Source organism: Schistocerca americana, chromosome 3 (assembly GCF_021461395.2).
Source record: "Schistocerca americana isolate TAMUIC-IGC-003095 chromosome 3, iqSchAmer2.1, whole genome shotgun sequence".
In the NCBI taxonomy this organism is placed as follows: Eukaryota; Metazoa; Arthropoda; class Insecta; order Orthoptera; family Acrididae; genus Schistocerca; species Schistocerca americana.
Genome location: NC_060121.1, coordinates 345,879,536 through 347,005,561, shown reverse-complemented (window position 1 = coordinate 347,005,561; position 1,126,026 = coordinate 345,879,536). Strand labels below are relative to the sequence as shown.

Sequence of the window (1,126,026 nt, the reverse complement as noted above, 5' to 3'; positions counted from 1 at the left end):
TTGCCCTTCAATATATCCTCTCTTCCCGTTACCCACCAGGCCTCAATGTCCGCTAATTTCAAGTTGCCACCACTCATACCTCACCTGTCATTCAACAACATCTTTGCCTCTGCACTTCCTCCTTGACTGACATCTCTGCCCAAACTCTTTGTCTTTAAATATGCCTGCTTGTGTCTGCATATGTGTGGATGGATATGTATGTGTGTGTGAGTGTATACCCGTCCTTTTTTTCCCCCTAAGGTAAGTCTTTCCGCTCCCGGGATTGGAATGACTCCTTACCCTCTCCCTTAAAACCCACATCCTTTCGTCTTTCCCTCCCCTTCCCTCTTTCCTGATGAGGCAACAGTTTGTTGCGAAAGCTTGAATTTTGTGTGTATGTTTGTGTTTGTTTGTGTGTCTATTGACCTGCCAGCGCTTTCGTATATATATATATATATAGAAAATGCTGTAGAAATAGCACCAGTGATCAGAATGATGTCAAATTGTAATGGAATATTGTCAGAGAAGGGGGAAAACGTATGGCAGGAGAAGGAAAAATTCATGAAAATTGATCAATAGATGGCGCTGTATGTGTCAGAATATGTAAATGAAAACACCTGTCATACGCACGACCCACTGAAGTTGCTATAAACACTCTGGATACACGGCTTTTCCTCCTTTTGCGTCTGTGATGTTCACCTTGATTGCCTCAATGCAGGATTGTGCTTTGCTTGTGAAGTGGTATTACAAGAATAATGACTGTGCACACGTCACTCTGCAGAAGTTCTGGACACTGAAGGGTTTGGAAAAAAAGCCTTGGTCTGATGAGTGCCGTGGGTCTGGAGAAAAGGATTCAGAAATTCTAAAAGACGGTTTCCTTGGTGTGCAACCTGGTAGTGGGAGGAAACAAATTGATTCAACATCGGTGGAAGCAGTAGCCACAGCAATTCAGGAGGAGATGAATGATAGTGGGCAAATGTATAGAGCATGGAGAATTGCCCGAACATTGGACATACCAGTGAGCATGGTGCGTAAAATCCTACGAAACATCCTTCTTTGCTATCCATCCAAAATTACCCATGTGGGTGAGTTGCTTCATGTTGAACTGCCAGCAAGAGAGACGTTTGCTTTAGAATTTCTTGCTTGCATGGAAGTGGGCAATGATTGGCCGTAGAAGATTGTTTGGACAGACGAAGCCCACTTCCATCTGACAGGATATGTCAATACACAGAATTGTAGAATTTGGGCAACAGAAAATCCACGTGCAAATCAATCAGTACCACTTCATCCTGAAAATGTCACTGTGTGGTGTGGGTTTACGGGATCATTTATCATAGGGTCATATTTTTTCGAAGAGACAGGTGCTTCCAGTCCTGTTACCTGTGCCGTCACTGGTAACTGCTACGAGTGTCTTTTGCACAACCACATCATGCCAGCTCTCCAGCAGCATGGATGTGTGGATGGGATCATTTTTATGCAAGATGGCACAGCTCCGCACATTGCAAATCCAGTTAAGCTTAAGCAGCTGCTGAAGTGCCATTTCGTAAATGCTAGATTTATCAGTCGCCATTTCCCCACAGCCTGGCCGTCCTGATCACCTGATCTTAATCCATGTGACTTCTGGCTGTAGGGCTATCTGAAAGATGTGTTCAGTGTTCTGACTGCAGTGAAGGGATGCATTGCCCAACACATACTGAACGTGACCCTGGTAACACTTCGATCAGTTGTGGAACATACTGTTTTGCCATTTCAACTTGTTGCAGAAAATGGTGGACAGCATATTGAATATGTTTTGCGCCAGTCACACGGAAATTAATAATCCAATTTGATTTTGACTGGTGCTTTTTATCTGGTTTTTGGCATCAGGACAATTAAAAACTTATTTTTCCCATCTGATGCAATATGACCTTGCCCTGGTGGATGGGTTTACGCAACTAACAGTATCACACCTGTACACCCATGCACAGTGAGTAGTACAGTTTGTTTAATGCCAAACATACACCTTAATCATTGCTGTGTGCTTTCTCATTTGTAGTTGACCAGTATTAAATTATGATAAGCCAAGTGATTGATAGTGTAATTCATTTCTCCTTCTGCTATTATATTTATGAATGTTGATGTTGTTGTTTTCAAGCTGTGATTGATTGTTGACAACAAACATCATTAGGGATTAATTTTATTGTGAGGCTGTTTTGTCAGCATGCCCAACCATTTAAAGAGCTTTCTACAAGAGGCTTGTAGTCTACACCCTTCTTCCTACTTGAAACTTTTATCCACATTAGTCTTTTATGAAGGTTTGAGAGGAGCAGTATTACAATGAACTTGTTAGTTTATTTAGCTTTTCATGTAGAATTGGCTCCAGTTCTTCTTGTCTAGTGGTCTGTTTCTTGAAGCTGAAAATGTGACACTTTAGGTCCTCATGGCTGAATTGATCTAAATAAATTTGAAGATTGTTGTTTGTTGTTACATTAATACATTTTGTCACATTTTAGTATATCATACAATCTTCTGATTTTTCACATTAACAAAGCTGAAATTACATTGTTTGCACAGAATACAAAAAATACGTCCAATCACAACAGAGGCCTGCATACTACTGTCTCACTCAGCAGAAATAACAATATTCCAAAGGGTTGACAATTTTTCTTCACAAATGAATTTCTAGTAGTTTCTGTTACATTATTACTTTTGATTATTATTTTATAAATGAATCCAGAAATAAAAATATTAAGCAGTGCACTATTGTGTAATTAATAACACAAATTTTAAGTGTGCCAATAGTTCTTAATTTCAAATGTTTCAAAAAAAATAATTTTAAGTGTACATTCAGAGCTAGTACTTACCGATTATAACATCAAAAATAAAGTAATTCCTTTTCATAAATTTTAGCTTGAAATGTAATGTACTGTGTATAAAATTATATGAAAGTGAAAGTGTTCAGAAAAGTAACTGAGATAATACTGATGTGTCCAAAATTCAAAAAATAATATTGGTATCGACAACTACTGTTGAGGAAAAGCAATGCTAGAGGACGCTGTCCCATTACAGGCTCTAAAGTGGACCCCCACACATTATTCTCATTGCACACTACTATGCAACAAACACCTTTATCACCCAGTGATGAGTTACACCAGAAAATGATCTGATAAAACATTAGAAAAGGAAATTGGGAAAAGTAAGTAACCTTTTTTGACACTTTCAGCTCCAAAACCTGATATTATCACTAACACAGAAGTTGCAGAACTTAGAAGCTTAAGATGATCTGTAATAAATGACTTCCATTTCCAGTTCTTATCAATATAAACACCTGAGACTTTAGAATATTCTCTTTCAATTATTGATTTACCCTCGTGCATTATTTGTAATTATGTGGTAAGGCTTTCTGCAGAATTGAATTGCATATATTTGTTTAGTGTACTATCTGAATCCAGTGACAGTTCATTTGGAGAAGATTGCTTATTAGTTTTTCAAGAAAATATTATTTAAAACATAAAGTATACCAGATTAACATTTAAAGCAATAAAATTTAATTCAGAATTGGAGAACATTAAATATGACCTTGTACAATATTTTGTGTAGTTCCTTTCTATGTTTGTCTTTCACAAGTGACTCCAGGTCATTAGGGGTGGCTAAAAAAAAACAGCAACATTTGCTGAAGACCCGTATTGAGTATTCCAGGCACAGCAAAGCTAGTAGCTGGTTTTCTGTAAATAATGTAAGTTGTGTTTTTTTAATAAGCATAAAATTTCATAAAATATACTATCTTTTGGAACTATTAGTTCAGGTTGGTGAAGGTTTAAAAGAAAGGACAGGCCACTTAGATCCTAGAATGAGATGGATTCACCTGTTGTGCTTCATTGTTGTCTCCCCTGTGTCCTCACAGCAGGTAGATCTCTCTTATTCTGGGGTGTGAGCGATTTGCGTATACTTTTTAATCTTCTCTGACAAAACCACCTCACCTTTGCAAGGAAGGAAGTAATAGCACCAAAAGCTAGGAGAGTTTAGCACACTTTTATGTTTTATCAACATTATAAAAATTTCACTTCCTGAAGATAAGCACTAGTGAGGCATCTATATTATAATTTCATAGTTTCCAAATTTCCTTGTAATGTAAAGATTGTAGTTTAATTGGATAGATAAATAAAATCTACTCACCAAGCAGCACCATGAGAAACATGTAGAGGTCAGAGAAATGTGCAAGCTTCCAGAGCCAGTGACTCCTCCTTCTGGCAGAAGGGCTGAAAGGGAAGGAAGTGGGATGAAGCAAAAGAACTAGCAGGCTTTAGGAAATAGAAAGAGTTTAGAAAAGTCAGCCAGAACCCCAGGAGACTTATCTCAGAGGATGAGAAGGAAAGACATTGTTGGGGACCGCCCTGGATGAGACTTTAAATCTGACAGCTTAAAAGTGGAAGATAGGGTAATATGCAAGATGGAGAATACAAAGCATTGTCCACATGATAACAAGAGTGGAAAGCTGAGTGCATTATACACTCCTGGAAATTGAAATAAGAACACCGTGAATTCATTGTCCCAGGAAGGGGAAACTTTATTGACACATTCCTGGGGTCAGATACATCACATGATCACACTGACAGAACCACAGGCACATAGACACAGGCAACAGAGCATGCACAATGTCGGCACTAGTACAGTGTATATCCACCTTTCGCAGCAATGCAGGCTGCTATTCTCCCATGGAGACGATCGTAGAGATGCTGGATGTAGTCCTGTGGAATGGCTTGCCATGCCATTTCCACCTGGCGCCTCAGTTGGACCAGCGTTCGTGCTGGACGTGCAGACCGCGTGAGACGACGCTTCATCCAGTCCCAAACATGCTCAATGGGGGACAGATCCGGAGATCTTGCTGGCCAGGGTAGTTGACTTACACCTTCTAGAGCACGTTGGGTGGCACGGGATACATGCGGACGTGCATTGTCCTGTTGGAACAGCAAGTTCCCTTGCCGGTCTAGGAATGGTAGAACGATGGGTTCGATGACGGTTTGGATGTACCGTGCACTATTCAGTGTCCCCTCGATGATCACCAGTGGTGTACGGCCAGTGTAGGAGATTGCTCCCCACACCATGATGCCGAGTGTTGGCCCTGTGTGCCTCGGTCGTATGCAGTCCTGATTGTGGCGCTCACCTGCACGGCGCCAAACACGCATACGACCATCATTGGCACCAAGGCAGAAGCGACTCTCATCGCTGAAGACGACACGTCTCCATTCGTCCCTCCATTCACGCCTGTCGCGACACCACTGGAGGCGGGCTGCACGATGTTGGGGCGTGAGCGGAAGACGGCCTAACGGTGTGCGGGACCGTAGCCCAGCTTCATGGAGACGGTTGCGAATGGTCCTCGCCGATACCCCAGGAGCAACAGAGTCCCTAATTTGCTGGGAAGTGGCGGTGCGGTCCCCTACGGCACTGCGTAGGATCCTAGGGTCTTGGCGTGCATCCGTGCGTCGTTGCGGTCTGGTCCCAGGTCGACGGGCACGTGCACCTTCCGCCGACCACTGGCGACAACATCGATGTACTGTGGAGACCTCACGCCCCACGAGTTGAGCAATTCGGCGGTACGTCTACCCAGCCTCCCGCATGCCCACTATACGCCCTCGCTCAAAGTCCGTCAACTGCACATACGATTCACGTCCACACTGTCGCGGCATGCTACCAGTGTTAAAGACTGCGATGGAGCTCCGTATGCCACGGCAAACTGGCTGACACTGACGGCGGCGGTGCACAAATGCTGCGCAGCTAGCGCCATTCGACGGCCAACACCGCGGTTCCTGGTGTGTACGCTGTGCCGTGCGTGTGATCATTGCTTGTACAGCCCTCTCGCAGTGTCCGGAGCAAGTATGGTGGGTCTGACACACCGGTGTGAATGTGTTCTTTTTTCCATTTCCAGGAGTGTATGTGGGAGAGATAGAGGGTGGAGAAAATAAAAGGTCAGAAAATTAAAGATGTAGAAAACTAAAAAGGAATAAGGAAAGGAATGGTTACTGAGAAGAAATACTGAGACTGAAGAAATTAAAGAAAATAATAAATGTGCATTAAGGCCAGTTGGGTAGTGAGAACCGAGGACATATTATAATGCCAGTTCCACCTGCAGAGTTCTGAGAAACGTCTGGGAGAACAATCTAGGTGACACTTGTGGTGAAACGGGTGCCAAGGCAACAATAGTCATGTTGGAGAGCATGCTCTACAGCATGATATTGTGTGTTGCCAGTATACATACTATGTTGCCCGTTCATCCTAACTGATGACTTGGTAGCAGCCATACCAGTTCTACAGCTGAACAGTTTATACATAACAGCTGGTACACAAAACATGTTGTTTTGCGGATGATTCTCCATGAAATAGTATTTTTTACCATTTACAGGACTGATGTACATTATGGCGAAGTGTACGTAGGGCAAGTCTTTCAGTGGGGACAATCACAGGGATGGAAGTCATAGGGTAACGAAATGAGAGCAGAAGGTGCATAGGGACTGACCAGAACACTGCAGAGATAGAAGGGGGACTGATGAAAAGTTATTCTGGATGTAATGGGTGAAATGTTGGACAGAATGGAGCTCATTTCAAGGCATGATTTTAGGAAGTTGTAGCCTTGTTGAAGATACTGATTAATACATTCAAGACCAGCATAGTACTGCGTGACAAGAGGTGTACTCCTGAGTTGTTTTTTTTGTAGGGAACAGCAGTACCAGGATTGGACATGAGGGCCTGGGAATCTGCTTTTGAACTAGGCTGATGGGGTAATTATGTCCTGCGAAGCAAGGCTGAGGTGAGAGTGATGGTGATGAATTGCTGTAAAGTGTCTGCATCTGAAGAAATATGTTTGCCTCAAATGCAAAGGCTCTGTGAGGGGGAATGTTTGACATGGAAAGGATAGCTATTGTGAAAGTGTAAAGGTTATTGTTTGTTAGTAGGTTTAATGTGAAACAAGTTGTGTAACTAACCCTCAGTGAGGATGAGGTTAACATCAAGGAAAGTGGCATGTGATTCAAAATAGTACCATGTGAAATTTAATTGAGAGAATGTGTTAAGAGACTACAAAAATTTTAATGGGTCAGCCTCACCATGAGTCCATATGGCAAAGATGTCATCAGTGTATCTAAATCAAACTAGGTGTGGAAGTCGGATTCCAGCAAAGCCCCTCCAACTGAGCAATGAAAAGGTTGGCATAGAAAGGACCCATTATGGTTCCCATTGCCAAGTCTCTGACCTATGTGTTTGTCTGCCCCTCAAAGGTAAACCAGTTGCTGGTACACACAAATTTGATTAAAGTGAGCAGGAAGATCATCATAGGTTTAGTAGCATGTGGGTGCTAGTTGAGGTAAGATGCAGCAACAGACGGATCACATACATGGGGAATGCTGGTATGCAGGGAGGTGGTATCAAAAGTGACAAGTAAGGTGTGTGGTGGGACTGGGACAGGCACAGATTTCTGATGATCTAGCAAATGTTTGATGTCTTTAATATAGGAGAGGTGTCTTTGTACAGTAGGTTGCAAGTGTTGATCAACTAAGGCAGATATATGTTCGGTGGGTGCTTTGAAGTCAGCAACTATGGGGCAGCCAGGTTGATTGGATTTGTGGGTCATAGGAAGAAGGAGAAAGGTGGGCGTGCATGATTTGGGTGGGGTAAGATGATCTATGTATTGGGGTGTTAGTCCTTGTGATGGGCCTGAGGTTTTAATGAGTGACTGTAGGTCAGTTTTTATTACAGGATTGGGATGGCAGATTCTGTACCTTTGTGTGTCAGAAGCTGACATAGACGCTCACTTAAGTGCCTCACCCCCCGTAAACGGTCAAATGTGTTTGACAAAACCACTCTTATCTAACGATGGATTTACCAAGCAAGTCTGTACATATTCGAACTATGTTTGTCAGTTTAACCTCATTCTAAAGTGGATGCTGTTCATACTCATGAGTATTTTGACAGTAGTGACAACAGCCATAAACTCAAACAGAGCAGTCTTGGCACTGACTTTATCACTGTGTTTGAAGGCAAAGGGAATGGCTTAAAATAAAAATATACATGAAAATCTGCTGAAGGAAATATTGCTCTCAGAACCAGATGATTACCTCAACTTTCTTCAAATTGACAACGAAACTCTTAAAGCCTGTTAAGGCCCTCCTAAAAGGGCAGACTTGTCTGTCAAGTTTGCTCTTATCTGCCAACAGATGTGTCAATACAAGCCCATACACGTACCAAGAAAGCTTGTCAATTTAACCTTACTTTTGAAGCAGATGCTTTTTGTGTATGCTGTAATTTGGCACTAGTGGGAATGGCTACAAATCCAGATAATGCATTTATAACATTGATTCTGGCACTGTGTTTAAAGAGGAAGGAGGAAACCAGATGCTGGTCCTGGGAATGGTTTAAAATGAGCGAGAAATACAGACATGAAAACCTGTTAGAGGAAATGTTACAGTCAACTTTCTGCTGATGGACAGTTAAATGTTTAATAACTTGTTTAGCATTACTTTGCCCTCACACTGATAAAGAAGACACAAGTGTATCAAAATTTATTCTTTTTTACTTGGTCCTCTAATGACAGTTCATCAGAATACCACAACATGGGAGCTTATAGCCCACATTGTTCATGGAAGAACTAGAGAACTACAGTTTCTTTTGTTTCATTCCACTCCAGATTGTATGTTACTGTATGTGTAAAATATTGATTTTGTTCCTAATCTCATCATGCATAATATATGACTGCGAAAGATGTGATTTCTCTAATAGTCAGTGTTGTATTGTTTTTATACTTGATCATAGATTCCATAGTTGTGTAAACTCACACTACATTGACATAAATTGTAATAAAACACACATGCAGTGAAACGATGACGCGAACAACGTCTGTCATCTTGTCAAACTTTCCATCAATCAACATTTCTCGCAAACATGTCAAACACAATCTGTGCTTGTCAGTTTGTCAAACAGCACCATACAAGGTCAAATATTTGACAAGCATAGTTACATTTGACAAAATATTTGATGTTTAAGGGGGTCCTTACATATTCCTGTCAATTCTGTACCAAAGTGATAGATCCCTTGTCCACTGGGACAGTAATGATGGAGTTATCAGTCTGTAGGGAATGAAGAGCCTGAAGTTCTGCAGAAGACAGGTTAGGGTGATGTTTTAGGGACCTGAAACAGGGTTGTGAAGCAATGCCGTATGTTAGGAATTCTTGAAAGGTTTGTTAGGGGTGACTTTGAGGTATTGGTGGTAGATCAAGATGGGATCGTGGTCAGGAACTGTTCAAGGCAGGATTCAGTGACAGGTTCACTCTTGGAGAGCTTTTGGGATTGGGTTACAAAGTGATATTTACAAATTGACATTACATTTGAAGGAAAGTAGGTCCTTTGCCAAAAAAGCATGATTAAATGTAGGTTTAAGGCTGAATATTACAGATAATTCAGGAGTGTTGAGTGCCTTGGATGAGAGGTTGAGAACATTGTACTGTTGTGGCTGTTACTTGCAATAGTGAGCTGTTATAGCTCTGGGAGGCAGTGGGGGTTGCTAAGAAGTTTGGCCAAGGTTGGGTTGCATGAAAGGAGTGATGGTTGATGTTGGGACTGTTTAGGAAACTGGACAGGTACAGGATGCAAAATATCACTGTTGAGAAAATTTAGGATTAGGTAGGTTAGCTTTCTGAGGTGAAGTCTGGCCTGTTGCTGCAATTTGAAGTTGGCTTGGCAGGTGATATCATCCAAGCACACATGAGGGGCAGATTACTGCAGAATCATGTAGGAGGAGCAAAGTCTGCTAGAGTAGAAATTGGCAGATGAGAGAGATATAAGGGGCATTTAAAAAAAAAAATAGCCAGAGGCATAATTACAGAAACCAGTACCTGTATGTTAGAAGTATTGATTCTGGCTGTTGAGACACTTGTCCCACTGTGACACAAGGAGGTGAATGGCTGCCTCATAAAATTCCTGGGGCTGCAATGTTAATCAGTTCCGCACATACAGCTGGACGTTGTCGTCCAAGGTGAATCGTTTGCCCATCAGAGCCTTTTTACGGGGACCAAAAATGACGTAATCACAGGGAGAGAGGTTTGGACTGTATGGAGGGTGGCCAAGAACCTCCCATTTGAATTTTTGCAGGAGTGCTGTGACTGTGTTGGATGTATGAGGCTTTGCATTGTCATGGAGCAGAATGACCTCATGAATGAGATTGCCTGGTCATTTTGATTTGATCGCTTGGCGAATGGTTTTGAAGGTTTGCGAGTAACGCTGGGCATTCACTGTTGTCCCGTGCTGCAGGAAGTGAATCAGAAGGTTGCCATCTTGGTCCCCTTGAAAAGGCTCTGAGGGGCAAACAATTCACCTCGGACGACGATGTCCAGCTGTATGTGCAGAACTGGTTAACATCACAGCCCCGGGAATTTTATAAGACAGCCATTCACTGCCTTGTGTCACAGTGGGACAAGTGTCTCAACAGCCAGAGTCAGTACTTCTAACATACAGGTACTGGTTTCTGTAATTATGCCTCTGGCTCATTTCTTTTTGAATGCCCCTTATAGATCACACATTAGCTGGGTGAGTGCAAGAGATTGTTATATTTGAAACTGTAAAAGGGTCTGGTGTAGAGAAGGATGATGTCTGGGAACACAAACTTTCAATGTTAGATCTTCGGGAGGTAACTCCCAGCGAGAAGCAGGTTTCAAGAAACAGAACGTGAGACCTTGGTTTTGGTAGTACAATAGCATATTTTCAAAAGGAAAATGTGTATCTGCCTTAGTTGATCAACACCTGCAACCTATAGTACAAACACACCCCTCCTACATTAAAGACACTTAACTGTTTCCTAGATCAGGGGTCGGCAGTAATTTTATATGGGGTCCGGAAAATTTTTATCGAGGTCCAGAAGAATAACCTCTAATTCCTTACTAATTTTTTATTTTAATTTTCACCCACAAAATAATATGAAACACAATAGACAGGCATATTTGTATTAAAAAATCGAGGAAAAAGCTCATATTCCTTACTAATATTTTTTTTTAAATTTTTGCTGTCCAACTAATATGAAATACAATAAATAGCCATATTTGTATTAAAAGACCCAGAAAAAACTTATATTCTTCACTATTTTTATTTTCACTCAGAAAAAATATGAAATACAATAGACAAGTATGTTTGTATTGCAAAAATCCAGAAAAAAAAACAATATTAAGTACTATTTTTTATTTTAATTTTTACTCACAAAGTATGAAATACAAATGTATTAAAAATCAATGTGAGAAATTACATTTGTGTTCACGAGCTAGTTTCTGAAAGTTAGTTTCACGTGTGGAGCAGCTTATGTGAATAGTGTCATCAAGGTGGGCAGCCATTAATCCTGAATGATACTTTTTCCTCTAATAATTAATTTTTAACAATGAAATTTCACAAATATATATGGAACAAAACATAGCAGCCAGGTACATGGCTACTTTTTGCACTTTTCATATTTTTCTGGGCTGTTTATTCCAAAATTTTTCAGCAGGTGCAGTTTATAAGTTTGTTATGAAATCTCTTCCTGCAAGTGTATTATCTCCATTTGGAGTAACGGCTTTCAAAAGGAAGAACAACTTCGCAGCCACATCTGTCCATTCTGAAGCTGGAGAAGCTACACAACAGCCTCTCTATCAGTGAAAAAGTAGGAATCTTGCTGCAGATTCCTTCCTAAGAACTGACATAAAATTTGAGAGTACTGAAATGAAATGTATGTTTCAGTATTATTTTTCTATCCAAATATTGTTGGAAGTGAAAAAAAAATCTTGATTTGCAATGTCTGTTTCCAAGGTATCCAGCTTGCGACGGAAAGGAGACACACTTTGTATCTGATAACATATTAATTTTCCATTTCCTTGTAGCTTAGTTTTGAGCACTTTAAATGTTTAATAATGTCTTTCAAGAAAGCCGCAGCTAGCATACTGTGTTCATTTTCTAGTAACTCCAAATGGTTTCCTACTTCTTGTGAATCCAAGTTTTCTAAGAAAGATATTACTTCTACCTTTATTTGTGAAAAGTGTTTAATCAGTTGACCTTTTCTTAGCCAACAACCATTGTTGTACTGCACTATGTCAGAATGCACTGAATCACACTCAGAAAGGAACTGTTTGAACTGTCTGTATGCAGAACGAGACCTTATAAAGTTAATCAGTTTGATCAACCTGCCCATTACTTCTTTCAGAGCCACACTAGGTTTTGCAAAAATGGCTGCCTGGTGAATTATGCACTGATAAGACAGCAGCCCAGAATTCTTACCTTTGATTCTCTTTACTAGTCCTTTTTTGTTGCCGATCATCACTGGGGCCCTGTCAGTTGAAAGAGACACCATTTTATCATAACTAGGGTTTGATTTTGCCATGAAGTCATCAAAAGTCTTGAATAAATCTTTTCCGTGCGCCTTACCTTATAATGGCAATATTGTTAGCAATTTGTCCCTAAATTCTTTACTTTCAATATCCAAAAATCGCATGAAAGTGGACATTTGTTCTTCATCAGCAATGTTGTATGATTCATCTAGTGCTATGGCATAGCAAGGCACCTTTTGCAAGAGTTTGAGCAAACTACTTTTATTGTCAACAACCAAAATTTCAGTTCTTGTATTACTTCTTGCCAACAAAGAAATACCTTGAATAGCAGAAACATATTCCTTTTTCTCTTCAAAAAGTGTTTATGAAGCATCCAAAACATATGCATCACTGCCTTTGCAGATTTTTCGTGCGCACTTGTAGAGTGAACTAAGGAGGTCATGCTTTTTTGTTAGAAGCTAGATATGTCTGGAGTTTTTCTTGATGAGCTTCAGTAGCCAGAGGAAAATTTTGATGCAACTGCTAATGAGCTGTTTTGTAGTGTTATTTTAAATTGGCACTTTTAACCAGAGTGACAGTTCTTTTGCTTATGAGGCAAACTGGAACAGTTCCAGGCCTATCAGGCAGCGTAAAATGATATTGTTCAGTTCACTGAATGAAGGACTTCTGTTTTCACCATCAACGTTTCACTATCAGCTTTTTAGGACCCATGTTGATGCAAAAGAAACATTACAAGCCTCGATAATAACAAAATGCTCCATATGAGATTGCAACAACTAATGATGAAGAGGTGGTAAAATGTGTGTACTTTAGAGTTGTTTCTTGTAAAAATACCAGCACCTGACACACAACACATGCTGACACACTGTAAAGGAGCTACTTCCATGTCAAAGTGTGTGCTGCCACACACCATAGGAGCTGCACCACAAAGGAGCCGCTTTGTTGTCAAAGAGCGCTGCTGCTAAGTGAACTCACCCAAAGTTTCATGAAGTATTTTAAACTATCTTTCAAGTTATGAGCACAAGAAATGGTGTTTAGATGAATATGCCTTCTCCAATGTAATAGAGGTTTCAGAGGTTGCCAGAGTCTGAAATCAATTTATACAATTTCCTTGTTCAGTAAATAAAATTCTTGTGTTGCAATTCATGTGTGCAAAGCTTTTATGTGGGTCGACATAACATGCTGCGCCAGTTGGCCATCTTACTTCCTTGCACCCTCCTCAATACAGTGCACTCTCCTTCGCAGCACAGTATAGTAACTGTGTATTTAATCTACCTATAACTAATCATTAAGAATCCTAATTATTTGGCAGTACCCTACTAGAAAAAGTTAAAATGGTGGTGCTCAAACAAATTGTCATCTACAGAAAAATATGGTTTTAAATAATTGGAGTACATACTGACAGTTGCAAATCTCTGTCCTAGATCATCTGATATCTGTGCCTATCACAATCCTGTCACTCACCTCGCTTGTCAGCATTGATTCCACCTCACTCTATACCAACATCCCACATGTATGTGGTCTGTCTGTTGCTGAATGTTACCTCAGCCATCTCCCATCTGATTCCAAACCTATGACATTCTTCTTCCCCATGTTAATCAAATTTATACGTACCAGCAACTACTTTACCTTTGAGGGGCTGATATACAGAAAGATCAGTGGCACAGCCATGGGAACCACGATGACTTCTTCCTGTGCCAACCTTTTCACAGGTCACTTGGAGGGGTTTTGCTGGGACCCATAACCCATCAGCCACTGGTTTGGTTTAGATCCATTGATGACAACTTTGCCATATGGACTGAGGTGAAGCTGACCTGTTAGAATTGTGGTATCTCTTTATATATTCCCCCAATTTAATTTCACATGATAGTATGTGAATCACATACCATTTTCCTTGATGCTGACCTTATCCTCACTGGGGTTCAGCTACACAATTATTTTCACATTAAACCCACCAACAAAGAACAGTACTTACATTTTGACAGTTGCCATGTCAAATAGTCCCTTCCGTACAGCCTTGGCATTCAAGGCAAACCCATTTGTTCAGATGCAGATTCCTTACAGCAGTGCATCACCATTCTCACCTCAGTCTTCACTGGATGTGGTTACCCTACCACCCTGGTTCAAAAGCAGATTTCCCGGGCCATCATGTCCAATCCTGGTACTGCTAATCCATCCGAGAAACAATTTAGGAGTACACCTCTTGTCACTTGGTTCTATCCTGCTCTTGAATGTATTAATTAGCTACTTCGATAAGATGATGACTTCTAAAATCATACCCTGAAACAAGGTCCATTGTGTCCCAACATTTTGGCCACCACACCAAGAATAACTTTTTGCCCCCCCCCCCCCCTCCAGTTTTTGCATTATCCTACTTATGCATCCATTTCCCCACCCTATGGCTTCTACCCCTATGACTGTCCCTGCCGAAAGACTTGGCTGGTGTACCCTCCCGTCATCACATATACCAGCCTTGTAACCAGCAAAATATACACTATCAAATGGAGAGCTACCTGTGAAACAACATCTCATATACTAGCTGTTACGTAAACACTGTACAACATTCCACATTGGTATGATTACCATCAAATTATCAGTTCCCCCAGAAACCAGATTCGCAGAACTCCATGGTTGGAAACTGGCATTATATGATGTCCTTGATTCTTGCCTTAATTTACATTAATTATTTTCTCTTAATTTCTTCATGCAAGGCATTTCTTCTCAGTGACCATTTCTTTCTTCCTTCCCTTTTAATTATCTATATCTTTTATTTTCTGACATGTCTCTTTTTCCTTGTCTTCGCCTCTCCTACATACAGGGTGTTCATAATTCCAGTTTCAAAATGCCACAGAAACAGAACCACTGTACATAATGATGTGAAATTTGAACAGCATGTTGTTAATACAGGAGGAAACTTTATGGAAACAAACAAAAAAACCGAAAATTTGACCAACAGATGGTGCTGTAAGCATCAGAGTATGCATACTAACAGACCTGCAGCACACAGCTGTTCCTCAGTTTTCATCCAATATGCCCAACATGACTGTCTCCGTGAAGGATCACGCTGGTAAAGTTCTTTTACAGGAATGGTATGTCCACCATTAGTCATGCAGAAGTTCCAGCCACTTAAGGTTGTGAAAAAAGGCATTGGTCCAATGTACACTAAGGGTATGGTAAATTCAAAAAGACAGGTTCTTGTGAAGTTTTATGTCTCAGAGGGCAGAAATCAGTTGATCCGACATCTGTCAAAGATGTGGCAATAGCATTGCCGAAGGAACTTAGCAGTGGTGGGTAAACATGCAATGCCCAGGGAATTGCCCAAACATTGGGCATGCTTGTGAGCACAGTGCGTAAAATCCTGCTAAACATCCTGCATTTCAATCAATACAAAATCGCCCATGTTTAGGAGTTGCTTCCTACTGACCTGCCAGCAAGACAAAGGTTCCTTCTGGAAATTTTTGCTCGTATGAAAGTTGATAATAAATAGCCACGGAACATTCTGTGAACAGATCAAGCTCACTTCCATGTCCAAGGACATGTCAGTATGCAGAATTTGGGCAATGGAAAATCCTTATGCACATCAATTGCTATCACTTCATTCTGCAAAGGTAACTGTGTGGTGCTGGTTGACAGCATCATTTATCACAGGGCCAAATTTTTTCAAGGATACGAGTCCTGTGGGTCCTGTTACCTACACTGTCATGAAAAACACTGTGATAGATTTTGCACACTAACGTCATTCCAACCCTTCAACAGTGTGGATGTGTGAGTGGGGCCATTTTTATACAAGATGATACTCCTGTGCACAATTCACAGCCAGTTAAGCAGCTGCTGCAGAGGCATTTCGGAAATGCTATAATTGTTAGCCGTCATTTCCTTACAGCCTGGCCGTCCATATCAGCTGTTCTTAATCCATCTGACCTTTGGCTGTGATGTTATCTGAAAGATGATTTGCTCGGTGCTCCAGCTATGACCATAGCTGAATTGAAGGCACACACTGCGCAATACATACTGAATGTGATGCGTGAGACACTCCGATGTGTTGTTGAACGTGATTTTTCTTGATTTCAACTTGGGGCAGAAAATGGACAGCATATTGAACATGCCCTGCAGCAGTCTCACAACAATTAGAAATCAGTGTCATTCTGCTTTTTTGCAGTCTTTGTCCCCAGGACAATTAAAACCCCTTTGTCACTTGGCTCTTTATGCAGTTTTTGGCATCGGGTCAATTAAAAACCGATTTTTCCCATCTGCTGTGGTATAATCTCGAATGGGCTCACCTAATTAACAGTGCCACAACTGTAGACTGCTGAACTTTTGCAGTCATGCCCATTGAACAATATGGCTGGTGCAATGTGCAACTCAGTTCATCTGTCATTGATATGCTATTCAGATCTGATGTTGTTATGATCAATGGTTCTCTTTTTACAGAGTGTTGAAACTGAACTTTATTATGGACATCCTCCAAAATGCACTTAGCTCTCTGCTCTTATTAACTCTTGCATGATGTTTTGTCAGTAATCTGTGTCTTGCTCATTACCCTGTGTTCCATCTTTAAGCTCTCAGGTTTTCAAATCTTATCCAGTATAATCTCCAACAATCAGTCTTTCCTTCTCATCCCATATGGTAAGCCTCCCGTGATGAACAGTGTTCTGGATGACTTTCTGGACTTTCCCCATTTCCTAAACCTCAGCATTCCTTTTCCTTCATCCCTGTTTCTTCCCCTTAAACCCTTCCGTCAGAAGGAGTCACTGGCGCTGAAGGCTCGTACATTTCTTTAACCTTTATGTGTTTTCCCCCCCGACGCTGCTAGGCAAGTTGATTTTTTTGTCTATCCAAGTATATTATATTTTCAAAAAACGATCATTTTTGTTAAAAAATTGTAGTGTGCTGTTTCAAATAAACTGTTAATTGTACACACTAAATTAAACTGCAATTGCCGAATTTCTTGATGTTTGGATAGTTAACAAAATAAAATTTGAATTAAACATTGAGAAACTAACCAGTCAGTCATTTCAGCATGCTTTGTATTTACATGTGTACGTGAAAACAGAAATGCCTTACAGAACTATCTGTAGGGATAGTGCAGCTGTAGTCAGTAGAGGACGTATTCGACAAAAACGAACAGTAATAATATTGTGTAAAGTGATAATCATGTCTTCCATCTTCAGAGATCTTGAAATTCTTAGATTTGCAAACGTCATACAAACAATGCAGCTGAAAATGAAAAAAAAATTACTACCATTTCTGCTAATTGTGCAAGATACTTATTTGACGTATTCACACAATGGAAAGTCCAGGATGGAATAACAATAACATGAAAAGGATAGATTGCTACTTGCCACATAGAGGAGGCTCTAATAGTCATTCAGGCATAAAGAAAGATCACTAAACATTTTGGCTTTTGGACAAAAAGTCCTTCTTCTAAAACAGGACAAGCACTATTTTGAAACAAGGACTCTTTGTCCAGAAGCTAAAATGTTTACCAATCTTTTCTTTATGCCTGCCTGCATGGCAACGCCCCCTCTGTGTGGTGAGTAGAAATCTATTTTCTTCATATTGTTGTTGTTTGTAGTATTCTTTAACATGAACAGAATAGAACAGCTTACCTTCATTTTATTTATTTATCAATATTATGAAAAGGAAAGTTGCCACTCACCATATAGTGGAGATGCTGAGTCACAGATAGGCACAACAAAATGACTCTCACAACTAAAGTTTTGACCATTAAAGGCTTTGTCAACAATAGGCAACACATGCATATACACACAGAAATGCAACCCACACACATGAGTGCAGTCTCAGGCAACTGAAACCACACTGTGAGCAGCAGCAACATTGCATGTGGGAGTGGCGAATGGTTGGGGGTAAGGAGGAGGCTGGGGCAGGGAGGGGGAGGGATAGTGTGGTGGGGGTGGCAGACAGCGAAGTGCTGCAGGTTAGATGGAGGGCAGGAGAGAAGGTGCAGAGGGGGGAGGGGGTAAGTAGCAGAAAGGAGAGAAATAGAAAGAAAGAAATTGAAATACTGGGTGTGGCAGTGAAATTATGGCTGTATAGTGCTGGAATGGGAACAGGGAGGGGGCTGAATGGGTAAGGACAGTGACTAACGAATGTTGAGGCCAGGAGGATTATGGGAATGTAGGATGTATTGCAGAGAAAGTTCCCACCTGCGCAACTCAGAAAAGCTGGTGTTGGTGAGAAGGATCCATATGGCATAGGCTGTGAAGCAGTAACTGAAATGAAGGATATCATGTTTGGCAGCGTGTTCAGCTACAGGGTGGTCCACTTGTTTTTTGGCCACAGTTTGTTGGTGGCCTTCCATGCGGACAGACAGCTTGTTGGTTGTCATGCCTACATAGAATGCAGAACCATGGTTACAGCTTAGCTTGTACATCACATGACTGGTTTCACAGGTAGCTCTGCCTTTGATGTGATAGGTAATGTTGGTGACCGGACTGGAATAGTTGGTGGTAGCAGGACGTATGGGACAGATCTTGCATCCAGGTCTACTACAGGGGTATGAGCCATGAGGTAAGGGATTGGGAGCAGGGGTTGTGTAAGTATGGATGAGTATATTGTGTAGGTTTGGTGGATGGCGGAATACCATGGCAGGAGGGGTGGGAAGGATAGTGGGTAGGACATTTCTCATTTCAGGTCACGACAAGAGGTAATCGTGACCCTGGCGGAGAATGTAATTCAGTTGCTCCAGTCCCGTATGGTACTGAGTTATGGGGGGAATGCTCCTCTGTGGCCGGACTGTGGGACTTTGGGAGGTGGTGGGAGACTAGAAAGATAACGCATGGGAGATTTGTTTTTGTACAAGGATAATTACGGTCAGTGAAGGGTTCAGTGAGACCCTCAGTATATTTAGAGAGGGACTGCTTGTCACTGCAGATGCGACGACCATGGGTGGCTAGGTTGTACAGAAGGGACTTCTTGGTATGAAACGGGGGACAGCTGTCGAAGTGGAGGTATTGCTGGTGGTTTGTAGGTTTGATATGGACAGAGGTACTGATGTAGCCATCTCTGAGGCAGAGGTCAACATCTAGGAAGGTGGCTTGTTGGGTTGAGTAGGACCAGGTGAAGCAAATGGGGGAGAAGTAGTTGAGATTCTGGAGGAATGTGAATAAGATGTCCTCATCTTCAATCCAGATAGCAAGGATGAATCTGGGTTTAGGATTCTGGGTTTTTAGGAAGGATTCCTCTAGATGGCCCATGAATAGGTTAGCATAGGATGGTTCCACATGGGTGCCCATAGCCGTACTGCAGATTTGTTTGTAGGTAATGCCTTCAAAGGAGAAGTAATTGTGCGTGAGGATATAGTTGGGCATGGAGACTAGGAAGGAGGTTGTTGGTTTGGAACCCATAGGGCGTCTGGGTGGGGGGGAATAGCGGAAAAGGAGAGAAATAAAAAGACTGGTGTGGTGGTGGAATGACAGCTGTGTAGTGCTGGAATGAGAACAGGGAAGGGGGTGGATGAGTGAGGACAGTGATGAACGAGAGTTGCAGAAACGTAGGATGTATTGCAGGGAAAGTTCCCACCTGCACAATTTAGAAACGCTTGTGTTGTTGGGAAGGATCCATAAGGCACAAGTTTTGAAGCAGTCATTGAAATGAAGGATATCATGTTTGGCAGCATGTACAGTAACAGGGTGGTCCACTTGTTTCTTGGTCACAGTTTGGTGGTGGCCATTCATGCAGACAGACAGCTTGTTGGTTGTCATGCCTACACAGAATGCAGCACTGTGGTTGCCGCTTAGCTTGTAGACCACATGCCTTGTTTCACAGGTAGCCCTGCCTTTGATGGGATAGGTGATGTTAGTGACTGGACTGGAGTAGGTGGTGGTGGTGGTGGTGGTGGTGGTGGTGGCAGGATGTATGGGACAGGTCTTGCATCTTGGTCTATTACAGGGGAATGAACCATGAGGTAAGGGACTGGGAGCAGGGGTTGTGTAAGGAGGGACGAGAGTGTTGCCCAGGTTTGGTGGATGGCGGAATACCGCTGTGGGAGGGGTGGGAAGGATAGTGGGCAGGATATTTCTCATATCAGGGCACGATGAGAGGTAATCAAAACCCTGGCATAATGTAATTCAGTTGCTCGTCCTGTGTGGTACTGAGTAATGAGGGGAATGCTCCTCTGTGGCCAGATAGTAGGACTTTGGGAGGTTGTGGGAGACTGGAAAGATAAGGCACGGGAGATTTGTTTTTGTACAAGGTTGGGATGATAATTACGGTCAGTGAAGGCTTCAGTAAGACCCTTGGTATATTTCGAGAGAGACTGCTTGTCACTGCAGATGCGACGACCACGGGTGGCTAGGCTGTACAGAAGGGACTTCTTGGTATGAAACTGGTGGCAGCTGTCGAAGTGGAGGTATTGCTGGTGGTTTACAGGTTTGATATGGACAGAGGTACTGATGTAGGCATTTCTGAGGCAGAGACCAACATCTAGGAAGGTGGCTTGTTGGGTTGAGTAGGACCAGGTGAAGAAAATGGGGGAGAAGTTGTTGAGATTCTGGAGGAATGGGATTAGGGTGTCCTCACCTTTGACCCAGATAGCAAAGATGTCATCAATGAATCTGAACCAGGTGAGGGGTTTAGGAACCTGGGTTTTTAGGAAGGATTCCTCCAGATGGCCTATGAATAGGTTGGCATAGGATGGTGCCATGCGGTTGCCCATAGCCATACCCCAGATTTGTTTCAACCCATAATCTATGTAGTCTATGTAGGCATGAAAAACACCAAACTGTCTGTCCGCAAGAATGGCCACCGACAAACTGTGGCCAAGAAACAAGTGGACCACCCTGTTTCTGAACATGCTGTCAAACATGATATCCTTCATTTCAGTTTCTGTTTCACAGACTGTGCCTTATGGATCCCTCCCACCAACACCAGCTTTTCTGAATGGCACAGGTGGGAACTTTCTCTGCAATACATCCTATGTTCTCACAGCCCTCTTGGCTTCAAAATGCATTAGTCACTGTCCTCACCCATCCAGCCCCTACCCTGTTCCCATTCCAGCACTACACCACCATCATTCCACCACCACCACCACCACCACCATCACCACACACACACACACACACACACACACACACACACACACACAGCCCTTCACTGTCCACCATCCCCATCATACTGTCCCTCCCCCTCTCTGCCCCAGCCTTCTCCTTAACCCCACATAGTCACCACTTCCATCATGCACTGATACTGCTGTTCACAGTGTGGTTTTAGCTGCCTGAGACTGCACTCGTGTGTGAGAGTTGCGTTTGCGTACGTGCGTGCGTGCATGTGTGTGTGGGTCGTCTATTGTTGATGAAGGCCTTAATCGCCGTAAGCTTTACTTGTGAGAGTCTTTTTGTTGTGCCTATCTGTGACTCAGCATCTCTACTATATGGTGAGTGCCAACTTTCCTTTTCATAATATTGTTACATTCCATCCTGAATTTTCCATTGTTTTATTTATTTATTTTACATGTTTAGTTCTGTAGGACAAAATTGAGGAGCAAATCTCCTAGATCATGGAAAGTGTAAGTACATGAAATTACAACATAAAAATAATAACAGATAAAATAAAATGTTCATGAAGCAAAAAAAAAAAAAAAGACAAGCCATAAGTTTATGTAAATGCAATCAACAATTAACAGAGGAATCAGCCTAATTTTTAAAGGAACTCCTTTACAGAATAGAAGGAGCGACCCATGAGGAAACTCTTCAGCTTCAATTTGAAAACGCATGAATTGCTGCTAAGATTTTTGAATTCTTGTGGTTGCTTACTGAAAATGGATGCACACATTTCCGCACAAGAGTCAAGGAAGAGCAATACAAATGCAGATTGGTTTTCTGCCTACTTAAAGCTGTTAATTCTTGGGAATAAGCTGATATTATTAACAACAAATAACAGTAAAGAATATATAAAGGCATTGAAAGGCCAATGCCAGAATACCCAGACTGGTGAACAGGGGTGGACAAAAAGATTGCAGACTTACATCACTTACTGCCCAAAGTGCCCCAAAATATGATACCATACATCATAAGCAAATGAAAATAAGCAAAATAGGCTACTTTTTATGTCAAACTATCACTTACTTCAGATCCTGCCCTAGTAGTAAAAATGGCAGCATTAAGTCTTTGAACAAAATCCTGATTGTGGGCTGTCCATAACAGTTTACTATCTACCTGAACACCAAGAAATTTGAACTGTCCAGTTTCACAAATCAGATGCCCATTCTCTGATATTAAAACATCAAGTTTTGTTCAATTGTGTGTTAGAAAATACAAAGACTGAGTCATGCTGTGATTTAGCATTAATTTATTTTCGACAAACCATAATCTTATCTCATGAACTGCACTATTTGAAATAGGGCCAATTTTGCACACAACATCCATTACTACGAAGCTAGTGTCATCAGCAAACAGAAATATTTTAAAATCACCTGTAATACTAGAGGGTATATCATTTGTATAAATAAGGAACAGGAGAGGACCCAGCACTGATCCATGGGTAACCCCCCACCCTCCCCCCCCCCCCCCCCCATTTGACCATGCCCCATTCTCAACAATGTGGATAAAGATCTTTTGCTGTCTATTGTTAAAGTAAGAGGTGAACCAGTTGTGCGCTACTCCCCATATTCCGTAATGGTGCAACCTCTGCAGCAATGTTTATGATCAACAGAATCAAACATCTTAGTTAAATAAAAAAAGATGCTTAGCATTCAAAAACTTTTGTTTAATCCATCCAGTACCTCACAGTGAAAACAGAATATAGCATTTTCAGTTGTTAAACCACTTCTAAAACTGAACTTTACATTTGATAGCAGATTGTGTGAAATAAAATGATCAATTATACATACATACACAGCCTTTTCGATAACTTTATCAAACATTGATGCATAGAAATAGGTCTAAAATAGTCTCCCTTTTTACAAAGCAGCTTTACTACTGAGTACTTTAATCATTCAGGAAACTGAGGATTCTTCAAGGAAAAATTACAAATATGGATAAGTATAGGACTAACATGTGCAGCATAAATTATTGACAAGTCCTATGTCATTTCGATGATGTACTACAAGGACGCTAATGAATTGAATTGAATTGAAATACTTTAATATTTGATGGTACTCCATCATATCCATGAGTGTCCTTAGTCTTCAGTGATTTAATTGTTGACTTAATATCCCCCTTCTCAGTATCACAGAGGAGTATTTCACACATCAGTCTCAGAAAGGCATTTTCCAAGAGAGTTATATGCGTCCCTGTAGAAACTAAGTTTCTGTTTAATTCACCAGCAATTCTCAGAAAGCAATTGTTAAACTCTTGTTGATTCTGTCATTCCCTCATTCCATTTCTGATTCTCTCTTTCATGATGGAAACTACAAGAGATAACATATGAGTGGATGAATAACTATCCAAATGAATGCTTGTTTATTTAGTTAATGGTTAGCATCACACCATAAACAAAAAAAAAACAGTAATAAGATATTACAATTATAATTTTTAGATATGGCTTTACAAAATATTATGAACAGGCATCCAAATTTTTAATATATTCAATGGAAACTTCTTCCACTACCATAAATGCCTCCATATTCCCAATAGTGTTCTATGTGGGCATTTCTTAATATTGTTCTTCAGCACAAGAGCAGTACTCTCCATTCACAACACAAGATTTGGCCACTATTCTTATGAATAAGCAATTGGAATTTTTAGTTACAGGAACTGTAAAACCAGGGGCTCCCCTCCAGGAAATAGTTAAAGACTGCAACCCACACCCAAATGATGTCGGTGTAGTTATTGCTGGAGCTAATGATGTATATAAAAACGAGTCAAAAAATGCAGTCAGAGCATTGCGCCAAACGTTGGAAAGAATTGGACAACAAAAAACGATCGTCATTAGCATTCTACACAGACATGACTTCATAAAAAGTTCATATGTAAATACCGAAATAAGTTTCACAAACAGAAAATTTTGGAAAATCTGTAAAGCATTCAAACATGTCAAGTTCTTAGACATTAGCTCTGAAGAAAGAAGCTTCTTTACTCGCCATGGAATGGACAGAAACTGCCGAGGAAAACATGTACTTGCTAACACATTATTAACAGAAACGTCCAAAATATATGAAAACACCACACTACCAATCGTACTAAAAGCACCCATGCCTAATGAAAGTGTACTATTGGAAGATAAAGAAACAGCTGCATCAAAAAATTCCCTTGCAATTAATGAAGATGCAGATCAGGAAACTTCACCTACAAAATCACAAGAAACTAGCAGCGAATTATTACACAGTCCAAAATTTGGATGCTGCTATTCAAACAACAGCTCAACAAGGAAAGTCTACGAGATCACAACATACTCCCACTGCATCATATTCGTCATTGGAGAGTCACGTTTCTTCTGGGAGTACAGCTTCAAGCAGCAAGATCTCAACATCTCTGAGAAGATCGTCAAGAAAAACAAAAAAAAGTGTCAGCTAATAACGAAGATTTTTTATGGTCAAGTCACATCTTTCGCAAGAGGACACAGCAGACATAAATCTTCTTCACATAGAACAATGTGACAACCTTAACATATACTGTCACAATGTACAAGGATTGAGAAATAAAGTAAATGAACTTGAAATTCTTACAAGTGATACTAATGTTTTGTCAGACATGCACTTACTGTGTATTAGTGAACACTGGCTAAAAGAGTCAGAATTACCTTATCAGTATATTCAAAACATCAGATTAGTCCACCACTATTCTAGGAAAAATTACGAAGGTGGTGGAACTTGTATATACATAAGAAATAGCATTAGCTGTGAACCTTTCCATCCCTGTGAAGTGTATTCCTTAGACAAAGATATTGAAATAGCTGGGGTAGTACTTGCCGACCTAAATATGTATATAATGTGTGTATATAGATCACCGAGTGGTAACTTTTCAGTCTTCCTCAGAAACTTTGCACTATTGCTAGAAAAAGCTTGTCACAACAACACAAAAAATATAATAATATGTGGTAATCTCAACATTGATTTCCTTGAAGAATCTGCTCGAAAGTCCCAATTAGTAAATTTAATGATGTCATTCAACTTAAATATGAAAGTTATATGTCCTATGAAATTAAACAGCTGTCTTGATCAGGTTGCTACTAACACTGATTGCACTGTAAAAATTATAGATGTTGGTTTTTCAGATCACAGTGCACTAACAATATATTTTAATCCACCACTCATTGTACTCCCAACAGGAGAAACAGTTATTAAATGTAGAAGTTATAGTGATAGCAACATAAACAACCGTGTACTTAGTTTAGAGAAAGAAGACTGGCAAAGCGAATTTACTTCCTCAACAACAAATGAAAAATATGACAATTTTCTGCAGGTATTTGAATATTACTTTAATTGCCATTTCCCAGAGAAAACAAAGACTATCAGTAACAAAAAAAAAAAAAAGAATGCTTGGGTCACAAAAGGTATTAAAACTTCATCAGAAAAGATGAGGCTGCTACACAGACTTAGCAAACTGGACAGTGGCAAATCCAGAGATTTCAAGGTATACTATATAAATTACAAAAACACATACAGGAGAGTTATCAAATGGGCTAAAAAAGCTCATAATGATAAAACAATTAGGTGCTCTTCCAACAAATTTAAGACCATCTGGGGTATAGTAAATGAACAGACTGGTAGAAAGTTAAGGATAGAGGATAAAACCACACTAAATACAGAAGGACAAAAGACTGAAAATGCACATAAAATTGCCAATATATTCAACAGCTATTTTTCAGAAATTTCCACAAATCTCCTAACCAACTCTTCAAATACTGTTCACTCTCCTCCCACAAATCTCCTGACGAACTCTCCAAACACTGCACACTCTTGTCTCAAAAATAATACTCCTCTGAACTCCTTTTTCCTATCTCCTACAACACCATACGAAATTGAAGATATTATTAAAAAAAAGAGTCAAAAAGATTTACTCTGCTGGGCATGATCTGATACCCTGCTTCTTACTTCATAAGTGTTCAAATTACATCAGTGGACCCCTGTCAAATATCATAAATACCTCATTTCTAGAGGGAACATTTCCAAACCAGCTAAAACTTGCTAAAATTATACCTCTCTACAAGAAGGGAGAGAATATTTGAATACTGTATGTTAACTAGATTGGAAATGTGTCTAAATTCTAACAACATAATCACATCTTCCCAATATGGATTTCGGAAAAATAGGTCCACCACACATGCTCTGTATGCATTTCTAGAAAAATGCTCAAGTTTTGTTGACCATAAACAACCTGCTGTCGGTATATTTCTTGATCAATCCAAGGCCTTTGACATGGTCGACCACAAGCTGCTGCTTATGAAACTCTATAAGTATGGGATTAGAGGTGTAGCCCACAATTGGTTCCATAGCTACCTTAGTCAAAGAAAGCAATATGTAGAAATAAGAAAACCAGAGACATTCAGGCACTGCAGGTCAGATATACTACATACAACAAATGGCGTCCCTCAGGGATCTGTCCTTGGCCCTGTCCTTTTCACATAGTTCAGAAATGATCTCCCAGAACACATACCAAATGCCAGTTCCTTTCTGTATGCGGACAACACAAATATCCTGATAACCAGTAGAGGTGACACATTGCAAGGTGCAGTTAATGAAACTACTTGTCATTTACAATTGTGGTTTGTAGCAAATAGGCTACTCATAAATACTCAAAAAACTGTAAGCATGAACTTCCATACTAGACAAACTCTAACCCCCTGCAATGCAGTTATAGTTATCGGCAAAGATGACATTACGTACAAGCAGGACACCAAATTTCTTGGACTTACCATCAGTAACACATTAAATTGAAAACCACATATTGAGGCATTGTCACAAAAGCGTAGTAAAACCTGCTATCTATTACGATCATTAAAAGACACAGCCAGTGTAGATACCTTGAAGCTGGTGTACCACGCCCTGTTTGAGTCTGTCTTGAGCTATGGCCTAATCTTCTGGGGAAAGAGCTCTGATTCTCTTACAATTTTCAAGTTACAAAAACAAGTAGTAAGAATAATGAAATGTAAAAAAAGAACTGAACACTGTAAACCACTATTTCAACAGTTAAAAATCCTGCCACTGCCATGCCTCTATATATTGGAACTAGCTTGTTTTACAGTACAGCACTTGGACACCCTCGACAGAAATGCAGACCGCCACATACATGACACCAGAAACAAAACATAGTTACAAATTATAGCCCACAACACAAAATTATATGCAAATGGGGTTAAATGTATGGGCAGTAAAATATACAACCACCTCCCAACAGACATAAAAACAAGCAAAAACCCAAAAATAATGAGAACTAAATTAAAGGAATTGCTACTAAATCACTGTTTCTATTCCATACATGAATTTCTTGAAACAAAATTTTAATTACTTGCAATAAGCTGTTTATTCAATTGTAGATGTTTCTACTTAGTAAGATAGTTTAATTATTGTATCTTATCTATATTCTGTCGATACAGGCCTATGTATTCTGCTATGTGAACTGTGTACAACAATATTTTAATTACTTGTAATAAGCTGTATATTCACTTGTAGATATTTCTACTTAGTAAGATAATTTAACTATTGTTTGTTACTCATATTCTGTCTGTATCTCATATATGCATTCTGCTATGTGAACTATGTACCACAATATTTTAATTACTTGTAATAAGCTGTATATTCACTGGTAGATATTTCTACTTAGTAAGATAATTTAATTATTGTTTGTTACTCCTATTCTGTCTGTATCTCTTATATGTATTCTGCTATGTGCAGTACACACCACTGTCATCTCTCATCACACACCACCTTTTTTATATTTTGTCTATATATCCTGTATGTATTCTGCTATGTGAGTTATGTACCACTACTGTCATCTCTCATCATATACCATCTTAACATAATTTTCAAATTGACTTGTCCTATATCATGATGTGCTTTGCTGTACAAATTGTATGATCTAAAGAACCAATAATAAATCAAATCAAATCAAATCAAGTCTTTTCATCTCCCTTAATTTGTCACTACTGTGTTCACTGCCCACCAGGCCTTGCAGTGTTCTTTGAACCCTGGAGGGCTGGTTAGTCTTAGTCTATGATAGAGGAGTTCATCACTATCAAAACCTGTTTTGTTATTGGTATAGATATAATTATAAACAGAAAATATTTGTGTTCTGTCGTCCGGGTTTGAGGTGTTTATGATAAGTAACTGGAAAATTGTGTGTTACTAACAATTCTTTTGATAATCCAAATGATGTGATTTAGCTGTGTCAATAAATCCGATGTGAGCTCTGTTGACCTATACTGGAAGCAGTATTCTACCACAAGTTACGTTGACATAAGGGCAGTATCTCTCAGTGCTGGTGCTAATGGACGCCATGTTGTTCTGCAGAGTTTCAGTAAAATATCCCTTGTTCTGAGTTTGGCAGCCAGTATTGATGAGCTCTTAAAGCTCAGTAACTACGAAGTGTAATCTCCAAAATATTTTGGATATTTGTGTGTATGTGTGTGTTATAGATTTTTAGTTAGAATACATTCCATGGTTTCTAGGTTCGTTTAGATTGTTGCAAGTGCCCAGTTATCAGCATACCCAAACTTCATTCGTGTAGTTCTGGGCACGTTTGCTACTGGTACCTATAAGTTTGAAAGAAGAGGAGTCAGCAGATATCGTTGTGGAACGTTGTTGTTGAGCAACATGTGTGCTAATCTTGTTGCTCAAGAATACTTTGGAAGAATCTCTTGCTGAGCATTATATGGCTCACATTTGTAAGTTTTAAACATGGGAGACACTTAGTAGCTTATATACTATGCATGAAATATATTCACAATTGTGAATAAGGACAATGAATATTTCACCTCACTAGCAGAAGATCTCATTCAGGCAAACTGCAAGGTATCGTTCTTCAATTCCACCAATACGTCAAACAGCACTAATGCTACAATGTTTGTTTATAAAACAAACCCTGATGAAATTAGGAACATAATAAAATTGTTACCCAATAAAATCTCTAGTGGCTATGATGAAGTACCTAACCTCATATTAAAGGTGTGTGCTCCCCATATAGTAAAGCCATTATCAACCATCTACAACAAATCATTAAAAACTGGCATTTTTCCAGATGCTCTCAAAATAGCTAAAGTCTCACCATTACTAAAGAAAGGTTCCCCTGATTTAGTATCCAATTATAGACCATTATCCATATTAAGCATCTTTTCAAAAATCCTGGAAAAACTTTTTTATTACAGGCTTATAAATTTCATAAAAAACCACGCACCAATCAGCATTCAACAACATGATTTTAGTAAATCTTTATCCACCCAGACAGCAATTTTTGAACTGTTGGACCACATACTGAAATCAATTGACCAACATAAAATAGCTTCAGGTATCTTCTTAGATCTCTCTAAAGCCTTTGACGTACTAGATCATAAAATACTGCTTGCTAAATTGGAAAGAAGAGGAATAAGAGGTGTGGCTCACAACTGGCTATGCTCTTACCTACAAAACCGCAGACAGAAGGTATCACTTCAATATGATATTAATGTACAGAATAAAATAAATAATACAGTTTTCCTCTCGGAGGAAAGAACAATAAGATATGGTGTTCCCCAGGGTTCTGTTCTAGGGCCATTACTTTTCCTCATTTACATAGATGGTCTTGTTGAACATATGAGCCCACAAAAAACTATCCTGTTTGCTGATGATACAAGCATAGTGTTGACTGGATCTAGCCCTGAATCCCTTCAGACAATATCTGATAACTCCATGAAAAAACTTTCTGAGTGGTTTAACAAAAATGGCCTAATTGTTAATAGTGAGAAAACTGTATGTATCAACTTCCATCTAATTTCCACATCCAATCAAAAAACTATCCAAGTAAAGTTAAATAATGATAAAATTGAAAATGTAAATGCAACAAAATTTTTGGGTCTATGGGTCCAACAAAATTTAAAATGGGACACACATATAAACAACTTATCAAAGAAACTCTCACCATTGTGCTATGGACTAAGAATACTAAAATCTACTACAAGTAAATCCACAATAATGCAAGCATACCATGCGCAGTTCCACTCATTGCTCCGCTATGGTATCATCTTTTGGGGAAATTCAACTCACAGCACAAATATATTTAAACTACAAAAAAGAGCACTGAGGATAATCTGTGGCCTCAAAAAGCTGGAATCTTGTAAATGTCAATTTATAAAACTTAATGTTCTAAGCATCCCATCCCTATTCATTCAAGAAACAATCCTATTCACCAGGGAATACCTCTCAAGAACAGGCAAATTAATCCAAAACAATGATATACATGCTCATTATACCAGAGGGCAATCTAATATCCATCAAATTTTTTCAAGGACATCATCATACCAAAAATATATAACTCATCTGGGCGTCGTATTACACAATAAAATTCCAGAACAAATAAAAACTGCTCCAGATCCAATATTTAAAAATAAACTAAAGGCATTTCTGACAAAGCACTTTTTCTATTCAGTACAAGAATTCCTAGAAATGAAAAATTATAAAGTTCCTTTGTAAATACTGTGATTAGAGTAAAACATTCTGTAGGCAAAATAATAACCTAATTTCTACTATACAATTATGTTTCAGTTTCACTTCCCCAAATTTTTTAACTCGCTTTTTGAATGTACAAGTACACATTCTATTAGTATTAAAACTTAATTGTCTGTGAAATCTCAATGTTAATTTCATGTTTAATGTAGTTTTTAGATGACATTGTTCTTCTGTTGTGTTTCCAGTTGACATTTTCATTATTCTGTAATCTCAGTGATTATTTGTGTAAATTTAAAGTAGCACTACATTGCCTACATGTTTCTGTTGTGTTTCCAGTTGACATTTTCACTATTCTGTAATCTCAGTGATTATTTGTATAAATTTAAAGTAGCACTACATTGCCTACATGTTTCTTAGTTCCCCATGGAAATTGTTTGTATTCCCTGTATGTGAAGTTACCATATTCATCAATGAACAATTTTGTGTACATTTTTTTAAATGGCAGTCCGTTGCCTATTTTTTTCTCCAAACTACATATTTGTTAAGAAAAATGACTTGTCCTATATCATGTGTACTTTGTACAATATGTGATCCACAGGATAAATAAATAAATACAAATACAAATACCATCAGCTGTATATTGGAGTGACGAAAATGAAAATTTGTGTTGGATCTGAATTTCCCACTTTACACAAGTGGTCGCCTTAACCGCTTTGGATATCTGCTCATGACTCATGGCCAGACCCAGACTTCTGTAAGTCATTGTTCATGCATGTCTGCAGGAACATTGCATCATTCTTGTTAACAGTGCAGGCACTGCAATATTGTGTGTACTATGCCTTCCTGTCATACTGTATTTTAAGCTACTATCAAACTGATGCATGCCATTTCCTCTATTGCTTCTCGAATCCAGATTTTATGCAGATAAACAAACACAGGATGTGAGCTGTATATCTGTGGTTAGATCAGGATCCTGCTTGCTCTGGGGTACTTTTCTGAAGATCTTTTTCCTGATTCTGCTGAACAGTAATCTTCCCAAGAGCTTATATGCCACACTAAATGAAGGAATATGCCATAACCTGATTGAATTTTCTGGTTTTAAGAGGGCTTCGATTGAAGCTCATTTCATTTGGGTTAGTTTCCTTACAAATTGAAGAATGTTTGATTTGGATGTTGCTTGCCATTTTTTTCCCACTTTTCCACTGTGCATCTAGAATTCTTAAGTTACCACCACCAAAACTAAATGATTTCCCAGCTTTAATTGTTTTTAGAGTTACTGCTCCTCACCAGTATTGAATGATTTATAGTAGACTGTTCCATCTTGGATTTACATGCTGATGTAAGAACTGTTCATTCTTTCCTATTTTAGCTGTTTGCACTCTGCCTTGAGATGCTAAGAGACTGAAACATTATGAGCTGGTCTTAACAGTTTCACTGTACAGTTGGAGTCTCCTTTGCAAGGACAAAACTTTTCTACTTGAAATATGAAATTCTAAAGATTTGACTGTCTTGATTTTGTTTGCATGTCTCTCTCTGTTGATGATACACAACAACACATCAACTATTCATGTTCATTACTCTCAGGATCTTGGAGTATTCAGACCAACCAGGCATATATTCTTTGCAGAAGGCCAAGAGGATTCACTTTTTTGCTGTGGATATTATTCTTCAAACAAACTGATTACACTTCATTTCTACAGGTCAATCCATCCTGCACATTTGCCCAAGTTTTCAGAAAAGGCAGACCAGTCAGATATTTTAAAATTGCATCTAGACTAAGGAAATAACCCTGTGTAATGATACTGGGAGAGGTTGGCCATTTTTAGCAGTCAATGCAAAACGTAAGTTGGACAACAAGTGACATTGAATCCATGTTCTGTGCACCACTGTGAAATGCATGGTAGGGGTACTTTTCATTGTACCAGTTATTAAGGCTTTTTCCCATACCATTTACATATAGAGCTAGGGAAGAACAACTGTTCAAATGCCTCTGTGCACACTGTCATTAATCTAACCTTGTCTTGTCCCCACGATCCCTATGGAAGCGATATGTGGTGTCACCATTTGAAGCTAGTTCTTGAAACTTTTTAAGTAGGCTATCTTGGGATAGTTTGCATCTCTCTTCAGGTATCTGCCAGTGACACACTAACACTATCAAACAAACTTGTGCTCATGTGTGCTGCCCTTCTCTGTTTATGTTCAATATCCCCTGTTAGAACTATTTGGTATGGGTCCCACAATCATGAGCAATATTTGAGGATGGGTCATGTGAGTTATTTGTAAGTGGTCTCTTTAGTAGACTGCATTTCCCTAATATTCTACCAATAAACTGATGTCTGCTTTAACTTTACCTACATGTGAGCCTATGTGATTATCCAATTTCATGTCCCTACAAGCTGTTACATTCAGGTTGTTTTGTTGTTGTGGTCTTCAGTCCTGAGACTGGTTTGATGCAGTTTTCCATGCTACTCTATTCTGTGCAACCTTCTTCATCTCCCAGTACTTACTGCAACCTATGTCCTTCTGAATCTGCTTAGTGTATTCATCTCTTGGTCTCCCTCTATGATTTTTACCCTCCACACTGCCCTCCAATGATAATTTGTGATCCTTGATGCCTCAGAACATGTCCTACTAACCAGTCCCTTCTTCTTGTGCCACAAACTCCTCTTCTCCCCAATTCTATTCAATACCTCCTCATTAGTTATGTGATCTACCCATCTAACCTTCAGCATTCTTCTGTAGCTTCTATTCTCTTCTCGTCCACACTATTTATCGTCCATGTTTCACTTTTGTACATGGCTACACTCCATACAAATACTTTCAGAAACGACTTCCTGACACTTAAAGCTATACTCGATGTTAACAAGTTTCTCTTCTTCAGAAACGCTTTTCTTGCCATTGCCAGTCTACATTTTATATCCTCTCTACTTTGACCATCATCAGTTATTTTGCTCCCCAAATAGCAAAACTCCGTTACTACTTTAAGTGTCTCATTTCCTAATCTAATTCCCTCAACATCACCCGACTTAATTCGACTACATTCCATTATCCTCGTTTTCCTTTTGTTGATGTTCATCTTATATCCTCCTTTCAAGACTCTGTCCATTCCATTCAACTGCAATTCCAAGTCCTTTGCTGTCTCTGACAGAATTACGTCATCGGCGAACCTCAAAGTTTTTATTTCTTCTCCATGGATTATAATACCTACTCTGAATTTTTCTTTTGTTTCCTTTACTGCTTGCTCAATATACAGATTGAATAACATCGGGGCGAGGTTACAACCCTGTCACACTCCCTTCCCAACCGCTGCTTCCATTTCATGTCCCTCGACTCTTATTACTGCCATCTGGTTTCTGTACAAATTGTAAATAGCCTTTCGCTCCCTGTATTTTACCCCTGCCACCTTTAGAATTTGAAAGAGAGTATTCCAGTCAACATTGTCAAAAGCTTTCTCTAAGTCTACAAATGCTAGAAATGTAGGTTTGCCTTTCCTTAATCTTTCTTCTAAGATAAGTCGTAAGGTCAGTATTGCCTCACGTGTTCCAATATTTCTACGGAATCCAAACTGATCTTCCCCAAGGTCGGCTTCTACTAGTTTTTTCATTCGTCTGTAAAGAATTCGTGTTAGTATTTTGCAGCTGTGGCTTATTAAACTGATTGTTCGGTAATTTTCACATCTGTCAATAGCTGCTTTCTTTGGGATTGGAATTATTATATTTGTCTTGAACTCTGAGGGTATTTCACCTGTCTCATCCATCTTGCTCACCAGATGGTAGAATTTTGTCAGGACTGGCTCTCCCAATACTGTCAATAGCTCTAATGGAATGTTGTCTACTCCTGGGGCCTTGTTTTTAGTCAGGCCTTTCACTGCTCTGTCAAACTCTTCACGCAGTATTGTATCTCCTATTTCATCTTCATCTACATTCTCTTCCATTTCCAGAATATTGTCCTCAAGTATGTCACCCTTGTATAGACCCTATAAATACTCCTTCCACCTTTCTGCTTTCCCTTCTTTCCGTAGAACTGGGTTTCCATCTGAGCTCTTGATATTCATACAAGTTGTTCTCTTTTCTCCAAAAGTCTCTTTAATTTTCCTGTAGGCAGTATCTATCTTACCCCTAGTGAGATAAGCCTCTATATCCTTACATTTGTCCTCTAGCCATCCCTGCTTAGCCATTTTGCACTTCCTGTCGATCTCATTTTTGAGACGTTTGTATTCCTTTTGGCCTGCTTCATTTACTGCATTTTTATATTTTCTCTTTCATCAATTAAATTCAATATTTCTTCTGTTACCCAAGGATTTGTACTAGCCCTCATCTTTTTACCTACTTGATCCTCCGCTGCCTTCACTACTTCATCCCTCAGAGCTACCCATTCTTCTTCTACTGTATTTCTTTCCCCCATTTGTGACAATTGTTCCCTTATGCTCCCCTGAGACTCTGTACAACCTCTGGTTTAATCAGTTTGTCCAGACCCCATCTCCTTAAATTCCCACCTTTTTGCAGTTTCTTCAGTTTTAATCTACAGCTCATAACCAATAGATTGTGGTCAGAATCCACATCTGCCCCTGGAAATGTCTTACAATTTAAAACCTGGTTCCTAAATCTCTGTCTTATCATTATATAATCTATCTGATACATTCTAGTATTTCCAGGATTCTTCCATGTGTACAACCTTATTTTATGATTCTTGAACCAAGTGTTAGCTACGATTAAGTTATGCTCTATGCAAAATTCTACCAGACTGCTTCCTCTTTCATTTCTTTCCCCCAATCCATATTCACCTACTATGTTTCCTTCTCTCCCTTTTCCTACTCTCGAATTCCAGTCACCCATGACTACTAAATTTTCATCTCCCTTCACTACCTGAATAATTTCTTTTATCTCATCATACATTTCATCAATTTCTTCATCATCTGCAGAGCTAGTTGGCATATAAACCTCCGGAATATTTTACCCAAGAGGACGCCATCATCATTTAACCATACAGTAAAGCTGCATGCCCTCGGGAAAAATTACGGCTGTAGTTTCCCCTTGGTTTCAGCCGTTCGCAGTACCAGCACAGCAAGGCCATTTTGGTTAGTGTTACAAGGCCAGATCAGTCAATCATCCAGACTGTTGCCCCTTCAACTACTGAAAAGGCTGCTGCCCCTCTTCAGGAACCACACGTTTGTCTGGCCTCTCAACAGATACCCCTCCGTTGTGGTTGCACCTATGGTACGGCTATCTGTATCGCTGAGGCACGCAAGCCTCCCCACCAACGGCAAGGTCCATGGTTCATGGGGGGGACATTAAGGTATTTGTTAACAAATTCCAGGTGTGACTGTAATGCACCACTTTGAAAACCGACTGAATGATAGTGCAGCTTTCTTGAGGCAGTGCTTCATAATAGATAACTGCAGTGTCTGTGAAAAGTTTAAGGTTACTATTAATATTGTATGCAAGGCCAATAACATACAACATGAACAGCAAGGATCATGCACACCTGAAGTTACTTCTACATCTGTCAATGATTCTCCATACAAGATAACATGCAGCATCCTCCCTGCCAAAAAAAAAATCTCAATCCAGTCACATACAGGGCTATTACAAATGATTGAAGCGATTTCATAAATTCACTGTAGCTCCATTCATTGACATATGCTCACGACACACTACAGATACATAGAAAAACTCATAAAGTTTTGTTCAGCTGAAGCCGCACTTCAGGTTTCTGCCACCAGAGCGCTCGAGAGCGCAGTGAGACAAAATGGCAACAGGAGCCGAGAAAGCGTATGTCGTGCTTGAAATGCACTCACATCAGTCAGTCATAACAGTGCAATGACACTTCAGGACGAAGTTCAACAAAGATCCACCAACTGCTAACTCCATTCGACGATGGTATGCGCAGTTTAAAGCTTCTGGATGCCTCTGTAAGGGGAAATCAACGGTTTGGCCTGCAGTGAGAGAAGAAATGGTTGAACGCGTGCGGGAAAGTTTCACGCGTAGCCCGCGGAAGTCGACGAATAAAGCAAGCAGGGAGCTAAATGTACCACAGCCGACAGTTTGGAAAATCTTACGAAAAAGGCTAAAGCAGAAGCCTTACCGTTTACAATTGCTACAAGCCCTGACACCCGATGACAAAGTCAAACACTTTGAATTTTCGGTGCGGTTGCAACAGCTCATGGAAGAGGATGCGTTCAGTGCAAAACTTGTTTTTAGTGATGAACCAACATTTTTTCTTAATGGTGAAGTGAACAGCCACAATGTGCAAACCTGGGTGGTAGAGAATCCTCACGCATTCGTGCAGTAAATTCGCAATTCACCAAAAGTTAACGTGTTTTGTGCAATCTCACGGTTTAAAGTTTACGGCCCCTTTTTCTTCTGCGAAAAAAACGTTACAGGACACGTGTATCTGGACATGCTGGAAAATTGGCTCATGCCACAACTGGAGACCGACAGTGCCAACTTCATCTTTCAACAGGATGGTGCTCCACCTCACTTCCATCATGATGTTCGGCATTTCTTAAACAGGAGATTGGAAAACCGATGGATCGGTCATGGTGGAGATCATGATCAGCAATTCATGTCATGACCTCCACGCTATCCCGACTTAACCCCATGTGATTTCTTTCTGTGGGGTTATGTGAAAGATTCAGTGTTTCAACCTCCTCTACCAAGAAACGTGCCAGAACTGCGAGCTCGCATCAACAATGCTTTCGAACTCATTGATGGGGACATGCTGCGCCGAGTGTGGGAGGAACTTGATTATCGGCTTGATGTCTGCCGAATCACTAAAGGGGCACATATCGACCATTTGTGAATGCCTAAAAAAACTTTTTGAGTTTTTGTATGTGTGTGCAAAGCATTGTGAAAATATCTCAAATAATAAAGTTATTGTAGAGCTATGAAATCGCTTCAATCATTTGTTATAACCCTGTATTTCACTTGATTCACCATATGATCATACTTTTTGTGATAAATGTAGTGTGATACTGAGTCAAATTCAAAAATTGATAAAGACTGTGTCTTCCTTATTGCTGTGATACATGGCATTCAGGATGTCTAGTGAGAATTGGATTTCACATGACCATTGTTTTCAAAATCCATGTTGACTCACATGAGAAGATCATTCTGTTCAAAATGTATCATTACATTGGAGCTTAGAATATGTTATAAGGTTGTACAGCTATTGGACATCAAGGAAATTAGAAAAATTTGCGATAAGTCAAAATAGTGACTAGCCACTATTTATAATGCTATTTATGAAGAACAAATAGTGATGGTACTGTTTTTGAACTGACAAGTTCTTGTTTAAAATTACATCCAGCTTATGCTGTACATTTGATTTTGGCTGATTTTTGTTCAATGAAAATTTCATGGTGTGTGGTGCCCTACAGCAAGAAATGTCAATTTTCAACAAAATAGCATAAGTTAAAGTTATGATTTGTCTTCCAAATACCTTATTAGATTATTCTCCAGTCTCTCAAATCAAGTGCAAGATGGAAGTTAGAAACATTAGACTAGTTGATCACAATGTTTCCATTTTCATCATTGTGCCACTATTTTCAGAGCACATGATAACCATTGAAATCTCTCACATATACCACCTATCCACTCAGACCATCTGACAGTCAGTTGGTTGTATACAAGACACTGATGTCTGTAGTTCCACCAGTGTTGACAACAACCTTGTGTACTGTTATGAGAAGATACGGTATGCATGTTCGAGTTAATGTATGTTGCCACCCCAGAAGGTTTACTGTAGGTAAATAAATTATTTGTTCTACTGATGGATTCTGCTGCAATTAGATGTTTGCAGCCGTTATTATTGGAGTTTTCACAGTACACAGTATATTAAGCTATTGCAAAAGTTTCAAGCATTTTCAGGATAATCTTTTATAGAGTAAAGAAATTAATTATTAATGTGTTACAATGCTCTTGCAGTGCTCTGATACTTGATCCAACGTCTGAAGAAATCGGTGGTTGTGGTTTGGAGTTGAAAACGTCATGGAGCTAAGTTCGGAAATTATCCCCATTGCTAAAGGGGATCCCTAGGAGTAAAAAATTTGCTGAGTTTAAGCCGCGACAAAGATTTTTGTATGTATAAAAATACTTGGTTCCAGTTGGCTTGGAGTTCATGTTAAACTGCAACTCCCCTATAACTGGCTTTGCAAACCAGTTCAATGGTTTCAGAATGAGATTATCACTCTGCAGCAGAGTGTGTGCTGATATGAAACTTCCTGGCAGATTGAAACTGTGTGCTGGACTGAGACTCGAACTCTGGACCTTTGCCTTTCGTGGGCAAGTGCTCTACCATCTGAGCTACCCAAGCATGACTCACACCCCATCCTCACAGCTTTACTTCTGCCAGTATCTCGTCTCCTACCTTCCAAACTTTACAGAAGCTCTCCTGCGAATCTTGCAGAACTAGCACTCCTGAAAGAAAGGATATTGCGGAGACATGGCTTAGCCACAGCCTGGGGATGTTTCTGTAAAGTTTGGAAGGTAGGAGGGGGTGCATGGAAATGCTCCTTAATGATGTACGTCCTATGGAAAAAGTCACAATGCGTTAGGTCAGGTGACCTTATGGGCCAAGGGAATAGAGTCACATCATCTTCACTCACCATTGTGCCCAAACCAGCAATGTGGGAGTTCATTGATTAGGTGGTCACAAACATTGATGCTGTAATGAGGGAGTGCCTCATCTTGTTGGAAGATGAAATTCTCAGAATAAGCAGTCAGTTGTGGAAACACAACTGCAACATATCAAGGTAGAAGGTACCCATCACAGCCTCCTCTCAGAAGAAAAATATCCCATATAGCTTCGGCTGTGACACTGTACAGAAAACATTAACCTTTATTGAATCTCGTTCGTACATCATAATTTCATGAGGATTTTCAGTGCTCCACACCCTCAAATTATGGTGATTAACATTTCCAGGTAAATGGGAGATTGCTTTGTTACTGAGTATCAGCTTGGAGGCGAAATGTTCATCCTCTAATGCTTCTTTGATTGTGATGCAAAATTGAAATCACCAGCCATAACCTCCTGGTTTTAACTGTTGCATGAGCTGCAGATGGTAAAGTCTGAAATGTAACCACCATCACAAAATCTTCTGCACAGGTGGTATTCCAAATTTGTGGCTTGTGCGAGCCATTGATATTTTTGGATTGCATACAACACTTCCTATCACCTTCTTCATGGTGGCATGTGGCAACTTGGTCGACCAGTACTTTTCTCTTTCAGGGACAATGAGTGTCCCTAAATTTTGTCAGTACCAATGTACATTTTTCTGTTTACATGGTGGTTCTTTTCCGCAATTCATTCTGAATGCACACTGCACTGTTTTAACAGATAAACAGAACGTAAACCTGCTTATTATGAAAACTGCAACCTTTATGGCATGTAATTATATTTTATTGTAGATAAATATTGACACTATCATGTTGATATTAAATCAGCAATAGGAGATAAATGGTACTTACTTACTATAACTGAGGAGAAGGAGATTTTTACAAAGTAGCAGATTTCATATTAATTTCACTGTGTTCAGTGAACTTGTGTACCCACAAATAATTTATGGCAGTTTAGTCATACTTAATTGTTAATACACATTCTGCAAACTACTTCAATGATAATATCCACTGTGACTTGATCCACATTTGTAAAGATCCTTCTTAATAATGGGATCCATGGAATAGGATGAGGGATAAATAAACGAAAAAGAATATTGTGGTGTCTCTGTTGTGTTGGACATGATTTAACTAATAAAAAGTAATATTATTTCTTCTTTACCATTTAGTCATATTCCCATGGCCTCATATGCAGCTGTGCCATACTTAATAGTTATTGATGGAAGGAAATGTAATACCTCTAATCTACTTCTCTTGAAGAACATATGAACACCTTCTATATATATAATCCATATATTACCCACCCATAAGCATATTCAACATCAGTTGGACAACATCAAACTTCTATAAAACAATTATGCCCAACTCGAAGCATCTACATAGAATATTGATATGTGATGTCTGTTCCATTGGACATGGACGTTACTTGCACATGACAGATTGAGAATTTGGGTTGGACAGGAAGCATGTCCAAATGGCCAAGGTAGTTAAGACAACTGTTGCAGAAAGTAGAGCATCTGAGTTCAAGTCCCAGTCTTGCACAAATTTTCCACCTTCACCATTGACGATTTGTTTCAATGTCTGTAGATGGCTGAAGTCCTGATTTCTTGTATTATGATTCTTTATAGATGATGTACCACCACACACACACACACACACACACACACACACACACACACACACATGTTAGCTCTAGTTACTTTAGGCAATGAAGCACCATATCTTCTGAACTCCTGCAGACTTAGCGAATGCTATGAGCAGTGGAGCTAAGCGCAAATTTTCAAATTGCACCATTGTTTTATTTCAAAGCCTATGCAAGGCTGAAATCCTGATTTATTATAATAAAGTTTCTCAATGTAGAAGTCTAGCCAAATAACTTTCTTATAATTTTTATCTCTTGATGTCTTTTAGACATCTATTATTTTTCTTATACAAACTCGGACACTCTTTATACCTTTAATATTTCCCTATTCACATATATTTCTCAATTTTCCAGAACACAGGTTAGTTTTTTTCTGCACAACATTGGATTGGAATAAGTATCAAAATATGAAATGTTCCATTTCCACAGAAATTATCTTTCACACATCTTTCTCAGATGTGTTTCCTGCATCACAACAACATATATACCTCTTTCCTCAGAGACAGTAATTCTCCTCTTTCATCACACTTTCCTCCTTTGTTCCACTGAGATGGTGTCTCTATAGATAACCATAACAAAAAAACTGTGCATAGGTCACACCCATTTACAGGAAAGGTGGTAGGCGGTATCAACAAAACTGCCATCTAGTATCCCTGACATTGATTTGTTGTAGAATCCTGAGCTCAAACATAACAAGATATCTCAAACAGAATAACCTCCTCCATGCCATCTATCATGCATTTTGAAAACATTGATCATCTGAAATTTCAACTTGCACTTTTCTCACGGGATATACTGAAAGCTTTGGATCATGGCAGTCAGGTTGATGCAGTATGTCTGAAAAGCATTTCACTCAGTACCACACCTATTATTATTGTCAAAAATATGATCATATGGGGTATCAAGTGAAAGTTTACTGGTGGACCGAAGGACGAAGGTGTTCATCGATCCTACAGAATAGACACCAGCAGCTTCATTCACACAGACCCTGAAAAGTGGCCTCAGCACCTTGCTATTGCAGTACAGTGTGCATTACATATTCCCTAATAGAAAATGACCTATGCCTGATTATAGTTTCCAATCACAATAGTTAGAGAGTATGCAATTGAAGTATACTGGATAGTGGGAGAGGAGGACTGTCGTACGGAAAACTAAATGAAAAGTTACAGCAATTGACTTAGGGCTTTGTTGGTGTTAGACTACAGAATTCACAAAGAATGTGAATCTCTTGAGAGCTTGGCACGTAACTATAACCACGTCATGCCAGTGGTGTCACAAAGTGTATCTGAATGCACATCTCTGGATACACCTATCTACCTTTCTTATTTTACTTAATATAAGCCTCCCTTCTACTTCAAATTTTCTTTTACTTTCTTCTTTGTTTTCCCAAAATATTTTCCTTTTGTTTGTACTATAAAGTCTAAACTTAAATGAAAGTTGAATTTTCGCTCTTCCCCTCTCATCAGTAGTTTTCTCTGTTGTTACTAATTTTAAGCTATGATTACATGCTTTAATGCCAAAATCAAACATGTCAGATAAATCAAAAACTGTGGCAGAAGAAGCTGAGCAACACTGTGGTGTAGTGGTTATGATACTAAACTGTTACATGGAGGATCAAAACTCACCTGAACTGTACAATTTTAATTTCTATATTCGGTTTGAGTACATTCTAGAAACATCCAAAAATGTCAAGTATCATTCTACTGTTGCATGGAGGATCAAAACTCACCTGAACTGTACAATTTTAATTTCTATATTTGGTTTGAGTACATTCTAGAAACATCCAAAAATGTCAAGAATCATTCTACTGGAATGTTCAGTAGCTGTATATATACTGTATGTGTTCTGGCGAGAGGCAGTTCGCTCCACGATCTTGTATGTGCAAGTGCTGAATAAACCTTCGTTAAATGAAGTTAGTGCTCGTCATTCATCTAATTACACCTTCTTCTACATGACATAATTCTGGAGGGGCCGCTGGATATTGGAACTTTTGATAGCGAACATTATCGACAACACAGTGGCTCCCATCAGGCCACAACATAGCCGCCATGTTTGAGCCATATTCAACAGGTCGCAATCTATCAGAGGCAGAAGAAGAAGACGTTACAATGACAGCAACTGTATGCCACCAAATGAGACATCCTTCCAGGTTCTCTGGTGATGATGGCCAAGATCCAAACAAGTGGCTGAAGGTATATGAGTGTATAGCCAAGCTTAATAAATGGTATGACACCGTGTGTTTGGCTAACATATTTTTCTACTTGGAGGGCACTGCCAAGCAATGGTATGAGAACAATGAGGAGAAGTTCACAAGCTGGAAAGTATTCCAGGTGAAAGTGCGCAAGTATTTCAGCGACACACAGTGACAGAAATGCAAGGCTGAAATAAGTTAAAGTGCAGGCCACAGCACCCAGGAGAAACTACAACATCCTACATTCAAGATGTCTTGGAGCTGTGTAAAATTGTGGATGTTACAATAAAGGGTGTTGCTGAGGACATGTATCAAGTCCCACTCCCGAAGGAGGTTTCGACAGCTGACGACTTCATAAAATGGTGCCAGTGCATCAAGACAATGCATCAAAAAAGATTACACGCAAGAAGTTTGAATGGCTTCCAAACATCGTATTGATGCCTGTGATGGAGGAAGCAACTGATTTCACAAGTGTTCTTTGTCAGATAGTGAGAGAGGAAGTTCAAAAGGTATTTGGATTGCACGGTGAGCAAGAAAACCGAGACACATCAAGAGGTCATAAAGGAGGAAATGGAACAGACATTGAACCCAGTCTCTCATCCTTCATTTCCCTTTATAACGGTGAAAAAGTTGAGACCCAGGCGGAGTTACATTCCTACAATGCCGCATGAGGAACCTGTTTGGGCACCAAGGAAGACTGATGTCTGGAGGACCCAGGATAACCAACCAGTATGTTTCCACAGCAGATGACCGGGACATGTAGTGCACTATTTTCAAGAAATGCGGTGGATATTTGATGATGTCAGTGCCAGAAGACAGTAGACCAATCTTAGCTGATGCGAACTCTGAGACGACGAAGATGAACAAGATGATGTGGGTGCAGGATGACGTAGGTCACCGTCGCCGCAAGCTAGCCGCTGGAGAGGACACTTCCCAACACACCGATCAAGGTCTCCATTAATGTTTACAAGTTCCAGCTGATTACCTAGCCAACACAACCTCGAAAACTAAAGAGTGTGACCTTCCTTGGAGGTGAGGCCACCGAAGAGAAAAATCCTCCACCATCGATCACTACAAAAATGATAGGAAACTACGTCAATATCCTCACAGATGGCCGACCAGCCCAAGCTCTTGCGGATTCTGGAGCATTATATTCAGTCATTTCGGAGAAGTACCATATTCGTTGACAACAAAACATCTCTGCTGAAGGTGGCTAATGGGAAATATGTAAAACCTACAGAAAAATGTACCATTCATGTGGGTATAAGTGGCCACACACAACCCTTAGAATTCATTGTCTTACAAGAGTGTAGTCATGACGTTATTCTCAGATGGGACTTTTTGAAAGTTTCTCAGGTAATTATAGATTGTGGTCGCTCAAAGATTAAGCTAGATGAGATGAGAGAATGTGGTGTACAGGAAGATGTACATCCAAGTGTGTGGAGACTGTGTGCTGGATGAAGTGATCATTCCTGCAGTCAGCACTAGAAAGGTAACTGTCATGTGTCATGCCATGCATCAACCCATGGATCTTGTAGTGGAATGTAAGAGAAGCATACCACTAAAGAATAACTTGGTCATCCCAGCCTTTGTCATCTCATTTAAGAATGGATTCAGTGAATTGTGGATAGTTAACTGTGGCCAAGAACCGCAGATCCTTCCAAGACACCTGTGCATAGAAAACGCTGAGCCGTTAATTGAAGAACAGCTGAGCATCATAGAAACCACCCATGCCAAGTCTGTGGGCGAATTTTGCGCTACCACTACAAGACAAGATCTTCCAGCTCTACTATCACCAGATCTCACTATGGAACAACAGAAGAAGCTACTTGCCACTCTTCAAGAGTTCTCTGAATACTTCAGTCCACAGGTGAAGAGCAAATTAAACAAAATTGATGGTGATGTGCCGGATTAGCACTGGAGATCATCAGCCAATAAGCCAGAGGGCATATCATGTGTCAGCAACAGAACGTCGAATAATTCATGACAAGGTAGAAAAAATGATGAAGAATGACATCACTCAGCCTTCGCAGAGCCCATGGTCATCACCAGTGGTCCTCATCAGGAACAAGGATGGCAGTTTGCACTTTTGTGTTGATTACAGGAAGCTTAATAAGATAACTAAAAAGGATTTTTACCCTCTTCCACGAATTGACGATACACTAGATTGTCTAAAGGGGGCTAAGTTTTTCTCAACCATGGAGATGTAATCAGGATACTGCCAAATCGAAGTAGATGAGGCTGATTATGAGAAAACAGCTTTCATCAACCCTGAGGGCCTGCATGAGTTTAAGGTAATGCCATTTGGTTTGTGTAATGCACCAGCAACTTTTGAATGGATGATGGATAATCTTCTAGGGCACCTGAAGTGGACAATGTGTCTTTGTTATTTAGATGACATTATAGTGTTCTCAGAGACATTTGATGATCATCTAAAAAGACTGAGGGCCATTCTTAAGTGTGCCCAACAAGGTGGACTGAAACTTAATCCAAGGAATTGTCTCTTTGGAGCAAAAGAAATCAAAATACTTGGACACCTCGTGTCAAACGAAGGTGTGCTGCCGGACCCAGAAGAGGTGAGAGTTATAATGGAATTTCCTATTCCTAAAAGTATTTGAGATGTGAAAAGCTTCCTCGGATTATGTTCTTATTACTGTCGTTTTATCAAAGACTTTTGTATCAAATCTAGGCCACCTCAAGAGTTGTTAAAAGTGAGGCTAAATTTATCTGGGGTGGTGCTCAATAAGATTCTTTCGATGTGCTGTGAAAAGCTCTGATGACTGACCCTGCACTTGGTCTGTATGATGAGAGAGCACCTACAGAACTACACACAGATGCCTGCGGGTATGGAATCCGTGCTGTTCTGGTGCAAATTTAGGATGGAAAAGAGAAGGTTATAGCCTATTGTTATATCCTAGCCAGTAATGCCACCCGAGCCCGCTGCCAAAAGGTTGGCAGCATCAAAGTCCGGACGCCGTTCGCATAAGCAGCGCCAGCGAAACAGGAAATCGCCGCAAGTCTGCGCGCGCCACCGCTGGCTTCTGGCTTCTTAAGCGCTGGAGTCGCGAGCGCTAGGACAGTTCTGTATTCGCCGCTCAGTTGTATACTCGCCACCGAATTGTGTACTTGCTAGTCAGTTGTGTGTTCATCGCAGCAGAGTTGTTGTTTGTCGTCAGCCGACGCTGACCTAGCCACTCCGACTCGAACTAGACAGATTTCTGTAGACACGGAGTTCACTACTGTGTTGCTGTATCTTCGTTAATAAAGATAAGTATCGACTTTATTTTAATCAGAGTGTTTGGGTTTTCATCTTTCTGTTCACTGTTCCAGCGGACCGGTCGGCCCGCTATTAAAAGTGTGGCGGTGACTTCGTAAGCCGTCTCTACAGCGAATTGTTTGATGCTACGAACGCCGCCACAAAACCTATGCTTCTAGGGCACTTACAAAAGCCAAGAGAAACTACTCAACTACAGAAAGAGAATGTCTTGCTGTGATCTGGGCCATGTGCAAATTTCAGAAGTATCTCTATGGAAGACCATTCACAGTTGTTACAGACCATCGTTCACTGTGTTGGTTGACAGGTCTTAAGAATCCAACAGGATGACTCACCAGGTGGGCACTACGTCTTAAGAGTATGACATTTCCATAGAGTACAGAAGTGGAAGAGAACACTAAGATGCCGACTGTCTCTCAAGAAACCCTGTTCAAGACCATCAAGACTTTGATGAAGATAGTGACTGTCCCACTGCATTCCAGGACCTCTCTGCTGAGCAGAAGGACGCCAAGATATCTCAAATTTTGATTGACTTAAATCAGTCAGAGGATGTGAAGGAACAATTTAAGGTAGTTAATGGATTACTTTGCAAGAAAAACTTTGATCCATTTGGAAAGAGGTGACACACCTGGTGACACACCTGGTGACACACCTGAGGCTGGACATTTAAGATTTATTAAGGCATACGATAGAATCTGCAAGAGATTTTTCTGGCCAGGTTTATTTAGAAGTGTCTGTCACTATGTGTCACACTGTTGAGAGTGCCAGAGGAGAAAGGCAGTTCCTCAGAAACCACCTGGCTGACTCATACCAATTCCACCAGCTGAAATGCCTTTCCAGTATCGATTTCCGACGTCTGCTAGTGGCAGTAGATGGATTATTGTTTGTACTTATTATCTGCCATGCTATGCCATTACAAAAGCTGTGAAAACAGCTGAAGCATTTGAGGTAGCCAAATTCATCATGGAAGACATTGTATTAAAACACGGTACCCCAAGGTCATTAATTATGGATCGAGGGAAAGTTTTTCAATCTCAGGTTGTGACAGAGATAAACTGTCAGTGCAATGTTACTCACCACATGATGACTGCCTACCATCCGTAAACTAACAGGCTTACTGAATGCCTTAATAAAATCTTGGCCGACATGCTATCAATGTTCGTCAATGTTAAGCAGAGCAACTGGGATGAGGTGCTACCTTTCGTGACATTTGCCTACAACACCGCCAAACAAGACACCACAGGATTTACGCCATTCTTCCTGGTGCATGGGCGTGAGGCAACCAAGACAATGGACAGTGTTTCCGTTACATCTTGATGACATGGACGACGACTAAGTTGACCAGGTGTTAACCAGAACTGAGGAAGCTTGGCAGGTAGCTTGACTCCACACACTGCAGGCTCAAGAAAATGATGGCTGACACGAGCCACTGCACTGTTTGTTGTCTAACAGCCTGGTGACATTATCTGGATCTTCACTCCTGTTCGGAAAGTTGGTGTCTCTGAGAAGCTCCTCAGGTGCTACTTTGGACCATATAAGGTTGTAAGACAGTTGTCTGATGTTATTTATGAAGTTGAAGATTTCGGATTTCAACCCCAACAAAAGATCAGAGATACAGTTTACATCCTTCGAATGAAGCCCTATAAGGATCCTTCAACCCAGTGTAAATTCGAAGCTCCAAAGGCAGGCAACAAGCATAAAGGTGACGAAGAGCACAACGGCAAAAGAATTTCTAAGAAGATCACAGCCAGGGCAAGAATTGGTCATGGGAGTTGGAGTATGCAGGACCGATGACACGTTCCCGGACTAGGAGGAGATAACACTGAGACACTGTTCTCTTAAGGAGGGAGCAGTGTCACAGAAGAAGCTGAGCTGTGCCGTGGTTAGCAGTTATGATACTTAACTGTTGCATGGAGGGTCATGAGTTCAAAACTCACCTGGACTGCACAATTTTAATTTCTATATTCGGTTCGAGTACATTCTAGAAATATCCACAAATGTCAAGAATCATTCTACTGGAATGTTCTGTAGCTGTATATATACTGTATGTGTTCTGGCCGGAGGTAATTCGCTCCGCGCTCTTGTACATGCAAGTGCTGAATAAACCTTCGTTAAGTGAAGTTAGTATTCGTCATTCATCTAATCACACCTTCTTCTACATGACAATATTATTGTACAAACAATGCTATTGCAATCAGTTCTAATTTGTCCACAAAAATCAGTTTTATATTTTTATCAACAGTTCAGCTGTAACTGTTTACTAAATTTAAACAATTTCTTCCAAACAGACTGATCATAGACAATACCTGATGAAGAAAGTGAATTAGCAGACAACTCAGTATTTTGCTGAACCTTTCATTCAATGAAATTGTCAACACACTCTCCAATGTTGCTACAGTGAAACATTCCGTTTCTATTTCATCTGAATCTATATCTTGTTTAGTAATATTATGTCTGATGCTTGTGTCTGAAATTTGATCAGAGCCATTTTTAATTTCCTAAATGTTCATTTACTTCATTTAAAACTAAATGAGACTGCCCATTTGTGCTAGAATGTAGTTCACCTTTTAAATGTAATATTGTTGTTTCTAATTCAAATAAATTTCTATTTTTCTTTACCTTTTCCTCGTGGAATTCAGCAATATTTTCATCTAACATATCAGTTTGTTGACTTATTTTAACATTTGTAGTATCTAATTTGACATTTAGTTTATTCGTTAACTGTCCTACCACCCGGTTTGTTTCAGTAAGAGCTTTCCCAAATCTGACACCTTGAGCCTGTAAATCAGCATTGGTTTGTCCTGTTTTATTAGCTTCATCTAATTTAGCATTTATTTCAGTAGTTAATTGTCCTTGAACCTCTAAGTTAAAATTAATTTGCCCTAGTGATGCTTTTGGATCAGCATTGTATTCTACATCTACATATATCTACAGGTATACTCTGCAACCACCATGAAGTGCATGGCAGACGGTATGTCCCACTGCACCAGTTATTAGGGTTTCTTGCCAATCTATTCACATAAGGAGTATGGGATGATTGATTGTTTGGATGCCTCTGTGCATACAGTAACTATTCTAATCTTTTCCTCATGACCACTATGTTGGCGATATGTAGGGGTTTGTAGTATATTCCCGGAGTAAACATTTAAAGCTGGTGCTTGAAACTTTGTTAATAGACTTTTTATGATATTTTACATCTATCTTTAAGAGTCTTCTAGCTCAGTACCTCCGTGACACACTATTCCTTTTTAGTGTTTAGCTCAAACACTGTTTTTAAAATTTCTTCCATCCTTCTAGTTAATATTGAATTACAGTTCAATTAACAAACAGTCATTGCTACTTTAACAGCACTGCCAACAGTTAGAAACCAGCAAGAAACACATTGCATTACAGCATCACTGAAACAATAATATATGAGATGCGTGTACATGCAAGACTTGCCCCCAGCGCGGCCTATACACTAGGTTGTCATTGTCATCACTGGACATCAATTGTAATGCAAAGTGACACCACCCCTAGTTTGGAAGTATTTTACAAAGGGGCACAACAACATTGTGAGAAAGTTTTATTGATATACCTTAATTTTATTGATGTGCTACAAGCTTTGTACTGTAACTGAACAACCCTTAATTTCAAAGTGAAAAATTGATACTACCCAAAAGTGATGATGTAGGAGAGTCATCAACTTGTGAGTTTCTGCCCTTGCCATTGCCGCATTCATTACCTTTATCTTTGCAATATTTACTGGAGACAATGAGACCAATGTCTGTCACAGCCTCAACTTCATATTGATGTAGGTGTCCTCCTCCTTCACCTTCAGTAGAATTTTTCAATGTTTTTTGAAGTTTACATTTATTGTTGGACACAATAGAATTAAAAAACAAAAAATTGGTCACTTCAGAAACTTATTATTTTGAGCAGTTATAAGTCGGGTTAAACTGGAGATGAAAAAACCAGTATAATGGAAAACCAATTGTTTCAGCTATAACTGCTGTCCCTACAGCTCATCACTTTCTCTCTTGCAGCATCATAATATAAAATGTACTGTGCCACCACAATTTGGTGACACCATGAAGTTGTTGAGCAACTGCCACTTTTACTGTTAACTGTTGCAGAGTCGTCAGTTGTCCGTTGCAAACAGTCAATGTTCCTAAAAGCTACCAGCTTCCAGTCTCTTGACTTGCTGCAATAGCAATCATCTGTGATGTATATAATACCTTTAATTTTAACTGTATTCCTCTGGCAATATATTTCTTCATAATATCTAGTTTTTAGTGTTTGTATTGACATGCACACCTGTTTTCATTAATTCAGTATTTATCTGGTTGCCAGGAACAACAACACCAAATCACAATAATTCTTCAGTTAAAATTTTTGTTCTTTTCGATAATTGCATTTAATAATCATTTTTAACAGTGTTTGACTTTCTGTATTTCCTTCAGCAGTAATCAGATCGTGTCCTGCACTATGGTGCCAAAAGGTTGTGTTTATATACTTGAACAGGATATAATTACTGAAGATTTAACATTGATTTTTAATTACCATTTAGTCACTTGACCATGGCCTTGTATGTGACTATGACAAATTTCATCTCTCTTTGCATAGTTATTGCTGTAAGGAAATGTAATATAGCTACTTTACATCTCTTGAAGAGAAATACATGAACATCTTTCACTTTCATAATCTGCATACTGTATATATTGCATATGTATACAATATTGTGTATTGTCCATAATTGGGATAACATCAGATTTCTGTCAAATCAAAACATCCAACTTGCAAGCTCTACATCGAAATCTATCCAAATGATGTGTGAATAAGAATGACATTTCACTTGTGTAAGTAAACAATATAACTATTATCAAAAATTTATATATATATTTTTCAAGGACTTTGTGCTTCTTCAAAGCAGGCAGGCAATGTTAGGAGCACTTATGATTTGCATCTGTGCACAAATTTTCCTGCACAAAGTTATTGCGATCACTGTCCCATCTCTAAGACAAGCTTCATCCTTCAGCTTGATTCTCCACATGAAACAAAAATGACAAATCTGCACAATATTTGTGCTATCCTCTACCATGAGTTCTCTTATGGTTTTTATGTGTATCATTTATTGGTAATAATATATAAGGATACACATTACTCCTTTGGAGTTGTACATAACACCTTAATTTACTAATGAATTTATGTTAGCATTTAACTCAAGTTATTGAATGCATGTAATCAGACACTTTGTGGGTGGAGTGGCTGATATATTAGGACTTAATGATTATTTTTCTTAACAATTTGTAGGAATTCTTAGTTTATTGTTTTATGTTCAATGATAGCTTCATGCAGACAGTGATGCCAGAATAAAGGTTCCCACCTTTCCACCCTAGGCAGCCTAGGGAAACATAAATGAATTTTCATATTCAGCTGTGTTAATATTGTTCAACTGGGACCGATTTTTAATATTAGCAACAATTTCAATTAATTATGTGAAAAGAAAATTCAATCACGAAAACTAGTATATTATGAGACAGAACTCCTGACCAATACTTACTTTCTAGAGCCAAAATGGGTAGTATTGCCAATGGACACATATAAAAGTGACACATTTTCTAGCTTTTGGAACTAAAAATTCCTTCTTCAGGAAGGAGAGAGGCATAGAGTGGGAAAGGTTGTTTGGGAAGGGCAGATCACCCACATCCCAGGAAAAGAAGGTGCCACCAGAAGTGAGGACAAAGATAAGCATAGATGAAGGGCAAGATGTCACACAGAGTAGATGAGAGATTATACAGTGGTAAGCACTGAGCCAGCTTCAGTTCAGGGATTATAAGGACCAAGTGATCAGTAAAGAAGACAGTCTGGGAGAAGGTAAGTGTATAATGCAATTAGAATTACAAAACAAAAGAGTGTTACTCTGTGTGTGTGTGTGTGTGTGTGTGTGTGTGTGTGTGTGTGTGTTTGTAATAATGTGATTAGAATTAGGAAACAAAAGAGTGCTATTTTGTGTGTATGTGTGTGAGTGTTTTTAACAGATATCATGTCCAGCAGGGTGCCAGGATCCAAGGATGTGTTGCAGGACAAGTTTCCATCTCTGGAATTCAGGGTATCTGGTTGGAGGATCTAAATAAATGCTATAGAACAGCTAGGTACTGGCTGCCCCCAACAGTCCTGACCATCCCATAGTAGATGCCTTTAAAGACCACATCGAATACATGTCAGTCTTTACTGAGCAGCGTCTCCAACACATCCTACAGAACCTCCTGTTAACATAAAAACACCAACCAGTTCCTACAATTGCCTTAGCCATTCTCCCCATCCCCACCCACCCATAATCCTCATTGTCATCATCAATGTGACCTCACTTTACACAAACATGTGGTCTCTCAGCCCTAGAACACTACCTTTCCCTGTAACTGCCTGAAGATTTCCCTAAAACTTCTTTTATCATCACCCTAGCTAACTTTATCCTTACCCATAACTACTTCACTTTTGACGGTCTAACCTAGAAACAAATCTGAAGGAATGGTAGGGGAACCAGGAAAGGCCTGTCTAATGCCAACATGCCAACCTTCTCATGAGTTATATGGAAGAGATATTCCTTAAGAATCAGAAGCTGGCCTCCCTGACTTGGTACACATCTATTAATGACATCTTTGTGGTCTGGACTAATGGTGAAGAAGAACAAATACAATTATGCTTACAGAGTGTTATGTTCTACATATCAATGTGAGGGAAAAGCAACATGTGATGCCATCCCTAATAAGAGTTTTGCACATCAGTGGTAGGTACAGGTACAACTGTCCCATACTATGTGAAGTCTGTATGTAAAACCAGATGGGATGCATGTCAACAAATATGGTAGCATAACTGTAGTGTAAAAGGTACAGTAGTGCAGATGAACTCTTCAACATGCATTCTATTTGATTTTAAGACATTGGCAGTCTCATTCAAAGATACAGTTGTGCTACTAAGTTCTGTGACAAGAAGAGAGGAAACACATGTATCACCTTGTGAATTTGTTATATGACTTCTTTCTTTGACACAACCTGCCATACAAATCACCTATCCTGTCCTTATCTGCACTAAGAGCATCTCTAATTTTTAATTGGTAATTTTCTACACATTCAAGATTATTTAATTTTTCTATATTCCAGTTTATCCTTGTTTCCATTCCAGTTTTATTTATTATTGCCATCTTGTCTCTTATTGTAGCTTACACAATATAATGATCAGTATCATGGTTTGGACACCTGCAGCTTCATGCATCTGTGACTGATGAAACATGATATACTTTTAGTGCTGCATGATTCATTTGGTTAACTACTCCATTAACATGCAATTTCCTTATTCCAAGAGGTGTCCTTTTATGTGCAAAATTACATGTACTCTTCAGGAGCAAATTATTTCTAAAAGGAAATGGAGATAGTTTCATTCTCATGCCTCTTTTCATAGAATTTTTGTCTTCCTGATTCGCACCCAGCCTGAGGGAGTCAGACTGGAAACAAATTCCTACAAAGCCAGCCCCACACCCAGTCTCTGTGCTGAATCTGGGGAGAAACTACATATCTGACAGCAGCTCCTTTTGGTGCATCTTGTTGTTGTGGTCTTAAGTCAAAGATCAAAGACTGGTTTAAAGCAGCTCTCTACTCTGTACAAGCCTCATCATCTCTGAATAATTACTGCATCCTCCATCCATATGAACATGCTGACTGTTTTCAAACTTTGGCCTCCTTATACACTTTTTACCCCCCACCCCATCCCCCACCACCACCCCACACACACACTTCCACACACACACACACACACACACACACACACACACACACACACACACACACACACTTCCTTTAATTGCAAAATAGATGAGATTCCTTCATGCCTCATGTGTCCTATGAGTCAATTCGTTCAATCCGTTCTTTTAGGAAAGTTGTGGCATAAATTTCTTTTATTCTCAATTTGATTCTGTACCTCCTCACTACTTACTTGATATACCTGTCTAAACTACAGCATTCTTCCATAGCACCACATTTCAAAAGTTCCTAGTCTCTTCTTTTCTGAACTGCTTATCATCCTTCTTTCACTTCAACACTAAGCTACACTCGAAACCAATACATTCAGGAAAGACTTTGTAACACTTAAATTTATGTTAGATGCTAACAAATTCCTCTTTTTCAGAATTACTAGCTCCATAAATGGTGAGAAGATTGAAACAATGTATGATGAGATGAAAGAAATTATTCAGATATCTAAGACAGATGAAAAGTTAATGAATGATAGGGAATGAAATTCAATAGAAGGAAATGTAAGACAAGGAAAAACAGCAGTGGAACATGGATTGAGGGGAACAAAATCAAAGAGGGAGCCACCTTGTGGAATTTTGCATAGAGCATAATTTAATCATCCTTAGCACTTGGTCTGTGAATCATGAAAGAAGAGTAGTAGGCACAGAAGGGACATGGAGAGACATATTGGTTGCAAATAGATTGCTTAATGGTAAGACAGAGATTCTGAAACCAGATTTTAAACTGCAAAACATTTCCAGGGGCAGATGTGGACTTTGATCGTAATTTATTGGTTATGAACTTCAGATTAGAACAAGAAATTGCAGAAAGTTAAGATGTTAAAGAGATGAGCCCTGGATAAGTTGCGAGAACCATTGAGAGCTTCAAAGGGAGCATTAGGCAACAATTGACTGGAATGGAAGTAAAGCATAGAGTAGAAGATGAATGGCTAGTCTTGTTGTTGTTGTTGTGGTCTTCAGTCCTGAGACTGGTTTGATGCAGCTCTCCATGCTACTCTATCCTGTGCAAGCTTCTTCATCTTCCAGTTCCTACTGCAACCTACATCCTTCTGAATCTGCTTAGTGTATTCATCTCTTGGTCTCCCTCTACAATTTTTACCCTCTACGCTGCCCTCCAATACTAAATTGGAGATCCCTTGATGCCTCAGATCATGTCCTACCAACCGATCCCTTCTTCTGGTCAAGTTGTGCCACAAACTTCTCTTCTCCCCAATCCTATTCAATATTTCCTCATTAGTTATGTGATCTACCCATCTAATCTTCAGCATTCTTCTGTAGCACCACATTTCAAAAGCTTCTATTCTCTTCTTGTCCAAACTATTTATCATCCATGTTTCACTTCCATACATGGCTACACTCCATACAAATACTTTCAGAAATAACTTCCTGACACTTAAATCTATACTCGGTGTAAACAAATTTCTCTTCTTCAGAAACACTTTTCTTGCCATTGCCAGTCTACATTTTATATCCTCTCTACTTTGACCATCATCAGTTATTTTGCTCCCCAAATAGCAAAACTCCTTTACTACTTTAAGTGTCTCATTTCCTAATCTAATTCCCTCAGCATCACCCGACTTAATTCGACTACATTCCATTATCCTCGTTTTGCTTTTGTTGATATTCATCTTATATCCTCCATTCCGTTCAACTGCTCCTCCAAGTCCTTTGCTGCCTCTGATAGAATTACAACGTCATTGGCAAACCTCAAAGCTTTTATTTCTTCTCCACGGATTTTAGCACCTACTCCAAATTTTTCTTTTGTTTCCTTTACTGCTTGCTCAATATACAGATTGAATAACATCAGGGAGAGGTTACAACCCTGTCTTACTCCCTTCCCAACCACTGCTGCCCTTTCATGTCCCTCAACTCTTATAACTGCCATCTGGTTTCTGTACAAATTGTAAATAACCTTTCGCTCCCTGTATTTTACCCCTGCCACCTTTAGAATTTGAAAGAGAGTATTCCAGTCAACATTGTCAAAAGCTTTCTCTAAATCTACAAATGCTAGAAATGTAGGTTTGCCTTTCCTTAATCTTTCTTCTAAGACAAGTCGTAAGGTCAGTATTGCCTCACGTGTTCCAATATTTCTACGGAATCCAAACTGATCTTCCCCGAGGTCGGCTTCTACTAGTTTTTCCATTCGTCTGTAAAGAATTCGTGTTAGTATTTTGCAGCTGTGGCTTATTAAACTGATTGTTCGGTAATTTTCACATCTGTCAACAACTGCTTTCTTTTGGATTGGAATTATTATGTTCTTCTTGAAGTCTGAGGGTATTTCACCTGTTTCATACATCTTGCTCACGAGATGGTAGAGTTTTGTCAGGACTGGCTCTCCCAAGGCCATCAGTAGTTCCAATGGAATGTTGTCTACTCCGGGGGCCTTGTTTCGACTCAGGTCTTTCAGTGCTCTGTCAAACTCTTCACGCAATATCGTATCTCTCATTTCATCTTCATCTACATCCTCTTCCATTTCCATAATATTGTCCTCAAGTACATCACCCTTGTATAGACCCTCTATATACTCCTTCCACCTTTCTGCTTTCCCTTCTTTGCTTAGAACTGGGTTTCCATCTGAGCCCTTAATGTTCATGCAAGTGGTTCTCTTATCTCCAAAGGTCTCTTTAATTTTCCTGCAGGCAGTATCTATCTTACCCCTAGTGAGATAAGCCTCTACATCCTTACATTTGTCCTCTAGCCATCCCTGCTTAGCCATTTTGCACTTCCTGTCAATCTCATTTTTGAGAAGTTTGTATTCCTTTTTGCCTGCTTCATTTACTGCATTTTTATATTTTCTCTTTCATCAATTAAATTCAATATTTCTTCTGTTACCCAAGGATTTGTACTAGCCCTCATCGTTTTACCTACTTGATCCTCTGCTGCCTTCACTACTTCATCCCTCAAAGCTACCCATTCTTCTTCTACTGTATTTCTTTCCCCAATTCCTGTCAATTGTTCCCTTATGCTCTCCCTGAGACTCTGTACAACCTCTGGTCCTTTCAGTTTATCCAGGTCCCATCTCCAGAAGTTCCCACCTTTTTGCAGTTTTTTCAGTTTTAATCTACAGGTAATAACCAATAGATTGTGGTCAGAGTCCACATCTGCCCCTGGAAATGTCTTACAATTTAAAACCTGGTTCCTAAATCTCTGTCTTACCATTATATAATCTATCTGATACCTTTTAGTATCTCCAGGGTTCTTCCATGTATACAACCTTCTTTCATGATTCTTAAACCAAGTGTTAGCTATGATTAAGTTGTGCTCTGTGCAAAATTCTACCAGACGGCTTCCTCTTTCATTTCTTAGCCCCAATCCATATTCACCTACTACGTTTACTTCTCTCCCTTTTCCTACTACCGAGTTCCAGTCACCCATGACAATTAAATTTTCATCACCCTTCACTATCTGAATAATTTCTTTTATTTCATCATACATTTCTTCAATTTCTTTGTCATCTGCAGAGCTAGTTTGAATATAAACTTGTACTACTGTAGTAGGTGTGGGCTTCATATCTATCTTGGCCACAATAATGCATTCAGTATGCTGTTTGTAGTAGCTTACCTGCATTCCTATTTTCCTATTCATTATTAAACCTACTCCTGCATGACCCCTATTTGATTTTGTGTTTATAACCCTGTAGTCACCTGACCTGAAGTCTTGTTCCTCCTGCCACCGAACTTCACTGTTTTCCCACTATATCTAACTTTAACCTATCCATTTCCCTTTTTAAATTTTCTAACCTACCTGCCCGATTAAGGGATCTGACATTCCAAGCTCCGATCCGTAGAACGCCAGTTTTCTTTCTCCCGATATCGACGTCCTCTTGAGTAGTCCCCACCCGGAGATCCGAATGGGGGACTATTTTACCTCCAGAATATTTTACCCAAGAGGATGCCATCATCATTTAATCATACAGTAAAGCTGCATGCCCTCGGGAAAAATTGCGGCCATAGTTTCCCCTTGCTTTCAGCCGTTCGCAGTACCAGCATAGCAAGGCCGTTTTGGTTATTGTTATAAGGCCAAATCAGTCAATCATCCAGACTGTTGCCCTTGCAACTACTGAAAAGGCTGCTGCCCCTCTTCAGGAACCACATGTTTGTCTGGCCTCTCAACAGATATCCCTCTGTTGTGGTTGCACCTACGGTACGGCTATCTGTATCGCTGAGGCACGCAAGCCTCCCCACCAACGGCAAGGTCCATGGTTCATGGGGGGGATGGCTAGCCTTGAGGGATCCCTCATGGCTAGCCTTGAGGGATGAAATATTGAAGGTAGCAGAGGATCAAATGGACAGAAAGACAAATACAAGTAAAAATCCTTGGATAAGACACAAGATCAGATAGTTACTGCTCCAAAATTGTCCAGATACAGACCTCCTACACCCTATTTCCAGATGCCTTGAACACTGCTCCCCACAATCCATTTCACTCAATACCATCCAATACCAGAACAAGTAAATCAAGTTCACTGTACCAAAACTTCAGCTACTTCTCAGTATGCCCTGAAATGAGGAATACAATCCTCAAGCTCATGGCGCCAAGACAGTCTGAGCATTACTGACACCATAAAATATCAAGACGATGTTTCAGGATGGTAGGCTGGGTGGTAGGTTCGAGAAGCCAGTTACCCAGCTGCCATGGAATCATAAACACAACATATTTTATTCAGCAGAATTGATACAGCTGCTGTAGTTGGCATCCCAATGATGGGCGTTGGGTGTCCACCACCTGGTGTGTTGTCCTGGATGTGGAACCCCACATCTGCTGTTGTTGGTTCTTAGGATGATAAAGGTAGGCTGCACCTACCAGTGTGGCAGATTTGGAGGCAGAGCTTGTCTCAAACAGCACAAAGAGTTGGTTCCACTGTCAGCAAAGGATGCTTCATGGTCTGGGCACCAGAATAGTGATGGAGCCATATATCCACCAAGGCTTATGTCCAAACATCCACACCTACACAGGAATGCCCACCTTAAAACATGTTTGTTCTTCATAGACTGATAGAGATTGCAAGCCAGCTGGTGTGGTCGAGCAGTTCTAGGCACTTCAGTCTGGAACCGTGCGACCGCTATGGTCGCAGGTTCAAATCCTGCCTCGGGAATGGATGTGTGTGATGTCCTTAGGTTAGTTAGGTTTAAGCAGTTTTAAGTTCTAGGGCACTGATGACCTTAGATGTTAAGTCCCATAGTGCTCAGAGCCATTTGAACCATTTTTAGAGATGGCAGCAGATTTAACAAGGAATTATGAGGGCATTCATGCATGAGTTCTGCTGAGCTTTGAATGTGGATCAGCACAGCCTGGTAAGAAAATAAAAAGTAAAACAGTGCAGAATCGATAGACATAGATATTAATAGCATTTCAATCTGTGTTTTAGCACAAAACTTTGAGCCACACCATTAGAGACAGGGTAAAACAGAGGTTCAACAATATGCTTGAGTCCATTCCAGGCGCAAAACCATTGAAAAGTAGTGGTAGCAAACTGCAATCCATTGTCTGTGGTCAGTCTGTGGGGCTCCTTCAGTAGAAAAAAAACAGTGACCAGCACCTGAAGGGTATTCTCTGTCAAGGTCAGTTGCATTTTGGTGATTTATAGGAAATGAGAATATACATGTATTAAAATTAATCTTATAAATAATGGAATGGTCCCACAAAGTCTGCATACATCTGATCCCAGGTTGGGTAGGCAAAGGCCATGACTGGTAGGTTTGGGGTGGTGCAGGTTGCTTTGTCTGGCAGGGTTGGCATTGTAGAGCCAAGCATACAATATTCTCATCAACCCGTTATCAACACATGTCACTGGGCCAGATTCTTCATTCCAAAAAGGCCCCAGTGGGACTGATGCAGAACTCAGAGTATACTTGATTGCAGAACCTCCAGAATCACCACTCAACACCGATTGGTATCTTGTTTCAGTGGTAGGACACCTATCCATACAGGAAAATGTGGAACTTCTGGATACCAAAGATAACTGCCATTGCCTCCTTCTCTCTCCGGGAACAATTTTCTTGTATGGGGATTGTCTTGGAGGCAAATGGAATAGGTTGTTCTGAACCATTCAGGTACTTATGCGATATAATGGCCCCAATGTTGTTGAGTGACAGATTTGTGGGCAAAATTAGAAGTAAATGAAGCTTAATACAAGGTCAGACATGGAGCAATTTGGAGATATTTCTTCAGCTTATGAAGATTTTGGTAACACTCTGCAGACTGCTGGAAATTGATTCCTTTTCTATGCAGTTGATCAATTGGGCTAGGATTGCAATTTGAGGAATGAACTGGGCACAATATTTAGCGCTGCCTATAAAAGCCAGCAGGTCCTTTATGATCTTTGGTACTGGAAAATGGGAAATAGCTGCTATGCTCTCTGAAGGCAGATTAACCCCTTCCCTGCTAAGGGTACATCCCGTACACTTACATGAAGATGATGGAAGGAGCTTTTTGACAAGTTATACTTTAACCTGCTTTCATGAGGACTGAAAATACTTACCAGAAATTTGATATATGATCCTCCATAGTTCTTCCTGTTGCAAGTATATCATCCAGATAATTACATAAAATAAGGGAAAGGCAAGTATTCACCTACAGCAGATTGATGCATGGAGCATTGTAACGTATAATGGAAAACAGCATTCATCCTAGCTGTAGAGCACTAGCTCTTTTTCTGGCATTAGTACAGACAAACATCCAGATGCACACTCCCTTTGCCACAAGTGTGTGAATTTCTGTTCTATGGCTAGGAAAAGAGTTAGTGCTCAATAGCTAGTATGAATGCTGTTTACTGTTACATGTTACAGTGCTCCATGCATAGATGTGCTATTGATGAGTGATTGCCTTTCCAAGATTTTAGGTATTGCTCCATCTGGGAACTTCCATTATTGTCATCCAGATAATTGATGCATTGCAGAATATTGACAATAGATTGTTCTAGAATTTTCTGAAAGATTGCTGGTGCACTAGCAATGTCAAAAGGTAACCTGTTGTATCAACAGAGGGCAAAAGGAGTATGGCTTTGGAAGCCTTTTTGAGAGGAAGTTGAAAATAATTTTCTGAAAGATAGATGTTAGTAAAATGCTGACCCCCTGTCAGTTTTTAAAATAATCCATCAGGATGTGGAATGAATATGCGTCCACGATCTTCTGAGCCTTTACCATATGTTAAAAATCCCCACAAAGGCATAATGCACCAACTGATTTGTAAACAGTGACTGAAGGTGATGGCCACCTGCTATAAGGAGGTGGAGCAATACTTTTAACTCTTCTAAGTGATCCATTTCTACTTTAAACTCATCCCACAAGGTTTCAGGTATTTTATGGGCTTCGAAAAATTTCAGTACTGCCTACTTTTTTAATGTAGTGTGGGAAAAAATTGGAAGTTGTCCCTAGTCATGTAGAAAATGAGAATAATAATTGCGGGTTAAAGTTTAACGTGTTAAATGCTCCTCCCTTCATCCTCCTTTAAGTATACGGGATCTATCCTCAGGTGGAAAGGCCTTAATGTGGCATCAGAAAACATGGCAGCCATTTCACGTATTCCAATGCCAAAGATTTGGTTTTTATGGATAATGTTCATATTACACCCAATTTATTCTACAAATGGCAATGATACTGGAGACACAAACAATTCACTTCTGTGCATGGAACAACATTCTGGATGGCCTGGACTGAATGTTGGATAGAAAACCCAGAAGCTCATTTTCCACTGATGGTTCTGCTACTACAAAGAAAAGTTTCTGTTTACTAGCTTATTCATTAATTCCAGAATACCTGGCCTAAGCTTTCAGCCATTAAGGTCTTCATCAACAATCAGACACACACACGCACACACACACACACACACACACACACACACACACACACAAACACACACACACACAAATAAAATAAAATAAAATGGCTCTGAGAACTATGGGACTTAACAGCTGAGGTCATCAGTCCCCTAGAACTTAGAACTACTTAAACCTAACTAACCTAAGGACATCACACACATCCATGCCCGAGGCAGGATTCGAACCTGCGACCATAGCGGTTGCGCAGTTCCAGACTGAAGTGCCTAGAACCGCTCGGCCACTCCGGCTGGCTCACCACACACACATACGCACACACACACACATACATACAAACTCACTCTTGCCTCATACATTTCACACGAAATACAATATTTTACATTATGTACCAGGGTATTCGTAATCTCTCAATTCTTACAGGCCCATCTGAATATTTGTTACTTTTCTTAAACTGAAATTTGATTTCACAGAACTTGCAACTTGGTGTCCCACATGCCAATTTACCTTAGGATCTAACAAATGGCTCTGAGCACTATGGGACTCAACCTAGGATCTAACAATTTCATCTAAAACTTGGTGAGATTCTTCCTTCTGTTGTTCAAATAATAAGACAAATCTGAATGCACTACCAATATTGTTCTCTTTTACATCTTCTCTTGTCACATTTTCTCAGTGCTATTTATCTTTTCTCATGCTTATAACTTGTATAATTGAAATTTCACAATTTGAAGGAATGCTTTGCACTGGAATGTTATCACTCCCAAAACTATGACAAAAACACAGTCAAAATTCTCTAATTTTGGAATTTTTTCAGCTGTCAAATTGAGCAGTTAAATTAAAAAATATATATAGATCTCAACTATCAATCATTTTCTATCATTTTTAATAACTGTGTAGAATTTGGTATTTTTCTTGATTCATTCGAAATGCCTTAAGTTATACCAACTTTCAAGCAGGGAGATAAGCATCTGCCCCAAAACTATGGACCAATTTCTGTTGGCCCTTTCTTCTCCATAGGCTCTGAGTCTCTCAAGTACAGTCAACTAAAGAACTATTTCAAGAAGCACGATCTCCTCTACAACACACAATTCTGATTCCAACAAGATAAAAATACTACTACTGCTATTGCTGAAGTTGTTAATCAGAATGCTACCTGCATTTGAAAATAACAGTCTAGTATCTGCTATATTTCATGATCTTGGTGCAACCTTTGACTGTGTTTGCTTTAGCATCCTACTTGCGAAAATTGAATTTTAAGGCATATACAACTCATCTTTAGCTGTGACCAAGTCCTTCTTAAACAACAGGAGACAGATGTTTAACTGAAGAAAGATGGGACTGAACTGATGTGTTGCAGGACTTGGGTCCATTTCTTTTCATCATTGCAACTGATGATTTACTTTCCCTTGTATAAGCTTATTCAGTAGTATGTTGTGCAGATGATGTAACACAACTTAATACATCCCACAAAATGACATCAGGCAACTCAGAAAAATTAGAACTAGCAATGAACTGATTTTATTGCAATGAACTCATCTGTAATTTTGATAAAATAAAGGAACTAATTCCGGGAGTAACTAAAGATGTATAGAATAAATTGGTGAAGCTGTTAGGAGCTTTCACATTGATTCCCAATAAAACTGGGGGGAAGATACTAGCCATGTCTGCAAGTGAATAGCCTCAACTTTGTTTTTACCTACTGACATTGTTTGGCTGAATTTTCTTGCACTCTATCACACCTGTTAACATGACTGAACCATAAAATTACATTTATGTATCAAATAAGTGTTTCATAAATGCTTGTAGGCTATGAGCAAAATTTAACTTAGAGTGAAACATAATAGTTGCTTCTCTTGCTGCAGGCAATGCAACTGCTGTCTCATACTACAGTAGTATGACTGTCAGGAATGCCTCCTGTGAAGAACCACTACATCCAGAAGTATTACAGAACTTGAACTGCCAGATAAATGAAGAATATCAAGCATTTTATACATACTTGTCAATGGTAAGTTGAAAAGAATATGAAGTATTCAGTTTGATGTTATTGGTAACAAAATGGATGAATATTTGAGATAACATATTAACAGAGGATTCTTTGATAATGACAATAATAACATCAGAGTAACATTAATTGCACTTATCTCTATAATTTAGAACTGAATTAACAATGTTTTCTTCATTGTACTTCATAGATGGTAATGTATTCCACTGGAATCAAAAGAAGTTAAGTAAATACTGTAATTATTTAGAGTGGTACATCATCACTAACAGAATTTTGCATTGATTTAGGTTCAAGTGAAATATATCACTATTATATTGTGAAAGTGATAGAGTGCTACTTGCAATATAGCAAAGATGCTGAGTGGCAGATAGGCATAACAAAAAAGACTGTCAAACAAGTAAGCTTTTGGCAAAAAAGGCCTTCATCAAAATTATGTATGTTGTGTAATTCTGTTGAAGGCCTTTTGGCAAAAACCTTACTTGTTTGACAGTCATTTTGTTGTGCCCATCTGCAACTCAGCATCTCTGCTACATAGTGAGTAACAGTCTATCCTTTTCATAATATTATATTATATGATCCTGGATTTTCCACTGTTTGATATCCCCTATTGCATACCTCCTATAATACTAGGGAATTATATTGGTAGTGTAGGCTACACTACCCAATTCACTTTATAGTGACCACAGTCACTGAAAGTTTATTTATTGGATTACAGTTTTGGAAGATTCACTTTTATTTTCAAGTGTTGCTACATGTTATGTGTCTGTATTGGTGTGTATGTCCCTTGTCCTGCAGAGATGAAAGACTGAGAATCAACTGATTTGTTGCCTTCTTCAGGTGGTCCTGATGACTGATTGTCTTCTGTTGCACATCATCTTAGCCACATTATGCCAGACTTGTGCTAGTGCTGGAGTGGACAGACTTCAACATGCTGTGGTCCCAGCTCTTCAGTTGTTGCAGCATTAATGGTTCTTCCCACAGGTTACCATTGTGCTTTGAGCATATTCAGGACTGGATTACTTGGTTGGAAACCACTGACTTTATTTATTAGTTCATAATGTAATTGTATCTCTACAGATTCTTTTAAAACATAGTCCCAGAATCTGTGGCCTGTTTTAACAACTTGGTACTATACAATGAGCCCCCAGGCTCCAAATGCTTGAAATTTTTTCTATGTAAATTTTACAAAAAGACTGCCTTTTTCATCCATCAGCTTACCACTGATGTGACAAAATTGACTGATTCATTCTGAAATAGGCTGAATCATCATCAGCAAAGTCACCCTTCTAATCTAAGGGCTTTCCGGGCTGTGGCTGAAAAACAGTGTTCTCATCTGTTCCAAGTCACTGCCATAGCAAATGCTATCTTTTCACTCACTTTCTCCTCTGAGATAGGTCTGGGGATACTAAAGTTGCCTTCTGTCCCACCCATCCCCTTCCCACAATCTACAATCCTCGCCACATAATCTCCATAAGAAAATAAATCTATGTGGTTTCTTTTTTCTGACCATTAGTGTATTATTTACAAATGCACACCAGTTTTAAACTATGACTACACCCATGATGCTGGTGTAGTGTGCTATTGTAATTCGTGTATGACCTTTTGGTGAGATGGTGTGCTCCACAACAGCAGACTTTAAGATTCTTCTTTATCTGTGTGATACCTATATTCTGTGCATCTTTATTTCATGGTCCAGGTAATGGGGTTAATGTGCATTTTCCATTATTGGCATAATATGCAGTAGACTCCTTGTTTTTGGTGTCCTAGATCACCCTTAACAGAGCTCAATAAGCCTTTTGTCTTGGGTGGCATGAGAAGTACACACTTGATGTTATATTTCCAGAAAATTTGCCCAGTTTTTGTAAATGTATTACAAATGTGTGGAATAAACACTGATGCAACATGTTTCTCTTCTCCCTATGCTTCTTGTGGCACAAGATCCTTTGCTTTTCTAACATGTTGGATGTGGTGATATTTGTAACCATTCTTCCAAAAAACTATCTGTAAGTGTTGGAACTCCACTGCTAAACTGGAAATTTGTAAGCCCCATGCACTAGTACGCTGAGGACACCTTTTCATTGTGAGGGGTTGTGACAGCTGAAAGAATGCCATATATAAATGCAGCATGAAATGTGCCCTTCACTCACAAGAGCCATTCCACCAAAACAAAGACATCCACCAGGAGGAGAGGAAATCACTCAAATGTCTCCAAGAAGATACTGAGACAGTCATCCACCCAGCAGAAAAAAGAAATTCTACAGTTCTGCTGCCACTTCAGGTGTAGGTGCACTCTTCAGAATACATTCCAAGCTAAGACAATCAAAAGACTTCATCCATGGGTGACCACACTTTCTAGGCTTCACAAATTACCTGAAATCCATGGCGAAGGGACAACACTCTGTCCAATCATAAACAACATTGGTGCACCAATGTATGAGCTGGCAAATCATCTGACAGTGACACTCAATCCGAATGTTGCCACATGTGATCACCACATTTGAAATTCGGTACACTATTCCAGCAGCTTCAGAAATTCTGACTAGACCAGGATGACCTCTTGGTGAGTTGTGACATGTTTTTCCTCTTCACTAGGGCACTTCAGAGACTCTCTTAACTTGATGGAGAGAAGTTCAGGCCAACACTAACAAAACTCCTTGAATTCATTCTCACATCTACCTACTTCCAGCTTGACAGTAATTATTATAATTATTATGAAAAGACTGATGGAGTGGTGATGGGGTGCTCCTATCACCAGTGGCAGCCAACACATCCATGGTGGCATTTTAAGAAGAATCCCTTGATTCAGTGGTAAGCAAACCATCATGTTTTCTCATGTATGTGGATGATATATACATACAATGGCCACATCGATGACAGAATCAACAAGAGTTTTAGAATCACCGGAATTCACTGCACCAAAACATTGTAGTCACAATGGAGATAGAAGAAAACATCCAACATCTGTTCATGGAGTTGCTAGTCAAGCGAAAATGAGATAGCACACAAAGACACAGCATGTACTGTAAATCAACACACACAATTTTATACTTGCATACCTCTAGTTGTTATACCTCCTCACATGGAGCAGGTGTCCTCAGAACATTAGTGCACAGGCCTCATGAAATTTTCAACCAAGACTGTTTAGGAGTGGAGTTGTAGCACTAAAGACAGTTTTCTGGAAGAATGGATACAACTACTGGTAGATCCAGTTCCCCACAAACCTGAAGGGGTCTGTGCCACAATGTGCAGAAAAAGAAGAGACACCTGTTACATCAGTGTTTATCTTGTATGTCAGTAACACATCTACAAAATTTGAAAGAATACTCTGGAAATATAATGTCAAGTGGGTATTTCATCCACTACCAAAGACAAAAGCCTTGTTCAGATCTGTTAAGTATGATCTAGAATTCCAAAACCAGGAGTCTACCACACCCTGTGGCATTGTATGAAAATGTATGTAGATCATATGGTCTAGATCACAGAGGAAAGATGTACAGATCACTGTTGTCACACAAATAAGGAAAAACTGACAAAATTAGCTGTCATAGAGCACTGCATCTGCAAGGGCTATAGTATGAATTACAATGGCACAATGTTTATAAACTGGCTAACAGACTCTGGCATTGCATTTTGAAAGACTCTGAAGAGATATGATTACATGATGAACTAAGACCACAATTTCCAACTAAGTAAGGTCTGAGACCCAGTCTTGAGCATTCTCATGGCACAACAGCAGCATGTGAGAAGACTCATTCATGCCACACTACTTGAAGAACTGGGACCACACCATGCAAAAGCCCTTCCATTCCAGCAGGGACATGAGCCCAGTGGTATCAGTGCATGGACTGGGGACCACAGTTTGTGTCCCAGCAGTGCACTACCCTTGCCACCTCAGCAGCAGAACTGTGCCTTGGCATGAACGGTCCTTTACTGACAGCAGCAGGGAGAGGAGAGCATATATGAGACAGCATTTAGCTGAAGACAGTCTCTCATTAGCACTGCCTGAAGATGCCAACAAGTCAGTTTGCCAAAAATCACACCTTGTGGGTGATACCATCCTGAAGAGTGACCAGAAACGTTTACAAAAATTTATTTTTGCTGGTAGCAGAACTTTTTTGTTTGTTGAAAATCATGTAACATGAGTCTTTGTGAGATCCAGACTGAAAATATTAGCTGTAAACCACTTGTAGGCTTATTCAGCTGTCATCTGAGCTCTCTGTAGTAAGGCTGAGTTTGGACCCTTGATTGGTATGCTCATGTCACTAGCAATGTTACAATTTTTGAGCCACTCTTTGAAGTCAGTGGAAAATTATTTATGCTGGTTAAGAGCAAAAGTGGCCACAGTACCAACTCTAGTATGACCCCAATTATCATGTTCTCCCATTCTGAGTTTAGTTTAATGTCTGTGACACAGCCTGTAAAAGAGGCCTTCACTTTATGTTGTGAAAGCAAGCCTATCTATGTAAGGGTGATGCCACATCACTATAAGCCATGGAAAAGTCATAAAATATACTACAAGGGGACTTTAAACAGTATTATGGCAGACTAAGTAACTTTTATTGAATGCTGCACTACATTTCAAAGTGATATAGATACACAAGCCTGTTTTTCAATGTAGTCAACTAAGTCCCTGAAAACAACAGTTGAAATGTTTTAACAATTGTTCAATTCCTTGACAATGAAAATCCATTCCTTGCTCTTGGAGCCACTTGAGAACCATAGTATGAATGTCCTTACCATTGCAAATTCTCTTTTCCTCAGATGTTCTTTCAGCTTGCTGAAAAGATTGCCTGTACAGTGTCATCTGTGGTTGATGGCCTTCCTTGCCATTCAGCATCACACATGTCAATCTGCCTCAGTCAAATCGTTGTCACCATTTCACTACTTCTAGCCATGACACTGCACTTAGTCCATATACTGCCAGAATTTCACAGTGAATCTTTGCACAATTGAGAGTGTTGGCCACAAGAATCATACTGTCAACTTTGGATTATGTTTCCAGTGCCCATGCAATTTTACTCTCACATTGTGATACACCAGCTATATGTACCACAGCAGAAGTCTCACTGCAAGAAGCCCAGAACAGTAAATTGTTTGACATTTTAATCTCCAAAACCTGGTATCACTTTTAACACAGAAGTTTCAGAACTTAGACATTTAAGAAGATTCACAACATGTGTCTTGTAGTTCAGGTTCATATCAGTATACACACCTAAGAATTTAAAATATTCTGTTTTAGTTATTGATTTACCCTCCTACATTATTCCTAATGGTGTGGTCATTCCATGTTCAGAAGAGAACTGTGTGTATTGTGTTTTATCAAAGTCCAATGACAGTCCTTTTGAACAGAATATTATTTTCATTTTCAAGTATTGAAGTTCATCCATTAGTCTTGATTATAATCTTGCATAATCAGCAAAGAGAAGTATTTCTATCTTTTAGATTACGTATATGACTGTGGGTCATTTATATGTATCAAGAACAAGAGCAGACCCAATATCAATCCCTGTGGCATACCTTGTAGTGTTTTACTTCATTGGATGTGTTATTCCACAGAGATTCTTTATTACTTCTTTATATTTTTCAACTGTATCCCTTCTTGAAAGGTTGTGATGGGCATCTTCACCAACTGCTTTGTAATTTCTGTAGAGGATCTCAGTGCTATTTCTCTAGCTGTTATTGAATAATGTATGAAGACCATACATATTTATAACCCGAACTGCCCAAACTCTGACACACCATTACAAATTTGCATGAGGGTGCTGCTTCACTGTGTCCACCAATTCAGTACCTCTTGCTGGCTGAGCAGCCACTATCTATACATGCCAGGGTCAGTCATGTTAACATTCAGGTGCCCCAGGCATCATGTAGCTCTCTTATCACAATACCGCATAAACGTCCTTGATTTAGTAACACCACTGGTTGCAAACCGATTCATAGCGATGTACAAAGGGCAGCTGCAATTTCAAAATGCTCTGTCAGCTGATTACTGCAAGCAGCATGATTACACAGCAGTCATTATGCCCACCAATTCTGCTACACTACCTTTCTTGTGAAGGGATCTGACAAAAGAATATTTCAGTCTGACTAGAATTGTCCACTGTGATAGTGTTGTCTTGTGTATGTGACTGAATAGATTGTACATGTGTGAAGAAGATTTTTTAGTACTTTATTTAAGACATTGTCAACTCTGTGAGAGATTTTGGTTTTGAGGGAGTAAATTACATTCTTAATTTCCTTTACAGATCATGATGTAATTTTCAATCTGAATGTATATATGAGACACTACTTCTCACATATATTCTATTGCCTTACCTCTTGAACTGCCGATGCTATTCTTCTGAGGTACTTGAAGGTACTTGTTTACCTGACTGTTTCAAGTATTATTTGGCAGTTTTATTTAATAATCAAGTCCTCACATTTCTTAACTGATTTCTCTTTCAGCTGTTGCTCATATAGAGATAAATTAATTATCTGGATTATTGATTTTACACTTCACGGTATATAGTGGTTTTGTGATTTTTTAAATCACTTTCCTTAAGAAAGCACGATATTTATTGTAATGTGTAATCAGTTCTGCTTCTCTGTGTCCTAACCATTTCAACCCATAATCCAGAGCTTTTTATGTCATATTATTACCGGACTTTATTATTTTCTTAGGAAAATAGCTATTAAAGATTGACAGAAAACCATCTATTAATACGTTGCTGCTAACTTTCTGTATAGGCTAGACCTGTCTCACCCCCTTCTCATCTATTGTTTTCTATTTGTGCCCTTTAAATTAGGACTGCAGTCTGATTTCCTTTCACTTTCTGTATTATATCCCTGATAATTTCAGTATTTGGAAGGCTACATTCCCGTAAATTTACAAATTCTATAAATGTGGGTTTACCTTCTTGCGGTCTACCTTCTGAGATAAGTCATAGTGTCAGTATTGCCTCATATCTTTCTACATTCCTCCAGAATCCCTAAGGTCAGCTTCCACCACTAGCTCCATTTTTACACAGATCATTTTTAGTAGTATTTTGCTGCTTTGACTTATTAAACTGATGGTATGGTATTGTATTTTTTTTATTGGTCCTGTTGTCTACATAGCAGCTTATGCATAAGACATTGGACAAGTCAAGTTATAAACATACAGGCTGAAAGTCATTACAAGGCATACATATTTAAGGTTACAATAATACACTTTACACCTAAATATTTATATAACACATTTCATAAATTTAAATATTCTTCAATGGAGTAAAAGCAGTGATACTCTAAATATGACTTTAGAGATTTTCCAAATGTATTGACCTCAGTGATAGCTTTTATGTTTTCAGGAAGTTTGTTATAAAGCTTAACTCCCATGTGAAAAGTTCCTTTTTGGCACAGCGCTGTGCTGATTTGAGTCATATGTAAGTTTCTGTTTTGTCTGGTAAAGTGCTCATGTATATCAGTCTCTGGTCCTTGCCTATTACATTTAATTTAAAGAACAAAAGGGTTTCCATAATGTATACACATGGTAATAGAGGAATACCAGATTTCTTAAACAGGGGTTTACAAGAGTCTCTAGGCTTGCACCCAAACAAGATTCTAATGGCCCTTTTTTGTAGTTTAAAAGTGCTATTAGCTGTTTTAGAGTTTCCCCAGCAGGTGATCCCATATCTAAGACGAGAATGAAAGTATGCGTGATATGCATTCAATACTGTTTTCTCACTACAGCATGATTTTAATGAACAAAGAAGGTAACATGTTTTGCTCAGTTCTGCATTGAGATATTCAATATGCTTATTCCATCTGATCTTACTCAGCAGCCAAAGTCCTAAGAATTTGGTTTCAGTATTGTTACCAACTGGTTCGTCGTTGATAAGAGACTGATGGGATAAACATGTCCTTGTTAGGAACATTGTGGAATTTTAGAGCAATGGTTTTCTTACTGTTTATTACAAGCTGATTACTCTGTGCCCAGCTGCTAAGTTGTTCACACCTGTCAGCACGTGCCTGCTTTGATATTAGGGTCATTAATTTTTTCTTGAAGTCTGACAGTATTTCATGTGTCTGAAATATCCTTGACCAGAGAGAATAGTTCTGTCCTGGTTGTTTCTCCCAAGGATACTAATAATTCTGTTGGAGTCTTAAATGCTCAAGGCGCCTTGTTTTGAATTATGTATCTCTGTGTACTGCCTTCTCACAGTATCACAACCCCACCTATTCATTCATTTCCTCTTCCCTTTCAATAACACTGCCCCAAAGTTTCTTCCTTTTATTTTATTCTTTCTACCTTTCCCTTCTTTATGTACTTCTGGCTTCCCATCTGAGCTTTTTATGTTCATACAATTGCTTCTTTGTTCTCTAAAGGTTTCTTCAGTTTTCATGTGTGAGGTTCCCACATTTCCTACAGTTATGCATGCTTCTACAGTTTGGCATTTACCCATTCCTGCTTTGCCATTTTGCACCTTCTCTCTGTCTGACTTTTATGGATCTGCATTCATTTTTGACAGGTTCATTTGCTTCATTTTCACATATTATCCATCCATCAATTAAAGTTGCTCACCGATGCATATAAAAGAACATGACACAATCCTAGCTTTCAGAAAGTGTGTTCCTTTCTCAAGGAGGAAGGATAGGTTGTGGAATGTTAGAAAGGAAAGCAAGGAAGGCCAGGTTACTCAAACACCAGGAAGAAATGGAACCACCTGCTGTGAGGACAAGAAGAGACAATAAACTTTCATCTCCCCTCATCTTCACAACAGGTGAGTCCCTCTCATCAGGAGCTCCAAGTGCCCTGTCCTTCCTCAAACTGCACCTCTCTCCTTTCTAAGGAAGGAAATTACAGTTATGAAAGCTTGGTCAGTATTATATTCTTTTATATGTATCTATCAGCATTGCTAATTTTTTTAAATCTTGAAGTTACATACTAGTCAGCAGTACTGTCCTTGAATTTCATACTTTTCTTAGATGAACATTTCTTTTGATGGTAATTTAATGTCTTATGTATCACCCAATGATTTATTCTTGAATTTTTCTTTATGCCTAGTTGTTCCTCCGCTGCCTCCACTATTTCATTTATCAACATTACCCATTAATCTTCCATTGTATTTCTTTCAACTATTTCAATCAGTCATTCCAAGACAATGACCTCATGGAAAGCAGGTAGATGAAATACACAAGATCGTGGTGTATGTATGTAGCTGAAGACTGCAGTGCGTGAAAAAGTTTAGGGTAGAGTTTTATAAAGTAGTTGGTGTCAAATGGAGCATGATAATTATAATGAATGTAATATATTACTGAACAAACAGGAAAACTTATTTACAAAAATTAGTTCTACATGTGACTGTGAACAAACAAGGACTTTGTAAACATGCTGAACCATATAAAATAAAATTTAAACTACCTTCTATAAATATATTTAGGTAATAAGCTGCAAGTAGTTATGCTGGAATGGAAAGTGTTAAACTGCACTGTTTGTTATGTTGAAAACTTCTGTTTAGAACACATCTTTACATCAGTTTTTCGTGTACTATGTAAACAGATATGAGACATCCAAGGAAAGCCAAAACTAAACACTAATTCACATATTTCCTATGTAATTCTCAATAATACATCTATTCTCAATAATATATCTATTCTCAATAATATATCTATTATTGCAAGTTATCTTATATGTATGAAAGCAGACTATCACTTATCTTAGCTGCATGGGAAGACCCAGTTTAAAATTAAAAATAAATAGTCCCAGATACTTCTAATTTCTCATCAGAAGTTTTTGTTGATCTGTGATTTACAAAGTGGCAACCAGATTTCAAGATGTAAAAATAATTTCCATGTAGAACTTTCAGAATTGTCCAACCTGAATGAGACTCACTATTCTGGAGTAGTCTCTTCTGACATTAAGTAAGAATTTGAGAATCTGTATAAGTTTAAAAGGAAGTTAAAGACATAACTTATTAGTCACTCCTTATGCAAATTATCTGATTACATAGATTTGAGAATAATAGAACACTTTATGCTGCATGACAAGTAGCAATGCCCTTTGTAAATGTCACTCTTCGATACAAGGTGTACAACTTTGCTTCTGCCATTTGCAGATAGGTCACTTCAGCAGTAAGCAGCGCCTGAAAGAAACAGATCACAGATGTCAGGCAGTTAGCTTGGACCTCAGTCAACATAACCTCATTCAAGCATTAGTCAATTTGTGTCTAGATCATAAAGTTGTTCTTGATTTAAAATGTCAGTTTACGAGACTAATTCTCATCATTTGCGGGAGGTGTTTATGTTTTGTTTCATTATGAAAAAAAAAACAGCAGCTGAGTCTTATTGAATGCTCTCAAGTACATATGGTAAGGACGCTATTAGTGAAAGAACATGTCATGAGTGGTTTCAATGCTTCAAGAGCCATGATTTTAATGTCATAAACTGGTATAGTGGCAGAAAAGAGAATGTTTTCGGAGATGCAGAATTGGAGACATTGCATCAAACTCAAGAAGAATTGGCATGATTAGTGGGAGTGAGACAGCAAGCCATTTCAAAACTTCTCAAGGTTATGGGCATGATTCAGAAAGAAGGAACTTGGATCCCATGTGAGCTGAAACCAATAGATAAACGGCATTTGTGTGTTTGTGAACAGTTGCTTCAGAGGAAAAAAAGGAAGGGATTTCTGCATTGCATTGTGACTGGGACAAAAACAACCCAGAATGCAAAAAATCATGGGGATATCCCAGTCATGCTTCCACGTAGATGGCCAAACCGAATACTCAAGGCTCCAAGATCATGCTCTACGTTTGGTAGGACCAGCTCGGCATCATGTACTATGAGGTGTTAAAACCAAGTGAAACAATCACAGGTGCTCATTATCAAATGCAATTAATGTGTTTGAGCAGAGCATTAAAAGAAAAATGGCTACAATACAGCAAGAGGACAATAAAGTGATTTTGCAGCATGTCAACACTCAACTCCACATGGCAAAAGAGGTCAAAACATACTTGGATTCATTAAAATGGGAAGTCCTACCCCACCCACCATGTTCTCCAGACATTTCTCCCCCTGACTATCACCTGTGTAGATCAATGGCACATGACCTGGCTGAACAACATTTCTGATCTCATTAAGAAGTCACAAATTGGATCGATTCATGGATCTATTTAAAAGATGAACAAATTTTTTGACAGAGGATACGTACACTGCCTGAAAGATGGGAGAAAGTAGCGGCCAGTGATGGAAAATACTTTGAATGATACATGTGTAAACAAATTATTTCATTAAAGCCTCAACTGTTGGGAGAAAAACAGCAGAGGCAAAGTTGTACACCTTGTAGATACCACTGTGATCATGTTGATATTAAACTGATAATGGGAGATAAGTAGCAGCTTTTAAAATGACCAATAAAGTAACAGCTCACAGAAGTTCTTTGAATTTTACTATGTTAAACAAAGCTTGAGTAAGAACAGTTAGGTTACAGTAGCTTAATGCATATATCACATTTCACAATCCTGAAAGTTCTTCCTCACGCTTTTATCTATGTGACTGAATGAATGAAAAATTTATTAATTTGTGTTTATGTAGGGGCAGGGAAGGAGGCAAGTATGTGCGTGTATATGTAACTGCTTACACATAGCATTCAGACACGGGTGTTTTGTGCACAACAGGTACTATTTTATTTGTTTATAGGCATGTTATTTTGGCCGCAGTTCCATTGAGCTTCCAGGATGCAGAAAATTTTTCCTAAAACAAGTGAGAGAGGAAGAAGAACATGCTACTTTGTTAATTGATTATGCTAACTGCAGAGGAGGTATTGTTGAGCTTCAAGATATTAGAGCTCCAAAAGTCATTGACTGGTGCTCCCCACTGAATGCATTGCAGAATGCTCTAGAGCTTGAGATGTCAGTTACAAAGGTGACAAATTATTTACATACAAATAAACATAAATTTGTTTAACTTATATTTCTAAGTAAAATTTGCCTTCTTTTTTATGATTCTGAATGAAAAACCTTTGAAATTTAATAATCCAAGAAATTGGAAAAAATTAGCAAAAATTTTACTTTATTAAAGTTACTGTACATTTATGCCTTCAGAAAGTGTCCATATATTTTTATTTAAAGATCAAACTGATGTAACAGCAGAAGTTCCTCTCTTTTTGTATGTGCTGATCAGTAAATGGTGTAGCACAGAGATATTAATTAGTAAATGCTGTAGCAAAGAAAGGCAGTTTATCACAGCTGCTTATTACTCTTAATACATTCTTTGGCTTATCCCACATTGATGATAATTTTCCTTTGAGCTTGAATGTTGAAACATTATGAATGAGTGACTGTAGGAGATTCAAGAGGAGTAACATTTAACAATTCTAAAATTGGGACAGCTGAAAAGGTCTGACAGAAACATAAACAAAACTATAAAAAGTGTAATTTTTAGAATTGTTTCTTAATTCATTAGAATAAAACATTAAATATGGAGCAGAAAAGACAGAGAGAGTAAATGCTCTTGTTACCTCATTGTCAATGATGGTTCTACAACACAACCATTTGTAGATACTTACATTTTTCCTTATTTATTGTAATGAATTTTAGTCTTGCTAATGTGTATGCCACTCCTGAAAGTTAAATGATCTATATCTACATCTACATCTACATCCACACTCCGCAAGCCACCTGATGGTGTGTGGCAGAGGGTACCTTGAGTACCTCTATCGGTTCTCCCTTCTATTCCAGTCTCATATTGTTCGTGGAAAGAAGGATTGTCGGTATGCTTCTGTGTGGGCTCTAATCTCTCTGATTTTATCCTCATGGTCTCTTCATGAGATATACGTAGGAGGGAGCAATATACTGCTTGACTCTTCAGTGAAGATATGTTCTCGAAACTTCAACAAAAGCCGGTACCGAGCTGCTGAGCGTCTCTCCTGCAGAGTCTTCCGCTGGAGTTTATCTATAATCTCCGTAATGCTTTCACGATTACTAAATGATCCTGTAACAAAATGCGCTGCTCTCCGTTGGATCTTCTCTATCTCTTCTATCAACCCTATCTGGTACGGATCCCACACTGCTGAGCAGTATTCAAGCAGTGGGCGAACAAGCGTACTGTAACCTACTTCCTTTGTTATCGGATTGCATCTGCTTAGGATTCTTCCAACGAATCTCAGTCTGGCATCTGCTTTACCGATGATCAACTTTATATGATCATTCCATTTTAAATCACTCCTAATGCGTACTCCCAGATAATTTATGGAATTAACTGCTTCCAGTTTCTGACCTGCTATTTTGTAGCTAAATGATAAGGGACCTATCTTTCTATGTATTTGCAGCACATTACACTTGTCTACATTGAGATTCAATTGCCATTCCCTGCACCATGCGTCAATTCGCTGCAGATCCTCCTGCATTTCAGTACAATTTTCCATTGTTACAACCTCTCGATATACCACAGCATCATCCACAAAAAGCCTCAGTGAACTTCCGATGTCATTGACAAGGTCATTTATGTATATTGTGTATAGCAATGGTCCTACAACACTCCCCTGCGGCACACCTGAAATCACTCTTACTGTGAAAGACTTCTCTCCATTGAGAATGACATGCTGCATTCTGTTATCTAGGAACTCTTCAATCCAATCACACAATTGGTCTGATAGTCCATATGCTCTTACTTTGTTCATTAAACGACTGTGAGGAACTCTATCGAACGCCTTGCGGAAGTCAAGAAACACGGCATCTACCTGTGAACCCGTGTCTATGGCCCTCCGAGTCTCGTGGATGAATAGAGCGAGCTGGGTTTCACACGACTGTCTTTTTCGAAACCCATGCTGATTCCTACAGAGTAGATTTCTAGTCTCCAGAAAAGTCATTATACTCTAACATAATACGTGTTCCAAAATTCTACAACTGATCGACGTTAGAGATCATGACATACTTCCACCACGCACTTGGACAAAATGAAATCATTCAATGCTATCCTGCATATAAGACATTGCCCTCTAACCTATAATTTCCTCCTTCATCTTAAAGAGTCTTCTGAATGAAACACTTGTGGTATCATCATAATATTGTGCCCTATTTTAAAACCACCACCATCATCAATAAATGATAAATATTTCTAGTTGCATTCTGTTTTTTGGCAAATGGCAAATAGACACTCTTCTTCAATTTTATTTATTATTACATACAGAACATATTTTAATTTTGAATGTAATAATTTTCTTGTGGGTAGAGAATTTTTTACCCACAAATCAACCTGTCTCTTCTTGCACAATGTCCTCTAATCACGGAAGAAGAGCAACAAGCAAATTCCATGATCCTAAATTTTTGAAAGCTTTTGACATAGTGCTACACTCCAAACTGTTAACAAAGGTCCAAGCTAATGGAATAGGTTTTCAGATATGAGGGTGGTTTGAGAAGTTCTCAGGATCACCATGAGAGGTCAGTGTTGTTCACATGATATTCATTGGACTGTTCCCTGTAAAAATGTGCAACGTCAGTGCTCTTGGAAGAGAGCTGTGGTGGAGACATGGCTCTGTTGTTGTCCCTGTGTTGTGATTTGCGAAGATGGAAAAAATCGAGATTCAAGCAGTGATTAAGTACTTCATAAAAAAAGGTATGAAAGCAAAAGACATTCATGCTGATTTCCAGAATGCACTGGAGGACTCTGCTCCTTCATATTCAACTGTTGCCAAGTGGACAAATGAATTTAAATTTGGTCGGGAGACATTAGATGATGGCCCATGCACTAGTCGGCCAAGTTGTGTCACTACTCCAGGAATCATTGCAAAAGTGCACAAAATGGTGATGGAGGATCACCAATTGAAATTGCGTAAAATTGCTCATGCTTGCCAGATGTCATCTGAAAGGATATCACATTTTAACTGAAGGATTAGAAAAGAAAAAATTATCTGCAAGATGGATGCTGCGACTCTTGACACTGGATCAAAAACACATGAGAATGGACATATCGGAACAATGTTGGCCCATTTGAGGAGAAACAGACAAGATTTTTTTGCATTGGTTTGTGACCACAGATGAAACTTGGGTGCACTACCATAACCCAGAGACAAAACAACATTCAAAGCATTGGAAACATGCTGCTTCTCTGTCACCAAAGAAAGCAAAGACAATTCCTTCGACATGAAAGGTCTGGGATGCGACGGGGATTCTGTTTGTAGATTATCTCCCTACTGGGTAAAAAATTACTGGAGAATACTATGCTAATGTTCTGGACAAATTTCAACAAAAGATACGTGAATAAAAGCCAGGTTTAGCAAAGAAGAAAGTCATCTTCCATCAAGACAATGCACGCCCACACACATGTGCTGTCGCCCTGGCAAAATTACACGAACTAAGGTCTGAGTTGTTGCCTTACTGGCCTTATTCGCCTGATATGGCTCCATCACACTTCCATATCTTCCTAAAACTGAACATTTTTCTTGGTGGATGAAGATTCACTTCAAATGAAGAATTGACAGTCAAAGTTGACAACTATTCAGCAGGCCTGGAGGAAACTCATATTCGAGATGGGATCTATGAACTGGAAAATTGTTTGACCAAGTGCATTAGTCTACAAGGAGACTACACTGAAAAATAAAAAAGTTTCAGTGATGTAAGTACTTTTTTCTATTCTGTTCCAAGAACTTTTCAAACCACCCTTGTATGTGAATGACTCAAAGACTTTTTAAGTAATAGAACTCAGTATGTTGTCCTGGATGGAGAGCATTCATTGGATATAGGGTATCATCAGGAATGCACCAGGGAATTGTGATGCGACCACTCTTGTCCTCTGCATACATTAGCATTCTGAGAGAGAGGGGGTGAGCAGCAATCTGCAACTGTTTTGTATGGGATGTATGATTCTGCTGCCACCAACACACATCTCTAATAATGACCATGAAGACAAGAGAAGATAAATCAGGGCTTTTATGGAAGCTATAGGTAGAAGCTATATAGTAGTTTTTCATTTGCCTCATTTGTGCATGGAGCAGAAAAAGGAATGACCCGCAGTGGTATAAGGTATCCTCCACCACACACTGTATGTGGAGTATTTGTGTGGCTGTAGATGTTAATCTTTATTTTTCATTCTTGCACTTTGAGTTCTTGTTAATTTCAACATACATTAGTATTTAGAAATTACTAGACAACAGTATTTGTTAATGAACTAAAGAGCCTCATAGTGGGGAAATTATATTTTTAAATGTGCTCTTTTCAATACATCATTGTTGGTTAGTAATATATTTAAATGTGAAAACCATTCAAAAACAGGGCTGCTCACAATAACTTACCCAGAATTATTAGTTTCATGCTGAATGGTAAAATAGATTCAAGATTTCATGACAAATTGTTCTGGGCACACTTGCTATCACTCAATATTTTTTACATATTCCAGCTTTCTTCAGACTGATTATGAATTGATTCATTTATCTATGTGGCTGGGCAGGATGCGAGTTCAGTTTGTGCACATCATTTATTTGTGGGGGGCAGCAGCTGCTGTTGCCCTGCAACATTACCTATGATTAGTGGTAACTACTGCTGCTAGCAGTGACGAAGAGGACGAGTGCACAACCTGTTAAAATGGCTTGTCTGCATAGGTGTTTCATTGCACACTGTTCCTTTGTTTCCTTACATAAGCAAATAGAAATTATTAAGATGGCCTATGAGATCAGTCAGTGAAATACTGATGCCCAAGACAAGAGTAAATTAAGTAATGAAACAAGGGATTAATGATATGATTTCTCTGGGTATTAATGTATGTTTAGCACATGTTTGGATTGTACTGTTGCTTTATTCATAGAAAGTGGCTTTGCTATGAATAATGGTTTTACATATACCATACACAATGGTCCAATTAGAATCAGAAATAGTTCTAGCAAAGCAATTGCAGGCAAATAAACAGGTACCTACATCACATGATCAACTAACATGTGGTCCCTGGCTGTTCTAGCCCAGCTTACCCTCATGACTCCCTCCAAACAGTCCAAGATGCTGCTCCAGGCGGGTGTAAAAATGAATGTGCACAACGGAAAATAATAAATGTTAAAATGATGATTTGGCACTGTCTGACTACCCCCTGAAGCAGATCTTAGGATCTCTTAATGCACTTTTTAACATATAAATTACAATCTAAACATAAATGAATGATGAAGGCAACTAATACTACTAAATGATAAACATTGTTGTTCAGTATACATTTCTTACAGATTAAAATCAACCCTTTAAGTACAGTTGTCTATATTTTCTAACTAAAACTGTTAATCAATTGCCCAACTCTGCCCCTTATTATGACTGCTTGTTCTAATATCACTAATGCGAAATGACTAACATCATCTATGTACCAGACACTAGAAGACACTACTTTCAAAGATGATCTACTGTGGTGTGGAACCTCAGTGGAAATAAACTAACATGATCAACTAACATGATCACAGCTGTTTAGCTTTATAGCCCTAATAAGCCAAAGCAATTTGTGATATCACCATATGTACTGCATCCGGTGCATTGAAGTGATGGTTCTCGTACTCATCTGCGATGATGGAAAAACCCCAGACACAAATAAACACTTTCAAACACTAGGATGGCAGAAGGCGGTCCTCTGACTAATATACTCTAATACTGTCTTCTCCTCTCCCAGCCACAAGAACGGAGTTCAGGTAATGTCTCAACATAAGTATAGGCAGAAGTAGTGCTCTCAATTAATGCACACTGCATATTCAAAGATGACTTCCACTCCGGAGGTGAACTCCAGAATTGTATAGGTTTGCAACAGTACAGTGCCTAACTGTTCAAACTATAAACTCCCCTGAGAGCAAAGACAGTAAGTCCATCTGTACCACTAAAGCTGATACTGAGTGACCATCACACACGGGCGCTCACAACGGAAGCCCTCATCTCTTCACCGCTGGCTTCCCAGCAAGGCCTGGCTCCCAACCCTCATAATTGTGAAAATGAATCAAATTCCCAAAACCATGGAATATTCTCCCTCTCTACAGATTCTTTCGAATGCTGACCAACCATATTTTAGTCTTTTGTCATCCAGCGTGGAAAGTTTGTGAGGAAAAACCTATACTTGTACAATGGTACACTTCTGAGGAAAAATCCTTGGAAATAACCCAGCCTGCATGGTTTCCAAGGTGCTGCTTCTTTGTTCCTCTCACCTGTATCCAAGATTTGTAGAGTTCCCGGTTATCCTTCCAGTCTTGCTACAATACTGGCTGGCTGTCTCCCTATTGTGCTCCAGAGCTCAGGTGCCACAACGTCCATCTAGCTACTTCCTGTTTTTAAGTAGGACCAACACCTGTGGGGGCCTTCCACCCAGAGCTTGAGTTCTGCCTGCTGTTTCATCTCCACTGGTGTTCCAACCTCTACTTGTATAAGCAATCATTCATTATGCCATTCTGTTAATAAAGACACTCCATCACCTTTCATGCAATATGCATTAACAATTATTTACAAGGCATATAAGACAATGTCAGTCTCCTTTAAATATTCATATATACGATGAACAACCTATCAAATGATACCTAATTGTGGTTATAGTTCATGGCAAAGTATGTGGATGAGTGCTTGTAAGGTGTGAAATTATAGCCACCTTACAACAGAACACCATGATCTCTGTCTTGCATCTCCGTCCTGCATTTCATCATATGACACAATAACCATTGAATTTAATATCCATATACCTTATGCGCCTCTGTCTTGCATTTCATCACATGACACAATACACCATTCAATTTAATATCCATATACCTTACCATCATTCATTTACAAACACTTTTCATAATATTCAAATACTTCAACCAAATGCTTTACCCAATTTTGTAGCAATTATTCCTATACGCACTATTATAGTTCTTTGTTACAATTATTTTTATTTTCACACATTCCATGAACTGGAACAGCAGTCACTCATCAAAACAATTACTTTATTCTTTCTTGCCCATCCCGCATTAAGTTACTCAAATTTCACTACACTTTTTAATACATAAATTTATTATGAAATAAACGTAGAACATTTAATATTCATACAAATTACCCCAGCAGAGACTAATAGCTATAAGTATTTATGGATGACTACATTTTAGGTACACAGCTTCACCTATTGTGTAACAGTCCCTGCCCCATGCTGTGTACACCAGGGCTGCTGAACAAGACAGGGAGAGTGGGATTTTGGGGCTTACTAAGAGAGACAGAGAAACACCAAAGTAACTGGGAATTAACTGAAGTGGAGGATGTAATTATGGTCATAATGAAAATAAAACAGAGTTTTGTAGGGGATGTTGTAAGGTGAATGGATGGTAGATGGACTGGAGAAGTTGCAAGAGGTACAGTAGTGCTCAGAAGTGTCTTGCAATTGTAGTGTTATGAGGTCAGTACTGTTTCCATGCAGTCACAACAGGACAACTGTATCACTCCATCAAGAGCTTCATGCCTTGTGGTGACATATCTAGCAAATGAGCATGATCATACAGCAACAATGTAATTATATATACCTTTAGCTCAAACATATTTTGTAATTTGCTGTGGTGGTACAGTATTCATTAACTATATTTAGTTAGGCATTCAGGCAATGTTTGTTTATATGTAGAGATAACTAGAAGCATTCCAAAACACATTTTTTTACAGTGACATAGTAGAAAAGAATAGGGTTCCACATGAGAGACAGAATATGCCACATAATTGGATATTTCAGCAGGACAGTGATTCAAAACACAGCTCCAACCACTTAAGAAAATTCTTTTCACAAAAAAAAATCAAACTTTAGGAGTGGCCAAGCCAGAGCCTGGATCTGAATCCAACTGAACACCTCTGGGATGCACTGGATTGATATGTTAATCATAAAAGCCACTCAAATTAGAATCAATTTGCTGTGCCTTATTGCATAAATGGTCAAATTCTCGCTTGACCTATTACAAAAGCTTGTGGATTCAATTCCAAACAGATGTCCATCTGTGATCAAATCCCATGGGTATGCAACTAAATACAGATGTGTTCTTTAGATTCCAAAATTATTTTGTTTTACTGGAACTATGAGCCAGTAGAATTGCTATTTCTGTTTTGATGAAAGACAACTTTGTTTAAACTAAATGTAGTTTTGCACTAAATGGATTATAATTACATACTTTTTATCAATCCACTGGCAGTTTTTTTTCTATGACACACTTATATTTATGTAGTTTTAACTAATGCTTTCTACAAAATACTTTTGAGTGCTACTGTCTGAAAAGACTAGGTGATGATTTAATGGGAAGCATATATTTGAAGAGCACAATGCTTATTAAAATCTAGAGGAGGTCCTTATGTAGCAGTGAATATAAAACTGATTCTGATATTAGTGAACTACTCTTTTCAAGATTTATTGTGTGATGGCATGAAGCACAATCTTTCACTTTAAAAATTACAGTTGGTTTATATCTTGTTAAATAAAAGCATTTTGATTGTTAATCATATAGAAAAGTAGTCTGCTATTTACATATTGAATTATTATTTACATTTTGATACCTGCAAATGTTGTGGAAATTTTAGGGTGTACACATTAAGATATATTTCTGCATATTGTTGTCATATTACATGTGGTTACTTCATTTCCGCAGACTGTAAGGTAAAGATATACAAAATGAGACTTATATTTAAGAATTAATATGCTAATCCAATTTTAGCAAATGTTGAAACTTCATTTTCCTGTTTACTCATTTTACAACAACTGGTTGCTGAAACACAGCCTTCTATGTTCAGCAAGTACATATAATGTTCAATGATGGCACATTTATTTTACGTCCATCTTTCATATCTCTACTGTATTTTGTGACTTTCCTTTCTGTCTTTTATTTCCTTTACTTAATCATTTACTCTCCATTACTTGCTTAATCTTCTCTTTTCTAATTTTATTCCCATCACTGTATCATGTATTACTTTTTTCTGTCAGTGCTTGTGATGCCTTTGATTCATTCACTTTCCCCCCAATCAATATGAGTGTTGAAGTAGCTTTTCTTTATTGAGGATAAACCTCTGAGTCATTCTCCAGCTTATCTTCCAGTACCCTTATTTCCTGCAGTCCTTTCCTTTCTTTCAAAAGACCTCCCTTTCATATGATTCTGATAGCAATTATTCATGTCACCTTTGACTTGCACTTGTTTGAAGCTGCCTCATATGTAGGATTCTTTCTGTGGTTATTTGATATTAAGTTTTTTTCTGGTCCATCCATGGATGGTACATTGATTGATTGATTGATTGATTTCTTTATTAATCCATGTAACAATTTACATTGTGTGGATTTCGTCAGCAAAATCATATACAATACAATATACCTACAATTATACACATAAAATTAGTATTTACACACATTTTTGAGGTATCTTAAATTAGTTTTATATCCTTGTGTAATTTGTAATTTTCTTATAGTACTGTGCAATTTTTGATTACATATCATAATTATTTCCTCATGTATTACAATGCAGGCTACTTTAATTACACTACATGTTTTAATTCAGATAGTCCGTTACTGCGTAATAACTTTTATTTAATAAAAAAAATTTTAGTTTTGTTTTGAACTGTCCGATTGTGTCAATATCTCTTATTTCTTGGGGTAATTTATCATATAATTTAACAGCATTGTACAACAAGCTCTGCTGAGTTTTAACTTTATTTTTCCTCTCTAGATGCAGATTGAATTGGTTTCTAGTTTCATAGCTGTGTACTAATGAATTTTTCATATAGCAGTCAATATTTTTTTTTACATACATAACACTTTGAAAAATGTATTCACAGGGGACAGTTAGGATTTCCAGCTTTTGGAAATGTTCAAGGCAGTGAGCCCTACTGCCACTCTTGGTTATTATACGAATTGCTCTTTTTTGTAATTTGAAAACTATTTGAATATTTTTACTGTTGACTCCCCAAAATATTATTCCATAGGTAATAACAGAGTGGATATAAGAAAAATATACAGATCTGACACATGTAGTATCACAAACTGCAGTCAGAATTCTCAGAGCATAGCATGCTGTAGCGATTCTGTTACTAAGTATTTTAATATGTTCTTCCCACTTTAACTGACTGTCAACATGCATACCAAGAAATTTTGTGTAGACTACACATTATATAGTTTCATTGTTTAACTTAAATTTGTTAAAGTGTGGTTTTTTGCAGACATAGAAGTTAACAGCATTTGTTTTTTTAAGATTTAGTGTTAGTTTATTATTGGATGCCCACTCACGTACACTGTTTAGTGTTTGTTCGGCTTTTTCTTTTAGTGCATCTGGTGATTTGTCACTGATTAGAACATTTGAGTCATCTGCAAACAATATTGTTTGTCCATGCTTGATGCTCTGTGGGAAGTCGTTTATGTAAATGAGGAATAGTACTGGGCCAAGGACACTACCCTGTGGGACACCTATATTTACATAATTTGGGTCTGAAGTATACTTTACAATATAGTTTGAGCAACTTGAAATATGTGAGATTTCAGTTATCTGTCTTCTATTTTTTAGATATGACTGGAACCACTTTTTCACAAGTCCCCTAATTCCAAGTTCATCTAACTTATTTAACAATATGTTGTGGTCTACTGTATCAAACGCTTTAGTTAGATCAAGAAATATACCTGTTGTGTAGTTCCCTTTATCTAATGCTTCTAAAATGTGTTTTGTGAGGTGTGCTGTTGCTGATTCTGTGCTTTTCCCTGATCGAAATCCAAACTGGTCAACAGACAGTAAGTTGTATTTATTTAAATAATTGATTAGCCTATCTTTCATAATAGTTTCTAATATTTTTGCAAAGCATGATAGTAGAGAAATTGGCCTATAATGGAACGAATAACTGTCAGTTAGTCCTCTGATGTTACCATATGGACATTTTTTGAGATTTATGTGGAAGGAAGTAATATGTTGCTTGACTCTCTCAGAATTTTAAACAGTGAACCTCTGTGTGATACACAACACCATCTTGTAGCATCTGCCACTGAAATTGGATGAGCACATCCATTATGCTTTCATGCTTACTAAATGAACTAATGATGGAAACCTTGATTCTTCTTTAGCTTTTCTTTGTCTTCTCCATTAATCCTACCTCATAAGGTTTCCAGACAAAGTCAGTAAAATGAGAATTATGAAAGATACATTTATGACATTTTACGAATGAATTACATGTCCTTTAAATTCTTCTGTTGAATCTTAGTGTGGTGTCTATTTTCATACAACTAGTTTTATGTGGCCACTTTAAATCAATGTGTGTGTATATCTCTATAATAGAGGGAAACATTCCACATGGGAAAAATATATCTAAAAACAAATATGATGTAACTTACCAAACGAAAGCATTGGTATGTTGATAGACACACAAACAAACAAACACAAACACACATACAAAATTCTAGCTTTCACAACCCATGGTTGCTTCATCAGGAAAGAGGGAAGGAGAGGGAAAGACGAAAGGATGTGGGTTTTAAGGGAGAGGGTAAGGAGTCATTCCAATCCCGGGAGCGGAAAGACTTACCTTAGGGGGAAAAAGGAACAGGTATACACTCGCACACACACACACACATATCCATCCGCACATATACAGACACAAGCAGACATATGTAAAAGCAAAGAGTTTTGGCAGAGATCCCTGGATATAGGGATATGTGTGTGTGTGCGAGCAGTGGGTGGGGGGTCGTTCCGGTCCCGGGAGCAGAGGGACTTGCCTTGGGGGGGGGGGGGGGGGGGGGAGGGAACAGGTGTCTCGCACACACACACATATCCCTATATCCAGAGATCTCTGCCAAAACTCTTTGCCTTTACATATGTCTACTTGTGTCTGTATATGTGCGGATGGATATGTGTGTGTGTGCAAGTGTATACCTGTCCCTTTTTCCCCCTAAGGTAAGTCTTTCTACTCCCGGGATTGGAATGACTCCTTACCCTCTCCCTTAAAACCCACATCCTTTCGTCTTTCCCTCTCCTCCCCTCTTTCCTGATGAAGCAACCGTGGGTTGCGAAAGCTTGAATTTTGTATGTATGTTTGTGTTTGTTTGTGTGTCTATCAACATACCAATGCTTTCGTTTGGTAAGTTACACAATCTTTGTTGTTAGATATATTTTTCCCATGTGTGTGTATGTCTCTGTATATCTAATTATTGTGACTGTTCTCAGTGACCTTTAACCAATTGTGTAACCGAAAATACTGTGTGCTTCTGCTGCAGCTCTTCCCCCATTTTGCTACAGTTTTCTGATGTTACATCTTCCATATACACAACATCATCCTCATCCACGAGGAGTATGACAAAACTTCCATGGTTATCCACTACATGATTTATACATGCTGTATATAGTGAAAGCCTTTGTAGCACTTTCCTGAGGTACATGGAAAACTACATTCACATAAGTTGATTACTTCCCATGAAGAATAGTATCTATGTGCTAAGAGGTCCTCAGTCCAATCACAAAGTTGGGCTGGTATTCTCTAAGCACATAATTTGTGCCCAAGGCAACAGTGCAGAGCTGTACTGAACATCTTTTGAAAGTAAGGAATATGACATCAACTTGTCTGACATTTTCTGCTGCCTTTTGGATTTCTTGCACTTAAAAGATAAGACAAAGTTAACAACTTTGCTGTTTATGGAATCCATTTTGATTACTACAGTGGAGGTTTCTAGTCTCCAAAAATATTGTAACAGATGAGCATAAAATATGTTCTATAACATGACAGACTGACACCAGCAATATACATCTACAGTTTGGAAGGTCTCCCCTCCTGATAACAGTCCCTTCCTGATAACTGGTGCCTTTCTCTGTTTTAACTGATTCAAGCAAGTCATGTCTATTAATTACTATGAGTTTAAGACATTATCCTCATCAGTTAGTTCTCTAAACAACTCCTCAAGATACCTTTCAGAAAACTCTCTGTAATCTGTTCTAATTATGAAAATCTCCCACTCTACAGCAACTAAGTTGAAATCTCCCCCTATTATCATAACATGATTAGGAAATATACATGCAATATTTCCATATGGTAACAGAGCAAGGTGGAACAATCCTGTTTGCAGTGTTCCACATCCACAATGGATAAAAGTTTTACATAGGACAGTTATACAAAATAGATACTTTCATATTCAAGCAGGAATTCATACAATGTTATCATTCACAGTGTAATTTTCTAACTGCTGATGACAAAAGGCTAGTTAACTTACCTGGAAGTAATTTTTGCAAAGAGATATCCACAATTTAAGATTTGTAAGGAACACATGGAGTTGAAATTTCAATGAAGAAATAGGTGTTGATTTCTAAATTGATATACTTCATTGGACAACCCTCATTTTCCTCTTTTAAAAACACAATTAACTTTTTCCAAAACTCCCTATTTCAAAAATTACCCAAAATCAAAGTGCACATCTTCCAGAATGTTCGAATCTTAAATACTAGTCATGTTCAAAATTCATTACCATTATTTTGTAGCCCAGATGTTTTTTTTTTTTTTCAAAAATGTTTGCTTTTATTAGAAGAACTTGTTAGTATGCTAATTATTCAATTTAGAAAATTTCATTTATTAGCCTTTTTTGCCAAGCTCTGCATATCCTTGCAGAAGCAGAAATTACTTTCACAGTGTAGATTCTATAATTTTGTCATTTTTTCCTATTATCCATTTCATAGTGAAACAGATTTGCTGTTTTAATTACTGTAATTTCATGTCCACTGATTTTGCTCCCTTTCATGTTATGTTAAAGCTATAATAACAAATTTTGATTTTTATTCTTATGTATGTCTGTAAGTAGATATGTGAGATAATGCTTTAGTCAGTCAGCACCTGATAGCTAAACAGCCAACATCACTTTGTTGATAGTTGAAGAATAGTTTTCATTACATCAGTACCATGTTGTTTGTTTCCTGTTAAAGCATATATAGTCAGCCTTAGTGAGATATCAAAATACACTGATTACCTGAACACTATGATCACCTATGTAATAGCCAGTTTGTCCACCTTTGGCATGGATAACAGTGGTGACTCATTGTGGCATGGAAGTAAGGAGGCCTTGGTCTTTTGCTGGAGGGAGTTGGCACCACGTCTGCAGATAGAAGTCACTTCATTCCCCTACATTCTGGGAGGGGAGCCGATGAGCTCTAATGCTATGTTCAATCACATCTCAGATGTGTCTGATTGGGTTCAGATCTGGGGAGTTGGGGGGACAGCACATCAATTGGAACATGCCACTGTGTTCCATGAACCACTCCATCACACTTCTGGCTGTGTGGCATGGCACACATTATCTTGTTGAAAAATGCCACTGCCATTGGGAAATGTGATTGTCATGAAGGGGTGTACATGGTCTGCAACCAGTGTACAATATTCCTTTGTCATCATGGTGCCTTGAAAGAGCTCCACCGGACCCAGGGATGCCCATGTGAATGTTTGCCATAGCATAATGGAGCTGCTGCCAGCTTGTCTCTGTACCACAGTACAGGTATCAAGGAGCTACTCCCCTGGAAGACGATGGATCCATGCCCTCCCATTGGCACAGTGAAGAAGTTATCGGTATTCATCAGACCATGCAGTGCTCTGCCACTGCACCAATGTCCAGTGCTGATATCATGTGCCCCCTTTTCAGTCATAATTGCTGAAGTTGTGGTGTTAACATTGGCACATGCATGGGTTGTCATCTGTAGAGGCCCATTGGTGCAATTTGTGTTCAGACACACTTGTACTCTGCGCAGCATTAAAGTCTGGTGTTAGTTCTGCCACAATATGCTGCCTGTCCAGTTTTACCATTCTGCACAGCCTATGACACATAACATCTGTAATGAGGGGTGGCCGCCGATCCCCATAACATCTGGATGTGGTTTCACCATGTGTTGAAGAGACTCACCACAACAGCACACTTCGAAGACCTGACAAGTCAGGCATCCGGTCATCACAATCTGCTCTCAGTCAAACTCATATAGATCGTGCACCTTCTCCATTCTACACATGGTCAGCATGCTCACAGATACTTCATGCACCGTATGTGTTGTTGACTAGCAGCCATTCCTCACAAAGTGATGCTGCTATCACCTGAATGGATTTTTATCAGTAGCAGGTTGGTGGTCATAATATTCTGGCTGAAAATTGTATACAGGAAGTCTGTGTGATTTATCAAATAGAAAATTTCATGTAATTAGTTATTTTGTATCCACATATGCAAACTAAACAGTTATTATATGAAAGTGTATTGTAATCTGTTGCCACTCTGCCAAATTAGTCATAGTGTAGGTGATGTGCTGATCTGTTATAAGTGATCTATATAAACATAAGTACAAGCTGATGATTGTAATGTTGATGATGTCAATAAATATTTGAAGTCAATCTCTATTGCATTGTGTTCAGCATTTAACACAGTAGCAAATACATTGCCACTGTTGAGGTCTAGCTTATCCTTGCAATATATATTTTTTGAGGTCCAGCTTATCCATGCAGTATTTATTCTAATAAGAATTTAAGATTTTATAGCTGTTCAGTTTTGGTTTCAACAAAATTGCTCCTAGCACTACTTGGGCATTATTGCTGTTAATAATTAATACTAATAGTAGGACCTTTCAGTGAATGCCCCTGTAGTTCACAGATACTGTACTGGCTTTTCCACTTTCTGGTTAATGCAGCTGATCTACCCCTCTCCCTGAATACAGCATTTAATAGTTCACCAGGCCTGTGGAGGGGCTGTTCTCATATAAAAAAAATTAATAAAATAAAAAATAGCTGAGTAGCCACTTTCTATGTCAAACACATGCTTGACTTTTTAAGGAGGACACTATGCTTGTCCACCTGATAGTGGAGGTCAAGGAATAAGCATCAATGATCACTGCGTAATCACTTGAGACTCTTAGTTAAACTATTCATCCACCTCAAAATCAAACAACTGCGTTCATTTCAGGAAGCAATGCTGCAAACTCAGTTTCTTTTTGCCTCTAACTATGTTTGACACTTTCAGTCTGAGTTACATATTTAAAGAACAATTAATTATACTGAGTACATTATATTACATTTTGTATTTGTAATTTATACAGCCAAAGATTGCACTTGTGCAGAAAGAACAAATATGTATTGCTTTGTCCTTTTGCAGAAATTAAAGCAACTGCATCAAGTTGGGGATAAGCACAACGATTACCATCTCTGTGATTTTATTGATGGAACATTTTTGACCCAGCAGGTTGGTATGCAACTTTCATTTATATGTCAACTGATTACAATTTTCATCACAGAACAGTATCTCACTAAAGTAAAAAACTTGAATAGTACAGTTTTCTGAAAGCTACACATTCATTTACATTTAACTCCATTACCAGTTTTTTTTTCTTTTTCTGGAAAAAAAGTTTTGCCATGTTACATTTTAAAATGTGAGTTTTGAAAGCAGTTAAGAAACTCACAATTCAGTAACAATATTTACTTATTTAATCAAAATGATTAGTGTTCCTGGAGAATTGGTATTAAATAATGAATGTTGTGCTTCTGTCTGTACAGGAATTTGTCAAATGGCTTCAAAAAACTCTCTCTTCTTCTCTCTCTCCCTCTCTCATGCATCCATTTGCTTACTGCCTTTGCTACATTATTGGTGCATGCAATAATGCACCTCGAATGTTTTATTTTCTTTGTTTGTGCACCTTTGGAGTCCAAAGATACTGTATAAATAGTTGATTAATTCAGGCTTATACTGCACAACTAATTAAATTCATTTCATAATCACCACTAGTCAAACTACAGATGATACTTCTACTTGCTGAAATGGCATGCATATGATAATGAAAGGCTGCAGGGGGTAGGTCAATTAACAGTTGGGGGAGAGAACTTATTTACATATTAGTGATGATTGTGGGAGCCAACCAGGATAGATCCCAATGCCCAATACAAACATTCATTCTATATTATAAATACCTATAAGGTAATAAATTTGATGGATTGTCTTATCGGGAACAAACATGGATGGGAAATTTATCAGTCTGAAATGCAGAAAGTATGGTGAATCAAAATCTGCCACACTGAGAACTAAATATATTACATGTGATACAAAGAGAGACTCATTACTAAATGAATATATTTCCTGTAGACTTGAGAGCTCTGCTGGCGTATGATCAACATTGAAGCTGTTGATGTTGATCCCTGACTCTGTGATTCACAAGTACTAAAATAATGTAACACGAACACATTAAAAGCAAACTGCACACATAACATTGTAATTATAAAAGCAGTTAATGATTTTTTGTATTTAGGACAATTGAATACAATGAGCAGATGGACTGCAAAAGAAATAAATAGAAGAATAAAAGTAGCCTTGAGGGCTTTTGGTAAACTAAATAGGCTTTAAGATTCCAGTGTGCATGAAAGAGGAAGTTTAGTCAGTGAGTATTATCAGCTTACACTTACAGGAGTGAGACATAAGCTGAAGGTTCTTCACTGAGCAATGGAAAAGGCATATTGAGAATTATTCAGAGGGGCAAGAAAACAGACTTCTTGATCAGAGAACAGACTGGACTGGAAGATATAATTATAATCACAGTGAAAATAAAATAATTGGAAAACTCTAGAGAAAGCCTCTTCTGGACATGGATGTGAAATGCGTGTCAACAACAAAAACAATAGCAATGGTAGCTGCTACTACTACTGCTGCTGCTGCTGCTGCTGCTACCACTACTACTACTACTACTACTACTACTACTACAGTTCATCTGTAAAGCAGCAGAAAATCTGATTCCTGTAAAACACAATTTGCTCTGAATTCACACAAAATAATGGGTTTTATGAAAAGATACTCTTTAAGTTGATTCCATACTGGTAGACTGCTTCTGCCACTGTTTTTCAAAACTGGCTTCTAGTCAAACTGAAAGCATATAGAATATCATCTCAGCTGTGTTGTGCTATTTATGATTTCCTTTTGGAAAGATCACACTACATGATAATTAACAGGAGCTCATCTACTGAAACAGAAATTTTATATGGCATTCCCCAAGGAAGTAAAGTAAATGCTATGTTGTTCTTGATGTGCACATATTATTTAGGAGATTATCTGAGGAGCCCTCTCACATTGTTTATTGAAGCCATTGTTTACCCTGTCATAGAAATGAAGACAAATTACAAAATAATTTAGAAAAGCTAATTACATTGTACAGGAAGTTGCAACTGATTCTGAATAATAAAAAAGTTAAAGCCTTCCACATGAGTATTAAGTGAAGTTCATTGAATTTCTTTCACATGGTAAATGACATAAATTTTGAGGTTGTTAAATGTAAGCATAGGTTTCTGCAGCCATTGCCACTGCCAATAAAAATCTTCAAGGTTTGTGACTGCATTGTCAATCTGTAAAATTATCTGATGTTTTGACTACTGTTGCAAATGGTCTGTAGGGATCACAGTTAGGAACAACTTCAACTGGAATATAATTAGCATGTTGGAATGGCAGCCATTAAAAGTGTTGTGTTTTTCATTGTGATGAAATATTTTCATGAAACTTCCGTGGACAACTTTCTCATCTGAAAACCAAAAAATTTTGTTCTCACCCACATAGGGTGACATGATCATCATGATAAAATAAGAGAAACTTAAGTTTGCATGGAATGATATAGGTAATAGCTTTCTCACACACTACTCATGAGTGAAACATTAGTTATATTGAAAGTGGTGTCTTATGCTTTTTAACAAGCACTTGTGAGTGAATTCAAAGCTAATCTTGTGTATAGAAAATTGCACACATACTTTAATGGAGACAAGTGTTTATATGTGAGCTAGAAATGTAAGCTTAAGTGACATGGTTTGACTGTCTTTCCATTGCATCCCTGGATTTCTACCACTTCAAAAGTTTCAAAAAGTGATTTATATTTTTGACAGATAAACTTGAAGATGCATCTGCACCAATATGAAACCTGTCGTTGCGAATAAATCACTTTCATGCAGGAAAGTGGCTTTTGGAAACACCTCTTCATTCTTGACTTTTTAATTGTTGTAATTTTTATGATAATTGGTATGGTTATTAAGTGTTGGTTGTTGTTGTTATTCATCATTTCTGTGTGTTGAATGATTATTTTTTCCTTTCTTCCCTTGTTCTAACAACTCGTAGGTCCCTCATGCTTTTCAGCTTAGTGATCTATTCTCCCCCCTCCCTTTCTAATCTTTCTTAAGATATCACTCTTTTCTCCCTAAGGAGGAATTAACAGTTTTGAAAGACAGTGTTTTTTTTTCTACTTGTACAAGTGTCTGTAAGCTGTACGTAGCATTATGACTCCTGAAGACAAGTGTTGGCCAGCCGTTCTATTGCCTTGTATGAGGGCATGCTGAAAAGTAATTCCTACAAATATTTTATGGGAAAATTTTTAATTTTTAAAAAATAAAACAAATGTTATCAACATTCTTCATCATTTTTCTTCATATCTACATATCTGCAGCCCCCTGCCACTAGAGGGCATCAAATTGTAGCAGGTAATAAGGTGATATGTAACATATCTATGTCAGTGTGTGGGAAACAGTATGCTGTAATTGTGTTTCAAATTCATAGAGTTCCTCTAAATATGGAGCACTCTCTGCTTCAGCGTGAGAATTTCAGATCACGCGAGTGCTGCAACATTCTGATGCCTTGAGTTCACTGTCATCGGTTGTCCTCCATACATTTTTTGGCCACATCTGATTTTGATGGTTTCAAAACTTGAAGAACACCTTGATGGGCTTCAGTGTGATAGTGGTGAAGCAGTGCAAGCAGAGGTGAGGTTGTGGTTTCATCAGCAAAGTCAAAAATTGTACAGCAATGGTATCAACAAACTGGTCTCTCATAGGGGGAAATGGTTCATCACCAAGATAATTATGTTGAGAAATAAATACATAGTCATGGAGAATGAAGGTGAAGGATGTTAATAACATTTATTTCACTTAAAAAGATTTAAGAGTTTTTGCATTAAAAATAGAAGTATTAATTTCAGTGTGCCTCTATAATTTTATATTTTTCTTAAGTGCATTTTGCTTTTCGTATGGTATGTCTTATGTAGAATGGCTCCTTTTATTCAGTATACTCACAGCTTACTTAATAAACTGCATTTTCTGAATGTGATAATGATTTCTGTGAAACCTAGTACGTCTGAGATTTTCATTAGAATGCTGCACAAGTAATCTATAATGTATCACCATAACACCCATAATATATACATGGAAGCAAAGCAGTTTGGGATGCCGTTAATCAGAAAACAGAGAGAGTCAAGCAAAAGTATAACAACATAATGATTAGATAGTGGAATATAGCAATAAATGATTCACACCACCTAGCAAACTGCAAGAATGACAATTTTTGAAATATTTATATAAATTACAACAAAAATTCCTGGAAACAAACATAATACCTGTAAATAATTATGCAATAAGTACAATGGTGTTAATATCAACCACAGAACATGAAGCCAAGAATTCTGCACAAAACCTAAGAAATAAAAAGTTAGCAGGCTTATACCAAGTACCAATCTGTGTGCTGAAACAATGCACACCGAACATACACTCTCTCTTAACGTAAACAATGAATGAGTCATTCATAGCAGGTAACTTCCCAGAAAATTGAAAACAGGAGAGGGTCATGTGTCTTTTAAAGAAAGATATTACTGAATACTTAGAAAACTACCACCCCACTTCACTTCACTGTCATCATTCTCAGAAATAATAGAATTGTTTATGAAAGACAGATTAATGGACTACTTGAATAAAAACAACCTTACAAATGAATCAGAGTTTCAGTCCCAAAGTGTTGTAAGTGCAGGATCAGCCATGGTAGAATTCACAAGAATAGTACTTGACGCTCTTGAGAAGGATGAATATGTTACAGGCGTATTACAAGATCTTTCTAAGGCTTTTGATATTGTTCCCAATCAATCATGTTTGAACTATACATCCTCATAACAATAACCTCTAATTAATTATCTGCACTATCATTGCAACTCAAGTATTTCAATATGTTAATATGACTAGGTTTTGGAACTTGTACATTCCTTCTACATGGAGGGAAGAAGAGTAGGTTGGAAAGGAAGGCAGGTAGTTCAGATCCTGGGTTGAGAGGGACCTACCCGTTGTGATAACGATGTGAGACATTGTTGAAGGAGAAGGCCAAATTTTTCACAGCTTTTCGTAATGCACCTGTTCCTTCTCCTTCTCAATAAATTTGTTACCTTTTTCACACCTCTTCTTATTTTTTGATTCATACACCTTTACAAGTAACTGTACTGGTGGAATGTTCTTGCTATCAAAGAGCTGGTCTTTAGAATTTTCTGTTGAGAACTGCTGTTTGCAGATCTCTGATTTTGCTGTATTTGGGTCTGGTAAGTTATAAAGTTATACTGAATGCATATTCACTCCAGAGTAATTATACATAAAAACACACTTGGGGAAATTCCTAGAACATGAAATGTCTTGCCATTTAAGATCACTCATTGCATAGTTTTGGTAGCTGTAAGGTAATAAATTTTACAAAAGAAATTTTACTCATTTTAGTTTCTAGATCCATTCACCATTTTATTAATTTTTTACTATTTTAATATACAACTGTCTTGGAGGAAATTTCTGAAAAATGTAAAGTGCTGTAGCCTGTACAAAACACAGAAAAGATAGGTTTCTTAATTATTGTTTTATACAGAAATGCAATTGAAAATTAAAAAGTATATATTCATTTCTTGTTTAGTTTGTGGCAGATCTGGCTCTGCATTGCAGGGTACAGCCCTGAGAATCAGTAACAAAGTACATAAATGTTTCACAACAAATAGCATAAACATGAATTTTTCAAAAATTAACATTATACAGTTTCAGACAGTAAGCAAAAGCTCCAAGTCCCTGAAATGGAGATCAACAAACAAAAATGTTATGAAACCACTTTTACAAAATTCCTATTCATTCAGATAGACAGCCAGCTAAGATAGAAAGAGCAAATTGATCAACTGGTCAAGAAACTCAGCACAGAATGTTTTGCCCTGAGAGCTATTTCTCATGTTGTTGACAGAGAAATAGTCCTTTTGTCATATTTTGCATATTTCCACTCTGTACTCTCCTATATTATCTCGGGGAAATGCTATAGGAACTGAAGAGGTCTTCAAACTACAAAAATGAGTGGTGAGGTACTCTCCTATATTATCTTCTGGGGAAATGCTGTAAGAGTTGAGAAAGTCTTCAGACTACAAAAACGAATAGTGCGGTTAATATGTGGGGTCTCTAACAAAACATCCTTCAGAGGTCTCTTTAAGGCTCTCAGAATAGTTACTATTACAAATCATTATATGTACTCACTGACTGTTGTAGCCAGCAACAAGGAACTATTCCACAAAAACAGTGACATTCACAAACGTAACACAACACAGGGGAAAAATTTCCACCAAGGCTCTGCAACTCTCACGGAAGTCCATAGGGGCATAACTGAATCAAGAATAAAAGTATACAGCAAGCTTTCCATCAGTATAAAAAAGGAAATTAATAACATACAATTATTCGAAAGAAAATTAGAAACATTCCTCAGAGAACAAATTTTATAAAATGAATTGAATTCCTGGAGTAACAAGGCATCCTTTTGAGTAAAAGTAGAGGAAACCACTTGGATTTAAAAAAAACATATTTAAAAGAAAATCTTTACTTATGTCACGAAGACAAAATTGTGTATTCTTAATGTAAGTTATTATGATAAAATGTAAATTTATTTATATCATAAGTTAAAATGTGTATTAACATTTTTTTACTCTATTAAGTATCCACTTGTACTTACTTGTGTGATCAAGATAAAATTTTTGTACTTTAATTGAAATCATAATGACAAAGTACAAATTTATTTATTTATTTGTGGCAATGGGATAAAAATGTGTACTTCCATTCATTCTACTATTTGTAACATTCACTTGAACACATGCCAATAAAATGCAGGTTGTAATATTGTTCACAACCAATTGTTCATAGAAAATAAATATTTGTATGATATATAAAATCTTTACATAATTTTATATTTTTTCACTTGACTTGTCTTATATTACTAATACACACTTTGTACAACATGTAATCAACAGGCCCAAATAAAAAATTAGATCAAATCAACTGAGTGAAGACATTAGAGTCAACTGATGAACCACTTTGATGCAATGCACAAGATAATTGTAACACTATGAGAACCCAACATATAAATGCATGGCAGTCAAATTATTTGTTTCATAGAAGAGCTGCACTGAAGGAAAAACTGGATACAAAGTTGCACTATCTGTTATTGACTGGGAACAGAAAATTACAGAAACAGTACATAGTTCATGAGACCCAGAAAATATTAGATACAGGCTCCCAGGTAGATGCTATTTTTCTTGACTTCCGGAAGGCGTTCGATACAGTTCCGCACTGTCGCCTGATAAGCAAAGTAAGAGCCTACGGAATATCAGACCAGCTGTGTGGCTGGATTGAGGAGTTTTTGGCAAACAGAACACAGCATGTTGTTATCAATGGAGAGACGTCTACAGACGTTAAAGTAACCTCTGGCGTGCCACAGGGGAGTGTTATGGGACCATTGCTTTTCACAATATATATAAATGACTTAGTAGATAGTGTCGGAAGTTCCATGCGTCTTTTCGCGGATGATGCTGTAGTATACAGAGAAGTTGCTGCATTAGAAAATTGTAGCGAAATACAGGAAGATCTGCAGCGGATAGGCACTTGGTGCAGGGAGTGGCAACTGACCCTTAACATAGACAAATGTAATGTATTGCGAATACATAGAAAGAAGGATCCTTTATTGTATGATTATATGATAGTGGAACAAACACTGGTAGCAGTTACTTCTGTAAAATATCTGGGAGTATGCGTACGGAACGATTTGAAGTGGAATGATCATATAAAACTAATTGTTGGTAAGGCGGGTACCAGGTTGAGATTCATTGGGAGAGTGCTTAGAAAATGTAGTCCATCAACAAAGGAGGTGGCTTACAAAACACTCGTTCGACCTATACTTGAGTATTGCTCATCAGTGTGGGATCCGTACCAGGTCGGGTTGACGGAGGAGATAGAGAAGATCCAAAGAAGAGCGGCGCGTTTCGTCACTGGGTTATTTGGTAACCGTGATAGCGTTACGGAGATGTTTAATAAACTCAAGTGGCAGACTCTGCAAGAGAGGCGCTCTGCATCGCGGTGTAGCTTGCTCGCCAGGTTTCGAGAGGGTGCGTTTCTGGATGAGGTATCGAATATATTGCTTCCCCCTACTTATACTTCCCGAGGAGATCACGAATGTAAAATTAGAGAGATTAGAGCGCGCACGGAGGCTTTCAGACAGTCGTTCTTCCCGCGAACCATACGCGACTGGAACAGGAAAGGGAGGTAATGACAGTGGCACGTAAAGTGCCCTCCGCCACACACTGTTGGGTGGCTTGCGGAGTATCAATGTAGATGTAGATGTAGATGTAAAGCCTTAAATTGTCTTTTCCAAATGCTGGAAACCAAAGTTGATGAAATGTTCCCATTGATATGTAAGAAAAGTCACATCAGGAAATCACAAGAAAAACACAAAATGGTCAAAGAAAAGAGATGGTACATCCCTGAACTGGTCAGTCTGAAAAGTATTATCCCAACCTTGAATGACCATTGCAAACAGTTAACAGACTTTGGAAATAAACATATGCTTTACAGTAATTATTCAAAGGCCAAGAAGCTATGCAGGAAAGATGTTTGGTAAGACAAGAGGAAAAACAATGACAGACTGACAAGAGAAGCCTATAATCCATTCAAAGCAGCATGAGATCTGGTGAATGAACACAGGGAAAAATCTACCTACTCCTTAAGTATTTGCAGCCTGATAATGTTAATGAATCCCTTATTAAAGTTATTGAAAACACTGTAGCTGAAATCTCAGACTTGGGTGGGCTCCTGTTGTTTCCTTAAAAATTACAGTGCACTTCAAAATGGAAAACTGGAAGAAAATATAACCAAATGATACAGTGCAAATAGAGAAAGTCTACAAACCTTTGGAGATTGTATACATTTATGGAATATACTGTAGCACCCTGAAGAAAATTATCACTGAAATAGCTCAGCCATTAACCACAGCAATAAACAATTGCTTATTCACAGGAGCCTTCCCAGACTTCTTGAAACTGGCACTGACAGCTCCACTTTACAAAAAGGGAGACCCAGATCAATTACCAGGCTATAGGCCAATTTTAATCATTTCGATCTTAGCTAAAGTGATTGACTCTATTATGAAAAAACCAGCTTTGGGGTTATTTTGAGGAAAACTATCTCTTCCATGATGCACACAATGGTTTTCAAAAGGGAAGATCCATAACTACTGCTGCCTTGGACTCATTAAAAAATATAAAGCTGACATTTGGAGATAGAGAGTCTAATCTCACCCAGGATGCATGACGTGGTTTTTGGAAGGGAAATCCACAACTGCAGCTGCATTAGACCTATTAAAAAATACAAAACTGACATTGAAGAGAGAGAGAGAGAGAGAGAGAGAGAGAGAGAGAGGGAGGGAGAGTCTGTGGCACTCTCACTGTGCAATCTGGACAAAGCATTCAACTGTATTCCCTGTATGACTTTACTCAAAAAATTAAAATTCTAAGGTGTGGAAGGTGCTGTTGCAGCTATCCTCCAGTACTACATAGAAAACAGATAGCCAATTGTTATACTTCATGGTGCAGCAACACAGGAACAGAAGTTAGAACATGTTGTACCACAAGATTTGCTACGGCCCCTCTCCTCTTTCTCATTTGTGTAAATGATGAAAGCCAAAATGGTAACACACTACAATTTGCCAATGAAACTACTTTTATTGGAAAGGGGAAAAATCCAACTCAAGTAGTCCTGGAATCAGATGTGCTATTCAGAAAAGCCAGGGAATGGTTTACCGCAAATAATATGAAAATAAATGCAGACAAAACTCAGTGTATGGTATGCAGCCTCAGCAAAAATACATATCTGGAAAATACAGAAACTGTAAAATTGTTGGGTTTTGTAGTAGGCCACAAATTGACCTGGAACAGACACACTGAGCATGTATGCGAGACACTGTCAGGTGTAGTACATCTTCTAATGAGATAAAAAAGCATGATTACAGAGGAGATTGAAAAACACAATTATAGACAAATATTTGCTAACTGCAAATCGTGCCCTATTCTGCAGCCATATTACCTATGGACTACAACCCTGGGGTCATTCATCAGGCTGCAAGAATGTACGATTTCTGCAAAAGAAAACAGCAGACATCATTAAATCAAATAGGAGACAGGAGCACTGCATGCCATTATTCACAAAATTGAGAATAATGTCTGTTTACGATGACACTGTATTTCTGTGCCTCCTTCATGTTAAGGATAATCTAGATTTCTTCAACAAGAGCCATGAGATACACAACCACAACACCTGCATCAAAGAGAACATAAACATACCAACCTGTTGGCTATCCAAACCAACAGACAGTTTTCTGATACTGACCCTGAGAATGTTCAAATCACTACCCATGGAAGAGCAGGTCCTGCCACTGGAGAGGATAAAAACAAACATTTCAGGAGACTTAAAACTTTGTCCACTATACTCCATCCAGGAATTTTTTGACTAAGACAAAAATGAAGGTATTTACTGAACTTTCACCAAAACTAGTGAATCTGTCAAAGAACTAAAATATCAATGGTAAATGAAATACATCTATAGTAAATTGCTTAAATTATTAAAGTTTTTTGTAGTGTAACATATTATTTGTATTGTAAAATATCAGTTTTGTAATTTTTTTATACAGTCTATCCTGCCATGTCTGGTGAATGACACAGGTTAGGTAATAAATGGTAATATTAATTGTGTGGTGGGGACGGGGGGGCGAGTGTAGAGGGAGACCTAGGTGTAAACAACAGTAAGCAGATTCAAATGCATGTAGGTTGCCATAGTCATCAGAGATGAAGAGACTAATATAGACTAGACTAACATAGAGAGCTGCATCAAACCAGAATTCAGACTGAAGACACAACAGCATCATCATCATCATAATACTGTTTACTTTTATTTAGGTTAAGCAGATGTACCTTGTACTAAACTCTAAATTACTAATTTACAGGTAAAATCAGAACATGAACTAAGAAAATTGATCACTGTAATGAAACGTCTGGGAGACAGTGGCATTGGGATTCATTTGTTTGATTTGTACAATTATTGTAAAAATGATGCCTTTAAACTGGATGAAGATTAAAAAACTTTTAATTCAAAGTATGTATTTATTTATTGCTGCCTTTTTACAATGGATGTACATATGAAAACTCATTTCTATTTCAGTCAAGTAACCAGCATTTTTAAGATTCAACAATTTTGTAGGTGATATAGGCTCCTCAAAGAAACATCTTGTTAGAAAAAAAGAGAGCAACTGTGTACAGTTAATAACTTACTAGTAAATAGTCTGTAATTATGCATCACAGCTCAAATGACACTACATTTAATAGGATTTTTAAAAAGAAAAATATCCGGTAAAGCAACCCACCCCGCTGTGCACACGTAGCCCTAAATATGTATAGCTGGATGACTTGTCTGGTCTAGCAGTAATAAATTACATACAGTGAACTTCCTAATGAATCAGTCTATTAGTGATAACCCCACCTGTAGTTCCTGAGATTAGCTTGCATATACAGACTGAAATATGTGGTGGGGGACATAATAAATTATACCACAGAGCCATTGTGAAATGACTTTATGAGGTGCCAAATTGAAATTGTCCCAGAAATATTGAATTTGTTGCTGTGGGTAGTTCTGAATGAGAAATCGCATGTTTACAACTAAATCATAGACATAATACTAAGCCAATATTGGTAATTTAGTTGAAAAGAAAATAAATAAAATCTCCTTGCAAAATTTTGTCAATTATACCCACACTATTACAGTGTGGCTGTCACATTTGCCGGTACAGCACCAAGACAAATGGATGTAAATATCTACATTGTTAGTACAGCTTTTGTGTGAAGGAATTTACATTCATGTACAAGAAAGGCGCCACTTACAGGTGATTCACTAAAAATGAACTTCGAGAGTACCATAACTTATGACTGTTATGATATCTTTACAGTCCTCAGAGTGAATTTTATATCTTTGCAGCCCTCTGAGTGAAAAGGTACATTTCGCAGTCATATGGTATGTATGTCCTGTACAAATTTAGAAAATCAGTCACAACACAAAACTTATTGAGTGATTCCTTTTTATAAATACGTACACATTTAATGCAAATAGTGGACACATACTGACCACAATAGCTCTGTGGTGCCGATGAGGTCAACACCAGCATCGATCTGAGTATCGTCTTTGAACTAAGCTAAGATTATCTTTGCTCTCTTCCGCCATGTCCAGTTCTTTGTAAGCCTTGCTTGTGTAAAGATGTGAATAAATGAACTGCTGTTGAGAAGGTGTTGTTTGGTGTAACTGACCCAAACATCTACCTCAGCTTCATAGACATAGCATTACAATACTTCTTCTGACTCGTACTAATGTGACTAAGCTACTGGGGGACAAGGAACATTAAGTTAGAATCAAAGTCCAAGATCCAGACTTTAGTAAAAGCAGAGCAAACAATATTGTCAGTGCAATAATCAATGGATTTTTTTAAAATGGTACTACATGGTTGTACTTTCGACCAAAAGTTGATAACAGTTTGATGTTCTCACTAATTAGTATACTCTGCTACAGTGCATTTATGGTGTATCAGGTTCTTCCATGGTATGTTTCCATTTTCAATTTGTTTCCATTGGTCATAGCCAATAGGGTGATTGTGTATGGTAGCTAATGAGAATTGCTGTAGTTAATATCATCTGGCAGACTATGCAAATTGATTTGTTTTTCATATTGAGACTGGGAAGGAAACTAGATGTACTGACAGACTGACCTGCAGCATAGACCAAGATCTAAATTAAGTTGCAATTTGACTGTTTGGTTGTGAGTTAGCAAAATCAACAAATCTTAACACAAAAATATGATTTCTGTCGGGCTGGTGTGTAGCATTGCCCAAGATGTACCTTCAACACTCTAGTAACTGTCATAATTTAGATTTCACTAAAACTTCCAAAGATGTGGTTAAATAGAACAAAATACCAGCTAACTTTATTTGCAAACCATAAGAAATTACAAATGAGCATGCTGATTGGCTACCAATAGCAGACTCACAATCTGTTGTGATTATGTTCCATCATTCATCATGTCAACAGCATGCAATGGAAAAGCCAGATACACTGTAAGTGTGCTGTTACCAAACTGAAGAAATATATTTCCATCACAAAAAGTAGTGCTAACAATAAGAAAGAAATTCTAGTTCCAGAGGAAGTGTCTCGGCCCACATAATCTGGGCACTCATGGAGGATTGCATTCTGGTGGTTGGGAGCTCTAGTGTCCAATATGTAATGAGGACCCTTAGGGATATAGCAGCCAGTGTGGGGAAAACATCAAGTGTGCATTCTGTGTGCATATTAGGAGTCATTCCAGATGTGGACTAAGTGCTTCTGGAAACCATTAAGAGCACAGGTGGCAGCGAATTGTAGGTAATGGCTCGTGTCAGTACTAACAATATATGTCGTTTTGTATTTGAAGAGGTTCTCCCTGGTTTTGGGCACCTAGCTAAAATAGTAAAGAGTACCAGTCTTGCTTCTGAGATGAAGGTGGAGCACACCATCTGTAGCATCATTGACAGTACCAATTGTGGACCTTTGGCGTGGAGCTGAGTGGAGGATATGAATCAGAGACTCAAGTGGTTCTACGATCATGTACATTGTGATTTCCTGACTAGCACAGCAGGGTGATTGAGTTTCATGATCTGCTTAGTAGGTCAGTCATCCACTACACACATCAGGTGGCTACATGGGAAGTGGAGGCTATGTGATATGGACTGGGTGGTTTTTTGGTTTGATGGACTCATGAAAGAGAAAGGGCTTCAGTCTCAAAGGATGCAGGCTGACCACAGGAAGAAGGCAGACACAGCAGCAATCTGTATTGTAGTTGCAAATATTATCATAGCTGTGTTGGGATAGTACCAGGGCTTCAGGCACTAATAGAAAGCACTGAATCTCAAACCATTATAGGTATAGAAATCTGGCTAAAGCTGGGGATAAGTTCAGTCAAAATTTTTACAAAGAACCTGATGGTGTTCAGAAGGTATAGATTAAATACAGTTGGTGGTGGCTCATTTGTTGCTGTTAGAGTAGTCTGTATTGTAGTGGAATTGAAGTAAGTAGTTCGTATGAGTTAATATTGGTAGAGGTTATACTTGACAACTCAAATAAATTAATAATTTGCTCCTTTTCTGACTTCCTGACTCAGATGATACAGTTGCTGAAGAGTTCAAAGAAGACTTGAGTCTCATCTCAAACAGGTACCCCTCTCATACAACTATATTTGGTGGTGCTTCATTCTGCCCTTGATATGTAGATGAAAACATATTCTGAGTTGATCGTAGGTATAAAAAATTGTCAGAAATTATACTAAATACTTTCTTCAAAAATTGTTTAGAGTAATTATTTCAGAACCCACTTGAAGTATAAATGGTTGTGAATACATACTTGACCTCTTAGGAACAAATAATTCTAAGCAAATCAGGAATGTCATGATGGATACAGAGATTAGTGAGCACTAGGTCGTAGTAGTGAGACTGACTGCTGCAACATTCAAATCCACCAAAAGTAAATGAAAAATATACCAAGCTAAAAAAAAAGAACAGAGAAAAAATTGACTTGACCCCTTCCTAAGAAACAATATCTTAGCAGACCAGATGTAGGTTAAATTCTGTACAGGATGGGCGGTTGGGAAGGCGGTGGGCGTTATGGAATGAATAGGATAATATTTAGACAAAGGCCATTTATTGGCGAAAGCATGTTGAAAAGGGGTCACATAGCCAGGCCCAGGGAGGCGAGAGTGAGCCAGAGTGCAGAGTCTGGTGAAACATAGTTCGCGAAGCTAACGAAAGTTGGCGTCGGCCAATCGGGCCAGTCCAAGCGGCATGCTGGCTGCGAAAACTAAGTGTGACAGAGAGTGAGAAGACAAGAGAGGAGGCCCAGCAACGGGTGGCTGGATATATTCGACTCACCACGTGGCTTCCTCTGCCCCAATTGGTCAGGACCGAGAAACCCGCAGGGGTGGCAATGGAATTTTCCAGATTGTTGCCTTGTAAGTGACGCCTTGGGTGGCATTACCTCATCAGCACAAGAGGGCAGCACGTGATCGAGGTGCCCTTCCTTGGTGCTGACTTCCTGTTACTAGACCGTGGGATGAAAAAATTTACATACAGCTAACACTGCCGGCCGTGGCTTGGCCATAATGGAAAAATTAAGTTACTGTTTGAAAGCTTATATAATAAAGCAAAATACCCTACTGTCTCACTCATCCTTTACGCTCTTCCCCCTTCCATGGGAGCAGAGAACATATGTGAATTTGCTCAATGTAATTATTATTTAAATGTAAACTATTTTAGTTTGCAAAACAAAGTAAACATCACTTGATTAAGAACGGCGCTCACGGAAAATGGCAGAGGTCTTAACCTATGAGAGGGTGTAGAGACTCTAAGGACCTCCTAGGAGTCGCAAGGGGACTTACACATGTCAACAATATTATGTGTATCCAAGAATCATCATAAAACATCAAAACATCATAAAACATCAAAACAAAATTACATTAATGCATCACATGAATGAAACACATTAGAACGAAACATGATGGCTTGGACGAGGCAAACATGCCAAGTGCTCTTGTTGTTAGGATGAAGTAAAAGTGACTTTTTTGCTTAAATAAGTTGGAAATGTAAAAACATCACCACTGATGAGTCACTGCAGGGGCGAGTGGCGCGAGGTGTGTTGTCCTCAGCGGGCAGCGCGCAAGCTACCAGCAGAAAGGGGGCGTGGCCATGGCCAAGCCCGTGCACTGGAACTCAGCGCAGGGAGGTATGAGGGGAGATTCACATGTTTCAAACACATTTAGAAAGAGAGTCATCACTTCAGCATGCTTCACTAGTTTTTCCACATGAGTTGATATCACGATTGCACTCTTAAAACTAAGGGAGGGCACATGCCTCATAGTTTTTTTTCTTTTACGTTATGGGCGATATTCGCTCTGAGACTGAGGTTCTGGAACCATGGGAGGGGGCGGCTGTAACTGTCTACAGAATCCCTTCTTATATAAAGTCCGTATTGGTGCAGTAATAAGAATGACAGTGGCTGGAGTTATTGTAGCGCATGGTATAGTGGTGTTATGGAGTGTGGTGGCTTTTTACCACTCATTTAAGTGTGCTAACAGGCAATCATAAGAAATTTGTCCTTTTTCATGTTTTAACAGGTCATCAATTGATGTTAAGAGATTATCATTTGATATATTAGGTATAGCAGGCAAATCAGTAGACAAGGGAGTCATGAATGAGCTTCCAGGTATAAAAAACACAAGTAAAGAGGCGCGAATACTAAGTGAGTAAGCTATAGTGGCATGAAAGGTTATGTCTGTGACTGGAAATTGTGTTCATAGGAATGAAGCATTAATATCGTGGTAGCACTAGTAATGTGGCAGGTGTCAGCATGGAAGCTACGATAGAGCGGAGCGCTACAGATGACTTCAAGGCTACACCATGTCAGGGTGGCAGCTGGCTGCAAGGCCGAATCTCACGCTAAGTAAGAAAGGCACACTGCAGATAACTTCAGGGCTACTTTACATCAGAGTAGCATGTGGTAGATGAGGTGTCTGTGACTGTCAAATGCAGCATGCAGTGTACACGTGTGCAGCGCAGGAAGCAAGTGTCAGGTTTAAGAGCGAGAGAGAGATGAAGCTTACCGACGCTGTTCACTGTGCTGTTTGTACTTTACACTTTCTCCACATGTTCTTGGGCTCCTGCGCCAGATGAGCATATTTATGTGCTTCAAACTGAGAAGTGATGAATATTAATGTCACAAAAGGGATATAATGTTCCTGAATGAGAAAAATCAATGAGCACAATACAACGCTATACAAAAACTTCTGGATTGGAGTAGAGATTTATGGGATTCAGAACGAGCAGTGATGAATGTAAATGTCATCAAAAAGGATATACATTACTGAATAAAGGGGAATAGATGTGCTTAATTGACATGGTTTATTCAATGATGACCAACAAAACAATAATTATGGTGCTACATCAGAGCGGCGGATGACAGAAGTGGGATTACGCAACATCACACTAGATGCATGGTTACAGGGGTTGCTGTTTAAAATAACATTATGCATTAGTAAATGGGTTCATAAGTGACAGATACATCACAATCCCGTAACAAAGTTCCTATGAACTCCATTTTAGCTTAAACATAATACAAAAATGAGGGGGACAAGTATCATATTAAATTGCTGCATATGCTACATTAATAAGTAAACAAAGTTAAGTGTCTCTTTGAGCTAACCACCCAATTGTGAGAAAAAGTTTCTTGTACATCAACATATTCGTTAAACTTCATAAAGTGAGATTGACAAAGAAAAGTAACACCAATTTCTTGCAGGTGGGGCTTAGATTGTGTCATTTGATGTCAATGCTGTTGCTATCAAGAGGAGGAAAACAAAACTCAATGGGAATCTAGAGGCTTCCATAGTGGAAACAGAAAGCATAAGGAATTGGATTAGAAAAGACCAATTTGAGCGTAATTTCTGAAGGATTTCTCCTTTATGAAGGTATAGTGCATGGCACATCGTTGACACGATGGTACCAACTACTTAACTGTGTATATGACAATGCTGTGACTCCAAGATAGCTCCTACGTACTTCTTCCTAAGACTCGACATCTCTCACATAAAAAAACTTCGGCGCATGACCAAATTCACTGTCTTTATCCTTTCAACATTTTGTGACTAAAATCACTGTCTCTATAGCTTCATAGTGCTGGCCTCATTGTGCACAGTTAGTTGTTTAAAACTCCATCTATCCTTGGACATATCACAGTGTCCAGAGACATGTCATGCAATGAAATGCTACTACTTCAGTAGTTGGTGTTCCTTTGGAAAATACTACAGAAAAACAGTGTCAAAGAAGGCTCAAGTTTTGAATGGAGATTTCCACTTACTGGAAGTTTAGCTGTGGGCTAGATGTGGTTCATGTCTGATGGTGCCTGATCAGCTGTTGTCAGAGAGCACGGAACACTGTTCTCGTGAACTCTTCTTCAACAGGAAAGATTAAAGTCTAACTGTGTTAGTATACATGGGCTGAGTAGTTTTGTGTTAGGATATGCTGGGATAATAAACTCCAAAAGGTGGTGTTCTGTTGAAAGTTGACAGATGAAAGTGGTTAGGATGGTCTATGCCACGAAATTGAAAAGTGAATAAATGGCACTGATGCTAGGGTTCCGTGCGTATGCCAACCACGTCACGTAAGGTACATGCCTTCGTGGATGGTGCATGACACTTCATATGTTGTTCCTTTGTGATAGGAAAGATGAAAGTGGGTAGCATGGACTATGCCGTGAAATTGAAAAGTGAAGAAATGGCACAGATGGCTAGGGTTCTGCGCGATCGCCATTCGTGTCATATAAGGTATATGCCCCTGCGGGTGTGGTTCTCTTGTTCATCCAACAGACTAGGTACATGGCCAAAGCTTGCTCATTCTGTGGGCATAATACACTGTGTTTACATTACCTATCATGGGGGTAGGCATGTGGTATGTCCCTCCAGGTAAACATTCAAACATACATGAAATAAAAAAGGTTACATCCTAAATTACCCTACCAAAATAATTTCTTACCTAAGACATCGTTATTACCAAACACTTAAATAATTGGCTATACTCATGAACTTATTCTAGCATTCTTTAAATCCCACAAAAATAATTTCCTCATCATTCTAGTAACACAGTGACACATGGAAACACTCGGTTGATACAAAAACTAAATTACTGGTGCTGGCAAAACTTTCGTAAAATTCTCTAAACATTTGATAATAGCATAAATGAGACATGGAGAAAATGAACATTAGTAAAAAAAAATGCATCAACATAAGTAATTGGACACAAGTAATTAGACATAAGTAATTGGACACAAGTAATTAGTCATAAGTATTTGGCAACTCATCAGTGAAGCAAGTGGTGGTAAAACCACGACAGAAACAAAAGTACAAAATATCATTTCCTATACACAAAATTCCCTTATTTTCCAGTTACATTTTGTAGCAAAATGAATGTAAGTATTGTGGTGTCACCGCCAGACACCACACTTGCTAGGTGGTAGCCTTTAAATCGGCCGCGGTCCATTAGTATACGCCCGACCCGCGTGTCGCCGCTGTCAGTGATTGCAGACTGAGCGCCGCCACACAGCAGGTCTAGAGAGACTTCCTAGCACTCGCCCCAGTTGTACAGCAGACTTTGCTAGCGATGATATACTGACAAATACGCTCTCATTTGCCGAGACGATAGTTAGCATAGCCTTCAGCTACGTCATTTGCTACGACCTAGCAAGGCGCCATTACCAATTTATATTGAGATTGTTATTAATGTATCATCAAGAGCGATGTTCTCCAATTATGGATTAAAGTTAAGTATTCAAAGAGCTTCATACTTTATTTATTAGACTCAACTCCTTTAATTGTTCCAGACCTCACGCCAGTCTGCGTGAGCTTAAACGCATGCATTTCGGCCTCCTCTAGCAACACGGTGTTGGCTCTTCTGCCAACACATCAAGTATCCCCTGGTATTCTTTTATGCTCCTGTTTATATTTTCATACCAATTGATACTCTTTGGTACTTCTACCTACAAGAAGACTGTCGTTAAGTCATGGCAATGTTATGAGTAATGCTGTGGAATAGTGTTATGTCATGTTAATACTTCCTGCATCAATATTCTGATGAAAAGTGGTTTTATGTCTCCTTCAATGGCAGACCAATAATTATTGAACATGTCATACACTGTTTCCTGTGTTGATTTTTATTTGCCAATATTGGTGATTATCAGTCTCCCAACTAATCATTCAAGGGTATGATTGCTGTTCCTTTTGTTAATTCTGTCACCTACCTGCTTCCATATAATCATTATTGGTGGCTTGATGAAGCTAGTTGGATTTTGAAGCTGTCAATATGACTTACCTGTCGGCGCCTTTGTTTTCCATAAAATTAGAGTCCAACTGTCATGTTTAAAGTGTATAGGAAGGAAAGTAATTTCTTTAGTATTGAAAATGTGCATAAAGTTATTCAAAGGGTTTGTTATATAATGGTTAAGAATTCTGTGTTGAGATCCAGTGCTGCTTGGAGCGGTAAGAGGCGACAGGCACCACGCTCATGAGATTGTAAGTTGCTGACAGCACAGCTAACATTATGGCTGTGTCCTGTTTCAACTGGCTTAGTGGTAGTACTGGCGTTCACGCTGGGTTCATCCTCTTGGTATGTGTGGAGTTTAGTTCCTTGGTGCGGTCACAAAAGTCCTTCCAGAGTTAGCTTATGTTGTTCATGACACTTACACATGGAGGATGTTTTCAAGGAACTCAGATAACTCAATCATTAAAATTCCCAAAATGATCATGACTCATTTATTTATTTAGATACCCTGTCATTCTAAGATTTAGGTAACTTGTAGGTTTTATGCTTCTAAATAAACTGTATTTTACGATGGCATTCCAAACCCAACTCCTTGGCTAACGCATTTCCCACACAGCGGTCGTTTACAGGACAAATACGACGGCAAGGGCCGGCTTCCTTGACCCCATATAGATCCATTTGTTAACCATGGTGGTAATACAACATAGTTGGAGATCGATCTGAAATTCCAATGTTTTCTAATCCTGATGGTTTGACAATGTGTATAAGAAAAAACTTCTTCTCTCTCATGATTTTGTTCCTTACTGAAACCTCAAATAGACAACACAAATAGATTCCCATCTTTAGATAAGACTAATAAAATCTGTAGGGCAATATTAAGCCATTGAATTTATTTCTCTAACTATCCCTTTAGGTTTACTGTTTGAACTGCAACGTACAAATGTACCAAGGTGTAGCATGGCTGAGGCACATGGCCTACAGGGCGTAGGGAGGGGGGTGAGGAGGGGCAAGGGGAAAGGTGCAGATACTGCCAGTGCCAACGGCTGAGGTGGGGGCCAGGGAAATGGGAACTGTAAGGATGCTCACTCGGTGGGCAGGAGGGATGGAAGGGAAGGGGGCTGTGTTGCTAGCTGACAGGGAGGGGCGGGACCCGCCACGTGTGAACAGCTACAGAAAACAGCAGCGGTATTTATGCGACTCCTTCCATGGCATTTAATATACAGAAATACATGGTCTCAAAACAAAAAAAAATAAAAATAAAAAAAATTACCTTGTTGTCTGTTCAGCATTGCATTATGAAAGCAATAAGATAGCACTTGAGGAAGACTCCTTTTAATTTAGAGTAACATATTTATTGTTAACTTGGATGTATGTATTCTTGTTATTATCAGTGTGTGAATATTTAGCAAAAACATACATGTAATCGGGCGTATTTCAAATGAAAGGTGGATGGCAGCATGTAGTCACTGATCTGCTGGCAATTATAAAGTTGTGTTACTATCATGTTCGTATAGTAAAGCTTTAACAGCAGTGTTTGTGCACCATTCACTAAATCAACAGGTGAAGTGTGAAGCCTTTTGACATATACAAGATTAACTGATTCTTAATTTCAGTGTATTCTATTGGCAAGGACTACTTTCCCCTTAATTCCATGATTAAAGAACCTTTCTGTTTTTAATTTTCAACTGCTATGATAACATTATTGGATACGTTAGATGACAAAAGACAAAATGATTACTAAACTTCAGTCACTTCCTTTAACATGTGACATCATAAATTCTATTACCAGTGGTTGCCAATTCTTACGCCTACTTACAACTAACTTACACAACTTAAAATAAATGTATAGTAACAACGGTGTTTTCCGTAAATTAATTCTCTTGCTGCATGCAGGACTTTTCCAACTGTTTAAATGTCGTATTGGACTTAGCGGCGGTGGCTGCGCATTTGTTGATAAAATAGTGACTTTGTAGGGAAAACATTATTGGTATGGCCTACAGTCTGCCTACATTGACCAATAGATCATCCAGCCAGGCACAAGTGTGACCCACATCATGAACATTCTGTAGGAACAAAGCCACATTTTCGTGGGACTTCCCGGAAAAGGTGGGAATGAAATCAGCCACAGGAAAATTGCTTACAGTCACCATGTTAGCAGCAATTGTGGCATTTGCATTAGAGACAGAATCAGTGTTATTTGCCACAGTTTGAGAATTTGTTACAGGAATGGAGCTAGCCACAGGTACGGAAGTTCGCCCACTAGCTTCCAGCGTCTGTTTCAAGACACAGTTTTGTTCAAGAAGCTCCTGATTTTGTGTGAATAACTGGCCCATTTGTGCATTTATGACCTCAAGCGGGTCTTAGTGAGGCAGATGCCTCTGCGGAAGTATCCCATTCCGTTGCTTGTGTTCCCATTGGCATAGTTACAAATTTAAGGAATGCTAGTGACCAAAAATAATAATCGTTACAAAGAAGGATGGCCACAAAGTTTCCTAACCAGCGGCAGACAATCAACGAAGTTAATGTTGGAAGCATCACGGCGACTTACATAGTGGTGAAGTCGGCACGACGCATTGGTGGTGGCAGTGACGGCGTGGTGGAGTGGGGCCGGCAGGTGGCAGCGGGTGACGGCAGCATCCAGGCCTTCGGACTGCAGCAAATGTGTTGGCAACAGATTGTGCTGGCTTGGCTGGTTCGTGATGGCCGCAGGCCCCTGGCACATCGGTGACAGTGGCGGGCGATGGTGGGCGGTGTGGCGGCATGCTGGAGGTGGCTGGCGCGACGGCGTGGCAATGGCTGGTGCAGCGGCAGATGAAAGCAGGCCAGCCGGTCACGCAGCACAGGCTCCTTGAACTCAGGCAATGGGCAGCGCAGTGGCATCCAGCTCATGTGGCTGACTAGCGTGGGCTGCCTCACTGCAGCGCACACCCTGTACCTGTTACTGGCGCAGCCACGGCCCGCATGGAGCAAAGGGGCGTGAAATGCATGGCATCTTGCCAGAAAAAAATTAATCTAGTGGCAGAGTCGTTACGGGAATGGATCTGCACTTCTGACACCAGTTGTACAGGATGGGCATATGGGCAGGTGGTGCTCATTAAGGAATGAATAGGATAATATTTAGACAAAGGCCATTTATTGACAAAAGCATGTTAAAAGGGGGTCACATAGCCAGGCCTAGGGAGACGAGGGTGAGCCAGAGTGCAGAGTTTGGTGAAACATAGTTCACAAACCTAACAAAAGTTGGTATCGGCCAATCGGGCCAGTCCGAGTGGTATGCTGGCTGCGAAAACTAAATCCCCAGTGCCGCAGTTACCGGGAGAAGTGGGAGATGTTCACTGCTATGGGGCGTGTGACAAAGAGAGCAAGAAGACAAGAGAGTGGGCCCAGTGACAGGCTGACTTCCTGTTACTAGACTGTGGGATGAAAGAATTTACAGGCAGCTAACACTGCCGGTCGTGGCTTGGCCATAATGGAAAAATGAAGTTAACGTTTGAAAGCTCATATAATAAAGTAAAATCCCCTACTGTCTGGCTCACACTCTATAATTCAATATATCTGTGGCAGTTGAGTGATTTATACTGAATAAACTAGGAACAGATGATACTTATCCATGATGGTACACAAATCAGTTCGTAATGCTGTTGCAGAAGTAATGAAAAAAGCATGCCAAGTATAAAAGAACACAAAATCTCCAAGATTAGTGATGTTTTACTGAAGCTCAAAACTCAGAGCAGACTTCAGTGGAAGATGCTTTCAATAGCTTTGATAACAAAACTCTGTCTTGAAATCTGACAGAAAATCCAGAGAGATTCTGGTCTATATAAAGTACAACAGTGGCATGACAATCAGTACCTTCACTGCACAATATCAATGGTAATATTATCAATGACAGCACCACTAAAGTGGACTTACTAAACACAGTTTTCAAAAATCCCTTCACCAAAGAATTTGAATCAATAACAGCTGCCATAAAGAGAAACTTAGAAGTAGATATCCTCGCTATAGCAATGCAGCTTAAATCATTTAATGAAAGCAAGTCTTCTGATCCAGATAGTACACAAATTACTGATACAATAGGCCACATACTTAGCAATCATATACAACCACTTGCTCAACAAAAGGTCCATACCAAAAAGCTGGAAAGTTGCATGGGTCACACCAATACTCAAGAAAGGAAATAGAAGTAATTTGATGATTTACAAACTCATGTCACTGATGCTGATTTGCAATTGAATTCTGCTACACATACTGTGTTTGAAAATTATGAATTACCTCAAAAGTAATGATTGATTGACACATGGTCATCATGGGTTCAGAAAAATATGGTTCTTGTGAAACACAACTAACTCTTTATTCTCACAAAGAAATGAGTGCTATCAACAAAGATCTCAAATTGATTCCCTATTCCTCACAAGAGACTTCTATTTTAATTTTGTGCATGTATATTATTGCTTCAGTAGTGTGATGAATTATGATTTCAGGTCAGAAAGGTCACAGTACATAGTAATCGATGGAAAATCATTGAGTAAAATGGAAGTGATTCCCCAAGGAACTGTTGCAGGCCTTCTGCTGTTCCTAATGTATGTAAATGATTTTGGAGACAATCTGAGCAGCCCTCTTAGACTGTTTGCTGATGATGCTACCATTTACCATCTAGTAAGTCATAAGAACATCAAAACCACTTGCAAAATGATTTAGAAGTGATATCCGTAGGATGCGAAAAGTGGCACTTGTCTCAAAATAAGAAAAGTGTGAGGTCATCCAAATGAGTATAAAAAGAAATCCATTAAATCTCAGTTACACAATAAATCACACAAATTTAGTGTGTCAATACAACTAAACACCTAGGAAATACAAGTACAAAAACTTAAATTGGAATGATCACATAGATAATGTTGCAGGAAAGGCAAACTAAAGACTGTGTTTCATTTTCATAACACTTAAAAGGTGCAACAGGTCTACTAAAGAGATTATCTACACTATGCTTGTCTGTCCTCTGCTAGGGTATTGCTATGTGGCATGGGATCCTTACCAGATAGGATCAATGGACAACACTGAAAAAGTCCACAGAAAGGCAGCTTGTTTTGTATTATCGCAATATAGGTGAGAGAGTATCATGATTATATTAAGCAAGTTGGGGTGCTGATAATTAAAGCAAAGGCATTTTTCATTGTGGAGAGACATTTTCATGAATTTCCAATCATCAACTTTCTGCTCTGACTGTGTAAATATTTTACTGTCACCAACATACATAGTGAGAAAAGATCATTATAATAAAATGAGAAATCAGCACTTGTACAGAAAGATTTAAATGTTCACTGGTTTATTCACTTTCACAACCATAGTTGCAATAATTACATTATGATCACTAAACCCCATCTTTATACTGACGCTGTTGATAAGGTCCAGCCTGTTTGTAACTACAAGGTCACAGGTGTCCCAGCATATAATCAGTAGGTTAAAGGCACTTCAAACTAGTATTGTGTGATCTGGGTATTTATGTGCTACTGACTTTATGAATTTCTTTGAATACCAGTACAACTGCACAGCAGAAATGGGTGGCCATTAAAAACATGCAACAATTAACTTAGTTTCACATATACTTGTTGTACGTGACCAGATAATTTCACTGTCACACTCAATTTCGACCTCAATACAGACAGTATTTTTGTCAACTGCAATGAACACTCCCCCTACTCTGGCTTCTAATTGTCTTTCTGATATACGTTCCATGACTCACTAAATATCTCACAGCTTTCTACTTTGGGTTTCAGCCAGCTCTCAGTTCCTAGAATAATTTGAACACAGGAAATTTCCAGGAAGGTAGTAAATTTGTGACCTTTTGTTACAAATACTTTGACAACTTACTGATTAAATTGACAATCAAAATGTCTTTACTCTAACACTGTATGACTCTCCTTTGTGCGTATCCATTTATTACCATGTCTATGTCATTCACCAGCCATGGCTGGACAGACTGCGTCAAAGTTACAATCGAGTGATTTACAAGATAATGAACTACAGAATAACATCTAAGCTTTATACAGGTAATATAGCCTATGTCATGTTCACTGCGTCCATTCGCTTTCTTCACAGTCAAAGAATTCTTGGACCGAGTATGGTTGTTTTAGGCCTTCAGCAATTTGTTTCTTGAAGTTGTCCAGCGGCAGGGTCTGCAATTTAACAGGTAGTTTGTTGAACATCTTCACAGCAATCACTGGAAAACTGTCTCTTGTTTTGGACAGTCGGCAGGTTGGTAGATTTATGTCTTCTTTGCTGCGGGTATTATGTTTATGGACCTTATGCCTCTTGCTGCGGGTGTCTAGGTTTTCCCCTATGTGGATGAGGCATACTAATATGTAGTGGCTATAAACAGTCATTATTCCCAATGTTCTGAATAACAATCTGCAGTGTTCCTGGCTGCTGCTCGATGTAATAATTCTTATTGCCTTCTTTTGCAGTAGTAGCACGTCCTTGCAGTCTGCCAAATGGCCCCATAGTTGTAATCCATACAAAATGTGGCTATGGAACAAAGCATAGTAGACAGTTGTCATAAACTGGTCTGTAATCACTTTTTTTGGATCTTCGTAGGAGGTATATTACATGAGAGAGTTTCTTGCATACATGCACAGTGTGTCCATTCCATGAGAGTTGGCGATCTATGGTGAAGCCTAACAGTTTCGCAGATTCTATATGGTCAGAGTATGTGTTTCTACCAAGGCTGCATACCATACACTGGGTTTTTTTCTTCATTTACTTTCATCTTATTGGTGATGAACCATTTTTTAGCATTTTTGAACTGTACATCAGACTTCATGACTGCTTGGGCAGAATTTCCCCTTTGGCAAAAGAGTGGTGTCGTCTGAAAATTGTAGTGTCTCACCAACTTCACCTAGATCATTTACAAAAATGGGGAAGAGAAGTGTGACTATGGCCGAACATTGTGGCATGCCGTGTTCTACCTTCTGTTCCTGGGATGTCGCTCCTTGGATTAAAACCACCTCCCACACCATAGCATTTTAGTTTTTTGAGCAAGATCTTGTGGGGGATGCAGTCAAAAGCTTTGCTTAGATCGCACAGTGTGAGTGCCACAAACTCTCTCCTCAAAGGCCTGCATTACTTTTCTTAATAAGTTTAATGCTGCACTGGTGCAGGACTTTCCCTTCCGGAACCCACGTTGTGCACCTTTGAAGAGATTGTTTTCTTCAAAGTAAGTTAGGATCTGATCTTTCATGATGGATTCAATCACTTTTGCTAGTATAGGAATGATTGATACTGGCCTAAGACTTGACACATTATCTGAGTTCCCTTTTTTGTACCCTGGTATTGTCCCTGCAAGTTTCAAGAAATCTGGGGAAACTCCTGCAGATAGGCTGTTGTTTATAGCTGTTGCTATTTCTTCAATAATTTTCTTTAGGACAGTACAGGCCATCCCGTAGATTTCTTGACTCTCCGAAGTTTTGTAAGATTTTACTATTTTCACTAAGTCATTTGCATGTACATTTTTCCATCTTTCAAATTTACTGTGAGTTTTATTTGGAAAGTTAACAGCAGGATCTATAACCAAGTCTGGGATTTCAGCAACAGTGTTTTCTATAAGTTGGATAAAGTAGTCATTGAAGTCATCAGGACTGCAAGCATTAGAAGAGGAAGTAGGCTTCTTCCCATGTTCATTTACTAGACTCCATGCTGCTTTGCATGGATTATAGGCTTCTCTTATGAATCTATAATTTCCCCTCCTTTTAGCTCCTTCTACTTTTTTTCTGTAAAATCTCTTGGCCTCTAAGTAATTGCTGTGTAACAATTGTTTACTATTTGGATCTGTGGCTGCTTTGGCACAGCCATTCCACATTAGAACAATGTTTTTAGATTGGCTAGCTCAGGTGTGTACCATGTTTTTGCGTTTACTATTTTCTGTTTTCCTTGTGCTTTACTTGTGTGGATTTTCTTTTGTATCAGTGGGAAAATCTCATGAAATTTCGTTTTTAGTGTCTGGAAAATAACATTTAAGGCATCACTGGGTTTTGCTTCTGTAATTAATTGCTTCCAGTTTACACTGGACAGTGAGGCATTGAAAGTGTCTAGTTTTTCTTTTGGCACTATTCTTCTGTGAAACACATAATTTGATTGCCATGTACTTGTCTCTTGGTTACCCAGAGTCTTCGCTTGTAGTTTCATGAGTAATGCACTGTGATCTGCTATCATTGCATCAACTACATTTATTTTGTAACTCCCGGTATCTATATATGTAATAATGGTGTCGAGGCAGGCATCACCTCTATTTGGAAGTCTGTTTGCTATAACTACTTACTAAAGTCAAGAATGCTCTCTCTTTTGTACTATTTTCACCTATGTGTACATTAAGATCGCCACACAATGCAACTTTTGGTTTAAGGCGTGTTATGTGATGAAAACAATCTTCCAAGTTTGAAATAAAGTTTTCAAAATTTCCGTTTGGTGAATGGTACACTGAAACAATAATCATATTCATATCTACCAGTTCTAACCCAGCAAGTTCTAAATCCATATCTGAGCAGTAATTTCTCAGGTCCACATACCTAACATTGAGATTTTTATTGGCATGCACAGACATGCCTCCATGAGTGGTAGTTTCTCGATAGCATGAGCTCACCATCTCTAGGTATTCAATGCATCTGTAATTTTCACCCTCTTCTTTGTCGAGCCAGTGCTCACATACACATATCACATCTGGCTTTGCATCTTCTATAAATGTAGATAACAGATCACATTTTGTTTGTAGACATTGAACATTTACACTAGCTAAAACTATGGGTACATTATCTTGATTCCAGTTTTGTTGACCTGCAGTGGCAATAGTAGGCTCTATCGTACTGCTGCCTTGAATATTCTGCAGAATAAAAAACACTGTAATACTACATTCGTAGGCCATATAGAACTGTTCATTACTTTTTCCTTTGGTTCGAAGTCAACACCAATTTTGAAACTCCTGTTTAGACCTTTTGCAGTTAGTTTTTCTACTTCAAAATTATTGAACTCAGGGAAGGTTTTAAACAGGAAATGACTACATTTTCAGTTGTTGTGCTGTTTCTACCTTTGCTCAGGTGAAACCAAGGCTTTTTTTCACCGACTGCTGGTGTTAATCAGAGTACATCAAACTACTGCCTAGCATTAAAAAAAGCCTGTGTGCTCTCTGAAAATACTCTGCTATGCAAATAGTGCAGCCCTGGCCTATCAAGGGGAGTCCTACAAATCCTCAGGCGATAATGCAGGTCTACAGATCCACAACCAAGACTGTCATGAAGCTGATCAAGACTTTTGTTGAGACTCTTCACTCGGCTCCAGACCAGAGGACCTCATCAGCTCTGGGAACTATGATGCAAATTACCAGCTCTGCTTGCACCCTGTGTTCAAGGCCAGCTGGTTTCACCCCCTCCACCTGCCACCTGTATGAACTGAGGATGACTTCACAACCCATGGGATTGGCATCATTGAACCATGCTGAAGGAACAGCCACCTGATGACTCACTGGGCAAACAGGCAAGGCCAGATGGCCAGCCTCCACATTGGTCCTCCACCCTGAGCGATGCAAATGTGTTACTGCCCTCTGCTTACCCCACTGTGAGGGCAGATTCACTGTGTTGGGTACACTAGGAATGCCTCAGCAGCAAAGCTCTTTGGCAAAACAAGCAACACTTGAGCCATTCGTGCAATGCCCCGGGCTTTCCATCACTACTACACCCAGAAGCAGCAGCCTGAAGATGGCTGACCCTAGCCAAAAGCACATTCAGCTGTTCGCAAACTGTGGCCAGCTCCTCCTGTGTCTGCACACAGTCCTTGGATCTAATTTTTTGAAAAATAAGATTGTCTTTCTTCAGCTGGTTTCTACATCATTCATTGCTTTCTGTTTTTAACAGTAACCTCACAACCTGATTCTTTAAAGAATCGAACTAACATGTATAAAACACTGTCATTTTAAGAAAAGCTTGTTTTTCACCTATTTCAATGTATGTGACAGTTTCTTCACCTCTGTCAATGTTTATGACATCATATCTCCTAAACTATATATGTGTCGTACTATGATATAGTTCTGTAGGTACATTCATTAGTATGTATGGATACTATTAGCAAAATATATTGCAGTATAATTACTAATAAAAAAATTATAAACTTAAATGTCATGTTTGATGCTTAAGTTTTAATGCATGAACAGCAATAATGTAGTAAGTGATATACTTTTAGGTCTGAAGTTATGTGTAAAGTTTTCTGGCAGTCGCTAAATGCTCGTATTGTCAAACAGGGGATAATTTTATTCTGGGCAGCTTGCATGCATTAGTTACATTGCTTTAAGTCATATACTTAGTTTCTAACTTTAATACTTGGCTTATTGTGTTGAACTTTTAATGTATGGGTGCTGAGAGAGAGAGAGTGTGTGAAAGGATGAGATGGACAGAGAGCAGGGAGGTGCAGACAGACTGAGAGAGGGGGTAGGAGGAGATGGGTAGAGGGGGATTAAGGGGTTGGGCAAGGAGAGGGTGGAGGAGGAGATGTGAGCAATGAGCAATATATGTGATATACACATATGTGAGTGAACCTGCGGGAAAAAGGCTGGTACATATACATATATAAAGCAGTGTGTGTGTGTGTGTGTGTGTGTGTGTGTGTGTGTGTGTGTGTGTCCAGCATCTCCTCACTAACTGCTGGACCAATTTCAATAAAATATGGCATACAAACATCACACTTCAGCAGTATCAGCACTGTGGGGTTGAAACCACCTAGTTCTTAAAGGAGCAGAGATAACGGGCAAAAACAAAAAACGATTTTTCAGTCTCTACCATACAGGCTGCCCTATTTTACAGGTGTGTTGTATGTAGATAGTATCATCCTCTAACATTGATCCACTCTGAACGGCAGTCACATGTCAGGGGTAAGAAATCGTTTTCCAACTCCCAACATGTAGGCTGCCATGCACAAGAAGATTAGTTTATGGGAGTAGTATTGGCCTGCTTTATCGACTTGATTTGCATGGAAGCCTCTACACTAGTGGCAAAAGATGATTTTCAAGCTACTGATATGTAGGCTTCCCTGTACAACAGGTGTGTTGCAGGAGTAGCACTGGTCTGCTGTATTGGTTTTGCAGCAGCTAAAAATGTCGAAGGACATGGCTGAGTGGAGAGAGAGGGGGAGAAGATGGATAGTGTGACAGGGGGATAATGTGTTGGAGAGAGGAAGGGGAGAGGAGGAGATGGGGGAGGTGGAGAACACAGAGAGAGGGAGAAAGTGATAGATGGAGAGAAAGGTGAGGAGGTATGTTGTGTAGATAGTATCAGCATGCCTTGCAGTTGCTATACATGCAAATAGGTGCAACTGAGAAGAGAAAGAGAGAGAGGAGATATATAGTAAGAGAGAGGAGAAGATGAGGTGGATAGAGATAGGAAAGCAGAAGAAGGAGAGGCAGAGAGGGGGAAGAAGGTGATGGACAGAGAGAGGCAAAGAGGGGACTGACAGACAGAGGGAGTAGATGTATAGAGAGTAGGTGAATATGCAGGAGGCAAGCGGAGGGTGTAGAGGGGTAGTGGGCAGAAGAGGGATAGGGGGATAGGAAGGGATGGTAAGGGAGGGGGAGGTACATAAGGTTGAATGACGGACAAGACAACCTGCATGTCAGGTGGAGAAATGTTTGCCTTGCCCCCACTGTATAGGATTCCCTGCATGAGAGGTTGTTGTGTAGCAACAGTATCAACCAGCCTTATTGATCTGATATGCAAAGCAACCTATACATCAAGAGCAAAAAACTGTTTTGAAGCCCCAGACATGTAGGCTGCCCTGCATGACAGAAATGTTGTGAGAGTACTGTTGGCCTGCTTTATCTACCAGTTTTGCTGGGACCACACAACTGGATGTGCTCAGTTGGGGGAAGATTGAGATGGATAGAGCCAGGGATGGACAGAAAGAGGGTTTAGGAGGGGCTGAATAGGGAGAGAGGGGTCACAAGAGGATGGGTAAGGAGAAGGTGGAAGGGGGTGGTGGTAGAGAGAAGGGCATGAGGGGACAGATAGGGAGGGGAGGGAGGAGGAGACATTTAAGGAGAGGGGGAAGGAGGAGATTAATAGGGATATGCGAGATGGAGAAGATGGAGAGAGAGGGGAGGGCACGTGCAGAAAGATGTGAAGAGGGGACAAAAGGAGATGGATGGAGAGGGGATGGAGGAGATGGACAAAGAGAGAGTGGGAGGGAAAAGAGAGAGAAGGAGAGGAGAAAGTGGACAGGAAAAGAAGGAGGAAGTAATGGACAGAGAAACAGGGAGGACGAGATGGGCACTGGGAGCAAAAGGGACAAAATATAGTCCCTAAATAATGTATACTCTCTTTGAAACAGAATATCTCTTTAACTAAAGGAGACAGAAATACAATTTTTATGGGTAATAATTTAGAAGGCAGTGAAAAACATAACAATGCTTTTTTTTGTTTCAGGATTGTCAGCAAACATGGCGTTATTGTTTGAACAATGGAAATGGGTGCTAAAGTGTTACTGGAAAATAGAGAATGTGAGTGCAGTATGTTGACGTTGGAGAGTTGAATTTGGAACACCACCACCAACAAGAGTAACAATTATAAGAATCAGAGATAAGTTTGAAGTTGAAGGAATGGTGCACGATATGAAGAAGGGACATAGCGGACGAAAGAGAAGTTCAACAGACAATGAGAGAGTTGATATAGTGATCCAGGCACACACAATACCCAAAGAAATGATCTGCAGAAGCAATGTTCATAGAATTTTGTGGTCTCAGAACTTTAAGCCTTACATTCCAACACTTCTCCATGCTCTTAATGAGGATGATACTGATAGGCGAATTGAATTTTATGAGTGGCTCGTTAAAGGATGTGGAGAAGAGCAACGTTTCCAAGATCAAATTCATTGGTCAGATGAAGTGACGTTTAAAGTTGATTGAACAATTAACCACTATAATTGCGTGTACTGGGCCAGGGAGAATCCATAAATAATTGAGCAAAGGCATGTTAATCTACCAGGAGTAACAGTCTGGTGTGGTCTGTCTTCTAGAGGGTTAATCATGCCTTACTTCTTTGACAATATTGTCATGGGTGACTCATACTTGGAAATGTTGCAAATGATAACTCCTGGTCTCAGTGTTGTGTTTGGAAATGAAGATTATTACTTTCAACAGGATGGGCCGCCACCTCACTTTCACCTGGATGTGAGGGCATTTCTCAATCGTATATTCCCTGTCAGATGGATAGGATGAAGAGGGAGTGTGGAGTATCCCACCCAGTCTCCAGATTTAACTCCTTTAGACTTATTTCTGTGGGGTACTCTCAAGTACACAGTTGACACTGTGAGACCACAGACATTGGATAATCTTAGAGAGCAAATTGAGCAAGCCTGTGATGCTATTCCATTGGGAACAATAAAGTTGACATGTCACTCAGTTGTAAGTTGTTATTGATGGTGTATTGTGCTGGACAGACACCGGTTTGAACATTTACCACCTTAAGTTGAACCATGAGGCACTTAACACCACTAAAATTGTATTTCTAACCCCTTTCATTAAAGAGATGTTCAATTTCTAAAAATGTATACATTAGTTTGGGACAATCCGCTCCCAGGATTGGGATGACTCCTTACCCTCCCCCTTAAAACCCACATCCTTTCGTCTTTCCCTCTCCTTCCCTCTTTCCTGATGAAGCAACCGTTGGTTGCGAAAGCTAGAATTTTGTGTGTTTATATATGTATATATATATGGTGGAGTGGGGAGGATTTCATGAAGGATGGATCTCATTTCAGGGCAGGATTTGAGGATGTCCTGTAACATATATATATATATATATATATATATATATATATATATATATATATATATATATATATAACCAACGGTTGCTTCATCAGGAAAGAGGGAAGGAGAGGGAAAGACGAAAGGATGAGGGTTTTAAGGGGGAGGGTAAGGAGTCATCCCAATCCCGGGAGCGGAAAGACTTACCTTAGGGGGAAAAAAAGACAGGTATACACTCGCACACACACACACACACACACACACATATCCATCCGCACATACACAGACACAAGCAGAAATTTGTAAAGGCAAAGAGTTTGGGCAGAGATGTCAGTCGAGGCAGAAGTAAAGAGGCAAAGATGTTGTTGAAAGACAGGTGAGGTATGAGCAGCGGCAACTTGAAATTAGTGGAGGTTGAGGCCTGGCGGATAACGAGAAGAGAGGATATACTGGAGGGCAAGTTCCCATATCCGGAGTTCTGACAGGTTGGTGTTAGTGGGAAGTATCCAGATAACCCGGACGGTGTAACACTGTGCCAAGATGTGCTGGCCGTGCACCGAGGCATGTTTAGCCACAGGGTGATCCTCATTACCAACAAACACTGTCTGCCTGTGTCCATTCATGCAAATGGACAGTTTGTTGCTGGTCATTTGCATGAATGGACACAGACAGACATCACACTGTAGGCAGGTCAGTTGGTAAATCACGTGGGTGCTTTCACACGTGGCTCTGCCTTTGATCGTGTACACCCTCCAGGTTACAGGACTGGAGTAGGTGGTGGTGGAGGGTGCATTGGACAGGTTTTACACCAGGGGCGGTTACAAGGGTAGGAGCCAGAGGGTAAGGAAGGTGGTTTGGGGATTTCATAGGGATGAACTAAGAGGTTACGAAGGTTAGGTGGATGGCGGAAAGACACTCTTGGTGGAGTGGGGAGGATTTCATGAAGGATGGATCTCATTTCAGGGCAGGATTTGAGGATGTCCTGTAACATGCTCGGACAAGTTCCAGACGGTTGCGTAACTGCTAGCCGGGTAGGGTATAAGAGGCATAGTGAAACATTTCTCATCACAGTTGATTCTTTCTCCGTTGGCGGTAAACAACATTTTATCAATACAGTGTTGGCTATTTGGAACCTTATTGAATATTGTGTATCCGAGGAACCTTTTGCAATAAGTAATGCATCACATGCTCAGAATTTGGCTTTGGCGGTTACGACCCTCGTGTGCATAATGTCATTGTGTTGGAGGAATTTGAGTGGTTATGATGGCATCCTTATGTGTCTATTTTGAAACGTATTGTCAAAGGACGTCCAGTAACTGTCAATGTTAAAAATAAGCCGGGAATGGTTATAAAACACAGAGGGTTGGTTATATTTGTGTCTAATGAATTTACTATTGGTGATGAGGCATTAATATCACGGTTAAACCCTGTGCAAGCAGACATATTGAAATATGTCTGCTTGTGTCTGTATATGTGTGGATGGATATGTGTGTGTGTGCGAGTGTATACCCGTCCTTTTTTCCCCCTAAGGTAAGTCTTTCCGCTCCCGGGATTGGAATGACTCCTTACCCTCTCCCTTAAAACCCACATCCTTTCGTCTTTCCCTCTCCTTCCCTCTTTCCTGATGAGGCAACAGTTTGTTGCGAAAGCTTGAATTTTGTGTGTATGTTTGTGTTTGTTTGTGTGTCTATCGACCTGCCAGTGCTTTTGTTCGGTAAGTCACCTCATCTTTGTTTTTATATATAATTTTTCCCACGTGGAATGTTTCCTTCCATTATGTTGATATATATATATATATATATATATATATATATATATATATATATATATATATATATATATAGAGAGAGAGAGAGAGAGAGAGAGAGAGAGAGAGAGAGAGAGAGAGAGAGAGGGGGGGGGGGGTGAAGAAGCATGTCATGCAACATGCCTAGTTACACATACCAATGGGCACAGCTGAGCAGGGAGGGGAGAGAGTGATAGTAAGAGAGGGGATGTATGAGGTGGACAGGGAAAGGAGGGACTGTGAGATGGGCAGAGAGAGAGAGAGAAGGCAGAGGAAATAGAGAGATGGGCGCAGCAAGGACGGACAGAGAGAGGAGAGAAGAGAGGTACAAAAAGAGGGGAGAAGAGGAGATTTTCAGAGAGAGGAGAAGGCTGACAGTGAGATGGAGAATGGGGACATGCAGGAGTCAGGCAGAATTGTAGAGGGAGAGTGGCAGGTGGAAAAGGAAGAGGGGGTGGAAGAGATGAACAGAGAGGGGGAGAAGGGGATATGAGAGGGGAGGAATATACTGTATCGAGGTGTAATGGTAATGGTGAAAACATGAAGTGCATGGAGAATTGCCCAAATGTTCGATGCCTGTGAGTAAGGAAGTTCTTGTAATAATTGGCAAAGAGAATAATCCATGGTTTAAAGCTAATATGTTGCAGAGTATGAAGACACAAAAAGAAGTTAAAGAACACGTTATATACAATAATTTAGGGCTGGACAATTTACACACCCTTTTAATATGCATCCGCATACTGTTTTTATTAATAAATCAGGCTTACACTTATTTAGTTTTGGATTTAAAATGGCAATAGCTATGGATTTTACAGATTGGGTAGTGGAGGAAATATTGTCTTCAATTCAAAAGCATGGTCAATACAAACTACAAGCAACAATTGAAAATATGCAAGAACAAATTGGAGATTTACAAATTGATAAAGAATTGGCTATGTGTGTACTGAAGAAAAGAAGAGACGGAATTCAAAACTTAAAAAGATGAGAAGAATTGCTTCAATTCCTAGTTGTCGGAATTTAGAAAAATTAAATAAATAAAATGAGAAATGCGGAAATACTGTTCTTGTTATTCAAAATAATAAATTAATATTTACAATAAAGGAATTTGTGTGCTGATTGATAATGAAAATAACCCTAGGTTTAAAGGAAAAGATGGTGCTGAAATTATAAAATACAAAAATCCACAAAGAGCCATAAGAAACAATGTATAAGAAAAACAAAGAAAAGTACATAATAATATAGCAGTGATCAAATTGGTCCCCCTTTAAAATAACAACCACAAACTGTGTTCATTAATGAATCTGGTATATATGCACTAATTCTCAAATCTAAAAAGTAATAGCCAAACAGTTTACAAAATATGTAATCTTTACTAGCCCAACTATTATGTAAATTATCAAATCCCAACCATTTAACATATACTTCATCTCCCTTCTTTCTTAAAATTTTCTCAGCAAGATATGCATCTGGATATTTTGTCTTCAGTAGTTCACACTCGCAAAATATCGTTTTATTTTTTATCCATCCAATGCCTTTAATTTAAATGTGGTTGCTTTAGAATGAATAACATCTTCAATTTCAAAAATTTGTGTTGACCAATTAGTGGTACAACCTTTTTCAAAAATTCCTTTAACTTTACTAATTCTAACTTTATTGCCTACTTTATGTTTAGCATACAATGACATCTGACTCATGATTTTTATCATATACTTCTATTGGCTTCAGTTTTATTGTTGAATGTTTTGTATTATTATAGTCATTGACAAATTTTTCAATTCATTTATAATTTTCTTGTAAGTCAAACTTCTTCCACATCTTTTCTTTAAGTGTTCTGCTAAAGCTTTCTACAACAGATGTTTTCAATTCAGGAACAGTTGAATAATGAGTAATATTAATTTTTTCATAAATTCTTGAAAATCTTTGTTATGAAATTCTTTACCATATTCTGTTTATAAATTTCTTGGGGTTCTGTCTCTAAATATTTTTTCAAAAGCATCAACTATATTTTTACTAGCTTTACCTTCATCTGAAATAGTTCAAGAAAATTGTGAAAAAAATGTCAGTTATAGTTAAAAAATTATGCATACTTTATTTATTTTTGATATTTCTTTTAAATTACCTGAATCCATTTCTAGTAAATCCACTTGCCATAAATCATTTAAACCCAAAAGAAATTTAAAATTTTTCTCATTTGTTAATGTAATTTATTACTAATTTCTTCATGAATATTTGAATCACCCACCCCTATATCTACAAAAAAAATTTGACAAATTTACTTCTTTTAGTTTTACATACTGTACTAATTCCTTCCATTTTTAGTTGTTACTCTTTGAGCATTATGTGTATAAGTAAATTTTCTGCACTGAAGTTCCAGATGTAATCACCCATTTATGCAGATTAAAAATTTAATGAGAATTAAATTTATTGAGGTATTCTATTTATCATCATTTGATTCTAAACACAATTCATGAAACAAGAGTAATGCACCTCAAACAGGTAGAGTTATAACAGATTGATTTAGAGATAAAAATTTTTATCTTTCATATTCATTTCAAGTGATGGATTGTTGAATTGTATTGGATACAAAATTCACAGTTCATCGACATTTTATCTTTTTATCTCTATTTTAAAATCTCTAGGTGCCACATCACCATTTACATTTGCTCCAAATAAAATAATTATCTTGATTTTCATATCATACTCAAATGTATATTTTAATACTTCATCACCTGTAACAAAACTAAATTTCAGTTTATGTTTGTCACACAGTTTAGCTTGAAGCTTACTAAACTGGGTTAAGTAAGGTGTCAAATATAACTTTCAGAAATAATCTAAAAAAGCTTCTTCTCCTTCCTGTTTTGTAAACTGTGTAGTGTAGTGTGATAGTTATTACTATGCACTTGAGTAATTTCTTCATATATTGTATGACATACTTATCAATTTATGTTAGAATACTTGTATATTCAAATTTTTTAACATATTCTTTTTCTAAGTATTGTGTCGTAACTGAATCATAACAACTTATTTGATCTTTTACATCCACTAACCATCAACCTTTGAAATTAATTTAGTTACTTTAAAGATGTTACATAATTCTTTATGAAACAGTTTAATTAAATTTTATATTTTTGGATCTATTTCATATTTAATTTTTTCTAATACTCCAGTTTTTATATTTCCTGTGTGTTCCTTATTTATCTTATCAACAAAAATGTCCATTTACTATATTCAAAATTTCATTAAACTTATTATTATCTGTCATCAGTTTTAAACCAAATATACACAAATGGCCACAAATTACTTAATTAAAATTATGTATTTGTTGTCTGTACGACTCATTCGAGCCAAGATATTGAACTGCTTCTATAGGAATATTTCCTCCGGATGAATTAAACATAAATTTTTATCTTTATTCATATAATAACAGGCCACTGTGAGCCAGTGTGATCAGCTGTATCTAAATTAACTATCCCAGATTCATATTCTCTAGCACGATTAGATATTACATTAACCATAAAAACACCACGAAAGTATTTCATTTCTAATTGTTTAGCAAGTATTTCTGTATCCGAATTACTTAATGCGTTAGGATACATTTGGATTATTTTTTTATTCCAGCCCCAGCTTTTGTCTCCATTACAAATTATGTCTTTTTTTCTTCTCATTCTTTACCACCTTTTTTCCTGTCCATTACTGTTTTTACAGTAACCCCCACCTATCAGCTATTGAACCAATAGTTGTTAGATATGGTAATATTGCCAATAATAAAGGGAGAAATCCTGAACTTCTTTCTTTCTTTGTTAGGTATTTGGTAACTTTATTCACAACAAGTGTAACTAATGTTAAGAGTAAATTATGGCCAGCTTACTATATATTTTTCTTTTTTGTCTGTTAGTTAAAAAATTACCAGGACTATTTAACTTTCATTATTGAGTTTAATTGTAATTGATTGTAGTACAGTTTTCCCACTAGGTAGCAAAGTATAGTCAATGCTGAAGTTATTCACTTCTATAGACAACATTTTTTTAAAAGTATTTATGTTTTTTATAATTCCCAGACATTACCACCAAGATTCAAGGCCATACATAATTTTAACTTTCCATACATTATTCCTCTAACTGCTGTAGCAGCCAATTTTTCTCCAATTAATGCATCAGAAGCATACATTCTTTCTTTTTCAGTTAACTTACGTTTACTATTGCTTCATATCTTTTCCCTAAATCTTTATTATCTCTATATGCAACATCATCTTTTTTGCAAGCTTCATGTAGTGGATTTATTCCTTGATCTCCTCTAGCTAATCTTTCACTGAATTCAGTCCCCAGACCACAAAATATAAAGCCACATAGATCTATTTCAAAAGATAATTTACAAGTATTAATTAATGTGTTACCTAATCCTTTTCCTTAATTTCCACTTTGCTAGAATACGTGTGCTGAGTTATTCAAAAATCTAATCAAATATGGAATTCCTTTTGGACTGTTGGTAATAAGTCACTACATTTATTTGTTAATATTTGAGTTACTCCTGCTAATTTGTCATTAACTCTGTAACATCATTTGTCCAAATCATTCAGCTGGATTTCCTATATATGTATCTTTATTAATTGTTCACCTTTTTTGCATCTGAAAAAAAATGAGTTTGAAAGTGGTTGTCTAAGTTTTGGAAAATAATCTTCCAAAATTTCATTTGTCAGACATTTACATTTCTTATCTCTAATTTTCTTATTTTATTTGGATTATTATCATAATATAATGATCCTGAATTGAATAACATATCTGCATGATTTGATAAATCAACAGTATCAAATTTTTCACCCATATCACTTATATTAATCTGTTTTTTATTTAATAGATTCATTAATCCATCCTTACCTTCATATTCTTTTCCTGCAGTACTTAATTTATCTAACTCAAATTTTACTGGTAAATTGTCAACATATTTAAACATACCATCATGTTTCAATCCAAAAACTTTATCTTTACTCTGATTAATATGCTTTAATATTCTTTCATTTATATTTATTTACATATCCTGGTACATCTCCATATTCTTCTATATGTCTATGGTGATATGGAACCATTTGTTTTTCAACCTCTATAGCTTTCAGTACATTATCACCTAAATCTTTGTATCCTTCTCTAACTTTTTCTACTGCATCCATGAAAGGTTGGTCTCTTTAATATTTTTCTTATTCTGTTCTTCATTGGTTTTTTTTTTCAAACCTTGAATCCTTCTTTCAGTTCTTCATTTTTCTTCCTATTTCGAATACTACAAGTGATATTTCGAAAACATTTACTAAGAATAAAAAGAAGTTAATGAATTATGTTTTTATGTGTGGATTTATACAAATTGCTAAGGAAATGCATTCCACTATTACACTTATCAAAAAAATAGCAACTATATGTATCTGTCCCACATATTGTTTTTTTTCACTAACTCATGAACAATTAGTACAATTTTCCTAATTTTTTGTATTGCATTATATAGTCAAGAGGTTATTTAAATCATTTAAATATTCATGTAAAACACGGTCAGCATGGTACTCTACTAGATGTGCAATATCATCTTTTAATGTACTCATTTAACATGGAAGTCTTTTGTACTATATCTGTGTTTCCCTTCATGACACTTTCTAGTCACATCTACTGTGAAAATGCAAATTGATGATTCTAACATTTACTACACATTTCATTAAAATCAGGAAATTTTAAATCACCATCAACAGATTCATGATAACTGTGATTTAAATTTGAATCATTTTGTCCAAAAACATTAAAAAATCATATTAACCCTACTAATTATTTTCATATTTTTCAATATGTCTGAGCTAAATAAAAAAATCTATTCCTTTATATCTTCCTCTAGCAGAATATTCTCTAACTATATCTTGATTTTCAAGAACGGAATCATCGAATCTACAAGTGAATTATCTTGGCATCTAGTGGTATAATTTCTCATTGTTTCCAATAAATGTAGCAATCTTATTATTGTTGTCTTCAACTTTTTTACATATTTTTATAAATTCCTGATATTTCGATTGAACTTTTTGAATAAACATTCAACTCATTTATCTTATTCAAATTTAACCACCCTGGAGCTATAATATACTTGTCAATCATTAATGTTGTTTGCCACATTCATTTGGCTCTATTATAGCACTGAAGGAAAGACTTTCCGTCTCATCCTGTTTGGTAAGTCTCCCCTGTCCCGACTTCTGGTGACTTTTCTGATCTGTAACCCTTTTCCTAAACCTCTCCAATCCTTTTCCTTCACCCCTCTTCCTTCCTCTTCAACCATTCTGCTAGAAGATGGAGCCACTGACTCTGAAAGCTTGTAAAAGTTAAACCATTTTATGTGTGTGTTCCCCTCCCAACACTTGGTGAGTAGAATTTTTATCTATCCTTTTACATTATATTAACAATAATTGAATTTTTACGTAGATGGGCCACAGACTAAAGCGGTAAATTTGTCTTTGAACTGTGCTGCTCGGATTCTGCCAGAAGTACTTAATGTGCACTGATGTTTCCATTTGTTCTTCTTTAGGTCATTCCATATCTTTTGTAAGTTTTAAGCAACATTGAATCAGATTTGATGTATTACACTAATGTTGTTTAAATCTGTTATAGATGGATTTAAATCTTGAAGGTCTGCAACCTTGATCTATATAAAAATGCTAAGCCTAAAGTTTGTGCCAGCCAGGTAAGCTTATATCTGTTATTCTGTAGTTTGAAAGGAGCATTCAAAGTATGTTGGTAAATGAGCTATTGGTTATCACAAGTGTCTTATCCTTTAATATTGGCAGTTTTAGTACAGTAATTGGAATTTCTACTTATAATTAAAAGGTGTAAGCCTTATTCACTTACATTAGTGTCAAGTAATTGCTTAGCAAGCATTACGCTACTTTAAGAGCTTTATTAAGTCTTGAAAGACCTGAAGACCTTACTGCCAGATCTCTTGACTTTAGTGTCATAATGTGTATGCTGTTTGTTGACAGCCTTTGCTTCTGAGCCATGACATTTTAATTGCTGCAGCACTTGCCCGCATCTACATACTTGTGTATTTCGGCCTGTGCATGTACGCGGGCGGTGTCTCTGGTGGCCATTTGTTCTCGCTGGAGTTTTGATTCCAACCGCAGCTGCTAAACAAGTTCATTTTTCTGGATGTTCTAATTGATGGGTGATTATATGAAACTGCCTTTTCGAGCTTGCCCTGTCTTGTGGTCTAACATGACGAACCTAAGAATCTATTTTCCATACTTGAGTTTATGAACATGTCTGTATCAACATGTCTGTATCAACATCTCACAAAAACATATGGATAACGGCAGGTATTAAGAAGTCCTTCCAAACATGTAAACACCTCAGTTCGCAATGATCCAGAATTCTTAAATTTCTATCATAGATACAAAAAGATCTATAGGATGATGCTGATTGTTGCAAAAAAGTCGTAAAAGGAAAGCAGTCTGGGATGTCATAAAATAGGAAAAGGGGAGAGGCAAACAAATGCAGATTAACATACTGCTAATGGAGGGGGATAAGGTAATAAATGATCCACAACATTTAGCCAACTATGTAAACGAGCATTTTTCGAGTATTGCAGAGAAGCTACAGCAAAAATTTCCCAAAACAAATATAACACCTGTAAATAATGCTGCACTAAATACAATGATGTTTGTGACTATTCAAGCTCTCCTGGTGGATGTGTTGTAAATAGTCTTCACGGGTTTGCCGCCGGGTCACATTGTGCAAATTCCACAATATTTTCTCGGAGCAGCTGTCCGGGATCTTCAGGTGGTTCAACCTTGCTAGTGGCTAGGTACTACTGACGATATACGCACACCGATGCCCCGTTTCTAGAACACACGCGCGAAGAATGCGCAGCCGTGGAAATCGCGCATGCGCAATGATTTGCCATATTCAAACTCCCTCTGCCGAAAATCTTAGAGCGGCTCTCCCACGCATGCTCTGTACGCTGCGTTTGTCAACATTGTGGCCGAACGTTACCCACCAACGGTCATACTAGGCCAGTGTTATTTTATTTTATTTTATTTTGCGTATGGCAATACAGCGACAATATTTTATATAACTTCAACAATATGTAAACGAAATGTATAAAACAAAACAATGTGTGAATAGTACACATGTAAAAAACAAGCAATAGCACAAAAGGATAAAGTACAAACACTCAAGACAAAATAACTACACGTTTAAAGCTTGGCAAGCCTGACTAGAAACTCATTCATATATTTAAAGCTCAATATCTAGATTGCACAGCCAATCCAAAGCAGAGGGATTCACGTCTGGTGAGTTGCATAGATCCCACTTGTTCTTATACGCATTGCATCTTGCATGGCCCGTTCTGATATGGTTTAATTTAGTCCAGGTACATCTCTTCAGGTCAAATCCCGGTAATATCAGAGAAGGATCTTGGATATCTTGTTTATTAATTCCAGAATCATTCCAAAAGTGCCGCCATTGCTCCTTGATGTCAGGTTGATGTTCTTGTGTATTAACCCATATAGGCTTCCGTGACTTCAAGCGGGTTGATGGTATTTCGTTCAAAACATCATGGATTGGTAGATTCTGTGGGTAATCTGAGTTGTGAATTGTTGACCACTCTCTTGCTGCTGCTTCTTGCCTTCTCAATTGTGGAGGTGGGATATTGCTTAGAGTATGCAGCCAAGGGACTGGGGTGGATTTAATAGTACCCGTTATTATCCTCATACACTCGTTTAACTGGATGTCGATTTTCTTAGTATGAGTGCTCGAATGCCAGACAGCAGAGCAATATTCGGCAACAGGATATATCAGCGCTATTGCGGCAGTATGTAAGGTGGATGCTTGAGCTCCCCAAGTCGAGCCAGCCTATTTTCTCAGGATGTTGTTGCGACTCTTTAGCTTTTGGCTCACGTTTTCTAGATGTTTTTGTAAGTCGGGGAGCGGTCTAGTGTTATGCCAAGGTATTTGGGGTTGAAGTTGTGTTTGACTCTTTGTTCACAGAAGTTCACATTCAGTTCCTGGTGGGCCATTTTATTGTTCAAGTGGAAAGCACACACCTCAGTCTTGGTTGGATTAGGGCAGAGTCGCCATTTTTTATAATAGGAATTCAAGGACTCCAGATCTTTTGTGAGTACATTCGCCCCTTCCCCAAGTGTTTTAGTTTGTACAACTGGTGCCAAATCATTGGCGTAGCAAAATTTCCTGCTGGCTGTATTTGGCAAGTCGCTAATATACAAATTAAAAAGGGTTGGAGCCAACACAGATCCTTGAGGAAGGCAATTTTTTATTTTATACGATCTATTGGTGTTGTGGCCGATGCTCACTTTGAAAGACCTATTCGTCAGCATGTTATTCATAAAGGTTGCCAGTTTCAAACTAATTATGTGTCTCTTGAACTTAAGCATAAGACCCTGGAGCCACACAGTGACATATGCTGACAACAGATCAACAAAAGCTACACTTGACTTCATCCTGTTCTGTAATCCGCTTTCTATATATGATGTTAGGGCTAAAACTTGTTCACAACAGCTGCGCTTGTTTCTGAAACCTGCCTGATACAGAGGGGATATTTCATCCATGATGTCCTGAATTCTATTAAGTATTAGGCAACTTAAAGCATACACTCAAGAGGGCGATGGGGCGGTAGCTAGTTGGATCTTCTGGTAGCTTTCCAGGTTTAAGGATTGCTAGCGTGTGGGCTATTTTAAATTGTGGTGGGACTATTCCAGTGTTTAAAATGTTGGTGTAAAAGTTTCTTAGCCACGCTTTTCCATTAGGTCCAAGGTGTTTTATAAATTCTGGGAATATACCGTCCAATCCCGCCGCTTTGCGTATTTCTAAGGTTTTTATCGCACCCTTGATTTCATCTTCACTAAATGGTGGCGATGTATCGTCATTCAGAGTTTTATCAAGTTCTTGTACTTCTTCTTTAGTTTCTGCTTCAGTTGTTGTATCAAGAGGGGTTTTCTCAGCACGTGCCTTTATGTGCTATGCCATCTCTGACGGTTTTATTTTAGGTTCCTGGTGGCGTGCGGAAGAGGAGTTACCAAGTTTCCTCAATAATGACCAGGTTTTTCTGGTGGAATGTGTAAAATTCAGCTGGGACATGAGTTCCTGCCACTTGTGTTTTCTGTGTGTGTTTAGTCCCTCTAATATTTGTCCACCGATTTTAGGGTTTCCTGTTTGTTGGTATTTATCATAAAGTTTGTTAATATTACTGTCCCAGCAAGGAATATACTATTGCCTAACTCCGCATGTTATATTCCTTTTGGCTGCAGCGGTGACGACTCCAGTGAATCATTTATAGTTTTCGTGCTTTGGGGTAATCCGGCGCAAATTTTGATCAACTTCTTGAGCATATTTTGCCCCAATTAGCTTTCTTATAGTTCCATCGTGGTTTATTGGCAGATTTTACTACTGGGATCTGGAGGCCTCTGTTAAGTATGGTAGGACGATGTTGGCTCTTTGGAAAGTGTTTCATGACTCTTTTTGTATGGTATAGTGGGACTCTAGTCTGATCAGTGGACACAATGCAGAGATCAGGATTGGTTTCTGTTTGCCATCTGGCCGCTTGTAATGTCTTAGGGTGCTTCAGTCCACTCAGACAGAGTTTCTCCATTTTCGTCGACGTTGCCATACCCCCAGAGAGTGTGACGGTTATTAAAATCCCCCACATACACGCAGGGGTTGGGCAGTACTGGTAAAGCTGGTGTTGGCTATTTACTTTTTGGGGGCTTATAAACGGCTGCTATGTTCATTCCATTAAGTTCAATAACAATTATTTCTATGTCATTAATTTCTTGGCATATCACTTCTTTGTACCCAGCAATGTTGTTACCAACATACAGTGCGGATCCATGAATGTGCGATGACAGTGCTGCGACCATCCTGTAGCCTGGAATGGTAAATGCTGTTATGCGCTCCTGCACTTGATGAGTTTCTTGGAGTGCTATGATGTCGATTTAATGATCGTTAGACAGCTTGCTTATGTAGTCACATTTATCCCTTGCCAGGCCTTCTACATTAATTTGCATAACATGGACGATGGGTCCAATATCTTTAGTCTGTTGGCTCTCAGAAGAGCCTTTCTCGATGATAGCATTCCTCTTTTTCTTGTTTTGTCGCTGTGTGTGGCCGTGAGAGATCAATGATCTAGTTCGGCCGCCATTTGTGTAGACTTTCTGCCGTCCTGCTATCGCAGTCCGTTGCCCAGGGTGCACCATCTTGGAGGTTGTCTACATGTCGCACCCCGCAGTGTTATGATGGGCCTGTTACTGAAGAATCTTGATTTTCGTGTCGTGATTTAATAGTAGCCAATGCAGGGTTCCAGGCTGTGCTCAGTTGAAACCCTGTATCCTTGTTGATGAGATTATCGGCTGTACGTATATGTATGCTGGGGATAGAACTTCCGTCTTTGCATAAATTATACAATGTCCTGTATTAAGATAGTGTTCCGCAATTGCCAACTTTTCCTGTTGACGAAGGCGTGTATGAACCTGATGTTAATCGCAGCGTTCTTGTACTGTGCGGCATGTCTGGCCAATATACGCTGCCCCAGACTGACAAGGAATCTTGTACACACCACATTTCCTCAACCCAAGGTCATTCTTAACCAAACCCAATAGGTTTCTCAGTTTTGCAAATGGTTGAAAAACACACTTAATTCCATATCTTCCAAGGACTCTTCCGATGCTTGACGACATGGCACCAAAATATGGCAAAAAGGCCAGAGTGGTGGGTGTCTTCGTGTCTTCCTTCTGCTTCATTGACTGAACTCGCCTGGGCCCGAATGCATCACGTATCTGTCTCTCAGAATAACCGTTTTGTCGGAACACTGTCTTCAAATGTATTTCACTCGACAGGCTATCAGGATCAGATACCATATGTGCTCTATGAACTAACTTACGTAATGCACTACTGCATTTTGCAGGATGATGGCAGATTGTGGCCTGCAGATATAAATCTGTATGCGTTGGCTTGCGGTAGACGTTGTGTCCCAAGGTTCCATCTGCTTTCCTTTGTACCAAGACATCAAGAAAAGGTAAAGTACCATCTTTTTCCACTTCCATAGTGAAGTATATATTCGGATGGAGCTAATTCAGATGCTGAAGAAAAGTAGGTAGAGTATCAAGTCCGTGTGGCCACACCACAAATGTATCATCCACATATCGCACAAAACAAGAGGGTTTGAGAGTGGCTGCTGTAGTGCTTTTTCTTCAAAGTCCTCCATAAAATAATTGACCACGACAGGAGACAGAGGGCTTCCCATGGCGATGCCGTCCACTTGTTCAAAATATTGGTCTTGAAATAAGAAGTATGTTGAAGTAAGCACGTGTTTGAATAATGCTACTATGTCCTCCTCAAACTTGTTGCTAATGAGCTCCAAAGAGTCCTGCAAGGGCACGTTTGTAAATAAAGGTACAACATTGAAACTTACTAACAGATCCGAACATAGGAGCATCCACTTATTTTGTTGCCAAATACCTGACATCACTATTGTGACCTCTCGTAGGCAAGTGCGATCATCACATTCGAAACTCTGAATATTTCATAGGTCGCCTAAAAACGGGCGGCAAATCCATGAAGACTATTTACTACAATGACGTTACTTCCAACCACAGAGAATGAAGTCAATAAAACTGTTCAATAACTAAAAAATAAAAATTCAGTAGGGTTAGATGAAGTAGGGATTATCCAAGGCCCCTGAACAAATATAATAAATTAATTCTTCATATCAGGGACATTTTCAGAGCAGTTAAAACAGGCAAGAGTTGTACATTAGCTTAAGAAAGGTAATGCAGAAGACACAGAAAATTATCGGCCCATTTCCCTGCTGTCAGCATTCTCAAAAATAATAGAAGCAATTATGAAAAACAGATTAATGGATTACCTGAATAAATACTATCTTTTAAGCGAATCACAGTTTGGTTTCCAAAGGGGCAAAAATACGGAGTTAGCCATAGTAGAATTCCTGAAAGTTGTACTTGAGGCTCTTAATAAAGATGAGTATGTCACAGGCCTATTTTTGGATCTTTCTAAGTCTTTTGATAGAGTCGACCACAAGATTGTATTAAATAAATTAGAAGCAATAGGAATAAGAGGGGTAGCTAATGATTGGTTTCGATCATACCTAGATAGGGTACAAAGAGTAGAGATAACACATACTTCAGATAAATCGAAACATTTAGTAAAACACTTATCAGAAACAAAATACAATAATATAGGGATTCCACAAGGTAGCATATTAGGACCAATACTATTCCTGATATACATCAATGACTTTCCCAGTAGTGTTACTCATGCTAAAAAAGTTGTCTTCACTGATGAGAGCAATATTACAGTCACTGAAAAAACAAGAGAACTCCTTGCCGAGAAACCAAATAAAACTCTCAAGGAAGTTTATGATTGGTCAATAAACAATAAAGTAACATTGAACATAAAGAAAACTAATGTCATGAATTTCAGTTTGAAGAGGAAAAATGAGAATGTTAAATTTAATGTAGATGCCACCTCTATAGACTGTGTAACAAATACAAAATTTCTAGGAATGAATATTGATTCACAGTTGATGTGGTGTGAACACACAAAGGTATTTGCAAACAGAAGTTCATCAGCATGTTATGCCCTTATAATTCTAACACCAGTGTGTAACATGCAGTGTCTTTTAGTTACATATTATTCATATGTACACTCAATTCTTAGCTATGGCATTCTTTTATGGTGATCAAACGCACAAAATGTGAACACAATTTTCATTCTCCAAAAAAGAGCCGTAAGAATAATAACCAAAAATACTAGTCAAGCTCATTGTAAAGATCTGGTCAAAACACTGGGGATTTTAACTGCACCATGTGAATACATTTACCAGTCAGTTGTCCACATCAAAAATAGCTTTCGCAGGTACTGCACAAACAGCTCTGTCCATGACCATGCAACAAGAGATAGACTCAATTTACATTTACCAGGAAAAAATAAACATAAAACTCAAAACACCATCTTCTACCAACGAATAAAACTGTACAATAAATTACCAAAAGAAATTAAAGAAAATGCAAAAATACATTTATTTAAAAAGGCAATAAAAAAGTACCTGTTATGCAATACATTTTATACATTAAAGGATTACTTAGATAAAACAGTGTAGGGGTTTGATAAAAATGTTATACAAATAAGTAATAATAATGATTATTATAAAACATCCAACATTCCACATAACACCTTCACTTTATGTTTTTTCCTTCTTTTTTGCTTTCTAGAAATGCCCACAAGCTATGCAATGCACAGTACTAACACCTCTTCCTCTTTCTGATCTCAAAAGCTCACTCATTATGGAGGAATGCTGACTCAGTTTTTCAGGGTAGCAAATGCGAATTTTCAGTACACAAAATGGTCCAGAGATCACCAGTTTGTGTGTGTGTGTGTGTGTGTGTGTGTGTGTGTGTGTGTGTGTGTGTGTATATAGTGAGTGAAGTGTTATGAAACAATGTGTGTATAGTGTGTGCAGTGACTGATAGTGAGATATGAGTGAACAGTGTGGCATTACATTATTTAATTAGTTATTTGTAAAAAAAGTATTGTATGCCAGAAGTATATCTAGTGATTGTTTCTAACTAGAATTCTGTAAATATATGTGTACATGAATTAGCTGATTTTAAATTGGTCTAAATTTGTAAATACTTTGACACATCCTATATCCTTGTGAAAAGAGATCTACAGTTGAATAAAGCTACTACTACTACTACAACAAAAAGGATGTCGTCTTCCCTCCAGGGATTCCCATTTTAGTCCATGAAGCATCAATGTAATGGTCATGTATTGATTAAACCTGTTGGTGACAAACCCAGCAGCCTGCCTCTGAATTGCTTCAATTTCTTCTTTTAATCTGACCTTGTGGCGATGCCAAACATACTAGCAGTTCTCAAGAATGGATTGCAGTAGTGTTCTATATGCAGTCACCTTTAAAAATGAACAACACTTTCCTAAAATTCTCCCAATAAACTGAAGTCTTCCATTCACCTTTCCTACTACTGTCCTTACCTGTTTGTTCCATTTAGATTGCTTTGCAACATTATGCCTAGATATTTAATCGATGTGATTGTGTAAAGCAGAAAATTACTAATGCTGAATACAAACATTATGGGATTGTTTCTCCTACTCATCTGCATTAACCTAATTTTCTTCTTTTTTTGTTCTACATGCAGTGCAGGCTACAATTCATTGCACCAACTAGAAATTTTTTCTAAGTCAGGTTGTATCCTCTACAGTCAGACAATGACGACACACTCCAATTCACTACAGCCACAGATTGCTGCTTACCATGTCTGTCACATCATTTATGTCCATCCCCTCCTACCCCCTCTCTCTGTCCCTCCCTCTTCCCCTCTCTTCCACTACTCATCATCTCCTGTTCCCTACCTCTGTCCATACTCTCCTACAAACCTACTTCTCATAGTTCAGGGGATATGACATTATAAACAATGAGATGCTTGAAAACTTCCATATTGTACACGATGATTAAATTTATTGCTTCTTCACTACTAACTCTACTTGCAACAAATTTTTCAGACACTATCTCTCCTCCCCCCCTCTTTGTCCAATTCCTTCTTCCCCTCCCTCTGTCCATCACCTCCTCCCCCTCACTGTGCCCATATCTTTCTCCCCCTCTTTCCCTGTCGACCCCATCCTCCAATTTCTACCTCTATATCTCCTTCCCTCTCTGACCGTTTCTCTCTCTCTCTCTCTCTCTCTCTCTCTCTCTCTCTCTCTCTTTCTCTCACTTTCTCTGTCCATCTCCCCTCACTCTCTCTTTCCATCTTCTCCTCACGAATGTATTTGCCTACCTCCTCCTCCCCAGTCACTCAGGTCAACTACTCCCCCCCCCCCTCCTCCCTGTCCATCTCAACCTATGTCCCTCTATCTGTCCACCTCCTCCTCCTCCTCCTCCTCCTCCTCTCTCTCTCTCTCTCTCTCTCTCTTTCCATCTCCTCCTGCCCCCTCTCTGTTTGTCCACCTCCTCCTTCCCCTCTTTCTGCCAGTTTCTTTCTACCCCCTCTCTACCTGTCCTCCTCCTCCTCCTACTCTGTTCCTCTCTGTCCATCACCCCTTACCTCTGCTCTGTCTGTCCATTTCCTCTTACCCCTCCTCTCTCTCAATCCAGCTTGTCTTCCTCCCTCTCCACCTGTTCAGCTATGTCTCTCTCTCTCTCTGTGTCTGTCTCCTCTCCCTTTTCCTGTCTACTTCATCCTCCTCCCTCTCTTACTGTCCATTTCCTCACCCCTTTCTCTACTCAGCAGCACCCATCTGAATGTGTAGCACTGTAAGGCATGCCAATACTACTCTCACTACATGCCTGTTGTGCAGGGAAGTCTAAACATCTAGGAATGCAATCAAGATGATCAATGTAAACTGAACCTGATTGTAATTCGAGGTAGTTCAGTCACCTGTATGGTCATAATGGCTTTTCAAATTCTCAAACTACTTTTGGAAACACATTGAATTATTAATGATTTAAGGGGGGTCAAGTGACCACAGGTTCAACAGTTTGTCTATTTATTTATTTATTTATTTATTTATTTTATCCATCTTTCAGCACCTACATGCAATCGATGTCGTCAGAAGAGTTACAGCTATTTGTACATTATGTTTTACATACCAAAATATTACATAGTAAAAATATGGCAATGTTGTAAACTAATTAGCTTACAACAGCCTCTACACCTAGATCCATACATAACAGTAAGCCATAATTTATCAGCATTAACATGCAATCAATGTTGTCAGAAGTATTATAGCTATTTGTACATTATGTTTCATATAGCAAAAATATTACATGAAAAAAAAAAAGATAGTGTTGTACCCTATTAGCTTATAGCTAGCTGCCTCTACATCCATAACTATACATAATAGTAAGCCTTAGTTTATCAATAAATTAGATCATCTTTACAACTATTCTGAAATTCTTCTACACTGTAGAAAGTATTTTTCTTCATCCACACTTTGGTTTTAGTTTTGAAAATATCCATTGAAACCAATTGAGCCTGTACGGGTAAAGTGTTGAATAATTTTATGCCTATGTATTCATAGCTAGATTGGGTTTTCTTAAGCCTGGTTGTGGGTATATCAATCATATTTGTTTGTCGAGTATTGTGTTGATGAACCGATTTCCTTATAGTGTAGTTGTTTAAGTTTTCTTTTATGTTTAATAGGCAACAATATACGTAAAGAGATGGGACTGTGAGAATTTTTAAGTCTCTAAAATAAGGTCTACATGAGGTCTTGTTGTCTGTGATTCCGTACAAACGTCTAATTGCTTTCTTCTGCCAAGTGAAAATTTTTTTGGCTCCTGGAGAGTTACCCCATAAAAGAATGCCATATTGTAGATGGCAATGAAAGAAGGCATAGTATGACTGAAGCAATAAATCTTGTGTAACACATGTGTGTAGTTTGGCTAGTAGGTAGATAACTCGTGATAGCTTTCGACATACATAATCTGTATGTGTGTCCCAAATTAATTTTGAGTCAATGTGTATTCCTAGTAGTTTAACAGATGATAACTCCATGTTACTGTTTGATAAACTGAAGATTATCTTGACAGTCTTTTCATGGTTCATAGATAAGTCATTAGCTTTAAACCACATATTAGATATTTTGAGACACTCTTCACTTTCCTCCTTCAATATGTTTATATCCTTTCCAGAATTAGCTAATGTTGTGTCATCAGCATAGAGGATAGATTTACAGGGTAAGTTGTTCGGAAAGTCATTTACAAACAATATAAATAGTAGAGGGCCAAGCACTGAGCCCTGAGGAACACCTCGTTTTATACTTAAAGTCTGTGACTGTTGGTCATTATGCTTTACTATTTGTTTTCTATTGCTGAGGTATGATTCAATTAGTGAGAGTTCCAGGTGTTTGATTCCATAGCAACACAGTTTATCTAATAATAATTTGTGGTTAACTGAGTCGAAAGCCTTACTCAAGTCAATTAGAATGGCTTCAGCAGATAATTCTGACTCAAATGCACTTAGTACAAAAGAGATAAGGTTTTCAACTGCTTTGACTGTTGATAAGTTTGACCTGAATCCATACTGAGAATCATTTAATATATTATTGTCTGATAGGTGTATGCATATTTGCTGCATTATGCAATGTTCTATTATTTTTGAAAGAATAGGCACAAGTGAAATTGGTCTATAATTATTGATACAGGACTTGTCACCCTTTTTGTATAATGGTATGACAACTGTTTTTTTGAGACATTCTGGAAAGTGTCCACTCGAGAGCATCCAGTTTATCAGTATGCAAAGGGGGTATGTTATGAGATCTACAACTTTTTTAATTACATAGTTTGACAGGCCATACACATCTTCAGATCTAGAGTATCCTAATTTAGAGGTTGCTTTAATTATATCAGTTACTTGTACTTCTCTCCATTTACAAGCTGACACTATGTTTGTAATGTTTTGTTGAAAATTTCTGCCAGATATGGGGTGAGAAATAGGTGTATGTGTTGAATTGGAATTCTGGTTGCTATGGGTTGGAAGGCTAAGATTGGCAGAGTTGACAAAAAAGTGATTGAAATCATCAGCAGTGACGTTAGCAGCATTTGTGTTGTCTTTGTAGTTTATATCCATACCTAGCTCTGCTTTTATTACTTTCCATGCAGCCTTACATTTATTGTGTGATTTTTTAATGAAATCACCATTTGCCTTATACTTGGCTATTTTAATTTCAGATCTATATTTTCTTTTCAGGTTTTTGTAAGTTTCTTTATCTACTGCTCCCTTTTTGACCTTATCGTGACAAGTAATTACCAATAGTCTCAGTTTTTGTAATTGGGGTGAAAACCACTTCTGTAAAGTCGAGTGGCTAGGTTTCCTAACATTTTTGTTTTTTTGTTTTTTAACCAGTGGACAGCATGTGTGGAAGATTTCAGAAATGATTTTGAGGAATGTGCTGAAGGCTTCATCAACATTTCTGGAGGAATGTATAACAGTATTCCAATCTATAGACTTAAGTTCTTCTCTATACTTGCTAATATTTGTATCTGTAGATAGTCTGACACACTGAGTTTGTTCCTCATCTTCTTTTGGTTTTTTAGTAATTAGTTTCACCCATATACCTCTATGGTCTGACAGGTAATCGACATTAAGTAAGCCTAGCTCAAAATCACATTTGTATACATTTGTTATTAGATTGTCAAGACAGGAGGAGTGCCTTGTAGGACTTTCATTAGCACAAAAGAGATTATAGGATCTTAACATATTTACTAAATTAACATTTCTGGCTGTCATTTTCCTAATGTCTATGTTTAGATCCCCAAAGATTAAAATTTTGTATTTAGTATATTTTTGTATACTGATCACAAGTTTTTCTAAACGTTCTATAAATTGTTCTACATTACTTTCAGGAGTGTGATATAAAGACACAGTTATGAGCTGTATACTAGGTATAATAAAAGCAGCTGCTTCAAAAACACCTTTAGTGCATAGGTCACTAACTTCAAGAACAGAAAACTTTAGGTCTAGATCATTGCTAATATATATGGATGAACCCCCATAGGATTCACTGGGTCTGCAGAAGTATGTAGCTAATCTGAAACCTGATGGTACATACAATTTTATATCCTCTTCCTTTAACCAATGTTCGTTTATACATAAAATCATTCTTTTGTTACTTTTTAATAGTATACCAAGCTCATCAGCTTTATTTTTCAGAGACCTGACATTTAAGTGCAGAAATAAGATAGAGTTACTGTCACAGGAGGGGAGGAGTACAGTATTATGGGGCAATGGAGAACATTTAATTGTTTTTTCAGCCCTGGAATCTACGTTAGGTGGCGGTTGGACTTCCTTGGGATAAACCATAAAAAATCTTCATTTCTCTTAGGTAATTTTTTGGGTCTGCTGAGTATGTGAATCACAACTTGAAGAGTTCTTGTTGGTCCTTATTCTGCCTACTGTCACTCTTAAAATTTTCGTTTGCAAACTACACTGGACTCCTAGGAAAAATTAAAAATCTGCATTCACATACATACTCTCCAAACTACCATGAATTCCAAGGCACAAGTATTTCCCATAGTACCATTTATTAGGATTTCTTACAGTTCTATTTACATTTCAAATGCATGAAAAATGTTTAAATTCCTCTGTGGACACTGTAATTAGTCACATTGTGCCTTTGCAGCCAACACAGGGGCAGTTCATTGCAATATACTCCCAGATGCTTTACTTAATATGGTTCCATAAAATTAATTAGTGGGCTTTGTCAGGGAAGTTGGTGACTATTTCCAAGTGATGGCTGACTCAGCTTTTTCAACTTCAATAAAAATAATTGTATACAACAACAGTAATAATGGAAATAGAGTTCAGACAATTACCTGGAAAGTGAGTTATTGTCCTTATTTATGATGTAATGTATCAATGATGGATTTGAAAGCAGTAAAAATGATAGCTGGGACAAATTGTACAGAGTGCTATGGAAATTTGGTTCTGAATTTAAATAGACAAAGTGGTTGAAAACAGTACATATAATTGATGTGGCTATGTACTGCATATAAGTAAAAATAGACTACCCAGGATAAGGAACAATTCAGCATTAGAAGCTAACAGAAATTTTTTTTTTTATTCGTGTCAGAAGCACTGTGGATACAGAAATATAAAAAAATGAATAGCACACAGAAAAAAAATTAATTACAGGCATATGAAAATATATATAAATATATATACAAATATGTGTGCACAGAAACAGAAATAAGAGTAGATAAAAAATGAGGTTACTGAAACATTTGTTATACTTATTTAGTTTACTTTTAGCAATGTGTGTGATGATGAATCAGAGTGTATGGAAGAGTGAGGTGCTGTAAAAGAACAGAGTGAATGCTTGAAGATAAAATATTCCTTTCAAACTGTTTACGTTGATGAAAATTTATATCAGCTAAAACATAGCTCACATATACTTTCATATGGTATGAAGCCAATTTTGCACTTCTTGTCACAATCACCCTTCACATCCAAGTAAAAGAGCAGAAAGTTGACAAATATCTTGTTATTTTTGTGCATTAATTTTATATAGATTTACATTCTGGGATAGCTCATATTTTCAAAATAATATTCTCAGTATATAAATGTGAGGTCTATGTACAACAATTTGCTTTACCTGTGATCTTCAAGTAGGCAATAGTTTAAAGAGATAGGTATTTTATATTCAGTCACAGTATACATATTCTCTGATAAAATTGGCTGTGTATAATTCATTTAAGTTCCAATGTCATAAATATGGTACTTTGACAGAATACTAGATGTAAAGTGGTTACTCTTGATCTAAAAAGTGAATTTAGCATAGAAAAGGCTGAATCAAGTGGCTGTTAAAGTCTTTTATCATTCTTCTGTTTACATGAACTATCTGAAAAATGGAAAATTTCAAATTTAAAGAGGAAGAAAAAGTGTCTTCTGTGTTATCTGCCTATTCTATGACGAATTTTTATTTAGAACCTTATTTGTTCGAAAATAGATCTTACTTTTATTATCATACTAAAATTTCTGTTGTTATAATTATATGAAATCAACTGTTAATTGCCACAGTGCTATTTATTTAATAATCTGCAAACTTAATTATTCTAAAACATAACAGTATACTGCACAGGTGAAGATGCATGTAACAAAAATAAAGTAATGAAAAACACCCTTTTAGGAGACTCAGAACAGCAACCAAAAAGCACACGAAAGGGAAGGAACAGTACTACTTGATGTTTGGGAAGAGTGGATCTGCATTAATATCTAGATGACCATCATGATCACAGGTCAAACTGAGATAGACAAAGGTTGTATTTGGCACTCATTTTTACAAAATGGTACATTTTGGTGGAATGCTGCTGTTCAGAATCACACTTACTGAATGAGTAATCTCTGAGTGATAAAATCTCTGTGAACTAGCAGAAATTTCTTTTCATTGGAGCACTAAAGAATTCCAATACTAATTAACATTCATATGATATTTTTAAATTCGATCGTATTGATAATTGAAAGAAATGACAGAAATATCCATGAATATTTGTTTATTGTGTTAAAAGTTGCTACTTATGTCACTTATTTCTTTAATACACATTCAAAGGAAAATTCTGGCACTGGCAGTTAAGCATTTTGAGTTTTCTTATTGGGTGAGAAGGATAAAATATAACAGGTTATCAGTATGGAATAGCAGTAGGCTTGGTTAAGGACAATAATGAAAGTCCTTATGAATAACTAATTATAGTTTGGTGATTCTTTGTGCATGTTATAGTATGTGAGAAACTACTTGTAAGGGCTAAAACACATTCTACACATGTAAGATGACTGCACATAACATCCCAGTGAGTAAACTGCTGCTGTAAGTCTTCACAACATAGAATGCATAAATAAATACCTAAAAGAATATAAATGGGTGACAATAAATAAACAAGAAAGTTTCATGCTGAGGTCCTTTAAAATTTATTTTTGATAAGATGGCCTGTCACCTGCACAAAAACAATGATGGTGAATATAACAGCATTGTTTTGGATTGTACATGAATATAATCAGTGCTGAGTATTCTTTCTGCTTTATTTGCCATTCTTTACATGTGAATGATAATTCAGGAAACAACTTTCAAGCCTGTTGACCTTGTGATTGAATTCATTTGTCTTCAAACTGTCGCAGCAATGTGTAGTATGAATATGATGCCTTGACCAGCTGAAACAGACAGAAATATGTATTAAGTTTCCTCATATTTGATTAAGTATTATGAATTTCATAGAAGCTTCTTATGCATGATTTATCTGGTTTCATGATACAGTATCTTCAAATCATTCCCTACACAAGATATAAAAATTGACAGCTTTCTTGTGGCCCATATCAACACAAAATAAAATAAAGTACAAAACACTTTTGTGCTTTAGCATTGTGAGGAATTTAAAGGTTATTGTAATGATATATCGAAAATAATATTGGAAAAAACTGTAAGATCACTTAAACATGAAAGTATAGAGGATCAGATACATCTAAAGAAACAGTAATGGATTAATACAGTTTGTCGTTCACACAGGCCACAAAAATTATGGCTGCTTTGTAACTGACTTTGTCAACCCTACAGTATTTGAGCAAGGCCACATGCACTGTGGAGCAGGACAGGTTATGTGCAGCTTCATGTGTAATCAAGACATATCGTTAGTTGGAAAGATGTACTGTGTGCATGTAATGCCTACTGAAGAACAAATGGACATGTAAGGGGAACAGAAAACTGTTTGTAGCTGATGATGTCTTATTTGAAGATAGCGATTAGTGATACACACATGAAATATAGTTATGAATATGCAACAAAAAATAGTTATAAAAATGCTCACTATGTCATAAATTTAATGTATTTTGTGATAAGACATGCATTGATGTTATGTATCACTTTTGAGTTGGCAAGAGCAATGTTTTTTGCTTTATTTCGATCTGTTTTAAGGTATGCACTAATGCTCTGGGGAAAAAGTAACAAAGTTAATAAAATTCTTGTAATTTATAAGAAGGAATAAGAGTAATGGCAAGTGTAGATAGTAGAACACATTGTAAACCTTTGGTCATTAAGTATAAGACTTTAACAATAATTAATTAATATATTCTTTACAGTGTTAATTACATATATGCCTCCCACCTATTTAAATGTGACAAATCAAAGAATGATAATAATGCAAGAATCTGTACATCTCTACCCTACCAGAAAATCAATTAGCAAAAAATAATAAGATGGCAATTGAAATATGTAGCAAGTTCTCCAGACATGCTCCAGGAACACCAATCAAATTACTTAAGCCACCTTTATATCTATTTAAAATGCTCACCGAGACAAAGGCATTCTTATTGATTGGATAGATCTGCCCCGCAGTCAGGAGCAACGGTCGCTGCGCTCTGCACATAGTAATCGCCAAGTTCTTCCTAAAATCCTGATTACTATCAGGCCAAGCACATCTATAGGCTGCCCAAGAGACCTCCTCACCCTGTGGGAGATAACAAGTCTATCAGTAGATAACATTCCATATTCTTTTGTAACATGCTGTAAAACTAATGACTACTACATAACAGAATTAGGGATTAGTGTATCTTCGGTCTGTGACTTCTGTTTTAGCATTGTTCTTCTGTAACCATCACTATAAGAAGATTTCAAAAAAGTTGCTATCATTGGGATAATCAGAAACTATAGTAGTCATTATTATTTTGGAATCACATAGATGCCGTTGATGACGAGATCTTCTGTTTGGATATACTTATTTATCCTTAGGAGAAACCAGTTAACCATATTACTATTTTATGTCCAACTGGTCAGTATCTAAATGTAGCGCCTTTTTCAGAAAAAGCAACTTGGGAAGACAACTTACATTGGAGCATAATGTGACACTTCCTGATGCATGAATAGAATCAGTTTTTGAAATTGCAAAGACATGTAAATTATAAAAATATGTCAGCAAGAAGGAGGAATAAGGGACAGAAGGGTACGGAAAGAAAATTATTGAAAGTAAAGAATATGTGTTCCAAAAGTAATAAAATATGTTAAAACCAAAGTGCTAAAAGTTACAACAGAGGTTAGTGAGTATTTATCAGACACTGATGCAGGCACTCAGATTCATATCAAACATAAATAAAAACACACATGAACGGAGAAAATACCAAAAATGGTTCCATAAATCTGGCATTAGTATTAACAGAATAACTGTATTTCTCGAACTCTCACTACAGTATTCAGAAATAAGTACTGGAAACACAACAGACATGCTTCTGTACTACGTGAGAGTTATCGAACAGTATCAATATTGTTTTTCCATGTCAGTGCAGCATGGTTCCTTAAGGGAAAAATGTGAGCCTGTTACCAAATATCTACCCTTAAAATCAACATAACTAACGGAAAATCATGGATATCATAGACCAAAAATTGATAATGATACTTTGTTTGTACCTTGGAGCCAATATGTAATTATATATTTAGTACTGATTTGGCTTCTCTATCGATGTGTAATGATTTACACAATAAAATTTTTTTGACAGGTCCATCACAGTACCATAAGTTTTGTGAGTCCTGTCAAGTGAACTCAGAGTATAAAAAAATCTGTTGTTGCAATTTTGATTATCCTTTCTTTTCTGAATCTATGTTCTGATGGAGATAAGTGGGATAGTCATGTACTCTCTGACACACTCAGCGAATTCAGGTGACCTCTGCTTGGTAGTGCTGCAATTCCAGAATCCACGATGGTGGTGGTTGTGTGAAACTCAAAAATACAAGGTGGTGGAACTAGGCCAGCTGTGCTTTGTAATCCCTTTGCTCTCACAATCCAAGCTGGCGCCATGTTCAAAGTATCCAAACAAGCTAAATTGCATAAGTTGGCACTATGTTGAAAAGCAACCAGATGAGCTCAGCTGCATAATTGAAGTATCCAAATGACCTGAATGATCCATTAAAATATGTGAAGATACTGAGAATGCTGGTGTTTGTAATTGTTACTTATATATCTAAAATACATAACGATTTTGACAGTACTGGTGTAACCGACAGTATTTCCATTTCTGTATCAATTATCAAAAATACATAGGCTAAGTCCACACAAAATTGTGATGCCAATGTTATTCTTATGTCTAAAATGTAACTAAAGAATATGTAAAAATAATCACAATACCAGTGTAACTTACAGTATTTACACATCTAAAATGTTGTCAAAATACAAGTGACACTACTGATTTAACTTACAGCCTAAGCTTCACTGGACAATGAGCAACATTCAACCATTGTACCACATTTGGAGTGAAGAACAAAGAAGCCATAAATTAAATGAGGATGTCAATAATTAAAGCTTCACTCTCAAAACGCTGTGGACAGCTCAGAATGGCATCAAATTTTAACAGCATATTATTGACCCAGGGGATACATCAAGGAACAAAAGAACAATTAACGAACATTTTATTTATAGATTGCCCTGTAAGCATGAGGATACACACACCAACAAACGAGCAGCACGTGACTGTTCCTCAGTTTGTGTCCGAGATATCTGACATGGCTCTCCATGAAGCATTGCGTGCTACTGGTAAAACTTTACAAGAACAGTGACTGTGCACCAGTAGACCTGCAGAAGTTCCAGACACTCAAGGGTAGGAATAAAGACAATTGTCTGATATCTGCTATGGGTATGGACAAAAGAATACAAAATTAGAAAAAACAGGTTTTTTGAAGTCCAATGTGGTAGAGAGAGGATAGTAGTCGATCCAATATCTGTCGAAGATTTGGCCACAGTATTGCAGGAGGAGTGAAATGGTGATGTGCAAACATGCAGTGCAGGGGGAATTACCTGAATGCTGGCCAGACCTGTGAGCATGGTGCAAAAAATTCTATGAAACATACTGCATTGCTATCTATACAAAAGCACCCATGTTCAGGAGTTGATTTCTACTGACCTGCCAGCTAGACAAACATTCACTCTGGGATTTCTTGCTTGCATGGAAGTGGACAATGAATGGCCATGGAACATTCAGTGGATAGATGAAGATTTTCATTCAAAATTAGAGATATGTAATACATGCAAATTATGAGGAGCAGTGTGTGTGTGTGTGTGTGTGTGTGTGTGTGTGTGTGTGTGTGTGTGTGTGTGTGTGTGTGTGTGTGTTTACTCTAAATTGTTACTTATTTTTACAAATAATTTTAATTTTGTGTCAAAGATTGTATTTTTGAGATAGCGACCTTTGATCTCTGTCTTGTTGCACCATTGTCTTTGACCATATTTCATCTGTGACTTGTTCCACGTGATTTTGTCCAGGTTCTATGTGAACATAACATATTGTGAAATTCTCTTTGTGTATTGCTAATACATCCAGTTTATGTGCAATAAAGAGCTCGTCAATACACCTTGTTTCTTCCTTTTTGAAATTGATGTTCACAGGTGCTGCTTAGCCAGTAAGTTCATGGCTTAAACATTTTGTGTGTGTGTTTGTGTGTGTGTGTGTTTATGACTTATTTAATATGTCGAAATACAGCAAGTTCCAAACTTTAAGAATTTTTTGGATTAAAATTTTGAATATGACGCAGAAATTCACGTAATACAAATACCTCTGAGCACAGCCAAGGTTGCTGCTCTGGACTGCATTGTTATTGGGTGTTTCATTTAAATGGTCACTAAAATATTACGCTTTTATTGGCTGCTTTGTGGTAATCTACTGCACTGTGATTGGAAGAGAGTGGGGCGGCTTGCTGGTATCTTGACTTGTGACTTCATCGAAATAGGGACCAGGCTTGAGGGTCCCAGTTGGTAATGTTTACACTGCAATACTTGTGCCTAGGAGTTGCTAGCCATACTCCTGTGCACTTTGAACCAAATCAAACTATGATACGGGTGGCTACTGATGTACTATCATGTGAAATCGGAGCAGTATTGTCTCAGAAAAGCCCATCGCCTTTGTTTCCAAGAACTTAATTGTGCACCCTACAAATACCAGCCACATTGAAAAGGAAGAGCTATCCGTAATTTATTGAATGAAGGAATTACACCAATACCTGTAGGGATGAAGATTTGAAGTAGTAAAAGATCTGAAACTCTGGTTTCAATATCCCATCCAACAGTTGCCAGCAGTGACAGTATAAAGGCTACAAATATGTGCAACCACGTTCTTGGGACACAGTTATGAAATTGAATATAGACCCAAGGAATAACATGAAACTGCTGATGCCTAATAAGGCTTCCGGCTGGTCAAGTTGAAAAATTCGACATGACTGAAGAATTTTTGAATGTTGGACTCCGTAAGGTTCCCTTTCTGTGCAGCGACTGTGGAATATAAAATTATGAAGAATGTAGCGTACAGTTGTGGAAACATTATTTATCTTGTTGCAAATCGATTTCGACTGATATCAGGACAAGGACAGTACTTCTACTTATGGCATGTATCGGTTAGAAAAACGCACCGATGATGACTGATATCAGTCGAAATCGATTTGTAACAAGATAAATAATGTTTCCGTGACTGGTTGCTACATTCTTTATAATTTTATATCTGAAAAATATGTGGCCAAAATCCAAGCTCCATAACACATCACAGTGCAATCTTAGGCAGCTGCCGGATGATGTCACAAACAGGCTTCTGCAGATACGTGTAAACAATTTGGCTTGATGATCTAGTTTGGGACTAAGTGCTTATTGAGTCGTTATGGCGTCTGATGATTTCTCTGGCACTGGAAGACGAAAAGTTAGGCAGAAAAATAGGCCTTGGACCACAGTCTAATGCCCATACAACAAAAAAATAACCAAGGGCGATGGGCAAACATTTTTCTGAAGGACAAATAATTTTTGCAGCCATATTTCAACAAAAACTGCCATCAACACCAGCCCTGGCTTCTCACTTCTTCAAGCAGATTTCATAAGCGTTATTACACCGAAAATGAGTCAAAAGAAAATTTTGAAGACACTCCATTGAGGACACTGAGGCATCGACAGAATGAAGCAAGTGGCTAGAAGATATTGCTGGTGGTCATAAATGCTCAAAGGAATCGAAAGGATGGTTTTACAATGTGAGCCAGCTCAAATGGCAAAACCAAACTCCAAAAATGATTTCCAAACCACGTTCCAAGCAACAGAACCATGGGAAAGGACTGACATTGATAATGCTGGCTCATTATGGAAAGTATCCCGCTTCATACTCATAGTTCCAAAATACTTTTGTCATGACAACAACTACAGAAGCCACAATAAAGACACTCCAAAAAATCTTTGTTGTGGAAGGATTTTCCAAGACCATAGTTTCTAACAATAGGACACAATTTGTATCAAAGCAATTCGAAGATTTCTGTGGCAGGAATGGCATTGAACAACTAACGGCAGCTCCATTTGAGACTGATTCAAATGGTGAAGCAAGAATATTTGTCAGAACATTCAAAGAATCCATGAAAAATGTTAACTGGGTGGCGACAAACAAGCAACATTCTCTCCAGAAAATGGTGATACCTTATCGCACAACACCAAATCTCGTACCTGGAAAATCACATGGTGATCTACTTCATGGACGTCAGGCAACGATCACATTGTAACAAATGCATCAAAAGAGGGTGCAAATCCAAAGATGAGTTCAGTTCGAAATTGGTGATAAAGTATCCAAATTAGTATCAAATGTATACCAAAAATTTCTCAAACAGCTTGTCAATCGGATCACCATGGATCATAGGCAGTGTAATGAAACAACTGGGAATATACACTGCACATTGTGAAAATGCCTTATGGAATTGTCAAAAGACATCAAATCCAATTCAGAAAATACAGCATCTTGGAGAATAGTGGGCAAATCAGAACTGAAGAACAGCATTTAATCGACTGACCCTTGTATCAGCTTTAGCACAGGATGATAATCAGCGCCAGGGTAATACTTCAGGAACTGAACAAAAAAATACACATACTACAGGAGACATAACGGAACTTATAATATCAACGTGGATTTGCTAAAATGTGGTGTGCTACAGCCTATCGTCGAATTAACTCAGGAGCAGATGTTATATTGCACAATTTTCTACACCTCAATAGAATTTCTGTACAGATACAGCAGTGACCAGATTGTTGGTTTTGTATTCAGTTTTTATTTAGTAACAGTCACATATTATAATATGATTTTATAGACTTACTGTTTGACATTCTGTGATAAATAAAGATGTATATTACTACACCAACTGTATTAAGAATTACCACTGACATGGCCGCTAAACCAAAAAACATGTCAAATTACAAAAAGTATAAAGTTATTTGGGCCTACCTGTTCCTTTACACTGTGAGCGGCCCAACAGTAGAAAAAGATTTTCATTGTAGGGAACGGTAGATAAAGTATGTATTTTAGCGCTGAAGACAAATCCGGAATCTGTTCAAGAAGTAAAATGACTTTCTTAGTAAACAAAGATGAACAATTATAAAATTCGTCGTCTGGCTAATCATTATCGCTAAAACTACTGTAATAGAGGCCGCTCGATATCACAGAAAGGTCAAACTTGTGTGTTTCTAGCTTTCATAAATGTCTCAGAACGTAACATAATACATGAAACTACTTACAACATGCCACTTTCATTCTTTTGATTTTTTGTTCGTTGGCAAAACTAGTTGCTTAAGGTTTCGAGAATCATATATCAATATGATATAATCCTTGCATTATTAATTGATAGAGTGGCACTCGACAGCAATGTCTGCACTTTGCCGTATGTTTTACTTTACTCTGAATTCAAAAGAAAATTAAAATATTCATCAGCCTCAGTTTCTACAGATTATCTAAGAACAGGGTTGTTACAAATGATTGAAGCGATTTCACAGCTCTACAATAACTTTATTATTTGAGATATTTTCACAATGCTTTGCACACACATACAAAAACTCAAAAAGTTTTTTTAGGCATTCACAAATGTTCGATATGTGCCCCTTTAGTGATTCGGCAGACATCAAGCCGATAATCAAGTTCCTCCCACACTCGGCGCAGCATGTCCCCATCAATGAGTTCGAAAGCATTGTTGATGCGAGCTCACAGTTCTGGCACGTTTCTTGGTAGAGGAGGTTTAAACACTGAATCTTTCACATCACTATGCGTGAAACTTGCTCGCATGCGTTCAACCGTTTCTTCGTTCACTGCAGGCCGACCCGTTGATTTCCCCTTACAGAGGCATCCAGAAGCTTTAAACTGTGCATACCATCGCCGAATGGAGTTAGCAGTTGGTGGATCTTTGTTGAACTTCGTCCTGAAGTGTCGTTGCACTGTTATGACTGACTGATGTGAGTCATAACAGCTTTCTCGGCTCCTGTCGCCATTTTGTCTCACTGCACTCTCGAGCGCTCTGGTGGCAGAAATCTGAAGTGCGGCTTCAGCTGAACAAAGCTTTATGAGTTTTTCTACGTATCTGTAGTGTGTCGTGACCATATGTCAATGAATGGAGCTGCAGTGAATTTATGAAATCGCTTCAATCATTTGTAATAGCCCTGTATTTCGATTAGACGATCGGTAAGTTCTATTGGTTACAGGGGCAAGTAGCATACTCATTGTAAAGGTGCATTACAAATAACCTGTATTTCTTTGAAAGATATAGCCGGCCGAAGTGGCCTTGCGGTTAAAGGCGCTGCAGTCTGGAACCGCAAGACCGCTACGGTCGCAGGTTCGAATCCTGCCTCGGGCATGGATGTTTGTGATGTCCTTAGGTTAGTTAGGTTTAACTAGTTCTAAGTTCTAGGGGACTAATGACCTCAGCAGTTGAGTCCCATAGTGCTCAGAGCCATTTGAACCATTTCTTTGAAAGATACCAACTTAACCATGTAAATATTAAGCTAAAACAATGGTAGTTTGGTGTAACCGAGAAAGCAGCGACATTTCTTGAAGTAGCAGCTTTCTTTCTACACAATCCAGTCACATTAATGAGACCACTGCCTGTGTTTCACGTCAGTGTGCAACAACCACTCACAGACAGCAGGTGACAGTGCTAGCAGTATTAAAGCTTATTGAGGGGATCAGTACAGTTCTTGTTGTAATGCGTAAGTGGAGTGGTTTTTCTAAAGCCCAAAAGGGCTTTTGAACCAAGGGTGGAAGCATTTTCGAAGCGGCTAAGTTCGTAAACTGTTCGCATGCCGCCGTGGCTAAAGTATAGCGTGCATGGCAAAATGGTGGAAGGAAATAAGACTGAGTTTAACGTTCTGTCAACAACAACGTCATTAGAGACGAATCACAAGCTCGGATTGTGTTAAAGATGGGGAAGGAAATCGGCCATGTCCTTGGCAAAAAGGTGCTACCCAAAAACGGCACTGATGCAACTGTGGTGCAAAATGGACCATAAATGACAGGGCTGAACAATGGCTGTGGAGAGGTGACAGGCAAATAGTCGAGAAGCTGTTAAGCAGCGGACTGTCCAAATGAACCAAAGGACTATCAACTGTATCTCCTCAATGCCCACATGGGCCTCCGCAGCAGGCACCTGGTTCATGCACCCATGCTGACTACCATTCATCAGCGACAAAAACTGAATGTCCATTGAGTGGCGACAGGTGGTCTTTTCAGATGAACCATATTTTATGCTCCATGAGACAGATGGCCATTGGCGTATATGGCGTGAAACGTCTGAAAGCAAACACCCTTCAACAATCGAGGGACCATTCTAATGTGGGGAATGTTTTCGTTGCATTTCCTGGGTGATCTCGTCATTCTGGAAGGTATGAAGGATAAACACATCTACGCATCTGTCCTTGGGGACCATATCCGCCCCTACATACAGTTTGTTTTTCCTCAGCTTGGTGGCATGCACCAACAGAAGAAACAATGTGTCACACAGCTTGCAGTGTTAAGTGCATGGTTCGAAGAGCACCGGGATGAGTTTAACGTGATCCCATGTCTGATTTAGACCCAATCGAGAGTTGTGGGACAACTTTCATCTGGCTTTTGGCGCCATGGATCCTCAACCGAGAAACCTAACACAGCTGTCCATGGTATTAGGGTCAGTATGGCTCCAATTTCTTATTGGTACCTTCCCAGAACCTCACTTGACTCTCTTCCTTCACATCTCGCAGCAGTCCAGGCTCCAAAAGGTGCTTATCCAGGCTTTTGACTGGTTGTCCCAGTAATGTGAGTGGACAGTGTAATTTACTTGGTTAAATTTAGCTGACGTATGAAACAGCAGAGGATAAAAAAAATACAAAAATAAGGCCTAGTAGAAATCCTTGAACATCACAGGAGATATTGAATTTAATCGACAAAAGACGAAAATTAAAAAAAAAAGAAAATGTAGCAAATGAAGCAAGCGAAAGGGAATGCAACCATCTGGAAAATGAGATTGACAGAAAGTTCAAAATGGCTAGAAGACAAATATGTCTATAGAACAATGTTTAGCCAGCCGGAGTGGGTGAGCGGTTCTAGGCACTTCAGTCTGGAACCACGGGACCTCTACGGTCGCAGGTTCGAATCCTGCCTTGGGCATGGATGTGAGTGATGTCCTTAGGTTAGTTAGGTTTAAGTAGTTCTAAGTTCTAAGGGACTGATGACTTTAGATGTTAAGTCCCATAGTGCTCAGAGCCACTTGAACCATTTTTGAACAATGTTTAACAAGGGGAGGCCTACAGGAAAATTAAAGATGTGTTTGGAGAAAAGGGAAGCAGATTTATGAATATCAAGAGCTCAGATGGAAAACCAGTACTAAGCAAGGTCCAAAGTTGGAAGGAATACATAGAGTCGCTATACAAGGGACGCAAACCTAAAGGCAATATTATAGAAAAGGAAAGAAGCAGATGATAATGGGATGGGGGATATGACACTTCGAGATTTTGACAAAGCACCGAAAGACCTAAGCTGAAACAAAGCCCTGGAGTAGATGACATTTCCTCATAAATGCTGATACTCTTAGGAGTGCCAGGCACTACAAAACTATCCTATTTGGTGTGCAAGATACACTTTCCAGTCATGTTAATGTGAGCACCTATCAAAAGCCTGAATATAGTCCCCAGTGATAGATGTATACTTGTGTTAATCCATTGCGCCTTCCAGAATGACGAGATTACTTGGGAAATGCCAAGAAAACATTGCCCAGACCATAATACTCCCTCCCTCATTTTGGATCCTTCTGACAATGGTTGCAGGGTGTATGCTTTCAGTTGTTTCAGGTCATATATGCCAACAGCCATCTGTCAGATGGACCACAAAACGCGATTCATTTAAAAAGGCCACCTGTCACCACGCAGTGGACATCCAGTAGCGGTACAGACGTGCAAATTCCAGCCTTTATCGCCACTGAACAACAGTCAACATGAGTGCATGTAGGACGTGCCTGCTGCAGAAACGATTCCTGAACCGTCTTTCAGGAGACACTGTTGGTAACCACTTGGTTCACCTGGCAGGTCAATTTCTCAACAATTGCAAGTCTATTTGGCCATACACGTCTCCACAGCCTTCATCCACCCCAGTCATGTGTGGCCTGTAATGTGTTGATAGTGTCATTTTGCCATTAATGGTATACTTTAACCAAAGTGGCTCTGAAACAGTTTAAAAATTTAGCTATTTCGGAAATGCTTCCACTCATGGCTCAAAAGCCAATGATGAAACCCTTTTGGACGTCAGATAAATCACTACGTTTCAGCATTATGAGAATGACTGTACTGTCTTCTGAACCCCCTCACATGCTTCATACACCCTCCATTGCTTGTGCTGCCACCTGCCATCTGTGAGTGGTTATTGCACACTGGTGTCGAACATGGGTGTTGGTCATATTAATGTGACTGGACGTTGTATTTGAGAATGGGGAAATACCCTCAGACTTCAACAGGAGCATAATAATTCCAACTCTAAAGAAAATGGGTACCAACAAGTACGAATATTACCGACCTATTAGTTTAATAAATGCCGGTTTCAAAATGATGACACAAATTAGTTACGGAAGAATGGAAAAACTGATAAAAGCCGATCTCAGGGATGATGAGTTTCTTCCATCAACTCCCCCTCCCGTATGTTGCCCTCTCTCCTTCCATTTATCCCTCCTATCAACTCTGATGCTCACCTCCCCCTCCTTCCCTCTATCCTTTTCCCAGGCTCCCTCCCACCCCTTTACATCCTGCTTCCTGCTTTTTCCCCGCTCTCTTTGCCTCCATTTTCTCCTCCGAGTGCTTTTACTTTCCCCTCCACTGCCTTCCTCACTCCTTCTCAAGTCTGCCCTGCCCCCCTTATCTGTGTCCTCTCCCACCATCGACCTTTTTTTCGCTTTTACTCTCCTCCCTCCTTTCTCCCCCTCATTTGTCTGGGTCCTCCCCACGCCCCCCCCCCCCTCCACCCACCCCCATCTGCCTTCGGGTCTACTCTATAGTGCAGTGTTTATGTGAGATGCGAGCGTACAGTGTTGTACGTCTCCTTTTTACGTGTTGCGAACAGACACCATAGTGTCGCTAGGTGTGTTTTTTAACTCTAGCGAACAGAAAGCAGACTGTCGTCGTGTTTTTAAATTGTGCCTATCTAATTGGTTCAAATGGTTCAAATGGCTCTGAGCACTATGGGACTTAACATCTGAGGTCATCAGTCCCCTAGAACATAGAACTACTTAAACCTAAGTAACCTAAGGATATCACACACATCCATGCACGAGGCAGGATTTGAACCTACAACCGCCTATTTAATTACTATGTGTTTTAATCAGCATCACCTACCCACTATTTTTATATTTTCAGTTCACAACTTTGCGCCATGTCACAGTTTTAAACAGTAACCGTTTGATGGCCTGTTTTATTGTTTCGTTATCGCCTCATTATGTTTTTAACTCTTCTGTAGACTCCAGAACGCCATATTATGCTGCTGCCAGCCCGCCCCCCCCCCTCCCCCCTCTCCCTCTGGGGAGAATAGAAATTCAATAAAGAAAAAAAATGATAAATTTGGGTTTCAGAGAAATGTTGGAACACAGGAGTCAATACTGACCCTACATCTTCTCTTAGATCATAGGTTAAAGAGGGCCAACATAACGTTTTATTTATTTATTTAGTGGAATAGGAAAGGGAATGCCTACTAGTGGCACGGGGTACCTTCTGCCACACACCGTACGATGGTTTCTGGAGTAAACATATAGATGTAAATGTAAATTTAGTCTACCTATTAATAAGACAAAAGACAGAACTCCTGCTGCTGATTTTCTCTCAGTAAAAATCTTCATACTAGCTCCTAATTTTTTCATTACTGTCACTTCGAGAGATGACTGTAATAGTAGAACAAGGGCGGCGTCCTCCCACTCTCCATTGTTTCCAAATGTATTCAAGATGGCGGATCCAAGATGGCGTCGATAGATATGGCAATGTCACAATGACATCATGGCGGGAAATTCAAATTTTGACAGGAAGATAGTCTAATTGGGCTACCTCCACTAACCTAACGCCCTCCCATCCCCTCCCTTCCCCTCCCGCAGAAAATGGTGGGAACTTCAAATTCCAGCAGGACAATGCAACACACCTCCACTAACCTAAGAAAATGGAGGGAAATTAGGTCACTTGGGCTACCTCTACAAATCTAAGTCATCCAACCACCACCTCTTCCTAGGAATTAGCTGGGAAAGGACTCAGCCTGTGCTGGGCTGCTGGACAGGATGGACATAAGTCTTTATTTTGCATGCAGTGTTTATTTAAACAATTTCAGGCAGTAGCTCCATCCAGTGTGTTCACCATGAGGTCTGGAGTCCAACTGAACTAGTACACAGTACCGCCTCCGGAGTGCACTGCCGTCCCTCCCGTAACATAATCCAAGATGGCGGTCTGGGGTGGGAGGGAAATGGCAGGAAAATGACTCAGCCTGTGCTGGGCTGCTGGAGAGAGGAAGGGGTGTACTTTATTTATTTTGGAACAATTAATTTGGGGACGCATTTCACATAGTTTATTTGATATAATGATACTAAACGCTCACCCTAGGGTCCTTAGGGTCTCAGTAAATAGTCTACAGACCTGCACACTACTCGTAAATCACCGAAACAATGAAGTACATTGATGTACAGACATGCAAACAACTCGTAAATTACCGAAATAGTGCATGTAAAACGCTCTGCAGACACGCTTGCTAATTGTAAACTGTCGAAATAATGCATCGCACAGCCTACAGACCTTAAAACTACTGGTAAATCACTGAAATAATGCAGTACACTGATGTACAGATCCGAAAATAACTCTTAAACTGTCGAAATAATGCATTGCACAGTCTGCACCCCTGCTCACAAAATAATGCAACAGACACGAAAACAACTCATAAATTCTCAAAAAATAATGCATGTTTAATACTATGCAAACACGGTCACAACACTCAAGTAGCCGAAAATAATGCAGTACAAATACACTCATTGCAAGTAAAATCACCTTACAAGGGAGCCTCCACACCGCACCCCCCTCAGATTTAGTTATAAGTTGGCACAGTGGATAGGCCTTGAGAAACTGAACACAGATCAATCGAGAAAACAGGAAGAAGTTGTGTGGAACTATGAAAAAATAAGTAAAATATACAAACTGAGTAGTCCATGCGCAAGATAGGCAACATCAAGGACAATGTGAGCTAAGGAGCGCTGTGGTCCTGTGGTTAGCGTGAGCAGCTGGGGAACGAGAGGTCCTTGGTTCAAGTCTTCCCTAAAGTGAAAAGTTTACTTTCTTTATTTTTCGCAAAGTTATGATCTGTACGTTCGTTCATTGACGTCTCTGTTCACTGTAATAAGTTTAGTGTCTGTGTTTTGCGACCGCATCGCAAAACCGTGCGATTGTTATTGAAGTCGCAAGCTATATTTGCTGGATTCATATTGCCCACGGAATACATCTCACGTATTTAATTCACTCTCGTCCAAAGTAGCGAACAGTCAACTGCCAGCCAGGGAGCCTCGTAACGGAACATGCAAGCTGCGTCTAGCCATGCACGCATTCATACCTGCTCAGCGTGGCGGACACATCACAACAGCGGTACCGACTGGCCGCCATGTCAACCTCAGCCCACAGGCATCACTGGACGCAGATATGGTGGGGCATACAGTCAGCACACCGCTCTCCCAGCCGTATGTCAGTTTCCGAGACTGGAGCCGCTACTTCTCAATCAAGTAGCTCCTCAGTTTTGCCTCACAAGGGCTGAGAGCATCCCGCTTGCCAACAGCACTCAGCAGAAAGAATGGACACCTATCCAAGTGCTAGCCCAGCCCAACAGTGCTTAACTTCGGTGATCTGACGGAAACTGGTGTTACCACTGTAGCAAGGCCGTTGGCTATGCATCAGACTGCTTATGGGAAAAAAAAAAAAACCACACAAGAAGCCTCTCTTGTGAGTGATAGTCTGTGGGATATGGTCCTCCTACAGTACAGGGACAAAACTTCAAAGGTCTGTTAAGCAGCTTTGATCACTGAGCACCTGCTCCAATGGATCAGTATGTGTATATTTAATGGGATCACCACATATTCTCGATGCCAACACACAGACGATATTTTTGTCGATATATTGGAAGAGAGAGATGCAATAAAATCTTATAAATTTCTCTAACACATGACAGTTAAGTTTTTATAGTTCATAGTTTTACTCCATTGGATGTCATAAAGATAATGAGGAGAGAGAGAGGAAAAGACTCTGTGCAGTCAATGAAGACAATGACACCATTACACTGTCGTATTTATAGCGTAGTAATCATTGGAATACGATAAAGGAGATTAGGGCACTCACAGGGAGCAAATTTATTAGACAGTCATTCGATATCAGTGAACTGTATCGTTATACTTCTGAATTTCTTTGTGCAGTCCACATATACTCTACATGGTTGTGAATTTCCTCCTGTATGTTAGTGTGCTATTCTCTATACCTAGTCAGTGACAGGAAGACGACTAGACAGCCTTCTAACTATGGAACACTGTTGGGGGGAATTGATGGAATTTTGAGAGAATTTGCAAGTGTCTGCCACTTGGTGAGGGATATCTCTTACTCATCGAAGTCAGGTGGGTTCTAACTACATGTCGAAGACTGGTTCAAAATGGTTCAAACGGCTCTGAGCACTATGGGACTTAACATCTATGGTCATCTGTCCCCTAGAACTTAGAACTACTTAAACCTAACTAACCTAAGGACATCACACAACACCCAGCCATCACGAGGCAGAGAAAATCCCTGACCCCGCCGGGAATCGAACCCGGGAGCCCGGGCGGGGGAAGCGAGAACGCTACCGCAAGACCACGAGATGCGGGCTTGAAGACTGGAAGATACGTGAGCATGAAGCAGGTAAGTGATACTCTGACAAAAGGTGGGTTGAGGGGAGACCTCTAAACCGCTTCTTCTAAGTGTTGCGGCAGACATATTACACCTCCTCACATATGTCTCATGAAGAGGCTGCAAAAACAAAATAAGGGGCTACTATAAAGATTTTTATTGAGAGACAATCAGCAGCAGAAGGTCCGTCTTTTCTTTCTCGATAATAAGAGACAGCATTATTCAGTGAGTTTTGTGTGCCTATAAATGGATAGAGCCACATACTAATAGGCAGACTAAATTTACATTTACATCTATATCCGTACTTCGCAAGCCATCATACAGTGTATTTCCTATTCCACTCGCAAATATAGCAAGGGAAAAAGAGTGCCTGTATGCCTCCCTATGAGTGCTAATATCTCGTATCTCTATCTTCATGGCGCTTATGCGAAATGTATGTGGGTGGCGATCGGATCTTTCTGTGGACAGCATTAAATATCTGTTCTCTTAATTTTATCCTAGTGTTCCTAGAAAAGGACATCGTCTTCCCTCCAAAGATTTCCATTTGGACTACCTGGCGAGTGTAATCCGACTGCTGGGAAAAAATTACACACCATGCAAAGAGACTGTCATGATCAATTTAATTAATTAGCCTATCAAATTGATATCAATGACGTGCCGCCGAGTAGGTGGAAGTATGGGCTATAGTACCACAGATACCTATAATTCAGGAGTTGGAGTGGTAACCAGACGTTTTCTCGTTGCAACTAGATCTTTTAACGAAGCTTCTGTCTCCCACCTACACAGGGAGAAATGACCATCGTAATAAAATCACCTATATTACCGAATTTATAATGTGATATGTAGTATAAACCCGATATTTACAACTTCTCTCTCCTGTTACTTTCAGAGACTTCATATGTGATGAAGCATTTGGTTTCGAAAGTGAGGAAACATCCTGTGTGAGAGATAGAGCATGCTCTTAGCACTCCGCCATGAGACAAAAATGAGTTAAATATTCTACATTTTGTGTAGGAAATTCGAGGTATATGGATGACAACATCCCTACCTCAGATTGGGTAATGTGGGGGGAATCTATGTTGGGGTGGAAGTGCAATTAGAATTACATGTCCAAGCCATGTCTGCTCGTCTCGCATTGCACTGCGACCGGTGGCATGAGTGGGCGTGTGCATTCAGTCAACCAGAAGCCAGTGATAGCCAGTTAATTACAAAGAATGCTCCGACCTGTCGACTCTTGCCTGCAGTTATGGGGACATGTACAGACGGCGGTATCGTTTAGGTAGGTGAATAGCAAACTAGTCAGTATGCTGGGTGAGCGGAGACAGAAGTACACGCTTGTGCTGTATCAGAAGATTCAATATGACGTGTGTTTGCACTGAATGATTATTCTCCTCATGTACATTGATTGGTTCACTGGATGCTGGTCGTGGTGATAATATGAGCGTTCAGTATGGTGGGTGCATGTATGCCAGGAGACAGGTGTCCAGCTGCTGGTGTGGCCAGCACAGATGCAGGTCTCTCCTGGCCAACGTGGGGGTGGCTACCCAGCACTTGGCAGATGGCACATACTTCATAATGTTGAGTATGTGCGATCACAAGGATTTTTTCACCAGTGTAAGGTAGAAACATTGTGATGGAGGAGGGTGCTTGTGTTGTCAAATGTCGGTGCATGCACGACCTAGGATATATTTAGCGCTATGTTCCATTATTTGTGGCGAAAATTTCATTACTTGATTTGCAAGATATTTGCATGTGATTCTCAAACGTTGAAAGCACGTTTTATTACGAAAAAGGTGGTAAGGTGGTGGTGGGATTTTTAAGTGAGCTATTTGACACCTGTAAACTTTTAAACAATTAAATTGATACGGTAGTGCAAATGGACTATTTCCTGCTATTTTTTATATCGAAATTGCGTTAGCACTCCCTTTGTCCCCACATTAGCCAATAGGAACACAGTATTCTGAGGAGAAAGCATTGGGAGACGTTGGTTCACACGCAAACAGGAAGTAGCCACTTGAGAGAGACAGGAAGTGAGTCTGGAATTTCCCGATCAACAGTATGCCGCAACCTGATGCTTTGTTCGGAACTGCTAGATCAAAGGAGGCCAACATTCAGTCTGTAATCTGTGGTATTTAGTATTGAGATCTGTAATTAGGAGAGTGAGCCGTTTTTGACCTCTGTGGCGTCGCTTGGACACCAGGCACACGTGTGGATGTCCCAAATGGCGGCTAATCTACCGCACTTCATTGCATTCCTCAATGCTAATGGTTATTACATCATGGGAAATGGAGGCAGGCGTGAGCTCTACCAGAGTGGGAGAGCCCTGTCTCCCATAAAATAATTAAATAAAGTGTATACATCAACGCATTATTATTGTTGAAACTGATTTTAATTTTTTGTCATGAGATCCTTCCCTTCCAGCACAGATTGAGTTTTTTTCTGGCCAATTTCCATATAGGGGAGGGGAAGGTGGAAGTGGTGGAGTTGAGGGGAGGAAGGGGGGATTTCCCAGAGGAGGATGGGATAATAAATTGATCGACTTAATTAATCTGCATATCAGTTTGAGATCAAAACTGTACTCTTATCTGTGAGAGGGAGGTTTGGAGGATTGGGGAATTCCCAGAGGGGATGGGGGAGGAGGAGGAGCAGAGGATAGGGTGGTTTTCTTTTCAGTAGGACATATTATCCCCAGGGAGTCGTAAATCAATTAGCATAACGATAGGTTAACAGGAGGGGAAGGGGTACATGAAAAACCACTTAGCAGAACAATAGGTTGAGGTCATAAATCAATCAGCCATCGCAATTTAATTAATTTGCATATCAGTTTGATATAAAAAGTGTGCCAGAACATACATTACCTTACCAGTAATTGTGTGATAGTTCTATTTATCTGTCTTTGCTATATCTGGGATTGTGTGAATGCTTTTCTTCCAAAATTCCAATGGTATGCCTCCAGACTCACAGAACTAATGCATTGACTTGAACGACTGTTGGGTTGCTATTCCCCCAATTATTCTACAAATTCTGCAGGAATGTCACCTATCCTTTGTGCCTCGCTTGGTGATAAATCTTCTCAATAAAACTTTGTCAAACCCTGACTCTAATACTGGATCCATTATGTCTTCCAGATCGACAGCCATTTCTTTCTTTATTATGCCAGCAGACAGTTCCTCCCCTTCATAGAAGCCCTCAATGTACTCTACTCTGTCCAACCATCAGCTCTCTGCTCTGCATTTAACAGCGAAATTACTTCTACTCTCTTAATCTTGACATTTTTCTTTTAAATTCTTCTAATGTTATTTTAACTTTTCTGCGTGCTAAAAATGTCTCGCCAAGGATCTGCAGCTATTTCGATTTTTTTTTACACAGCCTTCTGATTTCATCACCTAGTGACTTTTATTGCTCTGTTTCTTTTTGTCCTAAACATTTTTACATTTCCGTCTTTCGACTGTCTTGCCTCACCTACAGTTTCACCGCAGTTCCCTTTCTTGTGCTTACAGTTTTTTGTCCTGCTTCTATTTTAACACTTTTTAAGGATGCCCGTTCCTTCTCAATTGCACTACCTAAGGTGATATTCATTTTTCGCACGATCTACAGCCACAGAGAACTTCGATTACACACGACCATTTCTCAATAAGTCAGTATCGGTCTGCCATTTTCTTGTACGTTGATTGTACCTGGCGATTTCTTTAAACTTGAGCCTACTCATCATAATTACAATTGGTTTGATTGCAAAAGTCCGTAGCGCTATTCCATAATATTAATAAACACAACAAATACACGTAGGAGGGAATTTAGTCGTCAACATTATATTCTCCTTCACTATTTACAACAGTCTGCCATCGCTAGGGTAACTTTTCGACTCCACGACTGCAGAAATCATATGGTTTTGAGGCAGGGAAATCGTCAAGTCACATTCAATGCGCATTTTCATCCGGAAAGGAAGTCCCATGAAGGTTTTTCACTGGAGCGTGGAAAAGGTGAAAATCTAAGGGAGGAGATAAGGTGAATAAAGTGGGTGCGGAATGACTTCCCAACCCAACTCCTGTACAGTGTTTTTTGTCAGTTTATCAGAATGTAGCGGTGCGTTATTATGGAGTAGCACCACTATACGCAGTGTTTCTGATCGTATTTCTTGGATTGCATCTACATGACGTCACAGTTGTTTACAATAAATGTCAACAGTGATTGCTACACCTTGGGGAAGCAATTCGCAGTACACCACACCGTCGCTGTCCCACAACATCCAAAACATTATCTGTTGTGGACGCGCACAATGCTTTGTACGGGGAGTTGCTGCCTTTCTTGAGCTCAACCATCCCTTTTTCACCTTGTTATCATAAAGACACAATTTTTCGGCAACAGTAATGATACAGGATATGAATGATTGGTGCTGTTTATTCGCCAATTGATGATGACGAAACAGAGATGGACATATGGCCACCCGCCGATTTTTGTAATTTTGGCTTACGTTAGAGCTTGCGGTGCTCATACACCTGATTTTTCATCCTTTCCCACTGCATGCAAATGCACCACGATGGTGGAATGATCATAGGTCATCACATTTGCCAATTATCGGGTACCGTGACGTGGATCATTGTGGATTAATGTGTTTAAACGACCTTCATCAAACACCGAAAGTCTTCCTGAATGTGAGAGTCACCAATGTCTAAACGATCCTCCTTAAAACGTGAAACCATTTTGTTCCCATGCTCTGTTCAATAAGATTATCCTCATACACGGCGCAAATGTTTCTGGCTACCACCGCTGATCTCGGCCCTCTATTGATCTCAAACAGATGAATATACCGGAAATGTTCCCATGTCTCCACTTGGCACTCCGTTTTCTTGAGTCCACAGCTGCACTCGCCTGTCTCCAAATGACAAAATGAGAATATGCAAACTCAAAAAGCAACAGTCAACTACAAATAAAAAAAGACAATCGAGAAAAAAAGCATAGCACACCGGAATACCAACATGCAAAACAGAAACGCTACGACCTCATGCACCAACCTAACAAAATGTGATCTGTTTTTGGGTTCGCCCTAAAATCCAATATCTGATGTCGGAATGCTGTTCTCGTGGTGACGTGCCCGTAGCTGACCTCTCCCGTAAATCTGGATGGTGACTAATCCTGGGTCTTTTGCCAATGGAGAGATTATCATAACACTTTCTCAGTTACAGACCACAGCATCTTTGGATATACATTAAGTGTCTTGCGGTAGTTTTCTTTACATTCTAAGTCCTCATGTTGTTGATCGTTGCTGATTTTTCTGCCTTTAGGGACAGTTTACAAACTGAAGAGTAAGAAACTTCTTCCGATCCTTCACCCACTTTTGACAAGCTTATTGAAGGAATGAGGATGACACGATATGCCGGAAATCTTCGGTCTCCACTGTCGATGATTTTGTTATTCAAAACCGAAACAATATGTGTGATCGAAAACTGGTGCCAGCACCTTTTCGATTAGTATTGAAAGATTCTAGCCCTCGACCATTGTGCATATACTATTTGAAAAATACTCGAAAATCTGTGAATCTATATTAATTTAAATTTTCCCCAGTTCCTCCTGCAGATAGATTTTCTTCCACTTTCAGAAATGTCGCTGGTCTCTAAACTTTAGTAAAGCATGTTTCATTACTTAGTAGGAAGTAATTATGCGTTATTGTGTACCTCTTTTGTATTTCCTTTTTAATGTTACGGGATTATAGCTAAAATAATTGAGCTTACTTTAGTCTGCTGGTACAATGCCATACAAAGATTGAGCATTGAGAAGGAAAGCTGTATAAGCACCATGATGTTCATAGCCTTCTCCAGTCTTTGTAGAAACCTGAAATCAAAGAGCATTGGCTAGTTTTCCAATTCGCCAAAATATGAAGCACTGATATCGGAATTTAAAAAATTGGAACTTTATTAAAATGCCAAGCAGATACTTTTGGAAAAGGAGAACTTTGGGAAAATAGTTAAATGAATGAATGAGTGTTCCATTGCAACATATTCTAATAAATAATTCTTGAGATAAGCTTCGCTCATAATAATTAGACTTTGCACTAACGTACTTGTGATCTCCAGGGACAGAGACAATGATGTGTGAGAGGGTACCCAAAACAAACCGAGCTGTTTTTTTAAACTTACTTATTCACTTTTTAAGCACAAACTCCCTCAATGTTCTTTCCACTTGCACTAACACACTTGTCCAATCTTTTATTCCATTTTTCAAAATATTGTTTAAATTCATCTCTCGTGATGCTTGACAGCGTCTCCGTCGTTTTTTTCTTCACCTCAACAACGTCAGCAAAATGCTTTCCTTTCACGTTCCTTTTCATTCTATGAGCAACAAAAAGTTGCGTGGTGCAACGTCTGGTGAGTATAGGAGGTGACAAACAGAGGTCATACCATTTTTGGTCAAGAAATGTTGTGCAGACAAGACTGTGTGAGCAAGGGCATTGTCATGATGAAAAAAAATCAATCCTCAATTGCAACAAATCAGGTCGCTTCTACCGTACATGTTTGCGAAATCTTTTCAAAACTTCCAAATAGAAAGCCAGGTTAACTGTCTGACCTGCGGAACAAATCCTGAACAGGCGCCTACTCTCACATCGAAAAAACAAATCAAAATTTTTAAACGTTTGATATCACCTGACAAGCTATCTTGGGGCGAGGCGAACTTGAAGTCTTCCATTGGCTTGGTTGTTGCTTTGATTCAGGATCGTAAGCATAGCACCAAGTTTCGTCACCTGTGATAGTTTTTGAGAAAAAGTTTGGATTACTTCAGGAGTCTTCTTTCAAAGCATAGCATAGCATACTTCCACACGACTTTATTTTTGTTCAACTGTCAGCAGTCATGGCACGAATTGGCAGCTACCCTTTTCATTCCAAAACCTTCTGTCCCCAATCGCTGCGCTGAACTCCAAGTTCCTGCTGACAACTCCAGAATTTCTTGAATGGTCCGTTGTCGATCTTCCTTGATAACTGCGCTAAAGTTTGTAAAATTTGCATGTGTTCGGGCTATGGTAGGACAACCAGAAAGAGGTGTGTCAGCAACTAACATTTCACCATTTCTGAAGCGGGAAAGCCACTCAGACACTTGAGTTTTCCCCATAGCATCGTCCTCGTACGCCGTTTTTAACTTTTATAAGAGTTTCTGCTCCACCTTTTCGGAGCAAAAAGCAGAATTTCATCGTCACACATTGTTCCTGAAAATCAGCCATTGCAAAAACGACAATCAGACAAAACAGTTGTCACTATGAACTGTGCCGAAACTCGTCCTGACCTTCAGCGGTGGCACTCGGCTTACCGCTTCTGGAATGTTTGCTCTATACACTCTTAGTGACAAAATTCAGCACTGCATCCAAAAGCCCTGCCCACAAAAAAATAGTTCGGTGTCTTTTCGGTACCCCCTCGAATATATGGTGCTGACATGTTTCACCAAACCTCATCCAGTGACCTTTTTCACTTTTAAAGTAAAATAAATTAACGCAGTCACGAAATCATTTTGCACTGATGTGTCAGTGTGTAAGTTATCACCAAACTCTTCTTTGTACTGTCAGTTCACTATCTGGGATAGTCTTTGTATCAGTTACACTTCTCTTGTTTTACCTAATTATATACTTAATTTACCTCATACAGATACAAACGCGTTGTCAAACTGTTTAAGCGTGCTGCGCGCTAAAATTATGTTCTTGCCCGTATCTTATATGGTTGTTGAGGGACTATCTACGCAAACCAGTAGGCACTCGGCGTGGTGGCTGAGGGGAGCGACCATAAGTGTGTCAGTTTGGTTTGGGCTGGTGTTTTAAAAAGGTGCATCCAGTTTTGCAATACTATATCTGCCACATATTTGACAACAGAACCTTCGTGTGCATTCTAACATATATAGAGGGCTACAAAATTTTTATTCCCAATACAACCATCGGAATTACAATAGTATATTGTTTGCGTGCCTCACGTACAACCTTGGGGTACTTTCTACAATTACGTTTAGGATCACCGTTTTCATTTACCTTTGACAAATATTGACTCTGCCCACCACAGGACGCACGACAAACACCAAATCGATGGTCAAACTCATGAGCATGACTGAAGTTAACCGCATTCGTTACTGTTGCTATGATTCGTCGCATTTAAACCATACTTTGGCTGCGGAGGCACATAGGTGGAGCTTTTCAAACACCCTCTCCCCTTCCTTTCCAAAGAAAAAGTCTCCTACCTTCATAGAATGTTGAGTCGATAACTATTAACGTTTGAAATAAGATAAGTTTTGTGTTTTTGTGTACATCCTTTCAAATTCTTGAAGCACTATATATTTTCTCAAACTTAACGTATCAGTTACGTAAAAAATGACAGTTTTAGAATCTTCCCTTGTCTTTGGCAAATTTCTGCGTATGCTCATGGACACTGTACATTTCTAAACACCGCTTGTTCCACAGAACTTCAATTGCTACTAAGAGAAGTGCCTTGCAACGTCAATGCCACAAGTGTCTGTGGTAGAGCCATGTTCCTTTGCATGTGACTCAACAGTGCAGTCATCTCCCATGCTACTCACTTATGTACCCTATACATGTATGTGAGTAAAACACATTAACATGCTACACGAAGAAGCATCTCGACTTACACAATAATGTATTATGTCAACATCACCTAATTACTGCAACACAGTTTACTGCCACCTTCAGACCTGCCGAAATCGTTAAACCGGATATTTGAAGTAATCAGGGAATCTTGACATAACAAATTATTGTATACACATTTATAAGGTCGCCTACTTTCGTCTGTCGTTACGTCAGTTTTTGAAAAAAGCGTCTCGACATTCACGAATACGTATTTCCATCGCTTTGAGACATTAAAGCACTTCACTCCGCCCCAAGCTGGTGCACAGACCTCTCGATCCGAACAGACCCAAAGGGCACCGACCGACCGCCGTGTCATCTTCATGATAGGTGTCACTGGATGCGGATACGAGGGGCTTGTGGTCAGCACACCGCTCTCCTGGCCGTTGTCAGCTTTCGTGACCGCAGCTGTTACGTCTCTAGCAAATGGCTTCTCAATTGGCCTCACAACGGCTGAGGGCATCCGCTTGGCAACAGCGCTCGCCAGACCCGAATGACCCATCCAAGTGCTAGCCCAGCCCGACAGGGCTTAACTTCGGTCATCTGACGGGAACCGTTGTTACTACTGCGGCAAGACCGTTGCTTGGTGCACAGGTGACAAAGCTTTACTCCGAAATGTGCATTAACCTTAAAAAAAAAAAAAAACATTGACTTGTTGCGCCATAATTTCGATAACGTGTTACACAACTGTGTGAAATCGCCATGTGATGGTCCAAGAATTATGTAAACTATAAGCATCAGAAGGTTTTGTATTATGGCATTTACAGATACCTAAGGCGCATTGCTCAATGGAGCAAAATAGCTAGTACATGTATTAATGCGTCTTTATTCTTACAAGGGCTGAATATTAGTAAACGACAAAGAAATGTAGGTGAATTAACTGAAACTCATAAAAAGTAGAACCATAGCAGAGACTATTTCTCATACCTAAGGAATGAAACGGTTACGTTCGCATTTCCTAAAGGGAAAGGAAGAACAGCCTCTGAACTAGGCGAAGTGTCGCAGTTCTGAAGAAGATTCATTATTTGGATGCATGGAGGCCAATCCCCATTTTCATTTTTGTCCCCCTCAGGTATTGGTTCCCACTAGTTTGTGAGCGTCCTCTCCCTCTTCCAGGCTAATGATGTTAATCTTCTCTACGCTATATAGCTAGGTATTGTACTTAAAATCTAAGACAATAAGTCTGCCCTTATAATCAGCATCCTTAACAATCCTTCTTATATACCGCAAATTTTCTTTGTCCCAAGAACTTTTTCTCCTCTGCTGCTCCTTTCAGTTTTAAGTTACCTACTGTTGAATATCTTAATAGGTCCCATTCATCTATTGTAACGTTACAGAGCGAGTGGTCAGCACACTGGAGTCACATTAGGGAGCATGATGGATCAAATCCGTGTCCGTCCATCAGGATTTAGATTTTCAGTGATTTCCCTAAGTCCCTGAAGGCGAACGCCAGGATTATTCCTTTGAAAAGGGTACGACCAATTGCCTTCCGAATCCTTTCGTCATCTGAGTTTGTGTTCCATCTCTAATGGCCACAATGTCGACGGGACGTTAAACTCTAATCATCATTTTTGCTCTGTTGATAAGGGTTTTTCCCTCTCCTATTCTTTCTATAATCTCTGTATTTCATACTTTATCTATTCACTAATCTGTCAACATTGTTTGGCCAGACCACATTTCACATACGTCTCATTTATTCTTCTCCGTTTTTCGCACAGTCAGTGTTTATTTCGCGTACATATCTGCGATGCAAATCCTTAGTTTCGGCACTCCTTTCTCAATTGAATTTCAGTAACTGCATTTCAATACTGACAACAGTAGATCTCTTTCATTGAAGAAAACTTTCTTCACTTGTGTCAGTATCCTTCTGATGTCTCCCTAGCTTCGATCGATATAAAGCCTTTTCTTGATCCCTCTCCCTACTACTAAACGCGTGTTCACAATTGTTCCCGCGGTACTTTAACGGCCTCTGAAACGTACTGATCATCAGTAAAAAGCCTGTTCACAGTGACTTAGGAAAACGGCCTTCAATTATGCCACCTTTTCTGCTACATAAATCTCAGGCCGCCATTGCTTTTTCTGGAGAATATTTGATTTATTTGTGCAATAAATAATAATTTTGCCATGTGATGCAATAACAGTGCGCTTTTAGAAGGTGCAAATGCAATTTCTTATCAAGTCTCAACAAAAAGTAAATCTTCTTCTTTAGAATTTTAAAATATTATCGTTGCTTTCTGTCTTTACATATGCGAAACCAAAAACTGTTGCCAATTTTTAAGATGCTTTAGTATCTGCTCTCAAAATGAGAAATAAATTATGCTACTTCAATTTATTAGTTTGATTGTCTCCAGACAGGTAATACACAGCTGTCTTTTATTTTAATCAGAGACTCATATGTATAATTTTCAACAGGTAACGATTACTGTGAATACTGCCGAATTATCAGTTGAATGATTCATTATTGCAAAATACTGACACAAATTATTTACAGAAGACGGAAAAATCTGGTATAAGCCGACCTCGGGGAAGGGCACGATGCTTCCCAGAGAAATGTAGGAGCAGCGAAGCACTACTAACCCTACGACTTATCTTCGAAGACAGTTCGAAGAAAGGTAACCTGCGTTTATAGCATTTGTAGATTTGTAGAAAGCTTTTGATAATGTTCCGAGGAATACTCTATTTCAGATTCTGAAGGAAGCAACCATAAAATACAGGGAGCCAAATGTAATCTACAAAACTTATATAGAAACCGGTCTGCAGTTATAAGGGTCGAAGGACATGAAAGGACAACAGTAGCTGCGAAGAGAGTAAGACAGGGTTTTAGCCTGTCTCCAGTTTTATTCGGTCTTCCACGGTTTTATTCATTCTGTATGTTGAGCAACAAGTAAAGGAAAACAGGGAGAAACCCGGGTTCCCGGGTTCGATTCCCGGCGGGGTCAGGGATTTTCTCTGCCTCGTGATGACTAGGTGTTGTGTGCTGTCCTTAGGTTAGTTAGGTTTAAGTAGTTCTAAGTTCTAGGGGACTGATGACCATAGATGTTAAGTCCCATAGTGCTCAGAGCCAAAACAAGGAGAAACTTGAAAGGTTTGAGGTTTGCCGACGACATTCTAATTTGTCGGAAATGGAAAAAGAACTTGGAACGGCACTTGAATAGGATGAATAGGAGTTTTAAAAGAGACTAAGATTAGTAATAATAAATGTAAAACAACGTTAATAGAATATAGTCAGATCAAATAAATCTATTCTGAGAGTATCAGGTTAGGAAGTCATACAGTAAAAGTAACTGACAAGTTTTACTGTTTGGGTAGCTAAATAAGATTATAGCAGAAGTGGAGGGGACATATAACTCAGACTGGCAACAGCAAGAAAAACGTTTCTGAAAAAGAGGTAATTATTAACATCGAATTTCAACTGAAATGTTAGGAAGTATTTTCGGTGGTTTTTTTTATCTGTAGCACAGCGTTGACCAAAAGTGAAACGTGGACAATAACAGTTCAGAAAAAGAAAAGACGGAAGCTTCTGAAATGTGCTGTTACAGGAGAATGTTGAAGATCAGATGGTTAAATCGAACAGCTAAGGAGGAGCCACTGAGACGAACTGGGGAAGGAAGAAATTAACAGCACACCTCGAATAAAAGAAGAGATTGTTTGATTTTGTTAATTTTGTGCACTATACGTTATAACAGATACACCATAATGATGATGATGACGTAATCATCAAAGAGCTCAGTGGATGAAATAGAAAGAAATATGCATGGTGTTCGTTTTAACTTGAGACAAATAAATATCTCGGAAACGACACATGTACGAAAAGAATGTTCTAGGTTAGATGTTAATGTCAAAAAAGGGGACATCTGTCCGTGCTACAACTGGCCACCCCTGATCGCCGCTTCTGCGTGGGCGGGGTCAGCTTTGTATTATCGATAGGAGGAGGAATTCCGTCTTATGCAAGACTGTCAGAACATAAAATAACTCACTGAAGATAGCACAAAAAGTGCTCAAACATGTCTGGCTAAAACGAAACTGAAAAGGTGTCTTGCATAAGACGGAATTCCTCGTCCTATTTTCATAGCAAGCACGGACATAAGAAGAACTGCAACACCATAAGATGATTATTTGTATTTTCAACAGGGAACCTCTATTGTTATTGCATATTCGGATCCTACGCAAAAAAAAAAAAAAAAAAAAAAAATATGCGCGCACGGTTTACTCAAACCATTGTTTTCCATTCGTCGTAGATAGCGCTGTACTCGACAAATATCAAACTTGCCTGTTTTTGCAATTAAAAACAGACGCATTTGATTTGACATTTCATTTACGCTTTAAATGTAAACCTTTGTGTCCGGCACATTCTCCACAAGAGCCAGGGAAGAACTGAATCGCGATTTCAGTGGTCACTGGATCGGTAGAGACGGTCCGCTAACGTGGCCTATCATATCACCTAACTTGATGTCGACGGATTTGTTCTTGTAGAGTCATCTGAAGGACATAGACTATGTGGAAGTACCAGCCTCTTGACAGAAAATGGAAGAATGTGTCGTAAATGCTTGCACAAACATTCTACCAGGCATGCTTTAGGTTGTATACATGCATTCTACGCACAAGTTAATAGCTGTATCGAAATGGAAGGTCGTGAGTTTGAGCATTTTTTGTGAATCACAATTAAAGCGAGAGGAAATGGCACTCACCGATATTAAGCACTCCAGTGGTGAGACGCACCCAATGGTGGGAACACGTTGAAGATGAACCTCGCTCAGGGAGACCTTCAACTTCAAAACCCGACAAAACCGTCAAACGTGCGCGCGCTCTTGTGAGATCGGACCGACGTTTAACAATAAGGATATGGGTGACCTGTTAAACGCTTTCACCGTACATCAAATTTTGACCGAAATTCTGCACATGCGAGAGGTTTGTGCCAAATGGTGCCGAAAAACATCACAACTGACCAAGACGCTCGAATAAACGTGTGCATTGATGTTCTTGAGAGGACTGACAATGACCCAGTTGTTTGATCACAGGTGAAGAATCCTGGGTTTTTGAGGACTATCCAGAGACAAAGCGACAATGTGAGGAGTAGCACACTGAGACAACAACTAGACCGAAAAAAGTTCGAATGAGCAAATCAAATATCAAAACAATGCTGATTTGCTTTTTTGACACTAGTAATATCGCGCATAAGGAACTTGATCCTCCAGAACAAACTGGCAACCAAAGTGTTTTACAAAGAGGTATTTGAAAGTCTCAGGAAAAGCATTAATTGGGTGAGACTGGACTTGACAGACAAGTGGATGCTGCATCATGACAACGCCCCATGTCTCACGCCGACACCCATCAAGGAATTTTTTTTTACCTCAAAAGGCAAGCCTGTCGTTCCACAGCCCCCCTCCCCCTATTCATCTGATATGAGTCCTTGTGACCTTTTTCTTTTCCTAAAACTGAAATATATCTTAAAAGGACGTCATTTTGGGACTCTGAAGAACACTCAAAAGAATGTGGCCGAGTTTCATCCTTGCAGTGCTGCTACCAAGACGGGGAACTACTACTCCGCCGGAGTTTAGCTGCCCAAGGGAACTGCTTTGAAGGGTACAGTATTGTTAGTTGAAGAAAATAAAAACTGTGGTGATTGTTATCTGCCAGAGTCTCAGTTCTTTTCTCATACACTTCGTAATTTATTCAACATCCCATACGTGGCAATCGCCGTAGGGTGCAAGGGCAGCTGCATTGGAACGAGCCCAGCGAAATTTATTTGTCTGTTCCACTCTCACGGCTCCTGAAATCCACAAACGTCAAGAGATATTGTGTTGTCAAACACACAAAAAATACCAGAAATACCAGAAAATTTTATGCTTAATTTTCATCACCCATTTTATTTTCTCACAGAATCTGCAAGTTATCTCTCGTAATTTTGTTATGTGTCATACGCAAGCCTGCCTTACATGCTGAAAGTGCGAGCTAAATATGTGACACATAAATGACTACGATCCGTATCTCAATACATATTACGGATTTTGACCAGATTTCAACAACATATTTTATTTGATACAATCAGAGTAAACTGCACAAATTAGTTTTCACGCATCAGTATGTGATGATACATTGAAATGTAAACTAAATGGAAAGGTAATTTTCTACGCTAACGACACAACTCAGTAGCGTGTAGTGACTCGATAAGGGCCCGGGAAAGGAGTGCCAGTGACGAAACGCTAATAGCTGAAGGATGTTTCACAGAAAATAACCCATAGCTAAAAAGGAAAACAACATGCAGAAAATTTCGAAAAAGCAGCACTAACAACACAAATAATTTTATTCTTAATGTTATGGATGCAGTGAACTGAAATAAGTTCTCAAGAACAGCTGTTTACAAACTTCCGACATGAGAAAACGGTAGTGACGATATCAGTTCAAAGATAATTTCAAAGATATTTTTGATGAAGAAAATGTCCTATACAGCGGACGTAGCAATCCTGCTTAAATGTACGTGAGCTTATCCTCGTACATACACTGAGGTGACAAAAGGCACGGGATAGCGATATTAACGTTTAAGGATGTCGGTAGTATCGCGTACACAAGGTATAAAAGGGCAGTTCATTGCTTGAGCTCTCACCTGAATTTAGGTGATTCATGTGAAAAGATTCCGACGTGGTTGTGGCCACAAGACGGGAGTTATCAGACTTTGAAAGCGGAATGGTAGTTGGAGCTGCACGCATGGAACATTCCATTTCGGAAATCGTTCGGAAATTCAATATTCCGAGATCCACAGTGTTAAGAGTGTATCGAGAATAACAAATATCAGACATTACCTCACACCAAGGACAACGCAGCGTCCGACGGCCTTTACTTAACAACCGAGAGCAGCGGCGTTTGCATAGAGTTATCAGTGCTAACAGACAAGCCACACTGCGTGAAATAACGTACGGCGAACTTATCCGTTAGGATAGTACGGCGAAATTTGGCATTAATGGGCCATGGTAGTAGACGACGGAGGCCAGTACCTTTGGTAACAGTACGACATTGCCGGGACCCCCTTTCGTGGGCTCTTGACCATATCGGTTGGACCCCACACGACTGGAAAACCCTTGCCTGGTCAGACGAGTTCCCATTTCAGTTGGTGCGAACTGATAGTAGGGTTCGAGTGTGACGCAGACCCCACGAAGCCATGGGGCAAAGTTGTCAACAATCGTGTGATAGCTCTCGTAGCAGCAGCAGATCATCAGAGGATTATGAGTAGACAAAGTTTCTCCGTTTTCTTTAGCTTCAACCCATATATTTTGGGTGTTCCTATGTATTTATCAGGCCTTCTTTAGTATGGACAGGAACTGTGATTGCTGTGTTCAGAGGCGAGTGAAGCTGGTGACCCTTCGTTCACAATTCCAGGCAGTGTTGGGTTGGGTCATGCAGCTTGAGGCGCCACTGTGGGGGAGCCTGACAAGGCGATCTGAGGGATGTCCAGCATGACCCACGTGTCCCCCAATCCACTATTACGACTGCCGTGGGTACTTCCCACACTGAGATTGATCTCACACCCTTGCTCGAGTAGGAGGTTATTCCAAGGTATGGCCAGCAACAAAAGATTTCCCAAGGGGCCGATTGAAGGACCTCCCTGGTTCGTCTGACGAACAGGTTTCGGGTGCTATTTGTGGCTAACAAAGTCTTTGAGCCAGATGAAGTCGCTCGCCTTGTGCCAGAGGAATCCTCTCAGCCTTCAAGAGTTGAGCATTCACAGAGAGTGAGCTTACTGCAGTTGGGGGCCCCAACGTTAGGAGCATAATCGGGCCCCTTAGGGACATGACTGCAAAGGTGGGAAAGTAATCCAGTGTGCACTCTGTGTGCTTACCAGGAGGAGTCATTCGAGATATAGCACGGGTGCCCCTGACTACCACGAAGAGCACAAGGTATAGCCAGCTGCAGATGTTGGCTCATGTTGGTACTGACAACGTGTGTTGCTTTAAATTGTAAGAGATTCTCGCTGTTTTCGGGTGGCTATGTGAAGTAGTGAAGACTGCCAGTCTTGCTTGTAAGATGAAGGCAGAGCTCACAACCTGTAGCATCGTTGACATAGCCTAGTGGAAGGTCTGAATCGGTCACTCAGACGGTTCTGCAGTCGTATAGAATGCTGATTCGTCAACTTCTGTCATAGGGTGGACGTTTCCGGAATCCGCTAAATAGATGAAGAGTCCACTACACGCAGGAAGCGGCTACGGGGGTCATGGGGGCTGTGTGGGGGGATTGGGCGGTTTTCTTTCAATTTAGAGGGCCTCTGGAAAGTGCAGAGAGGGCTTCAGTTTCAGAGCGTGCAGGACAAACACAGGAAGAGGGTAGACGTAGGAATAATCAATATTAAAAAAAGGCGTCCAAAAAGTTTTGCACAGTCGTCTCTAATTTTTTTAATTTTTTGCAGAAGGAGAATTAAATGGTTTGTGAACATACTTGGAACATTTAGCTATAAGTTGGTATATAAAAGTATTTTCTTTTGCTTACAGGTGAGCCTTAATGGAACGTGAAGTAGATGTCAGGTTGCAACAACGGTCGGTGATGGAGTTCATCTTCAAGACCGGTGATGACTCTGCCACATCTATTCACAGGAAGTTGCTACCTGTTTATGGGGAGTACACAGTGGATCGCAGCAGTATCCAGCGATGGTTGCAGAGGTTTAAAGAAGGTGATTTCTCTCTACTGGACTATCCACGATGCGGTAGACCACCGACGGCAGTGAGCGGTGTGAATAAGGAGACCATTGATCAAATCATCCAAAATGACAGACATGTGACGAGACGACAGCTTGCTGAAATGACTCGTTTGTCATTGGGTAGTGTGGTATCGCTGGTACAGTTACTAGGGTACAGAAAAATCTGTGCACGTTGGGTGCCTTAATTACTGTCAAGAGAAATGAAAACAATGAGGAAGACTGTGTGCGAGAGTCTCATGAAGACCTTTACTGAAGAGTGGAAACAGTGTTTTGATGGCGTCATTACCCAGGATGAAACATGGTTGTTTTTGTCTGAACCTAAAAGCAAAACCCAATTCATGGAGTGGCGTCATCCGGGTTCCCCTCGGAAGAAGAAACCAAGACTTTCACGAACAGCAGGCCGAAAGGTGATGGCCTCCTTCTTCTGGGATCAGTGTGGTATCATTTTCATTGATTTTTTGGGACCTGGTTCCACAATTAACAGGGACCATTACTGTTTGTCCTTGGACAAGCTGCTACGTGCTATCAAGACCCACTGACCACAGCTTCAGGGTCAGCTCATCAGACTACACCATGACAATGCCAAACCCCATACAGCCCTTATGACGCAGGAGAAAATCAGGAATATGGGTTGGAAAACTGTTCCTCATCCTCCTTACAGTCCGGACTTTGCTCCGTCTGAGTTTTGCCTATTTGATCGTCTGAAGGCCCACTTGCTCGGTAAGGCATTTAATAGTGAGAAAGACTTTATTTACTGCGTCAAGCGATGGTGTAAAAAGCAATGGCCAGAATTTTACCAAATTGCATTTATATCATGGAAAGAGCTTTGGGCCAGATGCGTCACGCCTGATGGAAGCTACATTGAGTAGGCTCAATATATAGCTAAATGTTCCAAGTATGTTCACAAAAAATTTCATTCTCCTCCTCAAAAAAATTAAAAAACTAGAGACGACTGAGCAAAACTTTTTGAACGCCCTTTGTAGTTGTCAAATGCCGTAGCCGTGTTGAAAAGAACCAGGGCTCCAAGCACTAGTAGAAAGCACTGCATCTCAAATCGTTACAGGTGCATAAAGCTGGCCAAAATCGGAAGTAAGTTCAGCCGAAAATTTTGCAAACGACCTAACCATGTTCAGAAAGGGTAGATTAAATGCAGTTGGTGATAGAGTTTTTGCTGTCAGAAGCAGTTTACCCTGTAGTGAAATTGAAGTACTGTAGATTGTTTCTGTGAGTTTGTATGGGCAGATATTATATTTGACAACCGACATAAATTAATGATTGGTTCCTTTTACCGACGCCGACCCCTACTCCGATGGTATAGTTGCTGAACAGTTCAAAGAAAACTTGAGTGTCATTTCAGATAGGTACCCTACTCATAAAATTATAACTAGCGGTGAGTTCAAACTACCCTTGGTATGTTGGCGAGGATTCAAGTTTAAATTCAGTGGTAAGCATGAAACGTCGTCCAAAATGGTACTGCATAGCTTCTCAAAAAATTATTTTGAACAACTAGTTCAGGAGCCCACTCGAAGTGTAAATGATTTCGAAAACATGCTTGACTTCTTAGCAACAAATAATCCTAACCAAATCGGGAGCACTGTGACAGCTGCAGGGATTAGTGACCTCCACGTTGTTGTAGCTAGACTAAATACCGTAACATCCAACTCCACCAAAAAACGCAAACTACATCTATTTAAAAAATCAGACAAAACTTCGCTTGACACCCTTCTAAGAGACAACCTGCACTCCTTCCATTATGACTACGTAAGCATAGTCCAGATGTGGTTTAAATTCAAAGAAATGATGGTAAACAGATGGCAGTTGAGACATATATACCAAATAAATTAATAATAAATGCTACTGAATCCCCGCGGTACACAAAACAGGTCAGAATACTATTGCAGAAGCAATGAATAAAGCATGTCAAATTTAAGAGAACGCAGAATCTCCAACAATGGCGAAATTTTACAGAAGCTCGAAATTTACCGCGAACTTCAGTGCGAGATGCTTTTAATAGTTTCCACAACGAAACTCTGCCTTGGAATCTGGCAGAAAAACGAGAGTTTTGGTCGTATGTAAAGTACACCCCAATGGCAAAACACAGCCTGTATCTTCACTGCGCGACAACAACAATGATGTTATTGATGACGCTGTCACTAAAGCAGAGTTACTGAACACGGTTTTCCTAAATTCCTTCACAAAGAAGACAAAGTAAAATACAAGGGGAGGTTTTTATAGTCCAACGCCTGGGAACAAGTATCACGAAATGGCGAAGGAATTGGATGTTCGCGTGCTACTTTCGTGACGTCGTCTATGGAATGTGACTGAAGTGCGCTGCAACCGAGAGTAGGAGACAGGGTATTGGACGTCCGTGGCTAATCATAGATTGTCGTGCTCGGGTGCTTGCCTGAACTGTAAAGCAGGATAGGCGGCGATCTATGGCAGATCTGACGATAGAGTACGACGCTGGTGCAGACACAAGCGATTCGGAGCACTCCGTTCAGCACACATAGTTGAACATGGCGACCCCTGCTTACGTTCTCATTTTGACTCAGCGACGTCACCAATTACAGTTTCAGTGGATATGATAGTGAGATAACAGCTCTCATTGAAAAAGTGAAATTAATTTTTATTAAATTAATGAAAGGTATTTCACCGTTAAGACCAAATTATAAAAGAATATTACTATTATCAATGCAATAATGTAGCTACGTAGGTGATTGTACCGTCTCTCTTCGTAGCTTTATTTGTACTGGGCAATATTTATGCATTACTTTTCGATAAGTTATGTGTTTGGTACATGCTGGGAGTGTATTTATATAAGAAGCGAACTTTCGCAAAGCATTAATTCAGTCTGTTTTTACTTACGTAGAGCATTTCATTGCAAACGGCATATAAAACTAGCCGTTCATATGAAAGTGCGAAAACCCATACGAAAAATAATCGACACGCTAAATTAAGGAGAGAGGGACGACATAATATCTAATACTACTCTGCATGTAATGTACTTGCTGTAACTTCCCCCCATGAACCATGGACCTTGCCGTTGGTGGGGAGGCTTGCGTGCCTCAGCGATACAGATGGCCGTACCGTAGGTGCAACCACAACGGAGGGGTATCTGTTGAGAGGCCAGACAAACATGTGGTTCCTGAAGAGGGGCAGCAGCCTTTTCAGTAGTTGCAGGGGCAACAGTCTGGATGATTGACTGATCTGGCCTTGTAACATTAACCAAAACGGCCTTGCTGTGCTGGTACTGCGAACGGCTGAAAGCAAGGGGAAACTACAGCCGTAATTTTTCCCGAGGACATGCAGCTTTACTGTATGATTAAATGATGATGGCGTCCTCTTGGGTAAAATATTCCGGAGGTAAAATAGTCCCCCATTCGGATCTCCGGGTGGGGACTACTCAAGAGGACGTCGTTATCAGGAGAAAGAAAACTGGCATTCTACGGATCGGAGCGTGGAATGTCAGATCCCTTAATCGGGCAGGTAGGTTAGAAAATTTAAAAAGGGAAATGGATAGGTTAAAGTTAGATATAGTGGGAATTAGTGAAGTTCGGTGGCAGGAGGAACAAGACTTTTGGTCAGGTGATTACGGGGTTATAAATACAAAATCAAATAAGGGTAATGCAGGAGTAGGTTTAATAATGAATAAAAAAATAGGAGTGCGGGGTAGCTACTACAAACAGCATAGTGAACGCATTATTGTGGCCAAGATAGACACAAAGCCCATGCCTACTACAGTAGTACAAGTTTATATGCCAACTAGCTCTGCAGATGATAAGGAATTGATGAAATTTATGACGAGATAAAAGAAATTATTCAGGTAGTGGAGGGAGACGAAAATTTAATAGTCATGGGTGACTGGAATTCGTCAGTAGGAAAAGGGAGAGAAGGAAACATAGTAGGTGAATATGGATTGGGGGGAAGAAATGAAAGAGGAAGCCGCATTGTAGAATTTTGCACAGAGCATAACTTAATCATAGCTAACACTTGGTTCAAGAATCATGAAAGAAGGTTGTATACCTGGAAGAATCCTGGAGATACTAAAAGGTATCAGATAGATTACATAATGGTAAGACAGAGACTTAGGAACCAGGTTTCAAATTGTAAGACATTTCCAGGGGCAGATGTGGATTCTGACCACAATCTATTGGTTATGAACTGCAGATTGAAACTGAAGAAACTGCAAAAAGGCGGGAATTTAAGGAGATGGGACTTGGATAAACTGAAAGAACCAGAGATTGTACACAGTTTCAGGGAGAGCATAAGGGAACAATTGACAGGAATGGGGGAAAGAAATACAGTAGAAGAAGAATGGGTAGCTCTGAGGGATGAAGTAGTGAAGGCAGCAGAGGATCAAGTAGGTAAAAAGATGAGGGCTAATTGAAATCAGTGGGTAACAGAAGAAATATTGAATTTAATTGATGAAAGGAGAAAATATAAAAATGCAGTAAATGAAGCAGGCAAAAAGGAATACAAACGTCTCAAAAATGAGAGTGACAGGAAGTGCAGAATGGCTAAGCAGGGATGGCTAGAGTACAAATGTAAGGATGTAGAGGCTTGTCTCACTAGGGGTAAGATAGATACTGCCTACAGGAAAATTAAAGAGGCCTTTGGAGAGAAGAGAACCACTTGTATGAATATCAAGAGCTCAGATGGCAACCCAGTTCTAAGCAAAGAAAGGAAGGCAGAAAGGTGGAAGGAGTATATAGAGGGTTTATACAAGGGCGATGTACTTGAGGACAATATTATGGAAATGGAAGAGGATGTAGATGAAGATGAAATGGGAGATAAGATACTGCGTGAAGAGTTTGACAGAGCACTGAAAGACCTGAGTCGAAACAAGGCCCCGGGAGTAGACAACATTCCATTAGAACTACTGATGGCCTTGGGAGAGCCAGTCATGACAAAACTCTACCATCTGATGAGCAAGATGTATGACACAGGCGAAATACCCTCAGACTTCAAGAAGAATATAATAATTCCAATCCCAAAGAAAGCAGGTGTTGACAGATGTGAAAATTACAAAACTATCAGTTTAATAAGTCACAGCTGCAAAATACTAACGCGAATTCTTTACAGACGAATGGAAAAACTGGTAGAAGCGGACCTCGGGGAGGATCAGTTTGGATTCCGTAGAAATGTTGGAACACGTGAGGCAATACTAACCATACGACTTATCTTAGAAGAAAGATTAAGAAAAGACAAACCTACGTTTCTAGCATTTGTAGACTTAGAGAAAGCTTTTGACAACGTTAACTGGAATACTCTCTTTCAAATTCTGAAGGTGGCAGGGGTAAAATACAGGGAGCGAAAGGCTATTTACAATTTGTACAGAAACCAGATGGCAGTTATAAGAGTCGAGGGGCATGAAAGGGAAACAGTGGTTGGGAAAGGTGTGAGACAGGGTTGTAGCCTTTCCCCGATGTTATTCAATCTGTATATTGAGCAAGCAGTAAAGGAAACAAAAGAAAAATTCGGAGTAAGTATTAAAATTCATGGAGAAGAAGTAGAAACTTTGAGGTTTGCCGATGACATTGTAATTCTGTCAGAGACAGCAAAGGACTTGGAAGAGCAGTTGAACGGAATGGACAGTGTCTTGAAAGGAGGATATAAGATGAACATCAACAAAAGCAAAACGAGGATAATGGAATGTAGTCAAATTAAATCGGGTGATGCTGAGGGGATTAGATTAGGAAATGAGACACTTAAAGTAGTAAAGGAGTTTTGCTATTTGGGGAGCAAAATAACTGATGATGATCGAAGTAGAGAGGATATAAAATGTAGACTGGCAATGGCAAGGAAATCGTTTCTGAAGAAGAGAAATTTGTTAACATCGAGTATAGATTTAAGTGTCAGGAAGTCGTTTCTGAAAGTATTTGTATGGAGTGTAGCAATGTATGGAAGTGAAACATGGACGATAACCAGTTTGGACAAGAAGAGAATAGAAGCTTTCGAAATGTTGTGCTACAGAAGAATGCTGAAGATAAGGTAGGTAGATCACGTAACTAATGAGGAGGTATTGAATAGGATTGGGGAGAAGAGAAGTTTGTGGCACAACTTGACTAGAAGAAGGGATCGGTTGGTAGGACATGTTTTGAGGCATCAAGGGATCACAAATTTAGCATTGGAGGGCAGCGTGGAGGGTAAAAATCGTAGAGGGAGACCAAGAGATGAATACACTAAGCAGATTCAGATGGATGTAGGTTGCAGTAGGTACTGGGAGATCAAGAAGCTTGCACAGGATAGAGTAGCATGGAGAGCTGCATCAAACCAGTCTCAGGACTGAAGACCACAACAACAACAACCATATGATTATTATGTCCAAATAGAGAAATATGTTCTTGTTTCTACGGGATGTTCAAAAAGTCTCTCCGCAGTGCCGTATGATGGTTAGCCGCTCGTGCCGTATGATTGTTCGCCTGCCTGGGTTACTTCACTTCAAGTGGATTCTCCCAACATTCCACTGATTCGTTTATCTCAGCCAGCGTCAGTAGTATCGTTGGTGTGTGTCATAGAGTAATATTTACTCTATGGTGTGTGTAGTTAGGTGTTGACGTGAAGGTTTAAGTTTAGTTCCTTTGTTCGTTTGTTTCATTTTTGTCACTGTTAAAATGCTAACCATTGAATAACGGGTGTTTTTTGTCAAACAAGTGTTCAAAGCTGACGGTAAATACACAGTTTCAGTTCGTCAAACAGTTAATTCAGTTTTCCCGGAGACAACACTCCCACTTTGCGGTCCTGTGCGAGATTTGATTAACAAATTTCGAAGTACGGGTTCAGTGACAGATGCACCGAGAAGTGGTCGTCCTAGCGTTTTGTCTGAGGATAAACTACTCGATATTTCCGATAAAATGTCCATGAGTCCGGACAAGTCAGTAAGAAAACTCGTCCAGGAAATCGATGTTAGTGTCGGAACGGCCCACACAGCTGTAAGGAAAAAATTAGAACTGTTCCCATACAAAGCGACAGTCGTGCAAAAGCTGAAAAATACTAATCATGGCAAGAGACTGCATTATTGTCAATGGTTCAAAAATTTCGTTCAACATAGTGGAAGGTATATTCTTAATGAAACGTTTGAGGCGTGGTTTCATTTATCCGGGTACATGAACTCGCAAAATTATCGTATGTGGAGTACTGCAAATCCATTGTGTATTCATGAGGAACCACTTCATTCTGTGAAAATAGGAGTTCGGATTGCAATTTCTAGACTTCGGATTGTGGGTCCCATATTTTTCAACGAAACAGTAAATGCACAACGACACTGCAGTGATATTCTGTACTCATTCATAGGAGAACTTGTGTTAAGTGAAATACTGAACGGTTATTTTCAACAAGATGGTGTAACCGCGCATACAGCTCGCGTTTCAATGTCACTGCTTGCTGATGTTTTTGGTGATCGCATAATTTCACAGGGACTTTGGCCTCCACGATCTCCTGACCCAACACCACCTGACTTTTTCTTCTGGGGTGCAGCGAAAGCGACTGTCTATAAAAAACCGTCCAAATTCCATCGATGAATTGAAAACTGCAATATACACTTTCACTGCTTCTGTTACAGAAGAAATGTTACAGCTTGTGTTTGGAAACATGATTAGACGAATTGAATTGTGTATTCAACAACAGGGGGGACACTTTCAACATTTAATGTGAAAATTTGTAAGTAAAAATGAATTTCAATAAATTAATAACTAGTATTTCACTGAGTTTCATTTCGGTATATTCACTGCGGCATACGGCATGCGCGGCTAAGAATCATACGGCACTGTGGAGAGACTTTTAGAACACCCCGTACCTTTGTACATCACGAAAAATGTAGCTCTTGTATATACAATGGAAGACATTCATACAATCTAAATTGTGCACGAATGAATAAATGAAATGAATTAAATAAACTGAAAAATTTCAGGGGAAAACTGAGGGAACAAGCAAAATCAAAGAGACTTGGTACTTACTCTATGATTTTTTGATAGCACACAATGCACGAACGCAACTCTGCTGTCCAATCTGAGTTGTTTCCAACATCCATTCTGCGTGTTTCCTGCTCCAGACCAGAAAATCGCTGCACCGTGAAGTCTGTATAGGGAAGGTGCCCAAGAGATGCGATGCGCTCCGACACAACTTTGAGGAGAGCTTCGGTGTGTACCATCGAAGACACAAAGAAGCAGTCGAGACCGTCCACGACCATAATCAGTGAAAGCGGAACGAAACTCTGAATGGCGTACACGGCGATGTAGAGTAAGAGAGGCTCCTTATAATATTTTCCTGGTAGCGGTATCAAGGGCAGTAACCTTTCGGAAGGGCAAAGTATCAAAGGGAATGGCAACCACACGAAAACTAGCCCATAAATGTACCCTGTAAGCACGAGCGTCAAGAAATTGGCTTTCTTGTGTGCTGCTTCCAGCATCACCAACAGATCTTGGTCTTTGCTTACAGTTAAGTACTGACGTTGGGCGGACATGAGTTCGTCCAAGCTGCGTACGATCTCGTAATATTCGTGCCGTTTCAGGTAGAAGATGGCCGCTTTGAGGACGCCACAGACCACCTCGAAGGTGTGCAGCAAGGTGAGCGTAACGTCGTTGATGTCGCCCTCCGCAGAGAATATGCTGACCATGCACATGGCGATGTAGGCGAAGCTGCTCAGCTGGATGAAGGCGCTGTAAGCCAGGTAGAGTGGACCCCTGGACTTGGACCAGAGGCCCCCCAGGAACAGGCAGCGCACATTCAGCTTGAGAGCGCTGCTCGTTGTCTCCGGGTCCTTCCACACCGTCAGCCAACCACCTTCAGGCTCTCGAGCGACGTCTTCATTGCGTTTCTGGAACACCAGAAACGTACAGTGCATACCACATGTTATCTCAGGGGCGGATTCAAAGGAGGGTGCGGGTGTCGTGATCCATCCCAAACTTATCTAAGAGCGTTATACACTGCCTGACAAAAGAAGTAAAGCACCAATCAAACATGGTGAGATGTCAATTTAATTTCATACAGCTGTATATAATTGTCGAGTATGTAAATAACTGGAGTCTCAGTGCACTGCAACAGACAGAATTTCCACGAGAGTGGAGTACTTGTTGTTACTGTTGTTATGAGGCCTGGTGGGGAATATAAGTGGTGCGAATAGCGTCAGATGATGAGTGACCACTGTGAAGGACACAGAGATTATATATATATATATATATATATATATATATATATATATATATATATATATACCCTAGCCGAGCCTCAGGTACAGGGCGGGTCGCAGGTGGCGGATAGCGAACGATCCATCAGATATGGTGGACAGCTGCGAATAAGGGGAAACCCAAATAAGCAGTCCCGGACCGAGGCGGCAGCATCACGAGGGTGTGGGAGGATGACTTTTGGCAAGGGTCACACTCATTCAAAAACCACAGAACCCGAAGACGTTGCTGTGTCATGGCGAGTAAGTGCCGCCATTACAATAAGCACTGTCAACACCCAAATCCAGGACGCGTCTGAAGTGGGAACCATCGGCATCCTGGTCAGCGTCTGTTCACACAATGTGTGGCTGGTCATAATGCGCCAGGAACTAACAATCCCTGGTTCTAAACACCCAGTGGAAACACTGGACCAACTTGATTACAAGCAAGTATGACTCGTGCAAGTAATAACAACATTACCCCAGGTGGTAACCAATCCACCCATCAACAGATGGCAACCAGGAATTCGGATTCTGGGGAACCTGGACTTACACGATTACACCAGAGAAAGTCGGAGCTCTCTGGCAAACTTCCACTTAAAACACCTACATACATTGGAACCTTTAACATAAATACATTAATCCAACCAGGAAAACTTCTAAACCTTACAACAGAACTTGAAAAGCAAAAGATAGTAATACTAGCTTTACAGGAGACACGTTTTACAGATGAAGAAACATCAGATTATGGCAACTATCGCATCTTTAAGAGCAAGACGGATAAACGAATCGGAAGAGGAGCCCCCCATCTCGGGATGGCGTTTATCATACACAAGAGCGTGCTCAGCTCCATCAAGGAAGTTACTCCCGTAAATAATAGGATAATGACGATGCGCTTACAATGTGCCAACAAAACATACACAATGGTTAATGTTCATGCTCCCACAAACGGAGACAACAAGAAAAACCCCATAGAAACAGAAAAGTTCTGGGAAAATTTGGAGAATATAATGGCCAAGATTCCAAAAGATGATACAAAAGTTCTACTCGGCGATTTTAATGCCCAAATTGGTAGAGAGAAAATCCACCAAAAAACCGTAGGCAAATATCCTGCACATAAATTTACCAATAAAAATGGTACAAGGCTCGTCGAACTATGTAAGCAGAATAACCTGAAGATAATGTCAACATCTCTAAGAAAATGTCCAAGAAAACAAAAGACATGGAGATCTCCTATACAACAAATTAGCGAGTTTCAAATAGATCATGTGGCGATTTCATACCCAGTACAAAAAGAAATTTACGACGTCCAAGTACGCAGAGGAGCAAACATTGATTCAGACCATTACCTAACTAGAATTAAAATCAAGTTTACAGCACGAAGAAGTCATCAGAAGAAAACAGAAATACAGAAATATGACACCAAGAAGATTAAAGAATCTAAAGTAAAAGAAGAATGGGAGAAGGAAAAGGCAAACACATGGGAAGAATTTCATTCTAAAATCACGCGAATAGCTAAGGAAACTATTCCCTTGAAAAAGATATTCAAACACCCTTGGTGGGATTCAGACTGTGAAAATGCATTGGAAAGGAGAAAAAAGGCATTTCAAGAATATAACAGTAAAAAATCACAAGAAAGTCTACATTTATTTAACGAGGTTAGAAAACAGGTTTCAAAATCCATTAGGCAAGCAAAAAGGAAGTACACAAAGGCACAACTGGATGCCATAGAAGAAAATTTCCAAAACTATAATACAAGAGACTTCTACAGAACTTTCGCAGATAAAATACGAGGATATATCCCTCAAAATTTATGTTTCAGAAAACCTGATGGTAAATTAGCCCTAACAAACCAGGAAAACTGTCAAGTATTGGCTCAATATTTTTCTAACCTACTAAATTGCCCAGAACCTAGTTTAAGGTTTCCCAAAGAAATCAGTGCCAACGCTCAACCGGATTCATTACCACCAACACAGGAAGAAATCAAATGTCACATTAAAAACTTAAAAAATAATAGAACATCTGGCGAAGATGGCATTGTTGCAGAGCTATTAAAAAACCTAGGACCAAAGACGTTGCAAGAGCTCACAAAAATAATAACAAAAATATGGGAAACAGAAAAATTACCAGAGGATTGGAAATGTGCCCTTATTCACCCGCTACATAAAAAAGGAGACAGAACAAATGTCAATAACTACAGGGGAATCTCACTTTTACAAGTCACCTACAAAATTCTCTCAACATGCCTGCTGAAAAGAACACAAGAGCAGCTGGAACGCCAAATTGGTGATTATCAAGCAGGCTTCCGCCCCGGTCGCTCATGCATAGAACAAATATTTAATTTAAAGACAATATTAAAACACAAAGCAATTAGAAATGCCCCCATAATTTGTACATTTGTAGATTTTAAGAAAGCCTATGACTCAATTGACCGGCAATCTTTGTTTAACATTTTAGAGGAACTTGGACTTGACTCCAAAACACTAAGGCTTATCAAAGAATCACTGACAGACACTGTATCTAAAGTTAAATTCAGGGGAGAAATCTCTGAACCTTTTCTCATAAAAACTGGAGTACGTCAAGGTGACGGGCTATCGCCACTTCCGTTTAATATAGTCCTGGATAAAGTCATTAAGGAATGGGAAAAAGAATTAAAAAATCAATCCTACTGGAAACCAATCCATCTTGGTAGAACCAAAGACAACGTGGAGATATCTTGCTTAGCATTCGCGGACGACTTGGCCATACTTGCAGATGATGAAGAAATCGCCACCAAACAAATAGAGATCCTTAAGGAATGCGCGGATAAAGTAGGTTTACAAATTTCGTTTCAAAAGACAGAATTTTTCTGTACGAAATTCCATATACACAGTTTGAACACAAAATATGGAAAAATAAATAGAGTAAAACATTTTAAATACCTAGGTGAAATTTTGGAGCCAACCGGAGGAGAGAAAGTTGCACAGAAGATCAGACAACAGAAAATGAAGAGAGCATATGGTATGACACATGAAATATACAATAAAAAATGCATCTCCTCGAACACAAAAATCAGACACTACTGCGCAGTAATTAAGCCAGCAGCACTATATGCTAGTGAAACGCTCACACTCCACACAAAATGTGATTTAGAAAAAATACTAAAAGAAGAACGCAAAATTATGAGAAAGATTTTAGGTCCAAAATTAACAGAAGAAGGATACCGGATACCATCAAGAAGAACCACAGAAACTACATCAAACCTGGCAGCAGACATAAGAAGGCGAAGATTAAAATTTTATGGACATGTCACTAGACTTCCCCCCACACGACTCACCAACAGAATTCTCACTTACATAGAAAAAGTCAAATCAACAACACCATGGATTAGCCAAGTAAAATTAGATTTACAAAAAGCAAATATTGAACTTAAAGATGTCAAAGATAGAAAAACTTTTAGAAATAAGGTGGAAAAGTGGATTGTATTGTCGGAGAAGGAAGCACTAAAGAGACCAGGAACAAAATGGACAGAAGAAAGAAAAAGAAAACATGGAGAACGAATGAAAGAAGTATGGAAGAAACGACGTCAGAAAGCTTTGCGTGATCCTTCTGGGTCCATTCGCGATAAGTAAGTATATATATATATATATATATATATATATATATATAAGGGTTATTAGTACCCAACAGAGTTTGAGAAGGGCTTCATTATGAATCTCCTTTTGATCAGCTGGTTGATCTTGTAACATCCAGATTTGTTGGGTATTCAGATGTGACAGTGCCCTGATGTTGGACCACATGGGAAAGAGAGGATACACATACTCATCAAGGCTCCGGTCGACCGTGTCTGAATACCACAAAGGAGCATCACCATATTAGGCACCAAATACACCACAAACTCTTCACATCTGCATCTGCCATCCAGGAACAAGCAATGGACTGCTCGCAACATTCTCTGCCAACCTGAATCATAGGTTGGAGGCTACCAGCAAGCAGACTGGGGAATCACCCTACTTGTGTAGACTGCCGTTAACGCCGCAAACACAAACAGCTGCATTTGGAGTTGTGTCGTGGCTCGGAAACATGGACTGCTGATGAATGGCATTTCATTGTTTTCAACGACGAATCGCTTTTCAGCTCTAACCCAGATAATCGAGTATGGTGGCAACATGGGGAGAGGTCCTACTCTTCCAATGTTTTGGCACAGCAGAGCAGTTTACTCCATACTCCATGATACACAGAGCCATCAGATATGATTTCAAGTCACGGTTTGTAGTGACTGACGGTTCAAATGGCTCTAAGCACTATCGGACTTAACATCTGAGGTCATCGTCCCCTAGACTTAGAACTACTTAAACCTAAGTAACCTAAGGACATCACACACATCCATGCCCGAGCCAGGCTTCGAACCTGCGACCATAGCAGCAGCGCGCTTCCGGACTGAAACGCCTAGAACCGCTCGGCCACAGCAGCCGGCTTGTAGTGACTGAGGGAACGCTGATGGCGCAATAGTACATCACGGACATCCTGCAACCTAATGTGTTATTTCTCATGCAAGGGTATCGTAATGCCATTTTTCAACAGGACAATGCTTGTCCACACACGAAACGTGTTTCTGTGAACTGTCTGTGTGATGTTGAGGTACTCCTGTGTCCAGCAAGATCATCAGATCTGTCACTGATAGAACATGTCGGACCAGCTGGGAAGTCGTCTCCAGTGTTAGTATCCGGATATCAAGGACCAGTTACAACAGTTGTGGACCAGCTTGCCTCAGCAGAGGATACAAAGGCTTGATGACACCATTCCAACCGAATCAGGGCGTGTACCCATGCCGAGTGGGTGCAAAGTCATACTAACAATTAGGCTCATACTGCCAAGTACTTGGTAAATTTGACTCGATTGTGTAATTACCGAAATAACATCACATACCCTCCCACCCCGTTGAAGTTCCATTTCTTTTCCTCCTCTCCTCCTGGCTGCTTAACATCTTTTGTCAGGCAGAATATTTGTAGATATATCAATTTTCAAATTTTTCTAGCTTTAGGAGAATAAAGTACCATGAAGAGTTTCGAAAGTGGCAAGAAATTCTAAAAAAAATTTACAGTTTTCTTTCGCATTCGCTACTTTTTAGTTGCGTGAACTGGTCTGCGGCCTGACTGGCTGCGGAAAACATTCCAGCCAGGGAAATGGGCACCTTCACAACAAAAAAAAAAAAAAAAAAAAAAAAAGTGTGTGAAATCTTATGGGACTTAACTGCTAAGCTCATAAGTCCCTAAGCTTACACACCACTTAACCTAAACTATCCTAAAGACAAACACACACACCCATGCCCGAAAGTGGACTCGAACCTCTGCCGGGATCAGTCGCACAGTCCACGACTGCAGCGTCCGAGACCGCTCGGCTAATCCCGCGCGGTTCGCACCCTCACAGGCTGGCCATAGGTGCTGCCAACAATAAATCTGACACGGTTCACGAGTCCATAGGCCGTACCAGCAATCCAGAGGAACCTGAAGGAAGGCAAGACAGGAGGACGAGGATGTTCCACAGAGAAAACAAATAAAAGGAAGAATGCCTTTTCTGAACGAGGGTGCAGACGGCAGAAAGATACAGCATTCCCCCCGTTTATATGTTCGCATAGCGGCAGTCTGTAGAGCTGGTTCACAATCTTAGAGATAAGTGAAGAACTGATAATGGTGAGTGTACATTTCGATTTTATACCGTATACGTTATAAAACTGTAAAAGTGGGACATTTTGTTCTTATTATCGTTCTTAAAACAATTCTATGACACAGGTTCTTCTCAAATGTTTGGATGATTCGTTTCACCTGATGTATCTATCTGAATCGAAATTTCTTGTAAGTTACATTGAAGCAATGTACTTAGCACTGATGTAAACAAATTACACTGACAGCATAGAAAAGATTCCAACACCAAGAATGGGTTCTACAAGATAAACAAAAGTTGGTTCAAATGGTTGAAATGGCTCTGAGCACTATGGGACTCAACTGCTGTGGTCATAAGTCCCCTAGAACTACTTAAACCTAACTAACGTAAGGACAGCACACAACACCCAGCCATCACGAGGCAGAGAAAATCCCTGACCCCGCCGGGAATCGAACCCGGGAACCCGGGCGTGGGAAGCGAGAACGCTACCGCACGACCACGAGATGCGGGCAAACAAAAGTTGGCAGGCGTGTCTCTACATCTGAAAGATGACGACCATTTAGGTTTCGCTCCACTGATATAAGAGTGGTGTTAGTAGCGCCACGATGAGGATCCAAATCAGGTATGCTTTAAATAAGTGCTGTAAAGGTCGTGAGCGTTAATTACCTTTGAGACTGGACGTAGTGAGAAGATGTTGGTCAGGAATGCCTTTAAGACGACGAATACGCCCCACCCAACAGCTCACTTAGTTCGAACTAGGTCATGTAATAAGACTACGAGAGATTGAATGTTCCTTCCGCGATACCGCAGAAAGATTTGGCTGGAATGTAGGCACTATACAGAATTGCCGACAGCTGTGGTCACAGGAAGGTACAGTCGCAAGAATACCCGGCTCCAGACGGACACCATCTTGTTCGACGTATGTCTGTGGCGCGTCGTCCTGCGCCTGTAGCAGCAATTCGAGCGGCAGTTGGCACCTCAGTGACACAACGAACTGTTACAAATCGGTTTCTTCAAGGATAGCTCCGAGCAAGATGCCCCGTTAGGTGCATTCCACCGACCCCAAACCACCTCCGTTTGTGACTTATTGGAGGGCAGAGTGGAGGTCTGCTGTGTTTTCTGATAAAGACGGTTCGGCGTTGGTATCAATGATGGCCGTGTGTCGGTAATAAGGAGGCCAGGTGAGCGCCTGCAAACAACCTGTCTGGCGCTTAGACGCACTGGACCAACACCTGCAGTTACGTTCTAGGGTGCGATTTTGTATAATACCAGGAGTACCTTCGTGGTTATTCCACGCAACCTGACTGCATATCTGTGCGTTATTCTGGTGATTCGACGTGTTGTGCTGCCATTCAAGAACAGCACTGCAGGGGATGTCTTACAACAGGATAACGCTTACCCAAATACGCTGTTGTAATCCAACATGCTCTACAGGGTGCCGGCACGTTTCCTTGGCACGTTCGGTCTCAAGCTCTGTCCCCAATCTAGGACACGTGGGGCATAATCGGACGGCGACTCCAGCGTCATCCACAACCAGCATTAACCGTCCCTGTATGTACCGACCAAGTGCAACAGGTATGGAACTCCATCACACAAACTCGTATCCGACACCCACACGATGTGATCATGCAAGTTTGCATGCTTGCATTCAACATTCTGGCAGTTACACCAGATATTAATGTACCAACATTTGACGTTTGCAATGGCTTTCCTCGCGTTCACATTTACCTGTGAACTTGCAACGTTAACCACTTGAATATGTTACCTAGACAGGTTTATTGCTGAAATTTCATTATTCTACATTAATTATTTCTTGGTGTTAGGATCTTTTCCATCAGGGCATATAAGAACTTTTAATTCAATAATTATAATATGCTGTTGTTATTTGTAAAATCACAGGCTCATGGAGCTCATTAAATGTGAGGATAACGGTAAGTTACAGTGGAGGGTGGGGATGTAACGAACTGTAATCTCCCTGCATACCCCCCCCCCCCCCCCCACACACACACACACACTCTCTCTCTCTCTCTCTCTCTCTCTCTCTCTCTCTCTCTCTCTCTTGGGTCGGACCCTAGATCATCGCCTTACTTCTGCTTCCTTACTTGGACAACATTAGCAAAACACATCAAACTCAAAATTTAGAGTTAAGTTGTCAATGTTCTACTAAATACACTGCCTGACAAACAGAGTGAGAAGCGCCCAGAATACATAGTCGGATGATGTTAATGTAATTTCGTATACCTACACATCAGGGCGTATCTAAATGAATATAGCTGCAATACTCTGTGACTGATGGGACTGCCACCAGAGTGCATTAGTGTTGTTCGTGTTTAGTGCTGTTACCTGGCCTGTTATATAAGGGTCGTGAACAGCGTCAGATGTTGAGTGATCACTGTGAAAACACAGAGATGCTGCGGATTCGTGTGAGACAGCGTTATCAGCTCCTGACAGGGTCTGAAAGAGGCGTTATTGTTGACCTTTATTTCGCCAGTGGGTCGAATCGGGCAGTATTCAGATTTGTGAGGCATTCGAACGTGACAGCGGCCCGATGAGAGACTGTGTAAGAACATGAGGGCAGGCGTATTCGTCGTCACGGTTCTGACCACCACAAGGGAGGATCACCATACTGCGCATCAGGCACACCGTACCTCCTTCATATCTGTGTAATGAACTCCCTGCAACATTCTTTCATCCCACACCAATTGTCGGAGACTAGCAACAGCTGGACAAGAGAATTACCGTCCCACACCTTGGCTGCTCTTTACACCACAACACAAATGGCTGCGTTTGGAGTTGTTACGTGGCCGAGAAGTATGGCCTGCTGACGAATGACGTTGCATTGTATTCAGCAATGAATCGCAATGCAGCACTACTCCGGAAATCCGCTTCGGTAGCTGTGCGGTCAGTGCAGGAGATTGCTAAGTGAAGGTGCCTGGATTCAATTCCCAGCTGGGTCTGAGATTTTCTCCGCTCCGGGAGTGGATGGTGTGTTGTGCTTACGTTTGTATCGTTATAATTGACATTACACTATTGAGATGGCTGGACATGCATGGCTCGAGAGCCAAAAAATTGAAAAACAAAAACTACACCACTCCGGGTTGTCGTTGGCGAGTATCTCTCCGACATGGAGAGAGGTCTCATTCTTCCCATGTTTTGAAGAGGAGGCACAAAAATGTTACTCTTGGCATCACGGTGTGGTGAGCCATCGAGTATAATTTCAGGTTACAGCTGGTAGTGATTGAGGGAACAGGATGGTAGGCCACGGACTTCCTGATTCCTCGTGAGTCACTTCTCATGTGAACAGTACCGTGATGCCATTTTTCAACAGGATGATGTTCGTCCACACATGAAACGTATCTCTAAGATCTGTCTGTATGATATGGAGATATTCCTGTATCCAGCAAAATCCCCAGGTCTGTCCCTGAGAGAACATGTGTAGGGACAGCACGGACTTCAGCTCCCTGCCAGTACCAACATCCAGGATATCAAGGCCAGTTACAACATTTGTGGGCTTGTTCGCCTCAGGAGAGGATACAACCACTTCATAATGCCTTTCCTACCAGTCTTCAAGAAGGGTCGTCGAGCAGATGCGCAAAACTATAGACCTATATCTCTGACGTCGATCTGTTGTAGAATTTTAGAACATGTTTTTTGCTCACGTATCATGTCGTTTTTGGAAACCCAGAATCTACTCTGTAGGAATCAACATGGATTCCGGAAACAGTGATCGTGTGAGACCCAACTCGCTTTATTTGTTCATGAGACCCAGAAAATATTAGACACAGGCTCCCAGGTAGATGCTATTTTCCTTGTCTTCCGGAAGGCGTTCGATGCAGTTCCGCGCTGTCGCCTGATAAACAAAGTAAGAGCCTACGGAATATCAGACCAGCTGTGTGGCTGGATTGAAGAGCTTTTAGAAAACAGAACAAAGCATGTTGTTATCAATGGAGAGACGTCTACAGACGTTAAAGTAACCTCTGGCGTGCCACAGGGGAGTGTTATGGGACCATTGCTTTTCACAATGTATATAAATGACCTAGTAAATAGTGTCGGAAGTTCCATGCGGCTTTTCGCGGATGATGCTGTAGTATACAGAGAAGTTGCAGCATTAGAAAATTGTAGCGAAATGCAGGAAGATCTGCAACGGATAGGCACTTGGTGCAGGGAGTGGCAACTGACCCTTAACATCGACAAATGTAATGTATTGCGAATACATAGAAAGAAGGATCCTTTATTGTATGATTATATGATAGCGAAACAAACACTGGTAGCAGTTACTTCTGTAAAATATCTGGGAGTATGCGTGCGGGACGATTTGAAGTGGAATGATCATATAAAATTAATTGTTGGTAAGGCGGGTACCAGGTTGAGATTCATTGGGACAGTCCTTAGAAAATGTAGCCCATCAGCAAAGGAGGTGGCTTACAAAACACTCGTTCGACCTATACTTGAGTATTGCTCATCAGTGTGGGATCCGTATCAGATCGGGTTGACGGAGGAGATAGAGATGATCCAAAGAAGAGCGGCGCGTTTCGTCACAGGGTTATTTGGTAACCGTGATAGCGTTACGGAGATGTTTAATAAACTCAAGTGGCAGACTCTGCAAGAGAGGCGCTCTGCATCGCGGTGAAGCTTGCTCGCCAGGTTTCGAGAGGGTGCGTTTCTGGACGAGGTATCGAATATATTGCTTCCCCCTACTTATGCCTCCCGAGGAGATCACGAATGTAAAATTAGAGAGATTCGAGCGCGCACGGAGGCTTTCAGACAGTCGTTCTTCCCGTGAACCATACGTGACTGGAATAGAAAAGGGAGGTAATGACAGTGGCACGTAATGTGCCCTCCGGCACACACCGTTGGGTGGCTTGCGGAGTATAAATGTAGATGTAGATTTGAACATCCCCGTATTTAGCCCAAAGGGGGTGCAACGCCATACTGATAAGCGGATTCACACAGCCAAGTTCTCTGTACATTTGACTCGATTTTGTAATCACTGAAATAATATCCCACACATTCTCGACCCATCATGTTTCATTTCAGTTCCTCCTCTCCTTGTGGGTGCCTATTTTTTCAGGCAGTGTACATTATGAAAGTGTACCTTGAACCAAGGTAAATTTATTTCAAACTAGGCGTTAGTTGTTGTTATACATACTGATACACCACTACCTATCTACAAATTTGGCGTTTAATAGTGTCACTCAAATGGCTTCAAGATGACCATACTCAACACCATGCAGGATGACAATGGCTCCTCGCGACTATCGCACAAGAGTACAGACGTACTGATCACTCGGCCAAGTAGGATAGTACAACCGCGTCACATACCTTGTGACAGGAAACAGGCTTGCTCTTAACAAGTATCGAGACGGACAGTGGGATGACGCCAGGAGCATCACGAACTGTCTGTGGTGTCAGCGCCAGACACCACACTTGCTAGGTGGTAGCCTTTAAATCGGCCGCGGTCCGTTGGTATACGTCGGACCCACGTGTCGCCATTATCAGTGATTGCAGACCGAGCGCCGCCACACGGCAGGTCTAGAGAGACGTCCTAGCACTCGCCCCAGTTTTACAGCCGACTTTGCTAGCGATGGTTCACTGACAAATACGCTCTCATTTGCCGAGACGATAGTTAGCGTAGCCTTCAGCTACGTCATTTGCTACGACCTAGCAAGGCGCCATTATCATTTGCTATTTATCTTGTGATGCATGTACCGTCAGACCGATGTTCACCAATTATGGATTAAAGTTAAGTATTCCAGAAGCTACGTACTTTTTTTACTAGACTCAACTCCTTTAACTGTTCCAGACCTCACGCCAGCCTGTGTGAGCTTAAACGCGTGCCTTTCGGCTACCTCATAGTGGCTTGGCTGTCTTGCCAAGTCACAACAGTAATTATCGCATGTCAACGAAGCTTCGTAGGTATGCTAACGCGTTAATGAGGAGCGGATTTATGCTAAAAAAGAAAGTGGTTCCAATTTTGGCCACCACGTGGAAATTTGGCGCTGTTTGTATGACGGTACGACATTCACGCTGCCATTTTACAAGCCACAACGCGAGTAAACAGTATGGTTATCGAGAAGAGAGACAGCGCGCTGTTAAAGAAACTGTTTTATGTGAACGTCAGCAGTTACAGTGATGTATCCAGAAAGAATCGTCTACCGAAAGGTCTGAGGAGAGGTCCGATTTCATTAAATGGTTTAAAGACGATGATAATGAAATTCGAAAACACGGGTAAGCCTGATGTGGAACATGGAAGAGGAAGGCGTCATATCCGGGTGGAAGCTATTAACGAGGTAACTGATCATGCAGCATTTCTCCAGGTGCTAACGCAGTGTCGCGAGAACTGTCCATCCCATGATCAACACTACGGAAAGTTTAGCGGTCTATATTACACTGTTACCCGTACAAGATACGGAAGTGTAGTGACTGAAAACTCATGATCTGCAGGAACGTTCTATATTTGCTCTTCGGTTTCTGGCATGGATCGAAGTTGATGACATGTGGCCAGGCAATATTCTATGGAGCGACGAGGCACATTTTACAGTAGAGGGTGCAGTGAATACACAGAAATGCCGAATTTGGAGTAATGTTAAACAACGTGTTGTAGTCAAAGAGCCATCGCACTCGCCATATGTGACTCTGTGGTGTGGATTCTCCAGTACCTTTACTCTCGGTCTGTTCTTCTTTGAAGAGAATACACGCAGAGGGCCTGTCAGTTGTACCGTGACAACTGCACGTTATCGAGACCTCCTTGTAAAACGTGATTCGAGCATTGGAAGAGCATAGTTGTGTAGAACCACTGTTTTCAAGCAAGATAGTTAATAATAAATTCAACATTATCCCTTTATGACTTGTTTGACTTTTTCTGCTCATGTCCCGTTCCTAATCCGTTACATACGGAAACATTTCTATACGCCTTTTTTGCAGTCACAACGCCAGATTTGTGGTCGGTGGCCAGAACTGACACTAATTGTTTTCCGGCATAAATCGATTCCGCAATAATGGATTAGCATATCTACTAAGTCTGACTGCCATAGGATAATTACAGCCCACACAAACACCCGGCACGTTGTCAACAATAAGAAACGGTACAAGAATTACCGTCCATGTTAAGTAAAATTTAAGTGTCTAGGAAGAAAGAGAGACTAGGGTTTGACGCCTCATCAATAACGGCGTGATTAGAGTCGAAGCATAAGCTCTCAGCAGACAACGACAGGAAGGCAAATCGGTTGTGTCGTTAACAAAGGAATAATCGGTTTTGAGAAAACTGCGGAGAAACTAAATCAGGAGGAGTGGACGGGTATTTGAAACCTGGCACTCCTAATTAAATGAAACATCTTTGAAGTCGTAGCTTTTTTTACAAGAATGCTAAATTTATAGGATGGCTGCAATTAAACTTCTGTTACTTGACCCAGTGTAGAAGGAAAACTATTTGCTGTTTAGTTACCCAGCTTTATAGGAATCATGTCCAGGCTATGCACTATAGGATTTGCGTCTTTAGTAGTGTTAGTGCCCTGCCTTGCCGTTAGGCGCCGGTTCTGGTGCGGCGGCGTAGGGTCGAAACACAAGCATCAGCGTGCATTTTCCAACTGGTAAAGACGTTTTATAATAACAGCAGCAACAGTGTTGCTCTTCGCTAGTATCGACGCTTTAGAAGCATACAGTTATGTCTTCTTTCTGCGCAGGAGTAGAAGAACGTAATTTGGAATATCGAATTTACTGGTTATTTCGGAATTGTTCTTGGGAGAGGCCAACAACCAACTACACCACAAATTGGTGAAGAAGTTACTGTTGCCACCAGTCGCTCCTTCCGGCTCCTTGATTTCTGCCTTACCATCTGCGCCCGTCCTGTCCTCCTCTCCCCCACCCTCACCTACTCGGCCTCATCATTAACCGTCACCTCACCTGGATCCCTCTATCCAATCCAAAGCCCAAACTCACCTCCGACTCCTCAAACTCCTCTCTGGCTGGACATGAGGGTTGAATCCCACTACCATCCTCCACACCTACAAATCCTTTATCCGTCCTATCCTCTGTTATGCCAGTCCCGCCTGGATTCCCCCCCCCCCCCCCAAATTCTATAAGTCCCTCCAGATCTTCGAGCTCCATGCACTCCGCCTCGCCTTCCACATATGCCTCCCGTCCCCCACGCGGATCCTATATGACCTGATTCGTTTCCCCCATCTGCTCCTTTTCCTCAAACATATCCACGTCCTCTACACCTCCTGCCGCCTTGATCCCCGTCATCCCCTGGTTTCTCCTCTCCTCTCCAACTCCCACCCTCTGCCGCACCTTCACCATTGTGGCCCCCCTACCCTCCACCTCTACACCCTTCATCTCCTTTCCCAAGGTGGCTTCCATTGATTCCCTCTCCCAGATGATGCCCTCTCTCCCTCCATTTATCCCTTCTATCAACTCTGATCCCCATCTCCCTCTCCCTTCCTCTGTCCTTTTCCCACACTCCCTCTCCCCCCCTTCCATCCTGGTTTTCCCTGCCTACCCTCTCTCTCTGCCTCCCTTCTCCCCCCCCCCCCCCCCCCCGAGTCCTTTTTGCTCTCCCCTCCACTGCCTTTCCCATCATTCCTTCTGGCATCCACCCACCCCCTTTTTCTACGTCCCCTCCCTCCATCAGCTCCCCTCTTCTCTCCTTTCCTTTCCTCCCCCCTTTTTTCCCTTATCGGTCCAGGTCCTCAACCCCCCCCCCCCCCCCCAACTGCCACCGTATAGTGCTGTTTTAAGTGAGTGTTCAGTGTATTGCATCCCCTGTCAGTGTTGCGAACAGCCACCATACTGTCGCTAGTTGTGGTTTTTTTTAATCTCGTGCAAACAGAAACGAGACTCTCGCCGTGTTTTTTAATTGTGCCTGTCTATTTACTATGTGTTTTAATCTGCATCGCCGACCTTTTTTTTATATTTTTCTTCGTATCTTTTTCTGCATGTTTCAGTTTTTAACAGTCACCGTTCTATCGCTTGCTTTTGTTTTGTTTTTCGTGTCTCCTAATTCTGCTTTTTAACTTTTCTGTAGGCTGCAGAGCGACGTATTGTGCTGCTGCCAGCCCGACCCCTCTTGGGGGAAGGGGGGGGGGGGGATCGAGATCCAATAAAGAAAAAAAAAAACAACTGTTGCCATGCCTGAGAATGCTGGACGCAATGTGCGATTTTCAAGTAGCGCACGAGCTGTATTACGATAGCTGAAAATTCCGTGGTGCACCTTTGTTTCGGGCAACAGCAGAGCAATCTGTAGCGAGGTTCCAGGCTGTCGTGGAGACAGATAGTCTCCACACTGAGCAATGTTTGTAACCTGGAACGTAAACGTGGTGCGCAGTTAACAAATATTACCCCCTTGTGTGGAAATTAAAACGCGTTTCTTTCAACTCTATATTCGGTATTTCTCTTCACATCCCTACAAATGTTTTCACAAAGCTTCCTTGTCCGACGATAACTCGTTTTTCACGGGGAACCTCTCATGAATCGAAAGCTTAGTCTGTGCGGCTAACGGTCGGTCGACAGGGCTTAATTTTCCCACTGACGTGCCCGTCGACGAATGTACTCAGAAAAATCACAAATAGATTGTCTTGACGATGCTTAATATACATCGTCTGTCACAACCTCAAGCGCAAAACAATTATTTAAACAACAAAACACTTCTGTTTGCAATTGTTTTGTGTAAAAGCCATGTGATCCAACGGCGTATGTCCGAAGTACAGTTGTTTTACTGTTGATTTAGAGTTTTTATCAATTTTTGTCGTTTGTTACACAATGATCAGTTACTGTTTGTCGACTGGAAACTGTCAGAGAACAATACGGAGCCACGGCAACCTTAGAACGTAACGTTTCATGGACATGGCTATTATTAGAGACGTAACACTAGTTCGGCCGGTGTGGCCGAGCGGTTCTAGGCGCTTCAGTCCGGAACCGCGCGACCACTACTGTCGCAGGTTCGAATCCTGCCTCGGGGATGGATGTGTGTGATGTCCTTAGGTTAGAAGGTTTAAGTAGTTCTAAGTTCTAGGGGACTGATGACCTCAGATGTTAAGTCCCATAGTGCTCAAAGCCATTTGAACCATTTTTTTAAACGAAACACTAGCTCAGTTGGATAAAGATGAAGAAGCAACTCGCCCGTGACCTTCTGAAAAGAATTGTCTCGTCATTTACCTAAAGATCTGAAGTGTTTTCGGAAAACAGCACCTAAATCTGGATCTCCTGCCGTGCAAGAGCTCATTATCTTAGCCGTAGTCCCATTTCGCCTGGTTTCAATGAACAATGAATAATCGTAGCATGTATCGACAATAGAGGTTACCTGCACACATGTCATCGTTTAAAAGAAAGTGATTTCACGATTAAAAAATTGCATCCTTTGTGGACTGTTCTTCTCAGTGTTCTGATCTGCCTGTTATTTTCGATTTTGTTAGTGATATACCATACCACTTTTGACTAGCAGAAATCTGTTGTTAACAGATGATACTAAGCTTTTTTCTTATTAATGGACGCAATAAAGCTAGGTTACATTTAAATATCTTTAAAAGCAGAAGAAGCAGACAGATCACTTAGAAACATCTGATAAACGAGGAAAAAAATGTTCATGAGTCACAGGGTTATAACAACAAGATACAGAGGCAATATAATATATGAAATGTATTCGCAGTTGCGAATTTGGACAAATATCATGTGCACAATGGAGTGACGGCAATGAAATTTGTGGCGGACCGGGACTCGAACCTGGATTTCCCGCTTTTCGAGAGCGGTCGCCTTACCATACTTTTTTTTTAATCTCATTTTGTTCGTTTTTGGTCATTACATTTGCTCTGGGCGGGCGTCCCATGACGCTTGTTAACTTTCATAGTTGATCCATTCTCTCAGTTTTTTTTTTTTTTTTTATTACAGAGAGCAATTTTGCTTCTGACCGAACACGCTGAGCCACCGTGCCGGCAGCCTTTAGTCTATCCAGCCACTGCTCGGACCCGAGCCAAACTTCCACATGCCATCAATCATGTGACTACGACCTGTACTCGTATATCCATTGTGTATACTCCTGTACAGGGGAAATGTCCAAAGCAACATCGCATCGTTATTCGGAACAATACAGGCACTGCGATATCGAAGGAATATAATGTTTGAAAGAGGAAGCATCAGCACTGAAATAAACACCTTATGTACGAGTAAAATTTCAAGGACTATGGTGAGGCGATAATAAGATGGAAAATATATGTTGAACTATTGAAAGTTGAAGCGATCTGTCGTATTAAAGTAGTGCGCTGGACCGAGCCTTCAACGCAGAACTTTGCCTTTTATGTGGTTTTTTTTTATCTTTCTAACCTTTCACACGTTAATCATGTAGCTAAATGGACTTTGAGTGCATGAAAGTTTCTAAATATATTCCATGCCATGGCAATGCTTGTGTGCACATGCTTCCGACACTGAAGGCATGTTGTTTCCAAACGCTTAAAATTAGTGCTTTTGAATTGTGCATGGCTGAGAGTACATGACAGCTTTCGCGTTGGGTACAGGTACGACCTCTCATCTATCCATGAATAAATTTAAAGATTAGTTGCCTTGCCTCTCAACTGAATTTAGTATTGCGTTTTCTCTCAACAATTAAGACCATCAACATCTCCTATCTGCATGAACCCCTTGCAGTTTCTGAACTGCATATAGCGAGTTATTTCGAATTATAATGACGGTCAGTTAGCTGGAAACCATTCATTAACATGAAAACATTCTCCATAACTCTACAAAAGACTGACGCCAGCGATATAGGTCTTTATTTCATTGCTAGAAACTGGAATGTCGCGTGCCTTATTCCGCTCTCCCACTGCCTTTTTAGTAACGACCATGACTGCAACATACAGTGTGGGAACACATAGTGTAAATTACACAGAAATCATTCTCGCACAGATCTCGTTCTCCTCCGTACCAATAGTTCATCAAACAGTATGACGTAATATCTGGTAATATTCAAAATATCGAATGAGAGTAAAGTAAATACTATACACACGTAGCGCTCTAGCAATAGGCTGTGTTACTAAAATAATTATGACGAGATAAAGAAAGTTTTTTGAAGCGTTTTTGGCTAGTTAGGAATTCTGACAACTATCATTAATTGGGTAACAACCAAGGTGGTAAAAGACATTACTCTTCACGGACAAAGTAACTTCATAAGATGGAAGTTAGACCAGAATTCCTTCGATTCCGAGGAATAAAGGCTGTACCCGGCTGCTGAACAGCAAATGTAGGCAAATGCACTACACACCGTCGGGCTTTCCATTCTTCCTGATGTCGTCTTCTCGTTCTCTGGTCGAGCTGTTAGACACTAGTGTCGTGGAAGGTACGTTCTCAGCACTTCTCCCAACGAATCAGCATTTGTCGTAATCTCTGCGTGTCATTAACGTCGCTGTGTAAGTCCTCAGATGCCAGAAATCACGCGCAGCTGAAATGAATTATTAATCCCACGCAGTTGAAAGCGACAAATAGAACTCTAATAACAACTAAGAATCGACACGAGGCAATTAGCGGACGCTAGTACAAAAAATCCACAGAAGGAGCTTCTCATTTTTCATTTAACATTAAATAAGGGAGACGTACATGGGCAGGACACCGCTTTAAACGCGACCTAGATTTTCAGGGCATCACCTCTTTGCATGGAGGTAATAGTGAATAATTGATGTTTAATCAATAGCAGTTACGGCAATGTCTACGAAATATGCGGACAACTATCATCAAAAGGCAAGTGACTTCAAAGACTGTATGTACTTCCTCGGAAACTATTACGAAATGAAGCATGAACTGTCACCTGTATATTCACTCTGCACCAACATGAAAAGCGTTGCTCCTTTCCTCATAACTTGAAAGAAACGAAATATTTAACAGAATATCGGGTGATCTGTTTGGGGTACAGTTTCATCTAGTTTAACATTTTTGAAGTTGTAGAGCCACTACGTGTGAATTCATTCTCCTGCACTGCATTTGACGTCCATCTTTTCTGCAGTCCTGAAACTCATATGGTGGTCATGCAGAAGTAAGCCATCTCTAAGACGGTTCATAAAAGTAAGTTATTTCATATTCAAACGCCATATTAACTGATGTGCGCAATGATTTTCTCAGAAATTAACTCTGAAGCTGACGCAAGGGATGGAAATGATGTTAATTTTTTAAATACGTACCAGGGATCAATAAACACGTAATTACCAGTAGTAGTCGTGATTTCAGTGTCGTATTTATTGTTCCTTCACACCATATTCGAAGCCTGTGCCACACTTACTACTGAACTGCTGCTACTCCCGTGCAATGTACATCATCCAACAAGATACGTGACGCTCACGACACTTGTCCGCCCTAATCGATGGCCAACCGCGAATGGTCGTTGCACTCTCTGACAACACCCAGCAATTAGCTGTTTACATTGTTTAACACAGCCACAGTATATTAATTGTTAGGTTCAACTGCCTCACGTTTAATTTGCAACAACCAGTGTATTATTTTAGAGAGGAGGTGACAACGGGACCACAAAAACTTAAGCAAAATACCACGCAGCACTCCTGGCACCCCTCATTCAAAACTGGAGTTTCCATTAATGTACTTTCAGCTAGGGATGACGGTTACATCTACATCATACTCCGCAAGCCATCTAATAGTGTGTGGCGGAGGCTACTTTTATACCATTAACTGAGCCTTATAAGCCTGTTCCACTCGTGAATAGAGCGTGGGCGGAATGATTGTCGGTAAGCCTCGGTACTGGCTCTAATTTCTTGAATTTTCTCCTCGTGGCCGTTACGCAAGACGTATGTATGTGTGTGTATTTGGGGGGGGGGGGGGGGGGGGGGGGGGGAGAGGGGAGGGGGGAAGTAATATGTTGTCCGACTCTTCCCGGAAAATGCTCACTCGAAATTTCAGTAGTAAATCCCTCCGTGATGCACAACGCCATTCCTGTAACCTCTGCCAATGGAGTTTGTTGAGCATCTCCGTAACGCTCTCGCGGTGGGTAAACGATTCCGTGACGAAACGCCCCGCTCTTCGTTGGATCTTCTCTATCTCTTCTATGAGTCCTACCTGGTAAGGATCACAGACAGAGGAACAGTACTCAAGAATCGGTCGAACGAGCACCTTATAAGCTACTTACTTCGTGAATGAATTACATTTCTTTAAGATTCTTCCTATGAATCTGAGTCAGGCATCTGCTTTTGCCACTATTTGTATTATGTGGTCATTCCACTTAAGGTCATTCTACATAGTTACTCCTAGACATTTTGCGGTAGATTCCGGTTTCCAGCAGTTTGTCATCAACAGTGTAGCCGCACAGTAGTGGATTTCTTTTCCAATGTATGCGTAATATATTACATTTATTTACTTTCCGGATCGACTACCAGAACCTGCACCATCCATCAATTCTCTGACGGTCATTCTGCAAATCGCACTATCTTTTGGTTTTGCTTCTTTGTTATACGCAGCCGCACCATTTGTGACCAGCCTTAAAGAGCATATGACACTTTTTAGTAGATCATTTATACATATTGCAAACAATAACGGCACTATCACACTTCCTTGGAGTATTCTGGAAGTTATCTTTACATCTGTCGAGTTTGTTCCGTTAAGAGAGACGTGTTGAGTTCTGTTTGCAAGGAAGTCATGAATCCAGTGGCAAATCTGTTCTGATACTAGATAAGCTCGTTTTTTTTCTGATACTAGATAAGCTCCTTTTTTTGTTTTTTTTATTACTAAACGCCAGTGCGGGACGGTGTCAAATGCCTACATGATGTCAGTGTAACAACCTGAGCGCCGTTGTCTACGGCACTGTTAAAATGGCTCAAATGGCTCTGAGCACTATGGAACTTAACATCTGAGGTCATCAGTCCCATAGACTTAGAACTACGTAAACCTAACTAACCTAAGGACATCAGACACATCCATGCCCGAGGCAGGATTCGAACTTGCGACCGTAGCAACAGCGCGGTTCCGGATTAAAGCTCCCAGAACCGCTCGGCCACAGCGGCCGGCTCTCTACGGCGCTGTGGATCACATGGAGGAGCAGAGTGAGATGAGTTCCACAGGATCTCTGTTTGCGGAATCCATGTTGATTTTCATAGAGGAGATTTTCGCTCTCGAAAAACGTCATAATTCTTGAGCATAAAATATGTTCCATAATTCTACAACTGATTGACGTCAACGATATAGATCTACAATTGTGTACATCTGTCCTAAGGCCCTTCTTAAGAAAGGGAATGACCTGCGCTTTCTTCGAGTCGCTAGGCATCCTTCGTTGCTCCAGCGATCAACGAGAAGTTACTGCTAGAAGATGAGAAAATTCTTTCGCATAATCTTTGTAGAATATTACCGGTATCCCATCTGGTCCTGACGCCTTTCCTCTACTAAGCGATTGTAGTATTTCTATTCTGCAATCGGTTATCTCAATATCTGACATACAGTAGCGGGGACTTATGACCTCAGATGTTAAGTTCCATAGTGCCCAGAGCCATTTGAACCATTTGGTAGCGGGGACCCATTCCTAGTGCCTTCCAAACTTTCATGCCCATATCTAATCTCCCTTGCATGAGCCGTTTCGCTATGACGGATGCTGCTGGTTTCTGTTGCAGGCTTGGAAAGTGGAGAATAGTTGTAGGTTGCATGCAGTGCAGTTGTTCCTCCAGGTTCTTGTCTAAGGCAGTGTGGGATCTATAAGGAAATCGATTACATCGTCCTTTCTGGAAGAAGTCCTTAAAAGTGTGCACCACCTGCTCCACCTCGACATTTAATTGAGGATGAAATGAAACTTTGGAGAGATGGTGTATGGTGTGTTGAGTGCAAAAGTGCACAAAGGGTACAGAGGTGAAATGGGGGTCTGTTATCAGCCACGTTTGCCTTTGGGTGACCTTTAGTCGTGAACAACTGCGCAAGCGCTTAAACGTCACTTGTGTCAATATGGAATGAATGAGTCTTGGTGACATATGAAATCGTTGAGAAAGAGGCCACGGCGATTACCCTAATAGAGCTGCGCAAAGTACCCACAAAGTCTACAAGAACTTGGTCCCAAGTGAGGCGTGGCGCTCGATTCTGTCGCCAGTGGTCCGGTTTGCGACTCTTGCATGCAGAACTGGCTGGCTGGTGGTATGCGGAAAGTCGGAGAGAGGGCGCGAGTGGTACGTCGGCAACGAGTGAGGCCACAGGATATAGAGGGGGTGCCGCTCTGTGAGAAGGAGAGGCAGGGAGGAGCGACAACCTTCAGGTGCTGATTTCCGTCCAGAACTTCTCGGCAACCCATGTGGTCAATTCCACGCGCATGTTTATATGTAAAGGACAACGTCCTGCACTGCTATTGGAGCTTATGGACAAGAATTCTACCATTTGTTGATGCATAATAAGCCGCCCCTTAAGACAGTCAATGTTTTATTTTTTATTTGGCCTTTGAGTGTGTACTCAATTTAGCCATCGGCAACACATAGTGACAATGTACACATAATTGAATAAACAAATACAGAAATGCATATTTACAAGAATAAAAAGCTTAACTGTTACAGTTTTGTACATAATGTTTTAAAAATTGAATTGAAATGAATTGGAAAATAATTAAAAGTGTCTTGGCTTACAATTCACACCACTTCTGAAATATCTTCATCAGCAAGACATATTTATAATTTATGTACACCGTTAAAACCTACAGATTGTAACCAGTACTCTTGATGAAGTTAACTATCACTTTATATAGACGAACGTCTTTAGTACACAAAAGAGAAGAAGCTGATTGAGGAAGATGGTAGCCCATACTCAGCAATGTCTTCAGAAAGACCAACCGTTCACGGTCAAATTTGGGGCACATAAATAAGATGTGGTTGACATCAGCTTCCGACTCAGGATCACACTCACATGCTGGTGAACTGTAAACGTTGATCCGATGTAGATGTTGTGGGAAAGAGGCATGATTGAAGCGGAGTCTTATGATGGTAGAAATCGTGGATCGGTCCAGATGTGTCCTCGTGAACCACGGCTGTGAAGGAATCCAAGGTTGTAGCACTGCGTAATAACCGCCTTTTGTCTGTTGAGAAACGTTCCACATTTCCTGCCATTGTTGTCTTGCGTGATCCTTGACTTCATGTAAGTAGTCTGTATAAGGAAGGTGCAGATCCAGGACGGTGCCTAAGGTCGCCGCTTGTTTGTCTAATGCACCAACTTCATCATTATAGAGGATACCAGAGTGGGAAGGTACCCACAACAAATGGATCGTCCGGCCCGTGCGTGTGCTGCGAATATATTCAGATATCACATCCAAGATATAACTGTTGGTTGTTTTGTTCCATCGACTATACTGAATGTTTTTAAGAACGCTTTGCGAGTCAGATACTATCAATATCTTGGGGAAGGAAGTGCTAGAGACAAACTTAAGTGCTTCCAAAACTGCCACTGTCTCCGCCGTAAAAATAGAAGTGCTCGTAGGCAGTTTGAAGGTTTTGCGGATCTGGATCTGAGGGCAGAAAAAAGCGCATCCTGTACACTCTTCTTGCGGAATTTTGGAGCCATCGGTATACACACAGAGAAAACCCGGCCATTGTGCTTGAACAAGACGATTGAAGCCAACGTTGACATTAGTACTGTCCAGCCAGGTCGTACTTAAATAATGGACTGGGATCTGGGAACAGAGCATTTGAAAATCATATTCAAAAACAGGTAGATGCGATGAACGCCGTATAGAATGTATGACAGGTGACCAAGTCTCAAAGCTGGCACAAACGGCTGGCACTTTATTCCTTCTGTGGGATGCAATCCACAGTCGATAAATGCAGTCTCTACTTTGATAGACGGAACTGTCCATAATGGCCATGCCTTGAATGTAGAATTTGTCCGATAACATTTGGCGCCTAATGCTCAAGGGCATCTCCCCTGCTTCTATTAAAAGGGCGTTGGTGGGCGTCGATCGCATGGCTGCAAGACAGGTACGAATGGCTCTATATTGAAGAGTATCTAATTTGGAGAGATGAATCTTTGCCGCAGTGTGGTAGAATTGACAGCCATAGTCTAATCGAGATCGAATTATCCCTCGGTACATGGTGAGTAAAACACTCTGGTGCGCTCCCCACCAGACACGAGTGAGTGATCTGATTACATTTAAACCTTCTTCACACTTGGTAACGGTGGATCGGATGTGGGGCGCCCAGCTTAACCGAGAGTCAAAAATCATCCCCAGAAATCGAGCGTGAGATTTTATTTGGAAGGTGTACTTGCCACAGGTAATGTGATCTTCAGTGCGAGCTGTCGTCGACTTGGAGAAGGGAACGACTGCTGATTTCTCAGCCGACATCTCCAGCCCATTGATAGAGAGCCACTCATCGATGTGTGCGATGGTTGTGGTTAATGCCGTTTTGGCCTGAAGATATGAAGCAGCAGTAGAATAAACACATATATCATCAACATACTGTAGGATTTCTGTGGGGGGATTAAGTATGCGTTCTAGGTCGTGCGTATATAGAGTATACAGGAGAGGACTTAAAACTGCACCTTGCGGCAAGCCCTGGGAGACATAAAAAGGTCCGATCATGGTGCCTTTGAAACGGACGTAGATCGTTCTTTGAGTAATCAGGGTCTGATACCGTAGATCATCCTTGAAGGAATTCCGAATCCTGCCAGCTTGTCCAAGAGTATCGGTATTTGTACGTGATCATATGCACCCTTAACGTCAAGAAAAGCTGCCACTACTGTCTCTTTCGTTTGAAAGGCTGACGTGATATCCATATTAAGCAAAAACAGGTTATCCATGGTCCCTTTGCCTTTTCTGAAGCCGTATTGGCTCCGAGGCAACAAATTACTTTTTTGAAGCCACCATTCTAGTCTCCTTTTTACCATTCGTTCCAGTGTTTTTGCAACAAACGACGACAAGGCAATAGGTCTATAATTAGTACCGATATTTGGATCTTTACCACTTTTGAGAATTGGAATTATTACTTGCGTCTACCATGTTGATATGAGGTCTGTCTTCATCCAGTACTGATTAAAAATGTTCAAGAGAAAGTCTTTCGCTTCTATAGGCAGGTGTGCAAGCATAGAGTAGTGTATATGATCAATGCCAGGGCAACTGTCGCTCGATACTTTAATAGCTTCGTTGAGTCCTTCTTTAGAGAAAGGACGAAGGAGAACATGATAGCGGTCTTCTTCAGCAGGGAACCGTGGGAGGAGCGATTGTATCTATGAATTCCTCTAACCAGGCCGTGGTAGCAGGAGGGGAGGAAGACAGTCTTCTTGTTCTAATAGCTTTTATTTTATGCCAGATGCTTGCCATACTGGTTTCATTATTTATGGACAGGCAAAATTGTTTCCAACTGTCCTTCTTGGTTTTCTTCAGGAATTTGTTAACTCGCGCGTTCACTTTTTGCACAGCCAAGAAGTTGTCCAATGAAGGATTCTGACGATAGGTTTTCAAGGCGAGCCGTCGCTTCGCAACTTCCCGAGAGCATTCAGAATTCCACCAAGGAGGAGAACGGTGCTTCATTACTGTAAACTCTTTTTTCTTAGGGATGCTGATGCCAGCTGCGATGTTCATAGCATTGAGTAAAACTGGGTAGGCATCTTCGTCCCGTAAGTCACGTCTCGTATTTGCGAGTGCCCGACGAACCGTTTCCTTATAAGAGGCCCAATTGGCTTCCTTGATTTTCCACGTACTATTAGAGTAACAGGTGTGCGAAGTATCGACGTTGATGTTAATGTGAAACTCTATTGGGAGATAATCCAAAACAGTGTCATATGTGATTGTCAAAATGTTATATAGTTGTGACTGTTAGACAGATTGTTGTGCCCTAATAAGCCTAATACTCTACCTTGAGTTTGGTGGCCGTTATTGATGTTCCGGGAACAACAGTAAAAGCCTGAGTTGTGGCTGAGTTCTCAGTTTCTTGTAGCTTAATTTCAAAGCCATACCTAATATGTATAGACAATGGTTGTGCGGATCAATGTAGGAATATCACTCTCAGTTCCCTTAAGTGGAACTGGTTTGTTCCCCATTTGTAGTCGTTCATCCTTGTGTTTAAGATTGGTTGGTTGGTTGTTTTGGGGAAGGAGACCAGACAGCGAGGTCATCGGTCTCTTCGGATTAGGGAAGGATGGGGAAGACAGTCGGCCGTGCCCTTTGAAAGGAACTATCCCGGCATTTGCCTGGAGCGATTTAGGGAAATCACGGAAAACCTAAATCAGGATGGCCGGACGCGGGATTGAACCGTCGCCCTCCCGAATGCGAGCCCAGTGTCTATGTGTTTAAGAATTTTAGTCTGTTGCAATTCAGTCAAACCGTGGGACTGTGTCAACTCCCCAGTTGTGCAAGAACTTAGGGCAGGTTTCTGCTGCCCTGGTCGGCCATGGGTCTGGCGCCGCTCTCTTAGCGATCGACCGACCGACCGACGTGCCGGTGTTAGAAAAGGCCGAACCATCTCATGTCGGTCTGCTGACGTTTCGAGGCCGGTGCCGTCAGACAATAACAATTTTATTGTATGTATCTCAATTTATTAAACGCACCTAGCTTTATTCTGATGGCTGTTAACATTCAAGTTCGGAGCTTAATTCGTACTGACCTGTTATTTAATTACTCATTAGTTGAGCGCTGTGGTGCGTTTTGACCTTAAATACCTTGTAACCTGAACTGCTATCAATTAAAGACTCAGTGAGCGCGATGACGCATACTTCTTAGCTACAGTTGTTAACCGGGAGGTTATTAACAAAGTTTGGTAACCGCCATGCGAGCATTTTTCTAAAACTGGAGATATTATTCAAGTTGTTTTTAAAAGATAAATTATTATTGACAGATGGTTTAGTAAGCGCTAGGTGCATGTTTTCTTAGATCTAAAATTTAATGAAATTGTCAAGAGCATCTGTCTCATTGAGTGTTGTGATTTATTTTTTTAACTACAAATTGTTTACAGTGTAATCAGTATTTCATTCGAGTATTGGATACAGGAAGAAATTTGCTTAATTGTGTCCATGCACTCACTGATTAAACTTGTAAAAATGAACTGTCACCATGCAAACTGTGAATTACCTCGGTGCTGCTGGGCTAACCCTCCCACTCCGCAGCCTTGTGACCTGTCCCTGTGATCGTCATTTCGCGAAGTACCAGCAGGTTGGGGCTAGGAAAAAAATCTTTTCGAAGCAACGGCTGCTGGGGCCACAATCGGGAAATGAGCAGGCGAGTACCTCGAACTGTTTTCAATGGCCAGCAAGTAAGCATGACGACGGGCCAAGGTTTTCATTTGCCTCCCCCCCCCAGTGACCCACGTAAAGCAGGACGAAAATGCAAGGACGGAGTGAGGGTGGGATTGCCACTCGGAGAAACTCATTCTCCTTAGTGAGTAGGAAGACACCATTCTGAGCTGAAAACCAAGGTTTCAATGGAAAGTAACATCGTAATGTTAGATCCGATCTTGTAGGGAAATTGTCTGGTCAATCTGACTTCACCCACTTCAAATCTTGGTGCATCATGTTGTCCTTTCGCGATTCTCTTACAATATTGAATGCCATGACTGGAAAATCATTTAAAGGGCAATGATCCTCTGAGAGGACGAGGAAGCACACGACCTCCTGCATCAAGGTCAACTGGAAGATGGGAAAGAGTGCAGAGGTTCGTATGCTGACCTGTTGGTTTTGCATGCACTGGAAGGCCACCACTGCGAGTGTTCTTCCGTTTTGTCAGGAAACTATGAGTGAGGGCCGAATAAACAGCGCAAAGACTTCTGATCGGTCAATAAGTGGAATTACATACCACAGAAGTGCGTGTGAAATTTGCACAGGACCTCTTTCTCTATCTGGATATATTATTTGGAGCATTATTTAACCTATCAGTGATGAAAGCTATTTTCCCCTACCCATTGCGAAAGGCTGGCGCTGGTACCACGCTAGGAAGCGTCTGTGGCAAGAGTCAAGGGTACCCATATGAATATGGCATTAAACAAGGTGCTACTTGCAGAAACTTTGAAATAAGGGTCCGTTCAGTAATTCGTCGACATTTTAGTTTTTCTTTGAACTATATATAAAGGATCAGGATATGTAATTACCTAAAACCCAGGCTCTGCTGATTAAGTATATGTGCATATCATATTCATGTGCTAATATTTCGTTCTTACAGACTTCCATTAACGAATCAGAAATATATGTCTATTTTGTATATAATTAACCACAGATTAATTTCTTCCAGAATGATATAGAATCTAAAATGTTTCTTAAGAAGTTATTATTCAGTAAATATAATTGTTCCGTCTAGGAGAAATTCGTTTCAAAGCTTTTGAGCATATTAGTTCAGACTGCCCTGATAAGTCACATTTTGAGGTTTATTTAATTCACTCCATTGATGGGTAGTTTTATTTTGGGATAGGTAATTCGGAATCTTGTGTGGCGCACACTTGCTATAAGCTAAGCTACCTGGTACTAGAGCGTGAGAGACGGTTCAAGTTCTTGTATGATATCTTCTACTCCAATTACCAAACTTTCCTTGTTTCTATTGAAAAATTGAAAGTCTTGGTGAACTTGTGCTGCACTGAATTCACTAATTCATCTGCATTAATCCTTTCACCTACATAATATGTTAACTCGAATAATTCTATGTGAAAGAAATGTAATTGAGAGGGGTTAATGTAGTGGAAGTGATGGTTACTGTATAACACAATGAACTTCACATGGAGGTGTTGTTGATATGTAAAGAGACAGTGAGAAAGTCAATAAAACAATAGCTGCCTGGGAACTGTTGTGAAAATAATATCTGTTTTGAGAGGAATGACAAACCAATCTCCAGTGTACTGTGCAGGAATCCAGCTTGACCATGAACTGCATAGACAATATGGTTGCCACGCCAGTGAACATTTGTGCACCTAACATACTACTTACAGGGATGAATCTGTGTATGTATGGGGACTATATATGACTGTGAAGTGTACATCATGCAGTTCATCATCTCGCACGACTTGAAAGTGCAGTACCATAAAATTCCCTAGAAGCAATATCAGCTTTCAGATTCAGTTTACTATATCGTAAATTACGCAGTTAAAATCAGTCGAACTCATTACAGTTGTGCCATGATTTATTTAGATAATTGGTTTGTACCAACCATTTTCATTTCAGTATTAATTTTTTTGCCTCAGAGAGTTTACATGAAAATGTTTCATATTTTCACCATCTGCACAGGCATGGCAATGTACCAAGTTCTTTGTACCATTAATCCCAATGACCATCCTTGTGCCAGTTATCCCACTCCTTGGCTAGGATCCTTTGGATGGCAATGGCCAGCGCCCCAAGATTCATGACCTCCATCCTCTGGCATGTAGCACTCATCGTGCCAATGTCAGCAGCATTTACATCCACGAGATTTCATATTGTAAACTATTTTAAATAAAGTCCAGCTCTACTATGAACAACATCCAATATATTTATCAATGACTCTTAGCAGTCAGCATAATCAAATTTACCGAGTGGAAAACCTTACTTACATATGCAGCCAGTACTCAAAAAACATTTAGTTCCAATTAACACTTTTTGTCAGTTATCAATCTCGTCCAATGGCTACAATTTCGATTTTTAAAACAAAGAACATTAATCTCTGAACACTTGAATAGTGTTTACTATGTGCAAATCCCATAAGTTGAGCTGAACAAATATTATTATGTATTGAGTTCCACAAATTAGACGGAATAGATGCATACTTACTAATCAATCTAATCAAACAACCATTTACTGCTGTCTACATAAACTTGATACGTCATTCACTAACAAATTTCTTTCAAAAGCCAAACCAAACGATGATAACAGTAACAAATATGTGATAATGTAATTTCAATTGATGGTTTATCAACGTTTTAACTTCTTTCCTGAAACTATGTCTCTGGAAATCTTGGTTGTAGCAGTTTCGTCACATGCTTCCATGGTTTCTGAATGGAACTTCACCCAGATGGGGAAACTCAACAATAATGTACTAGCGGTCTGATGGAAAGGATAGTATGTTAATCAAGGTAGCCATTAATAATTATAACCAAAAGCCAGAATCCCAATAAATCACCTGCAAGCTTCTACTTGAGCAACAAAATAGAGTCTTTAAATTATTTTGTAAGAACTAAACTTTGAGCCTGAGTTGCTTGTTATATAATTCTACAAGGTCTTCATGAATTTTCAGAGGTTGTAGAAATGAACATTAATCTTTGAGTACCAATTGTGATGAAACTTTTTATTTGTGATTAATCTCAAGTTGATATGCAGATGTACTTCCGATCTTTATGAGAAAAAACTTTAGCTGAGTTTTGTGCATATGTTTAAGAATTAATAGTGTTCCAATGAAAACTTATCACTACAGGTGCTGAAAGTAGTTAAATTAACTGCATCAGATTTTTGCCTCCAGGAGGCCATTGTGCTGCCCCATTCCCTCCCATCAGCGGATTTCAAACTGTCAAATGTCGATTGTCTACAGCGTCAAAGATTAACAGTGTAGTGCAGTAAATCAGGTGGGGAGTTCTCCTTGGAATAGCAACAATTATTATTCTTAGGAAATGTGTATACATGCAGAAAGCAATGACTGTATCTACTTTGTAACTAGCTTTACAATTGATCGTTGTAGAAGCGCCATATTGTAAACGTGACTTACGTTATGCAAAAACAGAACGAGGTGGCGCAGTAGTTAGCACACTGGACTCACATTCAAGAGGACGACAGTATAAATGAATTAGGTCCTGTGACTCTGCCATGCCTGCTACAGAAATGATGCCTACACCAGAATACGTTAAACTAAACTATGGAACTTTATTTTTGCGTGCGGCGCTAAAATACAGAGCTCACGATTCTAGTAATGTGCAACAGTCTAGTCAGTGTCAGTGAGATCCTCATTGCTAGCATTACTAAACACATATCAAAGGAAGAGACACACTAGAGAAAGAGAGATAAAAAGCATAGAATAATTAACATACAAAAGGTAACAAAAACAAGGAATAAATGATCCGCACTTCGCGCGAATAAACCCAGCGCCTCTGGCGGCGCGCACGGAACTACTGATACAACTGCGCACACGGAACTACTGCTGCAATCGCGCACACACACACACACACACACACACACACACACACACACATGGTAGGTGGCTGCGGGTCGCTACATCAGCCTCTCGGTGAGAGCGGAGCGCCATCCAGAAAATGCGCCGGGACGTACATCTCGTGGAGCGGTGTAATGCAGGAGCTGCTGGCGTAGTCGGTGCGAGTGACCAGGTCGTGTCTGTTGCTTGGGTCGGCGCTGTAACAGGCAGTGGTTCAGACATTAGTTGTCTGTTCGATGGGGCGGCTCGTGAAAACATAGGCCAGCTTTACTCTGTCGATAGTGATAGTGGTATGTTTCCCGTTCAGGAGAATGTCCAGTGTGCAGTCTCCTCTACTGACAGCCTGGTGTGGACCCATGTAGGGCGGTTGGAGAGCCGGTCTGGTGCCATCACTATATTGCATAACGTGAGAACACAAACTGAGGTCCTTGTGCACGAACGTTGGGGCCGGTGCCAGGCCTGGATGGCTGTGGGGGGTGTATCTTCTGGATGTACTCTCTGAGACGCCCAACGAGCATAGAAGGATCCACTTCTTGTCTTGGAGATGTTTCTATGGAATCACAGGGTAGTCTCAGCGTTTTCCCATATACCAGCTCGGCCAAGGAACCACCCAGGTCGGGTCTGCATGTGTTTCGGAGTCTGCTTAGGACAATTGGTAAAGCCTCAGTCCACCCAGTCGCATGGCACATCAGGGCTGCTTTTAGGGTGGGATACCATCTTTCCACCATTCCATTGATTTCCAGGTGGTAACTGGTTGTCTGAAGTGGTTCTTGCTCCAAATTACTGACAGTTTTGCAAAAAATTAGGACTCGAATTGTCTGCCTATGTTATGGTAAAGTGGACCAGGCAGCCAAACGGCGATATCCAATGTGACACGAAGGCATGCGCCAATATTTCGGCTGAAGATGCTATTTATTGGTACTGCTTCCGGGCAACGAATGAATCTGTCGACGATGGTGAGCAGATAGTATTGGCTGTTTGAAGGGGGCAGTGGACCAACAATGTCAACATGAACATGTGTGAATCGCACTGTGATGTCAGGGAAATTACCTACTGGTGCATGTGCGTGTCTGCCGACTTTACTGCGTTGGCATTGGAGGAAACACTTAGTCCACTCTCTACAATCCTTCTTTGCTCCCAGCCACACGAAGCGATCTAGAACAAGACGGAGCATATATCTCTTACATGGGTGGCTCAGGCCGTGTAGGAATTGGATTGCTTGCCATCGGAAATTCGCAACCAGGTATGGACGTGGCTTGGCCATGGACACATCACAATACAGTTGCACGCTGGCGCCAGGAATGTCTACGGTTTGTAGTTGTAATGAAGTCCGCACATCTTATAACAGGTCTTGCAACTCTTGGTCTGACGTCTGTGCTTCTGCGAGTGCTGTGTAGTCCAGTGTAGAGAAGCTGCCAACGCAAGAGAGACAGTTTGGCACGATGTTGTCGATCCAGGAAATGTGTTGAATGTCTGTGGTGAATTGGGCAACGTATAGCAGTTGTCCTGTTGACAGAACATCCGCAACTGAGCATTATAGCAGAGGTTGAAAATACCGCTTCAGTTGTAAATTACTTTATTTTCACACGACCGGTTTTGGACTGTTATAAGCCCATCCTCACGTGTTGTAGCTGTGCTGTGGTCCCCGAGCGTCGCATGCACCATGCGCTCGAGGCCCACAGCACAGCTATGACACTTGAGGATGAACTTATAACAGTCTGATGTGATGATGATGTTGGGGTTGTGGGGCGCTCAACGGCGTGGTTATCAGCGCCCGTACAATTATCCAATCTTTGCTCAGTCCAATTTCGCCACTTTCCTGGATGATGATGAAATGATGAGGACAACACAAACACCCAGTCATCTCGAGGCAGGTGAAAATCCCTGACCCCGCCGGGAATCGAACCCGGGACCCCGCGCTCGGGAAGCGAGAACGCTGCCACGAGACCACGAGCGGCGGACTAACAGTCCGAAATCGGTCGTGTGAAAATAAAGTAATTTACTACTGAAGCGGTATTTTCAACCTCTGTATAGCAGTTGATTGCGCTGTCTTGGCGAGCAGTTCAGATTATTTTCCCGGAAGGCGAATTTCAGCGGTTTTTGGGCCGTAAATATTGTGAAGACGCGAGCCTTGACATGGAGATGAAAGTATTTGACAGCCTCGTACATCACCAGCAGTTCACAGTCGTACATAGTCCATTTCTTTAGCGAGGTGGTCAGCCTTTGAGAGCAGAGAGCTAGTGGCTGCCAGACCTCATCAACGCGTCGTTGAAGCACGCTGACTGTCGCTGTCTGGCTCGCATCTATACCACAGCCAACAGTACATTCGGTTCAGAATGTGCCAACAATGCTGCATCCACCTTCGTTTGCTTTGTTTTCCCAAATGCCGCGATCATGTCGTCCGTCCAGGTAATTATTGAATTGTCTTTAGCCTTCGGGCCCGCCAGTGCGGCTGTCAGCGACTCTTGAACTTAAGCTGCATGCGGCAGATGCTGCCGATAAAAGTTCAGCATGCCTAGGTAGCGTCTTAATTCCTTGCATGTGGCCGGCCAGGGCAGCTGGCAGATAAATTCTATTTTGTCCGGCAATGGTGGGGAGTCTGAAGGAGTAATGAGATGGCCTATGAAGTCAACTTGCGACTGTCCGTAGATACACTTTGCCACGTTCAGCACAGTTCCATAATCAGTCGTTGAAAAACCTCGACGAGATGCTGGCGACGTTCTTCTGGAGAGACTGAGAAGAACAATACATCGTCCAGGCAAGCGAAACAGAATGACAGGCCTCGCAGCACTGAACCGACGAACCTTTGCAACATTTGCACCGCATTCTGGACGCCGAAAGTCATAAATTTGTTTTCAAATAAGCCAAATGGCGTAATAATGGCTCTCTTCGGTATATCTTCGTCAGTAGCCGGAATCTGTGTGTAGGCGTTGGCGCAATCTATACTCCGCACGTCGAGAAAAGACCTCTAACGGCTGGCAGCGCAGTTGCCAGCATTCGACACGAACGGGCAGCGAACCAGCGGCGGGGGGAGCAGGGTGACAGACCTTCCCGACCAACCCTTCGGCCCACGGCAACACTCGGCTCCTTCAGAACCTAACAATGCTCCGTCATTCATTGGAGCATTCCTGTAGAGGCAGCATTCTGCTGATCGATATATTCCTTGATGGAATATTTTTTCACATGCGCTACCAGTGTTTGTCACCTTACACAAACACACACATGAATATTTTCTTTAATGATGTTGCAACCATTTGACTGCAACACCTTTAATTTTATTGTTATACGGTTCAGATTTCGCTGTATTTCATACCAGTCTTATATCTTTTGACATATAAATAAATTACTGTACTTGAAAATGGCCTATGACCGAGCTCTGGATCGTAAAACAATAACATAACAATTAATTACCGTCAAACAACGGTAACATCATTAAAAAAATTACCATGACTATAGCTCCAGCCCAAATAAAAATTACACACAATCAGACTTTCAACATTAACAAGGTAAAGCAAATTGCACAAATGTTACAAGTAAAATACCGAATAAGGACGTTACCTCTATTTTTCGTGCGGGAGAATGGAAACCCCAAGATCATCGTCAACTGATTGGTCATCTCTCTTCACGACCACATAGTCTTTGGTATCTTCACTGCTGCTGTCCTAAGCGTCTGATAAAGAAAGTACACTATTATGAACGGATTCTTCTCTTACACGTACTTCTGTGTTTGACTTTGTAATCTCTTCACACATGTTGTTCACGACGTTCTTCCAATTTCCTGGCGTTATTCGTGTGACAGTCTCATTTACCAGTCTCTCTGTGTCTCACAGAATAAAAGTTTTGTTTCGCTCCGCAACATCTACTTTTATTTGAGCCCAGATGAGCTCAGTTGCGTTTTAATAGCAGTGGTACGGCTTTCCTAATGTATCAATCACATAATGCGTCTCCTGTGGCTTGTATCGTTTCGCTAATTCCAGAAGTTCCGCTTTCCGCACATTCTGTTCAAAGCCTATTTTATAATCTTTCAACCAGCTTACTATTTCGTCTCTCCTTGCAGTAGCCGTTGGTGCCTTACTGAATTCTACAGAATGGTATGGCGCATTGTCCATTACAAAAACACTACCAGAACTGACGTTTGGTAGTAAACGAGTAACGAACCAGTCTTTGAATGCATCTGCATTCATCTCCTCGTGGTAGTCAACAGTTTTTTTTTCTTTTTACTGAAACATCATCATAGCACCGGAGCACAAAACCGTTCATAGAGCCAGCAAGGACTACAAGTAATCGCCCTCGCTTACCAGTTGGCACACTCATAGTTACGCGGGGCGTGTCGTCTGTTCATGCGACGGAACGTGCATAACGCACATTGACCTATGTTTCGTCAATCCATATTACTTTTTCTGGGTTCACTGCTGGTAACTCGCGCAGGAAACGACATCTCCATGCTTACCTTTCCATTAATACCTTTCGTCCTGAAAACTTTTTACAACGGAAGCCAATTTTTTTCAAAACAATGGAGAGACATGTCGTTCTGCCTGTGAACAAACCACTGTCCGACAATGATGCCATCAACTTTTTAAGTGTCGGATACTCCTTCCTACTGTAGTACTCGTATTATGCGTTTCCTGACAGCAGTTTCCTCAAAGTTGTCTGTTTCAGTCACACGAGACGATCTCTTCCTTGACTTTCAAGGCATCACAATAACAGGACTCGCAGCTGAATTGGCAGCCTCTTTATCCTTTGTGACTCTCTCCACTGTCGCTGTAGAGATGTTCAATGCTTCTGCCACTTTGTCAACCACGGTACTCACAGATATCAAAGTCTCTTTCCCTTTCAAAGTAAACAAGCAGTCTGTATACAATTTCGCTTGCTTGGGATTTCAGCATAATTACTTTCCCGAAAGCCCTCTTCTCTGCACTACTGGCAGTCATTTTCCACTTATACACACTTTTCCACTTACACGCATGACTTGAAACTCACAGAAGTAGCGGGATGCACACGTATACACACAAACCTGAACGTAGCATGTGGCGCAACTGACAGAAAGGAGTGGTCGCCCGGCACTACAGCAACACGGGGACCTTGCCACGGTAACGTAAACGAAAGCTCACGATCTGATTGGCCGTCATGGATGCGCGAAGCACATGCGCTAAAGCCACGTCAACTGTCAGAGCTCTTCTCTCGCCGTATGGAGTATAGTACAGTACACACACAAGCGTCGCTCAACGGAACAGAAGTATTGGGTACCTGTCAGATAGTGTATGGGCATACAGTGCTCTGTGATGCCCGCAAGGCCGCCACGCTCCACTCTTTTTGGGTACGAGGTATGACAATAAAGACCAGTGGCTGTCACACGGACACATGATGCCCTCTTTGGTAATTTCCAAGAATGATTACCAATCGAAGTCGCGGGGACAAAACGACACATAGCGAACGAGCGATTGTAAATCGATCGTGTTAGTCTCATGGCGGGCGTTATGAGTATGTTTACGGTGGTTACTACAGGAACGACAAAAGAAGAGTGTTAAAAAAATACTTGTAATTGCAAAGGACACGACACCTTATTCGTCGTCTGTGTTATCGTCATGTGAAAGTCCATGTGATGTGTACGCTACAGGGACAATTCCCTTTCTCCTATAGCCTGGGTAAACTCTGTCAATATCACGCAAGAATATCGGCAGAGTGTCACATGCGTTAACTTTTCCCTGCAAACCCAAGTTTTGGAAATAGAGGTACTGAAACAAGTACATTTCGTCTCTTTGTCCAGGGCGCCCTTCTCTTTTAATGGAAGACTTCACAGATTTCCGTAGCCGCTCAATATTCTGTATGTGGACACTGGAACCATCCGAAGGCACGAACTCCACAGAGTGGTTCACGAATTCGTGGTCGAATCCTTCAACTTTCAGAGTCTTGTACGACTGAAACCCTTCTGTAATGACTTTAGTACCAGGCAGTATGAAGTGCTTTATCAGATCCACTAAAGTGACGTTGTCTCTGGACAATACTCTCACAACGAAACACTTCTGGAACTCTCTTTCTATTCCACCGAATACCCAAATGTGACCAATTTCACTTTTTGAAGGTCTTCCTCTCTGGTTCTTCCGTCTAGCTATATGAGATTCGTCCACTTCCACAACTTTACTCGCTCCACCAATTCGTACACCGCCGCTTGTCACTACCACATAACAGACTTCTCGACAAAACCCGAAATAGTCACACACGTTATTTGCAGATAACTCAGTTTCTGATGTTGTTGCTTGCAACGTGTAGTCTCTAATCTAGCACGGTAGAAGAATTACGATTGTCTGGATGGATAACTTGGAAGAGTCGAACCACGTTTTCTTCCTGATACTCGTTCGTTTTCCGGACTGTCCGCAATGAAACTGAAACGATATTTCAGCATCGAAACCCCTCTTACGAAGTTTTACGCACTTTACAGCACCACAGTCAACACAGTCCCTCCTTTCGTCGTCCGGTAGAGCTCCATATTTGCGGTAAAAGTCAAACAACTTTCTACGCTGGATATGCATGGAATTAGATTTTTACATGTGAGAGAATCCGCCGAAGAAACGCCAGGAATACCAAACATCACACTCACTATCCACAGAAATCGTCTGAGTTTCCCAGGCAAGTCACAAGTAATTAGCGGAGAAAAGAGCAAGTAAACGAACGACGGAAAACAGATAAAAATGACGATCACAAATAACTGATCATAACGCCCGCCATGAGCCTCTCATGATCGATTTACAATCGCACACTCGATATGTATCGTTTGGACCCCGCGACTTCGATAGGTAATCATTCTTGGAAATTATGCCCCCTTTGATCATGTTATCAAACTCGGTCTTGGCTGTCTTCAAACGGTTCGGCGTCAGTCGTCACGATCGGCAGGAGATCGGCGGCCTCTCAGTTGTAATAATATAGTGCACAGTGTTGTGCCTGACCTCCTTCGGTGTGCCTGGTGGCTTTGTTAATGCTGGGAAGTGCTTCAGTAACGCGGGTTACCCATCGTCAGAGGCGGTAATCAGCGGGACAGACTGAGTGGATGTCTGGCGCCGGGAACCCGCGGCAGTGGTCTGGTCTACAAGGTGGGTGTCGGTCGTAACTGGCACGAAGTTATAGCGCGCCAATAAATCCGCTCCTGTTATTGACTCTGCCACATCTGCCACAGTAAAATTCCAAAGGAACGCGCATCGGAGGCGAAGATCCATCTCTATTCTGTGCAAGCCGTACATTGCAATAGACGAGTTATTCGCGGCCGCCAGGCAGAACGACGTAAGCAGTTGGCACTGATGTAGCAGCGTACCTGGGTAAATACAGAAGTCGGAGCCAGTATAAATCAAGTCCTCACAGCCGTTGTGTCGATCGCTGACGAATAGGCGCTGTGATGTTGGCCGGCAATAGGACGAAGGGGCTATGTTCAGTTGCCGCTGGCATTTGGGAACGTGCACGGTTTGGTGCAGCAGTGCGCATGCTCCTCGAAACGCCGGCGGTACCTGCACGCATCCTTCTGTGAAACAGGTGACGATGCAGGCGAGCGGGATGCGGCCCTGCTGCAGGAGCATCTCGTGTATCTTGGCCGGCTACGATCTCCACCGACGCTGCAACGTGCTACCAGCTGGCTTATCTGTTGCGTCAGTTGATCGACCTTCGCCGCTAATGCATTGTACTCAACTCACGCTACTGTGGTGGCTGAACTCGCACACTGTGCGGCTGACACCATAATAGATGCGGGTGAGACGGCATCCAGCACCTTCCAGAATGAGATTTTCACTCTGCAGCGGAGTGTGCGCTGATATGAAACTTCCTGGCAGATTAAAACTGTGTGCCCGACCGAGATTCGAACTCGGGACCTTTGCCTTTCGCGGGCAAGTGCTCTACCATCTGAGCTACCGAAGCACGACTCACGCCCGGCCTCACAGCTTTACTTCTGCCAGTATCTCGTCTCCTACCTTCCAAATTTTACAGAAGCTCTCCTGCGAACCTTGCAGAACTAGCACTCCTGAAAGAAAGGATATTGCGGAGACATGGCTTAGCCACAGCCTGGGGGATGTTTCCAGAATGAGATTTTCACTCTGCAGCGGAGTGTGCGCTTCCTGGCAGATTAAAACTTTGCGCCCGACCGAGACTCGAACTCGGGACCTTTGCCTTTCGCGGGCAAGTGCTCTACCATCTGAGCTACCGAAGCACGACTCACGCCCGGCCTCACAGCTTTACTTCTGGAAACATCCCCCAGGCTGTGGCTAAGCCATGTCTCCGCAATATCCTTTCTTTCAGGAGTGCTAGTTCTGCAAGGTTCGCAGGAGAGCTTCTGTAAAGTTTGGAAGGTAGGAGACGAGATACTGGCAGAAGTAAAGCTGTGAGGCCGGGCGTGAGTCGTGCTTCGGTAGCTCAGATGGTAGAGCACTTGCCCGCGAAAGGCAAAGGTCCCGATTTCGAGTCTCGGTCGGGCACACAGTTTTAATCTGCCAGGAAGTTTCATCCAGCACCTTGTTGGCCAATTCTGCCATGGCGTGTAACTACATCTCTGACTGCTTTGCGATAATCGCCTTGATAGATTGAGGTATGTGACTGCTCCAGATTGTATGCAGCAGATGATGAGATACAGTACCAGCATCAATTTCACTCCTATGATGCCTCAGATACTGTGACGGTCTTCGGTCTCCAATATCTTCTTGAGTTAGTACCTGATGGAAGCGCTCTTCTTGTGATGCAGAAACACGGCGGATCAGTTCCGTCTTTAGGACAATGATATCTTGCACTTCTGTCGCATATTGCTTCTCCAATTGGCTCACCACCAATGCAAAATTACATGGGTCTGCAATAACGCCTGCATAAAAAAAAATTTGCCTCTACCTGGGCAAACCACAGCACCGGATTTCGTGGCCAGAAAGGCAGTAGCCTCACGGCTAGTCTACAGCCGGGTTAACAGCTGCTTGATTCTCATTCATTCTTTACTGGTGTTACATATGTGCAGGCAGGCCAGATCACATTGGGGTCACCACTTTAGCTGCAGTGTAAATGAATTAGGTCCTGGAATACACCATCAGTGTAGCCAAGAGCCCTAATGCGCTACTTCCTGGACTCGGGTAGGTGCGCTGGCCTCGGATCGAATCAGCCTGGCGGATTAACGACGAGGGCCGGTCTGCCGGCCAGCCTGGATGTGGTTTTTAGGCGGTCTTCTGCATCCCGCTAGGTGAATACTGGGTTTGTCTTAATGTTCTGCCTCAACTACATGGTTCACAGATATTTACAGCCATTCGCACTATTTCATTGTTTACACTAGACGCAAACAGCTGGGGTACACTACTTACGTCGTGGGGGGTTTGGGGTGGGGGCAGGAAGGGCATCCAGCCACCTTCTGCAACTGATACTGCCAAATCAGTAAAAACACAGCCGACCCTGTGTGGCGTGGGACAAGGCCCAAAGAAAGAAAGTAAGAAAGAAAATTCTGTCACGCCTGCTACAGAAATGATGTGTAGACCGGAATATGTTAAACTAAACGATGGAACTTCATTTTTGCGTGCGGCCCTATAACACAGAGATCACGATTCTAGTAACGTACAATAGTCTAGTCGAGGTCAGTGCGATCCTCATTGCTAGCATTACTAAACATATATGAAAGAAACACATACACTAGAGAAAGAGAGATAAAAAACATAGAATAATAAACATATGAAAGGTAACAAAAACAGGGAATAGATGATCTGTGCTTCCCACAATTAAACTCAGCACCTCTGGTGGTGCGCACAGAACTACTGGCGCACGTGCGAAAATTTGACACTCACACACTAACACACACACACTTCAGGCAGCTGTGGGTCACTACACCGTATCCGCCCGCCCTGATTTATGCTTTCCATGATTTCCCTATATCGCTTCAGGAAACGTCAGGATGGTTCCTTTGAAAGGGCACAGCCGATATCCTTACCCATCCTTCCCCAATCTGATCGACTGATGACCTCACTGTTTGGTCCTTCCCCTCAAATCAAATAACCAACCAACCATTACACGAAAAAGAATTAAGGGACTAATGAAAGCAATGTCAGGGATCTGTGCTTGAATTATTGAAGAATATGACAATACATATTAGAAAAATGAGTGAATGTGTCCATGCATGTGAGTGTGTGTGTGTGTGTGTGTGTGTGTGTGTGTGTTATATGTTCTGCATCTCCTAAGCCACTGGACTGATTTCACACAAACTTCATACACATGTACCTTACTGTCAGGTAACAATTTCTGTGGGGGTAAGAACCACCTTCCTATCAAAGTGGGTGGGAAGGGGGGGGGGGGGAAGAAGTGTAGCTCATCAGACATCAGTTCCCAGATTTTATTGGTCCAATATTTGAGAGTAAGAGAACATAGCCACTTGCAACAAATTTCAAACATAATTTCAGACCTTTACCATTTTTTTCTCGCAGACAACCCCTACAAATGATGAAGGCAAGAGCGTTTATCACTTACTACTTTTCTGCTGTTCATGCAGTAAAAGTAACACGAGACATAACGTTATAATTTATTACTTCTTTACTACTAACTGTATTCGTGGCGCATTTTACAAATAGTTTGAAGATACACCACTAAATGTAAGTGCAAAATTATATCATTGTATGATACATAGATCAGGAGATAAACAGGGAGATGTGTGAAAAACTACCGCATTGTGCATGGCATTCAAATTTATTACTTCTTTGCTGCTAACTCCATTCACAACACAGTTTGCAGGGAGTATCCACATATGCCGCAGAATGTACCTACAAAATTATACCATTGTGCGACATATAGTTAAATAGATATGACACAATAAACATTAAGCACAAGGCCAGACACTGCGTCGTACAGCCACAGACGCACAGCTACAAATAAATACTTGGGCAACGTGGGGTTTCCCCTATAGATGTTATTACAAAAGGTATATGCCTATGTTAATTAACAACACTCTGTATCCCTGAATATTTCACAGTAGCTTATGTTAAGACTGCAAGGTTCGAAGGATGGTGGATGTAGGTAGAACCTTCAGCATTTTATTAATTCCATTTGGAAGCATAATTCTTTCATTCAGATCTTCTTTTCATTACAATACTACAACGATCGACAGCTTTCATCCACCTTCTGTTGAATATTGTACACTCAATGCAGATATTGATTGTTATCTTAAGTACAAGAAAAGCGCCTTTCGTCATTGCACAGATGTACAAGATTAATTTTAGGAAAGCATTTTTTAGCAACCATAAAAATGGAACTGGAGAACTTAGGTAAGAACTAAATGCATACAAGGACTGCTCATTGAAAACACATGAGCTTAGCTTTCAGAGATCACAAATTCATACATGGTTCTTGTTAAGGTACACTCAACAGATTTGTTTTGATGTGTGCTAGTCCCTCTTAATTGATTTTTAATGTATTCATTTCAATAAATACATATTAGTTCTAAATTAAGCTTCTTATACCTACTTAGTATATAACAGTAGGTTACGAACTCACTTAACTCCTGCTTGGTGTGTGGAAATAAAATAAACAGTATCTAATCTCCTACCTTTCAAACTTCACAAAAGTTCACCTGCAAAGCTTGTGGAACTAGCACTCCTGGAAGAAGGGATGTTGTGGAGAAATGGCTTAGCTGCAGCCTGGGGGATCTTCCCAGAATGAATTTTTCGCTCTGCAGCGGAGTGTGTGCTGATATGAAACTTACTGGAAGATTAAAACTGTGTGCAAGATCGATGCTCTAGCTTGAGACACTTGCCTTTCATGGATAAATGCTCTACTGACTGAGTTACACAAACCCAACTCCCAGCACGTCCTCACAGTTTTATTTCTACCCATACAAGATAGGCTACCTTCTAAACTCCACCTAAGATCTTTTGCGTAACGTTTGGGACTAGCACTTCTGGAAGAAATGATATTGTGGAGACGTGACTTAGCCACAGTCTGAAGGATGTTTCCAGGATGAGCATTTCACTCTCTAGCAGAGTGTGCACTGATATGTTTGGGCCACGAGTTGTGCTTGGGCAACTCAGTCGTTAGAGTACTAGCCCAACAAAGACAAACATCCTGTGTACGGTTCTTGATCCGGCATACAGTTTAGATCTGCCAGGAAGTTTCATATCAGCACATTCACTGTGGAAACATCCCCCAAAATTGTGGCTGGGCTATGACTCCACAATACCCTTTGTTCCAGAAGTGGTAGTCCTGTAAGTTACATGGATTGAACTTCTGTGAAGTTTAGAGGGTAGAAGATGAGTTAATGGTGGAAGTAAAGCTGGAGGATGGGGTCATGGGTCAAGCTTGAGTAGCTCAGTAAGTAGAGCACTTGCCTGTGAAAGGCAGAGCTCTCGAATTCAAGTCTCGATCCAGCACTCAGTTTTCATCTTCCAGAAAGTTTTATATGAGTATGCACTCTACAGCAGCGCGAAAAATTCATTCTGGAATTATTCTTTAAGTTCATTTTAGGAATCACAAGTATGGTCTCTTATCTTATTCCCATGGCCTCTATGTGAGATATGTCAGGGTGGCAGTAGAATTATCACACGATCTACCTCAAATGCTCATCCCCTAAAAAAAAACCAAAAGAGTTTTGTGACAACTACAGTGTCTTTTTCCCATGAAATCCCATTTACTGCAGACGTGTGAAACCATATGCATATGCATATGTCCAAACAATTGTCACACTGAATTGTTACCAGATAAATGGTCGCAAATCCTGGCTTTTTTTGTCACCTGTAATTATTTCTGATTTTATATGTGGTGTGTGATTCAACTGGTGACACCCCTCATATTAATGTTCACTGGTACGTATTTTATAATCAGATAGTGTACACAGATTGTAGATCCCACATTGCACTACAAGCAACTAGTAGTAAAGCAGGTTCATGCACACACTGCCTAAGTTTTGTGATTATAGATGATTTTGTTAAGTGTTATATAATTGTTGAAGTATCAGAGTCCTTTTAGATGCTGTCTCTGGTAGGAGGCCCACGGTCTGGAAAGACACCTCTTATCCGCTCCTGGGTGTAAAGTGGTGAGAAATTTGTTCATGCACATATACAGTATGTGATCAAAAATATCCGGACACCAGACTCCTTACATCAAGCGATGCATCGTTTGACATTTACCAGCGTGATGTGTGGCTTACGAGCAGCTGGTCAATCATGAAATCCAAGTTTTCTCACCTACCACCTAACTGTAATAGTACTTGCAGTAGATCCTGATGCAGTTTGGTATTCCTGTGTGATTGTCTGGATAGATATCTGCCTATTACATATTATGACCCTCTTCAACTGTCAGCAGTCTCTGTCAGTGAACAAACGAGGTCGGCCTGTACGCTTTTGTGCTGTACGTGTCCCTTCACGTTTCCACTTCACTATCACATCGGAAACAGTGGACCTAGGGATGTTTAGGAGTGTGGAAACATCGCGTACAGACGTATGACACAAGTGACACCCAATAACCTGAAACTTCCTGGCAGATTAAAACTGTGTGCCGGACCGAGACTCGAACTCGGGACCTTTGCCTTTCGCAGGCAAGTGCTCTACCAACTGAGCTACCCAAGCACGACTCATGCCTCGTCCTCACAGCTTTACTTCTGCCAGTACCTCGTCTCCTACCTTCCAAACTTTACAGAAGCTCTCCTGCGAAGCTTGCAAAACTAGGACTCCTGAAAGAAAGGGTATTGCGGAGACATGGCTTTGCCACAGCCTGGGGGATGTTTCCAGAATGAGATTTTCACTCTGCAGCGGAGTGTGCGCTGATATGAAACTTCCTGGCTGATTAAAACCGTGTGCCAGACCGAGCCTTTAGCGGGCAAGTGCTCTACGAACTGAGCTACCCAAGCACGACTCACGCGCCGTCCTCACAGCTTTACTTCTGCCAGTACCTCGTCTCCTACCTTCCAAACTTCTTCCTTTCAGGAGTGCTAGTTCTGCAAGGTTGCAGGAGAGCTCCTATAAAGTTTCGAAGGTAGGAGACGAGGTACTGGCAGAAGTAAAGCTGTGAGGACGGGGCGTGAGTCGTGCTTGGTAGCTCAGTTGGTAGAGCACTTGCCCGCGAAAGGTAAAGGTCCGAGTTCGAGTCTCGGTCCTCCCTTTGGGGAGGGTGAGGAGGGGGAGGAGAGGGCTTGGAACTGCTCTAACTAGGCATCTTAATAACTTACTAAAATTCATCTCGTTGATGGCGGGATAACAGTGGCTTCATCGACAAACAGCAGCCAAAAGCAAGCTTTATTATGTGTGCTTGTTCGAATATTTTTGTCGGTCTGGAGTTCTGATCTTCCACAGTCTATGATTGCTTGTGATGCCTAGAAGAAGTACCATCCAAAAATAACATCATGACTACTTTCTGTAAACGCGACAAACGATGTATTTGTGACCTTCAGCACAGTTGCTTTCGTATTAGAGAACATGGTCGCCTTTAGCAGGAGGTTATAAGCGTTTCACTTCACAGAAAAAGAAGCCCAGGCTGACTGTCCATCAATAGTGCCATCGATAAGATTTCTTGCCATCTCAGTAAGTATTGTCCATAGAGGATTTTCATCTGTGGCAGCATCAACTCGATAGATGGCCTTCTTGCTCCATTTTCCCAAATTCGGAAGTTAGGTAAGTGGCTGGTAACTCTGAATGCCGGTAGGAGATGACTACAGAGTGCTGGCGAGTGACCTCATGCAGGGTATGGAGATAACCTTTTGCCCAGAGGTCGACTATAATCGTCTGCAGTTGACTGATGTGAATGGGACGTATTACCTTGGACACAAAAGCCTCCAATGGGTCTGTCATCAAGTTTGGCTTAGTTAATTTAATCTTGCCTTAGTCACTAGAAATTCTCTTATTTTTACATCTGACAATTTTTCCTGTACAGAATCCTCAAATCTGTGATACGAGAAATAACGTAAAAGGCTTGGAAAACAGATTCTGTAGAGTAACAAGACGTAGTGTAAGTTTTCAGGACACTTTAACTCGAATTACTTACGTTTTGGAATGGATACACAGTATCTAGTCAAATTTGAACATCCTAATGGGACTGTTGTGACTGATGACGTCTTGTGGCGTTAACGGTAGTCGAATACCCATCTATTTTCTCTGTAGTGGCACTCGTTGTGTCCAGGATGTCCAAAATGTTAACAGATTGGCGCACTGTCCTCCATCTCTTCAAGATGGATTCGACAGGTGTTGTACATTGGTGCCAAAGGTCGATACACCTGTTCCTCAACATTTTTTATTATCTCCTTGCACTCCATCTGGCTGCCAGTTATCATGATTGATGTACTCAAGATGTGGCTGCCACAATACTTACCTGGTAAGTTTCTTTTTGCAGATATTGGTAGTCGGCATTTAGGTTGCTTGCAACAGCAACTTTGCATTGATGTTGGTTTCATTACTTCCATGCCACATCCTGACCGTTTGTAGTAGGTCGACAGATTGAATTATTTTTGTCTATGTGCACATAGTTGTTTATGGATTTAGTCCTGTTTTTCGGTCAGGCCCTGTGGTACCCCAACTGGTACAGTTGAAAATCCGACCTGTAAACAATCCTTTGGGTTTTAGTGTTTGCAGAGGCAATGTCTGCATAAACTTATTTGACATTCGATGTGGTGGCTGATGATAGCAATTGTAGTGGGAAATACCTTTACAACCACTCCCATTAGCCACTGTACTAAGTGTCAACTTAGTTTCCATGGACAGTAATTTCTATTACCTGTCTGCTGTTATGGAGATATCAATAAATCAATTTTTTTTCACCATGTCTCCTTTACCAGTAGCTTCAAATTTGTCTAGTAAGATGTCATGTTGGACAGTATCAAATGCTTTGATAAGTCCAAGTTTATTTTTATTATGCTGTTGTTTCTGGTAATCCCATTATGATACTTTCAATGGACTGGGTAACAGCCGACTCTCTACGCCCTCCTTTGTGGAAACCATGTCAGTTTACAGACAAGAGATTGGATTTTTCAAGGTTTTTTATAATTCAATATTTCATGACTGTCACTGTTACTTTTGAAAAATACAGATGCCAAAGCTATTGCTCTAAAGTTTACCACTTCTTATATACTGCCCCTGTTATACGATGGTTTTTATTTGCTAAGTTTTTAATCTTTGTGGAAACTCTACTTCTGATAACGATGTATTTATCATATATGAGAGAAGTTCTCATGACACTACACATTTGCTTACCATTGTTTTTATTATCCTTAAAATTTCTAATTTATTTGTGGGACATAGCAATCTTGAATTAACATCTTGTTCTTGTGGAACTGAGTTTCTACTGATCCTAAAGCAGTTTTTACTTAGGTTGACTGTAGTATTTATGAAGTAGTCATTTAAGTAATTTTCTAGAGTGAGATTTCTGAGTAAGAGACTGTGATCATCTTTTAAAAAAGATTTGTCACAAAAAGAAAGGAGATAAATAATGAAAGAAAGATTAAGATGGCATAGAATCACAAAATCCACTACAATAACATGAGTTAGCTTTGCGAAGATAGGTCTCCCGAAAAAGCTTCCCAGCGGCGTTATGTGATAGTCCATTGACAGGCAGTGTAAATGCCCCCATAAGAAGTCGAATATTTTGACATGACGTGTCGTCACAGCACATGTGAATTGGCCTTAATATTCTTAAGGCCTCACCACACGCAACGATCTGTCTGCAGAGATATCTGCACAAATGCCTGTGCACACCATAAATTGCTGCAAATCTGGTGCATTCACAGAGAAAAAGTTTTCGCCTACTGCCCACCCACCGTCTGTCGAACTAGGGCCCAGTTGTACAGTCTCTGGATAAATCCAGGGATATCTAACTGAGGAATAGGCTAACCACAGGTTAACTTGGAGTGCACGTTGTATGACGCCACTTTATCGTCCAGTTAGTTATTCACAGAATGGCGTTCCCGTCCAGTTAAGTTAGTAACAACTGAAAAGCATACTGGGTATTTTCGCATACATCTTTTCTTATTTACTTAGTCATCTTCTGCAGAAATAGTGTGTCTGATATGAGCGATGAGCGTTCCAAATACCAAAACTATTCCCTTGAGGATATTTTGAGAGTGGCAAATACTGTAAATGTGTTCAAGAGTGTAGTAGAAAATCCGAAAACAGCTGGGACTTCATTCAATGAAAATCTTACTGCAAAACATTTAACTGATTTTGTAGGCTTCGTCTACATGTTACAATATGATGATCTGTCTTGAAATTAGATAAACGATCAGATATTTGTTGTTTAAGCAGTAAGAGATCTTTCTAGATTTCCAAGTAAGCATGGAAAAATATGTAACGGTTTCCATTTACAGACAACTTTACATACATCAACAGAGAGCTAAAACAGTCATACTTTTTTTTCAAGAAAGAAACACGTAAATATTATGCCCATATGAGATAGCAGAGACTACAGACTGGTGGTGCCCCATACGTGAAATTTAAGTTCCAACTTGTGTACAATGAAACACAAGATTTGATTAAGTTGTCTACAAAAGGACGCCACAGTCAGCTCAATTCAGAGCCTACATTTCTAGACACGATAGTATTCCAACAAATTTAGCTGTATGGTACATGATGAATTATAAGTAGGCAAATAATACAGAACCAATTGTTAGGTGTGGTCTTTTCACTCTCCAACAAACTGTGACAACAGAAACATCACGGCGATTGATTTGGCTGACAATTCTAAGAGATATTACTAGCTGGTTTGCTGTCTTTCCACATCTTAGAATGATTAATTCATTACAGCTGCAATGGGTGTTCTGTAGAAACTACCTTTGCTAACTCACTGACCACTATTTGCGCATCCAGTTCTGCTTTTTTGGGGTATATATAAATCGTCTTTCGATGAAGATGTGATTATTACACATGTAGAATACGATGCCAAAATTTACAACAAACAACCATTATCTTTTTCTTAATCCTAGTGTAGAAATGTAGCTGTGGTACATATCAAACTGGAGGCTGTTGTTACTGTAACTCAACCCAAATATTTGAGGAACAGTAACTATTTCATATATAATTTTGGTTTGTGCAATCATCTCTAGCAGCTATATGTAATGTGGGAGGGTAGGAGAAGTAACTGAAGGTGTGACACCTTCACTACTTTCTCCCTTCTTTTCTAGTCATCTCAGCTTAGAAATGTGAATTTTGTTTTCAAAATAAAAATACCTGTCCTCAAATTTGGAGTAATTATCAGAGCTGCAGATGCTGTTGCTTCAAAAGTAGTATGACAAGAACCAGGAAGGGATGAATAACTGTATTTGGTAAAAAAAAGACCATAAGCTCAAAATGAAGATCAGAAAATAAAAACTGAAACAAATTATTTCAGAACAAAAACATATTAATCTATATACATTTGTTGATTTTATTTTCATTTAATTATGTCAGAGAACTGAAATAATTAACAAAACTGTCTCTTGTACATGTTGTTCAGTGTCATACACATCCTTTTAATAATTCTGTTGTCTCTCCTCTTGCCCATCCAAATCAAGTCCCCAGTCAAAAGGAGTAAATCTCCAGAGGCAAAATATTTGAGTGTCAGCAGTAGCTGGTTCATTGGTGGACCAGAGCCATTTCTGAAAGAAAGAAAATAACGACAGGAGACAATTTGAGTGACAATCCAAGAGAAATTTTAAAACGTAACTTGGCAGTTACTCTTTCCACTGACATGGCTCTGTGTGTTCAATAACTAAACATTTCTGTTAGCTAAATTACAGGTACCTACATTCTTATAACACACAGACAACAATTACTTTATGATAAATATGGATGTGGATATGTGGACATTACTAATAACTGAGAACAACAGCTATATCCTACATCTTACTTTAAAAACTGACTGTCCTCTCGACTTTACTGTGTTAAATTTAGCTTGAATAAGCACAAACAATTTACGTATTTATGGGAATAATGCTAGGTGCTGGACAATTTTGTTGCTCTGAAGCATTCACTAAAAGAAGCAAAGTGTTGTTCCAAAGGGAGATAAGAGTGAATAATATTTTCTGTTATAGGTGTGGCTAAGTGAACTCAGGACATTAGTGCACTATCAAACTTTTTGTTACATTACACATTCATAATGAGCCATCAGTTTCAGAAAAAATGGCACTTCACACAAGTACAATATAAGATATTTCAATTTAAGTTATCTTCAGCCAGCTACAATTTGACATAAATAACTTGAAATTCAAGGCAAGTTAAAAACATAGCATATCAAGCACATCTTCCACATGCTACAGCTACACAGATTCAATAACTAGATTCCTGTTCCGCCCTCATAACATATATATATACAGCTATTTTTTGTAACAGTGTGGGAGGACTTATGTGGATAATACTTATAACTGAGAAATACATCAGCTATGCTCTGTAGCTCGGGAAGCATAACATTAAAAAATGCTACTTTCCTGTTAATCGTATCTTGAGTAAGCACAAATAGTTCACAGAGTGAAGTGAATAGTGGTAGATAGGAGACAATGTTGTTGCTATGGAGCAACAACTTTCTGCTTTTCACTAAAAAGCGGAAAGTTGTTCTCACACTGCTGTGGTGTTTACATAACGAGTCATTCCCAACAGCAAACAGAGTGGAACAAAATTTTCTGCTACTGACATACTGTGACTGAATGAAATTGGGACATTACTGTTGTATCAAATCGTTTTGCGACATGAAAAATCATAAGGTTTTTGCCTAAAACGGAAGAAACTGTTAATATACCAATAACTGAGGTAGTTTTTTCAATTTAGTTACGTATATTATGTCACTGGCTGCTAAATAGAACGAAACAGTCCTTTCCACTACTGCAGCAGTTGTAACACACACCAGGTAAATCTATTTTGGCACAAATCGTCATTTTACTGTGCCTGCTTTACACAAATAACATAATGGAATTCACAAAGAACTGAAATCGAATGCATATTACTATAGTCCTATTTTATAAACAGAGTAATAGTCTTACCTGTCCATCATTCAGCCCAGCTTCTCAGATACAGTGCAAGATTGAAAAGACGAAATATGGCTTCCTTTGATAAACAAACCTAGAATCCGCATCTTACTGTCTTCTTCTTCATTCTCATCAAGAGTACATCCAAAATCTCATCACTGCTCTCTGCTTCCGTCACTATTCCTGCCATCATGGAAACGATTCCCCGGTTAAGCTTGTTAACCGGCCAGAAATCGCTGGTTAAGCCATATCCAGTTTATTCTCCAGTTATGCGTTCTTCTGGATTCGTAAAACGCATTTCTCACGTTTTTCCGAGAATAGAGTTTAACTGTTTGCTAATCGAAGATTGTAAAACTGGCTCAAGGAAAGAAAGTTCAACGTCACACCCCTATGTTCTCACGCCATCACAGTTTGAAGCCAAGTTACCACAGGCATCAATTTTTTACACATGCATGCCCCCACCACCACTCGCGTAAGTCAACTTACTTGTGGAAACATACTATCTGCACACTAAGTAAATAAATACTTTCCAAACTGACAAAATGTTCTAAAACTGTGGGATAGGAATGTCATTCTAGAGTTCAGTAAATCATTATAATCACTTAATTGTAACAGAGAAACAAACCATTGCTTGTAGTGGTGAAATAGATTGAAAAGTATTGAAACTGATAGTGTGAGCTGGCTGAGATTCGTATTACTGCAGAACAGTCAATAATATAAAGGCATTTTTTATTTCAGTATAATGATAATATTTTGCTTTTGTCTGATTGTAAATATTACCAGGAAATGGAAATTTATTCGTGGCTTTAGGGATTTAGAACTCCTCTTCACCCTCATTAAAATTCTGTGTAAATATAACACTGTTTGTATTGGCGCTATAATTGAGTAATGACTGTATTGCACAGTACTATAGTGTTTGGTTGCAAATTTATACTGTTAAAACAAAAGTATATTTACAGCACTTGTGACCCATTAGAATCGTGACTAAATCTGAAAATTAAAAAAGGCTGAACTGTTGGGAGAAAAACATTTACTTTCTAATGTACATTAAGCGTCCTGTAGATAACATAAAAATTTAGAAATAATTCCCTTCAGAACACAATATGTATATTGCAGTGACTCCAGTTTCCAGATATTTCAATAATTTAATGCTAGCTGGAACAGCATCCGGCACTTGCATCAGACTTTTGTACAGAGTGAGAAATATGTGTCAAAAGATTTGAGAATTGATTTTACTCACTTGAAAATCATTTTCGAACGAAACATCGTTCTCATCAGATAACACCCCTATTAGTGTATTTGATGTTTCCAAGCGATTCCTGCGAGATTCCTATTTCCATATCCAACATGTGTGGGTCGGTTTTTTTTCGTAAACATCACTATAAGCTCTTCACCTGAAAGCTGCACAGCTCCAGTACATATAATTCCACTTCACAGTCACATAATTGGCGTTTCCAACTCAGGTGTGTGGAAAGGCTAATGTGCATATCATGGTAGTGGTGTGGGAATGCACTTGTAAGAAATTCATGTCTGTGGGAACCCAGCTTAATTCATTGTTCAGAAATTCGTAAGGAAGGAAATTCCATTATGATCTTTGTTTACAACTTGTTTTGCAAAAAACAATGCAAACAAAATGGAAGAAACACAAGGAACAGTCAGACTGGTCTAGATAGTGTCTACTTAAGCAAAGGCAGTTTTTGTACATAAATTTACTTCGCATGTTGCAGAGCAAACCTGACGACTGTCGCAGTTATTTGTGGATGTATTTGGAAGCAAATAATTACTTTTTGAAGTTCATAACTCTTTTACATAATATCGACAGCATCTTGTATGAGGAGAGCAATTTTTCCACATGAGTGGCTGGCAGTAGTATTAAGATACCTGGCAATAGCAAGAAGCAAAGAGGATCTAGAAACTCTCCCTTTCCCTTCCACAAGTAACGATCTGTTTGACCAAATGTCTACGCACATCATGTCTGTACAGATGATGGTTGCATGTAAACAGAAGATTTGTGCAGGTGTGAGAGGTAAGAAAAACTGGAAGTTGGTTTGTTGAACAAAACTGCTCAAATCTGTGGACGCTAACGAGTTTAAATTTAGGTACGTCCACACAATGCCTCATTCTGCGTGCACAATCGCAGATACACTGGAATAAAGCACACATCCAAAATTTGTGGAAAGAAGGTAAGTACACATGTGCACTCTTGTGTCCACACATTGCCTAATTGCACAGTCTGTTATGGATTCCCTTTTGTGCTTGACAAGTCATGCCACATTTATTGTGATGAAAAGGCGACAATAAATGAAAAAGCAAAAGCGACTGTAAGTAAAGAAGTGTCTAAATAACATAGATACGAGAAATACCAAGTGGCAACAATGTTTTTTTGCAAAATTCAGGATGAGGTCACAGTAAGATTTTAAATTTTCTAGTTGGAAAACTACAGTGACGAGGAATGTTTGTGCTTTTTATCAGATAACAGGTAGCTGAGGACGGTGTGTGTTTGATTGTGTAGTATGTTGAGGCTATGCTGTGAAGCGAATTATGGGCAATAAAGTCTGTTGACTCCAAAGGAAGCATTTATAGATGATAAATGACGAAGAAGAAGGTTGTCTGCATTGCCCCTTCTGATGATTATTTGAATGAAAATTCGAGATCTATTGCACTGAACATCAAGTAATTTATAAAATGTATTCGATCATATTTTTGTAAAGAATAAGCTACTGTAAGTTTAGAAGTAGAAAAACTGAGAAGAATAAGCCAGAAATCTATGAAAAGTGTATTCCTATATGAAAACTGTGGACGAATATTAATGCTGTGGCGACTTAAAAGGAGAACAACTGGGGAGCCTGACATTTGAACAAAGGAAGTGATGGGGTATATTTAGCACCTCAAAAAACTAAGAAACATTGAAGTGAAGTACACATGTAATGCAAAAAATACTAAATTGAAAAAGACAAACTACATTCTAGTTGATTCCGCCATCTATGAAATTTCCAAATTTGTCGAGAGCGACGATACTAACCACATATCATCTTTCGTGATTAAAGATGTGTAAACAAACTCAATACAAATGACACACTGAAAGTTAACCTTCACATATCAACTAAGATCTTCATTTCAATATTTACCAGTTACAAGAATAATCACTGAAATGCTTTGTTTTGAAATGAGGAATAAATAGTGCAAACTGGTGTGTAAGTCGCCATTTACTAGCTAACGAACTTATGTTACCAGACTTATCGCTGCACTTTACCAAGTAGAAAATCTAAAATCTCACTGTGACCTCCTTTGAAATTTGCAGACAAAATCTTCTTATCACTTTATTTTTCTCGTACCTCTGTTATTTAGATACTTCTCTACCTACAGCAGTTTTTGTGTTTACTTTTCCTGTCGCGTTTTCATCACAAAAAACGCAGGAGAAGCTCCCAAGCAAAGAAGCTTCCACAATGAAGCAACGTGTGGACACGAGAACGCCCACGCGTTCGTCCAACAAATCTTTGTGAATGACGTTTGGTTCCCGTGCGTCTTTGATTGCGCATGACGAAAGAGGCATCGTATGGACATACCTAAGGATGGCCACCGAAGGCGGGAAGGAATGCGCTTGTTCGGCCTCCTTTTCCAGGAAATTACGCTTCCACAAATATGCATGGGTAGTTGCGCTGTTGAAAATTTATGCGCATGCACAAAGTTGAATAGAAAAATGGCATCGTGTGTACGCATATAAAAAAACTTTTTGGGGCACCAACTACATTTGCATAGACAAATCGTAGCGTATGAACCGGAGACCACTGCAGATCTCGCGTGTGAACGTATCTGAGGAAACTGTTGTTTCAGTCTTGTGTTTCTCCTCCATGTGTACAGTGACTTACAGGTGCGAATTTGTGAAATCCTCCATCAGGACAGCGAACATAGCTTTGTGTATGTGGGGTATAATTTCACTCAATGTTTGTTCCGTAACTGCAGTATAATTTTTTAGATCAATGGTGAAAAGTCTTCTTCTTCCTGTTGCCAGGTGTCTCCAGCCACTCATGTGGAAGAATTGCTCTCCTCAAATAAGTCTTGTTCCAGGCTATGCGTGGAATTGTGAGCTTCAAAAGATAATTATGCTCACAAATACATAAGCAAGTAACTATGCCAGTTATCAGTTTCGCGTTGCAACTCGCAAAGAAAATTTGTGTGCGAAAATTGTCTTCGCTTAAGCAGCCAACGTTTAAATAACTATGATTGATCTTTCTGTTTACTGCGCCTTTTATTTCAGTATAGTTTGCGATCACAGACCATAACAGAATTTCCTCCATTACGATTCTGTATAAATGAATTAAACTTTAATGTTGCGAGAGCATAGCCACTTGCCGCTGAAATATCTTTTGTAGACCGACAGATGGCGGGTGAGAAGTAGATACTAGATTGGACCAAGTGAGTGTGGACCGACGAGGTGTATTTTATCGTATGAACGCACTGTATTTGCAACGATTATTTGCGTGCTCAGACATTTGCACATTTATCTGCGCAGATAGATCGTGGCCTGTGGACGGGCTATTCTTGGAAGGTAGTTGAGGTCTCTGCCGGTGCGCAAACAAAAGTGACAATAGCATCATTGCAGTCGATCATCGCTTGTGTATGTATATTCAAAGCAGCAGATAAACACTGGTTACTTGGTTAGTAAAGACATGTGACTGGCAAAGGTGCAGCTGATAAAGCGTGTGAAGCCGTCGGGCATTATTTTCCTATATTCGTGTGTGCACTAACTGTGGTGACATGATTAACAGGATACCAAAAGTAAGTGCGTGTGGAAGTGATTGTATTGAGGATATTTGTGATGATAGTAATTTAGCTTTCTGTTTGTTCCGTAGACCATATCTGCAGACAACACTTTATGAATTGTTGTGTGTTAATAAGCTCACAATTCTAATATATAAACTCAGAGAGTATTCCTCTACATGCGGTCTGTTCCATTATTGGCTTTTGCGGTAATGTTATTCAACATGTAGATTTAGTAACCGGAAATCTACGGAAATTCTTTTGTGGCGTGGTAGTGGTTCTCAAGCAGAAAAAATTTTAATTTCCTCTTAGCAAGTTTCATTATTTTCCGGTACACTTCATTTATAAATGAAGTGGTCAGTGTTTTTTGTTTTTCTTTTAATGTTATCTATATGGCTTAGTCAACATCCCAGAATATTGAGTTTCATGCTTATTTGTAGGGTTCGTCGGACATCGACATAATTAGGACAGTATTTATGTACTGTTTCGGCGTGATGATATTACCCGTGGCGACATTTTTTGGTGTTAAGTATGTGATTTTTAACGGTAAGTGGAAGAGGTGAATCATATATTTCATTTATAATTTTGCTGTTTTCCTCATGCAATTTTATAATCACTGCAATCGAGCCGATTATCATGACGTAGCCATGTAATGCCTATTTAATTAATATTATACATTAGCCTGTCACGGCTACAACATGCCACTACAGCGTCGTCCCGAACAATATAGTTGGTTTTCCTGCGAGGAAAAAGAAGTTGTGAAGACTTATCACTTCAAGACCTGTATTCAGAAGGACTGTAATGAAAGTACTGTGAAGAATGAATAGTTACATGTAGTGTATGCAATGTAAACCCATTGTAATGGCAGGAATTTGTTTTCTTTGATTTGATTCATGAAGTTCGTAAGCCCGTGGATAACAATAGGCATATAATGTGTGGCCTAGTATTTATGAATGAGGTATACATTTAGAGAAGAGAGTTGTTTGAACTGTCATTTGTCACAAAGGATGCTCCTTCTGTGTCATAGGGGTGATACCTAAGTGATTCTTACTGAAGGACACAATTGTGAATCAGATTCATTGCAGAACACTTTATTCAGCCACTAACCCAAACTTGCACAAAGCTTGATGGGTGGAATGGGCCACAAGATCTCCATACCTCTGTCCTGCTAAGCCCATATGAAATGCTTTCAGTGGAAGCCTAGCATTCATTTCACTTAGGTAAAATATTTGGTTCCCTAAAAACAGTGTTATCAGTACCAGTCATAATCATTTAAACCCTTGTTAACACTATGCACTTGGGAGTGTCACTGTGTTGGTAACAAAATCTGAACTGCAAAATTTGTCAGTGTTCAGAGAAAAAACTGAAGGGTGTTGGTTTCTTGTACTTATCAACAGAACTTATTTAAAGAATGACTTCCATAGAATATGAATTTTTAATACACTGATTGGGTGTAGCAGCAATTATTAGTTAATTTGAAAAAGGAGGCATTTGTGCCCTGTCTGATGCTTTGTACGTTTACTTTCATTTCCACTCGTGGAAATTTTTTTTTTTTTCCTCCTTTTCGTTTTTGATAAAATTTGGCAAGATGATACAAAATTGTGATTCTTTAGCTTTTCTTCGTTTACTGCATGATGAAATAGTTCATAGGTGAACAACCAGGTGTAAGTGTTCAATGGGCACAATATTTCAGCAGCCAACAGCATTGACATCATCAAGTGCACTGATAAACTGATAACTTAGGAACTGACATGACACTTTCTCCCCTCCTTCTCCTCTTCCTGTACATCTACATAGATACTCAGCAAGCAACCGTACGGTGTGTGGCGGAGGGCACCCTGTACCACTACTTGTCATTTCCTTTGCTGTCGGTACTCGCAAATAAAGTGAGGGAAAAACAACTGTCTGGATGCCTCCTTATGAGCCCTAATTTCTCGTATCTTATCTTCATGGACATGATGCACAATGTATGTTGGAGACAGTAGAAGCATTCAGCAGTCAACTTCTATTGCCGGTTCTCTAAATTTTCTCAGTTGTGTTTCTTAGAAAGAACATTGCCTTCCTTCCAGGGATTCCCAAAGCATCTTTCTACCACTTACGCGTTGTTCGAACGCACCAGTAACAAATCTAGCCATCCCCCTGTAAATTACTTCGATGTCTTCCTTCAATCCTACCCGATATGGATCCCAAACACTCAAGTGATACTCGAGAATAGGTCGCACCAGCAACCTTTAGTCTCCTTTACAGGTGACCCACTCTTCCTTAAAATTCTCCCAGTAAACCGAAGTCAACCATTCACCTTCCCTACCGCAGTTCTCACATAGTATTTTCACTTTACTGCTTTGCAACGTTATGCCCAGATATTTAAATGACTGGATTGTGTCAAATGGGACACTAGTAATACTGGCAGATTAAAACTGTGTGCCCGACCGAGAGTCGAACTTGGGACCTTTGCCTTTCGCAGAAGTAAAGCTGTGAGTACCGGGCGTGAGTCATGCTTCGGTAGCTCAGATGGTAGAGCACTTGCCCACGAAAGGCAAAGGTCCCGAGTTCGAGTCTCGGTCGGGCACACAGTTTTAATCTGCCAGGAAGTTTCAAATCAGCGCACACTCCGCTGCAGAGTGAAAATCTCACTCTGGACTAGTAATACCATCTCCAAACATTACTCAGCAGGTTAAATTTGCCTCCAACATTACATTATTTACATTATTGACCGTAGACTTTGTTTGAATGGCTCTTTGACTGTCACAACAGAATTGGGTGGCCAGTAAAACATCGAACAATTAACTTGATTTCATCTACACGTGCTGCAAGCAACCAGATGACTTCACTGTCACACTCAACTTGGACCTCAACAGAGACAATATTTTTGTGAACTGCATGGACACTCCTCCTCATGTGGCCTCTCATCTGTCTTTCCTATATATGTTCCATGACTGGCTAAATATCTCAGAGCTTTCCTCTTCAGATTTGAACCTGCTCTTGGTTCAGAGAATAATTTGAATGTGAGAACTTTCCTCCTCCTCCTCCTCCCCCCATCCCTCCCACCCTCCAGTTTGATGTGCTGTGGTGTCGGAGATCTCCATCAGACATCTCTCCTCCCCCTATCAAGTTGAATCATCCTAGGTTCATGCCCAGGTATGCACATCTGCTGTTCCTGTGCCTGACATGAAGTCAGTTAGTTCACTGTGCGATATCTCTATCTTCTTCATTGTGTGGCAGATTGAAGGAAGGGATGGAAGAAACAGAAGTTCTGCGATGGCCCCTAAGCGGCCAGTTCATCAGAGCACCTGATGATGGCAACATGGTCACTTGCTGAAATATTGTGCTGTTGGACACTGACATCCGTCTGTTCAACGATGACCTATTTGGTTTGGTAAAAAATAGTGAAGTGAATTTCGTTTCCCCTTCCGAAATAAAGCTTCAACTTTATACAAACATTATGAATTATTGTGTTGGGCTGTATATTAAATTGATAAATGAAATCATTTGTGTAGGTGATAATTTGTTTATGTAAGTTTTACACACAACAGTGTTTGAAATCTTGTGTTTTCAGTACAAAGTTAGTGTTATTTATATGCCAGGTCTGTAAATGTCACAAGGCACACAATCCTTAGGGTACTTAAAAATCAGTTTCAGACAACTGTTAGCAATTATAGTAGTATCTGTGTGTCAAAAATTTTTTGTATTATTCCTGTATTACTGTGTGACCAGTTTCAACAGCACGTTTCTCATATTTGAATGCACATTGTTAGAAATGAGAAAAAGTAGCCTTGAGACCAATAATAGAGTATTTAAGTAAATGAGCTAACTATGGAGGAATATATGTAACATTTGTCATCTATGTGAGTATGTATCCAATATGGTATTCATGAAACTGATATACTGTAATTACATTTTTTAAAAGTAGGGAATTAGGGAAGCGTATGGTGGAAACGCCAACTTCCAGTGTATATGAATGGCGACAATGTTGCCAATACATACATGTGCCAGCAAATGCAAACAGAAATAAAAATTGCACAAGAACCTCTCACTCCAACAATAAAATTAGACTAACATAACAACTGTGGGAAATAGGGGGTGTAGGGTGGGGTCAAGCTAAATATATAATAATACAAAACACTGCACCATCCCAAAACAAATATTATACAAGACATAAAGCTACAGCCACAAAACCAACAGGTGTACACTTCACTTGACTCGTATAGCTCAAATGAGGTCCAAAATACCAAAAACCAAAATCTGCAGTTCCAAAAAGTGGAATCGGACATTTTACTTGACATACATAGTTCAAGCACAACTCTAGATACCTACTGGAAACCCACAAACCACGACATAACTCACAGAACACCACTGAAACCAAAACCCAAACAGCAAAAAAAAAAAGAAAAAAAAAGTTGATTCAATCAATTAAAACACAACCGAAATACCATGAATATAAAACAGACAAAACTTCACAATTTGCCAAAACATAAACAAAGAAAGAAAAAAAACTATAGAACAACTCCCTGAAAACAAAGCAAACCCTTCCAAATCCACGTTATAGCACTAACTGCTCAAATCCAAGTAAACCCACATTATCACAGTGATAGCCAAGACTTAAATGAACCCAGTAACACACCTTAAACTCAACTCATCAGCATCCACAACAATAGGGCACCATCAAGTACAACAACATGGCATCAACAAAGACGTACAAACTCAAAAACACCACACAACAGTGACGTCACACAGCACACCATTCCATCATGGGTCAAAGAAGACAGGTGGAATCAGACACTTCCAATGACCCCAAAGTAGCTTCAAATTAAAAGTTTAATTCTTTGCAACAGAAACAACATTGCTGAATGTATGTTTTCCACACTGTGTATGTAACAATACAATGTAAAACACTGATATGATGATTATGATAATAGACATAAATTATGCATCCAGTGATATTATCTCCTTTCAGGTATCCTGTCTGATGACTCTATCAAGGCTAATGTGTATTCAGCGATAACTGCAGTAATAGTACTGCACATTTCATTGGTGTTTTTCATAATTAAAGCATATTCAGAGACTGAACCTCCTAAGCCTGTTACCAAACGGGATTAAAGGTGATGCCCATTTTTTGTCAATCTTCTGATTCATGTAGAAATTTAAATTATTCATCAAAATTTAATAGTTGAAGGCTTTATCAGTATTTATTTGGTGACAGTTGTGTGATTTTCTTACTTGCTGTGTGAATAATTTATGTAATGATTCTTTATTGTCTCTCTAGTTGTGAAGATAATGTAAGATGAGAAAGTGGTAAAATGCATTTTTATATATAGTACAATATAAACACAATTTGTGATTTGAATAATCATTCCTCTGATGTAATAATTTTTGTTATGAATCAACCTGACTTATATTTTTCAGGTATATCTTTTTCTTACAAGTAATTTATCAGTTCACAATTTTTTATTAGAAGAAAGAAAACTTTACAAAAGTTGTAAATGGGATAAGATGTACTGGTGGGTGAAGACAAAACCATACATTACTACCTTTTTTCCTTCTGGGAGCCCTCTACTTTTAAACTTGTTAGGTTTTTAATTCTGTGGAATGATTCTGTAAAACTAATTCTGTGCTGAATATAATAGAAGGAAACATTCCACGTGGGAAAAAATATATCTAAAAAACAAAGATGATGTGACTTACCAAACGAAAGCGCTGGCACGTCGATAGACACACAAACATACACACAAAATTCTAGCTTTCGCAACCAACGGTTGCCTCGTCAGGAAAGAGGAAAGGAAAGGGAAAGACGAAAGGATTTGGGTTTTAAGGGAGAGGGTAAGAAGTCATTCCAATCCCGGGAGTGGAAAGACTTTCCTTAGAGGGAAAAAGGACGAGTATACAATCGCGCGCGCACACACACACACACACACACACACACACACACATCCCTCCACACATATACAGACACAAGCAGACATATACAGAGGGCCTCTGTATATGTCTGCTTGTGTCTGTATATGTGTGGATGGATATGTGTGTGTGTGCGCGCACGCGAGTGTATACCCGTTCTTTTTCCCCCTAAGGTAAGTCTTTCCGCTCCCGGGATTGGAATGACTCCTTACCCTCTCCCTTAAAACCCAAATCCTTTCGTCTTTCCCTCTCCTTCCCTCTTTCCTGGCGAGGCAACCGTTGGTTGTGAAAGCTAGAATTTTGTGTGTTTGTTTGTGTGTCTATCGACGTGCCAGCGCTTTCGTTTGGTAAGTCACATCATCTTTGTTTTTTAGATATAATTCTGTGCTGAGATTCATTGCTGATAATAGGATAACATGCTTGTTGAGGTGTCTTTTGCACAGACAAAAATATGGCAATCTCATTGAGGCTGCTGTTTCTAGAATCATTCATTCAAACATGATTAGTTTATGCTTAATGTGCTAATTATTCTGCAATATGAATGCCAGGCTAGTTACTACAATCCATTTAATATATGCTACAGTGTGCATACAGTCCTGAAATAATGAATGACAGGAAACTGATATGGTAATTTAAGGTAACAGGGAGTGAAACATCATCAGCAAGCATGGACATGTATTGGATCATTGTAATACATAAAAAAACCATAAAAAGAGTTAAAAACCTTTTACAGTGAGTAATTTATTGACTTAGTGAAAAGAGTTTTGAACGTGTAACATTAAGTCCACATTATACAGCATTACAACTGGAAGACGTGTATCAAAAGATGCCATATTTTATGCACTATGAGACGCACTTTCTTCTTCGAAAAATTGCCTCAAAAATTCAGGTGTATCTTATACTTGAAATTAATATAAAAATGTCCAGAGTTTCATTTACAATTCCCACCAGTCTTAAAAATGGCTGTATGTTCTAAGCCGCAGGAAAACACTCTCTATCTGGCAGCATTGGATTCAACTGGCAGCAGCAGTGCACTGATGAGATGAACATGAGTTCCAGGGATTCACAAGCTTGCTAACACTGTCTCCCTCCCACCCTGCCATCACAAACCCAGATCACTGTCTAGCCTAGGTGTCAATGCAGTCTAAGGCGCCGGTGAACTTGAATTGAAAGTGATTTGTGTTATTGGTAACAGTAGAATATTTTTGTTAGTAGCTAATTTCATAATGGAAAACAATAAAAGGTATTCATGTGATGAAAGCTATAAATTAGAAGTAAAAGCATATGCAGAACAACATGGAAACAGGGCAGCTGAGCAGTATTCTGGCCCCCTGGCCAATAGAAAAAGCCATTCGCAATTGGCGGACTAATAAAGAAGAAGGGGGAAAAAAAATTAAGACCAAATGTGTAAATACAGGATTGAATGCAAAATGGCCAAAACTAAGAGATGAAATATGGAAATGGATTCAGGGACACTGTCAAAGTGGCATTAGAATTAGTACAAAAATGACTCGAGTACATAATGTAAGGTAGCACTACAGTGCAGCTTCGAAAGAAAGCCAGTGTGGAACTAAACCAAATAGTGCATATGGATGAAATTCCTCTGACGTTTGATTTGCCGAGTGAAAGAACTGTTGCTATGAAAGGTGCTAAAACTGTAACTATAAAAACAAGTGGACATGAAAAAAGACACTACACTTTTTTCCTTTCATGTTGTGCTGACGGTTCTAAACTTAATCCAATTATCATTTTCAAGTGCAAAACAGTGCCAAAACCTGAAATACTACCAGTTGTTGTTGATGTACAAGACAAGGGCTAGATGGGCGAGGCTGCTATGAAATAGTGGATTAACAGTGTGTGAGAAGTAGTAATTGTGCTTTATTGAAGAAGAGTTGTCATCTTGTTTGGTAGTCATTTGAAAAATTCTGTGGAAGAGAAACTGTGACAGGTAAATACAGAGCTTGCGGTTATTCCAGGAGGGCTTACTTCACAATTGCAACCTCTCGATGTCTCTATAAATAAACCATTTAAAATGTATATGACAGAGGAACGGAACAAATGGATGATAGATGAAACCCAACATTAATTCACACTGAAGGGAGCTGTAAAATGACCTACAATCAAACAAGTGTGTCACTGGATAAAACAGTCATGGTCTATAGTGATAGAAGTTATTGCCTAGTTACAAACCCTGTGTTCTCCCGTCTGGCACCTATAGCCCTGTTCTTGTTACCCCTCACTCCATGAAGAACATGGTCACAGCCATGCGACCTACAATTCAACTCTGAGGTTGTGAAATAGCCCAGTGTCAAGGTAGCATGCATCCCCCATCCAGCTCTGCAACAAGCCATCAAACTCTCTAGCCACTAGCTACACAACCTGTAGTTCAGAAAGGACAGGAGGAGTACTTCTGTGGAGGTTTCCTCTGTGCCTCCAGCCAAACACCACCAGAGTCTTCTTCTAACTGAAAAGCCTCGAAGAGATCCACCAAAGGCAAATGGTCTTCTCCTTTGGTGACTCGAAGATCCTCTTTGATGGAGTCACCACGTGATACCTTAGCCCGGCTGGCCTCCGTGTCACCGATGCACATCACCAACTGTTTTTCAGCATTGGACTCAAGAAAGCCGATGCTTCTATGGACCCCATGGAGCAGGATCCTCCTGCTTCTGTGCCCTGTAGTAGTGACTCTCCACAGGGTATCACTCGCCAGCCACCGAGATGACACCCCTACATCTCATCATCATGACTCTCCTCCAATGGAACGTTCATGGCCTTCGGTTCCACAAAGAGGATTTATGACTGCTTTTAGCATCGCAGTGTCCCCTTGTACTCTGTCTTCAAGAAACGAAATTGTGCCTTCATGACTGCATTGAGCTTTCACATTTCTTACCGGGTCGTTTCGACCTTCCCCCTGAGGATGGCATTCCATCTCATGGGGGCGTCATGCTGCTCAAAAGGGGCCGACATTCATATTTAACCCATCTCCCTGACTATCCATATTCAAGCTGTTGCAGTTCACCTTTTCCTTCCGCACCTGACTTTTTCCCTATGTTTATGTTCCTCCATCATTTGATGTCGCCACGGCAGACTTCCTTCAGCTTATTGGGCAGCTACCTCCCCTATTTTTGCTAATCGGTGACTTTAATGTGTGGCATCCCCTGTGGCATTCTCACAGGACCTGTCAGAGAGGTGCACTCTTGGCTAACCTTCTTACCCAGCTTAACCTCTACTACCTTAACACAGTGCACCCACTTTCCTTTCTGACACCTACTCCCATTTGGACCTATCCTTCTGCACTGCCCAGCTTGCCCATTGTCTTGAGTGGTATGTTCTTTCTGACACCTACTTGAGTGACTGTTTCCTTTGTGCTATCCGTTGGCTGACTCCTCCCCCATCTACGTCCACATCCAAATGGCAGCTTACTGAGGCTGACTGGCAGCTTTACTCCTCCCTGGCAACCTTCGAAGAACAAGATTTCCCCAGTTGTGATAACCAGGTGGAATATCTCACAAATGTTACCAGGTAGGATTGACGGAGGACATCGACGAAAAAGTGCAAAGGAGGGCAGCTCGTTTCATGTTATCGCGCCATAGGGGTGAGAGTGTCACTTATACGATACACAAGCTGGGGTGGCAGTCACTGAAACAAAGGTGGTTTTCTTTGCAGTGAGATCTATTTACAAAATTTCAATCGCCAACTTTCTCTTCCGAATGTGAAAATACGAGGGTCACTCCGAAAGAAATGCACACCATTTTTGTAAAAATACAGTTTTCATTCTGCAAATGTGAAAGTTTTACAGTGTGTAGATTCATCCTGTTTTACAGTGTGTACATTCATCCTTCCCGCTTGTTTTCAAACTTAGTTCAACCTGTTCTCGTGAGTGGCGCCATCACAGCATGTCTTCAAGATGGTTGCTACGCTTGATGTTTGCCAGAAGCAACGTGCTGTCATAGAATTCCTGTGCTGTGAAAACGAGACAGTGGGAAGCATCCACAAGGGTTCTCAGGATGTTACATTCGCTCACAAAGAAACAAGAAAAACAGTATGCAGCAAACTTTTGGAACAGTGCGAGAATGGTGGAGATGAATTTCTTGGAAGAATTGTGACAGGTGATGAAACATGGCTCCATCATTTTTCACCAGAGATGAAGAGACAATCAATGGAGTGGCATCATGCAAACTCGCCCAAGAAAAAAAAATTCAAAACTTCACCTTCTGCTGGAAAAGTTATGGCTACAGTGTTTTTCCATCCCGAAGGACTCTAGTTTGTGGACATAATACTAAGTGGAACCACCATAAATTCTGATGCATATCTGACGACACTGAAAAAACTTCAAGCTCGACTGAGTTGTGTTCGACCACATCGGCAAAACAGGATGTTTTGCTGTTGCACGACAATGCACGGCCATATGTCAGTCAAAAAAACTATGGAAACGATCACAGAACTTGGATGGACAATGCCTTACAATCCTGACCTGGCTCCATGTGACTATCGTCTCCATAACCATACCTAAGCCCAGTAAGGATAGAAACCTTCCTTTCAGCTACCGTCCCATCCCTCTTGTGAAACTGAAAGACTCTCTTGATGGAACAAGGTTTGAAGATGATGACTCCTTTGTGCACGCTGCCAAACAGTGGCTCCAACAAGTTGGTCCAGAATTTTACCTTGCGGGTATACAGGTGCTGGTTCCAAGATGGCGTAAGGCAGTTGAGAGGGATGGAAATTATGTGGATAAATGAAAATATTGCTCCTAAAGGATGTATCTACACACTGTAAAACTTTCGAAAATGTAGAATAAAAGATGGATTTAAAAAAAAAAATAGTGTGCATTTCTTTTGGAGTGACCCTCATATTTTGTTGACACCCTTCTACATAGGGAGAAATCATCATCATAATAAACTAAGAGAAATCGGGGCTCGAACGGAAAGATTTAGGTGATCCTTTTTCCCATGCGCCATTCAAGAGTGGAATGGTAGGGAAGTAGTATGAAAATGGTTTGATGAACCCTCTGCCAGGCACTTAAGTGTGAATTTCAGAGTAACCATGTAGATGTACTGCTGCAGAATGTTCCATTCCTTGCATGTCCACTTTACCACGTCGTGTCCCAGTCCCTTGGTGGACTGAGGCATGCCACGATGCAATTTCTGCACGGAGACATGCTCTCCACATTTTTAACAGTCATCCTATGACGGCAAACTGCACTCATAAACAAATGCATTCAAAGTGTTGTCGCGTTTTTCGGGATTGCAGAAGGGCTAGCTGGATTTTATGCAGTAGTTCTTTTAGCAGTTCCACCCTTTCCTCTGTTGTGTGGGCCAGCCTCTGACAGCTCTCTGGGACCAAGATCAATTGCCCAATTTCCAACCTGTGATAGTAGCAGATGATGTCATCGTGGACCCTATTACTATCTCCAACACCATGGGCTGCCATTTTGTGGATATTTCGAGCTCTTTCCACTATCACCCTGCCTTCCTTCTTCGGAAACAAGTGGAGGAGGCTTGGGCGATACCCTTCTTTCCTCCGAAACATGAGGCTACAATGCCACCTTTATTATGAGGGAGCTAGATCATGCTCTCAGTTCATCCTGATCCTCCGCCTCAGGGCCAGACGCCGTCCACTTTCATATGTTTCTCTTGCGAGCAAACACTTCCTGCTTAACGCATACAACCGAATCTGGGCAGATGGCACATTTCCCGGACATTGGTGTGAAGCCACCGACATAACCATACCTAAGCCCAGTAAGGATAGAAACCTTCCTTTCAGCTACCGTCCCATCCCTCTTACCAGCTGCGTTTGCAAGGTGATGGAACGTATGATTCGTGCCCGGCTGGTATGGTGGCTCTAGTCTTGCAGTTTACTGACGAATGCACAATGTGGATTTAGAGTGCGGCATTCAGCAGTTGACCATCATGTTACTTTGTCCACCCATGTCATGAATGGTTTTCTGTGGAAATTCCAGACTCTGACCGTGTATTTCAATGTGGAGAAGGCATACACCACCTGCTGGAGGACTGGTATCCTCTGTACTCTTTACATGTGGGGCTTCCGTGACCGCCTGTCCTGTTTCCTTCAGGAATTTTTAAAAGACAGAGTTTTCAAGTTGCACGTGGGTTCTGCCTTGTCGGACACCTTTATTAATATCGGCTTCCGGCAAACTGCTGAGTATTGACGGCCGAGCTCTTTGCCCTGTATCAGGCCACAGAGTACATCTGGCAACACAGTCTCATCAATTGTGTCATCTGCTGAGGCCCACTCAAAGTCTATGTGCACTGTACACCGCCCATCGCTTAGTGCAGCGGGTCCAGGAAAACTGTCACTTGCTCACTCTCGATGCAGCCAGTATGATGTTTCTGTGGGATCCTGGCCATGTCAATCTGCCAGGAAACGAGGCAGCTGATGCTGCTGCCAAGGCTGCAGTCCTTGTACCTCAGCCCTTTAGTGTCTATATTCCCTCCGATGATCTCTATGTTGCCATGTGTCAGGAGATGGTGTCCCTTTGGCAATGCCAATGGTCCTCCTGTCACGGGAATAAGCTCAGGATTAAGCCTCTCCCAGTGGCTTGGACAACCTCCTCTCAGCCCTACCACCGGGAGGAGGTCATTTTAACTAGAATGCGTATTGGGCACTGCCTTTTTAGCCGTCGTCATTTGATATGTGGCACTAACCCACCACTTTGTACGCATTGTGCCCAAGTATTAACTGTCTGTCACTTACTGATGGAATGCCCATTTTTTAACTGTTTACATTCCCGCTTGGGTTTGCCATGTGAGTTATCAGTCGTTTTAGCAAATGACGCACGGGCTGTTGACCACGTTTTACTTTTTATCCGCCAAAGCAATGTGGTGAAGGCCATTTAATTTTTAGTTTCAGGCCTCTGTTCTGTATGGGTTTTTTTTTTTTTTTTTTAGCCCTTTCTCCATGTCTGTTTTTAGCTGTCTTCTCTTATGTCAATTGGGACGGATGTATAGTCATTTTTTAACTCGTCTCTGTCTTCATGGTCTATAGTTTTGATTTGGGTGCATATGCCCCCAGTTGTTTTTTGCATCCTAAAGCAAAACAAACCAAACCTCAGTGTCTCTGTGAAGAAATACATTAAAGTGCATATGAAAGGAGATTCAAAACAACCTAAAAACAAATAAGTGTGTCAGTGGATAAAATAGACGTGGCCTAGAGTGAGAAAAGACATTATTGTTAAATCTTTCAAGAAGTGTGACATAAGTAATCCTCTTAATGACAGTGAAAACCATCTTATATATGAAAAGGACAGCAATGACAATGAGGAAGAAAAAGAAGAAGAAAGTTCAGATGGTGGTTTTCAGGGGTTTTAAAGGCCAGTTTGGTTTTATAAACTATGCATTTTTTTTAGTCTTCTTTGCATTGCAATAATAAAAATGGTAAAAAAAGTATTGCTTAAAAATTAAAGTGTGTCTTATAGTCCGTAAAATATGGCAGGTGTGCTTGCCTCCAGGGTGTGTTGACCACACACTGTGCAGAAGAGTTGCATCTTGGGACAGTAAAGTGAGGAGCAGCTTCAGCCTCCATCAGGTACTCTAGAGAGTGTTTGGCTGAATGGCAGTTAGTGGCCGTATGCTGATCTTGTGGCAGTGAAGTAAGGAGCAGTAGAAAAGGAAGCAGTGCATGCATGCTGCTAGCACCTTGCCAACTTTAGTGTCAAGTAGTAGATGCAGTGCCACTGTATTTGTCAATATTAGTACTTCAAGCTTACTGTTTAAGTGCATAATCACTGTACAAATTACAAAATTTGGGTTGGTTTGTTTGTGGGAGGAGACCAGACAGCGAGGTCATCGGTCTCATCAGATTAGGGAAGGATGGGGAAGGAAGTCGGCCATACCCTTTCACAGGAACCATCCCGGCATTTGCCTAGTGTGATTTAGGGAAATCACGAAAACCTACATCAGGATGGCCGGACACGGAATTGAACCGTCGTCCTCCTGAATGCGAGTCCAGTGTGCTAGCCACTGCGCCACCTCGCTCGGTCCACAAAATTTGGCATGCTGCTTTACATACTCAGCAAATAAAATCATTAAACCAACACATCACCCATTTTGGAGAGTTGGACTTAGTACGGGATACTCACAGAATGCTGAAGATCAAGGGCTATAGTTTTAGTGGAGATGAAGAAGCAGTGGCAGACAGAACTGATGTTTCAGCACATCTAAAGTTTGTGTGGGTGTCATAAGAAACTCGTATCTTCATGAAGATCGATGTGAAAGCATCCGAAACCAGTAACTGGTAGTGTTTAATAAAGCTTTTCAAAGCATGAAACAGTGCATGCTTACTGCATGCATCATTCTTAACTGTTATTACCTCAGACTTGCTGTTCAACTGACTCAGATTGTGTTAATTTATGAGAATGCTGATTTCTGTGCAGTGCGATACAAACACTACAGGACAAATGTATTTTGCTAGCATTGCCAGCCAGTGTTAACAGGCAAATTGTATTTTACTCCTCAAAAGAGGTGCTTGTAAAACTGGTATTGCACCAACATTTATTAACAAAAATACAATGATATGGGATCAGACGTAATTTGATAATGGAATTAGGATTTCTTGCATCCTCCCCACCATCATTTTATCATGGCAGTAGAGTTGCTGACAGAAGTACAAGTAACTTTAGTGCACCAGGGAAGTAAGTGTTCTGGAACTAGAGATGGGCAAAACCCTTCTTTTCAGAGATCAGATTGGAACTGCTCATTCACTGCAATGAACTAGCTCTTTTTCATGACTAACCACTCATCATTCACTCACAAAAATACGTAGAAGAAAGTCACCTTGCCTCTAATTCAGGCCATTATACCTATAGAAAGAGAAATAATAAGTTTATGTCCCTAGTAGTTTTGAAATTTAAATCATCTGCATTTCATCTGCTGTAAAAATTAAAAATATTACAACAGAATCCTAAATACTTTTATCAAGTGCAAAGATTTTAAAAATAAGACTATTTCTTGTTAGTTTTCATATTTTCATTGCAGATAAAATATAAAATAAGAAGTGTAGCATAATTTTAAGTAATTTATATGCCTGAGATAAATATTCATCTAGTTTGATAATCCCAGTACATGACTTCCTTGGAGTTGAGAACACATTCCAGACAGTTGTTAATATCTTACCCACAACCGCAAAGGGATCTAATCTGTTTATACCTTCAGGGAAAACAGAAGTTACGACTTTCAGGGGTCAGAAGCCAACTCCCAGCAAAATAATAATAAATGATCAGAAAATGGAATGTATAAACTCATTCAGTCTCTTGGGAAATATTATCTCATTTGTGACGGAAATGTGTAGAACCTTCACAATTAAAGTAAGAAAGGAAAATCTAACCAAGTTCTACAAAATGGTGTCAAAACCAACTATGACAAAAAGCTTTCATAAGCAGATGAAGGCATACAGGAACAACTGATTGAACTATGCCAAAACAATGGAAAGCTGATAGAAGACCTGAATTATTGATAAATTATAACACAGTTTGCATAAGATCCATAGGAAGATGGAGAAAAGGGTGGAAAGATCAATAATTTCAACCAAGAGGGTGTAACAGGCAAGTGCCTAACACTTGCAGGTAAAAGACGATGACATCTTATGTAAAAAATATTAAAATTTTTTAAGTAACTGACCTGATATAAGAATTGATCTGAAAGCATTTATCTGATCAGGTTGAATAAATAAAAACAGTATACAGTGCCCTATCATATGTGTAAAAATAATTAAGTGAATACATAGAGTTATTATGATAAAGAATAACATCCGGTAAAACCAAACATAGCTGGAGAGGCACTGAGTCAAGGAAGAAAAGTACAAGCTAAATCAGTGGGTTGGCTAACAGCACAGAGAGCAGAATGACTCCAGAGTTGCTTTTTAATACAGTCTGTGCAATCGGCTGGTGAATGGAATTGCCCAACACGTGGTTTCACCTGGTGTTCGAGATCACCCAGCACGCAACATCGACTGGTGATCAGGATCTGACCGACCAGGAGGGAGCGGTTGCTAAATGATCCACTCCATGCAAGTGGTGCCTGATGACAGCTGTGCTCATGTGACTTACATGATCGACAACATATTCTGAACATCATGGTAAGTCAAAAGATAAGACGTAACAACTCATTGTATAAGGGGCATTCAAAAAGAAACTAGCTGAAGGCATAATTAAAGAAACCAGTACCCCTGTGTTAGAAGTATTGACCCTGGCTGTTGAGACACTTGTCCCACTGTGACACAATGTGGTGAATGGCTGTCTCATAAAATTCCTGGGGCTGTGATGTTAACCAGTTCCGAACACACAGCTGGACATTGTCGTCCGAGGTGAATAGTTTGCCCCTCAGAGCCTTTTAAAGGGAACCAAAAATGAGATAATCACAGGGGGAGAGGTCCGGACTGTATGGAGGGTGGCCAGGAACCTCCCATTTGAATTTCTGTAGGAGTGCTGCGACTGTGTTGCCATATGAGGCTTTACATTGTCATGGAGCAGAATGACCCTGCAGGTGAGATAGCCTGGTCATTTTGATTTGATCGCTTGGCGAAGGGTGGTCAGAGTATGCGAGTAGTGCTGGGCGTTCACTGTTGTCTTATGCTGTAAGAAGTGAATCAGAAGTGGGCCATCTTGGTCGAAGAAGAATGTCAGCATAACCTTTTCTGCACTCGTGTGGATGGCCTTGGCTTTTTTTTGGTGGTTGTGACCCTGGATGCTTCCACTAGAGACTTTTGTCGTTTTGATTCTGGTTTGAAGTGATGACACCATGACACATCTCCAGCCACCATTTGTGCCAGGAACACATTCCCTTCCCGAGCATAGTGCTGCAGATGAGCAAGACAGTGGGCCATTCGACACGCTTCCGGGTGTGCTTGAAGACTTTGGGACACCCATTGGGCACAAACTTTGTGCATGTGCAGTCATTCCTTCATGATGGTGTGAACACTTCCAACGTTCAATCCGACCAAGGCGGATATGGCTTACACTGTCACTCAGCGGTCCTGGGTGATGAGTGCATCCACCAGCTGGACGATGTCATTGGTAGTGCAGTATGGTGCTCCAGACCGTGCATCATCGGCTAAAGTCACCCATCCTTCCCTGAAGTGCTAGTGCCACACCTTGACCCTTGCAAGGGACATGCAGTGTTTGCCGTACACTTGTGACATTCGTTGATGTATGTCTGTTCCTCCTACCCCTTCCGCTGTCAGAAAACGAGTAACACCTCCTTACTAGTCTTCTGACTCCTCTGTCACTGTTGGCAATGCGCCTGGCAGCGTTGGACGATTGATGCATGCTGCTGCTAGCTCTGTATAGTCATGTGACGCGAATGTATGCCCTCTAGCAACAGGCTGTGAACTTCCACTCTCTGGTCAGAACCACACCTCATTACATATGCTACGATGTTACCCTCCTGTGACCGGTTTGTGCATTCCAGACTACATCTACATCTACATTTATACTCCGCAAGCCACCCAACGGTGTGTGGCGGAGGGCACTTTACGTGCCACTGTCATTACCTCCCTTTCCTGTTCCAGTCGCGTATGGTTCGCGGGAAGAACGACTGTCTGAAAGCCTCCGTGCATGCTCTAACCTCTCTAATTTTACATTCGTGATCTCCTCGGGAGGTATAAGTAGGGGGAAGCAATATATTCGATACCTCATCCAGAAACGCACCCTCTCGAAACCTGGCGAGCAATCTACACCGCGATGCAGAGCGCCTCTGTTGTAGAGTCTGCCACTTGAGTTTGCTGAACATCTCCGTAACGCTATCACGGCTACCAAATAACCCTGTGACGAAACGCGCCGCTCTTCTTTGGATCTTCTCTATCTCCTCCGTCAAACCGATCTGGTACGGATCCCACACTGATGAGCAATACTCAAGTATAGGTCGAACGAGTGTTTTGTAAGCCACCTCCTTTGTTGATGGACTACATTTTCTAAGCACTCTCCCAATGAATCTCAACCTGGTACCCACCTTACCAACAATTAATTTTATATGATCATTCCACTTCAAATCGTTCCGCACGCATACTCCCAGATATTTTACAGAAGTAACTGCTACCAGTGTTTGTTCCGCTATCATATAATCATACAATAAAGGATCCTTCTTTCTATGTATTCTCCGGCTCGTTTCTTTATGAATGCCCCTTATATAGTACGTAAACACTTATTTGGCGTCTGAAATTTGAGATTTTCTTTTCAGATCAAAAGCTGAAGTACAGAGTGTAAATGGTAACTGTTTACTCCCCCCTCCCCCTCCCGCCCCCAATACTCATTTCTCATGAGTCAGAATTTCTACTATGTAGTTCATGGCCTTCCCACCTACCACTGTACAAAAACATGTAACTAGGTGAATTATTTTCCATATTCAACGCTTTCTGGTCTTCATTGATGGAGAAAGTTTTTCATTTATTTTTAAAACTTGCTTTTGTAAGATTCAAGTTGGTATTTGAGAAGTGTGTAAAATTTATTTTGGTATCAAAATATGTAAATCTCAGTCCAGAGTAACAGAACTATGTGTCAATTTGTTTTTGAATGGAAATATGTGAAGCTCTCACTAGTTGATGCGAAACCCAGACTAGTTTGTACATCAAACAATTTGTCTGCAAGAGAACAAACCATTTTGAGTGAATTTTATGTGTGCCACCTGATTGCAAAACAAAATGACTCAGATTAAAAGGTTGGCCCTTGAATATTGCTTAACTTTATCTTTAGTCTTGCAAACAATCACTGCACCAGAACTGTTATTGCAATTACACAGCAAATGAACATAAATTTTACACATCTGATTTCATGATAAAACTGCTTGAAAATTCACGAGATAGCACTTTACTGACTTTTACTGGTATTAAGCCTCTGAATTGATATATTATTTTCACAAATACACTCTGACAGTCACTGTGCCTTACAGTGGACATGAACTTTGATGGTATTTAAATTTGTTGGCTTATCTATGTATGCGGAATTATCTTCTGCTCTGCAACTTCTTGATATTAGAAATAATCATGTGACTCTCAAAAATCAAATTTAATTTGCTGTGCTTGCAATGTGCAATGCAAGATCGTGTCTTACCACTTTCATAAAATGCTTCTCAGTACACAACTCGCGATGTGCGATGCAAGTGTGCAGACATTCATGAAAGTGAATGAAAATGAGGAACTAATCTTAATGACTGGTAAATGAGAAGAAGACCCCTAGTTTAACCATGCTTCATTTTTTTAATTTCCGATTTTGGCCGTCTAGGGACCGCGTTAAACAACTATTTTTCAATGTACATTTCTCCTATTGCGCTCCTCCTCTTTTCTCTTCTGCCAATATGTCTTCATCCTCTCTCTGTGCTGCTCCCTTCGGTCTTCTGTCCACACTGATCCTCCAGTTCTTCTCTTCTTCACTTCAAGTCCTTCAAAATGTTGAATTTTGTCTCTCATTAAGTCTCTGTTGGTTATATCATCTTCTCCTATACCCATCTCCTTTAAGTCTGCTTTGACTTCTTTGAACCAGGTAATTTGGGTTCTGGGGTTTTTGTCAAAAAACATGAATATTTTCTTTGTCAGCCTTTCATCATTCATTCTTTTCAAATGGGCGTAAAAGCTTACTCCTCTCTTCCTCATAGTATCTCCCACTTTCTCAATTTTGTCATACACTTCTCTATTACTTCTAAGCTTCCAAGTCCCATTCTCAAACCTCGGCCCAAGTACTCTTCTAATGATTTTTCGCTCCTTTTTTGCTATAGCTTCCATTTCCTTGTTAGTGTTCATTGCTAAACATTCAGATGCATACAGACACTCTGGCTTAATCACAGTGTTGTAGTGCCTTATTTTTGCGTTAATTGATACTGACTTCTTGTTGTACGCATTCTTTGTTAGCTGGAATGCCATTTCCATTTTTCTTGTTCTTGTTTTATTTCCTTCTTTATCTGAAGCATTGGGCTGGATGATTTCCCCTAAATATTTGAAATTAGAAACCACCTTTATCTGGCCATCCTTTGTAATCATATTGTTCGGTGCCTCTTTTACATTGGTTAGGTACTGTCTTTTCAAAGGAGATTTTCGGTCCTGCTTTTTCTGCTGTTTCATTCAGAATATTGATCTGTTTGACTGCTTCTTCCAAACTTCCTGCCAGAATCGCTAAGTCATCAGCAAAAGCGAGGCAATCTACTTCTAATCCATCCTTTATTCTCCCTAATCTGATTTTTTGTATTCCTTCTTCAGTCGTTTTCTTCCTCCACTCTCTAATAACTTTTTCTAACACACAGTTGAATAGGGTAGGTGACAACCCATCTCCTTGTCTTAATCCTGTTCTGATTTTGAATGGTCTGGATACCTCACCACGGAACTTTACTTTTGCATAGGTATCCGTAAGTGTTTCTTTGACGATTGCGACTTTTTTCTTGTCTGCTCCAAACTCACTAAGGATGTTAACCAAGGTTGTTCTGTCAACGGAGTCGTATGCCTTCTTGAAGTCAACAAACGTGATAAAGATGTCTTTTCCTCTTAATCGTCTATATTTAATAATTAACTTCAAGTTTAAAATTTGCTCCACACAAGATCTTCCCTTCCTAAAGCCTGCTTGGTATTCACCAATTTCTTAATCAAGTTGTTTCTCCAATCTGTTTTGTAGGGCCTTAGATAGAATTTTATACGTTACCGGAAGTAAAGATATCCCTCTGTAGTTATTTGCATCGGTTTTATCCCCTTTCTTGAAGATGGGGTGGATTAATGCAGTTTTCCATTCTTCCGGTATACGTTCCGTTCTCCAAATCTCATTGATTATTCCCAGTAGTTTTTCTTGAGTTGTATTATCCACACTTTTCCACATTTCTGCAATTACCATGTCTTCCCCTGGTGCTTTATTGTCCTTAAGGTTTTTAATTATTTCTCTGATTTCTATGAAGCATGGGGGTTCAGAATTATTGTTTACTGTGTTTGGGGTGTTCGCTGGTAATTTTTCAATAGGTTCCTGACAGTTGAGGAGTTGTTCAAAATATTTTGCTAATATTTCACAATTTTCTTCATTATTCATTGCCAGCTTTCCGCTGGTATCTTTAAAACACAGATTTGGTGCTACATATTTTTGTAGTTTCTGTCTGAATGTGCTGTAAAAGGATCTGTTATTGTTTCTCTTAAAATCTTTATCCATTTGTGTAAGTTGGTTCTTTTCAAATAGTCTTTTTACTGATCTAATGAGTTTTGCTGTAGAAGATCTTTGCTGTTTGAACTCCAGGTAGTCCTTATCACTTTTGGTTGAGTGCCATTTCTTCCATGCCTTCATCCTTTGTTCTATTGCTTCCCCACATGTCTCATCCCACCATTCGTGTTTCTTTCTCTTTTTCATTTTTGTGACTTCTTGAGCAGATCTTATTATTCCTTCTTTTATATCTTCCCATTTATCCGAACATATAACTATGTTTTGACAGAATTCTTCTCTTTTCTCTTTCAAGATGTTTGCGTCTATCTTTTGAGTTTTCCTGTTTTGTATTTGTTTCTTTCTTTGTGGTATGAAATTTAATTTGATTGTCGATAAGTAGTGGTCAGTTACAATGTTTGCCCCTTTCCGAACTCTCACATTCGTTATTTCTTTTTGATTATAGTGTGTGATGGCTATGTGATCTATCTGGAACTCTCCAATACTTGTGTTTGGTGATTTCCATGTTTTCTGTTTCTTAGGAGGTTTTTTGAAATTTGTAGACATTAATTTTAAGTTATGACCCTTGCATAGTTCTATTAAGCTTTCTCCATTTCTGTTTGTCCTTTTGTGAACCGGGTAGTTTCCTACTGTTTTTTTGTATTTTTTTTCTTGGCCTATTTGTGCATTGAAGTCCCCAAACAGTATTTTCACATTTGATGTTGGGATTTTAGAAAGTTCATGGTCTAGAGATTCCCAATATGTATCTACTTTCTGAGGGTTCTTCTTATTGTCATTGTTGATGGGTGCGTGGCAATTAATAAGTGTATAGGTTTTATTTAGGGCACGGAATGTGAGAAAAGACAAGCGTTCATTAGATGACTGGAAGTCGGTTATTGAGTTTACCCAGTTAGATTTCACGATGAAGCCTGTTCCAAGGTGGGGAAGGCCTCTTCCACATGGGTTCCAGCCTTTCTTTCCTTTAAATATCCTGTATCCTTCATAATCCATTAAATCTTCATCTGTAAATCTGGTTCCCTGCAGCGCACATATTTGGATTTTATATACCTTCAAGACTTCGGTGAGCTGCTTCAGTTTTCCCGGCTTCAAGAGCGAGTTAATATTTAGGGTTCCAAAGAAATGTACGTTGTTTTTCTTCAGTTTAGAGGATTTTGAATTCCTTGAACGACATGGTGCTTCAGGCTCTCCAGAATCCTTAGGCCTGATTGCGCTGCTGTTAGCGGCGGAGGATTGGTTACCTCCTGGAGTAGTTCTATCTAGAGAAATTGACATCATGCATAGTTGTTTGAAATTCAGGGGGAAGATGGCTTTTTGGGCCATTCCGAGGTTAAAACTGATATAGGTGGTACTGGGGAAATCAAATACCCAGGGCGGACCAAAAACTAACGAAATGTAGCGTCTGAACTCCTAGAGGAGCTGCTACAAACAGCGTCTGTTCTCCATGTTAGGAGCGGCTGAACACGCACTCTGGAACTTACAATCCCAGTTTTAACCTCGGAATGGCCCAAAAAGCCATCTCCCCCCTGATTTCAAACAACTATGCATGCTTCATTAAGTTATGACAACAATACACCTGTTCATAAAGTTCTCACACCTAGAAAAGTTAGCAAAAATATTTTTTAACAACTCTCCTGTGTACAGTTGGTTTCATGGCACTTGTTTCAACTAGAAGACAAAACTGTATGCCACATTATAAAACTTCTGTGGCAAACTTCAAACATGTGCAATGTTTTAATAGTAACACAGTTACCTCGACAATTACAAATATAAAAAATTGTAGTACCTTTTATCTTTCTTCTAATAATATAATCTCATTTTCTTAGTATCTTTCTTAAAAACATATTATTTACAAAAGCCTTTTTAAATAATGCTGCCTCCACTACATGGCAGGCCAGCTTCCATCCTTTTCCAACCAATTACATTCCCAGACTATGCAACACACACTGGCTCTGCTATTTCCTGACACACGCTGACCAACATATCTGGTCTCAAACACAGTGTTACAAGGGATATGATTATATAGATATTACAGAGGTTGAGTACATCTATCAGACTCACAGCTTCACTCTCATTTAGGGTCAAACCCTACTAAAATTGCCATAACAAATGGGGCAGCCCCCTTTCAACTGGGCTATTACATCACAGGATTAGTCGCGTATTTTATTAACATTTAAACTTTCCTTTGAGAGTAATGAAAGGAAAAAAGACTTTTGCAAATGTTATGCAGAAACTGATTACATTTACAGTTCAGTCTAAACTTATATCCTTACTAGCACATAAGTTTCACAGTAAGAAGGTACCACGAAAACAAAACGATTAAATTGTTAATTTTATGATGCCAGAAGTTCACAAAACTGTGAGGTAAAATTTATACAAATCTCCATTTTACAATTTGAAAGTGCGCAACTAAGCTGGTGGTGTACTAGCACAGTCAGTGAAGACAAAGGTCAAATAAGGGAAATAATATGTCAAGTTGCATGGTTTTGTACAGTGGCAGGAGGAAATGCCCTCAACAACATACTAGAAACACTGACTGCTGAGGGATGGTGGTACATTTGAAAGTAACTATTGTAAATTTTTCTTGAATGACATGAAACATGCACCCTCTAGAAAAAAGTATCCCAATACAAAATTAAACTATATTAAATTTCCATAAAAAAGGTCCTATTCATTTTTTCTCTAGGCCTAATAGTTTGCAAAAACAGAGCGGGAGAATATTGAAAATCCTGCATGATGTGCATGTGCTGTGCCTTAGGTAATTTTTGTATGTCAATTTGAGGTCATTTCCCAGCTTGATAGACCACAGGGTGTCCTATATGAAATTGTTGCTTCTCAACTTCCTCTACACCTCTGTAAATGGTTATCGTTTATACCCATTATAAGATGCAAAGTGTTTCCTGTGTTAAAGCAGTCTTCTGAAAACCATACGTGCACATGCTCTATTGTGCATTTCTCTCTCTCTCTCTCTCTCTCTCTCTCTCTCTCTCTCTCTCTCTCTCTCTCTCTCTCTTTCTCTCTCTCCCCCTTTCCCTATCCCTTTTTCCCTTACTTGGAAAATGTTTCCTTCATCATCAGACATGGGGCACTGTTGTAGTGTCCTCTCACGGAACCTTTGTTCTGCTCGCAAATGTCTCCAGAGACAGATCAGAGGAGCTAATGCTCCTTTTTTCCGAGTCATTGATCACTCACTCCTTAGAAGGATTAGCTCTTCGAAGCAGTTCACGAATGATCTTGATAAGATTTCGAAGTAATGCAAAGATTGGCAACTTGTTTTAAATGTAAAACTGTGCATTTCACAGTATATGATTAAAATAGCCAGGAGTCAGAGTTCAACTCATTCAAATACCTGGGTGAAATGAAATGCCTTGTGGCAGACCTGATTACCTAGTGCAAGGGGATGCCACTTCAGTGACTTGCGCATCAATGAGGATGAAATGATGATGATTACGACGACGACAACACAAACACCTATTCCCTGAGTGGAGAAAATCTCCAACCCACTCAGGAATTGAACCCGGTCCCCCCAGCATGACAAGCCAGCACTCTGTCCACTCAGCTGTGGTAGCGGACAATACCTGGGTGTAACAGATTGACAGGATATGAAATGGAATGGGCAAGTAGGCTCAATAGTAGGTAAATCAGATGACAAAATAAGGTACCTCGGCAGCATACTGAGAAATTGCTGCTAGTCTACAAAGAAGACTGCTGTTTTCAGTTCACTTGTGTGTCCCATTTTAGCATACTGCTCAACTGTGTGGAACCTACAGCAGGCAGGATTAACTACAAAGAGGGGTGGCTCAAATGATGACAGGTTTCTTTTAGTCACAGAAGTGTTAAAATCACCTGATTAGAAATAAATTATACTGCAAAGGCCTACTTAAAGTTTCAAAAATTGATATTAAGTGAAGAATGTAGAGATGTTTTCAGCCTCCTGTGTATTGTTCTGATGGAGACTGTGAAGATGAGATTAAGCTAATTACAGCACACGCAGAAGCTTGTAAGCAGTCATTCTTCCTGCACTTTATACATGACTCGAATACATCTGGTATCTTACTAAGCAGCATGTGCTTCAGTGTTTTTCAGAGCATAAATGTAGATTTAGAAAATACACTGGAAAAATATTATAGAAAGCAAATTTAAGAGACTGTGATTCTCCAGTTTCTCCCAGCGTAATTCACAACGAATTAGTTCACAGGCAAACAGCCAGGTGTCAGTGTCCAATGGACACAATATTTTGACAGCTGACAAAATTGTCATCATCAGGTGTGCTGATAAACTGACTGTGAAGGGGTCAGCAAGGCACTATTTTATCTCTTCCTCCCCCTCCCTTCCACCAATCTGTCACTCTGTCTACCATCCATGCTCATCACTTCCTCTTCCTGCCAGCACATTACTCCATACCCAGTTCACACCCAGGGACACCTCCATGTGCCACTTCAACTGTCGCACTCCCAGTCTCTGAAATAAGTTCCTTGTGGGATCCCTCTCCCCCTCCCCCTCCCTTTCTTCACCATACTGAATGCGGGTTCCTAGGCCTTATTAAGGATGAAACCACTAGTGTGCTTGATCAGTGGTTCCCTTATATAAATATTGCTATGATGACACAGTCCTATCAGTTCATCAGCAAACCTGGTAATGGCAGCTTGGCCATTTGCCGAAGTATTGTGCCCAGTGAAATAATTCATCAGTCACAAATCTGAGTGGAAGTTAGGATCCAGACTGCTTCCAAGTTTTTGTTTGAAACAAGTAATTTCTTGATTTGCATTACCATATACTTGTCTTCTCATTAGCAATGAGAAGGGTAGACTGCTACTCACCCCATAGAGGTGGTGTAGAGTTGTAGGTGGCACAATAAAAAATACTGTAATATGTTTAATTTTTCAAACAAACAAAAATCCTTGTTCCAAAATGGAAACATACTTTCAAAACTCGCGTACTCCTGACCACTGTCTCGCACACACCTGACCACTGTCTTTGGGTGATGGGACCTGACTGCAGATTAAAACTACATCTGGCATGAGCAGCAACCTCCTGAAGCGGGTAGTGAGGATTAGAAGGTGGCATGGAGAGTGGATAGCAGGGTTTAGGAGAAGGCATGGGGTGGGAAGGGATGGCAGGGTAGGAGTGAGGGAAGGTGCTGTGTTGCCTGTAGGAGTGTGCAGGGACATAATGATGGGATCAGGATGGGCTGCTAGGTGCAGTTGGAAGGCTGTGCTGGAGTGGGAGCAGAAGAGAGAGGGAAAGACTAGTAGGTGCATCAGTGGGATAGAAGGCATGTGGAGGATTGGAAGGGGATCAGGGAAAGGGTATAGGCATTCCATGGAACAGAAGGCATATGGAGTTTTGGAGGGAGACCAAGGAAAGGGGATAGGTATTCCATCCTGGGCTTTCCATTGTCTGTTTAAGATGGAAACATACATTTTGTGGTGGTCAAAGTCTTTGTGAAAGTGATGATAAAATATGCACTTGGTTTTGTGTTCAGTGTTATTGTAGGTACCAACATCAAGGTATGATTCACTTTTGCTACTTCACTCAACAAATAACCTAAACAGGTAACAATAAAATCAGAAAACTACTTTGTCAAGTGCAGATCATTGCGTCTATAGTTGGAGTGACGAACGATGGAGATAGAGTTTAGGCTTGTTCTGCATACCTACGTCACGTATTCTCCAGCAGCCAGTGAGCGTTTAGCATGTTCTGAGCATTCTGCTGTGAATGCCATGGCTAATACGAGCATTGAACATGATCAGAGCAAGTTGTTTAGTGAGTTTTGATTCAATTTGTTGCGAGTTGTCATCGCTGATTGTGATGGTAAGTGATATAGTTTGCATAAGCAAGCGAGAGACATAATTTGCAGGACATATGCTTTCTTAAAGTGGAAAGCACATGCACGCACGTACCGCAACTGTCACTTGGAATTGTCAACAAGGCAATTCGTATCCGTGCCTCGTCATGCGCGAACCATTGTCATTCGTGGATCGGACTATAGTAACTATAAAGTATTTCATTTTATCTGTCGTAGCTACCTAGTTATGTCATACCATGCTACAGGGACCCAACAAAATACTTCCCATGCATAATTTTTATAGCCTGAATGTGGGAAAACTATGTGACAAGCCCGAACACTTCCTATCTTTGCGTACGATTGCTAAAGTGCGTAGCAGTTTGTGATTTTATGGTGTTGTAGTGATCTTAATTTTTGCTCCTTTTTTGGTGCTTCGTGCTGTTGTATGATCTTGGTAACGGTGTTTGTGCTTTTTCCATATAGATGCTAAAGTCCCACAGAATCATTACAGCAAATGCTCTATATTCGAAATTTTCAGTGTGATTCTCAGATTCTTGAAACATTTATCGAAATAATTGTGTATTTTGTAGTGCAACATTCAGTGTCAGCAGTAACTTAAGACATATTAATATGAAACATGTAAGTAATGCTGTTGTGGAGGTCATGTTCAATATTTGTGATTATGCCACTTGCAGACATGAAAATTTCAGGCAAGATAACCGCAAACATCAAAATGTTTGTGAAGACATGACTATTACAAATTGTCTATAGTTATCACAGATTTATCACCTTAATTGCAGTGTTACAGAAAGTTACTAAAAGCTATGGCTAGAGATTTTAAAACTCAGTGTTTAGAAAAAGAATCAGGAAAGGCACTGTTTACATTCCAATAATTATATGCTACTATAATGTTTTACAAATGGTAATGATTCCTTTCCTGAGTACAAGTAAACCTCTCTTTGCTTCAGACAATGGAAAAAGTAACTGAACAGTGGGAACCTGTGGTAAAATTTTTCATTGAGAAAGCTTAAAGTATAAACAGCTCTCACTTAAGTAGAGTACACTCCATTCTAAATGATCCAGTTACTAAACCATGTCTTCTTTTCTTGCATTATACTCTTCCATTATTTACAAAAGCAAATGTATTCCTTCAGAAAGAAGAGCCAGTAACTTGAAAGTTACCTAGCACCCTAAATATCTTATTTAAAGATTTGGTTATGAGATTTATCAAACCTTCTGCAGTATGTGGTTCTTGTTGTCTGCTGGAATCGAAATTTCGAAAAATATAAAAAAAAGGAGATAAAGATATTATTATTGCTGTAAACACTAGAAGCTACTATTCGTCATACCAAGTTTGAAAAGTGTGTTGTAAAATTTTATGAAGATATCAGAAGTTTTTTCATAAACTCATGTAGTTGCACCAAAGAAAAACTTGGACATTATGGATATTGGATTTACGACAGTATATCTTTTACATCAGTTGTGAAGTTCAGTGAGCTCTTTCCCAATATCCTGAGTGAAAAATATGTGTAAAAAAAAAAAAAAAAAAAAATTAGAATTGGAGTTTTTAGTATACCAGTTTGATGACTTTCGAAGAGTAGAAGAAATGAAAGCTGATATCGGTTGGCGCAAAATACCTGCTGTCTGTGATGCATCAGGTATTAAAAAGTATCCATTGCTGAGCAAGCTTATGATTGCATTAGTGCTTTTTCATTGCAGTAATACTACCTGTGAGAGAGTTTTCAGTATTGTTTTCCTAACACTACTGAATTTCAATCTTGTATGAATATAGAAACTTCAAGTGCTATGATGATCAGTAAAATGAGCCATTTGTCTTCAGGAAGAGCATGTCACCAAAGTAATTTCACAGTAAATACCGCTCAAGAAAAAATTATCTTCAGTCACCAATGAAAATTAGTATTTTATTTAATAATACAAGTGGATTGTTTCCATGCTTCGTTTTCATTAATAATTTGAGAGATACGTGTGTGTTGATTTTGCAGTATATGAAAATTACATAAATGTTGCTAAAACAACCTTGAATGTACTAAACTAATTTTTAGCATTTTCCACTTCACCTGAGTTTTTCATTTACAATTGTTTTCATTCCTGAAAAATCTTTATTTAGGGTCGGAAAGTGTCTAAAACAGTGTTGAAGACGTAAATAAGCTTTTCCATATTTGCCACGTGATTACCTATAGCCTTTCCTCAAGGGTGGCAGCTATGTGAAGATTGTGTCCACTATGTAAATATAAATGTGCAGTGTGTCAACATTACTCTGTTCATACCAGGATTCCGATAGTTCATGAAATTTTTGTATTCTCCAATGAAGACAAACTTGACTCGCTGAATCATATCGTATGCAGATTGGAACACGACAGTAGAGTTGCAGATAGCAGACTCAAATCACACTTTCTGCAGCCATAATAATGTTTACAAACACAGAGGAACAAACAGGTCTTTTACTTGATGGAGAAATACACCCATGATAGAGGCAGGTGACTATTCAGATTTGGCACAACTTTAAAATATAGAAAGGTCTCGATCGCATGATTCTTTATTAAGCATTAAGCATTTCAAAATTTCATCATCAGACTGAAGCTGTGGAATGAAGTGTACAAGAAAATTAACAATAGCAAATATGTATGCAATAGCATATGTATGCATCTAAATATTATAACCACTATTTCAGCATTACGTTTGCCGAGGCATCAGTCCCCCCTCCCCCTACCCCCCTTCATATTTTCAAGTGGGTTTTGATCTTCCTCTTGTGGAAGTATTTTTAACAGTCACAAATGATGCTTTGGGAGATCCCCTTAAGTCAAATGTATTTGTTCGATATGGCAGAGGTATTTCACAGCACCTGATCAAATGTCGTGGAGCTATCAAAACACAAATTATAATGTTCTTGGCAGACTGACTTTGCTTGGAGGAAAAATTTCTCCAAGATCGAAGATTACGAGGAGTGACAACTTGATGAAAGCCAGGACTGCTGAGCCAAATGCATCTCTACTACCTGTGATATGAGCGGACTGCCAACTGCCATTTCAGTCATCCGCTCCAAAGAGAATCTGTGGGAGGCTGAAACTGGTGCTCACTGTATTGTTCTGAAACACAGGTGTGCAGGAGCAGGTGGCAGTGAACTTTGGGTGGCCAGGGTGGCTAATGAGGCAACTTGACTCCTCCAAGACTCCAGTAGTACAGTGTGATATGGCAAAATGTTCCACAGTACTTGCTCTAATTTGTCACTCGTTTACTTGCATTATTTCATACACTGTATATTCGACAGCCAGTGAGATTTGCCATCACAAACCTGTGGCTTGGATGGACTGTGTGTTCTTGGTACCAGCTTAGTTCACCTGTCAAACTAGTTCTCACAGTTACAGTGTCATCAAATTTCTGTGCTAACACACATCAAATAGAATTGCCCATATTTAAAATCACTTCACCTGTAATGTGTACTACCACACACACACACACACACACACACACACACACACACACACACACTTCTATTGTGGAAGCATAAAAATGCTACAATTAGAAGAATTCTAGGGAAACATAATTTGTCTCAATAAATTTAAAGGGATGGAAGGGAGGCTGCTCAGTAAAACAGAGTATGTGGGCAGTCCCAGCGCCATGAGGTTCATATAATAAGAGAAGTTGGGCAAAACAACAGTGCTTGGACAGGCAGATTAGAAGTCAAGAGTAAGAAGTATGAAAAGCTAGAAAACTAACAAAGGGGCGTTACGGACTGCTCTGCCCACTTTGATTTTCTGCATTCTTACAAGATTTGAATATCAGTGCCTGGAGCTCAATTTCCTAATGGAGTATGACGCAAGTCTCAAAAGAATTTTAAAAAAATTGTCATTTGAAGTTGCTAAATGTAAGGAATTTCAAAATAGCAAACATACAAGGGGTAGTCAAATGAAAATGTGACAGATAACAAATAGTAAGCAAACAGTTTGTTATTTCAAAATTATTTGTTATTTCAATTTAAAAAGTATTTGTTATTTCAGTTTAAAAAGTATGTTATTTCAAAAGTGATCACCATAACTGTTAATACATCTATCCCACTGTGAGTCAAGAGAGTCGGTGCCTGCACCTCTTTATCAGAACTGTATTGATGGCCATCAATGTCTCTTCGAGACTCCAAATATATGGAAATCGAACAGGGAGAGATCAGGTGGCCCACAAGTTGCCAAGGCTGTTTCAAGTATGCTGCAGAAGTTTTGCTGGAAAGTCCTGACATGTCTTCCAGATAATCCCAATCTCTCCCCATGTGACTTCCACATTTTTGGAGCCCTGAAGAAAGACATTTGTGGTCATAGATATGCTTGAGGCAAAAAGGTACACTCCTGGGTACAATCATGGTTCTGTAGACAACCCTAAACATTTCTCCATGAAGGCATTGACCATCTTATCTAGCAATGTGACAAATGTTTTAACAGTTATGGCAATTACATTTGAAATAATGAAAAGTTTACATGCTTTCTTACATCTGTCTCATTTCATTTGGCTGCCCCTTGTAAGTGTCTGTTGTGTGATGTGTTGCATGAAGTCCTAGGTAAAGTCCCTGGCCCAAATCTCAGCCCAATAAATTTTCTTACTTAAATTCCTCATTTATTAATAGATGAAAATTTCATCAACAAATATTGAATCGTAATTTTTAAATAAAAATAACAGTTTTTATTTTTAGTTGCTGGTTGTATGAAAATAAACTATAAGACAGATGTGAATTTATTAAATGAAAAAATTATATACATCACTAATGCTATTTAATCTGTAGAAATAAAAAAGTATTTTATTTTGTATTTGATGTTTCACATTTGTTTACTGAATTTTAATTTATTGTGAATACTTCAGGCTATCAGTAATTACAAAACTGCTATTTGTATATAATATTCAATATTTGTTATTTACCGTTTCCATTTGTCATTAAATGTGGAATTTAAATAAAAACACAATAAAAGTTACTGTTAGCGAAATTTGAACCAGCAATATTATATACTAGACTTTTACATGATGCAGTCAGCTGGCAAACGTTATGTTAATCAAATTGAAATTTTTTGTACGTAGCAGTGCTCAGAAATCCTCCAAGATTCAAAGTTTTTTTTTTTCACATTTCTTTTTTTTAATTTTTACGATTGGGAGTAGTGCTTTGGGAAATTGGTGTCCAAACACTGACCTTCAAACCCTATAAACCTTAAGGAAATCGAAGGAGGCCAGAATATAAGGTCCTTGTAAGTAAAGTAATTTTTTTTTTAAATGTAGTTAATCATTCTAGTAATAATATGAAAAAGGATAAAATGGGTAAAATGCAGGTAAGGCAGTTGGCTAGTATTAGATAAGATAATGCGAGGCATGTTCAGAAAGTAATGTACTATGACCACAAAAGATGGTGGTTTTTTGTTTATTGTGGGTTGGCAACACTGTGTGGTAGAGGGAGGACCCCATGACCAGACCAAGCATCACAGAAACAAAACATAAACTCATATTGAAGTGTCCAGTTGTGTGAAAGTTTCCAGTATGAAATCTCGCCAAGTATGAGCCATGTGCTGTGATCCACTTTCTACTCATAGAAGGAATAACTTCTGCCCAAATTTTTTCATGAATCAGAGTGGTCTATGGCAAAGGTGCTATGAACAGAATGAGTGTTTAAGTGTTGTAGGTAGTTTGGCAAAGGCAGAGCAAATGTTCATGATGAGCAGAGGGGTGGAAGACATTCCATTTTGACTGTTGAGTTGGTGCAAAAAATGAAGGCGACTGTTTGCAAAGACCACAGATTGACAATGGAGAAAATTTCTGCAAGGTTTCCACATTTCTTCACAAGTCTCTTATACAAAATCCACGAAGAAACTCTGGGATACTGGAAACTGTGTGCAAGATGGATCCCAAAACAGCTGACAACATCACATTAAAAATTGGGTCAGTAGCACCTGTGAGATTCTTGAGCGACCTTAACTTGGAAGGTGAGGATTTTCTGAGTTCTTGTGTAACTGGAGATGAAACTTGGGTGGCTCATTACATGCCTGAAACAAAAAGACCATCATCACAGTGGTGTCACACTATTTACCATCTGCCAAAATATTCAAAACCACAGTTTTGGGTAAAAGAATCATGGCCTCATAGTTTTGGGACAGAAAAGGTGTCATTTTGGTCAAATTTCTGCCTCGGGGAGACAATCAATGAACAACAATATTGTGAGATCCTAAAAATCTCGAAAGGAGCATTCAAAACAAAAGTAGGGGAATGCTGGTGAGAGGACTGTGCTTGGTGCAAGACAACGTTCGTCCTCACACAGCCTTTGCCACCGAGGCGCTCCAGGACTTCTTTGGGTGGGGCATTCTGAACCATCCCCTGTATTCCTCTCACTTGGTGCCTTCAGATTATCATCTTCTCTCCTCTCTGAAGGCACTCAATGGAACTGAGTTTTCATTCGTTGAGCAGGTGCACAAAGAGGCTCTGAAGTGCGAGTAGGAGCTAACAGAGTTCTTTGAGGAGGACATAAAGAACTTTGTGCTAAAACTTGCCACATGCATTGAACAGGCTGGTGGTTATATGGAAAAATAGTCTGCAAGCATTTTGACAATAGTCTGTAATTTTTATTTATTTATTTATTTATTTTATTTTATTTTTTTCGTTTCAACAGTACTGTGTGTTTTTTGGAAAAATATAGCAATCTAGTACACATACTTTCTGAAAACGCCTCACATTGCTTCAAGGATTGTGTAATTTTATCTTGTGGAACAGACCATACCTCACTTAAAGAGAAGTTGATGTCTTTGCAACAGTGTGCGATTTGCAGGGGGGGTTTGGGGGGGGGGGGGGGATTTCCCCCCTCTGCATCAGACCATCCCCTCTTCTGGTTTTAATTCATGCATCCCAACCTGGGATGTTTATTTCCCATGCACTGTAGTAAAATTTTACATATAATTTAAATCTGTGGAGCCGAACACTGAAAGTTTTTAATAAGTCTTACTATTAATATGTTTCAGTTTTCTATCATCAGAATAAGTACAGCTTTTCACAAATGTGCCTCTACTTTTTGGAGTCCCCTTGTATACCTGTATGTATATGATTTTGTAAATAAGCTTTACCTATAATATACTTTTAAAGATATAACAAGGGATGGCTTTTCTGATAGTGCATAAGCGTGAATAGTGAGTTTCGGCATTAACATCTATTTATAAATAGCTGTTTAACCATGCGTAATGCCACAGTCCAAGCTAGTAGCATATATAATTCTACTAACCCCCTAAGACATCCCATCCCCCCCCACTGGTTAAAAGCACAAATCGCACTCTGCCTTGCAAATACATCAGATGTGATGAAATATGTTTCACAAACCTGGATGCAAGCATAGAAATTTAAATTTCTTTGATTATGTTAGAAATTTAAATTTTTTTGATTGTGTGATTCAGTACAGTGATGTCAGATATATATTAAGTGATACTTAACTGTCAGTGGTTGGCAGTGGTGTAAAAAAAAAAGTACGCAGTTCAAGTGAACCTCCTACCTACAGGATAGAAAAAAGATTTGAAGTCAAGTGCTACTAAATTTGTGGATTCAATTTCTATGTTTCTGTACTCTTTTGTTATCTTGCTGGTATATTTTCCAAACTATTTCAAGTGTAATTGTTGAATCAAAATAAACTGCAGTGTTTTATCTTCTGTTGCAGGTATCTTCATTGTGTGGATAGAATGAGGAAGCAGGTGCCCATCAGATGATTGGTGATATGATGATAGATGTTTTGCAAGCAATAAAATGTAACTGAGTGGGCATGTGTCATGCTGAACTACATCAGTTTCCATCAACACATTTGAAGTGTTGTGGGTCAGTAAAAACTGTCATGGAACAGTTGTGAGTACCCACTCTTGGAACTTTTAGAGCAAGGGTTTTATGCCTTAGAAAGGAAGGAGATAATGAATAGAAAGTTTTACACACATAGTGATTATTGGAACATCCTGAGCAACTAATTGGACCTTCATAATTTTCTTATAATACCACAGTTTCATTTTAACAACTACTCTGTGACATTGTACACATTTATTTAAGTTGTGTAAGAGAATACTGTGGCTTTTATACTGGCAAATAGTGATTCCTGTTTTCAATTACTGGCACTGTTCTTTGTGCTGCATTGTATTCCACAACCTGGGGTCCCACACATAGGTCTTAAAAAAGACTATCAAATATGACAATTCTCAAATGTTAATTGTTCAGTTTAGTAGTTCCATACTTAGGATCTGTGAAAATTCATTTATCTGGTGCCTTAATGCTGGATGAGGACTTGCACAGAATAACTATACTCATAACATTCTAATATCAACTTACAAACCAATCTGCCATTTAGTACTTCAGACATAGCAAATTATTAGGGACACACCAAACTCTGGCTCATTTTGTCTGTTTATTTTGTTTTGGAAAACATCAGTAATGGTACAAACATGTATATTATTCAATTACACAGTGTTAGTTCAGTATTTTAGTAGGTGAATAGTAACTAATACTGGTTGTACAGAACATTGCAGTGCAGTAAATTTTATTGAATTTTTTTTCCAGTGTAATCTTGTAGTATGTGTAGGATAATATTTCAGTCGCCATACCATGGTCACATGATCTTGAGATGTAAGAATAAAAACAATTTCAATGTCAGTACATTAACATAATATCATTTTGGTGACAGGATTGCTTACAATGAGCAGTATTAGCTGTACAAAATTTTAATTTTTTCGTGGAGCATTGGAACCAGGGTTTTCTGGAGACTTGTATTTTCATAAGTTTTGGTAATGTTCCAAGGGGAAGGATTTGTTTATGTAGCCTTTGTGCTTCTCTTGTGAAAAAATTGTAGAACTAAAAATATCATTATAATGGCAGTAGTAACCATTGCAATAGAAGAAAGTAACAGAACAGATGTTACATAGGAGTGGACTCCATTTTTTCCTGTCAGACTTAAGATAAGAACTACCATGTCGTGTTTGCAGATTAACCCATATCAGAGGTGTAAATGCAGGAGATAAGTTCAGTTTACCACACTGCAAATGCAATACTTATTTACTGTAGAAACAGTTTAAATACTTTCTTGGCCACATCGGCGCTGCTGGCTTTCTAGCCAATTAGTCTCTCTTTGTGATGGTTTTATTTTGTAGTGATGAGTATGTGGTGAGGGGTCACTAGTTTGCAAGAAATGTAGCAGTTTTAATATTTAGATGCTTAAGATATTTAAAATGTGCATTCTACTGTAATATCAGCTCAACTTTACCATAAATTTATTACTTTGCTTTGTTTGTTGCTCTTATCCAAAGACCATTGTTCAGAGAAAACAGTGAACACTTAAGAAAAATAACAAGTGTACTGTATTACATTCGCCATCTTATTTTTACCTAAAATTTAGATGAGGGCTTGAGCATTACACAAGTAAAATTAGTGTGCCCTGTATGTTATAGTAATTTTGTATGATGTTCAGCCTGCTTGTTGGGTAAGTGCATGTTGCACTGCTTCAGATATCTCTTACGGCTATGTTTCTTTTCTGGATTTTGATGAGCATGTGAAATAGTAGCACACAGGGAATTCTGTGAGAAGTCATAAACCACTGATTTTGCATTGTTTAGTGTGCACTCACATTGGCTGAGAAAATTTAATCCATCCTTTCTGGTAGCATTTCGCAGAATTTGTGAAGCCACTATGTAAAAATGACTTTTGTTTGTTTATATTGCTATACTATTTTTCTATTGTCATTAAAATTAGTAAAAAAACTCCAGTATTACCAGTAATTGTATTTTTTGTTTGCATGAAACACCACACATTGTTCAAAATATTTTCACAGCAATTAACAAATTACAGTGTAATAAATTTCTAAGATTGTAGAAGTAGAATGTTAGTTTGCCTAAGTTTATTTTTTGCATGCATGTACTCAGAAGGTTGTTCATGAATGCACACCATTACTGTGACGAACTGCATTGAGAATTTAGCGATTTATTTCCTCCTTTAGCATGCACTCATTGGTGCAACGAATCCAGATGTGAAGGATCTGCTCTTGAATTTGAAAGTTCTTCTGGTCTGATTGCTTGGCATCAGTGGGCATTGAATAAACTGTGTAAAATGTTCAGAGAATGATTGAACAGTGTAACTGCCATTAGATTTAGTGCACGTTAAGAATTGGATCAGGAATTATATGTAATATAATTCTTGACAGTATTCATCTCGAGAAATATTGCAAATGTCTAGTCCACATGCTGAATTCTCTGCTTCTGAAACTGTGTGTACAGGCACTCAAAACATTTATTTCTATGAGGTTAAAATCAATATTAAACATTGTAACTCATTACAAAGGGACTTCACAGCTGTCTCCTACGAACAGGTGATAAGCACAGGCCTACAAGTACCGAACCTCCTCTCCTCCATCATTACAGGAGAGTTAGGGAGTGGGGAGCTGCGTGAAGATATGAAGATATGTCTCAGGCTTATTCATTTTGCAACAAGAAGTGTGCAAGTTACTGTAAATGAGTTTTCACTGCTTTAAATTAAACAGACTAAAAATGTAATGTTGCCACATCATTACATTATTAAGTAGGTACATATTTCTAATAATCCTTAATCATACCTTATACATGTATTGATTTTAATGAACTCTCACACTCCCTCTTCTTGCTCTTTTTCCCTTTTAGAAGAGGAGCCATTAGTGTAACATGCATGTTATTGTTCCCCATTGTTGAAAACAGTTGCTCACAGACACAGGTGGAATGCAACATTGATATTATGCCTCCAGCCATCTTGTATAATCAGAGAAATCTGTCCTTATATTCCCTGTAGCACTACAGTCAGTTACTGCAAGTTGCAGATCAACTTCAAGTTGTAGATCAAAGCAAATGTCACCAATCTTCACTGAATATGAAGAGAAAAACAGAGGAAAATAACTGTGTAGTGCTGCGACATTGTTAAATCAGCACTGGAAATCTTAACTAGAATAGGTGGTTAGCGTTTGAAATCTGTTAAACCCAGAGTCCTTCGGTGAAGACAATTTTGGAAAATGACCTGCATGTACTTTGCCAGTTGATTCTTCCCAAAGTGCCAATTTCATTTTGAATGCATGTATACGGCCAAGGAAATGTGTTATCAACAGATCCTTATCCTGAAGTGTTAAGTCATTCGGGTAGCTGATTTTATTGGTAAAGAATGCAAGGTCTCTTTTGCATGAAGACTGGTCCAGTTCAGGAACACACACATTACTAACGTCAGCAAACGTAACTGGCTCATCTGTATCTTCTCTAAATGGTGCTGTTTCATGCACCCTTATGTTAGTTGTAGGAACTACACTTATTAAATTTTTCAAAGTGACTTTGTTTGCACATAAATTCTCCTGGTGAGTCATGCTTAGAAACCCTCTGATTTCACTAGATATTGGAAGCTCTTTTTCATTTTCTCATACAGTTGCGCTAAGAGTCCTGATTTATTTACTAAATGGCTGGTACTCTGTCTCCAGGCGCAGAAACTAATAAATCTCATGATAAACCTGTATTTTCTACACTTCCTTCTGTGCTGCTAAGAATGTTCATTGCATCTAACAAGTCCAGCAGCTCTTTTTGACCTCAAGTTCACTGTTTACGCATCTGATAAAAATGGCTAGCTGTGCTATAACCAATTTTGTACAAAGATTTATGAGCTAAATGTGAATGTAGTCTGCCATATCATATATGCAGTGTGTGATTGTCATGTTTGACAATGGAACCTTGTGAATCTGTAGATTCTTCCCAGGCAGGTTGAAATGCAAAGACATTGCTGGTGTTACACAATGCATACCTAGCCCTTGTTGCGTTAACAGTTGGCTATATAGTTATCTCACTGTATGCTATATTTGTCATCATCCTGTGATTGCATTCCAGGTTTTTTGGAAATACTGTATAGGAACATCAGGAGATGGAAGTGCTTAATTTGTTGTGGGGTCATGTCACACAAACTGCTCTATTGAGAAATGGTACTTTGTAAAATAAATGTGTTACACAAGACATTATCCATCATGTGTTGGAAGTATTTTGCAGCATATACTGACAGCTTAATGTTGTCAGTAATGTGTGTAAGTGCATAATGGATTCTAGGCAGCCAATGACAGTACATGATTGAAGGTTAAATACTTTCACTACCTCACTAGGAATACATCCAGTTGTGTTGCATTACATGTCTCATTGTCAACAGGCCACTTATGACATATAATTGTTTTTGTGAAGGGATTTGGTGTTATAAGAAGATTGGACATGGTATAATGTTCTTGAGTGTACTATGTGACTGTTGGGAGAGCAGTGTCAAGAAACTGGAAAATTCAAAGAAAAAAGATTAGGGTATGATGTCCTGGTGATGAAGTCATTATATGGAGCACAGGCTTGTATTGGAGAAGGACAGGTAAGAAAATCGGCTGTTCCATTTCTAAAGAACCAACACTGCATAGATCCTAAGTGAATCACAGAAAACCTAAATCTGAATCTGGAGAATGCAGTAGGTGCTGTAGATGTGCGTGAACTGGACTTTAGGGTAATGACATCATCACAGTAAACTGTACTTGTGAAGATATTACAATCTTTTTTTTTCCTTTTTCTTCAATGCAATGCTGCTGAAACAGTGCTGTGTTTTCTAGGTCAGCAGATAGTTCAATGCTGACAGAGGCAGACCAAGCAACAAAGCAAATGTGCAGCCGTCAAGAAATGGATTTTTGATGAAATTCAATAATACTAAATGTTTTTTGACAAAGACTGTGTCTGTTGTAACCAACAAAAAATAAATAAAAATGTCCAACAAATCAATATTTTCCTCTAGAAATTGCTTCATCACAACTGCAAGCAAGCTGGCTTTTGACCACTGCATCTTTGACAAGTGCCTTAGTCCCAAAAAAAGGGGGGTGGGGCAATTTATTACCAATCCCATAGATTTCCTTCCTTGCAATAATAATAATAATTACAATTACAATTACAATTACATGTGCTTCTTTCTATCCCTCCCACACACACAAAAATAATGATGTACACATACAATAGTGCCACAGATACAGGTAAGTCCAGACTGTCACATAGTCAGGAAAAAGTTCCTAAATGCCTCTCTTTTTTGGCAGAAGACCTCCTTAAATTTAGTGAAAAGTCTCTTCAAAATTCATCATTTTGCTTTGTACATAGAGGTTCTCAATGGGAAGTAATTTCACTATAGATTCTGATCATCTGCCTAAGTACTAGTTGATAATGAAAGCTCAGAAAATTGAACGACAGTCTCCCTTTCGATCTTATGACAGTAGTTTGAATATTCGCACGAAACCTTGTACTGTATACAACACATAACAATGGGTTCAGTATGAATTTGAATGCTCAGCTAGATTTTACTGGTAACGTAAGGCTTTTTGACATGTCAAGTTCTTGGCACAGTTTTCTGAAATTGTCATGTAGTGAATGTGTCCTGCACTTTCATTGTTAGCTGGTGGGAAGAGTGCAGAAACACATGCCAGTATCAGCTGTGCACTTCATAGTTCTATACTTCATCATCATCATCATCATTTAAGACTGATTATGCCTTTCAGTGTTCAGTCTGGAGCATAGTCCTCCGTGATCCGCTATTCAGTGCTAACATTGGTGCCTCTTCTGATGTTAAGCCTATTACTTCAATACTTCAAAATCATTCTTAACCGAATCCAGGTACCTTCTCCCTGGTCTACCCCGACTCCTCCTACCCTCTACTGCTGGACCCATGAATCTCTTGGGTAACCTTGCTTCTCCCATGCGTGTAACATGAACCCACCATCTAAGCCTGTTCGCCCTAACTGCTACATCTATAGAGTTCATTCCCAGTTTTTTTTTTATTTTCTCATTGTGCACACCCTCCTGCCATTGTTCCCCTCTACTAAAGTGCGCGTCATTTATGTTGGCGGCAGAGTTTGGGTTGGTTCTGCGCATCTGACGTCACAAAACACAGTCAGCCAATGAACAGAGAACGACGTTGCCATATCTCGACTGCAGTGCAGAGCATGGACGAGTGTCTTCAGTTTTAGAAACGTTCAGTCATAAATAAAGTAATAGAACAAAAGCAATGTCTTGATAGCAGGCATTCTTTTATAGAAAGCTTGGAAAAAGCATTCTTTCAACCAATTGCTTCATATTCTATTAATTAACTAAACCAAACAAGCAATAGGACTCCTAATTCAGGCGATAGCAAGGAAAGGTGTTTGTATCACTCTCACGAACAGCTTTTTCGCAATAAAGAACAGCGGTAATTGTTTATTTCCTATTGTACTTCGACGAAGCGTGAGTAATTCGTAGTTGTACCAACAGTGTTTGTCAGTATTTTGCGTGACGTGTTGTACTCCTCATGGCGTTATGTAGTCAGAAGAGGTGCGTTAGCGTAACGGTTCAGGTGTTGGGCTGCTACGTGAAAGGTTATGAGTTCAAACCTTGTGCGATGCTTAGTATTTTCATTATTTAAAAACAATATCGAAGTGCCTTACTTCACGAATTATATTCGTTTGAATGCAATTTTTTGAAATTTCTAGTGCTTTGTCTCTTCATTAAACCTTTCCTGCTGCAGACACGTGCTCGCCGCATTCCGCGCTGTGCGCGATTTTGTCATCACTGCACTGCTCGCCTGTGTAGACACATGGTGTTCCCACTGCTTTGCCACACTTATCATTCAATTCCACAAAAACTATTTGGCCCAAAAATTTGATTTTTACACGTCTTCTTGACTGATACCTTCCCCCCATAAATGACTTAATTTTTTTTCGATGTTCAACACAGTTGTTATGCAGCATTAAATATAGTAAACCATTGCACAAATTTACTGTATAACAATAGCTCATTTAAGTACCACATAGGTGTCGTATGTAATATTGAGAAATATTCCGTCTTTCGCGACTGTAATAAAAGTATTATTTACACCGGACGCTCACTGCATTAGCTTTGGTACACCTCGCTTCCAGTTCTTTCACTATGTTGCCATCCTGTGAGAATATGCATTCTAAGTACTTGAAACCGTCCACCTGTTCTAACTTTGTTCCTCCAATTTGGCACTCAATCCGTTTATATCTCTTTTCCACTGACATGACTTTTGTTTTGGAGATGCTAATCTTCATACCATAGTCCTTACATTTCTGATCTAGCTCTGAAATATTACTTTGCAAACTTTCAATAGAATCTGCCATCACAACTAAGTCATCCGCATATGCGAGACTGCTTATTTTGTGTTCACCTATCTTAGTCTCACCCAGCCAGTTTATTGTTTTCAACATATGATCCATAAATAATATGAACAATAGTGGAGACAGGTTGCAGCCTTGTCTTATCCCTGAAACTACTCTGAACCATGGACTCAATTTACCGTCAACTCTAACTGCTGCCTGACTATCTATGTAAAGACCTTTAATTGCTTGCAAAAGTTTGCCTCCTATTCTGTAATCACGTAGAACAGACAATAACTTCCTCCTAGGAACCCGGTCATATGCCTTTTCTAGATCTATAAAACATAGATAAAATTCCCTATTCCACTCGTAACACTTCTCCATTATTTGCCATAAGCTAAAGATCTGGTCCTGACAACCTCTAAGGGGCCTAAACCCACACCGATTTTCATCCAGTTTGTCCTCAACTAATACTTGCACTTTCCTTTCAACAATACCTGAGAAGATTTTACCCACAACGCTGATCAAAGAGATACCTCTGTAGTTTTTACAATCTTTTCTGTTTCCATGATTAAAGATTGGTGTGATGACTGCTTTCATCCAGACTGATGGAACTTGTCCCGACTCCCACGCCATTTCAATTATCCTGTGTAGCCATTTAATACCTGACATTCCACTGTATTTGATGAGTTCAGACTTAATTTCAGACACCCTGGCTGCTTTATTGCACTGCAGTCTATTGACCATTTTCTCCATCATTTTCTCCACTTCCTCAAATGTGATCCTATTTCCATCATCATTCCTGTCCCATTGTACATCAAAATCTGAAACATTACTGATCGTATTTTCACCTACATTGAGCAACTCTTCAAAATATTCCCTCCATCTGCCCAAGGCATCAACAGGATTCACCAGCAGTTTTCATGACCTGTCCAAAATACTTGTCATTTCCTTCTTACCTCCCTTTCGAAGACTGCTAATTACACTTCAGAATGGTTTTCCAGCAGCTTGACCCATAGTCTCCAACCTGTTTCCAAAGTCTTGCCAAGATTTCTTCTTGGATGCTGCAATTATCTGTTTGGCTTTGTTTCTTTCTTCAACATAACTTTCTCTGTCTACCTGAGTTCTAGTATGTAGCCATTTTTGATACGCCTTCTTTTTCCTTTTACAGGCTGCCTTGACTGTGTCATTCCACCAAGCTGTTTGCTTCATCCTACTTCTATACACTACTGTTCCAAGACATTCCTTAGCCACTTCTAGTACTGTATCCCTGTACCTTGTCCATTCCTTTTCCAATGACTGTAACTGACTACATTCAACCAACTGGTACCTTTCTGAGATCGCTGTTATGTACTTGTGTCCGATTTCCTTATCCTGAAGTTTCTCCACTCTTATCCTCCTACATATGGACCTGACCTCCTGCACTTTCGGCTTCACAATCCCAATTTCACTGCAGATTAAATAATGATCAGTGTCATCAAAGAATCCCCTGAATACACGTGTCCCCCTCGCAGCCTTCCTGAATTCCTGATCTGTTATTATATAGTCAATGACAGATCTGGTTCCCCTGCCTTCCCAAGTATACCGGTGAATGTTCTTATGTTTAAAAAAGAAGTTTGTGATTACTAAGCCCATACTGGCACAGAAATCAAAGAGTTGTTTCCCGTCCCTATTGGCCTCCATATCCTCTCCAAATTTACCCATAACCTTTTCATACCCTTCTGTTCAATTTCCAATCCCAGCATTAAAATCACCCATGAGCAGAAAACTGTCCTTGTCCTTTACTCTAACAACTACATCACTGAGTGCGTCATAAAAACTATCCATCTTATCTTGATCTGTCCCTTCACAATGCGAATATACTGACACAATCCTAATTTTCTTGCTAGACACTGTCAAATCTATCCACATCAGTCATTCGTTTACATACCTTATTGCAACTACGCTGGGTTCCATTTCTTTCCTGATGAAAAGCCCTACACCCCATTGTGCTATTCCTGCTTTGACTCCTGACAGGTAGACCTTGCATTCTCCGACTTCCTCTTCTTTCTCACCCCTTACCCGAATGTCACTAACAGCTAAAACGTCCAACCCCATCTTACTTGCAGCCTCTGCCAGCTCTACCTTCTTCCCAGAGTAGCCCCCATTGATATTATAGCTCCCCATCTCGTTACCATTCTTTTGCCGAGTCGTATCTTAGGAGTCCCTGGTTTGTCAATTAGAGGTGGGACTCCGTCACCTCCAAAGGTCCGAGGCATTTTGCTCTGATTGTTGCCAGCATCATATTTATAGTACCAGGGAAGCAGGTTGCTATACTTCACTTTAATATAATTATATAGACTCTCCCCCTCATCATAAAGGCGTTTCTGAACATCAGAGTCCTCTTCATTGGGCTTCAGTAATTGTTTCTCATCTTTTATCACAGTTTAGTGTTCTCTGTGTACAGCGGTCATTTTATAAAAAGGCTTACTGCCCTAATTTGCTAATGGCATCAGCTGGTGTATGAATGTACTCTTATCAATCCCCATTCACTTTGATGCCACTTTCCTGACCACAGTCTGTTTTCCTCAAATTCTGCTTTGAAGTATCACCTTCTGAATGATACTCAGAATTCAAATGTCACAATCATTTTTTTCCTTGCTTTTCTTCCAGTTCAGTGTGTGTTTTCAAGTCTACTATAGTCCTATGCTGTGTCCACATTTCTGCCTACTTATAATTCCTTCAAAATCGTGTTGATTGTTAAAGGAGACAAGTTATCAAAGGTCCCTGTGTTTGCTCAGTGTAAAAAAATGTCCTTGTGTAATTGTGCCCTGTTCCTATAAGAAGTTCCCACGTCTGTAGCAGATTGCTCTATACTGCTAACCTCTTAAGCTCTTGTTGTGTGGATGTTGGAACCTGTACACCTCTTCCACTGAGAGTTAAAGGACAGAATAAAAGTATGTGTTTGATACAGTGAAATTACAGCTAACTCTCATATAGCTTCCAATACCTGATCAAGCCTCTTGCATTTGGGCAGCAACAGTTCCAATCTGAGTCTTTAAGCAGAGTCTCACTCACTGAGTAAACATTCTGCTGTCATGCCCAATGGTGGACACTGAAGTATGCTCAGAAGACTGATGGTATTGATCAGCATCAATTTCCAGACCATCTTGATTGCCAAACTTTTAGCCAGACAGGACTGGCAGAATTTCCTGTGTGAAACAGTAAAAGTAATATGTCAACATTCAGCTCTACGTATTTGGTGCTCGCGAGGCTTGCTATGTGTTACAAAGTATTAATTACTACTATTCACATTATGCAATATATCTAACACACTGTGATTGGTTACTGTATTTTGTGGACTATAAAATGCACTTTTTTCTTCAAAAAAATTATCTCCAAAATTCAGGTGTGTCTTATACTTGAAATTAATATCAAATGTTCAGTGTTGGATTTAAAATTCCTGCCAGTCTTACAAATGGCCATATATTTGATGCCACGGGAAACATGTCTCTATCTGGCAATATTGGATTCAACTGACAACAGCAGTGCAACGATGCAATGAAAATGAGTTGTGGTGATTCACAACCTTGCTAACAAAGTCTTCCTCCCGCCCCGCCATCACAAACCCAGGACACTGCCTAGCCTATGATGCATCACTGCAGTCTATAGTGCCAGTGAACTTAAATTGAAAGTGATTAGTGTTATAGGTAACAGTACAGTATTTTTCTTAGTAGCTAGTTTCATAATGGAAAAAAGTAAAAGGTATTCATATGATGCAGCCTATAAATTTAAAGTAATAGCTTATGCAGAAAAATGTGGAAACAGAGTAGCTGAGCGGCATTTCGACCTTCCACCAACAGAAGAAAGCATTCGTGACTGGCAGGATAGTAAATAAGAACTGAAAAAATTGAGGAAGACTAAATGTGCAAATGGAGGAAGGAAAGCAACAGAGCCAATGCTACAAGATGGCGTACTGAAATGCATTCAGGGACACCATCAAGATAGTACTGGAATTAGTACAAAAATGATGCAAATACCAGGGTGTATATGTGGACGAGGAAAAAAAATCCCGGATTTTTCCCGGTTAAAAATACACTTTCTCCTGGATGAAAATACACTTTTTCCGTGTTAAGTAACAGTATACTTTTCCTCGGAACTGTAAAACTTATCAATCCTTTCAATGATTATGGTTTTATACACTGGCGTAGAATTTCTCGGCACGTTAGAAAACTAAACTCAGGGGGAAAAAACACGTTTTGAAAAGATGTCTGATGTGCAGCAACATGTACACTGCATATTTCGTATTACCAAAGTATAAATTCGAATTCCACCAAAAACGGCATGTTACTTTCCGAAGGATTGAGATCGAGATTGCGTTACGCTTTTGTAAGCCGGTCGTAGCTCATGTCAACCGATGACGGCGGATATTCAGAGTATAGGACATGTGATGTAGTCAGCCAATAGCACATCACTGCTAAGTAGCGCAAACACACAAATAGGGAAAGGTAATGGTTTAAATTAATATACATAGTGTTGCTAAAAGAAAAGAAAAGCTTTCACGTACCCTATAATATTGGCCTCTAAAATTAATAAGCTGCAAAAGAAGCTGGGCTTTCACACGTAATGGTGATCCTTTTGCGCGTGTTACACTTTTAAGATACACCACTGAAATGTGCCAGCAAATTTTTTAACAACGTCATAAATGTCTGATCTTTTGGGCTCGAAAATATTCTAAATGGTCGTTCTCAAAGATTTGAATTTTGAATGACAGTCAAACGCTCAGTGATTTAAGAAATTCATCGGACATTCAAAATCGGGTGATGCTGAGGGTATTAGATTAGGAAATTAGAGGGTATTAGATTAGGAAATGAGACACTTAAAGTAGTAAAGGAGTTTTGCTATTTAGGGAGTAAAATAACTGATGATGGTCGAAGTAGAGAGGATATAAAATGTAGACTGGCAATGGCAAGGAAATCGTTTCTGAAGAAGAGAAATTTGTTAACATCGAGTATAGATTTAAGTGTCAGGAAGTCGTTTCTGAAAGTATTTGTATGGAGTGTAGCCATGTATGGAAGTGAAACATGGACGATAACCAGTTTGGACAAGAAGAGAATAGAAGCTTTCGAAATGTGGTGCTACAGAAGAATGCTGAAGATAAGGTGGGTAGATCACGTAACTAATGAGGAGGTATTGAATAGGATTGGGGAGAAGAGAAGTTTGTGGCACAACTTGACTAGAAGAAGGGATAGGTTGGTAGGACATGTTTTGAGGCATCAAGGGATCACAAATTTAGCATTGGAGGGCAGCGTGGAGGGTAAAAATCGTAGAGGGAGACCAAGAGATCAATACACTAAGCAGATTCAGAAGGATGTAGGTTGCAGTGGGTACTGGGAGATGAAGAGGCTTGCACAGGATAGAGTAGCATGGAGAGCTGCATCAAACCAGTCTCAGGACTGAAGACCACAACAACAACATCGGACATTCGCGCACAGAGTTCATCTTGTGTAAAAGGAAATTTACTTGAAAGCAACGCTTTTCAAACAACCATTCTGAATATTTTCCCGCGACCTGTTAGAAATAGATTCGTTTCAGCAGTTGCGCCAGATGACAGGCGTCTTCGTGCTTGCGCAGCTACGATGACACAGGAAGCCCGTACGTTCGTACGTGTAAAAACAGAAATAGATCATACATTATGTCATAAAAGAAACAAGACGTTAGAGGATACTCCAAGAGCCTGGGAATTTTGTGAACCCTACTAAAATGCATAATTCGGCTTAAAGTGCACATTCGTATGTCCAATTCAGATGTACCAGTACCGCATTATCTCATGATTGGTTCTTTATTATGGCATAATGCCATACGTGCTAGACGATGGAAACGTGAACTTGAAATGAAATGTAGCGAACAGTTGAAACTAGGCAATAATGTGGAATTAAACACTCCGTTTCAAATAAATTGACTGACTCGGCAGAAAATATTAATAAGTCAAATTTCTTTAACAAACCGACGAAGATAACTTCATTGTTCTGCAAGGCGATTAACGCTTGACTGTCAGAAAGGTAGAAACAAAATAAAATCTGAAACTAATAACCTATTTTAGCCTTCCGTATTTATGAGTATGTATTATAATTCGCTTGATAGCTCCCAACCACAGAAATCCGTTTTGTTTTCATTTTACGTGAGAGCAATAAACGAAGAGGGAACAGCAAAATCACTTAACGTAAACACGGGTCACGTGGAGGCTACCACCTCCCCAATACAACCTAGACTGCTCTGTACATCAGGGCCGGATCTACGATACTTCCGAACCGGGCCAATATTAGACAGTGGCGCTCCCCATCCCTCGAGCGTTTGAGGTAGGACGCCAAAAATTTAAAAAATTGATTTTTCAAAAATATATTCATATTGTAGCGCGCTTCTTTCTTAAGTGTCTGATACATAAAACATAAATGATCGAGACAACGTAAGACATGTTATTTGGTCTTAAGTGTGCCGAAGTGCAGTGCCACGCCTCTTCACACAGTATTCTTCCATCGCACGTCTCTCTATTTCGCTCTGTGGAATTCAAACGTGTAATATTTTTTAATGGGTGCCATCAAACTACATTCAGACCACTGGAAATTAAAATGTCCTGTGGTGCCTCTCCTGCTCCCAGTCGGCCGGTTTGACATCCTGCCCCGCTTTAAAAAAGCTGGCAATTAATAGTGGATGGGATTATTTGGAAAATTTGCAGTCTTTACTGCCTATTAGCTAATAACTTGCTGTTCTGTGTGACATAAAATTATATATAGGATACGTAGAACGAGTAAAGACAAGAGACAAGCAAGACTACACATTATTTCAATCCTCAAGCCCTAGCTTTTTCTTTTTTTTTTTCCCCTCTGTAATCTTGCCACAGCTTTATGTGGCGTACTTTCCTTTCTGGGAAAGAATCTATTATGCTATCAAAGTTCGGCAACGTTGTGCTACATGACAAAACGAAATGTCGTTGTCTAATACCAGAAAAGCTATTAACACATAGTACCCAAGACTGGTGTGGTTTTTCGATCAGATTACGTGTATTTTGTCACTGTGGGCTAGATAAAACGAAATAGATCTGCCTAATATTGCAGCAGTTGTTACACACACCAAATAAACGAAACTGTTTTGGCACAAATGGTCATTTTTATAACACGACAGAATATAATGCACGAAGTACTAATATTAGGCCTACTACAAGCAAAAAGTTTTATGTTAGGAAATAATTTCGCATTTCATTCATACTCTAACTTCTGAAGCATGAGATCGAAAAGTGGTAGTACGTAATTTTTATATAAATTTGTAATCGTCATATACTTACCTGAGGCCCCGTTTCTTCTCCTTCCTCGTTCTAACAAACAATCTTGTCATCACTAATTCTGTAACTATTCCTGCCAGTGTCAACATTTATTCTCTGGGTAACTTCACTAACCCTGCCACAATCACCGGTTTAGTTATCCCGCATTTGTTCTCCGATTAGGCGTTATTAAGTGCTCGTACAACGCGTTCTCCGCGGTAGTCCCAGAATAGAACTTTAGCGGTCGCTAGCCGGGGACTGTAGTGTACCGGTCTGGCCAAAAATTTTCTGTCAAAATTTCATTTTTTGGATACACCGAGGAGCCAACACGTAATCTTATTCCTGTTAGTCGTTTATTTCCACTCTGGTAGCCAGAATCTATGGAATTCGCTAGTAATTATAACAACGCTGATGATTTGCAAACCCAGTCAACCACATAAACAGCGACTGTCATTCACCCTTTCGGCTTTATTCGCTCAGCTCGTAAAGACCCGTCCCCTTTTGTCTGCAGAAAAGCATTTTTTTTAGATGCGACGGGGATTCCCCTGACAGAGACATCACATACACTATGCACGCATTCAAAAATAAATTTACGATTCATTCAGAAATCAACTTAGAATTTGGTGAAAGAAGTTCAAAAACCAACAGGGATGCGTTCAAAATCATACGAGTAATCGATAGACTAACGTGCGCTGGATGCAAGGCGCTTTGTGAAACAAGGTCTTTTTCTCAATATTATGAATTTGGTGCGCCCCTCCCTGAAACTGCCGGCTGGGACAGATAGTTACCCCGGTTTGCCCCCGCTCCCTACTTTCGGGCCTGTTGCGCATACGTGAATCTGCCAGCTTAGGTGCACCAGTAAAATTTTTCCGGATAGCATCTGGCTGCTTGCTGTAGCCAAAAGCGGGAGAAGGTACTCATACGCGACTCAACTGCACGTGCGCATAAACTCGCCCGCAACCGCTGAAACAGTTGTGACGTCACGCTCATCGGAGGCAATTTGTTGTTATAAAAGATTGCATAGTCTTCCTACAGCCTTGACGCATTTCGCCGTTGGCAGACGCTTGTATGAGCACTGTGTTTTGTTCCTGCATATGGCGCATTTCCTTTTGCAACTTAGGTTTTATTTTCGTTTTTTCTCTCGTTCGTGTTTTGTTGCTGCAATATTATTCTGGATTAGCGAGATACAGTATTATTCTTTGTTAGAGTATTGGTTCTTACTAGTCAAAGTTATAAAAATGTAACCAAAAACTAAAACAATGAAAACTTCCCGTAATTCTAAAAAATTCCCGGGTTTTTCCCGGACCTCCCGGTTGTCCCGGGTCGTATACACCCTGAAATACAGGCTCATAAGATAGCGCTACAGTGGAACGTAACCGACTGGAGTTGGTTGTTGCTACAGGTTTATGAAGCATCGTGGACTTAGCATACGAACCAAAACCAAAATATCTCAGAAAATGCCGTAATAGTATGAAATGAAAAAATTGTCTTTCCATTGCTTTATTATTCAACATCTAAAGAAAACAAGTGTGGAACTTAGGCAAATAGCAAATATGGAGGAAAACGTCTTTGACATTTGATTGGCTGAGTAACAGAACTGTTGCCTGAAAAGTGATAAAACTGTAATTATAAAAACAAGTAGACAGGGGAAAAATTCACTGGACTGTTTTCTTTTCATGTTGTGCTGATGGAACTAAATCCAATGATTATTTTCAAGTGCAAAACCTTCTGAAATACCACCAGGTGGTGCTGTCCATGTACTAGCCAAGGGCTGGATGGAGGATGCTGGTATGACATCATAGATTAGCCGAATGTGGGAGAAAAGGAAAGGTGTTTTATTGAAGAAGGGTTCTCTTATTGTGCTAGATCAATTTAGTAGTCATTTGAAAAATTCTGTGGAAGAGAAATTGAGACAGGGAAATACAGAGCTTGCTGTTATTCCGGTAGGACTGACTTCACATTGCAAGCTCTTAATGTCTCGATAAATAAGCCATTTAAAGTGTATTTGACAGAAGAATGGAACAAATGGATGATGGATGAAACCCAACATTAATTCACGCTGAAGGGAGCTGTAAAATGACCTATAATAAAACAAGTGTGTCACTGGATAAAACAAGCACGGTCTAGAGAGAGAGAAGACATTATTGTTAAATCTTTCAAGAAGTGTGGCATAAGTAATGATCTTGATGGCAGTGAAGACAGTCATATATATGAAGAGGACAATGAAGAAGAAGAGGAAGAGGAGGAGGAGGAGGAGGAGGAAGAAGGAGAAATTTCAGATGATAATTTCCAGGGATTTTAAAGATCCGTTCAGTTTATTTTTAGTCTGGCTTTGTAATCTAATGATGAAAAAGGTAAAAATATTATCTTTTAGAAAACTGCTTAAAAATTAGGGTGCATCTTCTAGTCCACAGCATCTTATAGCTCGTAAAATATGATAGCAGTATGAATACAGGCAGAGTTCAACAACTAAATCGACTAATAAAGGAAGAAAAACTGCTGTTACACTATATTTCAGAACACTGTTTGCACCACATTAGTGCGAATCATAGTCCTGAAAAATGTTGCCTCTTTCCTTGCAACATTTTATATTACCTTGATTGGTAGGGAGTTTTAGTGTGTAAGAGCATGGCAGATGCAGTGCATGTGATATAAAACAACTATCATAGTAGTGTAATCTTTTTGGTAGTAAATGCAGTTTTTTAAAATTGTGTTTACACTTTGAATATTGTTGCAGGCTACCCTCTTCACTGATAAAGGTAGAGTTTGCTTCCATTCCTTTCTTGTCAGTAACATTAGATAGAAAATTCTTTAATTTGAATGATAATTACTTTCATAATGAATATAAGATGCCACTAAGTGAAGCGGTTCACTGCTCTCCACCCAATGCATTTAAATTTTTATGTACAAACTCAAAACTTTGTCAATAATGTAAGAATTTCAAACTAATTGATTTCCTTGGCAGTACCATTTGTGAATGTATCTTTGTTCAGTTGTCAGGAAACTGCATGTTGACAAAGAATCCAGGGAGTAACAAGACTTAACCTAAGAGCAATAAATTGGAATACATAATCTCGCCTAATTAGCTCAGTTGGGCATAAATCGTGTATGAAGAAGGTACTTGGCCCTGTTCTCACAATGTCCAGTAAACTGTTGAAGCGAACATTACCAACAGTTTCATTTTACAATGTCCAGTTGAAGAGACATCTGTCCATAAACTATCCAATAACTAGCAGTTATGTTTACTGTAACGTCTTCTTCCAGTATACTCTTAATGGAGGTATAATTTAAGGTTTGGTGCCAAACATAAAAAAGAATTACTGTTAGTTCTTCCAAAGTCACTCTCAAGATATCGATGCCTGTCATATCACTATACACACAAGGAGGTCAAAGTAGTGAAAATAAGAACAAAATATTATGAAACTTTTTAAAAAAATCAGGAATTCGTTAAGTGGTTCACCGAACAAAACCAACAGTTTTCTTACTCAGTGGTCTTATGTGTGATCAGATTCAACATAAAACATGAAGGTACATTCTTGTTTTATATTATGATTTTAACTGTTCTTCTTGGCTGTTCTATAACATTTCTTTAGAATGTTAATGAATACTATTTAAATCTAAGACTGTGCATTTCATTTCCTTGTCACGAATAATGTTGTATCACCACTGAACCAACTGCTTCTAACCAAATGACTTTTTGCTCTAGAAAGCATGCCAGTTGCACTTGCTGATTTCATAGGGGCCACGGCAACTGCTTCTCCAATAATAAAAACAGAAACCACTGCTATTGTATGATTGGTAAATTACCACATGAAACTTCCAGAATTAAAGATTAAATGAAAAATACTAAATTAAACTTCTGTCATACTGAAAAATTTTATAAAGTTTTGGGTACATTAGATTGTACCAATGTAAGAACTCAGTCACCTGGAGACAACCATCCCAAAACATTTAGGAACAGAAGACGTTATTTGTCTATAAATATACAAGTAGTGGTCAATGGGGTTCATTGCATCTGCAGAGCTCATCTATGATTCGAGATCAACGTTGGCAGATTATCGCAACGAAATGAACAGTGAAAATTACATAAAATGGTTGCAAGAGCACCTAATACCAAATATTCCAGGTGGAAGTATTGTGGTGTTAGACAATGCACCCTATCATGGTGTTCACAAAAATAAAGGGCCCAACATAACTTCTCGTAAAGCAGATATACAGTCGTGCGGATTTAACATGCAATGAGCCCTTGGAAGTTGTGAAAGTTACAAACCCGAGCCAGGAATATACAGTAGATAGAGTACTAAAAGAATCCGGGAAAGGACTTAGTGTTACACCTTCCACCCTACAATTGTGATCTGAACCCCATCAAACTTATCTGGAATTTGAGGAAACACAAAGTTTTATCGAACAATATCAGCGGCGTTACCCATTCCCAACTTAAACAAATTACTATGGCTGCAATACAGAGCATTATGAAAGGTGACTGGAAGAAGGTGTGCCATGAAGGGAAACTATTATGGTCGAATATTAACACAGAGACGCACCAATGGACGAAGCTACTGAGAGCACATTTACCCAACATCAACCAGACAGTGACAGTGAAATGTCGTTGCTTGGTTCTGAGGATATATCGGACAAGGCAGGTTCAGACTCAACAGACAGCAGCTTCGGATTCAGCAACAGCTCTATCGAGTCAGTAGATGAGGCAGAATTGTGTGCAGGAGAGCTAGTTGTTCAGCAGTTACATATATGTATTAAAGGCTGCTGAAAACAATGTATTAACTTTTTTCACAAGGCCAAATTTTTTGTTCCTGTCTTTCTTTTTTCATTTGGAATCCTTGTGTACATGATTTTAATTATTCTGATTTATCTATGAGAGAATAATGTGTTTCTATTGGTTATGGAATCCAGTCAAAAATGTTTTTCCCTACAAGGTGTAATAATACATTCATCACAGTCATTTCTATAAAGATTTGAAAATAAAAGAAATCTTACAGCACCTGGCAAGATTTGGACCCACAATCTCCTGCAGAGAAACAGATTTGTTTTCCACAGCACTACTTCAGCTGACAGTGTGTGCTCTCTATTTTAAAGCTCTAGAATCTCGTGCGAAATCCCGAAACTTTTTTTCCGTCCGTTACTTGCAAATGTAGACTGGCAATGGCAAGGAAAGCGTTTCTGCAGAAGAGAAATTTGTTAAATCGAGAATAGATTTAAGTGTCAGGAAGTCGTTTCTGAAAGTATTTGTATGGAGTGTAGCCATGTATGGAAGTGAAACGTGGACGATAAATAGTTTGGACAAGATGAGAATAGAAGCTTTCGTTATGTGGTGCTACAGAAGAACGCTGAAGATCAGGTGGTACATCACATAATTAACTAGGAGATATTGAATAGAATTGGAGAGAAGAGAAATTTGTGGTACAACGTGACTAGAAGAAGGGATCGGCTGGTAGGGCATATTCTGAGACATCAAGGGATCACCAATTTCGTACTGGAGGGCAGCTTGGAGGGTAAAAATCGTAGAGAGAGACCAAGAGATGAATACACTAAACAGATTCAGAAGGATGTAGGTAGCAGTAGGTACTGGGAGATGAAGAAGCTTGTACATGATAGAGTAGCATGGAGAGCTGCATCAAACCAGTCTCAGGACTGAAGACCACAACAACAACTTGCAAATGAGGGCACACTAAGGTGAATCGCTCCAAGATGTGATACCTGGCACCCTAGCTTACACCACTGTATGTATGGTTTCAGAAGTCGATTCAGCAGGAAATGTCGAGAAAGGCAGGTATATGTGCATAGTACAAGGAATATGGAACAAATTTCTCGATTATGTCAGTAGTTAACATCAAACATTCATCTCTGAGACTGAAAATGTTTATTACATACGAAAGTACTGCACAATAGGGTTTAGGCATGCAAGGGCGCCTATACCCTGGGGCAAATGGGTCTGTGCCCTCTCCCTCTCCACCTAACTCTTAAGGGAAAGGAAAGACTATAGTTTAGTCAGGTGATTTTCTGTCAAGAAAATAATTTACAAGTCGGAATTACGCAGGTTTTAACGTGGTGGGAACTGGAACTTTTTATGCCAACTTGCAAGTCGGAGTTCGTCTTTCAATTATAAAAAATACTCCATACCCCCAGCTCTTGACCCCCCGCTCCCCCACCAACCCCCCTCCCCCCGGCAAACTATCGTATGGGTGGCCTTGGGCAATCACAATATTATAGATGATGAAAATTCATTGTGGATCAACAGCTGTTTTAGAAAGTTTCTCTGAAAGCAGAGAGATTCACTACAAATTTAAATGTAGTCAAGCACTCCATGCTTCCCAGTCATGGCACGTACCACTGTCTTTTAACTTGGTGTCTGTAACCTTTGACCAAGCAAACGGAATACCTGTTTAGCATTTATCCATCCTCTGGACCTGTAATTGTACAAATCGAAATAATCAGAAACCAGTAGCTGTTGCCGCAGACTGATGCAAAAAGCAATAGAGAAGCTGAACTGACATAATGGAGGCCACTGCTCCAGCGCCAGAGCCGGCTAGTTACTCCAGCCTCAGAACAGCTTCCAGGAATGAAATGTACTCAGCACAGTGAAGTGTGCGGCCAGACTGTCGCAGTAGTGTCCTGGATTACCACATGTCCGATCCTGGCACTGTGCTGCTTCCTTGACTTACGTCAGAAAGAATGATGTCCTGTCGTAACAGGTGAGACGAGTAGCCATAAATACCACTATGCAGTGTCATCGTCTGCAGCCAACTCCGAGATGTACTCCATGACAATCATCGATCTGATGTGGGCCATCAATCCACTGTTACTAAATAGGAGCCATCTCCACCAGCTGCGGTACTATAGGTGCACCTAGTCCTGATGGCGCTGGGAGCTGAACTGGTGCAATTCGGCTGGGGGCCGTGTTCTGGCTAACTTCTGCCGTCTTCAGGGTGCCTACCGGAGGTCAGTCGTTTGCTCCTGGGTCTGACACACTGCCAAGCCACCACCTGCCCTGTGTATGAGCTCTCTGCTACTACAGGCGTGGGTCTGTTGCTGCATCCTATATTGAGATCCTCAGTTCACCTGCACACACAGATACCTCTTGAACTGTGATGCACATTCATATCATGCAGTGTAACCGATTGATTGCGGAATGTGTCATCACTATGTGCCAGATTCCTACCTGGACCTAATGTGGCGACACACTCGCCAAGGTACTGGCAACGAAACTTCATCAATGACGCTGCCTAACTGGTGTGCTATCTTTGTATACTGGCAGTCCCCTGAGGCCAAGTGTTGAGATAAGCACACATCATGCAGGACTAGCCTGTGTCCCTGGGTGCTGACCACAGTAAGACAACATTTTGACTGCTCTACTGTAGGCCTTGAGTAAAAGAACTATCGTTTCTCATTGCTCTTATAGCTTGACGACGCTCATCCACCTATTAGTTGACAGATAGCGACGAAAAGAGTAGGTTCCTCGTGCAGGAAGTGCAACAGAGAGCATTAGACACATTTCTAAGGGAACTGCCACCTGATGGGTCAAGAAGGATACATATAAAATTTCCGTAGTATCTGTCTGGCACCATAGGCGTAGCTATAGTACAGAATAAAATGGATGTGGTAATGTGGGTCTGTGGTAAAAGAAACGTCTTTTCTGCAGACGTGAACTGCTATCGTTGTGGATGTTCAGGTCACATACGGAATGATTGTCTCCACCTACAATGTAAAGGGTGTGGGAAAGTTAAGACACTGAGGTCGAGGTTGTGGAGGGAAACGGCATAATGGAAAAGGAAGGAATGTAAATAATCAACTGTTAAACGGCAACAGGAGCTCTAAGACTGCCGAGCGGTCCTTTCAGTAAGTTTTAATGCTACAAAATCGTATGTAGAGGCGGAATTTTGCTTGATTGCCGTAATAGACTGAATAGACTCTATGGTACAAGGACTTTTATTAGAGACAGCTGCTGGCTTTGTGATAAGTCTGGATTTCGTGGGAAAGCGCCAGTTAAACCCTCAATGGTATAAGTATGTGAAATGGGGAACAATGATGTAAGATCACTGTTCAGTGATGTTAAATTTTCGGGTTGGATCTGTGTGATAGTGACGTACTGATAAATGGCACGACTTGTGATATCTCTGGACCGACTTTTCATCTTTCAGCTACCATAACGTGACCTACGATATTAAACAAAACATATCTTCTGATTTATTGACCTGACAAACCTCTAAACGTACTACCAGCCCAAAACCTGACCTACCTCAAAAGTACCTTAGAACTGAACCTCGTTAGTTCTCTGGTCAAGTTCATAGACCAGCTGCAATAGAGTCAGGATGGCTAGTGTGTCAATTTATCCCATTGTAAGTTCGTGAGGACAAGCGAGGTTTATTGGTGGGGCAACAGGTACTTAGATGGTGTTTGGTTTGTGGGGCCTCAATGGTACGGTCATCAGTGCCTGTACAAAGTCCCAATTTTTACACAGACCAATGTTACCACTGTCACGAATGATGATGAAATGATGAGGACAACACAAACACCCAGTCCCTGGACAGAGAAAATCCCCAACCTGGCCGGGAATCGAACCCAGGGCCCTGTGATACAGAGGCAGCAACACTAGCCACTAGACCACGAGCTGCGGGCACAGGTACTTGGAGCCAGGTGGACTATTATCAAGCCATAAGAGCAAGGTAAACCAATAGTTCATTTATTCATCACACACAGCACACTAGTAGAAACACTGTCTTGCCCAGACACACAGGCCTGATGATGATGTGTGCTTAGCTCAGCACATGATCTCAGGGGTAGCTAGCACACAGAGTTGCCACACAATGCGGAAGCAGCAGCAACAAAGTTAAGCTGTCAACGCCTTGGCGAGTGTAGCATTCCATCAGGCCCAGAGAAGAGACTGACATCATGATTGGTTCTGTTGTCAGTCAGTCACATCGTAGGTTGAAGAAGTGCATCTCAATGAACGAGGCACCTGAGTACATGGAGGCAAACCAAGGACCCCGGTGTAGGGTGCAATAACAGGGGCCTGCAGGGATGAACCTGAATAATGGAGTTTTTATGCACGGGGATAGCAGTGGCTTGGTAGCCCTTAACTTTTGTGATCTGATGGGAACCGGTATTAACTTAATAATGTATTCTCAAAACCTTGTAGAAACGTGTAGGTGAAAAACAATTAGATGTGGCAAGACGCGAAAGTGTTGTATACCTACACTACAGTCTGTATCTCAACACTCTCGAACGGGCGCGCCGTTTTTCGTAACACGAGCAGGCGACCGAGCGAGATGGCGCAGTGGTTATAGCGCACTGGACTCGCATTCGGGAGGACGACTGTTGAAACCCGCGTCTGGCGAACCTGATTTAGGTTTTCCGTGATTTCTCTAAAATCGGTTCAGGCAAATGCTGGCATGGTTCCTTTGAAAGGGCACGGCCGACTTCCTTCCCCAATCCGATGGCGACCGATGACCTCGCTGTTTGGTTCCCTCCCCCAAATCAACCAACGAACGAGTGGGAGCACAACGCACTCTGTACACATGTAAGGAATAGTTTCTTCATGTTACCAAGGTAAACACGTATGAGCAAAATCACAGTTTAATCTTAATTTAGTTAAGCAACAATAAAAGAAACTGATATTACATGAGCTACATCACTGTTTAATAAAACAATAATAAAATAAACTTTCATTTTATCACTCTTTTACCACGTACAAGTGTTGCCCCACGTAATGACCACTCAAAGCATTAAACAGCGCTGATGCATCGGATCCCTGCCAGCGGGTTATTTGGTAACTAATTGTCTCGTAAATAACTGCTTCATTGTGGAGTTGTGCTGCTAGATGGGACGCTGGGTCATTTTCTCGCAATTGTCATATTTTTTCTTCACTTAGCTAGCCTTTTATTTAATATTACTGCTGCTTACTTGGACGTACAACACAACTTATCACCGTCTTAGTTGAAGCATTAATGAAGGAATAGGTATGGGCTCACAATGGAATAGTGCAAGACAACGTTATTTGCTATTGGCGAACTCCACGTAGGCGCGCCCGTTCGAGGGTTAATCACTACACCACTATAAAATGGCAATTTCAGCAGACGAATTAAAAAAGCAGCTCATTTATCTAATGTCCAATGAATAAATGCTGTTTCAAAGGATTGAGTATCTCTCGAAAACGCTTTGGTATTGGTAAAATTTGTTGTAAAAAAGTTACGAAATTGGCGTTGAAGATGTATTTCAATTGAAGACATTTTTGTTTGGCAAAGAATTGTCTTTAAAGAACTAGCCCGTAGATTTTCTTTTATATTCCGCCTTATAACTCTTGCAAATGTGTCAGTCTTTTTCTATGCTTTTTATTCTGAGTGGTAGTTTGTTTTATCATATGATCAACGTGTTCTGAATATTTATTCATATTTGCGTGTCTCATGTTCAGTTTGTAAATTGACCATTACAATTCACTCGGCACACTTTCATAACACGGCAGTCACAATACGAAATTACCGAATTCAATATGGCGACGTCATGTTTGCACAGTCCTGAGAAGTGTGCCTGTCCATACGCAACGATCTGTTTTGGCATAAATCTGCGCAAATATCTGCCCATGCAACAGTTCGCTGCTGTGGTATGTTCACGCCACGCAAGTTTCAATCTGCTGCTCGCGCGCTATCTGTAGAGACAAATCTCAGGGGAAATGCACTGCTGTCTTCAATAACCTCAAAGTTAATTTCATTTCTTCAGAAATGGAGGAAAATCTGTTGTTGAAAATGATTTAAACAGTGGCTGCTAAAGCAAAGGCAGTTTTTGTACATACGTACTTCACAAGTTGCAGGACGAACTCGATGGCTTGAATAATTATTTCAGGATGGATTTAGAAACGTTTAATTATCATTTGACACTCATTTTTAAGTCCCAGTATAATACGGAAAAACACTTGTATGGGGAGAGAAATTTCTCCACATAAGCGGTGACGTTAAAATTCCTGGAGATAGCAATTACAACGATCTAGAATTTGCCACTGCAATTTCGAAACAAGCATTGCGTGAAATCATACGCAACATACGTGATCTGCCGGCCGGAGTGGCCGTGCGGGTCTAGGCGCTACTGTCTGGAGCCGAGCGACCGGTCCGGTCGCAGCTTCGAATCCTGCCTCGGGCAGGGGTGTGTGTGATGTCCTTAGATTAGTTAGGTTTAATTAGTTCTAAGTTCTAGGCAACTGATGACCTCAGAAGTTAAGTCGCATAGTGCTCAGAGCCAAGCCATACGTGATCTATTTACGCCTTCCCGAAGGATGCTTTCGTTAAGGAAAGTAAAGTTCTGTATAGTACCTCAATTCTGACAAGTTACAGATCACATTTTTACAGTTTTAGATGTGTTCGAAACCAGTATTTTTTTTAGAAGCTATATATGTGGCAATGAGCTGTAGTTCACTTTGTTCTAAGTCGAGATTTTCCAGCCGGCCCATGTGGGCGAGCGGTTCTAGGCGCTTCAGTCCGAGCGGTTCTAGGCGCTTCAGTCTGGAACGGCGCGACCGCTACGGTCGCAGGTTCCAATCCTGCCTCGGGCATGGATGTGTGTGATGTTGTTTTAGGTTAGTAGGTTTAAGTAGTGCTAAGTTCTAGGGAACTGATGACCTCAGATGTAAAGTCCCATAGTGCTCAGAGCCACACACACACACACATGAGATTTTCAATTCCCCGCCTGAAGTCTACCAGCAACGTTTGTACCAGAAAATAAAATTCCATTCTGAACTCTAGGCAGGGATTCATTGTGTATCTGGAAAGTTTTACTTGTAGTATTCTAGCAGTGAATTCTACAAAATGGTTCAAATGGCTCTGAGCACTATGGGACTTAACTGCTGTGGTCATAAGTCCCCTAGAACTTAGAACTACTTAAACCTAACTAACCTAAGGACATCACACACATCCATGCCCGAGGCAGGATTCGAACCTGCGACCGTAGCGGTCACGCGGTTCCAGACTGAAGCGCCTTTAACCGCACGGCCACACCGGCCGGCTGAATTCTACAGTTTACCTCTTATCCACTCTTGTTATGAATCACATATCACATTAAGAAATAAAAAGTTGTAATAATACCTATGTCCGTGAAGGCACTGCTCCAAGATCCACTATCAGCTTAACACAATATTCTGACTGCTCTCTTCCAAACAACAAATAGAGGCTGCTTTGTTTTGCTACGCTGTTACGACTCACATTAGATTACGAGTAGGACCATACCTGTACCAAGTGAAAGTTTCCTAATAATCCCCCAGCACCAAATCGAATAGGTTTGGTTACTTTGTTTGGCTGTTTGCGGTAAATAGTATGCAACGATTCTTTTTATTATATACCTTTTTCCTGTTTGCCGTGGGGCTAACCGTTCGTAATTCCTATGTTAAAGGGCAATCAGCAACTGCCTTCTTCTCCCTAACGCTTTATTCTCTGCTTCTGATTTTCCGTAAGCATGAATGACTCCAACACAATACGGTAAATTCGGCAATGAACAATCGACAACACTGACGTTTATCTGCCATTTTAAAATTCAATCTGTACACACAAATGAGAAACAACCAGATACATTTTATCACCAGACTTGCGGCGATTTCCTGTCCACACGCTCCAAGCAATGTATGCAGATATGATTTGAACCCACACATTTGAACAATTTCGCTCACATCTTCAACTCCATGCATCTCATATCTGCGCAAATCTCCTGTTCACACGCTTCGTTCTACCTCCGCATATGTGATGTGAGGATATTCGCGCAAACAGTTTGTTCTGTGTGGACGTGCCTGTAGGTAACCGCTTTTCTGCTCATCCCAGAGACAAAGTACACTGCTAATGTACCCAAAGATTGCTGTAGCCATACGTTTTTGTTTGCATCGTTACATCTTTGGTATGTTTACAAACTTATAACACGTGGGTAGTATTGTTGTGGGTGAGAATCGACATGGGCACCATGGAAAAAGAATGTGAATTAATTGTGAGTCGGAAAGGTGGTGGTAGTGTAATCGATCGCCAGCCCGTATTTTCGAAAGATGGACGGTAAGAAATTTGTATGTTTGTTTGGTAGGTTACTCGTAACATACCCTGTGCCATCAGTCCTTCGAATGTAACATCGACGGTCTCATACCGAAATTAGATATGTCTCAATCAGTGTTCACATGCCGCTATAAAGTTATGTATTGGATATGGAACAAATATTGCCAGCGTGGCATATAGACGTCGATATACAGCAAAGATCAGCCTGTCACCACAACTTTCACTATCATACGCTGAGCTACTTCCCGCCCTGTCTTTGCAGGAATTATTGAAATCCCTTTACACGTAGTAGTTGTTACTTTATTAGTGTTCTGTATGCATGAAACTGGCACATCGATCAGAGTGAATGGAATTTATAAATTATGTTTCATGTTTGTGATGTCATGATATTCTTGTCGGCCTATTTCCTGCTTACTATTGGAATGTGAAAGGAACGCACACGTTATTATTGTTTCCAGAATGAGTTTTGCACTCTGTATGACAGTGCGTGCTGTTTTGAAATTTCGTGGTGGATTAAACTGTGCCGCACCAGGGTTGGAATCTCGGTCAGTCATACAATTTTAATCTGACAGGAAGTTTCAATATTGTTGTTGTATTATCTTATTTTTCACAATACACATTATAATACTGGGTAGGCCTACAACAAGTCTACTTCAGGTTACTTTCAGCTTCCTGGGAAGTATATTTGGTGACTAAGTGATAAATGTGATTTTTGCAGAAGAATGGGTTGTTATGAACAGCACTATGTTGTTTGTTGCAGTTGTTGCTACATTCTAGTCAGAGCAAGTTATGTGGTATAGGCACCAATGACACAGGGATGGTATCAGTTAACATTCCACATTTGTTTTGTGAAATGAAGAAACCACACAACTGTTGATGAATCAATAATCTTTTTTGCATACACATCCAATTTCAGAACCCTTGAAATTCCATCATCTGGCATAAAGCTCTAGTAATGAAAATACTGTGTTACAAGAAAATGAGAGTAGATCCTCAAGTTGTTTTAGTGTTCCAAAACCGATCGTCTATCATGTATGCAATAAAAGATTGTTGATTCAGCAACTGTTATGTGCTCTCTTATATTTACAAAATGGACTTACACAGTTGCAGCTGCTCTACAAGAAGAATTCTGTGCATTCCACATTTGACTGACATTGATGCTCAGATAATTAAAAAGTCTAAAATTTACATTTATTCAGAGCTACTTCCTCATTATTGTTACCATCACTTGGGACTAATACCTCCATTAAGGCACATGATCTTTTCCATGGCTGACATTCAATGATCTTAGCTGCTGCCATTCATTCAGTGTGTATTTGTTAATTGTAGAGGATGGTCTTATGTTGTTGTTGTTGTGGTCTTCAGTCCTGAGACTGGTTTGATGCAGCTCTCCATGCTACTCTATCCTGTGCAAGCCTCTTCATCTCCCAGTACCCACTGCAACCTACATCCTTCTGAATCTGCTTAGTGTATTGATCTCTTGGTCTCCCTCTACGATTTTTACCCTCCACGCTGCCCTCCAATGCTAAATTTGTGATCCCTTGATGCCTCAAAACATGTCCTACCAACCTATCCCTTCTTCTAGTCAAGTTGTGCCACAAACTTCTCTTCTCCCCAATCCTATTCAATACCTCCTCATTAGTTACGTGATCTACCCACCTTATCTTCAGCATTCTTCTGTAGCACCACATTTCGAAAGCTTCTATTCTCATCTTGTCCAAACTGGTTATCGTCCATGTTTCACTTCCATACATGGCTACACTCCATACAAATACTTTCAGAAACGACTTCCTGACACTTAAATCTATACTCGATGTTAACAAATTTCTCTTCTTCAGAAACGATTTCCTTGCCATTGCCAGTCTACATTTTATATCCTCTCTACTTCGACCATCATCAGTTATTTTACTCCCTAAATAGCAAAACTCCTTTACTACTTTAAGTGTCTCATTTCCTAATCTAATACCCTCAGCATTACCCGATTTAATTTGACTACATTCCATTATCCTCGTTTTGCTTTTGTTGATGTTCATCTTATATCCTCCTTTCAAGACACTGTCCATTCCGTTCAACTGCTCTTCCAAGTCCTTTGCTGTCTCTGACAGAATTACAATGTCATCGGCGAACCTCAAAGTTTTTACTTCTTCTCCATGAATTTTAATACCTACTCCGAATTTTTCTTTTGTTTCCTTTACTGCTTGCTCAATATACAGATTGAATAACATCGGGGACAGGCTACAACCCTGTCTCACTCCTTTCCCAACCACTGCTTCCCTTTCATGTCCCTCGACTCTTATAACTGCCATCTGGTTTCTGTACAAATTGTAAATAGCCTTTCGCTCCCTGTATTTTACCCCTCCCACCTTCAGAATTTGAAAGAGAGTATTCCAGTTAACGTTGTCAAATGCTTTCTCTAAGTCTACAAATGCTAGAAACGTAGGTTTGCCTTTCCTTAATCTATTTTGTAAGATAAGTCGTAAGGTTAGTATTGCCTCACGTGTTCCAACATTTCTACGGAATCCAAACTGATCTTCCCCGAGGTCCGCTTCTACCAGTTTTTCCATTCGTCTGTAAAGAATTCGCGTTAGTATTTTGCAGCTGTGACTTATTAAACTAATAGTTCGGTAATTTTCACATCTGTCAACACCTGCTTTCTTTGGGATTGGAATTATTATATTCTTCTTGAAGTCTGAGGGTATTTCGCCTGTCTCATACATCTTGCTCACCAGATAGTAGAGTTTTGTCATGACTGGCTCTCCCAAGGCCATCAGTAGTTCTAATGGAATGTTGTCTACTCCCGGGGCCTTGTTTCGACTCAGGTCTTTCAGTGCTCTGTCAAACTCTTCACGCAGTATCTTATCTCCCATTTCATCTTCATCTACATCCTCTTCCATTTCCATAATATTGTTCTCAAGTACATCGCCCTTGTATAAACCCTCTATATACTCCTTCCACCTTTCTGCCTTCCCTTCTTTGCATGGTCTTACACCCAGCTGAAAGAACAGCTTTAGGGTTGTAATCTCAGAGAGTACTCCACAAAATCAACATCATCACCTGAGTGGTTTTCATGATAATCTTTTTGTAGTTCTTCAACCAGATACATTCCAACGACTATTAGAGTCCTCATTCTTTCTCTTTTAAGCCATAGATGCTCCTGCCCTCTGCCATATTTGAAGTACTCCAGCTGTCTTGCATATTGACCATGCAGAGATTTCTGTCTCGAGGATTGTTTTATCTTGTGCTGAGTCTTACCATTAATGTTAAATTCCAGAAGTGAGTAGTACCTCTTTCATCCCCTTACGGTTCTCTTGCAACCATCTTAGCCAGGTTCCATGAACCATCACAGATTGTATTATTTGACACATCAGCAGACCATCATATGCTTAGTCACATGCCTGCTGAATCCAACGACATTATAGTGAGCTGCATCCATTTGTCTCAGACCTCACCCTCCTTCCTCAAGTATTAAGTATAGTGTATTGATGTGAGCTTTGGGGACAGAATACCATCCCTGGTAAACAACTTCCATGCCTTGTGGTGTTCAGGTAATAAAGTGCCTGATGGAAAAAATGATGCACCCAGAAGGGGAAAAGCAAACAAAATGAAACTTCATGGATTGTGAGGGTAGGCCTGTGTCATGTAATTTCCATGATTACAGTGTAGAATCAGATTTACAAACAGCTTGGCGTTATGAGCACCTATCAATATGACATTGCAACCCCCTGGCTTGGATGCGTGGGCTTATTCTGTTCAGTTGTGAAGGGCGTAATAAAGCTGTGTATTCTCTCTTGAGACAAGCTGGCCCAGATCTATTTTAACTGGCCTTTGATATCCTTGATACTGGCACAGGGAAGGATTTCACATTTGAACTGGTGCCATACATGAGGACGGATTTGGGGATCTTACTGGTCACAGGAATATCTCGACATCACACAAACAGTATGTACAGACAGGTGCCGTGTATGAAAGAGCATTGTCATGCTAAAGCAGGGTACCACAATTAATTTGCATGGGAGATTACGCACGAGGACATAAGATGTTCTTGGCATTCCAGTGTGCTGTCAGAGTTCTCTGAACCGCTTCTAGCCATGACCTCAAGTCGTAACTGTCTGTTCCCCACACCACGACGCCAGGAGTAACACTGCTGTGCCTGTTCCAAACATTGGCAGAATGAGAGCTCTCCCCAGGTTGCTGCAATACACACCAACAATGTAAATCCACGGCAGTGCAGAAAAAAGTGTTCCCATTCATCAGTGGTCCAAGCTGGCCAGTCATGGTACTATTCCAGACCCACACAGCTGTTTGTGCTGTGAGGTTCACGGTAGCCTACATATGTGATGGCAATTCCCTAGTGTGGCTGCTGAGAGTCTTCGACCAGTGACGTGCGATGACATAAAAATTGTTGCCATAAATTATATAATCTATTGTTTCCATTGTTCCATGCTAGGCTTAGGCCTTTAGAACTAAAGCTGTTTTGGAGTGCTTTTTATGGGGTCCATAACTTAATAATAGCCAGTTGTATCATACACTACCATATTATTATTAATTGTGTTGTATTTGTATAATAATTTATCCCCCCCCCCTCCCTGCGGGTCCAGGGGTAAGAATAGGCCTGCCGTATTCCTGCCTGTGGTAAGAGGCGACTAAAAGGAGTCTCCAACATTTCGGCTTTTCTGTGATGGTCCCCTCTCATCTTTGACCTCCACATTTCTGTTGATAGTGCATGCCATTTGGTGCCTCCACATTTCTGTTGATAGTGCATGCCATTTGGTGATGAACGCCTTACATGGTGTTTTTTGTTTGTCCATCATGCACCAAGCTCTTGCATGCTCCTTCTTGTTGTGTCGTGGGCTTTGCACCCAACATCTTATAGGTTGCCTACTTCTTGTCTCCTGCGCTGTACCGTCCTTCGTGCCCACTATAATTCTGGACCATTTCGACACCCGAAATCCAGTGCGGTAGCCAGTCCGTCACGGTGGGGTTGTCACGTACCCTCTTGGTGGTTGCCCTCTGACAACACAGGGATCACACTGATGATGCCTGAGCTGAGACTTCCCTGCGTATGCCAATTAGTAGGTGCCCATACTTCTGGGGCACCGGGACACCCGGCGATGGCCATCCTGCCAGGTGGCCCTTGCTGAGGCTGGGTGGCACTTGTGGACAGAGCTCCTGGTTGGAGTGGGTGGCATCAGGGCAGATGACCTGCAATGAAACAGGTTAAATCGAATCTAGTTGGTATTCGCTCGGCCCCAGCAGTCTTCAAGTGTGTCAGAAATGGTTTTGATGCTGTGATGTATTATTCCCGATTGTTCCCCTCCCTGGGGAGGACTGTAGGGTGACCATGTCTCAAGTGCCGTATTTGCCTCGGTACCTAGTTTACGGCAGGACTGATGTAAAGACCTTTCAGGCAACAAAGCCCCAGTTTTTCATAGACCACCTTGAAGATAGGTTTGGGGAAGTGGTGGTATTGTCTAAAATGCATAGTGGGATGATTTTGATCCAAGTGGCCTCCCCAACCCAGTTGTGGGCGTTGCTCGCCTGTGAAATGCTGGGTAATACCCTGTGTTGATTACTGCACATAAAAGCCTTAACTTGGGCCACAGTCTTATTTTCCATTGTGACCTCCTTTTGCAGTTGGATAAGGAGCTAGCGCCAACTTGGAGTGATGGGGTGTCCACTTCATCTGGCGTGTGCATAGAGGACCCAAAGATAATAGGGTTGCTAAAGATGCCTTCGTCTTGGCTTTTGAGGGTGACTCGTTACCTGAAATGGTCAAGGTGATGGTTTACTGTTGCGACATGAAACCTTATGTCCCTCCTCCTATGCGGTGCTTCAAGTGCTGGACATTTGGCCACATGTCATCTCGCTGTAACTCCAGTGCCACATGCAGGGATTGTGGTTGTCCTCTGCACTCGGGCGCTCCTCCCACTTGCCACTTGTGTTAACTGTGGGAAGCGCCACTCCCCCTGCTTGCCTGACTGCCCTGTTTTCCATAAGGAGTGGTGAATAATGGAAATCAAAACCCTATACAGGCTCACCTATCATGATGCAAAGAGAAAATACGAACGCATTCATCCTGTTCCAATGACTGCATCCTATGCTGCAACTGCGATGGATGTCCCTGCCATTGTCAAACCTCCAGCGGGCCCTCAGGGCCACTCTGACTCTTCCCCCGTGTTGGTGATGGGGGCACTGCTTCTTCCGTTGCTCCCAAGGTACTTCCCTTTGGAGACCAACCCCCCCCCCCCCCCCCAAATTGACAGGAATATAGGAACCCCCCCCCCCCCACCCGAGGTACACCAGCTTCCTCCAACTTCTGTCAAGCTAAAGGGTCCCTTGGAAGTTTATCTTCTAAGGCATCCTTCAGCGTGACAGCTGACATCAGTCAGTGGCTCAAGGAGCCACGAGCGGCAGACCGAAGAATTTCCCGTTCTTCGTCTGTCCCTGACCCTCCTCCAGAGGCTCCCTCTCAGGTTGCTCCTAAGGAGCAACAGATGGATGGGCAAACAAAGAAGAAGAAGAAAAAAAAAACGCTGTATTGGAAGGGAAAGGTTCAGGTTCCCTCTGTGCCACCTGTTACAACCACCTCTCTGTTTGAGGACGATTTGCAGATTTTGGCGTCCCCCAACGACCTCGATCTCGCCTCTACCTCAGACGCAATGGTTCTCTATTCTGGCTCTCCTTTGGTGGCGGTAGATGACCCAGTGGCGTAAAATGCCTCGTTGGTCTCTTCACGCCGTTTTCGGCTGCGGACGATGTCATTCGCCAGTGGAATTGCAGCAGTTTTTTCCACCACCTTACTGAGCTCCGACAACTTTTCAGCCTTCACTCTTTCTTCTGCATTGCTCTCCAGTAAACTTGGCTTCCGGCATTGCGAACCCCCGCCCTCTGTGGCTATCGGGGTTATTATAAGAATCGGACAGCTTATGAGAGGGTATCTGGTGGAGTCTATGTCTACGTCCTTAACTCTCTTTACAGCGAGTGTGTCCCTCTTCAAACACCGTTAGAGGCTGTTGCTGTTTGGGTGTGGACGCCTCAGGCTGTTACTGTCTGCAGTCTCTCTCTTCCGCCGGATGGTGATGTCCCGCAGCATGTATTGGCTGCACTGGTAGCCCAACTGCTCCCACCTTTTCTGTTACTGGGTGACTTTAACGCCCATAACCCTTTGTGGGGTGGCTTGGTGGCAACAAGCCGTGGAACTGTCATTAAGCAAGTGTTGGCACAGCTCGACCTTTCTCTTTTAAATAATGGTGCCTCCACACATTTCAGTGTGGTGCATGGCACATACTCAGCCATCAACCTTTCAGTCTGCAGCCCTGGCCTTCTACCGTTTGTCCGATGGAGTGTGCATGACGACATGTGCGGTAGCGACCACTTTCTGATCTTTCTGTCACTACCACAGTGTCACTCTTCTGCGTGCCTCCCCAGATGGGCTTTGACTAAGGGTGACTGGGACTCATTCTCCTCCATTGCCACTATTGAGCCTCTTTCTCACGATGCCATTGATGTGGTGGTTCACATGATAACCACTGGCATCATTTCTGGAGCAGAATCTGCATTTCCCTCTTCTTCCGGGTACCCTCGACGGAGGACTGTGCTTTGGTGGTTGCCGGAGAATGCTGCGGCGATTAGAGATCGCTGGCGGGTCCTTCAACGTCGTAAGTGGCACCCATCACTGGAACACATCCTTACCTTTAAGTGGCTCCATGCCCGCACTTGATGACTTATTTGCCAACGGAAGCAGGAGTGCTGTGAAAGGTATGTCTCCACCATTGGCATCCGTACCTCTCCATTGCAGGTTTGGGCCAGGATTGGGTGACTGTATGGATATCAGACCCCCATCAGCATACCTGGTCTTTCCCTGAATGAAGCAGACTGTACTGACTCCGACACGATTGCGGAACTCTTAGCAGAGCATTATGCTCATAGTTCTGCTTCTATGAATTACCCGCTGGCCTTCCGCTCCCTGAAAGAGCGGTTGGAATGTCGGAGCCTTTCATTCCATATGCGCCACCCCTAATCGTACAATGCGCCATTAAGTGAGTGGTAATTCCAAAGTGCGCTTGCCCTGATACGGCTCCCGGGCCGGATCACATCCACTATCAGATGCTCTAACACCTCTCGGTGCACTGCCAGCGACGACACCTAGACCTTTTCAATCATATCTGGGTTGAGGGTGAGTTCCCATCTCAGTGGCAGAAAAGCACTATCATACCAGTGTTGAAGCCTGGCAAGAACCCACTGGAGGTGGACAGCTACCGCCCCATTAGCCTCACCAACGTTCTGTGCAAGTTGGTGGAGTGTATGGTGAGTCAGAGGGTGAGTTGGCTCCTTGAGTCTTGGGGCCATCTGACACTGTCTCAGGGTGGGTTCCATAAGGGTCGCTCTGCCACCGATAATCTTGTCTGCCTGGAGTCTGTCATCTGTACGGGCTTTGCCCACCATCAGCAGCATCTGGTTGCCAAATTTTTTTGACATGTAGAAGCCATACGTTACCACATGGCGACATCACATCCTCACCACGCTTCATGGGTGGGGTCTTAGGGGCCAAAGACTACTGGCCGCTTATACTGCACATGTTTGTAGCTTTCCTGGGCATCCAAATTACCGTATCCTGTTCCCCAATTCGGTCGTCCATCATCCCGAACAGTGGCTCTGGCGAGGGTGTCCGATTGCGGTTCGCGTCCAGTCTCTTCTGTCTGGGCTTGAGGTTTTCCCTCTCCCACCTCTTTTCTGGTCCCATATATGTCTATCCCCGTGTTGTGTGTCCCGCCCATGTGTTGTGTGTCCCGCCCATGTCTTCAGCTGGATTTGGCACAAGCCCAAAAGACTCAGTCCTTCCTGAGGCCCTCCGCTGATGCTTTCTTTCCATCCATGCCACGTTTCCCGGCTCTGCTGTATTCTATACTGATGATTTGATGGTTGCTAGTCGAGCTGGGTATGCTTTTACTCTTGGGAACAATCTGAAAAATGCTCATTGCTGGATGGCTGCAGTGTTTTCACTGCAGAGCTCGTTGCCATTTCTCACGTCCTAGAGTATATCCACTCCTGCTCAGGTGAGTCCTTCATTACTCTCATCTGGTGATGGCTATCCATGAGTCCCTCCATACTATTCCCTGTTGTGCCCGCTCCGTGGTCCTTGTGTGGACCCCGGGTCATGTCGGCATCCCAGGTAATGAACATGTTGACATGTTGACAAACAGGCTATCAGCGTACCTGCCCTGGAGATTGGCCTTTCGGAGTGTGATCTGCAGTCAGTTTTGCGGCAGAAGGTTCTTGGCACCTGGGGTGATCAATTGCGCATACTGCCTTCACCCAACAAACTTTGAATCGTCAAGGAGACTCCCGGTGTGTGGCACTCTTCCTTGCAGGCCTCTCGCAAGGACTCCATTGTCCTCTGCCGGCTATGTATTGGTCACACCTGGCTGATGCACGGTTATTTATTGCACCGCAAGGACCCACCTGTCTGTTGCTGTGGTTCAGCATTGACAGTGGTCCACATTTTGTTGGACTGTCCGCTTTTAACTGCGCTCAGACAGACGTTTGCGCTGCCTGATACACTCCCTGCACTTTTAACAGATGACACTGCAATGGCAGGCTTCATTTTGAGTTTTATTAGAGCTGGGGGCTTTTATCCCTCGATCTGAGGGTTTGTCTCTCTTTTTTTGTGTTGAATCTGGCCTTTGGCCTACGGTTTTAGATTGGAGTTTTTAGTGTGTCTCTTGGTGGTTGGCTTTTCCTTTTTTTTCCCATGGTCGGCCAACCACTGTAACACTCTGTGTGTTTTTAATTCCTCTTTTCTGGTCTTTGTCTATGTCTGTCTTGTTCTGTGTTGTCCCATGTCATCTCCGTTGCTTGTTTTTGTTCCTTGTGGGTGTTTCAGGATCGATGGCCTTTGTAGTCTGATCCCTTCAACCCCCACAAACCAACCAACCAACCAACGTATAATTTATCCCTTTATTTGTAACTCAAGTACTGTTGTATGTAGAATGTTCATTTGGCAGTTTATGGATTACACAGTAACATGTGTAAAAATAGTGGTGTAGACAAGTAATCGCGAATATAAAACAAGCAATAAATGTCATATAATTCATATCTCTAAATTAGTACTGTGGCAGCAAGACACTGTAGACACTGAACATTGCAGAATCTGTTATTTACGTCAGAAGCTACAGTTATTCAATGCTTGATTGTTCTCAGTATTCATGAGCCGCAGTGGTCTGTTGGTATTATTTCTTAGGCGTCTAAAAACTATCACTTGATAAATATGTAATTATGAAATATCCGATAAGAAATGCAGTGGGACTGGTGATTTATTACTGGGTAGGTCTTATTCTGATAGGATGGAGCCTGCCACAGAAAAGTGTTGTAGGACCAATACCGTTGAAAATATGTAATTTAAAGTATTACTATATGAGACATCAACAGTGTAAAACTTGTGCAAAATAATAATTTGAGTTACACTTCATGTCCAAATCTCTTTTGTTTCACCTGAAACTTTAATCTTAAATACACTGAATAGACTGCATTTACATCACTACAGCTAGGAAGAATGTCATGTGTAAGTGTACAATAATTTTGATGGCTAATAGTTAATAACTGCAGTAGTGTAATTTTGCATTAATGATCTTTACCCCAACCAGGGCTTCAGAGTGCAGATTCTCTGTTGCTTTATCACCAACCAACAAATCTTCTGAAACGTAAGCCAAATTTAATTTCATATAGAATAAAATAGTGTGAGAAATTTCCTTTTCCATAAACTTCTGACCTAGGCTTTTGTTGTTGCTTAAATACAGCAGTGTGTTTCCTTACGCTTAATGACTCATTGCAGATTAAATCAAATGCCATTTCACATTATTCTTGATAATGCAAGTGTGAATGTCTCTTCTCAATTGATTCTAGCTATGGAGTTTTTTTAATATCATGTGTCCCTTCTCCCCCATGGAATTTCACTATTGAAGCTGCTTTCTTTCTGTTATGAAAGGCACGAAATAAAGAGTAGATGCATATCACAGATAATTCAGAACACTATACATTTTATGATCATCATCGTCTCTGGCTTATAGGAAATGTGAAAAATACCTACTTATATCCTATAGATTGAAAGCTGTGTGTTTTAGCTTCTCCTAGGACTGAAATGGCAACTTTTGAGTTCATACTTTGGTAACTCGGAGGGGCCAATTGAACCTATCGACACCAGATGTTGTTGTGTGTGATGTTGTACATGTGCAAACAGAAAAAAAACAAAAACCTGACAACAATTTTGTGTCTCTTTATTATATTTTGGAATGTGGATCGTGTATGACAGACTGATCTGTAGCATAATCCAAGGTATAGGTTAGATTGAGATGGGACTGTGTGATTGTGAGTTGACAAAGCAAAGAAGTGTGAATACGAAATCTTAGTTGTAGTGAAATACTGAACAATAGCATAGCCTGTGATCTGGGTTAGGTTGAAGGTTGAACATTTGATAATGAGTTGTCAAAGCAACATTGAAGGTTTTAATTAATATCACAAAGTTAATGTCAATTGAACCTGATAATGTCAGATTCCACTCCTCATAGGTTGGGTGTACTACTTGATGGTGTAAATAGGAGACAGATAAACAAATAAGCATGGCGAGGGGGGGGGGGGGGGCAGTTCTCTTGTCCAGTCAACAACTGAAATGATGGGAAGCTGCTACTTGTGTACACTGACATGATGTTAAACCTGAAGCTTCCTTCCTTCCTTATTTGTGTACACAAATAATAAATATTTGAATGGTTTGTATTGGTTGCAAACCTTCCCCAGGAACTTATGTCACACTGACAGAACTGTTGAACATTGGTTTGGCGAAGATAAATGATGGGATATTTATGTGCTAAGAGTATGCTGCTGGAAGTGTAGAGGAACAAAATAAGCCTCAGTGTTAGCATACACTTTGCCAATAAGTGTTGTCAACTCTGTTTGTCAACGTTTCCTGGTTGCTTCAATATTATGAAAAAGATAAGAGTACCACCCACTGTAAACATTACACACTGAGTTGCAGACATACACTATAAAGAGACTGTTACATGTAAGCTTTTGGCCAAAGCCTTCTACAGAAAAGAAAAATACACACACACCTTCACACAAGCAAGTCACACACAAATATGACGTCTGTCTCTGCCAATTCCGGCCAGAATTCAACAGAAACGTGTCAAACTGGAGCAACTATCTGGAATGTGGTGGAAACTGGGAGGGATACCAGGGTATAGGTGGGGCAAGAGGAATCAGCACTGCCTGGCAGAGCATGCAGGGACTAGAAGTGCCAGGCCTCTAGTCACTGCAAGCTCTGCCAGGCAGCACTGATTGCTCTTGCCCCACCCATACCCTGGTATCCCTCCCAGTTCCCCACCCCATTCCAGATTGTTGCACTCATTTGACACATTTCTGTGTGAATGTGTTTGCATTTCTCTTTTCTGAAGATAACTTTGGATAAAAGCTTGTATGTAACAGACATTTTGTCATGCCTCTCTGCAACTTAAAAGTTTGTCTAACTTTGACTCATTGCTACAGAGTTATGAAAAAGATAAGAGTGCTTTCCGCTGTAAACAGAACCCATTGAGTTGCAGACAGGCACAATGAAGAGGTCGTTACATATAAACTTTCGGCCAAAACCTTCTTCAGAAAAGAAAATCACACACACATTCACACAAGCAAGCACCACCCTCCCCTCTTCATAGACACAGATATGGCTGCTATCTCTACTATTTACGGTGAGTAGCAATCTATCCTTTTCATAATATTGTTGATATTTCTGAATTGCTAGACAGTGTTGACAAATGGTGTGTTAGAATCTTCTGTGCGTATGTATATGAAGTATTTCATGAAACATTTAAGCACAAGTCACCTGTTCTGCATCATAGCGAGAGTTTGCACCTATGATACATTGAACATGCAAATAACTGAACTAACTCTGGTGAGTAATAAAATGTACATTACCTTGTGAATGTTGCAGTTCTTCTTTCTACGTTTGCTAAGAAAATTGGAGAGGAATTCCGCCATATGCAAGACCCTTTGTAGTTTTGTTTTCACCCAGACGTGATTCATCACTTTTTTTACTACCTTCAGTGGGTTTATTTGCTTATTTTTCTCCTGAAAAAATTGTTACTTGTTAACCTTTAAGGAAACTTTTGGTACAAAACATTTACATTTGTGAAATAAGTGATGGACAAATAAACCATTTATTTATTTATTTATTATTTTTATTATTATTTATTGTTGTCAAATATTTTTACATTGGTTTGCATGCAGTACAGATTTAAGTTGAGGCGTTCTCTGTTAATTTACAATATGTCTAAAGTTTCTGGTTTTATAGTACACTGGGAAATAGAGTGTATGTACTAGTTTGTTTGAGCTGTTGATTAGCTATTGGTCATCGCCGCTGACCATAGCATGGTTAAAGCAGGCACAGCATACACTGGACAAAAACATTGTCTTATATGTCAATGGACTGAACGTCAACAGTGCCATAACTAGTACCACAGCATCTGCTTCTCAGGCAGGTGTCTTTAGTCAAGGAGCATTCTGATGATAGCTCATTGATGTATAACCAGCTGACATGGCTGGAAACCCAAAAAGATTTTATTCAGTCACATCACGTAGAGACAACTCATTCATACAATGCTGGAGTAGTACATTGGTGATATTCTCCCTGAAACATAATTGCATGGGATTGTCAATATTCTCCATCTTTGAAAACTGTCTTTGTTGCTGCGTTAGGTGGAAATGAAACTGGTTTCCACATTTGTTTTTCTCATAACTTTAGTGGTGCATAAGTAAGGAGAAGGCTGCATTATGCCTTGTGTGTAGAGTTTATGGAGAAGACTTTGCAGTGTCACCAGTGTGCTCTTTGTCTTTGTGCCCGTGCCCCACACTCCATGGCCTTTTAACTGCCAAAACCAGGCTGAGTCTCACCATTGGCCACTGTTTGTGCTTCTGACTCACCTTGGAAAAATTCATAGGTTTGGAAAGCTCTCATTGTTTCTTAATGTAATATTTGTCATGATTGCCTTATATATCCATTGCCATATGTGAACTAACATGAAAAATGATTACTGTTATGTGGGTGGCATCTGTTCGTTTGGACATTCATGATTCCATGGTATGAGATGGAAGACAAATACTGTCACACTATTATGAAAAGGAAAGTTGCTACTCACCATAAAGCTTTCGCCAGCAAGGCATTCGTAAAAAATCCCCCCCCCCCCCCCCCCCCCCCCCCACACACACACACACACTCACGACCGCCGTATCTGACAACTGAAGCCACACTGCCACTGCCACTGCCACTGCCATACTGACAGTGTGGCTTTAGTTGCCAGAGACTGCAGTCATGCGTTTGTGAGTTGTGTGTGTGGGTGTGTCATTTAGTTTTGAAGAAGTCTTTGCTGGCCCAAAGCTTATTCGTGACAGTCTTTCTGTTGTGCGTATCTGTGACTCAGCATCTTTCCTGTGTGGTTAGTAGTAACTTTCCTTTTCATAATATTGTTACATTCCATCCCGTATTTTCCATTGTTTGAAATACTGATGTCAGCTGCATGAAGGTATTGGAATAATTCATTAGTGACATGTGAAAATTTGTGCCAGACCAGGACATGAACTTGGATTTTTCACTTTATGAGAATTTGTAGTTGACATGAAGTGTGCTCAGATAGCCAAAGTGGTTAAGGCAATCACTCACTTAAAGCAGAAAATTCAGGTTTGAGCCCTAGTCTGCCACAAATTTTCACTTGTGGCCATTAAATTTTTTCAGTGCCCTCATGCGGCTGACATTGGTATTTCTCTTTCATCATGAAAAATGATGCTGAATGTTCCGTGCACACTCAGAAGTGCATTCTACAAACAGTCATAGCAGAATGATGCCGATTGGTTGTAGCGTTATGTGGTACAGTGCGCCTTGTTACTGCACATCACCTGCCACCTTACACCTTAAATTTATACCACTATAATAATCTCTTATGTTTGGCTCCTAGAGAGGAATGCCGTACAAAATGACTGAGTTGACAGCAGAATGCACATTTCTCATTGTTACTGTCCGACACCTTTGACTGAGCGCTCTAAATAGCAGAGTCTACTTTTTTGCTCAACATTTTCTCTCAGTGGCTATTCAGCTGTGTTGTGTTCTCTATCCACAGTCCAAAAAATGTAGAGAAGGTGAGCATTTCAAGAACACTGCTGACACTTCTCACACAATTGCATGCTGAGTCACGCCATCATCCACCACGAAAGAGCACTGTATTGTACATTGACATTCCAACCTCTGGTCAACATTCCAGGAAAATGGATACAGTAATAAAAGCCTACTATTAGCTGTAAGGATACAGCAAATACTAAGCACATAAGTGGTGAGAGAACAAGTCTGTGTTACTCACTCACCTTAAGTGGCAGATGTCAGCAAGTTTGTAGACAAGGCACTGTGACATTAATGCAGTATTTAAGAGTAGCCACAGGATTTGAGATCTGTTGAAGTCCCAACGGATTCTGTAGATGCTCCCCATATTGCAGGCATTTACAAAATTTGTTACAATTATGGCAGTTGATGAAATTGGGAACTTGATGTGTAAATGTTGCACGTGACTGGGACAAAACAGCACATCAGCAATAGCTGAGCACCACCTGGAGTGTGGCTGACCCATCAAGTCTGTGTAGTTGCCCTGCTGCCACAGACACTGCAGCAGAAAATAAGACATATTATTAAAATAATTAAAGTCCTAATGGCATGAACAGATAGAATGGCTACAAATTGCCAATGGCCTGGTTGTTATCAGTCACAGTTCATGAAGCTGCGTGAAGTTCCTCAAGGCCTTGGTTCAACAGTATAGTTAAGCAGCTACTAGAGAACCACCATCTGGCATCAACATCTTGATCCAAAAAACAGCAAGCCCTGGATGCAAACTGCCATTTCGCTGTTTCCTGCCAATCGTCTGCTAGAGTAGAACAAACTTCTACTGGTGGCTTGATATTTACATGAAATCTTTGTTATTTTCCAAAGGAAATTGTTACTTACATCTATAACAAAAGAGGGTTATTTACAGTGCATTTCTGTTTGTCATCCAGATTTACAGTGAACTCTGTTACTTGGCGTGCAGCTAACTGGAAATTTCAATCACTGAATCTAAATAATTAGATAATTTGTAAACATGACTAATGTAATTTTTTTGAAATTATCATTTGAATTGAAAGGGAATCCCAGTTTCCTGCTTCATTGAAGCACTTCGGAGTTCAAACTAATCTTCAGATTGAGGAGTTTTTTATGTTAGATGGGAGCCTGGTGAAGACCTTGGCACCAGAATACGTAACTCGATTCTGAACCTTGCGCATAGAGGCAAAAAATTATTTTTTTGTCTTGTACTGTGATTGTGCAGGCTTCAATTCAGCTGAAATTTATTGTTATTATTGTTGTTTTCTTCATTCTTGATACTAGTTTGATACAGCTGTCTATGCTAGTCTATCTGGTGCAAGTATCTTCATTATTGCATAACTACTACAATGTACGGCAATTTGTAACTGCTTGATGTGTTGAGCTGTGTTCTCCCTTTACAATTTTTACCTTCCATTACCAAATTGATGATTCGTTGGTGCCTCAGGATGTGTCCTATCAACCAATCCCTTCTTTCAACCAGGTTGTGCCATATATGTATTTTTTCCACAATTTGGTCTTGTATCTTCTCATTAGTTATTCAGTCTACCTCTCTTATTTTTCCTGATGATGATATCCCCCTGAGTAGTCCCTGCCTTGAGATCTGAACGGCTTACAGTTTTACCCCTGGAATAATTTACCATCATTATGCCATACAGTAGAACTACATGGCCTCAGGAGAAATAAAAGCTTTTGTTTCCCCTTGGTTTCAGCCATTCACAAAACCAGCATAAGAAAGTCATGTTGACTGTATGTTACAAGGACAGATTAAGCATTCATCCACGCTGTTGCCTCTGCAACTGTGTACAATACTGATGCCTGTCGTCAGGAATCACAGATTTGCCTGGCCTTTCCACAGAAACCCGTCCTTTTGTGCTTACGGGTACTGTGCAGCTTGCTGTATTATTGAGGCTTGGAAGTCATCCCACCTCATCAAGGTCTATGGCATATGAGGGTGATTTTTATTACCAGCAACAAATAATGATAAGGAATGAGTTTACAGCAGCTTGAGTGTAATAGTTTTAAGGCCCTTAAAGAGGTCATGCAAGATATTTGATTAATGTTTGATTATCTGCTTTACATAATATTCTTGCTGCTTGCGTCTGCTGAATAAGAACTTTATTTGCTTCACACACATTGCCCCAAAAGATATTCCATGCGACCCCTGGGAATGAAAATGTACAAAATAAGCCAATACCTGTATATCTATGTCATGATGATAGGAGATACTTAAAACCCAAAGCATACCAAGCTGTACTTCACATTTATTTTATCTCGTGTGTTGAATCCATTTAACTTCTTATCAAAGTGGACTATAAGAAAAGTTACTCAGAATGTTTCTCTTAGTGTATGACCATTGATGTCTGCTTCTGACACTAACAGGTCAGTTTTGCTTGTTTGAAATTGCATAATACGAGTCATTAGGAGATTAAAGACTTAAACTGTGACCAAGTAGTAGACTGTATCTGGCGAGTTTAGTTTGGGCCCTTTATTTGTAGCTTATGTCACCAGCAAACATTACACTTTTTCAGCCATCATATCAGTTCAGTACACCATTGGGGAAGAACAAGGATATACCAGACATAATAATGGGAGACTTCAACAGTCACAATGTGGCCTGGGGATGTACACAAACTAACAAAGATGGGGAACTAGTGGAACAGTGGGCTGAAAACAACAAGCCCCATTTGATCCACAATCCAAAACAGCCTCCATCATTCAACAGCGGCAGATGGAAAAGAGGCTATAATCCAGATCTATGTTTCACTAGCAATACTCTTGCAAGCATAATCCAAAAACTCGTATTGAATTACATCCTAAAGTCCCAGCACCGGCCAGTACTCTGCAAAATCAACCCAGTGATACAACCAACAAAGTTTCCAGTTCGAAACTTATTTAATTTCCAAAAAGCTAACTGGGAAGCTTTCTCTAAAGGAGTAGACAACAAACTTTCATTTCTTCAACCTCTACCAGTAAACTACAGCAATTTGTTAAAGCTTTAAAATACTGTGCATGGCAGAGTATACCAAGAGGATGTAGAAAATCACATTCCAGGCTACTGCGGAGAGACAAAAGAGAAATAATAAACGTATTGTGATCTCTATGACGCCAACCCATTCCCCCCCAGAAACAATGGAGGTGAGCAAAGAAATCGTAACAACAGTGATTGAAAATACACTCCTGGAAATTGAAATAAGAACACTGTGAATTCATTGTCCCAGGAAGGGGAAACTTTATTGACACATTCCTGGGGTCAGATACATCACATGATCACACTGACAGAACCACAGGCACATAGACACAGGCAACAGAGCATGCACAATGTCGGCACTAGTACAGTGTATATCCACCTTTCGCAGCAATGCAGGCTGCTATTCTCCCATGGAGACAATCGTAGAGATGCTGGATGTAGTCCTGTGGAACGGCTTGCCATGCCATTTCCACCTGGCGCCTCAGTTGGACCAGCGTTCGTGGTGGACGTGCAGACCGCGTGAGACGACGCTTCATCCAGTCCCAAACATGCTCAATGGGGGACGGATCCGGAGATCTTGCTGGCCAGGGTAGTTGACTTACACCTTCTAGAGCACGTTGGGTGGCACGGGATACATGCGGACGTGCATTGTCCTGTTGGAACAGCAAGTTCCCTTGCCGGTCTAGGAATGGTAGAATGATGGGTTCAATGACGGTTTGGATGTACCGTGCACTATTCAGTGTCCCCTCGACGATCACCAGTGGTGTACGGCCAGTGCAGGAGATCGCTCCCCACACCATGATGCCGGGTGTTGGCCCTGTGTGCCTCGGTCGTATGCAGTCCTGATTGTGGCGCTCACCTGCACGGCGCCAAACACGCATACGACCATCATTGGCACCAAGGCAGAAGCGACTCTCATCGCTGAAGACGACACGTCTCCATTCGTCCCTCCATTCACGCCTGTCGCGACACCACTGGAGGCGGGCTGCACGATGTTGGGGCGTGAGCAGAAGACGGCCTAACGGTGTGCGGGACCGTAGCCCAGCTTCATGGAGACGGTTGCGAATGGTCCTCGCCGATACCCCAGGAGCAACAGTGTCCCTAATTTGCTGGGAAGTGGCGGTGCGGTCCCCTACGGCATTGCGTAGGATCCTACGGTCTTGGTGTGCATCCGTGCGTCGCTGCGGTCCGGTCCCAGGTCGACGGGCACGTGCACCTTCCGCCGACCACTGGCGACAACATCGATGTACTGTGGAGACCTCACGCCCCACGTGTTGAGCAATTCGGCGGTACGTCCACCCGGCCTCCCGCATGCCCACTATACGCCCTCGCTCAAAGTCCGTCAACTGCACATACGGTTCACGTCCACGCTGTCGCGGCATGCTACCAGTGTTAAAGACTGCAATGGAGCTCCGTATGCCACGGCAAACTGGCTGACACTGACGGCGGCGGTGCACAAATGCTGCGCAGCTAGCGCCATTCGACGGCCAACACCGCGGTTCCTGGTGTATCCGCTGTGCCGTGCGTGTGATCATTGCTTGTACAGCCCTCTCGCAGTGTCCGGAGCAAGTATGGTGGGTCTGACACATCGGTGTCAATGTGTTCTTTTTTCCATTTCCAGGAGTGTAGTTTAAGTTAGATTAAGTAGTGCGTAAGCCTAGGGACCGATGGCCTCAGGAGTTTGGTCCCATAGTCCTTACCACAAAATTCCAAAATTTTCCAATTTTCAAATTTCTGCTCAAGAAGCTAGATGGTATATTGCAGGTCAGGTACACCAGGCTTTGTTGGTGTTATAGCAAACCAAATAGCCTCCCAGTTGCTGAAAAATGGTAAAGCGGAACACAGACTGAAGAAAGGGCATATGAGAAAACTAAATGCTTCCCAAGAAGAAAATAATGAAACAGTCGATCACACATTTATATTATCAGAACTGAACGAAGGAATCAAAAGTTTAAAGATTGGTTAGGCCGAAGGCATAGATGATATTAAAAATGAACAGCTGATACATCTTGGTGTTTGCTCTAAATTGTGGCTGTTGGGGTTTGTGAACTGCTGTTGGGCAACTCGACGAATCCCTAAAATCTGCAGGCAGGCAAAAATAATTGCAATTCTTAAGCCTGGTAAGGACCTAGAAGATCCTAAGAGTTATCGGTTGAACTCTCTGTTGTGTACAACTTGCAAATCTAAACAGATTCAAAGGGCTGATTGAGGGCAAGACTAGCTACAGGGGTGGTGTTTATAGATTTGGTGGCAGCATATGATGCCATCAACCTCAGAAATCTCATTGCGAAAGAGCAAAAAATAATAAAAAGCCCTCAGTTAACTGCTGTAAGCAAATCATTTATATTTAACAGAAGATATTTTGTTGCATTCCAGGGTAACAAGAGCAGATGGTGACTACAAAAAAATGGGCTTCCCCAGGGCAGTGTTCTTGTCACCATGTTATTCAATATTTATACAAATGACCAGCCTATTAGTCCCTGGTCAAGATCTTTCATTTATGCTGATGATAGGGCAATAGCAGTTCAGGCATCAAACTATAAGGATATTGAGGAAATACTAGCTGAGACCCTGGAAAATCTCACCAACTGTTACAATAAAAATCAGTTGAAACCCAAGACCCAGACTTGCTTATTCCATCTTAACAACAGAGAGGCAAAGCGAGAACTGAATGTTTGGTGGAATGAAACAAGATTAACAAACTGCCCTTTCCCAGTGTACTTGGGAGTTACTCTTGATAGGACACTGTCATTCAAGCGGCACATTGAGGGGAGCAGGGCAAAAGTCCTGCCACGGAATAACTTACTTGGCAAGATAACAACATCAAAATGGGGAGCTAATCCAAAAGTTTTATGCACCACGGCAATGGCACTCTTGTTACTCTGCTGCTGAGTTTGAAAGTCCTATTTGGGAGCGGTCATGCCACACAAACAAACTGGACACTGTCCTGAACCAAACGTGTAGACTATTACTGGCTGTCTTAAGCCAACAAGAGTAGAACACCTATACTCCTTATCAGGAATTGCTCTGCTAAATGTCCGACGTTCAATGCAGAGCAGAACTGAATGAACAAAACAGGTTCAAGATCAATGTCATCCGCTACATGGGTCCCAAATGGTACCAAAGTGCCTTACGTCAAGAAGTATTTTCTCCACTCAGCCGAACAACTCACAGATTCACCAAAAACTTCTAGAAAAAGACTGTGGGATGAACATCATGAATATCCCCACAATTCTAAGGAAGTGCTGGCACCAGGTGTGGAACTTGATTGGCAGATAGGGAAATCCCTGAACAGGCTCCATTCAGGAATTGGCAGATGTAACTAAAATCTGCACAAGTGGGGAATTAGTGAAAGTGCTTTATGTCTGTGTGGGAACATCCAGACCATGAACCACCTCTTTCAATGTCCGCTAGTAAACCATCCAAGAGCATGCGCGGCCCAAGACCTGATGACATGCAGCGAAGTAGCAAGGGCATATGTGGACTTCTGGAAGAATGAGATATAAAACGAAGACTGTATAATATTTTATTATACTGTATATAATGTTCCATGTATTTTATTTTATAAATTAGCATTGTAATATTGTAAATTTTATAGAGGACAAATTATAGAGAAGTTGTTTCTATTGCTCCCACTACCCCAATACATAAGAGGCAATTCAAAGCCCTCTATGAACTTTTATTCTTGCTTTTTTATGTTAATTTTTTGGTTGCTGTTGCAGGATACTCTTTGTTGTCTGGGGGCCAGTCATCCGCTCATATAGTGTTCAGACGGGTGAACTGATTGACAGCTATGAAGGATTGAAGTCAAGAGCAGTTGGTGTTGTGTTGAATCCAGACAATTCTGATCATATTGTTGCCTGTTCACAAACAGGTGAATTAATTGAATGGAACTGGAGGACTGCAGAACAAAAGCGAAAACTGGTGAGTGAAGAGAAGACTGTGTGAGCATCACATGCTAGTGTTAAAGTTAATTTGACTAGCAGTGTTGATTCCTCTTTACTTCGAGCCATGTTTTTTTTTATTTTATTTTTTTTATTCCAGTAATTGTAATTTTTGTTTGTATAACCTGACTTTTATCAAGATGCTGTGCTTTTTATTGTCTCACTTACCTTTGCTGATGTACTAGTGGGACACATCCTCGATTTCAGAACAATAAATGTAAAATTTCTGGCTGGTAAAGGAAGACCAAAGCCAATTTTAATCAGAATGGCAATTGTGAAGGAAAGTTTCATCCCCCTTAACACCTCTGTTCAGTATGTCTTCATTTTCGTGTGGACAGCGTCAGATGTATGTGAAAAGTTCTTGTGCATAACTTCGGATATTATTGTATAAACTGCACAATAATTCCCTGAGGCAGCTGCTCATCACCTTCAGGTGTGACTGTGTCTAACTGCTATGGCTTTTTGTTAGAGTGGGGCTATAACATCACTGCAGGAGATGTTGACATTTAGAACCTCCTGTTAGAGAAGCAAGTCATGGACTCCAAGTGCATGTCATCAGAAAGCCACAGACCACAGCGAATGCGCACGAGCAAGGTGTTGGTTCTCAGCTTAGCTATTCTGACTTTAATTTCTCATCAGTATTATCCCTCAGAATTCGTTTGTCTGCAGCTGATGTTTCTTTAGTGCCACCAGTGCTGGTTCCAGTGCTTTGCTGAGCTGAAAGCCTGTATTACTGTTAATGAAGTTGGTGGTTTTACATATTTCAGCTGCTTCTTTAGTGACAGACTCCCAATATGTGGAGGTGGACAAGAGGATCTCGGTCTCCCTGTAATTAATGCTGTCTCTAATATCAAATTGGTTGGATGTGACACCTGCATTTATCGCACCTCTCTTTTGTGGTGCAATATGTCTGACCAGTGTACAATTTTCCACACTAACAAGAGATCTAATATATTCCAAGTCTTCTTAGTCTTAGGTCATCTTTTATAGAACCCAATACTGTCTGTGCCTGCACTGCTGGATGGAATAGACATTTTATGTGGTGTTTCATGAAGCACCTGGCAGTCTTGAAAGGAACACAGCCAGTATAAGGCTGGAAAACCAGTATACTGGAGTTCTCTATTTCTACATGCTATGTCTCTACATGCTATGTCTCTACAAGCTATGTCTCTTAAAGCTTGGAGCACATGTCTCTCCTTAGTGATGGTTGGGTGCAGGCATCACTGATGAGAGAAAAGTGCTCTGATATCTAAGAGCAGACACAGAAACAGTAATTTAACTGCTAACATGGGTAATGCCACTGCTTGCCTGCCTGCAGATCTTATCTTGGCAAGATGATGGTTTTAATCCAGGATTCAGCATATTGTCAATCCAGAATAATCCAATGGAAGCAACACAATGAGAGACATCTTCTCTCAAAACCAACACGTTTCCTGACCTTCAGAAAGAGAGTTTCATACCGCAAGACCAGTTTCACCAAAACTTTGTGGCCCACCAAAGAAACGTAAAGCAGGAGTTTTGCTTTCCGCCATTGTGAGCTGTATAGGGGCCCTAAAATACTACTTAACAAAACATCTGGCTTCTCATTTAAGCTCTGAAGTTGTGAACATCGTATTTTGAAATCCAGAAGATTTTATACAGCAACTTGAGAACTTATGTATTGAACCAACCGGCATTTTAGTGAGTTTCCATGTGGTTTTCTTGCTCACTCAAGTTCCTCTGGTGAGTTCATTGCAACTTGTAGGAGCTTATCTGCAAGAGCAAATCCAACATCTTTTCAAATATATGTGTACTTTGACTTACTTTTATTTAGTGACAAATATTTCAAGCAAACTGACAATGTTGCTACGAGTTTCTCTTTCAAAGTAGCTAACCTTTTTATGGGAGACTTCAGGACAAAGCACTTCGGTCATCAGTTTTGAAACCTAAATGTTTTTGGAGATACGTGTACTATACTTTTGTGGCACAGACATGAGGGGCAGCAATACTTCCTTCATTTTTAGAATGCTTTAACTCCCTTCCTCAAAGCATCTTCTTCATCACGGAAGTGGGAAACATTGGAGATCACCCATTTTTGGATGCCATGCTTCACAAAAAAGGTGATGGCTGTCTGGGTCATGAAGTGTTTCATAAACCAATACACACCAACCTGTTTTTACAAGATATGAGCTTTCATCACTCATCCCAACTCAAAAGTATGTTATGGAACCTCGTTCATAGGTCTCAAGTTATCCAGATGTGGAGAACTCGCCAGCATCACTTGGACACCTCTGTTCAGGTACTCTGATAAACAGATTCACAATACAGTTTGACCAGCATACATTAGATCTCAAAAACAGCCAGATGAAACCCAGAAATCCACTGGAATTGTTTTCCTGCCTTATGCTGACAGTGAGTTCTTTAAGATGAGCAGGCTGTTCAAGAAACAGTGTGTGAACTCTGTCTTCCACCCTGTGGCTCAAGTGCAAGATAACCTAAATCTAAGGAGACCAGTAATACATGACTTACTTTGTCATTGTGGAAAATCATACATTGGTCAAATGTGTCACACTTTTAAAGACACCTTTTAAAGACTAAGTCAGGCAGAAAAACCTGCTGTTGCTGAACACTGTCTTGACAAGGAGCATGTAATGATTTAAAGAGAGCCTCATACTGGAACTCTGTCACCATAGAAGCAGCAAAAATATGTATAGCTAACAACTTCATTAACAGAGGCTCCTATTTCCAACTCTGCAAAGCATGGGAACTAGCACTGCTGGCACTAAGGAATCGTCGGCTGCAGACAAATGAATTCAGTGATGTAACACCAGATGGGGAACCAAAGGCAGAACAGTAAAGCCTGACACCAACAGGATGCCTGTGCCATTCATTGAGGCTGCAATTTGAGGTCAAACTTTCCTGCGCCACACATGCGGAGTCTGCGATTCACATCTCCAACAGAGGACATTGGGTGTCTCTGTCTCCTGTGATGGCATTATAACCTTGCCTCTTGGCACCTGCACTTTTTTTAGTGAATCAGTGTCCAAATTAGCCATCCACAACAGCTAGCCACAGTCGCAACCCCCATTGGGAAAGCCTCAAGCAGCACAGTGTCAGATGTCTTTGAAAGGCAAGTCCACTTTCCCCCACCCCAGATTTCTGGATATTTGACAGCTTTACATTTTACAGGCATGCAATCACTCATTCTGTGGGTGTTAGGTAAAAATCATGTGAAGTCTGTCAGTGGTTCTATGAAGTTGTGCTTTACTTGTTTTGGATTAGTTTAATTATATTTCTTTGCCCATTTTTATACTTAATTATTTTTGTTTGACCTGTCAGAATAGTAGTTACTTATAAATGTACCTGAGGTTGAAAGCATAACTATTTATTATTGGTGTGAGAAATTTGTCCATAAACAACTTCCATGGTCACCACATAGTGCAAGAGAGAACTGAAACCAGTGGAACTACTATCTTCCCACAGACTTACAGGATGCTGACCAATAACAATGTACTAGCTGGACTTGACTATGACTTTTAAATTTCTATGTACTATGGGATTATCATTTTTATTCTGTTTCAAATTCAGTAGTGTTATTACCTGCCTCTGACATTTTGTGCTCTCTGTCAAAGATTTTTTTTCCTTTCGCTTTCTCATCTTCATCAAATTTACAAGGTCAACTATAATTTACTTACAAGTGAGGATGAGGATCTTCATAAGGATCAGACATTAAAGAGGAAGACTAACTGGAAGGCTGATAACAACTCAGTACATAATGCAATTCTTCACCAATTGGTTTATCTGCAAATGTTTGTTTTCCAGAGTTATGTTGCGTGTTTTCCCTGTAATGCTACCTTTACTTTTCTTTTAGTTCTTGGGGTTTCTCCCCTAAAATGATTAAAATTTGCACACAAGTTCCCATCTTCACCTTTGTTTTTGTCACTCATTTTCTTTTTTTCTAAATTAATTGTATTTTTTCAGACCTTTCATTTCCATTCCATAGTGGTGTGTTTTTAGAACTGTTTATAATTTTCCATTCATTGTGTTTATCTCTCACCTTCCATTGCAGCACTTTATTGTTCCAACCTCCATTCTAGTTTCATTTTCCTATTTTGTCAAGTTGCTCTTCCTGTTGTAACCTGTGTAGTCACTGTCTGTCTCCATGGAAATGCATGATTGTGATCATCTGAAATATCATGCTTTTTGTTGTAATGCAGATATATGCTTAGTTATCATCTCTGTTGTTAACCTAGACTCTTTCTCATGTATCCCTATAAGGTCACCTTGTACGCTTACCATTAATGTGGTCAGTGTGGTCCAAAATTTCTCGGATGTTCCCAGTTTGTCCATTTCACAATGTACAAGACTCTTATGTACTACTCATGGCAATCATTGTATACTTGCTGGTTACAAAATCTCTTCTCTCAAGGGCATGTTTAAGCATATTTAATTTGGATTCAGAGCTACACTTATTCAAATCGATATCAGGCAATCTAGATTTAAATTTTCTGTAATTTCTCTAAACTGCCCAAGGCATGTGCTTTTTCCTTTATTTATATTGGATTTTTCTGTGATCAGCCAGTACTTCCTGGTAACTATTAATGTTTTGGTGGCGACAGATAATCAACTGCTTAGTTGTAAATAGCTTTATTAGTTCAGCCACCTAATTCGTACTATTTTTCCTGCAAGTAAACTTAACATTGTTATGCTTATTTTATTTTTAACCAGCTTGCTGCTGTTGGTTCATTTGTGGCTTTATTATTTGTAAAATTTTGTATTTTACACCATTTTTAACAGATGATTGGGCACTCCAACTATTTATGCCCAAGTACATTGATTTCACCTTATTGTATACTGTGACCATGTATGTGTAACCATCTTCTACTCAGTTATGTATTTATGTTGTTCGGTGATATTCTTTTAGTATTTGTCTCCCTTTTTCTTTGGGCAGTGAATCCCACTATTATTATAACAAGAAGTCTTAGGGCTTATACAGTTTTTTTATTGTAGCTTCTTCACTTTCCCTTCTGCAATCTTTTAGTCTGAAACTGTCATATAACTGCCTGAAACTGCCGTGATCTTGAACCAATAAAAGTATTTACAGCTGAAGTAGTTGATTATCCAACTCCACTATGACACTCAGTTGTGGATGTCCTTCAAACCAAATCTTAGTCATTTTGTGTTCACTATGAAGAAATGATGAAATCTTGAGCAACACTGGAAAGTACACTGCTTACTGATACATGGCTTTTATAAAACTGTAGTGTTCATGTCATTATATATTTATGCTTGTTAGTATTACTGTGAAATTTATTTTTATGCTGTTGTACAAGAACTTTAGTTCAGTTGAACTAATAATTATTTTTGTCCCCGTAGCAACTGGATTTAAATTATAAGAACAACAAACCCAAGTTGATTGTGAATTTTTATGTTGCAAGAACAATAGAAAGGAAGATTAAAGTGTTCTTAGTATGGGGGTATGAAAAGGAGAAAAATGCAATTGTTGACATTTTTAATTTTACAACAGGCAAGGTCTCAAAAACAAACTTTGGACAGTGCAGGTAACTTTTTGATTATTGTCTTCTGTACTAATATATGTTTCCATTCCATTAACTGTTGTCTGTATTGGTTATTTTTAAAAATATTTTCTAGAGTTGACAGCCATTCACACAGCACTGCTATCGGAGGAAGCAATACGGGTATCTGTATTGCTGGCATAAAACAGAATGAGCTATTTGTAATTTCTTCAGAAGATGGTCACCAAATGAGGTCGGTAACGTAATTTTCTACCACCATTCTAAAGTAATTATGACTTCATTAAAATTATGGGAATATTGCTGCACAACTTCATATAATTCTAATAGACATTCATTCATGGACAAAATATCTTTCTGCACCATCCAGAAGGTTGTATTTTTGAGAGTGAATATTTATGTAGTAGCTATAAAAAAAATCACAATTCCAACAGACTTTAATTATGATGGATGTTTGAATGTAGTCATTCGAGTATAATAAGTGATTACTGAACTCTTAGTTTTGTACTGACATCTATACTAATGTATAACTGTAGTTTCTTTTGATGCAGAACTTGCTCAGTGAAACTTCCAGCCACAATTCATTCCAGCTTCAATACTGATAAAACGGTAAACTTTTTGTACAAATGAATGGTGCTCTAGGCAGTAAAATGACAAAAAGTGACACTGAAGTGATGCTTCCTAGCATAAACTCCTTTCAGTAATCCCTTGATGTGTACAGCTTTCTCAGTTGTTTGTGTTCTTCAGATGTCGACTGGGCTGCTTATGATGCAATAATGTGAATATACGCAGTTTGACTTGCGTGTAATAATAGATGCTCTGTGGGTACATTTTTTCATTTCTTGAATGGAGCCAGTTGTGGGTATCCACCAGATTTTCGGTCTTATCATGACATTTGCTAAACTATTATTGGTTTTCCTTGCATTTACAGTGTTAAATTTTCTTGGACTGAAAATGTATCTCCAGTTCAGCAGCATTGATGATCCCTTTTATGCAAAATACTTTAATGACTAAGGTAGGGTTTATGATTGTAGTAGAGAATTTAAAGTGATTTTACAAATTCAAATAACAAGTAAACCAATTTAATGTTAACCAGCAGAAGAAGCTGTATTCTTCTACTGCAAAATGGCAACAGGATGACCCATAATGATAAGCAAATTGGAAATGACTCAGTCAGATGCTGATGGTCTACACTAGCTTCTGGAGCCAAGCTGTTTGCAGTACTTGAACACTTCCCAGCAAATTAGGGACACTGTTGCTCCTGGGGTATCGGCGAGGACCATTCGCAACCGTCTCCATGAAGCTGGGCTACGGTCCCGCACACCGTTAGGCCGTCTTCCGCTCACGCCCCAACATCGTGCAGCCCGCCTCCAGTGGTGTCGCGACAGGCGTGAATGGAGGGACGAATGGAGACGTGTCGTCTTCAGCGATGAGAGTCGCTTCTGCCTTGGTGCCAATGATGGTTGTATGCGTGTTTGGCGCCGTGCAGGTGAGCGCCACAATCAGGGCTGCATACGACCGAGGCACACAGGGCCAACACCCGGCATCATGGTGTGGGGAGCGATCTCCTACACTGGCCGTACACCACTGGTGATCGTCGAGGGGACACTGAATAGTGCACGGTACATCCAAAACGTCATCGAACCCATCGTTCTACCATTCCTAGACTGGCAAGGGAACTTGCTGTTCCAACAGGACAATGCACGTCCGCATGTATCCCGTGCCACCCAACGTGCTCTAGAAGGTGTAAGTCAACTACCCTGGCCAGCAAGATCTCCGGATCCGTCCCCCATTGAGCATGTTTGGGACTGGATGAAGCGTCGTCTCACGCGGTCTGCACGTCCAGCACGAACGCTGGTCTAACTGAGGCGCCAGGTGGAAATGGCATGGCAAGCCGTTCCACAGGACTACATCCAGCATCTCTACGATCGTCTCCATGGGAGAATAGCAGCCTGCATTGCTGCGAAAGGTGGATATACACTGTACTAGTGCTGACATTGTGCATGCTCTGTTGCCTGTGTCTATGTGCCTGTGGTTCTGTCCGTGTGATCATGTGATGTATCTGACCCCAGGAATGTGTCAATAAAGTTTCCCCTTCCTGGGACAATGAATTGACGGTGTTCTTATTTCAATTTCCAGGAGTGTATTATTAGTTATAGTTTTAAAAAAGTCCTTCTATCTGTTAAACACATAGACAAAAATCAGCGTCTTTATTTACACCAAAGGTCACATACAACTTAAAATGTAACATCACAGATAGCGATTACTTATGCATACCCCAAACTATCACCAATGGCTGTGAGAAAGTACATGGTTTGCATTCTATTATCGAACAGTTCCACCAGAATGAAAACTGGAGAGGAAGTGGTTAATTGCTGGCAGTTGCTAAAGCAAGTATTGGTGGGTTTCATGTATCACACGTACAATCACTTCAGTTTGTCACATGTTTTAAGACATTGGAGTCCTCATACTATATAATGGGATTCATTGAATGTGAAGAAGTTGTAAAACCCATGATGTAACTTCTATCTTCCACAGATTTATTTTTTGTTTTTTCTCCATTATGTGCCAATGTGGCCATATCAGTTGAACCACTGCAAGCCTCTTATTTGCCTTTTGTAATATTTTGCTGTGCACCAGCTTTCTTTGATCAGGCCTTTTCTCTGTGGAGATTGCTGAACTTTCCAAATGTTGATCTTCCTGTAAAAGCTCTGTTTTCACCAAATCTGCACTGATTCTTCTTTATTTCTAAACTACAGTTACTGTTGTCTTCTGTGTTTCTGGTGAATCGGCCAACTTGGAGTGTTCAAAGTCACTCCTCCTCCTCCTCCTCCTCCTCATCATCATCATCATCACCACCACCACCACCACCACCACCACCACCATCATGGATTTTACTCATATTAGCTCTTATTTTAAGAATATTTGACATTATTTTGTTTAAAGCCTTCAATACTTTGACATTTCCAAATTATTGGAAAGGGCGAATTCGGTAAGGCCATTCATCTGTTTAGCATACCGTATTTACTCGAATCTAAGCCGAACTCGAATCTAAGCTGCACCTGAAAAATGAGACTCGAAAACAAGGGAAAAAAATTTTCCCGAATCTAAACTGCACCTGAAATTTGAGACTCGAAATTCATGGGGAGAGAAAAGTTTTAGGCCACACCTTCAAATCAAAACAAAGTTGGTCCATTATAATATGAGACACAATTTAGGTCGAATGAATGATGATACAGCTACAGTAGTTTGGTTCGAGTCGTAAGCGTAGCAGTTAAGCTTTACCAGGTAGCCATTGCTACTCGTCAGGCGCTCCGTCCGTATTTATACGGGTACCCTTCCTTTTTCACGGGATTCGTCTGGTTTGAATTGATTGCTCATTTTTCTTTGATCTGATAAGTGCCGTTCTCTTTGTTACAGGTGTTTACGTCACTCTAAGCTGAAAATGCATTACTGTACTGTGTCATGCATTGTTTGTCGCTTTCTGATAATGAGTGTTTATGGCCTGTCGCCGCTCACTGCATGACTTGCTTTTGTGCACGGTACTGCCACTTAAAAGAGAGAGAGAGAGAGGAATCGTCTCATTAGCGAAACAATGGCAAGAGACTGCTATTTGTTGTTACTTACACTGCTGCTTTCTTTGATAATGATCGACAAGAACCAAATAATAGACTGCGTATGATAGAAGATGTTCTGAATGAGACTTTAGCAAAAAATTTTCTCCGTTTGAAAATCTTTGCAGACGCCTCTTTAGTACATTACATTCTGCACAGAAATTAGAGTCATCTTAGATTTAAAAATCCAGTCAATTGCCGTGCTTCATTTCTGACTCTATCACTATTAGGCCTAAGAATAATACGAATATAAACATGACATGATATGTGTATTCTTCCATGTTTGCTGCTGTCTCACTCTAGTTTCGTAGTTTATTAGGCAGACAGGATTTAAATGAGATAGCTGCAAACATGAAAGAATACATGAAAAAATGTTTATATTCGTATTATTCTTATGGTGAAGCGAATACTGCATGTGATTCACAATTCATAAAAGTTCCTATTAGCAGCCATCTCTTCTCACAGGTAGGAAAAAATTCAGAACGTAGAGATTTCCCATATTGACAAACATCCCAAACAGTCTTGTCAGTCGGATTTTCGTAGTACATTGAAATGCTGCTACATTCGAAGATGAACAATACAAAATTTGTATTTACTTCGTTGGATAATGTATGGAAATGCAGTGGTCGAAACTCGGGGCGGAGAAAAAAGCTCGTCTTCCAACTTTTTTTTAAATTTATTTACTGACGCAGAGGTTTTGGTGCCAGTATTTATCTTTGTGCCTGCAAAGCATGCCTGTGTAGCGCTACATATATTCGACGGCAGAAGTTAGTTGTGGCGGCACCTACCACCATTTTTCAGAACTTCCGCTTACTTTGCACTCGATTCTAAGCCGCAGGCGGTTTTTTGGATTACAAAAACTGGAAAAAAGTGCAGCTTAGATTCGAGTAAATACGGTATACAGTTTCACACGAGGTATTGTGCACACTGACATACTTATTGCCTCTGAATTTTTCTTTTGGCCCAAACCACCCTATTCTTGGCATTTTTATCTCACAGAAAACACAAGTTTTGTTAGCAGCACAATCTGGTGAACAATGAATTAACAAACAGTTTGAAAACCTAGGTGAAACATAAGAACCATTGCGTAAAATAATAAAAGAAAGGTGCATATCTCATGCGCACAAGCACAAAAACTGAATGGGACAGTTGCATTACCAGCTGCTGCAGAAACATTTATTACATCTACATGATATATTATATCAACACCAAACAATGGCCAACATATGCAGAAAAGATCAGATCTATTTGTTTACCATCACCTTCTGATCTGCTGTTGTCTAAAGCCACCTCCAATTTCTCCCAGATCTCTCTAACTATAGGCATGTGTAACTGATTGGCTTCAATTATAAAATCAACTGTGACCGTACATTGACTCCCTTTTTTTAATTAGTTTCACTACCACCTACACATTCCCAACATTCTTCATGTTAAGTAAACATTTGTCCTGAGAACTTACAGCTTGTGTAATTATCACATCCTGTGACCTTCTCACCAGGAAATGAGTTTTGATTGGAGTTTTTCATCCTCTTGGAAAATACAGGAAAATAAGTAGTAACAATTCAGGTCCATGATTGATGAAGTAATGTTGTCAGCATCAACATAAAAAGACAGTAGTTTAGAGCCTTTTCACTGAATCTTTAATCACATATTGCAATTAGTAACCACAATGCAACTACTACCACAAAGGGATTTTGTATGGTTATTTGCAATTAAAAATAAATAGAAAGAACTTTCTAACTGTCAGATGTGACAGCAGCAAAATGGGCAACATCATATGCAGTAAAGGTCATGCACAACTCAGAACGTAACTTCAATAGGTTAAGGAGAAACATGTCACCATATGGTTGAAGCATTTAGTTGTTGATAAGCACATAACCATGACTGAGACATTGCTTAAATTTGGAAGAATCCTTCTTCAGAGTTTTAAAGCACACATATATACATGCACCTACACCTCTAGCTGACTTCATTGTGCAGCGCTTCAGCTTGGCTGGGGTGGTGAAGAACGGGGGAGGAGCAGGAGGAAAGTCTTGGTAGGGTGGCTGATAGATGGAAGGGAGAGCCAGTAGTCATATGGGATAGACACAGGGGAACTGTGTACAGCACACAGTGAAATGGAGGAGTGGATGGGGATAGTTAATAAGCAGGGGAAGAGAGAGACTGGAGAGTAAGGTGTGAAAGCAGAATGAGTGAAATTATGATTGTGGTAGGGTGGGTGTGGGACAGAGGCTAGTGGAGGTTGAGGCCAGGAGGATTATGGGATTGTAGATGTGTAACAGGAACAGTTCCCACCTGTGTAACTGAGAGGAGCTAATGTGGGTGGAAAGGATCCAGATGGCACAAGATGTGAAGCAATCATTGCAATAGAGCATGGGATGCCCAATAGCATCATCTGTCACTAGGTAGTCAAATCTATTCTTGGCTTCAGTTTGGCAATTGCTACTGATTTGTGTTGGCAGCTATTTGGTGGACTTGTTTGTACTAATTCTTGTGTGCAAATTTCAGCAGATCTGGTATACAACATGACTGCTTTCACAAGTGACAGTACCACTGATAGAACAGAACAAGTCTCTGGCAGTGGTGGACTAAGATTTTCTGGTTAGGTGTATCATACAGGTCTTGTACCTAAGTCTACCACAGGTATCACGCATGTGGCAAGGGTTTGGGAGTGTGTCTATGTAGGGTTGGACTATGATGTTATGTACATTGGGTAGACAGTGAAATAACATTTTGGGAGGTGGTAAGGATTGTGAGTAGCATGTACCTCATTTCTGGACATGTTCATAAGTATTGGAAACCCTGGTGAAAAAACTGTTAAGTTGTCCTGCTCCAAGATGATATTGAATGATGAAGGGGATGCTCCTCTGCAATTGTTTCCTGGGCCTGGTTAGATGACTAGTAGCATGTATGAATAAGACACAGGAAACCTGTTTACAGACTAGGTAACGGGAGTAATGAACTTTTGATGCTCACTGCCTTTACACCTACCTGTATTATCATGTGTAGGCTATACATAATATTAAATAATGTTTCATTGCTCATATCCTTATTGCATTGTCATATTTGCAGACAATTCCTTGGTGGACAACGTTGGTTCACATGTGTTGCATGCCATCCAACAGAGGCGTGTGTTGCAACTGGTGACAATTCGGGTCGTTTGCTCATCTGGAGGGGTTTCAATCCAGGATCCAAACCAGTTTATGGAGTGTATCACTGGCATACACTACCTGTAAGAGATGTAAGATTTTCAAGTGCAGGTATGTTTCACACTATTGCCTTGTAATAACAGATTTCTTCATTTGTATTTTATCAGATTCTTGCATTGCCATAAAAGAATGCCTTCTCAGATATGTTTATTTTTCCTTATTCTTTTTGTTTCCTGTTACCTAAGATTTATTTTCTCATACTTAATAGGTAATTTTATTTCATCTTTTCACTTTACATCAGAAAGGAAAATACTGTGGACAATTGTAAATAAAATATAATCAGATCATCATTACATGTGCCTGCCTGGCTAGCCACTCAGTCTAACACGCTGCTTCCCAAGCAGGAAGGCGTGCTGGTCCCCAGCACGAATCCGCTTGGCGGATTAGTGTCGAGGTCCGGTGCTCTGGCCAGCCTGTGGATGGTTTTTTTAGGCTGTTTTCCATCTACCTTAGCGAATGCGGGCTGGTTCTCCTTATTCCGCCTCGGTTACACTGTGTCAGTGATTGCTGCGCAAACACCATTTCCAGATACATGTACACCATAATTATTCTACCACGCTAACATTTGGGGTTACATTCGTGTGGTATGAGACGTTCCCAGGGGCGGGGAGGGGGGGGGGGGGGTGGGTCTGCTTGGGCCAAACTACACAATAACTCTGGGTTCAGTGTGGGGCGGCCGTGGGGTGGGTGAACTGCTGTGGCCTGTTGTGGGGTTGTGAACCATTAAGGGTTGCGGCAGGAAGAAGCCTCTGTCGTTTCTAGGTCCCCAATTTAATACATACATACATACATACATACATAATTACATGTATTTCGAAAGTGCATTTGTCAGAATTAATGTGTTATTTTTCGCATTATGCTATTTAAAAAGCGATGTACTTAAACTTTCACCAATTTTGAGTGTAACTTAAGATGTGTACAGTAGTTCCATAAGTGCTCAATACAGGATCAGCTCACTATACTATGTGTCAATGAAAATAACCAGTCTTGAAAGTCTCTTCGGGTTTGCTGCCGGATCCTAAAATCAACTTGACTGGATATTTCGGCGATCCAACTGTTTGCCATCTTCAGGAAATGCTGCTCCTGCTGATGAGTCCTGCTGAGAACTGACGCAAGATTGCAATTCGACGTCCTATATAGGCCACCGTTCAGTACACGCATGCGCATGTGCCGCCCATCACGGTTTCTGGCTTCCAAAACAGGGAGGTGGCGCCGCCCTTAGTGAAACACTGCTGGCAACGATATATCTCAATCAAGGCCGCACCGAAGAACGTTCAGTTTTGATGCGAGATAATACAGGATTCCACGTTTTGCTAAGAGGAAACCCATTGTCTCTGTTGATTAAATTATCAGCCTACCTAATTTCAATCGCCTCTTTATAGACACTATTCCAAAAACCGGAAATGTTGGCAATCACAACAGTTTCCTCAAATTTCATTTTGTGTCCCTCATTTAGGCAGTGTTCTGCTACGGCCGATTTTTCCGGCTGTTGTAGCCTTGTGTGACGGCGATGTTCCACACACCTGTCATTCACTGTGCGAATAGAGCGGCCAACATAAGCTTTCCCACATTGACACGGGATTTTGTACACCCGGGGTTTCCTAAGTCCCAAATCATCCTTCACAGAGCCGAGCAGAGCCCTAATCTTAGAAGGTGGATGGAACGCACTCTTAATGTTAAAATTCCTTAAAATTCGTCCAATCTTAAACGATAAGCCTCCAGCATAAGGAAGAAAGGCCACAGATCTATGTTCCTCTTCGTACACCTCCGGAGATGGTCCAAATTCCATAGGCCGACGAATCTGTTTCTCGGTGTATCCATTTTCCTTAAAAACAGTCATCAAATGCTCAAGTTCTTGGGTTAAGCTGCCTGCGTCAGAAATGGCATATGCTCTCCGCACCAAAGTCCTAAGGATGCCACTACGTTGGTGTGGTGGATGACAACTCTTAGGGTGCAGATACCAATCTGTGTGTGTCGGCTTTCGGTGAACACTGTGTCCCAAAGTTCCATCTGATTTTTTATAAACCATTACGTCTAAAAATGGAAGCATCCCATCATTTTCAACCTCCATAGTAAATTTGATACGAGTATGAAGACAGTTGAAGTGGTCCAAAAATCTGTTAAGAGCATCACGTCCATGCGGCCATACGAAGAAGTTATCGTCCACGTATCTCCAAAAGCACGTTGGTTGCAAAGCTGAAGTCCTCAGTGCCATGGCCTCGAAGTCCTCCATAAATAAATTGGCGACTATGGGTGACAAAGGACTACCCATAGCCACTCCGTCATTCTGTTCAAAAATGTTACCGTTAAATAAAAAATAAAAAATATGTGGAGGTCAGCACATGATGACAAAGCTTCACCAGCTCTTCATCTAGTTGTTCACTGATAAAACTAAGGGACTCTTCCAGAGGAACTCGTGTAAATAGGGATACCACATCGAAACTCACTAACAGATCTGAAGGACTCAACTTCAAAGATCCCAATTGTCGAATAAAATCCACCGAACTGGATATATGGTGTCCATATTTGCCAACAAATGCGACTGAGAGCAGATGATAAATACTTTGCCAGGTTATAAGTCGGTGCACCCAAATTACTAACAATAGGGCGTAGAGGAACCCCTTCCTTATGCAACTTAGGCAGACCATACAACCTAGGTGGAACAGCAGCACCAGGATGAAGTTTCTTACGTAAATCGTATGACAACGAACTCTTTTTCAACAGTGAAAGTGTCTTACATTTGATCCTTTCTGTGGAGTCATTAGATAGTCTTCTGTACGCCGGGTCGTTGAGAAGTAAATCCATTTTTAGGACATAATCATCCCGTGTCATTATAACCGTGGCATCCCCCTTGTCAGCTGGTAAAACTGCTACTTCGCCGTCATTCTTAAGGGAACGAATGGCTGCTCTCTCTGCGGAAGAGATGTTATCCCGCGGTGGTCGAGTCCGACGTAATGTGTGCGACACTTCTTGCCTTATTTCCTCTGCTTGATCCTCGGGTAGGCTGTGTACTGCTTGTTCTACAGAGCATGTGAACTCTGTGATAGGAAGTCTCTTGGGAGTGGGCGAAAAATTTAAACCTTTCTCCAATATCGACACTGTGGGCCCATCCAACGCCTTGTTAGAGAGATTAATCACAGTACGCCGACGTTTATCCACTTCTGATGCTGTAGAACGAGAAAGAAGCCGTTCAAATTTTGAGGATTGTCTGGTAATGGCATTACTATGTGTCCAATCTGATAGGTAAATGGATACACCGAGAAACAGATTCGTCGGGCTATGGAATTTGGACCATCTCCGGAGGTGTACGAAGAGGAACATAGATCTGTGGCCTTTCCTCCTTATGCTGGAGGCTTATCGTTTAAGATTGGACGAATTTTAAGGAATTTTAACATTAAGAGTGTGTTCCATCCACCTTCTAAGATTAGGGCTCTGCTCGGCTCTGTGAAGGATGATTTGGGACTTGGGAAACCCGGGGTGTACAAAATCCCGTGTCAATGTGGGAAAGCTTACGTTGGCCGTTCTATTCGCACAGTGAATGACAGGTGTGTGGAACATCGCCGTCACACGAGGCTACAACAGCCGGAAAAATTGGCCGTAGCAGAACACTGCCTAAATGAGGGAAACAAAATGAAATTTGAGGAAACTGTTGTGATTGCCAACATTTCCGGTTTTTGGAATAGTGTCTATAAAGAGGTGATTGAAATTAAGTAGGCTGATAATTTAATCAACAGAGACAATGGGTTTCCTCTTAGCAAAACGTGGAATCCTGTATTATCTCGCATCAAAACTGAACGTTCTTCGGTGCGGCCTTGATTGAGATATATCGTTGCCAGCAGTGTTTCACTAAGGGCGGTGCCACCTCCCTGTTTTGGAAGCCAGAAACCGTGATGGGCGGCGCATGTGCATGTGTGTACTGAACGGTGGCCTATATAGGACGTTGAATTGCAATCTTGCGTCAGTTCTCAGCGGGACTCATCAACAGAAGCAGCATTTCCTGAAGATGGCGAACAGTTGGATCGCTGAAATATCGATTCAAGCTGATTTTAGGATCTGGCAGCAAACCCGAAGAGACTTTCAAGACTTATTACGCCGGGAAAGCCTACGTAATCACAAATTAACCAGTGCTTCAAAATGTGAAAATATGGATAGGTAAAAAAATCTGCTCACCGAGCAGTGGTAGGAGAAAACATGCATTAATGGTATGTGAAAGAGCGCAAGTTTTTGAAGCCATGGGTCCTTCTTCTGGCAGAAGGGTTGAAGGGAAAGGAAGAGGGATCAAGGAAAAGGACTGGCGAGGTTGAGGAAATGGGAAGAGTTACGGAAGAGTCACCCAGAACCACAAGTCAGGGGAGATTTACTGGATGGGATAAGATAGAATAACCCTGTGGTGGGAGTGGAGCAGGATGTGCTGTGCTGTGCTGTGATGTGCAGCTCTGTCTTGTGTTTATCCTGTCCTCTCAGGGACAGGGCTACCTGTGAAAGCAGTCATGTCATAGACAAGATCTGCCATAATTTCTGCACAGCACTTTATGGGGGTTTGGCCACTGCCAAACTGTAACCAAGAACTGTTAACCACCCCATGGCAGATCATACTTCTGAGCAAGTTTTGCTCAGTTGTAATGAATGCTTCACAACCTACAGCATCAGGATCCTTTCCCCCAAAACCCCAGCTCCTCTGTATTTTATGGATGGGAACTGTCCTTGCAGCCCATCCTTACATCCTTCAGTCCCTTAATCCTCCTGGTCTGTAACTCTGCTAGCTCCTGCATCATACCCACTCCCACCTCTGCATCATGACCTTAATTTCACTCAACCTGCATCCATTCTCTCCTCTTCATAGTCTCCCTCTTCCTCTGGTGCATCTCCTGCTCCTAATCCACTCCTCTACATCCATGTGTGGTGCTCACAACTTCCTCTGCCTACGGCCAAAACGAGCACACCTGCGCCACATTCATATTCCATGTGTCTATTGCTTCTCCCTCCCACCCATTCGCCATCCTTCTCCAATCTTGCATCCAACTCTCTGCCAACTTCCTCCCCTCGCCCAGCTTATTGACACGAGCCCTCTACCCAGTCAAGCTGCAGTGCTGCTGGGGGTGTAGTCGCCATGGACATGGGTGTATGTGTACTCTATCTCTGACGAAGGAATTGTCCGAAATTAGCAAAGTTATGAGACATTTTATGTGTCTATCTACAACTCAGCAATTCAGCTATTCGTTGAGTTGTTACATTTGCTATTTAAATTACTGTATTCATATACCTCCAAAACTTTTCATTACCATATTCCTATTGAGTTTGGATTTTAAAATTGCCTATCATGAAAGCCTTACTCAAATTTTATAACCTGACAATGAGATATGGTGTTATGTCTATAATGTTGAAATGTAACTTTAGATTAGATTAGATTAGATTAATACTAGTTCCATAGATCATGAATACGATATTTCGTAATGATGTGGAACGAGTCGAATTTTCCAATACATGACATAATTAGGTTAATTTAACAACATACTTAAGTTAATATAACAACTTTATTTTTTTGTGTTTTTTGTTTTCTTTATTTTTTTATTTTTTATTTTTTTTTTAAATATTTTTGTTTTTTTTTCTTTTTTTTTCTTAATTTATATCTAAAAATTCCTCTATGGAGTAGGAGTTGTCATTCAGAAATTCTTTTAATTTCTTCTTAAATACTTGTTGGTTATCTGTCAGACTTTTGATACTATTTGGTAAGTGACCAAAGACTTTAGTGCCAATATAATTAACCCCTTTCTGTGCCAAAGTAAGGTTTAATCTTGAATAGTGAAGATCGTCCTTTCTCCTAGTATTTTAGTTATGCACACTGCTATTACTTTTGAATTGGGTTTGGTTGTTAATAACAAATTTCATAAGAGAGTATATATACTGAGAAGCTACTGTGAATATCCCTAGATCCTTAAATAAATGTCTGCAGGATGATCTTGGGTGGACTCCAGCTATTATTCTGATTACACGCTTTTGTGCAATAAATACTTTATTCCTCAGTGATGAATTACCCCAAAATATGATGCCATATGAAAGCAATGAGTGAAAATAGGCGTAGTAAGCTAATTTACTAAGATGTTTATCACCAAAATTTGCAATGACCCTTATTGCATAAGTAGCTGAACTCAAACGTTTCAGCAGATCATCAATGTGTTTCTTCCAATTTAATCTCTCATCAATGGACATACCTAAAAATTTGGAATATTCTACCTTAGCTATATGCTTCTGATTAAGGTCTATATTTATTAATGGCGTCATACCATTCACTGTACGGAACTGTATGTACTGTGTCTTATCAAAATTCAGTGAGAGTCCGTTTACAAGGAACCACTTAGTAATTTTCTGAAAGACAGTATTGACAACTTCATCAGTTAATTCTTGTTTCTCAGGTGTGATTACTATACTTGTATCATCAGCGAAGAGAACTAACTTTGCCTCTTCATGAATATAGAATGGCAAGTCATTAATATATAATAAGAACAACAAAGGACCCAAGACTGACCCTTGTGGAACCCCATTCTTGATAGTTCCCCAGTTTGAGGAATGTGCTGATCTTTGCATGTTACGAGAACTACTTATTTCAACTTTCTGCACTCTTCCAGTTAGGTACGAATTAAACCATTTGTGCACTGTCCCACTCATGCCACAATACTTGAGCGTGTCTAGCAGAATTTCATGATTTACACAATCAAAAGCCTTTGAGAGATCACAAAAAATCCTAATGGGTGGTGTTCGGTTATTCATATTATTCAAAATTTGACTGGTGAAAGCATATATGGCATTTTCTGTTGAAAAACTTTTCTGGAAACCAAACTGACATTTTGTTAGTACTTCATTTTTACAGATATGTGAAGTTACTCTTGAATACATTACTTTCTCAAAAATTTTGGATAAAGCTGTTAGAAGGGAGATTGGACGGTAATTGTTGATATCAGATCTATCCCCCTTTTTATGCAAAGGTATAACAATAGCATATTTCAGTCTATCAGGGAAAATGCCCTGTTCCAGAGAGCTATTACACAGGTGGCTGAGAATCTTACTTATCTGTTGAGAACAAGCTTTTAGTATTTTGCTGGAAATGCCATCAATTCCATGTGAGTTTTTGCTTTTAAGCAAGTTTATTATTTTCCTAATTTCAGAGGGAGAAGTGGGTGAGATTTCAATTGTATCAAATTGCATAGGTATGGCCTCTTCCATTAACAGCCTAGCATCTTCTAATGAACACCTGGATCCTACTATATCCACAACATTTAGAAAATGATTATTAAAAATATTTTCAACTTCTGACTTTTTGTTCATAAAGTTTTCATTCAATTTGATGGTAATACTGTCTTCCTCTGCTCTTGGTTGACCTGTTTCTCTTTTAATAATATTCCAAATTGTTTTAATTTTATTATCAGAGTTGCTGATTTCAGACATGATACACATACTCCTGGATTTTTTAATAACTTTTCTTAATATAACACAGTAGTTTTTATAATTTTTGATAGTTTCTGGGTCACTACTCTTTCTTGCTGTCAGATACATTTCCCTTTTCCGGTTACAAGATATTTTTATACCCTTAGTAAGCCATGGTTTGTTACAAGGTTTCTTACGAGTATATTTAACTATTTTCTTGGGGAAGCAGTTTTCAAATGCATTTACAAAAATGTCATGAAATAAATTGTATTTTAAATTGGCATCAGGTTCACGGTACACCTCATCCCAGTCTAACTGCTGTAGGCTTTCCCTGAAATTTGCAATTGTTAAATCGTTGACTGAACGTACTACTTTGAAGGACTGTTTAGTGTTGCTGAATGGTGCTATGTCATATATTGTAACTAGCTGTGCACCATGATCAGAAAGACCATTCTCAACAGGCTGAGCATTTATCTGGTTAAACTTATCTTGGTCTATAAAGAAGTTATCTATCAGTGAGCTGCTATCCTTTACCACCCAAGTAGGAAAATCAATAACGGGTGTCAAATTGAAAGAACCGAGCAATACTTCAAGGTCATTTTTCCTATTACCCTCTTTCAGAGAATCTACATTGAAGTCCCCACAAATAATAATTTGCTTCCCCCTGTCTGACAGATAGCACAACAAGGAGTCCAAATTTTTCAGAAATAGATGAAAATTTCCTGATGGGGACCTATATACAGTTACAATTATAAATGTGCCTTTATTTAATTTAAGCTCACAGGCACATGCTTCTATATGTTTCTCTACACAAAACTTTTTTGTTTCTATACTTTTTGCACAATGATAATTTTTGACATATATGGCAACTCCTCCTTTCTCCATATTTTCTCTCATTACATGTGCAGAGAGCTTATAACCACTTACATTTACCTTATCCATATCAGTAACAATGTGATGCTCAGACAGGCATAGTATATCTATTTCATTCTCAGCTTCTAAATCTTCTAAACAAACCAGAAGCTCATCTACTTTATTCTTTAAACTCCCAATATTTTGATGAAATATACTTACATTATTTTTAATTATACTTTTATGAGAACCTTTCCTTATTCTAACATTTGCAGTACTCTCCTGTCTGAGTTTCTCATTGTGCTTAGGCCTAGTTCCTATACCAGTGGTCACATGGCGTTCAGAGAGGCAGATTATGTCAATTGGGTTGGGTGACTTTAATTCATCAATGCAATTACCTAGGACTGAGATACAACATGGTGGAGATAAAATTTCTGGTGATTGGTGAAAATTTATAATAGATAGCTGTGATTGGTGATCCAATGTGCTAGAATTGTGCTGTTTAATTTCTTTCCTAAACTGAAGATTTGTTTCAATCCTGACCTCTCGTAGAACTTGACATCTTTCTGTCTTACCTATCCTAAAAAAGGTGCTGCTCCAACACCTGTAACCACTGGTATTTTACCATTCATGGCAGTGCCTCCCCCCCCCCCCCCCCCTTAAATTTCCTGGTATTACCCCAGCCAGTTTCCCCTTCCCTTTTCTGTTGAGATGTAGGCCGTGCCTGGTATAGTCCCACCTACTGAGATAATCAACAGGAACCACACCAATATGAGCCCCGCACCCGACCCAAGCAGCCGTTCCAACTCCAAATTAACTCTCCCAACAGAAGAGTTCAAATGAGGCCGGTCATGGCGTCTCAGGACAGATACAAATTCAACATTGGTGTGTCTCGATGCCGACGCAATCTTTACCAGGTCACACTCTATACTGTACCCAGGATCTCTGTCGATGCTGTTCCTTGGCCCTCCCACAATAACCACGGTGTCTTCCCTGGTAAATCCTTTACAGAGTGAACCTAAATCCTCTGTCACCTGATCCAGACTAGCACTTGGTTTGAAAAAATTTGTGACCTGGTATTCTGGTCCTAATTCCTCCTGCAGAAGTTGGCCTACACCTCTGGCATGAGAACTGCCTAACAACAAAACTTTCTTCCTTTTCGATGACTTTCCTACATTCTTTTTCAATTTCCTATTGAAAGTTTGTTGTGTCCTGTCTACACCTACCTCTGCTTGCTCCTGTGTATGTCAGAGTTTTAACAGTGAGTCATAGAAGGGATTAAATATTAAAATTGTATAATCAGACTCTTTTTTTTCCATTAGGATTTTACTGACAATAATCCCTTCAAACAGTGTTTGAAGGGAGAAGTTGAATAATGCTAGTTACAAAAAATTAATGAAAAAAGTACTTCACCGTGAGAGGCATTTTCAATTGTTTGTTTCCTTCTGGCTGTGAATATGTTTCCTTCTGGCTGTGAATATTTTTGTGTCACTATAGAAGAGAGAAAAAACATCTAAATGGTACTTCATGATTTAATTTTCTTTTATTTATTTGATGTTTCCCAATATGCATAAGAGGACAAATGTTTAGTTAAAATGCTTTTGTAATAATTGCTATTTTGAAACCTTTGCAATTATTTTATTCTAAGATTAGGACAGTTTGTCATAGCAAAAGGTTACATTTTCATAGTTTCAAATATGATATTGGAATGTTACATGTATTCTATTGATTTAGTCTTTCATAGCTCATAATATTCAAGATTTTTCTGTTTGTAATTAGCAATATCTCTCTTTTATTTTGCAGGAACATATGTCTACACTGGAGGTGGTGAGGGAGTTTTAGTGAAGTGGTCCCTAGATGCCTCACAGCAGCGCAGTTTCTTGCCACGATTACCAGCCTCTATCGCCCACATTTCATTATCTTCAGATAACAGATGTATAGGCATTTCAACAGATGATAATGGTAAAACATTGCAGAGTTGTCAGAATTTATTTACCCTGCTTTGAATTAAAAAGGTTTTATACACAAGAATAAGCTACACAAATTTGAATGTTGACTGAATATTTAATTTTGAGGTTTCATGTCATTTATAGATGTACAACTCTACAATTTTGTTCACTATTCTTTAAAAAACAATTTAGAGGCCACTTCCGCAAATTCCACATTTAGTACCAAGAAGTTGAATAATAGAATGTGATTGAGCTTCTTACAAAATTTTACGTAAAAATATACTGCAAATGTTTCAATTCTAAAACTGAAATTCAAATTTTGTTATTTCTTTCATTTTCCAGCAATTCAAATAATTGATCCCCAGTTCAAACATTTATCTGTCGTTCAACATTTTACATGGGGAGTTAGGCCTGTGGCTACTGCTCCTGGAAGACCCGGACCTCTCTTCCCAGCCAGGTTAACAAGGGATCCTCGCACGCAGTCCTTGGTACTTAATGGACGCACAGGACACATACAGTTTTTCTCAGTGCACTCAAAAACACTGCTATACAATGTATGTATGCAAATTATAAATGCAAAATTATTATAATTACTAACCATATATAACAAGTATACATCTTTTGATACAGCATATTTCGTACGTATATAATTTAATAAAACTATTGAGCAAAATTTGTAGTTAATGACACATTTTGAAAAAAAGTATTAGCACCTTCAATGCGGAATATAATTATGTCAGGCAGTTATCAGATTTTGTCTGTCTGCAGATTATGCTAATGTCATAAGTGTTTTGCACAATGTAAATAGTAATGGAAAAACACAGAAATAACTTGCTACTGTGTGTATTTCAAATACTAAAAGTAATGAAACCATTAACAGTGCTACCTTCTTTGTACATTCAACATATTAAATTTAATGTTTGAGAAGCTTTTTGTAGGCAAATGTATGATAGAGCTGAATTCTTCTGCATTTATCAGCAAGGAATCAGGTTTAGCTAGACTGTGCTAAATGGAGAGCTAGTTGAAGGCCCAAATGACACGTGCCGCCAAGCTCAGAGATGCCATATCTGCTAAATTTCTGTGTAGGACATATCACAATTAGTGGTGGCTGTTTGGGTCGCCAGGCTGAGAGGGGAGCCAGAGATGCCCAAATAGAAGATCTATATGCACTGTATATCACAATTAGTAACGGAAACTGACATAGGTGAAAGTGTACAACGAAAAAGAGGGGGCAAGCCAAGTGATAAGTTGCTTGTATATAAAAATGTTCTCGAACAGTTCCTGGCTAAATGCGTTCCCAAGACACTTCTTAGCACAGCTGGCAGTAGCCTATTTACAGCAAAGTATATCTCTGAATAATTAGAAAAGAACATACTTTGTATCTTTACCCCTAGTGAAACTGATTCCTGTAGCGGTAGCTAGAGCATAGTTATAATGATGATGATGATGATGATGATGATGATGATGATTCACAAAAATGTTAATCACTCACAGTGCATTGATTAGATGAAATATAAAGGTCTTTTTCAGATGAGATTTTAGGAATAGCTTGAAAGAATCTTTTCCTACCACTAAAGGAATTTTACTTACTCATGTAAGGTACGGTTTATGTTTGTTATGGAGCCTGTGTGAGAGTATATAAAATACAAACTGGTAGTTGCCAGATTAGCATTTCTGAAAAAGAGAAATTTTGTAACCTCATATATATATTTAAGGCCGAATATTTTTAGCATGGTGCAGCAGAGTCAGGAACTGAAAAACGTAATTATATTAAATTTCAGCCTCCAGTTGCATAAGCAAAGAAATTTTACCTAGGTTTCGGCTGTAATAATGTAGCCTTCTTTTGAAATGCCACAATATAAAATTAAAATTAAAACATGCCAGATATTGGCTTTATCAAACTTAAATTGTCAGTAATGTGGACAATAAACAGTTCAGACAAGAAAAAAATAACAATTTTGAAAGGTGATGCTACAGAAGAATACTGAGAATTGGATTGAGTAGATCAGATAACTAATGAAGAGGTACTGAATCTAATTAAAGGGAAAAAAACTTAAGGCACAACTGGACTAAAACAAGGTGATGTTAGGCAGTGAATGTGTGCGTTTTGGGAGGGGGGAGTAAAAGTTGTAGAGGAGATCAAGGCTTGACTACTATAAGTGGGTTCAAATGTATTTAGGTTGTGGGAATTGTCCAGAGATGAAAAGGTTTGCACAGGATAGACTATCACGGAGAACTTCCTTAAGCCAGTCTTTGAATAGAAGATCACATGTGATTGTAAGAAATTAGACATTTACTTTTGTTGACAGAAACTCAACGAAGGATTATGTTCCCATTACAGCATAAATATATAGTGTGTTAACAAAAATTTTTACGTGTTGTTCACTATATTTGTATGAATATGTATCTGTGAGGAGACAGTCATTACATTTCAGTATTAGACACAGGATGAGAGAAAGGCAGAGCATATCTTACAGAATAATAAAACATGGCAAGCTGTGCCATGAGACTATGGTAACATACTGAGTAAAGGGGAATCTGTATGTAACTAGGTGATTATTGGAATCAGTTGAGACTCCCAAGGGAATGGTCCAATCCGACCTGTAGGAAACCACCCTGAAATTTTTTATACAGGTAGAATACAATGAAAGTAACACTCTGGCAAAAATTTAGCTGCTAAGATGCACTGCAAGTATTTTTAAAAAAATGTTGAAGTTACTTTTTTTATTTGCATGAAGAACCACTTATGACAGCAGTCTGTACAGCCCTTTGTGCCTAGCACACGATTGGCAATGACAAGACAGCATAGCACTGTGTAGTTCTAAAATCGAATTTGAAGCAGCTAAACCATACCATAAATGTAACTTATCATTAATGTTTGGAATAGGAGGCATCAGTAATGTTTTGAATAGGAGGCAGTTTGTACCAACAGCTAAACTGTTGCATATGTAACTCTTGCAAAGGTGACTGGCATAGGAAAATAAATCAAGGCAGTGTTTGATCTTACCTTACAGAAGACTTCCATTAATAGTGACTTTAAATTATTGAAATGAAATATTTCTTACCCACCTATAATTTTATAACAGTTCCTGTAGCGTAGTTCTTATGATAATTTTTGAATAATGTATATTTTAGTATTAATTTTATGCCTTGTTCATTCTCCATAGTCATCACAATAAAGTGAAATGTCATTTGAATGATGAAAGCAAACATTTTCCTTAAACTATGCACATTTGATGAAAGAAAAATTAATGCTTTCAGGTACATCACAGTAATAATTACTGGTTTTGTTTAGACAAATTGCAGTGGAGTAAGAAATTATCCTGGCCATTGCTATACTCGTTGTGTTGCATACCAAGCATACTTAAAGCAGTTAATAAAATGCACTGATGCAAACTGTTAATTCACAAATGCTGAAGTTTAAGAATACTATTCTCCTGCTAGACCTCAGATGTCACGGAGCTGTTGAAAATTATATTGCCCGAGAATTTCCTGAAAAATTCTTTCCACAGACAAAAAAATTCTTTATTGAGAATAACATTGGTTGATCCAGGTGGAATCTGAATTACATCAACAGTTTTTCATAGTCCTCCTGAAAGATAGAGATAGCATTGTTCCAGGCCAGGTGTCCAACAAAAGCAGTTAATTAATTTCTACAACTAGTTAGAAACCATTCTGAATGAAATGTTACAAATTATTCTTTCCTATTTTTCCAGATTTGGTAGGTTGATTATAAGATTTTTGTCTCTAAAAAGTCCCTGAAGACTGATGTAAAGTTGCAGAAACAATAATCCATTCATATGTGTCACTGTCATTGTTGTATATGAATGTATCATAGCATTAATCAGTAGCAAAACAGACCCTGTCCTTCTTCACTTCAAAATGATAAAGTGCAGTTTGCTTGCAATTCTTTCAAGAAACCTGACTGATCAGCGTTAGACACAGCAGATTAGGGATACAGCAAGCTTCGTCTTCATATAAGCTATGAATTAATGACATCTCCTCTATACTTTTATAAATTCGGTTGTTTTGTGGCTTCCTGTACTGTATGATTTCTTGAATCTACTTAACCAGGTCAAAAAAGACTTGAAATCGACAGTGTTCATCTCAATTGCAATTCATAGGGCCCAGTCTCGTAGGTCTCCATCAGTAATGGTGCATTGCCCCTCATGAGCAACTTCACGTGGTTCACATCTCTAGAAAACATCTCTAAAGTACTGTTATTCATCCTATTTATTCAAGTTTAAGGGTTTATGTTGGTTATTAACCAGACTCAGTCATGCTTCCCTTAAAACTCCATGTTAATTGTAAATTGCGCAATAGAATTCCTAACTTGAAGCGTCCTAACATTGAATCATAAGGTGGGAAATTGTAATAATCCCAATATATAACTATCCATTAAATCAATTGAATAAATTGAGGAACTGGAAGGAACTATGTGCCCCTTTAAATAAAAATACAAATGAAACATAAACCGATTGTTTATTACATTAAACAATAGCAAAGTGTTGACATCAACATCATACAAAAAACAAAGTTAATTGATGATGACAACTCACAAGTGGAGGTATGACTACCGTATCCTAGCTGCGCATTAAATCATTTATCCAATACAGCCCAGCGATTGATTTGGAGACTCCAGTGGTCGACGAAATACCACATCAAACGATACTAAGGTATGAATCGGGTTTAGTGGAGCTATGGCAACGGTATGCTTGTTGTCTAAACGTTAACCCCCATCTAGTGAGCTGTGCTGCTGCGTTGTGTCATCAATCTGCTGTGATGGTTAGTCAGAGGACTTTGATCATAGTAGGGAATCAGATTCTCGCTCATCAGGACTCGGGCTCCTCCAAGCACTACCATGTCTTGAAGCAGTGACCTGTTTCCATCAGCCTTTAAACTAAGTATGTCCCTTTTTCTTCCACCAGCTCCGAATTCAGCAGTTTGCGTCAATCTGGCCACATAAGCTAATCAGCTAAAATGTTGCTCTTTTTCATCAATATCATGTCAGTGCTACATATAACAAATCCACTGACTGGAAAGTTGTCAGTCATGGTCCAATCCGAACACATGTTTCTCACTAGTTTGTCCTAGAAATTACTGTCTGACATCAGCCAGCGATGGGCAGATCACAGCAATGTCAAACATTTCTGAATTTCCTGAGGCCAAACTATCATGACGTGCCCTCTGCGAGATCTCTGTTCTCACCATGGTTTGCCCCAACATTCCAAGACTTGCACTTTTCTGCCATAAATTGTTGTGTCCCGGCAAGCACTTGAGACTGTTGTGTTAGGTCATCTCAAGAAGTGAGCCGTGCCAGAGGCTGCTGACCATGAGTTAGTGAAAAGGACTGATAGATTCTGTTGTGAGCTTCTGTCGGTGTCCACTTGACATACCCAAGCCAGCACAAAGCTTTAAGTGCCCACAACACACCTGCTGCATTCAGAGCAATGTGTGGGCTGTGCATTCACAGACTGGAAATATTAGCCCCTGTGCCAATGTACACTGAAATTTTATAAAATACACTTCCCTGTGATAAATCAGCTTAATGAGACTTAAAGTAGATGCAACTAAAGTGTCCTGCCTATTACCAGTCATGAGAAGGGTCAGATAAATTTAGTATAAATGGAAGGAGGCAAGCCAGATGGCTTGTAACCTTACAAAGTAACACTGTTTTTGCACACTGCTTAACATTAAGTGCTAAACAGAAAGAATATTAATTCAGTTGTATCTCCATTTTCAACTCTGATGCTGCCTCAGAAGCAACTGACAATTATAATAGATATTAAATGAGTTGTAAATTTGAGTGAACAGTAACTATAGACAATTGTTTCAGAGAAACTATCAACGAAAACTAAAATTCACTTTACAAACTATGATTGCGCCGAGTTGGGTTATCTCTTTACTGATGCATTCTAAACCAAGGATATGCACCTGCCATCAGAGGTGTGCATCAAGCCTGCACAACTTGCCATGGACCGCAGCCATGACTGCCGGGTGAGCCTCGACTTACACTGCCTGGTCAGCTGGGCGAGCTGCGCAGGGGTCCACCGGGCCGAGCGGTGCCCTGCCAGAACCCGAGTCCACCCAGGCATCAGTGCAGCTTGGCTGCTTGTCACGCCGTGTTCCTGGCAGGCACCACACTGTTGCGGGCACAGAACAAAATCTTTGCGGCCTGTGTGCAGGCAGTTTTTCACTTTGCACAGTATTTACCGAAACCATACTTATCCTCCGGTGTTACATTAAAATAACTGATGGCTGTAACATCAGGAACAAGATGGATGTTTAAATCTCCACCATTGCCTGTAATTTTTAAATCAACTTATTGCTACGTATGTGTAAAAATCTATAACAAAATCTCGCCTTTATCCCCTACATTGGGCCCCCATCAGCAAATATTGCGAGAATAATGGGAAAAACAACATTAAACCAATTTTTCAACCACCTCCAAAAACGAAAATGTTACTGGGCTCGGTGGAGCACAAATTGCAGCTACAAGTTCCTGGTATATATAGTATACAGTGCGAATGTGGGCTCCAGTACATTGGTCAAACACAACGCTGCATTTCGCAACGCTGCCAGGAACACATTAGAAGTGTACGGCTGGGGCACAAGGACAAAACGGCCGTGGCAGAACATAGCCTCAATGAGGGACACACCTTCCAATTTGAAGAAACGAAAATGCTTTGCCAAGTCAGTGGCTTCTGGGAGAGCATCATCAAGGAATCAATCTTGCCAACAGGGACGATGGCTACCATTTAAGTTCGGCGTGGAACCCTGCAATAGCAGCTATAAGCCAGGACCATGCTCAGCTGCTAACGCTTCATGATTCTAAGCTAGACTAACGCAGCAGATGGCCGGTGTTGCCCGGGCGCCGCACAGTTGCATAGAACAGTGTAGAAGGAATAGTTGTTGTATATAATGTGACAACAGTTCTCTAGGACTTTTTCACATTTGCCCCCGGACTGGTAATGAATGTAACCTTCAAGAGATGGGTTATAAATATCCCTAATTTGCTTATGTTAGTTACAGTTTCAAACCGTACATTTGTAGCACTTTTATCCAACAAACAGGAACTCTGCAACAAACAGGGTTCAATTTTCACACTGCAGCTCTGACGATACTGAATGTGTAAAAAAGAGTAAAATAATGCCTTTCATTGTACACGTCTGTCCATGTGCCAGTTGTACATGCGCACGTACCATCTTCCCATATCCTGCACCACTTGGTGGACAACAGCCACACTGTATTTGTCTGCTATTTCTTTTTCATGGTGAGAAATTGTTGTAGGGTGAGGAAGCACATTTCTTCCACTTGCAGCAGGGTACTATGCTTATATTTCTGGCAATGTTTGTGCAAGAAGTAGAAAGCCATTTCCTGCCCCATTGATGAATGGTCACACATCTCTTGTGCACATTGTTACACACTTCTCCAGGACAATGTATTTAGCTATGCCGGAAGGTTGCCACTACTGTTGATCTGACTATTAGGAGAAGCTTTTGCAGTTATTCAAGTGTTGCAACAGGGTCCACAAGTTTTCCTACACGTGACGGCAAGCTCCACTTACTTTCAGTATGGCGAAGGATTAGACCACTGACCACATAGAAAACTTATAAAATTGTACTGCAAAAGACCTTGTTTGTGGAAAATCACCCACAAATGTTACATGAAGAATATAAAAAGTTGGGTGTATGAAGAGATTGTTGAAACATTTCTAGACAATTTAAAACTGTGGACCACAGTGTAAGAAAAACTAAAACTTAACTACAACAGATCAAGTTTCATAAAAGAGCACAAAGTTAGAGGCTTTAGATGGAAGTGGAAAAAAGATATATAAAACAATAAAAAGTTGCTTGTACTATGTTCATTACTGCATTACACATTACTGTGTTGCATTCATTATTTTACATTATGAGTTCCTTTTCTTCACAAAGGCTCCAAGAACAGCATTTTCATAGCATATAAAACCCTCATGATTCTCAGAGGAGTGCAGACGATTCAGAAAGCTATTCTGCTCACGTGTGACCCACCATTCCTGCCTCCCCAGCACTGTCTGTTTCCCTATTGCACTGAGTCCTGTTGACACCGAGGCTCAGCTGGGTACCTGAACAAGCCATGGGCCTCGACGGTGCATCATGGCTCGCGCACTCTGTTCCTGGTACAGCTGAGCTTGACTGCCCGTGGTGCAGGCAGCAATACGGAGTGGTCAGCCACCTCCGGGCTTGTTGAGAGCTATGAATTTGGCAATTTTACTCTTTTTTTAGATACTTGTATTGCATCTTAGCAACTTATGTTTTGATATGGTCTTTCTTTCAGTATATTCTTATAGATAAAAAAATTCAGGGAATGTGTAAAAAAGTCGGATTGGGCCAATCTCTTGTAATACTTTTGTTCACTATTCACAAACATTGAACAAGACATTGCAAAGTTGAATACTGATTACATATATTTGCTGTTTAACACCAGCTAATTTTTGTGCATATTCCTAACTCCCAGAAATTATGCTTACCGCATTTTCTGCTCAGATAGTGTTGCATACTTCACCCCCCCCCCCCTTCACCCATCTGGATTTTATGTTAATGATTTAAGGCACTAACTTTGTGTCACTGAACTCTTTCTTTCATATCTTTGAAAATGCTATGTGCAGTTTTGAGTCAAAAGAAATGTTTGTAATTGATATTTATCTTGGAGATATCTTCAGTGTACCATATATGACTTTTTGTTGGCTACAGCTGCCATGTACATACTTACGCAGAAAGACGACCTGTGAAATGCACTTCATTCTATGTGTTTATGAACAGCTGTAGTCTGGGACCTCCAAACAGCTTTATTTTTGCATTTGATGAGATTTATTTGTAGCATTCCAGTCATTCTGTTAAATTTACATTATTTCAGTGTTGCAAATTATCTCATCTGTCCTAATCTCAAAATATTTGTAGCTTGATGTTACAGGACAGAACTATCTAACTCAGGAACGAGGTGAAGTTATAGTTAACACAGAAGTAATTAAGGTTGCCTTCAGTTCTGCTGGAGATTGGCTTGCAACAGTGGAGCAGAGAGACGACAATGAAATCAGCCCTGAGTTGCGCCTAAAATTCTGGATTTATGACAGCACTAAGCAGACGTAAGTTGAGCTTAGTCTTTACAGATCAGTTGTCTGCTATTTATGAGTTGCAGTAATCACCTATATGTGTCTTATTTTCAGGTATTCATTGAACACTGCAATAGAACTGCCTCATAAGAGTACTGTCTATGCCTTAGAATTCCAACCATCTGCAATCTCTAACCGCTTGTTGGCTGTTACTACTGGTGATGACCAAAAGTTTCGAATTTGGGGACTTACAGAAAATTCAAGCTTATACAGTAAGTTATTTACAGCAGCTGAGTATTGCATGATTGATAGCATTTTAGGTCCTCAAATGCATTTAAGAAAACTAAAATAAATTTTTTGTAAAATGAACAACTAAAAGCAATTTTCACATTTGTTTAGGAAGATTGCAGTTGTATGCTTATTATATAACATTAATTTAACCTGTTCACTGTATTAAAATTAATATAATGTAAGTTAATAAACATTTGTAGTGGAAAATGTTATTGTTAATTCTAATGCTATGTAAAATATGAGGGGGTGGTGACTGGATATCAGTAGATGAACAGTTTACTATAGGTGTGTTCTTGTGCTCCAGTGAATAGGAAATGAAGCAGAGGCTGCAAAAAACTATGAAGAATTTGCCAAAATCAACTGCGTTATTGAACAGGGTGTTTGAGTTGGCCCTTGGATGCAATTCTGTAGGGAGAGGGAGGGGGCGGCAAGAAACTACAATTTGGTGAGAAGTGATCAGATTGCAAAAGCTCAGAAGTAGCTACCGAAATCAGCCACATTACTTAACAGGGTGGTCAAGTTGGCCCTTGTCTGCAGTTTTGTAGTGATCATTCTCCTGAATGTGTAGAATCATACTCAATGTCGAACTCTGTCTATTGGGTACAGTAAAATTAGGGGCTGGTGAGGCTGTTACTGCAGGATGGAATAGCAAGTGTTAGACAGATGTGTGGCACAGGTTTTGAAACCGTGATTTTTCATGCTAAAGATATGTTCCATATAAGACACTTATTGTAAAGACTCCATTGTGACAAGAAAATGAATTGCCCTGCCACTGGGTACATGCCACATAACTTTCTGAAATGTTATGAAGCATAGCCCTTTCATAGCCAAATGTAAGTTAGGAAGTATGATGACCCAAATATCGCTGAAGTAGATATGCAGATAATTGTATCCATTAGCACCCTGTATGTGCCTGCTCTTTTTGTAAGTCATATTATATTCAGTGGAGAATGTCAGCTACGTGCCTCTTTCTTTAACCCTCTTAAACTATCAGGAAATAATTTCTAAGGTATTCTAAGCAAAACACAATAGTGAAGGAAACAAAGAAGAATCAGAAGTAACAAATCTCATTGAGACAGACTTGCCTAATGTGCAACTGAATGTCAAGCACATATTAATAGTTTTAGTGGTCCAAAGTGAGTAGTGGCACTATGGTTAGAGATGGTGGAGCAGTAGGTTGTGGAGCTGAAGGTGCTGACCAGGGTTGGGTAGAAAAATTCTGCTGAAAGATATAACATCTCTTATTCAATCTTGAGCTACAACGTTAAAGTGCGGCAACACCTCCGGATATGCCTTTGGCAAGTGCTTGGTCTACCAGAGGTGCCATTGATGTGCGAAGGTCACGGTGGCGGGTTGCCCATTTGACTTCTGTGTCCTGCTTTTCAGACACTGTTTACCCCACTCGGCAGCATGTGCCTGACTTAGCACAATGTGGTCCTGAGTGAGTAGTGCTGATGACACAAATGTCTGCTGAATTCTCATAAGCATCCACCACTACCAGGTTAGAAGCTCGTCCTTGTGCAGATGGATGGTGGCAGTACCGCCCTGGCTGCAAACCACTGCCCTCCAAAACAGGAATTTGGTTGCTACTGTGGATCCTGGGAATGGCTCATCCATAGTCCATAGGTGTGGCCTTAGAAACCTGTATTGGTATAGTGAAAGTGGATACCCAGACCAGCATCGGCTGCTGGGTGGCCCATAACATGAGGGAGACTTGCATGGATCCGATGTCATAGGGGATGCTGCTATAATCAGGGGTATTTATTATGATTAATGGCACACTTGTTGTGTCAATACATAGCTTCCAGTCATATATGGATCAACACCTTTGTGTCGCATTGGTGTGAAAATACTCTGCAGGCCGGTTTGTAGTTGCAATGCCTTTCTGCAATGTCACCACAATGGTGCGGCTCAGCCCTCCCACCTTATGGTGTACAAATAGGTTCGCTTGTGAAATTATGAAATTACGTACCAGTGCCTCTGCGTGTGCCTCCTTGCCTCACATACTGTTGCAATGGAGCTGTCTCTCAGGCGGTAATGCCCAAAATTAGTGACGACATTCCAGTAGCTTAGCAATAGCAAATGTTTATCGCACTTGTCCTTTCGAACAATCCAGCTTAACATTGCCTGTTTAAACTGGTGTGCTGCTTAATGCTTCCAGTAGTAACAGACAACTGACACTGTCATTAGAGTGTTTTGTTATACGAAAATATTTTAAGTTTCTTAAAAAGGAAAAAATAATAAAGTGGCAAGTCTCACCAAAATAATTCAGTCCACATATATTATCAAGACAGGGTTGTAGCCTCTCCCCGATGTTGTTCAATCTGTATATTGAGCAAGCAGTAAAGGAAACAAAAGAAAAATTCGGAGTAGGTATTAAAATTCATGGAGAAGAAATAAAAACTTTGAGGTTCGCCGATGACATTGTAATTCTGTCAGAGACAGCAAAGGACTTGGAAGAGCAGTTGAATGGAATGGACAGTGTCTTGAAAGGAGGATATAAGATGAACATCAACAAAAGCAAAACAAGGATAATGGAATGTAGTCTAATTAAGTCGGGTGATGCTGAGGGAATTAGATTAGGAAATGAGGCACTTAAAGTAGTAAAGGAGTTTTGCTATTTGGGGAGCAAAATAACTGATGATGGTCGAAGTAGAGAGGATATAAAATGTAGACTGGCAATGGCAAGGAAAGCGTTTCTGAAGAAGAGAAATTTGTTAACATCCAGTATAGATTTAAGTGTCAGGAAGTCATTTCTGAAAGTATTCATATGGAGTGTAGCCATGTATGGAAGTGAAACATGGACAATAAATAGTTTAGACAAGAAGAGAATAGAAGCTTTCGAAATGTGGTGCTACAGAAGAATGCTGAAGATTAGATGGGTAGATCATGTAACTAATGAGGAAGTATTGAATAGGATTGGGGAGAAGAGAAGTTTGTGGCACAACTTGACCAGAAGAAGGGATCGGTTGGTAGGGCATGTTCTGAGGCATCAAGGGATCACCAATTTAGTATTGGAGGGCAGCGTGGAGGGTAAAAATCGTAGAGGGAGACCACGAGATGAATACACTAAGCAGATTCAGAAGGATGTAGGTTGCAGTAGGTACTGGGAGATGAAAAAGCTTGCACAGGATAGAGTAGCATGGAGAGCTGCATCAAACCAGTCTCAGGACTGAAGACCACAACAACAACAATATTATCAAGCGTTGGGTAACACCAGTATTTATTAACAGTGTTAATAACAAGCAAAGGAAGAATTACTTTTCATGTTGCAACCCATTTGCACAGACACGTTCATTGCAAATAAAGAGAAACCTTGCTTTTATGCTTTTCAGGGGACTTCAAAAAATGTTGGAAATTGTACGAAAATGTAAATAGTGGAAGACTGTTTTTGAAGCACTTACACAAGTTTTACATTTCGTGACTACATTGATAATTCATACTTTTTGAAGAAAAATGCCGAATTATAGTTCTTTTCAGTTTCTTCTTGTCAATGGTGATGTCTTCATTAAAAATTTAGCAGAAGTCTGGAAGTGTTTACAAGACCTGGACATATGTTTCAGACAGTATGTAACATCAAACAGTTGTCAAGAAGTATACCTAACTTCAAATCATAAAACTTGCTACATCGGATGCTAAAAATAATTTTTATAAGAAAATTCACTACTGTTTGTAAAAAGTGAAACACTCAGAAGCAGTGGTCTGCAGCATACCATGATTAGAGCAAGTGTAGAACAGTAGAATCATAAGAAGTTACATAAGAGGCAGGGAGTGGCATGCAGGTAAGCTCAACAGCACCCTATTTTGTGTGACTGGACAGGTCAATGTTACACAGTGCTTAGTCAGTGTGGAACCATCGTATGAAATGAAAAAGTATAATCAAGTGCCACTATGCCTCACTGAGAACACAGGGTGGAATATCGGCAGGAGAGTGTGTTTGAACGGGGCAGAATGATTGACCTGCAGGAGGTGGGTCTGTCATTTCATGGCATTGCAGCTTGCACAGGCACGCTGCTTCACCAGTGAGATGTATGTGGAACCAGTGGAGGGAAGAAGGCCATACACAGCACTGACAACGTACTGGACAACGCAGTGAGACCATAGTGCGAGATTACCACCATCTTGTCTGCTTGGCCGTAACGGTCAGAACAGCTTTGTCCATAGTGTTGGTGTGAAGTTGGAGCACCACAGCAGGTGCGGGCAAGCCTGTGTCAACGATTTGATGCTTTCTTCTGCGGGCTGGCTGGTGGCATGCATGCCATTGCTTCTTCTTCATATGACCAGAACACACCAGTGTCAAACACTGCAATGGGCATATGAACACCGACACTTATCTACTGAGTGGAAAAATGTAGTGTCTTCGGACGAGTCCCACTTCAACTTGTCTTACAGTTATGGAAACATACATGTTCAACACTGCCATGCTGAACACAGTTGGGTAGACTGTATTGCTGAGTGGCATAGTGGACAAATGACGAGTGATTATTTGAGGCACCATTGCCTGTAACTCACAATCTTGCCTCCTGCATCTTGAGGGCAATCTGTGATGATTTGAGGTGCAATTCCCTATCACTCGCCATCTCTCCTCCTACATCTTGAGGGCAATGTGAACAGCTACCTTTACATCAGGGAGGTTTTACAGCCCAAGGCACTGCCCCTCCTGCAGGCCGTTCCACATGCCACATTTCAGCAGGATAACACCCTGCCGCACATGACGAGCAGTGTTCAAGCCTTAGCCTTTTTCAAAGAATGATGGGTATCACTGCTTCCCTGACATGCTTGTTCACCTGACATAATGTCCATTGAACATGTCTGGGCTGTAGTTGGTCATCATCTTGTTCATTCAGGTCCTCCTGCAGGGACAGTTAATGCTTTGTGGACGTGCCTGCAAACCATGTGGCAGAGTATTCCTCAGAAGCAAATTCAGGCGCTGTTTGATTCCATACCACAACCTCTAGTGACTGCGATTGCAGCACATGGTGGCACTACACCTGTACTGAATTTTCAGTCACAGTTCATGTACAGGTCTGTAATGCTAATCATTTGTTTAGTGTCATGTCCCTAACCAGTGGAATGAATTTCAGTGTGATCACATCTCTTGGTCTTGGTTTTCACTTCTTCTGAACAGTAGTGTATGTAAAATACAAAATAGCAGCTGACAATACGTGATGTTGGTGGATTAGATAAGGTGGCAGACACAGTGACAGAATATATTCTGCAAACATCATCATGAAGTTAAATATACATGTGTACATAGATATGTGGATGCTCTGGCATAATGAAATACAAGGGGCGCTTAAAAAGTTTATGTAGCGTATATGCAATGTAGCATGACTGATACGGGTGTATAAGCACTGATATGTAGGGAAAGGATAAGTGCGGCAATTGTGTATTTCTGACATATGCGGTAACTGTCAAAATGTGAACTATGGCAACATTATTACCAAATGTATCCATGCAGGACAACATGCTGTTATTCTCTTCCTGGCTGCCGAATTACAAACACCATTAGACATCCATCAGAAGATGATGAGTATGTATGGGGGCAGCATGTCTGTCAAAAACGACCATTCCAGAATGGTGCAGCATGCTGCTGCTTTATGATAATGCACGTCCCCATATTGCAAATTTCGTAATGCAGAAGTTATGCTAACTCAAGTGGGAGACACTTGAGCACCTGCACTGTAGTCCCATGCGATTGTCATACCTTTGGCCCCCTTAAGAAAGGCTGTGGAGGATTGACAATTCCAATTGGATGAGGATTTGTAGCTGGCAGTTACGGACTTCTTTATGCTCTAGGATGTGGTGTTTTACCAAATGGCTATCTTCAACTTGGCTCAGTGGGATGACGCCTCAAAGCTCATGGTGGTTTTGCCCGTTTGGCATATCAGCCTTCGAACAGAAACTTTTTGATTGCCCCTTGTATGATTCTGTAGGACATGATAACGGGTGAAATGAATAGTTAAGTTTTAACTGGGCTGTCAGGTTCCACGCTAAAAAAGACCTCAGAAATTGGGACGTATTAAAAAAAAGTGCCAAAAATGTGTGGCGGTTATGACTGTATTTGAATTTTTTAGGCTTCGCTATTATTTCCCAATGTAACTAGCATTTCAGAAATTGCAACATGTTCTGAAAATCTGTATACCATACGTCACTGGATTATATTTCCCTGCAAATCAGAGTGAATACTTTTTTTAATGAAATATTTGCCAACAATTCCCATGTAGTTCAAATTTTTGAAGTCGATAACTCGTGTACAATCAACAGTATTCTAAGCATTGTTATTGTTGGGTTGGCATTTTTAGGAGACAAAGCACTAGCGGTGCAAATTGTTCCAACTTGTAATGACTTCTACTGATTCGGAACTGTGGAGCCTAGAACTCGAGTCAGTTTATTGTGTAATGTTTGTAAACACTACTAGAAAGCCAACAATAACACTGTTTCATTACATCTAAATATCAGGAAATTTATAATTATGATAACACAAAAGCATGGGGAATTTACCATTCTCAGTGTAGAGTTTTCAAAGGGACCTATAAAAAATGTTCTAAACAGTGAAAAATGTTAATTCTGGGAATACCAAAGCAGACTTATACTGCTGTGATGTATGTACTTTTTGTCACATTTGACTGTATTTGTAACAAAATACTGGCATAATTACCATTCATCACACACAGGATGTAATTTTTTACTGAAGATTGGGCCCAAAAAGTATGTTACTGCTATGTTTGGCTATACTTAAGTAATCCTATTGACAATCAGTTTGGTAATGGACGAACAACAGACCTGAGCTGAGATAGAGGCAAATACAGACTGATGCAGTCCTCATCAAAGTATCAGAGTTGCTGAGAGTACCACTTTTGTTCCATCTCTCTCTCTCTCTCTCTCTCTCTCTCTCTCTCTCTCTCCTTCTTTCTCTCTCTCCCCCCTCCCCCCCTCCCTCTGTAAATATTCAACAATCCCAATCATAAGCACTAACTTACAGAGATTTTTCGTAATACACTGGTGCACTTAATGTCGTTTACAGTCTAAGGAAAGATATCAGTACACAGTTAACTCAGGTAAAACACAAACATTTTGTTAATTAAGGAACAACTTATTTTTCATTGATTGTCACAGATGTGATAGTCCTTGGTTGTTTGATACTTGGTGATTGAATTGTTTAAAGTATGAAGCAGCCAAATAGCATCTGTGATGTGAGGCAATGCTGGTGTGACAAGTCCACCCCAATGTTTCGTATGAATAGGTACACTGTTCAGAGTCAATAAACTTTGAAGACAGTCCTGTATTATACAGTTGTACAGTAATCACTGTTAAATGTGTAGGCTCATTGTACAACAAGAACTATTCCACTCGCCAGCCCGACAGCAGTGCTGTAAGCTGACTGGACAACACTAACTAAATAAAAACACTTCAGGCGCACTGTAGTATCGGATACACAATGATAGCAAGGTGATTGCTGGTATACTAGAATTGCTTGTCTACAGTGGCCATTCTTATCTCAAGGCCGTGGGGTGGTGGTACCTGGGAACTCCAAGGGTTATGGCCTGAGGCATGCTTGGATTGGCCCCGCCATAGATGCTGCACTGGCTTGCAGCATCTTTGCGGTGGTTGACCTCTTGCTTTGAGTTTTGGTATTTGACAACACAACACTTAATATTAACAGTATTAGGAAAGAGTAGATTGCTACTCATCTAAAGATGATACATAGAGTTGTTGACTGGCACAGTGATAAGACTGATATACACTTAGCTTGTATTCAAAGCCTTCTTCAGTATAGAAAACACATGCACACTCATTCAGACAAGCACGCACATGACATGCACACATGGTTGGCATCTCTGGCAGCTCAGATCAGAATATGTTCCAGTCTGAGCTGCTGGAGATGGCAGGCCTGTGTGGGAGATGTGATTGCACGTGTTACGTGTATAAGTATTTTCTTTTCTGAAGAAGGCTTTGGCCAAAATCTAAATGTATTACAGTCTTTTCATTGTGTGTGTCTGCAACTCAACGTGTCATCTTTTACAGCGACCAGCGATCTATTCTTTTCCTAATATTCCAACCTGGAATTTCCATTGTTTGATTTTTCGCTTAAAATTAAAGTTCTTTGACTGAAGCATTTGGCATCTGGTAGACAGCTGTCTTTCACCATAGATTCTCCAGAGGCTCATTACGCCACATGGGTACTGCTGGGAACATCATAGCAGTTTCAGCTTCCACCAGTTACATAGGAAATTGGGTTGCTACCTCCATTTGCCTTTAACATAAATGAGAGAGAAAACTAATATTAATAAATGATTCTTTATAAACTTGAGAAATAAAAGATATGTTAATATTATGACTGAAATTATATTTTAACAGAGAGTGAATACGATCTATCACTTCTTGGGCAACACACATACTATGTGAACTGGATGTTTGATTGCACAGACAGTGAAAAGGCATGAGGGTAATTGTGTCTGAAGCACTAACTCACTGTCATGTTTAGTGGTTCTTTACTGGAGTGGCTTAGGAGTGAGCAAGGATCTTACATGGGTTGGGTTTGTGTCAGAATATAAACTTGTAAGGGGAGGGAAAGTGAATGAAAAAGATATTCCTTATTTCAGAGGATGATGTGATTAAAAATTTAATTGACTTTAATGATTGATGATGAGTAATTTTGATTCTTCTTCCTACCACCATTATGAGATAAGTTTCCAGGTGATCTACAGTAATTGCTTGGATCGTGTCTCTCACCTGATTTCAACTGCCACCAATCTCTCTTGTAGTATCTTCTGCAATTCCTATTTCCTTTGATTCCTTTTTTCACACTTCTTGTTTTTTTTCATATTTTCTGTTTCAGTCTTTGTTTGTGTGTTTCCTACCACTGCTTCAGTTTCCCCGATCTCTGCTTCTACTTCCATATATCTGACTCGTCAGCCTTCTCCCCCCCCCCCCCCCTTTTCATGCCCACTCATACCCCCTTCACCCTCCCCTATCTCTCTCAGTTCCAGTCTTCAGAGTTTCAAGTCTCATCCATGTCTGGAATCACCATTAATTTTCCTATGATTTTGGTGCCTTTCACTTTAAGTCTATTAATTTCCTATCTAATATGCTATTATTAACATTTCCTCCAAATCTGTTGTCTTCTTTCTGGTTGAAATCTTGGTTCTGAAAGCCTTTTTTGTCATCTTCTGTTAATTAGTATTGGTCCCATGCTGTTTGAGAAGTGCAAATGCATCTCTCTCACTATAATTGATGATGATCCATTGATGAAGCTCAAGGCAAGAAAATAACAGTTTACTGAGTAACAAATGCTCTCTCTGGTCATGATGCACAGTTAGTTAGGGTAAATAACATAGCACCTTACATTGTGGATACTCCTCGGTGAAACTCAGTTAGAATAGTTAATGACTCCAGGATAAATGTTTTTAAGAACAGTTTACAGGACATGACATGGGATGTAATTTACAATGAAACAAATCTAACATAAAATTTAATCTATTCTGTGGTAAATTCGTATCATTATTTGAAAACAGCTTTCCGCATAAGCTAATCAGAGAGGACACTAAACAGGCATGTAAAAAACCATAGATCACTTGAGGGATTAAAATATATTGTGAAAGGAAAGGGAAATATATCTTGTGTTAAGAACAGCAAGGGATCCTGCAGTAGTAGGACACTACAAAATCTAATCAAAATTACTAAGAAAGGTTATTAAAAAATCAGAGAACGTGCATGTATTGTAAGAAATCGGCACTTCCATCAACAGACTTAAGGCTAAATTGAATTTAGTGAAACTAGAGAGGTAGCAAATGCATTTAATAATCATTTCTTAAATATAGTGGAATGCATAGAGGCAAACAGTTCAATAGCAAAATCATGGCATTGTGTTGAAAATGTAACTTACATAAAATTATTTCATATGAATGTATCATCAACTTCTCCTTCTGAAATTAAGAAAATTACACTTTCTCTAAAAAATAAAAGCTCATCTGGCTTTGGTGGTGTTTGCAATAGAGTACTAAAAATTTGTTCCGATGTAATAACTCCAGTCCTATATGAAATATGCATTTGGTTGGTTGGTTGGTTGTGTGGGGAGAGGGGGGGGGGGGGGGGGGGGGTTGAAGAGGGACCAGAGAAATATGCCTTTGTTAAAGATAAGAGAGATGTCAGTAACTACTGATCTGTTTCACTTCTGACATCATTCCAAAACTTTTTGCGAAGGTGATGTATTCTAGAAGAGAATCTCATCGTAGCAATAATAGTATCCTTAGCTAATCACAGTTTGGGTTTCAGAAGGGTTGCTCTACTGAGAATGCCAAATACATGTACGCTTACCAGATTTTGCAAGCATTAAATAATAAAATAGCGCCAGTTGGTATTTTCTGCAGCCATTCCAAGGCATTTGACTATGTGGATCATAGTATTCTCCTAGATAAATAGACATTTTGTAGGATTGATGGTATATCCAACCAATTAATAATTTCATATCTAACCAAAAGAATGCAAAAAGTTGTACTTAATAATTCAAGAAATGTAGCGCAGAGACATAATTCTGACTGGGGAGAAATCACGTGGGGTTCCCTAAGGTTCAGTCATAGGTCTACTACTGTTCCTCATATATGAGGCATCCAGAAGCCAAATGCAGTGAGTGCACTATAACATTTTTTTCAGGAAACGCAAAAACTTCTTACTTACTTCATATGGCAGATATTTGAAATTCCTTTTCATCATAGATTTATGCTTAATTAAGGAGTATATTTCTGACAATCCCTGAAACATTCAGCTTTTATTTTGCTAGTTATTACCTAAAATAATTTGGATTCACCGAGTTTTGCCTCTGTTCCCAGGGATCTACAGAGTTATGCTTCTGTAGATATCGATGTGCATATATTATCGTTAACTAAAAAAAGACACCTTAATACTATTACAAAAGATTTAATGACTAAAACTGAATGTGATTACAATGTATGTGACATTAAACAATAGTTTGAAAGTAGTTAATATGTCATAAGCTTTCAAGTCCTGACCCATCCCCTCTAAATTACACTGGCAACTCATTGTCCTCTGGATGAATTTCAAAGTCTGAATCTTCATGTGCATTGTTCCCAGCCATCTGACAATGGATTACATTCTTGTCGAAAGCAAGATTTTCGTTTTCTTCCCAAATTTGCCCGAAGTGCTTATTGAGAAGGAAATCAGTATCCCTTTAAGGCTCTTCTAATTCTGATAATGTTTGGCTCCATGGATGAGTAGGCTTTGCCTCGTCTGCATATCCCTCTTCCTTCACCAGCATCCATTCTATAAGACACTTCACCTCTTACTAGTGTGCTTCTTTGTTTAGCTCTGGTGATCACAACCCATTTTACAGGGGCAAATCTGAAGTGCCATTGACTAGGTGGCTTAGCTTAATGACATCAGCAACTGAATCCTTCCAACACAGATTGTTGACATCTACTCCTAATTGCAAAACTATTCCGTGATCCTCAAACACTTCATTGTACTCACTCGATAATTTTGACTGTAGACCTGAGAACCTTTTCTATTTGGCCAAAAATTCTGTCAGGTGGTAGAAACAAATGTCCAACCATTGGATAGAATATCTTCACTCGTTTCATGTTGACAGGAGCTTCTTGTGTTAGCCAATAGCACAGCATACCCAATATCGTCTGGTTTTTGTTTTGCCCTCCACAACTGTCTGAAATCAGATGGATGGTATGGATGTCAGTTAGGCCTGTAGATGTTAACCTCTGATGTACACAAGGTTCAATTTCATTGGATCCCTTTACAAAGTCTTTTTCTTTCCATATGTATATAAATGTGTTCTCCTTGTTTTGCCATGAACGAGATGGTCCTTGACAGATTGTAAAATTGTATGCATACATTTGACATGTATAATAAGCACTTTGATCTTGCAGTTTAGGCAGTGGAAGGTTTTTCTGGCAGTCAAATGTCAGGGTTATTTCACTGTTGTCCTCAACTTTCAGTATATCATAAAAAGCATTTGCCTTAGCTTTGTGTAAAGCAAGGTGTGTTGTCAATTCTTGTTACTTCACCTCATCTCCAGCTGTTCGGGTTAATGGCTTCATATGTTGTTCTAAACTGATGCACACTGAGCAACAGTCGGTTGCTGGGGACGCGAAGCTGATATTATAATCAGATACAAAAAAAAGATCTGAAAAACTCTTACGTAACTTTATCCACAGTATTCTCTGGATCCGCATTAAACATTTTCCAAACCTTTGCAATCGATAATTCACTGGACGTGAAGAGTCTGCAGTTTTTTTTTTCCCCACAGCAGTAGTGTGATTGCACTGGTTTCAGCTTCTCAATAAACTCCTTAACCGCATCTCGTTTTCCTTGATAAATATTTGCCATTTGGTCTCCACCTCATCTTTCAATTGGAGCTTCTCCTGTCTGTAAGTACCGTCTATAGACTCTTTGTATTCTCACTGTTGATATGCCAAGAACGCTAGTAAACATCTTTTGGCACACGCACAATTGCTGAGTTTGGTTTACCACTTTCAGATGGGGCAAATAGAATCAGATTGAAGTATTTATGTTTTTCCAAGAATCTGCTGCTTCAATCCGACACCTCCTTGGAGATTCGACTGATGTGTGTATAATTACAAACTTGTCCTGTTTAATTTTGTCTCCAACTTTATAAAAGGCCTGATGTGATCTCCTTATATTCTGCATTGATACTCTTGCACGCTGGTATACTGATGAAGGTGCATGCTTGCACTGGGGATGAACTGGAAACCCACTTGCAGAATATCTACCAAAGAACAGTAATAATAAGGAGAAAGTTAGGATAATGTACTTAAAAAAATCATATACTGTACTACGTTTCCTAAACAAATGATTATAAAATCAATAATGCACTGTTCATTCAAGGAAATCGTTCCTGACTACAGCCATTTGAAATGACTGTAATTTGTATTAACATAAACCTAAAGCATCACAGTGTAACTTACTGTTTACAGAAATGTTGGAGTTCTTATTATTTTCATGCAATGAAATAGCACAAAATACTAGCGTTGAGGAGTAAATCTTTCCTTATGCATTTTGCTTTGTTCCTCTTCCGGTCAGAAGGATTGGCCGATTTTTTACGGCTTTTTCCTTTTGGAACTGATTGTACAAGTCTTCCATCAGTAACATCCTTGATTATGGAGGGAATGATAAAGCACTCTTTGTATTTTATTCATCAAAAATATCACAAACACTCTCCGTGCACTCACAAACAAGCCAAGCTATAAAAACGCGTCAATATGGCTAGGTAACAATTGATGTGCTGCTGTTTTTTGTTTCACATTAGTTTGCAGTAGGTACAACTTGACAAATTGCCACCCATTGGCTCAGAAGTAAGGTTTTTGTAGTAGTAAGCTGGGAAGGCTGTATTATTCTGACAAAATACATAATGTGTACAAAGCGAGTTTTGCATCTTCAAACCTTTTTGATAATGGTGCATGCTAAGGATACACCAAGTTCTGCTTCTTTATCATACAATGGATTCACTCAGTTTTGCTTTGCAACCAGAAGTGGAAAGACAGAGTTTTGCATCTGCAGACGGTTTTTGAGGTACATTTTAGGGCAGAAAAAAAAAGGTGTTTTGTTCATGTTTTAAGAGCGTAATCAATAGATGGCAGCACAGAGAACAAAATGATGGCACCAACTCATTTTCGAGAAAAAGTGGATTTACAACAGTTTGCACCTGGACGCCTTGTATGTAAATGTTCTTCTGTCAAGTATACAATAAACAGAATTAGTTCATTTTGCGTGTGACAGTAGTACTGCAATTAATCCAAGCATACATACAGAAACAGAACAAATGGTAAACAAAGTTTTTGAAAGTATCATTGACTGGTTTTCTGCAAATGGTCTCACCATCAATTTTAAAAAGGCATGACATATTCAGTTATGCACATATGGAGGTATCATACCAATGATAAGTGTAACACATGGTGAGGAAATAATAAATAGGGTGGAAACTTCAAATTCTTAGGGGTCCATATTGATGAGAATTTAAATTGGAATAAACACATTTTGGAACTTCTAAAGCAAATTAATTCAGCCACATTTGCTCTTAGAATCATTGCAAATCTTGGGGAGAGACAAATCACTAAGCTGACATATTTTGCATGTTTTCATTCAACAGTTTCATATGGAATATTGTTGTGGGGTAACTCACCTTTAAGAAAAAAAGTCTTCATTGTGCAAAAATGTGTTGTAAGAATAATGTGTGGTGCTCACCCATGATCATCTTGTAGACATCTGTTTAAGGAGTTGGGCATTCTAACTACTGCGTCACAGTATATTTATTTCCTCATGAAGTTTGTTGTTAATAATCCACTGCAATTCAAATGGAACAATGAGGGGCATAATTACAATACCAGAAGGAAAAATGACATTCATTACTCCACATAAAGGTTGTCTTCTTCACAAGAAGGGGTGCACAATGTTCCAGTGAAAATTTTTGATCGCTTATCCAGTGATATAAAATGTCTGATAGACTGCAAAGTTAAATTTTATGACAACTGAGAAAGTTTCTGCTTGACAACTCCTCCTGCTCTGCAGAAGAATTTCTATTACTTTAGTGTATAAAAGGTGGTGGATAGGAATTACTGACTCACGTCTGTGTATCCTTTTTTTTCTTTTTGTAAAAAAAAAAAGCTTTAGAAATATTTGGAATGTAACCAAATGTACAAATTAATTTGTGATGTGAGTGTAAAATGACTTGTTTCACCTCATGATGATTTATTGTGCAAAATGATCCAGGAACGTGTAACTAACTAACTAATAAAGAACAAGATAGACATAATCATGCAGTGGCTATCAACAAATGTATCATTTCCATTATCAAAAGAGGATGGAGTGCTGTAAACAGCAAAAGACAAAAATCTATTTTTGTCAGTAAAAATGGATTGTGCTACAGTGTAAATTTTAATTTCCCCTCAAAGCATGTGTTGTCAAATATGTCAACACAGTGGCTTCTCCAAATTTAACACTAATGGCCATGTTATCCTTAGAAAATGAAATACAATTTACTGACTTAATTGGAAAGAACAGTTACCATAAGGAGGGTGTCTTGGTTCAATTACAGCCACTACCTGTTTGTTCTAATTAATGTACTAGTTGCCATCATTTTTGTGTCAGTGAAATCAGCAACTAAGTTAACACTTTAAATAAAGTGTTTGGTATTGCAATCAGCTACTGAAGACTTGAGATTCAAACCCCTGTTTGATCATCCAGATTCAGGTTTTCGTTGGTCCCAGTACTTCATCTAAGGCAACTTCTGTGATCGTTCCTTTTGAGAAGGACACATGTGACTTCATTCTTCAATCTTCGTCCTTATCCAATCTGATTATGTGCACTGTTTCTAATGATACAGTTGGCTGGAAGTTAAACTTTAATTTATACTACTCGTTTATAAAGAAAAGTTGTTGTTTAATGTTGTTACCAAAAATCTCAAAAAGATCCTGATTAAATTACTTCAAATTTTTACACGATACTCCTAATAAACGTTTGAATGTACAGAGGCTACATATTTTTTTATTTAGCAAATGCAAAACATTGCTGGGCTCACAATTTCTTTATATTGATAATATTTCTGGCCTTGTTGTTATCTGCAGTATGCAGATTATACTTTTTTTGAAATATTTATGCTTTGTTTCCAAATTTGCTTTACCATAGTGGACAATCCAGGATAGCAAACTCAACTTTAGATGAATCATGCCAATACACAGTGACACGGAAAGATCGGATAATAACTTTTGGCTTTTCAACATCTGCTCTTGAGACACACACACACACACACACACACACACACACACACACACACACACACACACACACAGACAGACACACACACACAAAACTTCAGAGAGCATACTTACACTAACCTTTGGTGAGTTGCCATTATGGCAAAGTGTTGGGGGAAGAGAAAAGATGTATAGCAGTAGAGAGATGGGGAAGCTCCACAGAGTGTGGAGGTAGTAGCAAAACATTCGGAAATAGGAGTTTCATCTGGCCAAATAGCGTGTTGTCGCCAAATAGTGTGTTGTCGCATTTCTGTTTTCTCTACCATTTTCTTATCTACTGCATCCTTCTTTGTAATTTCTTATCTGCAGAGTTAGGGAATAATGTGTTACTTGTAATGCCACTACTAGAAACTGTTACTTCTCAAAGGTAACAGTCGGTTATGGCGTTATTATTTCTGAAAAGTAACTTCTTCTTCTTCTTCTGCTTCATTAGGACCCTTCAGGATAACATGTTGCTTGTTTTGCACATCTTCTTTCTTCCCAATAGCTCTTCATTCTCTTGCTTCTATTTCTTTCTTCTTCTGTTAAGACAACTTCGATTTTGATGCAAAGTAACTATAACTGTAAATAAGTTAATTTTGTCAGTAACCATGTAACAAAAGTATCATTCCTTTTTTCATCACATGTAACATGTTTTGTTATGAGAATCTAAAGACAGCCTAATGCTGGCTGTTATTCTCGGAGGGGAGGGTGGGGGGACAAGCAGTATTTGTTTCAAAATTAAATCTTTTCAACAATAACTGCATTACACTGCTGAAAACCTTTGAGTTTGCTGTGGCTGCTGGTGACACATCTCCTTTCTGCAGCTCAGCTTAACAACATGCCTTACTGGTAATTTTGTTTACATCTTTTTCTTCCATGTGTCACTTGGTCATCAGTATATCTGCTATTTATTATCATTTGTGCATAACACTTAAAACAAATGTAGAAAATGTTTGATGTGTTTTCAAGGTCTATTGATTGGCTTTTCAACTACATTATGTTAATGTGTTTTAGAAGATTAATTGGAATAACTGGTCACTGGCATGATCCAGTTGCACTGAAAACAAAAACTGTAGTGTTGGCACATAGACATACGAAAGGAAGACATATTTACAATGCTCTGGCCAAGGAAATAAGTGATAGTTTGTTGGAATATCAAATACGAAATGAAGTACGTAACGTCATGACAGACAATGGTACAAACTTTTGCAAGTCTTTCAGGTTCTTCCAGAGGCATCATATTACCGATGAACAAGAAGACAATAATGAAATTGATGATAATTTAGACTTTATAAATTCCTTCCATATGTTAGAATAAGTAAGTATAAGTGAAAGTGCTGAAAAAGATATACTATTGTCTCCTCACTACTGTTGAGTAAGTCATACATTGCATTTGATTGCCGTGAAATATTCTGAACATGCACTTGAAAACGTAAAATTCAGAAAAGTTTCAAGGATTTCCAGGGCAAAGTGCTTCAAGCCTTGGTACAAACAGACTCAGTCAACACAAGTTGTAGACTATATCGAAGATACTTGTGGTGTCTGTTTGTTAACACCTGTAAGTACGAGATGGAATTCAATGTAAAAGGTTTGGAACTTAAATAGTGGCAACTATTTATTCACAACTGATACAAAAGAGTTACATGTTTGCACCTGTTACTGTCCTTCAAAATAGTCACCACCGTTGTGTATAACCCGTTGCCAGCGATTTGGAAGGTGTATACCATTAGCAGAGCCTGTTCTGTTGATGATGCAAATGGAGTTGTCTACTGCCTGTCGAATCTCTGGAACAGTTCTGAAGTGAATGCCATGAAGTGGTTTCTTCATCTTCGGAATCAAATCAATGTCACAAGGACTTCAGTCCGAGGTTTATGGTGGATGGTACAGTACTTACCAGTCCCATCGACCGAACAGAGCAGCCACAGCTTGTGCTGTATACAACACCATCATAATCGTACACGAGATTCACCATAACTTTAGACCGTTCCATTCGCACCATCACCAGAACAGGCTCTGCTGACGATATACTACACCTTCCACGTTGCTGGCAATGGGTTCCACACAATGCTGGTGACTACTTTAAAGGAAAGTTACAGGTGCAAACATGTAACTCTTTTGTATTGGTTGTGAATAAAAGGTTGCCACTATTTATGTTCCAACCCTCGTATGAGACTGTCCAACAGATCTGCAAATTGATGGAATGTTCCAATGAAAATATTGAGAGTTGCATGGATATCTGTTCATTGGCAAGACTAATCCCTGAAGAAGCTACTTTACTGAGAGAATTTTGTGAAGTGATGAGTCCACTGGCACAGGCTCTGAAATTACTACAAGGTGAACATAATGTAACTGCTTGGAAACAAAAGCGGAATAAGGTATTCACTAAGCTGACACTGCGCAGGCCTATGCTTGATGCAGTTCTTCTGGGATTGCTAATGAGGCTTGAATGCACATTTGAAAATAAATACCTATTTCTGTCTGCATGCTTCCACCCAAAATTCAGACCACATGCCTTTGCAGCCAATGGTCATGTGCTGGAAACCATTCTGCAAGCAACAGTTGTAAGGGACACTCAGGTAAGAAGCAGAAGCTCTTGAGAAGTAGGAGCAAGAATTTTTTCTGCTTTGAGAGACAAAATACACTTATCTCATGTGCTCAACAGGAACTTGAACAATTTTTACTAAATTCTTCAAAAAATATACAGATGATTAGTACGTTTCCTGCAGTCAAGACAATCTTTATTATGTTCAGAAGAATTGCAGGAACGTGACTTTGGGCGTGTGCCATACTCTATTGGACAATAATTGACTGGGTGTGTTACCAAATTATGCCTTTCACAAATTAAGTACATGACAAAACATCATTACAGCCTCAATCATTTACATAAAAAGAACCGAAATGTCCAACACTTATCAAAAACAAAGTGGAACAGTCATTCATTCTGTCATCATAGGTGCTTTTCATTAGACTTTGAGAGCTTCAGTATCTTGTATACCCTCCATGAGTGTTTGTCACTGCCTTATATGAATGTGATATGCTCTGTGTAGGTCTACGGAGACCACCCTATGGTATCCAGTCCCATTCTTCAGTGAGAGTTCTGGGAGAGTCTGATGGAACAGGATGATCACAAACACATATGTTGAACATGTCCCACATAGGCAAGATGGGGTTTAGGTCAGGACTCACTGCCACCCATTCCATTACGTCAATCTCCAAGCGTTGCAAGACATCGCTTCTGATACCTGCCACATGGGCTCTGGCATTAGAAGGAATTCAGGGCCACCATCGTATGCAGCAGCCACCACGGCAGGATCTGTTCGAAGTACTGCCTGGCAGAAAGGCGACCATGGATAATGACAAGATCTGTATGGCTGTTAACAGTGAAGACTTATCACATCATCATTTAACCTTGGGAACCTGTCGATTTCTTAAACAATATTTGGCAGGTACCATTTACTATGGGTCACCACACATGAACATGGATATCTCCTTGTGTCAGAGAACATCTGGACTCGTCTGTGAATAATACATTTCACCAGTGACAAAGTTACCAGTGGTAATGGGAATGGGAGAACTGAAGGTGAGGTCCAAGATGTTGTCATATCAAGAGGCGTTCTCAAACAGGACATCAGGTTCTTACAGTCTCATAACCTGTTCATTATAGTCTGATCGGATACAGCAACTCCAGTGGACCTTCGGAGATCATCTTGCAGTACTGTGGCAGTATCTGTACAAGCTGCAATGCAGAGATGGCCAGGTATTAGGCTTCATGTGAGATGGTAATACACTGGCGACTTTATCCATCTCACCTTGTGTACTGACCTGTCTCCTGAAATGTGTTCACAACCTATGGGTGACACATGGAAAGGCATTGGAATTTGCACCAACATGACCAAAATGTACCCTTTTTGAATCGGACTGCCCTTGCAACTTGCACAGCATTAAGATGTTGCATTGCATGTTCTTGATTGAATACATTGTCCACAAATGACAACTGCCATCTGTGTACCTCAGTAGAATATACTGGGACACTGGTACTTATGTCTTTCCAGGGGTCACCTGGCACTGTAATGCATAAAAAGCCAATTGATGACAAATGATTTTAATTGTTGCCTAATTGAAAGTGAAGATCTCAAACCATGTGATAAGACCGCATGTACTGCTTGTATCAGAATAAATTCAATGTACTGCTTGTATCAGAATAAATTCAATGTACCGGACATTGATACACATGCTCCACAAGTTCTTTTGAAAACTGCATAATAAAGGCATACCAACTGGTGCAGCTGTAGAGAGAGATTTTGGTACAGGGGGCATTGTGTTGAAGACAATAAGAGGCAAATTAAGAGATGAAAAATTTGAAAAACAACTTTACTTAATCTGAGATTCATTGAGATAGAAGAAGCAGTAGACAATATATTTAATTACTGAGTGACTGATAGCTGTATCTGATACAGTTAGTTTTGATGTATAGTAACTTTAAGTCTAATTTAGTTACTTTTCCTGGGAAATAACTGTATCTGTAACCAAGTTACTGTCAATAAGTAACTTTCCCAACACTGCTCATTTGGGATTATGTATAATACTGACAGTCCACCACCTGTTCTCCAGAAATCCATCTCTAACAATTCCAACTTTTGTGCATGTTATTTATTTGTTTTACATTTTACTGATACGTGTAATAATACACATAGTGTTGTAGTTAGGTAGGTCCTTTCCTTTTTCTGTCTGTATGTTTACTTTGACCTGGAAATTTAGTTAGGGATAGAAAAGCCTTGTTTTGTCTGATTTGTCAAACTTTCAATTTCAGTTTTACTTTGTAGAGTGCTGATCTTTCATTGTTGTCATTCACCCTTTTTTGAATTTTTACACCAACTATTTATGAAGCAGCCTGTACATATACTTTCAACAGATTATTGACTGTATTTCAATTGTTTGGTATATGTGCAAATGGGGGCAGTACGCTCTGCTGTGATTCCTGTACATATATTATCTGTTTATATGGGTTGCACAGTTGATGCTATGCAGCTGAAATGAAATGTGTAGTGAAAAATAAAGGAAAATATTCATGTATTCCAAACTACAGTATGCCAAACATACAGAATATTCACTTCCAGAAATTAGCTTAATTGTATGTTTTGTACTCCACAGTTATTGAAGTCTTTACTAATAACAAGAGGAAAGAGAGTAATAAAAAAGGATCAAAGAACTTGTGTAAGGAATTGTTCCAGGAACGATTGTAGTCCCATAATGAATAACAACACTAGAAATTATACGTGTGTGTGGTATCTGGAAGACTAACACTTCCTGTAGAGACACACTTCTAATAGCATAAATTTGATTATGTTATTGATCACACACATCTTGTGTAATATGTTGTGCTGTTAAGTGATGTTTCTGTTAAGTGATGTTTCATTTCATCTATTTTTCATTTTGTATGTCAATAATCAGTACTCTTTTTGCTTATTCATCTACTGAAGGTTTTAAGTTCTATTCTCTATGTTTCATTCTAGGTAAGGGAGTGACATGGATCTGTGAGAGTGTTGGCTTTTACCAGAATTTGCCAGCAGGAGCTGTAAGTTTCTCCACTGACAGCTCTTTGTTGGCAGTCACTTTTGGATGTTGTGTAACAGTCTGGATTCCTGAAACTAATGAGCTCCAATGTAGCCTTACTCATACTACAAATGACAAAACCATTAGGTAATCTTTGATTCATGTTATTCAGTAGTGTAGTAATTAATGCTGTATATAGCATATCACATTACAGTCAAACATAAAAATGAAACAGTGGAAATTCCAGGTTGGAATATCAACAAGGCAATGAAAAGATAGTTTGCTACTTATTGTAAAGATGACACGTTGAGATGCAGACAGGCACAACTAAGAGACTCTTACATATTTATTCATTCATTCATTCATTCATACAAGCAAGCACAGCTCATACTCACATGACTGCCCTCTCCAGTTCCAGTCCAAGCTGCCTGAGATGGCGTTCATTTGTGCGTGAGGTGTGCTTGCTTTGTGTGTGTGTGTGTGTGTGTGTGTGTGTGTGTGTGTGTGTGTGTGTGTGTGTGCTTTTCTGATGAAGACTTTGGCCAAAAGCTAATTTGTAAGTGTCTTTAGTTGTGTCTGCCTGCAATGTAAAATGTAAAAATGAGTCTTACAGTTTGTGTGAAAGAATAAAGTCACTTATTTACTGAAAGAGGAACAGACACAGTAGGGTTGTTGGCCATGCAAATTGAAAACTGTATTTGCATAACTTCTAGCATTTATATTTCTTACACAGTTCCTTCGTCTGTAAATCTTAAAAGTCAAGCTGTTTCAGGATTTTATGTCTGAGTGTATTAGATTCCATATTCTATTATCTTTATGCAGAGAATTAGTAGACAATAACCTGCTTGATATTTTAGTTTTGTATGTAATCCGATGAACCATGGATCTTGCCGTTGGTCAGGAGGCTTGCGTGCCTCAGCAATACAGATAGTCGTACGTAGGTGCAACCATAATGGAGGGGTATCTGTTGAGAGGCCAGACAAACATGTGGTTCCTGAAGAGGGGCAGCAGCCTTTTCAGTAGTTGCAGAGACAACAGTCAACCAAAACGGCCTTGCTGTGCTGGTACTGCGAACAGCTGAAAACAAGAGGAAACTACAGCCGTAATTTTTCCCAAGGGCATGAGGCTCTACTGTATGGTTAAATGATGATGGCATCCACTTGGGTAAAATATTCTGGAGGTAAAATAGTCCCCCCTTTGGATCTCCGGGCAGGGACTACTCAGGCGGATGTCATCATCAGAAGAAACAAAATTGACATTCTGTGGATAGGAGTGTGGAATGTAAGATTCTTTAATCAGTCAAGAAAGTTACAAAATTTAAAAAGGGAAATGGATACATAAAAGTTAGATGTAATGGGAATTAGTGAAATTCAGTGGCAGGAGTTACAGGATTTTTGGTCAGGCGAATAGGGTGCTATAAATACAAAATAAATTAGGGGTAATGCTGGAGTAGGTTTAGTAATGAATAAAAAAATAGGAAAGCGGATAAGCTACAATGGACAGTACAGTGAACACATTGTTGTAACCAATTTAGACATGAAGCCCACACCCACCGCAGTAGTACAAGTTTATGTGCCAACTAGTTCCACAGATGATGAAGAGATTGAAGAAATGTATGATGAGATAAAAAAAAAAAAAAATTATTCAGATAGTTAAGGGAGATGGAAATTTGATAGTCATGGGGACTGGAATTCGATAGTAGGAAAAGGAAGAAAATGAAAAGTAGTAGGTGAATATGGACTGGGGAAAGGAATAAGCTCCTGGCAGAATTTTGCACAGAACATAATTTATTTATAGACACCAGAAGATTTCAGATTGATTATATAGTGGTAAGACAGAGATTTTGGAACTAAGTTTTAAATTGTAACATTTCCAGTGGCAGGTGTGGATTCTGACCACAATTTATTGGTTATGATTGGTTAGATCAGACTGAAGAAAATGCAAAAATGTAGAAATTTAAGGAGATGGGACCTGGATAAAATGAAAGAACAAGAGGTTGTAGAAAATTTCAGAGGGAGCATTAGGGAACATTTAACAGGAACAGGGGAAAGGAATACAGTATAGAAGAATGAGTAGCTTTGAGAGATGAAATAGTGAAGGCAGCACAGGATCAAGTAGGTCAAAAGACAAGGGCTAGTAGAAATCCATGGGTAACACAAGAGATATTAAATTTAACTGATGAAAGGAGAAAATATAAAAATGCAGTAAATGAAGCAGGTGAAAGAGAATACAAATGTTTAAAAAATGATATAACAGGAAGTACAAAATGGCTAAGCAGGATTGGCTAGAGGACAAATGTAAGGATGTAGAAACATATCATTAGGGGTAAGAAAGATGCCACCTACAGGAAAACTAAAGAGACCTATGGAGAAAAGAGAAGCAGCTGTATGAATATCAAGAGCTCAGATGGAAAACCAGTCCTAAACAAAGAAGGGAAACAGAAAGGTGGAAGGAGTGTATAGAGGGCCTGGACAAGAGTATGTAGATGAAGATGGAGTGGGACATATGGCACTGCGTGAAGAATTTGACAGAGCTCTGAAAGACATAAGTTGAAACAAGGCCCTGGGAGTAGACAGCATTCCATTGGAACTACTGATAGCCTTGGTAGAGCCAGCCATGTCAGAACTCATCCATCTGGTGTGCAAGAGGCGAAATTCCATCAAACTTCAAGAAGAATATAGTAGTTCCAATTCCAAAGAGAGCAGGTGCTGACAGGTGTGGAAATTACCGAACTATCAGTTTAATAAGTCACGGTTACAAAATACTAACATGAATTCTTTACAGAAGAATGGAAAAACAGGTAGAAGCTGTCCTCGGGGAAGACCAGTTTGGATTCTGGAGAAATGCAGGAACACGCGAGGCAATACTGACCCTATGATTTCTCATAGAGGGCAGGTTAAGGAAAGGCAAACCTACATTTATAGTATTTGTAGACTTAGAGATTGCTTTTGACATTGTTGATTGGAATACTCTCTTTCAAATCCTGAAGGTGGCAGGTGTAAAACACAGGGGACAAAAGGCAATTTACAAATTGTACAGAAACCAGGTGGCAGTTAGACAAGTCAAGGGGCATGAAAGGGAAGCAGTGGTTGAGAAGGGAATGACACAGGGTTGTAGCCTATCCCCAACATTATTAAATCTGTATACTGAGCAAGCAGTAAAGGAGACAAAAGAAAAATTTGGAGTAGGAATTAAAGTCCAGAGAGAAGAAATAAAAACCTTGAGGTTTGCAAATGAAATTTTAATTCTGTCAGAGACAGCAAAGAACTTGGAAGAGCAGTTGAACAGAGTGGACAGTGTCTTGAAAGGAAAATACAAGATGAAAATAAACAAAACCAAAATAAGGATAATGGAATGTAGTTGAACTAAATCCGGTGATGCTGAGGGAATCAGATTAGGAAATGAGACACTTAGAGTAGTGGATGAGTTTTGCTATTTAGACAGCAAAATAACTGATGATGATCAAAGCAGAGAGGATATAAAATGTTGACTGCCAATGGCAAGAAAGCATTTCTGAAGAAGAGAAATTTGTTAACATCGAGTATAGATTTAAGTGTCAGGAAGTATTTCCTGAAAGTATTTGTATGGAGTGTAGCCATGTATGGCAGTGAAACATGGACAGTAAACAGAAGAGAATAGAAGCTTTTGAAATGTGGTGCTACAGAAGATTGTTGATGATAAGGCCGGTATTACACTATCAAATATCTTTGTCAAAGATATTTGATGGTGTAATAGGGAACTTTGTCAAATGTCGTCCAATATTTGATCCAATCTAAGGCGTCGCTGTAGATTTGATCAAAGAAGTCGCTTGTCTTCTGTTCACTGCAATGTGACATGTTACCACATGGAGTGCTAGCATCGCTGCATTCTGTCGTCTGAAGTGTTTATATAAACAGTACCGGTAAATACAATTGGTGTGTGCCGACAACTACAAAATTAATAGAGATGTATGAAGCTGATGAGGTGCTTTACAACGTGAGGCACACTGAATACAAAAACAGATTACGAAGATTGGAGACCTGACCTGACCTGACCTAACCTAACCTAACCTAACCTAAACCTAAACCTCTCCTGTAATGTGTTGCAGTGAGCCTGTCTTCTGCAGATGTAGCAGTTCTTAAGTAAATATTGTTCTTTGTGATATGATGATACACTTCATTGAGCACATACAGAAATGCATGCTCATCCATTCTTAATTAATTGATGTACGACTTGACATCCGCCACTATAAGCTCACGTAACAAGTTTTGTTGAATGCTTTTATCGTGTTGTCGTAAAACCCATGGCTTCACCCAGGTATGTTTCCTTTTTTTTCCCCACTTCTCTTCCGCATGTGCACACAGTGCAATTGAGGTACATGCAACTGCTGTGGTTAATAACAAGTTGTTGCTGTCAGCCATCTTGAACTTTTATGAAATATGATAATAGCGTAATACCCCTGCTAGCGCTACGTCAAAGATGTTTGTCAAATATATTTGACGGAATATTTGATCACATCTTTGACAAAGAAATTAGATAGTGTAATACCGGCCTAAGATAGGTAGATCATGTAACTAATTAGGAGGTACTGAATAGAATTTGGCAGAAGAGAAATTAGTGGCACAACCTTGTGTTGGGAGGGGGGGGGGGGGGGGGGAGGGGGGTTAAAAATTGAAGAGAGAAACCAAGAGATGAATAAAGCAAGCAGATTCAAAAGGATGTAGGTTGCAGTAGTTACTCGAAGATGAAGAGGCTTGGACAGGATACAGTAGCATGGAGAGCTGCATCAAACCAGTTTTTGGATGGAAGACAATGACTTATAATCTTATTTTGGCTTTATTGTTTCATCAGTGTATATCCTGACATTGTAGATGGACATATGTCAACTTTGGGTATACTGTTGCTGCTGCCCTTGGTTGATGGACATAATATTTTTTCAGTAACATTTTTAAAGTTGTTCACTGATTTGATGTTGCATGTGTATTATAGTAAGTTTTTCGTTATTTTGATAGTTGTAGACACTCAAATTTGAAAGCTAGTTCTTTACTCACAGATATTTTTCTAAGACTGTCAAAATAATAAAAAATTATTGTAATATACAATAAACATCAAATAATTGAACAGTTTTAAAATGTGACTGAAAAACTATTACATACAACGACTATGGGAGCAGTAATAGTTTACTTATAGTTAACATATGTCCATCTACAACATAAGGACATGTACTGATGAAGGCTGTAAAGCCGAAACAAGCTTATACACAAAAATAAAATATGGAGCAGTATGCTGTCTAGTAATTCTCTGCATAATGTCCTATTGTGACATAATATATGCTGCAGGTCACATAATAAAGAAACTTATAGAAATTTTATTAATTTCGTTGTGACCTCAACTTGTTGCCACTCATTTTATGTCTTTAAGATAAATTTTATTCTTTGATGATCATCAATGTATTCAGAATAATTAAATAAACAGCAGTATTGATAGTGGTAAGTAGTAGTAGTAGTAGTAGTAGTAGTAGTAGTAGTAGGAGGAGGAGGAGGAGGTGTACAATACATAACTATAATCTGTTTAAAATAATTTGTTAATTGACACTTTATTCTTCCAATCTGATTTCCTCCGATCAGAGCTCTCCCCGTCACAATGCAGCAATTTCCCCCATTGCTACTGTGCTCCCAACAGTGATGAATAGTGCATTGTATACTACATGGGTGCTCTGTTTCAGATGTTTTGAATTATAACTTACTGTTTGCTATATTTCGGTTACTATTTTTGGTGTCTTTATCATGTCTGTTGAAATACAAAATAAGAGGGCAGACTCAAGCTTCAGGATCCAAACACAATAGCAAAGAAAGGCAGACAGGGAATTGCTTTTAAAGGATAATCATGACAATTCCTGTGTGAATACTTTCAAAAATAAGAGATGGGCAAACTTATCATACCAGCCACATCAGCAGAGCTGGAATGGGTACGGGGTGACTGACAGTTAGTGTGGTATTGGCAGTGAAAATACATGGAAGAGAACACTGAAACAGGGCTTGCAAACCATGATAGGCGAAGTAAGAAGAGAAATGTTTAGAAACACCTAATTGTTCTGGATCCTTTGACACAAGATGCAATTCAGTGTAGCATTGAATGTTGTTATCATCTTGGAATGCATCATACTGTAGATAATCCTCTTACCACATTGTGTGAGTCCAATCTTTTTAAGGGCAGTAAATCATCATTAAGATGTGTCCTCAAGACTTTTGGTTTCAAATGCAGAATAATTTCAGGTCATAAAATGTTGACAGAGTGAGCAGATATAAATTTGGTGATCTGGATTCCTGCGAGAAGTGAAAGATTTCAATTTTGAAATCATGATTTGGATCAGTGAAATATGGGTAACAGGTGGTCATACTTTAACAAAATATGGGAGTGATAACATGGGAGTATGAATTACCACTCCGACCCTCCCCCCCCCCCCCCCCCCACCTCCTTCCTTTCGCAATGGTGGTAAATAAATTTTTTTTTTTTTTTTTTTTTTACGTGTTAGTATGTGCCATCATGTTGTTTCTGGCTGTCAGTTTCTTGTACCATAAAATATTATGGCCAAGTACTATCAAGAAATTAATCATAATATATTTATTTAATTGGTTTGAAAATTCTTTGTTTTCAAATTTAGAAAATCTGCCAATAATTATAGTAATTCTTCATGCCAGTGGTTATTAAAAGCAACCTGAAACATCTTTGTTTGCAATAAACGTGAATACAGATGCAAATTGTGCCTCAGCGTGTGGAAATACAAATTTAGATGTTCCATAACAAATTGTATCCAGATGAACTGTTTTATCAGAGATAGTTTGAAATTGTGTTATTTTGTACATATAAAAATTCAAAAAGTAAACTATTTTTGATTATAGGTATTCATCTGGTGAAGCCCAGATTGAAAAGAGAATGTATGCAAAAACGTGTTTGAAAAGTAGAGTGTACCAATGTGCGAATTCAGCAATGTATCAAAGTGCGTACACTTGTAAGTTATGCTTTGAAACAATGTCCACTGTGGGTGGTTGAAAGCTCTCTATAAGATACATGCCACATATGACAATGTAGGGCACAACTGCGGAATCTAGCTTCTTGTAATAAAGAATGCATATGTATGTTTGCAAGCTAAAATTGGTGTTATGCAGATACTTTAACATGACAGGTTTAGGTGGGGGATGTTCTGAACTATGGTTGTGTAAGATACCAGTACTGATACATCGTGAGCTACCTTGTTTATGATGCTGCCACTTCATCAAACAATTGTGCGATAGCCGCTACCAAAAGCTTAATGCATTCCACTTTGCTTTGGGTTGTGTGTTACTCATTGCTTTATTTTCTTATTGTGTAATTAGTGAAGAGAGTAACCCTGGTTCATCATGGTGTTAGAGAATGACTCTCACAGCAGTAGAAGGGACTGCCAATCCGTATGACTGTGTGTCAATTCTGTTTTCACAGAAACATAGAACTTGTGTGTAGGCTGGCTGCACTGCTAAAGGGAGATGGAGCCTGTTCCCCTGCACCATTCCTCTCCTGTTCGGCAATCTAAGTTCTTGTTTGTTTGTGGTGATGGTGCATGTCTGGAAAATAAAACTGGTCAAAGTATTTCAACCACACTGAGAATCTTCCTGACCACACTGAGAATCTTCCTGTAAAGTGTGAATAGGTGTATTATCAGTTCCATTTCTACTCTTAAATATCTTTCCAGAGCTATGTTGCTTTGTCAAGTATGGATCGCATGGCTATGAATCCCCATGAAATGTTTTTTGCAAAAACAAACATTCACTCAAAAAGCTCTTACTATAGAGGGTAAAACTATTTCTTCATTGTTATCGTTACTTTATTATTATTATTATTATTATTATTATTATTATTATTATTGTCATCATCACCATCACCACCACCACCATCATCATCATGATAATTTCAGCTCCAATCACCTTCTCTGTCTCTTTTTATGATCAATTTTGTGTTCAGGCATGTAGTGTGGCAAACTTTTAAATTTATGTTTATAATAAAAAAACCTACTTCACCCAAAACAGGGGCTACATTTTTCAGGTCCCTAGCTAATAAGGATAAGGTTTCAATCTATCTTTCTTGAAAGAAAAACAATGTTTGGTAGTTACCATTGATCTCATACTGAAAAAAGTGCTTACTAAAACTTCACACTTTATAAGTCACAGTCCCGGTTGTATGAGGTCTGTTCAGAAAATTCTGGAACTTAGCCCACAAAATTTTTTACACTTACCTTTTACTTATTGTGAATGGTCTCCTTTTAAATACTCTCCTCTACATTTGATACATCACTCCCAACACTGTTTCCAGAAGCAGCCTTGGCATGCTTCTTCCTGGATTGCGCGAAGTGCTGCCTGCGAATTTGTTTTATCTTGTCTATTTTTGCAAATATTTGTCCTTTAAATGGGGTTTTCAACTTTGGAAATTAAAAAAAAAAAAGTCCTCAGTGGCCAAGTCTGGAGAGTACAGAGGATAGGCAGACAGTGATTTTGTTTTTTTGCGCAATAATCACTCATCCACAGGAATGAATGTGCGGGTGCATTATTGTGGTGCAAGAGCTGTGAATTATCTATCCACATTTTATCTCTCCACATTTTATCTATCCACATTTTATCTCTCCACATTTTATCTCTCTCACATTTTCTTGCAGGTGTTGCAACACGCCCAGATAGTACCATCAATTAACAGTTTGTCCCTGTGTCCCTTCAAAGTCAAAGAAAACTATTGGCATGCCTTTGACATTTGATGTGATCTGACTAGTTTTTCTTGGTCTTGGAGAACCTTTCCTGACCCATTTTGAAGGTTGAACTTTAGTCTCAACTTCGTGACCGTAGACCCATGCCTCATCACCAGCAATGATTCTTTTAAGGAACATCTTGTTCTCATTTGCGAGATCCAAAAGCTCTCCACAGATTGCTTGGCAAAGGTCTTTCTGATCTTGACTCGTGAGCCTTGGGATGAACTTGGTGGCAACGTGATGCAGTCCACAATGCTGTGTCAGGATTTCATGGCATGATCCAACTGAAATGTTACATTCTTCTGTACTCTCGTGGATAATCAGTCTTCGGATGGCATGCATAATTTCATTGATGTTCCTGACGAGCATCGTTGGTAGATGTCGTGAATGAGGGTCATCTTTAACTTCTGTCTGGCCATTTTTAAACTGTGTGAACAATTCATAATGCTGAGTATGGCTTAAGCACTCATCACTGTAGGATTCCTGCATCATTTGGTGTGTCTCTGTAAAGGTCTTTGGGAGTTTCATGTATGATTTAATGCAGATGCATTGCTTCTCTAACTGTCATCTCGAAATTCACATACTGTGTGATGCAACTCTCTCCTGAATACAGCACTGAACAATGACAAACAGACATACAACAATGAAACTTCTGCCAATTACACATTAAACAGAGGCATTTGTAGGGATGCCAACCGCATTTTGCTTCAACACACCATTAATGCAAAATTATGAATGTTCCATATTTTTTGAACAGACCTCTTATGTTGTAGATAAGGTAGCTATCTTAAGTCCAGTAATGCCAGCATTGCTCCAGAAAAAAATCTGACAAGTGCTAGTAGCTCTTGAACTCTGTTGATTCTTCCCCAACTTAATTACATATACAGATAATAATAATAATAATAATAATAATAATTTTGTGTGTCTCTATGGCTTGGCACAAGTGACGAGTTGCGTGTTCCTAGCCTACCCTGTTTATCCAACTGGGGAAAGGAGACCCACAGTTTAATGTGGAATCTAAACCACTTGTTGTTTCACACAATTGCTCACATTGTTGAGATACAAAGGCTAGGTAAAAATGCAGCCTGAAAAATCTGTGGTGCATATGAGGTTTGACCCCATGATCTCTCAGTATTTAGGCACATGCTTAACCACTAGACCACCGCGTGTATATTGAGTTGGTGCGTACATTCATAGTGTTTTTCCATAAGTTTAATAAAAACAACAGATACACATAACAGAGACTTTAGTTATCGGTAATTCATCAGTAGTATATTCTCCTTCGTTATTTACAGTAATCTGCCAATGCTAGGGTAGCCTTTCAATTCCATGACTGTAGAAATAATTTGTTTTTTAAGTGAAGAACTCATCAAGCCATGTTTGGAGCTCATTTTCATCCAGAAAGAAACTTCCTTGAAGATTGTTTGATAGAGAGCAGGAAAGGTGAAAATCTGAGGCCACAATATCAGGTGAATAACACTGGTGCGGAATGACTTCCAACCCAACTCCTGTATGGTGTTTTTTGTCAGTCTAACAGAATGCGGGCAGGTGTTATTGTTTAGTAGCACCACTTCATGCACTCTTTGGGTTGTCTTTCTTGGATTGCATCTGCAAGATGTCTCAGTTGACAATGAATGTCAGCAGTGATGGTTACACCTTGTGAAAGCAATTTGTAATATAACACACCATCTCTGTTTTACCAGATGCATAACATTATCTATTGTGGATGCAAGCAGGTCTTTGTACGGGGAGTTGCTGCTTTGTTTTTGGTCAAATATCCCTTTTTTTTCTTCTTATGTTAGCATAAAGACACCATTTCTTGTCACCAGTAATGGCACAGGATAGGAATGGCCATGTTATTCACAAGCGAACCAGAGAACAACCAGAGATGCACATATGGCCATCCACTGATTTTTATAATTTTGGTTTAGACAATGTGGTACCCATACTCACGATTTTTGAACTTTTCCCATTGCATGCAAATGATGCATGAGGGTGGAATGACCATAATTCATCACATTTGCCAGTTCTTGAGTACACTGATGTGGACCTTTATGATTAATGTGTCTAAATAATCATCATCAAACTCCGAAGGTCTTCCTGAACGGAGAGAGTCACAAATGTCAAAGCAATGCTTCTTAAAATGAGATAAACCATTTCCTTGCTGTGCTCTGTACAATGGCTTTATCACCATACTCAACACAAATGTTTTTGACTGCCTTTGCTGCTGTCACCCCTCTATTGAACTGACAGAAGAATGTATTGGAAATGTTCTGATTTCCCCCACTTGGCATACCATTTCGTAGTATCCACAGCCCCACCATGATCTCAAAATGGCAATATGCAGACTGAAATAGCAACAGCGAACTACAAAAAATATGAAAATCAATAAATAAACCCATAGCAACTGGAATACCAGCTTGCAAAACAAAAATAATAGGAACTTATTCACCAACCCAATATATAGATTTCTGTGGCAAGTGAGTTTGCATTTATCAAAATAAGTGACATAAATAAGTGTGTATATAGATTTCTTTGACAAATGAGTTTGTGAGCATCAAAATATGTGACATAAATAGATGTATCTGTTGATTACACTGATTTAGAAGCTTAACATTTTTACAATGCCACAGACTGTAGACTTTAGCATCTGATATAAATTTCAACTGGGTGCCATTAGTTGTTTCTGTGTAAAAGGGGTCTGAATAGTCAGACAGACAGACAGACAGACAGATGAACAGCAAATGGCAAAAATATTTTTTTGTGGTTTTCAGATTCTTTCCTTTATTTGTACTGTGTAGCAGTTCTTGTTGCCAAATTTCATGATTCTAGGTCAAGGAGAAGTAACCTGTAGATTTTGAGGAGTGAGTTTGTGAGAACCAAAATATATGACATAAATGACTGTATCTCTTCATTATACTGACTTACAAGCTTAAATTTTTTACACTCCCAAGACTGTAGACCCCAGTATGTGATATAAAATTCAACTTGATATCTCTACTTGTTCCTGAGAAAAAGAGGTCTTAACTGTCAGACAGAAAGACAACAAAGTGATCCTATAAGAGTTATGTTTTTACCATTTGTGGTACAGACCCAAAAAATATAAGTAACATTACTTTTGAAGTGAAGCACTGCATCTGTCACCCATAACCATGCAGGAGTTTCAAGCAGTGGTAATGCTGTCATGCCACATGAGAAACATTAAATAACAAACAGTTTTAATTAGAGTATATCTAATACAACATAGGGTGATAGCAGTTTTCCCCTTTTTTCCAAAGTAGGTTTTCCTGCAAATCTCATTATAATTGTTTGCAGTCCATGCAAGCTCAGTTTAAATATAGCAGCTTATGTCTGTTTGTGTTAATTTATTCCTCTTCCCTGAGGGTTTTCCTTCAGGACATGGTGTGTGGAACATGATGTACATGTGTTAGTTGGGGGGAGTGCGTGTACATGTGTTTGTGTGCTTGTGTGTGTGCATAGGAGGGAGTCATCACAGATGAACACTAAAACTGGAAAGAAATATAAAGATGCGGATGAAAATGAAAGATTCTGAATGGCAGAAAGAGACTGAAATACATCAATTTAAAGAAATAGAGAATTTTTGCGTGTGTAGGTGTAGGGGTTAGAAATGTAGATAAAGAAAAACAGTTATCAGAAAGAAAGCCATAAAATGTTAACAAAACCCAGAGAGTAGAGAGAGAACTATGGAAGAGAACTCAGAGTTCGCGGAGAGGGTTAAGAGGTGGAATGTAATCCAAGTCCGTGCTTCTCTCATTTGTACCCCATTTCTGTTTGGACCGTAGTTCTTCCTCAGTGTTTTATTTTCACCTGCATCTTGTCATTTCTTTCTAGCTATGTCCTTTTTAGTTCTCATCATTGTCCTGTTGGTGCTTGCAGCTTGGTACTGGTACTAATAGTGGTTACTGCAGTCCAGTCTTCAAGATGCTTTTGGAACCTTGTCTTACTGAATTAGAATTCTGAGCTAATTTTCCTGCTCCTAACACCTGTTTAGTTTTCCTTTCCTGTATGATATTTGTCAGCTTATCCTGTTTGATGAGGGAGCTGTTTTAAAGGTAAAAACTGAAAATTTAACTCCGTTATTACGGTTGTGTGTCCATTAACATTACAGTGTTTGTATTCGCGTTGGTAAACTGTTAAATAGACAGCCCTCCATGCCACTTTTAATGTACTATAATTCATAATATTTATATTTGCTGGTAATAATTTTTGTTTGTTTTTAATTTGTTGTATTAAACTCCCAGTCAGGTAAACTTTGGGCAACAGGACTGTGTCCATCTCATTGTTAGTGCTTCTCCATGTGGAATATATGTGTGGAACGTAATAACGTTATCATTGATGTGGATGGTGCCTTTCAAGCTCAGCATTCTGGCTGCTGATCCAAAATCAAATTTGATGGCTGCTGTGTCTGCTGAAAATGAATGTAAGTAATTACATACTTATCTTCATAAATTTTTGTTAAGTTCTTGAAGTTTCTATGCATTATAGACTGTGAATACAAAGAATTGTTCATCTTTGGCAAAAGTTTTATACTATTTAAGTAGTAGTGTTTCAGTATCTTCCGTAAAAATAAAATTCTGACTGCATGTGTGTGTTAAGGTAGACTCTTTAGTGGCAAAACATTCGTAGTGTGATGGAGGACACGGAGAGCTGGTTTTGGGCGATGAGCTGGGCCATGAAAGAGAGAGTGGATGAGATAGGAAGGAATAGAGTGGAATAGAGGTGAAAGACAATTTTCCCAAATGAGAGGGATGTGCAGAGATAGGAAAGGCAGCCCAAAAGAGGGGGATTCTGGGGTGGATGAAAGTCATCTGTGCCCTGTCGGGTAGCAATGTGGTCTGAGGTGCCTCGCCACGTTTCGCGCGGCTCCGCCAGTTGGAGGTTCGAGTCCTCCCTTGGGTGTGGGTGTGTGTTTTGTCCTTAGCATAAGTTAGGTTAAGTTAGACTGAGTAGTGTGTAAGCCTAGGGGCCGATGACCTCAGCAGTTTGGTCCCATAGAACTTGCCACAAATTTTCAAAGTCATCTGTTTTCGACCGTCACCCATAGTGAGATGATGTGGGCATGGAAGGAATTTAATGCAATATTTAAAAAACTGAAGGGTTTGGTGCATTGCTGTCTGGAAGAGCCTGCTCTGCCGCCGGCCTCATCCAGCCCCCAACTATGGTGGCCCCAGCCATGACAGCAGACAACCATGAGAATATGGAAATGTGAGTGCTCTGCCCACATCGCCCTTTGCTGCCGATGCTCAGCAATGGAAAGTGTGTCATCAAAGGCCTCACTGAAGTGAAATGACAGGAGCAGCATTGCATATGCCAACATCATGCAGGGTCACCAGGCAAGACTGCAGCAGTGCAGAGATTGGCAGCTCAAAAAGTTTCAGCTCAATAAAGAGCTACAAGAATGCCGCAGTTTTCAAGCACCTGAAAATGGTGACTGGAGGAAGAAACCGACTGCTAAGAATCCACACGCTAACAAGGTGTGCAATCAGAAAGTAGTGGTTGACAAACGAGGGTGATCTCCATTCGTTGCCAGTCATGAATGTCGGTCACAAGCACCGGGCAAAGAGAGTCATGCATTGTCACAGATCAGCAGCCTTGGAGGTGCCTTTGTCGTCCTGGAGGAGGAAGGAGATGACTCTGGCACAGCAGCAACCATCACAGAGGACTATCTTGGCCACAACTCCATTGGCCTACAATCTGCAACAATGAAGGAACTGAGGCCACCACCAGTTATCTTCTGAATAAAAGACAAATATCATAGTGGACCAAATCAGACTTAAATGTGAAATCATCAAGAAAAGGCATTGTGCAAATTAATCTCTGCAACTGTGATGATTACTGCAGCATGACGAGTGGAGTGGCTGCAATCCACTGGCCGTTCTACAGTTATGACATGGAACTGGACAATTTAATCATTGTTTTATTTCACGGCTTCTCGTGGATGACGTAGCTTGATCACTTGCTTGAAGAGCTTGAGAACCTCGGGTTTGGGGTGTGCACCATGGAGTGTATGAGATTCCCAGACTTGGAGGAGGGTAGGCCCCTTCTGCTGATTGTCAGTATGGATGATACTGTAAATTGGATGTTGTTCAACATTGCCAGATGTTCGAGATTCTGGTCACAGTAGAAAACTGTAAACCATGATGTGAATCGCCACAACGTGTCAAATGTCAGGGCATCAGGTTTGTGGTATGCCACTGCTCGATAACTGACATCTGCGTGAAGCGTGCTGGTGGCCGTCTGAGGTAGCAATGCCGTCCGCACACCAGCCAGGAGTAATATGCCTGCAGTGTGACAAAGTATGCCATCCAAGATCTGCACCCAGGTACACCTGGACAAAATTGCCAGAACATACCTGCCACAGCTGCCAGCCACTGACACAGCAGCTGTGGCTACCCTACACTCCAGAAGATGGTGCGCATGTGCCACAGAGCGCACTTTGCAGATGCTGGTGAGCAACCTGCACGACCTGGACATGTGGGGCACACAGCAGTGTAAGCAAACTATACCCCCACTGTGCATAAGAAGACCAGGTGGGTTGCTGACACCGTGAAGGCGGTGATGCTGTAGCTGCTGACCATAACATCTTGGCAGTGCATTCCAACAGCTATGCTGATGCCATGAGAAGTAGCAACATTGGCAGCCTGGTCATCAAGCTCAATTCATATTTGATAACATGATGCAGCAGATGACTGCTGTTATGAAGATAGCTGTAGAAGCATCCAAGCAGTCAGTTGGTCAAGTGAAGGTAGCATATTCAGCTGCTCTGCATACCCATGTGCACAACAGTGCGAGTGGTCAGCACACTGACCACCACCATGTCACTGCGCTGGTGCAAGATCATGATCCACACCTGAAAAGGGTCTACCAGAGGGCAATCAGAAAGACGAGTCCATGCCACTATACACATTGCATGGGATGCACAGAACCTCAGAGTTCTAGCAGTCCACTGACCCTGGAGACATAAAGGTAGACAGAAGGCAAGATAGGGCAACAGAGTTAACTTGTTTTAGTCATTAATTTGTATTTATACTGCATGTGATGTAGTGTTTATTTATTTGCTTTATCTTTCTGCACCATGGTTGGTTACACAAGACAAAAAGAATTTAATTTGAGATACAGTAGGTGTGATTTGATCAGCTGACATAAGTGATGGGATCTGAAGTTTGTGTGGGTGAGGGGGCAGGGGGTGGGGGTGGAGATTGTTATGGGGCTGTCTGCTAGGTAAATGATTAAGTTGTTTTTTCAGTGACAATGCCCTTCTTCTTTCAGTGGTTATATTCCGACCAAACTGCCCGCAGCCGATGTTCAGAAAACCAGCTTTGGTTGATTCTGAGATTGTGGCAGCTGCATTTGTTCCACACACAAGCTATCACACTTCTCTGGTGTCATGGCAACAAACTTCTCAGCTATATTTCTTGGATTCGAATCAAGTAAGTTTTAGTCATATAACATAAATAAGTCTATCCAAAGAACACTGTTAGGAGTGTTACCTATAACTCAAACTTTATAAATAGATGTTGTTATAATAGTAGAAAAGATACAAATGGAATAAACATCGTGAAAAGCTTCATGTCTAAAAGTAGTAGCAAGCGGTATGTTGCTGTATCAAGAATATGATTTCAAAGGGCTGCAGCTATGTATTCTTAAAAGAAAGAACTGGGAGACAAGAGTGAAAGAACAAAATGTCATCTGCTTGTTGAATTGCAGTAAGGGAATGGGATTAGAATATGTGACACCTGTGAGCCTGTCCTGGCACAAGCAGGCTAAGTTGCATGTGACACATGACAAAGTGTAGTAGCGGTTAGTTATTAGAGGAGGGGAAGGGGGGGGGGGGATGCATTAGCAAAATATGGAATCAGAGGATACAAAACTGCAAGCTTGTGAAGCAGCCAATGAAGTTCAGCATGTTGAGCAGAACGGAAGGTTCTGTTGCTGAATGGCAAAATTTGCCTTTGGCCACAACTGTTCAGTTGAATGAATTCCCACTGCCAAGCTCTGGCTTGCACTCCGCCATGTAATTTCCTTCTGCATTTTTCTTGTGCAGTACCTCAGTATTTTTCCTTATACCTTTGTACTGTCATATCTTGTGTTTCTTTGTCCTTTTCCATGTTTGACACAGTATCACTTACCTTCATAATGTTTTCCTCTCCAATTATAACTCTCTAGTGTCATTTCCAATTTCGCTTCCCCCCTCTGTAGCTACACTCCATTTTTAATTGTTCCTTGCCCTGAATATCTACATCAATTCAGAAGACTATCCCTCTCCACAGCTAAAATCTAGCCTCACATCCTGTTCCTGAAATGTTACCTAACCTATGGAATTCTCCTCCCCTTTCCCCCCTCAATTGTATAGTCATAAAAATTCCCATCTCTGGATTCCTCCCTTTCTGTCACAGCAACTTCTAAGTCCTCAGATTTTGCCATTCCCTGTTCCTTCAGAGCCTTGTATGAAAAAATAATTTCTATGAACAAGTACCCCTGAACTACATATGTTCCCTCCATAAGATATGCTTATTATGCAATCCTATTTCTCTACACACATCCCTCAAATTGAAATCCTTGCTATCTAGTAACTGAAAGAAAATCCAAACACGACCTTTAGAAGTTATCCAGTTTATTGTCATGCTACTCCCATTGTAGATTACCTCTGTCAAACAGTACCCATTGTAAACCCTACACCTACCCCCCCTCCCCAATGAAACACCCCCCCCCCCCCCTCACAACTGCGAACTTCTGAAAGTTCCCTTATGTTTCCTTACAGACCTTTTCCGACCTGCTGCATCCTAAAACTCTCCCTCGATAACCTACGAAATACAGAACTCCAAACACACTGGTTGTTAATCCATCCACCGAGAACCTCAAACCTAAATAAATGTCGGTCCTTTTCATAGATCTCGTCAGAAACACCACATCCAAATTAAATCGATCAAAGATCGAATCTCCTTCTTGTGATCCTTTAGTAGAAGCAGTTATTTGCCATCAACCCCTTGAACCAAACCAACTAAAGCTAACATTGAATCTTACCTCTCTCTGTTCGTACCGTCTTACAAAGTAAACCTTTCCCTATGCTACACATCCATCCTCTGGTTACCATCCAGGAATTTCTCATCTCCAACATGGCCTCAACTTTATTTTGTGGGTCAGTTCTCACCTCTGTGGAGGAAGTAGCAGCTGTCCAAAGTCTTAAGACCCCGTTTCGATGATTTTCTTTGAACTTGGGCCAATAGCTGCTGATAATTTTTTTTTTTTTTTTTTTTTTTTTTTTTTTTTTTTTTTGTACTTGAAACTGTCGAATTTCATTGTTTTTTTTTTTCTGTAGTATCATACAGTTTTGGCCTTAAGTAATTTTTAAGTACCTAGACACAACTGTTGATATTACGATCGTCAAAAACCTCCAATGGCAGATATTGTCATATTGGTATCTTGCACATATTGTATATGTTGTATGTCAGCCATTTTCTTCTGAATGCAGATATTGTACAGTTAGCTCCATTGATATGGCAGCATGTCAGGAGGTTGAAATCGCACACAGCAAACTCCCAATTATCAGGTTGTGGATTATACTGTTTGTGGATTAGCTATGCATCGTTTGGCAGTTTTTGATAAAATGAAGCATAAAGTATTCTGTTATAATTAGAACCAGTAATCTGGTCAGAGCTGCCAGTGGTAGCGGTCATGTGTACGTGAGGTGTGGTCGCTTTTGTGAATATATATAAAAACAAAGATGATGTGACTTACCAAACGAAAGTGCTGGCAGGTCGATAGACACACAAACATACACACAAAATTCAAGCTTTCGCAACCAACGGTTGCTTCATCAGGAAAGAGGGAAGGAGAGGGAAAGACGAAAGGATGTGGGTTTTAAGGGAGAGGGCAAAGAGTCATTCCAATCCTGGGAGCGGAAAGACTTACCTTAGGGGGAAAAAAGGGCAGGTATACACTCGCACACACACACATATCCATCCACACATACACAGACACAAGCAGACATTTGTAGAGGCAAAGAGTTTGGGCAGAGATGTCAGTCGAGGTGGAAGTACAGAGGCAAAGATATTGAAAGACAGGTGAGGTATGAGCGGCGGCAACTTGAAATTAGCGGAGGTTGAGGCCTGGCGGATAACAAGAGGAGAGGATATTCTGAAGGGCAAGTTCCCATCTCCGGAGTTCTGACAGGTTGGTGTTAGTGGGAAGTATCCAGATAACCCGGACGGTGTGACACTGTGCCAAGATGTGCTGGCCGTGCACCAAGGCATGTTTAGTCACAGGGTGATCCTCATTACCAACAAACACTGTCTGCCTGTGTCCATTCATGCGAATGGACAGTTTGTTGCTGGTCATTCCCACATAGAAAGCTTCACAGTGTAGGCAGGTCAGTTGGTAAATCACGTGGGTACTTTCACACGTGGCTCTGCCTTTGATCGTGTACACCTTCCAGGTTACAGGACTGGAGTAGGTGGTGGTGGGAGGGTGCATGGGACAAGTTTTACACCGGGGGCGGTTACAAGGGTAGGAGCCAGAGAGTAGGGAAGGTGGTTTGGGGATTTCATAGGGATGAACTAAGAGGTTACGAAGGTTAGGTGGACGGCGGAAAGACACTCTTGGTGGAGTGGGGAGGATTTCATGAAGGATGGATCTCATTTCAGGGCAGGATTTGAGGAAGTCGTTTCCCTGCTGAAGAGCCACATTCAGAGTCTGATCCAGTCCCGGAAAGTATCCTGTGACAAGTGGGGCACTTTTGTGGTTCTTCTGTAGGAGGTTCTGGGTTTGAGGGGATGAGGAAGTGGCTCTGGTTATTTGCTTCTGTGCCAGGTCAGGAGGGTAGTTGCGGGATGCGAAAGCTGTTTTCAGGTTGTTGGTGTAATGGTTCAGGGATTCCGGACTGGAGCAGATTCGTTTGCCATGAAGACCTAGGCTGTAGGGAAGGGACCGTTTGATGTGGAATGGGTGGCAGCTGTCATAATGGAGGTACTGTTGCTTGTTGGTGGGTTTGATGTGGACGGACGTGTGAAGCTGGCCATTGGACAGATGGAGGCCAACGTCAAGGAAAGTGGCATGGGATTTGGAGTAGGACCAGGTGAATCTGATGGAACCAAAGGAGTTGAGGTTGGAGAGGAAATTCTGGAGTTCTTCTTCACTGTGAGTCCAGATCATGAAGATGTCATCAGTAAATCTGTACCAAACTTTGGGTTGGCAGGCCTGGGTAACCAAGAAGGCTTCCTCTAAGCGACCCATGAATAGGTTGGCGTACGAGGGGGCCATCCTGGTACCCATGGCTGTTCCCTTTAATTGTTGGTATGTCTGGCCTTCAAAAGTGAAGAAGTTGTGGGTCAGGATGAAGCTGGCTAAGGTAATGAGGAAAGAGGTTTTAGGTAGGGTGGCAGGTGATCGGCATGAAAGGAAGTGCTCCATCGCAGCGAGGCCCTGGACATGCGGAATATTTGTGTATAAGGAAGTGGCATCAATGGTTACAAGGATGGTTTCCAGGGGTAACAGATTGGGTAAGGATTCCAGGCATTCGAGAAAGTGGAGAGGGAAGTGAATAGATAACATTTTGAACTGGAACACATGTCCAGAATGTACTGCTTCTGTGCTACAACCATTTGAAAACGTGTGGGTATCGTGACCACTTTTACAAGTAATTGATTAGGTATGACCCAGTACATCACTTGTTTTACATTTCCACTCATTAACAGCTAAAGAAATTTCTCGTCTAATTGTTGATGAATTCTTTTCAACGTGATGCATTGCGGCCTCTTCCAATTCGGGTGTGCAGCGTGTCCTTGGAGCACCACGATCACACCTGCTGACAGTGAAGGTACCCTTTCTTGAAGCCATTGCATAATTGTGGCAAAAAGAATATGTGATGGAGTCAGACATTGTGGAGCACAATCTTGATAAAGACGACAAGCAGCTCTTCCATTATCGTGAGCTTTGTCATTCAGGAGGATCATGTTGGTGTATTCTGCAAACATCTACTCTCATCCATGTTGCTCTGACACTCACAGAATGTGAATGAGGCTCGAATCAGGTCAGAAATGTAGAACAGACATCAGCCAATCCAAAGTAACCACCCCTGCCACGACTTCATTGTTGCATACCCATCTAGCAAACATGTTTTTGAATGGCTGTAGACGTTTCCAGACAAGGGTTCCTATTCAAAATATTTTGTACTCATTCCCTTCTACAAGTCCAAGAAGTTTGTAACAGCAATTTCCAAACATCATTTCTGTGTGCCTAGTATTTTTCCTAGTAGCTAAAGGTCTCCAATCCATTTTTTCTGGCAAATAATGCCTGAGTAATGAAATGTGCTTTCAAAAGTGACATGTAGAATGTTTTACAAATGCAGTAAACTGCAATTTTCACTGAAAACATGTATATTTTGGATTATCCATATTTTTTGATTATCTGTGTAGTCTCTAGTCAGCAAGCAACTAGACATAAGAGAAAAATATTTCTGTGATCTTTTTGAAGACTTACTATAGAACGTTACTGCTCGTAGGTTCCTTTTTATTCTTTTGCTTTTTATGGAATGTCTTCATGATTGTAATAAACTTTCTGCACTTTATTCCAAACTCTTAGACACTTCGGTTTATAACTTTTACTCATGAGTATCTTAATGGTCTCAGTTTGTGGGCAGTGCCTTATTTCATGCAATATGATGATTGTGTCCCATGATAACTAAAGAATGTCATCTTACTTCAGTTCATATTTATTCATCTTTTATTTCTCCAAATAATAGTTATAACTTCATCCTTATTGCTATTTTATGGACTTCTCATGACTGTAAACAACTATAGCCACAGTAGTGTTTAACTTTTGACTACATATGCATTTGTTTTACATTTACGACTATTTAGATGGGCCCAGGATTTATTATATCGTAGTATTGTAACCTATATTCCTGTACATCTGGCATTTTGTATGCCTGTATTGTGGAATGACTTTAAACAACTATGTTCACAGTTTTTTAATCTTGTTTTCTTATGCTCATTGTTTTATGTCCTTGATGACCTTGATGGGTCAGTGAGATTTTTTGCCATAATTCTTTTGATGTAATTTAATTTTTTCCTTTTTGATGCTTTAGGTATCATACTTTCCAAGTTATCTTGTTGGTTACTTGGTTAATGTCATCTGGCAGATTTGACATATACTACGACAGCCGTCTTACTTGGATGCCAATAGTTGGTAACAAGTAGTCACTGTTGCAGCTTTGAAATTGGGTCCTGTGAAATGTGCACATCATCACCTCCATGCTGCTTTGATGATAAATAACGGCATCAGTCAAGCAGCATTTTCACTGGCATTTTGATCTAAGAGCACTACGCAGTAACTTGCATGCATTTCTACATGTCCAGTACTTTTTTTTACATCCAGCCGCTGTTACAGCTCTCAGATCCTCTCCTGCTGGATGGCACATATTGATATAACTATGCCGTCTCCATGGGAACCTTTAGCGTTGCCTAGCTGCCGTCTTTGCTGCTGTACAATCTATGAGCTTATGAAAAATCCCCACAGATGGCTATTGATGTTCTCCTAACAGATTATATTTCGTTATCTCTTATATATATATTTTTATCACAGACTGACGTAATGCTGTTTATAGCAGTTACTTTATATAATATAAGACACCTAGTACTACTTCTGTTGTTAGCTTTCATGTGACCATTTTGTATATACCTCATTGTAACAACCGTTTGATGTCCTGTATGCCTGATTGGTCAACGGTGATGTAAGTCAGTGTGCAGTGGCTGGAGCATCACGTATTTAAGCAACAGCTACATTGCTCTCCTTAGCACTTACTGTTCGCAGAGTCGTAGTGGCTGTTCCGTTAACAGCCACCGTCTACCATGATGGGTATAATTTCTTCTTTTATTATTTGTTATGCAAGATGCATTTAATATATTATTACATTCCTCTAATTCTATCAAATCTACGTACTACAGTGTGAGGTCTGATGGTGGTCTAAAACAGACCAAAACAAAAGGTTCTTGTGGTTGTGACTGTCATGTTCATTTTTAAGTAATAAAAAACCACGATGCTCCAAAAGAAATATTCTCAAAAATTATGGAACTTTTCATTATATCCTGGAATGGAGAACTTCCTCCCACAATCCATCCTGCCTCTCACAGGGTGATAACCTGCTGCCTGCCCAGTCCTCCTAGCCAAACCTACTCCCACCCTCTTAAAGCATATGTTGTATCTCTGTGGAAATCACAAGATCTCTCCTATTTACCCGATTAGCACATTTTATTCCTCTCCTGTCACAGACATATCCTACCCAGTCAGAGCCAGTGCCTTGTGTGAAAGCAGTTATTTCATATACCGATTCAGCTTCTGCACGGCGATTTGTGTTGGCATGAATACCAATCATCTGTCCATTGAAATAAATGGCTACAGCCAAACTGTGGCCAAGAATGAAGTTGTTGACTGCTCAGTGGTAGAACATGCTGTTGAGTACAACATGCTTGACTATTATGGCTGACTCACGACATATTTCAACTGGCCCCCAAGCCTCCTTCCAAAACTAATTTCTCTGCTCCTCGTGCATTCCATTTCACTCCATAAACATTAACATATACTTTTGTGTCTGCAGAATCATTCTTCCTTTGCTACTTTTTGTTAGGAAAATTACCTTACATTCATATATTGGTGAAAATATTACATTTATCATCAATATAACCACTGTTCAATAAACAAAGAAAGGCAAAGCTGTCATTAGCCCAAAGTTTGGTTTGAATATCAGAGCTTTATCATCTGTGGGTATAAATGGAGATACTATTAACTCACACTTCCTTTATCTGCACAAGAAACACATTCAGGAAATATCGTAAATTATCACTGCATTGTGCACATACTGCTCAGGCGAGGGAAAGGTTTAGATTCTCCTCTCATGTGACTGGACTGCCTTGAGGGAGCAAGTAGTGGAGGGAATTAGGTCCATCCTGCATCTGACTGTTACAGGGAAAGGAGTGAGGCACATAGTCTGTTGTTTACCCAAAGACTTAACACTTTCATTGAGTCTTACTAGGAGGCCCATGGATAAGCGAACAGTGAACTTCAGTATATATTATTATCTTCCTTGGACTTATAACTGTGTTCTCCAGCCAGCTATAATGAGGCGAGGGTGAGAACCTAAAACTATATGAAATCCAAACTGAAAGGCAACATAGATTTTTTTCTCATTTACAAAATATTGCTAGAACTGAATATATTGAATATATTGCTAAATATTGCTGAATAGATTGCTAAATAAGAGAGCAAATTTTTGGACTGTGCGGGTTCCAAATTTCAAACATTTATCTTCTTAAGCAGTGATCCACACTTTGATAAACTATGGATGGTGAAATCTTGTGCATTCTCTCAGACTAAAAACCGTTCTGAGGCACAAATCAGTGTGTGATCGCTGGCGGATGTGAAGCACTAAATCAATGCTCATGGACAGAAGAAATTTATAATTTTGCTACTGGTCTTTACAATTTAAAAATGATCAGATCTCTGTGACTGAATGAATTTAATGTTTAGGGAGTGAATATTCACAGTATCTACAAATGAAGACATATTTGAAAAACAGTGGTGATGTGAGATGTAGCTGATGAAAAAATAATTGCTTTGGAGTTGGAGCACACAGTAAGCTGATGTTCTATGCATGACCTCATGCAATTCTGATGGCAGATTTGACAAATTTAATACTGTGTAAATCTCCACATTTAAATTGCAGTAAATCTGTTTCAGGAGAGATAATAGGACTAATATTCCAACAAGTTTTTCACTAATAACTTGCCATTATTGTATGATTACATTCTGGATGTAAAGAGGCAGTCATCATAGACACTACTAAAGTAGTGTTGATAAACAGAAAAGATTGTGCCATGTCAGTTTCAGAATGAAAATGATACTTATTTCACTATTAACTCTAATTATCTGGAGCACCATGAACTCCAAGCACGCAGGCCATTTGCTACTGTAATTTTCCAAGTGAAAGGTCTTTTGGAAGTTTTGTGGTCTAATATGAAACAGTTGTAAAAACAGAACGACTGCCTTGCAGTCAATAAATTAATACTTCATAACTTTGTGTTTATGATGGTGGTGAGTAGAACTTTTATGTGTTACTATCAGGGCACTTAATATCTAAAGAGACTGTCATCTGATGAGTGAAACTAGTATAGTACCCATTGTATGGCTGTTTATCTAATGGTAAAGAAAGACATTCATTAGATCCACATAACAAAAATAAGTTAGAGCTGTAAACTTGACAGAGATTTGAAAAAGAGAAGTGTTGACTCGGCAGTGGGTCACTTAATTTCACTGACATAAGTTCATATGTTAAAATATGTTCTGCTGTTAATTGGATTAGTAACTGCTCTGTAACACTTAAGATTGTTTTTGTAGATAGGGTTGATGACGGTGTATTACACACAGTTGGGCATTAAAGAAACCTGTTGATAGAAAATAATAAATGGCGTAGAAGTAAAGGACATTGATCTGAAGTAATTTTACAGGAACTACTTGTACTGGAAGAGGAAGGTGCCAATAAGTACATTGACTCGGTGGCATTAGAGACGGTGCCATCATCTCTGAAACTTCCTCAGACACCATTCAGTGCTCTTATAGCAGAACAGACAAAATCATCTGTTTTGGATCCACTTGCAGAGACTCATCTACAGTTAGGAATTCCTGGTGATAAGGCAATACGAGAAGTAAGTAACAACAACATTATTTTAATTTTTTGTAATTCGATATTTATTAGATATCATTTAGCAGAGATACAAAAGAGGGGGGATGTAAATAACATAAGCAAAACTTTAAATTATATATGATTTTTGGTCTGCATAATTGCATCTGTGCACTCACAAAATTTTACTCGAAATTGAAACTTCATTTTTAATATTGCTTTACATTGCAACCCTGACCATTCAGTCTCAGAACTTACAGCACTAATAATAGTATGAAAAAACAAATATAAATACTGAAAGATTGATGTTCTGCAGTGTGCTTTATCAAGTATAAAATACGTAGAAAATTTTAAGATATTGACTTATAAAAATACTACCTCTATACACTTTTTCTTTGGTAAGAATCTTGGTAAAATATAATACAAAATAAACAACAACATGTAAAACTTGTCTGGTAATAATGATACACTATTACAGACAAAATCATTATAAGTTATAAATCAAACATTCAGTATATAACTAACTTTGTCTTAGAAATATCAACTGCTTTTTATACAAGTTGAACCTAGAAAATAAAATTAATATTTCATGTAGTGCAGGCAGGAAGGAAATGTCCAGTGTTTTCGTCTTTGGAAGACATGCTGGTATATATATCCTGAAAAATAAGAAATATTTGTAAATAACTTTTTCAATTGGTAATAGACTTGTTTTATTGTATAACAATAACAATCTTTATGACCGTTGCTCAATCTCTTTTATTTTGTGGTTCATTAGAGAGCTGGGTATAAGTTAGTGTCTCCAATTGGAGAAAACAATGTTGCAAATACTTAAAGCTTATGCAACCAGTCAAAATGTTGAAATGTTGAATAACATACTAATCAGTATGACTGGTTGCGGGTACGGTATTATACATAATTTTCATGAGAATACAGCTATGTAAAATAACACTGCCATTATGGCAAGCTTTTCATAAAGGTTCTTCTTTCTGCAAGCTCTGCCATTCTTCTGAATTAATCAAAAGTGTGTCTCACATAACATGAACGTCCTTATATTTCAAAGTGAATTCATAGCATCAAGATAAGTGTTTTCCTAATTGAAACTGCACAAAAGTGTGTATTATGCCTTTTTTATGTACCAAATCGCTGAAGAAATTTAAGATCTTGTTCAACAGAAAAACGTACTTTTCTAAAAAGATGTTTGATTGTTGTTGTTGTTGTGGTCTTCAGACCTGAGACTGGTTTGATGCAGCTCTCCATGCTACTCTATCCTGCGCAAGCTTCTTCATCTCCCAGTACCTACTGAAACCCACATCCTTTTGAATCTGCTTAGTGTATTCATCTCTTGGTCTCCCTCTACGATTTTTACCCTCCACACTGCCCTCCAATACGTTTGATTGTTATTGAAAACAAAACTAGAGAGGGATGACATTCTCCAATGTGAAGTCCAGGATTATGCTACTCACAACATAGAGCAGGCACTGAGTCGCAGACAGGTACAGTGAAAATACTGCTAAACATTGAAGGTTTCAGACAAAAAAATCCTTCTTTGGAAGTAGAAAATACACACACACACACACACACACACACACACACACACTGCAGCTCACACACAAATGGACACAGTCTCCAGCTGCTGTGGCCATTTGTGTGTGAGTTGTGCTTGTGTGAATATATATATGTGTGTGTGTGTGTGTGTGTGTGTGTGTGTGTGTGTGTGTGTGTGTCTTTTCTATTTATGAAGAAGAACCTTTTTTTCAAAAATTGTATATGTTTAGCAGTCTTTTCATTGTTTCTTCCTGCGACTCAGTGCCTTCTCTGTGTGTCAAGTAGCAATGTATCCTTTTCATAATATTGTTGTTATTCTTCAGTGTGAAGTTCCCACATAAATATGCAGGTTGAAATAAAACTTAAGGCTAAAGCTATCTGCACAGCATAATTTAACAGTCATTGTCATGAAGACACCATAAAATAATTTCTAAAATAGCACTTTTTGTGCAGACTTCGACTTCATAGCATATTTGCAGCTAGTTTGCAAAAAGCTTCAGTGCAAAGATAAACAAGCAATATATTAGTGTACTACAGTTTCCAAAATCTATTGAATGCCATTAATAAGAATACAGCTATGGAAAATCTGCAATGGACATATGAATGGGTGTAAGAATTGTGTGTGTATTTGTGTGTGTGCTTCTCATCTGTCGAAGAACTTTGCTCAGATGCTCTTTGCTAACAATCTACTCTTAAATTTGTGTATCCTTTGTCTACTCTTAAATTTGCATATCCTTTGCTGAGTGCCCCTCTGTACAGTGAATAGCACTCTATCCTAATTCATATTATTAATACGCATACTTTGTGCTATATACTAAATCTTCTTCAGTATATTTGTGGATAAAAAAGCTGTGAATATTAAGCATGCACCAAAGTGCCCGACTGTATTTTATCTGTATGAACAGATGTACTCTGCAAGCTCTGTATGGCTCTTTAGGCACTCTAATCTCTTTTCTGTTGGTCTCTTGTACCCTACGTGAGATACACAAGTTTTGCAGCAGATTTGTTGCACACTATGTTTTGATACCAGTTCTCTCAGTTTACCCAGCATGGTTTTGCAAGAATAACATTAGCTTCCTCTCACAGATTCTCACTTAACTTCTCTGTGTGTGTCTCTCTTACATTTTTATTTGAGCTATACTGACCTGTTATGGTCCTAGGAGTCTGCCTTTCAATTCATTCAATGTCTTGTACGTTGCTCATCTATTGTACAAAACTGTGTTTTGATATCTTGATCTTTTATGAAATCCCAGGGTTGTCCAAATTGTATATCACAGCTTGTACACTATGTGATCGAAAGTATCCAGACAACCCCCAAAAACAAACATTTTTCATGTTAGGTTCATTGTGCTGCCACCTACTGCCAGGTATTCCATATCAGCAACCTCAGTAGTCATTAGACATCATGAGAGAGCAGAACGGGGCACTCCGCGGAACTCATGGACTTTGAATGTGGTCAGATGATTGGGTGTCACTTGTGTCATACATCCGTACGCAATATTTCCACACTCCTAAACATCCCTAGGTCCACTATTTCCATTGTGATAGTGAAGTGGAAGCATGAAGGGACATGTACAGCACAAGAGTGTACAGGTCGACCTTGTCTGTTGATTGACAGAGACCGCCGATAGTTGAAGAGGGTCATAATGTGTAATAGGCAGACATCTATCCAGACTATCACACAGTAATGCCAAACTGCATCAGGATCTGCTCCAAGTAGTATGATAGTTAGGTGGGAGGTGAGAAAACTTGGATTTCATGGTCGAACGGCTGCTCATAAGCCACGCATCATGCCAGTAAATGTCAAACGATGCCTCACTTGGTGGAAGGAGCATAAACATTGGATGATTGAACAGTGGAAAAATGTTGTGTGGAATGACGAATCACAATACACAATGTGGCGATCCGATGGCAGGGTATGGGTATGGTGAAACCCGGTGAACGTCATCTGCTAGCGTGTGTAGTGCCAACAGTGAAATTCGAAGGCGGTGGTGTTACATTGTGGTTCTGTTTTTCATGGAGGGGTCTTGCACCCCTTGTTGTTTTGCATGGCACTTTCACAGCACAGGCCTACATTGATGTTTTAAGCACCTTCTTGCTTCCCACTGTTGAAGAGTAATTCGGGTATAATGATTGCATCGATCGAGGACCTGTTCATAATGCACAGCCTGTGGTGGAGTTGTTACACGACAGGTGGAGTGGTTCCACGACAATAACATCCCTGTAATGGAGTGGCCTGCACAGTGTCCTGACGTGAAACCTATACAACAGCTTTGGGATGTTTTGAAACACTGACTCTGTGCCAGGCCTCACAGACCGACATTGATACCTCTCTCAGTGCAGCACTCTGCAAAAAATGGGCTGCCATTCCCAAAGAAACCTCCCAATACCTGATTGAACATAAGCTTGTGAGATTAGAAGCTGTCATCAAGGCTAAGGGTGGGTCAACATCATATTGAATTCCAGAATTACTGATGGAGGGTGCTACGAACTTGTATGTAATTTTCAGCCAGGTGCCATACTTTTGATCACATAGTGTATGTACAGCTAAGCTGGGTTATGTCTTGATGTGAATTTTCATGTTCATTGAAGCTACTCACAATAAGCAACATGGCCCCTCCCGGTACCAGTTGTGGAATTTTAGGTTATTTGGGCATGAAAGTTTAAAAGGGGCCTGGCAAATTTATAGAGGAAATGAGTTTTGCAGTTTCAGACTCATAAACCTGTACAAAAAAAAAATCATCTAAGAATAAGAACAATGTAAAGGGTGCTTATCAGTTAACAAATTACAGGTCTCAGGGCTGTGTTACAGATATATTTTTGAGGCAAATTTATTTGTGGTTAGAAATGACTGTGATCTGAGTTATAATAAATGAAGTTTGAGGCTGTTTAATCAGACGACTTTGGAAAAAAAGTCTAAGTGATCTGCATGTCACACATTCTTTAGAATGAAAAACCACATGACACTGATAGTGACAAGGATGATCCTGCAAAAGCTACAGGCAGGCTTTTTGAAGAAAGTCTTTTGGAAGAAAGTATAATGTTTAACAACAGTTGCTTATTGTGACTACAGTATATCATGTTCTGGATTGTTTAAATGATCAAAATATTTAACCCCGGAAAGTTGCATAATATGATGTGAAATAGGGGTGTTCTCCAACCAGAGACAAATATGAAATCCAAAAGAATTATATTTCATTACTATGTTGTTACGAAATTTCACTGTGTGATTCATAGTGCATAACAATGTAAACTGACTGCTGTGTCATTCTGTGCCCATAGTACTGTACATCACCATGAAGTGGCATGTAATAAGTTGACTGCTCTCCTGGATGTTGATGTCCACTTTTCCAAATTGAGGCCTCTGCATCTACATCTATATCTATACTCTGGAAATCACTGTGTGGTACATGCCAGAGGTATCTTCTTCATGGAGTTGCTTCGTTTGTTAGAATTTGTGTCTGCACAGTTTCTCATTTTCCTGATGTTGAGGTAGCTTGAAAGTCAGACACAACCTGTGCTATGACATGTGTTTTTAGGAGTTATTACCATTTGACCCCCTACCCCTCCCCAGATTCTTTATGTTTCTGGCACATTACAAAAAATACAAGTTTTTGTTAAATTACTCTTCTTACATTCCCACTTACTTCACTAGAGCTGCTATTTTTAATTGCAGCTGTAGGGGAATGACCTTTGGATACAAAGCTGGAGATTATTGCAGATACCTAAAACTTTTCGCATTTGCTGTATAGCATTGGATATATTTAGCAGTATTCCAAAGTAGTGGATAAGAAGAATGTGAATTGGCTGTAGTACACTATACCCTGTACATATCATTGTGATTCCTCATGAATTAATCATCTTTGTATAATTTCACCACTAAAAGTAAGAAAAAAGAAATTAAAATATTATGAAAAGTGTAATAGAGCAATACAGACTCACTCTAAGAAACATCTTTATGAAAGCATGGAATGCCAGCAGATGAAATAGAGCTCAAACATTTGCCATAGTACTGTCATTTGTGTTATTTTTCTATTTTGTGAAGCTGATTGCAGGGGCAAGAAACCTACTAGAGGTTTGCATATTCATTGACTGTAACGTACAATGAAATCTAGAAACACAGGGAAGTAAAAACATCTGTGTGCATAGTTAATGTACTTGTAAGGAAGGTACCCTCAACACCTGTTTCCATGCAACCACTGTTGTCACATTCTTACGCTATTCGTCAGATAACAGGAACTGAATGCCGTTGAGCAGACAGTGTATTTATTTCAGCACCCTCTCTCCCATCTTTGAGATCCAGTAATACTGTAGTGGGATAGCATTTACATGACCGGCCACTGAAACCATATCAGTGATGGGTGTTTGGCATCCATATTTTTAAAGTCATTCTTCTTGTACTGTGCCAGCATTGCAAATGATTCTGTGACAACAGTATGCATTTACAGACCTATCTTAAGGGACAGGCAGTTACAGAAGAAGGCAGAAGTGATGTTCCTCTTAGGTCACCATATCATTTGCTCTGCAGTGTAGAGTGCACGAGTTGCATGAACATGCCTCTGCATACTCTTATTTATTTATTGAAGCAATATTGCAGATAACTATTAATGCTTCACTTTATTTACTTCTTGTGCCCTGTATCTTAGATTTGTCATTTTTAGTAAATCCCTTTAAATATTTTTCTCTTTCCTTGCAACTTCACTATAAGACAAGACAGTAACAAAAGAAATAATTTGTACCTGTAGTTAATGTTTGCGTCCAGCCCTGTAATTCCGACAGCGCTTTACTAGGTCGAACCTCCTGTACCTCAAACAGTGCCACTGCGGAATTTGTCGCATTATTTCAATAGCCTGCAGGGAGACAAACAAAAATTTTTCAGTTGAAGAACATTAAACATTGTAGTCAGAAGTAATTTTAAAAAGTGTCACATTAATGCTAACCAATATGACAAACAGTTGGTCATTAACTTCTTTTGCAGATTTAATACATATGTTAATGACCTAAAACTATACATATGGCATATGCAGAGTGACATATGGAATATAAACTAATGTTTATATTCCAGGACAAACTGTAAGTAAATAAACATCAAATTGCATAAGGCATGTCATCTCAGCAGTCATTATCTTCAGCACTTAAGTAATTAAAATGAAATATTGATCTCCCGATCTATGTAACTGACTTCATTCAGTGTCTTTTGGTATGTTTGCCATCAAAACAATACTGACTCAAAGAAAAAGACGTGTTGCCTGCATGATGCGTGCTTTACTTCAGTTCAACATTCTGATGATGAGCATGTTGAAATGTGTAACATAATGTATAATAAATTAATTGTGAGATTAAGACTTTATCATAGTTGTTTAATGTCCAAATAAAAAAAATATAACACCAAAACATTACTTATATACTCAGTCTTCAGTTGAATATTGTCATTCAGGCTGCTTAGGGAGCTCAGTTTAATTGTAAACTTGAGAGTACCTTTCCCTCAATAATAATTTATAACTGCTACAGACAGCTAGAGTAGATGAAGGCTGGTAGTAGGTGAACATTATGATCTGATACAGTTCTTTGTGAGCACTTTTATTCCCACATACATACTCAGCATACCACTGTGAAGAGCATTGCAAGATACCATGTTTGGTTTTCTTCCCATTCCAATCTCTATGGAGTGCAAGAAGAATGATTGCTTGAATGCCTCTGTACATGCTGTAATTAGTCTAATCTTGTCTTCACAGTATCTATGGAAGCAATACTTTGGATGGATGGATTACAGAGTATCTGTAGATTCTTCAAACAATACTGGTTCTTGAAATTTTGTAAGCAGTTTTTTGTGGGATGATTGGCACCATTCTTAAAGTGTCTGCCTGTTAAAATTTTTCAACATCTCTGTGACATTTTCCCACGAGTCAAACAAGCCTGTGACCAATCCATTAAATTTCGGGCATGATGTAGAGGTGCTACTTCTGATGTTTCTGCTGCATATTCTCCAGCCATCCTCAGAGTGAGTCAAAAGTTTGATGTGGTGAAAGCATTAAGATGAGGAAGAGATGGTTTTATGGGTCTACAGTTTGGACAAACTATGACTATGACACCTGAGAACACGACTATTGAACTCTTTTAGTTTCTTATTGAAGTGCCAGAACTCAGAACTATGGAGTTCCAAAATTTGCAAGATTGCCTAACTTTGTCAAGAACCCTGCAGTAAGCAGAATTTTACATAGGGCTGGCTCTGCTATTATTAAAGAAAGGATTTGTTTTATTTGTCAGAAGTTGGACAGTGGTTCTGAACACCTGTATTGTTTGCATTTGAAGATAGCAGCTGGTTTTTCTCATGACTTGTGGAACTGGATTGATGGCACGACATGGACTGTTTCTGCCTGGGTTCGTTAAGTGGCTGCAACTAGACATATTGCCAAATATAACTAATTACACCAGCATCCTCACATGGACTCTCTTGTTTGATGTCCCATTATAAAATTGATGGATGAGGATCTGGATGAAACTACATTTTCTGTTTTAAGTAAGGGTCTAAATTTTGCCCCTACTGTAAAAACCTTGCCTATATTGTCTTTCATCTGTGCCACTGAAGAACCTTTTCAACTGCTATCACCAAGCGAGGTGGCAGAGTGGTTAGCACACTTGACTCTTATTCAGGAGGATGACAGTTCAAACCCACGTCTGGCCATCCTCATTTAGATTTCCCTTGATTTCCGTAAGTTGCTTCAGGCAAATGCCAGGATGGTTCCTTTAAAAGGGCGCAGCTGATTTCCCTCCCCATCCATCCCTAACCTAAGCTTGTGCTCCATCTTAATGACCTCATTGTCAATGGGATGTTAAACTCTAATCTCCTCCTCTTCCTCCTCCTCGTCCTCCAACCACTAACACAACATTCAGCTGGAGAAACTAGATGTGAAAGCTTTATGAAACATTGTCCTTAAAGAAATAATATTTGTAAGGAAGAGAGATTTACGACACAAAAGTTGTGTGAGGATACTGGCAAGGTTGTCCTGCATGCGGATAAAGGTAATATTACTGTTCTATTGCCTCAGGTAGTCTATAAGGATATATGGCCTACTAAATTCTGGTGCATACAAGAAGGTTAACAAAGTGACAATAAGGACTGCTGCCTTACTTAATGCTTCATCGTTACCAGAGGAAGTTATGAAACGTTGAAAAGTGCAAAATGTGGTACCACCTTGATTTTATAGGCTTCCCAAAGTTTATGAGATGGATAAGGATGAGCTGTAGACGATTTGTCTATGCAACCAATAAAGAGCACCATTGGTTCACCTATGTATCTCTCTGCCAAATATTTAGCTTCATTATTAAAATCATTGGTAGGAAAATTTAGTCACCACATTCATAATTCTATGGATTTTATTCAGAGACTTAGCAACCTCACACTGAATAGTACATATGTGCTGGTTAGTTTTAACATGGAATCATTATTTACTAAGATACCTTAAGAGGATTCTTTGTCTCTTATAGGCCAGCGTATTGACAAAAACATCACGGCTATGTTTGGGTGTGTACTCCTATCATCTTATTTTCCGCTTCGAGGACTAGGCACTGGGCTCAGCAGGTTTTAAACCAGCAGTCTTCTGTAGGTACAGGATGACACATTTATAGTATGGCCTCACGGGAAGGATGAATTACATCGATTTCTTGAGCATCTAAACTGTATGCTCATTAGTGTAAATTTTCTATGAAAATAAAAAAAAAAGTTGGCTGACTCCCTTTCTTGGATTTTTCCATTTGTCGTAAAGTTGATGGCACATTAGGACATGCTGTATATCATAAACCAATGCATACAAATCTATATTTACATGTAGTAGCTGCCATCACCCTTCACAAACCGTAGGTATCCTTAAGACCTTAGTGCACATGACACATTGTATATCTGATAATGATAATTTTCAGGAAGAGCTCACACACCTCAAGAGCATTTTAATGTGGGTGGATATTCCGAGCGACAAAATTTGTAGAGTATTCAATGTGAATCCTACAATGCAAATACGTAACCCAGAAGAAGAAATTAATGTCTTGGTTTTGGCTTAGGTGGGTGCTCTTTCCTTAAAGATAAGCTGTATTCTCGAGAAACGCCATGTTAAGGTGATCTTATGGCTTCCTACCAAGACTGCAGTCTTACTCGGTTCTGTGAAGAATGATTTATTCCTCAACAAGTGTGTGTATGAGTACATGCGGTAATCGTAATAAGTCGCATATGGGTCAGACAACACTCACCATTGACAGAAGCTCAAAATCTAGTATTGGCTTCAATAAAAGATGTTTATAATAGTCTCCACAACCTGTCAGATAATCCAAAGAGATTCTGGTCATATGTGAAGAATACTAGTGCAAGATGCAATCAATGCCTTCTCTGCACAATAGCAATGGAAATACTATCAACGACAGTGCTGCCAAAGTAGAGTTACTAAACACAGCCTTCCGAAATTCCTTTGTCAAAGAATTTGAATCAAGAACACTTGCAAACATGAGTATCACAGAAATAGACATCTTTGGAGCAGTGAAGCAACTTAAATCACTTAACAAAGTCAAGTCTTCCACTCCAGACTGTACACCAGTTAGGTTACTTTCAGAGTATGCTGATACAATAGCTCTGTACTAAAAAATCATATACAACCATTTGCTCTATGAAAGATCTATACCCAAAGAGTGGAAAGTAGCATGGGTCACACCAATATTCAAGAAAGGTAGTAGCAGTAATCTACTAAATTACAGGCCAATATCATTAATGTCAATATGTAGCAGGATTTTGAAACATATATTGTATTCGAACATTATGCATTACCTTGAAGAGAACAATCTATTGATACACACAGTCAACATGAATTTAGAAAACATTGTCTTTATGAAACACAACTAGCTCTTTACTCACACAAAATGTTGAGTGTTATTGACGAGGAATTTCAAATTGATTCCATCTTTCTAGATTTCCAGAAGGCTTTCGACACTGTACCGTACAAGCGGCTTGTAGTGAAATTGTGTGCTTATGGAATATTGTCGCAGTTATGTGACTAGATGCGCGATTTCCTGTCAGGGAGGTCACAGTTCATTGTAATTGATGGAAAGTCATCGAGTGAAACAGAAGTGATTTCTGGCATTCCCCAAGATAGTATTATAAGGCCTTTGCTGTTCCTTATCTATGTAAATGATTTGGTAGATAATCTGAACAGCCGTCTTAGGTTGTTTGCAGATGATGCTCTCGTTTATTGACTAGTAAAGTCATCAGAATATCAAAACAAATTGCAAAACGATTTAGAAGAGATATGGTATGGCGCAAAAATTGGTAATTCACCGTAAATAACAAATAGTGTGAGTTCATCACGAGTGTAGAAAGGAATCCATTATACTTCAGCTGCATGCTAGATCAGTCAAATCTAAAGGCTGTAAATTAAATTAAATACCGAGGACTTACAATTACGAACAACTTAAATTGGAAGGAACACACAGAAAATATTTTGGTGGAGGGTAACCAAAGACTGTGTTATTGGCAGGACACTCAGAAAATGTAACAGATCTACTAAAGAGATTGCGTACACTATGCTTGACCGTCCTCTTTTAGAATACTGCTGCGCAGTCTGAGATTCTTACCAGATGGGACTGATGGAGTACATCGAGGAAGTTCAAAGGAGAGCAGCACATCGTGTATTATTGCGAAATAGGGGAGGGAGAGTCACTGAAATGATACAGGATATGGGGTGGACATCATTAAAACAAAAGCATTTTTTGCTGCGGTGGAATTTTCTCATGAAATTTCAATCACTAACTTTCTTCTCTGAATGCGAAAATATTTTGTTGACGCCGACCTATATAGGGTGAAATGATTGTCATAACAAAATAAGGGAAATCAGAGCTTGCACGGAAAGATATAGGTGTTCATTTTTTCTGCAAGCTGTACGAGATTGGAATAATAGAGAATTATTTTGGAGGTGGTTTGATGAACCCTCTGCAAGGCACTTAAATGTGATTTGTAGAGTACATGTAGATGTAGAGGTGCGTGGAACACCAAAGATATACATGCTTAGCACAGCCAGACAAGTTGGCTGTGACAGAACATTGTGTAGATATGGGTCATTTGATGAACTACACTGACTTGAAGATTTTAACATCCATCTCTTCCTTCTGGGATTGCATTTTCAAGTAAGCCATAGAAATTAGACTAATTTAAATAGAGATGAATGTTTTAATTTGGATAAGACATGGGATCTGGCTGTTGGTTTAATTAAATTGCAGAGAAGTAGCCAAGGTGTTACCACCATCAAATATACATTGATAAGTGAATTGAATGTATGAACACTTTCATCATAGGTGGTGCATGTGTAAGTTTACCTGTTTTCTGTGTCTGTGACACACATGGGCAGTACTGTCGCGGTGTGGCATATAAGGCCACGCTTAACATATTGTCATCAGTCTAGTGACTCATTCTGAAGATGGTCAGATGATATGCAGCTGAAATATCAGTTGAAGAAGTAGCACTTGCGTGGCTCCATGCCTGAAATTTAATGTATTATTATGTTGCAAGAAGTTAAAAATGTTCATCAAAGCCTGTGACCATTTGTGCTGCCCTTCTTTGTATGTGTTCAATATCCCATGCTAGCCCCATTTGGTATGGGTCCCTCACACTAGAGCTATATTCCGAGATGGGATGTGTAAGTGATCTCTAAGTAGTTTCCTATTTAGACTGACCACGTTTTCCCAGTATTCTGCTAGTGACCCAAAGTCTGCCTCCTACTTCACCTATGACTGAACCTAAGTGGTCATTCCATTTTGTATCCCTACAAATTATTACACCCATGTATTTTTATAAGTTTAATGCCTCCAATTGTGCCTCATTGATGTTGTCATTTTCATGAAGTGCACAATTTTATATTTCTGTGCATTTAAAACAAGTCACCAATATTGGCACTACTTTGCAATTTTATCAAGGTCTGACTTGATATCTGTGCAGCAGAGAAAATTTCAAACTTTTTAGGTCTCATGTTTTCATGCGTAATCAAGGGATGACACTTTCAGTAACCTAAATACTGCTCCAGACAGTAATCAGAAAGTGATAACTGAAACATATGCGTAAGTTGTCTTTACAGTTTTTACAATAGCATACTGGTTGTCTCCATGCATACCATGTGCTCACAGTGAGAGAAAATAATGCTTGAGAATGAGTGTGGGAAACATCAGATTCATCATCAATCATCACTAGCCATTTGACGTACAATGCTGGATGAAGGGCAAACTTATCTTCTCTCTTGAAATCCAGCAAAGAACTTACTGCCTTCATCTACCATCTAGTACCTGACTACTTGCTCCACCCACCTTCACTTCAATTTCATTACAGTCATATTTATGTCTTTCACACCAGTCTGTTCCCTGATCCATTTATTTGTTTTTCCATCTCTCCTAGTAATTCCCAACATACATATCCCATTATACACTGAACTTACCTTGGGTTTTGAACAGTTTTCACATTAAAAAGCCCATGTTTCACTGCCATTAGTTAAAACTGGTAACACACAGGGACTGTTAAGTGTCTATTCCAGACACATCAGAGACTTAGTGAGGAAGATTATTTAGCTTACCTATAGCACTCCAGACCATTTTTACTCTTCTGTTTCTTTCTTTTCATAGTCATTCAGTTATTGTCCTCAATTGACATTAGTTCAGGAACTTTTCAGCTGAATCTTTAACTTCATTGTTAACTTGTACTATTTTCTGTGGTATATTGACTATACATTATTTTAGTTGTATTGCAGTTGATTATTTGTTATTGGGAAATGCTTCAGAAAAGGGGAATTTGAAGGCTGACTATGGGAAGAATAAAGGAAATGTATTAAGAAAAGCAAAATTAGAGAAGAGAGACTGGTGCAAACAGAAAAATGGGCTAAAGCAAGGAGTGCACTAATCCCTCTACTTTTCTTCACTGTTATGGCTGAGGTAATGACAGGGATGGCAGCAAGAATAGAAAATGAAAACATGAAAGCAGTGGTGTTTGCAGATAATTTAATGATGTTGGGAAATGGAGGAGGAGAGGTACAAGAAAGGCTAAATGTATTGGATAAAGTTGTGGGACAGTATGGATTGAAATTTAAAGCAAAGAAGTGTGAAGTGATTGTCACAACAAGGAATAAGATGAGAGTTACAATGGATGTAAGTACTGTGTTAGAGGGCAAGTACTAAAGAAAGTGAGAAGTTTCCAGTATGTGGAGAGCACAATAGAAAACAGCAACAGGAATGATAAGGAGTTAAATGAAAGGGGAAGGCAGCCACATGGATTCCTGCAGAATGTATGAAGCCTGGTATGGAGGAAGTATGTACCACTAAAAAGTAAGCAAAAGATCATACCAATCATATTGTGCTCAAGCTCTCATGCATGCATCAGATATGTGGGTAATAAAGAAAAGGCATGTGAGCAGCATACATGAATATGAGACGAGAAGCAAGTAAGACTGACTAGAACTGATAGAGTAAGGAATGAGACAAAGAGAGAAATAGTGAAAGAGAAGCCCATGCAAGAGATCATGGGAAAGACAAAAATTTAGAAGCTATGAGCATGTTAAGAGAATGGGAGTTGGCTGGATATTGATACAGGCTCATGAAATGACAGTAGGAGACATGAGATCTATAGGGAGACCAAGAGACAGGGTGAACTGTTGGAGTGGAGAAATGTGTGATGAAGAGAGGAAAAGACGGGTACAGAGTGGAGAGAGAAATATGGTGGGAAGACAGAAAAAGATGGAGAAGCTTATGTTCCAAACAGACCCAGCCAGGGGCTGGAAACTGTAGATGACGACGACGGTGACGATTATTATTATTATTATTATTGATTATCAGCCCTGCTTTCAGACAGTGGTTGATATCAACTCTGCTTCCAAACTTTCTTTGTTAAGTTCTTCCATTAGTTGTTGAGATTTACCTACATTTGAGGCAGACAGCTATACTATTTCATCTGCAGAAATAAAGTTGGTTCCATTAACATGCATTCTTCTTTTTCACCTGATAAGAGATCTCTGTTCTGAATTTCTCACTGTTTCGATGAAGTCTGAAGGAACTGCAGCAGTGACTTATATTTCTTAATGCCCTGTTCCATATGGGCTGTTACTACAGATTTTGTTGGAATTGAGTTGTCATCTCTCTCAAAATGTATGAATCTGCTGTAATTTATACTGATTGCTCCCTTCTATAATTTCATTCATGACATGCAAACTGTTTGTTGTGTTATATCTACCAGTAAAGCCAGCTTTTCCATTTACGTCACTAAAAAATAATGCTTTACTTTGCAGTAGGTAATAGTTTTAGTGAATATCTTGTACATTACAGACAGACATATGTCTCTAGTTTCTTATGTCTTGTATGTCTCTCTTCTTGTGAAGTAGAACAATTACTACATTATTCCAGTTCTGGGATATTGTCTTCCTCCACAAACATTCTGCTAACAAGAATGGATTTTTTCACTCTGCATCGGATTGTTTGCTGATATGAAACTTCCTGACAGATTAAAACTGTGTGTCAGGTCGGGGCTGAACCCAGGACCTTCGCCTTTCATGGGCAAGTTTGGAAGGTATGAGATGATGTTCTGTCAGAAGTAAAGCTATGAGGGTGAGTCATGAGCTGTGCTCCAGTTGGTAGAGCACTTGCCTGCGAAAGGCAAAGGTCCCTGGCTTCGAGTCCCAGTCTGAACACAGTTTTAATCTGCCTGGAAGTTTCATTGTGTTGACAATTTCCAGTTTTTTTTCTATCAATTTCTTGTTCTTGTTCTTCTTCTTAGTGTTTATCCTACACTATCAGGATCCACTTGTTGACACATCTGCCTCCACTTGGGCCTGTCAGGGGCATCTTCATAGGTGGCATTGATGAATTCCATATCCTTCTTGATATGATCCATCCATTGTGTCTTGGGCCTGTCAAGAGGTCACCGGACATTTATGTCCAGGTGCATAGCTGTTCTTACTATTGAGTCTGTTTCACTGTGTGTGATGTGTCCACTCCATCTTAACCTGCTTTCCCATAGTTTGTCTGAGATTGGTACAACTCCAGGTTGCCATCGAATGTTAATGTTTGATGCATGGTCAAATCGGGTAAGTCCAAGGGACCACGATAGCATTATCATGTAGTGTGTTCATATGGCTAGGAATATTGTGTAAAATTGATTAATAGCATCTAGATTTTGTGAATATAAACAAAAAACTGCCTAACCAGAAAATATTTCATAAAATTGCTTTTTTAAGATGTATCGGTGGTTCATTCGGTGTAATTATACATAAACCTGGTAAGGTAGTTAGGTTGGTGGGAAGGATACATTTGACGGAGCCAGGTCACATGGCAAAATATTTGCAGTGGATATAAGGTCTCTCTTGGATGGCCATGGCCTTACTTGTCAACCAGCCAATGTGTACAGAGAGCTCCACTGTATCTTGACAATGGCCCTGCACTACTCATGGCATGTGATTTGACTTTATTGTTACCTGCTGTCAGCATTTGATGGCCAACAGAATTGCCTGTCTGCCTAAAATGGCTCCATATTTAGCAATTATATACAACTGCTCGCTCTCAGAAAGTTCCGTACGTATAGACTGGAAAATTGCTCATGTCACACTAATACCCAAAGAGGGAAATAGGAGTAATCTGCTGAAGTACAGGCCCATATCACTAATGTCGATTTGCAGTAGGGTTTTGAAACATATAATGTATTTGAACATTATGAATTACCTTGAAGAAAATCATTTATTGACACATAGTCAGCACGTATTCAGGAAACATCATTCTTGTGAAACACAACTAGCTCTTTATACTCATGAAGTAATGAGTGCTATCAACAGGGGGTGTCAAATTGATTCCAGATTTTTAGATTCCAGAAGGCTTTTGACACCATTCCTCACAATTGTCTTCTAACCAAAGTGCGTGTCTATGGAATATCGCCGACTGGATTCGTGATTTCCTGTCAGAAAGGTCACAGTTCGTAGTAATAGACAGAAAGTCATCGAGTAAAACAGAAGTAATATCCAGTGCTCCCTGAAGATGTGTTGTAGGTCATCTATTGTTTCCGATCTGTATTAACGACACAGGAGACAATCTGAGTAGTGCTCTTAGATTGTTTGCAGATGATGCTGTCATTTACCTGGGGGAAGTCGTCAGATGACCAAAATTAACTGCAAAATGATTTAGATAAGATCTCGGTGTGGCGTGAAAAGTGGAAATTGGCCCTGAAGAGAGGAAAGTGTGAAGTTATTCACATGAGTACTAAAAGAAATCTGCTAAATTTTAATTATGTGATAAGTCACACAACTCTGAAGGCTGTAAATCCAACTAAATACGTAGGGATTACAATTACAAGTAATGTAAATTGGAACGATTACATAGATAATGTTGTGGGTAGAGCAAATCAAAGACTGTGTTTCATTGGCAGAACACTTAGAAGGTGCAACAGATCTATTAAAGAGACTGCTTACACCACACTTGTCCACCCTATTCTGGAGTACTGCTGTGCGGTGTGGGATCCGCATCAGGTAGGACTGACGGAGGACATCAAAAAAGTTCAAAGAAGGGCAGCTCATTTTGTATTATCGCGAAATACGGGAGATAGTGCCACAGACTTGATATGTGAATTGGAGTGGCAATCATTAAAACAAAGGCCTTTTTGTTGCGATGGGATCTTCTCATAAAATTTCATTCACCAGTTTTCTCCTCCAATTGCGAAAACATTCTGTTGGAACCTATCTGCTTAGGGGGAAATGCGAGGAATCTTGAATTTTTGAATGTGATCCTGAGACATCACCTCAACCGAAAAACGGTGGAAGAAGCAAATCAAAGATCAAAACAGTGCCGATTTGCCTTTGTGACAGTAGGAGTATTGTATGTAAAGAATTTATTCCTCCAGGACAAACTATCTTTTCTGTTCGCGAAATTGAAAAACGTATTAAAAGTGCATAATTTTACGCTCTGGAGAACATTCACGAGAATGTGACTGACATGTTAAAGGCTTTGCCAGGTAAAGCGTTTCAGTGCTGGTGCCAAGACGGGAAACGACGACTACACCGATGTATAGCTGCCCAAGGGAACTACTTTGAAGGGGACAATATTATTGTCTGAAAAAAAATTAAAAAGTTTGTTAGATAAAAATCAGTCTCATTACTTTTCTCACACTTCCTTTACGTATTTAAAAGCATTGTAGAGAAAGTCGACGGTAAAAATGCTACAGGTGATACAAACTAGCACTGAAAGAAAATAGGTTGTGAAGACAGTGCGTGTGTAATAGCGGAAAGCATTATTTTTATCAACAAATATCCGACTCACAGTGTGTATTGTACACACCCTAGCAAACTCGAACCTTGGTACAAGAGCGACCATATGATAATTAGACGGGGAGGAGCCAAGACGCGGGGCATGTGGAGTATTTTTAATATTTTCGAAGACGAATGGCCACTTTAAGTACCCATAAAAAAAGTTCCGACCCCGTTATAAACCGACTTTTTAAGCACTTTCTTGGGAGAACAACATCTGGCAACACTATACTTGTCTTTCCTTGGTACAAGTTTCAGCTGTGCTTGTTTTGTATTATCCTTGCAGGTGGCGGAATGATAGCTGGAAGTAGGTAAGGTAGTTGCAGTAGACGGAACTCATTAATGCGAAGTCGCAGCGGTGACTGCATCATTAGTGCGCGTGACGTCAAACGGGGTCGCGTAGTGCGAGCCAGCTGATTATCGTGGCAATCGATAAATTTCAAAGGGAGCACCGGGCGACACGCTATAAATAACAATAGGCACTGTGGCCCGCCACAGACGAAGTCGGACGATTCCAGGCCAGCTTGTTTCACCCTCACGGTGCTACAGGACGGGTCTAGGCGCGTGTGATGTACGTATATAGGGTCGACTGGAGATGAGATACATTAATCAGGCATTGGGAAATATCTCTTCTTTGTAGCAATTTCTCTCGGCAAAAGTTTATACCGCTTTATTCACGTATTTATTAAGCGGTATTCAACGTGACATATCTGTTGATTGCAGCGGCGGAAAGTAGAAGTAAGTCTGCTTTTCTCCCTGATTATTGGGAATGGCTGTTGGTAACCAATATTCAGATAATGTGCTCGTGTTCAGTGCTACGTTTTGCAACTAGACAGAACATTAACGTGTGAGTGCATTGTTGTTTTGAAATAGCTGCATTTTTCGTAGGAACTGTTATTTGCAACGTGTGGCGAAACATACAGCTAATTCTACATATGTTTGTATGACGGCCAATGGTCCCTTCAGCGCAATACACACCAAGCCCGAACTCTTACGGGAATCGGCGAGATGCTGCGAGTAACGAGGCTAATGAGCAGGGGCACTACATCTGTAATGTTTGGTATAAGTTGACCGTTTGGAACTGACGGGAGGCGTGCGGTTTAGGTGATCAATGTAACCGGATGGCGTATTGATCAGCGGATCTGCCTGGCAAGCAGGGGACCCCGGTTTGAATCCCGGTCTGGCACAGATTTTCGGCCTGCCCCAATGATACAAATCAGTTCCCACTGGCAGCTAACGTCTGTAGTTCCTTTGTGTCTTGATTCACTAAATTTACGTATAAAGTTAATTTTTTAATGACATTGTGTACTTAACGAGGTAGGTACCATATTCCTTTATTAATGAGTCAGTAAGCAGTTTTTTTCTGTTTGTATTGTAGTTGCTCTCGGCACAGATTAATATAAACCGAATGTTATTTTTTATCATTAGTATATATGTTGTTTGAAACAGAGGAGAGCTGGAAATAACTTTTTTTTCCCCTGATCTTAAAAATATGCTGCTGCTGCATAGTACTTTAGAGATCAAGTGCTGGTGTTTAGTAAACTAGACCAAAAAAAAAAAAGTGTGTCTGATTGTTGTTTTCAAACGTCTGGATTCTTGCGAGAAACTATTAAACGTTGCTCTTAAATATATTGTGATAGATTAAATTTGCCGTTATCGGTAGTAAAGACATTATTAGAAGCCAATTAATCGTAACAGAACTGTCTCTCCGTGTCAAATTAAGAATCGCGTTTCCTGAATAATTTAAAGATGTTATCCATTTTTAAATGTGTCCTTTCCTCAGAAAAAGCTTGACGGCGACCAGTCAGGGTGTATTACTGTGTGCCAATCATGCACTGTCTACTCAACCAGTAACATTGTATGCGGTCGTAAGAAGTTCTGACATTACAGACAGACCTCAGATCAGACGCTGGCTATGTGTAGCTTTCATCGGATTGTTTTTATGTGGAACTAAGAATCGTTGGGTATCACCCGCGATGCAGAAGCTACACGTCTCATCAAGCCAATGCTGCTCAGTGTTTATACAAGGCTTTAACTGAGGGTAATCGCCGCAAGTCGTAGACTTGTTACGAATTTTAGTCCGAGACGCCTATCGGTATGACTGCAGACGAAACGCGGTCTCGTATTCCGTTTCTGGATCAAAAATTGCATGGCTGTGGTTACCGATTCCTCGAAAAGACGACGCAACCACGGATACGTCGTGCAACTTTCGGTTGTGTGGGCGTTTTTTGAACCGAGACGCCAGTCTCATCCGCTTCCGATAGCTTCCGCAGCGCATTCGAGTACTTTTTTTTAGATTTTAAATTACATATTTTTGATTGCTCATGTGCTTAACTGAAGAAGTGTCAAACATTATTGATGATTCCGGAATGAGATTTTCACTCTGCAGCGGAGTGTGCGCTGTTATGAAACTTCCTGGCAGATTAAAACTGTGTGCCGGGCCGAGACTCGAACTCGAACTCAGTTGGTAGAGCTCTTGCCCGCGAAAGGTCCCGAGTTCGAGTCTCGCCCGGTACACAGTTTTAATCTGGCTGGAAGTTTCGTAACAGCGCACACTCCTCTGCAGAGTGAAAATCTCATTCTAGAAACATCTCCCAGGCTGTGGCTAAGCCATGTCTCCGCAATATCCTTTCTGTCAGGAGTGCTAGTTCTGCAAGGTTCGCAGGAGAGCTTCTGTAAAGTTTGGAAGGTAGGAGACGAGGTACTGGCAGAAGTAAATCTGTGAGGCCGGGCGTGAGTCGTGCTTCGGTAGCTCAGATGGTAGAGCACTTGCCCGCGAAAGGCAAAGGTCCCGAGTTCGAGTCTCGGTCGGGCACACAGTTTTAATCTGCCAGGAAGTTTCATATCAGCGCACACTCTGCTGCAGAGTGAAACTCTCATTCTGGAAACATCCTCCAGGCTGTGGCTAAGCCATGTCTCCGCAATATCCTTTCTGTCAGGAGTGCTAGTTCTGCAAGGTTCGCAGGAGAGCTTCTGTAAAGTTTGGAAGGTAGGAGACGAGGTACTGGCAGAAGTAAATCTGTGAGGACGGGGCGTGAGTCGTGCTTGGATAGCTCAATTGGTAGAGCTCTTGCCCGCGAAAGGCAAAGGTCCCGAGTTCGAGTCTTGGTCCGGCACACAGTTTTAATCTGCCAGGAAGTTTCATTATTGATGATTATCATGCGGTGGTTTGTCTTTGGAGTGGGGGAGGGGGGTGGAGGAGGGGCATGATGACTTTTGTCAACGAAAATTGCAGTCACATTCGTATCACTTGCTTCAAGCCGCAGTGTGACAGTTATAGGTACTGAACAACGAAAAAATTTACATAACTTAAAAAGATTCATTTAACCGGGAACGGAAAAAATACATGCGAGTGGCACTTATTCTAAAAAGCCCAGTTTGATTGCTAAATGAGTACTTTAAGTGAGCAAGTAATGGCCGGAATGAACACTTTAGTTTATTTCGTGTAAACTGTTTACGCCTACAGCAGCTGTTCAAGGTGACAGCTCACACTGTCAGTGCATGCATTACAGCGCCACATAAAATTTGCTGCAATCTCTCAAATATTCTCGAGGTCTGTTTTGTAGGGACAGGTAGCAAACAGTTACTCTTCAGTTACTCTTCAGTTCCTGTTCGTATGCCATTGAAATCAGCTGTTTACAAATACGTACTTCATCTCCTAGATGACGATCAGTTTGGCTTTAGGAAAGATAATGGCACCAGATAAGCAGTTCTGACGTTGTGGTTGGTAATGGAAGTCAGACTCAAGAAAAATCGAGACAAGTTTATTGGATTTGTCGATCTGGAAAAAGCGTTCGACAGTGTAAAGTGGTGCAAGATGTTAGAAATTCTGAGAAAAATAGAAGTAAGCTATAAGGAAAGACGGTAATAGACAATATGTGCAAGGATCAGGAGGGAACAATAAGACTGGAAAACCATGAACGAGGTGCTCACATTAAAACGGGGTGTTGGGAAGGGATGTAGTCTTTCGTCCATACTGTTCAATCTGGAACCGGCCGCGGTGGCCGAGCGGTTCTGCGCGCTTCAGTCTGGAAGCACGCGGCTGCTGCGGTCACCGGTTCGAATCCTGCCTCGGGCATGGATGTGTGTGATGTCCGTAGGTTAGTTAGGTCTAAGTAGTTCTAAGTCTAGGGGACTGATGACCTCAGATGTTAAGTCCCATAGTGCTTAGAGACATTTGAACCATTTTCAATCTGGACATTGGAGAAGCACAGATGGAAATCCCCAAGAAATGTTCAGGGGTGGGATAAACTTCAGGGAGAAAGGATATCAGTGGCAAGATTCCCTGTTGACATTGCTATCCTCAGTTAAAGTGAAGAAGAGTTACAGGATGTGTTGAATGGAATGAACAGTCTAACGAGTACAGAAAATGGATTGAGAATAAGTCGAAGAAAGACGAAAGTAATGAGAAGTAACAGGAATGAGAACAGCGAGAAGCTTGGCATCAGAATTGGGAATCACGAGGTAGACGAAGTTAAGGAATTCTGCTACCTAGGCAGCAAAATACCCCGCGGCAGATGGAGCAAGCAGGACATAAAAAGCAGACTAGTATTGGCAAAAAGGGCATTCCTGGCGTTGAGGAAAAAAATTCTGAGAATGTATATTTAAAGCACAGCATTATATGGCAGTAAGCATGGAATGGGGGAAACCCGGAACAGAAGAGAATCGAACCCTTTGAGATGTGGTGCTGCAGAATAAGGTTTAAAATTCGGTGGACTTGTAAGGAATGAGAAAGTTCTCTACAGAATTGGCTAGGAGAGGAACACATGGAGAACACTGACAAGAAGAAGGGACGGGATTATAGGACGTCTGTGAAGACGTCAGAGAATAACTTCTGTGGTACTAGAGGGAGCTGTAGAGGGTAAAAACTGTACAGGACGACAGAAATTGGAATACATACAGCAAACAATTGACGCCGCAGGTTGCAGTTGCTACTGCTACTCCGTGAGGTGGAAAGGTTGACACAGGAGAGGAATTCTTGGCGGGCCACATCAGACGTGTCAGAAGACTAAATGATTAAAAAAAGACCATTTACGCGTTGCTCATTCAAGACATCGTACCATCCGAAGTATCCAACTGTTGGCTGCTTATCTCAAAAAGTTGGGGGGCTGTGAAGACACAGTTCTTGGCCACATATGTTGTTTGTCAAACCTACCCTTATTATTACATAGCATGGGGCTAGATGACACGGTTTATGGAGGTACTTTCGTCAGATTGTGGCGCAGTTGCTACTTTTAGGAAGAGAGCTATGTGGTTGTACAGGGTTTCGCCTTTTCGCGGGCCAAGCACGTATTTGCGCGCGCAGGGCAGACAGGAAGAGACAGAAGTGCCTTTTCGGCAGCTGATGACTTCTCTTACATCTAGTCTCTCTCTCCAAGCTCCATGGGAGCGTGTTCCAAGATGTTAAAATCACAGCACTCGCGGCAAAACCTGTAGTAAGAGGACATGTAAATACCATATACGTAGGATAATAACAACAACATTCATGATCAGTCACTTTTCAGTATATTTACCATCTTTGTCCACAGTTACTTTTTCCAGCCTGAATCAAGAGCATGTATATCTGCGTGGTAAAAATCACAGTCCTGCTTCCTCAGTCATCGGAAAAAAGAATTTTTAAAGGCCTCAGAATCTTCAAAGCGATTTCCCCGATGAGCTTCTTTGTGTGGGCCGAACAGATAGAAGGCTGATGGTGCAAGGTCAGAACTAAATGTTGGATGGGAAAAAAGCCAACCATTTTTTGCTGTTTCGGTAGTGGTGAAGTGACTGGTTCGGTAGTCTTGCATTATTGGAGAAAAGAACAGCATACGCAGTAGCTTATGTTGAGCATCCTGTATTCACCCCCCTGCGGGTCCGGGGATTAGAATAGGCCCGCGGTATTCCTGCCTGTCGTAAGAGGCGACTAAAAGGAGTCTCAAATGTTTTGGCCTTAATGTGATGGTCCCCCTTGGGGTTTGACCTCCATTTTTCAAAATTTTACAGAAGTACGAGCCTTTTGGGGAAGGACACCTTACATGGTGTACCACTGGTCCTAAGTGCACTAAGACCTTGGCACTCAGCATTGCACCGGCGTTGTCACCATACCCATTATTCCTCAAATTGGGCCTAAACGCCTGATGGGTTGTCCACGTTACGCCCATAGTGCCTCTCCATCTGCACCAGCGATCATGATGGACTTTCCATGGCACCAGAAATCCAGCACGGTAGCCAGCCCGTTGTGGTGGGGTCGTCATGTACCCTCTAGGTTGTAGCCCCCTGACAACACAGGGATCGTACTGCCGATACCTGAGCTGCACCCTCCCCACGTTGGCCAAGGAGTAGATGCCCGTCTCCTTGGGGCATCAGGACTCCCGGCAATGGTCATCCTGCCAGGTGGCCCTTGCTGCGGCTGGGTGGCGCCCGTGGGGAGAGCCCCTGGTCGGAGTGGGTGGTATCGGGGCGGACGTTTCGCACATGAAACGTCAGCATGTATCAGGTCGCTCTGCGGCCGAGTCTTCCAAAAGAAAAGGTACGGTTTCTAGTTCTGGTTCTCCTGCCCTTTCCCCCTTGGCCACTCCATGGGAGGAGGGACAGGCCCGCCGGCTTGGGGCGAAGTACTTCCCCCGCTATTTGGTCTGTTCTCGAACAGATGGGGGGACGTTCGCCACCTCCAAGCCCATGTTCTTTGTTCAACACATTGAGGACGTCTTCGGGGAAATCGAGGCTCTCAGCAAGATGAGATCGGGGTCCGTTCTTATCAAGACCACCTCTGCCACACAATCGGCGGCACTCCAGGCGTGCGACCGCCTAGGGGACATCCCAGTCTCCATTGTCCCACATCTGGCACTCAATAGGACGCAGGGGGTCATTTTTCATCGTGACCTCCTGCTACAATCTGATGAGGAGCTCAGGGCCAACCTGGAGCGCCGCGGCGTGCATTTCGTCCGGCGAGTCCAGCGCGGCCCCAAGGACCGTCGCATCGACACCGGGGCCTTTATCCTCGCCTTCGAGGGGGACGTTCTCCCGGAGAAGGTAAAGGTGATGTGCTACCGGTGCGACGTGCGACCTTACGTCCCGCCTCCTATGCGCTGTTTTAGGTGTTTGCGCTTTGGGCACATGTCGTCCCGGTGTGAGGCTGAGCCCCTTTGTGGCGACTGTGGACGTCCTCTTCGTGAGGAACATACTTGCACCCCACCACCTCGGTGCCCCAATTGTCCTGGCGTCCACTCGCCTAGGTCCCCGGACTGCCCCGCCTATCAGAAGGAGAAAAAGATACAGGAACTCAAAACTTTGGATCGGCTCTCTTATTCTGAGGCCAGGAAGAAGTATGACCGCCTTCATCCCGTGTCACTGGCCACTTCGTTTGCCTCCGTTGTGTCCACTCCTTCCGCTGTATCCTCACCTCTATCCTGTCCCCCCTCCGCCTCCTCTGCCCGTCAGGGGGCTCTGCCTCCGCCTCCCAAATCCCTCCCTTCCAAATCCTCCTCCCCCGCGGCCCCCACCCCCCCTGCCCCAGGGGCCACCCTTCCTCCTCCTCCTCCCCCCACGCCACCTGAGAAGCGATCCTCTTCTCAGGCGTCCATCGGGGAAACGTTCCGGACCCCGGCTTCCGAGGTCCGGCGTTCCAAAACGGACCCCGCGCGTGAGGACCTTCTTCGGGTCCAGCCCACCATCCCTGTACCTCCTCGGCCTTCCAAGAAGGCCTCCAAGAAGAAATCTCTATCCCCCTCTCCACCCCGGCGCGTTTCATCTGACGCTTCATCCGTGAGTCGCTGCTCCCGGCCGTCCTCAGTTTCGCCGGGACGCTCTGCTGCCAGGCGTTCCGCCGGCCTTTTGTCGGCAAATGATGCGGCCCCTCCTACACAATCAGGGACAGCGGCCGCAGCTGGCGACGAGTCGATGGAACCGGATCCGCCTGCCGTCAGTTGTAGCGTTGTTGCCTCGCAACCTGGCCCTCCGCGGCCATCGAGGTGACCAGCTCTTCCCCGTCTCGTTCCCCCAACTTTTTGACTAGCAATGGCGTTGTTTCATTGGAACATAAGGGGTCTTCGATCTAATCGGGAGGAATTACAACTGCTCCTCCGCCTGCACTGTCCGCTCGTCCTTGGTCTCCAGGAAACCAAGTTGCGCCCGACTGACCGTATTGCCTTTTCCCACTATACCTCGGAGCGGTATGACCTCACCCCTGTGGACGGTGTCCCAGCTCATGGTGGGGTCATGTTGCTCGTTCGGGACGATGTATATTACCATCCCATCCCATTGACCACCCCACTCCAAGCAATAGCTATCCGCATTACTCTTTCTGCTTTTACTTTTTCCGTTTGTACCGTCTACACTCCACCGTCATCTGCTGTTAGTCGGGCTGACCTGCTGCACCTGATCGATCAGCTTCCCCCGCCGTTCTTATTGTTTGGCGACTTCAATGCCCATCATCCCCTTTGGGGCTCTCCTGCATCCTGTCAAAGAGGCTCACTCTTGGCGGATGTCTTCAACCATCTCAATCTTGTCTGCCTCAATACCGGCGCCCCGACCTTCCTCTCGGACTCTACTCATACCTACTCCCACTTGGACCTCTCGATCTGTTCTACCACTCTTGCCCGTCGGTTCGAGTGGTATGTCCTTTCTGACACCTATTCGAGCGACCACTTCCCCTGTGTCGTTCGTCTCCTGCACCACACCCCATCCCCACGTCCTTCGCGCTGGAACATACTGAAAGCTGACTGGGGACTTTACTCCTCCCTGGCGACCTTTCCGGACCGCGATTTTTCCAGTTGTGACAGTCAGGTCGAATACCTCACGGCTGTTATCATCAATGCTGCCGAACGTTCCATACCTCGTACTACTTCTTCTTCCCGTCGCGTTTCCGTCCCCTGGTGGAACGAGGCTTGTAGGGACGCTATCCGTGCTCGACGACGTGCTTTACGCACCTTTCGCCGCCATCCTACGTTGGCGAATTGTATTGAATACAAACGACTCCGAGCGCAATGCCGTAGAGTCATCAAAGACAGCAAAAAAGCTTGCTGGGCCTCTTTCACGAGCTCCTTTACCAGTTTTACTCCCTCTTCCGTAGTTTGGGGTAGCCTGCGCCGGCTGTCGGGCATTAAGGCCCACTCCTCGGTACCTGGCCTGACCTCAGGTAATGAGGTCCTTGTTGATCCTGTGGCTGTCTCCAACGCCTTTGGCCGCTTTTTCGCGGAGGTTTCAAGCTCCGCCCATTACCATCCTGCCTTCCTTCCCAGGAAAGAGGCAGACGAGGCTCGGCGACCTTCCTTCCACTCGCTGAATCTGGAGACTTACAATGCCCCCTTTACCATGCGGGAACTCGAACGTGCGCTTGCACTGTCCCGGTCCTCTGCTCCGGGGCCAGATGCCATTCACGTTCAGATGCTGGCCCACCTTTCTCCGGCGGGCAAAAGCTTCCTTCTTCGTACCTACAATCGCGTCTGGACCGAAGGTCAGGTCCCCATGCGTTGGCGTGACGCCGTTGTTGTTCCTATACCCAAACCCGGGAAGGATAGACACCTTCCTTCTAGTTACCGCCCCATTTCTCTTACAAGCTGTGTCTGTAAGGTGATGGAGCGCATGGTTAATGCTCGGTTAGTTTGGATTCTTGAATCTCGACGACTACTTACTAATGTCCAATGCGGCTTTCGTCGCCGCCGCTCCGCTGTTGACCACCTTGTGACCTTGTCGACATTCATCATGAACAACTTTTTGCGAAGGCGCCAAACGGTCGCCGTGTTCTTCGACTTGGAGAAGGCCTATGATACCTGTTGGAGAGGAGGTATCCTCCGCACTATGCACAAGTGGGGCCTACGCGGTCGTCTGCCCCTTTTTATTGATTCCTTTTTAACGGATCGAAAGTTTAGGGTACGTGTGGGTTCCGTATTGTCCGACGTCTTCCTCCAGGAGAACGGAGTGCCTCAGGGCTCCGTCTTGAGCGTAGCCCTTTTTGCCATCGCGATCAATCCAATTATGGATTGCATTCCACCTAATGTCTCAGGCTCTCTCTTTGTCGATGACTTCGCGATCTACTGCAGTGCCCAGAGAACATGCCTCCTGGAGCGCTGCCTCCAGCGTTGTCTAGACAGCCTCTACTCATGGAGCGTGGCAAATGGCTTCCGGTTCTCTGAAGAGAAGACGGTTTGTATAAACTTTTGGCGATATAAAGCGTTCCTTCCGCCATCCTTACATCTTGGTCCCGTTGTTCTCCCATTCGTGGACACAACTAAGTTTCTAGGGCTCACGTTGGACCGGAAACTGTGTTGGTCTCCACATGTCTCTTATTTGGCGGCCCGTTGTACACGTTCCCTTAATGTCCTCAGAGTTCTTAGCGGTTCATCTTGGGGAGCGGATCGCACTGTCCTGCTTCGCTTGTATCGGTCCATAGTCCGATCGAAGCTGGATTATGGGAGCTTCGTCTACTCGTCCGCTCGGCCATCCCTCTTACGCCGGCTCAACTCCATCCACCATCGGGGGATACGTCTTGCGACCGGAGCCTTCTACACTAGTCCTGTCGAGAGTCTTTACGCTGAAGCTGCCGAGTTACCGTTGACCTACCGGCGCGACATACTGCTGTGTCGGTATGCCTGCCGGCTGTTGTCTATGCCCGACCACCCCTCTTACAAGTCCTTCTTCGCTGATTCTCTCGACCGTCAGTACGGGTTATATGTGTCTGCCCTGCTGCCCCCCGGAGTCCGCTTCCGTCGCCTGCTTCGACAATTGGATTTTGCCCTCCCTACCACCTTCAGAGAGGGTGAGAGCCCGACACCACCTTGGCTCCAGGCTCCGGTTCGTATTTATCTCGACCTCAGCTCACTCCCGAAGGAGGGTACTCCGGCTGCTGTGTATTGCTCACGGTTTGTCGAACTTCGTGCTCGACTTGCTGGTCACACCTTTATTTACACCGATGGCTCCAAAACTGACGATGGTGTCGGCTGTGCCTTTGTCGTCGGGGCAGCCACCTTTAAATACCGGCTCCTCGACCAATGTTCCAGCTTTACGGCCGAGCTTTTTGCTCTCCATCAGGCCATTCAGTATGCCCGCCGCCACCGCCATTCATCGTATGTCCTCTGCACTGACTCACTCAGTGCTCTTCAGAGCCTTGGGGCTCCCTATCCGGTCCATCCCTTGATTCACCGAATACAGCAGTCCCTCCATAGTTTCGCTGATAATGGCGGTTCTGTCAGCCTTCTGTGGGTCCCCGGACATGTGGGAGTGCCTGGGAATGAGGCTGCGGATGCTGCAGCCAAGGCTGCAGTCCTCCTGCCTCGCCCAGCCTCCCATTGTGTCCCGTCATCTGACGTTTGTGGGGATGTCTGTAAGAGGCTTGTGTCCTTGTGGTGGGATGCTTGGTCATCCCTCCAAGGAAACAAGCTCCGGGCAGTAAAACCGCTCCCAACTGCTTGGACAACTTCCTCCCGACCATCTCGGCGCGAGGAGGTCCTTCTGACCAGGTTGCGGATTGGGCATTGCCGGTTTAGCCACCGCTACCTGCTCTCTGGTGACCCAGCCCCACAGTGCCCTTGTGGTCAGGCATTAACGGTGCGCCATGTTTTATTGTCGTGTCCCCGTTTTAGTCAATTTCGTGTTGTCCTGTCCCTGCCATCTACCTTACCGGATGTTTTAGCTGATGACGCTCGAGCAGCTGCTCGTCTTCTGCGTTTTATAACTTTAACTGGCTTGACCAAAGACATTTAACCTTTTACTTATTTCATCTGCATCCTTGTCCGGTCCTTTTGATGTCCCCCCATCCCCTTGAGTTTTAGCAGGTTCCTTGTGCTCTGACACCAGTGACTGGGCGCTAATGACCTCAGCAGTTGAGCGCCCTTAAACCCTACCAAAAAAAAAAAAAAAAAAAAAAAAAAAATCCTGTATTCAAAAAATCAACCAGCTTTACACCTCCTGCATCCCAAAACACTATCGCCATAACCTTCCCAGCTGAAAGCTCTGTTTTGAATTATTTCTTTGTGGGTGTTTTGTGTGACGCCATTCCATCGTCTGATTCTTGGACTCAGGTTCGTACAAGTGAACCCAAATCTCGTCTCCAGTGACAGTTTTCGCCAAAAATTCCTCCCCCCTCCGCAATGAAGCGCTGCAACAGATCGAATGCAATTGTTTTCCTTGCCTCATTATTCTGGTCGGTCAACACTTTCGGTACCCATAGTGCACAAATCTTGAAGTAATCCAGTTTTTCAATAATGACCATCACGTTGCCTGCACACTGGGATAACTGGCGACACAGTTCATCTGTTGTTACCCGGCGTTGGTCAGGGATAGTTTCGTCGATACGGTGGATGTTGTGTGACGTCACTGTGGTCGCTGGTCCGCCGCTGCGCGCTGAGTCAGCCAGCTCTGCTTGCCATTCAGCTTCGCTACAGCGAAAAATCCATCGTCTAACGGTGCTGATTTCTACCTTAGTATCTCCAGACATCTACATCCGCACTCCATCGTTGTTTGGGAACCTGAAACCCAAGAATGGCTGCAAATGGTCTCCAAGGAGCGCAACATAATCATTTCCAGTCAATGATCCAGTCAATGATCGGTTCATTTGGATCGGAGGACCCAGTACATTCCATGCAACCACAGCTCACACGATTATGGAGCCACCAACAGCTTGCACAGTGTCTTCTTGACAGGTTGGATCTAGGGCTACGTAGGGTCTGCGCCACACTCGAGCCCTACCATCAGTTCTTCCCAGCTGAAATCGGGACTCATCTGACCAGCCACAATTTCCCTGTCATTTACATCTACATCCATACTCCGCAAGCCACCTGACGGTGTGTGGCGGAGGGTACCTTGAGTATATCTATCGGTTCTCCCTTCTATTCCAATCTCGTATTGTTCGTGGAAAGAAAGATTGTCGGTATGCCTCTGTGTGGGCTCTAACTCTCTGATTTTATCCTCATGGTCCCTTCGCGAGATATACGTAGGAGGGAGCAATATACTGCTTGACTCCTCGGTGAAGGTATGTTCTCGAAACTTCAACAAAAGCCCGTACCGAGCTACTGAGCGTCTCCCCTGCAGAGACTTCCACTGCAGTTTATCTATCATCTCCGTAACGCTTTCGCGATTACTAAATGATCCTGTAACGAAGCGCGCTGCTCTCCGTTGGATCTTCTCTCTCTCTCTCTCTTCTACCAACGCTATCTGGTATGGATCCCACACCGCTGAGCAGTATTCAAGCAGTGGACGAACAAGTGTACTGCAACCTACTTCCTTTGTTTTCGGACCGCGTTTCCTTGTGATTCTTCCAATGAATCTCTGTCTGGAATCTGCTTTACTGACGATTAATTTTATATGGTCATTCCATTTTAAATCACTCCTAATGCCTACTCCCAGATAATTTATGGAATTAACTGCTCCCAGTTGCTGACCTGCTATATTGTAGCTAAATGATGAAGGATCTTTCTTTCTATGTATTGGCAGCACATTAGACTCGTCTACATTGAGGTTCAGTTGCCATTCCCTGCACCATGCGTCAGTTCGTTGCAGATCCTCCTGCATTTCAGTACAATTTTCCATTGTTGCAACCCCTCGATATACTACAGCATCATCCGCAAAAAGCGCCAGTGAATTTCCGATGTTATGCACAAGGTCATTGATATATGTTGTGAATAGCAACGGTCCTGCGGCACACCTGAAATCACTCTTACTTCGGTAGACTTCTCTCCGTTGAGAATGACATGCTGCGTTCTGTTATTTAGGAACTCTTCAATCCAATCACACAATTGGTGTGATAGTCCATATGCTCTTACTTTGTTTATTAAACGACTTTGGGGAACTGTATCAAGCGCCTTGCGGAAGTCAAGAAACACTGCATCTACCTAGGAACCCATTTCTATGGCCGTCTGAGTCTCGTGGAGGAATAGCGCGAGCTGGGTTTCACACGATCGTCCTTTTTCGAAGCCCATGCTACAGAGTCGATTTCTAGTCTCCAGAAAAGTCATTATACTCGAACGTAATAGGTGTTCCAAAATTCTACAACTGATCGACGTTAGAGAGATAGGTCTATAGTTCTGCACATCTGTTCGACATCCCTTCTTGAGAACGGGGATGACCTGTGCCCTTTTCCAATCTTTTCGAACGCTACGCTTTTCTAGAGACCTGCAAGAAGGGGGGAAATTTCCTTCGCGTACTCTGTGTAAAATCGAACTGGTATCCCATCAGATCCAGCGGCCTTTCCTCTTTTGAGCGATTTTAATTGTTTTTCTATTCATCTGTCATCTATTTCGATATCTAGCATCAGCCTTTCAGGAATGCAAATGGAAGTTTCACCTTCTGCAGTAGGGAATTCAATCATAGAACGCTGCTTGATGGATACATCAATGTCTGCCATTTTTTAAACTTATACAGTTCTGCTCTCAGTTGATGTAGAATGCTGTTACTGGAATGTATTGTAGAAGAAGATTAGCGAAATTGCGCAAAATTCATGATTACATTGCCAACTTCATGAAGGAGAGAAAAAAAAGGAGACTTTAATTTGTGACTGTCTTTTGTGTATAGGGAAACTTTTACCCCAAAACTGAAAGCGTGCAGTGTTGTAGTCTTCTTCCAACAATCGGATTACGATATCGCCGGCGTTTCCAGTTTCTGTGGTAGATATCTGTAATTGATATTTCAGCTCGGGGAAAGATTTGCTTAGTACCTTGGTATCTAGTTAGGAAAGAAATATTTCCGCGCGGATAGCTGTGCGCGTTAAATCGTCCACGTCCTGGCCGACGAGGCGCCCAGACCCTGTTTAGAATTCGTCCGACGGATTAACGACGTGGGCCGGTGTGCCGGCCAGCCTAGACGTGGTTTCTACACGGTTTCCCACATCCCACCGGGTGAATACGGGGCTAGTGCCCACATCCCGCCTCGCACAAACGCCACGCCAACATTTAGAACACTTTCTCATACTTGCACGTAGGATTTACTGTAGGTCCAGACAAATGGGGTACACTGATTCCGTCCTGGGGGTGAATAGGAGACGCATGACCTAAAATGTGTAGCCTCCTGAAACTCATAATCAGCAGGAATAAATACTTGGGTTCGGTCGCTGCTCGTGCTTGGGATTTCCATTCTTTTTTTCTTTTAATGTGAGTATGATGTATAAAGTCCCAAATTGCCTCGTAGCTCGGATTGCACTTTACTGAGGCTAGAGGAATCCAGCGGGTATTCCGCACCCAGTAGGATGTGGTTGGTAAAACACTGTGTTGTGCTAATTCATCTTTTGCATGGTGCCTGTTTTATCCGTAATGAATGAAAGTAACATCATTACTCTTTGAGGCTCTATATTGTGATAACAGTGATAGGCCCTCGAAAATACGGGACACTTATTTTAGTATAGACCAGAATCGCAGAAAATATGAAAATAACGTACTTAGGACAGGCCTTATTCGCTAGACCCAAGATGCAACAATTACAGTTTCATTAGCAATAATTGTCGCAATTGATCACTGTGGAAATCGGAGTGTAAAGGCGAATCATTGCGACGTAGAACAAGCTAGACGCGTGTCGGTAATTTGTGTGCAGCTCTTGGTTCTGTCTTGCGTGTGCCGCAAAGTTCCTGATTGCATCTGACGTCGTAGGGTACCTCATATTTTTCGTGCCGCGCACGAATGGCACAGCTAGTTAGTTGTAATTTTTCTTAACCGGGACTATCAAATATGCAGTGAATTTATTTATTCCGCTTTCAGTGTGAATATAGCTTCCCTACTCTTTCAAAACACTGTCTTCTTCAGTACTATTTAACTGTTCTATACTACTGAACTGTTTCGAAAGAGATGGCCAACGTACTTCGGACAGGCCTTATTCGCTAGACCCAAAATGCAACATCTACAGTTTCCTCAGCTTATACAGGGATACCATGGATAATTCACAGGATTCTTGCATTTTCGCATTTTTTGTTATTACAGCATGGCCACTTTTAGCCGCAGTCTTCACTGAACGTTTATTTTGCGGTGTTTTGTCGTTGGGGTTATTAATCCGAGTAACTCGTTAGTTTACTGACAAGCATAACAGCACCGTAAATTAGAAACGAATCAATGGAGCAGACAAGTAAATCAAGTGGAACGGAATCCAAACTCCGTTGCTGGAGACTGTACTCGAAAATTTCGCAACAGGTAGCCTCCTCGAAGGGGACAGACGTTGGGAAACACCTACTACTCCTTTTGCGAGACGTCGACGGCGTTTTAATTTCAACGTAGGTTTCAGATTCAGATCATTATTAAAATAATGAAAGCACGAAACACTTTTACTTCGAAACAGGGCATTTTAGTGTTTGAATCAACTTCATCCTGAGTGTAAAAGGGAGTTTACTACGGTTTGGCCAGTAGTTGTCGAGGTAAAGTAGTAGTGAACGCTGGTTCACAGCAGTGAGGCTTTGTTGTAACACGGGTAGTGTGTGTGTGTGTGTGTGTGTGTGTGTGTGTGTGTGTGTTGCGCTCGCATAGGCCCGCAGTATTCTTGGTGGCGATGTGCACTACTAGTGGCCATACGTTGTCACTGAAGTCAAATAATGTGCGAAAACCTATCTCCAGTTATTGAGAAGATCCAACACTGGGAAGAACAGTCATAAAATGTGTAGCTGACTTCAAGGTACTACTCTTCTGTGAATGATACCTCAACTTATTTCCAACACCAGCGGGGAAATACACATTAAGACAAAAAATGACGCACCACGAAGGAATTACCTGAATGAAACGGAAATAAGTAGATGTGATGTGCATGTACAGACACATAAATGATTACTAGTTCAGAAAAAGTATGATTTTTATTCAAGAGAAAGAGCTTCACAAATTGAACAAGTCAATAACGCGTTGGTCCACCTTTGGCCCTTACGCAAGCAGTTATTCGGCTTGGCATTGATTGATAGAGTTTGGCTGTCCTCGTGAGGGGTATCGTGCCTAATTCCGTCCAATTGGCGCATTAGAACGTCAAAATCCCGAGTTGGTTAGGAGGGCCCTGTTCGTAATACTCCAAACATTCCGAATTGGGGAGAAACCCGGCGACCTTGCTGATCAAGGTTGGGTTTGGCAAGCACCTAGAAAAGCAGTAGAAACTCGCGTCGTGTGCCGGCGGGCATTATCTTCTTAAATTGTAAGCCCAGGGTGGCTTGCTTATGAAGGGTAACAAAACGGGGCGTGGAATAGCGTCGACGCACCTCTGTGCTGTAAGGGTGCCGCCGATGACAACCAAAGGGGTTCTGCTATGAAATGGAATGGCACCCCAGACCTCCACTTCTCATTCTAGGGCCGTATGGCGGGCGACAGTTAGGTTGGTATCCCACCGCTGACCGGGGCGTCTCCAGACACGTCTTCGTTGGCCGTCGGGGCTCAGTTCAAGGCGGGACTTATCACTGAAGACAATGCTACTCCAGCCAATGAGATTTCAGACCGAATATGCCCTACAGCACTGGAAACGGTCTTTTTGATGTACAGAATTCAGTGGTAGTCGGCGCAAGGGGCTCCTTGAGCTCTGTCCCCATTCTGTGAACCACCTATTAATGGGTCTTGTGGTCACTGAAGTAGCAATTACACGTCGGATCCATGATGAATCCGGCGCTCTGAGTGCCTTTCTGACGATTGCTCGGTCCTCACGTTCTCTCGTCTCTCTAGGTCGAGCGCCCCATTCTTGATGACGTATTCGGCCTTGGTTCACCCATTACTGCCAACATCGTCGAATAGTGGTCTCTCTTCTATTCAAATGTTGAGTGCTTCGCCGATTACTTCAACTGACATATTTGAGCCCAGCTTCACGTTCTCTCTCAGATGCGGATAACTGCGTATATTGTTCACGCGTCTGTCTGCGTGGCATATTTACTGTCCAACTGAGTACACAGAATGAAATTCGCAAAGACTTATGCTCTGGTATCGACATGTCCCATATGTACTGTACCTGCCAGCTGCGCAATGCTCTGGTATCGACATGTCTCTTATGTACTGTACCTGCCAGCTGCGCAGTGATGCTATGCTTCAACGTCACACCTTTATCCATCGGCCGCGAAAGTTTACAATTTTACGTTTTCCGTCGGTACCTGTATGAATATCGATTCGTGGCCAATTTGAATAATTCCTTCGTGGTGTGACGTTTTTACTGTCTTGAGAGTGTATGTACGGCGGATCTCTAAAGGTATGTTTACAAGGGCCATAAAAATTGCATTTTGCCGGCAATATATCCCGACAATGTTGTCCAGCAAGACTGCGGCCACACAAATTGCAGCCACGTGTAAGACAACATAACGCGCTCTTGTGGAAGAGAGTGCATATCTCCTGCTTTTACATCATACAAGGCGGAAAGTCAGAAAGAACAAAAGAAATCGGAATTTGTGGATGCGCCCCTTTTTGCGTAAGCGAAATGCTCCAGAAAATTTAACTCTTGGAGTGTTGTTGGATACAAAGGACACAAACCTTTTATAGAATTTTACCATAATATCGAAACGCGATTTAGAATATCTCGTAAAAGTAATTGGTCCTAGAATTTCTAAACCCGGCACAAATAGCGGTTAAATCCGTTTAGTATCAACCTTTGCTTTTTAGCTACTGGTGATTCGTACAGAAGTTCAATGTACCTCCTTAAAGCTTCTGAGCACCAGAAGTATGCCATGCTTCGGTAGAACAACTGAATGATTTTATTAAGGTAAGTTTGAAATAAAGTTTTTGTTTGTATTTTGTTTTCGTTCACCAGTACACACCGCTGTTTCGGCAGCAATGTCGGTGAGGGAAGTAGGAAACAAAGGTGAGAGTGAAACGGAAGCATTTACAGACAAATGACAGAGATAGATATTGCCTTACTATGCGAAATATTCTCCGCCTTTGGTGGACAACACCGGCAACCCGTCGGCAACACGTCAGCAACTGTCTGCAACATCAGCAATATTACCAGGCCATACGGTAAAATTGCCTCGTACTGCAGTCTCAGTACAGCACTGTTGCTGGCAACGCTTTTGTGGCCAAGTATTGCCGTAAAATATTGCCTGTGTGACGCGCACCATGAGAAGTATCTGGCTGTCCGCTTGCTAGTTTTAAACGTGTTGCGCAACGTCAGAACTGTGATGTCTGTAAACTGTGTTATTACTTTGGAAGAACGAATTACGACCAAGGACTGGGTACACCTGTTGTGGTATGGATCTTATTGCAAGCCAGTATCTATAACTAGTGAAACTCTTAACTAGTTTGATGAACACTACGACGAACAACATGCACAGAAGCAAAGGTGATTGGGGTAGCAAACCGATTAGATTAATATATAAATAAATCTTAGTTATATTATTAATCTATAACGGGTAACCAGAGACCACGATTCCTATGTTATTATTTTGGTAAAACTATGATAATATCCCTGAACAATGTTCGGAATTTTGTCGTCGCGAATTCGGATTCAACCATATAACGGCGTACCATCAGCACAACATAAGTGATTCTCACTTGAAAATAAAATGTTCGAAGGGTCATGACATTTTGAATAGTTGAAAGGCCGAGAAAATTTTCTTGTTGTTCCCAGCGTACCGTCATCATCGATGCGATTTATAATATAACAAAGAACAATCTATGGCATTCCAACGGTCCTATTATTATTATTGGGAATACTGCATTAATGGTGTTAAAAGCCTTTGCCATGGGCACCTTTGGCAATAGCAAAGAGCAGCCGTGATCCATGTTGACGAAAGTAAAGAAGTAGTCAGGTGCAACGGATTTCGAACGGGCAAGGTGAGTTTGTGGCGACACACTGGGCCCGTGTTCGGAGGAAACGTGGTTCAAATCCCTGTGTGTGTCCGATCCGGATTTAAATTATTCGTGAATTACCGTAGTTGTACACGCATTTTTGGTAAGTTGTTTCCGCACGTAAACGGTAACTCATTTTTTAAATTTGTTTTTCATATGGCACGTTGCAGAGGCTTTGTTCTGTCATTAGGTAGCAGTTCCGAAGTACATTGCTTCCGGAAAACAAACGATGCGATGCGAAGGACAGATATTTTGATGTTGATATTCCGGGAGCACTGCACCTCAGATAAACATCTGATATGCAAAGCCTCAAAAACGTGTCGTAAATAAGAAAACTTAACGTTTAGAGCCTGGCTACGTTGTGTTTTCTATTACTTTGCCGTTAATTGCTTTGAGCTGACCAACGTCGATTTTTATCTCCACTTGCCTTCAGTTGTTGTACTGGCCAGTCTGTAATAATCTCAATGTTATACCTCGACCTTACTTCTTCCTCGTTTTCGGAAAGGGGCAGATTCAGATGGTCCTGTGGCGACACTGACTTGGGATTTCCATGGCTTCCCTAAACCACTGCCGGAGAATGTCTTAGGGGGTTCCTTGATCTAAGCATTGGCGGAGTTCTGGACTCATTGGACCTCTTAGAGATAGCTAGTGCACCGTGAATCCTTAAAAATGGAAAGTAGCTCTTGAGTTGTATTATAATAGGCGCGCAACAAGATTGTATAACGGAGCCCCCCCTCGAGGTCGTCGCGCTGAAGCCCTTTAACATGTTAACACCCGTTCGTTTTGCGTCGTGGCTTCAATTCGTCCTCACGGCCTGTCCTTGTGTAGGCCAAATGGAGCGAAGCGATGTCGCAGTTTTGTTGGAGAGATTTTCTGTATGTTTTTCGAACCAGCCAGCTGTAGTGAATTTTTCGACGAAGCGAACAAGGCTTTTGCAGTCTACATCTGCATCCATATTCTGCAAATCGCTGTGAAGTTCATGGCAGGGGATTCTTCCCGTTGTATCTGTTATTAGAGCTTCTTCCCGCCCTAACCAAATGTGGAGCGCTGGAAGAATGATTGTTTAAACGCTTCTGTGAGCGCTGTCATTAGTCTAATTTTGTGCTCGCGATCCCAACTGGAGCCATACGTAGTGTGTTGTAGACTATATTCCTAGATTCATTATTTAAAGCTCGTTATTGAAGCTTTGTAAGTAAGCTTTCTCATGATAGTTTGCGTTTATCTTAAAAAAAAAAAAGTGTTCAAATGTCTCTAAGCACTATGGGACTTATCATCTGAGGTCATCGGTCCCCTAGACTTAGAAACTACTTAAACCTAACTAACCTAAGGACATCAAACACATCTATGCCCGAGGCAGGATTCGAACCTGCGACCGTAGCAGCAGCGCGGTTCCTGACTGAAGCGCCTAGAACCGCTCGGCCACAGCGGCCGGCGTTTATCTTCAAGCGTTTGCCAGTTTACTTTTTTCAGCAGGTCTGTGACACACTTCCACGAGTCAGACAAATTTGTGACCACTTGTGCTGCCATTCTTTGTATGCGTTCGGTATCCCCTGTTAGTCCAATTTGGCGTATCGCCCACACACCTGAGCATTATTCTACGATGGGTTGCACGAGTGTTTTTTTAAGCAATTTCCTTCGTAGACTGATTGCATTTCCATATTATTCTGTCGATTAACCAAAGTCCCACTGGACTCGCATTCGGGAAGACGACGGTTCAATCCCTCGTCCGGCCATCCTGATTTAGGTTTTGCGTGATTGCCCTAAATCGCTCCAGGCAAATGCCAGTATGGTTCCTTTGAAAGGGCACGGCCGACTTCATTCCTCGTCCTCCGATGACTTCGCAGTTTGGTCTCTTCCTCCAAACAACCCAAGAAACCCAACCGAAGTCCGCTAGCCGCTTTATATGCGACTGAGCCCATCTTATCGTTCGATTTCATATCGTGCAAATTGTTACATCCAGATATTTGTATGTGGTGATCGATTCCATTTGCGACTCTCTGATACTATAGTCACTGCATATTACGTTTTTACCTTTTGCGAAGTACAGAATTTTGCATTTCTGAACATCTAAAGCAAGTTGGCTGTCTTCGCACTGCTTAGGAATCTTATTAAGGTCTGATTGAATATTTGTGCTGACAGTACTTCGTTATAGACAACTTCTTCATGTGCAAAAAGAATGAAATTACTGTTAATATTGTCTGGAATGTCATTAATGTACAACATGAACAGCAAGGGCCCCTAAAAATTTCCCTGGGATATACCCGAAGTTACTTCCACTTCTGTCGAAGACTCTCCATCCAGGATAAAATGGTGCGTCCTCCTTACGAAAATATCCCCAGTTCAGTCACAAATTTCGCTTGATATCCTATACGACAGTACTTCCGATAATAAGTTTAGGTGGGATACTGAGTCAAATGCCTTTCAGTAGTCGATAAATACTGCTTCTACCTGACTGCCTTGATCCATGGCTCCGAGGAAAAGTGAGAGCTGTGTTTGGCTTTATCGGCCCTTTCAGAATCCATGCTCTACCTGCATCTACTGCGCAGGCCTTCTTACAGTGAGTTTTTGCTCTTATTTTATCCTCGTGTTCAGTGAACGAGTAGTATGTTGTGGGACATAGTTTGTTTCGCGAGACATGCTGGAACGATTTCTCCCGGAATTTTAAGCGTAAGGCTCTTCGCCTCTGCGATGCACAACGTCCCCCTTGTAGTTTTTCCCGCTGAAGGCTATTACGCATTTCTGTGACGTTCTCGAGCTGACGAAACAAACCGAAACTGAGTCACACTGCTGTGATTTGAATCGTCTCTATCTGTTCCTGTGAATCAACGTGATAAGAACCGCACACCGTCAAACAGTAATTAGGAACTGGTAGAACGAGGATTTTAGAAGCTGTCTCGTTCGTGATTGACTTCCGCTTGCAAGGAATCTTCAGAAAGAATTCAGACTGGCTTCTGTCTTTCCCGGAGCCAAATTTGTTTTGCCGCTCCAGACACGCACTCGTACTACTGGTCGTTTGTAACTTGGTTTTATTTGTTTGTCGTATGATGGTATCAAATAAAAATACCCAACATTTGTGCACAAATGTGCCCAATCACAAGCTCGTACAGCCTTAAACCACCAGATCTAGAGTCTGATCCTGTCGGTCGCTTTACCTGATGCGTGGTGAGTGTCCACTATTGTTCCTTTGTACTCTCGAAGGGAACTGTGAGGAACATTATGATGGATTGACAATAAGGACAGACCACAGTCACAGTTTGCGGAACTAGTCCATTCCCACTTGTGCAGTACCTAACCACATCTGCCTTGTCTGGTTTGAATCCGGTTCATGATCCTCCATTGACGTCTGTGGGGACCGAATCCTTGCATCTACATAGAAGGGTTCCCAACTGGATGTTCGTTGACTGCTGATGAATGCTCTCACTGGATCTTCCGTGAATGGTTGACATTGAAAGATGATCCAACAACGTTAATTGCTGTGCACTAAAACAGTTTCCTTCATTTCAACCATTGGTGTCAGGTAGCTGAGGATTCTCTCGAATGTTGACCCAGACCTTCAGGAGAGCATTTGATCTTCTTAGAGTTGGAGATACAATATTACTGAGAATAGGAAGCTTTAGGATGTTTTCGCTCCGAATTCGTCCCGTGACTATAACCATTGGCTGACTGATCCAGGTCGATCAGCAGTATTCAACAACATCGTATGATACGACTAAAGCTGTGGAGATTAAACGTGAGTATTAGCACAACATGCAGTAGTATGGCAAGGCTAAGGCTGTGGTCCGTAAAACATGAGCATTAGCTATCTTTGAGATAACAGCAACTTTTTGAAGAATGTTATTTCTGGTTTTGACTTTAGCAGCTACGTTTGAGAGATGATTGATCATTGATCGCTCAAACGGTGTCCTTTATCTAAAAGCGTTGTTACATTTGTTTACTTTGACAGAAAGCATCGTTTTTTGTACGGAGCGTTTATTGTCTGTAAGTCTTGCAGAAAACCGGTACTGTTTTCTAATGACGTGACCTTCCAGTACAGAATTGCGTCGTCTGCAAACCGCATCAAAGAGAGCTACAAACGTTATCTACGAACACTAACAACTCTGACGCTAATTTTCGCTTCTGGCGATATCACTCCATTAAGAGCGACTCATTGAGTTCAGCTTGTCAGGTCTTTCTCTGTCCAGCTGCATTCCTGTTCCGATATTCGGTAAGCATGTGCTTCGCTTAATAGGAAACGGCGTGGAACTGCATCAAAAGCATTCTAGAAACCAATAAAATAGGTAATCAACCTTAGCCCCAATACGTAAAGCCTTCTCGGCCCCAAGAATGACCGGAGAAAGCTAAGTTCTACATCACCGGTGCTTGAGAAATCGGTGTTGGTTCTACATCTAAATATGAAGAGTTGAAATGTCAAACTTTCTAAGTGCCATTTTTTTCAAAAAACGTGTTTTCAGTGTTGTTGTGGTCTCGGTACTCTGCTGCTTGCCCCGGGACTTGTTCCAAGTGTCAAAGCATGGAGAACTTGGTTCAAATGGCTCTGAGCACTATGGGACGCAACTGCTGAGGTCATTAGTCCCCTAGAACTTAGAACTAGTTAAACCTAACTAACCTAAGGACAGCACAAACATCCATGCCCGAGGCAGGATTCGAACCTGCGACCGTAGCGGTCTTGCGGTTCCAGACTGCAGCGCCTTTAACCGCACGGCCACTTCGGCCGGCATGGAGAACTTGGTTCAAACATTCATCACTACATGACGTCTGGTCTTTGTGTCAAGCAGTGCTGCCGTCAGGAGTTCCAAGTGCCATGTGGCAACGTCTCCTCCCTTCAGCCGGGCATGGTTTGAAGAGATAACACACAAGTTTTTGGTACAGCTTTCTGGGCTGTGATAGAGATTTTGCGATTATAGAGAAAAGAAGGAAGGGAAGCATAGCCTTTATTCCACACGATTTGCACATCGTTGAGTAACTAAAGCCACGAACGCATTCTACGTAATTCCACTACTTACAATTTGCCCCTTTGATTTTTTCGATGGTTCTGAAACATTGTTGTCAGTGTATGCATGAGACATACCAGAATGCAGTATGATCAAAGTGTCTGCTATTCATCCTTCTCAAATAGCTATTAAAATTTTTTCAGCGACGTTTACGAGGTGTGGCAATTAAATAACGAGACTGCGCACCTCCAGTCGCGGAGCCCCGCGAGGGGAGGTTGGTATTGAGGTGCAGTTGTCCTTGAACCTTCAAGAGCAGCCTCCATTCATTTTAGCTTTGTCTGCGTCAGTTTGTTTCTGAGCATTGGTTGTAGAAGGCGTTTTTCTGTAGAAGGGCCACGAGCAGGGTGGACGTAAATCTCGAGCAAGGTACTAATCTCAAATTCCTCGTGAAATAGAAAAATTCGCCAACCGGATGTGTTCAAGAGGGTATTTGGTGATAATGTTATATCAAGTGCGCGAGTTCGTGAATGACACGAACGGTTTTCCGAAGGTCATGTGGAGGTTGAAGATGATGAACGTCCCGGTCTATCTGTGATTTCAAAAACTGAAGAAAACGTTTAGAAAATTAATGAAGCTGTGCGTAATTATGGACGTCTGAGCATTAGGATGATCGCAGTCATGATGTACGCGAACGAAGAGCCAAAAAGACAATGAACTAATCATGATAAAAGTTGGTGCAGAACTGTTTCCGAAAAACCTCTCACAGGAACAAAAGGACCATCAGATCATCATTTCCTCCGATGTCATGAAACAACTCAACGGGAAACCGGACTTGCTCATTCGTGCTTGTCTTCAGTCTTGGCTACGGGACTGTCTTCTAGTGCATCGGTTGATGATTTGTTTCTGGGAAGAAAAGACCGGGATTGTAGAATACGACGCATGATTTCTGCATCAGGACAGCACGCCAGCCTTTTGCTTCTACATTGAGGTGACAAAAGTCATACGATAGCGACAAGCATACATATCTGCAGATGGCGGTAGTGTAGCTCACATAAGATATAAAATGGCAGTACATTGGGGGAGCTGTCATTCGTACTCGGATGATTCATGCGAAGAGGTTACCAACGTGATTAAGGCCCCACGATGGGAATCAACAGATTTTGAACGCGGAATCGTGGTTGAAGCTAAACGCGTGGGAGAGTCCTTTTCCGAAATTGTTACGGAATTCAATATTCCGAAAACCACGGTCTCAAGAGTGTGCCGAGAATACCAGATTTCAGGAAGTACCTCTCATCATGGACATCGCAGTGGCCGAAGGCGTTCTCGTAACGACCGAGAGCAGGAGCATTTGCGCAGAGTTATCAGTACCAACAGACAAGCAACACTGCGTGTAATAATCGCAGAAATCAATGTGGGACGTATGACGGAAGTATCGGTTAGAAATTGCGGCGAAATGTGACATTAATGGACTATGGCAGCAGACGACCGACGCGGGTGCCTTTTGCTAACAGCACGACGTCTCCGGCAGCGCCTCTCCTAGGCTCGTGACCATATCGGTTGGACCCCAGAGGACTAGAAACCATGGCCTGGTCAGATGAGTCCCGATTTCAGTTGGTAAGACGTGATGGTAGAGTTCGAGTGTTGCGCAGACCCTAGGAAGCCATAGAACCAAGATGTCAACAAGGTACTATGCAAGTTGATGGGGGCTCCATAATAGTGTGGACTGTGTCTACACGGAATGGCTTGGGATCTCTGGTTCAAATGAACCGATCATTGACTGGTATCGGTTATGTTCAGCTACTTGGAGGCCATTTGCAGCCATTCATGGAGTTCATGTTCTCAAACAACGATATCATGTCACCAGGCCACAGTTGTTAGCGACTGGTTTTAAGAACATTCTGGACAATTGGAGCGAATGATTTGACTACCCAGATCGCCCGACACGAACCCCATCGAACATTTATGGGACATAATCGAGCGATCAGTTCGTGCACGAAATCCTGCACCGGCAACACTGTCGCAACTTTGGACGGCTGTAGAGGCAGCCTGGATCAGTATTTCTGATGGAGACTTCCAATGACTTGTTGAGTCTATGCCTCGTGGAGTTGTTGCACTATGCCGGGCAAAAGGCGATCCGACACCCTAGCAGGAGGTAACACCTAACTTTTATCATCTCTCTGTATTTCTGCCATGTCTTTGTGCCATTTATTCGTTCAGTGCACCATTTCTGAGCGACGTGATTTAAATTTTGTGTTTAATAATACGTGTTGTAACCTCACTGTTACTTAGAAGAATGCGAATTAGTCAAGTAATGAAGTCAGATAGCAGCACCTACATAAATCTGCCATCGTGGTCTACTCAGAATCGCAAACATGCGTGTTAGTGGCATTTTCATTCAGTTCCCAGTATACGTAATTTTCCGGCGCAGTTTCTATAGCGGCTTATCTGTAGGGTCGTGACATTTGCGTGTTGTGTTTTCCCAAGGCGTTTATGAACTGGAGCGAAAAAATTACTTCGGGAAGGTGCTGCGTGTATAGCTTACAAAATATAAAATGGTGGCTGTAAGTAGTTGGTTCTTCTGTCTTTGACACCGCTCAGTGACTACTTAGGAAGCAGCGCATATTGCTTAAAGCATTTAGATGTAATGAATCGAAAACATGTTGGGGAACTGAATACAGTGGTCTACAGCAATGATGAAAGTTCTGAAAAACGAAACCACTACGCCTAGAGTGTAGATTAAATCGTACTGTTCAGGAATAGCAGTGGCCCATAACGTTATTTTACCTACAGTGAGAAAAATACTTGTCGCTTAATATGTCGATTTGTCGTTGCTTTCTCATTTCATATCAGCAGCTTGAAAAGACTGCGAAAACCGACGTCGCCTCATCGAAATTGTGGTGATATAATTTATTTCTCGTAGTGAAGGGGACAAATCCTCTTTAAATCACCGCGAGAAGATAGTGGTGCCCAACGAATGATAACGTGTAGGAAACGAGAGGCAAGCCGAGTGTTCGGAATAAGTCCGTGTTGTATGTGTCATTGGCATTTGCCCACGATGGAGGTAACTAGCATGTCCACTGTTCTACCGATCCTTGTTTATTACTCGCCAGTTCAGAATCCTTAGCTGATGGTATTGATGGAGGAGATAATAAAAACCCAAAAAAGGGTTGCGCATTTTGTAACGGGTTTGTGTGGTAGGTGCGAGAGCGTCACGGGCATGCTCTGTCAATTCTGGTGGCGGAAGCTACACCAGAGGTATATTTTTAATGAAGAGGTTTGGTGTTAAATTTTTGAGAGCGTACGTTTCAGCAAGGATCAAGCCATGTATTACTTTCTCAAAATACACTGAGGCGACAAAATTCATGGAATAGTGATATACATATATTCAAATGGCGATAGTATCGCAGATGCAAGGTATAAAAGGGCAATGCATTGGCTGAGCTGTCATTTCTACTCAGGTGATTCATAATTATGAAAAGGTTTTAGACGTGGTTATAGCCGCATGAAGGCAGTAACAGACTCTGAACGCGGAAAGGTAGTTAAAGCTAGACGCATGGGACATTCCATTTCGGAAATCATTAGGGAATATTCCGAGATCCGCAGTGTCAAGAGTGCCGAGAATACCAAATTTCAGGCATTACGTCTCACCACGGACAACGCAGTGGCCGGCGCTCTTCACTTAACAACTGAGAGTAGTGGCGTTTGCATAGAGTTGTCATTGTTGGCAGAAAAGCGGCACTGCGTGAAATAACCGTAGAAATCAATGTGGGACATACGACGAACGTATTCGTTAGGACGGCGCGTCGAAATGTGGCGTTCATGGGCTGTGGCAGCAGACGACCGCAGCGAGTGCTTTTGCTAACAGCACGACGTCTCCTGCAGCGCCTTTCCTGGACTCGTGACCATCTCAATATGACCCTAGACGACTGGAAACTATGGCCTGATTAGATGATTCCCGGTTTCAGTTGGCAAGATGTGATGGTAGGGTTCGAGTGTAGCGCAGCTTCCGCGAAGCCATAGACCCAAGTTGTCAACAAGGCGCTACGCAAGCTGGTGGTGGCTCCATAATGGTGTGGGCTTTGTTTACATGGAATGTACTGTGTCCTGATTATCTTCGGCTGCTTGGAGACAATTTGCAGCCATTCATTCACTTAATTTTCCCATACAGCGATGCTATTTTTATGGATGAAAGTACGCCGTCACCGAGCCACAGTTGTTCGCGATTTGTTTGAAGAACATTGGTTTGACCATCTAGAGCACCCGACATGAATCGCATTTAACGTTTATGGGGCATAATCGATAGATCAGTTCGTACACAAAATCCTGCTCCGGCAACACTTACGCAGTTATGTACGGCTATAGAGGCAGTATGGATCAGTATTTCTGCAGGGTACTTCCAACGGTTTGTTGAGTCCCTGCCAAGTTGATTTGCTATGCTACTCTGGGCAGAAGGATGTCCGGCACAATATTAGGAGGTACCCCTTGACTTTTGTCACCTCATTGTATATCCCGTACTCTGTATGCAGTTCTCAAAAAATGGTTCAAATGGCTCTGAGCACTATGGGACTTAACAGCTGAGGTCATCAGTCCCCTAGAACGTAGAACTACTTAAACCTAACTAACATCACACACATCCATGTCCGAGGCAGGATTCGAACCTGCGACCGTAGCAGTCGCGTGGTTCCAAACTGAAGCGGCTAGAACCGCTCGGCCACCCCGGCCGGCTATGCAGTTCTCCATAGTACTTAAATGAATCAGGAAAGCCATTTTTGCACTGTACATTCGACACTTATAACTTGTTCAATGATATCATCAAGCTGACCTGTATGTGATGTACTGACGCTTGATATAATGTTGTCTGTACTTATAATGTCAACGACCCGTCGTCCCGTATTCCGTTGACAATGTTTGTCGACTTTATGATGACTTAAGATCGAAACTAGTCGAAAAACATTTGTATGACAGCCTGAGGCGCCTTTTAAGAAGTCCTTTTTTGGATAGTAAATATATTTCGCCTTTTTTACAATGTACTTAGTTAAATGTACGTAAGGCTAACGGATGAGAGTGATTAATCTTCCATACCGAGGCGTTTGATCAAGGACAATTATAACAATTACAAGCATTCATTGTTTTGGAAGGCCTTACGAAATATTTTACCGCATCCATAATACATGTTATCATAAGGCCAACCTGGCGACACGGCCCATATGATTGGATGTTGCTAATCCATATAGCTGTACGGATTGGTATGCAAAAGTTCGTGAAATTTGAATTTTGGAGAGCTTGAGTGGTTTGGAAAGATCGGTGTGTGTGTGTGTGTGTGTGTGTGTGTGTGTGTGTGTGTGTGTGGCTTTTTTTTCCGGAGTTCGCGGTTATGCGATGGCTGACCTGGAAGAGCATAGTTTCTATACAAAGTTGTGTGTTAAACTCGGGGAAATCCACTATTGAAACGCACCAAATTTTAAATCGACCTTACGGAGACAATCTTTAGGTCAAACACAGACATAAGACTGCTATAAACGTTTCAAAAATGGTCGTATATCGACTGATGCTGACCTGCCATCATTCAGAAAATGTAGAGTAAGTACAGCATCTGATTCTTCAGTGTCAGAGACAGGTCGTGCAAGATCTCTGCAATTCCTTGGGAATAAGTTGTGGTAACAGTGTCACTTATTCTGTCAGAAGAACCGAACGTGAGGAGGACTGCCGTGAAGTTTGTGCCACGACTGCTTCAGGACAACCAGAAACAACATTGCGTGTGTAAGGAACTTATACAACTGCTTCAAGGCGATCCCAACTTTCTTTCTAAGGTTTTAAGGTTTTCACTGGTGACAGAAGTTGGACTTGACGCTGAAATTAAGCAACAGTTGTCGCATTGGAAGAGTTCTTTTTCCCTCGGCCAAAAAAGTCTCGGCTTACAAGAATAACATTAAGTCATTGCCTACCTGTTTTTATATACGGGATTGTTTGTAAAGATTTCGTCCCTTCTGGTCAGTCAGTCAGTAAAGAGTTATATCACGATGTTCGTAAACGTTTGAAAGAGGACGTGAGGAGAAAACGTACAGAGAAATGGTGCACGAATGACTAGGTGCTCCAACATGACAATGCACTAACGAATACGACCTACATTATTTGCGAATTTTTTTGCTTAAAACAATATGACGGTTTCTCATAGAGTGTAGACTTTCAAGGCCGGTGTTCATTAAGGGTTGCGAGGTCGTGGTCAAAACATAAAACTATTCTCTGACGCGTCGTCTCCAACTGCTGGCCGGCCGGTGTGGCCGAGCGGTTCTAGGCGCTTCAGTCTGGAACCGCGCGACCAATACGGTCGCAGGTTCGAATCCTGCCTCGGGCATGGATGTGTGTGATGTCCTTAGGTTAGTTAGGTTTAAGTAGTTCTAAGTTCTAGGGGACTGATGACCTCAGAAGTTAAGTTTCATAGTGCTCAGAACCATTTATTTTTTCAAATGCGGGAGTCGTATTCGGAGACAAAAGGCAACTGCAACAAGCGCTCGAGGTGTCCCTGAATTTATGTAGTCGCATAAAGAGCTCAAGCACTTGTAAGCTGTTGCCGACTGCGTGATTACCTTTGGATGTACCTTGTCTACTGACGCGTGGCGTACACAAAATTCTGTTCAGTTGCACACTGGCGCCACAGAGTGAACTATTAACAAGTGCTTATCATAACACCGAAGAAACTGCGGCTTGGAACATACATCAGCCGTAGCAGAGATGGAAATTACGAAATCAAATTCCGTGAAGCGACCGTTGTAGTAAACACATTATCATTCGCGCATGTGTAGAGAGCCATAGAGATCACGAACACAACAATGATTTTAACCGAAAAGAAGGTGTCACGTTAGATAAAATATGGGTGTCGATTTTTGCTCCAACGGAATGACGATCGATTTCTTTTAATTGAAAATATGGCGCCAGCTATTTATAATCACACTATCGGCATCACGTGACAAATGTTAATGCTCTATAAGGGGCGCTTTAAATCCGTGGCACCCTCGAGCCCTTGTTGAAATTGCCATTTTACATCCGAAGATGTCTTTCACAGTGGAAGACGAAAATCAGGCAATATTGACAATATTATGAAAAAATGTAGATTGCTAGTGAAAGTATAGAGATGTTGAGTCGCAGGCAGTCACAACAAAAAGATTACTAAACATGCAAGCTTTCGGCCAACAGCTTCTTCTAAAGTGGACAACTCATGCACATTCACGTGAGCATGACTTACCCACACATGACCACTGTCCGACCTCAGCAGAACACAAACACACACACACACACACACACACACACACACACACACACACACACACACACACACACACACATGTCCACTGTCTCTGGTAGAAAGCTCACATGTTTAGCAGTCTTTTGTGGCGCCTGCAGCCTGCGAGTCAACATATCCTCTATATGGTGAGTAGCAATCTACTCTTTTCATAATATTGTCGTTTGAAAGTCAGGGAATAGTTTTATACACGGTCTCTCTACCCAAACGATTTAACTGAAGTACATGACAATATCGTTCCCTATCTGCTGTACTGACCAGACTTTGTGTGACTTCTTCCCTTTCCCCATGATTTAAATAAAGTTGACAGGGCGAGGAAATGATACAGTGGCGGACATTGTCAGAATCGCAGAGGGTACGAAACGACCTGAAAATGAAAGACTTCCAGAATACGTTTAAAAAATGGCAGACATGTTGGGTGCGGTGTATTTGCTCCCAAGGAGACTACTTTAAAAGTGACGGTGCGGCATAAAATCTGGGTATTTCGACAACTTTTGGATACTACCACGTAGTTGTTTATAAGAAAATGCCTGAAAATGGAAGATGAGCGTTTGGAAACAATTAGCGTTTAGTGAAGGACTCTCTGGCAGAGGCGAACTATATTTACATCTGTATCCACATGACTTCTCTGCAATTCACACATAAGTGCATGGCAGAGGGTTTATAGAACCACTTTCAGATTATTTATCTGCCGTTCCACACTCGCATACTACGTGAGAAAGACGAACACTTAAATCTTTCCGTGCGAGTTCTGATTTTTCGTATTTTGTTACAGTACTCATTTCTCCCTATACAGATGGGAATCAACGAAATATTTTCGGATTCCGAGGAGAAAGTTGGTGATTGAAATTTTGTGAAAAGATCTCGCCTCGGTGAGAAACACCTTTGTTTTAACAGTTGCAAGGTCAACTCGTGTATCATATCCGTGTCACATTCTTTCGATTTTCGCGATAATGCAAAACGACCTGCCCTTCTCCGAATTTTTTCGACGTCCTCTGTGAATCGCGTCTGGTCGGATCTCATACCGCGCAGCAGTACTAAAGGAGAGGACGGATAACCGTAATGTCGACAGTCTCTTCAGTAGATATATTGCACCTTTTTAGTGTCTGCCAGTAAAACGCACTCCTTGGTTCGCCTTCCCCAAAACGTTTTCTGAGGGTTCTTTCCAATTTAGGGTGCTCGTAATGGTATTCCCTAGCCATTCAGCTGAATTGGCAGCCGTTAAATTTGTTGGTTTGTCATTTTACTGTGATTAATAAATGGCGCGATCGAGTCACAAATCGTTGTATCGTTCAGTACCGAGGTGGAGACAAGTTCTGCAGCGGGTTGTCACGGAAGTAATTTACCTCGTGCCACGTGAAACCCAGTGGGCCAGTTAAGAGATGACGGGGCGAAAGTACTCACGTGAGGATTTCCGGCAGGCCGGGCGTCTACGAACGCCGCGACGGCCAGGAGGCAGCACAGTAGCGCCGTGAGCAGTTTGCAGGCCAGCATCTCGTCTAGTGTAGCCTCGGCACTCGCACTGGGGTCACCACGCTCGGCCCGCCGGCCGCCGCTGTATATATACGGGCGAGCGCGCTGCGGCAGGGCGCGTGGGAGTGCCTCGACAGGGGCGGTTGGGGAGGGGAAGTGTCGCCCTCTCATTGGGCGGAAGTGCGCGGCTGTCACTGCTGCAGCGGGGGAGCGCCGCTGCGCACCTGTCGCCGAGCGAGCGCCGCTGCGCGCGCGTCTTCGCTGTCAGCTCTGTCAGGACTCGGGCAGGGTGGCGTTGTTTCCTGTGACGCGTGTGCTCTAAAAAAAAGGGGCAGCTTACAATGCCGACAACCTGCCTCCTGCTACGCGGGACTAGTCGCGGCGACAGTTCCCTGCTTGCTTTGTTTCTATTTCTTCTGTTTATGTGACCCCTTACTGCGCATCCAACTACATGGTTATTTAATATTTTTGATCGAATGCTTGTGCAGAGCGAAAACAGCACTTCGTAGAAGCGCACATTTAATTTTTATCTGGATTTTCTTAGTCAGATGAACAGTGGGAAATGGACAAACGGGTTATGAAATTGCCCAGCAGGAAGTCCAGTTTTGCAACTACAAAAAATTTAATTGCTTGAAAGTAATCCGGGTAATGAAGAATAACTCAATTAGTGATTTGAGGGAACATTGAAATACACTGCCGGAAAAATAGAAGTGCTGCACCCTCAAGGACTGTGTTCAATGGCTCCAGGCTATAATATGGGAATACTGACGGGTTGTAGTGTTAATGAGTCATTTGTCATGGCTACCGGTGATCAGATGGGCGCAGCAGGCCTCTCTGTGTGCGATCAGTTTTGACGCTACAGGCAGTAACTGTGCTAAGTTTAGAGGTGAACACTGTTTCCAATGGTTCATTCTAGGTTGCAACCATGGCCAGCCGACGAGTACGTACACATATTGAACAACTTCGGCCATTTGAACGGGTCACATTGTGAGCCTGCGGGAAGCAGGAAGGACGTTGTAACATATACTGACATGATAAAAGTTATAGGGTACCTGCCAATATCGTGTCGAACCACCTCCTGCCAGGAGTAATGCAGTAAACCGACGTGGCATGGACTCAACAAGTCATTGGAAGTCGCCTGCAGAAATATTGAGCCATGCTGCTGTCCATAATAGCGGAAGTGTTGCCGGTGCAGGATTTTGTGCACGAACTGACCTCTTGAGTATGTCCCATAAATGTTCGATGGGATTCGTGTCGGACGATCTGGGTGGCCAAACCATTCGCTCGAATTGTGCAGAATGTTCTTCGAACCTATCCCAAACAACTGTGGCCCGGCGACATGGCGCATTATCATCCATAAAAATTCCATCCTTGTTTGGCGACGTGAGGTCTACGAATGGCTGCAAATGGTGTCCAAGTAGCCAAAAATAATCATTTCCAATCAATGATTGGTTAAGTTTGACCAGGTGACCAAGTTCGTTCCATTCAAACACAGCCCTCACCATTATGGAGCTGCCACCAGCTTCCACATTGCCCTGTGGACAACTTGGATCCGTAACTTTGTCAAGTCTGTGCCACGCTCGAGCCCTAACATCAGCTCTTACCAACTGAAAGTCCGCCCCTGGTAGCTGAGTGGTCAGCGCGACGGAATGTTATACCTAACGGCCCGAGTTCGATTCCCGGCTGGATCGGAGATTTTCTCCGCTCAGAGACTGGGTGTTGTGTTGTCCTTATCATCATTTCATGCCCATCGACACGCAAGTTGCCGAAGTGGCGTCAACTCGAAAGACTTGCACTAGGTTCCCGGGTTCGATTCCCGGCGGGATCAGGGATTTTCTCTGCCTTGTGATGGCTGGGTGTTGTGTGATGTCCTTAGGTTAGTTAGGTTTAAGTAGTTCTAAGTTCTAGGGGACTGATGACCTAAGATGTTAAGTCCCATAGTGCTCAGAGCCATTTGAACCATTTGAACTTGCACTAGGCGAACGATCTACCCGACGGGAGGCCCTAGCCACACGACATTTCAATTTACCAACTTAAATCGGGGTTCATCTGACAAGGGCACGTTTTTCCAGTCGTCTAGGGTCCAACCGGTATGGTTACGAGCCTAGGAGAGGCGCTGCAGGCTATGTCGTGCTGTTAGCAAAGGCTGACGCGTCGGTCGTCTGCTGTCATAACCCATTAACACCAAATTTCGCTGTACTGTCCCACATTGATTTCTGTGGTTATTTCACGCAGTGTTGCTTGTCTGTTAGCACTGACAACTCTATGCAGGCGCCGCTCTTCTTGGTCGTTAAATGGAGGGCGTCGGCCACTGCGTTGTCCATGGTGAGAGATGATGCCTAGCGTTTGGTAATGTTAGCACACTCTTGACACTTGGATCTCAGAATATTGAATTTTCTACCGATTTCCTAAATGCAGTGTCCCTTGCGTTTAGCTCCAACTGCATACCGCGCTCGCCGGCCGCGGTGGTCTAGCGGTTCTAGGCGCTCAGTCCGGAGTCGCGCGACTGCTACGGTCGCAGGTTCGAATCCTGCCTCGGGCATGGATGTGTGTGATGTCCTTAGGTTAGTTAAGTTTAAGTAGTTCTAAGTTCTAGGGGACTGATGACCACAGATGTTAAGTCCCATAGTGCTCAGAGCCATTTTTGAACATACCGCGCTCAAAGTCTGTTAATTCCTGTCGTGCGGCCGTAACCACGTCTGAAACGTTTTCATAATTGTGAAGCACCGGATGAGAAATGGTTGGTTGATTGGTTGGCTGATTCGGAAGAGGGGATCAAACGGCGAAGTCATCGGTCCCGAGTAGAAATGGCAGCTTCGCCAACGCTTTGCGCTTTTATGCTAGTGTACGCGATATTACCGCCATGTATATATGCACATCGCTGTCCCATGACTTTTGTCGCCTTAGTACATCTTTCATTTCTAGCAGATGCAAGTGGTTGAAATATTTCAATTTTTATAAAAAATATGCAGTGCATGAATAAAATGATGTGGTTAGTAACATTACATGTATGGAGATACACTCAAGCTTTCTGCCCTATTAATTCACCATCATTTAAATTCCTGACTCATGCACATGATGACCTTTTGACTTATCCGGCCCAGGTGGCTATTGAGCATCATCATTGACCTTTTGACTTATCCGGCCCAGGTAGCTATTGAGCATCATCATCATTGCCTGAAGGTTTGTTGACACTGTAAAAAGTGACAATGAATATTAATTCGGACTTTGTAAAAAATAGTTCTGCAGGTTCGACTTCCGGAGAATAAAATAAAATATACTTAAACGATAAGCAATCGACCGTGCCCTTCAAACGATGAGGCACAATTTCCGAATCCAAAAATTATAATACTCTGAGTTAAACATTGAGCTTTGCATTCTCAGTTAGCACGGCATTTGCCGTACATGATTGCGAGCATCAGTCAAAGGCGCCTCAAGTGTTTCTCTTATCTGTTTTATTTCTTACTTTTGGAAAAATTGTTTCACATAACATTTGACAATTTTTTGAATATTATGTACACATAATACATCTACATGCATACTCCGCTAACCACTATGGAGGCATGGCGGGGGTACTCAATGTTAGGGTTTCTTCCCGTTACAATTGCGTATGGAGCGCGGGAAGAATGAGTATTAGGTCGGTGCAAAAGTTCGTGTTTGCGTGTTGGCATTTCGCTTGTTGTGGGTTTGTTTATCGATTGTGATTTTCTATTTATAGTTCACTGTTGCTATTTGAGATTACGTTTTGTCATTTGGAGATGGAGATAGTGAGTGGAGCTGCGAACGCTACAAAATGGAGTGCCAAGTGGAGTACTCGAAACGCTTCCGACATGTTGTTATGTTTGAGTTCAGTAGAGGGGTGACAGCAGCGGAGTCAGCCAGAAACATTTGCGCTGCTTCTGGGGGTAATACCATTGGACAGAGCAAGCCAAGAAAACGGTTTCCTCGTCGGAGGAGGATCTTTGTGACAGTAGTGACTCTTCACACTTAGGAAGATCTTCGGGATTTTACGAAGATCGTTTAAACGCGTTAATACACATGATCCGCGTTAGTGTACTTAAAAACTGGCAAATGTGACGGACAGTGATCATTCCACAATCGTGCGACATTTACATGCAATGGAGAAGTCCAAACACTCAATGCAAATAATATCGTCCATTGTGAGAACGCGTCTCTATCATGAATCTTTCCCCGGCCACTTATACAGAATCGGCGTGTTGGAGACAATCTACTGTCAATATGGAGGCGAAACGATTGATGATGCAAGGCGCATTCTGTTTCAGTGCAGGCGCTATGAGAAAGGCAGTCAAATTTGTAAAGGAACTATCGAGACTTGCTCATTGCCAACGACCTCGTACTCTCCCCGATCTTAGATATGCGACCAGAAGTATATATTAGGATGTCACAGCCAAATTTATAGCTCAAGAAGATTATTTATTTATTTTTGAATCATCAGTCTTCTGACTGGTTTTATGCGACACGTTACGGATTACTTTCCTGTGACAACCTTTTTATCTGGAGCAACACTTGCAACCTGCGTTCACGATTATTTGCAACATGTATTCCAATCTCTGTCTTCCTCTGTAGCTCCCTCTTGTACAGTGTTAAGTTACTCCCTGATGTCTCCACGCGTCCTATCATCCTGTCCCTTCTTCCTGTCAGTGTTTTCCATATATTCGTTTCCTCACAGATTCCGCGCAGAACCTCCTCATTCCTTACCTTATCAGTCTACCTAATTTTCAAAATTCTTCTGTAGCACCACATCTCAAACGCTTCGATTCTCTTCCATTCGCCGGCCGGTGTGACCCAGCCGTTCTAGACGCTTCAGTCTGGAACCGCGCGACCGCTACGGTCGCAGGTTCGAATCCTGCCTCGGGCATGGATGTGTGTGATGTCCTTAGGTTAGTTAGGTTTAAGTAGTTCTAAGTTCTAGGGGACTGATGACCTCAGATCTTAAGTCCCATAGTGCTCAGAGCCATTTGAACCAATCTCTTCCATTCAGGTTTCCCACACTTCCTGTTTCGCTTCCATACAGTGCTGTGCTCCAAACGTACATTATCAGAAATTTCTTACTCCAGTGAAGGCCTGTTTCATACCAGTAGACATCCGTTGGACAGGAACGCCGTTTTTCTAGTGCTAGTCTGCTTTGCATGTCCTCCTTCCCCCATCCGTTTTGGGTTCTTTTGATGCTTAGGTAGCGGACTTCCTTAATTTCGTGATCATCAATGATGATGTTAAATTTCTGTCTATTCTCATCTCTGCTGCTTCTCATAACTTTCGTCCTTCTTCGGTTTACTCTCAATCTAGTTTCTGTACCCATTAGGCTGTTCATTCCACTTAACACATCATGTGATTCTTCCTCACTTTCACTGAGGATAGCAATGTCACCAGAAAATCTTATCACTGATACTCTTTCATGTTGAAATTTAACTCCATTCTTATTGTTCCCTCTTGGTTCTTGTGCAGTTGCATATTACCCGTCTCTCGCTATAGCTTGCTCTAATTTTTCTCAGAATTTCTAATATCTTGCAGCATCTGACATTGTCGAACGCTTTTTCCAGGTCGACAAATCCTATGAACGTGTCTTGATTTTTCTTGAGTCTTGCTTCCATTATCAACCGCAACGTCAGAATTGCCTCTTTGGTGCTTTCACCTCTCCTAAAGCCAATCTGATCGTCATCTAACAGATCGTCAATTTTCTTTTCCATTCTTCTGTATTATATTCTCGTTAGCCACTTGGATGCATGAGCTATTAAGCTGATTGTGCGATGATTCTCGCACTTGTCGGCTCTTGCAATCTTCGGAACTGTGTGGTGAAGTTTTTCCGAAAGTCTATATCTCCCGTCTGATAGATTCTACACACTAACGTGAATACTCTTTTTCTTTGTCACTTCCTCAAATGATTTTAGAAATTCCGACGGAATGTTGTAAATCTCTCTTGCCTTACTTGATTTTAAGTCTTCCAAAGCTCTTCTAAATTCTTATTCTAATTGTGAATCCTGTATGTTTTCCCTATCGACTGCTGTTTCTTCTTCTATTACGACACCATACATGTCTTCCGCCTCGTAGAGGCCTTCAATGTACTCTTTCCACCTGTTCTCTCTCTCCTCTGCATTTAACAGTGGAAGTTCCATTGCACTCTTAATTGCACCGTCCTTGCTTTTGCTTTCATCGAAGACTGTTTTGACTTTTCTATATACCGAGTCAGTTCTTCCGAAAATCATTTCTTTTTTGATTTCTTCACATTTTTTATTTAGCAATGTCGCCGTAGCTATCATTCACTTCCTATTTATTTCATTCCTAAATGACTTGTACGTCTGTATTCCTGAATTTCCCTGAACATTTTTGTACTTCCTAATTTCGTCGCGTAACTGAAGTATTTCTCCCGTTACCCGTCGTTTCTTCGGAGTTACCCTCCTAGTACCTTCGTTTTTTCTTTCCAGGCCAACTTTTGTGATTCTCCTTTTCACATATATCCATTCCTCTTCAAGTGAAATGCTCACTGAGCTATTCATTATCCCACTATATATAGTCTTAGAGAGCTTCAAGTGTATTCTTCGTTCCTTGGCGTCTCCGTATCTCATTTCTTTGCACAATGTTTCTTTCTCACTTATCTCTTAATCTTCAGCCTACTCGTCGTCGTTACTAAATTGTGGTCTTGAGTCTATATCTTCTCCTGAGTACGCCGTACGGTCCAATATCTGATTTCGGAATCTCTCTTTGACCACAATGTAAACCAGCTGAAATCTTCCCGTATCTCTATTACTAATTGAAATTCATTGCAGAACTTATTTAGTCCTTCTTTTCTCTCATTCTTTCTGCCAAGCCTATATTCTTCCGTAACCCTTTCTTCTGCTCCTTCCCCTACAACCGCATTCCAAATGCCCCATGACTATTAGATTTTCATCTCCCTTAATTACCCGCTCAATATCCTCATGTACTTTCTCTATCACTTCATCATCTGCTTGCGACGTCGGCCTGTATACCTAAACTATCGCCGTTCGCGTTGATTATACTGTCGATTCTGATGAGAACAACCCTGTCACGGAACTGTTCGCAGTACCTGTCTCTCTACTCTATCTTCCTGTTCACAATGGATCCTACTCCAGTTATATTATCTTCTGCTGCTGTTGATATTACCGTATATTCGCATGAACAGAAATCCTTGTATTCTTTCCATTTCATTTCACTTACCTCCTTTGTATCTAGATTGAACATTAGTATTTCCATTTCTAGATTTTCTTCCTTTCCTACTACGTTCAAACGACATTCCAAAAGTACAGACACAGAATGTTATCCCGTCGTTCATTCTTCCATCATTTTCTCGCAGTCACCATTCCCTTGGCAGCCCCTCCCATAGATCCGAATGGAAGACTAATCTCGAATCTCTTTCAGCTACATGTCCTATTTCCTGTGGATTCAGATTGTGTCTTTAATGCAGTGGTTTCCATTGTCTTTTGCATCCTCGTGCCGTTGATCAGTGCTGATTCTTCCGCCTTTTAGGGGCAGGTTCTCACCGAGAGGGCAGGAAAGTGCCTTGAACCTCTGTCTGCCCCCCCCCCCCCCCCACCCTCATTGAAAAGGCTGTTAACAGAAGAGGATGGTTTCTTATGCCGGAAGTATCAAGAAGATGTAAAGATTTAAATTGAATAATGTCCCTCCATCTTACTTATAGAACTGATTTATCTGCTTTCATACAGACAAGTGGTTTGCTGTCAATTGCTTCTAGTACTCTAATCGAATAGGTGTCACAGTTACAATCTGAAGACACATGTACGAATGCGTCCTGTACAAAGTATGTCTGAAGAAGGTTAAATGTTACCTTGATATATTGGTCAATTTTTTGAAATTATGGTGGCTAAATGGTATAGCTAAAACCCACAAAAAACATGGTTGTGTCTATGGATTTGGTTTTAAAGGTGTCGGAAGTAAACGATCATCGTATACAAATCCTGATCTTGCCATCAGTTTGTTTTCCTCATTTGATATGTTTATTGAGAAGTTCACACATACACATATATCTCTCTCTTAATTACATGTTGTCACTCTAAATAACACAAACTTGTGAACTATCATGTGATATAACTCTGCTGTGCTGACAATTAATAATTGACCCTCGTATTTCACTCGCAATAATTTCTATGGAGGTCATTACCGGCAATAAATAAGTAACAGGGTTAGGGATCAACACTGTGAACAAATAACCAGTTAACGAAAATGAGTACAGACTATTTCCTCTTCTGGTATAAGATTTGCAGTGTGCACCTGTGGAGTCAATCAAGTAAAACATTTACTGTTGGGCAAGGTTCGTGACACTTGCGGCCACGGAAATTCCAACCTGGACCATTACCTTATTTGCCTTATAGAGTTTGGCCTGCTGATTGGCGTAATGGCAACAGCCGAGTAGCATGTAATTTAGATCTGCCGGTTATCGCAATATGGAGACATTATAACTTTTATTCTGTGGAGATGTCATGGCTAACACTCCAGTCCAATTCGCATTGTTACTTTTGCTGTTATCTTACCTCTTGCAAAGCGCAGTGGATTCTCTCTCCAGCTAGCTGATACGATGTCGGAAGGATTCACAAAATGTGAACACTAAGATTTCTTTCCGTGAATGCGTGCATTTTAGCTCTCGCTGTCGTACGCTGGAATGATGAGACTTGATCTCCAGGAATATCGTGCATCTCTTTCGTGACACATTCATATGAGGATTTGCTGACAAATAATTGTAGATACGCGCGCAACCTGTTCTGTGTTGCCAACCGTCTTTATGTTGTTTTCGAAAGACTCTTGAATACTGAAGGCGATTCCAACATCTTAAAAGTACGTTCAGCCATTTGTAATACTGAGAACAATCTATCCTGTTTTAATACTTTTTGCATCAAGATGGTCTGATGGTTTTTAATTAGTAATATGTCGTTTATTACACAACGTTGTAACACAATCATTGATCTACATCTATGCTCTCTCAAGAATAAAAGCTCACATGGAATTGATGGCATTTCCAGCAGGATAATAAAAACTTGTTCCCAAGAAATAAGTGGGATTCTTAGCCACATGTGTAATAGCTCTCTGAAGCATGGTATTTTCCCAGATAGACTGAAGTGTGCCATTGTTAAGCCACTGCATAAAAAAGGGGATACGTCTGATGTCAACAACTACCGCCCAATCTCTCTCCTGACTGCCTTATCCAAAATTCTTGAAAAAGTAATGTATTGTAGAGTAGCTTCACACCTTTGTAAAAATAAAGTTTTAACAAAATGTCAGTTTGGTTTCCAGAAGAATTTTTCAACAGAACATGCTATATATACTTTTACTGATGAAATATTAAATGTCCTGACTAACCGGCAGTCACCGGTTGGGATTTTTTGTGATCTATCAAAGGTTTTTGATTGTGTAAATCATGGACTGCTTCTAGATAAGCTCATGTACTGTGGTATGAATGGGACAGTGCTCAAATGGTTTAAATCATATCTTAACTGGAAGAGTGCAGAAAGTTGAAATAAACAGTTCACATAATATGCAAAAACCTGGTGATTTCTGAAACTGGGGAACAATTACGAATGGGGTGCCGCAAGGTTCGGTCTTGGGTCCTCTGCTGTTCTTAATCTATATTAATGATTTGCCATTCTATATTCACGAAGATGCAAAGGTGGTACTTTTTGCTGATGATACAAGTATAGCCATCACACCCAACAGACAAGAATTAACTGGGGAAATTGTAAACGATGTTTTTCAGAAAATCATTAAGTGGTTCTCTGCAAATGGGCTCTCATTAAACTTTGACAAAACACAGTATATACAGTTCCACACAGTAAATGGAGTGACACCATTAATAAACATAGACTTCGATCATAAATCGGTAGCTAAGGTAGAATATTCAAAATTTCTAGGTGTATGCATTGATGAGGGCTTGAAATGGAAAAAACACACTGAGGATCTGCTGAATCGTTTGAGTTCAGCTACTTTTGCTATTAGAGTCATTGCAAATTTTGGAGATATACATCTGAGTAAATTAGCTTATCACACCTATTTTCATTCTCTGCTTTCGTATGGCACCATATTCTGGTGTAACTCATTGAGTAAATGAGTATTCATTGCACAAAAGCGTGTAATCAGAATAATTGCTGGAGCTCAACCAAGATCATCCTGCAGACACTTATTTAAAGAGCTAGAGATCTTCACTGTAGCCTCACAAGATATATATTCACTTATGAAATTTTTTATTAACAATCCGAACGAATTCAAAAGTAATAGCAGTGTACATGGCTACAACACTAGGAAAAAGGATGATCTTCACTACTCAAGGTTAAATCTAGCTTGGCTCAGAAGGGGGTAAATTATGCTGCCACAAAAGTCTTTGGTCACTTACCTAATAGCATCAAAAGTCTACAGCCTGGAACCGCGTGACCGCTACGGTCGCAGGTTCGAATCCTGCCTCGGGCATGGATGTGTGTGATGTCCTTAGGTTAGTTAGGTTTAAGTGGTTCTAAGTTCTAGGGGACTGATGACCTCAGATGTTGAGTCCCATAGTGCTCAGAGCCATTTGAACCATCAAAAGTCTGACAGAGAGCCATATAGCTTTTAAAAGGAAATTAAAAGAATTTCTGAATGGCAACTCCTTCTACTCATTAGATGAATTTTTGGACATAGGAAGTGGGTAATTTCCCCAACACACAAAAAAGATATTGAGTGTCATGTAATATTTTGTGTAATGTAATATCTTGTATGGACACCTTTTATTAACCTGACACGTTCCACATCACTACGAAGTGTCGTATTCATGATCTATGGAACAAGTACTAATCTAATCTAATCTCAGCAAACAACTGTGAAGTACTTGGCAGGTGGTATTTACTGGTAAACTTCCGTTTGCACATCGAGCAACATCTTAGGATCACATGCCATTTACAACCCACAAAAAATACTAAGAAAATAAAGTCTTTAGGATTTCAAAATGACGTCACCTAAGTAAAGTCCGTTTCTCGCTACACTCTCTGAAAAGACAGCTACTGTATTTCCAAAAAAACATTTGCCACCGCCTGGTATGGTAAGACCGAAATTTCGGGAAGCATGGCTCTTTTAAGTGTGTACTTATTTTGTTTCTGATTTCTAAATTTTAATACGCTTTGGAGAGAAATCAAATGGGCTTCGGTCTGTCTTTATCAGCCCTCGATTTTACTATCGTTCAGAGCAACTACTCCCTAGCAAATTCCTGTTGACTGAAACACTGATCTCTTTATCAGTGAAACTGTGTGCAGTGCAGTCGAGAACTGTTTCCATTCGTTTTAGCTGGCAGGACGTGTTCAAAAATCGTTTTCTTGGCGAATCTGCGCCAGTGCTTTGTAACAGATGCATTGTGGTTGGGAATGGTACACCAATCAGACTCTAAGCAGTGATTTGTGCCATTACTTTTTCGAGTAACTGTAGAGCTTATTCTATGGAGATCGTTTGTCTTTTATCAGAAAAGATCCGCCACACATAGCCTTTATGTCATGCCCTGCTCTCTGGGCGATGCGAATACAGTATAACTTCGTTAACACGAATCCGACGGGACCGAAAAATCAAGAGTTCGTGTTAGAAACTTCGTGTTAAGCTGAAAATACAAATTTTGATACATATGCATGTACAGTAGCACCGTAACGCGTAATACACTATAGTATCAATCACTTCACATTATTGTAGACTTTATAACACTATAAAGTAACTGTAAAAGTACAAGTACTCACAAATTACAGTATTTTCTTGGAAAAAATTCAAACATGGTACGGTAACGTTACCGAAGAACGAAAATATCTGGTAATTTCACAACCAGTGGTAACTACAGCGTCCGTGAGCCCAGCAGTGACGTCGGATGTTGAAGCAAATTGTTCTAAACTGTCGAAGGCTGTAAAAGTCTTCTGCCGGGTAGGGAGAGTGGTATCTGTATTCTCCTGCTCCTCACTTTCTTCCGATGACCTTTGCTGCACCTCGGTCACAGCCTTTGACATACCAGATTCCACAGAAGCACATTCGGCAACAGCGTCATCTGCACTAATGAATTCCTCGAAACTAATCCCAGGGTTTGCAACGTCCTGCAGAACTGTCCATTCATCAGGTGAAGTGGCATCGTCTCACTCTTGAAAATCCTCAGTGTTGCTATGTCTCTAGACTCTGTTGAAGCACTTCTGTATGTGATGTGGCGACAAGGAGATCCAGGCTGCTGCGATGGCTTTTATTGTGTCTAGCAGATTCCAGTCTGAGGCTGCAGCACGAATTACAACTCCTCCAAGTCACATGCGAATAGCTGTCTTCATGAGGGAAATTATGCCTTGGTCCGAGGGCTGAAGGCGGCTTGTCGCGTTAGATGGAAAAAAAACTGTTTATTTGGTTCGGATTCTGTACTTTACGGGCAGTACGTCTGACGAATCTGAAAACAACATGTCTGTTTTGAGCGCCTATACTTTTGATAAGAAGAAGCCACCTGCGCAATAATATGCCGTTGATCCAAGCTTTCTTAACGTGAGAGTAGAAGCAAGGTAAAGTGTCCATATTTATGTTTCTAAAATAACACGGTTTCTCTAACGTATCGATAATCCAGGGACGAAACTTCTTACTGCCGTCGGCATTACATACAAGGGCAACAGTTATCACGTTTTATCCCCAGCGTGCGATTTGGAAAAGTTTGTAGAACAGTCCATTTTCGCTCTCATTGAACACATTTCACAAGGCATACTTTTTCCTCACTTGGTCGAATTCATGTAATCGGCTGTTCGCACTTTCTTAATCAGCTTTATTACCTTCACCACAAATTTGTACAGATGAAATTTGCTGTCTCTTTCGGAACCAATACAACAACCAGCAGAACAACTAAAGTCTTCAATGCGTATATTTTTGGCAGTCTCATTTGCTTTTGACTAAATCACAGCGCCACTTAAAGGTATGTAATATACACGCGTATGACTGAACCATTCCAGCAGTTATGTCTTGTTGTCTTCATACTTAGTGCTACGAAGTCGTTTAGATTTGTTTCCAGAAGCTGATGCAACAGCATTTATCATTTTGTCTCGTTTCTTAATTATCGTAGAATTGGGAATTCCAAACTGTTCTGCAATAGCTGTTTTCTTTGTACCACGATCCACTTCATCTATAATTTTAAGCGTTACCGTACATTTACAGCTGTCTGTTTCCTCTTTGCCATGTTTCGCGTGCTGTTGTTTGTAGATTTTCATTCAGTGTTCTAACTCGATTGGACTACGACTAGAACGACACCTGGTATCGAATACCTTTTTAAATGTTGATCCACACATTACTGAATTTATTTAAATGTACAGTGCACACTGATTGTTGAGGTAATAATCGCGGCTACCAATCTACAATAAGTTAGAAACGGGTCAGCAACAGGTAGGTAGCTTTGTAGTTACATTTCTTGCATTCATTTTGGAAAAAAATTAACACAAATATTGTAACCGTGGAAGTTCGTGCTTCAATGAAACCTAATTTCGCAAGGGACTGCGCTCAAACGATGTTATACTGTAATATAACCTACTTGTATAGAGAAGAGGGTTGGGTTGATTTGGGGGAAGAGACCAAACAGCGAGGTCATCGGTCTCATCGGATTAGGAAAGGAAGTCGGCCGTGCCTTGTCAAAGTAACCATCCCGGAATTTGCCTGAGGCGATTTAGGGAAATCACGGAAAACCTAAATCAGGATGGCCGGACGTGGGATTGAACCGTCGTCCTCCAGACTGCGAGTCCAGTGTGCTAACCACTACGCCATCTCGCTCTGTATAGAGAAGACTCAGTGTGTATCTAAACGTGTACTGATTGTCCTATGTTTTCTTAGAATATGCCCCACCCAAAGCCTTCCTTGCTCTCTAACAACTGCCACGAACTGCGCGATGGGCTGAAGTCGCGAGACTGTCATAACTGCGTAGAACGTGACTCATTGGTAGTCGTGCCCCTGGCTGCTGCATAGGCTTACCCGCTACACGCGATGGTGTGGCGTGTCAGCCCTCTATCCAGGAGGCCAGCTGGGTGTCACGTTGCGTGCTCCTCTTTCAACAACGAATGCAATGGCTTTTCTTGTTCCTCCGTTTCAGTAGTGCCACTCAAGAGAAAAAAAAAAGACTGTGACATTCCTGTCATCTGTTGTTATTGTTTGCATCCAAATTAATTACCCATGAAACAACAACTTCAACAAAAAGTAAAACTCCAGTTCGACAAAAAAAGGGTGCGTTTACCAACTCATCTTGCTGTTTTCTTATTGCATACAGTCATCATCATTACTGTCATCAGCTGTTTAACAATGACTGCAGGATAATGGCCGCATCGTCATGCTTTACAGCCGTCAGTTACTTATGCCACTCCGACCTGTATTCTAATGGCATCAACTCATTTCCCATTAGTTCTTCGCATCATTTTTTCGTATGTCACATATTCCAGTGTAGAACATCCTTGGTCTCCCCATCACCCTTTCCTCTGGCCCCCATGGCTTGATCACCTCCATTCCGTATTCATTAGATTCATTTTTTCGCCTTTTACTCCAGTCTGTTCCATCATCTACATGTACACGATTACTGTGCACTTCACTCTTGAGTGTTTCGCATTTGGTTCATAGAACCACTTTCAGACTGCTTCTCTACCTTTCTACTGTCGAATAAACATTGGGAAAAATTTGTTTTTACATTTTCCTTGCGAAGTCCGATTTCACTTAGTCCATTGCGATGCTCATTTCTCCCTATGTAGTTGCGAGAGGAGAAAATATATTGGCATTCGGAGGAGAAAGTTAGTGTGTCTAATTTCGTGAATTCGTGAAAGTATCTCTTCACAATGAAAACCACCTTTGTTTTGAAAATTGGTACCCCGTTTTGCGTATCATATCCGCGACACTCCATACCCTATTGCGTAATAATACAAAAAGAGCCGCACTTCTTTGAACTTTAGCGGTATCCTCCATCGAATCTATCTGGTAATGATCCCTTGCTGTGCAGCAATAGTTCAAATGACAGCGGACAAGCATACTGTTGCCAGCCTCTCTAAGATATTTGTTGTTCTTTTCAAAGTGTTCTACCAGTAAAACGCGGTGTTGGTTCGCCTTCCACACAACATTTTCTGTGTGTTAGTTCCAGTTTCAGCTGATCTCAACGATAATCTCCAGAGATTTAGTTCAATCGGCAATAGTTAAATTTGTGTGATTTATCGTGCAAGCGAAATTTAACGCAGTTTGTTTGGTACGCACGTCGGAGAAATAAACCTTTTGTTTTTCAGGGTGAATTGATACTTCTCGCATTAAACAGATATCTTGTCTAAATCATTTTACATTTCGTTTTGATCTTCTGATGACTAACTAGAAGGTAAACGACGGCATAATCTATAATCAGTCTAAGATGGCCGCTCAGATTGTCTCGAAATGATTCATATGATCCACTTGTTTGTTTTCCTATCTCTCTCCCAGAATGCATCTCTCCATTGTACACTGAGGAGCCTTCAGTTTTTAAAGGATTTTCGCACTAAAAGTCCATGTCTCACCGACAAAAGTCAAAGCTGATATCAAGCAGTAAGTGCAAACTTTTCGCGTCAGAGATATCAGTTGCTGAGTACGGAAAACTGTTTAGTTTACGAAAAACCACCCCAGGCCATATTTACTCTGTTATATGTAGTAAATTTTATGTAATGATTTCTTATTTGTTCAATTATTAGTATTTACTCAGCATGAATTTACCACAAATCAGATGCGTTGGCGATGGCTGTAAGCACATCACAATTACACGTTAGTATTTTATTTTGCGGTACTGGTTCTTCTAACAGTGTGTTTTCGTGTAATCCAGTCAGTGATTCTGTATAAGAAACACTGATGCGCATTTGCGTATTTTGCTTTGGCGACTGAGAACACCACGTAGACAGACCCTAGGTAGCTGGCCTGAGATTGTCTGGGGACTTGCATGTTTTATTGCTTCTAGCTGCGAACTGAACTGAATGTTTCTTTCTTTCACTGAGGAAGCAAATGCAAATATTGCTATGCTGCACAATTTAAAAGCGCCACACACCGATCTTTTTTTTCCGGCTACATTATCGACATTGTAATTATAAATAACTTTACAACAAAAAGCAGAGCAGCGTATAATAATTTCGTATGGCTCAACGGCCTGGTGCAAGTCTTTTTAATTGGATGCCGCTTCAGCGACTTGAGTGTCCCTAGCCTGCCCCAGTAAGCCTACTGGGGAAAGAGGCTTACAGTTTATCTTGGAATCAGAAACAAGTGTCGTTCCTGCTGAACTTTCACATCATTTGTGGCTGAAGGCTAGGTGAAACGCAGACGAAAAAATTTCCGCGATCCGACTGGCGTTCGATCCCGCGACCTTACGGTTTCCAGGCACGTACTTTACCATTAGACCACCAGGCCCGACAGGACACAATAGTTTAGGTATCGTCCGTAGTCCCCAGTTTCCATTAGAGATTTTTGCGTCATATGATACCTGCGCTTTAGAACTATCTGCAAGCAGTGCTCCCACAAGTCTTAAATCATCATCAGCTGGATAGATAATATTAGCATACTTTGGGACGATGTTTAGCTCACAACAGAGTTATAGGCAGACCACAGCAACACACTGTATCAAGCATTATGGTTTTACAGTACAGTTATGTTGGTTGACATCAGATCAATACACTGAGGTGACAAAAGTCATCGAATACCTCCTAATATCGTGTTGGACCTCCTTTTGCCGGGCATAGTGTAGCAGCTCGACGTGGCATGGACTCAACAAGTTGTTTGGAAGTCCCATGCAGAAATATTGAGCCATGCGGCCTCTATAGCCGTCCATACTTGCGAAAGGGTTGAGCGTTCACGATTTTGTACGCGAACTGACCTCTCAATCATTTCATATAAATGTTCTCTGGGATTCATGTCGGGTGATCTGGGTGGCCAAATCATTCACTCAAATTGTGCGGAATGTTCTTCAAACCAATCGCGATCAGTTGTGGCCCAGCGACATGGCACATTGTCGTCCATAAAAATTCCATCGTTGTTTGGGAACATGAGGTCCATGAGTGACTGCGTATGGTCTCCAAGTAGCTGAACATAAACATTTCCAGTTCATAATGGGCTCAGTTTGACGAGAGGCCCCAGTCCATTCTATGTGAACACAGCTCACACCATATGGAGCCACCACCAGCTTGCACAGAGTCGTGTTGACAACTTGACTCCATGGTTTCGTGAGGTCTGCGCCACACTTGAACACTACTGGCAGCTCTTCCTAACTGAAATTGGGACTCATCTGCCCAGGCCACGGTTTTCCAGTCGTATAGAGTCCAACCGATATGGCCACGAGCCCAGGAGAGGCGCTGCATGCGATTTCGTGCTGTCAGCAAATGCACTCCTTTTGGTCGTCTGCTGCCGTAGCCCATTAACGCCTCGTTTCGCCGCACCGCCTGGATACGTTCGTCGTACGTCCCGTCTCACATTGATTTCTGCTATTATTTCACGCCGTGTAACTTGTCTGCTATCACTGACAACCCTACACAAACGCCACTGTTCTCAGTTGTTAAATGAAGGCCGTCAGCCACTGTGTTGTCCATGGTGTGAGGTGATGCCTCAAATGTAATATTCTCGGCGCCCTTTTGACACTATAGCCTTCGGATTATTGAATTCCCTAAAGATTTCCGAAATGGGATGTCCCATGCTTCTAGCCCCAACTACCATTCCGTCGTGTGGCCATAATCACGTTGGAAACCTTTTCACGTGAATCACTTGAATACAAATCATAGCTCCGGCAATGGTTCAAAAGGCTCTGAGCACTATGGTACTTAACATCTGAGGTCATCAGTCCCCTAGTACTTAGAACTACTTAAACCTAACTAACCTAAGGACATCACACAAATCCATGCCCGAAGCAGGATCCGAACCTGCGACCGTAGCGGTCGCGCGGTGCCAGACTGAAGCGCCTAGAACCGCTCGCTCCAGCAATGCACTGCCCTTTTGTACTTAGCGTACGGGATGCTACCGCATTTGTATATATGCATATCGCTGGCCTATGACTTTTGTCATTTCATTGGAAGTTATGAGCGTACGATACAGCATGCACACGGTTGTTATATAGCCAGAACTGCTGAACTTCCTGATGCCTCTGTAAAACTATCCTTTCATTTTCAACGACTATAAACATGTACTTCAAGGCATTTGGATACCCATTTTCATCTTCACTCTCGCATACGTAAGACCTACTGGACGTCTGAAGGTTATCGTTGGGAATGCAGAATTGGAGGAGGAAGGAAATTGGTAGTTTTCTTTTCAAAGGAACTATCCCGGCATTTGACTAAGCCTTTTAGGGAACCCATGGAAAACCTAAATTTTCGAGCAATTATTGTAATATATTTATGGAAAACCTAAAACTGAATAGCTGGATAAGTATTTGAACCGCCGATGTCCCGACTGAGATTCCAATGCGTTTACGACTGCGCCGCCTTGCTCGGTAGGTTAGCTTTAAATGTTAGCTGTACGAAATAACGAGAACTGAACCAGAAAATCCTACCGTCGTTGGATTCTACACTACGTTACTTAACGTATGCACATTTCAGTTTTTTGTCCTGTCTGGTTCAGCCTTTGCAAAACTGGAACCGAGTTAGGAAGTAATCTTGATAGCTCCGTTCGACTTTAGGCATGTACTTCTTAAATCTTTTCGTGGTCTTTTCTTTTCTCCCGACTTTCAGAGAAGTGTAGCAGGCACTGGAAGAAGCAAAGGTGTTCACTCCAGTTTTCTCAAGTACTGTTATTAAAAAGACAATTCGGTGTGTGTTTAGTGCTCATTCCAAGCACTTGTAGCTGGCACTGCCATGCAGAGTTAGGAACGTTTAAATGATCGCCATACAATCAAAATTACAAATGCTTCTTCTAATAGTAATCGCCTGTGATACGCTGTAGCGAACAGACTACGTACTTCTCAGTTAAACTTTTTTCCGCACTAAATTTCCTAAACGCAACATACTACTACTACTACTATTAATAATAATAATAATCCTTCAGCAACGTTGTCGTGACTACTGCCGTCCCATAGTATTGCTTTCACAGAGACTGACAGACAAACCAATTATGAAGATTCAGAACTAGGGAGCCGATAGGTTGGGGGAAAAAATCAGGCTATTCATTCAGTGCGTGCAGAGTTGTCGATCTTGCAGAAAATGCAATGCAGCCCGTAGTAGCTTTGTGCTGATAAATTTGCAAAATAAGCGGTCGCGGAGAGGAGCTATACTGCTTATTGTATTTTGTTTAGCGCGCACAGTGATGGCGCGGAATTTAATTGTTCGGCTGAAAATGTATTCGCTGCATCAGCACAGTGATACATTCAGCGCTTTCGTATAGCACAACTGCATGGCTTAAGGGGAAACGACAGGATGACGGACCAAAATACTTCTCAAATTCACGACTTTTTTTGTCTCCGTACTGGAATGTATTAGAGAAAATGGGTTTCTTGTAATGAATAAAGCATACATTGAAATTTTTATTGTTTTTTATTGAAAAATATTAATATTTTCACTGTGTAATTGGACTTTTCCCGAGGCACCTCTGAAAGGAGGTAGGTCGACGGTTTTCACAAAAACAATGGCCATTTTTCGGGACCCCTCTTTTTTGGCAGAAAAAATACTAAATTTCAACATAAAAAAATCAGTCACGATGAACTGAAGAGAATTCAGTTTGCTTCAAGAGAGACCAAAAATCATTAAAATCGGATGAAAATTGTAGCTTGGGTAGCGACAACCATGCCGAAAAACATGGTTTTGAGTAAAACGCGTTTAACATTTGACTAGTATTTATCATATAAAAAAAAAGAGACAAAGCTTGAAACTTACGGGATATCATCGATGCCTGGTCTATAATAACTATCGCCCTGGCTAGTGGGTGGATCGCCGCTTTCTGTTACCTTGAATCAGTAAGCCCTCACTTTCGTCCTCAAAGCCAGTTTCGTCGCTGAGCGCATCGCCACTGGTGTCGCTGTATTCACAGAATCGGCACATTTCGTCGCCGATTTTGATTTGAAGGGCATTTGTTACTTGCATTAATGCAGTATGGCCTACATTGAATAGACATACGGCCAAATTTGAAGCAATTTTGACAATTTCGCTTGGGCTGGATGTTATTCTTGGAGCGTATCTCCAAATGAGGCTATTTTGAGTAAAACAGCCCAAAAAATGCCCCAGAAAATCAGGTTTACTCAAATCGGTATAAATAGCGAGCGTGAACGAGGAGCCGGTTCTCTAACGCCGCGGCATGCTGCGCACGCTCGGCTTCAAACGCCCACAGAATCGTTACTTTTGGAGTTCGCGCTTAATATTTTGGGAAATAATTCTTCAGTATATATACATTCGAATTTCGTTATAAAAAAATTTCGAGTTTTTCCGACCGTCACCCTGTTTTGTCCCTCAAGGCTAGGAGCTTAACGGGTCTTGTCACAGAAAGAAAGTGAATGTCAACGTTTTTAACTTCTGTTTCACGTTAGCGATTTTTAAGCGGAGCTTCTTCGCAGACACGTGTTGCTCTTGCATGGCAACGCGCGTCCTCAAACGACAGCAGGACAAATGAGAGGCTAGAACTTTCAAGTAGGAAGTCGTCAGGCATCCTCCTTATAGCCCCAACCTTGCTCCGAGTGAGTCCCAGTTGTTTGGTTCTCTTGAACATCTTTCGAGCTGCCGTTTTCGCAACAGCGCATGTGCATAGAAGGCGGTGAGTGCCAGATTCCGAAACGCGCGAAACATTCGAAAAAAAGATCTCCTTTTACTTGGAGAGTATAATTAGAAGTACCAGAACTTTATTTTTCCACATCAGAATCAATTTTTTTATTTGATTAACATATATATCCATTAGTTTCTCATTTATCGACATATTGTCTTAAACTCTGTGTTGATTTAGAAACAGTAGATTCATATGGCGACGGGAAATTTTATGACCAGCTATTTGTGCAGTGAATTTGCCTGCTCGACGCAGGAAGAGAACATGTGGCCCACGGACATACCTGAATGTCAAGAAGTGACCTCTGCCTTATTTCTCATAATAGTTCCGTAGATAATGTTTCCTCTCTTTCAGCATCCTAATCTCAACACTTTTTAATTCACTCTTCTTCAGTTTGTCGTAAAATTATTGCATATACATACTCCAAAAGCCACCATACATTGCGTATCAGAGGGTACCGCTTTAATTTTAGTTTTGTTTTAAAAATGGCCATATGTAGTGAAAGATAGTCAATCAGTTATTTAATCAGTCAGTTGATTAGCTGATTATATGGAGGGCCAAACCGTTGAGATCAAGATTATACATGTAATGGAAGATGCCAAACTAAGTATTTTGACATAAGGAACCAATGATGGAAAATGAATATTTCAGGCGCCACGAGGGCCTGAATGAGCAACGTGTGTGAGGTATGTGTTTCTACACTGCTTGCGATTCATAATAAACAATCGCCTGTGATTTGTCCCTAATGAAGTTGGTCACTAGTTAAAGGAACTTGCAGTCATGGACTTCAAGTATTATACAGTTGGTTGTAACGCCTGGAAAGCCGAAGAAACTAACAGAGAAAAGCTTTGTATCAGACTTGATTGGACTGCGATGCTAAGTAGCATATAGAGCAACAAGTTTCCTCAAGCGAATTGTTACATCTATCACGTTTTCAGCTTTCTCCCAGAGTAATTCACATCAGTGTAACTTTTTATGAGCAAAATGTTTACGTCTTCAAGAGATAAACTATTTGGCACTTCATTTACATAGCTGACAGTAGCTGCTCGTGAAATATTTCAATTTCCTCCAAATTACTAATTTTCTTAATCACCGTGAGTACTTTCAAGTTTTGAAATACTTTTGCAAAACTAGACCTCACGCTTGTCAGTTTGATATCCCATCTGTCCACTGCTTACAACTTTTCTGGGTACGAAGATTGTGATAAAATTTTTCCCTCAAATCTCAAATTAGTTTTGATTAATTACCCTGATTACTTTAAAGCAAATATATATTTTGCAAAACTAAAACTCATGCTGGTCAATTTGCTATCCCATTTGTCCATTTCCCACAGTCCACAGCTCGTGGTCAAGTGGCTAGCATTGCTGCCTCTTGATCACGGGGTCCCGGGTTCGATTCCCTGCCGGGTTGGGGATTTTTCTCTGCTCGGGGACTGGATGTTTGTGTTATCGTCATCATCATCATCATTCGTGACAGTGGCTCGATTGGACTGTGTAAAAAGTGGGACTTTGTACGGCCACTGATGACCGCGCAGTTGAGGGCCCCATAAACCAAACATCATCATTATTTCCCACCCGTCGTTTGCCCAAATTCGGAAAAAAATTCATTGTGTAATTTATAGGCAGTGTTGTTTCCGCTCCTGTCGAAGATTTGACCAATAATAGAAAATTTGATACAAGTAGAGAAAGGAAGGTTCCTTAGGGTTAAAAAGATTTTTAAGTTATCGAGGTACTCTATTATTTTATAGGCTGTTTCAAAAAGATACAACGGTTGTCACAAGATAATATCTACTTCGTAAGTGAAAATGGAAATTTGAGGTCAATTTCAACTTACGTTAGGACTACAAAGCTTTTATTTCCAGCTCGCGGTCGGAGTAGTCTTGTCAAGGTCCGCGCGGCTTCCCCCGTCGCGCGCGCGCGCGCGCGCGCGGATGTGTGTGTGTGTGTGTGTGTGTGTGTGTGTGTGTGTGTGTTGTCTTTAGTGTAAGTTAGATTAAGTAATGCGTAAGCTTAGGGACCGATGACCTCAGCAATTTGGACCCAAAAGACTTTACCACAAATTTCCAAAATTTTATTTCCAAAAGAAACATCCAGTTTTATAAGTGTATATCTTTTACGTGCATGCACGTACAACTCAGGGGTATGTTTTAAAATTACGTTTAGGATCAAATCTTTCATTTAGCTTTCACATATGTTCAGTGTGCCCCTCAGTGAACGCAGACGACAGACAGACTCACCTCACACTATTGAGAGCGTGTCTGGAGTTCTGCTGGATTCACTGCTGCTGCTACCAGGCGTCGCATTTCACCTAAGGTTCATGCAAGGGGTGACACATACACAGCGTCTTTTGCAAACCTCCCACAAAAATAGAAAAATTAACGTACCATTAGCTCAGATACAATCAGTGTCTCGAAACGGCTGGTTCCACCATCTATTGCTTTGCTTTGGGGTGTAGGAGCTGCATTTTTGTCCTCTCGACGAAGATTACGCCAAACACGCAATCTCGAATCGACACTTGTTTGGTAATAAACGAACGAGCGAACTAGATCCACCATGGAGAGCCCTATAATCAACTTTCAGCAGTCAGAAACGTAAACTTCTAGTTTCGACGTCTAACTTAAAAGGGACCCCAAATTCTATCGTCATTTATACACGAGCGCCATTTCAAAAGTCCAACATCTTTACATGCACGACTGTTACGGTGGCGTGATCATGTTGAAATCCATGACTTGTGAGCGAGACTTTAGGCGTGGCGCTTGTATATATACCCATCAAAAAACGTTTTGCATCACCCTGGTTCCCAGAACTTCTGAAGATAGTCGTTGACTGTGGACATTGTATCACAGACACAGTCCCATTAACTGTTCAGATATGTCAATAAACCCGCCCAAAGATGTAAACAACCATGCATGATCAGCGCCTATTACACGTAGGGTGCTCGACAGACGATCAGTTCCAGTGATTCCACCAGGAAGAAGGTACACGGCTCGTGTTGTCTGTAGTTCAGCCATGCCTAGACGATCAATACCGCGGTTCGATCGCGTCCGCATTGTTACTTTGTGCAGGTAAGGGTTCTGAACTAGGGAAATGTCCAGGCGTCTCGCAGTGAACCAAATCGATGTTGTTCGGACCTGGAGGAGATACAGAAAGACAGGAGCTGTTGATGACATGCCTCGCTCAGGCCGCTCAAGGGCTACTACTGCAGTGGATGACCGCTAACTACGGAATATGGCTCGGAGGAACCCTGACAGCAACGCCACCATGTTGAATAATGCTTTTCGTGCAGCCACAGGACGTCGTGTTACGACTCAAACTGTGTGCAGTAGTCTGTATGATGCATAATTTCACTCCCGACGTCCATGTCGAGATCCATCTTCGCAACCACGATACCATGCAGAGCCCTACAGATGGGCCCAACAACATGCCGAATGGACCGCTCAGGATTGGCATTACGTACTCTTCACCGATGAGTGTCGCCTATGCCTTCAACCAGACAATCGTCGGAGACGAGTTTGGAGGCAACCCAGTCAAGCTGTACATCTTAGACACACTGTCCAGCGAGTGCAGCAAGGTGGAGGTGTCTCGCTGTTTTGGGGTGGCATTATGTGGGGCCGACGTACGCCACTGGTGGTCATGGAAGGCGCCGTAACGGCTGTACGATAGGTGAATACCATCCTCCGACCGATAGCGCAACCTTATCGGTAGCATATTGGCGAAGCATTCGTCTTCATGGACGACAATTCGCACCCCACCGCGCACACCTTGTGAATGACTTCCTTCAGGATAACGATATCGCTCGACTGGAGTGGCCAGCATGTTCTCCAGACATGAACCCTATCGAGCATGCCTGGAATAGATTGAAAACGGCTGTTTATGGACGACGTGACCCACCAACCACTCCGAGGTGTCTACGCGGAGTCGCCGTTGAGGAATGGGACAATCTGGACCAACAATGCCTTGATGAACTTGTGGATAGTATGCCACGACGAATACAGGCATGCATCAATGCAAGAGGACGTGCTACTGGAAATTAGAGGTACCGTTGTGTACAGCAATCTGTACCGCCACCTCTGAAGGTCTCGCTGTATGGTGGAACAACATGCAATGTGTGGTTTTCATGAGCAATAAAAAGAGCGGAATTGATGTTGATCTCTATTCCAATTTTCTGTACAGGTTCCGGAACTCTCGGAACCGAGGTAATGCGAAACGTTCTTTAATGTGTGTATGTTTCTGGTTCGCATGGCTGTATCGTCAGTAATTCAGTTTTCAAATGTAAGCTGAAATAGTCAGGTCAGATTACACGTAGTGACCAGCGTTCCTACATCACAATCGAATCCCTATGTGGAAAGAACCCAACTGAAATTTACAACGCTTTGGGAGATGTGTGTGGAATAGTGTAGTGAACAGTAGCACAGTGGTCTGCTCGTTTCCGTGAAGGTCGGCTAAGCACTAAGGACAACCGAAGAAGTGGAATGCCATCAACTGCAACACACTATACCTCTCAGATGATTGTTAATGGGGTTTTCAGAGAGGAGCGACGAAAAACATGTGAGGAAAACGTGTATGAGCCCTGAATATCTGTCTCTTCAGTTTACCGAATCACAACTTAAAAGGAAGATGAGTAAAGTTGCTGCTGGTGGGTTCTGCATGGTCTGAGTGAGGATCAAAAAGCAGGACGTAAAAGATACGCTGAAGAATTGCTTGAACGTTACCGAACAGAACGAGAACAGTTTCTGAAAAGATTTTGAGCCAGAAGTGAGGTCTCAGTCGTTGGAATGGAAAAGTTGCGATTCTCCACGCCCGAAAAGGATCCGCAGCCAACAATCAAAGGTGAAACTGATGATAATGTTTGGGTATTCGTAGCTACGAATAGAATACCACAGGGGACGTCAGTGACAGGCGCGGACTACAAGCTAGAAATTCATCAAAGAAGCCTTGAAACGCTTGCAGTTGGTGTCCTCATTTTGCATGATAATACTAGGCCACATATTGCCCTGCCAGTGAGAGAAACGCTCGACAAATATGAATGGGAAATACTCCCCACCATATAGTCTTGATATGAGACCACCAGACTTTGATTTGTTTACCAAATTGAGGGAACGACTCCGTGGAAATTGTTTTGATACAATTCATGGAGCTACCAGTAAAATGACCTGAGTAAACAGACAGCTCAACAAGTAAGGTAACCTATCCGGAATATAGAAGTGGCTAAAACGTTGGGAAGCTGTCGTAAGCAAGAATAGAGTTTATATTGAAGGCCTGTAGAGGTATTGTGTAAAATAAATTATTTGCTTCAGTTCTGTCTTAACTTTTGAAATGACCGTCGTAGAAGCTCTCGTCTTGTCAAATAGGATAGGTCTTTTTTTACACACTAGTCTACACTGATGTGACAAAAGCCATGGAATACCTCTAAATATAATGTGTGACGTCCTTTTGCCTGATGTGGTGCAGTAACTCGACGTGGCGTGGACTCAAGTCTTTGGAAGTCCCACGAAGGAATATTGAGTCTGTTGCCTCTATAGCCATCTGTAACTGCGAAAGTGTTAGCGGTGCACGAACTGGCCTCACGATTATGTCCCATAAATCTTCGATGGGATTCATGTCGGACGATCTCGGAGGCCAAATCATTCACTCCAATTGCCCAGAATGTTCTTCAAACCAATCGCGATTAATTGTGTTATCCATAAAAATTTCATCGTTGTTTGGGAACATGAAGTCCATGAATGGCTGCAAATGGTCTCCAAGAAGCGCAACATAACCATTTCCAGTCAATGGTCGGTTCACTTGGATCAGAAGATCTAGTACATTCCATGCAACCGCAGCTCACACCAGCTTGCACACTGTCTTCTTGACAGATTGGGTCTAGGGCTGCGTAGGATCTGCGCCACACGCGAGCCCTATGATCAGCTCTCTCCAACCGAAATCGGGACTCATGTGACCAGCCACATTTCCCCTGTCATCTAGCGTCTTACCGATGCAGTAACGAGCCCAGGAGAGGTGCTGGAGGCGACGTCGTGCTGTTAGCAAATGCACTCACGTCATTCGTCTGCTACCACAGCTCATTAACGCCAAATTTTGCCACACTGTCGTAATGGATACGTTCGGCGTACGTCACACATTGATTTTTGTGGGCAGTGTTGCTTGTCTGTTAGTTCTCAAAACTCTACGTCAAAGCAGTGCTCTCGGTCGTTAAGTGAAGGCCGTTGGTCAGTGCGTTGTCCGTGGTGAGAGGTTACAGCTGAAATCTGGCATTCTCGGCACACCCTTCACACTGTGGATCTCGGAATACTCAATTCCGTAACGATTTCCGAAATGTAATGTCCCATGCATTTCGCTACAACTACCACTCCGCGTTCCAAATCTGTTAACTCCCGTCGTTCGACCAATTTGACGTCGGGAACCTTTTCACATGAATCACCTCAGTCCAAATGACGTATCCGCTAATGCACTGCCCCTTTATGCCTTCTGTTGCGCGATACCATCACCATTTGTATATATGTGCATATCGCTATCCCATGACTCTTGTCACTTCTGTGTATGCTAACCGTACGCTCTGGAGACACTCGTATGAATGATCATACGTTCCTTAGCTGCAGTCATGTTCCTGGAACGAACGAACCGCCCATTAGGAACTGCCTGGTACACGTCACTTCCTCGCTTACAGAATAAACTGCTAAGTTCCTGGAGAGTTCGTTACCGCCTCCCTCGTGTAATTACGTCAGCTAGTTTTCCTCAGCACTACGAGTTAAAACCGGTTTTATCCCGCCGCTTCTTTTATAGCTACGAAAGTATAACAGTGTGAAGTACAGAACACCGAAATATGAGTCTTGAATCTGTTGACAAGTAGGTGATTTTAATGTCCAGTCGACGTAATGATACTGAGTTGGACAAAGACGCGGCAATGAAACGAGCATGGTACCATCAATGTAAACGTTCACAAGATAACTAAGGAAAAAAGCGAAAAACTTACATGAGAAGGAGGACTTAATGCCCGTTCTTCTCTAACACAAAGAATGCGTCTTAACATTCCCATCTATCGAAGGACGTTGACCGAAATGTCCTCAGTACTTTGAATAAGCTAATGCAATGAGCTTAAGATGTGCAGTGTTAAGAAATTGGAAAAAGTCGCTGCGTGCGAATCCACCGTTTATTAATTCTAACGAAATGATCTCAGTCTTCTAATATGGTATACAGTCTTACGATTGCATTGGCGGCCGGCCGAAGTGGCCGAGCGGTTAAAGGCGCTACAGTCTGGAACCGCACGACCGCGACGGTCGCAGGTTCGAATCCTGCCTCGGGCATGGCTGTGTGTGATGTCCTTAGGTTAGTTAGGTTTAAGTAGTTCTAAGTTCTAGGGGACTTATGACCACAGCAGTTGAGTCCCATAGTGCTCAGAGCCATTTGAACCATTTGATTGCATTGGCCCAGCTGAAACATTTCGGGCAGATTCGGAAACTATTCCGTAGTACAACTTGTTAGATGAAATTGCATATGATCAGACATTTTTCTGTAAGTTCGAGCCCGCGGTGTTAGTTAAGAAAATTTTATTTGATTGGACTACTTATTCCTGAACACCAGAATGACTTTGCCTTCGCAAAAGCAAATGGACTGTAACGGATTGCTGATACCACAACCAGTGCTCGGTACGTACACCACATATTTTGTTTTTGTATCGTCAGGGAGTTTTGCACAGTAAGATTATATATGGCCTGTACGGCCATGCAGACGCATTTAAATAGTATTTTAAAAAGCTGCTAAGCAAAAATGTAGGGTACATCTGTCAGGAAATCAGTGATTTGCTGGTGTGTGCTGTCATCACATGTTGGCCGAATGGTATCAGGAACGTCCCAGATGTGAAAACACTACTGTAATAGTCATCGGACGAGTTAAGATCTTCAGTCTTCCGTTTAGTGACAGTCTAGCAGTTTATGTAAACCGACTAATTTTTTCCCTTGCGGTTACCTAATCCATTTGCAGAACAGGAACTGCTTACTAAGTTCCTTTGTAATACACTCTAAGGGAAAAAAAGGACGCGCCACGAAGGAATTATCCGAAAAGTGAGCATATCGGTAGATGTGATGAGCATGTGCAGACAAACAGGTGGTTACAATTTGAAATGGGCTGGATGATTTATTCAAGAGAAGAGGTTCACAAATTGAGCAAACAAATAACGCGTTGATAAACCTCTGGCCCTTATACAAGAAATTATTCGGCTTGGAATTGATTGATAGGGTTGTTGGATGTTCTTCTGAGGCATATCGTGCCAAATTCTATCCAACTGGCGCGTTAGATCGTCCATTTCCCGAGCTTGTTAGAGGGCCCTACCCATAATGCCCCAAACATTCTCAATTGGGGAGAGATCCGGCGACCTTGTTGGCCAAGATAGGATTTGACAAGCACGAAGATAACCAGTAGAAACACTCGCCGTGCGCGGGCGGGCATTATCTTGCTGAAATGTAAGCCCCGGATGGCTTCCCATGAAGGGCAACAAAACGGGATGTAGAATATCGTCAACGTGCCGCTGCGCTGTAAGGGTGCCTCGGATGACAACCAAAGGGGTCCTGCTATGAAATAAAATGGTACACCAGGCCATCACTCTTGGTTGTCGGGCTATATGGCTGGCGACAATCAGGTTGGTATTCCATCGCTGTCCAGGGCGTCTCCAGACACGCCTTCGCTGGTCATCGGGGCTGAGTTGAAAACAGGACTCATCAGTGAAGGCAGTTCTACTCCATTCAATGAGTTTCCAAGCCGAAGACGTATCTGCAGACGCCCCAGGCAGCGATGGGATAAACTGCGAGAACTATATGCTGAGTTAAATCAAATAGTGAAAGTGAGGTTGTGAAGGTTCAGCCTTCTTACAAGAAGTCGAAATGCGTTAACAGAATTAACATGCTACCTATGATAGACTTTATTATCAAAGCAAAATTCATAGTGGATTTTTTGACAAAGGTCGTATGGCAAACCCTCTACACTACTTAGAACTGAAAGAATAGGAAAAGTGTTGACGTAAGTCCAGGCTGGCCGGCACACCGGGTCTCGTCACTCATAGCGGATTCGGCCCGGGGCTAGCGAGTCTCCCAGAAACCCGGAATCTACGCGCTAACGCGCAGGGCTATCCGGACGAGTCGTTCCGTTGATATTATTTTGTCTCTAAATATATCTCACGAGTTTGTATCTTCATGTCCGCTTTCTTCTTCAGTATTACATACTACCACTTCAGTCTTTCTCTTGTTTATTCTCATCCCATACAGACTATAGAAAATCAGTTTCCTTTAATTTACGTCTATGGTCACAAACTTTTTGTTAACAGATTACCGGTTTCGGTCTTTAATGACATCATCAGATCTGCAGCAAAAATGGGAAAAACATAAATACACTCGCAAACTGTATGCAGCTTAAGAACAATACATAGAAAATAATGGAAAGTAGTACTGACAAAATTTACATTTGTGCGCTTTAAATATGAAGAGGCATACCTGTTTCATTAGAACAAAGTCCTAATGTACTGCAGCCATAGTGGCATCGTCAAATGTTAAATGCGGAATCAGCACCAGCATCGTCAAATACATATAAATAACATCACATGCACGAGTCATGTTGTCAGTAGTACTACTGTTTGAAACAAGCTGCCGTACAGTAGCCACAAGATGTTTGTGTTGTAAGTTCACCAGATGTCGCTAATGTCGGCGTACACTAGTTTTCAGAAATTAATTGAAACAGCGTGTACTTGACGATGCTGGTGCTGATTCCGCATTTAACATTTGACGATGCCACTATGGCTGCAGTACATTAGGACTTTGTTCTAATGAAACAGGTATGCCTCTTCATATTTAAAGCGCACAAATGTAAATTTTGTCAGTACTACTTTCCATTATTTTCTATGTATTGTTCTTAAGCTGCATACAGTTTGCGAGTGTATTTATGTTTTTCCCATTTTTGCTGCAGATCTGATGATGTCATTAAAGACCGAAACCGGTAATCTGTTAACAAAAAGTTTGTGACCATAGACGTAAATTAAAGGAAACTTATATATACGGGTCACTGTTTTTTCGCGACGATGTCGCAGCTTATGAATATAGAAAATCACTTGCATTGTGCCGAGGCCCTTTTCAGATCACCTTTCGTCTCCGTAGACACAACAATACCATCAAGGTATCGTAGCATTTCTATCTTTTTATGATCCAAAGTTAATATAGACATTACCTGCTGTTGCGCATTGAAATACATCAGTGAGAAAAGTTGAAAACTTATGCCGGACCGGGACTCAAACCCGGATTTTTTCCTTTCTCGCGAACGGTCACCTTGACCGCCTCTGCCATCGGAACACGGTCCCTGATCGACTCAAATCTGTAACTCATCCTCACTCTACGGGCGTAGTGCTCAAATGGTTCAAATGGCTCTGAGCACTATGCGACTCAACTTCTGAGGTCATCAGTCGCCTAGAACTTAGAACTAATTAAACCTAACTAACCTAAGGACGTCACACACATCCATGCCCGAGGCAGGATTCGAACCTGCGACCGTAGCGGTCGCTCGGTTCCAGACTGTAGCGCCCAGAACCGCACGGCCACTCCGGCCGGCGGGCGTAGTGCCACTGCCCATTACGCTCACTATGCGAACATGTTTGTGCATTTGCACTGAAGGATCATTGGGCAGACTCGCCCTAGTCCAAAAGAATTGACACCGCATACGTATGTCTATCTTCTGTCCGACTGTAGAATTCCAAAATTCTGATTACGCTGCAGGCAGCGCATGCTCAGAAACAGAGAGATGTGACGTCGTGTTCTCCGATCGGAAGTTAATCTGTTCTCGCTGCGCGCACTCTTGTTTTAGTAATGGACAAGAAAAGTGAGTTAATGATTGCCTTTAAGAATGTAGGCGAGAAAAAGTTTCGGAAAAATTTGAAATTATACGTAAAGTTTGTTGGAAGTTGTTAAGCGCTCTCGTTATGAAAACACTGGGTGAATATAAAGTAGGCTATTTGCGCCCCATTTTAAGCAAAATCTAGTTTTGCACACATCTCAGTTTTTATGACGTCATATACTCTGAACTGTGTGTCGCACAATTATATAATTTTGCAGCTACATGCAGTGGTGTATGTGGATACTGTCTGCAAACTGTGTTGCGAATAGAATTAGTAGTAAAGAAGTAATAAATTAAAACGTCGTGCCTGATGCTGAAGTTTGGCTGCATGAACAGCGAAAACTTATAATAGTAAGTGATAAGTTTTTCCTTTCGTCAATTTGTGGGGGTTATCAGCGAGAAAATTTCGTAAAGTTTGAAATTATCTGTAAACTTTGTTGGAAGTTGCTAAGTGCTCTCATTCGCAAACACTGGATCAATGAAATCAATGTATTTGCGCGCAGTGAGTTGCGCTGCCTCACGACAAATACACGGTTTCTATCTCTAATACTTGTCCTATTGTGTTAAAATTTTAACGCGAAATATTGAAAGTCGAATCGTTGTGGCCCGTACGCTGCAATTGGAACGAGGTTCCGAGATAGAGATTTAAAGCGGCCCCGAGACCGTCAGTAATACTGCACAATAATACTGTGCAATATGATTGACGTTCTGCCTAGACAGCTTAGTAGTGTTGTCAGTCTAGATCCACATCTACGTGATTGCTCTGCTATTCGCAGTAAAGTGCCTGGCAGAGGGTTCAATGAACCACCTTCAGCTGTCTCTCTACGGTTCTACTCTCGAACGGCGCGCGGGAAAAACGAGCACTGAAATTTTTCTGTGCGAACCCTGATTTCTCTTATTTTATCGTGATGATCATTTCTCCCTATGTAGGTGGGTGCCAACAGAATGTTTTCACACTGGGAGGAGGAAACTCTTGATTGAAATTTCGTGAGAAGATCTCGGCGCAACGAAAAACTCCTTTGTTTTAATGATTGCCACTCCAATTCACATATCATGTCTGTGACACTATCTCCCCTATTTCGCGATAATACAAAACTAGCTGCCCTTTTTTGTACTTTTTCAATCCGTCAGTCCCAACTGATGCGGATCCCACACCGCACAGCAATACTCCAGAATAGGGCGGACAAGTGTGGTGTAAGCAGTCTCTTTAGTAGACCTGTTGCACCTTCTAAGTGTTCTGCCAATGAATCGCAGTCTTTGGTTTGCTCTACCCACAACATTATCAATGAGATCGTTTGAATTTAGGTTATTTGTGATTGTAATCCCTGAGTATTTAGTTCAATTTACAGCCTTAATATTTGTGTCACTTATCGCGTAATCGAAATTTAGCGTATTTCTTTTAGTACTCATGTAAATAACTTCACGCTTTTCTTCATTCAGGGTAAATTGCCACTTTTCGCACCATACAGATATGGTATCTAAATCATTTTGCAATTCGTTTTGGTCATCTGATGACTTTACTAGACGGTAAATGACATCATCTGCAGACAATCTAATAGGGCTACTCAGATTGTCTCCTGTGTCGTTAATATATATCAGGAACTATAGAGGGTCTATAACACTTCCTTGGGGTACGCTGAATATTACTTCTGTTTTACTTGATGACTTTCTGTCTATTACTACGAACTGTGACCTTTCTGACAGGAAATCCCGAATCCAGTCGGAATGATACCGCGAGTAATGTTGTGCAGTAATATTGTGGTTCGGAATGTGGGCGATAAAGACGCTGCTACCGCAATGATTGCTCTACTTTGTTGCAAGCAGAAAAAAAGGTTGACGATAAATTGGTTATAGGATTATCAAAGTTCACTTGGGAAAACTTGTTGAAAGTCACTCCTGAGTGTGGTAATTTGTTGTATGTTTATATTCCAACATTTGATACAGTGCTGGAAACGGTTCTCCCCATATATTGGCGTCCCCGTACAAGGTCTCCACCCCCGGTCCGTCGGATAAGTTTCTGCGGACGCCCATATTCCTGTGATCAGGAAACAAAAATAATACGATGACGCATACAGTTCCTTCAAGTCAGCCCTTATCTATTGCGCTACGATTTCTTGTTACCCGGAGTTCTTTCAAAGTCTCGAAATTACCAGGTGCAGTTTAATTTTGCAATGTTTGAGACATAGTTAGGGAAACGCGTCATGCAATAATACGTCCACCATTTCGGGTAAGTAATCTATGCACAGAGATAAATATCTATGTATTCTTTTATTCATAATTTTGCATTAATTTAAAAAAAAAAAGCATGTTCCTTCGTGGCCATTCCCTTTCTTTCCGACCAACAAATCATACGAATCATCATTCTTAACATTTATGTTTTTGTACTGATCTGTCCTAACAGCCCACAATGCTGGCAGTGATTTATACATTTCGATGCACTCTATTATTATTATTATTATGCTCTTTCGTGTTGGTTTGAACTCATTTTTCACAGAACAGCAACAACAAACCTAACCTAAACCCCTTGCTCTGTGTAACATTTGAGAGACCATCAAGGATACTGTCAGTGCTGCCCCCAGAAGGCACAGTATTTCCAGGCAACGTAGTATATTTCCAAAGTTTATGATTGCCTCAATATTACTGCGCAACACGTCAGTGTCACTCGTAGCCAGGCAATATTATTGGGCATCCGGGAGGTACTGTCAGTAGTACTTTATATCTACATGTACATGGATAGTCCTCAAGCCACCGTATGGTGCCTGGCGGAGGTTACCCTGTGTCACTACAGGTAATTAGCTTTCCTGTTTCACTTGCAAAAGGAGCGAGGGAAAAGCGACTGTTTATATGCCTCGATATGGTCCCTAATTTTCGCATCTTACCTTCGTGGTCCTTACGTGCAATCTATGTTGGCGGCAGTAGAATCGTTCGGCATTCAGTTTCAAATGCAGCTGATTCTCCAAACTTACTCAATAGTGTTTCTCGAAAAATACGCCACCTTCCCTCCAGGGATTCCCATTTGAGTTCCCGAAGCGTCTCCGTAACACTTACGTGTTGTTCGAACCTACCAGTAACAAATCTGGCAGCCCATCTCTGAATTGCTTCGTCTTCCTTCAATCCGACGTGGTACGGATCCCAAACACTCCGGCAGTACTCAAGAATAGGTCGCACGAGAGCCCTATATGCGGTCTGCTTTACAGATGAGCCACTCTTTCCAGAATTCTCCCAATAAAACGAAGTCGACCATTCGTCTTGCCTACCACAGTTCTCACAAGCTCGTTCCATCTCATATCGCTTTGCAACGATACGCCCAGATACTTAAACGACTGTGTATTGTATCCAAACATTACAGGTGTGTTCTTCCTACTGATCCGCATTTACTTACATTTTTCCACATTTAGTGCTAGTCGCCATTCCACACACCTACTGGAAATACTGTCTAAGTCGTCTTGTATCTTCCTACAGTTACTCAACTTCGACACGTTACAGTACACCGCAGCGCCCTCAGCAGACAACCACAGATTGCTGCCAACCCTGTCCGCCAGATCTTGGGGCACTCCTTGTCTCTGATGAACACTCTCTGTCGAGGACAACATAATGGGTTCTATTACTTAAGAGGTCTTTGAGCCGCTCACATATCTGTGAGCTTATTCCATATGCTCGTACCTTCGTTAACAGCCTGCAATGGGGCACAGCTTTCCGGAAATCTAGAAATACGAAATCTGCTGTTGTCCTTCATCCATTGTTCGCAGTATATCAAATGAGAAAAGGGGAAGCTGAGTTTCGCACGAACGATGCTTTCTAAAACCATGCTGATTTGTGGACATAAGATTCTCAGTCTCAAGAAACATGATTATATTCGAACTGAGGATATGTTCAAGGTTTCTGCAACAAACCGAATTAAGAAGATTGGTCTTTAATTTTGCGGGTTCGTCTTTAATTTTGCGGGTTCTTCCTTTTACCCTTACTAGAGTCACCTGCGATTTTTTCCAATCTGTTGGAACTTTTGTGCGGGGCTAGAGATTCACGATAAATGCAGCCTAGCTAGGGGGCCAATGCCTTTGAGTACTCTTTGTAAAATCGAATTGGGATTCCATCCGGACCTGGTGATTTATTTACTTTCAAATCTTTCAGTTGTTTCTTTACGCCAGGGATGCTTATTACTATGTCGTCCATATGGGAGTCTGTCCGATGGTCAAAAGACGGTATGTTTGTACGATTCTCCTTTGTGAACGATTTCTTGAGCGTGAAATTTAAAAGCTCGGGTTTCGTTTTGCTATCTTCAACTGCCACACCAGACTGGTCAACAAGGGAGTAAATGGAAGCCTCAGGCCCGCTTAACTATTTTACATCTGACCAGAATTTTCTCGGTTTCTTTGCCAGATCTTTTACTAAGGTGTGGCGGTGATAGTTGTATACTTCGCGCAATTTTTTCACAGACGCACGAATCTTTACTAACCTTTGCTTGTAGTCATTTGTGCGTTCACTTTTGAACCAAGAATGTACCATCCTCTGCTTCCTCATCATCCTCCGAATTTCGTTATAAAACCATGGTGGATGTTTTCCATCCTTTATCCACTTACTAGGCACATAACTGTCCAGACCACGATTTACAATAGGCTTAAACTTTGCCCATAATTCCTCTACATCCATCTTACTGGAACTAACTGATGCCAATTCACTGTGTAAGTGAGATGCTAATAACTGCTTATCTGTTCTGTCTAGCACACACTCTCTCCTAGCGTTCTGTGGACTGATTTATTAACTTTCGTGATCATAGTTGCTATAATATCATGATCGCTAATATCCGTTTCTGTACTGTCATTGTCTGTAAGGTCCGGCCTATTTGTATCTACGAGGTCTAGGATATTTCCATTGCGTGTGGGCTGCCGAGCTGGCTGCTCAAAGCAGTTTTCAGAAAACATGTTCAAAAGTATTTCGCATGACTGTCTTCTGTACCCCGTCACCAGCAGTGAATCCATAGACATCCCAGTCTATACTCAGTAAAGTCGGCTCCAACTAGTATTGCATGATCTGGTTATTTACGCGCTATTGACCGCAGACTTTCTTTGAATCACTGTAGAACTGTTGCAGCAGAGTTAGATTCCCGATAAAAACATCCAGCAATTAACCTGGTTTCACCTACACCTCTTATACGCGACCACATAACTTCACTGTCACACTCAACTTCGCCGGCCGGAGTGGCCGAGCGCTTCTAGGCGCTACAGTCTGGAACCGCGCGACCGCTACGGACGCAGGTTCGAATCCTGCCTTGGGCATGGATGTGTGTGATGTCCTTAGGTTAGTTAGGTTTAAGTAGTTCTAAGTTCTAGGGGACTGATGACCTCAGAAGTTAAGTCCCATAGTGCCCAGAGCTATTTGAACCACACTCAACTTCGACTTCAATGGGGACAATATTTTTGTCGAGTGCAATGAACACCCACTTCCCCATGGCCTCTAATCTATCTTTCTGATATACGTTCCACGACTTGCTAAATATCTCACTGTCAGAGGTTTCCACTTCAGGTTGCAGACAGCTCTTGGTCTCCCAAGAATAATTTGAGCGCAAGAACGTTCCTGGAGGGCAGTAAATTCGGAAACACTATTACGAATACTTTGTTTACTGATAAAGTTATGACAATCGAATTGTCTTTATACTGAACGCCGTTTGACTTCCCTTGCTGGATATCAACTGACGAGTGTTCATCAGAGCACCTCAAACTACCGCCTGGCCTAAAAATCCTCATGTGCACTCTACAAATACTCTGCTACTTTAGTAGCTGCTTCCTTTTTGTAGTGTACACCTATCTATCAAGTGGAGTCCTACAAATCCCAACACGAGAACGCCGGTCTAAAAATCTGCAGTCAAGACCGTCACAGAATCGATGAAGCCTTTGGTTGACACCTTCCACTCGGCTCCAAACCAAAGGATTCCGATCAACTTTGGGAACAATGCTGCAAACTGCGAGCTCTGCTTGCACCCAATGCGCGAAGTCAGCAGTCTTACAACCCATGCGACAGGCATCAACGTGAACCACGACATGAAGACGACTGCATTCTGCACGCTCGATAGCAACATCTCGGATGAGGCCTCCCGGCAGACTTACCGAGTGCACATTGGCTTTCTTTCCAGCCCTGAGCGCTATTTGCCTAAGGGGCTACGTAACGCGCCTAACATTGGAGCTTCAAATAACTAGTAAACCCCTCCACCCGTGTGCCTGCTCGGACCCTTCTGAAGGAGCGGCCACCTGTCCACTCACAGGGGTAATGGGAGAGGCGAGGTGGCCATTCTCCACATTGGCCCTCCGCCTTGAGCGACGCGAAAGCCTTACCACCTACCACTCACCCTGCTGTGAGGGCGAATTCTTGTGTCGGGTGCCTCAGAAGCAGAGCCCCTGGGCAAAACAAGCGACACCTGAGGTGTCCCATGCGACGCGCCAGGTTCTCCGCCGCCATCTAGGGGGCACATCAGTTAATACTCTGTGCTTTTGTGGATTCTTACGCGTAGTCTTCATGGTATTTTTTGCTTTCTATACTTGACACACTGCAAATGTTGTATGAGAATTTGATAATTTTTTCTGCTAGATAGACTAATTACCTGAAAGCTAAAAGGTATTTGCGTTTTAAGTATGTGGGCAAAGAAAAAACGTACACTGTGCGTTAACGGGAATGTAAATATATGACGAATCTCTTTTAATGAAAACAGTTTCAGCTGTGGAAATGTCAGATCTGCTGAGGGAGAAAAACAGCGTGCAGTTGTTTTCTCGAACAAACAAATGATTTTTTTTTAAATGTTCCCGCGACGCTTTTCCTATTCTTTCAGATTAGAGCAGTATGGGGAATTTACCATACGACCTTTCGTGAAGAACATCCGCCATACATTTTGGTTTGGTCGTTAATAACCTCTATTATCATTTTCAGTGTCGAATTTCCGTAAGGGAGACGCTCCCTCATAACCCCCACTTTCACCATCCAGGCGCCAAACAGTTCAGCATGTGGCAGAACAATCGCAGTTTTGGCGCCAACGTTCAAACAAATACGACCAATCGTGCAGACAGGGCTCACAAGAGAAGACGGCAAGTGCCATAACTCGATTTCCTGTGGAACTTCGCTCAGTGTAAGAGGGGTCAAAACAAGCAATCACGTGTCCCTTCTTATCCGCAGATAGTCATCCGTCAAGAGAAAACTATGGCCAAGATTTTCGACGCAACTTAGATGCCTTTTATCGCATGATAAGTCAGCTGAAACGTGGCACATTGGCTAGCGTCGGGGCTTCACATTTTTGCGCCCCGTGTTCGAAACCCGATTATTGTTTTTATTTTCTTTTTCATTTATCTACCCATGTACGTAGAAGGTTACTACGCGAATGTTTCTTGCCTAGGTAGGGGATACAAGGGTGTTATATTATTTTTAAAGTTGAAGCTGGGTTTGTTATGCATTTATTATATAATATATGTTTCTATGGTGTATCGCTGTCTGTTCGCTTTGAGAACTAATTCCCTTCCAGATTTCCTCAAGAGGCGGCCGGAGTGGCCGAACAGTTCTAGGCACTACAGTCTGGAACCGCGCTGCCGCTACGGTCGCAGGTTCGAATCCTGCCTCGGGCATGGATGTGTGTGATGTCCTTAGGTTAGTTAGGTTTAAGTAGTTCTAAGTTCTAGGGGACTGATGACCTCAGAAGTTAAGTCCCATAGTGCTCAGAACCATTTGAACCATTTCCTCAAGAGGAGGAAACCAGCTAAACAGGCCAGAATCGACTGAGTGCAAGACCTCCTTGCAGGGTGCAGAATAAATTATTATAGTTGCTAGCCGACCGAAACCCACTTCATAAGGACAAGTACACAACACCGCCATTGTTATCACCAAGACGCACAATTCCAAATTTTTCTCATTCATTTCTTATTTTGCACAGTCGTGTAGTAATTTTTCTATGGACATGGATGCATAAATGGGAATAAATAATTAAATAAATAAAACGATAATCAGGTTTCGAACACTGGGTGCAGAAGTGTCAATCCGCGACGTAGCCACAACTTTGACTAAACAAGTTACATGTTAAAAGGCACATAAAGTGTCTCGAAAACTTTGACTGTTTTTTCTCAGAAACGTTCAAGTATCTACGGATAAGTGGAGATAAATAGGCTCTTGTTTTGACCACTCTTCTACTGAGCGAAGTTTCTGGGTTCAAATGGCTCTGACCACTATGCGACTTAACTTGTGAGGTCATCAGTCGCCTAGAACTTAGAACTAATTAATCCTAACCAACCTATGGACATCACACACATCCATGCGTGATGCAGGTTTCGAACTTGCGACCGTAGCGAAGTTTCTGGGAAATCGGATTATGGCACTTGCCGTGTTCTCGTCAGTACAGGAATAATATGCCAGGAGCGCTGCAGTAGACTTATTTGCCACAAATAGTCGTTTAAGGGGGGTTGGACGTCAAACGGGCCGACTTGGAGCATGAGAGGCACCACAGGACATTTCAATTTCCACTGTCTATACTTTTACAAATAAATTTATAAAACTTTGTCAGCATGGCCAGGAAGGATTCAGCATTCACACTCTTAGCAGTGGAAGTTGTAAAACATAACGAAATATTTTTTTTTTTACATGTGAAATTTCATAATTTAATAATGGCAGCATTTGTTGCTATAGGTACACTTTTCTTCATAAATAAGAGAGATTCTTCGAAGAATTTTGCACAGCATACAAAACATACTTAAAGGTGTATGAAACTCTAGAATTTTCCATATGTATTAAAAACTGTGGTAAAAATTGAGGTAATTAACTACAAAATTTGTGTTTTTTCTCTAAAGATGATGTTTAAAATACAACAGCTCATTCGTTTTTTCATAAATTAAATAAATTCTAGAGTTTCATGCACCTGTAATTATGTAATGTATGCTGTGCAAAATTCATCTAAGAATCTCTCTAACTTACGAAGAAAAGTGTACCTATAGCAAAAAAGACAGCCATTAGTAAGTGAAAAAAGATGAGTTTTCATTCGCAAAAAAAAAAAAAAAAAAAAAAAATTTGTTATGTTTTCGAACTTCCACTGCAATGAGTGTGAATCCTGAATCCTTCCTGGTGATGCTGACAAAGTTTTATGAATTTATTTGTAAAAGTATAGACACTGGAAATTAAAATGCCCCTGTGATGCCTCTCGTGCTCCAAGTCGGGTCGTTTGACGTCCTACTCCCCTTAAGAAAAGAAAATCGCTTATGTAAATAACGCTTTAGCTCACGCGCATGACGGATGTCGATCTGCAAGCGCGCACACCCTCTGTTGCGTCCCGAAAGCGCTTCCCGACCCCGTTGCGCCGGCCTAAATCCCGTCTTGTAGGCCGTCGACCCAGTGCCGAAGACCTAGTTTTTGGCCGCTCCCGGGCGAACGACCCTTTTCCGGCGGCCGCCTCGCCTACGTGCGCAGAGTGGGCAAGGTTCGTTGACACGATCCCGGCCGACCCGTGACCCGCTTGGGCGGCAGCGTGGAGACGCCCGCCCCATTGGTCGCGTTAAGAGGTCGACGCGCTCCTGGGCGGCCGGCACGTGCTGTGCGCGGGTCCTCCCCTGTGGGAAGCGGCGCGGCCGGCGCGTGGCTGAGGCAACCGCCGACGTTGGGCAACGCCGGGGCGCTCACTAGCCGGCGCCCGGCGCCTCCTCCACATCGAGGTCACTGGGAAGCCGGCATTAGGCCACTGATGGAGCTGCCGGGGGCGGCTGCTTGACCCCGTGAGCTCGGCTTGTCAGTGAAGTCTTCAGGGGACGGGAATATGACGTAACAGTGCGCCACGGCAGAATGAAGAAATATATTTCGATTTCTCGGTTATTCTGATTGTGCTCCCTTTGTTAGACAAGTTCCAGGACAGGCTTTTATTTACTTTCTGAGTGTGTAGTACCAAAAGGAAAGAAATGTTGTCTTTATGTTACCTAGTTATGTGTGCGTCCTCGAAATGATCTCAGCCGTGTTTGCGCACAAACTCACTAGGTGTCAGGGCTGTTTAGATTAGATTAGATTAGATTAGATTAACTTTCATTCCAATTGATCCGCAGTGAGGAGGTCCTCCAGGATGTGGAACATGTCAGAAAAACAACAATACATGACAAATATTTACACCTAAAACAAATAAGCTAATGTACCATTCCACAGGTCCCAAGTGGAATGATCGTCATTTTTTAATGAACACTATAAGAAAGAGTCATTTTACAAATACTAATGCACTGAATTTAAAATTAAAAAGTTTTTTCATTTATTTATAAGGTAATAAACATGTAAACAACTACTATAATACTTATTTACAATGAACACATTACTGCACTGAAATGGTGCAGAAGTTAGATTGTACTTTTACACACACACACACACACACACACACACACACACACACACACACACACACACACACTTACAATGAACACATTACTGCACTGAAATTGTGCAGAAGTTTTATATTTATATATATATATATAATATATATATATATATATATATATATATATACGTTGGTTTTACTGAGAAATTCGAGAAATTCATCAATGGAGTAGAAGGAGTTGGCCACCAATAAATCCTTTAGGCTTCTCTTAAAGTGAATTTCATTGGTTGTTAAGCTTTTTACAGCTGCTGGCAAGTTATTGAAAATGTGTGTGTTCCTGAATAATGCACACCTTTTTGTACAAGACTAAGTGACTTTAAATCCTTGTGAAGATTATTCTTATTTCTAGTATTGATTCCATGAATTGAGCTGTTGGTTTGAAAAAGTGATATATTTTAATGACAAATTTCATTAAGGAATAAATATATTGGGAAGCAGTAGTTAGTATCCCTAGTTCCCTAAACAGGCTTCTGCAGGATGTTCTTGAGTTCACACCACATATAACTCTTACTGCACACTTTTGTGCCCTGAAAACTTTAGCTTGGCGTGATGAATTATCCAATATGACATTATGGAATGAAAGTAAGCATAGTATTCCAGATTTTTCATTTTTATATCCCCTTTGTCTGACAAAATTCGCATTGCAAACAGAGATTTGTTAAGACGCTTCAGCAGTTCTGTGGTGTGCTCCTCCCAGTTGAATTTATTATAATGCTCCTCCCAGTTGAATTTAGCAACACACTATTTGGGTTCTTGGCGCATTAGTTGCGATGTTACAATGGATGCTGACTGTGAGCAAAGAGTGAACATGAAGTTCTGGATTAAGCCTGGAACAACCCATAGTGAAATGCAAGAATATGCAGGCGAGGCACTTTCAGGTAGTCACCTTTCCGAATGGCACAAAAAGTTTCGTTGAAGGCAGAGATGCAGTGAAAGACGATTCCATAGCCGGTCATCCATGTACAGCACATATGGTGCAAACGTGGAGCATATAGGGTAGTTATTGCAAGAAGACCATCGTGAGATATCAGAAGAACTTAAGGGGGGTAGGACGTCAAACGGGCCGACTTGTAGCAGGGAGGCACCACAGGACATTTTAATTTCCACTGTCTATACTTTCACAAGTAAATTCATAAAACTATGTGAGCATGACCAGGAAGGATTCAGGATTCATACTCTTAGCAGGGGAAGTTAAAAAACGTAACAAAATAATTTTTCTTACGTGTGAAATTTCATCATTTTTTCAATATTATTGGCTGCATTTGTTGCTGTAGGTACACTTTTCTTCATAAGCAAGAGAGACTGTTCGATGAATTTTGCACAGCATACAAACCATACTTACAGGTGTCTGAAACTCTAGAATCTATTTAATTTATGAAAAAGTGAATGAGCTGTTACGTTTTAAACTTTATCTTTAGAAAAAAAATCATATTTTGTAGTTAATTATCTTAATTTTTACCACAGTTTTTAATAGATTTGGAAAATTCTAGAGTTTCATACACCTGTAAGTATGGTTTGTATGCTGTGCAAAATTCATCAAAGAATCTCTCTTACTTGTGAAGAAAAATGTACCTATAGCAACCAATGCCGCCAATAGTAAGCGAAAAAATGATGAAATTTCACATGTAAAAGAATTTATTTTGTTATGTTTTGGAACTTCCACTGCTATGAGTGTGAATCCCGAATCCTTCCTGGTCATGCTGACAAAGTTTTATGAATTTATTTGTAAAAGTATAGACAGTAGAAAATAAAATGTCCTGTGGTGCCTCTCCTGCTCCAAGTCGGCCCGTTTGATGTCCTACCCCCCTTAATTTGAATTGTGATGTGTGTCATAAGATCTTACGCGAAGATTTAGGGAAATGCAAACTTAATGCAAAACTTGTACCTCACACGCGGACAGACGGACAGAAAGGGGAAGGATGAAGAATTTCTGCTGAACTGCTGGGTAGAGCCAGAAGTGATTCCACATTTCTGTCAACGGTTATTGCTGGAGATGAAAGTTGGTGCTACCGGTATGACCCTCACATGAAGTGTCAAAGTGCTGGATGGTGGAGTCCTGGATCACCAGCCTCGAAAGAAGTTACATGACAATCTTCAAGAACAAAGACAGTGTTGATCGCATTCTTTGATATTAAAGGAGTAGTTCACCATGAATATATTCCTCCAGTCACACAGTGTCCAGGTCAAACAGTGAATCAAACTCTTTACATCGAAGTCTTGAGACATTTGCAACAATCAATTGGACATCACCACCCTACTTTGTGGCATTCTCAGGACTGGTTCTTACTGCATAACAATGCAAGACCCCCTACTGCATTGTCTGTTACCGAATATCTGGCCAGACATTTTGTTATTGCCATCCCACATCCACCGTACTTGCCTGATCTCTCGCCTTGTGATTTTTTCTTGTTTCCACAAGTGAAAAGGTGACTGAAAGGAAACCTTTGTCAGGATATTGCAGACATCCAATGGGCTGTGACAAATGAGCTTACATGTGTCACAGTTAAAAATTTCCCTGCTTGTTTTCAAGACCTCCAGAAACGTTGCCAGCTGTGTGTAGAGCACCAAGGGCACAACTTCAATAGTAGCTAGGATCATTGCTTGGTTAAGTACAATTTTCGATTTCTTTTAACAAATATGTCCTGGATTTTTTCTAACAAATGGAGTACATTATCTTGAAAGAAGTCTCTTTCCCACCTGAGGCCTTTTTTTATTTGAATTAAACATGCTATGAGTACCTCACTTAATTGGAGTTAGATAATGGAATGGACAACGGCTTAAAATCAAACAGGTTCAAATTCCATGAGGGCTGTTATTATTATTAATTTTTGTGCCATGGTCTCATCAGCTTAACCAAAGCCTGTCTCCACAATATCCTCCTATCTTCCAGGAGAGTTCTTCCTGAAAGTTTCACAGGAAAACTTGTGTGAAGCATGAAGCTTGAAAGGTAGGAGACAAGGTACTGGTGGAAGTAAAGCTGTGAGTGCGGGTCATGAGTCGTGTTTGGATAGCAGTCAGTACAGCACTTGCCTGCGAAAAGGCAAATGTCCCGAGTTCAACTCTTGGTCTGACACACCGTTTTAATCTGCTTGGAAGTTTCATATGAGTGCAAACTTTGCTGCAGAATGAAACATTCTTCTTGCATCTTCTGTAAAGTTTGTAAAGTAGGGGCTGGTCATGCCTGGATAGCACATTTAGTATCATCACTGTCAGCAATAGTCAAGTGCCTGGGTTTGAGTTGTGGTCCAGGACACAATTTTGATGTGTCACTAAGTTTCATGATAGTGCACACATTACTGCAAAGTGGAAGACTCTTTCTGGAAATTGACATATTCTCTTCAGAGATGCAAGTAAAATGGAGAAGACTGTCATGGACAAACTTTTTAAATAATTTTTAGCACTATACCAGAACGTTGCTGTACATTTGAGAGCACCAACTTACAACCACCCATGAAATTGTAATAAATTTTGGTGTTGGGATATGGAGACTGCCCAACTAACCATACAAATCTGGCCACCACAGGTTATTAAACACACATGCTATCCAAACTATTTTTCTATTACTGTTAGTTTCTTTGATAATATGTAAGCAAATCATCAGTTTATGTTTATCCATTATGGATATTTTAGAACCATGACTGTATATTGAATGTAAATAAAAAAAGTGACTGGTTGCAGTTTTGTTTAACTTATTTACATCATCAGTTAATATGTTTCTGCTGTCCTTGGAACAAAACTGCCTGTGGCTGATATGCAGTTCGTGGTCTAGTGGTTAGGACTGATGCAGCGAGATCCTTGGGTCCTTGGTTCGATTCCCGGCTACATCAGAGATTTCCTCTACTCCGAGATTGGGTGTTATCATCACTTCATTTCATCATCATCATCATCATCAACACAAAATTTGGTGAAGTGGTGTCAAGCAGAAAGGCTTGCACTAAGCACCCAAACTACATCTGTTGGGGTATCTTTGCCAATAACACCATAATGATCATTATCATGATTATTCCTCTAGCTGAGTCATAGATGCTACCATATGCTTGCCCACAGTGTGCAAGAAAAATATGTGGGTCTTCATCATAGTACTTACTGAGGTCTGCAGATTTAGGACTCTGTCACTCTTTCCTGTGTATGACAGCTTGTGCTATCTTCCACCTTAATAATGGCTTTCACTGAAGGTTTTTTTCAACGAATAGGACCATTCTCTTCTAAGTTTATTGATAAATCTTGTCTACAGCAGATTCTCATTTTAATCAAATTTAGTACTTATATACGTGTGAGCTGAGGTGAGAAAAGCCATTGGGGTAGTGATATGCACATATGCAAGTGGCAGTAGTATCACGTACACAAGTTAAAAAAGAGCAGGACATTGATGGAGCTGTCATTTGTACTCAGGTGATTAATGTGAAAAAATTTCCGATGTCGTTATGGCTGCACAATGGGAAGTAACAGACTTTGGCTATGGAATGGTAGTTGGATATAGATGCATGAAATACTCCATTTCGAAAATCATTAGGGAATTCAGTATTCCAAGATCCACAGTGTCAAGAGTGTGGCAAGAATACCAACCTGCAGGCATTACCTCTCACCACAGACAACGCATTGGCTGGCGATCTTCACTTGATGACCGAGAGCAGCGATGATAGTGTAGAGTTGTCAGTACAAACAGACAAGAAAGCCTGCACATAATAACTACAGAAATCAAGGTGCGACATACAACGAATGTATCCATTGGGACAGTGCAGAAAAATTTGCCGTTAATGGGCTATGGGAGCAGACAACTAATGTGAGTGCCTTTGCTAACATCATGAAATCGCCTGCAGCACCTCTCCCGGTGGGACCCTACATGACTGGAAGACAGTGGCTGGTCAGATGAGTCCCTATTTCAGGTGGTGAGAGCTGATCGCAGGGTTAAAGTTTGGCACAGCCACTATGAAGCCATGCACCCAAGTTGTCAACAAGGCACTGTGCAAGCTGGTGGTGGCTCCATAATGGTGTGGGCTGTATTTGCATGGATTGCACTGGGTCCTGTGGTTCAGCTGAACTGATCATTGACATGAAATGCTTAGGTTTGGCGACTTGGAGACCATTTGCAGCCATTCATGAATTTCATGTTCTCAAACAATGATGGAATTTTTATGGATGACTTTGCGCCATGTTGGGCATTGTTCACAACTGGTTTGAAGAACGTTCTGGACAATTTGAGCAAATAATTTGGCCACCCAGATTGCCTGACATGAATCCCATCAAACATTTATGAGACATAATTGAGAGGTTATTCATGCACAAAATCTAGCACCGGCACCATGTTCGAAATTATGGATGGCTATAGAGGCAGCATTGCTCAAGATTTCTGCAGTGGACTTCCAATGACTTGTTGAGTCCATGCCACATGTAGTTGCTGCGCAACACCAGGCAAAAGGAGGTCCCTCACTATATTAGGACATATCACATGATTTTTTTCCATCTGATCATGTAGAATAAATGTTTTTCTGAGATAAACTTAAGAATGTGCAGCAACCTGTATGGCATTTCTATCTTCTGCAAGGTCATTCCGTGGTTATGGATGTGACATTTGTACAGTTGACCCTGAAATATTTTAATAAAGAAGAAGAAGAAGAAGAAGAAGAGGAGGAGGAGAGACCTGACCCTTAACAATATACAGCAAACTTTCATATATCTGTCTTCTATTTCAGTATTATGAAAAGGATAGTTGCTACTCACCATGTAGCGGAGATGCTGAGTCGCAGGTAGGCACAAAAAAAATACTGTCAGAAAATGAGCTTTCACTCAAAAAGGCCTTTGTCAAAAATAGATATCACACACACACACACACAAACGCAACTCCTGCTATGCAGTCCCAGATTCCAGGATCCCATAACACACATTGCAACTCTTCCCCTCCAAGAGCTAAAGCAACACCACCTCAAAAAACTCTCCACCCTGCTCACTTCCCACTCCCTACTTGGACTACCATTATCCACCACCTCTACAAAAACCTTCAAACCCCGTCCGCCCTACCCATGTCCTCTCGTAACCAGCAAGCCCTGCCTCACAGATCTGCTACATTTACCCCACCCTCCGAAACTCCCTCCCGCCACCACACAGAGTCTAGAACCTAAACAGACCCTAAATATTGTCATGACACCTTCCTCCAAAAGCCTTAGCCCCACAAAAGTATCAGTCCTTTCCAAAGACCTCACCATTTGCCCCACTCCCAAATTCAATTGTGCAGACCCAGTTAAAGACCTTCTCTCCTTCTCCCAGTCCCTACACTGAGACACTTCTTCGCCACCAACCCTACTAATCAGGCTCAACCAAAGACCAATGTTTAACCCTGCCTGACTCAGTTCACTCCTCCATCCAACTGTGATCCACACCCACCTGCCCCCAAATCAGCTCCTGTTAACTTTCCAGTATTTATTAACCTTGAACCTTGCCTCACCATTTTCCCCAAGTCCCTCAATATCCAAACTAACCTTACATCTGCAGAAAGAACTGTGATCCACCACCTAAAACCTGATCCTGATCTTATAATCCTACCTGCTGAAAAAGGCTCCACCACAGGTGTTTTGAACTGCAAGGATTACCTGACAGAAGGTCTGTGCCAGCTGTCAGATTCATCCACATATAAACCCTGCTACAGTTACTTCACTCCCCCCAGAGTCAATCTCTCTCGTCACCCCTACCATTCCTTGCACTTCCTAAAGTCCATAAACCCAACCATCCAGGATGCCCCATTGTTGTCAGTTAATGTGCCCCCAATGAGAGAATCTGTGCTGTCGAAGGCCAACACCTTCAGCCTATTACCCGCAACCTATCCTCCCATATAAAAGATACCAACCATTTCCTCCACTGACTCTCCATAGTTCCTGTTGCTCTACCATATGGTGCCTTGCATGCCACTATTGATGCAATCTCCTTTACCACTATTGAACACTACCTTTTCCAACACCTGATGGATTCCAAACCAACATCCTCCTTCCTAATTGCCATGACCAACTATACCCTCACCCACAATTGCTTCTCCTTTTCCTACAAACAAATCCAGGGTATGGCTAAGGGCACCATCCTATGCCGATCTATTCATGGGCCATCTAGAGGAATCCTTCCTAAACACCCAGAATCCCAAACCCCTCACTTGGTTTAGGGTCATTAATGACATCTTCGTGATCTGGATTGAGGATGAGGACACCGTATCCACATCCCTCCAATCCTTAACACCTCCTCCTCCCTTGGCTTCACCTGGTCCTATTCAGCCCAACAAGCCACCTTCTTCGATGTTGACCTCCACCTCAAAGATGGCTACATCAGTACTTCTGTCCATATCAGACCTCCCAACCACCATACCAGGAAGTCCCTTCCATACAGCACAGCCTGGCCACACATAGCCACCGCATCTATAGTGATGAGCAGTCCCTCTAAAAATATACTGAGGGTTTTGCTGAGGCCTTCGTGGACCATAATTACCTCCCACCCGTGTACAAAAGCAGATTTCCTATGCCCTATCTTCTCAGTCACTCACCACATCCCAAAGTCCCACTGTCTGGCCACAGAGCAGCATTCCCCTCATACTACCCAGGACTGGAGCAACTGAATTACATTCTTGACTACCTCTCATCTTGCACTGAAATGAGAAGTGTCCTACTCACTATCCTTCCCCCTCTCCCACTGTGGTATTCTGCTGCCCACTGAACCTACACAATGTCCAACCCCTTTGCTTCGTGGCTCATATCCCTGTGATAGACCTAGGTAGAAGACCTGTCCCATACATCCTCTCACCATGACCTGCTCCAATCTGGCCTGTCCCATCAAAGGTGGGGCTACCTGTGAAACCAGTCATGTGATCTACAAGCTAAGCAGCAACCATTGTGCTGCATTTTACATTGGTATGACAACAAACACACTGTCTTTCTGCGTGATTTGCCATTGACAAACTGTGGCCAAGAAACAGATAGACCACCCTGTTGCTGAGCACACCACCCAACACTACATTCTTCATTTCAGTGACTCTTTCACAGCTTGTGCCACCTGTATCCTTCCCACCAGCACCAGCTTTTCAGAACTGTGCAGTGGGAATCCTCCCAGCAATATATCCTATGTTCCCTTAACCCTCCTGGCCTCAACCATTGTTAATCATTGACCTTACCCATCTATCCCCTTCTCTGTCCCCATTCCAGCACTGCCCAACCCTGTACTCCACCAACGCACCCAGTCTTTTTACTTCTTTCCTTTTCCGCCCCAACCCCCGCCCTCCGTCTACCTCCCAACTGCACCTAGCTGTCCTACCCACTCTCTACCTCATTCCTGCATGCTCCCACTAGCAGCACTTTACCATCCCCACCCCTACCCCGCCCGCTCTCTCCTTACCTCCACCACCCGGTTGCCTCTCCCATCATGTGCTGCTGCTCACAGTCTGGCTTCAGATGCCAGAGACTTTTGTCATGTGTATGTGAGTTCTTTTATGTGAGTATGTATGTATATGTTGTCTGTTTTCGACAAAGACCTTGTTGGCCAAAAGCTCACTTTTCGACAATCTTTTTGTTGTGCCCATCTGTGACTCAGCATCTCTGCTGTATGGGGAGTGGCAACTATCTGTTTCATAATACTGTTACATTCCATCTGGGATTTTCCATTGTTTTATCTTCCATTTCAGATGGAGAGCTGGATGATTGCTGGTCAGTACATGAGGAGTAATGTGATTGAGTCTCTTTATTCAGATGTGATTGGTTTTAGTGACACACTGCACAGTCATGAAGCCCCTCTATTGGCAAAAATTGGATGTATAACCAACTGTCCATACTGACATAATGGGAGATGAAAATCAAACTCGGTGACTGCAGGCCTGCTCATGTATGAAGTGCCTGCTGCACGCATAAAACAAGTAGTTGTTTGGCAGTATGGAAAGTTGGTTACAGGTCCAGTTTGTGCCAAAAAAGGAGCCTGATGACGATGCAGTGACATTGAACATTATTGTGTTTTGATGGATCTCCTGTAATTTCTTAGCTTTGAATATTAACCTGCCACAGATTTTGTGGCAGGGTTGTACCATTGTCATCTGCTAAATAGTAAGAGGTGTGCTCATAATGCAAAAATCTGTTTTGCACTTATAAATTTGCTTATCTGCACAGAGCACACTGCAGTAGACGCATAGCAATAATAGCATGGAAGTTCAGAGAGCACTAAAAAAATTTTGAGAAGATCTGTGAAAATTTTCAGAGACTTAATTTTATAGTTTTGCAACAAATGTTGTGGCTTAAACCTTCTATTATTTATAATTCAATACAAATGGCATATTATAGTGCAAGTAGTTGTATTTGTAAACTTTTCTTCTTATGAAACTAGTTATGTTTACAGATAATGTCTATTGTGTTCCAGTTGCTGAAGCCACCTGCTCACACCATGCCACCAATCTCTCTGCTGTGTGCTCCATTCTTACGTGCTTTAATAGTAACAAAGTCTAGGTTCGTATCAGTGTTATTATTTTTATCATATAGTGTCTTGCAATCAATTTTAATTATATTATGAACATTTATATAGCAAGATTCATTGATACATCCTTAAACATTTTCCACATTTGTGCCTCATCAGTGTGTCTCTGGCACTGGAAGGCAGTAAGTGTGTGCATAGTCCAGTCAGTGCAGCCCTATCATCAATATCATGTAACCCTGAAGACGGTTTGCCCCCTCCCCTCCCTTCTGTCTTCCCTCTGCAGCTTCCTTCACCCATGTCTTTGTAGCCTCACTCACTTTGTATCTGTTAGTTTCTGTCTTCTACTGCAAATAGTTCAGTTTTTTTAATCTTTTCCTGATTTTTTATTATGAATTACTTCTTCATTATTTAAGATTATTAGCATTTAACCAGGCCAAATCTATTCTTAGTTTAGCAATAAAGCTTGCCATTACCATTTTACTTCACAAGGTGAGGTCCCCAGGGGTGGGATCGACTTTCTGAAACCGTCTATACGGTGATGTAGGCTAGGATCCTAGGGATCACACACACTGTGACAATTCATCCTGGTGGGCTCTTGTTTGAAGGTAAACCATGCAAGAATATTTCGTAATTTTGTGTGAAGTCCTAGAAACTTAAAACTGGCAGCTTTAGATTTAGTGGTGTAGTAGCACAGTGGTTATCATACAAGGCTGACATGCAGAAGGTCGAGGGTTCTGTTATTGTCAGGCACGTCAGATTTTGTTATTTTTAAATAGTTATCAAAATGGCTTTGATCATTTTTTGTTCATTAATGAGTTGAAATGTAATTTTTTAAAATTTCTAACTCTTTGTCATGTCATTTTAACCATCGTATTAACTATCACATTTACTCTTATTTTTTTATTACTAGCTTGTTTTCTTTTTTTGCAGTTTCAATATCTGTGCATGTGATATTTATTGTTGTTGTATTAATTTTGATTAAATTTCTTCTCTTTGATCACCTAATATTTTTGTCAGTGTTATTGCAGTCATTATTTTTTCCCTTGTTTGAAGCATATGTTTTTAATCCTATTATCTGTTTGAATCTTCATCTGCATTATTTTGTCCATAGTACAACACGAATTTGTGTTTTAAATATTTGTTTGGTGTCTACCATACAAAATAATGGTGCTTCTTAAAAGAAAAAATTACACCATTGCACAGCAAACATAACTAGATTACGTCATCTATTGTTTTCTTACCAATAGATTGACATTTCCAAACATTTAAATATTGGGAATGATAAATAAAAATAATTACATTCGCATGGAAAAAGATTCCAAATGAAGACAGAATGATTAGAAGAAAAAAATAAGAGCAAATGAAGAAGTTAGTATGATGATTATAATGACATGTCAAAGGACTAGAAATTTTAAAAATTTTAAACCAATTAATTGAATAAAAATAATGATCAAAATCATTTTTATAACTGTTAAAAAAAGTGAAGCATTAGCATCTGATGGGATCAGACCTTCTGCACCACTAAATACAAAGCTCTCAGTTTTAAGGCTGTAGAATATCACGCAAAATTATGATTTTTTTTTTTTTTTTTTTTTTCTCTCTGATTACTCGCAAATGAGGGCTCACCAGAGTAAATGGCCACAAAAAAGAGATACCTGGGACCGTAACCTTCATCAGTGTATAGGCTATTTCAAAAGTTGATCCCATGCCTGGGGACTTCTCCTTTTCAGTGTAGTTTTCTTTACCTGTGCGGCTGGTCCTGGTGGAGGTTCGAGTCCTCCCTCGGGCGTGTGTGTGTGTGTGTGTGTGTGTGTGTGTGTGTGTGTGTGTGTGTGTGTGTGTGTGTGTGTGTGAGAGAGAGAGAGAGAGAGAGAACATTTGTTTTCTTTGCCATTTATTGAAATACTTTTCTGTAACTATTTTTCCCTTTGCTCTTGAACTTCCAGATCATGAAATGCAAAGTTTTGTGATGTTTTAATAGTTCTTTCTTTCCTTCCGGGACCTTGTCTTTTGCTCTTGTTAACTGTTGTGAGCTTCTCATATCAAACTCATCAGGAAATAACCCATCACAAATTCTTTATATGTTGCCCAGTAAATATATTTATTTACTTGGTTTAATCATGTTCTTTTCAACATGAACATGTTTATTACTCATGACAAACTAGCATAATTCACCGATGGACTGAAAACATTTATAACTAGTGACCTGCCCGAACTTTGCGCATTGATAGCACAAAATGTCTATGAGTGGCCTGGGATAACAGTAGTAAGTTATAGACACACAATTTCTTCATGAATTAGTCTATCAGTTAATGAAAACCGTATCAAAATCCCTACAATAGTTCCTGAGATAGTCATAACATACAGATAGAAAAAGATGATTTGGGGGGGGGGGGGGGGGGTTCTTTAATTTATAATACATGGTGAGAAATAATTTACTCGCTAAGTAGCAGCAGATGGAATCATAAGAAACATGATAACTGGTAGCTTTTAGCAACTTGTAGGACTGAAGGGCGCTTGCGAGGACACGTGGAGTCTCAGGCCAACAGGAGAGGTTTTTGTGGTAGAGAGGTTATAAACCAGTAGAAATAAGTCACAAACAAAATGGCAACGGGAGGATGGTAGGCAGAGAGGAGAAAAAAATAATAAAATTAAATGTGTAGGAAAGCTGAGTAAAAAAATTCTAAAACAGGGAAAAAGAGGTTTACTGAAAAAATTTCTGCAAATGAACGCCAGGTGGGTTTCAAATACCGAGACCACCAAACCTCATGAGTCACTGATCTCAGAAGGCTGACTCCACATGTCGTATGTAGCAGCAGCAAAGCATCATCGTTATGACTGTTTGTTGACACTATATACTTAGGGCTGGTTTGAAAATATTTTTCTACAAAAAGACTTATGCCCCCCCCCCCCCCCCCCGGTCTCTATTTTCCCTTTTATACTTTCACCACTGTTAGTTTCCAATACTATCTGTGATAAGCTCTGTGCAGAAATTTTACTGTTGTGGCACCTGTAGTGCCCCTCTTCGCTTACAGCTGGCGTCACTTGGGCCTTGATATAAGGGTAAATTATTTAACAAGTTGCTCTCCCTTTGATGACAGGTTTTCATTAGTAAATGAGGTGCTATAGTTAGTGGTAGGAGTGTTTAGAACAAAGTGCAGTCACGGGGATAAGAGAAATCAGGTGTGGAAATGGGTATATAAAGAGCTCTGGTTCTGACCAGGACATCTCCAGTATCAGGGGAATGGATGAAAAACTGTTGGAGATGGTTTACAGAGAATATTATATTGGCTGGTCATCATTTCAGGGCATTATTTCAGAAAAATAAAAACCTTGCTACATTACTGGGTCACCCATTTCTCTCACATCCAGTTTCTCCTCTTTTTCCATGCTTTGGAACCCTTGTTACCTAGTGTATTGTCCTTCTTGTTCTCTTGCCACTAATGTGCCCCCCACCCTCCCCCTCCCACCCAATTTTTCTGTATGTAACGTCGATTTTCACCTTCTTTCTCAGAATCTTAATTTTTCATACAATAACCTTTCTCACCATTTGCTCACATGTCTCTCACACACATTCTGACTCAACATGTTTGACTTCCAGTTAATTTTATTCTTAAAGAGTCTGTGTTGTGATCTTCCTAACTCATTCAGTGTGTTCTTATACTCTCTTTCATAAGAAATCTGGAGTATTTACTTAGTTGTGTCAGTAGCTTTAAGCATCTTGTGTCTCTGTACCTATGGTATCTTGCCCAGTCTTAATTTTCCTTTTTTATTACATTCCATTTATAATTTTCAGAACTACATTGGATGATTTTACTAATGCTGACTGCCTTGAAAATTTTCAGTACTACTCATCCTATGATATACTTCTGACATTTCACTTCATCATTTTTTTATCCGTTTTGAATTTCAGCCTCTTGCATTACCATTAGATTACAATTTGAGTCTTATGTCTTCTGGGTTTGCTTCACAGCCCAGTATTTGTTTTTTAAATCTGCATAAAGCAGAGACTGACTAGAAGAGGTCCCCAGAGGTAGGATTTACTATTTAAAAACAGCTTTACAAAAGTGTAGATTGTTCTAGTGGTTAAGTTACAAGGTGTGATCCAAAAGTTTCAAGACTTAACTTAGAACTAGAAATTTATTGGACATTTAAGTACAGCGGACTAAAACTCTTCAAAATATGATCCTTCAGCATCAACACAGTGCTGCCAGCGCATCTTCCACTGTTCGTAGCCCTTCTGGAAGGCCTCGGGCGTCATGCTGTCGAGGGCTCTCATCGAAGCCTGCTGGATGGCGTCGATGGAGTCGAATTGCTTCCCTTTTAGGCCTGTCTTGATTTGGGGGAAGAGGAAAAAGTCTCTTGGAGCCAAGTCGGGGCTGTAGGGCGGCTGTGGCAGTGTTGTCACATCGAACTTGATCAAAACATAGGCTTGATGATGGCCTTGCAGAGTGGTTGTCGTCTTCAACATTCCCGTGACCATCTTTGAAACGTTTGTGCCACATGAAAACCATCGCATGGGACATGGCATCTTCCTTAAAGCCCTCTTGAATCATACTGAGAGTCTCAGTGACGGTTTTGTTCAGTCACACGCAAAACTTAACTTCATAACGGTACTCCAAGTGCTGTTCCATTATCACCTCTCCCACTTTTCAACTGAGGTCAATGACACGCATTCACACTGCAAGTGATGCGCACTCTCCAGGGTTCCGGAGGCAACTGATGCAGCATCAGTTCGTTCCCTGAGACCCCCCCCCCCCCCCCCCACTACTTCCCCCACCCGGCGGAACTGGTCTGCGTGCGCTCCCCTACTCAGAATAGAACCAGTCTTGAAACTTCTGAATCACACCTTGTATTTGGCTGGTGCCACAAGGTCAAGGGTTTCAGTCCTGTCAAGTGCCTTTTTTCCTTCTTATCTTTGTTGAAGCAGCTTTTCATTTGCACTCATTTTTTACTTCCTTTTAGTCTTTCGTCATTTGGAATTTTTGTCCATGTGGTTTTACATATTTTTATTTATTTATTTCCAATTATATTTTTTTCCTTTTCAGCATTTTATATTTTCTTCCATGTTATTTCAATTGTTATTTTGGTACTTATTATGCATGAATTAAATTTAATTTATTAAACTTTCTTTCATTTAAATCTTCATCTGCATTATTTTGCCCATGATTTCAGAAGAATTTGTTTTAAATGTTTGTATGTACATCTTACAGTAAAGAATATATTTTTGACACCTTTGTACAGCTGATATAAATAAATTCTTTCATCTTTTGTTTTTTAAATGAAAGATCAGTATTTTTAAACCTTTAAATATCAGGATGGATAAATAACAATATTTAAAATGACATGGACAAAAATTACAAATAAAAAAGGAGTAAAAACTGAGAGCAAATAAAAATTTCAATGCAATGTTAAAATAATGTGGCAAAGGATTAGAAAAGAAAAGAAAAGAATATACATAAAATAATTAATTAAATTAATATAATGATCAAAGTAATTTTGGTAAAGATAAGAAAACAGACAGCACCCGACACAATTGAAACCACAAGTGAAGGCCCACCAGAACGAATGGCTGCGGGGTGTGATACCTGGGATTAGCCTACAGCACAGTATAAGTGGTTTCAAAAAGTTGATGCCACATCTGGGGAGCTCTCCTTGTTAGTCAAAATTTGATATTTTCTCATACCTTCTAGTCATTTTCATATCTACCTTCTATACTTAGTTAGCCTTTCTAGTTCTTTGTTTTTAATGTATTTTCCTCACTGCGAATGAACTTTCACAGTGATGGTTGATATTGGCTTCAGTTCAATGCATAAAAGTATTAATTGGACCATTCCATTGCTCATAGTTACATATCATATTACATATTTTAGTCATAAGGAGCCAATGCTGTTTATAATCATTTGACCAGAAACCTGTCATCTTTCCACATCGTTTCACTATTCCCCACTAATTCTAACTTTAGGTGCTATTTTCCACCCCAAGGGCACAATTAACATTCTCTATCACTTCTTCGACCCTCTTTTCAGAAGGCCATTGGGTAGATTGAGAGGAGCACCTTACACTATAAGCCTTCAGCTACCATGTTCATGAATTTTCTTTAAAATCAAAGTAGTGAGTTTCTGAATCCAGGAAAGTTGGATCAATAGTTAACCTTAGGCTGCACTGACATTAAGTAAGAGAAATTTTATTTTGTTCTTTGCTTATTGTTTATTGTGTAAAATAAGATTCTTTGGTGGCAGTGTGGTTTACTCAATATTATTGTGGCTGCAGTACAAATTGTTGATTCCTGTTAATATCTTCAAAGTATGGAGAAAATATCATTGTGAAACATTTTTGGTGTATGTAACATTTTAATAAGAGATGCCTATAGTCCAAGGTAGTTTAAGTGCACTTTATCACATTTTGAGGAAAGAAATGCAAAGTGGTGAGTCTCTCCTCAACTATGTTTAATCTGATATGTAATGTGGTTTCCACTTTACTTATACATTGTTTGCTTATACCAAAGCGTGAAATGCACTGAGTATGTGCCAGGTGGTTATAATTAAAGTGCAGCTACTTAAGGAGGTATAGTGTGTGTTGTAATTATCTTATAGCAGCAAAACCTGGTGGATTTTGCTGCTGCATTAATGTGAAATTGATTTATGCTGAAAAAAATAGTTTCAGTTGTGACCACCAGGTGCAAATGTGGCACTGTACACTGTTTGTACAATGATATGACATCCAAAGTGTCGTTTGGCAAGCCATAATGTTAGCCATAATGTCGAGAAGAGAGACGACCGTGTGCTGTTAGTGAAACTGTTGTATGTGAATGGCGCAATTACAGTGCTGCATTGAGAGATTACCACCAACTTAAAAGTCTGAGGAGAGGCCTGATGTTAGTAAATGGTTTAAAGAAGATGCTGTACTTTGAAAACCTAGGTGAGCTCAGTGTGGCACCTGGAAGAGGAAGGCATCCTATCCCAATGGAAGTTGCTGACAAGCTTGCTATTGCTGTAGCTGACCATGCAGCATGTGCCCCGGGTAGCACTAGTGCTCATGTGGTGTCACAAGAAGTGTCCTACGGTCAACAGTACAGAATGTTTAGCAGTCTGTTTTACACTCTTACCCATACAGCATCAAGACGGTGCAGCAACTGAAACATCATGATCTGCAGCAACATTTTGAATTTGCTCTTTGGTTCCTGGCGCAAATTGAAGTTGGTGACATGCAGCCAGGTTATATTCTATGGAGTGATGAGGCACATCTTACACTACAGGGTGTAGCGAATACACACAACTGCTGAATTTGGGGCACTTTCTAACCATGTGCTTGCATGAGGAGCCATGATTGCACTTGGCGTAGGTGACTGTGTGAGGTGGATTCACAAGCACCTTAATTCTTGGTCCATTCTCCTTTGAAGAGAACACACTCAGAGGGCATGTGAGATGTACCATGACACCTCCATGTTATTGAGACCTCCTTGTACGGCATGTAATTCCTGCTTTGGAAAAGCACAATTGTGTGGAAATCAATGTTCTCATGCAGGATGAGGCAACGCCTCATTTTGCTCGCCAAGTGAAAGATCTGCTTGATGCAACGTTCCATGAATGTGTTATCTCCAGATGTTTTGCAGATGCATGGCCTGCTAGGTCTTCGTATCTGAATCTTTGTGACTTTTGGATCTGGGGATATCTAAAAGGACACTTTTACCAGGGACATATTTGGTCTATACCTGATCTGAATGTCAGTATCCAAGAACACATTGCTCAGATTCCAGTGGAACTGCTGTGAGCAACTGTTGATCATGTCATTTTATGGACGCAGCTCATCGTCAATGCTCCAGTGCTCATACTGAGCAAATTGCAAGCGGCAGTTAATAATAAAATCAACATTATGCCTTTCTCATTTGTTTGCCCTTTCCTCCCTACATCCCCCTCCTAATACATTACATATGGAAGCATTTCCATACATCTTTCTTGCATTCACAACATCAGATTTGCACCTTGTGGCCAAAAGGGGAACTAATTGTTTTTCCAGTGTAAATATGTTCCATGTTAATGCATTAGAATATCTACTACACTACTGCCCATTAAAATTGCTACACCAAGAAGAAATGCAGATGATAAACGGGTATTCATTGGACAAATATATTATACTAGAACTGACATGTGATTACATTTTCACGCAATTTTGGTGCATAGATCCTGAGAAATCAGTACCCATAACAACCACCTCTGGCCGCAATAACGGCCTTGATACGCCTGGGCATTGAGTCAAACAGCTGCCCATGCAGCTTCAACACGATAACACAGTTCGTCAAGAGTAGTGACTGGCGTATTGTGACGAGCCAGTAGCTTGACCACCATTGATCAGACATTTTAAATTGGTGAGAGATCTGGTGAATGTGCTGGCCAGGCAGCAGTCGAACATTTTCTGTATCCAGAAAGACCTGTACAGGACCTGCAACATGCAGTTGTGCATTATCCTGCTGAAATGTAGTGTTTTGCAGGGGTCGAATGAAGGGTAGAGCCACGGGTTGTAACACATCTGAAATGTAACGTGCACTGTTCAAAGTGCCAATGCGAACAAGAGGAGAGACGTGTAACCAATGGCACCCCATACCATCACACCGGGTGATATGCCAGTATGGCGATCACGAATACATGCTTCCAATGTGCATTCACCACGATGTTGCCAAACATGGATGCGACCTTCATGATGCTGTAAACAGAACCTGAATTCATCTGAAAAAAAAAATGACATTTTGCCATTTGTGCACCCAGGTTCCTTGTTGAGTACACCATCGCAGGCGCTCCTGTCTGTGATGCAGTGTCAAGAGTAACTGCAGCCATGGTCTCCAAGCTAATAGTCCATGCTGCTGCAAACATCGTCGAACTGTTTGGGCAGATGGTTGTTGTCTTACAAATGTCCCCACGATCCATTACAGCCATGTGGATAAGATGCCTGTCATCTCGACTGCTAGTGATATGAGGCCATTGGGATCAAGCACAGCATTCCGTATTACCCTCCTGAATCCACCGATTCCATATTCTGCTAACAGTCATTGGATCTCAACCAACGCGAGCAGCAATGTCGCGATATGATAAACTCAATCGCAGTAGGCTACAATCTGACCTTTATCAAAGTCGGAAACATGATGGCACGCATTTCTCCTCCTTACATGAGGCATCACAACAACGTTTGTAGTATCTATAATATGAATTCTGAGGACTAACTAGTTGATTGACAACAGAAGCACTGTAGTTGAGCTAGACTTCTTATTTTTATTAATACATTTTCATCACACAGTTTCATATAACTAATGAAATTCTTAAGAGCAAGCAACTTTCTTACAAAAAAAGTTTTGCATTGCCTCTGTTCCGAAAGTTCCAGAACCTGTACAGAAAATTCGAATGGAGATCAACATCAACATCATTTCCGCCATTTTTATTGCTAATGAAAACCACACGTTGCATTTTGTACCACCAGACTGCGAGATCTTCAGAGATGGTGGTCCAGATTGCTGTACACACCGATACCTCTAATACCCAGTAGCATTGATGCGTGCCTGTATTCATTGTGGCATACTATCCGCAAGTTCATCAAGGCACTGTTATTCCAGATTGTCCCACTCCTCAACAGTGGCTTGGCGTAGATCCCTCTGAGTGGTTGGTGGGTCATGTCGTCCATGAACAGCCCTTTTCAATCTATCCCAGGCATGTTCAATAGGGTTCATGTCTGGAGAACATGCTGGCCACTCTAGTTGAGCAATGTTGTTAACCTGAAGGAAGTCATTCACAAGATGTGCACAACGGGGGTGCGAATTGTCGTCCATGAAGACAAATGCCTTGCCAATATCCTGCTGATATCGTTGCACTATCAGTCGGAGGATGGCATTCACATATTGTACAGCCATTACGGCACCTTCCATGAAAACCCGTGGCATACATCGGCCTCACCTAATGCCACCCCAAAACAGCAGGGAACCTCCACCTCGCTGCACACTCTGAACAGTGTGTCTAAGGCTTTCAGCATGACCGTGTTGCATGGTGTCGTGGTTGCAAAGACATACCTCGCCATGGACGTCGGGAGTGAAGTTGCGCATCATGCAGCCTATTGCACATGGTTTGAGTTGTAACATGGCGTCCTGTGACTGCACAAAAAGCATTATTCAACATGGTGGCATTGCTGTCAGGGTTCCTCTGAGCAATAATCCGTAGGTAGCGGTCATCCACTGCAGTAGTAGCCCTTGGGCAGCCTGTTGAGGCGTGTCGTCGGCAGTTCCTGCCTGTCTGTATCTCCTCCATGTCCAAACAACATCGCGTTTGTTCACTCCGCATCACCTGGACAGTTCCCTTGTTGAGAGCCCTTCCTGGCACACGATCGAACCGCGATATTGACCGTCTAGTCATGGTTGAACTACAGACAACATGAGCCATGTACATCCTTCTTGTGGAATGACTGGAACTGAATGGCTGTCGGACCCCCTCCGTCTAATAGACGTTGCTCATGCATGGTTGTTTACATCTTTGCGCTGGTTTAGTGACATCTCTGAACAGTCAAAGGGATTGTGTCTGTGATAGAGTATCCACAGTCTTTGTCTATCTTCAGGAGTTCTGGGAACTGGGGTGATGGCAACTTTTTTTGATGTTAGTATTTACAAGGATCATGCTACAGAGAGGGTTTCTAGCATTAAACCAAGAGCATGTCAGGTCAAGACACAGGTTGGAAAAAGTTCACACAAGAAAATAGAAGTAACACTGGCATGCAGCAACAGCTGCTACAAGTATCTTTCTGCATTATTGATGCAGCAACAGTTACTCCCTGTATTATTTATATAAATGAATATCTTCACACCTAAACTTGCCACCCAAGTGGACATAAGTGGGGCCACTATGGTACACATAGTGCACACCAACATTCAAATGGCACACCTGTAACTGCCCGAGGTGGCTGCAGTGGCAGCCAAGCTACTGCCTGCCATCACCTATTCCACTATGCATGCACAGCACTACACCAGTGACATCTGATGCTGATGTTGATGTTGATTGTGTCTTTATAAGGACAAGCATGGACCTCTGGTCCCTCAGTTGTTAATGTGTTTGAGAGTTAACTACTTTAACTGTATTTGTGTTGCTTGCACTTCATGACCCAATAAATTGTATTTATTTTATTGCCATGTGTTTCCTTGCGTTCCTAGTTAGAGCACAAGTGACAACAACAAGGGTTGAATTTTCATGTGTTTCGGTTTCTGCGATTTCCTGCTATTTGGCTTCTCCATATACCAGATGTACAAGTATGAAATATGGATTTTTTGTCTATAAAAACCATGTTAAATTCAGAAGAATGATAAATAGTGCTTTATTCAAAGTATGCTCTATCATTTGTTATACATTTTCCTGGCAATTTTTGAATACCACACCAGTAAAAATTTTCCCCTATTGGTGCGAACCATTCATGGAGCCATTTTTTCACATCTTTGTATGAACCAAAGTGGTGCTCAGAAAGTGTGTGACCCCTTGATGCAAACAAATGGTAATCGGAAGGAGCAGTGTCTGGTGAGTAAGCCACATGGGGTAGAACGTCCCAGCCAAGTGCTTCCAACATGTCATATGTATGTGAAGGAGCATTGTCTCGAAGAAAAATGACTTTGTGTTGCTCCTCTTCGATATTGTGGCCTTTCTAAAGCAACCAACAGTTCAAACTGGTCAATTGTTTTCGGTAATGTTTAGGATTAATCGTTTCCCCGGATTTTAACAGCTCATAATAGACCATACCCCTCTGGTCCCACCAAACACGGAGCATCATCTTTCTGCCAAAGCAGTTTGGTCTTACATTCAATGTGAATGGTGTACCTTGGTCTACCCATGATTTTTTGCATTTGGGATTCACGAAATAAATCCACTTTTCATCCCCTACAATTATATGATGCAAAAATGACTTCCTTTTGTATCGAGTGAGCAAACTCTCCCATGTGTTTGCACTTTTCCCCCATCTCTCGTAGCCAACTGGAAACAGCTTATTGACTAACAACCAATTACTCGGCAGGCTATTTTTGTGTTTATGAATAATCTTTGTTCAATAATGCTTCCAATTCCACATGTTCATACTTTTTTTGGCAGTTTTCCACATTCTTTGTCAGCAACATCAAAATCACCATTTTTGAAACCGTCGTTCACATGTATCTTGCGATGGAGCATATTCACCATAAGCTTCTCAAAGTACTCAAAGTAATCAGTACGATTGAGCAGCAGTTTTCTTCAAATGAAAACAAAAAATTAATGCTGTCCGTGAGTGCTCCTTGTTCAGTATAAATTTTCACGTATTTAACACAACACTACAATACTATGCACAGACTTTTCCAATTTATCACTCATGTGCTTCTGACACTTGTTGATGACACAACAAAATGGCGCAGTGTCAAATCTTTATAGCACAAACTGCATTGGTGTGACATCTGCTGTCTCAAATCTGCATTTCGTACTTGTACACCTGGTAAGCTTTACTTCAGCCCTTTCTGCAACAACAGCAGTCACATACAGCCATGCTGGAACAGTTGTTGGGCACATTGACCCAAGTTTAGCCTCAGGTTGTTGACGTGGGGACACTTATGATAAGCAGCCTCGCCAACATTTTGTGATTTTCTGGATGGTCAACAAGGAGATCTGTAGGGCTCTTTTCTTATCATGAAAACCCTCTCATATTAATCACTTATTATGCCAGTTAGCTCCTCTGCAAGAACCGGCACTGTTTCTTTTGACAATACGTGACTTTTCTGTCCTCCTATTAGCAGAAGCATACACATGTCACTACATGTGTGGAATTCCACCAATGTCGCAAATACTCGCAGCTGTTGTATCAAGCTCGAGCAGCCAAGCTTCACAGCCTCAGTTGTAAGTATGTGTTTGTCACAGCTAAGTCTCGGGAGTCGGTGGGTCAACACGCTCTTAAGTTTGATGATGCAGCTGCGGTGCATGGAGCCTGGCATGCTGGAGGAAGGGGCAGTAGCTGAAGTACAAACAAGCCATATTGGTCAATTTGGACAAACACATTGTTGGCAGTAGGAGCAGTGAATGCTACCTCCTTTTAACCCCTTTTGTTTTGTACATCACACTTGGATGGCCTGCCCCGAGTGGTTGGCCTCTATAACAGCAGTATGCTATGCTCTGCACCTCCAGGAGCCATTGCAGGAATCAGTGGACATCAATAGGCATACTGTTTCCCCACTGTCTCCAGGTCAGAAGAAATTTTTCATTGAAGTGCAAGTGATGAATCAGCCATTAATCCTACCAGTCGACACAGGGGCCATCGTGACCTTACGGAACTTAAAGATGTGCACCAGGCCTGGGTCCTCACTGTTGGCATGTGTCGATCATCTACTGGTAAGCTATACAATTAGCAGATTCCTGTTTGCAGCCAATTCACAACCTGCAGAGTTTACAAGTCTGTTGTCCATTCCGTTACATACTTGGTGGTTAATGAGGCTAATACTGAAAGTTTGTTTGGGCTGGATGCCTTTGCTGCTTTTGATTTTTCTATTGTGGATGTGGTGCATCTGGTGTCAAATTAAGTGCCTTATCGTAAATTGGATTATGTGTGTTCTGAATTTTCTGATCTATTTGCCCCAGGATTTTGTGTACATCTCTGTGGCAATGCCTGTGCTGTTATAGCTCTACAAGCTACTTTTTTTCTCCATCAGCTGTTTGATCTCCACAGCTGAGAGCTAGCAACAGCACTACCTGCCACAAGAGATCATTGCTTACAGACTGGACTACAAACTTATTTCTGCCATTAGGTCTCAGCACATGCTGGACTTGGCTCCCATGGTCTCTCAACTGAAGACACTCAAACCCCATTCAATACTGCACTCAACTCCATAGACCCAATATCTGCAGTTACCTCCATAGACACCTGGACACCATAATTATTGTTTTTCCTAATTGAAATTTGCTCTGTGAAGACCTCCCAAGTACATAAGATAGACACAGAGACAGATTCAGTATGGTAAATTTTGACATTGAAGTGAAATGCCAGTACAGGTTAAGACTACATTTTAGATCCAAATATTACAGCAACAATAATTTTTTTCTTAAATTCATGAAACTTTAAATTTAATTTTTTCGTTGTGCCTCTCTGTGACTCAGCATCTCAGCTACGTGGTGAGCAGCAATTGTCCTTTTCATAATATTGTCATTATTTCATCCTGGATTTTCTATTATTTGAACTTTAAATTAAAAAGACTGTTATCCTGCAGGAAAGAAGATGGTAGCATGGAAAGAAATGATGATGAGATGGAAGCAGAGGACTCAGGAATGGAGACTGATGATAGTGAAACATCTGTAGTGAAACCAGTACCTCCTACAAAAAGTGATAATAAATTGGACCTTCAGCAAAAAACACCTAAAGTCAAATCACAAAAGGTGGCTCTTGCTGATATAGAAGCAAAATTGGAAAGTATTCTCCATGAAAATGTTAACTGGTCTTTTGCACTCTTACCTGAGAAATCCAGCCCAAAAACAGAGTAAATTTACACATCTTTCAATATTTTCTGTAAAAAATTAAAAACTTTCATTGTTTCTGTTGACTTGAGAATTTTAATATCACAAAAAAATAACAGTAACATGGAAACTTGTATGTGCCTGTTGAGTATGCTTTTTGCGAGGGACCAAAACTAAATAGCACTGAGAGACTTTTCTTTCAAAGTTGATTTGAAGATGACATATTTATATATGTATCATAGAAAAGTGAACATAGTTTATATACAGTAACCTGATTAATTTATCTACTGCATTTTGTAAGTACAAAGCTCATGCCATGACTACAGCAGTTATGAAAAGTGCTATACAGGACAGTGTGTTGATGTCAAACTCTCTGAAACCTCTACATGCCTACATTATATTTGGCTGTTTCTTACTGCAGGTCATGTGAAATATCTGTTTTCAGAACAACACACTGACCCATTTATATGAGTTTCAAGACACCTTTTTGACTACATAAAAGGGGGTAGTAATTTCATATGGAAAATTATGTGACAGCACTTCCTTTTAGTGGCAGTGAAAGCAAATGTATAGTTTTATAGCTGTACAAATATGTAAAAAAGTTCTTACAATATACATTATGTAAGTCAGAAATTATAAATAAAATTATTACTTTTAAAAATAATAAATAACACATGAGAAAAATGTGATACACTCTGTACAAAACTTATTGGTTGTAATAAAATATTTCTTACATACATTTTTACATTATTAAAAAATTATTTGTGACTGACACACACACACACACACACACACACACACACACACACACACACACACACACACACACACACATACACACACACACACACTTAGTAAAAAATAATTATATGCAAAAATTTTGGCACAAGCAAAAATCATACATCGTGTTTTGTAGATGTCGATAATGTAGCTGCTCACCACACTTAGTTTCATTGTGCTAGAGACAAAGAAACCATCAAGTACATTTCACAAGTACATTTCAATATGATAATCCATATTGGAAATCTGTGACACACCACCTTCCTCATGCATCCCCCCCCCCCCCCCCCCCCCATTTTCTTCACACACACACACACACACTTAACATTGTTATTAGATTCAGTTGTGAAATTTAAGTTTTCATGTAGAGTCCACAAATTTTACATTCAGTCCACAAAATTATACAGATTAAAAGTACAGAGAGAGCTGTATTCCCATTGTTCATGTAATTCATTGAACTATGTGCTAATTATTCAGTCTTAGTGAACTTGCACACAGCAGTTTCCCATTAATCTTCCATTCACAGTCTTCAGTAACTGCCATTGCGATTTAAAGGCTCTTTTTCTGCTGCATCAGATGGTCTGTTCCTCTTGAAGAACCCACACTGGAAGAGAGAGAAAATGCTTTACACTTCGACATCATAACAATTTTGTTGGAAGAATCTATTAAATGAAATGTTCATTGTATACACATTTAAGTGGATAGGCAAATTATTCATCAAAACTGATCATTTAAAAGTCAAAGGAAATTGTTGACACAATCATATTAAGTGAACCTTACAAATATGGTAAGATTAATGTTTGACACATGACTGAAAGAACAATACTGTCTGCAGAAAGAGGCTGCAAAGCAAAATTTTTAAAATGTGAATTCTTTCTTTTCTTCACAAATAAATAATACACTTACTGTAGTGGACAGAAATAAGTGTTCAGACAGCAGGTGTACATCACAATATTGTATCACGTTAAAAGTACATCTTAGACTTTTATATAGCATTTGCTGTGGCAAGGTTTATCATTGAGAACAATGTTCTCTGTGTAGTGTAATGACAATCAGAGGAATATATTCCTGTATAAAATGTCAAACCTAATATGACAGCACTGTAATAGAAAATGGATAAGTGGGTGCAGCACCCAGCAACTGTTTGTTTATGTGTTGCTAATATAGAGTTACCTCTAAAAGATTAATACTCTGTATTTGTTGTAATTTTATTTTAAGTAGGTCAGAGTGAGACAGCAAATCCAAAGTTTAGAATTTAATCCCAGCCCTTGCATGTTTTCTGACATTTAACACAGCACCAAACACTAGAAGTTTTGTCTGCCAGCCAGTAGGTTTCTGTTTAACAGGCTGTGTGAAGCAGTTTATGGATTGTTGGAAAGAAATGACATTTCACTTTCAGTGGAGCCACGATAAGTAAAGAATTGTAGCGTTCAAGCCAACCTCTATCTTGATGACACCTTCAGCAATTTTTGGATAATAAAAACAAAGCTCCGCATACTTGCCCTAATAGGCCTTTCAATACTGGTAGCCAGTATCTGTTGCCAATTACATCATTCACCGGCACTATGGAGGGGTATGAGGTCAGACAGTGCTCTCCTGGCCTTCGCCAGTTTCCCAGACTTTGAAACTGCCACTTCTCACTCTAGCATCTCCTTTGTGGCATCACGAGGTTGAGTGTACATCATTACAATCCTCCCACTAATGATAAATCCATGACAGTACTGGAAATCAGATCCTCCGAATGGTGGTCAGGTGCTGTGACAACTTAGCTATGGAGTTGGATCACTACTTACAGCAGGACAGAGTAAGTGTGTGTGTGTGTGTGTGTGTGTGTGTGTGTGTGTGTGTGTGTGTGTGTGTGTGTGTGGGCGCGCGCGCGCGCGCGCGTGCCTAGCAGCTTTTCTAAGTGTCTGATGCTGCTCAGAGCCTCTTCCGTTTGGTGAGTAACAATCTGCGCTCTTACAATTAATGATGTAAGTTTTAAAATTCTTCCCATTTCAACTTCTTTTATTGTTACTTACCTTCCACAGCAGCAGTACTAATAACAAAAGTATCAGCACTCCTGCACATGCAGAGAGAACAACAACCCATAAAGGGACAATATCAGGCTTTACAGGCACGTCTGTTGAGATGGCATCTGTGAAAACTTCCTCACTTCTGATCACTGGGTAATAAGGCTTTCCAATATAAGGCAGTTGTGTCACCTGCATTGCCAAGAGTGATGACACCCGAAGTGGCTTATTTGAGGCAACCTATAACCAAAACAAATTACCAACATGTTATTTAAGAATAACAAAAATTAGCTTTCCTGTCAGTTTGGCTCACCCCAATAGCCTTGAAATCATATTGCATTTTCTCCTTGATATAACGAGTCTTAAATTAACTGGCCAAACTTTGTTACATTTTTCAAGCTATTGATTTCATCACCCTACATTCTGCATTGCACAGTTTCTTTCTAGTAATCATAAAGTCCCATGCATTACATGGTACCCTCCACCACAGAACTTATAGTTGCTTGTATGTATATGTAGAATGATGTAATTACCAAAACTAGGATGTAATAAATAGAGAAATATTGTAAAATGGGGATTAACAGTGACAAAAATTCCTAATACTGAAGTGATATGTTTTACTAAAAAGAGATGAAACAACTGTCTGTTCTTAAACTACTACTACTACTACTACTACTACAAGTAGTAGTAGCTTTAATTCCTTTTCCAGATTTCTTCGTGGTTTCCTTCTCTGCTGCGTGCTCTATGTACACATTGAATAACAGGAGAATAGGCTACAACCCTGTTTTAGTCCCTTTCATGTCCTTCAACTGCTATAACCAAAGTCTGGTATTGGTACAAATTGCAGACAGTCTTTTGCTCCTTGTATTTTATAAAGGTTGCAAGTTTCCTATTTAAAAATAAAGAAGGAAACACATAGTTATATGTAAACTTTTGTTTCCAACATATGCAAAAATGTTTGAGTTAATTTTTTGACGTAATAACCATCAGAACTGAGACACTTGTCATATCGTGGGCTCAGTTTGTATTCCTGTGCTGGAGTCTTCAGCAGTTCTCCATCGGTGTCAAAATGGTGTCTGGAGGAGAGGAATTTCTTGACGTGCAAGAAAAGATGGAAATTGCTGGGAGCAAGATCAGAACTGTACAGTGGATGTTCAAACCACTCCTTCAGAGCAGTCATTATATGCCGAGCTTTCTGTGGGTGAACAGTGTCATGGGAAAGCACAATTTAGACAAAGATCACCTGCACTGAGCATTCCATACCTCTCGTCTTGAATGCCTTGCCACAATTTTCACTGTGTTTCAAAGTAACAGTCAGTGTTCATTGTTTCAGCCCTGGGCAGAAAGTCAACAAATAGAATGCTATTCCTGTCCCAGAACATCATACACATTACTCTTTGCACAGACACAGTTTGAACTTCATCTTCACCATCACTGTGATGCCAATGTATTGATTGCTGCTTAGTTTTGGGGTATAATGAGCAATCCATATCTCATCGCACATGATGATCTGGCCAAGGCACACATTGCTGTCCTCATGATACTGCTGCAGATATATCAATGCTTCTCTTAAGTAATTCATTTTCTGTTTGGGTCTCAGAGTTTTTGTCACCCACCTGGCACACACTTTCTTAAACTATAGATGCTTAGTTACAGTTTCATGCAACAAGGATCACATTGTCTATGGAAAATAGCTGCTGAAATCCATAATCACACAGTGATGGTTCTCCATAATGTGCTGCCATACCAACTCCATAAGGCTGACATTCATGAGGAATAGTCGTCCATGGCCCTCTTCAAAATGGACACTTCAATGACGTTGGAAAATTGTGGAACCAGCATCACACCATCAGTTTGTTCACGTCCTTTGGCCCATACACCTGACACAGCTGATGGCGAATTTCAATCAGCACTGTATACCGTGCATTAATAACTACCACCAACTAAATGTCAAAAGCCATTGCAGCAGTGCTGCTGACAACAGTCAGACTTGTCTGGCAATCATATGATTGTTACATTATTGTTCTGTTGTGTATATGCTACCTTTGGCTAAATGCAATTACTGTTATAAATAGGGTTTGAATTCCTTCAGTCTGTCATTTAAGATAAGTCATAATGCCAGTATTGCTTCATGTGTTCCTACATTTTTATGGAACCCACACTCATCCGCCATTAGGTAGACTTGTAATGGTTGTGTCTTCTAGTTACTTTCCTTTGTAAATAAAAATCTAAAATATAAGGCACAGGAAATATGAAGAGTCCAGTCCAGTGCAAGAGAATCTAAGCAGGTCAAAATAGTGTAACTGTGCTGTAAGTTGTTACTCTACTTTGTAAAAATTGATAAATTTGCTGCTGAAATTTCATTCTGAAACTCTTTACTGAAAATTGTAGGTACATTATTTAAATTTATTGTGAAATATATGCTGCAAGGTTAGAAGTAGTAAACAATTTTTGTATTGTGTTATGCCATAAATCAGGCTGAATTCTGAATAAAAGCATTCTGAAATAAATGTCACATATTTAGTTGAAGCATTTGTAGTGAAATTTAAAAAGCTGATATCTTAAAATGTTGCAAGGAAGTTAATGGTTTCATTGTAAACTATGATTCTTATTTACAACAGAATCCTCAGTACTACGATCCTTATTTACAAAAGAAACCTTGGTGTTGATATGAGGTTAAGTCCCATCCGGTAAACATAGTTATATACATTAGTTAAAAAATAACAGAGCAATCTGTTATGGGGAAGTAAATGGGAGCAAAGTACCAACAGAAAGACTGTACCTGTGGAAATGGTTGAGGCTAAAGTGGAATGACATGTAATTAGCTTTTAGCAAGCAGTGATTCATTCTTTATAATTATGATTCTTAAGGTACTGATAGCTTTGATGTTGGGTGCCATATTTATTTCTCACAAGCAGGGTACTTTCTCCATAGGCAATGTTCATGACTGTATTATGATCTTATCTGATAGCCTTTCTTTTTACAGGCTGCTGCCTTATTAAAGCAACTACTAATAATTTTATTGAATTCACTGACATTGCTTGATAGAATAGTTTCATATTTATAGAGTGGAAAAGCTAATTGATCAAAGTAACAAAATTGAGCAATTAGCATTTATATTTATTTATTTATTATTTTAATACATTCTCTGGTAATCACTGTACTGGCATTAGTGGGTAACTGCATGCCAAAGAGATCTAAGGGCCACAGCATTACTGCTAACTTGTGTTTGAAACATTTGGATAACTGTAATGTAGTTTTTTGCTCTTTTAGTTTATTGTTCTACTTAGATTTTAGTGTTTTGTGAAATGGATGTCCCAGCTTTCAGTTCAGTGGGAAATGGGAAAGAGAAAATGAATCTGGCTTTATAAGCAACACTCTGCCAGGCAGTGATGTTTAAGTCATTAAGACTTGCAGATGGTTTTTGCACTCCCCAAATTTACAGCAGTATTTATTACAGTTGCCTGTTATCTAGTTATAACTTGTGTGTGTGTGATGTGAGAGGCAATTTGGCTTAGGTGAAAAACAGATGTTCTCCTGCATTTGGGACTCGTCAACAGGTTGATTTTGATTTTATATTTTTATCTTGTTGCTAATGGTGCCTTTTATCCTGCAAGTTTATGAATATCAGGACTAAACTTCTTTGATTTTGACAGAGCCTCAAAAAAACACAAAGACCAATGGGGCTTGCTGTTAGCTAGACTTGATGGCTGTTCATCAAAAAAGAAGATCCTGGAATTGTTTATTTCCAGCTCAGAAAGATATAGTGACGTCCTTCAGTGGATCAAACAGTTTACACTGAACCAAGGGATCAATGTTCATCATATGAGATTAGCAAAATTTTTGTACTTTCCTTCTGTACTGCCCTGGAGTGTGAGAGGGAAGGACAAGAATATTCATGATGTACTTTAATTTTTGAGTGGGGGAGAAGGGGAGTAAGGAATTTTATAACAGCATTCTAAGTGCCTAACAATGTATTTAATATCAGATTGGTCAACTCAACATGGACACAGATATTTTCTGACTGAAAAATTGGAAAAAGTGGGTCAGACCAGTGTCATTTTTGCATGAAAATTTTCATCATTTCCAGTGGCTAAGAAAAAAATGAATAATGAATTTGCTTCAATTCTTTCTGCCATATAGTTTTTCTCTCAAATAGGAAATAATGTTTTTTGGCAATTTGATCAATTAGTTTTTCCACCCTACATTTGTGAGTGAAACACACTGATTAATAAGCTAAATAGTTATTCTAGTAATTAATTAACAAGATAACCTAATCTTGTCGAATATTTAGAGTTTGTGGTTGTAGAGTTACAACTAACTGATTATGGTTACAAAGACATAGCAGTTTTATATTATCCTTACCTTTTTAAGTGTTTGCACCCATGCTCGTGAACGTATCTGAATGTTTATTTCCTGATCTTTGATAAATTTCTTAACAACACATCTGAGACGAATACATTTTGTAGAATTGCACTGTATCAGTTGTTGAAAGTCATTGTCGGTTGCAACATCCCTTCTGAATCTATCGTAAAGTTTAAATTTATCTGTTTTTCCTTTGGATTGCTGCAAATTGGCTGAATGCCTAGAATTATCAGCATTCATGCTATCTGTTTCTTCATAGTACTCATCTTCCTCCTCATACTCATATTCTGTTTCTCCATCCACACTTTCATAATGCCTCTCTTCTGTGGCACTGGGATAAGACTGGCTATGACTCCATTGTTGAGAACTATATTTTCTGACACCACTTCCAATATCCTCAGTACTGCTGGCAAGGTGGGAATGTGCACTCTGTGCTGAACCTGATGAATGATGCTGTGAGGCAGTGCCTCTGCTAATGTCGTTCAGTGTCCTGTGTGTTCCTGACTGACTAACAGTGTTTGGTTCGCCTGAAATCCAATAATGTTTCAACTGACCATCAGAAGTGACAGATCCAGGAAAGAGGTGTTCTTCAACATGTAAGGTATCTGAAGTCTCATCACCTCCAAAACCGGGAGCAGGTACAAAGCGAATGCCACCTTCTTTTGCAACGGGCTGCACAATACCATGATCAGTCACCACATGTGCAGTACTACTGAACTGAGATGTATTAGGAGACGTACGATGATGTACTTGTGATGACTCATAACTTTCAACTGATTTATTGATTCCAGCACCCATAGCACCTGTTTCCACAAGACTGAAAGCTCGTTCACTGTCTTCAGAAGTAGAAAAGCTGTAGTTGCTATAATGTCGTGTAGGCTTTCCACTTTCATCCCAAGTAACTGTATAGTTTCGATAAGTATAGATCCTTCTTCCTGTGCTAGTTTCATTGTCTGGTCCATAATAATAAGTAATGTTGTATCCTTCACCACCACCGTGTCCCTTTTCGAACTGCTGTTTATATGTTAGATCACCTCCTTCACTTACAGTCGATGACGATTGCCCTGTTGACAATTTATCATCTGAGAAAATTCCACCCTCTGCTTTGTGTTCTACAAGCGTTGTGTCTGCACCTGCTATTTGGTGATATGTAGTGTTACTAGATGTTACACGGTGTGTTTCAGTGATGGTAGATCTGCCGCCAACTGTTACTTCTGATGTGGTTTTTGATACAGAACTTCCTCCTGCACCTATGTTTCCTTGCTGAGTAGAGTGGATTGATCCTTCCAGACCTTTTCCTCTCTGTTCAATCTACACAAACAAACAAAATAAAATGACACATTTTAGTTATTTAACCATATTAAATGCTTTTAGAGAGAACGTTTAAGATCTACATGATACATAATTTGCATATTCGTGATCATAATCTTGGACTTATAAAAATGATAGAAATTTGAAACTGTGTAACTGTGATTTATCTCCCAGTATTCTGAATATTTCAGTTCACCTTCTTAAATCTTTCCTAACTAAGTTTAACTTTAATAAATCATGAGTCAGGATTGTTGACCAGAAGAGAAAAATGCAGTACTGTGATAGACACATACAAAAAGTAAAAATTGGGGGAGGTTAAAAAGGAAGGGCAGGTCACTCAGACCGACAAAAAAAGGGCTATTGAGACTATCCTAGTGATCTACTGCCAAAGCACTCAGAAAAGTTCATTGTTAAGGAGGATTAGAGTTTAATGGTACGTGGATATGGGGAGGGGGGGAATAAAAAGGGATGCCATCTGCTAGAATTCTGCTCAGAATACTACATACAAAAATCTGGCTAAAAAGTGAAACTGACAACAGTGAGGTGTTTTTTTGAGGGGCAGGAGGAGGGAATAAATGGTGCATTCTTCACAGTAGACAATAAACCCAAATCCACTGCAGTAGAAATTGGAGCTCCATGTAAGATTGAGTAGTTGGAAACTTATAATCAACTACCAGACTCGTCCCCAGATGTAACCAAAAGTTTCGGAGAAAACCTCTCTTTGATAATACATATGTTCCCCAGTCATAACTAGAAGAGACTTGAACCTTCCAACAAATGAGTAGGATAATTACAGCAAATAGTTCAGTATCACACTTATGAAGGAAATATAATAGATCTGATGGTAACAAATAGAGCTGTCTTCTTTGAGGATGTCCACCCTGGAACCAGTATCACTGACCATGAGGTTGCTGTAACAACAGTGATTACCATAATACAGAGGGCAACAAATACAAGCAGAAAGATTTACATCTTCAGTTCACAAGGTTAACTGGCAGTAGGATCATATCTCAAGGTAGACAGAAGCATGTAGAGGAACTGTGGCTCAAGATTAAAGATGCTTTATGAATGAAAAATACGTGACACCTGTTTAATATTCCACAATATTTATTATTTAACTAACTGAGTTTTGGCTGTTTGGTCATCATTGGGTAAAAAAATAAATCTGTGTGACTCTGAATTTTAAGAGATCAAAGACTTTAAACTATAACTAAACAAATAAAGGTATTATAGAACATTACACAAGTGTTGTGTGTTTGTTCATAATGTATACAGTACTCTACTGTGAACCAACAGAACAGCTGATGAACACAGTTTAAAAAAAACTGACTGAGGACTATAGAACAGTTCCTTTTGGGAGAAACTCTGCTTGGTAAACAGTCTGTTTCTTTACAAGTTTCTGTACACAGTGGCTACTGCACAGTTATGTAAAACATAACATTGAACTATAGATAGAAAGATGTCAAATGAAACGTGTTTGACAATCAAAAGTCCAATACATGAAACCTTTAATGACTGCCACAGCAAAAGTAAAACGCCTCCTACAAATCACAAAGAAATTGCAATCTTATGTTAAAGCTGATAGTGGCATCATAGTTAGCGTCTAGACATATGTGGATGACACAGAAACCAAAATTGAGGATAGCAAGCACAAACAAATTCTGAACTTCATTTTCAAATTTCCTTTCCAAAAATGATCCAGAGGTACTGCTCCAGTTTAACACTCTCACCTCTGCAAATATCATATAATATGGTTTTTAGCTGAGTTATTTCCTTTTTAAACAATAATATACTGTAGACCCTAGAACAAAAAACTATGCAGTGACTGGAAGAAAGCACAGGTCACAACTGTCTACAAGAATGGTAGCTAGAAGTGATCCAGAAAACCACTATACAATGTCATTGAGATCTGTTCTTGTAGGACATTAAAACATATTCTGAGATAAAACATAGTGAGTTATCTTGAACACAGTAACCTCCTCCATGACAACAAGTTTATGTTAGGAAAACACTGGTCATAGGAGACCTAACTGTACTTTCGTCAGATGACACCCAAAACACCATGGATCAAGACAGTCATGTAAATGTGGTATTTCTTGACTTTTGAAAAGTTTTTGGCTTTGTATCACATCAACACACACACTAATGAGGGTACAGCCCTGTTATTTCCAAATTAAGTTTGTGATAGGGATGAGGATTTATTGGTAAGGAGGAGACAGCATTTTATCTTGGGTAAAGAATCGGACAGATACAGAGGCAACTTCAGGCACGCCCCTGTGACGTAAGTTAGGACTCTACCTGTTCATGTTGTATTAATGACCTGGCCGGCAGTATCAATAGTAACCTCAGACATTTCGCCGATGATGCAGTTATATATGAGTATAATATGACACTATCTGAAAAAAGCTTCACAAGTATTTAATCAGATCTTCTTTAGATTTAATAGTGGTACAAAGATTGACAACTTGCATTAAACATTCAGATGTGTAATGGTGGCCCAGGAGGAATGGTCAGAATTTAGGGACAATGTGAAACACATCTCTTCTAGTGAATAACTGTTCATAGCTCTTAAGGTATGCAGTTTAGAGCCAATGTTTACAAGGATTCTGCTTCGAATGTTCATCCCTGTCATATCCCTGAATACTAACCATTCTTCCTGAGACACACCGTATTGCACACTTCAAAAAAGGTGTGAAACTCGTAGCATTTGAGCTGTGAGTCTCAGTTGGAATCAGTCAACTCATATGAAGATCAGGATATATCAGTTTGTAGGGATATAAAATGAAATGATCACATAGGCTGAGTCATAGATAAAGCAGGTTCAATTCTAGGATAGTGGGAAAATGCAGTCAGCCTACAAATGCAACTGCTATAGAACTTTCTTCTGTTCTATCCTCAGATGTTTCTCAGCCATAGCAAATAGTGCTGACAGCAGCTATTGAACATAAGCAGAGAAGTGCAGCATGAATTTTCATGTAGGAGAGTCCTGGAAATGCTGGCAAAACTGAATTTGCAGGCTCCTGTGGATAGTCATCAACCATGCTGCACCACCTTGCTTACAAAGTTTCAAGTAGCAGTATAAAGTGAATAATCCAAAATTACACCTCATCCCACTAAATATCACACATGTAAGGACCCCAAATATAAAATGAGACTAACAACAGTGTGCACAGTGGATTTTAACAGTAATTTTTTGTGCTCCATATGTGAACAGAAAGGGAAGAAATCGTAATAAGGAAATCACCTTTTGCTATGCACTTTACAATGATTTGCACATTGTAGATGTAGATGAGCACCCTGTCTCAAGTAATAAATTTCATATTTTGTTTCCCTACTTTAATTTTAATGTTTAACATATAGTGAAGAATATTTGACTATTTAACTGGCAATTCACAAATAGAGTTTTAATGCTTTGTTGAATTTCTCCATTCAACATTTAAAGCATTGTTATATAACAATTACATTACAATATGGTGTAGTTGGAAATGTCACATTAAAAAGAGGTGCGTTAATTAATGAGATAAAGGTGGTTGTTGTGGTCTTCAGTTCAAAGCAGCTCCCATGCTAATTCTTCCTGAGCAGTCTCTTCATTTCTGCATAATTGCAGCAACTTACATCCATTTGAATCTGCTTACTATGTCCAAGCCTTGGTCTCCCTCTCCAATTTTACTGTCCACACTTACCCATCATCCCCCCCCCCCTCTCTCTCTCTTAAAATAAACCATCCTTGATGCCTCAGGATTTCAAGATTTGTCCTATCACCCAATCCCTTCTTTTGGTCAAGTTGATTTTTTTCCCCTATTTGAGTCAGTAATTTATCATTAGTTATTTGATCTAACCATCTAATCTTCAGCATTCTTCAGTGGACTACAATCCAAAATCGTGTGGGAACTGTCTATCATCCACATTTCACTTCCATGCGAGGCTATACCCCTGACAAACAGCTTCAGAAAAGGCTCCCTAACTCTTAAATTTATATTTGATGTTAACATGTTTCAAGCCTGCATTTTATATCCCCTTTACTTCTCCCTTCATCTGTTACTTGTAGGTTCAGTATTGCTTACATTTTCTGACATTTCTGTGGAATCAAGATGATCTCCCCCCCACCCCCCCCCCCCACCCCGCCACCCTTCCCTCCCCACCCAGATTAGCTTCCAGCAGTCATTTCATTCTTTTGTAGATAAGTTGTGTTACTATTTTGCAACCATTAATTGTGGTTTGATAATATACACAGCTGACAGCATATGCCCTCTTTGTCATTGGGATAATTACACTTTTCTTGGAGTATTTTGCCTGTCATATAGATCCTATTTAGCAGATGGTGTAGTTTTGTGTCAGGTTCTCCCAAGCATTTTAATCATTCCTTTAGGAACGTCAGGCACTCCAGGTATCTTGTTTTGACTAGGAATCCATTTCTTCTTCCATTTCCATTTCCATTACTTCCACCTTTCATATTCCCCTGACTTGCTTTGAACTGTCTTGCCATCTGAGCTCTGAATGTTCATGCAGCTGCTTCTCTTTTCTCCATAGATATTTTCATTGTGTAACTTAAATTTGACATTTCATTTGTTATCCAAGGATGTGTTATTGTCTGCTGTCATCACTCTCTATCCATCGATCTTCCATTGTATTTCTTTTGCCTACTCCAGTCATTTATTGCCTAATGCTCCCTTTTAAACTCTCAACAATCTTTCTATCTTTTACATTATCCAGATCATATATCCTTAATTTCCAATCATTCTGCATTTCCTTCATCTTCAATCAGCATTTCATAACTAATAAATTGTGGTAGATACCACATCTGTTTCTGGAAATACTCTGCAGTTTAAAATCTGGTTGCTAAATTTGTCTAACTATCATTAGTAAATTTTCTGGTGTCTCCAGGTCCTACACATGCACAAGTTTCTTTTACTGTTGTCAAAACAAGGTTTACCAATGATTAAACAGTGGTCTGTGCAGAATTCTACCAGATGGCTTCCTTTTTTGTTCTTTTACCCCATTCCATGTCCACCTACTACTGAATTCCTATTCCCCATCAAAATTATATTTTCAAGACATGGTGAATAATTTACTTTATCTCATCATACATTTTTAGATCTCATTATTTGCAGAGCAAGTAGGCATATATACTTGTACAACTGTTTTTGTTTATCTTGGCTACGATAATGTGATCATCTTACTGTCATAGTACGACAATCACATTACCTTTATTTGGTTTTGTATGATTTCTCTGCACAATCTGTCCATATCTATTTTTAAATTATCTAACCTACCCATCAGATTAAAGAGCTAACAGTCCACACTCCTACTGGTAGAAAGTTACATTTGTTTTTTTCTGATGACAAAATCCTCCCAAGTAGTCCCTGCCCAGAGGTCCAAATGGGGGACTATTTTAACTCCAGAATATTTTGCCCAAGAGGATGCCGTCATCATTTAACCATACAGTAGAGCCACATGACCTCAGGAAGTATAATGTTTGTACTTTCCCCTTGCTTTCATCTGTGACATATTTAAAACACAGCATGGCCAGGTTGGTTGATGATACAAGGTAAGATACAGTTGATCTGGTGACTTCTGAACAGGCTGCTGTCCCTCTTCAGAAACCACAAGTTAGTCTAGCCTCTCCACAGATAACCTTCCAATGTAGTTGTGTCTACATTACAGCTATCTGTTATGGCACATAAGCGATCACATTATGTCAAAGTCCATGGTTTGTGGGAGAAATATGGATGATGACATAACTATAAAAAACATTTTTGCTTTCTGCATATTAATTTCCAAAACTTTTTATGGAGATATTTTTCAGTAAAGAAGACATAATATTGTATGAGTAATCATAGCATATTTATAAATTCATTTTCAGATATGAAGAACTTTATATCATTTTTACATTCAGCATCTGTACATTTTTCATGAAATGATGTACCAGAAATAAACAAGGTACAGAGTATACCACGACTGAATTGATTAAAAGCATCCGTATTTCCATATAGTTTGAAGCTGATACTAATCATCATAAGTAACATTTTGTAATATAGTGTTAACTATAAAAGAATCTAGAGCATGTAGTTTTGATATAATTACTTTTTCTTTTGCTCAGAACTCTGTGGTAATATTCTTTAAATCCCATAGCTATTTTAACAATTCGAACATCATTATCACATATCGTCTTAATATACTAACAAATCAGTTGGTATGATTTAACTGCCCTCAAAGAACAAACAATGTTTCTGTTTGATCTGTTAATTGTTAATACAGCAGTTTTCTTTAAATTTTGACAAGAGGTTTACTCTCTGATATTTTGATTTTCATCCACATAATATGGTACTTGATAGCTAGTGAACAAAAATAGTGCATACAAAAGAACTCATCATGAATGAGATGGAAATATAGATGCAACAAGTATGTACACTGGTGGAAAAAATAAGTATTTGATCAGCAGCTAAATAACCACAGTAAACAAAAATTAAACTATTAGAGTTGTGGTTTCACTCAAATGGATGAGAACTGAAAAATCAGTAAGTAATGATGAAAAAGGTGAGACTTAAAACTGAATCAAACAATTGTAATGAATAGATAAATAAACCGGCATGGATTAGTAGCAAGTAGAAAAATGAACTATGACAACTAACAGGGTCAATGTGGGACACAGAGAGAATGAAGATGAACAAATTAATTAAGATTTAACATTGGTGGTCATGAGAATATACAGTGTGCTAACAGTTAACTCATTGTGGAATTTAGTACTAGAGCATGATGTTGGTAATGAAACAGATATCAAAATCATTTGAACATTGTTAAAGGATAGTTGGGTACTTCTGGAAATGGTAATGTGTAGAAGTCTGAAATGGAACATTAATTTTTCAATAAATGTAGCTTGTACGTTCTGTAAGTCCAAAAAGTTAAATCTTGGTTCTTTGAGGGAACAATAAAACTTGACAACAAACTGACAGTGAAGTTTTCCTTACCTTTAAAGTAAAAGGATTTGCATCTACCAGCTTGTCGCAGACAATAGGACCACTGACGTCAGGTTGTTCCAGTACATAAAAGAAGGGATCACCTTAACATATAAGAGAATTTATTTGATGTTAAATGTTTGATTTTAATACTGCATCATTAAATACAATATTATTTAAAATATGCATCAAATTGTACCTGCAAGTGTGTACATTGGCCAAAGGACATACACTTCAGCTTCCACAATGTCAGATGGTCCTTGATTGACTATTGTGTATGTATGTGTCACCTGGGGTCCAATCTCTGACTCACGAGTTATATTGACAGCACTGTAGGCTGTTGCATTATAATATAATTCTTGTGGATTTGATGCTCTGCAATAGAAGTATCACATCAGTTACAAAGTTTCATATGTTCATTGATGAGTAATTGAATTACAGATAATGTCTGCATTGGAGAGAGTGATAATGTCACTAAAGGAAATGGAATAGTTCAGCACATCACATCACATCACATAACTGGATTGTTGTCAGGCCTTTTACTGGCTGTTTGCTTGAGGGTCCAGCAAAGTATTGACAAGGCCACTGTATTTTTGTGTGTGTGTGTGTGTGTGTGTGTGTGTGTGTGTGTGTGTGTGTGTGTGTGTGTGTGTGTCGCTCTAGCCCAAAAGGGAATTCGTCTGAAAGCTAGTGGATTTTTCTACCTTTGCTTCCCAATTACTTAGAGTCTACCAGAACTTCCCCTTATAGAGGTTTTATCTGCATAGATGGGCCACAGTAAGCCAGTCATTAAGCCGGTTCAGTGCTGGGCAGCAATAAACAGTGAATACTCATACATTTCAGAACCGCTTTCTCTCTATACGACACCACCTCTTACATGTACCACTGCTAATCATGCATCACAGGGCACATAGATTAGCATAAGTACAGAAACACCATCATTTGATGTTGAAATTGTGGGAACAGTAAACCTGAGCTGTCGAGTTACGATACATGTTATGCTGATGGCAGGGTATGAGTATGTCAAAAACCACATCATATGATGCATCCCAGTTTCCAGAAGGGCACAATTCACACCATTAGTGGTTGCGGTCTTATGTAGGCAATCTTTACAAGGGATGAAATGAGGTTTCTGATTTGTCTGTGACTGTCTGTCACCAGCGAGTAATACAGGAACCTTTAGTCAAATCACATGCATAGTTTCTTTCATCTACAACACGTCACAAGCAATATGCAGCACAACATCGTTTCTGATGAGCATTTGAATGATGTGATGAACACTCCACAGACATGGTCATGTGCCCCCATCCCTCTGGGTCACCTAGTTTTGACACTTGAGGGGTGGCATCAAACAAGATGTGCAGGCCTTGGACCCACCTATGACTAATCTCCAAGAGTTATGAACAATAGTTGAGTGGTAATGAATCGAACAACTCCAAACACTTTGGTGTCTTGTGGAGTCACTGTCACAATTCTTGCCACCATCATCAGGGCAAAAGAGGCTTCAATATTTTAAACAGTGATAATATAAGTAATTCTGAACAAAAAATGTTATATGAACATAGGTCTGCAAATGCTTCATTAGGGAGGTATGGGTACTGAAAGGAACTTTAATTCTGCAAAATTGATGTGCACAACATGAACATATGTGCAATACAACTGGACCATGATGTGATTTTCTTGCAAACAATGCATGAGTACATGCCATGTTTATGCTATACAACCTACGTCATATTATGGTCATGTGACATACGTAGTACAATCACCTGTTGTTTGCACAGTTGTGCCATGTAAGCTGCATTGTGTAGTGTACCAGTGACAGATCGGTTAGCTGTGTAGTGTATTTGTTAACCGAGTTCATACAAGTGCTGCTAACAATGCCATTGCATCAACAGTAATGAGGAATACGCAGATATGGTGTATGTTTGTGGCTTCTGCTGTGGTAGTGCTACAGCTGTAAGAGAAGAATGCCACAGACACTTTCTAGCTCCATGATTACCTGATCGCAATGTGTTTATCAAAGTGTTTATTACTTTGCATGCAACAGGCTCTCTTCCAAGTAGACATTTTTCACCTGAGTGCGCATATCAACAAACTTTGCAAGAACAGGAAGAAATTATCGCAAGTGTTGAGCGAAGTCCCAGTACAAGCATACGAAGAATGTCCCCGCGTATGAATGTCCCAGAGACATGCATATGGGAAACGTTACATGTGGAAAACCTGTATCCATTTTACATACAGAGTGCCCAAAATTTCCACATTGGCAACAATGCCCAATGACTTCAATTATGTCACTGGGTAATTGAGAATAGTCATTTGCTTCCATACATACTATTCGTTGACGAAGTCTAGTTTTCACAACATGTAATAAACAGCGCACACAATAGTCATCAATGGTCAGCGGAAAATACATAACGCTTCAGTGGATAGCAATTTCCAAGTTTGTTGTGCCATAAATGTTTGGTACGGCATGATCGGTAACCTTTTGATGGGTCCATTTATTATCAATCAGTGACTTGACAGGAGAGAGGTACCTGCATTTTTTGGAAAATTCATTTGTGGAACTATTGCTAGACGTTCCTTTAGCCAAGTGAATTGAAATGTACTTTCAACATGATGGTGCCCCTCCACACCTTACCTTACATGTGAGGGATCATCTCAACCACACCTACTCTAATCACTGGATTGGCTGTGGTGGTGCTATTAACTGGCCTCCAAGATCACCTGTCCTTACACCTCTAGATTTCTGTGTATGGGGTTGGATGAAATCGGAGGTGCACAAAGTGAAAGTAAATACATGAGATGAACTGCTTCAGCGCATCATGCTGAATTGATTAGGAACCAACCACAGGCAATTGAACAAGCAACACAACATATTATCGCTAGAGCTCAAAAGTGCATTGATGTTCATGGTGGGATATTTGAACCTGTTCTGTGAACTGTGCAACATCTGCACAGTCAGTGTTAAAGCCATTTGTAAAAGATGTGGTTCGTCTTTTTCAACTGAATACATGTAACATGCATGTTGTAATGCATTATGTAATAAATGTAAAATAAATAAACATTATGTAAAACTGTTTAATGTAATTATACTTCTCTTTAACATTGTTTTGAAGAAAATCACGTTACGGTCCAGTTGTGCATATATGTTCATGTTGTGCACATCAGTTTTGCAGAATTAAAGTTCCTTTCAATACCCATACCTCCCTAGCGAAGCATTTGCGGACCTACGTTCATATAACATTTTTTGTTCAGAATTACTTATACTATCACTGTGTAAAATATTGACCTTTCCTTACCAAACACCCTGTTTATGACTTAGAAGCAAAGGTTCCTATTCTATTTCTCTCTGAGCTATCACTTGGCAGGTAGAATTTTTTTTTATGGCTTTCTACCTTCTTCCGGTAATCTTTTCAGCATTTCATTCCACGGAAATTCCTTACATCCAATTCAACAAGTGTGTGTAGATGGATATTCAACATTCTTAATTACAAATAAAGTGAAACAGCTCAGCAGCTGATTAGAAATGAATGCAGTTAAAGAATTGCTATCATTAAGCTAGAAATATACTGCAGACCTACTAGTTCATCATCCAAAGAGAGGACTAATTAAGCAAGCTTAATGAATCTATAAATAATTTGGCAGAAAAATGTAATAATGCACAAGTCAAACAGCAATAAATGCTTGACACAGTGGCCAACACTGAAGTGATGCTCAGACTATAACTGAAGCATGAGTCACACATATATAACAACACACACACACACACACACACACACACACACACACACAAAAACTGCTGTTTCAGGCAACTGAAACCACACTGAGCAGCAGCACCAGTGCATGATGGGAGTGGCGACTGGGTGGGGTAAGGAGGAGACTGGAGTGGGAAGGGGGAGGGATAGTATGGTGGAGGTAGTGGACAGCAAAGTGCTGCAGGTTACACTGAGGGCAGGGGAGAGATGAGAGGTGTGTGTGTGTGGGGGGGGGGGGGGGGGGGGGGTAGGGGGGGGGTAGGGGGAGTAGTGGAAAAGGAGGGAAATAAAAATACTGGGTGTGGTGGTGGAATGATGACTGTGTAGTGCTGTAATGGGATGGGAACAGGGTAGGGGCTGGATGGGTGAGGACAGTGACTAATTGACTTTATTAGTCACTGTCCTTACCCATCCTGCCCCTTCCCTGTTCCCATTCCAGCACTACACAGCCGTCATTCCACCACCACACCCAGTCTTCTTATTTCTCTCCTTTTCCACTACTTCCCCCAACTCTCCATCTCTCTCCTGCCCACAGTCTAATCTGTGGCATTTTGCTGTCTACCACTCCAACTGTACTATCCCTCCCCCCCTTCCTGCTCCAGCCTCCTCCTTACCCCCACCCAGTTGCCACTCCCATCATGGACTGGTGCTGCTGCTCACAGTGTGGCTACAGTTGCCCAAAGACCTTGTAAAAAATAACTAGACTCACTGATGGCGCTGCAGTCACGGGATAATTTGAACCTTCGGCTGGACACCATTATAGTGGTTGTAGTCTGATGCGTTGTGTAGTATTGTTGTTTATGAAGACCCTGATTCAGCGCTGTATATTTGTTGGGGCGTACATACAGTATTTGTTACTCATAATTCTACTGTCTGTACGTTCCAATCAAAAGAAGTACAATGGTGAAGAGTTGTGCAGCGATTAATTGTACAAATAAATTCAAGAAAGGAACAATTATTACATTTCACAGGTATGTGGATATTTTAAGTTGATTTTTATGTCAGTGCACTTGCTTAATAAATGTTTTTGTAACACGGTATTAGCATAATGTCTGTGCATCTATTTGCAGGTCTCCTTTCATCAAAACCACAGCTGTTACAAAAATGGTTACACGCTCTGTCAGGAGGCAGAGTTTCTGACCAACAGAATACCATTTTATATGTTCCAATCATTTTGAAGAAAGTTGTTTCCTTGCAAATTACGGAAATCGCAGAGAGCTGAAAGATGATGCTGCTCCACCCATGTTTCGTTTTCCAAACCACATACAGCAGAAGGTAAATTTTTCTTTGTGAACCATATTTTATTTTAACAATAAAAGTTTTAAAGAGGTTGAGTTGCAAGCAACAAAATTTGAGTTAGCAGGCTTTTTATCATTATACAATGCAACTGAATGTGTGTAATTGTAATCTGATTTCACAACTTCTCTCGATGGAACAGTTGTTGAGTTTTATTTTTTCTTGCATTTTATGGGACAAACAGAAATTCAACACAATAAGGAAAACACAATTTAGGCACAGTATCATCATTTCACTGTCCGAGAAATCTGTAAAATAGTTGGATACAGTATGATCCATAGCCTACTAAGTGTAACAGTGTGCTTCAAATTAATTACCAAATAGCTTATGAAGATAAGCTATTTGGTAATATCTTTAAAGTCTCTGTAGTATAGTTCTGAACAAAAAAGTGTGTGTGTGTGTGTGTGTGTGTGTGTGTGTGTGTGTGTTTGTGTTTTGAAATGTGCTTTTTTTCTGTAAAAACTTGGCATATAGTTGAAGTTATAATCATGTGTGTAGTATAACTCTTATACTGTGCTTATCGTAATGTTTATTGTGTTTAAATCATGAAACAAGCAACTAATTATCATAAGACTGTTTTGTTCTTCACTCTCCTATTTTAGTAATGTTGATAAATATTTCTGTTTTAGACAATTACACCATGTACCTCGAAAACGCCTAGTAAAGCAACTAGTTCCACTGCCACAGCTGAACAAGAAATGGAAGCAGAACCCACAACAAGTACTGGTAGTGTTAACAATGATCGCATTTATTCACTGCAAAAAAGTACAAGGACATGTAAAAGACCGTGTAGTGAAATAATAGAAAAGAAGGATTGTGTGATTAGAAGCATACAAAAACAATTGTATGCAAAGAAAGTGAAGTGTGAAAGACAAGAAGAGAAAATAGAGTGTTTAAAGGAGCTTGTGACTGATTTGCAAGCCAAAAATTTAATCAGTGAGAGAACTGCTGGCCTAATTGAGGAGACTTTTTCCGATGTCCTTGTAGAATTATTTAGGAGAATGTTTTCTGGCAAGAACAATGACTACTCTGAAAAACTGAAGTCGTTTTCATTAACTTTGTATTTCTATTCTCCATGTGCATATGAATACATGCATAACTCATAAGACTTAGCTTTGCCACATCCAAATACACTAAGATGCTGATACAACTCTGTAGATGGAAAGCCAGGGTTTATGGCTGAAGCATTTTCAGCAATTTCAGAAAGAGCAAAGCAGGTAAATGGTGATGTTTATGTTTGTTTAACATTTGATGAAATGTCGATTAAAAAAAGACTAGACTGGGATGGGAATCAGTTCATTGGTTATGTTGACAGAGGTTTTGGGGTTCAGAATGAAGAATTAGTGGAAGCCAAAGATGCATTAGTGCTTCTTTTTGTGGGTGTAAATACTAATTGGAAAATTCCAATTGCGTATTTTTTAGTTAATAGCATGTCCTCTGAAGAAAAGTTTGGTGTGGTGCAGAATGCATTCAGACTCTTGCACGAAGTTAATGTGAAGTGTGTGGGCCTCACATTTGATGGTCTAAACACTAACTTGACACTTGTCTCAAAACTAGGAGCAATTATAAATGTTAACCATTTGCAGCCTTACTTTTTGCATCCCAGTACTGACGAAAAAGTATTTATATTGCTTGATGCCTGTCATATGTTAAAATTAGTAAGAAATTTATTTTCAGATATGAAAGTGATTATAGATGTGCATGGAAATGTCATCAAGTGGGAACACATAGTTGCATTAGAAAAATTACAGTGTCAGGAGGGCCTAGTTTTGGGTAACAGATTGAAATCATGTTACATTTCAGAGACAAAAGATGAAAGTAAAATTAGCTGTACAAGTGCTTAGTTCCTCAGTTTGTACAACCTAAGGTACTTAAGTGAAGACCTACAGCTTGATACCTTTGAAGATGCTAAAGGTACAGCAGATTTTTGTGAAATGTTTGATAGGCTATTTGACATTTGCAATTGCAAATGTCCATTAGCAGTTGGTTACAAATCTGCTTTACAGGTCTCAAACAAACCTATCTGGGAGCCTTTTCTATCAGAGGCAGAATCTTATTTATTGGGTTTGAAAGATATTACTGGAAAAGAGATCTATAAGACACAGTGTAAAACTCCAATAATAGGATTCTTATGCATCATCCACAGTATTATGGGGCTGTTTGTTGATCTTGTTGAGACTGATTACCTCAAATATTTGTTAATGTATAAATTCAGCCAAGATCATATAGAGATGTTTTTCTGCATGATACAAGGTAGGTTTGATTGGAATAATAATCCTTCTGCTTTGCAGTTCCATTCTGCTTACAAGAAACTATTAGTGAGGAATGAGATAAAATGTAAAAACTCTGGGGACTGTTCATCAGAATCTGTAACTCCATTATTGTCTTGGAAAAAGGATATGTTTCAAGAAATGTGGTTTGATCCCGTTATATTTTCAAAAAGTTGAGTGAATGATATTGATATAGGGCTTATATCTGACTTGAATGAAAATTGGTCTCACATACCAGACTATGACTATATTCAGTCACCCTCCATCCTGACAGAATATTCAGAAAATATTGTAGTTTACATAGCTGGCTATGTTGTGCAGCATTTGAAAAATGTTGTAATGTGTTCAACATGTGTTTTTTTCCCTATTTGGAACTTACAATGATTTAATGTATAACAAGTTTTTAAGAAGGAAAAATAATGGTGGTTTGACAATACCTTCACATAGTGTTGTAATAGTATGTTCCAAGCCACCTAGAGGCAATATTAAACTTGTAGTGGAAATTGAAGTACTGGAGAAACTACAGCACTTCAGTGTATTTGAAGATTAAATGTCCATACAAGAGACAATTTACTGCCAGAAAATCATATTGTACTACTATTAAGGGCCATAATTTCATGTTATATGAAAATCAGATTGCATCATGTAGCAGGTAGTTACAATTTTACTCTCCTCAAAGAAGTGCTAAGGTAACACTTTAATAAATCTGTTTTGTTCCTTAATCAATAACAAAGTGGTTTAAAATTAGAATGCTTTTCATTTGTAAACTTTGAATAAAAAAATCTTGAAGTTTCATGAAACAGCTTGCTGCATTTGTCTGGAATATGTTACAAACTTTTGACTGAAAACTACAATAAAACTTTGCTGGTTATAACTTAGTAGCAATAACAGCAGGGTTAATTTTTTGCTGGTAGAACTTTGATTCATTACTCAGAGCAGTCACTTTTTCTGTAAAACTATCAACTAATGTTTGACTACCACTGTGGATTACCTTTCTTTTACCTAGGTAAGTGTCATGTTATCATGCAGTTAAGAAATGAAAATTTTTCATAAGCTAAAATTGGATAGCCTTCATAGGGAGGTGAGTATTTCTATTCTTCAGGGAGAGTAGAAAGTAAATATTGCTTGTGTGCTGTAAGTCTAACCTTCATAGAGGGGAAAATATGTTCATGAATAACAGAAAGTGTAAATTACTCAACATGCAGTAACTCTAGATTAGATCAGGGACTTACATTTTCAGGAGTGATACGTTACTGCCTTTACATTTTTGAACAGTAACTGTTATTTTTGACAGTACTTGTGCAAATGTTTGTTTATTTCACATGTTTCATTCTGTGGGGCTATGAAGTTGCTCAGAAACTGATGAAAAAACCACACATATAAACTGAAGTGTAGATCTTCGAAAGTAAATATTGTGACTAGTGCGATACTGGATGCCTGCCTGAAGTCTTGTTTGTTGTAGCTGGCTGATTGGTAGTGTTAGGTTAGGTTGAAACTTGATTATTTGGTCATGAGTTGCCAAAGCACTATGCCATATATAACGCACTTCTTGCCATAAAATCTAAAGCAAGGTAGAGTCAGAAAATATCTATTAACATAGTGGGCAAATCTTCGAGTATTTTGATGCATTTTGCGTACATCTATCATAAATGAATTATGAAAAATGCTAGGGGTCCAGTACATAACTTTTAGCCATGGCAGATTCCATGTAGTACATAAGATAAATTCATAAACAGTGACTAGTTGCTGTTTGTTCATAAATTAAAAAGTATATTGTAGTAACTTATTTAAATGAGGCATTATGTTTGTGACCTAACTCAAGGGAAGGCATTTTATAACCAAAAGCGATGTATAAACATTCGAACTCCGCGCGTAAGTTTGCCACTCTAAAGGCCACTGGCCAGCTATTCAATTTGTCCGCTTTTCACAGTTGACCACTCGTGCAGTTGTGGGGGCATGCAGTTGCCTGAGACTGCAGTCGCGTGCATGAGTTGCGTGTGTGTGTGTGTGTGTGTGTGTGTGTGTGTGTGTGTGTGTGTGTGTGTGTGTGTGTGTGTGTATATATATATCTAAAAAGAAAGATGATGAAACTTACCAAACAAAAGCGCTGGCAGGTCGATAGACACACAAACAAACACAAACATACACACAAAATTCTAGCTTTCGCAACCAATGGTTGCCTCGTCAGGAAAGAGGGAAGGAGAAGGAAAGACAAAAGGATATGGGTTTTAAGGGAGAGGGTAAGGAGTCATTCCAATCCCGGGAGCGGAAAGACTTACCTTAGGGGGAAAAAAGGACAGGTATACACTCGCACACACACACATATCCATCCACACATACACAGACACATACACAGACAAGGTCTGCTTGTGTCTGTGTATGTGTGGATGGATATGTGTGTGTGTGCGAGTGTATACCTGTCCTTTTTTCCCCCTAAGGTAAGTCTTTCCGCTCCCGGGATTGGAATGACTCCTTACCCTCTCCCTTAAAACCCATATCCTTTTGTCTTTCCTTCTCCTTCCCTCTTTCCTGACGAGGCAACCATTGGTTGCGAAAGCTAGAATTTTGTGTGTATGTTTGTGTTTGTTTGTGTGTCTATCGACCTGCCAGCGCTTTTGTTTGGTAAGTTTCATCATCTTTCTTTTTAGATATATTTTTCCCACGTGGAATGTTTCCCTCTATTATATTTATATATATATATATATGGTTATAATAGAGGGAAACATTCCACGTAGGAAATATATATCTAAAAACAAAGATGATGTGACTTACCAAATGAAAGCACTGGCAGGTCGACAGACACACAAACAAACACAAACATACACGCAGAATTCAAGCTTTCGCAACAGGAAAGAGGGAAGGAGAGGGAAAGACGAAAGGATGTGGGTTTTAAGGGAGAGGGTAAGGAGTCATTCCAATCCCGGGAGCGGAAAGACTTACCTTATATATATATATATAATAGAGGGAAACATTCCACGTAGGAAAAATATATCTAAAAACAAAGATGTAGTGACTTACCAAATGAAAGTGCTGGCAGGTCGACAGACACACAAACAAACACAAACATACACACAAAATTCAAGCTTTCACAACAAACTGTTGCCTCATCAGGAAAGAGGGAAGGAGAGGGAAAGACGAAAGGATGTGGGTTTTAAGGGAGAGGGTAAGGAGTCATTCCAATCCCGGGAGCGGAAAGACGTACCTTAGGGGGAAAAAAGGACGGGTATACACTCGCACACACACACATATCCATCCACACATATACAGACACAAGCAGTCTTTGGATAATTATTCAAGAACGGTGATTGTAATGTCATAGACCGGTATAGCGGTGGAGGAGAGAATGTTTTCAAAGATGAAGAATTGGAGACATTGCTGAGTGAAGACTCACATCAAATTCAAGCAGTCTTGCTTGTGTCTGTATATGTGTGGATGGATATGTGTGTGTGTGCGAGTGTATACCCGTCCTTTTTTCCCCCTAAGGTAAGTCTTTCCGCTCCCGGGATTGGAATGACTCCTTACCCTCTCCCTTAAAACCCACATCCTTTCGTCTTTCCCTCTCCTTCCCTCTTTCCTGATGAGGCAACAGTTTGTTGCGAAAGCTTGAATTTTGTGTGTATGTTTGTGTTTTTTTGTGTGTCTGTCGACCTGCCAGCACTTTCATTTGGTAAGTCACTACATCTTTGTTTTTTTTATATATATATATATATATATATATATATATATGGGTGTGTGTGTGTGTGTGTGTGTGTGTGTGTGTGTATGTATTGTTGACGAAGGCCTTAATGGCCAAAAGCTATAATTGTGAGAGTCTTTTTGTTGTGCCTATCTGTGACTCCGCATCTCCATATATGATGAGTAGCAACTTTCCTTCTCATGATATTGTTACATTCCATCCTGGATTTTCCATTGTTTGAAGCATGATAAAGCTGTACCAGTCACAAAATTTACTTACAAGAAATCACTGATAGTACTTGGTACAGAGTGGCAGTAATTATTCTTCAGTTAATATCTCAGATGCTGAAAGTGGTAGTTGGTACTGAACTAACATGTTGCCAAGCTACTGAGGTTACAGTCGAGACAATCCAGGTTTGATTCCGGTGCAGCTATCCTGTTTTGACTTGTCCATGTTTTTCTTAAACATTCAGATTAAATATCTGAATGCTTCTTCAGCAAATCAACAACTGATTCTTTTTCTACCATTGTCAAAACAGAACTCAGGTTTCCTCTCTAATGGCCATTTGAAATTTTGAAATATCCTTCTCATAAACAACTCCTCCCCCCCCCCCCCCCCCCCTCCCTCATCTCCCCCTGTAGTAAAAGACTGAAAGAGGGCACAATTCTGAAGATAAGACATTCTATATAGACAACTATTTGTCAAAAACTTCATCATGATGATGGAATCACTGGAAATAATTCAAATATGATTTCAACAGTTCACTGAACATTGTTAGTGATAAACATTGTTTGACAGAGCATTACACTGCATCCACATCCAAGGGTTCTATGTAATGAAGTTGGAGTAAGAAATGAAATATAATGTGCATGTGACATATAGTAATATACTGAAAAGAATAATTATCCAAAACAATGAAACAATGCCACATACCCAAAGTTAGTACATGTTAAAGTGGCTGTGTGTGCGCTCGACACAAGACACTTCATAACAAAATATAAAATTAAATATAATTTGAGTGAGCCTATGAGGAATATCAATCTGAATAACTTCTAACTGAATGTATATCATAACAGCAACAACTACAAAGTGTACAAATTTGCTTCCACCATTTGCCGATAGGTGGCGACAATGGTAAGTAGTGGACGAAAGAAACAGGTCACAGACATCAGGCAGTTAGCTTCGACCTCAGACAACATAACCTCATTGAAACATTAGTCGATTTGTGTCTGCATCATAAAGTTGTTCTTGATTGAAAATGTCAGTTTACAAGCCTAATTCTTGTCATTTGTGGGAGATGTTACTGTTTTGTTTCAATATGGAGAAAACAGCAGCTGAGTCTCATCAAATGTTCTCAAGTACATGTGATAAGGATGCTATGAGTGAAAGAATGTGTCATGAGTGGTTCAATGCTTCAAGAATGGTGATTGTAATGTCATAGACCGGTATAGCGGTGGAGGAGAGAATGTTTTCAAAGATGAAGAATTGGAGACATTGCTTAGTGAAGACTCACATCAAATTCCAGAAGAATTGGCTCGATTAGTGGGAGTGATGCAGCAAACCATTTCAGAACAAGGCTATGGGCATGGTTCTGAAAGAAGGAACTTGGGTCCCATGTGAGCTGAAACCAAGAGACATTGAATGGCGTTTGTGTGTTTGTGAACAGTTGCTTCAGAGGTAAAAACAGAAGGGATTTCTGCATTGCATTGTGACTGGGGATGAAAAATGGGTTCATTATGATAACCATAAATGCAAATAACCATGGGGATATCCCGGCAATGCTTCCATGTTGACAGCCAAACCGAATATTCATGGCTCCAAGATCATGCTCTGCATTTGGTGGAACTAGCTCGGCATCCTGTACTATGAGGTGTTAAAACCAAGTGAAACGATCACAGGTGCTTGTTATCAAATGCAATTAATGTGTTTGAGCAGAGTATTAGAAGACAAACGGCCGCAATACAGCAAGAGGCATGATAAAGTGATTTTGCAGGATGACAATGATTGACCCCACTTTGCAAAAGAGGTCAAAACGTACTTGGAAACTTTAAAATGGGAAATCCTACCCCACCCACCATATTCTCCAGACATTGCTCCCTCTGACTATTATCTGTTTAGATCAATGGCGCATGTCCTGGCTGACCAACACTCCTCAGCTCATGAAGAAGTCACAAATTGGATCGATTTGTGGATCGCTTCAAAATATGAACAATTTTTTCGTTGCAGGATTCATACACTGCCCAAAAGATGGGAGAAAGTAGTGGCCAGCGATGGAAAATACTATGAATGATACATGTGTAACCAATTTGTTTCATTAAAGCCTCAAATATTGGGGAAAAAATGATGGAAGCAAAGTTGTACATGTTGTACTTTGGAATGGTCATGTTTTATTGGAAGAGTAAAATGTACAATGAGCATGTGGGCCAAACAGGGATGAAGTCATATGAACATATGCAGCACACAGTTATATGGTGCAGTATAACATACCAATTTGATAATGTGGTGTGTTTCCTAATGTTTATCTAACCAACAAATGATGTCTGTAACATTTGAAAGTTTTTAGGACCACAAACTGTTTGGAAGTTTTTGCCATTGTTCATGCATTTACATGGCTGTGGATGGATGCCATGCATCTTCAGGAAGTACAGCAGTTGCAGCTGTATCATGATTTTCGATACCTGTTGAGCTTTCAGTTATTCCACACTGCATTATCCTGACTTGGTGATGTGGGGCATGCCTTGGAAAAGAGTGCACTGTGACAATAATGATGATCTCGTCAAGAACAGGAGAATCATCTCAGTATATGTCAAATATGTATTAACTCTGTGGTGTGATCATTCTTGAGTTGAGGTTATTGTGGCGTTTCTATACAGAGATGTTAATATGAACAGCTACTGTATTTGAGAGTAAGAATATATGTCACATTAAATTGAGAAGTCTCATATTTATTTTCCAAATTGGGTATTTTGCTGTACATTTGGCCTCCAGTGATCACTGCAGAATTTGGAAAACAAAGTCCCAGCTGTTCAAAATTGTCAACCATGAAGAAGTAACAAGGTGATTAAATTAATATACTGAAGTTACAGCTCAGAAATAAACTAGTCATCTACAACCAACAGGAACACCGCAATTGATACATCTTACGTTACGAGGGCTATCCACAAAGTACATTATGTTTTGGAATTAAAAATAAATAAAGTGTTAGAAATTTTTTTTATTATATACAGATGAAAGCCACACTTAAAAACTACTTTTCTACATAGTTGCCATTTAAATTTAGGCACTTATCGTAGCGATGGACGAGCTTGGAAATTCCTTCATTGTAAAATTCGGCCGCCTGCGCCTTCAACCACGTGGTTAGCTCTTCTTGAAGCTGTGCGTCGTCATCAAAATGCAGCATAGCCAACCACATCTTCATTGCTGGGAATAAGTGGAAGTCGCTTGGTGCCAGGTCGGGACTGTACGGCGGATGAGGAAACAACTCCCACTTCAAAATATTCGAGAACTTCACGAGTGGCATTTGCCGTGTGGGCCCGGGCGTTGTCGTGAATCAGCAAGATCTTTGAGCCCAACTTTCCCCTGCACTTGTTTTGTATTGCTCTTCTGAGGTTGTGCAGAGTTTGGCAATACCTTTGAGAGTTTATTGTAGTGCCTCTTTCCAGGAAATCCACAAAAATCACACCTTTTCTGATCCAAAAGACAGTCATTACGTGGTTGAAGGCGCAGGCGGCCGAATTTTACAACGAAGGAATTTCCAAGCTCGTCCATCGCTACGATAAGTGCCTTAATTTAAATGGCAACTATGTAGAAAAGTAGTATTTAAGTGTGGCTCTCATCTGTATATAATAAAAAAAATTTCTAATACTTTATTTATTTTTAATTCCAAAACGTAATGTACTTTGTGGATAGCCCTCGTATTTACTTCTTTTTCCAAGATTTTCAATTGTAAATTTTTGTATGTTTTAAAATGAGCTGGTAAGGAGAAAAAAAATCTGTTCCATATTTAAAAATAGTACTGCATTCATGCTGTAGAATTTATCCCTATGAATCTATTACTCACCCCATGACTGAGATGTCTGTTTTTATGGAGATAGGTACACTGAAACGTTTTACATTGTCTTCCAAGGAACTAGCATTTTCTGGGTTGGTGCTATTTATTTCTGTTACAAATTCATACTGTGGTTTCAAATTCTCTTTGTAGAATGGCTCCAGAACAACTTTGTAGTGCAACTGTAAACATATAATTTAACATTTATGGTAGTTTACATATATCTGACTTATGTTGACTGTAAGATTCTAGAAGTATGGATAACATTCGTCATTCATCTACAACCACCATAATGCGTATTTGAATGAAGATTCCTGTTTAACATACAAATCATCATGACTCCAGAGATAAATTGTCACTTATATGTACAGGGTGTTACAAAAAGGTACGGCCAAACTTTCAGGAAACATTCCTCACACACACAGAAAGAAAATATGTTATGTGGGCATGTGTCCGGAAACGCTTACTTTCCATGTTAGAGCTCATTTTATTACTGCTCTTCAAATCACATTAATCATGGTATGGAAACGTACAGCAACAGAACGTACCAGCATAACTTCAAACACTTTGTTACAGGAAATGTTCAAAATGTCCTCCGTTAGCGAGGATACAAGCATCCACCCTCCGTCCCATGGAATCCCTGATGCGCTGATGCAGCCCTGGAGAATGGCGTATTGTATCACAGCCGTTCACAATACGAGCACGAAGAGTCTCTACGTTTGGTGCTGGGGTTGCGTAGACATGAGCTTTCAAATGCCCCCATAAATGAAAGTCAAGAGGATTGAGGTCAGGAGAGCGCGGAGGCCATGGAATTGGTCCGCCTCTACCAATCCATCGGACACCGAATCTGTTGTTGAGAAGCGTACAAACACTTCGACTGAAATGTGCAGGAGCTCCATCGTGCATGAACCACATGTTGTGTCATACTTGTAAAGGCACATGTTCTAGCTGCACAGGTAGAGTATCCCGTATGAAATCACGGCGGTGAATCGAGGAGGTACAGTACATACTGACAAAACTAAAATGAGCTCTAACGTGGAAATTAAGCGTTTCCGGACACATGTCCACATAACATATTTTCTTTATTTGTGTGTGAGGAATGTTTCCTGAAAGTTTGGCCGTACCTTTTTGTACCACCCTGTATATGGATGTATTTGTAATGCTATGAGATTGAGGTTAAATTATTCATAGCTGATGTAACAGAAAACTTCTAAGTGGATGTGTAATAGATTGTATCAAATAGATACAGCATACACACACAAATGATTATTAAAAATATTGCAGTATACTTTTTTTGTTCATATTCTGTGGCAATTATAGCTTTGTGTAGATGCACATCTAGTTAATCCATGTCTGAGCTATGTTTGTCATCTGTCAATGTCATTATACACATTTTCTTACAAACTTAATTGTGTTATCCCTACCACATAAGAAACAGAAACACACACATAATATTCAGTTACAGATCTGTATTAGTCTAATTTTACCAATGACCTGCATAATTTTGAAGGAAAAGTGATAATTTTTCACTTTTACATAGAGATGACAACAATATTAGTAAAATTTTGTTACTGTTCTTTAGGTACACACTATGTAATAAAATGAATCAAGTGTCACAACTTTATCTATGGAAAAGATTTGTTAATGTATTTCTTTGGCTTGGTGATTTCTCAAGAGCAGAAAATCATACAAATTTGGTAACAGTTAATAAAGATTCTACTGCCTCATTTTGAAAAGTCAAGAAAAGGATGGCTAAATTCAAACATGGTCAAAGCTCCGTTGATGATGTTCAAAGTGAAGGACATCTCAAAATGCAACCACAGCAAATCATCAAAAAGGTACAAAATTTGGCATTGGATTATCAACAAATGAAGGTGGATACTTTAGGCATGTTAGAACAAAGTGTATGGTACAGCTCACATGAAGAATTGATGGTGAGAAAACTTAGTAGAAGACTAACACAACAGTTGTTGACTCCAGACTAACAGCAAATACAATCTTCTCGCAATGTTTAACCAATTTTAAAAATAACCTATGGATTTTGTGCACCATGTTCTTACTGTACATGTGAATTTGGTGTGCAAGAAGGTGAAGTCAGTTTCATCTATTGTAAAGCATGGTCACCCACAACTGCATTAAAACTACAGGACATACAGAAAACAAACAAGTCAGTGGATAGAGTATCTCTCCAAGTTTTCAACTAACATTACAGGTGGGCACCATTTATGACATGTCGAATGTCAATACGTGTGTGCAATTCATTGAAGACACTGACACGAATTGACCAGGAAGTTGCAGCAGAGTCTGCTTTGGAAATCTGTTCTCTGAGTTGCCAGTATCCAGGCATGGAGTAATTCGATGTGAAAATATGGAGTGGATGGTCTTTCTGCATGTTCTGATATACCTGTTCCTAGTGGTGCACTCATCAACTAGGCCACGGAGTATATTATGAATCAAAACTTGGAGAGATGCTCTATCCTCTGATATGTGTCATTTTTCTTTATATCTTGTAGTTTTCATGCAATCATCTACTTAAATTTCCACGGGTACTTATAAATAACTCTGTACAAACTAAGTACACCTTTTTATAATAATAATGGTTTTAATCCATTTGTTAAACTTGTACCTTTAGTCAATTGAGCAAATAATGTCAATACAAGTGAATGTGCCATTACAGTCATTTTTTCCTTGATGGGCATTTATTGCTAGAGAGACACTTTCATAGTAAACATTTTATGTATTTGAGACCAGTCTGCATGAGCTTTGCACTTGTAGTGAGTTGCCTGATGAGTGTCCCATTTATCCATGCCAAAAGCCAAAATAATAATTTCTTGAGTAGGCACATATTATTTTTATATATGGATTTGGAATGTTAATAGACAAGAGGCTACATGATTACAACAAAATGTGTTACTAAGCTGCATCAGCTAAGATTTTCTGCTGTTGATCATTGTGTTCCTAAGACAGGATCTGTAGTGCCACAAATGGTGTATTGAGGTACACCAAGATTTGCTTATGCATGTGACCAGAAAGAATGTGTTTCATAGGAGTTGAAGATTTAGATATAAGTGGGGCCCATGAGAAATAGGGGCCTTGCAATGAACTTGTGCTGTCACACTAGTTGCCCTGTGTGACATACACTATGAACACGCGGCGTGGTTCCGGACCCATGGGGAATCAGTATGTCAATGAAAAGGTACCCACTGAGCACCTTAAAGTCATGTATTTAAACATGCAGTTACAAATTATTAAACTCATCTGAAATAGAAACTCGGAATTCGTAAGACCTATAGTCTCATGTGCTGTGATGCACACTACAGGACCAGTATATCTCATTGGTCCCAGGTATAAGCAAATGACACATCATTGCAGGATATGACACATATCATAACATCACATGAATGGTCTTTCATGGGCAGTTCATATATCTGCATCATCTTCAATGTGTGTGGGATCTTTTTTTTTATTTATTTATTTATTTATTTATTTATTGTTCCGTGGGACCACATTTAGGAGAAGTCTCCATGGTCATGGAACGAGTCAATACATGAAATTATAACACGAGTGTAGAAACAGATAAAATGAAATATAAGAAACATATTCAGGCGACAAGTCGTTAGTTTAAATAAAGAAAATCAAGAATGTAACAATGGAATTTGCTTAATTTTTTATCTCTTCCAGGAGCTCCTCGACAGAATAGAAGGAGTGAGCCATGAGGAAACTCTTCAGTTTAGACTTAAAAGTGCTTGGGCTACTGCTAAGATTTTTTAGTTCTTGTGGTAGCTTATTGAAAATGGATGCAGCAGAATACTGCACTCCTTTCTGCACAAGAGTCAAGGAAGTGCATTCCACATGCAGATTTGATTTCTGCCTAGTATTAACTGAGTGAAAGCTGCTAACTCTTGGGAATAAGCTAATATTGCTAACAACAAACGACATTAAAGAAAATACATACTGTGAGGGCAATGTCAAAATTCCCAGACTATTGAATAGGGGTCGACAAGAGGTTTTCGAACTTACACCATACATAGCTCGAACAGCCCGTTTTTGAGCCAAAAGTACCCTTTTTGAATCAGAAGAATTACCCCAAAAAATAATACCATATGACATAAGCGTATGAAAATATGCGAAGTATGCTACTTTTCGTGTTGAAATGTCACTTATTTCAGATACTGTTCTAATGGTAAATAAAGCGGCATTTAGTTTCTGAACAAGATCCTGAACATGGGCTTTCCACAACAGCTTACTATCTATCCGTACGCCTAGGAACTTGAACTGTTCCGTTTCGCTTATAACATGCCCATCCTGTCTGATTAAAATGTCAGTTCTTGTTGAATTGTGGGTTAGAAACTGTAAAAACTGAGTCTTACTGTGATTTAGCATCAAATTATTTTCCGCAAGCCACGAACTTATATCATGAACTACATTATTTGATAATGTTTCAATATTACACACAAGATCCTTCACTACCAAGGTGGTGTCATCAGCAAACAGAAATATTTTTGAATCACCTGTAATACTAGAAGGCATATCATTTACATAAATAAGGAACAGCAGTGGCCCCAGCACCGACCCTTGGGGAACGCCCCATTTAACAGTGCCCCATTGGGACTGAACATCATTACCACTCTCAATATTGCGGAGGATTACCTTCTGCTTTCTGTTCTTAAAGTAGGAGGCGAACCAATTGTAAGCTACTCCCCTTACTCCATAATGTTCCAACTTCTGCAGTAATATTTTGTGGTCAACACAGTCAAAAGCCTTCGTTAAATCAAAGAAAACACCTAACGTTCTCAACCTTTTATTTAATCCGTCCAAAACCTCACAGAGAAAAGAGACTATAGCATTTTCAGTTGTTAAGCCATTTCTAAAACCAAACTGTACATTTGACAGCAAATTATGTGAATTTAAATGCTCCAGTAACCTTGTATATACAACCGTCTCGATAACTTTAGCAAACACCGATGGCATAGAAATAGGTCTATAATTGTCAACATTATCCCTGTCTCCCTTTTTATAAATTGGCTTCACTAACGAGTACTTTAATCGGTCAGGAAACCGACCACTCCTAAAGGAAAAGTTACAGATATGGCTAAGTACTGAGCTAACATACGTGGAACAATACTTCAGTATTCTGCTAGATACCCCGTCATATCCATGAGAGTTCTTGGTCTTTAGTGATTTAATTGTTAACTCAATCTCCCTCTTGTCAGTATCATGGAGGAGCATTTCAGGTAACAGTCTCGGAACACTTTTTTCTAAGAGCGCTATATGATTCCCTGTTGGGACTAGGTTTCTATTTAGTTCACCTGCTATATTCAGAAAGTGATTATTAAGTACTGTACATATATGCGACTTATCAGTAACACGGACATCCCCACCACGCACTGATTCTATATTCTCGACCTGTCTCTGCAGACCAGCCACTTCCTTTACGACTGACCATATGGTTTTAATTTTATCCTGAGACTTAGCTATTCTATCTGCATACCACATACTTTTTGCCTTCCTAATAACTTTTTTAAGCACCTTACAATACTGTTTGTAATGGGCTGCTGCATTTAGATTTTGACTGTTTCTAACGTTTTGATATAATTGCCACTTTGTTCTACAAGATATTCTTATCCCTTTAGTCAGCCACCCAGGCTGCCTGTTTGTGCTAGTACCCTGTTTTGAACGTTCTAACGGAAAGCAACTTTCAAAGAGCACGAGAAAAGTCTTGAGGAAAGCATTATATTTATCGTCTACTGTAACAGCACTATAAACATCTTGCCACTCTTGTTCCTTGATAAGGTTTACAAAAGTCTGTACAGCAACTGGATCAGCTTTCCTAAAAAGTTGGTAACTATATTTAACATGTGTTGCAGCACAAAAATCTTTTAGACTTAAAATTTGTGCATCATGATCTGAAAGGCCATTCACCTTTTTGCTAACAGAATGCCCTTCTAATAATGACGAATGAACAAAAATATTGTCTATGGTTGTTCTACTGTTCCCTTGCACCCTCGTTGGAAAGAATACGGTTTGCATAAGATTATATGAATTAAGGAGGTCTACCAGCATCCTTTTCCTTGCACAATCACTTATACAATTAATATTGAAGTCACCACATATAACTAACTTTTTGTATTTCCTATAAAGTGAACCAAGAACCTCCTCTAGCTTTAGCAAAAAAGTTTTGAAATCGGAGTCTGGGGATCTATAAATAATAACAGTAAGAAGTTTAGCTCCACTAAATTTAACCACACCTGCACAACATTCAAACACCTTTTCAGTGCAGTACTTTGAAACATCAATTGACTCAAATGGGATACCGTTTTTCACATACATGGCTACTCCCCCACACCGCAAAGAGCTCCTAGAAAAGCTGCCAGCCAACCTGTATCCTGGTAAAGGAAGCCTCTGAATTATCTCCTTATTTAAGAAGTGTTCAGATATACCAATAATTTCAGAGTCAACATCTATAAGCAGTTCACTAACTTTATCTCTAATACCTTGTATATTTTGATGAAATATACTAATTCCCTCATTAATCGGATACCCAAGCTTTGTAGAAAGTGGTTTCTTTGTTAGAGAGACTTCCCTTAAGCAGGAATACCTATCAGCTGACTTCAATCTAAAAAAGGTACAGCTCTAACACCCACAACTACCGGAATTTTCCCATGAGTGATCCCACCACCCCCACCTATGCTGTCACCTATAAGTTTTGCCAACCTCCCCTTCCCATACCTGTTGAGGTGCAGGCCATGTCTAGTGAAACCCGTCCTACTGATAGACTCCACCGACACCACTGAAATGTGACTCATGCCTTCTGTTATCAGCGCACCCCCAAGTCTCATGTTATTACGCCTGACGGCTGTATTAAGATGAGGCCGATCGTGACGCTGAAACAGTTCCACGAAGTGCACATTCGTGTTGCCAGTCTGAGTGGCTATCTTTTCCAGGTCACCATCTATGTCATACTCCCCATCCCTATCAATACTATTACCAGCCCCACCCACAATCACTACCTGATCCTCTTTAGTAAAATCCCTACATAACCCCCCTATGTTAAAAGTCACCTGAGCCAATCCTGCATTAGGCTTCACAATGCTGGTGACCTGGTACTCACTCCCCAAAACTTCCTGCAACTGCTGGCCTACACCTCTACCATGAGAACTACCTAACAGCAGAACCTTCTTCTTTCTCTTAGACTTTACAACTGTCCTAGCCACCGTAACTGCTGAGGTCTGCTGCATACTTCCTACATCTACAGCTACTAGAGATTCCTCTCCACTAGACTCTGACAGTTGGTCATATCTATTACAAACACCAATAGTAAAACTATCTGAAAATCTCCTTCTCCTAGCAGATCTCTTGCCAACAGCCAGCTCCCATTCCCCAACCCCCTTCTTCCTCCTCATCCTATCTAGCTCCTCCTGTGCGTTTTTCAACTGCACCTGAAGGGCCAATCATAGGATAACTTTTATCAATGGTTTGTTGCACAAACAATCAATCTGTTGTTTGTAGTTTCAGCTTGTTTTCAGATGGAGTAAGATGTGAAAAAGATACAACAGCAAATTATCACAAATATTTTATATGTATGTGAATTATGATCCTCAGTGTACCCTAGGCTAGACACCAGTAGCAGTAGCAGGTGACTGTCTGATAGGTCCATAAGTTCTCCAAGCACATCTTTCAGGTGCTGCATGCAAGGGCTCTGCAGTGTAAGACTGAATGTTATCTCAGTGAGCTGGCATAAGTCTAGGCTGTGTATGGATATGTACTATGGTTATTGTCATTTATTTATTTAACATGTTCCATTACATTGTAATATTACATGTGCAAAGGTTAACTTAAAATGTTATATGTTAGCCTTCTTGCATACATCCAGGTTTTTCAGGGTATGTATAAAGTTATAGCTAACACCAAAGGATTGTCTTACAACTGAAAATATTATTGAATTACGAAAGCTGTGAAAATCTGTTATAAACTTATGTCTAAGTCCGATTTATTAATAGGCCATTGTTTTCCTTTCTCTTTTGTTAAATTACTGCAGCCTAAAAGCAGGTAGTCAATATTTGGTCTCCTCCATCAGTTACTGTGTCATCAGTCACTTTGAACTGTTTATCATAGGTTTTCAATTCTCTGCGGCCTGTTAACATAGCTGTAAAGTTCAGTGCTAGCTTTAGCTTAATTATTAAACAGTGGTGGATCTTAGGAAAATATGGTTTGTGTTTGTGGATCGTAGGAAAATATGGTTCATGTTTCCCCCATTTTTAGTTTGTTGCCACTTAATCTCCCATTTGTTTATTTGTCTTTAAACTCTCCCCATAGTTTTTCTCTATTGCACTTACAGGTATTTTGCTGCCGCTTACAGTTTTCCTTGATAAGGCTGCTCTGTTAGCTAGATTATCAGCTAGTTCACTGTCTACACCCCAGTATGAGTTTTAATCCATCCAAAATTTATCTGCCAGTTGTATATGTGGCAATTTTTGATTTTGCCTTGTGTTTCTTCGCTCAAGAAGTTACAATTCTTTGGATTTCATAGCAAAAGGTATGCTATGATGGTAATTTTGTCAGGGTTGGAGGTTTGTGTAGTTGTTGTCTTTATGGGAAATGTTGACAAATGCCAATTAAGTACACTGCAGCCATGTTTTTATGTATTGCTGGTGAGGGGTGAGGAAGGAGATTTAGTGTTCATAAAATTGTCGACGGACACTACATGCTAGGATGTTGGGCCAGTACTTCTCTGCAGAAGATCAATCAAGTCTTGTGCACAAGAAGTGGCACAAAAAAAGTTTGAGAGCTCTATTTACGCACTCTTCTGCAAAGTCTCACATCCATCTTCCTTGAAGAAGTGCCGCAAATTACCACTGGACCATAGCTTATTTTACAATGAACAGCTTGATGACCAGACAAATCCAAATTATATGGTGATTGATAAACTCAGTGTTTCCACTCACTTTCAGCAATATAATGTCAGATCATGCTAAACCTGCAGTTTAGTAGTGCCCTACCTTGTCCCCCTTCCCTCCTTGCTAAAACCTATGATGAGAATGAAAATTGATCTGGCAATAGTGAACTGAGTGCTTTAAAGTAAAAGTTGTTGCAGTACCTACCCTATTCATCAGAGCTGACAGCCCCTGATGCCCAGCTATTCCCATGTTTGGTGAAATTCTTGGATGGGGAAAAGGTTTTAGTCCAATGATGTATTTGTGGCAGACATAAATATGCATATTATAAAAATCACACGCCATAGGTTCAATCTATTCATAGTTCGCCTGCTTAGCTGAGTGGTAACATGCTCGCCTACCACGCAAGTGGTCCCGGGTTCGATTCCCGGCCAGGTTGGAGATTTTCTTTGCTCGGAGATTGGGTGTTGTGTTGTCCTCATCGTCATTTCATTCTCATCACTGGCACACAAGTTGCCCAATATGGCATCAAATGAAATAAGACTTTCAATTGGCGGCCGAACTTCCCTGAATAGGGACCTCCCGGCCAACGATTCCATATGGTCATTTCATTTTTTATCTATTCATATTTCACAAAGTCCAATAGCCTAAAATGTTCTCCACTGCTATACTGCAGCATCTGTCCCATTCGCCTGCAACATCGGAATCCCGCAGTTGCCTTTATCACAGCAAGTGAAACCAAAGCACATGTTTACTGTATGACTGAGGCTGCTTCCAGAGATGAAAACACAGCCTAGTGTATCAGCCAATGGCTGCCAGGGCCCGCTACCTGTGAACCATGGATCAACAGCAGTAACAGATGTCATGATCAACAAGCAGACTATTTTCTTACATCACTTGTGATCAAAAATACTCCCCACAGGTCCATCCACTAACTGGCATTATAAGCTGGTGCACCACTGTCAAGAAGGCAGTTTGGCATGCCTCCTGGACTTGTAAGGATTTGCTGTCCTGGCCGCAACATCCATGTGCCTCGTCTGCTGGTAGCCCTGATTCATCAGGAGTGGCAGCTTCAGACGGTGACCCAAGAATGTGATGTAACAGTGGTCTGGCCTCCCTGGACAGCTTTGTGGTACTGCTGTGCCAATCACTCTCTAATAGCTTTATTTCTGTGGTTTCTTTGGTGGACTTTCTGTAGTGATCAACTTGTGAGGAAAAGAATTTATTTTGTTATTTCTGTGTTATAGGATCCAAAGTGGGATCCATACTTTGTTTTCTGCTTAAATTGTGTTTTATTTTGACTACTTTGTCGACATCAGCAATGTTCTTGTCTGTTCATTTTTACCAATAAAAAGAGATTGAGGAATATCATTTGCATTTTGTCTCTGCTACCGCAGATACAGCACAGTCTGACGGCTTTTCCCTTTTCTCTCAAAATGTAAATGACCCAATATATGACTTGCATGTCACTTTTTTACAGGGACCATTACATTATCTCCTTTTACTGTGAGAATTAAGATTTAGATTTACAATATTAAAAAGGATAACACTTACAGAACATTAGGAAGGGTTCTGCCACGCATCAATGGAAAATTCAGTTAATGTTGTTTAGATTTACTGTTATAAGTTGTTTGGTTTATTCCTTCCAACGTTTCCTTTATAATGAGATTTGAACAATTTACTGATTGTGTATATGTGTGAATTTTTGACATTCATGATACATAAAGTTCAGTTCAAGTGACATGACTGTACGTTGCTTACAAGAAATTGTAGTAAAAGCACTGAGAATTTCATTCAGTTGGCTGGACAGAAGTATGAAAACACCAAAAAAGTGAAAAATTATCATGCCTAATATAGTGTAGGAAACCTGCTGGCATTCAAAAAAGCTCCCAGTCACCTCAGAATGGATAAACAAAGGTGCCGTATGGTTTTCAAGGAAATCTTATAGCACACGTCCGGCAAAATAGTGTCTAGTTCAGTTAATGGTAATGGAGATGGTTAGTAACCACACACTTTTCTCTTCAAAATAGAGCACAATGGTTCAATAATAATGAGACCTAGTGACTGTGTGATCAGGGGAGATGGGACAATTTATCCTCATGCTCATAAAACAAGTCCTGTGTGAGACAAGCTGTGTGAAGCAGGGATTTGTGAAACTTCCTGGCAGATTAAAACGGTGTGCTAGACCGAGACTTGAACTCAGGATGTCTGCTTTTATGGGCAACTGCTCTATCATCTGAGCTACCCAAGCATGACTCACAACCCATCCTCACAGCTTCAATTCCAACAGTACCTCGTCTCCTATCTTCCAAACTTCACAGAAGCTCTCCTGCAGACCTTGCAGAACTAGCACTCCTGGAAGAAAGGATATTGTGGAGGCATGGCTTAGCCACAGCCTGGGGATATTTCCAGAATATCCTCCAGGCTGTGCTAGTTCTGCATGGTCTGCAGGAGAGCTTCTGTGAAGCTTGAAAGGTAGGAGATGAGGTACTGGTGGAACTGAAGCCGTGAGGATGGGTTGTGAGTCGTGCTTGGGTTGCTTAGATGTTGGAGTACTTGTTCGCAAATGGAAAAGGTCCGGAGTTCGAGTCTCAGCATGGCATGAAGTTTTAATCTGCCAGGAAGTTTCATGTCACCCCACACATTGCTGCAGAGTGAAAATTTAATTCTGGAAACATCCCCCAGACTGTGGCTAAGCCATGTCTTCACAGTATCCTTTCTTCCAGGAGTGCTAGTTCTGCAAAGTCTGCAGGAGAGCTTCAGTGAAGTTTGGAAGGTAGGAGACAAGGTAGTGGCAGAACTGAAGCTGTGAAGATGGGTCATCAGTCATGCTTCGGTAGTTCAGATTGTAGAGCACTTGCCCATGAAGGGCAGAGGTCCCGAGTTGGAGTCTGAATCCGGCACATAGTTTTAAGCTGCCAGGAAATTTCATACCAGTGCACATTTTGCCGCAGAGTGAAAATTTCATTCAAGGGATTTGTTGTCTTGGATCACAGCATCTCCACAGTGGAACAAACATTGTACCACGAGATGGACCTGGTCAGCCTTGGCAGAAAAGTGACCATACAGAATAACCATGGGGCCCAGGGAATATCAAGATATAGCTGCACAAATCATCATCAGACCCCTACCATAATTCACTCCTGCAACATAAACTTGACCAGAAGTTTGAAACAGTGTGAAACACGACTCATCTCACCAAATGACAGTTTTCAATTGCTCCATAGCCCATGTTTTATGGCTTTGGCACCAGGTTTTCCTTTTAAGGGCATTTGAAACACAGGTGAATAGTTTTGGAATTCCAGCTAGCCCTGCAGTTTCCTTATTACAGAATCTAGTTATTTTGTTGTGCTGCTGAAAGGGTTTGTGACTGTGTCATTCAGTTTTGCAACGATTTTTGTGGCTGTCGTCCTCTTGTTTTTCATGACAATCATGTTCAGCAATCATGTCATGATCACTCAGCACACACTTTCATCCACTTTGTGACTTAGCATATAAAGTTTTTCTGCTTTCCCTGCATGTGGTACAAATCTTTGATACAGTGCCTCTTGAAACACCAAACATTTTGGCTACCTCGGTTAAGAAAGTACCCACCATATGAGTACCAACAATGTGCCCACATTCAAATTCACTTAGCTCTGACACAGTGCACTCACTGAGAATGACTGACACCTGCAACATATTGATGATGTTACACTGGTAACGTTTATGGTCAAATACCAGCACACCCTGCAGGCTTGGTAAGCATTTGCATTTATGTAGAAGCTTGCATTTCCTGCAGTGTTGCCATATTTTTGTACAATTCCTGTAGCTTTTGAAGAAGATAGCAAATTGTGGAACTGTTACAGTCATTCAACTTTTATAGTGAACAATGAAAGTATGTTTGGTGGTAAGCAGAAACTGCTTGGAGGAATACTAATAGCGGTCCAGATTTATACATAAACACTTATATCTATATGCACAGCAATTCAAGAGATATCAGCATTTACTTGGAGCAAAATGCATATATCTTACCTGCTTATTTCTTGGCAAAGGATTACCAATATCACACTTTAAGGTATTATTATTTTGTGTGGAAGGGGCAGAACATAGTACTGGAATTTCTTGTTCATTGTCATCCAATCTCTCAATTTTAGTGTAATGTAAACCAGGTGGAATTTTCAAGTTATACATTGTTTCAAATGAATCTTCTCCCATATTTATTACTTTGACTTCTATTTCAAGTTTCTCTCCTGATCCTAGAAAATATCTTGTTACAGCCCTGGAACATGGTGATAAGCAAAAGATTCACATTTATACAAGTGGAAAAAACACCACATATTGAAAACTGTAGTTACGAACTTAGTATATGATTTAAATGCAATGTAAATACAAAAATAAATAATAAGTAAAATAAAATATTGGACATACTAGATTTACTGATATGTGGTTGTTGTATTTATTGGGAGGATTTCTTAGTAACATTCTTCACTGTCTTTGTTAGCAAGCTTAGAATTTCTGTCTACTAAAACTGATTATTTTTCAGCATTATACCAGTAAATCATGTTATTACATGAATATTCAGGAAATGTCGAGTTTTACATAAATATTATGGTTATAAGATATCTTATTCGTAATACTGTCCAGCATAATAATGTTTAAAGTGCGCAACAAAGAAATAAGTTCAGTTAAACAAAGTCACACAACTTACGGATCTGTTTCCAGCACAAGATCAGGTATGCATATATTATCAGCACCACAGTTTTTCTGTATGTTGATTGCATCATGTTCTGATAGTGGCTTTCTCTGGTCGAGAACTGGTGTCAGTGACCGCTGAACTCTCTCTCTGCTATATTTTGTATCATATTTTATCACTGCCTCAAGAGGTGATAATTTATCTCTTATTCCAGGCTTTAAAACAAAATTTAACAATGATTACTACTTAACTTCCACTTAATTATACTACTTTTACAAATTAATTTTAGTTGATCTCTTTACCCGAATGTAGACTGAATGACTTCTGCAGTATTCAGAATTTCTGCTGAGAGTCAGTGTGAAATTCTTTGAATTTATACCTTCATTTCGATGAAAGAACAATCTTGGACTTTTCGGTTTTTTGGCATCCAGTACTAACTGAACTTCAAATTCTGAAAATATATACAAGAAATAAACTTTCAATGAAATGTGATGATAACTACAATTACTAACCAAATCTGATTCTACATTTCTGGTACCAGCAGATTTAGTTGTAACAAAATAACCAAACTGCAATCGATATTAAGAATATGAGACCAACTCTTATGATTAGACTTTATTAGCTGAGACATCCTTTTCCCCACAGATTCATAGTGAAGACAACCTCAGGTATGCAGAATGTATGATAAAACAAGAATACATAAAACACATTTGGAAATACAAGGAGATACAGTAATGTTCCTTTCATAGATCCTAAATAAAATTTTCTTATAAAACATATTTTTATTTCAGAGGTAATACCAAAATTGTCACAAAAATGTAAATCTACGTACACTGAAGTGCACAAGATAATTCTTAGACTACTGTAGCTATACATTATCAAACAGAAAGTTTATACATTTATTGAAATTGATCACATTGCTGCATTGAATATGTGCAGAAGTCAGATTTTACATAATACAAATCTGATATTCTTATTAATATTTATGTTGACTGATTCTACTAAAAAATTGTCAATGGAGTTACATGCCACCAACAAAATCTTTATGCTCCTGTTAAAGTGATCTTTATTATTTCATGAAGTGTTTATTATGAGGGTATTCTCAAAAGTAAGGTCTCCTATTTTTTTTATAAGTGCTTAGACCTGTTTATTTCCACAATGGTTTACATCAGTTTACAGCTTGAAAATTTAGCTATTTTTTGACATAATCACCATTTCTGTCGATGCTTTTTTGTAGACGCTGTGGCAGTTTTTGTATGCCCATGTCATACCAGCTCACCACCATGCTGTTCAGAAAGTTACGAACCTCTTCTTTCACCTCATCATCGGAGAAACTCAATTTCCAGGAATCATGAAGTGAAAGACATTGCCAATACAAGAAGTATACGCCATTACAACACCCCTCGGAAATCCGTGACAAGAAAAATTGTCATGTTTGTTGGAATCACAGAGAAGCCTGTTATAACTGGTGCCTGAGGAGTTCATGTGGCTGTTAGAAGAAAGGCAGTACTTGCCAGCCACAGATTTAATATACAACAAAATTCTGACAGGGAATGTAAGGCTGATAGCATTAAAACCTGGTAGAATTCCCAATCATTTGGAACTGACTGTGGAAGAAGGATCAATCCTCTCTTATCTGAGTACAATTACTACCAGTTCTGTGACTCTGCCATCAGTAGTGAGCCCTTCTTGCTCAACTTGCACCTAGTAATTTTGTGTCAAGCTTACCACTCTACCCAATGGTTCAGTGTCAAATGATCGAAACACTTCATAAAGAAACTTAAAATTCCTTTGCCTAACATTCTGTCTGCTACTTAATTCAGTCCCTTCAGATATTGGAATACACATGTATAATTCCTCAGTTTACAATAAAACAAGTGTGGCAGTGTTGAAAGTTCTGATGCCAGTCCATGATTTCTGAAATTCCTGGCTTCACTTATGTATCCTAGTTCATGTTTTCTCTGTGTCTTTTTGTCTTCCATAACCAGATCAAAGCATACTACAGTTAATTTTGTTGTATCTGACTTCTTGGACACTGAGGTGGCAAGAAATTATATAGTTAATTAGAGCACTCGAAATAAGCAAAACATTATTAATTATAACACTTTTAACTTTGAAACTTCCTGGCAGATTAAAACTGTGTGCCGGACCGAGGCTCGAACTCGGGACCTTTGCCTTTCGCGGGCAAGTGCTCTACCAACTGAGCTACCCAAGCATGACTCACGCCCTGTCCTCACAGCTTTACTTCTGCCAGTACCTCGTCTCCTACCTTCCAAACTTTACAGAAGCTCTCCTGCGAACCTTGATAGTTCTGCAAGGTTCGCAGGAGAGCTTCTGTAAAGTTTGGAAGGTAGGAGACGAGGTACTGGCAGAAGTAAAGTTGTGAGGACGGGGAGTGAGTCATGCTTGGGTAGCCCAGTTGGTAGAGCACTTGCCGGTGAAAGGCAATGGTCCTGAGTTCGAGTCTTGGTTTGGCACACAGTTTCAATCTGCCAGGAAGTTTCATATCAGCACACACTCCGCTGTGGAGTGAAAATCTCATTCTGGAAACATCCCAAAGGCTGTGGCTAAGCCATGTCTCTGCAATATCCTTTCTTTCAGGAGTGCTGGTTCTGCAAGGTTCACAGGAGAGCTTCTGTAAAGTTTGGAAGGTAGGAGACGAGGTACTGGCAGAAGTGAAGCTGTGAGGATGGGGCATGAGTCGTGCTTGGGTAGCTCAGTTGATAGAGCACTTGCCCGCAAAAGGCAAAGGTCCCGAGTTCGAGTCTCAGTCCGGCACACAGTTTTAATCTGCCAAGAAGTTTCATATCAGCGCACACTCCACTGCAGAGTGAAAATCTCATTCTGGAAACATCCCCCAGGCTGTGGCTAAGCCATGTCTCTGCAATATCCTTTCTTTCGGGAGTGCTAGTTCTGCAAGGTTCGCAGGAGAGCTTCTGTAAAGTTTGGAAGGTAGGAGATGAGGTACTGGCAGAAGTAAAGCTGTGAGGACGGGGCATGAGTCGTGCTTGGGTAGCTCAGTTGGTAGAGCACTTCCCCACGAAAGGCAAAGGTCCCGAGTTCGAGTCTCAGTCCGGCACACAGTTTTAATCTGCCAGGAAGTTTCATATCAGCACACTCTCCGCTGCAGAGTGAAGATCTCATTCTGGAGACTTTTAACTTTGCTTGCCAGGCTTGGCTGTATCTATGAAACGGCACACATGGACTTGCTGTTCACAACACACTACATGATCTACGATTAGTGAGTGGTTAATTGATACAAAATCAGAATGGGCATATTGTGGCTTTACCACAGTCACTAGAAAACACAAGTTCATTGTCACTTGTTGATATAGTACTGATAGTGTTGGCTCATAGGCACAGTTCCCAGGAGATGGAAGTTTATTCACTGCCCGTTGGCTGACACAAGCTATGTCATGGTGATCAGGCAGCACAACAATGCTACTCGGACAGGAACTACCTGGAAGTGGACAGAATCCTACCTCAACCATAACTGCTCTCCTGGCCTCTGGCAATGCTAATTCACAGCTTTGCTGTGCAGTATCTCTGTGGTGGTCAATACTTCTTGCACTGCTTTAGATACACCATGACACAGTAGTCATTAAAAAGCCTTAAGGGCATGCAACAATTTGCTTTAAGGATGCATTCAAATACAGCCACCACAAATATTACTTTAAATCACAGAAATGGTGATAGTAATATAAAATAATTTAATTTAATTCAATAACCTTGTAATTTCTGAACCCCATTTTCTTATATCCAACTATCCCTTGTGGGTTTCTGCTTTCTGTTCCAGTGAGGCACGAAAGCCTAAAACTGATGCACAGCATTTTCAGATTTCAAGGAAACTGCTGATTAGCAGCTGGTGATATCCTTCAACACCTGTCCTAAAAAGCACCTACCATCATTCTGCCTTCACACACTACACTGCCACTCAAGAGTGTAACTTCTGTGTGGCGCTTCATAGCCCATATCATGATCCTCAGGATTTAATGTTATATCAGTCAAAACCATATAGTTTTTCATATCTTGACCTGGGCTACTTAGAAAAAATTTCTCCCCATCCAAGCTGCAACATAAAAGCCAAACTCAGGTTCAATTACCTCACACTTGAATGTGTAGCACTGACTCTGCACCCATGCTTGGATGCATGCTTCTCATATTACAGGAACTGATTTTGCATCCTGCACATAACAGAGCTTGGTGCTGTTGTGCTGTTGTGCTGTTGATGGACACTTCTATGTTCTGCTGAAAGGGTGAATGTCATATGTCATCCTACAGGAGAGTCTCCATCTGATTTGTATCTCTCAGCACTGTCACTTTGGCTCCACGCTCTGCCTCTTCTCTCCTGTCGGCCCCAAAATAGATACAATTGATAATTCAATCACATTTTTCAGAATTCTGGGGATGCAGCTGTGCCATAGCTACACTTACACCTTCTTCCAGAAGCTTTGAAATGCGAAACTAACAGCTCCTTCACTAGTGGTGTGAGTTCAAGGATACTTCCTCTGACAGTCTTAATTGTGTGGGTTTGTAACATTCCAGGCAGACAATTTGGCCACCTGCTACAGCTCAGACAGCCTGCCATGAGCACCACTCCTGATTGATTATACACTGTTGTGTCACTGTTCTTCAGTAGCAAGGACTTCAAATTTTTACACTTACCCTTCAGTATGAGGTGCTGCGTTTTGACTTTCCCACTGACTGGGAGTTCTGCAGTTACACAGACAGCCTTCCAGTTTACATTTATTACTTGAATGGATGAATAATTTATTATATGCATCACAGTAAGTGCCAATTTTTGCAAAATTTAACCTGAAATTTTCCAAAGAGACGAATTTCATCTACAACAAGTGGCCAGGCAGCTGTTTGACTGTTCACTTATTCTGGAATGTTCTGGCCAAGTAGGGACCCTATGTTCCATCTAGGATATTGCTGAAATAATTATCAATATTCAAGAGCAATTACATAGCATCATTGAAGCTGTTCAGGATAGAAGAACCAAGAGAGTTTGGTTCAGAACCAGTGGAATTCTACCAGTGGAGTTGTTTGGAACACCTGACCAGGCTGAAGCCAATTGCTGGAGTAGCACTAGTCAACATGTGACATAACTTGTTGTAAACACTCAATTGCCCTCATCCAGCAGAATGTGTGATTAACACATTTAGAAGACAATTTTATCGCCAATATCTGACAGATCAGGACAGTAGCTGCTGAGTTGGTATTGCCTTACATGCATTTCAAAAACATTGTTAACGGTGATGTGTAGCTAGTGCATGGAGAACTTACCAATATCACCACTATGTTGTAAATGCCAAGGCTTTACAAGTCATCCTTTTTAACATGTATGCTGCTCAGCTATATGTGAATGCTCTTCATACTACCATTCCATTACAGTTACGGCATTAACTCAGCATAGTCTGATGCCTGCCAACATATTTCTGCACTTATTAACCAACATCACCACCCAAGCAAAGGCTCAATTACAAATGGCTTTCCTGTCAGGGAATCTTTCTTTATGCACAACTACACTGCTGATAGCGTGCAGCTGTTTTGGCACAATGATAATCTCACTGTAAAGCATATTTCACTCAGTCAAAAACTGCTCCACTGGTAAGTGACTGGTTACATGACCAACTTAAAGTGTTACTAAATTCTAAAGAACACTCTTTGTTGTGCCTTTCTATGACTCAGCATCTCTTCTATATGGTGACTAGCAACTATCCTTTTCATTACAATGTACCATTCACTTTTAAAGCTAATTGCTCCTCCTCATCTTCGGTTTTACCAGTCTCTTTCTTCCCTATGTCTCATATTGCCTTATTTTGTTACCCAATGTGATTATCTTTATCTTATCATACATTTGGTTCAGTGCCTGTATTATTCTCTTCCATACTTTGCAGTATGGTGGGTAATGAGCTGTGGCATCAACATCAGAGCTAATATAAAGGTCTAGGGTTCAATGATGAGTGAGTTCGTTGAAACAATATGATGTTTTGATGAGTGTCAATCCTGTCATCTTCACCTGAAGGAGATTTATGAGCAGATTAAAATTTCCTGCAGGTGCTCAGTATATATTTACTGTTAAAAAGAATTTGTTATGAAATTCTATTTCTGCCATACATTGTTCCATATGCTGTACTAAGGAAAATTTATTAGTATCTGTGTTCTTAAGTGCATGATAATTCCTGATGATTATGGCAGTTCCTCCTGTCTCCATTTCAGCTCTACAGAAGTAAGATGCTAACCTAAACCCTGTTATACTAGTAGTCACATGATGGCAGAGAGGCGGATTATATCAAATCTAATTTATCAATGTAAATTACTAGTTCATTAATTTTATCGCTCAGGCCTCGAATATTCTCATGCAATTGGGATAGCTGACATTTTACACTGGCCTCAATATAATTAGGTGGAAATAAAATTTCTTGTCATCACCAAAAATTTTCAATTAACAGCTGTTCGTTCAGATATAGTATTCTACAGTTACACTGTTTAATTTCTTCTCAAACAGAATCTTTGTTTCAGTACTAACCTCCCTTAAAACTTGGTTTTATTCTGGCCTCCTAACTCTATAAAAGATGCTCTGGCACCTATAATCCCTCATATTTTTCCACTCATGGTAGTGAGTCCCACTATTAGGTTTTTTGCTACTTGCCAAGTCAGATTTCCTCCCCTAGCCTCTTGAGGGGAAGGTCAAGTCTAATATAATCACGTCTACTGATAGAATCAATAAGAACCACAATGGTGTGTGACCCTGCAACTGAAATAAGCAGCCATTCCAACTCCAAATTAAATTTCCTGACAGAAAATCCAAATCAGTGCAATCACAATGGTTCAGAACACATACAAATTCAACACTTGTCTGTCTCAATGTTAATGTGATCCTTAACACACCCCACTCTACATTGCACTCTAGATCTCTGTCAATTTTACTGTCCACCCCAACTATTATGAACATGGTGGCTTATTCGCTAACATCTTTACAGAGTGCTCCTAAATTCTCGTATCACCTTATCCTTTCCCTAAGAATGGTGACAACAATTTCCACTATAGATTCTCAGTTAATCAGTTTAATTTAATTCCCTCTTACCTTTACATCACATTTCACCTCTTCCAGACCCCTCCCCCCTCTCTGACCCATTCCTCTTGCCTACTTTTCATTATTTATGATAAACTACTTACCATGCTGAGGATCAACACCAATGCCACTATATTTAAAGCACATTGTAACAGTTGTGCACGTGGTCATGGTACCATCTCTTAATGTACAATTATTCTCCTCAAGGCTTATAACCTTAGACTCAGGACCAAGCGTTACTCTGGCATCCATCACTATTACTGGTCTTGACCTAAAATTAAATAAATATTAATGAGTAAGTTAAACAGGTCTCAGGACATTTTACTAGGAAACAAGAACAATCATATTACAGCAGTCCCTGCAAACAGTAATCCAGTAAGTAAAAAGTCCACAGCATCTTTATGGAAGACTTTTTTATAAGATAAACTAGCCTTTTCCCAGCAGCTTCTTTTGTGTACATGTTTGACACATACATTGCATGCATCTCTTCCTCCCCCCTCTATGTATCCACCTCCTCCTCACTCTCTGTGTCTCTATCTCCTTCTCCCCCCCCCCCCCTCCCCATCTTTACCATCCTCCCTCACCCCCTCTCTCCAACCCTATTTCTCTCCATCTTCACTCTGCCCATACCCAAATCTCCCTCTCTCTGTCAGACTTCTCATGCTCTCCTCTTCCTTTCCCACCTCCCACCTGCCCACTCTATTTATCCTTATCCCCTTTCTTCTACTCTGGCACAATTGTGCTTTTCTTCACTTTCTTTGGAAAAAATCCATCTCTGAAAGACCTGTTTGCTATGTACAGCAATGGTGTCACTATTTGTTCACTTATTAACTTTCTTATGTGATTCAATATTTCATCATTGTCACTTGATTTCTTGGAGTTTATTTAATGTATAATTTTCCTTGGTTCACCTCCTTTGAGTTGTTTCAAGAACTTGTTCCGTATGATTTTTTTATACCTTAGAAACCTTCTTTTTTGGAATTTTCTTCCAAAGTTTAAATTCTCTGCCACATTTATATATTTATCACTGAGTATGTTTGCCACTTCTGTGCCATACCATCTGTAACCATTGTGGTGTCTATTTTCATTGACCTGATCTCTGTTTCTTTGTTTGATCCATATTTTCCTTTCTTTCACCATTAATTACATTCAAAGCTACCTTTATCTTGTTTTTGAATTCATTATGCCAGTGATAATTGCTCTTGCTTTTGCCTCTCATCATTTTTCTGTACTACTTTTGAATATTTTATAGTTTTCAGGTTTGCCCTTTATCTCACTTCCTGCACCTTCCTATGGCATTCTAATATTTCACTGGTAATCCATGGAGTTTGATTCTGCAGGTTTTCTTGTCTCTTTACTATGGGGAATGTGTCATTGAAACGATATTTATTTATTATAATAAATGCATCAGACTTTTTATTTACATACAGGTACAATAACTTTCATTCCAGATCTCCCTATGCAATATTGTCCTAAATATCTTAATATTTCGCTCACTGATGAACCTGATTTGTTCAGTTGTTTGATTGGATTCTGATAATATGTCATTAGTTTGGTAAAAGCACTTCAGCTGTCCATGATGATCAGATACCTCTGTTTGATTCCACATGACTCATGGTCACACCTAATAATATTTGCAATGATTTTGTCAATAATTGTCTGACTTTGAAAGTCTGTCTTGTTGGTACAGATATTATTGCCTCCATGTTATAATGTATTAACAGTGCTTCAGAATCTTGCCTCATTTTGATCATTTTCCTATGTTAAAATAATCTCTCTTTTCATAATCATTCCTAGTAAGTTAGCTTTTTTCAGAAAAGTGCTGGTCTTGCCATCTGGTGACCTTTACACACAGAACACTCTTAAGTCACCTGTCACTACACCAGTAGGTTCAATGTCTTTTTCTTCAGCTATAGTTAATTTCACAATTTACTGTCTTTATGTTTAGTTCTGCAGGAGTAACTGGGTAACACGTAGGCCTTTATTGTCAGATTACCTACCTGATTTCAGTTAGCCCATGTTCAGTGATGCATAATATGCCTGATTTTATTCTATTTTCTAGCTATACTTCTGCTTCTCATTTGTTACCAGTGTATAGGATATTATGGAGTAATACTTTCTTGTAATTTTCCTTTGGCTGACTTACATGTTGTGGACTGTATTCTGAAAAGATGTTATAAAAGTGTAGAGGATGATGTGGTCATTGGTGGCACCACTTGTAAGGGTTATGGACTGGGTATGGGTATGGGTGTGGGTGAGTGGTTCTCTGGTGAAGGTGGAGAGTAGGTGCAGAAGATGTACACAGTCAGTGGTGACAAATAATTTATTAATTGTTGAGTTCAATAGATGTAGATACAGCATCAGCAGGAGAAGGTGGATGGTGGTGGTCGGTCAGTACATCCAGGCTATGAAGGCAGGCAATGATGCGCCAGTGTCAGCACTTTCATCAGTAAGGCTCAGAGGCAACTTCACCAGCCGCACATTGTTCAGACCCGTGCTGTATCAGTTGGTAGTGCTGTTGCCCTCATAAATGCAGATGGTCTGAGGAAATACTCAGCCCAGCACTAGGTGGCTGTGTTGCCTGGGATTGAGTCCCAGACTAGTGACTGGAGGGTAGAGGCTTGTGCTGACAGGTCCCAGAGGCTCAGCACTGAAAGGACGTTAGCTCAGCCCCTGCTCACACAGGCTGCAGCTGGACTTCCAGTTGGCCATCCCTTCGAGATGGGGGAAGGACGGCGACAGCATTGTGGTGGAAGCCAATACAAAATGGATGCCAATTTGAAGCACAGCTGTGGTAATGTGCTATGCCTGGCCAAATGGCCAGCTTTTATGCATGGCAAGGCAGACCTTGTTGTTGTTGAGGCCACATACACATCCTGGCAAGTATCATCAAAGTATCTCAAAATACTAGCTGTTACCTGGGTCACAGTTGCAGAGACACTGACATGGCGTAAGTGCTGAGCTTGTGGGTGTCAGCAAGCACCCAGGTTTTAGAATCATGAAGTCGACTTGTGCCCACACCTCTATGATATTCTGTAGTGCTTCATTTATTTGGGTGGTGCTTACATTTGGCTTTCTAAGCTCAACCAAATGATTTTTCAACCCCCACCCTCCCTCCAACCAGGACATATGTTTCCTTGGTTTCTAATGGTTTTTCAGACATCTGTAAAACATTCTTCTAAGTGTTACATTTCAGGTACAAATTTGTGTGTGCTCCAAGGTGGTCACAATGTTCTTTAATGGCACAGTTTATTGAGCTGTGCCAGTATGTCTCTGGCAGTTGTGTCAGAAAGGTGTGCCACAAGTGTGCTGTGGTGCTTTTTATCACTGGCTGAGGTGGAAGTGAAGCAGCACTGGCTGGTGTGCACTTTCAGTTGTGAGTCCACCCAGGAACGAGGAGGGGAACACATGGGGGATGAGGTGGGGGTGGGGAAGAAGTATCAGCTGGAGTGTCTTGTGAAGCAGCCAGCCTGTGTATTGGAGTTGTGGCCATGACTACTGAGCTACTGGGGCAGCTCTGAGCTGTGAACTTTGAATTCAAGCTGTTTGTTTGTCTGCAAGTTCTTGGTGTTGTGCATAGAGGTTAGCACCTGCATGAATGTTGTGGAGTAATGGGTATCAGATGCAAGCTATGGTCTTGTCATTACCTCCACGCTGTGTACTGAATATGATGCCCAGGTGGATGATGTGGAGTCACCATCAATGAGTCTAAGCCATCATTTGCCATTTTCTCACTGCTGAGTGTGGAGTACATCAGTATGGTTCTCAGCTGAGGCTACAAGAGGTCGATCATGCATATGAGCAATGTTGTTCTGTCAGTCATTGTGATTTGTAAGGCATTGTCTTCCTTGTTTTTTAGTGTCGCTTGCATCATGTGCATGTCATTCATTGAGTTGTGTTAAGTGTTGCCTACTGTGCATGAGCTGTTTGTCAGTTTTGTGGTCTCCTATAAGTGGTGGGGCCTGTTCTGTCACATCAAGTATCTTTTGTTCATTCCCATTTGTGAAATTAGTATCAAGTTCAGGTTGTTATTTGTTTACCTGTTCCGTAACCATGTGTTTTAAGTGGTGGAAAGGACTGTCATGATTAATTCATATGTTAAATTGCAACACTTCCTGCTGTTCCAGTACTTTTAAATATTGTTGTCTTTCAGACAGCTGGCATATGCTGTTGATTCTGTAAATTTCAGTGTGCTCGTTTGACCAATGTTATGTAAGTGAATGTAACTCCATCTTCGGTGCAGGAGTGTGGAACAGCAGCTGGTTGATGAAATGTAATAATACTGTACCAACAACTGTTATTTTGATATTGTTTTATTAGGCAACCAGTTTCAACATTCCGGTCATGTCTTCTTCAGGCCTGCCGCGTGAATGACACTAAGTAGCACTCATACACGTAAAACTGTCAAACTGTTTTGACAGACCTAGATGACTCCATATCACTTATGTGCCAGAAATTGTGAAATGACAGATGGAACAGTCATGGGTGTTTCACTCATCAGTTATTATTGATATCTTCAATGAGAGTTTCGAAATATGAATACTGGAAACAGCTCCCTCCTCCTCTGTCCATCCTGCTTCTTCAGTATATAGATTATACAATTTTAATTTGGTCACTTGGCAATGAGGTGTTATGGCAGTTTATCAATCATATGGATAGTATGCATCAAAACATCAGATTTGTAGAGGAATAGGAGGATGATGGGAAGTTTCTTTCTTCAATGTGCTGCATATACAGCAATAGAAATAAAAGAAGGATAAGAATAACCTGGGGTTCTTCTGGACAAACTTAAAAAGTTTTCAAAATAAAGTTTCTAATGTGTCTAGAAAGAAAAGTTTAGTCAGTTTTTACTCAGGGCAAGGAGACATGTACTTTTAATGTGAAAACCATTCAAAAACTGAAGGCTACTCAGTGATGAAGGCAGAGATGCAAGTTGGGAACTACTAGGAGAGAGAGCAACTACTTCATATAACAGGAAATGCAGAGACTGTCATATGAATTTTAGTATATTAAACTTCGTTGCATTAAGCACAAGTAATTCTTAACAAGTCAATGTAGTAGTTTAATAATACAGCTGCTTGACTTAATTAATGTACTCATCACGCAATTCCAGATCCCTAAATATTCTTTTTTGTGGTGGGTATTACAACATTTGATGAATGAGCAGTGTACAAAATGAGCACTGTGTATCCTAATCGTGTAAACACATTTCACACAGAGCAGTTGCGTTGCAACGAACAGCACACAAAGAGAAAAACTAGGTCTGGTAACTATATTACCAGTGCATTTGTATGGTATAACAAATTTAACTGCTCATGCAGTAAGCTGCATATTAGGAAAAATAATATGTATGAGTCTTACTGAAAACATTTCACTTTTTTAGATCTTAGTGATTTACCTGAATTACAGATGCATGGAACCTTATGCTTTCACTGTATTTTCTTGAAAAATAATAAAAATTATAGTACAACACTTTTTTGAGTCTCTGAAGAACAAATGCAATAAATGAAACAAAGTTTTGCTAAATTCAAGTACATAGCTTTCATCAACATTTTCTATGTCTACATAACAATGTTTGTAGACTTCTTTCTTAAAAAGAATGGCAAATATTTTATTCAGAAGAAGGAAAGTCTATAAAAGAAGGGAAAAACTTACTTGAAGAAAAGAGCCACGTCAGCATCATAAGCACCAACAGCAATATCAGGATACTGATTGTTGTCAAGGTCTACCCCACCAGTAACAGAAAACCCAAATGTTGTGATTCCATTGTATATGTTTTCACCATATATCACCTGAGAAGTTTCTTTCATAATGCCAGCATTTGATCCATGATAAATATAAACAGCTCCACCACCTCTGGGACCATCATATGGAGCACCAACAGCAATATCTGTAAATCACCAGAGGGAATAAATCACTATATTGTTATCAGATATTTTGCAATTTTATTGTGAAAAAATTAATAAACTTTATTACTAGAATATTCAGTTGAAGAACTATCTACAGATAAAACTGAAAATAGGCCAATGCACAAAATTAAAAGGAAACAATGGGTTTTATGGTTTCAGTTCTCAAAGTTTCTCAAAATAAGTTAATTAGAAGACAGCAGAAAATAAAGGGAAAAAAAGTTAAATGGAGTTAAAAGGAACCATGCGTTGAAACTGTTTTTCATTCTGTGTGGTGGCTCAGCACGTTTAGCACATTTCCCTACTTTTTTTGACATGGCCTAACGGTCAGTCAGTTTCATATTCTATGGATTGTTTATATGTTAAATCACTATTATGAGGAATGAGTCAGTGTACATTCAAATAACAAATTAATTTGTAAGCATGGCTACAAGCTGACTGGTTTTTAATATACAGATGTGAATAAGTAATTTCTTACCAGCATTTTTACATGTTACACTAACAGAAATTCTTCTACAGAATAGGAGGAATTGCGGCATTATAGAAATATTTCGCCATAAATATAGTCTCTACAGATACACAGCTGCATGATACTTGTGTAATTTATCTGCTTGGGTGAGCTGGTGTGGTGGTTAAGGCAGAGTTCAAATCTCTGTCTAACTGTCTTCATTGATAACTTCTTAAATCATGTTATGTGACTGCCAGGATCTTTCCTTCAAGAGGTCATAGCTATCCAGGAACAAAAGTCCTGTTCTACAATTTGCCAAGTCAGGCGATTCAACTTGAATATTCTTAACTAATCATGGTAACCCACTGAAAATATATATTAGCTTAATAAATAAAAACCAATGATCAAAATGATTGTACAGGGGGGGAAATTATTTTTATGTTTAGGAGAAAGAAAAATATAGCTATTTAAATTAAGTAAATATTGTAAGAAATCAGGATTTTATGTAAAAGGCTCTCTAATGAGCTACTGTTTTCAGGAAAAAGATGCAACAAATTCTGTCACAACAATCTGATGACAGAACATGCTGATAACATTCACTTTGCTCAAGGTGGAAGTCAATATTAAACCCTAAAAATTTTGTAGATTTTCATATGATTCTGAGTTTTGCCAGATTTCAAGAAAACTTGGTAATATTTAGGGTTGCACACATTGATAACTTTTATCTCAGTGTAGTGAGATTTCTAGAATTGAGGTGCTTTGCGCTGGTGGGCTTTTGTCTTTTGCAGGTAACTGAACTTCAAAATGGGAACCAAAAGAGGGATTTAGCTGCTAGAAAAGGGCGAGTGGTGAGCTTTCAGGAATGCAGCTCCTTTCAATGGACCAGATGCTTTCAGTTCCTTTTTCCTTACCATCACACAAGAATGAAAGAAACACTTTCAGATGTTGCTAAATCTACCGGTACTAAACTACAGGAAGTGTGGAACAAAGCAAATACCCCTGTTAAGATGGGGGAGAATATCTGCGATGCTGTACAGTAGCTGTACAAAGAAAGCCAAAATCTGGATAAAGAGAGATCAAGAAACATGGATTAATCAAATGTGAAACAGCAGATTTGGAATGGTAATCTCTTTGAATTTTTTGATGTTTCTCAGCAAAATGTGATGGATATGACTACCGTATCACCAGAAAATAAAGAATTTCTTAGGTCACAAAGAGCAGATAGTTCTTATTTTCAAAGCAAAAACCTATGTATATAAAAGAAGGGAAAAAAAGATTCAAATATGAATAAACATTATAAAGCTATCACTGAAATCAGTAAGACAGTTACACTGTAAGACTCATCTCCATTATCATCTAGTGATGAAGAGGCTGAATTTTTGCCTCCAGCAACTAAAAAGTTATGTTCAAATCCTAGGTTAAAACCTACTGATCAGGCACTCATGTCTCCTTTATGGATGATCAAAAGTATTCAGACACCTGGCTGAAAATGACTTAAAAACTCGTGGCACCCTCCATCGGTAATGCTGGAATTCAGTATGGTGTTGGCCCACCCTTAGACTCAATGACAGCTTCCACTCTTGCAGGCATATGTTCAGTCAGGTGCTGAAAGGTTTCTTGGGGAATGGTAGCCCATTCTTCATGGAGTGTTGCACTGAGGAGAGGTATTGATGCCAGTCTGTGGGGTCTGGCATGAAGTTGGTGTTCCAAAACATCCCAAAGGTGCAGAGCACTTGCCCGCGAAAGGCAAAGGTCCCGAGTTCGAGTCTCGGTCCGGCACACAGTTTTAATCTGCCCAGAAGTTTCATCCCAAAGGTGTTCTATAGCATTCAGGTCAGGACTCTGTGCAGGTCAGTCCGTTACAAGGATGTTATTGCCATGTAACCATTCTGCCACAGGCCGTGCATTATGAACAGGTGCTCAGTCTTCTTGAAAGATGCAATCACCATTCCCGAATTGCTCTTCAACAGTGGGAAGCAAGAAAGTGCTTAAAACATCAATGTAGGCCGGTGCTGTGATAGTGCCATGCAAAACAACAAGGGGTGCATGCCCCTTCCATGAAAAACACGACCACACAATAACACCACTGCCTCCAAATTTAACTGTTGGTACTACACACACTGGCAGATGATGTTCACCGGGCATTCGCCATACCCACACCCTGCCATCGGATCGCCACATTGTATACCATGATTCGTCACTCCACACAATGTTTTTCCGCTATTCAATCATCCAATGTTTATGCTTCTTACACCAAGCAGGGTGATGTTTGGCATTTACCAGTGTGATGTGTGGCTTCCCAGCAGCTGCTCAACCATGAAATCCAAGTTTTCTCACCTCCTGCCTAACTGTCATAGTACTTGCAGTGGATCCTGTGTGATGGCTTGGATAGATGTCTGCCTATTGCACATTATGACCCTCTTCAACTGTTGCCTATCTCTGTCAGTCAACAGACGAGGTCAGCCTGTACGCTTTTGTGGTGTATGTGTCCCTTCACATTTCCACTTCACTATCGCATTTGAAACAGTGGACCTAGGGATGTTTAGGAGTGTGGAAATCTTGCATACAGACACCCAATCTCCTGACCACATTCGAATTCTGTGAGTTCTATGTAACAACACATTCTTTTCTCTCACAATGTCTAATGACTACTGAGGTCGCTGATATGAAGTACCCGGCAGTAGGTGGCAGCAAAATGCACCTAATATGAAAAATGTGTGTTTTGGGGGGTGTCTGGATACTTTTGATGACATAGAGTATTTCAAAAATTTCCATATCTCCAGCTAGTGTTTACCAAGCTTGGGCAATCAATGGAAGTAAAACAACAAAGAAAATCAATTCCTCCTCAATTGGTCCTGCACTGGTATAGTAAGCCGTTGCCCTTAGTTGCCCATGGGAGTGTCAAAATATGGAAGATAAGAGTTTCAGTTCTAGTGAGTGGCACAGATTGTGAACATTTGGTTGGCATACCTGTTGCCTTGAAAGGTATTGATCAATAGCTGGCTGAACTAGTTATTGGGGAAATGGACTGATTTTGTCTATGTGACAATATCATCTATATATCTTCTGATACTATAGTGTCTAGTACAGGACTGATCTAAGGGACATGTACCAGAACTGAAATGGAATTCAGATAAACTTTGATGTTGTTGACTTTGAGTGTTGTGGCATACCATCAAGTAGTCCTGTCATCCACATTTTTCAGAAATTCCAAAGTCTGTAGGGTTCACTTGATAAGAAGTCATATACAGCAATGCCAGATGAGGAAAGTTCTAGTCAAGGCTTTCTAGAAGAACAGTACATGAAGATGGTTAACTACATCCAAATTGTTCTAAAAGATGGAAGTCATCCAAGAAAAGATTACAAAGATCTATCACAACTCTCGCTCCTGTGTGCAGGAGGTTGGTCTAAAAATGACTACAGTTCTAGGATCCCAGTGCTCTGCATCAAGAACAGTGGGTGGCAAAGGCAATACACACACATAAAATTGTCCTCTTCACTAAAAAGTTGAAAATTCCTTAACAAGAATTGAAATGAATGAAACAGGTTGCCCATTTTTTCAGCCACACCTATGTTCACTTTGTTTTGGCATAGGATTATATAGTTTTTATTCACATATTATGTATAAACCTTCTATATCTTTCTATATACATAGAAAATTGATACTTTTCCCTACACTTTTCTCTTCTTACTTTTATGAAAAGAATAATTTTTAAATTTTTGTTGTGTGAAATACTGATACAATTTATTATTTGTGTCATTCAACTGATTCAAATTGCTTGACATATCATCAGCTAAATGTGACATTTTCCAATAAAACAACAGTAATATGCTTTAGGTTTAGTTCAAACATAATTCATTATCTTTGTTTTTCATTCAGGGATTAAGCAGATGTTTTTTATGACTGATTTATTTTGCAATAATAGTATTAGAATGATTGTAATTTTTAACAAGTCAGTATTTAATAAAAGAAGTAGTCTGTCTTTTATCCTAGTTTACAGACATGCTATGTGACTCTTCCTTATAAATCCTAGTTCATTATAAGCTGCTAAGCTTGCCACTAACTAACCTTTAAATGAATATAAAGAGTTTTCTGTTTTAAAAAATATGTCACTTTATTTTTAGATAATGCAATTACTATTACATGTTCCTAAAAAGTTCAACAGTTTGCTGTAAATATCAGACCATTAAGTAAAAGTTTTGATGTATGCTATTTAGAAGGATAGGAAAGATAGTACAAATGTTTCTCAAACAATATAATGTACATGAGTCCCCGATTACTCCTTTTTTGGAAAAAAAATTCTCACTTTTCATTAAATGAACCTCTTGATTCAAGAATGACATATATTGCCACTACTTTACTGGTTATGTGATTTTTGGTTCTCTTGTTTATCTATTTAAATCAATTAAAGTCATCTATTGGTACCACAGAGTTTGGTTTCTCTTATTTACTATTTTCGTGTATGGATGGAATAAATTATAAGACTGAAATATTGTCTGTAAGTGGCACAAACCTCCATATCCATCTTTATTAATGTCTCCAATTGATGCTAGAGACAAACCAAATCTTGACTTGGAATTCACACCATCACGCCAATGGTTTTTGGTAAATCTGTTCTGCAACATTATATATCAACACAGATTATGAATAATAAAGATATTGTAACCAAATAAGTAAAAAAATCTTTACCTAAAAACTTATTTATGTGTACTGAGACAACAAGTTTCAGTGTAAAATACTGTTTGAAAAAGAAACAACTTTGAAATCAAGTAAGAACTTTAAAATACTGTGGGAGGTTCAATTAACCAAGTGATGATTTATGAAACACTTATTACAGGGATTGAAAAATTACCAAAATAACTGCAAAGGAATCAGTTTACCAGTTTTACACAAGATGAAAAAGAAAGTTCACACTACCATTCCTGCTTCTTGGTAAATAACGTATATGCGTCCTGTTTCATATTTTCCTTCATTGTTAGGAAGAGTGTAAAGTGGTGCTCCAATCACAATATCATCAGTGTTGTCTCCATTCATATCAGCAATGCAAATTGCATATCCAAAATAAGCACCCAATTGCTCTCCAGTAAATTCACGAACAACATCCAGAGTTTCTGTATACAGAATGACCTGTAATCAAAGGAGGTTTATGCAGCTATTCTTAATGTTATGTCTATTTATTTTTATGTATTGACACTGATTGTGTGTTCTGTAGATTCACAACATTAATAAGTCTGGATCTGAAACACGTACGTAAATGTTACAATGAAAGATGATATTATATTGAAATGCAGATCTGCATTACATGGATGTTAGTTTATTAGTGAAGACTAAATTGTCATTATAGATACAGAGTATAAAATTGTAGACAGTATATTGTATACTTCAATATTGAACTGGACCATGTATCAGATAGTAATTACTCTTTGCTGTGGATCAGGTTCTGCACTAAACATTTGCACACTCAATTGTTGGAATATGAAACCCATAGATTAAGAAAATAAACATCATAATACTGCCTTTGAGATCAGTACTTGTGTAATTTTATAATGTTCAGTTTATTTTCTCATGATTAATAAAGAAAAGAATGTTGCTAATGAAATGTAATTAGAACCACGTTTGCAACATGCAAATATCTAAAAAATAATAGGTTGAGGAGTAATTTAACTGTAGATAAAACTCAGTTTACTTTGGTAATGATCACAACTTATATAAAAAACTGAAAAGCCTTCTAAACTATTACAGCACTGGCACAAAATCTAATAAAAGCTGCATAGCTATAAAAAGTAATCACCTTTCAACAATTTATTGTTCATTACAAAGTCTAGAGGATGGAGTACACACTAAAACTTTAAATGATGTTAAACTTGTTGTGTCAGTTTATAATCCAAGTATTAAATATTTAAATTGGGTCTTAAATCAAAATTCCAAAACATTCAAACAATTGAAAATCCAGGATTGATTGTAACAATATTGTGAAAAGGAAAGTTGCTACTCGCCATGTAGCAGAGATGCTGAGTCACAGATAGGCACAACAAAAAGACAGTCACAAATAATAGCTTTCAGTGAGTAAGGCCTTCATCAGAATTGGACAGCAATCACACGCGCACACACTGAGGCCTCAGTTGCCTGGGACTGCAGTCGTGTGTGTGTGTGTGTGTGTGTGTGTGTGTGTGTGTGTGTGTGTGTGTGTGTGTGTGTGTGTGTGTGTTTCATTTTCACAATATTGTTCCAAAACATTCTTAATTTTCATTTGATGATGGCATCCTCTTTTAATTTTTATAACATGGAAACAATCACATAAGGCAAGATCTCTGTGATTGCTGGTGTCAGAGAGGTACCTTTTTTATGTTAGAATCATGGTTCTAGTTTTTGTTATCTTTTTGACAAGAGGGTCAGGTTATCGTAGTAGATGGAGCAGGAAGCCTGGCTAAAGACAGAAATTAATGACCTGGTTGAAATAGGAGTAGCAACTACACACATGATTGTGTGTTTTGTGTAGGTCCTACAGCACCGTGATCAGCCCTGATTTTACATCACTATGAGCCATGTAAATACTGAGTTGAGCAGGCTGCTGCTGACTGAGTGCAGTGCTGATACAATTAGCATATGGGGGATGTACTAGACACAGCCTACATCTGAGTAAGAGAGGAAAAAATAAGTTAGCTGAGCTTCTTGGAGAAAATGTACAGAGGGCCACCATCACATAAGGCAAGATCTCTGTGATTGCTGGTGTCAGAGAGGTGCCTTTTTTATGTTAGAATCATGGTTCAAGCACCCTGTTATGAAAGAAGTTAAAATGACAGAACAGCTCACAAAATGCTTAAGAATGAACAGAAAAGTAAAGTTAGCTTATTTCATTGGAATATTAGAGGACTGAGTAATAATGCAGAACAACTTACACTCTAGCGTCTTACTCATGAGAAAAGGAGAATTTTTTACACATATAAGACATAACACAAATTCAAAAACTTAGATAAGTGGATTTTGTAGTTATCACCACATAGAAGTGCATGCTTATGAATTAATACTGAAAAATAGTTCTTTTAATTACAACTGTTTATAAGTCCCCACCAAGATATTTTGAACTACTTATATGAGGAATTTGGATTACTTACAATGCTATCTGTTCAACAGCGGCAAGCAGATTATGGCCTGTAGTGATTTCAATGATTTTTTAAAGGATTCTGATAGGGAAAGCAATTTGGAAATCTTATTTGGATCCTAAAATCTGATCTACTGGCTACATTTCCGACACTGGTGGATAAAGACAGTTGGACCCTAACAGATAATAGTTTCTTTGATTGATGATGCTCAAAGCAAGGAAAAACTGTATACCTAGCAACAAATGCTCTGCTGCTCATGAGACACAGTTAGTAATGATAAATAAGATAGTGTCTTATGGTATTGATACTCCTCAGTGGAACTCATTTAAAATAATTAATGACTCCAAAACAAATGTTTTAAAAGTAGTTTACTAGAGATGATCTGGGGTGAAGTTTATTACAGATTAAATGCTGACACAAAATTATATCTATTCCATGATAACATCATATAATTACTTGAAAATAGTTTTGCACATAAGCCACTCAAAAAGAACATTAAACAACCATGTAAAAAAACCATGGTAGAAGAATCAAATATCTGTATACATGGATCCACAGCCACTGCAAATTTCATTGTCGTGAATAGATTAGCAATTATATGAAGAGCAGAAACAGCTGAAATTAAGTGTTTTTAATTTTGAAATAAATCCTTTATTTCACAATTTTTTGCTATTAGCTAATTTTGCCCCCCTGGAGATTTTCAAGGTACGCAAATTTGAGTTACAAGGGTAAAATGATGAATGCAACCCTTATGCATTTCTTTGTCACCATGCCAGTGTTAGCCACACTGAATTTGTTGGTTCACATAAAAAAATGTGAATGACCTGCCACTTTACATTCAACAAGCAGAACTGATGCTTTCTGCAGATGATACTTGTGTTGTGATAAATCTAATTAGAGAGAAAGCAACAGCATATATGATAAATGATATTTTCCAAAGAATTATATAGTGACTCCCAGAAAATGGATTCTCCCTAAAGTTCTGTACAGCAAATAAATTCACACCAACAATTGATGAAGCATATGAACAGGAGTCAGCAAAGAGGATACAATGCTCCAAATTTTTTTGTTGTAAGTATAGATAAAAATATATTTAGATAATAGATAAAAAAACTAGATATAGATAAGGTATGTATAGATAAAAAAAGAAGAAGTATAGTTCCGAGCTTCTCAAACAATTAAGTTCAGCTACTTTTGCTCTTCATAGTGGGGTAACTGCTAATCTTGGAAACAAATCACTCAATCTCATGACATATTTTGCATCTTTACTTTCAATAAGTCTTATGGAATTATTTTCTGGGGTAACACATCACTTAGAAAGAAAGTATTGATTGCACAAAAACAAGCTGTAATAATAATATGTGGTATTCACCCACAGTCACTGTGTAGGTATCTCTACAAGGAAGTAGGCAAAATTTCAACTTGGTGTAATGACTTGCAGGCCTCTATAAACATGTATAAATACAAGACAGTAGCACCTTGTGGTACACTCTGTCTGATTGTTTCTAATTCTGTGAGCCTGTTGTTTTTGTTTGACATGGAACTTGATTGATTCATTGATTGATTTTAACAGGAGAGCTAAAACAGCTTAGGTGTGACCCACCACTGTCCGCACCAAAACTAGGTTTATTGTGCGGTATAGCTCCCTGTATATCTAGCAAAGACAACCAGTGCCCTTAAATAGTGCAAGGAGTCCCTCTACCAGTTTTTTTTTGTTAGACACAATTTCTTCAGGTCTAGTTGTCCTGAAGATTCTGTATCTTTTTCTCTCCAATGCCATGCATTTGAAGATTAGGTGTGATGCACTTTCTTCACCCTCATCACAGATCCTACATTTAGGGTCCCCTTCTGTTATACCCATTGTGTGTAGGTGTTTTTTGAAGTTCCCATTGCCAGTCATCAGTCCAGTCATGAGTGTAATCTCTTTCCTGTTCAATCCCAGGATGACAGAGCTTCTTTTAAAACATGGCTTGGGCATCATTACCTTAGCATGTTTTTGTCTATGGACCTTGGTCCAATATCCTACGAGCTGTTTCCTAAGCCAGTTCCATAGTTCTAATTTGATCGTAGCCTTGGTGATTGTCAGGACAGACTCCGGTACAATCAATGGAGTTATTGCCCCCATCCTAGCCAATCTATCAGCTTATTCATTGCCACAGATCCCTGAGGGGCCGGGGACCCACACTAGGTTCACGCTATTGCTTCCCCCTAGCTCCACCAGAGCCCTGTGGCAATCTGCAACAACCTTAGATCTTGTTGCAGGAGCTGCCAATAATTTCAGGGCTGCCTGGCTGTCTGAATAGATGAAGATGCTATGGCCATTGTAGCACCTATGCATATTCTCCTCCACACGTGCCATGATTGCAGTAATTTCAGCTTGGAATACAGAGGCCAGTTTCCCTAGAGATATACTCTCCAGTCTTGGCTAACCCTGTACAACCCTGCCCCAATGCCTTGGTCTGTTATCGATCATCGGTGAACCAGACGATGTCCCCCATACAGTGTCAAACTGTTTTCTCTCACTGCTCCCTACTTCCAATTATTATGTTGTAAGGCTTGTTGAAGCAGTTAGGAATTATTATATAGTTGGCAGGCATTTCCCCGGCCATACCTATATTTACCTCACTCACTATGTTAGTGCGTGATTCTGAATATCCGAATGAGACCCACTTTTGGCCAGTTTTAAGTCTGTGTGCCCCAGCTGCTGCCTCCATCTTAACCCAAAGGTGAAGTGGAGGCATATCCAGCATGGCTTCCATTCCAGCGGTTGGTGTGCTGCTAATTCCACCTGTTACGGCTAAGCAGGCCAATCTCTGCACCTTAGCAAGCTCTTTAGCAGCAACCCGCTTTTCTACCTCCTTCCACCACACTACAGCCCCATAGGAAATCCTAGGTCTAACCACTGTGGTGTATATCCAGTGACATGGAACTTACATACTTTGCTTCCTGTCATTCCAATAAGATAAAAACCATGGACTTGCCATGTCTGCTACTCCACGTATTTGTAAGTATTTTTGTAAGGCTCATAGCAGTTGGAAAAAAGAGCTGTGTGTTTAATCATTTAAAAATTCAATTGTGTGTGTGTGTGTGTGTGTGTGTGTGTGTGTGTGTGTGTGTGTGTGTGTGTGTGTGTGTGTGAGAGAGAGAGAGAGAGAGAGAGAGAGAGAGAGAGAGAGAGAGAGAGGGAGAGGGAGAGGGAGAGAGAGAGCGAGAGAGAGAGAGGGAGAGGGAGAGAGAGAGAGAGAGAGAGAAAGAGAGAAATTGACACATTTATTTCATAATGCTGCATCACAAGGCACATCAGTAGGAGACAGTTAAATAAGAACATGTAACATAGATTGAACACATTGCAATCAGAGATTCACAAACAATTGAAATAAAATCAGCTCATATATTCCCAAATAACAATGGCAACAAAAATAAAAATGAGATAAAAGGATATGAAGAAAAGATTCAATGGAATATGGCAATAAATAAAAACATGGAATCAAGCCAGATTGGAATCTATTATATGAGACAATACTGAAATCTTCCAAGCACAGTTGTTAAGTACCTTGCCAAAGAGTCTACCACCTCGAGGCATACCAACAGCAGTACCACTGCTGCCATCTCCAGTGAAGTCCCCAGCTGCCATTGAGTATCCAAGGTATGAGTTGTCCAATATCACTGGTCCTTCAGTTGTTTTAGAAATGTCAGGTTTGTCATGCAAACTCTGTGAATACACCTGTCCTAAAAGAGAATGGTTCCTGTAATATATGCTCTGTACCATATACTACCTTTGTTAGGAAACATTCTTCCATCTTTCTGTCTCATCCAATTAAACATAAAAAATTTAGCTTCTACATAAGGACACTACTATAACACATGCTCAGCTGTAATAATACACTATCCAGCAAAGAAATACTTTCTAAAACAGAAAGACTAGTATAAAAATAAGAAATTAATAAACCAACACTAGAATAATGTTGAAAGTGAGGTAAGTATCGAGATGAAGTTGAGAAGGCTCAAGGACCTCTCTGTGATTTGATGAAAACCTATAATTTTCAGGACAAAAACAGTGTATCAAAAAGTTTCACACTGTGCAAAACTTATCCTTCATCTTGAATTGGATATCACAGGACTTCCCACTTGTTATGTTTAGTGAATGGGTCATGGAGAATGTGACTGTTGGCATTGAAATATAGTTGCTTCTTTAGTACAAAAAAAAAAAAAAATGGAATCTGTCCAGTTTATTTAGACATGAACTAATAGCTTACAGGTCCCTACACCCCAAATATAAGACAAATTTAGAGAGTAACACTGCTTTTCACTGTCACAGAATCTTTACATTAATTCTTCTTACAACTTCTTTTTTTTCAAAGATAACCAAACAATATTTACTGGAATAGTTCCTCACCACACATCTTAAAGAAATTTATGAAGTGAAAATACAGATCTAAAGGAACTCAAGGGTAGGAACAGCAAACAGAAATGAGGAAACTAACCACTCACTTTTAATTGATTTACATATGGTACATTGACACACTTCACAACACAGAGATGTTATTAGCTGTTGCATTGTCATTCTTTTTATAATGTACATACACATACACAAACACAGCCAAACAGATGCCCAAGTGCACGCACCAGCACCCACATGGCAACACTTAACTCATGCCCCATCTATGATCCATGGTTAGATGTGTCTATCAGTGTGGTTACGTGTGTGTGTGTGTGTGTGTGTGTGTGTGTGTGTGTGTGTGTGTGTGTACTTACTATAGAAGGAGAGCTGTAACCAGCAACATCTATGCCCTGTTAGTTGTTTTTATGTACTATGCACTAAAACTGAGAAATTGTCTTTCCATATTTTTGTTTATTGTTTGCCAAGTAAGGTTCATTTACATGTAAATAGTTAGTCTAAGACAGAGATGAAATCAGCCATGCTGAATGAGCATCCAGGACAAATTAACAAATGATAAAAACTGTTTTAGTTTCATAGCTTGCAATTCTTTCTTTACTTGTTCTCTGTGGATATATGGAATGGGATAATGTTTGGCTTTGAATGTATCATGCAGTTTAACTTGAAATTCATACATAAAACTGGACATAGCTGTTATCAATCAGTAATTGTGTCATCATATTTACAATGTTTCAGTCTATAGTGAAAGGGACAAAAGTAATTTAATATTAAGCCACAGTGTAGCTAAAAATGTAATCAGCAAGAAGTTCCCTGAATGTAGTCTACTCTGCAAGCCACCCGACGGCGTGTGGCAGAAGGTACTTTGAGTACCTCTACCGGTTCTCCCTTCTATTCTAGTCTTGTATTGTTCGTGGAAAGAAAGATTATTGGTATGCCTCTGTGTGGGCTCTAATCTCTCTGATTTTATCCTCATTGTCTTTTCGCAAGATATACGTAGGAGGGAGCAATATACTGCTTGACTCCTCGGTGAAGGTATGTGAAGGTATGTTCTCGAAACTTCAACAAAAGCACGTACCGAGCTACTGAGTGTCTCTCCTGCAGAGTCTTCCACTGGAGTTTATCTGTCATCTCCGCAACACTCTCGCGATTACCAAACGATCCTGTAACGAAGTGCTGCTCTCCATTGGATCTTCTCTATCTCTTCTATCAACCCTATTTGCTATGGATCCCACACTGGTGAGCAATATTCAAGCAGTGGGCGAACAGGTGTACTTTAACCTACTTCCTTTGTTTTCAGATTGTATTTCCTTAGGATTCTTCCAATGAATCTCAGTCTGGCATCTGCTTTACCGATGATCAACTTTATATGATTATTCCATTTTACTTCAGATAATTGTAGCTACATGATAAAGGAGCTTTCTTTCTTTATATTCGCAGCACATTACATTTGTCTACACTGAGATTCAATTGCCATTCCCTGCACCATGCATCAATTCGTTGTAGATCCTCCTGCATTTCAATACAATTTTCCATTGTTACAACCTCTTGATATACTATAGCATCATCCGAAAAAAGCCTCAGTGAACTTCCAATGTTATCCACAAGGTCATTTATGTATATTGTGAATAGTAATGGTCCTATGACACTCCCCTGCGGCACACCTGAAATCACTCATACTTTGGAAGACTTCTCTCCATTGAGAATGACATGCTGCGTTCCGTTCCCTAGGGACTCTTCAATCCAATCACACAATTGGTCTGATATTCCATATGCTCTTACTTTGTTCATTAAACAACTGTGGGGAACTGTATCGAATGCCTTGCGGAAGTCAAAAAACACAGCATCTACCTAGGACCCATGTCTATGGCCCTATGAGTCTCGTGGACGAGTAGCACGAGCTGGGTTTCACACAATCGTCTTTTTCGAAACCCATGCTGATTCCTACAGAGTAGATTTCTAGTCTCCAGAATAGTCACTATACTCGAACATAATATGTGTTCCAAAATTCTACAACTGATCGACGTTAGAGATATAGGTCTATAGTTCTGCACATCGGTTCAATGTCCCTTCTTGAAAACGGGGATGACCTGTGCCCTTTTGCAAACCCTTGGAATGCTACACTCTCCTAGAGACCTACGGTACACCGCTGCAAGAAGGGGGGCAAGTTCCTTCACATACTCTGTGTAAAATCGAACTGGTATCCCATCAGGTCCAGTGGCCTTTCCTCTTTTGAGCAATTTTAAATGTTTTTCTATCCCTCTGTCATCTATTTCAATATCTACCATTTTGTCATCTGTGTGATAATCTAGAGAACGAAGTACAGTGCAGTCTTCCTCTGTGAAATAGCTTTGGAAAAAGACATTTAGTATTTTGGCCTTTAGTCTGTCATCCTCTGTTTCTGTACCATTTTGGTCACAGAGTGTCTGGACATTTTGTTTTGATCCACCTACTGCTTTAACATAAGACCAAAATTTCTTAGGATTTTCTGCCAAGTCAGTACATAGAACTTTACTTCCGAATTCATTGAACGCCTCTCGCATAGCCCTCCTCATTGCCTAGTTATGACATCCACCTCCATAAATATATTTATTAAACATGGCAGTGCTGTTACATTCAGTAAGTAGTCAAGTGTAATCCTGGTGACTGAAGATATGTTCCGCTCCATTCCTCTCCTCTCCTCTCACCAGTGGTACTCGACTGGTGAGAGGAGAGGAACTAATGTTTTAAAGCTGGTGTTCTGTGTTAAAGCCCAAACACCTCCACAGTTTTTCGTGGAAGAGTATGGTGCCATGGGATGGTGATTTGTCTGTTGAATATCAGTACACATGGTATTTTTCAAGAGCGTTTCGCCACCTCCTTTCCTTTCATTCAGTATTAAAAATGCAAGCTTAATATCAAATCATCTCCCATAGGACCAGGGCCGGAATGAATTCTGGGATTGCTGCATTATTTTCAGTGCTCACGTGATGAGTATGGGACCTGCTTTGACTTTTACTTTCAATACTAGTCATAGATATTGCTTTGTTTAACAATGTTCATTAAGAAAACATGATATTACCTCTGAACTCATTATTGTATTACAGTTATGTATTATACTATGTCAAAATAGTTAAATAAACCACAGATTAAATCAGTCATGATGTACATAATACACCAAATAGTACTAAAAAACAAAAACAAAAACAAAAACAAAAAAAAGAGCACTCCGTCCTTCAGGCCATGCGTGGCCTACTGGGACCATCCAACCGCCGTGTCAGTGGAGGATGTGGATAGAAGGAATGTGGGGTCAGCACACCGCTCTCCTGGTCATTATGATGGTATTCTTGACCGAAGCCGCTACTATTCGTCGAGTAGATTGTCAATTGGCATCACGAGGCTGAGTGCACTCCGAAAAATGGCAACAGCGCATGGCGGCCTGGATGATCACCCATCCAAGTGCCAACCACGCCCGACAGCACTTAACTTCGGTGATCTCACGGGAACCGGTGTAGCCACTGTGGCAAAACCATTGCCCAAATAGTCCTAAGCTCATTTAATTTTTGTTCCACTCTATGATGAAGTTAAATGTGTCAGTATGAGTGTTTTATCATGCTAATTACTGTTTCAGTACTTTTATTTGGATAGAAATGATGAGTGTTAAAGCCAGTTTATTGCTATGTTCAGAATGTTATCCATTTTCACTACACTCTCTTTAGTATAATTCTATAAATACAGAGCTATGTACACTATTTGCAGATTATTGCTCAGTGCACTTATGAGCATATGTGATGATTAGTCTACAAGGTGATGAGTGAGTATTCCGCATTACTCACTAGTTAAAAAAGGAAAAAAGAGGCTGAATAAATCTTATGAGTCATAGGAGTACTCAAGTCTCTCCTTATCTTGTGTGAGGTATGCAGTGAGCAATGAATTTTAAAACTCACCTTGCCAGTACCAGCTTCCTGGTGCTCCCATGAACAAGCGGTCTCCTTCCTGTAAATGTTGAAAACTACAGTACTAATTTAAAGATATCTAGCACAAAATATATTTATAAATGAGGTCAATTAGGATTACTAACTTGTCTTTTTGTGAATGAAATCTATTATATTAATGTTTCCAAATCCTTAAGATTATAATTGACAGCATGATATTTTCAGTATAAAAACATCATAATGATGATACTGCCATTTTCATGCTTGGATAAACTTTCATCAAAGCTTTCCATGCAATTCAGGGGTAGAGAGTATGAAGTACTTTCAATATTTTGGAAGGTGAAAGGTGACTTGCAAGTAGCCATAAAAAAGTTTCAGTTTTGATCCTGCTAAAAATTGTCCAATACCGAGTTTGAAGTCATTTTCTTGATAGAAAAACATCTGATCACACTATACTTTTCCCCTTCCCTGAGAGATAGGGGGTGCCATGGATCCTCCTTGCCCTTGGGGTATCGGCACCCTTGGTTTAGATACAACAAGGACAAGGAATTAGAGTAGATCTTGGACAATTACTCTTAACCTATCTGTCTAATGAATCAATGACTCACTCAGAAGGCTTAAAAACACTGTTGTAACACTCAACCACAAAATTGGTGAAGAGCAAACAACCCCTAATTGTAGACCTATATCATTCTTTCCAATCTTTTCGAAATTGTTTGAAAAAGTGGCTTATGACAGAATAGCTACTCATTTAACTGAGCAGAACTTGTTAACTGATTCTCAGTTTGGCTTTTGCAAGGTTTTCTCTAGAGTGAGACCTCACAAAAAAGTGCAACTCAGCTGAACAAGAAAAAATTACCCTGTTGGTATAATGTGCGACATTGCTGAAGCCTTTGATTGTGTGTATTACAAAATTCTGTTTGGTAAACTAAAGTGTTACTGCGTTAATGACATCTTTCTTGCAGGGATGGAGCTTTACCTTCATAATAGAAACAGAGGATCTTATTAGCAGACTGTGTCACAGGCATGAAGAAACTAACCTCAGAATAGGGCAACAAACATCTGAAGTGCCTTAAGGATCAGTACTGAGCCCATTCTTGTTTCTAGCGTAGATAAATGATCTTCCAGTGACTAATGGGGCAGTGCAAAAGCTGTAGTGTTTGCTGATAACTCGAGTATACTAAACAATAGTTCCAACTTAATCTTAGCAGACATTTCTCAGATGATAGCTGAAAATACCTACAAGTGGTCTAGTGGTTCACAGCTAACAGTCTTACTCTCACAAAGACTTATATTACATAGTTTCAAATCAGCAACAATGACCTGCTAGAACCAGAGGTAGACATTATCATTCATGCACTAAATGAAACACACTGCATAAAATTCCGAGGAGTTTAGTTGGATAACAAGTTAAAATGGAATTAGCACAATGATAAACATGTAGATAAAGCATCTCTCATCACGTTGACATTAAAATAGGGATGTTGACTTATTTTGAATTTTGTAACCACTTGGAATTATCTTCTGGGGCATTAAGCATAAAATAAATACCAGTTAAGCATTCATTCAGGAAAAGTGAGCAATAAGATACCGTAACCATTTATCATGCATAAAGCTTTTTAAGGAGCTTGCAATTTTTGCACTCACTTCCCTAAACATTTGCTCCTTAACTGTTTTTGTTGCTGATAACACAAATCATTTTCAGTCAAACTATGGTTCACACAGCCACAATATAAGACAAAAAACATTGTTTTTTCATGTACACTTTGCCTCCTTATCAGGGTGCAGAATGGAGTTATATGTATTCCATAAGCTCCCAGCAGTTTGGAAACTGAACCTATTCAAAAGAAAATTAGAAACATTCTTCATTAGCCACTCTTTCTACAAATTATTGGAATATTTAGATTTGGGGATTCAAAAGCAACATAGCAAGTAGCAGTATTACTGTGGGCTTGCATGACAAGTAGTAATGTACTATAAACAGAAATCATTATTTGCAGATATAGGTAAATATTTTCATCGCAAAATACCATTGCTATCAAGTAAATATTAAACTACTAACAGATGAGCAACAGCTATATAATGAAATTGAGGAGGCACCAGCTTTTTCTCAAATAGGCAGCTTTCTGTCTAGTTTACGAGATTAAATTTATAGTATTAAGCAGTATGGTGAAAGCTTATTGTCGGTACAATATACAGACTAAGTTTCTATGATTTCCTTGGCTTTTGTTAATCTATATCTTGACTGGTTCCAAATTCCTGACGATTATTCTCATCTTGATGTGACCTATGGAACACAGTGAATGACTGAATAGGAAACAATGAGTAATATCTCAATGTTTCTGTTTTTTGACATATACTTACTGAAGATGATTTTCTAGTTTTGAGGAATGTTATGTCTTGGAATAACCACCCTATATAGTATAGTCTGAAAATAAAGACTATAATTTTACAAGATATTGAATTTAAATTGGAAAATCTAAAACTGAACTGATTACTGAATTGCAATTTGCTTCAATTCTTTTCATAATTTTTTTGGTTTGCATTAAAGTAAGTCTGATGAGATATTAAATGTTACAGTAGAATGTTAAGGATTTTGCAGTAGAATGTTAAGGATTTTAATAAAAACATCAGCAGTAATAACAATGTTTTAGTGTTTTAAACTTTGAAATGGTGAAGATATAAATTTACCTTGAGAAAGGAAGACAATAATGATTTTAATGATGATAGATTTTTACTGTGATTGCAGTCTCAACTAAGACAAAGAAACGGGATAGACTCCATGATATAAGATTAGCTGTGTTAAGTAAATCAATTATTGGTAAGATAGGATGGATACATTTAAAGGGAGAATAAGAAAATCACGTGCAAGCAGTAAATATATTTTATGTGGGCAATGAGAATGTCATCATTTAGTGAAACTGGAGCAAGATGAATGATAACATAGAATGTACCATTGATTTGTAAACCGTAAGCGCTTAGTTACCATCTTACAAAGATAATCATATTCATCAACTAAATTACTGATGAACGAGTAATTTGGACTGTAACTGATTTCAGCTTGATGACAGATGGCTACAATGGTCTCAGAATTCAATATAAGCACATATAAATGCTTGTAACAAATCTGGTATTAACTTTTAAATATTATATAAGTTTTTTACTTATTCCAGGTCACTGAAGGCCATTCCACTTACGATCTGTGAAAGGAACATTAGCTTCTCTCTTTTTTGTGAATATGTATTTCTTTAATGGCATGTTCCACTTCCTTAACAATCTATTTACTATGTATCCATGGGAAAAACATGTGTTTCCAATTTGACTTAGAGCTGCATCAGTACAACCACATTAAACAATGACAGGAAGTGGCGAGTCATAATACCTTGGAGAGGCAGGCGCTGAATCCAGCTTGACAGGAGCCCAGTTGGTGGTGGCCAGTGGCACCTGCAACAGTTACCTCATTTACCATTCACTCATATACATCACATTCTACAGAACTTACTATGAAGGAGGACAGTTAGGAATCCAGAAAGAAAAAGTAGTAGAGGCGTATATCAATAGAGAGAAATACCTATAAGAAATTAATTATGTAAGCTGTATTAACAATTTTATGAAAAGGAAAGTTGCTACTCACCAGATAGCAGAGATTCTGAGTCACAGATAGACACAACAAAAAGAACAATTAAAGCTTTCAGCCATTAAGGCCTTCGTCAACAAACCACCACTGGCTTCAGTTACTTGAAACTGCAGTCATACGTGCGACTTGCATTTGTGTGTGTGTGTGCGTGTGTGTGTGTGTGTGTGTGTGTGTGTGTGTGTGTGTGTGTGTGTTGTCTATTGTTGATGAAGGACTTAATGGCTGAAAGCTTTAATTGTCAGCATCATTTTGTTATGTCTATCTGCGGCTCAGCGTCTCCAGTTTATGGTGAGTAGCAAATTTCCTTTTCATTTATTTATTTACGTCCTGAATCTTTGAGGTACATATACTATATCCTAGATGTTGGACAAAATGACATTACATTAATATACTGTTACATTGATTGTATACATTACATTTATAAATTGTTACATTGTTATATTGCTATATTGTTACATTACATTTGTATATTGTTACAACAGAAATTAACTTACATTTCAAGATACTGTGTTACTGAGTAAAAACAGTTTTCCAGGAGATATGAAGTTACAGATTTTTTAAAACTATGGATTTTGTTTATGGCCTTTAAGTTACTTGGCAGCTTATTCAACAAATGTGAACCTGAGTGATATACACCTTTCTTGCACAGTGTGGTATAACAATGATGTCTGTGTATGTCACTATTTGCCCTTGTATGGTGTTCATGTACAGATTTATTTTGAATAAATACATTTACATTTTTAGCATGCTTTTTTGTAGGTACATGACAACTTCAAGTATATAGATACATGGTAGGGATAGAATCCCCAGTTCTTTAAAGAATAGTTTGTATGATTTTCAACTGTTAGCATTTTTCATTATCCTCACAACCTTTTTTTGTTTCCGGAATGTTGTTATGCTATGAGGAGAATTTCCCCAGAATATGAAGCTGTATCTCAATAGGGAGTGAATAATATTGTTACATTCCATCCTGAGTTTTCCATTGTTTGATATTAACAATTTTCATTATTAACTTGCATAGGTAATAATATCAGCAGATATTACATACAAAAAGCTGCTGCTTCCCAATATAGGCTACTAGATGCCTACTATTTATGGTCTGCTCGATTACATTTGGACATGAGTACTATCTTAATTGTCAAAGAACACAAACCATATCAAGGCAAAACGAAGAAGGACCTCTTGAATGATTTTTTGTAGCTGAACAATCATGGACTGATCAGCTTAGGCTTCAGGCAATCACATGAAACCTTCAGACTGGACAATCATGAACATAACAAGTGCTTTCTACATTGCTTTTCAGTCTCCTTAACTCACTGGTCACAGTATAAACACTATAAACAACAAAAGGAACATGCATTGAATATAAACAACAAAATTGTAAAACTAATTGATGATGTTAAGTTCCTAGGAATATATCTGCAGAGTGATCTCAAGTGGAATACACACATTAAAGCTCTTACAACCAAGCTATCATCAATCTGTTACATGCTACAGATACTAAGCACAAGATGTAATAGAGAAATAGTAATACAGGCATATCATGCACATTTCCAGTCAGCAAGCCAATATGGAATAATATTTTGGGAGAATGCACCATGTAGTCAATTTGTTTTCAAAACTTAGAAACGAGCTATCAGAATCATCTGGAACATAAAGAGACAAGGTTCATGTCACTCCCTTTTTCCTACTCTAAAGATACTGAACCTTCCATGCCTGTATATATTTGAAACAATAGTCTTTGTAAGACAATATTTAAGAACCTCCAATGCCTATCAGCTGAACAGCTCTGTGCACAATTACACAACAAGAAACGGCAATAACATTCATGTCTCATTTGCCAGAATATCAGCCTACCAGAAGAGTGTCCTCCATAGAGGCACACAATTGTATAACCACCTTCCTAACTACATCAAGTTGGTAAAGCAAGACAGCTTGTTCAAAAAAAAAAAAAACTGAAATCATTTCTGATGGACCACAGTTTCAACTCTGTAAATGAATACCTCTCACAATGAAACAAAATTTTATAATGTTAAATTAATAAACAATTTTGTGGCAATTATTTGTTTATTAGAGTGTACTAGTTGTACATGTAACATTGTATTAATGTAGATATTTGTAGTCCACAGCATTGTATTGATCTTATTAGATGTGTGTGTGTGTGTGTGTGTGTGTGTGTAATTTTTAACTTTCTTTATCATTTATTGACCTGTCCTATATCTGTATAAGATGTCACAGGACCAAAACTAAATAAATATATAAATTGATATACACTTCAGCAGCACTTGTGGGCAAGGATTGAAAAACACACTATTTGTGTGATCCACAGGTGACTATCACAATACTGTAAAACTTGTGTTTAAAAATTTAGCATCTTTTTGACATGATAATAGTCATCTTTCATGCAGGGTGATTGTCATTTGTTATAGCAGTTCAGAAAGTTAGTCTGTGGTGTGCTAAGCTGCAGAGTATACTTGACAAGAAAATTGATATGCTGAAGATTGACAACACACATAGTTAATTTATCAACATTTCTGCAGCCTCTTCAGGGCCAATGTCACATGACACTCCCTCCCTTTTCCAATAACAAACCAAGTGAGGTGGAGCAGTTGTTAAGACACTTGATACATACTGAAGAGGAGTGGGGCTAACCAATCCCGGGTTAAATTTTCTAAAGTTTCCCTAAATCTCTTAATACAAATGCCAGTGCCAATTTTCTGTGATATCCTTGTCCCATTTAAGCATCTCCGATGACCAGAATGTTAAATCATAATCTTTGTTCATTGCTGCACTGTCTTTCAGTAGCACACATTGGCTTACACTCATGACATAAATGTGTTGAGTTGTGCGGCATCATAATGGAGCAACATGTTTAAAATTTGTGAAAACGGATTTTCGATTTATGTGTGGGGTCCTGCTATCGCTATTTTCGTTTGAGCTATAGGTATAGGCCGAGCGAAATTTGCGGTACGTTATTGGGTTTTCGAGGTTGTGTGGGTTCCTGGCATCGTCTTTGTTTGAGCCTTATATGTCAAGCGAAGGTACGATCGATACCAATGGTGTGTTTTTTGAATTTTTTGGTTGAGTTGATTGTTGATGATTTTGTGTGTGCCATTATTTGGAACTGTGTCGTTATTGTTATTGTCATATATTTATCTTGTCCCCAACAAAATCCCATACTTCCAGCTGCTATCCCGTTAGTTTCGTTTTATTGGTGGAGTTAAATATTTCACGTGTTGGTGATGTTTACTCGTGGGTGTAATGAGTAACATTGTTGTCGCTATACTGAACACGCTTTATGTAGGTGTGTCCACCATCTTGATGACGTCACGGGTTAAAGCCGACTGGTGACAGCCCAACTGTTGGTAAGCCTGTTGCATTATTGGCAACTGTGCACTCCTACACTTATTACAATAAACTAAGCCCACATGGCGTCTTCCGCAACCAGGTAACAACACTGGTTGAAAATTATGAATAAGTGCTCCATCGAAATATTGAAAGGAGAGTGACATATGCAGTAAAATGTGAGACAACGCATGCTTTTTCGCGCACTTTTGACGAGTGTCAACTTTTAAAAAAGTCACAGAAGCCTTACCATTATTGCCTTAACAATTTCCTATGCTCAGCTTAAAGATACAACGATCTCTATCTACACGCAGATTTTTATTATTTTCCGATTACTCGTTTTGTCGCAATAATGGCGGACGTAGATTGCCACAAGTAGCCTAATGGCAATTCTCCTAATGGTGATTCGTATGAATAAGATGCAAAATGTAAATGCAAGCTCTGTTGTCGTCTTTCACAGCTATGTTTTTATGCACAAAAATGTACATAAAACACTAACATCACGTGCGTAATTTGTTTTTGAGTCGTTATGCACCGCGTGCTCGGAGATGCTGTTGTCCGACCTTTCAACAGTATTTCCGTGTCAGTGTTTCAACGGGGCTTCCCGTCTGTTAGGGAACAATTGGGATGCCATTCATTGTAGTGTGCTCGTGTGAGACAGTCCTCGTGATACCATTAGTTGCCTTGTACCTGTGTGAAACCATACACCGTTTAACGAGTTGTCAAAAGTCTATAGTGAACAGTGCATGTAAAGAACAGGGCAGGAGCAGTTCGATGTTACAGTCAGGAAAGAGAACTGAATGTTTTTGGTTTTAGCGACAGTACAGCGAAGCGAATTTCTAGAGAATATAGAGAAACTTAATGTGTTGTATTTTCACAAAAGGGGCCTGGCAGGCGGCAGAGGTTTGCTTTGGATGAATTTACGCGAGAGTCATATGACGCAAAATCCACGACTTCTATGTGGAAAAGCAGTTTCCAACAGTAGCAGTCGTACTGGAAAAGTGGAAGACTGAAGTGGAAGACCTGCCTTATATGAATGAAGCAACACTGTGGCGTGCCATTCGGAAACTGGGCTTCAGATACAAAGAGTTCAACACAAAACCTGTGCTGATAAGGAATAAGTGAATACTGTAGCAGAAGAAAGAGACGAGTTCTTACGGGAAACAAGGCAATTGTGAAACGCTGGCCAGACTGTTTGTTATAATGACGAGAGATGAGGTGCTGCAAATCATTCCAGAAAGTTTGTATGGCAGGAACGGAAAATGCCTTATACATCAGAAAATGTGTACGATTATCGCAATGGAATGATCTCACTAACGACCCAGTCCGGCTTCGCATGGGTAGAATTTAAGTATGTACTGCCGGACAACTTGACTGGCGTAACGTCAGGCCTGGATCTAATGGGGGAAGGGGGGTAAACTGTGGTATCTGCCCCGGGCGGCAAATTCAGGGGGCGCCAAATTTACATTCTTGGAGTAGAAAGGACCTTGTTTCACAAAGCGCCTAGCATTGAGAGGACGTTGGTCCATCGATTATTCATATGATTTTGAAACGCGTCCTGAACTTTTTTGAACACATTCAAGTTGATTTCCGAACGAATCATAAGTTGATTTGAATGTGTGCATGGTGTACCTGATGTTTCTGACAGGGGTATCCTAATCGCATCTAGAAATAAAAAACTTCGCTGCAGACAAAAGGGGACGGGGCTATGTGAGCTTAGCCGAATAAAACCGAACGGGTGAATGGCAGTTGCTGTTTGTTTATGTGATTGATTGGGTGTGCGAATGATCAGCGTTGTTATAGTTATTAACGAAATCCGTAGATTCAAACTACCAGAGTGGAAATAAACGACTATCATGAGTAACAGCTAAGAAAGAGTACATATTATCTTCTCGGTGTATCCAAGAAAATGAAATTTTTACAAAAAGTTTTTGCCAGAACGCTACACTACCAGGTAGAGTCAGTTGTACAGCCCCCCGGTTAGCAGGCACCTATGCGTTGTACGAACGCGTAATAACCCCTAACCGAAGAATAAACGCGGAATCGGTGATTCTGGCAGGATTAGTGACGTTAACCGTAGAATAAGTTTTGACAATGCAGGAATAGTTACAGAATTAGTGACGAGAACGAGGAAGGAGAAGAAAAGGGGACATCACACAAATTATACAAAAGATTACGACTATTCCAAATTTATATAAAAATTTCGTACTTCTAGTTTTCGTTGTCTTGCTTGAGAAACTGGAGCGTATAAATAAAATGTGAAACTATTTCCTAACATAAAATTTTTTGCTTGTAGTAGGCCTACCAGGCATTTAATTTGGTACTTCGTGAATTATATTCTGTCGTGTTTTTATGTAAATGAGGTAGATAAAAATGACAACTTAATGTGAAAACAGTCTCGCTTATTTGGCGTGTGCTACAGTTGCTGCAATTTTAGAAAAGCCTATTTCGTTTTATCTAGCAGACAGTAACAAAATGGATGAAATCAAATCGAGAAACCACACCAGTCTTGGGCACTATTCGCGTTAACAGCTTTTTCAGTATTAGACAACAACATTTTGAATTTTCATGAAGCAGAACGTTTGACGACCTTTGATGAGGTAATACACTCCTGGAAATAGAAATGAGAACACCGTGAATTCATTGTCCCAGGAAGGGGAAACTTTATTGACACATTCCTGGGGTCTGATACATCACATGATCACACTGACAGAACCACAGGCAGATAGACACAGGCAACAGAGCATGCACAATGTCGGCACTAGTACAGTGTATATCCACCTTTCGCAGCAATGCAGGCTGCTATTCTCCCATGGAGACGATCGTAGAGATGCTGGATGTAGTCCTGTGGAACGGCTTGCCATGCCATTTCCACCTGGCGCCTCAGTTGGACCAGCGTTCGTGCTGGACGTGCAGACCGCGTGAGACGACGCTTCATCCAGTCCCAAACATGCTCAATGGGGGACAGATCCGGAGATCTTGCTGGCCAGGGTAGTTGACTTACACCTTCTAGAGCACGTTGGGTGGCACGGGATACATGCGGACGTGCATTGTCCTGTTGGAACAGCAAGTTCCCTTGCCGGTCTAGGAATGGTAGAACGATGGGTTCGATGACGGTTTGGATGTACCGTGCACTATTCAGTGTCCCCTCGACGATCACCAGTGGTGTACGGCCAGTGTAGGAGATCGCTCCCCACACCATGATGCCGGGTGTTGGCCCTGTGTGCCTCAGTCGTATGCAGTCCTGATTGTGGCGCTCACCTGCACGGCGCCAAACACGCATACGACCATCATTGGCACCAAGGCAGAAGCGACTCTCATCGCTGAAGACGACACGTCTCCATTCGTCCCTCCATTCACGCCTGTCGCGACACCACTGGAGGCGGGCTGCACGATGTTGGGGCGTGAGCGGAAGACGGCCTAACGGTGTGCGGGACCGTAGCCCAGCTTCATGGAGACGGTTGCGAATGGTCCTCGCCGATACCCCAGGAGGAACAGTGTCCCTAATTTGCTGGGAAGTGGCGGTGCGGTCCCCTACGGCACTGCGTAGGATCCTACGGTCTTGGCGTGCATCCGTGCGTCGCTGCGGTCCGGTCCCAGGTCAACGGGCACGTGCACCTTCCGCCGACCACTGGCGACAACATCGATGTACTGTGGAGACCTCACGCCCCACGTGTTGAGCAATTCGGCGGTACGTCCACCCGGTCTCTCGCATGCCCACTATACGCTCTCGCTCAAAGTCCGTCAACTGCACATACGGTTCACGTCTACGCTGTCGCGGCATGCTACCAGTGTTAAAGACTGCGATGGAGCTCCGTTTGCCACGGCAAACTGGCTGACACTGACGGCGGCGGTGCACAAATGCTGCGCAGCTAGCGCCATTCGACGGCCAACACCGCGGTTCCTGGTGTGTCCGCTGTGCCGTGCGTGTGATCATTGCTTGTACAGCCCTCTAGCAGTGTCCGGAGCAAGTATGGTGGGTCTGACACACCGGTGTCAATGTGTTCTTTTTTCCATTTCCAGGAGTGTATATTCTTTTGTAGAAAGGAAAGCACGCCCTGTAGAGCTGTAGCAAGATTACAGAGAAAATGATGCTGGGACCTAAGAATTGAAGAAATGTATACTGTCTAGCTTGTCTCTTGTCTTTACTGGGTATATATTTCCTATATTTAATTTTATGTCACGCTTAAGAAGAAGTTATTAGCTAATAGCCGATAAAGAGTGGAAATTTTCTGAAGAGTTTTCATCCTCCCGGTCACAAATAATCCCTCCCAGTATTAACTGAGAGGTACTTTTTTTTTTTTAAGTAGTGTAGGTTGTCAAACAGCAGACTGAGAGCGAGAGAGGCACCACAGGACGTTTTAATTTCTACTGTCCTGAATATAGGTTTGGTGGCTTCCATTACAAAACATACATGTTTTAACTCTACAGAGAAAAATGACGTTGACTGCGATAGAAGAATGCTGTGTAAAGAGGTGTGGCACTGCATTTTAGCACACTTAAGACCAAATAACATGTCTTACATTTCCTTGAACATATATGGTCTATACATCAACCCTTTCAGAAAGATGTGCGCTACAAAACGAACATATTTTGGAAAAATCGATTTTTTTTTAAATTTTTAATGTCCTGCTTTAAAAGGTCGAGGGGGGGGGACGCTACTATCAAGTTTTTGCCGCATTTCGGAAACATCGCAGATCCAGCGCTGCGTGGCGTATTTTGTTTTGGGAGCCACGAATATAATGCAAAAAACAGCATTAAATAAGTGAATATCATCACTTTCTTATGAGTTACGCGATGTAAGCAGTGCGTCCCATAAAAGTTGTCTGGATGCATGAATATTGTGCGTTCCATATTTAATTGGCGTTTGGATCTTATGGAAATGATGTAAGCACATCGCATGCGAGATGTTCTGGCGTAACCACAAGCGGCAGAATGAGTACGAAGAACGCAAAACCAGAGAAGGCGGTGAAACGACGTCGGAAGGTGGTGAATGGCTGTCTCATAAGATTCCCGGATCTGCGATGTTAACCAGTTCCGCACGTACAGCTGGACGTCGTCGTTCGAGGTGAATCGTTTGCCCCTCAGAGCATTTTTAAGGGGACCAAAAATGGCGTAATCACAGGGAGAGAGGTCCGGATTGTATGGAGCGTGGCCTAGAACCTCCCATTTGGATTTCTGCAGGAGTGTTGCGACTGTGTTGGCCGTATGAGGCTTTGCATTGTCGTGGAGCTGAATGACCCCACGGGTGAGATTGCCTGGTCATTTTGATTTGATCGCTTGGCGAAGGGTGGTCAAGTAACGCTGGGCATTAACTGTTGTCCCGTGCAGCATGAAGTGAATCAGAAGGGTGCCAAAGAAGAACGTCAGCATAGGGACAAACGATTCACCTCAGATGACAATGTCCATCTGTACGTGCGGAACTTGTTAACATCGCAGCCCCGGGAATTTTATGACGCAGCCATTCACCGCCTTGTGTCGCAGAGGGCCAAGTGTCTCAACAGCCAGGGTCAATACTTCTAACATACAGGTACTGGTTTCTGTAATTTTGCCTCCGGCTCGTTCCTTTCTGAACGCCCCTTATATGTTCATAGCCTCCACCTTATAGCGTTTTTTCAAGAGTAATAATGGGACCAAATGCTAAGCACAAAGAATACACCCATTCCATAACACCTACCCCTCTGCACTTCACTGTTGGGACTCCACATGGCGGTAGATAAAGTTCTCCAGGCATCGGATTGCCACAGGGTATAGAGTGATTGCAAATTGCAAATCACTTGTTTCACCATCCACTGTTAAGTCTTTAAACCACCTCAAGTGTCGCTTAGAAATGACTACAGAAACGTGTGGTACAAGTGGCGCTGCTCGAGCATTGTACCTCATTCTTGTTAACTCCCTGCCCACACTCATTGTACAGGGCGGGGCAAATAAAAGCGACCCGGACGAGTGGATACGATAGGCCGTGAATGTATGCATCTAACCACACCAGCTTACTTCCAACAGGATGCGGTTATATTAGTGGAAAGGGGCCAAAATAAGTTACTGTCAGTTGCACTGATGATATAAACTTTCATTCCATGTAGGCTTTCACGGCCGGCGTCTTTATCAGTAAACTCTTCCGGGCTAAGTTGCCGTGGTCGATCTGTAGAACTTCTTCTCCCTGACGTTTCGTTCTCAACTGCGGAGAACATCTTCCGAGGTGAGTCGTCGACTCACCTCGGAAGATGTTCTCCGCAGTTGAGAACGAAACGTCAGGGAGAAGAAGTTCTACAGATCGACCACGGCAACTTAGCCCGGAAGAGTTTACTGATAAAGATATAAACTTTATTTCTTAAAACATACAATCACACAAGCAAGGATCAAAACTCTCAGGGTTTTAAAGGAAGACCTCCTTTGATTTAATTTAGATCGGCTGAAGGCCACATCGAAAATCCAAGGCACAAGCCCTAAGCAAGAAATTGAGGTACAGGGGTTCTTCTGTAGGTTTCACTTCTTTAGAAAAAAAAAAATTATCTTCAATATACAGGGTTATTACAAATGATTGAAGCGATTTCACAGCTCTACAATAACTTTATTATTTGAGATATTTTCACAATGCTTTGCACACACATACAAAAACTCAAAAAGTTTTTTTAGGCATTCACAAATGTTCGATATGTGCCCCTTTAGTGATTTGGCAGACATGAAGCCGACAATCAAGTTCCTTCCACACTCGGCACAGCATATCCCCATCAATGAGTTCGAAAGCATCGTTGATGCGAGCTCGCAGTTCTGGCACGTTTCTTGGTAGAGGAGGTTTAAACACTGAATCTTTCACATAACCCCACAGAAAGAAATCGCATGGGGTTAAGTCGGGAGAGCGTGGAGGCCATGATCTCCAAGACGACCGATCCATCGGTTTTCCAATCTCCTGTTTAAGAAATGCCGAACATCATGATGGAAGTGCGGTGGAGCACCATCCTGTTGAAAGATGAAGCCGACGCTGTCGGTCTCCAGTTGTGGCATGAGCCAATTTTCCAGCATGTCCAGATACACGTGTCCTGTAACGTTTTCTTCGCAGAAGAAAAAGGGGCCGTAAACTTTAAACCGTGAGATTGCACAAAACACGTTAACTTTTGGTGAATTGCGAATTTGCTGCACGAATGCGTTAGGATTCTCTACCGCCCAGATTTGCACATTGTGTCTGTTCACTTCACCATTAAGAAAAAATGTTGCTTCATCACTGAAAACAAGTTTCGCACTGAACGCATCCTCTTCCATGAGCTGTTGCAACCGCGCCGAAAATTCAAAGCGTTTGACTTTGTCATCGGGTGTCAGGGCTTGTAGCAATTGTAAACGGTAAGGCTTCCGCTTTAGCCTTTTCCGTAAGATTTTCCAAACCGTCGGCTGTGGTACGTTTAGCTCGCTGCTTGCTATATTCGTCGACTTCCGCGGGCTACGCCTGAAACTTGCCCGCACGCGTTCAACCGTTTCTTCGCTCACTGCAGGCCGACCCGTCGATTTCCCCTTACAGAGGCATCCAGAAGCTTTAAACTGCGCATACCATCGCCGAATGGAGTTGGCAGTTGGTGGATCTTTGCTGAACTTCGTCCTGAAGTGTCGTTGCACTGTTATGACTGACTGATGTGAGTGCATTTCAAGCACGACATACGCTTTCTCGGCTCCTGTCGCCATTTTGTCTCACTGCGCTCTCGAGCGCTCTGGCGGCAGAAACCTGAAGTGCGGCTTCAGCCGAACAAAACTTTATGGGTTTTTCTACGTATCTGTAGTGTGTCATGACCATATGTCAATGAATGGAGCTACAGTGAATTTATGAAATCGCTTCAATCATTTGTAATAGCCCTGTACATAGGCTGAAAGCCTCAGCTTAAATTTTTCCCATGGAACTCAGCTGAAGGCCTCACATTAATCAAGAACAGTGTTACGGCTTAAGGCCGAGACAAACATTTTCAAAGTTTAATCTAAATAGGCTGAAAACTCGGCTGAAGGCCTCATATCAACAAAACAATTTAACGGGTTAAGGCCTAGGAAGAAGAGCTTTCAATCTGAAAAGGCTGAAGGCCTCATCTTAAAATATTTCGTGTAAAACTCGGCTGAAGGCCTCATACTAAAGAATAACTATCTTATGACTTAAGGGCAATACAAGGATTTTGAATTTTTAATTTATGAGAGATTACAACTTGGCTGGAGGCCACACATCATGCAGAAAACAATTTTATGACTTAAGGCCTAAAGGGAAGAGCTTCTAAATTTCAATTAAAATAGGCTAAATGCTTTATTCTAAAATGCTTCACATAACTCTTGGCTGAAGGCTACATACGAAACTCAAACAAGCTCACAGCTTAAAGCCCAGACAAAGAAATTTCCAATTTTTAATTTAAGCTCGGAAACTCGGCTGAAGGCCACATAAAACTAGAAAATATTTCTTATGGCTTAAGGTTTAGACAAATTTTTTTCAACTTTTGATTTGAAAAGGCTGAAAACTCAGCTGAAGGCCACATACCAACTTGAAACCAATTTACGGCTTAAGGCCTAGGAACAAGGAATTTTCAGTTTTAATTTTGAAAGGCTGGAACTCGGCTGATGGCCACATACCAAACAAGAAACAATTTTTTTCTCACGGATATGGCCTAAGAAGAAAAGCCTTGCAATTTTAATTAGCTAAAACTCGGCTGAAGGCCACACAGAGTGCTCAGAACTACAAAGGGAATCACTGTGTAAAACACAGGGAGCGGCGTTCAGAAGGTTCCAAGGATCGGCCTGGGAAGGTAACACCAACGCACGTTTAGGTGAGACAGGCAGCCAGACCGACAACCTCTTAATCGGAAGCCATCCCAACCGAAAGCCAGCCGACGAACCAACCAACAAGATCAGTTCTGTTCCACCCAACCAGCAAAACGACAACAAGATGTCAATAGCACAACATTCTGGACACTAGTGCCCAATCCAGTCAAGTCAGAATAAACGCCCAAAACTACCAACAACACCTCAGCTGTCAAACTACTCGCCGTGCTGCACAGCATCAATACGACGAGGAAAATATACTGCCAAAAACTACGTCAACCCCCAGGTCAGGTAACCGGAACGTCAACGGCCGCAAGACAGAAGATACCGATGGTACATTAATAAGGGAAAGAATTAAGTTTAACGCCACACAGGAAGACGGCTGCAATTCTAGCAGACTTCAATGCACACATGTTGTTGCTTGTGAGAATCTCCCAGAAAGCCATTACCAGGATCAGACGAAGAGATGTGATAGCAGTTGAGGCTTGATAGTAGGTTAAGTGAGCACTCAACTTTAGTGTCGAGGCTCGGTGGGCGACGAAATTCGTAACCCTCGCAAGAAGCGCCTCACAACTCCAACCGCGCTTGCACGCCGCCAGTGGCTCCAGCCTGACTCTGCGCCACGGAGACTTCCTCGCTGCTCTGCCCAACTGACCGACTGCCTAGGCCCGGAAACGGTTAAAGGACCAAATACACGTCGGCCGATGAGACGACCGACAGAATGACCAACCAATGGTCGTTTCCGCTCCAGCCTCCTTCCAACGGACAGTTCAAGTGTGTCGCCAGCGGTCGGCGAGCACTGGCTGTCCGCGCCTCATCGGCGCTCCGTCCCCGACTTCACTGCTGCTGCGTCACGATTGAACTCGAGACACACGATGACCCGTAAATACTATCGGTCGCTCCAGAGATAGTATGATAGTGCACTTATCGATAAGCGCTGCTGCTGCCACTCACGGCAGGTAAGGCAGGAAGTTAGTGACGCCAGTAAATGGAATGAGAAAACGAGGCGGCAGTATCGTAATAGAAGATGACAAACAATAAACGGCATGAACACGAGCCGCGCACGGCTCAACCCTCATAGTCTTCAAGAACTGCAGCAGAACGTTTCGGATGAGGTTGCAGCAATTCCAGCAGTCCAGCGTCGGTGCGTCTACGGCAGCTTGCTGACCAGGGCCCAAAAGTGCCAAGAATTGAATGGTGGTCAATTTCAACATTCTTTGTAGTCAGGCTAGTACCGTATTTCCTTTCCTCGGCTGTGTTTCTGTGTACCCTGGAACTCTATTCTTCGGTCCACTTTTGTTTCCCCCACCCTGTACTTGCTGAATTGCTGGTAGCACTTTGAAACTCACAAGTGATTTCTCCCGCCAATTTCATGAGATTTTTTACGACAGCCCTCCTCGATGCTGCAACGCCTGGTCTTGGTTTAGCAGCTGTTTTTCCTTCTCCTTTCAATCAAGTCCACCACAAAAGCACTGAAATGTCCCAGATGGGTTTATTAAGCAGGTGACATCCAATGTCTAGTCCACGTTCGAAGTCACAGAGATCGCCTGATCGTCCCATTGTAATATTTCTGGCTTTGCAGCCGTTATATTCAGATACAAGAAGCTCTTCTTAAAGCAGCTGAGAAGGCAGAAGTGGCAAGATGATGTAATGTGGTGTGAGGTACCGATAACGATGGTTTGTTCGGTACGCGTACCGTGAGAAAGACCGCCCAAATTGTGGCCCTTCTCCGCGATTGGCTGCTGCGTTCGGAAGTTGCGCGCCAAAATGATAATCTTCTATTATTAATATTAGCAAAATTAAACAGCACATTTACTTACATTTCACATTACAGCATCTCTCAGTAGCGTGCTATCATTCCATTACTTCACCGGTATTAATAACCAGTAGAATAATAAACAACTGCTAAGCGAAAAGGCAGACAAAGCACTTCGGTGATCTTCGGACCGCGCCTATCTTGGATGGTGGGCGAAGTGGTTCGGCTGTAGGAGCAGCAGAGCTAGTCTGGCAGCAGTGTAGGAGGACAGACATGTTGTCTGCCGCGATATCAGTTAAGACTTAATTTTCAATGTCTAGTTTGTAAATGTGACAGATGGTTGGGTAGTCTCGGAGGACAGACATGTTGTCTGTCGCAGTCAGTGTCTAGATTTTATTAGCAATGCAGTTGAGAACAGCGTGATAGTAATTACGGAAAATACGCAGTTCATTATATTGTTGGAGAGTGGAAATTATTTGTGACTCTAAATTGGATTCTACTTGTGCAGTTTCTTGCGTTCTGCCAATAAAAAGCGCGTGGCATCCCACACAAACGAACTGGAAATTTAATTATTCACATAATATCAGTTTCTCTCTAAAAGTTTCTTACGGCCTCAATATAACAGATTCACGGCCTACGTGCTGTTTCCTGCGCAGGGGAGAACAACTATAGAAGACTGCAGGTTTGTGAACATTAATTAGAACTTATGCATTCGACTCAGTCCAGTGCAAGCAAATAGGCACCTCGCGTGTACTGCAATATTAGTACAAATGAGATCAGTGACATGTCTTCTGTGGTGACATGGAAGAGGTATGAAGGAGAGAAGTTTTCGAAGGAAAGGGTTTTTAATACGCACGTATATATCACCTTCTCTCTCTCCCTGCCTCTCTTTTTCAACGTGCTGTACCATTACTCTGTTACTGCTTCTCTACTGACAACACAGTACTGCTTGCCTTCTTTTATATTGGAAGACCTGCCTCTCGTGACATCTAGAGGTCAATTCCACATCGCAAAGGGATGTCCTCGTGCTTTTGATCACAGAGTAAATCGCGAAATAGGGAACTTGAGGGGGGAAACCACGTTAGCACTTTGGGAGGTTCAAAAAACCCGTTATTTATATTGCATAAATCGTTAGTTTAACTATCGAAGAATACGCTGTCAAAATTTCAAAGCGAGATTCGCATTCGTTTACGTTTTATGAGCATTGAACCGAGTGTACATCGGATACGGGCTCGAGCCCAGATAGGGCGACATACTATCATACGATTTCTACGGATGGAAATCCTCGACACCGATACGAGTATTGCCCAGAAGGAGAAGACAGCTGGTGCCAGTGGCAGAAAGGAACAGCCCTTGGAATGGAACATGAACCGCACACTACTCCATTGCACACCGACGTACAGAAGGAAATTCTTCCAATGTATGAAGCTTTATCAAGGGATGAATTACTTGAGAGATGTTTAGGTAGCCACACACAAAATTCGAATGAAAGTTTTAATTCCACTATTTGGCGATTAGTTCCTAAACACGTGAACTCCGGACTAAAAGTCGTTGAATTGGCATAGTTTCAGCAGCGGGCCTATTCAATGAAGGAAATTCATCCCTTCTGAAGGCCATGAAAGAGGCAGGAATTGTAGTAAGCACGCCAAGCTTCAGTTATGCCGCACAAATGGATAACCAGTGCGTGAGCCGGCAGAATGGACGTAGTTCATTGGAATCGAAGGAAGGTCGGAAATCTCTGCTGCAAGGGCAAAACGAAGCCTATGAGGATGAAGAAGGATTACTACATGGTGCTGGAATCGCAGAGTTATCGGTAAGCATTTTACATTATTTAAAACTTGCTTGAATTTTTAGTTTCCGAGAATTTATTTTTCAAACGCGTTTATCTCGAAATGAATTGTTTCACATTTGCGTGCAGTCTAACTCATAAAGTATAGAACCGGTCATTACGAAAATTGATAGTATGATTCTTTATAAAATTACGTATTATATGAACCAACTTGTGTGATGATATCACGATTTTAAGGGTATTTTTTTGCGCAATTAGAGAAAAAATTATGAAAATCGAAATAAATTGTTCCAGCGCCTTCTAAGTTTTTAATTTTGATTATTTTCACCTGAATTGAGGTTCATATTCTTAGAAAATAGGTTATTAATGTAAAATCAAAAAAATTTTGATTTCAGATGAAAATCGGAATGGCTACACAGCACGCAGTTGAAAAACTATACTCGCAACCTTCAGCGGACATCACAGCGTAACTTTGTTATTTTTAGCTGAAATTATTTTTAAAAAATTACAAAAACTTTTCGAAATATGAATGAAATGATGTCAAAATTTGATTAAATTCAAATTAATTCTTCCCACCCAAAAAAACCCAAAAAAATCAGTGTCAAACAGCCTCCTAATGTGGTTTCGCCCCTTAACAGAGAAGCTTGCTGCCACATGCGACTATAGAAGACGTACTCACCACCGCGACAGGGTGCGTACTCGGTGATGCGGCGGAAGTTGTCGCTCGCCACGTAGCAGGTCCCCACTGGGTCCACGCTGGGGCCCACCGACGTCCAGGGCAGGTTCACGTAGCGGGGCGCGCACGCCTGCAACACGGCGAGAGTCCACTCAGCGTCACTGGAACTCCTACAGCCACAGGCGCCGATTACAACTACAAGACTGTGTGTGTTTTACTGCACACTCGTGGACCAATAAGCTGGTGCAACTAAAGAGAGCGAATGACATTTGACATGAGGAAGAATGTATCTATTTTATCAGTACCACACCTACGCTTATTGTCAAAACTACAATCATATGGTGTGTCAAGTGAAATTTGTGACTGTATTGACTAATTTTTGGTAGGAAGGACGCAGCACGTTATCTTGGATGGAGGGTCCTCGTCAGATGTGGGAGTAACTACAGGTGTGCCCCAGGGAGGTGTGTTGGGACTCTTGCTGTTCATGTTGTCTATTAATGACCTTGCAGGCAATATTAATAGTAACTTCAGACTTTTTGCAGATGATGTAGTTATCTATGATGAAGCACCGTCTGAAAGAATCTGCATAAATATTGAGTAGGATCTCGACAAGATTTCGAAGTGGTGCAAAAATCGGCAATTTGCTTTAAATGTCCAGAAATGTAAAATTCTTCACTTCATTAAACGATAAAAAACGTAGTATGACTATAATATCAATGAATCACTGTTGGAGGCCCGCCCGTTTAGCCGAACGCTCTGACACACGGGTTTCTGGAGTGGGAAGGAGCACCTGTTCCCCGCCACGAATCCGCCCTGCGGACTTGTGTCGAGGTCCGGTGAGCCAGCCAGTCTGTGGATGGTTTTTAGGCGGTTTTCCATCTGCCTCGGCTAATGCGGCCTGGTTTCCCTTATTCTGCCTCAGCTACACTATGTCGGCGATTGCTGCACAAACAAATGCTCCATGTACACGTACACCACTATTACTCTACCACGCAAACATAGGGGTTACACTCGTCTGGGGGGGGGGGGGGGAGACGTTCCCTGGGAGGAGGGGGGGGGGGGGGGATCCACCAGAGGCCGAACCGCACAATAACCCTGGGTTCAGTGTGAGGTGGCAGAGGGGTGAAGTGGATTGTGGTAGTCGTCGTGGGGTTGTGGACCACTGCGGCTGCAGTGGGGATGGAGCCACTCCATCGTTTCTAGGTCCCCAGTTAACATACAGTACAATACAATAAAGTCACTGTTGGAATCGGCCAACTCATACAAATACCTGGGTGTAATACGAAATGGAATGATCACATAGGCTCAGTCGTCGGTGAAACAGGTGGTAGACTTCGGTTTATTGGTCGAACACCAGAGAAGTGCAATGACTCTACAAAGGAGATCGCTTATTGACCACTCACATGACCGGTTCTAGAATATTGCTCAAGTGAGTGGGCCCCATATCGAATGGGACTTTGGGACTTACAGGATATACTGAATGTACACAGAGAAGGGCAGCACAAATGTTCACAGGTTTGTTTGATCTGCGGACGAGTGTCACATGTATATTGAAAAAACTGAACTGGTACACTCTTGAAGATAGACGTAAACAATCATGAGAAAGTCTTTTAGTAAAGTTTCAAGAACCGGCTTTAAATGATGATTCTAGGAATATTCTACAATCTGCTACGTATTTCTCAAATAGGGATCTTGAAGATAAGATTAGAATAATTACTGCATGCACAGTGGCATTCAGTCATTCTTCCCATGCTCCATACATGAATGGAACGGAAAGAAATCCTAATAACTGGTACAATGAGATGCAGCCTCTGCCATGCACCTCACGGTGGTTTGTAGAGTATAGATATAGCTGTAGAATACAGTTCAATTAGCTGAGTTCATAACTCCGCTTTCATTACACATTTACCTAGTACTTCAAATGGTGCCTCTAAGTACTATGGGATTTAACACCTGAGGTCATCAGTCCCCTAGACTTAGAACTACTTAAACCTAACTTACCTAAGGGCATCACACACAGCCATACCTGAGGCAGGATTCGAACCTGTGACCATAGCAGTCGCTCGGTTCCGGACTGAAGCCCCTAGAACCGCTCGGCCACTATGGCTGGCAAATTGGAAGGAGCACATAGAAAATGTTGTGGGGAAGTCAACATGAAGACTTAGTGTCAGTTGCTCAGTGTTCTAATGAACACCGGATGCTTAATAACTTTATTTGCATTCTGCAATAAACATTGTCACACAACAGTCTCAAGAATATGTGAATGATCAGTTTAAAAAATTATGGTGATTTGTTTATAAGAGGCAGTAATATTTTCTACATAAGAAATCAGAAGAACAGGATATCACTTGGAATGTACTTCTCTTTGATTTGTCATGAATAAATTTCTTCCCATTTTATATATATACCTACCAAAGCTAAGAGTATGTCCGGACTATTCTCCCAGGCCCTTGGACCCAAGTAGACCAAATGTGGCACACAAATGTCTTGCTGTGAGAGGACCAACATAAGAAGGTTTGTAACCCCCTAGCTCTAATAATTATGGTTATAGATACATGCAACTTTTTTAACATAAAGAAGTTTAAAAAACTCTAGCTCTAATATTTATGGATAAACAGACATGCAAAGTTTTTAAACCCCTGCCGTATAGGCTGCCCTGCACAGCATATGTGTTGCATGGGAATAGTATCAACCTGCATTATCGACCTGCTCTGCAGGGCAGCCTACACATTAGGCCCCTTAGTGGCAATCGGGTAGGCAACCTACCATACACAGATGTACTGTTTCACTGCCCCCCTCCCCATCCCCTGGCATAAGCCTGTCCATTCCTGTCCTTCTGCAGACAACAATGTGTCATTTTTGAGGTGATGACCATCAGTACATGACAGCAAGTGTGCTTCATGCATTGTGATTACACACCTGGAGTGTGCCCCACGTCGTGAGGTTGCTGGATGTATCCCAGGATCTTAGTGCAGGTATGTGCCACTGTATTCATCCATTGCTACTCATCTAAGCATCCACTTAGAAAATTGTCAATGTGTGTACTTCTCCAGAGATACCGCCCAGCGGGAGGACGACGGTTCAATCCCGCGTCCGGGCATCCTGATTTAGGTTTTCTGTGATTTACCTAAATTGCTCCAGGCAAATGCTGGGATAGTTCCTCTGAAAGGGCACACCCGACTTCCTTCCCTAATCCGATGAGAGCGATGACCTCGCTGTTTGGTCTCTTCCCCCAAAACAATCTAAATCTAATACCGCCCAGGCTGTGAACACCAGTTCAAAATGGCTCTGAGCACTATGGGACTTAACATCTATGGTCATCAGTCCCCTAGAACTTAGAACTACTTAAACCTAACTAACCTAAGGACATCACACAACACCCAGTCATCACGAGGCAGAGAAAATCCCTGACCCCGCCGGGAATCGAACCCGGGAACCCGGGCGCGGGAAGCGAGAATGCTAGCGCACGACCACGAGCTGCGGACTGTGAACACCAGTCTACTGAAAACAACTTTAACAGCATTCCTCAGTTTACGTCATGGAGTTTCATTTGTGCACACCTTCCTTTGCTTATAGGTGGCCATGTACTGCATCTGGGATGCTTAGCAGAAAATATTCCACTGTTGATGATTGGCTGGCATGACCTGGGTTCTAATGTAGTGAGAAGTGCTGCATTACGGAGAGGATACACAGAACACCTTAACCAATCGGACTATTACTACCTATGCATTTTATTGCACGTGGTTCACAGTCCACTTAGCTACAAGGTCATCGTCACTGTCAACAGAGTGGTATGCACCACGTTCAGGTATGCATCTTGTACTTTGGAATTACTGGAATTACTTGAGGGTCACCAGCCCCAAAGACGTTATCATACCATGGCAAATGAAAGAGTTATTCGCTATACTTCTCACGACATACGACTTGGGAAATCCCGTATGTCTACAGGAAAACTATAAAGAACTGCTGACTGTGGATATACGGGCCTCTGTGCAAATGAACTTCCAACCATGGCCGTGCAAATGAGTGACTGTGTTCAACCGTGCATTAACTGCTCTTGGACATCTATGTATGGGCATGCACCTCGATGCAAGAAAGTGCATTGCACCCTGTTGGATGTCATTTGTGAAATAAGTTACGATGTTGATGACCTCCAGGCCTATGTAGATTCACATAAATCTCTTCAGAATGATGACCAATAAGGGCATACAACGAGTTAATGGGGATCCTAAAGACTAAACGTAATGGTCTATTTTTTGTAGAGACATCTGATGATATGGGTAAAATTTTTTAGTAAATCTACTACTGGGAGAAGTAAGATCACAAGTACATACTGCACTTGCTGTTGTCAGCCATTAGATATATCTCGCCATGACATGCTGTTGTGGAATATAAGCAAGTCCAGCATGAGCATGAGTGCGCCATGGCACACAAGAAAACAGTCGAGGCCATCAACACAACACTGCAAGGCTCAGTAGTAACAATACCACTGTGGGTGGCGCAGTGGTGCTAATGTGTGGGAGCTTCCACCAGATGTTGCCAGTGATCGCCAGGGTGACATGTGCAGATACGACTGCTCCTGCTTAAAATATTTCCCGTTGTGGACACATGTGCACACGCTGTCATTGCAGACAGATATCAGAGTGGGCCAAGGAGAAAACTCTTCACATACCTTTTTGGGGGGGAGGACGTCTAAACGTCTATGTAATGTTGTATCAGCACCTACGGAGCTCATATCCTGCGAGTGTCCCAACATATTGACTAATTACCACAATGCCAGTGATTGCATGCAAGGGTCATCCTTGCTCCCAGAAATGACGTAATAGCTACGATAAATAGTGAAATCCTGGACACACTATCTGATGACATAACGTATTACATGTCTGTCTACATGCAGTTGATGGCAACAGTAAGGTTCAATTCCCAACAGAATTCCTGCAGTCGCTGACCCTGCCTGGCAGGTCACCACACCGTTGGCCGCTGAAGACAGGTGTGTGCCTTATGTTACCGCAAAATCTGAATGCAGCCCAAACCTGAGAAATGGAACGACTGTATATGATGGACATTACCAAGTATGGTAGAAGCAACTGTCATAACTCGTAGGGATGCTAGTAGACCAGTATACGCACATCACATACCCTTTCCATCAGATGTCCCAGTACCATTTTGTAGACTGCAGATCCCTGTACAACTGGCGTTTGCCAGCAAAATAAATAGAGCACAGGGGGCAAGCCATGGAGGTATGTGGCATCAGTCTTATGACATCTTGTTTTGTGCATGTCCAAGTGTATGTGAGTGAGCTCACTCAGCAAATTATACATAATGGCACCTGGAAACAGTACACCTAATATTGTGTAGAAGAGTGTACTATCATGAATAACTGCATCATTGCGTACCATCTGTTATGTCTGCATTTCATACCATATCGATTTGTGACAGTTGATGGAGTTTGGGACATGAGGATATGCTGGGGTGGAGTGCCACACACAGGCACAGCTTGGATATTCAGAGGGGGGGGGAGGGGGGAGGGGATTGTTGGATAGGGAGGTTTGGAGGGGATGGACAGAGAGGGAGGAGGAGGATATGGACCAACAGATGTGCACACTATATGTGATAGACATGCATATGTGTGAGCTGTGGGGAAAAGGCTATAAAGCTGAGCATATGTATGTATGCGTAAGGACTCCTCTCAGGCCTGCAGGTCTAAAGCATGCCAAATAAGACACACAAACTCCTTGTCTCAAGAGGACCAATTTAAGGGGGGGTTTATAACTCTCTAGCTCTAATATTTGTGAAGGTACAGACATGGGTGTTTTTTAAGTCCCTTGCCATGTTGGCTGTCCTACACAACACAGGTGTTGCGTCAGAGCAATATTGGCCTCCATTATAGACCTGCTTTGCATGTCAGCCCATATGTCACGGGAAAAAAGGGTTTCCAAGCTCTCGGCATATAGGCTGTTGTGGGCGTAGTACCAGCCTGCTTTATTGACCTCTTTTGCAGGGACCACATGTGGAGTTGGGGGAAGGTTGAGATGGATAGAAGAGATGATTGAGTGGTTGGGGGGGGGGGGGGGGGGAGGAGGCTCGCCGCGCGGGATTAGCCGAGCGGTCTTAGACGCTGCAGTCATGGACTGTGCGGCTGCCCGGCGGAGGTTCGAGTCCTCCCTCGGGCATGGGTGTGTGTGTTTGTCCTTAGGATAATGTAAGTTAAGTAGTTTGTTAGCTTAGGGACTGATGACCTTAGCAGTTCAGTCCCATAAGATTTCACACACTTTTGGGAGGGGAGGGGGGGGGGAGGGGCAGGAGGAGATGGATAGGGAGAGAGGGGGCAGGAGGATATGTGAAAACATAGAGGGGGGAGGTGGACAGAAAGAGGTGGGAGAATGACATGCACAGATAGGGACGCGAGGAGGTGATGGGCAGAGAGAGAGAGGAGAAGAAGAAATAGACCAAGAGATATGCAGTTTATATGTGAAATATATGTACGCAAGAAAGCTGTGGGTAAATGGGTAGTTGTGAAAGAAATTTATACTGTAAAAGAAGGAAAAATATTGGTAATGTGCCCGTCTAGAGATCCAATGGTTATGGGTTCGATCTACGGTCAGTTCTAGAGTTTTTATCTGTCACTTATCACATCTTTCACCTTTGACTTTGTTTATTAATGTGAAAAATGCCGAGTACCACTATGTTTCGGCGTCCACGCTAAACTGATGGTCCCTGTATATGTAAGCCAGTTCCAAGGTCGGAGGAAGGCTTAATGAAACACTGTGCTGTTCAAACTAGCCTTCGAGCTGATGACAGCAGTTAAAAAGATAAAGCTAACGCACGTAGAAAACTATGAAATAAAATTATTTTAATTAAAAATTACAACTATTAAGAGGTAATGATAAGCATTCGTGTGCAAAGTTTTAATTAAACCTCGGAAAAATAAAGTTATGTATTTTTTAAGCAGATGTCTGCAATTCTGGTACACAGTGTCGTAGCTCGCGCTAGAGGAGCCGAAACTAGATGGTGCAGCCCATGTATGCAGAGTTTCTGCAAACAACAGATGCGACTGCTGCCTCTAGCACCGTGTAATGATTTTATCTGCCACACTGCGACTTTTTGTTCCCTAAATCCGAAAGTAAGATCAATGGATGTCACATTCCTTCGGGTGAGAAGCAACGAGCATTGCCACGTATCAGCACGTTTAAAGACGTACACGAGATCATTAAGCTTTACTTTATGTAGTAACTGCGCTTAGTACGGGATCCACGGCAGTTGTTTTCGCAAAAGCTGTGTACGTTGATAATTGGAATTACTGGTTTCCGTATGCACCATAGGAAATTTTCACGTACATTTATTGACAGTAACTTGACTTACTTGCGAGGGCTGGAGAGTACATTCGATTCATTTCTTGTGACGAAATTATTTCATACTGCTTTTCATCTACATTATACAGGGAGGAGGGGGGTGGGAGTGAAAATTGCCACCCAGATTGCAACAATACGTTCCTTTGCTCCCATTCAAACACACACCAGCAACGTTTGTTCGGTTTTCCGAAACTGTCAAGTACCCATTCCTCATCAGATGGCTTGTAGTGATAAGATCATGTATTTGTGTTCAATGCTGGTGAAAATATAGCCATATGAAATCATCCACTATGGTGTAATCACCTTACATTTCCAGTAGACAGTTGATACTGAGTATCGAGGTATAGTGAGTGTCCAAATCAGTTTTGAAGAAAGAAAGTCTAAGTCGACTAGCATACCCAACGTTACTTACTACGTACCTGGAAATTTTTCTTCCACATTATTTAAATTGCAGATGCATCGTTTCAGATACTTATCGTATACAGGTGACAGAAGTGTGGGGTGAAATATCGTTATTATATCGTGATAAAAGTAACGAGATCATAACGAATCTCAGACGCCCACAATCAATGTTTTGTGGTGTTCGTCGTTCACACGCGCCTGTTTGTTCGTGCGAATTTGCCTGGTTATTTTGCAGTGTTCCATTTTTCAAAGAAGGACGCTATCCCATATATGAGGGACACAACTTTCTTTGTGGTGTTAGGCGCTTTCTTAGTTTCGAGTGTCGTTGAATTTACCTTTCTAATAGTGTCTTCGTTCCAGAGTTGGGACAAGGAGTGAGGAAATCTGATCTACAGGGTCTCCTAGCTAGATGCCATTGTTTGACTGGTTGGTTCCTTGTGGTAGCGACTTGCTTGTCAGCATAATGGCGGAACTTTTTTTTTGTTTGGTTTGTTTCCATTAGGCTACGCTGATGGATCTTCGCTGGTGTTTGTTTCCTGTGAACGTTTGTGATTAGTTGAGCTGTTGGCTTGGCTTATAACCTGAGCAACATTGATAACGAGGTTTTTTGGTCTGTGGGTTGCTGGTCATCTGTAGGACTTCAGCACCTTTCAGCATACGTCATATCATTTACAACTGGAGAGACAGGCGTTCTTTCTGCAGAGGCTGCAATTTCTTTTTTTTTCACGCAGCTGAAGCGGAAAAAAACTATTGTGTGGTCCCGTGCATTTAGAGCGTCTGAGAGGCTTATGGCAATATTTTCACATATGCTTAAGGTACTGACAGTTTTTGGAATGGGCTGGGGCATGTTTCGATATATACTGTTCGAAGCATGTTCTAGAATACATTAAGTAACGTATTGTTTGATTCTGTTGACTTGGGGAGACAACAGAAATAGGAAGATGAATTAATTGTTTGCTTCCGTTGTAGTTTCTTAAACTGGTTGACATGTCTCGCTTGATACTGGTCCTGAACTGGGATTTCTAATGGAAGTTTTTGATGACTAGTTTTTATTGCTTCTCGTCTGGCATTTGGTGGGTGAGGTACTGTATGTTACTCCTTACCAGGAATCTGTTTGCTTTTCGGTAGCCCTTAACAGTAACAAAGAGATATTTGATTGGTTTTGAAAACGCCCTTCAAGGGTCCGTTGATTACGCCTGTGTTTTATTGAGCTTGGTACATAGCCATAGGAAGAACACTGCTTCTACGAGATGACTGATCATTTTTATTTGCTTTCTGGTTGGGGACATTTCAAAAAGACTGCGTTTCTATAGCATCTTCTATGTTCAGTGCTGCGAAAGCATTTGAAATACTGCTCAACCACGATATTACTGTACTTGGCCGTTATCGGAAGCAAGCGGTGATACTAAAGTAAACAAGTACAATGGCGACTAAGGAAAATGCATCCTGCTGTCAATGTTTTCATATCAGTTGCACGTACTATCGGCTCTAATTACGCGCTGACTTCCGATAAGCCACCGGAGCGTCCTGCCTTCCATTTGCAATAATAGTGCGGTCGACTGGTACTTTTATAGGCACTATTGGTAATTATTTTGAACATTTTATACAGTGTAGATATTTTTGGGTACTACTAAGAAGGGATATGAAACTGGATGACGACGTAAAATCAGCATCAGGGAAAGTGAGTGAAAGATTTGTTGGTAGGCTTCAGGGAAATGACAGCCGACATCGAGCTCTTCCTATTTTTGTTGTCTCCCAAAGTCAACAGAATCAAACAATGCGTTCAGAAGGACGCAGATCTGTCGAGCCGAGACCTCCTTTTAACACAAATGCTTGGAGAACTGAATTTGGCATATTTGAAAGGTGACGTAATTCTCGTGAAATCTTTTTTAGAGAGACCTGTATTCGAAGAGGATTATGTGCCCATTATGTTGAAACCATCGTTTATCTCAAGTATGGATGACGAGGATAAGACAAAGGAGATTATGGCACAGTCCTTTTTCTCACCCTCGTATGCAATAGCAGGGAAAAGGGATAGTAGTGGTACGGTGGCTCTGAGCACTATGGGACTCAACTGCTGAGGTCATCAGTCCCCTAGAACTTAGAACTACTTAAACCTAACTAACCTAAGGACATCACACACATCCATGCCCGAGGCAGGATTCGAAGCTGCGACCGTAGCAGTCGCACGGTTCCGGACTGCGCGCCTAGAACCGCGAGACCACCGCGGCCGGCAGTGGTACGATGTAACATCCGCCACTGTGTCTATGTAGTTGTTTGTGGATCATAGACGTAGCTGTAGATGTTAATGACGTGGCGTCTTCAGCTGCAGGTGTTCACTGAACTGTCTTCGCTGTCAATGTACATTGGTTAATTAGTTAGTTAGTTTCATGCTCCATGGACCATCTGCACCATAAATCGTAATACTATGGATCTGTCGTCCAAATAACCTACGGAACATGAAGCTAACAACCTAACTAACTAACTAACTAACTAACCAACTAACCCATGAGAATTGACAGCGAAGGCAGTCCAGTGACCACATCTAATTGAAGACACCATGTTCTATAGTCCGCAAACAACTGCACAGTGTGCATGGCTGATGTTATATCGAGCCAGTACTATCTACTTCTACTGCAATCGAGATTTGACAGAGGGAAAAGGAATTGTCTATATGGATTTCTCCATGTCCTGATATTGATGTAATTTCCTTATTCAGCGTCTGGGTTGCAACATCCTCTATCTCATCGTTTAATTCCGGGGATGATGTTTCATCGTCTCTTACGAATCGGTATGTGCATTTTATGTTTCTTAATCTTCTTAATCGCTTCGGTGTTACTTTGAACTAGCCGGCCGCGGTGGCCGAGCGGTTCTAGGCGCTTCAGTCCGGAACCGCGCGACTGCTACGGTCGCAGGTTCAATTCCTGCATCGGGCATGAATGTGTGTGATGTCCTTAGGTTAGTTAGGTTTAAGTAGTTCTTGGTTTTAGGGGACTGATGACCTCAGAAGTTGAGTCCCATAGTGCTCAGAGCCATTTGAACCATTTTGCTGTCCCCGAGCAGCCTCTCCTAACACGTCCTAGTAAAGTCGCCGGTGAGGATCTGTTAAGGGGAGTTAGAATGGAATTTTTTTTCGGATTTTTTTACCTCATTATAAAATTTGCAATTTCTGAATAAAATGATATATATATATCACTCACATGGGAAGTATTTCATTTTTTTAAATATAATCTACACTGGTTGAAAATGTTAAAATTTTTACGTGCATTACTTCAAGATCTAATACATTCGGTTATTTTTTATATAGAAGGCTGTGGATTGCTGTGTTATGAAGGTCATGTCCAGAAGAGGATGGGCACCAGGTTGAGGAAGTTGAAACAAAGTTAGAGAGACAACGGTAAAACCATAAGAGGCAGGCTTACAGACAAAATGATTGATGATCTACAGCAGTATTATGGGATTGCCACTAGAAATAATACTGACGATTTGTTGAAAATGAAGCAGGCAGAATGGGCTACCTTCTTCCACAGACTGTCAACTTATGAAAAACCAGTACACCACCTTTGCCCTCCTGGATCTGATTCATGGTGCAATTACCGCAATGCCCAGTATTCAAACAGTTCTTAGAGCCATAAACATTCCATTCCAGCAGCAGTCATGGATATCATAAAACCTATTTACAGAGACCTGGCAAATCCTGAATTACTGAAGAACTGTGTGCATGGTCAGACTCAAAATCCCAATGACTCGTTCAGTAATCTTATATGAACTCGCTTACCACAAAATGTTTTTGTTGGAATAAAGACACTAAAGTGGGGGTCAGTGATGCTGTTATTGCTTTTAATGATGGAAACATTGGTAGGGTGAAAGTGCTACAACATATGGGAATCCTGGAGCAAACTGCATCAGAGAACTTGAAAGAATGGACAAGGTTCGCACAGGTAAAACAGAGTATGCAGCACAGTTAGCCATTAAGGAGTCCAGAAAGAACAAAAAAAGAAAAAACTTGGAAAAAGATCAAGAGGATTATATACAGTATGGTGCAGGTTGTTTCTGAGTCACTAAAAATAAAACATTAAGCATTTATGAAGTGAGTTACAGTCTTTTGAAACTGTAGAAGCCATCCCTGAACATTTACATTTTCTGTTGCATTTTCCCCTAAATCTCAGAAGCCACTTCGAGAAGAGTATTCAAATTTACAAAAAAAAAAAAAAAAAAAAAAAAAAAAAAAAAATGGTTTGAATGGCTCTGAACACTATGGGACTTAACATCTATGGTCATCAGTCCCCTAGAACTTAGAACTACTTAAACCTAACTAACCTAAGGACGTCACACAACAACCAGTCATCAAGAGGCAGAGAAAATCCCTGACCACGCCGGGAATCGAACCCGGGAACCCGGGCGCGGGAAGCGAGAACCCTACCGCACGACCACGAGCTGCGGACTTCAAATTTTCAGGGAGTAATAACATACATATCCTCAGTCTGCTGAACTAAAAGAGGAACAGAATGTTACGTATAATTAAAATTATTTAGGACAACGTACAAAAAATTTTAATTAAAAAATTTTATTTCCGAAAGCAGTGGCTGAAATGCAATTATTGTAGTTCAGTAGACTCAGAACATACAGTTTAATGTCCTGTAGAAGTTTCGTGTCAATGGCTATAGTGGTTCCTGTAATACAGGAAAGCCAAGTCTCTAAATTTAACATTTTCGGGATAGGGCGTTCCAGCGCCCCTTAAATGCAGCGTACGGTGTCGTTGTCCATGCACTATCGTAGCATTAGCTCTGACTCTCCTGATCTTCCTGTCGTGGAAATTCGTATCACTTCCCCTTACAGAGATTTTTCTCTTAACAAAGTGTTGTACGGCGTTTTGTCCAATAGCAAACTGTATCGCTGCTTGGCGAATATTTTGTCTCGTCATTGTTTCCTTTTCAGCTACGAAAGGTCTTCGACAGTTGTTGGATACATCAGCCCTCTCTGTAAGTACTCTTGTAAACGGTTAAACGGAAGTGCTGTTGTGGAGATAGAATGTTTCAAGCTAGCGTCTTCTGGGCCAGCCATTGCACGACTGCAGGACGTGAACTGATGAGGACCGGTTTGTTTACAACCGGTATTTACGCTGACGTAACTGTCCGTCCTGCTTTGCATTCCCGTCACACCTATGCATAACGTTTTTCACGTCACTTCGCTTCACGCCTCACGAATTGCGCAGGAGTGTGTGCTCTCAATGAAGGAAGGAGGAGGGAAGGGGGAGGGGGAGGGAGGGGAATAAGTCTTGATCGTGTGCAAGTCGTTCATCACAGGACGCCGTCTGTTATTATATCCCATATCTGCAAGGAACTCACGAAGAAGGCACAAATCATGGTGGTAAACTGTGACACACATTGAGGTGACAGAAATCATGGGAAATCTGATAATATCGTGTCGGACCTCCTTTTGCCCTGTGTAGTGCAGCAACTGGACGTGGCATGGACACAACGTGCCGTTGGAAATCCCATACATAAATAATGATAACATGCTGCCTCTATAGCCGTCCATAATTGCGAAAGTGTTTCCGGTGCAAGATTTTGTTCACGACCTGGTCTCTCCATTACATCTTATAAATGTTCGATGCGATTCACGTCGGGCGATCTGGGTGGCCCCATCATTCGCTCGAATCGCCTAGACTGTACTTCAGACCAATCGCGATCAACTGTCGCCCGGTGAAATGGCGCATTTCCATGAAGTCCATGAATGGGTGCAAATGATCTCCAAGTAGCCGAAGACAACCGAGGACCCAATCAATTCCATGTAAACACAGCTCACGCCATTATGGAGCCACCATCAATTTGCACACTACTGTGTTGACAAACTGACCCATGGGTTCGTGGCGTCAGCTGCACACTCGAACCCTGCCATCAGGTCTTTCCAACTGAAATCTGGACTCACTTGACCAGGCCACGGTTTTTCAGAAGTCTAGGGTCCAATCGATATGGTCACGAACCCAGGAGAGACGGTGCAGGCGATGTCGCGCTGTTAGCAAAGATAAACGCGTTCGTCTTCTGCTGCCATAGCCCATTAACGCCAACTAACGGATGCGTTCGTCGTACGTCCCACATTGATTTATGATATTATTTCACGCAGTGTTTTTTGTATGTTGCACCGACAACTCTACGCAAACACCACTGCTCTCGGTCGTTAAGTGAAGGAAGGCCGCCGGCCACTGCTTTCTCCGTGGTGAGAGGCAACGTCTGAAATTTGGTATTCTGGGCACACCACTCTTGGGATCTGTGGATCTTGGAAAATTGAATTATCTGACTATTTGAATTGGAATTATCCATGCGTCCAGCTCCAACTACCATTCCGTGTTGTCTGTTAATTCCAGTCGTGTGGCCACAATCACGTCCGAAACGTTTTCCCGTTAATCACCTGAGTAAAATTACAGCTCCGTCAATGCACTGCCCTTGTATACCTTTTGTAAGCGATACTACTGCCATTTCTTTATGTGCATATTGCTATCCCACGACTTCAATCGGTTGTAGTAGTGGGCATGGTTACGAGCGCTGGAAATCTTAGTTAACCTCAAAGTATGAAGAAGAAAGGATGATACCTCTACCGCGGGAAGGGTATGAATTCCTCGAAAGGCAGTACTGGATGTCGAACGTAAAATAGACTCGTGTGATATTTCGTTAATCTCCTACCCTACACTGCGTAATTAGAATACAGTTTCTCGTAACTCGCACTGGTTGTAATGCAGGAACAGACGGAACTGAACAGACAGTATATGTGAAGGTGGTATCTGTTCTTTCGGACATGTCCGAAAGAACATATACCATCTTCATATATATATATGTATATATTATTGTCCCGCACTATATTCATAGTGCCCCTGCTCATTATACTCATTACTCGCGGTTTCATTGCCGATTCCCGTAAGAGTTCGGGCACTGTTTGTGCATCTGCACAGAAGAAGATGGTCAATTGGCGGGTGAGCATTAACTGTATACAGCCAACGGCCAATTGACCATCTTCTTCTGTGCAGATGCAGAAACTATATATATACGGCAGTAAAGCTGCGAGTAATGAGTATAATGCTCAGGGGCACTTTGAATATAGTGCGGGACAATAAGTTGCGAATGTGGGTCTTACAGGAGGCGTGCCAGAGATAAGTCCTTGCAGTCGCACTATCCTCTGTGTTCTCGGTGGCTCAGATGGATAGAGCGCCTGTCATGTAAGCAGGAGATCCCGGGTTCGAGTCCCAGTCGGGGCACACATTTGCAACTGTCCCCGTTGACTTACATCAACGCCCGTTTGCAGCTAAGGGTATTCATTTCATTGAAAATTACAGTTCCGGAGGCAAATATCAGCGGATATCACGAAGTGAACGAATAACCAAAAAAAGTCCAGAGTGTAGCAAAGTCGTCTTAAGTATACACGACAATCCAGACAGCAGTCCAAATCACAAACATAAATCAGGCAAGGTCAAAACTCTACTGTTCAGTGGCTCGTAACTAGAGGCTTCAGTGATTAATGACGGACCGCCTAGCAATAGCGAGGGACTGCCTAGCAATAGCCGGGCTGCGGTGTTTGGCGGTAAACAATCATCTGAGGGCGTCGCCACCTCACGTACTGTATTTGCCGCTGCACCTGTGCCCCGTGCGGACGCGAGCCACGGATCTCATCTGGAGCCCGAGTATCTCTGGCGTGTTCTCCCATCGATAGTTGGCTACTGAAACTGAGTTTAGTTGCAGTTAAGAAAACAAGCCCACAGCTTATAATCATCAATAACAACAACAACAATCTAACATCCACTGCCGTATGCCTCTAGACTTTTCATTGCATTACTGTCTTCAGATAAGCTAGTCTTGCACGTTTTCTAATGACAACTGCGCTCCTTCCATTAGGCAGTGCCCTCGGTCCCTTCCCCTCCTCCCTCACCCCCTTAAACCAACCAACCAACCCTCGGTCTTCCATTATCTGTAACAAACATCTCGATACGCCTGGCTTTCGGATGAGAGCTCACGTCGGCTGGAACTGGCGATGAATGCTTGTGTGCGATGCATTTGTGATGTACGCTATTCGACGACATCACTTCTGCTAATGGACAATTATCATGGCTACGTGCCGATAACCATAGAGAGATTACCGTACACCATGTTTGGTGTATTGTCTTCTCAATCATTGCACTCCTCTCTATTTATCTTCAACCCATTCACTACTTTTCGCACAACATAGTAAAATACTTGTTCCCAACTAAGTAACATCCTTTCTGTATCTATATGTACATTCAGCAAGCAGTGAAGGAAACGAAAGAAAAATTTGGAGTAGGAATTGAAGTTAAGGAGAAGAAATAGAAACTTTGAGGTTTGCCGATGAGATTCTAATTCTGTCAGAGACAGTGGAGGCCTTGGAATAGCAGTTGAACGAAACAGAAAGAGTCTCGAGAGAATGATATAAAATGAACATCAACAACAGCAAGACAAGGATAACGGAATGTTGTCGAATTAAATCAAGTGACGATGAGGGAATTAGACTAGGCAATGAGACACTTAAAGTTGTAGATGTGTTTTGTTATTTGAGCAGCAAAATAACTGATGATAGGAAGTCTTTTCTGAAAGTATTTGTATGGATTATAGCCATGTGTGGAAGTGAAACGTGGGCGATGAGCAGTTTAGACACGGAGAGAATAGAAGCTTTGAAATATGGTTGAGGATTAGATGGGTAGATTACATTATTAATGAGGAGGTACTGAATAGAATTGGGAAGAAAAGAAATTTGTGGCGCAACCTGACTAGAAGGAGAGATTAATTGATAGGACACATTCTGAGACATCAACGGATCACTAGTCTAGTATTTGAGGGAAGCGTGTGTGGAGGGGTGGGGGGTAAAATCGCAAAGAGAAGACAATATATGAATAGAGTAAGCAGATTCAGAAGGATGAGGAGGAGATTAGTGTTTAAAGTCCCTTCGACAACGATGTCATTAGAGACGGAGCGCAAGCACGGATTAGGGAAGTATTGGGAAGGAAATCGGCCATGCCCTTTCAATGGAACCATCCCGGCATTTGATTGAAACGATTTAGGGAAATCACAGAAAACCTAAATCAGGATGGTCGGAGACGGGTTTTGAACCGTCTTCCTCGCGAGTGCGAGTCCAGTGTGGTAACCACTGCGCCAGCCTGCTCGGTGAGTCAGAAGGATAAAAGTTGCAAACGTTATTCGCAGATGTGCCTTGCACAGGATAGAGTAGCATGGAGAGTTGCAGCAAACCAGTTTTCGGACTGAGTCTACAACAACACATCACTACACAACACTAAATTGTTTTCTGTATCAGGAACCCGACTCTGTAACAACCTTCCTCAAAATGTTGGAGAAATTAAAATCCTTTCAAACTTCAAATGACAGCTAATGGCCTACCTTCTATCACAATAACTATTCTTGCTGCTCACTCTCGTCTACCTTTCCACCCCTACCACTTTTCCCTCCCATTGCCTACACAGTTCTCTGTTTAAATTCTCTTCTTTCCTAGAAGCCATTGTCACCTTCATTTCAAACCTCTTCTCTTTCATTATCCCTTACAGTTATTCTAATACCGAACTAGGCTTCAAAAGTGTTAAAGTAATTAGTATCGCTATAATGCCACCATTATTTTATTATTGTTATTAGTATTAGTGATACTGTTACTATTATTGCAAATTATTAATTTTTATTGATAATGCAAATTATTATTATTATTATTGAGTCTGCTATATAACAACTAATTAATATCACTCTTAATTTCTTCATTATTTTATGATCATTATAAGTGTTACTATTATTATTAATATTATTGTCAGTTATTTTTATTAATAATTCAAATTATTATTGTTATTGTTATGCAACATTTCTGTAAGAGTTGTTCCTGAACAGATGTAAGAGAGGACCTTAAGGCCCTAATCTGGACGGACTAAATAAGTAATAAACATATAAAGAAATAAGTGTTCTGCCAGCCTTCAGATCATTTTCGCTACATTCGTAATTCCAGTCTGTTCCCAATTCCATTTCTTTATCTTTCTGTTTCTGCAAGTGATTACCAAAATGCGACTGTCCATTTCATGCCCTCAGTTCTTAAACAGTTTTCGCTTTAAAAGCCCGTTCTTCACTTTCGTAAAAACTCTTAATTCACAATGAAAATTTAGTTTTTTAGACAAACTGGAAGATGCATCTTGGAAACATGGTTCAGTTCATCCATAGAACTCCAGTCCAATTCTAGTCTTCTGTTTACCTCTTTTGCCTGTCAGCGTGTCTGGCTATTATGCAGAGGACCCAGGTTCGATTCCCAGTATTGCCAGATATTTTTCCTTGGAAGGAGGACTGAACCAGAGTGCACTCGTGATGTCAACTGAGAAGCTACTTCAGTGAGACGTAGCTGCTCCAAGCTCATGAAAGCCGATAAGGCCGGAAGAGCAGTGTGCTGACCACATGACCCTCCATGCCACATCCAGCGAGGGCATTGACAGAGGATAACACGATGATTGGTCGGTTCCGATTCGACCAGCAGGCTCAGAACGTGGAGCTATGTGTTCGCTTTTATCTTTTTTCCTGCTGCTACCCATAACTGCTCTAATACAAAAAATCATCATCAGTTTGAACGACCACAAATAGGTGTGCCAAACACTTAAAGTAACTGTCTCTTGATACTGCGCCATACGTGTACCAAGTTACCGCCTCTTGACACTGTGTCATGTGTGTACCAGGCCCGACAGAAATTGCTCAACGGATTCTAGAGCTACGCTGGAAAATGGCCTACTATATGTTGAGCAATTTCTATCAGACTTGGTACGTACATAACGCACACAGTATCATGAGACAGTTATATTATGGGTTCGGCACCCATATTTTTGATCAGAGACCCTAATGACTAGTAATTGTGGACACAATAGGAAAAGGAGATAATATCAAAAGCAAAAAATTCTGTCAAATTTGGTACACATATTAAGTACTATCTGTGGAACAAATGCAGTGAGGCTAACAGAGTTAGGGCTGACAGTGAGGGTAGGGTTGGAAAGGGGATAGGTATGTTAGAAACTCTGGGAAGCATGGAGAAATTTCAACCAGCATTAGTATACATACCGCTTATTATATAGGAAAGAGTACCTTGGGGATAATGCATCCCTGCTTCTCTAGTTATGGTCTTGTGGACAGGCACAGTTCCAGGGTTGTGTTCTAGGGAGATCACAGTTTCTAATTTTTCTTCTCTGCCCTCCTCCCCCCCTCTCTTTCAACAGCCAGAGATGCCTACGATTTACTAATAACAAAAGTAATATGTAGATATGTTTTAAAGCAATAATAATAATAATAATAATAATAACTTGCCATACAACATAAACTAATAAAACAACAGGTTCCCACATACAAGTATGCACCACAAAATGTACTGGAGAATGATGAATACAAATTATACTGGAACAGAACCATTATAACAGATAAAACAACACCACATAACAAACCTGACATCATACTCACCAATAAAAAGAAGAAATTAACACAACTAATCGAAATATCCATACCAAATACAACAAATATACAGAAGAAAACAGGAGAAAAAATTGAAAAATACATCCAACTGGCTGAGGAAGTCAAAGACATGTGGCATCAGGATAAAGTTGACATCATACCAGTTATACTATCGACTACAGGAGTCATACCACACAATATCCACCAGTGCATCAACGCAATACAGCTACATCCAAACGTATATATACAGATACAGAAATCTGTAATTATTGATACATGTTCAATTACCCGAAAGTTCCTAAAGGAAGTCACGCTTGATCAAGGTCTGCGTCACTTTCCATTTTTAACCAGACATAACGTCTGCCACAGGAAAGAGAAATAATAATAATAATAATAATAACAACAACAATAATAATAATTTAGTTGTGCCACAAAATAATGTACTTGGCATAGCCAGGTAAAATTATGATGCCTTCCCTGGTAATACCAGAAGCCCCAGAAGGGGGTCAGGCAACAAAAACCAGGTAGAATTCGAACAGGAAATACTCGCTGATGTAACAAGTGCTAAACTGCGTCATGAAGGCAGTCGCTTCAGTGTCACCAGACCAGGTGGTCTGAGGTGCCAAAGTACAGTCACAGCAGAAAGACAAAGCGACCAAAATGTGAGTGGCCAGATTTCCCCAGTCCCAGGCCGCAGCTCTGTTAAGGGTCGAGTCGAAGAAACCAGTGCGGTAGCACAACAATGTTACGGGACTGTTTTTCAGAATGGACCCAAACACATTACAACACTTACAACCTGATGTTTTCTGCACTGTTGTAATTGCAGCTCTAATAAGTGGAGTAAGCCTGTCAGTATAGACTAACCTTTTTATGTATACTTATCCACACTTCAACGGATTCTGGAGCTACGCTGAAAAATGGCCTACTATATGTTGAGCAAAATTGAAAATTGAAAAATTAGTCTGAAAATGGCGTAAATACTAATTTACTGTTGTTCAATAAACTGCCCTGAGTCACCAATAGAAATATCTGCACTTATACCCGTTTGCACCCTTTATGCAAGCGCAATAACATTTCGTTATTTGCTATTTTTCCTGCTGTTGCAGTTTTAATGGCTAGCAGTGTAGATTAGATGTCCTTCCCCCCACCCCCTCACCTTCATCCAGTGATTCTCACTGTCCCTTCCCCTGCAGAGCTGTCGGAGCCGTAAGGGCCGTAATGATGGACGAGCGACAAGCGCACCCCCCCCCCCCCCTCCCCCTCAGAACGTGGTCCCCATTAGGCGGACAGTAGGCGGCTTGCCGGCTGCAAGCCCCTAAAAGGTCGCCCCACTGCTTCTTTGGCGCAGAGTGACAAATGCCTTTCCTCATTAGGGGAGGGCAGCTTTCAACACGACAGGTTTCGCTTGCGAGATGATCGTGTCAGTATTACAGGCGGACCCCGAAGTGGCAAGCTATTTCTGCGAAGTGGTGACGAGTTCTTGAGAAGGTAGTACTGAACGGCGACAAAGAGCACCGAAGAAAATTCTCAAAATAGGCTGTAGCTGCCGCTAGAAACAATTTAGAAATCAGTAGTGTCGATGCTTTTGTTATACGAAGCGAAGTCATTGCACAGACGATCAAAAAATTTCACGTAAATACTTGTGTGCTAAAAACGTGAGTTGCATTACAACCTCCCAGTCACCTTCACGTATTGGCGCAGCCGCGGAAACCACTCGTCACAAGTTAGGATCCACAGGGAGTGTCCATGATTCCCTTCCCTTTCCCCTGTTCTCTCATTTTATAGAATATTTTACTAAACGTTTTTATGTTTTATGTAGATCAATTTTTAGCCGCGCGGGGTAGCCATGCAGTCTAGGGCGTCTTGCCACAGTTTGCGCGGCTGCCCCCGTCGGAGGTTCGAATCTTCCCTCGGGCATGGGTGTGTGTGTGTTTTCCTTAGCGTAAGTTAGTTTAAGCTAGATTAAGTAGTGTGTAAGCCTAGGGACCGATGGCCTCAGCAGTTTGGTCCCATAGTCCTTACCACAAAATTCCAAAATTTTCCAATTTTCAAATTTCGCTGTTAACTTTCGGAGAATAAAGTAGTGTGGAACCTAGGAGTCTCGAAAATAGCAACGAATTCTGCAAAATTACAAAACACAGGATAATTTTCAGTTGACAGACTCGCAGCCTGTCCATCCGCAGAAATTATTCAAACGAAGTTTAGGCTCCCATTTACAGGCTGACCGCACCTCCTGCCAGAAACGAATACAACATGGTTTTTGAGTTCACAGGTATAACAGGCAAACCATAGGTACTTGACCAAAGCAACACAGAAACGGAAAAGTGCTCCACTGAGGAAAAAAAAAATCCAGAAAGACTGTCTTTCCCTATCGTAGGTGGAATCCACGTAAACAAACGCCATTATCCCTATTTACACGTCCGCACTGTTACAGTCTGCAGACCTGTGATCACAATCGTAGTACTAATTGAAACACTGATAATGATGAATACATTTTATCGTGTAAATTATGAAAATGTTAAAATGTTTGAAAGGCATTATATTTTACCATTGCTTGTGGAAAGTTTTTAGTTTCACAGCTGCAATGCCGGCCTTAAGGCCACTATCAGTTGGTGTGCTTCCGTGCCTGTGTCTAATCCTCCGACATGTACACATGTCAGCATCATATCTGAGCCTTATAAAAATGATGGAATTCGTAAAACGAATCCCGAAGAACCTCTGAATGTATCTTCTTGCCAACAGCCTTAGTTCATATGTAAACAATGTACAATAACAGTGTTTATTGGGATTCGTCCTAGGTTTGTCAAAATTTTTATTAGGCCCAGTTACGACGATGACCTGTGTACATGTCGGAAGATTTTGATGTTCAACATGTGCTGAAGCACAGACCTCTGCAGTACGACAGATGATAATGGCATTAAGACCGAAATTGCAATTGTGAAAATAAAAACTTTTTATAGTCAGTGGCGAACATAATGTATTTTAAAAAGTTCTCCTTTACTATGAACCCCAGCCGCGAGAAGTTAATCATTGTCAAAGTTGTGAGAGTTTGTAGGTATTACAGTGTTTAAATAAGTAGCGTGACGAATATAATACTCAAAGTTTCAGGAGAATGCTTTTCAACTTTGCAATTTTCTGAATTGCAGCTTCATGGAAATTATGCTTCATCGACGTACTAAGCACTTGCGTAAATAAATTATTACGACGTTTATTATATTAAAAATCATTGTTATTATTGTTAAAATACAAGGCGTTCGTAGCCCTTTATCTACAGCAAGTCATACTTTCTTGGAAGAGAGGTGGGATGACTGCCACATCTACAAGAACCGAAACATTGATCCGTGCCTCGTACTACAAACACTGGAATGATATAAACACATCAAAAAAGTTTTGCATCAACTGGGTTCCGAGAGTTCCGGAAAATGCACAGAAAATTGGAATAGAGAACAACATAAACATCATTTCCGCCCTTTTTATTGCTCATGAAAACCACACATTGCATGTTGTATCGCCATACAGTGAGATCTTCAGAGATGTTGGTCCAGATTGATGTACACACCGGCACGTCTAATACCCAGTAGCACGTCCTCTTGCATTGAGCATACTATCCACAAGTTCATCAAGGTACTGTTGGTCCAGATTGTCCCACTCCTCAACGGCGATTCGGCGTAGATCCCTCAGAGTGGTTGGTGGGTCACATCGTCCATAAACAGCCCTTTTCAATCTATCCCAGGAATGTCTGGAGAACATGCTGGCCACTCTAGTCGAGGGATGTCGTTGTCCTGAAAGAAGTCATTCAAAGATGTGCACGATGGGGGCGCGAATTGTCGACAATGAAGACGAATGCCTCGACAATATGCTGCCGATTGATGGACTATCGGTTGCACTATCGGTCGGAGGATGGCATTCTCGTATCGTATAGCCGTTACGTCGCCTTCCATGACCACGAGCGGCGTACGTCGACCCCACATAATGCCACCCCAAAACATCAGGGAACCTTCACTTTGCTGCACACACTGGACAGTGTGTCTAAGGCGCTCAGCCTGACTGGGTTGCTTCCAAACACGTCTCCGTCGATTTTCTGGTTGAAGGCACATGCGACACTCATAGGCGAAGAGAACGTGATGCCAATCCCGAGCGGTCCATTCGGCATGTTGTTGGGCCCATCTGTACCGCGCTGCATGGTGTCGTGGTTGCGAAAATGGACCTCGCCATGGACGTCGGGAGCGAAATTGCGCATCATGCAGCCTATTGCGCACAGTTTGAGTCTTAACAAGACGTCCTGTGGCTGCACTAAACGCTTTGTTCAACATGGTGGCGTTGCTGTCAGGGTTCCTCCCATAATCCGTAGGTAGCGGTCCAGTACTGCAGTAGTAGCCCTTGGGGGGGCCTGAGCGAGGCATGTCATCGACAGTTCCTGTCTCTCTGTATCTCCTCCATGCTCGAACAACATCGCTTTGGTTCAATTCGAGACGCCTGGGCACTTCCCTTGTTGAGAGCCCTTCATGGCACAAATGCGGACGCGATCGAACCGCGGTATTGACCGTCTAGACATGGCTGAACTACCGATAACACGAGCCGTGTACCTCCTTCCTGTTGGAATGACTGGAGCTGATCGGCTGTTGGACCCCCTCCGTCTAATAGGCTCTGCTCGTGCATGGTTGTTTACATCTTTGGGCTGGCTTTGTGACATCTCTGAACAGTCAAAGGGACTGTCTGTGATACCATATCCATCTTCTTCAATATCCATCTATCTTCAGGATTTCTGGGAACCGGGGTGATGCAAAACTTTTTTTTATGAGCGTAAAACCCAAATCAGACTACACAAACAACAATATGCCTTTAGTAAATCCATGCACTGAAGACTGCAACTTCATGAAGTTAATTAGTACGGAAAAACAGGAAAAGGGTCAAGTCGATAGTCAGTGTTAGTGAGGAATATGAAATGCGAAAAATCGCTTCCTTAGTACATCTGCCACGCTGTCAGTGGGCGAGAATGGAATCCAAGCGATTATTAAAAGTTGAATATGAAGGAAATTGGGAAACAAAATAAGGGTAAGAAAATCTGGAGATCGAAAAGAAGTGAGTCTGCTAGGTTGCTATTAGCTGGCTGGTCCTGACCGCAAACTATTAGGTTAGTGCGTAATTTCGTTGCGTTTTTGTTTTGCGTGTTGGTTTATCGATTCACATTTTTTTATTTGCACTTCACTGTTGCTATTAGGGTTTACATTTTATCATTTTGCCATCTGGAGATAGCGAGTGGAGTCGTGGACGCTAGAAAATATAGTGTCAAGTGGAGAAATCGTAACATTTCCGACATATTCTTCTGTTTGAGTTCAACAGAGGGGTAACAGCAGCGAAGGCAACCAAAAACATTTGCGCCGTGTATGTGGATACTGTCATTGAACAGAGGATGGAAAAAAAAAAAAGGTTTTGTCGCTTTAAGGAGGAACTCTCCACGTTCAGGAAGACCTTCGGGGTTTGCTGGAGATTGATTAAACGCTTTAATCCACAATGATCCATGTCAGTGTACTTGAGAACTGGCAAAAGTGATGAACTGTGATGACTCCACCATCTTGCGGCAATTGCATGTAATAGGGATGGTTCAAAAATCGTATCTGTGGGTACCGCATGGTCTGAGCCAAAATCACAAAAATCAGCCGGTAGCCATATGTGCATCTCTGCTTGTTCTTGATCCACTGTCCCGTGAACATCACCGGCCATTTCTATCCTGTGTCGTTATGCTAACATAAGGAAAAGAAAGGAATGGTTGATCCCAAACAAAGCAGCAATTCCCCGTATAAAGACCTGCGCGCATACACAAAAGACAATAATATGTATTTGATGGAACAGCGACGACATAGTGTACTACAGACTGCTTCCGTGATGTGTAACCATCACTGCTGACATTTATTGTCAACAATTTAGACATCTTGCAGACGCAGATCAAGAACAACGACCAGGAAGACTGCGTGAAGTGATGCTACCCCACCATAACGCCCGCCTGCATTCTGCTAGACTGAAAAAACGCACTATACGAGAGATGGGTTGGGAAGTCATTTCGCACGCATATTATTCACCTGATATTGACTCTCAGATATTCACGTTTTCCGCTTTCTATCGAACAACATTAAAGACTTTGTTTTCAGGATGAAAATGCATTCCGAACAAGGTTCGACGAGTTCTTCGCCTCAAAATCACGTGATTTCTACAGTCGCCGAATCGAAAAGTTACCGCGACGTTGGCAAACTGTGGTAAATAGTGAAGGAGAATGCATTATTGATGACTAAAATCTCTGTTACGTGTATCTGTTGTGTTTTTTGAACTTATGGAAGAAAGCTACGAACTTATGCACCAACCTAGTGCTTCCCAGGAAGGTACACCTTATTCCTTGCATCCTATTTTAATTAATAACTTAATTAGCTTACAAAATAGTGTCGCAACTTGTAACAATGGTCGAACAGGTAATCCAAATCAACATAAAAAGTCATCTAGAAGTGTCTGCCTTTTCTCACTATATTACAAATGCTCATGGTGCTCTCAGTCGGAATGTCTTCGGCTGCAATAAAATCTTTTAATATAATAACAATAACTTGTTTAGATAGCCTTAATACTTCGATGTAGCGTAACTTTCAAGAAATTCCAATTCAGAGGAATACATAATTTGGAAAGGATTCATCTGATAGTTAAGAAGTATGATTTAAGATCTATAAAAGCTAAGGTACAAACTCTTACACCTTTGACGATATCGTAATTTACACGACATAGTATCACTGTGTAGACTCATTATTGTCAGTGCTTCATTTAATAGGCCTACAAAGATTGTGACCATAGGTGTGCAGACTATGACAGTACGAGCATGTAAATAGGGGAAAACCCTGTTTATTTCAATCGTTTCCGCCTATGCTCAGGAAAATCTGTCTCGTAGTTGCTTTTTCCTTGGTCGAGGGCTTTCTGCCCTGTCTTAGTCAACATCTTTTGGACTGCCGGTCCCACTTGTCGATTGACAAACCGTGTCGGATTCGCTGCTGGCAGGAGGTACGTTCAGCCTCTGACAGGGCTCCTTTATACGGTTTCATTGTTTCTTACAGCTGGCCAGGCCGCAAGCACGTCAACTGGGGTGAGCCTCCCTGCAAGCAACTGACAGGTGTCCTGTCTAAAACATGTCTGGTACTTTGCTAGAATTTCTCACCGGGACTAGGTTTTCATTCTACTATGGTCTCCGAACGTTAGCTGAAAAATTGGAAACCTGAAGTACGTGAAAATAAAAAAGTTATTTGTGTAAAAATATAAACGCTCCAAATTTCAAATGAGTTGATGCATACTATACGGAAGGGACGAGATCAAGATTTGACAACCAACCTTTAATCAACAAATTCGGGAAAATCTCCCAAGTAGACAAATTCGAGTAGCTAGGGGAAATTATTGAGCAAGGGGGCTAAACCTAGAAGCTAACAAAGAAAGAATTACAAAACTAAAAAGAACATGCGACATGACCATATCTTCGGAACTCTCGATGTCACCTTCCATTTGATTAATTACTGACTAATTAAAATTATATCAGCGGAGAGGGTTGTACCTAGAGGATAGTGTACCTAGGGACAGACAATGTTTTCTGATGATACTTTACTCTAGTGACTGATTTTAGAATCACATGAAGACCTACGCCGGCCGAAGTGGCCGTGCGGTTAAAGGCGCTGCAGTCTGGAACCGCAAGACCGCTACGGTCGCAGGTTCGAATCCTGCCTCGGGCATGGATGTTTGTGATGTCCTTAGGTTAGTTAGGTTTAACTAGTTCTAAGTTCTAGGGGACTAATGACCGCAGCAGTTGAGTCCCATAGTGCTCAGAGCCATTTTGAACATGAAGACCTGCGCACTAAGAGGCCGCCATAAGCACTTTCCGCCATTTTCTACAGTTTCTGTTGCTGTCAGACATAAGGTTGGGTGTTGTGCACTATTTGTAAGTATTTTGCGTTTTACAAATTTAAGTGTTTTTTGAATAGTAATAAATGGTTCAAATGGCTCTGAGCACTATGGGACTTAACATCTGAGGTCATCAGTCCCCTAGACCTACTTAAACCTAACTAACCTAAGGACATCACATACATCCATCCCCGAGGCAGGATTCAAACCTGCGACCGTAGCAGCAGCGTGGTCCCGGACTGAAGCGCCTAGAACCGCTCGACCACAGCGGCCGGCTAAAACCGCCAGGTGGGGATGACGCGAGAGAGGTCCCAGGCAGCGTCACAGCAGACCTGAGAGCCGATACGGCTGGACGAGAACAACAACGGCAGCCTCAGACGTCGAAAGCGTCGGACATTCGGGGGAGAATAGCAAAACGACGTAGCAATGCTGAGAAACTTAATTTTAGAAAGGATACGGAGGGCCTAAATAGGATTGACGGGCGACTATGAAAACTAGTTAAGAAGTCTAATTTTTGCAAACTGCTGAACTGGCCCCATATAAATAAGCTCTAAATCGAATAGAAAGAATTTTAGGTCCAATATTTGAGTGAATCACTTACATATAAAAAAAATGAAGAAAGGATCGAAAGACTCAAGCTGAGCTCACCATCATGTTAAAGGTAATACAGAAGAAGATTTTATGCACTTGTACCAGAGCAATTCTTCGAAGATAAAGACTCCGTAACTTCAGTGATCAGAATGAGTTAGTTTGGAGCATATCATTACAATGATTTTTTTTTAAAACTCGGATAACATCATAGGAAAATATATGAAAATCCCATTTCACACGGGATTGCAGTCAGATAACATCAAAGGAAAACATATAAAAATCCATTGCACACACAAACAGTAAAGAATTAACACCTAAAAGCGCATAATAAACAATTCAAATGTTCAAATGTGTGTCAATTCCTAAGGGACCAAACTGCTGAGGTCATCGGTCCCTAGACTTACACACTACTTAAACTAACTTATGCTAAGAACAACACACACACACACACACACACCCATGCCCGAGGGAGGACTCGAACCTCCGGCGGGAGGGGCCGCGCAATCAGTGACATGGCGCCTCTAAGCGCACAGCTTCTCTGCGCGGCAATAAACAATTCATTAAGGTAACGTCACATGGACTCTGGCTGCAGACGTCAGGATTGGAGCAGACAGAAACAATAAAGACTGTTGATAACGTAAAAGTTACTTTATACTTGGGCTCTACCCGCCAGAGCAAGTTAGAAGCAATACTATACTTGGTTCGACTGCCAGCATACGAAGAAAGTTACTTTATAAGCACACAAAGTCACCTGGAACAGATACAAAAAAAATCTATATCTCAGAAGGAAACAATACGACATTATAAAGACAGTTGTTAAAACAGAAGTTCTTTATGCATCTAAAACCATGAGCTTATGGGCAGATCACGAATAAAAAAGATTGAAAAACAAGGAAGTAAAAGTATTATGTCGAAAATACAAAAATTGAACTTGAATGAAAAAGACCTCCCAGGAGATCTATTAACTAACAGAAAAAAAATAACAAATAGCATCAGGACACAGTGTTGACAATTTTACAGTCACCTATACAGAACTGAGAACAACGTTATCACTACGAAAATTCTAAACTTGGTCTTATCGATTAAAAACCACAGCTACTGGCTACCACGAGTTAATTAACACCTAAAAGTAACTGGCATTCATGGAGCAATCATTCAAGGATAGAACAAATTTGTTGAAAAATTTATCTGTGAACTTCAGGCTGGGCGGAAGATCGTAAAAGAAAAGAAGTTAACGAATGGAGAGGTACTGGAAGCGAAAGAAGCAAAAAAAACTCTAAATAAGTTAAAACGCACTCCTTATTTGGGCAACACGATTAAAAAGATCGATTGTAGTATAATATTCCCATGACCTCCCCCCCCCCCCCAACCTTGGATTTACGTCTGCCTAGATGAGGCCTTTATCCAACAGTGGACATCAAATGTCGACCAGCTTACGCGACTGTTCGCAAGCGAGCGCCGTAGAGCTCAGGACAACAGGTGGTGCCGGTTCCCTTTGGCGGTCTGCGCGGCGGGCCGGGCGTGTCCTTGCCGGTGGGGTAAGGTCAGCTCCCCACGTGACCGGCATGCGCCTGCAGCAGCGTAGCCCTCCGTGGTGACTCACAGCCGTCTCTACAGGTTTCTGACCACCGCGGACCACCGGCGGTTGCACTCGCCAACATGGAAGCAGAGACATAGCTTAGCTACAGCCTGGGGGGTATCATTTCCAGAATGAATGTCTCCGCAATATCCCTTCTGCCAGGAGTGCTAGTCCCGCAAGATAATACAGGAGAACTTCTGTGAATTTTGCAAGGTAAGAGATGCACTGGCGGAGGTAACACTGTGAGGGCGAGTCGTGAGAATGGAGTGCTCAGTCGGTAGAGCACTTCCACACGAAAGGCAAAGGACTCAAGTTCGATTACTGGTCCCACATGCAGTTTAATCTGCCTGGAAGCTTAGTATTGATTCCTCCCACATAAATCTCGCAAAATGACCACGACGAGGAAACTAAAGAAATTTTACTAACAGAGGCTTACCGAGAGCATTTCCACCCACGCACCATTCACGAGATGCTAAATGGATGGTGGAAAATGGTATTAGTGCCAGAAGTACCCTCCGCCACAGAGCTTATGATGGCTTGTGAATTGTAGACTGAGCCGTGTCGAAGTATCGACTTTGCTAGAACGAGGTTGACTCATAGTTTCTCCGCTATTTTTCAGTGACACAAGCTGAGCAGCTGGTCTAAGGTGCTATTCAAAATTTTCGGGACTAGTGCTGCCATCTGTCGAAAATCTTACCTTTGAACTAATGGTCACCATCACCATCGAAGTAGTTTTCATCCGCACGTACACACCGGTCCCAGCGATTCTGCCACTGGTCAAACGTTTTCTGCAAGTCCTGTTCTTTGAGGCTGTTTATCACCACCTGTGATGCTTCTTGAATCCTCTCTAGAGTGTCGAACCGACGACCTTTCAACTTGAGTTTCAGTTTTGGGAATAGCGCGAAGTTGCAGAGTGTCAAATCTGGCGAGTACTGTGGGCGGGGTACAACCACCATGTTGTTTATTTCCACAAAGGTCCTGGTGAGCAAGGACGTGTGATGGGGCGCATTGTCGTGATGCAGCAGCCAGTTCCCTTGACGCCAAAGTTCGGGTCGTCGTCACCGCACGTTTTCAAAGAGCCGTAGCAAAACGTCACAATAGTACGCGGAATTCACTGTTTAGTTGGGTGGGATGAATTCTCTGTGCTCAAGTCCCTTGGTATCAAAGAAAACGATGATCATGCTCTTCACTTTGCTCTTCACCTGTCTCGCTTTTTTTTTTTTTTGGGTCTTGGAGAGCCCGGGCTCTTCCACTGGGACGATTGTTGCTTTGTCTCGGGTCATAACCGTAAATCCAGCTCTCGTCACCGGTGATAAGCTGTGACAAGAAGGTTGGATCATCAGATGCAGTCTGACGAAGGTCCGCGGATCCGTCGTAAAATCGCCCCACACCAAACACAGATTATTACAGAAATCACTGTGGAGACGCAACACGTTCTCCCACCTGAATGCCACTCTGCACACTGACTCATCAGATATGCAACCCTCGCCACCTAGCGGTGCAAAGATATACTACTTTCCAGATGGCAGCACCAGTCCCGAACATTTTGGATTCCACCTCTGTAATGGATACCTGAGTGTTGTAGAGATGGAGCTGAGTTGGGGAGGAGAGGGAGCTGCGGGCAGAGCGGAGAGCACGAACGGGTCGTGGCTGTCTGCGAGTAGCTGTGGTGACCAAGAGCGGGCGCGCCGAGCCGAGCGGTGCGGTGCGGTAAACGCTTGCCGCTGACAACACGCATCAGGGAGTGCGGCGAACTCGGCAGCTGGTTCAAAATGGCTCTGAGCACTGTGGGACTTAACTTCTGAGGGGTAGAACTTAGAACTACTTAAACCTAACTAACCTAAGGACAGCACACACACCCATGCCCGAGGCAGGATTCAAACCTGTGACCGTAGCGGTTGCGCGGTTCCAGACCGCAGCGCCTAGAACCGCTCGGCCACTCCGGCCGGCTCTGCAGCTGGGAATTGGCATATTTACAGTAGAACTTGACTGTTAAGGGACTCTTGCCCAACTGCAGATGACGACTGGTAATCTGACAAACTATGTTAGATTTTGTTGTCTTGTTCATGCGAAATCAGAGAGAAAGAGTAACGTCTGAAGTTTTGACAAACATACCGGCTAAAGGGATGGGAAGTGCTTAAGAAGTAAATGCTTTTAATTATCAGTTAAATGCTGAGTGTATATTTTATGTGGTTTTTAAATGGGCGTATATGCTTGCTAATGAGAAGAAAAACTTTATAAATTTCCTGCCTTATTGTAAAACTAGTGTGCTTAGAACGCAGTTGCTGAAAGCTCAGTGTGATTTATAAAAGCCTAGTAAGACAGTTAACAGCATATAATGTTTTCATTTTATGAAAAGTGTCTTGAAAAGAGGGTATAAGATGAACATCAACAAAAGCAAAACGAGGATAATGGAATGTAGTCGAATTAAGTCGGGTGATGCTGAGGGAATTAGATTAGGAAATGAGACACTTAAGGTAGTAAAGGAGTTTTACTATTTGGGGAGCAAAATAACTCATGATGGTCGAAGTATAGAGGATATAAAATGTAGACTGGCAATGGGAAGGAAAGCGTTTCTGAAGAAAAAAAAATCGTTAACATCGAGTATAGATTTTAATGTAAGGAAGTCGTTCTGAAAGTATTTGCATGGAGTGTAGCCATGTATGGAAGTGAAACGTGGACGATAAACAGTTTAAACAAGAAGAGAATAGAAGCTTTCGAAATGTGGTGCTGCAGAAGAATGCTGAAGATTAGATGGGTAGATCACATAACTAATGAGGAGGTATTGAATAGAATTGGGGAGAAGAGGAGCTTGTGGCACAACTTGACTAGAAGAAGCGATCGGTTGGTAGGACATGTTCTGAGACGTCGAGGGATCACCACTTTAGTATTGGAGGGCAGCGTGGAGGGTAAAAATCGTAGAGGGAGACCAAGAGATGAATACACTAATCAGATTCAGAAGGATGTAGGCTGCAGTAAGTACTGGGAGATGAAGAAGCTAGCACAGGATAGAGTAGCATGGAGAACTGCATCAAACCAGTCTCAGGACTGAAGACCACAACAACAACAATTTTTGGTAACTTGTGTTCTATATAGAATTGAAAAGAGAATTTACTTGTGTAGACAATACTTTTGATTATTAATCTTTTTGTTAACAATTGAGTAATACACTAGAACATAGTACACCTGTCCAGCAATGTTTGATTCCTGTTGGAGCTACTGCTGTCAAATGTTTTCACAAGATTCTCTTGACTTTCAGTAAACCTTCAGTACGTTCCACGTCCCTAAATCAGTGTCCTGTCATTGTTCGTAGATGTAATTCGCTCATGAAATAGATCACATTCAAAACCCTCATTTGACCAATTACTGAGCATTTTTTGCTCCTCTGTGACTTTAATAACCTGGATAGACAGAGAGGATGGAAAAAAATCAAAGGAGATCTGCATGACTTGTTTATTCAGCGTAGGAGAGTCACAGAGGCCAACAAAGGAAACTGGGACTGGTTACAAGCAATATATGAATAACAGAGAGCATTGCTAAAGCTCAGGCGCCCATATTCCAATCAGAGCCGAGAAATATACTTCTTTGTACAACGAAGTCATATCTGCCGTTATGACCACGACGCTAAAAACGTAAAAATTCGGCGTTATACAGAGAAGCATCAACAGCCTTTCTTCCTACGTAGAACTTACGCAAAATAATGTGGCACCGGCGCAGAAACACACACTTACTGTAACTGCTGGGTGATTCCACATTGTTGTTCTGGAGGGGTGGCCATTTCAGATGACCGACCTGTATACTCCGAGCGTTCTCGTTGCTATCGCTTTACTACAGAGCATACCACCGTCAAATTTTTTTTAGAAGACGCAAATGAGGGAGCAAAAATATCATAATAAACTGTACATGTGAGAGTTGCAAGAATCAGTACTCATTCTAATCGCTCAATGAAAATAATGCAGAAAGAGGGGTACAACATAGCTACAAGTCCTTTCCAATGCTTCACTGCTTAGGAAAATGTGGAAGACAGAAGATTCAAATGACTCTGAGCACTATGGGTCTTAACATCAGTCCCCTAGAACTTAGAACTACTTAAACCTAACTAACCTAAGGACAACACACACATCCATGCCCGAGGCAGGATTCGAACCTGCGACTGTAGCAGTCGTGTGGTTCAGGATGGCATCGCCTAGAACCGCTCGGCCAACGCGGCCGGCTAAGACAGAAGAAAATTTTATATTTAAATAATATTGCTGAACAGGTTATCAGCGGACAGAGCATAATTTCCGCATGGCACAAGTTCTTTATTTTATGTTGTCAGTATTGTAGTAAACGACTTATCCACTATGCTACATTTTTACTCCTTTTTGATTTATGAGATTTCCTTCTCAAAGAGTGTGGTGGATCTTTCTATGCTTTGGTTGATTCTTTGTTTATGTTACTATTTCTTTTTCAGTACTGTAAGGAGAAACTGTTGACTTTGACCGTCTACAAGTTGTGTGGGCTAGAGGTATACACAAACATTTGTTTATATTTCAGTACCTATTAAGGTTTATAACTGTAGTTGTACAACATTGTATACAGGAGCTCAAACATTTTTATGCCTGGGCATCGTTTGTAGCTCTACAGTTATCGAAATGGTACTCCACTTCTCGCCACATCTTCATAAGCATGACAGGTGTCGTGGCCTCTACTGCAGCTTAGATCTTTTGTATCAAATCTACCATCTCGAACCCTTGTTCTGTAAGTAATGTCCTTAATAAACGCCTATGCACTGAATCCAGTGGAGTGAGATCGGGAGACCGACGGTGCCAGGCAACTGGACCCCTCCTTTCCATATAAGGCTCAGAAAACGTCTCGCGGAGAAATGTGGAAACATCCCCATGATAGATGGGGCACTAACCGTTGGAAAATGACTGCTTAGTTCGCCAACATGTCAAGATAGGTGTGGCCTGTCACAGGCGCATATTTGCCATGCAACTCAGCGCTGTTAATGATACAGTGAGGATCACATCATGGAGAGTGCCACTGTCGATTCCGTATTTACGTAACAACATAAAACGTCGATTTCTTTCGTTATAAGGATTTTTTATGTGTACTACTAGCCCAGACGCCCACCATATTTCTGGAATTATTGGTGCTGCTGACATACGCTGTTAGTACGATTGTTTGCAGTCACGCTAGCTGTAGCTTAAAAGTTATGCGGGATATACTTTTGTGCACACACTTCAGCTGCTGAACTGCACATACCTGCATTGGCCGTTCACAACGGAGCCCCCACCACTACTTCCCTCCTCTACCATGCCATCTGTGCAGTTACACTACGTGATCAAAAGTATCTGGACATCCCTAAAAACATACGTTTTTCACATTAGGTGCATTGCGCTGCCACCTTCTCTCAGGTACTCTACAGCGACCTCAGTAGTCGTTAGACATCGTGAGAGAGCAGAATGGGGCGCTACGCGGAACTCACGGGCTTCGAACGTAGTAACGTGATTGGGTGTCACTTGTGTCATACGTCTGTAAGCGAGATTTTCACACTTCTAAACATCCCTAGGTCCAATGTTTCCGATGTAATAATGAAGTGGAAACGTGAAATGACACGTACAGCACAAAAGCGTACAGGCCGACCTTGTCTGTTGACTGACAGAGACCTCCGACAGTTGAAGAGAGTCGTAATGTGTAATAGGCAGACCATCATACAGGAATTCCAAACTGCATCAGGATCCACTGCTAGTAATATGACAGTTAGGCGGGAGGTGAGAAAACTTGGATTTTTTGGTCGAGCGGCTGCTCATAAGCCACACATCATGCCGGTAAATGCCAAACGACGCCTCGCTTGGAGTATGGAGCGTAAACATTGGACGATTGAACAGTGGAAAAACGTTGTATGGAGTGACGAATCACGGTACGCAATGTGGCGATCCGATGGCAGGGTGTGGGTACGGTGAATGCCCGGTGAACGTCATCTGCCAGCATGTGCAGTGCCAACAGTAAAATTCGGAGGCGGAAGTGTTATGGTGTGGTCATGTTTTTCATGGAGGGGGCTTGCACCCCTTGTTTTACGTGGCACTATCACAGAACAGGCCTACACTGATGTTTGAAGCACCTTCTGCTTCCCACCGTTGAAGAGCAAATTGGGGATGGCGATTGCATCTTTCAGCACGACAATGCACGGCCTGTGGCAGAGTGATTACACGACAATAACATCCCTGTAAGGGACTGGCCTGCACGGACTCCTGACCTGAATCCTACAGAACACCTTTGGGATGTTTTGTCACGCCGAATTCGTGCCGGGCCTCACCGACCGACATCGGTACTTCTCCTCAGTGCAGCACTCCGTGAAGAATGGGCTGCAATTCCCCAAGAAACCTTACCGCACCTAATTGAACGTATGCCTACGAGAGTAGAAGCTGTCATCAAGGCTAAGGGTGGGCCAACACTATATTGAATTCCAGCATTACCAATGGAGGGCGCCACGAACTTGTAAGTCATTTTTTAGCCAAGTGTCCGGATACTTTTGATCACGTAGTGTTCATGCCAAATTATTTTGTACACATTCTACCTCCGCAAACGCAATAGGAAGGGGAGAGGTGAAGTGCAAATTATGTTGGCACACCAAGTACCCTCAGACACATTCCGTATCGTGATTTGTGGCCACTGAGAATGTCGTGGGATTTAGCTGTGATGTGGAACAGGTGAATACTTTTCGCTCGCTCGCAGTATCGTCATTCTAGCTGTCCACTTGATCCCTTTTTCCTAAGCCCAAATTACGTTTGTGTTGACACTGCATTTAGTATCTGGATTCACCATGCAGCCTGAGAACCGATATGGACGAAAAGCCAAAACTACAAGGGCTTCATACCACGGCTACAGCTTACTCCCTCAACGGCCGCTGCTGCCACCGTAGGCATGTCAGGTGTTCCCGTCCACTGACGTAACAATGGCTGTAGACACTGCGGCAGTTCTCGTTATACTCTGAAGGCTTCGACATGTGCCACTGATACTCGGGTTGATTGGCCTTGCCTGTGTTTCCGTTTTTCGATTCTGATCGCTTCCTGCACTGTTTCGATGTGGTCTGGCCTTTGCTTCTGGTTCCGTTCACTTCGTGAACACCGTCATCGACCACGGGAACCGCCCGTTTGTTTCACTGGTCTCTGCGTCACTGCCAATGCAAATGGTCATAAACTGTGTTCAACATATCCCGAGTACAATAGAAAACTGCAGAACATAACATCAATCTAAATTCGCCAGCCTAGTCTACCGGACGTAATGGGGAAACAGGTGCTGTATTGCTAGTGCGGGCTATTTTCCTTAGTTTGTTGAAATTTCTGTAATGAAGAGCGGCAGAGGCTACCGTCTCAAATCAATCGTTACTTCGTGGCGCGAGGACCTTGTTGCATTGCGGCGAACTGTTGCTGTATAACTCTTTATTTCAGCAGCCATTTCATTGTTTAAATAATTTCGATGAACTTTTGATCGCACAATCGTTTTATGTGACAAAACATCAATCGTTTCGGTGCAGTCACCATTATCAGAAACTGTGGTACTTAGAAATAGCAAAAAATATAATCAAACGAGAATCTAAAATAGTGGAAGAAGAAGTTTGAAGCAAATTGATGCAGATACTTACACTGATTTGAAGAAAGTAAGACATTAGAAGTCTAGCTTGCATGAGACAAACCCTCAAAGAGTACGACAAGTATTTAGAATGTTCAGACTGCATGGAACACAAGGTCAGGCACTTAACTGTGAATTGCAGAGTATTAATGTAGATGTGGAAAAGCCAACTGGCTCGGTGTCCCTATATCTGTTTAGTAGGCGATGTCCTGAAACGCCTTGTGTATGAAATTAACAAGGTATAATAAAAACTGCCTGTTAAGAACAGCGTCGTGTAGAGTAATGTGTGTGTGTGTGTGTGTGTGTGTGTGTGTGTGTGTGTGTGCATGTGCGTGTGCGTGTGCGTGTGCGTGTGCTGCGGGGCATCATTTTACAGAAATGAGATGCAGATATCATGCGAGAGGAGAGAAAACCACAGTTTTGAGTAACTCGGTATTCGTGTTGTAACTTAAGTGGTGCTTGCGGCATCGGTGTGCGTGAAAAGAAATAACAGAGCAGCAGTTCGGCAGGTTGTCTTGCCGGGATCCGATAACTATGGAGGAAGCCACACGAAACTCTTCGTGTTGTGATTGAATGACAGCAGGTGTCTCGCCAAAAAGGCCTCTCAAAGACACATCAGACTTGCGGGTACTTACACTTAAATCAAATCAAACTGTATTGTAAAGTTCTTTCTTTAAAATAAATGTTCTTATGGGTAAGTGGAAAGCATTAGCGCTTGGTTGACCCAAGGCAGATTGACGCTAAACTGCAACGTAGCAAATTACGTGCAATTTCTGGCGAATAAGTCACGTAGAAGGGAAATTTCATTGTCACAAGTTAATCAAATCACTAAATTCGTACATTTTAAATTCTTAGCTCGAAGATAAATGTAAAGTGCTTTTGGAATTAACGCATTCGGTATCCCATACAGAAATATAATCGCTATTGTTATTCATTATGGCTGTGGAACACTTGAGCTGTGATCAATAAATGTTTCCAGAAATATTTGTAATGAGTCGCAATTCGTGATGGTAGAATATTTATTTTCCCATAACCGGTTTCAAGATGCCTAGCTACTCATCAGGAACTCCAGACACCTCGACAGATCCAGCGCTTTATTGTCCCGATCTTTTTCTGTCTTGCCACAACTACACAACGACCTCCACAATTCTATGAGCTACTACTAAGAACCGCACCATCGGATGATGAGCCTCTAGGCGACTTAAAGAAAGTAATGGGAAAATAAAAATATTGCCATCACGAAAGGCAACTCGTTGCGCTCGTTTCAGAAAACTTTTGATATTTACCGTCTCTGAAAGGCGTATGCTTATTTACTTTGTACAGTTTCACTCAAGAGACAATATCCATTCACCCCTTCCAAATTAACAATGTAAGTGTGGACCAGGTGTGTCTTGAATTCAGAGGTATAGTATCGAGAGCAACTGAGATACTTATACAAAATAAATTAACAAACGACGGAGCTCATTCCCCTCGGTTCACAAAACTGGTCAGGACACTGTTACAGAAACAACGAAAAAATCATGCGAAATTCAAACGAACGCAAAATCCTCGAGATTGGCGATCTTTTGCAGAAGTTCGAAATTTAGCGCGGGCTTCAATGCGAGATGCTTATAATACTTTTCCACAACGAAACTTCGTCTCGAAACCTGGCGTGAAATCGAAAAAGATTCTGGTCCTATGTAAAGTATGCTAGCGGCAAGACACAATCAATACCTTCTCTTCGCAATAGCAAAGGAAATGCTATCGATGACAATGCTGTTAAAGATGAGTTACTTAGCATAGTCTTCCGAAATTGCTTCACCAAAGAAGTCGAAGTAAATATTCCAGAATTCGAATCAAGAACAACTGACAACATGAGTAGTTTAGGAGCAGATAACCTCGGAGTACTGAAGCAACTTAAATCATTTAATAAAAGCAAATCTTCAGGTCCAGACTGTATACCAATTAGGTTCCTTTCAGAGTTTGCTGACGCAATAGTCCCGTACTTAATCATATTCAGCCGCTCGTTCGACGAAAGATCCGCATCCAAAGACTGGAAAGTTGCTCAGGTCACACCAATCTTCAAGAAAAGTCAGTAGGAGTTATACAATAAATTACAGGCCCATATCATTAACGTTGATATCAGCAGGATTTTGGAAGATATACTGAGTTCGAACATTATGAATTATTCGAAGAGAATAGTCTATTGATACACAGTTAACACGGATTAAAAAAAAAAAAAAAAAAAAAAAAAAGACATCGTTCTTGTGAAACGCAACTAGCTCTTTACTCACGCGAAGTGTTGAGTGCTGTTGACAAGGGATTTCAAACTGATTCCGTATTTCTAGATTTCTAGAAGGCTTTTGACACTGTTACCTCGGAAGCGACTTATAATCACATTTCGCGCTTATGTAATATCGTCTCAGTTAAGCGACTGGGTTCTTGATTTCCAGTCAAAGAGGTCATAGTTCGTAGTAACTGACAGAAAGTCATCGAGTAAAACAAAATAGCGTTAGAGGGCCTCTGCTGTTCCGTATCTATATAAACTATTTAGGAGACAACATTAGCAGCCGTCTTAGGTTGTTTCCAGATGATGTTGTCGTTTATAGTCTAGAAAAGTTAACAGAGGATCAAACAAATTTCAAAACGATTTAGTAAAGTACGGTGCGAAAAAAGCCAAATGACTCTAAATAATGAAAAGTCTGAGGTCATCCACATCAATTTTAAAAGGAGTCCGTTAAACTTTGGTTACACGATAAATCAATCAAATCTAAAGGCTGTAAATTTAGCTAAATACCTAGGATTTACAATTACGAACAACTTAAATTGGAAACAACACATAGAAAATGCTGTGGGGAAGGTGAACCAAAGACTGCCATTTATTGGCAGAACACTTAGAAAATGTAACAAATTTACTAAAGAGAGTGCCTACATTACGCTTGTCCGTCCTATTTTGGAGTGCTCTTTTGATGTACATCGAGAAAGTTCAAAGATGAGCACCGCGTTTTGTATTATCGCGAAATAGGGGAGAGAGTGTCACTGTCATGATACAGGATTTGTTGTGAGTGTCATTAAGACACTGGCGTTTTTCATTGTGACGGAATCGTCTCATGAAATTTCAGTCACCAACTTTCTTCTCCGAATGCGAAAATATTTTGTTGATGCCGACGTACATAGGCAGAACCGATCATCATAATATGCGAAATCATAGCTCGCACGGAAAGATATAAGTGTTCGTCCTTTCCGCGCGCTATACAAGATTGGAATAGTAGAGAATTATTGTGAAGGTGGTTCAATGAACTTCCCTGCGAGGTGCTTAAGTGTAAATTGTAGAGTATCCATGTAAATGTAGATGTAGAATAGTATGATATTTTTTGGGGGCAACTCAGTGCTTTCACAAGGAGCAGAGTACAAGAATATTCTTAGTCCAGGAAAGATCAGTCAGAACGATAGACTATGCGAAGCCACATCGCGAACTTCATGCAGGCAGTTGTTCACGCTTTTATGACTCAAGAAACTGCCACATTCAGACCGTGAGCACTGAACAGAAAACCGACTTGTTTCTGAACAACATTTCTTTAAGCATTGTACTGGAAGATGTACACTATTCTGCACGTTTCATTTTGGTGTACAGGCTTCCAGTAGCGACAGGTCTGTAGTTAATGAATGAAGTGAACAAAACTGGAGAAACCATTGCCTATCACCATTTCCCTACCAGACAGGTAGTAGCACTCACCTGCTAATTTTCTGTCCCTGGACCGTGAAGATTTCTTGTCATCATGCGTCATAGTCAATTTTGTGATGCGGTATAGGTACATCGATGACATATTAGTATTCCATAACGGTTCGAAGGAGACTTGCTGTGATTTCGTTCGGAAGGTTAAGAGGGTGCACGCAACGTAGCAAGCGAGGGTGGTTACCTTATGTGGGTCTTAAGATCTCTCCAGGGATCCCATGCGGCATTCGATACTTTCCGAAAATAATCAACTACAGCACTGAAGAGCCAAAGAAACTGGTACACCTGTTTAATATCGTGTAGAGCCCCCGCGAACACGCAGAAGTGCCGCAACAGGACGTGGCATGGACTCGATTAATGTTTGAAGGAGTGCTAGAGGGAACTGACACCATGAATCCTGCAGCGCTGTCCATAAATTCATGAGAGTACGAGGAGGTGGAGATCTCTTCTGAACAGCACGTTGCATCCTAGATATGCTCAATAATGTTCATGTCTGGGGAGTTTGGTGGCCAGCGGAAGTGTTTAAACTCAGAAGAGTGTTCCTGGAGTCACTCTGTAGCAATTATGGACGTGTGGCGCGTCGCATTGTCCTGATGGAATTGCTCAAGTCCGTCGTAATACACAATGGACATGAATGGATGCAGGTGATCAGACAGGATGCTTATGTACGTGTCATCTGTCAGAGTCGTGTCTGTACATATCAGGGGTCCCATATCACTCCAACTGCACATGCCACACGCCATTACAGAACCTCCACCAGCTTGAACACTCCCCTGCTGACATACGGGGTTCATGGATTCATGAGGTTACCTCCATACCTGCACACGTCCATCCGCTCGATACAATGTGAAACGAGACTCGTCTGATCAGGCAACATGTTTCCAGTCATCAACAGTACAATGTCGGTGTTGGCGGGCCCAGGCGAGCCGTAAAGCTATGTGACTTGCAGTCATCATGCGTACACTAGTGGACCTTCGGCTCCGAAAGCCCATTTCCACGATGTTTCATTGAATGGTTCGCAGGCTGACTGTTAATGATGGCCCAGTATTGAAATCTGCAGCAATTTGCGGAAGGGATGCACTTCTGTTCATGTTGAACGATTCTCTTCAGTCGTCGTTGGACCTGTTCTTGCAGGATATTTTTCCGGCAGCAGCGATGTCCGGGATGTTTTACCACATTCCTGATATTTACGGTACACTCGTGAAATGGTCGTACGGGAAAATCCCCACCTCGGAGATGCTGTGTCCTATCGCTCGTGCGCTGTCTATAACACCACGTTCAAACTCACTTAAATCTTGATAACCTGCCATTGTATCTGCAGTAACCGATCTAACAACTGCGTCAGACACTTGTCTTATATAGACGTTGCCGACCGCAGCGCCGTATGCTGCCTGTTTACGTATCTCTGTATTTGAATCCGCATTCCCATACCAGTTTCTTTGGCACTTCAGGGTGATATGGCTACTCACCGGAGACCAAACCACCCTCTTGTATATAAGATGGTAGGTTTCCTACATATTGTGCATAAACTCTATGATGTCCCCCTGTCCATGGAGGCCTTTGCTAGTTAGTATCAGGTTATCCTTCACATTTCCCACGTTAATGAACACGACAAGAACTTTGTAAAGAACACTGATAAGGGAATATTACGGAAGAAAGAGGGTTTGGTAGGTGACGGGCATCTGATGGTAATGTAGTGATGGTATTGCGGTGCGGAGGATGGAGCGACGGAAAAAAAGTGTACAATGTTTATCACAGAGTTCCATACTTCGTTAGGACCTCTGGAAAAGTGGGAAACATCCAAAATGTCTAGAACATTGTCTGTGTAAGGTAACGTTCAATTGATTAAGTTTTTCAGCTGTTCTAAAGTTGGCCGGCCAGAGTGGCCGTGCGGTTCTGGGCGCTACAGTCTGGAACCGAGCGACCGCTACGGTTCTAGGCGACTGATGACCTCAGACGTTAAGTCGCATAGTCCTCAGAGCCATTTGAACCATTTTGTTCTAAAGTTGTGGTTTCCAATAAAGGTACGATTTCAGGCGATGAATTCGGAGACATTATATTTCTCATCTTCATGTTGTCGGAAGCTCTTTCTTTCTTGTACTAAACTTAAAAAATTCTCACAGTGCTTGTTTTGTTTGTGGGAATGTCGCCCGAATCGGCAGAAGGAAACAGATTTGAGCTCCAGCGACCGACTTCAGTAGTCTGAACTTTCGGGCGGTGTGGTCGGCTGCACTGAGACACTGGCGCACTGATTTGAAAATAACGGCCGTCTTCTGCTGATGTCGACCGGCGGCAGCAAGTACCGATGCCGGTGCCACTGTGACGGAAGCCTTATTCCCACGTAAATGCCACGAATGTAGTAGAGAGGGACTGGAAATAACACTCCTAATCTACACAGCATCTGTCATACAACATGCGTTGACTTGAGAAGTACAGATGTACGCCGAATAGTCTGATTTATGTGACCACCGCCCATGTTCGAGAGCAATGTGCAATAACCACTCACAGGCGCCAGGCGGCATCACTAACCACGGAGGGCATATAAAGCGTGTCAGGGGACGCAGAAAACACCGCAATCATTATCGTAATGCAAAAATGGAGCGATTTCGGGCCAAGGGGAGAAGCACTTCCGAAATAGGTAAGCTTCTAAACTGTTCGCGTACCGCCGTTGTTAAGGTATATCCTGCATGGTAAAAAGGCGCTATCCAAAATCGGCGTCGTGGCAATCGTGGTATACCATGGGCCCTAGTTGAGAGGGCTGAAAGGCGGCTGTGGAGATGTGTGCGGGCGAGCAGATCTGCAACTGTTGAGCAAGTGACCCCCAGATGAACCACGGGGTATGAAAAACGTCTTCTCAATGTCTGGTCTGCGAACGATGCTGTGTATGGACCTCCGCAGCAGGCATCTGGTGCACGCACCCATGCTGATCGTTGTTGATAGATGACCAAGGCTGGTGGAATTTGCACACCATACCGCAACTGGGCGCGGAGATGGGTGACTTTTCGAGATGAATCAGGTTTTGTGCTCCACAGGACAAATGGTCATTTGTGTGTTTGGCGTGAAACATGTGAAATCAAACACAACACCGTTGCCAGGGTCCAGGCCGGAGGAGGTAGCGTTATGGTCTGGGGAATGTTTTCGCGTTATTTCCTGGGTGATCGCGTCATCCTGGAAGACACAGTGGGTCAACACGCATCCATTCTTGGGGACTATGTCTACGCTACCTGCCGTTTGTTGTTACTCGGCACGATTAGCAGGACAATGCAACGAGTCACACGGCTCATAGTGTACGTGCGCGGTTCCAAGAGCATCTGGAAAAGATTACCGTACTCCCCTGGCCACCAAACTTCCCAGATTCAAGCCCAATTGAGACTCTCTGAATGTCCAACTTTCTAGAGATGGTTACGGGACGCAGCTATTCGATATAGGGTGTCAAATTAAATAGCTTTCAGACGGCTGAATTTCCAACCTCATTTTATTTGGCAACCAGTTTCACCGTTTTACTACGCCATCTTCAGGCCCCTAACCGACGTGTAGGGAGATTCTTCCTCAGTTGTGACTGAGTCGGCAGATGACGGTTGAAGTGATGGCTATTGCAAAAATCTACTAATACCAGTAGTGATGGTCCCTGTTTTGATCACAACTAAGGAAGAATCCCCCTACACGTCGGTCAGTGGCCTGAAGATGGCGTAGTAAAACGGTGAAGCTCGTTGGCAAATAAAATAAGGTCGGAAACTAAACAGCTGAAAGGTATTTAATTTGAAGTATAATTGAGAATCTCTGAGACCATCTCAGTCGGGCTGTTCGCGCCATTAGTTCTTCACCCGAGAAACCTAGCTCATCTGGCCACGGCAGTGAAGTCGGCAAGCCTCCACATCCCTGTTGGTATCTTCCACAGCTTCAGTGACACTCTTCCTGTACGTCTCGCAGCGGTCCGCACTTCAAAAAGTGGTTATTCAGGCTTCTGACAGGTGGGCACATTAATGTGCCTGGACAGTGGAGATGTAGATGTAGGTACACGACAGCCAAATAATTTCCGCAGAAAAATACGTTCTCGATCGACCGTATCTCAGTGTCTGACGTTTCTTAAGGTCACGAAGAGTTCATCTCGCAGTAGCTGCAGGTCCCGACTGTTTGCGTGCCTCGAGCGTTGACTGACGTGCGGGTCTTTTTGCGGCGTGGTGCGACCAGTCGCGGAATGCTGCGCCCCGCCGTCCATGTATGGCGGCCGACAACCCTCAGAGCGCAGGCACGGCAAAACTCTTGCCTGCCCGCCTTCTACACAAGCTCGCGGCTGCTGAGACCTACGGCTAATACAGTTGTTGCTCGTCTCCAGAGCTCTACACTTCTATGAGCAACACACAGTGATATGCAACGATGTCGATAGCCGTCATGATTACTGAGCAATCTACCGTTCAGAGCATGTCGGTGAATATGTCGTATCAATATAATCGATTTTTTTCCTATTATGTTTACGTACTGAGTGGGAGCAAAATATTTTTATGACGACCTCATCTCTGTTACCTTATTACCATCATCCCCATGCGAAAGAAATACAAAGATGGCAGCAGTATTTCTACAGTCTTCTGGTTCTCTCGATTTACCCAAGAGGTTTTAGCGAAATTAGGGTCCCCTTTCTTCCGAACATTCCCTCTTAAGATCCCCAAACACCTCTCTTACCCTGTCATACGGACTGCACAGAGATGTTACGATCCTAGCGGCGCTTAGTTCGTCCCTTGACTGTTGTCATGCCTATTTGGTGCTGTTGTTGTGTGGTTTTAAGTCCGACGACTTATTCGATGTAGGTCTCCACGCTTATCTATCACGTGCAAATCTCTCTACTTCTGCATACCTATTGCAATCTACATCCAACTGAACCAACTGATCATAGTTATGCCTTGGTATCCCTCTGCAACTTCTTGACTCCTTCATTCCCCCCCCCCCCTCACCCCCACACTAAATTCTTAATTCCTTCATGCCTCAGGTTATATCGTATCAATCGATTCCTTCTTTTAGTCAAGTCGTGTCGTAATTTTTTTCCTATTCGATTTAGTACCACCACATTAATCATCCAATCTAGCCAACCATTCAACGTTCTTCTGTAGCATTAGATTTCGAAAGCTTTTCTTCCCTTCTTGTTGAACTTCCAAACAAGCCTGGCTACATTCCGGTCAGACGCCTTCAGAAAAGACTTCCTGATATTTAAAGTTATATTTCATGTTTAAATGTTTCTGGTTTCTGTTCCGTTTAATTCGTTTTGCTTACATTCGCCAGTCTGTATTTTAAGTCATCTCGACTTCGGCTGTCTTCAGTTATTTTGTTGCCTAAATGACAAAAGCCATATACTACTTTTAGTCTCTCATTTCCTAATCTATTACCCTCAACATCTCCTGGTTTAATTCGTCTTCATTCCATTACTTTTATATTTGTTGATCATCTTATAACGTATTTCCAAAAGAGCTGTTTTCGAAGTCGCCTCTGACAGAATTGCAATGTCATCGGCAAAAGCCCAAGTTTTAACTTTTCTCCCTGAATTTTAATTCCTTTTCCAAATTTCTTTGATTTTCTTCACGGCTTGCTCTACGAACAGGCTGAATAACATCGGGGATACGCTATATCACTCCCTTCTCAACCATTGTCTCTCTTTTCTGTCTTTGGAGTCTTATAATCACAATCAGATTTCCTTTCGCTCATCGTATTTTTTCCCTGCTTTCTTCGGAATACGAAAGAATGCATTCCTGTCAACACGATTATAAACGACGTATACAAAGCCCTATGCTACTATTTTAATATATTGACCTTTTACTTTGAAAGTCCATTGTTTTAAAACGAGAGATCACGTGAAATAATTTCGCTCTCAACTAGTCACAAACTACGTACATCTCAATTGTTCAGAAATCTCTCTCGTGGAATTATTGTACGAAACTACTCGGATATTCACAGCTTTTCGTTGCGCCTGACTGATAGATAATTCATCACACGTTAGTGTACGGCTGGTACAATAATTGGCTGACTCGAGGGTGAGCCAGCTGGCGCGACGTCGGCGTGAACTTGTTAAAGACGCGGTACATTTTTCTTGAGTCCACCAACATATGAAGTCCTCCCTCAAAGAAGTTCGTATATAATATTTTTGGCGAAACTGGTACATCTCGTGAGACATTGACCATAGCAACAGATATACTTTTTTTTCTGTTGAGCTATTTTTAGTTGGAAAGTTGATTGTCCTGGAAGATCATTGAATATCAATGAATCTGGCGGATGTGCTGACACTTGTTTCATTCCTAAGGATATCGTATCGTTAAATAAAAGCATAGAAAGGAAAACAGATCCATCAGATTGGGAGCAGAGTGTCAAGAAAAGTAGGAGAAACAGTGGAAAATCTTATATTACTGCAGTAGTAAAGACGTGTCTGAGGAAACTATAACAAAAGTGGCAATATAAGAACGTCGAGCATTATTATAACGTAAAAATTGTTCTCTAGATGAATTTGCTTGGTCTGGCCGATGGTTGTGACCGTACTTTTGCATTAACCGGGTAAAAAGAGGTGTAATGGATGTCGTGATGACCTATAAGTTTGAGTATGTAATATATGAAGCTTGTTTAAGTACATCTTTCACAACAAAGGAAATGAGTCAGAATGATTTTGTTGCCGTACTGTTCTTGAAGTAATTATGAAGTCTGACCCAAACTTTAAAATTACTAGTTACATTGTTGAATATCAATGTAGATGATCCAAATGCAGTGTATCCGCGTCTTAGTCATAATGTTATTCAAACTTGGGTATGTCATTCTCTGCTAAAAACAAAGGTGGGAATCAACCTCAGATTAATATCCCTACACCTGTGCAAAGCCTTTGCAATATTCTCAATACGTTGATGTAGTCGCTGTCTGAACAGTGATTTGTGCAGTTGTGAGTGCATTATGTCGAAGCTAAGTCAATTCTATCGTGGGAAAATTTTTGATGCTCGTATGAACGGTGCAACCATTGTTTTATAAATATATTCTTTCTCTATCGGCCGGGGAAATGAGAGTTTTGTTGGATATATGAACCTTGGTGTACAATACAGGGAATTTTATGTGAACTTATATTCCGAGTAAACATTTCAATTTATTTTTATTCCGTTTAACCTTTTTTTGATATTGGTTCTTGTCGTATACAAAACTAGTTTTGGAAGTTAATTAAATAAATGCAATGTATTATTTCAGTATGTCATATAATACATACTACTAATACTTTTTATTATTTTTGCCATTGTAAAAAAATTAATATTTTTGATATACAACGTAATTCCATGATTTACTTTGGCTGGGTATGCTACGCTCTTGCACGGAAAGCTACGTACAAATTAAGATAACTTTCTAAATATTGTAAAATACGCTAAATACATGAAGCTATTCTATTATACATACTGTATCACTTGATCACACATAACAAAACTTATAAATAAATAACACCAAAGGTATGTAACAATTATTTTTACTTCCTGAAAAATTATGCAATTGTGATATACAACCTTCTTTGAGAAAAGGTCTTCAAACATAAGTTTTCCTTTCCTCTTCAGTACCACAGGTTTTACATATTCGTCTCATTTCACATCGTTCCTTAGTGTTACCCACAAATATATGCTGTGATGGGCTCCAGACGTCCACCGCTAATCTTGTGATTCGGTGCTGTCTGGTTCTTTGTCTTTATTACGAGCACTTTCTCGCAGAGAGCTGCTATTTGTTACATCTGGTGGAAATTTTGCACAAATCTTCCTGCATTTCGCCACGGTTATCCAACTGTTGTATTTAGCTGTACACAACAGCATCGCCAGCAAACAATCTGTTAGTGCTGCTGTCCTATTTGATACATCGTTTATTTATACCAAGAATTATATGATGATATTACGCTTTCTTGGGCACACGCAACCTACCGAGTGTACTAAGACACTGAGGTGCAAAATGGAAGATTAGGGTTTAACGTTCCTAGGATTGTGGAAGGGTGGGAAAGGATGTTGACCGCGTCTTGTCCAAAGGAATTATCCTGCTACTTGCCCTTAGCGACCACGGGAAACCTAAATCGGATGGGCTGACTGGATTTGATCCGCCATCTTCCCGATTGCTCTTCAAAGATCTTAAACACTGATTCACCTCGCTCGTTCATTAAAGCGGAGAAGATTGGAGAAATGACGTGGCGTAACAGCTAAGAAGACCCACACATCACGGATGACGTGTCTATGAGTTCATTCCTAATTAGTGGCTGGTATAACACAATACGTTATGCGAAACATAATATATTGTATTACACATTCAATTATTTCCCAGTTCGGTAGCATGCTTGTACAGGGTTATAAGTCGGCTCAGCTCTTCAACAGTCGATACAGCTCGGATATTTACAGCTAGGTAAAACAACTGCTGAGGCTGTGAAAATATTTTAGACGGCGTTCAAACCGACGTAGTAATACGGGTAGATTGCCGCAGACGTGAGTTTAAAGTTCTTGTCATCAATAAGCTTTCTTAGTTTGGAGTGTTTTCAGATTATTAATCACTAGTAATGTAATACTGTCGCCACACAACTGTGAGGGATATAGTGTCCGACCTATTCCGCGATCTGTTTCGGCATACAGAAGGTTTTACCAGTGGTTTTGAAGCGCTTTAGCTCGTCATCACATATACTAGAACAGTATCAAAACCACTTTAAGGTCGCAATAGATCGTGGAATAAATTGACTTATATCAATGGCATTCATCTGGCGTAGTCATCTCATTAATACAATTGAAAAATGATCAAAAATTGGCTTTATTGTGAGAAAATTATCGTGTCGATTTTAGATACTACATCAAAGTAATGACAAACATAACTAACAGTATGTCAGGTGGAGAGCCTGACTTACGAGCAAAGAACTCACAGCTGGAGCTTGAAGGGTAGTCTAAGTGGGTAGGCGAATCCAGTCGCAACTGTAACGAGCGTAAGGTTAGTATTCATGTACTTGACCCTTTCTTTATTAAAATTCGCTGTGACTGCTGATACCAGATGTGAGTTATCAAGTATTGCGCTCTCATTTAAATATATGGCCGAAAGAGTCAGCCTAAAGGAATTGTGAAACTAACCCTGTCGTCCAGGACCGCGTGCCTCAAAGTGTTCAGATTCACGATGAGACGGGGAAACTCACAGGCGTCTATTGTCTATTGAGGCCTAAGCGCTGTAGTGTGCGAGTGAGACAGACGAGAACCTACGTCATAAGGAAACCCAGCAGAAGGCTTTGTGGCCAAGGAGACGTTGCAGTGTTAAATATGGCGGACCTAAGATCGGCCGTAAAGGGAAACATTTCTGAAAACTATTCAGTTCTGTAGTAGCGCAGGGAATGAAGTCACAGTAATTTTAATCTGCCATCCTCCATAAATTTTCATGGTGATTCCAACAAAACTTGAATATTGATCATATCTACAATAGTTTAGGATTTACTGATAAAGTGAAATTAACAAGTTCTGTAACAAAGACCTGAATGCTAAAATCTGAACGCTCTGGTCCTTAACGATCGACATTTCATAGAGAAGCGCATCATTAAAATGACAAATGTTGTAAATATGAACTCTGCATTTTTTGTATGTTTAAAAGATATAGCAAATTTAAGTTATCAGTATTTTCAGTTAAGCATCAGATCATCATTTTCTCCACACAAAACACAGTGAACGATGACAGCATGAGACGATACTGAATCATTAGGTAGTAGAATATTTGTTGTAAAGTTTAGGGCTTAATAGTTATTTTGTTCTTTATTTATTTACCTGAAAGCACATTGGTGCGAGGCTACTGGCCGTGACATTCAAAGTTAAAAAGGAAATTGTATTGGTTTTATGTAAAAGAATGTAACATTTATTATGTAATCGATATTATTATTACTTTATTTAGAACGTGAAAGTGGCCAAGCTTTGATTATTTAAATATGTTAAAATGTAAAATAATGTAGAATAAGCTGTAGCCAATCAGATGGACGGCTTCAAGAAAGGGAACTGCCCTAGTCAGTTGAGCGAGGATATTCGGCGCGCGGGAAACGCGGTCGGATACGGGCAGAGGAAGAGTTCTGGCCGAGACACCAAAGGGGACAGTTCGGATGGAGACGCGAGAACGGACAGTTCGGCTGGAGACACCAAAGGGTCACAAATGTCTAATATAGGGCGTGTAATGCGACACGTGCGGTTCGACCCCTACACGAGTTTGAGCCAAGACATTTCGACGAAGAGGAACCGCATGTGAACCCGAATATCTTTGGGATGTTAGCTCGCACAGACAAACAGTTCCATACTACAATCACACCAATGACAAGTTCTCCTCGTCGGATGTGGGGCACTGGTCATTGGGGCTCATTTCGATGTGGGACTTATCAGTGAATACAATTCCACTGGTCAATGAGATTCCAGGCCGGAGACGTGTCTGGAGAGGTCCCGGGCGCAGTGGGATACCAACCTAATTGTCGTCCACCACACGGCCCGAGAAGCAGAAGTGATGGTCTGCAGTGCCACTTAATTTCATAGCAGGATCCCTTTGGTCGTCATTCGCGGTACGCTTACAACACAGCGGCACGTCGACGATATTCTACGCCCCGTTTTGTTCCCCTTCATAACAAGCTACCCTGGGCTTACATTTCAGCAAGATAATGCTCGCATGCACATGGCGAGAGTTTCTTCTGCTTGTCTCCGTGCTTGCCAAACCCTACCTTGGCCACCAAGGTCACCGGATCTCTCCCTAATCGAGAACGTTTGGAATAGTATGGACGGGGGCCTCCAACCATCTCGGGATTTTGACGATATAAAGCATCAATTGCACGGAATTCGACACGATATCCACAGCGGGACATCCAATAGCTGTATCAATCAATGACAAGCCGAATAACTGCTTCCACAAGGCCTGAAGGTGCATAAACGCGTTATTGACTTGCTCAATTTGTGAAGCTCTTTCTCTTGAACAAATCATCTAATTTTTCTGAAATTGTAATCATTTGTTTGTCTGTACACGTACGTCACATCTACCGATTTCCGTCCCATTCAGATTTTTTTTAATTTTTTTGTTAGAGTATATACACTGCTGGAAATGGAAAAAAGAACACATTGACACCGGTGTGTCAGACCCACCATACTTACTCCGGACACTGCGAGAGGGCTGTACAAGCAATGATCACACGCACGGCACAGCGGACACACCAGGAACTGCGGTGTTGGCCGTCGAATGGCGCTAGCTGCGTAGCATTTGTGCACCGCCGCCGTCAGTGTCAGCCAGTTTGCCGTGGCATACGGAGCTCCATCGCAGTCTTTAACACTGGTAGCATGCCGCGACAGCGTGGACATGAACCGTATGTGCAGTTGACGGACTTTGAGCGAGGGCGTACAGTGGGCATGCGGGAGGCCGGGTGGACGTACCGCCGAATTGCTCAACACGTGGGGCGTGAGGTCTCCACAGTACATCGATGTTGTCGCCAGTGGTCGGCGGAAGGTGCACGTGCCCGTCGACCTGGGACCGGACCGCAGCGACGCACGGATGCACGCCAAGACCGTAGGATCCTACGCAGTGCCGTAGGGGACCGCACCGCCACTTCCCAGCAAATTAGGGACACTGTTGCTCCTGGGGTATCGGCGAGGACCATTCGCAACCGTCTCCATGAAGCTGGGCTACGGTCCCGCACACCGTTAGGCCGTCTTCCGCTCACGCCCCAACATCGTGCAGCCCGCCTCCAGTGGTGTCGCGACAGGCGTGAATGGAGGGACGAATGGAGACGTGTCGTCTTCAGCGATGAGAGTCGCTTCTGCCTTGGTGCCAATGATGGTCGTATGCGCGTTTGGCGCCGTGCAGGTGAGCGCCACAATCAGGACTGCATACGACCGAGGCACACGGGGCCAACACCCGGCATCATGGTGTGGGGAGCGATCTCCTACACTGGCCGTACACCACTGGTGATCGTCGAGGGGACACTGAATAGTGCACGGTACATCCAAGCCGTCATCGAACCCATCGTTCTACCATTCCTAGACCGGCAAGGGAACTTGCTGTTCCAACAGGACAATGCACGTCCGCATGTATCCCGTGCCACCCAACGTGCTCTAGAAGGTGTAAGTCAACTACCCTGGCCAGCAAGATCTCCGGATCTGTCCCCCATTGAGCATGTTTGGGACTGGATGAAGCGTCGTCTCACGCGGTCTGCACGTCCAGCACGAACGCTGGTCCAACTGAGGCGCCAGTTGGAAATGGCATGGCAAGCCGTTCCACAGGACTACATCCAGCATTTCTACGATCGTCTCCATGGGAGAATAGCAGCCTGCATTGCTGCGAAAGGTGGATATACACTGTACTAGTGCCGACATTGTGCATGCTCTGTTGCCTGTGTCTAAGTGCCTGTGGTTCTGTCAGTGTGATCATGTGATGTATCTGACCCCAGGAATGTGTCAATAAAGTTTCCCCTTCCTGGGACAATGAATTCACGGTGTTCTTATTTCAATTTCTAGGAGTGTATCATCGTACTATGCAACATCGTCTATAACGAAATCTTGCATGGTTTAGCTTTAATCCACCCAGCACCTCCTTTTGTTGCACACACTACTACCTCAGCTATAATTGAGCTTAGTTTGAAATTATAACCACGAGCTATCACAAGTTCCATTTGAATTTTTCCTTCCCAGTGGCTGTTCACTTTCAACTGCTAGTACTATGACCAGGGCGAACCGTATGGTGCTTATTTTCAGAACTGAGATATAAGTCAGTCTCAGATGCTCCATGGAGCTGCTTCGCTCTTTCGAGGATTTTTGACTCTTAACTTAGTATACACATTACTTATTTTGAACGCAGTGCCTAAATTCATTGAGAGGTAATGGCTACTGAACCTGATAAGAAAAGGAAAGAAGATTAAAGTTTAAAGTCCGTCGATACTGCGTTTATTAGAGATGGAGAACAAGACCGGATTACGAAAGGGGGGGGGGGGGGGGCGGAAATAGGTCGCGCCCTTTTCAAAGAAGCCATCCTGGCATTTGTCTCTAGCGATTTAGAGATATCTCAGGGATTTGAACGGTCGTCCTCCGGTATGCGAATCCAGTGTGCTAACGATTGCGGCACCTCGCTCGGTAACATGGCACGAACCTCTCTGAGGGAAGCATGAAGAGTTCAATGCGAATGAAAAATTTCGACTACTTTTCTACAGAACCTACCATTGTACTGAATCAGTAGTCAAGTTTTCATCCACCAGATGGAATTATGCCTCGTTCGCTCAGAAGTATAGTTACGGAAGGAGTTCAAACAGTAAGTTACACACATCGCCGCGCGCTAAGATCCTTGCACGTCAGAAGAAAGTACATGTTCTTGGTTTACGGCAGACACATTTCTGATGGGGTACGGATGACAGGTGGATCACAGTCCGGGAGTGAGATCCCGTGGCAACTGCAAAATTAGTCCAAACACGAAGTGCGAGTGACAGTACGATTCGTGTGGATAAAACGTAAAAACTGTATGCAGATTCACCGTGGAATTAAAATAAGATGTCGCGTCCTGCAGTAGTGAACTAGTGCCAACAATTTGATCAAGGCCGCAGAGACGTGGATGATGCTGCTCGGGAAGGACGGCCACAGACATCGACCACAGTTGACAATGTCCAGGCAATCGAGGAACTGATTCGCAGCAATCACAGATTTTCCAACGATGGGGAAGTCACACAGCCTTTCTCGAATAGTTCCGTGGCTAAAGAATGGATTTCTACCGTCGAAGAACTGAACGATTGGCTGAAAGGTCCGACCTTTGTTTACAGCGACTTGGCAACGTTTTTGAAGAATCGTGACATGTATCTGTGTCACTGTAAGGTGTAGAATAGCTTTCAATTGAAGTTACTTGGCCTGCCAAAATAATGTGTAACTTACTTCTTGAAGTTCCATCGTAATTATTTTCAGACTAATAGTGAACCAAGCCCACAAGCGTTCTGGTTTATGACAATTATAGATTCATGGTGTGTCTGTTTCGTTTAAATGTTTTGTAAAGAAACAGCGAAACTTGTCTTTTAGTTTGAATGTTTGATGATCTGGGAGAAGACAGAACAAGATATCGGTTGTATCTTGTATCAATAGGCCTTTAAAGAAAATGCATGAAGCTTCAAACCAATTAGGCTGTATAGAACTGATACAATTAAATTTTACTTTTTTATTTGAGTCTCATCTTTATCTACGATAATAATCTAAGGAGGGGAAAATAAGTTCATGACGTGAATTGAAGTTTTTGTTAGGGAGGGCGTTGTACGAGGTTAGCCCATGCAGCTGTGTTAGCTATGCTGCTGGTGTGGGGTAATGGCTAACACACTCACCCACTAAGCAAGGAGACGTGGGTTCAAGTCCCAGCTGTGTCGCAAATTGTAACTAATTTCTTGCGCTTCTGTCATTATCGAACATTGGACTGTTTTCAGTCTGGTGCACCAGAGAAAAGAGAAATTTGAAATTGGCTCTTAACCTGTTAAACTGAACTCAAAATACCGGACAGAAAATAGAAACTATAGATTCGAAGTTCCTAGAGCCTGGGAAATCATTCTTGCCTAACGATGATGACTCCAGTGTAATTGAAAAAGCAGAAAGGAACATCACATGAACGTGCCAGATTGAAGTAACAAAATCAGCAAAGTGTAATAAGCCTAGATTCACCAGTAGTTTAATATTCACAAGTCAGTTTCTAAGCGCTAACTGTGGAAAACCACTTAAATAGAAGGAAGGTTGCCTTACAAGGACAGACTATCAAGTGGATGAAATCTGGAAGAGGCTCGCCCTTAACTACTGAATTCAAAAAAACCTGCAACAAGCTCTGTAATAAACTACAAGGAAGACCCCTGTAAGCTCTAGAAAAGGTGTATCAAGTTTTAGTTTATTGGTCCAAAATACCAAGGAGGATGGAAAAGAAAAACGTTGTGAAATACTTACTGCCATTGTGGCACCAATACACCATGCGCACTTGAAAACCATTCCATCACAGCTGAAATCATGTTACACCAATGTGATTTTGTAGAATGACGACGACGATGATAATGACATTGCTTATGACTAGGCCATTAAGAAATACTTAAATACGTAGCCGTGACAAGTGTAGTAATATTACAGGCTTTGTAAGCACCTCATCAAAGAAACCTGATGATTTGAAAGGTCTTTATGCTAATACAATAAGAAATAGATTTATATATTTTGTGATATGAAACTAGTATCACTCATAAATCTTATGTGAAACACTTTCCAAAAATTTTCAGAGCAAAATTTTATCCTTGCAGGCAGTACCTGTAATGAGTTGCTTACTTATTTTCTCTTCCAGAACTAGGCTTTCAGCACGTTCTGATCTCAGTTTGCGTGCCATATCTTCATGGATCGACCAATGTGTCTTCTTCCAGTAGGATGATATCTAAATGCAAACTTCGGAATTTTAATATCAAATGGTTCAAATGGCTCTGAGCACTATGGGACTTAACATCTGAGGTCATCAGTCCCCTAGAACTTAGAACTACTTAAACCTAACTAACCTAAGGACATCACACACATCCATGCCCGAGGCAGGATTCGAACTTGCGACCGTAGCGGTCGCGCGGCTCCAGACTGCAGCGCCTAGAACCGCTCGGCCACCCCGGCCGGCGGAATTTTAATATCCTCCGTTGTAAAAATGTGGTTTTCCCAAAATCTCTTGTTTTGGGTAATTCTGTCATTGAACGATGACGTATTTGATTGTCCCTTATCTTTTCATTCCGTTGTTTTTGTCTTTCAGGGGATTTCCTTTCACTGAGCTGAGAAACAGCATTTCAGAAGATATCAGTTTGTTTCGGTAAATTGGTTTTATGCATCTACGTCTCGCTCCTGTACACGAATTTTCTCAGAGCCGTAGTCCTCTAAAATTTGAGGCTCGTCCCTTACCTTACCCTTCGACGTACGTCGAATTGTTCCACAGGCATACTGAAATCGATTAAGTTTTTTCTTTATTTTGTCATCATTGTTAAAAATAAACGTCTACCGAGAAGAGTGAAGCTTGTGACTTCCTTTATTGGTTGATCGTCAATTATCTTGGGCTGAAACAGCGTATTTTCCTTATCACGCCGTAACTTTTGTTTTCGTGGTAGATATATGAAAATTATAATTCCTACAAATGATATTCAGCGTAAGTAATGATTTCTGAAGCTTATCTTCATCTGCAAAAACATAGTATTTATGTACATTCAAGTGTATTGAAAGGTGTACGGGTTCATGCTAATATACATACATATTTTTTATATATATTACGGTCATAAACAGTTGAAAAACTTGTGAGAATGAAGCAGGGTAGGTTGTGCTGAGAAATAACTGTTAAAGAAAATTCGACACTGCCATTTCCGAGTTAATTAGGATTGAAGTTAGCCAATCAGGCCGTTGCGCGCAGCATCAAGCGGCCTGCCAGATACGATTAGTGCCAGTTGCTCTCAGAGCATAGATGACAGCGCACGATACTGCTCAGCCTTGGGCTCGGGTTCGAACACTGGTACCGCCCAATGTCCAATTTTTGTATGGCACTCTTGTTCCATTTTAGGAAACCAAACGAAGTACACGTTTGGCAATACCATCTCTGGCGGGTCGCCCTCGCAACGGCGTGATTGGCTAACTTCAGTGCTAATTAACTCGGAAATGTTGCAACGTTCGAATATTTTTCTTAAAAATTACTTCTCAGCACAGCCTACTCTGCAACACCCGTAAAAGCTTTTCAGACTGTGTCTGGCCACCCTGTACATTGCAGAGAATTGGTGAGAAGATGCAAACTTGGCGTTCTACTTGATGAATACGAATTACTTCGGTTAACTTACACGCCAGAACTAAAATAATTGTCTTTGTATAAATATCTCGGATAGCTGGAATTACATGTTTGGAGGTATCGGTTATTTTTTATTATGCTTCGTAACTGTTCCATATTTGCCGTATCAAAAGCTTTAGTGAATACAATAGGACAAAACTGGCCAAGTGCGAGGAAGACTAGCGATCTGATTGTTGCGTCCAAACTTAATTACATTCATAGACAGTTCATCCAATCCGGTGATCGAGAATCTCTATCATTTTTGCCTGTTATTAATACTGGCAAGATGTCTGTCCCAGGGATTTCAAGATTTTCAAGACTGTTTTAATTTCAATAACATAAAAGTGACAAAGTCATACAAGAGGCATGCAACCATTTTTATAATAACCAGTAGTGCTTCATTCAGATTGACTGGGTCGCAATGATAAAAGTCAAACGTCAGGCAAGGAATGACTTCATTTTGCTAGTCAGCGAACGTTTTTTTTTTTTTTTTTTTTTTTTTTTTTTTTTTTTTTTTTCACATGCTACTTGAAACGCCGTATCTTCGTGTTGTGATCGCTCCTGGACATCTGATGATGGATAAATTCTGAAATGAGTCATATGAGCAATAAAGTCATTGCTTGCCTGATGTCCGACTTTTGCCATTGCTACACCGTAGCCTGACTGCAGAATTACTGATTGCTTTAATTTTAAGTTTGACTTCGTATAACAAATTATAAAAGAAATATTTTTTCGTGTGGCATGATTTCGTATTAACAATTTTCGGATTTTTTCCTTTACTTGTGCTATAAAACCTTACTTATTGCCAAATTTCATCATTTTAAATCAACGAGCAGTACCCTAAAGGTTTTGATGAGTCAGTTTGCCAGTATCAAAATATGTGACATAGATGGCCGTACCTTTTGACTGCATTGTCTTAGAAGCTAACGTTTATAATACCGCCAAGAGACGATAGATCTTAGTATGTGGCAAATTTAAACTTGATGTATCTACCCATTTCTGAAAGAAAGCGGTTTTAACAAAGAAAAAAAAAGTTGTTCAAATGGCTCTGAGCACTATGGGACTTAGCTGCTGAGGACATCAGTCCCCTAGAACTTAGAACTACTTAAACCTAACTAACCTAAGGACATCACATACATCCATGCACGAGGCAGGATTCGAAATTGCGCCCGTAGCGGTCGCGCGGTTCCAGACTGTAGCGCCTAGAACCGCTCGGCCTCTCCGGCCGGCTGGGTCTTAACAGATGGACCAACAGACGGAGAGTCAGATAAGAAATGACAAAACAAATTTGTGTGATAAAATTACAAATTTACAGTTTACAGATATTTTCCTTTGGTTGTACTGTGAAACTTTCCTTTTTGCCAAATTTCATGATTCTAGGCCAACAGGAAATACCCTATATGTTTTGATGAATGAGTTTGCAAGCATTAAAATATATGACATAAATGGCCGTATCTTTTGACTGTATTGACATAGAAGTTTCAAGATTTTACACCGCAAAGGGACGATAGTCCTCAGTATGTGACGCAAATTTCAACTTGATGTGTCTACCCGTTGCTGACGAAAAAGCTTTTTAACATTGGGACAGAAAGACAACGAAGATGTCCTGTAAGGCTTCCGATTTAACGACAAAGGCACGGATCCCTAATAGTAGTCCATTTTAACAATTATCAAACATATCTAAACCTTAAAAATGATTTACATTAAGTTGTTAATTAATTTAAGTTGTTTACTATTCCAATCGTTTCTCTTGAATTTAACTGACTTACTACACTTTAATTCACAGCCCGAAATTGATTGCGAATAATTTCTGTTAGATGTATGTTTATTATCACAGTTGAAACGTTGCACGTGTTGCCTATTTCATTTGTCCTTTAAAAAGTGAAGGGCAGCCATGAAGATGGATGTGTTGCTATGGCCGCAGCCGGTGCTGACGTATCGAGTGAGACACTCATCTGTGCAGAACGAGTCACAGGCGAGGTCCTGGCACAGGTGTGAGGTTTGAGGTGGGGGTTGGGCTCGTCTATTCCGGAGGCAGACGTCATGGCCGTGTTTTGAGTCAGCCCTCACCCCAGATCTGCCCCCGATGACTCAGAGGCCGCCGTCTCCGCCGCCGTCAGGAATAGCCGCCTCACGGCACAAACGGGGGTCCCATAGCGACGTCTCACGCGAGAAGCGTATCTGATGCCACGGGGCGCTGAGAGTGGAGTGTCAGTGTCGGAGGGAAGCAGTTGCGCGAAGCAAGGGCAGCCGGGTCTCTCTTCCCTTTATTTCTTTTTATTTCAACTTTGTCGTCGGGTGCCCTTCCTGTCGCCACAGTCGTCAGTTAACCTAGGGAAGGGAAGTCGTGTGGTGTCATCTCTGTGAACAAATAAAATCATATTCTGTGTGTTATCGTTATTTAACTGTTTGTGATAATATTTTCTTGCGACAAATTCATTTTAACCAGAGATCTTTTGGAATTTGATTACCTCCGCAGCCGAATGTTTATGGCGATAAACTTTCGGCGTCTTCTTCGGAATACCAGGACGGGCGTTCGAAGTCGGTTATTTCGAGCAATAGACATGTTACAAAAGGTGCAGTTTATTAACATATGTATACAGGGTGGTCCATTGATAGTGACAGGGCCAAATATCTCACGAAATAAGCATCAAACGAAAAAACTACAAAGAACGAAACTCGTCTAGTTTGAAGGGGGAAACCAGATGGCGCTATGGTTGGCCCGCTAGATGGCGCTGCCATAGGTCAAACGGATATCAACTCCGTTTTTTAAAAATAGGTTCAAAAAATGGTTCAAATGGCTCTGAGCACTATGGGACTTAACTTCTGAGGTCATCAGTCCCCTAGTACTTAGAACTACTTAAACCTAACTAACCTAAGGACAGCACACACATCCATGCCCTAGACAGGATTCGAACCTGCGACCGTAGCGGTCGCGCAGTTCCAGACTGTAGCGCCCAGAACCGCTCGGCCACTCCGGCCGGCTTTAAAATAGGAACCCCCATTTTTATTACATATTCATGTAGTACGTAAAGAAATATGAATCTTTTAGTTGGAGCACTTTTTTCGCTTTGTGATAGATTCTTTGTAGTTTTTTCGTTTGGCGCTTATTTCGGGAGATATTTGGACCGGTCACGATCAATGGACCACCCTGTATATGTATGGTACCCTGCGTAACACACATCGCACAGATTTTACTTTTCTCTACAGTGATGGCGCATCGGATCCAAGCGGTCTTCGGTATTTTCTCAGTACCTGTCACATATTCAAGCTGAATTGTGATACCCTCACACTCTCTAAGAGAAGAGAGGGTTTCGTCCTGGTCAATGTCCTGCGCTACAGTTCTTTACGTACATATAATCTTGAAGTTATGGAATCACAGCCTCAACAGTATCATTGGACTTTTAGTTGACAAACTCGCACCTAGTTCATAGCTCTGGCCAAGTATGTACAAGCGGTATCACATACCAAACTTTTTTCCTAGGGTGTAGTTATGTCCAAAAAGACTTTCCCCGCACTAGGGCTCCCACTCCGCGAGATATTTATAACTTCTTAATGCGGACTCACCCCCGGAACGCTGTCGAAAGACATCACCCAGATGTTAGATGGCTGGCGGTGTGGCGCGCAGTCCATCAACAATACTTCACTAGGGAAACGAGTGCTACCTCGTACATCGTCGTTACCGTAAATACCCGACACAACACAAACTCCATTGCACTTTGACTCCCACTCAACCCCCGCTCCTCCCTCCGCCCGAGGTGTAATGTGAACGACACGGACGAATACCGTCTCCTATGCAGCGTGGCGGCGGTCGGATGGTTCCTTTTCCTTCTCCATTAGATACTGGCCCTCCATCTCTGTATGCAACGCACATGTCATCCCCAGCATGCTACTCTATACGGCCGAGACGTATTTTCCACCATCAAGATGCACGGGGTCACCTAGATAAAGGGTATGGCCGTCCCTTAACATTTCAGATAAATGGAAATGCCGTGTGGCTGGGGCCTCCCGTCGGGTAGACCATTCGCCTGGTGAAAGTCTTTCGAGTTGACGCCATTTCGGCGGCTTGCGTGTCGATGGGGACGAAATGACGATGATAAGGACAACACAACACCCAGTTCCTGAGCGGAGAAAATCACCGACCCAGCCGGGAATCGAACCCGGGCCGTTTGGTATGACATTCCGTCGCGCAGACCACTCAACTACCAAGGGAGAACATCTTTTGAGATGCAAGAACGTTGTCGATTTTTGAACGTTTTTGCTAACACGACACATCATAATGATACAAAACGTCAAATACCAGTTCACGTTTGCTAACTATTTAGAGGACATTTTTTCAACCCGCCCCGCAGTTGCTACATCCCTGGTGAGCGGGGTTGCCAGGTACAGCTCTATTCTCATGATCATCGAAGGCTCGGCATGCTTTCCGAAGGCATGTCCCCAACCGGCGTCTTCAAAATGAGCGGTCGCCGCTACTGGCCATTAAAATTGCTACACCAAGAAGAAATGCAGATGATAAACGAGTATTCATTGGACAAATATATAATACTAGAACTGACATGTGATTACATTTTCACGCAATTTGGGTGCATTGATCCTGAGAAATCAGTACCCAGAACAACCGCCTCCTGCCGTAATAACGGTCTTGATACGCCTGGGCATTGAGTCAGAGCTTGGATGGCGTGTACAGGTACAGCTGCCCATGCAGCTTCAACACGATACCACAGTTCATCAAGAGTAGTGACTGGCGTATTGTGACGAGCCAGTAGCTCGGCCACCATTGATCAGACGTTTTCAAATGCTGAGAGGTCTGGTGAATGTGCTGGCCAGGGCAGCAGTCGAACATTTTCTGTATCCAGAAAGGCCCGTACAGGACCTGCAACATGACGTTTTGCCATTCGTGCCACCAAGTTCGTCGTTGAGTACACCATCGCAGGCGCTGCTGTCTGTGACACAGCGTCAAGGGTAACCATGGTCTCCGAGCTGATAGTCCATGCTGCTGCAAACGTCGTCGAACTGTTCGTGGAGATGGTTTTTGTCTTGCAAACATCCCCATCTATTGACTCAGGGATCGAGACGTGGATAGACGATCCGTTACAGCCATGCGGATAAGATGCCTGTCATCTCGAGTGCTAGCGATGCGAGGCCGTTGGGATCCAGCAAGACATTCCGTATTACCCTCCTGAACCCACCGATTCCATATTCTGCTAACAGTCATTGAATCTCGACCAACGCGAGCAGCAATGTCGCGATACGATAAACCGCAATCGCGATAGGCTACAATCCGACCTTTATCAAAGTCGGAAACGTGATGGTACGCATTTCTCCTCCTTACACGAGGCATCACAGCAACGTTTCACCAGGCAACGCCGGTCAACTGCTGTTTGTGTATGAGAAATCGGTTGGAAACTTTCCTCATGTCAGCACGTTGTAGGTGTCACCACCGGCGCCAACCTTGTATGAATGCTCTGAAAAGCTAATCATTTGCATATCACAGCATCTTCTTCCTGTCGGTTAAATTTCGCGTCTGTAGCACGTAATCTTCGTGGTGTAGCAATTTTAATGGCCAATAGTGTATTTTTTCCCTTTTTCAAAAAATGTTCAAATGTGTGTGAAATCTTATGGGACTTAACTGCTAAAGCCATCAGTCCCTAAGCTTACGCACTACTTAACCTAAATTAACTTAAGGACAAAGCCTCACACCCATGCCCGAGGGAGGACTCGAACCCCCGCTGGGACCGGCCGCACATTTTCCCTTTCTCCCGCGTTAAATAAAAGATTCTTTTTACAGTGTATAATCAAAATGAAAAAAAACTACACAAAAATATTTCCTTAATTATCTGCCTTCTGCAATTTATAGTCAATAGGTAAAAATTTTAGAGAAAGTGCCGTTTCCTTTAAGAAATTTGATTACCGTATTATGTTCACTTGCACCAGAGTTGCTTGTTATCAGCACTCTTAACTAAAAGAACACTAAAAGAACAAATGGTTAGAATCGCAGCCTTCGGCGCGGCAGGACCCGGCTTCGATTCCGTGTACCTCCTCAGATTTCTTTCTGACGTAAGTAAGTCTGGCACAGTGTCCAAACAGTCTTTGTGAGGGCAAATGAGGAGCTGCTTGGATAAAGTAGCAGCGGAATCATCGGGATTTATCTATTGGCACTATCGGCTGGAGGGATTGGTGACACGCCGACGATACGTCCCACGATCATAGAATACTCGCACTGCCTTGCACGCAGCAATCGGCTAGTTGGAACAGGCTTAAGGTTTAATTAGTGAGCAGTAAATACTTACTTACTTACCTAGCATTTTTTGGGATTATGTGGGTGCCTTTGCTTCTCAGCTTTAAGTGCTTGAAGTCCTTCAGCAATAGCTACCCAACACAAAACGCTGAAAACAACTGAAGGAATCCATATTTCCGATCTAGAAATCTTAAACCATGGCTTTTGTAAATAGAGGCTACAACATAACTCAAGTAAAAAAGAAGGTGCATGTTTTCATCTGTCCAATATACTGGCACACAGAACCCTTGACGTCTACGTCGAGGAAGACAAAATGCGCCATAACATGCATCGAAAATACCTTAGTATCAGCTTAGACAGAAGCACATCTGCTACGCTCAAAAGCAGAAATAAAATTGTTCATAAGCTCTGTGGCAATAGATGGGGATCGTCAGCAGGCAATCTTCGAGTATCGGCAGTCGGACTGGTATTTTGAACACTAGAGTAGTGTGTGCCTGGTGTTTTGAACACTAAAGTACTGTGTGCCTGCCTGGCTTAATAGTCCATATGTGAAAAAGTTAGCCGTGCTACTCAACGAACCCGTGCAATTTTAATAGGTCAGTACAATCTACTCCCACATACTGGTTACCTATCTTGAGTCACATTCCATCTCCTAATAGACGGAAATGTCACTACTACGTGAATGTGAGAAGATTATTGAGAACAACAGCCTTCCAATATTGACGGATGTATTCTCTGTGGAGAGAAAAAGACTGAGATCAAGACATCCCACACGTTTCACAACCAGGATTCTTGCTGAAGAATGCAGCGCCATCAATGAACAGAAACGCTGCTGACAACAAAACTGCGCTCCACAATGCCTGAACCTACATTGCATTTAGGAGAACCCCCCCCCCCCCCCCCCAACACCCAGATTTGGTCAGCCTCGGGCAATTTCAACTACTCTGAATCGAATCTGAAAAGGCCATGAAACTGATAAGTGAAGTCATAAACTGCGTAAATGACCTTGACATTCGCCTACAGCTACAGTCATTTGTATTATATTATGCTGGGGGCCTATGCTGAAGTGTTTACACGTAGTCGTTTAATAATCTTTGTTTATGTGTAACTACCCTTGTGATTCAAAAACTCTTATTGTATGCCATACCATAAGTAATAAATAATAAGACACGTATTTCTGTTTATAATTTGCCTTAATGAGGGTGGAAAGCCGCTAGTGTACCTGACCAACCATGCTCGTTAATCTGCCACGCGGTTCGATCCGGGTGTGGCTTACCTCTGTGTCGCAAGCTAGGGCGCCGTGTGTTGAGCTGTACAAGCTGGTCAAAGACAAGGCAGACGGATAAAATAAAAATAAAAAAATAAAGAAAAACATATTCTCCGTGATACACAACGCCTCTCTTGCGCCGTCTGCTAATGGAATTTGTTGCGCACTTCCGCAACATTCTCGTACCAAGTGAAAGAGCCCGTGACGAAACGCACTGCTCTGCGTTGGATCTTCTCCATTTTTTCTATTATAGTACTTGGCAAAGGTCGCAGACAGGTAACAATAGTCAAGAATCGGTCAGACGAATCTTTCGTAAGAACTCTTCTCTGTGGATGAATTACATTTCCTTAACATTTTTCCCACTGCATCTCAGTCTGGCACCTGCTTTTTCCACTGTTCGTGTTATGTAGTCATTCCACTGTTGGTCGCTCCGGTATTTTACAGTAGTTACTGTTTACAGCGATAATAGTGTAATCGAAGTCACGTGACAACTGTAATGGATGACGGAAGATCGTGATTTAACGCACGCATTAGAGACAGAACACAAGCCCTGTTTAGATGAGGATTGGAAAGGAAATCGCCGCGTCATCTTTGAAAAAAAAATCATAACACTCCTCTTAATCGATTTAAGAAACTCAAGGAAATCAGGAATGACTCAAACCAAAATTTGGATGACTGAGTCAACTAGGTCAGAGAGATAGTTTTGTTTATATGGTTTCTTTAAAAGTCGCGCGCGCACGCGCGCTCCCCAGTGTGTGTGTGTGTGTGTGTGTGTGTGTGTGTGTGTGTGTGTGTGTGTGTGTGTGTTTCAATAAACGGGTAAACTAGAAGACGGTGAAATCTACATCTCTATTCTTCAAGCCACATTCCTATTCCGTTACCGGACGCTACGCGGGAAGGAAATTGATAGCCCTCTATATGAGCTCGGATTTCGTGGTTACCACGCGAGATGCATATTTCTTCACTCAGTTTGAAACGTGGAATCCCGGAATTTTGTGGGTAAAGCTCCCCATTATGCGTAACGCATTTGCCGTAACGTCTCACTCCTAAATTTCTACCGCTGACTGAAACTTGTAAAGAATCGCCCCTCTCTCCTTTCAATGTTTTCTACCTTTTCGCTAACGCAATGCCTCACAAACAAACGAAGCACTCGACAATTTGGAAGCAAACAATGCGTAACCCAAAATTTTAGTAAATATCAGTGCTGAAAATGGGAGCTGTACGATTGAATGTGTTTTAATAGCATCTTCACAAAAAGCAATTTCGCATTCGTTGTCAATCAAATATGATGAAGTCTGAAGGTGCTTGATGAAATTTATAGCTTGCCTATGGAAATAAAAGTCGCTTAATGTTTGTTGTAGCAATAAAAATTAGTAAACAGCCAAACAACAATGGAAAGTCAATAAACGATCATGAAAATATGCTTGTCTTTTTATCATATACTACGTTTCAAACGTAATATGCACCAAATAATACGAGTAGTGTTGAAAAATATAAATTAAAAAAAGACGATCGGAACTCTATCCAGCGATCGCGCTGCTTGAACGCTAACGACGTGACCACCGCCAGCTCATCCTGAGGGTCGCAACGCTCCGATACATCACTCACGCTTGAAACTTCTCTCGCTATTTTCTCACAATTGCCTAAGTAGGAAGCCTTACTGCTTGCGCGTTATGTTGTCCTAATGAACTATTAAAAGTGTACCAAATTCGAAGTAAATCCGTGATCCGAAAGTCGTGAGACAGTATTGTAACGTTGTTGCTTTATTTGTGGTGTAAGCGGTGGTGATAGCCAATAAAAGCGGGTTAAAAGCTGTGAGCTGTCTGGGGAAGTTAACCTTGCATTATTGAACAACTGTTTCACCAGGTATCCAATCTAGCTTACCAAATTCCCAACCAGACTAACATTAATTGTTGTTGTTGTTGTTGTTGTTGTTGTTGTGGTATTCAGTCCTGAGACTGGTTTGATGCAGCTCTCCATGCTACTCTATCCTGTGCAAGCTTCTTCATCTCCCAGTACCTACTGCAACCTACATCCTTCTGAATCTGCTTAGTGTATTCATCTCTTGGTCTCCCCCTATGATTTTTACCCTCCACGCTGCCCTCAAATACTAAATTGGTGATCCCTTGATGCCTCAGAACATGTCCTACCAACCGATCCCTTCTTCTCGTCAAGTTGTGCCACAAACTTCTCTTCTCCCCAATCCTATTCAATACTTCCTCATTAGTTATGTGATCTACCCATCTAATCTTCAGCATTCTTCTGTAGCACCACATTTCAAAAGCTTCTATTCTCTTCTTGTCCAAACTATTTACCGTCCATGTTTCACTTCCATACATGGCTACACTCCATACAAATACTTTCAGAAATAACTTCCTGACACTTAAATCTATACTCGATGTTAACAAATTTCTCTTCTTCAGAAACGCTTTCCTTGCCATTGTCAGTCTACATTTTATATCCTCTCTACTTCGTCCATCATCAGTTATTTTGCTCCCCAGATAGCAAAACTCCTTTACTACTTTAAGTGTCTCATTTCCTAATCTAATACCCTCACCATCACCCGACTTAACTCGACTACATTCCATTACCCTCGTTTTGCTTTTGTTGATGTTCATCTTATATCCTCCCTTCAAGACACCATCCATTCCGTTCAACTGCTCTACCAAGTCCTTTGCTGTCTCTGACAGAATTACAATGTCATCGGCGAACCTCAAAGTTTTTATTTCTTCTCCATGGATTTTAATACCTACTCCAAATTTTTCTTTTGTTTCCTTTACTGCTTGCTCAATATAGAGATTGAATAACATCGGGGAGAGGCTACAACCCTGTCTTACTCCCTTCCCAACCACTGCTTCCCTTTCATGTCCCTCAACTCTTATAACTGCCATCTGGTTTCTGTACAAGTTGTAAATAGCCTTTCGCTCCCTGTATTTTACCCCTGCCACCTTTAGAATTTGAAAGAGAGTATTCCAGTCAACATTGTCAAAAGCTTTCTCTAAGTCTACAAATGCTAGAAACGTAGGTTTGCCTTTCCTTAATCTTTCTTCTAAGATAAGTCGTAAGGTTAGTATTGCCTCATGTGTTTCAATATTTCTACGGAATCCAAACTGATCTTCCCCGAGGTCAGCTTCTACTAGTTTTTCCATTCGTCTGTAAAGAATTCGTGTTAGTACTTTGCAGCTGTGGCTTATTAAACTGATTGTTCGGTAATTTTCACATCTGTCAACACCTGTTTTCTTTGGGATTGGAATTATTATATTCTTCTTGAAGTCTGAGGGTATTTCGCCTGTTTCATACATCTTGCTCACCAGATGGTAGAGTTTTGTCAGGACTGGCTCTCCCAAGGCCGTCAGTAGTTCCAATGGAATGTTGTCTACTCCGGGGGCCTTGTTTCGACTCAGGTCCTTCAGTGCTCTGTCAAACTCTTCACGCAGTATCGTATCTCCCATTTCATCTTCATCTACATCCTCTTCCATTTCCATAATATTGTCCTCAAGTGCATCGCCCTTGTATAGACCCTCTATATACTTCTTCCACCTTTCTGCTTTCCCTTCTTTGCTTAGAACTGGGTTTCCATCTGAGCTCTTGATATTCATACATGTGGTTCTCTTATCTCCAAAGGTCTCTTTAATTTTCCTGTAGGCAGTATCTATCTTACCCCTAGTGAGATAAGCCTCTACATCCTTACATTTGTCCTCTAGCCATCCCTGCTTAGCCATTTTGCACTTCCTGTCGATCTCATTTTTGAGACGTTTGTATTCCTTTTTGCCTGCTTCATTTACTGCATTTTTATATTTTCTCCTTTCATCAATTAAATTCAATATTTCTTCTGTTACCCAAGGATTTCTACTAGCCCTCGTCTTTTTACCTACTTGATCGTCAGCTGCCTTCACTACTTCATCCCTCAGAGCTACCCATTCTTCTTCTACTGTATTTCTTTCCCCCATTCCTTTCAATTGTTCCCTTACGCTCTCCCTGAAACTCTGTACAACCTCTGGTTCTTTCAGTTTATCCAGGTCCCATCTCCTTAAATTCCCACCTTTTTGCAGTTTCTTCAGTTTTAATCTACAGGTCATAACCAATAGATTGTGGTCAGAGTCCACATCTGCCCCTGGAAATGTCTTACAATTTAAAACCTGGTTCCTAAATCTCTGTCTTACCATTATATAATCTATCTGATACCTTTTAGTATCTCCAGGGTTCTTCCATGTATACAACCTTCTGTCATGATTCTTAAACCAAGTGTTAGCTATGATTAAGTTGTGCTCTGTGCAAAATTCTATCAGGCGGCTTCCTCTTTCATTTCTTAGCCCCAATCCATATTCACCTACTACGTTTCCTTCTCTCCCTTTTCCTACACTCGGATTCCAGTCACCCATGACTATTAAATTTTCGTCTCCCTTCACAATCTGAATAATTTCTTTTATTTCATCATACATTTCTTCAATTTCTTCGTCATCTGCAGAGCTAGTTGGCATATAAACTTGTACTACTGTAGTAGGTGTGGGCTTCGTATCTATCTTGGCCACAATAATGCGTTCACTGTGCTGTTTGTAGTAGCTTACCCGCATTCCTATTTTCCTATTCATTATTAAACCTACTCCTGCATTACCCCTATTTGATTTTGTGTTCATAACCCTGTAGTCACCTGACCAGAAGTCTTGTTCCTCCTGCCACCGAACTTCACTAATTCCCGCAATATCTAACTTTAACCTATCCATTTCCCTTTTTAAATTTTCTAACGTACCTGCCCGATTAAGGGATCCGACATTCCACGCTCCGATCCGTAGAACGCCAGTTTTCTTTCTCCTGATAACGACATCCTCTTGAGTAGTCCCCGCCCGGAGATCCGAATGGGGGACTATTTTACCTCCGGAATATTTTACCCAAGAGGACGCCATCATCATTTAATCATACAGTAAAGCTGCATGCCCTCGGGAAAAATTACGGCCGTAGTTTCCCCTTGCTTTCAGCCGTTCGCAGTACCAGCACAGCAAGGCCGTTTAAGTTATTGTTACAAGGCCAGATCAGTCAATCATCCAGACTGTTGCCCTTGCAATTACTGAAAAGGCTGCTGCCCCTCTTCAGGAACCACACGTTTGTCTGGCCTCTCAACAGATACCCCGCCGTTGTGGTTGTACCTACGGTACGGCTATCTGTATCGCTGAGGCACGCAAGCCTCCCCAGTAACGGCAAGGTCCATGGTTCGTGGGGGGGAACATTAATTATAATCTTTTAATAGTCATACGACAACCGGTGATTTATATATATATATATATATATATATATATATATATATATATAAGAGAATTTAAATAAAAAGAAATAAATCAGTTTGTATTTGGAAATTTATTATAACATTGATCATTGGAATTTCAGCATATTAAACTTGATTCCTAACTAAACTGGTGCCTTATTTAGGATTGTGAAAATGTGTGATTGTAATCTTACGGAACACATCAAATATAGAGCCAAGATTGGGAGACTGCATACAACACTGCATTCATAAAACAACACACAAAGAACGTTGAAACATATGCAACAGAAAATTAACCACTACCAACCGATTCAATTTTCACCCAAAGAAGTTACGTTCGTAGCACAATCCTGTCCGTCATGTAATTACCACACACTGGTATACTAAATTCATATTAACTCTTTGTGAAATCTTCCCGAAAAGAATAGCTGAGGGCTACTTTGATGATTACACCACATGCTTCACGTGGACAACTTGGTTTACACAAAGAGTGTAACTCCACAATAATTTTGATAATTAAAATAAATTAGATCGAAAAGCAATTTACAAAAGAAAAACCTCGAACTGGTTACTATCGTCTTACTATTAACCTGATGGATCAAACAATTATATAAGCACGTGGCACTGGTTTCACAAAGTACACCCCACGTGGGTTGAACATAAAGAAAAGTTGCTATATTGAAAATTATTGTCAAGACGAGACGTTATAATCTCACGCACATTCGCATTTAAGATTGATGATAGAGTTACGGATCATCCACACGTGGTTCCACTTTACTCACAAACTAGTGACAAAGCAACTACTGGAAGATATTCTGAACTTCACACTCGAATTACACTGCGTTGCAATTTAAGATAACATTAGATATTTTAGATCTAAACCTGAAATAAAGGTGGTTAAATTTTCAGTTAGGCTGAACTCAAGAAATCCATTGTCCTACGGACTTAGCAGACATGCGCTTAGCCGGAGATCTTACCACTTCAGACGCTCGCCACGGACAGACTGCCCGTGGGCCCCTACCAAGGGTGGTTGCAGATACAAAACCGAAGTGACTAGAGAGGCAGCTTCCCATACCAACATGACAAGGGACGGACAGGACCATACTAAGAATAGAAACCTCTTTGCTTTTATAAAGCGTAGCTACCTGTTCCGACGTTGGTCCTACTGTTCTCTAGCAGACAGGCTTGTCTGCTACCATCAAGCATGCAACTAGAAATACATTTGCTCATTCATCCTTTCACACAGAAGGGAAGGGGGATGACAGTATCTTATCATATACAGTATATAAAAGAAAGCGGATGTAGGTTCCGTATGAGACTGTGTGACCTGAATTACATACAAACTGTGTTTTAAAGTGTAGTAGTGTGACAGGTCGTTCTTGTTTATGTGTAAAAGTAACACGTTCCACTACTCAGTCTCCTCCCAGATAGTCAGAAACGCCACAGTAAATTTAGAAGAGGAATTTATGCCGCAAATGACAACAGATTTAAGAAATTAACATGAAAGGAATCCAACAGAGACCTTTCAGTATCTATCTCACAATACATGATATTAACTTAATTGTATTCAACTAATGTTTGTTGAATGTATTTGTAGCACCATCGTAGTTTTCTCGTATGTCAAAGGATTACTTCCAGAGGCATATATCAGTTGCTCAAAATGCATCGAAAAGCGCTACAATGAGAAAGAGGTTAAAGATGAAACATGACGCTCACGCCTAAATCACTTTTTCGGTAGACGTTATGACTGTAATCTAAACAAACGACTTCGTGACTTGAGTGATGATGTCGTCACGGAGCCCGTGAAAATTACACTTGCAAAAACTTTCGACATAGAGTTTCTTGCAGGAACTGCTTATTACAGTGTTCCTACGCTTGCAGAAACATATATACAGCAAATGAGAAAATCATGACTTCCCAAATAAGAAGCGTCTTTTGGCTGTTTCAAAAACTTGTCGGGGCAGAGTTTACCTCCATAGAGCGATTCTTTTGGGAAACTGACGGTTACTGTCGGAGAAGCTGAGGAACTGCGGTCGTATCTGCATCTCAGCGTTCGTGGTTTACCAACATCCACATGCTGAAGCAAGAACCACCGCGCTACGGATACCGTTTCAACTATTACTTCGCCATTCCTTACATTCCGCTGTTTTCCGTGAGACTTCGCAACATATGCGGGAGTAGTCATAAAGTTTTAATTATCACCTCGAAGAAAAACAACTTGCGACCATCAAACCCGGTTATGGTTTTGGAACTATTCTACATATTCATCCTTCGGTGTGCAACACTTTTCTCAACAATGGACGACTTGTCAGAGACCCCAGTTGCCGGCCGAAGTGGCCGAGCGTTTCTAGGCGCTTCAGTCTGGAACCGCGCGACCGCTACGGTCGCAGGTTCGAATCCTGCCTCGGGCATGGATGTGTGTGATGTGCTTAGGTTAGTTAGGTTTAAGTACTTCTAAGCTCTAGGGGACTGATGACGTAAGATGTTAAGTCCCATAGTGTTCAGAGCCATTTGAACCAAACCCCAGTTGTATATGTTATCATTTTGGTTGTTCAGGAAACGAAAACAATCCACCAAGAATATCACCCGTTGTCATCCTGGAAATGCCGGCGAGGCAATGCTTTCTTCATCGAAGGAAAGAAGAAAAGTGGTTGTACGAGTGGTATTCACTAAGTAAGTTTGGATCGGTTGTGAAATGGAAACCACTGTGAAAATCAATAATGTTTTATTTGTAATAGTTAGCTACACCTTACAGCTGCCGGCCGCGGTGGCCGAGCGGTTATATGCGGTTCAGTCCGGGACCGCGCTGCTGCTACGGACGCAGGTTCGAATCCTGCCTCGGGTATGGATGTGTGTGATGTCCTTAGGTTAATTAGGTTTAAGTAGTTCTAAGTTCTAGGGGACTGATGACCTCCGATGTTAAGTCCCATAGTGCTCAGAGCCATTTTTGAACATCTTACAGCTACATTGTCGCCGATCCGACATAGACATTTGTCGTAGCGTTGTACCAACTTTCCAATACCCTCGTCATAGAAGGCAGCCGCCGGTGCTTTCCGCCAATTCTCTAATTTCGTTTATAGCTCGTGTCTGTACCAAAATGTCGTCTTCATAGCCAGTGGTTCATGCGAGGAGAGATGAACCTCAGGACGAGCCCATTACGGGCCGTTTTGTGGGTGACCAAACTCTTCCCATCGAAAACGCTGCGTGAGCATCTTCATTGCCACTGCATAGTGCAGACGAGTGTTGTCATGAAGAACGAAACGTGTGACAGTTAAGTGGGCTGCACGACATCAGGCAAAATCTGTCACCAGGCTCTCATAATTAGCAGGAAACACTATTTCCTACGCATCTTTATGTGCTCACTGTGTGCTCTGAATTGAAAAGAGCGATGTGCAGTGATCGACGGACATACTGGAGACACTATCCAACAGATCTGTGCAAAACTTCATCGGACTTTCACCGTGGATTCCAGTTCGCTGCCGATGGGAACTTACTTTCCGAATAGCTCTCGTATTTAAGGAGAACAGTATGGGGAGTTTCGATGGAGAGAAAAGATTTGATAGCTCTAAGCAGCAGCATGCCCCCTTATGAGCAAATCTGTTAGCACCACACCGTGGTTGTTCCCAAAAACACTCAGTGTCAGCTAGTCGATGATGGTTTTCGCCTTTTTTCGGTGGTGGTGAGTTTCCACGTTTCCACTGCTGGCTCAGCTCCTTTGTCTCGGGTGACACACCCAGCGCTCATCCACAGTGAATGGGCCTACGTCCAAGGGTTTTCCTTGGCCATTACCTCCGCGGTTTTCTCCTTGCTACCTTAATAAGCAGCAGTATCTCAGGGCAATGGGTGCTCCACCAGTTACATCAGAAGTATCACAGACTCAAACAATCGGCGAAGTGACACATCTAAGAAAGAAATGTTGGGTACGGCCTCTCTGCTATACATTCCCAGAGTGACTGACAGAATCTGACGCATACTGTGCAGACGCTGCGTAAAGATCATTTATTGACCGACAAAGAATATCGAAGAGTGTCTCAGATCGGCAAAGGTGAAAAGGGACCCACCATTAATGTCGGGAATGTACATGTGGAAAAGTCTATGTTGGAATGATTGGACGATCGCTCATCACCAGGTTCACCGAACATAAGCGGTATTGTAAGTTAAGGCAGGTGGAGAAATCGCCCGTGGCGGAGCAAGCGCCGACTGAGACCGACCACATAGTTAAATTCTCCGACATGGAAGTTCTTGCAGTCGTGTAGAGAAGAGCTATCACACCTACTTGTTCATGGAAGCTATAGAAATAAACAAACATGAGAATAGCTTCAAGAAGACAAAGTGAACGTGTCCTGGATTCGCGTGCTGCAGCGAAAGACCGTTGCAGGTTGCAATGGGAGAACCAAGCCCTTGGACATTGGCGCGCCAGTCTGTGGCCGCGTGCCCGACTCCAGGCCACCACCAGCAATGGAGGGTAAAGCTTCGACAATGCCAGCCACTAGTGCTCACGAAACATCAGAAAAATCATAAAACAGAAGTCGGTTGAAGAGCCCGAAACAGAAGGCAACAGACAATTTGTCATGGACTAAATGTTTGGAGTGTTCATAGCTGCCGTAACACTTACGAAAGAAGGGGAATGAATCAAACAATTTACATTTCAAATATACTTGAACTAACTAGAAAAATTTTCCATAATGAAGTCAGTGGCATCTCCTAACCACAAATTTGCAATTATCTCGCAGACAGCTCGTTGCGGACCAATGTTTAATGGAGAGTTCTTGTGCTACTAGTATTGTGTAATTTCAACCGTGTCAGTCTAGCTAGTAGTTATGATACACCTTCTAATCAGACGATGCAAGGGATTCGCCAATTTTGAATTACTTGAGGTACCGCCCGAGCTTGTTTAAATAAGTTGAGGCTCATTCCTCGCTGCTAGAATGGCAAACAAGTCCAGTCATTGCTTTTTGTTGTAATGGTCTTCGGTCCGGACGCTGGTTTGATGCAACTCTCCATGCTGGTCTACCCTGTGAAAGCCTCTTCATCACCGAATAACTACTGGAACCTACATCCTTCTGAATCTGCTTGTGGTATTCATCTCTCGGGCTCCCTCTACAATTTTTACCCTCTCACTTCCTTCCAGTTCTAAACTGGTGATACCTTCATGTCTCAAAACGTGTCCTACCAGCTGCCCCTTCTCTTAGTCGCGTTGTGCCACAAATTTCTCTTCTACTAAATCCTGTTATATACCACCTCATTAGTTACATGATCATCCCATCTAATCTTCAGCATTTTTCTGGAGAATCACATTTCATATGCTTCTATTCTTTTCTTATAGGAATTGTTTATCGGCCAATCTTCACTTGTATTTACGGCTATGCTCCATACAAACAACTTTAGAGTAGACTTCCTAACATTTAAATCTATATTCGACGCTAACATATTACTCTCGTACAGAAACGATTTTTTTTAGCATTGCCAAACTACATTTTAGATCCTCTCTGCTTCGGCCATTATCAGTTATTTTGCTGTCCAAAGAGCAAAACTCTTCTGCTGCTTTCACTCTCCAGTTTCTTAATCTAATTCTCTTAGCATTATCTGATTTAATTTGACTAGATTCAATAACGCTTGTTTAATCCTACTTTCGAGACACTGACCGTTCTCTTCAAATGCCTTTCCAGTTCCTTTGCTGTCTCGGACGGATTTACAATGTCATCGGGAAATCTCAAAGGTTTTATTTCTTCTCCCTATACTTTAATTTCTCCTCCAATTTTTTCTTTGTTTTCCTGCACTGTTTGCACAATGTGCAGATTGAATAACATCAGAGACAGGCTGCAACCCTGTTTCACTCCCTTCTCAGTGACTGCTTCCCTTACGTGCCCCTCGACACTGCCAACTGGTTCCTAGACAAGTTGTAAGTAGCATTTCGTTCCCTCTACGTTATCCCTGCTACCTTCAGAATTACAAAGAATTTATTCCGGTCAACTTATTCAAAAGTTCTCTCTTAGTCTATAAATACTGTAAAAGTAGGTTTGTTTGTCCTTAACTTTATTTATTTTATTTATACGCCCAGTTCCGTAGGACCAAATTGAGGAGCAAATCTCCACAGTCATGGAACGTGTCAGTAAATGAAATTACAACATAGAAGCAATAACAGATAAAATAAAATTTTTATGAACCCGAAAAAGTCAAGCCATAAGTTTAAGTAAACGCAATCAACAGTATCACATAGGAATAAGTTTAATTTTTCAAGGAACTCCTGAACAGAATAGACGGAGTGACCCAAGAGGAAACTCTTCAGTTTCGATTTGAAAGTGCGTGGATAACTGCTAAGATTTTTGAATTATTGTGGTAGCTTATTGAAAATGGATGCAGCAGTATACTGCACACCTATCTGCACAAGAGTTAAGGAAGTGCAATCCAAATGCAGATTGGATTTCTGCCTAGTATCAACTGAGTGAAAGCTGCCAACTCTTGGGAATAAACTGATATTGTTAACAAGAAATGACAGTAAAGAATATATATATTGAGAGGCCAATGTCAGAATACCGAGACTAGTGAACAGAGGTTGACAAGAGATTCGCGAATTTACACCAGTATTGCCCTAACTGCTTATGTCTGAACTAAAGATATCCTTTGAGAATGGGAAGAGTTATCCAAAAATATAATACCATACGACATAAGCAAATGAAAATAAGCAAAGTAGACTAATTTTCATGTTGAACAATCACTTACTTTAAATACCAATCTAATAGTAAAAACAGCAGCATTAAGTCTTTGAACAAGATCCTGAACATGGTCTATTCACAACAGTTTACTATCTATCCGAACACCTACAAATTTGAACTGTTCAGTTTCCCTAATCACATGCTCAGTCTGTGAAATTAAATCGCCAGGTTTTATTGAATTGTGTGTTAGAAACTGTATAAACTGAGTCTTACTGTGACTTAGCGTTAGTTTATTTTCTACAAGCCATGAAATTATGTCATGAACTTCACTATTTGATATAGACCCAATGTTGCCCACAACATCCCTTACTACCATCATCAGGAAACAGAAAGATTTTATAATTACCTGTAATACTAGAGGACATATCATTTATATAAATAAGGAACAGGAGTGGCCCCAACACTGATCCTTGGGGCACCCCCCAATTGACCGTACCCCACTCAGACCCCTGTGAATAATGACCTTTTGCTGCCCGTTTTTAAAGTAAGAGATGAACCAATTGTGAGCTGCTCCCTGTATTCCATAATGGTCGAACTTCTGGAGCAATATTTTGTGATAAGCACAATAAAACGCCTTAGTTAAATCAAAAAACATGGCTAACATTCGAGACCTTTTGTTTAATCCATCTAGTACCTCACAGAGAAAAGAGGATGTAGCATTTACAGTTGTTAAACGACTTCTTAAGCCGATCTGTACATTTGATAGCAAATTATGTGATATAAAATAATCAATTATCGTCACATGCACAGCCTTTTCAATAACTTTAACAAACAAGATTAACCTATCTTCTAATATACGTCCCAGGGTCAGTATTGTCTCACATATTCTTACATTCCTCCAGAGTCCAAACTGATTTTCCATGTGGTCGAATTTTACTAGTTTTCCATTCTTCTGTAAATAATTCGTGTTAGTGTTTTGCAACCATGACCTATTAAGTTAATAGTTCGGTAATATTCCACAGGTGTCAACACCTTCGCTTTCTGCGGAACCGGAATTATTACATTGTTCTTGAAGACTGGGGGTATTTCGCCTGTCCTATACGTCTTGCACGTAACAAACTACTGACGTAACGGCTGCAACACCTGGTTTGGTGCTTAAGGCAAATTTTCGACCTTTTTTATCTTCACTATTAAATTCCTCCAGATTTTTCAAAAATGTAGCTTCAGCACAAGGTAATAAACGGCTTGTTGTTGGCGGAAGGCGATTAAGCCCAATTTCAAGATTTATTCGCAAGAGCTTGCATATGTATATGGACAGGTGTTCAACGAGTTATGGGATCAGAGCTGCCAAAACAGAGTTGCTGATGTACGAGTAGAGGCACTTCCGCGCCAACCGGCGCAGGATTAACGGTGAGTTAGAAGAGCGATTTGCAAGTCCAGCCCGTTAGACGTCGCAGGTCCGTAAATATCACAAAAGATCTCCAGGTGTGACCCACTGCGAACTATAGAATGTCGGAGAACGTCGCTTTCCAAACACGCCGTGAACACTGCCACGGTTGTGGGAGCATGGCAGCTACGAGTTTAATCGCTATACGCTCTATTGTCTGCGCCACTACTCCATACTAAACAATGAAATTACAAGGCCAAGGTGAATATAGTTTTCGCTCTGTACTTTCAGAAGAAATTGCACCTACTTTTCCAACGCAGTCCCTGTCTTGGTTGATACACTTTACTTGACGTTCTTTCGAATTAGTCTGATTCTACGAAGAACGCAAAATAGCGGTCTACGGTTTACGTAAGCTTTTCATTGGACTTCACACGTTCTCTAGTTAATAATATTCTTGGGCGTCGGAATATGTGGAAGTCAAAGGGCTCCAAATCCAGAAGCAGGATGTAAGTTAGAACAAAAATTCTCCAGTTCTCGAACTTCCGTGCTCATATGTAGGTTGGTACATGTTTCAGAAGAATAAATAATTTTTTTCTCTTGCCACTGAGATTTCATCCCAATTACTTTTTTCATTCAGTTTGTCCAAGAACACTTCGCTAGTATCCACCGGTTAGTGTTTTGCCCTCTCAGGGAATCACTAAGATAACGGCTTTTGCATCCTAGAAAACACAGTCTAATGCCTTTCCATCGTATGAAAATTACTTCGCTTTTCATGGTGCAGCGTCACCAACTCCATCACTGCTTTGGTGTTTAGTTTCTTGCCTGAAGCGGCGCACCTAGATATCATTCACAGTAACAAATGGACGCACGAAGTTAGCTGAATGATTTTTGAAAAAGTCCAAACATTGTAGAGAACATATTTTTACATTTGATTTTGTTTAGAATACAGTAAAAGCTACGTTGATGTCGCACAACACCTTCTCACAGTTAATTCTCCACGCAAAAATATACCACACTCTTTCTCCTGACATGCCTATGAAGTCAGTGAGCTATTTCACACACTTCTAACTGCCGATCGTCAATTATTTTATTGCATTATTTCAAAATGTTTCCACCAGTTATTGTTGTGATCTTCAGAGCGTAGGCTGATGAAATCTCCAAATATCAGCAGAAAACAAGAAAATGGGCAACGTGCTAAGCCAATTTTTAGTTGTATAAATGCAATTTTTAATTGTATAACTGCATTTAACCTTTGACGACATTGACGTAGGATAGTATTTAGAATTTTTTTCGTTGGCACAGTAAAAGTGTCACCATACAAGTTACTGCAATTATTTTATGTTGCCTGATGATGATATTGATTTCTGTGAAAAATGATAGATAATAAATGTTTATTTCATCAGAAACTGTTGGCGGTGTATAAATATGGCAGTCTTTAGATTTGCTTAACATCAGTGCGGAGCAGAAACGTGGGACATTGAAAATACGGAGAGGAAGCAGTTGGAAGCACTTGAAGCTGCCGACGTTTGTAAAAAAAAATTTGAGAAGATAGATAACTTACGGAATGCAGAAGTTCAGGAAGAAGGGACGCGTTTATGGGAGGTTTCGTAAGACATAAAAGATTAATTAAGTTGATACTGAATGGTTCAGTAGAGAGAAGAAATTGTAGAAACAGACGAACAAAGTAAGATAATTAATATAAAAGCGAGAAATACAGCGAAAGTTTTCTATTACAAGATTAGTCGCGAATATTTTGAGCACAACGTAAAGACTTTTAGGGATGATTTAAGAAGTGATAAGAGATTGGACAACCACGTAATATCAATGTTAGGCAAAGTGAACGGAAGAGAGACTTGTTGGAAGGGTTCTGGAAAAGTAGAGCATCTGTAAAGGAACTCGCATACAATACGTCAGTGAGATTAAAGCCCGAGTATCATTCCAGTGTTTGGAGTCCTTACCAACTAGGCTTGATATCAGATATCGAATGAATTCAGAGATACGCTGTTGGTGCGAAGTACCTTCTCTCCGCCATGCACTGCACAGTTTTTTGGTGACTATCTGCGTAGATGTAAAAACAGGTTAGAGGAGATATAGCTTGAAATAATTAACTGGAGATGAAACCAGACAGGAGAAGATGGAGGATAGCATCAAACCACTCATCCTACTGATTACTTTAATAAAGTAAGTATTTTCTGTTCATAAAATGTGTCACTTTGATGTACAGCCATATCCTCACTGCGCAGGGTGCCATATGGTTGCGTGGCAGATGACGCGTAGTGCAGCTATACTACGTATTTTTCTCACCCTTTTCCTGTATTTATATTCCATATATGGACAAACGGATGAACAAATCAGTCGTTCAAGAACTCAGGGTGGAGAAGAAGTTGTCCAATGTGTTTCTGGCGAATCCTGCATTCTTTGGTCAAATGTAAAGGGGCAGTCAGATGTAAACCTAACACCCGCCACAAAGGGACCGTGGGATTGGTACCTTCAAAAGTAATCACCACAGGCTCTAAGAAATTCATGCCACTGTTTCGTAGAAGGCGGTCAGCCGCTGACGGATCCACAACTGCACCCTTCTTGCACTTCCTGGTCCGACTCAAACCGACGTCCACGCAGGTCTTTCTTCAAGTCGCCAAAGAAGCGTAAGTCACACGCTGAAAGATCCGGACTGTACAGAGGATGTTTCAGTGTTTTCCAAATAAATATCTGAAGCGTAGACTTCATTCGACTTGGGCAGTGTGGGGACGGGCATTATCTGGTTCAAATGGCTCTGAGCACTATGGGACTTAACATCTGAGGTAATCAGTCCCCTAGACGTAGAACTACTTAAACCTAACTAACCTAAGGACATCACACACATTCATGCCCAAGGCAGGATTCGAACCTGCGACCGTAGCAGTCGCGCGGTTCCGGACTAAAGCGCCTAGAACCCATCGGCCACAACAGCCAGCCGGGCATTATCTGGCGCGAGGATGATTCCGACCGGCAGAATTCCTGGTCGTTTTGGCTTGATGGCGCGTCGCAGTTTCTGCAAAGTGTTTTCATAGCACTATGCATTGATTGTGGTTCCACGCTCGAGCATAGAGCAACTGCAGTCGAAAAGGAAGGTCATAATGATCTTACTGGAACTCGTATGAACAACTTTCGATTTCTTTGGCGGGAGAGATGTGTGATGTTTCCTCTGTTTACTTTGCCGTTTGTTCTCGAGCTGTCCCGTTTAGAGTTCCGGTGCGGCGAACAAGCCAGGAAGTTTAAAAAACGGTAATCATTCCACTGCAAATTTTCGGATTCATTCATGTTTATGGTAGATTGCAATGAATCTGATTTTGGAAGCTGCCTTCCCCACAAATAGATTCATGGTTTCGTGCTATATTAATTCGGTCCGGATTGTATCTAGTAGATGTGATCGCTTCCAGGGGCTGATTCGCAATAATACAACCCAACAGATTCGGATGTTTTAGTCTATTTACGTTGACTGCAATTACATTTGCTTTTGTTCGGACTCAGCTGTCAAAATTTCATAGGGCTATATACTGGAAAACTATTACTTCCACACTTCCCTTCATGATATCTCCTACTAATTTCGTTGTTTCTGATGGTGAAAGACACTTTATTAGGCAACATTTCTGAACCATTTACGAAAGATTAAGTACTATAAACGGAATCAACTTAGAGAGGTATCTAAAAGCTCTATGACTAGACTACTAATTACACAAAGAAATATCGGAGACTCTTGGATAAATATGGCAACAGCAAGGAATATAGGCAAGAGCAAGGTATATCATGGTCCAAAAATACCACGCAATTAATGGCCAATTTTTACTTGTTTTTGTTACAGTATGATTCCGTTTGCTAACAGAAGCCCAAAGCCCTGAGAGGAGTTTATACCTATTACGGGGCTGTCGGCTATCTGCATGTCCTGATACAGACATAGGGTGGGTTGCATAAAACGGATCGGTAGGGGCAGTTGAACCACCCTGTATATTCACAAAACGCAAAACATCGTTCCCTATCTTTAGGGCTATGCAATGTGTCTGGCTGGGAAACCCAGCACGAGATCGTGCCATGAGGCATTGCATCATGGACTTTGCATGACGAATCTTTTTTTTTTTTTTTTAAAAAAAATGAGTCGTCTGTGTAGCAGGACAAAGCTTATTAGAGTTTAGTGGCTCGTCAGTTTCATGGTGCTCAGAGACCGTACACTTATTCTGTTTGTACAACGTTGGGAGAAGGAGTCGATCATGATCTTGAGGGGACCGTTCCGATATTTGTCTGAAATAATATAAAAATAAAGCAGAAAATTAAAATCTCGATCTCCATCGAGCATGTGGTCTGAAACATCTCTGGGATGTGAGATCAGTGTTTACACTAGTGCGTCACCTCCTTATGTACGAAAACACTGTAAGTAAACAGTTGATTGGTAGCAAGTGACAAACACATTCCAGACAATCTCTACAGTTGACAAGTAATATGAAAGTTTAAGATGGTATGAGTCGTATAATGTCGGACATTATGCTGATGTAACGTCACACACTGTAGAAAATTTACAGCAGAAGATCGTCTGATTCGTTCGGCAGTGAGAGTGCCGTCAGTATCCAACGCGGGAGAAGGGAATTTTACCGAATGTAACTATAAACCATGATACAAGTCGATGAGCGAATATGATAATGTCGAATTTATATATAGACGTCAATTATCACGTAGTGATCGGGTTCGTACACTACCGTCGTGGTGTGAAAATTTGATACATTGGAAAATAAGCGCAGTTGACAATTACCACACTACTGCGTTCGCAGCCGGCCGAAGTGGCCGCGCGGTTCTGGCGCTGCAGTCTGGAACCGCGAGACCGCTACGGTCGCAGGTTCGAATCCTGCCTCGGGCATGGATGTGTGTGATGTCCTTAGGTTAGTTAGGTTTAACTAGTTCTAAGTTCTAGGGGACTAATGACCTCAGCAGTTGAGTCCCATAGTGCTCAGAGCCATTTGAACCATTTGAACTGCGTTCGCCACTCAACTACATTGGTAAGATGTCGGTAGCCGAAGGCTGCTAACAATCACAGTATTAGGCAATGATCAGGCGAGTCTTTTTCCAGGATACCTGAGCGGATGCTGCTAGCGGACATCCAGCGACTTGTAACTTCATTCCAATTCTGCGCTTGCACAGTGGATGTCACTGAGCGATGTGTGACAAACCATGCGACAGAGGTGGCGTGAATCAAAAAGTGTTGCAGCAACCTGAGAACGAAGCTTTCACTTCTTGTCGTTCTCCAGAGAAGTGCTGCTTATTGCCAAATTCAGGCAGTCCAAAGGTCGCTGTTACGCAACACGTTCTATCCATCACTCCTACTACCTACATATGGAATTCGAGATTTTGGACTTCCCAACTTTTTTAGGGACACACATACAAGCGTGGAAACAGGTCTAAAACAAATCATTATTATTTTTTACGGGATATGTTAAAACAGTAACACTACTAACCTGCTTACATTATTTTTAACTCTATATGTTGATAGGTTTAATGTTCTGCTTAATTTTTTTCCTGTTGGGTGCCAATGTTTTCATTTCTTCTTTAGTACTAGAACCGCCAACCTCTATTATACGTTTTGCATATTAAAGTCTTTCTATATATATTAGTCCGGAAACCACTACACATAGTAAAGGCTACTTTGTACCAATAATATTTATTTTCTATCTCATTCCATTCTATATCGAACGAGGGAATGGTATTGTTTATGTCTCTCTCAACTCGCTGTAAGCACTTTCTTTACTGTCGCGATCCCCAAGCGGAATACACGATACAGGCAGCATATAATTCTTACAGTGTTCTTGGAATACAGGATCTCTAAATTAATCCTATACTGTTCGTGAGATCTGCGTCGCCTATCTTACAAGAATCCCTGTTTAAGTTCCCCAAGCATTTCTGCAAAATTTTCATATGGAATGTGTCGAGCTGTTACGATCCTAGCAACGCATTTCAGAAACCTTTCAATGTTTTGTCATGCCTACTTGATAAGGATTCCAAGCGTTGAAGGAATACTGCAGAACTGATCGTACTAACAACTTGTAAGCCATTTACTTTACAGAGACACTGCACAGATGCAACAAATCTTTCATTGGCTTTCTCTAATATGTGATCGGCGCATTTCATATCGCTTCCTATTACTACCCAAAAAAAAATTAAACACCATGTTCCGCAGTAAATCTAGTAATCAGACGCTATCGGGTTTTTTCTTTTTGTGATGCTTGGAAGTCGTCTGCCGTCGACACTTTTCCTGCTATTCATAAGCGTATCTACAAGCACTTGTATGTCTGAAAGAATCCTATTCCTGTAACCGTCTGCCAATTTACCTTATCTTTGGTCGGAAATGTAAAGCACGTCTTAAGCAAGTCACTTAAACGCTGCGGGGAGACTGGGTTAACAATGGCCGCATGGCCACTTCACAAAGCAACACACACTGTTCTTACGCCTGCTGTTGTATAGACGTGCCGACCTGTTTAGTATAAACGCTTTGTCTTTTGATAAAAGAAATGGGCACATCGAGGCGACATCGGTCTCCGTTACGTTGAGATGGTCGTCTGTTAGTGCTGCCTTTCAATCATTACACGTTACGTGGCTTTTCACATTTATTTAGGTGAGATACTTTTGTGTTTTTAACATTTTTATGCAGCGACAGCAACTGATATTGTTTGTATAAGAATATACAGCCTACAGTTGCAGGTTAACTTTATCGTTTACCTAGGTTTCAACGTTAGTAATAACGTCTTCTTCAGAACTTGCAAAAAGTTAATATTATAATGTAGTTTTATTTGACTTGGGCACCACTAGTCCTTTGTTCGAATTCACTGCTTGGTTAGAACACTTGGGTATCAATATCCCACATGTGTTCGCGAGCGAATTACCTTTCGTGTACATTATATTTAAAGCAGGGAACGAGAGAGAGAGTGAGAGAGAGAGAGAGAGAGAGAGAGAGTACAGCGCCTCGACAGTGATGATATCGTCTTATTAACACGTGAACATTGTAAGGCTCTCTAACCAGCACGGGATTTTGACGATCTAACGCTCCAGCTGAACAGAATTTGGCACGATATTCATCAGGAAGACATTCAACAACTCTCCTGGTGGGTAATGGTCATCATGATTTGGACTGTCAGTTTCTGTGACGCATCGGTGTTAGCATGTGTCTTTCGCATTTCTCATATGCAGATAGCGAGTAGATACGTCAGATATGTTGTAGGGATAATGGTTCCACTTTGGTTTTAGCCCTCTTTAACTGTTCCGTTGTTCTATGAGAAAGTCCATATCACTATGTAATACACACATTACGACAAAAAAAGGACGCACAACGAAGGAATTACCCGAGTGGGACGGAAATCATTAGATATGACGTACACGTACAGATAAACAAATGATTACAATTTCAGAAAAACTGGATGATTTAATCAAGAGAAAGAATTTCACAAATTGAGCAAGTCGGTAACACGTTGGTCCACCTCTGGCCATTATGCAAGCAGTTATTCAGCTTGGCATTAATTGATAGAGTTGTTGGATGTCCTGCTAAGGAATATCGTGCCAGATTCTATCCAATTGGCGCGTTAGATCGTCAAAATCCCAACCTTGTTGGAGGGCCTTTCCCATAATACCTCAAACATTCTCAGTTGGGAAGAGATCCGGGGAGAGATCTTGCTGGACAAGGTAGGGCTTGGCAAGCACAAAGACAAGCGGTAGAAACTCTCACCGTGTGCGGTTCAAAATAGTTCAAATGGCTCTGAGCACTATGGGACTCAACATCTTAGGTCATAAGTCCCCTAGAACTTAGAACTACTTAAACCAAACTAACCTAAGGACATCACACACACCCATGCCCGAGGCAGGATTCGAACCTGCGACCGTAGCAGTCCCACGGTTCCGGACTGCAGCGCCAGAACCGCTAGACCACCGCGGCCGGCTCACCGTGTGCGGGCGGGTAGAAACTCTCACTGTGTGTGGGGGCATTGTCATCCATGTACACCATGGATGGCTTGCCATGAAGTGCAACGAACGGGCCATTGAATATCGTCGACGTACCTCTGTGCTGTAAGGTGCCGCATATAACAACCAAAGGGGTCCGGCTATGAAAAAAAAAAACGGCACTCCAGGCCATCACCCGACTGTCGGGCCATAAGGTGGGTGAGAGGTTGGTATCTGACAGCTGTCCGGATCGTCTCCAGGCACATCTTCGCTGGTCATCGGAGCTCAGCTCGAAGCGGGATTCATCACGAAAGGTAATTGTACTCCAGTCAATGAGGCTCCAGGCGGAATCTGCCCGACGCCACTGCAAACGGGCTTGTTGGTGAGCAGATATCAATAGTGGTCGCCCCCAAGAGATGCCGTGAGCTCAGCACCCTCTCTGTGAGCCGCCTATTAATCGGCCCTGAAGCACCAGTTGCACATCGGGTCAGTGGTAATCTTGACGCTGTGTTCGGCCGTGGTCCACCAATTCCAGCCAACATCGTCGAATCGTCATATTCAAATGTAAAGCGATTCGCCAATTACTTCAACCTGCTTCTTTGTACCCATCTACAGTCCTCTCTCAAACGCTGACATTTGCGTATACTGCTCACGCGCCTGCCTGCGAGGCGTAGTTACTGCCCAACTCAGTACACGGAATGAAATTTGCAAAGACTTTAGGCCCTGGTGTTCACTTGTCCCCTGTTTAACATCCTTGCTAGCTGCGTAGTGAAAGTGTGCTGCAGCGTCACACACTTATCCACCGGCCGCCAAAGTTGACAATTTTGCATTGTCCGTCGATACCTCTATGAATGTAAGTTTTTTTCTTAGATTGTAAAATAAAGTTAACTAGACAGCGTTTTTGTTCACTTACGGGTCAGATATCATGTAAAGGGGTATCCTTCAGAACACTAAAACTGGGAGTCATAGTAACATATGAGCTCATAGCTTAAAAACTAAAGTTGTGAAAGGTTTATTATATGCGTTACATTACATTTTTTGCCTGCCTATATTTCTTTAAAGTCAGTACCGCCATTTTTTATATGCAGTGTTACATTTACACGATCATGATTTCGACTTTACAATGCCGTTATCAAGTGTTTTAATGCTATACAGTGCTTAAGATGGCATACTGTCATATTTAAAATACACTATTAGACACACTGTCTAAGGGTCAATATTTCTGGTAAAAGCCTACTGCTTTGTTTTGTCACTGAGTATACCATCTTGACTTGTTATTCCTCTCTGCTGCTCCTTCCTGCGCCAGGTTAACTATTCTTTTATGTCGTACCAAAGATACACTTACCTGACCCTTACCTCTGATAACCATTTCCACATAACGCTTTTCTAACCCTTTCTCAGCACTTTCTCCCTATTGTATAGGTGACCACCCATTTGAGGAGATTACTAGGAGTAATTTATTGGTAACTGAAAAGTTTATTTCACATTCAGTATTATCGTACTCGGTACACCTTCCATGGTATGCATTTAAGGCTAGAAGTGAATGGCACCAGCTAGGGATGCTGAGACGCCACACAACGCGGGCGGTGCCAGTGTCAACCAACAGGACGTGCGTAAGAGTTGTCACGTGTGGTGACGGGATGCGAGCAGAGTGTCGGTCGAAGAGGCTACTGCGCTCTCGCTCTCTCTCTCTCTCTCTCTCTCTCTCTCTCTCTATCTCTATCTTCCGAGTCTCCAAACCGACAGCTTACACTTCTCCTTCGCGATTCTTTCTCATTGTTTGGACTTCGGGTCACCTCCTACAGACCGCGATGGCTCCTCCAGGTGGCTGGTGGCATGTACGTCGTCCCGAGAGCAGAGTATATTTTTCCGTTGTAGACCTTTACTTTATTTGAAAACCCTCTGGGCGCCCTTATACTCCGTGTCCAGAAAATCTAAATGGTTCGAATGGCTCTGAGCGCTATGGGACTTAATATCTGAGGTCATCAGTCCCCTATAACTTAGAACTGCTTAAACCTAACTAACCTAAGGACATCAAACACATCCATGCCCTATCCAGGATTCGAATCTGCGGCCGTAGCGGTCGCGCGGTTCCAGACTGAAGCGCCTAGAACCGCTCAGCTACCCCGGCCGGCCCAGAAAATCTCTCAGCACTTGGCGTTCTCCCCTGGTACACTACCCAGCTAATTTTCAGCATTCTTCGATAGCACCAGATGCCGGTTGCTTCCAGTTCCTTCTAATTTCCGAAGTCCATGTTTCATTGCATACGATGCTGTACTCCAGACGTAAGGTTCCAGAACATCTTCCTGATTTCGATGTCAGTATCTGACACCAGTAGGTTTCTTCTACTGAAGAAAGTTTTCTTTATCTTCTTTGCTTCGACTATTTCATGTACTCTTGCTTTATAGATTTCCTTTGCCTCTCCTAATGCTGTGTCATTTCCAGTTTTTATTTTCAACTAGTCGTTAATGTCCTTTGTACCACTCATCATTAGGTTAGTCTTTCCTTTGTTTATCCTTAAGTCTCATTCTGTGCTAAGTATGTCGTCTATTTCCTTCGACATATCTTGTAAGTCTTCTTTATGTATGGCAAAAGTTTTCCGTTACGAGAAGGCTGCGTGTTAGATAACAGTCGAACCGGATTTTACTTCAGAAAGTAAAAGGAGTAAGAAAATGAGTAAAGTAAGAAAGATTCGCTCCAAAAGATATGGGAAACTTTTCTCAACTCTTTTATATGGAACAGCGTGGAACATACTAACGCTGCAGTTCCTTTCGTTGAAGGCGTATATGTTTACATACTGTGGAAATGGCACTCTCGTTTGCATGAAATGTTTAGGCAACTCTGCAATATGAACGACGCCAGTATGTGCAGACTTTCATAGCTTGTAGTCTTGGCACGAGATCAAAACAAATAGCAATCGGAGTTGGCCCGTCAGCTTGCATAATAAGGTAAATTTGTCCAAGTACAGTGATGTGTATTTTCCACTAGAGGTGGATAAGTCGTGTCTGCGTTAATGTAACGTATTTGGGTACCACTAAAAAGACGTGTAGAGCAGGATAACGGAAGAGCTGTGTTGTTTCTCAACTCAGTGTGCACATTTAACGTGACTACTTGTCTATTCCTGTATGTCATCAGGCTGTAATTGTAGTCGACGTTAAAGACAGCAGCTACGTGACGTGATCTATTTTTTGGCTTCTTTCATTTACTTCCAAGAGGACAGGGCGGTGGTTGTTCCAGGGAGATGGGAAATAAGGAATATCTGGGAGGGGATGCTAAGGTGTCAATGCACTCTGGTTTAGAAATAAATTTAAATGAGATGGACTACCTATGGAGAAATAAGGACCCGGACCTGTATATTGTGCATTTCTTTAAAAACTGCAAGGAATTTTTACGGGGCGTATGTTGAATTTAAAAAAAAATCTTTGAGAAGAACGTCGAACACTGAATTTATTGGAAATGTACGATAATGCGCCACTAAATATTATTTGCTGACGCAAGTTTGTCGGGAATGATGTTAAAAAGATAGACACCGCGTCATTATTGACTGACAAAACGAAATGTAAAGTGCGGATTTTAAAGAATGAAGAAAGATTAGGACTGAGCATCCCATCGTCTGTGAAGTCCTTAGAAAAAAAGTTAAACTCAGATTACGAGAAGGTTGGGGGTGACAAGTCGACATTTATCTTAGGCGATTTACTGAAACCACGAAACGCTTATACCGGACGGCCAGTAGATACTTGAACCTCTGTCCTCAGGAGAGCTGCTGTCTTAACCACTGCAGCACTTCACACGGTATGTTTCAGGATCGTCTGGTGATACTCACAACAACATTGCCGTTCCCTGAAGTCTGCAGCGTGGCACCGAACCACTGGTACGATTTGTTCTCGACGTCATAGCCCGAGTAGTTCCTCTGGTTGCCTGAAATAAAACAGAAACAGCGAATGAAATTCTGCCACTGGAATTTATTTGCAGCTGTAATATCGGTTAGTGACACACTCAATAAGTGGCGTTATAGTGTTTTGTAAAGCAGTTACGGATGATATTGCGCTTACAGAGATGAACTGAAGGACCGAAGCATTACGACGACCTGCTTAGCAGCGTGGTGGATCTACCTTTAGAACTCAATGCAGCAGCGATTATGGGTTACCTGAATTTCACTAGTCCTTGGTAGGTTTCCGGAACCATGTTGCTCCAGATATACACGCACAGGGCATGCAGTCCCCGCAAATTACGGGATGGTGGTTTGTGTGCGCGGAGCTGGAACACGATGGCATCCCAGGAGAATTACATCGGGCTGAGATCGGCCGAATTTGGTAGCCAAAGCATGAACAATTCACTGTCATGCACCTCAGTCCAATGTAGCACTATTCCGGCATTGTGACAGGGACAGGTGTCCTGCTGGAAGATGCCATCGTCGTCGGGAAAGCCCCCAAATATTAAGGCGTGTAGGTGGCTCGCATTAGTGTTCACGTAGAACACAGCAGTCGTGGTGACTTCGATTACTATCAGAGGTCACACTCAAACCGAAATGAACGTCTGCCATAGCATGCAACTGCCCCTGCTGGTCTGTATCCGCGGCGCGGTGCACATTTCCAGTATCCCCTCCACTAGGTCACGGTTTCCCAAATTGTGTTCCGCAGAACACTGGTGTTCCGCGGTAGTGGACAAGGGCTACGCGAAAAACTACACTACTGGCCATTAAAATTGCTACACCACGAAGATTACGTGCTACAGACGCGAAATTTAACCGACAGGAAGAAGATGCTGTGGTACGCGTATGATTAGCTTCTCAGAACATTCACACAAGTATGGCGCCGGTGACGACACCTACAACGTGCTGACATGAGGAAAGTTTCCAACCGATTTCTCATACACAAACAGCAGTTGACCGGCGTTGCCTGGTGAAACATTGTTGTGATGCCTCGTGTAAGGAGGAGAAATGCGTACCATCACGTTTCCGACTTTGATAAAGGTCGGATTGTAGCCTATCGCGATTGCGGTTTATCGTATCGTGACATTGCTGCTCGCGTTGGTCGAGATCTGATGACTGTTAGCAGAATATGTAGTCGGTGGGTTCAGGAGGGTAATACAGAACGCCGTGCTCGATCCCAACGGCCTCGTTTCACTAGCAGTCGAGATGACAGGCATCTTATCCGCATGGCTGTAACGGATAGTGCAGCTACGTCTCGATCTCTGAGTCAACAGATGGGGACGTTTGCAAGACAACAACCATCTGCACGAACAGTTCGACGACGTTTGCAGCAGCATGGACTGACAGCTTGGAGACCGTGGCTGCGGTTACCCTTGACGCTGCACCACAAACAGGAGTGCCTGCGATGGTGTACTCAGCTACGAACCTGGGTGCACGAATGGCAAAACGTTGTTTTTTCGGATGAATCCAGGTTCTGTTTACAGCATCATGATGGTCGCATCCGTGTTTGGCGATATCGCGGTGAACGCACATTGGAAGCGTGTATTCGTCATCGCCATACTGGCGTATCACCCGGCGTGATGGTATGGGGTGGCATTGGTTACACGTCTCGGTCACCTCTTGTTCGCGTTGACGGCACTTTGAACAGTGAACGTTACATTTCACATGTGTTACGACCTCTGCGAAACCCTACATTTCAGCAGGATAATGCACGACCGCACGTTGCAGGTCCTGTATGAGCCTTTCTGGATACGGAAAATGTTCGACTACGGTCCCGGCCAGCACATTCTCAGATCTCTCACCAAAATGAAAACGTCTGGTGAATGGTGGCCGAGCAACTGGCTCATCAGAATACGCCAGTCACTACTCTTGATGAACTGTGGTATCACGTTGAAGCTGCAGGGGCAGCTGTACCTGTACACGCCATCCAAGCTCTGTTTGACTCAATGCCCAGGCGTACGAAGGCCGTTATTACGGCCAGAGGTGGTTGTTCTGGGTACTGATTTGTCAGGATCAATGCACCAAAACTGCGTGAAAATGTAATCACATGTCAGTTCTAGTATAATATATTTGTCCAATGAATACCCGTTTATCATCTACATTTCTTCTTGGTGTAGCAATTTTAATGGCCAGTAGTCTATGAATAACAAGGGTTTTTTCTACATTTTAAAGATGGCAATTTTTTAAAAAATTTGTTATGATCTCTGCGTTATTAGTTAACTGAGTAAAACAAGTTTTTCTCATTTTTTAAAATTTGATTAGACTTTGAATTTTTTAATTCTGCCAGAGGAAGAGTTTGAGTACCTCTGTACTAACTGATGGCGTATTCGGACTAGTGTAAAAAGAAACATGATTGATTCGACCAAACGACACATTTCCATTGACGCTCGGTCCGATGTAGATGGTCGCGTGCTCAATACCATCGTGAATGACGACTTCGTTAGGCCAACATGGGATTCTGTAGTGGTCGTCTGCGGTGGCGTCCTATGCTCACAATCGTACGCTGAACAGTGTGCTCCGAAACACTTGTGTCTGCACCAGTACTGCACAGTGTTGTCAGACTCGCCATTGATCGCTGCCTTTTCTACATTATAAAGCGGCAAAGACTCTGACCACCAATTTCCGTGACAGGCCGTGGTCTTACGACAGTAACATGCCAACTGCCGTCCAACTTCGCAATTTTCCTATGCTTGATCCCGGGAACCGGAAAATGACAATTTTACCTTCTTAAACTCACTGATGACAGTGGATTTCTCCACTTGTGGCCGGTATCGCCGCAGGAATGATTCCCCATTCATCTCTGCTTCGCTTATATGCAATGCGCAAAGGAACTGAATGGCCACGTTTTTGAAACAAAGTAATTTTTTCTCTCATTGTGACGCAGAGGCATTAAATCTGGCTTAAAGCTGCCTACAGACTTCCTCTGCAGTGGTGCAAAAGTGTGGCGCCCTGACGCCTCACAATCGGGCTCGACGACGCATCAGACAGCGAAGTGTCGACACATGCGATAAAAAGGCCAGAGTTCATATTAGGTACAACGTGGGTTAATGTCAGACTGGTACCAAATTTCACCACAATTCTGCCCAACGCCATCTGGACGTATTACACGATGACAATCGTTATCCAGACTTCACGTCTCACCTCTTCTCTTGACACCCTTGGGATATATGTCAGAACAGCGATAGCCAGCGTTCAAATCATGCGGTTTTCTTACGGATGGGTGAAGGAAACATTTCAGACACACCGCCGCTCAAGACTGAGAAGAAAAGGCCTCACGAGGTGGCATGAAGGGCCTAAATGAAACCACCTCTTCCCTTGGGGCGATCATTTAGACACATTTCGCCGTCGCAGTGAGATGTGCAACACAACGACGTTCTTGGCAAACTTTGACACTGCTAGTACCCCCTGACGATCCGAACCTTCTCCAAGACAGTACAGAGCTCCAACACCACGGAACGACCCCTTCAGAGTATAGTAAGACCACAATTTTTGCTCTGGTATAGAGGGTGAATCGACTATGGATCACAACCTCTCAACGAAATATGAACTTGATTCGAAGCAGCAAACGGCGTTTACAGTTTTTCAGCCTTCCTGTGGTGTGATCACAAGGTGTGGAGGGGGGGAGGTGTAACGTTGAAACGTGCGTGAATAAAATGGCAAACAGTCCCCTATTCCCTATTCTGAGTTGCCACTGCAAACAACGAGCCTCCCACTCTCTCATCTCAGCAACACTCTCTGTGCCAACTGCATAACTTTGCTGAGCACTTTAGAAATGCACAGAAGCTCCTGTTGACCGATTCTTATGACTTTGTGGGCTACTGTTCTAGCGCCCTCTGGGAATGCGGAATCTGAATGACGTCAAGGGGGTTGCCTACCTGAACGTTTACAGGAGTCTGTTCAGGAGCGTGTGTTTTTAAAGTGCTCAAAAGGATCGTGCAGGTGGTACCGGGAGCGCTGCTGAACAGAGGGATTTCAGACCATTGACGCCCTTTATGCCTCCTTCTGTGGCCTTTCAGTGTCGATTCTGGGTTGTGTGTGTCTAAAATGTTTTCCACAGGCATCCATAACGAAACAGCATGATTTCAACGCTGAGTGTCGCTGTTTCGACCTCCATCACAGGGTCATCAAGAAAAGGGGTGAGGTGTGGCTAACAGTGGGGAGGGGGGGAGGGGTGGGAGTGACGATCTTTCCATTGTGTGGTACGTCCGGGGTGGCATTGGACACAATTGTGGAAAAATGTGGTGGCAATGTGGCAGCATTAAACCATGCTACACCTCACATCAACTTTTGAACTCTGGCCTTTCTTTCGCCTGTGTCGACACCTTGTTGTTTGATGGTGAAGTTGAAGGGCGCTACGCTTTTGCACCATTGCAAAGGAAGGTTGCAGGAATCTTTAACGCAGATTTCAAACTGTCACGTCGCACATAGGGTACATGACGGAGTTTCAAAAACGTGACAGTTAAATACTTTTGCTCAGTGTACTTTCCTTGTTGAATCACGTACCCCCAACGCATCTTCTAGTAAATCTCATCAGGCTGGAAACGTTCGTTAAACAATACTTCCAACTAGCTAAGGATCCCACGCTCTGCTACACGATCTCTTCCCACAGAGAATGTACACGCGCACCAAGCTACCACAGGAAACCACTCCAACAACGGCGCGTGGGAGCACACTTTATCGCTATGAATAACTTGATACTCAAAATTAGCACCGTCCCATAGGCCCCATGACTCTTCTGTTGCCCTCGCGAGGGCTACCAGCTGACTTCCCATTTCCCAAGGTCCATAAACTGTTCTACGAAATTCTTTTAACATTTACACCCTTTAGCTCAATATCTTTGGGAATATTTTCATGGGCCATTTCTTGTCCTATTAACATGACTGTGCTCTGTCAAATACAAAGTCTTTGCATCAAACGTCTAGGGCTTATCACTTCATGGGGAACAACTTTTATGAGAGACAAAATGTTCGCTGACGCTTCCCGGCGACGCTAGGTGTCCTTTTAGTATTCAGCGGCCATGGTTCGACAAGATTTCACCGAACTGGCAGAGTCTACTAACTTGGTGTGCTCTGTACTATCTGCCCCAGTAAACTGAGTGAATTTCAACAAGAAAACCTTAAGAATGAGTGTCTGTAAGTGGAGACGGAGATATATACACTATGTAATCAAAAGTATCCGGACACCTGGCTGAAAACGACTTACAAGTTCGTGGCGCCCTCAGTCGGTATTGCTGGAAGTCAATACGGTGTTGACCCACCCTTAGCCTTGATGACAGCTTCCACTCTCGCAGGCATACGTTCAATAAGGTGCTGAAAGATTTCTTGGGGCATGGCAGCAAATTCCTCTCGGAGTGCTGCACTGAGGAGAGGTATCGCTGTCGGTCGGTGAGGTCTGGCACGAAGTCGGCGTTCCAAAACATCCCAAAGGTGTTCTATGGGATGCAGGTCACGACTCTGTGCAGGCCAGTCCATTACAGGGATGTTATTGTCGTGTAACCACTGCGCCATAGGCAGTACATAATGAACAGGCTCGGTCGCGATGAAAGATGCAGTCGCCATCCCCGAATTGCTCTTCAAGAGTGGGAAGCAAGAACGTGCTTAAAACATCGATGTAGGCCTTTGATGTGATATTGAGGGTGCAAGCCCCTGCCATGAAAAACACGACCACACGATAACACCACCGCCTCCGAATTTTACTGTTAGCACTACACACGCTGGCAGATGACGTTCACCGGGCATTCGCCATACTCACACCCTGCCATCGGATCGCCACATTATGTACCGTGATTCTCACTCTACACAACGTTTTTCTACTGTTCAATCGTCCAATGTTTACGCTCCTTGCACCAAGCGAGGCGTAGTTTGGCATTTACCGGCATGATGTGAGGCTTATGAGCAGCCGCTCGACCATGAAATCCAAGTTTTTTCACCTCTCACCTAACAATCATACTACTTACAGTGGATCCTGATGCAATTTGGAATTCCTGTGTGATGGTATGGATAGATGTCTGCCTATTACACATTACGACTCTCTTCAACTGTCGGCGGTCTCTGTCAGTCAACAGACGAGGTCGGCCTGTACGCTTTCGTGCTGTACGTATCTCTTCACGTTTCCGCTTCACTATTATATCGGAAACAGTGGACCTAGGGATGTTTAGGAGCGTGGAAATCTCGCGTACATACGTATGACACAAGCGGCACTCAATCACCTGACCACGTTCGAAGCCCGTGAGTTGCTCGGAGCGCCCTATTCTACAACTCTCACGATGTCTAATAACTACGGAAGTCGCTCATGTGGAGTACCTGGCAGTAGGTAGCAGCACAATGCACATAATATGAAAAACGTATGTTTTTGGGGGTGTCCGGATACTTTTGATCACAGAGTATTATAAGAGCGAATCAGACACTTTAATTTTGTTGGCTTGACCCCCTTTCAATGGAGAAGATGCCTGGAATACAAGCAACGCACTAGGCATAAGCACGCCGCAATGTACCTTCCCCTTGCTGCATGTCGGTATCATAACGAATACAAATGCACGGGAAGCGTGAGCGAACGTTTTGTTTCTAAAAAAAAGTTGTCCTCCGTTACGTGATTTATCACCACTAGATGTGTGATGCAAAGACTTTGAAATACCTTGCGTTTACATTTTAGTACTACATCGTGGAACTTGTATTTCTGAACGAGCACGCGCCGAGGTGATGGGAACATCTATCTTCGCACAGCACTTTGGAGTCACAGACAGCCGGACGACTGACATGTCACGTGGGAGGCTCGTTGGTTGCCGTGGCAGCTTAGACACTTTGCTGCGAAGCTTCGCTTTTACTACAGCTGCACTTCGGCGATTTGTGATTCATATGCTATTGTTGCTGCCTTGGCTCTGGTCGGCCAGACAGTCTCGTTGGCTGGTCGCTGTACTTTCTTCGCTTTATACTTCTGCATTTGTTGGTGAGATTGCTACATGCTTCTGGCTTAAGCAACATATAGCAGGTACAGTTGGTTGCATTCATTTAGGATGAACTTATTTTTCCGATTTCATATTTATGTACAGTAAATCTTTCACTTTTCTTTGGCTTTCGGATTGAAAGTGAAACTTACTTCTTTGTGGATGGGTCTGACTCATGTGCCCACGTGGAATTAGATATCCATGCATTCTATCGGCATCCATGCAGTCACAAATATTTCACATATTATGCAGCTTTACGAGTATTATTATATATTACGTGACTTTCATTATTTTAGGCTAAGTAATAATACAGGGGACAGATGGTAAATGCAACAGCAGAGGCAGTACTCGCTGCAGATCGACTATCAAAAAAATGGTTCAAATGGCTCTGAGCACTATGGGACTTAAAATCTGTGGTCATCAGTCCCCTAGAACTTAGAACTACTTAAACCTAACTAACCTAAGGACATCACACACATCCATGCCCGAGGCAGGATTCGAACCTGCGACCGTAGCAGTCGCGCAGTTCCGGACTGAGCTCCTAGAACCGCTAGACCACCGCGGCCGGCATCAACTATTACCAAATGATCATATAAAAGTTCATTTTGTTTTCAGGGAGGTTTCCAGTACACTAAGATTTCATAATCTTTTTTTATATGACTAGATAATCATTATCAGGATCTATTATTTCCTTCTTCCAACGACCACGCCGCATTGGAGACACCGCTCCTCGCCGTAACACCGAAATCAGGCGACATCAGGCCCGATTAGTACTTCTACTCGTATAGGTGACCACCTGAGCATGGCTGGGGGCACACACAAGCTGCCGACGTGGCGACCAATTGAAAGACTTGCACCAGGCCTTTGAGGCCGCACGGTACTATTATTTCCTCCTGATATAAGAATCTGTTGTCCGATGGACTTACGAACGTTAACTGTTGTCGCTGCGTTAATAAATTGTCAGACGTGTGTTTGCATTGGCTTACCGTAGAAATGGAAGTTAACAACTTGCAAATAAAACTTATGTAACTAGCATCTTAAAGCTCTTGCGACACATAAATGACCCACTAAAGTTCGGGCCTAAACCTTTATAAGCAGCATTTCTTCTCATTTGTCCGTATATCTTTCGGCAATCACTCTGAAGATGACCGAAAGATGTACTACAAAAATATTAGCAGAAGTCGTAGTGCTTATATGGCTGCACACCGAAATTTAATTTATCACTACTTGTTTAAAAAAAATGGTTCAAATGGCTCTGAGCACTATGGGACTTAACATCTGTGGTCATCAATCCCCTAGAACTTAGAACTACTTAAACCTAACTAACCTAAGGACATCACACACATCCATGCCCGAGGCAGGATCCGAACCTGCGACCGCAGCAGTCGCGCGGTTCCGGACTGAGCGCCTAGAACCGCTAGACCACACTACTCGTTTAGTCTGAGGTACTGATAGTAAAGACGACAGTCAGCCTTCGAGCTAATGATTCTCCTCCACAAAATTCTGCTTCCCGCTAAGGCTTTTCAAAACCTCTTTTTCAGTAGTTGCTGGAAAGGGAAGTCATACTCCCTTAAGCCGGCTTTACGAAAAGACCAGGCCATCACCTGAATGCTAAAGAATGATAGCCATCCCCCAGACATGGGAAATCAGCCCTGACGTTCGTTCCCACTAGCGACTATCTCGACCCGACGAGTGCTACCTGAAAATGATTTTTATTTCTTTAGTTCCCAGTCTTCTGACTGCTTTGATGCATCCTGCCACGAGTTGCTGTTTTGTGCCAACCTTTTCATCTCAGAGTATTAACTTCAGCCTTGTCCTCAATTGTTTGCTGGATATACTCCGGTTTCGGTCTTCCTCTACAGTTTTTACCCTTTGCAGCTTCCTCTAGTACCATGGAAGCTATTCCTTGATGCCTTACCCATGTCCTACAATCCTGTCCCTTCTTCTGCATGTTTACTTGCCGATTCTGCAGACAATCTCCTCGGTCCATACCTTATCAGTCCACCTAATTATCAGTGTTGATTTGTAGAACAACTTGTCCACTGCTTCGATTCTCTTCTGATTCTCCCACAGTCCTTGTTTCACTGCCATGCAATGGTGTGCTCCAAATATACAGCCTCAGAAATTTCTTCCTCAAATTAAAACCTGTGTTTGATATAGTAGATTTCTCTTGGCCAGGAAGCCCTTTCTACCTGTGATGGTCTGCTGCTTATGTCCTTCTTGCTCCGCCCGTCATGGATTATTTTGCTGCCTAGGTAACAGAATTCCTCAACTTCATATACTTCTTGATCCCAAATTCCGATGTTAAGTTTCTCACTGTTCTCGTTTCTGTTACTTCTCACGTCTTTCTTCGCTTTACTGTCAATCCATATTCTGTACTCATTAGACCAGTCCATATAACAGATCCTGTAGCTCTTCTTTAATGTCAGCAGTGAACCTTATCACCGATATCCTTTCACTTGAATTTTAATCTCACTCATGACCCATTCTTTTATTTCTATCACAGTTTCATTTTTTTGTACAGATTGAACAATAGGGCTGAAAGACTACATTTCTGTCTTATACCATTTTTAATGCGAGCAATTCGTTCTTAGCCTTCTAGTCTTATTATATATGCTACAAAGTGAACGAAATTACGTGCATCCGTCATAGCTATTTACCAAATAAGTGAAACGCCACTTTGAATTCTGTACAGACAAGGAAGTTTTTGAACTCTCGGCTGGAATCACAGAGTCACCTTCCATATTCAGCATGGACAGTGCTGAGCTTGTACGTCATGGGTGTACCCAGCGAGGGGCAGGAGGGGGTGGGGGTGCACCTGCCACCTCACCCCCCCCCCCCCCCCCCCCCTAGAAGATATTCGCAGTTTTTCACTAGTTTACTGTTTTATTGGGGTACACGAAAGGAGCCTCCCCGAAGATCGTGACAACGATCGGGCGTACCCTGGGCAACGTTAGGCCTGTGCCTAACGGCCAATCCTTTCAACACCAAAACACCACAAAAAGGCTTTTATCAAAGCCAGCGCTATATATAATGTCTATAAACATTGAAGGGCTCTCTCATGAGAAAGAAGTGCTGCTTGCTGTAGCATGTAAAACTCACAACTGTGATCTCTTACTAATCCAAGAGACCCACATTGGCCCCACAGATAGAAGACCAAAGATCCACGGAATGAAATTAGTAATTGAAAGACCACACGAGCAATATGGCAGCGCAATCTTCGCCAAAATGGGCTTAGGTATTATATCTGCAGAACTGACATCTCAAGAAGACATCGAAATCTTGACTGTAGGGTTACAGTCCTGCACTGTGACGTCTATATATAAGCCACCGAGCAGGGAGTTCAGATTCAGTGAGCCAACCAACTTCAACTCACAACCAACGAAAATAGTAATGGGCGACTTCAACTGTCATGGTTCAGCCTGGGGGTACAGGCACACAGACAAAAGTGGGGACGACCTGGAAACCTGGGCAGACTCAACTGGTCTTAAATTAATACACGACCCCAAACTTCCACATTCCTCCAACAGCAGCAGGTGGAACCGTGGATACAATCCAGATAACAACTTTGTCAGCGAAAACGTAGCACATCAAACCAGGAAGGATGTGGGAGAACCCCTCCCACATACACAGCACCGAGCTACATTATGTCTGGTTGAAGGAGTTGTTAAACCAGCAACCACCCATTTCCAAAGACGTTTTAATTTTAAACGTGCCCTATGGGACAAATTCTCTGAAGAACTTGACAAAGAGGTGCAGAACCTTGATGCTAGCCCGGAAAAATATGACACTTTCATTGAATTAGTTAAAACTGTCTCCCGAAGAAATATCCCCCGAGGCTGCAGAACTAGTTATATCCCTGGACTTGACGGAAACTCAAAGGTTCTTCTGGAACATTACCAACAGCTCTTCGAGGAAAACCCTTTTTCAGAGGAAACAACTATGGCGGGAGAAGAACTCCTCCAGGCCATATCAGCCTCAAGAACAATGAAATAGTGTAATCTAATCACAAACCTAGACATGAAACAGAATAGCCGACAGGCCTGGCAACTTCTTAAAAACATCAATAATGACCCCTCATCTAATACACAAAATCTGTATAAGGTCACACCAAATCAAATAGCAAATCAACTTCTACTTAATGGTAAAACCAACAGGAAGCACCCAAGAAAGAAACTACAGAGAGGCACTCAAGAAAAAGACCACCTAGGCACCCCCTTTACTCTGAAAGAATTAGAAGATTCCATCTCCACAATGAAAATTAATAAAGCCGCTGGCCTAGATGACCTACGCCCAGAACAAATAAAAATGTTCGGACCTGTTACCAGACGGTGGTTACTAGATATGATGAACAAATGTGTTCTTGAAATGAAAATCCCCAAGACTTGGCGGAAGGCAAATATAGTAGCTATACCAAAACCTGGAAAAAACCCCACAGACCCAAAAAAATTTTCGGCCTATCTCCCTGCTTTGTTAGCTCTATAAAGTCTTAGAAAGAATGATCCTTAACCGCATCTCAGAACATGTAGACAAGAATATAATTAAAGAGCAAGCAGGATTCCGCCCAGGAAGGTCATGCTGTGGACAAATCCTCAGTACATAGAAGATGGATACGAGCGGAAACAAATTACAGGTGCAGCCTTTATCGACCTTACAGCAGCTTACGACACCATAAACCACAGTAAGTTAATATCAAAAATATATAACACCACAAAAGACTACCGACTGGAGCAATTCATCCAGTGCCTGTTGCAGAATAGACGGTATTTTGTCACGCTGCAGTCGAAGAAGAGCCGATGGCGGACCCAGAAAAGCGGCCTACCTCAACGTAGCGTCCTCGCCCCATTGCTGTATAATATTTATACCAATGACCAACCGATCAGCATGGACGCTCGCTCCTTCATCTATGCAGACGATACAGTCGTTGCCACCCAGGGAAAAACCTTTGAAGAGGTAGAAAGTAAATTAACTTTAGCTGGGTGACTATTATGATAATAACCACCTCAAGCCAAACCCAGCAAAAACCCAGGTCTGTGCTTTTCACCTACGTAATAAGGAGGCAAGGAGGAAACTCAACATAAGCTGGAAGGGACAACATCTATCTCACTGCGACACACCAAAATATCTTGAGATTAAACTTGACCGTGCTCTCACCTACAAGGAACACTGTCTGGCCACAAAGATGAAAGTGAGTGCCAGGAACAACATCATCCGCAAGCTAACAAATAGCAGATGGGGAGCGCAACCTACAGTTCTCCGCACGTCAGCTTTAGCTTTATGTTTCTCCACTGCGGAGTACTCGGCACCCGTTTGGCAAAATTCCACCCACGCTGAACAAGTAAATATAGCATTGAATGAGACTGGACGCATCGTGACAGGATGCCTCCGCCCAACTCCCACAAAGCAGCTGTACCACCTCATGGGCAAAGCCCCGCCAGACATCAGAAGAAGGACTGCCGCAGAAATCGAGAAACATAAACAGGAGACAGATCCCAGGCATCCAATGTTCGGATACAATCTTCAACCTCGCCGACTTAAATCAAGGAATAGTTTCCTACGAACAACTGAAGCAACTCTTTTATCGCCTAGAGCACGACGAGAAGAGCTGTGGTACAATGTGGACCCAGGAAGACCAGGGAATTGCCCCAGGGAAGAACCCACAGCTGGCTCTGAACTCCCATACACGACCTGGAAAGCCCTGAATAGACTACGAACAGGCGTATCAAGATGCAGAGCAAACTTGGAAAAATGGGGCTACATCAGTGCAGACTAGCCCTGCGAGTGTGGAGAACAGCAAGACCCACAACACCTACTGGTCTGCAGGAAACTAAACAACCCGTGTTCGACTCAAGACCTATTTGAAGCAAATGACACGGCTATTCAAGCTGTAGTGTATTGGGCTTCACGTGGGATATGAAAATCGCTCTGCTTCGCATCCTTAGCGCATATCATTATACACTCCTGGAAATTGAAATAAGAACACCGTGAATTCATTGTCCCAGGAAGGGGAAACTTTATTGACACATTCCTGGGGTCAGATACATCACATGATCACACTGACAGAACCACAGGCACATAGACACAGGCAACAGAGCATGCACAATGTCGGCACTAGTACAGTGTATATCCACCTTTCGCAGCAATGCAGGCTGCTATTCTCCCATGGAGACGATCGTAGAGATGCTGGATGTAGTCCTGTGGAACGGCTTGCCATGCCATTTCCACCTGGCGCCTCAGTTGGACCAGCGTTCGTGCTGGACGTGCAGACCGCGTGAGACGACGCTTCATCCAGTCCCAAACATGCTCAATGGGGGACACATCCGAAGATCTTGCTGGCCAGGGTAGTTGACTTACACCTTCTAGAGCACGTTGGGTGGCACGGGATACATGCGGACGTGCATTGTCCTGTTGGAACAGCAAGTTCCCTTGCCGGTCTAGGAATGGTAGAACGATGGGTTGGATGACGGTTTGGATGTACCGTGCACTATTCAGTGTCCCCTCGACGATCACCAGTGGTGTACGGCCAGTGTAGGAGATCGCTCCCCACACCATGATGCCGGGTGTTGGCCCTGTGTGCCTCGGTCGTATGCAGTCCTGATTGTGGCGCTCACCTGCACGGCGCCAAACACGCATACGACCATCATTGGCACCAAGGCAGAAGCGACTCTCATCGCTGAAGACGACACGTCTCCATTCGTCCCTCCATTCACGCCTGTCGCGACACCACTGGAGGCGGGCTGCACGATGTTGGGGCGTGAGCGGAAGACGGCCTAACGGTGTGCGGGACTGTAGCCCAGCTTCATGGAGACGGTTGCGAATGGTCCTCGCCGATACCCCAGGAGCAACAGTGTCCCTAATTTGCTGGGAAGTGGCGGTGCGGCCCCCTACGGCACTGCGTAGGATCCTACGGTCTTGGCGTGCATCCGTGCGTCGCTGCGGTCCGGTCCCAGGTCGACGGGCACGTGCACCTTCCGCCGACCACTGGCGACAACATCGATGTACTGTGGAGACCTCACGCCCCACGTGTTGAGCAATTCGGCAGTACGTCCACCCGGCCTCCCGCATGCCCACTATACGCCCTCGCTCAAAGTCCGTCAACTGCACATACGGTTCACGTCCACGCTGTCGCGGCATGCTACCAGTGTTAAAGACTGCGATGGAGCTCCGTATGCCACGGCAAACTGGCTGACACTGACGGCGGCGGTGCACAAATGCTGCGCAGCTAGCGCCATTCGACGGCCAACACCGCGGTTCCTGGTGTGTCCGCTGTGCCGTGCGTGTGATCATTGCTTGTACAGCCCTCTCGCAGTGTCCGGAGCAAGTATGGTGGGTCTGACACACCGGTGTCAATGTGTTCTTTTTTCCATTTCCAGGAGTGTATGTTACATACTTTTCTATATTATTGTAGTTAATTTACCTTATAACCATGTATTATTGTATTATAACTGCTTCTCTTGCATTGTAATATAATTTTTTTTGTAAAATGGTGATGTCTTGGATACGATAAATAAATAACTGTTTTATTTAATAAGAAATGCTGCATGTTTTGTCGGATTGTACAAGTGCATTCTTGTATTTAAAATGTTTATTAAAAGCAGTTTTTCATTGGTTTACTGATTTATTTAATAAGAAGTGCTGTATGTTGTCTCGAGTCCTTGTTTCCTGAGACTAGTATGACCAGCCCCCCCCCCCCCCTCCCCCTAGTTCAGATCCTGGGTACGCCCTTGTTGTACGTATTGAAGGAACCCTCTGGCTAAAGCTACACGTTGTGTCGGTGTATCTACCTCTAAAAAGACGAGACGCCGCATAAGAGCAGGCAGTCTGTGATGCACTCTGGCGCGTTCCGGACGCTGCTGATTAGTCGGCCCAGTTGGCGGTGCACCGCCCCGAGCCCGGAGTGCTCGCTATAACGAGTGGTCTGCTCAGCGTCAGCACAAGCAGCTGCTGCTCTGTGACCCACTAAAGCTAAACACTCTGAAGGGGCGTCCCAGTCGGCCAGCGCGTGCCGGCCCACGTGTTCAGTGTGACTTCTGTCTCTACTGCTGCCCTACCAACAGCGGGTCGGCATGTTGAGAGCAAAACTTGACGATTCCAGGTGGGAAACCTTGACGTCCACTATCACAGTTTTAAGGAGTACGATTTCCGTCCAATTAATTCAAATTCCAGCGTTTACGTGAATCTCTCTTGTACACACTTTGTTCAAGGATTTATTGATGGTTCTCGATGTCGAAGTACTTGAGCTGAAGGATGTACAGTGAGTCCAAAAAGTATTTGTCTAGATATAATTCTTTAAAAAAAACTAAGTATATGTCACGTGAAAGGAAGGGAACATAAGATGTGAAAATTCGGTCATATGCAAAGAACCTTTGGTGGCCGGCAGGAGTGACCGAGCGGTTCTAGGCGCTACAGTCTGGAACCGCGCGACCGCCACGGTCGCAGGTTCGAATCCTGCCTCGGGCATGGATGTGTGTGATGTCCTTAGGTTAGTTAGGTTTAAGTAGTTGTAAGTTCTAGGGGACTGATGACCTCAGAAGTTAAGTTCCATAGTGCTCAGAGCCATTTGAACCATTTGAACCTTTGGTAAGTAATTTTTTATTGATGGACAAGGAAATAAATGCATCCATAGTGATAACAAATTTGACAAAATGGAGAATTTATTCAAGGGCTACTTCAAAAAGTATTGTCCACTCATTTTTTTTAAATTTTCAATCTGAAAATATGATTTCAATTACAAAAGTTGATATTTAGTGGTGTTTCCCTTTGCAGCTATTACTGCTTGTAGTCGTCTGGGCATCGACACGACCAAGTTTGCCGTCAGAGAGACCGGGGTTATGCACCATTCGTCTTGGAAATGCTTCTTTTAGGTCCCTCTTGTTAGAAATGTGTCTTCTCTGATGCTATCTTCCAGTACTTTCCAAAGGTGTTCAATAGGATTAATGTCTCGGCTCTGAGGAGGGGTGTTAAGTTGTTTTGGGGTATTGTACAGGAGCCACAGCCTTGTAGTTAGAGCCGTATGCTTTGGGTCGTTGTCTTGTTGGAAAATGTAATTTCCTTGCAGACCTAATTTTTCGGTGCTAGGATTTAGATTCTCCTTTAAAATGTTTATATACTTAATTATGGTGATCCATTGTATCTTCTATGAAATGTAATTTTCCAACACCTGCAGCACTTATACAGGGCTATTACAAATGATTGAAGCGATTTCATAAATTCACTGTAGCTCCATTCATTGACATATGGTCACGACACACTACAAATACGTAGAAAAACTCATAAAGTTTTGTTCGGCTGAAGCCGCACTTCAGGTTTCTGCCGCCAGAGCGCTCGAGAGCGCAGTGAGGCAAAATGGCGACAGGAGCCGAGAAAGCGTATGTCGTGCTTGAAATGCACTCACATCAGTCAGTCATAACAGTGCAACGACACTTCAGGACGAAGTTCAACAAAGATCCACCAACTGCTAACTCCATTCGGCGATGGTATGCGCAGTTTAAAGCTTCTGGATGCCTCTGTAAGTGGAAATCAACGGGTCGGCCTGCAGTGAGCGAAGAAACGGTTGAACGCGTGCGGGCAAGTTTCACGCGTAGCCCGCGGAAGTCGACGAATAAAGCAAGCAGGGAGCTAAACGTACCACAGCCGACGGATTGGAAAATCTTACGGAAAAGGCTAAAGCAGAAGCCTTACCGTTTACAATTGCTACAAACCCTGACAGCCGATGACAAAGTCAAACGCTTTGAATTTTCGGCGCGGTTGCAACAACTCATGGAAGAGGATGCGTTCAGTGCGAAACTTGTTTTCAGTGATGAAGCAACATTTTTTCTTAATGGTGAAGTAAACAATGTGCGAATCTGGGCGGTAGAGAATCCTCACACATTCGTGTAGCAAATTCGCAATTCACCAAAAGTTAACGTGTTTTGTGCAATCTCACGGTTTAAAGTTTACGGCCCCTTTTTCTTCTGCAAAAAAAACGTTACAGGACACGTGTATCTGGACATGCTGGAAAATTGGCTCGTGCCACAACTGGAGACCGACAGCGCCGACTTCATCTTTCAACAGGATGGTGCTCCACCGCACTTCTATCATGATGTTCGGCATTTCTTAAACAGGAGATTGGAAAACCGATGGATCGGTCGTGGTGGAGATCATGATCAGCAATTCATGTCATGGCCTCCACGCTCTCCCGACTTAACCCCATGCGATTTCTTTCTGTGGGGTTATGTGAAAGATTCAGTGTTTAAACCTCCTCTACCAAGAAACGTGCCAGAACTGCGAGCTCGCATCAACGATGCTTTCGAACATGCTGCGCCGAGTGTGGGAGGAACTTGATTATCGGCTTGATGTCTTCCGAATCACTAAAGGGGCACATATCGAACATTTGTGAATGCCTAAAAGAACTTTTTTGAGTTTTTGTATGTGTGTGCAAAGCATTGTGAAAATATCTCAAATAATAAAGTTATTGTAGAGCTGTGAAATCGCTTCAATCATTTGTAATAACCCTGTATAGCCCCACACCATCAGGGAGCCACCACTGTGTTTAAACTTTGGCACAAGATTCCGTGACAACATCTCCGCATTCTTCTTACGCCACCCCATTCGCATGCCGTCCGACCTGAATAAGTTACATTTACTCTCATCAGAAAGTATTACTCTATTCCAGAAGTCTTTCGTTTTGAATCTATGTTCCATCGCAAAATGAAGACGTTTCTTTCGATTCTGATCACTGGCCCAAAATTTCTTGCGTACTACCCTGACCGTGATATCCATACGTTTTGAAGGTATTTCTGATTGTGTTGGCACATACCTTCTTTTCCCTAGACTAACTCCCCAGCCAACTGAAGAGCTCTGATTTTAGGTTTCTCCTTCATTTCCCTCATGATAAATCTCCCGTCTGCATCAGTCAAAGTGTGAGGGCGTCCGGTACGTGGTTGGTTTCTTAATGATTTTGTTGCGCAAAATCGATCTATTATCAACTGAATCGTCGATCTAGGTCTACCGACTACGTTAGCAATCTCATAAGAAGATTTCCACTCATTACGTAAGTGCAGAATAAGTTTCCTTTCGATCAGCGTCGTCACACTACCCTTAACTGCTACGGTCGCAGGTTCGAAGCCTGCCTCGAGCATGGATGTGTGTGATGTCTTAGGTTAGTTAGGTTTAAGTAGTTCTGAGTTCTAGGGGACTGATGACCACAGATGTTAAGTCCCATAGTACTCAGAGCCATTTGAACCATTTGAACTACCCTTACGGCCCATGGCACTAATAGTAGTGTATCGGCACCGTTCCGAACCACAACAGGCTATAGTGTGGGGCCGCGCACGGTTGACTCTAGTGTGTGCCGTGGGTCAGCGTTATAGTTTAGTTTCTGCGCGCAGAATTTCCGCATGTTCAGATGGTGGACGAATACTTCATGAACTAGCTCTTGTATTACATTTTCTATTTTGTTAACCTTGCTTTCAATTTGGATGTATTTCTATCCTTGCTTTTCAACAAAAATGAGTTACCGAGGTACTCCTTACATGACTGCACCTTTAGATTTTGTATACATTTCTTTTCATGTTACACAGACTTTATTTTCTTAACGATATGCACGTAGACGAATACTTTTTGGACTCACTGTACATACTTTGGCCCAATAGAAAAATATTTCGAGGGATTTCGATTGTTCTCCCATTGCTCTATTTTTACTGTGGAAGGTTTGATTGGTAGAAGAGGTGTAGAAGATCCAACAGAGATCGACACATCTACACACATACTGTGTGTGTGTGTGTGTGTGTGTGTGTGTGTGTGTGTGTGTGAGAGAGAGAGAGAGAGAGAGAGAGGGGGGGGGGGGGGGGAGCGGGAGGGAGAGAGTGTGGAGCTTACAGGCACTCAACTGCGAGATTAGCAGCGCCGTTACACACGGTAAAAGAAACGAATGCGGATAAAAATACTAAAATTGTTGTCAGATAGTGAGGCGGAGACTTATAACATGACACTCATGCGCTCACTCCCACCTCACTCACGTTGACCCACACAGTGACTCTCACATGTCTTAAGACACTGAGAAAATGTGAAAGGTGCTATACATGGGATTAAAACAGAACTAAAACGACAGAGGAGCTAAAAGAAAGGCACAGGGAAATGTGACAGGCCGACCACTTACAAAAAACATGGGTGAGCCAGTCACTCTTTCGGCACATTAAGAACATCTCCCTAAAATTTGAGGAAACAAGTAGGACAAATCACAGAATTGTGAAACTCTCACCACATTCGTTTGACCGCCACTTGAAATAGAGGGCTGATCTATCGAAAAATCTGCCGTTGCCCAGTGGTCGGAAAATAAAACACAATCTAGTAAAACGTGGCGCACAGTGATCTGCACGCCACAAGCACCACACATTGGAAGGTCTTCTCGCCGGAGTAAGAATCCACACGTCGTAGGGCTGTGACCTATGCGAGGACGAGTAAGGAGAATCTCGTCCCGTCTCTGTGGCTGGGTGAAGGTACGCCACAGCCGCGTTGTGGGATTTACTAGATGCAGCTTGTTGGCTCTCACTTCCAGCCATTCCACTTCCCGTCAACGCATGACTGCATATACAACAAAAGGCCAACGTAGTAGTACATGGTGTTTATAAATTAGTCGTATAAAAGTAACCTTTACTTTTCGAAATGGTAAATAACTTACACCACTGAATGCAGTATATCTTTAAGTTTCATTTACTCTTGTTTAATGTGGCTACCTTTTGTAACACGGGAAATGTCTCATGTGTAATCAGTTTCCTGCCAAATCCTATGCAGCAAGTCTTGATGTATGGTGGCAACTGCATTAGGGCGATTCACTTTATCGCAGATACAGAAGATGGCTTCGTCACTGTACACAATTATATTAAGAAAATCATCTTCAGCCGGGATTTTGTTGAACATTTCTACACAAAATTCAGCTCATTTTTTCTTTGTCACTTTTCTACAGCTCCAATTTGTAGGGTTTCAATGACAGGTATTCTCGTAATACCTTCCACACTGTAACACTAAGCATATTCAATTCTAAACTGGCATGGACTACGAACGTAAAACTGCCGAACTTGTCTAATTACTGCACCAAAGACTGCTGGCCGACTCTGACCCGGCGTCCTACGTGATATACAACCATTTTCGGTGAAACGCTTGTACCAATTAATAACAGCTTATCTTGGAATTGGTGGCTCACGATATGTACTCCTGAACTGTCTCCGAACTGCAGTAGCGGATTTGGATTCATGAATCCATAAGCAATACTGCACATTCTCTGCGCCGTTATACGACTCGCATGACGACTGTTGGAATAACTCATTCGCGCATGCCACCTAGTGGGAACGTCAGGAACTAACAGTGTTAGGCGGGGAAAAAAACCTTGAAGAAATATTGCATTCGATTCTGTATCAAACATTTCTGTAAGTTATTTACCCTTTTCACAATTAAACGTTACTTTTTTATAACTAGTTTATAAACACTCTGTATTATTGATTATCTCTCGTATTCCATTCGCTTATTGAGCGGAGGGAACGTGGCCATATGCCACTGTATGTGCCGTAATTTCATTTACCTTATCCCCGTTATCACTGCTAGGCTGTAGTATAGTGCTCGCACAGCCATCTTCGAATACAAGTTCTCTAAATTTAAATTTAGTGAACGGGGTTTCACAAGAACTGCGTCGCCTTCCTTCAGGGATTGCCACGTAAGTGAGGCCTGTTACTGCTCTAGCAGCACGTCTCTGTTCTCGTTCAGTGCCTGTTGTCATGGCTACTTGATAATGACTCCAAGCACTGAAATAATACTCTAGAATTGGTCGCAATAGCGTCTTGTGTCAGATTTCCTTTACAGACACACTGCACTTCTCCGGAAGCCTCCCAATAAATCTACGTATCCCTTTCGTCTTCCCAAATATTGATTTTACGCGATCGTCCCACATCATACCACATGTCATTATTACTTGAAAATTCTTATACGATGTGACGTACTTAAAATAGAGACGGTCAGGGCGGCTATAAGGGCTTGGGCGTTTTATTCTCTGCAGCCCAGTGGCGAACTGTTTTAAAACTATTCACAGAGACTTTTTTGGTTTTGAAGCGATTTTTGGAGTGATAGCTGCATGTGGTATCCCAGTGAGGAATATTGCGTGTTTTCAGTGTTAAAATGTCGGCTAAACCATCTATTTACAGAGTAAAAAACACTAGAATTCACGCTTTCCGAAGGTCAAGACTTCGTCGTAAGAGAATATCTAAAAGCGGAAGACATAAAGGAGAGAAACAAAAATAGCGTGGCTACATGCCCTGCAGCCTTGTCTTCTTCCGGAGTACAGCAAGGACGTAGCCAAGATTTTGTCAAAAAAGGGGGGGGGGGGGTCCGATTTGTGAAAGAGGTTTTTTACTTATTCCTAAAATTTCAGTGAACAACCATTTTATTCGACAATGATTCCGGAGTTTTCACCAAGCGGAGATATAATCTCCTTACTTAGGAGTGCCGTATTTTGAGAAACCATTAAGAAGCGGTAATGCTCCAATCTCCCCTCACCCTCCCAATCTTCTGCTTAAAGTCTGGATTTGAGCTGAGGAAGTGATTAGTAACAGACGAGCGCCAATATTTGGGACAGCGTGATTGTTACCGACAAGCTTTTGGAACAAAGAGATCTCTGTTCGACAGAGAAGTTGGAACAATTTTTGATGTAGAAAATGCAAAGGATCCGTGATTAATAAGCCTTATACTTTGCCAAATTTAGTCATTTATGTATGCATCTCTCACTTTGCAATATAAGAGAGATCATTTTCTGCATTAAAGCATGTCCGTGCAGACAAATGCATGAGCCCAAATGAGACTAATTTGGATTATTACTTATTTAGTATATGGCTTTTAGTGCCGGAAGTCTCTAAGGAGATGCTCGGTTCTCCTTCCATACAGCTCTTTTCATTTAAGCAGAAGGGTTGCATCTGTAAGGGAATTAAAATCTTTCAGCAAAGAAAGGTATTCGGTAGGAATTAGCTGTGGCCTATAGTAAGGTATCAACCGCCGCAATTGCGGCCCACTGAAAATATCTTTTACAAACGAACGAACTACAGAATGTACTGTCATGCCGTACCCTATCCGCTCTCCACAAACCGATCCCCATCTTTCGCTATCGGAACTGGTTTTCATAACTGAGTGCCGCCAAAGTGACGCGATTGGACGTTTTGCCATTTGGGCTACTAAGGATAGAACATTCAGCAAATTTTTTTAAAGAAATGCAACCATTGCCGTTTGGGCAATATATTTGTTAAGCAATGCGGTTTTTGGGCAACACAGACAAATTCAAGATTGTTTTTATGCACTGATTTTAGTTCACTTTATTTTAATTAAATGGTATTTGTAATGATATTCATCACCCAGCTGCCTTGAGAAATAGTGACATATTGCAACCGCAAAGTTCTAACAGCCTCCAAATAACGTATCCAGTGCTGACGTTAAACAGCTACAGATAGGTAATTAGGCTGTTATAGTAGTACATACATTGCTTTAACTTACCATAACGCTAGCAGATGAATTAAAACCGATTTTTCCCTTCTTTCTTGTTACAAATTTATCCATAATCAGAAACCATCACAAGAGCACAAAGGAGAAAAACAAAAAAGCATAGCAATTACATAAAATTCAGCTGCAAGTAAGAGCAGAACTGATTACCAAAACAAGAGCTGAGGTCAAACGGGACCAGCAATTGGTCTTGGCTAAAATAGGAACGGGCGATAGCCGATAGTACAGACAATTTACAGACAATTTAGATCTGTTGTTAACCTTGCTCACTATCAATAGTGCGATCCCTTTTTCGTCGACCGAAAATCAAAATCTCTTTCAATTTTATTACACGTCAGCTTTGTCAGTGTGTAATTTCATTTCGGTGATGGGGGGGGGGGGGTTCCGGAGCCTCTGGACCTCCCCCTTTGGCTACGGCCTTGTGTACACCAACAACAACGTCGACTGATGAAATATGAGGGTGTTTTGATAAGTCTAGTAAAAAAGGAAGAAAAATCTCTTTTTCGAAGACAACACATCTTACTTTTTGACATAGTCTCCTTTGAGGAATATATGCTTGGTCCAGCCATGCTGCACCTTTTTCATCCCATTGGAAAAACATGCACTGTCAAACTCTGCAAGATAGTCGTTGACTGCAACTTTCTTCATTTGATGTTTCTTCCCAGCAAGCCAAAGTTTCATGTTCGGCAGCATAAAGAAGTTTCTTGGGCCTAGTGCTGGTGTATATGGTCGATGAGGAACTAATTTAACCCGCAATTCACGTATTTCCGCCGTTGTTATCGCTGAGTGTGGCGTGGCTCATCATTTTGGTGAAAGATCACTTTTTTGCATGCCAATCTTGGTCCATTTTCAGTCTACACATGTTGCAAACTATCCAATAACTAAGCATAATAGAGTCTAGCTATGGTTCCGCCTATTTCCAGGTAATCTATGAGGATTACTCTCTGGGAATCCCAAGAAACAATGGCCATCACCTTACCAGTTGCCAAAACTGTCTTTACCTTCTTCGTTGCACTTTCACCAGGGTTTGTCCATTGTTTTCACTGCCATTTCAACTCTAGTGTTTAACGATAGATCCAGGTTTCACCAACAGTCGCAAATCTACGTAAATAGTCTTGTGGGTTTCGTTTAAACATCGCCAGACATTGCGTTAAAATGTTTTGCCGGATGCCCTTTTTGTCGGTATTTCGCGGCACCCATCTCGCATACAGCTTTTTCACAGCCAGTTCCCCGTGCAGGATGTTATGCACTCGCGCAGTTGAGATGCCTACATTCTCAGCAATCTCACGAATTTTTATTCGGCTTTCGGCGGTCTCACATTACCGTATTTGTCAGTGGTTTCCTTTGTGTTGACTCGATTGGACGGCCGAAGCGCGCTTCGTCTTCGGTGCTTGGCCATCCAAGTTTAAATTCATTAATCAAAAAGCAAATGGTCTTCAATGATAGTAGAGAGTTGGGGGAACTTCATCCAATTCTGTTTTGATTTGTGTGGCAGTGCAACCCTTCATATGAACATTTTAATAATAACACGAAACTGTTTTCTCCATTTTCTGTATCAGTCGACACACTGTCTAGTTGAGACGGCTGGCAACAATGAACTGTGTGCTGTACATTGTTGAAATTCCTTATAGAATGACACTTCCTGACAGATTAAAACTGTGTGCCGGACCGAGACTTGAACTCGGGACCTTTGCCTTTCGCGGGCAAGTGCTCTACCAACTGAGCTACCCAAGCACGATTCACGCGCCGTCCTCACAGTTTTAATTCCGCCAGTACCTCATCTCCTACCTTCCAAACTTCACAGAAGCTCTCCTGCGAACCATGCAGAACTAGCACTCCTGGAAGAAAGGTTATTGCGGAGACATGGGTTAGGCACAGCCTGGGGGATGTTTCCAGAATGAAATTTTCGCAGGAGAGCTTCCGTGAAGTTTGGAAGGTATTGGCGGAATTAAAGCTGTGAGGACGGGGCGTGAGTCGTGATTGGGTGGCTCAGTTGGTAGAGCACTTTCCCGCGAAAGGCAAAGGTCCCGAGTTCAAGTCTCGGTCCGGCACACAGTTTTAATCTGCCAGCAAGTTTCATATCAGCGCACACTCCGCTGCAGAGTGAAAATTTCATTCTTTATACAATCCCTGGAATTATCAAGGTCACTAACGCTGAAGGCACAACAAAAATCTTCCATTCTTTCAAAGAAATTTGTCAGACTAATCAAAAATGGTTCAAATGGCTCTGACCACTATGGGACTTAACATCTATGGGCATCAGTCCCCTAGAACTTAGAACTACTTAAACCTAACTAACCTAAGGACATCACACAACACCCAGTCATCACTAGGGTTAGACTAATCAAACCACCCCGTATACTAAAATGGAACGGAATATGTGGTCCGTATCACCCAAATAACATCACATACGCTCTCAACCCGTGAGGTTCCATCCTGTTTGTTCCTCCCGTTCTGGGTGCTTCACTTTTTTGGTGAGACAGTGTAGCTCCGCTCTTGTGCCTAGTGGTTAACGCTAGTGACGGTTGAGAGCAGCGCGCTCCTATTCGCGAGACGGTGAGCCGTTCCCACGCGTAGGCGAATTCCCGGAGAATGGTGTGCGCGCACGTCGGAAAAAACCAAAGAGGATAGCAAAAAAGAGCGTCCTGGCGCTTTGTTATTCAGGCCGGGACGGGCAGCACGAAAAAGGCGCCCGCTCTGCTACCTGCGGGGGAATATATCGTGGCCGAGTGGCCGCGCAGAATTTTAATTCGTCGCGTCGCGCCGCAGGGCTCGGCTGCCGTGGCGAGGCGGCGCGGCGTCTCCCAGCCACCAGCCAAGGGGGCAGGCAGCGGTCTTGCAATTCGCTGCGCCAGCTTCTCTAGCACGTTCAACGTTCATAAAATCGAACAAGACCTCTCCAGTATGGAGAGTGCCATTATACACTCTAAACCGCGAAGGGATTATCCGAATAGAACGTAAATCGGTAGATGTGATGTTTATGTACAGACAAACAAACGATTACAATTACAGAAAAAATGTAGTTCAAATGGCTCTGAGCACTATGGGACTTAACATCTGTGGTCATCAGTCCCCTAGAACTTAGAACTACTTAAACCTAACTAACCTAAGGACATCACACACATCCATGCCCGAGGCAAGATTCGAACCTGCGACCGTAGCCGTCGCGCGGTTCCGGACTGCGCGCCTAGAACCGCTAGACCACCGCGGCCGGCACAGAAAAAAATGCATGATTTATCCAATAAAAATGGAAATGCCGTGTGGCGAGAACCTCCCGTCGGGTAGATCGTTCGCCTGGTGCAAGTCTTTCGAGTTAACGCCCCTTCGGCGACTAGCGTGTCGATGGAGATCAAATGAGGATGATAAGGACAACACAACACACAGTCCCCCCCCCCCCCCCCCCCATGAACCATGGACCTTGCCGTTGGTGGGGAGGCATGCGTGCCTCAACGACACAGATAGCAGTAGCGTAGGTGCAATCACAACAGAGCCGTGATTTTTCCCGAGGGCATGCAGCTTTACTGTATGATTAAATGAGACAAGAAGAGAAGCTTTAGAAATGTGGTACTAAAGAAGAATGCTGAAGATTAGATGGGTAGATCACATAACTAATGAGGAGGTATTGAATTGAAATTGGGGAGGAGTTTGTGGCACAACTTGACTAGAAGAAGGGGTCGGTTGGTAGGACACGTTCTGAGGCATCAAGGGATCACAAATTTAGTACTGGAGGACAGCGTTGAGGGTAAAAATCGTAGAGGGAGACCAAGAGATGAATACACTAAGCAGATTCAGAAGGATGTAGGCTGCAGTAGGTACTGGGAGATGAAGAAGCTTGCACAGCATAGAATAGCGTGGAGAGCTGCATCAAACCAGTCTCAGAACTGAAGACCACAACAACAACAACAACACACAGTTCCTGAGCAGAGAAAATCTCCGACTCAACCGGGAATCGAACACGGGCCATTAGGTACGACATTCCGTCGCGCTGACCACTCAGCTACCAGGGGCGGACTATTTATGCAAGAGAAAGAGCTTCACAAGTTGAGCAAGTCAATAACGCGTTGGTCCAACTCTGCCCCTTGTGCAAGCAGTTATTCGGCTTGGCGTTGCTCGGCAGAGTTGTTGGATGTCCTCCTGAGGGAAACCTGCCCAAAACCTACCTTGGTCCCACTGAGAACGTTGGGAGAAGTATGGGAGGGTTTTTCAAAGTAGTTCGCGATTTTGACGATCTAACGCTCCAGTTGGACACAATTTGACACACATTCCTCAGGAGGACATCCAAGAACTCAAGCAGCGACAAGCCGAATGGCTATTTGCACAAGGGCTAAAGGTGAATCGATGTGATGTTGAGTTGCTCAATTTGTGGCGCTTTTTCTCTTGAATAAATCACCAATTTTCTCTGAAATTGTAATCATGTGTTTGTCTGTACATACACAACACATATACCGATTTCCGTTCCATTCAGATAATCGCTTCGTGGTGCGTCGTTTTTTCTGTCTTAGGGAGTAATTACGGAACATCGAATATTCCAGAACATACTTCCATTAAATTACTAAGAAAGCTCCAGATACGTTTAGGTAACATAAATATGAATAAAACAATATTTGCGAAACAGCAATCCTTCAGTCCGCAGTCCGCATCTATTGACTATAGCCGCGCGAGATTAGCCGAGCGGTCTAGGGTGCTGCAGTCATGGACTGTGCGTCTGGTCCCGGCCGAGGTTCGAGTCCACCCTCGGGCATGGGTGTATGTGTTTGTCCTTGGGATAATTTAGGTTAAGTAGTGTGTAAGCTTAGGGACTGATGACCTTACCAGTTAAGTCCCATAAGATTTCACACACATTTGAACATTTTATTGACTATATCGCCTAGTTTGCATTTATGGCGAATCTCTTGCCCAGCACCAAGTCACAAGCAACAGGAACAGAAAAACAGGTGATTCGTTTATATAAGAAGGGTAAAAGAACGGACCCACAAAATTACAGACCTAGATCCCTAACTTCGGTTTGCTGCAGAATCCTTGAACATATTCTAAGTTCGAAAATAATAAACTTCCTTGAGGCGGAGAAGCTTATGTCCACGAATCAGCATGGTTTTGGAAAACCCTCGCTCATGTGAAACTCAGCTATCCCTTTTCTCACATGATATACTTACTGAGAACTATGGATGAAGCGCAACAGGCAGATTCTGTATTTCTAGATTTCTGGAAAGCATTTGACACGGTGGACCACTACAGGCTGTTAATGAAGGCTCCAGATATGTTTAGGTAACATGAAGATGTATAAAACAATATTTTCGAAACGGCAATCCTTCAGTTCGCTGTCCGCATCTATTGACTATACCACATAGCTTGCATTTATGGCGAATGTCTTGCCCAGCACAAAGTCCCAAGCATATGCAGTAAGTTCACAGATACGTGAGTGGCTCGAACACTTCTTAAGTATAACTGTAATTTATTTATTACCTCTTATGTCAATTAATAGATAAAGGTATGCCATTTACTAATGTCTAAGTCATTGTCCATTGCGTGGACTACTTTTTGAATATGACTCCTGTCAAATGATGCCCCCTCTGCACAACACATTCATCCACGCGGCGTTGGAAGCTTTCCATAAATCGGCGTAACGTATTCCCTGGGACACTGCCGACGGCAGTTCTGATGCGATCGTTCAACTCAGGAATGGTGGCACAACGTGTTCGGAACACTTCTTGCATCAGGTAGCCCCGAGGAAAAGTCTGAACATGAAAGGTTAGGTGAGAGAGGCGGGCAGGAAATGTAACCAAAACGGGAAATTACTTTACCGGGAAATGTCTGTCGCAAGAAATCCATGCAAATTCTGGCCACCATTCCTGAGTTGAAGAATCGCATCAGAACTGCCATCGTCAATGTCCCAGGGAATACGTTACTCCGCGTTATGGAAAGCTTCAAACGCCGCCTAGATGAATGTGTTGTGCAGAGGGGGCATGATTTGACAGGAGTCATATTCAAAAAGTAGTCCACTCAATTGACAATGACTTACACATAAATAAATGGCATACCTTTAACTATTGACATCAGAGGTAATAAATAATTTACAGTTACTGCCTGATGGTGTGTTTTTAATATCCTACTATGAACGCTGCCGCACCCTGGCTCTCGACGACGAGTGTTCATCAGACACAAGGGTAACTTCAGGAGTGATAGCACCGCTGTTGTTCTGTAAATACGTAAATGATTTGGCGGACACGATGGGCAGCAATCTGAGGTTGTTTGCTGATGATGCTGTGGTGTACGGCAAGGTGTCGAAGTTGGGTGACTGTAGAAAGATAGAAGATTACTTACACAAAATTTCTAGATGGTGTGATGAATTGCAGCTAGCTCTAAACGTAAGTTAATGCGGATGAGTAGGAAAAGCAAACCTGTAATGTTCGGATATAGCATTAGTAGTGTACTGCTTGACACAGTTACGTCGTTAAAATATCTGAGAGTAACGTTGCAAAGCGTTGCAATTGGAACGGTCATGTGAGGACTGTGTTAGGGAAGACGAATTGTCAACTTCGGTTTATCGGGAGAATTTTAGGAAAGCGTGGTTCATCTGTAGAGAAGACCGCAAAAAGAGCCGGCCGCTGTGGCCGAGGGGTTCTAGGTGCTTAAGTCTGGAACCGCTGGACCGCTACGGTCGCAGGCTCGAATCCTGCCTCGGGCATGGATGTGTGTGATGTCATTAGGTTAGTTAGGTTTCAGTAGTTCTAAGTTCTAGGGGACTGATGACCTCAGGAGTTAAGTCCCATAGTGCTTAGAGTTATTTGAAATGCAAAAAGGACGCTGGTGCAACCTATTCTTGAATACTGCTCGAGTGCTTCGGATCCGTAGCAGGTCGGATTGAAGGAAGACATCGACGAAATTCAGAGGCGGATCGCTAGATTCGTTACTGGTAGTTTCGAACAAAAGTGTTACGGAGATGCTTGGGGAAACCTGGAGGGAAAGCGACAAAAAAAATGGTTCAAATGGCTCTGAGCACCATGGGACTTAACTTCTGAGGTCATCAGTCCCCTAGAACTTAGAACTACTTAAACCTAACTAACCTAAGGACATCACACACATCCATGCCCGAGGCAGGATTCGAACCTGCGACCGTAGCGGTCGCGCGGTTCCAGACTGTAGCGCCTAGAACCGCTGGGCCACACTGGCCGGCGGGAAGGCGACATTCTTTTCGAAGAACACTGCTCAGAAACTTCAGAGAATGACGGGACGATAGGACATGTGTTAAGACATCATGGAATAACTTCCATGGTACTAGAGCAAACTGTACAGGGTAAAAGCTGCAGGGGAAGACAAAGGCTGGAATATATTCAAAAAAACAATGGCGGACGCAGGTTGGAAGTGCTGCTCCTGAGATGACTAGGTTGGCACAACAGAGGAACTTGTGATGAAGAGCATCAAACCAAACTTAAGACTGATATTAGTATTTCCTAAAGACGGCTATTTGAACATAACAAACCGTAAGATGTGTTTTCGAGAGTTACTGATGTGCCGCTGTCTCCAAACAGTATAAACCCTTAGCATGTAAGTACAACGTAAAAACCGGACAAATGCGAGTAGGACTCGCGGTCTGAGGGTTCTGTACAAAATTAATTATGTGTATAGATTAATTCCGTGTGGCTCAGTGGCCTTGTGCAAGCCTTTCTATTGAACACTTCGGCAACTTGCGTCGTCTCTAACCTATCCCAATTATCCAACGGGGGAAAGGGGACCTACAGCCGGAAACGCGTGTTGTTTCTGGTGACTCCTCACGTCGTTGAGGTTGACTGCTAGTTCAAGGTGAAGACTGAAAAATCAGGGGCCCGACCGACATTCTAGACCCGATCTCTCTGTTTTCAAACATTCGCTTTACCGCTAGACCACCAAGGTCCGGCATGTATATTGATAGTCCGTCTATAGGTTTTGATGAGTGAGTTTGCGAATATTAAAATCTGTCACATATATATGGCCGTATGTTTTGACTGGATTGACCAAGAAGCTTAAATTATTTACACCACCTAGAAAACGTAGAGCTTTGAATTTGACATAAATTTCAACTTCATATCTCTACCCATTCCTTAGAAAAAGGCTTCTTAAAAGACGGACAGACAGAAAGAAAGACAGAAAACAAAATGTAATATAATTACAAATTAGCAATTTCTAATTTTTCTTTACTTGTACTGTGAAACCTAGCTTCTTGCCAAATTTTATGATTCTAGGTGAACGCAAAGTACTATATAGGAGATGATGAGTGAGTTTCCGAGTATCAAACACTCTCTTCTAAGATAGGAAAATTGGCGCCCGCACAGAAATTGTCCAATTTTGACGGAAATCGATAGATGTACATGAACGGACAAACAATGGTTTACAATTTCAGAAAAATTGGGCGGTTGATTCAAGAGAAAGATCTTCACACATTGAGCAAGTCAACAAAGCGTTGGTGCACCTCTGACACTTGTGAAAGCGTCTCCAGACACGTCTTCTGCCTGGAATCTCATTGGCTGGATTAGAACTGTCTACAGTGAAGAGTCCCACTTCGAAATTAGCTACGATGAGCAGTGAAGACGTGTCTGCAGACGCCCCAAAAAGCGGTGGGATAGCAACCTGATGTCGGCCGCCGTACGGCCCGACGACCTGAGTGATAGTCTGGAGCGCGATTTCTTTTGACAACAGGACCCCTTTGGTTGTCATTCGCGACACCCTTACAGCACACCGGTACGTCAACGATATTCCCCGCATGCTGGGCTTACATTTCAACAGGATAATGCCCGCCCGGAACGGCGAGAGTTTCTGCTGCTTGTCTTCGTTCGTGCTGAACCGTACCATTGCTAGCAAGGTCGCCGGATCTCTCCCCAACTGAGAACGTTTGGAGCATTATGGGAACGTGTCTCCAACCAGCTCAGGATTTTGACAATCTAATGCGCCATTTCGACAGAATTCGACACAATATCCCTCAGGACACCCAACAACTCTGCCAATCAACGCCAAGTTGAGTAACTGCTTGCATAAGGCCAGAGGTGGACCAACAGGTTATTCAGTTTTTCTGAAATTGTACTCATTTCTTTGTCTGTACATATACATCACAGCTACTGATTTGCGTCCCATTCGGATAATTCCTTCGTGGTGCGTCTTTTTTGCCGTGGAGTGTCTTTGACGTAAATGGCCGTATGGCCGTATCTTTCGATTTCATTTACTTAGAAGTTTAATTTTTCACGCCAGCCAGGGACGGTAAACTGTAGTATGTGACAAATTTCAACTTAATACCTCTAACAGTTCATGAGAGAAAGCGGTCTTAACAATCGAACAGACATACAGATAAACGAACAACAAAGTAATCCTCTAAGGGTTCCGATTTTATCGATTGAGCTACGGAACCCTAAAAACTGCCAGATAATCGACTTCAACTGCATGTTGGCCGTGCAGCTCTCTAGAATGAAATGATAATTAAATCAAGACCCTAAGCTGCCGACAGGCATTGATATACATCAACGGGGACATTTAAAAATGTGTGCTCCGACCATGACTCGAACCCGGGATCTCCTACTTACATGGCAGACGCTCTATCCATCTGAGCCACCGAGGGCACAGAGGATAGTGCGACTGCAGGGATTTATCCCTTGCACGCTCCCCGTGAGACCCACATTCCCAACTTAATGTCCACACACTATATTCGTAGTGCCCCTGCCCATAACGCTCATTACTCGCGGCAGACAATCTTACCGAGTCCCGTAAGAGTTCGGGCAATGCGTGTGCATCCAGCACAGGGAGGTCAATGGACGGTTAGCCTTAACTATATGAAGATGGTATCTGTTCTTTCGGACACGTAAGATTGTCTACCGCGAGTAACGAGTGTTATGGGCTGGGGCACTAAGAAATAAGGTGGTCTCGCGGGGAGCGTGCAAGGGATAAATCCCTGCAGTCGCACTATCCTCTGTGCCCTGGGTGGCTCAGATGGACAGAGCATATGCCATAAGTAGGAGGTCCCGGATTCGAGTCCTGGTCGGGGCACACATATTAAATTATCCCCGTTGATGTATATCAACGCCTTTCAGCAGCTTAGGGCATTGGTTTAATTATCATTTCTTTGCAAACGGCTTAATCGAATATGACGACTCTTAAGTTTTACTTGTGATGCAGAAAGCGATGTTGCATCTTACTAGCCAAGTTCCTTTCCATGCTGCAAACATTTGACGCGTCTGATTCGTTCACCCTTGGGAATGCTTCTCAACGTGAAATTCCACGTTGTGGCGTCACAAAGCTCGTCCATCTCCAACGCCTTCGTTTGCTTTCACGCCTCCTGGGAAGGCAGCTTTAGCTCACAGCGAAAACTTGGGTTCTGCCGGCACTTACGGTGTATGTCAACTAGAAAGCATCTTTTATAAGCACTTGCTGACATGTTTACATTAGAACGAAGACTTGATCAGGTTCACTTCTGTTAGTTACTTGAACAAGTTAATCTCGGGAACTTCCTGCAAGTAATGGCGGAAGTATTTTTACACTGTAGTCGTGTCGTGAGATAGCTGAGTGAAAGTTTACAGTATCGAGCTAAAAACCAAAAGAGCTGTCCCAGTTGTTGCATTATTAATATCGAAAAAAATGTAAAGAACAAAAAAACGTTAAGACAAAGAGAAATGTTTAGGGGAAGAAATGTATGTCGTCCTTGTTCATATGTACTGCTTCGGAGATAATGAAATCTCCCCATCCCTACAGGAGTGTCTAGTCCAAGATCAGTAGGTAGCTCTCGGTAATGATAAACAGATGTTATTGAATACAGAAAAATGCGCACATAAAACTGAGTCTGTAGCTTGTGGAGCATGCTGCAGTTATCGTAAGCGTGTATTTGCGAAGAAGTTTCATTGTTTAGTATCATACTGACATCGATAATAATAGACTTACTGGCTTAGTTGGGCACCACGGCGAACAAAGCATTGCCTTAATTTAAAGAATACCCCTGGAATATCTTGAAGTGACTTTGGACAAATACGGAATTCTGAAATCGAAATGCCCAGTTAGGGATTCAAGTCCATCTCCTCTCGAAGACGCGTCCACCGTCTTAACTGCTGCACCGTTTAGATTGGTGCATCGGTGTAAACAAATGTGATGTAATGTTCGTGGTTGGACGAATAACTTCTGTATTTTGTGGTCACAACAGCAAAATAAGTAATTAGGATCAACCCAGCATTAATCCAACATCTAGAGTTACCCATCACTCTAAACGAGTCGAGATGAAAGACGTGAATATTTAGTGGGAAAATTCCTGCGCCCCCAGTGAGAGTATTCTGAAGACGCGTAACACTATGAAACATTTTCTTCCAGGAAGTTTTTTGTTCCTGAACAGCCATTTTTTATCTTTATCAAGACACAATCTCAGAGGAGATAAGACACACGCGATTCGTCACCGGTATCTGCAGTCAGCGAGGAGCCTCTGCGAATTGCTTAATTCTCTGAAAACGGTCTACAAGAATTCCTTCACGTAACTCGTAACGGGCACATCTTGAAATTCTCAGAACCTGTCCTCGGAGATAAGACGAACAGCATTCGGCTTTCACTACTGCAAATAGGACGGTAAATTTTGGGATAATTGAGCACAGATGGAAGTTTTTGTTTTGTTTCGAACACCAACCGTAATTTGAATGAACCGTGACTGTAGTGATTAACGAATTAAAAATGTGAATGCAGTAAACTAAAAATGTTCTCAGCCGCAAGATTGGTTTGAAAAAGTAGTGTGTTTTACTAGGCATGACGCAGGATGCTGTTGGAGATTACATAAGCAGCAGTCAAATACAAGTGAGAGAGTGGCGCAGGATGCTGTTGGAGATTACATAAGCAGCAGTCAAATACAAGTGAGAGAGTGGGAAAAAGTAAGTAAATTGCCTATTATTTCAAAAGCCATATCCGTTAATACATTTAACACACTGTGAGACAAGACCTTCAATGTCTTCACGGTAAAATTGTTCGGAACCGCGATTGTATCTAGGCGTGACCTCTTCATCCTAAGGAAATCGACGGCTTCAGGGCTCCAAAAAATATGGAAATCACATGGTAAGACATCGGGACTGTATGGAGGATGGAGGATGTGCAAGGGCTTCCCGGCGAAACTTGTGTAGCGTAGTCGAAACAACCTTGGCAACATTCCTGGGCGTGTGAACTTGATGGCGCACTAATTTTTGCAAAGGCTCCACGTACCACTCTGCGTTAATTGTGACACCGTGTTCCAGAAGGCCCATGAACAGCGGGTTGAGAATGTAATCGCTCCGATGCAGGACAATGCCCGCCCACATGTTGCCAAGGTTGTTTCGACTACGCTGCAGAAATTTCGCTGGGAAGCCCTCACACATTCTCCACACAGTCCCTATCTCTCCCCATATGATTTCCATATTTTTGGAGCCCTGAAGAAAATATCCGTAGCCATCGATTTGTTTCGGATGAAGATGTGGACGCCTGGGTACAATCACGGTTCCGTAGGCAACCGCAAACATTTTTCCATGAACGCACTGACCGTCTTGTCTCACAGTGGGAGAAATACGGCGTGTGATCAAAAAGTAAAGGGAACTTATATATATATATATACTAAGATGGTATCTGTTCTTTCGGACACGTCAACGCCTGTAAGCAGCTAAGGGTGTTCATTTCATTGTAATTTCATTCTCACGAGCTGCATGGTCACCAATGGTATCTATTCTTTCGGACATGTCCGAAAGAACAGATACCATCTTAGTATATAAAGCTCACCGGCCACTTGACCATCTCCTTCTTCTGTGCGAATGCACAAACAGAGCCCGAACTCTTACGGGAATCGGCAACGCGCCGCGAGTAATGAGCATAATGGGCGGGGGCACTACGAATGTAGTACGGGACAATACGTTGAGAATGTGAGTTTCGCGGGAGGCGTGCCAGAGATAAACCCCTGCATTCGCGCTATCCTCTGTGTCCTCGGTGGCTCAGATGGGGTCGGCACGGCAGCTCAGCGTCAGAGAGCTCCTTGGCCTCTGTAATAAAAAAACTGAGTAGAAGGATCAACAAACGAACTTTGACGGATGTCATGTGACGTGCGCAACGACCAAACACAACGAACAAAATGAAGGAAGAAGAAAAAAAAAAAAAAAGGATGGATAGAGCGTCTGCCATGTAAGCAGGAGATCCCGGGTTCGAGTCCCGGTCGGGGCACACATTTTCATCTGTCCCGTTGACGTATGTCAACGCCTGTAAGCAGCTAAGGGTGTTCATTTCAAGGGAATTTAATTTCGCGGGCTTTATACATCCTATGTTCAAAACTTTTCATCTTGTTGGTACACATGTTCCTAACGTACGTTTGCATTTTCTGCTGCTTTGAATATTTAGTTTGTTGTTCACAGTATAACACTATTTGTTTATGGTTCATCTAAATTTTTTATATTTTTTGCTTTAAAGCTTTCGCATATTGGTACTATATTTTCTGTATAAGTAAAGTAAAGTGTGTTATACTGGAGGTTGAAGTTCTTTGCATTATATGTGAGTAATGTCTGTAAAATACTATGTAAATTGTTTGTTACGTAAAATAATTTTCTCATGATATTTTGTATTTAAAAATATTTGTGTGTATAAACTGTTCATGTTGATGTAAATTTGACAATTGTAAGAAATGATCACGCTTAGGAACAATGTAAGAAATAAGTGTTATGTAAAAGCCAGAGTGCTTTCGTTTGAAACTAAAGTGGCTCTGGGCAGGTGGCAAGAGTGAATTAGCGCGGTGCCTAGAGCAAGCGCGGGAAGTGAGTTGATGGCTCTAAGCACTGGAGCAGGAATAGTACCATCATTGGAATGTGATTTGGCAAACAGCAGCGCCATGGTTCAAAAACTGGCTCTAAGCTCTATGGGACTTAACATCTGACGTCATCAGAGCTCTCGACTTAGAACCACTTAAACCTAACTAACCTAAGGACATCACACACATCCATGCCCGAGGCAGGATTCGAACCTGCGACCGTAGCAGCAGCGCGGTTCCAGACTGAACCGCCTAGAATCGCTCTGCAACAGAGAAGAAGCTGCTGTAGGCAGCAGTTATTGAGGCAACTCCCTTGTGGGGCGGGAGAAGCTTTCCCTGCAGAGTTGCACAAAAATGCCTCGGATGAAGACTGCAAGCGGATTACGGTATAGCTGCGCGTTGTTGGGCTACTGTAGGTGAAATTGAACGACGCCAAGAAGAGAAATTGAGCCCATACAGCAAGATACTTGCAGGCCAGATTGTGGGTGGTGTAACCGCCATAATTATTTGCCTAATTCAAGCCTACAGCCACCAGAAAAGATTTTTTTGTTGGTATTTTACTTTTGTACTGCGTGAACCATTAATTTAACGTGTGTTTTATTAGTGAATAATCATTCTTGAACTTTAAAGAAACTGGTCCACCCTGTTATTTCATCCTAATCATACACATATATAGATTTCCTTCCTGGTGTTTGATTAATGCGAATATCCTGGTTTACAGACTTATGAAATGCCAAGTTAATATAAGAGGCAGCATTTAAATTGTTTATGTGTAAATATTGAGATGTGTGTATCAAGGACTAAATCCTGTAGTAATGAAATTACGTCTCAGTAGTGGCAGAGTTTAAATTGAATAGTGTGAATTTAAATGTAATTTTGAATCATAAGGTTAGAGAGTTCATAAATATTTTCACCTTGAGCGATAGTTGAAGAAAAGTTGTCTTAGTTGTTTCACTGAAAGACGTAATGAAAATTTTTAGATAGTAATAATACGTCCACGTTTTTCTGAACTACTGCAAAGTGTTATAGTAAAAGTTTGCTTACGTAAAATTCAGTCAGAGTGAAGTACAGTTACTAGAATCTATTAAATGACTGTACAGAGATAGCTCAAAGAGTAATAGCTTGTGAAAGGAAATTCCAGTAAGAAAGAGGTTTTCTTGAAGTGAAATGTTCAGTATAAAAGGTGTCTGCTTTAGTGTCTAAGTATTTTAATATTTAAGTTTGTTCGTTGTGGAAAGTGTGCTTTTCTAAAGATCCCCCTGGCCAATTTGTTTTTAGCTTCCTTGAAGTTATCTACTGGGCTTTTTCTCTTTTAAAACGTAATGTGTAAGTGTTTAGTAGTCAAATAAATAGTGCTTTTCTAAAGGTCCCCCCTGGCCATTTGTTTTAGCTTCCTTTAAGTTATATACTGGCGTTATGTATAAGAGTGTAGTGGTCAAATAATTCCAATGTCTGCACCAACATTGTTTACGTGGAGTAATATTTATTTGAAGAAGCAATTTAAAAATAACAAGAAAGTAGGCGAAATTCATAATTCTGCTTTTCCAGTGCTTCACTGTTTCATTGCCTGGATAGGCTGGCGACCGTTAGTAGATATTTTAAACCACTAAATGAACTTGGAACTGAGTTGTCCTAGCTTCAACATAATACTATTCATACTGCGTTTGTTTCTAAGTGCTGGGTAAGATCTTAGGAAAAGAATTGAATAGTCTGATTTACTTATCCATTAGGCACAACACACGGTCAAATCCTGTAAAAAGGGTAGCTCTATTGATTAGCTTTTCCTAGTAACAGGACTATCCTCCCGTAGTGTACTTTATTTGGAAACCAAATTTAGTAAGAGGGTTATACATAGAGACAGGTTTTTCTGTTATTTAGGTAAAAGCATGCTAAATTCCAAGGGTAGGGTAGGGTTATAACAATCGAAAAGGTTATACGAAAAAGACGAATCAAAGAATTTGCATCAAATTTCGCTTGAAAAATGGAATAAAGTGTAGCACAGCATTCGAAATGGTGACTGTGGGTTTTGACGAATCTACTGTGAGGAAGAGAAGAGTTTACGAGTAGTATAAACGTTTCAAAGAGGGTCGAGAAAACGTTGAAAACGACGACCGCCATGGACGTCCTGACACATCAGTTACTGACGACATTGTGGAAGAAGGTTCTGGAAAAACGCCGAATCACCATCAGAGAGGTAGCTTATGATGTCGGCATGTCCTTTGGCTCATGCCAAGCAATTTTTTCGGGATGTTTTGGGCATGTAACATGTAGCAGCAAGGTTTGTTCCGAAATCGTTGACTTTCGACCAAAAACGGTGTCGCCGAGACATTGATCAAGAATTGCTGAATGAAGTCGACAACGACCCAGAACTTCTAAAGAAGGTTATAGCAGGTGACTAAACGTGGGTATACGGGTATGACGCCGAAACCAAAGCCCAATCGGCCCAGTGGAAACTGCCTGACAAGTCAAGACCGAAACAAATCCGACAAGTTCGAGCAACGTGAAGACTCTTCAAATACAATGGGAAAGTGCATCACGAGTTCTTGCATTATGATCGTGCGGCCAATAGGGACTACTATCTGGATGTTAAGCCCCGTTTGCGTGAAGCAGTCCGAAGAATTGTGGCAAAACCACTCGTGGAAATTGCATCACGATAATTCTCTAGCTCACACCTCAATGCTTGTTCGTGATTTTTGCCAAAAAACAAAACCGTTATGTTGCTTCAGAAAATGTACTCGACGAACAGAGCTCCGTGCGACTTCTTTCTATTCCCAAACTGAAGAGAACCATGAAAGGAGGTCGTTTTGCCACCATTAATGAGATACAAATAGAATCTCTGAAGGAGCTTAACACCAAAAACTAAAAGTGAATTCCAGAAGTATTTCTGTGACTGGAAAAAACGCTGGCACAAGTGTATTATATCTTAGGGGGATTAAATGGAAGAGGAAAAGTTGATTTTGATGACTGAATAAAGATACCTTAATAAAAACAAAAATTCCCGCCACTTTTTGATCACACCTTGTATATTAACAGATATGACGATTAATTTTTAAATAATAAACAGTTTACGTACTTTTTTCCATCTGTCTCGGTTTCATTTTACTGCCCCTTGTAAGACAATGTATTCGTCCGACTTTTCTACTGAGTTACCCAGCCATTTAACGGGGTACCTCCAGTTTAATATGACTCCGAAACTTAGTGAGACTTGGTATTAGCCATTGTCAGAGATTGAAGAAGCGACAAAGAAACCGGCTGAGGCGTGGATCCAAAACATTTAGATTTGTAGTCTGACACTGGTCCACTAATTATATAAGGTGAAGTAGAAGATTACTGTTCATAATGCTCCCGTCCGTCTCTATGAGTTCATATGTTATGGACATGCCTTAATCACCCCCCACCCCCCCCAACCAAAAATAAAGGTGCTAAGCACTTACTGACATGTTACGTATTCAGTGTGACTTATCTCAATGATAATGTCTACTGACGGTGAAGAATATTTTGAGTCTCCTGGAGCCGGCCGGAGTGGCCGAGCGGTTAAAGGCGCTACAGTCTGGAACCGCACGACCGCTACGGTCGCAGGTTCGAATCCTGCCTCGGGCATGGATGTGTGTGATGTCCTTAGGTTAGTTAGGTTTAAGTAGTTCTAAGTTCTAGGGGACTTATGACCACAGCAGTTGAGTCCCATAGTGCTCAGAGCCATTTTTTTTGAGTCTCCTGGTGTATTTGCTGGTGACCTTAGAATCGTCCCATGGCGAAACTGATAACCAAAAAAATCACATAATCGAATCCAGAACGCCTCACATATAGACAGAGTGCGATTCGCAGAAAAAGTAACTTTCAGATTTCAGTGAGATTCTTCTGGGTGTGTGACAGCGTTTTAATATACGAGTTTTATCGTATCATGACGTGGCCATACACCCTGAAAAATCTTACTAAAATGGATTTCGGCCGCGAAAGCCTAAGCTCGGATATAACTTTTCAGAAGAATTTCATGTTACTATCACAAGCCACTTCCAGTGAATAATGCTTTATTGACGAATAATTTGTGTAGAAAGTGTCTCAAGTCGACATAAAAATATCTTGAAAGCTAGGTTAACACGAGAAAACGTCATACGCAAGATAACAGTTGTCTCGGTCAAGAAAAATTACAACTATTTGCACTGCTGTCAAAACATCACGAATGTCTTCAAAGCAGTGGAGCTGTGGAGCACATATAAAAAAAGAGTTCTGTACTTTTCAAATTCTTGTCTTACCGCTATGGAAACCGTTCACTTCTATGCTTGCCTCTCTTTTATCGGCTGCGTTTCAGAGAATGCGAGTTTATTATTACGTGTTTTGGCAATATTATCGACTCAAGGACATTTTTTTTTTAATTGGCTGCACCGATGATCCTTTCTTGTTTAATGGGTACCGTGTCGTTTGTCGAAACTGCGAAAAACAAAGTAGTCGCGGAAGACTTCGATTACATCCCATCAAAACTGCTTCACCGTTATCTCATTGTCGCTTGCGCCGTAAAGCTGGTTCGTTGTACTGCGATAGAGCATGTAAGTAGCTCGTGAGATAATTGGTTCTTGGCTACTGATTCTTTGTTGGGGATCCAATTCGTACAGTTTTAACAGGTATCTCTCCCATCCAAGGTGCTCAGCATTCGGCCGTAATTGCCCCCTGCGACTAACGTCAGCGTACACTACTAAAGAGTCACGTATCTTTAATTTCGGCGAATGTGTGAGGAAGAGCTTTGTTAACGGTAAGTCAGTTCTATTTTTAACTAGTGGCTTTTTTTGCCTGGAAAAAAAGAAGAGGAGAGAAGAGAGAGAGAGAGAGAGAGAGAGAGAGAGAGAGAGAGACGCCTTATCTAGGCGCGTTGCCCGTGGTAGCACTCCCCTTGTAACCATTACTAAACGCTGGTTCACTGATCAGATCCATTGCCGCAATTATTCGTCGCAGACTTTTGCAACCTACATAAACTAATGAAAGCTGCTTCCCTTGCTGAAGTAGTTTTTCAGAAAACCTTTTTACTTTTTGCATAAAAAATTAAGAACCATGAATTTTGGATTTGCATGTTTTTTCTCGCTCTGCAGTTTTTCTCAAATTACTTACGATGATTTGAACTTAAGTAACTCACTACCTGTTGTTCAAAGACTGTGTAGTGAATTATGAGTGAGATAGGGAACTAAATATTGACAATCTCAAATTGTCATCTTTTTCCGTCTGTAGAACTCTTTCGAAATCTTCTGTAGTCATCTTCAAGGAATTTATGAGTCCCATTCCATATTCTGTTTTTAAGGAATCAAGAAGATTATAGCCATGTCTGTTTCCTTCTTTAAGAAGCTCCTGAATGCACCTACATTTATAAGCAGTGCGGTTACTTTTCGGTTGGATATACACGCTGTGCATGAAATTTAGCTAAAAAATCAACATCGTTCACAAAAAATCAACATCGCTTTCTCATCAGAGGACGGGACGTTAAACACTAACCACCACCACCACCACCACCACCATCATCAGAGGAGATTCGTTTAACAGTCCTATGTATAATTTCAAAGTGTTCAAACCACTAATATCTGAATATGTTATGTCCACTCTGACTGAAGTATAGAATGAGTTGCACCAGTTGGTGGTATATCAAAGGAAGTGGAGTGTTGATGCCTACTCAATTTTGGCCAGAAGAAAGATAGGTAGATAGATAGATAGACTGAAGGTAGAAGATGTTCTGAAGCATGACACAGAAATCTTAAATCCTCATTAGTGTCCTACATTAAATTGTTAAAATTGTTCTTTGAAGCAAAACAGGGAACATCAGGAATTACATCCTATGTAATTCATCACATGAATTCATTGGAAGGACTCGAAAGTTATTAATACAATTGGGATTAATGTGCCGACCGAATATGCTCAAATTTTTTTATTGATGTAACTCTTTGTAACTCATTTTCGAGCTTCTTCAGACAGTGGTTCAGAGAAGTAATTAGGATATTTGGGTTTTAATTGGAGCAGGAATATTACCTTCACTGGAATGTGAATTGGCAGACAGCAGCGCCGTGGTTCAAAAAATGACTAAGCACTATGGGACTTAACATCTGCGGTCATCAGTGCCCTAGACTTAGAACTACTTAAACCTAACTAACTTACGGACATCACACACATCCATTCCCGAGGCAGGATTCGAACCTGCGACCGTAGCAGCAGCGCGGTTCCGGACTGAAGCGCCTAGAACCGCTCGGCCACAACGACCGGCAGCGCCATGGAACGTGATCTTAGCCGTCAGCAATGTGTAAACGAACACCCACGCAGTTTCCATCCTTAAGATCCAGGTATATTCTCTTATTCTGCACTATGGAACTGATGGATTGGTTTTCCACATAAAGAGTGCAGTTGAGGAGATATACAATGTATGCTGAACGCTGTGCTCAGAGTCAGCTCTGTCCATTACTGTGTCAACAAACGGCGTTTCAAGCCATTTCGCTGGCGCTTTGGGGCCCATGTACATGACCTACCTTCTAGTGTATAAAAGGTGGCCGTCCAAACAAGCTGGAATGTTGACAGAGCCAGGCTTCGAACCCGCACCTACTGTTTGTTGGCTGCCATTGTGACGCCCCCAACGTTCTTCCTGACATAAGCCACAGCCGTATGGGCTAAGGACCGAGCCGATGCCTTTCAAGTCAGCGAGGCGCTGGAGACCTGCCAGTGCCCAACACTTGCTTCAGCAGGGCGGAACGCAACCGCCCTGAAAGCAGCCTAACATAAAGCTACTGCACTGCACAGCACTACCGATGTTTTTCGACCACGCAAGGAGTTGGCACTACTGGGGCAGCAGCTACCGTCGTACCCGTGACACTGCTTCGATGCCTGGCCACCTCCGCGGAACACGAATGTCGTGGGTCGATGCCAGGCGCACCACTAGATGAGTGCGGTCACCTGTAAATGCTGCAGCTTGTTGAAGTAATAAAGGGTGTACATGCACATTATCCATCTTCAAATCGAAAGACTTGCACCCGGCAAACGGTCTACCCGACGGGAGGCCCTAGTCACATGACATGTATGTAACAAAGTGGTAGAAAGTATCATGGCTGCATTTGGGGATTCAAAGGGTGCAAAATTTAGTAGACACAGCTACCGCATCAGGCAGCGAAAACAGCTCTAACTCGACTGGGCTTGGAAAACAGTCATTGATACATCAATTCATGCTGCTTCAGTTCTTCGCCGGAATTCAGCGATCTTAGCAGCTGGCGAGTGACAGAATGCCAGTCTCACGGCAACCTGCTACAAGTTGCTTTTACTGGGAGAGAGACCTGAAGAACCTGCTGGTTAAGATAACAATCAAACACAAATGGCTCTGAGCACTATGGGACTTAAATTCTTTGGGTTTAAAGACCTTAGCTAATAGTACCCTGGTAAATATAATTAAAATTTAAAATAATAGGGTATCTAATCCTAGTTTATTATTTAAATTTCACAGATTCATAAAAAGAGCTACAAATAAATTTTAACATTTCACCTTACAAATTTATATTTTAACCCTAATAATATGAACAAATGTTTTAACCAATAATATTCATTTGTATCAATCGTATAACCGCGGCTGCTGGCACGAATTATGCCGATACTAAATCAATTGCTAAATCCAAAATCACTTGATAATTAAATCAAATTACTGCATAAAAGAACATTTAGTTTAACAAAACCTACATATAATACAAAGAAAAAGTGAATAAAGAAGCAAGAATAAAACTTTTAAGAAAAAAAAAGAAATTTTAAAATTTATAAAATTAAGAAAAAATAAAAGATTCAAATATTTAAAGAAAAAAAAAGAAAAAATCACAAACATTAACAAAAAAAAAGAAACAAACCCCCGTATGACCACAACAACTTCTCTATTATATATAAATAAAGATTAATATGGAACATGTATACCAATAAATGTATTATATTCTTTCTTATTTAATCTTTCTTTTCACTAATAATAAAGAAAGATTAAATAATATAATGAACTTATTTTATACAATTATCTAAATTAATGTAATATGTTATTGGCTCTGAGCACTATGGGACTCAACTGCTGTGGTCATAAGTCCCCTAGAACTTAGAACTACTTAAACCTAACTAACCTAAGGACAGCACACAACACCCAGCCATCACGAGGCAGAGAAAATCCCTGACCCCGCCGGGAATCGAACCCGGGAACCCGGGCGTGGGAAGCGAGAACGCTACCGCACGACCACGAGATGCGGGCAATATGTTATTAATATAAAATTAAGTTTATATTAAGTTAACTTATATATTTATTATTTAAATAATCTAATTATAGATAATTTTTTACTTATATTATTATAATATAACTATTTATATTAATATAATAGTTTACATATAAAGTTAATAATTTTATTTATTATATCCAATTATAATAATATTTAATATTAATTTACATATTATTATATAATTTATAATATAATAATTTCTTTTAAAACAAAAACATAATTAGCTATAATCCTAGGTAAATAAATGTATTAAAATAATCATTTAATGATAATAAAATATACTTTATATGTATCTGAGTTCATCAGTCCCCTATAACTTAGGAACAACTTAAACCTAACTAACCTAAGGACATCACAAATTTCCATGCCCGAGGCAGGATTCGAACCTGCGACCGTAGCGGACCCGCGGTTCCAGACTGAGGCGCCTAGAACCGCTCGGCCACACACGGCCGGCAGTCAAACACACTCTGTATCGATGTAATTAAGGACAGCACAGGCAACATATGGTCTTTCGTTATCTTGATGTAAGATGCTGCCACAGAGAAGCTGAAGATATAGCACAGCCTTGACACGCCAGAAATGTAACGCCGTGCTGACCTTGGTGTTCCAGACGTAGTTGCATGTCCGTGTGGCTATCTGTCTTGTTCCATTTCTGGACTCAATGAATGCGACGTATCTGTTCGAATCTATATAAACGATCTGGGAGACAATCTGAGTAGCCATCTTCGGTTGTTTTCAGAAGAGGCTGTCGTTTATCGACTAATAAAGTCATCAGACACGCGCGATTAGCCGAGCGGTCTACTCCGCTGCAGTCATGGACCGTCTGGCTGGTCCCAGCGGAGGTTCGAGTCCTCCCTCGGGCATGTGTGTGTGTGTGTGTGTGTGTGTGTGAGTGTGTGTGTGTGTGTGTTTGTCCTTAGGATAATTTAGGTTAAGTAGTGTGTAAGCTTAGGGACTGATGACCTTAGACCTTAGCAGTTAAGTCCCATAAGATTTCACACACATTTGAACTTTTTTTTTTTACGAAGTCATCAGAAGATCAAAACAAACTGCAAAACGATTTAGAAGAAATATCGGAATGGTGCGAAAAGTGGCAGTTGACCTTAAATAACGAAAAGTGTGAGGTCATCCACATGAGTGCTAAAAGGAACGTGTTAAACTTCGGTTACACGATAAATCAGTGTAATCTAAAAGCCGTAAATTCAACTAAATACCTAGGTATTACAATTACGAACAATCTAAACTGGAAGGAACACACAGAAAATGTTGTGGGGAAGGCTAACCAAAGACTGCGTTTTATTGGTAGGACACTTAGAAAATGTAACAGACCTACTAAGGAGACTGCCTACACTACGCTTGTCCGTCCACATTTAGAATACTGTTGCGCGATGTGGGATCCTTACCAGATAGGACTGACTGAGTTCATCGAAAAAGTTCAAAGAAAGGCAACAGGTTTTGTATTATCGCGAAATAAGAGAGAGAGTGTCACAGAAATGATACAGGATTTGGGATGGACATCATTAAAAGAAAGGCGTTTTTCGTTGCGACGGAATCTTCTCACGAAATTCCAATCACCAACTTTCTCCTCCGAATGCAAAAAATATTTTGTTGCCACCGACTTACATAGGGAGGAACGATCACCAAGATAAAATAAGGGAAATCAGAGCCCGTACGGAAAGATATAGGTATTCATTCTTTCCGCGCGCTATACGAAATTGGAATAATAGAGAATTGTGAAGGATATTCGATGAGCCCTCTGCCAGGCACTTAAATGTGATTTGCAGAGTATCGATTTAGACGTAGATGTAGATGTAGGCGGTCAAGTGAAAAAAATATGCCTTTCCTCTCAGGCACTAGACATGCGGGGCCTTAGAGGCTTGACATTCAGTATAACACTCTTCAACATATCGATTCGATGCTTGCATGGTGTTTGTAAGACCCCTACTAACATGTGCATCAGTATCGTGCAACGATAAACTGCGTTCCCTACAGACCATGATCCTGCAATTGTGTAATTCTGACACGTACTAGTCGACGTTTCTCCTCCTTAAACGAAGCGTAAAGAAAAAAAAAACTTTCAAATATGGTTTATGTATTAGAAACCGGTAGTTCAATCTTACTTTACATATAGGATCCAGATGACGTAACTGCTTTCGCTGAAATGCTATCCTTTTGCACATCCAAGAATGCAGTACACTTCTTACTAGTTTGATATTTCATGATGTTGCAAATTTAATGTCCAACAATCTATTTATCCAGTATCAGAACATGGGAAATAATAATGCGAGAAGTCCTCCCTGACTGCAGCGCTTCCTAGATACTGCTGTCAGTAGGTGAAAGAATTGACCAATTAGAATGCTCGCATTTGATTCCAAAGCCAACCACATTGTATTTCAAGCCTGATTAGTTGAAGGGTTTCAACATTTAAAAAATTATGCGAGCTTCTTGGGCCGGCCTCTGTGGCCGAGCGGTTCTAGGCGCTTCAGTCTGGAACTCGCGTGACCGCTACGGTCGCAGGATCGAATCCTGCCTCGGGCATGGATGTGTGTGATGTCCTTAGGTTAGTTAGGTTTAAGTAGTTCTAAGTTCTAGGGTATTGATGACCTCAGATGTTCAGTCGCATAGTGCTCAGAGCCATTTGAACCATTTTGAAGCTTCTTGGAACGTGCAAAGCTGTTTGAAGGGCGGAAGTCGCGGAAGTCATGGATCATCTGGAGAAGAGGCAATATTTTAAAGTATTTCATTTTTTTTTTTTTAATTCGGAGGCAGTGAGCCACAGTGATCGCCAAAGTTATTCTTCCATTAAGGTGAACTTACAAGAAGGCGCATGTGTGCTTCCCATGTGGGTGGTATCAAGTGTAAATTAACCATTTCTCATGTTTGCAGGCGTACCGTGCCTTGCGAGTATTTACAAGAATTCGCAAGTACGTTTTCCCACTCGTGTGTGCGGTGTCAAGTGCTAATTAACCAATTCCGACGTTTGTACGTATGCTGTGGCTTAGCGAGTGTGGACATGCTTCATCGCCGATTGTCTTGCAATAGACTGGGAAGCCTTGAACTAGCTGGAGGGGATAAGAGATGGCCTTGGCAAGTTAAAATTAAATACATTATATGAATGAGTGATGTCTGTTACTTTGAACATGCCCAAAAGTACAGACACCATGCGTTCGTATAATTTATTCGACTCAGTGAGCAATGAGCTTACAGCCTTCAGTGCGGATGCACATTTACGTTCGACTTCCAGCAGGAATCTAAAATTGGCGAGCATGGAGGACATGGACCTGAACTGCGGATAGGTGGCGCTAGATGGGAATGTGGGTCAGTTGGGAAGCACGCCCAGATATTCTGCGCGTTAATGGTAAACTGTGTGTCAGGGTGGTACATTGGTTAACGCAACTGCCTACTAAGCAGGAGATCCCGGCTTCGAGTCCTAGGCCGCTGGTTACGCATAAAGTCCTGATGCAGCTAATATCATTGGTTTCTTCTCTTTCCTTCCTCTTCGCTCCTGTAATTTATATAAATGCAGGTACGTTGTGTTTGTTTGGGTGAAAAGTGTAGTATCGTCCAGAGATTGCGATGCCATAGCAAAGCTGACAATGCGAATCGATACTACAGACATTAGCGAAGGCTCGCTGCAGTCCACTACGGCATGTGGAGGAAACTCCTCAGGAGCACGCTTCCCCTCTCAGAAAAGCAGCGCCCTCACACTGAGGTCGATATAGCGTCGAGCTAGCAAGAACTCTGCCCCAGTTCGTCACCTCAGCTGCAGCTGTCAACATTATCGAGTAGGACAGTGACCGTTAAAGTTTCTGATGAAGTTGTAATTTTGTTACTGCTCAACATCATACTGAAAAAAAAACCTATTTGTTGATCAGCGCGTCGAGTTATGCATTGCTAGTCAGTGGCAGTTGTAAATCATCCAGTTCTCCCTTGGCAAAGAAGTACGTCAAAGTTAAGTAAATCTTTTATTGGTTTATGTAATAAAGTGAACTAATATTTCATGTGTTCTAGTGCGATGAGCCTTCTCCCAGAGCAATTAAAAAACCGACAGTTGTGGCCAGACGACTGTAGTTCAGTGTGGTCCATGTTATACAACTGCAGCTGTGCCTAGAATGGATCCGAGTTCGCTGATAAACGTTTCCTTTTCTAATGGAAGGTGTACACGTCGCGTATTTGGTTTGCACTCTTCATGCCGCTACGAGTACCTCGATCTGGGCTGGTGACGCTCGTGAGATTTCGCACAGCGCTAGAAATCGGAGAACGAGGGAACGTTTCACATTCAAGATGCAAAAAAATTGACTGAATAGGAAGAAAATTATTTTAACAAGGTGGTGCTCCAAGGCTGCGATATGTTTCATGAGATTCGTTCATGGGGACTTCAGAAAGTAAGTAACGTTATATCGTTCCACGCTAAGACCATTGCGCAACAAGAATGGACGTTGTCAGAAGAGAAAACATGTTCTGGTCTCCCTGAAGACACAGTCCTGCTGCGGTACGGATAACGGGTGCGTCACAGAGGGCGACTGAAATGCTGTGGCAACTGGAAACGTACTCCAAAACTGAAGTAGATGAGACACGACGATTCTTGTGGGCAAAACTTCTAAATTTCATACAGATTCAAGTGAAATTCTGCTGATATATGGACTAAATGAATTGCTGCGTCCAGCTTAGTGGAATGACACCAGCAATTCGACCGACGACACACAGATCACACAGATGGGGGTGATGCTGATCAGGAAATCCAGAGCCTGCACCATGCCATTTCCATCTTTTCGGCAAGCATCTGTGGGGAGAGACACTCATGCTTGGCGGGAGACGCTATTTTCTAGGCATCTTTACGTGCTCACTGTGAGCCCAGAACTGAAAAGAGCGAAGTGACGCGATTGACGGGTATACAAGAGACACTGTTCAGAAAATCTATCCAAAGTTTCATCCGATTTTCACTGTGGTTTTCATTTCGCAATAGGTCAGACCTTGCTTTCCGAACAGCCCTCGTATCTTTCTTTTGATGTGTCAGGTCTTGGTGGCTATTGTACAACGTCATTGTTTAAAGGCATTTTGACGTGAAAATATTAAACTGACTTCCCGGTAAAAGGCCGTACTAAGAACAAGCTCTGATTTTGTAGAAAAAATACCCAAGTTCATCTTTTTAAGAATGTAGTATTTAAACGACACGACGCGATAAGTTATCTGTAGTCCTGCCTTCAAAAGATGTGTGCATAGTCCCTGACACATTCCTCTGCGACATAAAACTCATACAATAAAATTAGTATGTCATTACTAAAAGGGTTCTACAATCAATTCAAACACGTTTACTGACAATATGACAATCATTACTCAATATGGCTGGCTCTGAGCACTATGGGACTCAACTGCTGAGGTCATTAGTCCCCTAGAACTTAGAACTAGTTAAACCTAAGTAACCTAAGGACATCACAAACAACCATGCCCGAGGCAGGATTCGAACCTGCGACCGTAGCGGTCTTGCGGTTCCAGACTGCAGCGCCTTTAACCGCACGGCCACTCATTACTCAATAAAAGAGATAAATTACAGAATTAAGACGCAGTTATCTCCTATAGGTTCGTAGACAACATCGGAAGTCGGTTACAAGAAGAAGAAGGCCTCGCTCCGAATCTTTTGTTTTACAAAAAAAAGCGAATGGGTTATGCAGGTTTTCTTTAATATTTCTCGTCACTGTTCCTGTATTACAACCAATATTCTTTTTCTAGTCTATGACGTTACATAGATACTAGTAGAGAAACCCGGCGTTGCCCAGATATTTATTTACAGCTGCGTGGCCGAGCGGTTAAAGGCGCTACAGTCTGGAACCGCACGACCGCTACGGTCGCAGGTTCGAATCCTGCCTTGGGCATGGATGTGTGTGATGTCCTTAGGTTAGTTAGGTTTAAGTAGTTCTAAGTTCTAGGGGACTTATGACCACAGCAGTTGAGTCCCATAGTGCTCAGAGCCATTTGAACCATTTTTTTTATAGCTGCGTGTTCACGTCCCTTACCATGCAGCGTCTAGCCTGTGCGTAATTTTTATGACGTGAAGTCTTCTGAACTGTGTGTCGTACGATGACATAATATTGTAGGTACATTCAGCGGCATGCGTGGATACAGTTTACGAAATTTGTTGCAAATGGAGTTACTATCAAAAACTAGTAAGTTTAAACGTCATGAATGATGCTGCAGTTTTTCACGCATGTCATTGTTTACGACGGCATATCTCATGACCTGTGTGTCGTAAAATGATATAATTTTACGCTTACTTTCAGTGATGTATTCGCATACTGTCTGCAAAACGTGTCGCGAATACAGTCAGTAGTAAAAAAGCAATAAATTATACGTCATGCCTCATGCGGTACTTTCACTGCATGAACAACGTAAAACACTTGAGTGACGTTTATGTTTGTCATGTTAAGCGAGAGTAGTGCGAGTGCAATTCGAAATATGAAGTTTATTGCCTTTTCTTCATTACGTTCACTACAGCCTTAAATGAATGCGGCGATAAACATTTTTCTTATCATAATTTTGCAGGGGTTATTAGCAAGAAAGAGTGCCGTAAGGGTTTGATGTTATGTGTAAAGTTTGTTGCATGTCGCTAAGCGCTCTCATTCTCAAATACTGGATGACAGGCAGGTGGTTTTTACCCCCACATCCATTGTATCCTGACAGTGACATAACATACTGATTATCCAGAATACTATGATCACCTACCTAATCGTCGGTGTGCCCACCTTTGGCATGGATAACAGCGGCGATGCGTCGTGGAGTGGAAGCAATAACGCCTTGGTAGGTCGCTGGAGTAAATTGGTACCACATCTACACGCAAAAGTCACCTAATTGGCCTAAATTCGGAGACGGAGCCGATGAGCTCTGATGCCGTTTTCAATCACAATCCAGATGTGTTCGATCGGGTTCAGATCTGGCGTCTTAGGAGGCGACCACATCAATTGGAACTCGCCACTGTGTTCCTCGAATCACTTCATCACACTGCTGGCCATATGACATGGCGTGTTATCTTTTTGGAAAATGTTTCTCGGGAAACATGATCGTCATGAAGTGCGTACGTTGTCTGCAACCAGTGTACGATATTCCTTGGCCGCCATGGTGCCTTGCACCTGCTCCACTGGACCGACAGATGCCCACGTGAATGTTTCACAGAGCATAATGGAGACGCGACCTGCTTGTCTCCGCCCCACAGTACAGGTGTCAAGAAGTTGTACCCCTGGAACACGACGGATTCGCACCCGCCCATCGGCATGACGATGACGGTATTGTTGTGGCGTAACAAGCTTGCTACGCCACACTGGGAAGGGAGCCGAAAGAAAGGCACGCGTACACACACGCCGACTGGCGTCAAGTCTGGAACAGGATAACTATTGAATGGTAGCAAGAAAAGTACGTAGCTGCTTTATACTTAACTTTTAATCTTTGTTGGTTTACACGTTCTTATGGAGACATTTATACGATAACTCTCAACTAGGTAAGGCTAATGGCGCCTTGCTAGGTCGTAGCCATGGACTTAGCAGAAGGCTATTCTAACTGTCTCTCGGCAAATGAGAGGAAGGCTTCGTCCGTATTGTCGCTAGCCATGTCGTCCGTACAACTGGGCCGAGTGCTCTTCCGTATCTCGAGACCTGCCTTGTGGTGGCGCTAGGTCTGCGATCACACAGTGGCGACACGCGGGTCCGACATGTACTAAATGGACCGCGGCCGATTTAAGCTACCACCTAGCAAGTGTGGTGTCTGGCGGTGACACCACAGGTATCTGGATTCATCAGACCATGCAGCCCTCTGCCACCACGTCAACGGCCAGTGCCGATGGTCAGGTGCCATGTTTTAGATCAACGGGCCGTGAGGATAAAAGTTGTTAGCGTTCAAGCCAGTTATCTGGGACATTGGGCATCAGACTGTTTTGGTGAACACAACGAATACTAAAAAGAAAATGGTTTGGAAATAAGTGCTATAGAGGGGAGGATATATAAAATGGGAACGTCATAAGATATAACCAAAGACTTTTACAACAAAAAATACCAGTCTAAAGTGCAAAAATAAAGCATTACAACAGCGTAGTGAAATTAGAATATCTATATGCAGGTAAATTAGAAATACTAGGAAAGTGAATCATCAGGAAAATATTAGGCCCACGAAAAAGTATGAAAGGTCGGAAACCACGTAGTAATGATGAAATTTATCGAAACATAGAAAACTTATCAGAAGTAAGGAAAAAGAGACTGACACGTTTTGGACATTTGTATCGCATGCAAGATAGTAAATTAACCACAAAGATTTTCAAAATATTCGTGGGATAAAAAGTCAACAAGCTCGACCATGAAGTAAAAAAGGGGCCAGAAAAAAAATAATACAAATAATATAATATAAATAATGTTAAAACAACTGACAGAGAAGTGTTTTAGGGAAAAAGTATTGAATACGGAAGGATTCCATGGCTGAAGAGTGAAAGATATTGGTAAGAAGTGGTCAGAAGACAGCGAGATAAAAAGACAGTGAAAAGAAGAAACAGTGCTTGTAGAAAAGAAGGAACTGAGTCTGGCTCTTGGTCCTTAGGTGGCCCATCTGAGGTGGGAGAAAAAAAACAGGTGAGAACATGAGTTTATTCGAAAAACGAAAACCGTCTTGACATAGGAAGGAGCATTATAAGGGAAAAATGGTAGGAAAAGCCAGAAACTAGAATTTTGAAAATGAGCTATGGAGGATGTCAAGTAGCTACATAGAGATGAAAGGATTAATAAAAAAAAGGAAAAGATGGACAGGGTCTATCAAGTCGACAGACTGATGAATCAGAAGGACATAGCTGTCATTAACCAAAGTCTGTGTCAGATCTTATTTACCTATCATTAAGACTCACGGCAAGTCACGTATTTCACTAGTGTGATTATAGGACTATGAGCTTGTGTGACAGTTGACAGTTACAGTTCAAACAATGATATTTTCTTCACTACATCGTTTTTTTCTGTTACAGAAGACTACAAACCAACATAATATCCGTAATATGACTTCGGCGTGTAGAAAATGTTAACATCTATACGACTGACCTCTGAATTTATATTTTTTTTAAATCTTTCTTCTTCAGTCGTGTAATTTTCTACAGCTTAAAAAGTCTACAATAAACTTCGGCACCAATATTTCGTATCACGGTCTCCAAAAACTCTAACTTGAAAGGGCAGTACCAGTATAATGCGATGTATGAAGCTTTTTTCTGGGGGCTAGTCAGAAATGAGATGCAGGCCATTAAACAAGAAAATAAGTGAGTTTTGCATGTGTGTCATCGCTTATAATCGTTTGCATAGCTAACGAGCTGACTTCGTTAGCTCGTTTTGAGAAGTGAGTCCCTTCAGACATGGAAACTGCATGCGTTGCTTATTTATGTCTCATCATTATGTTGTGGCATCTCATAATAATTTTTGAATGTACCAACGTTTCTATCATCAATAAACTTCTGAGAAGTTTTTGTGTGAGAACTGCCCTCTGTCCACGGAGGACACCAATTATACTAAGGTCGACGTGAGTAGACTTGCTTTATTGTTCTTCGCCTGCAGTTAGCATTTCTCTGCATCAGGTGCTGTATTCTCCTTCCATGTGGTGCGTGGCATGTTACTGGCGTTTAATCTATCCTTTGCCAGACACTAGTTCGGGAATTATGAGATTCCTTCTTTGTGGACTGAACTGCACTCACTTGTGAAGACGACATTCTAAATCACACAACAAACTAACTTACAGTGCTTTAGAACTAACTTATCCTGAAATACATTAACGTTGCCCTGACTGTTAAAAATAATTTATTTATGCAATTTCGGCAGTTTAGCGATTTAAAGAGTAATTTTATGTCTCAGTACATATTAAAATTTAAAAAAAATCTGACATGTATCTCATCATTATAGCATTAAAATGAGTGTTTAAAGTTGTTGGCATCATTTTCGTAAATAAAGTTGAATCACTACACATGTACACCGTTTTTTTTTTTTTTTTTTTTTTTTTTGTCATCAGTCTACTGACTGGTTTGATGCGGCCCGCCACGAATTCCTTTCCTGTGCTAACGTGCTAACCTCTTCATCTCAGAGTAGCACTTGCAACCTACGTCCTCAATTATTTGCTTGACGTATTCCAATCTCTGTCTTCCTCTACAGTTTTTGCCCTCTACAGCTCCCTCCAGTACCATGGAAGTCATTCCCTCATGTCTTAGCAGATGTCCTATCATCCTGTCCCTTCTCCTTATCAGTGTTTTCCACATATTCCTTTCCTCTCCGATTCTGCGTAGAACCTCCTCATTCCTTACCTTATCAATCCACCTAATTTTCAACATTCGTCTATAGCACCACATCTCAAATGCTTCGATTCTCTTCTGTTCCGGTTTTCCCACAGTCCATGTTTCACTACCATACAATGCTGTACTCCAGACGTACATCCTCTGAAATTTCTTCCTCAAATTAAGGCCGGTATTTGATATTAGTAGACTTCTCTTGGCCAGAAATGCCTTTTTTGCCACAGCGAGTCTGCTTTTGATGTCCTCCTTGCTCCGTCCGTCATTGGTTATTTTACTGCCTAGGTAGCAGAATTCCTTAACTTCATTGACTTCGTGACCATCAATCCGGATGTTAAGTTTCTCGCTGTTCTCATTTCTACTACTTCTCATTACCTTCGTCTTTCTCCGATTTACTCTCAAACCATACTGTGTACTCATTAGACGGTTCATTCCGTTCAGCAGATCATTTAATTCTTCTTCACTTTCACTCAGGATAGCAATGTCATCAGCGAATCGTATCATTGATATCCTTTCACCTTGTATTTTAATTCCACTCCTGAACCTTTCTTTTATTTCCATCATTGCTTTCTCGATGTACAGATTGAAGCGTAGGGGCGAAAGGCTACAGCCTTGTCTTACACCCTTCTTAATACGAGCACTTCGTTCTTGATCGTCCACTCTTATTATTCCCTCTTGGTTGTTGTACATATTGTATATGACCCGTCTCTCCCTATAGCTTACCCCTACTTTTTTCAGAATCTCGAACAGCTTGCACCATTTTACATTGTCGAACGCTTTTTCCAGGTCGACAAATCCTATGAAAGTGTCTTGATTTTTCTTCAGCTTTGCTTCCATTATTAGCCGTAACGTCAGAATTGCCTTTCTCGTCCCTTTACTTTTCCTAAAGCCAAACTGATCGTCACCTAGCGCATTCTCAATTTTCTTTTCCATTGTTCTGTATATTATTCTTGTAAGCAGCTTCGATGCATGAGCTGTTAAGCTGATTGTGCGATAATTCTCGCACTTGTCAGCTCTTGCCGTCTTCGGAATTGTGTAGATGATGCTTTTCCGAAAGTCAGATGGTATATCGCCAGATTCATATATTCTACACACCAACGTGAATAGTCGTTTTGTTGCCACTTCCCCCAATGATTTTAGAAATTCTGATGGAATGTTATCTATCCCTTCTGCCTTATTTGACCGTAAGTCCTCCAAAGCTCTTTTAAATTCCGATTCTAATACTGGATCCCCTATCTCTTCTAAATCGACTCCTGTTTCTTCTTCTATCACATCAGACAAATCTTCACCCTCATAGAGGCTTTCAATGCATTCTTTCCACCTATCTGCTCTCTCCTCTGCATTTAACAGTGGAATTCCCGTTGCACTCTTAATGTTACCACCGCTGCTTTTAATGTCACCAAAGGTTGTTTTGACTTTCCTGTATGCTGAATCTGTCCTTCCGACAATCATATCTTTTTCGATGTCTTCACATTTTTCCTGCAGCCATTTCGTCTTAGCTTCCCTGCACTTCCTATTTATTTCATTCCTCAGCGACTTGTATTTCTGTATTCCTGGTTTTCCCGGAACATGTTTGTACTTCCTCCTTTCATCAATCAACTGAAGTATTTCTTCTGTTACCCATGGTTTCTTCGCAGCTACCTTCTTTGTACCTATGTTTTACTTCCCAACTTCTGTGATGGCCCTTTTTAGAGATGTCCATTCCTCTTCAACTGTACTGCCTACTGCGCTATTCCTTATTGCTGTATCTATAGCGTTAGAGAACTTCAAACGTATCTCGTCATTCCTTAGTACTTCCGTATCCCACTTCTTTGCGTATTGATTCTTCCTGACTAATGTCTTGAACTTCAGCCTACTCTTCATCACTACTATATTGTGATCTGAGTCTATATCTGCTCCTGGGTACGCCTTACAATCCAGTATCTGATTTCGGAATCTCTGTCTGACCATGATGTAATCTAATTGAAATCTTCCCGTATTTCCGGGCCTTTTCCAAGTATACCTCCTCCTCTTGTGATTCCTGAACAGGGTATTCGCTATTACTAGCTGAAACTTGTTACAGAACTCAATTAGTCTTTCTCCTCTTTCATTCATCGTCCCAAGCGCATATTCTCCTGTAACCTTTTCTTCTACTCCTTCCCCTACAACTGCATTCCAGTCGCCCATGACTATTAGATTTTCGTTCCCCTTTACATACTGTATTACCCTTTCAATATCCTTATACACTTTCTCTATCTGTTCATCTTCAGCTTGCGACGTCGGCATGTATACCTGAACTATCGTTGTCGGTGTTGGTCTGCTGTCGATTCTGATTAGAACAACCCGGTCACTGAACTGTTCACAGTAACACACCCTATGCCCTACCTTCCTATTCATAACGAATCCTACACCTGTTATACCATTTTCTGCTGCTGTTGATATTACCCGATACTCATCTGACCAGAAATCCTTGTCTTCCTTCCACTTCAATGACCCCTACTATATCTAGATTGAGCCTTTGGATTTCCCTTTTAAGATTTTCTAGTTTCCCTACCACGTTCAAGCTTCTGACATTCCACGCCCCGACTCGTAGAACGTTATCCTTTCGTAGATTATTCAATCTTTTTCTCATGGTAACCTCCTCCTTGGCAGTCCCCTCCCGGAGATCCGAATGGGGGACTATTCTGGAATATTTTGGCAATGGAGAGATCATCATGACACTTCTTCAATTACAGGCCACATGTCCTGTGGATACACGTTACGTGTCTTTAATGCAGTGGTTTCCACTGCCTTCTGCATCCTCATGTCGTTGATCATTGCTGATTCTTCCGCCTTTAGGGGCAATTTCCCACCCCTAGGACAAGAGAGTGCCCTGAACCTCTATCCGCTCTTCCGCCCTCTTTGACAAGGCCGTTGGCAGAAAGAGGCTGACTTCTTATGCGGGAAGTCTTAGGCCGCCAATGCTGATTATTTATCAAAATTTAGGCAGTGGCTGGGATCGAACCCGGGACCGAACACGTTTTTGATTATGAATCAAAGACGCTACCCCTAGACCACGGGTCTACCGACTTAAAAAGGGGGACTTCATTTCTGGACTTGGCGCTGAATGCCATGGTACGCCACAGGCTGCAGTGTCAACTGAAGGAGCCAACTGTGATCCAATGTTAGAGTCCTAGGCAAGTGATCCTAGTGTCGAGCTTCATGGCAATGAGACACGGTGTCACCATTCTGCTCATATCACACCTAAGATTACGGTGAGCATAGCTGCCAGATCCGACATATTAGGACGACAGAGGGTTTGAAGTTAAGGTTCATGATAGGGTTTTCACTGTGCCATGTTCGTCAGTGCCCCCTCAGGACTTTGGGTTTCTTCGGTTCTCTATTTAGACAAGGAGTTACTGTAATCGTTACATACTGAAGGACTAAAGAAACTGATACACCTGCCTAATATCGTGTAGGGTCCCCACCGAGCACGCAGGAGTGCCGCAACACGACCTGTCATGGACTCGACTAATGTTTGAAGTTAGTGCTGGAGGGAATTGACACCATGAATCCTGCGGGACTGTCCATAAATCCGTAAGAGTACGAGAGGGTGGGGATCTCTTCCGACCAGCACGTTGCAAGACTCAATAATGTCCATGTCCGGGGATTTTGGTGGCCGTCGGAACTGTTTAAACTGAGAAGAGTGTTCCTGGAGCCACTCTGTAGCAATTCTGGAAATGTGGGACGTCGCGTTGTCCTGCTAGAATTGCCCAAGTCCGTCTGAATGCACAATGGACATGAATGGATGCAGGTGAGCAGACAGGATGCTTACGTATCTGTCACCCGTCAGAGTTTCATCCAGACGCATCAGGAGTCCCATACCACTCCAACTGCACACGCGCCACACCATTACTGAGCCTCCACCAGTTTAAACATTCCACTACTGACATGCAGGGTCCATGGATTCATGAGGTTGTCTCCATACCCGTATACACCCATCCGCTCGATGCAATCTGAAACGAGACTCGTCCGACCAGACAACATGTTTCCAGTCGTCAACAGTCCAATGTCGATGATGACGGGCCCAGGCGAGGCGTAAAGTTTTGTGTCGTGCAGTCATCAAGGGTACACGAGTGGGCCTCCGGCTCCGAAAGCCGTTTTCGATGATGTTTCGTTGAATGGTTAGCACGCTGACACTTGTTGATGTCCCAGCATTGAAATCTGCAGCAATTTGCGGAAGGCTTGCACTTCTGTCACGTTGAACGATTCCCTTTAGTCGTCTTTGGTCCAGTTCTTGTAGGATCTTTTTCCGGTCGGAGCGATGTCGGAAATTTGATGCTCCTGATATTCATGAAATGGTCGTACGGGAAAATCCCCGCTTCATCGCTACCTCGGAGATGTTGTGTCCCATCGCTCGTGCGCCGACTATAATACCACGTTCAAACTCGCTTAAGTCTTGTTAACCTGCCATTGTAGCAGCGGTAAGCGATCTAACAACTGCGCCAGACACTTACTTTTTGTCTTATATAGGCGTTGACGACCGCAGCGCCGTATTCTGCCTGTTTACATATCTCTGTATGTGAATACGCATGCCTATACCAGTTTCTTTGTCGCTGCAGTGTATAGTCTGGTTGAGATAAATTTCACAAAATATTTATGAAGCTGAACTATCTTTCGTGAAGATGGTGGTTCATATCTCCGTCCAGGTATCCAGATTTAAGTTTTCCACGGTTTCCCTAAGTCTGTAAGGGAAATGCCGGGGGTAGTGATTCTTTTGGAAACGACTCAGCGATTTTCTTTCCACAGTCAATGTTGTAATCCGTCTTTAATCCTCTCGTTGTCAACGGGACGTTAAACCTTATACTTCCTTTTTTTATTGTGTATCTCTGGATTCCTTAAAAAGTGAAGCAGGAGTTCTACTCTTGCTTTGTATTTAGCATTTTTTCTTGAAGTCTCCACAGGTAACAACTCAACGCTCCTTTTTCTTTTAATTCTTGTTTTTATCCAGTGCCCATAAACTAATATGAGGGCACCGTCAGTGGATTCCCTGCTCATTTGATCCTGCCGGCGCGGTATCGTCAAGCGCAGTTTCTGGACGCCAGCTTGGAAGGCGCTACGAAAACCAGAAAGCGAGGTCGTGAATTACGTTCGGGAGACCGGGATATTACTCACGGACAAGCGAACAATATGGCGATTAGTTTCGTAGCGCGTCCTGTTGCCTCGGAGCATTTCGGCTAATCTCTCAAACACATAAGCGTGTTCCGTAAAGCCGGAACCGAAGGAATACTTTGAAGCAATCTGGACGCTGAGGACCTTTCGGCCTGTCACATGCTCAACGCGCGGCAAGCGCCACTAAAGCACTGTCTAGCGGCGCCACGGACGCCGTGGCTTTCAGGATATCACCGGCTCGCAGGGAACACGGCAGAAGGCGCCGGAGCGCTCTGGACAAACGCGGTCGTTTCCTGTGAACTACTGTGTACTTTAGCTGGCGCGAAGATTTATAGCTAGCTTCAGCGAACGGATTCCATTACGCTTTTTCTGTGGAGTGATGGATATACCTAACATACAAAATATTCCAGCTATGCGTTCTTACTACGTAACTGCGTATACATTCTCATTTAATGCTTCGTGAATGGCATAACTGAGTAACTAGCAGCAATACTCGGTACAATCGCTTCCCGAGAAAGTTTGCCATCTTCGACATGGACGTATTAAATCATCATCATCATCATCATCTTCTTCTTCTTCTTCTTCACTTCATGTATTAGCAAGCTGCCTGTTACAATATTCCATCTGTGATCTTTGTACATTTCTTTTTCCTGTCCGTTTATAACTGAGAGTTTTTACCGGGAGTCTTTCCCCACCCAAACTGTCCACCTGTTCCCTCCATTTTTCACCTCTTTTCCTTTAGGTTTCGTGTACGTTACATATTCTTACATATTTCCTTGTCCCTCATTTTTTTTTACAATCTTCTCTTGCACATGCTTCCACTCTCCTTAGAAACCTTATTTCTTGATCTGGCAGTCTGCTTTGTCGGTCTCTTATTGGCGCCCATGCTTCACTTAAATAAGTAAAGGATGGTAATGCTTTGGTTTTTAAGACTTCGGCTAGGTTTCTACGCTGGCTTCATTCTGCAACTTTTTTACTCTTTTCCACATATGGAAGTAAATTTATTTATTCGTGGAGGTATGTTCTGTCTATGCAACTAAATGAAGCCAATTTGTTTGTTGCCATACGCGTTTCGCTTCTTTTATTTGTGAAGTATCTTCCGTGGCCGGTTATACATGTCTCTTTTTACACATATAATAAAAGTATTATGTGGTAGTTACAATATGTTGCTATGTTACATTCTGTCGTGTTTTTCCCCTGTTTGATGTTAGAATCAACTTTTGTAGCACAAATTTCCTGATGTGAAATTATAGTTCTGCGTTACTTACGATTTCCAGCGCTGTTAACTCATGCATATCGTCCTGGAGATGTATTCGTTAGTTTCCATGCTCCAGTTGGCCAATTTACGGCGTTGTTTCACCTTCATTTGATTCTGCACATCACATATATCACTTGCAGTTTTCATTTTGTGATCAACATGTGTGTGTTTCGGTGTGTACTGTTGCCAACTGTCTTGTCTGTTTGTCTGCCGTCTTTTGTATGTTTGTGTGTGTGTGTGTGTGTGTGTGTGTGTGTGTGTGTGTGTGTGGTTTGATATTTTTCAATCGTTGTGTGTGTGTGTGTGTGTGTGTGTGTGCGTGTGTGTGTGTGTGTGTGTATTATGCTGTGTATGAATGTGTCGTTCTTTCTTGAGAGTGGGATTTTTTAAATATGGATATTTGTGTGTGTGTGTGTGTGTGTGTGTGTGTGTGTGTGTGTGTGTGTGTATGTGTGTGCGCGCGTGCGTGCGTGCGTGCGTGCGTGTGTGTGCGTAATTGCGTCATTTCTCCTTGAGGTTTTTTTTTCTACATTGTAAAATGAAAAATACCCCCACAAACAGCACCAATCACCTCTTTTGACATAGACAACATGTACACCTCAATACCCACAACAGACAAAATAAATCCAGTTGAAGAAAACTTACTGACATATAACAAACTACCCGCAGACAGTATTAATGAAATAATTAAAACTCTCAAAGCAATCACATCCCAAAATTACTCCCAATTTTAAAACGAATTTTATTTACAAGTAGATGGCCTTCCAGTGGGACCCCCAGTATCAGGAACACTGGCAAAGATATTCATCAACCACATACAAAACACAATCTTTGATACAGGCATCACAAAGAAACGAGAGAAAATTGTTTATTGGTGCAGATATATGGATGACATAATTTGTATGGTAGATGAACCAATAGAGTAAACTGATAAATTTCATACAGATATAAAAGAACATACAAAAAAATATTCAGTTCACCATGGGAAAAGAAACACAAATGCAAATACATCTCTTGATATAACAACACAGATAACATTAAAAACACATTTGACATCTTCAGAAAGCCAACAGCCACAGACGTAATTATACCTGCTTCATCCAACAACCTAAAAAATAAAAAAATAGCGGCCCTGCGACACATGTTACGTAGACTAAATAAAATCCCACTCATCAAAGAAAACTATGAAAAAGAATTACAGACAGTACAACTCATAGCCAAAAACACCCATATAGTACAAAAACTCAACCAAAAAATTAAAACACAACTACAGGAAAATGAAAACAAGCAGAGAACGCAAACACCAAATAACCTCATAGACACCACAGCACTGTCGGAAACACAAAACAGTAACACTCATGACATGACCAACGGAAAAAAATAGTACACTCTTACAGCTTACAGAACAAGAAACACACTCCAATCACATTTACAAACATCAGACAAACCTGATAAACAGCAAGGAGCAGCTATATCAAGCTAGAGTGCCAAGAATGTAAGTCAGTACATCTGGGGATGACAAGCAGGAGCTTCAAAACTAGGTGTAAAGGACATGTAAGAAGTTGGAAATATAAAACTAGCTACTCTACCTTCGCCGAACATCTGATAAAACATAGACACGAACCATCCGACATGGAACGTGACATGACAGTTCAAAAATGATTCAAATGGCTCTGAGCACTATGGGACTCAACTTCTGAGGTCATCAGTCCACTAGAACTTAGAACTACTTAAACCTAACTAACCTAAGGACATCACACACGTCCATGCCCGAGGAAGGATTCGAACCTGCGACCGTAACGGCCTCGCGGTTCCAGACTGTAGCCCTAGAACCGCACGGCAGACATGACAGTTAACAGAGTGAATAATCACAACAAAAGCTCCTGACATTGCAAGAAAACTTTCACATACAAAGAGCCATTGCAATGGAGAAGGTACTCAACGACCAAATGCATATAGGCAATAACTCTCTGATCATGCTAGCCGCTAAAACAATAACAGAGATCCAAAACGTAACCAGAATAAATAAATAATGAATCTCTCTCCCTCCCCTCGTCTCTCTCTCTCTCTCTCTCTCTCTCTCTCTCTCCCTCCCAAACACACACACACACACACACACACACACACACACACACAACACACACACACACAACACATCACGAAATTATACGCAATTATTTGTGCTACAAAAGTTGATTCTAACATTAAACAAGAGCAAAACACGACAAAATGTAACATAGCAACATATTGTAACTACTACATAATACATTTATTTATATGTGTAAAAAGAGACATGTATTACAGGCGTCTGAAGATGCTTCAGAAATAAAAGAAGCGAAACGCATTTGGCAATAAACAAACTGCTTTCAATTAGCTGCATAGACGGAACATACATCTATAAATTTTAAAACAACTAAGAAAGGACTGAAAATAGAAAAAAACGACGGTAAATGACGATAAATATATTTAATTTTTTGTTCACGTTATGGTTGATACCGCATCGTACATATGTAAAACATTTAACTTGCTCCAAAATTTTACTATTCAAGACTATTTTTCGTTTTATCTATATACAATTTTAAGTTGTAATCTGTGCTATCTACCGCAAGTTATAAACTAACATTTGAAGGTCACCTTCATTCTTTGCAATCAGAGTTAGGTCATCTGCATATAAAATCTGTTTTGGAGAAAGCAGTAGATAGCTTGTTAATTGATGCAGATGCCCAATCAGGCTATCTTAAAAGGCTTGAAAATTCTTCGTCTTATAATTATTTTTTTTTTTTTTCAAATATGAATCTACAAAGGGAGGTATTTTTGTGATCACCACTCTTCCAGCAATCTGTGTAAATTTTTCGTGAAACAATTCTCAGAGTAGAGGAAAATAACTTAATAACAACTGAAACATTTGCTGCTATGTATAAGGTACAGGGATAGAATTGTTAATAGAATTAAAATTTTGTAGGTATGGCACCAGAACTACTGCTTGACAAACTGACGTAAGAAACAGAGCAAAATAACGAGTAATTTCATGAGGTTTTATGAAGCTTATTTGAAATATTGGAAAACTATTTTATTTCGGTGGAGCTATCGCATATTTCGATATCTATTTACTTTGTTTTATTTATTTATTTACTATGATCTGATCAGGGCCATCAGGCCTTCTCTTACATCGTACAAGGGTTTCACACATATAGTACCTTTTTTACATCATAGCTACCTAAGAAATGACAATTTTAATATAGTAAATCGTATAAAGTGATCTGAGTGTCTATAGCAATAATGTGAGTAAATAATACTGACTGTGAACTAATAAAGTTAATACTGGGTTAATACTGGCAGTAGTTGTCAACTATTGCTGCTTCCACTAATAATGACAATAATAATAACAACAACAATGGCAGTGTCAGACATGGAAATAATTTGTACGTACACAAAATAGGTGTTTTCTGATATATCGAGTTATGGTGAAAGAAAATTTAAGGAGAGTGCACCAGCTAAGAATATTGGGAGATGAAGAAGATCTGATTGGAAAGAACGATGTACGAGGGTAACGAGTGGGTACAGGGACAATGGTAATAGTTAATGCCTCTTTAGTAGATATGTCATTAACCGTCTTCTAACACTGGAGATGTTATTCAGTTCTCTAATATGATCTACATCTACATCTCATGGATACTCTGCAAATCACATTTAAGTGCCTGGCAGAGGGCTCGTCTAACCACCTTCACAATTCTGTATTACTCCAATCTCGTATGGTGCGCGAGATAAACGAACACATATCTTTCCGTGCGAGCCCTGATTTCCCTTATTTTGTTATGGTGATCGGTTCTCCCTATGTAGGTCGGCGTGAACAAAATATTTTCACATTCCGAGGAGAAAGTTGGTGATTGAAATTTCGTGAGAAAATCCCGCTGTAACGAAAAACGCCTTTGTTTTAATGATGTCCACTCCTAATCCTGTCCATTTCAGTGACACTCTCTCCCCTATTTCGCGATGATACAAAACGTGCTGCCCTTCTTTGAACTTTCTCGATATACTCTGTCATTCCTGTCTGGTTAGGACTGCACAACATGCAACAGTATTCTAAAAGAGGACGGACAAGTCTCTTTAGTAAATGCGTTACATTTTCTAAGTGTGCTGCCAATAAAAATCAGTCTTTGGTTAACGGGAGGTTATTACAGAGTCGTGTTGCTGCTAGTGAGAAAGACTTCGAAAAAATGGGTAAACATAGGAGTGAGACAGAAAGGATTTTACTCTGTTGGGAATGGGTTTTTATGCCGTGTTGTTCAGACAACAGCGTTCAGGTAGAGGAGAGATATGAGGGGTAGTGTACGTTGATAAAACAGCCGAGGATACAGAGGATATGGAAATCTGAGCACTTGTCTGCTCGCCGCCAGGGTAGCCGTATGTATGATGGCGAGGTATGGTCACGGAGCCGAACATCACAGATATAATCAACACAGGCATTCATAACCTGTTCCAGTTGCCGTTAGCATTCCTGACAAAGATCTTGCAGGATAACATCGCTGTAATCAATAACTGGTTCTACGTTTGTACTTTTTTCAGGTCAACAGGTAACAGATTTTATATTTTAGGGGACGGAGAGAGACTGATGCCTTCGTGCACACTTCAGTTGCGTGCTCAGTTCAACTTAGATTTTCATCTGTTATTACTCCTAGACTCTTTGCTGAAGGAGAGAAGTTCATATTTGTCCCATTTGAGGCTAAAGATGGTAGGGATTCCAGATATTTCAGGCTAATGATTTTATTGACTTGGCCTTGTTTAAAAAAACACTGAGGTCTCAACTTCTCTTGTTTCGTGAAAACTTTAATTTTGATTGTTTTTGTGAAGAACTCCATAAACGTAAAGTCTCCCTCTGTGAAAGTTATGATTAGAATTTTGAAAGCATACAATAATAATGGGTTCACCTTTTTAAGAAGGGAGGAAGATTGGAGTTTAACGTCCGTTGACATCAATGTCATTAGAGACGGTGCCCAAGTTGGGGCTATCAGGCCGTTTCAAGGGATGGGAAGGAAATCGGCCGTGCCCTTACAGAGGAACCATCCCGGCATTTGCGTGGAGCGATTTAGAGAAATCACGGAAAACCTAAATCTAGACGGCCAGTGGCGGGTTTGAACCGTCGTCCTCCTGAATGCGAGTCCAGTGTGCTGGCCACAGCGGAACACTGCTCGGTTTCACCTTTTCGCAACTTTCCTAAGTAAGAAAAAAAATTGTTCAAATGGCTCTGAGCACTATGGGACTTAACATCGGAGGTCATCAGTCCCCTAGAACTTACAACTACTTAAACCTAACTAACCTAAGGACATCACACACATCCATGCCCGAGGCAGGATTCGAACCTGCGACCGTAACGGTCGCGCGGTTCCAGACTGAAGCGCCTAGAACCGCTCGGCTACACCGGCCGGCCTCCTAAGTAAGAGCGGCAAGTATATATATTATGTAAACTGAAGGTGGAGAGGGGAAAAACGAAATGAACTAGGAATATCAGCATCATAAATTTATGAGGAATCAGCGGCGGAGAGTGAAAATGTGTCCCGCTTACTAGGCAGTAGGTTAAGTACTGCACCACTTGGACACAGTGTTTATCGCAAATGCGAGGACTATCTCAGCACGATCCCCAGCTGAGCCACACTCACACATATCCGCGGTTCTCGTCCACGTCCTCAAAATGACTATGGGCACTATGGGACCTAACATCGGAGGTCATCAGTCCCCTAGAACTTACAATTACTTAAACCTAACTAACCTAAGGACATCACACACATCCATGCCCGAGGCAGGATTCGAACCTGCGACCGTAGCGGTCGCGCGGTTCCAGACTGAAGCGCCTAGAACCGCTCGGCTACACCGGCCGGCCTCCTAAGTAAGAGCTGCAAGTAGATATATTATGTAAACTGAAGGTGGAGAGGGGAAAAACGAGATGAACTAGGAATATCAGCATCATAAATTTATGAGGAATCAGCGGCGGGGAGTGAAAATGTATCCCGCTTACTAGGCAGTAGGTTAAGTACTGCACCACTTCGAAACAGTGTTTATCGCAAATGCGAGGACTATCTCAGCACGATCCCCAGCTGAGCCACACTCACACATATCCGCGGTTCTCGTCCACGTCCTCAAAATGACTCTGAGCACTATGGGACTTAACATCGGAGGTCATCAGTCCCCTAGAACTTACAATTACTTAAACCTAACTAACCTAAGGACATCACACACACCCATTCCCGAGGCAGGATTCGAACCTGCGACCGTAGCACTCGCGCGGTTCCGGACTGAAGCGCCTAGAACCGTTCGGACACAACGGCCGGCCGTCCATGTCCTCCATGCTCACTAATTTTAGATTCCCGCTGGAGATCGAACGTAAATGTACATCTGCACTGCTGGTTGTGAATTCATTGCCTATCGAGGCGAATCAATTATGTGAATGCGTCGTGTCTGATCTTTCGGACATGCCCGAAAGCACAGACATTGGACATTCATATAAAGTATGTAATGTTCATTATCTGACTCGGCGAATTCTGTTCCGCCTTAAAGCCAATAAATAATCAGATTTTGGAGATTAAGTTCAATTTTTTATTGTTGTTGTTGTTGTTGTTGTTGTGGTCTTCAGTCCTGAGACTGGTTTGATGCAGCTCTCCACGCTACTCTACCCTGTGCAAGGTTCTTCATCTCCCAGTACCTATTGCAGCCTACATCCTTCTGAATCTGCTTAGTGTATTCATCTCTTGGTCTCCCTCTACGATTTTTACCCTCCACGCTGCCCTCCAATACTAAATTTGTGATCCCTTGATGCCTCAGAACATGTCCTACCAACCGATCCCTTGTTCTAGTCAAGTTGTGCCAGAAACTCCTCTTCTCCCCAATCCTATTTCAGTACCTCCTCATTAGTTATGTGATCTACCCACCTAATCTTCAGCATTCTTCTGTAGCACCACATTTCGAAAGCTTATATTCTATTCTTGTCCAAACTAGTTATCGTCCATGTTTCACTTCCATACATGGCTACACTCCATACATATTCTTTCAGAAACGACTTCCTGACACTTAAATCTATACTCGATGTTAACAAATTTCTCTTCTTCAGAATCGCTTTCCTTGCCATTACCAGTCTACATTTTATTTCCTCTCTGCTTCGACCATCATCAGTTATTTTGCTCCCCAAATAGCAAAAGTCCTTTACTACTGTAAGTGTCTCATTTCCTAGTCTAATTCCCTCAGCATCGTCAGACTTAATTCGACTACATTCCATTATCCTCGTTTTGCTTTTGTTGATGTTCATCTTATATCCTCCTTTCAAGACACTGTCCATTCCGTTCAACTGCTCTTCCAAGTCCTTTGCTGTTTCTGACAGAATTACAATGTCATCGGCGAACCTTAAAGTTTTTACTTCTTCTCCATGGATTTTAATACCTACTCCGAATTTTTCTTTTGTTTCCTTTACTGCTTGCTCAATATACAGATTGAATAACATCGGGGAGAGGCTACAACCCTGTCTCACTCCCTCCCTGCCATTTATTTTTCATTAGGAAACACAAATAAAAAATTTAAGTATTTTAATGATTCTTTATTCTTTATGTTTTTTGGTGCATAGCTTCCACTCTCCAATTAAGTACCTTGTGATACACACATTTTTTGTTTTATTATCAGGCGCAAGAGCAAACAACGCAGATGGTCTTCCGACCCGTGAACATGACACATATAATTGACCATGTGAAAAACATGGATATTCCAGATTTAAACCTCAAACTTTCAAGGATGGCAATTTCATTTTCCCACTAAGGCAGCACAATCCGTGCGTTTCTCCGGAAAACTTCAATGCGTCACAATACACTCAAACAACGTCCAGCGGCCCAATGCAAACGAAAGGATACAAGCAGTAATCAGTGCCGCACTCGTATTTAAACGCTGCTCGATTCAAATAGTCACGTGATAAATCTCTTCTTGTGCGTCGAAAATTATCTACATGTTAATCTCTCGAAGCGGCCGTGCGGTTCTAGGCGCTACAGTCTGGAACCGAGCGACCGCTACGGTCGCAGATTCGAATCCTGCCTCGGGCATGGATGTGTGTGATGCCCTTAGGTTACTTAGGCTTAATTAGTTCTAAGTTCTAGGCGACTGATGACCTTAGAAGTTAAGTCGCATAGTGCTCAGAGCCATTTGAACCATTTTTTGTTGGTCTCTGTTGTTCGCTCGACGATTTCGCATTGCCAACCCAGCCGTTTCGCGGGCTGCCTCACTTTGCTCTTGTGATTGAGAAGCACGAAGTCGACCCATACTAACGCGGCGCTCTTCTCGGGCAATTTGTTGCTCTTCTTCAGTCCTTTCATTCGCAATGTTTTGTATCCTTCTTGCACTACGGCTTTGTCGAGAAATATTCGATCGTCTTGGTCGCGGCATTGTTAATGATGATTCAATGAAAATACAAATTATTTCTTCAAATTTTTAATTAATGATGTATACTGATACTTAGCCATAGACGTTTAGCTGCCATTTGCGTTTTGTTATTCCATGTCAGATGCGTTTTTGCTATACCACGTTTTATAGTGACGTTTAGCTGACATTTGCGTTTTGTTATTCCATGCCAGGTGCGTTTTTGTTATACCACGTTTTATAACGGTCGAACGCGATAAAAAGTATCCTATGTCCGTCTCCTGGTTCTAAGCTACCTCTCCACCAATTTTCAACCACATCGGTCCAGCCGTTCTTGTGTTATAAATAGTGTAACTAACACAACTTTCTTTTATATATATAGATTTCGCATAAGGATCAAATTCCTATCTTGAGAGAGCTTTTTCAATAATGAAAAAGGAATAGAGCGATGAAGTAAACATATTATGTTCCTTAAAACTTATAAAATCTGAAAGGCATGTCACACTGAACTATAGCTACAGTGGTTAGAAATTTTTTGAAATTGTTAAAAATGACAAGAGACTGTGACTAAAGAAAAAAAGAGGTAAATTTGATCTTTTCGGAGATCAGCATATATCATTTTCTCATGATATTTATTATTTTGAGTGTTTTGTAAGTGTTTGAACAAGTTCTGCAGTATTTACATTCAAAGCTGTGAATAACGATTACAGTGACTCCTTGCCTAAATAAAGAACCGAAGAAAACCTATGGTTCTGAGGATGTATTGACGAACATGGGACAGTGTAAAACCTATCACGAATTTGAATTTCAAACTCTCGGTTGTCCTAAGATGGCGGAGCTGGTAGCTTTGCTCATGATAATCTCTGGTGTGATAAGAGCAGAGTGTCTCATTGCCATGAAGTTCGACACTAGGAACGCTCTGCCCTTCTTTCCACCAAGAAAAACCCGACCACCAATCACCTCCAAAGATACATCTGTCTGCGTAATTGCTTCTTTAGGAAAGTATCCTTCCAACAAGAAGCGAAATGTCAACAAAACATATGATTGCAATTTCCTCCTCTCTTCTGTAAAAAACTTCCCTCTGTGTGTTACATCCTCCTGGTTTCACAAACACAGCACAATGCACTCGGTATAAGAATTTATTGCACCAGAACCAGTTACCATGTATAGTTTTTGTAAATTTACTTTGGTGCGATCTTAAAAGGCGCTATCATTAAATTCATTTAGTTATCTACATGTAAATGCCCCCCATGAATCATGGACCTTGCCGTTGGCGGGGAAGCTTGCGTGCCTCAGCGATACAGATAGCCGTACCGTAGGTGCAACCACAACGGAGGGGTATCTGTTGAGAGGCCAGACAAACGTGTGGTTCCTGAAGAGGGGCAGCAGCCTTTTCAGTAGTTGCAAGGGCAACAGTCTGGATGATTGACTGATCTGGCCTTGTAACAATAACCAAAACGGCCTTGCTGTGCTGGTACTGCGAACGGCTGAAAGCAAGGGGAAACTACAGCCGTCACTTTTCCCGAGGGCATGCAGCTTTACTGTATGATTAAATGATAATGGCGTCCTCTTGGGTAAAATATTCCGGAGGTAAAATAGTCCCCCATTCGGATTTCCGGACGGGGACTACTCAAGAGGATGTCGTTATCAGGAGAAAGAAAACTGGCGTTCTACGGATCGGAGCGTGGAATGTCAGATCCCTTAATCTAGCAGGTAGGTTAGAAAATTTGAAAAGGGAAATGGATAGGTTGAAGTTAGATATAGTGGGAATTAGTGAAGTTCGGTGGCAGAAGGAACAAGACTTCTGGTCAGGTGACTACAGGGTTATAAACACAAAATCAAATAGGGGTAATGCAGGAGTAGGTTTAAAAATGAATAGGAAAATAGGAATGCGGGTAAGCTACTACAAACAGCATAGTGAACGCATTATTGTGGCCAAGATAGATACGAAGCCCACACCTACTACCATAGTACAAGTTTATATGACAACTAGCTCTGCAGATGACGAAGAAATGAAGAAATGTATGATGAAATAAAAGAAATTATTCAGATTGTGAAGGGAGAAGAAAATTTAATAGTCATGGGTGACTGGAATTCGAGTGTAGGAAAAGGGAGAGAAGGAAACATAGTAGGTGAATATGGATTGGGGCTAAGAAATGAAAGAGGAAACCGCCTGGTAGAATTTTGCAGAGCACAACATAATCATAGCTAACACTTGGTTTAAGAATCACGAAAGAAGGTTGTATACATGGAAGAACCCTAGAGATACTAAAAGGTATCAGACAGATTATATAATGGTAAGACAGAGATTTAGGAACCAGGTTTTAAATTGTAAGACATTTCCAGGGGCAGATGTGGACTCTAACCACAATCTATTGGCTATGACCTGTAGATTAAAACTGAAGAAACTGCAAAGAAGGGGCAATTTAAGGAGATGGGACCTGGATAAACTGAAAGAACCAGAGGTTGTACAGAGTTTCAGGGAGAGCATAAGGGAACAATTGACAGGAATGGGGGAAAGAAATACAGTAGAAGAAGAATGGGTAGCTTTGAGGGATGAAGTAGCGAAGGCAGCAGAGGATCATGTAGGTAAAAAGACGAGGGCTAGTAGAAATCCTTGGGTAAAAGAAGAAATATTGAATTTAATTGATGAAAGGAGAAAATGTAAAAATGCAGTAAATGAAGCAGGGAAAAACGAATAAAAATGTCTCAAAAGTGAGATCGACAGGAAGTGCAAAATGGCTAAGCAGGGATGGCTAGAGGACAAATGTAAGGATGTAGAGGCTTATCTCACTAGGGGTAAGATAGATACTGCCTACAGGAAAATTAAAGAGACCTTTGGAGATAAGAGAACGACTTGTATGAATATCAAGAGCTCACATGGAAACCCAGTTCTAAGCAAAGAAGGGAAAGCAGAAAGGTGGAAGGAGTATATAGAGGGGCTATACAAGGGCGATGTACTTGACAATATTATGGAAATGGAAGAGGATGTAGATGAAGATGAAATGGGAGATACGATACCGCGTGAAGAGTTTGACAGAGCACTGAAAGACCTGAGTCGAAACAAGGTCCCCGGAGTAGACAACATTCCATTGGAGCTACTGACGGCCTTGGGAGAGCCAGTCCTGACAAAACTCTACCATCTGGTGAGCAAGATGTATGAAACAGGCGAAATACCCTCAGACCTCAAGAAGAATATAATAATTCCAATCCCAAAGAAAGCAGGTGTTGACAGATGTGAAAATTACCGAACTATCAATTTAATAAGTCACAGCTGCAAAATACAAACACCAATTCTTTACAGACGAATGGAAAAACTAGAAGAAGCCAACCTCGGGGAAGATCAGTTTGGATTTCGTAGACACACTGGAACACGTGAGGCAATACTGACCTTACGACTTATCTTAGAAGAAAGATTAAGAAAAGGCAAACCTACGTTTCTAGCATTTGTAGACTTAGAGAAAGCCTTTGACAATGTTAACTGGAATACTCTCTTTCAAATTCTGAAGGTGGCAGGGGTAAAATACAGGGAGCGAAAGACTATTTACAATTTGTACAGAAACCAGATGGCAGTTATAAAGAGTCGAGGGGCATGAAAGGGAAGCAGTGGTTGGGAAAGGAGTGAGACAGGGTTTTAGCCTGTCCCCGATGTTATTCAATCTGTATATTGAGCAAGTAGTAAAGGAAACAAAAGAAAAATTCGGAGTAGGTATTAAAATTCATGGAGAAGAAATAAAAACTTTGAGGTTCACCGATGACATTGTAATTCTGTCAGAGACAGCAAAGGGCTTGGAAGAGCAGTTGAACGGAATGAACAGTGTCTTGAAAGGAGGAGATAAGATGAACATCAACAAAAGCAAAACAAGGATAATGGAATGTAGTCAAATTAAATCGGGTGATGCTGAGGTAATTAGATTAGGAAATGAGACACTTAAAGTAGTAAAGGAGTTTTGCTATTTGGGGACCAAAATAACTGATGATGGTCGAAGTAGAGAGGATATAAAATGTAGACTGGCAATGGCAAGGAAAGCGTTTCTGAAGAAGAGAAATTTGTTAACATCGAGTATAGATTTAAGTGTCAGGAAGTCATTTCTGAAAGTATTTGTATGGAGTGTAGCCATGTATGGAAGTGAAACATGGACGATAAATAGTTTGGACAAGAAGAGAATATAAGCTTTCGAAATGTGGTGCTACAGAAGAATGCTGAAGATTATATGGTTAGATCACATAACTAATGAGGAAGTATTGAATAGGATTGGGGAGAAGAGAAGTTTGTGGCACAACTTGACCAGAAGAAGGGATCGGTTGGTAGGACATGTTCTGAGGCATCAAGGGATCACCAATTTAGTATTGGAGGGCAGCGTGGAGGGTAAAAATCGTAGAGGGAGACCAAGAGATGAGTACACTAAGCAGATTCAGAAGGATGTAGGTTGCAGTAGGTACTGGGAGATGAAGAAGCTTGCACAGGATAGAGTAGCATGGAGAGCTGCATCAAACCAGTCTCAGGACTGAAGACCACAACAACAACAACAACACATGTAAATGAGAAATATGTACCGAAATTATTCTACAGTTTTCATTTTCCTTGTCAGCCGTTTTTCGATTCACAAGGTATACATAATACAAGTGACTGAACGACTTGGTAAACTATTTACAGCCGAAAGATGCCATGGAAACTTAGAAGAGTAAATTTTGTATGTGATGTCTATTCTTTCGGATATGTTCGAAAGAACAGACGCCATTTTGATCTCTTGTGGCAGTATTCCATCTAAAACCTAATTACTCCCCAGTCAGATTCTCCTTCATTGTCTTTTTCACGCTTTTATTAATTATTCTTAGAATTATATGTTCACTACATTCCTCATTTCTTAGTTTCATGTTTGTTTGGTGTGGAATCGCTAGTATTGCCAGAAAGTTCTCTGGCATCCACCACTGTCATTTGTTTTGTTATATTACCTGAACATTCCTCTTGCTCCTTTTGCTTCAAACATTTTAGTATTTCTCCTGGTATCGTATTTGTACCTAATGCATTCCCCTTTTTCATTCCAGCTATTGCACTATTTACTGCATCCATTATGATCGTTGGCCCTTTGTCATAATCATCCACACTGTTCAAGGACTCAAGTTCCAGAGTTTTTGGTTTGTGATATGTGCCATATAAATCTTTTAAATTGTCCCCTCATCTCTGGAGGATGTCCTCGCGATCTTTGCACACTACATTTACGTCTTTACTTGAATTTCCTTCGTTGCACGTCCTGGTCTGTTTTGATTCCATGTTGTAGTCCTTACTCTGTTGTTGACTCAATCATATCTTCCTTTTTTCTCCAGTTCTTCAATCCATCGCCCTTATATTCTGACCATTTTTCTCCTTCTCTTATTTAGCCTTCGGTAAATCTTTCTCCCATCTTCATTTGTCTAGTTTCTGAATTTCCTTCTCTTCTTCGTCTTTGAGCTATTTACTGTGTTACCCATTACTTTCTTGCCGTCCTCCAGTTTACATGACCGAATGTCTGAGAGCTGCGGTTATTTCATGGAGGACAATGCAAGAGCACAGACCGTCAATGCGTTTATGACGGCGAAGGTTCGAGTCCTCCATCGGGCATGAGTGTATGTGTTTGTCCTTAGGATAATTTAGGTTAAGTAGTGTGTAAGCTTGGGGACTGATGATCTTAGCAGTTAAATCCCTCAAGATTTCACACACATTTGAACATTTTTTGTTTATGACGGTATTACGAGGTGTTTTGGACGACAGGAAAGTTCTCATAACTCTGTCGTAGACACGTTGGCGAAGTATAATTTTGTATCGTCCTGCAAAGTCTTTTCATTAGTTGGAAATTTTCAAAAAAAGATTGTCGGATATTGTTCACATAACTGTCGGAAGTTTTTGTTTGATGGAACGAGATCGGTACGATAATTTCTGTTGCACTAGTTGCATACCGCACTCCTATTTTCATTTCATGCAGAGGCTCTTGATGTAACTGATTTTTAGATTTATTACGTCTATTATTCTCAGAGCTCATGTGCCTCGATAAATGCATCCAGGTTTCGTCAGAAATAACTTTTCAGGAACAAACTCTCTATCATACACCGACTTCAATAATAGGCTGCACTATCGACGTCGAGCAACAGTATCTGAATTGATCAGTCGATGTACGGCCGTTGCTTTGTAAGGTCCCAGTTTGCGTCTACGCATATAATTTCAATGAGCCGCTGACACACCAGTCTAAAGCGCCAAATGGCGCGATTTTCTTCCAAGGCCGCTTCTCTACGTCTAGATTAGCTAAAGTCGATACTCCACCTGGCCGAGTCCGAGAAACGGGCCACCAGCGATCTAAGCCGCCCCCTTTGTAATGGTTCTTGCACCATGCCGGTCACAGAGCCTGCCTCCTATGTGAAACACTCTGCATTTACTGTTTTCTTTTAAATAATTAACTATATCAGTCGCAGTAATGTTTTCAAGTTTAAGAATTCCTTTCACTGCTGCAAACGACAGCCTGAAGATAATGAAGGAGTCTGTGTGAGGTCCTGATTTGCTTGGACAAGGAATATGGACACTAGATTCGGATGTAAAGAGGAGGGTCTAACTGCTTTAGATACTTTTTTTGCGGTTGAAGGTTAGCTAGCTGCATGTGCAAGCTTTCCTGTATTTCAATTTTAGCTCTGAAGATGGCATAAACCAGTAATCAAGGTTACATACATTCCGAAGAACGCATATGATGGCAGGTGTGAATATTTCCGAACTGTCAGTTTAACACTAGGACCGCCGAGTGGTCAATTTGACCACTTTTTATATTTTAACATGTTATTATTCGGTCAATTTCTAATCTACGCTGTTGTGAGTTAATGACTTTTCCTAAATGTTTATGTAGATCATACAAATAGTCCAATATTTATTTTATCTTCATTAGTTTTCTTTGAATGACCACTTATACTTAAAACCGCCAAGTGGTCACTTTGACCACATTGCATGTATATTTGAAAACAGATTGTTTAAAGATTGTTGTGCGTCACTCCCCGTATTTATTCTTAGCACTCGTCAACAATGTACTAAATATGTTGGTTACTGAAGTTTATTCGCATTGTTTGAATTTAAAAGCTCAACAATGCAATATGTCATTTATTGTTTGCTATTGGGTTTCGCATAAACAAGACTGATTATTTGAGTACTGGTCTCAGAGCAGTAGACATGGCTCAGATGTCACAGCGATGCAAACCACGGCCACGGCCTCTTTCAGATGAAGAAATTGTCACACTTTTGTATGAATCGGATGCTGAAAATGATCCTGAAGTTGAGGACCTTGTGGAAGATTCTACAGATGAAGATTACCAACCTGTTGCTAATGTGGAGAGTGACAGCTCCGAGACTGAAGATGAGGGTCATTTACATTCACTTATATTATTATTATTGTTGCTATATGAATAATGATCACTATTATAATAGAGCTGACACTTCTACAGCTACTTCTGTTACTCCTATTTTATTGTTGGTATGTGATCTTTATAATGAGTTGTAGCTTTCTAATTGTCTCTTTCCTCACGCAGCTGCTGAACCAGGACCAAGCAGTATTATAAACAATGCTAGAGAAGGACCTACCATGGGTAAAAAAAAACTGCACCTCCTGTAAGTGGACCAATGCAGAATTGACGTAGAAGAGGAGAACGAAGTGAGGGTTCACTTCCAGAACCTGGCTCAAAACTCCTCTGGAAGGATGGGATCACGGAGAGGACTGTAGCAGACTTCGGTGTTACTACTCCAGGTAGGATAAGTCAACAGAATATATTGAAAGAAACACGGGGACCTACTCCACACGCAAAGCGGCATGTCTCAAATGATAATGTTTCGAGTACCTGGCGCCTTTTAGTTGATCAATCAATGTTGAAACACACAAAGAAATGCACAGAAGCAGAGACACAACGGCTTCTTGGAAATGATTCCTGGAGTTTGCATTTACAAGAATTAGATGCATTTGTTGCTTTATTATATGTTCGTGGTGTACTAGGTGCCAGATGTATTGAAGTAGATGAGTTGTGATCGAAAAAGTGGGGAGCTCCATTTTTCACTGACACAATGAGCAGAAACAGGTTTCGAGAAATTTTGAAATATCTGCGTTTTGATGAAAAAAATACATGGTTGGAACGTTTGAAAAGTGACAAATTTGCACTTATATCAACTACTTGGAACCATTTTATAGAAAACTGTCAGTTGAAATACGTACCTGGATCAAATGTCACTGTGGACGAACAACTTTTCGCCAGCAGAACCAAGTGTCCGTATTTGCAATATATGCCGAATATGCCTGATAAATTCGGAATCAAATTCTGGCTTCTAGCGTATGTAGAAACAAAATATCTTTGCAATGGGTTCCCTTATGTAGGAAAGAACGAACAGAGGGCACCTAATGGGAAACTTCCAGAACAAGTAGTAATGAAGTTGGTAGCTCCATATCGCAATAAGGGGCGAAATGTGACTACTGATAATTTTTTCACTACGGTCACACTTGGGGAGAGACTGGAAAAAGAGAAAACTCGTCTTGTCGACACTATCAACCGTGCAAGAAAAGAAATTCCGAACACTATAAAAAAATGAAAACTCCTCTTTATACGTCTGTTCTCTTGAAAAGGGAAGGTGGTACTCTGACTGTTTACCAAGGGAAAAAGAACAAAAATGTTCTTCTGTATAGCACCATGCACACAGATGTTGAAATACAATAGCACAAAATTTGCTGTAGATGTCTTGGACCAGATGCTGAGGAAATATTCTGTCCGCTCTGGTACTCGTCGATGGCCTGTACACGTATTTCACAATATCCTTGATTTAGCAGCCATCAACGCATGGATCATTTTCAAGCTAGTGACAGGGATCAAAATAAGTAGGAGGAATTTCATCCTAAATCTAGCAGAAGAATTACGTAGAGCCTATGTGGAAACCAGAAATCAGCAAAGGGTGCCAAGGGATGGAAAAGAAAAGGAATAAAAGGAGGATGGTAATGAAGAAAGAGAAGAAGCGGAAATTCCTGCGAAAGTAAGAAAACTATGCCAAACGAGGAAATGCAGAAACAAGACAAATGAGTGTGCAGTAAATGCAAGAAATATGTTTGTGGGCCGTGTACATATAAAGTAATAAAGACAGTAGTTTGTAATGGTTGTAATTAGGATTAGGTACTATACATGGTCGTATTTTATAATAGGTATTTCTCTTAACATATTCATGGTTACTTAGTTTCTCCACGTAAGATTAATTTCTATTAATTTTAAAACTACTGCAATACAATTAGTATGGTTGCAGATAAATATTGTGAACCATGTTCTTTAATATTAGTAATATTATGTTCCCATTGTTGTTGTAAAATACAATGATACTGTTATTAAACGTAATTAAAGTGATACATTGTTATCAAGGTCATTAATATTTACACTAAACAGCACAGCATGTACTTACAAAGAAAGTGGTCACTTTGACCACATCGGCGGTTCTAAGTATAGTACTAGATCCGGCGATTCTAGTGTTAATACATCGTGGTTGCATAATACTAACACCAATTATTTACAGAAGAACGAAGAAAACTCTGATAGAAGTCAACCTCGAGGAAGAGCAGTTTAGTTTGGATTCCGGGGAAATGTAGGAACACTGAAGGCAATACTGTATATACGATTTATCTCAGAATACAGGTTAAGGAAAGGCAAACTTATGTTTACAACATTTGTAGACTTAGAGAAAGTTTGACAATACATGAAATGTAGTCACAGCTGCGAATACTAACAACCATCACCCGTGTAAGTAAATGATTACAATGAAAATTTGTCCCGGACCAGAATTTGCACCCAGATTTCCCGCTTTACACCAGCGGTCGCCTTAACCACTTCGCCTATCCGTGCACGACTCACGACCAGACCCAAACCTGCATATGTTGTCGTTCGTGCGTCACAACTTGTACTCTTATACACATGATCCATTCCCATACAAGGGAGGACGTTTTAATTGAAAGTCGCTGCGCCGGCCGTTGTGGCCGAGCGGTTCTAGGCGCTTCCGTCTGGAGCCGCGCTGCTGCTACGGTCGCAGGTTCGAATCCTGCCTCGGGCATGGATGTGTGTGATGTCCTTAGGTTAGTTAGGATTAAGTAGTTCTAAGTCTAGGGGACTGACGACCTCAGATGTTAAGCCCCGTAGTGCTCAGAGCCATTTTGAAAGTCGCTGCGTGGTATCGACGGATAAATACAGTACTGCAGTGGCTGTTTCGTCAAGAAAAACGATACAATGCCCGAAGGAACATTGCGTCGTTTTCCGTAACAACACAAGTATTGTTGTATCGCTTTTGACAATGTTGACTAGAATACTTTCTTTACATTCTGAAGATAGTAGGGGTAAAATACATGGACCTAAAGGCTATTTACAACTTGTATAGAAACCAGACGACAGCTATACGAGTCGAGAGGAGGGGGCATGAAAGGGAAGAAGTGGTTGGGAAGAGAGTGAGACAGAATTGCAGCCTGTCCCCGTTGTTATTCAGTCTGCAGGTTGGAAGTGGTTGGGAAGAGTTGAGACAGAATTGCAGCCTGTCCCTGTTGTTATTCAGTCTGCAGGTTGAGGAAGAAGTAAAGGAAACCAAAGCAAAATTTGGATTTGGAATTAAAGTTTAGGGAGAAGAAATAAAAAATTTGAGGTTTGTCGATGACATTGTAATTCCGTTAGAGACAGCAAACGATTAGAAGGACAGTTGAACGGAATGGATGATGCCTTGAAAGGAGGATATAAAATGAACATCAACAATAGCAAAACAAGGATAATTAAATATAGTCGAATTAAAATAGGCGATGCTGGAAGAATTAGGTTGAGACACTTGAATTAGTAGATGAGTTCTGTTATTTGGGCAGCAAAATGACTGATGATGGTCGAAGTAGGGAGGATATGACATGTAGACTGGCAATGTCAAGAAAAGAGTTAATATCTAATACAGATTCAAGAGTTAGGAAGTCTTTTCTGAATTATTTCTATGAAGTGTAGCCATATATGGAACTGAGAAATGGACGACAAACAGATTAGAAAAGAAGAGAATAGAAGGTTTTGGAATGTGGTGCTAGAGAAGAATGCTCAAGATTAGATGGGTAAATCACGTAACTAACGAGGAGATACTATACAGAATTGGGAAGAAAAGAAATTTGTGGCGCAACGTGACTAGAAGAAGGGATCAGTTGGTAGGACACATTCTGTGACATCAAGAGATCACCAGTTTAGTATTGAAGGGAATTGTAAGGGGTAAAAATCGTAGAGGGAGACTAAGAGATGAATATAGTAAGAAAATTCAGAAGGATGTAGGTTGCAATAGTTATTCAGAGGTGAAGAGGCTTGCACAGGATAGAGCAGAATGGAGAACTGCATCAAACCAGTCTTCGGTCTGAAGACCACAATAACAACAACGAGCAGATTCAAATGAAAACCTTAAAAGTACAATAAAAGTCCTAAAAAGTGTAATATCGATTTGGCAGTTGGCACGAGTTATCCTTATGTTTCAACAAATTACCAACAGTTTGCAGCCTTTTGTTGCATCACGCAAAGGGAAGTTGTGTCAGTGAACAGACGGCCACTCCATTGTCGACTTGCACCGCGTTGGAGCAGTGGCCTGTGGTGAAGCTGTTAAAGCTGTGGAAATGCGTCTTAGCATGAAAGCACTGTACGGTAATTTATGAGTGTCCCTGCGCCCAGTGTACGAGTCGTGCAGGAAGTTTAAGAGTCGTAACTTCTGTGAAAGACACTCCGCGCCCGGGCCGGGAATACCGCGTACTGACGAAAGGAAGCAATGCTGCAACGAAAGAGAAGGGAGGCGTATTACTGTAAATGAACAGCCACTGTTTTGGATGTTACTGTCCGTGATGTGCTGCGTATCAGTATTGTCTCCTCAAGATGGATGCCACGTTAGATGAATGCTGACTTGAGAGATAGTCGCATTGGTGCCTGTGATAAATATGCAGATCGAGGCCAATGAATCTCTTGACAGAATTGATATGAAAATGAAACCTGAAACGAAGAAATCGATAAAGAGCTGACGCTATAGCTCCTCGCCAAAACAAAAGCAACGACAAAAAAAATCCGCACTCAACCATCGGCAGGTAAATTTATGTTCACTCTCATTTAGAATGCGAAACGGGTCATTTTGGAGTATTACATGGAGAGGGGATTAACAGCGACCAGTAATTTACATTAAAATCTGCTACGAAATCACCTCCGCCTCGCAATCAGGAGGAAATGACGAGAAATTTCTGACTGGAGAAGTTTTGTTGCAGCAAGACGATGCTCGTAACCATACAGCCCGTCCAACCGTAGCTACAAGACAGGTTATGAAATATGAATGTCTCAAACATCCACGTCACTGGCCTGACCATGCCCCGAGTGACTTACGTATGTTCGGATGGCTCAAACAAGAGCTAGGTGGAAAGCATTTCAGAGGTGATGAAGAGGTGAAAACGGCACTAGAGACTGCATCGACAACCGAAAGAGTTGTTCTCAGAGTTATCCACACATTTCCGAAACTGTGGAATGCATCCATTACATGTTATGAGGACTACGTCGAAATGTGACATACCTGTACTTGTTATGTATTACCTCATTTGCATATAAGTAATTAATTAATGTTTTAATTTGAGTTACCCTCTTAAAAAGGAGATTGAGTCTGTATGGTCATGAAATGGAGATAAGAAATTTTGCCAAATGATAATAAATCAAGACCTTGCACTGTCGACAGGCGTTGATGTATACCAACGGGGACATTTGAAAATGTGTGCCCGACCGGGACTCGAACCCGGGATCTCCTGTTTACATGGTAGACACTCTATCCATCTGAGCCACCGAGGGCACAGAGGAGAGACTGCAGGGACTTATCCCTTGCACGCTCCCCGTGAGACTCACATTCCCAACTTAATGTCCACGCACTACGTTCGTAGTGCCCCTACCCATTACACTAATTACTCCCGGCAGACAATCTTACCGAGTCCTGTAAGAGTTCGGGCGATACGTGTGCATCTGCACAGAAGAAGGAGGTCAATGGCCGGTTAGCCTTAACTATATATGGAGATGGTATCTGTTCTTTCGGACATGTCCGCGGATGCACACGTATTGCCCGAACTCTTACGGGACTCGGTAAGATTGTCTGCCGCGAGTAATGAGTGTAATGGGCAGGGGCACTACGAACGTAGTGCGTGGACATTAAGTTGGGAGTGTGAGTCTCACGGGGAGCGTGCAAGGGATAAGTCCCTGCAGTCGCACTATCCGCTGTGCCCTCGTGGCTCAGATGGATAGAGCGTCTGCCAAGTAAGCAGGAGATCCCAGGTTCGAGTCCCGGTCAGGGCACACATTTTCAACTCACCCCATTGAAGTATATCAACGCTCGTGGCAGCGTAAGGTCTTGATTATTTGATTCTAGAGCGCTGTGTGGTCACCGATGGTATCTGTTCTTCCTGACATATAAAGAAATTTTGCGTTTCGCATGTCACGCGGGTGGAAAGCTGTCTGGTGACAGATCCAGCTGAGGAGAGATCAGCGCAATGGATGCATGTTACCTTACGACAGCTGAACAGACACCAAACAGCGATACTGACGAGTCACCCACCGAAGTAATATTGCAGATGTTCGATTGATTTCTGGTTTCCATTCGATCGATACGTTCAAGTGACTGTATTACGTTTCTCGGAATTATAAATTCATAAATTTCGTAATTTGTATCTGAAAAGACGACAAGAAAACGCCACGTTTAAAAAATGTATCTTTTCAAAGTTGTAAGAACCCCTGGACTTTTTATCTCATGGAGGACGAATCTTTTTTTACACGGATCTGTCACAGGAATTGTTGAAAGAGAACAGTTATTTGACGCGGTATTGATGGCACTAAACTACTACCCCTAGATATTTTAATTATAGAAGCATTACGAAAGAAATCGTTTGCTTTTAGCAAATTGCTCCACAGTTGGGCAGAGCGCGTTTCGGTTGCCTGAGGCGACGACTAAGTAGCAGCAGCAGGCAGCAGGTTTGTCATTACGGCCGTCCGCCTGACCTTGGTCCCAGCAATGGAGGGACTCGGGACCAGAGAGCTCTCAGCGTACCGCAGCAGCAGCCCGCGAGGCTCAGAGCTGCGAATTTGTGTGGTGGTCATGTTGTGTCGAGCGGTGTCGTTATCAGATGGAGCTAATGGGCAACCGGTAAACGATGCGTCTCGAGATGGAAGTGATTGTGGGAGAAGCCGACTCTATAACCCGAGATCGCCAAGCAGGAAGGACTTCAGCCGAATTTTCGTGTGGACTTTGAGAGACTGGCCAAATTTTCCGCAGACAACAGCTGCCCGTCAATCACGTCACCTGACTTTGCTCTGTATGCACTTAAACGAACACACACAATTTAGACTTTCAGATACCCTATTTGATCAAAAGTATCTGGATACCAATTAGTGGTGTGTCTACCCTTCGCCATTATGGCGGCTTGCAATCTGCTGGAGACACTTTCGATGAGAAGCTTGAATGTCTGTGGAGCAATGGCAGCCCATTCTTCCTCATGAGCCGAAACCAGAGAAGATAATGGAGTTCAACGCTGGAGTTCAGGTGCGAAGTCTACGTTCTAACTCATCCAAAAGTGTTCCACTGGGCTCGGTTTGAGACTTTGGACAGGCCAGTCCATTTCAGGAATCTACAAACCATTACCACCCAGATGCTGCTTTATGACAGATTGCAATGTCGCGTATTGTAAGAACAACGCCTCTTTATTTCACTGTTGGCACTATACACGATGGCAGGTAACGTTCTCCAGACAACCACCAAACCCTTTCATCGCATCGCCACAGAGTATAGAGTAATTCATATCTCCAAATCATGCGTTTACAGTTGTCCACTGTCCAGTGGCGGTGCTCTTTACACCACCTCAAGCTTCACTTATCACTGATTACAGGAATTACGAGGAGCTGCTCGACCATTGCACCCTATTCTCCTTACCTCCCTACGCCCAGCTATTAAGATAGCTGGACTGCTGAAATCACTTTGGAACGCACGAGTGATTCCTTCCGCTAGTTTAGTGTGATTTTATTCAACAGCCGGCCGGCCGCTGTGGCCGAGAGGTTCTAGGCGCTTCAGTCCGGGACCGCGCGACTGCTACGGTAGCAGGTTCGAATCCTGCCTCGGGCAAGGATGTGTGTGATGTCCTTAGGTTTTGCGGTGACTGTTGCTTCGCGTTTCCACTTGACAATAACATCACCAACGCTCGGCTTGGGTAGCTGTAGAAGGGTTCAAATGTTCCTTATGGATTTGTTAGCCACGTTAAATCCAATGACAAGTCTACTTTCGTAGTCCCTAAGCTCTCCAACAGTCCCATTATGCTACCACAACTTCTCTACTTAACAACACAATACTCGCTGCCTCTTTTTATACTAGCGGATACGGCTGTCGCAACATCTACTGGTCAGTTTCGCATTACTTAAGTGGGTCCGGATATTTGTGATCAGCTAGTGTACGTGTCTGGACCATATTGTCCCAATATTAACTTAAACCTGTCCCCCTGTCCCGGTTCTGACCACAGTTTGTGGGATGTCTTCCTTGGTTGTAAGGCAAATGCCAGAACAGAAAATCCCACCAAAATATCCTAATTGGGACTCCCCCTGCTCCATTATCAGTTCGCCTCTTTTTTGGCTCAAATTACGCTCACTTTGCAACGAGTCAGAACTTTAGCAGCCCACTCTCCTTTTCAAATGTCCAATACACCTTTTATTAAACTGTGACGTCATGTCTGATCGATAAATCTTACGAATACTGGAGACGGTTATTTTAATGTTTGTTTCCGACAATCGGACGAGAGTCAGGGGAGGCGTTTACGTCCATATAAGTACACGCGTATTGAATTTTTTATCCTGCGCGTGAATCGGCCTACGCACTGCTTCCTACGCTTACAGGGATCTATATTTAACGACAGTACAGGAATTATGAAAGTCACTCAATTGAAGTTTATTTATCTTTGAAGAAGTGTATAGCCTCTGGTCTGTCACACCTAGTCCCATAGTACACATTCTGTCTAGCCACAACGAAAAGATTCACCTTGTAAATTACGTTCAGAAATATTTAACTGTCCCTCTAGCCCACTCAATAAATGATATGACTTCTTCCGATACCCAATAATATCGGCGGTTACCTTAACAGTGTCCAAATTGCCACGTGGTATCTGTGATTGGTACTCGCGTAACATTCCACATTTCTTTTTTCCACTTATAGCTTCCGCTGTTACACTTATAAACGTACCAAATTTCTCCCACGTTCACATAAAGACTTCCTCTATTCATACAACTTTTCTAAATCATAAACTAGTATTTCTTTGACGACTTCAACTTTCTCAGACACTTTCGCCGCATCCCGACCGTCGCCCTCGGCCGCTCGTCCAACTCTGACTGTTTCTCCTCCCGTCCCCCAAGCACGCGCAATCTAATAGAGGACTTCCCGCCCGTTGGCGCAAGACTGCTCCATCTTGAATCTTCTAGAAGGCCACCTATATACTAGTTACCAGAAGGAAGTGACTGTGGCCGATTGTTACTCGCAGTAAAGTATCGGTAACTGCACGATTGCAACTTTAGGCAGGCCACTCGCCTACGCCACAGGTTAGTCTTTCACGACGATGAACTGCTTAGTTCCCTCTGATAATTGTACAGTTCGCACAGTCTTGTCGTCGCCGCCAGTCACCTGAAACTCAGCCTGTTCCTATCTTGACCTTCGTGGGAAAACTACTACCGAAATCCTTCCGAACGTTTTATACAGAATGTGCTTCATATGCCAATCGTGTAAAGGAAAGCGACCGCGTACGATATTTTAGTAGAAAAACCAACTTCCGAAGACTGACGCGGCACGTGATACTTTATAGAAGGAAACAAACAGTTCCCAAAGAGTTAAGAAATAAGACAGCTGTAACCCCAGAGCATACTGTATCTGTCCTTTTTCTGTCACTTTATTGTCACGAGCGCTTCGCGAAACACGGAAGTCTGAACATAATTGAGGGTAAAACTGAATGTAGAGTACACTTATTCAGTTCAGGTAACTGTACGGGTCTATATTTGGACAAATAACTGCACATTTAAAGAGTATATGTGTAAATCCCTTCAAGGGTACGACACTGAAAGTATGGTATATCCTCTGGCGGCCGTCATGTTTTCCGCAGACTTCACGCAATGTGAATAATTAGGTGGCCTCTCAAGAAGACATGCAGTCATCCATCGAGTATAACAGGGGATAGCTTTTGCTAAGTGGCGATAAATCAGCGCTTCTAATATATTATTTGATAGCAGATTAAAGCAAATGCCATTCACACATGATTAGGTGTTTAAGTATGGGGGCAAATGAAACATTCTATTGCCAAGCAGTATATGTGTGCGACGAGAGGCAGAATTAGTAAAAGATTGACACATAGTTCTTTGCTCTGGAAATAATAAGAACCGTCCAGAAAAAAATACTTTAAATACCAAGAAATCTGAACTCTTTCAGTATTTACTGAAGGGGTATCCATCTTTGAAGTTAGTAGCCATTAAGCTTTGGGGACCATCTCCCGTCTCTGTGTAATGTATGTTAGATATATTATTCTGGCTCTAATAAATTTATGATGTGATATGAAACTACAGAAAACGTTTTCTGTACTTTAGTTTCGAACCATATAATGTAAAAATCACGATACACTTCCATTTTAAAAGGATGCCTCAGTGGGCTATGCAGTAAATGAGAAACGATTTTAACGATCTGTGTAGTATTAAATTTATTATACAGGGTGCGGCAGCGTTCATAGTAGGATATTAAAAACACACCATCAGGCAGTAACTGAAATTTATTTATTACCTCTTACGTCAATTAATAGTTAAAGGTATGCCATTTACTAATGTCTAAGTCATTGTCCATTGCGTGGATTACTTTTTGAATATGACTCCTGTCAAATGATGCCCCCTCTGCACAACACATTCATCTAGGCGGCATTGGAAGCTTTCCATAACTCGTAACGTATTCCCTGGGACATTCCTGACAGCAGTTCTGATGCGATCCTTTAACTCAGGAATGGTGGCCAGAATTTGCGTGGATTTCTTACGACAGACATTTACCGGTAGAGTAATTTCCCGTTTTACTGACATTTCCTGGCCACTTCGCTCACCTGACCTTTCATGTGCAGACTTTTTCGTTTGGGACTACCTGAAGCAAGAAGTGTTCCGAACACGCTGTGCCACCATTCCTGAGTTGAAGTCCCAGGGAATACATTACGCCGTGTTACGGAAAGCTTCCACCGCCGCCTAGATGAATGTGTTATGCACAGGGGGTATCATTTGACAGGAGTCATATTCAAAAAGTAATCCAGGCAATAGACAATGACTTACACATTAGTAAATGGCATACCTTTAATTATTAATTGACATAAGAAGTAATAAATAAATTACAGTGACAGCCTGATGGTGTGTTTTTAATATCCTACTATAAACGCTGTCGCACCCTGTATAGCGACTAATCCCCAATAAAATACCGAACACTGCAATACTGATAAGTTTTTGAACAATTATTACGAAATAATATTAGTAATACTATGTCACAAGACCAAATATTTACTTCATTCAGAAAGGAATTGTCTGCACGTTTCCATCCAGATTTTTACCGTCTCCCGCTTCTCACGTAACTACTGTTGTCCACTGTCTCCTTCTGTATTTGCTGGAAGTATTAGCATCTGTAACATCATCTTCACTCCTACTTTTGCAGCAATATCCAATGAGAGAAATCGCCGGTAGTTCTGGCTGTGATATTTCAAACCACATAGTTTTCCTACAGTTGTAAAGAAAATTTTGAAAGTTGGGTTATTAGGGGATGGAGACCAGACAGTGAGATCATTGGTCTCATCGGATTAGGGAAGAACTGGGAAGGAAGTCGGCCGTGCCCTTTCAAAGGAACCATCCCGGCATTTGCCTGGAGCGATTCAGGGAAATCACGGAAAACCTAAATCAGGATGGCCGGACGCGGGATTGAACCGTCGTCCTCCCGAATGCGAGTCCAGTGTTTAACCACTGCAAAATTTTGAAAGTGCGGAGACATAATCAGCATTTATAGCCTGTAAGCATTAATGGTAATTTTAGTGTATTATGGGCTTTTTTTGGATGATTAAATACTTTCTGATATAGCGTTAGTCCAAAATATATTAGTGTTGTAGTAGTATGGATACAGGGGGAGGGGGGGGGGGAGGAGCATATTGATGCGGATGTGGAAGTTTGAGAGACCGAATCAAGGGTAAGTACGTACGTCCAGCGATTACTGACTGCGATTTGTCAGGATTTATTTTGATGTGTCGGAGGTTACACATTGAGATGAATCTGGTGGGACTGTTGAGAAGCTTGGAAGGTTGGCTGGAGGACAAAGAAGGCGGTGTCGGAGGAACATTGAAACAAACTGATGAAGGTAGGTAGCAGGTCCTGTGTACATGAGGTACAGGAGGGGATGCATAGCTGATACTCGGAGAATTCCTGCAAAAGGAGGATAGACTGGATAGGCTTGAGGGTGACAGAAGAGGCGTTGTGTTTCAGAAGGAAGCTATGTCAGACGTAATTGACTGGAAGTGCATGTATTTGTAGTCTGAAAAGAAGACCGAACGCCATACCTGGACAGTAGCGTTTTCAAGATACACAGAGACAATAAGCCGGCCGCTGTGTCCGAGCGGTTGTAGGCCCTTCAGTCTGGAACCGCGCGACTGCTACGGTCGCAGGTTCGAATCCTGCCTCTGGCATGGATTTGTGTGATGTCCTTAGGTTAGTCAAGTTTAAGTAGTTCTAAGTTCTAGGGGACTGTTGACCTCAGGTGTTAAGCCCCATAGTGCTCTGAGCCATTTGAACCATTTGATTTGGAGACAATGAAGTCGGAACAGCGTTTTTCTCAGTTGTAAGGAAAGGCGGTGTGAATAATGTTGGGCTCAACTTTTGCACGGTATTTAAGTGCTGGGGAGGGGTAGGAGTGTTGTAGAAGTGTGTGAGAATGGGTGGGTTAGGACGGATTGGGGTGCCTTGCTGAAGAAGAAGTAAGGCTACTGAGTCGCTAGGATCAGGTTTTGCTGGGAGGTTTTGTAGGGTTTACGAAACAAAGCGTTTTTGAAAGTCTTTCACCGTTCGCGATAGGAACATTTGTATAGGCTGGCGATGTACAGTGTGGCCAGGATTTGTAGAGAGGAGAAAGGGCTTTCTTTTAGGTGGCAGCAGGCAGTGGATTCATCACCAGGCATTACCCTGTGTTTTCTGGAGAGACTTCACGTAGCGTGAAGACAACTGTCGCTGTTACAATTACTTTATGGCTCTCTATGTACATCAGCGTATAAAATCACCCATCCCAACAGTTGCTCCCAGTCTTCAGTGGCTACACATAACGCCGTAAACAATTTTAAGGGCGCCACTTACAGCACATCTGTTTATGGCTTTATGTGTAGGTACTGAAAACTGGAAGCAATTGAGTGAGATGGGTGAATTGGTACGCTGGTGTACACAGAGGGTCGTGAAATGATAAAAATTTGTAGCACTGCGAATCGTGAGAATGTCTCCACGGTAATGGGCAAAAAGATTGATATTTGTCAAACTATCTAGATGTACTCGTAAGTGCATTGGTACTGTTAACATTAGTGGAGGGAACAAATTTAGGGGCTGGTATACGATAAAACGCGAAAAACTTTATCAAGACCTTTATATGAAGGATGGGTGTTGACATCACTAGAGTACCAATGAAACAGAGTCAATCGAAAGCTTACTCTTTATTGAGAAGAGAAAATATCAGACTGTTAGGCAGCAATTTCTCTGAAGAGCAGTCACACTTAGTGGCAACTAAGAGCCTTTTGGCTGGATAGGGGCGGGCTAACGTACCGTTCCTGTCGAAGGGCATCTGCTGGCAGTAGTCGTCAGCGCGCACGTCGCAGCGGTAGACGGCGCCACCCCTCACCACCCCCGGCTGGTACCGCGAGGTGTCGTCGGCGGGAGCGCCCACCAGCACCCTGCAACAAGACGCACCACCGTCTACACCCACGCAGCAGCTAATCCTCCTGACCTCCTTCTGTGGGGCTACCAATGCTCGCCGTGTAGCCATCGCACGCATGTTTTATGGCTCTAGTAGCTGAGAAACCCGTCATTTTCCGGGTATTAATTTGTCAGTTTTGTATTAGAAATGAAAACAAAAAATGAACTAGGTTTGTCGTGGACTATTGAAAAAAAAATCATTTTCATGTATCTGTGAAAACATCTTTGAAATTATGAAACAACCATGTTGTTGTTGTGGTCTTCAGTCCTGAGACTGGTTTGATGCAGTTCTCCATGCTACTCTATCCTGTGCAAGCTTCTTCATCTCCCAGTACCTACTGCAACCTCCATCCGTCTGAATCTGCTTAGTGTATTCATCTCTTGGTCTCCCTCTACGATTTTTACCCTCCACCCTGCCCTCCAATGCTACATTTGTGATCCCTTGATGCCTCAAAACATGTCCTACCAACCGATCCCTTCTTCTAGTCAAGTTGGGCCACAAACTTCTCTTCTCCCCAATTCTATTCAATACCTCCTCATTAGTTATGTGATCTACCCATCTAATCTTCAGCATTCTTCTGCAGCACCACATTTCGAAAGCTTCTATTCTCTTCTTGTTTAAACTGTTTATCGTCCATGTTTCACTTCCATACATGGCTACACTCCATACAAATACTTTCAGAAACGACTTCCTGACACTTAAATCTATACTCGATGTTAACAAATTTCTCTTCTTCAGAAACGCTTTCCTTGCCATTGCCAGTCTACATTTTATATCCTCTCTACTTCGACCATCATCAGTTATTTTGGTCCCCAAATAGCAAAACTCCTTTACTACTTTAAGTGTCTCATTTCCTAATCTAATTACCTCAGCATCACCCGATTTAATTTGACTACATTCCATTATCCTTGTTTTGCTTTTGTTGATGTTCATCTTATCTCCTCCTTTCAAGACACTGTTCATTCCGTTCAACTGCTCTTCCAAGCCCTTTGCTGTCTCTGACAGAATTACAATGTCATCGGTGAACCTCAAAGTTTTTATTTCTTCTCCATGAATTTTAATACCTACTCCGAATTTTTCTTTTGTTTCCTTTACTACTTGCTCAATATACAGATTGAATAACATCGGGGACAGGCTACAACCCTGTCTCACTCCTTTCCCAACCACTGCTTCCCTTTCATGCCCCTCGACTCTTTATAACTGCCATCTGGTTTCTGTACAAATTGTAAATAGTCTTTCGCTCCCTGTATTTTACCCCTGCCACCTTCAGAATTTGAAAGAGAGTATTCCAGTTAACACTGTCAAAGGCTTTCTCTAAGTCTACAAATGCTAGAAACGTAGGTTTGCCTTTTCTTAATCTTTCTTCTAAGATAAGTCGTAAGGTCAGTATTGCCTCACGTGTTCCAGTGTGTCTACGAAATCCAAACTGATCTTCCCCGAGGTTGGCTTCTTCTAGTTTTTCCATTCGTCTGTAAAGAATTGGTGTTTGTATTTTGCAGCTGTGACTTATTAAATTGATAGTTCGGTAATTTTCACATCTGTCAACACCTGCTTTCTTTGGGATTGGAATTATTATATTCTTCTTGAGGTCTGAGGGTATTTCGCCTGTTTCATACATCTTGCTCACCAGATGGTAGAGTTTTGTCAGGACTGGCTCTCCCAAGGCCGTCAGTAGCTCCAATGGAATGTTGTCTACTCCGGGGGCCTTGTTTCGACTCAGGTCTTTCAGTGCTCTGTCAAACTCTTCACGCAGTATCATATCTCCCATTTCATCTTCATCTACATCCTCTTCCATTTCCATAATATTGTCGTCAAGTACATCGCCCTTGTATAGACCCTCTATATACTCCTTCCACCTTTCTGCTTTCCCTTCTTTGCTTAGAACTGGGTTTCCATGTGAGCTCTTGATATTCATACAAGTCGTTCTCTTATCTCCAAAGGTCTCTTTAATTTTTCTGTAGGCAGTATCTATCTTACCCCTAGTGGGATAGGCCTCTACATCCTTACATTTGTCCTCTAGCCATCCCTGCTTAGCCACTTTGCACTTCCTGTCGATCTCATTTTTGAGACGTTTGTATTCCTTTTTGCCTGCTTCATTTACTGCATTTTTATATTTTCTCCTTTCATCAATTAAATTCAATATTTCTTCTGTTACCCAAGGATTTCTATTAGCCCTCGTCTTTTTACCTACTTGATCGTCTGCTGCCTTCACTACTTCACCCCTCAGAGCTACCATAGAAAGAAATAAGTGCAGTATACAGAGTAAGAAACATGATCTCGGGCAGTTTTTGTACGCTGGGCGCAGCTGCTTCGCGTGTCGAATACACGAATTTGTAAACGTGTTGTAAGGGGTTCATTACTATTCGCTAGCGCACTTGAGCAGATGTAACTTCGATTGGTTGCTCACGCGCTGTCTGCGATATGGAATATCTATGCTGCAATGGAATCGCAGGTCAGAGCAGTGTTGGCAGTAAGTCGAGTTTAGTAGCTCGCAGAGAGCAGTCATGTTTTATAGCTCGCTCAGAGCACTTGAGTTCTGGAGTTCGGACAGGGCAGTGCAGCGCTTGACTTGTGTTGGACCGGTCGTGCTGAACGATGGCAGTGCCTTAGCGATGATGTATACGGTATTAAAAAAATATTATTGTTCTTCGTTGCCGCGCACATATGTTAATTGCCACAACTGATTTAACCACGATTTTAATGTTTAAGTCCCATGTAATTCCCTGCAAAAAATGTTTCAATAATAACTTTTGTTCTGAAGAAAACTTTTGCCAGTCATTTATCTGAGTTTAAAGATTTTACGAATTTTTCCTGTGCATACTCATATTGATTAAACAAAAGAAAATAATTTGTTTCCCTACAAATGGAAATGTAGTGGCCAACACTGCAATGGGCTGCGCCAAAAATTTCTTGTAGGAGCAGGTATATAGATAGCGTTATCCGGCGACATAATTGTGAAGTAAGAATTTTTCCATCTTATTCAGGATGATTTCACAGGGCCATGACGCAGCGCTGCTGACGTGAAGCTTATTAATCTCGATATGCAGTCAGTCTTTAATGGAAGGTCATATTAAAACTTGAAATTTTTGTTATTGGAAAGAAATTTCTCTATTCGGGACTTAAAAGAGATTTTTCTGTTGGGAGGTTGCACTAGCTGTGGATATTGTAATTATTTTTCTGTTGTGAGGATGCACTTGATAACATATGCGCGCGGTAACAAAGAACAATAATATTTTTTTATTACCTTATACTACATCGCTCAGGCACTGTCATCGCTCTGCAAGACCAGCCCAACACAAGTCAAGCGCTGGACTGCCCTGTCCGAACTCCAGAACTCAAGTGCTCTGTGCGAGCTATAAAACGTGACTGCTCTCTGCGAGCTACTAAACTCGACTTACTGCCAACACTGCTCTGACTTGCGATTCTATTGTCGCATAGATGTTGTATATCGCAAGCAAACCGTGAGCAATCCATCGAAATTACATCTGCTCAAGCGCGCTAGTGAATAGTAATGAACCCCTTACAGTGTCTATGGCAACGCCTCTTCGTAGCTCTATAGCCGTTTGCGCTTCGCAGTTGAAAGCTGTCAAAAGTGCTGTCGGATTCAGAGATTTCCTTAATCTGACTCGACTGTAGGAGTGTCTTAATAGTAAGGAATAAATGTATTAAAACTTCATGCACTATGTGGCATTTTTTCCGAGTATCTCATTGTTTATTATGACATCACATATTTTTGAACTATGTGTCATAGAATGATATAATTTGTAGGTACATTTAGCGGCTTATGTGAATACTGTCTGCAAAATTTATTGCAAATACTGCTAGTAGTACAGAAGTAACACATTTAAAATCATACCTGACGTGACAGTTTTCCACGCATCTCATTGTACGTGACGTCGTATCTCCTGAACTATATGATATGCAGGTGTTTCTTACCCACAAAGGCAATGCTGCCTGACAGTAAGGGATGTATGTACAAAGTTTGGTTGAAATTGATCCAGTGATTTAGGAGGAGATATGCTACACACACACACACACACACACACACACACACACACACACACACACACACATATCCATTTTTATAACATGTATAGACTCATCTACAGACCTCGCCTACAAGGATACTGGACATGCCATGGGATTACGATTTAAGATCAACAAAAACAACGTAATTTATGTTTAGAAGGATTTACATACAGGTCTGCCCTGACAAGGATGGGACAGGTAGTCGACCGTGGCTTCAACCCCTAGCCGTACTTCCACGAGTCCGATTCGTGGAAACAAATGCGGACCAAACATAAGCATAACGTATCATACTCGTGGGAACAAAATTCGGACTAGACTCTTTTTTGTGTGTCGGATATGGCTTTACTCTATACGTACGTTATCCAAAATTAACAACAAGTGGTCAGAGAAAGGAAACATATGCTGATTACTGAAAAAATATAGCAGATTTAATGTTAAAAAAATGTCGAGCTGCTGGACTACGAGAAGCGTGGTTTCGTGTACATAGTAAATGCTTCAATGGAGGTAAAACAAGACATTTGTCTAGTTACATCATTAGAACGAAATACAAAAGTTGTTCATAAAACGTTTTTTCACCCATACAAATATACGTTGTGTCCCATTTCTATCTTTGCGGAAGAATATTTCTTCCAGATGCGGGGTCACAGTATGTGTGACAGCCATGCTGAGGACCGGGTCGAATCCTGGGTATTGGTTGAAGGAGTGGAGCAGTTCGTTGGTTGGTTGGTTGAGGATTAAGGGACTAAAGAGCGACCGAGCGAGGTGGCGCAGTGGTTAGCACACTGGACTCGTATCCGGGAGGACGCCGGTTCAAACCCGCGTCCGGCATTCTTGATTTAGGTTTTCCATGATTTCCCTAAATCGCTTCAGGAAAATGCCAGGATGCTTCCTTTGAAAGTACACGACCGATTTCCTTCGCTGTCCTTCCCTAATTCGAGCTTGTGCTCCGTCTTTAATGACCTCGTTGTCGACGGGGCGTTGAACACTTACCTCCTCCTCCACTAAAAAAGGCGGTCATTAGTCTCTTGGTCAAGTGATAGTTCATCGGGAATCAGTGACGTCACCCAGAAATTTTAGGCCGGCAGAAGTGGCCGTGCGGTTAAAGGCGCTGCAGTCTGGAACCGCAAGACCGCTACGGTCGCTGGTTCGAATCCTGCCTCGGGCATGGATGTTTGTGATGTCCTTAGGTTAGTTAGGTTTAACTAGTTCTAAGTTCTAGGGGACTAATGACATCAGCAGTTGAGTCCCACAGTGCTCAGAGCCATTTGAACGAGAAATTTTATCGAATTGTTAAAGAATGTAGGAATGGTAAAATCGAGGCACTGATAGCAATTTTAATGCCAGAGCTGCGAAATAATTTAAATTGGAAATTTGTGGTAAGTTCTATGGGACCAAACTGCTTAGGTCATCGGTCCCTAGGCTTACACACTACTTAATCCAACTTGCCCAAGGGATAACTCTGACATCCGACGGGGGAGCGGCGCTAACCGTGGCAAGGCGCCTTAGACTGAAATAATTTAAAGAGAAGTAAGTGATGTGTCCAGGAAATAAGTTCCGATCAGTCGCGAAATGGAAACCACCGTGCAAATCCCATGAAGCTTTGCACAGATGTGTTACGCGGTGTCTCTAGAAAGCCCATCGATCACATCACGTTGCAGTTTCTGAGCACACAGTGAGCACGTACAGATGCCTAGTAAATACACTCCTGGAAATGGAAAAAAGAACACATTGACACCGGTGTGTCAGACCCACCATACTTGCTCCGGACACTGCGAGAGGGCTGTACAAGCAATGATCACACGCACGGCACAGCGGACACACCAGGAACCGCGGTGTTGGCCGTCGAATGGCGCTAGCTGCGCAGCATTTGTGGACCGCCGCCGTCAGTGTCAGCCAGTTTGCCGTGGCATACGGAGCTCCATCGCAGTCTTTAACACTGGTAGCATGCCGCGACAGCGTGGACGTGAACCGTATGTGCAGTTGACGGACTTTGAGCGAGGGCGTATAGTGGGCATGCGGGAGGCCGGGTGGACGTACCGCCGAATTGCTCAACACGTGGGGCGTGAGGTCTCCACAGTACATCGATGTTGTCGCCAGTGGTCGGCGGAAGGTGCACGTGCCCGTCGACCTGGGACCGGACCGCAGCGACGCACGGATGCACGCCAAGACCGTAGGATCCTACGCAGTGCCGTAGGGGACCGCACCGCCACTTCCCAGCAGATTAGGGACACTGTTGCTCCTGGGGTATCGGCGAGGACCATTCGCAACCGTCTCCATGAAGCTGGCCTACGGTCCCGCACACCGTTAGGCCGTCTTCCGCTCACGCCCCAACATCGTGCAGCCCGCCTCCAGTGGTGTCGCGACAGGCGTGAATGGAGGGACGAATGGAGACGTGTCGTCTTCAGCGATGAGAGTCGCTTCTGCCTTGGTGCCAATGATGGTCGTATGCGTGTTTGGCGCCGTGCAGGTGAGCGCCACAATCAGGAGTGCATACGACCGAGGCACACAGGGCCAACACCCGGCATCATGGTGTGGGGAGCGATCTCCTACACTGGCCGTACACCACTGGTGATCGTCGAGGGGACACTGAATAGTGCACGGTACATCCAAACCGTCATCGAACCCATCGTTCTACCATTCCTAGACCGGCAAGGGAACTTGCTGTTCCAACAGGACAATGCACGTCCGCATGTATCCCGTGCCACCCAACGTGCTCTAGAAGGTGTAAGTCAACTACCCTGGCCAGCAAGATCTCCGGATCTGACCCCCATTGAGCATGTTTGGGACTGGATGAAGCGTCGTCTCCCGCGGTCTGCACGTCCAGCACGAACGCTGGTCCAACTGAGGCGCCAGGTGGAAATGGCATGGCAAGCCGTTCCACAGGACTACATCCAGCATCTCTACGATCGTCTCCATGGGAGAATAGCAGCCTGCATTGCTGCGAAAGGTGGATATACACTGTACTAGTGCCGACATTGTGCATGCTCTGTTGCCTGTGCCTATGTGCCTGTGGGTCTGTCAGTGTGATCATGTGATGTATCTGACCCCAGGAACGTGTCAATAAAGTTTCCCCTTCCTGGGACAATGAATTCACGGTGTTCTTATTTCAATTTCCAGGAGTGTAGAATCCCCGCCTGTCGAGAGATTTTGCCTGATTTCTCGCAATCCCACATAATGTAACTGCCATGTACTTCCTTCTTCATGACAAATCACGACCGCACAATCCAGGGGCAATGAAGACGCTCTTGCAGTGTTTTTGATGGGAAGCGTTTCATCACCAACCATACACATACAGCCCCGTATTAGCTCCATCTGATGTTCATCTCTGCTCACATGAACCGCCGTGAACACAAATTTTTGTCACAGACAACGAGATTAAGACGAGCGTGGAGAATTGGTGGAAAGCACAGGCGGCTGTCTCCTATGACGAGGGCGCAACGCAACAACAGACGTCTAATTAGGAGCGGCGAGTATGTAGAGGAGCGGCTGGTGGGGGTCACTAATTGTTGCAAATAACATATCTGACTTTCACTGTGCTTTCTATTTTGCGACTGATCGGAACTTACTTCCTGGACAAGCCTCGTAAAAGTATATGGTTCGGGTTAATCTCAGTCTGGCAATCCGCTTTTTCCAATATTTGTTTTAGATGGCCATTCAACTTAAGATGGCTTCGGGTGCTTGCTCCTAGATACGAGGTATGTCCACAAAGTAAGTTACGTTTGGTTGTATAAAACAAACGTGTACAGATACAGAAGAAAATAAATATTGTACAAAAATCTACAACTGTTAAACTACTTTTCTACATAGCTTCCGAAATTTTGTAGGCACTTGTCATAGCGTGGCACAAGTTTTTGTATGCTTTCTTCATAGAAGGTTGCCGCCTGTGTATCTAACCAAGTGGTAACATGTTCTTTTAGCTCGTCATCATCGTTGAAGTGTTGACCACCAAGGACAGATTTTAGGTGAAGAAGAGATGAAAATAGAAAATATTCTGGGAGTTCAGGCTAGGGACAGGGAGAGATAAGAAGGAGGGGTGAGGACTTACGGCAGGAATCATGGGAAACGGATGAATCTGGCATAAGAACCTTCAGACTCTTCCCAAATGTTAAAGAAAGGTTGGGCATGAGGTACTTCGAATCAATCCGGGGTCTAATTCATTTTCTCACTGGTCATGGGCCCTACCCGACATATCTATGCCGGTTTGGGAAAAGGGCTACACCTGAGTGTGACTGTGGCGCATCGGAGGGTACTCCCGACCAGGTGGTTTACGAGTGCTCCCTTGTCGATGATGTAGCAGTTACATTAAGACAACAATTACCAATCAATAACACATACGACCTTCTAAGACACGAAGAGACACGAAGAGACTTGTGAAACTTTGAATAACCTGGTAAAAGTTCTGACCGCATACCTGAGGGACTTTCACGATTAGAACCAACTACTGAACGTGTCCTAGTACCCTAATCCTGTACCGCCTGTGCGTGGACAGGTCGATTTGTTAGTTGGAATCCGCCACGTGCAGGGCTAGGTGGACTGGGGTACACCAACTTCACGATTATGACAGCACTGGACTTGACGTAAGTTAGTTAGTAGTTAGTAGGATTAGAAGTAGATACCAAAATAGGACCTTGCAGCGACTAGTAGTTTTGGCCTGCCCAGTGTCAGTGGCACGCTCATCGGGATTAGCTCGATGAGCAAGGCCTTGAAGTACTGACACACCTGTAACTCTGCAGGCAGTTAGGATTACTAACAAGTAGGTAGTAGTGTCTAGTTTAACAAAAACGTAATTTTGCCCATTACGCTGCACTGTTCGCACAGTCTGTAGTTTACAAATTAACTGTAATAACTGCAAATAACATACAACATTGTATTAACATTAGGACTCACTAATCATTAAGGTGGTGGGTTATTGGATTATTTTGTATAATTATTATTATGTATTGCAATAAAGATTTTTTTAACAAAAAAAGAAGAAATGAAAGGTACTAGGAGCGAGGTCCAGGCTGTACGGAGGATGAAACCAACGCGCCCCAGTGAAATTCCCGTAAGAGGTGTTTGGTCACGTCCGCCGTGTGATGCCGGGCATTATCCTTCATTGAACAGTTTGATCCATCTTCTAACCACTGAATCACTCATAAAATTTTGTCCGTAAACCTAGCAGATTTGCCGATGAATTTCCTTTGGTTTAACTTCCTTTGAGTTTAGAAAACGAATCACAGATCTGATTCCACACGCGGCGGCATCTTCAATTACGGCTGGCGTTATAAAGAATCACTACAAAGCACACGTCGGCAGCAGCGATCTGAAAATGGCGTACATGTCTTCTCCTTGAGTCAGAGTAACTGCCGCGCATGCTCGGAATTGCGATCTTAGCGCTGCCGCGGATACAAATAGAAACGGAACTTACTTTGTGGACGACCCTCGTATGGTAGCTACTGTTTCCAGCAATCTGTCACCAGTAGCATAATTGTACAGTAGTGGATTTCGTCTACATTAGCGCAATACGTTACATTTATTTACATTTAGCGTTAAAAGCCAGTAACTGCATCATTCACCGAACCTCAGCAGGTCTTCCTGCAGTTTGATACTGTTTTCGGACGCTGCTACTTTCTTATAGACAGTCGCATCATCTGCAGACAGCCTCGTGGATCTTACGACGTTACCTACTACATCATTTATCTATATTTATTGTAAACAGTAACGGCCTTATCACACTTCCCTATGGTACTCCTGCAATTTACCTTTACGTTTGCCAATATTGTTCCGTTAAGACAAACTGACAAATAATCACAATGTAAACAATCTGTCAGTGACGCCTGCGTTACGATAAGGCTAGGTAGGACAGACGCCTACCACAGCTGTCGCGTTTGGTACGATGCTTTCGGACGAGTTGGTGGTGCTATATGGCTAGAGGCAGCAGCCGGCGCAGCTGCACACCGGATCGGTGACCGAGCAGCGCAAGATCTCAGCTTACGGCGCTGCTGCGTGCCTATGTATAGCCCCGCGGTCCAAGGCGTCTCCAGGAAGCCACCGGACAGGCTATCAATAGCAGTCTCCAAACACTGGCCCACACGGCTGGACCGCGCGCAACCTTCAACCTCATGTCGCGACGCGCCACCAGCTCCCTGCAACTGATTGTCTATCCCGTTCCTGAACCACAGACATCACCTACACCCGGTACAATAGCGAAAGGAACTAGACATTCGTTGGCATCCCTGTCACTAGGCGAATAACATCGGGTTTAGGCGCAGCTCTTTTGGAAGAAACAAGGAGGAAAATTAATGTCCAGCGTTCCAGCAACGAAGATGCCATTAGAGGTTGAGTTTGGGATGTTCATCAATTCAGACACGATTTTAGGCATATATTTGCTAAACGTCGCAAGTGCATGAAGATCTGCACAAAAGTTGAAAATATCTTTATAGTCAACTGTGTAGTTCAGTGCGGTATCATACAAGCCATCATGCCTAATGAGCTGCCAACCTAAAATTACTTCGAAAAATTATGTAGCAAATGATGACAGCAGATATCTCGTCCATAAGAGAACACAGCAACAATTCCTATTCTATTTGAACCAGTTCCGCGTAGAAACAGCAGTCTATTTCATCATAACGAGTTTGCTGTCCATGGGATACAAATTTTAAAGGTTCCTCTCAGCAATTTTTTTTATATGAAATCACTATTTACAACTTATTGAGCTAATTTTTCAAGGAGGATGCAACATAAGCAACATTTAAAAATGAAGGCAAATACGTTTTCCTTAAAATACGAGATTGTAATATTTTGGTGATGCATTTCATTTTTTTCACGTCGTGTATAAAGTTATTTTGTGGAATAAAAAACCTGTGATGCATGTTGATGACGTAATTAAAACCTTAATATGGCTATATTACTTAATTCAGTATTAATTAAAATGTAACATTTGACTTGCGTTGGGTTGGCCGTACCGAGGTAGGTAGAGGCCACTTTTCCTTAAAGTAATGTGTTCCCAACAAAGCTCACACAGTAGTTTTAAAAGTAGCATTTCCTGATGCATGTAACTTAGGAAGTGCAATACTGATGATTTAGAGGGACTAAATTGACGTACATATCGAATTTTGTTTTTTCAGTAAAGTATACAAACAACAGCAGCAAACTGTGTATGATTATTTTTGGGGAATGGAAACTGACTGCATGTTTCTTTCCTACAGAACTTATATCAGCTTACTATGCCAGAGTGCACACGGCAGCTTGTGTTCCAGTAGCTGAAGTAATCCTATTCAAGACAGGACGACCAACTTTCAGTGAAACAATTCGTCTTATTCAAAACTAAACTAAACTCCTCCAGAACAGGCCATGAAGGCCCAAAGGTACCGACTGGCCGCCGTGTCATCCTCAGACCATAGGCGTCACTGGATGCGGATATGGAGGGGCATGTGATCAGCACACCTCTCTCCCGGCCGTATGTCAGTTTTGCGAGACCGGAGCCGCTACTTCTCAATCGAGTAGCTCCTCAGTTTGCCTCACAAGGGCTGAGTGCACCCCGCTTGCCAACAGCGCTCGACAGACCGGATGGTCACCCATCCAAGTGCTAGCCCAGCCCGACAGTGCTTAACTTCGGTGATATGATGGGAACCGGTGTTACCACTGCGGCAAGGCCGTTGGCACAACTCTTCTTGGCCAACATCAAATAAACTCAATTAATACACAAATGGAAAATTGACATTTCATTATGATGACCAACCAGTAAGCCCTACTTCCGCTGTTTTCAAAGGCCTGACTCATATTTTTCACGATCAACTGACGGATTACTTCTGTGCCGGGTGGATATAATTAAAGTGCAGTTACAGAGGTCCAGTATGGGCTGAATTTATCGTAAAGGTTATGAAACTTCGTAGATATGCTAATGCAATAATGTGGAACCAATTTACGGTGGAAAAAAAAAATTAGTTCCAATTTTGGCCACCAGTTGCAAATCAGGCGCTGCACAGCATCTCGTCGACGTCTCTGGTGCTCATACTGAACAAACTGCATAAGCGACAGTTAATAATAAAATCAACATTGTGCCTTTTCTGCCCACATCCCAGTCCTAATCCATTACAAATATCTTTATATATCTTTTCGGTTTCACAGCGTCAGAATTGCATCTGGTGGTCAAAATTTGAACTAATTGTTTTCCAGCCTAAATCGGTTCCACATTAATGGTTTAGCATATCTACCAAGTTTCGCTGCCATATGGTAACAGCCCACACTGGACCTCTGTGAGAGTCTGCAGTTTGATTATAACCCGACTGTGAGGCCATAATATTGATATCTCTAAGTTTTAATAGGCATGATTTATTTCTTGTGTGATTCCGAGTGTTCGGCCGAGCTGTTAGTTCCATTTCTCTGCACAATATTTCGATGAGCGACTAGCTGCCGTCTTCCACCAACAATGCTTCACACTCGTGGAATCCAATCAGCGATTACGCAAAACAACGCAGCTCGCAGCAACTGAAGACGATGACTGGACAGGTCGTCGAAACATTATGGATTAAAATGGAATCAACAACTCGGTTGAACACCAGAAAAGTCGTCAGTAATACTGACGTTACTAGATTTCAATACAGCATCTGACCCCGTCAACTCTGCCATTCTGCACGCTAAAATGGGATGACTAAAATTTTCAGATAGCACACTGATGCGATTCGAATGCTACTAGAGAAACAGGCAGCAGTGTTGTGCAAGCAAGTTCTCTCAGCAGTGCCACAGGGGTCAGTCCTGGACCCACTGCTGTTCTCGTTTTAAGCCAGTGACACGTTGTCGGTACTTTCCTCTTGTAAATACCGTTTATATCACGCTGAAGCACCAAACCTAGAGATACCAGTACTCCATCGTTTACATGAATGACGATCTCAGAGTTCAGACGTGCCCAGTAGATGAGCCCAGAACTAACTGCGAAGAAGTACCGAGAATGAGCCACGACTGGAGCCAGACGCCCTTGATTACGCCTGCGTGTGGGCCGCCCACATGCAACAGATAGTGAGGACTGCACTCTGCAGCGGCCGACCTTCGCCCACAGCTGCCAGGTTTGCTTGTCCCTAACTGTCCCCCGAGACTTCCTACAGACGCGCCTTACGTCACCGCTATCTAAGTACGGGGCACAAGCGACCAATTAGCGCTCCCTGCACATCTCATTCGTACTGATGTCTGACCAGTGGGTCAGAACACGTCACTGACTACTTGCGCGTCACACCTACACTGCGCTACAAAATAAAAGTATCACTTTATTGAGCTTATCCATTACGGATATTTTAGAACCAGTGACTGTTAACTGAATGTAAGTACATAAGACTGCGAACAGTCACTTTTTTGAATAGTTACCGTATTTATCGTTCTATGAACCAGTTTTCGGATCTTTTCAGGTTCATCTTCAGATGGTTTTCTGTAAGTTACAGCGCTATTTCTAGCATAATGCTGGGTGCTGGCTCTGTGACAAGAAGATGGAACACACCTCAATGTATCGCCATTAATATTGTTTATCTATCGATATGGATGCAAATTTACTTTTTTACTTACTGTGACAGTATGGGCGGCTTTTTCATTTGTGCCCATCTGTTTGCTTCCATTTTGATGGCTAGTTGGTACACCACTTCACACACTTTTACACAATTTGTATTCATTCACACTGTGATAGTGAAACTTTGCCAGCATCCTCCATGTGCTATACAACTGTTGCTTGTAACAAAGATCTTGACAAAAAGATATGGCATAGGCCTACTTTGCTCAGAGATGTAATTTGTTCTTGTTTACACGTTTTGAAGTCTATATAAGAACAAATATTTTAATCAGACTGGAGATAACATTAGAGCACAAAATAAAATAAGTAAATGACTGAATCAGTACAAGAACAAACTTCAAGCCGGCCGGTGTGGCCGAGAGCTTCTGGGCGCTTCAGTCCAGAACCGCGCGACCGCTACGGTCGCAGGTTCGAATCCTGCCTCGGGCATGGATGTGTGTGATGTCCTTAGGTTAGTTAGGTTTAAGTAGTTCTAAGTTCTAGGGGACTGATGATCTCAGCTGTTAAGTCCCATAGTGCTCAGAGCCATTTGAACGAACTTAAGTGTTGTGATGTCTTATTTCTATTCGTATATTAACGTATAATACAGTCAATTTAGGAGCAAATATTTGACAGTATAAGGCATCAGATCCTTGAATTTTGTTCTTGTAGTAATTTATTCCTTTATTTATTTATTTCATTTTTGATTAAAATATTTGCCCTTATATCAGCTTAAATACAAGTAAACAAGAACATCTCTGAGCAGAGTAGGCTTATGCCATATCTTTTTCTCGAGATCTTTGTTACAAACAACAGTTGTACGGCACATTCTGGATGCTGGCAAAGTTTCGCTGTCACAGTGTAAATGAATACAGATTTGCGCCGTGCGCCCGCGTTTAATTTCGCGTAATTCCTACGGATTTGGAAGCCCTCTGGCCGCAAAAGCGCATGGGGCGTTACTTTCGCCGGTAGAGGGCAGGTCGGAGGAGAAGGTATTTAAGGGCTGCGGCGACCTGGAGAAAAGGAGAGTATTGACCATCTTTGATACTGCTCACATTTCCATTATGTTTCAACCTTTCTCTAGGGACATCTTAAGCCAGCAACCCCATCGCACGTGATATCTCTCTTTTTGGAGAACAGCAAAAGTTCATTATGCTTTTTCAGTGCTTCTGTTTCACGCCCTCCTGCGACGTGCGGCTTTTCGCGGATGGTGCTGTAGTATAAAGAGAAGTTGCAGTATTAGAAAATTGCAGCGAAATGCAGGAAGATCTGCAGCGGATAGGCACTTGGTGTAGGGAGTGGCAACTGACCCTTAACGTAGACAAATGTATTTCGAATACATAGAAAGAAGGATCCTTTATTGTATGATTATATGATAGCGGAACAAACACTGGTAGCAGTTAGTTCTGGAAAATATCTGGGAGTATGCGTGCGGAACGATTTGAAAGTGGAATGATCATATAAAATTAACTGATGGTAAGGCGGGTGCCAGGATGACATTCATTGGGAGAGTCCTTAGAAAATGTAGTCCATCAACAAAGGAGGAGGCTTACGGAACACTCGTTCGACCTATACTTGAGTATTGCTCATCAATGTGGGATCCGTACCAGATCGGGTTGACAGAGGAGTCAGAGAAGATCCGAAGAAGAGCGGCGCGTCACAGGGTTATTTGGTAAGCGTGATAGCGTTACAGAGATGTTTAGCAAACTCAAGTGGCAGACTCTGCAAGAGAGGCGCTCTGCATCGTGGTGTAGCTTGCTGTCCAGGTTTCTAGAGGGTGCGTTTCTGGATGAGATATCGAATATATTGCTTCCCCCTACTTATACCTCCCGAGGAGATCACGAATGTAAAATTAGAGAGATTCGAGCGCGTACGGAGGCTTTCCGGCAGTCGTTCTTCCCGCGAACCGTACGCGACTGGAACAGGAAAGGGAGGTAATGAAAGAAGCACGTGAAGTGCCCTCCGCCACACACCGTTGGGTGGCTTGCGGAGCATAAATGTAGATGTAGATGACCACGGAGGGATGCGACAGCGACACATGCTTGAATAAACCGGCAAAGGATTCCTCTAAGACTTCCCAGTTCGGTAACACCTTCACCTTCAGTATTCTATCATCAGTGTGTAACAGCCACTGTCTTTTAGTTACATATTATTTATATGTTCTCTCAATTCTGGGGAAAAATGTCTTCCTGCTGCTCATCGCACTGCAAACTGTCGTTTTCGACCACGAAATGTGTGAGAATCAAGCCACCTGAGCCCTTTTCATGTCGATTCTGAGCAGCGGTGTGTCTGACATGTTTTCCTCGGCAGCTCAAAAGAAAACCACGTGATTTCAAAGCTTGGCATTGCAGTTCTGCCCTCAGTCACAGAGGCGTCAAAACAAGGATCCAATGTGGGTGAGAGGGGCTGTGACGGTTTTCCTATCGCGTGACACGTCCCCGGTGGCGTTGGCCAGAATTTTAATGAAATTTGTGCCAACGTGACATCATTAACCAACTTTATGCGCCGCACAAGTTTCTGATTTCCGGCCTTTTTTTCGCATGTGTCAACACCTTGGTGTTTGAAGCGTCGTCGAGCCAGAGGCTGACGTCACAGGGCGCCACGCTTTAACACCTTCGCAGAGGAGGGTTGTAGGCACTTTTGGGCCAAATTTGAATTTAAAACGGAGACAGTTACGGAATTTCGAAAAATGAATTGCGCTGTGCGTATCAGTAATGGACTGTGTAAGATGGCAAGAACTATGCCCCTTACATGAAGTCATTAAAGATCACCTAACTCACGTTGAGCGAACAGTAGGGCTGAACAAATTGACTGACAAGGCACAATGCATCTTGTAGAGGGTATAGTATGGGTGTATTGAAATAATTAATGTCGGGTGATGGTTTTAAAGTAATTCACACGACATGAAAACATTGTGGAAACGCGTCGATTTACTGGAGGCTAGTTTATCCCAGGGAAGTACTCAGAATTGACCGTGGCCACCATGGGAGTGGCGGAGGGAAGCGACAATAGGCAGCTTAGGGCGGCTCAAACTCTTGAGAAAGTGGTAACGGGGCGCGGCCTCCAGCTGCCTTAAGATCAGTGACAGTGAGGGAGGGTGGTGACCCCACGCTGGTGTACTGGGAAGCAGATGGAGAACTTGTACACCTGTTGATAAATGTCTGTCGTCCCGTTTTCAGTGAAACATGCGAGAAAGCCGCACAGAGCTACGGTGGAACGGTCAACAGAGGTCAAAATATGCGTGTTCGTGACTATAGCAACTTCACGCTGAATTCACGGTCCGCAGAGTCTGAAGTAAATCAGGTGAAGAGTGACAGAATGAAATACGCCGGCCTCTGATGGGAACATAGGACCAAGGAATTTGAAGTACTCTCCTGGGAGTCAGAATTCCAGAAAACTTCGTGTTTGTGTGGACGCTAACCTTGATTGGTGGCCTGGGAGGAGCTAAATAGCAGAAGTTGAGAGGAAGGGAAATTTTGTGGGAATTTGTTTACTTCCCAGAGCAGGCATTGGTCGGCACTGGGAAGTGACGCATAATTAACGCGACTTGCGCTGCAATTGGCGTAAGTGATTTTGCTGGAGGGGAAACCGAGGCGAAGAGCGGACTGTGAGAAGTCTCCATAGGGGTCTTCTGTTCCCAGCTTGCCTAGAGTGTGGACGTGGCGTTCTTTATTCAGCTTACCTGAGAAAGAGTGAGCATCTCTGCAGTTTAGGACTTAGCAAATGGAACGATTGAGCTTGGAGATAGGAAGTTTTGGTTCAGCTATGTACTGAGCAAGATAGCTAGGAGTGAATAGATGAGCACAGCCTTGCAGTACGACGAGGTCGGGTGACGTCTGCACAACTACACCGCTCTGCCACGCTCAATTCGGTGATATTGCGCCCACTCCGGCCACTGATTAATTTGTTGGATCACATCAGCACACTTTCCATGAGGGTTTCATGGGCTGTGTATTGTAGAATTCTTCTCGCACTTCGCATTACGCCTGGGTCAGTCGATAGGAATTACTTTTGATTTATCGTGCTTTACTCCATGCAAACGTAATTTATTACCACTGCCTGTATGGAGAGTCATGTAATGTGATGATTGAAGGTCGTGAGTTAAAATAAATCTGTGCTAATCGACTGCATCTGTTTTCAATCAAGTAGTTGAAACCCCAAGTCACTTTCTTAATTAATTTTATGTTCAACATCTGCATCTGGTGTTCAATAGCTGAATACAACATCAATGTGCACCCCTTTTTAATTAAAAGAGATCAGTTCTGAATCAATTAATGTCAACACTGCCACCGCAGTTCAATCAGGAGTCACAGGGCCTTATTACTTTCTTTGCATTATCCGACACTGCAGTAGTTTTGCACTCTCTGTGAACACACACCAAAACCAGATAAGTGACGGGTGGTGTGTTACAACTGATCCGGAACTCAGAACAAACTATGAGCTGCAGGTTGCCCTTCCAGGGGCAACAAAATTTTATTCTCAATATTTCATGTGATTATTGAATATCTTGGTTATTTCAAGAGTTTGGCACAATAAGACAAGTATTAAAGTTAGAAAGTTTGGGTGCCGTCAGTTGAGCTGCATCAAGGGAAATACACCGACTTTATTCATTCACTATCTGAGACTGAGGGTACTTAGTCACTTCCAACAAACTTTACACATAATTCTGAATTATGAAACTTTTACTCGCAGACATCGCCACAAAATGATTAAATGAAAGAAGTTTATCGCTTACTACATTTTCTACACTACACTACACTTCAGCATCAGACATGATGTTTTAATTTATCACATCTTTAAACGGATTCTGTTTCCACACACTTTTCTGACAGTATCTACATATATCACTGAATGTACGTGCAGAATTACACCATTGTACGAGACACAGTTCAGGAGATATGACTTCATAAACAATGAGAAGCATGAAAAAAACTTGCTTGAAATGGAGAGCAAATTACCCGGACCTTATTCGTCCAGCGTTTCAGGACGACTCACTTAACGTCTTTCGACAAACTTTAACCATAATTTCAAACATTTCTTAATCTTTTTCTCGCTTACACGCTTAACGTCAGATATTTAGTACATTAAATCATTCGTAAAGTAATCAGATATTTCAAGCTGTTTTTTTATACACTGACTTTTGATTTTCTAAATAATCAGGGCTATACTAGTTGTTAATAAATGTCACCCTTGCTTTAAGACCCGACCCGACAGCCGTGCGTGTTAAAGCGCCGTTTCCGAGACGGTGAGATACGCTGACCCAGATAGAAGCCGCACAGCATATTAGCGACGAAAGTCGGTGTGCAGGCCAGCCTCAATATGGTTTTTAGATGGTTTCCATCACCTTACGGGGTGAATGCAGGGCTGTTAACAAAGACCTGTGTCCGTTAAACGAATCGCAAAATTTAGAAAACTTTTGCATGAATCCACTACACACATACAGATGGGGTACACATATTCCGTCCCGGGGGTAACGAGGTGGCGACAGGAAGGGCATCCGCCAGCCTTTACATTAACCACTCAGATCCTTTAATAACCGTGCAGATGCTGCGCTGATGCGGGACAAAGGCGCAAGAAAAAAAGACATCCTTATCTTAACAAGACGGCAGAAGACCATAGACACCTAGTTTCTTTCGTGAACATTATATCGAAAGATCGGACGAATTCTGAAGAGATACCAAATTAAGGCTGCTTTCCGCACACCTCACAGATAACACTGCTGACCACTAGAACTGTTAACTCCATAGAGACGACATGCATCAAACATCAAATTGACATGTAGTTTAATACTCGTTTGGATATATAAATAAGTAGTGTGTCCAGTAATGCTTCGCCATTGCTAAATATGTTTGGGAACTGGATATACATTCTAAACTCCTCTCCCTTTCTCTCTTCTCATTTCCTCTCCCTCTCCTCAACCTCCTCACTCGCTCTCTCTCTCAATTTTCATCTCCACCTCTCTGTGTACTCCTACCCCTGTGTCCGACCTTCAGCCTTGTTTACTGACACTGCAAACGATGCCTTGATTGGGAATTGAAATCGCCTAAAATGAAGGGGTAAATTGATTTAGGTCATTGTTGTAAAACATATGACAGAAATCTGTCCAGCTGCTGGATCTGGGGGGACAGTAGCTTCAATGACAGAATTTCACATAGTTTTAAGGTATGAATGAGAAGGATTACCAGGTTTCAGGCGAATCAGGTTTTGTACCAGTGCTCTAATCGTGAGCAGATAACCCATGAATAAAACTTTCCTCTTTTCTGTGAAACTGACATGGAGAAAAAAAACCAGAAAACTGTCTAGTAAACAATTTTTGTTTGAAAATATATGTAAGGAGGAAGAAAATAAGCGGGAGAAACATTTTGTCTAATGGCTTGATTGCTCTCTTACTGCTGTTGTTACTACTGCCAGAAAGAAATATAAACCGCATATTTTCGCAGCACAGCACAGCATTTTATTCCTCGCAGTCGGTTTTGAATGAAAACCTGTACATTGTCGTTTAAAAAGTATATCAGTCCGAATGTTCATTAGAGTATCGGGTAAGATTCTGAAGTAAAGTGATCAAGAACTTTTCTAGCTTTTCAGAAACAACGTTTCCTCTTTATATATTTCATACATGTTTATACAGGGTGTAACTGGTATAAGTGTAGATATTTTTATAAGTGTTATCGTAATGTGTACACACAACTGTGTGTTGGTTATTTTTACTGTGCGTTGGACAGTCTTCCCACAAGCCGGTCACATGATGTTTTCCGCATGGCCGTAGCTGCACCACTAAGTTAACTACACCTGTCAGTATAGACTACCCATGTTGCGTCCACGCGTCCGCACATCGATACCTGACCGACTGCTCACAGGGGAAAATAAGCATTAATGACTTGCTCTTGCCACTCATATATGGAGGTACTACCCAACCTAAAAACATATTGCTTGTAATAGCTATATTTATTAGTCTGCAGATGACGTAAACGGCCTCTGTCACCAATAGAAATATCTTATATCTCCTGTTACACCCTATGTAGTATATACAGTGGTAGGATTGGGATTGTCGAGATTGAGGTTTATTGCCTAGCAGCGTTGCTGCTCCCGTTTGTCAGAGTCCCACGATTTTCATCAGAATGTGGTATCATAGCTAACACTTGGTTCAAGAATCATGAAAGAAGGTTGTATACATGGAAGAAACCTGGAGATACTAGAAGGTTTCAGATACATTATATAATGGTAAGACAGAGATTTAGGAACCAGGTTTTAAATTGTAAGACATTTCCAGGGGCAGATGTGGACTCTGACCACAATATATTGGTTATGAACTGTACATTAAAACTGAAGAAACTACCAAAAGGTGAAAATTTAAGGAGATGGGACCTGGATAAACTGAAAGAACCAGAGGTTGTACAGAGTTTCAGGGAGAGCATAAGGGAACAATTGACAGGAATGGGGGAAAGAAATACAGTAGAAGAAGAATGGGTCGCTTTGAGGGATGAAGTAGTGAAGGTAGCAGAGGATCAAGTAGGTAAAAAGAGGGCTAGTCGAAATCCTTGGGTAACAGAAGAAATATTGAATTTAATTGAGGAAAGGAGAAAATATAAAAATGCAGTAAGTGAAGCAAGCAAAAAGGAATACAAACGTCTCAAAAATGAGATCGACAAGAAGTGCAAAATGGCTAAGCAGGGATGGCTAGAGGACAAATCTAAGGATGTAGAGGTTTATCTCACTACGGGTAAGATATATACTGCCTACAGGAAAATTAAAGAGACCTTTGGAGAAAGGAGAACCACTTGCATGAATATTAAGAGCTTTGATGGAAACCCAGTTCTAAGCAAAGAAGGGAAAGCAGAAAGGTGGAAGGAGTATATATAGAGGGCCTATACAAGGGCGAGGTAATTGAGGACAATATTATGGAAATGGAAGAGAATGTAGATGAAGATGAAATGGGAGATATTATACTGCGTGAAGAGTTTGACAGAGCACTGAAAGACCTGAGTCGAAATAAGGCCCCGGGAGTAGACAACATTCCATTAGAACTACTGAGAGCCTTGGGAGAGCTAGTCCTGACTAAACTCTACCATCTGCTGAGCAAGATGTATGGAACAGGAGAAATACCCTCAGACTTCAAGAAGAATATAATAATTCCATTCCCAAAGAACGCAGGTGTTGACAGATATTAAACTGATAGTTTGGTAATTTTCATAAGTCACAGCTGCAAAATACTAACGCGAATTCTTTACAGACGAATGGAAAAACTGGTAGAAGCCAACCTCGGGGAAGATCAGTTTGGATTCCGTAGAAATGTTGCAAAACGTGAGGCAATACTGACCTTACGACTTATCTTAGAAGAAAGATTAAGGAAAGGCAAACCTACGTTTCTAGCATTTGTAGACTTACAGAAAGCTTTTGACAATGGTGACTGGAATACTCTCTTTCAAATTCTAAAGGTGGCAGGGGTAAAATACTAGGAGCGAAAGACTATTTGCAATTTGTACAGAAACCAGATGGCAGTTATAAAGAGTCGAGGGGCATGAAAGGGAAGCAGTGGTTGGGAAGGGAGTGAGACAGGGTTGTAGCCTCTCCCCGATGTTATTCAATCTGTATATTGAGCAAGCAGTAAACAAAAGAAAAATTCTGAGTAGGTATTAAAATCCATGGAGAAGAAATAAAAACTTTGAAGTTCGCCGATGACATCGTAATTCTGTCAGAGACAGCAAAGGACTTGGAAGAGCAGTTGAACGGAATGGACAGTGTCTTGAAAGGAGGATATAAGATAAACATCAACAAAAGCAAAACGAGGATAATGGAATGTAGTCGAATTAAGTAGGGTGAAGCTGAGGGAATTAGATTAAGAAATGAGACACTTAAAGTAGTAAAGGAGTTTTACTATTTGGGGAGCAAAATAACTGACGATGGTCGAAGTAGAGAGGATATAAAATGTAGACTGGCAATGGCAAGGAAAGCGTTTCTGAAGAAGAGAAATTTGTTAACATCGAGTATAGATTTAAGTGTCAGGAAGTCGTTTCTGAAAATATTTGTATGGAGTGTAGCCATGTATGGAAGTGAAACATGGACGATAAATGGTTTGGACAAGAAGAGAATAGAAGCTTTCGAAATGTGGTGCTGCAGAAGAATGCTGAAGATTATATGGGTAGATCACATAACTAATGAGGAGGTATTGAATAGGATTGGGGAGAACAGGAGTTTATGGCACAACTTGACCAGAAGAAGGGACCGGTTGGTAGGACATGTTCCGAGGCATCAAGGGATCGCAAATTTAGCATTGGAGGGCAGCGTGGAGGGTAAAAATCGTTGCGGGAGACCAAGAGATGAATACACTAAGCAGATTCAGAAGGATGTAGGTTGCAGTAAGTACTGGGAGATGAAGAAGCTTGCACAGGATAGAGTAGCATGGAGAGCTGCATCAAACCAGTCTCAGGACTGAAGACCACAACAATAACAACAACAACATGGTCTCAACGGGTTCAGGGCCGTACTGAACGACATCCAGGATTGCAAGGGTTCCACGCGACTGGCGCCCAAGAGGGGTAATACACTACTGGCCATTAAAATTGCTACATCACGACGATAACGTGCCATAGACGCGAAATTTAACCGACAGGAAGAATATGCTGTGATATGCAAATGATTAGCTTTTCAGAGCATTCACACAAGGTTGGCGCCGGTGGTGACACCTACAACGTGCTGACATGGGGAAAGTTTCCAACCGATTTCTCATACACAAGCAGCAGTTGACCGGCATTGCCTGGTGAAAAGTTGTTGTGATGCCTCGTGTAAGGAGGAGAAATGCTTATCGTCACGTTACCGACTTTGGTAAAGGTCGGATTGTAGCCTATCGCGATTGCGTTTTAGCTTATAGCGACATTGCTCTCGCATAGGTCGAGGTCCAATGACTGTTAGCAGAATATGGAATCGGTGGGTTCAGGAGGGTAATACGGAACGCCGTGCTGGATCCCAACAGCCTCGTATCACTAGCGGTCGAAATGACAGGCATTTTATCCGCATGGCTCTAACGGATCGTGCAGCCACGTCTCGCTTCCTGAGTCAACACATGGGGACTTTTGCTAGACAACAACCATCTGCACGAACTGTTCGACGACGTTTGCAGCAGCATGTATTATCAGCTCGGAGACCATGGCTGCGGTTACCCTTGACACTGCATCACAGACAGGAGCGCTTGCGATGGTGTACTCAACGACGAACCTGGGTGCACGAATGGCAAAACGTCATTTTTTCGGATGAATCCAGGTTCTGTTTACAGCATCATGATAGTCGCATCCGTGTTTGGCGATATCGCGGTGAACGCACAATGGAAAGCGTGTATTCGTCATCGCCATACTGGCGTATCACCCGGTGTGATGGTATGGGGTGCCATTGGTTACACGTGTCGCTCACCTCTTGTTCGCATTGACGGCACTTTGGACAGTGGACGTTACACTTCAGATGCGTTACGACCCGTGGCTCCACCCTTCAAATGTTCAAAGGTGTGTGAAATCATATGGGACTTAACTGCTAACGTCATCAGTCCCTAAGCTTACACACTACTTAACCTAAATTATCCTAAGGACGAATACACACACCCATGCCCGAGGGAGGACGCGAACCTCCGCCGGGACCAGCCGCACAGTCCATGAGCTCTACCCTTCATTCGCTCCCTGCGAAACCCTACGTTTCAGCAAGATAATGCACGACCGCATGTTGCAGGTCCTGTACGGGCCTTTCTGGATACAGAAAATGTTCGACTGTTTCCCTGGCCAGCACATTCTCCAGATCTACCGCGAATTGAAAACGTCTGGTCAATGGTGGCCGAGCAACTGGCTCATCACAATACGCCAGTCACTACTCTTGATGAACTGTGGTGTCGTGTTGAAGGTGCATGGGCAGCTGTACCTGTAAATACCATCCAAGCTCTGTTTGACTCAATGCCCAGGCTATCAAGGCCGTTATTACGGCCAGAGGTGGTTGTTCTGGGTACTGATTTCTCAGGATCTATGAACCCAAATTTCGTGAAAATGTAATCACATGTCAGTTCTAGTATAATATATTTGTCCAATGAATAGCCGTTTATCATCTGTATTTCTTCTTGGTGTAGCAATTTTAATGACCAGTAGTGTATATTGTTCGCTTTGACTTGCACCTTACTGAGAGGGTTTTTATGCGCGCGTGGTACCGTTCTACTGGTCGACATTGTAGTCAACATCTTGCTGCATCAATAACCTCCTCATCATTTTACTATTTTACTGCTTCGCGTGGAGTGCAACCTTCACTGGGCCAGGCGGAACTTGGAGGGTGCGAGATCTAGGCTGTAGGGTTGATGGGGAAGTACAGTCCAACGAAGTTTTTTGAGCTCCGCTCAGTTCCTCACACTTGTGTGAGGCCTTGCGTTGTCACGGAGAAGACGTTCGTTTTCATATTTGTGGTAACTAACAGGCTTCAGTTTCATGAGGGGAGTACAATACACTTCCCAGTTGTTCGTCGGACGTTGAGGGAGGACATCAAACAGAACATCCACTTCAGAGCTCTAGATGACCGTCGCCATGAGTTTACCGGCTCATGGTGCGGCATTGATCTTTTTCTTCGGAGGAGAGGTGGTGTGGCACCTCTCTAGGAATTGGCGTTTTGTTTCCGGTTCGAAGTGATGAAGCCATGTTTCATCGCCTGTAACGATGTTTGACTAAAACTTGTCACGAGTCACCACGTAATGCCCAAGCCATTCCGTTGCTCTTGATGGTCTTCTGTTAAGAGGCGAGGAACCCAGCTGTCACACACCTTTGAGAACTTCATATAGTGGACAAGTGTGTCAACACTACCAACAGAGACCTCCAGTTGTGCAGCGAGTGTATGTGATCCGTTGATCACCTCGAATGAGAGTGTCTACACTTTTCAACATTGCAGGAATCACTGCCGTGTGGGGCCGGATGGCATGCGGTATATCGGACAGGTTTGCGCTACCTTGTTGCAATGATGACAGACGCCACGCCCAACGACTCATCATGCTTTTGTTCACTCCCAGATCTCTGTAGACAACATGCAAGCGTGTGCGAATATTTGCGATTCTCTGGTTTTCCGCCAAAAGGAACTCAATGACAGCTCTCTGCTTGGAACACACCTCCGTTACAGACGTCGTTTTGAATTCTACATTTAGCGCTGCCACCTAGCGGAACTTCATGAAACTATAGGGACTGAAGCAGGAATACTCCACTATACTCCACAACTAATTCCACAATTCTTCAAGTGAAACTGGCCGAGAAAAGAATGTGTTGCATTACTTATTGAATGCTCCTAGCGTTTCCGGCGTGTTGAACCCAGTGGCTGCTCCTCGCCTTCTATGTCTGAATGACGTTATTTTCAACACTGTTGCTCGTGCTATCCTGACCTACCTCGATACAGAGGACGTTGTGCCCTGAAGGCACATTATACAGTTTCTCTCACACACTTAAAATATATGGCCGAGGGATAACTAGAGCTTGCAACGCCACCACTCGCCAGGCATAGTGCTAAGGGTTATGTTGGGAGATGTGCCTTAATTCGATCGTATGCCCAGCTGCGTTAGAGGTAGTGTTGACGCCAGAGAGGCAGCTCATTGTAACAAATTTCACACTCCGTTCATTATTATATTTCTATTCAAAATAAGAAATTAATGACTTTCAAGCTGGTAATATTAAAGTAGTTCTTATTGAACTAGTGTCTGTAGTGTCTCTGTATGTCTGTGAAGGAAACTATCGGCGTCGACTACTCCCACAGCATACGTAATTTCGTAAAAGTAGACAAGTTAATTTCGTGGTGGAGAAGCAGCTCTCGACTCCGATGGTTGCCTGTAAAATTCTTGAAATGTAAGTGAAAGAAAACTTCTATAGAATCTTCTCGAACTGGAACATTGCCATTTGCATTTGGTCATTCGATGATAGTCTGCGAATGAAATGAGTTCTTTTTAGCAGAGAAAACTTTCTCTATTCTTTTGAGCGTGTTATTGAAGCAGGTTCTACAGCAAGCTTCGACCACCAAATGTTCGAAGTCCTATACAAGCTTGTAGTACATAATAGTTCATCACAGAATCCTTTGATCAAAATTAAATATGCGCAATTACCTTTGAAATGCTACAGACTGTATTATGAACGTTACTAAACTCCACATTAACATTATGTTGCTAGGTGGTAGCCTTTAAATCGGCCGCGGTCCGTTAGTATACGTCGGACCCACGTGTCGCCACTGTCAGTGATTGCAGACCGAGCAGGTCTAGTCTGGAGAGACTCCCTAGCACTCGCCCCTGTTGTACAGCCGACTTTGCTAGCGATGGTTCACTGACTACATACGCTCTCATTTGCCGAGACGACAGTTTAGCATAGCCTCCAGCTACGTCATTTGCTAAGGCCTAGTAAGGCGCCATATTCAGTTACTGTGTCTTCTGAACAGATAATATTTTGACTCATGTACCGTCAAGAGCGACGTTAATCATTAATGGATTAAAGTTAAGTATCAAACTAATGACGTTTGCTTTCTGAATGCTAATTCCTTGTCATGTTCCAGACCTCACGTCAGTACAGTTCTTCCCTCCTCACGCCAGCCTGCGTGAGCTAAAACGCGTGCATTTCGGCCTCCTCTAGTAACACGGTGTTGGCTCTCCTGCCAACACAACACATTACATATCGGTTGTGAATCTCTAAAAAACACAAATTATCCAGTATGATGGCTAACAATGACTGTTTCATTGCACACACTTCCTACACGTCCTCTCGTTATCCTGTCTCGTAACAAAGTCCAGTCACATTGCGATTTTCTTACTTTTCTTCACTCGCCATGGAGCAATGCGGTGTCAAGGAAAAAACATTTCGCTCGCGCAAGCGAAACGCGCCACCTCGCGATATATCTTCACTTTAAACTGATTACAATTGAAAGTTCGTTGAACGTATCACTCCCTTCCGGTGGCTAGTATGGGCCAAGGGATATTATACCATTCCAAAATCTACTACAGATTAAAAAAAATGGTTCAAATGGCTCTGAGCACTATGGGACTCAACATCTTAGGTCATAAGTCCCCTAGAACTTAGAACTACGTAAACCTAACTAACCTAAGGACATCACACACACCCATGCCCGAGGCAGGATTCGAACCTGCGACCGTAGCAGTCCCGCGGTTCCGGACTGCAGCGCCAGAACCGCTAGACCACTGCGGCCGGCTACTACAGATTCAACCACGTAATTCCTTGTCATACTGTATACAAGCAGTAAGTGAAATTCAGTTATATGGGACCCTTTCTGCTGTGGCCAACGGCGTTGCCGCAGTGGCAAGACTGGCTCGCGTCAGATCACTGAATTAAGCGCTGTCGGAATTGGTTAGTACTTGGATGGCTCACCGACCGGGGCTGGCGAGCGCGGTTGGCAAGTGGGTACACTCAGTCATTGTAAGGTCAATAGAGGAGCTATTTGACTGAGAAGTGGCGGCTACGGTCACGAAAACTAGCAGCGGCCGTGAGAGCGATGTGGTGAACGCATGCTCCTCCATATCCGCATCAAGTGACGTGATTGGCTAAGGATGACACGGCGGTCAGTTGGTACCGTTGGGCCTTCCGAGGCCTATTTGGACTCTTTTTTTGAGAGAGAGTTTTCTAGTGTTGCAATTTTAATTGCTAGCAGTGTAATTATATACAGCGTTTGGTCTCTTGGCATAACCAAAGTGGCTGCAACCAGAAGACTTACCTTTAACAGGAAAAGGGAACTCCTGGTATCTTGCCCTGAATATGCCACTTTCAGTATCTTACCACTGAGTCACCTCACTCGTTCTAAATATTACGAAGTGAAGCAGTAGGAGATGGCCGTCACAAGAGAGATCGCCTATACCAACACGTTTATGGCACTTGCCGACAGATGGGGGCCGTGTTTGTTGCGCTCCGCTGTCAGACATCTGTCGGCATCGGCGGCGATGCAGCGTCGTGTTTGGCTCCTGCCCGCAGATGCATTGCAGCCTCCGCTCCGAAATAGACGCCGGCGTGCGCTCAGCGCTGGCTTCGAACAACTGGCAGCTGTTGCAACTTGCCGCCAGCTCTTGCGGCACTGGGTCAGCAGCGAGTCAGGTGCAGCGGCTGTTGGGTACCTCTTCGCGGAGTCTTCAGGGGCAGTACGCTGGCGGAAGTACGAATACCTCAGCTCACTGATTTGATGAAAGAGAAATTTTATTTGTGTTCAATTCACATGTACTTATACGGGTCGTGAGATTAATTAAATGCGTCCCCATCGATGTATTCATTCCTTTTCATTGCGTTTCACTTATTCCATACATATCCCCAGCGACAAGGTACGCCAGTCTTCCACACACTGCGTCCCCTTTATGGCACAGCCTCAGATTGTAGTGTTCGAAAATTATAGATGGGAACATCAGTGCAATGGAGATAGTCCTGGAAGAGTCCTCAGGTAGCCTAATAGTTACAGCAATTGATCACGATAAGTAGGAAATCGGAATCTTGATCTAGCAGAGGCTTTCGGTTGCCATGAGCATTGGTTTTAAACACTATCGATTTGGAAGGTAGGTATCATCTTCAGACGCCTTAAAAGGACGCCTGGATCAGCGACTCGCACTTACTTTGTCTCGTACAAACCGCGAAAATACACTCTAATCTTCACATATTAATGTTACTTGGGAAACAATGTAACTATAAAACTGCTGGAGAGCCTTCAGACAAATTTTTTATTCCTGGGTGATGGAGAAGGAAAGACATTTCTTCAGATCTCGAGATCAGTAATGTCACTTCACCCACTGGAGGACTATTTCCATCTTCCAGTGAATATTGAGGGAAAAAAAAACAAGATTCACGTTAAATGCGGACATTTTATGTTAGACTTTGCCGCGACAATTATTGATATCAATTGAAACATCACATTTACTGTTACCAGTCACAACTTTTTTTACTTCCACACCGCGTTTCAAAGATATAAATCTCTGTCATTAGTTGGATTTACGTGAATTAGTATGACATGTACGTGTTGTTTTTATGAGTCTGGCGTAAACTGTAACACTTTCTGAAGTGGTCACAGGCTCCGGTACCTGTGGTATTACATCTCATACAACACTTGCCTTTTGTAAACACTGAAATCAATCGAGATTCTCTCACTGTGGTTCACATGTTTACTGACCCTGTGACGTACTGTGAGATATTCAGTTATATATCCTAAGGTCTTGCGGTACTGTGTCTCTTCGCAATTGATCTCGACACCTCTCTCCTGGCATTCCAAAAAACCTTTTCCTCCTCTTTGATTAATTATTTTTCCATGTACGCTTTCCGATTTACGTATTCTTATGATACTATCTGGTAGTACTTTGTTATAAAGGGCAGTCAAATGGAGAAGTGACTGGTGGAAAAGTAAGTGAACTGTTTATTATTTCAAAAGTAAGCGCCATAACTATTAATAAATTTATCCCACTGTGAGACAAGACCGTCAATGCTCTTATGGGAATATTTCTGCAATTGCATACGTAACCATTATTGCACCCAGGCATACAACTCTTCGTCTGAAGCAAATCGACGGTGACGAATGTCTTTCATCGGGGCTTCGAAAGTATGGAAACTGCATGGGGAGCGATCGGGACTGTATACAGCATGTGTAAGGGTTTCCCAGCGAAACTTCTGCTGTGTAGTCGGAATAACAAGCATGCCAAAAAATGGTTCAAATGTTTCTGAGCACTATGGGACTTAACTTCTGAGGTCATCAGTCCCCTAGAACTTAGACCTACTTAAACCTAACTAACCTAAGGGCATCACACGCATCCATGCCCGAGGCAGGATTCGAAGCTGCACCGTAGCAGCAGCGCGGTTCCGTACTGAAGCGCCTAGAACCGTTGGGCCACAACGGCCGGCCAAAGCACGCCAGATTCGGGAAAGTAAGCCTTTTTCTTTGACTGCAAGAGGCCGCTGCACATTGATTTTCTGTAACACAGCGGCACAATTAACGCACAGCACTGGACACTGAGCAGAAACTGAAGCATGCCATCAAGTTCAAACGCCTGGAAGTGTTGACGGACGCCATCATTCTGTCGCAGGATAACGCCCGCCCACATGCTGCGGCGGTTGTTTCGATCACACTGTAGGAGTTCCGCTGGGAAGCCCTTACACACCTTTCATACAGTCCCGATCTCTCCCCATGAGATTTACTTATTGTTGGAAACCTGAAGAGAAATTTGAGGCCGCCGATTTGCCTCGGACGAACAACTGCACGTCTGAGTGCAATCATGCTTCCGTAGGAAATCGCAAACATTTTTCCATTAACGCACTGACCGTTTTGTCTCACCGTGGCATAAGCATGTAAACACTTACGGGGGTCAATTTTGAAATAATTTTTCCATTTGTTTTCATTTGACTGTCACTTTATATTTCAATGAAATTTCGAATTTTTTATTATATACGAATATCTTCGTTTTTTCCATACCCACAAAAACTTATTCGCCCAGACATCTCAGAAATGTCATTTCACTAGCTACTATTCTTTATTCATCTTAATAAACGGATACCTCTATAACTTTGAGATTTATGTCCATCGCCTCTTTTACAAACTGAATAAACTGGGGCTGAGTTCAAGTCTTCTGGTTTATAACAATTCGGGCAGAATATGCTGAGGACGTGCTGGATTGGGTAGTCTTAGGCATACTGTTGTAGAAAATATTTACTGTAGCCTTCGTACAAGCTGCTAGTGCTATTGGGTGCTGATGTTATTACCGAAAAGCTGGGCCGATACATTACACGGTGCCTAGAGACTAGGCAACCCGCCACACACCGTTGGGTGGCTTGCGGAGTATAAATGTAGATGTAGATGTAGATGTAGATATAGAAAAACGTGTGAATGCCAATTCGAAATTTAACTACTACCAATACTTCCCGCTGAATTACAGAAACGGACGCTATTCGACGTTTCAACAGTCTCAAAGTGTTAGTGGTGAGTTGAGAGGTTGGTGGGGGGCGAGGGGGGAGGGAGTGTAATCCTATCGAACTCCTTCCATTTACAGGCATTACTACACTTCGCTAAATGCTTAAGTTTTTATTAAAAATGAAACTCCTCCAGCTGTACTTAAGATTTAATATTTATTTTGCCAAATAAATATGAAATCTTAAGTAAAGCTGGAGGAGTTTCATTTTTAATAAAAATTATACCAGCTGATGTCCCACCATCATCCAATTTAAATATGGATGTACGAAGAAATGGTTAAGTGGCCACGCGGTTTGAGGCATCATGTCACGGATTGCACGGCCCCTCCCGCTGGAGGTCCGAGTCCTCCCTCGTGCGCGTGCGTGTGTGTGTGTGTGTGTGTGTGTGTGTGTGTGTGTGTGTGTGTGTGTGTGTGTGTGTGTTGTTCTTAGCGTAAGTTAGTTGCCGGCCGAAGTGGCCGTGCGGTTAAAGGCGCTGCAGTCTGGAACCGCAAGACCGCTACGGTCGCAGGTTCGAATCCTGCCTCGGGCATGGAAGTTTGTGATGTCCTTAGGTTAGTTAGGTTTAACTAGTTCTAAGTTCTAGGGACTAATGACCGCAGCAGTTGAGTCCCATAGTGCTCAGAGCCATTTTGAGCCATAAGTTAGTTTAAGTAGTGTGTAAGTCTAGAGACCGATGACCTCCGCAGTTTGGTCCCTTAGGAATTCACACACACACACACACACACACACACACACACAAGGCAACGTGATCGATGTAAAATTTCTTTTTTTGCTAAAAGCATTTGACTCATTGACACACGATCAAAATTACTGACTAGATTCAGGATTTCTTGGTAGGGGTAACGCAGCTCGTTATCTTGGGAGCGCATTATCAACAGCTATAGAAGTAACTTATGGCGTGCCGCAGAGAAGTGTTTTGTGACGTTTGTTATCCACAATTTATATTAATGACCTAGCAGACGTTTTGACGAAAATATTTTATATGAATATGCAAGGTACACTGCTGACCACTACTTTTGCAACACTCGGAAGAAAAGAATGCGAATGTGTGATGAAAAGCAATACCCCCGAATGCTTTATGTGAACACACTTAAGGATTTTTAAATAAAAGAAACGTTATTAACAATCTTCATATTTAATCTTCCTGTCTACATATTTGCAGCCCTCTGCCGCTAGAGGGCTCCTCATTGTAGGTCATAATTGTAGCGTGTAACGTGTGATTCCGTCAACAGTGCGAAACATTCTACAGTGACGGTATCAACAAACTGGTCTCTCGTTGGGAAAAATATGTTCGTCGCCAGGGCTACTAAGGTGAAAAATCTTCAACGGCTTTTACACTAAAAATTCAGAGGCATTATTTTTCACCACTCGTAATATTTTACTAACTGTGGGTACATTGATCTACATCTACATATATACTCCGCTAGCCACAAAGCGGTGTGTGGCGGAGGGCACTATTCCCCCCCCCCCCCCCCTCCACTTTGTTCCACTCGCGAATCGCGCGAGGGAAACACGGCTGTCTGAACGTCTCAGTACGAGCTCACGAGCTCTAATTTCCCTTATTTTTGAATGGTGATCACTGCGCGATATGAAAGTTGGTGGTAATAATATATACTCTACATCCTCGGCGAAGATCGGATTTTGGAATTTGGGGAGCAGCCCCTTCCGTTTAACGCGTCGTCCATCTGCAAGTGTGTCCCACTTCAAACTTTCTATGAGATTTGTAACGCTCTCGAGATGGCTAAATATACCAGTGACGAATCTTGCCGCTCTTCTTTGGACCTTTTCCATGACTTAAATCAGACCCAACTGGTGAGGGTCCCATACAGACGAACAGTACTTCAAGACTGGACGAAATAAAGCATTGTAAGCAATTTCCTTTACTGGAGGACTGCATCGCTTCACGATTCTACCAAGAAACCGCAATCTAGAGTTCGCCTTACCCGTTACTTGTGTAATCTGATCGTTCCATTTGAGATCATTTCGAACAGTGACACCGAGATACCTGACGGATGTTACCGCTTCCAAAGACTGGGCATTTACTTTGTACTCTTACATTAATGGGGATTTTCGCTTTGTTATACGCAGTAGGTTACACTTACTAATATTGAGAGACAACTGCCAGTCATTACACCACGCATTTATTCTCTGCAAATCCTCATTGATTTGTTCAAAACTATCGTGTGCTACTACTTTCCTGTAGACTACAGCATCATCGGAAAACAGTCTAATGCCGCAGTCAATACCATAAACCAGATCGTTTATGTAAATCGTAAAAAGCAGAGGACCTATTACGCTGCTCTGGGGCACACCTGAAGCTACGCTTGTTTCCGTTAAAGTCCCCCCATTCAGGACGACATACTGTTCTCTGTCTGTTAGAAAACTTTCTATCCAACCGCATATGTTATCGGATAGACCGTAAGCGCGCACTTTTTGGAGCAAGTGACGGTGCGGAACTGAGTCGAACGCCTTTCGAAAGTCGAGGAGTATGGCATCAACCTGGGAGTCGGTATCTAGAGCCTGTTGTATGTCACGCACAAAGAGGGCCAGCTGTGTCTCGCATGACCTATGTTTCCTAAAACCGTGCTGGTTTCTGCAGATGAGTTTCTCAGAGTCTAGAAAGGTCAATATGTCTGAACACAAAATGAGCCAAAACATTATGCCCACTGCCCACCGCAAGGTTGTGTGGTTCCTTGTGGCCCTGAGGTCGCTGACGCGGTAAGAGAAGTATATGAGAGGAGCAGAGATGACTGGGGAATCATTCCAGCAACGACAAGTGGTGCAAATGCGGAAATCCGCCGACTTAAGCGACCTTGACAAAGGCCTGATTGTTGTGGCCCAGTACCTGGGAGCCAGCATCTTGGAAAGCATCTGTCGTAAGCATCTAAGGAAAGTGGTTGAAGAATCCTAAAACCACGAGTTCGCAACAAGGAGTTGGGCGTCCATAACTCATCACAGAATATAGGGATCGGAGGCTTGCCCGCTCTCTAAAACAAGATAGGGCGCCATCTGTGGCAGATCTGACGACAGTGCTGGAGCAGGCACAAATCTTTTGGATCACACCATTCAGTGCACAGTGTTGAACATGGTTTTCCACAATAGAGGATCGCTACGTGTTCCCCTGTTAACCCAATAACATCGTCAACTATGATTACAATGGGCACCGGATCATCGAGATTGGAACGCGGGTCATTGGAATCCTGTCACCTGGTCGGATGAATCCTGTTGGTTGTTATACTAGGTCGGTGGTTGTGTCCAGATTACCTGTCATCCAGGAGAACGCCTGTTCGAAAATGTTCTGGCGGACATTCACCTGGGCTTCCAGGGGACCTGCGGTAGTAATCGAAGGTGCCATGACAGCTGTGGACTACCTGAACATTATTAGGGACCACCTGTGAGCCCTTATGCTTGATATATTCCCAAACAGCGATGGCATCTTCCAGCACGATAACTGTTGGTGCCACAAGGCCAGAACCGTGTTGCAGTGGTTTGATGAGCATGACAGTGAACTCAAGTGGATGTCTCCGCCATCAAATTTGGCTTGTCTGAAACTGATGAAACCCAGTTGGGACGCTATGGGGCTACAGTTCCGCGCCCACAAACCAACCGCCCGTAAATTACGGGGAGTGTGTGACCTGCGAGTAGGCAACTGGTGCCACAAACATGTGGAAACCTATAAAGTACTTGTCGAATCCATGGAATGCAGAATCACTGCTGAACTGCGTTCCAGAAAGGGGCCAACACGTTTTTAAGTACTTGGTCATAATGTTTTGGGGCATCAGTGTGTACTGAATGTAGAATGATATATTCTTAAGTTTTTAGGTGATCTGCGGGATGACAGAATGCGGAATTTAGTAGACAGAGTTGCCACATCTGGCTCGAACCCAATGGGCAACGAGTGGAACTGAGCTTCTGTGACAGATATGGGCACGCTATTCCATGCTATTCAAACTCTTTGCCACAAATGACCAATCGTAGTGGCTGGCTAACGGTGGTGTGCCACTCTCTCCGCAACCCATGACCAGAGATATTTTATCCATGACATACGAGGTGCGACAATAAAGTAATGAGACTGATCTAAAAAAATATGTTGTTTACTGTTTTAGTCAAGTTTAGTGTTGTCTCCATCAAAGTAGTTCCCTTCTGATTGCACACACTCTCCAGCGCTTCTGCCATTGATAGTAACATTTCTGGAACTCATCTTCTATAATATCCTCCAAGACCCTCGTCACAGCTTTTTGGACATCTTGTGTTGTTTGACCCTTGGAAATAGGAAAAAGTCGCATGGAGCGATATCTGATGAATAAGGTGGCTGTGGTAGTACTGAAATTTGTTTTGAGGTTAAAAATTGCTGTACTGACAGAGCAGTATGGAATGGCGCATTATCGTGATGCAGAATCCAATTATCAGCAATGTTGGCACAAACACAAAGAACTCTTTTACAAAGTCTTTCTAAAATTTCTTTGTAGTAATTTTGGTTAACTGTTTGTCCAGGAGGCACCCACTCTGTATGAACAATTCGCTTGGAATCAAAGAAGCACACAAGTATGCATTTCACTTTTGACTTTGAAATGCGAGCTTTTTTTGGTCTGGGTGATCCCTTTGAGAACCATTGCGAACTTTGGCGTTTTGTCTCTCGATCGTCTCCAAAAGCCTTCTGAAGCTTACTGTAAGTTGTCGTCGTGTTTTCACACAATTTAACGCAAAAAGAAATGGCATACCATTACACAATATTATGCGGTTCCATTTCCGTGACAAGAGACACAAACACATGATAACTTATTACAGCACAACTCACGACTGAGCAGTTGCATCGATGTGCCGCTTGGACTAGAAGCAACTTATAGACCAAGGTCAAAGATATTGTGCCTACGCAAGCCTGCAGGGTTGCCACATCTTGCAAAGAAATTCAGTCTCATTACTTTATTGTCCCACCTCGTATGTGGGGAAGAAGTCATTCATAGCATCAGCTGACCGCCCTGTGTATCGAAGTAGGTTAGAACAGCACGGGAAACATACGGTCTCGCGTAATCTTGTTTAAAGATAACGTGAATTTGATCTCGAGAGTAGGGTACAGCCAGCACCCTTAACATGTCAGAAATGTAATGCCTGCTGTTCAAATTACTACTTAAGCTAACCAGAGGTGACCGTCTTGTGTAAACAGTGACACCCTACACCATTGCGTCAGGTGCTGGGTATGTATGGCGATGACAAATGCAGTCTGGCAATGTCCGTTCTTCTTGGAGCCTCCACACGCGGGTACACCCATTGTCATGCCGCACAAGGCACCATAACTCATCTCATTATGCTTGCCACTGTCGGCGCCTCACTACGCTGCCGCGTCAAAGGTAGCCGCCAACGGTGGTGGCCATAGTGGCAGTCTGTGATGCTCCAGACGTCGTCATGCTGAACTTGTGGATACTCGCCTTGCTGCAAACGAGCTCATTTCCTCACTCAAGGAACGTGACCTGGCTGTTCTACCCTGCGCAGCAGAGCGAATAAGATGTATACCCATTCGGGCGCTAATCGCGTGCGGCCGTTGAGATCCTACACGACGTTGAATATCGTCCTCTTGAACTCATCCAGTCCATATTCGCTTGACAGTCGTGATATCCCGATCTTCGCGGGCAGCTACATAACGAAACACTGAACAGCAATCTCAACAGGCCGCTGGAGTTCCCACTCTTGGTGGAAGACGTGTTTCCTACACTACATACAACACGATCTTTTCACAAATATCCAACATTCAGTTACTACTTTTGAATCAGAAACCAACTGCGTAAGCTTTCCTTATACAGGGTGATTCAGTTGCCCCTAACGAAGTTATTTTACGAAATCCGCAATGTTATATCTGGCGTTCATAAACTACGCTCGAGATTTTCGTATTCTTTTGCTCGCTAAGCGCGAACTATTAGTCCTAAAGAAAATATGAGTAGTACCTTTTTGTAGAAAATTTAATGTAGTTTCTCTGGCGGCCACGGTTTTCAAATGTCCAAATGTGTGTGAACTCCTACGCGGCCGTTGTGACCGGTCGGTTCTAGGCACTTCAGTCCGGGACCGCGCGCCTGCTGCGGTGGCAGGTTCGAATCCTGCCTCGGGCATGGATGTTTGTGCTGTCCTTAGGTTAGTTAGGTGTAAGTAGTTCTAAGTTCTAGACGACTGATGACCTCAGATGTTAAGTCCCATAGTGCTTAGAGCCAATTGAACTATTTGTGAACTCCTAAGGGACAAAACTGCTGAGATATCGGTCTCTAGAATTAACACACTACTTAAACTAACTTAAAATAACTTATGCTAAAAACAACACACACCCGTGCCCGAGCGAGGAATCGAACCTCTGGTGGCAGGTGCAGCGCAATCCGTGACATGGCGCCTCAAACCACGTGGCTTCACCGCGCGGCCCGCAGTTTTCGAGTTATTCAAGAAATACGTACAAAGGTGAACTTAAACGCATCTCCACCCCCACGCTCATCCCTCACAAATCAGGATTTCTAATATGTTGTTCGCAGTAATCCCCCATACCACAGTGCAAAAATTTCCGACTACACTAACTATTTTTTGGTCTCTATTGATTGGGCTATTACGCCACCTGCACAGTCGACTATTTCGTTATCATTATTATTTAAGTGTCCCTGTGAGGGTAATGAAAGAAAAACGACTTTGGTAAATATTACGCTAAAAGTAATTGCTTTGACAATCCGATCAAAACTTAACTCTTACAAGCACAGTAGTTTTGCAGCCAGAAGGCCTCACCAATACAGCAATGTAACTGTTTATTTTATGTTGTTAAAATTGACAAAACTGTTAGGTAAAAATTTACACAAACGCCAATTTTACAATTTTTAAGTGTTTGATCAAGCCGGTGGCGTAACAAGGCCAGTCGATGAAGAACAAAAAAGTTCGAATGTAGGGAATAATTCGTGCAGTCGCAAAGTTTGATACAGTGATAGGAAGGAGGGCCATGAAAACATACGAAAAATACTGACTCGGGGTGGAGGTGCATTTTTTTTAATACCTGAAAACTACGGCCTCTAGCGAAAACATATCCCAGTAAAAAATTTAACTATATCAAATTTCGTACGAAAAGGATTAACAGTTTGTGCATAGCGGTCGAGAGAATATGAAAATCTCGCGCGTTATTTGTGAATACCAGGTAAAACACTGCGGTTTGCATAAAACGACTTCGGCAGGGGTAGTTGAATCAGCCTGTATAGAGAATGTAAGATGTGGACTTTTTTGTAGATACTGAGTAGGGTTGAAGTGTTAATCATTTGCATATGCAAGCGTGTGTACCCAATTGGACGTTCGTTGCATTCTGCCTTTATTCTACTGCAATTTTACTGTCGAGCAGAGTACATAAACATTGAAAAGAAATGGTAAGAAGCACTGGTGACTATAGACTGTACTCCATCCATACAGGCCCAACTTTATCGACCAATCTCCGTGTCATCTTCAGCCGATAGGCGTCATCAGTTGTGGGTTGGAGGGGATTCAGCGTATCACACTCCGGGCCGTTGTCAGTTTTCGTGACCTGAAACTGCTACTACTCGCTGAAGTAGCTCCTCAACTGGCATCACAAGGTTGAGAGCACTCCGATAGGTCAACAGCGCATGCCGGTCCGGATGGTTACCCACCCAAGTGTCAACCGCGCTTAACGGTGCTTGACATCGGTGATCTAACGAGAATGTATTCACCGCGGGGCGGCCGTTGATCTATTGATGACTAAGAGAGGAAAAGAGAGGAACAGTAGAGTATATACCTTCATCGCCGACGAAGTCAGTAGAGTACAAGCTCAAATTAGAGAATGGAAAGAAAACCTTTCCAGAGGGATCATCTGTGGATGCTTTAGACAATTTCTCCATCTCCATCTATATCTGCAGCGCAATCACTGTACAATGGATGGAAGAAGGTACTTCCAATTGTACCAGTTATTAGGGCTTCTTCCTGTCCCATTCAGAGGAACGGCTGTTTAAATGCCTCTATGCACGCTGTAATTAATCTAACGTTGTCCTCACGATTTCTATGGGAAGGCTACATAGGGGTTTTAGTATATTCCTAGTTTCAGCATTTAAAGTTGGTTATTGAAACTTTGTAAGAAGGCTTTCTCAGTATAGCTTATGCCAGTCTTCAAGAATCAGCCAGTTCGATTTCTTTAGCATCCCAGTGATACTCACCTACGGGACAAAGAAGCCTGTGACCATTCGTGCTACCCTTCTCTGTATACGCTCAACATCGTCTGTTAACGCCTTGTTTGGTGGGAGTTCCACAAACTTCAGTAATATTCAAGGATGGGTTGTACGAGTACTGGAATGATTGCATTTTCCCAGTATTCTACCGATAACCCGAAGTTCGCCAACTTTTTTACCTACGACTGAGCGTATGTGATTGTTCCATTCCGTACTCTCTCAGAGAGTTACATATATTTAGGTTAGTTGACGGATTCCAGTTGTGACTCATTGGTACTGTAGTTACAGAAAGCTACGTTTCACATTTCTGAACATTCAAAGCAAGTCGACAGTCTTTGCACCACTTTGAAATTTTATCAAGATTTGACTGAATAATTATGCAGCTTCTTTCAGACAGTACTTCATTATAGATAACTACATCATCTACGAAACGACCATTAACATCGCCCGCACGGTCATTGCATACATCACGAACAGCAAGGGTCCTAACACTTCCCTGTGGCACAACAGAAGTTACTTCTACATATGTCAATGACACTCCATCCAAGATAGTATGCCGCGTCCTCCCTACCCAGAAATCATCAATCCACTCACAAATTTCTCTTGATACCCCAGAATCGTACTTTTGATTATAAACGTATGAGCGGTGCTGAGTCAAATGCTCTTCGGAAACTGAGAAGTATTGTATGTACCCGACTGGCTTGATCCATGGCGTTCAGGATGCCATGAGAGAAAAGTGTGAGGTGGGTTTCAAATGACCGATGTTTTCAGAATACGTGTTGGCATGTGTAGAGCAGGTCATACTGATTTGATGCTTCATTATGTTTGAGCTCAGAGTATATTCTAAGATTCTACAACAAATGAATCTTAAGAATATCGGACGGTAGTTTTGGGGATTTTTTCTGCTACTCTTTTATAGATTAGTATGACCTGTGGTGTGAGACGGGGTATAACAGAGGGATGCAGCCTTTCGGCCCTAATGTTCACTCTACACATCGAAGAAGCAATGACAGCAATAAAATTAAGGTTCAAGACTGGGATTAAAATTCAAAGTGAAAGGATATCAATGATAAGATTCGCTGATGACGTTGCTACCCTTAGTGACACTGAATAATTACGTGATCTGTTGAGTGGATTGGTCTAATGAGTGCAGAATATGGATTGGGAGTAAATCGAAGCGAGGCATAAGTAATGAGAAGTACAGAAACGAAAAGAGTGAGAAACTTAACATTAGAATTGATGATCAAGAAGTGGACGAAGTTACGGAATTCTGGTACCTGGGGACAAAACAGCCCACAATCGACGGAGTGAGAAGGACATAAAAACAGACTGGCGCTGGAGAAATGGCATTACTAGCCAAAAGAAAGCTACTAGTATCAAACATAAATCTTAATTTGAAGAAGAAATTTCTGAGAATGTACGTTTGGATCACAGAATTGTATGGTAGTGAAAAATGGCCTGTGGAAAAACCGAAACAGAATAGCATCGAAGCATTTGAGATGTGGTGCTACAGAAGAATGTTAAAAATTAGGTGGACTGATAAGGGCCGGCCGGGGTGGCCGAGCGGTTCTAGGCGCTACAGTCTGGAACCGGGCGAACACTACGGTCGCAGATTCGAATGCTGCCTCGGGCATGGATGTGTGTGATGTCCTTAGGTTAGTTAGGTTTAAGTAGTTCTAAGTTCTAGGGGACTGATGACCTCAGAAGTTAAGTCCCATAGTGCTCAGAGCCATTTGAACCATTTTTGACTGATAAGGTAAGGAATGGAGAGGTACCCGGAGAATCGGTGAGGAAAGCGATATATGGAAGACACAGACAAGAAAATGGGGACAGGGTGGTAGGACTTCTGTTGAGACATCAGGGAATAACTTCCTTGACACTAGAAGGTGCTGTAGAGGGTAAAAACTATAGAATAAGACAGAGACTGGAATACAAGCAATAAAAAAGTAAGGACTTGAGGACTTAGGTTGCTAGTGCTACTTTGTGATGAAAAGTTTGGTATAGGAGAGGAACTTATGGCAGGGCGCATCAAACCAGTCAGAAGACTCAAAAAAAAAAAAATTAAAAAACAGACCTGTGCTATCTTCCAACTACCGCGCACGACTTTTTGTTCGAAGGATCTACGGTTGGCTGGTGACTGGAAAAACCACGGAAAACCTAAGCCTTGATAGCTGATAGGTGATGTGTACAGCGTCTTCGCGAGTGCGAGAATAATGCCTCGACGCTGCGTCTCCTCGCAGTTCGCTGACAGAGCTATTTAATAACGTTCCACGCGAGCGCGGCCCGATTTCCCCTGCCTCAGGTCACGAACGTGGAGTAGACATAGTTGAGTCAATATATCTTCGGTTGGGCTTATCAGCGGAGAGCCGTCCGAGCGCGCACACAGAGTAGGTTGCCCGCGGCTGCGATGTGCGCGGCGCGGAGAATTTAGTGTGGGTGTGGCCTCAATTGCTGCAGATGGTTATTTACGGCAAGCGGCCGGCGAACTCTGTGGCCCGGAATCAGCTTCCTGGGTACACGCTGCTCCACGTCTGTCGAATTGGGCTGAACGGAACTCTGTGTTCAGCCGACGGCATGCACAGTACACAGGGGAGACGGCGCCTGGGCACGTGAGCGGCGCCGGGTGTTGGGAAACGGCGGTGACGTCACACGCCGGCTGGGTGCCAGCAGCAGCCAGTCTGCCTACATTCGCTCTCGTTCGTTTCTTACTGCCGCACGTGGGAGATTGTACAGCGCCTGTTGTGAAGCTGCAAGGTGATCTGCGCAGATATCTTAAACGAAAGCAAAGCAATGGGCGTAAAACAAATATAGTCAAACTTCCGGGACACATTAATAACAACATTGGAAGATTGTACTGCAGTTCTTCGTTTCAACGGTTTTCCGAACAATAACACAGATTTCTAAATAAGTGACTGCAGATCTGCCAATCAACTAAATTTGCTCAACAGAGAAAAGTCAGATGGACCTTGTAATGGTACTTGAATTACGTAACCATTACGGCAGCTCACCTGAACCTCTCGATACCAGCAATACTCTACTGTGTTTCTGTAAAGTAATTAACATGTTTCTGAGACAACATTCAGATTTGATTTCATTAATGTAGAGATACTTTGATACATCGATATGTTTATGTTGCAATGATATTATTCTTATGTGTATTCTTTCTTTAGTCACTATGATCTCTGTCGTACTTGTAACTCTGATTTTTGGGCGCGTAAGCGATTATTAGAGTTAGAGAGTCGGACCTTAAAAAAGTCAAGTCTCGATCGTCATGTTGAAAAGACGCATATTGTAGCCAGTTTATAAAATGTGAACTTTAACAGTGAGGAAGATGTTTTCAAGTATGTTTTGTATTGTGAAGTGATGTTTTGTGTGTTACGTGATATTGCAGCAAAAGTAATAAAAAAGAAGTGTAACTTAAATTCGGAGTGCTGATTACTTTTTTACATCACCATTGTCCTGCAAAAGTGTAATCTTCAAGAATGGTTTGTGAAGCGCATCTACAAAACTTTTGAATATCGCAGAATAAAACCTAGGCCTCTTTGCATCCTAGCTTGGAATCATCATCACCTAGATTTTCAACGATTGAGCCATGATTTTACAACGAGACCAGCGTGGGAAACACGAAAAGATGAGTGCCTAGTTTATTCATTATTACACGAAATGACTTTATTAACTGTGCTCTAATGACACCTGCCACATAATAACTTTGTTGTTGCCCGAAAATGCAGCATTTAGCAGCGTGAGCAACACCACAGTCATTATTAAATTATGACCTTTGTTGTGGTAGCGTTTTTAGAACCTACACCGATAGAAAAAAAAATCGCAGCACCAAGAAGGAGTTGTGCACCATAAACGAAAGTTGGTAGGCACGTTTATTCAAGATGATGTTTATTCAAATTTCGCGCTAGTCGCATAAAAGTGGCGATAGTAGCGTAACTATGAAGTTGCAAATCAGGTTAGCATGAAATACGGTGCAACGGTCGTGATGGTTTAAGGCGACAAAGACGCCGTTACCAACATCTCACTGAGTTTGAAGGAGGTCGTGTAATAGAGCTACGAGAAGCTGATGTTCCTTCTGCGATATTACAGAAAGCAGTTTGGGCGGCACCTGGCACCACAGAGACACAACGAACTGTTACACATCGGTCACTTCAAGGCCGGCCCCAGGCTTGACGCCCAGTGACGTCCATGCCAGTGCCATTTGCGGCGTCAGTGGTGTCAAGTGAGAGCTCATTGGAGGACAGTGCGGAATCTGTTGTATTATCCGAGGGAAGATGGTGATGCCTCGGTGCCAGTGATGGCCGTGCGTTAGTTAGGTGAGGTCAGTTGAGGAGCTGCACTCAACCTGTCTGCGTGCGAGACACACTGGACCTATACCTGGAATTACGGGCTGCGGTACGGTTTCGTATGACAACAGAAGCACCCTCGTGCATATCCCATGCACTCCGACTGCAAATTTCTATGTCGATCTTGTTATTCGACCTGTTGTGCTGCCATTCATAAAGAGCATTCCAGGTATGTTTTCCAACAGGTAAAAGCTCGCTCACATAGCGTTGTTGTAACCGAACATACTCTATAGAGTGTCGACATACTGCTTTGCCCTGCTCGATCACCACATCTGTCTCCAATTGAGCACATATGGGACTTATCGGACAATATGTCCAGCATCACCCACAACGGTCCCTGTATTGGCCAACCAAGTGCAACAAACGTGGAACTCTATCCCACAAACTCACATCCGGCACCTGTAAAACACTATCCATGTCCTTTTCCATGCTTGCATTCAACATTATAGCAGTTACAATGGTTATTATTGTACCACTATATCATATTTATAATGGTTTATCTCGCGCTTACATTAACCTGAGAGCTTGCAGTGTTAATTACTTAAATGTGTTACCTAGATAAATTTATTTCCGGAATTTCAATACTCTACATTAATTATTTTTTGGTCTTGCGATTTTTCCGTCAGTGTATCTGACTCTACATAGTTCTTGAGAAAAAAACTTGCTCCTCTTTCACCTGTAGTGACTACGTCGCTGGTGGAGCGAAGCGTTCGAAGTGATTACAAAAATGTGCAGGTTATTCCCGTTTTTAAGAAATTCTTCGAACAGACACACCACTGTACAGCTACATCATTGACATCAGACTGGTGTAAAGGTCTGAAATATGTCATATCATTGCGTATTATGGCATTTATAGAGGACGAAAATCTCCTCTGTAAGAATCAATACGGATTTCGTAAACAACAAACGCGACTCACTCTGTTGGTCCACACGATTCACAATGCAGTAGATACCGGCACAAAAGCTGATTACGTGTTTCTTAATCTCCAGATGCGTTCGATGCAGATCGCATTGTTGCTTAGTCAACAAAATATCAGCGTTCGGAATATCAGATCAGTTGTGTGATTGGATTCATAAGTTTCTGGCAAAACTACAACACACCTTGTAATTCTCAAAGAAGAGAAAACTTCAGATGTAAAATTAATTTCGGGCTTACACCAAGGGAGTATTACAGGACAATTATTTTACATCTACATCAAAATCTACACAGATACTCTGCAAATCACATTTAACTGCATGGGAGAGGGTTCATCGAATCACCTTCACAATTCTGTATTATTCCAATCTCGTATAGCGCGCGGAAAGAACGAACACCTTTATCTTTCCGTACAAGCTCTGATTCCCTTATGTACTCATTCAGTTCTATCTGGTAAGGATCCCACACCGCGCTGCAGTATTCTAAGGGGACGGACAAGCGTAGTGTAGGCAGTATCCTTAGTAGATCTATTACATTTTCTAAGTGTCCTGCCAATAAAACGCAGTCTTTGGTTAGCCTTCCCCACAACATTTTGTGTGTGCTCCTTCCAATTTTCTGGCCGCGGTGGCCGAGCGGTTCTAGGGGCTTCAGTCCGGATCCGCGAGACTGCTACGGTCGCAGGTTCGAATCCTGCCTCGGGCATGGATATGTGTGATATCCTTAGGTTAATTAGGTTTAAGTAGTTCAAAGTTCTAGGGGGCTGATGACGTCAGATGTTAAGTCCCATAGTACTCAGAGCCATTTTTGATCCTTCCAGTTTAAGTTGTTCGTAATTGTAATACCTAGGTATTTAGTTGAATTTACGGCTTTTAGATTAGACTGATTTATCGTGTAACTCAAGTTTAACAAATGCCTTTTAGCACTCATGTGGATGGCCTCACACTTTTCGTTATTTAGGGTCAACTGCCAATTTTCGCACCATTGAGATATCTTTTATAAATCGTTTTGCAATCTGTTTTGATCTTCTGATGACTTTATTAGTCGATAAACGAGAGTGTCATCTGCGAACAACCTAAGACGGCTGCTCAGATTGTCTCCCAAATCGTTTATCTAGGTAAGGAACAGCAAAGGCCCTATAACAGTACCTTGGGGAACGCCAGAAATCACTTCTGTTTTACTCGATGACTTTCCGTCAATTATACGAACTGTGACCTCTCCGACAGGAAATCACAAATCCAGTCACATAACTTAGACGATATTCCATAAGTATGCAAATTTCACTACGAGCCGCTTGTGTGGTACAGTGTCAAAAGCCATCCGGAAATCCAGAAATACGGAATTGATCTGAAATCCCTTGTCAACTTCATGTGAATAAAGAGCTAGTTGTGTTTCACAGGAATGATGTTTTCTAAACTCATGTTGATTGTGTGTCTATAGACAGTTTTTTTCGAGGTAATTCATAATGTTTGAACGCAATATATGTTTCAAAATCTTGCTGCATATCGACGTTAACGATATGGGCCTGTAATTTAGTGGATTACTCTTACTACCTTGATGGCAATGGCCGAAGCTGGCAACTGTGAAATGTATAGTTTACGTGGTCAAGATAGAGCTGTACAAATAAAGTGCTGTAACATGATAGCGGACTGCTTTACAGTCTTTGTGTTTCCAGTTGATCAATCATTCTATTGGCAAAAGCTGCATCACACGGAGAGACAGTGCACGTCCTCATACCGTTGCTGGCAGCCAATTCCTTGTTCGCGCGCTACGGTCGCAGGTTCTAATCCTGCATCGGGCATGGATGTGTGTGATATCCTTAGGTTAATTGGGTTTAAGTAGTTCTAAGTTCTAGGGGACTGATGACCTCAGGAGTTAAGTCTCATAGTGCTCAGAGCTATTTGAATTTGAACCTTGTTCGCGTATCGTCCTTGAAGCGAGGTGAAACCTTATCTACTGGACCATTAAACCATACAATTTCCAGAAATAAATGGCGCTGATGTCTGATACTGCGTATTTTTTTAATTACAATATTGTCCATGCGAATCCCATCCAAGCTATTGTGAAAATTAACGAACCTTCCATTATTTTATTTATTTTTTTGTGTTCTACTGTGAGTCTAACGTAACGTGACAGACTTATTCAGACAGGTGTCTCACACTACATCGGTCTCATTACCTGCCGCGTGCGCTGTTTACAAAGCTAGCCGCCCAGTTAGGCAGAAATACCGTTTCCCAAACGTGCAGACTCGCCTTGTTCTCAGATCCTCAATAGCCGCGGCGCACTGGTCGCGATTTATTCCGACGGTACTGATAAGACAATTGCAGCGGGAGGGAGGCGCGCCGGCTGGTGGGCAGGCCGGATAAGGGGCGCGTTGGTTTATCTGGGGAATGCATCGGCCAGCCAGCGCCGGTGACAGACGGCGTCTCGCCATTGTGTGCGCTGCCAGCAATCACGGCCGTGATGCGCCTAATGGCCTACATTGTCTCCGGCCACAATAAATTAGCCAGCCCGGCGCTCGGCTCGTTACGGTAAAAAAGCGCCGCTCGGGTCTCCGAAGTAGTGGGGTCAGGCAGAGCAAGCAGGCGGCTGACCGCCGACTGGCAACTCACGTTATGTGCAGCAGTGATATGTTGAGGACAGCGCGTATTAATCTATGATTCAACACAAGCGCTTGATTGCATGGAACACGCAGTACTCGTGCATTAGTAGCAACGCTACCGGATTACGGAAAACGTTCAACAATGTTTCCACTTCCTACCTGGAGAGTCGGTAGGAAGTGGAAAGGGAACTTCCTGCAGAACAAGGATAAACTTTGAGTTCTGATTTTGACATTGTCTTGTTATAATATTAATTTTGTGGGATTCACTGGTTTGGTGCAAGTCTTTCAATTGGACGCCATTTCGGCAACTTGCGTGTCCCTAATCTACCCCATTTATTCAAGCGTGGAAAGGGGACCTACAGTTTAATGTGGAATCCGAATCACATGTGGTTTCTGGCAGCTCCTCACATCGTCGAAAGGTAAATTATGGATTAAAACTCAAACTGAAAAATCTTAAGTTGCGACCGGGATTCGATCCCACGCCTTCTTGGTTTCTAATCAGAAGCTTTACAGATTTTTTTTTCTTCTGTTTGCGCCGGATCGAGACTCGAATCCATATTTTCTGTTTATCGCGAGCGGTCGCCTTAGCATTTTTTTTCTTCCCCCATTAGCGGAATCTTCCAAGCGCGCAAATTGGGAGGAGGTGAGAGGGTCAAAGTAGGAAGGGATCGAGACACGATGACTAGCCACCATGTCCCATTTCCTTCCACAGGGACCAAGCAAAGCGTATGGAGCTAGGGAGTGGTAAGAGTACAAAGCATATCAACGAGACAAGTATTTTTTACATCATTACTCATAGAAAAGCCGGCCGGTGTAGCCGTGCGGTTCTAGGCGCTTCAGTCTGGAACCGTGTGACCGCTACGGTCGCAGGTTCGAATCCTGCCTCGGGCATGGATGTGTGTGATGTCCTTAGGTTAGTTAGGTTTAAGCAGTTCTAAGCTCTAGGGGACTGATGACCACAGATGTTAAGTCCCATAGTGCTCAGAGCCATTTGAACGATTTTGAACCATAGCAGGAAACCGCGAGGAGAAGGGGGCATTAATTCGCACACTCGGTGGGACTGTCGACGCATATTTTCTCGGAGAAGAACATATCATTGGCTAGAGAGTAATAGGTGCTGAGAGTGGAAAACGCATGGATCAACTGTTCATTGCAACAACAATCCAACTCCGCGTTGGGTTGCGCTAGGTCACCAGGCCCGACAAAGACCAGTTGAACAGAACGGATAATATCTTGAAAAGAAGTAAGATGAACCCCCTATATGAAATTAAAGTGAGGGTAATGGAATGTAGAGCAATTAAGTCATGCGTAGCTGAGGACATTAGATTAAGAAATGATACATTTAAGGTTGTAAATCAGGTTAGTTATTTGGCCAGCGAAATAAGTGAATATTTCTGTTGATTCTTGATTACTCTGTGCGTACTTCCCGAAACATTGGAAAATGGAAAAGCATACACATTTGTCATTTAAATTACTAATTATCTTTTGATTATAGGCCCATTGTCTAGCATTATTGACAAATGCCTGGTGGTTATAATTGAAGTGCAGCTACTCAAAGAGGTCCAGTGTGGGCTGTAATTACCGTATGGCATCGGAACTTTTTAGGTATGATAATGCATTAGTACAGAACCGATTTACGCTGAGAAAAAATTACTTCCAATTTCGGACGCCAGTTGCATATCTGGCGCTGTGAATGCAAGAAAGACAAACAAAAATATTTCTGTCTGTAATATATTAGAAACGGGATACGGGCAAAAAGTCAAACAAGTGAGAATGGTTAAGCCTAATTTTGATCTTATTATTAACAACCACTTACACAATTTGTTCAATATGAGCACCAGAGACATCGACGACACGCTGTGCAGCGCCAGATTCACACCCGGTGGCCAAAATTGGAACTAATGATTTCCATCGTAAATCGATTCCCCATTAACGCATTCGCATGTCTACCAAGTTTCGCTGCTCTACGGTAATTACACCCCACACTGAACGTCCATACGTAACTGCAGTTCAATCGTAACCACCTGGTTTGTTGTGCATAATGGTTGAAGCGTAAACAGCAAATAATTTACAATCATCAAAAATTAATAGCTACTACCTCAAGAAATAATAGGTTTTGAATCATAGAACACTGAAATTAACAAGTGCCACATCAGTTTATTGCGGGGCTCAGTTTAGCAAAATTTGAATTGGTAGTCGGTTACGTTTAGTAATATCAGGAATTGGAGAGTAACTGAAAATATGTTCATTCAGTAAGTGTTCTACATGAACCCATGAACCGTCCTTAGCAACTAATTCCTTTTAAGACTTAATTCTGTGATGTTCACCTTTGTGCCATTACGCACAACAACATATTTGTCAGTAATGATAGACACAGGGTCAATAACGAAACTTACGCCGCAAAAATAAATATTGATGAGGCAAGTGACAAATAAGTTCGTTTTTTTTCCTAAAGTAAGTGACGAAGTCCGACGAACATACAGAGGCTGTGTAATGTGGAATGGCAATAGCAACTCTGAAAGCAATTTACACTCTTACGAAGTCCTTTGCGAAGGTATTTATCTGGAGTGTTCAAATGGCTCTGAGCACTATGGGACTTAACATCTATGGTCATCAGTCCCCTAGAACTTAGAACTACTTAAACCTAACTAACCTAAGGACATCACACAACACCCAGTCATCACGAGGCAGAGAAAATCCCTGACCCCGCCGGGAATCGAACCCGGGAACCCGGGCGTGGGAAGCGAGAACGCTACCGCACGACCACGAGCTGCGGACTATCTGGAGTGTATCCTTGTTTGGAAGTGTAACGTGGATGATAAGCAATTCATAAAAGAAGAGCACAGAAGTGTTTTAAATGTGGTGCTACAGAAGAACGCTGAAGACTACATGGGCAGATCAATTACTAATGAATCAGTTACTAATGAATGGTATTCGGGAGAAATGAAATTTATGGCACAACTTAATTAAAAAAAGAAGGGATCGGTTGATAGAACACATTCTCTTCGACTCTAGACCGTAGAGGTTATCGTGTTTTAAGCCAAGTGCGAGAGTTGCACAATTTTAATATTTTTCCTTTTTAACCTCTGCTATGCATCATTTATGGAGTCACATTGTAATATGCTCTAGAAGATGAGACTAAGATCCTGAAACCGGGTTGTGTTTTCCTTTTTAGATATAAATAATTTTATAACTGTGGCGGATTTTGTCAAGGATGGTAAGTAACACTTGTGGTTGTCCCGTCAAGAGAAACGTGGTTCAGATCCAAGTTGAAAGGTTTCCTCTTGCCACACTACCCCCACTCTGCAGAGTAATTCCTTACAGCAGTTCAGAACTTTTTTGTGTAAGTGATATTTCTTCGTATACTTTCTCACAATTTTTGTGTTTTTTTTTTAAATCTTTAGTGTCGCCTGTTTATAAATATTCTGATCACCATTAAAAATTGAATTTTGCGCCACTGACCAACCTAACATTTGACCGAGATTGCATTAGGCTTGGAAGACGCCATGTGATGATATTTTGCTACGATAGGTATTGAAGGCTTCACGTTTTTCCTCCTGACACCCTAGCACATTTCAGTTAACAGATGCCTACCTGCAGGTCTGTGCATTACTTTGTACACATTTTGCTGCAGAAACTGTTTATTAAGAGGCACTCTGTGTACCTAAGTGATTATCTTCTTCAGCTACTCCGTTAAATACGTATTAAATGGTTCAAATGCCTCTGAGCACTATGGGACTTAACTTCTGAGGTCATCAGTCGCCTAGAACTTAGAAGTACTTAAACCTAACCAACCTAAGGACATCATACACATCCATGTCCGAGGCAGGATTCGAACCAGCAACCGTAGCGGTCGCGCGGTTCCAGTCTGTAGCGCCTAGAACCGCTCGGCCACTCCGGCCGGCAATACGTATTATTCTAGAGTTTAGTCCACAATTCTCTTGAATTTGATCTACGTTGCCACCTAGTTGAGTCAAATGACTCCAGCTCCTATCATAGGATTATTTATTCTACTGCTTATGTAAGCTTGTATGATTACTTCTTTAGCCGTTTGAACATTGATGCTGCTACAACTGCACCGTGACCGCTGATCCCGACCACTTATTGTCAAGCGAGAAGTCGCAATTACACATATTGTAAATTTTACTTTGATAAAATATTTCATATGCAGAATAGGGCGTGTTTGTCAGAAATCCAGTATTCAAGCCTCTCCTGTCAGGAATAGTTTAAAATCCCTTCAGACGCCTAGTTTTGATTCCACTGTAGTGAACCGCCCAATGGTCTGAAAAAATGGAACGTGCGTGCGCCGTACACTTCCATACCCATATCACAAGGTGTGGCACAGAAAAATCGCTGTGCTTATTGGCCAGTTGACGGTCTGGACGTAGTACGTTATTACGAGGACAGGACCCCCGTTCACTCGTTCATAAGTCTCGTGAAAACCGGCTTGATGTTGTTGCGGCCTACGCTACCGCCCAACGCTGTCCCCAGTTATTAGACCTCATGGCATCTTGCCCGGACGGGCACTGGCTTTGTTCACATCGTGCGGCTACTAGCTGCGGCAACAAGCAGCACGTCTACCAAGAGACGAGGGCTCTACTTACGACTCTATCATCGTGGTTTAGCTTTCGCGAGTTTCTCTCAACCGCTGCAGGCCAATGGTGAGAAGGTTCCTTCAAGAAGATTGCTTTTGAATTCCTGTATCATGTCCCACAACACTAATACGAACCTCTATGTCCCTAGGACAAATTCTTATTACCTAGTTTTATTAAGATAAAAAATGATCGTTACTTTTTTTTTTTGCTACAGTAACTTCGATTCGGAGAAGAAAAAAAAGAAGAAGGATGACAGTAATTCAGTGCAGTTCTCAGTGAATAACAGAGGACAATTAACCGAGAGCAGTTATCTCCCTGAGAGAAAGTCTCAGAAAGAAAATGAAGCGACCACCTCAGTATTAGCTAACACCCGAGACGAACCTATGGTCAATCTAGGACAGCAGTTAGCAATTTATGTCTAAATACAATTGATCACATTTTCCCGTTCTTGGGTAACTACCATTAAAAGTCATGTTGCTTGTATTGCATTCCACTCTACAGGACAATAGTTCATCAGATATAGAGGCGGATAGTTCTCGAACGAACAGGTCCAAAGGAACGGTTCACTGAAGCGAACGGAAAGTCTGAGGAACGACTTCTACAGAATGTTTCCTCATTTCAGTTCTACTTTCTTATAATTATATGAAATTAAAGTGTGTGTAATAAATACATATTTTTAAGACAACGAGCAAGGAAATCTGCTTATATCTTCATCGTTTTGACCCATGTACTTATCACAAGGCAAACTGTCTTTTTGTTTGACCAAGCGAAAGGACCAGCTATTTATTTATTTATTTATTTGTAGACGTTTTAAGTTTCGTCTGCTTGTTTTGACGACTAGTTTTAAGACAACTTTTAAGAATTTTTGAATTGTAGTGTAAGAAAGTTTACATAAAAGTTGCCATTTTCGCATTTCTTCCTAAAATTAAACATGACACTAAGGAAGACTACTATTTTTATTTGAGATACCACCTAGTTTGGTTTCTTTGCACAAAAAATGAGTTGTGCGGGATTTCGGTTCATAAGGCCTCTCCGTTTGAAAAATTATAAAGTCGTTCAGAAAGAGCTTTTTAACGAAATACTTTTTGAATTTCAACTAAATTGTTAATACGGTACTCTTGCATTTACTTTAATAATAAATCCTATTAATCTCCTATTTACTGAGCGTGTAAGATAAAAATGACCAGAAAATTACATTTTATTTTAAGCATACTTGTTGTTCGTTGAAGTCTCCTTCTTTTGTCCTGGAACTTTACGGAATTGCCCAGACACAACCTGAAGTATACATAGCTTCCGTTCCTTTTTTAAAAAATTATTTAACCTATTGCAGTGTTCCATGAGCTTGATGTCTATCTCGGACGAATAATTTACGACTTTTAATTTAATAACTTGATGCAGATCGTTGATGGCATCTTCATTTGCTTGCCACTGTGAAGAATCTGTCTCAATGAACTTATCACTCAAATCAAATCGCATTAGTCGTAATTTTTAGGATTTGATCGAGTCCTATTAGAATGCTTATGCATTTTCGTCTGTTGGTTCTGCTTCATGATTCAGTGTAGTAACTGTTTTCATTTTTGATGCAAAAGATATAGACGACAGAACAGGGAACAGGAAGCATAAACGATTTCTCACTTTTTGTAAAGCCACTTGCCGGGTCATAATATTGGCTAACTGATACACACATATCATGTTTTGGAAGAATTCTGTAATACAAATACGGTGCTTTGGTTTCTGAAGCTGTACAGTAGCATGCTTCGACTTACAGACTGGCAAGGAAAATATAAACGGAATTGCAGTCTTCTTCGCTGCAATTCAGCGTAATAACGGAACGTAAACATTTACTATAAAAATGGCTTCGGCCATCCACTTTTCATGAGGGATCCCCTTGGACAACACAAAGATATTCCATGACATGATTTTCTGGGAAGAGAATTCACAGTTAATCCAAAAAGCTATTTATATAATCCTCTCGTATATCTCATGCCTACAAGATAAATACAAAAGATATTTTTTTCCAAAATATTTTCACTCAAAACACACGAAGCTCTAAGAGTGGTCGTATTTTGTGTTGTTGTGACAGAAACTAATGATTTAACTAAAAAACCGTTCAGCGCAAATTTCATGGACAACTTTTTCCTGCCCTTTTCTGCAGCAAGTTAAAAGCCCGAAACATGCTGAAATTTATCTGTATGGAAGTAGTAGTGAATTTATTTTATTTTCAGAGACATTTGTGTGTAAAATTTATATATGAAGTACATTAATATGTATTTACTGAACTGTTAAATTTCATATTCGTTTCACTTTCGTCTCTTAATGGCTGCATGTACTCACTTTGCCGGCCGCGGTGGCCGTGCGGTTCTGGCGCTGCAGTCCGGAACCGCAGGACTGCTACGGCCGCAGGTTCGAATCCTGCCTCGGGCATGGGTGTGTGTGATGTCCTTAGGTTAGTTAGGTTTAAGTAGTTCTACGTTCTAGGGGACTTATGACCTCAGATGTCGAGTCCCATAGTGCTCGGAGCCATTTGAACCATTTTGTACTCACTTTGAAGTTCTCTTTCTCAAATAACTGATGGCTGATCCCATGCACGAGTCTTGGGCCCCTTTCATCTGATAACTGAACGAGAACTGATCATCTTTTTCGACTGTAAAGATCTTCAAGCAATGATGTGTGTTATGTTGTCATGGCTTTGGAAAAAAAAAAACCTTGTTTCTTTGCAGTTTCGTAGTTCCGATGATCTCTCAGCGTATTTATATAATTGCCCTCGCTGCTGCTACAAAACTTCCGATTTTAGTACGCGATTTCTCAGTTCCTGTGTCGGAAGTCGTGATTTTTTTTTTTTTTTTCAAATAAATTTTCACTTCTCACACAGATAGCATAGTACTTTTATGCGCAGTTAATTCATACACCTTCACATGGGAAGATCTGTTGATTTTGGTTTGTCAGATGACAGTTTACTTCCAGTTAGTCCGCGCTAGTAGTCCCCACGCAAGACATTGTTCTTCCTACAATTACGAGCTTGAATGGCGTCTGAGGCGCCAAGCGCTGGCTTGTGAACAGGTTCCGTAGTCCGCGTGTCTGTCCAGCCTGTTATGGCTCTGAGCACTATGCGACCTAGCTTCTCAGATCATCAGTCGCCTAGAACTTAGAAATAATTAAACCTAACTAACCTAAGGACATCACACACATCCATACCCGAGGCAGGATTCGAACCTGCGACCGTAGCGGTCGCTCGGTTCCAGACTGTAGCGCCTAGAACCGCAAGGCCACTCCGGCCGGCAGCCTGCTATGGCATGTCTCTACGTTGCTTGCGGACGCTCTCTCGTCACGTCAGCCGACGTAATGTAATGATTTTCCAAGGATGCATTCAGCTAAGGAAATCGAAGTAAACAAAGTGTCTACATAATGTAATCAACAAATTTATCATGTAGAAACAATACTCGTGTGCACTAGATATTTTTCTGGAAACTTATCTAAAATCCATGTCGCAAGCTCAATTAGATAATAAAGGAACGGTGAACGAGTAAAAATGAAAATTGAATGGCTCCAAGCACAATGGCACTTTAGGGCTCCAAAAATACGAAAATCTCATGTGGAGAGATCGCGACTGTAGTGTGTAAGGCCTTTCCAACGAAACCTCTGCAACGTAGTCGAAGCAACTTTGCCAACATGTAGGGTGGGGGCATTATTCTGCAACAGAACGACGCCGTCCCTCAGTATTTTTGGGCTTTTGGACTTTACGGCGTGTTTCAACTTTTGCAGTGTGTCCACGTACCGCTGCGCGTTAAATGTTGTGCCGTGTCCCAGAAAGTCAATGAGCAGCGGGCCCTTGCAGTAGAAGAAAAAGGTCACGTTCACATTCCCGGAGCAGATGTGCCTGTTATTTTGACTGCCTTGCAGAAATTTCGCAGGGAAGCCCTTACACATCCTCCATAAAGTCCCGAATCTCTCCCTACGCGAATTCCATATTTTTGGAGTCCTGAAGAAGGACATTCGTGGCAACTGATTTGCTTCGGACGCAGAGGTGCACGCCTGGGTACAATCACAGTTCCGTAGGTCCGTAGGCATCCGCAAACGTTTTCCATGAACGCATTGACCGTCTTGTCTCACAGTGAGGGAAGTACGTTTACTTACTTTTTTCCATCTGTCTCGTTTTCATTAGACTGGCTCCTGCACATCTACATCAATACATACATACATACACATACACTTAAATACATACACACATACATACCCAGCAAGACGCTGTACGGTGACTACTAGCCACTTCTCTTTCTTTTCCAATGGTAAATGGAGCGGGGGAAAATACCAACTGTGTTTCGCAAAGGTAGACGGAATGACCCATTAGTTGTCGATTTAACGATTGCAGACTCAGCAGCGGAAACACAAAAATGGAAAAATATCTTGGAATATGCGGCCGAAACATTATGAAGTGGAACAGTCACATAGAACTAGTCGTAGGAAAAGCGAGCGCCAGGCTGAGGAATCATGCGAAGACTCCCAAGAAAGTGTAATCCATCTGTGAGAAAAAGTGGCTCATTAGTTCGACCGATTCTTGAGTATTATGGGAGCTTAGGCGCTCTCCAACTTCCATGTACCTATTTTATTTGTCTGACAAACCCTGTTTTCAGGGCTATATTTTATATGATTATTGTAACTATGCAGATGTTTGCCTAAACGATAAGGACATATCACTTCATGTTGTTATAATACTGCCGTCTTCTGAAGAAGATAGATTTATATCTATTGAAACCTAGGTAAAGATTACTTTATCCTTTGCAACTGGTCGGCTGCTCTTAGTCTGATTATTATGGGAGCCTTATCATGTAACTTTAATGGATGCAATAGCGGAGAGGGAGAGAGGGAGGGAGGGAGGGAGAGAGAGAGAGAGAGAGAGAGAGAGAGAGAGAGAGAGAGAGAGAGAGAGAGAGAGAGAGAAAGTTCCAAAGAAGAGCTGCGCATTTTCTGACTGGTGGCAGAGATGCTTAGCAAACTCCAGTGGTTGACGATAGAGGGGAGGCGTTGTGCATCACAGAGAAGGTGACTCTTAAAATCACTACTTCCCACATACATCCCGCAAAACAGTCACGACGAGAAATTAGAGCCTATACGTAGGTTTATCGACAGCGCCTCCCACGCACTGTCTGCAAATGCAACAGGAAAGAGGAGAATAATTGCGGTGCAAGACGTTCCTCCACCTAATTCGGCTCGCGTAATATGAATGCAGATGAACAATGGTAGCAGTTATTTCTAAATGTACTTTCTCGAATCTAATGTTCAGCGAATGATGTACACATATAGTGTACTCACATTTTCTTTATGTCGCTCCATATTTGAACTTTTAACAGGAATCCAGTGACATATGATCCCGTGGGGTAACTTAAACAGGACTGCCGACTTCCTGTTATTGCTCTACGTACGGGAGATTGTGGTGTTGTTTATATTTGTACGTTCATAAGTGGAGTTAGGGGTCAAATACGTCATTTTGTAATCGGAAGGTCTTCGTAATGCCCGAGTTGATTGGTAACTATCCGATCTACCTACACTGCGGGTTTCATGAGAAGTGGTGTAAATAGTTCATAGTTCATATCAATTGATGTCTTTCCCTAAGTATTCTACTCTAACGCTTATAATCTGAACTTTTACGCTACGTTTGTATACAATCTTTTAACAATTACATACAGCTATTGCGTCGGATCTCCTTTTGCCCAGCGTGGTGCTGCGACTCACGTGCCATTGACTCAACATGTCTTTGGAGTCCCCTGCAGAAATATTAAGCCATGCCGCTGTAAGTAGGCTGTTTAGGTTTTTATGTTGGTAACGCCACGTAGCGCTCTGTATGAAAGTCACTGACTGTGCTGTGTGCAATCTGGTTGGCATTGTTGGAATATTCGCTATTGTAGTGTTGGGCAGCTGGATGTGAACAGCATGTAGCGTTGTGCAGTTGGAGGTGCGCCGCCAGCAGTGGTGGATGTGGAGAGAGAGAGATGCCAGAGTTTTGAGAGATTATTATGTGAGCACGATCTGGACGTTTTACCGCCAGAAAAAGGAAATTTGTACAGATGGATGTCATGAATTGTTCGTTCTCTATCAAAACTTTCATTTGCTAACTATGCCTATCAGTACTTAGTGCCTTCAGTTGTTACAATCTTTTATTTAGCTGGCAGTATTGGCGCTCGCTGTGTTGCAGTAGCTCGAGTAAATAAGATTTTAGTGAGGTAAGTGATTCATGAAACGTACAGGTTATTGTTAGTCAGGGCCATTCTTTTGTACGGATTATTGAAAGATTGCGTTGCACTAAAAAATATTGTGTGTCAGTTTAGTGATGATCAGAATAAGTAAAGAGAGAAATGTCTGAGTACATTCAGTTTTGCTCAGCTGTTTGAAAATCAAATAACGTAAGAGGTTTACTAGCACAGTCATTTATAATTTTTCTAAGGGGACGTTTCACCGCCTCTATAGTCGTCCACCATTGCTCGAAAGTGTTGACAGTGCACGATTTTATGCCCGAACTGACCTCTCGAGTATGTCCCATGAATGTTCGATGGGATTTATATCGGGCGATCGGGGTGGCCAAATCATTAGCTCAAACAGTTGTGGCCTGGTCACATGGCTGATTATTATCCAAAAAATCCCATCATAGTTTGGGAACATGAAGTCGATGGATGAGTGAAAATGGTCCCCATGTAGCCGAACGTAATTGTTTCCAGCCAATGATCGGTTCAGGTGGACCAGAGGACCCAGCTCACTCCATGTACTCACAGCCCAGGCCATTACGAAGCCAGCACCAGCATGCACAGTATCTTATATCGACAACTTGGGTCCATGGCTTCGTGGGATCTGCAACACACTGGAACCCTACTATCAGCTCTTACCAACTGAAATCGGTACTCATCTGACCAGGCCAGGGTTTTCCAGGAGTCTAAGGTCCAACCGATACGGTTGAAATGGGCCTGAGCACCATGGGACTTAACATCTGAGGTCATCAGTCCCTTTTTTTTTTTTTTTTTTTTTTTTGGTCATCAGTCTACTGACTGGTTTGATGCGGCCCGCCACGAATTCCTTTCCTGTGCCAACCTCTTCATCTCAGAGTAGCACTTGCACCCTACGTCCTCAATTATTTGCTTGACGTATTCCAATCTCTGTCTTCCTCTACAGTTTTTGCCCTCTACAGCTCCCTCTAGTACCATGGAAGTCATTCCCTCATGTCTTAGCAGATGTCCTATCGTCCTGTCCCTTCTCCTTATCAGTGTTTTCCACATATTCCTTTCCTCTCCGATTCTGCGTAGAACCTCCTCATTCCTTACCTTATCAGTCCACCTAATTTTCAACATTCGTCTATAGCACCACATCTCAAATGCTTCGATTCTCTTCTATTCCGGTTTTCCCACAGTCCATGTTTCACTACCATACAGTGCTGTATTCCAGACGTACATCCTCAGAAATTTCTTCCTCAGATTAAGGCCGGTATTTGATATTAGTAGACTTCTCTTGGCCAGAAATGCCTTTTTTGCCTTAGCGAGTCTGCTTTTGATGTCCTCCTTGCTCCGTCCGTCATTGGTTATTTTACTGCCTAGGTAGCAGAATTCCTTAACTTCATTGGCTTCGTGACCATCAATCCTTACTTAATACTTAAACCTAACTAACCTAAGGACATCACACACGTCCATGCCCGAGGCAGGATTCGAACCTGCGACCGTAGCGGTCACGCGGTTCCAGACTGAAGCGCCTAGAACTGCACGGCCACACCGGCCGGCGAAGGGAAGGGGGTTGACAGTATCTTATCATATACACTATACAAAAAAAAGCGGATGTAGGTTCCATATGACACTGTGAGACATGAATTATATATAAACTGAGTTTTAAAGTGTAGTAATCTGACAGATCGTTCTTGTTAATGTGTAAAAGTAACACGTTCCACTGATCAGTCTCTCCCAGATAGAGTCAGAAACACAACAGTACACTTATACGTGGAATGTATGCCGTAAATGACAACAGATTTAAGAAATTAACATGAACGGAATCCAACAGAGACCTTTCACCATTCCGCGTTCGAAGTCTGCTAATTCCCGTCGTGGGGCCATAACCATGTCGGACATCTTTCCATATAAACTGACAGCTACGCCATTGCACTGCCCTTTTATACCTTGTGAACACAATTCTACCGCCATCTGTCTTCGTGCATATCGCTATCCCATGACTTGTGACCTCAGTGTGCAGTCCTATCAAGATAACTGAATTAATGAGTGAACTCGCGTGGCTTACTGCCTGGTGCCAGTAATTTGTAATTTACGGCACTTGGGCGGCAACAATTTCACTGGACTTAAGCGTAACTCTTTTGCGTGCACATATCCTACTTCACTGGAACAGCGGCTCAGGTGACAATGGACGGCTATTGTAAATTGAACTCGCGTTAACAGAATATTGCTAGTGTGTTTCCGACGAGCACGTTCTCAGAGAAACAAAGCGAAACTTCGACTACTTCGCACTGCTATGTGAAACGTCTTTGTGTAAAAATAAATGACTAGCGTGTGGCCTCGCGATTTTTACGACGCACACCGCACGTGGCCTACAATAAGCGCTCAGTCACGGCATATCGGCGCGACACTTAAAAGTTGTGCAAGGTTCGCGTCACTTCTACAACCCACGCCCAGCTCCGACGTCAGGTCCTGGGGCTGTGTTTACTGCCGCTGATTCAGAGGCTCTTCAAAGTGCTGACGCGCGCCTCAGAGTGGCGGAATTTGGTCTTACGACAAGAAAGACAGCGTGTCACCTGATAACCAGTACAAACACCGACTTAATGCCTGTAGTGTTTCTGGTAAGAGTTAGGATTCGCAGCCCAGTGTATGAGCTCTGATGGTGCTAATGAGCTGATAATATGGTAATGAGGTGAAGGTAATTCCGCTGCTGCTGATGAAAAGGGTTGATGATGATGTCAGTGATAAAGAGTTGGTCATGATTATGATGAGTAGGTGATACATATGATAACGAATGGATAATGATTATGATAACGAGCTGATGATGATTATGGTGGTGGTGGTGGTGGTGGCGACGAGCTGATGATGACAATAACGAACTGATTATGATAATAACGAATTCATAATGATCATAATAAGCAGATGCTAAGTCGAAAATGGTTCAAATGGCTCTGAGCACTATGGGACTCAACATCTTAGGTCATAAGTCCCCTAGAACTTAGAACTACTTAAACCTAACCAATCTAAGGACATTACACACACCCATGCCCGAGGCAGGATTCGAACCTGCGAAAGTAGCAGTCCCGCGGTTCCGGACTGCAGCGCCAGAACCGCACGGCCACCGCGGCCGGCAGATGCTAAGTCAATGATGATACAAATTGATGACAATAATAATGAAGATAAGTAGGACGATCTCATTAAGTAAAAGCTCAGATAGCATAAGGATGTCTAAGGAAATTCGCGTGTTCTTAAGTTTTCACATTAAGCGATTTATGGAAACAAAACAACTGGATGGTCGGACAGAGATTTGATTCTTGCTCTCTCTGAAAGCGAGAATGATAATAATTAGATGGGTATGATCGAGTAGTGATGGTGGTTGAGGTACTTTTGGTGTATGGCAGTGGGTTTTGGCTGAATTCGTCTCCTTACAGGGCCACATAATGAAATCCAGGTGGAACATACGAAAGCGCCCGTATTCCAGCAACGGCAAAGCTATATTGACCATTTAAAATCTAGTTTTTTTCGTTATTGGCATTTTCATTGTTACATGAAACGACTGTTGTATCGAAATGAGAGATGATGATGATTATGATGATGATGACTATGATGATGTTTGGTTTGTGGGGTACTCAACTGCGCGGTCATCAGCGCCCGTACAAAGTTCCATTTTTTACACAGTCTATTTTCTTTTCACAGTCCAATCTAGTCTCTCTCACAAATGATGATGAAATGATGAGGACAACACAAATACCCGGTCCCTGGGCAGAGAAAACATCCTACCCGGCAGGGAATCGAACCCGGTACCCCGTGATGCAAAGGTAGCAAAGCTCGCCCCTAGACCACGAGCTGCGGACGAAATGAGAGAAGATGGATTTTCTTGTGAATGTCACTGTGCACGTGAAAGTAGTCGCAGATGATCGTGTATTCAAAGCTTGCTGTGGCATGTTACATGAGTACTAAATTAAGTATGATTCTTTCTTATACAACCAGTATGAAGTTTTCGTAAATTTTGCGTCGCTCTGCGCAATTACTTCAGAAGTTAATAAACACGTTTTAAGCTCTTATTCACGCTCAATTTTTTTCCCTTGTACTGCAGCTTCTAGCTTTCGGATAAGAAGTCTCTAAACATTCCTATCTAAACAGTTCCCTCCCCCTTCGAGATAGTGGTCGGAGAATCTGTATAAAATGCTTCAGTCATATGAAATTGTACCAGTCCCGTCATTACGTCTCGAAATATATGTTTGTTATGTGCTATCAAAGGAGAAGTTCGTTTTATTCTCCCACATTTCCTTGTGTGGACTATCTCCAAAACGTGGATATGAGAATATGAAATCTGACCTCTTTTCTACTAGATAATGACGAAAAAAACCTGATTAAAGGAGAGGGTTTTATGAGATGTCTCAAGTCGCAGTGTCGGAAGCCGAACTAGTTTAGCTGTTTCTAACTCAATCATATAAATTTTGTTTATTTTCATCTATAATTAAGTTTTTTTCCCTAATTTTAGTTGCAGTCTTTGTTTCCGTGTCTCTTCTGACTCATTTGTTTTTCTGTGCCTCATATGCTTACCTTTCCTCTCTGTTACTCTCTCTTTTGTTCTCTCTCTCCTCCCCTATTTTATTTTCCTTTCCCTCCTAGCCTTTCACTTTTTCTCTTTTCGCTCTTCATTCGTTTCTTCTCTTCCTCCTCCATTTCTCTTTCTCTCACTTTCCCCATCTTTTCCTTTCTGTTTTCCCACTTCCTTATCTTTCTTTTTCGTTTCTCCTTGTTTCCTGTTTACTCTTTCTCTCTCTGTCTCTACTGTTATCAATTTCTCTCTCTATTGTTTTCACTTTTTTTTCTGTGTGGTCCTTCCAGTTTTTCTTTCACTCATCATCCTCTCTTTTGAACTTCAATTCGTCTTTCCCTTGACCATTTCTCAACCCCTTCGCCGGCCGTTGTAGCCGAGCGGTTGTTGGCGCTTCAGCCCGGAAACGCGCTGCTGCTACGGTCGCAGGTTCGAATCCTGCCTCGGGCATGGCTGTGTGTGATGTCCTTAGGTTAGTTAGGTTTAAGTATTTCTAAGTCTAGGGGACTGATGACCTCAGATGTTAAGTCCCATAGTGCTCAGAGCCATTTGAACCATTTTTTGAACTCCTTCATTCTTTCTGCAAGCGACCTTCTCTCTCTCTCTCCTGTCCCACTTTCACCCTCATTCTGTCTCACTCGTTCGCACGTTTTCATACGTGCTTGAGAGTACATCTTCGTTTAATGAAAAGCTTAAGGCTGTTATGATGCATCACGATAGTGGACTGGATGAATGGTACGTGCAGCTTGAGTAGGCGCTGAATTCCTCAGAAGACGTGGGCCAGAGCGCCGCAAGCAGCTGTTCGGCGTCAGGTAGGAGCGCCTGGCAACGTGACATCACGCGCCGACCTGCGCGCTGAGTGAAACACGCAGTGACGTCACACGCAGTAGGCTGCGAGTGGGCGGCGCCACTTTCCCTGCAGGCGCCGCCGCGAACTGCGCGCCTCTGCCGGGCCGCACGCAGCCAGCCGGGTTACAGATTGCCGTCTGCCGACCACACGACATCACAATGTAGAATGGTCTCTGGCAAGCACCTGTCGTCGTATAGTGGGAAATAAACACAGCGGTAGTGAAAATGAGGGGAAAAAGGGAACTGGCACGAAATGTGTGCATACTGACGCATTAGCAGTGCTGCACAAGACTACCACTTCCAAATTAGTGGCACGGGAATCTATTTCCACCATATACATTATCTGATCAAATGTATCCGGACACCTATTAGCCGACATCAATATGGCCTGTGTCCATCCTTCGCCTTTATGGCGACTTGAACCCTGCTGGAGGCATTTTCAATAAGTTGTCTGAATGTCTGGAGAAATAGCGGCCCATTCTTCCTCAAGAGCCAAAACCATAGAGGGTAGTGATATTGGAGAGGTCTGTGATATTGGGCACTGGAGTCTGGAGCAAAGTAGACATTCTAATTTATTCCAAAGGTGGAATGGGTTCAGTTCAGGACTACGGGTAGGTCAGACCATTACATGGATGTTATTTTCCACAAGCCATTATTTCAGAGATGCTATTTTACGAGAGGACGCATTGTCATGTTGATACTGAACTATTCCCTACTGTACACAGTACACAAACTGCAAAATATTTTCATATCCGTCCAGTGTATGAGCTCTGGTGATGTTAATGAGCTGATAATATGATAATGAGGTGAAGGTGATTCCGCTGTTGATGATGAAAAGGGTTGATGATTATGTCAATGATAAAGAGTTGGCCTTGATTATGATAGCGAGTTGGTGATAAGTATGACAGCGAGTTGGTGATAAGTATGACAGCGAGTTGGTGATTATTATGACAGCGAGTTGGTGATTATTATGACAGCGAGTTGGTGATTATTATGACAGCGAGTTGGTGATTATTATGACAGCGAGTTGGTGATTATTATGACAGCGAGTTGGTGATTATTATGACAGCGAGTTGGTGATTATTATGACAGCGAGTTGGTGATTATTATGACAGCGAGTTGGTGATTATTATGACAGCGAGTTGGTGATTATTATGACAGCGAGTTGGTGATTATTATGACAGCGAGTTGGTGATTATTATGACAGCGAGTTGGTGATTATTATGACAGCGAGTTGGTGATTATTATGACAGCGAGTTGGTGACGATTATGACAGCGAGTTGGTGACGATTATGATAACGAGTGGGTGACGATTATGATAACGACTGGGTGACGATTATGATAACGAGTGGGTGACGATTATGATAACGAGTGGGTGACGATTATGATAACGAGTGGGTGACGATTATGGTAACGAGTGGGTCATGATTATGGTAACGAGTGGGTCATGATTATGGTAACGAGTGGGTGATGATTATGGTAACGAGTGGGTGATGATTATGGTAACGAGTGGGTGATGATTATGGTAACGAGTGGGTGATGATTATGGTAACGAGTGGGTGATGATTATGGTAACGAGTGGGTGATGATTATGGTAACGAGTGGGGGATGATTATGGTTACGAGTGGGTCATGATTATGGTAACGAGTGGGTCATGATTATGGTAACGAGTGGGTCATGATTATGATAACGAGTGGGTCATGATTATGATAACGAGTGGGTCATGATTATGATAACGAGTGGGTCATGATTATGATAACGAGTGGGTCATGATTATGATAATGAGTGGGTCATGATTATGATAACGAGTGGGTCATGATTATGATAACGAGTGGGTCATGATTATGATAACGAGTGGGTCATGATTATGATAACGAGTGGGTCATGATTATGATAACGAGTGGGTCATGATTATGATAACGAGTGGGTCATGATTATGATAACGAGTGGGTCATGATTATGATAACGAGTGGGTCATGATTATGATAACGAGTGGGTCATGATTATGATAACGAGTGGGTCATGATTATGATAACGAGTGGGTCATGATTATGATAACGAGTGGGTCATGATTATGATAACGAGTGGGTCATGATTATGATAACGAGTGGGTCATGATTATGATAACGAGTGGGTCATGATTATGATAACGAGTGGGTCATGATTATGATAACGAGTGGGTCATGATTATGATAACGAGTGGGTCATGATTATGATAACGAGTGGGTCATGATTATGATAACGAGTGGGTCATGATTATGATAACGAGTGGGTCATGATTATGATAACGAGTGGGTCATGATTTTGATAATGAGTGGGTGATCATTATGATAACGAGTGGGTGATTGGTTGGTTGGTTGGTTGAGGTTTAAGGGACCAAACAGCAAGGTCATCAGTCCCTTGTTTCAAATATGCGCCATTCTGCTAATGGGACAACTCAGTAAAGTCAGAACAATAAAACGGAAAAAGGGAAAAAACGTAAAAAGGCAGTCATGTTGTCATTGGTAAAAAACAAAATGAGGGAAGTCGGCAAGAGAACGAACCCAACACTATGCTGAAGCAGCATAGGCAAGACCACCTGTGACTTAAAAGGTACTACTGCTATAATGTAGAAAGTACGTATGGGAATAGAAAGACTAACCAAGCCTAAAAAAAGGGGTAAAAACAGAGTAAAAGGGGAAGAAAAGAGGAATTCGGCCAGGGAGGTGAATCAGGAAGCTCCGAACACTGCTTACAGTGGGAGACACCCAAACACTCACCGCCCTGCCCCAACACCAGAGAGAGATTAAAAACCTTAAAACTGAGAATAAAAACCACTTTCCTGGAGGAAACCGAGAACCAGAGAGACCATCCGGGAATCGTCAGCCAACATCAAAGGTAAAGTGTGGGGGAGCCTGTACTTAGCACGCAGAGCCAAAAGAAGGGGGCATTCAACCAAAATGTGGGCTACTGACTGGAAGGCTCCACAACCACATAGTGGAGGTGGCTCATCACGCAAAAGAAAACCATGGGTCAACCGAGTATGGCCAATTCGGAGTCGATACAGTGTGGTCGAGTCCTTTCGGGAGATGAAGAACGCCACGGGCCTGGTGTCACCTTAATTGCACGAAGTTTATTAGGCAGGGGAGTAGCCTCCCAACAATTGGCCCATGACTGTACGAAGTGGGATTTGATGTGAAGCCGTAAATCCGCTGCAGGAGGGGCTACAGAAAACGGGGGGTAGGTAACTGCTCCCCCAGCCAAACGATCAGCGAGCTCATTACCCGGGATACCCACATGGCCAGGGACCCAAAGGAAGTCAATAGAACAAGCAGCACGGTGAAAATCAGCGAGATGGTCATGGATGGCAGAGACCAAGGGATGGCGCGAAAAACACCGGTCAATAGCAAGAAGGCCACTCATCGAGTCCGTGCATAACAAAACGCGGTTGTGTTGGGACTGTTTAATAAAGGTAAGGGCCTGGGAAATTGCCGTCAATTCCGCAGCAAACACCCCACATGTAGGTGGCAGCAGATGACTTTCCGTTCCAACAGAGGACGTGAACGCATACCCAACACGATCAGCAGATTTAGAGCCATCAGTGTAAAAAACAACAGCATCCCGAAACTCCCATAAAATTTGGCGGAAAAAGGAACGGAACACCACCGGGGGGATGGAATCTTTCGGACCAAGGCGGAGATCCATCCGAAGTCGAGGCCGAAGAACTAACCAAGGAGGGGTGGAGGGGAGGGAGCGAGGAAGACAGGACAAAGAAGGAAGCTGAAAATCACAGCAAAGAGACGCAAGGCGCAGCCCAACCAGTAAACCCGCCCGAGGGCGGGAGTCGGGTGGGTGACGTCCATGGTCTGGGAACAGGATAGAATAGGAAGGATGAGTGGGAGAGGAACGGATAGTGAGTGCATAAGACACCAGAAGCTGGGACCGCCGAACAGAAAGGGGGGGGGGGGATCCCAGCTTCAACCAGGAGACTATCAACAGGGCTAGTAGGGAAGGCACCGGTGGCCAAACGGATACCACGATGGTGGACTGGATCCAGCACGTGCAGTGTGGAAGGAGCAGCTGAACCATAAACTTGACAACCATAGTCCAAGCGAGACAGAACTAGAGCACAGTAAAGACGGAGGAGGAGGGAACGGTCCGCACCCCAAGAGGAGTGGGCAAGGAAGCGAAGGACATTGAGTTTACGGAAACATCCTACCTTCAGGAGTCTGATATGGGGCAGCCAAGTGAGCTTGTTGTCGAAAAGAAGACCCAGGAAACGAAACTGTGTGACCACAGGCAATCGTTGTGCAGCGAGATAGAGCTCTGGATTAGGGTGGATCGTAGTACGGCAACAGAAGTGGACCACTCGCGATTTTAAAGGAGAGAATTGAAACCCGTGTGAGGGTCCATGCAGAGGCATGCCGTATAGCTACCTGGAGCTGCCACTCTGCAGATGCCATCTAGGAGGAACTAACCTAAATGCAGAAATCATCCACATACAGGGCAGGGGCGACCAAGGGACCGACAGAGGCTACAAGTCCACCGATAGCAATGAGGAAAAGAAGGACACTCAAGACAGAACCCTGTGGGATGCCCGTCTCCTGGGTCGGTGGAGAACTAAAAGCAGTACCAACTCGAACTCTGAATGACCGATGGATCAGGAACTGGCGGATAAAAATCGGGAGTGGGCCTCGAAGACCCCACTGATGAAGGGTAAGTAAGATGTGATGGCGCCAGGCCGTGTCATAGGCCTTGCGAAGGTCAAAAAACACTGCAACCAAATGGCGGCGCTGGGAAAAAGCCTGCCGAACTGCGGATTCCAAGCGAAGTAAATGATCGATTGAAGACCGTCCCTCTCGGAAGCCACACTGGTAAGGCGACAATAGATCCCGAGATTCGAGGACCCAATTGACCCGACAGGCTACCATCCGTTCAAGTAACTTACAAACAACATTGGTCAAACTAATTGGCCGATAGCTGTCAACAGATAGGGGGTTCTTACCAGGCTTAAGGACAGGAACCACAATGTTATCCCTCCACTGAGAAGGGAAGTCACCCTGGAGCCAGATACGGTTAAACACCCAAAGAAGATGTTGCCGTTGTGGAGCACTGCGATGTTGAAGCAGTTGGTTATGACTGGAATCTGGGCCAGGGGCCTTATCATGAGAAGAAGATAGAGCAGAAAGAAATTCCCATTCAGTAAAAGATTCGTTGTAAGATTCTGACTCACAAGGGGTGAAACATAAGGTGGAAGCTTCAGCCAGCTGTTTTTGATGAAGGAAAGCAGCTGGATAGGAGGCTGACGCTGACGCCACTGCAAAATGGGTCGCAAGATGTTCTGCAAGAACTAATGGGTCCGTACAAATGCCATCTGGGAGGTGAAGGCCTGGGAGGGTGGACTGCCGATGGCAACCTTGGAGAGAACGAAGTGTAGCCCATACCCGTGACAGAGAGACAGTAGAACCAAGGGAAGAAACGAATCGTTCCCAACATATCCGCTTACCCTGTTTGATTAAATAACGGGCTTTAGCACGGAGGCGTTTAAAGGTAGTAAGGCTGGCTACGGATGGGTGCCTCTTAAAGTGTTGCAAAGCTCGACGGCGATCACGGATGGCAATGGCAATGGCCGTACTCCACCACGGGACTTGCCGGCGACGAAATGGTCCAAATGAGCGCGGGACAGCAAGGCTAGCAGCGCAAACAATCTCGTCAGACACGCCACGTAGGACGTCATCAATACAACCCGACAAAGAGGGAGAAAACTCGACCTGTGCTGTGTATAGAGGCCAATCGGCGCGGTGGAAAGACCAACGAGGTAACCTGTCCATCGGGGAGCTGGAAGGGAGCGTGATAATCAACGGGAAATGGTCACTATCACAAAGGTCGTCGTGTGGCGACCAGTGTAATGAAGGGAGGAGAGAGGGAGAAGAAAGAGAAAGATCAATGGCAGAAAAGGTACCATGACTGGCACTGAAATGAGTAGGGGAGCCATCATTAAGAAGGCACAGGTCGTGGTCTGCAATAAATTGTTCTATAAGAAGACCTCGTCTAGATGGAAAGGCACTGCCCCACAAGGGATGATGAGCATTAAAATCCCCAAGGAGGAGGAAGGGAGGAGGAAATTGCTGAAGAAGGGTGGTTAAGGCAGCAGGTGTAAGAGTCCTGTCAGGAGGGAGATAAAAATTGCAAACTGTGACGGCATAGTCTAAGTGGACCCTAACAGCAACCGCTTCCAATTTAGTTTGGAGAGGAATCCACGTGCTAGCAATATCTGTACGGACCAACGTACAAACGCCACCAGAAGCCCGCAAGGGTCCGACCCGATTTCGACAGAAAACACGGAACCCACAGAGGGTCGGTGAGTGAGCATCAGTAAAATGAGATTCCTGGAGAACCACACAAGCTGCAGAGTAGGACGAATGAAGGGATTTCAATTCCGGAAGGTGACGATAGTATCCATTACAATTCCATTGGAGAACCACAGAACGATGGTTTAAATGAGGGCTGAACACGCTAAATCCAGTCATACCGCCGGGTCCCCACCCGTCACCGACAAGGAGGGGGCGACATCCATGAACGACAGGTCATAATCCGGTTGTGAAGTCGGGGAAGGGACCTCCGGTGACACCAGAGGCTCTTTGTCCCGGGACTTATGTTTCTTCTTCTTTTCAGGCTGAGATCGAGGAGGGCTGTGTGGCATAAAGGAGCCAGCTGCAGCAAGATCAGGAACAGAAAGAGACCGGGCGACCTGGGGGCTGACAGACCGCGGCTCTCGCGGTCGTCGCGCGGCAGCAGACCTTTGACCTGGAAGGTGCCGGGAAGGGGCATCCCGGGAGAGGCGCCCTTGACCGGCAGACGCCGAAGGAGTGGGACACTTCTCCGGCTGGGGAGGGGGAGCAGCGCCCATAGGAGAAGGTGTTGGAGCCGCAGGGGAGGGGGGGAGGAGAGGGGTCCGGGATGGGGGTAAGGAAGGGGGAAGAAGGGGTTAAGATGTAACCAAGGCGTAACTAGGTGTCATGGACACAGGGTGCAGTTGTGTATATTTCTTACGGGCCTCTGTGTAGGTTAAACGATCGAGGGACTTATACTCCTGTATCTTTTTTTCTTTCTTATATACTGGGCAATCTGGTGAACGTGGAGAATGACTACCATGACAATTTACACATACAGGAGGGGGAACACAGGAACTCCCCTCATGGAGTGGACGTCCACAGTCACCACAGAGAGGGGCCTGGGAACAGCGAGAAGACATGTGGCCGAAACGCAAACACTTAAAACACCTCATAGGAGGTGGGATGTACGGCTTCACATCACAGCGATAGACCATAATCTTAACTTTCTCAGGGAGGGTATCCCCTTCAAAGGCCAGGATAAAGGCACCAGTATCAATACGATTATCTTTAGGACCCTTCTGAACACGCCGAACAAAGTGAACACCCCGCCGTCCGAGATTGTCCCGAAGTTCCTCATCAGTTTGAAGGATGAGGTCCCTGTGAAAAATCACACCTTGTACCATATTTAGAGACTGGTGAGGGGTAATGGACACAGGAATTGTGCCAAGATGGGTACAGGCACGAAGGGCCGCAGATTGGGCAGCTGAAGCAGTTTTTATCAGCAACGAACCCGACCGCATCTTACTCAGAGAGTCCACTTCGCCAAACTTGTCTTCAATGTGTTCCACAAAGAATAAAGGTTTGACACTGGTGAAAGTATCTCCATCAGTCCTGGTGCAAACTAGATAACGGGGGAAAGGTTTCGCCCCTAGACGACGGGCCTGACCCTCTTCCCAGGGGGTAGCCATGGAAGGGAAGGCCGAAGGGGCAAGAGAAGCAGCACTTGAGGAATCAGTTCCACGCAGAGAGACGGCCGCAGAAGAACGGCCAGAGTTTTGGACCCGTATGCGTTTCATCTGCATAGCGTCCGCCCTGATACCACCCACTCCGATCAGGGGCTCTCCTCATGGGCGCCACCCAGCCACAGCAAGGGCCGTCTGGCACGGCGGCCATTGCCGGGAGTTCCGATGCTCCAGGATGACGAGCAACCACTCCAAGACATGCATGAGGAGGTCACAGCTCAGGTATCAGAAGTGTGATCCCTGTGTGTTCAGGGGGCCCAACCAAAAGGGTACATAGCGACCCCACCACACAGGCTGGCTACCGTGCTGGCTATGCACCCTAGCATCAGACAACGATGTGAAAGAAAAGGTGGAATGTACTAGCAGGGCACACGTCGGAGACACTAGGTAAGGTGCTCTTCCCCAAATGGCTCACACTGCGAAGGAGAAATTTTGTAATGGAGGTCTAACCCCAGAGGGGGACCAAGGAATGCCAAAAGGAGGAGATGATTACGCAACAAAGCCAGAGTGTAAAACCAACAGAACCAGGATGATAGCGGGGGCCAACATAAGCAAGGACACCAATAGAGGGAGAGGAGAGGGCGAGGGGAAAGGAGCATGGAGGGGAAAGGAGGGGAAGGGAAAGGAAATGCAGCCCGGGAGAGAAAGAAGGCTGCAATGGCTCGGGGCCGCGTGCTCGCCATGCATGTATCCACAAAAGAGTTGTGGACCCCCTGGGGGGGCGAGTGGGTAATGATTATGATAATGAGTGGTTGACTACTATGATAACGAGTGGTTGACTACTATGATAACGAGTGGGTGACTACTATGATAACGAGTGGGTGACTACTATGATAACGAGTGGGTGACTACTATGATAACGAGTGGGTGACTACTATGATAACGAGTGGGTGACTACTATGATAACGAGTGGGTGACTACTATGATAACGAGTGGGTGACTACTATGATAACGAGTGGGTGACTACTATGATAACGAGTGGGTGACTACTATGATAACGAGTGGGTGACTACTATGATAACGAGTGGGTGACTACTATGATAACGAGTGGGTGACTACTATGATAACGAGTGGGTGACTACTATGATAACGAGTGGGTGACTACTATGATAACGAGTGGGTGACTACTATGATAACGAGTGGGTGACTACTATGATAACGAGTGGGTGACTACTATGATAACGAGTGGGTGACTACTATGATAACGAGTGGGTGACTACTATGATAACGAGTGGGTGACTACTATGATAACGAGTGGGTGACGACTATGATAACGAGTGGGTGACGATTATGATAACGAGTGGGTGACGATTATGATAACGAGTGGGTGACGATTATGATAACGAGTGGGTGACGATTATGATAACGAGTGGGTGACGATTATGGTAACGAGTGGGTGACGATTATGGTAACGAGTGGGTGACGATTATGGTAACGAGTGGGTGACAATTGTGGTAACGAGTGGGTGACGATTGTGGTAACGAGTGGGTGACGATTGTGGTAACGAGTGGGTCACGATTGTGATAACGAGTGGGTGACGATTGTGATAACGAGTGGGTGACGATTGTGGTAACGAGTGGGTCACGATTGTGATAACGAGTGGGTCACGATTGTGATAACGAGTGGGTCACGATTGTGATAACGAGTGGGTGATTATTATGGTAACGAGTGGGTGACGATTATGGTAACGAGTGGGTGATTATTATGGTAACGAGTTGGTGATGATTATGTTAACGAGTGGGAGATGATTATGGTAACGAGTGGGTGATCATTATGATAACGAGTGGGTGATCATTATGATAACGAGTGGGTGATCATTATGATAACGAGTGGGTGATCATTATGATAACGAGTGGGTGATCATTATGATAACGAGTGGGTGATCATTATGATAACGAGTGGGTGATCATTATGATAACGAGTGGGTGATCATTATGATAACGAGTGGGTGATCATTATGATAACGAGTGGGTGATCATTATGATAACGAGTGGGTGATCATTATGATAACGAGTGGGTGATCATTATGATAACGAGTGGGTGATCATTATGATAACGAGTGGGTGATCATTATGATAACGAGTGGGTGATCATTATGATAACGAGTGGGTGATCATTATGATAACGAGTGGGTGATCATTATGATAACGAGTGGGTGATCATTATGATAACGAGTGGGTGATCATTATGATAACGAGTGGGTGATCATTATGATAACGAGTGGGTGATCATTATGATAACGAGTGGGTGATCATTATGATAACGAGTGGGTGATCATTATGATAACGAGTGGGTGATCATTATGATAACGAGTGGGTGATCATTATGATAACGAGTGGGTGATCATTATGATAACGAGTGGGTGATCATTATGATAACGAGTGGGTGATCATTATGATAACGAGTGGGTGATCATTATGATAACGAGTGGGTGATCATTATGATAACGAGTGGGTGATCATTATGATAACGAGTGGGTGATCATTATGATAACGAGTGGGTGATCATTATGATAACGAGTGGGTGATCATTATGATAACGAGTGGGTGATCATTATGATAACGAGTGGGTGATCATTATGATAGCGAGCGGATAATGATTATGATAACGAGCTGTTGGTGACGATGATTATGATTATGTTGATGTTGCGGTGGAGGTGATAACGAGCTGATGATGACAATAACGAATTGATTATAATAATAACGAACTGATAATGATAATAATGAGCAGACTGTTGATGCTAAGTCAATGATGATATGAATTGATGATTATGACAATGAAAATGAGGACGACGATCGTAGTATAGTCTCTGAACTATTCCCAACTGTACACAGTACACAAACTGCAAAATATCTTCATATCCTTCCACATTTACCATTTTCTTAAGTGCAGTACGAGGAACCACTTAAAACACCCCTATACCGTAAACCACCTGCATCCTACTTCAATATTGGCAATACACAAGGTAAGTAATGTTATCTAGGTATTCGCCGAACCCACACCTTTCCATAGATATAGCGTGACATCACTCTAAATCATTCGTTTCCAGTCATCCAGTGTCCACTGGGGTTGGTCTTTCCACCACCTCAAGAGCCACTCAGTGTTGAGTTCAGAAATGTGTGCGCTTCTCGACGGTTGCGCCCATTTCTTCCTAATTCCCTACGCACAGCCATTGTGCCAACTGCACTGCTGGCTATTTCTTTCGTCGATTTTATGCGATTTTTTTACAACCACCTCCCGCAGTACTCGACGGTCCCTGTCTGTCATGCTGTCTGCTTAATCTTGGTTTAGCGGTGGTTGTTCGCTCACGTTTTCACTTCACAAGCACAAGTCGACTTGGGAAGCTTCGGAGGGGTAGTGTTATCCCTGATGGACTTATTACTCTGGTGGCACCGAACGATTGGTCCCCATCCCCATTCGAAGTCACTGGGCTCCGCTGACTGACTCATTTTGTTGTTACTGTTGCTTCACTGACAACATGCCAGTTCCCCTCTCTTGACATGTGGCGGTAATTCTCCATTACATAGTGGTGTGAGGATACTTTTGACGAGATATTCATACATTAGAGGTAAGTGCAGGTGTAAACCAGACGAAAACTTTTGCTGACGAAATAGCAGGTATTGTCTCTTATCCCTCGGCTACAGTCCGCTAAAAGTACGAATTTAAGATTTTTCCTTTATTTTACAGTCTCATTGCACATGTAGTTGTGATATGCCAAGATTCGATCAACATTTGATTAAGCTTAGATCTATGTAGCTGTCCAAGCAACCTGGCGTATCGATATGGAACTATACATCAGAATATTCTGCTGTGAACTTCCTGTAAGAATCCGACAGGTTGCTTACGCAACTGCATATATGTGAAAATGATCAAATTTTGATAGCACCTGGTCATATTACAAAAAACAGTGTTCAAATGAGGCGGTAAAATACATAATAAATTTTAAATTTCAACACAATTGCGGTATCTCTCGCGAAGAACATGTCGTCAACACTGAAAAGTAGGAATCGCGCTTCCCTGACTATGACAGCAAGCACCGATTTCATTTCCTACCGGCAGAGTGAAATTTAGTCCGAGCTTTCAGTTCAGTCACATTTGAAACGATTATAGTGCCACACATAAAATCATACAGCAGGTTGGGAGCTTATGAACATTAGTTAAATGAGAGTCGTACTTAGATTAGAATAAAACCAGCTAACAGCAGTGAAATAAGTGAAACGATCCTTAGATCATAGAAACCTAAATACAAAAATAAATCCCGTAGAAATTGCGCGGATATTTGGATGATTGAAATTAGGTAATAAAGATACTTTTTCGCTGAGATTACCTAGAGGAAGATTCTGTCAAGTAATGATACAAAGGCAAGACAACATTTGGCGTAACCGGTGTGGCAACGTGAATGATCTCCTAGCTGGATGACTATCACACATTAATTTTATCATACTTAATTAACCGATGAGATATCGCGACTCCAGAGTAATAATACAATAACATCCACTGCTCGTCGAAACAGTTGCCTCCTTTAAGCATCTGTGTGTTTAGCTCTCAGGAAAACGTCCATCCACATGGCGCCTAAAGTGCTCGTTCTACGAGTCGTTTGCTAAGTACACTCATTGGAGAGGAGCGCGTTGTCTAAAGTTCTGCCAGTCAACTAAAAATTGAGGGTAGCTGCTCTTGCAGAATCGTAGTTAAAAACTTCGATCGACTCGGATATGGGAACACACTTTCGAATACTTATACTCTTCAATATTGAAAAGTAACTTTGTTAATCATGAAAGATAAATCCCAAGTACAGAAATGTTCAACGCTTTAAAACACTATCTCTGCGTTAGAGGACACACAAATTGGCTCCTACAAGCCGACCCTGCAATTGTGATAACTGCTCACATCTCCGCAAAAATGTTTAAACATGTGCTGGAAGACACGTGCCATCATGGGGAAAGTCACTAGACCTTAAGTCAGCGTAGTAGACTTTGACCAAAAACCACCTAGATGGATTACGTAAACTCCAGTCCACTATCCACGGGCTGGACAAGCCCCCCTCCCTCCACATAATGGAAACTTGATGTGACATCTACATTAGTCAAGAAGATGGGTCGATGGACACGGCCAGAGACGTTATATTACAAAACAGTTCTGCGGATCGAGTTGTTGCTATTATCATTTGCCAATGAGAGACTGAATGAGGTATATGACTGCTCCATGTCCAGAGTTCTTACCCCCTACATAGAATGCCTACACCATCACTAGAACGGTGGCCGTTTCTACAGCTACATACACAGTCCAGTCACATTAATGTGACTACCACTTACGTTCGGTGTCAGCGTGCAGTCAACAGTCCCAGATTGCAGGTGGCTGCACTAGCATTGGTGGGTAATAATGCTTGTCGTGGGGAACAATGAAGGCAGTGTCGTAATACAGAAATGGAGCGATTTATCTGACGTCCAAAAGGGCATGATCATTACTTTTTGGCCAAGGGTTGAAGCATTTCCGAAACGACTAAGCTTGTAAACTGTTCGCCGTGGTTAATGGTTACCCCATGAATGGCAAAATGGAGCCATGTATAGTAGGTGCCAAGGCAACTGTGATGACAGGGGATGAATTTTGGCTGAAGAAATGCATACGGGAGAATGAACGTGAAACTGTTGAGCAATGACTGCCCACGTGAACCAAAGGGCAACTGTGACTCCTCAACGACAGTTCAATGAACGTTGCTGTGTACGGGCCTTCGCAGCAGACGCCTGGTTCATGCACCCATGCTGATCGCTGTTCTTCAAAGACGAAGGCTGGAATTTGCACGTCACTTCCACAGCTGGACGTCCAGCGAGTGGCGACAGATGGCGTTTTCAGATGAATCACGTTCCACGCTCAATTGGACTGGTGTGTATAGCGTGAAAAGTCTGAAAGCAAAATGTCCAGGCCGGAGGAGGGAGCGTTATGATCTGGGGAATGTTTATGAGGCATTTCCTCTGTGATCTCGTCATTCTGGAAGGCACAGCGTGTCAACACTAGTACGGGGACCTTGTCCACCCGTACATGAAGTTTGTTTCCCCTCGACACGAAGACATCTACCAGCAGGGCGTTGCAACGTGCTACACAGCTCACAGTGTACGTGCATTGTTCAAAGAGCACCACGGTGAGTTTACTGTACTCCCCTGACCTCCGCGGATTGAAACACAATCGAGAATTTGTGGGACCACCTCGATCTGGCTGTTGGCGGCATGATCCCCAACCGAGAAAGCTATCGCTGCTGGCCACAGCACTGGAGTCGGCATAGCTGCACATCCCAATTGGTACCTTCCAGAAATTCAATGACTCTTCCTGCACGTCTCGGAGCAGTCCGTGCTGCAAGAGCTGGCAGTCAGGGTTTTGACACAGACACATTAACGTAACTGGAAGTGCATAAACCGATAAACTGTACAAGTCACTGTACAGTGGGGGAGTCGCACTCCATACCCATATTAGCGATTTGTTGCTAAGTGGGATTCGTTGTGCCATTAGGTTTTCATCACACTCGTATCCTGCCAACGTGTGCCACGACCCATCAATGTAGGTGACATTGTTCCACGTTTCGAGGGTCCACTGGCACTGTTTTTGCATCTGTGGTGATTTATGTGCCTATACGCAGAAGTAAAAGGCTATAGACATGATTTACATAGAACACATGCAAGAAGCTAGCAATGGATTTTACCAGTCCATTATTCTCCACATCTACGAAACCTTGATCCGAACTATCCTCGCCTATGCAAGTGCTGCGTGGGTATCCGCTATACTATATTCCATCCGTCCCTCCAAATACCCACTGCCTCGTCTATGGCGACACATTCCACCAACCCTTGCCCTGTACACACTCCACATCCTCAACCAAGGAAATCCTTCTCCCAGACAAAGAAATCCACTCTGCATATATACCCATCCATTCGACTATAACGCTACGCTACGTATCTCACATCGGGACTCTTCTTTCCCTCTTCCATCTTTCCCTATCCCTTCACCTCTTCATATATTGGCCATTTTCCCAGACCAAATTCTTTCTCCCTTTCTGCCTATCTACTATCCATTTAAATAACTACCTTCATCTCCATAGATACAACCAAATGGACCCCTATGCTTATACCCACACACTTCAACCCTCCGGAACACCCAAAATTTAACCACCCCAAAAAATTTCATCCAGTGCAGGTTCTTCAACGTTTTGGTGAAATTTAGTGATCCTCTCAAAGAACGTCATTGCTTTCTGCGATTTTGAAATAGATACTTTCATTGTTTTTATTTTACCGTTTATTTTTTATTTTGTTAGAAAACGATGACATCAACAATTTAAACTTACTTACACCGGTCAGCCAGAACATTATGAAGACTTACCTATTAGGCGGTGTGTCCACCTTTGGCACGGATAAGAGCGGCAACGCATCGTGGCATGGGAGCAATGAGGTCTTGGTAGGTCGCTGGAGAGCGTTAGCAGCACATCTGCAGATACAGGTCACCCATTTCTCGTAAATCCCGGGGGGGGGGGGGGCAATGAACTCCGACGCCACGTTCAATCACTTCCCAGATGTGTTCGATCGGGTTCAGATCTGTTGAATTGTGGGGAGAGCACATCAATTGGAATTTTCCACCGAGTTCCTAGAAACACTCCATCACACTCCTGGTCTTGTGACATGGCGCATTATCTTGCTGAAAAGTGCCACTACCGTCGCGAAACTGGATTGTCATGAAAGGGTGCGCGTGGTCTGCAACAAGTGTACGAAACTCCTTCGCCATCGCTGTGCCTTGCACGAGCTCCATTGGACCAATAGTTCCTCACGTGAATGTTCCCCAGAGCATAGTGAAGCCACCGCATTATTGTCTCAGTCCCGCTGTACGCATGTTTAGGAGCAGTTTGCCCTGGAAGATGACGGATTTGCGCCTTCCCATCGGCATTATGAAGAAGGTATCCGGATTCCTTAGACCGTGCAACGCTCTGACACTTCGCCAACGTCCATTGCCGATAATCAAGTGCCCATTTCAGTCGTGGTGTTAACACTGGGACATGCATGGGTCATCGGCTATGGTGGCCCATCGTTAGTAGTCTGCGGTGCACTGTGTGTTCAGACACACTTGTACTCTTCCCAGCATTGAAGTCTGATGTTAGTTCCGCCACAGTACACCGCCTGTCCTGTTTTACCAGTTCGACATTGGTAATGAGGGGTGTCCGCCCAACCTCACGACGTCTCGACGTGGTTTCACCTTGGTTTCGCCACGTGTTGAAGACACCGCAGCACTCCTCGAACACCCGGCATGATGTGCAGTTTCTGAGTTTCCGAAATGCTCGTGCCGAGCCTCCTGACCATCACAATCTGCCCTCGGTCAGTCAGATTGATCGTGCGCCTTCCCCCGTTCTACACACGGACAGCGCGCGCACTGATACTACATGCACCGTGCATGCGTCTGACTAGCAGTCATTCCTCGCCAGGTGACACACTATCGCCTGGACTGGTTTACATCGATAGTAGGTCGGTGGCCGGCCGTTGTGGCGGAGCGGTTCTAGGCGCTTCAGTCGGGAACCGCGCTGCTGCTACGGTTGCACGTTCGAATCCTGCCTCGGGCATGGATGTATGTCGTGTCCTTAGGTTATTTAGATTTAAGTAGTTCTAAGTCTAGGGGACTGATGACCTCAGATGTTAAGTCCCCTAGTGCTTAGAGCCATTTGAACCATTTAGTATGTCGATGGTTATATTGTTCTGCATGATCAGCGTAAATACCTTAAACAAAATTCATGTTTTTGTAACTTTTAAAAATATTTGTAAATTTATAATCATTTAAATATATTCTTTCGTGTTGATGTATATTTTAAACCATTCGGCCGAACAGTGGGATTTATGTACCAATGGAAGTCTCCCTATCGCGAGAGCGATGAAACAAGAAAGAAAAGGAACCAGCATGGCAACATTTACCACAGCAGATTTTGATGAACATACAAATGTATTTAGTAAGTTTTTGCACCTTTGCATTTCTGTGTTTTGCTTTTAACCTACTTTACAGTTTATGTGTTCTACTGAAAAGCTAATATTATACCTATAAAAAGCTTTTTAATGGGGTGCTTGAAAATGGCCTAAGGCCTAAATTATACAATAGTACAGAAAATGAACAAAAAATGACAGGTGCTGACGAGACGGAGTTATTAAAAAAAAGGTTTCTCCATTTTCGGAGAAATGTTTCGTTCTGAGAACAAGTCTACTTTATTCAAATATGAGCTCACTGCTAGACGCACAAAATTCTGCTTCCTGTAGTGCAGCACACTCTTTTGCAAGCCCGTGACAGGGAATGCACCGCACGTATTGTGCTTGCTTGTTAGGAGCACGCGTGTCCACGAGAAGACGCTCTGCATTTTCAAAAGCTTCCGCTATTGGCAGTAGACAGCTAGGCGTTTTTCTAGTTCGACTATTGGCAGTACCTGTCTCCCCACATCCTAGCTCTACTCCAGTTTATCCAAGAAGGTTGTACAGTGATTAAAACTTTACCTTCACCATTATATCTGTATCATCATTTCGCAAGCCCTCTTACGTTGTTTGGCGGAAGGTCTTTTGCGGTACCACCTCCCTGTTCTACCAGTGAACAATGCGTGTGTAGAATGTCCACCAGTAAACCTCTGAATGAGTAAATTTCTGTAATTTTCCTGTCATCGTCATTTCACAAGATGTATATGGGAGGAAGCAGTAAGTGATCTTCGTTTCTTGGAACGTACGCTCTCGGCATAACGGTAAATATCTCGGTGAAGCACAATTCCTCCTTTGTATCGTCTGCCACTGTATTTTGATGAAACTGTCAGTATCGCTGCGATGTTTGCCAAACAAGCCCGAAACGATACATTTAGCTATTCTTCGAATCTTCTATCTCCTCTGTTAGCCCGACTAGATAAGGGTTCCACCCTGACGACCAGTGCAGAACAATCGCTCGAACGAAAGTTTTGTAAGTTACCTCTTTCGTGTGCGACTTCAGTTTCTGTAGAATAATTACAATGAATCTCAGCCTGGCATCTGCTTTTTTACAACTACTTTAAGAGATCATTCCTCCATCTGGAGATACCGGCATTGTCCACCGGATAATTAGTGTGTGTCTTGAACAGTAATGAGCCAATAACATTACTGTCCGTAATTGGTAAATTACTTTTACAGCTGACATTTTCATCCGTAAGAAAGTAAAATGCAATTTAACCTGAAATATGATTCCTTTCTCGTGTATTTTTTCCCGGCCTAAGAACTTCTAACACTTATCTTTGGGCTCGACAATTCTACTTAATTGCCGGCCGCGGTGGTCTCGCGGTTCTAGGCGCGCAGTCCGGAACCGTGTGACCGCTACGGTCGCAGGTTCGAATCCTTTCTCGGGCATGGATGTGTGTGATGTCCTTAGGTTAGTTAGGTTTAAGTAGTTCTAAGTTCTAGGGGACTTATGACCACAGCAGTTGAGTCCCATAGTGCTCAGAGCCATTTGAACCATTTTTTCTACTTAAATATTCTCTTGCCTCTAAAATTCCATCGACGGCGAAATATTCAGGGACAGTAGAATGGTTCACACTGCATTTGGAGAAGCGGGGTGGTACAGGAAATCTGCCTGCGTCGCAATATAGATAGTGGCAATTGCAGAAAACATATCCTGACTTTGCTCGGCTGTTAGCAAGTCGCGGCTGGATAGCTCTGTCGGTAGGAGTATTACGCACGAAAGGCAATGATCTGAGTTGATGGTTCAAATGGCTCTAAGCACTATGGGACTTAACATCTGAGGTCATCAGTACCCTAGACTTAAAACTACTTAATCCTAACAAACCTAAGGACATCACACACATCCATGCCCGAGCCAGGATTCGAACCTGCGACCGTAGCAGCAGTGCGGTTCCGGACTGAAACGCCTAGAACCACTCTGTCACAGTGGCCGGCGTTCTGGGTTTAAATATCGGTCTGGCCCACAGATTTAATCCGCCAGTGTGTTTCAGTATTGTGTAATGATAACCTGTAATCAGTTTAGGTATTACATTATCAGTATCTCAAGCAGTCATGTACTTTGTTTGTTTCATATTTTTAGGGCTGATGTACGAGGGTTGGAACTTAAATAGTGGCAACAATTAATTAAAAACCGATACAAAAGAGTAACATGTTTGCACCTGTTACTCTCCTTCAAAATAGTCACCAGCGTTGTGTAGAACGCGTTGCCAGCGATGTGGAAGGCACAGTATACCGTTAGCAGAGCCTGTTCTGTTGATGGTGCGAAATGAACGGTCTAAAGTTATGGTGATTCTCGTGTACGACTGTGATGGTGTTATCCTAACGCATTACGTTCCTCCACGGCAGACCGCAATGCGCATTATTATTGTTTGTTTTTGGAGCATCACCTGCGACCAGCTTTGCGAAAGAAGCGGCGACACTTTTGCGCAACCCACCCATCATTTTGCACGACCATGCGCGGACTCATACAGCTCAAGCTGTGGCTCTTCTGTTCGGTTGATGGAACTGGGAAGTACTGTACCATCCACCATACTCCCCGGACTTAAGGTTTTGTGGCTTTGATTTCATTCCGAAGATCAAGGAACCACTTCGTGGACTTAAAAAAAAAAAAAATAGCTCTGAGCACTATGGGACTCAACTGCTGAGGTCATTAGTCCCCTAGAACTTAGAACTAGTTAAACCTAACTAACCTAAGGACATCACACACATCCATGCCCGAGGCAGGATTCGAACCTGCGATCGTAGCGGTCTCGCGGTTCCAGACTGCAGCGCCAGAACCGCGTGGCCACTTCGGCCGGCTTTCAGAACTTCAAAAATGGCTCTTAGCACTATGGGACTTAACATCTGAGGTCATCAGTCCCCTAGACTTAGAACTACTTAAACCTAACTAATCTAAGGACATCACACACATCCATACCAGAGGTAGGATTCGAACCTGTGGCCGTAGCAGCAGCGCGGTTCCGGACTGAAGCTCCTAGAACCGCTCGGCCACAGCGGCCGGCGCTTCAGAATTGTTCCAGAGATTCGACAGGCAGTAGAGCGCTCCATTCGCACCATCAGCAGAACAGGCTCTGCTAACGGTATACTACGCCTTCCACATCGCTGGCAACGGGTTCTACACAACTTTGAAGGACAGTAACAGGTGCAAACATGTAACTGTTTTGTATCGATGGTGAATCAATAGTTGCCAACGTTGCCAACCCACGTATTTTGAATCATCTTTTACTTCATTTGGTGGTTGTAGATTCTTTGTCCGTCATACATCAGAGGACAAATAATATATTCCGAAATACTAGAGAAGAGGCTTGTAACCCGAATCCTAAGTCTTGTTAACACGAAGTGCATAGTTCTCAGAGTACCCACAGTCAGTTAAATTGAAAAGTCTTCCGCTATAATTTTCGACTCGAACCAATTTCAACTGTAATAATGAAAGCAGTGGGTGATAGCATGAAGAGCAGTTTATGTGTTCACTAAAGAGCCTTGCTTAGAAGGTACTGTGGAGAACGGCATCTAGCAGTGAACGATGGACGGCAACAGCTGGCATTGGATAATGACAGTAGCGGCCCACGCCCACTTCCTGCTGTTTCAGCGCCGGCGCCCCACCTTCGGAAATGTGCTGCCGCCGAAGCTCATTTAGACCCAGCCTTCTGTAACGGGACCGACGGTACGTCGTCATCTACCGCATCGGTTCTGACTGCAGCAGTAAAGAAGTGATAGTCAATGTTGCAACACATTGGAATAACGTAAGCCAGACGAAGGTAACATTTCACAGTCAAACGTTATTTAACTTTTCCACAGAGAGACCTGCATCCCTCTGTGGCTGAATTATAAGGGGAGATTGGAGGGGAAAAATGTTTGACTAAGAGTAGAAATCAAAACATACAAAAATCAGTGTAGAGGGTTCAATCCTCGGCAGATCCTAGGAATTTTTTTTCTGTTATTTATAGTTCCTTCACCACTGACTACCATTTGAACTTGTGAAAAAGGCTGTGTTGCAGCTATAACTGGCTAGATAAGTAGTTCCCAAGGTCATAGGAAGGCAGGGACATATCACATCCAGTAGGGACATGTTTAGTAAAGGACTGCAGTGTTCAAAACAACCTTCAACTTACGGACAGTATCTTTATTGCACCATCGATTCCGGGGCGATCAATCTCATCTTCAGCTGCACCTTTTATACACGTTAAAAAAATTGGGAAAAAAACGTCGGAAGTATCAGAATTGGATGGAAATCTGTGGATGTGACGTACATGTACAACAAGGAAATGATCATAACTTCTGAAAAATTGGATGATTTATTCAAGAGAAAGAACCTCTTAAATTGAGCAACCCATCGCTGATCTACCTCTAGTCCTCATGCAAGCAGTTATTCGGCTTTGAATTGACTGATAGAGTTGTTAGACAACCTCCTGAGGTAAATAGTCCCAAATTCTGTCCAACTGGCGCGTCAAATCGTCAAAATACCGAGCTTGTTGAACGGCTCTGCCCATAAGATTCTAAGCGCTCTCAGTTGGGGATTCAGCGACTTTCGTGCCCAAGACAGGACGTGACAAGGACAGGATCTGAGCCGGCCGAAGTGGCCGGGCGGTTCTAGGCGCTTCAGTCTGGAACCGCGCGACCGCTACGGTCGCAGGTTCGAATCCTGCCTAGGGCGTGGATGTGTGTGATGTCCTTAGGTTGGTTAAGTTTAAGTAGTTCTAAGTTCTAGGGGACTCATGACCTCAGGTGTTAAGTCCCAGAGTGCTCAGAGCCATTTGAACCAGGATCTGACAAGCACGGAGACAAGCAGTACAAACTCTCGCCGTGGGGCTTTTTCTTTATGTTCCGGATGGCTTGCCATGGAGGGCAACAAAACGGGACGTAGAATATCGTAGACGTATCGCTGTGCTGCAAGAGTGCCACAGATGATAATCAAAGGGGTCGTGCTGTGAAACGAAATGACACCCCAGACCTACAATCCTGGCTGTCAGGCCTTAGGGCTGATGACAGGCTGGTGTCCCACTGCTGTCTGGGGCGTCTGCAAGCGCCACTTCGCTGATCATCGGGGCTTAGTTCGAAGCGGAACTCGTCGCTGAAGACAATTCTACTTCAGTCAATGACATTCCAGTCCCCGATAACCAGTGAAGATGTGTCTGGAGACGTTCTGGACAGCGATGGGATACCATCCTGAATGTCACCGGCCATACGGCCCGACAACATGAGTTCATTTCATAGCAGGACCCTTTTGATTGTCATCCGCGACAACCTTGCAGCACAGCGGTAGGTCGACGATATTCTACGTTCCATTTTGGTGCCCTACACGGCAAGTCATCCTGGGTTAACATTTCAGCAAGATAACGGCTCCCCGCACAAGGCGAGAACTTCTAGAACTTGTCTTTGTGTTTGCCAAACCCTACCTTGGCCGGCAAGGCCGCCGGATCTCTCCCCAGTTGAGAACGTTTGGAGCATTATGGGGAGGGCCTTCCAACCAGTTCGGTAAACTGACAACCTAACGCGTCAATTGGACAAAATTTTGTACGATATCCTTCAGGAGGACATCCAAAAAGTCTTTCAATGCCAAGTCAAATAACTGCTTGTATAACGAACTGAGGTGGCCCAACGCTTTATTGACTTGCGCAGTTTGAGAAGTTCTTTCTCTTGAACAAATCATCCAATTTTTCTGAAAATGTACTCATTCGTTGGTCTGTGCATTTACGTCACATCTACCAATTTCCTTCCCAGTCGGATAATTCTTTAGTGGTGCGTCGTCTTTTTTTTTTTTTGTCTTAGTGTGTATATGCATCCAGTCGATATTAAGTATAATTTCTCTGTAGTCTGCTTCCGACCGCTGAGATGAGATTTCCCGCGTGTCGCTGCGGAATCAGTGCATGTATTGCTGGTCGGCGATGACAGCGAGCTGCAATCGCGGGGAAATCTTACCTGACATCGATTAGGTGTATGTATACAGGGTGCAGCTGAAGATGAGGCTGATAGCCCCGGAATCGAGAGCGCAATAAAGAAACTGAAGACAACATGTGCAGCCAGAGGCTAATTAATTTTTAATTTCAACTTATCACTCGACTGTGTTCCCGCCTCCTATCACACTGGAAAGTCGAAAATTTATTTCCCTCGCGCAGTTCTTTCATTTGGAGTGAGAAACAGGAAATAAAGTCATATGGGGCCAGATATATTGAATAAGCTAACAAGGGGAGGCCGCCAATTGTGAAATTCAGATTCGATTCATACTGCGCATAATAAAAGCTCATGGCTAGAGGTGTAATGTGGCAAAGCACCAAGAGGCACTTCTCAGCCGTTGTCGAGAAAATCGACAGTTAAAAGAAACCGTTGCGGTGAAATACTCTCTACGATTAATAGTTCTCTACAGCGTCGTGGCGCAGAGGTAAGCGCTCGGGTTCGTAATCCGACGGTCGCCGGATCGAATCTCGCGCTATGCAACCTTTTTTTTTTTTAGTATTTGTTTTTTATAATTCAAATATATATATAATTCCCGGCAATCAGTTGCAACAATTATGTATATAATAAGTTGTTGAAAGTCGTTTGTCGTGGAAAAACTGGCGACATCATTATGTTTTCCGCAAACAAAGTTGTATTTCACAAATGTTATTAATTGTCTTCATAGGTTAACCACGTATAGTTAACGGAAGACGTAGAAACGATATTCCGAAACGAATACGTATAGCGTAAGTCAAACGTTCGAATTAGAATAGAGACCCCACGAACACAAATTTACTGAGGCAGGTATGAAATATAAACTCCGTTACTAGCTCGTTACACTTGAATGACAGATGTTGAATGGACCGAAACGAGCCGCCGCATAACAGCGTAGTTGCCTGCTAACTTCGAAAGAAGGTAGATGCGGTCCCTAGCGCAACTAATAACATTGTCGAAAATCAGTGCGGACGGGAGAGCTTTGGTACACCCTGTTAAAAAAAAAACCGGAAAAATGGAGGCGGTACAATTGGAGAGCGATCCGCCTTCACCAACATGCATAAGCAATTCATTAATACTTTATATATATACATATATATTTGAATTACAAAAAACTAATAATAAAAAAAATTGCATGGCGCGAGATTCGATCCGGCGACCTTCGGATTACGAACCCGAGCGCTTACCGCTGCACCACGACGCCGGCGAGCTTCGGATTACGAACCCGAGCGCTTACCGCTGCACCACGACGCTGTAGAAAATTATTAATCGTCGAGAGTATTTCACCGCAACGGTTTCTTTTAACTGTCGATTTTCTCGACAACGACTGAGAAGTGCATCTTGGTGCTTTTCCACATTACACCTCTGGCCACGAGCTTTTATTATGCGCAGTATGAATCGAATCTGAATTTCACAATTGGCGGCCTCCCCTTGTAAGTAGTAACTATTTTTAAGTTCAGCTCCTAGATTTCTGCCTTCGCAAAATATGTTCGTATCTGAGGATGCCTGTTGTTCTGCTGTAAGTAAGCAGTCTTTCACTGTTGATGCTGGTTTCTTCTGTTTCAACTCACTATGCCAACAGTTGAATAACGATGCATAATATCAGATTACCATTAGTTACTTATTTCATGCTCTATGGATAACTTGTGCGATTAATCGTAATGATGTGGGACCAGTCATTTTACAGTAACATTACACATGCTTTTCTAAATTCGGCTGCATGCTGGTCATCTACAACCTCTTTTTCGCTACTGTTGTGAGTTAATAATTCCTACCCACCACCTTTTTACACATTAGAAAACTAGAAACTCTTAAGAGCAGTAGGAGTTGTCAGGGAGAAACTTTTACAGTTTGTTTTCAGATTTAACTTGGCTGTCTGATCAGACATTTCATATCATTGAGTTAGTGATCAAAACTTTTGGTGGCAGCATTGTGCACCCCTTTTCGCGCTACAGACAACCTTAATACGGTATAACGAATGTAATTTTTTTGTGGTATTATAATTATGTACATCACTCTTCCTTTTGAACTGCAGTGGGTTATTTACAACAAGCTTCATAGATTTCTACAAGGTCATCATGTGTTAGTACAACATTTTATTCTTACTTCACTTTCTTTTAGCGATGAACGCTTTCTTTCTTAAGGGGAGGTTTACTATCTTTGGCCCGAAAAAAGCATGTTTTTTGAGAATTTTTTTCTCGGGATATGTCATAGATATCAATGTCAAATTTGATCAAAATGTTTATTGATATTTCCTCTACAAACTGGATTTTTTTCGACCGGAAATGTCTAAGAGCAAAGGCGTAAGTGCCGTCGGAACGAAACAAAATTTCGATGTAGACCTCCACGCACGGCACGTCACAGGCCAGCCGGCTCGTCTGAAATCAGAATTGAGTTGACGTTAGCGAAGTATGTAAGACTCTTTAGGAATTGTACCTCGCTTAGATTATTTGGACCACAGGAAACAAAATGGCGGCCATTTGAAAAAAAAAGGTTTTTTTCATCGATTTTTCGACTTCGTCGGCCAAGTAAAAATATTTATAGTTGATGGGTCGGAATTAAAGTCGTACAACTCCTAGACAATTTATTTAGCTTCGTCGGAAACAAAGAATCATGGCAGTCGGTTCAGTAGATTTGAAGTTACCATACCGTGCGATAAAAAAAAAGTCATTTCAAGAAAAACGCGTTTGAAGTTTTGACTACAAATAAATGTAATATTATGCAACGTACGTTCAATTTGCTATTCCGGCTCCATAAACCAGTCCTTCCTCTTCCTCATAGAGGGCGTTCTGCTCGATCTAGGCCATCCTGCGCTGCTCCAGAGCCGCTTGTACATCCGGTGACAAGCGGTTTTCGGCTGCTTGAATCCGGTGGTAGTCCGAATGTCTGGCGAACTGCGTGGAATAGAGTCCCCGGGTGACGTCCATCGTTGTCATGGTATTCAGAATTGCAGAATACCCTTCGTTGAAGCTGCTCACTACCAGGAAAGTCGCAATCTCCACAGTCTTTGCACCAGAATGCAAACACACACGTTCAAACTTTCAACTGAATTTTGTGTGTTTCCTCCCAAGCACCGGTACAACAACTCGTCCTCCGAAAGAAAAAAAGCTGGTGCGTGAAAAAGGCCAATTTCAGGCAGGTGCATTTTTTTGTCCAACTGCGAATAACAAACATTTCCGTTCCGTATTCGGAAAAACCGTTTCAGGGGTTGATTATAAACACTTATGATTCCAAAAATGCAATTAAAAAAACAATTTTTTGAACCAGAAAATAGTAAACCTACCAATAAGGACGAGTTACGCCAGGACATTACTGCATATGACATTATTGAATAAGAATACACAATATGCGTGAACTTCCTGATTTGCTCTTCCCTAGATTTGCGATGATTCGAAGTTCAAATGTGTGTGAAATAAATTTTTTTAAAAGTTAAAGTTCACCTTACTTCAAGTGTATGGTACAGATAGCCTCGGATTCCTACAAAAATGATTGCCATCATTTACCTCGCTGAATTTTTTCCCCACATTTATTTGGCAGCGTTTCCACCTTCGCGCACTTCCTGCAAGTGTGCCGTCTGCCACGTTTCACCGCCGTGACGGCACGCGAGTGACTGTCGCCATGCCATCAGCGGAAGATGACACGACGGGAGAAAATCACCGCCCTGAAGCGGTAGCCAACAAAACCCAAACGCATGCGAGAAGCTGTCATTTCCTTTGACAGCTGAGTGCTACTGAAATGGTGTCTTGGGCTACACCGGTTTGCGACAGCTGTCAAATTATGCGAATATGGCAGTTTCGTTTGCGAAAGAGTTAGTCCAATTTCGTTTAATGAGACGACGTCTCGCACGTTAAGAGCTGACATGGCCTAATAGCGCTCGGTACGTCACAGTAGCTGTTAGTTGACGATAATGAAGCTTTTCCAGAACTTGTATCAGAAAGCTAGATTTCTGTCTGATATTATCTCCATATTTGGCTTTTACGGAAGCAATATAGCCTTCACAGAATATACCGGGTGATCAAAAAGTCAGTATAAATTTGAAAACTGAATAAATCACGGTATAATGTAGATAGAGAGGTACAAATTGACACACATGATTGGAATGACATGGGGTTTTGTTAGAACAAAAAAAATAGAAAAGTTCAAAAAATGTCCGACAGATGGTGCTTCATCTGATCATAATAGCAATAATTAGTATAACAAAGTAAGACAAAGCAAAGATGATGTTCTTTACAGGAAATGCTCAATATGCCCACCATCATTCCTCAACAATAGATGTAGTCGAGGAATAATGTTGTGAACAGCACCGTAAAGCATGTCCGGAGTTATGGTGAGGCATTGGTGTCGGATGTTGTCTTTCAGCATTCCTAGAGATGTCGGTCGATCACGATACACTTGCGACTTCAGGTAACCCCAAAGCCAATTATCGTACGGACTGAGGTCTGGGGACCTGGGAGGCCAAGCATGACGAAAGTGGCGGCTGAGCACACGATCATCACTAAACGACGCGCGCAAGAGTCTTTCACGCGTCTAGCAATATGGGGTGAAGCGCCATCCTGCATAAACATCGTACTTTCCAGCAGGTGTTTACAAGCAAGGCTGGGAATGATGCGATTCTGTAACATGTCGGCGTACCTCTCACCCGTCAAGGTAGCAATTACAAAACCAGAATCACGCATTTCCTCGAAGAAAAAACGCCCAATAACGGTAGATGTGGTAAATCCAACCCATACCGTGACTTTCTCGTCGTGCAATGGAGTTTACACGACAGTTCTAGGATTTTCGGTAGCCCAAATTCTGCAGTTGTGGGCGTTGACAGACCCTCGGAGCGTGAAATGAGTTTCGTCGGTCCACAACACGTTACTCAACCAATCGTCATCTTCGCCATCTTTTGAAACGCCCACACCGCAAATGCCCTCCGCTTCACTAAATCGCCAGGTAACAGTTCAAGATGCCTATGGATTTTGTACGGATAGCATCGGAGGGTGCGCCTCATTGCCAACCAAACAGTAGTATATGGAATGCCAGTGCGACGTGCGACTGCACGAGCGCTGACTTCCCCGTGCACAGACGAACCCGCTACAGTCTCTATTTCTTCCTGAACTGTCTCAGCAGCATTACGCCTAGTGCTCCGTCGGCCACTACGGGGTCTATCGACTAAACAACCCGTGGCTTCGAACTTCGAAATCATTCTCGCCACAGCTGCATTTGTCAACGGACCTTTACCCGTTCGCCTCTCCTTCCTATGGCGATAGGATCGTAACGATGAACCAGCACATTCCCCATTCTGATAATACAGCTTCACTAAAAGTGCCATTTCAGATAATCTCAACGTGCTGCGTCTGCTGGCGCATCTGATTCTCTCTCTCATTATATCTCCTTTTATACACGACTGTCATGCGCAATCACTGACGTTTTGCTGTCCAGCGTCATCTGTCGGACATTTTGTGAACTTTGTTTTTTTTTTTTGTTCTAATAAAAGCCCATGTCATTCCAAGCATGTGTGAATTTTTACCTCTCTATCTACATTATTCCGTGGTTTATAAAGTTTTCAAATTTACACTGACTTTTTGATCACCCGGTATTTATCCATGGCTTCTTTGACTGACAAAGTGAACGTAGATGCTTTAAAGTCATTGAGACACTAAATTTGTGAAAAACCGGGAATTGGCACAGTATCTGTATGTCACTTGTTTATTAAATCTTCCAGTTTCGGTCAAACAGCAGACCACGCTTGCGCATTAACAACATGTATTACAGATCATGCACCCAAACATGAAAACTTGAATCTAGATCGTCGGAAAATCAGTCTGCTATCCGCATCGCCTCGTTTCGTATGTACGCAACTTGTCACTCAGTTGTTTTCCAACGAGGCAGATACTTCCATATCAGCGATCGTCAAACGGTGACCCGAATCAAATATTCGTGTGGCACCGCAGTTCTTGCCGTACTCCGTAATAATATGCGTGTAGTAACCAACAGCTGTAAAAATATCAAATAACGTTAAGAGCTTCTTAAGAGTAACAAACAAACCTACTTACAGAGACATTAATATTTTAATATGTGCTTAATTTCACCTGGAGTTAGTGAATTCGGTCGTGAGTTAAAAAGGAGATCAGAGGCAATCGGATTTTTGTAATTGTGTATATTTATGAGGTGAGAAGTTCACAACTCAAATATCACTAGGCCAAATCAGTTCGATATAACTCTCAAACATTCTCGAGAGAATCGAGTTTGAGATTTTCAGGGAACAGTTATTTACTGCAGTTAGACGGTTTTTGCAATGGGCCTGCGTGGTTCACTCGGTAGCGTTGAAGAATGGTAACTGGGTAATTAATCGTCTTTTTTTCGTTCATTTCGAATATCTACTTCATTTATATATGAACGTCATCAAACATTTTAGAAAAAGCCGCGCGCTCTAGGGGCCATGTCACGGACTGTGCGGCCCCTCTCGCCGGAGGTTCGAGTCCTCCCTCGGACATGGGTGTGAGTTAAAAAGGAGATTGACTAGTAACACTAGTAGTACTTACATTTAAATGCATTGTGCAATATGAAGATTTCATTTTTCTTCTGCTCATTGCACTGTACTACACTACCCTTAATTAATTTAATGTTCCTTGCTACAAATAAATATCACATTTAAAGATAACCGTCTCTGCAATGCGGATTCGCGGACTCAGTTTTACTTCCGTATCAAAATTTATACCATAGCAACTGATCGGTAGGAGTCGTGTACGCCCATGAGTTACCAGTACTGGAATACAGGGAGCACGGGTGAAATACAGGGAGCGAAAGGCTATTAACAATTTGTACAGAAAACAGATGACAGTTTTTAGAGTCGAGAGGCATGAAAGGGAAGCAGTGGCTGGGACGGTAGTGAAACAGGGTTGTAGGCTATCTCAGATGTTATTCAAGCTGTATATCGAGCAAACAGTAAAGGAAACAAAAGAAAAATTTGTGGTAGGAATTCAAATCCATGGAGAAGAAATTAAAACTTTGAGGTTTGCCTGCGACACTGTAATTCTGTCAGAGACAGCAAAGCACCTGGAAGAGCAACTGAACGGGATGGACAGTGTCTTGAAAGGGGGCTATAAAATGAACATCAACAAAAGCAAAACGAGGATAATGGAATGTAGTCTAATTAAATCAGATGGTACTGAGGGAATTAGATTAGGAAATGAGACATTTAAAGTAGTAGATGAGTTTTGCTATTTGGGGAGCAAAATAACTGATGATGGTCGAAGTAGGGAGGATATAAAATGTAGACTGGCAAAGGCAAGAAAAGCGTTTCTGAAAAAGAGAAATTTGTTAACATCTAGTATAGATTTGTCAGGAAGTCTTTTCTGAAAGTATTGGTATGGTGTGTAGCCATGTGGACGATGAATATCTTAGACGATAAGAGAATAGAATCTTTCGAAATATGGAGCTACACAAAAATGCTGAAGATTAAATGGGTAGATCAGATAACTAATGAGGAGGTACTGAATAGAATTGGAGAGAAGAGGAATTTGTGGCACAACTTCTCTAGAAAAAGGGATCGATTGGTAGGACATGTTCTGTGGCATCAAGGCATCACCAGTTTAGTATTGGAGGGCAGAGCTGAGGGTAAAGATCGTAGAGGGAGAGCAAGAGGTGAATACACTAAGCAGCTTCAGAAGGATGTAGGGTGCTGTAGTTACTTGGAAATCAAGAAGCTTGTACAGAATATGGTAACATGGAGAGCTGTATCAAACCAGTCTCTGGACTGAAGACCACAACAACACAACAATATATAGCATCTCACTTGAAAGACTTGTATAAAACTGACATTTAAATATGAAACGTGGCATCAGATCCTATAGAGCGTCAATATTTCACGTTCAGAGTTAGTGACATGCGCCGTCTGCTTGATGTAAGAAGTCACTAGCCTTAAGTTAGCCCTGATAAGTGGCGCTTCTGGGCTTCATATATGCGCCTACTTGTAATGAGCAGCATGTGTCATTTCACTAGTACATATTATTAACAGAATTAAGATATTAACCAAATAGTTGAAAAGAGGAACAGGAAAGGGATGTATAAAGAGTGTCACTGAAGTCATATGGATTATAAAAAGCCCGGAGGCTCAGGTAAACATAGCAGACACTTTACAAAACGTGCAGACCTCATGAGAAGCACTTGTGCGTGAATACGCAACCATAAAAGTATCACGCTAAGGGGAGTGGTCGTACTGATAAAGCACGCCGTATGAACAAATGTACTAGAGACGAAGAGTAGTGAAATAAACAGAAAATAGTAAACGAAGCCTCACTAACCAGTTTATAAGCGTAGAAATAACGACGTTGAAGGTAGAATAAAAACACACAAAAAATAGAGGGGAGGGAATAGGTCTAAAATGGTACATTACTAAAATGTTGAACAGCAATCAACTGTCGATGACAAAGTAGTATAAGAAGAGACGTATTCTTACTAAACACGGAATTTTGAGGAAATCAACACTATGCGGAGGTCAGCACAGAGCGGCAACCGTGGCTACTCGACCAGAAACAGAGGCATAAAGCCTCCCAGGAAATATCTACTTGCAAGTTTAGGCAGATCGTTTAAAGTTTTCCTATAAGTGTTTGAAAATTTCAGGCTCTTCCCATAAATCTAATCTACGCCCATTTACTTCTTTATGTAAGATTACGGTATCCTCTAAATCCTTAGGAAAATGTCCGCCATAAATAAATGTTCTGCGAAGGTGGAGTTGTGTACATTACCATCTTTCTTTCCCAACAGATGTTCTTTATATCCCGCCTTGATTGCTCTACCAGTTTGTCCAATACAGTAACTGGGACAATTACTGCAGATCATTTTGTAAATACCAGCATTTGAGAACAGATCCTCAGTATTTTTATAGTATGCACAAGATGTTTCTTTAGGTTATTATTAGTAGGAAAAGTTACCTTGCAATTTCATTTATTCGCCAAAAGACGTTTAATCCTGTACGACACATTGCCTAAAAACGGGAAGGATATGAATTTAATATTGTCCTCTTTACTATAAGCGGATCTGTTACCTTGCAGTGTTGATTTTTTTTTTCAGTTTTGGTACTGATGATACGATTTACTACATCTTTCTTGTATCCACTGTAAGTAGTAATGAATTTCATTACACTAATTTCATTTTGTAGGTTACTAGGAGACAAGAGCGTTGTTATGGCACGGTTGATATTGGAATGAAAAAATGAAAATTTGTGTGCTCATGGATGAGAAGAATCATTCGGGATAACATTATCCGATTAATCTAGATTACGAAAAATATTGAAGCTGATGGTATTATCTACTATAGATATTTTAAGAGCAGGGAAGTTTAGCTTTGCATTTTCACTCTTTTGTGAAGCATATTTTCTCGTGGAAACTAGACGTGCTGAACAGCTGTTCTAATTATTGGTCATTGCCTTCAAAGGTAATAATTCTATCGTCTACATAACGAGCATAAAAGCGTATTTCCCTTTGTAGTTCTGTGTTAGAATTGAAGAAAGCACTTTCCAGAGAATTCACGAATGTGTCCACTAGGATTCCGGCGAGAGTGCTGCCCATTGCTAGGCCATTACCAATTAATGAGTTCGGTGATTTGCATCTCAGTCAATTTTTCACAGTGTAATAAATTCTTCGCAAATCAGTAGGTACATTAATGTAAAGACTTACTATGTCAAATCAGACCAACTTAGTGTCCGGCGTACATTTTATCGTTTTTATTTGTGGACTAAGTCAGCACTATTTTTACCTGAAAAGTTGCGTTCGAAAACGTATGAGTGATTTTGTAATGAAGCTGCCTAGCTAAACTCTAATGTGCACTTCCTGTGCCGTTGACAAAAGGACGGATCCGGTGGTTTGGTTTATGAAACATAAACTGACTCCTAGAAACTGGTGGTTCAAATGGCTCCAAGCATTATGGTGCTTAACATCTGAGGTCATCAGTCCCCTAGACTTAGAACTACTTAAACCTAACTAACCTAACGGCTTCACACACATCCATGCCCGAGGCAGGATTCGAATCTGTGACCGTAGCAGCAGCGCGGTTCCGGACTGAAGCGCCTAGAACCTCTCGGCCACAGCGGTCGGCTAAGAACTGGTGGCTTCGGATTCATGTTGAGAAGCCATTTCTTTTGAAACTTCTCGTCGAACAAGATATTAGTATCAGCAAACTTTTTTTTCACGATATAACTATTGCTTTGACGGCAATGACCAAGAATTAGAACAGTTGTTGAGCATGCTCAGTACTTTCCACGAGGAACATGCTTCACAAAAAAAAATTCAGAATGAAAACGAGAAGCTAAATATCTTCGATCTAAAATGCTACAGTAGATAACAGTATCAGATTTAACGTTTTCTGCAAGCCATTTTCCTCGGATAATATTATCCCAGATGATTCTTCCCATCCACGAGCAATTGCATGGTGATTAAGTGCATAACATTTAGTAGACAGTCAATGACTCCCACTAGATAACGCGATTTTACATGAGTATGCTTCTCTGAAAGTTTCTTGTAACATTTCCGGTAATTTTGCTTATCGTAATGTTACATCTTTGTTACAATAAATAATGTCGTAATCTTGTTTATATGTCCTACATCTTCTGAAGAAGATGTTTTAAAACGGCCGAAACCGTGGTCAAGGTTTAATAAAGATTTTGAAACTGGTTGGCTGTTATTTCTAAAGTGTTGAAGTAATCATTAGGAGTATAACGATTATAAGGAAAGATAATGACTGAACAAGATTACATAGATAAATGTAAATGTCGTGTGACTACGGCTTCCCGCCGGGTAGGCCGTTCGCCGAGTGCAAGTCTTTCGATTTGACGCCACTTCGGCGACTTGCGCGTCGATGGGGACAATATGATGATTATGACAACACAACACCCAGCCCCTGAGCAGAGAAAATCTGCGACCCAGCCGGGAATCGAACCCGGGCCCTTAGGATTGACATTCCGTCACGCTGAGCACTCAGGTACCGGGGGCGGACATTACATCGGTTACTGTTGATGATGGTTGTAGTAGGTATTAGTCACGAAGAGGAACGTATAAAATAAGAAATAAAAAAGGATATTACAATTTCGAAAGCGCTGAAGTCATCATTAGGAGTATAAAAATTATAAAGAAAGATAATGACTGGACAAGATTACATAGATTACTGCTGATGGTGGTTGTCGTAGGTATTAGTCACGAAGAGGAAGGTATAAAATAAGAAATAAAAAAATGAAAGATATTACAATGTGTATTCAACCGAGGGCAAAAGATATATCTATAGGGAGTGTTCTCAGTGTTCACTTACGAAGAGAGACGCACAAGATAGAAAAGAAAATAAGAGAAAAGGAGAACACAGAGAGAAAAAAAGATAAATAAAAAATTAAGAGAGAAAAGCAGAGAAAGATAAAGAGTACATAGACTGATGACACACAGACAAAGACAGGCAGAGAGAGAGAAAGAGTGAAACAGACAGACAGACAGACAGACAGACAGAGGCATGAGAATCGCTTCAAACACGGGCGAAACTGTAACCACATATTGAGAAGGTTGCGCCACCGTCGTTCACTATGCACCCAGGAACATTGTGTAACGGTAAAATAGTTAAATGAGACCTTATTTGGGTAGAAGATCATTGAAGTAAGGCACGTGTAACGAACTGAGTAAAAAAGATGCCCCGGAAGCTACAGACGTCGCTCAGTGGACGTGGTTGTGCTACCATTGTGAAATACAGACAGTATGCCTCTCTGTCTTCGCGATCCATCGAATTCAGCTTAGCGTAATCATGGACATGGCCGTCAGAGGAAAAGCGAAGTACTTTTTCTCTTATAAATTTCGAGGAAAACATGATGAACTGTAATCCAAGAGGCCACACAGATACCCGAAGCCTGTTTCTACTTTGTCCGACAAGTCAAATCTATGGCGTCACACGTCATACAGACCATAACCACTGCAACTCACTTTGGAATGGACCAGGATTTAACACCGCATTGGCCTATAAGATCGTAATTTTTTACGTCTGCTGTCGCTACTTAGTCGCTAACTTCATAATGTTTACCTTCTCCTTATTTTAAATTCGGGTAAAAGAGAGTATAAAGCGTCTAGACGAAGATTAGCAGGGAGTAGACCGCAGCGGATCGTTTGTTTATACGAATACAGTTTTAGCAGGACGTGCTTACGTGCCAGTAAGGCAGAGCTGGAGCAGCCGTGTGGGTGGGATTACCGGTCGGCAGACGCCGCCAAGTTTACGTGTGTGTGTGTGTGTGTGTGTGTGTGTGTGTGTGTCTCGCCTGAGTAACAGGGAGCTAGTGGCGCTGAAACACGATGCCCGCCCACGGAGTCGTCACCTCCTCGTTGCATGAGGCCGCTACATACGTCTGATGAAGCTGCGCGCGCGTCTGTCTGTCTGTCTGTCTGTCTGTGTGTGTGTGTGTGTGTGTGTGTGTGTGTGTGCGTGTGCGTGTGCGTGTGCGTGTGTGTGTGCTGATGCATGCATTTCAGGCTTATGACTGGAGCTATGAGGGACCTGCTATGAAACGAACTGGCAGCCCAGACCATCACTCCTGGATATCGGGCGGTATGGCGGAAGACAGTCAGGCTTCTATCCCACCGCTGTCCGTGGCGCCTCCAAACACGTCGTCGCTGCCATCGGGGATACAGTTCGAAGCAGGTTTCATCACTGTAAACAATTCTACTCCTGACAACGTCCGCCCCCGGCAGCTGAGTGGTCAGTTCGGCGCTAGCGGCCGTGCGAAGCGGAGGTCCGATACTTCCGCCTGTGCGGCGTGTGCGAGTGTTTGTTTACTTGTGGACTTATCTGCGCGCGGGCTAGTAACAACGATCATGGCGAACAAGTACAGGAAAACTACATTAAGATTCAATTTCTACAAAGACTATGAACGACCAAAGGCTTTAGCAGTGGAACGATTCATTCGAGAGAAAGTCAAGATACCGCCAAACGATATCGTCGGAATTCACCTGTCCATCATTAGTCCCGCGATGTATGTTAAGATGGTAAATGATGCGGCGTGTGAGAGAATTATACAGGCGACAAAAGCAGGTCTCCAATTTTGCCATGGTGACGGGAATGTCGGCACGGTTACTGTAGAACATGCTGGTCTGGGTGTACGGACAATACGTGTTTTTGAGCTGCCATTCGAGCTCCCGGCTGACGAGGCTTTTAAGCCATACGGCACGGTACATGGTCACATGGCAGAGCGCTGGACACAATTCACCATGTACCCCGTTCTTAACGGAGTGCGACAGATCACTATTTATCTTCAGAAGCATGTACCGTCCTATCTGACAATTGGTGGTTGTCAGGCGGTGGTGATTTACGATGGTCAACCATCTACATGTTCTGGCTGTGGCCAGGAGGGACACCTCAGGTCGAACTGTATGCAACGGCGGATTACGCAACTGCCTTCAGATGTGCGGGACCCATCGCCGGCGATGACAGTACTACCGAGCACCTATGCCAAAGCCCTTACTGCGTCCGCTGATGACCGAAAGGACACAGCCCCGATGGAAGATCAAGATGTCACTCTCCGAAACCTTGTAGCAGATGTCGGGATGACAGAGGATGCTGCTCCATCGAGCGTACAATCTACGGCGACAACATCAGTTGAGACCGAACTCCCACCAAGCACAACGATAGTACACGATGCAGTTCCAGCTCCTACGGATGCTGTTCCGTCTGGAACGCACTCCGTGACGATAACATCAGTTTCGTTCGACCGAACTCCTACCAAGTACAACGATGGGACTCTAAACACTTCCAGTTCCTACGGATGCTTTTCTGTCGCGCAGACGTGATTCCCTACAATCTGAGGACACGGAAGGAAGGTCACGCAAACAACGTTCCCCGAAAAGGAGGAAACGGCGGCGCCGCACGACATCTCCTCGGGATGACTCCCCTTGTCCCGACGACGATGTACCTATGGACCAAGACGACAGGATGAGGCAATGGAAACTGTTCGATCAGACCGGCAGCTGTCTGTCACATTAACGGTACAGGGCCGCGGTGATGCTGACGAGGAATCACAGCCAGTTGGCTCTCCAGACCCAGATTATGTGGCTATGGACACGAATATATCACTGCCTGAAAAGACGTGGTATGACGATATTGAGGGGGCGTCGGACGTCATACAGAGGCAGCCGGCACTCACGCAGACGGCCTAATAATTGCTGAAGGTGAGGGGAGAGGTGCGGGAGAACGTCTTCTGACTCAGCCCCCAGCGCTGATGCAGGGAGATGTTGTTGCGCCTCGACAGAGTGGGATTCAACGCCATGCGACATTAAATATAAATAACGTGCGTTAACCGGCCAAAATACACCTACTGAAGGAAACGATTTGGGCACCTGACGTGGCTTTTGCTTTGCTGCAGTAAGTCCACATAGCTGCACTCCCATACATCGCAGGCTACCAATCCTATTCGTCACATGGAGATCACAATGGGAATGGGGTGGCAGTTTACGTGCGAGATGGATTCCCAGTGGAAAACGTGTGTTATCTTCCGTCGGCCAGGAGCATGGCTTTCATGACACGAATCATCAATCTTTATGCACCGTCGGGAAATAATCGGCTGCGGGAAAGGGCGCGATTTTAAGCAGAAGACATCGCCCCACTATTCCATGGACGTTATGAATGTGTAATAATTGGTGGAGATTTCAACTGTGTTCTCAGCCAGAAGGACCAATGGCCGCAAGCAAACATCAGCCATGAGTTGCGAATCGTTGTCAACGACCTTTTACTTAGTGACACGTGGGAATTACGACATGGAGATGCACCGGGATACACCTATGTGACAAGTCATTCAGCGAGCAGATTAGATCGCATTTATATCTCACGGGCTCATGCAAATGATGTCCAGGACGCGGAACGCTGGCCATTGGCATTTTCAGATTACAGCGCTTACATATGTACGGTGCTTCTTCCCCGTAGAGAGCTGTGGCAAAGTAAGGCCTCGTGGAAACTAAACGTTCAACATCTACATGATCCTGAATGCCGTCAACGGATCCTTGAGACATGGACGACGTGTGAGCGAAAGGTTGGAAGGTATGCGACAATGCTTGATTGGTGGCTGACTTGTGCTAAACCGGCGCTTCGCCGTACGTTCATCTCATATAGCAGGGAGATGGCAGAATGGCGCCGCTGTACGACCGACTTTTATTTTGCAGCGCTGCGCGACCTGGATGATGGTCCGCCGGGACAGGACATCTGGATCGAACGCAAAAGTCTAAAAGCTAAACCAGCGGCTTTAGCTCGGAAACATCTTCAGGGAACCATGGTGCGTGCCAGATGTCACGGTACGATAAGGCACGAGATTCTTTCCATGCACCACGTCGTGAATGAACGAAAGCACCGACGACGCGTTTTGGTACGGGAATTAATTACCCGCGAAGAACGAAGAGTGACGCGTCAAGCGGACATTGTCTCAGCATTTGTCGACCATTACCAACACATCTATCGGGAAGAAGCAGCCCCTGTCGGTGACCTCGACCGTATAGCCACTTTTGTCACTCCAAGGTGGTTAATCAGTTTCTGTTTTCTGTAGACGTTCGAGATGGTGCAGTAGTAAGACACTGGACTTTTATACTGGTGTACAGCGGTTCAAATCACCGTCCTGCCATCCAATTTAGGTTTTCCATTCTTTCTTTCAACTGATTAACCCTTTCACTACCACTGGGACGTATGCGACCCACGATAGGTTATTATAGAACCAATGACAATTTGCTGCATATTATTGCTATGTAACAATGCCCTACTGGTAAGGAAAGTCCGCTAGTGGTTTGTAGAATTATTATAATTACAGATTACGGCAGTAGGTTGTGCTGTATTCCAGGTCCGTTGTTAATGCGATGCTCGTCTCGTTCCGTACTGTCGTAACGATTTAAGTCACGCCTGCAGATAGGCAACCCATCGAACATGTGTGCAAAGCGGGATGCTGTCGCTCCTTCCCGGATAATTCGTGTTAGTTGAATGCTGGCACGTATTGACGACTGCCGCGTCATAAACGGTGCCCATATTGAGGACGTGGAGAGATATTCTGTCCACTGATGTGCGTCCCTCTTTTGTACGTATTTTAGTTTTGCGCAGTCATCTTCAGAAATTTTAGAGGTGCTTATGAATAACCCTCTCCTCGTGTTGGAAAACGGGAAGGCGGAAAATAAGTTTTCATATTACTATTTCCGACTGTGACATTAATTAATGGCTTTCACTGCGAAGAAAACTGGTAGTGAAAGAATTAAGGCGACTTCCGCAATGGTTGCTTTGGAAGGACACAGTTGGTTCCCTTCCCTGCTCGTTAGCCATCATCAGAATTCTGGTTCAAATAAAAACGAAAGGATCCCGGAGCTACATGGTTGACTTGCAACAACGAACATCAGCACACTGCTCATAAATCTGCTCATTCGAGAACCGCTGTCTGAAAGTCATCGTTACAAAAATCTTTCCTCCGATATATTCCTTCAACTTGTAAAAAAAGGAGGAACTCGCTTCCAGTCTTCCGACCAGCACCACCATGTCTATGAGGTTGGTTGAATTGCTGGAACCATTTCACTACGGCTGGACGCAACATTGCATTTGGCCCATATACCATATGGATTCTGCTTGAATCTGCGTTCATTTCAGACGTTTTGCCCGCAAGAATCGTATTATTCTGCGCGCTTCTACTCTGGAGTAAGTTTCCAATTGGCGCGCCATTTCAAAAAAATGTGTGTGAATTCCTAAGGGACCAAACAGCTGAGATCATCGGTCCGCAGATTTACACACTACTTAAACTAACTTACGATAAGAAGAACACACATACCCATGACGGAGGGAGGACTGAAACCTCCGGCGGGAGTGGCCGCGCAATCCGTGGCATGGCGCCTCAAACTCTGCGGCCACTCCGCGAGGCGAGCGCCATTTCAGTCACAAACATCACCTGTTATCGGCACCACAGCAGAAATGTATCTACAGGAAATCTGGAATATGTGCTCCCTCTCCCGGCAATGGACTTCTCTTGTTGCGCAATGGTCTTGCATGGGATGACGTGTGTAACTTACTTCTTCAAGTCCCTACGTAGGAGATTTGATCCGGAACCATTGAAGATTGCACGAGCCCTTAAAATGAGCCGTGGGAAAGGCAGAAGTCTCACAAGGGGACGCCACGACGTTGGGATCACCGATTTTCTTCAAACTTTTGTACACCTTTAATAGGCAAGTAAAACAACATAATATGCCAGTAGTAAGGTGCACTACTCTGGCAATTCCGAGAAAATCGCAAGAGGTTTTACACGACTACTACGTACCCGATGTATCCGTGAAAGGGAATACTTGTAAGAGGTGATTGTAGTCTAGTCAGAGGGTTAGTTTCATTTGATAATAAAAAATAAAATTAAAAACAAACTGAGTGAATAGATCAACAATGAACTTTAACGGGTGTCGTGGGACGTTCGCCGCATACATATACAGTGATAAATGACGATCGGAAAATGAGACAAAAGAAGGGTGGTTAACGTTCGCCCGTTGCGAAAAGGTCATGTAGGAAGCGACGGTTCGAATCCTGTTGACACTTTTTAATCTGTATTTTTTTCATCACTCGTCATATTATTTAATTTACATGACATTTGAGAGTTAATGCAATGAAAATAAAACCCACGCACAGTATTTTTGATATAATTTTCAAGGGCGAGGGACAGGCTTGGAAAGTCCTAATGAAGATGCGAATGACGTTATTCAGTAATATAGTAAGTCACAATGAGCCATACCACAAGAGCAATGTACAATTACTCGTCGGAAGTGCTTTCGACATCACACGTTGCAGGATGGTATTTACCATACAGACATGAAAAACAAATTGAAACGGCATCTACTACACAGAATGAATGCAGTTTTCGTTCATTTACAGGGAATGTACAGAGTTTCTAAGGGAAAACACACTTCGCTGATATTGTAAAAAAGTATACATTAAAAATTAAGATTGAGCGGTAGCCGAACCGTCGCCTCAAACATTCGTCTTACGAAGCTCGAAAGCTAACCTTTTTTTTTCATTTTGTTCGATACTGTTCGCTGGATTTGGTCGGGGTAGACGTCACTGACATTCCTTCTCATTGATCGTTGATTACTTTTCTCAGTTTTCATTACAGAAGGCAATCATCCCTCTGACTGATCACGCTGAGCTACCGTGCCGGCGTCCACCTGACCACCATGAACTTCCGGCCGCTACGCACAGATACAGAAGTCACACAATAGATGCGTAAGACTTATCTTGAGATTTCCTCGGAACTGCCAAAGTAGTGCAAGTTACTACTTGCACATTATGTTGTTCCAATGGCCTACTAAAGGCTTGAAAAGTTTGAAGTAAATGTTGATTCCAACATCGTGGCCTCCCCTTGTCAGAATTCTACAGACGTGTCAATTCTACACGAAACCCATCCTGAGTACTTATTCGGATATGCAGGAGAGAGGTACTGGGAAAAGAAAGTTGTAAGGGTGGGTCGTCAGTCGTTGCTGAATAGCTCAATCGGTAAGACCATTGCCCGCGAAAGGCAAAGTTCCATGCTCGTGAGTAGATCCAGCAAACACACTTAGTCTGACAGGAACTTTCGGTATCTGTTCATCGGCCTGGGATCAATGGAAGAGAAGCATGATTCTTGAAGTTCATTAATTGGGGTTCCTTACGTCGATTGGTAAAATGCGGAACCGTTATAGTATTTCTTTGTTGACCGTTTGTCTGTCTGGCCGACTGTTAAAAACCCTTCTTCTCAGGAACGAATAGACGTATCAATTTGAAATTTATGTCGCATACCGAGGCCTATAGTCCCTTGGCAGTGTAATAAATGTAAGCTTCTAAGTCAATGCAGTCAAAAGATACGGCCGTTTATGTCACATATTTTGATACTCTCAAACTCACTGATAAAAATTCAGAGGATACTTCTCGTTGACTTACAATCACGGAATTTGGCAAGAAGCAAGCTTTTACAAGCAAAGGAAAAAAATCTGAAAACTGTTAATTCGTAATTATATCACATGAAAATGTATTTGTTTTTCCATTTGTTATCCGATGTCAAACTTGAAATTAAAACTGTAGTTCTGTATTAGCAATGATGAAATTCAAATATCAAGCAAAGCATGTATGAACAATAAAGTCATTCCTTGCCTGACGTTTGACTTCCGCCATTGCGACACAGCTACTGATTATTATAGTAACGGTCGACTGCCTCCTGCATTACTCTGTCACAGTTATATTGTTGAAACTGAATGATTCCCAGGACCTATTCTTGCCAGTATCAATGTCGATAACAGGCAAAAATGGTAGAGATTCTCGATTCCCGGAATAGATCAACTGTCTAGATAATTGAGTTTGTATAGGGCCCTGAATGTGCGATCCCTACTTGCACCTGGCCAATTTTTTATTATTAGTATTATAAATGTCAGACAGAGACTATGAACAAACTGCAGTGGGAGAGGTTATTAGAAAGACGTTTTGCATCGCCGAGAGCCGAGATTCCAAGGTCCCATGTTACAAGAGGATTCAAGAAACTTAATGCTTCCTCCAAAACACACCTATTACGAGGACTATGGCTCTAAAATTACAGAAATTTAGGTTCATACAGATGGGTACCGACAGTGTTCTTACCCTCCTTCCACAACTGGTAAAAATGAGCTTGGTACAATTTCGGCCCTTCTAGTACACAGTACGGTGGTTCGCTGAATACAGATACAGACATAGCTTTTGATTTCTCCCATGGTCCATTTCAATGTCCTTGATCTTACCTCACGAACATAGCTACTACCTTAACACATCTGCGTCTCTTTATGGTACACATCTGCAAGTCTTTTACAGAAGAATAACATTAAAGTCGGGAAAAACGAGCTTATGTAAGCGCTCCGTAGAAGACGAGGTGACTAAAAAACCTGGAGTAGCATTCGGAAGGATTCAAGTTCAAATCCCTATCCAGCCACTCCAATGTGTTCACGCAGTTTTCATAAACTGCTTAAGGCAGTTGATACTTTGAAAATGACAAGGCCAATTTTCGTCGCCACCTATCCCGTAATGCCAGCCCGTACTCCGTCCGTAATGAAATACATCGCCCCTTCTTCCTATGACTCCTTGTGCTTTGTAGTGTTACATTCCTGTTGATAAGGATGAGTAGGGAACGAAAGGAAAAAGAGAAGGTTGCTTCTCTGAAATGGTACCGAGGCAGTAAGCGAGCTTAACCTCTCAATTTAACGGGCGTCTCACAGTTCACAAGTTCACGTGCCCTCACACCGTCAGACACTGTGGATCTTTTGTGATTTAACCACTAAAATTGGCGCTAGGTCTATGTTAACGAAGCACTATGATAGAAAGGTCAACCACGATCCAGTTTCAGAACTAATACCTCCTCGTTGAGCGCCACTATCATGTTTTAGCAACCTCGCCTACGGGGAGATATCAGCTTCGCACTGGAAAGGCTAAATCATGACAGAAGAAGATCGTTTCGACAAGGCTGTCGTTTCAAGTCAGTACTTTATTCAGAACCGCTCGCTAGTTTCGAGGGTGCGCTGATTTTAAAGTGCAGAATTACATGAAAGTCAAAATATAAAAGTCTACACGACTGCACTGAATGTAGCATTTTTTTTTTTTTCAAAAACGTAGTGCGAGTACTTACAATGGTTGCAGACACATTATACTCTTAACTAGCGTGAAAAAAGAATCACATGTCATGCAACATTATGCTTTGTGTACCCACTCAGAAAAGTCTGTCAAATAATGTGAGAGTGAGACCTGAAGTAATGCTGCAAAAGGGGACAGAGGCAGGTTTCTTCCCGAGGGGAGGGGGATGAGCGGAAGATACAGAGGCATCGCGTCACTATCGAGGTGATTAGAGATTGAGCACATCATTCGTGGCCTTTTCAAAGGCAATATTCCGGCATTTGTTTTAATAATTTTGCCACCTTGCTCCGTTTTCAAAAATGGTTCAAATGGCTCTGAGCACTATGGGACTCAACTGCTGACGTCATTAGTCCCCTAGAACTTAGAACTAGTTAAACCTAACCTAAGGACATCACAAACATCCATGCCCGAGGCAGGATTCGAGCCTGCGACCGTAGCGGTCTTGCGGTTCCAGACTGCAGCGCCTTTAACCGCACGGCCACTTTGGCCGGCGCTCCGTTTTCCTTCTTCCACTAGTTACTGAGGTGAAGGTTGGTTATTATGTGATGATCATAAGTGTCAGTAAGAAGAAAAGCTGTAGCTGCTAGATGAGTACATCGAAAATTCTGTGTAGCTCTCCCTAAGTGCAAAATGTGAGAGGTCTTGTTACCCAGTCGTTAGTTAGCTGCAAGGTCACAAGCGGAACTGAAGGAAGCTGTGTTGTACAGTAGGCGGAAATAAATGGGACGACTGCCAAGATTCGCCGGTAAACAGAACTATCATTCGTTATCGCAGAACACCTGCGGCCTTGCCCACGCGCCCGCTGCATTTACTACAGCGTTTTTTAAAAGGTTCATATTGTTCCACAAGACTATATCTTCGAAACGAATGGTGGCAGAAACTTGGGATGAATTTTAACTTCCGCATAGACTACAATGTCATTTTCAAAAGAACCATCCGACTTTAAAAGGGTGTATCTTTCACATGAGTGCACAGACCTGATAGTTCTTTATACAATTGCGTTTAGGATGAGTTTTTCATTTACCTTTTATGTGCCCTCCACCAGACTGATGACAAACATCCAGACGGTAGCCAAACTAGTCTCGTGCATCCACAGTTCGTGAATTCTCTGCTATTTCTATACGAGTGGTGTTGCAGTTTATGCGAAGTTTTTGGAAGCGGAGGAACAAAATTCCCACAAAAAAAACACATACCTTAAGATCAGGCGCCTTTGGAGGTCGGTGATTCAATGCGTGAATCGTACTCCTCTTAATGTCGGTCCATCGTCGAAGCAAATCAGGCGGCACACTTATATGTAAGGGCGTCAGAAAGTGAATTACGCACGTTGCTCCACGCGAAGATAATTGCGCAACGAGTGTCGCATTGTCTGAAGAGAGTACATGTTCCGAGGTTTCCTGCACACACAGTTCCGCTGCGGCACAGATAACAGGTGCATCACATTGTGCTACTGAAATGGCGCGGCAACTGGAAACATGCCAGGGACAGAAACCGTCTTGTGCGAAAAACGTTTCAGTTGCGCACCGATTGACTGTGATCTTCAAGCTACGACTCTTGTCGGTAAAATGTCTACATTGCATACATATTCAGCGTGAAATTCTAGTGGTATCTAGACCAAATGCATTTTCTCATCAATCTATAGTGAAATGGTGCCAGCAAGTTGACCAAAGCCACGCTGACGTAGGTGATGCTGAGCGGAAGGTATAGACGTTGCACCATGCGATTTCCATCTTTTCGGAAATCTGAAAGCACATCGGAACGAAAGGGATTTTCCAATGATGTGGACGTTCATACAGCGGTCATCGAATGGCTCTGTGATCAAGAAACTTGAATGATAGAAGTGTTTCAAAAGTTGGCTGCAGAGACTTCGTGGCTATGTTGAAAAATAATGTCGAATATGTGTGTCACCTTCAAGTGTAGTGCAACATTAAGTAAATTTTACTTGACTTTCCGTAATAACTGGTAACTTAGTTTTTGGGGCTCCCTAGAAACTGAATTGTGTTTGTTGAATTTGAGAACGCAAAACGTCTTTTATTGGTGTGGTATATCCATTTCGACCCGACGCACATGAGTCAGTGAGTGAGCGATGTAGCTACACTATGATCAAAAGTATCCGGACACCTGGCTGAAAATGACTTGCAAGTAATGCTGGAATTCAATATGGTCTAGGCCCACCCTTAGCCTTGATGACAGCTTCCACTCTCGCAGACATACGTTCAGTCAGATGCTGGAAGGTTTTTTGGGCAATGGCAGCCCATTCTTCACGGAATGCTGCACTGAGGAGAGGTATCGATGTCGGTCGGTGAGGCCTGGCACGCAGTCGACGTTCCAAAACATCCCAAAGGCGTTCTATAGGATTCAGGTCAGGACTCTGTGCAGGCCAGTCCATTAAACGGATGTTATTGTCGTCTAACCATTCCGCACGGGCCGTGCATTATGAACAGGTGCTCGATCGTGTTGAAAGATGCAATCGCCAACCCCGAATTGCTCTTCAACAGATGGAAGTAAGAGAGTGCTTAAAACATCAGTGTAGGCATGTGCTGTGATAGTGCCACGCAAAACAAGGGGTGCAAGCCCCCTACATGAAAAACACGACCACACCGTAACACCACCACCTCCGAATTTTACTGTTGGCACTACAAACGCTGGCAGATGACGTTCACCGGGCATTCACCATCCCTATATCCTGCCATCTGATCGTCATATTGTGTACCGTGATTCGTCACTCCACACAACGTTTTTCCACTGTTCAATCGTCCAATTTTTACGCTCCTTACATCAAGCGAGGCGTCGTTTGGCATTTACCAGCGTGGTAAGCGGCTTATGAGCATCCGCCCGACCACGAAATCCTAGTTTTCTCACCTCCCGCATAACTGTCATAGTACTTGCAGTGGACCCTGATGCAGTTTGGAATTCCTGTGTAATGGTCTGGATAGATGTCTGCCTATTACACATTACGACCCTCTTCAACTGTTGGCGGTTTCTGTCAGACAACAGACGAGGTTGGCCTGTATGCATTTGTGCTGTGTATGTCCCTTCACGTTTCCACTTCACTATGACATTGGAAATAGTGGACTTACGGATGTTTAGCAGTGTGGAAATCTCGCGTACAGAAGTATGACACAAGTGACACCCAATCATCTGACGACGTTCGAAGACCGTGAGTTGCGCGGAGCGCCCCATTCTGCTCTCTCACGATGTCTAATGACTACCTGGCAGTAGGTGGCAGCACGATGTACCTAATATGAAAAACGTGTGTTTTTGGGGGGTGTCTGAATACTTTTGATCACATAGTGTAGATGTAGAAGAGGGATTCATACCGGTAGTAACGCGAGTCAGGAGTTTACAACGTTTAAATCCATCTGAAACTTGTGCCATCATTTACGAGTATGTGGAAGATATTTTTCTTTGTCTATGTCCCACATCGGCGTAGAGTCGACATGGTTAGGAACGGGTCTGGCTTGGTTCGCTTAAGTGGTGGCCGCATGCCCTTCGTGTAGCCATGACATTACCACACCTCCATCCCCGTGCTGTCTGCGTGTAATGTTACGCTTGTGAAAGTGAGCGAAAGTTTTCCAAATGTTTGTGAATGGTGTAACTGATGCGGGATTTGCATACCAGCCCGGTATTTACTTAGAGGAATGTTGGAAACCGACTAAAACCCACATCCAAGCTTGCCGCCACAGTGACTTTCATCGTTAAACCACAGGGCGGATTTGAGCCGGGACCGGCACATCACTCCGTCCCTACAGTAGCGCTTTAACACGGACAACTATCCGGGCGGGTTTATGTGGAAGGTATGGTCTGGTGAAATCGAAAAATGGTTCAACTGGCTCTGAGCACTATGGGACTTAACATCTCAGGTCATCAGTCCCCTAGAACTTAGAACTACTTAAACCTAAGTAACCTAAGGACATCACACACATCCATGCCCGAGGAAGGATTCGAACCTGCGACCGTAGCGGTCGCGCGGTTCCAGACTGAAGCGCCTAGAACCGCTCGGCCACCAGCGGCCGGCCTCTGGTGAAATCGGATGAATCGATTGAAACACCCTGCATCACCTTTAGTGCTTTAGTGCGGTTGTTTCTGGAACTCCACTAAATGAGAGTTCGTCATAGAGGCCAAGGGTCTTCAACTTCGCATCCAATGACCCTGATCTCAAACCAGCTCACAGCATGACACCGAAAATGTTTATCGAAGTCTTTCGATTTCGAGAGCACTCGCCGTTTGTCAATAAACTGTCAAAAAAAATCGATGATGAAGACAAAATGGGAGCTTACCGAGAATCGGACCATCTTTGTGACTCCGTTCAGGATTTCCTAACAGGTACCACTCAACACGTACGCACCAACGATGCATGTGTAAATGATTAGACTACCAATTCACTAGGACAGGTAGAAGGTTCACGATAGTGCATCAGTGTTGTGCGTGTTTAGTGTTTTTACAAGGACTAGTTGGGTACATAATGGGCCTGAACACCGTCAGATGTTGAGTGATGACTGAAGTACTGGGAGATGCCGCTTGCTCGTGTCAAACAGCGTTATCAGCACCTGACAGAGCCATGAAGAATCTCATTGTGGGTCTCCATTTGGTCGGTTGGTCAAACGTGCATTACCCACATTTATGAGGCATTCTGATGTGACTAGAGACCTGCGTTGGGCTAGATGAGAAAGTGGTGGCACACATACTCGTCATCAAGTTGCAGGTCAACCGTATCTGACCACATCGAGGGAGCATCGCCGCACGGTGTACCAGGCATATCGTAACCCCATGCTACAACAAGAAATGGAGGCCCTGCAACATTCTGAGTCAGTCCACTTCACCGAACGGAAATCAGCAGCAGCTGGTTTAGGGAATTACCGTCCCGTGAGTAGGCTGCGGTAAACATCACAGCACAAAGAGCTGCATTTTGAATGGTTAGTAATCGGGAATGATAGACTGCAGATGAAAGGCGCCATGTTGCATTCAGTGATGAATCGTGGTTCTGCACTACTCCGGATGACCGGAGTATGGGCGAGTATGGAGGCGGCTCGCCGGTATGGAGGCGGCTCGCCGGCCGCTGTGGCCGAGTGGTTCTAGGCGCTTCAGTCTGGAACCGCGCTGCTGCTACGGTCGCAGGTTCGAATCCTGCCTCGGGCATGGATGTGTGTGAGGTCCTTTAGTTAGGTTTAAGTAGTTCTAAGCCTAGGGGACTGATGACCTCAGATGTCAAGTCCCATAGTGCTTAGAGCCATTTGAACCGTTTGAAGGCGGCCTGAGGAGAAGGCCCATTCTTCCAATGTTTTGCAGAGACACAGCAGTGTTACACCTACTGTCATGGTGTCGGGTATGACTTCTGGTCACGCCTGGTTGTGACTGAGGGAAATGGCGGCACAATTTTGTCTCGCTGAAGCCCCACCCAGAAAAACAATAAAAAACGAAAAAGGTTTATCGCTTACATTTTCGCTAATCATGCAGTAAAACTTCCGTATTCGGACGACGTTTTAATTTATTACTTCCTTACTGCCAACTCTATTCGCAATACATTTTACAGACTGTACGCAGACATGACATTGAATTTATCTACAAAATTATTCATTGTACAACACACATTCCAGGAGACATGACGTCGCAATCATTGAGAAGCGTGAGAAGCCAGTTTCTTTGCGTCCTCAACCATAAAAGTTTTACGTATATCACCTCAAATATCTAAAACATTAAATCATTTGTAAAGTAATCATCCGTTTGAAGTAGTTTTATACAGTATATGAGTGTCCGGGTCTTTAAAGAAGCAGTAGGCGGGAAGGGCAAACCGTCACCGGTACGCCATAACAGTCCGCGACGCACTTTCGAATGCTGTAACAATGTCTGTTCGCTTCACAAAGGGCAGTGGTGCAATTTCGCCTGCACTCTTTCTCAGTCCGTTCTGGTGATAAATTAATTTAGTTTTGCTGCCTGGCTGCCGTCCAGAAGTGGTAGGCTATATTTATGCCCAGGTGGAAGGGCAATGTTGTCTGGTGTCACCTGATACGGTGTAGTTCATGCAGTGGAGAGAACCATTGTCCCGCTTTTGGACGCTTCTGCATTGTCTGTTGTTTATTGTTCTTGTGCGGTTATTTACAAGGAAGAATGAAAAATGAGGTACCTCTGACGACAAATGCTCTTCAGTAGGAAGATGTGTAATATGTAAGTAACAAAAAACAAGGGCTACTTGTATCCATAACGGCATCGAAATGATTTTCTCATTGGTGGGAAACCGGCGCTATGAAGTAAATTTATGAAAGATTCTTCAGAAAATTATACCTGACAGTGGATATTAAATAGTTGTAAATCCACACGACAAAGAATCTTAAAAAAATAAGTCGATTATCTTAACCAAAGCTTTAAAGGTTGCACAATTTCGCGTCGTCATCGTCATGTACTTGCAACGTAGTTACTGTAAAGGAACGAGTGTAAAGCTTCTTGTGTTTTAAGAAGAAATTTTTGAATTATCCTGCCACATCAATGACTGACTCACTTTTTTTTTTTTTTTTTTTTTTTGCAATGATGGGGATGTACTGAGAAACACTTTGTACTGAACCCAACCATGTTAAAGAAAGTGTGTCTTCCACAGACCACTGGTTTCACACTGGTGACACCCGACATTCCAGATGGGACATTTTCTGTGTTACAAAAGGTAGCCACACTGAACATTTGTACATGTAACTTGGGTATACTGTATTCAGTGCTGTATCAAACATTTCTGTAAGTTGTTTATCTTTTTCACAATTAAAAGTTACTTTCGTATAAGTAATTTATAAACAGCGTGTAGTACATGATAGACAATGTAAGGAGGTGCTCCATGTTTTAAAAAGGTACACATGTATCAAAAACAGAACTTGATTTGAGAAATAACATTTTTGAGAATGTACGTTCCGTATATTGTAGACTGTGAGGAAACTAAAAAGAGCAGAGAAACGAAACATTTGAGATACGATACAAATGGATGTTTCAGACTGAGTGAACGCATAAAATAAAACAAAATGAGAATATCCCGGAGAATCGGCAAGGAAAGGAATGTATGAAAAAGACCAACTAAGAGAAATAATAGGATAATAAAGGATGTGAGTTAAGACACCAGGGTAGAACTTCAGTGGTTCTTGTGCGAGCAGTAAAGGGCAAAGTTGCAGAGGATGACCGAGAATGGAATGTGTAGGACGAACAATGCAATTACGAGATGCATCCAAGTTCTAAGGCCTCCGATTTTTTTTTCTAATTAACTACTCACCCGAAATCGATGAAACTGGCGTTACTTCTCGACGTAATCGCCCTGTAGACGTACACATTTTTCACAACGCTGACGCCATGATTCCATGGCAGCGGCGAAGGCTTCTTTAGGAGTCTGTTTTGACCACTGGAAAATCGCTGAGGCAATAGCAACACGGCTGGTGAATGTGCGGCCACGGAGAGTGTCTTTCATTGTTGGAAAAAGTCAAAAGTCACTAGGAGCCAGGTCAGGTGAGTAGGGAGCATGAGGAATCACTTCAAAGTTGTTATCACGAAGAAACTGTTGCGTAACGTTAGCTCGACGTGCGGGTGCGTTGTCTTGGTGAAACAGCACACGTGCAGCCCTTCCCGGACGTTTTTGTTGCAGTGCAGGAAGGAATTTGTTCTTCAAAACATTTTCGTAGGATGCACCTGTTACCGTAGTTCCCTTTGGAACGCAATGGGTAAGGATTACGCCCTCGCTGTCCCAGAACATGGACACCATCATTTTTTCAGCACTGGCGGCTACCCGAAATTTTTTTGGTGGCGGTGAATCTGTGTGCTTCCATTGAGCTGACTGGCGCTTTGTTTCTGGATTGAAAAATGGCATCCACGTCTCATCCATTGTCACAACCGACGAAAAGAAAGTCCCATTCATGCTGTCGTTGCGGGTTAACATTGCTTGGCAACATGCCACACGGGCAGCCATGTGGTCGTCCGTCAGCATTCGTGGCACCCACCTGGATGACACTTTTCGCATTTTCAGGTCGTCATGCAGGATTGTGTGCACAGAACCCACAGAAATGCCAACTCTGGAGGCGATCTGTTCAACAATCATTCGGCGATCCCCCAAAACAATTCTCTCCACTTTCTCGATCATGTCGTCAGACCGGCTTGTGCGAGCCTGAGGTTGTTTCGGTTTGTTGTCACACGATGTTCTGCCTTCATTAAACTGTTGCACCCACGAACGCACTTTCGACACATCCATAACTCCATCACCACATGTCTCCTTCAACTGTCGATGAATTTCAATTGGTTTCACACCACGCAAATTCAGAAAACGAATGATTGCACGCTGTTCAAGTAAGGAAAACGTCGCCATTTTAAGTATTTAAAACAGTTCTCATTCTCGCCGCTGGCGGTAAAATTCCATCTGCCGTACAGTGCTGCCATCTCTGGGACGTATTGACAATGAACGCAGCCTCATTTTAAAACAATGCGCATGTTTCTATATCTTTCCAGTCCGGAGAAAAAAAATCAGAGGCCTTAGAACTTGAATGCACCTCGTATGAGATGAAGAGGTTGTTACAGGTTAATAAATCGTTAAGCACCTCATCAAACCAGTCATAAGACTGACAAAACTGATTGAGAAAATTTAAAAATCTGCAAATGACAAACTAGCATCAACTCCCGGTAGTGGTATGGCAAAGTCCACACACTCAGCGCCCCGCAGCTTGATGATCTGCTCAAATAGCTGTTGACAGACCGTCTGCAGGGTGGCTACGGAGCGGAATTTAAAGAACAATAGAGTCAACGCAGTACCTCAAGCAGCATTCTCGAGAGGTGATCGCTTCCTCCATGTGTTACGCTCAGCATTTTGAGACAGCTGAATTAACGCTGTAGCTCCTGTCTCCCGCAAAGCAGCTTTTAGGCTTGCGGCATCGGAACTATTCGTAACTGCTACAATAGAATAGGTGGGTAATAGCAACGAAGGTTGACAGAATGAAGAAGGCTTGCGGGGGATCGATTGAAAGGTGCCTAGTATAGACGCAGTGGAGTGAAGATTTCTGAGTAATTACTTTAACGACGATAACGGAGTGTGTTAGAATCAAATCAGGCGATGGTGAGGGAATTAGGAAATGAGACGCGAAAACTAGCAACAAGTTATGGGGCAGATGACGGCATCAGAAGTGGATCTAAAATATAGGGTGTCCATTCAAACTTCCCTGATTTCAAGGACCCAGGAGAGAAAAACCACAGTAGATACGACAATGAAAAATGCGCCAGAATGTAGAGCATCCCAAAGAATTTATATTTCCGCATCATAAGTGCCACAGTGCAGCATGGTCGCATGAAATGAAAATGGCGACTCCACAGCAACTCGCGCAAGCAGTAGTGTGGTTTGCAGAAAGAAAATCGCCGATTACTGTGCGAAGAAATTATCGTCGTATTTATGAATGTGATCCATCTGATGTGAAATCAATTAAGGAATGGTATAGGAAGTTTCTGGCAACAGGAAGTGTTCTTAAATATTCTGGCGGTGCACGTTATAGAGTTTCGGAAGAGACCGTGGAGGACATCAGACAAACGTTTCTCAAAAGGACACGTAAGTCAATTCGTCAAGCATCTAGGCAATTTGATATACCTCGATCAACATTACATCGTGTAGTTCACCAGCGACTTCGTATGTGTGTTTACAAAGTGCAAATTCTGCAACATCTGACGCCAAACGACAAACCACGCCGGCAAAATTTGCTGTGGATATGCTGCAGCGTATTGATATGGATACCAGCTTCTTGGAAAGATGTTTATTCTCAGATGAGGCAACCTTTCATCTACCAGGAATGGTTAATAGGCACAATTTTCGCATTTGGGGTTCGCAAAATCCGCACGTTGTCACTGAACACTTTCGTGATAGCCCTAAACTAAACGTCTGGTGAGGGCTAATGCACGACAGGATTGTTGGACCGTTCTTTTCGGAACAAACAGTGAATGGGTCAGTGTATCTGGACACGTTGAAGCAGTTTCTGTACCCGTCTAAGCAGTTTCTGTACGCTCAGATACAAGACTTGCAACCCAACATCGTTTTTCAACAAGATGGAGCTCTGCCGCATTGGTCAACGGCCGTTCGCAAGTTCTTGGATAGGAAATTTCCCAATCGTTGGATCGGATGCAGAGGACCCATTGGCTGGCCACCACGTTCACCCTACATTACGCTGCTTGATTTCTTCATGTTGGGATTCGTGAATGACCGCGTGTATGTGACCAAAGTGGACGATATTCCTACGTTGCGACATCGTATCACTAATGCGATTGCAACAATAACTTCTACATCTACATTCATACTCCGCAATCCACCATACGGTGCGTGGCAGAGGGTACCTCGTACCACAACTAGCATCTTCTCTTCCTGTTCCACTCCCAAACACAACGAGGGAAAAATGACTGCCTATATGCCTCTGTACGAGTCCTAATCTCTCTTATCTTATCTTTGTGGTCTTTCCGCGAAATATAAGTTGGCGGCAGTAAAATTATACTGCAGTCAGCCTCAAATGCTGGTTCTCTAAATTTCCTCAGTAGCGATTCACGAAAAGAACGCCTCCTTTCCTCTAGAGACTCCCACCCGAGCTCCTGAAGCATTTCCGTAACACTCGCGTGATGATCAAACCTACCAGTAACAAAGCTAGCAGCCCGCCTCTGAATTGCTTCTATGTCCTCCCTCAATCCGACCTGACAGGGATCCCAAACGCTCGAGCAGTACTCAAGAATAGGTCGTATTGATGTTTATAACAGAGGAAATGTTACAAAGAACTTGGCAAGAAATTGAATATAGACTCGATATTCATCGTGCCACAAATGGTTCACATGTAGGGGTGTATTGATGATAAATAAATAAATTCTTTGAGGTGCTCTACAATGTGGTGCATTTTTCATTGTCATATCTGCTGTGGTTTTTCTTCACTGGGCCTTTCAGATCAGGGAGGTTTGAGTGGGACACCCTGTATATTCTACATCTACATGACTACTCTGCAATTCACATTTAAGTGCTTGGCAGAGGGTTCGTCGAACCACAATCATACTATCTCTCTACCATTCCACTCCCGAACAGCGCGCGGGAAAAACGAACACCTAAACCTTTGTGTTCGAGCTCTGATTTCTCTTATTTTATTTTGATGATCACTCCTATGTAGGTTGGACTCAACAAAATATTTTCGCATTCGGAAGAGAAAGTTGGTGACTGAAATTTCGTAAATAGATCTCGCCGCGACGAAAAACGTCTTTGCTGTAATGACTTCCATCCCAATTCGCGTATCATATCTGCCACATTCTCTCCCCTACTACGTGATAGTAAAAAACGAGCTGCCCTTTTCTGCACCCTTTCGATGTCCTCCGTCAATCCCACCTGGTAAGGATCCCACACCGCGCAGCAATATTCTAACAGAGGACGAACGAGTGTAGTGTAAGCTGTCTCTTTAGTGGACTTGTTGCATCTTCTAAGTGTCCTGCCAATGAAACGCAACCTATGGCTCGCCTTCCCCACAATATTATCTATGTGGTCTTTCCAACTGAAGTTGTTCGTAATTTTAACACCCAGGTACTTAGTTGAATTGACAGCCTTGAGAATTGTACTATTTATCGAGTAATCGAATTCCAACGGATTTCTTTTGGAACTCATGTGGATCACCTCACACTTTTCGTTATTTAGCGTCAACTGCCACCTGCCGCACCATACAGCAATCTTTTCTAAATCGCTTTGCAACTGATACTGGTCTTCGGATGACCTTACTAGACGGTAAATTACAGCATCATCTGCGAACAACCTAAGAGAGAACTGCTCAGATTGTCACCCAGGTCATTTATATAGATCAGGAACAGCAGAGGTCCCAGGACGCTTCCCTGGGGAACACCTAATATCACTTCAGTTTTACTCGATGATTTGCCGTCTATTACTACGAACTGCGACCTTCCTGACAGGAAATCACGAATCCAGTCTCACAACTGAGACGATACCCCATAGGCCCGCAGCTTGATTAGAAGTCGCTTGTGAGCAACGGTGTCAAAAGCTTTCCGGAAATCTAGAAATACGGAATCAACTTGAGATCCCTTGTCGATAGCGGCGAATAAAGAGCGAGCTGCGTTGCACAAGAAAGATGTTTTCTGAAACCATGCTGATTGCGTATCAATAGATCGTTCCCTTCGAGGTGATTCATAATGTTTGAATACAGTATATGCTCCAAAACCCTACTGCAAATCGACGTCAATGATATAGGTCTGTGCCGGCCGAAGTGGCCGTGCGGTTAAAGGCGCTGTAGTCTGGAACCGCGAGACCGCTACGGTCGCAGGTTCGAATCCTGCCTCGGGCATGGATGTTTGTGATGTCCTTAGGTTAGTTAGGTTTAACTAGTTCTAAGTTCTAGGGGACTAATGACCTCAGCAGTTGAGTCCCATAGTGCTCAGAGCCATTTGCACCATTTTTTTGATATAGGTCTGTAGTTAGATGGATTACTCCTACTACCCTTCTTAAACACTGGTGCGGCCTGCGCAATTTTCCAATCTGTAGGTACAGATCTATCGGTGAGCGAGCGGTTGTATATGAGTGCTAAGTAGGGAGCTATTGTATCAGCGTAATCTGAAAGGAACCTAATCGGTATACAATCTGGACCTGAAGACTTGCCCGTATCAAGCGATTTGAGTTGCTTCGCAACCCCTAAGGTATCTACTTCTAAGAAACTCATGCTAGCAGCTGTTCGTGTTTCAAATTCTGGTATATTCCATTCATCTTCCCTGGTGAAGGAATTTCGGAAAACTGCGTTCAATAACTCCGCTTCAGCGGCACAGTCGTCGGTAACAGTACCATCGGCACTGCGCAGCGAAGGTACTGACTGAGTCATGCCGCTTGTGTACTTTACATACGACCAGAATTTCTTCGGATTTTCTACCAAATTTCGAGACAATGTTTCGTTGTGGAACCTATTAAAGGCATCTCGCAAAGAGTCCGTGCCAAATTTCGCGTGTCTGTAAATATTAGCCAATCTTCGGGATTTCGCGTTCTTCTGAACTTCGCATGCTTTTTCCGTTGCCTCTGCAACAGAGTTCGGACCTGTTTTGTGTACCACGGGGGATCAGTTCCATCTCTCACCAATTTATGAGGTATGAATCTCTCAATTGCTGTTGCTACTATATCTTTGAATTTGAGCCACATCTCGTCTACATTTGCATAGTCAGTTCGGAAGGAATGGAGATTGTCTCTTAGGAATGCTTCTAGTGACACTTCATCCGCTTTTTTAAATAAAATTATTTTGCGTTTGTTTCTGGTGGATTTGGAAGAAACGGTATTGAGCCTAGCTACAACGACCTTGTGATCACTAATCCCTGTATCAGTCATGATGCTCTCTATCAGCTCTGGATTGTTTGTGGCTAAGAGGTCAAGTGTGTTTTCGCAACCATTTACAATTCGCGTGGGTTCGTGGACTAACTGCTCGAAATAATTTTCGGAGAAAGCATTTAGGACAATCTCGGAAGATGTTTTCTGCCTATCACCGGTTTTGAACAAGTATTTTTGCCAACATATCGAGGGAAGGTTGAAGTCCCCACCAACTATAAACGTATGAGTGGGGTATTTATTTGTTACGAGACTCAAATTTTCTCTGAACTGTTCCGCAACTATATCATCGGAGTCTGGGGGTCGGTAGAAAGAGCCAATTATTAACTTAGTTCGGCTGTTAAGTATAACCTCCACCCATACCAATTCGCACGGAGTATCTACTTCGACTTCACTACAAGATAAACCACTACTGACAGAAACAAACACTCCACCACCAATTCTGCCTAGTCTATCTTTCCTGAACACCGTCTGAGACTTCGTAAAAATTTCTGCAGAACTTATTTCAGGGTTTAGCCAGCTTTCTGTACCTATAACGATTTCTGTTTCTGAGCTTTCTATTAGCGCTTGAAGCTCAGGGACTTTCCCAGCACAACTACAACAATTTACAACTACAATTCCGACTGTTTCTTGATCCAAGCACGTCCTGTATTTGCCATGCACCCTTTGAGATTGCAGCCAACCCCGTACTTTCCCGAGGCCTTCTAACCTAAAAAAACCGCCCAGTCCACGCCACACAGCCTCCGCTACCCGTGTAGCCGCCAGCTGAGTGTAGTGAACTCCTGACCTATTCAGCGGAACCCGAAACCCCACCACCCTATGGCGCAAGTCAAGGAATCTGCAGCCAACACGGTCGCAAAACCGTCTGAGCCTCTTATTCAGACCCTCCACCCGGCTCTGCACCAAAGGTCTGCTGTCGGTTCTGTCAACGATGCTGCAGATGGTGAGCTCTGCCTTCATCTCGTAAGCAAGACCGGCAGCCTTCACCAAATCAGATAGCCGCTGTATTCCAGAGAGAATTTCCTCAGATCCAAAGCGACACACGTCATTAATGCCGACATGTGCCACCACCTGCAGCTGGCTGCACCCTGTGCTCTTCATGGCATCCGGAAGGACCCTTTCCACATCAGGAATGACTCCACCCGGAATGCACACGGAGTGCACACTGGATTTCTTCCCCTCCTTAGCCGCCATATCCCTAAGGGGCCCCGTTAAGCGCCTAACATTGCAGCTCCCAACTACCAATAAGCCCACCCTCTGTGATTGCCCGGACCTTGAAGACTGAGAATCATCCTCTGAAACAGGGCAGGCAGCTGCATATGGCTCAGCCAGAGACAGTGCCCGAAACCTGTTTGTCAGACGCACCGGGGAGGCTTTCTGATCAGCCTCCGAGGACGTCTTTCGCTGCCTGCCACGCCTTGGAACGACCTCCCGATCAACCACAGGCGAGGGCTCAGCCCCACTGCGGGCAGCAACCGGGGCAACCACAGCGGCAGATCGATTTGGGGACAGAAGGGACGAGGTTGATATCCCCGTGATACCCAAGTCCGGCTCCCCACAGTGGTGCCCATTGGCAACAGCCTCAAGCTGCGCGACCGAAGTCAGCGCCGCTTGCAGCTGTGAGCAAAGGGATGCCAACTCAGCCCTCATCCAAACACGGCAATCACAGTCCCTGTCCATTCTAATCGATGTTGAACAACAGTTACTGAAACACGAGTCAGTGCCTAGATAACGCAAGGGAAACATGCAAAGAATGTATTAACTAACCTGTACAAATGCCTAACGACTGCGCTACAATCTGCCTGAATTTACGATTACAGTAACTAAAACTCGAAATTACACCTCCTATACGAAACTCACATGCAATTTAAGTAAGAATCTACGAAGTAAACACTAAAGCGCGATGCTACAACTCTCAAATACTATAATACGCCCGAAATTTATGAATTAAACAATGCAAGTACCCAAAAACACGCAAAGAAATTAAGAATTAAACTGTGTAACAAATAAGTAAGCTAGGGGTATACGACTTGCTGCTGCAGCTGCTTATCCAACGGCGGCAGGGAGAAGGCTTTTTTTGAAAAATATATTCGATGTCAAGAAATTTCTGTAACTACCACAAATTATCTGCAAGTATTTGTTTGATTTTTTTGTCATTAGGCTTCTGACTGCTTTGATGTGTCCCGCCGCGAATTCCTCTCCTGTGCCAAGCTCTTCATCTCAGAGTAACACTTGTAACCTACTACCTCAATTATTTGCCACGTGTATTCCAATCTCTGCTTCCCCTACAGCTTTAACCCTTTACAGCTCCCTCTTGTACCATGGAAGCTATTCCGTGATGTCTTAATGGGTGTTGTAACATCCTGTCCCTTCTTACTTTTAGTGTTTTCCATATAGTCCTTTTCTCGCTGATTCTCTGGAGAACTTCCTCGTTACTTATCATATCAATCCAATTTTCAACATTCTTCAGCAGCACGTTGCCTTGTATTTAAATGAAATGTCGACTGTAAATAGCTCAAATAAGAAGGTTATAGAATTTTTTAAATTTTGAGTGTGTGCCTGTGGCCCAAATCTCAAATGCGTTATGTTTTATTTCTGTCCAATCCCCACACGTCTACCCTGAATAGATGGGCCGATAAAATACAGCAGACAATTAATGGTAGTTTAGGTTGAACGCTCTACTTTTTTGAGCACAGAAGGCCAGGTTTTGAACATTGCACGTACCCATTCAGTACGACATTTAATTTTCATTCAGTGCCCCACCCTGAAGCAACATTGGTCCCCAGGTATATTAATTCGAACAATTCTTGCGCCGTTCAGAACTCTCCTGCTCTGAGAGATGTCATGTCTGCTTACAGTCGTAACTTACGTTTCTATAATACTACAATGCAAACTGCAAGTTTCGTATATAGTTTTTTTTTTTTTTTTTTTGTGGTTTTCGGGCGCACAACTTCAATGGTCATTAGCGCCCTGACTACTCTAAGAATGCACCGCGAGGCACAAGTTGACAACAACAACTAAAAGGGAAAACACAATAAAAGACAGACTGACAGGCATAGGATTAAAAAACATCATCAAATGTCCTTAGCGAGGTGTGTCAAATTGATAAAACAAAGAACACGAGCAGCTGCTCGTGGGTCATCCGCTAAAATGGCATCGAAAGTATTAGGCAGGTTAAGATCGAGGCGCAGTGTGTTAAGATCAGGACAGGACATTAAAATGTGTCTAACCGTCAGCAAGTGCCCACATGGGCAGAACGGCGCCGGCGCAGCCGTCAGCAGATGGCGATGGCTGAACCGGCAGTGTCCAATTCTTAACCTTGCTAAAACGACCTCCTCCCGCCGAGAAGGGCGTGAGGAGGACGTCCAAGCCACGGGAAGAGGTTTTAAGGCCCGAAGCTTGTTGTCGGTAAGTGCAGCCCAATCGGCATGCCACAGCGACACAACGCGCCGACAAATGACCCTGCTAAAATCGGACGAAGGGACACAACAAGAAGCTGTCCGAGGCTGGAGGACCGCAGCCTTGGCCGCGGCATCTGCAGCTTCGTTCCCAGGGATACCGACATGGCCAGGAACCCACATAAAGCTAACCGGCGTACCGACGTCCACCAGCTGCTGAAGAGAGCGTTGGATCCGGTGTACGAAAGGGTGAACCGGGTACGGATCACTGAGGCTCTGGATGGCGCTCAGGGAATCTGAGCAGATGACATAAGCAGAATGTCGGTGGCGGCAGATGTAAAGAACAGCCTGGTAGAGGGCAAAGAGCTCAGCTGTGAAGACCGAACAATGGCCATGGAGCCGGTATTGGAAACTTTGTGCCCCGACAATAAAGGAACACCCGACCCCGTCATTGGTCTTAGAGCCATCTGTATAAATGAAAGTCATGTTGTTGAACTTCGAACGAAGTTCCAAAAAACGGGAGTGGTAGACCGAACCGGGGGTGACCTCTTTTGGGAGCGAGCTGAGGTCGAGGTGAACGCGGACCTGAGCCTGGAGCCAAGGTGGCGTGCGGCTCTCGCCCACTCGAAAGGTTGCAGGGAGTGAAAAATGAAGGTGTTGAAGGAGGCGACGAAAGCGAACTCCAGGGGGTAGCAAGGCAGAGACATACAACCCGTATTGAAGGTCAAGAGAGTCGTCAAAAAAGGAACGATAAGACGGATGGTCGGGCATTGACAGTAGCCGACAGGCATACCGACAAAGCAGTATATCGCGCCGGTAGGTGAGTGGCAATTCGCCAGCGTCAGCATGAAGACTCTCTACGGGACTGGTATAAAATGCTCCGATCGCAAGTCGTAAACCCCGATGTTGTATGGAGTTGAGGCGGCGTAAGATGGATGGCCGTGCAGAGGAGTATACGAAGCTCCCATAATCCAGCTTGGAGCGGACGATCGACCGATATAGACGAAGTAGGACGGTTCGATCCGCTCCCCACGACATACCACTGAGAACACGGAGGACATTTAAAGAACGGGTACAACGGGCGGCCAAATATGACACATGTGGAGACCAGCTAAGTTTCCTGTCAAAGGTAAGGCCTAAAAATTTGATTGTCTCCACGAGTGGGAGAGCAACGGGACCGAGTCGTAAGGACGGTGGGAGAAACTCTTTGTAGCGCCAGAAGTTAATACAGACCGTCTTCTCGGCAGAAAAACGGAAGCCATTGGCGACACTCCAGGAGTAAAGACGGTCAAGAGAACGCTGAAGACAGCGCTCCAGGACACGTGCACACTGCGCGCTGCAATAGATGGTAAAATCGTCCACGAAAAGGGAGCCTGATACATCAGCTGGGAGGCAATCCATTATTGGATTGATCGCGATGGCGAAGAGAGCGACGCTCAAAACTGAGCCCTGTGGCACCCCATTCTCCTGGCGAAAGGTGTCGGACAGGACAGAACCCACACGTACCCGAAACTGTCGATCCATTAAAAAGGAATGAATAAAAAGAGGGAGGCGACCGCGAAAGCCCCATGTATGCATGGTGCGGAGAATGCCCGCCCTCCAACAGGTGTCGTAAGCCTTCTCCAAATCAAAGAACACAGCCGCGGTCGGGCGCTTCCGCAAGAAGTTATTCATAATGAAGGTCGACAAGGTAACCAGATGGTCAACAGCAGAGCGGCGCCTTCGAAATCCACATTGTACATTGGTAAGTAGGCGTCGAGACTCGAGCAGCCAAACCAATCGAGAGTTAACCATTCGCTCCATCACTTTACAGACACAGCTGGTAAGCGAGATAGGTCGATAACTGGAAGGCAAGTGCTTGTCCTTCCCCGGCTTAGGAATCGGGACAACAATAGACTCGCGCCAGCATGCGGGAACATGTCCCTCAATCCAGATGCGATTGTATGTACGAAGAAGAAAACCTTTACCCGCAGGAGAAAGGTTCTTCAGCATCTGAATATGAATAGAATCAGGCCCTGGAGCGGAGGACCGTGATCGGCCAAGTGCGGTTTCGAGTTCCCGCATGGTGAATGGGGCATTATAACTTTCACAATTCGAGGAGCGGAAGTCAGGTGGCCTAGCCTCCTCTGCCTGTTTGCGGGGGAGGAAGGCAGGGTGGTAATGAGCGGAGCTCGAAACCTCGGCGAAAAAGCGGCCGAAGGCATTGGAGACAGCCTCAGGGGCCACAAGGACTTCATTCGCGACCTTCAAGCCAGAAACTGGGGAGTGGACCTTAGTGCCAGATAGCCGGCGCAGGCTACCCCAGACAACAGAAGAAGGGGTAGAACTGTTGAAGGTGCTTGTGAAAGCAGCCCAGCTGGCTTTCTTGCTTTCTTTAATAATACGACGACACTGAGCACGTAATCGTTTATAATTAATACAATTCGCCACTGTAGGGTGGCGCTTAAAGGTGCGTAAAGCACGTCGACGAGCACGTAAAGCATCTCTACATGCTGCGGTCCACCAGGGGACCGGTACGCGACGTGGAGAAGAAGTAGGGTGAGGGATGGAATATTCAGCAGCAGCGAGAATGACTTCCGTGAGGTGTGCGACCTGACGATCGCAGCTTGTGAAGGTTTGATCCTGAAAGGTAGCCCTGGAAGAGAAGAGCTCCCAGTCTGCCTTGGAGATGGTCCAACGAGAGGAGCACGGAGAGGGAGTATGCTGCAGGAGATGGATAACACACGGGAAATGGTCGCTCGAATATGTATCAGAAAGTGCATACCACTCAAACCGGCGTGCAAGTTGGGGAGTACATATAGAGAGGTCTAAATGGGAATAGGTGTGAGATGTGTCCGAAAGAAAAGTAGGGGCGCCAGTATTGAGGCAGACAAGATCGAGCTGGTTGAAAAGGTCTGCTAACAAGGAGCCCCTCGGGCAGGATGCTGGAGAGCCCCAAAGGGGATGGTGGGCATTGAAGTCTCCAGTTAACAAAAATGGTGCAGGTAGCTGAGCAATAAGTTGCATCACGTCTGCCCTGGTAACGGCAGATGACGATGGAGTGTAAACGGTACAAAAGGAAAACGTAAAAGTGGGGAGAGTAATGCGGATGGCAACTGCCTGCAGGCCGGTGTGCAACGTGATGGGATCGTAGTAAATATCATCCCGGACCAGCAACATAACCCCTCCATGAGCTGGGATACCTACCACAGGGGGTAGGTCAAAACGCACAGAGGTGTAGTGTGCCAAGGCAATTTGATCGCATGGGCGTAGCTTCGTTTCCTGGAGGGCTACGACAAGCGGACGGTGCAAGCGGAGCAGCAACTTCAAGTCCTCTCGGTTGGAACGAATGCTGCGAATATTCCAGTGAATAAGTGCCATCGTAAGAAAAGAAAGATGAGAGAAGTGGTCACCTCGAAGGCCGCTTAGGGCCTGGCTTCGAGCGAGCACTGCCGCCGCTATCAGTAGGCGGACAGTCATCGTCCATTGGGTCTATAGGGTCATCGGCCATCTCGGGAGGATGGCCGGGAGGGGGAGCTTCCTCCGCCAGTGAACGGCCAGATGTACGGCGACCAGCGGTGCGGCCAGGCGAAACGGATGACGGCCTGGGGCGGCAGCCGCTGGGTGGCGCAAGAGAAGAAATGCGCCGTGGCGGGGAAGGAGAACTGTGCTTCCTATGCGCCTTTTTGGAAGGACGTGTAGTGGAAGTACCGGTCGAAGGCTGTGAGGTCGAGGTACGGAGGAAGTCTGCACGGGATGGTTCCTTCTTGAAGGCCCGTGCATCTGACTTCGGTGTCTTCGTTTTAGCAGAAGCTGAAGAAGGTGCTCGTGTCTGTGGGGTGATGGGAGGAAGAGGAGACGTCGACCGCGCGATCTTAGCACTGGCCGAACGGACGACCGTGGTGCTGAAGGTCAGATCGCATGTCTGGGTTGCTACCTCCCGGGTAGTCCGAGGAGAGGCGAGGACAGTACTGTATTTCCCCGCTGGGAGCAGCGTGGGCTTCCTACTAGCCAATAGCTTGCGAGCAGCCGAGGTGGACACTTTCTCTTTGACCCGAATTTCCTGGATACAGCGTTCTTCCTTATAGACAGGACAGTCGCGGGAGGATGCTGCATGGTCACCCTGACAGTTCACACAACGAGGAGACGGAGGTGGACAGTCACCCTCATGGGCATCCCTGCCACAGGTGACACATTTAGCCGCATTGGAACAAGACTGTCGAGTGTGATTGAAACGCTGACACTGGTAGCAGCGCGTAGGTGTCGGGATATAGGGGCGAACAGAAATAACCTCGTAGCCCGCCTTGATGCGCGATGGCAGCTTAACACTATCGAAGGTCAAGAAAATTGTCCGGGTCGGTACAAGGTCATTGTTGACCTTTTTCATGACCCTATGGACAGCCGTCACGCCCTGCTCAGCGAGGAATGATTGAAGCTCCTCGTCAGTCAATCCGTCGAGGGAGTCAGTATAGACCACACCACGAGACGAATTCAAAGTTCGGTGGGCCTCCACCCGGACAGGGAACGTGTACAGGAGGGTGGCCCGAAGCAGTTTTTGTGCCTGAAAGGCATTCTCAGTTTCCAGTAATAAGGTGCCGTTACGCAACCTGGTACAGGATTTGACAGATCCGGCTATGGCATCTACGCCCTTCTGAATAACGAAAGGGTTGACAGAGGAAAAATCCTTTCCGTCCTCAGTTCGAGAAACTACGAGGAACTGTGGGGCAGGCGGTAGTACTTTTGTCACTGTTGGCTGGTCACGTTTCCGTTTTTGGGTCGAAGTCGAAAGAGATGGAGTAGAATCCATTGCGGAGGAATCCCCCATGATTGCCAGCGTCTCCGATGGCGCGCTCCTTCCTTGTGGGGACCCTCTCAGAGGGCACTCCCGCCTTAGGTGAATGTTTACACCTCAGGTCACACCTCCCGAGAAACAGACGGAGGGACCAATCGGCATGGTCAGAAGGTATCAGCTCAGGCAATCACCCCTCCCCGGGCCTGGCCTTTACCAGGGGGTACGCGCGTGCCTTACATGTCTACCCAGGGCGGGGACTTACGCGTTACCCCGTCACCGGCTACGCGTGCGAACGCGTGGGTCGGCCTTCAGACACGCACAGGGAGGAAGGAAGAAGAGGAAAAAGAAGAGAGAGAGGGAGAAAGAGGACAGACTGTCTCAAACGCCGAGGCGGAGACCAGAGAAGGCAAGGAGAAGAAGGCAATGAGAAAGCAAGGGGAAGAAGGCAATAAGAAGGCAAGGAGAAGAAGGCAATGAGAAGGAAAGGAGAAAAAGGCAATGAGAAGGCAAGGAGAAGGCAAGGGAAAGAGTAAGGAAGACAGTGAGGTGGAGAAGAGCAAAGAAAGGAACCAACAAAAGGAAGGAAGAAACGAGAAGTGAAAAAACCAAAAGGACCACGATGATAGGTCGTGGAACCGTCCGTCTCCGGACGCAGGCGCGAACTACCCCCGTGAGGGGGATGGACTCCTTTTAGTCGCCTCTTACGACAGGCAGGAATACCGCGGGCCTATTCTAATCCCCGGACCCGCAGGGGGTCGTATATAGTTACCCTGTTCTTAAAGAACTTCCAACGAATCTGAAACGGCAGGACTGCTTGCCTGATACGAGACCTATGCGATACTACCGGCCGGAGTGGCCGAGCGGTTCTAGGCGTTTCAGTCTCGAACCGCGCGACCGCTATGGTCGCAGGTTCGAATCCTGCCTCGGGCATGGATGTGTGTGATGTCCTTAGGTTAGTTAGGTTTAAGTAGTTCTAAGTTCTAGGGGACTGATGACCTCAGATTTTAAGTCCCGTAGTTCGCAGAGCCATTTGAACCATTTGAACCTATGCGATATTGCAGTGCCCGCGTTGTTCAGAAGTACTATGCAATGTTCCCTGAACGGGAATATACATAATGAACGTAAGAGTGCTGGCTGTAGACATTTTGTTGACGACATATGAAAGTTTGGTTCTTGCTGTGAGTCGTCCTTAGATAGCCTAATGGCAAGGCGAACGCTCGCAATAAGCGGGAAATCCGGGTTCGGCTCCCGAATCGGCACAAATTTTCATTGTCATTTTCTAGCCGACGATTGTCCATACTCACAAATGCAAATACATTTCATTTGCATGCTTGATATACCAGACAGATTAACGACATACGAAATAATATCAATTAGCTCGAGTTGACTCGCTTAGTTCTCTTCAATTTTGGGAAGCCATCAGCGGAAACCATTCGCATAATCGCATGAACTGTTTCTCGTACAAACGGTTTCTTCAAAATTTTTCTGACACTTTATCTGCAATACAGAAAAAGATGTATCTATGTTAATTTTTCCACACTGTGTGTCGCTCTTCCTCTCTCCCATTTATCGATAGCATTACCGTTCCAAAACGTGTGGTCATTTCGTTCTTCATTTGTTTCATTTCCAAGTGTCGTCTTGTATTTTAGTGTTTTCACTTCAGACTGCGTTCATACGTTTCCTTTTAGGCACCGAAGACTGGAAGGGTACAATTCACTAAATATCTTTTTGTAGTTCTCCCTTCAATATTGTTGTTGTTGTTGTTGTTGTGGTCTTCAGTCTTGAGACTGGTTTGATGCAGCTCTCCATGCTACTCTATCCTGTGCAAGCTTCTTCATCTCCCAGTACCTACTGCAACCTACATCCTTCTGAATCTGTTTAGTGTATTCATCTCTTGGTCTCCCTTTACAATTTTTACCCTCCACGCTGCCCTCCAATACTAAATTGGTGATCCCTTGATGCCTCAGAACATGTCCTACCAACCAATCCCTTCTTCTAGTCAAGTTGTGCAACAAATTTCTCTTCTCCCCAATTCTGTTCAATACCTCATCATTAGTAATGTGATCTACCCATCTACCTTCAGCATTCATCTGTAGCATCACATTTCGAAAGCTTTTATTCTCTTTTTGTCTAAACTATTTATCGTCCACATTTCACTTCCATACATGGCTACACTCCATACAAATACTTTCAGAAAAGGCTTCCTGACACTTAAATCTATATTCGATGTTAACAAATTTCTCTTCTTCAGAAAAGCTTTCCTTGCGATTGCCAGTCTACATTTTATATCCTCTCTACTTCAACCATCATCGGTTATTTTGCTCCCAAAATACCAAAACTCATTTACTACTTTAAGTGTCTCATTTCCTAATCTAATACCCTCAGCACCACCCGATTTAATTCGACTACATTCCATTATCCTCGTTTTGCTTTTGTTGATGTTCATCTTATATCCTCCTTTCAAGACACTGTCCATTCCGTTCAGCTGCTCTTCCAGGTCCTTTGCTGTCTCTGACAGAATTACAATGTCATCGGCGAACCTCAAAGTTTTTATTTCTTCTCCATGGATTTTAATTCCTACTCCGAATTTTTCTTTTGTTCCCTTTACTGCTTGTTCAATATATAGATTGAATAACATCGGGGATAGGCTAAAACCCTGTCTCACTCCCTTCCCAACCACTACTTCCCTTTCATGCCACCTCGACTCTTGTAACTGCCATCTGGTTTCTGTACAAATTGTAAATAGCCTTTCGTTCCCTGTATTTTACTCCTGCCACCTTCAGAATTTGAAAGAGAGTATTCCAGTCAACATTGTCAAAAGCTTTCTCTAAGTCTACAAATGCTAGAAACGTAGGTTTGCCTTTCCTTAATCTATTTTCTAAGATAAGTCGTAGGGTCAGGGTATAGTTCACTAAATATCCTTTTGTAGATCTCCCTTCAATATTTGTTGGCTTTTCATTATCATTAACACAATCGAGCTGAAATTCTCACAGACGCAAATTACAAGGACAACATTCTTCATTTTCGTTCTTTCATAGATTATAATCACGTGATTTCCTTATGTTCGGATTCAAAAATTACGATTCTACTATTTCCATTCTGCAGGAGTCTAAAATCTTACACCCATAACACCCAGACCTACCCCAGCGTATCTCCGCTGTATGAACAGACCAACGGCGACGGAAGTTCGAGGCAGATCTGGAGGTTTACTCAAAGTGTCTAATGGTTAAAGCGATGGCTCACTATAAGTGCAGGAAATACTGATACTGGTGTGGCACAAATTTTCAATCCGCATTACATATGCAAACTCCGTTACAGAAGCAGGGTTGTAGACACGGACACGCAGTATAGAGGTGTCTGAGAAAAGTAATGTGATTGGCAACACACCGAGCGATCTGGCAGAGCTGTGCTGTTCTAGTTGTGTAGATCGGTGTGTCCATCCCTTCCAGATGCACACAGTCAGCGCGAGTTTCAGATTTGCAGAGCAGTCACGTGGTTTTTGAGAGCGCCATCAGTGAAGTTGCGTTTTTGTTGTGTGTTACGAAAGTGGAACAGAGGAATTTGGAGCAACGTTATGCCATCAAGTATTGTGTTGTGGAATCCACGAGCGTGACCCTTGAAAAGCTGAAACAAGCCTATGGGGAACATTGCTTATCATGAGCACAAGTTTTTCGCTGGAAGGCCGAGAACACAATTAAGATGAACGTCGCTAAGAGAGACCTCTTGTGAAATTGCTCCTTCATGACAAACTGTCATCTAAGTGTTTTACAAAGATGTCCTTGAATGGCTTAAAAAAAGGCTGAAGCGAGTCAACCGGACATTTCAGACAAGAGGATCATGACGACGCTCCATACCATAAGGTCACTTCGATCAAGGAATTTTTGACCTCAAAAGGCATTCCTGTTGTTCCACAGCCCACCTATCCACCTGATATGAGTCCTTGTGGTGCTTTTCTTTTCCTGAAATTGAAAAAGTCTTGAAAGGACGTCATTTTGGGACTCTGGAGAACATTCAAAAAAACGTGGCCGACATGAAGGGGACCATTAATGGGACATGAAGGGGACCATGTTCTTGTTTGAAAAAAAAAAAAGAAAAACCATAGTAGAAAGTCAGTCTCATTACTCTTCTCACACAAATGTCACACACTTCTATTTCGGAATTGCAGATAATGTGTCAGAAAAAATTTAAAGTCTCTGTCTGTACGAGAAACAATTTACGTGATGATGCGAACGGTTTCCGTTGTGGGCTTCCCATAATACGGCAAAACTGAAGAGATCCAAGCGAGGCAACATGAGTTAATTGATATTATTTGGTGTGTCAATATCTCTGGTACATGAGGCAAGCAGTCCTGCCGGTTTGCTGATTTGTTAGACGTATTTCAAGAACACTAAACAGAGAAACTATAGTCTACGAAACTTACGGTTTGCACCTCAGTATCAGTGAAACAAAAGTTGTAGGAAGGACAACATTCATGGCAAGCGAGTTGTGAACGACGCAGGAACTGATCGAAACAATATAGGCCTGTCTGGAAGCAAACATTACTTCGAAGTGGGACTCTGTACTCAAACATAAATGTCGTATTTAATGGGTACGAGCAATGTTCAAAAAACGGCCTTCTGTGCTGAAAACAATATAAGCGTTCAAATTAAACTACTACTACTTGTCTGCTATATTTTCACGGCGCTCCTAGACGAGGTAGACGTGTGGAGATTGAATGACGCCATAGCAGAAATAAAAGAACACCTTTGAGATATAGACCGACAGACAGACACTCTGAATTCCAAATTAAGATATCCCGGTAAAATTTGGAGAAGTGGTGGTGGTGGTGGTTAGTGTTTAACGTCCCGTCGACAACGAGGTCATTAGAGACGGAGCGCAAGCTCGGGTTAGGGAAGGATTGGGAAGGAAATCGGCCGTGCCCTTTCAAAGGAACCATCCCGGCATTTGCCTGAAACGATTTAGGGAAATCACGGAAAACCTAAATCTGGATGGCCGGAGACGGGATTGAACCGTCGTCCTCCCGAATGCGAGTCCAGTGTGCTAACCACTGCGCCACCTCGCTCGGTTTTGGAGAAGTCCTAGAGAAGTTAACGACATCAACATAAGAGAACTTGAATAAGTCGGCTATGGCGGCTATAGATTCTTAAAGCCAACAGTTCAAGGTAAAACTGTAGGCAGACTTGGACGTGGGAGGAGAAGGATATGACTGCACAAAATAAAATTATGGTGCATTCCGGCGATGCACAAAGACAAAGTTAACGGATTGCCACTTTAGAGAAAGTCATTGAGCATCTGTATGAGATAGACTGTTTGGCAGAGAATTCAGCCACAAAGCCGAAGTGCACAACTGGAAGTCACTCTGCCCCTGTTGATTTCACTCAGTTCGGCAAGACTTTCTCAATGTCTCCAGCTTCAGTATAGTAGTAGTAGTAGTAGTAGTAGTAGTAGTAATAGTAGTAGTGCTGGTATCTACAGCCTGAAGGCTGGTGTTAGTTCATCTGCCAGTACAAGTCCATCCTGTGCAAATCTCTTCGGCTGCGCGTAACTACCATAACGTACTTTCACTTGAACCTGCTTACTTTAGCCTTGGTCACCCTCCAATACAAGATTAACTATTCCTTGATGTGTCACATAAACTTTAGTCTTTTTTTATATCGTCCACAAATTTCTTTGCTCCCTGATTCGATACAGTACCTCTTCGTTAGTTATCCGATCTAGTCGTTGCTTTAATTTATATACGGATTACATCCCCATTCTGTTCCACACGATGCAGCTGTAACAAGCAGATACAGCGCTGAAAAAAAATGCTGCAAATCTGTATAACTAAGCGGCTGACCCCAGCGGAAGGAGCACAGCCCCAGTTGCGCGTTGTCTGTCTAACGGCTTTCGGGGGCGACAAAAATTTAATTTTGAGAAATATTTATTATAAAACAGTCTTGATCACGATTTATTTATTGAGGTGACTGGTTTAGACCACTACTGTGGTCATCTTCAGACCATTGAGCAGGAACCTCTTTCTGCTGGAGAATCACTACTAATTCTCCAGCCGAAAGAGGTTCCTGCTCAATGGTCTGAAGATGACCACAGTAGTGGTCTAAACCGGTCACCTCAATAAATAAATCGTGATCAAGACTGTTTTACAGTAAATATTTGTAACACATTGATCACTGTCACTCCCATAATGTATTCAAAAGTAATTAATTTTTAGAATTTAATATAATTATTGATGAAATTCAAAAATTTAAAATGTTGTCTTGGTCTACTCATTAAGAGACGTAAACTTACGATAAAAGTTTAATACAATAACAGAAGTAATAAAGTTAGAAAGTGTGCAATGCCCGGAAGCAGCCTAACTCACGGCGCGCAAATTGCGCAGACTGTATTCAATAATTATTTGTGAATGAGAGCACTTAGCGACTTCCAACAAACTTTACACACAATTTCAAGCCTTTTCTAAACTTTTTCCCGCTATGTCCCACAAAATAATGAAAGAAAACTGTGCGGCTAGTCCCGGCGGAGGTTCGAGTCCTCCCTCGGGCATGGGTGTGTGTGTTTGTCCTTAGGATAATTTAGCTTAAGTAGTGTGTAAGCTTAGGGACTGATGACCTTAGCAGTTAAGTCCCACACGATTTCAGACACATTTGAACATTTTGAATGAAAGAAAAAATTTTTCTCGCTAACCTCATTTTCGCTGTCCATGCAGTAAAACTTCAGCAACAGGATGCCTTTTTAATTTCTAACTTCTTTCTTTTTAACTCTATTCGCAATACATTTCGCAGGCAGTATCCGCATACGGCACTGAATATATCCGCAAAATCATATAATTTACTTCACGTAGTTCACGAGATATGACGTTATAAACATCGAGATGCGTGAAAAACTAGACTATACCAGTATTTGATCATGAGAGCTTTAAGCGACTTACAAACTAAGTTTAAATATAATTTAAAACCTTTTCTCGCTTACATCCTTAACCTCAAATATTTAACACATTATTTAACCAGACATCTGAAACGGTTTTGTACACGGGAGGTCGATCCTTTAAAAAGATCAGGTCGGAGGGGGGTTTACTGGTTGAATACAAAAATATGTACCGAACGCTGCCTCTCATTTTACAGGGCGCGTAATGTACAGTGCAAGAGACAGAAGTTCTTAGAATTGAAGCTGTTGTCTTTTTGAGTAGCGGGCAGCGAACTCCGCGACCTGGAAGTGGTCCATCAGGGCACTAGCAGCCCCCACGCCTGGCGTCCAAATGCCTAAAGGCCTGCCCAGCCAACGCTGACAGCGGCGGACGGCGTGTTATATCTGGACATTATCCGCCGCCGCGGCCAGCTCTTCCACAGTCTGGAGTCAGCCTTCTGTTGCGTCTCTAAACGTTCTCGCGTCACGAACATCGCATCAAAGTCACAACATTCCTGGTATTTTATATTCGATGTAAGGTATCGGAGCCAGGCGTTTGGTCGAGCGGTTCTAGGCGCTTCAGTCTGGAACCGCGCGACCGCTACGGTAGCAAGTTCGAATCCTGCCTCGGGCATGGATGTGTGTTATGTCAGGTTAGTTAGGTTTAAGTAGTTCTAAGTTCTAGGGGACTGATGACCTCATATGTCAAGTCCCATAGTTCTCAGAGCCATTTTTGAAGGACGGTATCGGAACGAGATATTTGACCAGATGATATTGCGCAGAGAGGTTATTATTTTGTCGTTGCGGAAAATAGTGAGAATATCTGTATCGATCGAGATACTACAGAGTTTTTCAACAAAACGGTGTACTTTTTTCATTGTCAACGATTGCTCGCAAACAGTGTTACTTCCCGCAGTGAAGCCGGAAACTACAAGTCCTTTTGTGTGTATATAAGAAATCTTTATATGCTGCCAATGTAGTTCCATTGTTGTCGTTATTCATCGTATGTATATAGCGGATTTCGATGTTTAGTTTCCGAGCCATTTGGGAAAGAATTTAGGGACCGCGGTCTATCTGACCGCAATAGGTTTCGTGCTTTGCTCGCAGTCCTGAGCTCGTGGAGAGTGGTTCCCCTTGTTCGTGGTAAAGGAAACTTCCTGCGCTCACTGATGTCCTGGGCGGCCCGTATGGGTTGAGACTTTCCAGTGACGTCAGTGAGGTTCCTGTGAATGTTAGCGCTGTGTCGTCCGAACAAAGCACAGCCAGGGAAAAAGCACCACAGGCGCAAAGGTGCGAGCTGGTGCCAGTGCCATAGGGAACCAGCACTTGAGCGAGTTCCACCAGCGCCAAGGGCGGCGGTGAGGGTGAAGGTATCGACTTCGCCTCGGCCATTTGTCGGCCTAGTACAATCCGCCAATGACTGGACGACAACGGTCACAAGCCTACTCGGAAGATAGAAGAGCAGCTCTCGCCCAGTTGGTTGTAGATTATCGTCCAGGGCTGATTTAGACAGGGAACGTAGTTTAGTGAACTCTTAAATGCGAACAGACGATTGTTGTAAATGGCAATTGGTATGTAGTGTGAAGTTGACCTACGATTATTTGTACTTTGTCATGCAATGTTGCAGACTTCATTATTCAACAAGTCACAAGGATACGTAAACCTTTTTATCTCATCTCTGTGCCTTTGTTACTAATTTGTAGGAGTGTTGTAGAACCTGAAGTAGGCGGCCGTCAGCCACGCAAAACGACATCGTCTGTCTAGCACAGTGCTTCCCAGCGAGGTAATCACCCCTGAGGGGTAAAATGTAATTTTCTGAGGGTAAAAATTAAAAGGGTTTCTGGTGTTTGTCACGAAACTATATTATTTTTAAAAGATCTTTATTTAGTAAGACTGTAATACTGATTAAGTATGATACCAATACTAACTCCGTTTTTTTAAATTTCAAATACTAGTATTAACACGTTAGACAATGTGGTGGAGGCTACAGTTTGTGAAAGGAATGTGTGAACATCTACCTCACTACACACATCCTTTGAAGTTGTTACTGCGCATTTATGACACCGATATTGAGACATACATATCAAATATGTTTAAATATCTCAGAAAATGTCTCCTCCGAGTTTTTCTCACAACAGATCATAAACCACTATTCACTTCGCAACAATAAACGAACTAATTGAAAACACAATAATAATTATGGAATGACTACTACACTGCTGTAGGATCCACACAGGATTATTACTACTATTATTATTGTTATCGGTAGTGGTCAGAAACAAAGCATTGACAGTCTAAAGTTTTCCAGGGTCTAGCATCTCAGAAGTAAGAATACCAGCAATCAAGTGACTATACAGTAAGTGTCGTGCACACATTGTAGCTTGGTTGATTTTAAGTGGTGGTGCAGGGTGCGAGTGAAACAAGTGTCGCTAGAGAGAGGGGTGCTGCAGAGAAAGAATATTTTGTAAGCCGTGTCTACCCTCAATATGGATAGTTAGCTTTCTTTCCTGAGTAGAGGTTATAGCAAGCACTTGTGATGCACAGAGAATTGCTTCATCATTTTATATAATAAAAATGTTGTTAGAAATAAGCAATACCAAATGATTCATTGACTCATTAGTTCGTGGTTTAATATAACACTTACAAAAACAAAATACTAGTAAGATTTACCTTTCATGAATTTCAAATTAAGTGTTCAAAGAAAATTAGTTTTCACACTAAACTTTAGTTAGGCTCTAATGTAGATGATGGTGTGGATGCAGGAGGGATGCTAGTTAATATCTGATGGCACTAAGGGGTAATGGTCTCATAAAGGTTGGGAACCACTGGACTAGCCAAGCCTTAACGAATCTCTGCTACGATTTCTTTGTAATTCACTCAGTTTCCTCCACGAGCACAGGAGTCATCCTATGCTAAATCAGACGGAACTAGTGCCATAGGGACTCAGCAGATTATAATGAATCTTGGCAGTGGAATGAGTGCCCTCCTGAAACCATTCGATAGATTAAAACTGCTGGACTTCAATGCAGCGAAGTTTGGCCTTCCATGGGCGGGGAAATGAGGGCTGCCAAGCAATAGTCGCAGGGGCACGCCCGGTCTCCGTGGATATGAGGCAGTTAGATGTCCTGGGTGAAGAGCTGTAACGGGTAAGCACAGCTAGGTATTTAGCTGTCTCTCTCAACAGCTGTCTAACACAGCACCAACACGTCAAGAGCTGAGTAGGAAAGCTGTAGTGAGGCTGCGCTAGCCTTACCCGCTGCTAAACCCGACGGCCACTCTCCCATAGGACGTTGTAGTTGTTCCGTTCAAGACTATAGTGCGCCCCGTTTTGTAGTACGTAAGTATCGTCTGAGGAAACGTGGCCATAGTTCTTACCGATCGCATGCAGAGGGTGCAAAATCGAGCTATCAAACTTCCTTTGCATCTACCTCGGCGGAACACATCGGATAGCCGGAATAGTTACGCTTCCTCCGGGACAGGTTTAGGTGTTCGGCCAGTGACTGCTACGAGAAATACTAAACATCACAGAACCGACACATCCGCAATTTGGACATCATAGTGCAGGGCCCCAACTGCTGGCGGAACAGCGTGTTGTTCTTTTTTTCGTGTACATCATAACGACCAGAATGGATAGACAAACAAGAAAAGAACACAGAAACGTACAGCGAAAGACTGGAGGAAGAGCCAGCAGGGCTAGGCTTTCACGGAAGATAGGGGAGATTGAGGCTGAAAGTAGAGGCTGTCCGCCGCAGTGACAGACCACGTTCCGTTTAATCAGTCCTTAAGCAAGCTCTCCTGAACTACACTAATTCTGGACCATCTCCCCACAAGCAGTCATAATCTGAATCCGTTTCTTCTAACTCCCGGCGTATTACAGCTAATGTGAAGTCCATCACTCAGATTGTTCTTAATGGTTTGCCACAAACTAGTTTTACCCGAATGAAACGGTCACTAAAAATGTATCGTTATGGCAGTTCACTCAATAGGTGTTTGTTTGCCACATGAAAAGACATTTCTGCGCTACTGGTTGTAAGTGCACAAGATCCCAGAGTAGGTAGTCAACAACAATTTCTGGATGCTTATCTGGAGCTAAGAGTGACCGCGCGCAGGACACCTTCTCGGGGCCCTTTTCAGCTGCTTCCAAGCGTCTTTTGAGTCTTGCACAATCTGGTGTTTGGCTCGTGCGCAATATGAGGGAATTTCTGCGGCTTATCTGCAATGGACGGCAATCCACGTAAGACTGCCCCACACATACCACGGCCTAGAGCACCTCCTGCAGTTTTATCTGCCTTAGGAACGAACTGCGCCGTTGCGATAACAGAGACATGCGGCTACGAGCTTCTCCACGCGATGCCAACGAGATTCGCTACCCTAGAAAATGCTGATACTAACTTGCTGAGAGGTAGTGGAAAGTGGCTGTAAGGAAAGGTTTCTCATTTTTTGAAACGCAGTAGGGCGCATAAGAAACAAACGTATATGAGTCAGGTTCTAAGCGATGTGAACGTGACTAAAATAGCTGGTGATTCAAAAAGAGAGAACGGATTTCATTTATTTATTACAAACAAACTACAAAAGATAGAAACACATTGGGCAGGTCACTGGATAGAGGAAGGTTCAAAGTTTTGACACAGCTGCGCTATTGTTTGCCTGTAGCAACCTGGCGACTACACCACAAGTGAAATAATTTCGTGTGTTGGAATTTGCGCGAAGTCAATCCATTGTTTAAGTGCAATGTTTATTGGGAAGGTGATGTTCATTCCGAGGAGCACTACTGATAAAATTTAGAGAATCGGCATTTGAGGCTGACTGCAGAACGATTCTACTTCCCTTGACGTACATTTCGCGTGAGGACCGTGAAGATAAGTTTAAAGAGATTAGGGTTCGTACGGAGGCATTGTATTTGCGAGTGGAAATGACTAGTAGCGGTACAGGGTACCCTCCGCCACGCAGTGTACAGTGGCTTTCGGAGTATATATGTAGATGTAATCTTGACAACTTCCATTGATTTTTCTATTTTTGGCGGGAAATTTACAACATGTCATTCCAGCTATTTGGCTTTACACCGTGACTCTAACCTGCGCAGCCTTCACATCATGTTTTAGATATGTGCAGCGAAAACTAAAAACCGTAGATCTGCATCACGAACAGTTCACGCTTCCGGGTTTTCTGAAGACCAAAGTTTTGAATTTGCTGATCTAGCCTTGTTAATTACACAGGCCCAAATATCTCACGAAATAAGCGTCAAGCGAAAAAACTACAAAGAACGAAACTTGTCTGGCTTGAAGGGGGAAACCAGATGGCGCTATGGTTGGCCCACTATATGGCGCTGCCATAGGTCAAACGGACGTCAACTGCGTTTTTGTAAATAGGAACCCCCATTTTTATTACATATTCGTGTAGTACGTAAAGAAATATGACTGTCTTAGTTGGACCACTTTTTTAGCTTCGTGATAGATGGCGCTGTAATAGTCACAAATATATGGCTCACAGTTTTAGACGAACAGTTGGTAACAGGTAGGTTTCTTAAATTAAAATACAGAACGTAGGTACGTTTGAACATTTTATTTCGGTTGTTCCAATGCGACACATGTACCTTTGTGAACTTATTTCTAAGAATGCATGCTGTTACAGCGTGATTACCTGTAAATACCACATTAATGCAATAAATGCTCAAAATGATATGCGTCAACCTCAATGCATTTGGCAATACGTGTAACGACATTCCTCTCAACAGCGAATAGTTCGCCTTCCGTAATGTTCGCACATGTATTGACAATGCGCTGACGCATGTTGTCAGGCGTTGTCGGTGGATCACGATAGCAAATATCTTTCAACTTTCCCCACAGAAAGAAATCCGGGGACGTAGATCCAGTGAACGTGGTATGGTGCTTCGACAACCAATCCACCAGTCATGAAATATGCTATTCAATACCGCTTCAACCGCACGCGAGCTATGTGCCGGACATCCATCATGTTGGGAGTACATCGCCATTCTGTCATACAGTGAAACACTTTGTAGTAACATCGGTAGAACATTACGTAGGAAATCAGCATACATTGCACAATTTAGATTGCCATCGATAAAATGGGGGCCAATTATCCTTCCTCCCTTAATGCCGCACCATAAATTAACCCGCAAAGGTCGCTGATGTTCCACTTGTCGCAGCCATCGTGGATTTTCCGTAACGCAATAGTGCATATTATGCCGGTTTACGTTACCGCTGTTGGTGAATGACGCTTCGTCGCTAAATAGAACACGTGCAAAAAATCTGTCATCATCTCCTAATTTCTCTTGTGTCCAGTGGCAGAACTGTACACGACGTTCAAAGTCGTCGCCTTGCAATTCCTGGTGCATAGAAATATGGTACGGATGCAATCGATGTTGATGTAGCATTCTCAACACCGACGTTTTTGAGATTCCCGATTCTCGCGCAACTTATACGTTTGTGACTATTACAGCGCCATCTATCACAAAGCGAAAAAAGTGGTCCAACTAAAACATTCATATTTCTTTACGTACTACACGAATATGTAATAAAAATGTGGGTTCCTATTTTTTAAAAAACGCAGTTGATATCCGTTTGACCTATGGCAGCGCCATCTAGCGGGCCAGCCTTAGCGCCATCTGGTTTCCCCCTTCAGGCTAGACGAGTTTCGTTGTTTGCAGTTTTTTCGTTTGATGCTTATTTCGTGAGATATTTGGCCCGGTCACTATCACTGGACCACCCTGTATATCCAAGCAGGTCCTGAAAAGGTTTCTTGGATTCTTTTAGTCTTGAAAGTTCTGAAGAGCAAATTTCGCGGAAGATTCCTTCACGGAAAGCGATCCTTCAGAGGTTAAAGTTAACTTCAAAGAAGTAATGGATATAAATGACGCCGTAACTGCCACATGAGTGGCTAAAAGCGCGGCCTGGACTGCAGAGTGGTGCTTCAGAAGGCGCTGTTAGCACTTGACGGCGCTAACGACCACTTAGTCGGAGTAGGAGGACTTCCTTGGCGATAAAGACATTGCGTCACGTTAATGCGACCTCCTGGAATGTAGGAAGAACTCGGTTCCACTTTAACCCACTTCATCAGACTTTACATTTTGCTTTCCTCAATTACATCGCAGCTGATAATTTTCTTATACAATCTTGTGCGACATTGAATTACTATAACCACCTCAAGAAAAAAAGCAGTAGCTGAAGTTCAGTAATTTCTGAAGGGTAATGTCCTTAAAGTGTCGACCGCCACTGCCTTGCAGAAATGTTGCTATCATGAGGAGATTTCAAAAAGCAAATTACATACACGATAATGACAGCTGCTCAAGCAATAAATTAAAATTTTTGCCACTTACTAGGCAGGTATCTTAGCAATTACACCACCGTAGCAGTATAGCTAACATACAAGTAGACAGCTACATGGACTACCCCAGTCCAACGCCCTCTCTAGCAAAAACTTCAGTTCACGTCTTCCCCTGCTTAGATTGTCACTATTGAATTCATATGTCGTCCCACTCTACAACGATCACGCAACAGTAGTGAAGCATTGTCGGAAGAGAGTAAGCTTTCTCGCTTTACTACCAAGACAGTTTCTCTGCATTACGAAAAAGAGGTGCATCACAGTATGGGGGAGGGGAATGGCGTGGCAATTGGAAACGTAAACCAAGTTGAAATTCGAGTGACAGTACGAATCCTGTGCGCAAAATATCTGAATTTCCCACAGACTGATCGTGAAATTCTGGTGCCGTGTGGACAGAATACAATGCCGCGTCCAACAATTTGACCAAGGCCTCACAAATACAGGTGACTCTGCCCGGGAAGAGAGGCCATCGACATCGACCGCAGACGACAGCGTCCAGGCAATCGAGGAACTGATTCGCAGCAGCCGCAAATTTACCGACGGCGAGGACGTTCACCAAGTGGTTCTCGAATGACTTCATGACCAAGAAGTGGATTCCTGTCGTTGAGAAACTGAACGATAGGTAGAACGTTCCGACTGTAGTTTACAGAGACATGGTGACTATTAAAAAACAGTGTCATATATTCGTGTCACTTTGAAGCGTAATGCAACATTCTATAAAAGTAGCTTGCCCTTCCATAATAACGTGCAAACCACTTTCTGAAATCCACTCATCAACCCACAAGAAAATACCAACGCTTAAGACCAGGCACTGAGCACGCACTGTAGCTTCCTAATTGCCTACTCTTCCTACCACAATATGGTACGTAAATTTTTTGCTGTGAAGCGTACTCTTCGCGTCTTTTGCGGAAAGAAGTGGGGAACATTTTGCAAGGATCTATTCGCCAACGATGATGATATACAGGGTGTTCTAAGATTCCCGTTACAAACTTAGAGGATTACTAGAAGGGACTGAGTAGACAATATTTTCGCTGCTGCTCCGGTCGCATGTTCGAATCCTGCCTCGCGCATGGATGTGAGTGATGTCCTTAGGTTAGTTAGGTTTAAGTAGTTGTAAGTCTAGGGAACTGATGACCTCAGATGTTAAGTCCCACAGTGCTTAGAGCCATTTGAACCACTTAGACAATATTTTGAACAGGAACCTACGGAACCTCCGTGCTGCAGACGTTTGAAATTTTCCACGACATTTTCACTGAAGTCATACTAGTTATGTGGTCAGTTTAGTTTGAAATAAAGTACGAGGCTTTAACATTAAAAATGACATACTAACCAATAATTTAGAAAAATAAACATTGCAGTTTTGACTTTGATAAAGAGACAGTGTCGTTTAATGCGGAAACTATTAAAAAATCTTGGGTTGCATGCCAAACACTGACGGGACGTACATTATCTGATTAAACGTATCCGAACCCCTATGGGTGGCCATTAAGATGGGATATGTCCACCTATCACCTTTAAGATGGCTTGAACATACACTACCGGCCATTAAAATGTAATCACATGTCAGTTCTAGTATAATATATTTGTCCAATGAATACCCGTTTGTAATCTGCATTTCTTCTTGGTGTAGCAATTTTAATGGCCAGTAGTGCAGTACTCCCCGACTCCTTTTATACAGCCGGGCCCGCCTCTCGTGATATCTAGTGATTAGTTGTATTTTACATAGAGGTGTATGGATCATACAGGAACTACGTATATTCGCAATTTATGGAACAGAGGTGAAGACAAACAGTTGAATCAGGGAACAGACTGAAGAGGAAGACGAAATTATGGCTGTAGTGAAAATAGAAAGAAGGTGCGCGTGATATGTAGTGAGGACAAAGCGTGGGTGATCGATTGAAAAAGTACTTTGCTAGATTCAAAAAGATAGAAAAACGCCTAAAAATGCCTTCCTGGAAGATTCGTAGATGACACATGTACGAAGGGTACTTACCTCCTGGAACACACTGAAATCGTTGCGCCACTCTAAACTCGTCGTTAGAGGAAACGGAAAAAAATTAATAAATAAAACAAAAAAATTGTGTAGTCGGTTGAGAAAGTGGAGTATTGTGCGGTAATAAGTCTTTTGCAATTATCCATGCTGAGCTGCATTAAGTATACGGTGAAAAAGCATCATCGAATGAAATAGTGGTCAGGCGACGCAGACGCTTGGAGTGTTGTCCCACAGCTGGCCGAAGTGGCCGAGCGGTTCTAGGCGCTACAGTCTGGAGCCGCGAGACCGCTACGGTCGCAGGTTCGAATCCTGCCGCGGGCATGGATGTGTGTGATGTCCTTAGGTTAGTTAGGTTTAAGTAGTTCTAAGTTCTAGGGGACTGATGACCTCAGAAATTAAGTCCCATGGTGCTCAGATCCATTTGAACATTTAACAGAATTAGCTTCGTAGTTAGTGGCGCATCTGCGTTGATGTTCTTAATTTTCTGAGTCACGTCGTAACGTAACCGCTTTGTACGTGTGATACATTTGATTTCAAGTGTCTTTCCTTGTGAAATCTGTTTTGTGCTACTTAACTTACTTTTTACGGTTGACTAAAATGGAAATTGCAAGAAAATATTTGTATTAAAAACCTGTTAAGGAAAATACTGCAGAATAATAATAATTTCGTGTGGCTCAGTGGCCTGGTGCAATTCTTTTTGTCGATCGCCACATCGGCGACCTGCGCGTTCTTGACACACCCTAGTTACAAAACTGGGGAAAGGGAACCCACAGTTCAACGTGGAATGCGAACGAAGTGTCGTTTCTGGCGACTACTGGCATCAGTGAGAGGTGAAGGCTGAATTAAAACGCAGACTGAAAAGTCCAAGGTCCGACCAGGATTCCATCCCACTACCCCTTGGTTTCCAGTCAAGCCCTTTACCGCTAGATCACCAGGCCCGACTACTGGTAGAAAAATAATGACATTTTAAAGTTTTGTGTACGGATAGCTAGGTTAGTTGTGAGACTCGCAGTAATTTATGAGCAACATCATTCAATTATGTAAACTTTTTAGTTGTTATGTGTTTGAAAATTTTCTAATTTCTCGCTCAGTGAAATTACGCTATTTGCATTGGTAAAACTTTAAAATAACTTTCGAATAAATTTGAACTTGTGTTTTATGATCAGTTACCCAGAAAAGTAGCATTAGTTTTCCAAAGTACAGGGTGTACCAAAAAGAATTATCCGACTTGGCGCCTTATACTTCTGAAACTAATAAACATATACAATGAATTTTATTTTTTTATGAACGGGAAATTCAAGAAGTTTTTTTCATACCTTTTCATAGGTGTTCAATATGGCTCCCTTGAGAAGAACGGCAATTTGTTCCCACATTGCAGCGAGCATGTCTTCAGTTACAGCTTCCACAGCTGCTGTTATGCGATGTCTCAGTCCATTCATTGTTATTGGTAACGGACGCACATAAACAGAGTCTTTTACAAAGCCCCACAAGAAATAATCACATACAGTCAGGTCCGGTGACCTTGGAGACCAGTAATGTAAGGCTGAATGATTTACTCCAATACGACCGATCCATCGTTAAGTAATCCTTTGATTTAAAAATTCCCCCACTTCCAGATGCCAGAGTGGCGGTGCCCAACCTGTTAGTAAATGGAGTCGTTCCAATCAGTCTCCAACTGTGGGAAAAGAAAGTTCTCAAGGATATCGAAATATGTGCTTCCTGTAACAGTGTTCTCGGCAAAGAAAAATGGACCATACACCTTTTCCCGCGAGACTACAAAAAAACACATTAAATTTTGGAGAGTCCCTTTCATGTTGTAAAACTTCATATAGTTGTTCCGTACCCCATATTCTCACATTTATGGCGGTTCACCTTTCCATTTAAATGTAATGTTGCATGAAAGAAAACTGTCATCCTCCATCTTGCCAAGAACGAAAGTACAGAACTCCACACATTGTTGTTTGTCACCTTCTCGAAGAGCTTGCAGTAGCTGAATTTTGTATAGTTTCATGTGTGAACGTCGACGCAACGCATGCCGCGCAGACATCGGGGGCATGCTGAGCTGTCGAGCTGCACGGCGAGCGGATTTCTGCGGACTCCTTGTGAAACTGTGGCGGATGCGTTTGACGTCTGTGTCAGTCACTCGGGGATGGCCCGGCAGTTTGCCTTTACACAAACAACCTGTTTCTCGGAATTTTTCATGCCATCGTCTAATGCTTTGCGCTATAGAAGGATTCACACCATATCTAGTACGAAAGTCACGCTGAACAGTTATCACTGACTCGCTTTGAGCAAAACGTAGAAAATAAGACGCTTTATGTTGTCCCGATACCATTTTTACTAGAACTGAAGTTGGCGCACACTGTTTCTACATAGCGGGAACCATGTAAAACTCGAGAGTTTACTCTTTCCAATAGGACGTTGTTGACGCACATATTTCAAATAACATAACAGTTATTTTTTTTTTAATGGGATGATTCTTTCTGATACACTCTGTATTGCAATTTGAAGGGTACGTTAACTGAAGCGATTATTAATGCTCCCATGGATACAGAACGATGTAACTTTTAAATAAGCGCTGAACTGAAGCCGATTTCTTCTCGTGTCCCTGTTCTTTGCACAAACGTTTGTATGTGAATCTGCTTCTAGTCTAGCAGCAGTTTATCACAGGTCACTGGAGCACCGAAGGTTTTCCTGCGATTAGAAAAAAAGCGCAGATCATTACTTGGGTTGGGTTGTTTGGGGAAGGAGACCAGACAGCGAGGTCATCGGTCTCATCGGATTAGGGAAAGACGGGGAAGGAAGTCGGCCGTGCCCTTTGAAAGGAACCATCCCGGCATTTGCCTGGAGCGATTTAGGGAAATCACGGAAAACCTAAATCAAGATGGCCGGACGCGGGATTGAACCGTCGTCCAATGTTTAAGCAGATCATTACTGTTTAAATATTGGGCATAACGTTCAAAGCGGTATGAGGTGGAACGAGCAATTGAGAACTGTGGTAGGGAAGGCGAATCGTCGGAGAATTTTGGGAAAGAGTGGTTCACCCGTAAAGGAGACCGCATATAGGTCGCTGGTGCGCCCTACTCTTGAGTACTGTTCGAGTGTTTGGGATCCGTACCAGGTCGGATTGAAGGAAGACATCGAAGCAATTCAGAGGCGAGCTACTAGATGTTACCGGTAGATTCGAACAACATGTAAAAGATGCTTCGGGAACTCAAATGGGAATGGCTGGAGGGAAGGCGAATTTTTTTTTTTTTTTTCGAGAAATACTATTGAGAAAATTTAGAGAAAGTATTTGAAACTGACTACCGAACGACTGTACTGCCGCCACCATACATTGCGCCTAAGGACCACGAATATCAGATACGAGAAATTAAGGCTCATACGGAGGCATATAGACAGTCGGTTTTTTCCTCGCTCTATTTGCTAGTGGAACAGGACAGGTTCAAATGGCTCTGAGCACTATGGGACTTAACTTCTAAGGTCATCAGTCCCCTAGAACTTAGAACTACTTAAACCTAACTAACCTACGGACATCACACACATCCATGCCCGAGGCAGGATTCGAACCTTCGACCGTAGCGGTCACGCGGTTCTAGACTGTAGCGCCTGAAACCGCTCGGCCACACCGGCCGGCGAACAGGACAGGAAATGACAATTAGTGGTGCAGGGTACCCTCCGCCACGCACCGTGCGGTTGCTTGCGGAGTACCTATGCAAATGTAGATGTTTTCAAGGAGGGTTTTCGGACAGATGATCATATTTGTAGATCTAAATCACAGGCGTCAGTCTGTTGTAGGATTGTGGAACACGTTTTACTCTCGCGTATCGTTTGCGAGTAGTGAAAATCACGTTTACAGGGATCAACCTAGATCAAAAATGTTGACATTGTCAACTAGGAGATACGCGATCTATTGTAATTTTTTTATTTATGTTATGGATTGAAAACCTATGAAGTAAAGACTGCACATAAAATATTCTTTATATGGTTGGATTACTAGTGTCGGTCAACAATCTAGCGATCTTCAGATCTAAGATATAAAACATACTTTCCTCATGTTAGTCACATACAATACATTACAGAACTGCACAAAATATACTCTTGAACCCTGCTTCACCACTGAGTGCAGTTCTGTAAGCTGTTGTATGTGCTAACATGACACAAAATCTATTTTATATCTTAGATCTGAAGATGGCTAGATTGTTAGCCGAAACTAGTAGACCATTCAGATAAAGAAGAATTTATATGGTATCTTGACTTCATGGGTTCCCAACCCTAACAAAAACAAAAAAATTAAAAAATCACCCTGGATTCCGCATACAGCGATCTACTGTTGAGCTCGCTCTGTTAGACCATGAAGTCCCGAGGGCCGTAGATGATGACGCGAAAGATGAGGTGGTGGTCTTAAATTGCTGGATGGCGTTCCACATAGCTCCGCACCGTCGCTTAGGGAAATACGAGCTTAACCGAATCCTGGATCAACATTGCATTCAGAACTTCGAGGGATAGGTCGCAACATCTCACTTGTAATCAGACGCAAACGTGATGAGTTGTAGCGTCGTCACTATTAATGACATTCGACAGGCGTTTATGTCGGGCGAGGCGCCTATCATCATGGCAACGCGGTCGCGGAAACCTGTCCGATTTCCCGCATGCCGGCCGGCAGCGCACAGCAGTGACTCTGCAGTATTGAAACGTGCGGACACTCTCATTCGAGGTGACCGATGGATCACAATTAAACACATCACTGCTTAACTGAACGTCTTTGTTGATAGCGCTCACACACTCGTCCACCAGTTAGCGTACTCAAATGTGTGTGCCCGCATGGTTCCTCGCCGCCTAACGGAAGACCATAAAGAGCAACGAAAGACCATCTGAGCGGAATTCCTCGCGCATCACGAGGCTGCTTGTGACAATTTTTTGACGAACATCGTCACAGGCGATGAAACATAGGTTCATTACATCAAACCGGGAACAAAACGGTCATCCATGCCCCACACAGCCTTTAGTCCGAAGAAAGAGTTTAAAACCGCACCTGCAGCCGGTAAGGTCATTGCGACGGTCTTCTGATCTACATATGTATTCTGCTAGCCACCACGCGGTGTGTTGCGGAGGGTACAATTCGCGCCAAAGTTATATTTCCCGCCCCTCTGTTCCGCTCGCGGATCCCACGAGGGAAAAACGACTGTCTGAACGCCTCAGTACGAGCTCTAATTTCCCTAATCTTTGATTGGTGATCATTCCGCGATTTGAAAGTTGGTGGAAATACTATATGCTCGACATCCTCGGTGAACATCGGATTTCTGAATTTAGTGAGCAGCCCCTTCTATTTGGCACGCCGTCTGTCTGCAAGCGTGTCCCAGTTCAAACTTTCTATGAGATTTGTAACGCTCACGCGATGGCTAAATGTACCAGTCTCGAATCTTGCCGCTCTTCTTTGGACCTTCTCAATCTCTTGAATCAGACCCAACTGGTAAGGGTCCTATACAGACGAACAGTACTCCAAGACTGGACGAACTAACGTATTGTAAGCTATTTCCTTTGTTGAAGGACTGCATCGTTTCAGGATTCTACCAATAAACTGCAATCGAGAGTTCGCCTTACTCGTTACTGTATAATCTGATCGTTCCATTTGAGATCATTTCGAATAGGGACACCGAGATACTTGACGGATGTTACCGTATCCAAAGACTGGGCATTTATTTTGTACTCTTACATTAATGAGGATTTTCGCCTTGTTATACGCAGTTGGTTACACTTACTAATATTGAGAGATAACCGCCAATCATTACACCACGCATTTATTTTCTGCAAATCCTCGTTGATTTGTTCTCAACTATCGTGTGATACTACTTTCCTGTAGACTACATCATCATCGGCAAACAGTCTAATGCCGCTGTCAATACCATCAACCAGATCGTTTATGTAAATCGTAAAAAGCAGATGACCTATTACGTTGCTCTGGGGCACACCTGAAGTTACTCTTGTTTCTCCTGGAGTCACCCCGTTCAGGACGACATACTGCTCCCTGTCTGTTAGAAAACTTTCTATCCAACCGCATATGTCATCAGATAGACCGTAAGCGCGCACTTTTGTAGCAAGCGACAGTGCGGAACTGAGTCGAACGCCTTTCGAAAGTCGAGAAATATTGCATCACCCTGGGAGCCGGTATCTAGAGCCGAGACTCTGAAGGATTTATTCTGTAGGATGTCCTCCTTGATTATGTAACAATCAACTCGAAAGCGTAATGTGATAACCTCAGAAAATTGAAATACCTACTTAAGCGTGTTCGTTGCTACAAAAATGCGAACGAATTTCTCCTTCACTGTCACAACGCAAGGCCTTGCGCGTCTGCGCACCAGAGAGGAGTTCGCAAAACTTCGTGGGACTGTTATTCGTCATCCACCCTACAGCCTGGATCTCGCACCTTCCGACTTCGCTCTGTTTGGCCCAATGAAGGATGCACTCCGCGGGAAGCAGTACGTGGATGATAGGGAGGTTACTGTTGCAGAGAGACGTTGGCTCCGACGTCGACCCCGTAGAGTGGTACCTTGCGGACATAGAGGCCCTCTCAGTAAGGTGGCGTTACACCGTCTCATTGAACGGAAATGATGATGAAAAGTAAGGCTTTGTAGCCAAAAGAGTGGGAAGTAATATGGTGTGTAGGAATCCTGAATAAAACCAACTTGTTTTCAGAAAAAATGTGTTACATTACTCACTGAACGCCCTTCGTATATAAAAGAACTGAGGATGTAGGAAGCTTTGTTAGGCTGTCCTAGGACGATGGCGTTCTCTGAACGGTGGCCGCAACGCCGGAAATACGCAGCGAAATGCAGGGGATCTAAGATTGGTGCACCATGGACAAATACACTACAGGCCATTAAAATTGCTACACCAAGAAGAAATGCAGATGATAAACGGGTATTCATTGGACTAATATATTATACTAGAACTGACATGTGATCACATTTTCACGCAATTTGGGTGCATAGATCAAGAGAAATCAGTACCCAGAACAACCGCCTCTGGCCGTAATAACGGACTTGATACGCCTGGGCATTGAGTCAAACAGAGCTTGGATGGCGTGTACAGGTACAGCTGCCCATGCAGCTTCAACACGACACCACAGTTCATCAAGAGTATGAGTGACGAGCCAGCTGCTCGGCCACCATTGAGCAAACTGTTGTGGATTGGCAAGACAGCCAACCCACTAATAGGAAGCCGAAAGGCACGCGTTTAAGCTCACGCAGGCTGGCGTGAGGTCTGGAACAGGTAAGGAATATGAGACTAGCAAAAATAGTACGTATCTGTTGGAATACTTAACTTTAATCCATAATTGGTGAACATCGCTCATGACGGTACATGTTTTACAGCATCAATAGTAACTGGTAATGGCGCCTTGCTAGGTCGTAGCAAATGACGTAGCTGAAGGCTATGCCAACTATCGTCTCGGCAAATGAGAGCGTAATTTGTCAGTGAACCATCGCTAGCAAAGTCGACTATCTAACTGGGGCGAGTGCTAGGAAGTCTCTCTAGACCTGCCGTGTGGCGGCGCTCGGTCTGCAATCACTGATAGTGGCGACACGCGGGTCCGACGCATACTAACGGACCGCGGCCGATTTAAAGGCTACCACCTAGCAAGTGTGGTGTCTGGCGGTGACACCACACAGACGTTTTCAATTGATGAGAGATCTGGAGAATGTGCTGGCCAGGGCAGCAGTCTAACATTTTCTGTAACCAGAAAGGCCCGAACAGGACCTGCAACATGCGGTCGTGCATTATCCTGCTGAAATGTAGGGTTTCGCAGGGATCGAATGAAGGGTAGAGCCACGGGTCGTAACACATCTGATATGTAACTTCCACTGTTCGAAGTGCCCTCAATGCGAACAAGAGGTGACCGAGACGTGTAACCAATGGCACCCCATATCATCACAACGGGTGATACGCCAGTATGGCGATGACGAATACACGCTTCCAATGTGCGTCCACCGCGATGTCGCCAAACACGGATGCTACCATCATGATGCTGTAAACAGAACCTGGATTCATCCGAAAAAAAATGACGTTTTGCCATTCGTGCACCCAGGTTCGACGTTGAGTACACCATCGCAGACGCTCCTGTCTGTGATGCAGCGTCAAGGGTAACCGCAGCCATGGTCTCCGAGCTGATAGTCCATGCTGCTGCAAACGTCGTCGAACTGTTCGTGCAGATGGTTGTTGTCCTGCAAACGTCCCCATCAGTTGACTCAGGGATCGAGACGTGGCTGCACGATCCGTTAGAGCCATGCGGATAAAATGCCTGTCATTTCGACCGCTAGTGATACGAGGCTGTTGGGATCCAGCACGGCGTTCCGTATTACCCTCCTGAACCCACCGATTCCATATTCTGCTAACTGTCATTGGATCTCGACGAACGCGAGCAGCAATGTCGCGATACGATAAACTGCAATCGCGATAGGCTACAATCCTACCTTTATCAAAGTCGGAAACGTGATGGTACGCATTTCTTCTCCTTACACGAGGCATCACAACAACGTTTCACCAGGCAACGCCGGTCAACTGCTGTTTGTGTATGAGAAATCGGTTGGAAAGTTTCCGCACGTCAGCACGTTGTAGGTGTCGCCACCGGCGCCAACATTGTGTGAATGCTCTGAAAAGCTAATCATTTGCATAACACAGCATCTTCTTCCTGTAGGTTAAATTTCGCGTCTGTAGCACGTCATCTTCTTGGTGTAGCAATTTTAATGGCCAGTAGTGTACAACGTGTCGCACATAAATAGTTGTAAAGGATCATTGTTATTTTTTATTTTTGACCTTCATCCATGTCTTTATTGGATCTTTACTAGATTTGGTATTATCAGTATCACAGGGTGGCCAAATGCCCTTGCCGTCGCCACCCTTCCCTCCACGGGACGGAATTTCTGTGTTCCCCATCTGTCTCCGTCTAGTGTTATCCCATGTGAAACTACGAGAACGTTTTCGAAATGATAGCGAATCCTGCAACTGATAAGGGACTTCTGTACCACTTGAATGTGACGAATCCACCTAAAAGCACTGAAACTGCTGTCGATGATCTGTCAGTACTCAATAACGATACTGACGACAAAACGTGACTGAACCAAGAGTTCGTGTGGTTGCCAGTAGAGAAAGCACCAGTGCACGTTTAGCAATCTCTTTGGTAACGATTTCTTCCTACACTACGTTTACACTCCGCAAACCATATCGAGGTGTGCAGCGTACGATACTTCAGGTGTTATTATCGTTACTCCACTTTCTTGTTTCGTTAGCGAAATATTCGGAAGGGATGACTGTCGGAAAGCCTACGCATGATCTCTGATTCGTCATATTTTGTAGTCTTTTGTGTGGAAGGGAGTAATACGTTCCCTGACTCTACTTGGAGCTTACATTCTCGTAATTTGACATTTAGCCCTTTCCACGTTGCACAACGCCTCTCTTGCAGAATCTGTACACGAGTTTGATGACCACCTCCTTGACGCTCTCACGCCTGCTAAACGAACAAGTGACGAAACGTGGCGTTAATGCCAGAATGTCGGATTGAGGGTCAGTTTTCAAGAATAGGTGGAGCAAATGTTTGTAAGTTACCTTCTTCGTAATGAATTATTTTTTCCTCGGTATTCGTCCTATGAATCTCAGTGTGGTGTGTCTACCTTCCCTATTACTAGTTGATCGTTCCATTTTAGTTCACTTCTAACGGATAGTCCTAGACATTTTACGGTTGTTGCCGATTCCAGTGACTGATCACTAGTTGTGTAAAGAGTCAATACTACATCTTTCGAATATTTGTGAACAGTACGCTACATTATGTTCAGCTTCCATTCCCTTCATGAATGACAGTGGTAGTAGTAATATTTTCATTCATTCATGGATCACTTTTACAGTGACAGACATACTATGGTATTAAAGATTAGGAACAGGAAATATAATTCATATATATACGGGCATTCGCATTTTTTGCAGGTATAGGCTGACAAGAACAGAACAGTTAGTCTGCCATGGCCTTATAATAGAACCGGCCCTGGCATTTACCTGCAGTTACTTACGGAAACTACGGAAAACATCTACACTCAGCAGGTGCTCACGCATTTCGCTACAATCTTTTGGCGTTTCGTAGCTACTGTACATGGAAGCATCGTCCGCAAACGGCATGGCAGAAGTTCTGACGTTATGCCTCATTCATTCATTTAGTCATAACGCACCCTTGCGGTATCCCCGGCGTTACCTGTACGTCTCACAATTTCTCTCAGAACGATGTGAGGAAGTCCTAAAGTTGTCTCATATTCCGTTACATTGTGATTTGTTCACTAGGCCACAGTGCGAATGGTTTGTGCAATTTGAGGAGCAAGCAGCGACCTCTGACCGTCTTCACTCCCTCCCAGCTGGATATACTGGAGGAACAGGGAAAGCTGCTTTCCACATGGGCCGTATTCTGGCAATATCTGTTAATTCTCGGTATAAAAAACATGTTGCGAAATGGAATCCGGTTGTGCTTTGTGTTGTTGATGAAGGGACGGGAAGAAATCAGTACAGGAATTACGGTCAATTTTGCCAAGCAGAATGAACTGTAGCTCCTTCACCACCCTACTACGACAAATATCATGATAATATATCCAAGTAATGTGATTGGGTATATCATTCCCCAGCATGAAATCGCTCTGGGAGATCTTTTGGCAAAAAGGATCCATTTCGTTAACCTGTCCGTTTCAATACCAGATCAGTTGGACGACAGTTACATTAATTCTACACAGGAAGTTACAGTAAGTGGCCAGATTACATGCCGCACAGATTGCCACTATCTTCGGTACGCTACACAAGGCTGGGGTCACTTTGAAATAATTCCTGTGAAGGTCGCTGCACTTCCGTTTTAGAAAGAAATCGAGGTCAAGGGTCATGCTGCAAAATCAGTTTCGAAAGAGATGGAATCGTCAAAACACTTGAACATAAGGAAATTTTATTTGTATCATGCCCGCAACTTGTTATTTATACCATTAGCATCAGCCTGTAGTCTTTGGCAAAGCAACTGTGATTCCCTATTGAGTAGACTTTCACAAAGGGAAGAAACATTATAGCCAAGAAACACGGAATAGCAACTGCGTTAAGCTCAAAGCAAAAATTTATTCGACCACTCAGAGGCGATAACGTTTGATTTTTCCTGATGTTGTAAGCATATTCGAAATCGTGTTTTACGAGCGTTTCTGGAAAAAGTATACACTGTACTGTGTACAAAGCTGGACGTTTAATTCTGTGCAACGCACTTAATAGTTTCTCTCAATGTAGGTAACACAAACTAACACAGCTTTTATCTTACAAAATTGTTAACGTTGTATTTATTCCTTTTTACGTTCAGTTACACTTAAGTAGTCCGTTTTCTTACTCTTTTTTGTCCTATAGGTCACCACCACACTAAGCAACGAACTTACGTCACCACGAAAAGCAGCCGAAATCGCAAGAACGGCGTAACGTGAACAGCCATCTGACGCGGAACCTGTCGTTTATAAACAGTTAACGGCGCAATGTGTTATTAATAAATAACATTATCAGCTATGGTTGGCTGATATTTCTACTTTACTGTAAGAATAAACTTGTATTTTTACACAACCACTCTCACCAACTCATTTGTGGGGAAAATATGATGTCGTTGAAGGGTCTAGCGTCTGAGGTTATTTCTGAGAGAAATACAGACGTGTCACAATTACGAGCAGATAACCACATCAGCTTGTACCGCAGTTTTCTTTTTCTACCTGCCTCTGGCCTTCAGCATTGTGGTCTCCTTTGCATCTTGGCACAGCAAGTCACAGTCTAACATCATCGCTTTATATTGCCCAGTACCAGATGTGGAGGCTGGGATAGAAACTCTTTCACACAAACGCAGAATAATCTGTAAACAGTAACTATTTGGCGGACACTATCGAATACGATTATATATCACACTTCATGTTTTAGCTTACGGACACTAAAAGTTGCAGCACAAAAAACACTCCAGAAAACTGTTCAGGAGATAGTAATTCCTAAAAACAGCATGACGTAACTTAGGATGATTTCCTGCGTGTCAGCAGTCCCTAACTCATTACAAAGTTGCACTACAATTCTGTTGTCAAAGCGTTGGTATTTTCATCTCGTAATTGTACAAACAACTTTTTTATTTAATAATCTCGAATATTAAAAGTTCTTCAGCTATTACCGGTTTCTGATTAAATACAGTCCATCTTTAGACCCATCCTTGCTGCTCCAGTTTAGCAGTTGAGTAGCCTGCATTTGTCAAAGAAACTTATTTCCTAGACCTGAACATGGGCTTATCTTAATATTTAAACAAACTCTACGATACTAAACTGCTACGTAAAAAACAGGTAATTCTGTTACCCAGATTCGAAGTTAGTGAAACTGCCGCTCTGCTCGTAACGTTAAATCTTAGAAGACCTGCTTTCGGCCATTCTTAGCAGATCAATAGCTGAAATCTGCTGCGAGCTTGCGATTGCCAACACAGTGAACGTTCCTTAGGACTTGCTCACAATAATCGAGAGAAAGGTGTTTCTGCGCGTGCGCTGAATGTCTGCTCCGTGCTCGCCACTCGCCTGACGTCTTGATGTAAACAGAGAATGTAGTACACGGTGGGGGCGCACCTGTGCTGCAGGATCAGTCAACAAATTACAACGATAATTATATAGTGGCTACCGTCCGTCTTAGTTCGGAAATTCTTTAGATTGTGTTCACCTGTACCATATCAAAACTATCACAGGCAGCTTTGTAACAGGGTGTGAAGGCTGGAAGTAATCTTTCGTGAAGAATTCAACTATAAATAACACATGTGTAATTTCTGTAGACAGAGAATGGGTTATTCAAATAGTTGTCCTCGTCCTGAATACTTGGCGTAAACAGTACTAACTACTTTCATTATTAGAGGATCTCAATCCACACACACACAAAAAGAAATAGGTGCATTTGTTTGTCTTCAGCAATCCAATGTACTGTGTAATTTTAGAAACATTTTTGCTACTTTCTTGTTGGTATTTTATTTGACAAAGCCACATGAAGGTTTTCGCGAGGTATAATTTCTTGAACCACTTCTGTTTGTAAACAAAAACATACTGATCGCGCCATGATTCAAATGCTTTCGCATGCCTTGTCTCCTGAAAACGCCCACAATAGGCACTACTGGTAATGTTGTCAGTATTCCAGTTGATCTCTTATCCGACCTTCCGCTTTATAAAAGCACTATTCTGCGACCTGCGTATCTGTGACCAACGAACTTAAAAGAACTGCCTCGCCCAGCTAGTTAACGCGACCCACAGTTTAACTTTTTCTCCATTTTTCACACACATTTCGTCGCCGAAGCTGTAAAAAACGATAAGACACGCGAACAATTGCAAATAACATACACTCATAAATGTGAGTGAACAGCTAAAAAAACAGTCGCGTTGCGCTAAAAACATTGTTTTCCTCGAAACATCTGCAACACAGTATCTATTAACAACGGTTATTTCATTTTAGGCTTATAAGTGTATTATAAGTGTGTAACAATTTTTCCCTGTTCACACGAAATTGTAGTTGTCACTCCCTTATTATCTTAGGCACATAGCGAACATAATGAAGTATGCATGTAATTATCACATATTACACTACAATCTTAGGAATGTATTTCATACTACATTAAGTAGACCTTGTCAAAGATTATGCCAGCGTGCTAAGTGCCTTTGTAAGCGCCTAGAAACAATAATCCGTCCATAGTATTTACAATATCACTGCGCTCTCGTTTACTAGAGTAATAACTGGATGATGGTTCATTTTTTTTTTTTAATCTCTTGTAGTAATGAAAACTAAACCGGTACAGTTTTTCGCGTCAACTAGATGGTAGTTACCAATGTCTCTATTTATTTCCCCCGCGTTTCTAGGAAAAAAGTGTATTCAGACGAGAAATTATTTGCGTTAGTCGTAATTTGTGGTAACTGACAGGAAGCGAATTGACTTCGATATTCTCATTTAAGATCATGGAAGCATTGCACAGTTTGTATTAACGTCGTTACAGAACACGACTATGCACTCGATGATTCTGTCCGCTTTTGCTAAGAGTCACGTCTGTCACAAACAGCTGATTGTTAAAGTTTCCCTCTGCGAGGTGATGATATTGTTTTCCCAAAGTAGGCAAATGGTGAATAAACATGGTCTGTGATCGTAAACACAATGGAGGTCGGTCTTATTATCTACTCACTGCAATCTAGTGGGTAATTTACTTACGCGTTGCCTTGGATATCTTGGTGCTCGGCGACGGTAAATCCGAACATGGAGCCGCGACTTCCGCGGAAGCGCACCATGTGCTCGGTGTCAACATTGAAGGTAGCAGAGTATCCCACGAATCCCAGTAAACACGTAAGAACTGACAGTAAGCGCAGCGAATTCGATACCCGCAGGCGGCATTGGCTTACCACGCAATTATTACTCGACGAACACATGGTTGACCTATGTACCGAGACAAAGGGAAAGAAAGGAGCACTTCACGTCGAGCACGCAGTCCTAAGTCGCATCACCAGTTCCGAGATGGGTTCTGTCGTCAGCAGAAGAACCGCCGTTGATAGCCGTCGCTGCCCGGTGGGCGAGCAGTTGGTAATGCTCGCGAGAGCGGCCAAGTCGAACTAAGCGCCAACTGCTGCCTTCACTAGCGCCTTGCGATTCGCGCGCCCTCTGTTGGCGGCTGCGCGAAGTACAGTCCTTGCGTGTACCAACAGCAGCGCCGGTTCGCGGTAATACAGTTTTGTCTGTTCTCGTTCACGACACAGCAGTCTGACACAAGAGCTGAAATGCCTTTGGGTTGGGTGCGTTCAAAGAATCTCCTGCTTCGAACTCGGATCTTCTTGGGTCGAAGCATAGAGTATAAATATCTGTCCATGGCTTGAACTTTCAGATGCACAAAACGAGTATTATGTCCGCAACATCTCCTTGCAGGTCAACTCTGGCGATTTTGGGACGGCTAGCCCGTATTGCGCTTAGCGTATTTTGAATGTTATCACTTCGCTACTACAGATAGACCATCTTCGGAAGTACCATGAAACGTTGCATACGCGTTTTACAGACAGCGGAACAATTTGATACAGGAACTGAAGTTTCCTTGAAGATGTGAAGAGCAATGTTATTGTGCTTTTTCGCCACAGTATTATACCTCAGATTCCACTCCATTTACCTTTTTTCGCCAACAGTATAAGAAGTGACAGCCAACAATATTTTCTTACATTCTCTATTGCACAGATTCAAATTGTGTAATCTCTGTTGTAATTAATTACGTTACAGTGACACTATATACGAAACTGTCTCATGCAGACGTACTTACATACACACAGTGGTTTGAAAACCTGCACATATATCAGGAACTTAATCAGACTGTCACATAAATTTTATCTCCATATGAGCACAACACCTATAAGTATACATTTACAGGTAATTTACTCAAACACACTTGCAAATTTATCCAGCACTTGTCTCGTAAACATATGACCATAAAATAACAGAAGTTATGTCTACAATACAAGACTTTGTAATTCTGTGTCTCGATATTTTTCAACATATGAAGTGCCTCATATCAATTTGACATTTGCAGTTATACATTTGTTGTACATAGCTATGAAAAGTAACTGGTCCTCCTTTCACGTTTCTCTTTCCATCGGTAACAACGACAATACTACACCATAGCTGTTACTAAAACTCAAACGTGCAGAAAGGTATATCAAACAAGACGAAAGTATGTATTATTCACGTTCCACTATTCCCACAAATCGCAGTCTGACACAAGAGCTGAACTGCCTTTGGGTTGGGTGCCTGGTTTGATATTGAGAACATGCGCAGTAGACTATACTCATCCCATAGATACACATACTCTATGGGTTGGAGGCATGATCGTTGCGAACAACTGATAGCAAAAAAAAAAATTCCTCCACACTGCGTATCCGTAGATCCTATAAGAGAGATGAATCAGGAAAGACTAAGCACGTAAAAAAAAAATACTACCATAAAATGCAGCCATGAATAACAGTTTCTATAGTGTACGCGACAATTGATGTGTGTCAAGAGGGAAAGGCACCTGTCGCTGTCTATTTCACAAATGAAATAAATCACCAAATGAAGTGTATAGTGTCAGCTTCAGTGTCAAAATATAACTCTCAAAACATCCACAACTGGAATCCGTTTATAACATAGCCCTCAAATACGCACACACACACACACACACACAAACACACACACACACACACACACACACACGCACGCATCACTATGTCTGCACGCAACCCGTTCATTCAGCACCAATACCACCATTTTAAATTCATCACACAAACATGGGAAATCACCGATGAAACGAGTCAGAAGTAGCGAAACAGTTGCGTTGGTCAACGTTTTCAGCATTTTCTTGGTGTATAGTGGTGATACTATGGTACAGTGGCGAGTAAAAAGGCACAAGAAACAGTTTCACATAAAAAAAATAAATTAACAAAATAAAAAAAGAAGAAAAGAAAGATGCAAACATCCCACAATGGAAAGTTGGAATGATAAGGAAATGTAAATAGAGACGGCTGTTGCCCATTGAGAGACCTCCTGATTTAGGAAGTAAAAAATTACTATTACCAAGCTGTAATAAAGGCAGGTGCTTTCAGTCCTTAAAAATATCATCAATTTAGTTAACACGTAAGAAACAATATGATAAAAACGTACTGTATGCACGAAAATAATAATGGATGACAACAACCAAAATTTCAGTTATATTTTCAGAAATAACTATCAAACACAGAAGATGACATATAAGTGCATATACGTCTGCGGAACACAAAAAGCCATTTTCTGTTTTATAGAATCCGGATTTTAAAAACCAAACATTAATTTCTCAAACATTGTTTAAAACTAGGACAACAAATTTCACGAAGAAGATCCACTGGCATGAAAGTATAAGAATTCTAAAGTTTTTAAAGAGGTCCTACTAGATTCTACTGTTAGCTATACATAATACTATCATTGCTTCTTCTTGCATAATAAATGCTGTGTTGACCTTGACTCACTGCTCACAAGATAATCCTATAAGATAAAGAGTGAAAGTATGACAAGTATGCTTGTATTTTTATTTGAAGATTAAGTGAATTCGAGAGGTGTCGAAGTTAAAAGCAAACTGCGCTGAGTTAATTGATTGGTTTATCAGGGTGTTAATATCATCTGGTGGGCACCACGTACTTTCCACATGAAGTTTAATTTACTAGGGTAATAAGAGAATATCTTGACAGAAGGCTGTAAATAAAAAAGGAAAGATTACTGATGACCTGAAACAGTCTATGGCATAAACAGCCGAGACACCACTTTATTGACCTCACTAAAAATCAACAAAGCCTTTGATACTTCAACTCTGACGTACTGCTCACAAAAATGAAACACTTTCCAGATAGTTTGCTGAAGTTATTTTGAAAACTAATTCGAAAATAGACAGTAGATTATGAGAACAGAGTGTGGTCTTGAAAGTAGTTTCCGTCAGGGGTACTGCAGGGCCAGCCGCTGACCACCTATGACATCTCGTTTACACTTCCCTCCTGTAAATGCCATTTCTATGCTGACGATCTGCATGCAGCTTTACTTAGGTTTCAGACCTGAAAATACTGTCATCTTCCTAATGTATGATGACCTGTTTCCTGTGTTCAGAGGTACGCAAAACTTGGTCCTAATAGTACTGTTAACAAGTCTCAAGTAATTTTAAACTGTCATCAGATCAGCCGTTAATTCTGCATAACTTTCTCTCTATCCTTCCCGATAATAACGCAGTATCGCATCAGAAGTGTGGGTATAATTTTCTGTGAGCCCATAAACTGAACATAAAACACTATCGTCATGTGCAGAAGGTCTTTCGCTTGTCTCTATGCTCTCCAGAAGTTTCGGGGCGGATTTTTACAGGATGTAAAACGGAAATTGTGCAGTCACTCGTTCTGCCAAACATGCATTGTTGCGATGTAATCCAGAACGGCACGAGTATTGTAAACTTGAGACGGCCAGAGCTGACTCAGAATACCTCTCTGCGTTACACGTGCCACATCCGCCTGTTTGAACGTGTCACTGCATCATGCGCCCAATTAGGAAGACTGCGCATAGACAAGTTACGTGACTGCCATATCTGTGTCTGCTTCATCTGCCTCTTAGAGCGCACGCCTCTCACACCATGTATCACAGATCATGTATACAGCATATCATCATATTCGCCTCACAAGATCGCACTTATCTATATTCCAGGCATACTTGTCCATACAACAACAAAAAAGTCAAGTTACTTTCTTTTGCTGCTGTTTGCCTCTGCTAGAAGATACCCTGGGCTCTGCGCATTTCTCAATGCCTTGTTCTACTTAAGAAAAGATTGTGTAACGCCCCAACGACCACCTTAAAGTCAATTAAGAAAGAACATGAAGTAGGGAAAGTTATCATTCCATGTAGGCTTTCACGGCCGGCGTCTTTATCAGTAAACTCTTCCGGGCTAAGTTGCCGTGGTCGATCTGTAGAACTTCTTCTCCCTGACGTTTCGTTCTCAACTGCGGAGAACATCTTCCGAGGTGAGTCGACGACTGGCTGCTAGGAGCTGGGGCCGCCGCTTATATAGAGATCGTAGGGGGGGGGGGGGGGGCGCCACCACACGTCACATGGCGTCGATGTGCAGCTATCTCTGGCTATCGTCTGTTCTCTCGATTGCAGGCAATCGATTGTCACGTGATTGATGCAACGTCGACCGCCATATCTTATCCAATTTTAATCCTTCTTCTTTACGATTAAAATTATATTGATGTTTGTGGATTTCAATTGCCTCTCTATACATACGTGTATAATAGTGCGACGTCCTCGCTAGCACGCTTGTTTCACCAAATTTTATGTCGTGATCTCCATCCTTAAAAACATGTTCCGCTACTGCCGATTTGTCGATATGTCCCAAGCGACAGTTTCTTTTGTGCTCCGTCAACCGTGTATTGATGCTTCTTTTGGTAGTTCCTATGTAAACCCTGCCGCAACTACACGGAATTTTATATACCCCTGGGGTGGCTAGGGGGTGACGAGCATCTTTTGTTGATCTTAGGCATTCACTAATTTTCTTAGTAGGCCTAAAAATGGTCTCTACCTGAAACTTGGCTAGTACTTTTCCAATGCGATCCGTGATATTATGGATGAACGGAAGAAATACTTTTCCAGCTGATGGTTGTTGCTGTCTCCCATTTTTAGGCATTTTTCTATTTGGGTGAAGTGCTCGATTAATCTCGTTTTTTGTATAACCATTTTTCGCAAAGGCCATTCGTAAATGATTTAGTTCTTCTTGTAAGTAGCCTGGTTCACAAATATTATTGGCCCTATCCACCAGTGTTTTTATGACCCCCCTCTTTTGCCTAGGGTGGTGGTTTGAGTTCTTATGGAGGTAGCGATCGGTATGTGTACCTTTCCTGTAGACCTTATGGCCTAAGGTCCCATCCGCCCGTTTGATAACTGATACATCCAAGAAGTTAAGTTGTCCATTCTTCTCCTTCTCCATAGTAAACTTAATCTTTGGGTTGATGCTATTTAAGTGTACCAGAAAATCATTCAAGTCTTCTTCCTCATGATTCCATATTACAAAGGTATCATCCACATACCGATACCACTTCGAGGGGCTTTTTTTGGCCGACTGCAATGCTTGATGTTCAAAATATTCCATGAATAAATTCGCAATTGCGGGACTTAGGGGGCTTCCCATGGCTACCCCATCGATCTGTTCATAAAATTCACCATTATACTGAAAATAGGTTGAGGATAGACAGTGTTGGAACAAGGCTACTATATCAGTAGGGAACATATTGGCTATATGGGAGAGAGCTTCATCAACTGGAACCATCGTGAATAAAGACACTATATCAAAACTGACAAGTATGTCATTAGGACCGACAGTAATTTCCCTCAATTTCTCAATGAAGTGTAGAGAGTTTTTAATATGACTCTCAGTTTTGCCTATGTGAGGTTGTAACAAAGAGGCAAGGTGTCTGGCTAGTTCTTGGGTAGGAGCTCCAATTGCGCTGACTATTGGTCTCAAAGGAACATCAGGTTTATGTATCTTTGGTAATCCATATAATCTCGGAGGATAAGCCTCCGTTTCACAAAGATACTTTTTAACTTCTGTAGGAATTGAAGACTGTTTTATCAGACGCTTGGTGGCATTCAGCACATTCGTTGTGGGATCTTTTTTCAACTTCTTGTATGTGCTGGGTTCCAGGAGATCACTGATCTTCTTGTGATAATCCTCAGTATTCATTAAAACAGTAACATTTCCCTTGTCAGCGGCAACTATAATAACATTCTTGTCTGCATTGATCTCCCGCAATGCCTTCCTTTCCCCTTGAGACAGATTGCTGCTGGGTGGCTTAGCTTTGCGTAATATCCTGGAGGTTTCCATTCTAATTTCATCAGCAGAATATGATGGTAACTGACGAATTCCTGCCTCTATATTAGCAATAATGTCCTCCACAGGAATCTTGGATGGAGTTATTGCAAAATTCCCTCCTTTAGACAGAACAGAAAGTTCTTCCTTAGACAATTCTTTTTCCGATAAATTAATAACCGTTTGGGAATTGTTTGGAATCGCTGTTTCCTGTCGACCCTCTTGTAGACGATCAAACTTGTCCTTCTGCCTATTGGAAGACACTTCTGCACTAATCTCCATGGATCTAAATGTTAAACTGTCCACTTTGTTCCAATGACAAAACTGCATAGTATTGCTAATAAGTAAATGAAGATTTAGCAGTTGGCCATCACATACCGACAGTCCTCGTCGTGTCTGATGTATCCGCTCACGTAGTAATGCCAGTTCCATACGAGAATAAATACGGTTAGCTTGTGGCGAATGAAACATTCTTCTCACTTTTAAAAACTTGGGAACTATACCGGTATCACGACAGCGTAGCAGAAAAGTGAGTGAGCAAAGTTGTTGACCTTTCTTCTTGCGTAGGTTCTCCAGTCGTCGTACCCTAGTTGACATTTCCTCCCCGTAGAGGCGTCGAATCATTCCATGTAGGCTTAATCCTTAAGGATTAAAATTGGATAAGATATGGCGGTCGACGTTGCATCAATCACGTGACAATCGATTGCCTGCAATCGAGAGAACAGACGATAGCCAGAGATAGCTGCACATCGACGCCATGTGACGTGTGGTGGCGCCCCCTACGATCTCTATATAAGCGGCGGCCCCAGCTCCTAGCAGCCAGTCGTCGACTCACCTCGGAAGATGTTCTCCGCAGTTGAGAACGAAACGTCAGGGAGAAGAAGTTCTACAGATCGACCACGGCAACTTAGCCCGGAAGAGTTTACTGATAAAGACGCCGGCCGTGAAAGCCTACATGGAATGATTCGACGCCTCTACGGGGAGGAAATGTCAACTAGGGTACGACGACTGGAGAACCTACGCAAGAAGAAAGGTCAACAACTTTGCTCACTCACTTTTCTGCTACGCTGTCGTGATACCGGTATAGTTCCCAAGTTTTTAAAAGTGAGAAGAATGTTTCATTCGCCACAAGCTAACCGTATTTATTCTCGTATGGAACTGGCATTACTACGTGAGCGGATACATCAGACACGACGAGGACTGGCGGTATGTGATGGCCAACTGCTAAATCTTCATTTACTTATTAGCAATACTATGCAGTTTTGTCATTGGAACAAAGTGGACAGTTTAACATTTAGATCTATGGAGATTAGTGCAGAAGTGTCTTCCAATAGGCAGAAGGACAAGTTTGATCGTCTACAAGAGGGTCGACAGGAAACAGCGATTCCAAACAATTCCCAAACGGTTATTAATTTATCGGAAAAAGAATTGTCTAAGGAAGAACTTTCTGTTCTGTCTAAAGGAGGGAATTTTGCAATAACTCCATCCAAGATTCCTGTGGAGGACATTATTGCTAATATAGAGGCAGGAATTCGTCAGTTACCATCATATTCTGCTGATGAAATTAGAATGGAAACCTCCAGGATATTACGCAAAGCTAAGCCACCCAGCAGCAATCTGTCTCAAGGGGAAAGGAAGGCATTGCGGGAGATCAATGCAGACAAGAATGTTATTATAGTTGCCGCTGACAAGGGAAATGTTACTGTTTTAATGAATACTGAGGATTATCACAAGAAGATCAGTGATCTCCTGGAACCCAGCACATACAAGAAGTTGAAAAAGGATCCCACAACGAATGTGCTGAATGCCACCAAGCGTCTGATAAAACAGTCTTCAATTCCTACAGAAGTTAAAAAGTATCTTTGTGAAACGGAGGCTTATCCTCCGAGATTATATGGATTACCAAAGATACATAAACCTGATGTTCCTTTGAGACCAATAGTCAGCGCAATTGGAGCTCCTACCCAAGAACTAGCCAGACACCTTGCCTCTTTGTTACAACCCCACATAGGCAAAACTGAGAGTCATATTAAAAACTCTCTACACTTCATTGAGAAATTGAGGGAAATTACTGTCGGTCCTAATGACATACTTGTCAGTTTTGATATAGTGTCTTTATTCACGATGGTTCCAGTTGATGAAGCTCTCTCCCATATAGCCAATATGTTCCCTACTGATATAGTAGCCTTGTTCCAACACTGTCTATCCTCAACCTATTTTCAGTATAATGGTGAATTTTATGAACAGATCGATGGGGTAGCCATGGGAAGCCCCCTAAGTCCCGCAATTGCGAATTTATTCATGGAATATTTTGAACATCAAGCATTGCAGTCGGCCAAAAAAAGCCCCTCGAAGTGGTATCGGTATGTGGATGATACCTTTGTAATATGGAATCATGAGGAAGAAGACTTGAATGATTTTCTGGTACACTTAAATAGCATCAACCCAAAGATTAAGTTTACTATGGAGAAGGAGAAGAATGGACAACTTAACTTCTTGGATGTATCAGTTATCAAACGGGCGGATGGGACCTTAGGCCATAAGGTCTACAGGAAAGGTACACATACCGATCGCTACCTCCATAAGAACTCAAACCACCACCCTAGGCAAAAGAGGGGGGTCATAAAAACACTGGTGGATAGGGCCAATAATATTTGTGAACCAGGCTACTTACAAGAAGAACTAAATCATTTACGAATGGCCTTTGCGAAAAATGGTTATACAAAAAACGAGATTAATCGAGCACTTCACCCAAATAGAAAAATGCCTAAAAATGGGAGACAGCAACAACCATCAGCTGGAAAAGTATTTCTTCCGTTCATCCATAATATCACGGATCGCATTGGAAAAGTACTAGCCAAGTTTCAGGTAGAGACCATTTTTAGGCCTACTAAGAAAATTAGTGAATGCCTAAGATCAACAAAAGATGCTCGTCACCCCCTAGCCACCCCAGGGGTATATAAAATTCCGTGTAGTTGCGGCAGGGTTTACATAGGAACTACCAAAAGAAGCATCAATACACGGTTGACGGAGCACAAAAGAAACTGTCGCTTGGGACATATCGACAAATCGGCAGTAGCGGAACATGTTTTTAAGGATGGAGATCACGACATAAAATTTGGTGAAACAAGCGTGCTAGCGAGGACGTCGCACTATTATACACGTATGTATAGAGAGGCAATTGAAATCCACAAACATCAATATAATTTTAATCGTAAAGAAGAAGGATTAAAATTGGATAAGATATGGCGGTCGACGTTGCATCAATCACGTGACAATCGATTGCCTGCAATCGAGAGAACAGACGATAGCCAGAGATAGCTGCACATCGACGCCATGTGACGTGTGGTGGCGCCCCCCCCCCCCCCCCTACGATCTCTATATAAGCGGCGGCCCCAGCTCCTAGCAGCCAGTCGTCGACTCACCTCGGAAGATGTTCTCCGCAGTTGAGAACGAAACGTCAGGGAGAAGAAGTTCTACAGATCGACCACGGCAACTTAGCCCGGAAGAGTTTACTGATAGGGAAAGTTATCTTGGCAGTTACGACATCTTTGCCGATGAGCTAACACGAAAGAGTTTTGTCAACAACTACATTGTACACCACTGAGCATATTTGTTAGCGAAAAAGAAAGAAGAAACACCGTATTTCAGCAATGGACAAATATCCAGGTGACAAATGTGAAATTAATATCTCAAAAGTTAAGTCCAAAGTAATGTCATCAGAGATGACTTTTATGTGGAAGAGAGTTGTAAGCGCAACGAAGAAATTCAATGCGCCTACAATGCTCTTCCACAGAAGAAGTCGCTGGCTAGAACTCATCAAGTGCAGACGTACTAGAGCAGTTCTGATCTGAATTATTGAGATTGCGAATCGTGACGAGATTGTTTTCGAGTTTAGAAGTGTTTGTTGCGTGACGGGATTCGCGGCTTAAGAAACTGCTTTTATGAACTGAGACCGGAACAGATAGACTCATTTCACCGTGCATTACGGGTTAATTGAAATATAATAACGGAATTAGTGAACATTGGACTTGACTTCAAATTAGTTGGACCTTAAGGAGAAGTGAACATTCTATGAAAGAATACACGCAATTAGTCTTGAGTAGGACCCAAGTATACGACATCATGAAGATAAAACAATTACGCTAAAGTGTTGAGTTGTGGTAATTGCCAAGAAACTATAACTCAATCGGACTGACTTAACTAAACTATTCCGTGTGCGTGTGGTGCGTGAGTTATAAGTATTTAGTGACAAAATAAGAATAAACTGTTCGTTACCAGTTAAATACCCGATGTGAACTACATCATTAAATAGTTTGATTAATGACTAAATCAACGACTATTCATGAAAGACTATTTCATTGAAGTGCAAATATTCACATCATTAGTTGAGAAGTGAACTTTAAAATATTTTCGCATTACGACACAATCTTACGAAGACTGAATCGAAGAGTATCTCTGGATCTCGCTACATACCAGCACAACAATTCCATAGCAACGAGACAACAGCGCAAGAAAAAACTGTTAACTAAAATATTTCCTCGCAATCAGTGGTGTGTGCTATGCGAACGAGAGAAGAATTAATAACTACTGCAAATCCGGGCAATTAACGATACAATATTAATAATAAAAAGCATCAATTATACGAGTTCGCATAAGTGGAAACGCTGCGGACTTGTAATTGAGATACAACGACTACGCGAGGAACGCCTTTTCGGAAGTTTTTCAGGTTTTTTTCTCCCGTTAATCTACGGGGACAGACGTTATATCGCATCGTGTCTCTACTCTTCCGCGAGAGCTGTGGCAGTAGCAGCTCCACGGCGTCGACTACATCAGCACGCGGTTGGAGTCCGGGGTCACGCGCCACAATTGCTGCCAGTCTTATATTTTTTCTCTCGAAAATTAACAATCATAAGCTCTGCTCTCGGTCAGACATGGAAGACAAGGCTCACTTCATCATTCAGCTATGTTCCTTCTTCTGTTGGTTCTCCTGTTTCTTCCTGGCCTCTCCTCATTTCTGCAATTCCACCACATACCCAAGATCCCTCTCTCTTTCCTCTTTCATCTCTTCTTCACATCCACGATTGCCATGGCTCACAATCTGAACTTGCTTGCTTGTAAATTATTTCTATTGTTCTACCCTTGACAAACAAATACAAAGTCTGGCTTTTTGATGCTGTGTTTCTTATGTATGGCATAACAACACTGAGGTAACAGCCATGGAAAGTCAGTGGATAGCGATATGCACGCATACAGATGGCGGTAGTATCGCATACACAAGGTATAAATGGTCAGTCCATTGCCGCAGCTGCATTTTCACTCGGGTAATTCATGCGAAAAGGTTTACGACGCGCTTGCGAGCGCACGACGGGAAGTAACAGACTTCGAACGCGGAATGGTAGCTGGAGCTAGAAGCATGGGGCATTCCATTTCGGAAATCGTCAGTAATCAAATATTCCGAGATACAATGTGTCAAGATTGAGCCGTGAGTACCAAAATTCATGCATTACGGCTTTCACTTAACGACCGAGAACAGTGGCGTTCAAATGGTTCAAATGGCTCTGAGCACTATGGGACTCAACATCTTAGGTCATAAGTCCCCTAGAACTTAGAACTACTTAAACCTAACTAACCTAAGGATATCACACACACCCATGCCCGAGGCAGGATTCGAACCTGCGACCGTAGCAGCCTTGCGGCTCCGGACTGCAGCGCCAGAACCGCACGGCCACCGCGGCCGGCAACAGTGGCGTTTGCGTAAGGTTGTCAGTGCTAATAGACAAGCAATTCTACTTGAAATAATCGTAGAAATCAATGTGTGATGTACGACGAACGTATCCGTTAGGTCACTGCTGCGAAATTTGACGTTAATGGGCTTTGGCAGCAGACGACCGACGCGAGTACCTTTGCTAACAGCACGACATCGTCTGTAGCGCCTCTCCTGGTCTCTTGACCATATTGGCTGCTCGGATGGGCCTCGATTTCAGTTGGTAAAAGCTGATGGTAGGTTTCGAGCATGGCGCAGACCCCACGAAGTCATGGACTGTGTCTTCGTTGTGTTCGGCTACCTGGTGGAGCCATCCATGTTCCCAAATAACGATGGAATTTTTATGGAAGACACTGCGCCATGTCAACGGGCCACAGTTGTTCGCGATTGGTTTGAAGAACATTCTGCACAGTACGAGCGAATGATTCGGCCACTCGGATCACCCGACATGAATACCTATGAACATTGAATTTGCATAATAGAGAGGTCACTTCGTACACAAAATTCTGCACCAGCAACACCTTCGCATTTATGGACGTCTGTAGTGGCAGAATGACTCAATATTCTTGCAGGCGACTTCTAACGACTGAGTGAGTCCATGCCATGTCAAGTTGCTGCACTACGCCGAGCAAAAGGAGATCCGACGCGATATTAGGAGGTATCCGGTGGCCTCTGTCACCTCAGTGTATTTGTAAATGTAAGACCTTATCTAATACGTAGTGAATGTCCTAGAAAATAATGAAGAATGCCTGGTTAGATTAAGAAAGATCTCCACGACACTAATACTGCCACCACAAATAACTAAATTAAAATAAATAAATAGTAGCCTAGAAACACTAATTGGAACAGATATAAGTTGAGCAATTTGTCAACAAATTCGCTACTGTAAATAATACACGTACTGTAGCACCAGTTTCTATATTTTAGTGTGACACAGGTCTGCACCTGAGGTTAGAAGTACTGTATGACAGCCATGTGCACATCTTTGCCACTATGTAAATGCTTACACTGTGAGGAGTAAGAGCAGGACAGCCGTATCAATCGCTTCTTCTCTATGAATTATTTAACATTATATAAAAGTTTCATCTACATGTACAACTATAATCTGCAAACCACTGTGAAGTGCGTGTCGGAGACTACTTCCCATTGTCCCTGTTCCATCCGCGTATAGTGTGTCGGAAGAATGACCGCTTAAATGCCTCTTTGTGTGCTGTAACTCTAATCTTACCTTCACGGTCCCTACGGCAGCGACACATAGAACGCATTGGTATATTACTAAATCGCTCACTTAATACTGGTTCTTGAAACTTCGCAAGTAGTCTACCTCCGGTTAGTTTGCATCTATCCTCAAGCATGTTTTTCAGGATTTCCGTAACATTCGCCCTTGGTTCTAATAAACTTCTCACTATTCGTGCTGCCCCTGTTTGTGTAAGCTCAATATCTGCTGTTAGACCTTGCTGCTATCGATCCCATAAACCTGAGCAATATTGTAGGTTGGGTCGCGCGAGTATTTTGTTAACACTCTCTATTTTAGACTGAGTGCATTGTTGCAATATTCTAAAAACAAACCTAGAAATAGTACCTGCTTTACCTACGTCTGGACCTGTGGCATCATTCGATTTCATAGGGACACAAACTGTTACATCAACTTACTTACATGAATTGAGTGATACCACTTATGGCTCATTGGTATGTAGTCATATGATACTACGTTTTTGTGAATTTTCCAATGTACAGTTTTTACGTTTCTGACCTTTGAATTCAAGTTGCAAATCTTAGCAGCACTTGGAAATCTTATTATGATCTACCAGATAATGTTTGAATATCTTTTTCAATAGTACTTAATTGTAGATAGCTGTATTTAGCTGTATTATCTGTAAGAAATGTGATGTTACTATTGATATATGTCTGCGAAGTCACTAAGATACAACAAGAACAGCAAGGGTCCTAACAATCTTTCCTGGGTTACGCCTGATGTTACTTCTACATCTTTCGGTGATTCTCCATCCAAGATAGCAACCTGCTTCCTCCCTGTGAAGACGTTGTTAATCAACTTACAAGTTTCGTCTGATAATCAATATGATCGTATTATCTTTAGTAAACTTTGTTGTAGTACTGACGGTGAGTGAAGTACGTTGTAAGGAGACCGTCATCGATCCCGCCGGACCAGTGGTTCCCAAACTTTCAGGGATCATTGCCCCACAACAATACGATTCTTTCTGCCAATTTCTATCTCTGTTATATTCGGTTTGACATCAGCCAATTCACATCTGAAGTACTGCTCCAAGTTCACTGCATATATCGCCTTTGTTATTAACGTACAAGAAAAATCAACTTCCAGCGCTGCATGTTGTGACGAATGGAACAGATATACTTATGGCTTTTCCTATAATAATGTATATTCGATAACATCCTTTGGCCGAAATGCTAAGAGTTCTGTTTCAACAAAAAAATTTGCTTTCAGTTGATTGTCTCCGCAGGCAACAAGAAAGCGCTCTTAGAAACTAATTATTTACTTGCCGGTTATCCATATCAGGGAAATAACGACTAACAAAATTTATTACTGATGGCAGATGCTGACTATTAAGACTGTATGGACAGCAAGAGAAATACGAGAGGCACTCAGAAAGTTTTAATTACTTTCTCGAACAGAATCAGGCTGCGACCGTGAAACATGGTTACGGCGTCAGTCCTCCTCTACACATCCTCCCTTCTGTCTACCCATTTGGCCCATCAATGGATGACTGACCGGAGACTTTAGTTGTAGAAGCCTGCATTTTGCCTGTTCAGCATAGCTCCAACTCGAGAGTCACATCGTGGTCATTCTGGAAATGCCGGCCGTGCAATGATTTTTTCATCTGAGGAAAGAGGAAGAAGTCACTGGGTGACCTATCAGAGGCATTTCAGGAGAATAAGAGGGGTAAGGGCAAAATCTGATTGACCAAAGAAGTGTAGTGCGTGATTTGATACTGTGCAGAAAGAGATGAGGAGTCGCTGTGGGGCAGAAAGGCCCCTTGTACCGTTTCCGACGAAGCTTCCTCTTGACCTAATCGGGAGATTTCGCCACTATTCTCTTGTGACGATCACAATCTGTTACCATCACACAGTGGCAGTTCAAAACAACACTTGTGATCGCCTTGCCCGCTAATGGTTGGGCCTTCGCCTTTTTCGGTGGTGGTGAATGTACGTACTTGCACTGTTTCCGTTGCTCCTTTGTCTCAGTGTCTTCGCGATACACGCAACACAGAATGGTTTCATAATTTCAGTTAAAGCAAAAATTCAGCAAAATGTTAAAAAAGTACGTCACAGTGAACAGGAGTAGGCAAAATATAGCTAGCGGAATGAACTAGAAAAAAATGGACTGGATATAAGACTTAATGAAATGCAAATAGCATATGGTTTTACTGAAAATATTTACAACAAGGGATGCATATCTACTCCTACAGAATTAAATCACTATTTTAAAGTACTAATGGCAGAATATTTACATGCATGTGGTTGCTTAGCGATTAACAATAAGCTGAACAGAATAGAGATACTTGAAAGAAGACTTATTAGAAAAATAATGGTTACAATACAAACTTCTGATGGTTGGAAAGTGAGAAATAATGAAGAGATCTACCAAATATTCAGATTGTATCAGAAATAATGGAAAACTAAGGTTAATTTTCTTTGGACACCTCTAGCGAATGAATTATAATTGACTAACGAAACAAATAATCCTCTCTTTCTGATAAAAGAAGTCAACAATAGCATGAATTACGGAAATAAGAAAAGAACTAGAAAGAATTAATATCCAAATCCGGAAATAACAGAAAGAAACATTTTTAAGGATCCTACGCTAAATGTAGAAAGATCTCGAGGCAGAACGGGTGGATTTAAAATTGTTGGGTGCTAAACAGCTAGGTCTTCAGAGCCTTTTCTCAGTATAGTGGTACGGTGGTATGAGTAGTCATTCCTGCTGAAATGAAAATTGATATCCACAATCAAAATCATAAAAAAAGTTTCGCATACATTCACTAGTATATCTCTTCATATTGTTGTCATATATTAACAGTACTGATGAAACAGTTGATTGCATAAATATGACTGATGGAGCGCGTAATTAATAGAATGAACCAGCTACTCAGAAGGATATTAAAATCTCCGACCAATCAGACTGGGCAGGAGCTCTGACGCCACACAAAATTTCAGCAGTTTTCTTGCAGCTGTCTCGTTACAGTCTAAAACTGAGGGTAAGCCCCTTGGCAGGACAAAGTCTCCCTTGGTAGGACAAAGGCTCCCCTCCTCTCACCAAATAAAACAGATGACGTTAATGCACTGGGTTACACAACAAACAATGGAATCCGATGGATCTTCGTGCCGCCAGAGAGACGCATGTGTTATTGGCAGTCTCCAATACGAAGGCGAACGAGGTCTACTTCGTCCTCCCTTTGAGTTTGGAAGCTAGTGCGTCATAGTCGAGTAGTCGATTTGACCACCGCAGCTTGTTGGTGGTCACTTCCAGCCAATGTCTTTCCCACTCAGCCATCATCCTCTGAAGCAGCATTGCATTCTGAATTACGCACCGAAAAATATTGACTTCTGAATTTTAGTGATTCGTCGACAAACTTATTAAGAAAACTGATGCGACGGAACTGTATTCATAAACAAAATGCGACACAAATACTTACCGTAAAGCTGAAATATTACACAAAAAATGAGAATTATGTGTCTCGCTATGACTTGAGTGCATGACTGATTGAAGTGGAGTTGTTAAATAGGACAAGAAATTATGATATTATCAATGCAGGACATGAATGTGCCTAGCCACGTAGTACCAAGACCAAACAAAGGAAGTGTTAACACAATAAGCAGACGAATGCGGATTCTGATTAAAAACGTAATCTAATATTCTCTGTTGTAGGTACATCATAGGCGGTCGTGTATAGGCAACTGCAAACAAACTAAGGCATTACATAAAGGACCATGATATGCCACAAAAACAATTTTACTAAAGCAGTTTGCTGACTTGTTGAATGAGACGGGTGTGTGAATACTATGAATACTTATAGATCCATAAAGCACGAGTGGATATTGCTATCTACGTGGACACTCGATTCTGAACTGATCACAAAGAAAAACTAAGTTCCGTTTCTAATGGAACAACTAATCTTAACACAAAAAACAAACATGTTCTACAGGAAAGTAGCTCAGCACGCGTGAAAAGCGTTGCTTAAGCCAACAGCACCCAACAAGAGTGAAGCGGAGTGATGAAATTGCAACTGGCGATCACGCCCGAAGAGTACAAGGTATAGCCCCAGAGTGTCTTCCGGCTCATGCTGATCAAAGTGCCTGACCCGAGCAAGGTATGTCACGTGCGTGTCATCTAGAGATGTGAGAGGCTGTCAGAGAATGGGAGCGTGTCCAAAAGTAAGTGCCCCTTTAGAAAACAGAGGAATGGCTAGTTGTGCACTGATGAAACGATTCGATGAGAATAGCAGATGCGTTTCACCCTTTTTACTATGACAATCAGTAGCACCTCTTCCATAATAAAGAGCCTAATTAAAGACTACTTATTTGTGGACGATTTTTCGGTATTCTCTTCTTCCTTCAGTTTCACAAATACAGCTTGTTAAGTACAGCTGACGCTTAAGAAGCTGGAGGATTGGGCTGATATGACAGTTTTTAAATTACTTATAGAAAAATGTTTGTTAGTATTTTAACCTTCACGTCACTGTTTTGCCTTGCAAAAACTTAGGATGGGGAGCACCGTCCTGGATTTTAAAACCCCGGTAGGTTCTTAGGCTTCATGTTTGACCAGAGGTTAGCATGATCTGAAATGTAGATATCTGAAGGCACTAAACATCTTAAAAATATCTTAGCTATAAGAAATGGGGGACACTTTGGTCCCGTCCGCTCACATTTTATAAAAAAATTGTTGGCATGTGACTTGACTATGGTAGCATAATGTTTGGATCACGCTAGAGCCTCCTATTTAGAGATATTGTTTGCTGTCAAGCATCCAGGCACCAGGATGGCATCATGATCCTGCCGAACCAGTTTCTGTGCAGAAGATAGTGAGCCGCCTCTCACCATCGGGCGAGGACTCCTCGTGGTGCGCTGTGCGTACAAAGTGAGGTCCATTGACCTTGGGCTGGACAATTCATAATACAACGATTTAACAACCGCTGAGCAACTAAGCCTTTTTCCGACCGAACGAAGGAATTTCTCGAGCAAGAGACATACCAGTTCCCAAACAGGTATGGAACAAATATCGTTCCTGGGTGATTTCCAGGCTCACTTTCAGCTTGGAAATAACGGCGCACAGCAAGATGAACACTCCGCCTACATTTTAAACACGACATTTTATTGGAGTATAGCGAGCACACAGTGGTTTTTACCGATGGATCGAAGTAAGGGGATAATGGCTGCTCTGTTATCTTCCCTCACTGTACCATCAGAACCTGCCTACCAACTCACTTCTCAGTGTCTTATTCAGAGCTGTGGGCGATTAACAAGTTATCTTGGTAGACAGATGTTTCTTGCCTTCATGGGCTTTTGTGGTGTTCTACAGGCTATTCAGCAATTGTACCCATCAGATAAGATATTTCAGATGGTCCTGGACTTATGCAGCTCCCACAAAGACAGAAGAAAAGAGGTGGAGTTCTGTTGGATATCTGTACACATTGCAATCAAGGGGAATGACGAAGCTATCACAGTAGGGAAAGCAGCCTGCCAGGAAAACACCACAGTTCACCCTACAGTCTCCGCACAGCCTATAGTTTGAGTCCACACTAGCCCATGGTTTATCACCGCTGAAGGGTCTTTCCTACTCAGCTAGTGAGCGCATTACTAATACAGCTGTCTAGAGACAATTTGTACTTCCCTGCATTGAGAGGTGATGTCATAATCGCTTCCTACCATGGATCCATAAGCAGCTTTTAGCCAATATTTTACTCCAAAGGCATGGGAAGGCTTCTTTCGCCTCATAAGGAAAAGGAAATCGGGAGCAATATGTACAGAAGAAAGAGAGCATGAGGAGAAAATGGAAGAGCAATGGAAAAGTGGGAAACAAAAGAGAACGAATAGGAATTGAAGTTGTTACACTATCTCACTTGGTCAATACGAAGATAATAAAAATTATAAGCTGCGTTTCGCACGAGTCGTTTTTCCTAAATCATCCATGAACCATGGACCTTGCCGTTGGTGGGGAGGCTTGCGTGCCTCAGCGATACAGATAGCCGTACCGTAGGTGCAACCACAACGGAGGGGTATCTGTTGAGAGGCCAGACAAACGTGTGGTTCCTGAAGAGGGGCAGCAGCCTTTTCAGTAGTTGCAAGGGCAACAGTCTGGATGATTGACTGATCTGGCCTTGTAACAATAACCAAAACGGCATTGCCGTGCCGGTACTGCGAACGGCTGAAAGCAAGGGGAAACTACAGCCGTAATTTTGCCCGAGGACATGCAGCTTTACTGTATGATTACATGATGATGGCGTCCTCTTGGGTAAAATATTCCGGAGGTAAAATAGTCCCCCATTCGGATCTCCGGGCGGGGACTACTCAAGAGGATGTCGTTATCAGGAGAAAGAAAACTGGCGTTCTACGGATCGGAGCGTGGAATGTCAGATCCCTTAATCTGGCAGGTAGGTTAGAAAATTTAAAAAGGGAAATGGATAGGTTGAAGTTAGATATAGTGGGAATTAGTGAAGTTCGGTGGCAGGAGGAACAAGACTTCTGGTCAGGTGACTACAGGGTTATAAACACAAAATCAAATAGGGGTAATGCAGGAGTAGGTTTAATAATGAATAGGAAAATAGGAATGCGGGTAAGCTACTACAAACAGCATAGTGAACGCATTATTGTGGCCAAGATAGATACGAAGCCCACACCTACTACAGTAATACAAGTTTATATGCCAACTAGCTCTGCAGATGACGAAGAAATTGAAGAAATGTATGATGAAATAAAAGAAATTATTCAGATTGTGAAGGGAGACGAAAATTTAATAGTCATGGGTGACTGGAATTCGAGTGTAGGAAAAGGGAGAGAAGGAAACATAGTAGGTGAATATGGATTGGGGGACAGAAATGAAAGAGGAAGCCGCCTGGTAGAATTTTGCACAGAGCACAACATAATCATAACTAACACTTGGTTTAAGAATCATGAAAGAAGGTTGTATACATGGAAGAACCCTGGAGATACTAAAAGGTATCAGATAGATTATATAATGGTAAGACAGAGATTTAGGAACCAGGTTATAAATTGTAAGACATTTCCAGGGGCAGATGTGGACTCTGACCACAATCTATTGGTTATGAACTGTAGATTAAAACTGAAGAAACTGCAAAAAGGTGGGAATTTAAGGAGATGGGACCTGGATAAACTGAAAGGACCAGAGGTTGTACAGAGATTCAGGGAGAGCATAAGGGAGCAATTGGCAGGAATGGGGGAAATAAATACAGTAGAAGAAGAATGGGTAGCTTTGAGGGATGAAGTAGTGAAGGCAGCAGAGGATCAAGTAGGTAAAAAGACGAGGGCTAGTAGAAATCCTTGGGTAACAGAAGAAATATTGAATTTAATTGATGAAAGGAGAAAATACAAAAATGCAGTAAGTGAAACAGGCAAAAAGGAATACAAACGTCTCAAAAATGAGATTGACAGGAAGTGCAAAATGGCTAAGCAGGGATGGCTAGAGGACAAATGTAAGGATGTAGAGGCCTATCTCACTAGGGGTAAGATAGATACCGCTTACAGGAAAATTAAAGAGACCTTTGGAGATAAGAGAACGACTTGTATGAATATCAAGAGCTCAGATGGAAACCCAGTTCTAAGCAAAGAAGGGAAAGCAGAAAGGTGGAAGGAGTATATAGAGGGTCTATACAAGGGCGATGTACTTGAGGACAATATTATGGAAATGGAAGAGGATGTAGATGAAGATGAAATGGGAGATATGATACTGCGTGAAGAGTTTCACAGAGCACTGAAAGACCTGAGTCGAAACAAAGCCCCCGGAGTAGACAATATTCCATTGGAACTACTGACGGCCGTGGGAGAGCCAGTCCTGACAAAACTCTACCATCTGGTGAGCAAGACGTATGAAACAGGCGAAATACCCTCAGACTTCAAGAAGAATATAATAATTCCAATCCCAAAGAAAGCAGGTGTTGACAGATGTGAAAATTACCGAACTATCAGCTTAATAAGTCACAGCTGCAAAATACTAACACGAATTCTTTACAGACGAATGGAAAAACTAGTAGAAGCCAACCTCGGGGAAGATCAGTTTGGATTCCGTAGAAACACTGGAACACGTGAGGCAATACTGACCTTACGACTTATCTTAGAAGAAAGATTAAGGATAGGCAAACCTACGTTTCTATCATTTGTAGACTTGGAGAAAGCTTTTGACAATGTTGACTGGAATACTATCTTTCAAATTCTGAAGGTGGCAGGAGTAAAATACAGGGAACGAAAGGCTATTTACAATTTGTACAGAAACCAGATGGCAGTTAAAAGAGTCGAGGTGGGATGAAAGGGAAGTAGTGGTTGGGAAGGGAGTAAGACAGGGTTGTAGCCTCTCCCCGATGTTGTTCAATCTGTATATTGAGCAAGCAGTAAAGGAAACAAAAGAAAAATTCGGAGTAGGTATTAAAATCCATGGAGAAGAAATAAAAACTTTGAGGTTCGCCGATGACATTGTAATTCTGTCAGAGACAGCAAAGGACTTGGAAGAGCAGTTGAATGGAATGGACAGTGTCTTGAAAGGAGGATATAAGATGAACATCAACAAAAGCAAAACAAGGATAATGGAATGTAGTCTAATTAAGTCGGGTGATGCTGAGGGAATTAGATTAGGAAATGAGGCACTTAAAGTACGAGTAGTAAAGGAGTTTTGCTATTTGGGGAGCAAAATAACTGATGATGGTCGAAGTAGAGAGGATATAAAATGTAGGCTGGCAATGGCAAGGAAAGCGTTTCTGAAGAAGAGAAATTTGTTAACATCCAGTATTGATTTAAGTGTCAGGAAATCATTTCTGAAAGTATTCGTATGGAGTGTAGCCATGTATGGAAGTGAAACATGGACAGTAAATAGTTTGGACAAGAAGAGAATAGAAGCTTTCGAAATGTGGTGCTACAGAAGAATGCTGAAGATTAGATGGGTAGATCACATAACTAATGAGGAAGTATTGAATAGGATTGGGGAGAAGAGAAGTTTGTGGCACAACTTGACCAGAAGAAGGGATCGGTTGGTAGGACATGTTCTGAGGCATCAAGGGATCACCAATTTAGTATTGGAGGGCAGCGTGGAGGGTAAAAATCGTAGAGGGAGACCAAGAGATGAATACACTAAGCAGATTCAGAAGGATGTAGGTTGCAGTAGGTACTGGGAGATGAAAAAGCTTGCACAGGATAGAGTAGCATGGAGAGCTGCATCAAACCAGTCTCAGGACTGAAGACCACAACAACAACAACAGGTGATTCTATGGGAAAGCTTGTTTTCCTCCAGGAATGTAACAATGTTTAACAGACTTATGCCAGCGATATTGGTCAGTAATTCTGTGCACCCGATTTTTTACCATTTTTGCGAACTAGGATGACCTGCGCACTTTTCCAGTCACAAAGAACACTTCGCTCCACAGAGGTTCTCGAAAAATTCGAGCTAGGAAAGCTAATAATGCCGCAGCGTAAAATGTAAATGGAATTCCGTCAGTGAAAAGTGTCTTGTTCAATTTAAGTAGCATGGTTTTTTTTTTTTTAACCGGAAGTGCAAATTCAAAACTTTTCCTTTATGAGCTTGTGCGGCGATCAAATTTTGCTGCGGAGTTATCCTCCTCGTAAATATGATTTTCAGTGTGAAATTTGAAATTCGAATTTTCATTTTTCTGTCTGTTGTCTGAAGTTTCAGTAACAGACGAATCTGCGAGACATTAAAGGAATGGTTTCAACGCATGACAGAATTTCTCAGGACTTTGTGTTGGATCTCTCCCTATTATCTGACTACAAAAACTGTGGGTGCACGAGTTGCTATTAAGTTTTTTCCACCCTTCTCCCTGCAGATGCTCTTGTAGGTAGAGCGACTTAGTCTCCGGTTTCGTAACATTCTCCGGATGGTACTATTATACCAACGTGGCTTCTTGCTGTCTTTTAAACTCTGGTTGAAGGAGGGTTAAATTTTGTCGCTATTCACGTGCTTCAATATGTTTTGATAATCGCTCTACAACTTTCTGATGAAGCACAGCCATAAAGTTGGCAACATTTATTCGAAAGTTTCAGTCAAAAATAATACCCTATTCTGGAGCAATAAATTATTGCAAAAGAGTATTGAAAAATGTTGCCCTTTACCATAGCTAAACACACCGCTAAACAGAATGTGAGGTTGAGCTACTCATCGACAAAATATGTTGAGCTACTCATCGACAATACCCTAGACATACACAAATAGACATACGCGCACTTGATAGCTTTAGTATTTTTCACTGGAACATGATTGGCTCAACTTTAAATCAGTGCCAATAACCCGTACACAACAAAAATTTCCGTGGTTATGAAACAAAGTTCTGAATTGTAAATTCTCCCTTCCGCCCAAGAATCCCTAATCAGGATTCTTCTTGTTCCATTTGGATAGGTAACGGAACAGAGGGAACCTAATCCACATCTGTTCGAAACAAGTATTTATGACTGCCAGTAACAAAGATGTACGCATGTTATATTGTGTGGAAACCAAGTAGACGTGATTTCTAAGGAACACACAAATAACTAAACATATACTGCTATTCTTAGTTTCTCATCTTCTCTCTCATTTTTTTTATTTTAATTAGAAAATTTTATAAAGTTTTTCAATAGAGTATTGGTCCTGCTTTGAAAGGCAACACAGCACCGATTCTGCATGGCATGACTTCGACAACTCCCAGGTAGGTTTCCGGAGATACACGGCAGCCGTAAATTACGGGCTGGCAGTTCATTGGCGCAGAGCTGGTGTTACAAAGCATCCCAGATGTGTTCAGTCGGATTCAAACGAGCCACATTTTGTGGCTAAGACACCAACGAATTTTGTGGCTAAGACACCAACGTGAGTTCACTATCATGCTCTTCACTGCACCACGATTCTAGATCTGTGACCAGGACAGTTTTGTTGGGAAGACGTCTGCCATGAAGAGATTCAGCTGGTACACAATAATGTTCGTGTATCTGATGAAATTACATATTCCTGGAGACGTATTGAGTCTCAGCTTATTTTCGATAAGGATAGAAGCTGAAGTAATGAATTAAAATTTGCCCAACAGGCAGCACTTGAACAACGGTCTCCTGCGTGTTAGGCAGATGTGTTACCCAGTACAGCTAACACAGGTGCACGGATTGCCATAGTCCAGCGCCCTCCCTGACACGAACTTCAGTTCGCACCTCAGCCCATCTTGATTTTCCTGTTCTTAAATCCTTTGTGTCGCCAAGACTCTCCAATATTCGAATAGCGCTCCAGCTTTGTACGTAATGGGGAAATCGTGCCTGTACCTCAGGCGTAGATGACCTATTGATCAGGTGTAACTAATTTTTCCAAGAGACATAGCATATATATACAGTGTTAGCCACAATGCCAGAGTGATGTGGTGGATAACATATCTGCCTACAAAGCGGGCTACTCAGGTTCAAGTCCCGAACTTGGCACAAATTTTAATTCACTACTTCAATCTCTATCCTTATCGAAGATATTCACGTACTCCACAGCTGTCAAGATACGTTCGATCGCTACTCGTAGGTTCCATGGAAACCAAGGTAAGTCCTCCATACCGTAGCCCTGTCCCCACCGACCTGCGGCTGTGGTGCAGTGCGTGTCTTGAACACCCGTTCGTATGGATAACAGCGTATCCAGACACAACCATCAACCTGGTGTAACAAAAAAATGTGATTCATCCAACCAGACGACACGTTTCCAATGATCCATGGTCTAATTTCGATGATCTCGTACCAATTGCAAATGTTACTGAAGACGACGTTGGGTCAACCTCGGAACTCGTTGGGGTCTCCTGCTATGGAGCTCTATGTTCAACAATGTGCACTGAACAGTCTGCTCCAAAACACTTTTATACCTGCACCAGTATTGTGCTGTGTTCTCTGATACACCGCAGATCACAGCCTACACTGCTTTAATCAACGAATGAGACTCCGACCTCCACGTTCTGTGATGAAATATACAGAATTCTGAGGCGGCAAAGGAGATAAAAAAAACTTTTATGTGTGACAAAAATTCCATAGGTGCACCGTTTCATCTCTAGTCGTCCATGAAAGTTTCGAAGCTATTTATCTTCAGTTATAGCGTTAATGCTATCTTCTGCTGAATATTGTTTTAGAAATGGTGCCGAAAATATGGCCCCATTTACATTAGTGCACAACTGCATCACGAATAATGGCTGAATCTTCAATCAAACAGGCGACCAACTGTCCTGGAGTGTCTATCGACGTCTTGTAGACCAAATGCTTCATTTGCTCCCACAAAAAGAGTTCTGTAGAGTGAGTTCGGGAGAACATGGTGGCCACGGTACTGCACCACCCGTCCTGATTCTAAAATTGGGGAACTCATTATCTAAATGTTCTCTGGCATCATTGGCAAAGTTTGATGGCGCATCACATTATGGTTACTTGTCTGCTAGCGAGACATTCATTTTTTTGTAGTACCGAGCGTGTTAGGCGGAAGATGAGACCCAATCAGAGTGTCACGGACAACACTATCCCACACATTTATGGTAAATCTCTGTTGATGGTGTAGCGCAAGATATGGATGGAGTGTGGTGTGGACAGGCGGGGGGGGGGGGGGGGGGGGGGGGGGCCGTGCAGGAGTAGACCTCTTTTATAAAATCATTTATTAACAACATAAGTATATTCACACACAGAAACATCAACATAATGTTATCCAGTCAATAGTAAATCAACAACATTCTTTCCAGAGTTAATACTTACGTGGAAATGGGCATAATACAAGAACTCCCTAGTCAATACTGTATACAGGGGGAGAACAAAAATAGGGAAACACCAAAAATACAACACATTATCAAGCTTGATACGACGCAGGAAACCCGTTGCTATTTAAACAGCTTCCAATCATCTTGGAATGGAGAAGCATAGGTCCTCTCTGGTTTTCAAGGGAATCTTATACCATTCTTCCTGCAGAATAGAGGCAACTTCATAAAGACGCTGATGGAGGTGGATAGAGATCAAGCGCTCTTCTCTCCAAATTACATCACAACGGCTCAATAACATTGAGATTTAGTCACTGTGGTAGATGCGACAATTCAACCTCGTGCACACAAAACCTGGATGATGCGAGCTGTATGAGCAGGGGCCTTGTCATCAAGGAACACAGTGTCAGCATTGAGGAACGAACATTGTACCATGGGATGGAACTGATCAGCCAAAATGGCCACGTTGTCCTTGGCAGTAATCTGACTTTGCAGAGAAACCATGGGGCTCGTGAAATAGCAAGATATGGCTGCTCAAATCATCACCACACCCCAACACGTTTCATAATTGGGACGTAAACTCGACTCGTCTGGAAGCTGTAAATGTATTTTAGAAAGTGTTTGTATAGGCGCTGCAGCGTACTAGGATCGGAGGGGGAGGGCAGCGATACTAGAGGGAGGCTGGTGTCAAGTTTGTTGGTATCACACAATATACGGAGGTGTTCAGTAAGAAAGAGAAAGGTGGGGCATTTTACAAAAATGGATCAAATGGCTCTGAGCACTATGGGACTTAACTTCTGAGGTCTTCAGTCCCCTAGAAATTAGAACTACTTAAACATAACTAACCTAAGGACATCACACACATCCATGTCCAAGGCAGGATTCGAACCTGCGACCGTAGTGGTCGCGCGGTTCCAGACTGTAGCGCCTAGAACCACTCGGGCATTTTAAAAGTTGATAGAGGATTCGAAAGAGGGAGGAATCTGAAAGGCTAGACAAAGTGTGTGGCGTTCTATCATCTGTAGGACGTGATAGGAATTTGCAGCAGTGAATATCCGCGCTACATTTTCAATGCATAGGATGAGTTGGATCACGGATTTACAGGCTTGGAGGACGCTGGTAAAGGCAAATGATGTGAAGGAGGAAGCTACGGGTGGTTCGGCCTGTAATTATTGTCTGGGTTTTGGAGAGGTTTGTTTTGGGGTGCCATTGGTTACACCACAATTGAATTGATTGAGTTGGTTATAAAGGACTGTCAGCATTTTTGGAGGGTCCTGTGTGGCTAGAAGGTAGCGTCATCGGCATACTAGAGGAGTTGGCTTGGTTATGTCGGCTTTCTACATTACACATAGGATTGGAAAGAAGACAGGCCCTGGGGTCACAATTGTAGTGGGATTGAAAATACGAGAATTGATGTTGTTGATGGTGATGTAGGAAAGGCGTTTCCATAGTAAGGCCGCAGTAAGACATATGATTAACTGGAAGTGAATAGGTCTGGACCTTAAAGAGGAGATAAGAATGCCATACATAGTCATATGGTTTTCTACATCAAGGGATACAATGATGAATTTGCGGTTGCTGATTTCGTGGGATAGGAGATAGGTAACATAGTAGAGTTGGTCGTCAGAAGAAAAGTTGGGACAGAAGCGTCCCTGGCTAACAGGAATTGACAGACATTGGTTTAGGTGTTCATAAATGCACCAGGAAAGGAAGAACTCTAAGACCTTGCTAAACTGAGGTGAGTCTAGTGGGACGGTAAGAGAAATTGTCACTAGCAGGTTCGTTAGGTTTGAGGAAAATGAAGGTCCGAAAAGTTTTTCCGCAGCTCAGTATAAAAACCTTTGTGGATGCCTACCTTGTATAGGATGACTAAGATTTATAGGAAGAAGAGGGGGCATTTCTTCTGGTATCTGTAGGTAATTCAGTCGTGACTGGGAATGGTGTTGCGTTTTTATGGAGTTTTTTTGAATGTCTGTGTTATAACTGTAGAGTTAAGCTCTGCCTGTGGTATGTTTTTTAGGTACTGGAAGCCAGGAGCAAGATGTGGAAGAAAGGTATTGGCTCATTCAGGAATTACGAAGGGGACAGATAGGATGCAAAATGATTCTCATTGCTTAGGTTGTTGGGTAAGCGAGATTATAGTGCAGGAGAAGGGAGAAGGGAGAAGGGAGCAGGGCTGTTGCCGGTGAACGACTTTCCAATACTTGGAAAGTTTATGGGTTAAGGTTGGTGTATGTTTGGGGCCGAACCTAGCGTTTCTGTGTGTCTAGCAGATTTTGATGAGTCTTTTTAACTTTCGGTGACGTATTTGGGGCCGAACCTAGCGTTTCTGTGTGTCTAGCAGATTTTGATGAGTCTTTTTAACTTTCGGTGACGTATAAGGGTGTCTCTGTCACAGGTCTACAGGAAATATCGTTATAAGCGACGGGATTCTTGCAGGAGGAGTGTGCGTCAATGGGAATAGACGGGTTTTGTGATTTGGTGAGTGATGGCATTTCTCAAGATCTGTTGGAGATAGGAGGCTGCAGTGTGGATGTCACTTGGGTGTTGGAAGGAGAACTGATAACATCCGGTTTGGGAATCAATAGATTCTCTATAGGCATTCCAGCTGGTACAGGATTAGTTATGCATGTGGCTGGGATAAGCTTTAGGAGTGAGTGAACAAGTGCGTATGTAGGGGATAGTGAGTGGGACAGGTAAATGGTCACTTTCAGTCGGGTCGTGGGCTTTTGCAGTAATACGACCAAGAAGGTTAGGAAATGTAAGGGTGATATCTTGAGTGGAACTGCTTTCAGGATGCGGATACTGTGAGATAGGGATGATTTTTTTTTTGGTCATCAGTCTACTGACTGGTTTGATGCGGCCCGCCACAAATTCCTTTCCTGTGCTGACCTCTTCATCTCAGAGTAGCACTTGCAACCTACGTCCTCAATTATTTGCTTGACCTATTCCAATCTCTGTCTTCCTCTACAGTTTTTGCCCTCTACAGCTCCCTCTAGTACCATGGAAGTCATTCCCTCATGTCTTAGCAGATGTCCTATCATCCTGTCCCTTCTCCTTATCAGTGTTTTCCACATTTTCCTCTCCGATTCTGCGTAGAACCTCCTCATTCCTTACCTTATCAGTCCACCTAATTTTCAACATTCGTCTATAGCACCACATATCAAATGCTTCGATTCTCTTCTGTTCCGGTTTTCCCACAGTCCATCTTTCACTACCATACAATGCTGTACTCCAGACGTACATCCTCAGAAATTTCTTCCTCAAATTAAGGCCGGTATTTGATATTAGTAGACTTCTCTTGGCCTTTTTTGCCATAGCGAGTCTGCTTTTGATGTCCTCCTTGCTCCGTCCGTCATTGGTTATTTTACTGCCTAGGTAGCAGAATTCCTTAACTTCATTGACTTCGTGACCATCAATCCTGATGTTCAGTTTCCCGCCGTTCTCATTTCTACTACTTCTCATTACCTTCGTCTTTCTCCGATTTACTCTCAAATCTACTGTGTACTCATTAGACTGTTCATTCCGTTCAGCAGATCATTTAATTCTTCTTCACTTTCACACAGGATAGCAATGTCATCAGCGAATCGTATCATTGATATCCTTTCACCTTGTATTTTAATTCCACTCCTGAACCTTTCTTTTATGTCCATCATTGCTTCCTCGATGTACAGATTGAAGAGTAGGGGCGAAAGGCTACAGCCTTGTCTTACACCCTTCTTAATACGAGCACTTTGTTCTTGATCGTCCACTCTTATTATTCCCTCTTGGTTGTTGTACATATTGTATATGACCCGTCTCTCCCTATAGCTTACCCCTACTTTTTTCAGAATCTCGAACAGTTTTCATCATTTTATATTGTCGAACGCTTTTTCCAGGTCTAAAAATCCTATGAAAGTGTCTTGATTTTTCGTTAGCCTTGCTTCCATTACTAGCCGTAACGTCAGAATTGCCTCTCTCGTCCCTTTACTTTTCCTAAAGCCAAACTGATCGTCACCTAGCGCATTCTCAATTTTCTTTTGGATTCTTCTGTATATTATTCTTGTAAGCAGCTTCGATTCCTGAGCTGTTAAGCTGATTGTGCGATAATTCTCGCACTTGTCAGCTCTTGCCGTCTTCGGAATTGTGTGGATGATGCTTTTCCGAAAGTCAGATGGTATATCGCCAGACTCATATATTCTACACACTGTGATGTTACAAAATAAAAGTGAGGTTGTTATTCAATGGAAAGTTGGAAATTGAGATTTAGCTTACTGTTTTATCAATCACAATTGGCGTAAGAATCATGGATTGACCATTGTCATAAAATATTGCATTATGAGATGTGAATAGTTTTTACTTGCAGTTTCGCGTGGCTTGAGGCAGTCACAACTAGCGTGCTATTGATTAAGAAATTGCGTTATCGTCTTTCTAATTACTTCATGATCGTAGATACGATCATACCCGGTTGTGAAGTTATTGTTATGACAAAACAATTTCCTAAGGGACCAGAAAGTTCTTAAGGGCGCAAAAACAACTGTAACATCACACAAAAGGGAAATTCAATATTAAATCTGATGCAAGAAGACGATAAAACAGTTTTCTTTTTATCAATGTAACACGTACATTGGACTGCTGATCTTGGTGTCTGTAATATTAGCAAAATGCATAATTAAAATGAAAATAATACTGAGGAGATAATAGGAATGAGCACTGCTAAATGATTCAGTATTCCCAGAACAAATATTTATTATAACCAAAACATATATCGTATCTTAAGCTTAGTACTACAATGACGGTAGATTTTTATGTCCGTATCATGTCCATTGAGCGCTCTTTTATATAGCCATTGCCTTCTTTGAGTCGCTCATGCGTCGTCACGCTAAGTTATAACAGTTCTTTACACTTCACTCAAACTTAGACATAACACGTTTTTATACATTTAGTAAAAATTAGATCAGACTGCCACAAATCTGCGTCCGTCTTACTTGAGAAAAACAGTACAAGTCCTTTTAGCGCTCAAGGCTTCATTTGTTCTCCAGCGAACAAAATAGTGAGGTATCGTATATCTATCCGTATTTTTCTGTTTTTATTGCCGCCCAAAGACGACGAATTACATCATTAGAAAATTCCACCGTCGCTATGCGACGCCTTATTATACATTAATCATTATTTATAAGCAAGTATTTGCCTTCTGGCTGAATGTATTAACTACTCGTATTTGCTGTTTTAATGAAGTCAAAAATAGCGAATATCACATTGCCTCCCATGAGGAGACAGGGAATGCCGAAGGATTACCTCGATCCTCATGTCCTCATGAGATATTCGTGATTTTTGGTGTGACATTTACATAATGTTACTGGCGTACTATGTACATAAATTGAAATTACATTTATAAACATATATCAGATATTTATCATTTTTCAAAATAAACTTTTTCATTCTTTGTTCATCAGTCACTTCATTCCATAATACCAAGATTAACATTTATGTGCATATTTAAGTTTGGTCCATATTTGCTTATAACAATAAGTGAACGTTCATTTCGCACTTCAGGGGATAGAATTCAGAAATTACTTTCTCTTGAGCTTAACAACTAATACATGAGTACAGTGAGTGCTTATTTTCACTAAACTAGAGTGGACAATGTTCGAGCATCTGTTGACTCATTGTGGTTCAATTACAGTTTGATAACGTAGCACTACACTTCGTGATGCTTTCACTTTCTGTGTTAGCTGTCTACGGCGTTCATCATGCAGTACATCTGTCCTTTCCACTGTGGTGCCAGGAATTCAAGTGGCTTTCCGGTTTTTTTATATACAATATGTAACAGAAGAAGTGGAAAATTATTAGTATAACTTACAATCTATTGGATACATTGGTTAAGGATCGGTACTGGTTTGGATTTCAGGGTCTTCCTATAGTGCACATTCATTTTCTTTATCCATCAAGAGACAGGATTATAATTCATTTTAGCAGTGTTCAGGAGTGCCGGTATTAATGGCTTTAAGGCCTGAGTAACCTAACAATCTACTTCTCACTCATCTTAACTTCAACTCAAGAAAATTGCTGAATTTACGTATGAAAATGTAGTCACACAAGTGTACAAATGTCTTTCCTCCAGTATGTGCGATGGAAGTCATGGCGGTTAGCAGTTTAAAGTTTGGATTGTTTCGTCACCCACACGTCAGCCACTCACAGCGGCTGCACAGTGTTGCGTGAGCTCCAATACTCAGTATCCGTTCGCGCTCAGGCTGTAACAGAGCTGCTGGTCGTCGATTGTTCCTTTTTTTTTTTTTTTTTGTGAACTTCGTATCACACGAGTGCATCGATACAAACACCTCGCGCGCGTTTTCCATCGGAGGAGCCGGACACTGAAACTGCCTCCATACTTCTCTGTCAACTGCCTCCCAGGAGGCTCACAGGTAAATGACGACGAATATTGTAGCTGTCGTTGCACTTAGAACAACACTGAACTTTGCGTTGCACCTGTTGTCGTAGCCTTGACATCTTTTTACACTTGCAGTACAACACTACCACTAATATACAGTGAATAGTTATTTTTATTATGCACGTCGCACTTTAGTATGCATCTTCACACAGCATTCGTGCTTAGTTCCTTCGCCGATAGAGTTCATTTACAAAACAATCAATTTTGCAGGTTTCCTCCATTGGTACAGAAAGACTTATATTCTACTATTTACAAAAGATCACTTACGAGCTAATATTTACAATTAATGGTCACTCCTTTTGTTAAGTCCAGTGAACAATTGCTTTATGAATGGACTCTTTATATCTCAAGGTTTACTTTCACTAGTGAACCTAAAAATATTCTTTCAAACTTTCTTTTAAGGGCTCATCTCCTCATTATGAAAACTACAGGTTTCGCAACACTCGTTGCATTTATTCTTTAGTGCACCCAAGATCATTTTCTTCTGTCACGCAGCATATCTACTACTTAACGAGTACGCATTTAACGCTGAATCTTTTTTTTGTGCTTTCCTTTGTGCTTGCCAAATTTTTTTTTTTTTTATTTGAGGGCAGACTGCATAACAATAGGTCTCCCTCTTCGCTTCATGTACTCAGCAATCGTTCTCTGTTTAAAAAAATAGGGTAACGCGTGTCTACTATTTTTCACATGAATGGAATTACCGACAGTTCAATGGGTTTACGCAACCGGTCTATAACAAACATTACCAAAGCTAGCGAAGTTCATCACGCTACGTGTCTCATTTCTCATAAGCACTGCTTTTCCTCGAAGCATACGTGCCTTTTACAAGTCGACCCTTGGTCTGGGTTAATGAACCAGGATCAAAAGGAACGGGCACAAGGAAAATGGATTTCATAAGAGGAGTGTCTTAGGAGACATTTTTGCAATAAAATCTGCATGTAAATAAAATTATCATAATAAACATAGGCACATATATAAATTTCAACCTCTTTCATTACAGCATGCTTTGCTACTTCTACGTCTTACTCTGTTTATAGTCAGTATTAAGTTTAAATATCACTGCATTGCTTGTTCTTTAGATTAGCCTTCAATTAGGGTATTGAATGGTCGCTAGATTACACTACAAATCTTCTGATTACTTGGATTTATTTATGATACAGGGGGCTTGCTGTGGGGTTATTTAGTACCTTGATTCTACTGAAATCAATTCGTCAGATAACATTCCTCATATACTCTTTACATTGGGCTCAGATCACAGGGAAATAGTTTACTTTCATAGCAATTAATGGCCTCGTGGAGTACTTACGCTACATTATTGATGCTTCATGGTTTGCCTCTATTTGTACTGTATTTCATCTAACTTAGTTTACTACAGCTTATTGTCTCCTTGCGTGAACACATGTGGGTTACCACTTGTTTTTCCATTTAACTGAACTTTAAGCTATTTCTTCTACTCCTGTCCACTGTCTGGACTGTTTGAACATGTACCTTTTTTTTAAGCGGGTAATTTGGGCTTTTACAACAGAACTTCAAGTAGGCCCTACTTACATTACTAAAAATAAATCTATAAATCTTCTTGTACCTTGAGAGAAGTGGTTATTTACGCATCCTCCTCCATTTCTCACCTTTACATATTTATATAGATTCTGGAAATCACCTCGCAAGCAAATTTTTTTTATACTAACTTAAAGCTAAATTGAAATTCTTTCTGCAACCTTAATTTCCTGCTTCAGCTTGTTGAAGAAATATCAGTTCATGTCCATCACTATAAACAATTTTTCCATACTTAACATTTAATACTTAAAGTTTACATGTAGTAGCTGTTACCATGAAGTCCGTGCGCTGTTCAACACAATACTTATCATTAACATTTCACACAAGGAAATTTCCAGTAAGCAAGAGGCAGGAAACCGAAACAGATTCTATCTGCAGTTGAGGCTGTGTCTGTAAACTAACTCTTAGTTTCAATGGACCAATAGCTCCCGATACGGAGCAACCCTGAATCGGCAATGATAAAACTTTTGAAACAGAAGACACCTGTCTGAAGAGACATGGTGACATGACATTGATGTTTGCTCCTGTACCAACAACGGCTGTGAAAGGAATGTTGGCAATAGAAATCTTAATCGAAGCCTGGACCTGTTCATCATAAATGTCATTAATGTCTTGAGCTCCTATGTCACGTGCAAGGTCATCTCGTAAGTCGGTCTCATGGTCGTACCGTATCGCATTAACATACTCAGAATCAGAGTATTCGTTAGTACCCCCATTGGAACCGGCAGCGACCTCTAGGAGGCTGAAAGGCGCTGCCTCTAATTTTCCGCAGGATGTTTAACCTGTTTGTCATTCACGGCCTTAAGTGTTTGTTCCGTTTCATATTGGTGCTGGTTATGTGGTACAAATGCCGGTGTAAAGGGGTAAAACCCACTGGGTGCATTCACTTGTGAATAGAACACTTGAGACGGCTGCTGTCGCCCGATCTTTTGGTTGCCGACAAAACCATTTCCTTGTGAAGGAAAGTTCGCATTTGGTGCCGTTTGAAAATTGTTCCGCGATCCTCTACATCTACATCTACATCTACATCTATACTCCGCGAGCCACCTTACGGTGTGTGGCGGAGGGTACTTATTGTACCACTATCTGATCCCCCCTTCCCTGTTCCATTCACGAATTGTGCGTGGGAAGAACGACTGCTTGTAAGTCTCCGTATTTGCTCTAATTTCTCGGATCTTTTCGTTGTGATCATTACGCGAGATATATGTGGGCGGTAGTAATATGTTGCCCATCTCTTCCCGGAATGTGCTCTCTCGTAATTTCGATAATAAACCTCTCCGTATTGCGTAACGCCTTTCTTGAAGTGTCCGCCACTGGAGCTTGTTCAGCATCTCCGTAACGCTCTCGCGCTGACTAAATATCCCCATGACGAATCGCGCTGCTTTTCGCTGGATCATGTCTATCTCTTCTATTAATCCAACCTGGTAAGGGTCCCATACTGATGAGCAATACTCAAGAATCGGACGAACAAGCGTTTTGTAAGCTACTTCTTTCGTCGATGAGTCACATTTTCTTAGAATTCTTCCTATGAATCTCAACCTGGCGCCTGCTTTTCCCACTATTTGCTTTATGTGATCATTCCACTTCAGATCGCTCCGGATAGTAACTCCTAAGTATTTTACGGTCGTTACCGCTTCCAATGATTTACCACCTATGGCATAATCGTACTGGAATGGATTTCTGCCCCTATGTATGCGCATTGTATTACATTTATCTACGTTTAGGGAAAGCTGCCAGCTGTCGCACCATGCATTAATCCTCTGCAGGTCCTCCTGGAGTACGTACGAGTCTTCTGATGTTGCTACTTTCTTGTAGACAACCGTGTCATCTGCAAATAGCCTCACGGAGCTACCGATGTTGTCAACTAAGTCATTTATGTATATTGTAAACAATAAAGGTCCTATCACGCTTCCCTGCGGTACTCCCGAAATTACCTCTACATCTGCAGATTTTGAACCGTTAAGAATGACATGTTGTGTTCTTTCTTCTAGGAAATCCTGAATCCAATCACAAACCTGGTCCGATATTCCGTAAGCTCGTATTTTTTTCACTAAACGTAAGTGCGGAACCGTATCAAATGCCTTCCTGAAGTCCAGGAATACGGCATCAATCTGCTCGCCAGTGTCTACGGCACTGTGAATTTCTTGGGCAAATAGGGCGAGCTGAGTTTCACATGGTCTCTGTTTGCGGAATCCATGTTGGTTATGATGAAGGAGATTTGTATTATCTAAGAACGTCATAATACGAGAACACAAAACATGTTCCATTATTCTACAACAGATTGACGTAAGCGAAATAGGCCTATAATTATTCGCATCTGATTTATGACCCTTCTTGAAAATGGGAACGACCTGCGCTTTCTTCCAGTCGCTAGGTACTTTACGTTCTTCCAGCGATTTACGATAAATTGCTGATAGAAAGGGGGCAAGTTCTTTAGCATAATCACTGTAGAATCTTAAGGGTATCTCGTCTGGTCCGGATGCTTTTCCGCTACTATCCTGTGAAAAGTTGTTCTGATGTTTTGCTGGGTGGCCTCCGCCTTGCCCATGCCACTTGCTATTTTTCGACCTATAACTTTGATTGTACACTGGCCCATTTGAAAAATTACCAATCGTTTGTGGAGAATTTCCATACTGCTCAGGCGCAGAATTAAAGGGTGATGTTGTACCTGGTGGTTGTAAATTGGGTGGTATCTCTGCTGATTACTGTAATTGGTTTTCTGCTTCCGTTTAAAGTTATTGCCGTTTGCGTTTTCATAACGGCTGGCAGGTTGGTACCCGCGATCACAGTAGCGCACTCTCTCCTTCGGCGCATTGTTGTCCGCGTGCGATGCATTCTGCTGGCTGCCAGGGAAGAATTTGCCGCTGCCAACCTTGGAGCGCACATCCTCGCTAATTAAATCTAAGGAATCCAGCACAGAAAGGAATACATCCGTGTCTTCTTCGGACACATTTACTAGTTTCTCTCTAATAGACACAGGGAGTTTGCTTTCGAGAATCATAATTACGTCCTTGGAAGAAATCGGAGAATCTCAGAATTTAATTTTTGCTAGATACTTCTCGAAGTATCGCCGGAGACTTCCATGCTTCTCATTGAAAATTTCCGCACCATTGTCATAAAATATTGCATTATGAGATGTGAATAGTTTTTACTTGCAGTTTCGCGTGGCTTGAGGCAGTCACAACTAGCGTGCTATTGATTAAGAAATTGCGTTATCGTCTTTCTAATTACTTCATGATCGTAGATACGATCATACCCGGTTGTGAAGTTATTGTTATGACAAAACAATTTCCTAAGGGACCAGAAAGTTCTTAAGGGCGCAAAAACAACTATAACATCACACAAAAGGGAAATTCAATATTAAAGCTGATGCAAGAAGACGATAAAACAGTTTTCTTTTTATCATTGTAACACGTACATTGGACTGCTGATCTTGGTGTCTGTAATATTAGCAAAATGCATAATTAAACTGAAAATAATATTGAGGAGATAATAGGAATGAGCACTGCTAAATGATTCAGTGTTCCCAGAACAAATATTTATTATAACTAAAACATATATCGTACCTTAAGCTTAGTACTACAATGACGGTAGATTTTTATGTCCGTATCATGTCCATTGAGCGCTCTTTTATATAGCCATTGCCTTCTTTGAGTCGCTCATGCGTCGTCACGCTAAGTTATAACAGTTCTTTACACTTCACTCAAACTTAGACATAACATGTTTTTATACATTTAGTAAAAATTAGATCAGACTGCCACAATCTGCGTCCGTCTTACTTGAGAAAAACAGTACAAGTCTTTTTAGCGCTCAAGGCTTCATTTGTTCTCCAGCGAACAAAATAGTGAGGGATAGTATATCTAGCCGTATTTTTCTGTTTTTATTGCCGCCCAAAGACGACGAATTACATCATTAGAAAATTCCACCGTCGCTATGCGACGCCTTGTTATACATTAATCATTATTTATAAACAAGTATTTGCCTTCTGGCTGAAAGTATTAACTACTCGTATTTGCTGTTTTAATGAAGTCAAAAATAGCGAATATCACAACACCAACGTGAATAGTCGTTTTGTTGCCACTTCCCCAATGATTTTAGAAATTCTGATGGAATGTTATCCATCCCTTCTGCCTTATTTGACCGTAAGTCCTCCAAAGCTCTTTTAAATTCCGATTCTAATACTGTATCCCCTATCTCTTCTAAATCGACTCCCGTTTCTTCTTCTATCACATCAGACAAATCTTCACCCTCATAGAGGCTTTCAATATATTCTTTCCACCTATCTGCTCTCTCCTCTGCATTTAACAATGGAATTCCCGTTCCACTCTTAATGTTACCACCGTTGCTTTTAATGTCACCAAAGGTTGTTTTGACTTTCCTGTATGCTGAGTCTATCCTTCCGACAATCGTATCATTTTCGATGTCTGCACATTTTTCCTGCAGCCATTTCGTCTTATCTTCCCTGCACTTCCTATTTATTTCATTCCTCAGCGACTTGTATTTCTGTACTCCTGATTTTCCCGGAACATGTTTGTACTTCCTCCTTTCATCAATCAACTGAAGTATTTCTTCTGTTATCCATGGTTTCTTCGCAGCTACCTTCTTTGTACCTATGTTTTCCTTCCCAACTTCTGTGATGGCCCTTTTTAGAGATGTCCATTCCTCTTCAACTGTACTGCCTACTGTGCTATTCCTTATTGCTGTATCTATACCGTTAGAGAACTTCAAACGTATCTCGTCATTCCTTAATACTTCCGTATCCCACTTCTTTGCGTATTGATTCTTCCTGACTAATGTCTTGAACTTCAGCCTACTCTTCATCACTATATATTGTGATCTGAGTCTGTATCTGCTCCTGGGTACGCCTTACAATCCAGTATCTGATTTCGGAATCTCTGTCTGACCATGATGTAATCTAATTGAAATCTTCCCGTATCTCCCGGCCTTTTCCAAGTATACCGCCTCCTCTTGTGATTCTTGAACAGGGTATTCGCTATTACTAGCTGAAACTTGTTACAGAACTCAATTAGTCTTTCTCCTCTTTCATTCCTTGTCCCAAGCCCATATTCTCCTGTAACCTTTTCTTCTACTCCTTCCCCTACAACTGCATTCCAGTCGCCCATGATTATTAGATTTTCGTCCCCCTTTACATACTGCATTACCCTTTCAATATCCTCATACACTTTCTCTATCTGTTCATCTTCAGTTTGTGACGTCGGCGTGTATACCTGAACTACCGTTATCGGTGTTGGTCTGCTGTCGATTCTGATTAGAACAACCCGGTCACTGAACTGTTCACAGTAACACACCCTCTGCCCTACCTTCCTATTCATAACGAATCCTTCACCTGTTATACCATTTTCTGCTGCTGTTGATATTACCCGATACTCATCTGACCAGAAATCCTTGTCTTCCTTCCACTTCACTTCACTGACCCCTACTATATCTAGATTGAGCCTTTGCATTTCCCTTTTCAGATTTTCTAGTTTCCCTACCACGTTCAAGCTTCTGACATTCCACGCCCCGACTCGTAGAACGTTATCCTTTCGTTATTCAATCTTTTTCTCATGATAACCCCCCCATGAACCATGGACCTTGCCGTTGGTGGGGAGGCTTGCGTGCCTCAACGATACAGATAGCCGTACCGTAGGTGCAACCACAACGGTGGGATATCTGTGGAGAGGCCAGACAAACGTGTGGTTCCTGAAGAGGGGCAGCAGCCTTTTCAGTAGTTGCAGAGGCAACAGTCTGGGTGATTGACTGATCTGGCCTTGTAGCACTAACCAAAACGGCCTTGCTGTGCTGGTACTGCGAACGGCTGAAAGCAAGGGGAAACTACAGCCGTAATTTTTCCCGAGGGCATGCAGCTTTACTGTATGGTTAAATAATGATGGCGTCCTCTTGGGTAAAATACTCCGGAGGTAAAATAGTCCCCCATTCGGATCTCCGGGCGGGGACTACTCAGGAGGACGTCGTTATCAGGAGAAAGAGAACTGGCGTTCTACGGATCGGAGCGTGGAATGTCAGATCCCTTAATCGGGCAGGTAGGTTAGAAAATTTAAAAAGGGAAATGGATAGATTAAAGTCAGATATAGTGGGAATTAGTGAAGTTCGGTGGCAGGAGGAACAAGACTTCTGGTCAGGTGAATACAAGGTTATAAATACAAAATCAAATAGGGGTAATGCAGGAGTAGGTTTAATAATGAATAAAAAAATAGGAGTGCGGGTAAGCTACTACAAACAGCATAGTGAACGTATTATTGTGGCCAAGATAGACACGAAGCCTATGCCTACTACAGTAGTACAAGTTTATATGCCAACTAGCTCTGCAGATGACGAAGAAATTGAAGAAATGTATGATGAGATAAAAGAAATTATTCAGGTAGTGACTGGAATTCGAGCGTAGGAAAAGGGAGAGAAGGAAACATAGTAGGTGAAGATGGATTGGGGGTAAGAAATGTGGTTACGAACTGTAGATTAAAACTGAAGAAACTGCAAAAAGGAGGGAATTTAAGGAGATGGGACCTGGATAAACTGACTAAACCAGAGGTTGTAGAGAGTTTCAGGGAGAGCATAAGGGAACAATTGACAGGAATGGGGCAAAGAAATACAGTAGAAGAAGAATGGGTAGCTCTGAGGGATGAAGTAGTGAAGGCAGCAGAGGAACAAGTAGGTAAAAAGACGAGGGCTAGTAGAAATCCTTGGGTAACAGAAGAAATATTGAATTTAATTGATGAAAGAAGAAAATATAAAAATGCAGTAAATGAAGGAGGCAAAAAGGAATACAAATGTCTCAAAAATGAGATCGACAAGAAGTGCAAAGTGGCTAAGCAGGCATGGCTAGAGGACAAATGTAAGGATGTAGAGGCTTATCTCACTAGGGGTAAGATAGATACTGCCTACAGGAAAATTAAAGAGACCTTTGGAGAAAAGAGAGCCACTGGTATGAATATCAAGAGCTCAGATGGAAACCTAGTTCTAAGCAAAGAAGGGAAAGCAGAAAGGTGGAAAGAGTATATAGAGGGTCTATACAAGGGCGATGTACTTGAGGACAATATTATGGAAATGGAAGAGGGTGTAGATGAAGATGAAATAGGAGATACGATACTGCGTGAAGAGTTTAACAGAGCGCTGAAAGACCTGAGTCGAAACAAGGCCCCGGGAGTAGATAACATTCCATTAGAACTATTGACGACCTTGGGAGAGCCAGGCCTGACAAAACTCTACCATCTGCTGAGCAAGATGTATGAGACAGGCAAAATACCCTCAGACTTCAAGAAGAATATAATAATTCCAATCCCAAAGAAAGCAAGTGTTGACAGATGTGAACATTACCGAACTATCAGTTTAATGAGTGACAGCTTCAAAATACTAATGCGAATTCTTTACAGACGAATGGAAAAACTTGTAGAAGCCGACCTTGGAGAAGATCAGTTTGGATTCCGTAGAACTGTTGGAGCACGTGAGGCAATACTGACCCTACGACTTATCTTAGAAGAAAGATTAAGGAAGGGCAAACCTACGTTTCTAGCATTTGTAGACTTAGAGAAAGCTTTTGACAATGTTGACTGGAGTACTCTCTTTCAAATTTTAAAGGTGGCAGGGGTAAAATACAGGGAGCGAAAGGCTATCTACAATTTGTACAGAAACCAGATGGCAGTTATAAGAGTCGAGGGGCATGAAAGGGAAGCAGTGGTTGGGAAGGGAGTGGGACAGAGTTGTAGCCTCTCCCCGATGTTATTCAATCTGTATGTTGAGCAAGCAGTAAAAGGAACAAAAGAAAAATTTGGAGTAGGTATTAAAATCCAGGGAGAAGAAATAAAAACTTTGAGGTTCGCAGATGACATTGTAATTCTGTCAGAGACGGCAAAGGACTTGGAAGAGCAGTTGAACGGAATGGACAGTGTCTTGAAAGGAGGATATAAGATGAACATCAACAAAAGCAAAACGAGGATAATGGAATGTAGTCGAATTAAGTCGGGTGATGCTGAGGGAATTAGATTAGGAAATGAGACACTTAAAGTAGTAAAGGAGTTTTGCTATTTGGGGAGCAAAATAACTGATGATGGTCGAAGTAGAGAGGATATAAAATGTAGACTGGCAATGGCAAGGAAAGCGTGTCTCAAGAAGAGAAATTTGTTAACATCGAATATAGATTTAAGTGTCTGGAAGTCGTTTCTGAAAGTATTTGTATGGAGTGTAGCAATGTATGGAAGTGAAACATGGACGATAAATAGTTTGGACAAGAAGAGAATAGAAGCTTTTGAAATGTGGTGCTACAGAAGAATGTTGAAGATTAGGTGGGTAGATCGCGTAACTAATGAGGAGGTATTGAACAGGATTGGGGAGAAGAGACGTTTGTGGCACAACTTGACTAGAAGAAGGGATCGGTTGGTAGGACATGTTCTGAGGCATCAAGGGATCACCAATTTAGCATTGGAGGGCAGCGTGGAGGGTAAAAATCGTAGAGGGAGACCAAGAGATGGATACCCTAAGCAGATTCAGATGGATGTAGGCTGCAGTAGGTACTGGAAGATGAAGGAGCTTGCACAGGATAGAGTAGCATGGAGAGCTGCATCAAACCAGTCTCGGGACTGAAGACCACAACAACAACAGCCTCCCCCTTGGCAGTCCCCTCCCGGAGATCCGAATGGGGGACTATTCCGGAATCTTTTGCCAATGGAGAGATCATCATGACACTTCTTCAGTTAAAGGCCACATGTCCTGTGGATACACGTTACGTGTCTTTAATGCAGTGGTTTCCATTGCCTTCTGCATCCTCATGTCGTTGATCATTGCTGATTCTTCCGCCTTTATGGGCAATTTCATACCCCTAGGACAAGAGAGTGCCCTGAACCTCTATCTGCTCCTCCGCCCTCTTTGACAAGGCGGTTGGCAGAAAGAGGCTGACTTCTTATGCCGGAAGTCTTCGGCCGCCAATGCTGATTATTAATCAAAATGTAGTCAGTGGTGGGGATCGAACCCGTTTTGATTATGAATCAAAGACGGTACCCCTAGACCACAGGTACACATCATAGGGATGATATCACCCTGGAAAGAGTCAGTATGTTGACTCCACCAGTGAATTTCTGTCCAGGATCTGCTGTGGATCCAATGTTCAGCAGCAATAACATGGATCCAAAAGGTGTGAGACACATGAGTGAGGAAATCTTAAGGGATGGGATGATGGGGTTGGAATACGTAGTGACGCAGATATTAGCTGTGATTTGGAGGCAGAGAGTAGCGCTGAGGTTAAAGTAGAAGAATTTTAAAGGGGTTTCGTCTGGGCAGGATATTGTTTGGTGGCTGATAGGAACTCCATCCGTTGCGATGGGTAAGTGGGTTACTTGTGGTGTGTAGGATGTAGGGAGCAGTTCGGATAGTATGATGGATTTTTGGAAAGTTTCATTCAGGATTAAAATACCTATATTGTGTAGTGGGAGAATCTGTATGAACGGGGTTTATTGGCTGACGAGGAGAGGGCCTTGTGGAATAAGGTATTGCACTGTTCTCGTGTCATGATTTAAGAACAGAGATAGTTTGGGGTGGACGAGTGCCTGTTGTGTGTTTAACTAAAGTTTTGAGGTGGGCGAAAAAAAAATGGACATGGTTGCAGAATAATCGGTGTACGTGTTTAGATGGAAGTACATTTATTGTTGGATGCCTGGTGGATGTTTCGAAGGATTGTGGTCATGAATCTGATGATGTCTTCAGCTGTGGGAGGTGGGTGGATTGTCAGTAGATTTGATGGAAAGTGGTTTGGTTTATGGGGGTTGAGCTTTGCACTTTCGGGTGGGGTGGGGCAGGTTACAGGTATTATATATGTGAAAGAAAGTGAGATTTGGACATAGCTTGAGTAAATGGTTGTAATGGGGGAAGGTGGGAGGGTTTCTAAATTTTTATTTGGGCTTCACTGTTGAGAAGCTTGTCGACTTTGGATGATCGTTCAGTAAATGTACGCACTGGGAGGTTGGGTTGAAGTCTTCACACGTACAGAATTATTTGAAGTCGGGATTGTAATTGAGTTTGGATTCCACCTCCTCCGCTGTGGTGTCCTGGTATACCCTTTTGATCACAACGGTAAGGGTGATAGGACGATGAGGAGGTTGGGACTGCTTGGTTCAGGTGGTTGTGGATTTTCCAGATAAGTTTTGCTTGGGAGTCAGGAGTAGGGGATTTTTATCAGTTTGTAGTATCTTCGGGGCATAGTCTGAGTAATGAGTAACGAAAAGACGTACTTGCGGATTTTGAGTAGGAGGGTTTTGAGCTTGAGAAAATTAGGGTCTGGTTAGGAGCAAGATGAGATGCTCTGCTGATGTGTGTCCTCTTTGGGTGGCCTGGCAGTTCATATATTCTGTGCTTTCGGCTAGTTTTTGGTTTTTGTGGGCTCTATGGTGGGAGCAATGTTCGTATTGATGCATTTCATGGTATTTTTTATGACTGTATGTATGGACTTAGTGGTTGACACGATTGTGGGTAGCCAGTAATGGATTTATTTAGAGATGCTGCTGGATATTGACGAAGAGATGACCACAGTCCACGCTCCTGACACCGAGTCTTTTGCCAGTGTTGATGGATTTGACGTAGATGAGTCGACTTAAGATGGTAATCTGATTGTAGCTGCTGCTCTTGATGACCCTATTCTGTGAATACGCTGAATGTGCTTGATCCGATATAGGTGATCATATGTGTCTCACATGACGTGGTGTTTAACTTTATGTGATAACAGGAATATCCAAATAGGTAGAACAACCAATACTCGAGCAGCTACAGACTAGTTTCGCTTTAACGCGATAGTAGACAGACAGCGTGGCGCGGGTCGTTGTAACAGACGGGGCTCGTAGGCAAAGGCAGATGAGGCGAACAAATTTTTATCGTTCTTTCGGTGTATGTTGTTATTATCGACTGAATAACAGACTGATCGAGAGTCACGTTCAAGATATTCTCGCAGAACTGCAGGATAATTATTTGGGATGTTTTCTGTAATATGTCACATCAGCAAACATTTTTTCGATCTGTCTTCCTTGCGTGACGCCACATCTCGTGTGCAGATCTACGTTGTCTGGTAGGGTGTTGTTACCGACGGCAACTACGACGCGACTACTGCTTCCGGCAACTTGGGGAGCATGGCAATCAACTTGTAAAAAGACAATTTTCACTTTGCAAGACGACTGCTGGAGTGGAAGCTATTCTTCATGTTTTGTTTTGATTCAGCGTCCGACATAGAAACTGAGGCTGCATGTGAGATTATCTGGGCAAGACTCAGTATCAGGCGTGGACATAAAATGATAGCTGGATCCTCCTGTCACCCACCAAACTCATCTCCTAATGTAACCGAAAACTTTAGAGGAAACCTCAGTTAACTTGTACACAAGTTCCCCAATCATACTGTAATGATCGGTGGAGACTTTAATCATTCAACAGTCAACTGGAAAAATTGCAGTTTGGCTGATCAGACATCCTGTGAAACAACCCTAAATACCTTCTCATAAAACTACCTAGAACAGTTCGGAAACCCATTCATGACGTCAGTATATTGGATCTAATGGCAACAAATAGACCTGAACTCTTTGAGGATGTCCATAGAGAAAATGTTATAAGAGACCAATAACGACAATAATGATTACCTAAGTACAAAGGACAACTAAAACAACAGAAAGATATACATGTTCAATAAATTAGATAAAAAATCCGTCGTGTCATATTTCAATGAGGAATTTGAAACTTTCAGCACAGGGCAGGAGCATGTAGAGGAACTGTGGCTCAAGTTTAAAAGAATAATTGCCCATGCACTCAACAGGTGCAGGTATGTACCCAGTAGAACAATTCATCCCCATGATATACAGTCACTGCAAAGAAACTTCTAAAGAAACAGAGACTACTGCAGAATAGGTGTAAAACAAAGCATACGGCTATAGATGGAGAGATGCTGAATGAAAAGCGTTTGGTCGTCAGGAGAGTAATGCGTGAAGCCTTCAATGACTACCGTAGTAGAATATTGCCAAATGATCTTTCACGAAACCCAAAGAAATTCGCGTAGTACGTAAAGGCTGTTTGTGCTACCAAAGTTAGTGTACAGTCCTTAGCGAATGAGTTAGGAACTGAAATTGAGGGTAGCAAAGGAAAAGCTGAAATGCTTAACCGCGTTTTCAAATGTTTCTTCACAAAGGAAAACCCAGGAGAATTGCCCCAATTTAATCCTCTTACCACTGAAAAGATGACTGAAATAAGTACTTGTGTAGTTAGTGTTGAGAAACAGCTGAAATCGTTAAAGGTGAACAAAGCTCCAGGGCCCGATGGAATCCCTACCATACTCTATACTGAATTTGTGACTGAGATAGCCGCTCTTCTAATTATAGTCTATCGTAGATCACTCTAACAATAGACCGTGCCCAGTTCATGAAAAAGAAAAAAAAGTCACCTCCACCTACATGAAGGGTAGCAGAAGTGGCTCACAAAACTACCGTCCAGTATCCCATCAATATGTTGTAGAATCTTAGAACATATTCTGAACTCAAATATAATGAGGTATCTCGAACAAAATGACCTCCTCCATGCAAACCAGCCTGGATTCCGAAACCATTGATCATGTATAACCCAACTCACACTTTTCTCACGTGACGTACTGAAAGCTTTGGGTCGAGGCAGGCGGGGAAACGCAGTACTTCTTGATTTCCGAAAAGCATTTGACTCAGTACCACATCTACGCTCACTATCAAAAGTACGATCGTATGGGGTATCAAGTGAAATTTGTGACTGGAGTGCGGACTTTTTGTTAGGGAGAACGCGGCATGTTATCTTGTATGGAGAGTCATCGTCATATGTAGAAGTAACTGCTGGTGTGCTCCAGGGAAGTGTGTTTGGAACGATGCTGTTCATGTTGTATATTAATGACCTTGCAGACAATGTTACTAGTAATCCCAAGCTTTTTGTAGATGATGCAGTTATCTATAATGAAGTACTGTTTGAAAGAAACTGCATGAATATTCTGTCAGATATTGATAATATTTAAAAGTGGTGCGAAGATTAGCAACTTGCTTTTAATGTTCAAAAATGTGCATTTCAGAAAACGAAAAAAACATAATACCCTTTGACTATAATATTGAGTCACTGTTGAAATCGGCTAATTCATACAAATACGTGAGTGTAACACTTTGTAGGGGTATGAAATGGAATGATCACATAGGCTCAGTTGTGGGTAAAGCATGTGGTAGACTTCCGTTTGTGGTAAAATACTGGGTGAGTGCAATCAGTCAACAAAGTCGATCGCTTACAAATCACTTGTGCAACTGGTCCTAGAACATTGCTCAAGTGTGTGGTACCTGTACCTGTGGTATCGATAGTTCCAATGCCACAGTGTAGGTACACGCTCGTATATTGGCAGTACGAGAGCGCACCAACTATGCCGACCACAGCGCCCTCTAGCCGACGCTGTGGAGCTCAACGAGCGCCGCTCTATTTTCTCCCCAGCTGATCAAGAGCAGACGACCTAGCAACTTAGATTCGACTTGTAGGGGCGGGACTTGCTACTACAGACTTTGCCTTTGTAACTCCTGGTAACTGTTAGGTTTGATACATGAACGACTTCGCACCTACGTGCTCATCTGTACCAAAAGTTAAGTAATATGTGTATATGTTTATACACCAGTAAAGGTGCTTCAACTTTACTTGCAGTACCGAAGTGCTTTACCTTACCTGCTCGTACTCCCTTCCTTCATTCGGCCTATATTGCAGATTACTGGAGCAGACCCAATCGCCACCTTCCAGGCGGGATACAAAAGTACCAAAAAGGACTAATAGGGGATATTGAATGTATACAGAGAAGGGTAGCACGAATGATCACAAGCGATAAAGTGTCACAGAGATAGTGAAGAAACGTAACTGGCAGACCCTTGAAGATAGATGTAAACTATTCCGAAAAAGTTTCAAGAACCGGCTTCAAATGATGATTCTAGGAATACAACACAACATCCTACGTATCGCTCACATAGAATAATCACCGTACGCACAGAGGTATTCAAACAACTGTTCTTCCCGCGCTCCATACGTGAATGGAATTAGAAGAAACCCTAATAAATGGCACAGTGGGACGTACCCTCTGCCATGCACTTCACGATGGTTTGCAGAGTATAGATGTAGTTGTACCATATATCATTAAATCGAATCTCGCACTTTACTACTTTTAGTCCTTTTTATCGAATGGGGGCTCAAAATTCTTAAAAAAAAAGCATTTTATTTTTAATAACAAACAAATCGACGTTCCACAAAGAAAAAGAGACTTCCTTTAAATATATGATAACCAGTATTTGTTTGGGGAGACAGTCCAAACATTGCAAAAGCAAGATAGCATCACCAGGAAAATTGCCGCTTACGACTCGTAGGGAAGCCACCCAGTAAAATTCTCTCCTTCCATACTACATGCCTTCTACAACGTGCAGCCCAATTTTAATGGCCGCGCAATACATATGAAAATTACTGAGTTATCTTTCCGATCTTAAAGGATTAGACATGGGCTTGAAAACTTGTATGGCAAGACACAGTGGAGAATCAAAACGTTTTCACCACTACCTGTCGCGAGACTCCTAAGTGTTGACGTAACACCATGGTCATTTACGATTGTAGTGGCAGAGGATCATCGAGATTGGACCACGCCACAGACACAGGCCGGTGGGGGTAGTGTAATACTATGGGGGGCTTCCATGGGACCTGTGGTAGTAATTGAAGACACCTGACAGCTGTGAACTACGTGAACACTACTGAGAATCACCTGCGCCCTTTCGTGCTTTATGTCTTCCCAACGGCGATAGCATTTTCCAGCAGCTTAACTGTGATTGTTACAATGTCGGAATCGCACTGCGCTGGTTTTGAGAAGCATGACTGTGAACTCACATTGATGTCTTGGGCACCAAATTATCGCCGGCCGCTGTGGACGAGCGGTTCTAGGCGCATCAGTCCCAAACTGCGCTGCTGCTACGGTCGCAGGTTCGAATCCTGCCTCGGGCATGGATGTCTGTGATGTCCTTAGGTTAGTCAGGTTTAAGTAGTTCTAAGTTCTAGGGGACTGATGACCTCAGATGTTTAACTCCCATAGTGCTTAGAGCCATTTGAACCACCAAATTAGCCTGATCTGAACCCAATGGATCACATGTGGATGTTATCAGGTGCCAATTTCTAGTCCACCGACCACCCGTCCGTAATTTAGGACAATTGCATGACCTGTGCGTTGACATCTGGTGCCACACGCCTCCGCAAACCTACGAACGACTTGTCACATCCATGCCACACTGACTAAAGAGAATAGATTCTTTTGAAATGTGTTGCCACATAGAATGCTGTAGATTAGATGGGGAGCTTGAGTAATTAATGATGAGGTACTAAATCGAACTGGAGAGAAAAGAAACTAAAAGAAGGAATTGCCTGATAGGACACATCCTAATAAATCAAGGAATCGATATTTTGGTGTGCAAGGAAGTGTGGGGCTATCGTAGGAGACCAAGGCTTAAGCAAATGGACGTAGATTCAGTAGTTATGCATAGAATAGACTAGCTGCACTCGCAGTATACGGATAGCGTCTTTGATTAGTAATCAAAACGTCCTCGGTACCGGGTTCGAAACCCGCCGATTAAAAATTGGTCAATAATCTACATTGGCGGCCGAAAACTTCCAGCATAAGAAGTCACCCTCATTCTACCAACGGCCTTGACAGAGATGGCAATGGAGGGGACAGAGGTTCAAGGCACTCTCTTGGGGTGGGAAAATGCCCCTAAAGGCGGAAGAATCAGCAATGATCAACAGCATGAGCAGGCAGAAGGCAATGGAAACCACTGTATTAAAGACACACAACGTGTATCCACAGGACCTGTGGCCTGTAATTGATAAAATTGCCCATTGGCAAAAGATTCCGGAAGGGAGGGGATTGCCGCAGGGGAGATGACCATGAGAAATAGAGTAAACAAGCAATGGAAGGATAACGTTCTACGGGCCAGAGCGTGGGATGTTAAAACTTGATAGTGGCAGGGAAGCTAGAAAATCTGAAAATGGAAATGCAAAGGTTCAATCTAGATATAGTACGGGTCAGTGAAGTGAAGTGAAGTAGAAAGAAGACAAGGATTTCTGGTCAGAAGACCATAGGACAATATCAACAAGAATAGAAAATGGTATAACGGGACTAGCATTCGTTATGAATAGAAAGGTAGGGCAGGAAAAAATTGGAAATTTGTGATAAGTTCCTATGGGACCAAACTGCCGAGGCCATCGTTCCTTAGGCTTACACACTACTTAATCTAACTTGAATTAACTTACGCTAAGGACAACACACACACGCACACACCCATGCCCGAGGGAGGACTCGAACTTCCGAGGGGGTAGCCGCGCGAACCGTGGCAAGGCGCCTGAGACCACGCGGCTACCCCCCGCGGTGAGGTAGGGCAGGCAGTATGTCACTGTGAACAGTTCAGTGATAGGGAGTTTTCTTATCAGAATCGACAGCGAACCAACACCGACAACGATAGTTCACGTATACATGCCAACGTCGTAAGGTGAACACGAAGAAAAAAAATGGGTCAAATGGCTCTGAGCACTATGGGACTCAACTGCTGAGGTCATTAGTCCCCTAGAACTTAGAACTAGTTAAACCTAACTAACCTAAGGACATCACAAACATCCATGCCCGAGGCAGGATTCGACCCTGCGACCGTAGCGATCTTGCGGTTCCAGACTGCAGCGCCTTTAACCGCACGGCCACTTCGGCCGGCGAACACGAAGAGACAGAGAAAGTGTATAAGGATATTGAAAGGGTAATACAGTACGTGAAGGGAGAAGAAAATCTGCTACTCATGGGGGATTGGAATGCAGTTGTAGGGGAAGGAGTAGAAGAAAAGGTTACGGAAGAATGTGGGCTTGGCACTAGGAATGAGAGAGGAGAAAGACTAATTGAGTTCTGTAATAAATTTCAGCTAGTACTAGCGAATACTCTTTTCAAGAATCAGAAAAGTAGGATGTAAACTCTGAAAAGGCCGGATCATACGGGAAGGTTTCAGTTTTATTACCTCATTGTCAGACAGAGATTCCGAATTCAATTACTGGATTGTAAGGCCTACCCAGGAGCGGAAATAGACTCATTTAACAATGTAGTAGTGATGAAGATTAGGCTGAAGTTTACCACATTAGTCAGGAAGAATAAATACGCAAAGAAGTTGGATACGGAAGTACTAAGGAATGAAGAGATACGCTTGAAGTTCTCTAAGGCTATAGATACGGCAATAAGGAAGAGCTCAGTAGGCAGTACAATTGAAGAGGAATGGACTAAAAAGTGCAATCACAGAAGTTGGAAAGAGAAACACAGGGACGAGGAAGATAACTGCAAAGAAAACACGGGTAGCAAAAGAAAAATTTCAGTTGATCGATGAAAGAAGGACGTATAAAAATGTTCAGGAAATACAAGCAGCTGAGGAATGAGATAAATAGGTAGTGCAGGGAAGCTAAGACGAAGTGGCTGCGTGAAAATGTGAAGAAATCGAAAAAGAAATGATTGTCGAAGTCAGCATACAGGAAAGACAAAATAACCTTCGGTGAGCGTGGTAACATTAAGAGCGCAACGGGGTTTCCATGTCAGATGCAGAGGAGAGAGCGGATAGGAGGAAAGAGTGCATTGAAGGCCTCTATGAGGGGGAATATTAATATGATGTGATAAAAGAAGAAACAGGAGTCGATTTATAAGAGACAGGGGACCCAGTATTAGAATCACAATTTAAGAGAACTTTGGAGGGCCTAAGAGCAAATAAAACAGAAGGGATAGATAACACTCCATAAAAATTTCTAAAATCATTTGGGGAAGTGGTAACAAAACGACTATTCTTCCCGTTGGTGTGTAGAATGTATGAATCTGGCGACATACTATGTGACCTTCGGAAAAATATCGTCTACACCATTCCGAAGACTGCAAGGGCTGACAAGTGCGAAAACTATAGCACAATCAGCTTAACAGCTCACGCATCCAAGTTGATGTCAAGAATAATATACAGAAGAATGGAAAGGAAAAATGGTTCGAATGGCTCTAAGCACTATGGGACTTAACATCTGAGATCATCAGTCCCGTAGACTTAGAACTACTTAAACCTAACTAACCTAAGGACACCACACACATCCATGCCCGAGGCAGGGTTCGAACCTGCGACCGTAGCAGCAGGAAAGAAAGTTTAGGATGTGTTATATGACGATCAGTATGTCTTTAGAAAAGGTAAAGGCACCAGAGAGGCAATTCTGACGTTGCAGTTGATAATGGAAGCAAGACTAATGAAAAATCAAGACACGTTCATAGGATCTGTCGAGCTGGAAAAAGCGTTCGACAATGTAAAATTGTGCAACATGTTCGAAATTCTGAAAAAAAGGGATAAGCTATAGGGAAAGACGGGTAATATACAATATGTACAAGAGCCAAAAGGGAATAATAAGAGTGGACAACCAAGAACGAAGTGCTCGGATTAAAAAAAGTGTAAGACGGAGATATAGTCCTTCGTCCCTAGTATTCAATCTGTACATCGAAGAAACAACGAAAGAAAGGTTCAGAAAGGGAATTAAAATTCAAGGTGAAAGGATATCAATGATACCAATCGCTGATGACATAGCTATCCTGAGAGAACGTAAAGAAGAATTACAATGGTCTACTGAATAGAAAGAACAGTCTAATGAGTACAGAATATGGATTGAGAGTAAATCGAAGAATGACGAAAGTAATGATACGTAGCAGAAATGAGAACAGCGAGAAACTTTACCTCAGGACTGATGGTCACGAAGTAGAGGAAGTTAAGGAATTCTACTACCCAGGCAACAGAATACCCAATAACGGATGGAACAAGGAGGACATTAGAAGTATACATGCAATGGCAAAAAGGGCATTCATGGCTAAGAGAAGTCTACTAGTATCAAACATAGGCCTTAATTTGAGGAAGAAATTTCTGAGAATGAACGTTTGGAACACAGCGTTGTATTGTAGTGAAACGTGGACTGTGGGAAAACCGGAACAGAAGACAATATACTATGTATTCTCAAGCATGATCCGTATGTGTACTATTGTGTCACATCGAGTGCTCAAAATGTCAACTTCGAGCAATGCTATAAAACTGTTCCGGATAGATGATACTGCACACTCAATCGCATTTGGCCTTATCGAAGCACAGACCAGTGTTTCTACGGCATTTCACGTTTTTCCACCTCCGCCTCCGTTGCTGAGTCGACAAAACAAACGCTCGGCTACCAACTCCGACTCCGGTTCCATAAAACAATCTTCATTACATAATTATTGCGAAACCATAACTGTGGCCCGAATGAAGGCCTCAGTGTTCACTCAGTTGATTTTCGGTGCAATATTCACTGATATTTGACGCCACGAAACCGCGCTGCCAGCCGCTGCGCGCCGCGAATTGCGTCACGGACTGCACGAGCGACCAGCGCGTGGGGGCGGATGTGACGTCGCTCCGGCGCAGGACCAGTGGGCTTGGCGTTTCCTGCGGCAACCGCCGCTTTTGACACCGTTTTCTCGGGCATACTTGCAGTTCCACGGAATTCGTTGCGCCTTGATGCGCTACTCAGTGTGTCGAGTAGTGACGTCACTGGCACGAGTGGGTGTGCGCTGCCTACGGAAACGCGGTTTTAGGTAGTCGGGGACGTCGCTAATACACTCACCCAGTTACGGTGTACGCAGCGAGAACTGCTTACCTCACATTAATGTCATGTCCCAAATAAAGCTTCCCGTCACAACTCTTTCGTACTCAGTGATGCGGGGAATTACGGTGCTATGTAGGATGACCTAATTTCAACTTCTTGACCACAAACAACAGTCCATACGCTTTTCCGAAACCTAACTCAGAAATAGAAATATTATAATCATTCTTTTTAAATTTTTATTTGGCGTAATGAGCGAGAATAACTGCTAAAACATTTCTCTATATTAGCAAATATTTGCAAAAAACATATAAAAATTTGTTTTAAGTCTGTTTCCCTCAAACCCTGCTAATATCTAAGTATTTTCCTATTTTCCGTTGCAAACATTGAAGGAACATATTAGCCCCTTCATAATGTTTAAATAAATTTTAAGGTCATTTCCCGTGTCCTTTAGCACCTTACACTTACGGTGCATTCAATAAATATGCCACGAGAGCAGTCGACAAATGAGCATGCTCCAATCAGTGACATCTGTATACAATCGCTGAATTCCTTTTTTATTATATGTCTATTTTATATCCATATATTAACTTATTACGCATATGTGCTTCCTATGCCTTCTCAACAATTAATTACAATGTATTTACAATGTACTGCTATCCGCATTTCCCACTCGTACCATCTTAAAATGAGAGAGTGAGCGAATGCATATGTATGTTGAGTTTTAATATCTGGTGCCGGGTAAACTTCTTGTCTGCTACTGAGACAGTTTAGCCAACTTTAGTGTAAGATTAGAGAGTGGCAAAGAGGTTTCGTTCCCTTCTAGTCAGAGTACTGTTGTGCTAAGATTGCAAGGTGCGATAAGGGTGTTCTCTGACAAAGGCCGCCACCTCTGTGTGAACCCCGATTTGTTCAGGGTGCTGGTCACACAGTCTTGGGATTCTGAAGAGAGAGATACTCGTGATAGCTTGTTTGCAGTAGTAACTGTGGTAATTGAGTCTGTGCAAATTTCACCCTAGTCGAAGTTTTAATCCTTTTTTTTCTAGCTTTTCACCATTATAATCATGCAGAATGTTTTGTTCGGAATGGGAGATGGAAGGGTTTTCTGTAATTGTTCGGTTTTACTAGTAGTTTCTTTGTCCAATCCAGAACTTAGAAATATGGGAGCGTGGTGTGCTTGTCTCAGTTAGAATTTGTGTTCCCCAATGTGACTGTGCATGTGTTTCTGTTTGTATTTCTTATATTATTTCTTCTTCTGGTTCGTTAGTTTCGTCGGTATTCCGTAATTTCCATCCGTTAGGGGGCATGTCTTTGTTTGCTCAATTCCATGAATTCGTCGTTGCTTTGGAAAATCTTCAGTTCTCGAAATCCGTTTCATGTTGCACTTATTATTCGATAATTTACTTATATAGTGTAGTTTCTGCCACGGATTAACCGACTTTTCGGAATTTTTATATTTTTTTTCTTGTTCTGGCTTTGTGTGGCTACGTCCACGTGTTTGAAAAAAGACGAGCCCTCAGCTCTTGGGTTTTCCGTTGTTATTCTATACTTGTAGGGCTTAAATTACATTTCCTTCGCGTGTTTCCTGTGTTTTACAGGGAGTCCCCATAGTCCCGATCTGATCTACGTTTTGGATCGTAATTATCGTTCAGTTCCACGGCTTGAATTTTCCGTATCTTGCGTTAGGCCGGTGGAGCAAACCTTTTGCCGACTACATTTGTTTATGGTGCATGTTGTAGTTCTCCTAGTTCCTTTCTTATCTACTGTGTAGTGTTAGTACTAATTTGAAGTGCATGCGTGATTCTTGGTCATTAAGTGACTCCTATTTTATGAGACTCTAATGCTTTACAAACCCATCAGGTAAGGTATCTGATTATTTGTTATACTCACTTATTATTTAAAGCAGTCCTCAACAACTGTTTTTTTTTTCAAGTAAATGTGTAGTGCTTTTCTAATTAGGTTATGTAAAATGAAAGTTAAATCTAATTCAAATTAAATTTCAGTGTTAACGTTTCATCCCACATATCCCAAACTCTGTTTCATAGGATACATTGTACAGCGTTTGTCCCCTGTGCAATTCATTGAGTAAAGAACATTCCCTATGAACAGATCGATTGCCTGACTGAGAACAGGATGCACACTCTCGTTTGATGAGAGAGCCTTAGCCTTCTTGTGGTAAATTAAAATCATTTATTGTTCGCAGAATTTTAATAGATACAGTTCATGATTTCCACAGATACCCTTTATAATCTATACATATACTTTTCCTATGGTGACCCCTGTACCCCTCATACTCTAAACAGTCATATTGTAATATTTTTACAGGAATAGAACGATCAATAAAGACGGCAGCTAGCCACAATTTATTTGCTGTGACAATTTCACCATCCATATCTTCAAACCTCCGCACAACTTAAGGTCGCAGCGAGAGCTAGTGATAATTATACAATATAAATGAAATCAACAAAAAATATTCCTGACCGTACGAAAATCGTACTATTATGCCTTTAAATTTGTTATTTACTTAATAATTAGTTTTGATTCGAACATACTGGTTCACTTCTATCGGCATGTATGAAATAAACGGAAATAAAACGAAAATTATTGGTTGTTCCCCGATATTGGCCTACCACTTAAAAAAAACACACGGTTCATTCGAATGTTTTTAGGTAGAAAAGTAATCGACACGACACTTATAATAATGAACATTCGAGTCCTACCTGAGAACTGTCTTCTTACATTTGGTACGGCAAGGCGGATATTTGTGCGGCTTTCCCTCCTGACGGCGGGACAGTAGTGTGTGGTGCTGTTATCTTTGTTTCATCAAGTTCCACTCATGTTACATGTTAAGTCACTGAAGTCCTCTTCGACGGCTTTTTTCCAGTTTTGTGAATGAAAACGTTGCCCCCTATTCGTTGTGCGACTGACCAATTTTGGCCCTAAGTCATTTTCAAGCTTCTGCAAAAGAATACATGGTATACATCTAGTATTTGATAATGTTGGTGTAATTCTGCATCAGTGGTATAAGCAGTGCTTGAGTTGTAAAACAAGAAGTTCTGGTACTGTGACCTTTCAGGTGGTGTTTTCGAAACTTAGACTTCTTAAACCGTTAATTTAACGCTTTTATGAGCATTTTAGGAACGTAAATATTGCATTTGTTTTACATCACTTCAACAGCAGCAAAAGCTCTATCGTACCACATCTCAAAATCAGCGGTCCTGATATGTTTTTCGTCAGAGGTACCGATAGGGTGTACCGGGAAGTACCGCCAGAAATTAAGCACTGAGTACATGTATTGCATATTAGAAAAATAATGTGACAGTATCCACCCCTCTCCGATCCCTGTCTTATCTTTGGCCAAAACTAAGATTAGGCACATAATATTATCTTCATACTATGTCGTTCTTGTAACTGTTCGTACTTACAGTTATTTCATATATACGTTTTTGGATTACTACGTTCAATAGTTTAAATGTTTTTATAATGCTTATTTATATCTATACAACATAACGTTGTAATAAAAGTTTTATTAATCTTTTTTTAAAGTTTTAACGTACGTTTTTTATAATCTGTTTTTGTATATAAGATGGACTTAAACTTACTGGCACTCTAGTAAAACATGTAATACGAAAAGACGTAAGTTATCGACAGTTGTTAGTGTTATCTTTGACTGCACCGTTGGTAGAAATTAGATCAACTAACTTCAACCTCTGTCTGTATCTGGAAGTGTTGTGGCTTACGCATGACATAGCGTCGTTATATGGTTCTAGGATGACGCTGTCATTCTTAGATTAAAATGTAGATGGATTATTTCACGTATAGCTTCATATATGGAACAACTTTTCGATTTATTTATTTATTTATACGTGTCCTGAAAATAAAATATTAAATATGATTTATCATACATAGCATATCATACATATATATTACAAGTATTACAGAGAATATGTGCATACTTATGTTTCACGTAGCCGGCCGAAGTGGCCGTGCGGTTAAAGGCGCTGCAGTCTGGAACCGCAAGACCGCTACGGTCGCAGGTTCGAATCCTGCCTCGGGCATGGATGTTTGTGATGTCCTTAGGTTAGTTAGGTTTAACTAGTTCTAAGTTCTAGGGGACTAATGACCTCAGAAGTTGAGTCCCATAGTGCTCAGATAACATTTCGTCCCCTGAGATGTATCCAAATTTCTTCATGTTCTCCGTACACCGAGATACTCCAGTTCTCAGTCTGTTGAGTACCTTCCATGTCGTGTATGGTAGATGATGACCTGTAGCAAGTTCTTCCTTGGGGTTGTCCCAATATTTCTCTGATGATGAGCTACGCCAGAGTTGTATCCTATGGTCTGAACCGCTGAGAAGAGCGCAGTGACTTTGAACGTGGACTAGTCATTGGATGTCATTTGAGTAACATGTCCATCAGGGAGGTATCGACCCTTCTAAAGCCGTTGGCTATGTGACTGTGAAGTGGAAACGCTAGTGAACAGCCGCAGCAAGACCAGGTAGCATTTCTGGGGGTGGTCGTAAAAAAATCGCATGAAATTATTGGAAGCATTCACTCGTGTGTTCCTGCTGCCAGCAGTCCAGCTAGCACGATGACTGTGCATAGGGAGTTAAAAAGAGTAGGGCCTCATGAGCAACACATTTCTGTAGTCAATGCTGAGCAGGGCTGGAGGTGGTGGAAAGAGAGACGCCGCTGCACAGTCGACGACTGGAAAAGAGTGATTTGCAGTAATGGATCACGCTATACTACACTCGTGCTCCTAAATTAAAAATAATGCTGATACATGGTGAAATAACGCTCTGGTGGGCGGTTTGAGGGTTTAAATCACCTCAGGGTATGACCATGCGATGCAGTTGACTTGCGGTCATCGCACGGTGGCACTGGCAGCAGTCTACATATGCAGAGGTGTGTTGGTGTATGTCAGAGTACGGTGCAGCGAGTAAGAGTACAGACGTTTTCAAACGTGCTAATGGTGACTGTGTGGAAAATGGCTCAAAGAACACATATTGATGACGTTATGAGGGGTAGAATATTAAGGCCACTGAAGGCTGGTCAAACACAGCAGGTCGTAGCACGGACCCTCCGTGGGCCACAAAGTGTGATCTCAACATTATGACAACGATTCCAGCAGACAGGAAACGTGTCCAGGCGCTACAGTACGGGACGTCCACAGTGTACAACATCACAAGAAGACTGGTATCTCACCATCAGTGCCCGCAGACGGTCACGACGTATTGTAGGTAGCATTGCTCGGGACCTTACCGCAGCCACTGGAACAGTTGTCTCCAGACACACAGTCTACAGACGACTAAACAGACATGGTTTATTCGCCTGGAGACCTGCAGGGTACATTCCACTGACCCCTGGTCGCAGGAGAGTCCATAAAGCCTGGTGTCAAGAACATGGACATTGGAACAGTGGTGCCAAGTTATGTTCATAGGCGAGTCCAGGTATAGTCTGAACAGTGATTCTCTCGGGGTTTTCATCTATCGTGAACCAGGAACCAGACACCAACCCTTTGAAAGGGACCTGTATGGAGGTCGTGGTTTGATGGTGTGGGGTAGAATTATGAATTATACACGTACACTCCTGCATGTCTTTGACCGAGGAACTGTAACAGGTCAGGTGTATCGGAACGTAATTTTGCACCAGTACGTTCGCCTTTTCAGGGTTGCTGTGGGTCCCATCTTTTCCCTGATGGATGATAACGCACGGCCCCACCGAGCTGCCATCGTGGAGGAGTACCTTGAAACAGAAGATATCAGTCGAATAGAGTAAACTGCCTGTTCTCCAGACCTAAACCCCATCGATCATGTCTGGGATGCTCTCGGTCGACGTATCGCTGCACGTCTTCGAACCCCTAGGACACTTCAGGAGCTCCGACAGGCACTGGTGCAAGAATGGGAGGCTAAATCCCAGTAGCTGCTCGACCACCTGATCCAGAGTATGGCAACCCGTTGGGCGGCCTGTGTACGTGTGCATGGTGATCACGTCCCATGTCGATGCCGGGGTACATGCGCAGAAAACAGTAGCGTTTTGTAGCACATGTTTCGGGACGGTTTTCTCAACTTATCACCAATACTGTGGACTTACAGATCTGTGTCGTGTGTGTGTCCTATGTGCCTATGCTATTAGCGCCAGTTTTGTGTAGTGACGCGTTGTGTGGCACCACATCCTGCAGTTATCCTTAATTTATGAGCATGAGTGTATGTGGCAGTCCGATGGAAGGCCGCGCAGGGTAACCGCTGTTCCCGCGGTCGGAGGTTCGAGTCCTCCCTCGGGCATTGCTGTGTGTGTTGTCCTTAGCGTAAGTTAGTTTAAGTTAGATTAAATAGCATGTAAGCTTAGAGACCGATGACCTCAGCAGTTTGGTCCCGTAAGACCTTTCCACAAATTTCCAAATTCCCTATGAAAGGGTTTTGGCTTTGGCGAATGCCTGGAGACGTTACCTACCTGTGTAGTGCCAACAGTGAAGTACAGAGTAAGTGGTGTTACGGTATGGAGTTGTTTTTCAAGTGATGTGTTACCTTGATTGTACTTAAGAAAACGAAATTTGCAGAAAGACACATTTTAGACCACCGTGTACTGCGCTCAGTAGAGGAAAGCTTGGAGACGATGACTGTTTGTATTATCATGACAATGCTATCTGTCACACAGAAGCATCCGTGAGGGAATGGTTTGTGGACAATAACATTCTATGGACTGATCTATCCAGAGTTCCAACATTAACTCAGTGGCACACCTTTGGGATGAGTTGGAACGTTTACTTCTGTCCAGTCTTCAGCGCCCAACATCAGTACCTTCTTTGGTTTCGGCTCTTGCGTTCTCTAGGAGACTTTTACGAATACTTTTGTTTCGTTCAACATATTCTGTCATATTTCTATCACGGTTACTCTAAACGCTGACCTTTTTTTAATCGGTGCCTTGCTTCATTTGAGGTTTGCGCTTCCTTCGCACGTGGAACATCTTTTGCTGTTTGCCCACTAAGGTTTGTTGTTCAATAATTAGCTCTTTCGTCTATGCCAGCATAATATTAATTTTCTAAGATTTTAAATTCAATGCTTAATTGGACCTGATACATCTCCCTAGTCTTAAATTCTAATGATCTACATTTATGATGAATTTCTTTGTTTCTAGTTTTGTGGCTATGTATACTCTGGATCAACAATAGAAATTTTAAAGTGGATGAAGACTGTCACATCCTGTACAATTTATCCGCGGAGCGGTTGTTTTAAAATACTGCATTTCTAACGACGTCATAAGACCATCGACGGATATTTTCTTAGATTTTAATAGTTACCATTAAAATCAGTCTTGAACACAAATTGATTTATTCTCGTAACCGGTTTCGACCACGCCTGTGGTCATCTTCAGACCAAAATGCTGCATGAGCAGGAGCCTCCTTCTGGTGTGAGCAGTGATTTACCACCAGAAGGAGACTCCTACTCATGCAGCATTTTGGTCTGAAGATGACCACAGGCGTGGTCGAAACCGGTTACCAGAATAAATAAATTTGTGTTCAAGACTGATTTTAATAGCAACTATTAGTAATAACATTGATCACTGTTTGCTCCCACGATGGTTTCAAAAGTAATTCTTAGATTTTATTGGCTCTAAAATACCAATGGTCAGCGTTAGAGTTGAGGAGCGAGGAAGGGAGGAGAGACGGAGGAGAGAGAGAGAGAGAGAGAGAGAGAGAGAGAGAGAGAGAGAGAGAGTGAGAGAGCGGATGCTGGTAATTGGTAGACCACTACGAAACGGCGACAGGTTTGTGGGGCCCTGGATTTCCTGCCGTTAATTGCGGAGAAACGACACCAGTTGCGCATGCGCCGTTTGTTCAACCGGTCACTGCAGTGTCCGGTGAGGCACTTGTGCTATCACACGCGGCCTGTCGAACCCGGATTGCTGGCTGTCAGGAAACCGGAAACCTGTAGCTGTTCTTTCTGCCGATATTCCAGAAACGCACCCTCTCGAAACCTGGACAGCAAGCTACACCGTGATGCAGAGCGCCTCTCTTGCAGAGTCTGCCACTTGAGTTTGCTAAACATCTCCGTAGCGCTATCACGCTTACCAAACAACCCTGAGACGAAACGCGCTGCTCTTCTTTGGATCTTCTCTATCTCCTCTGTCAACCCGACCTGGTACGGATCCCACACTGATGAGCAATACTCAAGTATAGGTCGAACGAGTGTTTTGTAAGCCACCTCCTTTGTTGATGGACTACATTTTCTAAGGACTCTCCCAATGAAACTCAACCTGGCACCCCCCTTACCAACAATTAATTTTATATGATCATTCCACTTGAAATCGTTCCGTACGTATACCCCCAGATATTTTACAGAAGTAACTGCTACTAGTGTTTGTTCCGGTATCATATAATCACAAAATAAATAATAATCATATTGTTAGGCTGTCTGGATTTCAATTGCATCTCTTGCTTTGCTTTTGCGTATCCATGGCTGTTTTGTAACTATTTTGGTTTGTGAAACTTAATAGGCTGCCCATAATCGCAATGCTCTCCCGCTTGTGCTGATCTGTTCTACTGCACTAGTCGAACATAGCAGCCATGCTCCGCTATATGAGTGATAACAGGCCTTTCCAATTTACCCAATGTAAGCGGCATTGCATATACGATCTGCCTCGTGTACACTTGCGTTGTAGAGGGCTTTTTCTTACAGTTAGTGGACCCTGACCAAATTCTGCATCCTGCAGCCAGTCCAGAAAACTAGTTTGATGCCACCTCCACGAGGCATCTTGCGAAGTCAATCACTGACACCCTTGACCTAACATAAGTGCATTTATCGTGTGTAGCTTCCTGCTGAACTGTATAGCTCTTCAAATTGTTTTACTGCCGTATCCGTTGGTTCTGAATGTGTCATGCAGCTCTTCTGTTTGACATTATTTATATTGATGATGTGGTGAGTTCAGGCAATCAGCATTTGGGTTACCGAACACTCCTGATGAGATTCTGCATGTAGATATCGGATGGTGTGGGTTAGGTTCCGACAGGTCCCACAAGTTGAAGAGACAAAACAGAACCAATAAAGAAGATCAAGAATGATGAGGTCCTCTGGAAAACACTGACCAGAAGAAGGGAACGGTAGATAGAACATGTGTTAGGGCATCAGGCAATAACGTCCAGGGTATTAGAGGAGACCTTGGAGGGAAAAAATACTGTGGGAGATGACAGAGACTGGAATGCTTCCGTGTACACTATCTGAAGAAAAATAAACAGACACGCTTATCTAATGTGGGTTTGACCACTAGATGTTGCGAGAGGTGGACACGACAATATCAGATCAGATGAGATGTGTTGTCACTAGAGAAACAGTAGCAGCAGAATGACTTCACCAAGAGAGCTCAGTGACTACGAACGTCTAGTCACTCGGTGTCACCTCAGTAACAAATCTATCAGGTACGAGGGTCAGTCCAAAAGAAATGCACACTATTTGATTTAAATCTATCTTTTATTCTACATGTTTGAAAGTTTTACAGTGTGTAGATACATCCTTCAGGAACAATATTTTCATTTCTCCACATAATTCCCATCCTTCTCAACTGCCTTACGCCATCTTGGAACCAGCGCCTGTATACTCACACGTAAAATTCTGGACCAACCTGTTGGAGCCTGTTTGGCAGTGTGCACAAGGGAGTCATCATCTTCAAACCTTGTTCCACGAATAGAGTCTTTTAGTTTCCCAAAGAGATGATAGTCACATGGAGCCAGGTCAGGTCTGTAAGGCGGGTGTTTCAGTGTTGTTCATCCGAGTTTTGTGATCGCTTCCATGGTTTTTTGACTGCCATGTGGCCGTGCATTATCGTGCAACAGCAAAACCTCCTGCTTTTGCCGATGTGGTCGAACACGACTCGGTCGAGCTTGAAGTTTCTTCAGTGCCGTCACATATGCATCAGAATTTATGGTGGTTCCAATTGGCATGATGTACACAACCAAGAGTCCTTCGGAATCGAAAAACACCGTAGCCATAACTTTTCCGGCATAAGGTGTTGTTTTGAATTTTTTTTTCGTGGGTGAATTTGCATGATGCCACTCCACTGATTGCCTCTTCGTCTCTGGAGAAAATGATGGAGCCATGTTTCATCACCAGTCACAATTCTTCCAAGAACTTCATGTCCACCATTCTCGTACTATTCCAAAAGTTCGCTGCATACCGTTTTTCTTGTTTCTTTGTGAGCCACTGTCAACATCCTGGGAACCCACATAGCACAAACCTTTTTTAACACCAACACTTTCAGTATTCTGCAAATACTTCCTTCCCCTATCCCAACGTAGCGTGACAATTCGTTCACTGTGATGCGTCTGTCAGCAGTCACCAATTCGTTAACTCTCTGCACATTGTCTGGAGTGTGTGCAGTACGAGGCCTGCCGCTGCGAGGACAATCCTCAATATTGCCGTGCCCACTTTCATCACGTAACCTGCTTGCGCACCGACTAACTGAACTGCGATCGACAACAGCATCTCCATACACCTTTTTCAACCTATTGTGGATGTTTCCCACTGTCTCGTTTTCACAGCACAGGAATTCTACGACAGCACGTTGCTTCTGACGAACGTCAAGTGTAGCAGCCACCTTGAAGACATGCTGTGACGGCGCCACTCACGAGAACAGGTTGAACTAAGTTTGAAAACAAGCGGGAAGGATGTATCTACACACTGTAAAACTTTCACACATGCAGAATGAAAACTGTATATTTACAAAAATAGTGAGCATTTCTTTTGGAGTGACCCTTGTACATTTCAACTCTTCGAAAACTGCCCTAGTCAGGTGCTGGTGATGTGATTGTTAAATGGAAAGACGAAGGAATAACGACACCTGAACCAAGACCAGGCAAATCTCATGTACTGACGGACAGGGGTCGTCTAGAATTCGGGAGACTGGCTGTAAAAAAAATCACATAAAATCAGCACAAGGACTCACATGCGGGTTCCAAAGCGCTGGCAGCAGTACAGCCAGCACAATGACTTTGCGTAGGAAGTTCAAAAGAATGAAGTGCAATGGTCGCACTGCTCCCCATAAGTCGCACAAACCTGTAGTTAATGTTAAGCGCCGCTTGAGTGAATGTAAAATGCGATGCCGCTGATCAGCGGATGACAGGAAACGACTGATTTAGGGCTATCAATCAGCTATACCCTATGGCAATTCCATGGAAGGCTTTGGATTTGGCTACTACCTGGTGAACGTTACCTACATCATGTTTAGTACCACGAAGGAAGTGGTGTTGCAGTATAATTGAGTTCCTCGTGGGTCGGGTATGATCCCTTATTGAGCTTAATAGGGCTAAATGCGGGAGGATATGAGCACATCTTACAGCACTGTGGACTGCATAAAGTGGAGTAACAGACGGGAGACGGTGAACTTGCACCTTGTCTAACTGAAGAACTAAACCAGCTCATGACTCGCAGAGACGCTGCACATGGGACACACAAACTGTGCCCCACGCCTGAAAATCCCATTGCAGTAATGGAACAGCCAATCAAGCTGCGAGAAATGCAAACCTCAGGCATGCCCACACATTAACTGACAGCAAATAGATAACTGCCGTATGTTAAAAACGTACGTGGTCTTGGTACATCAAAGTAAAAACTGCAGCTTAGCCTTTTGTTCCAGCCAAAGAACTGAACCAGTACTTCACATTACCTACAACTACAACTGAACCACAAACGAAACAGATACATATTGATTATTTCGTGGGGATAAACGACTGTAGCCACGAAAAACTCTGTCTAAAGCATTTTACTTGCAATACCGTCAGAACGGCCATCATGCATATTAGATCAGCATCTACTGGACACGATGGCATCACACTCAAATGGTGAAGCTCATTATTGACCCACAACTGCCCACTATAACAGATATCTTCAACCACTGCTTAAACACAAGTATTTTCCGTGAGGCCTGGGTACAGGGACTAGTTGTACCACTAACCACAACACCCTCTCTGATTACCGACCTATTTGCATTCTTCCTGCACTATCCGAGGTCTTGGAATATATAGTCCACGACCAACGAACAAACTATCTAACTACAAACAACTTATTAGACAAATACCAATTAGGTTTCCCTAAACAATGTAGCACATAACTTCCCTTAATAAAGGTAACAGATGACCTGAAGCTTGCCACGGATGCACAAGAGGCGAGTACCATGTGCTTCTTATACTTCGACAAAGCCTCTGGCTCTTTCGACCTCAGCAGTCTAAATTTCTCGCGAAGTACAGTAAAATGGGTTCGCTCATACTTGACGTCTCGCCAGCAATGCGTCATGTCCGACACCATGAAGTCGCAACGGAGACAGGTAGTGTGAGGCGTCCCCCAGGATTCGGTGATGGGTCCTAAGCTGTTTTCATTGTATTTCAACGATGTGTCATCAGTTCTATCCTGCAGCAATTACCAAATGTACGCTGATGACCTCCAGTTGTAGCTAAATGCAAAACCAATAATCGTGAAGACATTTTTGTAGAATCTCAATACCGGCTGGCGTGCACTATCAAAATGGGCGCAGGATATAAGGTTAAAGCTCAACCCATCCAAAACCCAAGCGGTACCGGTTGGTCGTTCTAGGCTCATTAGCCCGAAGTATCGGGAATCGCTATCATCTTTCATCCTAAATGGGACAAATATCAACTTTTCATCCTCGGCAAAGAATCTAGGAGCGATAATAGATTAAAACTAGATTTGACTGAGCACGTAACTGCAACGAACAAGAGGGCATCAGGAGCTCCCCACGCCCTAAAAAAATATAAACATCTCTTCCTTTTTGGCCTGAAAAAGAAACTCGTACAAACGCTTACACTTCCAATAACTGATTGCAGCGATGATAGCCTGCAAGGTCTTGCTCAGGGAAGCTCATGGCGCCTGGAAGTGGTTACGAATGCCTGTGTTCGTTGTATCCGTGAAGTTCCACTCCGATCATGTTTCACCATCATATGGATATCTTGGCTGTGTAGACACAAGCGCTGAGATTTGCATATCTTCTGTCCTCTCTACTGTCTTCTCCACGTATGCTGTCCCCATCTGTCTCCTCGACCCTAACGCTCTTGTCTCAACAACATGGCAGAAATACCCGCTCCTATTAGAGCAAACACCTTTCTGTCCGATTCCGATGTTCGGCCACTTTCTCAAAGTCCTTCTCAGGAGAAGGACCCGACCCTGTTATAACCTCCCGCATTATATTAGAGAAATGAATGACATCTCTAGCTTCAGAAGAGAATCAATGACATATCTACTAAATCAGCTATGGTGATTACCACTGTCCCTGTACGCTTCTTTTTACTCTTGTATATCCTTCTTTCTAAGCAGATCTTCCTCATTTTCCAGCATTCTTAGCTGTTACAGTCTTCTTAAATTTCCTTTTCCCGGAACTAGTAAACATGTATTTTGTATACCTAAAAATTCTTTTTATATCTGCCACCATCATTATTGTCATTATTATTACAATTATTGTTATTATTATTATTTCTTTACTTTCTCAGACGTTAAATCTGGCTAAAAATGGGACGTGACGCGGAACTTGATCAAGAGTCACTTCCTTTTAACTGTACGGTATATGTTATATTGCATTTAGGAACTTTCGGGTGATAGAACATGTATCAATAATTACGGATTTCTGTAATTGTATATATAAGTTTGGATGTAGCTGTATTGTGTTTATGTACTGGTGGATATTGTGTGGTATGACTCCTGTAGTTGATAGTATAATTGGTATAATGTCAACTTTATTCTGATGCCACATGTCCTTGACTTCCTCAGCCAGTTGGATGTATTTTTCAATTTTTTCTCCTGTTTTCTTTTGTATATTTGTTGTATTGGGTATGGATATTTCGATTAGTTGTGTTAATTTCTTCTTTTTATTGGTGAGTATGATGTCAGGTTTGTTATGTGGTGTTGTTTTATCTGTTGTAATGGTTCTGTTCCAGTATAATTTGTATTCATCATTCTCCAGTACATTTTGTGGTGCATACTTGTATGTGGGAACGTGTTGCTTTATAAGTTTATGTTGTAAGGCAAGCTGTTGATGTATTATTTTTGCTACATTGTCATGTCTTCTGGGGTATTCTGTATTTGCTAGTATTGTACATCCACTTGTGATGTGATCTACTGTTTCTATTTGTTGTTTGCAAAGTCTGCATTTATCTGTTGTGGTATTGGGATCTTTAATAATATGCTTGCTGTAATATCTGGTGTTTATTGTTTGATCCTGTATTGCAATCATGAATCCTTCCATCTCACTGTATATATTGCCTTTTCTTAGCCATGTATTGGATGCGTCTTGATCGATGTGTGGCTGTGTTAGATGATACGGGTGCTTGCCATGTAGTGTTTTCTTTTTCCAATTTACTTTCTTCGTATCTGTTGATGTTACGTGATCTAAAGGGTTGTAACGGTGGTAATGAAATTGCAGTGGTGTAGCCGATGTATTTATATGAGTGATTGCTTTGTGTATTTTGCTAGTTTCTGCTCGTTCTAGAAAGAATTTTCTTAAATTGTCTACCTGTCCATAATGTAGGTTTTTTATGTCGATGAATCCCCTTCCTCCATCCTTTCTGCTTAATGTGAATCTTTCTGTTGCTGAATGTATGTGATGTATTCTATATTTGTGGCATTGTGACCGTGTAAGTGTATTGAGTGCTTCTAGGTCTGTGTTACTCCATTTCACTACTCCAAATGAGTAGGTCAATATAGGTATAGCATAAGTATTTATAGCTTTTGTCTTGTTTCTTGCTGTCAATTCTGTTTTCAGTATTTTTGTTAGTCTTTGTCTATATTTTTCTTTTAGTTCTTCTTTAATATTTGTATTATCTATTCCTATTTTTTGTCTGTATCCTAGATATTTATAGGCATCTGTTTTTTCCATCGCTTCTATGGAGTCACTGTGGTAATTCAATATGTAATCTTCTTGTTTAGTGTGTTTTCCCTTGACTATGCTATTTTTCTTACATTTGTCTGTTCCAAAAGCCATATTTATATCATTGCTGAATACTTCTGTTATCTTTAGTAATTGGTTGAGTTGTTGATTGCTTGCTGCCAGTAGTTTTAGATCATCCATGTATAGCAAATGTGTGATTTTGTGTGGGTATGTTCCAGTAATATTATATCCATAATTTGTATTATTTAGCATGTTGGATAGTGGGTTCAGAGCAAGACAGAACCAGAAAGGACTTAATGAGTCTCCTTGGTATATTCCACGCTTAATCTGTATTGGCTGTGATGTGATGTTATCTGAATTTGTTTGAATATTAAGTGTGGTTTTCCAGTTTTTCATTACTATGTTTAGAAACTGTATCAATTTAGGATCTACTTTGTATATTTCCAATATCTGTAGTAACCATGAGTGGGGTACACTATCAAAGGCTTTTTGGTAATCAATGTATGCGTAGTGTAGCGATCTTTGTTTCGTTTTAGCTTGATATGTCACCTCTGTATCTATTATCAGTTGCTCTTTACATCCTCGTGCTCCTTTGCAACAGCCTTTTTGTTCTTCATTTATAATTTTGTTCTGTGTTGTATGTGTCATTAATTTCTGTGTAATGACTGAAGTTAATATTTTGTAGATTGGTGGTAGGCATGTTATGGGGCGATATTTAGCTGGGTTTGCTGTGTCTGCTTGATCTTTAGGTTTCAGATAGGTTATTCCATGTGCAAGTGTATCAGGGAATGTGTATGGGTCTGCAATGTAACTGTTAAATAATTTAGTTAGATGTGAATGTGTTGAGGTGAACTTCTTTAGCCAGTAATTTGCTATTTTATCATTTCCAGGGGCTTTCCAATTGTGTGTAGAATTAATTGCTCGGGTGACTTCATGTTGCAAAATTATCACTTCAGGCATTTGTGGTATCACCTTGTATGTGTCTGTTTCTGCTTGTATCCACCGTGCATGCATGTTATGTTGTACCGGGTTTGACCATATGTTGCTCCAGAAGTGTTCCATGTCTGTTATGTTTGGTGGATTGTCTATTTTAATGTGTGTGTTATCTATTGTTTGGTAAAATCTCTTTTGGTTTGTGTTGAATGTTTGGTTTTGTTTCCTTCTATTTTCACTTTTTTTGTATCTTCTAAGTCGTTTGGCCAATGCTTGTAATTTCTGCTTCTTTTCATCTAATTGCTCTATTGCTTCTTGTTGTGAGATTTTACCTAACCTTTTTCGTTTTTTGTCTGATATTTCATTTCTTATAAATTGTGTTAGCTGTCCGATGTCTTTTCTCAGTTTTTCTATTCTGATCTGTAGCCTGTGTTGCCATGCTGGTTTTGTGGGTTTCTTCTGTGTGTTGGTTTGTTCTGATCTCTGCCTAGTGTGTATATTTAGTGTAGTGAGTGCTCCTATATAAACCAGTAGTTGTAACTCTTCCATAGTTGTATTTTCATTTATTTTGTTGTGTATGATTGTGTTGATAGATTTTATTGTTGTTTCGACTTGTGGGTTATTTGGCGGTCTATGCAAAAACGGTCTGATGTCTGTATTTGTGTCTTTGTATTCTATATATGTCAGCTGAAATTTCTCTTCTATATCTAACACGTGTGTCTCTTCGTGTTCTATTTGTGCTTGTTCTGGTGGCTGTCTTAAGATTTCGTTTTCCTCTGATTGTTTAATTGACGCGTGTTGGTCTTTGTTTGTTTGCTCTGGGATGTTTGAGTCCATTACTGTATTTTCTTCTTCTTCTGATTGCACATTATTTTGTTCCAGTATTTGTTGTACTTGTTGTTTGATGTTTTCTAATTCTGACTTGGGTATCCTGTTATTTTTTATTATTACACGGCTCTGATCAGCTAGTCGTTGTTCTGTTAAAAATTTTAATTCCGGGTATCTGGTAATAAATGTTGTGTATACTTGTGATCTGTATCCAGTTGTGTTGGTTCCTAGGTTTGTTGCTTGGTAATAACAGAACATGAGGTGTCGATTAACTTCATCTGACCATCTCATCCTCTGTCTTTGTTTTCCTTCTAGGGTGGTTGCAGGAAGCATATCCTGCAAAACACCTCTATTTGGATTTAAATCATTTTCCAGTTGGCTAGCAGTGTCGTTACCATTGTGGGCGGGCATAGGGTTCAAGCGTCGTCCCCGACCATGACGGCGCTTGTCCGAGGCTTCTTTAGTTCTGTCCTGAACCAAGTAATCACACCAAAAGGGGGGTTAGCCCTATTAGTGGTTTGTTCTTTTCGTCGCCTTTTACGACTGGCAGAACATACCGGAGGCCTATTCTTTTCCCGGGCCACCACGGGGATTATTATTATTATTATTATTATTATTACTATTACTATTATTATTATCTGTATTAGTGGCAGTGGCAGCAGTAGTAGAAGTACTGCCACTATTAACTTTATTAATTAATAGTCAGTATTATTTATTCACATTGTCGCTGTCGACATTCAAATAATATATTACTGTTTTCCGTAGTAAGACTTATTTCTTGGGTAACTATGATGTGGAAAAGTTACTGTATGTGTGGAACCCTGGTCCAGTGTAAGAGACGGCGTGAAGGCCGTAACCAGATCAGGTAAAATAAATAAATAAATAAGAAAAATAATTGTTTGGGTGTGTCAGCATGACAGCCCAACCTCTCATAAGGCAGCTTCTGTGAGGTAATAGTTTATGGAGAATAACATTACTGAAATGGATTGATCTACCCATAGTCGCGACTTTAACTCAATAGCGCGCCTTTGGGATGAGTTAGAATGGGGACTTCGTTCCAAACCCCAGTGTCCAACTTCAGTACCTTTTCTTGTTTCGACTCTTGAGGAAGAATGGGCTGCCATTCCTCGAGGCACATTCAGACACGTGATTAAAAGCGTCCGCAGCAGTGTCCAAGCAGTCATAAGGGCCAAAGATGGACACAAGGCATATTAATGTCCTGCAATAATTGTCCAGATACTTTTCGATCAAACAGCATAGTAATCGAGGACGTTGCGTGTAAGTGCTAATCTGATGTTGGCACAAAAGAGGGAGTTGTGCCGGGCTCAATGAAACCATGACAATAAACTACAAAACAGAGCTTACTTTCCAGATATGTCTGGTATAAACTGCCTCTCCATCTTTCCTTGGAAAACCTTCTGTAGGCCTACGCTACGGCTGGTGATGGCAGCGACGGCCTTTTAATTCCTTTACAGCCGTGGAGGCGACTAGTTGACAGGAGGTGGGTGCCGTACCCACTGTCAGGCTACGGAGACGCAGCAGCGAGCGAGGCCAAGGTCGCCGGGCTGCAGTGGGCAGGCAGGCCCGCGGGGCATCACGTGCTGAGGTGTCGGCGCCGCCCACATGGGCTGTGAGGCGGGGCGGCGGCTACCAGTGCAGTGGACACTGTAGGGGCACACTGCAGCGCTGGTCGCCACCCCGTCTGCAGGCAGCCTTATAGTCTTGGTTAGAACCGGTAAATGCGCGATCAACACACACAGGACATCAAAAAAAAAAAAAAAAAATGGCTCTGAGCACTATGGGACTTAACTTCTGAGGTCATCAGTCTCCTAGAACTTAGAACTACTTAAACCTAGCTAACCTAAGGACATCACACACATCCATGCCCGAGGCAGGATTCGAACCTGCGACCGTTGGGGTCTCGCGGTTCCAGACTGTGGCGTCTTGAACCGCTCGGTCACACCGGCCGGCACACACAGGACTTGCTACCGCGCAGTACTCCGATACAATAGTGCAGGAACATACTGTTCAAGTTTTCCAGGGTACTGTATTCAGAAAATCAGCTAAAAAGTAGAGACACAGGTCTGACGTGTGACACGTGTCGCAACAAATCTACCACAAACTATTAGATGAAACATTGCCAAGTCTGTTGCTAACCGAAGTGAATCACTGGTAAAAGTGAAAGTGTCATGGAGATACTGATCCAACTCCAGAGATAGAAGCTGCAAGACAGGAGTTCTGCATCACTTTGTGGCCCACTGTTACGAGGAGCATTCAATAAGTAATGCATCACATTTTTTTCCTCAGCTAGTTTCGGCTTAAAAAATGCAGAATTTATCGAGGCACTTCGTGGATTGTTCCTTCTTCAGCCCCTATTGTTTCATGAAGTTCCGACAGGTGGCGGACATGTAGGCTTCAAAATGGTGTTCCAAGCAGAGTTTCTTTTAAATGAAAACCAGAGCATTGGAATTATTCATAGGCGCTTGCAGAGTGTATAATGAGATCTGGCAGTGAACAAACGCACGGTGAGTCGTTGGGCGAGGCGTCTGTCACCAGAGCAAGGTGGCGCAAATATGTGCAATCTCCCGGATGTCGGCAGGCGGTAACACAGCTGTGACCCCTGCAGAGTTGAAACGTGCGTACGCTCTCTTTCGAGCTGATCGACATCTCAGTCGTGTACCTCTCTGATCAGTTGGACGTCTCTATTGGTAGTGCTGACATGCTCGTTTCAAAGGTGCTTGCCCGCTGGGTTCCTCCCGCCTAACAGAAAACTACAAAGAGCAACGAAAGACCATTCTGCTGAATTGCTTGGGCATTACGTCCCTGATAGTGACAATTTTTGCCGAAAACGAAGTAAATATTCCAGAATTTGAATCGAGAACAGCTGCCAACATGAGAAACGTAGAAGTAAATATCCTCGGAGTAGTGAAGCAACTTAAATCACTATATGAAAACAAGTCTTCTAGTCCAGACTGTATACCAATTAGGTTCGTTTCGGAGTATGCTGATGCATTAGCTGCACACTTAACAATCATATACAACCGTTCGCTCAACGAAAGATCCGTACCGGTATCCAAAGACTGGAAAGTTGCACAGACCACACCAATATTCAAGAAAGGTAGTAGGAGCAACCCACTAAATTACAGGCCCATATCGTTAACGTCGATATACAGCAGGATTTAAAACATATATTGTGTTCGAAAATTATGAATTACCTTGAAGAAAACAGTCTATTGACACACAGTCAACATGGGTTTAGAAAACATCGTTTCTGTGAAACACAACTAGCTCTTTATTCACACGAAGTGTTGAGTGCTATTGACAAGGAATTTCACATAGATTCCGTATTTCTGGATTTCCGCGGATGGCTTTTGACACTGTTCCACACAAGCGGCTCGTAGTCAAACTGCATGATTATGGAATCTCGTCTCAGTTATCTGACTGGATTTGTGATTTCCTGTTAGAGAGGTCACTCAGTTCGTATTAACTGACGCAAAGTCATCGAGTAAAACAGAAGTGATTTCTGGCGTTCCCCAAGGTAGTGTCATAGACCCTTTGCTGTTCCTTGTCTATAAAAACGATTTGGGAGACACTCTGAGCAGCCGTCTTCGGTTGTTTGCAGATGCCACTGTCGTTTATCGACTAATAAAGTCATCAGAAAATCAAAACAAACTGCAAAACAATTTAGAAGAAATATCGGAATGGTGCGAAAAGTGGCAGTTGACCGTAAATAACGAAAAGTGTGAGGCCATCCACATGAGTGCTAAAAGGAATTCGTTAAACTTCGGTTACACGCTGAATCAGTCTAATCTAAAATCCGTAATTTCAACTAAATACCTAGGTATTACAATTAGGAACAACTTACATTGCAAGGAACACTGAAAATGTGGGGAAGGCTAACCAAAGACTGCGTTTTATTGGCGGGACACTTAGAAAATGTAACAGACCTACTAAGGAGACTGGCTACCCTACGCTTGTCCGTCCTCGTTTAGAATACTGCTGGGCGGTGTGGGATCCTTACCAGATAAGACTGACGGAGTACATCGAAAAAGTTCAAAGAAAGGCAGCACGTTTTGTGTTATCGCCAAATATGGGAGAGGGTGTCACAGAAATGTTACAGGACTTGGGCTGCAAATCATTAAAAGAAATTAAAAGAAAGGCGTTTTTCGTTGCGACGGAATCCTCTCAAGAAATTCCAATCATCAACTTTCTCCTCCGAATGCGACAATATTTTGTTGACATCGACCTACATAAAGAGGAACGATCACCACGATAAAATAAAGGAAATCAGAGCTCTTACGGAAAGATATAGGTGTCTATTCTTTCCGCGAGCTATACGAGATTGGAATAATAGAGAATTATGAAGGTGGTTCGATGGCCCCTCTACCAGGCACTTAAATGTGATTTGCAGAGTATCGATGTAGATGTAGATGAACGCCGTCACAGGCGATGAAACGTGATTATCAGTTCGAACTGGAAACAAAGCAGCAATCCACGGAGTGGCGCCACTTGACCTCTTCACCGAAGAAAAAGTTCAAAGCCGCACCCTCCGTCGGTAAAGTCATGAAACCGTCATCTGGGACTCTTAAGAGGTTTCTCTGTTTGATGTCCTCCCTCTTGGCACAACGACCAAAAGGAAGTGCATTATGCTACCCTCGGGAAACTGAAGGAACGATTTCAGTGTTCTGGTCACCACTAAAATGGAATCAAACTTGTTCTCCATCACAGCGCATGGCCTCACACAAGTCTGCGCACTAGAAAGGAGCTCACAAACCTTAACTGGACTGTTCTTCCTCATCCAGTCTATAGCTCGGATCTCGCACCTTCCGAATTCCATGTATTTGGCCCAATTTAAGTATCCACTCCACGGGTATCAGTACATGGATGCTGGGGAGGTTAGTAATGTAGCAAGAATTTGGATACGATGTCGACCAGTAGAGTGGTACCACGCAGGCATACAGGCCCTCCCAGTAAGGTGGCGTAAGGCCGTCGGGTTCGCGGCAGATTTTGTTGTAAAATTGGATTTTGTAGCCAAAAGATTGGGAAATAATATGGTTGTTGTGACTGACAATTCGCAATTTTTTCACAAACACAACTTTTATTCATGTAAGTTCACAAGGTTGATGACCGAACATACAAACGAAAGGTAACAATAACGAAAAAAGTCTCCTAATTCAGGCAAACAAAAGTTCACTTCTAATTTTCCACAAAGGTTCGTGGTAACACACTCACACAAGGTTGATGACTGAACATACAAACGAAAGGTAACAATAACGAAAAAAGTCTCCTAATTGAGGCAAACAAAAGTTCGCTTCTAATTTTCCACAAAGGTTCGTGGTAACACACTCACACACTAGTAACAGTCCAATTCCGAGACGAAGACGTAATCTTCAACGGTCGCAGTACTCGAGGTCAGCATCCTGCGTGAACTGAACTTCGGGCCTGGTTCTAGCCCATAAATAGCTGTCTCCAGCCAATCAGGTTTCGGCGTAGTGACACTTCCTGCAGGCCGTGGCTCGAACTCCCCGTGCAGGAAGGAGTACTCGGAATGTCTGTTTCCATTATCTTGTATGTAAATAGCCGGTGTTTACCATGGTGCTTTTGCGTACGCCTTGGGCATAGACAACCTCGTCCTCTGTGATGTTATACGGGTTGCTGACCCTCAGCGGCTACCTTGGCTCTGGTATAACAATGGTGTTTTAGAACCCTGAATAAAATCAACTTGCTTTCAGGAAAACATGAGTTACATTACTTCTGAACGCCCCTCGTACATAATCACTTTATTTTTTTAAAAAAAGCTAAATTAGACATCAGATACAGATTCGACATGAGACGTGCTAGAACAAGTCTGTCACAAATCATTTCGTGAAAAGTTGCCAAGTCTGTCGCTAGCCAAAGTGAATCACTCATAAAAGCGAAAGTGCCACAGAGATACCTATCCAATTCCACAGGCAGACGTGGCGAGAGAGGAGTTCTGCATCACTGTTAGCGTCACTGTTACATTTCCTGGAGTAACGTTTCTAGAAGAGGCACACTCTTTCCTTCTAGGTATTTCTCGCAAAAACACCGTTTGGGTAAAATTAAAGTGTCTCGAGCTCACACAGAGGCTTACCAACAATCGTTCATACCGCACTTCTCGAGAATGTAACAGGAAAGAGAAATGTGACAGTGTTAGACAAAGTACCCTCTGCCACGCGTAGGGTTATGTAAATTGAGGGTGGAGGGGGGAGAAAGGAAAGGGAAGGAAAGGAACTTCGGATGTCAGCTGGATCGGGACTCTATACAGAATCAGGAAAACGAGTGAAAACATGGGCTGAACAAGGATTCGAACCAGGGATCTCCTGCTTCCTAGGCAGGTGCGTCAACCACTGCGACACTCGGACACAGTGTTAATCGCTATTAAGCGAACTATCTCAGCACGTCTCCCCGCCGATCCACAGTCCCACCTAGCGTCACCTATGTCCAAAAGAACAGAGGCCGCGCATTCATGAATTGGTTCGCCTCGATGGGCAATGAATCTACAATCTTCAGTGCAGATACAAATCTAAAATTAGCGGTCATGGAGGACATGGACAGGGACTACATCTGTGGTGGTGCTAGGCGGGAATGTGCGTCGGCCGGGGAGCGTGCCGAGACAGTTCACGGGTGTGCAATAAACACCGTGTCCAGTTGGCGCACTGTTTAACGTAACTGTCTCTCAGGAAGGCATCAAGAGATTTTTATCTGATTTTTTGAACAGGTGTATTCTTCAATTAGTTTTTGTTATCCATTTTCAGCTCACCGAAATTTAATTACAGAGAATTACACGGAAGCTTTTCGCTTTTATTCATAAAGCAACTTCCGTGGTTATTCTGCAAATTGGATTCATACGTTCATACATCTTTTGTTGTTTTAGGTTAAAAACAGAGTTTTGTTTATAAAGTTGGTGTGCAAGTTACGGTGTTTCTCTACGCATTCTGCTTCTTTCCTCCTTGCTAGCAGCGGTTGATGTCGAAGGACTTCGATTCACATATGCACGTAGTTTTTCCCATTCTGCAATATTTCTAGCCCTGGATTATGTACACTTCACTTTTGTAAACTGTTTCTCACACTCCACAGTAACAATGTTTACGTCTGTTCGTTTGTTTTCATTCACGTTGTGAGTGTTGCCAACCTGTGAAACTACGCTGTGTGTGTGTGTGTGTGTGTGTGTGTGTGTGTGTGTGTGTGTTTGTTTTTGTGTGTGTGTGTGTGTCAGTGGAAATTAGTGAAATTGTCTTGTATAGGACAGAATCTGGGAGGAGACGGTAGTGGTAAATGGAGCCTTTGGTTATATGTGTATATTTAATGCTATATTAAAGCCGGACGATGCGGCAAGCGGTTCTAGGCGCTATAGTCTGGAACCGCGCGACCGCTACGGTCGCAGGTTCGAATCCTGCCTCGGGCATGGATGTGTGTGATGTCCTTAGGTTAGTTAGGTTTAAGTAGTTCTAAGTTCTAGGGGACTGATGACCTCAGCAATTAAGTCCCATAGTGCTCAGAGCCATTTCAACCATTTGTCCGTTTACAAATTAAAGTTAAAGCAATTACAGCTATCAGTCGCAAAATTTAAATCTTTTGACCAGGTTTCAACACTTCTATGAGTATCTTCATCAAAAATTAAACATTCAAATTGGCATGTCACGTATAAGCCAACGGTCTTGCCGCAATGGTAACACCGGTTCCCGTCAGATCACCGAAGTTAAGCGCTGTCGGACTGAGCTAACACTTGGATGGGTGACCATCCGGTCTGCCGAGCGCTGTTGTTGGCAAGCGGCGTGCACTCAGCCCTTGTGAGGGAAACTGAGGAGCTACTTGATTGAGAAGTAGCGGGAGAGCGGTGTGTTGACCACATGCCCCTCCGTATCCGCATCCAGTGACGCCTATGAGCTGAGGATGACACGGCGGCCGTCAGTACCGTTGGGTTTCATGGCCTGTTCGATAGGAGTTTATTTTATTTTATGTCACGTATAAGATAAATATCAAGCGAGAAAGGCTCTGTTGCCACCTGTGGCTTTATAAGTATGAGCAGCCCATTGTGGCTCGCCTTCCATGAACTCTTTTTAAATTTTTGTGATTAAAGCATTTTTCGCTTGATATTTATGTCATACGTGACATACCAGTTTGAATATTTAATTTCTGATGAAGGCACTCATAGAAGTGTTGAAATCCGGTCAAAAGACTTAAATTTTGTGACCGAAGGCTATAATTGCTTTAACTTTTATTTTGGAAAACTGTCAAGACCAGGCGTTGCAGAAAGCTGACCGATGGGGCGCTTTCACTCCGTGCCAACGATCCAGTCCACTCTGCACAAGTCGTAGTAACACATGTTGTTGTTTTGACTATCAAAATTTGTCTCACTCCGCTTCCCCTCAGCTGTCCCCCCCCCCCCCCCCCTCCCAACTACCACACTCCGTATTCTCCTGACATTGCACCTAGTGATTTGTTCTTCTTTCCTTGTATGAAGGAACCATTGCATGACAGGATATTTGGAGAATAATGACGATGGAAGTTTCGATGCAGACGTCTAAATCTAAGATTACCGGCAAGTCATCCATCGTTGGGAAAAATGTGTCACATTGAAGGGAGAATATGTAGAAAACAAATGACACCATCGCTAATTTTTATGGAAGCAGAATGATTTTTTGCGAGGTGATAATTAAAACTTGATGAGTACCCCTAACACGCTAACGCTGAGAAGGATGAGAAAATGAACCTATACTTGTATGATGCGTAGAACAGTTTTCCGACAATAGCTAATTAAGACTCGAAACGTTAGTGAAGCATCGCGCGAAGTAGCCGCGTGGTTTAGGGCGCCGCGTCACGGATTGCGCGGCCACTCCCGCCGGCGGTTCGATCCTCCCTCGGGCATGGGTGTGTGTGTTGTTCTTAGTATAAGTTAGTTTATGTGGTGTCACCGCCAGACACCACACTTGCTAGGTGGTAGCCTTTAAATCGGCCGCGGTGCATTAGTATACGCCGGACCCGCGTGTCGCCACTGTCAGTAATTGCAGACCGAGCGCCACCACACGGCAGGTCTAGAGAGACTTACTAGCACTCGCCCCAGTTGTACAGCCGACGTTCATAGCAATGGTTCACTGACAAATACGCTCTCATTTGCCGAGACGATAGTTAGCATAGCCTTCAGCTACATTTGCTACGACCTAGCAAGGCGCCGTATTCAATTGATATTTATTATATGAAGCATGTATCATCAAGAGCGATGTTCTACAATTGTGGATTAAAGTTAAGTATTATATCAACTACTTACTTTATTTGCAATTCTCAAGATATTGTCCTGTTCCAGACCTCACGCCAGTCAGCGTGTAATTAAACGCGTGCATTTCGGCCTCCTCTAGAAACACAGTGTTGGCTCTTCTGCCAACACTACAGTTTAAGTATTGTGAAGTCTAGGGACCGATGACCTCAGCAGTTTGGTCCCTTAGAAATTCACACACATTTGAGCATTTTTCGTTAGTGAAGCACCTTGAAAAGAAGTGCGCCGTCGAAGCAAGCGCCAGTATACCTGTAAGACGTCAAAGAAAGCGAAATCGTCACGTGTAGAAGGCTGACCTGGACAGAATGTTCGTTTTCCTGGAGATAAGTTTACCGCACCGAACCTCTGTTACGGTACTGGCTCGACGCTGGAACACTGTCGTGGATGTCTATGCCAACGTTGTGACGCGATGCCTCGTGTGACGGACTGGCGAAACGTATACAGTATTCGGCTGTCATTCACGAGAAATCACAAACGCATCAGTTTGCAATGCTAATTGGGAAAATTCAATATTTCCGGATAATTTCAGTTTAAGCCTATGTTATGGTTCAAATGGCTCTGAGCACTATGGGACTCAACTGCTGAGGTCATTAGTCCCCTAGAACTTAGAACTAGTTAAACCTAACTAACCTAAGGACATCACAAACATCCATGCCCGAGGCAGGATTCGAACCTGCGACCGTAGCGGTCTCGCGGTTCCAGACTGCAGCGCCTTTAACCGCACGGCCACTTCGGCCGGCCCTATGTTATGATTATGACTTCACTCATGTTAAGCCTAGTTCCCTCAAGTACACGTATTGCGAGATTTGTCTCTAGAAGGTCCATTATAACGTACACAGACACTGTGTACAGAAAAACTATTATGTAGGTATTCTATCTGATCAAAAGTATCCGAACACCGCTATGTAACGTGGAACTGACAAGTAGGTGTCACGAGAGGCGGACGAGCCAGTATAGAAGGAGGCGAGAAAGTACTGTCAGTAGAGAAGCAATAACAGCAGCCGATCATCAGTGACTTCGTATGTGGACTAGTCAGTGGATGTCACTTGAATAACAGATCCATCAGGGACATTTGAACCCTTGTAAATCTATCCTAGTCGACTGTTGGTGATGAGATTATGAAGCAAAAACGCGGAGGAACAGCCAACACCAGGAAGACCTCCCATAGGGCGACAGTGACTGTAGAGCGCCGGCCGGAGTGGCCGTGCGGTTCTGGGCGCTACAGTCTGGAGCCGAGCGACCGCTACGGTCGCAGGTTCGAATCCTGCCTCGGGCATGGATGTGTGTGATGTCCTTATGTTAGTTAGGTTTAATTAGTTCTAAGTTCTAGGCGACTGATGACCTCAGAAGTTAAGTCGCATAGTGCTCAGAGCCATTTGAACCATTTGACTGTAGAGCATTGCGCAGAGTGGTTGTAAAGAATCGCACGAAATCAGCGAAAGGAGTTCCAAACTTCTACCAGCAGTCTGGATAGCACAATTACTGTCCGTAGGGAGTTAAAAATAATGGAGTACAATGATGGAACTGCTCCTTATAAGTCACACATTTTTAGTTATTGCTGAGTGACGCTGGAGGTGATGGAAAGAACGACGCCACTAAACAGTGGATGACTGTGAACTAGTGATTTGGAGTGATGAATCACTCTATAACTCGTGGCAATCCGATTGAAGTGTTTGGGTTTGGCGAATATCTGGGCGACGTTACCAGCTATAATGTGTCGTGTAATCTATGAAGTAGAGAAGAGATGGTAGTAAGGTATGGGGATTTTTTTCATAGTGTGATCCATTTATCGTGCTTAAGGGAACTGTGGAAGGATATGAATACATATTACAGCACTACGTACTGCCTACAGTAAAGTTCGGAGACTATGAGTATGACAATGCACCCAGTCACAAAGCAACATTCGTGAGGCAATTTTATGGACAGTAACCTTCCTTAAATGGACTCTCCTGCCAAGAGCCGATGCGTAAACTCAGTGGAAGATCTTTGGGACGTGTTACAACATCGACTTCACTCGAGACCCTAGTGTCCAACATCCTGCCTTCTTTTATTTAGGCTTTAGAGAAAGAATAGGCTGCTGTACCTCTACAGACATTAACTCATTGAAAATGCTGCCAGCAAAGTTCAAGCCATCATAAAGGCGAAGGGTGGACACATCCCAATGAAAAACTTGATTGGTTAGGGCAAAGAGACTGCAGGGAATCGGCTAGTACCCTTTCAAAGGAACCATCTCGATATCGCCTTAATGGATTTGTTAGCGAAAGCATGAAACGTTTTAATTAGATGGGCATACGGGGTATGAACCCAGCTACGGCCGAGTGCACGTCGAAAGTCCAGTGTGCTAACCGGTGCGCCACTTCACCCAACGAGCCATAAACTGAACGGGATGTAAATAGTTGCGTGGCGCAACTTCGCCGTGATCGCCTGGAGGGAGAAGGCGCCACGCAAGTCGCTAGCCGTCCCACTTACAAGTCGTCGTTGACCCGCCGACCTGATACAGCTTTCACTGGCGCCAGTAGCCATTGGCTGCCTCGCGACCTTGCTGTGCGAGCACTGACCACGATCACTGAGTCCGCAGCAGGGAGCCCACTGCACGACACGCAAACCGCGTGCGGCTTCTGCCTCAATCAAGCGATTGTCTTGTCGACGTAGCAGTTACGAATACGAACATTCTTTATGCGCTATAGGGGCAGATGTTTTCAATATCGACATGTTATGCAGGTAGTTCTAAAATATGCCGACTACATCCACCCGAACGCCAAAATATACCGACAGTTCAAATCGTTACTGTATTCGATCATGCAAGTTAATGTATCTCATCATAAACTTTTAATATGAGTAAATTTTGGGTTAGAAAACTCGGGAAGCTTTTTGTATGAAGTAGACGCTCATTTATCTGTACAGTTCTTGCCATCGAACTTGGAATATAGTAAATGGTAGATTCACAAGAATTATATCACATTGTAATGTAGCACCACGGTTCCACAGAGGTTTCTGGGAACGTGTGTATATTTTTTAAGTGTATCAGTCGTATTGTTTCTGTGCAACAGGTAGTGAAAATGAATAACCGTGGACTCATTGGTCCCAGAATATTTCTTCTTCTTCTTCTTCTTCTTCTTTTTGTTTCATCAAGCATTAGGAAATTGCCTCTTACGTCATCTTCTTCAAGGCCTCGATTGTCTGTGCTTGGTTTCTATTTCATCACCTTTTTCTCGGTATACGTTTTGACCTTTACCTTATTGGTTGATAATTTATTATTATTTTACGTATTGCATTTTCATTCACTATTGTGACAAGATATCGCTACTTGTCTCTATAATCCTTGACCATTTTATTTGCGTTTTTTAGCTCTTAGGACTTCTTCATTGTTGTTTTCCTTATATCAGATATCCTATAACCAGCTGTTGTTGTACGTGTCTGCTGTCGTAATGGTACTGTTATTGTTTTGTAAAACTTTATGAGGCTTTCTTTCCTCAACATTTTATTCTGTGTTGTGTATATAGTTCCATTAATATAACTAAATCGCTCAATATTTTCGGTATGTCTTTCTCGTTTGCGAATCATTATAATGGCTCGATATGGAGGCACCACAGGATGTCAGAAAGGAACTGTCGTGTTTGGAAGTGCTCAGGACAACACTGTGAACGAAGTTGTCCGATCTGTTGATGTATCAGTGCGGATTGTCTACAAGGAAGGGAGCACAACGCGTAGTCATGTTCACGACGTATGAGCAGTAGTCGTAAAAGAGATCCTAACAGACAGGAAATCGAGACGCTCAAGCCTCATCAATACAGTTGGCTTCGCAACTGACAGGAAAGCAGAGCCATCACAATCAGTTTTCGAGCGAACATTGAGAAGGGAATAGGCATTTGGAGTCGAGTACCTCTCAAAAGGTTATTGTCCATAAAGCTGCACGTCTTAGTGGGCCCAAAAAAAACACAAACACAGAGCATTAGTTGACTGTAGGCATGTAGCGCGGTCCGACGACTTGCGATATATTCTAACGATGCAAGGCGTTGAGTGCACCTATGGCATAATGAGGCCTTTAACCCGCAGTGTGTGGAGTTTGCACGAGGGGCGTTCCGAGAGTATGTTTCGTCTTCTTTATGAAAGAGAAGACGGTGCACCAGGTGACACAAACAAACGCCATATGAATCCACACCCGTTACCGTTTAAACGATGGAAGGGGTGTAAGCGAAGGAGGAATGACGCATGCGCAGAGTGCTGAAGATGAAGTACATACACTGATAATTCAAAACATTATGTCTACTGCCCACCATGATGCTGGATTCTTTCAGGTGGCGTTGTGGGCATGTGACACGGTAAGAAGTGTATACAAGCGAAGCAAACACAGACGAGGTGTCACCCAAGCGAAGATATAGGCTGAAAATGGGGAAATACATTGAGATAAGTGACTTTGACAAATGGCAGATTATTATTGTTACGGAGAGCCTGTGAACAAGTATCTCGAAAACGGCGAAGTTGGTCGAATGTTCACGTGCTACTGTCGTGAACATCTACAGAAACAGGTAGGACAGTGAAACTACCACTAGGCGCTAAACGGTAGGACGTATTCGACTCTCCGTAGAACGTCGGATTCGGAGGCTTGTATACTCTGTAAAGCCGGATAGATGGTGATCTGTGGCATCTATGCCGAAAGAGCACAATACTTGACAAACAAAAGTTTTTCGGAGCACACGCTTCTTCGTGCATTGTCGAAAGTAGAGCTCCACAGCGGACCGCACCTATGTGTTCTAATGTTGACCCAACGACATCGTCAATTACGATTGCAGTGGGCACGGGACCATCGGGATTCGACCGTCGATCAATGGAAAGGTGTCGTCTCTTCGCGTGAATCAAATTTCTGCTGCACTAGGTCGATGGTCGTCTCCCAAATGCCGCCAACGAGGTGAACGGCAGCTCGAAATGTGCAGCGCGCCACGGACGAAGGCTGGTTGGAGCAGTATTGTGCAATGGGAGTCATTCACCTGCGCCTGCATGGGACCTGTGGTAGTAATCGAAGACACGCTGACAGCTGCGAACCACCTGCATCCCTTTATGCTTCATGTGTCTCGGAGCCAGAACCGTGCTACAGTGGTTTGGGGAGCGTTATAGTGAACTCACATTGATGTCTCGGCGACCAAAGCGGTCTGATGTAAATTCTATGGGACCCATCTGGGTCACTATCGAGCATCGTCACCACATACGCCAATCGGCGGCCTGTCATTTACCTAAAATAGATGTGTTGTGCGTAGACTCTAATTCCACATGCCTCCACAGAACTACCAAAAAACTGTCAGATTCCTAATACGCAGAATCAGTTATGTATTTCGCCCCTAAGACAGACAAACAAGCTGTTAAGCAAGTGGTTCAAATGGCTCTCAGCACTATGGAACTTAACATGGTCATCAATCCCCTAGAACTTAGAACTACTTAAACCTAACTAACTAACCTAAGCAAGTGGTCATAGTGTTTTGGCTCATCAGTGTATCACGAGGACAAAAGAGCGTGTAATGACAGCGTGGTCGCCAGTGGAAGTGCGTGCTGTTATCCGGTATCAATGGGCACGAGGGAATTGTCTGTCATCCGTGAACGCTTGCAGACTGTATATGGTGAAGAGGTCATGCCTCGTCAGATGGTTAGTCCCTGGTGTTGCTTGTTAGGAGAAGGAAGGCTGAGTGCAGAGAATGAAGGTCGAAGTGGGCATCGCTCCGCATCCCCGAATGAAAACCAACGCTGAGGTTGAGCAGGCTGTGTTAAGATTTCTTTCACCGCAGTAGTTTTTTTTCAAACTGATTGCACGCTATGGCAAATGTCTCAGTGTCAGTGCGTATTACGAGGGCTGATCAACATAGACTGATTCTTTTCACAGATGTTTATTACACCATTTCAATGTTCAGATGATCTTTTTAAAGGTATTCCCCTCCTACTTGAATGCAGTTTTTATAGCCTCTTTGCAAGTCTTCGAACACATCGTGCAAGCCATTCTTTGTCAGGCCCTTGAGAATCGCCTCACTCTTCTTGAGTACTTCTTCAGAGTTCTCAAATCAAATACCCTGAAGCTTTGCTCTTACTGATGGAAAATCACAGAGATCGGAGCTATAATTCGGTTGCGGTACACAGGTAATGTAGAAATGAGCCAGAAACTGCAAGACTTCAAAATGGTTCAAATGGCTCTGAGCACTATGGGACTTAACTTCTGAGGTCATCAGTCCCCTAGAACTTAGAACTACGTAAACCTAACTAACCTAAGGACATCACACACATCCATGTCCGAGGCAGGATTCGAACCTGCGAACGTAGCGGTCGCGCGGTTCCAGATTGTAGCGCCTAGAACCGCACGGCCACTCGGGCCGGCTGCAAGGCTTGATTTGCGACGTGAGGCTGTTCATTCTCATGATGAAGTCGCCACCCAGTCTGAGAAATGTCTGGTCGTTTCCATGCGGTGTGCTTCTTGAATTTAGCCAATACTAGCGTCTAGTACGTTGCTGTAATAAAGTCTGAGGGACAACTGTGTGCTGGTAAATCATACCATGAGAGTCAAAAAATGTGATCACCATCACTTACAACTTTCTCCTTTTTTGGTTTTGTAGAACCCGTCGATTTCCACACTGTGGTGGCTCGTTTTCTTTGAGGATCATAGTGATGCAGCCACGACTCATCACCGGTAAAAATGCGAGAAATGCTTCCTCTCCATCAGCAGAGAGACGCAGCACGTCAGTCAACAGTCGTGGAACCCAACTGGCACACACACAGGCCATACGGAAATGATCATGCATAATCGTGAAGACCCTGCCATGTGAAATTCTCAACACTTCACTGACATATATTTTTCTTCAGTCATCAGTCTTCTAACTGATTTTATGCGGCGCTCCACGAATTCCTCTCCTGTGCCAACCTCTTCATCTCAGAGTAGCACTTGCAACCTAGGTCCTTAATTATTTGTTGGAAGTATTCCAATTTCTGTCTTCCTCTGCAGTTTTTGCCTCTACAGCTCCCTCTAGTAACATGGAAGTCATTCCCTGATGTCTTAATAGATGCCCTATCATCCTGTCCGTTGTCCACATAGTCCACATAGTCCTTTCCCCTCCAATTCCCCTCCAATTCCTCACTTTACCAGTCTACCTAATTTTCAACATTCGTATGTAGCACGTACTTCTCAAATGCTTCGATTCTCTTCTGTTCCGGTTTTCCGACAGTCCATGTTTCACTACCATACAATGTTGTGTTCCAAAAGTACAGTCTCGGAAATTTCTTCCTTTAATTAATTCATATGTTTGCTACTAATAGACTTCTCTTGGCCAGGAATGCCTTTTTTTCCAGTGCTTCTCCTTGCTCCGTCCGTCATTGGTTATTTAACAGCCTAGGCAATAGAATTCCTTAATTTCATCTACTTCGTACCCGTCAATCCTGATGTTACGTTTCTCGCAGTTCTCATTTCTGCTACTTCTCATTACTTTCGTCTTTCTTCGATTAACTCTCATTCCATATCTGGTCATCATTAGACAGTTTATTCCATTCACCAGATCATGTAAGTCTTGTTCATTTTGACTCAGGAGAGCAATGTCATCAGTGAATCGTATAATCAGTATTCTTTCACCTTGAATTTTAATCCCACTCCTGAAACTTTCTTTTATTTCCACCATTTCTTTGTAACCGCACTGTTAAATTGTTAAAAATTTATTCAGCCGGTGTCGTAATTTTGAAATGAGAGTTAGTATGAATGTCGCGTAATTAATATTTCGCGTGAAACGCCGTTGAGACAGAGGCAAATGTCAATTGTGGAAACTAAGCCACTGAATATAAAAATTAACGTTATTATGGAGTACACACGACTGACTACACAAAATAAGAGGGCACGTACATTCGCGAGCTATAGAGGCTGAAGTAAGAATATTCCACGATGCCCGATAACAAATGAATCATTTTTTAAATCGAAACTGGCCGCGAAAAAACATGTGTTGCATTGCTTACTGAGTACCCCTCGTATTCCAAATCGGTTGTTGTAAATTGTCATGCTCATCATAACCTAAATTCTACGTAACAGAACTTGGTTCTTATGTAACATAACACACGTATTCGTCCACTACACAAAATTGCTTAAATTACCCGTCTTTTTTCATACTGATCCTTTTACTTGTATTTAATCTATCTCCTTCCTTCGAATAGTTAAAGTTTTTTTCATATATGGTTTATCTTTTAGAAATTATCCACGGCTTTAAAAATATGTGTTGCAAGTCATTACACCTGTTAGTGGCAGTAACAAAACAGGTTTTGTGGGGCATTGTTTCCATCAGCCGGCCGCTGTGGCCGAGCGGTTCTGGCGCTTCAGTCCGGAACCGCGCGACTGCTACGGTCACAGGTTCGAATCCTGCCTCGGGCATAGATGTGTGTGATGTCCTTAGGTTAGTTACGTTTAAGTAGTTCTAAGTTCTAGGGGACTGATGACCTCAGATGTTAAGTCCCTTAGTGCTCAGAGCCATTTGAACCATTTGTTTCCATCAAATAATGCTGAAAACCCTGATATGACAGCAGGCTCATCTTAATTTTCACACTTCTATAGAAAAACTTTTTGAATCAATTGATGTACAGGGTAGTTATAATTAAACTTTCGCTACTTGAGCTAGTGTAGAAGGAAAACGATTTGCGTATGGGTACCCAACTTTATAGGGATGGCGCGGAGCGGGGTTTGCGTTTTTAGTGCCATGACGTATCGTTAGGAGCCGGTATTCGTACGGTGACGTAGGATTGAAACACAAGCATCAGCGTACATTACAATTGCAGATGGTCAACACGGTTAGGACAACGAGAGCAGGGCTTTACTCGTTAAGCTGTTTTATCAAACAACAGTAACAATGCTGCTGCTCTACCGACATGTTAGAGGAATGCCGGAGGTCCTCTTCCCGCAACGTTGTTGAAGTACATGATTCGGGAGTTCGAATTTTCTGCCAATTTGGGAACTGCTCCCGGTGGAAGGCCGACAGCCAGTTGCGCCACAAATTGTCGAAGTTACTTTTACCATGGTTGGGAATACTGGAGTAACGTACAATCTTCAAGCAGCGAACGAACTGTGTCACGACAGCTGAACATTCCATGGTCCACCGTTCGAAAAGTGTTGCGAGCAGCTGTCAAATTGTATCTGTGGTGGTCGTGAATGCAGATGCTCATTCAGCAACGACTGTAGTCTGGGACGTACACATGGTACGCAATTAACAAATGTTGCTCTCTCATATGGAAATTAAAATGTGCTTCTTTCAATGGTTTATTCGTTATTTCTCTTCCACATGTCATTACAAATTTTTTTCAAAAAGTTTCATTGTCCTACGATCACACGTTTTTCATGGTGACCCTCTCAAGTAGCGGAAGTTTAATTATAACCATCCTGTATTTCATTCGAAGCAGGTGATCAAAATTCCTCGCTTCCTACAATCACTTGCACTCAAAAATGATATTTTATTGACGTTAATTAATTAAAATGTCGACAGAGACATATCATTAACTTTCATAATACCTTGCCTAGACGAATAACAATTGCAGTTTTCTAATACTCTGATCAGATCGAATCGTTATATGTAAATCACGATAATAGTCTGTATTTTTTTATTTTGGAATTTTTCTAGTGATCTTTGTCTTGTATATTTGTAGCCTTTTGCAGTGTATTTTGCCTGGTGCAATCAGAACATAATAAGCACAATTTCCATGCAACCAGAATCAGCAATTTATGAAGGATTCCCAGTGTCATTTGGAAGCTGTGCATTGGAATGAGATTTTCACTCTGCAGCGGAGTGTGCGCTAATATGAAACTTCCTGGCAGATTAAAACTGTGTGCCGGATCGAGACTCGAACTCAGGACCTTTGCCTTTCGCAGGCAAGTGCTCTACCATCTGAGCTACCGAAGCACGACTCACGCCTGGTACTCACAGCTTTACTTCTGCCAGTACCTCGTCTCCTACCTTCCAAACTTTACAGAAGCTCTCCTGCGAACCTTGCAGAACTAGCACTCCTGAAAGAAAGGATACTGCGGAGACATGGCTTATCCACGGCCTGGTGGATGTTTCCAGAATGAGATTTTCACTCTGCGGCGGAGTGTGCGCTATTATGAAACTTCCTGGCAGATTAAAATTGTGTGCCAGACCGAGACTCGAACTCGGGACCTTTGCCTTTCGCGGGGAAGTGCTCTACCATCTGAGCACGACCCACGCCCCCTCCTCACTGCCAATACCTTGTCTCCTAACTTCGGTCGGCACACACTTTTAATCTGCCAGGAAGTTTCATAGCAGTGAACTATTTATATCATTAATCATCACCAGAGCTTAAATTTATACAATACATTTGAGTCATTAGACACGTCGTAATTCTGACACAGGGCTTGTCTAATACCAGGGAACGGCTTCACCAGCCCCTATAACAAAAGCAACAGTCTCAGCTAAAGGGGGATCGATTCTAGCAGCAGCACTTGCCTGAGAGGTGGTTATGGTCAGACGAGAGATGTCTGTATGTTGACGAGATGTCTCTGAATTGTTTTTAAGAATGGTGAATGTTGCAACACTTAACATTGATTCAAATGGTTCAAATGGCTCTACGCACTATGGGACTTAACTTCTGAGGTCATCAGTCCCCTATACTTACAACTACTTAAACCTAACTAACCTAAGGACATCACACACATCCATACTCGAGGCAGGATTCGAACCTGCGACCGTAGCAGCAGCGCGGTTCCGGACTGAAGTGCCTAGAACCGCTCGGCCACAGCGGCCGGCACTTAACACTGAGTTACAAATGGTTTAGGTCACCGACGTCATTTTTGCTAACAGAATTGAAATAATCAAGATTATTCAAAGTTCTTCTTTTTCATTTATAATCACCTCAGATATTCGTATGTAGTTGTGTACGTGCACTGTGGACAACAAACGACTACAATCTAAGTGTATCAACTGTATTTATGGGTTTAGGACACTAGATTATAAGTAGATCAACGGTCACACCGTGGTGGATATACTGGTTCCTACCAGCTAATTCGTACCAGGTAACCTAACTTAAGTACTGACAGGGGCGGCCGCTAACTGGTTGGGTGACCGTCCGGCTGTGCCCGTGCTGTAGTCAACTTTTCCTTAAAGGCAGAGGGGACTGGAGGGTTGGTGACATAAAATCTCTGATCACTAGTCTTTGTGTCAATGCCCTGGATCCAGGTCCAAACCTCTCCGCAATGTCTCAAAGGGCGCGGGGGGAGGGGGGCGGGGGGGGGGGGGGCTTACAACACTGTTGATGGCGACCCATCCGTCGCGTAGGGCCTTAAGCTTGTGCGCACCCTTGGTGCTCTTCGGCAGGAATAGGCTACGTGCCTGTACTGGGTTTCACACTCTCCCCCCCTCTCATCATTCCCAACGATAACATCAGCTACACTGCACTACATACACACACACACACACACATACACACACACAAGCGCGCGCGCGCGCGAGCGCGCGTTTACCGTCACCTACAATTAACAGATACACTTATGTACACAGCTCCCGTACTTCGCGAAGGAAAGGTGCCTGAGAGCGAAAAGGATACAAAAAAACCTTTCCAGTTAAGGCGGTTGAACCTGCCCTTCGGGCTCTCCCATTTTATTATTAGTGGGAGCTCGCGTGAACGCCAGTTACAATAAAAAATGGGTAGATCTCAATGTCTTTGGCGGGGTGTCTAATATATTGCTTATTAACAAGAAAGGGCTGGATGCAGCTCGTTTGCTGAATAGCGAGAAGGTGACGCTTGTGCTGCTCTTCACCTCGGCGACGCCAGCCACGTCTGCTGCTGGCTGAGGGCCGTGGCTTATCGCCCACGTCGATGTTGCAGCTGCCGTCATCTGCTCCATCCGCTAGGACGCAGACAACTCACGTACGATCCAAGAATGGCTCACTACTCATCCGTCACCCTACTCAACTTTCAAAAAGCCCACGAAACGAGGTCACTTGGACACTTGGCGGATGCCAGTAACCTTGACATGTAAATAAACTGAAGATTTCACAGGCTTGGCCATATTTTTTGATTCATTTATAAGAGATAATCACTACGATCACACATCCCGTGAGTTGCAGCTCTTTGTAAGAACTGATGATGCTGGCAACGCCGAAACAAAAAAAAAAAAAAAAAAAACGTTCAAATGGCTCTAAGCACTATGGGACTTAACATCTGAGGTCATCCGCCCCTTAGACTTAGAACTACTTAAACCTAACTAACCTAAGGCCATCACACACATCCATGCCCGAGGCAGGATTCGAACCTGCGACCGTAGCAGCACCGTGGTTCCGGACTAAAGCGCCTAGAACCGCTCGACCACAGCGGCCGGCTAACGCCGAAACCTTGGAAATTGTTATACGTTTAGGGTATCAGACGTTTTAGGGAGACGACTTACAACAGACCACGCCCAAATAGAAACTAAACCGTGGACTGGCTGTGCGTGGCGTGTCTGTAATTATCTGCCACACTATATTAATTATAAATTATGATAAAGATCTTCTGTCATAAAAGATAATGTGCATTTATTTAGTTTATTGAACTTCCAACAATACGACGTTGGTTTGACGAGTCTCGTAAATTTCCACGAAACAATGGAACAATATTGTTGCGCCTTCATGGTCGGTAAGTCTGCATATTCCAAGGATCGTATAAAGAAATTCAATAATGTACAGCGTACAGTTCATTGTTAACAGCCGTCTGAATTGGTCAGTGTGTCGTCTGCGATGGAAATAAAACGAGTTTCGTGCTGGTATTAAACATTATCATTTGAAGAGTTGGACTGCCGCAGAATGAAAACAAAATTGAGTGAAGTTCAAGCGGACTCTGCACCACCATTTTAAGACCATTTACTTTTGGATTAACGAATTTACACGTGGTCGGACAAGCACCGAATAAGAAGCGCGATGAGACTGCAGGCATCTCAGCTGAGAGATGCATAAATCCCGCACAGAGGGTTGGCTATGAAGAAACTGTGTGTGACGTGGATGCTGCGATTGCTCACAGTAGACCAAAAATAGATCCAGCACACATTTCATCACAATGTCGCATTCCGCAAGACTTTTTCCGGTGATTTGTGACTGTTGATTAAGCTTGTATCCATCATCACACACCAGAATCAAAATGACAGTCAAAACAATGGACAAAGGCTGGTGAGAGTGCACCGAAGAAGGCAATGATCATTTTTTCAGCTGGTAAGGTGATGGGCACTGTTTTTTGGGATGCCAAAGGTAGAATCTTCATAGATTACATGGAAAAAGGCATAGCTGGACCCCATTACATTTCACTAACGGATCGTTTTAAACTTGCGTTGGCTGAAAAAGGCCAAGGCTGACACGCAGGAAAGGGCTCTTTCACAGGGATAACGCACTACCCCACACATTAGCGATAACAATGGCGAAAGTGCATGAACTGGGCTTTGAATTACTTCATCATCCACCCTATTCACCAGGCCTAGCCCCAAGCGTCTTCTTCCTGTTACCTAACTTGAAACTTTGGCTTCTTAGCTAGAAAGTTTCGTCAAATGAAGTGATACTTGCAGAGTTCGACAGGAGCCGTTTTTCCGACGGGACGAAAAAGCTGGAGGATCGCTGGACCAAGCTTATATCCCTCAGAGGGGACTGTGTCGAGCAGTAACGTGTGTTTTTTTTAGAAACAAATCTTTTTTTTTATCAAACCACCCACGTAGAACATCTCTAACTATATCTCATTCACCTCCGTTGACGAAATTTAGGACACTCCGGAAAACCACAGCTCGTTTATGTTCTTACATCAATTAAATGTGCCCCTCAGTACATCTACTAAATATTTTGCACTTTTATTTTACGTATTCCTGTCCTCAAACACTTTCACCTTATAATCACTTGATCGACACCAAACTAATGTGATAGGACTGCTGTTCTGTATATATATATATATATATATATATATATATATATATATATATATATATATATATATATATATATATATATAATGATTTGGCGGACAGTATGGGCAGCAAACTGGGGTTGTTTTCTGATGATGCTGTGGTGTGCAGTAAGGTGTTGAAGTTGAGCGACTGTAGGAAGATACAAGGCGACTTAGACAATATCTCCAGTTGGTGTGACGAACTGCAGCTAGCTCTAAATGTGGAAAAATGTAGGCTAATGCACATGTAGGAAGAGCAATCCTGTAATGGTGTCCTTCTTGACACAGTCAAATCGTTCAAATGTTTGACCGCAACATTGCAAAGCGTTATGAAATGGTACGAGCATGTCGGAACTGTGCTAGGTAAAGCGAATGGTCGACTTCGGTTTATTGGGAGACTTTAAGGCTCAAATGGCTCTGAGCACTATGCGACTTAACTTCTGAGGTCATCAGTCGCCTAGAACTTAGAACTAATTAAACCTAACTAACCTAAGGACATCACACACATCCATGCCCGAGGCAGGATTCTAACCTGCGACCGTAGCGGTCGCCCGGTTCCAGACTGTAGCGCCTAAAACCGCACGGCCACTCCGGCCGGCAGACTTTAAGGGAAGAGTGGTTTACCTGTAAAGTGGACCACATATAGGACGCTGGTGCGATCTATTCTTGAGTACATTTCGAGTGTTTAGGATCCGTACCAGGTCGGACTGAAGGAGGACGTCAAAGCAATTCAGAGATGGGCTGCTAGATTTGTTACTGGTAGGTTCGAACAACACGTGAGTGTTACGGAGATGCTTTGGGAACTCGAATGGGTATCCTTGGAGGGACGGCGATGTTCTCTCCAAGGAACACTATTGAGAAAATTTTGATAATCAGTATTTGAAACTGACTCCCAAACGATTCTACTGCCGCCAACATAGATTGCGCGTAAGGATCACAAACATAAGACATGAGACATTAGGGCTCATATGGAGGCATATAGGCAGTCGTTTTTCCCTCGCTCTGTTTGCGAGTGGAACAGGAAAGGAAATGACTATTACTGGTACAAGGCACCCTCCGCCACCCACCGTACGATCGCTTGCGGAGCACCTAAGCAGATGTAGATGTAATGGCTTCGCGCACTCGTCAGTAACGGCGCTGTAGCCGCGAGACGACAATGCCGTATCCACCAGAAAAGAAGCGAAACAACATAAAATACGACACTGCGGGTAGTTCATGCTGCTAGGTAGATCGTTTGCAAGGATATCGAGTGTGACCAAGAGTGAGTTGTTTAGTTGAAATTGAGTGACCAAAGGTCACGGGAATGGTTTTCGCATTGGAGATGTACCGTGTGACACCCAAAATGTTACAGGTAGAGGCAATACATGGTGCAGGTGTAACTACGATACAGTCTGTTACAGACGAATGTGTAGTGGTCATGACAGAACTTCGGAAGTTAACCGACTTTGAATGTGAGATGATAATCATTGCAAGTCCACGCCAGATGCACGAAGTCGGGGAACGCCGCGCCGCGTACAAAAGCGCGGCGCAGAGCAGTTCGGAACGGCGCAGAATAGAGCAGAGGTGTTCGTAGGTGCTCGGCAATGTTGCAGTGTGTACGAGCGCGCGCGCGCGTCAGTAACAATGGAAATAGAGAAACGCTGTCCAAATCGAGCTGCTGCGGGACTATATCGACACAGCCCGGAACCTGTTCCTTATTGCTCAGCGTGATGCGGTTTGTCGTCTTCACAGGCCCCGCCGCACCACCAGGTGCGAAACGACTTTCCTTGGTTTTGCGCGGCGCGGCGCGGCGCAGTGCGGCCCGTGGGGATAGGGCCTTAGAGATTACATAATAATTTGAATTTTCGAGGTCAACAGTGTCTAGGGTGGATATTCATTATCGGAGAGACAATGTTACCACGACGACAAGGGTTTGAAGATCGGATGTCACGACGCATCAGCATAACCATTATGAGTCAGATTGTCATCTGAATGTGGGACGCCTGGAACCCATTTCTGGCAGGAGTTTACGGAAACTAATTCTCCACATAGACTTCAGAGTCGGCGACTTTCATCTCGTCCAGCGCCCATGGTTGACATCTCGCCATTCATTGTACTTTTCCAGAAGCTACTGGAGACAGGCATAAAAGATTTCTAAACTGAGGTTCCCATTTTAGTATCTATTGGCAAGCATTAGACGAGATGGGCTCAACATATATATTATCAAAAGGGTTTAATTACAAAATTTAACTGTTAGAATATGTAAATTTTTTCTTTGCTAGTCCTGAAATTACACAGACAAAGGCTACAACCTTCCACATGCTAGCATGAGGAGTGTCATTTCCAAAGGCTGGATTCCGAGATGAGTCTTTGTGACACGAATAACATGTCATGTTTTCTTCTCCTGCGATTACAGACTTCACTGTAAAAGAGGAACACTACTTTGTGCCATGTGTCGGGCTGTCATTTGCCTGGATGACGGCGTAATCGGACACGATCAGCGATCTGGTGTAACAAGAAACGCGATTCATCCGCCCAGGAACACACACTTCCATTGACCATGGTCCAGTCTCCATGATCCCCTGACCCCTGCGAACGTAACTGGCGATGTCGTCGGCTCAACATGGAAACATGTGAGAATCTTCTGCTGCGGACCTCCATGTTCAACAACGTGCGCTGGACAGTGTGATCCGAAACACTTGTGCCTGCATCAGCATTGAATTCGTCAGATCTGTCATAGACTGCCTTTCCTGGTTTACAGAGAGGGCAAGTCTGTGACCTCCACCTTGTGTGGTGAGGCACTGACGTCCAACACCCTGCCGCCTACTCGTGGTTTCAACGTCTTTCAACCACATTCCGAACAAAGACCAGCTTAGCTGTTTTCGAGATGCTCATTCCTAGTCGCTGGAGCATAACTAGCTGTCCTTTCCAAAGTCGATTATGGCAGTGCATTTCTTCAATTGCTATCCGTATAGCCGTTAGAAAGGTACCTCAATTCGTTTCTTATACATGGGGGACAAAATGAAAAAGAACCGGAAATTATTTATAAGACTGATACAGGACTGACCCATGTTGACGAACTGAGAGAAGTATCCATCCAAAATGCTGGAAACGTTGATTTCGGTGCACCAATCGTTTGCTGACATATGTGTGCGCATGCGCATCTCCCGCATGCTCAGTCCCGAGTACTTCGCTCCGTCATTGCATTTGAGTGAGTGAAAGGAACAGACATGTTTATTGACTCACAACGAACTTCTTGAGTGCGAGGTCACAAGATCAGTTTTAAGTAAGGCTCATTTGAAGGTTTTGTGTTAACGATTATGATAGGACAAACATTAGTTGCTAATGACTCGCCATGTGCATCAGGAGGAACACAGCAAATGAGTGTCTGGGAGGTGCAGAGATCAGCCTTCTATGGGATGTATGTATTGTAGTGGAAGTGGAAGATTTGGGAAGGTAAACCTTCCCTAGTGGGTGTACACCATCACTAAAATGATCAGTGAGAGCTTACCATAAACTGATAAAAAGAACGCATTCACTAGTGAAGGTAAACCGTCACTGTACTCTGCTACGGAAAGTGTACAGTAGCTTATTGTCCACTAGTGAAGGTGTACCATCGCTGCTCCTGGATTATTAACGGTGCGTGCAACAATGCTACTACGCATCAGCATGAATGTAATTGTCGTCAGCTCGTTATTGTTATGTTACACAGCAGTGCAGCTATGGTTGACAGTAATGCAGTTACGATTTACAGTAGTGCAGCTGTCGTTGACAGTGGTCCAGTTACGGTTCACATCAGTGCAGCTATGGTTGAATCAGTGAAGTTCTACGAACATCTTAGAGTGGAGTGGAAAAATCTCAGTTATAGTTCAGTCTTCATGGACAGGGAAAAGTACGAATCACTTATCAGCAAGACTAAATCGCTAAAATCTGGACGAAACGACTAGGCCTATAGGTTTTTTGAAGAGATATGAAATGTTGGAAATGAATGGAGTAACGAAATCAATACAACGTGTAACTGAAGAAGGTAAGATTAAATACTATTTTATGATGAAGAACTATATGATATTCTGCATCATGCTCATGTAGCGACTAGCCACGGTGGACGCGACTGAATTATGAAATGCTTGAAGTCCAAGTTCTGTAATATAACATACAGAGATGTCCAAATTTATCTTAGTCTGTGTAACCCTTGTTTACAAAAGCAAAAAGGTCAGAAAAAAGGAACAGTAGTGAAGTCAATGCTGTTTAAGGAGCTAAATTCCATATGTCAAGTTGATCTCATAGACTGCAACCAGATGGATATTACAAATACATAATGGTTTATCAGGACCATCTCACTAAATTCGTTTTCTCTGGCCACTGACGTCCAAAATAGCTGAAGAGGTATGCGATAACGTTATTGACATTTTTACGTTGTGGGAAGTCCGAAATAGCTGAACAGGTATGTGATAACGTTATTGACATTTTTACGTTGTTAGGCGCTCCTTCAGCATTGCTGTCTGACAATGGTAGAGAGTTCGTTAGCAATAATGAGCAGCTTAACTGAACTATGGCCCAATTTTAAGAATGTCCATAGTAAACCTAGACGCAGTCAGAGTCAGCGTAGAGAGAGAAAATCAAAACATAGAAAATATGCTAACTACTTGGATGCAGGAGCGCAACACAGCGGAGTGGAACCGTGCATTAATATTTGTGCAGCTAATTAAGAATAGAGCTGTACATTTTGGAATTAAAAGATCTCCATACGAAGCGATGTTTGGCTGCCCCCCAAAACATTGTCTTTAACAAGTTAACCTCCTGATGAACGTTCACTCTGAGGATGACCTTGAAAATATAATTAATCAAGTGAGTGTTAGCAGTGAGACATGGACAGAAATATTGCAGGATAATGATCACACCAAATCTCCATTGCAAGAGAATAACACCAACAGGAACAGAGGTTGAGAACAGAGAGAAAGAAAGTATTCCTAAGAATAATGACTACTGCCTGAATGATTTAGACGAGTCAGCTCGTGCTATTAAAAAACACAGAACTGAAGCGTACAACTGACTGGAAGAACAAGCGCAAAGAATGCGGCAGTGTTCAGATTCCTACTTTCCAACAGTGGAAAAGGGCTGTACTGTAAGAGTTTCGACTTCGACAGAGGAAGAGGAGATGCTAGGTCGATCTTGGGTGTCGTCCTCGGGACAACGGCCGATGGCTTCTACCGAATCGGGAGGAAAGATGGCGTGCTGAGCCAGCTATACGCACGGTAATAAATTATTTGTTTTTAAATACGATATGCCACAGCGGCTACAACTACAACATATTGTTTCAGGTCCCAGTTCAGTACTTGCCATTTAAGAATAATCTCAGAGGAGGAAATTCCAGCAGCGAAAACTGTTGCCCTGAGTACAGTTGCGACGTCTCAGTCGATGGGAAACAGCCAGTGATTCTTCAAATGCAACTGCCGGCAAAAATGTCATACTCTGAGATGCTTTTGCAAAAACGAAAATGTGTTGTGCAACTCAAAGTGCTGCAATAAATGGATTTTACATAATATGACTATGTTCTCAAACTACAGGTCATAAATGCAACTTTCGAAGAACGATTATTTTGTTGTTATAGCCATCGTTCATATCCCTTACCTCTTGGCAGTGAAGGTATACATTCACTAGTGATAGTGCACTGTCCCTAGTCAATGTGTATTATTGGAAAGAACTGGAATCAGTAATCCACTTTCACTAAATGGGCCAGTGACGGTGCTCTAGCACCAATGATGGTATACTGAAACTTCCACTTCCTCTATAACATATGTATTACGCTTCACAAAATCGACATAGTAGACATTCAACAAATGTTCAAAACAAATCTTTAGCTTGCACCACTAACACTGAAAGAAACGATGTAGAACGTTCAGTTAGGCATCCACTCTTAAAGAAGGGGTGGTGATAACTAATGGAATATGATGGCATGCAGTCAGCCAGTGAGGCCGAGCGGTTCTAGGCGGTTCAGTCTGGAACCGCGCGACCGCTACGGTCGCAGGTTCGAATCCTGCCTCGGGCATGGATGTGTGTGGTGTTCTTAGGTTACTTGGGTTTAAGTAGTTCTAAGTTCTAGAGGACTGATGACCTCAGCTGTTAAGTCCCATAGTGCTCAGAGCCATTTGAACCATTTGATGGCATGCAACCGAATACGAAACAGTCTGTCGTGTAGCTTGTGGTGAAACCGGCTGACCTTTAAATTGTAGCTGCAATAGTGCAATAATATATTTTACAGGCACGGAAAAAACAAATATCCAGAGGCTGAATTCCTCCAGTGGTTCCAGGTGGTGTGAACTGCAATGTCTCACACTCCTCAGGAGAGATAGTTTGCTCTAAAGGAGAATGATTTTTATACACAGACCAGGAATCAAGGAACAGCAGGTTATTTTGACCAGTTATTGGCGAAAAACAGTGCTTATGCCATAGTTGTATTTCTCTTACCTCCAATTTCTCATTCTTGCTTGTTGTGACGTAAATATTCCCTACTGCCCTTCCAATACCACGCACACGAGAAAGAACCGCAGGGAACAGAGCACCTCCAACTTCTCGCAACACAGTAAATAACTTTCCAGATAATTTACCACCCAAATTAATAGTCGGCATAAATGTATGCGAATGCGTTAAGATATTGATGTTGGTTGCCCTGATGCAACTCTCCTGACACCTCTAATTTCCAGGGTTCCTTTCATGTGCATTTCCTCTTCAAATCCCGACTGGTCGAAGTTGAAAATAAATTCCTTTCTGAGCGACACGATGAGCTTATCTCCTCCACAAATTTTCGAGCCGATTCCTCAGTTTCCTATGCATCGTCAAGTTGTCGCTTTGTTTGAAACTTCGTTAACTTACTCCTCCGAATTCTGTAGCGCTATTTGAAGTTAAGCAACCATCCGCTACTCCCTTTGAAATCGCTGTAATCTGTGTCGCGCTCAATTTGATGTGCATAACGTAGCGGGCCGCTACCATGTACAGCCTGTAAACAGTATGGAGCGTTCCTGAAACGCACAAACACTAGTTTTTGTAAAAAGTGCATGTTATTCTCCCTTGAATACCCCTAGATTTTCATATGCACTACAAGGTCATATTACTGTGGACTATTTATTCGAAACCTGTTGGTAATTGTATTTTTACTATACTGCGGATGATCTTCCATGAACGTAATTAGTGCCCACTCCTTGGACAACGATTGTCCTTTACTACGTTTTAGTAGAGACGGGATACGTGGCTCCCTGTCCGACAGGATGATGAACTACATTTCTCGACGCCTGTTACAGTATCGCTTTCAGTTGTTCAGCACGTATCGTCAACATTGTACTACTCATGCCTGCACAATGGAACATATGCGATACCACAAGTTCCACTGATTCACTGTGTGAAATGTCTCGAGTTCGTTTCTGAAGAAATGTCAACTTCGGAAACTGTTGTTGTTGATATAATGCAACGTTTGCTTTTTTTGTAGTTGCCATTATTGCTCTGCTTTGTATCAAAGCCACTAACACTGCAACACTGTTGTGTCTAAGCAGTTCAACTAAGCTCCGTAGCCTCGTCGAGTGTTGTACGAAGCATATACGTGGTAAACGTGTGCGGAACTGTTTGCGCTAGAGTTTATGAATGGAAGTGCTTTGGCAAACATCCAGAAGGTTCGGGATTGCAAATCTTAGCGGCAAAATGGCACGATACGTGCTCTGTTGAGAGAAAAACCGCAACTATCCGAAAAAACTTCCAAGACCAGAAAACATTTATCGAGTGAATGAAAGCATGGAACAAAGTTCGAGGGTGCTAGTGGTGTGTATTGATGCAGACATTGTAATAGGTACCTTAATATGTATCCACTTTACTGCATTAATTATTTTCTCTCTGCTTCTAACAGTCTTCCTGAGAATACGTCATATAATTTATTACCTGATGTCTTCTGCATGGTCATAATTGCACCACTAAGTCGATTATGCCTGTTAGTATAGACTGAACATTTTACCTCCACGTGTCCACACTTCAACATCTGATCTGCTGCCCAGGGGAAAATAAGCGTTAATGGCTTGATCTTTCGACATGTACGTCGAATTACTAACTAACCTAGAAACATATTACATCTAATACCTATAATTATTTGTCAAAAAATGAAGTAAATACTGATGCAATGTTGAGTTCACCAACCTCAGTCACCAGCAAAAATATTTGCACTTATACTCCCAACATCCTGTATATGCAAGAGGAGATTAAGAGATCGTCGTGCGGAAACAATATCAAAAAGATCTGCATCTGTAGCCTCTTAAATTTACTGCTGCGCATGAGTTGAAGAGTCCAGAGGGACTCCTGCACAACAGTGTTGAACTGTGCCAGTGGTCTCTGAGTGAAGAGGAGTCTGGAATTTTGAATCCTTAGTTTTTTATTTCTTCTTTTTTCATTTCTACTTTGAAGAGCTGCTGGCTAACGCAAGACTGGTGTATGATGTGCATTTTCTGGTATCCTCATCGTAGTACGATTCTTTTACCAGCACGTTAATGCTAACCGTCATGTCCATAAAGTGTTTAATCAACGTTTGGATCAACTCACAGACGATGAACGACTTTGTGGATATTTTCATCAAAACGAAGCAACTGCACACATCGCCATGACAGCTTTGTCACGAGCACATGAGGTGAGCTGTCTGGTGAGAAGAGGGCAATCAGCATAGGGAGAGCAATCTCCTGGCCACCTCTATCGCCTGATGGCTCTCTCTGAGATGATTACCTATGGGGCACATTCACATACCGGTACCGCATACACTGCATAGGCACCAGAAGCCGGTAAGGTCGACAGGTGCCGGCTCTTTGAAGTAACACACGACAGTTCGGTTGATTACATCACTCACAAGTAAACCTAATCAAGTGATACACTTCGATTTCGATCAGCTTTGATATGTTGTAGTGTAGAGCAAAATAAGAGACATTTTTTTATTCGTGTCCACACGGCGTTATGGGGGTGAAACACCCACCTGCAAAAATTTGGTGGAATGTTTCAGAATGAATATTGTTGAAATGGTAACAGACATTTAAAAAAAACTTCAAATAAAAGTTCTACTGCTTTTATGTACGGTACAACTGTTCACCTTGTCATTTTTTTCGAAATTCTCCTCCCTCCAATTATTTTGTTTTTCATTTGACTAGTAGTGAAACGTATAGCACCGTTAGCACCACATTCATTCGTGTGTGATGAAGTGGTTTTAATTATGTTATACATTTTGAAATGTTTTGTGTATTATTGTTGTAACATTATTCTAAATCTGTACAACAATGAGGATATGTACAATTGTTCGTATAACGTGTCTTAAAAACCATAGAAGATTTTTTTTATGTTTGCTACAATTTCAATTGTGTTCAATCAGAAATTTTTAACACAGTTTTTTTTTTTTTCAAGAATCTTTTTCATACCCCCTAACAGCCGTATCGGCTTGTAGAAATAATATCTTTTTTTGCTCTACGCTACAACAAATTCAAAGCCGAACAAAATCGATTTGTATCCCTTGGGTAGGTTTACTTGCCGATATGTCGGCACCCAACTCACACTCAGGAAATGAGCGTGTCCACACGGCGTTATGGGGGTGAAACACCCACCTGCAAAAATTTGAGTGGAATGTTTCAGAATGAATATTGTTGAAATGGTAACAGACATTTAAAAACAACTTCAAATAAAAGTTCTACTGCTTTTATGTACGGTACAACTGTTCACCTTGTCATTTTTTTCGAAATTCTCCTCCCTCCAATTATTTTGTTTTTCATTTGACTAGTAGTGAAACGTATAGCACCGTTAGCACCACATTCATTCGTGTGTGATGAAGTGGTTTTAATTATGTCATACATTTTGAAATGTTTTGTGTATTATTGTTGTAACATTATTCTAAATCTGTACAACAATGAGGATATGTACAATTGTTCGTATAACGTGTCTTAAAAACCATAGAAGATTTTTTTTATGTTTGCTACAATTTCAATTGTGTTCAATCAGAAATTTTTAACACAGTTTTTTTTTTTTCAAGAATCTTTTTCATACCCCCTAACAGCCGTATCGTCTCGTAGAAATAATATCTTTTTTTACTCTACGCTACAACAAATTCAAAGCCGAACAAAATCGATTTGTATCCCTTGGGTAGGTTTACTTGCCGATATGTCGGCACCCAACTCACACTCAGGAAATGAGCGGCAAATGTAGGAACCATGCATTGCCGTTTCATCCGTGCTATATCCAAGTTCCTTGATAACTTGGCATACAGTCGTTGTGCATGACATACGGGGTTTTTATTCGAGCGTGCATGTGTTTTTATACAGGTAGCTTTTGGAATCGAATGAGGGCAGTAAGAACTGAGAAGAATGGAATATACACTGAAGCGCCAAAGAAATTGGTACAGGCATGCTTATTTAAATACAGAGAAACGTAAACAGGCAAAATACGGAGCTGCGGTCGCCAACGCCTATATAAGACAATAAGTGTCTGGCGCAATTGTTAGAGCGGTTACAGCTGCTACAACGGCAGATTATCAAGATTTAAGTGAGTTTGAACGTGGTGTTACAGTCGGCACACGAGCGATGGATAGAGATGAAGTGGGGATTTTCCCGTACGATAATTTCACGAATGTTAATTTTAATTTTAATAATCAACAGCCTCAGTTACACCGTTTAACTAGAATTTACTTAGGTTTCAGTCGGAATAACCCAACCTTCTTCAGAATAACAGTAACCACCATTCGTCCATAGTGGACATCGTCAAGCTAAAACTACAATCCTATACAGCTGTGTCCAATACAGCGCTCGTGGCTGCCGCATCGCGGTCGCGAAGTGGGGCCGAGGGAATTTCAGATAAGTTCTTACAGTCTGATGATAATTTATGGATTTGTTATTTTACCTTGACGATGTCCACTATGGACGAACGGTAGTTACTGTTATTCTGAAGAAGGTTGGTTCAAAATAGCTCTGAGCACTATGGGACATAACTGCTGAAGTCATCAGTCCCCTAGAACTTAGAACTACTTAAACCTAACTAACCTAAGGACACCACACACACCCATGCCCGAGGCAGGATTCGAACCTGCAACCGCAGCGGTCGCGCGGCTCCAGACTGTAGCGCCTAGAACCGCTCGGCCACTTCGGCCGGCAAGAAGGTTGGGTTATCCCGACTGAAACCTAGGTAAATTCTAGGTAAACGGTGCAACTGAGGCTGTTGATAATTAAAATTAATATTTATACAGTTGCTGACAGGGCCGCGAAATGTTGAAGATATTTAATTTCACGGGTGTATTGTGAATATCAGGAATCTGGTAAAACATCAAATCTCCGACATCGCTGCGCCGGGAAAACTGCTGCAAGAATGCGACCAGCGACGACTGAAGAGACACGTTCAATGTGACAGAAGTGCAACCCTTCCGCAAATCGCTGCTGATTCCAATGTTATTCCATCAACAAGTGTCAGCGTGCGAACCTTCAACAAAACGTCATCGATGTGGGGTTTCGGAGCCGAAGGCCCACTCGTGTACCCTTGACGACTGCACGACACAAAGCCTTACGCCTCGCCAGGGTCCGTCAACACCGACCGACATTGGACTGCTTATGATTAGAAACATGTTGCCTCGTCGGACGAGTCTCGTTTCAAATTGCATCGAGCAGATGGACGCGTACGGTTATGGAGACAACCTCATGAACCCATGGACCCTGCATGTCATCAGTGGGCTATTAAAGCTGGTGGAGGCTCTGTAATGATGTGGGGCGTTTTCAGTAAGAGTGATATGGAAACCTGGTACGTCTAGATACAACTCTGACAGGTGACACGTACGTAAGCATACTGTTTGATCACCTGTGTCCATTCATGTGCACTGTGCATTCCGATGGACTTGGGCAATTCCGATAGGGTAATGCGACGCCCCACACGTCCAGAATTGCTACAGAGTGGCTTCAGGAACACTCTTATGAGTTTAAACACATCTGCTGGCCGCCAGACTCCCCAGAAATGAACATTATTGAGCTTATCTGGAGTGACATGCAATGTGCTGTACCATTTTGTTTGGCTCTTCAGTATAAAATGCTTGCTTAATGTAGATAATGAGTGAAGTAAGGAAAACACGATAAGGAAAGGAGTATCAAATAGTAATGCGGATTAAAATTGTTATCTATTCCGATTCAAATGAAAAATCATCAGAGTGTATTTCAGCCGTGACAGGGGCATGATGTGTATGCTGGCACATCGTCAGAGTTCTCAACACTACCGGAATTAACTGTATGTGCGTTCAACTTGCTCCCCTTTCTATCCCCCTACCCCTAGCTAAATAGATGCTCATTGCCTTAAACCAAACTTGCGAGTGCTGAAGTCCATGAAATATGGGAAGACGTGGGGGCTATATCGTAGTGCATGCCGTTTGCCATTGCTTTTGTCCGAACCATTAAGAAGTGTCAAGCCTGATTCTGTGCCGTGTGGACGTTGTGATGAGTTTTGGTACGGTATAGTGGTATGTTTGCGTCGTTCTGAATGAGGGGCAGAGAGGGAGTGGAACCTTACCCGAAGAGAAGAGCAGCAAAGGCTGACGCGCTTAACGCCTCCTTCTGACGGACGGATCGGCTTCGACAGTGCCACATGCCCTCGCGGTGTGAGTCACACAAGACGTATGGAATTTAATCCAGGGCATTGGTGCGAAGCCTACCACCTCTCCTTCCCTTGTGGGCCACAATAGATGCGAAAATTTCTTCCAGCATCAGGATTCAAGCTGCCTATCTTCAAGTTAAATGCTACTGCGTAAACGTGAGTTGCCGATCTAAATAGCACAGGTGGGTGGTTATGTATCTAATAACCGGAAAATAAACGACAGTTGACTACTTGCTGCATTCCCGACGAATCAGAAATCGCAGCTATCGTTAAGCTTTCACAAGCTAAAAGATCGCCTTTTTCTTGAAGAGGATAACACGTTTTCTGCAAATACGGGCTGCGAGTCCAGTAAGCAGTTGTACTGAAACACAGTGTTAGGTTGAATGATGTGTGGCTGACAAGTTGCCATGTAGTGGCCGGGACAGGTGAGTCAGCAGGAACTGGGCATCGTACCCGGGTTATTGCAGCTAGCTGCGAACAGAGGTGCGAAGCCGCTTGGCAGGCCGCAACTTCCTAGTGACATGGTAAACCGCAGTGTGATACGAGCAGAGCAGGACGCGCCGTCAGGTGCTTAAGGAAGTGATGAAATATGGTCAGGAACCTACTACGTTACAGCTGAAACGTATAATATTCACTGAAAACACTAAAACTACTTCCAGACATACTAAGAGCAGTCTAAGGACAATCTCGAACTCATTATAGTGAGAGAGTGTGTTAAGTAATTATTAACAAAATAATTTTATTTATATATATATATATATTTCCGAGAAAAATAGGTGTAAGCCCTAGGAAACGACGAGTAATACATATTTTGTACAAGAACCAAGAGGGAACAGTAGGATTAGAAGACCAAGAAAGAAGTGCTCGGATTAAAAAGGGTGTGGGACAGGAATGTAGTCTTTCCCCCTACTGTTCACTCTATACATCGAAGAAGCAATGACAGAAATAAAATAAAAGTTCAAGAGTGGAATTAAAATTCACAGTGAAAGGATATCACTGATAAGATTTGCTGTTGACACTGCTATTACTACTGCATGTCGAGAAGAATTATAGAATCTGTTCAGTGGAATGAATAGTCTAATGAGTATAGAATAAGGAGCGAGAGTAAACCCAATGAAGACGAAAGTAATGAGAAGTAGCAGAAACGAGAACAGCGAGAAACTTAACATCAAAATTGATGACCACAAACTAGACGAAGCAAAGGAATTCTTCAACCTTTGAAACAAAATATGAAGCAAGGAGGACACAACAGACTAGCACGGCCAAAAAGGGCATTCCTGGGCGAAAGAAGCTTGCAAGAATCAAACATCGGCCTTAATTTGAGGAAGAACTTTCTCAGAATGTACGTTCGGAGTACAGCATTGTATGACAGTGAATCATGGACAGTGGGAAAACCACAAAAGAAGAAAATAGAAGAATGTTAAATATTAGTTGGATTGATATGGTAAGGAATGAGAAGATTCTCCGCAGAATCGGCGGAGAAAGGATCAAATGGGAAACACTGAAAAGAAGAAGGGTGAGACTGATAGGACCTGTGTTAAGGCATCAAGGAATAATTTCTGTGATACTAGAGGCAGTTATATAGCGCAAAAACTGTAGAGGAAGACAAAGATTGAAATATATCCAACAAATAATTGAGGACGTAGGCTGCAAGTGCTACTCTGAGATGAAGTGGTCGGTACAGGAGAGGAATTCGTGGTGACTCCCGTCAAACCAGTCAGCAGACGATGACAAAAAAGAATCATATTAACAGAATCTTCCGTCGGTTCTTGGTAGAACAATATTATAATAATAAATGAAAAGCACCAGTTTGCTTTTGTTCTACAATATTGTAGAACAAAAGCAAACTGGTGCTTTTCATTTATTATGACAAAAAAGAATTAATAATTATTTATAAAATGAATAACTAACGACACAGACACGAAATATAGGCTTTTTTTTTTTTTTTGGTCGTCAGTCTTCTGACTGGTCTGATGCTACGACCCGCCATGAATTCCTCTCCTCTTCATCTCAGAGTAGCATCTGCAACATACGTCCTCAATTATTTGCTGATATGCTGGATGTATTCAAATCTCTGTCTTCCTCTATAGTTTTGGCCCTCTACAGCTTCCTCCAGTACCATGGAAGTCATTCCTTCATGTCTTAACAGATGTCCTATCATCCGATCCCTTCTCCTTATCAGTGTTTTCCACATGTTCCTTTCCTCTCCGGTTCTGCATAGAACCTCCTCATCCTTACCTTATCAGTCTGCCTAATTTTCAACATTCGTCTGTAGCACCACATCTCTAATGCTTCGATTCTCTTCTGTTTCTGTTTTCCCACAGTCCATGTTTCACTACCATACAATGCCGTACTCCAGACGTACATCCTCAGAAATTTATTCCTCAAATTAAGGCCGATATTTGATATTAGTAGACTTCTCTTGGCCAGGAGTGTCCTTTTTGCCATAGCGAGTCTGCTTTAGATGTCCTCCTTGCTCCATCCATCATTGGCTATTTTACTGACTAGGTAGCAAAATTCCTTAACTTCATCTATTCCGTGACCATACATCCTGAAATTAAGTTTCTCGCTGTTCTCATTTCTACTACTTCTGATTACCTTCGTCTTTCTTCGATTTACTCTCAATCCATACTCTGTACTTATTAGACTGTTCATTCCAGTCAGCAGATCATGTAATTCTTCTTCACTTTCACTCAAGACAGCAATTATATCAGCAAATCGTATGATTGATATCCTTTCACCCTGCTTTTAATTCCACTCCTGAACATTTCTTTTATTTCCATCACTGCTTCCTCAATGTACAGATAGAACAGTAGGGGCGAAAGGCTACATCCTTGACTTACACCCTTTTTAATACGAGCACTTCGTTCTTGGTCCCCAACTCTTATCATTCCCTCATGGCTGTTGTACATATTGTATATGACTCGTCTCTCCCTATAGTTTGTAAGAGGTCCATGATTAAGGAATTTGTTGTTAGCGCATTCGAGCAGATGTAACTTCGATGGATTGCTTACGCGCTGCCTGCGATATGTAAGATATAAGAGAATCTGAGACCAAAGAGCAGTGTTGACTGCAGTAGGAACTGTGTGTCAGTAGCAGTAAGTAGTTGCTAGCGAGCAGTCTGGCGTATCGTGTTGGCTGGGCCGGTCGTGGTGGAGCGATGGCGGAGCCTCAGCGTTGTAGCATAAGGTAAAAGCAGCCTCGCGCATATGTGGTATTGTTATATCAAGTTCCATGTAAATGTTTTTAAAAAAATCTCTTAATAATAATCTTTCTCAAAAAAAATTAACTTTTGATAATCATTCATCGCAATTTAAAGAATTTACTAATTTCTCCAATCCATGGTCATCCCGATTATTGTAAAGAAAAATCAGTTGTTTCCTTTTATACATGACAAATCTATCGGCCAGCATTGCACTGAACTGTGCCAGAGAAGTTTAGTTTCATATAGGAGCAGATATATATATGCGTTATCCGGCGACTTCATTGAGGTAAGAATTTTCTCTTTTTATTCAGAATGATCTTTCAGGGCCATGACGCAGCACTGCTGACGTCCAAAATTCACCAGTTTACATTCACAGTCAATTATTGAAAGGTTATAAGTGAGCCACAATTTTATTGAGAGATTAGTCGCATTATATTATTGATAGGTTTCGGAACTTTTACTGTTGAGAGGTTACACTAAATGTGAAATTATTCATATTATGTTTTTATTTTGTGGGGAGGTTACACTTGGCGACAACCGGCCAGGATCGTATTTTTGTGAATTTCTGGGAGGTAGTCAGTTATATATCTGCTCTTATTTACTTCATTTTAAATGTAGTTTTCACCTGGCGCAACGCATTTGCTAACTTGTCACTCTTTCTTTCACAGGTCATCGGCAATTTATTGCTCTTTGTTGTAATTGTATTTGTTCCATTTTTGCTTTGACTTTGATTCATTTTGTGCTTAATTTTGATTTGTGAAAATGCCGCGAAAAACTGTTAACAGTACATCGCGATGTGCAATGAGTGAAATAGCCGACTCGAATAATTTGACCGATAATACTAGCGACACTCAGTGCAATAGTGTAATCCTCTAATTACAGATAATCAGTGCGTAACGACCACTAGTAATGACATTAATCCTAATGATGAGCAAACACATTCAATTATGTCCACACTTAATTTAACGACAATTGATGACGCGGCACGTTCCGTTACAATGAACGCTGCCCAGTTTGGCACACCTGACTTGCAAAATTTACGCAGTGAACAGATAAATGTTTCTAACGAAGGTGAACAATGTACTCAAAATATGTCAGATTTATTTGATTGCGGTGTAGTGACCAACAGTGCACATCCAATTGGCGAACCTTTTCAAGAATCAGAGAATGACCAAATGGTTACACAAAACGTGACAATTGCAGATACGCCATCAAACAGCACAGAGAATAGAGTAGGTAATATTGGCATGGATCAAGTTATGGCATTATTGCTACAAGTTCATGAATCAAACAAACAACTTAATGAAAATCTCAAACACTCGAAGAAAGAACAAGACGACAATTTCAAACGACTTAATGAATCGAACAAACAACTTAATGAAAATCTCAAACAGTCGAATGAAAAACAAGACAACAATTACAAACAACTTAATGAAAATCTCAAACAGATTAATGAAAAACTTGACACCTCTACCAAAAAGCTTACTGAACAGATTACAGCCGTTGCCGAGCAATGTAACGAAACTAAAAAACAGTTACGTGAGGAAATTAAGGCTAGTGCTAAGAATAGTAGTGAAGAAATTAGATCCGTTGCACAAGAAATATGTAATACACATGCAGCAATAATAAAATTACTTAGAGATGAAATTAGTGCAGTTGCTAAACAATGTTCAGAAAACGCAACACAGTTACGCGACGAGTCTAAGTTAATGTCAGCAGAACTTTCACGCACACTAGATGCGAAAGTAGACAAGAACAACAGAACAGCCAAATTAACGTACGTTTTAATCACCGCCTACAAAACAGTGAAACGCGTTACCGTATATTTGTACAGGAACAGAACAAAATAAAGAAACAAGTCATGGAAACAATTACTGCACAGAGACAGGAAGATAAGCGTAAATTGTTTACGAAAGCAAAAACATACGTAGACAACAAAATTGCTACAGTATCAGACGAAATTAATACTATCAAACAGTTGAACACTGAATTGCATGATGAAATCTCCACTCTTAAAACAAAAGCAGACACTCACATAGCAGACTTTCAGTCAATGACCAGCAGACTTGAACAGTTGGAATTAATACAGGATCCCGATGCTATTAAAGCAGACGTTAAGAAATTGAACAAAACCACCCGTAAAATCAAAAAACAAATTAATGCTTGTGACACTAAAAATGATGATCAGGTTAAAGCATTGTCTGAAAAATTTGATGAATTGGCCACTCGTATTGAGGTTATCGAAAATAACAACGACATCAAATCAGACGGTACTTCACCAGTTTCGTTTAATCAAACACCCGAATTCCAAAATTTACAGCAGACAATTAGTGAGATAGGTTCGTCCAATAATACATTACGTAGAAAATGGTCATCTTTACAGCAAGAAGTGACAGAAATAAGAAATGTTTCAGCCTCTAACACGGCACAGCACACGCCACATTCCGAACATTTCTCACACTCACACAGCCAGTATAATTTAGGTAATTTTAATTTAGGTAATTTGCAGAGAATATGTGACTTAGATCCCGAACAGTCACAGACAAACAGATTATCATTCAATCCTGAACCTGTTCAGACATACAGAGACGATAATTTTGATTATAAGCACTTTCTATCCGTGAGAAAACTTAAGGTATTTAAGAATGACAGAACACAGATTCACCCTTTTGACTGGATACAACAATTTGCTTTTGAATTTTCACCGGCATTGCCTGTAATGCAGAAAATAAAAATTATTTGCAGCACGTAAGAGACCTCAGGGGATTCATTACACTTCGATGAATATGTTCCGTAGCGTGCACAGGGCCCCGAGCCGTAGTAGTGCTATTTCATCTTTAGTTTTCTGCACTGCTGCCTTCTCTTTTACTATCCTTTATATCTATCAAAACAACTCTTCAACTATTGGATCTATCTAGGATTAGAAATGTGTAAAGAAAACGTGATACGACAAGTTTTACCTGAAAGTGACAGTTTTCATTAGACACTCCAGGAATGACAATCACCAGCATTTCAATAACAGACAAAATTTTAATCAGCAGTTCCCTCATAATTATCAGCAACAGGAAACACATTTTGGCAACAATAGAGGTTTTTCCCCACAACGGCAACAAAACCAGCCGGTTAGCATACCTAAGCAACAATGTAGTCTGCAAGGTCAGCCAAGCTTTAATGTTTCGGCGCCTACACGCATAGCGTCGGCTCCACCAAATAGTAATCCACAGCAACAAGGAAATCACTACGTACAGAAAGGACACCATTTCAACTCATATCGCAATGCGCCGTATAGCAACGATTATTATGACAGACGTAAAAGTAAAGAGCACAGTTTTCAGCGTACGTTTAGTAACAGTCGGTCTTACCAGCAGCAGAATCATCTGCAACAACAGATTATCATGAATGAACCAGACAGTCGATATCATCCCGAACCTAATACGTCAGGAAGAAATAACAAAACAGTACAAATAGTTGAAATGTCACAGCATCCTCCCGCAAATAACAGCACGTCAGAAAGAATTTGACTAGATACAGTACAGGTTGCATCCTCCAGCAACGTAAGCACTACTTTTGACACACAGAATCTTGTTCACGAAAATGTTATTAGTTTTGACGACATCCGATACACACTTTTGCATGAAAGACAGAATCACAACGTATGTAGACGACATTCTTATTGCAGAAGCTAACTGGTCTGAACATAATCTGATTCTGGAACAACTGTTGCAAACTTTTCGTGCACAAGGACTCACAGTTAATCTTAACAAATCGCACTTTCGCAAAACTTCTATAAAATTTCTTGGACATGTAATTTCAACAGAAGGCATTGCGCCCGACCCGGTAAAACCTCAAGCTTTACGTGACATTACTGTTCCAACGACGAAGAAACAAGTACGCAGCTTTTTGGGATTAATTAACTTTTTCCGTAAATTTATTCATTACTCTGCTTTAGACACCCCTAGATTATGCCAATTAACGGGTAAAAACACTGTTTGGTCCTGGGGTAGTCAAGCACAGTCTGAATTTGCTAATCTGAAACATGCTTTGTTGAATGCACCACTTTTATCACACCCAGATCCTACCAGAAATTTTTCCATTGCCAGCGACAGTTCTAACACCGCTTTAGGCGTACACATTTTTCAGGAAATTGAAGAAGACGGTACTACAGTAAAAAAAACATCGCCTTTGCAAGTCGCATTCTGTCACCTGCTGAACGCAATTATTCTGTTACAGAACTTGAAACATTATGTGTTTTATGGGCATTTACCAGATTTAGGCATTTTCTTTATGGAAGACATACCACCGTTTACACAGATCATATAGCTATACAGTTTTTACTTTCCGCAAAATTTACACACGATAGGTTAAGCAGATGGAAACTTTATTTACAGGAATTTAATTTTACAATTGTTCACATTCCCGGTACACAAAATATTGTAGCAGATGCACTATCCCGTTCTCTCAGCAACAATCAGCAAGACATCGCAACCAACTTCTGCCAAGCAAATTTTAGCGTCATGTACATTCAGCAAGTTGCGTTTGAAAATTTCATTTCAATGTCATTACGAGACATAGCACAAGAGCAGAGCAAAGACAACGTGTGGAAATAAATTAAACACCTTTGGCAAGATAAAAATAATTTTACCATCAGAAACCATTACACTGTACGCAATAACATTCTGTTTCGCCGCTCTCACCCTGACAGCAACAATTGGTTATTATGCATTCCTGACGAACTTGTTAATAAATTAATTTGGTATACTCATTTAAGTTACGCACATTACGGAGCCAGAAAATGTTTTCTTATACTGAGACAGAACTGTTATTTTGCGAACTTGGAGAAACGTATTCTACGAGTTTTAACGTCTTGCCAAATCTGCCATAAAGCTAAATCAGACACGACTTCACATATTCCTCCGTTACATCCCATTGTACCCGTTAAATTGAGACACATGGCCGCTGTAGACATTTTTGGTCCGATTCCCAGATCTAATAGAGGTTTTTGTTACATCTTTGTCGCTGTTGAACTCACTTCGAAATTTGTTACCTTCACTCCGTTACGCAAAGCTACTGCTAAATATGTTTCGAATGCATTTGTAAAACATTTTTTATTTCATGTAGGGCATGTATTGAAAGTAATTTCCGACAATGGACCACAATTTCGATCTGCATTATGGACCCGTATGTTACGAGTTAGAAACATTTCTCCGATCTATATATCCAAGTATCACGCTTCTTCGAACCCTTGTGAACAACTAACGAAAGAAATTGGTAAACTATGTAGAATATACTGCCATAAAAGACATATTGATTGGGATACACACATACTCTCATTCCAGGATGTAATTAACTCCATACCAAATGAATCTACTATGCTATCTCCGACTGTTATATTGAAAAATGGTGAACCACCTAACAAAATTAAAGAATTAGTATCCTTTCCTACATCTCGTCGACTACGCCACCATGAAATAATTGACATTGCGCTCAACAACATCAAACGTGCCGCAGAGCGCCGAAGAAGACAGCAAAAACAGGTTTGTACACGCCGTGACTTTCACACTGGACAGAAGATATTAGTACGCACGCATTATTTATCCAACAGAGGAAAGAGTAGATGCAGTAAATTTGAGCTTCTATACGCAGGTCCATACAGAATTCGCAGCATTCCTCACCCCAATGTAGTACACGTCGAAACTTTGAGAACCAGAAAAAGCAAGGGCAATCACCATATTTCCAATATTAAACCCTTTATTGAATGAACATACTTTATGATTTATCACAGTGTAATACCATTTACTGATATATATATATGACCACTTATGCAATTATATTTATGTGACTACTTACTGATGATGATCATATTTTTTCTTGGCAAGTGCCCGGCAAGGTAAGGTTAGCAGGTCGCTTTTCTTGTCTTTATATATCAGACAGTGCACATTTTCGATTTTTTGTGTATGAATGATTGTTTTCCTATCGAAAGTAGAATTTTGTCTGTATGCACTATGTAATCTTTAATATATAACAAACACCTGTTGACTTTGACATTTTGCCTTATCACATCTCAATATCTTGACTATTCTACATTTTTTGCTACTACATTATGATACTGTGTGTACATTTTTGCGCTTGAAAATTGTCAATGTTTTTGACATAATACGCTTTCTGTCATGCTATGCTGTATGCCTAGGTATATCACTATAAACAAGTTTTTATTTAATGAGTATATGATTTAAATGCAAGATATTAATCCTTATTCATGATTTTCAGAAAGCAATACCGCGTAAAAGAAATAAATTAAACAACCACAGTGGTTCACTATGAAATGGAAATTTTACCATCAGAATAAAGGAAAGAAAATGCAATATCCTGTCATGAAGAGTAAATGGATCAGAATTAACAAGCATTAACCAGAATATACTATACACATCGTATGATAGCAGTCTTGACTAATTATTTTCCTTTCAGAATACGAGGGAATTAATGCAGGCTGTCAGACAGAACTACAGATGTTAATTTTAGTGATGATATATGCTAGAAGTAAGAAACTGTATACTACATGAAGTAATGAATGATAATGAATAGTTGTATGAAGTAAATGGTAATATGAACAATGAATAATGAAGTGTCTATTTTTTTACAGATGATAATAAATGATAATGATTAGTTTTATGAAGTAAATGGTAATTTGAATAATGAATAATGAAGTGTCTATTTTTTTGCAGATGATAATAAATGATGATGAATGGTTGTATGAAGAATATGTTTATATGAATAATGAAGTTTTTCTTTGCAGATGATGGTAATGATGAAGTTATATGAATAATGAAGTTTTTCTTTGCAGATGATGATAATGATGAAGTTTATTTATATACTATTAGTTAAGAGATGCTATGTAGTTATTTATGTATTTGTTGCAGTTCCTTTTGACAGTATGTCTTATGTCGCATAGTATAATGACTGAATGTTTTGGGAAAGACAGCTGGAGTACATACATATTAAGTACACGTTTCATTACGTGTTAATTCGAAGTTCACTACTGTTCAGCATAACATGTATTTCTTGTTTCAGCTCAATAATCCATTTTGTATTTTTTCCAGATGAAGCTTTTCATGCTATTAATATGCTATAAACACTTTGTTATGAAACCTGTTCTAATACTTGCATTTTTTTTTTACCCATTTGTGCTGACGTCCAAAATTCACCAGTTTACATCCACAGTCAGTTATTGAAAGGTTATAAGTGAGCCACAATTTTATTGAGAGATTAGTCGCATTGTATTATTTATAGGTTTCGGAGCTTTTACTGTTGAGAGGTTACACTAAATGTGAATATTATTCATATTATTTTTTTATTTTGTGGGGAGGTTACAAGCTTACCCCAATTTTTTTCGGAATTTCGAACATCGTGCACGATTTCACATCGTCGAACGCTTTTTCCAGGTCAAAAAATCCTAAGAACGTGTCTTGATTTTTATTTAGTCTTGCTTCCATTATTAACCGCAACGCCAGAATTACGTCTCTCGTGCATTTACCTTTCCTAAGCCAAACCGATCGTCATCTAGCGCATCCTCAATTATCTTTTCCATTCCTCTGTATATTATTCTCGTAAGCAACTTCGATGCATGAGCTGTTCAGCTGATTGTGCGATAATTCTCGCGCTTGTCAGCTCTTGCAGTCTTCGGAATTGTGTGGATGATGCTTTTCCGAGAGTCAGATGATATTTCACCACACTCATACATTCTAGACACCAACGTAAATAATCGTTTTGTTGCCACTCCCCCCAACGATTTTAGGAATTCTGGTGGAATGTTATCTATCCCATCTGCCTTATATGATCTTAAGTCCTCCAAAGCACCCTTAAATTCTGATTCTAATACTGGATCCCCTATCTCTTCTAAATCGACTCCTGTTATTTCTTCTATTACACAGACAAATTTTTCCCCTCATAGGGGCCTTCAATGTACTCTTTCCACCTATCCACTCTCTCCTTTGCATTTAACGGTGGAATTCCCGTTGCATTCTTAATGTTACCAGCCTTGTTTTTAATTTCACCGAAGGTTGTTTTGACTTTCGTATATGCTGAGTCAGTCTTTCCGACAATCATTTCTTTTTCGATTTCTTCGCATTTTTTTATGCAGCCATTTCGTCTTAGCTTCCCTGTGCTTCCTGTTTATTTCATTTCTCAGCGACTAATATTTCTGTATTCCTGAATTTCGCTTAATATTTTTGTACTTTCTTCTTTCAGAGCTCAGTTTAAGTATTTCTTCTGTTACCCATGGCGCGAGTGCTACGGTCGCAGGTTCGAATCCTGCCTCGGGCATGGATGTGTGTGATGTCCTTAAGTTAGTTAGGTTTAAGTAGTTCTAAGTTCTAGGGGACTGATGACCTCAGATGTTAAGTCCAATAGTGCTCAGAGCCATTTGAACCATTTTTTGTTACCCATGGTTTCTTCGCAGTTACGTTCTTTGTACCTACGTTTTCCTTTCCAACTTCTGTGACTGCCCTTTTTAGAGATGTCCTTTCCTCTTCAACTGTACTGCCTACTGAGCTACTACTTATTGCTGCATCTATAGCCTTAGAGAACTTCAACCGTATCTCGTCATTCCTCAGCACTTCCGTGTCCCACTTATTTGCGTATTGATTCTTCCTGACTAATGTCTTAAACTTCAGCCTACCCTTCATAACTACTATATTGTGATCTGAGTCTATATCTTCTGCTGGATACACCTTACAATCCAGTAGCTGAATTTGGAATCTCTGTCTGACCATGATGTAATCTAACTGAAATCTTCTCGTATCACCCGGCCTTTTACAAGCATACCTCCTCCTCCTTTGATTCTTGAGCAGAGTATTCGCTATTACTTGCTGAAACTTGTTACACAACTCAATTAGTCTTTCTCCTCTCTCATTCCTTGTCCCAAGCCCATATTCTCCTGTAACCTTTTCTTCTACTCCTTCCCCTACAGTTGCATTCCAGTCCCCCATGACTATTAGATTTTCATCCCCCTTTACATACTGTATTACCCTTTCAATATCCTCATACACTTTCTTTATCTCTTCATGTTCAGCTTGCGACGTCGGCATGTATACCTGAACTATCGTTGTCGCTGTTAGTTTACTGTCGATTCCGATAAGAACAACCTTGTCTGAACTGTCCACAGTAACACACTCTACGCTCTACATTCCTATTCATAACGGATCCTACTCCCGTTATACCATTTTCTGCTGCCGTTGATATTACCCTGTACTCCTTGTCTTCTTTCCACTTCACTTCACTGACTCCTGCTATATCTAGATTGAGCCTCTGCATTTCCCTTTTCAGATTTTCTAGTTTCCCTACCACGTTCAAGTTCCTGACATTCCACCCCCCGACTTGTAGAACATTATCCTTTCGTTGATTATTCAGTCTTTTTCTCATGGTAACCTCCCCCTTGGCAGTCCCCTTATGGAGATCCGTATGGGGGACTATTTTGGAATCTTTTGCCATGGAGAGACCATCATGACACTTCTTCAGGTCACATGTCCTATGGATACACGTTATGTGCCGTTAATGCAGTGGTTTCCATTGCCTTCTGAATCCTCATGCCGTTGATCATAGCTGATTCTCCAGCCTTTAGGGGCAGTTTCCCACCCCTAGGACAAGAGAGTGCCCTGGACCTCTGTCCGCTCCTGTGCCCTCTTTGAGAAGGCCGTTGGCAGAATGAGAGTGAATTCTTATGCCAGAAGTCTTCGGCCCCCAATTCTGATTATTAATCATAATATAAGCAGTGGAGGGATTCGAACCCGGGAGTGAATATGTTTTGATTATGAATCAAAGACGCTACCCATAGACTACGAGTGCTTGACACAAATTGTTATAAGTTATTTATTGAATAATTCATAGAATAAAGTCAAACAAAGATTTCTTCATGTGTACACTAATCAGTACGAGTGGTTTTCTGATTATTCCGCTACTCTAATGTTATTTAATAAGAATTTTGGCAACATAATGTAAGATGGCGATTTGAATAATGTGGGACCGCAGTGCCAGGCAGAGTAAAGTCGTTAGCTTAGCTATGCTCCTGCAGTTTCGTTTTTGCTGCATAAAATTTAAATAAAGTCAGCTATTTAGCTATGTACAAAATTGGGTATTGCAATATCAGACTGGTAATCAATCAAACATATGTGTAATACACGAATACAAAAAAAGTTGCATTGTATGTAATCTTACGACTAGTGGTCAAGATGTAAGTCGCTACAGTGAGCCAAACAGTGGGTCACGTGACCAAATTTTTAAATAGGCAGGCAGACCAGGGTTTGTGGTCTTTAATCTTTGTCTCTTTGCTGAGTGAGGTGGATTTTGATAATGTTTGCATGGCTAGAGAGACGCTTAGGCTTATATATTTCTCGGATCTTAGAAATATGTCGACGTACACCAGTCTGGGACTTAGAAATACTTGCATATGTACCAGCTCAGGACTTAGGAATATTTGGGCCTTGAGTGCCAGTGGGCTGTCATTGATAACCAGACCAGGGTTTGGGGTCTTTAATCTTTGTCTCTTTGCTGAGTGAGGTGGATTTTGATAATGTTTGCATGGCTAGAGAGACGCTTAGGCTTATATATTTCTCGGATCTTAGAAATATGTCGACGTACACCAGTCTGGGACTTAGAAATACTTGCATATGTACCAGCTCAGGACTTAGGAATATTTGGGCCTTGAGTGCCAGTGGGCTGTCATTGATAACTTTTCAGCTGAGGTGTGTTTTGTTACTGTACAAGAACCTGTGTGCATTTTGTTGTAGTTTAGGATTTGACATAGTTGAGCTGATTTGGTGCTCGGCTCAATGCCTTTACTTTATATTCGTTACTGCATGTGAATGAGTTGATTACTCTGCAAAATCAATCTCTTTGGTATCTTGCTTCCTGTGTGAGCTCACCATTCAGAATAAATTTGTGTGTAATTTGAATAAACGAATAGACAAGATTGTCCTTTGGTTGTAGCCCTCATAATTATGCTACAAGATAATATTCTTCATGTTTTTCCTTTAATATTCTCAGTCCACTTATTAATTTTTTTGTTTAATTCCCTGACACGACTATGCTAAGTTAGGGCGCTCATGATTGTATAGTGGTTCTACAATGGCTTAATTAACAGTGCACGGCTGAACCGTCCTTCATCAGATCAGTCACATACAAATTTAAGATTGTGTACTCGCCATCTGGTGGATAGATACCAACAAAATAATGCTGACTGGCAATTACTTTATCACCTTAAATTGCTACCGAGCCCACAGTAGTGTTGCACTCTGACCATCGTTACTCTCAATAAGCAGTGAATCGTAAACACTATGTTACACACAGTGTACGCCAATCCATGGTTTCTTGAACTTTCAGGCAGCCAAAGTGAGAGAAAATCTTTCCCACTTACATCACGAAAACCTGAGAGATTGCAGGGCACTCTCACTTCTGATTCGGTGTTATGCCACTTCGTGTTCGTAGGGAATACGATCTTTACTGCGATTTGACTTCATACATTATGATGAAATGGTGGGCAGTAGATTATGGTCTTGTTTGTGTGCTCTAGGTAAGGAAATATGGTAAGCTTTACCTACGTTTAAAGGAACAGGGTGCCCGCTTAAACGACTGCAGTAAAAGCACGGCGTTGGTGGGCCAACAAAGCGCGTTATTCTGGGGAATGGTGAGGTGACATTTCCAGACAGCCACTTGCCGCGGTCGCATTGTGCAAAACACATTAAGTTGGCGCCAGACGGGATGCAGATGTCCAGGTATACGGCTCGGCGCCGAGAAGTCGCCGACAGCGCATTGTAGGCGAGGAATAAAGCAGAGGATGGGCCCTTGTTAGGGAGCAAGCAGCCAAAAGAAATGTAAACGTTCTGCAAATGTCCGTGGGACAGGGAAACAGACGTCCAGACTCTGTTTCAAAAGATGTTTGTGAGAGCACGAAGCTTTTTCCAGGTTTACGGCCATTCTTTGGAAACTTCGAGATGGACGCAACAGGGGAAATAACAAGCTGTTTATGAAGGGCTGTGCTTCCACCCTGTATTTTGTTAGCAAAAGACACAGCAAACGCAGGGGAAAGAGGCTGCGGAGCTGAACCTTTTTTCCGTTTTCTGCCAGTTAACTTTAAAGTCTCTGATTGCTCAAATCGGTTTGCAGTGCAAAGACCATTCTCTGAGCTTAGAATGCCGGGCTCCAGCTCGTGATTGGCTTGTGCGAAAGTGGGAGAAGTCAAAAAAGAGAAATGTGCATTTGGAACCGAGCTGAGGAGGAAGGGGAGAAAGGAAGAAGGATCACTCTAGTGCAAGTCTCTTGTACTGGCACTTCACTAGTAAAGAACTGCAGATCTCTACCTAAATGTGAGAATTGTGTCCTTTACAAGTGTGCGACTTAGAACCTGTGCCAGTCATCTTCTGAACTGTCAGAGGTATTGCTTATATCATCACAGTCACAACGAGTGACGCGTGCGTGTACTTATTTGTCTTGAGTCGGCCACCTAAACATTTGACATATTCCGACACACACAGTCGTGGAACGGAGTCAAATTGGTTTGGCAGACCAGCAAGCAGGTCCACCTGCACACTGGAATCCATCGGGGTTTCAGAGGCTCATAGGGAAGTACCTGCATTCTGAATTAACCGAACGCGAGACCACGTGCTTGCATTTTTCAGGAACACGCATTTAATAACAGACTGCCGCTGTCCATGACTTCAGTCGCCGAACGCATCGTGGTGTGCCGCCTTGACCAGCACGAGGGTAAAGTATTCGCTGCTGCAACGTCGTAGGGCTATAATATATATTTCTCAGCATCCCATTCTTTCGAACCTTATTTTCCTTTTTTTGTATGGTAGAATATAGATGCTTGGTGGTGGCGTAGTTTGGTGCCATAACCTGGATTCACGTGTATGAAGTCAGATAGAGCGATTAGTGTTCTGCTTAGTGTCGTGTGTCGAGCCCCAGCAGATCACTTTGTCCACCATAGATCCCATGTTAGAAAGGCATTTGTTAAATAAAACTGTTTGTGTGATGTTTCTTTAACAATTTTGCTGCCTCGTCATGTTTAAGATGAATAAATACAATGTCAATTAGACTACAACTTCTCCCTGAGTTCTAATTAACAGTTCATTCCCATTTTATTATTGCAGTCTAGATCGGAAACATAAGAAGTAGATTTTCACTTGGTGTCCACTGCGTGAATCTTTTACTTCATTAACGATAATCCTCTTTCAAACCCATCAGCTTATACAGCAGTGGGAGATCGAGACAGTTGGCACATAGGTTAAGGCAAGGGCCACACGTCAGGGAGGGGGTTCAAATACCCGACCGTCCATTCATTCAGCCTGAAATTTTCTGTATTTTTCATTATGTCTCTTAAGACACATTTTAGTATGGTACTTTCGACAAAGACATATTATGGGCATCCATGTTGCTCTTGCATGTTCCGTAATGTCATACAACTAATCTCCATTAGATCGTCATCTCGGTCTTTTTTATCTCTTAATGCAGCAGAGAACTTACGTGGGCCACCTACTACCCATTTGCCTCTCTAAAAGTTCCGCAAAGCTCCATTTCATTTTCATTTCAGCCATAATCACGTCCTCTACCCAGTTTCTTTACTATCATCCACCTGTTTTCCGACAGGGTGCGGCGTTTAAACCCGGACAAATGGAACTTTTTATTAAAAGCAAATTTATTAAAACGAAATACAAATGAAAATGAAAATCTTGTCACATATAATTAGAGGTATCTTTCAAAAGTAACATTACTCGATGTAACCCCCTTCCCATCTTGCTCTGAAGCGATCGCACGCACTCTTTAAAACAGCGCTGCCTATATTCGCGAATGCTGCTTCTAGAGCGGTGTGTAGAGATGAGACATTAGGGTACCTCGTCTTATTGGTAACTCTTTCGACTACGCTCCAAACATGGTAGTTGAGGGGGCTCAAATCCGGGCTATTCGGGAGCCAGAACTCCTTTGACCAGAACATATCAACGCCATCCGCGAGCCAGCTTTGGACTAAATAGCTCGTATGAGGTCCTTCTCTGCCATCCGACGCATTGTTCGCTCGCTGATATTCAACACTGACCCCAATTTCTTCAGCGATTGCCCCAGGTCCTCCGAAATCAGCGCCTGAGCCTTTTCGATGGCTGCCGCAGTTCGTGACAAGCGTTTTCTTGAATGAGGTTTCCTCGCTGAGTTAGCGGAGCCTTTCCAGACTTCTCCGAAGCATTGTACAGTACTTGGCCAGAACGTCGTAAGCAGTTGACCTCGTGTACCCGAAGAATCGAACTATTTCAGTGGGCGAAGGCCCAGCGCGAAGACTTTCGATAATGGCGGCTCTTCGGTTGTACTCCGCACATGTCCGTAACATGTCGACAATTTTGAGGTTCTGACTGTTTACTAGGTTCCTATGGCTTTCAAGAACGTCCTTCGCGACCTCCAGCGGAACTACAATATGGCGGGAAATTCAAATTGAAATTTGTGCGGATTTAAGGGTCGTACCATGTACATCCCCAAGTAATTCCCAACACGCATTAATGCTCGTTTTCGCAGTAAAACTAAATGTCTCATTGCTGCAAATGATTTCTGGTAATAACCAGTGATTGTAAACGTTCCTTTTCAGGCACAGTGGTTGTATAGATTTGAAAGTCCTATTTAGTCTAACAAAAACATTCCAGACCAACTTTATTATTCTATTAATTCCTTTGCTGTCCATCCCATTATTGTCTGGTACTACCCTAATGACAAAAACTCATTAACTTGTTCTAGGACTTAATTCTTAATTTGTAGAATTTTTTTTACCTGTTTGTTATACATTAATTTAGTCTTACTGTAACTGTTCTTTAAGCCATCTTGGAAACGTGTTCCAGTACGCCCTTCCATTTGTTTTTAAAATTTATCTACAATATCGGCAAAGAGCACAATGTATTCAGTGAAACGATATGTTACATGATTACATAGGCCCGGCTCCGCAGTGATCTAAAGCATTTCAAAATAAGCTGTTAATAATGACCAAAAAATATGCCATTGAAAAATAGACTACAACACCGGAACTGCCAAAGTCCTAATGAAGAAACAACATTCAGTACAAAACTTTGGTTGAGAACACATCTCTGAAGTACAGAACGTTTCAAAAGGAGTATACGTATTAAAAAGTATTATTTAGTCCAAACTGTTGATCGCTGCGCATCGGCTCGGCTATTGGAGAAACGAATACATAGTATGCAATCATGCTCATAAATTAAGGATAACGCTGATACATGGTAAAACAACGCTCTGATGAGCGGTTTGTGGGTTGAAATCACCTCGGGATATGACCATAGGGTGCATTTGACCTGCGGTCGTCGTACGGTGGCGCTGGCAGCAGTCCACATACGCAGAGGTGTGTTGGTGCATGCCAGAGTACGGTGCAGCGAGTAAGAGTGCAGACGTTTCCAGACGCGTTAATGGTGACTGCGTGTTGAAAATGACTCAAAGAACACATATTGATGACGTTATGAGGGGTAGAATACTAGGGCGACTGGAGGCTGATCAAACACAGAAGGTGTGCCACAAAGTGTGAGCTCAAGATTATGGCAACGATTCCAGCAGACAGGAAACGTGTCCAGGCGCTACAGTATGGGACGTCCACAGTGTACAACATCACAAGAAGACTGATATCTCACCATCAGTGCCCGCAGACGGCCACGGAGTACTGCAAAAAAATGGTTCAAATGGCTCTGAGCACTATGGGACTCAACATCTTAGGTCATAAGTCCCCTAGAACTTAGAACTACTTAAACCTAACTAACCTATGGACATCACACACACCCATGCCCGAGGCAGGATTCGAACCTGCGACCGTAGCAGTCCCGCGATTCCGGACTGCAGCGCCAGAACCGCACGGCCACCGCGGCCGGCGGAGTACTGGAGGTAGCCTTGCTCGGGACCTTATGAAACGTCCCCTTTGAACAATTTATACAGGACTGTGCTTAAACTGACACACAATATTTTGTTAGCGCAACGCAATCTGACTTTCAAAATTCCCTACAAAAGAATGGCCCTGACTAACATTAAACTATACCTTTCACAAATGACTTACCTCACAAAAATCTTCGCTGCTCAAGCTACTGCAATACAGCGAGCGCCACTACTGCCAGCTAAATAAAAGATTCAAACTATGGAAGGCACTAACTACTGATAGGGATAGTTAGCAAATGAAAGATATTAATAGAGAACAAACAATGTATTTACCTTGATATCATCATATATAAATACAGCAGTTCATGACAAATTTCAAAACTCCGCCATCTCTCTCCCCACATCCACCACTGCTGGCGGCTCACCTCCAACTGCGCAACGCTACGTGCTGTTCACATCCAGCTGCCGCTGCCCAACACTACAATGGCAGACAACAATGCAAACTAGCCACAGACTGCACACAGCACAGCCAGTGATTTTCATACAGAGGTGGCGTTACCAATAAAAAAACCTAAACAGCCTACTTACATAGCCCCCATGCTCCCCACAAAAATTTTTACAAATTGGATTGGGCAGTGGCCAATACAGATTTGAAAAAATTTTTTCATAATTGCAATAACAAAGAAATCAAATGCACACACTTATTGATACAATGTTGGTCAAAAGCTAAAAATTTCTCACAGTCCATAAAGACAGTCCAGATTGTTCATCACAGTAAAAATGCAGAGTTTTTCTCAAAGTCTGAGCAGTAAAAGAAAATGCACACAGAAGTAGTGGATTTCCATGCAGTCTTGATGAAGTGGTGTTGTCCTTCCAACGGAAAGACAGTGCTGACTCTTGACATGCATACAGGTAATGGGTCACAACAGAGCAAACCCACAGCAGAGTCGTTCGAAGTTTTGAATAATATTGGTAGGCAGGTCATCACAGAGCAGACCCACCGTAGTCCTGGTAGAGATTACGATATTGGTGGGCCACCAGAGGTGCAGACCCACTGCAGTCCTTGTAGAAATAATGGTACTGGTGAGTCAGCAAAGGTGTAGACCCACTGTAGTCCTTGTAGAGACGGCCAGCAGCCATCTGTTGCGATTGTGCAGGTGCACATTCACCATCGAAGAGTCTTGCGGAGAATATAGCAAGTCCATAAACCACCACTTGTGCACTCACAAAGTTTTTGGAATTGTCCTTAGAACCAGCAATGCTGTTATCCAGTCCCTTGCTGAATTAGTAACACACGTGCAAACACTAACAGTCCCAACTTCTCACATATTGTTCATATACTTTGACCAACAGAAACGTGTGCAGTGAAATGTAACTCACAAGTTACTTAATTTGATGAACTGGTGTCAAGTACAATTTTATAACATGAGAATACAATTACAAAGATACAGAAAACATCATTGAAACATAATAATACAGATAACATTTATAGTAAAACAGGCTTTACAAAAGAATAGAAATAAACATATACATCAATGTTACAGGAATTATGAGATAAGTAGATACATAAAAGATCAGAATAACTTTTGGAACATCAACTTTACACATGAGCATTAAAACAAAACAGAATAAATAATGTCTAAGCATATTTACAAGGTAAATAACATATTATTAATGCCAATTATATCCGAGGATAACAGTATTCCTCATCATAGTGAATGTAGCTTAATATTAAAAGAAAAAAAATTCTATGAAACTACACAGAGACAGGAAGAAAACAAATACACAAGGGTACACAAACACATAGTTGGATAACACCAATAGGAAAGGACAGGGTTCGTTTTCAGTGTAACATGTGGTACTGCAGTCCAACCCAAAACTTCATATATCTTTCCTCTTATTTCATCCTTTGTTTCCACCAAAAAAATTCTATCTAAGCATGCTTTCTGTATTTATATGTTCACACATTTCTTACCTCAACATTTATTTCCAAGAAAATCCTACCTAAACCTGTTTTCTGTACTTTTTTTCGTATAACTTCTGAATGCATTTCTTCCAATTCATCGCAACTCATTCTCTTAGAGGATACCCCCTCTTAAGCTAACTTAAATCTACTGAGCTCAGATGCTAAACTAAGGGACGAGGCAATGCAGCAGCACATAAAACAATTAATATAAATGGAAAATCGCAAAGCAAGCTACAGTAAATCTAAATTACCAAGCAATTCAACATTACAACTAATATGAGGCAATGCGCAGCAAACAAAAAAATAAATCTGGCTTAGCAGAGTAACACAAATTAAAGTTCAGTAGCACTATGCCTGGCAAACAGCAGCTTATATCTAAACATGACATAGCTCAAGCAGAAAAAATAGTACACTAAAAATGGCCATGTCTAATACCTATGTCACATCTTAACACTAGAGTGATGCATCACGAGAACTTACACTATCAGATAAGTTACCAAATTGTAAAAAAATTATTTATGCAATTCCTGTGAAGGGAAATGTCTATGTGCCCTCATTTTCTTGGAAGGAGATCATAAATTTCTTATTGACTGGATCTGTAGGCATAAAATAACTATATTAGTACATATATTAAATTTTATTTTAACCAATGCTGCAGTGCAGCTAGAAACTAGATATTAAAGAAAATGAGCAAATATGTACAAAGGACGGCATGAAACATCATTCATTAACCATATGGCATTTCATAAGGCAGTAAAAATTCTCTCAATTCTCGAGAAAAACGCTTGTCATAATCAGGTGTGCAGATGTAAGTATCTTTCCAAGTAATTAGCATGTCTTATTTGCGGTGCTTTCTACAAAGGAATGTCGATAGCGAGGATAATGGCCTCCCCTTTTTTTTCTACCTGTGCCGCTGAAAGGCTAATGGCTTTTTTTTTCGGGCGGCTGTCGCCCAGGTGGGTGCCCGCGACGCATTACGTGCAGGTGGTCACTTAACTTTCTTACGGAGATATTTACGACAGCAGTTTCCGCTACAGTGACAGTCATATATACAGAATTTCACAGGTCGAGAATTTACGTTGCAAATGTGTAGAAACAAAATCCTATGAATATAACAGTGTCCAAAAAAATTTTCAGTGGCATTGTGATACATTCACACATGATTCACACATGTACACACATTTCATAATTCTAAAGTATGATTCTTGGTTTCCAACATCCTTTTCCATAAGTCAGAGTCCCTAATCACTATTCATTACTCCTTACCTTTTACACATATACGTATCCATTGACACTCGTCAATATTTCGTCATTATAAATATGAAGCATAATCAAATAACTCATATAGCCTCAGCCCATTAATCATAAACATACCTCAGCAGCATAATACACATCGTCGTCGTAAAAATAACATCATAACACCTGAGTCAAATCTCAAAATCGTAGTAGCTTCCTCCAATAATTAAAAAAATTCTCTGCTCATGTCAAAAGTGTCATCTGCCTCAAATGTACTTTAAAATCATGCTCCCTTACCAAATATATCATTCAAAGCTCTCATAGTATCACAATGATTCCGAAAAAATATGAACAGATCACACAGTACAGACAAAATACAATTTCGTAAGTGTGAAGTAATCCAACTCTGTAATTGCGTAAACATATGTCACTGATGTAATAAAAAAAGTTTATCTCTCGGTTACATGATCAGATAGCTGTGTAATTTGTGTGTTAGAGAAATATGGTACCGATGTGTAAAGTTGTATAAGCAAATACCATATTAGCTAGGGTTCCTTGTGGTTGCCACACACATGGTGCACAAAGTAAGTGTGTACCCCCCTGAGGATTAATGTAATTATACCCTCAGGTGTTACAGATTACAGCAATGAAATGAAATGTATCACTGAAAACCTTTGTATCATTGTACTTCAAATATCTTTAAAAATAAATGTTTTAAGTACAAAATTAATCACTCAAATGCGTGTCCTGTAGCGCTAAATGTGCGTCTTGCTGTAAGATAATTCTGTGGAAGTGTCGTACTTATCGTCCTCCGAAAGCTAAGTTCTGCAGAAGTCAATGTACTTACCTCATGATAAACAAAAGTGAAATGCTTTATGTATAGATATCTTAGTTATTACGCTTATTGCCATGATGAAGAAAGTACTGTGCTGTAACGTATTGTTGTGCTACGGAAAAGGCAATCTCATTGTAGCTATACCACAAAAGTTACTACTAAAACATGTTTTACTTTGCAGAATAAAACAGAAAAACTGTGCAGAAATAAAACAGAAACACTACAAAAGCAACATTGTAAATTGTCACTCATTAGTAGCATCGTGATAAAATCATGTAACTGTCACATAAACTAACACTGTGTCATCTGGTATCTCACAGAAAGTACTTTAAATCCAGAATATATTTTCAGGTCAACCAAAATGTTGCATTAAAATCTCATTAGCAGTACTGGGAAATGTTCTAAGCATGTAAGCCTTATAGTCGTTCCATAATCGTGCAACTAACAAGCAAGAATGTACACACACAATAACACTGGTGCGTCTGTTCACTATAACAATGCATTCGTCATTTCTGTTTAAATAAGTTCTCTTGGTTCTTGATTGGATATTTAACTTCAAACATTGTTGTATGTTAACAGATTCTAAGTCTGACAAAGCATACTAGAAATGTGAAGTGAAAAGTTTTATACCAAAGACTAAGTTAAAAAGCAGATTATCTCTCAATAAATGGTTTTACATGTGAAATGTGGTGTAAACCTTTACTCTTCCTAGTACGCAGAGTTTCAACTTCAACGCAATTATCATGTGGTATACGTCGGATTCTGTATGGTCCATTGTAAACTAGAAAGAATTTGTGACTCAAGTGTTTCTTCTTATGTGACAATGAATGAGCTTTAATGAGAACTTTCTGACCAATATACAATTTCTTTGCATTTGCTTTACCGTGTAGTTCTCTCCTTTTGTCTGCTGCAGATTTTATATTTTTAAGAGCCAAATCAATTATGTCTTTGTGTCAAAGTTTACGTGTATTCGGGAAAGGTACAAGCTCTCTGATTCTGTTCGGTGGTTCTTCATTCTTCAGTACAAGAGTAGGTGGTAAAGCAGTGGAATCATGAGGCATTTCATTCAGCACATTTTGAAATAAGTGTAAATATCTGTCCCAATGCTGATGCTTCCTGTGACAATAAAATCTGCAAAGCTTCTAATTCAGTAATGGAATAATTTTTTTCAGATTTTGTTAGCACTCGGCTAGCAAAAGAAATGGTTTTCTGGATGGTAGTGCCATTTTCTATGGCTTCTTGAAATAAATGGGCACCAAGACCGACTTTAGAAGAATCCGTGCTAAGGCAGAAATCTTGTGACAGATCTGGATGAGCTAAGATTGGCGCGTGAAGTAACGCTTCTTTCAAAGAATTGAATTCCAACTGTGCTTGTTCGTCCCAGTTCCAAATAGTATTTTTTCCAGTGAGAGAACAAAGTTTTGGTGTAACAAGAATTTGCATATTCAGAAAACGACGGTAAAAATTTACGAGACCTAGAAAACTGCGGACTTGTCTTTTTGTGGATGGAACTGGAATGGCTCTGATTGCTTCTAACTTTTCAGGATCCGGCTGAATGCCTTCAGAAGAAATAATATGTCCCAAAAACCTCACCTTTGACCTACCGAATTCAGACTTTTCCAAGTTAACTGTAATTCCAGATTCTGCAAAAATACGTAACAAACTGTTGAGGATGCGATTATGTAGTTCCCATGAAGCTTCTGCTATTAGAATATCGTCCACATATAAGGTGATGTGACGTTTTAAGAACCCAGGTAATATGGAATTTAGCCCGTGAATGAATGCTGCTGAAGAAATGTTCAAACCAAAGGGAAGTTTCCGAAACTGATAACAAACGCCGAAACAAAGGAAAGCTGTGTATTTTCTACATTCTGGATGAAGTTCGACCTGATAAAAGCTGGATCTGAGATCAATGGAAGACAACACTTTTACACCATTAAAATTTTGAAGAAGTTCTTCCATCGTCTGCGGCCTGTCTGTTTCAGGAATGATGATAGTATTGATTTGTTTCGAATCTAAAACAAGCCTGATCGATCCATTTTTCTTCTCAACAACATGTAATGGGTTGTTGTATGAGCTTACTGCAGGCTCAATAATGCCCTCGTCAAGCATAGATTGTATTTCTGTTCTAACACGGTCCCTATAATGCGCCGGAATTACGTATGGTCTAACACAAAATTTAGTATGCTCACGAACACGAAATTGGTATTGAAATCCCTTGATTGTTCCTGTTTTGTGAGTAAAACTGTGGAATGTGCTTGTAAAATCTCAAAAAGGTCCTGCCTATCAGTGTCATTACAATTCTCAATTGTTTGAATTTTATTCTGAATTAACTCATTAATTTCAAATATGCCGTCGATGTCATCCCTGTCAGTACTTGCAGAGTGATTGTTAGTGTCTAGTTCCGTAGAAAATTCCGAACTGTTGTCTAACAGAACGTAAAGCCGATTAATTTCCTCATCATGGTTTGAGAGCCAGTCTTCAAATTTCAAAGCTATTGACTTACCTTCTTTCTCTAAACTTATTTCAGCATCGTGAAAGTTTAAGATTGCTTTGTATTCATTCAAAAAGTCTACTCCCAATATAATTTCCGTCGACAATAATGGAACAATAAGAAAGCTCATAGAGAAGCTGTGGCTTTGACAAAAGAATTCTAAGTTGGTTTGTTGGCGTACATCTACACTTTTTCCAAAGATTGCACCTTGTAATTTAATCTTACGTAACGGAAGTGTGGGACAATCGTTCGATTTGTTGCATTTGCTAAAGGCTGTTTCACTGATTACTGAAATGGGACTGCCAGAGTCAAGTACTGCCGTAAATTTTACGTCATTTACAGTAATGTGAATCACAGGATATGCAATGTTGTTATGTTTTACGTCGTGTTCCTGGAGTAAGATGTCCCTAATGTCTTCCATTTTTACGTAATTACTAGCTACGGCAGCTGCGTCGTTAGTGTCATAACAACGTTTTGTGGCTGCCAGCGGTGTGAGTCATTGCCTATTGTCTCTTTGTTGGCGCGCGTCGTTATTGGGATTTGGAGACCTGACTTCTACAAATTCACCTCCTCGAGAGGGCCCTGCTCTGTTTGAATCCCGCCAGTTCTGATGCAATTCAGGTCTGTCGTTACGATCACATCGACTGTCGGCATGTCGGTAGTTCCTGTAGTTTCTTTCTTGTCGGTTAAGTGGTGGAGAATTTCTCCCTGAATCGTAACTGCGCGCTGAACTGTTGCGTCTGAAGTTATTCTGTCTCCCTTGATAATAATTATTTTGGTTCCCATATTGTCTGTTTCTCTGATTGAGGTCATATTCACTACTTCGGAAATGCGATCTTTCTCTGTAACTATTATTACTCTGCCAGCGGTTGTCATATGGGTGGTGTCTGTTTTGGTCACGATTTGCGTTGTAAGAATAGCCTTTTCGTGTCCAGTTATTGTTTCTGTCATCACGGAATTGTGACGTATGTGACCTGTAATTGTTGTGTTCTTGTTTTCGCGTTCCGCGATTATCAGTGTCAATTTCTAGTTCTTGTAACAGTCCCTGAAAAGCTTCAATGTCGTCTTTGCAACGTCCTGCTAAAATAATATGCCGTAAATGTTCAGGTAATTTGATTAAGCAAATGCGGATGAGTTCTGAGGGGCTGTATGGGTTTGACAGGTACTGATTCTTGTGCAACATGTCTTCAGAATATTTCACAAGACTGGAGAATTCAGATTGTCCGAAATGTTTCATCATTATGATACCATGTTTTACTCGGTCTTGTGTGGCTTGAGACCAATATGGTGAGAGGAAGGCATGGTAAAATTCTCCTTCACTGTGGCAATCGTGAATGACCGATCGCATTCTTACAGCTGGTTCATTCTCCAAGTAGCCACACATAAATTCTAATCTGTGTTCTAATGACCAATTGGGAGGAAAACAATGAGAGAATTGATGGAGCCACGCTTGTGGATGAATGTCGTTGCCAGAATTCTTAAATGTTTTGAATTTACGTGTAGTAATGAACAGCTTATAGTCAAAATCATCATGTCGGCGAGTCGCATATCGGTCGTTGTTAGGTCGTGTCGGCCGTTCCATCTCAAAATTCGGTGCACATTGCCAATTTCTTTCATAACTTCCGAAATGCCCTGTGTTATTATTTTGCGGCTTTTCCGTATTTCTAAGTCCCTCTTCCCGTGTTGGAGCGCGAGTGTCCTCTGAAATACGTAATTCTTGTATTACCTGTGTCAGCTGATCTTGTACTTCCCGGATTTCTCTTTGGTGTTGTGTATTAATTTGATTCTGATTTTGTTTGAATTTCCTTATTTGTTCATACTCTTCTGTGTCAGTGAAGGCTACGGGTCTTGTGTCATTCAGATCATCATCTACCTTTGTAGATAAGTTAGTGACCTGATCCGAAAGTTCGGCTACTTTCTCCGATAGTGTAATTATTTCTTCAGTGTGTTTTTCTGAACCAAGTTTCAGAGTATCTACTGTGTCCTTAAAGTTTTCCTGAGTTTTTGCAAGTTGCGTAACCGAATCGGTAGATGCAACTGAGTCAAATTTAGCTTGCAAGGTCTCATGATTTTCAAGAACAATAATTTGCAGTTCTTTTATGGCTGCTTCATGATTCTGTAATGCATTTTCATGCCGCGAAAAAATAGGTTGAAAATGCTCACAAATTTGAGTTTTTACGTCATTACAGACTTTTTGACATTTCGATTCAATGTTATGTAACTCAGTAGTTAAATCTTCACGCGTTTGTTCAAGAGTTTGTTCCAATGAGTCTAACTTTTGAAGCTGTTGCTGTGTTTGTCTCTGATTTTGTTCCATTGTGTCTAACTTTTTAAGATTTTGTTCCACTGTGTCTAACTGTTGCTGTGTTTGTCTCTGGTGTTGTTCCATTGTGTCTAACTTTTCAAGCTTTTGTCCCATTTGTTGCATTAATTGTAATAACAATGCACTGGTGTCTGAAACATGTTCCTCAGTGCTTTTCGGCAGTGAAGTTGCACCGGCAACTTTCACATTTTGACAACTGGAAAATGTGTCTTGACTCATTTGAGAAAACGGTGGGAACCCAAAACCTGAGTCTGCAGTATTTGCAATATTGTGTTCTGTCATTCCTGATTCCTGAGGCGAGCTGTTGCCGACCAATCGATCGATAACGCTTCCCTGTTCACTACCTGTTTCACTGTCTACACCATTGTTTGCCGCCCGCTCCATTTCCCTATGCGCAATTACCAAATTACTACTTTGAACATTAGTTAATTCATTACTCTGCGGCGCTAACACACTGCCTTCGTCTTCACTGTCATTTCTCAGTTTACTTTGGAGCCTAGTATTACGTTTTTCACACGCCATAATTGTCACAATATTTCACACGATAACACAGAAAAGCACAATTTGAAGAGCAAAATAAAATAACATAGCAATGGAAATAATGTCTACTTAATTGCCAGCGCAGCTGCGAAATACTTGGTGCAAATCTACATGCATGCCACAACTGTTTTACTGTACAACAATGAAAAACTACAACTACAAAGGAAATTCTCTCTATGATTACGCGCTATCAATAAACAATAGCTGCACCAATTACACAAACTACAAGAAAAAAATCAGAAGATTCCAGTGAGGTATCCTCGGCTAAGGGTCGCCATATGAAACGTCCCCTTAGAAAAATTTATACAAGACTGTGCTTAAACTGACACACAATATTTTGTTAGCGCAACGCAATCTGACTTTCAAAATTCCCTACAAAAGAATGGCCCCGACTAACATTAAACTATACCTTTCACAAATCACTTACCTCACAAAAATCTTCGCTGCTCAAGCTACTGCAATACAGCGAGCGCCACTACTGCCAGCTAAATAAAAGATTCAAACTATGGAAGGCACTAACTACTGATAGGGATAGTTAGCAAATGAAAGATATTAATAGAGAACAAACAATGTATTTACCTTGATATCATCATATATAAATACAGCAGTTCATGACAAATTTCAAAACTCCGCCATCTCTCTCCCCACATCCACCACTGCTGGCGGCTCACCTCCAACTGCGCAACGCTACGTGCTGTTCACATCCAGCTGCCGCTGCCCAACACTACAATGGCAGACAACAATGCAAACTAGCCACAGACTGCACACAGCACAGCCAGTGATTTTCATACAGAGGTGGCGTTACCAATAAAAAAACCTAAACAGCCTACTTACACTTACCGCAGCCACTGGAACAGTTGTCTTCAGACACACAGTGTACAGACGACTGAACAGACATGGTTTATTCGCCCAGAGACATGCAAGGTGCATTCCACTGACCCTGATCACAGGAGAGCCTGTAAAGCCTGGTGCCAAGAACACAGTACATGGTCATTGGAACAGTGGTCCCAGGTTATGTTCACGGATGAGTCCAGGTATAGTCCGAACAGTGATTCTCGCTGGGTTGGCATGTGGCGTGAACCAGGAACTAGATACCAACCCCTTAATGTCCTTGAAAGGGACCTGTATGGAGGTCGTGGTTTGATGGTGTGGGGTAGGATTATGATTGGTGCACATACACCCCTGCATGTCTTTGACAGAGGAACTGTAACAGGTCAGGTGTATCGGGACGTAATTTTGCACCAGTATGTCCGCCTTTTCAGGGGTCCAGTGGGTCCCACCTGCCTCCTGATGGATGATAACGCACGGCCCCACCGAGCTGCCATCGTGGAGGACTACCTTGAAACTGAATGGAGTGGCCCGCCTGTTCTCCAGACCTAAACCCCATCGAGCACGTCTGGGATACTCTCGGTCGACGTATCTCTGCACGTCTTCAAACCCCTAGGACACTTCAGGAGCTCCGACATGCACTGGCGCAAGAATGGAAGGCTATACCCCAGCAGCTGCTCGACCACCTGATCCAGAGTATGCCAACCCGTTGTGCGGCCTGTGTACGTGTGCATGGTGATCATATCCCATATTGATGTCGGGGCACATGAGCAGGAAACAGTGGCGTTTTGTAGCATGTGTTTCGGGACAGTTCTCTCAACTTATCATCAATACCGTGGACACACAGATCTGCGTCGTGTGTGTTCCCTATGTGCCTACGCTGTTAGCGCCAGTTTTGTGTAGTGCCACGTTGTGTCACCACATTCTGCAATTATCCATAATTTATGAGCATGAGTGTAGTTTATATTAATAGCCGCTAGATGTCAGTTGTCTTCTACTTTGCTTGGTAACCGTCATATGTTTCAAATGGCTACTCCGCAGCAGAAATCATTTTGTGTTCTCGAGTTTTCGGAGTGCAATTCCGTGATTATAGTGCAAAGACATTTCAGGTTGAGGTACCAAATAGATTCGCCTAATGGGTGGAACATTCGTAGATGGTATCTACAGTTTCTAGATACAAGATGTGTATGTAAAGCAAAGAGCCCTGGTTGCCCTCGTGTTCCTGAAGAAAATGTTGACGAATTCAAACTGCTTTCCAACGTAGTCGTTCAAAATCAACTCGTCGTGCCAGTTGGGAGTTAAAACTGCCTACAACAACAATTTGGCGTGTTTTGAGACATCGGTTGGTAATGAAGCCGTACAAGTTACAGCTGTTACAAGCTCTGCGTCCTGATGACAAACGCAAACGTGTGGCATTTTGTAACGAGATTCCTGATGCTATTGACAATGACAACACTTTGGCACAACGCATTGTGTCCAGTGATGAAGCGACTTCCCATGTTAGTGGTCAGGTAAACAAACACAATGTTCGAATTTGGGGCCTACAGAGCCCACATGCAGCCATTGAACATGTACGAGATTCGCCCAAAGTCAAAGTGTTTTGTGCGATATCCCGATCATCTGTTTACCGCCCATTCTTTTTTGATGGAAACACAGTTGACGGTCAGCAGTATCTCGCTGTGTTACAAAACTGGTTGTTTCCGTGTCTGCACGAAGACACTTCATTTTTCAACAAGACGGGGCACCCCCTCACTGAAGTCGTCAAGTGCGTGAATATCTGAATGAAACTCTACCGAACCGTTCGTTTGGTCGTCAAGAATCTGGCGACTTAGCATGTCTCAGATGGGCTCCACGGTCACCGGATTTGACACCTTCTGACTTCTTTCTGTGGGGTTACGTTAAAGACAACGTTTATGTACCACCACTCCCACAGAACCTTGAGGAGTTAAAGAACCGGATCCGTACTGTCATAATATCAGTGACGAAGGACACGCTTGTCTGAGTATGGGAGGAATTTGAGTATCGATGTGATATTGTTCGTGTCGCTGATGGAGGACATATTGAACATCTGTAATCTGAACGTGAGAGGTTCGTAAATATGTGTGTAAAGTTTCATATTCGTATGTCTTAAAGTTTAATAAATAGATGCATTCGAAATATTCTTTTTAAAACACCCTGTATTGATGAATCTTTCGAATGCTATAATTCTCCAAAAGAGGTAACTTAATGTCAAATTCGCCGACTCCCGCACAGCATGAGGCTAGGTGTGACGAAGAAGTGTCGCTTCACAATGAAGGTCAGATATATTCATCGCCATACTTGCAGGCATGGTAATACTTAACCATGGTCCATCGCTGAAAACAATGAGGTACCAGTCGTCACCTGCCTATGCCACGTTGTTGGGGCAAGGCTTCAAACGTTATCCTTGTGCTCTGGTGTTCGTCCTGCACAACAGATAACTAATTTTTTCTTTGCAATTACTACTATATATCTAAAAATTCTTTTATTGGGCTAGAGAAATTGTCATACAGAAATTCTTTTAATTTGTTTTAAATTCTGGTTGGGCATCTGCCAGACATTTAATTCTATTTAGTAAATGACCAAAAGCTTTTATGGCAGCATAATGCGCCCCTTTCTGTGCAAAAGATAGATTTAACCCAGAGTGCTGAACATCATCCTTTCGAAAAGTCGGACAGGTATTTTAAGTATAAAGTTGGGAATGTCCTGTCTGACCGTTTTAAGCAGGAGAACGGTGTCCCTCAAGGAAGTGTCCTCAGTGTGACAGCTTTCGCAATTGCCATCAATAGTATTGCGTCCACAGTACGACGGCCCGTGCAGTGCTCCTTGTTTGTGGACGATTTCTCCATTTTCTGTGCGTCTTCCTCCGTCACAGCTGCTACACGCCAATTACAGCTGACACTCGTGCGATTGGAGGAATGGTCTAAGACCACGGGCTTTAAATTCTCTTTGGAGAAGACCATTTGTGTAGATTTTAACCGTTCCCGTTCTCTTTTTAATCTCCCTGTTTTAAAACTAGGAGACACTGTTCTCCCCTTTATGGAGAAAGTGAAATATCTCGGGCTTATTTTTGATGAGAAGCTCACATGGTTGCCACACTTAAAGGATCTAAAGGTCCGCTGTTTCAAGGCTTTAAACGTCCTTAAATGCGTCAGTCATAGATCCTGGGGCGCTGACAGGGCACGTCTGCTCCAACTTTATAAGGCCTTTGTGCGACCTCGACTGGAATACGGATGTCAAGCTTATGGCTCTGCAAGACCTTCCTACCTCAAAATGTTGGATGTGATTCACCATGAGGGTATTAGGCTTTCAACGGGGGCTTATCGCACGAGTCCGGTTGCTAGTCTGTGTGTCGAGGCGGGAGAGCCTCCGCTGTCCATTCGGCGTCTTCTCCTCGTGGTACGGCACGCGTACAGGACCAAGTCCACTCCTCTTTCATTGGCGTCCGACACTTTTTCCCAGCCGGCACTGGCACGTCTCTTCCGCCACCGTCCGGCGGCAACAAAGCCGTTTGGCATCCGTGCAAAGGAGAGTCTCGAGTCGGTACACCTGGAGGGCATTAAGGTCCTCCACCAGGAATGGAGTAGGGGATCTCCCTGGCGACTACAAAGGCCAAGATTACTTCTTGATCTGGCTGCTTACAGGAAGTATTGTACCCCGGACCACCTTTTTAAAATTAAACTTACTGAGATTTTAGAACGCCATTCCGATTTTACTACTGTTTACACGGATGGTTCTAAACAGGGGGATTTTATGGGCTGCTCTGCTGTGTTTCCCGATACTGTCCATCGGATAGGGCTCCCAGAGCAGTTCTCAGTTTACTATGCAGAACTGTTTGCCATTCTGCAAGCATTAGAGCATATGCGCCGACATCGTGGCACGAAATTCATCATCTGCTCCGATTCCCAAAGTGCTCTACACGCTCTTCAACAAATGTACCCAGCAGATCGGATGGTGCAAGAGGTGCAGGACGCACTCCTGCTCTTGCAGGGTAAGGATGTGATTTTCTGCTGGGTTCCAGGGCACATAGGGATTCCTGGAAATGAACTTGCAGATGCGGCTGCCAAGGAGGCTTGCTCCATCACACCTCCTGCTCGCTGTTCCGTCCCCCTGCAGGCCATTACGTCTTTCGTGACTCGGAAGATCATGCGTTGGTGGGAGGCTCAGTGGCTGGACGTGAGGGATAATAAGTTGCGAGCGGTGAAGGATTCTGTCCGACCGTGGCTCACCTCCTTCCGACAACGCCGCGCTGAGGAAGTAGCCCTTACACGGCTTAGAATAGGACATTGTCCTTTGACACATGGTTTTCTGTTACGTCGTGAGGAGCCACCAACGTGTCAGACATGTGGGAGACAGTTGTCGATACGGCATATTTTAACTGAGTGTGTTTTATATGCGGGTTTGAGGGAAGATTTCCGTTTCCCACCAGACCTACCCTCTCTTTTAACTAATAATGAGGCGAGTGTCGCTAGAGTTTTACGTTTTTGTGTGATGTCTGGCCTTCTTCCCAAAATATTGGGATTGAAGTCTTAATGTGCTGTCCAGTGGTTTGGTCACCCATTATTTTTAAGTGGTCACTCAGCCACCGTTACTTCCTTTTCCCTGTTTGTACTGCTCTTTTATTTTTAGTTTTATCTCCCTGTTTTGATGTGCTGTGTCCAATCTTGCAATTTGAACAATACCACTTCTCTCACGATTCGGCTCTGAATTGAACTTTTGGGAACGGGCGCTGATAACCTCGCTGTTGTGCGCCCTAAAACACTAATCATCATCATCATCATCATCGAAAAGTAATGCAGCATATCTACAACTGCTGTATACAGTTCACACCTTGGATCCAGAAGACATGCTCAGAACGGTAGCTTGTGTGCTTGACTGGTAATACTATTAGCACATAACAAGTTGTTTGACTATATAGGGTGATTCAGCTGCCACTATACCATTGCTCTTATGCAACCCGCAGCACCTTCAAATATCACATGCAAGATTTTCATACTCTCTTGCTCGCTATGTGCAAACTATTAGGCCTACAGAAGAAAATGAACAGGACCTTTATGTACGAAATTTAATGCAATTAAATTTTGTAAAGGGATATGTTTCTGCTGGAGGCCACAGTTTTCGAGTTATTCAAGGAAAACGCGTTTGAAGGTCACTTTTTTACGTTGTTCTTGAATAATCCCAAAACTACTGCCCCTAGCGAAAATGTATTGCAGTACAAAATTTAACAACATTAAATTTCCTACAAAAAGGTCTTGTTCGTTCTCTCCTCTTTGCAACAGTGGCAGATACAGAACACACTCAAGGAGGGGGGCTAAAGATATCTTGAGCTACCTTTACTTTCACCGTAATAAAAAATAATCAAGTCACATGCAAAGTTTAAGAAAGTTTTATTTAAACTGATTACAAACATACACAAGATAATGCCATCTTATGATGTAAAAAAGTTACAATTGTGGTTCTCTTCCTTAAATGATGAATTCTAATGGCCTATTCTTCCTGGCAAATTGGTTAATTACATCGTCAATAGAACAATCAATGTCAGGGTGAGTGTTCAACAGACCTAAGCCATTAAGTCTATCCTCCTTCATTGTTGACCTCAACCATGACTTTGTACGCCACAATGTTGAAAAATTTCTTTTTACTGTAGCAATAGGTGCAAGTATACAAGAAAATATTTTGTACAGCGTGTGCAAAAAAGGATAGTCAGGTCTAGGACAAACAGACAACGCTTGCATAGCGTAATAGCCAATAATCGCAGTTGTTCACTCTTTATCACTTCCAAGCTGTCGCGACGATTGCAGCTTTCAAACTGCCTACCTGGCAGCGACTCTGCTTCCCTTATATATGTGGCTCGGTTGTTTCGAGAACATTCGTTGCCAGAATGTTCGCTTCCAGACTTTTATGGAGTGTGAACAAATACCTACTGTGAAAGCGGCAAGCCAATATGTATCTTGCCCGCATCTCGTGGTCGTGCGGTAGCGTTCTCGCTTCCCACGCCCGGGTTCCCGGGTTCGATTCCCGGCGGGGTCAGGGATTTTCTCTGCCTCGTGATGGCTGGGTGTTGTGTGATGTCCTTAGGTTAGTTAGGTTGAAGTAGTTCTAAGTTCTAGGGGACTGATGACCATAGATGTTCAGTCCCATAGTGCTCAGAGCCAATATGTACCTTACGATGTATAATGGGTATAAGGGCGAGTTCCCAACGATGACGTCATCTGGCAATTTATGTGTGTGGAACTTTTATTGTAGTTTCCATTCCTTCTAGTGCATTCGATAGGGGTCCTATATAGTAACAAAGCGTTTTTAGGGATCTCCTCGAAAGTCATTGTTACCAGAGATATACGCATCAATATTTTCCCGTACCTATCTCATAATACGGGTTACGTTATTAGTTAGTCTCGTAACAATATTTTTATTGAGAATTTACTGTGAATTACGATTATTAATACTTCACAATCAGCTGATCACTCTCACTCTTGACAAATCTTCACACTTGCACTTGCTACAACTAGGACTTTTTACTTATTCATTCTTCAGTCTTAATAGTTCTGCTTCTGAATGTAAACTATCTCTCTATTCAGCGAATGGTCCGTATTTACAACGCTACGTATCGAAGGTTCTCTGTACAAGAAAACAGTAGAATATTCGCGATTTTTCTCGAACAAGTGCCAGACAGAATAACATATCGAGACCACTAGAATGGCCGCTACTTTTCTCGTGGGTATGTGTTAGCTATCTATGTGCCAGACACAAACGTATAATATACGATGACGCGGACGCGCGTGCTACATAGTAAAGTGCAACTACTCGAGAACTCGATTCAGACGAGTCGACTGACGAAAGAAACGAACGAAAAGCATGATGGCTGACCGGCAGGGGCGGCACGGGTGGGGGTGGTGGGCGCTTCCCACATACGTACCGCCACTGTGACTATGGCACATTATTGTGCTGCGTCACTATCTGTATCGTCACTAATTTAAAATTTACCTGTCTTTCATGATGTGAAATGCGTCTCAGGTCTTATTGCATGTAAACCTCGAGTAGTTGTTGACTTTTAGTTAGCACGTTTTAAATTGACCCCACTTTTAATGTATCCTTTTAGTGCTGTTGCTGCTAGCTATTAATTGGCATAATAGTTTCTGACAGTGTGGACTCTAAGGCTTCGACCGGCCGGGGTGGCCGAGCGGTTCTAGGCGCTACAGTCTCGAACCGCGCGACCGATACGGTCGCAGGTTCGTATCCTGCCTCGGGCATGGATGTGTGTGATGTCCTTAGGTTAGTTAGGTTTATGTAGCTCTAAGTTCTAGGGGACTGATGACCTTAGAAGTTAAGTCCCATAGTGCTCAGAGCCATTTGAACCATTTTTGTAAGGCTTCGCTACTTTCTCTTTTTTGTCAGTAGCGGGCTGCTTGTAAACAGAAGTGGCCCATGTGCATGTTCTTTTAACTGATGACTATGGCGTTTGTTCCGCGTTGCCGCATATACATTCCCACTAAATTAAAAACTTGCATGCCACTCGTGTTAAGGGAAAAGTTTCATTGCGTTTTGTGGTTTATATATAAATTTTATGCTACAGCTTCCACTCAGTTCTATTACAGTTCTGTACTGCCCTGCTCAACATGTTTCTTTACCATGCATAATACACTTTTAACGTTTTTCATAAAACTTTCTATATAATGTTTCTTTTTTTTTCATTCTTTATTTTAAATGTAAATCACTAATTCAAACTGGAACGGCCCTGCGTTCTTCTTCCCGCCAACAGATGGCAGTACTTTTGCCACTCTGGTTTACCAGTTTGCTTCTGCCTTCGCGTCCGCTACTGCATGCTCCGCGCTTGTTGTTAGCACACCATGTCTTGTCTACCGCGGCGCTCGTGGTCACAGCACCAAGTGTAGCTGTCCTGGTATTCTCTGCATATTTCTTTATCCAGGCAGTCTTCCGTAGTACTGTCTGGTGTCACTTTGGCATTGACTTAGGTTTCGCAGCACCTAGCCCGACCGACAGTTTTTAAAAGTTTTTAAGTTCATAGATTTTTTGTTTTGTTTTTTGTGTGTGTTGCTGCGTGTAAAAATTATCTCCCGTCTCTTGCTATTTTCCGTACGACACCTGAAGATGGGCGTAGAAGAGCCGAAATCGGTCTTGTGTTACATAATTAACCTTACAATTATAGTGGTATTTTCAACCTCTGGTATAATGCTCCGTTGCGGATGTTCCTCCGTCAAGATTGTTTGACGATGGACTGAAATTTTCAGGTTGAAATAAATTCTTTTATGTTTTATAGTGAGGGTATCAATTCTCCAGAGACTGATGGAGCGATTGCCCACAGTATGGGAGCTCATTACGTCAGAGTAGATTTGACCATTCCCATGGTGATTCTCACTGACTGAATAGCAGGTCAACCAGTCTGGTGTGGTAGCTCTGTAACCGGATGGGAGCATAGAATGCAGCACATGAGTAGACTGCAGCAAGAAGGCTGGTTTGTAGAGTATGGGTTGCGGGCTTCCAGGTAGAGCCATACTGCTTCTGTTTAATGTTATTTCTAGTCCTGAGTTTCCCAGGAATATTGGTTAGGTGCCTTCTGAGCGAATTATGTGATCTAGGGTAGCTCAGAGATAGTTTGGAAAATGGTTATAAAGCAATGGCAGATTGTGAATGACGTCTAAAGTTCATGGTAAACCGATCTATTTTGAAGATGAAAACAGGAGTTTTCAGTTTTGTTGGCACTGGACAGTAAGTAATTTTAGTGCAGTAATGGAAGTTCCAACTTTTCAGAGGAACGGCTTTGTTTTTATCCTTTTAAAAAGAAGTTGTGTTTTGTGTTTGATTCATATGGACAAACTGGAGTAGCCACGGGAAGACCCACAACATGATGCTGAACGATCGACGATTACAAGAGTGTTATGACTTACACTACGGTAAGTATGGTACAGCGTACACGACAAATGATGTGAGAAAGCGTTATGCAGTATGGGCGTGGCATTTTTTGAATGTCACGAAAAAGCAGATGCAAAAAGGACTTTCTCATCCATAATCTGGACCAACTAAAAATACAACTGATATGTGCATTTATTACTTGCAATGGCTGAAATATGGGTTCACGATTTAAAGCCACAAACGAAACAGCAGTCAAAAGAGTGGATGGAAATAAATGGTCTTCCACCAGGCGAGATTTCCGAGTTATAGCGGATTTTCAATGCGTAAAAAGGGTACTTTTCGTTAATTACCGTTCAATGGTTAAAAATGAGTATACAGTAACTGACGGGTACCATCCAAGATTTCTGGACCAGCTGATTGAAAAAAAGTGACGAGAGACCTAGATTACAGAGGCAAAACGTCATGCACACAATGCATCTACAAAACTGCTTCATCTTAGCAAAAAGGGAAGGATTTGAACCAAATGTTCATCAAATTTATCACTCCTTGATTCTGCATTTTCCTAAAAGAAAATGGTACTGGAAAACATTTGGAATCTTGTGAAGAAACTGTAGCAAAATGGTTCAAATGGCTCTGAGCACTATGGGACTTAACATCTGAGGTCATCAGTCCCCTAGAACTTAGAACTACTTAAACCTAACTAACCTAAGGGCATGACACACACACACACATGCTCGAGGCAGGATTCGAAGCAGTCGCGCGGTTCCGGACTGAAGCGCCTAGAACCGCTCGGCCACCGCGGCTGGCGAAACTGTAGCAGCTGTAGGCAGATGTTTTACATGACCTACAGAATCTCACTTCATGGTAGAGAAGATCTGACCGTCTTTTACACCAGAAAAATGTTAGGAAAAATGGACTGGCCTAAACAAGGACTATATCGAAAAATAATTTAATTTTTGATGACAAACACACAGTCTGTTAATGGCAAGTTGTTTTACGTGGTTCCCTAAATTGCAAAAGGGAGATATTTTTTTGTGCATTGGAAATTTCAGCGTGACAGATGGTGTCCGTCGTGTAAGTAGTTTCATTTGCTTTGTAATGCATAAAACACAGAATGATTATAACATATACGTTTTCCAGCGTACGTTAATGCCAATTATTATAATGATTACATATTGTCTTTCAAACTTTTTAGGAAATCAACAGTGTCGTCAGGAGGGTTACCAGTTCACAATTCAATCTCATGAAAGTTCTTGGGATTTCTGTTAACATTTTATTACAGTCAAAGAAGAAGTGATTTGTATCTTCTTGTTCTTCATCGCACGAGTAATTTGGCGTACCCACCATGCCTCTTCCAAGCAAACGATTTTTTAATATTCAATGAATCTGTATGGTTCCAGCGATCTTTCTTAAATCTCAAACATCTTTTTATAGCATGTGTAATTAAACTTGTCTCCTTTGAAAAGTGCATCTTGCCCATCCTTGAGCATCACTAGGTTGAGCTCTGTCTCTAACAGTTTCGTCGTCGACGAGACATTAAACTCTAATCTTCCTGTCTCTCGTGTTGATGGAATAATTTATCCTCGTACAGGGACACAACCTCGCTTTTGCCAGAATTGTATTCGTAAGACGTTACTCAGGACGAAGTGGACCGAGATTTGAACCCGTATACTCCAGAGCACGAGTCCAGCGTCGTTTATTGCTTCTTCACTCCAGTCGGTGTGTAAGTCTCAGTTCCACACAAATTACTGAATTATCTCCTGCAATTGTCCTGCCATGGCAACCACTCGTGTTCTCAGCAATCGCTTTCTGCTGTTACTGTAACTATTTGTAACGAATGCGGAAAATTTATTTCTAGTAGCAGTCTAACATTAAAAGTGACAAAAAAAGCAAAGTTCTTTCCATGGTACCAGATTCAGTACATAGTTGGTACTACAGATGTACAGATGATTTAACAGCACTTGTTGGCACCGCAGGTTCACTTTAAAAATGTCGATTCTGAGAAATGCTGAGTTCAAATGTCGGAAAGTGACGACACAGAGTATGTGTTGGCTGTTTTACTGTCCTCGAAGAAGCGGTCTGAAGTAGGTCAGAAGCTGTTAACGTCTGGAAATAGCACGCCGAGTGAGTTACTCGTTTCGTCACTGACGGAGACGTGCATGTGGCCTCGTGTGCTAACGAGAACCCTTTAAACGTGTGTTTTTTCACGTCTACTCGCTTTTCTTGTAGAACGCCACACAATCGATTAGCTGGAAACAGGGTCGACAATGATTTAGCGTATTTAAAAGATTTGTTTTTTTGAACATCCGTCTTCTGACTGGTTTGATGCCGTAAGACACGTCTTCCTATCCCGTACAAACCTCTTGATCTCAGAGAATCACTTACATCCAACATCCTCAACTATTTTTTTTTATATATTGCAATCACTATCTTTCCCTATAGTCTTTACTCTCTACATCTCTCTCCAGAACCATGAAATTTATTTCCTAATGTAGTTAGCTGTTAACAGCGCGTAGCGTTGCGCAGTTGGAGGTGAGCCGCCAGCAGTGGTGGATGTGGGGAGAGAGATGGCAGAATTTTGAGAGCGGATGATCTGGACGTGTGTCCATCAGAGACGGTAAATTTGTAAGACTGGATATCATGAACTGATATATTTGTATGATGACTTTTGAATATTATTAAGGTAAATACATTGTTTGTTCTCTATCAAAATCTTTCATTTGCTAAGTATGCCTATCAGTAGTTGGTGCCTTCAGTAGTTACGTGATGACTGGGTGTTGAGTGATGTCCTTACGTTAGTTAGGTTTAAGTAGTTCTAAGTTTTAGGGGACTGATGACCATAACTGTTAAGTCCCATAGTGCTCAGAACCATTTGAACCTTCAGTAGTTAGAATCTTTTATTTAGCTGTCAGTATTGGCGCTCGCTGTATTTCAGTAGTTCTAATAACGAAGATTTTTGTGAGGTAAGTGATTCATGAAAGGTATAGGTTATTGTTAGTCAGGACCATTCTTTTGTAGGGATTATTGAAAGTCAGATTGCGTTGTGCTAAAAATGTTGTGTGTCATTTTATTGATGATCAGAATAAGTAAAGAGAGAAATGTCTAAGCACGTTCAGTTTTGTTCAGCTGTTTAAAAATCAAATAATGCAAGAGGTTTATCAGCACAGTAATCCATAAATTTTTCTAAGGGGACGTTTCAGTGTCTTCATATACGTGCTGGCTTGCTGTCCTTCATTCATGGCAATGTTTTACGCATATTCCTTTCTCGCCGATTCTCCACAGAACTTCCTCATTCCTTATCTCATCGGTTCTAAAGGTTTGCAACATCCTTGTACGGCAGCAAATCTCAAACGTTTCTGTTCCAGTTTTCACTTCCATACAGTAATTTGTTCCAGACATATAGTCTCAGAAATTTTTTCCTCAAATTAAGGCCTAAGTTGGATACTAATAGACTCTTTTTATCGAGAAATGCTCGCTTTGCCTGTTCTAGTTTGCTTCTTATACCTTCCTTACTTCGTTCGTCGGTAATACAATTCTTTCACTTCGGCGGTTTTCGTGGTCCCAAATTTTGATGTTAAGTTTCTCGCAAATATCATTTCTGCTACAACTCGTTACTTCCGTATTTCTTACGCTAGCGGCAAGATATAATCAGTGCTTCATCTGAGTGACAGCGATGGAAAAGCAGAGTTACTAAACACAGCATTCCGAAAAACTTTCACCACAGAAGCCGAAGGAAATATTTCAGCATTCGAATCAAGAACAGTCGCCAACATAAGTTCAAATGGCTCTGAGCACTATGGAACTCAGCATCTGAGGTCATTAGTCCCCTAGAACTTAGAACTACTTAAACCTAACTAACCTAAGGACAGCACACACATCCGTGCCCGAGGCAGGATTCGAACCTGCGACCGTAGCGGTCACGCGGCTCCAGACTGTAGCGCCTAGAACCGCACGGCCACTCCGGCCGGCGGAAAGTTGAACATGTGACACCAATATTCAAGGGATTAATACGAGTAATCCACTAATTTACAGGTTCCTGTCATTAACGTCGATATGCAGCACGATTTTGAAACACACATATTGTGCCCGAACATTATGAATTACCTCGAAGAAAACGGTCTATTGACACATAGTCACCACGGATTTAGAAAACATCGTTCTTGTGAAACACTACTAGCTCTTCATACACACGGTGTTAAGTGCTATTGGCAAGCGATTTCAAATTGATTCTGCATTTCTAGATTTTCAGAAAGCATTTGACACTCTACCTCACAAGTAGCTTGTAGTCAAATTGCGTGCTGGTGGAGTATCGTGACTACATTTATTATTTCCTCTCAGAGAGGTCACAGTTCGCAGTAATTGACGGAAAGACATCGATTAAAACAGAAGTGATTTCTGGCGTCCCCCAAAGGTAGTGTTATAGGTCCTCTGCTGTTCCTGATCTACACAAACGATTTAGGAGATAATCCGAGCAACCATCTTAGGTTGTTTGCAGATGATGCTGTCGTTTATCGTCTAGTTAAAGTCATCAGAAGATCAACACGAATTGAAAACAACTTAGCAAAGACATCTGTTTGGTGCGAAATTAGCAATTGGCCCTAAATAATGAAAGCGTTAGGTTGTCCACAGGAGTGCTGAAAGGAACCCCTTTAAATTTCAGTTTCACGATAAATCAGTCAAATCTAAAAGCATAAATTCAACTAAATACCTAGGAAATACAATTACGAGCAACTTAAATGGGAAATAAGTTGGAGTACTGCTACGCGGTGTGGGATCCTTACCAGACAGGATTAACGGAATATATCGAGAAAGTTCAAAGAAGGGCAGCACGTTTTGTATTATCAAGAAATAAGGGCGTCAAGTGTTATGGACATGAAACAGGATTTGGGATGGAAATAATTAAAACGAAGGCGTTTCTCGTTGCGGCGGGATCTTCTCGCGGAATTTGAATCACAAACTTTCTCCTCCGGATACGAAAATACTTTGTTGGCGCCGACCTGCATAGGGAGAAACGATCATCATAATAAAATAAGGAAATCAGAGCTCGCACGGAAAGATACAGGTGTTGGTTTTCTCTGTGCGCTGTTCGGGAGTGGAATACGGAGAATTATCGTGAAAGTGATTAGATGAAACCTCTGTTAGGCAGTTAAGTATCATTTGTAGAGTAGCCATGAAGATGAAGTCTTAGACGATGGACATATTTAGAGCCAGAGGTACTGTCGCTCCTTCAGGCAGCTCCACTAACCATGTATCAGTGGCCGAGCGGTTCTAGGCGCTTCAGTCCGGAACCGCGCTGCTGCTACGGTCGCAGGTTCGCATCCTGCCTCGGGCATGGAAATGTGTGACGTCCGTAGGTTAGTTAGATTTAAGTAGTTCTAAGTCTAGGGGACTGATGACCTCAGATGTTAAGTCCCATAGTGCTTAGAGCCATTTGAACCATATATCAGACAATGGCCGGCCACGTGTGGTGAGAAATGTGTCAGCGCATAGCGCCACTCCTCTGGTCAGTACTTTTGTCTGATGTGTCGCCAGTTTGGAGGTATGATCGTTTGTCTTCTTGCTTGTCAGGGCCCAACAGACGTCATTGCCTATGCCTAGTGGACTTACAATCGAGTTTCGTAGAAGGTTTAACATTACGTCGACGATAAGGTCATTACAGAAAGGGAAGGATGGGGAAGGAAATTAGCGGTATCCTTTTCAAATCTAGAAACCAAGCGAAAACCGTATCTGGATGACCGCACGAGGATATGGACCGCCGTGCTCCAAAAGGCGCGTTCAGTGTGATAACCACTGTGCCACCTCGCTGGGTCGTGGAGGGGATACCATAAAAACGAGTCAAGGCCATAACCACTTTACAACTTCTGTTGGTTCTGAATGCAGCACGCGAAGTCCTCACACCATACTGAATTTTCGACGTGTAGTTCTGTGATCCTAAAGCACAACATCTACAAAACCTAAGTGTCTACGAGGTCTGTCTAGAAAGTATCCGACCTTTGATTTTTATGCGCAAAATAGAGACGATAGCGAGACGCCACTACACACAGAAAAGGTAGAGACCTTCATGCGCACGCGTCAGTTTTGTCCCCGCCTTCCAGCGCGTCAGTCGCTGCCTGTCGGTCGCTGAGTGAGGTGCTACCCAACGTGTTCGTCGGATTACCGCTTCTCTCAAGATGTGAGCAAAGATACTGCATCAAATTTTGTCAAAATCTTGGTGATTCTCAAAACGAAACAATTCGTAAGATTCAGCGGGTGTTTGGAGACGATGCGATCGGTGTAACACAAATTAAGAAGTAGTTCAACTGTTTCAAAAATGGCCACACGTCAGCGGAGAGTGACCAGCGTTCTGGCAGGCCCCAAACTGCTCAGAGTGCAGCTGTTGTTGAGAGGGTGCAAAATTTGGTGATGGCAGATCGTCGTTTGACCGTGCAGGAGATTGCCCAAGAGGTTGGAGTGAGTAAAGATTCTGCACATACAATTTTGCGTGATAATTTGAACATGCACCGAGTGGCTCCGATACTCGTGCCCACGTTTGACAACAAAATGGCTCTGAGCACTATGGGACTCAACTGCTGTGGTCATCAGTCCCCTAGAACTTAGAACTACTTAAACCTAACTAACCTAAGGACATCACACACATCCATGCCCGAGGCAGGATTCGAACCTGCGAACTGCGCGCCTAGAACCAAGAGACCACCGCGGCCGACCAAGTTGTTGTCGCTGGAACAAAAAGACCTCCATTTTGACGTTGAACAGGACCTTCTGGACACCACCAACACTGATCCTAGGTTTCTGAACACCGTGATAACTGGATATGACTCATGGGTGTACGGGGACGACCCAGAAACAAAAAGGCAGTCGTCGCAATGGAAGCATCCCGAGTCTCCAAGGCCGAAGAAAGTACGGCAGGTGCGAACCAAAATCAAGGTGATGCTGTCTTCTTTGATGTCCGTGGAACTGTGCATCACGAATACGTACCGGAAGGACAAACAGTGACAAAGGAGTACTGTCTAGATGTTCTCTGGTGACTCCGTGACGCAGTTCGGCGCAAAAGACCAGGCATGTGGACGGCGAAAACCTGGCAATTGCATCACGACAATGCCCCCGCACATTCATCCCACTTGATACAAAATTTCTTGGCCAAACATGGAATTACAGGCATTCGCCAACCTCCCTACTCTCCAGACATGGCTCCTTGCGACTCCTGATTGTTTCCAAAATTGAAGATGCCACTGAAAGGATCCCGTTTTGAAAGTAGAGAAGAGATAATGCGGAACACGACGATGGAGCTGAACACCATTCCAAAAGAAGACTTCCAGAGGTGTTTCCAGCAATGGAAGGATTGGCGGGCTAAGTGTGTGCAAACACAAGGGCCCTACTTTGAAGGGGATTAGGGTCCCAACCCCGTCAGGCATTTATTCTGGCCAAAGGTCGGATACTTTTTAGACAGGCCTCGCGTAATAAAACTTAAGGATCAATGAAGATAAGTTCATATTAAGGAGAGCGTAAGGCGGGGTTGCAGCTTACCTCCAGTGCTCTTCACCTTTTACTTCGAAGCAGAAATAAAGAAATGCCTTCAGCAGAAGCATAAAAGAGCAAGAGGAATGCTTAACTTTTCTCAAAAAACAGTGAAACATGAGGACAATAAATAGTCTCTATAACAAGGAGTTTACATCTGTATATGCAGGGTGTTGGGAAATTCCCGTTACATACTTCTGGGACTTGTAGAGTGAGTACATAATATTTAAAGTAGCAATCCATGTCCAGAAACGGTCAGTTTCCTTTCTAAGACGGTTTAAGTTCAGATGTTTAACTTATCTACTTCTGCTTGAGGAACTGATTTAGTCGTGACATAGTACAATTATTAGGTAGCAATTCGAAAGGAAACATAACGAAACACCCATTTATCAACTAACCACATTTGTTTGTAATAACACTTAAACATTATGCACTTACATTATTCCAAAACAAAGTAAGTACAGAACAGTACTGTTGCATTACAACAGCGACTCGATGTAGCGACTACCAACATCGTTACATTGTACGTCCGAAGCGTATTCTGGTACACACTCTCCATCCTACTCGGTGTCTCGTCGATTTCTAGTGCAGCGGCCAGAACTCGTGCCAGCACATCTTCCTCTGTCTCTATAGAAGTCTCGTGAGTTAAACTTGACATAAACCCCACAAGAAGCAGTCCATACAGGCGAACGTCTGACGCAGTACAAGTCATCCTGTTTCCCCTACTGCATACCAGGACCAACAACTCTGAGACTTTTCTCTTTCCCTCAGCAGACGTAGACGCGTTACACAGCCGAACTGAAAACGTCGTAGAACGGACACGGTACGTTTCTCGACATGGGTTCCTACTCAAAATATTATGTACTCACTCTCCTCTACATTTTCTAGAATTTGTAACGAGTATTTCCGAACACCCTGTATAAGGAAGAGTGTCCGTTTCTTTGTTTGTAATTCATACAGATCTATAGTTTTTTTTTCCTATCTTTACGAAATTTTGCATTCTTTACCTTCAAGACAAGAGGAAGATCATTGTCTCCATAAGATTTCATAATCTGACTGGAGACATATGTGTGTAAATATAAAGGGAAAAGGTTATTACCAAAAAGGAGAAACATTCTTAGCAAACATCTCAAAAAGCACGTGACCGATTTACTTCAAAGTTCTTGAAAATTTAAATGCCTAAGAAACGAAACATAGCGTAGTAAAATCTCTGATAATTCCTATTGCGAGAATAAATTGCAGCGGCAGTCTCTATCTTGGAGATAGAGCCATCAGAGGTCACTAGATAGCAGGACGATCGGATCTCGAGAATTTGACAGGAACATAATAGCAAACTTTTATTTACTGATTAGGTGCCCGTTGTTGCATATGACATATACCTGAGAAGATATTTTAGTTGGTGACTCACAATTATGTTTGTTATTAAGATCCACAGGGCCATACAAACGCTAAGGCAGTTCGTGGATATATTACTGACGAAAGTCAATAGATCGTGGATCGCTCAGAAGATCAAACAGAACACGAAATTTCCCGAACTGTGACGCAAACCGTTCGAACAATTCGAGTCGTGCTCTATCGCAGCCTCACTTGAAACACTGAAAACACGAGAATAATTGTCCAAAAACACAACGGATGTCGTAACTAATCATTTTTCCATACACAACATTTTTAGAGTCAAAATATTTCTTGCAGAAAATCAAGAAAAATGGAACGATAAAAGTATGTATTTTACATTTAGATGTTTGGTACATTATGCATTACAGATGTATTACTTTAATTTGTAATTTAAAAAATAATCAAAGCATAAGCTATGATGTAAGCGTTTATACTAAACTTTTGGTTTCAGTTTGGTGTATATTTGCAAAAGGCAGAACCGGAAGCATATATCCTGATTTTTATTAATGCTGCAAGTGAAGGCGTATTCATTCGTCGCATTCCGTTGACACCCAGTGAATCAAGTAAGCCCTCCGTTTTAAAGCGATTGCAATGTCCCATGCGGCTTGCATTCGCTATGAGCATCAACGAGACGCAGTGCCAGGCACATTGTGTGGCAGGTATTAAACATGGCGGGCAACGCCGGGTACTGCTGCTAGTTAGTACATAAGGAGACACATACCTGCCTACAAATGTATTCATCATGTTAGCAGAGCACTTTAAATGCCTTGTAAGTTACGTGGGGGAATTTAAGACTAAATTAAAGAACTTTCTGTTCAGCAATACTCTATTGGAAGTATCTTCACAGAAACTTTTAAAATTAACATTTTATGCTATTTTATAATTAACATTAAAACCATAATATAAGAACGGTAATATAATAATTTTTATGGTCTTATTTCATTGTTTATCTTGGGGGTCTTCAGTCTTCTGACTGGTGTGATGCGGTCCACCACAAATTCCACTCCTGCGTCAACCTTTTCTTCTCAGAGTAGCGCTTGCAACCTACGTCTTCAATTTCTTGTTGGATGTATTCCAATCTCTGTCTTCCTCTACGGCTCCCTCTAGTATCATGGAAGTTATTCCCTGGTGTTTTAACAGGTGTCCTACAATCATGTCCCTTCTTCTTGTCAGTGTTTTGCATAGACTCCTCTCCTCGGTGGTGTTGCTGAGAACCTCCTCATTTATTGTCTCATCAGTCCACCTGATTTTCAGCATCCTCCTGTAGCACCACATCTCAAATTTTTCGATACTCTTCCTTCCTGGCTGTCCCACAGTCCATGATTCACTAACATACAGGGCCGCGTTCCAAGTGTACATTCCTCAGAAATTGATTCCTCAGATTAAGGCCGATGTTTGATACTAGCAGAATTTTCTTGGCCAGGAATGCTCTCCCTGCCTGAACCAATCTGTTATTAAGTCCTCCTAGCTTCGTTCGTCATAGCTAATTTTGCTTCCAAGGTAGCAGAATTCCTTCTCTTCTTCTACTTTGTGACCTCCAATGTTGCTGTTATCTTTATCGCTAAACTCATTTCAGCTGTCCGCCCACGGCAGCTGCGAGGTCAGTCTGCCTTTGGCAGGGCAACGGAGCGGACGCATCCGTGTTTACCGCGTGCGGAGCGCGAGCTCTCCTTGTTTACGTTCTGACGGCCGTTCCTTAAGTCCCGGCTTACCGTATAGGATCCATGGCGAACCGTTACCGAAAATCTGCACTACGATTTACGTTCTGCAACGATTATGCCCGACACTAAGCACTAGAGGTGGAGCGTTTTCTACGAGAGGAAGTGAAGATCCCGGCGACCGATATTATCGGCATACATTTGTCTATCGTGAGCAGCACGGTCTATGTTAAAATCATTAACGACGCGGCGTGTGAACGCATCCTACGTGACACCAAACAGGGGCTCCGCTTCTTTCATGCTGATGCAAATGTGGGGGTGGTAACCGTAGACCACTCAGGCTTATATATGCGCACGATACGCATTTTCGAATTGCCATTCGAACTTCCTGATGAGGAAGCTGTCGAGGCACTCCGACCATACGGCACAGTTCATGGCCACACTGCGGAGAAGTGGACACAGTTTCAGACATATCCTGTCCTAAACGGGGTCCGTCAGGTCACCATTGATCTCCGAAGCCAAGCCCCGTCCTACTTACAGATTGGCGGATGCCGTGCAATAATTATATACGACGGCCAGCCTCGGACCTGTTTGGGGTGCGGCAAAGAAGGCCACCTTAGATCCGAATGCCTACAACGGCGTATTACGCAACTTCCAGCTGCCGAAGGACCACCCACGTCGCAACCTACACTGCTACCGGAGACCTACGCCGCTGCTCTAGCTTCTTCTACCGCTTCGCATCGCCGCCCGGGCGCCACCAACGACGCCACCAACGAGCCCGACCAGACACCGACGGAGAGCGCCTCGGACGGCCCGCCGCCACGGCCGGCCATCGACGCCGCTCCGACGATGCCGACGCAACCGGATGCTAACCCTACGCTCATCGTCCCTATGGCGGCCTTCCTGCCAGAGCCATGGAGGGTCGCATAAGGAAACAACGTTTTCCGAAACGTCACAGGCGAAGGCGCCGCACCGGCCAAGAGGAGACGTTGCAAGTCGATGATGACGCAACCGTCGACCAGTACGACGTCCCAGAACCCGCTACTGCTGACTAAGACGTTATGAGCGCGGAGACATCCACCGGTGTGCCTGCGCCCCTCTTCCCGACGCCCCACGCGGACACTGATCTAATTCATGAACATATCACGGGCGACACTACACCACGTACCATTACATCATCTTCTGCAGACAAAATGGACGAGGTACCCCGGTGCCAGCTTCCACGGCGTGGCACGAGGAGGAGGTCGAGGAGCAGGACCCGTTACGGGACCCTGCGCCGTCGGGGCCGAACCACTAATCATACTCTCCCTAGAATCCCCTGCAGCCGAGTAGGATAACGTTGCACTGCGACGCCCACGCCCTTGCGCTGACGGCAGAGTGGACCAGCCTCCAGCAGTCTGCCACCAGACCTACCGGATAGCAACCATCAACACCAACAACATCCGTTCCCGGGTAAACATCCGCCTTATGCAGGAGATGTTCTGGGCTTCTGATATTGATTTTGCCCTTCTGCAGGAAGTTGACTTGGCCAGTCTCCCGGATATCAATGGCTACACCGCCCACGCCTCTGCGAGTGATCCTGTGGGCCGCGGAGTGGCCATCTTCTTCCGCCATGGGATTTCTGTGACCGACTTCGCCTTCTTTCCATCAGCTCGGGGCATGGCACTCACTGGCATGGGGACACACATCATTCATGTCTACGCTCCCTCAAGCACCGACCGACATGAAATGGCCCAGTTTTATTCTGAGGAAATCGCCCCCCCCCTCCCTCCCCCCCGCTACCTATGTTTCGGGCGATATGACCACTGCCTACTAGGAGGTGGTTTTAACTGCGTTCTGTACCCCAAAGATCAGATTCCACACTATATTACAAGCCAGGAACTATGTATAGTGGTGCGGGACCTCCTGCTTCACGATACCTGGGAAGTTCAACACAGCGACCGTTCTGGCCATACCTTTCTTACCAGTCATTCCGCAAGCCGACTAGACGGGATATATGCCTCAAAAACTCTTAGATCTGCGATATGTGGCGCCAAACGCTGGCCACTGGCCTCTTCCGACCATTGTGCTTACATCTGTACGGCCCTCCTTCCGCCGCAATCTGTATGGCGCAGCCGTGCGCCATGGAAACTCTATACTTCTCATCTGCATGACCTGCATGTCGCCAACAAGTCACTGACACGTGGACAGCCTCCGAACGACGCCTTCCCCGCTACCGCTCGACATTGACATGGTGGATGGACTGCGCCAAACCAGCGATCTAGAGGACACTGATGAGATACGGGAAGGACATGGCCGACTGGCATCGCAACACTGTTGACTTGTATTATGTGATTCTCCGAGATCTGGATACTCAGCCGCCTACCCCAGACAACCTGTTGGAATGGCAAAGAACTAAGGCGAGAATAAAAGCGCTGGCACGCCGGAAATTGCCACGGGTTTAAAAATTCCATCCATGCATCATATAGTGTCCGACGAACGACGGCGTCGTCGGAAGATCATCAGCACTCTGACCACGCCTCATTGCACGCAGGTGATAAATCAGATTGCCATCGACCACGCATTCGTCGAACACTACCGTCGTACTTATATTGGCGAAGATGCTGATACTGCAGTAGACGACTCCATTTTGCATTACGTCACGCGCACCCTCCCTCACAGGAAGGCGGATGCTTTGACAGTGGCGGTCACGCGAGATGAAGTCGACAACGCTATCGACAATGGTGCACTCAACAGATCGCCCGCCATTGACAGCTTACCGACAGAGTTTTACCGTACCTTCCGGGACCTCATGGCATCGCGGTGGACGACTATGTATCAAGTACTGATGACATCTGACCAAGCAATCCCACCCACCTTTGCTGAGGGCATCATCATTCTGGTCCACAAACCAGCCCGTGGTTCGATGGTCACGAGTTACAGACCGCTCACCCTACTCAGTGCCGATCACAAGATTTTCGCTCGCTTACTGGCAATGCGGCTCCGAACAATACTCCCTATATCCTCTCCCCAGAGCAAACGACGCCTGGGGGACAGGTTAACATACAGACTGCCACAGGGGAATGCCGCGACTCAATTGCGATGGCGGCGGTCTGCAGACTCCGTGCAGCGATCGTCGCTATAGACCTCGACAGCGCCTTCAATAAAGTGCGCCATCGTTCCTTGTTTTCGGTGGCGGCCCGAAATGGCATCCCCGCTCCATTCCTCGACGTCCTCCAGCGTCTTTACAACAGTGCCAGTTCACGTGTTCAAGTCAATGGACGTTTAGCAGGGTCGGTACTCATCTGCCGTTCCACACGACAAGAGTGCCGCCACTCTACCCTCCTGTATGCCATTGCCCTTGGGCCCCTCATTGGGGGCTTGGCAATCAAACTCTCTGGCCTCACCCTACGCCAACACACGTTTCGCTGTCGGGCATATGCTGATGACTTCCTTATTCACTCCGGCTCTGAGATTCGAGCAGTCATTGAATTGATTACCCGTTATGGGAATGTCGCTGGCAGGGCCATGAATCTCTCCAAATATTCTGCAATGGACATTGGAAGAGGTCTCTAGGAAGGTGAAGTGGCACCCCTGCCACTTGTGCGGACTTTCCGGTATCTGAGCATTACCTTTACCCACACGGTCTCATGCACGGTGGCAACGAATTTCCGCCGCCTGTTACGGGTTATCCGCAACGACGTCCGCCAGAACCTCTTGCGCCACAAGGACACACTTCAACACGTTGAGTTTCTTAATCTTTATGTGGCATCAAAATTGGTCCACATCGCCCAAGTATTCCCTCTGCCGACTGCGACTGGACGCAACCTTCAGGCGGCTTTTGGCTATTATCTCACGGCTGGTTCCAAGTTTAAAGTTCGTTATGAGGCACTTACCCTGCCCCCACTGGATGGTGGCCTCGGGCTCGTCAATGTCCGTATGCGATCTGCAGCCTTGTATATGAGTACCATGAGAAAACAGTGGAACATCCGAGGTACATCCCTAACACGCAACTTGCTTGAGGTTCTCCTGCCTACTTCCACCTCACCACCGGTATCTGTCGGCCATATCGTGCCTCATTTGTCTCATATGTCGACCTTTTAGTCGACTACAGTTACATACATACCAGTCTCCCAGATACGCGCCCACCCAGGACTAAGGATTTTTACAGCCTGTTACTGCGCTATGTTCCCCGGAATGTGATGGAGACCAAACATCCATCCATCCAGTGGTCCATAGTGTGGACTACCGTCCACCAGCCATTCCTCCCTACAAACGTCGGGGCACTGTGGTGTCACTTAGCCAACATGAAATTTGCCACGAAACTGCGACTGGACAACATTGGCTTCCCAGCAACTGGACACTGATGACCACCGTCTGACATGCGCCTCTTCATAAGATGTCTGGCGCTTCGTGCGGCAAATCATTGCCTACTATCTTCCAATGCCACCAGACGCAATCGAACCTCGGATGTTTCTATATCCGGAGAACAAACATTTTCCCGACGCCAAATGTCGTGCTATTACGTGGGTCAAAGGGTGGGCGGTCGCTTATCTCTTTCATGAGGGACCTAAGTCCCGCCTTGACTTCTGCACCTATTTACGAACAGCCCATACAGCTCTCGAAAACACGCCACGTTACCGAACATTATTTGCTAACTATCTTCTAGGGGTCTTTGTTAGACCTCCACTAAGTTAGGTGGTACCTGGAGCAGAGGGCACATACCCCTCCCCCCTCCTTCCCCCCCCCCTCCCCCCTGCTGAGAAGAAGAATGGAAAAGAAAACTGAGGGTCTGTAAATGTCATGTGACTGGGGCCTCCCGTCGGGTTTATTTCTTTTTTTCTTTTTCTTTACCCAGCATATATATATATTTTTTTCTCTGTCGCCTATGTTTCCACAAAATTTCATGATACTTGTGAATATTACAGAAACACAATGCAAATAAATAAACAACAACAACGCCTTCCACTTCTGTTGATTCCTGTGTCTCCCATTTCCCTATGTCCCACAGGCTCGGTGGTGGTGAGGCGGACATTCTGGCCAGGCCTTGGGTTTCGACCCCTGCCCACTTTGCTCCCCGAGTGCTCATTGATCCACTGACCCTTAGGGGAAAAAAAAACGAAAAAAAGTGGTCAGCGCGACAGAAAGTCAATCCTAAGGGCCCGGGTTCAATTCCCGGCTGGGTCGAAGATTTTCTCCGCTCAAGGACTGGGTGTTGTGTTATCCTAATCATCATCATTTCATCCTCATCGACACGCAAGTTGCCGAAGTGGCGTCAAATCGAAAGACTTGCACCCGGCGAACGGTCTACCCGACGGGAGGCCCCAGTCACATGACATTTACATTTACATTGCAGCTAATCGTCATTAATTTCCTCTGTCTTCGGTTTACTTTCGATCCATATTCCGTAATCATTAAACCGTTCATTTCACACAACTGATCCTGTAGTTATTTCCCACTTCCGTTGAGGATAGCAATGTCAGCAGCGAACCATTGATATCCTTTCACCACGAACTCTACTTCCACTCTTGAATCTTTCTTTTATTTCTGTCATTACTTCTTCGATGTGCAGGTTGATCAGTGTTTTACACCCTTTTTAATCCCAGTCTTGTTGTTCGCTCTAACTATTCTTCTCAGAATTACGAACAACGTGCACCATTTTATATTGTCAAACGCTTCTTCCTGATTGACAAAATCTATGAATGGGTCTTGAGTTTTCTTAAGTCATGATTCCATTATCAATCACAAAGTCATAACAGCCTTGCTAATGCCCTTACCTTTCCGAAATGTCATCTAACAGACCCTCAGTTTTCTTTTCCATTCTTCTTCTCAGCAGTTTGGGTGCATGATTCGAGAAGTTGATTGTGCAATGGGTTTCCCACTTGTTATCATCGAGATTTTGCGGATGACCTTTATCCGGAAACCTGATGGTCTCTCTCGAGACTCGCAGGTTCCAAACAACTTGAATAGTCGTTTGGTTACCACTTCCCTCAACGATTTCAGGAGTTACGAAGGAATCTTAGCTACCCCTTGTGCCTTGTTTTATCACTAGCCTTCCAAATATCTATTAAGTTCATTATATTAAAAATGTACAGCTTTGTCTCCTTTCTACGTCTCATAGCCGCCTCTCCAAGGAATTTCTTAGTTTTTTGTCTTTTATATTATTCTGAATTCTTTTAATATTTTGTCTACTTCACGTGTCTCTAATAAACTATACACGCGGGACGTTCAATATGTAATGCAACACATTTTTTTCTCGGACAGTTTCGGTTGAAAAAATGCGGAATTTACTATGGGGCATCGTGGAATATTCCCTCTTCAGCCCCTATAATCGAGCGAGGTGGCGCAGTGGTCAGCACACTGGACTCGCATTCGGGAGGAGGACGGTTCAAACCCGCGTCCGGCCATCATGATTTAGGTTTTCAGTGATTTCCCTAAATCGCTTCAGGAAAGTGGCAGGATGGTACCTTTGAAATGGCACGGCCGACTTCCTTCCCTGTCCTTCCCTAATCCTATGGGGCCGATGACTCCGCTGCTTTGTCCTCTTCCCCAGATCAACCAACCCTTTACTTTCATGAAGTTCGGATAGGTGGCGTAGCTATACGTAGCCTTCAACATGGCGATTGAAAAGAAGGTGCGTTCCAAGCAGAGTTATCACCGTGTTTCTTTAGGTGGAAAACCAGAGCATCGCAGATATTCGTAAGCGCTTGCTCAATATCTACTGAGACCTGGGACTGAACTAAAGGACGGTGAGTTGTTGGACCGAACCTGTACAATTCCCCGTGTGCCGAGCTGCGCATTGTTGGAACGTGCGTGTTCGTCGCCACAAAAACGCAAACGAGCTTCTCCTTCTCCATGTAAACTCAAGGCCTCATGCAAGCCTGCGATCCCGAGGGCAGTTTGTAAAACTTCATTGGACTGTTCTTCCTCCCCCACTCTACAGCCCGGTCTCGCAACTGGCCCAAGGAATGATGCCCTCCACGGGAAGCAGTGTGTAGATGATGGGGGGAGGGGGGGGGGGGATGTTGAGTCACCAGAGCGTTGGCTCCGACGTCGACCAGTAGAGTGGTTCTATGTGGACATAGAGGCCATCTCAGTAAGATGGCGAAAGACCGTGGAACTCAAAGGAGATTACGTTGAAAAATAGGGTTTTGTAGCCAAAAGAGAGGAGAGTAATATGGTGTATAGGAATTCGGAATAAAACCAACCTGCTTTCAGTAAGGAAATGTTGATGTGCGATCTGAAGTTTTCCCGGCGTATTTCCAATTTGTACAGTTCTCGGGTATCCGACCGGGTAGCATAGTAATTTCTCCACAATATTTCGTCAGACGTACACACTGCCATCTTCAGGTGGTTCCTGACGAATGCTGGGCTGTTCCTCACGGCGCCTTATATATAATAGCCGTTACCCCCCTCCACCGTTCCTCCCCGACGGTGGAGGGGGTAACGGCTAGTATATATAAGGCGCCGAGAGGAACAGCCCAGCATTCGTCAGGAACCACCTGAAGATGGCAGTGTGTACGTCTGCCGAAATATTGTGGAGAAATTACGACGCTACCCGGTCGGATTCCCGAGAACTGTTCAGAAAGGAAATGTTGCATTGTTTATTAAAAACTCCTTGTAGTTATGTATTGTATAGCCTCTTGAGACTAAGAAGACAATAACAATAAAATACTTCGTTAATTTTCTGCGGATATGAATCTGGGAATATAGAATTATTTTTGTTTTAATATCACACAGAAAACACATCATAACTTTTCGAATGACCTTGGTGTTCTTATTTTCTGTGGTCCAGAAAATTATCAATATTTGGCTTCAGTTTTGTAAGGAATAACCTCGAATCTCCTCGTTCTGTGATGTTCAATCTGCTCCCCCTTTTTTTTTTTTTTTTAATAGGTTGGTAACGACACTAAAACTTTTTTCGACAGGATATGACGAGGGGAACGCTATCAAAAGTTTTCTCGCAAATTTCCACATCCCAGGATATTTTTCGGGTATTTCTGCCTGCAGCCAAAATGTGTGATAGCCTTTTTTAAATTTCACCTTTAGCTCTTCATTGGTGCTAAGCTCAAGTAGCTCATCTAGGAATAAAACATTCGCCACATCCGTTTCATCAAATGGATTTATGATCCATGGTGGTATTTCCATCGTCAGAATATCTTCAAATCTATTTCTGAAGTCATGATGCAGAGTAATTAAATGTTGAGCATATGACTGAATATCCTCATCAAGACATTCTGCCTGTGACGACTTTGGATACTGGGAGAATTCGCGCCGTCTAATATTTTGCTTCATAAATTTCAATTTACCAAGAACAGCCGAAATTACACCCTTTGTTTCTATTAAATTTAGGCTGTCCCCTTGTAACTGCAAGTTAACGTCATTAAATTTGTTGAACAAATCTGTCAAGTACGCAATGTCTGCTTTAAATTTGATCAGACTTTCTTTTAAATCTGGATCTTTAGTTTCCAGAAATTCTATAACAGATTCGAAAAGTGAGTAAAATCTTGATAAATATGCACCTTTCGACAACCAGCGTACTTTAGTATGTAAGCGCAATCGTTGGAAATCTTTGCCATTGTCATTGCACAATAGTGCAAATAAACAGGTATTCAACGCATTGCTTCTTATTTTGTTTGCTGGGTTAATCACAAATTGAAGCGACTGGTGCAATTTATCACTCAAATTTTTCGCTATATAGTGTTGTCGGTGGGTAACACAGTGAACTGCAGCTAGTACTGGTATCATTCTTTTAAGATGGCTTATAAACCCACGATATCACCCGATTATGGTAGAAGCTACGTCTGCTGCCAGAGAAATAATGTTTGTAAATGGAATCGATTTTTCCTTAAAAAATCACTTAGGACTTTAAATATTGATTCGCCTTTAGTGCCCGTTTTCAAAGTTTTCACGAATAGCTACTCTTCATGGATTTCTTCGTCCATAACAAATCGAACATATGCCTGTAATAATGCTTCGTTATCAGGTAAAGTCGACTCGTCCAGTTGAATAGAAAAATGAATGGTTTGCAGATACACAAGGAGCTTTCAATATCAGAGCTCATTTCATCAATACGTCTTTGTAAAGCGTTGTTACTTAAAGGAATTTTTTTGAGTACGGTACGTCAAATGGAGGCTTGTGCGCAACACTTTTTAAGACCTCTTCAATACGGGTAAAATTAACTGTTCTCCGATGCTGTGCGGTTTTCCAGATTTCGCTATAAGCAATGAGATATTGCAAGATATCCGCAAGCCAACATCATTATTTTGAGATGTTGAAGCGAACATACTGTCCACGGTGGGTCTCTTTTCGTATTTTTCCTTCAGTGTTTGAAAGAATTTCAAATCTTTACCTATTTCATCAGGATGACACCTTCATAGATGATCTTCGAGCTTCAATGGTGTCATACAGTCATTGCTCAAAATTTTGTTGCGTAAAAGATATATGGGCAATCGTTTGTCTGCCTTTGATGGAAGAAAACCACATTTCAAATAATCAACAGTGTATTGTCGACATTTCTTCTTAGATTCAGGCATTTTTCGTATCAGTTGTAACCTGTAAAGAAAAAAAGTTTGTTTTAGTAACCATGAGCCGATTTTAACAGGATATAGCTATTTTAACAGAATAGAATAGAATTAATTATTGCAATGAAAAAACCAAAATGCCAGAGGAAAAACTGTTTTTAATTATTAAAAGCAATAAACTGCTAAGACCCGTTGTTTAATCATCGAAGCTTTAGCAACTACGAGATTAAATAGCTGGTTCTTAATCAATGATTAAAGAAAATGTATACCTAATTCACGAGAGCAATGCCTCGTTTCATAAGCATAGTTTCTCTTTATTAGTGGACTGTATTATTATTTAGTTGTACTGACAATATTTTGAGCAGTACTACGCCTTGAACTGTATCAGGGAACACGCACTGAAACATAAAGGATCTAGGACTGCGAAATGAGGATAACGTTTTCTCTGTTGAAGACCTCAATGAACAGTTTACTCTGCGTTAACACGGCCTCATACGTCACAACGTCGTTTTTTCCTCTTTTTTTTTTTTTTAGAGGAGAACAAAAGCCTATTTTGCCTTTTTCTCCTTTCATTCTCACACTAAGCTGGATATAGAGGATGTGGTCAGCAAGATTCGATAGCGTATTTCACATTTACGTGGTTCATGCGGTATGCGACGATACAGCATACTTGATTTAGACACGATACTGCAATGTAATTGGTAAATAATTCTTGTCGTTAATCATATTAAATGCTCTTAGAGGTAATTTTATGAACTGTACAACGAATTATTTCTTTCATGCTGCATTATACCGAATGATCAGTCGGAGATTTCTATTAGGCGTTTCGAAATTTGATTACAGCAGTCAGTGAAATCGCAATTTTGAAATTTTGCCAGTGAGCCTATTAATTAGTCTCATAGCTAGAA

The 1,126,026-nt window shown here is 41.6% G+C and overlaps 4 protein-coding genes and 1 pseudogene across 4 annotated transcripts; 2 read left to right on the top strand and 3 right to left on the bottom strand.

Moving 5' to 3' along the window:
* Window positions 1–149,715: 149,715 nt before the first annotated feature.
* LOC124607363 (odorant receptor Or2-like) lies at window positions 149,716–191,980 on the bottom strand. The gene is made up of 5 exons (XM_047139670.1): window positions 191,538–191,980; window positions 172,018–172,117; window positions 157,350–157,451; window positions 151,424–151,579; window positions 149,716–150,290 (listed from the first exon to the last, which is right to left on the bottom strand). Exons 1-5 carry the CDS (start codon window positions 191,768–191,770, stop codon window positions 150,234–150,236), a joined length of 648 nt encoding a protein of 215 aa, XP_046995626.1. The 5' UTR covers window positions 191,771–191,980; the 3' UTR covers window positions 149,716–150,233.
* A 55,900-nt stretch (window positions 191,981–247,880) lies between these two features.
* Window positions 247,881–282,693, top strand: LOC124605378 (vacuolar ATPase assembly integral membrane protein VMA21 homolog). The gene is made up of 4 exons (XM_047137014.1): window positions 247,881–248,088; window positions 248,511–248,616; window positions 253,025–253,169; window positions 282,562–282,693. The coding sequence occupies exons 1-3, from the start codon at window positions 248,068–248,070 to the stop codon at window positions 253,165–253,167; spliced, it is 270 nt and encodes an 89-aa protein (XP_046992970.1). The 5' UTR covers window positions 247,881–248,067; the 3' UTR covers window positions 253,168–253,169; window positions 282,562–282,693.
* A 27,515-nt stretch (window positions 282,694–310,208) lies between these two features.
* On the top strand, window positions 310,209–528,951 carry LOC124607404 (WD repeat-containing protein 75). Its single transcript, XM_047139728.1, has 15 exons — window positions 310,209–310,356; window positions 332,210–332,411; window positions 337,787–337,971; window positions 338,063–338,179; window positions 344,631–344,818; window positions 354,845–355,003; window positions 355,333–355,544; window positions 363,930–364,114; window positions 364,196–364,353; window positions 385,671–385,857; window positions 398,725–398,903; window positions 401,753–401,913; window positions 410,983–411,180; window positions 513,700–513,785; window positions 527,990–528,951. The coding sequence occupies exons 1-15, from the start codon at window positions 310,262–310,264 to the stop codon at window positions 528,258–528,260; spliced, it is 2,583 nt and encodes an 860-aa protein (XP_046995684.1). The 5' UTR covers window positions 310,209–310,261; the 3' UTR covers window positions 528,261–528,951.
* A 427-nt stretch (window positions 528,952–529,378) lies between these two features.
* LOC124607403 (integrin alpha-PS2-like) lies at window positions 529,379–961,247 on the bottom strand. Its single transcript, XM_047139727.1, has 20 exons — window positions 960,861–961,247; window positions 801,643–801,770; window positions 711,142–711,236; window positions 621,111–621,237; window positions 604,503–604,564; window positions 601,133–601,181; window positions 596,364–596,539; window positions 590,625–590,834; window positions 590,221–590,323; window positions 585,008–585,242; window positions 579,457–579,623; window positions 572,574–572,722; window positions 572,287–572,486; window positions 571,611–571,857; window positions 558,715–558,884; window positions 543,857–544,032; window positions 543,670–543,761; window positions 535,391–536,701; window positions 531,035–531,265; window positions 529,379–529,617 (listed from the first exon to the last, which is right to left on the bottom strand). Exons 1-20 carry the CDS (start codon window positions 961,073–961,075, stop codon window positions 529,543–529,545), a joined length of 4,218 nt encoding a protein of 1,405 aa, XP_046995683.1. The 5' UTR covers window positions 961,076–961,247; the 3' UTR covers window positions 529,379–529,542.
* On the bottom strand, window positions 813,347–813,464 carry LOC124607937 (annotated as a pseudogene).
* Window positions 961,248–1,126,026: the final 164,779 nt, after the last annotated feature.

Excerpts from the sequence above, each read along its gene's own strand:
- LOC124607363 (XM_047139670.1), bottom strand. The coding sequence starts at position 191,770 with ATGGTCGTGGACGGTCTCGACTGCTTCTTTGTGTCTTCGATGGTACAC. Across the intron at positions 172,118-191,537 it reads TGCTATCAAAAAATCATAGA|GTTTCTACAAAGACTGGAGA; the intron begins GTAAGTACCAAG and ends CTTTGATTTCAG. Across the intron at positions 151,580-157,349 it reads CTCACAGTGTAAAGGAACAG|GGTGAGGAGGTCTCTTGGGC; the intron begins GTAGGCCCAAAT and ends TATCTCCCACAG.
- LOC124605378 (XM_047137014.1), top strand. The coding sequence starts at position 248,068 with ATGATTAACAGGATACCAAAA. Across the intron at positions 248,089-248,510 it reads TGATTAACAGGATACCAAAA|GGTTCGTCGGACATCGACAT; the intron begins GTAAGTGCGTGT and ends GCTTATTTGTAG. Across the intron at positions 248,617-253,024 it reads TAAGTATGTGATTTTTAACG|GTATCCTGTCTGATGACTCT; the intron begins GTAAGTGGAAGA and ends ATCTCCTTTCAG.
- LOC124607403 (XM_047139727.1), bottom strand. The coding sequence starts at position 961,075 with ATGTGTTCGTCGAGTAATAATTGCGTGGTAAGCCAATGCCGCCTGCGG. Across the intron at positions 590,835-596,363 it reads GTGGTAGACTCTTTGGCAAG|GTCATTCTGTATACAGAAAC; the intron begins GTACTTAACAAC and ends CTTTGATTACAG. Across the intron at positions 572,487-572,573 it reads GTCATTCAGTCTACATTCGG|CCTGGAATAAGAGATAAATT; the intron begins GTAAAGAGATCA and ends TTTGTTTTAAAG.
- LOC124607404 (XM_047139728.1), top strand. The coding sequence starts at position 310,262 with ATGGGCACCATGGAAAAAGAATGTGAATTAATTGTGAGTCGGAAAGGT. Across the intron at positions 344,819-354,844 it reads TGTAAGATTTTCAAGTGCAG|GAACATATGTCTACACTGGA; the intron begins GTATGTTTCACA and ends TTTATTTTGCAG. Across the intron at positions 398,904-401,752 it reads TGTGTCTGCTGAAAATGAAT|TGGTTATATTCCGACCAAAC; the intron begins GTAAGTAATTAC and ends TTCTTCTTTCAG.